Here is a 1,153,433-nt window from a genome sequence, read left to right on the forward strand (position 1 = left end):
CTTTGGAAATGGCACTTCACCAGTCCTGACCAGACCTTCCTCCTCTATAAAAATTAACTGGATCAGTGGTTTGTACACGTTGTTTGTTTTAGTAACTCTCTTTTGAAACATCTTCAGAACCTCACGCATAAAACAGGCAAGAGGTGAGCATTGGGCATTTTAATTTTCCAAATACTTCTAATTTGCAAAACCATCAAAGAAACTCCGGATTCCTCGGGTTCTCAGGGGCAAGATTTGTAAATCACTTAACTGGAAAGCCGCCTAAATTTCTTCCAGTCTGACATGAAACCACCTGTGGGGATTGTGGGTCTGCGCTGATTGATTAACATCCACTCACATTCCCTGCAATGGCTTCAGCTTCTCCCAGACAATAGTTTGGTTTGGGTTTTTGTGTTTAATCATAATTCATTTCTTCAGTGCTTTCCACCCTAAAAGTAACAAGCAAGTTGGGGGTTTTTTGGTTTTCTTTTCTTTTCTCTCCCCGCCCCCCCCTTTAAATGACTGAAAACGACTTCAGTCTGGGAGGGGGAAGGGAAGAGGAGAGGTTGTCTGCAGGCTCCCGGGGTGGTCTGGGAGTTGCTTTGTTTTCTTAGCTGTGCTGTGCAAATGAACTGAAGGTTTAACACTTAGGTGCTGTTTGAAGATATAATACAACAGAGCTCCGAGTAGGGAGTCCAGGAACACTGCCGCCCACCTTGCCCAAGGCCCCTCCGTCCAGCTCTTCTGGGAGCTGCAAAGCAAAAGTTTGTTGCCATGGCTTAGACCTAAACAGACCCATGCCTGTTCTGGTATGTAGATTATGTTCTCTGAGGTCGGCCCTGCTCCCTCATTTTGCGTCCATCTGTGGGACGTACAGGTTTCACTCCTCTACCGCCCGCCATTCTACAGCTACAGTTTGTCATATGATATAGTGCCTTTTCACTTACAGACACCTTGGTGTTGGAATCGGCCTATTCCTTCAGCTTTTCCCCAGCTAGACTGGAGCCTCTGTCCTCAGGGACCTTGCCGTGGGACCACCTTGCAGGCGTTAATACTTTTCCCACTAAACCTGCTTGGATAGCCGCCAACATGAATGCTGCTCTCAACAGAGTAATGGAGATTCCAGGGTACCTTGAGGTTCGTTTGGGGGCAAGAGAGCCCAGTGTTTCCCCTCTCCTATCACGGTCATCCTTCTCTTTTAATTTCCCATCTCCTCTCAACTCCCCCCAGGTTCTGGGAGATGACTCTCCTTTTAGTTTATTCTAGTACAATGATATTTGGTCCTCTTTTAGAGTTCCTTCCATTTCAGAGGACTCGGGAACAATTTGAAAGACCAAGAGGTCTCCTAAGAAACAGTAAAATAACATTACTTCCAGTTCTACGCAACATAATAGGGAGTTAGAAAATACATATGCATTCTTCTATATACATTCTAAATACATATACATCTTAGATGACCAGATGTTACCAGGTTTATATCGGTATAAAGTAGAACTAGCAAGTGAAAATTATGAAACTCACAAAAAGCCCAGATAATTTTCATTAGAACGGCCTCCTGTGTGTGTGTGCGTGCCCACACATACACACACACTCTCTATTAGTAGCAGCCGTGATAGCAACTTATTTTCCTGGAAGCTAAGAGAAAGGTGCCACGTGGTCTGCATTCTAAGCTTTAAAAGCTGCAGAGAAGTGTCGCTGTGGGAAAACCTCCTGGCCCTGGATTTTTGAAGGAACTTACTGTGTTGATGCTTGTGTGAAAGACCTTGGGTAACAAAAGGGCCCATGTTTTTAAACTCTGAACAGGTAGGAAAGAGCATCGTTTGTATACAGTCATGTTTTATGTAACTTCTTTGTAAAATATGAAATCTCATCCCAGAAAACATTTCTGCAAGGGACTTGAAAGCATATGGCCCACATATGTTGGTGCCTCATCCACGCTTTCGTATGTTCACTCATTGAACAAATATGCATCAGAGCGCCTAGAATTTACCATGCCCCATTTTAGTCACTGGAGGTTTAGCACAGGTCTCTACCGTCCTAAAGCTTACATTCCAGTCAGGAGAGACACAATGCACAAGGTAGAAATTAAACAGAGAACCAGACGGCAAATGTTTCACAGAGGGTGAAGAGAGAAAAGGGCGTGTAGGTGCGGGCAAACCAGACAGGAAGGGTAGGAGGGAAGGGGCCAAGTAGCTACTGGGGAGAAGGCTGTCCCGGGGCAAGGAAAAAGCCTGGCATGTTCAAAGAACAGCAAAGAGCCAAGGCGGCTAGACTAAGTGAGAAAGAGAGAAATTAGGGAGGGCCGAAGGAGCGGATAGAAAGGGCCCCACAGGTCCTAGTAGGCCTTTTTAAGGACTTTGGCTTTCACATTCATTGTAAATAGTTAACAAGTCCTTCAGGTTGTTGTACGTAATTCTCTCTGTCTCTCTCAATCCCCACTTCAGAGGCACGTCTTTGGCAACTGGTGGACCGCATTCCCCTGTGAGTGAATGAAGGCCTGAGTGTGTCTGCAGCGTTTCTAACCACCTTTGCTTTTACTGTGATTTGCTCACAGGGCAGGGCTTCCTGAACATTCTATTTTTGGCTTGTAAGAGAAATTATGTAGTTCTCATCTTGATGAAATTTCACAAGTCTGGACTCCCTCTAATTTCTGTAAGACAAAATGTAGCAGTCTCCAATGTTCCTTTTCTTGTTTCTTATGGTTTCTGGGCCCGGAGGAACCTCTTTCTCCTAGGACCAGCCGTATCATGAGATGCGCCCTTCATGACCCCATGCTCACATCAGCTCTTAGGCACTGGGAGGGGCTTCCCACGGAAGAATTCTAAAGGGCCGGAATGAGTGGGAAGTAGGTGAGATGACCAGATGTTACGTGGCTGAAGGCACAGGTTAAATAGATGTACCTATATCCACAGGTGAAGGGAATAACCCCTGCCTCCTTCCTCCAAGCCCCTGAGAAAGGTATGGCGAAATTGCACTTGAAATTTGAAATCGGAGACTCTTGCGTTTTATCTGTTCCACTGATTGTCTGCTGTCGTAGAGACCTGCACAACTTTGGGGAAGTCGCCTTGCAATCCCCACCCCAAACATCTTTGTCCAGGAACATAACTACAGGAGCGGGTTAGAGGTACAAGCCTCGTGTGAACGTGTGCGTGCTGAGAGTGGGAGGCCTCAGATGCTTGGTCTTGGTGTTGGAGGCTTCTTCACTGGTAGTGGGAGGTATGAAGCGATGGTGTGGCTGCCCCCCTAGACCTTGTCTAGTAGTGTCAATGAAATGCTGCTCTCCTCCCTCTTGCCCTTTGCTGGTCTTCTTAAGTTACTGTCCAGGAGGACAACATTCACCTGTTCTTCAAACTTCTTTCTGGCCACATAACAAAGATTTCAAACTTTTACAGACCATTCCCTCGAAGTATACGGAAGGATGTTTTATTCTCATGACTGCATTTTTTTCCTTCTGGACTCAGGGTGCATCTTGTGCATTTGCCAATTTGCACGGCCAGTTCTTACGGCTTCAGAAGCCATGTGAATGGTGAGCAGTTGATCATTTATCCCAAGCAAGGAAGGCTCACCGCTGTGTGTCCTCCATTCCCACCAGCCCTGACTGATTATTCCTCCAAATAAGCCCCCAAACACTTCTCTCTCACTCTGTTTCCAGATCACCACCTCCATGTGACATCATGGGAACTTAGTGCAAATAAATCTCCAGAGAAACCAATGCTGGACAGATATTGAAATGGATTGCCACAGGAGGGCATTACTTATCTCCTTAGAGAGCAACGTTTATCACAAAAGGAAGGCTTTGACGAGAAACACTCCTGGGGCTTCCACGGACCTTGGTGTATCTACAGTATTTCACCATCAAGTCTGGACAGAGCCCAGAGCAAAATTAGAGCAGGATCTTATTAGCTGTTCAGAACTAGGGCCATGTTTTGGGGTACAAGAGGAAGCAGCTGTGATCCTACATTCTCATTATTATTATTGATGCTGTTGTTGTTATTTAACCAGCAGGATAGACGAGGTTCCTGCTTGTGGCTGCTGAAATCGTTCCATGTGGGTATTAAAAAAGCAACCTTTAAAAATATACCCTTTTTCGGGGCACCTGAGTGGCTCAGACAGTTAAGTGTCTGCCTTCGGCTCAGGTCATGATCCCAGCATCCTGGGATTGAGCCCCACATCGGGCTCCATGCTTGGCGGGAAGCCTGCTTCTCCCTCTCCCACTCCCCTTGCTTGTGTTTCCTCTCTCACTGTGTCTCTTTCTGTCAAACAAATAAAATCTTTAAAATATATATATACATAACAATAAAAAATTTTAAAAAAGATAAAACAAAAAAAATAAAAAATATATATAAACCTTTTTTCTAAATTGGAATTATCCTCTGTGGAAGTTTTGTATCCCTGCCAGGGGCCTCGATGGCTTCATCCGTGGCACGGTGCTTAAAACTAATCAAAAATGGAAACCTATACAATTTCTGAGCATGTTCTCTTTTCAAATAATTTCATTCTTTCTGAGGTTAGAATTTGAAAAGGGGAGTTGATCATTTTCAATACATTCTCTGAAATTCAGGATGAGACAAGAAACAAGAGACAAAAAAAAAAAATTCCTGGTGACAAAAACAAATGCTTACTGAGCCCAAGGCAGAGAAGGCCCTTCAGACGGAGCTGGTCTGGAAGGGCTGCATCCCGGAGCTGGCTGATAGACTGGCCGTGAGATTTCTGCAGCATCCAGGAGAGCAGCCCATGGAGAAAAAAGGCACTGGGGGAGGACAATCATGTGCTCGAAGATACTCCCAGCCTGGAAGGAATCGGGGGGAAGGTGGGGGGACCAACCATTTAACAACCCAGAAGGCAGAAATTTGTGACTTTATTTTAAAACTAGGGGAAACGGAGACACAAAATAGTTAAGTAGCTTTCACAAGGTAGCAAGTGACAGAATTGAAATTTGTACCAAGGTCTCTTTCTGCAAAGCCTGTTTTCTTAGGCCTTCATCTATGAATCAGGAATGTTGGACTCAATTGCTGATTCCAAGAACATGATGAAAAGAAAATGTGTTTGGGACCCTAAAATAAGTCTGAGCTCTGTGACAGAATCTTGACTATCAGGATTTTTATCCTTTATTTCGAACTGGAAACCAGCAGCCTAGCGACCTGCCAGTTGGAAGTGTTATATGGCCATCAAGTCGTAAAAATTTTAAGTGTTGCCAACTATAAAAATTTGAAAGATTGTATACTCAAAGCCATAATTCTATCTTGTCTCAAAGATTTCGCAGCTTTTGGAGGACCTGGGTGGTGCAGTCAAGTGCCCAACTCTTGATTTTGGCTCAGGTCATGATCTCAGGGTCGTGAGATCAAACCCCATGTCAGGCTCTGCACTCAGTGCAGAGTCTGCTTGTCCCTCTCCCTCTAGCCGCCCCCCCCAACTCTTCCTCTCTCTCTTATATCTAAAATAAGTAAATAAAATCTTAAAAAAAAAAAAAAGATTTCACAGCTTTTGCCCTTCTGGTTGGCCCTGAGGTCCTGGAGCTGAGTGGCTGTGGCCCCCTTTTCACGGCACAGACTTCCCAGTTTGCTCCTGGGCACAGCAGACCCTTCTCTCCTCTTTGTCACCTGCTGGCCTGGCAAACACTCGTGTACCACGCCCCCAACTTAAAAATGAAAGGTACGGAGGGTTCTCAGTAGGAGAACAATATGATTACAGAAGAATTTTAAGAAGCAAGAAAAAGGACAAAGTAATACATGAATGTAGATCTTTAAATTTGGCGCATACGGTACTTTCTGCAATCGTTAGCAATCCTTATTATTCACTAGCCTCCATTTGTGTCTTCCCATTACACAAGCTATGCCGGGGAACAGAGTAGTAGTTGAGAGCTAAAGGAGCCAGTAAGTGTGTAATATTGGTGTTGGGAGGTACTTTAGCAACTGAGTTCAAACCTTGTTTTACAGTTGAGGACAGGAAGGCCCATCTCGGAAAAGCGATTTACCCAAGGTTGCATAGTATAGAGCTGTTCTCTGTTGAACACATGTGAGAAAGTTCATTTGCTGGTTATGGTATAAAGTGATGTCAAGTATCAGGTTTTGAGTAAAGGTCCTAATGGAACTATGCATCGCATAGTTGAGCTTGACTTTTTAAAAAACTCTTTTCCCTCTTTACTTTCCATTCAAGAAACATGAAAATCATAACCCTCCTCAGTGGATTTCTCCGTGGTGCGCTGTGCCTCTCCATGCAAATCTGTTTGCCCTGAGCTGGTGTCTGAGAATTTGTGAAAGGTTTTAGCAAACCCCGACCCCTGCAATTCTTTGATAGAGGATAAGTCAGCTTAGTCTATATGAGAGCAAGCCAGTGGCCTAGAAAATAGAAAATACAGTCACTTTTTGGTTCTGAGGCTTTTGGATTTTATGGAGCATGAACATTTCCAAAAAAAAGCAAAATTTAGAAACTGCCTATTTTTAAATTTTCCACAGATTGACAACTATCATTTGCTATGGAAATCATTACATAAAGGAAAAACACTTTAACATCAAAGACGTTGAAAGGACATAATCTCAAAATAACTGACCATTTTGCCTGAGTAAAGATGGCTGCCAGTGTAGTGCTGACATTTTAAATATATGCATTTGTTTTTACATATATAAATGTCACATATATACATTTGCTCTTGCTCTGAACAAATGAACATTTTAACATAGTCTGGTATTTGGGAACATTTGTTCTAAACAGCACCCAACTATGAGCTGAAATATTTTTGTTGCCACCGTGACTGAATTTTGATTTTTGCTTTGTTTTCATGTGAAACCATCTGCCACGTTTTTTCCATCTGAAAGAGGCTACAGACACCATTCTCACAGCATGGTTCTATGCTTGTAGAAATCAACGTATTGATATTTATAGTCTGAGCCTTGCCTCTTTGGAGTACATTCCCAAAACCCGGGAGAAAAGGAGCGGTCTGCCCTGTGTTCTCGAATCCACAGTTCTGTCCGTAGTTGTAGTTTGATTCCTTTTAATAAAGCTGCGCCGTGGAGGTGAATTTTGCTTGCTGGTGGTCATGGGTAAGGCAATTATGAAGTCTGACATTATTCTTGGAATGATTTTAAGCAAAATATCATAGTTCATCAAAACCCGTCTGCAAAATGCCAACAAGTTAATAGTCATTTATGTACAGAAGGAAGGAATTATGGCTGCCAGACCACCTTCATGTGGGAGATTTGGCCATAAATTTTAAATATCCATTGTGAGAATTATATTATGTGTAAGGAAATCAGCATCCTGCAGTTTTACAAGTGAGCCTAGAAGGGAATAACGCTCAAAGAAAGATTTAACAAGAAATGGAAGCAGAGCAGGCAAATAAGAAGAATCTCAGAAAATCTGGCACCTCCGACAAGGTTTTTGGGAAAGGGTACAGTTCCTAAAGACTTTTTTTTTTTTAAGACAAAATGGTGGCAGAGGATCCTGAATGTTTTAAAGACTCAAAATTGCTACCAGTTCTGAAACACTTTCTCTGTGTTTAAGCGTCTCACATGGATTATCTAACAAAGGTGTCAGATGAACTCCCTGAGACGTAGACACCAATAAAGCTAATGTTTATTGAGAGATTGGTCACTTGCCCAAGATCTCCACCTAGCAGGCTAGCCTATATCTGGCCCTTGGATCCAATCCAAAAAAGGCATTAAGTAAGGGTAGACAAATTATAGAAAGGGGTCCCACTTGGGAAAGGAATTATAAAAACGTACCTTCTATGTCCACATAGCCCCCAAGGGAAATTCAGCCAAAGCCTCTTGGAGCATAGATTTCGTCTTTGTCAAGAAAGCGATGCCTCCTCTTCAGAGCAGGCACGGCCTTGTGCCAGGCAGAAGGTTTGGTGAGCAGTGGGCTGAGTTTTAACTCCAGTTCTTGCTTAACTCCCCCTGTGGCTTTGATGCATTATAAGAACTGCCCTGGGCCGGCCACATGGCAGAGAGGGCCTGGAGGTCAGACCCAGGCATTTTGACTCTGGAGGCACAGGCTGGGTGTGATTCTCACTCTTCTTTAATACCCAGTTCAGCCCGTCGGGCTCCTTCCCACCACTGTTCTGTTTAGCTAAGCCACACATGCCTTTATATCCCCAGTGACTGAGACAGCCTGAGCACTGCCTTCACTTCACTTCTGAAGACCTCACAGTTGCATAAGCATTTTAATAAGCAGTTGATGCCCACGATAAGTGCTAGTAGAGGGAACGTAAAAGGAACCGCAAGCACATAGGGAGGGGCACTGGACCCAGACTCAGTATCTGAGAAGACTTCAAGGGCAGCCACAGCTAAGCTGGCAACCGGAAGGAAGAAGGAGCTAACGGAGAGAAGGGTGTGTGCAGGAGGGTATGATGGCGGCAGTAGAGGTGGGCCAGAGAGGGAAGCAGGGCACAGATCCAGATCACGAAGGACCTTGTGGACTACATCAAGGAGTTTGGACATGATCCTAGGGCGAGGGGAAACCACTGAATGGTTTTAAGCAAAAATATGGCTCTCTCTCAGGTTTGCCTTTCAGAAATCTTGTCTTCTAAAATAACAGTCCTGTATGTTCATGCAGTCATGTGTTTGTGATTTTAGAACTTTGCCTTTGCTTTGCCGTCACATTGTATAAGATCTTACCTGGCTTTTAATAATTTCAAACCCTTTTCAAAACCATGTTCTAACCTTCCACCAAAGTTTAAATGACTTACTCAGGGTGTCCAGACTAGACTTGGTCCGCCACTGTTCTTTGTCGCAGCGTCTTGCACAATTCCACTTGTGACCCACTGATTTCTGTGATGTTTTATTTGCTGGCTCCCCGATCTGAATCCAAGCTCTGGGTAGACAGGGACATTGCCTTGTTCACTCACACAGTAAATATTCAATAAATATTTGTTGAATGAATGAATGTCCCATGGCTAGTGACCATGCTACTCCCTGATATCTAGCAGCTTCCCAGCAGATAGTCCTTGGGAGCTTGCAACAGAGGCATGAATTGTGAACTCCCTGCCACTGAATGAGAGCTTAGACCAGACCTTCAGGATGTACACAGTCAAAACTATTTAATGCAGCGTTCCCAGAGATTGACATTACATCCTCATTGTAGTTCCTTCTACAGAGTCTATGTCTGTTCACCACCCCACTATGAATAAAGCAGATATTATTAGAAATACTCATCAACCACTGAAAACTAGGGCTTTGGCAGAAGGATGCCCAACATCCTCAGTTTGGGAGGACCCTACAACTGGGGCCCTCACACCCCATAATATCTTAACATCTCTTTACATCTCCCATTTTAGGTTCCACACCAGATGACACATTGGACCGTGTCAATTCAATGAACACTGGCTAAGTACGTGTATTTCTAGACATTGAATCAGGTTCTGAATTAAGAGCAGATAGCCCTTCTCTGTGGCCATTGTGTTAGTTTCCTGCTTCAGCTCTAACAAATGATCACAAACTTCGTGGTTCAAAACAGTTCCATTTCCTTATCTCACAGTTCTGGACGTCAGATGTTGTTAGACTGGGACTTACAATAGAAAACACAGAGTTGTTCTTTATAGGGTTTCTAGGCAAGGAGCTCTTGGAATTTCCTGAGAAGAGCAATAGAATTGTCTTTTGTCATGCTAATGAGTGACTTTTTGGAAAGCCCCTAGAGATAGGGGATGGCTGCCAGGGGGAACCGACCAAGTGGTTGGAGGGTTGGAAGTTTCAGTCCTGCCACTGCCCCAACCTCTGAGGAGAGGAGAGGGGTTGGAGAATGAGTTCAATTACCAATGGCCAATGAGTCAATCAATCATGCCGCTCTAAATGAAGCCTTCATAAAACCCCGCCAAGGATGGGGGTCAGAGGGCTGCCAGGTTGGTGCTTGTGTGGAGAATGGGGGAGAGTGGTGTGTCCAGAAAGCATATGGAAGCTCCTCCCTCTTTCCCCATACATTGCTCTACCCATACCTTCCATCAGATTGTTCCTGGGTTATCTGAGATAATATCCTTTTATAACAACCCTGTAATCTAGTAAGGAAACTATTTCTCTGAGTTCTGTGCACCTCTCTAGCAAAGTAATCGAACCCAGTGGGGGAGATCATTGGAGTCTCTGATCTGTAGCCAAGAGGTCAGAAGCACAGATGACACCCTGGACTTGCAGTTGGCATCTGAAGTAGGTGGGGGGGCGGCCTTGTAGGACTGTGGAACCCTTAGCCTGTGGGAGCTGTCACTATCTCGAGGTAGACAGTGTCAGAATTGAGTTCAGTTGTAAGAAACTCAGCTGGTATTGAATCGCTTGGTGGTGTGGAAAACACACACGCTCACGCACAAGCCAGAATTAAAATTGGTACCACAATTGTAGAAGTCCAAATGGATCTTGGCTAAACACAAGGGTTTAGCAGGGTCATGTTACACTCCTGGAGGCTCTAGGGAAGAATTTCCTTCTTGCCTTTTGCAGCTTCTGGAGGCTGCCTGTATTCTGTGGCTCTTGGCCCTTGCCAACAATCAGATCACTGTGACCCCAGCTTCCATCCACACACCTTCTGACTCTCACTCTGCTGCCTCCCCTCTTTTGTGTGTAAGGGTCCTTGTGATTACACTGGGTCCACCCTCCTTATCTAGGATAATCTCTCCATCTCAATATCTTTAATTTAATCACACCTTCAAAGCCTCTCTTGCCCTGTAGATGATTAGGAAGTAGACATCTTTAGGGGCCATCTACCTACTCAGCTGCCAGATGGTGTTTCTACCCACTTGGTTTAGAAAAAATGGCATAGGTTTTGGATTCGAATCAGACCTAATTCCAGTTCATATCTGCCACTTACTAGAAATATAACCTTAGGAAAGTTACTTAATTTGTCTCAGCCTCAGTTTCCTTATCTGCCAAATGGAAAAGATATAACCTTCCTGCATAGTCACGAAGTTTGTAGACAACAGCCCATATCACTGCCTGCACCTGGGACACACGAAAATGCTGGATATCCTCGCCCTTAACTCTTTTTCCCTTGGCAGCCATCCCTCACAGCACATGATTTTCTTGGAGTTGGGGAGATTTTCAGAGGTTTATCACGGTATGTCACTATTTTCTTAAAGATTTTTGTTAACCTGAAATTGTACAGTTTTCACAAAAGGAAGTTATAAAATGTTTAATAAAAGTAAATTTCTAAATAGTAACTGCATACAAATTTTCAAAAGCATCTTTTAATTGCAACAGAATTTTATTTAACTTAGGGACTGGGTATATGCCCTTGGAAATACTTAAAAAGTACGTTGCTCCAATTTCAATGAGTTCAAGGATCTCATTGGCCTTGGGTGCTTATGGTTTTAGCCAAATCTACTTTCCTCTCTCTTTGAGCCTTGGCAGAAATTGCTTCGGGACTCTTACTAGTAATCATCATGATATATTTAGGGCTAGCATTGTAAATTAGCCTGCACACACCCTCTTCTCCTCTCTAAAACTAAGTTCCCATAGAATAAGGCTCATTTCCTGCTGCTTCTTTCCCAACTGACTTTCGAATAATCAATTTCCCATAAATTCACAATGAGATGCCAATTTGCTATAAAAATTTTAAAAAGATCCTTCACAGCCGCCTGAACTTGCCTCAGGGCTAGGTTCTATTATATCCTTCCATTTCCTTTCTCCTCCTTATCGAGGGGCAGTCTGCCTCCTGCAGCAAGAGCTCTGCTTGCGGACAGGTGGCACTGAGGGGCTCAACGCAAACACTTGGGTCTATGTGCCTATTTTGAAAAACTTGAATAGGAAAAAATTTGAGAATGATAAATGCAACTTATCCTCACCTTCACCCCTCAGCACACATGTTCATTCTCTCTGTCTCTGTCTCTGTCTCTCATAAACATTCACACACACACACACACACACACACACACACACACACGAATGTATGAAGAATTCCTTGAAGCCCGGTGCAGAACTGAGTTGCCAGGACAAAGGATCAATGCCTTTGAAGCCATTCATTCCCAGAAGCTCTGAGCTTTGGACAAGCTTACACACCTTTGCCATCAGAACTACAAATGTAAAGTATGATTGAGTAATGAAGTTGTTTCTAACAAACATGCCAGAAATTCTACATCCAATGATTGTTGATCATCCTTTCATTCACTGCACTTACAGGTATTGAGTTCAACAGATATTGTTAAATGACCAGAGTTTTCACCCATGAGAAGTAAATGTTAAACAGTATGATCACACAGTAATGTAACTTACAGGTTTGACACAATAGATGGTTCCTGAAATATGATGAGTTAGATTTTTACAATGAAGTTGTTAATGTCCCCAGGATTTAATCATTTTAATTCTCCTTACAGTAAATCTTTTTGTATAACCAATATGTTCTAAAAGAGTGATTGGAGTATTGACACAAGCATAGACAAAGAGATCAATGGAAACAAATAGAAGGTCTAGATTCAAATCTAAGAACACAGGAAAATTTAATCTATATCAAAGTGGCTTTGCTGATCAGCTGGAGAAAGTCATCTTTTCAATACATGACACTGCTATTCCTTGTTGCCTATAAAAGGGGAAAACTGGATTTACACTTTATACACAAAAAATTTATTTCAATTGTATAATTGAAAAGTAAAACTTCAAAACCACTAGAATAAAATATAGAAGGAGGTTTTTTTTTTTTTTTTTTCCCCCTGAGGTAGCACAAGAGTTTTCAAATATCACACAAAGGAAAATATTGATAAATCTTTTTCAATAAAGTATAAGACCCAGGGAAAAAACACAAAAACTATGTTTATCAGAGACCATTCTTTAAAAAGCAAAAAGATAAGCCACAGTCTGGGTGAAGATGCTTGCAAAGCTTAAGTCAACAAATCAATCAGAAAAAAAAATATTATATTTTATACACACTAGGTATGTAATAGAAAAGAAACATGCATAGGGGACTATAAAAATATAATTCTAGGGGTTAAATATTTTAAAAAGAGGTTACGGGTGTTAAAGGTCGCCATAAATTGACTTATATATGAATAAAGTGAGAAATAAATCTTGTTGATCCACTCCACATGAAACAAGAATATTTTTAAATTGTGGATATGAGAAGCATTTTATAATAGAGATTTATTCAAATTCAGTACATAGAAAAAAAATCACAAATTAACTCTAATAGTTGCTACTGCCTCCTACTTGCTTTGTCTATGTAAGCTTAAATTATTTCTTTTTTTTTTTAACATATAATGTATTATTTGTTTCAGGGGTACAGGCTGTGATTCATCAGTCTTACACAATTCACAGCGCTCACCATTGCACATACCCTCCCCAGTGTCCATCACCCAGCCACCCCATCCCTCCCACCCCCACCACTCCAGCAACCCTCAGTTTGTTTCCTGAGATTAAGAGTCTCTTATGGTTTGTTTCCCTCTCTGGTTTCATCTTGTTTTATTTTTCCCTCCCTTCCGCTATGATCCTTTGTCTTGTTTCTCAAAATCCTCATATCAGTGAGATCATATGATACTTGTCTTTCTCTGATTGACTTATTTCGCTTAGCATAATACCCTCTAGTTCCATCCATGTTGTTGCAAATTTCATTTTTTATGGCTGCATAATATTCCATTGTATATATACCACATCTTCTTTATCCATTCATATGTTGATGGACATCTAGGCTCTTTCCATAGTTTGGCTATTGTGGACATTGCTGCTATAAACATGGGGGTGCACGTACCCCTTCAGATCACTACATTTGTATCTCTGGGGTAAATACCCAGCAGTGCAATTGCTGGGTCATAGGGTAGCTCTATTTTCAAGTTTTTGAGGAATCACCATACTGTTTTCCAGAGTGACTGCACAAGCTTGCATTTCCCCAACAGTGTAGGGGGGTTCCCCTTTCTTCGCATCCTCGCCAACATCTGTCGTTTCCTGACTTGTTAATTTTAGCCATTCTGACTGGTGTGAGGTGGTATCTCATTGAGGTTTTGATTTGGATTTCCCTGATGCCGAGGGATGTTGAGCACTTTTTCATGTGTCTGTTGGCCATTTGGATGTCTTCTTTGCAGAAATATCTGTTCATGTCTTCTGCCCATTTCTTGATTGGATCATTTGTTCTTTGGGTGTTGAGTTTGATAAGTTCTTTATTGATTTTGGATACTAGCCCTTTATCTGATATGTCATTTGCAAATATCTTCTCCCATTCTGTCGGTTGTCTTTTGCTTTTGTTGACTGTTTCCTTTGCTTTGCAAAAGCTTTTTATCTTGATGAAGTCCCAATAGTTCATTTTTGCCCTTGCTTCCCTTGCCTTTGGCGATGTTTCTAGGAAGAAGTTGCTGCAGCTGAGGTCGAAGAGGTTGCTGCCTGTGTTCTCCTCTAGGATTTTAATGGATTCCTGTCTCACATTGAGGTCTTTCATCCATTTTGAGTCTATTTTTGTGTGTGGTGTAAGGAAATGGTCCAGTTTCATTCTTCTGCATGTGGCTGCATGTGACTGTCTTTTTTCCATTGGACATTCTTTCCTGCTTTGGCAAAGATGAGTTGACCATAGAGTTGAGGGTCCATTTCTGGGCTCTCTATTCTGTTCCATTGATCTATGTGTCTGTTTTTGTGCCAGTACCATACTGTCTTGATGGTGACAGCTTTGTAATAGAGCTGGAAGTCTGGAATTGTGATGCCACCAACTTTGCTTTTCTTTTTCAACATTCCTCTGGCTATTCGGGGTCTTTTCTGGTTCCATACAAATTTTAGGATTATTTGTTCCATTTCTTTGAAAAAAGTGGACGGTATTTTGATAGGGATTGCATTAAATGTGTAGGTTGCTCTAGGTAGCATAGACATTTTCACAATATTTGTTCTTCCAATCCATGAGCATGGAACGTTTTTCCATTTCTTTGTGTCTTCCTCAATTTCTTTCATGAGTATTTTATAGTTTTCTGAGTACAGATCCTTTGCCTCTTTGGTTAGATTTATTCCTAGGTATCTTACGGTTGTGGGTGCAGTTGTAAATGGGATCGACTCCTTAATTTCTCTTTTTTCTGTCTTGTTGTTGGTGTATAGAAATGCAACTGATTTCTGTGCATTGATTTTATATCCTGCCACTTTACTGAATTCCTGTATGAGTTCTAGCAGTTTTGGGGTAGAGTCTTTTTGGTTTTCCACATAAAGTATCATATCATCTGCAGAAAGTGAGAGTTTCACTTCTTCTTTGCTGATTCAGATGCCTTTTATTTCTTTTTGTTGATTGCTGAGGCTAGGATTTCTAATACTATGTTGAACAGCGTGGTGATATGGACATCCCTGCCGTGTTCCTTACCTTAGGGGAAAAACTCTCAGTTTTTCCCCATTGAGTATGATATTCACTGTGGGCTTTTCATAGATGGCTTTTATGATATTGAGGTAGGTACCCTCTATCCCTACACTCTGAAGAGTTTTAATCAAGAAAGGATGCTGTACTTTGTCAAATGCTTTTTCTGCATCTATTGAGAGGATCATATGGTTCTTGTTCTTTCTTTTATTAACGTACTGTATCACATTGATTTGCAGATGTTGAACCAAACTTGCAGCCCAGGAATAAATCCCACTTGGTCGTGGTGAATAATCCTTTTAATGTACTGTTGGATCCTATTGGCTAGTATTTTGGTAAGAATTTTTGCATCCATGTTCATCAGGGATATTAGTCTGTAGTTCTCCTTTTTGATGGGGTCTTTGGTTTGGGGATCAAGGTAATGCTGGCTTCGTCAAATGAGTTTGGAAGTTTTCCTTCCATTTCTATTCTTTGAAACAGCTTCAGAAGAATAGGTATTAATTCTTCTTTAAATGTTTGGTAGAATTCCCCTGGGAAGCCATCTGGCCCTGGGCTTTTGTTTGTTGGGAGGTTTTTGATGACTGCTTCAATTTCCTTAGCGATTCTGGGTCTGTTCAAGGTTTCTATTTCTTCCTGGTTCAGTTTTGGTAGTGTTTACATCTCTAGGAATGCATCCATTTCTTCCACATTATCTAATTTGCTGGCATATAGTTGCTCATAATACGTTCTTATAATTGTATTTCTTTGGTGTTGGTTATGATCTCTCCTCTTTCATTCATGAGATTATTTATTTGGGTCCTTTCTCTTTTCTTTTTGAGAAGTCTGGCCAGGGGTTTATCAATCCTATTAATTCTTTCAAAGAACCAGCTCCTTGTTTTGTTGATCTGTTCTACTGTTCTTTTGGTTTCTATTTCATTGATTTCTGCTCTGATCTTTATTCTTTCTCTTCTCCTGCTGGGGTTAGGCTTTATTTGCTGCTCTTTCTCCAGCTCCTTTAGGTGTAGAGTTAGGTTGTGTATTTGAGATCTTTCTTTTTCTTAAGAAAGGCTTGTATTGATGTACTTCTCTCTTAGGACTGCCTTTGCTACATCCCAAAGGTTTTGAACAATTTGTTTTCATTTTCATTTGTTTCCATGAATTTTTTAATTCTTCTTTAATTTCCTGGTTGACCCATTCATTCTTTAGTAGGATGCTCTTTAGCCTCCATGTATCTGAGTTCTTTCCAACTTTCCTCTTGTGATTAAGTTCTAGTTTCAAAGCATTCTGGTCCGAAAATATGCAGGGAATGATCCCAATCTTTTGGTACTGGTTGAGACCTGATTTGTGACCTAGGATGTGACCTATTCTGGAGAATGTTCCATGGGCACTAGAGAAGAATATGTATTCTGTTGCTTTGGGGTGGAATGTTCTGAATATATCTGTGAAGTCCATTTGGTCCCATGTGTCACTTAAAGCCTTTATTTCCTTGTTGATATTTTGCTTAGATGATCTGTCCATTTCAGTGAGGGGGGTGTTAAAGTCCCCCACTATTATTGTATTGTTGTCAATGTGTTTCTTTGCTTTTGTTATTAATTGGCTGCTCCCATGTTAAGGGCATAGACATTTAAAACTGTTAGATCTTCTTATTGGATAGACCCTTTAAGTATGATGTAGTGTCCTTCCTCATCTCTTATTACAGTCTTTGGTTTAAAATCTAAGTTGTCTGATGTAAAGATTGCCACCCCAGCTTTCTTTTGGTGTCCATTAGCATGGTAAATGGTTTTCCACCCCCTCACTTTCAATCTGGAGGTGTCTTTGGGTCTAAAATGAGTCTCTTGAGACAGCATATCGATGGATCTTGTTTTTTTTATCCAATCTGATAGCCTGTGTCTTTTGATTGGGGCATTTAGCCCATTTACATTCAGGGTAACTATTGAAAGGTATGAATTTAGTGCCATTATATCACCTGTAAGGTGACTGTTACTGTATATTGTCTGTGTTCCTTTCCGGTCTATGTTACTTTTAGGCTCTTTCTTTGCTTAGGGGACCCCTTTCAATATTTCTTGTAGGGCTGGTTTTGTGTTCACAAATTCTTTTAGTTTTTGTTCATCCTGGAAGATTTTTATCTCTCCTTCTATTTTCAATGACAACCTAGCTGGATATAGTATTCCTGGCTGCATATTTTTCTCATTTAGTGCTCTGAATACATCATGCCAGTCCTTTCTGGCCTGCCAGGTCTCTGTGGATAGGTCTGCTGCCAATCTAGTGTTTTTACCATTGTAGGTTACAGACCTCTTGTCCCAAGCTGTTTTCAGGATTTTCTTTTGTCTCTGAGACTTGTGAGTTTTACTATTAGATGTCGGGGTGTTGACCTATTTTTATTGATTTTGAGGGGGTTTTCTGTGGCTCCTGCATTTTGATGCCTGTTTCCTTCCCCAAATTAGGGAAGTTCTCTGCTATAATTTGCTCCAATATACCTTCTGCCCCTCTCTCTCCTTCCTCTTCTGGGATCACAATTATTCTAATGTTGTTTCACTTTATGATATCACTTATCTCTCGAACTCCCCCATCATGATCTAGTAGTTGTTTATCTCTTTTTCTCAGCTTCTTTATTCTCCATCATTTGGTCTTCTATATCACTAATTCTCTCTTCTGCCTCATTTATCCTAGCAGTTAGAGCCTCCATTTTTTATTGCACCTCATTATTTGCCTTTTTTATTTTGACTTGGTTAGATTTTAGTTCTTTTATTTCTCCAGAAAGGGATTCTCTAGTATCCTCTATGCTTTTTACAAGCCCAGCTAGTATCTTTATAATCATCATTCTGAACTCTAGTTCTGACATCTTACTAATGTCTGTATTGATTAGGTCCCTGGCAGTCGGTACTGCCTCTTGTTCTTTTTTTTTGAGGTGAGTTTTTCCACCTTGTCATTTTGTCCAGAGGAGAATAGATGAATGAGAGAACAAAATGCAAAAAAAAATGCTAAAAGGGTAACAACGACCCCAGAAAAAGATACACTAAACAAATCAGAAGAGACCCGAAACTGAGGGAAAATGAAAGAGAAAAAAAGAAAATAGAATATGATCTGGCTGGTGAAAATAACAGAGCCACACACTAGACTTTGGTTGTATTTTGGTCTGTTAGAACAAATTGCGTCCCAAAATTTTAAAGAAAGAAAACATATATATACAAAAATAAGGGTAAATATGATGAAGGAATGGAATATGAGTGTAAAGATGAAAATTAAAAAAGATTTTAAAAAATTGATAAGAAGTTGGTTGAAAAAACAAAGAGAATGTGATCAGGCAGGAGACTAGGACAACGTCATACACTAGATTTAGGGTATATTTTGGTCTGTTAGAAGAAACTGTATCCCAAAATTTTAAAGAAAGAGAAACTTATATATATACAAAGAATAATGTTAAATACCATGAAGAGATAGAATATGACTGTAAAAATGAAAAATTAAAGATTTTAAAAAAGGAATTGATAAGATGTTGGTTGAAAAAGGAAAGAAAAATTCAACTAAAAAAATAGAAAAAGAAAGAATTAAATTAAAAAAATTAACTTTGAAAGACTAAAGAATCATGGTAAAAAAGCCATGAATTCTATGCAGTATTCCCCTAGTGCTGGACTTCTGCCGTTCTCATTGATCGGTAAACTTGGTCTTAGCTGGCTGTTCTTGCTGATCTTCTGGGGGAGGGGCCTGTTGCCATGGTTCCCAAATGCTTGCCGGAGGTGGAATTGTCCCGCCCTTGCCGGTCTGGGCTAAGTAATCTGCCCAGGTTTGCTCTCGGGAGCTTTTGTTCCCTGCAAGCTTTCCGCACAGCTTTGGAGGACGAGAGTGAAAATGGCAGCCTCCCAATCTCCGCCCCAGAGGAGCCGAGAACTCGGGCCCCACTCCTCAGTCAGCCCCCAGACAAAAGCAGTCAGTCACTCCCGTCTCCCTGGTCTCCGGCCGCACTCCGTGCTCACCCGGCCTGTGCCCGAGTGTTTCTATCTCTGGCACCCGACCCCGTGTGGAGTCTCCAAACCCAGCAGATCCCTGCGGTGCGCTTTCGCACCACTCCTCCCCGGGGAGGAAGGAGAGTCTCCCCAGATCTGCCACTTGTTGGGTCCCTGCTGGAGGAGCAGCGGCCCGACTGTGCCGCGGATCACGGTTTATGGCAACCCTGAGCTGAGAGCCCGCGCCTCGGCTCTGTCTCTGCAGCTGGCTTCCCTGCTCCGATACCTGGGAGCTCTGCTGCACTCAGGCACCCCCGGTCTTCCTGTGACCCCAAGGGTCCTGAGACCACACTGTCTCAGTGAGGGTTCCACCCCCCACTTAGGCACCGGAGCGACGTCCCTCAGCGGAGCCAACTTCTAAAAGTTCCGATTTTGTGCTGCGCGGCTCTGTCACTTGCTGGTAGCGGTTGACGGAGGCCCCCTCCCCCGCCGTCTATCCTTCTGAATATCGCCTCGGATTCACTTCTCCGCACGTCCTACCTTCCAGAAAGTGGTCGCTTTTCTGTTCAGAGAGTTGCTGCTATTCTTTTCTTCAATATCCTGTTGAGTTTGTAGGTGTTCAGAATGGTTTGATCCCTATCCAGCTGAATTCCTGGGACCAGATGAAATCCAGGTCTCCTACTCCTCTGCCATCTTGCTCCTCCCCCTAAATTATTTCTATTGACACAGGGCTCCCTCATCATTTCCTTCCTATTGATTTCTGAATATGAGATTGAACAAAGCTGGCTCAGGGTTCTCAAAATCACAATTTTACCATTAAGCACTATAACAATTGTTTTAAATCACTTTCTATGTGCTTAGCATTGTGCTAAGAATTTTGTATGGATCATCCCTTTTATTTCTTACAAACCTGTGAGATAGGTACCATTCTTAACAACCCCACTTTGCTGATGGAAAAACAAACCCAGAAACTATGCAATTTGCTTGCAATTAAACATCTAGTAAGTTTTATTTTTTAAACAAGTTTACTCTAGAAAATATAAACTCCCATCATTGCATTCTCGAACATCTTAAAGTGAGGGAAGTAATCTAACGTGAGGGAAGTAAGCTAACCGTTGCTTTCTCTATACATTTGTTGGCTCAATTTGACTTATTCTCTTTGCAAAATTGCTGATGGGCCTTGAGACACATTAAATTTCTGATTTTAAAAAAATTAAGAAAAACAAAGTTGTACAAGTCATGCTTTTTAATTTTACATTACTAATTAATGGATGAGCTCTCTCAGAAAATTCATGTTTCAGATTACTTGAGTTGACCACAAAGAAGGGCAAAGGATAATGTCTTCTACTCCTCCCCGACTTCTTCAGGTGGGCAGTTAAATCAACTTCTTTTAACATTGGGCATTTCGAAAAGGAAAAGAGGCCCATTTAATGAGATGAAGAATGAAGCTCCATGTGCCTCCCATCCTCCCCATATTCTCTCCTGAACTGAGGCTCAGCTTATATACCCCAAGTTGTGGCACCTGTTCCTAAATTACCACAATTAGTTCCTACTGGCTGGAGAATAATTACTGCCCTAAGGGCTGCCTGTCCCTGCTTCGACCCAGTGCCCTCTGCTACCCAGAAGCCTGTCCCTGCCCCTTGGGCTCCCTGAACCTTTCCACTATCCAGCAGCCTACGGGATGAGGACAGGCACAGCCAGGGTTTCTGGATCTTTGATCCTGAGCTACTGGCAGCCTCCACTCTAATCCGTTGGTGCCCATGAGTGGGTAAACATGTGGTTAGCACCCCTGCATCTCCCATTCTTGATCTTAAATCCCCTATGTTTGGTGACTGATTCTTTTTTTTTTTTTTAAGATTTTATTTATTTATTTGACAGAGAGAGACACAGCAAGAGAGGGAACACAAGCAGGGGGAGTGGGAGAGGGAGAAGGAGGCTTCCCGCGGAGCAGGGAGCCAGATGCGGGGCTCAATCCCAGGACCCCAGGATCATGACCTGAGCCAAAGGCAGATGCCTAATAACTGAGCCACCCAGGCGCCCCTTGGTGATTGATTCAAAGTAGCAAAATGCAGGTTTGAATTAGGAATTGATGACTAAATAAATAAATAAATAAATAATAAATAAATAAATATGCACAGTTCTCGTATATTGCTCCTGCAAAGTCACCAAGACTTCCTTTATCATTAAGGTTCCTGTTCCCTGCTGGTTCATCTCCATTTACTAAGGCAATTCAGAAGTGGGGCTCTTTTCATTGCCCTATTTCTTCCTATGACCCACTCAGAAGCAGGATCTTTATTAGTAGCTCAACTGATTTATCTTACTTGGAAAAACACAATTTGCTGATTTATACAAAGTTTCATCTCTGTGCTGTACCCAGACAATAATTCGTTCATGACTTTTGTAAGATGATCATAGACCATGTTGTTCAGGAAATTCCTTAGTTTCCTGTCCTCCTTTCTTATGGTGTAATCTTTTCTTTTTTTTTTTTTAAGTAAGACATCTCCACAATAAAACAGAAATGAATTTGCTCTAACAGGAGTGGCATTCTCAGATGACAGAAGACACCTAGTGTAGACAAAACTACCGAGTAAAGGTTTCAACAGGCCCTAATGGTGCCTCATCTCACAAGTGAATGAAAATGCTCACTTACTGTGATACTTAATTTTATGTGTCAATTTAGCTAGGCTCTGGTGTGCTGTTTGACCAAATAACGGTCCAGATGGTGCTGTGAAGGTATTTTTTAGATGTGATTAAGATCCATGTCAGTAGACTTTGAGTAAACCACCTCCATGTTGTGGACAGGCCTCATCCAATTAAGCAGTTGAAAGCTTAAACGAAAAGCCCAGGGTCCCTGCCGAGGAAGGAATTTACTTCCAGTCTGCCTTCTGACTCGAGACTGTATCAACTCTAGCCAGAATTTCCAGCCTACTGGCCTGCCTTGCAGGTTTGAGACTTGAGAGCCCCCACAATTGTGTGAGCCGGTTCCTTAAAATAAATCTCTCTTTCTCTCTCCAATATGTCCTATTGGTTCTATTTTTTCAGTGAACCCTGATGACTAACACACTTATCCACAGAGAAATTTTTTATTAGAGAAAGATAATTACTTTTTAAAAAGTAATGTCCATTTTTTGAAGTGTGAAGAACATCATTTCAAGAATATCAAGCAGATTTCAGTTCTTATTATGATGTAAGATGACTTTTCCCTGTCTCAAATGGCCAAGACTATACCTATTTAGCAGTATGAAATAGCTTAAGTTTGGGGGATAGAACCAGCACTGGATTCCAAGAACTCTCTTCAAGCAGCAAGAAACCTTGCTGTATATGTTCCTGGTAGTCATTCTCTGGACCCAAACCCTCCCTCCTGGCTCCCAGATAAAAATCACCTCAGGATATTGGAGCCTCTCAAGACTTCCAGTTTTTAGTCCCCAAATACTCCTGGGGCCATTGGTAAAGCATTCTGCTTAAGCTCCAAGGATTAAGCTTCTCTCCTGGACTTAGTGGGTCTGAAAGTGGTATATAGAGGTCAACCCCTTACACTGCAGTGTAATTCTCATCACTTACCATTTCATGCTCATATTCATCAATGCCCAAGTCAAGACAACCCAATCTATGAACATAGTATGACTCTCCATTTATTTAGGCCTCTTTAAAGGTCTTTCAGTAAGGTTTTATAGATTTCCACATAAAGTCCCTATATAGCTTGTGTTATATATACATTTCCAGGACTCTTTAATTTTTTTTAAAGCTTTCTTTTTTTTTTTTTTTAAGATTTTATTTATTTATTTGACAGAGAGAGACACAGCGAGAGCAGGAACACAAGCAGGGGGAGTGTGAAAGGGAGAAGCAGGCTTCCCGTGGAGCAGGGAGCCCGATGCAGGACTCAATCCCAGGACCCTGAGATCATGACCTGAGCCAAAGGCAGACACTTAACGACTGAGCCACACAGGCACCCCTCCAGGACTCTTTAATTTTTGATGATTTGATTTCTTAGCATTATAGAATATTTTAGAAAGTAGCTTATTTTCTCCTGAGTGAATTTTGGTGGGTTACATTTTTCATAAACACATTCATTTCATATATATTTTCGAGTTATTGGCATAATGTTGTTTTTAGTATCCTTTAATTTGTTTTTGTTTGCAGCCTATGTGGTAATATTCCATTTCATTTCTCATAATCTGTAAGTTGTGTCTTCTCTCACTTCTATTGATTAAAATCTCACCAGAGGTATGTTACTATCACTTTTTTTAAAGAACAAGTTTTTGTCTTTGTTGAATCTGTTATATACTTTTCTATTTAATTGATTTTTGCTTTTGCTTTGTCTTTGTGACTCCTTTTGGATTTATTTAGCTATTCATTTTCTAACTTCTAGAGATACGTATTTACCTCATTAATTTTTAGCTATTTTTTTCTAAAATATATATATATATATATATTTGAATCCCCATATTTCCTTGTATTATCTATCTATATCTATCTTCAGAACTTCAAAGTGTTTTAATGATTTTCCCATTCAAGATACCTTTTTTTTTCTTGTAAATTTGTTTTTTTGTTTTGTTTTTTAGATTCAACATATAAGTGAGGTTATGGTCATATGGTATTTCTCTGTCTGACTTATTTCACTTAGCATAATGCCCTCAAGTTCTGTTCATGTTGTCAAAAATGGCAAGATTTCCTTTATGGCTAAATATTTTAATATATATGTATTAATAATAATTATTATATATATATATATCCTCTTTATTATCCATTCATTCATCAGTAGACACTTCGGTTGTTTCCATGTCTTGGCTTTTGTAAATAATGCTGCAATAAACATGGGGATGCAGATATCTTTTCAAATTAGTGTTTTTGTTTCCTTTAGGTACATACCCAGAAGTGGGAATGCTAGCTCATATGGTAGTTTTATTTTTAATTTTTTTAAGGCATCTCCATAAGGCTTTCCACAGAGGCTGCACTATTTTACATTTCCACGAACACTCCACAAGGGTTCCCTTTTCTCCACATGCTTGTCTCTCTTTTGTCTTTTTGATGATAGCCATACTAACGGATGTGAAGTGGTATCTCACTGTGGTTTTTGAGTTGCATTTCCATTTTGAGTTGATTAGTGATGTTGAACACCTTTTCATGTACCCATTAGCCATCTATATTTCTTCTTTGGAAAAGTGTCTACTCGTTCCTCCACCCATTTTTAAATTGGATTTTTTTTTTTTTGCTATTGAATAATGAGTTCTTTATATATTTTGGATATTAACTCCTTATCAGATATGCTTTGCAAATACTTTCTTCCATTTGGTAGAAAGTACCTTTTCATTATGTTGATGGTTTCTTTTCCTGTGCAGCAGTTTTTTTATTTTGATGTAGTCTCACTTGCTTGTTTTGCTTTTGTTGCCTTTGCTTTTGGTGTCATCTAAAAAATCATTGCCAAGACTGATGTCAAGCAGTTTATTCCCTATGCTTTCTTCTAAGAGTTTTTTGGTTTCTAGTCTTATGGTCCGGTTTTTAACCCATTTTGAGTTGATTTTTGTGTATCGCATAACATAGTGGTCTAGGTCCAGTTTCATTCTTTTGCATGTAGTTGTTCAGTTTTCCCAGCACCATTTATTGAAGAGACTGTCTTTTTTCCATTGTATATTCTTGGCTCCTTTATTATAAATTTATTGACTATATATACATGGGTTTACTACTGGGCTCTCTATTGTGTTCCATTGATCTATGTGTCTGCTTTCTGCCAATACCATATTGTTTGAATTGCTATAGCTTTGTAATATAATTTGAAATCAGGAAGCGTGATGCTTCCAGCTTTGTTGTTCTTTTTAAGATTTCTTTGGCTATTTGGGGTCTTTTGTGGTCCTCTACAAATTTTAGGATTGTTCTGTTTCTGTAAAAAATGCCTGTGGAATTTTGATAGGGATTGCATTGAATCTGTAGATTGCTTTGGGCAGTATGGACCTTTTAACAATACTCTTCCAATCCATGAGCATGGGATATCTTTCCATTTGTGTTGTCTTCAATTTCTTTTATCAATGTCTTATGGTTTTCATTGTACAAATCTTTCACCTCTTTGGTTAAATTTATTCCTAGTCATTCTTAACACAATTGTGAATGCAATTAATTTCTTCTTCTGCTAGCTTATTATTAGTATATAGAAATGCAACTGATTTTTGTGTATTGATTTTTGTATCCTGCAACTTTACTGAATTCACTTATTCTAACAGGTTTTTGGTGGAGTCTAGGGTTTTCTGTATATAGTAACATGTCATCTGCAAATAGAGATAGTTTTATTTCTTCCTTTCTGATTTGGATGCTTTTATTTTTATGCCTAAATGCTCTGGTTAGGACTCCAAATACTTTGTTGAATAAAAGTGGCAAGGCTAGGCATCCTTGTCTTGACCCTGATCTTAGAGGTAAAGCTTTCAGCTTTTCAGCATTGAGTATGATGTTAGCCATGGGCTTTCAAGATACTTCTAATTTGATTTATTCTTTGACCCTTTAAGAAATTTACTTCTAAATGATTTATTTTCAAATACTGTAGAATTCCAATTATCTTTGTGCTATTTATTTCTAGCTTAATTGCTAGAATTTATGGTTTGAGAACCTACTCTATATTATTTCAATTCATTGAAATTTGTTGAGACTTGTCCTATGGCCAAAATACACTTAACATTTGTAAATGTGCCATGTATCCTTGAAAAAGATATATATTCTACAAGTTCTTATGATATATATATCATATATATATAACCATATATATATATGATCTCCACTAGGTCAAATTTGTTAATCAGGTTGTATAATCTCTTTTAATCTTCATTTTTGTTCATTTATTCTGTCAAATTACTTATAAAATTGTCATTTATTTTTCCTTTTAATTCTGTCATTTTGCTTTATGTATTTTGAAGCTATGAGGTATCTATAAATCAAAACTGTTATAGTTTCCCAGTGAACTAAATCTTTTGTCTTTATTAAATTATTGTCTTTACTTCTAATAATGCTTCTTTCTTTCTTTCTTTCTTTCTTTCTCTTTTTCTCTTTTCTTTCTTTCTTTTTTTCTTTTTGCCTTAATGCATAGTACACTTACACCATCCTAGGTACATTGCCAACATAGAGCCACCTTAATTCCCTATACAACCCAGATGGTATGAACTTGGACTGCAAATCCAGGCAAGGGTTGGTTTACCTGTAGTTCAACTTTATCCTGAAGATGTGGCCCACTAGCACCCCAGCTTGTTGTGGGGAGGATTTCCTATGAACAATTCTCTATCCTGTGTGGACCCAGGTCTCTGATTTGTTCCCTTTGTCTGGCGAGGCCATTAAAGAAACATTGGCAGATATGAAACTCCTAAAGGAAGAGGCATTAGCCATATTCCCAAAACTGTATAGATGGTGAAATGCATTTTATTCTTCTATGCTATTTATTAAGTTGTGAATTTTATTTGGAAGTAGTTGGAGGAATAGCAGACAAAACCAATGAATGTAAGTGCTATGTTTCCTAATTACAGCCACACAGTCTTTTTTTTTTTTTAAGATTTTATTTATTTATTTGAGAGAGAGAGAGAGTGAGAAAGAGCATGAGAGGGGAGAGGGTCAGAGGGAGAAGCAGACTCCCCACCGAGCAGGGAGCCTGACGCAGGACTCGATCCCGGGACTCCAGGATCACGACCGGAGCAGAAGGCAGTCGCTTAACCAACTGAGCCACCCAGGCACCCAGCCACACAGTCTTTTAATAAAAATATTTTACGTCGCTAGCATGTGGCGAGCTCAGGATTCAAATTCAGACAGCTGACTCCAGAGCTTACATAAGTTAGGTGGATACAAAGGAAAGTTAATCAATGCAAGACTCCCCCCTCCTGCTGGTAGATCATGGCTCTATTTCTACATAGCATGTGCCCTTCTGAGAACACTTGTTAGAAAACCAAGATTCTACAGCTGTCCTAACAATAAAGCCCTCCTTAATTGATTTCTCTTTTTTGAAATTCAAGCCTGATTGAAACAACTCACAGATATTAGAGAAATCTTTCATGTTGTCGGTAAATTTTTGAACAAATGACGTGTTCTCTTTAACATTACACAAGTGTATCACAAATTAACAATTTTTTTATTCACAAAGTACATTCATATTCTATACAACATGCTGTATTTGAAAGTGATTTCATTTTCTTTGCCTCATTAGGAATACAATAGGTGTTCCCTTTCTAACTTTGTTTTGAGCAAATAAACTGCACATCGTATTCTTAGGCTTATATTTTCTTAGGTTTCTGTTAAGGGATTTGAAGATTTTTCCCAATTCTTAATTTTATCCTGACTTAAAATATCCTATCATCAACCCTCATCATCTTGCAACAATTATTTTGCTTATGGTGCACAATAGTAAAAATAGGTGTAATGTTTAGAATACTAAATACGTTTATTTTCTCATCCATAACTAAGCCATTTTTACAGTTTTTCGGTAAGTCTGTCCTTTAGAATTGTCTTGTTTTAATTTTGGGAAATTTGGTACTATTGACTCCTGATCTAATGCTTACAAGAGAATATTTAATGGGTTGGTGGCAGTTTTATTGCCCCTTAAACATTTAATAGGTTTGCCGCATAATTTCTCAATTTCTTATTTGTTTATTTTTTTATATTTTTGGTATAAAATTGAAAACTTATGGTATTGAATTTTATGACATTGGCACAATCTTCCTCTACAGTTGTAGCTGATACTTTCACTATACTCTTATGTCTAGGGGCCAAAATATGAACTTAACAGTGCAACATGGCCGATCCATAAAGTTTATATTTAGATCACTATTAGAAATTAAACTTTTCTTTATTAAACTATTAAGATCTTAGTTTCCTTTTATTTGTCAAATATATATTACAAATACATTGGCAAAATCTGGGACTACATTTTATTGTAAAATTTTGAAGTTCAACATCAGTTTGATCAACTCAGTTTTACTTGCCTAAGTATGTTCTAATGGAAATGGCACCAGGGTAGAAGTCAGGAAATGCGGGTGCTAGTCATAACACTGCTGTTCAGTTAGATGCTCTGTGATCCCGAGCCTCAGTTTAGATGAGGACAGAGATTTCCAAATTTCTTAAGGCTAACAACACTCTGTTTAAACAAAATCTTACAATATGAAAATCAGAACACAGCATCTGGAAAAGAGTGGGATATATCATTTTTATTTAGTTAATTCACAATTCTAGAATACATAGTTTTCTTGAAACCTTATGAAACTGGAGAGAGATTTTTCAATTGTTTGAGATAACTAGTTTGCTTTTCATGGCTCTTTAATTTACAAGCACAGAAATTATAAGCTTAGGAAGTAACTAACTTTCTCAGATAGACTTAGGAAAACTTTCTACAGGTCTGTGTACTACCGTGATTTCTATTGATATTTATATTAATAATTTCATAAACATGTTTCAAGAGGCAATGTTTCAAAAGTTCATACTTTACATGAAAATAATGCTGAGTGGTAATACTGTAAAAGGGCTTTTAATCTGGTATTTAGAATCTGTATAAAGTGAGCAAACACAAATATTTTCTTAAATTCCATACCTGAGAAAGTTCATTCCCATTTCTTCCTTTGTCCTTTGGGACATGCTCTGGAGGAACCAAACTGCCTATCACAGTTGACTTCAGATGAGCCATTTCATGCATAATTCAGAACCTACTGTTAAGAGACAGAATGACCTTCTGTTAGGTTACAGAAAGGCAGAGTGTGAATGTCCACTTTATCTTTTTGTTCTCACTCTCTGAAGTGTCGTTACGACCAGCACTCATGTCATTGGGTACTTCCTTTTTGGCACCCCAGCCCCAGCCTCCACCTGTGTCCCCACAGCCATTCCCAGCAGGAGGCCCTGAGGCTGCCTTCTCTCTGGGAACAGCTCCCTTGCCTCCAGTACAGGTTGCCTGGGAGATCTATTCAGGATTTCACTCCTAAACCTCTGTCCTCCCCTCTTCCATTCTCAGGTTTGTAGCAAAACTTCTAAGGTTTGGGTGCCTACTTGTTTGCATGGGACGGGTCAGGCCTACTCTTGTTCCTTGCCTTGTTTTGAGTGATGCTCCATAGGCCCAAGCCTTGGCCCAGTCTAGACTTGCCCAGGCCTCCTGAGCACTGTATTGCCCTTGACCTGACCCCAGCAGGAACAGCTACCCAGGAAGGGAGTCCCCATGGAAGGCCAGTATCCCATTGAACCAGCACCACTTATAATTATGGCATGTTTTTTAAGTTGAGTGAATTCTAAGTGAGAAATCAGTTATATCTTAAAGTCATTTTATACTGGTTTAGGCAAGAATTCTTTTAGTCTAAAAAAGAACAGAAGAAACCCCCTCAACCCTCAAGATTATTTTCTTTTTTTCCCTGCTGGTCTCCAAATCCACTAAAATACTCTAAAAGTTTGCTTTTCCATGACCATTCGATACAAGTCCTCTTTGGATGAATCTGACCAATGCTTGGGTAACAGTTTTGGACCCTATTTTATGTATATACTGAATTAATTAATAGTTAATATTTTTATTCTTGATGCCTTCATTCCTACAACTTGTAAGATAGGAAGGATCTTTGATTCACGTAGGTGGGCAAATGTCTGAACATATGGGAATAAGTATTTCTTAATTTATTCTTTCAATGTTGGATGAAACATTTATAAGGCATTCATGCTCTATAAGATTCCATAAGAGGAAAGTTTATAATCTATGAACAGCTCAAAATAATACAAGGTCATACAAATATGTGTTTTTCACTCCTTATGTGGTTATCATATATGCTTATATTTGTATTCTTGTAGTAAGGACAAAAATCCCTTTTAAATATACTGTTTTCACTAAATTGTGAAGTGTTTTATGGTATAATTCCACATAAAAGCTTCAATTCCTACCCTGTAAAATATGGTATTATACCTAAAATCCTAAACATTCTTGCTTGTAAGCTGAAAATTAAGAATCAGGATCTAGTCAAGTCCTTTCAATTGCTTTTGGAACAGGTGCTGGGGCAAAGCTGTGAAAACAGAAAGCTGAGCGCCAAGAATTCCCATGGCCTTCAAGAATGGAACAGACAAAACCAAAGGGTGGTCCAACATTCATTGCCAAATGACATAGCTCGCTCTAATCACTGTATATTTTGAAAGCAAATGCACTGGAATAATGAAACTTTTTTCCTTTATTTTTACATTTTGAAAAACGGGAACTATGACAGTTGTGAAAATTTTCTGTGTTGGAAAGAGGAATGGTGGGGAGGGCCCTGAAGCTGTGCTTTTTCATTAGGAAGGCCGAAGAAAGGCACAGGTCCCTGTTCCTCAGAGTCCTGAGGCTGCCAGGCCTCTGTAGCCCGAGGGTCCTCACAGTCAGGCGTACTTCTGGGAGAACTACGAGAGGCATCTTGCTGCGCTCGTATATGGCGCTCCCCATGTCTGTGTCATATCAGTGGCCCCTCAGGTGTCCCAAACCTGTGGGCATCCCCCCCTCCCATGCTACTGGAGCCCTCAGGATTTCAAAAGTATAGGGGCTCAGAGCTCAGGAGCCTCCAATCTTTATTTGCTCCTTTGACCGTCAGTTAGTGTCTTTGGGACTCAATTTCTTTATTTGAACACAGGGTAAATCACAGGACCAGATAAAAGAAGGTATACAAATGTACTTTTAAAAGTAGAAATCAAGGTGTGAAGGTGTTTTAGTTTGTGAACTGCCAGTTGATAAAATAAGATGTGCTTAGAAGTTTGAGGGAGGGTTAGAATGAGAAAGGGGGGGTCTCATGAGCACAAGACAGGTATTAAAGAAAACCAGGAGGGGTTAAGACCAAAATAAAAGACAAAATAAAGGGGAAAGACAGACAAGAAAGCAGAAATGTGAGGTGAGTTCCAATGCCATCTTTTTACAGGTTGTCTGATTCCAAACAACAAAAACAAGGGTAAGGGAAGGAGACAACAGTGAGGGGCTGGGAGTGTGAGGATAGGAGCGAGAGGTGAGGATTTGTAAGGGCTGCGGGGGCAGCAGACACGTTACAAAATCCTAAAACAGGAGCCATTTTTATCTCCTTGCTTCACCTTGTAAGGACAGGTATTTATGGGTCTACTGGCTTTAGAATGATTGAAGTCTTGGATTTAAAAAAATACACCTCCGACAATCTTGAAAAAAATCATTTGTTGGAAAGACATTGAATAGCTCACAAAGATCTAAGGAAAAACTAGGCTCAGACCTGGTTGCAGGAAGGACAGGAGATTCCCTTCAGGGCACCAAGAAAGGTGACTGAAGTGCAGGATGCTGACCCAGTGCAAGCTTTTCTTTCTTCCTGGAATACATGGAAAAGAAGGAATAGCCCAGACATCTTACTTGTTGGAATTTCATTATTTCTTTTAACTTTTTATTTTGAAATAATTTAGATTTACAGGAAAGTTGCTCGATCAGTACAGAAAATTTGTCTACCCTTCACTCAGCTTCCCCTCCCACATGAACATCTGCTATAACCAGAGTGCAATTTCCGAAAGCAAGATACTGATGTGAGTACAATACCATAGACCAAACTGCAGACCTTCTTTGGGTTTCACCAGTTTTCTCATGAAAGTGTGTTTTCTCCCCCACACTGCAGACACTGTCATGTCTCCTCAGTTTCTGCCAGTCTGCCATGTTTTTTCAGTCCTTTCTGGTCTTTTCTGACCATGACACTTTCAAAGAATAATGGTCAACTATCGTGTAGAATGCCTCTCAATTTTCTAGGATTAGCTTGAGGTTATGCTTTGTCAGCAAGGACACCACACGAGGGATGTTGTGCCTTCTGAGTGCATTGCGTCAGTTTACGTAACAGGGCAACTTCTTACCAGTGATGTTGACTTCGCTCATTTGGTTAATATGGAGTCGGCCAGGCTTCTCCACTATAAAGTTACAGTTTTTCTCCTGGTTATTAAAAACCTATCTTGTGAGGAGATACTTTCAGACAAGGCAAATAGGCTGTCTCTCCTTATGCGTTTGCTCACTAAATTAGATATCCATTGATTAAAACAATGTTTGCCTATGGTGATTTTCTATTTGTCTCCCTCCTTCTCCATTTATTAAGAAGTCCATAATTTCTTAATCAATACTTGGCCTGGAAGTGATAATGATACCATATTCAGGAAAATATTTTTACTAAAAACAACAATTTGGTAATGGAAATCCTGGCTGAATTACTGAGGCTTCCTACAGTTAATTGCTCCCACTTAGTGTCTAATCTACTAATTTACTGAATGTCTCCAACTGTTTTAGCCTTATGAGATTTCATAAAAAAATCATATAGAAGCTGGAAGAATTACAAAACCATTTTGTGACAAAAGACTTACAGAGCTAACCTAATTTGGTGTAAAAACTACAGAATTAGAAAACTGTTATAACTGAAGGAATCTTGATTAAATCGATAATGCTTGTTTAAATCAGTTAATTGTTCAGATTGGTTGACATGGTGTTGGAAAAAAGTTTTAAATACATGTAAAAGAAATGGAGTCCCTTTAAGAAACCAGAGTGCCAAATGTAGGAACTGTTCCAGGAAGAAGTGGCTCCTCACTAAGCGTCAGGGGGGAGGGGGGTGCTTACGAAATGATTTGCCACCATTTTGATAAAAGCAGAAAGTGCACAGAGGCTCTGAGCTCTAGCCTCTAAGTAAGGAACAGCCCTGGGGGAGAAAAATTAAGAGCCTAGAGTAACCAGAAGGTGTTAAGGAGGCAATAAAACCTTTTCCTCTACATGGCAGCCAGCAACTGGCTGAAGGAGAAGGTGCCAGGGGCCATGAAGGTCCAATAACTTGAACCTGTGGCATTATTTCAGATCACAAAGTTTAGTTGGTATAACTGATAAACACCGTGCATAAAATGAAGAAAATATTCCTAATTTATAGGGTCATGGGGAAAATGAAATAAAATAAAGCATACTTCGTGATGGCTGGTATCCAGTAAACAGTGAATAAATAGTATTCATTTTCACAACAAACATCCATTGAGTTTTCATGGAGTTTTACACTTATCCATTTTGGGCCTTAGTTTTTTATATTCATAAAAGCAATTATGCTAATGATTTCTAAAGTGCCTTTTACCTGAAATGCTATGACTGCATTGCCACAGGCGGGGAATTTGAAACAAAAATCTGCACGTTGAAGTTTTATAAAGGCTGAGCCTTCATTTATTGATTAAACACTGGCTAGGTAACAGGCACTATGCTAAAGGCTAGAAATTTTGGGGGGGTAAGATTTTATTTTTAAGCAATCTCTACACACAATGTGGGGCTCGAACTCACAACCCTGAGATCAAGAGTCACAGGCTCCAGTGACTGAGCCAGCCAGGCACCCCAGGGCTAGACATTTTTTAACTAAAGATACAGCACTCATTCCCAGACTTACTTCAGCCTTGTATTCTGTTTTGGCAGATGACCATGTAAACTAAGTATTAATATGTGAGATGGTAGAGTCGTGGGACAGAGGGGTAGCTCTCTGTGCATAGTAAAGCCTGGCCTCAGAGAAGTGAAGATTCGAGACCTGGTCCAAGAAGGGTGAGAAGAAACTTAGCAAGCAGAGAATAGCACATAGCAGGTAGGAGAGTTGGTTGGAACAAAGACTTGGAAGAATGGACGTACATGGTGGTTTAGGGATGAACGTTATACTTTGGTGTGTGGAGAGGAAAGTGGTTGACTATGAGTCAGGTCAAGTTGGAACAAGACTAGAGTTTGACCTTTGTAGGCAACAGGAAGCCATTGAATATTTTTAAGTAAAACAGTCACATGATAGGGCAAAATATTTGTTCACTAGGTAGAAAATGAAATTAATAGGGAATGACGGGAGGCTGGGGAAACAGTTATAAAAGACACTTGAATGATTCAGGTAAGAAGGAATGATTTCAAACAGAGCAGGAGCCATAGGAATAGAGAGGAACAAAGGGATTCTATAAATATTCTGGAACTATGGTAGCCTCTAAGAGTTCCACGTCTATAATATGGCTATCAGGGGCGCCTGGGTGGCTCAGATGGTTAAGTGTCTGCCTTCGGCTCAGGTCATGATCCCAGGGTCCTGGGATCGAGCCCCACATCGGGCTCCTGACTCAGCGGAGAGTCTGCTTCTTCCTCTCCCTCTGCCTCTCCCACTGCTCATGCTCTCTCTCTCTCTGTATCTCTGTGTCTCAAATGAATAAATAAAATCTTTAAAAAAAAAAAATTTTATAATATGGCTATCAGAGTATTTATACTCACCTCCTCACTGGAAAGAACTACAAAATACTGTGCACGTGTGTAGTTTCTTTAAGTATCAAAATGCTGAAAAATTGGTCAGGAAATTTGAGGCCAAAAGCCACCCAACGGGCGGTAAGCAAGAAGGTAAGCAGAGCTCTTACACTGATCCTAGCTTAATTTATCAAGGCTTTGTGCAGTGTGAAGGGCAGAAGACGGAGCCCTTCTAACATAAAGCCAGGTAGCCTAACAAGTATTCCTAATATACCTGGGATCTCAAAGGGTCATGCCATATGTATAAGGATGTATGAGTAAACTAATAACAAGCTCGCTCTGCTCCTTCCATTCCCCCAACCTCAGGAGACTGTGAGAATTGCATAGAAAGTTAGTGAGCAAAGCAGGATATGGGGAAGAAACCAATAAAGCCATCCCTGCGAAGCTGCGACCACATGCCTTGTTCTAAAAGAATTTCCTAGGGCACCTGGGTGGCTCAGTCGTTAAGCTTCTGCCTTCAGCTCAGATCGTGATCCCAGGACCCTGAGATCAAGCCCTACGTAGGGCTCCCTGCTCAGCGGGAAGCCTGCTTTTCCTTCTCCCTCTTCTACTCCCCCTGCTTGTGTTCCCTCTCTTGCTGTCTCTCTCTGTCAAATAAATAAATAAAATCTTAAAAAAAAAAAAAAAAAGAATTTTCTAGGCAAAATTCACAGCTTATGGAAGGCCCCCAAAAGCTCAAGCCTTGACTTTAACCTGAAGTGTTCCAGGACTGGTAGTACCCCAGGACAGTGCTCTCTCTGGAGCACCCCCGTCTACAGCCCAGGCCTCACAGATCTCCCACATGGAACTTTTCAGGGGAAAAATGTAGTTCACAAAGGTAATCAAGTACACAGGAAACAAAGTACCATGGGCAGACCCGAAACAATTGGCAACAAAAACAGACCTGTATACATTTCAAATGTTCATATGAGATGCGTATTTTAGTGTAAATATAAGTATAAATTTATGTTTAAAACAAGTCCTATCTGAGGAAAGAAAAGGCAAACTTGAAAATGCCTGCGGGGCACAAAACCGTGTTTTAGAGGTCTTAGCAGTTTTTTTAAATGAACCAAACGGAGCTAAACAAATGAGAGCTGAACCAAAAACTCAGTAGACAGCTTTAACTGCAAACACAGTTGAAGTCAGGATTAGTGAAGGTAGGGGTTAAGGAGGGCCCTAGGAAGAACCAGAATTTGCAAAGATCCCAGGCGAGGATATTCTAGCCGGAGGGGACAGAACAGAGGAGCAAAGAACCCGAGAAGGGAGGAAGTTTTCTTGTTCGAGGTCAGAAAGGAGGCCAGGGGACTGGAGCTCAGTGAAGGGGAGGGAGCAAGCGGGAGAAGTTGGAGCCTAAGAAGGAGGTAGAGGCAAACACATAAGACTTGGCATGTCCAGAGGGCTTCTGGCTCTATGCAGAGGGATATTATCAACACCGTGATGGGAACCGCTGGAGAAGAGATTTTAAGACAGAGTCTGAATTACATTTTAAGAATGGCATTCTAACTATATTGTGGGTAGATTGGATTATAAGGGGATGATAGCAGAAACAGGAAGACCATTTAGAGTTCTACTGCAATAGTCTCAGTGAGAGAGGCCAGTAGTACAGAATAAAGTAGAAGATAAATACTTGACTATGTGGTTTATGGCAGGGTCTTGGGAGACACTTCTCGAGAGGAGTCTCCTATTTCTGCAGGTCTTGCAAGAAGAGTCACTGGTGGTTTTTGCTTTGGATGATCTTTTCTAAACTATATCCCTCTGTGTAGGGAATACTCTTGGAGAACAGAGATAGTGTCTTCCTCTACAAAAGGGCCAGCATGCTCATTAGCCATTAAGATTTGAGTTCTCAAAGTTCAAGTTCCTTCTCCTGGAAAGCAACCCACTGGGTATGCAAGTGTTACCTGGCCCTTACTGCATTGTTCTATAGGAATTGTAGCTTGAGGAATTGGTATAAGAAAATGCTAATATTCTAGCTGTAGTTATTGAGTAATAAACTTCTTGGTCTCTAGCTCAAAATTCTCATGTCTTCTGCCAGCCAGCATCCATAAAACTGAGGCAGGCTAACTTGATAACTTGCAAAATATCAGACCCTTCAGAGTTCCTGACAAGAGATTTAGACTTACTGGTGAACTATGAAGTGAATAGAGATCCAATAAGAAATGAGATCTTACAAGAGGTGAATTCCTACTAACTGAGAAACAAGATAGGGGATTCTTGGAAGTTTATATGAGAGAGGGCTAACCATAAGAAGGAGAAATCAGACCCTGGTCAGGGTTGGAGGACAGAATTTTATCCGAGGGAAGATGATTGATAAGATCAAGACAGGACGTCAGTACGAGGAATGTGCTGAAATACTACATAGGGTATCAGGTGTTACTTAAAGAGGGCCCATGAGAAAACCCCAGTTACATGGACTAAGGCAGGCAGAGGAAGGAAAACTCACACAAGGAAACCCAGACCTAGAAATAAATGTAGGAATATGAGAGGCTGAACAATGCAGTAAAATACTAGACAAAGAGGTATAGAGTGAACGTGGAGAGTCAAAGAAACACAATTGGCACCCTAAGGGCAGATGTGGTTCAGAGCTCTGACCTGAGGGACACTGGCCCTGCTTCGAGTAAAAAAGGGAAGTGCCTCAATATTTAGCTTCATCAGAGGGGAAGGAAGAATATGGCTAATGTTGCTTAAGTACTTACTGTCTGCTTCAAATCTGCATTGATCTTAGAGTTAAGGGTGTGAAATGGGCAGATCAGTTGGGGGGTGGTGCTAAGAAAGCCAGGGGTATTGGAGGTCACACAAAAGTCAGAAAAGTCTTGCTTTGGTGATTCCATTCTCTTATGTACATGCCTTCATGTTTCTTAGCATCGTGTTCCATAGAGCTTCCGAATTTGCTTCTCATTTCTACCTTTCATGTGTTGTAAATGCTTGGTAGAACAAAGACCATGTCTTAAACACTTTCGATTGTTTCTAAGACCTCTTTGCCTTATAAAAACTATTTGTTGGGGCACCTGGGTGGCTCAGTCGTTAAGTGTCTGCCTTCGGCTCAAGTCATGATCTCAGGGTCCCAGGATCAAGCACCGCATCGGGCTCCTTACTCTGCAGGAAGCCTGCTTCTCCCTCTCCCACTCCCCCTGCTTGTGTTCCCGCTCTCGCTGTCTCTCTCTCTGTCAATACATAAATAAAATCTTTAAAAAATACAAAACTATTTGTTGGTTGTGTTAGGAATCTTTCAGCAAGAAATAACAGAATACCCAGCTAGCTGTGGATTAAGTAGTAAAGACATTTGATTCTTTACACAACAGGAAAAGTGAAGTAGGCAGTTGCAGTTTTCATGACAACATGGCTATATCACCAAAGACCCTGGTTCTTCCTCCCTTTCTATCCTGTCATCTTTTATCATGGTGACAATTTGGCTGTCACTGTTCCTTATCCAGCTCAAAGCAGCAGGAGAGTGTGGCAGTAGAAGGCCTTTGCCACAGGAGGCTCAGTCTTTTCACCTGAGAAGAAAACCTGATTTCTAGAAGCAATGAGCTATCTCTAACATCCCTTTGGCTAGAACTGAGTCCACCCACATTAGCCAAAACTGGGCCACATGCCTACTCCAGACCACTCACTAGGAAAAGGAAAGGGATTGCCATCACTATGACTGACCTAGGCCACCATGTCTCAAAATTCACATTGAAATCACCCTGGGAGACTTACATACTGATGTCTGAGTCTCCATTCCAGAGATTCTGATGAAATTGTTCTGGAGTATGGCCCAGTCGTCAGATTTAAGTTTCCCAGGTGATTCTAACGTGCAGCTGAGCTTGACAACTATTATACCTAAAACACCAATCATGATCCCTTAAGAAAGGGCCTAACTTCATGAGCTCAAGGGATCCCAGCTGCCAACTGAGTGAAACTGAGGTAGACAAATGGCTGCTGGTAGCCTCAAATTCACATTTTTCCCCAACCTTGTCAACCCAATGAAAGAAAAGTTCTCTTTGCCAATATTTCCAGTAAAGTCTCAAACTGAGTCCCATGGACCTGTGTTTGAGTCTGGGACATCCTTCAACCAATCATTATAGCCAAAGGGATAGAAAACCCTAATGGACCAATCTTGGGTAAAGTGCAGGAAAGGAAATACGCCAATGGAACCAAGTAGACTGCAAGTGGAACAGGGAAAGAGATTATTCCCTAAAGGCACATATAGCTCCTGTTATTAGAAAAAGCAGAGAGGAAAGAAAAACTAGAGATGTACTAGTCCTCAATACACATTTATTGAACAAATGAAAGAAAGAGTATTTATTCCTCTTTTCCACTCCTCAGTGAGAAGAGGGAATAATTTGCACATATCACTCATTCAATAGGAGTTCCACTCTTCACAGGGATATTGATTCTTGGTACATGTATTTTTGAAATATAATTTAGTTTCTCTGCATGTGTTAGCTGATTATTTCTAGTCCCAGGCAGTGAAATACCTCCCACTAAACAGATAATGAGGACAGCTGTAGGTAGAAGGTATGTACATTCAGTAGCAAATAAAATTAAGTATTTTTGCCCAACTTTACCCTTCTAATCATGACTGTGTCAATTGTGCATCTACAGTTGTCAGATATTTAGGATCAGAGAATAGCATACTGCCTGATGATCAGTTTTTAGTAAGCAAAAGTATTTTTTTTTTTTTTTTTTTTTTATTTGAGAGAGAATGAGAGACAGAGAGCATGAGAGGGAGGAGGGTCAGAGGGAGAAGCAGACTCCCCGCTGAGCAGGGAGCCCGATGCGGGACTCGATCCCGGGACTCCAGGATCATGACCTGAGCCGAAGGCAGTCACTTAACCAACTGAGCCACCCAGGTGCCCCTAAGCAAAAGTATTTTTACTTTTCAACCAAACCAAAGTATGACTTTATTGCTGACAGTTTTTAAAAAACCTAGTAGGTCCTGTGGTGGCTCATTATTCTGCCTTTGTAGTCCCTTTGAGCATTAGTGTAGCACAGAGTTACAGCCTCTGCAAGTGCTATAGGAAAATCAGAGGACACATGATGAATAGTCGGAAAGAAAGAAAGAAATGTTAGGAGGCCAGAAGTGGTTCACTCAATCCATATCTTGACTCTGACTCTCCACTTAAGGATGAAACATTAGCTTCAGGGTAATTGTCCTGCCTGCTGAGTTGTTTCAAGAATTTTCAAAAGGATATTAACCATTTTCATAGCAGCACCTTACATGAGGGGGCAATGAAATGTGTCTTAAGAATCTCCAGGAAGGGAGAATGGAGGAGAAAATTTGGTCTTCTCAAACACCGCTTGTGACTCTCGACCCAAGCCAGAAGGAGAAGGAGAAATGTTGATGAGCTTTGTGTTTTTGTTGGTTGGTTGGTTGGTTTTTTTACGTGTCTGATTTTAGTTTCATAGAACATATTCTTGCTAGTTTGCATTGGTCAATTGACTCAGCAAAAACAGCAAAAGAATTGGGGGTTTCATTGTCTTGTTCCATTCCAAGCACCTTGAAAGGAAGGATTCCCTAGGATCAAAGTTTCAGTACTTTCTTGGGGTATTTGTGGGAGCTATGGAGCCATGACAGGTGGTAGGAGTAGCAGGCAATCATGTGGGGATGGTTAATAACAATATGTAAAAGCACAGGGATTGAATGAGGTCTTCAGTCCCTGACATTCTAAAATATAATCCGTTAATTCCAACCAAGTAAATTTTACACATAATCCTTTGACTTTATGTGTACGTGAGAGAGCCTCAGTCTTACCTATGCTTCTGTTTCCCTCTTTTATTTTTTATTAGAAATTTAAGAAAGACAAAAGTGCACAAGAATATATTGTTTCACATTTTTACCATACAGGATTAACAAATCTTCAAAGATACCCTTCTTTCTTTCATTCCGATTTTTCTTCCTTCATCTTCATCACTCTTTAAAAAAAAAAAAAGATTCATAATTCATTATAAAGAACTTGAATGATGCAGAAAAGTACAAAAGTGAAAGGGAGAAAATCCAAACCCCACACCCAGAAACACCCATCATCAACATTAGGTGAACATCAGTTGCAATATATTCCTATGCATGTGGATATGTAGAAGTCCTTTTATAAAATCAGAATCATTCTAAAGATGCTGTTTTTAACATAAAAGCATTTAATTTTACTTGAATGTGAAGAGAAAAAGAAAAGCTGAAATGGAAGGGTATGAACTGTTCAATACACACACCTCAGGAGATCTTATTTTCTAAATTATGCTAAGTCTGAAAAATAACTTGCAAATAACTTTTTAAAAGTTGACATGGTCATGATTTTTTTAAAAATCCTTTTTAAAAAGTAGGAACGGATCCTTGGTTATGAAAGATGGAACATGAGTGCCCCCACAAGACCTCTTTTTCTCTCCTTCACATCCTGATATTTGTTATTTATTATTTTTATATTGCCTGGTTTCTAATGTTAACATTGTGTTCTATAGAACAGATGTCTATTCTTTTTTTTAATACCTGACTATTCATATATTCTATGTTTACATTGACCTCGTGCTATCATGTCTGATCACAACTTTCTTATTTCTATATTCTGTATTTTGAATCAATCCTTAAAAAGCTGATTTCATTGTCAAGTAATTTTTTTCAGAAGGGCACATTTGGCTGTATTCTTAAATTCCTGTCTTTATCTTTGAGAATTCTGCCTGCTGCATTTCTATTTGAATATCTTGACTGGCTATAATAATTATGTCATGTTTTCTTTTCCTCAGAACTTGCCAAACATTGCTTCATTGACTTGTAACATTGAACTTTGTTGTAAATTAGACTGGGTCTAGACTGATTTTCTGAGAAGATTTGTGTGTGTCTGTGTGTGTCTGTGTGTTTTGGGGGGGCTGGTATGTAACCTGAAGCTCCATTACTTAACTGGGGTGTGGATCAGGCTGCATATTTCTGTATCGAACTTTCCTGAAATACAGTCTGTATCCTGCAAATACCCTTTCCCCTTCTTTATTCTGGAGAAATTTTCTTGTATTATATTACCATTGAATAGATGTTCTATTCTTTTCCTGGGTCCTGCTTCAGAGACCTCAATCATCCTTATTTTGAAACTGGCTTCATTTTCCCAAGATATTAACTTCGTTTCAATTCAGCTGCCATGATCATTTTCATCTCACTTTGCTGTGTAATCCCATCCTTGAGCTTTTTTATTATTGTTCTGATATTCTTATTAAGGTAGACAATGCAAGAGCTTGGGAGGAATCTTTTGGGTTTTGTGTGTGTGTGTGTGTGTGTGTGTGTGTGTGTGTGTGTGTGTGTGTGTTTGAATCTTGTGTATTAAATTTTTTTTTCTGGGGCGCCTGGCAGGCTCAGTAGGAATAGCATGTGACTCTTGATCTCAGGGTCATGAGTTTGAGCCCCAAGTTGGGTCTATGTAGAGATTACTTAAATAAACTTTAAAAAAAGAAAAGAGAAGAAATACTATCTGAATTTTTTTTTTTTTGGCTGAGTGTTTTTGTTTCTTTGTTTTGTTTCATTTTTTTTTTTTCTTTTGGGTGGTTTGTTCCTTTCCTTTTCCTTCATTTTGTTGGTGTTTTGGTTTTTTCTTCCATTTTCATGTTTGCATGTTGCAGAGTTACTGTGCTGTTTCTTTTTTTATTGTTCGTGCCTCAGTGAGCTCTCCACTCTATTTGCTCTGATAATGCATGAGTAACTTCCTACCTATTTCCACAATATCTGAAGGTGGCTTTTTTTCACATCCCACCTACAGCTTGGGGTTCTATATGTTCTTCCCTTTTCTTCTGTACCCTACAGGGATGGTGGGAGAGAGGAGAAGTATGCGGGCTGTGTTAGATGATCTGAGGTCCTGAGATTTCATTATATCTCCTCATCTCCTGTACAAGAGTTCACTCCAACTCATCAGGACTCAATACCATTCAATCCTGCGCTTTGAATTGTTTTCTGTTTCACCCGTTCCTCCTTTTCTACTGTTCCTCAGTCAGAAAGGAGGAGAGGAATTAGATAATAAAACCAACTCAGTTTCCTTTCTTCCATATTTGGAAGTTTTTGTGGGAATTCTCAGATTTTTGTGAACCTACCATCATGGTTTCTGGAAAGCTGAGGGCTGGATTCTGAGCCAAGCTATGTCTTTTATCATTGCTTCATTCCAAAATCAGCTGTTTCTTATTGCAATAGGTTATGCCTCCTCCCTTATTTGGTGGTTTGATGAATTTTTCTTTTTGTTGACTTTTTACATTTGTGTTAAACTACAAAGGCAGATTGAGCAGAATGGATAAAGGCATGAACTCCTGAGCCACACTGCCTGGCTTCAAGTGTCTGCCATCTGTTCGCTCTGAGATTTGGGGTCGGATGTTTGCCTCAGTGATATTGGTTTCCCAGTCTGTCAAGTACCTTTCTAAAAGGGTTGTTATTCAGTTTAATCAGTTAATACATGTAACGCTTGTAAACGAGTCTCTGGCATGTGGCAAACGAGTAATGACTGTCAGGTAATCTTTTTATTTGTATTATGGCTAACTTTATTGAAGACTCAGCAGTGGAAAACTCTTTTCAATCTGCCACCGTCAACCAGAAGTTTCTGATTCTATTCTTTAGGTCAACATTTCCTAATATTTTTGAATCTCTTATACACATGTAGCCTGACTGAACCACTCAGTGAGGTTACTGAGATTGTACCCATTGGTCCAAATTTTTTATTTACAAACTCAAATCATATAAACATGCCCATTTTTTCTTCATCTTGTCCTTTTCTCAAAAAACTTTGTCAAATGTTAAGAGTGAAGAAATCTATGATTTTCAGGAGTTTACTAAGCACTTACAGAATCTGAGGTGTAGTGGGCACCAATCAATGTTTAATGAATAAAGATATCTAAGAATTGCCTCACACTGAGGTGTTTTATGCACCTCTAAGTGTCATTTGAGACTCCTTGCCCTTTTTTCTGCATCATGCATACTGAAAAGAACCAGTTTAACTAGTCATCTAGACATCATCTTTTATTGTTGCATAAGTTAACATGATATATTTTAAAATATTTATTTTGGCTCTATATTTCAAAATACCTGACCTCTGCCAATGGTTCCTAAATAGTAGGCCCTACAAGTGTGCCACCGACCATTTACACACAGGCAGTAATACTGATTCCTCCTAGCATCTGGGCCAAGTCTGGAAAGCTAAAACAACCTGTTCTCTGGCCTTCTCTACTTAGCACTGTAACAATGATCATTTTCTGTGTATGCCATGATATTGAATAAGTTAGGAAGAATGAATCTATGCAGTCAAAAAGTAAATTATGGTGAAGGGTAGGAACCCCTAAATAAACCAATGCACCCATCAGCCCAGAAGACAAATGATAGTTTCAAAAAGTCCACAAAGCCCTTAAAATTATGTGCAAAGTTTATGAATGTGTATTTGAGGCAAGGCTCTATAACGTCTATAAAAGCCTCAAAAACAGTGTTTTCTAAAGTGCAATTTGAGATTTGGAATCATCCTAAAAAGGTGTTATTAACAGTATAGATTCCCAGGACCCAGCTTACTGAATATTAAATCTTTTAAAATGACCAAAGTAAAATCCTTTCCTTGTGTACAAAATATTTGAATGGCTTTTCTGCACACACGTGAATTATTTTTAAGGTGAGCTTAGGGACAGTGCTTGTGGCAAAACTGGGAAGAATTTATGGCTGGTATATGACAGTAAGCTCTGAATGTATTGATAATGTAAGGAGTTGACCAGAAGTTAATAAGGTCTTATGCTTCACTGATAAGTTTAAATGTAAAATAAGAGATATAAATTTCCTTTCATTCTTCACAAATTATATCACACAGAGGGTGTGTTCCCTCTCAGAAACTTTGAATGGAAGTTATAGAAAAACTAATTTCAGATCATATAAAGAATAACGTTCTCTCAAAGCTGCTTAATGATGGAACAGGTTATTTTGGAGAAGGGTAAGTTTGCATCTCGCTAGAGGGGTTGAGCATAAGGGGCAGATTCACTTCTAGGAAGACTGTAGAGGGGATCCAAACATCAGAAGTATTGGTAGTCCACGGTTATAATCATTTAACTTGCCCCTCCACCCCGAGTTTTTAAAATGTCTTTATTTGACAAAAGTAACACAGGCTTATTGCAGAAAACTTGAAAAATATAGACCCGCAGGGGAAAGAAAAGAACAAAACAACTTTAATTCTAGGGTACTTGTAGATTATTGCTACTAACATTCTATTTGAGTCTTCCAGGCTTTCTTATAGAGATATAAACATATAGAAATTTTTTTACAGAAGAGAATTATGTTGTGCCTAATAGTCTATAAATGACCTTTTCACCTCATATTAGTAAAAATATCCAATGTTAGTAAGTCTTACAAAATATAATTTTAATGTCTACCTCTTATTTTATCTTATGGGTAGGCATATGACAATAGTCTAATCATTCTCTGATAGTAAACGTTTAAATTTTTTCATACTCTGTTATTACAGACAATATTGCACCACACATTCATGTAGTTGAGCTTTGTATATATCTGTATTGTCTATTGCTGCATTAACAAATTACTCCACACTTAATGCCTTTAAACAACAGTAAATACTTATTAACCCTCACATTTTCTATGGGTAAAGATATTAGAGGCACAGCTGGATGGTTTTGGCTGAGGGTCTCACACGGGTTGCAGTCAAGATGTCAGCTGGAGCTGTAGTCATGTGAAGTCTTCTATTATTATTATTATGTAATACAGTATGAACTATAGTCACTACCCTGTACATTAGATCTCCAGAACTTATTCATCTTATATCCGGAAGTTTGTACTCTTTGACAAACATCTCCCTGTTTCCCCTATACCTCTAACCCCTGGTAACCACCCTTTTAGTCTGTTTTTCTGAGTTTGACTTTTTTAAATTTCACATATAAGTGTGACCATATGGTATTTGTCTTTCTCTGTTTGACTTCACTTAGCATACTGTCCTCAAGGTCCATCCATGTTGTCACAAATGTCAAAATGTCCATCTTTCTCATGGTTAAATAATACTTCATTGTATATGCATATACATTTTCTTTACTCATTCATCCATTGATGGACACTGAAGTTGCTTCTAGCATTTGTGAACAATGCTGCAATAAACATGGAAGGGCAGATATCTCTTTGTGATCCTTTGGATACGTACCCAGAAGTGGGATTGCTGGATCATATGGTAGCTCTATTTTTAAATTTTTGAGGAAACTCTATACTGTCTTCTATAAGGGCTGTACCCTATGGTGAGTTACATTCTCATCAACAGTGCACAAGCATTACCTTTTTTTCCCATTTGTTTTTTTAAGCTTTCTTTTTTAATTTATTTAAGTAATCTTTACACCCAACATGGGGCTTGAACTCACAACCTCGAGATCAAGAGTCGCAAAGCATTGCCTTTTCTCTACATCCTCACTAACACTTACTCCTTGTCTTTTGATGATAACCATTCTAATAGGTGTGAGGTGATATCTCTTTATGGTTTTGATTTGCATTTCCCTGATGATTAGTAATGCTGAACACCTTTTTATGTAGCTGTTGGCCATTTGTCTTCTTTAGAAAAATGTCTATTCAGAGCCTCTGCCCATTTTTAAATTAGAGTGTTTGGTTTTTGATATTGAGTTTTATGAGTTCCTGATATATTTTGAAAATTAACCCCTTATCAGATATACCCTGGCAAGTATTTTCTCATACTTGGTAGGTTATTTTCTTGACTATTTACTTTGTGCAGAAGCTTTTTAGTTTAATACGTTCCCACTTGTTTCTTTTCTCTTTTCTTGCCTTTGCTTTGAATGTCAATCCAAAAAATCATCACCAAGACTGATGTCAAGGAGCTACCTCCTATGTTTTCTTCTAGGTTTACGGTTTCAGCTCTTACGTTCAAGTCTTTAACCCATTTTGAATTGACTATTATGTGTGGTGTCAGATAGTTACTTATTTTTTTTGGCATGTGGCTGTCCAGTTTTCCCAACACTGTTTATTGAAGAATTAGCTGAAGTTTGGTCAGAGGCTGAAGGCTTGACTTCAATGACTGGCAAGTTTTAGTGTTGGAATTTGGCCATAGACCTCAGTTCTTCCTCATGCGGCCCCCTCTGCAGGCTGCTTGAGTGTTCTTACAACATGGCCACTGGCTTCCACCCCAGAACAATAGAGAGAGAAAGCCAGACAGAAGCTGTTCTTCTTATAGTTTAGCCTTAGAATTCATATAGCAGTTCTTCTGCCACATTGTGTCTGTGAGAAGTGAGTCCTCACTAAATCTGGTTCACATTCGAGGTGAGGAATTCCATCCTTTGAAGGGAGGAGGGTTAAAAGTTTCTGTGGACACATTTTAAAAACCACCACAATGAACCTTAAAATAAATTCTTAAAGATGGGACTTGAAGGATCAAGGGATATGGAACATGTTCAGGCTTCTACGTATTCCTGAATTTCCCTTTAGGCAATTTGCACTAATTTTACTCCTATAGCAGTATATGTGATTTTTATTTTCCTGAGCCTACAAAACACTGAGCATTTTCCTTAAAGCAGGGCTTCTGTTTGTCCAAAGGTTGCCTTCGTCAGAACTAGAAAAAGGTGCCCCTTTTCTGAGCAGGCACAGACTCCTACCAACGTAATATGGCGAGACAAGAGGAGTACCAGCTGGATTTCAGCTCCCCCTGGCCTCCAGGGCTAGGTGCCCTAGTGCAAGCACACCTGCACAAACACACTCCCCGGCCCTGTTGGGAGGGCTGGTTGTGTTGTTTTGTTGTGTTTTGTTGTATTGTGCTTTGTTTCCTGAACTGAATTACAGATCTTTTTCTACTCACTAAGGCAGATTTGGTTTTCCTTCTCATTCTAATCATTAAAGAATGGCCCTAATCTTCAGTTTAAATTTATTATGTATAGCTGAGAATTAAAAACCTTACTTCCTTAATGTTTCTATACACATTTTATTAAATTGGGCTGGGCTTCTCATCCCTGCTTGTCCTGTTTCTAGCCACCCTCCTAAATAAGGATAGGCCTGTGTCACCATATTATGACAAACCTCTCTGTGGAAGTGATTTCTCAGTTTGTTTCGATGCGAGCAAGATTGTAAAATGCCAGCCAGGAAAGTTAAGTATGTACTTATAAGCATCAATTGCCCTTGACCATATTGACAGTTTCTGCCCCACTCCCCCACCCCATTTTCATTTCCTGTGAGGGGAGATGTGATGAACCACAAAACTGGCTGTGAATCCTACACCTGCTACAATTTGCTATTTGGTTCCTGGTAGTTACCTTTCATAAAATATACAAGTATATTTATGTCAGTTTATATAAAAATACAGTCTATTCACATGTTTTCTATTAAAAATATTCAAGCTATGTTTTTTATGCTGCTTAAACCAGACCATAACTATCATCCATTGTGATGTAACCTCCTCTGTTCTTATACAACATCAAGCATCAATGTCTCAGTTTTTTGCTGTTACTTTCCATTATTGCTCATTTCAAGTCTTGTTAAGATTGAAAAGTTTGTTCATGAACTGGTTAAAGAAAGATTTTAAAGTTAGTGTTTTGGGAACCTTAATTAATATAAATGTAGATGATATTGTTAAACAGTTTGACTATTTTAAGTGCTCTGACCACAGTTGTTTTTTATATTAAATTGACCATTCAATTTAATCATAAACAGTAAAACAATTTATGTGGTTAGCATAGTTGAAGCCAGAAATTTGGTTGCTCTTTTTCACCTCCAATATTTGGGCACAATATTATCATATTCAGCTCTTCACTAAATCTATGTTGGTGGTAGGTGTTAAGAAGCAAGAAGAGTTCAGATATACTTCCATGGAAATCATGGAAAGCATAATTGAAATATTACTTAAGATGTAATTGCTTTTCCATCAGAAAATTTAAAATTGAGGGTTCACTTTTCCAGGTGTCAAATAAGCATTGAAGTTTTTGAAAAAGGTGGCAGAGTCACAAACATATCAAAATATATTCTTTATGTCAAACAAATACAAATGACTTCCACTATCTCAAAAGCATGCCAGCTCACTCATAAAAAATGATTACCTCAAATGGTTATGGTTACCTCCAACAGATACATGAATTAAGTAGTTTTCATGAAGGTGAATAAGTTCTCAAATGACTAAAACAGAAAGCCTACTAATAGTTAGAATCCACTCTGAAATAGTCCATTTGATCGTTAGATCAAGCAACTCTATTTTAATTTTAGTGGAAATCTCAATTCTCATGATCAGCTTATAGCAAGAAATATTTTTGCCTCTAAGATGTCTCTGTCCTCTGTTGTAAACCTGGCCTTTGCATCAGTAGAGAGAAGGGTGTGAGCAAAAGCTTTAAGTGGGCCAAGAGTTCTGCTTAAATCAATTTCTGGTAAAGTGCTTTCTCATTTATCACCTCTGAAAGGACATTTAACAAAGGCCCTCTGATGTAACTTTTGTCAGAGTACCAGGTAAACTGCTGCTTAAACATTAGCTTAGTCTAGAGGCTGAGACTTGGTTGGGGAGGGAGGGGCAGTCTTCAAACTTTAATCTATATGAGGAAATGAATTTATTTTGTTAAGCAGTGAGCTGTTTTTTCTTAAATAAAAATCCGTCACTTAGAGCTTAACAGTTTCATGTCCAGGGTGAGAACTACAGTGTGAAGCATGATCCAAGGGATTAAGATATTTAAAGGTTAAAAAAAATCGATGGGTGGATCGCTGGAAATATCCTTTCCAATGTAAGAGTATGAAAGGTTTTATGTGTGCTGTGAACCTGGAATATTTGGATCTTGTCGGGGAAAGTTGACTCGGCTGGCAGACTTTCCTGGGGTTTTTTCCTTGTTTTTATGTTGTGTTGGTTTGTAGCACTGAGACGACATCAAAGTCAAGTGGAGATTTTATGTATGTGGAGAGTAAATTGTTTCTAGGAGGCCTTTTCCCAGGCTTAGTTAGATTCATGCAAGAGATCAAAGTCCAAGGGCAAAACAAGATCATTTAAGGGGAGATGACACTTTATTAAATGATCTCAATATTTAGGGTGAAGTTATGTTGAGGGCAAAATGTATCTGAATTAGTTCCTCCATTCTCAACACCACCTTTTTGGCCGTGACCTTCTGTGGGTAGACCAAATTAAAGGGAGGCAATAAATTGGAACACAAAAGGAAAGATCATGCCTCCACCAAACCTGGCCACACAACCAATGTTTATGGGAACTTTTTCTTTTTTAATACCACTTGGAATTTGGAAGGGAAGAGAGAAAATCTTTTCTGTTTTATCACTTGTGCTGAATGTCGTCAGGAAAAAAGAGAGCACCCCTGAGGATTTTAGTATTTCTGTTTAAATTAAAACATGAATAGAGCAAGAAAAACCTGAATGTATATCTCTGTGTGTGTGAACAGTCTCCTCAATCCTTCAGAAGTGGCTGCATTACAGAATGAGGGAAGCACAGGATGGGATGCTGTATAGAGGGAATTCTAGGATTACAAAGTTTCAGGGTGAACCGCATTGACTTTTTGTCTCACCCAGTGATCTCTGGGAGTTTGAAAGGAATGTCTTATTTGAGCTGAAGAGTAAGTCTGTCATGTTCTCTACTCCAGCCCCCTTCTTGATTTCTGCGGATTAGAAACTGCTTGAGGGGCTCAAAATGGCAATGCTAATAATTTTGCTAAGCTGTAGCCTACTGATCTTCTGAACAGGGCTGCCCGTAGGTCCATGTAGGACCATGAAGACGATGCCCAGCACAACCTGAGGGAGCACTATTTCCATAACTCAGTGTGAATGGCACTTGTTGGAATTGTGCTACAAGGTGGCTTTTCTGACACAGCCTTTGGGTATGAAAAAAATGGTGCTGTATTCCCTGGAGTCCATGATGTGCCAATGGCAAGTGTGTTAATGCAGAAATGGGGAAAGGGCTCTTTCCCACTGTGCTCTGACTCACCTGGACACCTGACACTGAAGTAAGCACTGCTTGCATCCTGTGCCTTCCCCAAACAGCTTCAACTTCTGCACATGGCCTCTCTATGCACCAGCCCATTCAAGGACAGTGGGACTAAGAGAGCAGAAGGGTAGATTGCTGACCTCTTTTCCTAATTCTAACTCCATGTGTCCATGAAAAACTTTCATGCAACTCTTAAGGACCCTAACACATCAATTTATTAGGCAAGCTTGTCATGTTTAATTTCTTATTTGGGACCAAGCTCGGACCCTTGCTAGAATTTGAGTAAGTGAAAAAATGAATGAGTGACTGGGTTTTGGTATCTATCTCTTCATGTATATCTCAATTTAGTTATTAAACTTGATTTGTAATGGAACATAATAAAGCCTATATGTAGTGGTAGTTGCTATAGTGGAGTTTGAACGTCAGATCTCTCATTAATGTCTGTTGGAAAGATAAGTTCATTATTCCTGTGTTTTCTATTTATTTAGTCCTTCTCTATATGATTGAATGGAAAAAGTTTTGAGTTTGATATAGAATCCTCACAAGTTTCTAACAAACAGGCCATTAAATGGACAATAGGAGACAACCAAACATAGTCTATAGAGGAATTCTAATAATTTCAGTGTTCTGTTTGGTTTGCTTTCAGTGATCGATACCTAAGAGTCTTTAGGGCATCTTTAGCATAAGTAATTCTTTTTTTTCTTTAAAGATTTTATTTATTTATTTGACAGAGAGAGAGACATCGAGAGAGGGAACACAAGTGGGGGGAGTGGGAGAGGGAAAAGCGGGAACACAAGCGGGGGGAGTGGGAGAGGGAAAAGCAGGCCTCCCGCCCAGCAGAGAGCCTGATGCGGGGCTTGATCCCAGGACCCTGGGATCATGACCTGAGCCGAAGGCAGACGCTTAATGACTGAGCCACCCAGGTGCCACTAGCATAAGTAATGCACTTCTAATTTTAAAACAAAACTTTGATTACCTTCAAGCCACAGGGTGAATTGTGGGGTTTTCTTGTTTGTTTTGTTTTGTTTTTTAAGATTTTTTTAAAGTAATTTCTATACCCAAGGTGGGACTCGAACTTACAACCCTGAGATCAAGAGTTGCAAGCTCCACTGACTGAGCCAGCCAGGCCTCCCTGTGGTTTTTTATTTCAGGGTGAATTAACAGTTCAAAACACCATTTCCAGGGGCTATAACTCCCTGATGGGAAGTATCAGAGCTTGAAGCCAGAACGCAGTGATCTACAAGCACACACGTATTCAGCGTGAGGTCTTGCATCCAGGAAGCCTATGGATGTAGGTTATGGAGGATATGAAGGTATATTTGCTCTCTAATGTAGTCTCTCTTTTGAGCATAGTGGTTCTAACCAGTCAGCCATTTCTTTAATGTCTCCCAGTTTACTGTGGGATATACTGAGTTGATTGAAAGTTTTTGAAAAGTACTGTTTCTCGGATAAGTCTAACCTCCTTAACCTGTTAACAAGGCCTTTAATAATGTGGCCCCAGCCTACCATTCCCACTGTTTTCGGACCTCGCAGACTGTGGTAGCCCACGCCCCAGCCAACATTAAACTTCATGTCATTGCTCACATACATCAAACAACACACTTCTGTGACATCATGTCTACCATTCCTTCTGTCTAGAACTATCTGCCTTCTCTTCTCCATGTAAGATAATCTCATTCATCCTTAATAACTGGCAATCTTTAGGGCTATTTATAGATGATCCTTTCACCTGCTTTCAGGCACTTGGTAGAACTGCTCTTCCTCCATCCCAGTTTAGATGAGGTCATGCGACTTGCTTTTTCCAAGACGTGTGAGCAGATGTGCTATGGTTCAGGCAGAAATTCCCTGACAGAGATATTGAGAGGGATGAGCCTTCCCTTGTTCCCTCCGCTGCTTCATCTATCAAGAAGACATGTATTGAGATGCAGTCTCTCACCTGATCACCAGTTCCCTGCTAACTGGAACTAGATGTTGAATGCAAGTAAGATAGAAACTTTTGTGTCGGGGTGCTTGGGTGGCTCAGTCGTTAAGCGTCTGCCTTCAGCTCAGGTCATGATCCCAGGGTCCTGGGATGGAGCCCTGCACCAGGCTCCCTGCTCAGCGGGGAGTCTGCTTCTCCCTCTCCCACTGTCCCTTACCCCTGCTCGTGCTCTCACTCTCTCACTCGCTCTGCTCTGTCTCAAATAAAAAATTTAAAAAAAAAACAACAAAAAACCTTTGTGTCATGTTGAATCAACAGAAATTTTGGGGGAGTTTGTTACCATGGCTTAACCTCACCTACCCTGACTGATAAAGTGACATTTGAACTGGGTTCAGTTATTGTATCTAGAACCTGTTCCACATGCGTCCTGCAAAGGCTCATTAACTACAGCTCTGCAGTGCTTCTGTAATGCTTTGTCCCTAACTTGGTTGTTACACTTGCCACAGCGCAGGTGGTTTTGTTTATATGACTTTCAGATTTTGAACACCCCAAGGGAAAGACCATATCTTCATCCCCGTTATTATCTTCTCCGGCCTTCCACCTTTTCCCATTTTCTGGCATGTTGCTTGGCATATGGTTGATACTTAATGAGTATTTTTAAATGAGAGAAAGGATAGCAAGAAACCCACTTGCCTCTTATGATTAAAAGAGGATTTTTGGTTTTGGTTTTGTTTTTTTAACAGCTCCTTATTCAGAGAAAATAAACTTATCAAGTTAACAGTCCATGCATTTTTTTTGTTCATTTAAAGTCAACAACATATTAAGTTTAAATGTCCATTTTGTCCAAAAATAATTCCAAAGGATAAAAATCATTTTATTAATAATTCTTGAAGATCAGTACCAAAATCTGCATCTGATATAATCAAGTTATTTCTTATTTTACTCTCATTAAGTTAATCATCAATATTATGGTCACATATGAATATTTCATTCATTCAGCACATATTTATCGACTGTCTAAACACCGGGGAACACAGAGATAAAGAAAACACAATCCCTAACACCAAGGATCTTATAGCTTAATTAAAACACAGTGTAGTTGAGGCCATGATTGAGTTACACACAGGGCATTATTTATAAGCAAAAAAACATTAGTTCAGCCCGAAGAGTATAAATCAGGAGAATGGCATGTCACAGTCACATCCCAGCTATTTCACTCTGGTTGTAAGATGGCTGTTTCTCTATGATGAGGATGGACCTTGTGCGATGGATGTAGAATAGAAAGGAGAAAAAATCGGAGGGTCTTAGTGATGGGACTGATGTAGGAGTAAGCGAAGGGAAGAGTCAGAGATGACCCCCAGATGCTAGTTTGTGTGATTGGATATATGCTAGTTCCACAGACTAAGACCACAGAAATAGCAATACATTTATATGAAAGTTAACAGAATGATTTGGACGTGTGGAGTTTGAGACATAGGGAGGATATTCAGGGGTCTACAGAGATATGGGTGAGATATCCTGCGTCTATATCCTACAGAAGTGTAGTTGAATTGAAATATTTACACAGTGAAATATGTACTAACTTATTAAAAATTACTCGCCTCTCATATTGGAATATTTTACTGAATATTTTGAGCACATGTGTTGTGAAGATACATTACCAATTAATTTAACCTCAGGTTCCTAAATGGGGCATCAGTTGATACATGTTATAAGAAGGTACCGGGGCTGAGAGAGTTGACAAGCCATCTCCAAATTTTGAAAAGGCCTAAAAAGCACTATGCTTTTTTCTCATTGGTGGCAGATATGAGATGCAACAATTTGTCCTTTATTTTTTAGCAGATTTCTCTGCATGCTGTAGAAAATGTCCCTAATGTTGCAGACTCCTGAACCTTCATAGGGACCACCTCCCACCTTCTGCAGCACATGTTTCTTGCATGGCAGAGGCTTCTGTGTCATCTTTAAGGAAGGTTAGGAGTGCGGCAGAATCTGGGATTTCAAAGTCCTTGAGTCCACTGACTGAGATGTTTCTACCCCAAGTCTCAGGGCTTTCCCTATCAGGGTGCTAAAATCAAGCTGACTTGTCTAGACCTGAGGATGCAAGCTTCTGGACTTCACTCTCTAAGTCTAAAGCCTGATCCTGTTTTTTTCTGCCCTCCAGCTTCAGGAACTGAATCTTTTCACATGCTGCCATGGACGGTCTCTAGCTCATACTTTTATTTATTTATTTATTTATTTATTTATAGATTTATTTATTTGAAAGAGGGAAAGAGGGGGTGGGGAGGGGTAGAGGGAGAGGGAACGAGAGTCTTCAGACTTCGAGCTGAATGTGGAGTCCCACAGGGCTCCATCTCACAACCTTGAGATCATGACCTGAGCCAAAACCAAGAGTCTGATGCTTAACCGGCTGAGCCACCCAGGCGCCCCTCTAACTCATACTTTTAAACGAGTGATCGGCCACCACGGTCTTCCTTGTTTTCCTAATGCATTGGTAATACCTAGCAGCAGCCATCTAATTCCGTGATCCTTATAATCCCTGCTTCCCCGGTCCTTCGCCAACGCCCGAGATAACAGCACCCTTCAGTGCGTTCCCTTCAGCCAGCCCCCTGCACTGTTCACCGCTGCTCAACAATTACACAGCTACACTATGCTGGGGGCTTTCGTATGCCTCCTCTGATACCCCTCCCACGCCCAGCTGTAGAGTCGCTTCCTAGGACTGCTTCTAGTCCCCAGTCCTAGGTCGGATTTCCTGGAAACAGACTGTGAGAGGGAGGTTCGGGGGTAGCAGGTGCACTGGAGAGTGCTGCTGGAGTAGGGCCTGTGGGGAAGTGAGGAAGGCGTGGTTGGGGAGACAAGTCAGTTACAGCAGAGGCCTCAGCTGATCTCACAGAGAATTCTGCAAGCGGGATGGCTCTCCAGAGTTGTCCGAAATTGAAGCAAGGAGGCTTCGGGGACTTTAAAACCCCACATTAACTAATGATTAGATGCGAGCAGTTCCTGAGGCTAAGCCATGACCTTGGGGGAGGCAGCCTTGGCCAAAAAAAAAAAAATTCCAGAGAGGAATGCAGGTGTGACTTATAAGCAGAAAAATTATTAAATTAAGTCCAGAATTGGGGGGTGGGTGGGGAGGGCTAGATGCCTTCATCCTTAAGGGGAGGGATCTGGTGGTACACCGCATTGCTGCAGTTAGGAATCACTATTTTTGAGGTACGGGACAGAAAATGGTACAAGACGATTGCAAGGAAAACGGAAAGATGAATGGATTCATGTCCCTCCTTGCCCTCTTTTTACTGCCTACTTTCTAATTCACCAGATATAGTGGAGAAAGCATGAACTTTGGAGTCAGACCTGCCTTTAAATTATGGTCTGGAGCTTGCTAGCTGTGTGCCCCTAGACATGATATTTCAACTTACATTTCAGTATTTTCATCAGTAAAATGAGGCTAAGAATACTTCTCATGGGATTATCATAAAGATTGATTAACAGTTTATTGAGTTTTTACTATGCACTAGGTACTGTTCTCAGCGACTCACATGTACAAACTCATTTACATGTACTAACCCTGTGAGGGAGGGATTATTACTAGACATTTCACAGAGGACAAAACGGAAATGCAACGATGTTCAATACCTTGGCCCAGACTTCAAAGCCAATAAGGGACAGCGTTGGGGATTTGAACCCCACACAGTTGTGGCCACAACATTGACCTTTAACTATTACTCTGGATTGCCTTTATTTCTTAAGTAAAATATTTTATTAAAAGAACTCAAGGATGGGGCACTTGGGTGGCTCAGTCGGCTGGGCATTCTGCCTTCAGCTCAGGTCATGATCTCGGGGTCCTGGGATCGAGCCCCACATCAGGCTCCCTGCTCAGTGGGGAGTCTGCTTCTCCTTTTCCCTCTGTACCTCCCCCACCCCCCGCTTGTGTGCATGTTCTCTCTCCTTCAAATCAATCAATCAATCAACCAATCTTTAAAAAAAATAAAAGAACTCAGGGATGTAGAGTGCCTACCACAAAGTAGGCATTCAATAAGCTGCTAATTTCTTTCCAGTTTCCTCATGGATGGATTTCTGAAATCGTCTTATCTAGACTGGTCTTCTGGTCCCATTCTCAAAGGCTTCATATGATATGTTACCTTGAGTACTTGAGACCAGAGCCCATGTGTTTTATTCATGCACTGTATTCCTCAATTGCGCTCATACTGCAACATACATGCTCAAAAACATTCATTAAAAAGTGAAAGAATAAATACAATGGATATTTTGATAGTTCCTGGAAATATTCTATAACATGATTGTGATAGTGGTCACACTACTATACATATTTGTCAAAAACTTCTGGCATTATGTATTTAAATAGGTACATTTTATTGTATGTAAATTCTTCAATAAAGCTGATTTAAAAATAGGTAATTGTGTAAGACTGATGAATCACAGACCTGTACCTCTGAAACAAATAATACATTATATGTTAAAAAAAAAAAAAAGAGAGAAGAAGAAGACAGCAGGAGGGGAAAAATGAAGGGGGGGGGAATTGGAGGGGCAGATGAACCATGAGAGACTATGGACTCTGAGAAACAAAAACAAAACAAAAATAGCTTCACCTCTTAGAGAAACGAAAAAAAAGCTCCCTATAATACATTTAATCACAATGGGATGCTGAGATGACTTTTCTATCACTAGAAAGGGAATCCCGTAGTACAATTAGGCCCTCCATTGCAGAAAGATTAAGCTTCTGGTTCAACCAAGATAATATAACACTTGGGTTCAATGTTTCTTTAATTGATTTACTGTTTCCTCCCTGTTGCTTCTGTTATTTTGAGAATACTTTGAGTAAATTTTAATATTAATTTTAAACATGACTTACAAAATTTTCTAGGAATTTGAACTCCAATAGCACTCTCATATGGTCCGTATCCATAAAGCATAATGGACAGGAAACAGCGTATTGTTTTAGAGTCCCAAATAATCACATATGGTAATCTCAGCCACGTTCGCACAGGAAGAAATTCTGCATTAATGATACGAAGTCTGCGGTGAGAAGACTCCGTCAGATGCTATTATTTTTTATTTTCTGAAGGTTGGAGGGGGGGTGATTTCAATAAATAAATTTGTAAGTTTATTTTCTCAAGTCATCAAATCCTAAATATGAACTTTATGTTATAGCCGCAGATAATATCACTTAAAATCATGTCATTTGGGGGGCACCTGGGTGGCTCAGTCGTTAAGCGTCTGCCTTCGGCTCAGGTCATGATCCCAGGGTCCTGGGATCGAGCCCCGCATCGGGCTCCCTGCTCTGTGGGAAGCCTGCTTCTCCCTCTCCTACTCCCCCTGCTTGTGTTCCCTCTCTCGCTGTCTCTCTCTGTCAAATAAATAAATAAAATCTTTTTAAAAAATTCCACATAGAAGTGAAATCATATGATACTTGTCTTTCTCTGACTTAACGTCACTTAGCATAATACACTCTGGCTCCATCCATGTCCTTGCAAACGGCAAGATTTTTAAGGGTGGGAGCAGGAAGCTTCCTGAGGATAGGTAAATGGCCAAGGGCACTCAGCTCCTTTGGTGTCCTGCCCAGAGGGTGCAAGCCTCAGGTCGGCACCAGGCACCTGTGTGGGGAAGAGGGATGGTGGTCTCTGCCACCAACTGTCCTCTGCCTTCCATCCAGAGACCCTGTGTGTTTGTTCTTTCCCCAGAGCAAATTACCATTTTGGTTTTTAGTTTAGTTTTTTGTTTGTTTGTTTGTTTGTTTTTGCAAGGTGAGGAAAGAACAGTTACCTAAACAGGGGGTGCAGGGGATGGAAACTGGGAGTGAGACTGCTCCTGAGCAGACTCCCAGCCAAGGCTTCACTGAGCCTGCGGCCCTTCATGCCCACCACCCCAGATAACGGGGTGTGTGTGAGCCATGGTGGTCACCGCAGGTAAACATTGGCTGTGTCTGGTTTTTTATTACTAGAAAATCAAGTTTCCCAGAGGTACAGGTTTATTTATGGATTCTTGCATTATGTTCCACAGGTCGGTTGGTCTACATTTGTACCAGTACCAGACAATGCTAGTTATCGTGACTCTAGTAATTCTACCTGCTAGACCAACCCCCACGCCCCACTCTTCCACTTACTCTTTTTTGTAGTGACTTGGGGCCTTTTTCACGGTCCATATAAATTTAGAAATGGCATGCCAAGTTCCATATGCCCTATAATAGTTTAAGTTTTGATTAGATTTGTATTTAATCTATAGATCAGCTTGGGAGAAATTAACGTCTTTATGGTACTGAAGCCATCCATGATCATAGTATTATTTTAAAATCTTTTTTGGGGAAACTTTATAGTATACTTTGTAAAGATTTTTTAAAGATTTATTTCTAGGTACTTTATTTTCCTTATGGTATTGTAATTGGCTTCTTTAAACAGTGGCATTTCTATTTGTTGCTGGCATATAGAAATATAATTGACTTTTATATATTTGCTTTGTATCCACCAGCCTCACTAATCTAAAACTTCTAATAACTGATCTGAAGATTCTTTTGCAATTTTTAAATGTGGGTAATCATAGCATCTATGAATAACTACGTTTTTCTTTCTTTCCAATACTCATCTTTTTAATCTTTTCTCTTGCTTTATTCTGTTGGCTTGGATCTCCTCGAAGTGTGCAAAAATTTTTTTAATTTTAAAAATTAAAAAATTGGGGCGCCTGGGTGGCTCAGTTGGTTAAGCCACTGCCTTCGGCTCAGGTCATGATCCTGGAGTCCCGGGATCCAGTCCTGCATCGGGCTCCCTGCTCAGCAGGGAGTCTGCTTCTCCCTCTGACCCTCCCCCTTCTCATGCTCTCTCTCTCTATCTCATTCTCTCTCTCAAATAAATAAACAAAATCTTTAAAAAAAAAATTAAAAAATTTTACCTTTCATATAAATACCTAAAAGTAAGGGTGTGATTACATGAAATCACTGAACTGTGATTTCTGATTTCTGATATGACTGATTCAGAATTATCCTATAATTTGGAGGTCCCTATCTAAAGAGAACATGGTAAATCAAATCAGACATAACGCGACAAAACCACAAAAACTCTTATCTTTTGCAAATTTAGAAAAGTTGACATAATTCAAAGTTCACTTCTAATGAGATTCACTTGACTAAAATATGTTTTTAATGTATTTTTAAAAATGACTATGTTCCTTGAATTGTCCTGTCCTTCCCTATTCTGTGATTTTTCAATTGCTCTTTCTTCCAAGATGACTCTTCTCCCTCGCTTCCCATTATCGCTTCTTATCACCTGTTCGTTTAGAACTTTATGTATCCCAGAGGTAGGTATCTGCTTAACCATCGCTTCATATGAGAAACTTTCACTGGTCTCTGGATTGTAGGCAACCATGGAATTCCGTTCTCCAGAGTTAGCTCAAATCCTTATTGAGGAATGACTATGTGCTGTTCTAGGCACATATGTTTTGGAAGTAAATACCTATTTGTGTAATTCTTTAATTATTGGCTTCTCTAACAAACCTGAAGCTCCTTGAGTGGCCAGGATTTCTGTTCTGTTCATCATTGTCTTCTCCAGAGTTTAGCATATACCTGGCACATAATAAACCTCTAATAAATATTCATTAAATGGATAAAGTAATGTATGCAAGAAGTCATTTTTGAGGTTGATAATTAGACTTTTGGCTTTGTGGCCTACATTAATGCCATAGATTTATTCTACAGGTTTTTTATTTTATTTATTTTTGTTTTTTAAAGATTTTATTTATTTATTTGACAGAGAGAGACACAGCGAGAGAAGGATCATAAGCAGGGGCAGTGGGAGAGGGAGAAGCAGGCGTCCCACAGAGCAGAGAGCCCGATGCGTGGCTGGATCCCAGGACCCTGGGACCATGACCCGAGCTGAAGGCAGACGCTTAACCAGCTGAGCCACCCAGGCGCCCCAGTTCTACACTGTTTTATCTACACTGTTTTACACTTCATTTTATTCTCAAAATGAAGTCTCTGGGCCAGCAGTATCACCACCATCTTGGAGCTTGTTAGAAATGCAGAATCTCAAGAACTCAGAACTACTGAATTTGCATTTTAACAAGACTCCTCCTCAGGGGATGTGTGTGCACATTCGGGTGGCGAACCTCGCTCTCCATGATGCCTGCAGGGTTAAGGCCTTTTAGGCTGTGCCTGATTGTAAAAGGCCCGAAAATCCTGCTGCATCCAGTCACTCTGCTGTCTGTAGTACTTGCTGAACGTGCTGGGAGTCAGGTAAAAGCGTTTGTTTTCCTACTCTATGGGCAAGGATTTCCTTCTCCTGTCAATCCAGGATGTAGGTGATCTTTTAGAGAGGTATGAAAACGTTCCCTTCTTTTTTTCACCAAGAAAATGCTGGGAATATTTAGCAGACATTGTGTTCAAACTCATCATGGTTTGTGTGATACCAATCCTTTGAAGTTAATTCATATTTGCATTAAGTGGTAGAATGTTGGCAATCTTTTCCGTGCGCTTGGAAAGAATGTATATACTACATTTGTTGAGTGCGAAGTTCATATATGCCTATCTGATCATGCTTTCAAGCGGTCACATATTCCAGGAGCGGTGAGGAGGAAAGGGAAAAAAGGGTTTCTCCAAACTTAGCTGCTTTTATGAGGTCTCTCAAGCCTCACACAGCACTTCCCTTTATATCTCAGTAGCCAGGAATGAGTCACATCTTTTTTTCTTTTTTTAAATTTTTTTATTGTTATGTTAATCCCCATACATTACATCATTAGTTTTAGATGTAGTGTTCCATGACTCATTGTGCATAACACCCAGTGCTCCATGCAGAACATGCTCTCTTTAATACCCATCACCAGGCTAACCCCTCCTCCCACCTCCCTCCCCTCTAGAACCCTCAGTTTGTTTTTCAGAGTCCCTCGTCTCTCATGTTTCGTCTACCCCTCAGATTTCCCCCCCTTCATTCTTCCCCTCCTGCTATCTTCTTCTTTTTTTTTTTTTTTTAACATATATTGCATTATTTGCTTCAGAGGTGCAGATCTGTGATTCAACAGTCTTGCACAATTCACAGCGCTTACCAGAGCACATACCCTCCCCAGTGTCTATCACCCAGTCACCCCATCCCTCCCACCCCACCCCCCACTCCAGCAACCCTCAGTTTGTTTCCTGAGATTAAGAATTCCTCATGTCAGTGAGGTCATATGATACATGTCTTTCTCTGTTTGACTTATTTCTCTGTTTGACTTATTTCGCTCAGCATAATACCCTCCAGTTCCGTCCAGTGGTTTTCGCAGTGTGGTCCGGGGTTCCTAAAGTTCTCAGAGACTTAACTTTTCCAGGGGCCCATGAAGTCAAAATCACTTCTGTAATAATTCTAAGATGTTATTTTTCCTTTTCACTATCATTCACTCACAAGTATGCAGTAGAGCTTTCCAGAGGCTACATGATGTGTGATATCTCAACAGATTGAATGTAGCAGCAGATGAGACTCCAGCTGTTTCCTATTAAGCCAGACATTAGAGATTCATAAAAAGTAAATGATGGTGCTTTTTTTTTAAAGATTTATTTATTTATTTATTTGAGAGAGAGAGAACGAGAAGAGGGGCAGAGGGAAAGAATCTCGAGCAGCCTCCCTGCTGAGCTCGACCCCACGGACCCTGAGATCATGACCTGACCCCGGAAACCAAGCGTTGGACGTTTAACAGACTGAGCCATCCAGGCGCCCTAATGATAGTACTTTTATTTCTAATTTTTTTGTTTTAGAAAAGTTATTTTTTCATAAGGATATGTTCTTTATGCTAACATGTAATGGTTTATTATTTTGAAATGAATTAGTATATTTTTTAATTTAAAATTTCTGAGTTTAAACTTCTCACCCACTAAACATACACGAACAAAATCTTTTTAGGGACCTCAGAGTTTAAGAGTGTCAAGGTTTCCTGAGACCAAAAGGCTTTAGAAATGCTGAGGGAGGGGCGCCTGGGTGGTTCAGTCGTTAACCGTCTGCCTTCTGCTCAGGTCGTGTTCCCAAGGTCCTGGGAGGAAGTCCTGCATCAGGCTCCCTGCTCAGCGGGGAACCTGCTTCTCCCCCTGCCTCTCCCCCTGCTTGTGCTCTCTCTCTCTCCCTGACAAATAAATAAATAAAATCTTAAAAAAAAAAAAAAAAAGAAAGAAATGCTGAGGGAGACAAAAACAAAAATCCAATACCTCAGCCTCTAGTTCCTTGCCTTTATGAAAGGCACGTTTGCTCTGTAAGTATAGTAGACGAACGGGGGCCACAATTCATGTCTGATCTCCATGTTCAACTGTCCAGCATAAGCAACTTCCTTGTTTTTTTTCTGTACATACATATATATATAAATTAAAAAACTGAAGTAGAGATGACATACAATGTACATTTGTTTTAGATGTATGACATAGTGCTTCAACAACTCTGTACGTCTTGCTATGCGTGCCACGAGTGTGTTTACGAAGGTACAGCACGGGCAAAACAGTCACTGGTGTTGTGATAGCCTTGTATGGTGACAGACGGGAGCAACTTCCTTCTTAATATTTCCGATTAGATGTGTCATGGGCCCTTTAGGCTTATCATGTCAAAGCAAAATCTCATCACTTCCTCATCAAACAAGCTTTTCCTCCACTTTTACTGTTTCACAAAAATGGTATCATGATCCACCCAAGGTCTTAAGCTGGAAGCTTGAAAGTAATCCATCGTGCCTTTCTTTCCTCTGTTCCCATTTTAATAATTTAACAAGTTTTGTCATTCGATACATGTTCATGTATCTTGTTTCTTGGTGTTCACCTTTATTCAGTTTGAAATTTTTATTTTAAGTATTTTTGATATGTACTATTGTGTAAGTTTAAGGTATACGGCAGGTTGATTTGACTTATATAATGTGATGGGACTGCCCTTGTAGCATTAGCTAACAACTCCTGTCACAGAATCAGCATTTCCTTTTTTGTGGTGGGAATAATTACGATCTAGTCTCTTAGCAAGTTTGATGTTTACAATACAATATTGCTGTCTATAATCACTGTGCTGTATATGAGCTCTCTAGGATTTCTCTACTAGTTGCAAGTTTATACCCTAAAAAGCATCTCTCCTGTTCCCCTTCCCCCATCTCAGCCCCTGGTAACCACCATTTTACTGCTTTTTATGGGTTCAGTTTTTTTTAGATTCTATGTATAAGTGATGTCATATGGTAGAAATCTTGCCATTTGTGTCGAAGTGAATGGGGCTTAGGGATATTATGCTAGTAAATAAGCCAGAGAAAGACATTTCTAGTTTCTTGGTGGCTCTCGAATCTGTCCACTGATCTCCAATCCCGGTGTCACTACCTTAATTAAGACCAACCAACATCTCAAACTCTGACTACTGTACCAGACTTCCAAGTGTCTCTTTGCTCCCCTCAAATCTATATTGCAAATCTCACTCAGATTGAATGTTCCGAAACAAGTCTGGTCATGTCACTTCCTCACCAAAAATCTTTTACTGACTTTCCACTTACCTCAAAGAAAGTATAAACTGCTTAAGGTAACTATAGTTTAGTGAGCATACATTATTTCCTCAAGACAACCCCATAAAGCAGATAGTATTATAACCAATATCATCCTTTTTAAAGGTAAACTGAGGTGTGGAGAGGTTATATAACATGTCCAGTGTACTAGGGAAACAGAGCCACTGTGAGTTACGGGGTTTATTATAGTATGAGTATATATATGTATATATATATATATATATATATATATAATATTATGAGATATGGGAAAGGAGGGTCATAAAGGAGAAACTGGAAGATCAGAGGAATCACGACCTAGTGAATAAGAAAAGCCAAGCACATCCAGCTACCCAGGTGAGACTGTGAGGGTGGCTGGCAGATAAGTTTGTGGGACGTATTGTCTTTGGGAGTCTGTACTCTAGCCTCCTAGTGCTGGTCCTACAGCTGCTCTTGGTCAGAGGAACCAAAGTTGAGGGGGAGAAGAGCTGGATGTGAACAAAGGAGAGTGAGGACAAGCTGAGTCCCTCCGGGAACCTCTAGGTCTTTCCATCACCTTCTACCAAGGTGTGACCGTCAGAGACTAAAGGCTGCTGCTTTGCTTCCAGCTACTAAATCTTGTCCAATTTCCTTATCTGGCCAATGCTAATAGAACAATCCAGGGAAAGAGAATAGGAAATATGATTCTCAAGTTAACCAAGTTGCTTAATAGAATGATTCAGCACACCCAAAGTCATCAAGACCCAGCTTGTAAGTGCCCAAACAAGGATTTGAACCTGAGCAGGCTGCCTCTGATTCTATAATGGTTGACCTTACTATGCCTTCATGATTTCGTTCCTGGTTACTTTGCTTACCTCTGCTTTCTCAGATCTCTGTGCCGCATCCTCTACCTCAGCCGTCCTGCACTCCCTCTAGTGCTCTGGCCCAGAGCTGACAGCTCGGATGTTTGTGCACGTGTACTAGAACACTCTGCCTTCCCTCGCTCTTGCTCTGGCTGAGTGTTATTTACCTTTTGGGTCTCAGCTAAGCTGTCACTGCCTCCAGAATGACTTCTTTATCCTCGAAAGACAGGTTTAAGTACTCCCCGTGTGATAGGATCTGATGTTTGATGCTATCTTAGAACTCAACACGCACCCTCTGTCTGTCTTGCTCACTGCTGTATGACTAACACCTAGCACAGTAGCTAATAAATCATAAATAACCACAATGTTCAGTAATTTGTTTTAACTTCTTCTTGGGACTGTAAACTCAACAGAGACAGGGATTTTTGTCTTGCCTAAAGCATCCTCAGTATATAGCATAATGTCTATTTATGTAATATGTGCTGAATTAATGAGGCCAAAAATAATTGGGAAAAGCTTAGCATTTAGATAATCAGCTGAATATGTTCTTTACCTGGTAAATTAGATAGACAAATACCTTGTGAGAATTAACTTGGAAATGAATGTTCTTCTGCTTCATTCATTAGCCGCGTTAGTAACTCTTCTCTGTTCATCTTTTCATGCACAGTTACTAAAGTAAATTCGTACCATGAAATTCTAGGTTATTCTTTCTGGTTTTAGCGACACCACAGTAAAACTGCAACTTCTTTAAAAGATTCAGAGGTAAAGCCAATAATAAAGGATGTGAATAAATTATCATTATTAGAGAATGAGAAAAACACTCTGACTTCCCTTAAAAATTCTTGCTGATTATCCTATTGGGCTTGATTACTGGGAGAGCTGCCTTTAACAGTTCTGCTTGCTCATGAATTCTGATGAAGTCCAGGGAATGAAGTAATTATGGTGCTCATTCAGAAAGAGGCTGCATTCCAGATGTAGCGCATAGCAAGGTAGAGTTACTAATGTGTTTTCTATGAAAATACACTGGTTTCAATAGGAAAACCAAAGTGAAAGAATATGCCGTACATTAAAGTGAATCCTAAATCTTATAAATCCCTTTGAGAAAAAAAAACATGGAGGAGGAAATTACATGAACCAGAATATGATCTAGGAAAAGATATGTAATGTATACTAAACAGCTGTATTGGGCACGCCACAGGTGAGGGACATGAACATTTTTTAAATATAAAATCAGTAGTATCAGCCACCTAAGCTAAACATGAAAAGATAATCCTTTGAGAGATAAAGGAGAAAGTTGTAAATGATCCCCATGTCACGAAGTTTTACTGATTTTAGCAGAAATGTTAGTTAATACATGCAACTAAAAGTGTTAATTAGCGAATTAATGAACCAGGGTTCTGTTTACATTCTTTTATGATGAATAATTATTTGTTAGTACAAGATTTTCTTTCTTCATGAGCATCAACACATTCAAGTGTTGGCTGAGCCCGGATGAAAGACGAGATGTTTATAATATGCACACAATTGTTGGAAGTTCAAATGCAGAACTTTTTGTTTAAACAAATGATTATGGTTAAAGTAGGGGTGTAAACAGGGCCTTAATTCATGACACATCAGTTCTTTCTCCTGATGCAAGTCATTAGTTTTTCACCTTCACAGTAACACCCGTATGACTGCAATGAAATAGCCCATGACTAACGGATTTGGTTAGCCCTTGCTTTACAAGAAAACAAAAACAGATAAGATGCTATGAAAGGCCTGTGAATTGCTGTTTAATGAGTTCCCTATACTTACAGAGCTACATTGCTAGGCTATGGGGATGTCAGCTATCCCAATATTCTTTCAATTCCAGATCTGTTATATTTATATGGGTATATTCTAGTTCTACATCATGATTACTCAGACAAAGGACCTAAATACTACCCTGGGAGCTAACTTTAAAGAAGTGGAAATCTTGGTATCAGGCTGTTCCAGCTGCCGCTGTATCACGACCTCGATTATACGTACAGAACAGGGTTGAATACAGTCCAGTCTGCTCATAGATAGAAATGAATGCTGCTTTTTAATAACTGAGCAGAACTTAGGAATCTTCAGTTCAGAACTCGATTCACTCATGGGTACACTGAAATAAAGGCTTCAAACTGTTATTCATGAATTGGGAAGTAAAGTGATAGTAGCATGGCAAGGAATTCTGAGGTTCATGTCCTTTCAGTGTAGTAGATGGTAAAGCTTGTAGGTACGTGGATTACTAACCTTGTCAGCTCCCCGTGAGCACCACACACGTACGCTACTCTATCACACTCCCAAGGGGACGTCATCCTGGCAAGTAAAGGTCATTAAAACAACAGCAATAGCCAGGAAAACAGTATCTTAGTTGATACCTTGGACACAGCAATATTAATTTTATGTATATTATACACTTACCTCTTTTCACAAGCACTGTGTTCTAAACACAATATTGTTAGGTTGCTAAATGTAAAAATACAATTAATCAGTAATTCTGAAATTGAGTAGCAGATACAGTGACAATTCATGTGAAATGTTCTATCGAATGATTTGAAAGTCAATGAAAGCCCTCACAGTCAACTTTTTGGTCAGTTGTCTCAATTGCTTTCCCCTCAAAAGAGTACAGTGACGTGGGCAGCATGAGACAGCAAGTTTGTTAATGAGGGTTCAAACGCAAAAGGTGCCTTTCTCTAAGTGGATTTCTTGCTGGCCAGAGAAGATTCTTCATGTTTGATCAGTGTCCTTTGGCTTGTCAGCAGCATTCAAAACACTGCCTCTGGTTTTTGTATCATGTACACAGTAGACTATAGTCACCAAGGTACCAGGCTTCGTGTGGCTTTGAGACCTCTCTCTTCTTAACAGGGCTGATACTTGGAATCTGAAGAATGATCTGCCCCTCTTTCAGGACTCATGTTAGAGTAGCAACATGGTTTAATTTCATTTATTCCTTAATTCTGACATCCATTTCTAATACATATAGTTCAGAATAACATAGTATGAGTCAAAATGGGATGAGAATCACATGATTTATCTATCTATTCATTAAACAGGTATTAATGTCAATTAATATGCTACAGAGTATGCTAAATGCTGGGGAAACAAAAAATGCGAATATGCAGTTTCAACTTAAAGACGTTTAGCAGCAAGCAGAGGAGAAAGATTAAATAAAAACTTAAAATTCAATATAATTTCAATGCTTTTTTTGTTTTAAATATTTTATTTTATTTTTTTAATTTATTTGACAGAGAGAGACACAGCGAGAGAGGGAACACAAGCAGGCGGGGTGGGAGAGGGAGAAGCAGGCTTCCCGCCGAGCAGGGAGCCCGATGCGGGGCTCGATCCCAGGACCCTGGGATCACGACCTGAGCTGAAGGCAGGCACAACAGAAGGAGAGGGTGATGCTAAGTTAAAATATTTCCTCACTCCTTGTTAATGTTGGAATTTCAATCAAGCATAAACATTTTATCTTTAACATCAAGTGATATTGAAAGTCGACTGTGGTATCTGAGTGATAGCTTTGTCATTAACATTTCGGTCTGTGGCATTATGTACATAGGTAGAGGCGATGAAGTAACTTCAAGGCAGTGAAGCAAATGGTAAAGTATCTTTAGCCATTAACTGTTTATCTCTTTTTGTTTCACAAAAGAACAACCGTCTAAGGTAAGTCCATGGTTCTAGAAAGACCTAACAAAATGATAAATTCGATTAGAAGTACCTAAGTTAATTCATGCGTTAGCTTACACTTCTAACTATAGATAAACATATGGTAGTATTCAGAAGATCTAGGGGGATGTTCTGGTTAAGAATGTGAGCTAATATCCTGGGCTTAAATACCTACTCCATCATGTACTAGCTAGGTACCTTAGCAAGTTAATTAATTTCTCAAAACCTCGTTTTTTCATCTGTAAAATGATGGTGTTAATAGTATCCAGGATTAAATTAGATAACAAAGTAAATGCTATGGTATCTGGTACATAGTAAACAATGAACAATTAACAGCCATCATTTCTAGCATTTTATTGTTCTTGTTATTTCAGTTCACCCTAAATTTTATTTAATTTGATCTATAATAGGAGTGTATGTGAGAAGAATCAATCTGTCCTTATTTTGCTTTAAGAGGACTTGGTAGGTGAAACAGTAATGCTATAAAATTGGTACACAGGGATGCCTGGGTGGCTCAGTTGGTTGAATGTCTGCCTTCGGCTCAGGTCATGATCTGGGATCCTGGGATCGAACCCCATGTTGGGCTCTCTGCTCAGCGGGGAGCCTGTTTCTCCCTCTTCCTCCCTGTTCCCCTGCTTGTGTTCCTGTGCGCCCTCTCTCGCTCTCTCTCTCTGTGTCAAATAAATAAATGAAATCTTTGAAAAAATAAAATAAAATAAAATAAAATTGATACACAGAGTCACATTACATTATTCATTCATTCCTCATAGGTTTATCAAATCCTTAGTAAGCGCCAGGTGCCAGATTATTAATTTTGTGTTTTTGTTCTCAAGAAGCTTTCTTTGCATCAGAAACACATCTTGAAATACTCTGCATTCAGATATAGGATGCCCTGAAAATCTGACTAGTAATCTTAACAGTATATAATTGAAGATCCTTTTCTATCATTTAGAGATGATAGTTGTTATGGACTGGATGTTTGTGTCTACCCCCTGCACCACCCAGCCCAAATTCAGACATTGAAATCCTAACCCCTCGAGTGATAGTATCAAACAATTGGGCCTTTGGGAGATAATTAGGTCATGAATGGGATCAGCGCCCTTATAAGGGGACGAAGTAATCAGAGCTTGCTTTTTCTGCCATGTGAGGATAGAATGAGCAGTCAGTCATCTGCAACCTGGAAGAGGGTCCTCACCAGAACTGGATCATGCTGGCACCCTGATCTCTGACTCCTGGCCTCTAGAAGTAGGAGAAATAAATATATTCTTTAAGCTACCCAGTCTATGGTACTTTTGTTAGAACAGGCTACATGGGCTAAGATAATAGCCTTTTGAAATTCATGAGCCAGTTACAAAGCCATTTTACCCTTGAGACAGTAATTCCCATGCCTGACTGAACTTCTGTCCTTCTGGACCCTCCCCATCCCATACCCAACTGAAACTACTACTCAGGTTGGTCTGGCCATTTTGTGCTAGGCTCTTGCTCTCCCTGACCTGATAGTAAATAAACTTGTGTGGCTTTTTCCTTCACTTAAAATTTTTTTTCTCTTTTTTATTTCTTTGTTTTTATAAATTTTAAACAAAACCCCTTGTCTCCTACTGCCTATACATTGTATTTGCAGGATGTTAATTGTTGTTTCAAGAGACCTTTTTTGAATGGTCAATACGGTTGGGAATTTAGGGATGGTTCTAAAATTAGCCTCATGATTCTAACATAATGGTGAAGTTTTATACTTCTATCCTCCAACAGCAAAGATATATTGAGCACCTATTATGTGCCAGGCACTGTGTTATGTGTTAAGAATATTAAAAATTATAAAATAGAGTGGTAATGCAGAAGTGTGAGAAGGAGTGACTAATATGCCTAGAGAAATGAAATATTTTATGAAAGAAAAGACATTTGACTAGGGTCTAGAAGATGAATGTCAGATGATGAAGGGATATTGGTCAGGGGGCCAGAGGGTATACTAGCCAGGAGAAATTGTCAAGATGTTTGGCAAGCAGTCTGTTGGTCTGGAGTGTTTGGCAGATTGGCTGGAAAGGGATGTTGAGGCCAGATTATCATGGGCCCCTAAGGTCCCACTGGGATGCATGGATTTATTTTGTAGGCAAATGAAAGCCTTACAACTTTTTGAGCAGATGAGTTATAATTAGATCTTCAACATTTCGTGTATTCTGACTTACTATATAAACATCCAGCTCAATTTAATGAATAGCGTTACTTAACAAAATCACAAATCCGATCTGTGTGTTAAACAATTCTGCTGGCAGAAGGAAAAAATATATTTTAGAATGTAATTTCCTTAAATTTCCTCCTTGATCTTTTGCTTCCTCATTCCTGCTATTTTTTGTTACTTGGAGGACTTGTTTTCTCTTTTGGTTCTTTCCTCCTTAGACTTCAATTCTGTCCTTTCCTTTCCATTAATAGTAACGTGAAATTTGCAGGATTTGTTGAATATTGCCAAGGAGGACTGTGGCTTTATCCTGTAGTATGCCCCAGAGATCATCAATTTGGCTACTTTGTAGTATGGAAATTTATTTGGCTTTCAATGTTCTAGTATGAATATTTTCTCAGTATCGTTTCAATACATATGATATTTTTAAATTAGAAATGTCAAGAAGAAATTCCTAAAATGTCTTCTTTTAGTTATAGTCAATATTATTTCTAGCATTAACAGTGTTAATCTTTATGATTATATAAGGCACAATCTCTGAATTCATGGAACAGAAGTTAAATTCCTTTTCTCCACTAGCTTAAAACAATTCTATAATTTAAGAATATATGATAGAAAGAACTGGCTTTTAGTAAGAGTCAGAACCCATTTTTTTTCCAGGTAGTTTAATTGCGGATTTGTTCTTCATGTGTTTTTGCTCTTTGAACTTTTCTGTTCTTTTTTCTAGTTCAGAGAAAAATAGTTGCTGTATATTTCTTGCTGAGGCACACACTGTAAATATACCCTGAGTCAGGAAAACACAGAAAAGTTCCAAGGTTGGCAAATCATTTTAGAAGGAAAAAGTCATCAGGAACATGAGACTCCAAAGAAACAGATGTAAGAATTGCTTTTTATAAGTTGTGTTGCAAAATTTTTTCCTAATTTTGCAGTTTTAGAAAATATGTAGGGGGCGCCTGGGTGGCTCAGTCGTTAAGCGTCTGCCTTCGGCTCAGGTCATAGTCCCAGGGTCCTGGGATCGAGCCCCGCATCGGGCTCCCTGCTCCGCGGGAAGCCTGCTTCTCCCTCTCCCACTCCCCCTGCTTGTGCTCCCTCTCTCGCTGTGTCTCTCTCTGTCAAATAAATAAATAAAATCTTAAAAAAAAAAAAAAAGAAAATATGTAGGTGTATGGATCAGGATGGTTTGGAAAAAAAGATGCTTGAACTTTAGAAATTTAGAAAAAAATGTTAAATATTGAAGTGAAATGACATTGCCTTCAAATCCAATTTCAAAGGGATTAATTTATGTCAGAACCTGGATAATTTGGCAGTTTTTAAATAGGTAGATATTAATATCTGCTTAATATCTGTTTTTATTAAGAAAAACTGGAATATGGACACCTGGGTGGCTCAGTCGGCTAAGTGTTTGCCTTTGGATCAGGTCATGATCCCAGGGTCCTGGGATCAAATCCCACATTGGGCTCCTTGCTCAACAGGGAGCCTGCTTCTTCCTCTCCCCGTCCCCCTACTTGTGCTCTCTCTCTCTGACAAATAAATAAAATAAAATCTTGAAAAAAAAAGAAAAACTGGAACAGTGTTGACAGCACAAGAAAGCAAAATCATTTTAGCATTTTTACTTCAGTTTTTTTCATGGCTTGTTCCCATTTCAGTTGAGGAATTCTGTTTTTCTTGAACTTTCATATTGAACAACATTAATTTGTTATTGAACTAGAATCTGTGTTATTTTTTCCTGTTTACAATCACAGTTGTTTTGTATAAAACAGAGAACACCAGAAAATAGAGTAGAAGTTTTAGGCCATGAGTTTGGAAGTAATTTGAAGTGTATTTTAATTGTGAGATTATGACTGACATGTTATGTACCAGAGTGAATTGCTAGAAATATATTAATTTGCATTTGTTTATTAAATGTATTTAATTATATATATTAATATTTATAATTAAATAAATTATATTAATGTTGATATTTGTGTTAATATTTTGAGTTATTCACATTAACAGTGTTAAATATAGACTCAGAAAGTAGAAAGGACTCTTAGAGATTTTTGGTCTGCCCTCTCACCCACTGTAGGAACACCTTCCACAATAGTCAATCTTTACCTCTGCTTGAATACTTGTGATGGGAATCTCACTACTTTATGATGCAATCCACTATACAACATGAAAAAAATCTGATTTTTGAGCTAAACTCACTCATTTCTATCTAATGAAAGTGGTGTGTTTAAAAGAAAAAGTAGTTGGGGGGAGTAGTAAAAGACAGGGAAGGGATTCTCAGGGAGTTCACAACTTGGCAGAGGGCCTAGCCAAGGGCACTCTGTTGACAAGAGAGGGAAATTTTAAAAGCCATGAACCCTATTGCTTCCCATGTTCCTGGCATCACCAGATTTCCCCCAGCTGTTACCTTTCCAAGGAGCTCAGGAAACCACATAACAAAATATAAAGGACTCAAGTATTTTGCCTTTTCATACTTTCTAGGATCAGGCTCATAGATTTTTTTTTTTTTTTTTTAAGATTTATTTACTTATTTTAGAGAGGGGGGTAGGAACAGAGGAAGAGGGAGAGAGAATCCTGATGCAGGGCTCCATCCCAGGACCCTGATATCATGACCTGGGCCGAAATCAAGAGTTAGCTGCTTAACCGACTGAGCCACCCAGGCACCCCTAGATTCAAGGTATTTTTGTCTAGTGTCTGTTCATTGGGTACTTAAAACTGTTCTTACTCCTACAGAGTAGTTTAGTACCGGCTGAGGTGAGTAGCCATACTGCCTAAGTTATATCCTGCCTCTTCTACTTCATAGCATGGCCTTCAACATGTTACCTAACTTCTCTGTTCTTCAGTTTCCTCATCTGTAAAATGGGAATAAAATAGTACCTATGTTATTATGAGACCTCAGTATGTTAATATGTATGGTGTACTTGTAGTGTGCCTAGCACATGATGATCGCTCAATATGGCTTTTATTATAGAAGCTACATATTGCACCAATACTTATACATTCTTATATTAGCAAGTGAGGATTTAAGTATTCCTGTTGTTGAGAGATTTAATCTCTTTTCTTGAGTATGCAAAGTCAACGCATTAGCAGTGGGTCAAAAGACAGCCACAGCTGTATCAATTGTGCAGAAAGAAAGATTTCTTGCTTCTGCTGAAATATTTCTTTAATCTGATTCCCAAAAGATCTCAAAAATGAGACAACATTTTATTCCACATTTAGAGAAAGCAATTTAAAAGCACATGCTCTAGAATGTTACTTAACATAGTATGCATTAATTAATGATAATAAGTTAATGGTTGTCAGATCCTTTATAGTTTTCAAAGAGAGGAGATGGAAAAGGGAAACATGTGGGAGTAAGGATACCAATGAAGAGGAAACAGTTGGAGAAGGGAAGCTGAAAACACAGAAGCAAGCTCCCTGCATTGCTTTGTTTCTCAGGTCTGTCCTATTTAGCTGCATATAAATTCCCCAAGTAGTCTGAGTCTAGCAGAGCTGAGCAAATGCCTTCCTTAATGGGAAATAAGCTTGTGAATTCTTTGAGAGTCCTTACCTTTGCTGTCCTGCTGTTCTCTCCTGAGATACCTGGAACTTTTATATGATTTACTTTTACAATTAGATGAAAAAAGAAATTGTGTTTTTGTTCAAAATTATCATTCAACCAAACTAACCCTCCCTCCTCTTCTTTTCAATAGCTTCCCCTACCCTGTGGTCCCTCTTGCCTTTAAAAGCACCATCATCCCAGGCTGCAACACAGGGGATCAGCTTCTATAACTCTACCTGAACTGTCTTTCAAGTCTGCTTTTGATCTTGGTAACCATGTCACTGTCTTGGTTCAGATCTTCACTCTTTACATAATAGACTCCTACCTGGTTCTGGGCTTCCATTTCTCCCTCTCTAGGTACCTCTAACTTTAGTATATGTGCTGCCCAAGCGAGCACCCTCTCTAGGTACCTCTAAATGATCTTCTGAAAATTCCATTCTAGCACTTAACTCTTTACTTTAAGATCTCTAATGTTTTCCTATCACCTAACAAGGAAGCATCAATTTCGTTACCATTTCTGACGAGGTCATTCCTGAACCCTCCTTAGCCTGAGATTCATTGGCTGCACCTTCTCCTCACAACTTGGGTAGCAGCACTGAGCTACCAGCTGTTCCCTAAATGCACTACGCTTTTTTTCATACTGTTCCCTCTGCTTAAAATGCTTATTCTCTTTCCAACTGTCCTTTAGTCTCTACAGATCCTTCAGGACCCTGATAAGATGCGACCACTCTGTGCAGTTTTTCCTGACATTCCCAGGCAGAATAGTTGCTTTTTCTGTGCTCCAGTAGTTGTGTGTTCATGTATTGATTACTGTGCTTCTTACAGAATGTTCTAATTTAAAAAAAAAATATATATATATACACATATATATACATAGAGAGAGAGTATATATAATATATATATGGTCTCTTCTGTGAGTTTCAAGAAGGAATGGGCAGGGTTTGAATCTCAAACACCAGTCTGTGGCATGCCATATGTACTCAATAAATGTTGATTGTTGAATGGCTTATACCTCAGATTCCCCATCCCAAGCCTATTTAAATGCTACTTTCTAAGGCCCACTTCAAACACAGTTTCCTTGATGGCGTTCTCTCTGATTCTCTCAGAGTGCTTTTTTTCTTTAATGAAAAACTATAGAAATTTCTTTATTCCTGTTGATTTGGAATTTTTTGGTATCTTATAATTTAAAAACATCTGCTTATTTATAGTCAACTGAAATGGAATTTGTGTCTTCCCTATCCAGAGATGCTATATTCCCTGGATCACTGTCTTATGTCCAGTAGATGCTTAGGTTATTTGCTGAATAGAGTTAAGCCAAGGAAAGACAATCCTTAGCACAGCTTTCAAAAAGATACATATACCCAAACACTGTCTGCTCCCATAATGTCTGATATTTCATTGCCATGTGTGAGGACAGAAATTCTAAGAGAAAAGAAATCCCTTTGCCAAATAAAAGTTATCAGTAATTCACCCAATACAGGGGACTGATTAAATATTTCTTTTCTGTTTAAACCTGGTTAATATCAGTATGGAGATAATAGGAAATAGGACTGAGGACCAGGAGTGAAAGAATTTAGGAGCAGAGAGGACTGGAGGTGAGGGTCAATTGAATGGGCACCAGGGACTAGATTACGAAGGTTGAGTAAGGAAGGCAAAATGATGCTAATGACAAAGGCTGCCTGTTTTGAACATTTTTTAGTGTTACATTAGGCAGAACTTTCTCCTTCCAGTCTGGCACCAGGCCCCAGAATTCAGTTTAGTCGTGATAATATTATGGTTCAGGTACATTATGGGGCAAATATACTTTCTTGGGGATCCTAATATTTCTTTGGGGGAAATGTTCCCACATTAGACAAGCTCCTCAACAAATGCCTGGAGTGTCACCTGTTCCTCAGTGGGAGCTTTGTAAGAGAAACTTATACACAATTCAATTATTGATGAGTTCAGAGGATTATATTTAATGCCTAACATAAAAAAAGTAATGGGGATAATTTTAGAAAAGGGAGGAGTTGAAAGAAAAAGGCTTACCAAGAATTAAATAGAGAATAGAGACAGAGGTGAAGAAAATTGGAAAAAAGCGAGGTCAGAGTACAATTGTGTTAAGTTATTTAAATCACACATTTGGTGACTAGGGAGGAGTTAGAAGTTTATTTAGAAAATGGAAAAATTTTCAAAGAAAGGAAATTAATTTTGAGAATAGGCAGCTGAAAGGCATCGGGAAAAAAAAATAGAAGTCAGGAGATATCCCCCTGGGAGGATAAAAAAAATTTAAAAATAAATAAAAATAAATTAATAAATTTAAAAATAAATTAGCAAAACAGCTAATTTTACTTCTCCCCAAATCTCCTGAAAGACTGCAGACTAGCTTAATTTATATTTACTTCCTTAGAAAATATTTCAACCCTGAAAGTTTTAGCAAGGAGACCACAAAGTAAAGAGGTTACATACTTTTCCAAAATAATTGTAAAATTTCATCAAATATAAACGGAAGGCGTTTTATATTTTTTGTTTGCTTTTTTTTTTTTTTTTACCAGTTTAAAAATATTTGAGGAAAGGAAATATTTCATTTCCCTAGGAGGTCCAACTGTCTGTTTCAGAGTTCTTAAAGCCCCGCCCAGAAGAACAGACATAATTTAATGTGTATGTGTATTTTTTACGAGGTGCGTCAACATTTTATCGACTTCTCAAAAGTGTCAATGGCCCTGAGAAGTTTAAATCCACTGCGCTGGATCATCTTTGGGAGCCCCTTTCAGCTCTCGATGCACAGTAATTCCACGAATCTTCGTTCTTCAAACCTAGCCTTTTTTTCAAACTCCTTCTTAATCCATGACCAAGAAGGCACCTCGCACTGCAAGGCAGTGATGCTCGCGCCGCGGGCGAAGCTGTGGAAGTTCCCCCACCATCCAGGGCTGTGGAAGGGCGTGAACAGCGCAGCTCCCCAAGTCCGCTCACCACTCCTCACACAGGCAGCCGAGCTGGGGCAGCTCCAAGTGCGTCGAGAAGTGTAATCCCTCCGCTAAGTACTTGGCTCTCAGTCTCCAATCACTAGTGGGAGCTGGAGAGGGCAAGTGAAAAAAAAAAATCCAGAGGCAGCCGAGGAGCGAGAGAGGAAAAAAAAAAAAAAAGTCCCGCGGCGGCGGCAGACCGGCCGCGGCTGCCAGAAGTTGACGGTGCGGCCCGGCGCGGGGCGCGGAGTTGGCGTGGGGCCTGCGCGGGGCGCCCGGACAGGTCGGGGGACCGCGGGGACAGCGGCGCTCAGGACGCCGGTGCCGGGAGCTCAGCGGCGGGTAAGGCGCGGGCGGGCGGGCGCGCGGGGCTCCGTGCCTGCGAGCGAGCGGGAGGCAGCCGGGCCGGCGTGGGCAGAGGGGCGGCGCGGAGCCGGTGGCGGTGCCCCGGGCGGGACCCAGCGCGCAGGGAGAGGAGGAGAACGTGCAGCGCGGCCGTGGGGCGGCGGCGGGGAGCGGTTCAGGAGGTGCCTCCCGGGCTTTGTGCGCGAGCGGCGCCGCCGGGACCCCGAAACCTCGTGCCGGTGCCGGCCAGGAGTTGGGGGCAGCGGCGGCTGCGGGCGGGACACGTGCTCCGGAGTTGGGGAAGGAGGGACGCGCCGAGGCGGGGAGTCGGGACCTGCGCCCCGAGGGATGGGGCGGGAGGGCGAGCGAAGGGCAGCCCTGGAATGGGGTAAATGGGAGAGAGCCCGGCGGCCGGGGAGGCAGGACCCGCAGGCACCCAGCTCTGCGGAGCCACCTGCCTCGGAAGCCTCCAGAGACTAAGCTTTGCTGCGGGAGAAAGTGCGCGGCGGGCTGCTCCGGTGTCTCGGACTCGGCAGTGCGTTTCTGCCGCTACTGCCGGTCTCTTTTCCTCTGTCTCTTGCTGTCTCTGTTAATGTTCTCCGGTGTTTCTCTCCTTCCCTCGTTTGCCTCCCATTCTCTATTCGTCTCTCCCCCTCTCCCCACCTCCTCTGTTTCTCCCTCGGTCTGTGTGTTTGTGTCTCCCTCTCCCCACCCCCTTCTCTGTCTCGCGTCCCTCCCTCTCTGTCTCCTTATCTTCTTCCCTCTCTGTCTCCTGCACTCTTTCCGTGACTCTCTTTTGCAGGCTGACTTTCTGGGGCTTGCCTCCGCTGTCTCTCCTTTTCTCGGTCTCTCGCTCTCAGCGCCCATCAATCTACTCGTGACTGTGTCTGTCGGGGCTCCATGTTTCTGTCTGTCCCTTGCGGTGTTAGGGTTGCAGACAGGAGAGAAGATCCTCCGGAAGTTGTCCAGTGTGGTGTCTTACTCCTTTGAGCTGCACCACTCCAGCTGGATTCTGGGTCCTTCGTATTTGTTCTCCATAGAATGGGAACTCTGTGGTTTCCTTGAGTTAGTGGGAATTGCTCTTTTCTTAGTCACCTTTCCACCAAGGTGAGGTCAGCGACTGAGCAGCCACAGAGGTGCCAATGAAAGGAAACAGAAGAAGAGAGCTGCTTAATTGCCTCCAACATATAAAGAGAATGTACCAAACATATCTGCAGCGAAGCAGAACCACCTGAGAAAGGTTTCTGAATTGTGGAAAGAAACACAAAAGCCTCCAATAATGAGAGGAGTCAGCTGCAAAGTATTTGCAAATAGTTTGAAGAAGCATTTATGAAAATTTCTTGCTATCCTAAACTGATGCCAACTAATATCTGTGTTTCTTACATATATTTTTTAGGATCCTAGTGACAGCTCTCCTAATTATTGTTTGAGAAAATTATGAGGAATGTCCTGTGTCAACTGGGACATTTGTTTTTAAGAAAATATTCGGTCTTTGTACTCTTATACCTCTTTACACTCCAGTGATCACGAAGAATTATTTTTAAGTGCAAAGAAAATAGGAAAGGATTTGTCGGTAATTTTAAAACATGAGACGTTCCAGAGATCAATAATTTCTTTGGAAAACTTTCACTATAAGGACGTTTTGAAGGATATTACATCTTAGTGAAATATGCAAGTTATTACACACTTAGATCACTGTGTGATGCAAAAAAAAAAGTTGTGTGCTGTAAGCAAATCATAGTAGTGATGGTTTTTTATGGGAAACATAGCCGGAAAATTAATTGCTCTGATTTTCACTGTTTTCTTTAGTCATGCATAATGTACCTTTGTTTTTAGCAAAATATGGCCTAGGGCTACAAAACTTGATACAGTGTGTTATTTGTCCAATCTCAAATACCATTTAGAAAACCACCTTTTCCTTTTGGTCAGGAGATATAAGTTGATATGATCTCATTACTCATGTGCTAGGGTCTCCTGATGAATTTTAATGGCACTGATTTGGTATTTTAAATCAAAATGTTAGCTTTTGGTGAGTTAAAATCCTGATTTATGTCACCTTAGTGAATCATCACTATTTATAGGGCTTTGCCACCTTGTCTGCCAGGTGCTGCACGGTATTTAGCCTGGGCAGGGTTTTCTGAATTCCCTGGTAGATTATTGTCCCTGAGTGACGTGCTGCCTCTACTCATGGTGTGTTCATATATGTCCCTCAAAATGTTCCAGTCATTAAATAATATTTATTAAGAGGAAATTGACTTAATTTTTTCCTCATAAACTTTGAAAACCGTGTGAGATGGCCTGATAAAATATTTTTATTACAGTAAATGCTGATTTTTGTTATTTAAAACTGTAAGGTAACTTAGAATGTGATATCTTTTGGTATATATAGGACCCTCCAGTGTTCAACTCAGATTTATCATCGGAATCTAAAGTTTGTTGTCACCCACTCCAACCTGGCAGAGCCTTGCCTCGTTTTCGTAAGCCTCCTCATGTCTGCTTCTCCGGCTTCTGTGCACACCTCTCTCTCGGTGTTTACCTCTGCTGTCTGGTTACTTGCTTGACTTCCTCACCGGGCTGTCTTTTCATTGAGGTAAAACAGTGTCCCTTTTCTTTCCTTCTCAGAATTTCAGATGCCCAGTGCAATACCTGCCGTATGATAGATGGTCAGAAAATTCTGGAAGGATGATTTGTCTGTAACTTGTGATGCTAATTCTCTGTGGGTGCAGTAGCTCAAGGGAAATACTACAGTGTAGTAGAACAGAGCACAGACTGAGGGATGGAAGAGGCTTAGAAAGCATCTCCTCACACACATTACTATTAAAGATGAAGAGTATGAGGCCTAAACCATTTGAAAACCTTGTTCAGCAATAGACAATGAAGCCACAGTCCTTTTCCCTGGACTTCCCTGCTTGCCTTCTTTCACTAGATATGGAGAAATCTATTACCAGGAGCTAACAATTACTGTCTAAACTCTGAAGATTTCTTCTCATGCTTAGCAATGAAAGTCACGCATGAAACTTACCATTTTGCAGTAACTGGTAATCACTGGTCATACATAGTCATGGAGGTCATCTTTGTGTTTTAGAACCTGATTTCTAAGTGCTCTTACGCTGAGCATCGTGTTGGGGCTGTGTCATCTCGGGCAGACTGTTTATTTCTACCTGAAAAGATTCAGAGTCTCTGGATTAAATTTTCTCCTCTATAAATTTCTGTGCATGTGTTGAATGGGGGGTAGGGAAAAAAGAAAGGAAGTTTGGACCAGATTAGGGGCGCTTTTTGAAGTTTTTGTTCAGAGACCACCGGTTAACTCCCAGAACAACTGCGTATTCATCTGTTTTACATATCAGACTTCCCTGTGAGCTTTTGTTTGAAAAAAGGCTAACACAGTTTAAAAAAAGCTTCAAGACCACTTACTCTTCCAATCTCCTTTACAGTTGTTGAATTTCATAATCAAGATAATTTCTAGCTTTTAAATCCGGGCATCTGGAGGATGGTTGAGAAAGTTCTTAGGATAGAAGGAGAAGCTGATTTTGCCTGAGAGATACTCATTTCAGATTTTCATATGCTAAATGTGACGTGATGGCAGAAATTGAAGTAGAAGTGTTCGAATACATAGTGAGGCACCTAGAATTCGGAGGAAGGAGGGGACAGGGCTAGAAATAATGCATTTAAAAGGCATTCACTCTGAATTAATAATTAAAATTGAAGAAAAGTAAAACTTATTAGAGATAGAGTCTGGAGAGAGAAATAAATGAAGATTTGGGAGTGGGCAAGAGGGACAAAATTTGTCGCTTCTGAGTATTAAGTTCCTCTATACTGTCAAGATTAAAGAAAGGGTATTATATAATGTACATCGGGCAGTAATCTGTTTTCATGATTTTTCGAACATCTACCTTACAGGCCAGTGAGCTTAATTACATTCATTTTACTTAAATGTTTGAGAGCCTGCTCTCTGCCTGGCATTATTATATACCTCAGGGACACTGTAGCTATAAGAGACACAAGGTTCTCAGTGTCCTAGAACTTGCATTCTAGAGAGTGAAAACAACCATGAACAAGCACATGAGTAAGATCATTTCTAATGGTGAAGATTGATATTAGGAAAATATGACAGGGTAGTGTGATAGCAAGTGACTGGGGCTATTCTTCATATGGGGTGGTTGAGGAAGGCCTCCCTGAGGATGTCCCTGAACACCCAGAAGGCCAGCCCAGTGAAAATCCAAGAGAGCTTCCTGGCAGAGGGAACATCAAAGCTGTCTCTAAAGTAGCAGCAAGTTGGACACACACTGGTCAGTGGGATTGGATCTGGGCAAGTAGAGGAAATGGTAAGAATGAGGTCAGAGAGGTAGCCAGGCCCATGTAATGAAGTATGCATTTTATTCAGACTATCTTATTGAGCCACCCTGGAGGATTTTATACAGAGAAGTATGACTTAGCACGTCTGTAGTGTGAGCAAGAAAGTCTGAAGTAAGACAGTGAGGGAGACGATGAGAAGGACCTAGGTGATAGTTTGGTGGTTTGGCCAAGGGTGGAACCCAGAGAAACTGATCAGACATTGTTCTTATTACTGAATAAGAGTCACTGAGTTGAATCCTTCTCCTTGTGTTCTCCGCCCCCCCCCCCCGACCTCCCTTGACCTACATTGCAGCAATCCCCTGGCTCAATAGTTGCTTTTACTTTTACATTGTAGACCTTGGCACTTCAGTTCCCTCACCTCCTTACCTTCCTCCAAATATCTCCTGGGCTACAAGCATTTTGACTTAGGGGTTGCAACATATCCTGAGAATTGTTGTGGCCAAGTTCTTTAGGGCTCAGGGTGATCTTTGGACTACCCAGGGAGTCTTGACTCTTTCAACTAACATCATTTCATTTTGCATACAGTTTGTGTTCTGCTTACAAAGGAAAGGAAGCAAGTCAGAATTCCTCTAATCAGGTTTCAGTGGCATTTTACTCTACCCCTCAGCTTTGAAAACTACACGCTTCTCTAAGAACTTCACTGTAAAGTCTGCATCGTTAGATGTGGATCTCACCCATCCTGCATCCCAGCCCTTTGCAAAGAGCTAGTATATAGAAGGCATTCAGTGAATATTTGTGGAATGTTGTTGGATGCAGTCTACTAGAGGACCTGTAGTTTTGATTCAGCCATCTTTATTTCTCTCGTCTTTCAGCAAATATGTGACTGCATGTGCCTTCAGCTTCAGGAGATACTAAGTAGCAAGTTTGGAAATGATTTTTCTGAAGGTTGTATTTCCTTATTGACTAAAGGAAGAAAGATACAATCCAGTATATCTCTTCATAACCTTTCTTGCCTGGCTGTCTTGAGATAAACATTTTCGTCATTTTTATAACAGTTACATAGACATGGACTTAAACAAGGACAGACATATCTGTCACTAGTTAATTTGTTGATTTATGAATCTAAAATTATTCTAAGGAAGTCTATAGTGATGGTGCCTTTGTCTAAATTAATATCTTGATAGAAATCAGTGAGTTTTATCTAACTAATGTATTTGACAATCATCTGTAAAAGATACTAAATTACCAGTTCTTCTTCTGGGAATAAGCTACTATTCTGTTGTCCAATAAACATTGAGCCATAATAGTGCACAGAATGAGGGATTATCCCTAAATCCTTCCTCTTATTACTGAATGTAGTGCTCTACTCGAATGGGGTTGCAAACAACTTGGTATCACCTTATTTTTTAATATATTTAGCAGTTCTTTCACTGTTTTAGTCCTTTTCAATTAGTCAGGAGTCCCTTCTGTATCTGAATGGTCTTCTCTTCTTGTCTAACTCCATTTTGTTAAAAACCTCCTGCATTATGCCCATTGCCTTCTATGTCAGAAGTGTTTTGTTTGCCTCTTCAGATCCACTCTCAACCCTTCTACCTTATGCTCTCTGCCCAAGACAATACCTGGGTGAACTGTTCTCATTTTCAGCCGGCTTAGGTCACTGGGGAGCCCCAGCAGGAGATTAGAGGGAGGGTAGAGAAGAGGGTATTCTCTTGGCTTCTTCTCTGCTACATCAACTTTGGCTGCCTGTGTCCCTGCACTGAAAGGCACTGCTTCTCATAAAGTAGGCTTCCTTCTATCATTCTGTCCTTCCAGTAATCTCTGGAATAGCCCCTCTGCTTTTACTACCCCGCTTTACTGCACTACCCTTCAAGGTTCTTTTACACTCCTGTCTATATCTTATTAAATTGTTTGCTTATAAATAAATCCTCCTCAACTTATCAGAAGTTGTAACAGTTAGGATCTCATTTTCTGTTGATTCAGCTTCTGAAAGCCTTGGTCACTCTTACCTCTATTGGACATCTGCTTTTCACTCCACCTTTTATGCTTCTATTCATGCAATGGTGGCATAGAAAACCTAAGATGTTATATAAATAATTCTGTCAACAAATTTATTGGTTTAAACACTGAAATTAGGAGCGCCTGGATGGCTCAGTCGGTTAAGTGTCTGCCTTCGGGCTCAGTTCATGATCCCAGGGGTCCTGGGATGGAGTCCCGCATCGGGCTCCCTGCTCAGCCAGGAGCCTGCTTCTCCCTCTCCCTCTGCCTGTTGCTTCCCCTGCTTGTGTGCTCTCTTTCTCTCTCTGTCAAATAAATAAATAAAACCTTAAAAAAAAAAAAACACACTTAAATTGAGTCATCCATATACCTCCTATATATACGTAATTTGATTGTTTCATTGACTCTTTTATTCATTCACTGATGCAGTGCATATTTGCAGAGTAGTATTTGGGGCCAGGCATTGTGCAAGGCATCGTGGATACAAAAGGGCAGATGTTTACCCTTATTTGGGATGAGGATTGGAAGGGGCAGGAAATAAAAAACTAAACAGTATTTACAAATCAAGTTTGTGATTAGGGCTGTGAAGGAGATAAACAGGGAATAGTGGGAGAGAGTAATAGGAAGGATTCGCATTTGCTTGAGATCGTAAGCACCTGAATGGGGCGTTTCTAAGTGGCATTTGTTGACATGTATCTGTTTTCCAGGCTCTTTATGTGTGAATTTTTAATTTATTTTTAAATTTTTATTTATTTTTTAAACATTTTTTAAAAAGATTTTTATTTAGGGGCACCTGGGTGGCTCAGTCGTTAAGCATCTGCCTTCGGCTCAGGTCATGATTCCAGGGTCCTGGGATCGAGTCCCACATCGGGCTCCCTGCTCCGCGGGAAGCCTGCTTCTCCCTCTCCCACTCCCCCTGCTTGTGTTCCCTCTCTCGCTGTGTCTCTCTCTGTCAGATGAATAAGTGAAATCTTTAAAAAAAAAAAGATTTTTATTTATTTATTTGACAGAGAGAGAGAGAGAGCGCACAAGCAGGGGGTGCAGCATCAGGGAGCCTGATTCAGGGCTCGATCCCAGGACCCTGGGATCACGACCTGAGCCAAAGGCAGACACTTAACGACTGAGCCATGCAGGCGCCCCTCTTTATCTGTGAATTTTAAAAGCTTTTCATAAATGCCACAACTAATAAATCTTGGTGGGAGAAGTAGAAATTGCAGGTAATCCTACTGTTACCTTAGATCATTACCTTAAAGTAGTATTTTGATATACATGTATATGCCGTTTAAGAGTTTTCTTGTGTGTTTTTATGTATTTTTAAACAAAAGTAAGGTACCATAGATTGTTACTTGCATTTTTCACTTAGCCATACATTGACAACACCATTGTACATCAGTCTATTCGTTTTAAAACATAACATTTAATGTATAACCTGATCCCTAATGATCACTGGTGGTTATATTTATTAGGATTTTTAAAAAGTTAGATAGGCCTGAAGAAAATGGCCAATAATGCTACCACATAAATAACCTCTGGAAATTATGAGTCTCTTGGAACTTGAAAGTATAGAAATGACTTAAGTTCTGTGGATTTTTATTTCATCAAAACTCGTTTGAATTATGTCTGATAAAACTAAATGACAACAGAGAGGAAAAATTTGATCAAACTTCTTTTGTTTAGTAGTTATATTCCAGAAATTTTTAGGCCTAACAGTGGTTTTGTGAATGTTAGGTGTGTAACCCAAGAAGGATCCCATGGGCAGCAGCATTACCAACTGGTTAACTGTGGGGACTCTGGGGTCTGACTGGCTTTGGATCTTGGCTCTCTTGCTTGTTAGCTGTTTGACTTTGGGCAGGTGACTGAATCTTGTCTGTCTCTGCATCATCCGTAAAATGGGGATGACAATAATAGTGATTACTTAATACGTTTACTTGAGGCTTAGAAGAGTATTTGTAAAGGGTCTAGAACAATGCCAAGCAGGTAGTAAACACCACAGAAGCATTTGATAAATAAATAAATGAGCAAAGAAATAGGGGAATTGCTGACATTTTCAAACTGCAATCCCTCTGTGAGCCTGTTATGTTAGTGTGCATTATGGCAGTCCCCCAAGGGGGATTTGATCATGGGACTTGTATTTTTCTCTGCATATATTCCATGCTAGCATTAAACTAGTATTCCTCAGAACATACTCTGGGAAAAGTTGATATAAATAATTGACTAAACATTTCACCAGTCTATTGTCTCCTGAAAGAAAGGGACCATTCTTGTGGCCAGGATTTTTTCCTCTACGTGTCACACCTATCCTGGAGTAGGAACGGAGTTCTTGGGGTTTTTTCCTTTCCCTTTTTCTTTTTAAAAGTAAAATGAATATTTTTCTTACCCAGAGAAAGACTTTTTGCCAGTATAGATGTAAGTATACCCTGGACCTCTGGGGCTTATTGAACCCAGACTTTATAGTGTATGATATTTTCTAAAAAGCTACTTTTATTTTTTTCTAATAGTGAAGAATGTGTATTCATTGACATGAACTTGGGGAATACAGGAAACTGTAACAAAATAAAAATCACTCACTCTTCCACTACCCAGAAATAGCCACTATTAACATTTCAGGTCTTTTTTTTTTTCTTTACAAAATTGGGAGCATAATATAAGACGGTTTTGTGTCCTGCCTTTCTTTTTTTCACTTGACTTTATTTATATAATATTCTTAATCCAAGAAATGTAGTGATTTCTGGCTTTCAGATGATTAGTAATCTACATTTCAAAAGAGCTTCCTTCCTTACTCCCCAAATTCTGTAGCCAGAGACAATATGAAAATAAAATGGTGTATCTAGAATGAGTTTCTCTCTCATTCGGAAATTGGAACCACCTGGTAAGCAGTTGGCAATTCTTTTTAAAAGACCTGGAGTAGGTGACCTCAGGTTGCTTCATTTTTATGAGTCATTCCAGTGTTCTAGCCAGCAGCCAGATGGACGCAGAAGAATCCATGACCAGGCTGCTTTGGAGGCATTTCTTACTCATCCTGAGAGACTGTGAGTGAACTTATATAATCTTGAGATTAACTAGGAAGTGTTACCCAGGGAAACCTGAATTATCCAAAATAAATTTAACTATTCAATTTTTAAATGATAAATCTGTTTCCTTCATTGCATGTTGGAGGTAGAGCTCTAATAATGTACTTATACGGGGGACAAGCAGTGTCTCTAAGTATTTTATCTTATAATTTTGAGTGGGAAATAATATTGTATTTATATGGCAGGATGTAAAAAAATTCTAATTGTAAGTTTTACTCTGTGTACTTCATAAATGATGGATTTATGCTGTAGTGATTAAAATATATCTGCTCACAAAGTCCTTTTTCATTCAGAGGTCCTTCAACAATTTTGAATCCTCATCTCACTCAAGATTAAATCAGTCCCTCTTTAAAACACTTATCTTTAATATCTTTAGCAAATGAAAATATTTAAACTCTTTTTTAAAGAGGAAAACCATGCTACACTGTTTAATTGAGTTAAATTAGCTTTTTATGGAAATTTACCTAGGAGTTGTTTCTGGAACCAATTTGGAAAATGATCTTTGTATTCTGTGGCATTTATGTCTGATTATGTTTTTCTTAGTAATTCTCAATGGACCTGATTCACTCCTTGCTTCAGTCATCAAACCCTTGTGATTTTTGTAGGTAAATTAGTCATTTCCTACCCCATAATTATGTATATTTATGAATAATGTATACTTCTTCTTTAAATACAGATGGTGTAAGAAGTTGTTAATTCTATAACTTAAACTTAGTTAAATTTTATCATTTTAGTATTGTGTAGAGTATGTTAAGGCTAAGATAAGTCATATATAAATTAACTTCTCCTGAAAAATGTTTTGTAGAATTTAAGTTTTGACTCCTTTACTAATAAAAGCAGGTGCTGTTATTTGTAAAAATGGCAGGTGATCCAAGAGTTCTTAAAAAATATATTGCCTTGAAACCTTCTCCATTTCAGGTACATCAAAGATTTTGTGCACTACATTTTCTGCATTCTCTTACATTGTAATCTGTTGTTTTCCAGAGCTATGAAGAAATTGAAAACTGCTTAGGAAAACTTAGTTTTCAAGTTTTTTAGTTGGAAAATTTATACTTTGTGATCAACAGCATGGGGACGTGTTTTACATGCTTTGGCTCAAGGACTATAACGTAATGCCTTTATTTCTTGTTACTTCATGTTTAGCAGTTTAAAGATATTTAAAACATATTTAGCTTTTAAAAAAAATTTGCTTTATCTGCCACAATCTGGATGTTAGAATTGCAGCTATTTTGTTAATACATGAATGCTCATTTGTATTCTTTTTACTCTCCACACCATTCTACTTTTCCTTCCCTCTCCCCTTCTGTTTTTCTCTCAATTTTGCACTTGATTTGAAAACATCATTTCTTCTGACTATTTTTTCTGAGCCAGAGGGGTTAAAACATGCTCATTTCTAGGATTCTGAACCTGTAGAGTATTCCCAAGGTCCTTACTAGCTTTATATCCTTTGACTGATTGGAGTTTTAACTAAGTTAGCATAATTGAAATGATTTGATAATCTGTAGACATAATCTTAAAATACTTTAATAATATCATAGACTGGTAATAACAGCAAGATAAATTTCTATTTTGTTATGAAATCACTTATTTAACTATAATTCTACTCAATATTTTTATGAAATGTCCATGTTTTAAACATTTAAGAAATGCATTCTTATAGCTAAAACTAAAAATGGCCTGGAGCACCTGACTGGCTCAGGTCCTGGCTTTGGGTCCTGGGATGGAGCCTCACGTTGGGCTCCCTGCTCGGCAGGGAGTCTGCTTATCGTTCTCCCTCTGCCCCTCCCCCCACTTGTGCTCACTCTCTCTCTGTTTCTCAAATAAGTAAATAAAAAAATCTTTAAAAAAATTTCACAAATGGCATGGACATATTATATAAAATATATTGTAGATGATATTTGGATCTAGATAATTTTTATTCCTTTATACAGTCTCTTTGGTATACAAAAATCTGTAGTTGCATTTTATAGGTTGTCTCCAAACACTCTGTAGCCCCTATTTTATTTGAAATCTCATGTCTTTATAATTGTGGTTTGAAAGCTATTATTATATGTTAAACATATTTCTTAAAACTCAACGAGTATGCAGCCTGACTTATCATGAGCCTGTAACTTCCTTTTTTGGCTCATCTCTCCTAAACCAGGAAGGTGTAATGCAGTTTAACAATAATATTTTACATCTTTAGTTTGTGAATAATGTCTTTCTTACAAATGGAATTATTAAATATTTATGCAATATGAGTGAACTTGTTGCTGTACGTGTCAGAGAGAGAACTGAGTCTTGCTCTAAGGGGAAAGATGTTTAAAATTACAGATGCTGCACCATCAAAAAATAAATGCAGAGCACAAACAGACTGAATATGGGAAAGACAAAATGAGAAGTTGATGAGAGTATTATTAAGTGCCAGGTTGATTCAGTCTATTATTCTTTCTTTAGGCAGTGCCATCAGGGAGTGTGTTTAGGGAAGGCTGGGATTGGTGTTCCGTGCTTTCAGGTTTAAGATTCGGTCTTCTATCCTCCAATTACCTTCGTTTTTCTCTATATAAACTACCCTCTTTTTGAAACTGATTAGAATTTTTTATGTTTAACTTCTTATATTTATATTTCATCTCTCAACCAGATTGTGAATTCTTGTTGAAGTATATAGCAGCAGTTCTTTAGTTCTGTATTTGCTTTGTTCATACTTTCTGTCGTTGTATGGAGCCCATGAGTCTTGATATCTGTAATGTTTCGTTGTCTTCACCTTTCTAGGCTGACAGAATGCTCATCTTTCTTGTTTTCCTTCAGAAGACTCTCCTGTGGTCAACTTGATCATCTATTTGCTTGGATTTTCCTTAGCTTTTTTTTTTTTTTAAGATTTATTTATTTATTTGAGAGAGAGAGCGCGCGCACACAAGCAGGGGGAGGGGCAGAGGAAGAGGAAGAAGCATTCTCCCCGCTGAGCAGGGAGCCTGATTTGGGGCTTGATCCCAGGACCCTGAGATCATGACCTGAGCTGAAGGCAGATGCTTAACCCACTGAGCCACCCAGGTGCCCTGGATTTTCCTTAGCTTCCAAATATTTTTTTCCTTTTCTCTTTTTTGGTGAAATTAAACTTAAAATTTCTTCATTCAACAACAGATATTTTTGGAGTGCTAGGCTGTGGTAGAACTAGAACTGCATGTAGTATTTCAAGTAAAGATGAACTGTGGGTTTAAATAGGATGAAAACTGTGTTTTTTGTTCTTGAGAAATGTTGGTGCCATTGTTAGCCTTGTTGGCCATGGGAACACGTTAATGCAGTGACTTTTAAACTCCTTTTTATGATAACTAAGGCCCATTATTCTGAGAAGTATAGACTGTAACTTCCTTCCCTACATGCATAACCCTATAGTTTTCCACTTTGAATCTTATTTGATGTTTTCCTCCTAGTAACTCATAAAGTTTTGGACATCTTGTAGGCTATCCCATTGACTTGGCACTTCATGTACTGGAAAAAGTATCTTTTGCAGACCTGGAAAATTTAATCTACATTTCCTCTTCTACATCATTTTAAAGATGTTAAGTAAGACCACTTGCAGCACCTTCCCTATTTATAGTTTTCCTGCCAAAGCAGTGCCATTTTTTTTTTCCCCCACTGTCTTTGTTTCTCCAGCAAAAGTTCTTGTAATTCTCTGGTGACACTTTTCATTTGAATAACTTTTGTGGTAGTACCTTGTCAAGGGGCTTTAAAAAAATCGATGTAGTATATTCACTGGTTTTTCCCTTGAGGTTCTACCCATCTTTTAATTTGCCAAGACATGATTACCCCTGAAAAAATTCAAAGCTAGTGCCCCCCACCTCCCCTTATTTGCTAAATTCTTCAGTGACCTTATGCTTTAGCATATGTAAACCTCACAACTTTGCCAAATTACCAAGAAATTTAACACTAAATTAGAGAAATTTGAAAGACAGTGGATAAAACAGATGAAACTTAGCATCAATGTGGATGGTTGAAATGCAATTTTATGTAAGCAAGCAAAAAAAAGAGGTTACTGTGTTTGAGTCTTTCTTATGTTGCAGGCAATGTGCTAAATAATTATGGTAGTAGTGATTGTCATCTCCATTTAACAGATGAAGAAATTTAAGGCACAGTGAACTCAGCAGGTGGTAGGACCTAATCTGAACCCTAATCTGTATCTAACATAGGACCTTCTGATTCTAAATCCATGCTTAAATGTTGAAGGCCTGTTATAGCCAGATGTTGTGGTAGTTATTGAGAATGTAAAATGACCAGCACTCAGCTTTGGTAGCCTGAGAGCTTGGAAAGATTGCTGAAGGCAGGAGGAAACCTACGCATAACAACTGTATGAAGCAGCAGTTGCATGGGGAAGGCGCTGTGAGAACACAGAGAAAGGCTGACTGTTAAAGAGTTTTCAAGATAGAGACTTGGGAGTTATCGATCATGTTTTGAGAGGAGAGATTGATAAAGAGAGAAAATGTTGAAAATCTTTGGAAAAACATTTTGAACCTTAAATGGTATAGTCTCCTTTTTTTCTCCTTTCAGTTACAGAACATTTCTATACAGAGAGTACTGGCACTGTTTTTTAGAGCAAAGTTACTACCTCTTTAGTAAAATTGATTTGATCCACATGTTTATGTGTGTGTGTGTGTGAGAGAGAGAGAGAGAGCGTGGGCGTGAGAGGAGTGGGGGAGAGAGAAAGAGAAATAGATGAAGGGCATTCAACATGGGTTAAATGTAGTGACATTTTAGTGATTTTGGGAAATCAAATACCTCAGATAATTTGCTAAGGATATAGAGATGCAAATGATGAAAAATCATTTAAAAACGATCAATTTATCTGAAATGATGTGGTTAAATTTAAAACCTTATTTCGAAGGAGGCACCATAATGTATACCTAATAGTAAACTGGACTGTGGGTTTGGCAAAAGTTCAGTTGTTGGGAGGGACCAGAAGGTATATACTATAAACACAATAAAAATTTCCAGGGAGAGTTTGATATTGAAATTCGTGTAAATCATTTTTTAAAATATTGAAGTGGACTCTAGATCATCATCTGTAAAGAGATACCACCCATATTTTCTCTCTTCTGTTAATTTGTCAGCAGGTTGTGGAGCGAAAGGCAATCCCTGCGGCCGTGCTCCAGGCTAGTGTCCAGCCTCCCCAGGTGGGCATTGTCTACCAGCCGGACACTTTGCTCTGTATCTCCACACACATCTTCTCTAGAAAGAATCCTAAAACCTTCTTTGTTTGAAGCATAATACTGTGTGTTTTGCAGGGCAAAATGCAATGTGGTCTCTTGGCTGTGGCCAGGGAGTTTCGATGAGGCAGTTTTTAAAGTAAAAAAGAAATCTTTAGTGTTCAGAATAACCAGATGAAACATGTATTTTACATGAAGCTTAAGTGCTATGAGGAAAGCAAAATCTGAAATCGATTTAGGTCTTATAAGTAAAAGGGTAAATTTAAAAATTTTAATATTACAAATACCAAATATGTGTTAAATGAATACATTTTTGCTAGTCCAATAATCACCATTTGATTTTTCAAGGGAGTATGGAGTATAAATATCACAAAGACATACTAGCTATAGTATAATTTGTAACAAATAGAAAGCTTCCTTAGTGACTCCTTATATTCTAAAATACAATTTTCCCATTATGGAAAATTATATTTATGTTGAACATAAATAATCAGATATTTGCTTCACTAATGACCCAGATTATTTTAAAATCATGTTACCGGATTTAACGACGCGACCTCTGTTCTGTGACCTTGTGTATTTCTGGAGGCTTGTTACGCATGTCAAGGGTATTTCCTTTTATTTGTTTTAATTTTACCTGCCATTTAAATCATTGAATGACCCTTCATAATTTTGTTATGAAACCATATAATAAGGAAGGACTAGTTGATTATTTTTTACTTTAACTTTCATAATCTCATATAATTCCAGTCTTCTTTGTGTTCTCATTTCTCAGGTCAAATAATTCTTGTTTCGCAATTTCTCATCACGGTAATGGATGAGATAGACTAATATGTTTCAGTACATTTATTGTTCTCATTTTAGCATTTTTACATCTGTTCTCTCTTTCAGGGGAGGAAAGCAAGTAGTATGTTGAAAAGAGCACGCGATTGGGAGGCAGGAAAGGCCATAATTAGTTTTGGAACCTCAGACTGATCACTTAAATAAAAGATTGGTCAAGCTCTGTAAAGTCTTCTGGCTCTGAAATGCTGTGATTCTGTAACCCAAATGGGCAAATCTTATCATAGTTAATAATTGTAGTATGGCATTAGTTTCTTTACAGCAAGGCACCATAACTGTTGCATTTTGTCTTTTTTTTTTTTTCTCCTCAGGTGGTTTTTGGAATTTTAGGGACAAAAGAGAATGTTCACAAATTAAGTCCCTTCCAAACATTATCACCTCTGAGATTTTATAATTCTTTGCATGAGAGACTGATATTTAAAAATCATATTATTATACTATGCACCATTTTACATGCTTCTATAAATCCTTTCCTTGGGGGTTGCAAAGAATTTTGGTGAATAGGAGGTAATTCTGCTGCAATCAATATTATGCTCTTTTTTAAAAAAAATTATTTTCTAGGAGCTTTAAGGCATTTGTTAAAAAGGTTTTGAAGTCCGATTCAGTTTCCTGTTGGACTGTATTGGATTACAATGGCTAATTTTGCTAGAGATAAAATATGCAGAGCATGCCAGCAATATAAGTTAGTTCTTTTGATTTTAACTTTTCACTAATCAGTGAGATGATTTGTGTGCTTTATTGGTTACCTTTGTTTCTGTGACTCCCTGTACTAAGTATTGTCGTTTAAAATGATTTGTAATATAAATGTAGAGACTGAACTAGGTTGAGATGTTGTGCAGTTATGCTGATTCTTTCCATGAGAAGTTACTCCCATTCTATTCTTAAAATATCCTTTTTTTCATACTGTTCTAGGATTGATTTAATGTTCAGATTCCTTTAGAACATTCAGGCAACTTACATAGTACTATTTTCAAGTTGATTAGTAATTTCCTTTTAAGAATTATATTTTCATCAGCAATCAACTCTATTACTTTTATATGTTTTAAGGTTTCAGCAGTATTTTCTAGATTATCATAGCAAACTTTTAATCCCTGTAGGCTTCTGTGCAACCTTTCCCTATAGTATGTCAGTATGTATTGAAAGAATCTATACTAACAGATGTATTACACTTATCAAGCTAAGTAAAATAAAATTGAGAAAACAAATAATCAAAGACCCTAAAAATTCATCCTGGAGCGTTTGCTGTTAATATAAAGCAAGAAGCCTCCGCTGGAAACCATAGAGTTGATTGTTTTATATGAATTATTTGTTCTTATGAGAAGGGAAACAAGATAAGGAAAAAAAATTGAAGTTCTTAAGAAATGCTGAAAATGGTCTTGTCCATAGTGAATGAGTTCATGATACTAAAACTTTTGAATCAGAAATGAGAATGAATATGTGACAGAGAAGGCAGATCCCCTTCATATGGACTTTTTTCTTAGAAGTTGGGTTGAAAAAAATCTAATTACCTTTATGCCCAGCATGGATCACTTCATTTATCAATTTCTCATACTGATGGTAGTCTTGTGCTTCTTTTGAAACCTAATTCATAGTTGATTTTCAGGAAATATTCTATTAATCCCATTCAACTGGACTCATTTTCTTTCTTCTCTCTGCTTGTAGCCTCTTTCATTCATATGCACTCAGCATTGTATCTGTTGGTAATTACTAATTCCCTGAATTGTTAGTGTAATTAGCATCCTCACCATTTTTACTGTACTGACTGCTAAGAACTGTGTTCTGTTCCTCTATTTCCTCCGTATTTCATAATATGGAACATAACACCCAAAAGTCGCATGGTTAGTGTCAATTGACTTTTCTATTTTGTATGGCTCTAGTCTTTACTTCTTTGTGATTGTGAAAAATTTCACTTTGAGAATATGTGAGAAGCCTTAGGATTTTTAAAAAAAGTCATTTGTTGTATTTGTTTTAAAAAATACATTCTGAGACATGAAATAGGGAAAAATTCTCTATTTTGACTAAAGCCAATGAATATTTTCTATGCTGAATTTTGGAGGTAGGTACCTGGGTTTGTATCCTGGCTCTCCCATTCAATGTCCTCATCTGTAAAACGTGGATAGTAAGAGCACCTGCTAAAAAAGGATGTTGTGGGAAGTAAATGAAGTACCTGAAGCTCTGCCTGGCAGTAAGTCTTCATTCTTCTCCTTTATTTTAGAGGTTTTTTAAGTAGCATTGGTTCTCAGGCTTACTTTATGAGGTATCTATATGAGATTATTCCACTAAAATAGAACGAAGACAATTTACAAAGTTAATTGATCAGTATTTAAGAGAAAGCTTTCTTAAAAAGTGTTTCCAAATGCGAATTTTTTTAGTTCACAGATACTCATATTAAAATGCAAGTGTCTAGTTAGAAACAAAAAACTCTTAGAAACAAAGTTATTTCCTTTCCTTTTTATGCAATTTGGGTTTCTTCCATTTCTATTTCAAATGTTTGCTTCTAAAAATAAGTTTATATAATGAAATAAGAGGATAAATTGTATGTTTTTATTAATTTGAATGATATTTTCCCTTGGATGAATTATGAAAAGTCTGGTTAAGTTTAGCTTTAGTGAAGCTTGAAGAGATGTTAATATTAAGCAAGTGTTTAGTTGTATGACATGATCAGCTTACATTGATCCAGAACTTTAATTAAAGTTTTATTAAACTGTGTAAACCATGATCCAGTTTGGATTTGAAAGGAGATAGACATCTGTTTCAAATATTATTACTACAGTTAGAAATTAATAGCTTTTTTCTCTGAAAGTCTGAATGTTTCCTTTTTGAAACTTTTGTTTCTGTCTTCTCACTATTCTCCCTATACACATATTTTTGAGATGTTAAGGTTATTTTAAAAATCACTTTCATCGTCTTCTTAATATCTGTACTAAAGAAAAGCAGAAAAGTGTTTGGAAGTATTTTATTGAAGAACAATAAAACAAGACTCGTCTTTGTTTTATGTTAAAAGCAAATTTCTATAGTGATGCATTAGGAGCATTTAAGACAGCTTTCTTGATTGAGGACCTTTGTGCTCTTTCCCTCCTCTCTTGCTTTTGTTCTTTATGAAGTGAGAGCTAATTCTAGGTCAATTTTGGTGTCATTTTGCTCACCTAAGTAATCATAAAGTACCCTCATTTTCTTTTTTTCTTTCTTTGCTTCAATGACAGTAGAAAATTCTTCAGCAAATGCATATCTTCAGCTAATTGTATATATGTTTTACTCTTAGTTCTGGAAAGAGATCTTAAAATTGTATTTCACTCAGACAACATTTAATGCTATTTTGAGAAAGAACATCAAAATTTAATTTTCTGTTAAACTGTGCTCACCAAAATGGTAGGAAACAAAGCTTGTGATATCCCAAAGTTCAGAATTCATTCATTTACCATATTGCTATGTCTTGGTTCTGCAAGAACTGATTATTGTATGAATGCATGTTTGACGGAAACTTTGTAACACATAGGAAGAGGTCAAAAAGGAAATTGTACTACTTGGAGTCTATTTTTTTTTTTTTTTGCCATTTTAACATATTTTCTTTGATCTTTCTCATATATTTTTAGATTTCAAAAAACTGAGAAATTATCATCTTCATTTTGTATTTTGTTTTATTTTTGCTTGAAATTATGCTATGGATGTTTTCTTATGTTATTAAATATGCTTCCAAATATTTTAATGACTAGAAAATATTCATTTGCTTACTTTTTAATTTTTTATCATAATGCTGCAATGAACATCTTTATGAATAGATATTTGAATATTTATATGAAGGCTTTTATGTATAACACCAAATTGCTTTCCAGTGAAGTCATTCTAATTTATAATCTTACCAGAAGGGTATTTAATTTTACTCATATTTTTAGATAGGTTAATAAATATCTCAATTATATCTATGAACTCTCCACAAGGCTCAGAAAAAGTCAAAACAAAATGTGAAAGACCCAAATAGTAAAGTAGTTTTGGATATGTGGGAACATATTTCATGTTTTTTTTATTAAAAAGAGAAAAAGCACGAGTTTTTCTACATACTAATACCAACCATTACTTTTGATACATAATGTCAAAAAATTTATTAGAGAAATGCAAATTAACTCCAATTATTTTAGTTATTATATTTGAGCATTAATTTGTAACAATAGGAATGACTTTAAGGAAAAAGCTATTAGTTCATACACAAATCCTTGAAGTCAAAGGCAGCAGTTATCTCAGGAAAAAAAACCTAGTCCAAATTCTTATTTGATATGCAAAATAAAATTTAAGATGGTTTTGTGCTTTGTGGAAATGCCTTCATATTATAGCAGAGCTACAGAAACCAAGTTGTCTGAGTCCTGCTCTTTTCTTGCTTTAAAAAAATGTCGGTTTTTAAATGAAACATTTTTCCATACTAAAGGATATAAACATTGATGTACATTTTAAGGAATATGACTGAATGCTTTTACATCTACTAGTCAGCTTTTTTTTTTTTTAAGATTTTATTTATTTGAGAGAGAGAGAGAGAGCCCGAGCAGGGCAGAGGGAGAGGGACAAGCAGACTCCCCGCTGAGCAGGGAGCCTGATGTGGGACTTGATCCCAGGACTCTGGGATCATGACCTGAGCCGAAGGCAGATGCTTAACTGACTGAGCCACCCAGGTGCCCTACTAGTCAGCTTTTAAAGAAAGGTAATCCCAGTATCTTTTAAGCCTCCTGTATAGTCCTTAATCACATCTTGTTCTTTTCTTTCCCATCTGAGTAAACACTAACTTGAGCTTTGTCTTTATTATTCATTTATTTTTCAAAAGTAATTTTACCATATGCATGTGTATTCTCGAACAGTATATTTTTGAGCTTTATAATAATATTCTGTAATTAGCATCCTATGTTTTTACTTTTCCCTTCACAAATTTATGTTTCTAAGATACATCTATGTTGCCCGAAGCTGCATTTCACTTATTTTTATCATGTTGTATTATTCTCTTGGTGAATAGACCACAATTTAGTTCTTATTTGCTTTTTGATGGGTTGTTTCTGGATTTTTGCTATTATAAGGAATGAGTTTCTTGTGTTGTCTCGGTGCATAGCTATAAGTACTTGGTGATTGCTTGGTCACAGAAAAGTCACATTTCAAATTTATGAGATCATGCCATATTGTTTTCCAAAGTAGTTGATGCTCCTACCATCAGCATATGCTGTTTCCTATTGTGCTACCTCCTAACATATGCTTGATGTTGTTAATTTATTAAATATTTACTAATATCCATGTTTAACATGGTATCTTATTGGGATTGTAATTTATATTTTTTAATTGATAATGATGAGCATATTTTCATGCATTTTCTTTGTCTATTTGTTCCCTCCTTCCCACCTGACTGCCAGCAGTGTGACTTGCCTATTCATGGTTTTTGCTGATTATCTGTTAGGTTGCTTGCTGTTTTTTAGTGATTTGCACTGATTTTATTGTTATTGTTTATTGTGAATACTAATGCATTAATCAATTAAATGAATTGCAGACATCTTCGGACTGGTAGTTTGTTTTATCTTTGGTGGCTTTTAAGGACAGAGTTTTCGATTTTAATGTGGTCAACATTTTCAGTTTTTTTCCTGTATGGTTTGTATTTTTAGTCTTTTCTTTAAATCACCCTTGCCCACCCCAAGGTCATAATGATACTCTCTTATACCCTTAATCCATCTGCACTTGAATTTTCTTTATGAGGTGTGAGTTAAGGTCCAATATAATTTTATTTTCATGTGTTTAAACTGTTATTCATTCCAGAGTGGTTATCAGTTTATGTCAGTTCTGTTATGTATACACATAGAAGTATATATGTATATATTCATTTCTCAGCTTTAAAATTTTGTTCCATTGGTCTGTTTTTCTATTCTGGTGATAATACTACTCTGCCTTAGTTATGAAAGTTTATTGTGAGTCTTGATACCTCTTTGATCGTGTCCTTTCTTCATTTTCTTCTTCTTTAGGAGAATCTTTGCTGTTCTTGTGCTTTTGCTCTTCTGTATAAATTTTATAATAAGTTCACAAACTTTTAATTGAAATTGCAGGTAATTTAGGTATGAATTTGGGGAGAATTGTCATCTTCATTGATAGTCTTTTTTACTGAGAGATATGGAATATTTCTCTATTTTTTAGGTAGTTTTTTTAATAGCATCTCACTTAGGATATGATTCTTCATAGAGATCTGGCACATGTTAGGTTTGTTCCTAGGTACCTTATTTTTTTTGCTACTGTAAATAGTATTAATTTTTAATTATATTTTCTAATTTTTGAATAAAAATTTATTTTCTTTCTCTACGGTGATCTTATATCCAGCCACCTTGTGAAACTTATTAATTATAGTATTTTTTTAGATTTTGAGGAGTTTTCTGCACAGAAAATTATATTCCTTATGAATTATTATAGTTTTGTTTCTTGCTTTCCAGTTTTAGATATTTGATTTCTTTTTCTTGTCTTAGTGTACTGGCGAAGAACTCTAACACAATATAGAATAGTAGTGGTAGTGATTGTATTTCTCTTTTTCTTATGAGGCCTAACTCTGTCACCATTAAGAATAATTAATTTAGGTTTTATATGTATATTTACCATGTTAAATTCTCTTAAATTTCTGATACACTAAGTATTTTGTTTCTGTATTCATCATAGATCAGTATTAAATTTTATCAGATTATTTTTCTATATCCTTGAGATTGTGATAATTTTCCTCCCTTCTTTAATCTTTTTATATGATGGACTACATTTATTATATAATGTTAAACTGCTCTTATGTTCTTAGGATAGACTCAGTTTCATCATGATATATAATTATCTTCTTAATAAATTGCTAGATTTGTTTTGCTAATATCCCATTTATGATTTTTGCATAAATATTCATTAATAAGATTAGTTTTTTTCTCAAATCAGCTTTTTTATTCCCTCTAATACTCTCATTCCCAAGCAGCTACTAATCTAATTTCTGTCTCTCTGGTTTTCCTTTTTAGGCATTCTATATAAATGCAGTTATGCAATATATGATCTTTTGTTACTGGCTTCTTTCACTTGGCATAATATTTTCAAGGTTCATCCATATTGTGGCATTATCAGTACTTAGTTTTGCTAAACTAAGCATTGCTAGATAATATTCCATTGTATGGATATACCAAATATTTATCCATTTAGTAGTTGATGGACATTTGGGTTATTTACTCTTTTAGGCTAATATTCATAATACTGCTATTAACATGCATGTGCAAGGTCTTGTGTGGGCATGTATTTTCATGCTTCTTGAGTATATACATAGGAGCAGAATTGCTGGGTCATAGGTAATGCTATGTTTAACATTTTGAGGAACTTCCAGAGTGTTTTTCCAAAATGGACCCAGCATTTTACATTCCCAGTAGAAGTGTATGAGTATTCAAGTTTCTCCACATCTTCATCAACATTTATTATCTTTTTGGTCATAACCATCTAGTGGGTGTGAAGTGGTATCTCATTTTGGTTTTGTTTTACATCTTCCTGATGGCTAATTATGTCAAGCATCTTTTCACGCACTTATCTGGTATTTGTACATCTTATTTGGAGAAATGTCTGTTCAGATCCTATGCCTATTTTTTAAATTGGGTTATTTATCTTTTTATTAGGGAATTGTGTTATTTATATAGTCTAAATATGTGTCTCTTCCATGATTTGGAAATATTTTCTCCCAGTCTCTGGGTTCTTTTTTTCACTTTCTTGATGGTGTCCTTGGAAGAAGAAGTGTTTTACATTTTGGTGATGTCCAATTTATCTATTTTTTCTTTTGTTTGTGTTTTTTGGTGTCATTTTAAGAGACCACTGCCTAATCCATGATCATAAATGTTTTACACCTCTGTTTTCTTATAAGAGTTTTCACCCTCAATATGTAAGATAGTTTTGATGGTTATGAGATTCATGGTTGACATTTTTTTTTTTTTTAAAGATTTTATTTATTTGACAGAGAGAGACACAGTGAGAGAGGGAACACAAGCAGGGGGAGTGGGAGAGGGAGAAGCAGGCTTCCTGCCGAGCAGGGAACCCGATGCGGGGCTCGATCCCAGGACCCTGGGATCATGACCTGAGCCGAAGGCAGGCGCTTAACGACTGAGCCACCCAGGCGCCCCATGGTTGACATTTTTTTTAAGAGCACATCACATGGCTATTATCTTTCCAGTGCCTTTTGCCCTCCATTTGTTTCTGATGAGAAGTTAATCTTAGTGCAGTTTTCTTGTGCATGCTAAGTCATTCTTGTTTATCTGCTTTCAGAATAGTCTTTGTCTTTAATTATGATGTGTCTGGGTGTAGACCTCTTTATGTTTATTCTACTTGGAATTTGAGTTTTTTTTGATTATTGTTTTTAATTAAAGTGTTTCTCATCAAATTTGATAAATTTTCAGTCAGCTTTTTCAAAAAAAATTTCCCCTTTCTCTCTCTTTCCTCTCTTTTTGGTAGTCCTGTTACACATGGACTTAATAGTGGCTTAATAGTGTCCCACATTTCTCTAAAGCTCTCCTTATTTTTCTTTTTTTAACCTGTTTTTCCGGTTTTGTAAACCTTGCTGATCTTTTAGTTTGCTTACCCTTTCTTCTGCCAGTTCAAGTCTGTTGAGCCCCTGTATTCAGTTTTCTACAGCAATTACTGTACTACTTATCTCCATAACTTCCATTAGGAAAGTAATTTCACTTTATCAATGCATTTATTCATCCCTGTTTGATAAGACTGTTCTCATACTGTGCTTTACTTCTTTAAGCGTGATTTCCTTTAGTCTTTTGAGCATATTTATAATGACAATTTTGAAAGTTGTATTTGTTACATTATTATTTGTTAAATCCAACATCTGGACCCTCTCACAGATAGTATGGGTGCCTGCTTTTTTCCCCCTATGTTTGGGTCACTTTCTTGTTTCTTTGTACGTCCTGTAATTTTTTGTTAATAACTGGACATTTCAGGTAATATATTGTAGCAACTTTAAAATCTGATTCCCATCTTCCCCTGGCACTTGTTTTTGTTGTTATTTGCTTATTTTTCTAGTGACTTGACTGGTTTAATTATTTCCCCCTGTAATGTGAAGTCTCTGATATCTGTCCTCAGAAGGTGCAAGCTTCTTAGGCATCTGCCCTGTCACCCTGGGATTACAGTGGTTTTGGCAGGTCTTTCTTTACTGCCTCTTTCTTAGATTAATTTGTCTGCCTCTGTCATCATACCTAGTTGTTAGGCTCTACTAATTATTGATTGATTGATAATTCTTTTGTTTGTGATAGTGCTCTGGAGCATAAATTCCTTCACAGCTTGGTGTAATAAATTTCAGACTACTTTTTAGGTTTTTTTTTTTTTAAGAGATTTTATTTATTTGAGAGAGAGTGAGAGGTAGAGATAGAGAGAGAGCACACACAGAGGGAGAGGAGAGAGAGAGAGCAGCAGACTCCCCGCTGAGTAGGGAGCCTGATGTGGGGCTCAGTCCCAGGATCGTGGGATCATGATCTGAGCCGAAGGCAGACACTTAACCGACTGAGCCACCCAGGTGCCCCTCAGGATATTTTTTAGTTTTTTAGGGGTAGTTTTTGAGGCCAGTGTTTGAGGTTTGATCTGACTCTAGAAGGGCTCTTAGTTCTTTCCCTGGTTCTCTTTGATAAACTAGCTGGCCAATAGTTTGGCTTATCTCTCTCATGAAGCTACCAGCCTCTTCTTAATAGGTTACCACCAAAACCTCTTATGTTTTAAAGAGTCTTTAGGCTTGAACTTTCCTACACTCTGTGGTTTCATCTAAAGTTCTTCTGTTTGGTAAGAGTTTTGAAGCCCTGTTCTTATGGACTGCTTCTCCCCCTGGGCAGAATCTCTGAGCTGCTGATCTGGAGTGTGGGAGTGGACAGTGGCCCGCTTCTCTTGGTGGGACACCACTATTTTGCCAGCATGATGCTGGGCTGAGGTGGTAACCTCTGTTCTTCTCATCTTGCCTCTCCTGGTATAGAACCTTTGCACTGTGAGTGAGCTGGGGTGAGGGCCTTCAGAGCCCCAACATTCTCTGCCTGCCATGCTCAGTATAGAGCCTTCACCCTATGAGTGGGGCTGGTGGAGGGAGGAAGCACCAAGCTCTTAGCTGCTTTCACCAGGAATTTAGATTGCAACTGAGAGCTGGGAGAATGACAAATGCTCCCTTCCAGTGAGATGGTATCCCTTGACTGGGAGCTGCAGGGAAAGAGATCCCTATTTTCTTGGTCACATCCACATGGAGTAGAGCTTCCCTCACATTGAGCTGGGAGTGAAGGAAGAGGGGGCAGATTGTGGCTTTGGTGCCATGGATTCTCAGTGTTCTTACCAAGACTTAGTATGTTTTCTTGAATAAATGTTTCCTGTTTTGCATTATGCCCTTTTGATAATTTCCAGAGACTTTAAATGGTTTTTATAATTTTTAAATTTCTAAGTAATTTTCACTGGTTACAGTTTTTTGACAGGGGATAAGTCTGCAGAGCTGCTTATGCTACTGTTCTGAAAGTGGGTTATTATGAGATTAGTTTTTAATTTTTTTATTTTCTATTGTCCATGAGAGATTTAGGGATCAAAGGTATACTAGCCTAATGTATAGATTATGTAACTTATTTTTCTGTTATTTGGATGAACTTACTGGTATGGACTGAATATATCCCCCTGAAATTCATATGTTGGAACCCCACCCCTTGGTGTGATGGTATTAGTAGGGTAGGGCCTTAGGGAGGTGATTAGGATTACATGAGGTCCTGAGGAAGAGCCCTTGTGAATGGAATTAGTGCCCTTTAAACCTCACAAGAGAGTTTGCTTCCTCTCTCTCTGCAGTGTGAGACTATAGTTTGCAGCCTGAAAGAGGGCTTTTAACCAGAACTCAACAATGCTAGACCTTCCAGCCTCCAGCACTGTGAGAGACAAATTTCTGTTGTTTGTAAGACGCCTAGTCTATGGCACTTCGTTAAATTAGCCTGAACAAAGACACTTGTATAAGGTAAGAATCTTATGTTTCTTGAAAGTTTTATAGAACTGTATGAATCATCTGAACCTGTGGGATTAGTTTTAATCTACTGGTTGTATTTGTGGTAGGAGTTTTCAGGCTTTCTATTTCACTTTGAGTCAGTTTTTCAAACATATATATATATAAATTTGCTGTTTTGTCTAAATTTTAATATATATTGGCATAAGCTTTGTAGAGTTATTGTAGGTTCTTTTCCAGACCACTGCATACCTTTGTAGGCATACCTTGGAGTTATTGCAGGTTCTTTTCTAGACCACTGCAATGAAACAAATATAGTAAAGCAAGTCAGATAAAGTTTTTGGTTTCCCAGTGCATATAAAGATCTATTTATACAGTAGTCTATTAACAACAGCAGTAAGTCTAAAAAAAAAAATCATTGCATATACCTTAATTAAAAATTTGTTATTGCTAACCACCATCTGAGCTTTCAGAGTCGTAATTATTGATCACAGATCACTGTAACAAATATAATAATAATGAGAAAGCTTGAAATATTGTGAGATTTACCAGAATGTGACACAGACATGAAGTGAGAAAATGTTGGAAAAATGACACTGATACACGTGCTTAATGTAGGGTTGCCACAAACCTTCTATTTGTAAAAAACGCAACGGTCTGTGAAGCCCGATAAAGCAAGGTATGCCCGTGTTGGCTTTAGTTTGTGTCTCCCCAGATTCATTGGGTTCTGTGAACACCTCAGACCTCAGCTGTTTGCCCTACTTTGATTTTAGAGTGATCACAGTAGCAGCTCATGCTGTTCCCATGATTGTGAGCTGCTCCCATGATTGTAAAGCTCTGGACATTTTCATCATAACTTCATCCTTGACGTCATAGGTCATCCTAGCCTCCTCTTCTGTGCTTTGGTGTAGACTCTGTATGATTTTGGAGGTGGGAGCCACAGCAAATGCCAGGCAAGGTCTAGGTGTACAGAGCCTCGGGCTTCCCCAGCAGCTGCTTCGGAGGGGGCAGATAACATAGCCTGGATACACAAGGGAATTATCATGCAGTGTAACAGACGCTGACCAGTGAGCGATGGGAGAGAGGAAGAACATGGGAGATAAAATGCTTTCATTTGGCCTCTGGAGTTGTTTGAAGTGACATTTGGCCAACTGTGATTTCTTATGAAGATTTGGTCAATTTGTTAATGTATCACCTTAGAGTTATTTTCCCTTGTGTCCTGTCTTATTTCTTCTTTACCCTTACTCTTCCTTTCCTCCAATCACTAAAAAAAAAAAAAAATATCATTGGTTTGTAAGCTTAGTCTTAAACTCTGATTTTCAGGGAACAGAAATGGAAGTAGGTGCTTGGAAGGGGGTTTACAGTTTGATCGCCTACCTCTCGGACGGCTGTGAGGACTGCCGCTTGGAAGGCAGCTGAAAAAGACCCCCAGCATGCAGTGGCCTCACAGGGACTACAGTTTTCAACTGTGACTGTTTGGTGTGAGGTGTGTGCGAAAGGAAAACTATGTGGTTGCTGCACTTGACAGATGGCCGTGGATAGCTATAGGGATTTTGATGTTTTGGCAGCATTAGAGCCCTTTAAAAGGAAAAGGATAGGCCCAGGGCACCTGAAAGTGAATTTAAGGCATACCGTGAAAGCCAGAGGGCCTCTACAATTGGTTTAAGAGACTCATTTCTACAAGCACAGAGAATACTGTGTTGAAAACCAGGCTCGGGATAGAATTATAAGGGTGGCAGGGCTACTAAGTAGACTAAATTTATAATTTTGATAGGCTATCTATGTCAAATTCAGGACTTTGGTAGAGACACAGGAGAGCTCTGTGACAGAGCAGGAATGGAGACATTGAGTGATGTGTCTGACAGTATTGAACCCTCAAATTTCCCTGTATTTCTTAGGGGGAAATATCCCTCCCCTTTGCTAGCATCTGTGCAGTGACCTTACCTGAAGTTAATGCTTTGTAAGTTGATGCTTGTGCTCCTCAAGATCTATCTAGACTACCGCTCCTTACTTCCAGGTTGAATAGTCTGAGTAGGGTCTCAGCCCAACTAGGGGATTAGGATCCCTAATCCAAGAAGAAGTATACTGTATGTCAAACTAATTGCAAGATAGTGTGTACTTTCAGGGATTATGTGAACATTTGTGGGAGTAGGTCTTGAGGATGTTAAATGATGATAGGACATGGATTATAAGGCACTATTGGGTGAAAATTCATTATTATACGGGCACTTAACTGTGACTTAGGAGTAAATGTTCTGACTGGGATCTGTGGAAATATCAAATTTTCCTTGGCATGTGATTGAAGAAGGGGTCAAAGTCTTAGAGTGCAGGAATATTAGAAAAGATTCGCTTTGTAAGACTTAAAAATCCACCATTTGTATTCTCTAGCACATTCCCTTCACCAAGGCAGCAAGGAATGCATTGTTGAACTTTCTCCTGAATGCCTAACCTGCTGTGAGTAGAGTTAGGCACTGAGCTCTTGAAATGGCACTGTCCAGATAACCATTGGTGGCAGATGGATCATCATGGATAACTTTGAAATTGGAAAAGGTAGCAAATTGTTCTTCACAGGATTTATTTATACATACACACACACACACACACACACACACCAGATAGAGGTTTTTTTATTTTGCTGCCTGCAGAGACTTGCCAGTATCACCATCTGAGTGTTCAATCCACTGACTGAATGCCTGTTATATCAGCATGGTATCCCTTGCTACATTTCTTTGGCCTAAGGGACCTATTTTATATGAGCCCATGTTCACAGAATTCATTAGTCTTTACCATGTTCTCCAACACCCAAAAGCTTCTGGATAGAAGGATGGAATGGCCTGTGGAATGGAAGAAAGATTCAATGAAGACAGCAGCTTGTGGACAGCTCTGGGGTTGGACGTACCTTATATGGTGCTGATTTGATAGTGCGGAGTTGGTAACAAATGAAAATAATCTGCAAGTGAAGGAGTAGAAGTTAGAGTTCCCTTTTACTTTCAGTCACAATGACCTACCTGCAGACTTTGTGTCTTCTGTACCTGCAATTTTAGGCTCTGCTAGGTAGTAGGTTCTGATTCCTGGAGGGTGGGATGAGGAACACTTTAGCTAGAGGACACAATAAGAATTTCATTGACGGGAAGCTGAGACTACCCTGTTAACTTTGGGCTTATGACAGTGTACCAGTGGGCATAAAAATAATTACCAGCTAGACCAGTCAGTTTTGAACACAAGGGGACATTAAGATTACTACTACATAGTGGGTACAGGGAAGGAACCCTGGGCCTAAGGAATACTCTGGGTCATCTTCTGGTGTTTCCATGCCTTGTGGTAACGGTAAGTGGACAATTTAAACAGCCACTGCCTCAGAAGGCAGTGATAGGCTCAAGCCCTTTGGGAATAAATGCATGGGCCACCCAGACTATTCTGAGCACTGGTCAGGGGTGAAGAGAAACTAAAATGGGAAGTGGAGGAGGGATGATAAATATAACCTTACAGAACCAGCTGCAAATAGCATAGACTATAACTTGGTTTATTAAGAACTCTTTTTCCGTGATTGCAAGTCACTCCATGAAGAATTGGACTTGCAGGTCGTAAGAAGAGGTAATGACAACCTTCCTCTCATGAGATCTGTTGTATCTTAAGAGAGTGCAAGTCCCCTGAGAGGCAGAGGGGGGCGGGATTGTACTACACCCAATTTATGTGCCTTCCAGGTCTTCTGGGTCCCACCTGCGCATGTGTCATCAGCTTGCTGTTCTTCCTCTGCAGAGCAGCCCCGAGATCTCTCCTGTCATGACTGTGATGGCCTGCCTCTGCCTTTATCATTTCCGTCAGAGCCACCTCTGAGGAGACGAGGGCCTGGTCATGCCCACCTCCATCACTCCCAAGGGGGCAAGAGTGTCAGTAGCTCCATGCCAAGGTGCCCCCTGAATGCAGAGGCTGTGGCTGCTGAGGAAGCTACCCAGAGGGGCCAGGAAGCACATCCTGGAAACGTGAAGGAGATCACACCCTGGGGAGGCAAGCTGCCTAATGAGAGATGGGAGGTGGGAAGGAGACAAACAGTTGCTCATCTTTTTTTCCTTAAACACATGGTTCTAAGATGCAGTGGTCCCATCAGCCTTTCTATGTTGTGAAAGATGAATCTGAATTCAACAGGTAACTGAGGAGGGAGGAGAGGTCCCTGCTGTTCCAAATAGAGGATGGCAGTCTCTATGGCGTTGTTAAGAAGACTGGAAAAGGCATCCCATGATTGAAGAACTGAAATTGGGCTTTAATCTGAAGCCAAGAGATTCTGTCATGAGTCAAATATCTAAATCTCATTGTGCTTATCATCTGGTATCTCTGTTAACTGGTTAGTGGTATTGTTTGTTTTTCAGTCTTGACTAGGTTAGAGAGTTGAATTTTCTAATTAAACATGACTTTAGTTGAGATGCTAATGTAAAAATATAACTTTTAGATGGTTCCATAAAAATTTTGAAGCAGAATTGGTTATGGAAGCATATCCAAGGATATACAACTGTCTGCAAGTGGGTTCTGCTTTTACAGTTTAGAAAATTACTGATCATTATTTGATATATCTTCTCTAATTTTACCTCATTTCAGAGATGAGGAAACCAACACTGAGCATTGTGACTTAACTAGGGTCCAGTTGAGTAAGTAGGGGAGGTACAGTTTAAACCCAGGCAGTTCATTGCCAGAGTTGGTATTCTTAACCAAAGTCTAGATATATCGTCTGCTTCAATTCCTTCTTGCTTTGATAAGAGTCTGCAATTCCAAGAATCTCAACCCCAGCATCCCGGTAATAAGAAAGCAATTCTGGTAAGAATCAGTCTTGGCTATTGGGAGTTTTGTAAGGGGACTGTTGCCATTCACAATCAACTGTGTCCCACAGCTCTCAAGAAATGCTTGTAGTATAGAGACAGATGCAAGTAGCCTGACATGGTGCTAGAGTATCCCCCATTCTTAGGTATAAGTCTACAAATAACAGCTGAGAGTTGCACATAAAACCACCACACCACCCCCCAAAGGAATCCAATATCCAGCCTCCTACATCTGCATTTTCTTGAAGCCAGACAGCAGAATCCTTCACATGTGTTTTAAATTACTGACAGACCTTTGGCAGGTTTAGGTGCGTCGGTCCTAAGTGATAACTTCTACAGTGACATCTGCTTGTCAGAGCTGCAGAGTGGAGAGTTGAATCGGGGTGCTGATAATCTGAGGTGTTGACTGTGGGGGAGGGTGAGAGTTGCAGAGTTTAGGTTACCCTTGGAGTCCTCATGATGATAGCTACTGAAGGTTTCTCTTCTCCCCCTTCCTACCCACTCTTCATGTTTTAAAGCAGCATCATGTAGATAAGCTTGTGGAATCACTGTGTTGTACACCTGAAACTAATGTAACATTGTGTGTTAACTATACTAAAAAAGGCAGATTGATTCACCTTAGTTATGAGAATCTGTTCACTCCAGATCTCTGGAAGCATCCAGAGAGGAAGAGAGAAGATAGGTGGTATCCTCTGTAAGATACTTGGCTTATGTGAATCACTGCGGTTTTCATCTAAAATTTCCCATCAAGTATCCCAGGTGTGTTTTAGTGTAGTTTCTCAGGAGACCCCTATAAAGGTTTTCTCCAATCCAGGTTGAAACAAAAGAAAACAATGGATAGCACTCATAATACATCTCTAGGACACAATTTTTCAATGCAGCCTCCCCTTCATTCATACTGGGTGAGAACTTGTTCTTGATTGTTCTCTTCATGACTGAAAAGATCTCTGTGAGATGCCATGCTGAATAGAATTGACAGTGACTACATTGGATAGTAATTCTGACCCAACCTTTTGTCTCCAAGGAGAGAAGACTTTGGGATATTCCTTCAGACCTTTTAGACAAAGGGGAAATTGAAAGCCAAATTAAAAAAAAAAAAAAGAATTTCACTTTTATGTGATTTAAAATGACTGTATGTTTTTAAATTTGTGATTTCTTTCCTCTGTTCTCTTTAGTCCATTTGATTCAATGGGTGTCATCTTTTCTAAGTGGAATTCAATTAGAATAGTGTAATATTTGTGCTTGGAATAGGTGTTTCTGTTTAGGTAGAACTAGAGGATGATCTCAAATTTTTCTTGGCATTTGCCTTTTTGTCATTTTCAGCAAAAGGCATTCTTGCATTGCTGTGTCTACAGAAGGAAATTCCAGACTGTTTTCAGTACCTCATTGGCTATGTTAAGTCAGGAATTGCTTTTTTACCAAGGTTTACACATTTATAATCACAGATACCATTTGTGTAGGAAGAGCTTTTGGATCCAGATGTGAGGTTTTATGGTAGTTTAGAGTTTGTATTTGAAGAGTAAGTGGGGGATGATTTATTATATGCCATGTCAGGGATTAGGAAATAGCCCAAGTATAAAAGTTTAAGGATTGTTTAGGCATTTTTTTGTAGGGGGAAACAAAACTATTTTAAGGTCTTTTAGTTGTTTTACTATTTTCTTTGGTCAGCAAATGGCCTTTTAGTAAAACAAGGCAAGAACTATTAAGCATCAAATAGGAGTCCCACACTTTTCTAGAATATATGCAGGCAGCTGTGAAGGAGTGAGGTCAGCATGCTTGGATTGTTGGGCTGGCCCCTGCCACTTACTATCTGTGTGACCTTAGGCCAGTCCTCAGCTATAAAATGGAACTATCATATCCTGGACACTATTTGCTTCCTAATTGGGCTGTGTTGAGGATCAAAAGAAGCTGTCTTTTTAAACTATAAAGCAATCACCTAGGATTAATTGGTAGTATTATTACTTTTATTTTTTGATATATCAAAATGTGTTTGGTATCTCAAGTATGTATCCTTGAGGAACTTCTAATTTGTATGAATAGCATTTTGTATAGAACAAACATTTATAGAGTAGTAGACTTTGTGGTAAATGTAGGAATTTGAGCTGAACTTTGAGAGATGGTAGGATATAATTAGGTGTGTTGCACAGAGCACATGAGCATAGACCTAGAACTGACACCATATTGATGGTCTTAGTGGAAGTTTTGATAAGATTAGAGGAAAATGTTCATGGGGTCATAAAATTCACTTTTTTTTTTTTTTTTAAAGGTATATTTATTTTAGAGAGAGAGAGAGCAGGGGGAGGGGCAAACGGAGAGGGAGAGGCAGAGAATCTTGAACAGATTTTGCGCCTAGTGTGGAGCCCGATGTGGGGCTCGATCTCATGACCCTGAGATCATGACCTGAGCCAAAATCAAGCGTTGGATGCTTAAGGACTGAGTCACCCAGGTGCTCCCCAAAATTCACTTCTGTTGCAACTTGTTTTTATGGAGAAATAGGTACTTCTTGTAAAATTGATCTGGATTGTCTAGTTTGGCTCATTTACTCATTGCTTAAGAGGGGCAAAAACTCTTAAGCTAATCTAGATTAAAAGTAGTTTGAGTCTATAATTTAAAGTCTCCTTGGGTAATAATACTTCTCTTTAGGAAACATTGCTCATCTCTCAGATCTTTCACCCTTTTTCCTAGCACTTTCCCAAGATGGTATGGGATCTGTGAGATATACAGGGTAGCAGGGCAGAGTTTTTGACCTCGTGTCCATTGTTCACTGCTTTTGTCTCTGGGACAACATCTCTGCTTCCTGGTTGCTCAATGTCCTACCGACCTCCAGTGCTCATGCTTGTGACTGATGAACTCCATGGTCCATTCGTTTTCATTTTTCTAACTGAGTACTCCCTGGCTAACTCCAGACTTCTGCTTGACTCTTGCTGAACCATGAAACTCTTGGCGGTCTGGTTGTGACATCCATTTGGTCATGTCCCGAGCAGTCCACCCTGCAGACCTTTTTCCAGAGCTACCTCAGTTTATGGCAGTGATCTTCCTCTGAGAAGTTTCTCGGCCAGATTCTTAGCTGGTCTGGGTCTGGTCTACCCCACATGATAATCTAGCGCTTTCAGGAAAGCTAAACCTCTATGACTCCCCTGCCTGCCTGTCAACTGTAGTTTCCTTGGATATGGCTCCACCCCAGGAGGAGTATCCTAAGACTCTCAAATGGAGCAATGAGCTTGTGATCAGAGTGTGCCTGTGAGAAGTTAAGCAGAATTGACGTGTGTCTACTCTCTGTTTCCTACCTCTTTCCTCTTTCGTTCCCACAGTTCTTCCAATGTCAGAAGTAGGCAGAATTCCTCCTTCCTTTTCCTCTCAGATCTTCCTCCTATAGGATTCTGTGGTTTAGCTCAGCAAAGATGGTGAAGGAAAGATAAAGGGCTTTATGAAATCTTCTCTCAAGATAACAATTTAATTTACAAAACTCCTGTCTTGATACAAAATCTTATTATCTGAATGTTAGAATATTTCTTCTGTCTTGATCCTTGCCTTAGCAGTTCTTCTATGATAAATCTTAATCTATCCAAGATGGAAGTTTGATGCAGATATGGGAAAAGATCAAGTCAAAAGGTAAAAAAACAACATTAATGTTAAAGAGTATGTTTGCTGGAAGTGGTAAAAAGTGACTCAGAAAGTTGACCTAGGCCCTTTAAACTAGATTTTCCAAACTGAATACTGTTGATTAGTTAATAGCATACTTAAAATGATTCCTTCAAAAGGGATGCATGGCTAATAGGATAATGGCCTCTTGGAGAGTCATAAGAAATATTAGCTTATTAAAAGATTCTGAAAAGTCCTGTATAAAAACAAAATATCTTAAGGTGAAGGGGGTTAAGAGTACACTTATCATGATGAGCACTGTGTAATGTGTATTGTTGAATCACCATATTGTACACCTAAAACTAATATAATACTGCATATTAATTATGCTGAAATTAAAATAAATAATTAAAAAAAGAAATAAGTATCTTAAATTTTGACCATGAGGCTTAAAAAATGTGAACTATCTACCAGTTCTTAGTGGAAAACAGTTTTTAGCTACAGCTGACCTAAATACAGGGCAGGATCCATAGTCATGCCAGTTAGATCCTAAAACCAAAGAGAAATCAGAGATTTGAATGGCTGTTCATATAACTTGCTTTATAATGACTTTTTTTTTTTTTTTTTTGCCAAGGACCATTACTGAGAGAGCTGTTAATGAAGGTATTTTTCAAAGTAGACATATAGTTCAAACCTGTTTACTTAGTGTTTACTTTGAACTGAACTCCAGGTAGAAATCATTTTCTTTTTTTTTTTTTTAAAGATTTTATTTATTTATTTGACAGAGAGAGACACAGTGAGAGAGGGAACACAAGCAAGGGGGAGTGGGAGAGGGAGAAGCAGGCCTCCCGCGGAGCAGAGAGCCCGATATGGGACTTGATCCCAGGACCCTGGGACCATGACCTGAGCCGAAGGCAGTTGCTCAACAACTGAGCCACCCAGGCGCCCAGAAATCATTTTCTTTGGGGCTTTTTTTTTTTGGTAAAGTAGTTTATATGGTGTGGAAACTATTTTGTAACATCTGATTCAATGTGAGGCTCTGAAATGTTTCACTTGGCTGTAGGCAAACAGATTCACTTGGGACCTCTTCTACGTCAGCTTTCTGCAGACCAAGAGCTTAATATTAATAATATTTATGTTTACAAAGTTCTATAATTCATTATAGACAGAAATAGCCAGGATATACAGTTGTTTGAAGTAATATACCAACTAATAGTACTTTTTTAAGTGTTTCTATAATCTACAAAATGAAGAAATAAACATGTGCCTGTTAAAGGAATAGGTTGACTTAGAAATCTGGAATTAAAGATGCACAGAATTTTGGAGCTGCAAGAAACTAAGCCAGTTTTTCTCTGTACTGTATATTGAGGCACAGAAATGAGGCTCAGAGAAGTTAAATAACAATTTTAAGATTCTGTAGTGAGCACTAAAATATATTACCTTTGTTGGTAAACTGAATGATGATTTAACATCTAGGTAACTTTATTTTCAGAAAAAATATTACACTTAAACTTAAGGAATTGGATTCTTTTTAAGATCTTTTTTTTTTTTTTGAAAAGATTTTATTTATTTGAGAGAGAGAGAGAACGAGCAGAGGGGAGAGAGAGAGAACCAGGTTCCCCACTAAGCAGGGAGCCTGATGTGGGTCTCGATCCCAGACCCTGGGATCATGACCTGAGCTGGAGGCAGACGCTTAACTGACTGAGCCACCCAGGCGCCCCTCCTTTTAAGATCTTAAACCAAATGCACATTATGGATGTTAAATCTCCCATTGTCTTTATGTATTTTATTTACTGCAAGGAAGTGTATTTGCAAAAATTTATAAATATGTGAAGAAACAACCTTGAATTTTAATTTATTTTGAAAATGAGACTATTTTGTTGATGGTAAATGAAAGATGCAACTTTGTTGTAGAAGATTTTTGTTCCTCAGTTGGAATGGTTTGTATTCATGAGCCACAGTGGAATGAATTTATAGGGTAGTTCTAAATCAGATTTATGCTGTTGTTCCCAACAGTTGAAATGGGTTTTAAACAGAAAAGTCACAGACTAATTATATTGTTCTGATGGGGTTAGGAGAATTACTATGGGGAGTAGTGTGAAAAGTGGGAAGACAGTGAGGAGTAGGTGGAGATTCTGGCAAAAGCTGGCTTTTCACCTAAAATATCCTGGGAATGAATAAATCTGTTATATTTTGTCCTAAACTTTTGTTCTTCATTTTGAAATTTCCCTATTCTAATACATAGTAACAGCTGAAAGTTATACATAGAATGAATAAAAAAAAGAATGAATAAAAATAGAACTAGAAAATTGTAGCCAAAAATAGTGTAATAGAAGATTTTCCATACAATTAAGATACTCAGTTTCCTCACAGTACATTTATCTGATATTTTCATTGTGCAGATGCAGTGGAAAACCATATATATTGGAATCCACTGCAAGTCAACAGATATTTTCCCAAGCAATACATTTTTTTTCACTTTTATAACTTTTAAAAAATATTTTAAAAAAATTTTAGTTCCAGTATAGTTAGCATACAGTGTTACATTAGTTTCAGGTGTGCAATATAGTGATTCAGCAATTCTATACGTTACTCAGTGCTCATCACGATAAATGTACTCTTAATACCCTTCACCTATTTCACTCATCCCCCCCACCCACCTTCCCTCTGGTAACCCTCATTTCTTCTTTAGAGTTAAGAGTCTCTTTTTTGGTTTGTCTTTTTTCCTTTGTTCGTTTGTTTTGTTTCTTAAATTCCACATATGAGTGAAATCATATGGTGTTTGTCTTTATCTGACTGACTTATTTCACTTAGCATTATACCCCCTAGATCCAAACATGTTGCAAATGGCAAGATTCCATTCTTTTTTTTATGGCTGAATAATTTTCCATTGAATATGTGCATGTGTGCAGTGCGCATGCACACACACCCACCCACACCCCAACCCCCCCCCCAACACTACATCTTTATCCATTCATCTGTCAGTGGATACCTGGGTTGCTTCCATTATTTGGCTATTGTAAATAATGTTGCAATAAACATGAAGGTGCATATATCTTTTTGAATTGGTATTTCTGTATTTTTTGGGTAAATACCCAGTAGTGGAATTACTGGCTCTTATGGTAGTTCTATTTTTAGTTTTTTGAGGAATCTCCATACTGTTTTCCACAGTGGCTGCACCAGTTTGCATTCCCACCAACAGTGTAAGAGGGTTCCTCTTTTTCCACATCCTTGCCACCTCTGTTGTTTCTTTTTTATTTTAGCCATTCTGATAGGTGTGAAGTGATACCTCTTTGTGGTTTTGATTTGCATTTCCCAGATGATCAGTGATGTTGAGCATCCTTTCATATGTCTGTTGGCCATTTGTATGTCTTCTTTGGAGAAATTTTCTGTTCATGTCTTCTGCCCATTTTTAATTGGATTATATGTTTTTTTGGTGCTGAGTTGTTTAAGTTCTTTATATATTTTGGATACTAGCCCTTTATTAGCTATGTCATTTGCAAATATTTTCTCCCATTCAGGAGGTTGTCTTTTAGTTTTGTTGATTGTTTCCTTTGCTGTGCTGAAACTTTTTATTTTGATGTAGTCCCAGTAGTTTATTTTTGCTTTTGTTTCCCTTGCCTCAGGAGACATATGCAGAAAAATGGTGCTACATCTGATGTCAGAGAAATTATTGCCTGTGCTCTCTTATAGGATTTTTATGGTTTTAGATCTCACATTTAGGTCTTTAATCTATTTTGAGTTTATCTTTGTGTATGGTGTAAGAAAGTGGTCCGGTTTTATCTTTTTGCATGTAGCTGTTCAATTTTCCCAACACCATTTGTTGAAGAGACTGTCTTTTCCCCATTGCATTTTCTTGCCTCCATTGTCAAAGATTATAATCATGGGTTTATATCTGGGCTCTCTGTTCTGTTCAGTTGATCTGTTCATCTATTTTTGTGCCAGTACCATACTGTTTTGATTACTGCGGCTTTGTAATATATCCTGATATCTGGGATTGTGATACCTCCATTTTCATTCTTCTTTTTCAAGATTGTTTTGGCTATTCAGGGTCTTTTGTGGTTCCATGCAAAATTTTAGGATTACTTGTTCTAGTTCTGTGAAAAATGCTGTTTGATAGGGATTGAATTAAATCAGTAGATTGCTTTGGGAAGTATGGATGTTTTAACAATATTTGTTCTTCCAGGCCATGAACATGGAATATCTTCCCATTTGTTTGTGTCATCTTCAGTTTCTTTCATCATTGTTTTATGGTTTTCAGAGTACAGGCCTTTCACCTCCTTGGTAAAGTTTATTCCTAGGTATTTTATTATTTTGGGTGCAGTTGTAAATGAGATTGTTTTCTTAATTTCTCTTTCTGCTGCTTCATTATTAGTGTATAGAAATGCAGTGGATTTCTATATATTGATTTTGTATCCTACAACCTTACTGAATTCATTTATCAGTTCTAGTAGTTTTTTGGTGGAGTTCTTAGGGTTTTCCCTATATAGTATCATGCTATCTGCAAATGAAAATTTTACTTCTTCCTACCAATTTGGATGCCTTTTATTTATTTTTCTTGCCTGATTGCTGTGGCTAGGAACTCTAATACTATGTTGAGTAAAAGTGGTGGTGAGAGTGGACATCCTTGTCTTGTTCCTGATTTTAGGAGAAAAGCTCTCAGTTTTTCACCACTGAGTATGATGTTAGCTGTGGGTTTTTCATTTATGGCCTTTATTATGTTGAAGTATGTTCCCTCTTAACCTACTTTGTTGAGGGTTTTATTATGAATAGATGTTGTACTCTGTGTCTATTGAAATGATCATGTGTTTTTTATCCTTTTTCTTGTTGATGTGATGTATCATGTTGATTATTTTGCAAATGTTGAACCACCCTTGCATCTCAGGAATAAATCCACTTGATCATGGTGAATGAATTTTTTAAAAGATATTGTTGGGTTCAGTATGCTAGAATTTTTTGTGGATTTTTGCATCTACGTTCATTAGAAATATTGGCCCGTAGTTCTCTTTTTTTGTAGTGTATTTGGTTTTGGTATCAGGGTAATGCTGGCCTCATACAATGAATTTGTAAGCTTTCCTTCCTCTCCTATTTTTCCAAGCAATACATTTTTTGACGTTACTTATAAGTGTAATTCAATTTAGCTTTATTCAAGAAAACCAATCTCTTACTATATAAATAAAACATTCTCCTTGTGTCAAGTTGATCTTAAGAGAGTCTATGTAAAACTTAAACTCAGGCTAAGTTATAGCACTTTTAACAATATTCAGTGAATTCAGTCAGTGTTGACAGTGAGTTTGTACAAGTCAGGTCCAGAGTTAACATTCTTCTTCCTCATAACTGGAAGGCGAACAGAATTAATTAGTTGGCTCATTCATTCACTTTGGCTCTAGTCTCCATTGTTTGTAGCAAACTGTTAGCTGCTGGTCATTAAACTAGTTACTTAAGCTCATAGAGATTCTCCTTTTTTAATAGTAAAATGAGGGTAATACCTGTCTTAACAGGGTTTTGATGAGGATGAAATGGATCATTTGATATGTTACCTGCCTAGCACAGTTCCTGAGGAAGTTATTGGACCAGTAACTAGTAATTCCTTCTTCACTTATCTTCTTTTCTATTGTTACTACGTTGTAGGACAAAATGTGAATAACTGAGTTAGTTATGCCTCCAGTGCTTTAATATTCCCTTTATTATTTCCAGGGCTGCCAGATAAGATATAGGACAACCAGTTAAACTTGAATCTCTGATAAAAAAAATGAATACGTTTTTAGTATAGGTTTATCTCAAATATTGCGTGGGACATATTTACACTAAAAATTATGTGTATTCTCCTGAAATTCAGATTTTTAAAGATTTTTTTTAAAAAAGATTTTATTTATTTGAGAGAGAGTGAACATGAATGGGGGGATGGGTGGGGGGGAAGCAGGTTCCCTGTTGAGTCGGAGCCCAACATGGGGCTCGATGCCAGAACCCTGAGATCATGACCTGAGCTGAAGTCAGACACTTAAAACGACTGAGCCACCCAGGTGCCCCTGAAATTCAGATTTAACTGAGTATCTTGTGTTTTTATTTGCTGTATCTGGCAACTTGATTACTACATGCTGAATTTTACATTACTAGCAATTGCTATTCCTTTTCTTTGTTACATTAAAGACATTACTATTGATCTGAAGAGGCACCTGCACCCCAATGTTTATAGCAACAATGTCCACAATAGCCAAACTATGGAAAGAGCCAAACTCTTAGTCTTAGGAAACAAACTGAGGGTTGCTGGGGGTGGGTGGTGGAGGGATGTGGTAACTGGGTGATGGACATTAAGGAGGGCATGTGGTGTAATGAGCACTGAGTATTATATAAGACTGATGAATCACAGACTTGTACCCCTGAAACAAATAATGTATTACATGTTAATTAAAAAAATAAAGACATTACTGTTAAAAAAAAGTTCATAATGAGGGGCGCCTGGATGGCTCAGTTGGTTGGGTGACTGCCTTCTGCTCAGGTCATGATCCTGGAGTCCCTGGATCGAGTTCCGCATCAGGCTCCCTGCTCGGTGGGGAGTCTGCTTTTCCCTCTGACCCTCCCCCCTCTTATGTGCTCTCTCTCTCTCTCTCAAATAAATAAAATCTTTAAAAAAAAAAAGTTCATAATGAATAGTAAGTATTGAGTTGCTAGTTATTTGTGCATTACAGTGTTATATAAGCCATATACATTAAAATAATTAGATTTGATATAAAAATTTGGTATGCATTGTATTATAAATTCCTGTGTCTTAATTCTGAATTAAAAAACCACTGAGAGAAAGAGAAAGGTGAGAATCCAATAGAGGGGAAATTGTGAATGTACTTTTGGTCATAAATAAATTAAGTAATGAAACAAATCACACTTAGGTAATTAAGAATAATTTAATTTAACTTCAAAGAGTGAAATGTAGTAACAGAAAATCCCTTGAACATGTTAGCCATACCTGGGACATTGTGACCAGAGAGAATAACATATGATGTTTTCTAATCTGTGGAGAATAGAAAGTATATTCAATCTATATCTAGCATTGTGTTTAATGGAACTTCTTTTATATTACTTCAGCATTTAAATAGTAAATAATAAGGAAAACTTAAATTTTTTCATTGCAATATTGTGATTTTCCATTTTGTGCTTATTTGTAATTGTTGCTTTATAGAATTTCAAAACTTAAGTGAACATCATGTTCTTTCCTAATGCTATTTTAAAGGGTTTTGTATTTTCTTTCCAATACAAGCATTATATACCCAATATAAAAAATTGGGAATTCACAGAAAACTAGATAAAAAAGTTACTGATGGCTCCATTACCCAAAGAAAACTCTTGGTATCCTTTGGTATTTTAGTCTTTACCTTTTTCTCTATACATACATATTTTAGATGGGTCATGGTTATTGTATTATTTTATAATACGGCAACATAAAATAATTATAATTTTAATGGCGACTTAATGTTACATTCTGCTGGTGTACAATAATTTACTCAGCCAGTCCAGTACTGTTAGACATTTACTTTAGTTGCAACCTTTTCTTGGAAGTAATGTTGAGATGAGCAGTTTTGGCATATGGCTTTTTATATGGTCATGATTTCACTTTAGCCTAGTTACCAAAGGTAGAATTTTAATAATCCAAAGAAATACATGCATTATAGGGTTCTAGAGAGATACTTCCGAAATTACTCTCTGAAAGCATTGTGCTTATTTTTGTTGACACTGGCACTGTGTGAGAGTTCCTGTTTTATTCCACCATTTAAGATTAACCTTGTATTTTCAGAAGTTTTCGCTAATTTGATAATTTTAAAAACCTAAAATTTTTACATTTCTTTGATTACTACTATGGTTGAAACTTTACAAATGCATTTGACCACTGACTTTTTTTGTTCATTTTACTTTTTATAACATTTTAATCACATTTTAGAGTAGCAATATGCTATAGGCTCATGAGAAGACTTTAATAAATGCTTGTTGCTTGAGTGTTTTATGTAGGTAGAACATTATATAAGACTGTCCTTGCTAAACACTTTCTGGTTTCCCCTTCACACCATTATAATTCTAAGAAATCCCATAAGTTTGCATGGAATGAGGTTACTATTACTCTGTGAAATGTACAGCCCATCAGTTCTTTCATAATGTATAAGCTTCAAATGATATCACTATCAAGTCTAAGGATCATGCTAACTGTAAGTCACAGTGGAGGCAGCAACTACCCTGCACATCTGTTTTCTTCTCTAGTACTAAATATTCTCGAGTGCTTTCTTCCATTCGTGTATTTCCCCTCCCTTTTGTGTACAGTTCCTCCCTGCCAACTTGTAGAAAAGGGAAACAGTATTTTGCATGAATAATTTTACCCTTCTCTCTCTAAAACAAATTTGTTTTACTCTTCAGAAACCTGGCCACAAATCTGAAGGACTCAAGAATACTAGTGGAAATGAGCTTTTGCATAAAGCTAAATATCCATCTGGTCTTTGCCAATATCCAAGATTTGAGGCAAAAGTACAGCTGAACGTTTACCCATAAAGACAGGGAGAGACTCAGGTAGCAGTTGCTTATTTTACACTAGAACATGAATTCTTGAATTATGTGTGTCAGTGCCACCTCTCAGTTATTTTGCAATTGTCAAACCACAGAGGGGCAGGTGAATTTATAGATTTTTTGACCCCAAGACAGATTGGCAACGGACTAAGATCCAAATGGCACAGTCTTTTCTGTCTTCTGTGCTTTAAAATAAAACTCTCAAGGAATAAGGTGAGAGAATTATGTAGGCTATTGCTGTCTATTGACTCCCACAAAATACAGCTTTTTGAGCCATGTTCCCTTGTCATTCTGCATGTTGGCATTTATTTGCTTTCAAGCCAGTCAAAGTATTTTTACTGTTTTGTATTAAAGAACTGCTACAATTTGTTTAACAGTTGTTGGGCACATACTGTCTTTAATGAGTACCATATTAATTTGATTATACTCAGAATGCTAAGCAGTACATGGAAATTTGAAAAACATGTTAACTTACAATATCATATATACATATATAACCAAATACTGTCAATAGTTGAATAAGTCACTTTGTTCCTCTCTCTTGGAGTAGTATCTAGTTCCAGGATTAGAAAATCAGTGCAAGGGGAGAAGATATAAATTTGGTATGTGAATGGGAACGGGCAGTAAATTGTGGTGTTTATTGTCTCAAAGTCAGGAATATAGCAAGATTGGGATGTAAACCTACATCAAACACTTCATCATGGAGACAAATACAATTTGATTTGTATTTTATATGTGATGTACAGCCAAATTAAAAAGCCTGTTCTCAAAATGTATATAATACACTGCATACCTAAATTTCTTCTATAAAGATAAGATCTAAACTGTGTTTCTTGAAGCTGTTGATACAAGTAAACCCAGAGAAGAAATATGCCAAGTATGCTGTCCTACTGGGTGCATTGTGTCCTTTTCACCCTTGTGTGTTGAGTGACTACCTCAGTGCCAGGCACATAGTAGGGTAGTTAATTGATGCTAATTGAGTTAGTTTGGCATGATTCTTTAAAGCAGGGATCAAATTATATATATTAATATATAAAATTTTATTTTATAAATGATAAATTATGTTTTCTAAACTTTATATATTTTTATATGATTTACCTATTTATATATAAAGCAGGGATCAAATATCTCATGTATAATATGTAATTTGTATATGTGAAATCCTTTTAGAGTGCAAACATTGTGTTAGGAAGATTGGGTAGATTATGGTTTCAAGGAAAAATCAGATGTTTATATGATTTTCTATGAAATGAAAAAAAGGTAGCATAATAAAGATGGTTGAATACTTTATTAAAGTTCTCAAACTGTTAATTTTCAAACTCAGTGAGTATATTTAGATACGATAATGCTAACTCTTCCATAACCAGGATATCTGAAAATGTGTAGTGCTTAACCTTTAGAAGAGATGTAAGTTTTTCTTACTCACCAAAGTCCAAAACAGGTTTTCTGGCCAATGGCTGCCTCTTTGACTAATGTTTCAAGGACCCAAGCTAATCTCATTTTATGACTCCATCATTTTCCATGTATGGCTTCCATGGTGCTTCCGTGGAAGGGAAAGAGCAGGGAAATTATTGCACATTGGAGGATCTCATAGGTCAGGTCCGAGGTGCTGCACATCCCATTGGTTAGAACTCATGCATAGGTCCTCACCTAACTGCAGGGGACGAGGAATACTCTAGCTAGATTGTGCTAGACTACAGATAATTACCTGCAGCCTTGTGTTCTTAACTCACTATTTCTTTTCATTTGTGAATAAAATGACTCCAATATGATTATTTTACTCCATTCCAGGCTGATTATTAAGAGAATTGGTGGCTTTTAAAAAAATCAAGCTTTTACTGAATGTTGAAGTACAAAATTCCTAAATTCAAGATCTGCTAAGCTTTGGTACGTTGGTCATGACAACTTTCTTCAGAGCCAAGGAGGGAACCTTTGAATCCAAATATTTTTTCTGTGTAAAAGGCCCACCCACAATAACATTCATTTGCAGAAGGAAATGATTTATTGCTCCCTGTGAATGAGTGCCAAAAAAAGTTTTCGACTGAAACATGGTGCCAGTGTTTCCATATAAACACAATTTTACCATATTCAGAGATGTGGAAATTTATTTTTTTCATCAAAATTTATAGGTTTTGAGATGTAAAGAGTCCTCATAAAGTCCTTGTGTAGCTTGAAATCTTGGAAATATTTAATTCTTAAAGTTCAAAAATTTATGTTGTAGAAATGATAGAAACACTATCTAGAGGACATTTAGAGCTTTTTTCTTCTAGTTTACATGTTCATAACCACAATATTCGCTTGCTGGGGGATATTATATTATATTCTCATTCATTAAACATTGATTGGGCACCAGCTATGTGCTGTGTGAAGTACATAGACTTAGTCCTTAGTCCTTGAGAATTTAAAGTCAATTAGGGGAGAGAAGCTCTTAATCTACAAACTCTAACAGATAATCCAGTCTGTTATAGAGGAAATGGTGCAGGAGGAAGAGACTGATGTTGAGGAGAGTTGTAAAGTTTTCATAGAGAAGGTATCATCTTGGCTTTGGGTAATCAAATTGGTATTTGCTTGGAATAGAAAGGAGTTAGAGTATTCAAGACAAAGAACAGCATGGGCAAAATGATGAAAGTTTTGAAAATTCATGACATGATTAGGACCCTAGAATTAGTTCTGAAATGTTAGAAATGAGGCAGTTTGGGGAGGGATTCTGGGGTGTATGACTTTCCCAATAGGTTGGACTGGTATTACAGATCATACTGAGGCTTTTGTTTTTTTCCTGTGGTATTGGGTCAGTATTTTAATTTGGGCAATAATATAATCAGATGTCTATTTTAGAAAGATAATATAATCAGATCTCTATTATTTTGGGCAATAATATAATCAGATCCCTGTTAGCTCTGCAAATGATGTGTTAACGTTAAAAAGACCAGAGGCAGTCTCGTTAAAAAGAGAGAGGATGAGGGCAGTCACTGGAAGTGGAGAGCTCAACATGGTCAGGTAGCTTGTCAACAGTTATTTCTGAAAGTGGTTTTTTGGTTGGTCATGAGAAAATGAAAAGATAGTGATAAGTAAAATTGAGTAGCATATTTAACCCAAACTTTAACTTATTTTAAATGCAGTTTATAGACGTTGCATCATATATCACATCCAGGGAAACAAAAGTATACAAGAAGTTGAAGACGACCTTTATTGCTTCTTATCGGGACAATATCTGATAATTTACTCTAAGGCTTCATCTCACATAAGGATTTTAACCATTGTTATAATTTTATTAACTGATTTGTTAATTACATAAATATTTAGGGAGTACCGCCATATGCTCAGAGATGATCTAGGTTGTGAAGATAAATTATAAAACTCTTGCTTTCATGGGGTTTAACATTGTGTTAAGGGAGACAGGTAATATATCAAACAAGAAAATCTGTACAATGGCAGGTGATCATTAAGAGCAATCGAGAAAAATAAAGCAGGGGAAGGGACATGGTAAGAGTTGAAGGGTCTCTTATTTACCCAGAGTGGTCAAGGAGGGCCACTCGGAGAAGGTAATGTGAGGAAACAAGCGATCTGAACTCCTAGGGGAAGGATTTCCAAGTGGAGGGAGAAGCCAGTGCCAAGACTGAGCTAAACACCCACCAGGTTTACATGTGGGAAACACCGGGCATGGCAGCGTGGCTGCAGGAGTTTGACAAGGGGAAGGAGATGAGGTCTGAGAGGGAAGCGGAGGCCAGATCCCTGGAAACTGTAGGCTCTTGGTGGGATTTTGGCATTTTCTCAGAATTAAACGGGATGGAGACTTTTGAGTAGAGATGTGACATCATCTGCCTCAAGTTTTAAAGGGATAGTGCATTGGCGGTTGTGTTGACAGTAGAGGGCAGTGGGCCAAGGTGGGGAGGCAGTGAGGAGCTCTCTCCACAGTACAGTTAGGAGAGAAAACAGTGGCTTAGACTAAGGGTGCTGGAGGAGGAGGTGAAATGTCGCCTTCAGAGCATGCACGCTGACAGGTTGCATATGCGCGATGAGAGAGAGGAGTCAAAGGGCACACCAGCATTTTTGGCCTTTACAACTGGAAGAATGGAGCTTGTGATGTCAAGATGAGGAAAGCAGGAATGTGGGGTGGGAATATCAGGCGTTCTGTTTGGGAGATCTTTAAGTTGCTGTGTCCATATGTAATACATGCAGGTGCAAATGCCAGGAAGGGGCAGTTGCCAAGCACAGACTACCCTGGAAGTCTGCAGGTCAGGATAGAAGTATGGGTAGAATATGTTGCGATTATATCTGGAGAAAAAAATAGAGTTAATTTAAAACTGTTGCAAGTAACTCAAATATCTGTTCATAAATATTTAAAAAGATTATAGCATTCAAAAATGAGTATGTTTTGACATGAAAAAATAAATGGTTTTTATAAAAATGTATTTCTCAGTGACCTTTTTCTATTTTATTCATATTATCTTAAAATTATTTTTTAACATATTTTCACTTTTATAAATCCAGAATTTGGTAAAGGAGAACTTAAGAGATGGTTTATCTTTAATTTGGGTTCAGAAAGTAAGCTTTCTGAAATCCACAGCATGTTACTGCCATACATAAACATTATGCTTACTAATTGTTTACCTATGTCCTTATTCTGCTTTCTAGTAATAAGAGTTTTTGACAGGATCACATAGTGAGTGCCAAAGAGCAGAATTGCTTAGTTGTTAAAGAGTGTGGGATCTGGAACACATTTTGGCTCTGCAGTTTATTAGCTGGCTGAACTTAGGCAAATTACTTACTATCCCTCTGCCTTGTTAGTAAACTAGAGAGAATACAAGTAAAGGATTATAGTGAGGATTAAAGATGTGAATACATATAAAGTCCTTAGTGTGGGGCATATAGTAAGTGCATTAATGTTAGCTGTTATTATCTGCTATTAATTAAATGATTACTATATGTCAAAATTTATACTGGGAATTTTCCATATATTGCATTGCATAATTTTAAGCTATATTTTCTGCATGGAGTATATTTACTGAACAAAATAATAATAATAATAATAATAGGAAACTAAATTTTGAAAAATTCATGTGAACTCTACCACCTCTGATTAATGAGGTGTCTTCATTTCTGTTTTACTTCCTTTCAGATATGTCTACCTTGCATACTTACCATATTCTTTTGTCAGTTTTCTGTGTTGTAATATATGGTCATAATGATACATTTTAATGTAACAAAATTATTTGGTTATACTTGTATTGATGGATATTTAGACTATTATAATTATAAATACTGCTATTAAGTAATTTGAATTTTGCACATTTTCCAGCAAATAATTCTCCTTAATTTGACTTATGTCACTTAATTTTATGTATTTCCTGAAGTTATATTCCTAAAAATCGAATTGCTAGGAAAAGGAATATATGCTTTCTTCTCTAGAAACATGTTGCTAAATTTCTTTCAAAACTGCATCATCTCCTATTAATGATGACTAGTCAATATTGCTAATAGTTTTTATTTTGTTAATTGGTGGTTATTGGTAACATTGGCAAAGCAGCTTTGGCAATATTATTTTTCATTTTCCTAATTTGAGGGGACATTGTGATAAAGAACATGGGTGCTGTAATTGGGCCATCTAGGTTCAAATCCCAGAATCATACCTGACTAGATATGTGAACTTGGGAAGTTACTTATCTGTTCTAAGCATTGATTTACTGGTCTATAAAGTGTGAATAATGCCTGCTTTAATGTGCTTATTGTAAAGACTAAGTTAGATGATATGTATAAAAAGAGCATTTTATAAGGTTATTAATATTACACCGAATTTTCTTCTTGCAGTACTTTTGGCTACTGGCATGATCAGTTAGGTTAAACAGTTTTAATGTTTGTTTACGTGTGTGTGTGTGTATTGTCTTTTTGGAGACCTTGGCCTATTTTCTCCTAAACCATTAGTATGCTTTTCATAGAATATAGTATATATGTTGACATTTTGTCTGTTCTTTTGGCATTGTATAATTTCTTCGGGGTATTGGTTTTCTTTTCTTTTACTTAAATTTTATTTAAAAGGTAAATGTGTCTTCTCAACTCCTCATATATGTGATGAATAGTTCTAGTTGATGATAGTATTTATATAGTTTGAACTGTTGAATATGACTCTTGTTTCTGTTAGGAATTTGGTATAAAATATGAAATACAGATCTAAATTAATATTCCTAAATTTTTGGCCATTATTCTTTGCTTTGCCATTGTTTTTCAGTAGCTCAAGCTATTTTCTATGGCAGTAAGAAAAGATGATACAAAATGTCTCTCAATAAAAATCTAGCTCCTGATTTGCAATACAATCTATCTTCTAAACGAATTTTGCGGAAGTTACAGTCACATAACTTAGAAGGCCGTTATCAAGGAAAACAAAGTGGTTCAGGCTCCTTCCATTCTTAAAGTCTTTAGTTGGAAGAGAAAAGTGCAAGTAATTTTCCTCTCCATGTGTGCATCTCCATAAAGATAGTGATTTCATACCCATAAAGCCTTCTGCGAGTTCCTGACTGATATGGAAGACAATAGTGTAATTCTAAGAATGTACCACAAAATCCCTACAAAATGTGTTTTCAGGTACTGAACTTTTCAAATATCATATGTCACTTTTCTTTCACAGTTTCAGAAATTTCCTCTTTTCTTTCTTTGATTAGCTCAGATTTTGGCTCCACTGCTTTTTCAGTTTGCGACCTTTGAGATACGAACTTCAAGGCCTCAGTTTCTGTTCCTGGTCTGCAAAATGGGAATACTAATGTCTCCCTTGAAGGCGGGGCTCATAGTTAGCCATAAACTTTTGTTGCATTCAGCTGGTGTACATTCTGATTTATCAGTGCCTTATTGGTTGCTATTATTTGAAAAATGTCTCCGCTTTCTAGGGTTACTGTGAGGATGAGAGATTGCTGTATGTGCCAGGTTCAGGGGGGAGGGTGATGGGAGATAGATACCCCTCAAGAGAAGCTATCAGAATCATACAGAAGAACTTCTCTGATGGAGCCACCTTTTCCCCTCTTCCAACCCCTTCCATGGGGGAGCTTCTCTTACTGATGGAATGTGTTCTATGCCCCAAACGCATTGAGATGGAAAAGACTAGAAGCCATAATTCTAGGTAGGTGGTTTTTAATTCTTCTCAGGATTACCTGAGAAACTTTAAAAATTAAGTCGGAAACTGAAGTGGGCCCCAGGCTTTAGCTTTTTCAATAGCCCCTCTGATGATTCTGTTGCTACCCTAGGTTTGAGGACAAATACTCTGGATTATTTTTCTGTAATAAAAGCAGTACTGTTCTTTGTATTCTCACTCTTTCTATTTATTAGGACTTTTATATGCATATCCCTGTGGTCAATTCATGATAGTACCTTTGTCTTGTGTTTTTATTTATAGTCTTAATATTTTAGGTTAGCCTTCTAGGTATCCTCATTTATTCAACAAGTAGTAATATCTAATATTTACATACTGCTAACCTGTGCCAGGCACTACTGTAAATACTTTACATTTTTAACTCATTTAATTCCCTTGACAGCTACATAGGATAGGTCCTGTTATCACCCCCATTTTACTCATGAGGATCTGGAGGCACAAAGATGCTGAATATTTTCCCCAGTGTCTTAACAGCTAGTTAGAGGGAGAGTTGGATTTCACTGATCGAGTCTAAATTTCTAGCTTCGAGGCTATACTCTCTCTGTAGCTGAATACTTGCTCTGTACCAGAGACATTCTGTGTTCTAGGTGCTGAGATTAAAGCAGTGAACAGAACAGATAGAAATCCTGTTCTTGGTAGAACATATAGCCTAGTGGAAATTTGTAAGTGTGTTACTGATTTTAGGCAAGATCTTGTTTTAGTAAATGCTTTACTGCTAAGCTGTTGCCCTTATCTTATGTAATTACTGATAACTGTATAGTTGTTGAAATAATTAAAATACATAGTTGGAGTACATAGCATAATTGAAAATGCATAGTATCTTTACTTCAAGAAATGTTTTATTAATCTGGACTGATTTTTTTTTTTTGTGGTGGGGGAGATGAATAAGTGGACATTTATTTTAAAAAATCCCACAGCCCTTTCTCCAGACTTGAAGTCTGTTTAATTTTTTCTAGTTTCCTCTTATAGAGTTAGCCTTGGGCTAGAGGGTAAAATTTTATACTTTTGAACTTGCTGAGTTCTCTCAGAGTAGAGGGCCTTCATGTATTTTTGCCTCTTTTTTCCCTCACTAGAAAATTTCGGGAATCCAGACCTTTATCAACACTCATTCACCTTTACAGCTTCTCACCGTGGCATCTCATTCTCTCCAAGCCCTGTGAAATGATCCACGTGGCTGCAGAGTGAAGCTAAGTTGAGCTGAAGTATTACTGACTGCTAATAGCTTCAGGAGCTACCCGTTCCGATACGGGTTGCGTTCCGTGTGAGCCGCACAGGAGGAGTGGTGTGGGCCTCGCTGGCGCAGCCGCTGGAACTATTTTTAGCCCAGGGGCCCTTTCCTCACCCCCTCCAGTCACGCCACTTAAACAGCTGCTTACTCCCTGCGTGTGTAAACAAGTTCTTCTCCCTCCTCCCCAAGGACCTAGGCTTGAGACCCTTATTCGGTCCTTCACAAATATAGCATGAGTTGTGACCTTTTACTCTAATCTGGATGCTCTTGAGATTTTTCAAGTACATGCTGACAGAGATTTTATGGGAATATGTAAGTATCTGCTTCATGGTGAGAAACAAACCTTTTAACAAGGAGCTCCCACACCCAGTACCGTTCCTTTGCACACAGTTGGTAGTACCTTAATAGTGCAGCAGAATTCACCTAATGAAATTGTGTCTTTTGAAAGGTTGTCTTGAAAACGTCTTATTCAGTTGTACTTAGAAGAGTGCTTTTCTGCCAAGAGGAACAATTCCTGAAACATTCTGTCTTTCTGAGCTTTTATTCTCTCCAGCTCATTCTCCTTAGCCCCATCCAGTTTGCCTCGTAACTAGTGAGAGGCTAAACACGTCAAGATTGCCTGCATGTAGTCTTTACTACAAAACTGTAAGATCCTTGAAGCCAGGGAAGACACCCTGTTCAATGTATTTTCCCAGTACTTCCCACGGTGTGGTCCGTCAGGACCCTCGTTGCATACCTGTGGAAAGGTAAGGGAAGCAGGAAGGGATTTTCCTGGGGTGTTAGACCTTGACTGTGGGGAACAGGAATTTTTAACCTAGGTGGTCCGAGTCCAAAGTTTACAGTTCAACTTTATCAAATACCAAATCTTTTATAATGATTCAGTAATTCTCTTCATAAGTCAGTGCTCATCATGGTAAGTGTACTGTTAATCCCGGGATTTCACCTATTTCACCCATCCCCTCTATCTACCCTCCCTCTGGTAACCATCAGGTTGTCTTCTATAGTTAAGAGTCCATTTTTTGGTTTGTCTCCTTTTTTTCTTTTGTCATTTGTTTTGTTTCTTAAATTCCACCTAGAAATGTGACATTTGTTTTTCTTTGACTTATTTCATTTAGCATTATACCTCCTAGATCCATCCATGTTGTTGCAAATGGCAAGATTTCATTCTTTTCTATGGCTGAGTAATATTCCATTGTGCGCGCGCGTGTGTGTGTGTGTGTGTACACATATACACATCTTCTTTATCTACCAAAAATCAATTATTAAATGAATTATCACCCACAAAAACCCTTTGTTTTCTTGGGGAGCATTGTAGAGCTCATGACCTATGAGTGATTTACCAGTTGAGGTAACCTGATTGCTTTCTTTCCAGTGGGACTATAAGCACCTCAGGGGCAGGGAGAGTGCTTTGTTTATTCATTCTCAGGACTATGGAGAGTACTCCATGAACAAATGTTTTAAATTAATTAATGCCTTATGGTTAAAACATTTTTCTTATAAAGATACGATAATGATTTGCATCAACAACAGAAGCCTTTTCTCTCAGTACTTGAAATGAGATCCAAAGCTTTGGGAAGGATACTAACTCACTCTTACAGAGCAGTGGTACATAGGATTCTTAACTGAAGCTGTAAAATAATAAATAACAGAGTCACAAATCTAGTAGATGTCTTTTCAGTTCTTATAGGTATTGACAAAATCACAGAGATACCTAAGTTATACTCAGAAACTTTAGGAATTAAAAGAGTTACATTTGAACAGATTAGAAAAAGGAACCTGATTAATCCACTTTTAGCACTAACTTCAATCAAATAACATATGCTGCTAAAATTGGAGTTTTTAAAAAATGCGGTATTCACAATAATTAGAATAATGGATTCTGAGATCATTAGAGCTCACAATGTGCTTTAACTCTTACCAGCTGTGACAGGGCAGGCCATTGCTATTCCTCAGATTTTGCCTAGAAGCTTTAAAAGAATCTGTTTATAAACTGGAACCAATACTTAAGTGTTACTGGATTAACACTTCAGAATTTCATGTTTACACATATATTTCACAACTCTCTTTAATATGCTTTAAAGCTGTCTGAGACTTATTTATGTGTTACACAGCTATGGTGGGTTCCATAATCTATAGCTACTTTCTTTTGAAATTAAATTTATTGCCACAGAAAATTGTGGCAAAAATAAAGCTAAAAGGTGTTGCAGCCTACTAATTGAAAACATGTATTCTATAACTAGTAAGCATTAGTAAGCACTTAAGAGGTAAGTCTTATTTAGCTTTTTTGAAGTTTAATACAAAAAAGATTTAAAATATTAATAGTAAAGTTTTCTCAGAATAATTTTAGCTAGAATATCTACATATATATGACATAATTTTTTTGACTTAAAACAATACTAAGCTCTAATCCCAAACAGAATTCATGCAAAAGAGTTAAAGTTTGGCTGAAGATAATGTGGGAGGGGGTTCCTCCCCATAAGGATCTTAAAATAATCAGAACTAATAAGAATTCAGTAAAATAGCAGTATACATAAGCTGTTGAAGTCAATTATGTAAAACATTTGAGTGCTTACTATTTGCGAGGCATTGTGCTAGGGTAGGCATTATGGATATAGGAATGAACAAAATATATGTGCTAAATTGTATGGATTTAATTAGAAGTGTAATAAGTACAAGGCCCATAAATGTTTTCTTCTTATGGCCTGGGTGGAGCGGTGTATCAGCAGCTAGTTAAAAAAAAAAAAACAAAAAACAAACCAATTACATCTGGGGTGTTTTTGGTAGATTCATGTCACATGCATCTGTTCAGGTGGTAGGTAAGTGAATCTTCAACCACCTGCCTCCTTCTCTCCAGTTGATGAGATACTCCTTTCTGCGTGCTGGTACAAAGCTCTGTGGTAGCACCCACTTTATTGTGTGGTGATTATTTATCTGTCTGAAGTTTTTACTGGACTGTGAGCTTCTGGAAAGCAGAGACCAATTTTGTGTTTCCAGTCTATAGCTTCCCAGCACATTGGGCATATTTAACTGTGGTTGGATAGATGGGTGAATTAATAAGTTGGAAGGAAAGGGGGAAATGGGGAAAGAGAGAGGAAAGAATGAGAAGGAAAATGGACAGGGTGGAAGAGAATGAGAAGAGGAAATGTAAGAGAGAATAGGAGATGGCTGGCCACCTTTCTACCCTGTCCTCTTCAGACGAGACTAGCTGTGACTTTCTGTCCCTGGGGCTGAGGGGACGGCATGATGGTGGTGGCATTAGAGCTTGGTTTGGGCTGAGGTGAATCTCTGAGACTTATAGAAGCATCACTTATTGTAGGCTAGTACCTAGATGACTAGTTTGGGTGCCTTTCAGGAATGCACTCCAAGCTAGGCAGTTGGGGGACCTGTTTGCCTTTACTTTTAATCTCCTGAACAACAGCATTACCTCATCAGCTGCTGAGCCAGTGTGAAGGATACTAAGGCTTTTTTAGTGTAATGCTCTTCAGACCAGTGTCCTTCCCACAATGCTATGACAACTTCCCTGTCAGCTCAGCTTTGAATGATGATTGCATTTGAATGGATATGTGTGCTTTAGATAAAATTATATTTTTGCCTCCTACTTAAAAAGCATTTATGTCAAGAAAGAAATGTTTTCAAGATAATGTTTGGTATCAGTGTTTGGCAAATATTTCCATGGGCAGCCACTGTTTACACCATACCACAGGCTTTCCTGTTAACCAGGAACTGTTTGAAATGATTAGATCAAATATTTTGAAGTCATTTGTTATTGAGGTTGTGGTTTTTGTTATTGAGGTTGTGGTGCCCTTTCTCACTCAGCTCACATCCTAAATTCACCTCACTGAAGAGCAATATAAGGTCTTAAAGAATTCTGAGACAAAGCTACTTTCCAAAATTTGGTTAGAACTAGAGCGGAGCGGGCAAAGGGAAGAGGTCCTTCGCTGCTGAGGGGCTGGTGGGAGAACTGCCACAATGAAAGATCAGCTTTGGTTCCCCTCACGTCTGAGCTTCTCTCCTGATGGGCTGCTGGGTTCTGGGGTGGGTATGTGTGTGAGCTATAGGGAAAAGCTGGGGGCAGAGCTATTTTTAGATCTGTGCTTTGGGGAGCCAGTGGCTGGAAATTGATTCCTAGAGGCAACTAGTAGAGGAGAAAGAAACAGTGGTCACAGATTATGAAGAAAAAATAAAAAGTGGATAAAGAAGGTGTGGTATATATATACAATGGAATATTATGCAGCCATCAAAAGGAATGAGATCTTGCCATTTGCAACGACGTGGATGGAACTGGAGGGTATTATGCTGAGCGAAATAAGTCAAACAGAGAAAGACATGTATCATATGACCTCACTGATATGAGGAATTCTTAATCTTAAGAAACAAACTGAGGGTTTCTGGAGTGGGGGGTGGGGTGGGAGGGGTGGGGTGACTGGGTGATAGACACTGGGGAGGGTATGTGCTCTGGTAAGAGCTGTGAATTGTGCAAGACTGTTGAATCTCAGATCTGTACCTCTGAAACAAATAATGCAATATATGTTAAGAAAAAAAAAAAGAAGAAGATAGCAGGAGGGGAAGAATGAAGGGGGGGAAATCAGAGGGGTAGACGAACCATGAGAGATGATGGACTCTGAAAAACAAACAGGGTTCTAGAGGGGAGGGGGGTGGGAGGATGGGTTAGCCTGATGATGGGTATTGAGGAGGGCACGTTCTGCATGGAGCACTGGGTGTTATGCACAAACAATGAATCATGGAACACTACATCTAAAACTAATGATGTATGGGGATTAACATAACAATAAAAAAATTAAAAAAAATGAGACAATGATAAAAAAAAAAATAAAAAGACCTGAGTTTACATACTGAGAGCCCTTGACTGCACACACAGCCCCACCTTTCTTCATGGCAAAGTCCTGGGCCTACATTTATTTCCCACAGCTGGTTTCTGCCTCAGATACAGAATAGAGAAAAGAAGGTTAGATGTGCATATCTGAGCAGGCTACCGAATAGTGTATCTTAGTGTCCTTTCGGTTTTTAAAGTCTCATTTGGTGTTTAAATTTCTTTCAAAATTATAGTGAAGTGAAATCAAATGCATAATTGAGCTATGAATCCAAGGGTTTAAGAGTTTAAACCAAAACAAAGATGTTTGGATTTTGATGCATTAATTTAGCACATAATTAGGCTGATCTTTGCCAGCACTTTGCCATGCATCCATTATTCAGGAAGAAGCTGAGGAAACCTTCTTCACTATAACTTTTTCCTTCTTCATGAACTCCTCAGTTAGATTACCTCTTCTTTGTAGTAGGGACTAGCACGTACTTTATTATGTGAAATGTTAAAATTCTGTCCAGTTTGTTTTCTACAAAATTTTAGTTATGGAATGTTGTAGATAGGAGTCCTTGAGTAAGTTTAACTAATTTAAATTGGCATTTTATTTCATTGGTTTATCAGTTAGAATAATTTTGCATACAAACAGAAAATTCCAATTCAAACTGTCTTAAGAAAGGAGTTTATAATCTCTCTCTCTCTCTCTCTTTTTTTTTTACCAGTAAAAATGAGTTTATTTAGGAATTACAGAGAATTACAATCCAGGATAAGCAGACTTGGCAAAATTCTAGGCAAGTCTCGAGTTTATAATCTCTGAAGTGGATGGATGTCCAGGTAGGGTGGTGTCAAAGCTAATTGATTCGGACTAGGGGCTCAGTCGTGCCATCGCAGGGTTGTTTTTTTTTTGTCGTTCATCTGTAGTCTCTGACATTCTATGTTGGCCTCATTCTCTGGCTGTTAGCACCTCACACCACCTTCAGATATGAGAACGTTTCCAGAAGAATAGATACCATCTTTTACTATGTCTCTTTCCTAGTATGAAAGAAACCTTCCCCAGAGGCCCCACAGTAGACTTGCCCTGTCTTCTCATTGGCAAGAATTAGACCACTTGCCTATTCTTAAACCATTATCAACAAGGGAAATGGATGATAATGACTGGTTTAGATTTATTTGTGTTGAAATCAGAGCGGCTCCTATAATAGCCAAGTCTCTACTGCCTATGTACAAATGTTAAAGTGCTTTGCCGAATATGGGAGCAAAATGGATTTCATTACACGTGAATGAAAATAATTTTATGAGAAAATAAAAACAAATGTCATAAATACACATTACATTTGTAGGGACTTAAAAAAAATACCACAACAAAGGAATTTTTTTCTAGTTTTCTAAACTTTGAAGCCAGGCATGCAATAATATTTCTTATTTATTTCAGGCCTTTGCATTAAGGATATATTTTTCCCCATGTCATTAGTTACTGGGACAAGATTTAAAAGTCTATTTTTATTTGTATAAAACAAGTTTTAAAAATAATTACATAAAAAAATGAAATCATATTTTACTTCTTATTTTCTTAAATGAATTGACAGAATGGTACTGAATGTAGAACTTAGGTTTTTGAAGGTACATCGTGAAGCATAAATGAAACATCAGTTAGTTAAATACTTACGGACTAACTAGAAGTCTTACATGAGATTTTGGCTGCAGTCCACTGATGGTAGAGTTTATGGCTTGGGAGGAATGTTAAGGTTAAATAAGGGCTGAAGGGATAGTGCAGATGTTATTCCTCTGTCAAGTGCAGTCATTTGCACACCTGCAGCACTGGGGTCTTCTTTCAACATGCGTAAAAGCTCACTAGGGGCCGGGCTGCTTCCAGATTTACTTCCTGCTGACTTTGTTCTCTTTCCCACTGTGCTTTTCTGCTGTGTCCTTGCTCTCATTTGTTTAAGCCTTTTTTGGAGGGAAAGTTGTTCTTGCGGATTTCAGATTTTCTCGTTATGTAAAAATTATGGAATTACTGAGATTCCTATTAAAATGTTTTTTCTTTTTCCATTCAGTTACTGTTACCATTAGCAAGGTGATTATAAAGGGAGCCTAGTAAATGTATTCTTTGGGGAATTACCAATGAAGGAGGAACATCTGGAAAGTTCTGTACAATAATAAAAATGGAAACAGATGCATAATTGCTACCCTGACTTCTGTCAGAAGTCTCTGTTATTAGTAATTCAGGAAAAATTTTATTCTGCCTACCCACAAGGAAAGGTAAATATATGCTCATAATATTGTTGAAACTGAAATGAATGGTTTTATTTAGTCTTAGAGATTTCAGTGAAAAATCTTATATTTCCAAGAGTAATAATTTTGCTAATAAAATAGAATTAAAATATAGTAACTTTGATATGACTTGCCAAACAGATGTAAATTCTTTAACTAAAATAGTTTATGTGATTAATAATGTGGCATATTACTGTTTTGAAAATTATATAATTATAAAAATAAGCCCAAAATATTGAATTCTAAAGAAATCTGTGACTTTTCAAGGAAGTAATTTTTCTGATATGAAATATGATCTAACTTGGCTCATTAAATGCATACTGTTCCCTCCGATGGCATTCTGCGTAATAGGTGGTCTCTCTACCCCAACCCTGATCCCCTGCTGTGTTTCTCTGATGGAGTTCATGGACGCTCGAGTAGCAAAAGCACCTTCTTTTGTAGGGAAAGTTTGAAGTCGTAGATCCTCTGTCCTTGATGTTAGACATTATGATTATGTTATATAAGGTTTATATTGCCCTTTGGGAATAGAAGTGATCCTTTTAAATTAAAGTTTGTATAAAGGATTAAACTCTTTTAAACATATTATTTGTTCCTGTGCTGTTTTCAAATCCCGCCTCTCAGTCATTGACTCACAAGGTCAGTAAGTACATTTGGGGCAACTTACAGGCTGCCAGGCACTGGGTTAGGTACCGGACCTGACAAAAACCTTTTTCCTCATGGAGCTTAAATTCTTTAAGTCCTCTTAAAGAGTCACTGATACCTTAATTTAGAATTGACTCTTTTCTGCCTTTTTATTTTCCTAATAATTCATTTTTGCAGTTCTCATGGTAGCCAGCAGTGCTTAGCTTCTAATATAGCAGTATTTGAATGTATCTGTTGGTACTGTAAGGTGAAAGATTTTAAATATGTTTCACATGCAATTTTTTTTTTTTAAAGATTTTATTTATTTTTTGACAGAGACAGAGATAGCCAGAGCAGGAACACAAGCAGCGGGAGTGGGAGAGGGAGAACAGGCTTCCCCGCCGAGCAGGGAGCCCGATGTGGGGCTCGATCCCAGGACCCTGGGATCATGACCTGAGCCGAAGGCAGACGCTTAACGACTGAGCCACCCAGGCGCCCCTCACATTTTTGTGCTTAAAAGGAGAAAGAGAAAAGTTGTGGATAAAATGAACAGGATGAGTGTGAAAGTTACAGCAAGGCGGTGCAGTGTAATGAGAGATGACTGGAACGTTAGTCAAAAGACATGTCATCACTTAGTTCCATGAATAGGTGACTCACTTTGCTGCTCCTTTTCTCAGTAAGCCAAAGGGGTAATAGAGTGAAATGCCTGCCATATCAGCTTCGCTCAGGGTGTTTCTAAACACCAGATAAGATCATGTGTAAGAGAATATTTTGACCTGAACAAACTTAGGTTCTTATATTCCATTGTTTTCAGCATTTTATTAGTAAATGTGAACAAATAAGGTGGATTTGTGGCTTTCAGTAATTCAAATGCAAAATGATATTAAATTATGCATGATTACTAATTAATTAATTGGATTAATGGTTGAAGCATTGTGTGATCCTACTTAACACCAAGAGCTACAAAAGCAGCACCGCAAGAAATGGGGTACACGATTGGGTGAACTGTGCCTGATCTGAGAATGAGATGCTATTTTGTATGGACAGGAATCATACTTGGTATGAAGTTGGATCATTTCCAAGGACAGAATTATTTTCTGCTAAAATACATTTTAAGGAAGCAGTTCTAAAGAGTCAAATGTAGATTGTTTTCAAAGTGTATTCTACAGAGCATGGTAAGATGTTAATGATTGCTCTTGGATTAAAAGATTCCAGGGTTAAATAATTTTTTGATAAACAATGTAAAACTTAATTTACTGTGGAACGTTTCAGAGCTTTTATTTGCTAATGTGTATAGTGAAATCTTAAGAGGCATACAGAGTATGTAGCATTTTGTAACGGTATTTGAGAATGGATATTTTCCTCTCACAAAACATCTCTTCACAGCACACTTTGTGTGGTCCCAAGACCAGCAGCATCACCATCACCTGGGCCCTACCCCAAACCCTATGGAATCAGATTCTCTGTATTTTCACAAACCCTCCAGGTGAATCTGAGCCATGTTAGGACCACTGAACTGGGTTCCTGGAATATACTTTGGAAAATAAAGGCTAATGAACTTAAAATACTCATACCTTTAAAAGAAAGTCGCTATTCTATCCTGGGTAGTGGTATTTACGTCTCAAGTTTTCTCAAGCAGGGGTGTGTGTGTGTGTGTGTGTGTGTGTGTGTGTGTGTCTTGTGTGTGTGAGAGAGAAATCATCAAAGAAAAAAAAGCAAATGCATTTTTGCCAAGTAGAATAGGTGCGGTAGAATGTAAAAGGTTGTTGAAAGTTTGTGATTCAGGATTTAGTAAAAGTGGAGTTGGATTAGCTTTAGATTATGTATCTGACTTTATATACCACACCCTGAGTATTTCAGATTTATACTTCTGTAAATTGAAGAAGTGCATACTTGCATATCATGGATTAAAAAGTGGAATTGCTCAGGATTTTAATTTTCATAAGGAGCTATGCCTTTATTTTTTTTAAAGTATCCTATTTCTCTCAATTTATTCTAGCAGGTCATTCTAGCAGGTTCTTTAAGATTTCCTTATGATTCTGCTCTTAGGAAATTTTCAACAATTACTTACTGGTTGCATAGTAGGGGCTTGGTCGGCACTGTGCTAAGTGCTGGACATACATAGGTAAATACAATGTTGATCATCACAGAGCTTACAATGTATGGGAAAGTAGAGGCAAAGAAATGGGTATTGCCTAAGGAGTGATGTGCTCTGGTAAGGAAGTCCAAGATGTCAGGGAAAATGAGGGGCACGTATACTGGACCTTGGGAATTAGGGAAAGTTTTTCCAGAGGAAATGTAGAATAAAACACTGTGATATGGTCCATAGTTTATTATATTGCACGGTGAGTAACTTGGAAAATAGTACAGGGATATTCTATCACAATTCTAAATTTGGGAAGGAAAAACAGTACTCAGTTTGGAAGCATCTCTTTAAGTTGTGGGCAGTTTATCATGTCGCAAAAAATTCAGTGCATCTATCTTTTGTAGGTTGAATTGTAGAAAAAACAAAGACCATAATTATCCTGAATTTAAAAATGATAGGAAATAAAACAATTAAATTAAGTATGTGATCATGGAGTTATCCAAGACTGTTCTGATAAGTAATATGTTTAGGCTATTGTGAGAACATATTTCTATTAATAAATATTGCATAATTTTGAGTTACAGTGAATTTCCTTAGAAACAAATAATAAATCATATATTTGGATTTCTTTAAAAGGGAAAATTCCAGATTTAGGGAAAATAATATTTATAAATATTTATGACTTAAAACCTTTTTCAGAAATGTTAATGTGTAAAACCATGTGTGACTATAGACTTCTACCCATATATGTGTTTACATTTATATCCTTCAGTGTATTTTGTATTTGTGAATATAATTATGTCTCTTTTGATGAAGAACCTATTCATACTGTGTCAAAAAAGCTAGACTTAATTTTAAAGTTCTAATGTTTAAAATATTTTTGAGTCATTAGTTTTCATTAATTACCTATTAATTGTCAGCATCATAGGTAAGATTTGATTCTGTGTAGTTTATAATTTTAGATTCCTCCTCCCTTTCCTTTTTTTTTTGAGAGAGACAGAGCGAGAGCATAAGCGTGAATGGGGGGAGGGGCTGAGGGGGAGATTGAGAGAGAGAGAGAATCTTAAGTAGGTTCCACGCCCAGCGCAGAACACAACTCGGGGCTTGGTCTCCTGAACCTGATCATGACCCGAGCCAAAATCAATAGTCAGATGCTTAACAGACTGAGCCACTGGGCACCCTTCCCTTTCCTTTTAAAAACTGTTTCAGGTACTGTTATTTCTGGGGCCTTCTTTTGGAAAATTTACTTCTATATAGATATTGCCATGATGTCTGAAATAGTAGAGGTAGATGTTAATAGTGTTAATTTAAATATGTATTAACTCTTTTTTTTTTTGGATTTACTGCTGAAGACAAATGATTATCTACTCCAGGCACTATTATTATTCCAGTTAACTGGAGTCCCTAAGGGTCAATAGAGGAAGGTTAATTTGCACCATGGAGCAGATGATTTATTTATTTGATCGGGTTGGTCTCAAAAATAAAGGAAGTATAAAAGTCATACTGCATGGGTCAGATCCTACTCTGCAGTTACCCTGAGACTATCATTTAAATTTTCTGAGCATCATAGAGGATCTTCTTCTTTAAATGTAGGTGTAAGTAGTACCTGCTTCATGGAGTTGTTATGAGGATTAAAAAAGTTAATTAATATGAAGTACTTAAAATAGTCCCTGGCACATAGTAGATGATCAATAAATATTAGTAATTATCATGCTTCATTTGACCTTCAGTAACCTTTCATTAGTCTCAGGGTATAGAAAATATCTTTAACAAGGTTCATAAGACAGCCCTGTTGTCTTGCCACTATCCCTTCTCCACACTTTTTTCCCCTGGACCTTCCAGGCTCCTTACCATCTTCGGGGTATTTTGTACCTGCTGTTATTTTCTCTCCTGAAACGCTCTCTTCTTCATCTTCCCTTGGCCAACTGATTTTTCTCATGCTTCAGATTTGAGCTCAAAAGGCATATCCTTAGCCTAACCGTTGCTGATATTCCCACCAGCCCTCCACACCCCAAACTACACGCTGCCCTCCCCATTACTAGCTGTGTCCCATATAGAATTTTACAGTTTATAATGATACAACCGGGTTATTTGTTGTCTTTTCATTCCATAGCATATTATGGGCCCAGAACTATTTCTTAGCACATAGGCACAAAAAAAATATTTGTAGAGTGTGTGTGTGAGGGAGTGAGTGAATTATGAATGAATACATTGCCCTATATACACTTGGGAACTGTGCATACTTGGGTATTATAAACACACGTGTACTACATAATCCTGATACATGAGATTAGACATTTTTCATTTTCTTGAAAGTTGAGAAGGTAAATACTTCAGTGTGTGCAAGTGCACTTGAGAACTACCCATACAGAGTATAATGTTTTGGTTTTGTTGATTAAATGAAAAACATTTTTTTTTTGATACTTGCAAATTGTGCAAAACACAGAAGTATATACTTGAAATATGCTAATCACAGTTTGAACCTTGCTAATCGTTTTCCATTATCCCAGGGAATTTAAATCTCATGGGCTTGAGCAGCTATCCTGGGCTGCTCTGGGGTTGCAGGAAGCAGAGTTGTGTCCCCCGGTGTGCATCTGCAGGTGATCACCCTGAGGCAGTTGGCTGCACAAAGTCATTGAGAATCAGAACAAGTTGGACACCTAGGCTCCTGCATGAGTCTTACAAGTACAGATTTGTTTTGTTGATCTTCCTTTTCTCCTGTCCCTGTTTTTTTCCTTATACTTGTCCTACTATCTCTCTACCCTTGGTATGTTTGTTCTTTCTTTTCCTTGCCTTCCTGCAACTTTGCACACTTGAAAACTTTTCTTTTTTCTCACCTTTACCTCCTCTTTGAAAAGCTGAGGGTGGTTTTCTCCCCCCTTTGAAACTCTAAGATTTTTATGTGAATCTCTGAAGACCTCTACAACTTTGAACATTGGCAGTGAAAACCTGATCAAAATTAAACCCATTTAAAGACATTAGACTTCCATTTCACCTGGAGATTAAGGCTTAGTGTAGGATATGAAATTCTATAGTGTAGAACCTTATGAACCAGAACCAATAAAATGGCTCAGCAGAATGGGTGTGTTTTATACTCTCCGGATCACTGATTACCCGGCACAGAACCTTCAGCCTCAGCAATGAGCAGCCCTTCTATGTCTTACTCAGAAAGGGAAGTGGCAGTGCCTATTTTAGATATTTTGAGGATAAAAGGAGTTTATCCCTCCCCCCAATTGAAACCCAACAGTTCTTAAGAATGAGGCTGTCATTAAAATCACAGAGGACCCTGTGCCGTTTGTTAGTTTTTCTTTGATTTGAAAATATCCTTCAAAGATAGGGAATAGCTTCTTCTCACCTTGATGAGGCGTTATCTACTTGACAACCATTCACTTTTGCAGTTTCTGGGCCTGTTTTGGAAGATATGTAGATTTTATTGGTTGTCTGAGTCCGCTTTGATTATGTAGACAGTTGTAAAGATTTTTTCTGTAGAGCGTTTTAATGTTCTATAGAACAGTAGGGGTTATCTTTACAGCAATTTTTAAAAATGTAAGACATGCTTTGTTGACACTTTTTGGCAGCAGTATGCACACAAGATGTTCAACGGCAGAGTTATTCCCTCTGCATGCTAACACTTTGCCTGAAATTATTTTCTAAAAGAAATGACTTTTAAAAGTGGAGTAATCTAGTAATATTAACAAGTTTTCAGAAATGCAATAAATTTTATCAGTTGGCAAAATATTTTCCGTTGTCATAGTGATAATGTCTTTGGTGATAAGCAGATGTGGTCAGAAAGATGCAGTAATATTCTTTTAGATGCCAGTTTATATTGAAAATATTCAAATATAAGTTTTGTAAAACTCTGCTGTTTAAAGATTTTTATCTCCTAATACCTGCTAATTGTTATTAAAAAGCGAGATTACCAACCACTTAAAAGCTGTTTCCTATTGTTCGTAGTTAATTGGGTAATGATGAGAATAGCTGTAAATGAAGTAATTTTCAGTAATGTTTTTTGGTATACATTCTAACCTTTGTGGAAATCTTCTCTAGTGAGTCACTTAAAGGAGATGACTGCTGGAAAAAATGAAGGATATTATCACCTACATGCCTACATGTGGTCCTTGAGCATGGATACATGCTTTGTTAGGGGCTTGGTACAGCAGGATAAAAAGTGCTTAGAAACTTTTAAATTTTAATTTACTGGGTGACTAGGTTGTTTGGTACATGGTACAAAACGAAAAGCTGCAAAAAGTAAGCTTTCTCCTTGTTCCTGTCTCCCATCCACGCGAATGTCCTTCCTAGAGACAATTGCTGTGACCACATTCTTGTTATTCTTCCAGAGGGTGTGCGCATGTATATATGTATATTATATATGTAAATGCATATATACATATATGTGATACACAGTAGTGTATATAGCATACATATTATATACAACATGTATGTCTTTTAAATCCTTTTTTTAATTAAAGATTTTATTTATTTATTTGTCAGAGAGAGCAGAAGCGGGGGCATGGCAGGCAGAGGGAGAAGCAGGCCTGAGAACAGTGTGTTATGAGCATCCTATGTCACGTACTGATGTGATCGCCCAATGATTATCTGGTTATCCCAACTGAATGAGGTTGTCCTTAGCTTCTTCCACCTCTCTCTCTCTCTTTTTTTAAAAGATTTTATTTATTTGAGAGAGAGACAGACAGAGTTGGTGAGAGCGAGCACAAGCAGGGAGTAGAGGGAGAAGCAGGCTCCCCGCTGAGCCGGGAGCCCGATGAGGGCTCGATCCCAGGACCCTGGGATCATGACCTGAGCCGAAGGCAGACGCTTAACCAACTGAGCCACCCAGGCGTCCCCATATATGTCTTTTAAATACAAATTAGAGTAGCTGTATACACTGATCTGTATCTTGCTTTCAATTGACAATAAATGTCAGGCATTTCATATTAATACATATAAAACTGCATCATTCCTTTAAAGGCTACGTACAGTTCTTCTAAATGCACTGTATGGGTATAAAGTGTTGGGTTTTTTAATTTATTTTTATTTAGTCATTTTTTATTTATATATGTGTGTGCATAGATCTGCAAGAACGTTTCCTAGAACATAGAGAGTTTGAACACCACAGGGCTTGTGCCAGTTTCCACACCCACAACAGTGTGTGCGTTGAGTGTCATCCTTAGATGCTACCAGTGACTCTGTATCCAGCTCCTGAACTTTTGCAAAACTGGTAAAGAAAGAATTCTCTCTCTTTGATGTTTTACTTTGCATTTTTCTTATGAAAGTTCGGTATCTTTTCATATACTTAGAAGCTACTTAGGTTTGATTTTTTTGGTAAAATCTTCCATTTGTGTTGATTGACTAGTTTTCATCAGTTGTTGGTCTTTGTTCTTGCTTATTGTTTAGGAGCTTCTTATATTCAAGGAAAAAATAGCTCTTTGTGAGGATTTGGAAATATTTATTCAGTTTGTATTTAACTTGATATATGAGGGGAGGATTTTTTGAAGCATTTTTTTTTTTTTTACCTAGAAGAAGGTAATTCTTCCTACAAGAAATTTTTACCTAGAAGCATACCTAGAATTTTTTCTTTTTGCCATTTACTCTGTGCCACTCTTTAAAACCTTTTAATTTGTTCTCATAAATTCATTGAATCCTCAAAAAATAAAAACCATGAGTTAAGTACCTAAAATCTCACAGCTAAGTTGAACTTAGTCTGATCCCAAGGCCTATTCTCTTAGCTACTATACTGCTTAAACCTGTTTTCCTTAAAGAGCGAAAATGTAATATTTCTGATAATTTTTCAAAAAATTCTAGTTCGCAGGATTTTTTTCTTCTTGAAGTGGGACACTGATACTTAGCAGGTATCCATTTTAATTATAATTTTTTTCCAAATAGAAATACTGATTGAATACTCAAAGTAAAATGAACAATTATTTGTTCTTATGGTTAGAAAAGCATTTTATACTCAGATTTATATATTTGATGAAAGAAATATTAGGCATGGAAGAAACATATCTGAAAAGGTGATATTTATAAATAGTACATTTTGATTTATCTTTTTCCATCTGAAAAAAATAAGAATACTTATTTACTGCGATTGGGTTTTAGGTGAAGTGTGTTAGACTAATAGGAACATTTTTGGCATAGCAGAACCCTAAGGCAGAGTGCAACACATAGATGTGGAGTCATGTTTTATGGGGTTCCCAACTTCAGAAAGATGGGCAAAAGGCCAGAGGCTATTTAAATACCTTAGATCTCTATTACTCTTTTCTGGGTAAGCCTATTATTGACCAAGACCTTCTGTGAATAGTTGATTGTTTTCTGTCTTAAATGTAAAAAAATAAACTTGTTTTAAAAAAAAAAAGATACTGCTTTTTTACATGCGTGCACTTAAAAAAATTTGCTGTCTTAAAACCAGTATAATTTGCTCTTAGTCAAGTTTTATGAGTCTACAATAGAAATCGGTAAGTTGTATGGTGAGTCACAGGGGCGGGTAGGAAAAGGCTTTGTGGATGAAATGGTCCCTGTATTAGATCTTGAAAGAAGAGGAAGCGGCATTACACAAATAGGGATGTCCTCACTGATTCACATCTTCATGCCATGTTGTCCGGAGTAACAGCCATGGGCTTTCCCTCCGGAAAGTCTAGAGAGAATGCTGAGACTCACTCTGATTGGACTGCAGCTGGAGTGCACATTCCATCCCTGGTCCCAGGATTACATGCATCCCCATTGGAAGGTAGGGCTTCTTGGGAAGTAGGAAAATAGACTGATAATACAGTCAGGAGTTCCCATAGGGCCAATGGGAAGGGAGAGTGAACACACACACCAGGGACCTGGCACAAGTACTGTGAAGCATAACTTCTAATGTCTCCTGTTTTATGTTAAATATTAATTATAATTTTATATTACCTTCCACAATACACTTAAGTATAAATCAAAAAGTCTCTTAAAATCCTTGAGTAAAAGGAATGATTCAAAGCTATTGTTTAACCTGTGTTCCAACATCCCTTGGTACCAGTAGGTATTTGTAGACAAGTCTTACATATTCCTAAGCCAACACTCTTGAATGTAAACACACATTTGATGTGTAAAGAGAACACTGAAAGATATTAAATACTATGTCCTAGATATATTCTAAGCCATGAACATATTGTCCATCTTAAGGGTAAGTTTCCCACAATTCATTTTGATGTACAACTGCATATAACCACTGGAATTAACTACTTCTTGGGTATTAATAACCGTAGTAAAAATATCTGAGGATACTTATTTTCAAAACATGCTTTGTATCCTGGGTCATTAAACTTAGTCTGTGAATGTGTTTAGAAGCTGTAATTGTGCTGCAGGACATTTTAAAAACCAGAATTGAACTCTTCACCCCAGTTTTCTCTGAGGTAATTATAGGATGAAAAATAAGGAAAAAAATCTATTTATCTTCATTAATGAAAGTGTCTCACAGTACTGTTCAATACCTTTTAAATTTAATGATATTTTCGTTTTACACATGCACACACAAACAACACACTTAGGCTTATCTGTCTGTTTTTAGGAAATAGAGTTATCCATTTACTCTGATACCCAGATCTCATACGAGACTCGGAGAGTAAAGAGAAACTCTAAATCATTTTCAAGCAGGAATAGGACTTACTATGTGCGAGCCACCGTTTTAATGTTTAAAATATGATCATTTGACCCCTACATCAACCCTGAGAAAGTCAGGTTCTAGTGGGATTAAATAACTTGCCCAGAGTTACCCATGTAGCTAGGGTCCATGATTTTAACTGTACAGTGTAAAATTCCAGTTTTCTTTTTTTTTTAATTTTTTTTTTTTTTTAAAGATTTTATTTATTTATTTGAGAGAGAGAGAATGAGAGACAGCATGAGAGGGAGGAGGGTCAGAGGGAGAAGCAGACTCCCCGCCGAGCAGGGAGCCCGATGCGGGACTCGATCCCGGGACTCCAGGATCATGACCTGAGCCGAAGGCAGTCGCTTAACCAACTGAGCCACCCAGGCGCCCAAATTCCAGTTTTCTATTAAGTAAAAAGGAAACCCTTGCCAGGTAAATCTAGGGAAGTTTATTGTGAAAGCAATTTGTGGTGATACCATTCAGAGTCTTTTCGAATTTGAAAGTGAGCGGCCAACCCTATGTTTGAGTCCTGGCTTCGGAGCAGGCTGTTTGCTGGAAGCTCACATCTGTGCTGTGCCTTTTGAAGTCATGCTTCGCTGGATCTTTGATGTGTTTCTTCTGTCCAGGTTGCTTTCAGGTGTCTAACTTCAAATGAATGGTAATGGTGCCATTTTTTTTTTTTACCAATAAAATAGAACTTGGATTCTTTTATCCTTGTTGTTATGTTGGTTATAATATGCTGGATTGTTAGAGAAGTTTAACTAATCAGAATATTGAATTATAAGGTTCATTTTTTGGTTGTTATTCTACGTGCTTGTTCATTCAGTGATAGATTAGAAACTTAAAAAAAAATAATTTTGGAAACACCAGCCGTTCTTCAAAAGAAGTGTGGTGAATGAATTTCATTTTTGTTTTGGTAAGCAACAACTGGGTGGAAAGCCTTAAGAATGATTTGCTCTCTGAGCCTCGCTGAGGTGCATGCAGCTTACCTTCACCTTCTTTATTTTGGGTACTCACCTCAGGCTGCTGTCAGTTCCATGATGCTTTCCAGTTTTGTTGGAATAGTGAAGAATGAGCTGGGACTGTAAACCCTAAGACCAGAAACTCTGAAGAAATATTAAATGTAAACATATACTTCTATTTTGAATCATCAATATGATTTGAATAATCATAATTTATTTGAATAATTATTTGCATAATTTTATTTTGGGTTCTTTACTTTCACTCATCTTCCTTTGTGGCTTTTTCTTGTCCTGTCTTGCTACCCCACCCCAGCCACCTGTTACAGGAAAGAGAAGCTGATCTTAAGGAAAATAGGTTTATTGGGAGGATTCAGAGTGGCCCAAAGGAAGAATTGAACAACAAAGCTTTAGAATTGAAGCCAATTGCCAGTTGACCTGTGTCTAGACATCCTTCAAGTGGATGAGTTCTTTCTGGTCCCATTCTCTGTTCAAGATTATGGTGTCTGGCAGAAAGTTTGGGAGGACCCAGATTAGGTAGTTCTCCACTTGACCCCATCTCTGGGCCAAAGAGATGGGGTCTATGTACTGTGTTGAGAAGCTTGCCGCAAAAGACTGTGCAGATGGGATGTTGGCCACTCTCTCCCTCTCTGCTGCCCCCTCTGTCTCTCTCCCTCTGGATTACCTGCACACTCCCAGACATAGGCAGGCTAATTTGATACAGGATTTTGCTCTGGGGAAGAAGGATGTGCTGAAAAACGAAAGAAGTAATGGCTCTGGATTCCAAATCAATTTCATATTGATCGCTGGATAATTCTTGGTGAGACATGTTTTTCACTAATCAGGAGTGCAAATTGATAAGATTAATGTATATGGCTGAGATAATAGTGGGCCAGAACTTAGAAAGCATGTATTTCCACCTATGCCCCTCTTCAGGGAAAATCAAGAGAGGAAGAAAGAGGAAGAATTAGATTAGTAATTGTACTGTTCTTCTGGTTTAGCTTCTTGCAAGACTTCTCTGCTGTCACCAGTTAGAATATAGCAGAACAGAATGTTAACACTAAGGGACAAGAGAAAGAAAATCATTGCAGAATATTGATAATTAGAATTTTGTAAAATAATATGTCACAGATGACATATTTTTAGAGGAATTAAAATTAATGTAATTTAAGGAGTAGATGGGTAGAAAGTTATGAGGGAATATTTTTTCTAGGAAATATATACTTTTTTGTTTATTTGTTTCTTCCCTGAGTGGTTACATGGATTAACTGATATAGTTTACGTGTCCTGCCCTACTCAGTGCCTGGCACATGATAGTATGAGACAAATTTTGGTCCCTTTCCTTTCCTTTTAATTCCTGGCTAGATTATAAAATCTTGGAGGACAGAGAATTGCTTCAGTTAACTTTATATCATGCTCAGTATTTGGAGGTAATGAATACTTACCAAGTACTTGTGTATCGATTTTTATTGAAGTATTATTAACATACAGTGTTATATTAGTTTCAGGTGTACAATATAATGACTCAGTAATTCTATACATTTACTCAGTCCTCATCACGATAACTGTACTCTTAATCCCCTTTGTCTATTTCACCCATCCCCCCCACCCAGCTGCCCTTTGGCAACCACCAGTTTGCTCTCTGTGTTTAAAAGTCTGTTTTCCTCTTTGCCTCTTTTTTCCTTTGTTTGCCCATTTGCTTTGTTTCTTAAATCCTGCACATGAGTGAAATTATATGGTATTTGTCTTTCTCTGACTGACTTACTTCACTTAGCATGATATCCTCTAGTTCTAATCCATTTTGTTGCACATGAGAAGATCTGATTTTTTTTATGGCTCAGTAATATTTCAGGTATATTTACCAAATCTCTTTATTCATATCACCCATTCATCTAATTGAGGGACCCTTGAGTAGCATGTTTTTGCATCTTGGCTATTTAATATATTTAAATTTATATTTTTTAATAATTTCAATTTGTTAGAAAGTTGTTGAGTTTTAAAGCAGTTCAAAGTAAATAGGTTAGAAAAGGTGAGACTGAAAATAACTAGGAAATTCTTATTTTAAGGAAGGCCATTTCAAAAACTTAAGGAGACTCCTATTTGTTTCAATCACAGTCTAAAGTTTCTACTTCATATTCTCTATTTAAACTTTATAAAACCAATTTTTATTTAAAATTCTACTTAGGTATAAACAAAATGTTGGGATCTAGTCCATTTACATGAAATTGCAAGAAGAAATACTAAGCAAGTATTATTATCTGGACTTAATGAAGGATCAGGTAAAGAATTTGGAAGAATGATTTCCCTTTAGGAATCTGTGTTTAATCTTTCCTATTTTAGGAAGCACATTAGAAAGATTCTTGCAAATTCAGGGGAAGTAGGAATAAAAATATCAGCTTAATATATTGAGGTGAAAAAGTACATATTTATATAGTTGAAATATTTGGTAAATAAATGCAGTTCTAGTCTACCTGTCCAAACCTTTGTATTCAGTCAGGAATTCAAAGAAAGGTGAAGCTAAATTTCAGTTAAATTCTTTCATTTTTGAATCTATGAAAGCCATTTTAAGAGGGGAATTAAAATTAATTGAAGTGCTGTATATAACAGTTCTTCATAATTAATCCCCCAAAGTACCCAATGGGGATATTTTTCAGTAACAGAAGTATTAAAAAGGGGGAAAATGTTATTTTAAAGAAATAATCACCGTAGTGATTTTCATCTATTAAGAGTGAGGTACATTTCATTTTTTATTGGGGGCAGACGGCCCTGACAGAGGGAAGAGCAAGTGTTGGATAACTCCAGGCAGCGATGTGACCAATGTGCTTGAAGACCAGCGAGGAAGCCAGGGAGCCTGGAGCGCACCGAGCCAAGGGGAGAGTCCTGAGAGGGTGTTTGGAGAGGTAACAGATCATGTTCGGACTTGTAGGCATTCGTGAGGACTTTAGCTTGTATTTTTAGTGATATGGAAAGTCATTGGAATGTTTTAATCAAATAAGAAACATGAGTTGTCATTGGCTTTAAAAAGGTCATTCTCGCTGCTGCCTGGAGAGTAATGTTAGGACAAAGGATGGGGAAAAAGAGAGACTTGGGGAGCCTACGGCTGCAGTCCTGGGTGAGCCAGGGTGGCAGCGCTGGAGCTGATGAGAAAAAGTAAATTCAGAATGTATGATAAAGAAGGAAGTAAAAGAATTTGAGCTGTACATGGGAGGTAAATGGAGAGACGTCAGGAACAAGTACGGAGATTTCCCCAGGTTAGCGGATCAAGTTCCCATTTATGGGGCTGAGGGAGACAGAGATGTGAAGGTGTGGGTAAAATCAGAAGTTCATTTTTGGACATGTTGAGATATCAAATAAAATGAGGATGTGAGGCGGGAGTTGAGGGAAGGGCCTGGCTGGAGACAGAAATTTTGAGTTCTGTTGGCATATAGATCGTGCCTCAAACTACTAGACTGAATGATTCATTTAGAGATTGAGTATAGACAGAAAAGAAGCTTGAAGACTGATCCTAGAGCACTGTGTTGTTTGGAAGTTGGGGAGATGAAGAGGAAGCAGCAAACGGGGATGGGAACTAGTGAGGGAGGTAGAAGGGCATTCAGGAGATCATGTATATCCAGGCAGCCATGTGATGAAAGTATTTCAAGGAGAAGGAGTTGATAACCTTATTAAATCTTGTTTAAAGTTCAGCATCAAGGGGGTGGTGGTGGTGGTCAACTGATGACCTTGACGAAGCAGACTGGAGTTGATAGAAAACCTGAAGGCTTGGAATTACAGGTAGCAAGTGTAGACAGTTCTCTTGAGGGAAAAATGAGCTGAGAAATGAATGGTATTTGGAGTAGGAAATGAGGCCAAGGGAAGTTTTTGATTTTTTTTTAAATGCAAGCAATTCAAGCATGGGAATGATCTAGTGGAGAGATACAAAGTGGGGGCCGGGGCGGGGTGGGGTGGGGAACTGCTGTAGTGCTGTTACCGAGTTAGCCAGACAAGATGGGATCTAGTGCAAAGATGGGCCTGTGGGGTGGGGGAGAGAGGGGTCTTTTTTTTTTTTTTTAAAGATTTTTTATTTATTTATTTGACAGAGAGAGACACAGTGAGAAAAGGAACACAAGCAGGGGGAGTGGGAGAGAGAGAAGCAGGCTTCCTGCAGAGCAGGGAGCCTGATGCGGGGCTTGATCCCAGGACCCTGGGATCATGACCTGAGCCGAAGGCAGACGCTTAATGACTGAGCCACCCAGGCGCCCTGAGAGGGGTCTTACATAGGTGCACAGACTATTTATTCAGTTAGGAGGAAAGTTTTTATACTTAAGTGTATGGGCACAGTTGGACGTGGGCAGTTAGGTGTGGTGGGGCAAGATAAAGTCAGAGGGGGTTTTTTTTGGTGTGTGTTTTTTACTTTTTTTTTTTTTTTTTTTTAGTTATTTCATTTCTGTGGGCTGTCCTAGATAAAGGATTATAGGGTATGGGAATGAGGAGTAAGGAAAGGCTGGAGAGAGAAAGCAGTCCTAGAGACGAAGTAAAAGGTCTTTGGTCAGTGGATTTTTACAACAGCTATTGTGTTTGTTCTCTTTCTGTTTGTTCCAGCCTTTCAGTCAAAACCTATAGCACATAGATGATTGTCCCCTGGCTTGCTTCTTTTCCTTCCTCTTAGTGCTTGATGCTGTCCCTTCAGTCTCCCACAGCGCCATGAACACAAGGGCTCTTGTGTGCAGCCCACTTTGATCGAGGAGTTGAGGTGATGGAGGGAGATGACACTGTAATCCTTCCTGCCTTAATTTTTCCTCTCATGCTTCAGAGTGGTAGTTCTTCATTTCTTGTGCCATGGATCCCTTTGGCCGATCAGGGAAGCCTATGGACCGTCTCCTCAAGATAATTTTTAAATTAAAAAAAAAAAACCATAGTATTATAGAGGATAGTTTTCAAAATATAACACACTTGTGATATGATATGTGAATCTTTATTGTGCATTAAATAAGCTCTAGTGACAGGTCGTGTGACTACCTTAATTTCAAAGTAGTTAGTAATGTAAACAGTATTTTGAGACAGCTGTTAACAACTGAGATATGATATAAAAATGTGGTGATTTCCACTGGTGACAAGGTTACTGGTATTGGCACTGTGATTTGTTGCCTGCCTTCATACTGAAAGCAAAGGTTCAATTTCCTTTTGCTAAAGGTTTACAGACACAGAGATGAAATCTTTTCCCCATCCATGTTTGATCCTGCATTCTGTGTATGCACCCTTTGCAGGTCGGTGGTCGTCAGGTGAACCACCCCTGCCTCAGAGGAGGTCGTGTTCCTCTTCTGTCCAAGGCTGACCCCACCATTAGGGATCTAGCCTTCTACTCCCATTTTCTCTGAGACTTACTCCAAACAGATAGCCCGGATTGCTTTTACATCCTGATCTCTTTTTCTATTCATGGGTTTTTTCCCTTTTTTTCTTGGAATATTCTTGCCTTTCCTTTTTCATTTCCCATGTGGGCAATAAATAGCCTTACTTCCCTGGGTGTGGCCAGCCCTGTGACTGGCATCCGCTCTTTAAATGTTAACTGCTTATAGAAGGTGCTCACTAAATGTTTATTAAATGAATAAATAGATGCTTCTGTTTCTAATAGAAATGCACAGGCTTTTGTATTAGCAAATATTACACCTGTCTTCCTGCTGGTGAAAGGATGATCCTCACAGGACTAACGAACATCATGCAAGCCCCATTGGTAAATGCAGTAGAGTAAGTAAATTCATCAGGCAGTCCATGGAAAAGTTAACATCCTCATAGAGGGATATGCTAGATTTCCATATTTATTTTATTTTATTTATTTGAGAAAGAGAGAGCAAGAGCAAGGAGGAGAGGCAGAGGGAGAGGGAGAAACAGACTCCCCACTGAGCAGGGAGCCTGACATGGGGCTCCATCCCAGGACCCTGGGATCATGACCTGAGCTGAAGGCAGACGCTTAACTGACTGAGCCACCCAGGCTCTAGATTTCCATACTTAGATACTTTTGATAAGACAGTTCAGATTGACTCATTGGTTTCCATGAAAGTCTGATAAGGAAGATAATTTAAAATGATTTATAACTTGCTGGACTTGAGGATTTAGAAATATGGTTAACCTAAATTTCTTTAAGTTGCATGTTTAAAAAAATATAGTTCTGGTTTGAATTTTGTTATTACACTGATATGGACACGAAGTATTTTAGATTAAAAGGAGAGAACTCAGAGACAATAGAATTTAGTTTTGGGAAAGTATTCAATATTAGTATTAGAACATGTTTTTTATACTTAATATGAATTTACTTTTTTCCTATCATAATTTTCCTGAATTAATTTATCTTCTTCATACAATAACCCGATATTTGAGCACATACCTCTAATTTATATAGCTATTCATATTTTATCTTATAATTTATTCTTTTATTTTCTTTTAATTATTAATTGTTACTTGAATTTTTAACATTACAAATGTGTGTATTTGTGCAAACATTTGTGAGTCAGTTGAGGTAATAATGTAAGGCTGTCACATTAGTGCTTGGCATATAATCACTATACAATAAAATAAGGAGCCACAAACATACATATACACAAACATTTATTTTTTCTCCAACTAGATTATAAACTTTGTGTTAACTCTGTGAACATGGGATCTTGTTTGTGTTGTACATCTTCTTCTCCCCAGTGCCTCACACCGTGTCTGGCCCATAGTAGGTTATCGATAAATATTTGTTGCATGAGTGTAAGCCCATAAAGAGTGGTGGATCATATAGTTTAGGGACAGAGATGGAGAAAGTAGAGATTATTTTGGTAATTTGTGCTAAGAGTGAACACATTTCCCCCTCTTACGTATTTATACTCTGTGAAATTAGCATTCTTACAAATACGAAAGAGTATGGTTATTGCAGGTGGATGAAGTATAGGGACACACCGGCCACACTGGCATGGCTGTCTTGGTTCTTTTTGGCCATTTCCATTCTTACTGGATATATACGGGCCACATCAGTTGGACAGCATTTTGAATGTCATCTGTGGTCTTCAGTGAATATTTGGAAAAAAAAAATATTTAATTAAGCTGTTTAGTCAAAAATATTGTATATATACACACATATATATGAACATTACTATGTGTAATTTTAAGCAGTGATAGAAATCTTAGCATATATTCAATATAAACCATTTATATGTTAAAGAACTTACATAAATTAGTAAGCTATGTCTTAATATTACTAAAAATAAGATACCTTAACATTTAAGATGTTGCTTTTTCTAGTTCTACATGACAGGTATGGTAATGAAAGTACATTATTTGGTTTTATGATATTTATGTACTTGCCAATTTAGTTGGTAATTCAAATATTTTACAGGGTCATGAAAATCAGTAGTATTTTCTTCTTGTAATGATAAGCACCCACATTGAAATTACCACATTCCATGTACCTTATTTTTTGATCATTGTTGTATTTGTCCTCCTTAAAAAAAAGGCAGAGCAGCTACTACACTATATATAGGTAATTTTATACTTGCCAGTTGATCTTCCCTTGGGGGCTACTGTAGTTTCTATAAATAGCTCACTGACTTCGAAGAAACAGTTCTGTTCTTAGGAACTCATCTGGAAAGGGCATTTCTTTGAGGATATGGAGACCATGTGTGGAATTTCAGCTACAAGGAAAATTCTAGGATTGAGACAAAGAAATACTGGGTGGTTTAAAATTGAGAGTCCATTTGTGAAAAATTGGTTTGCTTTTAATAGTCATATTTTGTTTTTAGAACTAAATATATTGCAGACTCATGGTCCCCAGTCTGGAGTTTTCTGACTCCTAGGGACCTGAAAATGCAGATTGGTACCACTGGTCATATTATCCTGGTCAAAAGTACTGATTTAAAGTAGTATATCATTGATTTACTAACAATGAATAAATGTTGTTTATTACTTAAAAAGGGCAGTTTGTTTAGTTTACTAAATTTTTCATCACGTGGAGTTCGTGGAGTAAAACTAACAAAAAGTTCTCTTAGGAGAGATTCATGCCAGTTTGAAGCCTGACCTATACAATGGTCATAGATGTGAGATTGTTCAATCCAGAGGCTCTTATTGATTGAATTAATAAATTCAGTTGTAAATCTAAGAACTCAAACTGTTTAACTGAATTTTATTTCAGTGAATATCAGAGTTTGGTGAACTACTTTTTACCCCAAATTAAATTTTTTGATGCAAGATGCAAGTGGTTTTATGATATTTCTGTGATGAGAATATTTGTGGGGGGTGGTCTATCTTATATATATTACCATCCTTAATGCAGTGGATGTGTGATACCAAATCCATATTTTTTAAAGTAACTTTTATTTTACTTGGATGAAGAGATACCCAAAATAAGCTTTGCTGTTTTCAATGTCAGTGTTATTTTCTCTTTCTCTCATCCCCCACCCCCCTGCCCCGCTGGGCAGGGAGGTGGGGGAGGTCATGGTTAGACTTTAGCAGCACATGCCACCATCAAGCTTCAGACATTCTGAAGGGATAGCACACTCCACCCCTAATTTTTTTTAAATCATTGTCAGAGCTCTAAAGCTGTTACTTGAAAACTGAATTCTATATAAACTCCTTATGAAACATTTTAAAACTTTAAAACAAGAAATGAATCATGATAGAATAGCCATGGTTTATGGTACAGCCTAATTTTTAAGAAAGCTTTGCTTATCACATTTTTTTTTAAGATTTTTAATTTATTTTTTGACAGAGAGACAGTGAGAGAGGGAACACAAGCAGGGGGAGTGGGAGAAGGAGAAGCAGGCTTCCCGCCAAGCATGGAGCCCGATGCGGGGCTCGATCCCAGGACCCTGGGATCATAACCTGAGCCGAAGGCAGCCACTTAACCAACTGAGCCACCCAGGTGCCGCTGCTTATCACATTCATAAATGGCTTAAATATGCTGATAAGAAATTCTCATTGTGGTGATTTACAGTCCTTTTCTTCAGGATGGTGTTTAAAATACCTAAGCTAAATTCTTCTTACTTCAAGTTCAAGTTACTCTTTCCTATTCAATGTGTAGTTGAAGGAAAGTAACTCTTTGAGTTACTTGCATTTCCTGTGGGCTGTCTTCCTGTGTTTGAGGACCTCTGTGAAACTCTTCCTCTACTGCTCTCTTCTCTTCCTTCAAAACCCCATGCTGCCTCATTTATAACAGTCCGTTAGTATCCTAATGATAAAAAAAAATATTGTCATATTCTACTGTAATCCTCTTGTAATAAAAAGGAGAAATTACATGAAAATATATTTGTTACAAAAGACTTTAACAAGTACAAAAGACTTTAACGTTCAAAAATAACATGAATTTCAGTATGGAAATGCTTGGACATGACTGGACCAGGAATAATGAAATAGTTAGATTCTTGTACATACGTGTGGCATCTCTAGGAAGATCACATCTACAAATCCAACTACCCGTTAAAAAAATTTGTATTAGTGACTCAGAATGAGTGGTTTTGAGATTGTGGGTGTGACTTTTCTTAATATGTTGAACCACTTTTGTCAAAGCTCTGAGTGAAACAAATCACTTGATGTAGTGTTCTTGAAAAATTCAGTGCATATTAAAATTTTTTCCTTAAATACCATGTGTTTATGTAAAATGGTGTAAGGTTCTAGACTCAGATAATTATAAACATATTTTTCACCCTCATGAGTCTCTAGTCATTCATTCAGAAGATGTGAGGGACCCAAGGAAATTCTTTGTTTGGGACTCTTCTTTGAGTTGCAGTAAATGTAGCAAGCTTCTCAGCCCATGTAAAGCAGTTAATATTCCCTAGCCATTGTGTAAGCCAAAAATATGATCACTTATTTTCAAAAAAAGTCCAGTCCTAAGTGATTTTCTTGAGAACCTTTGCTCCAGACTAAGCTTCTAAGTTTAGGGCCTATTTTCTGAAGCATCAGTAGTTTTTTTTTTGTTTTTTTTTAATTTATTTGATAGAGAGAGAGACAGTGAGAGAGGGAACACAAGCAGGGGGAGTGGGAGAGGGAGAAGCAGGCTCTCCTCCGAGCAGGGAGCCCGATGCAGGGCTAGATCCCAGGACCCTGGGCTAATGACCTGAGCCGAAGGCAGCCGCTTAACGACTGAGCCATCCAGGTGCCCCGCATCAGTAGTTTTTTTGTGTTTTTGTTTTTTGTTGTTTTTGTTCTCAGGTGTCTATCTAATTTTTCTTATACTTTAATGTAATTGATAAGGACAAATGATTCATATTTGTTTCTCAGAATCTACCTAAGGTGTCTTGAATGGTGCAAACTAAAATCATCTAGGTATGGAAATCTAGCAAATTACTAGTTGCTAGCAAATCATTGTGGGTGACTACTGAAGACATCCTTTCACCTTCTTTAAGGTGGAATCCCACTTTGTGTAAAGATTGTTTATTTTAGAATACGTGGGGGGCGATCATACCAAACATTTCTAGAGCACTTATCTAACAGTGATATTGCTTGCCTTACCTTTTATTCTTAAGTCTGCTAACCATCTGATGAAGCAGGCATTATTAATATCTTTATTTTACAAAAGAGAAATCAGAGCCATAGAGAGGTTAATTACCTTGCTCAAGGTCACACAACTATTAAGGAGTAGAGCCCGGATATTATCTCAGGTTTCTTTGACTTTACAGTAATTACTCTTAAGTTTCAGTGGTGTTCACATGAACTTTTCAAAGGTAGATCATCACTGTTAAAATATGTCTAGCACAGACCTTCAGAGAAGCTCTCCCTATCTCTTTTCTTTTTCTTCTTCTTCTTATTTTTTTTAAAGATTTTATTTATTTATTCATGAGAGACAGAGAGAGAGAGAGAGAGGCAGAGGGAGAAGCAGGCTCCCAAGGAGCAGAGAGCCCGATGCGGGACTCGATCCCAGGACCCTGGGATCATGACCTGAGCCGAAGGCAGACGCTTAACCATCTGAGCCACCCAGGCACCCTCCCTATCTCTTTTCTAATAACATATTTATCTGCAATTCCTCTTATTTTCCATTCTTTTGAGTTAGCTAGATGTGTGGGATATAAACGTGAACTATACACAGAAATTTTACTTCTTGTTATTTAAGTGTCAACATGGCAGTTAGAAATTGATGCAGCTAAGTGCTTCAAACTTGCCAGCATCACGATGGTCATCAGGAATCAGCAAGTGAGCCTGTGTGGTCTAGAGTGATAGAAAATATGAAAACACTGCCATATACTTAACAAAACCGTATGAATAATAAAACCCAGAAAGCAGAGGATCATGTTTATTTTTTTGTTCACCACTCTCAACTTCAACTAGTGGGGAAAGTCTGCTTTTTATTCTTCTGGTGCTGTTACCAGTGCAGAAAAGTAGTCTGCATTTCTGCACTGGTGATATTTGTGACTTCTAGATAAACAGTGCCTTCTAGTCTCCTGTGTGTTGTTCTTTTCAGCATTAATAAACTTATTTAAAATAAAGTTATATTAGTGGATCAAATGAGTTCTTGTAATTGACAGTGAAATCATCAGATTCTAACATATTTAAAACTTAGAGAGGCTTCCCATTAAAAATAGCATTTGGTTGCGGTTGCTGACAGCCTCTTCCAATTTTCTGCTAAGAGATTAATGAAGACCTAGAAACAGACTCACAGTAATGGGGAAAAAAGAGACTGATACTCGGTTGATAGAAATTTTTATACATTTCTTCCATCTACAAGGAACTGGATTAGGAAAAACAGGAAATCTGATGAAACAATTCAGTATAAGGTTGGAAATGTAGTTTGCTTCTTTTGTAACATCATCTGCTTGCTCAGACACCCATGATCTTGAAACGTTGAGGAGACAGGGTAGCTCTCCATCTGCTGCAGGGGTGCTATTTTTTTGGGGAAGCTATAGTATCACCATCACTTATGCCTCCAGTCTCGTAGTTTTTCTGTCTGTCCAGCAGCTTGAAGAACATAGAAAACAGCAAGGACATTAAAGATGAGGATAGTTGGAGCCGCAGACCACTGCATCCTGAAAGGAAGAGGCCTCCCCAGGTAGAGGGCTCAAGGTGGGAATGGAGACCTGAATGGGAGGCATTTTAGACTTCAGGTGATTCTTTTTCAGACCAGCAGTATGTGAGGACAAGGGTCCTTTGGCATCCAGAAGGCAAGCTTTAAGTTAATGCCTGACGGCCACTGAGAATTGGACTTTTAACTCTTTGTATCTACTACATTCCTGCTAGAGCACTGAAAAGGGATTTCTCTAGACATTTGAGAACACAGTGAGCCAGGCCAAGCCTTCTGTTGGATGGTGGACACCGTCACCATCATGGGCAGAGGCAATAGCAGACCCGAACAACTTTTGACTTGTTAACTAATACTGTACTTCAGGGAAAGGGTCTATCATCCTGAAGATGCAAGAGAAAAGCACATTTTGGAGAGTATTTACAAAAACTAGAAGAACATTTAGAAAGCAGTTTAACATAGCATCAGGTAGAAGGCAGGGTATCAGAGAGCTGCAAGGAGAGAACTAACTCATGTTTCTATAAAGGTAAGGGGTGACTGCAGGAAACGGTAAAACCATGCAAGTGGAATTCAAGACTTAGAGGAAGCAAGAAAGAAGAATTAATATTTTGAAAAACTAAATCGGTGATGAGAAGAACAAACTTGAGGAACTTTGGTTTCAGAGAAAGATCAAGAAGTAAAAACAGTGAGATAAAAGATAATAAATATGGGGAGAGAGAACTGAAGTCCAATCTAGGAAGGATAAATACAAATGGCTGATAAACATATGAAAAAAAAATCAGCCTTACTATTTTGCAAAGAAATGAAAATAAAAATGAGCTTTCACTTTGGGCTAATCAAGTTAATAAATATTAAATGGGCGCCTGGGTGGCTTAGTCCTTAAGCATCTGCCTTCGGCTCAGGTCATGATCCCAGGGTCCTGGGATCGAGCCCCGCGTTGGGCTCCCCGCTTGGCGGGAAGCCTGCTTCTCCCTCTCCCACTCCCCCTGCTTGTGTTTCCTCTCTCGCTGTGTCTCTCTCTGTCAAATAAATAAATAAAATCTTTGAAAAAAAATTATTAAACAACTAAAATGCCCTTTTGATACAAGCTCAGTGAAAAAGTGCTGTTTGAAATGTATAGTCATTTAGACATTTTGGTAACATTTTCTTAAAAAGCCTAGCACTTTATCTAAAGGTTGTAATCATGCATATGTAATAAGATTACTATATAAGGATAACAAATTGGAAAAATTCTAGTAAACTATGAGACACTTAAATGTAGTGATAATTTATAGCCCCCAAATCATGGTTTGAAACTATTTAACAATATGGAAATGTCCTTCCAATATAATGTAGTTTTAGTGTTTCCCAAGCTGGAAGCTAATAGATGAACAAGGAAGATATGTTTAGTGGGGAATAAATTTGGGAATCTGCTTGCTCCTCAAGTTTGTGACGACTTGTTTCCCAAGTCAGTTATTATGAATTAAGTCATAATAAATGTTAGTACCTTATAGGCTCTGAGAAAGCTGCAGTGGACATCTCACTTTGCTTAAACCTTTTTATACCATTTTAAATACCATAGACCATTGTTTTTAGTGGGACAGATATTAACCTTATATTAACATCTTCCACAAAAATGTTATTTAAATACCAGTTTGGGAAGCAATATGTTAAATGAAAAAAAATTATATGAAATCAAAATAAATACACCAAATAATTTAAAATTGTCTCTGAATGGTGAAATTGTTTTGTCCTTATATGTAACTCAATTTTTCTTCCACAGGAATTTCTTTAATAAGAATGCTTTTTTTAAAAATAAGAATAAACAACAACTGTATTTAAAAAGAGAAATTTGAAGAACTCTGGCTATAAAATTAATAGTCATTAGAGGGCATAAAATAGAATCATTCTGATGGAATTCATGTCATGATTATTTGCTGTTACAGAGTTTTAGATTAGGCATTTATTTTTAAGTGTGTAGGGAGATATTTTGACCAAATATTTAATTATACACAGAATTTGTTTCTCCTTAATTGTGAATGAGTTTCAATAGACCAAAAAATTAAGAGTTATCCTGAATCAAAATAGAGTGAAAATAGTTGTTTTTTGTTTCTTTATGTTGTTTTAATCAAAGAACTGAATACAACCCTTATCTTACTTGTTGGTTGGGGTTAATCCCCAACCTTATGAAAAATGGGACAGAGAGGTTAGTTGCTGTGATGGTTGAGAGTGTGCATGCGCACACATGTATGTGTGTCTGATCTTTTTTCTTCCTCATTTTCTTCATTTTTAATACATCAAAGTGAAAGACACTGTAATCTTATCTCCTCAGACTCTTTCCTCTACCTCTTCCAAATCAACTTAAATTCTTCTAATTATTCACAGATGAGATTAAGTCCAAAAAAATTTTTGTTCATAATATTGTTCTATTTCTCTTATTTGTTTTTCTTATAGAGATGACTGCCTTTTTTTTTTGCAGCTATGTTAATAGATAAGCATGTCCACATAGTTTGCTATTGCCATAATCATATTATTTTGTTAACGCAAGAATTTTAGACTCACAGAGGCAAATCTGGAAGTGATTTAGATCATGGCCTTTTTGAAGAATTTGAATTGTGCCCCCATCACACTGTCTAGAGCAAGTTACATTGGGAGGTGTGAGAAGTAAGCATCAAGAGGCTACACATTTTTGGAATCGGTAGTATTCACTGTAAATTGTGAAGTTGAAAGAAATGCATGTTCTGGTTAATCTTTTTTTTTTTAACAGCTTTTAATTTTCTCAATTATTCCAAGTTCATTTTTTGTGATTTAAACTGAAGACTACAGAACACAACATTAATACCCTTCCCATGAGGGATGCTTTTATACCGAAGAGTCCATAAACCAGTCTTATTTTATGTACTGTAGTGTATATAAGGGCACTCCCATATTAATTTGCTAGGTAAGTCATAACTTCAGAATACCTTGTACACATTTATTTTTAGAACATTCAAAGGTAGAAAGTACTGGAATACTCATATGGTCAACTCCTGCATTCTTGATTTGGTGAACACTTTGATCAGTGTAGTGTGGCAGTTTTGCAGCCAAAGCTCAGTCCAGGTGGCATAAAGATGATGAGCCTTAAAACAACTGGGTTCAGTGACGAGTTATTTTTTTAAGAGTTAATATGCAGTAATAACTCAATACTGATACTTGAGAAACCTGTGAAAATAACAAAACATTTTTCAGTTATTTTGGCTCAGTCTGAGCAAATTACTTAATTATATATAAATAACTAAAGGGTGTTGTGGTTAGGATTTCAAAAGTAATTCATTTCCATTTTATCATGAAAAATCCTTCTCTTCCTGGGTCTCCAGGAGCTCAGTTAATGATTTGCATTGTGATCAGGGTAGTTTTGGGAATTTTCATCTGTAACTAATTAGAACTAGGTTTTTTGATTTGAAATTCCACCTCCTTGGTTAAACTTCCTAATTGGAATAAGAGAAGCACATTTTTTCTGCCCCTATTCTCTCTTCACAAATGATTCCCTAACACTTCCTATACTGGGTGGAAGTACTTTTGATGAGGGGAGAAATTGAAGGTTGAAAGAATTTAATTAACAAGGCTGTTATTTTATTTTGTATCCAGATGTTTTTCACAAGGGGAAATCTTTGGTCTCTTTTGGGTAGGGACAAAATAAAATAAGGTCTGAGAATTAGCTGATACATGCTACAAACTTGAAGAGCAATAATTGTGTATTTAGAAACATTTGGAGATCCAGAAATATTAAGATGATGAGCAAATATTATTTCCAAAATAGTTATCAGATGTTATAGAATGAGATATACATAATCTCAGGGCAGCTCGTGAAGACAAGGGCCGTTTCTTATTTATTTTTTAATTCCTAGGTCTTAAATAGCAGGTTCACATAATAGGTTTGCTTTAATATCCATCAAGAAAATTTCAAGATTGAGATACAGGTATTCAGTCGATTAATTGAATTCTTTGTATCTGTCGGTCTCTGTAGCCAGGCATATTCTTTTTTTTTTCTTTAAGAAGTTGTCTGCTACATATAGATATTTTATTTTTTTTCAGTTTTCATAGGAGTTTGCTTTTCTTCCTATTAATCATTGAGGTTATAGTAAGTTCAGTTTTATAATATTTCAAACCAACTTTGGAGTTTGGCAGACCTGGGTTGCTTGGTTCTAGGCATTTCTGCTGCTGATCCATCCTACAAGAAGTTTTTAGACTAAGTCTACCTTAAAGTCCAATTGCATATGTCTGTCTCTTTCACAGATCCCATTCCATTTCATTCCATCTGTTCTTTATTTCTTCACATATGTATATATGTTTTTCACTTCCGGCTTGAGAGTTATAGGTAGTATGGTGCAGTTATTATGGGAAAGAGTGCTGCAAATAAATTGGATTCAAATCCCAGTTCTGCTCCTTACGAACTGGATGATCTAGGGTAAGTTATTTAATCCCTGTCTGTGTTTCCTGATGTATAAAATTGGGATAAGAATATCTTATCTTTCAGAGGTGTTAGAAAATTAAATATGCTAATACATATGAAGCGCTTAGAACAACGTATAGTGCAAAACTAAATTCTTTGTCTGTCTTTGAAGGCTGATTTGAACTTGGTATTTCCTGTTTCATCCCAGAGTATTTTCTGACCCAGTTTGGTGTTCATATTTCGCTTTAACCAAGATTGAACTTTTCCTTTGGTATGTCCCATCTATGCCCTTTGAAGTCCTGGAACACTCTCCACACAGCTACCTGAATTCTGTTTATCTGGGAGGGTCCATGTCAAGCCTCCTATCCTACTTTTTTATTACCAAACTAAAGACGAGGTACCAGAACTCACAGAACACATATCCCCAACCTGGACTGCAGACTTTGTGAATGTAGACAAATAGTGATTTTTGATATTCCATAAATATTCTTTATTACAGCATTGAACAGAAAAGTTACCCAATAAACCCATGCTGGTTATAAAATTGCTGCTAATCTATTTTCTAAAAGAGAAATTTAGAAATGATATGTGTTGATATATGTGAACAGACTCATGCTATTTACAGCTTCATTTGTGCATTAGGAATAATCAGAGGTTGTTTCACATTGCGTATTCTCTTGATTCGACTGTTTGAATAAAATAGGATTATCTTAAACTGAATGTCATCCAGGTAGGTAAGTAGTTTGTATTTACTGTGTATTAGACTTTGGTTGTGAGGAAACTCTACATAGCGGCATCTGACGATGTAGTGCTTACTATGTAGTGCTTCTGGGCCACATAGTGCCTGCCTACCAATACTTAATCTTGACTGAAAAGCCTTAAAAAAAAAAAAGATAAGATGACTTACAAAATTATAAATTTTGGAAACTTTTTTTTAAATGAAAGATTAGAGTTTTGTGTTCAGTAGAAATGGTACTTCTAGATAGTTTACCAGTCTCTACCTGTCTCTAGAGGATATTGTTTGGTGGTGGTCACCCCAAGAAGTCAAGTGGGACAGTGAAGTACACTGTTCTTGGCAATATGGAATGGTGAATAACAGTATTAGGATTTTCTTTTCCACTAAAATTCTAAGACCTTCAGGCTATTCAAAGTGAAAGGTGAAGAAAATAGTAGTACTCAGTATTTATTTTGCAGTTGCTATTTGGTTTCTAATTTAGGTTGTGTATTTTCCTTTAATGTTTCATTTTGACATAATATATTTTAACATAGACTTTTCTAGTGGATAAACATTTTATGATATAATTTTTCTCAAGTTCTAGGAGACAATGTGGCTGTGTTTTATTTACTTGAATCATTTGTGATGAGAACCAGACTCAAACTTATTTCAGAAATATTGTTAATTATACAACCGAAAGAGGCAGATATCTTTTTGATTCATTTACACATTTCAGAGTTGCTCTATAGTGCATTCCTAAAACTATATCTAAATAATCATACAACATCTTCTAATGTTGGTAGATATTTCATACTTGACCATTGGAAATTATCTTTCATTAAATGACTACACAGTAATGTGTGGTTGTCAGGCAGAGTGAGATTCAGTAAATGGGTAGTTAGCACATGGTAAGGTAACAAGGTTAATGGTAATGGAAGATGGATTAAAAAATACATGATGAATTGTATATTTAAATTGTTGCTTTAATTATTGTAGATTTTAGTCAATATCCTACTGTTATTTATAAAACAAAGAAAAGTAAAAAAAATGATAGGTCAGATTATGTTTTCAGTTATTAACATTTTTAGTGGGCAGAATTCAAGGAATATGTGTTGCAGTAGCAATACTGCAAAGAAAGTTGTCTGTGGCTTGAGTGTCCACCATTGTAATTACTGGCATCCCGTTTTCAGAAGACCTTCTGAGTAGATTTCAACCTCTCCCATTCTGCATCTCTTTATGGCAGGTGGACAGTAAGCAGTGGCAGGTGGGAGGATGTCAGGATAAAAATCAGAATTAAGAAAAACTTTCAACTTTAAAAAAATCAACATTAAGGTACCATTTAGAAGTTTTGAGGTGTGGGGAGGAATAGAAGTAGAGGGAGGATTGGGAAATCATTTTGGGTATTAGGGTGACCTGAATCCCATTGGAAGGAAGTGCTTATTAGCTACTATTTCTAAGCCATGTAGCTTTGTTTTATATTTCTTTTCTTTCTTCTCTTTCTTTCTTTTTTTTTTTTTTGAGAGAGAGAGAGAGAGTGGGGGAAGGGCAGAGGGAGAGGGAGAGAGAGAATCTTAAGCAGGCTTCACGCCCAGTGTGGAGCCCGACTGGGGCTTGATCTCCTGACCCTGAGCTGAAATCAAGAGTCATATGCTTAACCAACTGAGCCACTCAGGCACCCCTGTTTTGTATCTTTAGAAATGGATCCTTTAATAAGAGTCAAAGACTTACTAAAGGATTTAAATTGCATTTAAGCAGGTAATTTCTTAGAATTTTTTTATTTTTTTATTTAAAAAAATTTTTTTTTTAATTTTTAAATTTTGGGTGGGGGGGAGGGACAGAGGGAGAGGAAGGGGAAGAGAGAGAATATTAAGCAAGCTCCCCACCCGGCGTGGAGCCTGACATGGGACTAAGTCTCACAACCCTGAGATCATGACCTGAGCTGAAATCAAGAGTTGGATGCTTAACCGACTGAGTCACCCAGGTGGTGCCCCTCTTAGAATTTCTTCATGGTAGATTAGGGACTTATATTATCATTGGGGTACAAGCTCAAGGTGCTTTTTTTATGTTTTAGAAATATTAGTACAGAGCTTAAATGTCACAAAAAGTCATACTTGGCCTGATTGCCTTTTTTTTTTTTTTTAAAGATTTTATTTTGAGAGAGAGACAGAGCACAAGCAGGGGGAGTGGCAGAGGGAGAGGGATGAGCAGGCTCCCCACTGAGCAGGGAGCCTGATGTGGGACTCGATCCCAGGACCCTGGGATCATGACCTGAGCTGAAGGAAAACACTCAACCAACTGAGCCACCCAGGCGCCCCCTGATTGCCTTTTAATGAAGTTTATTTGCATGATACTTAACAATTGTAAATAAGGTCAACATTCAAAAAATCAACTTAGTGCCTTTTTCTATTTATATATTTTTACATTATACATAAGAAAATGTTTTTTTTTTTTTATAAATCAGCGCTAACAGCTACAGTAGTGAATTTTTTTTTTATTTGAAAATGTTTTTAATAGTTTAGTGGTATATTGAGGTTTGTTTTATAATTTACAAATGGTACACTTCAATACAATATGGAATTTTAAGAATTTTCAGGTTTTATGAGTATATTCTAGATCAGTTCAGAAAAATAAAGATTTTTATTTATTAAAACTAGTATAAACATGTAGCATATAGTTAAAAATACGAAACTGCTCATGCTGTTTCTTAAAATCTTCCAGTGGTTCCCATTGCCTTCGAGATGAAGTCCAGTATCTCTGTCATGGAAGCCTCATCTTCTTTATTCAGTTGCAGAGCTTCTGTTTGTCCCCAGTTGCTTCCGTTCCCATTCCTAAGGATTATGTCACCATTCATCTACTCATGCGCTCCACGTCAGCACATCCTTGTAGCTTTTCAGAGGCTGACCATTTCTTTTCTGTAATTGAGAGAATACATGTCATGAGAGCTCTCCAGCAGCTTTCTGCCTAGTACCAGCATCCACCTCTATTCCCATATATTCATACTGCCTTCCCTCCTTTCTGAGTATAAGCTTCCTTTCCACACTGAAATAATATTCTTGTTCAGTCCTTTTGTCTCCTTTCACTCTCCCCTTCTGTCGTTCTCTGTTAACTCCTTTTTCATAAATTCTCTTCTCTTAGTAAAACCCTGCTTTGAACCATTGCTAGCCTCTAACTGCGGCTCTGGCTCTCCTGGAAAGAACCTGTGTGTGTTCCTGACCACCCATTCATTGTTTATTTCACTGTCTGAAGCTGGAGTTGCTTTTGCCAAATCACTAATGACCACTGATTTGCCAAATTCCCCCAGACACTTGTTTTAGGCCCTGGCATATTCCCTGTATCCAATGAAAATGACACTTTTCGCTAATATTATCTTCTCATCTTATTTATGTGGCTTCCCCTTCGCTAAGTTCTTTTACTGGCTTTTCCATATGCCTTGTAAATACATGTTCTCTGAGGTTCTGAGAAACTGCTTTATCTCTCCAGCATGATTTAGTCTTTGGAGAGATGCCCCATTCACAAGCATGACTCAGTAATCTCACCTTAAGTCTTGACCCTCATTAAAAGGCTTCAGTCTTTCTGTGTATTCCATAATACCTCAAACTCAATATGCCTAATTTTGAACTCATGATCAGTCTCATAAAATTTAGTCCTTCTACGTTATTTATTACCTATGAGTGACATCCCTATACAAGACACCAGATACACAAACACTGAAACCGGGAATCTAGGAACAAATCTCTAATTCTTCCTGCCTGTAGTATCTTAATCTTGAGTCTTCATCTTCTCTTTATTCCTACATCTTATGATCCTCGTTAAATACCATCTTAGTTTTCACCTAGAATAGTCGTAATTTAGTTTCCTTGCCTGCCTCTCAGGCTTTGGCTATCTATGTTTTGTTATTTTTTTCTTCTCTTTTTAATTTTCTTTTAACTTAAAACTTTTTAGTTTTCTGATGTGTGAAATTTTGTTTTGTTTTGGAGCAAATTGAAAATACTTGTATGTGAACCCTTCAGAAAATAGAATTTTTCATAACCTTCAAAAAGTGATCAACACATAGCTCAATACATGTTTATGGCTTAGGTATAATTACTGTATTTTTGAAGATTAGTGTTAGCTGCACATTGAAATCATAATTTAACAGGATCATGATCTAACAGGATCACATTTCCTTTGAAGGGACCAAGAAATATCCTTTGTTTTCAGTGTTGAAGGATCAACATGACTTTAACAGTTACATCTGACAGAAAGGCCATTCTAGGCAGAAGGAATACAAAACCAATGCTCACTGCCCTGAAAAGGGTAAAAATATTCTTGGAACATGAGAGTAATGTTTCAATTTATGAGAATGCATCTGACTTATTATTAATCAAAATTATTGGAAAGAAGATGGGTATTTATGTTCAACTAGTGACTTTATAATTTATTTAGACAAATATTTCATCTTAGGGATTCCCAGTTTGGTAGACTGGACATGATGGATTGAATGTTGCACTTTAATTTATTCTGTAATTTCTAATTTCTTGTTAGCACTGCTTATTTACATAGTAGTAGGAGTCTCCATGGAGTAATTATTTAAAAGTTAAATGTTAGAGCACTTTGAGGACAGACACAGAGACTGTATCTTAAATTTCTCTAAAACCTCTTTTAATTAAGAAAGCTGTGATTTGTCTAAGTTAATTTCTTACCATCTTATACACACACACAAAGTCGGAATGATAATTTGTGAGTTTCATTTTAATTTTTCATAATGTAAAAGATAAAACCTCCATAGCTTTTCTTTTAAAGTCTAGATTCATTATTCATGTATTGTATGAAAACAATTTTACACTTTTTTTCCCCCCTCAAACCTTTTTCCTTTATATAACTAAGCACCAGAAGAAAGTCAAACTTTTCCTCTGATGCTAAAATTTCTTCCAGATCACATGTTGACATACCCTTTCCTTTTTTCTTTTAGGCCTTTCTTAAATGATCAGATGTAGACTTTTAAGTATATATGGCCAGCTCTTTAATCTGGACTACTTTGTCTAAATTTATGCTATTCAGATAGCATGTATCTTCAGTGTTCAGCTTTGCATCTGGGTTATGCTTTAACCAGGTAGTATCTATTTTTCTTCTTCTTTTAGATTTAACTGAAATTATTCCATCTATATTGTGTGGGTTCAAAAGGCCTGTTTGATTTTGAAAGACTCACTTTTACTCATTATAAAATAAAATGTGACTGTGTTTTTAAGTACAAAAACTTTTCCTAACTGATAACATTTTAATTGTCATTTTCCTTGACATCACCTAAGCATTTCTTTTAAAAGTTTAGTTTTTATAAAATGGTACATGTTTTATATATGCTTGGCCTTTATTTTTTCTAAAGATACAAAGCTGAATGAATGGTTGTAAAGAACAGTGGCACCTCTTTCCTGTTTGAGCTCTGGTCAATTTTTGTGTAAAACATAACTCGTATCTTTCAGATTGAACAAATTTTCAGTAGTGCTTTTAAGTGATATTTAGCAAGGCTATGGGCAGTAGGGTTGAAAATGTGCATTGTGTGTTTAAAAATTTACGTTACTTATAGAAGCTGCAGAGAAATTTAGATTTTAAGGAAAAGAAATTTATCTTGTTGTCCTTAACAGCCTTTTAAAATTCTATTTTTATAAACTATGACCAGTCTTAACTAAATTTTTCTTTTAAACCTTTGGATAAAAATTCATTACAGTCTTCCTGCAGTGTGAACTTAGTGCCGTATTTGGACTTGTTTTTGTGATTTTCTTCCACTAAACTTGGAATGCAGTCCTGAAGAATAGGTTTTTGGCTCTCAAGGGCCATCATAGTCACACACTAGTTCTTAATCACTGTGTCTGTGTAGTGTCTTGCTGATGTAGCTCTCAGTGTATTGACTTCCCTTTCTTTCTATTTCCAGCTAAGATTTTTTGAAATGTTTCAACCAAACAAAAAACTCCAGTTTTACCACTTGTGATAGAGAACACCTTTACTTGGTTATGCTGTTTGCTGTATGGTGATTATGGAATTACTATTATAATAGAAACTGTCAGCTTTCAGTTCCGTGCATATTTGGGATTAATAGCATCCTTAGCTTTTCTTTTTTTTCCCCTCTTCTCAGTCTTTTGGCTTGTTTTGTTATACCTCAGAGAATGGAGAATTGGGAAGAAAAAGAAATGATATAATGTTTCATCATTTAATTAAACGTTCTTGAGTACGTGAGAGTAAATTTAAAAGTTTCTGTTACAATGACACTTTTGCATTATCTTTGCACTTGATATTCTTCCGGCAAAAATTACCCTCTATTAGCACAGCAAGTTGATAATTGCTCCAGCATAACTGAAAGTCTTGCTTTGGATTCTGGCCTTACCCTGGGAGCTTTTTTCTCTAAAACTGAGATGATACAAAGAAGGTTAACTTGACTCGGTGTGGGATTTCCCATGTCAGCATTGGAAGGTGTCTTGTAGTAGCCTCCTGACGAGCAGTTATGGACAATGGAAATAGCCTACACTAGGGGATGAATAAGCACCTTTGTCAAGTAGACTCTGTAGTTTACAAGGACGCTTACTGTTAACAGTGATGATTTCGTGTGTGTGTGTCTGTGTGTGTATGTGACAGAAGGATTATGTCATGTGCTGCATGTGCATTTTCTTCTTTAACTATTACAGTACATGTGAGCTAGGCATTATTATCCCCATTAACAAGTGAGGACACCAAGGCTTGGAGAAGTTAAGCATCTTGCCCAAGATCATACAGCCAGTAATACCAGAGCTGGTATTCATACCCAGGGACTGTTTGACTCCAAGACTTGGCTCGTCACTGCTCTGCATTGTGTTCTATGTTAAGTACTGTGTGCTTGTTGTGAAGATTAAATAAGCTAATGTGTATACCTTTGTAAAGCTATTATTCTTGATATAGTAAAATATGGATATATTTGGAAGTTGGAACTGTTAATCCTTTCTGCTCTTTTAAGGATTGGCATTTACTTCATAATTTTATATATAAATATTTTAACCTTCAGGATTATTACTACTTTGTCAATGTCCTGTTTGATTTATGAAGTGTGTATACATACATATATATACTTCATATAAGTATTCATATATATATATACACTTCACATAAATATTCATGTATAGGTATATACATACACATACACACACATATATATACTTCTAAAAGGGAAGGGAATCTGTGATGTTTTTCCCTCTGTCCCTCTGTAGTCTGTGGATTATTTTTATTCTGAAAAATATTTTAATAGCTTTACCTCAGAATCTCCTTTTTAGGATTTTCTGGACTTCAGGATTTAGTAATGTATTATATATTCACTTATAATTTCATGCTGGAGAAAAGGATCTTTAACACTCCACTGTTTTAATGAATCATACAAGGTAAACACATATAAAAAAGGATTGATTGCTTCAGTAAGGATACTGAATAGTCAACAATTTTTAAACAACTTAGTTTATTATATACACAAGCTATTTTGAATGTTGGGCATTACTAAAATACTTTAAGGCCTTCTTTAGTTTGTATTCATTGCTGAAATACCCTAAGGTTTGATTCTGGAATGCTTGAAAAACTTTAAATTGCAAGAAGAAAACCAATGAGTACTTACTCATGTTGTAACACTTTTCTGTAATTTCCCTCAATTTCTGAGGTTGTCCTCTGGTACCTTTTATTCAGGTTAAAGATAGATTTTAAGTACTCTTGATTCCAAGTAATTTGTTTAATTGTCTTAATGCTATCTTTATAATGATTTTAAGCTGTGGCATTCTGTGAGCAAGTGCCCAGGGGCTGGATAATTGACATTTAGACAGTGAGGTCTGCTTTCCCTTACTGGCCTCTTGGCAGCCTCTGTGACCTCACAAGGGCATTTAAAAAAATCTTTTAACCTCTAGTAGCTTTGAAGGCAAAACTCTAGATTATGGTTTGGGAATTCAAAAATGATAATTTAAGTAAAATGACATGTAAATATTTGTAGACAAAGCCTTCAAGTTTAAACTGTAGTTAAATATCTTCTAAAAGTATAAAATTTTTTTTCAAAATTATTTTTTATAGTATGAAAAGTCCCTGTCAATATCACATATTTAGTAATGCTGACAAGTATTTATTTGAAATATACATTTTGAAATTCTGGTTTTTGATTACGGTAGAAGTATGAAATTATTAACCTCACTTTTCAGGTGGGAAATAATAGAAATTTCTTCTTTGTCTTTCATAGTTAGTATGATTTTATGAATCTACTGCTTTTTGTGATATTTAGGATTTATCTTTTATTCATAGTTTTGAGTGTTTAGCATAGCCATGTAAACATTCAGCAATAAACGATGATCATTTCTTGCCCAATTACTTATATATGTCTCCTGTGAGCATAAAACTGAACTCTGGATGAAGGATATAAGAGATAATTCCTCTTCGTAAAGCATTTGGCGTGAGGAAAGTTTTACCTTGATACAATTCAAAGGTAATGTAAGTCCATACCGGCTTTGAAAGGTTTTCTAGGATATGTCTTCATTTATGGGAAACTCACCTGATTTGGTTTCCTGTGGAGTCCCATCTCACATGTGCCTACACTATGTTAGAAATAATCTATCTGAATTTTATTTGCCATAAGCCAGATTTCTCTGGTCAGCACTGAGCAGTCTTGTAAGTTGTTCCTGATGACATTGCCTCACCTCTGCTCTGTCTGGCCAGAGCTTTATTTTTCTGTCGCCTCAGAGACTCTCTCTTGAGTACTGACCACCTTACCAAATGATCTTCAATCTACTTTTCTAGTTTCATCTGGGCCACTCTGCTCTTCTTTGCCTTGTCACCTGAATTTTTGCTATTCTCCTCCAAATGCCTTTGAATAGGTTGGGTCTTCTACCTGGAATTTCCTCTCTCCTCCTTTTCTGAATCTTGTCCGTACTTCAAGACTTTGAATGCTGACTTCATAACCTCATGATGTCACTTACTGCCTATGCCTTGTTGCCTTAAAAAACTGTGATAGGAAACACAGCATAAAATTTACCATTGTAACCACTTCTAAGTGTACAATTCAGTAGTGTTAGGTATATTTACATTGTTGTGGAGCATATTGTCACAACTTTGTCATCAAGCACAACTGACACTGTGCTTATTAAACAATTCCCAGGTCCTCCCCACCTAGCAACTGGCAACCACCACTTAGTTAACTTATATAAGTGGAATCATACAGGATTTGTTTTTATTTTAAGATTTTATTTATTAGAGAGAGAGAGAGCACGAGCAGGGGAGGGGCAGAGGGAGAGGGAGAAGCAGTCTCCCCACTGAGCAAGGAGCCTGATGTGGGACTCGATCCCAGGACCCTGGGATCATGACCTGAGCCGAAGGCAGACGCTTAACCGACTGAGCCACCCAGGCGCCCCAGGATTTATGCTGCTGTGAACATGGATGTGCAGATATTTCTTTGAGATCCTGCTTCAGTTTACTGATACATACCCAAAAGTGGGATTGCTGGATCACATGGTAATTCTATTTTTAATTTTTTGAGGAACTGCCATACTGTTTTCTATAGTGGCTGTACATTTTATATTCCTACCAGTGTTGTACAGGTGTTCAAATGTCTTCACATCCTCTCTAACATTTATTTCCTGTTTTTTTTTTAATTGATGTATAACTGATATATTGCATTATATTAGTTTCAGGTGTACAACATGATTTGATATTTGTATACACTGTGAAATAATCACAATAAATCTAGTTACCATCCACTACCATACAAAGTTGCAAAAATTTTTTTTTCTTGTGATGAGGACTTTTATGATTTATTCTTTTTGCAACTTTCAAAAATACACTATGATATTACTGACTAGCGTCACCATGCTGTATATTACACCCCCATGACTTACTTATTTTAGACCTGGAAGTTTGTACCTCTTCACCTCTTCACCCATTTCATCTACCCCCCAATTGTACTTCCTGCTGGCAACCGCCATTCTATTATCAGTATCAATGAGTTTTTTTTTTTTTTTTTAGATTCTCCATATAAGTGAAATCATACGGTCTTTGACTTTCTCTGTCTTATTTCTCTTAGCATAATATCCTCAAGGTCCATCCATCTTGCTGCAAATGGCAAGATTTCATTCTTTTTTAAGGCTGAGTAGTATTTCACTGTGTGAATATATATATATATATACACGTATATATATATATATATACACACACATATATACATATATATTTATAATATAGAATATAGATATCATTATATAATATATAATATTTATCCATAGATGGACACTTAAGTTGCTTCCGTATCTTGGCTGTTATAGATAATGCTGCAGGGAACATAGGGGCACATACATCTTTTCTAATTAGTGTTTTTGTTTTCTTTGCGTATATATCCAAGAGTGGAATTTGCTGGATCATATGATAGTTCTATTTTTAATTTTTGAAGAACCCCCATACTGTTTTGTATAAACAAAACAGTTTATGATGTACTCTCTTGGCAAAAAATGGCTGTACCAATTTACATTCCATTTTTTGGTGGCGTCTTTAGGGTTTTCTATATATAAAACCATGCTGTTCACAAATAGGATAGGTTTACTTCTTCCTTTTCAGTTTTGATGCCTTTTATTTCTTTTTCTTGCCTAATTGCTTTGACTAGGACTTCCAGTACTATGTTGAATAATAGTGCTGAGAGTGGGCATCCTTGTCTTGTTTCTGATCTTAGAGGAAAAACTTTTAGCTTTTCACTGATGTTAGGTGTGTTGTTATATGGCTTTTATTATGTTAAGATATGTGCTCTCTATACCCACTTTGATGAGAGTTTTATCATGAATGGGTACTGGATTTTGTCAATGCTTTTTCTGTATCTATTGACATGATCATGTGATTTTTAAACCTTTGTTAATGTAATGTATCATTTGTATAGTATATATAGTTGATGTAGTGATAGATTTGCAGATTTTGAACCATCCTTGTATCCCTGGAATGAATCCCACTAGATCATTATGTGTTGCTGAATTGTTTTAACATATTTTTGCATTTGGTTTGCTGATACTTTGATATTTTGTTAGGAATTCTTTGCATCTTTGTTTATCAGGTATATTGGCTTTTTTTTTTTTTTTTTGCGGTGTCCTTGTCTTGTTTTGGTACTAGGGTAATCCTAGTCTCATAACATGAGTTTGGAAGCATTCTCTATTCCCCCCTCTTCTTTTTTGGGGAAGAGTTTGAGAAGGATAGGTTTTAAATGTTCTTCGAATGTTTGGTAGAATTCACCAGTGAATTGTTGGGTCCTGGACTTCTGTATTTTGGGAGGTTGGGAGGTTTTTGATTATTGATTCAGCTTCCTTACTAGTCTCTATTCCATTTAGTTATATGCCAATCTTTGTTATTTCCTTCCTTCTACTAACTTTTGACTTCATTTGGTCTTTTCTGTTTCCTTAGGTGGAAAGGTAGTTGTTTATTTGAGATGTTTGTTTCTTTTTTTTTTTTTAATTTTTTTTTTTTTAAGATTTTATTTATTTGTGAGAGAGAGAATGAGAGACAGCATGAGAGGGAGGAGGGTCAGAGGGAGAAGCAGACTCCCTGCTGAGCAGGGAGCCCGATGTGGGACTCGATCCCAGAACTCCAGGATCATGACCTGAGCCGAAGGCAGTCACTTAACGAACTGAGCCACCCAGGCGCCCTGAGATGTTTGTTTCTTAATATAGGCTTGTCTTGCTATGAACTTCCCTCTCAGGACTGTTTTTACTCCCTCCTATATGTTTTGGGATATTGTACTTCCATTTTCATCTGTCTCAAGGTATTTTTTAATTTTTCCTTCAATTTCTTTGTTGACTCTTTGGTTGTTCAGTAGAATGTTTAATCTTCACGTATTTTCTATTTTTCATTTTTCTTCTCATAATTTATTTCTGGTTTCACAGCACTATGGTTGGAAAAGATGCTTGATATAATTTGTCTTCTTAAATTTATTAAGACTTGTTTTGTGGCCTAACATAGGATCTATCTTGGAGAATGTTCCATGTGCACTTGAGAAGAATGTGTATTCTGTTACTTTTGGTTGGAATGTTCTGTATGTATTAAGTTCATCTGGTCTACTGTGTTGTTTAAGGCCAATGTTCCCTTACTAATTTCTGTCTGGAGGATTTATTCAGTGATTTAAATGGGTGTTAACACCCTTACTATTGTTGTATGGCTGTCAGTTTCTTCCTTTAGGTCTGTTAATATTTGCTTTATATATTTAGGTACTTATATGTTGGGTGCATAAATATTTACAAATGTTATATTCTCTTGTGGGATATGCCCCTTTATCATTAAGTAAGGCCCTTCTTTGTCTTTTATTACAGTCTTTGTATTAAAGTCTATTTTGTCTGATATAAGTAAGCTACCCCAGCTCTCTTTTGGTTTCCATTTGTATGAAGCATTATTTTTAGTTGCTTCACTTTCAGTCTGTGTATATCCTTACCTCTGAAGTGAGTCTCTTACAGGCAGCATGTAGATGGGTCATTTTTTTTTTTTAATCCATTCAGCCACTGTCTTTTGATTGAAGAATTTAGTCCATTTACATTTAATGTGATTATTGATAGGTATGCATTTATTGCCATTTTGTTAATAGTTTCCTGGTTGTCTTGTAGTTTCTCTTTGTTCCTTTCTCTCTTCCCTTGTGGTGTAGTGACTTTCTTTAGTGTTATGTTTAGATTCCTTTCTCATTATCTTTTGTACTATCTGTTTTAAGTTTTTGCTTAGTGGTTACCATGAGGCTCACATATAATAGCTATTTATATAGCAGTCTATTTAAGTTGATGGCAACTTAAGTTTGAACGCATTCTAAAACTGCATCTTTATCCCCCCCACCACATTTTATGTTTTTGATGTCACATTTTACATTTTTTGATTTTGTGTATCCCTTAACAAACCTTTGAAGTTATAGTTATTTTTACCACTTTCATCTTTTAACCTTCATACTGGTTTTTATAAGTGATTAATCTACCTTTACTATATATTTGTCTTTACTAGTGAGGATTATACTTTCATATGGTTTCTGGTTACTAATTAATGCCCTTTTTTCCAGCTTACAGAAGTCCCTTTAACATTTCTTGTAAGGCTAGTTCAGTGGTGATGAACTCTGTCTTCTGCTTATCTGGAAAACTTTTTATCTCTCCTTTAAATCTGAATGATAACCTTATCAGGTAGAGTATTCTTGTTTGGAAGTTTTTTCCTTTCTGTACTTTGAATACACCATGCCACTCTCTTCTAGACTGTAAAATTTCTGCTCAAAAATCTGCTGATAGTCTTACCAGGGTTCCCTTATATATAACAAGTTATTTTTCTTTTGCTGCTTTTAGGATTCTTTCTGTAACATTTGACGATTATAATATGTCTTGGTGTGGATCTGTTTGGGTTCATCTTTTTTGGAATTTTCTGGGATTTCTGGATCTGGATGTCTATTCCCTTCCTCAGGATAGGAAAATTTCAGCCATTATTTTTTCAAATAAGTTTTCTGCTCTTTCTCCATTCTCCTTCTTGGACCCCTATAATGCAAATGTTATTCTGCTTAATGCTGTTCCATAGGTCCACTTTTTTTTTTTAGAGGTTTTTTTTTTTTTTGATGTAGTGTTCCGTGATTCATGGTTTGCATATGACACCCATTTCTCCATTCAATATATGCCCTCCTTAATACCCATCACCAGGCTAACCCATCCCCCCCACCCCCTCCCCTCTATAACCCTCAGTTTGTTTCTCAGAGTCCATAGCCTCTCATGGTTCATCTCCCCCTCCGATTCCCCTCCCCTTCATTTTTCCCTTCCTACTATCTTTCTTTTTTTTTTTTTAACATATAATGTATTATTTGTTTCAGAGGTACAGGTCTGTGATTCATCAGTCTTACACAATTCACAGCACTTACCATAGCACATACCCTCCCTAGGGTCTATCACCCAGCTACCCCATCCCTTCCACCCCCCACCACTCCAGCAACCCTGTTTGTTTCCTGAGATGAAGAATTCCTCATATCAGTGAGATCATATGATACATGTCTTTCTCTGATTGACTTATTTCGCTTAGCATAATACCCTCTAGTTCCATCCACATCATTGCAAATGGCAAGATTTCATTTTTTGATGGCTGCATAATATTCCATTGCATATATATGTCACATCTTCTTTATCCATTCATCTGTCGATGGACATCTAGGCTCTTTCCATAGTTTGGCTATTGTGGACATTGCTGCTGTAAACATCGGGGTACACATACCCCTTTGGATCACTACATTTGTATCGTTGGGGTAAATATCCAGCAGTGCAATTGCTGGGTCGTAGGGTAGCTCTATTTTCAACTATTTGAGGAACCTCCATACTGTTTTCCAGAGTAGCTGCACCAGCTTGCATTCCCACCAACAGTGTAGGAGGGTTCCGCTTTCTCCTCATCCTCACCAACATCTGTAGTTTCCTGATTTGTTAATTTTAGCCATTCTGACTGGTGTGAGGTGGTATCTCATTGAGGTTTTGATTTGGATTTCCCTGATGCCGAGCGATGCTGAGCACTTTTTCATGTGTCTGTTGGCCATTTGGATGTCTTCTTTGCAGAAATGTCTGTTCATGTCTTCTGCCCATTTCTTGATTGGATTATTTGTTCTTTGGGTGTTGAGTTTGAAAAGTTCTTTATAGATTTTGGATACTAGCCCTTTATCTGATATGTCATTTGCAAATATCTTCTCCCATTCTGTCGGTTGTCTTTTGGTTTTGTTGACTGTTTCCTTTGCTGTGCAAAAGCTTTTTATCTTGATGAAGTCCCAATAGTTCATTTTTGCCCTTGCTTCCTTTGCCTTTGGTGATGTTTCTAGGAAGAAATTGCTGCGGCTGAGGTGGAAGAGGTTGCTGCCTGTGTTCTCCTCTAGGATTTTGATGGACTCCTGTCTCACATTTAGGTCTTCCATCCATTTTGAGTCTATTTTTGTGTGTGGCGTAAGGAAATGGTCCAGTTTCATTCTTCTGCATGTGGCTGTCCCATTCTCCCAACACCATTTGTTGAAGAGACTCTTTTTTCCATTGGACATTCTTTCCTGCTTTGTCGAAGATTCGTTGACCATAGAGTTGAGGGTCCATTTCTGGGCTCTCTCTTCTGTTCCATTGATTTATGTGTCTGTTTTTGTGCTAGTACCATACTGTCTTGATGATTACAGCTGAGAAAAATAGAGATAAACCACTACTGGATCATGAGGGGAGAAATCGAGAGATAAGTGATACCATAAGACGAAACAATATTAGAATAATTGGGATCCCAGAAGAAGAAGAAAGAGAGAGAGGGACAGAAGGTATATTGGAGCAAATTATAGCAGAGAACTTCCCTAATTTGGGGAAGGAAACAGGTGTCAAAATCCAGGAGGCACAGAGAACCCCGCTCAAAATCAATAAAAATAGGTCAACACCCCGACATCTAATAGTAAAACTTATGAGTCTCAGAGACAAAGAGAAAATCCTGAAAGCAGCTCGGGACAGGAGATCTGTAACCTACAATGGTAGAAACATTACATTGGCAACAGACCTATACACAGAGACGTGGCAGGCCAGAAAGGACAGGCATCATATATTCAGGGCACTAAACGAGAAAAATATGCAGCCAAGAATACTATATCCAGCTAGGCTGTCACTGAAAATAGAAGGAGAGATAAAAAGCTTCCAGGACAAACAAAAACTAAAAGAATTTGCAAACACGAAACGATCCCTACAAGAAATATTGAAAGGTGTCCTCTAAGCAAGGAGAGAGCCTAAAAGTAACAGAGACCAGAAAGGAACAGAAACAATATACAGTAACAGTCACCTTACAGGCAATACAATGGCACTAAATTCATATCTTTCAGTAGTCACCCTGAATGTAAATGGTCTAAATGCCCCAATCAAAAGACACAGGGTATCAGATTGGATAAAAAAAACAAGACCCATCGATATGCTGTCTGTAAGAGACTCATTTCAAAAAGAGAGTCATGTCAAAAAGACACCTCCAGATTGAAAGTGAGGGGGTGGAAAACCATTTACCATGCTAATGGACATCAAAAGAAAGCTAGGGTGGCAATCTTTTTATCAGACAAATTAGATTTTAAACCAAAGACTATAATAAGAGATGAGGAAGGGCACTGTATCATACTTAAAGGGTCTATCCAACAAGAAGATCTAACAATTATAAATATCTATGCCCCTAACATGGGAGCAGCCAATTATATAAGCCATCGACAACAATACAATAATAGTAGGGGACTTTAACACCCCCTTCACTGAAATGGACAGATCATCGAAGCAAAATATCAACAAGGAAATAAAGACTTTAAATGACACACTGGACCAAATGGACTTCACAGATATATTCGGAACATTCCATCCCAAAGCCACAGAATACACATTCTTCTCTAGTGCCCATGGAACATTCTCCAGAATAGGTCACATCCTAGCTCACAAATCAGGTCTCAACCAGTACCAAAAGATTGGGATCATTCCCTGCCTATTTTTGGACCACAATGCTTTGAAACTAGAACTCAATCACAAGAGGAAAGTCGGAAAGAACTCAGATACACAGAGGCTAAAGAGCATCCTACTAAAGAATGAGTGGGTCAACCAGGAAACTAAAGAAAAATTAAAATATTTATGGAAACAAATGAAAATGAAAATACAACTGTTCAAAATCTTTGGGATGTAGCAAAGGCGGTCCTAAGAGGCAAGTATATAGCAATACAAGCCTTTCTCAAGAAACAGGAAAGGTCTCAAATACACAACCTAACCAAAGGAGCTGGAGAAAGAACAGCAAATAAAGCCTAAACCCAGCAGGAGAAGAGAAATAGTAAAGATCAGAGAGAAATCAGTGAAATAGAAACCAAAAGAACAGTAGAACAGATCAAGGAAACTAGGTGCTTGTTCTTTGAAAGAATTAATAAGATTGATAAACCCCTGGCCAGACTTCTCAAAAAGAAAAGAGAAAGGACCCAAATAAATAAATTCAGGAATGAAAGAGGAGAGATCACAACCAACACCAAAGAAATACAAACAATTATAAGAACATATTATGAGCAACTATATGCCAGCAAATTAGATAATCTGGAAGAAATGGATGCATTCCTAGAGATGTATAAATTACCAAAACTGAACCAGGAAGAAATAGAAAACCTAAACAGACCCATAACCACTAAGGAAATTGAAGCAGTAATCAGAAATCTCCCAACAAACAAGAGCCCAGGGCCAGATGGCTTCCCAGGGGAATTTGACCAAACATTTATTTATTTATTTATTAAAAGATTTTATTTATTTATTTATTTGACAGAGAGAGACACAGTGAGAGAGGGAACACAAGCAGGGGGAGTGGGAGAGGGAGAAGCAGGCTTCCCACTGAGCAGGGAGCCCGATGCGGGGCTCGATCCCAGGACCCCAGGATCATGACCTGAGCCGAAGGCAGACGCTTAATGACTGAGCTACCCAGGCGCCCCTATCTACCAAACATTTAAAGAAGAATTAATATCTACTCTTCTGAAACTGTTCCAAAAAATAGAAATGGGAGGAAAACTTCCAAACTCATTTTATGAGGCCAGCATTACCTTGATCCCAAAATCAGACAAAGACCCCATCAAAAAGGAGAATTACAGACCAATATCCCTGATGAACATGGATGCAAAAATTCTCACCAAAATACTATCCAATAGGATCTAACAGTAAAAAGGATTATTCACCACGACCAAGTGGGATTTATTCCTGGGCTGCAAGGTTGGTTCAACATCTGCAAATCAATGTGATACAATATATTTATAAAGAACAAGAACCATATGATCCTCTCAATAGATGCAGAAAAAGCATTTGATAAAGTACAGCATCCTTTTTTGATTAAAAGTCTTCAGAGTGTAGGGATAGAGGGTACATACCTCAATATCATAAAGGCCATCTATGAAAAACCCACAGCGAATATCATTCTCCATGGGGAAAAACCAAGAGGTTTCTGCCTACGGTCAGGAACACAGCAGGGATGTCCACTATCACCACTGCTATTCAACATAGTACTAGAAGTCCTAGCCATAGCAATCAAACAATAAAAAGAAATAAAAGGCATCCGAACTAGCAAAGAAGTCAAACTCTCACTCTTTGCAGATGATATGATCCTTTATGTGGAAAACCCAAAAGACTCCACCCCAAAACTGCTAGAACTCATACAGGAATTCAGTAAAGTGGCAGGATATAAAATCAATGCACAGAAATCAGTTGCCTTCCTATATACCAACAACAAGACAGAAAAAAGAGAAATTAAGGAGTCGATCCCATTTATAATTGCACCCAAAACCATAAGATACCTAGGAATAAATCTAACCAAAGATGCAAAGAATCTGTACTCAGAAAACTATAAAATACTCATGAAAGAAATTGAGGAAGACACAAAGAAATGGAAAAATATTCCATGCTCCTGGATTGGAAGAACCAATACTGTGAAGATGTTAATGCTACCTAGAGCAATCTACACATTCAGTGCAATCCCTATCAAAATACCATCCACTTTTTTCAAAGAAATGGAACAAATAATCCTAAAATTTGTATGGAACTAGGAAAGACCCCGAATAGCCAGAGGAATGTTGAAAAAGAAAAGCAAAGCTGGTGGCCTCACAATTCTGGACTTCAAGGATAGCTGAGAAAAAGAAGGATAGCTCTACTTTTTAAGTTCTTTTTCTTTTTGTTGCTCTATTTGCGTGAGTTCTACTGCCCTGTCTTCTAGATCACTGATCCTTTTCTCTGCTTCATCCACTCTGATGTTGAACCCGTCTAGTGTATGTTTCATTTCAGTTACTGTATTCTTTAGCTCTGTGATTTTGATATGGTACTTCCTTTTATTTTTCTCTCTTTAAATTCTCACTGCATTCATCTGTTCTCCCCCCCCCCCCAAGTTTGGTGAGCATCTTTTATGGTCTTTAATTAGAACTTTTTAATCATATAAATTACTTATGTCTGTTTGTTGAGGTTTTCTTCTGAGGCTTTAACTTGTTCTTTTGTTTGGAAATATTTCTCAGTTTCCTCATTTTGCTTTACCCTCTGTGTTTGCTTTTTGTATTAAGTGAAATACCTACCTCTCCCAGTTTTGAAGGGGTTGCCTTGTGTAGAAGATGAGTGTTATTGTTTGACCTTCCCCTAACTTTAGATAGCGTCTTGAATCTTTGTGATTGTCAAAGCAGCTAGATTTGTTCTTGATAGGTCCCAGTTGTTGAGGTTGTGCCAAGACCTGTCAGTTTTCCAAAGGGCAGGATCTCAGTCAGCACCTACTTGTCGGCTGATTAGAAGCCAGACTCTAAGGCAGCCACTTTTAAAGTGTTCAAATACACTCACTCTTGTGGGGCCACAATTGTGAAGCCCACTATCTTCCAGACCAGGTGGTCTGGAGGTGTCTCCTGAGCAACAACTGGAGAAATCAGGGCTCCAGATGAGTGTATAAACTCCTTTCTGGGAGATACTGACGAGGGATAGTGAGCCAAAGGGAGAATGCAAATTGTGTCCCCCCAGCCTGTTTTCCCTGAGAGCATTGTTATAGTCTCCAAATGTATGGCAAAAGTGAGGCCTGCCCATCAGGCTGAAGTTCCAGGACAAGTAAATAGTTCTTTTTCACAGATAGACTGGGGATGTGTTTCAGTCTGCCATCTGTGCACTGCCCTGGGGGTGGTAGCCTGTGAAGAACTGTCTCTGATTGTTACTGTCCCAGGGAACCCAGGAACACAAGCTCCCCTGGCCACTAGAGCCAGGGAATCAAGGAGTGCCCCCCATATGGACTATGTGTGCCTGCTGGCTTTAGCAAGGCAGAGGAAGAGCACTAGGTTGAAATGTACCTGCTGGCTTAACAGGGCAATGGAAGAGTGCAGGGACCACGTGTGCACCCCCCCTCCCCAGCACTAACAAGGTAGAGGGAGAGAGAAAAAATGGCACCCACCAGTGCCTCCATCTTTACGGAGAGGCCCAAGAGACCTCTTGCCCTCTGCCAGATGCTTTAAGAATAGCAAATGAATGTTCTTCAGGTATGTCTAGGTTACTTTCAAACTGCTGCCTCTATGTGGGGCCCCGGAGCATGTGAGTCTTTGTGTGAGCCTTTTAAGAGCAGTATCTCAGTTCACTATAGCCTTCTGGACATAAACCTCATTGATTTTCAAAGAGAGACGTTTTGGGAGCTGATGTCCCCAGTTCAGTCCCAAGAGTTGGGGTGCCTGAGGTGGAGCACAAACCCCTTGCTCCTCAGGGAGAAGCTCTGGATATGTGAGATCCTTCCCAATTGTGGGTTGCTGTGCTGGCATTGGGGTTTTTGGTGAGACTGCATCTCTGCTTCTCCTACCTTTCTCAGGGTGGCTCTTTTATTGTTTGTTGAAGGAGCTGTTTAGCTAGTTTTCAGGTCTTTTTCAGAGGGAATTTTTCCATATATAGCTATAGGTTCAGTGTGTCCATGGGAGGAGGTAAGTTTTCAGGATCTTCCTATGCCTCCATCTTGGGACACCCCCACTTTGTTTTAATAGCAGCCATCCTAATGGGCGTGAGGTGATATATCATTGTGGTTTCAAGTTGCATTTCCCTAATGAGTAGTGATGTTGAACATCTTCTCATCTGCTTGTTGGCCTTTTTTATTATCTCAGCAGAAATGTCTATTCAAGTCCTTTGCCCATCTTTTAATTGGGTTGTTTTTTCATTGTTGATATGGAGGAGGTTTTTTTTTTTTTTTAATATTCTGGAGATTAAACCCTTACCAGATAAATAATTTGCAAATATTTCTCCCATTTCATTGTGCCTTTACACTCTGTTGATTGTGTTACATGCTGTGCAAAAGATTTTTAAGTTTGGTATGGTTCCTTTTGTCTATGTATATTTTTGTTGCCTGTGCTTTTAGTATCATATCAAAAAATTTATTGCCAAATCCAATGTCATGAAGCTTTACCCCTGTATTTTCTTGGAGCAATTTTAGTTTAAGTCTTACATTTAAGTCTTTAATCCATTTTGAGTTAATTATTGTGTAAAGGTCCCATTTCATTCACATGCAGATATCCAGTTGCCCCAGCACTATTTGCTGAAGACTGTCCTTTCCTTAATGAGTAGTGTTGGATCCTTTGTCAAAGATCGTTTGATTTCTGAGCTCTTTGTTCTGTTCCATTAGTTGATATCTCTTTTTGCCTATACAACACTTTTTTTTTTTTTTAACTGTAGCTTTGTAATATGTTTTGAAATCAGGAAGTGTGAGGCCTAATTTTTTTTTTTTTTTCTTTTTCAGGATTGTTTTGGCTATCTGGGTTATTGTCTTTTAAAAAAACAATAGCATGTGTAGCTTATTGATGTTTGTGTCTCCTGGACTTAATTACACTGTCTGGTGCACAATATTAATTTAGAAAATACTAGTTGAATTATTGCTATAAGCCACTTTTGCACTGAATTTGTTTGAGTTGGATTATTAGGTTAAGTGGCAAGCAAGTACAGTTGACTCTTGAAAAATGTGGTGTTTAGGGACACTGATCCCCTGCATAGTTGAAAATCCGTATAATTATTAACTTTCCCAAAAAACCTTAACTTTATAGCCTACTGTTGACCAGGAAGTTTTACTGATAAACAGTCGATTAACACATGTTTTGTGTGTTTTATTTATTATATACTGTCTTCTTATGATAAAGTAAGCTAGAGAAAAGAGAATGTTAAGAAAATCCTAGGGAAGAAAAGATACATTTATAGTATTGTACTGTATTTATAAAAAAAATCACATATAAGTGGACCCACATAGTTCAAACCTGTGTTGTTCAAAGATCAGTTGTACTCATTATCCCAGAGACTCAGCTGGCTGATATTCTGGGATAGTTGAATTCTATACAGTCTATATTCTATCTGTGTTGGAATTAAAGGAATATAGCTGAATAGTGAAAAGGAATTTTCACTACCAAATAAGCAAGTGAAGAAAACTATTATTCAAGCAAGTCAGAAAACTTGTCATAATAAAAATACATACAATTTTAAAGATTTTTCTCTATGAGTATAAATAATAATTCCTTTAAGAGAATAAAACATATTCTGGTATGGTATGAGTTAAGATGCCTAATCAATTTCACACAAGCTTTTCTTAGGTGATTTTTTTTTTTTTTTAAAGTAGTGATCTAGATTCTAAGAAGTAAGAACATAGCATATTTTTAAGGGCTTCCTTAATAAAAGATGTGCTTTCAACATTTATGAAAACCTTGCTGAATGAAAGGAAATATGAATATTTTATAGGTTTTTGCTGTCTATGAATTCAGTTCTTTAACAAGGAGAATGTTTCCTATTTTAAATCATTTCAACATGAATAGGTAAGTTAATGAATGAACAGCTGATGTTCACCTTTCTTCAAATTGCATACCTGTAGTGCTCCTTGTCATTAGTTGTCAAACCCAGATCATCAGTGTTGTAAAATGATTTCAAACTCCTGAAATTAACATTGGTTCCTGTTAGATATATTCTTATGATGTGGTCATAGATATTTCTACAGAAATTCCCTGGAGACTTGATTTTTGTTCTAGTGTTTGTCACTGGGTCATGAGCATTCTGTCCCTAGAGAGTCAAGGCAGATTACATTTGGGACCAAGGCATGGAATTTCTCTGAAGACAGTGCTGATGGTGAGAGCTGTTACCCCAGCAGATAACCCAAATTAAAAAGATTCCTGGGATCAAGCAAGCAGTCTTAGCCTAACAGTTTTGTTTTATCAGCACTGCTATCCTTTTGATTTACTGTCACAAACCAAACTTTTACCTTCATGCTTTGATGAGTTTAGGTTTATAGGAAAATGACTGGAAGAGACTAGGGGTCCTGATCAAAGCCATTGTTCTCTTACTCCTCTCAATATCAGGGGAGGTTATTCATTTCTCACAGTCAAAGTTCATTTTTTCCTGGATTCTCTTTTTGGAGAGAGGGGGCAAAAAAAAAAAAAAGCATCTTATGAGTTAGATATTTGTGCTTGAGTTAAAGGCTTTCGCAAATTAGATATACTATTTGTGTTCTTTGACAGTCATGAGGGACCCACTCTTTAGGAAAAGAGATTATTATGGGAAGATACAAAAGAAAGAAAAAAATATTTTGCTTTTTGAAAGTTGTAATAATGGGTGATCTACTCTAAATCGAAATTCCTGGTAGAGAGTAGGCACTTCATATTTATTTGTTTAATGAACAAGTACATTTTTAATGTAAATTAGACCTTGAGAATTATCTAATCCACTTTATTAATCACACTGAAGCTAATAATTATCATTGAGCATTAGGCATTTTTGAAACACCCTAATTTTTTTACAGGTGAGGGGGTTGAAGCACAGAGGGAAGTTCAGTAACTCATCTAAGGCCAGGTTTTGAGACATATGTATCAATTCATCAATTACCAGTTACTTATCAAATTTCCTGTGTACTAAGCATATGTTTCTAGGTGAATTGGTATCATGTAAGCATTTCAGGCAAGACTGCCAACTGTATTTAAATGTTTCAATTTGATGTTCTTTCTAGAGTCAGGGAATTTATGTTGATTGTGCCATTTGTTAATGCTTTTTTTCTTCAGATTTTTAAAAAAATGTATTTATTTGTCAGAGATAGAGAGCCCAAGCAGGGGGAACGGCAGGCAGAGGGAGAAGCAGGCTCCCTGCTGAGCAAGGAGCCGGATGCCAGACTTGATCCCAGGACTCTGGGATCGTGACCTGAGCCGAAGGCAGATGCTTAATCAACTGAGCCACTCAGGCGTCCCTTATTAATACTTTTTTGTGTAATTTGAATGCTCTTAAGATTGCAATAACTTTAAAACATCGGGTTAATAAAATCAACTAATTTCATATTTGGCATCACCATCTCATATAATTTTGTTTTCAGACAATTAAAATGTTCTATTTTATGAATCCAAATCAAGGTGTCTCTTGATTTTGGCTTAAATATAATTATATTGTAATAAAATTCTATGGGACATTTCTATATGAAATGGGTTTTATTTTGCTTTGGGATTATGGAAATCTTATTACACTAATTCTGGTCGTCAAATCATTTTGTCAACTTAATTTATATATTAATTTGTTTGCCTACTTAATCTGATAACATTAGAGTGGAAAATACTGTTATTTTTGACCTTATTTGACCATGCAGGCATTTTGTCTCTAGCCATCTTTCTTGTTCTCTGTCTCTCTTGTTTATGTGCTTTGGCTGAAAAAGCATATTTCATACCTAATTAAGGTCTAATTGTGGTTTATACAAATTTTACTAGAATAGTATATTGGTGACGTAAATACAAAGAGCTATGAAAATCTGACTATTCTTCTTTCTTTTAGAAAATAAATTTGGTTAGGAAAATAATAAAGGTAAAAATCTAGTTTATTATTTACTCTGGAAAAATTTGTGGCTATCCTTTTGTTTAAGTAAAATTTTTGCTTTAAATACTATCTCCAAACTACAAGACTATTTATAGTTAATATTTGTTTGTCAGAACAAACTTCATATGCTGTCTGTAATTCTCTTAGATAGAGTACTATGTTTTCTCATGTGTATAAGCTAAGAACTCCAAAGTTAGAGTTTTAAGATGCTACAGTACAAATACACTTCCCCCCCACCCCCAATTTTGTTATGTGTTATCATTGGCTCTGCATTTGAATTGGTAAAAGATCACTTACGCTTTTCTCACTTTCTCAAGCCAATAGATTAAAACAAAGAGCAACTCAGTTTTTTCCCCCTTTGTTAACAGGGTGGACTTCAACTAACTCTTTCTTAGATGTGAAAGGAAGGGAAGGTCATTTCATGCTTTGTTGATAAGAGTAAGGTCATAGTAATTATTAAAGAGTTTGGGATGTTAGGGATCAGTTTTGCTTTTGAGTTTCTGACTTTGTGGTATGCTGAAGTCAACAGAAAGATAATATATTTTATACAATGAATGGAATGTATAATTGTTCTTTTAATTATCAGTAAAAACATATAAGATAAGGAAACTGGTGTAAATAACATGACAAAGTGGATGTGGATTTGTTATATAGTGAGAAAGTAACTTGTGCCTTTCATTTGAAATGTTGGCTTACACACTTAGTCTTTTCATCAAACATGTACACATTTGCTAATAACCTTTCTCCAAATATTGCTAATATCATCATGATAACATTTTTCAGGTTAATACAAACTAGATTATAAAATTATGCTGTTTTCTAGCAAATCCAATCCATTATACTTTGGGGCTGATAGTTCTAGTTGGCTTCACTCATTTGAGAGGATAAATGTGAAACTGGTGGTGTGAACTTCAGAGGCTCAACCCTGAGTAGATTGCCATAGACCTTGGTGACTGTTCAGTTGGAAACTCTTTTCTAACCAGTTTGTCCCTGTGTGTAGCTACTTCATATGGTACGCTACAGTGTTTAAGCAGTGTTACGAATGCTTCAGATACATTCAGTTTATGCTTTACAATAATTCTTTGAGGACTACTTTGTTAATATTTCCATTTTATAGATGATAAAAGTGAGCACCAGAAGGTTAAGAAAGCTGTCCAAGATTATATGGCTAGTAAATGGTAGAACTGGGATTAAATAATGACCCCATGATCTTTATTGATACACTATACTGAAGACATACGACACTATTTGAACAAATATTCTGTAGCAGACCCTTAGTTATCACACATCAACTTACAGCTCCATCTACAAATCCACATTGGTGGTCAGATCCTGCCTTTATGTAAAATTTTGTATTTCATAAATATCTCACAGTTCTTGGCAAACCTTTTCAGTCAAAGGCAAATATATAAAAATTATTTCTGTGGGAATATCAATGTAATGACTCTCCTCCAATTTAATGTCTACAGTTCTATTCATGTTTGTAAAGATTTAAATTGTTGTAATGAAAGGCAAAGATAATATTCAGTAAGAGAATATAATTTTCACCTTTTGATGAATGATCATATTTCTTTGTTTTCTTTTAAAAAATTGTTCTGGAGGGATGCCTGGGTGGCTCAGTCAGTTAAGCATCTGTCTTTGGCTCAGGTCGTGATCCCAGAGTCCTGGGATGAAGTCTCACATCGGACTCCTTGCTCAGTGGGGAGCCTGCTTCTCCCTCTGCCTGCAGCTCTCCCTGCTTGTGCTCGCTCTCTCCCCCCGACAAATAAATAAATAAATAAAATCTTTAAAAATAAAATAAAATATTGTTCTGGAAAATATTTGCATCATTACTTCATGTTTCCTAGAATGTTTGCTCAATGTTATAAGATTAATGGCAAATTCTATGAGGGGAAATCACTGCATATTTCTTTGAAAGTGAAATATTTAATATATATTATTAATATTTAATATATAAATATATATTATACATATTATTTAATATATATTATATAATATTAAATAAAATACTTGTTGGAGTGATAAAGTTCATTTTCACAATATGACTGGTTATAGAGGCAGGAAATGTTGGTGCAGACAGTCTTCTGAGTGGGGAATATAGGAGGCCAAAGAGATCTGAAAACCTGCATGTAAGGGCTTTGTCGTTTTCAAGGGTGTTTTATATTATACTCTATTTAAATGCTCAGGGATGCCAGTAATTGTTTATTTGTTATGTTTTTATAGTTTTCTATAAAATTATACTCTACTAAAGGTATGCTCCCTTCTTTCTGCTCTTTCTTTAACCAAAGATAATATCATCCATCTGGTGGCACTAACTGAATGATAGACCCAGTCCAGGGAGGAAAGAAGCCTCTAAAAGCTAGACCTCTCACCAAAGACACCTAAGGTGAAGCAACACCTCTCAGATGTGGGACAAAGAGTTAGATGAAGAAAAAGAACAGTTAAATGTGAATTAACAACTGAAGGATCAGGATGTCAGAAAATTTACAAGTTAATGTACAGAAGTGCTTAATTTGTTCTTTGTAGTTAGAGAATAAGTGATATCTTAATGCAGCTTGGAAAGAGGATAAGGATTCTCACCAGGTACCATAGTGACATTGAGCCAGTTTATTTTCCATAAGAAGGAAATAAGGAAAAGTTAGATCAGAAAGAATTGATTGTTCTGTGTGAACGTTGCAGGATAAACTGGTTCACAATAACAATGGAAAGGTGTACTGTATTTTTCTTACATATTTTTTTAATAACAAATGAGTTGATGGAATAAAAGTTACACTTCTTAATGTGTTTGACTTTATCAACATTTTTAATTCCTTAAATCATTACTCAATATCTCAGTAAAGTTTTCAGACAGTTACTTATTTTATATTTATATGATTCCATTGCTTGCTTGAAAATGATCCTTTTAAAAGATATAATTTTAAGTAAGAATGTAGAAATAATGCAGTTGAGAAGTTATCAAATTATCAAAGTTAACAAATTATCACTTGTTTCTTGGGGTATTGATACAACTTAAATTTTTCCCCTAGGTTAAGTGTTTTAAGGTTAAATTTTCAACATGGTAAAGTCTAGAACTATACATAATTGCCCCTGTACTTCACAACATACATTGACTTGGGTATCTGAGTCATGGTATTTTCCTCATGGAGAGAGGTAGTGGGGAAGGAAGTCAGAAACCAGGTCTAGATCTGGTAGCTGTCTCTTTCCAAAGGATAGTATCAGGGGCCTGGGGCAGGGCATCATAAATCTGTAGTCTCAGAGTGAAGCGTTTGGAAAAGGTTTCATCCATTTTTTGATTTGTGCCTACAGTTGTTGATGGATTCAGATTTCAATCCCAAAGGAAGAGGGTTCTTTTACCAGGACTTGGGATGAGATCAGAGAACTAGTCAGATGGACCGGCTTCAGGGCTGGAATTTCCTGCTAGTCAATGAACCAGAATAAATTAGAAAAGCAGGCAGAACCTCAGCCTGTGGGACTAGGTCCTCATAATTCTGTTGGCAGAGGGGGTGCCTGTAGGCTTCTTGCCCTAGAAATAAAATATAGGATTAATCTAGATCCCACCCCGCAATATGGAAGGTTGCTAACTGTGTCTGGCTTCGTAAAGATTTGCCAGAACAGTGAGAGTGGCTTAGCCTGTAAATTAAAGTTTTCGCTACATTCATGAAACAGACCAAGGAAAGCAGAAACTGAAATGTAGGTATATTTCCAGAGATAGCAACTATCCGATGTATTGTATTTCATATATTTTCTAAAAATATAGTGTTTAATAGGATAATTAAAACAGTATTAATGAAAACAATCCATGTTTATTGTAGAGTTAGCAGAAGGTAAAAAGAATTCTACCACTTCAATGTTAGCATCTTTATTCCCCCCTGCCTCTTTTTGTATTTCCCTTGGAATCATATTGCCTTTATTCTTGAATGGTCTTTTATTTTATTTTATTATTTATTTATTTATTTATTTGAGACAGAGAGAATGAGAGAGAGAGAGAGAGCACATGAGATGGGGGAGGGTCAGAGGGAGAAGCAGGCTCCCCGCCGAGCAGGGAGCCCGATGCGGGACTCGATCCAGGGACTCCAGGATCATGACCTGAGCCGAAGGCAGTCGCTTAACCAACTGAGCCACCCAGGCGCCCCTTGAATGGTCTTTTAAAACACCATTTTAATGGCTGTATGATCTTTCTGTTGTATTGTTTCAGATTATATCTCTAGAAAATTTTTGTGACAGTAAAATAACTACATCAAGAAATGGGAACTTTTTTTAGGGCTCTTGAAACATATTGCAAAATATTTTCCCAGAATGCTATATGATTTATATTTGTTTTAAATGGAATGTATGAGGGGACTGGTTTCACAGAGTATTAGGATTATGAAAATATTTGCCAATTAGATAAAGGGAAATTTGTGTTTCATTGTTTTAATATACTATTCGTTGATCCCTTCTGAGATTCTACTTTTTTTTACTTCCAATATATTTTTTAGACATTTGTATTTCATCTTTTGTGGGTTTTCTATTCACATGTTTGCATATTTAAAAATTTTTCAAAATTATTTATTTATTTATTTATTTATTTATTTATTTATTTATTTATTTTTTAAGAGGAGGGAGAGAGAATCTTAAGCAGGATCTGTACCCAGAGCAGAGCCCGATGTAGGGCTCGATCTCACGACTCTGAAATTATGACCTGAGCCGATATTAAGAGTTGGACACTTAACCAACTGAGCCACCTAGGTCCCCCCACATGTTTGCACCTTTATATGTTACAGTTTTAGCTTGATTAATTTGTATGAGATCCTTTTGAAATTAAGATTAATAATGTACTTTATTGTGGGGCCTGTTTTGTCATTCACTTCTCATAATAATTGTAGGAAGTAATTGCTTCTAGTACCTTTATCTGTAGATGGTGAAACTAAAGTGTAGAAAGATCGCTACCTCTCTGAGTTAAGTCAGCAAGTACATGGTAAACTGGCCTTGGAGCTGGTCATATGACTACAGACTCCAAGTTTTTCACGACTCCCGCACATCTGGTGGAACAGAGCAGACAAGTGTCATCCTAAAATGAATAAGATGGTAATGGAAAGCGTCATGGAAGACACTTGATTTAATATTTGAATTTGATTTTAATTTTTCTAATATTAAGTATTTTCTGTTGATCCAGAAGATTTTTTTTTTAATTTACATTACAGAGTTAGAACAGTATCTTAGGAAAATATTTTGTCTAACCATAGCTGATGTGTATTTCAGTGTCATAAATCAGTGTGTGTGTGGACAAGACTTAATTAGACAATGAAAAATTCATTTTTAATACAAAGTTTGGTCTATTTAAAAAAACTTTGTATGTTGAAAATGCTGCAGTTATACCAACTATATGCATTATTTATATTTCCTAGATTAAATTAGAATTTAAGTAATTACAGATTTTTTATTTGTGTTTTTCATCCAGTATCTAAGAGAAATGATAATCACACCAACAAAATAATTTTTTATTGAACTTCTTCTTATATAAAATGGCAAGACAATAACAAAAAAACCCCTCTAACTTTGTTAGTATTTTAAAACTTTTTTTTAAAAAACATGCCAGATGTTGTTGAAGTATGTGTATTTGTCATTTACTCAAAAGTAGAATTTTTCTAGAAGGAAAGTCCTTTAAAACAGATGAACTCTGCATATCTATGATGGGTTCTCATTCAATGACTGGCAGAATTTCAGAAACTACTTTTTAAATCATGGTTATCTCTGAATAGGCATACCTTGTTTTACTGCATTTTCTGATATTACATTTTTAGAAATTGAAGGTTTGTGGCAACCCTGAGTGGAGCAAGTCAGTCAGTGGCATTTTTTCAATAGCATTTGTTCACTTTGTGTCTGGGTCACAGATTGGTAATTTTTGTAATATTTCCAACTTTTTCACTGTTTGTCATGCTGATCTGTGATTGGTGATTTTGTTGTTACTGTTGTAATTGTATTGGGGTGCCACGAGCTACACCCATATAAGATAGTGAACTTAATCTATAAGTGTTGTGTGTGTTCTCTCTGTTCCACCTTCAGCCATTTCCTATCTCTCTCGCTCTCCTTGGACCTTCCTATTCCCTGAGACACAGCAATATACAAATTAGGCGAATTAATAACCCTACAAAGGCTTTTAAGTGTTCAAGTGAAAGGAAGAGTCACAGGTTTCTCACTTTAAATCAAAAGCTAGAAATGATTAAGTTTAGTGAGGAAGGCATGGCGAAAGCCAAGACAGGCTGAAAACTAAGCCTCTTGCATCAAAGTTAGTCAAGTTGTGAATGCAAAGGTAAAGTGCTTGAAGGGAATTAAAAGTGCTACTCCAGTGAACGCACAAATAGAAAGCGCTGATATGGAGAAAGTTTTAGTGGTTTGGATAGAAGATCAAACTAGCCCCAACATTCCCTTAAAAACTAAGGCCTGATCCATGGCAACATCCTAACTTCCTTCAATTCTCGGTAGCCTGGGAGAGGTAGGGAGCTGCAGAAGAAAAGTTGGAAGCTAGCAGAGGTCGGTCCATGAAGTTTAAGGAAAGAAGCCATCTCCGTAACATCAAAGTGCAAGGTGAAGCAGCAAGTGCTGATGTAGAAGCTGCTGCAAGTTATCCCGAAGATCTAGCTAAGTAATTCATGAAGGTGGCTACACTAAATAATAGATTTTCAGTGTCTACAAAACAGCCTTCTATTTGAAGAAGATACCATCTAGAATTTTCATAGCTAGAGAGAAGTCAGTGCCTGGCTTCAAAGCTTCAAAGGACAGGCTGGCCCTTGTTAGGGGCTAATGCAGTGGTGACTTCAAGTTGAAGCCAGTGTTTACTTAACATTCTGAAAATTTTAGGGCCCTTAAGAATTATATTAAATTTACTCTACTTATGCTCTATAAATGAAACAACAAAACCTAGATGACAGCACATCTGTTCACAACATGGTTTACTGAATATTTTAAGGCTACTGAGATCTACTCTTCAGAAAAAAGATTCTTTCAAAATATTACTACTCATTGATAATGTAACTGGTTGTTCAAGAGCTCTGATGGAGACGTACAATGAGATGGATGTAGTTTTCATGCCTGTTAACGCAACATCCATTCTGCAGCCTGTGGATCAAGGAGTCATTTTGACTTTCAAGTCTTACTACTTAGGAAATACATTTCACATTTCATAAGGCTCTAGCTGTCATAGATAGTGATTCCTTTGATGGATCTGAGCAAAGCCCACAGTTTTATCTGGAAGGGATTCACTCTTCTAGGAGTCATTATGAACATTCATGATTCATGGGAAGAGGTAAAAATATCAACATTAAGAGGAGTTTGGAAGAAGCTTATTCTAACCCTCATGAATGATTCTGGGGTGGGGGGTGGGAGCAGGTTCAGTACTTCAGTGAAGGAAGTAACTGCCAATGTGGTGGAAATAGCAAGAGAACTAGGATTAGTAGGGGAGCCTAAAGATAACGACTGAATTGCTGCAATCTCATTTTAAAACTTGAACAGATGAGGAGTTGCTTTTCATAGTTGAGCACAGAAAGTAGTTTTTTGAGATGGAACCTACTCCTGGTAAAGATGCCCTGAAGATTGTTGAAAGACAACAAAGGATTTAATATATTACATAAACTTAGTTGATAAAGCAGCAGCATGATTTGAGAGGATTGATTACAGTTTTGAAAGAAGTTCTGCTGTAGGTAAAATGCTATCAAATACCATCACATGCTACAGAGAAATTGTTCATGAAAGGAAGGGTCATTTTATGCAGCACACTTTTTTTGTCATCTTATCTTTTATTATTATTATTTATTTGAGAGAGCGAGAGCATGAGCCAGGGTGAGGGGCAGAGGGAGAAGCAGACTCCCCGCTGAGCAGGGAGCCCAGTGTGGGGCTGGATCCCGGGATCCTGAAATCCTGACCTGAACTGAAGGCAGATGCTTAACCGACTGAGCCATTCAGTCGCCCTCTTGTCATCTTAAGAAACTTCCACAGCCACCCCAGCCTTCAGCAACGACCACTCTGATCAGTCAGCATCTATCAACATTGAGGCAAGACCCTCCACCAGCAAAAAGATTACAACTCACTGAAAGCTCAGATGATGGCTAACATTTTTTAACAGTAAAGTAGTTTAAAGGTATGTACATTTTTTAGAAATGTACACTTACATTGCACACTTAATAGACTACAGTGTTGTGTAAACATACTTTTCTATGCACTTTGAAACCAGCAAATTCATTTGACTTGCTTTATTGCAGTGGTGTGGAACTGAATCTGCGATATCTCTGAGATATGCCTATAAATTCAAGGTAGAACAGCTAATTTGCCCTAAGTACAATGAATCAAAATTGTTTGAAGGTAGAAAACCATCCTTTCTTTTTTTCAGAGGCTTATGGGTGAAAAAGATGCAGCACAAGAATTTGGCAATGAAAGCGGTTGGGTTCCAGTTCTAGGCTTGGGCAAATATTTTCATCTCTCTAGGCCTCCTTCTCTTTAGCAATAAAATAAGGCCATTGATTTCACCTCAGCAATGGCTGAGAACCCTTCCAGCTCTAAAAAATAATCTTTGTAAAATAGACTGATATACCCTGGAGTGGCTTGTAAGTGCAATGAAAGACTGTGAAGGGGAAGAAAGTGTCTTGACTTGGCTGTGCACCTGACCAAATTTGTGAGGCTTTGAAAAATGCTGTTCCCTTCTCTAAAAGATCATAGTTCAGAACTCTGGATATTCCAGACTCAGGACTGTGTATTTTTAAAAAGTTGTCATGTGAAGCCATTGGATAGTCAGGTTTGGAACTACTGGCATGAAAAAGGGTCCTATGTTGCTGTCTGTCACTGTTCTTTCTCCATTGGAGGACTGAGGAGGAGGATATCCTTCCATGGAGTGTTTCATCTTTTAAAATTTTTTTCATAAAGGAAATTTTCTTAATAGCATGCTGAGGGACGTGTGATAGTCTTTTGTGTCTTTTCTATTCCAGAAAGCAAGAACTATTCCACCATCAGATACATGCTTTCATATGGGCACACATATAGCTCTGCCTTACCTTGGAAATAAGAAACATTATTGTCTTCATCAGAGTTTAGTTTGAGGGTGGAGAATGGGAGTGGAGCTTTGTAAAAATTTGGCTGGAGCTTTGCCGTTTGCCTTTCCCCTTTATTGTTGTTGTTTGTCATAGTTTGCTTTCTACATGTTAGGGTAGTACACACTTAGCATACATTGTTTTATTTCATCTTGTCAATAACTCTTTAAAGAAGGGGAGATATTTTAATATATTCTTTTTACAGATGGGGAATATCAGAATGAGAGACTATTTACCTGGCCCAGGATCACTTTGCTAGAATCAGAGTGGAGATTTGAATTTAGGTCATTTTGACTCAGAGTACTCTTAAAAGATACCATGTCTGTGTTTTTTTTTTTTTTTTTAAGATTTTATTTTTTATTTATTTGACAGAGAGAGACAGACAGAGAAGGAACACAAGCAGGGGGAGTGGGAGAGGGAGAAGCAGGCTTCCCGCTGAGCAGGGAGCCTATGTGGGGCTCGATCCCAGGACCTTGGGATCATGACCTGAGCCGAAAGCACACGCTTAACGACTGAGCTACCCAGGTGCCCTGTGTCTATGGTTTTCAAATAGGGTTTTTCAGACCTCAAGCATCATGGGTTAGAAGTAAAATAAACTGGTTTTTGTAAAGAGCACTTACCGGAAATCATAATAAATATAGGAATTCATAAGTTTAAAATGTTACCATTTTTGCTCTGATTTGGTTCGCAATGCAGATTGAATGGATAGCTCCTCACCTTCAGATTTGCTTTACAGGTGGAATCAGAACTGGCACCAGGCACAATTATGAGCCACAGTGGGCTCTTTCCTCTTTTTCTTTGACCTCTTTGGCCTCCTTCTCATCTGTCCTTTCTCCCTCTGTTTCTCCTTTCCTTTTCCCTTCTTTCTCTTCTCCCTCCTCCCTCCTCTTCTTCCTCCTTTCTCCTTTTCTTAGCCTTCCTGTTTCCTCCTTTCTCTTTTCCCCTTCTTCTGGTTTCCTTGGATTTTTAGGCAGCACCCAGTTCTCAGTGCAGGGTTCTGTCTACTGATCTGCCCTTCCTGGAAGTGTCCCATAGAGACTTTGAAAAACTTGGAAAGGGGACTTGGAAAAGTGAGTTCTAGTTCACCTCCCTTCTTCCACTGAAGAAGAAGATAACTGTGTCAGCTGTGTTCCAGTCCAGAGCTCTTTCTTTCATAAGGTAATTGTGAATTTGAGGTAGCTTTGTAGGAGACAGTGTCTATGAATTCTGAAACTATATGCCAAATTTATATGTATGTTTTCTGGTCCATAACTTCATCAGAGTCTCCAAGGAGTCTGTGTTCAAAAACAAGACAGAACAAAGTATTTGCATTCCATCACGTTGACATTCTAGGTAGCCTTATCTCATACTTTCTATCTCTGCTACTAATCAAATAATATTGTGACAGCTCATTCCCTAAGGGTTTCTTATTCATACTGATACACATGCTCATTTATTTGTTTACACCCTTCCTCTATTTTCACAAGGTATTTGGGATTGTTCATGTAAAACATCCACATTCCAAGGGGAATACATTTCCTAATGTAATATACATAATATATTCCTTAATTCACTTCATAAGCATTTCATTCAATATACTTAAAAATGGTTTCCAGATGTAGGATTCTTCATTCTAGTCAGTATATATAAAATACAGAAAATTTAAGGTACAGAATATAGAATGCCTGTTCACACTGTATTTATTTTATTTATAAATTGTTTTTGCTTCATTGTCGTGATTGTGCCAAGTTTTAATTTGTTACTATTTTTCTAATCCAGAGGTTAAAAAGTTGAATATCTTGACAGTTGATGGGAGTTGAGTGGGTTGGGGGTAAGACAGTAAGGACTAGGAAGAACTATGACAAAATCGAGAGTAATTGCACTGCTAAAGTATTTACATTCACGTTGTAGGAAAAACACCGATAAACAAATATGGGCAAGGACAGGTGTATGCGACCCCTGTGCTACTGTCTTTGTAGGATTAAATGTGTGTCAATAAATTGGATACATTTGCATTTAAACTATGGCAGGAGAAAGCAAGTGATTTTTCAGTCATACTTTGAGAAGCATGTGCTTTTTGATCCGTATCTCTGTTCTTCATTGAACTGAGAGTTCCATGAGTAGATGGACTTTTGAATCCCCAGAATCTATCAGGATATTTGACACATAGCAGGTGTGTTGAAAACACATTTACCAGTATAATCAGTTCCACCCTGTAATTATTCCTCACGTCTGTGCACTGTTGTGTATCTCTACCATTAATACCCAGATCTAGGGCATTATCTTTCCTACACCAGTGCAATAATTTAGAACCTAACAGATTTTTTTTCTGATTCTAGTCTTGGCCATGTCCATCTACTGCCCACAATGAAGCCAGAGTGATCCGTCAAGGATTCAAAACTAGTGATCTAACTTCCCCAGTTAAAAGCCTTTAATAGATTTCCAGTGCCCTTGAGTAGAGTCTTAACTAGCTGCTTCCTATTCTAGCCTCATATAAAAAACTGACCTCAAGCCAGCTAAATAGAGGATCCCCTCAAAACAGGTAAGAGTTGTGGCCACTCCAAGGGGGTGTCAGAAATTTTTCATAACCTTATTCAGGTGTAACAGAATTTTTAGACACTAATAATATCTCATGAAATATCAACCGCAAACTTAAGTTTTATATGTACAGATTGGGACTCATGGATGGCAAAAATGGTTCTGGTTCTTCCCTTATCCTTGTATATGTGTCCTCTGCAATGTGACTTACAGTTCTTCTTGTTAAGAAGGTAGAGTCTTTCCCCACCTCTTGAACCTGGGCTGGCCTTGTGATTTGCCTTAGCTAATAGATTGTGGCAGAAATATGGGTGTGCCAATTCCCAGACTAAGCCTCAAGAGCCCTTGCTTGCTTTTGTTCTCTTTTGGAACTCTGCCACTGCCGTGAAAGCAGGACCTGGGCTGGTGGAAGATGAGCAGCCATGTGGAACACAGCCAGATTGTTAAATATGAGGCCAGTCATTGTAGACTAGCCACCAGCCAGCTGACCCTGAAGCATGTAAGAGAGCCCTGATAGGAGCCAAGCAGAGCCACCTACCCAACCTGTCCCTAACGACACGTGCTTGAGTGAGTCCAGTAGAGACCTGAAGAGCCTCCCAGCTGACCTATAGACTCATGAGCAATGATTAATGTTTGGAGTCCCTGAGTTTTAGGGTAGTTTATTTTTGTAGTGATAACTATACACAGATACAGAGATATGAGTGCCTTTTCTATCCAGTCACTGAAAAGACTCAATAAAAAGAAACAAATTGAAAACATTGCATCTTTTTTAAAGAAAATCACCATTACTGATGTTTAGAAGAATCTGACAAATGCATCTACCTGTTCTTAAGAATTTGTGTAAAATGGTGGAGTTTGAACATTTTTCTATTCTGCTTTTTTTTTAACCATAAGAAGGGAATACAGAGTATCTTTGTTTTTTAAACTGGAGCTATTGGAGCTAACAAATCTATTACCAGAGAAGAAACTTGTATAGAGAAATTTGCAAAAATGTCTGTTCTATAGTTTTTGAAGGAAATGTTAAATTTATATAGAAAAGGAACACTTCCATTTCGGACAGAATAAATATTTTGAAAAATCAGGATTTTTAAATATGTAGAAAGCACAAACTAATGTTAAATATGATTTTTAAATGTGTTGCTGAGCTGGCGAGATACAAAAGGAAATCTTCAGAGGCCAAAAATAAGAAAACATGATTCCAGAAAAATAACAGAGCTCTGTATCTGACAGCCCTGGTGACCGGATTCTGGAAGAAGAAATAATACTTGAAGATGAAACAGCATTACTACAGATAAAACAAGGTCACTGCATTTCTGTAAGAGAGTCAAATATCCTGAAAGATACAATAATTCCTAACTTGTGTGTATCTAAATGCATGGCTTAATTTTTTTAAAGATAAATTAACTGAGCAGCAGGTAGAAGTTGATAAATGCAACTGTTCAGAGAGAGATTTGAATGTAATGCTCTTTGTTATCCATTGACCAAAGCAGGTCCCAAATCAGTGGGCATCTAAGAGAGTGGAGCCACACAAATACTACATTTGAATAGAATGGCTCTTGAGGTGCTTGGGTGGCTCAGTCGGTTAAGCATCATGCTCTTGATCTCAGCTCAGGTCTTGATCTCAAGGTTGTGAGCTCAAGCCCCACATTGGGCTCCATGCTGGGCATGGAGCTTACTTAAGAAAAAATTTATAATGACTCTGTACTATATATAACACAACAAAGTTGTTGAATCCATATTCTTTTCAGAGTCATAGAAGACGTTTTGAAAATGACTGTAGACCTTCCAGGTAGCTGAGCACAAGGGAGGGTAGTGTGGTAAATAACCTCCCCAAATTTCCTCTCCAAATGATTTAAATTCACAATTAAGTCTCTATGCAGAAGTATACCCTCAATATTCCTTGAGGGCAGAGAATGCTGAGATTGTGAAGTAACCCTGCTCCTGGCAGCCCTGCAAGGCGCCATTCCTCCCGTCATGCTCTTGCTGCAGGTTTGCAGAGTACAAATGCAGACTGAGTAAAGCAGCAGGGAGCAGGAAACGGGGTGTTGGTTTGGTCCATGAGGAAGAGTTAGAGAGACCATTGCCAGAGAGATTAAACATAGCCCAAATCCAAGAACACTAAAAAAGAAATGGGGCAGAGCAGAGCAAGACGGAAGGAAAAGGATTTTAAAGAATATTATAGAGGACCAGACCAACAATTTGTTGGGACAAGCTTCCAAATGCATAGCTTTGCAGGGAGGAAAAAGTAAAAAGAAGAATTCTTTGCGGGGGGCACCTGGTTGGCTCAGCTGGTTAAACGTCTGACTCTTGATTTTGGTTTAGGTCATGATCTCAGGGTCATGAGATTGAGTGTCGTGTTGGGCTGCGTGCTGGGTGTGGAGCCTGCTTAAGATTCTCTCTCACCCTCTCCCACTGCCCCTCCCTACTCCCTCTCTAAAGAAAAAAAAAAAAAGAATCTTTGGTAATTAGATGGTGAAGGAGAAAAGAAAGGAAGGGGATAAATTTGGGGCTCTAGAAAGCAAAAGATAAACAGAGTCTTGGAGAATTCAACACTTTCCCCCATCACCAAATCAAATCAACAAATGACCAAGCAAAACAGTGAAAGAACCTGAACTTTGCCAGACTGACAGAAAAGAGAACCAAAAATATTCCAGTATCAAAAAGTGAACAAAAGGAAAATAAAATCGTTACAGATCTGTTGAAGAAGATCAGGAAATGAATTTTCATGTACATGACTAATAAAATCAGGTGGAATACCACCCCTGTTCTGAAAAACAACCAGGAAGCAGAAAAAAACCCTATGTCTACCCTCCAAACAGAATTAAATGTATTTAGCAAGTATTTAAGTATATGAAAGCCCACCTTTAATCAGAAATTTAGGAACTAAAAGCAGAAATGAAAAAAAAAGAAAAATAGCATATGTATCGAATTTAGGAAATAAATGGAAGGAAAAGACACAGTTATGTCAAAAATAAAGATAAATTGCAAGGCACCCAAAGGAAAGTGGACTCAAGTGAAAGTTAATAAGAGGCAACAAAGCAATACAGGGAAAAATGCCAAGAGAATACAAATGACACAAAGCAGCAAAGTGGATCAGAGAGGAAGTAGCGGAAGTGGAAGACCGGCAATGAAGGAAAAATATTTGCATTGTCTGCTGAAGAAGAAAAACAAAATAATGTACAGAACCACTATTTAAAACCGTAATCCAAGAAAACCTTCCAGAAATAGAAAATGACTTGCACGTTAAAAAGCTTGCATGGGAAAATTAACCCCGAAAAATCTGCTCTGAGGTTTAGCCAGTTTCAGAGATAATGATACAATTCTCGAGGCCAGTAGGCAAAAAGAACAAGTAATCTACAAAGGCAAAGTAATTAGACTGGCATCAGATTTTTCAAAACCAGCATATGAAGAAAGCAAGGCAGCCATGGAGGAGTTTTTATTGTGATACTAAGCTAACTGAAAGTATGAACCAAGAATTTTAGAGCCAAACTATCCTTCAAATAGCAAGGCTTTAGAAAAGCAGTGGGGAATTTTGTACCCATCAGCTTTCCTGAGGAATCTGCTGGAGAATGAACTGTGTCCAACCAAATGACTAGGAAAGCTTGAGCAAAAGGACTGATAGTGATTATTTTAAAATAAGTAAGTATACATGTAAGACTAAAAGGTAGAGGTGAGATATCACAGTTAAAAAAAAAAATTAGAGGAAAGGAAAAGAGGATGCTAGTAAAAGTTCTTTTTCATTTGGGTTATACGTGGTATTAAAGGATAGTGAGAAAACCCCACAGATCGTAAAGGTTAAACAAAAAAAAAAACAAAACAAGACTTAAGGACATTGAAATTGTATAAGTACAAAGGTAACCAGTATATCAAAAATAGAGTGCTTCATAAATACTACAATCTTTTAAAATAAAAGAGCAAACAGCACATATAATAAAATACACATAATTACCCAAGATTATGATACATTTGAGATCAAATATATCAGCCACAATGATAGATGTGAGTGGGGGGTTAACTCACCTAGTAAAAGAAAAAGATTTTTATTTTGACATCTAAAACAAAACCCAACAATATACTATTTTATTAGAGACACACCTAAAACAAGGTGATTTAAAAGGCCAAAAATAAAGAATGGACGAAAGTACATCAAGCATAGGGACACAGGAAGAGAGCAGGCCTCTTGATAACAGATAAAACAGAATTCAAGACCCACCACATTAGGTCTCACAAAGGACACTTTTCAGTGCTAACAGCCACAATCCTCAACAAAGTATTTTCCAAATAACCCAGCAATAGCCTTTATGAAACAAAACCCACAAAAGATGCAGGAAAACAGATAGAATCCATTGCTAATAGGTGACTTCTACGTACTCCACTCAGCATAAGACAGATCAAGTAGACAAAAGATTCATTAGTGGGGCGCCTGGGTGGCTCAGTCGTTAAGTGTCTGCCTTCGGCTCAGGTCATGATCTCAGGGTTCTGGGATCGAGCCCCACATCGGGCTCCCTGCACCACGGGAAGCCTGCTTCTCCCTCTCCCACTCCCCCTGCTTGTGTTCCCTCTCTCACTGTGTCTCTCTCTGTCAAATAAATAAATAAAATCTTAAAAAAAAAAAAAAAAGATTCGTTAGTAGGAGATAGAAGATCTAAACAGCATAAGCAGGGTGGGACTCATGGAGATACATCTTTATATACTGTATACCCTGACAATAGAGATGACACATTCTTCTCAAGGGCCTGTCACACATTCATAAAAATTGATCACCTACCAGTCAGAAAGAAAACATGAGTTGCTTTCATAAAATAGAAATATGGCAAATATCATTTCCTGCTCACTATGCATTAAAACTAGAATTTGCTAACAAAACCAAAAACACATTAGGAGCTTTGAAGGAAATAGAAATGTTCAGTTTACAGAGAGAAGGCCAAGTGTGTATGCACAAAGTTTGTAGAATGATGGCAGAATCTTCAGGGCTGTTGAGGAGAGAGTGTAGTTGGGTTAAAAAAGAAAAGTATCATATCACATTAGAAGGAATAAAAAATTTAATTTACCAGTCCTAATGCTAAATTCAACTGAATTTCTATTTTTCCTACTATGTGCCAAACAGTGGGTGTTTGGAAGTGAAACTCCTCCTTGCCTTGGAGAAACTCCCAGTGGAGGTGGGTAATTATGACATTATTACAGTGGCAGAATTGATCAAGAAAATGCTTGCCATCTAAATTAATATTTTTACCATTTTTTTTTTGCTTGTGAAGGAGCTGGGGCTTCGTAGTAGGACAAAGCCCTCCAGACCCTGTGCTGTTTTTCTTCTATATCTCATGGCTTGGATGATGCAAATCCTGTTTTATAGACTACATAGTAGGCATTCAGCACAGTTAAAACCCAACTAACGATTTTCATTGGTCCTGTTTTTATAGTTTATAAGTACTTCTTTATTATTTTATTATTTATACTTTACAACAATCCTTTAAATAAAGAACAGATTGGAACCTAACCTCATAGAGTTGGGTGAAGACCTTCACCTGAACAGATCTTTTCTAGATGCTTCCTGCATTGGGATCCCTTCTTATATTCATTTTGGGCTAGCAGTGAAGTGGTCAGTTAAGCCTTGTTTTTGTTTATCAATAGTAACTTCCACTTCTTTTGATTACATGAGTTAGACTTGTTTATTTTAGATCACTTTGAAAGTATAAGATAAAAAAGAAGAAAATAAATATTTCCATTAATTCTGTCACCCAGATGAGCCCTTGTCATACTTTGGTGTATATTCTTCCTGTTCTTTCTCTTCTTCCCATCTCCCCAGCCCTCCTTACCTCCTTTCTCACCCCCTCCTTTTTGATTTGCACCCTGTACATGTGTATAATTAAAAATAGTTTATGCACCTACTTTTCTTTTACAAAATGTGATGGTGGTGCCCAAAGTGATGGTAAATTATGGGTGGGGGGATTAAGGAAGGCCTTCTTGGAGATGTGGCTTCTGAGCTGGGCCTCAGAGGACAGGAGAGGATTTTTGACAGGCAAAAATGGGGAAGAAGATGATGGCAGGTAAAGTTCAGGAGCAGGAAAACATAGGCTGTGTTTGGCTGATGAAAGTAGTTGTGACTATATGATTGTTCGTCATCATAACAGTGTAAATACCAGTAATGATACTAAGTGCTTTTTATGGACCAGGCACTGTTCTAGGAACCTTGTAAACATTTAACTTTACACATTGCATGCAGTAGGTGCCATTTTTAATCACGTTACAGATAAAGAAACTAAAACATAGATTAGTGGTGAGTTGGTCCAAAACTTTAAGAGATAAAGCTGTGATCAAGACTGAGGAGGACTGACTATAAGTTTGTGTCCCTAAGTAAAGTGACAGTGACCTAGCATTTCTAGTCTAGTCCCAATTTCAGATATTTTGTTGTAAGTTTATTTACATGGGATTGAATTGTTTTTATTGGATTTTATTATTAGAAAAGCTATTAATGATAGATGTTTAAGGAAACCACTTACTCCAATGTTTATTACCTGAAAACCCAACATCTTACCAGTATTAAATATCATACACAATACAAAATTGAAATAGGATTAATTTTAAAAACATAAAATATAGGCTTTAGGAGCCTTTTTTTGTTATTTCAAGTGTATACTGGAGCCTCAGTGAATGAGAAAGAAATTTATAATGAAGTCCTTTTATTATGTCAGGACCAGAAGTACTTGTGAGGGATCCAAGAGAGACCTCCCTCCTAATGAATTTTTATTGTAAATAGTACAATGCTGATGTTCCAAATGTGTTATCCAAAAGGGAACTTAATAGAGCTTTAATAAAGATATTTTATCCCTTGCCTTCTCATATTTTTATCTTAATTTGACTGTGGTTAAAATTTTTAAAATAATATATCATTATATATCTAGAATTTATCAAGTATTTTTTAAAAAGATTTTATTCATTTACTTATTTGAGAGAGTCGGGGGAGAGAGACAGAATCTCAAACAGACTCCAAGCTGAGCATGGAGCCTGACATGGGGCTCGATCTCACAATCCTGAGATCATGACCTGAGCCAAAATCAAGAGACTAATGCTTAACCAACTGATCCCCCCAGGCACCCCAAGAATTTATCGAGTATCGTATACGTGATAGATATTTTGTGATCCAAACATGTCTAAGCCTTATGACAACTCTTCATTATCTCCATTTCCCAGATGAAGAAACTGAGACTCAAATTAGGGAAGTGAAACCAAGTTATGACTGAAATTCAGGTTTGTGCAGCTCCAAAGCCCATCATACATGTTCTGCTCTGCAGTGAGAAAGTTCTGGTTCTTTCAGTGCAAGAAGTGGTTATTGAAAAACAAAAGGCTTTTACTCTTTGTCCCAAAAGGAACAGAGGATAGTCGTGAGCCTCCCCCATTTTTTTCATTGATGCCGCTGTCCTGCAGAGAGCTTTCCCATACAGAATAACTGTAATGTACCACAGCTTTCTTGTTCCAAAACGGGAAGCCTGAGTGGGAGCCACAGTCTTCCTGTAAGCAACAGATGGTTACTGTTTAAATGAGGGTAAACTCTGGATCTCATCTGTGGAGTGACTTTAGGTTTTTGTGGGGTGGGTGGGTTTGGAGGGTTAGTCAAGGGAACAAGCTGGTAACAAGATTTAGGAGGAGGAGGACGAAGAAGTGAACAAACCAAATTTGAGTGTAGCATTTTTCACTCCTATATACCCTTTAACCATAGTCCTATGGCAGGTTGTATTTCTCTGCCCCCTCCTCCATCCCAGACAGAGGGGGAGGAATGAAGGGAGGCCATGGCAGGCTGTTGAAATTTGTAGTGTGTTGGCATCCAGCAAGTGAGTTTTGCTGTGGGGTAAGTCCTGTGGCTTGTTTTCTGCCTTCGTGAATAGAGCCTTTCCATCTTTGCCAAGCCTGCAGTTAATGCGGTCAAGGGATTTATTATGAAATGTACTAAATCTTGGCATGGAGCTAATTGCATATAACAAGAAGCGTGCTAGAGGCTTGGACCTGAGGAGTGACACATGCAAAAAGCATTCTCTTTCTGATGCTGCTGAAAGAGGTTTTGTGTAGGGGAATGTCTGCATGTCTGCGCTTATTGCTAATGAGGTAACCCCTCACCCAAAGCATATTTCTGAGTTACTTGTTAAAATAAATGCAGAGTTCTCTCTCCCTCTCTCTCTCTCTCACTCTCTTTCTGTCTGAACAATTAGCAGTTGAAGAATGAATATTTATTAACCCCAACTCCACTTCTGAAACTCTTAGTATATCATAAAAAACACATCTGTGGCAGTTTTGATTACCTAATTATGACCTAGAATAATTCTTATGTAAAGGTATAAAATAATTCTTATAAAAAGGTATAAAGGTATAAAAACAACCAGAGAAGTTGTATCAGCTCAGTCCACCATAACAAGATGCCATAGAGTTGGTGGCTCAAACAACAGAAATTTATTTTTCTCATAGTTCTGGAGACTGGAAGCCTGAGATCAGGGTGTCAGCATGATTAGTCTCATGAGGGCTTTCTTTCTGGCTTGCAAATGGCTGATTTTTTACTGTATCCTAATTTTGGTGGTTGAGGTGGGCAGCAAGCAGGGAAGATTGAAGGAAAGGGAGTTGGGAGAATTCTTCTGGTGCCCCTTCTTATAAGAGTATTAATCCCATCATAGGGGACCCCTGCTTATGACCTCATCTAAACATAATTACCTCCCAAAAGCTCCATCTCCAAATACTATCACATTGAGGGTTAGGGGTCCAATATAAATTTTGGGGAGGGGGCACATTTCCATCCATAGCAGACATATTTAAAGGAAAAGACAAATATTGTATCTTTTTAAGCCCAGTGTAGGTCTTTAAAACTTTACTTATTTTTACATTTAGTTTAAAAGTAATATTTGAATAATGTAGAAGTACAAATTACATATTTTTTATCCTTTTCTGTTTTCATGAAGCTTTGTTATATGAATTTTTTTTATTGAGATATTTATATTCCATTGAGATATTTATATTCCTCACAGCACCCTAATATATGCATTATGTATAGTAGGTGCTTCATACTTGTTTGGCACATTAAACAGTTAAATAATTTTAGCATTTTCCCATAGCACATAACATCTACATCTTAATTTACTGAAATATACAAAGAGAAACCAATGAAAGCTGGTTCAACCCAACCATCACATCCTCTTGAATGTTACGAGAAACATTTTTCTGCAGATAACTCTCTTCCCTTTTGATAACAGAAACTAGTTAACAAGGTACATTTAGAAGATAAATGTAAAGTTTTATTCATATCTTCCTAGAATATAGTAATTTGTGTGCACATGCAAAGCTAAGACCCTGATACTTAAAAAGTAAAAGGAGAGAGAATGATTGGAAAGGCTTCCAGCACATGGCTAACACTAATCTTTTAGGTCCTAGTGGTTTTTGAAGTGGCAGTAATCCTGAGTTTAAAACAAAACAGTAGTGGCCACAAATTTCAGTCCTGGCGCAGCAAAAAGGAAATGTTGGGGGAAAAAGGTAACATTCAAAAATAGAACAGCAAAGAGATCATTTGTATGATCCCTGTAACACTGCAAATTCATTAATATCTAGGGCTTACCAGATCAGTTTGAATTTTTATCAAGTGCCAGAAGTTGGCATTGATCAGGGTGATAAAAGCCTGATGATTTACAGAGAGGGAATGGTTTGTTTGCTTGTTCATTCATTCATTCAACATTGATTTACTGAGGTTCTCCTGTGTTTGAGGCACCATGCCAAGCACTGTGACAGAGGATAGACAAATCACTGATAGCTTTTACTCTCGAGTACTTAATTTTGTATTTACTTAACTAATATGAAACTGAGTCCCTCCTACATATACGGTACTGTCCTGCCTCTTGGGACTGAAAAAACACACATCATTAAGAATGGTCCTTTTCAAAAAAGCTGGTGTCTCATTTAGGGAAATACACATAAACACATAATTGCTCTTAGTTATTAAGTTTAATAACTTGAGGTTTGGAGCCAGGTCTAAATAGAGGTTAACGTTCAAGAGGAATATATGGCTTTCTGAACCATTCACTAAGTCTGGTGTGTGTTGTCCCAGTAGTTTCGGTACTTGCTGCCCATGGGGTGGTCTGAGAAACGGCAGCCATGTCATTACCTGAGAGAGATTCCTAGAAACACGGGATCTCAGGCTCCACTCCACACCTGCTGAATCTTAACTTACATTTTAATAAGTTGTCCACATGACTCATGTACCTGTTGAAGTTTGGGAATCTTTAATGCAAGGTTTGACTCATAGTCATAATTATGTGAGATTTTATCTGGTCTCAAAGCTGAGCACTTTTATTTGTGCATTCTTTGAACAATCATTTATTGAACATAAGGATTTATTGAACATGTACCAGGTACTGCACTGGGAGCTGAGGACAAAAAAAAAAAGTAATTTTTAATTGCATTTAATAGTTAAATAAATTATATGACCTATTAAAGAAGTAGTTATATCAGTATGGAGATCAAGGAAACTTTAGATAAGACATGATGTCTGGGGCGCCTGGGTGGCTCAGTCGGTTAAGTATCCACCTTTGGCTCAGGTTATGATCCCAGGGTCCTGGGATCAAGTCCTGCTTCAGGCTCCCTGCTCCACAGGAAGTCTGCTTCTCCCTCTGCCACTCCCCACACTCATTCTCTCTCTCTCTGTCAAATAAATAAATAAATAAATAAATAAATAAGTAAGTAAGTAAGTAAATCTTAAAAAAAAAAAAAAAAGACATGATATCTGAACTGGATCTTAAAAGATATGCAAGAATTAGTCCAAGAGGAGAGGTAGATTCTTCTCTCAGATTTCATTTATCTGTTGACTTTGAATAGGTGAATTAGTAGAGATAGGTTGTTGAAAGTCTTTTAAAAATTATTAGGTAAACTTATAAGTTAAGATTTGTATATTTTGGTGTATTTTGTCAATGTGATGAGTGTACTCTTTCTTAAGAAGATATGATATAATGAGCGTTGGAGTTTAGTGTGAGTAATTTTACATTCTGAGTCTCAGCTTTTCCATCTGCCAAGTGGGAATATCAGTTCTGCAAGGTTTTGAGGAAGGTTACAGACATAAAGAAGTTAGCACTATGGGGTCCAATAGATTGTATTAATGATGACAAGAACAGTTTATTTTTTTCTTGATGTATGTTGCTTATTTATGTTGGCAAAAGGAAAATACAGCAATGTGATATGTGTAAAATAAAAATATTCCTCTATAAGAAATAATAATCTTCCTTTATCATCTAAGACATGAAAAGATTAAAAGATTAAGAAATGAGAAATAAGAGTCATAATGTCAAAAAACTGAAAAAAAATATTTTCACCTTCTCAAAAAGGACACTTACAAACTTCACATTCTTTGGCTTTAGACTCTGTACTTGGGTGTTTATAATCAATCCCAACATAGGCCCCCTCTGTCTATAGTATTGGACCATTTCAGTCCTTAATAAAGCTTTACCCTGATGCTTTTTCAATATTTGAATAGTAAATTTGTGTGAAGTGGACTCTTCACCGTGTTTTGTGTGGGCTTCCCAAGAAGAAATACATGCCTATATTCTTAGAGAAAATATGACTTCTTTTCTTCTTTTTTTTATTTCACAAATTTGGGAAACACATTTAAGTACCAAGCTAATAAAGAGCAGCTGAGACTTTCTCACATAAACAGAAATTGAAATTGGGTTTCTCTAATTGGTAAGAAAGAGATGTTCTTTATTCAGTGCTCAGGAACTGGGTTCACTTGCTGTTCTCCAGCTGGAGTCTCACACGACTTCAGGCAAAATTTCTTGGTGCCCTTCCATTCCTATAAAATGGCCATCTGAGAACCACCAGTAGAAGGCAAAATGTAAATGGAAGGTATTAATCTGAAGAAAGGCGAGAATGGGGGAGAGAACCTACTGCTGTGTGGCATAGTCAGGAATGGATAACAGCATAAAGTGGGCTGAGGTACAACATTTGAGTCCCTCAGTGAAATGTGCTACTCAAGGTAAACAGTCCATTTTTGTTGTCTTTGGCAGTTCTTGAGAACCTTGTCATGTTAATGTAGTTATTGAAATTGAATTTGGAAATTGTAATGTTACTCTCATATTTCACTTTAAAACAGTGCTGCTAACTCCCACCATGAAAGGGCTCACATATATCTCATAAGCAGGGCACTGCTAATATTTTACTAACCCCACAAGAAGGATAGTGAAATGAAATACTGTAAAAGCACAACCGACCTGCGTTTTCTTTTCCCAACTTGCTTGCAGTGAGATGCGTAATATAAAAATAGCCTACTACCCAGTTCTCTTTACAAATGTGCAAATGGTGTTCCTGTGCGTCAGAGATCACCCTGGGTCTTTGTGACCTTGGCAACACTTCAGGGATCACGTTTTCACATGGATCAACTGTTTTTGAATAGTTTCTCCAATGTATTGGCACAGACCAGCTTTTCTTAAACAGCAAGCATTTATACCTCTTTTCCTACCTATTTTCCCCTCACCAAATATAGCCATTATGGCCTTTATAAAAGAGAGAGGAGGAGAGAGAGAGAGAGGGAGAGAAACTTTACCACTTATGTAGAAATTTCTGCATATAGTCACAGGGCAATGTTGTGATACCTGATTTTGGTTCACATTTGTCCCTTTTTTTATTTTAAAGGGTTGGCTCTTTAAAGATTTCCTCTTGGGGATAGTTTATATTGCTTATTGCCCCCAATAGAACAGTCTAAAAGATATTTATAAAACAAGACGTGTATTTTCCTTGACATATCTTTTTATCATTTTTCTAATAGGGAGGCATTGTTGTTTTGACTTTTGGTTATTTGGAAATTATTTGAAGAAAGTAAACTTGTCCTATTTCTTCAAACTGGGTAATCTTAGGCACTGAATACTGAGAGAGGCTGCTAGGTCTTGTTCTTTTTTGTACTTAGACGTTTTAGCATACTTCTTAAAATGGCTGTATAAAAAAGTGAGTCTTTTGATCATTACTGGTCTTTAAAAATTATGTTAAATCTATGATGAAACTACTGATTTCCAACTCTTGGCTCTCTAAGGATTAGGCAGAACGGTTATTTTGTAAGTGCCATGATACAGAAGAATAATAGTTAAAAATAGTATTGATATCTTATGTCCTTTAATGTAACTTCTCATTGGAGAGATTTGGCAGCATCATGTTCAACTTTGAATGTAAATAAGCATCGCAAAATTCTTTTTTTCTCTTGGTTTTTCAGTTGTATAGTCCAAAGTTGAAAATGTGTTTGTTCTTGAAAGAAAAATATCCCTCATAGCTTAGATTAATGGTGCTTCAAGACGTGTTTATTCAAAGATGGCAGCAAAGAGGTGAGTGGGCTAAATGCTCCACATTAGAGATCATTGTGTCATATACGACAGATGTAGCCCGGGGACTGTTTATGGAGCTGCCTTCAATTTTTCTTTGATTTATAATCTATGAGAAAACTGAAATGTTTGTCTCTATTTTTCTTTTTTTTAACAAAAATAGGTTTTAGACAAACACTGTTAATTTAAAAAATCAATTCGTGAAGAAGGTTTAGCCTGCTCTAGTTCAGCTTTGATGTTAAATTATATATTCATGTTCTTTCAAGAGGTGCTCCATTAGGCAGCTGGATCAAGCAAGGGAAATTATCTTGATTTTGGTATCTTATAGGCAGTTTGCAGGTATATACGTATATATAATCCATTGGTTAAATTTGAACATAGGGCACTTCAAAGTAATCATGAAAAAACAGCCTGATATTTATGAGGTATATGACTTTTGTCTTTTTGAAGGGTATCAGAAATATCCTGTGTATAGCATTTAAGTTTTAAAGAAAGCAGTCAGAATTTTTCCTAAACTTTTATGTTTCTTTGGTGTTCAGTTACTGGAAATCATCATATGAACATTCTAAAATAGGTAAAAGTGATTGCATTATATGCTTTGTTTAATGCTAAAATGTGATACAGACATACCAATCATAAAAGGAAAGGAAATTAACCTGTCTGTGGTAATCTGTAGGGTTTCTCAAGAGTGCTTCTGGTTGGCATTTGAGTTGAATTCTGTTGGTAACCTAAATGTATTTTTCAGCTTGTGTTTTTGTGACCACTCTCACTAGTATGACTGTTTAGATGTAACTAGCAGTCTTTTAAGAAGGATAGCAGTAAAGACTTTCTACTTCTAGAGACTTTTTATTTAATGATGTCCTGGTTAAAAGCTCTTTGGGGATTTGTAAAAAATATATTTTCACTAATATTAAAAGATGAAAATGAATAATACTCCTCTTTAGAGGTTTGAAAAAAATGTTTATCCTCTTGTTATGTTGAAGTTGATATAACTTTTCAAATTAGTGACATATATCTGTGCATGTATATATAGCCAATCAGTGCAGTATTCCTGACAGTTAAATCTAGACTTGATAAACAAAACATCTGTTCTAGTACAGAAAGAGAAAAGTTTGGGAATGGTGTTTTTTTAATTGACATCTGATAGTTGGTTTTATGTAATTGATCTTCTGATGCTCTCAGTTTGCTGTATCTAAATCTGAAAGTTCAAAATTAGCTCTACTTTGAGCATGATCTTTTTTTTTTTACCAATTAATTGTGATTATCATTTCTTTGATTATATTCTACTGTTAGGAATTTATCAAGCTCAAAACTGCTATAAAAAAAAGCTCTGTAGAGTGTATTTACAAATATAAAATGCCTATGAATTGATTCTGCAATCTAAATGAGAGTGTAAACATATTGAAAAAAACCCCCATAAGTATGTAACTATAATACACTTTCTGGCATACTTTAGGTTATGTTGTCTTCAGAGTTTTGCCAGGGTTATTTTTTCATTTGTCCTAATAAGTGAAATTATAGCTATAAACAAATACTTGGCAAAAAGTGTTGGCTTTTAGAATATTAGAGTATATTATGAAATAGTTTAACACCAAAACTAAGACATTATTTTATGAAGATGCTTGGGCCAGTAAATGAGTATCAACTATATACAGAATCAAAAATAAATGAAATGAAGAGATGGCACTGATTTGAAAGATCAGGTATCTCTTGCGTATTTTTGGTTATGCGTAGTTGGCAATATTTATAAAAGTGTGATTTATTTATACCTTGGCTTACTCATGAATCTGAAAAGGTTAAGGGAAACCTGAGATGTTTTGTCTGATAGGATTTCCATACTTAACTATCAGCCAGTCAGAACAGGTTTTGAGGCCTCCGCCTTGTTTTTAAAGCTTTCTGATAAAGAGGGCTGTCCACTCCCCATGGCGAAGCCTGGCTCTGCTGCACCATCATGGAGTGGGGGGAAGGGGGCAACTCAGCCCAGTCTAAAAGGGCATGATGTGGCTTTTGTCCCAGCTCTTCCTGCTTATGTAGGATGACCTTGAGTGGACTCAAAAACTTGTGCTTCCAGTGTAAACAAGTGATAGTAATATCTTTTCCAGCATGACTCACAGAGATTCAAAGTCATTGTAGATGATGCGATACATTTGAAGGCATTTGGGAGTTTTGGCTGGTAAGGTATTATTCTTATGTCTTCTAAACATCCAGAAAACGAACATTTTTGTGCCTGCCAACTACCCCTTTTTCAGCAGCCCCTGCCTTCAGAGTGTCTTGTGTATTTTAGTAAAACTGTTTAACAAAATTGTTCTTTCAATTTTAAATTGAAAAAGGAAAAAAAAAAAAAGGAGAAAGTCTGCTATAATCCTGTATATTTTGTCTGGTCTTTTTTCTATGCATTTTAAGTAAGAAAAGCAGTAGTGTATATACTATTTTGTATGTTGCTTTTTACATGTATTACTATACATTTTTTTCCAGATTCTTTCAGATCATTATTTTGGATGGATGTATAAGATATTCAACCAAGGTGATATACTGTGGTTTACGTAACTCTTCTTCTATATTTGGATATTTAGTTGCCTCTAGTTTTTTACATTATAGATAAGTGCTATAAGGAACATCTTAATCTATAAAATTTTATCTGATTTTGGCATGTGTTCTTTTTTTTTTTTTTATGATATGTAGTGACTTTTATTTTTTTATTTTTATTTTTTTTAAATTTTTTTATTGTTATGTTAATCCCCATACATTACTTGGCATGTGTTCTTAATTCTCACTCTTAGTAGTGGAGTTCCTGAATCTAGGGGTAAGAGTACTTTAATGCTCTTCATAATTACTGAGAAGTTATTTTTTGGAAGACTTTAAATATAGATTAAATTTGCCCCCTGGGCTAGGCTTCCTCTTGGCTTTTCACACTTGTAACACTCTTCCTTTTTCTAGGCTTAGTTCTTTCAAAACCCTTTCCTAGATTCCCCCCAGGACACTTGAAGAGGGTCTCTCATTTTCCCCAAGTGGTGGGGGACCCCTCATCCCTGTTTTATTAATTTAAATAGAAAATTCAATATATTACTCTGAGATAATAGCAAAAATAGTTGTATAGTTTCCTGAGGCTGCTGTAGTAAATTACCACATCTTGGGGGCTTCAAACAACAGAAAGTTGTTTTCTCCCAGGTCTGGAGACCAGAAATCCAAAATCAGTCTCCCTAAGTTGAAATCAAGGTAGCAGCAGGGCTGCATTTCTCAAGATGTTCCAGGAGAGAGTCTTTTCTTTGCTCTTCCAGCTTCCAGTATCTGCCGGCGTTCCTGGACTTGTGGCTGCATCACTCTGATCTCTGCCTCCATGGTCATATTACCTCCTCCTCTTCTGTGTGTGTGAAGTCTCCCTCTCCCTCTGTCTTATAATGATGCTTGTGATGGTATTTAGGGTCTGCCTGGATAACCTGGGATAATCTCCCTATCACAAGATCCTTAATATAATCACATCTGCAAAGATCTTACCATGTAGGGTAACAATCACAGGTTCTGGGTAATAGGACCTGATACCTCCAGTGGGGCTGGGCAGGGGGGTGGGGTGGGGGGGGTGGCGGGGAGGGTACCATTTAGGCCCCTAGGGTAATTTGTTGCTAATAAGATAGGTAAGGTATTTTGAATAATTACTTAGGTTTTTCTTTAAATCTTATATATTGTTTAGAGCAAAACAGCTGATACTGCTGGGAAATAATATAGTTGGATATGAAGTGTGATTATGAATGTAATGATGCGAAGAGCTCTAGTAGTGTTATCTCTCAGTAGGAGTATGTGACCTACTAGCAAAGGTGGTATATTTATATTTATTGAATAAAATAAGGGTTGATATTTTATGACTAGTATTCAGCAAACTTTTTATTTGAAATGTGGGAATTTCCTAATTCAAATTTATAAAAAATTGAGAAAACTTATTATGGTCACTGTCAAAGTTAATAAAGGTATTAAAACTTTTCCTTTTGAAATGGTAATGTTTGTATTGGAATTAAATTGGGTATTTTTTTTTTTCTTATCAGTACCTTTGATGTCAACTAAGTTTTTCTGTTTATCTATACGTGGCACAGTTAAAAGTTTCAGCTATATATTTCTGATGATCTGTAGCAGGCACAGAGCTTGCTATTCAAATTGCTACTGTGCAGTTCCAGAAAATAGCAGGTTGTCACTTGTAGACTCCCAGTATGAGAGAGAAGCTCAGGGAAAGTGGGAGAAAAGGCAAGGTTTAGAAATAACCTGCCAGTCCTAATCTTTAGAACCTTTGCATAAACAAGATTGGAATGAAAACACTGTTTTTTTTTTTTTTTTAATTTGGAAACCTGTAACATATCCAATCATAACATTCCATGCTGAGTACATGCACACTTTTAGAAAGACACCACACTGTAATGCACTAGGTCCCCAAATCTGCTTCAGTACTGGCTTTGTGTGTAACCTAAACTTCAGACGTCAATTGGCTAGATGGTGTATTTTTATATTGCATCCAGTAAAATGGAAAGAAAAGGTAAAATAGCCAGCAAAATATAGTCAGCATAGCAGTAGTAAGTTTTAAGAACATTTTACATGTTAACCAGAATGTTGGGTCCTATATTTATAATATAGAATCATAAAAGCACAATTTAAGTTTTCATATGTATATACAGATATTTAGATATTTTCAGTGCTTAGTATCAGCTAAATATAATGAACGTGTTAAAAGAATAAGGGCAGAGTTCTGAGAAAAAGAAATTTAACAACACAAAAAGCAATTTAAAATAAGCCCAACATCCTCAACCTGATCATTTTGTTCAAGAATGCAAATGTCTGTATTATTGAGGCAGTAGTTAGGATAGCAAAGAAGCTATTTGTATTATTTGAATAGTAAAAGTATTAACTAATAAGTTATTTGATTCTTTCCTAAGGGATAGAAACAATTTTGTTTCATTGTTATGGTAAATCTTGGAATTCAGTTTAAACAAGTAGAGAATGCTTCTAGGCAATTTAAAACATGCTCCTGGTCCACATCTCTGGAATCTGAAAGATAATTTACAAAGAAACAAACAAAAAAAGCCCAGAATAGTTAAAGTAGCCCTTAAAGATAGGTTCTAAGGCTGTCACCACCACCCCCACCCATGATCCTATCCTGTGCACACCCACATGAAAAGAAGCATGAGATCATACAACACCAAGGGGCTGAGCGCCTGGAAATCCTTGGGCTGAAGGCCAGTTAGGTATACTTTGCTATCAGTGTCTGTGTGGAGTGGTTAAGCTCATTATAACTTGAAACTCACAAGAGTATTCTCTTCTTCCTAGGTACACTGGGCATAGAAAAGATCTGATGTTTTTTAAATTGAGGGTTGTGGCCTATTAACATGGTTATGACATCAATTTAATGGGTCTCAAGTAAGCAGTTAAGATAGAAAATATCAGTGCTTCACCTGTAAGGATAAGCATTGTTTTGTGGATTTTGTGTTTATATTCTGTAACCTAATACATAGAGCTTCTAATACACTGTTCTTAGATCTCGCTCATTGGTGGGGTGGAGTGTGTAATATACCACCAGATTTTGTGTTCAGATACTGGGAGGGGTGGAGACTGGATGGCACTTATTGCTGCTCATGGATAAATGGGGTGGGGGCAGATACAGAATCATCAGAAGTGGTACCCTGTATTTAACATGACTAGGAGATTTTTCCTTATATTTTTGACCAGTTTCACTCTCCTGAAATCGTGGGCTCCGTCAGCTCAAAAAGTTGTCCATAATCTAAGAAGTAGAATTTAGAACAGGAATGGAATACCACTTTATACCATCAAATGGACAAAAAATAATATCTGATATTTCTAACATTGGCCTGAGTATGGCAAGGGAATTATTTTCTATTACTTTGGAAAGCAAGGTGACAAATCTTGGTCAAGTTGAAGATGTGGTATCCTTTGACCCAGCACTTGCATGACTCTGTGTCTACCCTGGAGGAAGGAACTTTCCTGCCTGTGCACAGGCACACTTGTGCCAGCACATTCATTGTACCATTCGGGTGGATGGATGGAGGGATGGACGGACGGACGGACCGATACTGGCAGACTTCGATCTAGATCTAGCTATGTACATATATATGAATATAATATATATATATGATCTCTGCTTTATTCTGTTTCATTTTAACAATGGGGTGGTTAAGAGGGTAACCTGAAATTCTTTGCTATTTTTTTCTTATTCTCAATCCATTCTCTGCAAACTGAATGTGCATGCATGTGTGTGTGTAAAGAAAACAACCTGACCACTCCCCTGTTGAGGAACAAATAACAAACTGAGATTTATTTATGTGGTATACACTCTATAGCAGTTGGGAGTGTTTGAGTTAGATCTTCCTGTACCAATGGGATATACACATCATCCCCCCCAGCACAAAAAAAAAGAAAGAAAACCCAGAGGGAAGATAGGGAAAAAACAAACTGCAAAGAATTTATATAGTTTAATGCTATTTATGTAAAACTTTGACCCACAAAATACAATAGTATCTATTCTATCCAGGCATCCATACATACTAAAATAAAAAAACCTAAATGGAAATAATACTCTGAAGACTGATTATTTTTGGAGAGAGAGAGAAGGGATGATGGTGGTATGTAGGGGTGTTTTAGCTATTATCTGTAACATTCTATTTCTTGAAAAAAAAAGATTCTGAAGCAAAAAGTGGAAAATGTTAATATTTGGTAAATGTGGCTAGTAAGCAAATGGGTGTTATATATTTTCTCAGATTTTCTCTTTGAAATATTAACTTAAAACGTCTACCTTATCTAGAAAAAGTAGGATCCTTTAATCTTTGAGTTGTAGATTAATTTGTTGGAATTCCGTACCTCTTTGAATACATTCACTTGTAATTTAACATATTGAAGAAAATGTAAACTCTTTATATCTCTGTGGTCTCATGCGGTGATCTTTGCTATCCCAGGCTTCATTGCAGTGAAGAAATGGTTAAGAGTACCCTGAAATGCTTTGATTTTTTGTTCTTGCTTACTATTAATGCGTTCTCTGCGAACTGTTTAATTCAACCTTTGCTTTCTCGTTGTATGTTCACTAGAACAGAAGCTCTGTGAGGGCTGGGATTTTGCTATCTCGCTCTTGAGCATCTGGAGTAATTAATGTCTGGCGCACAGTAGGTTTCAGTAATATTTGGTGCACGAATGAATAAAAGGATAAATAGTGAATCTCTAGCTGGGAATGCTTTTTACTGCCTGTTAGTTTATGCATGTAACATGACTAGTGCATATTATGTGCCAAGTGAATTTACTATAAAAGACATTATGAGATGCTTCTATGCTAATTTATTCTTTACTTGCTTCCTAGAACTTGGCAGTTTCTTTCTCAGGGCCAACTTGTCAGCTATCCTTCTGTGAAAGATGAGAACCCAATTACTCCCACCCTTACTCCCTTATTATATCTTTTACCCCTTTTAGATACCTTTGTTATGCCTTTCTGATTAATTCTGAGTTAAACTTAGTATCCGTCTGGACACAGTAGGATGTTTATTTATACCTGTTTCTCTAAAGTCTCTTATGATTTCCACTTTCTGTGTTTGCTTTTTTGGTGCTTGCTGTTCTGTTACCATCTTTCGTATAGTCTTCACAATGTAAACTGCCTCAAAGTTTTTTTGAAAAAATTCGGGTGACATTTTATTTCCATAGAAAATGATATTCTTGTAAAGTGGTAGATTGGTCACTTTTTTTTTTTTAAATGTAGTTATTTAAAATGTACCTAGGATCCAATGTTTTTAACAGAATTCAGTTGTAAATTTTATGAAGCAAATGGTTATTTCGTGTTATGGGATGAGTTGTATCCTCCCAAATTCATATTTTCAAGCACTCACTCCTAGTATCTCAGAAGGTGGCTCTATTTGGAGATAAGGTCTTTAAAGGGGTGTTTAAGTTAAAATAAAGTCATAAGGGTGAGCCTTAATCCATTATGGCTATCCTTCTAAGAAGAGATTAACATGCAGTACGGAAGGAATACCACAGTGTGAAGACACAGGGAGAGGACAGGCACCTGCAAGCCCAGGAGAGCGGCCTCAGAAGAAATCAACTCTGCCAACACCTTGATCTTGGACCCTTGGCATCTAATTGTGAGAGAATAAATTTCTGTTGTGGAAGCCACCCAGTCTGTAGTATTTGTTATGGCAGAAAACTTGAAAACTAATTGTACTTGGTAAAGTACACAAATACATGCACATTTATCTTTTATTTTGTAAACCTAAATTTTAATACATAATAACCTGCCTTATATATCTTATGGAAATATGGAATCTTATAGTAAGGAAGTTAAAGAATGTCATATGTGTATTCTGTACACTAATACTTTGTTTACATAGTTCTTTATACTTTAAATACAGTGTGTCATACATTATCTCATTAGATAGTAATCTGACATTAGTGACTTTCCTTAAAATACGTTCCAGTGCATGACAATATTTCAGTATATATGTGGCCATAGGACTGAGTGATATATTCTTCTATTATAATTAGTGTCTATAATGGTGACTTTGAATGACTAGTACTTTTCAAAGGCACTTTGCCTCCTCAGATTTCATGTTAAATTTATTCTCATATTCTAGGAAGTGGTAAACAATGTATATTAATATGGTAGCAAACAGGAATTCAGAATATGAAATTAGCTCAGATTTCTCATTCCTTGCTTCAGTTAACTGGTAAATAGTATTTACTGCACTGACTTTGTAGTGAGTAGTCATGCTGGTTTCAGTTTAACCACCCCAGGTGATTTGTGAATTGCTAGTAAGAGACATCAACAATTATAAAATTTTGATCAGTGGTGAGCATCTTTTGCTTCTAAAATGGAAGATGTGATAATAATAGTGTAGTCATTATTTTCTCTGGTAGCAAGCAGGGAGGTCAGTTCTATGACGTTTTAAGATAGATTATGAAACTTCAGTATGAAAAAGATTGGTTTTGAACCTACTCACTTTTTTAGCATTGGTTTGCTTTTATTTTGCAACATGGCAAATATTAAGAAAAAACAGCTCAGATTATTGCATTCCTCTCTTATTTGTTTTTCTTCATCATCCCTCAAAATTCTGTATCTATTTCAAATGCTACAAGAAAATAAAAGGGAGTAATTTGTATAAAATAGTCTACACTCAGTTTTGGGTATTCTTATTTTTAATAACTCTGGGCTTTAAAAGTCTTGGAATTTTAATCCCTATTTTCAGCAGACACCATAAGAATTATTTTGGATAAATTATTTTAAAACAGACTGTAAACTATAGTTTATAGTTTAAAAACAACTCTCAATAACTACAAATGTTGTTTATACAGATTAATCAGTGAAAATGAAGTATATTTTCTCTTGGCTTGGACTTTATGTAAAGCAGGTCTCTTGTAACTAATCAGATCTTATATTTGCATAGCCTTCCTTCAATATTCCCCCTTTAATTACCTCCATTATATATGTACCTGGAAGGTAGTTGGTGTGATGGTGTTGCATGTTCTGCATTCCTTTGCCTTCCCGGCAGCTGTAATGCCAAGGGCTACCTGCACGAATGCCTGCCCACCTCTGGCTGCTACAGCTTATTGCCTAAGGGCCAAATTTATCACAGCCCAGCATGGGCACAGGGCAGGAGGGCAGGGCAGTAATGTCTCTCTGATTTTCTTTGCGTTTACTTTCCTGTCACGATGGAAAATTTGGAATTTTTATATTTACTAAGAAAATGATGATACATTTTACAATTTAAGTAGTAGAGTTCATTTAACTCTTTTTTTTTTTTTTTTTTCCTATCCATCCCTGTTTTTTCACTAATAAATTTATTTCCCTTTGGGAAAGTATTAAGCTACAAAGGAATACTTGATGGATAGTAAAATTAACAAAGTAATTTTGGTGGTTTCAGAGAAGGGTTTCACAGTTAAGATTTGTTTTTGACAAGGATACTTAGTTGCTGCTCGGCCAAGATTTTTCTGTTCTGAATAGTGTTTGGATGTAATTCACTTTATCTCCAGTGACCATACTTTTTCCTGGCTGCTAAAGCTGAGTAACCCTTCAGATTGATATTTTCTTTCTGTAGATATTTTGATAAATCAATCAGTTTTGAGTCAAGTCTAGTTGATTTGGGAACCCACGTGGGTAAATGCCTTGAAAATGCCTCTGGGGACCAAATTAAAATTGAGACTTGTTTTGTTTTGTTTGGTATTTGTTATTTTTCTTATGTCAAAAAGCCCAGTTCAAATACCAGTGCATTTCAGACCAGACATTTGTGTTTTATATGGGCAAAAATCACATAAAATACACTTGAGGGGCAACAGCCAAAAGCAAAAACATTTCATGACTCACTATTAGTATTCCTGACTGTTCATCCAAGAAAGACACATCCTTTCTTTTTTTTTTTTTTAAAGATTTTATTTATTTATTTGACAGAGAGAGACACAGCGAGAGAGGGAACACAAGCAGGGGGAATGGGAGAGGGAGAAGCAGGCTTCCCGCCGAGCAGGGAGCCTGATGCGGGGCTCGATCCCAGGACCCTGGGATCATGACCTGAGCCGAAGGCAGACGCTTAACGACTGAGCCACCCAGGCGCCCCAAGACACATCCTTTCATTTTACATCTCTCTGGCTTGGATCCATTCATGTTGAATTGAACACTTGAGGACAATCCTATATCTTTTATTTTCAGTTTTTAGAGAATAGTTCACAATTTGGCTTCTTAATACAGACAGGGTCTTTTGTGTTATAATTTAGTCACTTTTTATGGGTTTTACAGAATGGCTTTTGAATTAAAATGTCTGTCAGGATTATCCCAGCCGTAAGCAAGTAGGTATCTCAGTGTTTCACCTGCTGTCACCTGTGACATAATGTTCACATCATAGCCCTTAGTTTCCAATCAGTATCTCTGGGATGTGTGATAGAATCAATCACATTGGGGAGGTTTTTTGGAATGCACATGCCTGTGTCCTACCCTAGATGTTTTGCTTTAGAATGTTGGAAGTGATAGCTGGGCATGCGCAACTTGGAAAACCTCTCAGTGTATTGTGCTGTACTCCGTGGTGAGGAGACTTTGACTAGGCCATGTGACTGTACTCCAAATGCTGAATGTGTGCCTCTGGCAGTACTCCAGGGAAATTTCACCTGTCAACCGTGAACCAGAGATAAGATATTTTTAGTAAAAATTGCATTTTTATTGACAGTATTTGGAATTTCCACATTTTGTAAGGGTAAATCTATCATACGCTGTACTGTGTCTTGAATTTTAAACACTGTATTTGAATTTGGCTTTTTGGTCATTTGTTAATTCATGCAACAACATCATTTCAATCTTCTTCTTAAAACATTATTATCTTGGGGGCACGTGGGTGGCTCAGTCGGTTGAGCATCTGCCTCCTGCTCAGGTCATGATCCCGCAGTCCCGGGATCGAGTCCCACTTCGGGTTCCCTGCTCAGTGGGGAGGCTGCTTCTCCCTCTGCCCTTCACCCCAGTCTCGTGCTCTCTCTCTCACTCTCTCTTCTCTCAAATAAGTAAAATCTTAAAAAAAAATTATTCTCTGGGGTGCCTGGGTGGCTCAGTCGTTAAGCGTCTGCCTTCAGCTTGGGTCATGATCCCAGGGTCCTGGGATTGAGTCCCACATCGGGCTCCCTGCTCAGCGGGAAGCCTGCTTCTCCCTCTCCCACTCCTCCTGCTTGTGTTCCTTCTCTTGCTGTGTCTCTGTCAAATAAATAAATAAAATCTTTAAAAAAAATTATTATCTTGTATCCTCTAATGTTCCTCTCTTGTGGTCATCTTTCTGTTCTCAGCTCTTCAGGCTCTCTTGCTTGCTTCTCATCCTGAAACGCCATAAGATTTGTTCAGATCAAAAACTTTTTTTTTTTTTCCCTACACCATTATCTGTAATGATCTCACCCTTCTTCAAGGCTCTCTCTCTGTCATCTGTATGTCAATGATCCCCAAATTTTATCCTCAGCTTTAATCTTCTTATTGTAGGTGGTAATTCATTTCAGTGGTTCAGTCATGAGTAAAGGGTAGACTGATGGCTATTGCAGATGAAGACAGGACTTCTCATCATATTCAGTGGTGCCTTATTAATGCATTCATGTCAGCTATCTTCTCTAAAAGAATTAGGAAAAACCCATACTTGCTTTATCAATTTTTCTGTGTTTATAGTTCTTATCTTCTCATAATCTTATTCTGTGTATGTTTTCTAGGACTGCTTATAAGAAATTACCACTAAGTTGGTGGCTTAAACAACAAAAAAATTTTTTTTTTAATATAGTTCTGGATGCTGGAAGTCTGAAATCAAGATGTTGGTAGGGCCATTGCTCCCTTTGAAGGTCTAGGAAAAAATCCTTCAGTGCCTTTTCCTAGCTCCTGCTGGCTCTTCATAATCTGTGGCATTTTTTTGGATTATAGCTGCAGCACTCCAGTCTCTGCCTCCATCTACATGTGGTCTTTTTCTCTGTGACTCTCTGTGTGTTCTCTCTTCTTCTTATAAGGATACACACCGTTGAATTCAGGCCCACTGTAATCCACTATGACCTCATCTTAATTATTTCTGCAAAAGACCCTATTTCTAATGTCCTGAGTGGACATGAAGTTTTGGGGAAAAAAAATTTGGACACTAACCCACTCACTACAGGCTTACCTGTACCAATATCCAACACAGGAGACAGCTGTGATATAGAGCTAGAGGGAAAAATCTAGACAATGCTTCTTACGTGTGTGTGGCTTTGCTTTGTGCCTCAACTTCCTCATGTATAAAATGAGCTACTAGTGCTCACCTCATGAAACTGTTGTAGAGGTTAAAATACTCCGTGTATGTAAGGTGCCTAGAATAATGTCTAGCATGTCTGAGCCATAATTGCTCTCAAGTTTTCTTGTGTAATCGGCCTGTGAAGGTGCTTCCCAGAAAACTTTCTTACAGCTTCATTCCTCCTTCACCCTCTTCCTGATCTTACATCTTATTTAGTTGTTGCTCCTTCTCACCGTAGTCACTTGCGAGGTGTTGCCAGAGGGATACAATAGAGGAGAGCCTTTGCACACCTTCAGGGTCAGATGTGGATCACCCCAGTCAGAAGCCCCTGCACGGCTGAATGGTTAGAGATTGTGGGGCCCATTGTGCCTCCAGATGCCTGTGGTTGCGTGGGATCCCTGGAATGTTAATGAATTTTCATATTTCCCTTTAAGTTACTTCTGTAGCTGGAACAAAGCATTCTGAGCTGGGTCCCAAAGTGGCATTCTTGTTCACTAACACCCTCATAGGCAACTGTACTTGAGGCTTTCTCGTCAGTTTTAAGAGCCTATAAAAGGCATTCTAGGTTCACAAAGCTAATTTAAAATCTGCTCCCAGGTCTAGCACTGGAGCTTTGGTGACATAGTTACACTAAAGATTCTGGGGTTACTTTAGACTGCATGCCTTACAAGGCTGAGATAGATTTATGGCAACTAAGTAGGGACTCTGAGATAAGGGAAGGTACTCTCATCTTTCCTCTTGAGAACCTTCTGGCCTCAGTAGAAGTGATTTCACTTCAAAGCATGCTTCATTTCATATTACTCTCTGCAGTATTTTTTCTCTTAAAATTAAACATACCAGGTATGTCAGGTGGTCTCAGTGCTCCGAGATTACATTGGAACTGCAGATACATTCACTGAAGGAAATTAGAGTCCTTTGAATTCCTTTCTGCCGTTAGAGACCAGTGGCAAAAAAAGAGACATAATCAAGCCAAGTAATTTATATATGTAAGCTTGGGTATTCAGTATAATTTATAAATTTTTGTTGTTTAGATGTAAGTGCTAATTTCTGTTGAAATTAGAGTATTTAAAATTTCAGATAATTCAGTTAAAAAGTTTGTTGATGAAGACAACTTATTAAACTGACTCATTGAGTACTTTGGCAATCACATATGCTGTTCCCTTTTTTTTTTACCTCATTGACTTGTTTTTGGGTATTTGATACATACTAATTTATTCAAAACAGACTAGTTTCTTTGTACAGTGGGATGAGCTGAGAAAAGTGTTCATTCATTCATCAATGTTTATTTAGAGTGTGAATTTCACTGACTTGGTGCCAGCCTCTGAGACTTGAACTTTTGCTTAGTGAATCTAGAAGAGAGAATTGATGTGTAAACCATTAAATTACAATATAGTGTGAAAAGGGCAAGAGATGACAATGATTAACTCTATCTAGGAATGAGGGTGGGGAAAAGTTTGCTAAGAGGAGGTTACACCTGAGCTGTGTTTTGAAACATGAAGCTTGTTGGCTGATATGCACAAAGAAAGTGCCATTCATCGTAAAATCTCATGGTGTGTTTAAGAACTACAGGCAATTTGGTTTTGCTAGAGTTTACAGTGCATGGTTCAGTTTCTAGTAGCTGTAGTCTTTGATGTACTTTGTAGAAATTCAGAAAATTTTATTGATCTCATGATATTTACCAAAGCATTTGTAGAGATAACGTAATATTGAATTATTTAATACTTGCATAAGTGACTGTAGATTAAGCCCTGATAACTGATATCCCAATATTAGAGATTTGAAAGGTATTAGGTAGTACTATAGTCATAGCATTTTCATCTTCCCTTCAGTCCTCCAGTATATCTACATACTACCGCATTCCCATTAATAATAGTGGCTTACCATGTCAGTAACTCTTGATCTTGGGCAGTGGTAGGAGGGTACGCCCACATGGAGGGATGTATTTGCCAAAGTTGTCCTGGTTCTTGTAACAAGTAGATCTCCAAAGACAAATGGATTAACACCTAGATATTTATTTCTTGCCTAAGTACAGAGTGAGGGTTTTTGACTGGTAACAAGGTATTGGTTGGGAGGTTAGGTGGGAGGGAGTGGGCTTGGCTCAAGTATAGTTGCTCAGGGATCTAGGCTGACAGATGCCTTGAATCTTTTCAGCATGTGACTTCCAAATTGATGTTGGGTTCTCCAGCCAAGTGCCATGTGGGAGAAGTGAGAATGTGGAGAAACTCTATCAGATTTTTATCTACCTAAGCCCTGAAGTGATGTACATGTCACATAAGTGACACTCTGTTCATGTTCCCCTGGTGAGAATTAACCATAGGGCCCCACCTGCATGCACAGGAGGATGGGGAGTGTGGTCACCTGCTGGACCACTGCTTCTCAACAACTCAGTGTTATTGAAGATAACCACAGATCTTTCGTAGATAGCCAATGGTCTCTGCAGCCAGGATGTATTAAAATTTCTAAGGGTGTAAGAGGGTTTGGGAAGAATATATAGCTTGAGAAAGCCTGCAGATGATTCTGGTATGTCCTATAAAGGCATTTTTCTCTTCTCACCTTATTCCAGTACCAGCCAAGCAAACATTTTCCTATGCAGATAAGGATCGTGAAATTCAGGGAGGTTAAGTATTAGAGTTGAATGTTAAATTTTGATTTAGTATTTCATGTACGTCATTCTGATTTTGATTATTCTTTTTCTTTGGATTTTTCATTATGTGCATGCTTATTTATTTATTTTATTTTCCAGCCAGTTTTCAAAGTCAATTTTCCGTAAAGTTGTTCAGAAGTTTTACGAGTCTTGGAAAAAAATACTTTTAAATACATTCAAAAGTATATATGGCTTTTGGGAGAGGTGCAAATCCTTGGATTCATGAGGATTTGATTCTATTTATTTATTTGAACATAATTTTAGTTACAGTTAGTAAAGATTCCATTAGGTTATAATTTCCAAGTGGACAGTATACACGTATTATTTAGCTCATAAGCAGAGTTTGAGTGTGCTTTCTGTCCATTTCAACAACAGATGCTTTACATTATTAAATTATAAGCTTACTTATCTAAGAGGCAGTGATGACTCTTAAGATTAATAACAGCAATAACAAAAAACTCTTGGAATGAGATGCAGAATTTCTGTCACTGCTGATAGTTTTTTATTTTGAAAAAGTCACTTCCTTTTCTTAGCCCTTATGAGGACTGGGACTAAAGCAGTAAATGAGATTCATAGTACGACAGGTTTGAACCACAAGCTTCCAGTCCTCTTAGAACCATTTGATTTCAGTAAGTAAACTTTGCTTTCTTAGGAAGTTCTGTTGTCTTACATTCATTCTCACTAATTAGTTCACTCTGTGTGTGTGTGTGTGTGTGTGTGTGTGTGTGTGTGTGTGTGTTTATAGCTAACTAGGTTTCAGGTTCTGTGACGGGGGTAGATCGTGGGTACAAAGTGCTCTCATGGAGTTTATGTTTTAGTGTAGCACCTTCAATAGGATTTTCTGTGATTTTGGAAGTGTGTATCTATACTGTTCACTAGGCACATGTGGCTACTGAGTATTTGAAATGCAGCTAGTGTAACTGAGGAACTGAATTCTTAATTTTACTTAATTATAATTAATCTAAGTTTAAATAGCTACATGTGCTGGTTACTGGCTATCTTATCGCACAGTGCAAATTTAGGGGAAGATATATATTATTCAAATAATCACACCATAAAATGTAAAATTGCAATACTAATAAGTGTTGTGAAGTAGACACGTATGATGCTTTCAGAGCTATGGAGGTTTAGTTGACTTATACAGGCAGGTCATTAAAGGCTTAAGTTTGGGTTTTGGGGATGGAGAGAAGTGGACCAATTTGAAGGATGAGTAGGGTATAAAATGGACAGGATCTGGTGGTTGGAAAAATGGGGTGAAGGTATGTGGTTTCAAAATGGTTTCTAGATTTCTTGCTTATACAATGGAAGGTACGGAACTTATTCCTTAAGAGAGAGAATGCCGAAAAAGGACCAGGTTTGTGGGTGAAGCAAATGATCTTAGTTGTGTAATATTGGGTTGAATATATAGGCCTGAAACACAGAATAGAGGTTTGGGCTGGATGTATACATTTGGTAATTGAAGCTATGAGCTTAATGGTAGGTAAGCATGTAAGGAAGAAGGATGGATGATGGATTCTGAGAGAACTGAAGAGTTAATGAACTTGAGGTTCCAATGATGTCTAAGAATGGTCTTCCTGGATACCGTTGAATAGTAGGCTTAGAGGAAAGAAGCTGATGGTTTCTTTAAGATGTTTGAATAAGTGATTCTTGAGATAAAACATTTGGGGATGTTGATAATATTCAAGATCTGCCAATGGAAATGGATGACCAAACCAAGAGGTGGTAGTCATGAGGATTAAGGGAAAAAGAGACCATACAGATTATTTAAAGTGAAAATATATTTAATACCATTTTGACTAAAAAAGCTGTCTAAAACTCTTATTAGAATTGTAAGGTGTTAACATGTATTTCATAATGTGCATATACTTAAGTGGTAATACATACACTATATGAAACTGATTTGTTATGGTACATAATAGAGCTAATGATCACATAATATCTCTTAGGGAGGTTTTGATCATTTCAATTGGAAGGTTTACTGTTGAAGGTAACTTCAGAATGATTAGAGATAATTTACTCCATTATTTAAAAAATTTTTGTGACCTCCTTAACCTTGGCAGGTACCAATAATGAAATGCCTTGAATTTTACATCTGTAGCTTTGAAGGTATTATTGTAAATTAAGTCACCTGTCCATGCTTTGAAATCTTTAAAACTGAGTATTTGATCACCCGTCTTTCATTGGCATTGACTGTTTTTAGCTGCCCTTTACTTTTTTCCTTCCATTTTATAATTAATTAAAACCACAACCTGGAAAGAACGTGAGTTATTTGAATCCTGCTTTGAAAAAAACCACTGAAGTTTTAGTACCTTCAGGGAAATTGATAGTTATCAAAACCATTTTGAATCACTCTCTGAACCAATTCTTACCCCTTCTCCCATACTTGAAAAAAGTACACTGAAGTTGACCTTTCTAGCTTGGGCTAAGTTGTAAAATATAACTCTAAGATTATTTTTAAAATAATTTGAGTATAATTGTCTAGTTTGACAAAAGTTACATCTTCTCTTGACTCTAAATAAATATTCTTGAAATCAAGGCACATTTAATTAACATAATAAACGTTATTAGTAGAAAGAAATGATGTAAATGATAGTATAAAGGAAAATACCAACTTTCAGTTATGATTTTATTTGATTATTTCTGTTATTTCATAGTTGCCACTTGTTTGTGTATAGGCACAGTTACACTTTATCATCTTATCAACTCCACAAATAATAACAAAAAGGGGTTTTTTCAATTAAAATTATTCTAGAATGAAAGATACTATTCTTTAATTTTGCTCAGATCTGTGTTGAGACAATTCTATTAAAATTATACAAATATGTATGTATCACAGTGCATTAGTAAGAAAGTATGTTCTTTATTCTTATGTGTAGCCTCATCTTAAATGGTGGTTGTAGCAAGAGGGTAGTTTTATTCAGTATTATTCACAAAGAAATGCAACTTGTATCTTTAATGTATTTAAACTTCTTCATGAGCTTATTCTGCCAGGTACCAGGCTACTAAAAATATGTCCTTGCCAGTTAGTAGTATTTTAGCCTCTACTGGATTAGGCCACTTCTGGTTGACTGATTCTGTTTGGTGTAAAATACTCAATATTTTATTTTCTCTTAACCCTTCCCATGTTACTGAGTAAATTGGCATCTGTACCTGTCAGAGGGAACTTGCTTCTCCTGTGACAATGATTCCATTCAGTATTCTCTCCGTCATTGTGAGTTCTTTGCTATTGGGAGCCTGATTTGATTTGAGTCTAGACATGGGTCTGTTGAGGGGTGACTGGTTCTTTCTGGACTTCTGGGTTGACATGTAGGTATGTACCCCTGAAGCAACTCAGGAACTAAATTCTTAATTTTTTCTTTGCTATTGACTTTTGGTTTTGAAGACCTCATTTAAAGCAACCCTTTATCCTGATCCTAGGCCTCTGCCAGCCCACCAGCCCTCTCAGCTGGATGGTGTACCTCTCAGTAGGACCTGTGGGAAGTTCTGAATCCCTATAAGCCATGCCCAAACCATGGATACCCAGAAGCACTGTCTCAGGCTTATGTAACTGTCACTACCCTCTTCCAAGCTGCATAAATATTCCCATGTCATGTAGGGTTTGGAGTTGACATGACAGTTGGTCTTCTCCTAGGGCAGTTCCTTTCACACTGTTATGCTACTAAGTGTAATGAGAAATGAATTGAAAACTAATCCAGCATTGGGATGTTTGGGTGGCTCAGTCGGTTAAACGTCTGCCTTCAGCTCAGGTCATGATCTCAGGGTCCTGGGATTGAGCCCCGCATTGGGCTCCCTGCTTGGCAGGGAGTCTGCTTCTCCCTCTCTCCCTGCCTGCCACTCCCCCTGCTTGTGTTCTCTCTCTCTCTGTTAAATAAATAAATAAATAAATAAATAAGATCTTTAAAAAAACAAAAACAAAACAAAACTAGTCCAGCATGATAGCAAAAGTTTCACAAACCAGTACTTACCCTTTCTACTTGAGACACAACTTACTCTTTTCTATATTATTCTAATAAATTTTTAAAAATGCTACTTGTGACGTGGTTAATGGATTTGTGACCTATTAATAGGTCTTCATCTGATGTTTAATAAACATTTGAGAGGCCTGCAGTCTTACCCAGGTACATGAGATGTGAGTCTCCAGGGAAGATTGCCTTATAACTAACTGGATGTTTTAACAGACACTTCTTTACTTACCCACCACCAGCGTCCCCACCCAGAGGCTTAGGCCAGACAGTCTGATTTTGTGGGGGTCACTTAAATATGATCTTCTTACTCTCCATCTGTCTTTCCTTCCCATACTCTCCTGTGGCCAAAAGGGGCAGCCTCCTTCCTTCTGTATGTTGGGGACTTGTTTTGTATCATAGGCTGAGCCATTTCTGTATTTCGATTAAAATCTATGATCCTGTCATCCCGCCCTTCATATGGGAATGGAGATTATTAATACAAATAGGTTACTTTAATGTGAGCCCTACACCATGATTAAGATCATATTATTATTCTAAGAGATACTTTGAGTCATTTTTTTTTTCTGCTGTGGGAAAAGGTGGTGAATAAATGTGGGTACGGTACTGTTATTTTGCTGTTATATTCTTTATTCTTTGAAACTAATTATCTTTCAATTGTTTATAAATATTAATGATTCTTTAAACTCTGTATTGGATTATTGTGCCACTAGGGGAAAAAGTAGGTTCTTGCAAATTTTCATGTCATTGGGTTCAGAATTTCCAGAAGATTCTTCAAATACAATTTTATATGAGGTTTAAAAACAGATATGGTAGACTTAATGTATCTTATAACTGAAAGTTTGTACCTTTTGACTTCCTTTGCCCACTCCCAATTCCCTGCCTCTGTCAATCACCAATATATTTTCTGCATCTATGAGTTTGGATTTTATAAGTCTGGGATGTAATGTATAGCAGAGTGACTATAGTTAACAATATTATATATTTGAAAGTTGGTAAGAGAGTAGATCTTAAAAGTTCTCATGACAAGAAAAAAATTTGTAACTATCTGGTGGTCCATGTTAACTAAATTGTGATAGTCATTTTGCAATATATACATATATTAGATCATTATGTTGTACATCTAAAACTAGTACATTGTATGTCAATTATATCTCCATTAAAAAACAGAATCATAAAACAAAACAAAACCAGATGTGGTAGATACAGTGAAAAAGGAGGAAAAAAAGATGTTAATTGTATTTTCTATGTTAGTTAAAAGGCATTCTGACAAATTCTTCTAAATGTGACAATGAACTCCTCTTTCTAAAGAGCAGTTGTTTCAACTTCTTTTATAAATGTAAAATATGACCCAGAGTTTTAAAATTTTTTATTGCTTTTTGATTATTTTTATTGAAATCCTTCTTGTCTCTTGTTACATAACTACATTAATTATATGGCTAGGGCCTAGCTTCTCAACCGTTTCCAGAAGAAGCCCCTAGTTTCCATTAAAGGGTTTTATGGGGGCTCCCCATATGTCAAATTTCACAGAGCTGGCTGCACTGGCTTTTTATAAAAGTTTTGGATGCAATGCCAAGGCCTCCCACTAATTGTTTTATGGGCTCAGTGTGAGATTTGCATCCCTAACTGGGGAAGCCCCATGTTAAAGGACTGTGGGAGTAAGGAGTTGTCAAACATACCCAGAAAGAGCACTAAAAAAAATTCTGGTTAGCTGTACGGTTGTTGCCAAGGAGCATAAGCAGAACACAAAACATGCCAAATGCTGACTGATTTTAAACAGTGACCCCTATTTCAGAGAATACTCACTTCATTACATTTTGGGGAGAAAAACAAATCACAAATAGCTCCATAATTAATTCAAGTGCCCATTTCAGTTTGACACTGGTAAATTATTGTTTTCCAAGTGGTAAAAAAAAAAGTACAACTAATTATTTTTATGTGTTCTTTGAGGGGAGATAACTCATCATGGTTATCTGTGAACATTTAGTTTTGGAATAATGTGTTTAGAGTTGTGTGCTTCATTATCTTTTTTCCCCTAAAAGGGTTAAGGAATTGTGTTTTACTCCTGTTAACCATTAATTTGCATATATCTACACTAAAAAAAAGTAACTTCTAAATTTTAAAGAACTGTAGTGGCAGAATTGAAATTCTTACTTCTTCACCAGGCCCTGACATTGTTTTTTCTCAGTCTCAAGCAATCTGCTTGGCATTCTGAACCTGTCTTTCCTCTAGAGGCTGAAACAAGATATTTTTGAAGTGCAGTATGACCTCAGAGAGTGCTGTTAGCTTGTTTAATGTTGACATGTGAACAGAATTATTAGAGCCACACTTCAATAGGCCTAGAGTAGAAATACAGTGTTCTGTAGGAAGATAAATATTACCAGTCTCCTTGCAGATTGATAGTGTTAAAACTAAATGATATATTGAGATTTTTGTGAACTTTGAAATATCTTTTGGAAGTTGGTGAAGGAGAAAAATAGAGCTCCTTTTTAGTAACCAAAATATACTCATCTTAAAAAAAAAGATTCCTCTATTTCAAATAAATAATCTTAGATTAGAAATTCTTTATGAAAAACATTTATAATTTTCCTTTGATAAACATGTTTCTTATATGTACCTCTAACATAGATACTTCTTCTGTGTGTGGAGTGTGTGTGTATGTAATACTTACATCCTATTCTGTCTTAACATAGTAGCAGTGTGTAATATATTCAGCAAACCACAAGGGAAACATGATGCATATTAAGAGCAAAATTAGTTCATTTCTGCAAACTACAAAAAGTAATTTCAGTAGTCTGTTAATAGTCCTTTTTTATACAACTGTTATTTTTGTTTTTTCAGAGTTGGTGGTAAGATTGCAAATCTAAAGCAGAGAGGAACCCTTAATGGTAATTTCCTTATCACTGTGACTCCAAGACATTTTTATCTCAACTTTAATACCTGATTACCTTTCTGTGTAAAATAATATTAGTCAGCCCACTATTACTTTGTGAAAAATTATTCCTTAAAACCAGATTTTATCCCTGGATGGCTCCTTGGTATGTTTTTATTTTGAATAAGAATCAACTTAATATTAATGATCTATAAAACCAACCTTACCACTATAAATGTTAAGCTGCCCCTACAACTTCTTCTCATAAGCTCAAAATTGTCATTTGTTAATTAGACACCAAATTATGTAATCTTTTAGTCATTGCCCACATTTTTTCTCTAGGTTGTACTAAAAGTTTCCCTTTATTTTGCATTCTGAAGGGCCAGTTGCATAGAGTACTTGTCACTGCTTCTGTGCTGCCGTTGGATTCTTACATTCCAATGGAACTCACATCAAAAGTGCTCTTTGACTCCTTTTCTAATGTGCATCTCAACTGCTTATAACCATGCAAGATAGCCTTGTGTATAAATCCATTTTACACAGCTTTTCTTCATCAGACACTTTAGTTATAATTATTCTATCAAATATCCTTCTCTGCATTTATTATGTATGTGGTGGTAAAATTTTAAAATGAAAAAACAAAAAAAAATATGCCAACTCAGTATTAGAATACGTAATAGTGTTCTGAGTTATTTTTAATTAATATTAGTATTTAGCATTTTTAATATTTTCTCAGTTCCAAATGCACGTCATATTTTTTATCTGAATCCTTTAGCATTTGCGTTGTTATTCCTATTTGCAGATGAGAATATTAAGTCTTAGGGGAATTAAGAAACTGTCCCGTTGTATGAATCATGGAACACTACATCAAAAACTAATGATGTAATGTATGGTGATTAACATAACATAATAAAAAAAAAAAGAAACTATCCCATTGTATTAGCAATGAAATTGAATTAATAAACAAAAAAACTTCCAACAAACAAAAGCCCAGGACAGATGGCTTCACAGGCGAATTCTACCAAACAGTAAAGAAGAGTTAATACATATTCTTTTCAAACTATTCCAAAAAAGAGAAGAGGAAGGAAAGATTCCAAATTCATTCTATAAGGCCAGCATTACCCATACTAAACCCAGATAAAGACACTAGGAAAAAAGATAACTACGAACCAATATCTCTGTTGAATATAGATGCAAAAATCCTCAACAAAATATCAGCAAACCGAATCCAACAATACATTAAAAGATCATTCACCACAACCGAGTGGGATTTTTTTCTAGGGATGCAAGAGTGGTTCAATATTTGCAAATCAAATGGTATTATACATCACATTAACAATAAAAAGGATAGAAAACATATGATCATCTCAATAGATGCAGAAAAAGCATTTGACAAAGTACAACATCCATTCATGATAAAAACTCTCAACAGGGGTGCCTCGGTGGCTCAGTCAGTTAAGCATCTACCTCTGGCTTAGGTCATGATCCCAGGGTCTGGGGATCGAGCCCCACATTGGGCTTCCTGCTCAGTGGAGAGCCTGCTTTTCCTCTCCTTCTGCTGCTCCCTCTCTCTCTTTCTGTCAGATAAATAAAAAAAAATAAAATCTTAAAAAAAAAACACCTCTCAACAAAGTAGGCTTAGAGGGGAGCATACCTCAACAAAATAAAGGGTGTATATGAAAAACCCACAGCTAACAACATAGTGGTGAAAAACTGAGGTCCTCGCCACAACAATCAGACAAGACAAGAAAAAGAAAGAAAAGGCAACCAGATGGTCAAGGAAGAAGTAAAACTTTCACTGTGCAGGTAACATCATTCTCTATATAGAAAACCCTAAAGACTCCACTAAAAAACTATTAGAACTTATAAATGAATTCAGTAAAGTCACAGGATACAAAGTCAATATACAGAAATTTGTGCAATTCTATACCCTAATAAGTAGCAGAAAGAGAAATTAAGAAAATAATGCCATTTACAGTTACACTAAAAATAAAATACCTAGGAATAAACTAACCACGGAGGTGAAAGACCTGTACTCTGAAACTATAAACCACTGATGAAAGAAATTGGAGATGACACAAACAACTGGAACGATATTCCATGCTAATGGATTGGAAGAACCAATATTGTTAAACATGACCATACTTTCTAAGACAATCTACAGACTTAATGCAATCCCTATCAAAATACCAACAACATTTTTCACAGAACTAGAGCAAATAATCCTAAAATTTGTGTGGAACCACAAAAGACCCTGAATAGCTAAAGCAGTCTTGAGATAGAAGAACAAAACTGGAAGTGTCACAATCCCAGATTTCAGGATATATCCCAAAACTGTAGTAATCAAAACATTATGGCACTGGTACAAAAATAGTCCCATAGATCAATGGAACAGAATAGAGAGCCCAGAAATAAACTTCTTCATATATGGTCAATAAATCTATGACAAAGGAGGTAAGAATATACAATGGAAAAAAGAGTCTCTTCAACAAATTGTCATGGGAAAACTGGAGAGCTACATGAAAAAGAATGAAACTGGACCACTTTCTTATACCATATACAAAAATAAACCCAAAATGGATTAAGGACCTAAATCTGAGACCTGAAATCATAAAATTCCTAGAAGAAAACATAGGCAGTAATTTTTTTGACATTAGGCATAGAAACATTTTTCTTCCTCAGGCAAGGGAAACAAGCAAAATTAAACTGTTGGGACTAGTTGTTCTTGATATTCTGGATATCAGTCCTTAGTCACATTTATTTTGCAAATATATTCTCCCAGTCTGTGTCTTGCCTTTTATTTTCTTAACTGTGTCTTTCAGAAAAAGAAGTTACTTATCTTGATGAGATCCAATTTAATCATTTTTAAAATTTCATGCTTGGAACTCTTGGTCACCTAAGAAATTTTTTTCTATCCTAAGGTCACAAAATTATTTTCCTATATTTTCTCCAAGAAATTCTCCTTGGGGCCAGATAAATAAATAATTGACCTTGACTAAAAAAACAAAAAACAAAAAACCTGGTGGGACTACACCAACAGGGAAAAAAAAAAAACTTTTGCACAACAAAAGAAACCACCAACAAATCAAAAAGGCAACCTACTAGATGGGAGAAGATATTTTAAAATGATATATCTGACAATTAATATCCAAAATATATAAAGAACCTATACAACTCAACACCAAAAATATCTGATTAAAAAATGGGCATAGGACCTGAATTGACATTTTTCCAAAGAAGACCTACAGATGACCAACAAGACACATGAACAAATGATCAACATTACTAATCATCAGGGAAATGCAAATCAAAACCACAGTAAGATATCACCTTCTACTTGTGAAAATGGCTAAAATAAAAAAGACAAGAAATAACAAGTGTTGGTGAGGATGTGGAGGAAAAGGAATCCTCATGCATTGTTGGTGGGAATGCAAATTGGTGCAGCCACTGGGGAGAAAACTATGGAGGTTCCTTAGAATATTAAAAATAGAAATACTATAAGATCCAGTAATTCTACTACTGGGTATTTACCCAAAGAAAATGAAAACACTAATTTGAAAAGACATATTCTCCCCTGTTTACTACAGCATTATTTACATAACCAAGATGTGGAAGCAACCCACGTGTTCATCCATAGATGAATGAGTAAAGAAGATCTGGTACTTACATACAATGGACTATTACTCAGGCATCAAAAAGAGTGAGATCCTGCCATTTGCAAAACATGGATAGACCTGGAAGGTATAATGCTAAGTGAAATAAGTCTACTTGAGAAAGATAGATACCATATTATTTCACTCATATGTGGAATTTAAGAAACAAAAAAGACATACATAAACTTTTAAATACAGAGAACTGGTGGTTGTCAAAGGGGAGGTGGGTAGAGGGATGGGTGAAGTAGATAAAGGGAATTAAGATTATACTTACCTTGATGAGTACTGAGTGATGTATAGAATTATTAAATCTTTATATTGCATACCTGAAACTAATATAACACTGTATGTTAATTATACTTCAATAAATAATTGGCTAGTATTGAAAAAATAAAATTATATTAAAGGAACTATTCTGTAGTTACATAGCAAGTAAGCAGAGTTGGGATATGGATGCAATGTTTATGTACTCTGAAATTTTATGTTTATGAAGGGAAGTATTGAAATAGAAGGGATTTGTTTCAGAGGTACAGATTATATGTTAAAAAAAAAGATAGCAGGAGGGGAAGAATGATGGGGGGGAAATCGGAGGGGGAGATGAACTATGAGAGACGATGGACTCTGAAAAACAAACTGAGGGTTCTAGAGGGGAGGGGGGTGGGAGGATGGGTTAGCCTGGTGATGGGTATTAAAGAGGGCACGTTCTGCATGGAGCACTGGGTGTTATACGCAAACAATGAATCATGGAACACTACATCAAAAACTAATGATGTAATGTATGGTGATTAACATAACATAATAAAAAAAAAAGAAATAGAAGGGATTGTTTAGATATTCCAATTCACCTTTTGGTAATTGGTATCTGCTTTGCAGATACTACTCTAGGTAACTACTAATAGTACATGCACAATAATACAATAATTGTTGAATGGATTCGAAAGCCCTCAATTCAAGTTCTGGCATTTCCACTGGATACTGATAAATGATTGAAACTTCTTGGACTTAAGTTTTTCTGATATAAAAATAATGAATTTTGGGGTGCCTGGGTGGCTCATTTGGTTTGGTGTCCAACTCTTGATTTCAGCTCAGGTCGTGATCTTGGGGTTGTGAGATCTAGCCCTGTGTCGGGATCCATGCTCAGCGGGGAGTCTGCTCGAGATTCTCTCCTCCTCCCTCTGCTCCAGCCCCCGCTCACACACGCTCTCTCAAATAAACAAATCTTTAAAAAAGAAAAGGAATGAATTTAGGTGTTGGAAAAACTGGATATCCACATGTGTGGAAGAATGAAACTGGACCCTTATCTTACACCATACACAATGAATTAAAGACTTATAACCCTGAAACTTTAAAACTCCTAGAAGAAAACATCGGGGAAAATCTTCATGACATTAATCTTGACTGATTTCATGGATATGACACAAAATGCACAGGCAGCCAAAAACAAAAATAAGTGAGACTACATCAAACACAAAGGTTTCTGCACAGCAAAGGAAACATCAGAGGTAAAAGGTAACCTACAGAATGAGAGAAAATATGTGCAAACTATGTATCTGATAAGAGTTAATCTCCAAAGTATATAAAAACTTCTACAGCTCAATATCAAAAAACCCAATAACCCAATCAAAAAATGAGCTAAAGACTTGAAGAGACCTATCTCTAAAGAAGACATATAAATGGCCCAATAGGTATATGAAAAAATGCTCAATGTCATTAGTCATCAGGGAAGTGCAAATCAAGGATGCGGAGAAATTGGAAGCCTTGCGTACTGTTGGTGGGAATGCAAAATGGTGCAGCTGCTGTGGAAAACCGTATGGAAGCTTCTCAAAAATTAAAAATAGAACTACCATATGATCCAGCCATCTGACCTCTCAATTGAAAGGAGGTTCTCAAAGAGATATGAGCACTCTCATGTTCATTGCAGCACTACTCATAATTACCAAGATGTGGGAACAACCTGAATATCCATCAACAGATGAAAAGATAAAGAAAATGTGGTTTATACATATACCAGAATACTTTTCAGCCCTAAAAAGAAAGGCAGTTCTGTAGTATGTGACACCATGGATGAACCTTGAGGACCTTATGCTAAGTGAAATAAGCGACTCACAGAAAGACGAATACTGCATTATTCCACTTGCATGGGATATCTGAAATAGTTAAATTCATAGAATCAAAGACTGGAATGGTGGCTGCCAGAGCTTGAGTAAAGGGAAATGGGGAGTTACCAATCAGCAGGCATAAAGTTTCAGGTAAGCAAGGTGAATAAGCCCTGGAGATCTCCTGTATAACATTGTGCCTGTAGTCAGCAATACTGTAGTATACACTTAAAATGTAAGAGGGCAGGTCTCACGTTAAGTGTTTGTACCACAATAACTTACAGTAAAAAAGAAAAAGAATATGAACAAAAGAAGAATAACACATTTAGGTTAACTACTCTTTCAGACACAAAGCTAGTTTGTTCAAATAAAGTCTTTTTCCAGAAGCTCTTTTTATAGAATAGATAAAATCAGACATATTCTTCTTAGAGATGTAACAGTGGGAGGAGGGAGTGGCTATGAAACTTACTTGGCTCTGAGGGCATCTGGGTGCCTCGGTTGGTTGAGACTCAGATTCTTGATCTCAGCTCAGGTCCTGATCTCAGGGTGGTGAGTTCAAGCCCTGCGTTGGGTTCCACACTGGGCGTGGAGCCTACTTAAAAAAAAAAAAATACACAAAAACTTCCTTGGCTCTGTTTGCCCCTGCTCCTGGGCAGTTTGAAATGCACTAGATTAGATGATCTTTCAGCTCAAAGATAATTTGGGTTCTAAATCTCTTTTTTAAATGATTTTAGCAAGTGAGAGAGACCTCGTGCGTGCACGTGTGGGGATGCGGGGAGCAGAGGGAGAGGGACAAGCAGACTCCCTGCTGCTGTGGATGTGGATGCGGATGCCAGGGCTGGATCCCAGGGCCCTGAGATCATGACTTGAACTGAAATCAGACGCTTAACCTACTTGAGCCACCCAGGCGCCTCGGGTTCTAAATCTCTTTGACCATGATCTTCTGAAAAGTCTGGCGCACACTTGGACTGGTCCACACTTGGACTGAAGCTAAAAAACGTGAGGAATAAACTACTCCTGAGGGGGTTGCCATCAGCACTCAGTTGTTTGCAATTATTGTAGGATCCGTTTTAAGGATGTTATGTCTTTTCTAGTATATGTCATTTGGGGGACTCTTCCATTTTTGGAAGAAATTCCTCTTCTGAGAATGATTTTCCTTTTCTACCCTGCCCTTAGGCTTTTAGAACACTTACTTGGCACATCTGCATTACTCCTATTTGGAATGGTAGTTACTTGTTCCTTCTGGGACGAGGCAGGAAAGTTGGATTTTATTTTATTTTTTAAAGATTTTATTTATTTGACACAGAGAGACATTGAGAGAGGGAACATAAGCAGGGGGAGTGGGAGAGGGAGAAGCAGGCTCCCCGCTGACCAGAGAGCCCGAAGTGGGGCTCCATACCAGGACCTTAGGATTATTACCCGAGCCGAAGGCAGATGCTTAACAACTGAGCCACCCAGGCGCCCCAGAAAGTTGGATTTTAAAATTACTGAAATCACCCTATCATTTGAACCATGTCAGCTGATAATGTATAATGACTTCTTGTTCTTATAATTCTAGGCAAAACTTCCTGTACTCATAAATTGGAGAAAAATAATAATTTTTTTTTTGCTTTACATTTTGCTTCTCAACATTATGAAATTTGGAGGAGGTGAGGGCAGTATAAGAGCCTGTTGGGGGACCTGTGCCTCCACTGCCTTAATTTGGAATAGGTGCACTTTGTGGCATTTTGCTTCTTTTCATGATAAACATGTTCTAGTTTTCCACACTGTAATCTCTCAGAACAGGGCCTGTAAAACAGGGCAGAGGCAAAAGTCTGAGATACAGAATCACAATGTGTCTCAGTCTTGGTTGGTGGGGTGGACTATTTGGCTACCTCCTCAGTATTCATTTGCCACTTCTCCCGACAGCCTGTGGTTTCCTTCTGAGTATCTGTGAGTTTCCAGGGAAGCTGACTCCACTTCCTGTATGTAGTTACAGTCAAGACAATCCGTGCATTTCATCCTTCTGGCTCTAGTGATGTGTTCAGGTTGGGCATGTGACCTAAGCCAATGTAATTGAAGTGAATCACAGAGCTGTGGTTGAGCATTTTTGAACAACAGTGCTTTCTTTCTTGGTGATCTTGAGCAATGGGAGTATTTAGCCTCAGTAATTGTTGCCCCCTGTTTTGGAATAATGAGCTAAAATGGTAGCATGGAGAAATGGGTGTTTGGTTATTTTATGGAACCATTGGATCAAGCCTGACTTGAAGACTATACTACTTCTTAACTTTTCAGTTATGGGAGCAAGTCTCCTTTATGTGTAGGTTAGTTTGAATAGATCATCGCCAGTGCATGAGTTTTGCCTGATATAGCAAAGCCTTTGGTACTTTTACCTGGACCTTCCTAATTTAGTTTACTTTCTTAGAACTAAAATCTCCTGCCTGCTTAGACCTTAGATTCTTAACCTATTAAGTGAAGAGTTATATTGGACAATACAAAATATCCATTGGATAACCTTTTCTCTCTGCTTCCAAGAAGTGTAACTCATGTCTGTTATATCAGAAATTTGTTGACCTCCCTCTTCCTATTTAGCAAGACTTACTCCACTACCATCCAGATGTCAGGAATGTGGATCTTCTAATACCATACACACAACAGCATAAATGGCATACTTTTAGTCAGTTTCAAAGTCTGATTACCTCTCTCCTTTTTCACCCCAGAAACATTTTTTTTAGAGATGCAAGTTTTTGAGAAAGAGATGGACATAAGACTGATGAAGAGTGATTATTTTCCTACCAATTTTTCCATTAAAACCGTTAATTAAGAAATAACACATGACTGGGGCACCTGGGTGGCTCAGTCGGTTAAGGTCTGCCTTCAGCTCAGGTCATGATCCCAGGGTCCTGGGATCGAGCCCCGCATCGGGCTCCCTGCTCAGCAGGAAGCCTGCTTCTCCCTCTCCCACTCCCCCTGCTTGTGTTCCGTTTAAAAAAAAAAAAAGAAATAACACATGACTATAGGGAACTGATGATTAATGATGCCAAAGATAAGTAGTCTGTCTCAGTATAAACCAGCTAATTTTGTTGTTCTTTTTAAAATAACATGCTGGCTTCCTAACCTTAGCCAGCTATCAGTTGTCAGTAGTTAAAATAATTATTTGAAAATAGTTTCACAGATCAGTTCAAATCTTTTGACCTAGTGTTAGAAAAACAACTCGGAGCAGATTCCTTAAAGGTATGCTAAGTCCATGTCAAGTTCACATGTTAAGGATAAACACAGAAGTGTTTCAAAACATGGGCATGATAGTGGGGGATTTTTAATGGGAGTTTGGATATTCATAAGGACTTTAACCATCGATTCAAAAAGATAAGCTAAAGAACCACGTGGATTTTTCAAGCTGAATGGGTGCTGATGGTGGTTGGTTGGGGGTATGGTGGTGGTGGTAAATAAATTTTATTGGATCGTGCCAAACGGTGACATGCAGCAATCAGGGCTTTATAAGAATTCAGTGAATGGTAATTTGCAGCAATCCAATTTCATGCAGCAAAGATTACCTGCAAGGCACAAATTTCTTTTTCCTTCTTTCTTTTTCTTTCTTTCTTTCTTTCTTTCTTTCTTTCTTTCTTTCTTTCTTTCTTTCTTTCTTTTTTTTTTAAAACGACAACTTTGATATGTGTGACTCAATGATGAATGACTTCGTGAAATACTATTTATAAAAAATAAGTGTGCTCCCTCAAATTGCACTGTGGGAAATTTAATGCTTTTTTTTTTCTGAACAGATGTTTTACAGATTTTGCAAATTTTCTATCAAACTCTGGTCTTCTCTGTAAAGAAAAATTACATGTTATATTTAGGTCTTATTTATATTGCCCTAATTTTCTGTTATACTTGTGAGTGAGACTTGAGCAACAAATTTTCCTGCATTCTGAAGTATTACTTAAATTCAAGATATTTAAATTTTATAATTTTTATTTAAAGCCAACCATAATATTAGCCTAGAGGAGTTTGCCCTGGAGTTCAGATGCATCTGCCATTTTGAATGGATGCTCCGGGGACCTGTCTTATTTTGTTTCTCTCAAGAACACCTTGTTAAATTTGGTGATCATGTCCAAAGTCAGCAATGCATGCTGAGTTTCATGAGTTATTTGGCTATACATTGGGTTGCGTTTTTTTTTAAAGCTGTCACTATTTTCATTGAATCTTACAGTGTTATATTGATTTATAGTTTGTGTGTGTATATGTGTGTGTGTTGTGGCTACATTTGCTTTTTGCAGTTAAAAAATAGTTTAAAATAGTACCTTTGAATGGTGTTCATAAGGTGAAAATCTAGTAGATAAAATTCAGAAAACAGATGACCTCAAATTAACTTATGTGTTGGCTTTTAAAAAACATGTTTAATTTAAAGCATTTCATTTTATTTTCAAACTTAAAAAGGCAATTTTCCCTGTGGTAGAATAATAGGAGTATTTTTAAAAAGAAATTTCCTGTCTCAAAGTTGACCTAATATTTACTTTCTTTGCTTGAGAGTTATTTGCATGTAATACGTTCATTTAAAGTTCTTTAAGTTTCACTGACAATAACTAGTAAACTTGGATGATCTGCACCCAATCAACCCAAGTCACAGGCTTCATGCACAAAAAAAGGACAGTAGGAGTTCTAGTGGACAGACCAGTTTGTTCATTTCTCATGGGTCACTGATGAATTAATTGGCAATTAATTAAATAATAATTATGTCTTTTTAAGCATTTTTATGTACCAGTGTTCTTTGAAAATGATAACATGCAATTCTTTGATTTATATAAGCCCCTAGAATTCATTAAATTATCTAATGGGTGATACAAGGAGACAGTAGAACTGATAATAAATTTTCCCTGTACTGCAGTTAGTATTTAATAATAATCAATTGAACAATGAATTGATGTATCTTTACTAAGTCACACAAAATCTATGGCATAATCTAGTTTGGTATTGTATTTGTATTTTAGAAGGTTTATACTTGACGTATTTTCCAAGTATTTAGATAGGGGTAAAAATTCTATTTTTTCCCTTTAGATTCATTAAAAAACAAAATGACTTACGACACAACTCATTGAATAGTTTTTATAACACATACACTTAAAACCAACCAAAGCCAGTGCTGCTTAATAATTTCAGCTTCCTTAGACTGAGGAACATGAAACTTGGCTAAGATAATGGTTTAACAGATTCCGAAATACTTTACTAGAGTGAGTGTCCCAGAGTACTTACCTTACTTCCCATGGAGGTTTCAGTTGTAGTCAAAGCCATCATTAAACATTTATTTAGTATTGCTTTGGTGGTACTGTGGCATATTTTAAAAACTTGGACAGGGTGACATGCAGTAGAGAAAAGCAAATTAGAAACAGTTGGAATGTTGAATACATGCCAGGAGCTATGCTAGAACTCTTTTCTCTGTTCTCACATCATGTTTGCTCCTCAGTAACCTCTGTATCACATTGTTATCTCACTGCTGAAACTGTCTTTGCGAAGATCAGCAACCAGCTCTTTTCCACAAGATCTGTTGACCTCTTTTTAGTACTTTTGCTGTATCTCAGGGTCATTTGACATGGTGCTGTTCCCTTTTCAGAACTGTTCTCTGCACTCTCCTAACCCACTGCTTGCCCCCTGTGCTGTTTCTCCTCAGTTTCTTTTGCAGGTTTCTGTACTTCCTCGGTCTCACCTGTGGATGCGCTCAGGAGGTTAGTCCGGGGCGTTCTTCTCTTCTGATTCATTGCATCCAATTTCATGACTTCATTGAGCAGTCCTGAAATACTGATTGTTCTCGTAGCTAGTATCCCCCGAACCGGTCTCTCCTCACCATACCAGACCCTCTTGTGGGATTTCTACACATCTCCACTTGGAATGTAAACAGGAGCTCTGAGTTTGACATGCCCCAGGTCCTAAACCAAACACATCTTCTCTTCCCCTACCAGATTGGCTTCTCTTTCTGTGTTCTCTGTATTAGTAAACTTCACCATTATTCTCCCTGTTGCCAAAACTAGAAACTGAGGAATTGTCCATGATTTATCTTGACTGCTGTCTGTTTTCTCAACTCAGTTTTTAAATTCTGCCAGTGCTTTCTCCTTGATACTTCTCAAGTATGTTCACCAGTCTTTTTTTTTTTTTTAAGATTTTATTTTAGAGAGAGAGAGAGGGAGAGCGTGGTTGTGCACTGGAGTGGGAGAGGAGCAGAGAGAGAGGGAGAGAATCCCAAGAAGACTGTGCTCAGCGCAGAGCCGGACGGTGGTGGGGGTGGGGTTCCATCCCAGGACCCTGAGATCATTACCTGAGCAGAAATCAGGAGTCAGGCTCTTAACCACCTGAGCCTCCCAGGATCCCCAAGGATGTTCCCTATTCTTTATTTTGATTACTATAGCCTTAGTTTAGGACCTGAATCACCATATGATCTCTTAACTGGTCTCCCTGCAACCAGTTTTGCTCCTTCCATTCTAGGCTCTGTTTATGGTCAATCAAAGTGACTTTTCCAAAATTCAATTTTTTTAAATGGTTCCTCAGAATAAAGTGCAAAATCCTTAGTATGGTATATGAGACTTTTCAATACATGGTACTGCTTAAATCCTCAGATCTTCTATTTCATTACATGTTTTGTGACTAATGCCCAATGGTCTTTAAAACCTAGCTGAAGCTTCCATAAAGCACAGCTCTGCCCTTTTCCCTGCTCTTCTAGGTGAGCTCTGTCACTTCTTTGTGCTCCTGTGGCCCACTGTGTTGAACTCTAAGGCAATGCATTGCAATAATTTGTTTTCTCGTTCTTTGTTATTTTACTTTTAGTATTTATGGATAAGGAGCTATGACATTTTTCCGTATGTACTTTTACTTAATAAGCTTACTTATAAGTATTTAGCATATAGCTAGCATACAGTGGGAATGTTGAATTAATTAATGAGTAACCAAACTAAGATCAATAAAACCTCCATTCTACTCTCAAGTGGGTCACTATACAGTGAGAAGATTTACAAGTACCAATAATTTTAAAAAGCCATCAACAAACAATAATACTATAGTGTGGTATGAGCTATTAAAATTCATGTTTTCAAGTAGGAAGTGGTTAAATGGTAATATCTCAAGGGACTGTCTCTTGAGGATATGTAATAGAATTACAGAGAAATTTTCATGGCATTTAATTGTGTTTCTTTGAAATGAAGTCTTACTGTAACACTTGAGGCACTCAGAGTACTTTAAAAAACATTTTTATTGACTCTTTAAAACTTTACCCTGTCTTTTGTTTTGTCAGTTTTATGAGGACTCAACAAAAGTGAGGCAGGATGTATTAAATTTCTGGACATCCATTTGGCTAGCTAGGAGGTATGAGGATCATTGCATATTTTTTTCCCTTTCTGAAATTACTACAGTTTATATTATCTAATAAGATTGCACATGATTCTGGCCTCTGGCTTTATGCTTTATAATTAATTCACTAATTACAAGAAATGTAATGTTTTTTTCTCTAAAACAATTTAAGAGGACTTAGTACGTTTTTAAGAACTCGGGTCTATTACTTTTATGAACACTCAGATTTTAAAAAGCCACTGTGACATAATTTGCCTCATAATAATGGAGCAAAATGTTGTTGAAAAAAAAAATCAGTGACCCCTTCTGACTTTTAAAGTTATAAATGACTGCATGTCAGAGACTTTTATATTGCTTGGAGGAGTCAACACTGTGAATATTAACTGTGATTGCAAGGGCAGGTTCTATTTAATTTGTGTTCGAATCATGTTTCTTGGGGTTCTAGAATTCTGAAGGTTGTCTAAAGAGCTGTATGGAGAAGCTGAGGAGTAGCTGGGGAGGCTGTTGGGGAAGCTCTGCAGCCCTTTCTTGCATCTTCCACACTCCTGTCACATCATCTGCTTTGATCTGTTACCTGTTGGAGTATTTTTAAAAGGATATTACTTAAGGGAGAAAATATTTCTTTTTTTTTTTATTTTAAGATTTTATTTATTTATTTGACACAGAGATAGTGAGAGCAGGAACACAAGCAGGGGGAGTGGGAGAGGGAGAAGCAGGCTTCCCTCCGAGCAGGGAGCCTGATGTGGGGCTTGATTCCAGGACCCTGGGATCATGACATGAGCCGAAGGCAGATGCTTAACGACTGAGCCACCCAGGCGTCCCATGGGAGAAAATATATCTAAAATACCTTGAACATTCTTGGTTCACTTGAGGCAGATGTTCAAGGAAGTCACCTTGTTGACAATTGAGAAAACCCAAGAAAATAGAAAATGTATGGCATTTCTTTACTAACAACTCTTTCCATGTGTTACCGGCTCGAAGACATGGGGGGGAGGCTGTACATTTAAAAGAGCTAGACAAGCAGAGTGTTCTGTCTCATCTGTTTTCCATCAAAGACTTTCAGTCACCACATGGCATTTCCATTGTGTGGTCATAAGAACCCGTGAACCAGGGCCTGACTCGGTTTGGGGGGAGTGTGAGGTGGAAATTTGGGGGATGGTGGGAAACAGAATTGCAATGCTTCTTAAGAGCAGGGAAAGGGTTGCTGATCTTGCCAGTGTCATGGTGTTCACATCATAATGCTAAGTACTTTCATGCCAGGAAACTGGAGGATCAGGTCAGAGTTTTATAGATTTTGGCCAACGTCTGTTCCAAGAGAAAAGTAAATGTTTAAAGGTGTTGACCATTGACCTAACTTACTCTTTCATTCTTTTGGTCCCTTATTTCTCTCCCCTGCCCCAAAGAGGGTTATCCTAGGTGCGAAATCCAGGTCACTACCATAGTAACCACACAAATAGAGCACAAAGGAGTGCTATTTGCTTTAATTTTGTGGTGGTAGAAGGAAAACTGCTCATGGAGGTGCTTATAGATGGCAGAGACAATGGTACAAAAACATGTGTGTAAGAGATGGGCTGGAATGGACTTTGCCCGTAAAACAGTCTGTGTCGTAAAGAGGCAGAATCTAGGGAGTAACTGCATCTTTTTAAACACTTAAAAAGTTGGCAGTGTTGATTCAAAATGCTATTTAAAAACTTTCAAAATGACATTTTTTGGGGAAACTATAACTGTCAATTTGAAGGATGGGATTCTTTTCAGCAGAGTTTGTAAAAATATCCATTGCCATATGTGATGGTTAGGGCAGTTTATCATAAATAGGTGAGTTTGTCAAATATATACATACACACCCTGTTTTGGGCCTCAGAGGAGAAATTCCAGGGCCATCAATAAAGAAATATTGTGCATTTTTACAACACATTTTACAGATAAGTAGACATTTTATTAATACCCGTATTAGGAGGAAACAGAGCAGAGATTAATCAGAACTGGGGCAAAAAAAGTTTTGGAGGTTATCATGATTTGCTGGACTTGTTTAGGGTTGGGGGTCTTAGCAAGTGGTTGATGGGAACATCACTCATAAGGGTCTGACTCATCCTTTCTTCTGCTGATGATTATACAAGGAGCATTATCTCCGATAGTGAAAACCTCACTTGGCTCAAACTATTATAGTAGCTACAATAGCTTCATTTCTAGTTATAAAAGCAGTATGTGTTCACAATTAGAATTGTGTTTAGTTCTACGACCCAAAGATAAGCTCTTTGGACACTTTGGTGTATCTCTTTATTTTTTTTGTATGAGTGTGCATATTATATATAAAAGATGCCTATATGATACATTTTTATATAATGCACATATATATATAAATTGGAATCAAACTATACAAATGGTTTTGTAACTGCATTTTTATTTCATCCATTTAACAATTCTTCATTGTGTGTCTGACATAATCTAGGGATTTTCTATCCTGTTATATATGCCTTGAAAGCATGACATTTAATGACTTAATATTCCATTATATCATAATTTATTTAACTGTCTCCTTATTGGACATCTTTATTGTTTTCCTTTTTTTGGCTATTATAAATAATATTAAATCATTATCTTTTTACCTCTTTTGTTTCAATATATCTGATTATTTCCTGAAGAAAAAGTCCAAGAAATATAATTGTATTTTAATAATCCTCAATTTAGGGGCACCTGGGTGGCTCAGTCGGTTAAGCATCTGCCTTCAGCTCAGGTCATGATCCTAGTGTCCTGGGATGGAGCCCCACATTGGGCTCCATGCTCAGCGGGCAGACTGCTTCTCCCTCTCTCTCTTTCTCTCTCCCCCTCCCCCTGCTCATGCTCTCTCTCCCCCTCTCTCTCAAATAAATAAAATCTTTAAAAAAATAAAAAAAATCCTCAATTTGTTGGCCCTGTATTTGGGGAAAATTTGATGAACTTAAACTTTTATAGAGCCCAACAATAGGATATTCAGGAGAACCTGTAAGACAAGTCACTGTAATTGCCTTTTCAGTAATCCAGCATTCTGGATGGATTTTAAATGGCCTAGACTTTAACATCACTTCAGTGTAGGTATATCAAGGTTCTAACCTAGTGCAGTTGCCAATGTGTAGCAGATGTTTGTTATGACAGATAATGTCGTTGTAAACCAAGTTATTCATTTCTCATTACTGTTCTCAGAGATATCTGAGACAATCTCAATACCCAATACTTATGCATTAAACAGCTATTAGAGCCTCAAATCTTACACACTTCTGGGTCATTGATGCTGTAAAAACATTCCACTGTGCCCCGATCCTACTGAACAAAAGAAAAGGAAAAATTTCAGAGAAAAGAAAATTCCTACACAGCGCATAGGGATTCTATTGTTCTGTATGATCAACTGATTTTGCTTTTATGGAATTTAAAACTATGTATGGTATGTAGCCCTTTTAGATACACCTTGCAGTAGCTAATGGTTACAAGGTGAAAAAAAACCAGATAGTTCTCCTCTCGCCCTTTCCTTCCCCCGCCTCTATGTATGCACATGAACACACATACTCCCATGTTTGTGTTTTCAGATATGGAATTTGGTTCATTTCAATCATTTGTAGCATCCACACGTGTTTAGTCGTGTTTAATCTTCCCGTGAAATGCTTCGGAGATTCGTCATATGAAATCATTGGTTTCTCTTTAGTGCTAAGTCATAGCAAATTATCATCTTTGTAGGTTGATTTTGTAGAGTGTTAAACGCTATTTAAGTTTCCCTAGATATGAAGCCATTTATTTTTCTCCTAATCACTTAAAATAGCAAGAACTAATCAACTGGAGTTTTTCTCCTTTTTATGAATACACCAATCTACTCCTGACTCACGTGCATGTTTCTGCCTTTAGGTCAGTGGGAACTTTTCCCAGCATGTTTTCTTTTTCCCTTTCATTCCTAATTTCTCTCAGGAACAAATGGCCGCATAGTTAGGCATTAGAAACTTGTTGCTGAAGGTGCTAACCTAAACATTAGTGCCAGGATACGACGGAGACTTAATAGACTAATTAATTTGTCTCCTGCACCCCTGACCTGGGAATTATGTACAATGGGCTATACTTATGGAACCAAGAGTCTGGGATCCAAAGTAGAGAAAATGCAAGTTTTGTTGCTTTATATGTCAACATGCAATTAGTACAGCATTATTTTAGAAAATAGATTTTGAAAATGGAACTTTATCACATGTTTTGCAAGTAGGATACTGCAAGATTCTGTATGCCTTTTTGTTTCAGTTTTCTTCTTTTACATTTTATAGTAGTACTAAACACAACCCTCACAATTATTTGATCCAAATATGCCACTGACCTTCAGAGGAGCCCAATTATGTATAGAAGACCATAGTTTCTGTATTATCTATTCTAATGTAGTATGTTCTCATAACAACCACAGTGACTTTTAGAAAAAAAATATGAACTTGAAGCTTGAATGACATTTTAAGGAGTGTTTGTATTATGAATTCCTGACTATGGTAGTCATTCTCCTTTCAGTAAGATTAGTTTTATTTCTTCTTATATTCCTTTTCTCACTTCTCCTTCATTTTAAAGACAGTTGAAATATATTTCAAGAGCAGTTAACATTTGACTGTTAGTGAATTCATGGCAGTGGATAGAAGTTGAATTGAATCTGCTCATATTTGCTTGTCAGTTCATGGGTTATGCATCTCCCTGGATCTTGGGAGCTCACAGAGGTATCCTGTTAGGATTTTATTTAGAACAGAGTTTTCATATTTTGGTAGTTTGTGGATTTGGAAGCATTCACTAGACCACCAAATGTCAGTTGAGCACATGGCAGGCAGTCTTCTGGGCACTACTGAAGACGTGGTCAACGGGACTCATGGCTCCTGGATCTACGGAGGCTTCTCGTCCAGTAGCGGAAGTCACCCCACAAAGTAAACACAAAGGGTAATAATACAACTCAAGGCAAGGCTCCTTGTTATGCACACAGTGGAACAAGGTAAGAGGCTAGAGAGTGAGTGTGGAAGGTGTATGAGATGCTATATTAGCCAGAGTATTTAGGGACTGGCTTTCAGGGAGGCTGTCTTCCAGCTGAGCACTAAATGGTGAGATGGTAGCCTCTGGGTAGATGCTCTTCTCATTCAGTTATTGGAGTCATTTCCCTGAATGAATATGCAAGATTTCTTAGTCTTCTCAGTATCGGCAAAATGTGTGGGCACAGAAGATCCTCAGAGGATATTACCAGGATGAAGAGAATAAATAGATATTGGCATATGATTTAGGAGGAAAATGCTTTACCCTTCTAAAGCTATGTTGCGTCCAGGAGTGGAGTGAAAGATTTAGGTTTTATATACTTTTTTCTGTTTTTAAAATGTAATGTGAGCCCCATGTTGAATTTTTTTTCTTGCAGTTATTTATTATTTCTTTCATTTTGTAAATATCAAAGTGGTCAAGTGAGTGAATGTATCTGGAATGGATGTACCTTGTATAAATCATCAGGAGCATTGTATGCTACGAGTATCAGCAGCGTATTTATCTGGTTGGTATTCTAAAGCAAGTCAGATTTGCCGTGATAGTATACCTCATAGAAATTAAATCATTGATATTAAGGGGAAGACCGTAAAATGATTTTGTGTGTCAAGTTACATTGAGGCAATTCACCATATGTCTAACCAGGTCACATAAAGGTTAAAGTGTTAAAGCAGTAATTTGAATGTCTGGAGGGGATGGAGGGGACGGTACTAGTGAAGGCATGGAGTCAAATTGCGTAGAGGCCAAAGAGAAAGAAGTGAATGCAGACTTTATTTAATTCCTTTAAGTGAATTTTATTTGTACCCATTTTCAAAGGAAAACCTGACGAACAGGTATGTTTGCAGCCCCTTCACTTTGACAGGTTGGGGGTGGCAGGGGAGATGGAATTCTGTTATCTCTGAACACATAGTGTTTGAAAGACATTCCAAGATCAGTAGGTAGATAAACATGGTTTCCAGTTTAGGCTTTAAAATATTAATCTTGACCTGTTTCTTCTTGTTTACACATTGAGAACTGCTGTTTTAAAGATAGAGGAAATATTTAATTTATTCCTGAACTAAGAATGGATTTGACTTTCAGTAGAGTCATGTTAAGTATTGATGTTGCTCAGAGTCCTATCCATGGTCCTCGTCTCCTCTCATTCCCTTTGTTTTCATCTATACCTATGCTTTCAGTTGTCATGATCCCATTCCCTACATCCCTTAGCTCAAATCCTCATCATTTCCCAGTTACACTCTAAAATAGCTTCCTAACATCTGTGCATTGTTTCTCCTTTCCAGACTGTCCACCATTTCATTAGCAGAAGGGGTATCTGATCCTACCATTCTCTCTTCAGTGGCCCCCAGTACCTCCAGGATTATGTCTGTAGCGTACTGGGCCATTCTAGCTTTGTCACTAGTTAGTACCCTTTCTCTACCTACACTTAGAGCCTATGAGTTTCCTATAGCTCCTCAGTTCATCTGATTGCTCATTCATTCATGATTCCGTTCCTTTGTATTTGCTGTTCCTTCTTTATTTTTTAAAAAATTTTTTATTGTTATGTTAATCACCATACATTACATCATTAGTTTTTGATGTAGTGTTCCATGATTCATTGTTTGTGCATAACACCCAGTGCTCCATGCAGAACGTGCCCTCTTTAATACCCATCACCAGGCTAACCCATCCTCCCACCCCCTCCCCTCTAGAACCCTCAGTTTGTTTTTCAGAGTCCATCGTCTCTCATGGTTCCCTCTTTCTTGAATGCCATTCCTACCTCTTCTCTTGTTTAATAGGCAAATTTTTATCTAGCTTTGTGATTCTATTTAAAGGAAATATTTCTTTTTCTGTGCTACTTACCCTGGCAGAGTTAGGTACTTCCTTTCTGTCCTTTCTATAAAACCTTGACTACGTCTCTGATTTAATTCTCAGTTTACACCTTGAAATATTTTTATGGCTCTCTCATAATGCTCTGTAAACCTATCATACACAGATAATGTCTTCTGTTTTCCTTTATCCCCAGCCTTCATCATATTCACTGGTAGGGATTAAATTGTCATGCGGTGAATGAATAAGTAAGTTGATACCTGCTCAGTGTTTTAGCACTATACTATTTATAGTAGAAAACAGTTAAAAAATATGATTTAATTCCTGTGCTCAGTAAGGTCATTGTTATTTTATTTGGTAGACAAAGACTTAATAAATATATTACATAATTAGGGAACATAAGAGAAAGCTTTTGAAAGTTTAATATATATATGTGTGTGTGTGTATATATATATATATATATATACACACTCACACGTATACACACATACACATATACATATTGTGAGTGGGCGAAGGGCAAGGATGGAGTTTAAGTTATGGGATAGGTTTCTTGGACTAGATAAGAGTTTCATGGGGCAGTGAGCGAGCTGAGGTTGGAAATGACATCATGGTCTGAGGCATGAGCAACATTGTGGCTATTGGATTGGTGAGTCCTTCTGTGCATGTTTTGTCTCGTTTAATTTTAAGAAGTCTTAATTTGTATAGGTTTAGTATAAAGGCAAATGATCATTTTTGTTTGTAAAGTGCCAAATATCAAATAGGAGAAATGAGAACAAGGAATGAAAGCTGAGGTGGATACTGTGTATGTATTGGAAAGAGATAAATCCATATACAGTGAAATCTGGACTGAATAATTAAATCTTAAGTACCGACGCCCGGAAATAAAGTGGGATGATTGATGGTTAGAAGAATCTTACTATGAGAGTAAGGGAAGACCTCTCTTTGGCCGGGCTTGAAACAGTAGTTGTAAACAGTATTTACTGGGATCAGAGATGTTATGGCTAATACACTGTTCACCCTCATGAGAGAAATGAAAAGAAAACCAGAAATAAAAACAAAACCAAACAAACCCAGATTCACTAGTTTTCAGAGCAACAGTAAGAAAAGGTTTAAATTGCAGTGGACAGGACCGTTTGGTAGAAGAGAAAGCCAGTGGGAATATGCAGAAGCATGTGATTAGTAAGTCTACAAAGGCTGGATTGATAGCCAAAATAGGCAGCTCTACATTTCTCCCTTGCATATCAGTTCCTGAGTGCACTGAAGATAGTGCTGACTCCTTCTAGGATAGGTGAGGCAGAAAGAGAACGTAGGGAACTCAAAGTCATGTCACTCCCCTCAGGTCTTGAGATCCCTTGCTGGTCTGCTTCTCTGCAGTTTCCATAGTCATCTTATGTGTGTTCTATAGATGATGTCCAGAGTTTTTACCTGTACTAGCCAGACACATAGGAAGAAGTACTTATGCTCCATCTTGGTCCACAATCACTTAGATTTTTAAAAGTCCCTCTCAGGTCCTTGAAATTAAGGATTAGAGCATGGGGAGTTGATAGCTTTTCAAATTCAGGGAGATAGTAACTTGAAGATGATGTGGATTCTGAGACACCAAAGAAAATAATGGTAATAATCACTACATTTTTCAAATACCAAACCCTCTCTAAAAGCATATTATAATTTCAGTGATACCCAATTTCTGTGACAACCCTCTATAGAAGGGAAACTAGGGCAAAGAGAGGCTTGTGAGCTTTGCCCAAGATATCAGACAATCTGATTCCATAATCCGAACTTTCAATGACTGTGTCCCTTCTGCTGCTTGACAAATACAGTGTTTTTTAGGGCTTTGACACTACACGTTGGGAATCACCAACTTTCAGCAAAGGATTAAGGAAATTGGTGATGGAACTGAATGTTTGAAGTGGTAGATTCTTATGGGAATTCTATATGTGAGCCAAAAAGAACTACAACTAGAAATTTAAATTTTTCCCACATTGCTTTTTTTACTCTAGAATTAATTTCACAGCTTCTGTAATTATGGAGTAACCCAACACTATGAGTTAATACCAGGGTAATAACTAAACCCTTCAACATAAATCTAATAGTTCTTGACATTACAGTGGTCTGTGATGTCATTAGGTTGTCATGAAAACTTAAAAACTACAATTTGAAAGTGGGCTTGAGTGCCCATTGTACTTGCATATTTGGAAATTTTCCTAGACGAATGCAGTATGAGTTTGTGCTTGATTTTGTCAAGTTTGTAAAATTCATAAACCTTGTTACTTCAAGTATGGCCCAAAGCAAACCGGTAACTAAAATTTGATATCTAGTTATAGTTCTCTTATTTTCTCTTAATTCCTTGATAGAAAGCATTACGTAGAAGTGGCATATCACTAACACAATTTGGTAATATGTAGCAGAAAATCTCATTTGTTTTTTAGAGTTTTTAGGCCAGTGGTTATATTTTCTGATTTTCATAGCTTGATGTAACTTTTTCCAAATATTACCTAGCAAAATGTCTTGTTTCGGTTTGACACATTTTAAAGCCAAAGCCATTTTAGGATATCTTTGCCTTAGTTGAAGGAAGCCAACAATCATGAAGGTACCTGGTGAATTTCAACAGTATTCAAGTCAGTCAATGTGGTCAATGCTTTAACTTGAATTATTTGTTTTGAATCAGATACTATTACAAATTAATCTAATATTACCCTCCCCCCCCTTTTTGGGTCTAGGAACTAGGCCAACAATACTAATACATTTGGGTGTTATTATGATGATGATGTAAAAATCAAACATTTATGAAATAACAGAGCAAGAATTGTTCAAGATACAATAAGACACTGGGTCTGGTTAATTTTTCCAGTCTGATTTTTGTAAGTTCAGACTTTTACAATATTGCCTGTGGGATTTTTAACTTGTCCTAGTCTCTGGGGATAAAAAAAAAAATGCTGTAGTCTTACTAGAGCTTTAACTTCTTAAAGAGTTTATTGTTTTTATCATGATTGTTGAACATGTGAAGAAATAGTATTTACTGAGTAGTACAATACACACAGTCTGTCTTAATATGGGGCGGCTGGATGGCTAGTTAATTTAGATGATTACTCACTTCATTCAGCCTTGTTTTTTTTTTTAAAGATTTTATTTTTTTGACAGAGAGACACAGCAAGAGAGGGAACACAAGCAGGGGGAGTGGGAGAGGGAGAAGCAGGCTTCCCACGGAGCAGGGAGCCTGATGCGGGGCTCGATCCCAAGACCCTGGGATCATGACCTGAGCCGAAGGCAGACGCTTAATGACTGAGTCACTCAGGCGCCCCCATTCAGCCTTTCTTTATCATATTGTCAGCTGTGCACTAAGGCCACTGTCACTGGACTGAATTTGTCCCTCTCTTTTATGCTGAACTGACCATGATAGCAAACACTGTGACTTACTTCATCCTCTGTTGTCGCCACAGTTCACCCCTAAAGTTCATTCTCACTTTTACAGCCCTTTTCAAGGCTTTCATCCTTCAGTGACTAGATTTTGGTATAGACTCTGAACTGATTTCTCTGCTTCAGGTATTTTTCAACCCCCTGCAGGAAATTTGCTCTGAATTTTGAGGTACACGCTAGTAGGTACAGTATAAGGATGTAGTAAATGTTTATTGATTGGTTGAAAATGAAAGCTCAGAGGTAGAAAGTCAGATACTGCATTTGAATTTGGGACTTTTAATGATGAAATCCTACTTTTTTTTTTTTTTTTTTGGTGGAAAATCTTAGGAAATTTAACTAGGTTCCTTCTTCATGCACTTTCTACATTTTAGTTGTAAAACTTGCACTATGGTTTTCCTACAGGTGATAAAAGAAAGAAAAAGGGCCTGGTTACTTACCTTAAGTGAGTAATACTTGGTAGTTCAAAATAATGAAGCCAAAATTATTGTTTTCTTTATAGATATTTTCCGATTTTAATTACACAATATATTTAGATATTTAGAAAGATAAAATTGTAAAAGTTAGCAAGTGGTGTGGGCAACATAAACAAAAGGAAAAAAATTAGCATTTCGTAGGACTTTTCACGTTATCTATGAGATTGTTGAATTGGTCACAATTCATTTTGGGGGACATATTCCGTGGATTGCTCTGCATTTTCAAGAAGCAAAATAAAATGCTAATGTAGTTTCTAGTCTGTTGCCTTTTCACCAAAGTCTATCAGTAAACTTCACATTGTTGATGTGGAAAAGTGTGCTTAGTGCAAGTTATGTGAACAGCCCCTTGCTTCTCTTGGTGTGTCTTTAAACATCACTCATCCATTTCCAACAGGTGTTCTGCCAGCTGTGTCCAGAACGTTTCAAATGATTTAGAATCTATTTCCACACTTACCTTGTGGTGTGGCTATTTAGTGTAAAAGGGGTTCTCTGATTACACAGTTCCTAGGCTCAAGCAGAAGACCAGAAGACGGAAAGGCGAGTCTAACTAGAGGTCTACCTGCACGTGGTCATTGCTTCAGAAGAAGCAACAAGTGGGAGGACTGGCATATTGTTTTGTGTGTAGCCCTGATGCTGATAAATGGATTTCTCTTTTAGTCTTGTATATTTTGACATGCATTTTTACATTGTGGCAAGAAAATTTAAATGGTGTCAGAATATTTTTATTTTCGCAGCTGTATGAAGATATAATGAAAGAGCTTGACTTCTCAGAAATTTTAGAGCTATGTGGCCTTATTAAAGGGAGGAAGAAATCTCTAGATTTTGCCTTTTCATTGAAGAAGTAAAAAATACGTAAGGTCTTTTCCAGTTGTAAAATTATCTGGTTAGTGATCATAAATGCCTGGGAACATGTAGGACATTTCATGAGTATACCACAGTTGTATCAAGATATTAAACAAACTTAGAACTTCTGCATATTTATGTGCTTCATGCTACTGAGATTAAACTATTTTTTTGTTTACTTATTATTAATCAACCATATAAATAGGTCTCAATAGGCAGTAAATTAAACAAAGCCATTTCCCATGCTGATAAGTAGGGTTTGCTTTCAGCTATAAATAGTCGTGTTTGAAATATCTCATTTTCAAATTTGAGTTATATGTAACTGATACTGTTTAAACGTCATCTCCTAGCCGATATCAGATTTAACTGCCACTGTCCCTGTGTGGCGTACCATGACTGGACTGAATCCTAGCTTTAGAGCACAACTTCAGATATAAGCAGGTGTTATGAAATGTTGCCTTAAAGTTGCAGGCATAGGATAGACTATATCCATGCAGATAAAATGATCTTCTTTGTAATGTTGAGAACATATTTGCATTCTGTGGGCAAGATAAAGCAGATCACAAGCTGCAGAAATATCCGATACTTTGTTTGCATCAACATGGTACCAAATCCTAGAGGCCCTGCAGTGTCCTCAGTCATCAGACCTTCCACTCCTAAATTCTGACATTTCTCTTTTACAAGAAAATTTAAACAACCAGACGTCTCCATCCTGAGTAGCCCCGTAGATGCAGTCCGGTGTGGTGGTGAGATGTGAATGGATGGGAATTCTTGTTCTTCATTCACTTCCTGTGTGACATTGGCTAAACTACTCGTCCGTTTGTCCATGTCTTCACCTCTAAGTGAGGATAATAAGAGTACCTACTGCACGGGTTTGGTTAAAGGTTAGATGAATGAATATGTGGACAGCACTTAGGACAGGGCCCTGCACTGAGCAAGGATGGCTTAGCTGTTGTCCTTGGACCTTAGTTCTCCCATTATCAGATGACTGCAGGTTGAGAAATGCTGTGGTGGGAAAGTGGAGCTTCCTTGTCGTCTTTTCTGCTGGCCCTATTTTTAAAGTTAAGGAAACTGAAAGTGAGCACTGTTCAGTGACCGGTTCAAGATGAAACAACTGCTGAGTGGCAGATTTGGGACTAAAATTTAGGTCTTTTTCAGGGTTCTGCATCTGCTCTGCTTTCTTCTGCAGAGTATTCAAATAGGGGCGCCTGGGTGGCTCCATTGGTTAAGCATCTGCCTTCGGCTCAGGTCCCTGCCCAGTGGGGGGCCTGCTTCTCCCTCTCTCTCTGTGCACTCCCCCCTCTCCCTCATGCTCTCTCTCTCTCAAATAAATCTTTAAAAAAAATGAGTATTCAGATAATTTTAATAGTTGTAATTTACATATCTGATGTTCAGAATTTCTTTCATTTGGAATTTCACTGAGATAGTTAAAATGCTGCAATATGGCTTAGAAACTATTTAATATTCACATATTTCTTTTTTTTCTTAAAGATTTTATTTATTTGAGAGAGAGAGAGAGTTAGCAGAGGGAGAAGGACAAGCAAATTCCACACTGAGTGGGGAGCTGGACTCGGGGCTCAATCCCAGGACCCTGAGATCATGACCTGAGCTGAAATCAAGAGTCAGACGCTTAAACGACTGAGCCCCCCGGTGCCCTAATATTCATATATTTCTAAAACCCCTTTAAAAACTCTCGCTTGGGAAATGGTTGGTATGTTTTGTTATACAAGAATACCAGAACAAGAAAACCGGACTCCTCTTGCATATCTGCCCACATGTGAAACACCCTCACGTTCTGTGCCCTAACAAGTGATAGCAGTTTATTAATATACAGATAAGCTCGGAAAATTAGTAATGCATTATTGCTTTGCATTTTTCTGGAGACCAAGATTGAATCCATCATGCTTTTTATGCAGATATGTATGGTAACTGAAGAGATATTGTATTGTTTGGAAGGCCTCATATAGTTTCCTTCAAGGGCCTGATGATTTATATTGTAACTTCTGCAAAGCTTTGTGGTTCACAGTGGAGTATTAGACAGTGAGATGGTGATGTCTGTACTCTTTGGGTAGTTACAGTGGCAAGTGATGCTTCCTGAAAGCAGAACTAGAAAGAGCCCCTAATTCCCTACCCTCAATGGTTATTTTGTCTTAATGAACTTCTTGCCTTATTGTACTGCTACCATAATGTTTATGGTGCAATGTGTATACCTGCATTGACTGGAGAGATTGAATGGCTTGGCTGTCTGGACATGTAATAGATTCCAGCTTTTTTCCGTGACATCATTATTATAACAGACTTCTTTGAGAATATGAACAGCAGCTGTGCACTTTTGTGAGTTTTATATTATGAACCATAACAACCTTTTCAGCTCTATACAAGTGATAGGGCAGCTCGATGCTTAACAAATGAAGCTGAACTCTGAGCTGTGAAACTGTTAACAGATCTAGTAATGACATGGGCCCCATGTATGGAACATTTCATAACACAACAGGGGAAAACCAGGGTGACCGTCATTTAGCACATTGGCTAAAAGGTTTTTCTTTACCTCTTGTTCAGTATAACTTCACAGAATCTATATGGAATTGCAGTTTGGGTCAGTAGAGGTAGCACATACTCAGTTCAGTTTTATTTTGAAACTTTATCAGATATTCCATCATATGAGTATTCCATCTTCCAGCCTTTCCAGAGAAAAATAAGAATTCTTGGTCCTTGAAGATCCAAAATAAAAATGCTTATTTTTACCATAATGGTAAGAATCTAATGTAATATGAGGGGAAAAAATCTCTTGATTAAACATTTATGGATTGTTTATGTGTAGGAAAATAGATACATCTATTTCTAATCTGCATAATATTAAAGCAAAAATAAATGATTTTAGCAGAGAAGTTTACTTAAAGCCTACCTGAAAAATTCTTTACATACTATGCCTTGTCAGACTTTTTCTTCTTTAATAATTTATTATTGTGATTTGTAGTGACAAACTATATGCCTTCCATGTGTCTGTTTTCTGTAGTAAAAAATACTAATAACTTTGAAATAATGTATTTTCCTGGGATATTGAAAATTCTGCCGGGTATTTTAAATAAGAGATAAAAATTCCAGAGATGGGAACGTTTTTAGGAGAATATGTTTTATAATTCCGTTTCATTATAAATCTAGACTCAGAATAACAGTACCTCACAAATATTCACGTACAGTCCTTGCTAAACATAGTACTGCCATGGAATATTAGTGAGTATATTTAGTTTTTGCTTAAATTAGAGCAACAAACTAATTTCTCATACTATTGTCATCACTACTTTTTTTTTTTTTGAGTGGGGATTAGTTGCTTCTTCTTTAGCAGTGTAAGAATATAAAATGTTTATTTTTCCTTTTTAGATTCCTAGTGAAAACAAAGGGAAAATTGTGGCTTTTAAAAATATCAAATCTGGAATTTGTCAGGGAATAGTAATTCTAGTATTTAAGCACAAAACCAGTTTTCTATCAATTTTGCCATTGTTTTCACATATCACTTAGTTTGAAGTGAGGAGCATCTCATACACAGAGGGAAAAAATGGCTGTGTAACAAGCTCTTATAATATAGCTTGTTACAGAGGGCACTAGAGCAAATTTGAAATGAGCTACATGTTATGATTTTTCAGTGGCAAGAATTGAACTTATGGTATGTATTAAGAATAGCCTAAAATTATGAATTATAGAGATTTATAAATTTACAGTTTTAGCTTCATTCACTAAATTGCTTTAGCCAGCCCAAGCAAAAAAGCCAACATTACATAAATATGCTTTTCTGTTTCAAGGGCTATATTTTGAAATTAGAACTCATAGTTTATGTCATGATATTCAAAAAGGCAAATTTAGGGGAAAGACCTGACTTTGTGGTAGAAAAGATGTGGGGTCATCATTCTTACGATTATATTGATTACTGTCACTCAGAGATGAGAGATTTAATGGTATGTATATTGAATAAGTATGGAAAGAAATTCCAAACACAGCCATTTTGTGAATTCCCTTAACAATTGATAAACTTTAGTTAAGAAAATTTTAGCTGTAACTACTAGATTGACTTAACACTGTGTACATACTTACCTTGTACCAAAGGTAGCTTTAACAAATTGGGTAAGAAAATGATTTGCTAGTGTGAGGTTGCTTAGAAGTACTGATATGGAATAAGCCCACCTTAAAAAATAGTCACAATTCTTCCCAGATGCCTGCTTCTTTGATCTGATTAGTGACTATCATTCATGTGTATTAATGTTTTTCCTGTTAGATTGTAAGGTCCTTGAGAGCTAGAGCATTTCTTTACTTGTAGCCCTCTATGATTGGGAGCATAGTAGGTGTGTTTAATACAAATGTGTTAACTGAAGGAATGCCCTTGCTAGCCAGTCAAGGTTATGGAGTCAGGTTACATACCTTTGTGTGATAGGACCAAGTGGACAGGTAGCCAAGGGTGGTGATAAGACTTAATTTTCTGGCCTGTATTGGCTCCTTTAGAACAAAGTCCTCCTCCTCCTCCTCCTCCTTCTAAGATTTATTTATTTATTTGAGAGACAGAGCACAAGAATGAGCATGGGTTGGGGAGAGGCAGAAGGAGTGGGAGAGAGAATCCTCAAGCAGACTCCCTGCTGAGCATGGAGCCTGCCGTGGGGCTCGATCCCAGGGCCCTGAGATCATGACCTGAGTTGAAATCAAGAGTCAGTCGCTCAACTGACTGAGACACCCAGGCACCCCAGCGTCAGTCCTTCTTGTAATTTCATCTTTTCTTGGAAAAGAGGCCTCCTCCAACCTTGCCCCTCTGACTATTCATGGCCTTCTCCTGAAACATACTTGCCCTTCACAGGCTTCACTTTATTCTTCTAGTACTTAAAATTCAGATTATACTACTGCAATTATTACGACTGCTTATTACTACCACTAGCTGCAATTTATCAGCTGCCATTATGTATTAAGTGCTTTACATGTGCAGATTCTTTAAGTCTCACAATCTTATGAGATAAGCATTTTACATGTGGGAACAAGTAACAAGTCCAGTGGTGCACACCAGACAGGGTAGAGCCAGGATGTTCATCCAAGGCTTTCTGACTCCAGACTTCTGCTCTTAGCCTCTTCTTGGTCATAGCTTGTTTCCCCCACCAAACCAGGTACTTGCACTTCTTTCACTGTAGCTGTGTGCCTACAGTTCAAACCCTTCTAAAGTGCCTTTGTGCACACAAGGTGGTAACTTCCACAGTAACAGCACCAGAATCATTCTGAGAGGTCCTAGAGAACTTGCATGTTGAGAAGCATGAAGGACACCTGAAATGAGGAATATGGAAGAAAGGCCAGAGCATGCTAGAGAGAAAGCAAAAGGAGGCCATTCACCATTCCCTCAGTCTCTGACCAGTTCTCAGATTTCCAAGTCAAATAGTGTGTTTACGAACAAAACCAGTTTTCCTGCCTGAAACTAAATGAGGAAGTAGGGCTTTTGAGGTATCATGTCCTTCTCACTTAGAAGCTAAAAACAAAAAGGAAAAGAACAAGGAGTATAAAGAAGAGATGTGGCTTTGCAGTTCCTTTCCTTGAGGAGCTCCCATCCTTTATTTTAAGAGTTCAAAGGTCCATATAGCCTGGGTTCATTCTTAGCTAACTCTGTGGCATTGGGCAACTTCTAGAACTTTCTGAGCTTAAATTATATCATTTGTAAATTGGAGATTTACAGAATCCAAGCTGCACAACAGAATCTCCTGGATACCCCCACCCCCTTCTTTTCTTCCTTCTACATGTGTCTAGTTTTCAGCTTAACTTGGCTAACTCAGCCCCTGTCTAGGCTTGTGTAGAGATAGGTAGATGAGATCGGTGGGGAGGTCATGCAGTAGACCTTGCTAAGGATACAGGCATTGCTTTGTAGCCAGTAGGGATGCAGTGAAAGTTTTCAAGTGTTCTCTGACAACAGTGAATGAATGTAGGCAAAAGGTATGCCATCAAACAGGTAATTAAACCTGTCTTTTTTCCCTGAATAATCTAAATGTATTTGTAAATAAATTGTATTCTGAAAAGAATGAAAGCTGAAGTCAATTAAGAGACTAGCCTTTCTTTTCAAGGATGGATTTATATTTCTCATTTGTCTGCAAATGAAGATTCATTCGTTCAGGAATGTGAATTGTGTGCCAGACACAAATTATATTACTTCCTCAGAGAAAATAATTTGATTTTACTGAGGTGCTGCCTCTGTGTAGAATAATCGAAGTAGGTTATTTTGAATCAGGCAAAGAAGGCTAGCTACCTTAGGACCTTTTAATTAATAGAAAAGAAGTATGTGTTAATTATCTCTGTCTCTCATTTATACATTCCTCATATACTGGCATTTAAAAAGAACTGTAATTCTTCTCAATATCAAAATTATATTAACATTTTAAAAGAGAAATATTTGGGGGGTGCCTGCGTCGCTCAGTTGGTTGGGCGTCTGCCTTCTGCTCAGGTCAGGATCTTGGGGTCCTGGGGTCAGGCCCTGCATTGGGCTCCCTGTTTGGTGGGGAGTCTGTTTCTCCCTCTCCCTCTGCTCCTCCACACTCCCGACTCGTGCTCTCTCTCTCTTCTCTCGGATAAGTAAAATCTTAAAAAAAAAAAAAAAAAGAGAGAAACATTTGGTTTCATTATCAAGTGCAGAAGAATGTGCCGTAGACTACTTAATATCACTTTTGCAGTTTTTTGGTCTGGTCTCCCAATTCCTGCTGTGTGTGAATATTTGGAACAGGTTGCATTTCTTTTCCAGAAATCTTATTATGGGCAACAAACAAGTCTCATTTAGACTGTGGTTTTAGTATTTGCCATTACATTCCTTTTCTCATTGCTAAAATATTAGTTGGGATTCCCATTATGGAACATATTTTTACAGTAAGGTAGAGGCATCTGAAGCTAGTTTGGCTTTTACTAGCAGGTGATAGAAAAGAGTGTCTGCTGTAGATTTTCAGTTAATTGCCTTTCATAAGAACGAGAGATCACAAGGGTAAACCTACTCAGATTTATGAAATTTTTACTGAATTGATGGATACCTACAGGTTTGAGACAGGATGGTTTAGTGGAAAGAAAAGCCATTTTTGGATTTGTAATCATGTCTCCAAGAGCCTTACAAATTACCAGACCTTAACCTTAACAGTTTCCTTAAGTAAAATTCTTAACCAAGACACAATTTTCTCATCTACAAAATGGATGTTTTAATTCCTATCTGATGGAGTTACAGAGGAGAATGTGACTTCTGACAAATAAGTGTCAGACTTAATATTGATTCTTAATAAATGTTACTTTTCCCCCAAGCTTTCCAGCCTATATAGAGGAGCATGAGTGAGCAAGTATATCACACGTGCATATTTAGGGAAGCCAAAAAGTTCTTGTAGGTTTTATTTATTTTTATTATAACTTTATTTTATTTTATTTTTTAAAGAGTTTATTCATTTATTTGACAGAGAGAGACACAGCAAGAGAGGGAACAGCAGGGGGAGTGGGAGAGGGAGAAGCAGGCTTCCCATGGAGCAGGGAGCCCGATGCGGGGCTCGATCCCAGAACCTTGGGATTATGACCCTGAGCCGAAGGCAGACGCTTAGCGACTGAGCCACCCAGGCGCCCCACGACTTTATTTTTTAAGAGCAGTTTTAGGTTCACAGTGAAATTGAAGGAAAAGTACAGAGATTTCCCTTATATACCTGCTCCCACACATGCATAGCACCCCGATTATCAACACCACCAACAGAGTGGTACATTTGTTACAACTGATGAATCTACATTGACACATTATAATCATCAAAGTCCATAGTTCACATTACAGTTTACTCTAGGTGTTGTACTTCTATGGGTTTGGGACAAATGCATAATGACATGTACCCATCATTATGGTATCATACTGAGTATTTTCACGGCCCTAAAAATCCTCTGTGTTCTGCCTATTTATCCCTTCCTCTCCACTGTCATCACTCCCCAGCATCTGAAAATCACTAATCTTTTTTACCGTCTCCATAGTTTTGTCTTTTCTAGTATATCACAGACTTGAAATCATGTAGTCTTAAACCTTTTCAAATTAGTTTCTTTCACTTAATAGGCACTTAAGTTTTCTCCATGTCTTTTCATGGCTTAAGAGTTCTTTTCTTTTTCTTAGCAGTGAGTAATATTCCATTGTCTGGATGTATCACAGTTTATCTATCTACCTACTGAAGGACAACTTGATTCTTTTTTTCCTAGTCATTTAGGAGGGATTTAAATAGCACAAATATAACAGTGATTAATACAGTCAATTGCATTTTACTTTGTGATTCATTGTTTTCATATTTTTCTAAATGTTATTCAGGGAATTTACAATATTACAAATGCAAAAGTGAAACCACATTGTTTAAAATGGATTCCAAGTGACCTAGAAAACTATACTGCATTCTTATCCCACCCTTTATTCAACATTCTTTGCTTCCCCACAATTATAGGCTGTAACATTTTGCATTTGTAAGAGATTTTCATTTGTAGAATATTTTTATATCCATTAATGAATTTCATTCCTTGACAATTCTATTTTAGGCACTTCTGCATGTGGTTTAGACCTCATCCATTCCTGCCACCTCTCTGATGTCGAGCCTTCCATGTTCTCTTTGCTACTTCTTTAATTTTTCTTTCCTGGAGAAGAGGTTCCTTTTTCCTTGTAATATACTGTTGGTAGGCTCAGCTCTTTGAAATAGAGTTTTATATGCTCTGCTTGTCAGGAACATCCAATGGCTTTTTCTCCCCCTCCAGAGCATGGAAATTAGTTGGGAAATGAACTAAGATGAACTAAGTGCCTTCATCCTTTCTCTTATCAAATCAAACTGGTTTACTCCTTGGATTTCAGAACAAATCTTGCTTATTACATATCTTGCCTTTGCTGATTCCATGTCTAAGTGAAAAGAGACTGTATTTCATACTTTGACTCTACAGACTGTGTAGTTTGGGCTCAGTTACTAAACTTCCTACCTGTATAATGCAGCTTATATGGCTGCCAAGTGTGACTGCTCAGACTGCGCACTGCACAACTCCAGGAGCCCTGTTCACATGGGTTACAGTATGTGGAATGTGTGTATGTCTTCCTTTGCAGGATTGTTATGAGGATTATATGATCTCATAGAGAGCGTAGTTTAACAATGATGAAGAGAGCCCAAGTTCCTGGAATTATAACTCAGCCCTTCCACTTCTTAGCTGTATGATCTTGAGCAAATCACTTAAATTTTACCAAGCTTCACTTTCCTTATCTTTAAAATAGAAACAACAGTGTTGGCCTCCTAGGGATATTTTGAAGATCAAACGTGTCAATATTTATAAAGCACTTAGAATAGTTCCCAGCATATACTGAACACCCAGCATATGTTAACAATTTTTCTTTTTGTCTAAAAGTTATTTACTATGATGTTGATGTTCTTTGGTAGTTTTCAATCATCATGCGAGGCTTATTCTTCACACTTGTGGCCTTTCTCCATTAGGCCTCTCCTAACCTCCTTTATCCTTACTTTTCCTTCTTTAGAATTTCATACAGAAGGAATTATATTAGGTATGTGATTTAGCTTGGAACTTATGCTACTTTATAGTGTGCATATTTCTCTTTCCAGTCTAAGCGGAAGATACCTGAGGACCAAGACCCTGACCTGTACCTTTCAGGTGTTCTCAGTTTTTCTGCCTTGCCTGTGACTGGTGTCAGCGAAGATCTTCCACTGTCTGTCCTCTTCTGGGAAGTGAGTTGCTCTCCTCAGAGCTTGAGGCTTGAGAACCAGACAGCAGAATTGGTGTACTCATGGTCTCGTCTTTGATTATAGAAGATTAACATACACAACAGTAAACGGTTGAAAATGTAATTAAATTCTAGGATGGAAGGTCAAACTAACAGAAGGCAGCAGGAGTTGAGAAGAGAGCCATGTCTGTAAGAGCTAGGTTAGGGAGAAGAGGCTTTCCATGGGGTGCAGCGTCAGCAGAGTTGTCTGTGAGTACATAAAGCTGGACTGGGCCCCCAGATAATGCTGGTAATATTAATACTTATGTTAATACTAAGAGCTAATACTAACATTAATCCCAAGAGCAAGCACTAACACAGCCCGCTTGCTGTGGGCATTGCTCTTACCGCTTTACGTGTGTTAACACATTTAATTCTTACAGTAAATCTGTAAGGCAGGAAATACTATTATGCCCATGTTAAAAGTAAGGAATTTGATGTTGCCAATAGATTTTGTTTAATTGTGATCATGATTACAACTTTTTTACATTATTTCACAATAAATGAAAGCCTTTACAATTCCTTGAGATCCAATATTTTGCAATTACGTTCCGTCATATTTTCTTTAATCTTGCCTTATAATCTTTCTTTTTAAATAAAAGTCACTTTTATGTAGCCCCTCCCCATAAAGACATAATTATCAACAACAACACAAACAGATGAAAGGCTTTTATGTTTTGGAATGTGGGGTGGCTTATTTTATAGTTTTATAGCTACTTCTGTAATTTAGTTTGGGACATCAGATTTTAATGGTTTCTTATTTGTCTGATTAAAAACAACTGGTGAAGATCATCATCTCCAGCGAGAAAAAGAGCAGAGTATTGAGTTTGCAAAATATTTATGGAGGTAGAGTTCTGGATTTAATTTCTAGCTACTTGGGTGCCAGTAACAGACTAGAATTTGTGTTTTAGCAACTTTGATAGACTTACTGTGGTCTTGTCAAACTTTATAACATAAATGGTAGATCATTGGCAAATCTCATCAGTTGTTTTTTGGCAACCCTTTGATGGAAATAGACTTTAATTTTTTTTTGTGTGTGTGTTGTTTAAAGGAAAAAATTGTGTTTAAAAGGAAAAAAATTTATCATTTTTTTCACTCATCAAAGGGACTCTCTTTCAATTTGATTTGTTTGTACCTACTTCTTTTTCTAAGGGATATAGGCCGTGTTCCTTGTGACATCACAGAAAATCATTTGGTGTCTAATAGAAATAGAAATTATTTAAGAGGTAGCTAAAGATGAACAGACTTGATTGTGACAAAAAGTCTTACAAATTGTGGATTACTGTGTTGATGCACACAGCATTCCGTGATTACTATTGGTTTATTCATTTGCCAAAATAACAGATAAACAATCAGTAGGGCAAGTGTTGTTGAGTCTTCTAATTGGGGTCATATTTCATGTGGGTATTTACCTATCTTTCTTTCTTCTCGTTCACAGATCTTGCTGTGGATTAGTGTTAACAATCCTGTGTTTGAGCATGGCTGTGAAACTCGATGCCTCACCTAGGAGGCCTGCCTTCCATGGCGGTATATGAGGTGTGATTATAAAGTGTGAGACTGGTTTCCACTTTATGGACACACTGTGCACATGGGAGTCTGCCTCCATTGGGTGTTTTTTTTTTTCTTTCCCTTTTGCAGTGTGTGTGTGGGAGAATGCATTTAGGAATTCTTATGGCTCTTCCTTTTTGTCTTTTTTCTTACAAGACTGTAGGATGTTTGAAATGAGCTCTAGTACCTGCCCTGCTAAGCTTGCTATTTCATTTGCTCTCCCCACCCCCCATTGTCTGCACTGAAACTTGATACGAGAAATGTTTCTCTTTGGCCTACTTTTCCTATATTTTTAGCTCATCCCAGAGATGCTTCATGATGATGATCTTGTGATCATTTTTTTACTTAAGTCTAGGAGATACAATATAACTTCAATTGGTGAATTAATGTCATCAACTCTAAGATAAAAGATGTGTTCTAATTTCAGAGATACAAGTGTGAAAACATACCTGTAGTGATGTTAAAGTGTTACTATTGTAAGATGCGTTTTTTTCAAGTATGTTAAAATGTAAAGAAAAAAAAGGCAGGTTTTTGCTTCATTGAATATTGGGTCCTGGCTACTGTGGGTTATCACTCACATTTAATATGAAGTAAGAAGTATATCGCGGATGGAGCCAAGATAAACATGTGTGCCAGAATCCATTCTTTGAGCATTTCTGAAAACAACCCTTTTAAATAGGCCATTATTAATTATGGAACCTGACTACTACATGTGTTCTTAAAATATGTATGAAAGTAAAGGAAAAAGACAAGAAAAAAAAGAAGCTTTTGACTTCTCAGTCCATCAGTTCATTATCCATCAGCATTCTACTGAAAAAGTAGTACGGGTAGTAATAATGTTATCTTTGGATCATTCACACATGGTCAGTAAAACATGGTGTTTAATATCACGAGCCTTAGAGGAAAGTAGGCCTGGGCTCAAGTTTGTGCTAGGTTCTACTTTGAGACTTTGAGCAAATTACTTCATTTTTTAAAGCTGTGCTGATGATTAAATTATTAATATAAGGAAGATACTTTACACCCTGTCTGGGCATATGGCAGATATATTAGTTTGCTAGGGCCGCTGTAACAACATAACACGGCATGGCTTAAAAACAGGAATTGATTTTCTCACCGTTTTAGAGCCCAAAATCCAAGATCAAGGTGCTGGCTGGGAGGTGTTTATGTGAGGCCTCACAGACGGCCACCCTCTGCTCCTTCTTCACGTGGTCATCCCTTTGTGGGCAGGCATCCTTGAAGTCTCTGTCTGTGTGCTAACCTCTCTGTGTAAGAACAGTAGTCATTGGATTAGGGACCACCCTGAGAGCCTTCTTTGAACTTAGTTACCTCATTGAAGGCCCTGTCTCCAAATGTAGTTACATTCTGAGGTACTTAGGGCTTTGACCTATTCGTTTGTGGGGGAATGTAATTCACACCGTAACAGCAGGTCCACATGTTAATTGTTACTCAGAAATGTTTATTGCTTACGTAAGGATTCTCAGGTGGTGTCTGGTGTCCAAAGGAGCAGTGTTAGTGTAGTGAAGTAAGAGGACTTGGCTCAGGTTCTCATGGTTAGGATAGGTCACATGAGAACATTAGAGTTTTAACTAGACGGTGAGGATGGTAGTATGATTTTCAGCAAAGGGTCAGGTGTTATAAATAATGTTTCAAATATTGAGTTTGGAATGAGCATGGTATGGTTGGAAAAATGTGAGAAAGCTGATTTGGCAGGAAAAGAGCTTCACATTTGGAAGTCATGAGAGGTTAAGTGCCGATAAGATAAGGAGAGAGCAGATTTTAGAGTTGCTTGAAAACCAGACTGTGATTTTTTTTTTTAACTCATACTAAATATTATTGAACTGGAGGTGACATGAAAAAAACCTAGGATGGTCATAAACATTTTTTTTACTGTGCAAATTTCTGTATATTTTTAATGTGAAAAGTAAACATATATTCACATATTCACATGTACTTAAAATAAATGCCTTTACAAAGCATTTGAAATGATCTTGTTAGCAGTCCATGATAGTGGTTAGGCAGTTAGCCTTCTCATAAGGCATGGGGAGCATCCTGAAACAATGTGTTCAAGTGCTCCCCCACCCCCAGTCCCTGTGAGAACATTGTGACATACTAGGACCCTCCTCAGGACAATCACGTTGGACTCATGGTAATTCCTGAGAGAGTCAATAAGCATTTTACAGAAACTCCCGAAAGTTGAATATTGCTTTGGATTATTAAAATATTTCTTACTTCTCACATTTCTTTTAAATATTTTTACCATTATTATTGTCTGAGCCACATTGGCTATCTTTATAAGGATAGCATTCTTTCTTGAAATGTAATATAAAATTTCATTACAAAATATGTAGTTGGGTTCCATTTCATAAAGTTAATTTACTTCACAGAGCTTTGGACATGCTTTGGCTAGTGAAGTTTTTGATCTTTGATTAAAATGTCAGGTAGTAAAAATATTATGTGAGTTGAGATATATCTGAAATAAAATTTAGGGTAGAGAATATGACTTTATTTGCAACTTGGAAAGTTTTGTACATTATTTATTGTTTTTGAAATCCCCTTAAGAGTGAAAAATAGGGGTGCCTGGGTGGCTCAGTCAGCTAAGCATCCAACTCTTGATTTCGGCTCAGGTCATGATTACAGGGGTCACAAGATGGAGCCCCACATCAGGCTCTGTCCTCCACGTGTGGAGTCTGCTTGAGATTCTCTCCCTCCCTCTGCCCCTCCTTCTGTTTGCCCCGCGTGCATGCGCGTTCTCTCTCTCTGTAAAAAAAAAAAAAAAAAAAAAAGAGTAAAAAATAAAAAGGTCAATATAACAGATAATGTAAAAATTAATTTTCAAATACTTAAATGTTAACTGAATTTTCTGCATGTTTTCAGTGTTGAAGTAGAAGTTTAGCAGCTTTTGAATTATTGTTTAAATTGAGTGTCATATTGATTTACTGCATGATCCTAAGGACCAACCCCTCTGAACTTCTTAGAATTGTCTGGGATGCTGAATTTTTATCTCTTTTTGCTAATATGAAGGGCTAGACACTTAATGAATTTTTTTGTTCTATGATGGCAGTTTAAGTCATAAATCATCTTTTAAGGAAAGTTAAATTATATCTAAATAAAAGGAAATATTATATCTATATTACCAGTTCTAAGTGAAATATCTCCTTGTTATAGGTGTATTATTAAGACTCTTGCTTACCTTAAACATAATTTCTATAGCATAAATCTCCTGTCTATTAGACTCTTTAAGAGATCTTTATCTTTCAACATTGTTTTTCCTACTCTTTATGTCAATGAACTATTTTCAGGGACAACCAGAGTTAGGTGGGGTCAGACTCTTATAGATGCATGTGTTTTTGGAATAGGTGAGTAGGTTCTAATGTTAGAACATAACAAGAGAAAACAATTTGGCATTCTAAGGCAAATTAGGTCTAAGGGTCTGCTTTAATTTTAAAAACAAAGCTCTACTGTTTCTATCCAGAAAACCAAATATCTTGGAGTTAAACATGGAAAATGTTTATAGTGTTGTATGGTTTTATTACTTCAGACAGAAGGAAAAGAGTTTATTGAGTAACTTTCAGCCAGTAAGAAATTTTATATAGGCCAACAATCAAGAGGTGAACAAAAAATATTTTCTGGTTTAGGGAGAATGAATGAAAAGGACTTAAGATACTTAGCCATTCACTTTGAAACAAGTGTGATCTCTTCTGGCTTTTTTATGATTGTGTAGAGCTAGCCAAGTAGGAAGGGTTTGTGAATTACAGAATTGTCTTGAAAGTGAAGGGGCATGCCCTCCTTTACTCCTCTTCCCTGCTTGCTAGAATGGTCATTTGGTGGCTGGAACTCTAGCAGGTATCTTAAATCAAGAGCTAGCAGTCACATGTGGAGGTTGGTAAAAAAAAAAAAAAAAAAGGTATAGAAGGTGACTGGGTCTTTTACAATTGTGAAGTTGCCATACCAAACCTGTTACTGGAGATCTTGCGTACGTGAGAGAAATAAACTTCTTCTTTTTTTTTTTTTAACAATTTTTTTTTTTTTAAGATTTTATTTATTTATTTGTCAGAGAGAGAGACACAGAGAGAGAGAGCACAAGCAGGGGGAGCAGCAGAGGGAGAAGCAGGTTCCTCACGGAGCAGGGAGCCCAATGGAGGGCTCGATCCCAGGACTCTGGGATCATGACCTGAGCCGAAGGCAGACGCTTAACCAACTGAGCCACCCAGGCGCCCTGAGAAATAAACTTCTATCTTGTTTAAGCTACTGTTATTTTAGGTTTTCCGTCACTCCTGGCTGAACATGCTCATGACTGATACACTCTCCCCAGCTGTCTCCCCGAGTCAGTAAACTATGGTCTGTAGGCCAAATTGAGCCCACTACCTGTCACGTAAGTAAAGTTTTGTTGGAACACAGACACACCCATTTACTTACATAGCGTTTATGATGGGCCGCGGCTGTTCTCCCGCCTCAGTGACAGAGCTGAGGAGCCCTCTTAGCCACCATGTGGACCACAAAGCCATGATCCAACCCTTTATAGAAAAAAAACTGCCGATCTCTTATCTAGTCTATTAATCAGTTGGCTGCATTTGTTTTCCTTGGGGAGTGTCTCTTTTCTTTTTTCTTTTTTACTGTATCCTTGTGGGTCCTTTACTGGGCTATACATTTTCACCTCGTACCTGAACTACTTTAGCTGTCTTATTGCAAGCTTCCTTAAATCATTTGTAAGGTTATCATCTAACCATTCTATCAGATACACTGTAGCGTGGTAATTAAGCTTTCTTAAACATAGTTCACATTATGTCACTCCTCCGATCAAAAACTTGCAGTGACTTCCTATTTCCTATAACATCAGCTTATAATATTTTTGTGGGTCTTTTATGATTCTTTATATTCTTGCCCTACACTAGCATGCCGTCACTTCCTATTTATTTATTAATTCACTTCACATAACTTTTTAGATGCCAACATGTGCCAGGAAACCGAAGACAAATCCACAGTTCTAGCTGTCTTTCGTTTGTAAAATAGCAGCCTTCTGACTGGTCTTTTTGCCACTAGTCCTCACTATTCTGGTATTTCTTCCCCACTGCTTTCTGGGTGAGTTTTCTGGAATGCAGTTCTGATCACGTCACACTCCTGATCACAACGTCCCTTGACTCCACATCACCTCTGTGGCAGGCTGTGCAGGTTAAATATCAGTTTGTAGCAGGTGAACCAGGGCCTCGTCTGCTTTGGCGCCTGCATATACGTGTAACTCCTTTTCTTCTTTGAGACAGCCACCTTTTATGTTATCTTTGAGAGCTTGCCATTTTTGAATTTCTTCCCAGTTTTGGTTCCTTTTGCACAAACAGTGTCTCTGTCTGAAGTGTTCTTCTTTCCTCCCCTTTTCCTGCCATACTGTGTCCTTATTCACGCTTCCTAGATGAAGCATGAACGGCACCTTCATTGTGAGGTGTCCCTGCCCTCTCCCACTGAGTTCATCACTGCCTCTACTATGGTACCATCGAGCCTTGTGCATACTTATTTTTTTTAAAGATTTTATTTATTTATTTGACAGAGAGAGAGAGTGCGCACACACACAAGCAGGGGGAGCAGGAGAGGGAGGCTGAGCAGGGGGCCTGACCAGGGGCTCGATCCCAGGACCCTGGGATCACGACTAGAGCCAAAGGCAGACGCTTACCTGACTGAGCCACCCTGGCGCTACCAGCCTTGTGCATACTTATTATTGACCACTTATATTTGCAGTAGTTCTTGGTTCACACCGTCACCTTTACTAGGCAGTGAGTCCCTAGACTGAGGTTTCCTGGTCATATGTTCTCCTTGCATCTTACAACTTTCTCTCATGCCAGTTATCATATTTGTGTTCTGTAGTCATTTGTGTTATTTGATTAATGTCCTAGTTCACCACCACCTGAGCCCAGGCCAGCCTTGCAGCGTTTTGCTTCCCATAGAATTTCTCAATGTATAGCTAAGTACCTGGCATACAACATACACTCAGTGCATGATTGTTGAATGAGTAAATTAATGTGTTGAGGGCAAAGGCCTTTTTTTTCTTTTATGTTTGTGTCTGTGTCATGTAGCACAGAACTCAACAATGTCAACTAATCGCTAATGAAGCCTTGAAGAGTGATTTTTTTTAACACAGAAAGCCTCTTTTCTTCAAATAAATCTTATCAGAAGTCCAATATATAAAAGAGCTAAAAGCAGAACTGCCATGTTTGAATACCCTTCCTTTCGCTCCCCACTGGGCTCCTGAAGTAACTTCCCAGAATCCCTGGGCGTCTCCTCACCGTTAAACAATGGGTGGCAAACCACTGTCTGAGTGGAGATAGCATGGTGGTCATGGTGGGTGAGCAGTGTTTTTCATCAGGCCCTGGCTGTAGCTGTGGGACTGGCAAACCATGTGGAACTACTCTGGGACTTGGTTTTCTTTGAAATGAGAGGTTTTTGTCCTAGTGTTCTTCCCGCTATATCAGTATATTTGAAAATTTCAGGCTTATTCTAGCCCTTGGTTCTCACTTAGATATATATTTGCTAATTGGAGTACCCTTGCCTCTGACTTCCCGAATGCTAAATTTCTCTCAAGACCACGCTAACTTCCAGCTCCTCTCAGAAGTTTTCTTCAGCTCCTCCTTTGCTCATTGTACCTTCCACAGTCCCTGTCCACAGCATAGAAACTGGAACTAACATACAGAATTTTCCCAGGACAGAGTTTCCAAGCAGGAGCATGTTTTAGCAAGTTGACTGGCCAGACATCCATTTTGCTTATCTTAAACAAGCTAATGTTTTCAAAATAAGGCACATTCTTTCCGTATGTAAGCTGCTTACCTTCTGACATTCTGTACATTTCATTGAAACACTGCATAGAGTGTTTCTGTTGATCAGTCACTTCAATTAGCTTTATCTGCTTACTTGCAAAGACTTTATGTTATATTTCTGTGTCCCTTCTATCACTTACTATCTACTTGTTGATTGACTGATCATTGGAAAATGAAACACCTGTTTAGTTATTCAAGTTAGGAGAAATAGAGGAAAATGTGCTTTACATTTATTTGGTGAGACTGTAATTCAAATGAAATTGTATTTACTTACACAAGGGGGAGAATCCATTAAAGTCCTCTCTATCCATTTCTTATTAGATAACAGAGCAAAACAGAAGAATAGACCTGCTTTTGCAAACAGATCTGATTTTGAATCAGAGTTTTGCATACCTTTAGTCACATTAAAGTCTATCTGACTTTAGATTCCTATTTTTAAATGGAGTGATGCCTACTTTCTCAGGGTTGTTGTGAAGACCGGTTGAGTTAACATATGTCAAAAGCCTATCACATAGTAGGCTCTCCACCAAGGTTAACTGTTTATGGTGTTTCTTATCACTGGAGAAATCTGAGATGAGCTCTGTGTGGCCAAAGAAAAAATCTGGGTGTTCAAGAGAGTCCATGCAAATCCATTTATTTTCTGGCCTGGGTTATGTAAGACATTTCAAATTGAGGTAAAAATTTTTTTTGTTTTTTTTCTTCAGGCTAATTTTCTCCTAGTTTAAAAATGCTGCAAGAAATTGGAGGCAATAGGGAGAATTAGTAACTTTGATTAAACCTGTCCAAATTTTGGGGGACTGATTTTTTTCCTTCTGAATTTATTTGGTGGTACACTGAAGAAATGTTCTTGGTGAATATGTTTCAAAGAAAATATAGTTTGATTTAGACTGAAAGAGTTTTAATTGTGGGTTTGTGTTCTCACGTTTACATATCTGCAGAGGAGTTTTGATATGATAAACACATCTTTAGGCCCTGAGCAGCTCTGAACAGTATTTAGAGCAACAACCTGGTGATCTAACAAAGGAACATTTGTGGAATTGGAAAAGACAAAGAAACATTGGAAAGCAAGTTCACTGGCACACAGGGAAAGCATTAGCCAGCCAAATACTTAGAGAGAATGGACATACGGCCACACAGTTGTAGAAAAAAGATTTTGAATCTCTCAACACAAAGTCTTGGCTTTGGACTCACTCAGTTTAAATATTGACATTTGAAATGGGATGAAAGTTGATATCTGCCATGTTGGAATATCTTTCTCACCACATGTTAAGTGGCAATAACACAACCTCGTTGGATAGCTAGTACAGTGTTATTTCTGTTTTACAGCCATGGTAATTTTTCTTGTTCTAGGAATACATTGCATGGGAACACATGTTGAAGCCAAAATTAGCTTCCAACCTACCTAAGTAAAAGTGAATTCTTCTCATACAACCAACTAATAAATATTTAGATTTTAAAATGGTGTTTAACTATATAGATTTAATTACCTCTCAGAGAAATTATTAAAAAAAATAAAAAAATACAAGCATAGAAACAAAAATAGCATCAGGAGTAATTACAATGAATGATAGTTCAGTTTTAGAGGAAAATAGAAAATGTAAGTGCTCATGAAAGAAGCATAGTGTAAGAGTTTTGCTATAAGAAAAACAGGCATGTGTCTGCTATTCAATGGACAAAGAATATGCTGTGAAGAAAAAATGTAAAGTTTTGAATTGGTCACAATTTTTTTTTTTCAGTGAGCAATCCATTATACAGTGGATATTCTTTAAGGCATGAACTCTTTTTACTGAGCTATATGGAAAATCTTCCAGTAACTGGGTAATTCCAGAACCTTTACTTGGCTCTGTAAATAAGGCATAAATGTTCTCAGGAGAGTTTGACTTAATTGTCATGCCCTAGAATTTTTTTTGCATTTTATTAGCTTTAATTTAAAGTACACATAAAAGTTGAAAACCTCAAGTTTGTTGCCTAAATACATATTATATACAATCATTGAAAAGTATTTTATGTGGTAGGTTTTCTATTGGAAAGTTTTCGCGAACACGACCAGCTGTATCCTAGGAGAAGGTGTGAGGAAGTGAAGGGGCAGGTTCTGGAAGCTCCATGAAGGGGACGAAGGCCCTTGGAGAGATGTTAGTTAGATAAAAAGTTATTTTATCTTGGGAGGTGACATAGAGAGGCAGAAAAACCAAGTATGTAAGATAATATAATATTGATAAGTAGGAAGGAGATAGGAATCTGTGACAAAATAGCTCCAAAGTTGATATGTATCCAAGCTTTGTAAGTTGCTTGAAAAATACAACCATAGAATTAAGGGATAGTTTCCTCTGATATTTTTGACTAAGACCAAACCTTCTTAGACCTTTCCTCCACTCTTCAACTCCGTTAAGTAGACATATAAACGCCTTTAACATCTTTCTTAGGCACAGTGATTAGTGATTAATGGTATTTAAACTGAAAAGGCTGCCTAGGGCTAGAGCCATTCAGAAAGTAGGGGCTGTTATAAATGCAACCTTATTGTTACAGATTAGGTATATCAATCACATTTACTGGAAAGTAACTTTCTGTGACTGCATTCCATTTTCTTATTAACTTCAGTTATAGAACAGATAGATAATTTTCATTTGTAAGTATTTTTTTATCTATGTCAAAGAGATTTTCTTTTAACTACTAAAATAGTAAGAACATTCAAAATTCTCCTTGTAGTACTGTAAGAGCTCAAAATAATTGCGATCCAGAAATTCATTACGGAACGTGAGCCATCACACATAATGCAAGTAGAATGACCATATTCTTTATCTTCGGGAAGAGTGTCTCCATCAAGGTAGTGATAATAAAATTTTAGTAGTTTAATTAATTTTCCCTTTAGTTAGGCAAGTAGAAGCTATGCTTGTAACTTTATATTCAAGGAGATCTTGCTGCTTTTCCTTTTTTTGTCAACTTTGGATTTTCCTGGCATTTCTCCAGACATCACTACTTAGTAATATTTGTGTGGTTTATTATGCTTTATTTGTTTAGAAAGGCAGAGGTAGCTAGAGACCAAAGTGATTACACCTTGCTAGTAATGGTGACTCCGTCTGTCTCCCGTCTCCCTCACTTCTCTTGACAAGATCTCTGCACCTCCAGTGAGGAGGAACATTGTAATCTAAGTTCTGGGACATAGTAATTAATTTTTTAAAAGAATAAGAGCAGGTTTTAGAAAGCTTTTTTTTTTTTTTTATGAGTTGCACTTGAAAATGAAAAGGCGGAAATGCTATATTGAGTTTGGGGCAAAATACATTTATTTAGAAACTAGATATTCCACTTTATCAGATAGAAGAACGTTACCGAGCAAATTTGCACTGCCTGTTTAGACACTGAAATGCTAGCATGGGGGAATATTTGAGGAGCGGCAGCCTCAACATAACTTCATATTCTTCTAGTTTTAGCTTTAATGCTAAAGTTTTGTGCTAACACTTGAAGGTGGCTCCTGTTGGTGGGCTGGTGGCAGGTAAGCAGCCTAGCCTATGGGCCTCTGCTGTCTGAGGTAGCTCCAGGATCCATCCTGTGTGAAGTCAGTGGGAGTTGAGCATCTTTCTTGATTAGTGAGTTTCACCTCTGGCACATTCTGTTCTTGTCCCTTTGTTCTATGTTCCCAAGGAAGTAGGTGTTTGCTGAATTCTTTGGGATCCGTCTCTGCCCTGTACCTTAGTTTCTGCGGCCGGATTTCCCTGATGTTCCACATTTCCCCCAGCTTCGCTGTGTTACTAGCTTCGTGGATTTTCTAGCAGTTGTTCTGGGCAATCATGGTTCATCTGTACATCCCAGGTCTCCTTCACTGGTGACCTTCCAGTGGTTCCTGGGACTGATTATGCTCTGATGCTGAGAAGCTTGTTTAGAAGCCTACAGTTCCCAGGCTACTGTTCATTCTGTTCAAAGCCTGAAGGCCTTTGTTTTAACATTGGGTGATATTCTCAGAAAACTTACAGCCCATCATAAAACCTATTTTTTTTTTCTATTTTGGCCTGACAAAGTCCTGATTATTTTTAAAAACATCCTATTTACATTTGGTAGCCTATGTTATTGCTGGAATAATAGGATCAACAGAGCAGAAATCTTCCTTTTCTGTTTTAGTTTTCTCCTCAGCACTTACTACTAATGTATATTTCACTTATTTTTAAAGATTTTATTTATTTATTTGAGAGAGAGGGAAAGAGTGCACAAGCGCATCAGTGGGGGGAGGGGCAGAGAGAGAAGCAGACTATCTGCTGAACAGGGAGCCTGACTCGGTGCTGGATCCCAGGACCCAGAGATCATGACCTGAGCTGAAGGCAGATGCTTAACCCACTGAGCCACTGGATGCCCTGATATATTTCACTTTTGAATCTTGTTTATTATTTGTTTTCGCCACCAGAATGTAAGCACCATTTGGGCAGGGAATTTTGTCTGCTTTATCCTCTCTGTATCTTCAGGTCTTACAACAGTGCTTGGCACCCAATATATGCTCAATAAATATTCATAGAGTGAAATTCTGACTTCATCAAATAATTATGTCTTTAAGTTTAGAAGTCTGCCAAGGAGTTCATGGTCACTGTGTTCTGATTGCTTTGTGGTTCCTTATATATAAAAAGAGTGTGATACCTTCATGAGTTTGTAAATATTTATTATACTTTTAAATGTTTCAAAATTTATTTAAGAATTATAATTTAAAAAAAGAATTATAATTACAGATTAACTTTTTAGTTGCTTGCAAGCCAGGATTATGTTTTTGTTATATATGAGGTTTTATTTTTTATAGTTCTTTAAATTCAGGTGGGTTTGTTGTTGTTGTTGTTGTCTTTTTGTTGTTGCTGTTGTTTTTGAGCTTGTAAACCCATTGAAATCAACCATACCTTATTAAGTGATCCAAAGACACCCCATCTTAACACATTTTACAACTGCAAATTTGGGATATGTCCTAGAGTCATTGTATGACAATCACAGCATTTTTTTTTTCTCAATGCTACATAGCATGATGGTGCTGCACATCATGTAAATGATGTTTTATATTTGATGAAATACTGTAGTTAGGTTTCGAAGTTTTGGATAGTTTTTGAGAATCATTGAAGTTTAATTGCTAGAGTAATTTTTTCCCATTTGAACCACAAAGCTGAAAAACCTTCATAAAAATACTTCTTAGTCTTCCTTCATATGCTTCATACATCCCAGTTACTCCAACAAAATAACATTTTGGAGGGGTTTTGCTATTACTCAATATTGAACTAGAGGGCGTGATTTAATTACCCAACAGTGATTTCAGGGTGGTACTTCTGACATTACATGTCACAGAAATCTGTCCATTTGCAATTCAACAATTGGAACCAATTCAATTGCAGAGATTCAGAGTTTTAGAACTCAGCAAGTCAGGTTGCTGAACAAGTTGGTTCTCTAAGAGCTTCTGAATTGTGGGGCCCTGATGTTGAGAGTATAGACAGATTTGAACATCAACCCAGGTGTTTCCTAAGGTGTGACCTGCTCTGTAGGGTACATTTCTCATCTTTAAATAAAACAGAGGTGCCCTCTGGAGGCCTAGTCATGTTTTTGATAGCATATTGGAATCGTATGTTAAATAAGTGTGTGAATCTAGACATATCTCATAGGTAGGGAGGCAAGGGACTTAAAGTTGTCAGAGGAAATATGTCAAGTTGTCAGGTTTTGGAGAAACTATTTGGTGTCTCTGATCCACTGATTAACATTGTGTAAAGTCATCAAACCTCTCTGGGCCTTAGTTTGAGTACTTGTGAAGTGAGAGAACTGGGCCATGGAATACGATAAGTAAAAAGAACTGTTTCCTTCCAGGAATGGGTGTGTTTTATTTAGAAGGGTTATTTGATTTAAGTAAAAAAAGAAATATTTGAGTGTCTAGTTGGTCAGACCAGAGTGATCACATTGGTGTTTTAACTCAATATGTAACTGAATTAGTCACTACTAAAATCTAAATCTTACCAAGGTGGTTTATTATTCTACTTGTCAATTTAGGGAAAAACAATTTAGTCCTCCTCTTTATCACCCAAGTCAGTTAACTGCAGTGTTAAGTTTCACATGACAATTAAAACATGATGGATAAGCAGGTATTATTATAATTTAATTCAGAGACGCCTCAACGGTAGGCAGCAGCTTTATATCTATTTTGTTTTCTGGTCTCTTATTGCTTATTTATCAATAGACTTATTACTTTAAATATTTAATGTTAACAGAATATTTTGGATTGTTTAATCCAACAAAATTCAAGTTTTAAAAGCATCTAATAGTTTTTTATGTAAATTCTAATAATGAGACCAACATAAATTTTATTAGCAATAAAATATCTAATTAAAAGCACTTGCTACCATAAAATTGTAAGCCAGGACACAATCTTTTCTAAAACCCTATAATTTTAAACTAATATAGGTAGGTTTTGTACTTAAGATAGTTCATGTGCTAGACAAAAATTCTATGAAAGAAGTAGAATAGGATCTTATTTAAAAATAATTTTAAAATAAGATTTTAAGATCATTTGATTTCCTTTGACATTATATTTGTATTGATGGTTTGGTGATCATTAATTATAAATTTGTCCTCAGAATTATTTAAGAAATTAGAGGAAGTATTCAAACTCACAGTATCACTGCAAAATGTAATATAGCATGTACAACATTCTATTAACTCTTTAAAATTCTGCTTTTTTCCTCCTGCAATAAGTAATAAAGTAAAAGAAAGCCATCATTCAAGTTATGGATAAAGTGAAGTCTTCTCTGAAGAAATTTTATGAGTCATCTTTCCAAGGTATTTTGGGAAGAATTAGGTCTGCTTAAAATGTATAATGTCTATGCAATGCCTTTTCTCCTCTTGCTGTAACTTTAGATAAGTTGTTTCTTTGTTCTTTCTTTAAAAAGGTAACTTTATTATGATTTTTTGAATAGAAAAATACTACCTGCTCATTGTAAAACACTTGGGAAATATAGACAATAAAAAGAAGAAAATGGATCTATTCATTATCCGTCACCTCAGCTGGCCTCAAATAACAAATCGGTTATATTTCCATTACTTATTCTAGGTTTACACATACATGCATATTCATAATAAGTATATTGCATAAATGTTTTTATTAACTTATTTTTTTGGTAATAGTCTAATATATCTTTTTTTTTTTTTAAAGATTTTATTTATTTGAGAGAGAGAATGAGAGAGAGAGAGCACGAGAGCGGGAGAGGGAGAAGCAGACTCCCCACTGAGCAGGGAGCCCGACGCGGGACTCGATCCCGGGGCTCCAGGATCATGACCTGAGCCGAAGGCAGTCGCTTAACCAACTGAGCCACCCAAGCGCCCTGTAATAGTCTAATATATCTTGAGCATATCTCAAGTTACTAAATTTTATTTGAAAATATACTTTTAATAATGCATGATATTCCATCATTGGTCACTTAGATTTCTTCCATTTCTTTGATATAATAAATAAACATAATTATCTTTGAGTATAAAGACATAGTTGAAAGAGCCAAACCTTGGAGTCAGGCATATGCAGATTTCAATTCTAGTTATAACTGTTTTTGGATTTGTAACTTTACATTATTTAGTTTTACCATTTAGAAGATGGAGATCATGCTGACCTTGAAGTATTTAAATATTAGAAGTAGTATAGTAAAAGCATTTTCGCAGAACCCAGGTCATAGGTAGCTGCTAAATAAATATCGGTGCCATAATAATAGCTGATAATCACTACTCTTTGAAGATTATTCAGAATTCAGTTACTGGATTCAAAATTCAATCTTTGAATTTACAACTCTTACCTAAGATAGACCTCTAAAACTTCCTAACCAAAAAGCATTTAAGATTGACATTTTAAATTGCGGTCATACATCCAAACTGCTTTCCAGAATGTTTATATTAATTTATATTTACCATCATCAGTATGGAGGTATGCTTTTCTCTTCACACACTTGCCAGTATTGAATTTTATCAAAACTGATACTGATTTACTTAGCTGGAAACTCTCATTGTTGTTTTAAACTTTTGTTTTTTCACTAGTGAAATTAAATTATTTTCATGGTATGGTTCTTTTCTAGGAGTTCTGTCTACATGATTTTGCCTGTTACTATTTTTCTTAACAAGTTGTATGTGTTCTAAAATATATTAGGGCTATTAAAACTTCATTATATTTCTAAAAACATACTATTTTTAGCCTAATATTTATCCTTCATTTTATTTACTAAGAAATTTTACCATGCAATTTCTGTAGAAGGGTCATTTCAAATTTTTTTTTTTTTTCCATTTTGAATCTTTTTTCAACAGCCTTTACCGACTTTATCTAGCCTTTTAAAGATTATTTTTCAGGGCTTCCCATTTTCTGGTCTTCTGGTCTTCCAACTCTGTCCCCAAATCCCTGATGAAATCGGATAAACCTACGCATTATCTGCCATTGCAGATTTCATTTATGTTCCTATCATGATATCCTTGCTGTGTCTTAGGTTTTGTTGTTGTTGTTATTATTGCTGTGCATATCTTCTCTGAAGCCTAAGTAAGGTTCTATTTAGTATTATACCACAGTTTAGTGCTTGGGTATATTATTTTATATATATATATATATTTTTGCCAATTAGATCAGTCTCCCCACCTGCATTAAAACTTGCTTCGGAATAGGATTCATGGTTTATACTTTTGTACGTCCCAAAATCTCCTAGCTTAGGCAGGGAACACACTAAGCACTTAGTGAGCACTTGTTAATTTATATAACTGCAGACAATTGCCTCCTTCCTCCACCTCTTGCTTCCCCAAACACACATTTATTTTTACCTATTGACAGAGCAGCTAAGAGAAATGAACTACAAAAGCTTTGGAACAGATGTTTTAAGTTTGATGCATTCTGTTTTCTTAGTTGTGCTCTGATTCAAAAAGACCCCATATAGCATCAAAAAAGAGCTAGACCACTTCACTAACTCTGAAAAGCCAGTAAACTGCACAGGGAGGAAGCTTCCGGATAGTTATTTAAGGTGTCCTAGAGGGTGTTGGGGCAACGGTAGACTCCCAAGTTCTCCTCAGGATATGGGCTTTGGCAGACATCCAGGTGAGTTAGAAGTCCAATGTGTCCCTGACCAGCATTGAAAATAGGTCCCAGAATATTGGTTTGTTGTGAAAAAGTGCAAGAGCTGACTCTGTCCAAGAAATATCCTCCAGGGTTCTCCAAGACTCAGGTCCTTGTTGGAGACTTGGGTAGTTTGGTGACTGAATCTGAGTATCTTTTAATCTGCCTTTATTTAATACCTTGAGGTTGTAATTATAATCTGACCTCTTTTTGGTTTTGTTTAATGATTTCACCTAAAGACTGACAATGTCTTTAAAAATTTTTTGTTTTTCTTTGTGAAGTTTGATCAGAATATCTATTCCTATTTTTAGTAATTTTAATGGTATTGCCCATATATAACCAAGATGAGATGTAATAATTTGTGCTTTTCATTATTAGTACCTCTAGCTGTATAACCATTTCCATCCCATTGTGGCTTAAAACTACAACTATTATCTCTCATAGTTTCTGTGGGTCAGGATTTGTATAGGGTGTGGTTCTTCACTGCTGGCTCAGGTTCTCATATGTATTTGCAGTCAGACAATGACTGGAGTTGGGATGGTGGGCAGCTGAAGCAACGGGGGGCTAGTCCAGCATCTTTTTCTTTCCATGTAATCTTAGGGCCTGTCCATGAGGTCTGTCCACATGGGCTAATTCAGGCTTCTTCACATCATGGTAGCTTCAAGGCAGTTACTTCACTGTCATGGTAACTGAATGCTTCAAGAGCCAAGGGGACAAACTGATGGTTGCCCGAAGGAAGCGAAGGGAAGCGAGGGGGGTGGGCAAACTGGGTGAAGGGGAGTGGGAGGTACAGGCTTCCAATTATGGAATGAGCAAGTCATGGGGATGAAAGGTGCGGCATAGGAAATATAGCCAATGGTATGGTCACAGCGTTGTATGGTGGTAGATGGTAGTTACCTTGCGGTGAACGTAGCATAATGTATAAACTTATAGAATCATTATGTTGTGTACCTGAAACCAATGTGACACTGTGTGTCAATTATACTTCAGTATAAAAATAAATTTTGAAAAAAGAGTGAGTTTCAGAGTGAGCAGTGTGAGAGCTGCATTGCCTTTTATGTCCCAGTCTCTAAGTCATGTAGCTTCCCGTATGCTGTAGTCAGAAATTCAAGGTGAAGGCATGTTGAGTCCCGTGCTTGCTGGTCAGAGTGTCAGAGTTATATTATAAGTAGAACATGGTCGGGTGGCAGATGTTCTTGTGCTCATCTTTGGAGAATATAATCTGCCACTCTACATTCTAGAGCACAACCAGATACAGCTCTCAAACATGTAAAATAGGCTTATTCTTGCCCTTAAAGCCTTTGAGTCTCTTTCCCTTACTGTATTAGCTTGAAGTCCAGGTTCTTGTCTTCTCAATCAAGTCCAGGTACAGATGAGCCTCCTTGGGTAAGACTTCTTGAATACTGAAAAGACGTGAATTAGAAGTCCTTCTGAAAAGCTTTGAACTAAAGAGTTAAGTTACCTGTCCTTCACACACCCACCATTCAATGGTGTGACAAGCACAGGAAAATTCTGTAGATCCTTCCTGTTCAGAAAGGGCGAAATGAGAGGCTATTAGATTACAAAGCAAATCTGAAACCTTCATGGTCCTGCTGCCATTTGCTTAATTAGTGCTCAGTCTGTTCCCTGGGAATTGTTCTCTGTGACCCTTGGCTCCTGCCACTGTATTCTTATTTCCACCTTTTGAATCATCATTCCTTTAAAAAAACAAAACAAAACAAAAAACATGTCCTATATTTATAGCTGACAGGTTTTCTCAACCTTCTTCCTGTGTATGGAAGTTTGAGGGCCCAAAGGCCACCTTTTATTTTGAATTGTCTTTGTTTCCTTTTAGCTCTAGGTGATATAATTCTTAAAAATCTTTAGGTCTTCTTATGTATCAAATTATAATCCACTCTGTTAGGCGAAAGCCACACCCACAAAATTTTGGAGATAATCCCTCCTTTATTAGGGGTTCTCTATGGAATGCTGTAGGATAAATACCCTTATGATTCTTTGTGTCCTATTGTTCATCAGAGAAAGTTGGCTACATATGTCTGGAAGATCCTTAGAAGGCCTGTTATCTGTCTTAAAGGGTCTATAAGACATGACCTTACTATTCCTAAGGCGTTAATGAAGAGTATTTTTAGTCACACGCTTACCTTTTTTTGTGGACCAGATCTTTCTGACTACACCTGCATTTTGTCTTTCCCTGAGACTCGCTCTTATTTTGACTCTTTTGCTCTCTGAGGCAATCAGGAATGAAAAATAGTTTTATTTTCAAACCCTGCAAATCCTGTCTCTTTATAGTCCCTCCAAATTTTGCTGAAAACTGAACAATCTCTTTTTTAACTCTCCTTTCTCTGAGTACATTTCATCATAAGTAGCAAAAGGAAAGCAGGTGCTCCTTTCAGTATTCTGCTTGGAAATCTCCTTAGCTAGATCTTTGGAGATCATTAGATACTTTTTCCATTTTGCACATCACTGTAGGCAATAGTATGCTAAAAGTTCTGTAGCTATGTAACAAGAGTCTCCTTTTCTCCGTCTTGCAAAACCCTTATTTCTCTGAGCTGTCACAGTCCAACTCTTTGAGGCCCATCAGCTTTCCACTAACAGTCTCCTTCAGGCTCCCATCTACGGTCTGGTCCAAAGACCAATACCATATGTTTGGGTTTATTTAATGTTTTATTATTGCACTTCACTTCTGATATCAGAGTGTGTTCTAGTTACCCATTGCTTTTTAACAAATAACTGTATAACTTGGTGACTTAAAACAGCAAGAGTAATGCTGTTACCTGTCTTAGCTGGTATCTGTGGGTCAGGATTTGGGGCAGAGCTCACCGAGGTGGTTCTGGCTCAGGGACTCTCATGCGTTTTTGGTCAGACGGTGTGTGCCGCTGCAACTGCGGGAGGCTGAAGCAGCTAGGAGCTGTCCAGGCGTGTCTCTGTTCACGTAGTCTCGAGGCCTCTCCGATTTCACCACATTGGGTAAATGTGGTCTTTCTTACAGCATCATGTCCTCTCCACGGTCAGAGTGCTCATGTAGCAAATAAAGACTTCAAGAACACAGATTCTTCTGAGTAAGGTGGGAGTTGAATCACGTTTTATCACCTGGCCTTGAAGCACATACTGTCACTTTCACCAGAGTCTTAAGCTTATCCAGATTTAAGGAAAAAGAATTTCGACCTCACCTCTCAAAGGGATGTAAAAAGAGCATTTGTACTGGGAGATATTGCTGTAGCCATTTGGGGGGAAGAAAAATCTACCACATGTCTTTATATTCAGTCTTTACGGATTAATTCCAAAGTCATAAATATAGATATACGTGTTGTTAGGGATGTAGATAGGACCTTTTATGTTTTAAAAAGAAGATCGCTTGAACTTATAACATCCTTGCTTTCATCTTCCGATTTTACTATTTAAACATTCGGTGAATTTCTAATTATAGCATTTAATGGGATTCTAAATTTGATACTTTTCTCTTGGCTCAGCCAAAATTATGGTTGTGGGTGGTACATGTTTTAAGTTATATCAAGTTCTCAGACATGCCGAATTTATGAATGGTAATAGTTTTAGCTGGCCAGCTACTGAAACCTCGTGTTTTTGTAAGGAAAGGGGAAAAATGTTCTACAAAAATGAAGAGAAATCCCATCTCTTCCCAAAATCTAGCTCGGCATGAGTACTAACATTTTCCCAGTGATTCTTAAAGTTAATCTTTTAAAATATCAAGAACCATATGGTTGAACTTCTTGACTGGGGGGAGCGAAGCCTTCATTAAAGCAACGCCTGCACATCTGCCAGTATCTCCCATCTTCTTGGCCACAGCAGCTTGGCTTGTCCTCTGTCACTACATAAGTGAGCCCTGGGTGCTTTGGAAACATTTGGACTCTTTTGGGGATGCCGTCGGCATAGGCGGGACCGTGTGCGCTGCATCTTATTACTTGGGTTTCTCCTCTGCTCTCCGGCTAGTTTTTGTGGGAGAGCCAGGCGGGCAGCCTGCGGAAGCCAGGGACCAGAACGCTGATGCCTGTGGGAAACACGACCCTATCTTCTCGGGGCTGTCCAGGACCAGGCTCTATTCAGACCTCTTAAAAGGGTCAAAGGTGATATAAAATGAATGGAAAAATATTCGAATGAATCATCACAGTTCACTGCAATAATTGTACTTAGGAGAGCACATCATTTTTGTAGCGATCAGCCTGGCCCACTGCCGATGAAAATTCAGTCATCACAACGTTGAAGGCGGTGTTCGTTAGTGAATTATTGACTACAGTTTGAATGATCTTTTAAAATATATGCAAAGTGTGGCCATACTATAATAAGTTCCAACATATTCCATGTCCTAGTCATAATTGTGCCTCCACAGTTGAACCTCAGGGAAATTTCTCTGTGATACAGCATGATTTCCAGCAAGCAGCCTAGTGGAATGAGCGGTAGGTTTGTTCATTTAATTACAACCTGATTTTTAAGACTATTGAATTGTCTTTGAAATGAAGGAAGTTATATCACTAGGCAAGTGGGTAAACCTATAAAAGTAACAAATGACAAAATAATTTCAAAACCATAGAGTAACAAAAGTAGCATGAGGTGAGTAGATAATTGGAATGTCAGACTTTGATAAAAATATTGCAGATTATTTCAGTTTACTACATTTAGCATCTTAGTTGTACTATGAAAGGTACTAACCGTTTATTTAGTGTGTTTATTCATGAAAAGTGAACTTGTCATTCACTTTATGTAGGAATTAAAATGTCCTATTTATTTGTTTTTTATGCCTTCGTTTTGCCTCTTTCTGGAATGGATCCTTTTACCTCTTATCTTAGACTACCTGTTAGGACATAATTCCACTACCACTTTTCCTCCCCAATGACTGAGGTGCTTCTATCTCTGTATCGCTTACGCATAGCTCTTGCATTGCTTGTATTACCATGCATTATAGCTTTTGCCTGTGTGTTACTTGGAGGCAGGAGTTGTGTCTTCTTCACTTTTGTATGTTACGGGTGTCTGGCATATTGTAGATACTCAAAATTGTTTACTGAAGGAACAAGTGATTGAATGGATTTATGGTCCTATTTTATATGTCATTTGAGTCTGCAGTCTTTAATCATCGAATCCTCTTTCTCATTGATCCACCGTTCTTGTTTGGAACATAACGGCACCTCTCATTTCACGTTTTCATTTATTTTTCACTTCTCTTGATTTTACCAGGGAGGGAGAGAACGGTAGTCAGGGCTTGGAAGTGGTAATGCATATCTGTGGAAGGTCATACCAGCACCGAGCTGCTTTAATGTCTTATCTTCAACCTTGGGGGGTTGATAAGTCTTCATTAATTCGTTAATTAGATGTTTGTTTAATACCACAAAGAAAGGTTTTGTGAATATGCAAAAATGCATAAAATACAGCTCCAGATTCCTATTAAGGTATTGTCTACTAGAAAAAGGAAACGCGTACGGTGATACAAGTTGGGATTGCTGGGGGTTTTCATAAAGGTACAGAAAGAATGCAAAGGCTGTTTTGAGATAGATTACCTTGGCTGCTTTATCAGATAGATAGAGCTTTTCGAAGAAAAGTTTGAGTAGAAGTTGTTTTATGTGCTGTGAATTCCATGACAAAAAGACTGTGCAGAAAATTTGTCTACTGCCCTGAAATTTCTTTAGAGAAAAATTGGGGGTAATATAATATTTGCATATGCAATTTTTTTTACATAAGCAATTTTAATAAAATTTTATTTTGGATTAGTAAGTCAAAGAATATCCTAGATTTATCTTATATGAAGTGGTTGAATTTTTAAGTAACTCCTTCAGGTAGTTAGCCTATATTAATATGTTAATTGAAGCTAGAGGAAATGCTGAATCTGTTGAAGTCTTAGGACTATAGCACCACATGATAGTTAAATCAGTTTTTAGCTGATTGGTTTGCTTTCCTGGAATGTGACGAGGACTTGATTGCTTTTGCTTTTCTTACAGTTTAATTTAGGTTCTTTAGTTTATGCACAGCTATTAGCTGTTAAAAAATAAGAACTTAAATTGACACTAAGAGTTGGGAAATAAAGCATTTAACTACCATTAGGGGTTTTATTTTCTACTAAGTATAGTCCAACAGAAGATATTCTGGTGTGCTTATTGAACAATAAAATGCCATCTGTACCTGATAAATGTATCTAAATATTTTAATCTGTGACGAGATTTTCAGTTGCAGCACTGCTAGTAAATGAACCCCATTTCTCCTCAAAGATTATTTCCTAGTGCAGCTCTAGTGGGTGAACTCTTACAGAATTGCGTGCCACAAAATGATGCACCATTTATAGCAGACTGGATCAAGTACTCATGCGACCCACACTAGAGGAATCCCATGGTTAGTGTTACAGATAATCAGAAAGAAGGATGTAAGCAAAATTCAGATACTGTCTCAAATGTTTGTGTATTTGTTTTCCTTCCAAGAGATAAAAAGTTCTTCACAAAATATAAGCAAATGTATTCTAGAATTTACAAGGAAGGTACATAAAAGCAATGAATACATTAGGCATTTCCTAAATAACTAATTTTCACCTAAATTTAATTTTTAAAAGGAAGTGTTTCAATAATTGCTTTTATTTTTGTTGTTTTTTCATTTTTTAAAAGATTTTTCATTTACTTATTTGAGAGAGAGGGAGAATGAGCAGGGGGGAGGAACAGAGGGAGAGGGAGAAGCAGACTCCTCACTGAGCAGGGTATCCAACGTGGGGCTCGATCCCAGGACCCCGGGATCAGGACCTGAGCCAAAGGCAGATGCTTAACGGACTGAGCCACCCAGGCACCCCATTTCTGTTGTTCTTAAGAAGAATTTGCTTTAGAAATTAACATATATCTAAGGTGTATTGCTCCTTTTAAGCAAATGTCCAGATTGATATTAAACAACTTAGGTATGTGACAGAAATTTCAGATGAAATTTTAGTCTTCCAGTGGCTGTTTATGTAATTGGACTAAAATTTAAATTCCTCATGGCCTAAATTAGTGCTTCTTAACCTGGGCTGCATATCAGAATCACATGGAGGGTTGTAAAGAATACCCATGTCTGGCTCCCATTCCAGGGATTCCGGTGTAACTGGTCTGGGATGTGGCAGCGTATCTGGATTTTTAAAAGCATCCCAGGTAATTCCAGTGTGCAGCAACAGTTTAAGAACCACTGGTCTGAAACACCACATCATTCAGTCACTGTCTGATTATTTGATTTTTATGTGTATCTCCTTTCCTTTTTTTTTTTTTTTCTTTTCTTTTTGGTCAGTTGAATACCAAGGATTCTTTTTACTCAAGGATCTTTTCATTAGCAATTCCTTCTGCCTGGAATACTCTTCCTTCAGATCTTTACAGGGCTGTCTCCTCATCATTCAGGCCTCAGCTCAAAGGATTCCGCTTCAGGCAAGGCTTTTCTTAATCCTCTTGCCTAAAGCAGTCTTTTCCCGGTATTATCACATTATTCTGTTTTACTTTTATTATTGCTTTTTTTTGCCATGAGATGATATCCTGTTCTTTTCTTAGGTACCCCCCCTCCCACAATGTAAAGTCTGTGGGGGTGTGTCTGGCATGCTTGCTTCACCATCCTATTCCTAGCACTTAAAACTAAGCCTGTCTTATAGCAGTTGCTCAATAAATATTGTTTGAGTAAATGACTAAAAATGTTGATAGAAAAGTTATTGTGGGAATATACAAAATAATATCTTTTTTTTCTCTCTTAAAAAACCCCTCAAAACATTGAATCACATTTAAAAAACTAGAATAGGGGCACCTGGGTGGCTCAGTTGGTTAAGTGTCTTCCTTTGGCTCAGGTCATGATCCCAGGGTTCTGGGATTGAGTCCCGCATTGGGTTCCTTGCTCAGTGGGGAGTCTGCTTCTCCCTCTCACTCTCCCTTTGTGCTCTCTCTCTCTCATATAAATAAGTAAAATCTTAAAAAAAAATAAAAAAAAAATAAAAAACTAGAATAAAGCCACAGGATGGAATGAGTTGAAAATGTCAACAGGCAGAGAAGTAAACCTAGCAGTATGGCAGCCCCCAGTCCTGAGGGCTTAAAAGTGGTGGTATTAAAGGCAGGAATAGTTACCACCACTTCAGGCCCTCACTCCATGGCCAGACCTTGGGTCCTACCATCATCCCAAAGTGCCATATATTTGAAATCTTCCTATATGTTCTGGGTAACTTATTTTAAGAACTCAGATATCACTTTTTCCTCCAAAGACCTTCCCTGAGCTCAGTCTCCAGGAAGAGTTAGGTGTTCTGTGCTCACGTTGTTTGGATCATAGTCATTGCCATTCATCGACAGTCTTCTGTCTCCCTCACCAGCCTCTCGCCTCCCTGGGAATAGGGATTGTGTCCGTGGTGCCAGACCCATAACAGGTACTCAGCAACTGTTCTGTTGAATGAAAGCATAAATAAATATGAAATATTGCACAAGAACCATTAGAACTGCTAATTAAAATTATAAAATGGGTTTTTCAGGAATAAGTAAGTTGAAGTAGTCTTTAATAGAATAAAGCAATAAGTAAGGGTATTCTAGGCCAACTGGGGTGGGGGTGTGATGTTATGCACTCTTAGGAAATTAAGAAAACATTGTTGGTGCCAATAAGTCTGAGCACTGGCTTCTAACTGATATGTGGCTTGTCATCTGAACAAGGTTTTCATCACTCACTCGGGACTTTTTATACATTATTTACCCTTTTTGATAAACTTTTTTTCAATAGCTGCTATTCAGATGGATGCATTTTCCAGTAACACCTGATATGCATTTTAAAATGTAGCTTTTAATTGTTATTGATTGCCAGTAAACCCAGTGATAACTTTCATCAGTGTACTTTGAACTTTGTTGTTCTGCCCGAAAGAAAATGCAGCAATCTTGGAGCATATAAATATTTAAAATTCTCTCTGTAGAGGCCCCGGTAGTTCCATGGGTACTACTGTCATCATTTAAGCACTTAAATACTCCTTAGGATTGCTCTTTCAGGTAGTATCCTGCTTCACATCTCTACAGCACTACTATTTATCGTTTCACTTGAAAGCTAGATTAGCAGGTCTTTCAAAAGGGCAATCATGCAGTTGAAAAGAACGTATTTTCATTAATGTTGCGGAATTGTTTATTGCCTCATTTTCTGTCACAAATGTGGTAAAACAGGGGAAGAGGAGTGAATACTCAGGACAGAAATGCTGATCGGGTCCCCCCCAATCATCCTGAAACGCACAGCAGATTACTGCTTTCCTGCTGGCAGCCTGGGAACCGGTATGTGCTTTTCCCTTATGTGCTTAGCACTACCAAGTTGAAACCAAGCAATTTGTCCTATTTCTACAGAGGAGACAATGGGCAAGGAGAGCAGGGAATCTTAAGACTAGAGTCACAGCATGCAAGGAAGTTTTCCTTTTAATTCGAATCTGCATTCCCCCGTAGTCAGATCCAGTTCTGTACCAGCCTAAGTGTTATTCCATATAGATAAAGATTTAGAGAACATGAAAAGACTCAGGAGGTTTGGAGGTGCACCCATAGCATTCCCAGGGAGCATATGGTGTGGTGTGTTGGGAGAGTTAGGATTTGTGTGGTGGGCAAAAGAGAAATGAAACTGAAAGGGTAAGGTCAGGTCAAGATGGCAGAGAGGACTGCATTCCTTGCGGAGAAGTTCAAACCCTCTGTTGTTGGCAAGAGGGGGTGTTGACTTTTTCTTTTTAGTAGCAGCACAGAAGGTTGGTGGAGAAGAAAGGAGAGTGGTGACAGGAGACTAGCTTTCAGTTATTTAAGGTTATATAAAAGCTAAATCTGAATTTTGGTAGGAACAGAGGGAAGGGAAAAGGGGACAAACGAGAGAGATTTCAAAGACAGGTTCTTGAGTTTTAGTGACTCAATTGGAAGTAGGGGAGAGCAGAAGTGGAACACTGAAGCTTTTAGTTTGAATGACTACGTAATGGTACCATCATTACCCAAGTACTGGTTGTGTGTGTGTGTGTGTGTGTGTGTGTGTGTGTGTGTGTGTGTGTTTACAGTTATCAACAAAAATATATATGCCCCAAACTGGAAGGCTTCGGTCTTTCCTCTAACAATTAATATTTTTTCCACAGAAAAGTAATTTCTACTAAGATATGGCTCCTCTGGTATTATTGAAAAGTATAATAGTAAAGGCCAAGGATTTAATGTGAAAAGACGTGAATTCAGTTTCGGTCTACACTTCTTTCAAACTTGGACACGTTGGACTCTTCCTTTGCACTTAGCTTCCTCATATGTAATGTAGGGATACTTTCTTTTGGTTCGTCCTATTGAACGAGTGAGATGACCTATGAGAACACTTGTTAAAAATCTGAAGTGCTGTATAAATATGAATTGTTAGATTTGTACATACCAATAAGAGTTGGACAATAAGAGAGGTTTTACTTCATCAGCATGGATCCCTTGGTCCTGAGGACATGCTTTTGACGTTCCCGTACTTTCCTTCATGTTCTCTACTGTGTTACTTGAAGCATCAAATGAGTAGTAGTTTGTCTATGCTCTTCTAAGCACAAATATTTATGCAAAACAAAACAAAAAATGTAAGCAGGTTGATGACTAAGTTGATGTCCTGTTAGTTAATGTTATTTCATCTCTTTATTATGATGAAAAAAAGTATAAGGATATTCTTTATTCTTACCTTTTCTACTTTTACCATCCACCTATCCTCAGCATGGTTCCAGCTCTGTTCTTGGTCAGCATAGGCCAGTTACCCAGAATGAAGCAAATTAGAGGAAAGGGAAAAATCACCTCAAAGTGCATTCCTGAGCAGTTTTCACTGACTCCAAAGTAGTCTAACGAAATTAAAGCTGACAAAACTAGAAAGATTGCTTCAGTCCATCTCAGAGTATGATTTAATTCTCTCTTAGAAGTGTATATGACAATATTCGGATCAACCAAAATTCAAAAGTTAAAAGTAAGATTTTTTTCATTTTTAGTCTTTTTTTTTTTTCCTGCTTTACTCCTTAATTATTTTTGATACCACATTTCAAGGAAATTTCAGGTCCTGTCAGAGCAGGACAGCCAATAGAAATAACCACATTTTATATGTGACTCAAACTAGAGTAGTGGATATCTCATTCATTTCTTGTTTAAAATTAGTTTGCTTTATTGCTTTCTTTCTATTTTCTCTCTTTTTTTTTTTTGAAACATATTTTGGTTAGAAAAAAGTGTGGCCTCAAAATGAATAGTTCTGTTCCTTCGTTTCACAATTTATATCCTGCATATGAAAGCAGATTCATTGTAGAGCAATAAAATAAACCAGTGTTGTTTTTCTTTTCTTTTCTTTTATGGATGATCAGACTTAATGTGCATGCCTATTTTCACTGCCTGTTAAATTTAATCATTCAGTGATATCTTTATGGGCTACTGCCATACGATTAATGAGTAGTAAAAAAGGGTCAGCTTAATTGTAGTAGACAAGTCATTCCCTCTACCATTGAACTGGCTTTTTCTGAATCCTTCCTGGCTGGGATTTTTCCCTTTCCATCCCATGGGATGCTTGGCATTAGCTTGTTTTAGGGGACACCCCATATTTCCTGCTCTCCTTGCAGCTGACTGAAATCCCTCTGTGTGGGTGATTTCAGGACCATCTTTATTACTCTTCCTTCCTGGGAGAGGACACTCAGTGCTTTCTTGGGATTTCATTTCTACTGTCCAACAAAATACACTACTTTTTGTCTCCAGAAATGAGTGTTCCATTACATTAATATCACATTGATGATTATGGGTATCTGTATGAATGAAAAGGTCCTCAACTAAGTTGTTCTTGAAGAAACCATGAATATCGAGAGATTATATCTTTATGATGAAAGAAAAACAGTTGTTTCAAATGTGGGATCATCATTGGTCATCTGAATATTAGAACAATTCAGAGATTAATGCAATTAAAAATTATCATCATCATGAAAATTCTTATTGACATGTAGGCTTAATTTAGTTTCCATTTTGGAGTGGTAGTAGAAAAATTTGAATTAGTATGGATTAATTCTTTAAATTTAAGAAATAGATATTAAAGATATGATTTTAAGAACTACACTTTTTAAAAGTAGAAAATGATTGAAATTATAATACAAATATTATGTTAAAAACACTTTTGAGATTGTCCTTAGTATTATTAAAATATATACGTGATTTTAAGAGAAAAACAAATATTGATACATAGCTATGAACTCAGCTATTATTATTAAGTATGAAGAAGCGTTAGTATAGTTTTAATATAAGTCTAGTTAGCAACAATGATAGTATAAAAATAAGTTGATATCCCTGATGCTTTTCAACTCTTTATTATTACCTTATTTTATTAAATATAATTGAGCTTTATTATTCTGGTTATATGTGTTCTATGCACTATGCATTTCAAAACAATTTTATTTATAAATGATAAAATGTTTTAGTTTGGCATTAGTTGGTGTTGATATCAGATGAAAATTAAAAAGGACATGCATTCTTTGCTATGGTTTTCTTGTTTAGTATTCTTCTTTTCAATTTATATACAACATTGTTCTGGTTGAAAAGAACAAATGGCCTATTTATTAATTGTGCAGTCAATACTTCTCAAAACTAATAATGGATAAGTTTAAAATAAACGGGCAGCAGTAAAGCTTGGTAGACTTGTGTATGACTTTCCTGTGGGGTCCCGGGGGCCTAAAGTATTTATTACTTGGGAACAAAGAACCTTAGAGTTCAAGGTAAGTGACTCTGTGTGTGATAGGACTCATAGTAGGCCTGTAAAGGAGGGAACAGTCCGTCGTTAGCTACTAACGAGGCACATTGTGGAGTCAATTTCCTTTCTCCTGAGTCATTTACATTGAAAGTCACTATTCCCTCAGGTCTTTTTGAAAAATGACTGCGAGTTTGGATTACTAATATTTTCCTTGCGGCCAGTTGCCCCTGAGTAATGTCTCATTCTTTATAGTGTTGGATAATTTGTAGTATTCATATCTGATTGAGTTTGTCAACACAAACTTTTAAGTCATTGGCTACTTTTTTTGCCTTTTTCACCTCTATCTTCAAAGAAGCATTAAATTAAAGCATTAATATAATTGGATTATAAGCCCAGTTTCCTAACATTGATCTGATGGAGTACTTTATTATTACCAAACTGAAGATATTAATGTAGGTATTTGTCATTATACCAGAGGATTAACACATTTTCTTTGTAATTGCATTTTTTTAGAAGTTTCTTTTCTTTACTAAAAACTCTGCTGTACGGTATAGGAATTCAAATTAAGTTAGTGTGAAAACTGAAAAGTTATACCAATCAAGTCTTTCTAATTCCTAATCTTTCATTTGTTTATTAGCTTATTCATTTACTTCTTTAACGAGTGAGTTGTTATTGCCTATGCAAGGTACAACTTTGCTGGGCCCTTGAAAATATGTTTTAAGGTTTATTTGGTCCTAGTGTTTTCTGAAATTGTATTTACTGGAAGTGAAGAGTAAATGGCCAAAAGGCCAATAAGCACATGAAAAGATGCTCAGCATTAGTAGTCTTTAGGGAAATACAAATTAAAACCACAACAAGAATCACTTGATATTTGCAAGTATTACTGTAATAAAAAAAGACAGATAATTACAGGTGTTCATAAGGATGCAGAATAATTGGAACCTCATACATTGCCGGTGGGGATATAAAATGGTGCAGGGGATATAAAATCTTTAAAATGTTAGACGTGAAATTACCATATTACCTAGCAATTTCACGCCTAGGTATTTATCCAAGAGTAATGAAAACATAGGTTCATGCAAAAGCATATGCATGAAAGTTCACAGCCTTATTCATAATAACTCATAAGTGGAAACAGTACAAATGTTCACCAGATGATGAATGGATAAATAAAATGTGGTTGTCTATACAATGAAATATTATTCAACCATAAAAAGAAAATAAAGTAGTAATATCTAGTAACACAGGTACTAATTTTATTTTGTTATTTTATTATTTCATTTTTTATGTAGGCTCCACACTGAGCACGAAGCCCCACCGGTACTAATTTTAAACGCATTTTATTGATGAGGAAACTCAGGTTGTATAACTTACAGTGTAACTTGAGAAAGACAAAAACTCAAGTCAGCTTGACTTCAAAACACTTGCTTAACTTTTATGCTGTAATGAGTTGTCGTTTGTTTGTGGTGTTCAGTCATCACCCTCATCTTTCTTTACCTTTCCTTTATGGCCAGAGTTTTGAAAGAGAGCTTCTATTCCATGTCTCCCTTCACTTGCTGACCTCCCAACTCCAGTGGAAACAGCTCAGCCGCTAGTGTTCTCTGTTTTCTTTTCAATGCCTGCTTTGCCGAAATATAATTCATATACCATAAAATTCACCCTTTTAAAATGTACTGTTCAGAGATCTTTAGTATCTGAGCACTTTCTGAATGTTGTGTGTCATGGGCTCTTTTCAGTCCCTTTCATATTTGATCTTCCCATGGCGTTTGACATTGTCAACAACTCCCTCTCTACTACTCCATCCTCATTCACCCTTTTTCTCATTTTCACATTGTTTTGCTTACATTCATCATTGTTTCACAGACTTTGTGGGCCTCTCTTCCTTGATCCATCTTTTAAAAGTTGGTTTGGGGTTACTTATTATTGATTTCAGGAACCACATATGTTGGTACATGGCTCACAGATCTCTGTTTCAGTTATTTATACTACACAATTATTGTGCATTTATTATGTGTGAGACTCATTTTAGACACATGAAATCTGTGTTGTCATTGAACTTCAATTCTATTGGAAGAGACAAGCAGTAACAAATAAGAAAGAAGGAAGTTTGCAGTTTTAAATAGTATGGTGGTGGTAGGCTTCACTGAGAAGGTGACATTTGGCCAGAGGCTTGAAAGAGGTGAACCAGTTAGCCATGAAGCTGTCTGCAAGAAGAACACACCAGGGAGGGAACAACAAATAGGGGGACACCAAGGGCAAACTTGCCAGGCACATTTAAAGAGTAATAGGAAAACTAGTGGGTTGGAGCTGTGGAAATGAAGGGGACTGTAGCCGATGTTGTCAGAGACAGAATGAGGGGCAGATCAGGTAAGGCTTTATGGATCATTATAAGAATTGGGCTTCAGGGATGCCTGGGTGGCTCAGTCAGTTAAGCATCTGCCTTTGGCTCAGGTCATGATCCTGGGGTCCTGGGATCGAACCCCATGTTGAGCTTCCTGCTCAGGGAGTCTGCTTCTCCCTCTCCCTCTGACCCTTTCCCGGCTCATTACGCACATGCGTGCTTTTTCTCTCTCAAATAAATAAAATCTTTACAAAATTTTTTTTAAAAAGAACTTGGGCTTTTACTCTCTTTTGAGTAGAAGACAAATATTTTATATATATATATATATGTGTATGTATGTATGTATATATATATTAAGTAGGCTCCACAGACAGTATAGAGCCCAATATGGGTCTTGAACTTGACCCTGAGATCAAGACCAGAGCTGAGATCGAGTCGGACACTCAACCAACTGAGCCACCCAGGCACCCCTATTATCTGATATTTTTTAATGACTGCTTTGACTTCTATGTTGAGAATAGGCTAATGCTGAAAAGTTTCAAGCAGGAAAACATGAATAGGAGGTTACTGAATTGATACAATCTTCATCTTTCATATGTTATAGATCAGTATATCTAAGTGCTTACTGACCACGTTCACTTGGCTATAACACAGTTCATCATGTTCAAAGACTAAATGCCTCCTCACTTCCCATCTCCCTATTTCAAAGTTGTTCTTTCTTTCTGTAACCTCTATCTTGGTAAAGACCCAGCTACCCAAGGGAGGAGCCACCTTTGACTTTTTCAAGGCTTGACATTTTTAGAGCAGTATAAGGTTCACAGCAAAATGGAAAGAACAGAGATTTTCCATATATTCTCTACCTCCATGCATGAATAACCTTGCCCATTATCAACATTCCCCACCAGAATGGTCTTTTGTACAATTGATGAACCTACATTGACATATCATAATTACCAAAGTCCATAGTTCACAGTTCATTCTTGGTGTTGGATATTTTGTTGGCTTGAACACATGTATAATGACATGTATCCACCGCTATAAAGTCATACAGAGTATTTTTTTCTGCCCTAAAAATCTTTTGTGCTCCACCTTTTCAGACCTCCTCCACCCCTTCCCCCACCCAAATGCTGATCTTTTTACTATCTCCATAGTTTGGCCTTTTCCAGAACGTCATATAAGTAGAAATATATAGTATGTAGCCTTTTCAGATTGACTTCTTTCACTTAGTAATATGCATTTAAGGTTGATAACTCATTTCCTTTTAGCGCTGAATCAATCATGTTCCCTTATTTTGATGTACCACAGTTTATCTACTCATCTTGATTTTTTTCCAAGTTTTGGCAATTATGAATAAAGCTCCAAAAATATCCTGTGAAGATTTTTGTGTGGACATATGTTTTTCAACTCCTGAGGGTAAATACCAAGAAGTGGGATTCTTGGGTCTTGTGGTAAGAGTATATTTCGTTTTGAAAGAAACCACCAAACTGTCTTTCAAAGTAGCCGTACCATTTTGCATTCTCACCAGCAATGAATGAAAGTTTATTTTGTTCTGCATCCTTATTAACATTTGGTGTTGTCAGCGTTTCAGGTTTTGGGCATTCTAATAGATGTATAGTGGTATCTCGTTGTTTTAATTTGAATTTTCCTGATGACACACGGTGTAGAGCACCTTTTTATTTTTTTATTATGTTAATCACCATCCATTACATCATTAGTTTTGATGTAGTGTTCCATGATTCATTGTTTGCGTATAACACCCAGTGCTCCATTCAGTACGTGCCCTCTTTAATACCCATCACCAGGCTAACCCATCCCCCCACCCCCTCCCCTCTAGAACCCTCAGTTTGTTTCTCAGAGTCCATTATATGCTTATTTGCACTCTGTGTGTCTTCTTCAGTGAGGTGTCTGTTAAGGTCTTTGGCCCATTTTTAAAATAGGTTTGTTTACTTATTGCTGAATTGTAAGAGTTCTTGTAAATTTTGGTTAACAGTCCTTTATGAGATGTGTCTTTTGCAAGTATTTTCTCCTAGCCTATGGCTTATCTTCTCATTCTCTTGACATTGTCTTCTGCAGAGTTTTTAATTTTAATGAAATCCAGCTTATCAGTTATTTTTTTTCATGCATTGTGCCTTCGGTGTTATATCTAAAATTCACTACTATACCCCAGGTAATCTAGGTTTTCTCTTATTTTACCTTCCATGAGTTTTATAATTTTGCATTTATTTACATTTAGGTCTGAGTTAATTTTTGTGATGGTGTGAGGTCTTTGTTTTGATTCTTCTTATTTATTTATTTTTTTTGCATATGGATGTCCAATTGTTCTAGCACCGTTTGTTGAAAAGATTATCTTTGCTACATTATACAGAGTTTGTCCCTCCATCAAAGATCAGTTTACTATATGTATGTGAGTCTATTTCTGGGTTTGCTGTTTTCCTCCATTGATCTGTTTGTTTATTCTTTCTCCAACATCACATTGTCTTGATTACTGTAGCTTTATAATAAGTCTTGATATCGGGTAGTGTCAGTCCTCAACTTCGTTCTCCTTCAATGTCGGTGTTGATTATTCTGGGTTTTTTGCCTCTCCATATAAACGTTAGTATCAGATTGTCCATATCCACAAAATAATGTCCTGATTGGGATTGCACTGAATCCTTAGATAAAGTTGGGAAGAACTGACACTTTGTCAACATTGAGTCTTCATACCTTTGTTTCTTCATGTGTTCCTTACCTGTCAGTCAAATTAAAGATAAAACCTTTTCAGTTCTTCTTAATAGCACATAACAATTATTTTAATTTTGTCTACTGATTTTCACTGATTGCTCTGTTAATCTCTTCTTTTTGCTATCCTTTAGTACTCAATATTCTAGCAGTTCCTTGATAGAAGTGCGGCATGTGATTCTTTCATTCCTTTCTGACTTTCTGAAGGCACTGCTTAGCTACTTCCTTGCCTGCCCTGGGCAGCCTCTACCCAGTCTTTTTTAAGTGACTAATAGGAAGGCAGTATGTGCTATTGTAGTCCAGTCAGACAGGTTTGAGCTGAGTTCCAGATCTATGTATTAGTTAGATGACTTCAGACAATCCACCTAATAACTGGAAGCCTCATTTTATTTATCTTAAAAAAAAGGTGAAAGCATACTCATCTATTAGGGTTGTTTCTAGTGTTAAAGTTAATATTTCTAAGGCCCCTGTTAGATGGCAATTGCTCAATAAATAATAATACTACTTTCTCTAGAACACATGCTTTCAGGAAGACAAGGGAAGGGATTTAGCTGGTCCATAGTTTTTATTAGGGCTTTGTCTTTGTGTTGTACAGTTTTATGGGTTTTGCCAAATGCATAATGCCATGCATCTACTGTTACATATCATACAGAATAGTTTCACTGCCTTGAAATCTCCTGTGCTTCATCTATTCATTCTCCACCCCACCCCAAACTTCTGGTGACCACTGATCTTTTAATTGTCTCTACAGTTTTTGCCTTGCCCAGAATGTCGTATAGTTGGAATCACACAGTATATAGCCTTTTCAGACTGGTTTCTTTCACTTAGCATTTGAATGGATGGTTTTAATGGAATCATTGTCCAGATTTTCAACTTCCACGTAAACTCTTTATTAATATTGATCTGGCTAAGAGCAGTGCTTTATTCATAACAATCTTTCTCTTACTTTACAAAAGAAAGGCATACTTTCATCCATCCCAAATCCTACCATGGTACATTGCCCCACAGTCATAGAAAATTTAACAATTTAAAAATTTCAATTAATGCCTTAGATTTTTGTTGGAGAGAAGTATGATAGCATAAACAATGAAAGACTTAATTATAAAATATTTTGTGTAAAAATTTTATGAGGGAGTGAGATTGCAATAAAGGTCAAGAAAATAAAATAGTAATGTAGAATTTTCAGCTGTTAGAAGAAGAGTTTATTGGGGCACCTGGGTGACTCAGCTGGTTAAGCGTCTGACTCTTGATTTCAGCTCAGGTCATGATCTCATTGTGAGACTGAGCCCCATCTTGGGCTCTGCACTCAGTGGGAGGCTGCTTGAGATTCTCTCTCCCTCTGCGCCTTCCCCCCCACCCCCTGCTCATGCTCTCACTCTCTCTCCAAAAAAAAGTTTAAAAAAGTTTATTATTTAAATAGATAATAGTTTTATTAAATTATTATGGATTTATAGTCCATTGAGTATTCTTATAAGTTTTACTTTAAAATGTCAGTACTTCAATAGGGTAGAAATTAAATTCTCTGCAGGTACTTATTTTACCACAGATGAAAAATTGTCAATGTTAACTTGCTAATGTGTGAGTAGTTCCCGTAATTTAAGTCTTTTAACGGTCTGTAAGCAAAAATAGTTGAAGACTGTTAGCATGAGGTATAAAACCCATGTTTTTAAACCTGGTATATAAAACCTTTCATCACTTTTATCTTTCTGGTCCTTTAAAAAAAATTAACCATTTCCTGCTCCACATTGGGTGCTCCAGCAAGAAAAACTACTTGAAGTTCTATACCATGTTTTTTCCTGCCTTTTACTGTATCATTCTTTCCCATCTTTGCCTCACTGCCTCCCACCCTTGCTATGATGTACAGAAGTCTTGATTGAGGAATTCCCTGTGGACCCCACCCCTCCTTCATACTGGAGTCGACTCAATGCCTGCGCTCCAGTACTCCTTACCACTCTCTGCTAGTCTTCATCATCCCGCAAACATGGTTTTGTCATTAGCTTGTTTTTCTCTGATATTGGACTGTAAGATTTCTAAGAGTAGAAACTATGGTTTATCTTTGCCTCCTCAGCAGTTAGCTGTATACCTCTCCTGGGAATAAGTTAATTTATTGGGCAAATATTAATTATTGAATGCAACAAAGATGGATTTCAGTTGTTAGAAAGTTAATTCTTGTGCATAACTTTTTTTGGGGAGTCAAATTGTAAAAGGCTATTTTTGCTTTATGTTAGTTAATTTTCTGGCTGTAATATTTGCTCTTACTCTGGTAAGGTTTTCAATAAAATTTCACATGAAGATAGGATTTTGAACATAAAAATGAGTTTAATGATCACTCTTGTAATAGAAGGAGCACAGATTGTGAGCAGTAAGGCAGACTCTAGGTTTGGCTCTGCTGCAAACTTGCCATGTAACCATGGATAAGTTAACCAGCCTGGGGGGTCGGTTTTCTTATCTGTAAAATGATAAGTGACCACATTATTTCTAAGGTTTTCTTTACTCTTGATTTACATTCAAGAGACAAACTTTCAGTAAAGCAAACATATAATTATTCTAGGGAAGAAGAATAGAAAATACGGACTTGATTTATTTTCTAATCATTCATACTATGGACATTATGTGTGGTATATATAGATAATGCTGATCTTGTACATATCACCTGCAAACTATATAGCATCATGGCTTAGATATTATCCTTAAACTAAAAAAATAAACTAAAATAATTCAAATTGTCATGATTGAAAATTTAGAATTAGTTGATATAATATGTTGAGTCATATAATTTTCAGATTATATTTTAGCCTCTTTCAACAAATATATGATTTGATCTGATTAATATTATACTTTTCAGTGCATTTCTGTCATTCTGGAGATGAACTTACCTGTGTTGCAACGTTTCTTTGCGACCAATTACTCAGTTACTGCAGCCTAACTCAAAGAGAAGCAAAATTAAAAAGCAATTATAAAAATGCTTGCCTCTGTGTTTTGGCCATTCATAATACATAGTAATTCAGTTTTACAAAGCTTGATTGAATGACATTTAGGTCTAACTTTATAAAGGGCTTGAGGTGATGTTGTTTGGCTGAAACAAAGGCAAATATTTCCTTTCTTGTCTTTCACTTCACCCAGCCCCCCCACCCCCTTTTCTTCACCTGCTTGAGAAAAGCTATTTCTTCAGACAAACCTCATAATTGCCCTTCTGTGCCTGACTTGGGCCTCAGGAAAAGCCCATAGCATCTGTAAAGCTGGCAGCAAAATGGTATTTCCAGGCAGGCACAGGGTTGCTGGGTAGTGAGCCAATCCACAGCTTTGTCTGAGCAGCTGAGAACTTTGCCGGAGTATTACCACGGTGTTCAGTAACACAGACCTGTGCCATGAGCAGCTAAAGCACTGAGCAAGTGTCAGGGTCAATATTTATAGACCACTACGTAGCTGCCTTGCAGAGAGAGAGAAAACGGGAGAGAAACACGCACACAGAGGGCAAGGAAAGACAGACTACAGTGGGGAGAACAGTGGTTTTCAATATTTTTGCTTAAAAAATCTTTTTCACTGTCAGGTTCAAACTTCTGCTGAATCATCATCATTCACCGCTGAGCTATGACAAGAGAGGAAACAAAAAGTTAAACGAGCCAGCCTGCCATAAGTGAGAAGGTAAGTAATGAGCCAGTTCAGTCTCGCTTTTCCTCGTAAACTCCCTGTCCCTGTTGGCTGCTTTGCATCAGTGAGCAAAGTTCTGTGTGGCATGTTAAAGCTAGCAAGGAGGGGCTGCTTGATGTTTAAGAATGTTCTTGGTGGCCATGTAGTGCTGTGTACTGCTCTCGAGAATGCTGTGTCCATTCTGGATACACTGAAATATGGGGTTAGGGGGGTGGGGGGGTGGGAAAGGTGCTCTACCACTGACTTCATGTTGTGTCCCATCAGCAAGTTTCTGTTTCTTCATTCCATCAAACTTGAAGTCTTCCGATGGGTAAATTCCTGTTTGCTTTCGTATCAGGATTAAAGCAGGACCATATTACTGAGTTTACAGTCATGAGTGGTCCAGAATTGGAATAGGGGAAAAGTTCAGATGAACGTGTGAAGACGTAGTAGGCTTGTCAGTGTAGATGCTGTGAATGTGAGCGACGCGGGTTCTTTTTAAAAGCAAGCCCACGTCCCTTTGACAGTGCATGAAAGTGAATCAAGGACTAGCTTTGGGAACAGAGAGAACAGGGAGTGGTGAGAAGTGAGAACAGTCTTCTGAGTCCAAGATGCAAATCAAGTGTCGGGAAGAGTTGATCTGTCCAAGCGACATGCTAGTTGGTTCTTTACAAAAAGCGATTCCCTACTAAAGTCATTAAATGAACATGTCTTGCTGCACGCCGGTAGTTTGTTTTCCTTTCATCACATTTAGCACGTTGATACGTTTTCTGCATGTTCACCATGCTGTGGGATGTTCATTTGTCATTGTTTTGTATATCCCAGGTTAACATCAAAAGCAGTGGTGCTGAAGAGGACAGAAAGAGATTGTTTTCCATTATTTTCTGATTTAGAACACCCACACAATTTATAAACTACTATGGTTTATGTCTACTACACATGGCATGGAAAGTAAATAACGTTGCTTTGCTGGAAGTATGGCATTAACTAGGTGACACTTACCTACTGACACAGTGAAAGCTTCCCCTGTTGTTAGTTTTTAAATTGTAGCACTATAAGCATTAGCATGATATTTAACATTTTTAGGTTGGGTTACAGATGCTGATTATCGTTCCAAAGGGTTTTCTGTGTTACATGTTTAAGTTAAAAACAATGATAATACTAAATTTTCTTGCAGAGCTTAAAGAGTAGGACAAAAGAGATACAAGGAAAAGCTAATACTCTGGCACAGATTTTGTGTTAGGGGTAGTATTCAGGAACCATCTCATCTAAAATAGAATAAACCACATCCAAAACAGGAGGTGGAATAGTTCTAAATGTAAAGTAAATATCTTAAGATGAGGCCAATCATTATAGAATATCACTTTTTATTGAATCTCATATAATTTCCCAAATAATGCAGAGTGTTTCAAAATCAGTTCTATTAATTCAGGAATGCTTTAAAGGCAATCTCACATCTAAATGTAAACTGTATTTTAACATTCATTTAATGCTTGTTTTAGCCTCTGAATCAAGCTTTTTCTTTGTCCTTTTCAAGTTCTGCTTACCAGTTCTTAATGGGTTTGATTTAGATTTTGGACAACAATATGTTTATTTTGAAAATGCAACTGTGATTGATCTAGAATGGGCATTTCTCAATTAAATTTTTCTTTGCTACTGCCTTTGGGTAATTATAATCAAGATTACAATTTCAGTTCTTTACTCAGTGTCTTTTATTTTTCACTTTATATGTTGCATATGTACATGATAATTACTTTCTTACACTTTTTTTTTTTACTGGTTTTATTTTTATTCCTTTTGGTATCTTGTTTCTGAAGTACCCTGTGGAAACTTTGGGCAGAAAGCAGGCCAAATAAAGTTAGCACAATAAAAAGAAACTAAAGAAAGTTGTCTCTTTAAACAAAGCAAAGAGAAAATTGTGACATTGGTTGACAATGTCTAAAATGGAATGTATTTTGGTTGAAGGCTGGTTGAGCATTTTAAGACTTGAGATACCTTCTCAACATTATTTTTGGCTTTAATATCAATCCTGATAGTGGTTATTTATCATATTTATAAACAGCTTTTATATATGTGTTTTATATATAGGCATATTATAAAGAAAGAATATAAGACCTTTTGTATCATGTATTAACTGTCTATTGAAGTAAGATGAATGAATTTAGCTTGAAATACTAATATTAACCTTGTATACTATCAGTCCCTTTGCTACATGACCCTTAGAAGGATCAGTCTCCCACCCCACTGAACACTTTGCTTTCCTGCTAAAGCTCTCTCATTCCTGGCTCTCTGTTGCTCATAGATAAAGGTCAGTCTTCTTGGCACAGTGAGTTTCTTCTTGACTGAGCTGCTACTTTGGTTCTGTATTGGTCTTCTGCTATCCTTCTGGGTTGTTTTCCATACCACTCTTGCTTACCCATGAGAGTATTTCCCCTCACTCTGTTTCTTGCTCCAGCAATATTGAACATCTTGTATTTCTCAAAACAATCTGTACTGTTTTAGTCCTTTCTGGAGTTGTTTATGTTGTTTCTATCTTGAAAATCTTCTTTTTGATCTTTGCCTTTCAGCCTCAGTAAAGGCATCCCTTTCAGGCACCCTGCTGGTCCACTGTCCGCTTCTTTGGTTTGGCCTCCGGTATAGACCTCTGTCCGGGCACTTTGCAAAGTCTTATATAATGTTTTGTGCTTCTTTATCCACATGAAGTTGGAAGCTGCTTGTAGCCAGGTTTTAAATTTATTCTTTGATGTTCCTCCAAGACCTAGCAGTCAATAGATACTCAAGAACTTGAACTAGAGAAAAACTTTATTATATTTGTTTTAAACTCACTTTTCTTTATAGACTTTTTATTTTAATATATTCCACAACTTTGATTAATTGCATTGAAGGAAAGCCCCTCAAGTAAATGGTAAAGGTGTTTGAAAGACTAGCAATGTTTTAAAAAGTTATTTTGTTTCTCTTACTACCACCAATCACGGTAGTGTGTATGGGTGTTTATCCATGCAGGTAGATATCTATTGAACCCCTAAAGTTATATTTGAATAATAAAGTTCAAAATTATATTGGTTAGCATGTACAAATTCAGGATATATACCTCAAAAATGTTGTTTGATGAAATCTATCAACAAAATCAGCTAGTTGCTGCTCTCACATGGACTCCTATGACAAATTAAATGATGCCCTAGCAAACTGAAGACAGTGTTACAACTTTCAAAAGGCCCAGAGAGAATATTTGGAGAGACTGGGTCCATCTTCCTGTATCCTAGAAAATTACAGAGTGGAATGGCTCCCAATGTGCCTGATGAAGTTATACTTCCAATGTTTTCTTTTGTTATAGAGATAGTTAGTGATTTAAGGAAATAATAGAAAATCATGGCTTAAAAATTTTCAAACCTGAAGGATGATATTCCATTTCAGTCAGAAGAATTTGCTCCTCAAAACAGAAATGTTGAAAGAAGAGGATGTCAGTGTTTAAAAAAGTAGTTGCGAAATAGTCGTTTCTTTTACTTTTCGTACTTAACAGAAATAAAATTTATTTTGTCTTTGTGTTTTATTTCCCCACCATACATGGAATGCTTACTTTGTATATGAAATATTTTGTATATCAGAAACAAGTATAAAGCTTTATGCACAACTTAGAGTAATTCACAACTTTTCTTATTTTGATTTTTACTTCTTAGTATACACAACTAGCAGTTTCCACTACTGTGGAAATCTTATAAGCCTCTTTCACACATCGAATATGACTCTTTTGTTTGTTTAACCTTGAATTGTATCTGTCTTAGGAATGAAAATAAGATTGATATTTTCATAAGAACATTTGGAAGACTTTTAATTGTTTGAAATAGACCATAATTCAATCTGGAATTTCTCTTCAGATATATTTTGCCCACATACCTATCCTGTAGTTAAATAGTTATGGGAGAAGGTGTCTCAGGGGTTATGATTATGAATTATATGTCTCACTGGTATATCAAATAATCTTAATATTATAAAACTGAAAGAGCGTGTGTGTGTGTGTGTGTGTGTGTGTGTTGTTTTTCTGGTCGTGGACACAGAAATGTACTTAGTTCCCATTAGCCAGTGAGGAGAGCAACCCAACCTTGCCTCAATATTAAAAGATTATGGCAGGGCACCTGGGTGGCTCAGTTGGTTAAGCGACTGCCTTTGGCTCAGGTCATGATCCTGGAGTCCCAGGATGGAGTCCCGCATCGGGCTCCCTGCTCAGCAGGGAGTCTGCTTCTCCCTCTGCCCCTCCCCTCTCTCATGCTCTCTCACTCTCATTCTCTCTCTCATATAAATAAATAAAATCTTAAAAAAAAAAAAAAGATTATGGCAAAACAAGCCAATAGAAGTGAAAAATACCCCACCCCATCAAAGAGATCGAACAAGTTTGTGGTTGGAGTGAGGCATAAAGGATTTTGCCAGTATACTGAAGTCTTTATTATTATTAGCAGCTTACCTTTCCAGTCAGTTTTTCTTTAGCTATGCATGGCATAGAATTCATAGAACAGGATAGCAGAAGAATAAATTAATCATGGAAGTTGAACCTTAAAGCTCTTCTACTTTACCTATTTCATTTTATAGATATGGGTGAATGTGATACAAAGAGTAACCACATTTGTAACTTGTCAAACATCAGCTTTTAAAGTGGCTAGTTGAGATTTTGATTAAAAAGAGAAAAAAGAAATGTGCAATTATAAGGCCAGTATTTTATCACTGTGGCTCTTCCAGTCTGCTTGTAATTGCTTTATTTTTATTCTGTGTATTTCATCTAAAGCCTAAGTTGTCATATCTCTGTGTTTTGTATTGTATTAGACTCCTTTGCATTATTGCATAACTCCTGAAAATTAAAGCTAATAATTTTTGGTGGGATATAGTACTTTCCCACTCATAACCATAGCTTATATATATGTGTGTATCTGTGTGTGCGTTTGTGTATTTTATTATTATTATTTTAAAGATCTTTATTTATTTGAGAGAGAGATAGAGCATGAGCAGGGTGGAGGGGCAGAGGGGGAAGGAGGAGCAGACTACCCGCTGAGCAGGGAGCCTGACGCAGGACTCTACCCCAGGACCCCGGGATCATGACCTGAGCCGAAGGCAGGTGCATAACTGACTGAGCCACCCAGGCACCCTGTATTTTAAATGACAGATATCTTTTCTAGCTTTCCTGATTTCCCCCATTGTCTTTGGTTGTACTACTAGATTTAAGCCCCATAACTATTCTCCTTTTCAGTACAACATGGCAGATAATCCTGAAGCAAAAGACAGAAATTGCAGAAACAAATTTTTATACTTTGACTATATCTAGATGATTCTAATAGGAAATATATGGTTATATTTTGTTTTATAATTTGTTTTTAAGTTATTTGTTCTAAATTACAGTTGGAAAAATCTTGATTAAAACAAAAGAACCAGGGGTGCCTGAGTGGCTCAATCAGTTAAGTGTTGGACTCTTGATTTAGGCTCAGTTCCTGATCTCAGGGTCAGGAGACCCAGCCCTGCTTAAGATTCCCTCTCTCCCTCTCCCTTTGCCCCACCCCCCAACAAACCCAAACAAAACCAACAAACGAACCCCAAAAGAACCAGACATGATTTTCCACATTACATTTTTAAAAATAGAAACAGTTAAAGGGGCAGGGTGGGGCAAACAAGCTGTTTTGTTCACCTCATCTTCCAGTAAGACTTTGTTTCTCTATTCCTGTCCCCTGCACTTCCAAAGAAATTGGGGCTCTTTGGGCCCTTCCATTCTTATTAATATTAAGGTCTCTGGAAAAAATCACTTATGTACTTAAGGAAGAAAGAGTTCTTGAACAAATGGTTGAAGGTTGTTCCAATCCTCAGCCTATGATTTCTCTTTTCACCTCCTTCATAGCAAAATGAAAGTTACCATCTTTACCCACCTCCCCAATCTGAAAAAAGTCTGATTAACTCTTAGTGAACATTTTCCCATGGATTGATACTTTGTACTTCAAATATATATTATGTATCTTTTCAAACTCTTGCCTGCTAAGAGATTTATAATTTTAAAATCTTTTCTAAAATGAAAAAGTGATATTTTAATTTTATTTTTAATTACTAGTGAACTTGAATCTGAAGGAATTATTCATTATTAACATTTTATTCTTTATCATTGCTCTATTTGTATACTTATTCTTTTTTTCAGAGGCTGTATTTCTCTTACTGGTTTAGAAGAGTTCTTTTTTTTGAAAAAAGAATCAAAAGATCTTTATCCTTTAAAGTTCTATTAGTTCTGTTCTCATAAGCTTTTGTTACTTTTTGATTTTCTTTTATATGTTTTGAAACATAAGCATGTATTGAAATCTCTTTATTAAATCTAATCAATATTTTCTCCATCTCCTTTGAAACTTAGAAAACTCTTTTCTATCCAGAAATAGGAAAAATATTTTTCTAGATTTTATGGTTTAATATTTTTAACTATTAATGCTATGATACGCAAGAACTTTATTAAACAAGTACTTCAGTTTTTTTTGTTGAATCATTATTCCCCTTTCCCACTTTTTGTGAAGTCATCTTTATCTTATACTTTTGTGTACAAGTTTAAATCTTTGTATTACCTCTTAATTTATATTACATTTGAAATTTTATCTCTATGGAACAAAAGTTCATGTTTTAAAAAAATTTTTTGAGTATAGTTGATGCACAATGTTACATGAGTTTCCAGTATATATAGTGATTCAGCTTCTCTGTGCTTTATCTTATACTCACCAGAAGTGTAGCTACCATCTGTCACCATACAACGCTATTACAATATCATTGACTATGTTCCTTACGCTGTGCCTTTTATCTTTTATTCCTGTGACGTATTCATTCCGTGACTTATTCATTCCGTAACAGGAAGCCTGTATCCTCCACTCCCCTTCACGCATTTTGCCCATCCCTCAACCCCCATTCCCTCTGGCAGCCACTGGTTTGTTCTCTGTATTTTATAGGTCTGATTCTTTTTGTTTGCTTATTCATTTGTTTTTTAGATTCCACATATGAGTGAAATCATATGGTTTTGCCTTTCTCAGTGTGAGAGAGTATGCTAATTATTCACTTAGCATAATAAATACCCTCTAGGTCTATCCACAGCATCTTGTAAATGGCAAGATCTCATCTTTTTTTATGGCTGCATTATAACCATGTGTGTGTGTGTGTGTGTACATACATACCACATCTTCCTTTAACATTTGTCTATCAATGAACACTTAGGTTGCTTCCATATCTTGGCTATTTTATTTATTTTAAATTTTTATTTTTATTTCAGTATAGTTAACATACAGTGTTATCTTAGTTTCAGGTGTAAAATATAGTGACTCAACAATTCTATACATTGCTAATTGCTTATCAAGATAAGTGTACTCTTTTTACTCTCTCTCTCTTTTTTTTTTTTTTTTTTGAGAGAGATAGAGCACAAGCGGGGGTAGTGGGGGGCAGAGGGAGAGAGAGAGAATCTTAAGCAGGCTCAATGTCCAGTGTGAAGCCCAATGCAGGGCTCAATCTCATGACCCTGAGATCATGACCTGAGCTGAAATCAAGAGTCAGACGCTTAACCGATTGAGCCACCCAGGAGCCCCAAGATAGGTGTACTCTTAATCCCCTTCACCTATTTCACCCATCTTCCAATCAACCTCTTCTCTGGTAATCATCAGTTTGTTCTCTATAGTTAAGTGTCTGGTTTTTTTTTGGTTTGTCTCTCTTTTTCTTTTGTTCTTCTGTTTTGTTTCTTAAATTCAATATATGAGTGAAATCATATGGTATTTGTATTTCTCTGGCTTATTTTGCTTAGTGTTATACTCTATAGATCCATCCATTTTGTTGCAAATGGTAAGATTTCATTCTTTTTTATGGCTGAGTAATATTCCATTGTATGTATTTGTGTATGTGTATGTGTGTGTATGTATACATACATATATATGTACATACACACACACACACTACCTCCTCTTTATCCATTCATTTATCCATGAACATTAGGCTGCTTTCAAAAATTAGCTATTGTAAATAATACTGCAATAAACATAGGGATGCATATATCTTTTCAAAGTAGTGTTTTTGTCTTCTTTGGATAAATACTCAATAATGAAATTACTGGATCATATGGTAATTTTGTTTTTAATTTTTGAGGCACCTCCATACTGTTTTCCATGGTGCTGTACCAGTTTGCATTCCCATGGGTTCCTTTTTCTCCACATCCTTGCCCACAATGGTTATTTCTTGTCTTTTTTATTTTAGCTATTCTGACAGGTGGAAGGTAATGTCTCATTGTGGTTTTGATATGCATTTCCCTGATGATGAGTGCTGTTGAGCATCTCTTCATGTGTTTCTGTTGGTCATCTGTATGTCTTCTTTGGAGAAATATCTCTTCATGTCTTCTGCCCATTTTTAATTGGATTATATGTGGTTTTTTGGTGTTAAGTTCTTTATATATTTTAAATACTAACCCTTTATATTTTGACTACTTTAAATAATGCTGCAGTAAACATACAGAAGCATATATCTTCGCAAATTAGTCTTTCTGTTTTCTTTCGGTAAATATCTAGTATTAGAATTATTGGGGCATATGGTATTTTTATTTTTAATTTTCTGAGGAACCTCCATACTGTTTTCCATAGTGCCTGCACCAATTTACATCCCCACCAACATTGCATGAGGATTCCTTTTGTTAAATGTGAATTAAGCATTGGAATGTTGTTGGATTTAAGTTGCACGCCTCCTGAAATTATTGTAGACAAGAGGCTTTGAGTATATTACTTATATTAAAGCAGACCTAATAAGAATATGATTCTGTGTGAGAAATTATGCATTAATAATAGTTACCACTTTTTATCAAGGGTTTCTAGATATACTTTTGGCATTCTACCAAGAAATTTAACTAATATAATTTCATTTAATCCTTTTAACATTACCTGTGAATGACTTATTCTGATTTCCCTTTTTAGGATAAAGAAACTGAGACCCCAAAATGTAAAGTAGCTTGATTAACCTCACCTAGCTAATAAGTGATAGGGTCATGATTTAAACTTAGCTCTGGCCAAAGTCCATCTTTTAAGAAAGCATTGTCAATTAGAGAAATTATGCTTTTTGCCATAAGTGGTAATAGATGTGAGTCTATAAGGGTCAGGTACTAGGAACCTTCCCAACTTGCATCCACTTGTGGAAAAATGAGCTCAGGAACAATGATTTTCAAAATACAGAGACAAGTCAATAAAATCAGTGATATGAGGAGCCTTTTATTATTTGGGATTAGCATTGAAGATACCAAAATCGTAGGGTGGACAAAAATAATCCTATATTTTTATTTTTTATTATTTTTAAATTTTTATTATTTTTTATTATTATGTTAATCACCATACATTACATCATTAGTTTTTTTTTTTTTTTTTTAAGATTTTATTTATTTGACCGAGAGAGACACAGAGAGAGACGGAACACAAGCAGGCCGAGCGGGAGAGGGAGAAGCAGGCTTCCTGCCGAGCAGGGAGCCCTATGCGGGGCTCGATCCCAGGACCCTGGGACCATGACCTGAGCCGAAGGCAGACACTTAACGACTGAGCCACCCAGGCGCCCCACATCATTAGTTTTTGATGTAGTCCATGATTCATTGTTTGTGTATAACACATCATCAAGATGAAAAGCTTTTGCACAGCAAAAGAAACAGTCAACAAAACCAAAAGACAACCGACAGAATGGGAGAAGATATTTGCAAATGACATATCAGATAAAGGGCTAGTATCCAAAATCTATAAAGAACTTCTTAAACTCAACACCCAAAGAACAAATGATCCAATCAAGAAATGGGCAGAAGACATGAATCCTATATTTTTAAATCAGTTCAGAAACAGCTAAAAAAGTCTTTTAACTTCTTCAAATTTTAGTACTTCTATTGTTGTTATCATTTTCTCCCATTGCAAGCCAATTTATACTTCAGCTCTCCCTCCTATGCATAAGACACAGCACCATTCCCTCCCTCACATACCTGCTCATGACCTTAGCAGGAAAACTGACAAGGACCTGCCAGTTCAGCAGGAAGTGACTGTTCCGTCTGGGTTCTTGTTTCTTAAACTGTAAGTTTCATTCAGGGGAGAAATGAGCCTACTGAACTGGTATCTTTTTTTTTTTTTTAATTTTTTATTGTTATGTTAATCCCCATACATTACATCATTAGTTTTAGATATAGTGTTCCATGATTCATTGTTTGTGCATAACACCCAGTGCTCCATGCAGAACATGCCCTCCTCAATACCCATCACCAGGCTAACCCATCCTCCCACCCCCTTCCCCTCTAGAACCCTCAGTTTGTTTTTCAGAGTCCATCATCTCTCATGGTTCGTCTACCCCTCCGATGTCCTCCCCCTTCATTCTTCCCCTCCTGCTACATTCTTCTTCTTCTTTTTTTTTTCTTAACATATATTGCATTATTTGTTTCAGAGGTACAGATCTGAGATTCAACAGTCTTACACAATTCACAGCGCTTACCAGAGCACATACCCTACCCAGTGTCCATCACCCAGTCACCCCATCCCTCCCACCCCACCCCCCACTCCAGCAACCCTCAGTTTGTTTCCTGAGATTAAGAATTCCTCATATCAGTGAGGTCATATGATACATGTCTTTCTCTGTTTGACTTATTTCGCTCAGCATAATACCCTCCAGTTCCATCCACGTCGTTGCAAATGGCAAGATCTCATTCCTTTTGATGGCTGCATAATATTCCATTGTATTTTGCTATTATCTCTATTTTAAGTTACTCGGTTAAGAGACCCACAGATGTTGCTGTGGTATAAAACTTTTGTATTTAAAACAGGAAAAGAAATTCTAGATATTTTGACATCATTAGAACTTAGTACTTGTACCCTAAATGGTTACATGAAATGATGTAAAAGAGGATAGCTTAATTTGCTATGGATGGACATGCCTCATAAATACAGTTTGTGTTTGAATATGTATGTGTGTGTCAATCCAAATATAAAAATTTATACCAAGACATCATTTATTTACAATCTGAATTGTTTGTTATACATTTGGCCGCCATGAAGTAACTTGTTTTGCTTTCCTCTTTAAGTCAAGGCAAACAATTTTGCCTAAAGATAATATAGGATTTTTTTCTCGCCTTGGGTCACTCTGCCCTTTGTTGATACATTGGTATGACTGTGGTAAGATTTACACTAAAGTCCACTGGGGTTTTGTTTTATAGCTCTGCCTGGGAACACTTGAAAATAAATTAACCTTTTAGTTAATAAGCAGATTGTTGTTGCATTATTGCTTGGAAAATTATGCATGAGTTAGTATCTGTATTAATGAATAGTCTTAAAAATTCTAAATAGGTCATTCATACTATTCCTCCTTTTTTCAGTCTTTTTTTTTTTTTTTTTTAGTTTTCTGCTTTACTGTAAAGATGATTAGAACTACACATGGTATAGCTGGAACATAATTCCATATATAATTTCATACATTAATTCCCCAGGAAAATATGTACTCTTTTTATATGTAAAATTGACTTCACTAAGAGTCACTCTTTTTCATTTCTTTCTATACCAATTTCAACTTCATTGGTAAATTAGTATATCATTATTCACAGTGGTAGTTTAGCTTACTAACGATGAAACTTATTTCTGTGTTTATTGTCAGAGGCTTGTTGGCAAATCGAACTCGACAATAATAGAGAAGGAAAGCATGGTGACCTAGGACGTTCTGTTCTACTGAAGTGATCTACAGCTCTTTGAACGTGTCAATTTTTGTTTGTTTATTTGTTTAAAATTAGCCAACATACAATGCATATAGTCTTGAGTTACTCATTAATGCTCTACATGTAATCTTTAAAAATTATTATTGGTAGAAATAGACAATTATTTTAGAATGATTTTTTTTCTTGTATTGTTATAGTCTAAAGCAGACTGGTACAGCTCCCAAAGCACAATGTGAGCTTAAAATCTGCTGAAGCTATATGTTCTTAAATAAGGGAGCTGGTTTTGTCATTTTGAAGCTGTTCTTACACTGTGTGGTCCCCCAGTAGAAAAGAAATGTGATATTTATACTAACATGATTTCAATTTCTTGAAAGTCCAAAGTGCGTATAATTTGCCCAGAGGTTGAGAATCAATTTTTAAAATTTTGGTTAGATTTTAATGAGATATTTTCTGTGATATATATGTTTCTGTTTATTAACTATGTATCATCGGTATTAATTATTGCTTTTAGAGACATAGAGCATATTTCAGATCAAACATTGGTTTACAAACCCCATAAGGCATGCAGAACACATAGATGGCCAATTGACTTTTGTGCTTTTATCCCATACTTACTGTAAGGTTGCTCATTGCTACATGTAGGCAGTTCAAAAAATAGGCTGACCTGGGAGGACCTGGTGGCCAGCACAGAATCACCATCCAGCCAGGAGTCAAGCAGGCTATCAGTCCCGTCTCTGTTTCCCTTCTTGTCCCTCCACCACAACCCTTATTACCATCTTTCTGTTCTCTCTTCTTCCGCCTCCTCCTCCTGCATTTCCCGGTTATTTTTTTTAAATTTTATTTTATTATGTTAGTCACCACACATTACATCATTAGTTTTTGATGTAGTGTTCCATGATTTCCCGGTTATTTTTTTATCTTGTTCACAAATGTCTGTTGCATCTCAGCCAGTTATATATCATACCAAGTTGTTACTGATTTGTTTTTAACTTCAACATTTTCTTTATCTGTGGTCTTCCATCTATCACTCAATTATATCAGGAAACTCCTTTGTGCAACTTGAAGAAAACCTTTCCAGTTTTAAGAGAAATTTTAATTGCTGGGAAGTAAGAGAAACTTGTATCATAAAATGTTAAAGTGCAGTTAGTATATTCCGAAATTTCTGTCAGGTCATTTATTCTCTCATACTTAATGGTAACTTGGTCAACATTGTGTGTTAGATATTTGTATATCTAATGAGATTGTATGACAATCTCATTTAACCTTTATAATAACTCTGTGAGATGGTTTTCATTATTCATATTTTAAAGAGGAGGAAATGCAAATTCAGGGGATTAAACAATCATGCCTAAGATCACACAGCTTGGAAGGTAGATGTGTGATTGGAACCCAGCTCTTTCTGAGCCTGAAACCTTTATAGGATAGTGTATCACTTTCTTTTAATATAGATAATTTCAGTTTTCTACTCCTGCAAATTTCTAAAAGTTTGAGAAGTAGCACAGTAGTGAAAGCTGTCCCCAGTGTGACAACAGTCCAGACAGAGCCCCGCAGCTCCATTTCCCATGAAGACACGGCTCTGTTGATATTTACAAACCAAGAGTAAATCTTAATCTTAGTGTATTATTCTCATTTCATTCGCATTTTTCTTACTTTTGTAACTCGATCAAAGTTTTTTAATGCAAAGACATAACAAAAATACGTAGGAAAGTATGTTCTTCTAAATAAGTCCATGTGATGCTCTAAAATGTGTTTGCGGCAGCTTAAATCTTCATCTGCAGTCTATACACTCTTTGATTTCAGTTAGACTCTAATAGACTTTGTCATTAGTTATAAATCACACTGGGATGGCATGAAGTTTCAGATTACGCTCTTACAAAAACAGATTTTTTTTCATATTGTTTGGAGATGAGTTACTTGTAGATTAACTTCTTACCTTTGTCTTGCTCTGCCTTTCAGGAACTTTATTAGAAACTGTGTGAGGCAGGAAATGACATTTAAACAAATAAATTTTATTTTTAGTCTAGTTAAGTATCTTGTTTTTTTAAAGAAGATGTGGAAGAAGTGAAAACTGGATTAAATTGACCTCAGGAATTATCTGTTGATTTTTTTTCCATGACTGTGTCCTAGCCCCATATTTGTAAGATATAATTTAAGGTTATTATAAATTTTAACTCCTGTTTGTAAAATGTTTTACATTTTAACAACATTTCCACACCCAGTATTTCTTTTGATCTTTTGCTCCCCCAAATGCTTTGAAGTAAGTATATGCATTTTATGAATGGAGAGAATATAAGTTAGGGTGGGGTGAAGATCCCAAACCGAAAAGCCAAATATTTTAACCCTAACAAAGTAGTTATTAAATTTGTTTAGTTTATAGTATATGACAACATAAAGAAACAAATATATAATTATGTGATAACCCATCCCAGACACTAGCAGAAATAATGAATAGCAGGTGCAAGTCATTTAAGAAAAAAAAATTATGAGTGTTAATATTGAGAAAATGTTATGAATTTAATTTAGTTGTTTCTGAGATTGAGAAAAGAATTTAATATGATTTTAGTGGCAGAACACCTGTAGTGAGCTTGTGGAATTATGTGGGAGTCTAGTTGAGAACCACTGAATTATCACAAAAAAAAAATCTTAATCAGTATATAGTGTAATAGTAAAACTTTCCTAAAGGTTTTCATAAGCTGTGTTGGTATGTCAATAAAGAGTTTATAAGGAACACAGATCAGTTTAAATAAACTACTGAATGTTGTCTCACACTGTATGGGGTAAAGTGATGACAGCATGACTATGGAGAGTTATGTAAACTATGAAAAAGTCATAAAAATGTGAATGGAGTGAATTTATCAAATTGGTTTTCTTTTCCCAGCACTCTCTTTCTTTTATTTCTTCTCTCTCCCATCTCTCATGTAGTGATACACTCTAGGCATCAGCTTCTTAATGCATCTATCCTTGGCAGACACCACCAGCCTATGGATCTTTTCTCCTTTTGAGTCCCAGTGGGCCTTGAATCCACGCTGCCAACATAATTTGTGATAAGCTATCCATATGAAAAATTAAAAACTATCCCTACTCCCCTCATTCTATAAACAGTAACAAATTCTGTGTGGAAGAAAGACTCAACTATGAAAAACAATACTTTAAAATATTTAGAAAAGAATATATTTATTATTTTAGGGTAAGAGAAATTTCTTCAACTAGGTATAAACAGAGTAAGTGATAAAGAAGATTAATAAATTCAACAACATTAAAACAAAAAGAAGTTGTCTTACTCAAAGGACACTCTAAAAGCAAGAAAGGCTGAAAATTGGTTTAGTGTATAGAAAATATTAGAGATCCTATGAATTAATAAGAGAAGTAAAATCAGCCAGTATAAACATGAGCAGGAATTAAAAAGAAAATCCAAATAGTTAATAAACATGAAAACTTGCTGAGCCTCATTGATAATTAGAGAAATGTAAATTAAAACTAGAGCAATATGCTATTTTATATTCACTGTGTTGTTAAAAATATAAAAGTCTGAAGTATACCAAATGTTGGTGTGGATATGAAGCAACAGGAACTCTCGTAGACTGTTAATAGAATGTAAATTGGTACAATAAATTTTAACTTGCAGTTAAACCAAGTATATTCTTTAGCTCAGCAGTTCTACCCCTAGAAGTATATCCTATAGAAAGTCTTGCTTGTATGCTTCAGGAAATAGGTACAAGATTTTGTATTGTAGCCTTGTACATAATAGCAAAACAGCATAATAGCAAAAACATAAAAAACAAATCTGGAAACAAAGGAACAGGGTGCAGAATGGATAATTTAGGGAATATTTGTATACAGTGGAATTACCATATATTATGAAAGTGAATGCATCTCAGCTACCTGTATGAATCCCTGAATTATAATGTTGAATGAAAAAAGCAAGTCACAAAAAAACCACAATGAACACGATTCCAGTCATACAAACTTCAATTAGAGGCAAAACTGATATGTTTTTGTGGAATCATTATTTATGTGATCAAACTATAAGGAAAACCAAGGAGAAAGATTAAAACAAAATTGAGGATACTGATTCCGTCTAGTAGGAGGGAAGGAGTTGGGTTCAGGGAAGAATCCAGAGACCCTGGGTGATGTATAAGTGAATGATCATTAAAAATATTAAAAGTGGCATTATTAACAACTATGTGTATTATTATTTTTCATTCCATATGCTATACCTTCTGTCCCTGTGACTTACTCATTCTATAAGTGGGACCCCGTATCTCTCATTCCCCTTCACCTATTTGCCCATCCCCCTTCTCTCCTTCCCTCTGGCAACTGTCAGTTCTCTGTGTTTATGGGTCTGTTTCTGCTGTTTGTTTTGTTTTTTTAGATTTACACGTATCAGTGAAATCATATGGTATTTGTCTTTCTCTGACTTATCTTACTTAAAATAGTACCTTCTAGGTCCATCCATATTGTTGCAAATGGCAAGTTCTCTTTCTCTTTTATGGCTGAATAATATTCCATTGTGTGTATATATACACACAATGTGTATATATTCACATCTTCTTCATTCATCTATCTATAGATACTTGGATTGCTTTCATATCTTGGTTATTGTAAATAATACTGTAATAAGCATAGGAGTGCATGTATCTTTTCAAATTAGTGCTTTCATTTTCTTTGGGTAAATATCCAGTAGTGGAATTACTGGATCATATGGTAGTTTGGTTTTTAGTTTTTTTTGAGGAATCTCCATAGTGTTTTCCACAGTGGTGGCACCAGTTTGCATTCCCACCAACAGTGCACATGGGTTCCCTTTTCTCCACATCTTTGCCAACACTGGTTATTTCTTGTCTTTCTGATTTTAGCCATTCTGACAGGTGGAAGGTAATATCTCATTGTGGTTTTGATTTATATTTCCCTGATGAGTAGTGATATTGAACATCTTTTCATGTGTCTTTTGGCCATCTACATGTCTTCTTTGGAAAAATGTCTATTCAGGTCCTCTGTCCAATTTTTAATCAGATTGTTTGGGGTATGTATGTTATATATGTATGTATGTATGTGTTGAGTTGTACAAGTTCTTTGTATATTTTTGATATTAATTATTAATTATTAATATCTTCCCCCATTCAGTGGGTTGCCTTTTTGTTTTGTTGATGGTTTCCTTCACTGTGCAGAAGCTTTGTATTTCGGTATAGTCCCCGTGGTTTATTTTTGCTTTTGTGTCCCTTGCCTGAGGAGAGATATCAGTGACAGGACTTTGAATCCCCCTCTCGGGTTTCTTTCTTCCTATAGTATTACTGGAATTCCTCAGGGGCTCCCACATTTGTTTACACACAGAACAGGCTGCCTCTGTGAGTCAACACTCTGGCCTCCTCTGTGGCCGCTTTTTCTCAAGGGAGGCCGCCATTGTCCAGCACACAGCCAGGGCCCTCCCACTCCTGGCTGACGCAGGCTTCTTCAGCTGGGAGGTGTTGCTGCTTTGAATCATTGCTGGTGATCGCTGCGCTCTGGATGTTTTTGCCACCACTGTTGATAAAGGTGATCTGTCCCTGACCACAGGTATTTCTTCCTCTCCAGCCTGTTGGCTTGTTCTAGACCCACCAGTCCTCTTTAATGCTTGCACCCTGACCCCGTACTATACTTGTCAGCAAATTGAGAAGAGGAGTAGCTGCTTTCCTGCCCTTAGTTGTTAATTGCTTTTGTTCTCAGGACCTATAGCGTATTTGCTTGGGCCCTGAGGTGTCACATGTCTTAAGGAATCATGTTTTCTGGTTTACCTCTATTCCTGTGGTGCACACAGGCCACTCGGGTGGGTAGCTTACTAAGGGTTGCATTCACATGTGTCAAATTATAACCAGAAGCATTATTCTCCTCTGAATCTTTGGTCTTATTGCCAAGTCTCACTCGCCACCTCATTCTTTCCCTACCAATAAGTTCTGTTTCAAAGGTCCTGACAATTTGCTTTTAGAAATTCTGCAGTTCTGCTGTAGCTTCAGCTCTGAGATCAACTGATCAATCAGTCTATCATTCTCAGTCTCTTCCTTTCCCCACCCGCCTTCTCTTCCTCATATGCAGGTATCCTACAACTCTAGATTCATAGACATTCAGACAGGCTTACATACAACAGGACTCTTACTGTGGACCGGGTTTGCATTATTTCTGAGGTGGTTCCTCAGGCCCCAGATAAATCTGTGGTTTACCATATAGCTGGAGAGAATTGGTGGTCCGAACCCATGTGTAGCCACGTGTATCAGCCTCCAAATTCCAAACCTAGCCTGGGTCGTATTAAACAAGGACAGTAAGTACAGAAAGCAACAGCAAGGCTCAGTACAATGTATACATTATTGCATTTAAATTTCATTAAAATCTATGAGGTAGGTTTTATCTCTACTGTATGGGTGATGAAATGGAGACTCAGATTAAGTAACCAAAATACACACAGATGGTAAAAGGTGGAGTTCTGCTGCAAAATAGGGCTACCCAGTTTGAAAGCCTGTGCTCTTAATCGCCAAGTTAGATACAGTGTTTCTTAACACAAATTATCTTCACTACCTTCTTTAAAATGTGATTTCAGAAACTCTTAGCTTTTTATTCTGAATATATCACTGAAATAATCATGAATTTTTCTCAAAGAATATAATAATTTGAAAATAATGGCTTTGTGGTGTAATTTATTTTTATTTTTTTAAATTTTTTTAAAAGATTTTTTTGTTTAAATTTTTATTTATTTGCCAGAGAGAGACACAGCGAGAGAGGGAATACAGGCAGGGGGAGTGGGAGAGGGAGAAGCAGGCTTCACGCCGAGCAGGGAGCCCGACGTGGGGCTCAGTTGGGGCCAGGACCCTGGCATCATGACCTGAGCCAAAGGCAGACACTTAACGACTGAGCCACCCAGGTGCCCCGGGGTAATTTATTTTAATGGGAAATGTTTAATTTGATGATACTCTGTTGAACTTGGTGGTACTATATACTTGAGAATCCATCCTGTAAAAATTGGATATCCTGTCTACTAAACTGGAGTTCTCAGAGGCTATAGTATTTCCCTGACCAGTAAAATCCCTTTAGTTAACATTTGATTACTTTGTCATTAAGAAGAGTGTTAAGCTTTCATGAAATATTGTGATTAAGTGTAATATTTCAATACCCTCTCCCCCTGAATTCTAAGTAGTACATGCTTCTGGATAATAAGTAGTTTTATTTTTTGAGCGTGGGTTATTTTGTAGAATGATTCAGGGAAGAATGAGAGTGTTCAAAATTCTATGAGAAGAAACATGAATCTTTATTGTCACATTGTAATAGAAAAAAATGAAATCACCTTAATGTTTATCCACAGTAGAATAGATAAATAACTATCTACATAAATAACTGAATAGTTATATAGTTAAATGAATGCAATTAAATAAATTTGAGCTGTGTTTACCAGCAAGGATTAATCCTTAAAACATTGAACACAGTAAGTTAGTGATGGACACATGAGTTTGTAATATCATTTATAGAAAATGTGTAGGCATGCCTGGGTTAGCTCAGTCAGTTAAGTGTCCAACTCTTGATTTTGGCTCAAGTCATGATTCTCAGGGTCATGAGATCAAGCCCTGCATCGGCTCTGTACTCAATGTGGAGTCTTCTGGAGATTCTCTCTCTATCTCCTTCTCCCCCTCCCGATTGCTTTCTCTCTCAAATAAGTAAATAAAATCTTAAAAAAAAAAAAAAAAGAAAATGTGTAACAATTCTACAAAATGGTATAAGTGGTTTATGGGGACATACACACACACACACACACACACACATTAAAGTAAGTCTGACAGTGATAAACAGCACAATCAGGGTAGTGATTATCTGTAAAAGCAGGAGGGCATATGAGATTGGGATTGGAATGTGCATGGGAGGTGTATCTGTAATGTTTGCTTCCTTAATCTTGATGATATCTATGTGGTGTTCATTATATGTTCTCTGTCCTTTTGGCATTATTGAAATATTTAATAACAAAAAACCTGAGCAAACAATTTTTGACTTTGGGATAGCATAGAAAAATCAACATGCTCCTCAAAAAAATACTGATAGGACACTTAATTTTTTAAAAATAACTTTATTTTCTTATTTCGTAAAAAAAAAAAAAAAAAAACTAAACTGTAATAAAAAGAACCTGAAAGAAGGGAAAAGAAAAAAAAATGTGGACCACATGCTTTTTTCCTTTCCATTATACTCCATTACGCTGCTGTATACTCCACAGATGGCTTCTTAAATGTTGTGTTTTCTCGGTGCTGTGAAGCCAACTTCAGTGTATTATTAGCTTTTTGGAGAAGGAGAAATTCTACTGTATTAAATAAACATATATGCATTACAATGATCTATATGCATTTTAAGATTCCAGTATGTGTAATGCATTAATGTTACATATGTGTATGAATATGAATTAAGAAAGAATAAATGATCTTTTCCCAAACTCTTGCTGAAACAATTGCTACCTACCCAATAAAACTTGAATTTGCAACGAACCTTCATACCACAGTGGAACCAAGCTCATTTTGCTAGTCTACATTAAGTTAGGATGGGTTTTTAAAAATTGATTTGTCAGCTACTGTACTATTTGATTGAAAGCTGTCCAGCTTGCTGTATTACCAAAATATGTATTTAGTTATGTGTCAGATTTTTCCTCTGTGACCTAATTACTTGAATACCCCCCAAACAGTCCAGCTTTTGTACAAGAACACATTGTTGTACTTGCAGTTTTAGACGCTGTTGTTGACAGCTGCATTTTCTTTCATTCTAAGCTGAATATTCTTTCACATATTACTATTTATCTTATAATGAATATACATATGTTTAATGGGGTAGAGTTTCTTCTTCCCAAAGGAAAGCGTATAGTAGATTAAAGTTGCCTTCATGGAATTGAAAAAAATATATTTAAAAAGCATTTATGGAGTGTGCGACAGGTTTGAACATCAGTTTTCAGGATAATCTCATTCTTTGCTTTGATAATTTTTCTGAGGGAGGCTTAGTAGCTCACTAGAAGTTGAAGAGGATCGATTCTGACATTAGAGAGCCTGAGCTCTGAACCTGTCTTCATCTCCAAGGAACTGTATGAACTTTAACAAATTCGTTAACCTTCTGGTCTTTAATTTCCTCATTTGTAAGATGGAATTTTTCTCTTAGGAGGAGTTCCTCTGTCAGTGTGGAGAACAGGGGAATGGGAGCTGGGAACCGTAGTCCCAGCGCAGGCATCTTACAGCAAGATTGAGACCTAATGAACTTAAGGCAGAGGCAGAGGGCTGGAAGATAGGGGAGACTTTTAAGACTTAAAAAATGTAAATCAAACAGGTGTGAGAGACCGAGAGAAGGAATAGTGATGGATGTTTTCATGTTGTCTGACCTGGCCAATTGGATGGATGCTGGTAGAGTTTATCAAGATGGAAATATAGGGAGGGCCCACTTGAGAGGAGGGACGGCTATTTTACATCTCCATGTGTAAGTACAGTCATGTCAGACTGGGAAAACTCTACTCATCTCTCCTACTACTCTGATTCTGTAGCTGGCACTCTGTGTCTGTCGCTACTGACCACTGTTGACATCAGTTCCAGGGGATGGTCGTTCATGGGTGTGTTTTCTGCTCCTGCTGGAGGAGGTCCTTGGTTGCCCTGAAGTGGCACACTTTCTGTTCCATCCTTAGTATCTACTATATTGGAACTGGTTCTCCCTAACAACTAACTCCATCATCTAGGACCTGAATATGATGATTTTCCCCTTTCCTTTTAGTGTCTTGGTGTCCTTTGCTCTCAGAATCATCCCAGTTTATATAAAAAATCCAATAACTTGAATTTCAAAGAGAATAGGTTTGGGAGTTTCAGCTCCAGAGAAACTACTTGGTCTGTATAAAGATCTATTTGGCTCCTTTCTCCAGACCAGCTCCAATCTATAGGGAATTGGAATTATCTTCATTAAGCAACCAAGAGTTCTATAACCTTTTAATACAGATCAATGGTGTATCTTTACCTTATGTCTTACAGTAAGAAAACCACTCAAATATTCAGTAATGGCTAATGAAGATTTGTTTCAGGTGAGTTTTGGTGTCCACATAGATCAACACATGTTAGGCTTATAACATATTATGTGATAGAAGTGCTAGAATCACCCTCCTCAAGCATCAGGGTGTAGTGTATATGTTTAATTTCTCATATGCTGGATATATGCTTTCTATCTTTTAGGAATTACATTCGGATGCAAGTAACAGAAATAATGGTAGAAAATAGATATTTCTTTTTCATATAAAGAAGTTCAGAGGTAGGCAATCCAGGGAGGGTATGGCAGTTCCATAGACATCAGTGATCTAGTCTCTTTCTAATTCTCTGCCCCACCAACCTAGCACGTGACTTCATTTTCAAAGACACATTAAGGTTTTTGGTGGCTATTACTGTTCGCGCTGTCATGTCTAATTTCTAGGCGGCAGGAGAAAGGTGAAGGTGAGAGACATCAAATGAACAAACCTCCTAGTCAGGTCCTTCTTGTAAGCAGCAATTCAATATATCTAATCTCTGGTTATATTTCATGGCTAGCTTTTAATCAAATGACCGCATCATGGTCTTTTAGCTGCATATATTGCCTCCCTGAGAAACCAGGCTTGTGTTGCCAAGGAAGAAGGGAAGAATGGGTAATGGGTGAGGACTAGCTTTCTTTGCCTTATGTATTGTACTTAATTTTGATGGAAGTATTTCATAAATAAATAGAAAAATGGACATTGCTCTTTAGTCAAAAATTTTAGGTTGCAGGTGCCCCGTTTGGAAATGTCCCTGATGGAAACTTTTAGTTTATTAGCCATTTGAAAATGAAAAAAATTCTGCTATTTTGTTATTCATAACACATTAAGTTAAAATGCATGGTTCCATGAAGAAATTTGAATTATTATTCCCAGGAAGATGTTAGACAATTGAGGAACTAAGAGGTCAGCTAAAGAAGTCTGTGTCTGGATGTACAAATATATCCAGAAGCTTAGGTCTATCAGAGAAAAGGTATATGGTTTAGGCAAAAGGAGGGACTGAGACAGTAATTTGTCTAAGGTCACAAGTGAATAAACTGTGAATTATTTCAATAATTTACAGTGTTACTCAAAAAAATTGATTCTTGATTTATTTGATTCATTCCTAGTCTTAAGCATATCTACTTGACACAACCTTTAGGTACTTCGATATGACTGTACCTATGCTGCTTCTAATTAATATTGATTTTGAATTAATATTAGCATGGAACAGTTATTTTGGGTGCTTTTCCAGCTGTAAATACCCTTATTGCATAAACAAATGAAATTTAATCACAGAATTTACTGTGCTGGCACTATTTACAACTTCATTGTGGACCCAATGTCTTAAACATCTGTCCTTCATTTACTGTATCTTAAGTACAAACTTTTATAACACAGGCCAAATTATAAGTATTTACACAAAGACACAATATATAATAGTACTTGGAAGAAGGAACAAAATTTCTGAGAAATGAGTTTAAAAATTAACACAGTTTGGGTTAGTCATGGTGTCTCTCTCCCATAAAAACAAATAGGGGCCTCTCAGAAATAAGTTAAGAAAGCATCTTTAAAAGAGCTCCTGGAAGATTAAACTCTATAATAATATGGAAAATGTTGAAATAAGTTTTTTTTAAGGGGGAAAGTTATGTTGTTTTTAAGTGTCTTTGTCTTCTTTATGCAACGTTTTCATTAAATAACTAGTTCTTTCACTGACAGAACATTGTGTGGTCTTTAAGGTGGATTGGGAGGATGTAAAAAATAGAGAAACAGATTTAGTAAATATGACTTTCTAAAGTTATTTTTCCCCACCAAACAGTGACTCTGTAACTGTCCAATTTGATTATGTAAAAGTCGTAGTATTTTATTTTTATAGTTAATTCTTTAGTTTGGGCCCTGCAAGGCTAGTTCCTCATGTATTTCCTCCAACTGATTTAATTTTGGATAAAATTATTTTTATCTGATTTTCCTTTGAGAAACTACAGATATTTGCTTCTTTGGCTGACTTACAGGTACGGGTGAGTACTAAAGGACCCACATGAATAGGCCTCACATGTGAGACAACCCACCCCATGCAGAGATGCCTCCCGGTCCAGTATTTGTGCTCTGGAAAAGGCTGACTTGCATGGGAAAACAACTATTGAGACTGCTGTGCTTTTCAGGCTTTACATATTTGTTTTTTCCTTTATATATGAGAGCAAACAGTGTTCTGAAAGACAAAGGAAATTAGAAAATATAAACTTCTGGAACAGTATTATTGATACATGAGGATACAAGAAAATAGTAAAGGTAAAGAAATGATGAATTAGAAAGAAAAATATTGTGTGAAGTCATCAACCTACATGGTATCTAGTTGTTTGTTTTACTTGTTATTTTATTTTTAAAAATTAGCATTTTATTGTGCTGTTTATGTATTTGCTTTATGTATATATGTATTATCTCTCCTGATGAGATTATAGTTTTTCTGTGGAAACTACTATCTTTTACTCTTTTGGGATCTCCTATAGCATCTAACATCATGTTAGATGCTGTAAGCCTAAAAGGAAGATATTTACCTGGATCTGGGTGGCGAGTTTGATTAGTAGTGGTTCCTTTGTGCAGTGTTTTGAGGATTATGAGGCTATATCTGTGTCAGTAGAAAAAAAATATAGTGATAAATTAGCCAGGGGCTCTGTTTTATATGTATCTGAAGCTTAGAGTGGTACTTGTCAGGTTATAAATATTAAATAAATATTTGTTCAATGAATGAGTAAATCATTCTGCAGTAGCTGAGAGAGCAAGTAAGAGTGGCAAATATTATATTGGCATCCAAATTCAGAAGCTGGACTATCTTATAATTGTAGAATCTACCCAAGAAATGTAGAGTCAAGCCTGTTAAGAATAATTAACTTAGTAAACACAGGGGTTCAACTACCATGATTTAAGGAACAATGAAAAAAAAATCCCCTCGCCTATATTAACTTGATGATTTGATGAATCTGTCTAAAGTTTAATATTATGCTAAACTCCAACTAATAATCAATTAGTTAATTGAGTGGCATTCCTCTTCAATTTATATTTCAGTTTGTATAGAGTGAGAGTTCATTAACCTGGCTGTGGAATAAGGTTTGGGAATGACTGAATTCTGTTTCATGGGAGAGTAAGATCATACTGGACAATTTATCTGATTATCTGGTATTATCATTATGACATCAAAATTCTAAAAGGGACTTTGTGCCTCTTTAATCTCGATCTTTTATACATAAAATGGATTCCTGGAAATTAAGTGATTAGAATTGTAGATTTTTACTACCAGGGTTAATCAATACTCAGATCTCTTGATTTCATATTAATGCCTTTTAGAAATATGAGTATCTCCCAATGATTTTTTCCCCCCGAAATATTGGTTAAAGAAGATACTCTGCCAAGAACAAAATGGTTCTATACTACATGAAATGTCATCCAGAAGAGCATGGGGTGGGGGGTGAAGTGGGGGTGAGAGGGTTTTTATTTGTCCCAGTGGGCTTCTTGATATGGGAGGAGAAGGGGCAGCCAGAACAGTGGCCCTCAAAGTATAGTCCAAGGACCCCTGGGAGGTCTCTGAGAAACTTTTAGGACATCTTCACATTCAATACTGTTTTAATAATAATACTAAGCTAAGACATTATTTGTCTTTTTTGCTGTGCTGACATTAGCTCCAGTGGTTCAAAAGCAATGATAGGGAAAAATGCGGGTACCTTAGCACCAACCAGGGTAGTGGCAACAGGCATGCTAGTCACCACTGTGTTGTTCACTGTCACATCCTTGAAGAAGAGAAGTGAATATTTGACTTAAAAATGTCCTTGATAAAATAGTAAGAACGATCCATTTATTAAATCTCAACTCTTGAGTACATGCCTTTGCAATATTCTGTGTGAGGAAATGGAAGTCTTCTTCATCCTTCTGCTGCACACTGAAGTGGTTTTAGTCAAGGAATAGATGCTAAACTAGTTCCTTTTTTAAAAAATTTTATTATGTTGTAGAAGAACCATGAGAGACGATGGACTCTGAAAAACAAACTGAGGGTTCTAGAGGGGAGGGGGGTGGGAGGATGGGTTAGCCTGGTGATGGGTATTGAGGAGGGCGCGTTCTGCATGGAGCACTGGGTGTTATGCACAAACAATGAATCATGGAACACTATATCTAAAACTAATGATGTAATGTATGGGGATTAACATAACAATAAAAAAATTAAAAAAAATTTTATTATGTTGTGTTAATCACCATACATTACATCATTAGTTTTTGATATAGTGTTACATGATTCATTGTTTGTGTATAACACCCAGTGCTCCATTCAGTATGTGCCCTCTTTAATGCCCATCACCAGGCTAACCCATCCCCCCACCCCCCTCCCCTCTAGAACCCTCAGTTTGTTTCTCAGAGTCCACAGTCTCTCATGGTTCGTCTCCCCCTCCGATTTCCCCCCCTTCATTTCTCCAATAAACTAGTTCCTTTTTTAAAGGATCATCATCTTTAATTGAAAGAGTGACCAACAAACTATGACAATTTAGACAAACTACGACAATTTGGTGGGCATTTTTTTGAAAATGAAGTGAGCGCATTAAGGAAAATAATTGACAGTATTTGTGCTGCTGAGAAAATATGAGCTTTTAAGTAAAAATTCAAATAAAATCTTACATTTTGGAGAACTTGTAATTGCTGCCATGAGCGTGAGAGTATCCATATATTTAAAAGCTTTTTTGATGATATTGTTGTGGATATTAGCAGGTGTGATTTTTTTTTTTTGTCATCGTGTAAGGAAATGTGTTAACATTTGCAAGTCCTGTATGAGTCCAAAAGCTGATATTTATGTTTTCCAAATGATTAATGGATGATGTTATACGATTATGTATGGATAAAACATCTATTCAAAGTACAAGGTAATAGAAAATATTTTAATGTAACAGAATACAAATATTTTATTGTTATGGTTCAGATTCTACTTTGCAACTATAAGAAACTACATGTTGAGTTTTGGTGTAGTACTAAGGAGGGCTAATATCCATATTATCTGAAAAGGCTAGTAAAGTATTTCTCCCTTTTCTATTTATCTGTGGGAGACAGGAATGTCTTCACATACTTCAACCAAAACAACACATCACAACATATTGAATACAGAGGCAGAGTTGAGAATCTTATTATCTTTTAAGCCAGATACTTCTCACCAACTTACTTTTATTTGAAGAAACATGATTATTTTTCATGAAAGCTATATTTATGTTTATAGTAACATAATGGATTTATTACTGTTATTTTAAAATGAATTAATATTTTATAAGCCTCAGTTTTAGTTTTTAATAAGGTAAATAAATAAATAAAAAAGAAAGCAGACAGAAACAAAATTAAACAAATGTTCTTTTGGGTCCTTAATATTTTTTGAGAATGTAAAGGAATCCTGAGACCAAAATGTTTAATGCCACTCTCTCAACTCTAGATTAGAACAGGTGCCTCTCTGCCTAACTCTGGAGTGGTATCACTTAACATATTAGCAGTGACTCAATACAATTGCTGCCTTTTCATTTTTTCACTTATTGATATATTCAACAAATAATTGTGTCCCTTCTGTCCTATTAGGTCGTGTGAGTTATTTTTTTAAAAATTAAAAAAAAAATTTATTAGAGAGCATGTGTGCACGAGCAGGGAAGAGGAGCAAAGGGAGAAGCAGACTCCCTATTGGGCAGGAAGCCCAACACGGGCTGGATCCCCGGACCCCGAGATCATGGCCTGAGCTGGAGGCAGGCACGCCATAGCCTACTGAACCCCCTAGGCACAGAAAAGATTCTGTCACTTGCTTATCTTTAAGCTTTTCTGAAGCCAGGTCCATGAGCTATAGTTCTTTTTATTTCCCTAATTATGGTAAAGTTGTTAAATATTGGTTTTCTCTTTCCTCTTTTCAATCTCACGGATATGGAAATGTAGCTTGGTATTTGTTTTCATGTTTTTGCCATTTGTTACAGAGATTAGCTAATATTTAAGCAGGTACATCATTTTTTCACTTCCCTTTCTTCCTAGTATGTTTAAAATCATGGAAGAGGTAAATGTCTTTTAGCATTTTATATATATGCAATTTTACACAAATTGTAGGGATAAGAGACAAGAAGGGCATGGGAAAGAGAGAGAGGTGGAAGGCTTTTCAAAAAATATATTTATTTATTTTAGCGGGGAGGGGCAGAGGGAGGGAGAGAAACTTAAGCATACTCCCTGCTGAGCACGGAACCCAACATGGGGCTTGATCTCGAGACCCTGAGATCATGACCTGAGCCAAGATCAAGAGTCGGATGCTTAACCAACTGAGCCACCCAAGCGCCCCAATGGAAGGCTTTAACGAGTTATTTGCAAAGGTGTTTTCCACATCTACCCCTAGCTTTCGTGGGGGCAGGGCAAGAGTACAAATGGACAGCTACAGTACATATGTAATCTATTTAAAAGTTATAAATTAAACTAATACACTGTTATCTAATTACTCTTGGCCATCTTTTGGGCCTAGGACTGTACAGTCTGTTTCTTTGGGAAAAGAGTTCTGGGGTGACAGTCATGCAGCGTGTGATCTGAAAGGAGGGATGGTGAGGTCCGGAGAGGCCCATCCTGTTGTCCTGTTGTCCTGTTGGTACCATGGATTCCTTGTAGTGAGTGGGGCAGGCAGCCAAAAAGGGATTGGACCTGGTACCTTTAAAGTGCAGCCCTCAAGACAGGGACGTTGTTTGTCCATATCTAAGGGCAATGCTGGTATGGGCCATGTATTATTTGTGTTAGAATTTCCAGGTGTGCTTCTTAAAAATGCAAACTTTTAGACTCTATCCCAGACCTAATGAATAGAGAGCAGTATGACACAGAGGTAGGTCTTAGCAGTGTTGCCAGCCACAGGTAATGTTTTGAAGGTGTTCTTTGGGCATACATATGAGTTTCTGCTTAGCATCAATATTTCATTGTGGCTATTACAAAAATCATTCTAAGCATTTGATTTAATTTAATTCTCTCAGCAACTCTTTGAGGTTGATATTGCCGTGTTTCAGAATGTATTCTGAAATGCTGTTGGGGAATTTGAGCCTTGAAATGGCCTTAGGATATATCCTTCTCTAATGCCAAGTTTTGAAGATTTATTCATCAGTATTTGCAAATAGTATTGTTATAGATTAGATATACTTATATCTACTTCAAAAAGAAAAATACTGTTGTGAAATGGATAAGCAGATATAGAAGGCTTCTATGAGGAGAAATCCCTTCTAAATTTTGAAGAAAATACTATCTTTTCAATAAGATGAATTCACATTAAGTAAAATAAATTTTATCATGCAAGTTAAACTGGAATATTTAATGATGAAGTATAAAGTAGTTATTAAAAATGCATGTTAGTTACTTTATGTACATGTAACAGTATAATAATGTTTGCATTTGAGTTGATAGTTTGCGTTTTCATTTGCAGTGCTTTTTTAAAAAATAATTTTATAAAATAAAATAATATTCACACAAATGAATAATAATACCATCTACAGAGAAGTTATGGGTCAAGATGGGAATTGAATGGGGAAATACCTATATTGTTTTTGGAAAGTATTGTTTAAAAAGAGTGAATGGTCAAATTTAAAAGTTACTAATAATAGTTCCATAAAACCAATAATGAAGGCATTTACTCACTTAAAAAAATTGTGGTCTCAGGCCTGTAAAGTGCTATTTAGTAGCAGGGGTGGGGAGGGTGGTGCTAGTTACTGCTAACCATACAGTACTCTAGTTGTTTCCCACAGTTAACATTAACTACCACAGATTTGTAATTTATAATGTGTAAGTATTTTAGTGACTGGGATTACCTGGATTATTGAGTATTTTGCATCTCTGTGAAATACTGAATGGACACTTGTTCATGGAATCAGATGAACTTTTTGGGCAGTTGTTCTGGGAATTATTTCATACAACCGAAATGTCTTCCTAATGACAGTGTTTTTGCTAAAAAGAAACAGCCTAGGATTCAGTTTTGGCTTGCATAGACAAATCAACATAGTATGGTTAAGAAATGGGGCCCGAACTGGAAGAGTTAATCTTTAAATTCAGCTTGAGCTGTGTTTACTGATCCTTTTCTGCTTCTTGTTAATTGGCACCTCAGACTCCATACTAATTAATGGGAGAGCAAAGGGCAGGTGGCGCCGTTTTATTTTGATAATCCTTGTCAGCAATGTCTGTGTAATCTTCTTGTTTAATTCTAATGAATGTGCATTTGGGGTGCATGAACTTTTAACAGTTTTTTTCACTGGAAGTTCACTGGGCAAGGACAGTTTTTGCAACCATTTCAGACCCTTTCAGACACTACTACATAATGCATACAAACACAGTTGTTTTCGTTAGCAACTTAGTTGTTAATTCACACAAATGGAAGTCACTAATGGAGGTGCTGTGTGCTTCTTTAAAAGTAGACAGGTATAACTCTATCCAGAGAAATTAAAGAAATCTCCATTTCCTTTAATTGTGCCTTTTTTTTTTCGGAGTGAGGGTAAGAAATTTTGTTTAAATAGGAACATTTAATGTTAAGAGTACTTAATGGATGAAAATATTAGAGTAATGTTTTCTCTGGAAGGAAGAGCCTAGGCAGGAAGTCAAAATAAATGGAGCTGATTTACTTAAGAATTTGCAAGTTTTAGCTGTGAAATGACTAGATAAATGATTCTGTTGAAAACTACGTACCTATTAGAAAATGCATATTTTGCTCATTTCCATTTTAAGGAGACTGTTTTTGCTTTCAAGTGTAAAGATGGGTTTAGGTAAAATAAATTCAGAATAGTTTTGAAGTTTGGGGACAAGTCTTAAAATTGTGTTCCAAGCAATGCATTATTTATTTGGGGGAAGTGGGAGAAAAGGAGAGAGGAAGAAGTAAAAAAACACCTCCTTGGCTGTTAATACCTTGAAACTTAGTGGAAAGGAAATAACACCCAATTTATACGAACTCCAATGTAAACAAACAGGAGCTATGATAGGAAATAGCACTAGGGCCAATTTATAAGACTCAGTCCATGTTCATTTTTCAGATAAAACTTCCTGTACTCACTCCTGGCCATTTTGGGCCAGACCAAAACCAAAATAAATCTTCCTCAAACGGTGTAAGGAAACATTTTAATTGGGTGATATTTTTGGAAAATCAGAAATAGTTATTTCCACTATTGGTACCTTGATAAAATTTAACATGTTATTTAAAAATGTAAATTTTTATGAACTTGGATGTTAATTATATACTTATAGTTTAATAATAATAATAATGTTTTGATTATGATATTTTTTGTGCCTAATCAGAGAATCCTGACTTAATTTAAATTTACAATTAAAATGAAAATCCACATCTGTGATCCTCACCTAAATCTGTGGTTCTCAACCTACAGGCAGGGGACATATGGCAATGTCTGGAGACATGTTGGATCTTTACTGCTGGAAGGAGGTGCTACTGGCATCTAGTGAGAGGAAATGATGGATGCTGGTAAACATCCTACAAAAAGAATTATCTGGCCCCAAATGTTAGTATTCCTGGGATTGAGAAACCTACCCTACCTAAATGATGCCTCCTACTGATGAAATGCAGTAATAATAAATACTGATTTATTTATAATCATTGGATCATCAAGACACTGGAAATTTCCTGAAGAAATACTACATTTAAAGAAACAATCCTATGTGGGTATATAAGTAATGGGTTATATGGGATTAACTAATACGTGACACATTCCTAATTTTATTTTTTTCTCTCCCTTTCAAATTATAAATAATTGTCTTGTAGAAATAATAAGTGATTCACTATGAGAGGTGATGGTTAGTAAACTGTTTCACAAAAATGTGGTAATCATTTTGCAGTATGTATGTATATCAAAGTGTTATGTTGTACACCTTAACCTAATATGACATTATGTCAATTATGTATCAATAAAATGGGACAAAAGGGACTCATGGGGGAAATAGTCTGAAATATCAGGAGAAATAGCGGTTACTAATTCTTTTCAGGTTTTTCTTTCAGTGTTCACAATATGTATTCAAAACAGAAGAAAGTGCAGTACTTACATGGCCTGAGAAGAATGCAGTCTGGCCAGCTCAGGTGATATGTGCCATATTGCATGCTGTTGGGCTTAAGCCTGTGATTTCCTTGGTGTGGAATAGCTATTTGTTAGAAATTCTCAACAAGATTTTACCTAGCAGCTAAATTTAGACCTCAGTTCATCTGATTTGAAAAGTTTTTCCTCATCTTTTATTCCTGTGTGATTTTTGTTACCCATGATGAGTAGAGAAAAATTTAAATTAGGCATTTATTTCTTATAAAAACAATAGCTTGATTCCAAATTAAATAGTTTAAATTTTATCTGTTCATTATTTTTATTTTATGACATTAATACAACTAAGTATATGCTGAGTAGTAGATATCCAGTGCCCATTTTTGGTGTTCTGCTATTCTTCATCAGTCTACTAAAATTTACTGTCAGTTCTTGTTGACCTCTTTATAGGGCAGATATACTATGTAAAAATTTTAAAGTTATATATTTTATACAATATATAAAAGGCATATGTAAATGATGGAGCATAACAATGTTTCTGAACCCACCCCTGTACCTAAGACATTTAGCATTTACATCGTTAGTGCTGTTTGAATAGTGGCTGAAATAGACATGTTTGCATTTTGAGTTGGTCTGTTCTCGGGTATTATTGGCAAAACATGTCATATTGAAAGAGCTCAGCAGAAAATGAATATGTACTGAATATGTGAGAAGTGAAAAAGATTTCAGTTAACATATATATTCCCCCAAAGTAGCTTTCTAAATAAATGAAAAGTAACTTGTTTGAAACACAGTTCAGTAATATATATATTTTTTATTGTCTTATTTCCTGGGAGGGAAGAAATGGGACAAGCACTTCGACCCGCAGTGCTGTAGGGAACTTGCTCGATGGCAGGAGGCTTTGTCCACAGAAACATGAATGCTCATTCAGCTCCATGACTGCAGTATATTTTATAAGGAAACCTATGTCTAAAAATAGATGCTGAATGAAACTTCTCTTAGAGCCCAGGGCCATATGGTTGTTAAAGGGCCACTTTGTTTTATTGGAAAGAAAATATGAAAACTCCCCATTTGGAAACAAGTCTTAGTAGTGGCTGTTAGAAAATGTCTTTTTGTACACTGTTAGTAGTAGGTAAGTGTTTCAAAACAGATGTATTTTCTAACCACACTGATTAAAAAACTAACTTAATTGGCATTTCTCAGATTTTATTATGGTGTATTTTTTTTCCTGAATAATAGTAGCAATCATATATCATCATTGAGCAATTTTTTGTTCCTGTGAATTTTGGCAGATGTTTACTATTTGAAACAAAATATGAAATTGAAGAAAATTGTTCTGAAGTTCCAGGTGAACTTTGCTGTTTATTCTTTAAAAAGTCATGATGTGCCCAGTCCAGAGTTTTAATGTTCTATTCTGTCACAAGAAAACATGTTTATTTCTGTGATGTTTATAAGCACATGCACCTACACAGCCCGTTTCTTTTCTTTTCTTTTTTTTTTTTAAGATTTTATTTTATTTGTTTAGAGAGAGAGTGTGTGAGCAGGGAGAGGGAGAAAGAGAATCTCAAGCAGACTCCGGGCTGAGTTTGGAGCCTGACATGTGGCTTGAACTCACTACCCTGAGATGGAAACTCTGGTCATAATCTGAGGTTATAATTGAGGAAAATTCCAAATCTTTCTTTGCTTCCATGAGCACAGTATATCTTTATAGTAAATTGCCACTAACTTTATTCTCCTTAATGTGAGAGTATTTCAGATTTCCAGTGAAAAGCCCATAAGGCTCAAAATAAAGGAAACCTAACATGTTTCCAGTTTAAACACGCACACACACACACACCCAAAACTTTCCTCCATACTCTTTCTTCTCTTTCCTCAGAGACCTCTGCCTTCTCCTAGACAGCACACGCCTGCCAGCAAAACTTCTAGTATGGTAAATGTTTTAAATTTATATGTTCTTTCCAACTCTTATGTAAGAGACCCTTGAACTTACTTCAGATCTAGAAGCAATGATGGCAAGCCTTCGACACATTTCTTTTAAAATGTGTTTATATGCGTTTGTGTAATACATTTTCGAGTTCCCTGGCTTTGAAACATATGCCACAAGTGAAACAGACCTCTCACACAAGATGTATTTTAATATATGCATGATTATACACATGAATGAGAAGTATATTTACCACAGGTAATGTAAGGACTTTAATTTTGGGCAGTATCTTACAAGGTTACAAGCTTTCACATATGATATGTCATTTATTCAGTGTGACAATACTGTGAGGCATGGGGGATTTCCATTTTATAGCAAGAACTGAGGCTAAGCAGGATTAATTACAATAGAGCTGGGGTCTGTGACCCTTAGTCCAAGGCACTTTCCCTCAGACCATACTAAAAATTCTATTTGAAAACCCAGCAAGATGACACTGCTTATTAATAGTACTGTTGAATTCAGAATTGCTGAATCTGTCTGTAATTTAGACCATGAGGCTAACACTCTTAGCTACTTGAATAATGATGATTCTAGTAGCTAATCTTTTAGAGGCCATATTTGCATACTGCATATTTTTTGTGTAATTAAGGAATAAGTAACAATTTATCTGATCTTGCTTTTGGAAAACATTCTCTCTGATGATGAGAGATGATTGATCTTGGCAACTGAAGACATTTCATACGTTTCAGATGAAACTTTTCTCTGCCAGGTGAATGTCTCAGCCTTTCGGGGTTTCCCCTCCTTTCTGGGGTCCTACTGACTATCTCCTCCTTCCCAGGTCAGTGTTAGGGAATGCTTAAGAAGCCTAATGGTATTGGGAGAGCGGTGTCCCTGACTGCTTCCTTCCTCTGTAACCCACTGTTTCTGCTACGGTGAGGGTTGCCTGCGTGGTTACTCAGTCTGCGGTCCAAGCCATTCCAGAACACGAGGGTTTATAGTACCTGTGAATACAATATGAGCACAGATAATCCAACTCACTTCATTTCATTCCATAAATGTTGATGTGCCACATGTGTTCTAGGCATAGTTATAGATGCTTTGCATGTTGCAGTTGAACAGGAGAAAATACCTGCTTTCAAAGTGCTGACATTCAAGAGGAGATAGACAACAAATACGTCAATACACAAACAAAGATTATCAAACCAGATAGAGATAAATGATCTGAAGAAAATAAAATGAGTTAGAAAAGTTGGTGGTTACTTTTCTTAGAATGGTCATGGAATGGAAATCAAAATAATAGGAATAAGAGGAACAAGTATAAGGACCATGAAAGGAAATTAGTGGTGTGTTTGAGGGATAGACAGAAAACCAGCATTCAGGGCACATTTTGGAAAAAGGGGAAAGTTCCAGGAAATAAGGTCAAAGAGCAGAGACCAAATTATGTAGGCCACAGTGGTGAGCATGGTTTTCTTTATAATTGGAGGTTTTAAGCAGGGAAGTAATACATGATTTATAATCACATGTGTAATATCCACTCAGTGGATGTCACTTTGGTTGCCAATTGGAGAACTCAGTTTGTAGCAGGACATAGGAGAATCAGTTAATTAAAGAGGAAACTACAAGTTTCTGCAAGATATGTAATAGCAACTTGGTCTAGAGTTTTTGCAGTGGTTGTGGTGAGAGTGGTTCATTTAGTGATACATTTTAGAGATAGTACTACCAGGTCTTGTTATAATGAATCGGATGCAAGACCTGAGAGAAAGAGAGGAATTAAGAAAAGCTTAATGATTTGTGAACAGAAAATATTTTTTTGTAAAGAGTAAAAATGGTTAATGACTTGCCTGACTGGCTGGCTTCCTTTCATTCATCGATTCATTCATTCATTCATTTTTGTGGAAGTGTGAAGTATCTTGATACACTCAGCATTTTGCACATGAATTAGTTCCAGAAGTTGCTTCTTCAGTGAGTTCAAATATACTTAACTTGAGGCAAGGAGGTGAATCGGATGAATTTCAGAGTGGATTTTTAAATTTCAAAGTGATGTTCAGAAACACCATCTTCATTAGGAATAATTTCTTTGCATATCTGTTGTAGAACTGTAATCAAAGTCTCAGCTCGCTGGAATAGGTTTTTAATATCTCTCTTCACCATAGTTTATCAAGAGAAAGTAAACATTGCTCAAATCTGTGTTAGGAATTTGAAAGACTTGATATAGTCTTACTAACCTATTTTAAGATAGCAGGTACAATTGTTAAACATTTGTTTAGGTTTTATTATAACTAGCATATATTTATGATTGCATTTTTATGTGCCTTGTATAGTCATTATGTATGATACATCTTACCTCATTTTATAGAACATAACTTTATGTATTGTATGGAGGTTGATATATGAACCTCTTAATTCATAACCTTTTTGTTGGATATATAATCTATTTGATTCTGTAATCTTAATCAGGAATTCAGACCTAAATTACAATATTAGGAACAATCCTACTATTATAGAAAGGTATGGACTTCTGAACCCAGTTTTGAAGCTGTACCTTTATAAAGTGACAGGATAACTTTCTGTCTATACTGACTCTGTCCACTTTAAGCAGGATTTCTCATTGTCTCTTACTCCAGGTATTTCATATCTTAGGTTCTCAGTATTGTTATTAGCATTTTTCATTTTCCTGACAAAATTTTCCTTTAATGTTCATATAATTTTTAGATAACAGTAGGAATTTTTCCCATAATGTCTATATTATTTTAGAGAAAAATGGTAATTATCAGGATTATTCTGAATCTTATTTGTCTAAAATCTGGTAAAGTGTGCCAAAGTTCTCTATATAAAAGTCTGTACTTTTTTTTTTTAATGGAAGTCAGATTTCTCTTAACTAAATTTTTAAAGTTATCCATAGTCCAAGTTATTGCTTCTTTCTCTGTGGCCAATTAAAGACAGAGGAGTACTCTTTTAGGGCCAGAAGATTAGCTTGTTTTGTTTTTAAAACATGACAAAAAGAAATACTTGTTTCTTAAGACTAGAAAAACCTGTTTTCCAGTTAACTTATTTTTTTACATTTTACTTTATTAAAAAATCAAAAATACGTTAGAAGTAGAAATACTAATTGACTCATGGATCAATTTATTGGAGTACAAAATGCTAAACCACTTATTTGAAGTTATCTGATTAAAAACACGGAGGAGGGGCGCCTGGGTGGCTCAGTCGGTTGAGCGTCTGCCTTCGGCTCAGGTCCTGATCCCAGGGTCCTGGGATCGAGCCCCACATCGGGCTCCCTGCTCGGCGGGAAGCCTGCTTCTCCCTCTCCCACTCCCCCTGCTTGTGTTCCCTCTCTCTCGCTGTCTCTCTCTCTGTCAAATAAATGAATCTTTAAAAAAAAAAAAAATAAAAACACGGAGGAGAAGAAAACAAAATTTCTCCATTTCTCATAACCAAATCCTATCTGCTTTTTCCTCAGTATGTGATTCTGAGGGGAAAACCCAGCTTGCTTTATTATTCATATTTCCTTTTGAAGTGGATGATAAATGCTGAACCATCATGGCAAGACTATTCTGAAGATGTCCAGAGTAACAATAAACCCTTTGTGATGAAAATAGCACAGGGTAGCTATTTGCCAAGTTAAAAATCATGAACTTACTTATTATCTATATTCCAGTGTATGTTGCACATCAGCAGTCATCAGCTTATAATATATTGGGGAAAACAGGAGTTAAAATAATTATCATAAGTAGAATATACATATTTTCACTTTGTCTTATACTTTAATCCCCAGACCATTCAGATAATTAAATTGGTAATGAGATGCCTGCTTTTATGTGCATTTACACATACATTGTCTGACATGTTCTATACTTTTTATTAGGGTTGCTCATAATTAATGATCTTTCATCTGTGTATTACTTTTTACTTGATGGTACTTTTTACTGTGTCAAAGATTGTTCTGCAGAGGTAAACTTTCTATAGTTGGAGGGCCACCAGAGTAAAGGAAAGCACACTATTATTCAAATGAACTAACTTAATGAAGATCATTTCTTCAGCACAGAGGCAACAGGAAGGCAAGGCCAGAAACATTTACCCCAGGGGGTTATATATAGGATGATTGGAGACATTCCCAAAGACAATGAGACACTAGCATTTGTTCAAGAGAAAGGCTATTTCACTCTGAGGGCTCATGCTGGAATTAACTGGTGTCATTTTGAAGGAGGGTTTTGCTAATTGGCATCTCCCAATTGTATATAATGCCAACACCTTTTCTATTAATTATTTGCCATAAACATAGCTCAGTGAAGCAAAACTTCCTGCAAACTTATAAAGATTTAAGAGGAACTGTTGCAATTTAATTAGTTTCCAAAAGCCCTATGTGAACTGTAACAGTTGGTTGGTATTATTTGTATAATGTTTTGTCAGTTGACGTTGGAAGCATTATGTTCATGTATTGTGGTGATGGCCTGCTGAGTAATTGCAAGGTTCATTATACTACCAAGACTGTCAAGGGACATTTATGGATATTCATGTGCAGTGAACCCTTGAACTTGAACTGGTCATTCTTGTCTCCCATGGCTGGAATTGTGTTTACTCCAAATGGCAGGAGAAACTTTAATTATGAAACCATAAACGAGGCAAAATTACCTAAGTTTTAAAATGTTAAATGGACTATTAAGAAACGTACCTGCAGTTTTTCCCCTCTACTATAAAAATGTTATCTGTACTCTCAAGGAAACTCTAAGCTTTAAAAATTTTTAAAGATGTCCTGTTTGGTGGTAAATCTGTACTTCCAAAATTATGTGTTTCTATGTAAAAAGATATTAGATATCCATTATCTCTACTTTAGGAAATCCATTTATAGACCAAATATTAATAAAAAATCGAACATATTCATACGAAGTTAAAAATATCCAAGCATTGTGCATTGATTTGAAAACTTTTGAAAATACGAAATTTAAGAAGCAAACTTCAAGAAGTATGCCAACACATATTTATCAACATGTAACTATGAGTCAGTGTTAAAGTATATATCACAATAATTGTAATGATCTCTTTATGGGTGTCCTTCCCCTAGACTTTAATGTTCTTGAGAATAGAAGCATTTTCTTAATGTATCCTGCCTCAGAGTGCTCAGTGCCTGGTGCTTGTTCAATGAGATTTTGTTGAACTGAACTGAAGAGAGCTGAGAGACAAGATGGTTATACTAGAGAGGGTTGCAGTTGAAAATAGAGAGTTATGACTGGAGCATGGAGTGCATGGAGATTGGTGGCAAGAGATGGAATTAAAAAATTACTCAGGGAAGATGCTTCCGTTCCCAGGGGCTTGGATCATTCACAGAGGACATTATGGAGCAGTTACAGGATTTTGAGCAGCTAATCTCACGGACAGCAATGCAGAGGATGGGAATGGGGTAGGAATAAGAAACCAACTCTGATTCACCCACACTGGGATATGGTATCCTTGAAGCCTGGGTTGCACAAAGATTTTTTGTTTGTTTTAAAGCAAAACAAAATTCTTACATGAAATTTTAATTGTGAGAAAATACACACAGCATAATGTACTATTTTAATCATTTTTATGTGTTATAGTTCAGTAGTTTTAAGTACATTCACATTGTTGGCCAACCAATCTCGAGAACTCCTCATCTTTGCAAAGTTGAAACTCTTAGTCTGCTCAGGCAGCTGTCACAATACAGTAGAGTGAGTGGCTTAAACAATGGCCATCTATTTCTCAGAGTTCAGGAGACCAGAAGTCTAAGATCCAGGTGCCAGAAGATTTGGTTTCTGGTGAGGGCCCTCTTCTAACTGGTAGACAGCAGCCTTCTTGTTGTGTCCTTGCGTGGCACAGGAGAAAGAGAACATAAGAGTTAGCCCAGGTCTCTCTTCCTCTTCTTATAAGGACACTAATCCCATTATGGAAACCACACTTTATGACCACATGACTTCATCTAAACCTCATAATCTTCCAAAGGCCTCACCTCCAAATACCATCACATTGGGGGTTATGACTTCAACAAAATAATATCATAACAATATTTATCTTTTTGTTACTGTCTTATTTCACTTAGGATAATGTCTTTAAGATTCATCCATGTTGTAGTATGTATCAGAATTTCCTTTTTAAGGCTGAATAATATTTCATTGGATGTATATACCACATTTTGTTTATCCATTCATCTGTTGAAGAACATTTGAGTTGCTTTCAGTTTTTGGTTATTGTGAATAATGTTGCTATGCAAATGGGTATATAAATATTTTTTCAAAACCCTGCTTTCAATTCATTTGAACATATACCCAGAAGTAGAATTGCTGGATTATATGGTAACTCTGTTTTTAATTTTTTGAGGAGCCTTCTTACTGTTTTCCATAGTAGTTGTACCATTTTACATTCCCACCAATGGTACATAAAGGTTTCAGTTTTTCCACAACCTTGTCAATACTTATTATTGTTTTGATAGTAGCCATTCTATTAGGTGTGATATGGTATCTTATTGTTGTTTTGATTTGCATTTTCCTAGTGATAAATGATTTTGAGCATCTTTTCATGTGCTTATTGGCCTTTTATATATATATCTCCTTTGAAGAAATGTCTGTTCACATCCATTGTCTATTTCTTAATTGGGTTGCTTATTTTTGTAGTTGTTGAGTTGAAGCCATTCTTTATATATTCTGGATAATCCCTTGTTAGATGTATGATTTGCATATTTTCTACCATTTCATAGGTTGCCTTTTCATGTTGTTGATTGAATCCTTTGAACAGAAGTTTTAACTTTTGATGTGGTCCAATTTATCTCCTTTTTTTTTTTTTTTTTTAGAATTTTTATTTATTTAAAAGAGAGAGACACAGCAAGAGAGTGAACACAAGCAGGGGGAGTGGGAGAGGGAGAAGCAGGCTTCCCGCGGAGCAGGGAGCTTGATGCAGGGCTCGATCCCAAGACCCTGGGATCATGACCTGAGCTGAAGGCAGCCGCTTAACGACTGAGCCACCCAGGCGCCCCTTATCTCCTTTTTTTTATTGCCTGTGCTTTTGATGTCATATCCAAGAAACCATTACTAAATGCAATGACATGAAACTTTTCCCTGTTTTTTTGGTAAGATTTTTATAGATTTAACTCTTACATTTAGGTTTTTGATCCATTTTGAGATAATTGTATATGTTGTAAGGTTTTTTTCTGTTGTTGTTTTGTTTTTTTTCACGTGGATATCCAGTTTTCCCAACACCATTTGTTGAAAAGACTGTCCTTTCTCTATTGAATGGTCTTGGCAACCTTGTTGGTGCTCTGTACGTACTGCTGGAGCGAAGAAAAAAGGGACGCTTTTCGTGCATAGAAATGAGGGAACAACCTACAAGAATCTTGGGGAATCTTTTTTTTTTAAGATTTTGTTAATTTATTAGAGAGAGAGAGTGCTCATGAGAGAGAGCACAAGTAGGGGGAAGGGGCAGAGGGAGAAGGAGAAGCAGACTCGGAGCTCAATCCCAGGACCACGAGATGGAAAGCAGACACTTAGCCGACTAAGCCACCCAGGTGCGCCTTAGGGGAATCTTCTAAATAAGTGAGTCATGGAGGTATTTCCAGGAAAAGAATGGTGGGGCCTTGTCAGATTAAGAGCACAGAAGGAGGAACTTAGAGTAGCTCCCTCAGCCAGAAAGAACACACATACAATGTTTTGTTTTTGAAGGATATCTGAAACAGACAAGGGGGCAAGTGTTAAAAGCATGGACAAAGATAAATGACAGGCACTTCATCCTCATGAAATATAACATGTAGTGGGGAAGACAGCATGCATAAATAATTATAATACAAGGTAAAGGAATAAATGTCATAGAAATAATATTGATAAAATGCTGTGGACATTTAGAGGAGAAAACAATTCTTCGGAGAGGACCAGGTGGGTCTTGCTGGATGTAGTCATCCAGATTTCTCATTTGAAAGCAACAGAAACCAACCATGATTAATTTACACCAAAAACACACTTATTAAGAGGATATTTGCTAGTTTATAGACTCTCCGGGAGGATATGGGAACCAAAACTGGAAGAGACACAGCCTAGAACAATACTTAAAATTCCACCTCAGAATTTATCCTATAATAAGGACACGATTGTCACCACACTTTAGCATAGACACTGACTTACACTGTTCCCATCAACCCTAGATCTGGATGTCGCCACTAGAACTGGCCAAAAGTGAGAATCTGACTTTTTTTAGCTTCTGTTTTGTAGAGTTCTGCCTCAAGTGGAAAATACCAACCTACAGGAAGTGAAAAGGGGTTAAGGTGAGGCGGCTGCAAAATATTGCAATGTCCACAGAGCTGAGGGAGGTAAAAATTGCACTGCTGTGGGAGAAATAGTAAGATTTAGACAGGCAGTGGCAGGTGGAAATATGGGGAGGAGATTCAGAAAAAGATTTAGCCTGATAGTCAGTGATATTAGCTAAAGCCCTGACATTAGAAGGGAACATGTTTGAAGAAGAGATCATTGGGAAAGAATCGTGATCACCTGTATTTGTGTGAACACAAGAAGAAGAAACTTGGATGGATAGGCCTTTATCAGGAAAACCAAAGGAAAAGCTTCTAATGAGTGCCTAGAAAATTGTATTTGTTCAGTTTACTTCTAACTGAATGAGGCTGTTAAGAAGGGAAGTGGTTGCAGTGCTGCTCACTGTTGTTTAGGGATGAAATGAATGAAGGCTAAGAAAAAATCTTTGAATTTGTTGACCTTTGAAAGAAGAATTTCATTAGGATGCTGAGGGTAGAATCCAGAGGGCAGATAGAGATGAACAAGGAAAATGTAATTGGAATGGAATGACAATAATTGGTGGCATCAAGGGTCAGTTACTTTAGGAAAAGGAAGATAGGACTTGTCAAAGGAACTACTTTCAAAAAAAGATTTATGGAGCACCTACTACATAGTAACTATTTAAAGTACTTGGAGTATATAAGTGAACAGAATGGACAGAGATCAGTGCCCTTGGGATCTTTATGTCCTGGAGGAGTGTGAGAGGCACCAGATAGTTAACAATAAACCTAGCAAATAAGTAAATTATATAGTGGTTATAAGGTGATAAGTGCTGGAAAAAAAAAAAAGGTAAAGCAGAGTAAGAAAATTGATGGGATTTGTTGATCTTTGCAAGAAGAATCTCATTAGAATGGTGGGGAATAGAGGTCCAGTAGGGTCAGCTAGGTATTTGGGTGGTTGTACTGGTAAATAGAGCTGCAAGCTAAGCAGGACGATCAGATAAAAAAATGCCTAAGTAACTAAGGCTTGTATATTAGAGCTGCGATTTGAGAAAGTCTTAAAGAAGTTGATGGAAGAGGCTAAGTAGATATCTAAGGGAAGAATGTTTAGGCAGAGGAATAGGCGCCACAAAGCTCTGAGCAGGAACATGCACGGTGTGTTTGACAAACAGGATGAAGAAGCAAGAGAATAGTAGGAAAACACCCCAATGAGATCATTGGAAGCCAGTTCTTACAGGACCTTGTAAACTACCATAAGGAATTTGTAAGGACATTATAAAGCACCTACTCTAGGATTGATAGCTCTTTGATAGCTTCTGTAGATTACCAGTATGAGGTAGCCTACAGCTTCTTGTACAATTCAGAAAAAGTTCAAGCTTCCTTTGCATAGGCTATTTCTGTTTAAACAACTTCAGAAAGAGGTAATGTAGAAATGCATACAAAGGGATGATGCCATATAACCGATGTAAAGTAAGGTGAGATTCTTTATTGAAGGGGCAGAAGGTAAACTATGATGAATAATTTTATAGGGTTCTTTTTTTTTTGCCTGAATTCCTAGAGTGAAGTAAACATTTGTTGTTTGTCCATTTCTGATTATATACATATCATTTCAATAAAAAAATTGAAAATCATTTTTAAACAAGCGTTTCTAAAAGAGTAACTACTTCTTTTGAACTTCCTCTCTTTTTTCTTACACATCTTTTAATAGAGGTGTTAATGAAGTATATTGAGGACCTTGAAGTGCTTCCACTGTAAACTTTTGGGAGACCTCAGGGTAGAAATTATGGTGACTATTTAAATCAGATTGGTTATCCTAACAGACTTTAAATCATGTAGATAAATGCAAGTTTTGTAATTTTGGTTAAGGTTGAAGTTGAATGTTTCATTTGGCATAATCCTTAAGATAACTCACTGCTTGCTAAATTTTCCACTTTTCGGGTGGGTGTTTGGTAGTAACAGACATAACCACACAGTGGGGTGACTAACCATAATGAGATATGTAGAGCAGGACGATCAGATAAAAAAACGCCTAAGTAACTAAAGCTTGTATATTAGGGACAGTGTTATGCTTTCATATATTCCCATTGGACTAGTAGAGAATTGTTTTTGTGTCTACTTACGTCACTGGTTTTATCTGATATGATCACTAAAGCTCATCTCCTTTACTTCCATAATTTAAGAATCTTCTGTCATGCCAGGCACATTTAGTATCTCTGATTTAGCTTATGTAATGCTCTACATAAGCACAGAAAGAAAGGGTTTCAGTAAGTCTGATTTCACTATACTGTGACATTTTCTGATTAAATAAAGTCTATACGTGGGGTTTCATTGTATTTCTTTATTTTTACAAACTAGTTGTGTGAACGCTTAAACCAATCCTTTGTCTTGTGAAAACTCTCCGTGTATGGAGTCTGTTAGAAAAGACTTGGTGAGATTATCAAAAACTATTGCTTCTCATAAAAAAAAATTAAAACATAAGCAGCTGGGCTTTATATCTGGGGACAGGTGAAAGATGATGAGGAAAATACACACACACGTATATATATATAAACACAGTAGGTTTCAGGCATCCTTTTGGCATGAACCATCTGTCATTAAGAAAGGATTTCAATATACACAATTGACTTCTGGCTGGTAGAAGAGAGGAAAAGGTTTTAACATGTCATGAATCTGAACTGAAAATCATGGCATTATTTTTTCTTTTATTAAGAACACTTTTACAAGCACACAGAGTTTAAATGTCACTTAAAGAAAAACTTGGCTTTCTGTGATTTTTGTATTTCTTCTAGCATCAATTTTTAAAAAACTACTAAGAGTGAAGTCTACTCAGAAATCATCTACTGGCAGCAATATTCTTGAGGCTTTCTATGGAAAAGCTAGTTATATGTGAAATAAAAACAAAATTTTCTTTATATGAATGTCTTCTCTTTTACTTTAAAAAAACTTTTCTCCTTTGATTCCTCCTATATATAGTTAGGTACTTTCCAAAGAGTGGGAAATGGATTTCCTAAGAGCCGTCTGCATATGCTGTGTCTACTTAAGCATAGGCTATTCAAGTGTTTAAATAGGAACTATAGTTTAACTCCTTTTATATTTCTTTTACCTTATACTAATGTGCACCTTCCTTATTTCTAAAGTATATTCAAAGGGAGTTACAAGGGAACATAGAGAAAAAATAAAATTTTATTGATATTATCATTTCTGTTTAAAATTTATTTTCCATTTACCTGTTATTTAATATCAGTTCAAGTTGGATTTGGATAAATTCAGTGTACCATTGACTTTAGGATGAAGTAAGAGTTATGGTAATCCTCTTCAAGAAATTGATTTTGATATGAAACTATGTTCAGGTTTCTATAATGGCTGGCACGAAATTCAAATAGGTACTAGAGATTTTGATTTTCTGCTCAGGGATGCTTTAGCATTAGTTTTTGATAAAGAAGAAAATATCCTTTAAATACCTTTGAAATAGAGCTTTGGGTAAGTCAGGTTAGTAGCTTCAGTGGTTCATGATTTTCATAGTGTGTAACTTTAATTCCGAGGAGTCCAGGGCCCAATAATAATAATTATGATACTAGGGTGTATCTGTTGTTATTTAAATGAACAACAAAAACCCCTTTCTCAAGTAGTTGCTTACAAGTGGGGCAGAGTAGGTCTTTTGGAACTGTCTTCCCACAGTGTGAAGTTAAAACAGCCTCTTTTGTGAAAACAAACTCAGACTCATCTGAGGACCACATTACATGGTTATGGTGACGTCACTCGTCCACTTTTTCTTTCTGAGGCTGCAGAGTGGCCTCCCTATACCTCCTAAGGCACGGGCCTACTCAAGGGAAATAAAAACCTCCTTCCTTAACTCCAAGGCACCTCACTCACCTTAGTTGCTTTGCTTGTAAAATATGGTTGATAATATATGCATTGAAGGGCTGCTGGGAAAGTTAAAAAGAATGTCTACAAGAACTACTTTAAATTAATGATAATATATCTGTTTTATTTGTGCTTACCATATTCTTAACAAATAATGCACATGCTGTAAAGGAGAGGTCCATCTCTCATTGGATCTGAAACCGCTGACCTCTGAGTACATTGCTGTGGCTTCCTGTTAATTATTATTAATTAACAATGTGAGTGTCTGGTGTCCCTCCCCTGAATCGATGTGAACAATGTGAGTGTCTGGTGTCCCTCTCTGAATCGATAGGTTTGGTCTTCTGCTCCAGCCCTCAGAATTTCTGGCGATCATGTTCCCTGAATGAATCTCACCAGCCCCTAGAATCTCTGAGGCCTCCATCTACTGAGTGGAATATTTCTGCCCTAGTCATTTCTTGCAGAGCAAAAACATATGGGTCCCTAATTAGTGAAGTACTAGTGTCTGATCCTGTTGAGCCTTAACCAGTTCCAGACCTTGTTGGCTCAGGCACACGCAGTACTTTCATCTGTAAATGTGAACGACATCACCTACCACCCAGGAAGGGAGTGAGGATTAAATGAGGTAACGTATGTTAGCTACATCACATAGTGCCTAACAAATAGTAAAAGCCACCAAGTGGTATGGATCATCATCATCATCATTCTGTATTCTATCTAGAAATAACTCTATTTTTCTTCCCTGAGTTCCTTGCTTGCCAACTCCTGCCAAGGCATTTTCCTCCCGTTCAATTTTAGTTTCTGGTCTGAGATAATCGTGCTGATCAGGTGATGAATTACTCTTTAGTGATTAATGTAAAGGATAATCTCACATTTTAAGTCTCACCTGGCTCATTATTACTAAGGTACACGTTTGATCTTATTAGCCTTTAGTTGAATGATACTGAAACCAGATAATAAACTGGACAGAATTATATGCGTACATGGGACTTGAGAATCCTGGGGTGGTCTGGAGGTTTGTTTTATTTTGTTTTTATTTTAACTGTAGAACTTAGCAAATTCACTGAGTTAATTTTCATTGGTAATGTAATCATGCAAGTTGCCCTTAGTTCTCTTCTTCTTCTTTGCTGTTAATTGCGTTTTGTGTCTGGTCTTCTTATTTTATATGCAGGCTGTGCATAGCCTTGTTGTATTCATGGTCTAACATGAGCTTTTAAAAAGAACTCTGCAATCAGTAAGAAAATGATACTGTCATAGATTTAAGATATCATTGTATTATAAAATTCCATGAAGCATTTTGCTTTGATGGGTTTCGTTGTGCTGATGATCAAATTATACCCTCCGAGTATACAGTGTTACAGTGTTTTAGGAGAATACAGTTTGGGACTTATTTGTTCTTTTTCAAAAGCCATCTCAAATCCCTTTAATGAGTTGTGGGCAGTAGCGAAGGTGAAAGACCAACACTGAAAGCCTGTATCAGAAGATACTGTCATGTCTATCACCTAATATTGAGGCTCTACCCTGTTAATAATAATATTTGTATTAGGTAAAAAATGGTTTGTGTTGTTGATTAGTGCTTAATTTATATGAAGATATGTTCAGAGCATTTCATAACAAATGTGTTTTCTCTACTACTTTTATAAAAGCCTCAAAGAAGGTACCTTTTATGTATGGCTGCTACAAAAAAATTATATTTTTAGTTTTTGAAGTATATCCTTAATGAACAATTATTTCAGGAAAAAAAAATAGCAATCCGCTCAAGCCATCGAGACCTGGTTGGTTTATAGTAAAAGTTTTGAAATTTTAAAGCTGCAGTGAAATCTTGTGGTCTCTTTATATTTGCGTGTGAATTTTTTTGTTGCTAGTGGTAACTATAGAGAATTTTTTTCAAACAGCACCCTTTTAATAACAATGGTCTCCCCAAATATACTGTGGCATAGCTTTAAACTTTATTAAGTCTGTCTTGGACTCCCCTTCCTCTCCCAAGTAAATGGAAGAAAAGTTTGGCAGGCTCCATGCTGTGCACTTGATTGATGTCCAGAACATCTGAAGGACTTTTGTGTCCTGCATGCTCTCCATGAGTGCATAATGTGTGAATACTTAAAGAAGGTCAGCCCTTATCACATGTAATCTAGGCCTGAAAGCAGATCAACAGTGACAGTCATATCCCGTAAGTAAGAACACAAATCATCCTCCACACGCTTTAGACAAGTTGTGGGATATTTTTTCTCTCTTTTTTACCCCTTCCCACTCACGGGGGACCTTGGCAGAGCAATGAAAGCAGAGAGGAGACGTGCTCAGAATAATGTGTCACTTGTCGGAGGGAGGAAGGGATTGTTTATTTGTAATGATGTGCTGGTCTTTCACTATGCAGCTGAAGGGAGCTTCGGCTTGTTAATGACCAGTGATGTGGAAGGCTGCAAATGAGACCGGGGTGGGGAGGTGGGAGGCAGCCTGAATGCAGCCGAAGTTGCGATCTTTATAAACGCCAGAGTCAGGAGAAATGTTTTTGTACACTTGAGTTCTGTTGTTCATGTGTTCCCCCATAATGCAGTAACTTTTTATATCATTGTGTGAGTGTATGAGCTGAAAATCACAGTCGGGAGATGAATTAGCCTGTGCAATTCTGAGTGCACGTTTCTCGTTTTGGTACAACCATTATGAAAGTTTAAAAAAAAATGTATTTTAGGGCAAAACTCAACGGAATGCTAGGGACCGAAAATGCTATAGCTTGCAAAAGGAAGAAGGAAAAAACTGTTGTTTTTAATGTGCCTGTGTTTGAGCAGAAGTTTAATTAAAAAGTTAATGTTGAAAAAAAAAAAAAAAGTTAATGTTGCTCCGGACAGTATTTGTAGGGATTTTCATATAATCAAGAAAAGAACACTCACTTTGTTGTTCTCGTCAAGAATTATACGGATATTGTTACATTTTCTTAGATACAAAGGAATGTACTTATTATCGTAGCATTGAAAACTTTACTGGTTTCTTTTGAAATGTAATCAGCTGCGAGAAGTAGTTGTAGTCAGTTCCCATAATGGAAAATAAACTGTGCAAATACCTCCTCTAGAAATGAAGGCATGGCTTCCCACAGAATCCCATTATGAGACATGAGGTCCTTCCCACTTTCTCCCATCTACTTTTCCAGCCCAACGTCTGTCTCTGTTCTCCGGGCATATCCAGGTTCCCACGTCCTCCACAAACACTGCTCTTTTTCTTACTCCTGAGTCTCTGTACTCTCCGTTCCCTTTGCTTAGGATTCCTTTGCCCTCCCCTCACCCAGTGAATTCCTACTTATCTTTGAAGACCTAGTTGGCATGCCTCTCCCCCACAAGTCCAGTCCCCACCCCCAGTCCGAATTCATCTTTGTCCACTGTACTTTCTGTGTTCCTACTGTCCCCCAGGCAGTGGCTGTACTGCATGGTCATTTGCATTGTATGCTTGTCCTCAACTTACACAGTCAGTTGTGCCCTGAGGGCAGGTCCTGTCTCTTAAGAAACGTTCTCCTATCCCATTTACTAGATACAGTTCCCCCAGTTCAGTTTAAAAACTGCATATATACATAAAATCAGTAGATTTGGGGAGTTTTCTGTGTGAAGATAAGTCACAGATTGAAATTGTTAAAACAGTAGTCACTGGTATGAGGAATTCTTAATCTCAGGAAACAAACTGAGGGTCGCTGGAGTGGTGGGGGGTGGGAGGGATGGGGTGGCTGGATGATGGACATTGGGGAGGGTATGTGCTATGGTGAGCGCTGTGAATTGTGTAAGACTGATGAATCACAGACCTGTACCTCTGAAACAAATAATACATTATATGTGAAAAAAAAAAAAAAGAAGATAGTAGGAAGGGAAAAATGAAGGGGGGAAAATTGGAGGGGGAGATGAACCATGAGAGACTATGGACTCTGAGAAACAAACTGAGGGTTCTAGAGGGGAGGGGGAGTGGGGGGATGGGTTAGCCCGGTGATGGGTATTAAAGAGGGCATGTACTGAAGGGAGCACTGGGTGTTATACGCAAACAATGAATCATGGAACACTACATCAAAAACTAATGTAATGTATGGTCATTAACATAACATAATAAAATAAAATAAAAAGAAATTGTTAAAACAGTAGTGTCATAGACCTCTGCTTCAAGTATCTGAATATTCAATGACCTAAGTAGAAGGAGACTGATTAAACATTTCCCTTTGTAGGTGTAATTCGAATTTTTAAAACCTGATTTAACATAAGACACCTTTTTTATCTTTGCTTTAGTGACCACATTGTTTGTGACGGGAACAGTTTGGCAAATGTTACATTAAGGGACGTTATTGTTAACAAAGGATGTTTTTGTCAGGAGGCAGGGGAGTGATTAGTGAGAGTGTTTTGGAAATTGACCATTTTCTGATATCTGCCTATGTTCTGGGCACCGTATTCATTAATTAATACTCATATCCTTGTATAATCTATATAACAATCTTACGTTAGATAATGACCAACAAAGTTTGAATGACTTGTCCAAGGTTATATATTTGTCCAAGAGCAGAACTAGGCTCTCTACTTCAGAGCACAGGCTCCATAAATCTAGAATGAGCAGGTCTGTTGAAGAATTTGACAGTTGACAGGTAGCCTTGCACAGCCTACTCATACAGGCAGCCCTAGCTGTAGTCTTCCTTTTCTCTTTCCTTGCCCTTTCTCTCATGTGTATATTTTCAAATGAACACCTTTCCCTTAATATTCTCTCAGAGCTTTCTTTGAAGCCTCCTTGGGTGTGTACTGGAGGGTGAACGGCTTAAGTCATATGCAAATCGGGGTTGTTTTGCTAAGCCAGATTTCTGATCTACATTATAAGAATTTTATTATATCTTTTGAGCCTCGTTGTCTGGAACCTCATTATGCATTTTATAGAGCGTCTCTTTCGTGGTTGGCACCCAGCATATATTAAACAATAAAAGGCAAAATGGAGGGAATTAATAGGGGTAAATTCATTTTGAATTTCTTAGTATTATAAATGAAAGAAAGAAATCTGTATTACCAAAAAGCTTGACCAAGTAGGAGCCTCTCATGCTTCTGATTTTCACTTCTCCTCACAGAGTTAGAAGTTCAGGTTCAGAGACTCATCCTATATGCTGAAATTCTAAACCTTTTTTTTTTTTTAATTCATTGAGCCAGTCAGTGTTCAAACGCCTTTAGTTATTTATGTAATATATAGTCTAAACTCTGTAATCTACGTTCTGAATCCTGCACAGTCTGGTTCCACTCTGTCTAGGTTTCTCTCCAGCCATTTACTAATAGGAGCTGTCTGCTCCAGTAAGATTTTTCTTCTCATGCTATTACACAAATGAAATATTTAATCCTACCTCTAATCCTTGCTCGTATAATTTCTTCCTTTCCATCTCCTCTATTGCTGTATAAATTCAATTCTTATTTCAGCGTCCAGCTCTCCCTTCAGTTTTTGGCCCAGTCTAATCCATCTCTTACTCTGATTTTCCATCTTTATTCCATTTGAGGACACTTCATCTTAAAATGTTACATTTTTCACAGTTCTCTATTATGTATACTGCTTTTGCTGTGGCATTGTAAACTTCTTGAGTACATTTATTTCAGCGAGCACATAGTGCAAAATTAGAAATGATTGCTGATATGAATTGCTTTGAACTGAAATAGGATTCTAGGGAGGGAGCAACGGCTCTCCCTTTAGGCTTTGAACCATTTATGGATACTCATATTGGGGAAATGTGAGCAGTGGGAGCTGTCCCACATTTCAGCCATTCACTCGTCCTCCCAGAGCTAAAGGCTGGGTTCCAAATTGGCAGTGGAACCATGTTGTGATGTGGCTCTGAGCCGAATATAGGTTTGAACAAGAGATTCTATTGCTTGATTTTTGTCGTCTTTTCCCACATATTACCCTCTGCTCCTGATCAGTCTTGTTCATTTTAGTATGCCTCAGTCTCCCTTCTTAGCTAAAAGGGATGTGGGTAAATGATACTGAAATGATACCACCCCCAACTTACAGTTTTCTGACAAGTCCGTTGCATGGCTTCTGTGAAATGCAAAATGTCTAGTTTCTTAAGTTTAGGATATTCCAAAATCTCATATATTGTTAAAGATACTATATTTCTGTTACATTTTATTTCATGAAAATGTGAATCGAGGACATTGGATTGATAGTAGTATTTGTAAATTCATAGAAAGCAATTGTTGGTGTTCCTAACTAGAGAGTAGATTTGAATGGTACCCAGTAGGGTAGTGCTGGGAGGTGCTGGGATGTGTGGAGGGGTGTGGGTGCCTGTTAAGAATGAAAAGATGGCAGAGATTTTTTTTTCCAAGAAAAGAATTTTTAAAATATCAAGTAAACACATTCCGATAGTATCTGAGATAGAATCATTGAAATATGTCTCTGGTTTCATTAACATAAATCCTTTATCATGTAAACTGATGGCATTTAATAACTACTTCTGTTTGTATCTATGGTGACATTGTAGTTTCTCCACATACTATCGATTCATTTATATTTCTTGCTGTTCTTTTAGTATTGACAGTTCCCAGAGTCAAGGACAACAAATAGACTTCAAAAAAGCTCTTTAGTATTAAAAAAAGGTCACTCAGGATATCATTGAAAATGGAATTTTACAAACTGTTCATAATTTATGTTGAGGCACGATTACAGTAAAAATCTTAAAAATTGAATAACTTATGTTAATAAGATCGGTTAGGTTCACAGTACTTTTTCTACATAGGAAACTTCAGACTCTAGTCATTTAAAATTAGTTGATAGCTTAACGGAATACTTTAACTTGAAATAGTCATTGAAGATACTCTTTACACGGGACCCTTTTTCATGTCTGTGCACTTGATTCAGAGGTATTTGCTCCATTATTTAAATAGTGATGTGAGAAAACTGTCCTAACATGACACTTCCGTGTGTTGCACTATTTCTATCATTTCATCAAAGAAAGCATTTTATTTTTCCTTGTCTTTCTACAATTCCCAAACAGTGAACAATTCTCAGCAAGAGAAAAGAAAAAAAACCTTGACAAAAGAAGTAAGCTAATTCATGACGGCAAAGGACAGATGCGTGTGGCTTTGCAGTCCCTTCCTAGCTGCCTGGGAGATTTGGGGGGCTTTGGCGTGGCCAGTGCAGAGCACATCCCCCCGCATGCGCCGGCCCTTGTGTGGGCAGCTGGGTCAGGCTCCTTTCTTAAGAAAACAATCCAGCTCAGGGTCCTCACCGCCCTTTGTTGTCCTCCCCACGAGGTGATCGGTTGAAGTCTCTGTGGTGACAGAACCAGTTTGTAACAGGCTTGTCTTTCACGGTCCTGTCTCAGGCTTGCTGGCAGGCTTGCCGGAAGCTCTGACAGGAGTGGCAAGAGAGAAGGCTCAGTGAAAGAAGGAAAGGCAAGAAGCAGGAGGCTGAAACAGGCGGGTCACGTTTACTGCTCTCCTGCGCAATGGGTTGGCTGGAAGAACTAAACTGGCAGCTTCACATTTCCTTGCTCATTCTTCTGTCTATGCACACGAGGGGTAAGAAGATCAGTGCCCCATGGTACAGTGCTGACAGGGGGCTGCGTTAACGTCAGGTTGTGTGGCTTTTATCACAGAAGGGAAAGTTCTGGGCAGAAGTGCAGTGGCTAAACATTTCCAGTCCCCATCCTCCAACTGCTCTGTAATTTTACTACTTTTTTTCTATTTGAGCAAAAGCTTACTAGATAGCGTATGAGGATAATTTTTAAAGGTATTCAAAGTTTGTTTTCTCTAGTAATTAAGAATTCAATCCAGTCCAGTTTGGAACTTTGAATATGAAGTCAGTTGTCAACATACTGAGACAGTTTGTATGCGAAGAATTTACGAAAATAATTCTAATAAACTTTGTTTTGATCATTTAAATTTGAATGCTGTTAGATTTTTATAGGTTAGCTAATTAACTTTGAAGTTCATTACAACTTTTATGTAGATGCCTTGAGTAAATCTCCAGTTTTATAATAGCAATAATTATAAATTGTGAATATATCAGATGTTTGTCCACATTTCAGAACAGGGGCTTGCTTAATGATCATTTTGTCCAGAATGATTCTTGTATAAAGTTGATGGCAATTTGTAAAAGGATGGCAATTTTTAAAAGTTACTTTAAACTTTTAAATAAAAGAGTAATTATAAAAGCAGATAAACTATTTTCAAAATAGAGGAAAGATAACATTATGAAACAACCCTCTGTGATAGTGATTTGCAAAGAGGGAGTCATGAAGTTGGAGATAAAGAGAGAGTGACTATATAAAATTAAGCCAGGTGACAAAAGGAATATGTATGAGATGGAAATGCATTTACAGTTCAACCTCATGTCCTTGTGAATGCACTTTATAGAACCAGTTTGGCAGTACTATTTATTTGGGAAGTATGTATTATCAATTGGCATGTACTTTTGATTGACATTTATAAGATTCCTGTTTTCATAATCTCAAATATTCCATGGCACTACCACAATATTATATGTTGTGTCTTGGCTCTATGAAAGAAAGCTTTTAATTTCTGGCATGGGTAAATGTAACCCAAAGGAGTTTTATGTATTGCTATGAAGGAACAGTAGGTAGTTCATTTACCTGATGTGCTAATTTATTTTCCAAAAATTGTTATAATAATATGGTGCCTTCTATAAGACAATAGTAAAGCCTCAGGGAAACTGTTTCTTAAGAATGTTCCAGGAAGCTCAAAGAATTATATGTGTGAGGTGAAATTCTTATTCCTCTATTCATGCTACTACTATTTCTTGATTGCCTGAAGCTAATTTTTCACTGTCTTTTAGCATTTTCCTTGAAAAATATGAATACCTGAATTCATTATTGGTTTATATCAATAAAAAGCAGAAGCCATATGCTACACATGGAATTTTTGAATTACAAATGCTAGGCTTAGAATACACCTTAAAATAATACTGGAGAACTGTCTTACTTTCCTGGTGAGGAGGTTGAAGCCCGGGGACATTCCTTGCCTTCCTCTAGTTAACATAGTCTTTTTAAATTCTCTGTCCAGGGCTCTTTCGTGTGTGTGTGTGTGTGTGTGTGTGTGTGTGTGTGTGTGTGTGTGTGTGTTGCTATAGGGTTGATTTGATTACTAAATGGGTAAGTACATGGAAAGCACTTAGAACAGTGTCTGTAATACATAGTATTTCCTAAGCTTTTGTTACTATTCATATTATTATTAATAGTTTATGCAGGAATAGGGGACAACCAAGCTGGAAATGTAAATTAAGACATTTTAAAAGAATCTGATAACTCACCTTAGTGTGATTAACATACTAAATCCCGATGTATATTCCCAGCTTTGTCACAAATGAACTTTTAATTTTTTTTAAAAGGAGTTTCTCTACCTGTAACCTTTTATAATAGTTTTACAAAAAATAAGCTCCATGGTTTTTATGATTTTGCCCCAATGAAGACAGAATGTGCTATAGACAAGGACTAGTAGTTTAATCAAGACTAAACAACTTTGACTATCAAAGTTATTATTCATTGATAACTTGTAACGTTTTATCATTAATTCTGCATGTATTTCAGTGAAAATGATCACAAAACTTACGATAAATAGAAAATACAGAAAAATGAAGTGGTCATGATTCTTCAGTGAATGGCAAAGCCAAGAATATTGTTCTGAGACCTTAAATCCTTCTTAAAAGTAAATGTATTTCAAAATGACAACTTGAGACATTTGGAGAATGTGAGCATCTGGCTAATAAAAATATTTTGTTAGTTAAACATATGGAAACCTAAAAGTTTTATATGTGGAAGGAATATGTACAACACTCCAGTTATACCATAAATGGAACAAAACTCAGTAGAGTCACAGTGAGTGGAAAGGAGAATTCTTCTTACTTGGAACAGAATAGCTAGGGTGGCCTGTGGGTAGGTGACTCATCAGCCTAAATCTTATCATTGCTTAAATCCTAGAATGTTTCACTTGAGGACACACAGGCTTAAGAAAAAGGGAGACAAAGGTACATCTTGGTAGAAGATTTGAACTTTGTTTTTTTTTATATTGGCACATTGTGATTGCTTCAGAAATGGATTTTTTTAAAGCTAGAATCATGAAATGTAGAATTGCATTTTTCTAAAAGTGAAAATAGGACCTGGCGTGGTGAAAATCTGCAGTGTTCATTTCTCCTTGTGAAATGTTTTCTTTTGAGGATTGAGCTGCCCCTTTATTTGTAAAACGTAGTAGAAAATCACAGGCAATCATGGTGAATGTAGTGCAATAGGTAAACAGTATTAAAGTATCACTTTGGCCACTACTATTCTTCTTAAGTTCTGCCAAAGGAATTTAGGGAGGTTATAAATGTGATCAACTGACAGACCTAAAAACTAAAGGACTCTTTCTGTTTATTGTTCTAACACATTGATGGCAACAGTGTGCCTCTCCTGACATGGATGGGCCTCATGTTCTGGCATTTAAAAGGGTGAGATTTTTATTTAGCTTCCTGTTAAATATATATGTGAACATTTCTACAGTCCCCTCCCCCTCCATAAAATCATGGTCGTAGATTATTACAGCAATCAGATTAAAATCAAAATTGGCAGCCAACTTTTTGTCCTTAGGAGTAATTCTACATCAAAAATGAGTTATAGGGAAAAATGGTGAGATAGGAAGTAGTAATCAGCTGTTTTTGAATACAGGAAAATCCCCAAGCCTAGTGAACAAAAATAAGTCCCAGTCTTCCTGGCTCCTACAGTTTTATAGAACCCAGATACTACATTCTGCCTCTTCATTGCCGGGTCCTATTCCATTTCCTATTATAATACTTGTGTTTGATCTGGTTGGCACTCATTTAAAAAAAAAACAAACTATGTTATGAAATGTTTTAACTAAAATTAAGACAAATAGGGAATATAGTGACAGGAGGATAACAGACATGGGCTGAGAATGTGTGGTTTCAAAATGAGAATGGTAATAGTGCTATAGGGCATCAATTTTGGGTAATATTTTTAAGTGAAAAATGATCCTTGTTACCATATGGCAAAATACAGTGAAAATCTGAACTGTTAGACCAACACAGCTGTTAAATGCATAAATGTGGTTCTGTGTTTAAAATGTTTTCTACTACAGCTATTATGTGGCACTTCCAACAATTAATCTCAGGCTATTAATCGGCAGTAACTGCAAGTTGTGGTGAGCATCACAGATGTAAGAAATTTGATCTCTGTGGTAATTTACCTGGGAGGAAAGTGGCTAAACTATAGTTCTCAACTTAAATTCTTCAGAGTATATTGGATAATAGACATTCACACAACTATTGAGCACAAACTCCAATTATTTGGCTTTACTTTTGTTACAGGAAGTTATATTCTTTAATGGTGGCAACCATATATGTAAGCTGTGTGTTTGTGTGTATCTATACATAATTTTTAATCTTTAAATTACAAATACGTGAAGGCTTCTGGAAGAATAATAGTATTAGATCAGAGTAACTCAAATAAGTTTTTTTTTTTTTTTTTTTGGCCTCTGTAAGCCAGTTGAATCTGAAATGACATTTTTTTTTCTGAAATAACATTTTACAAATCTTTTATTGACTTAGAACTGCCAGGAACAAATTATGAATATGTTTTTTTGTTCCCTAATTTTTCAAATACATACCTAATTTTAGAATTCATACAGGACATGGGGAAAATCCTTAAATAAGACAAAGTATATTGGCAATTAATTATAGGGAAATTATCTTAATCAGTTAAATGGCCTATCAAGCTTTCTTTTGCGATATTTTGGGTTCAGATGGACTCTTAGGGTCTTGATTATTATACTTTTTTAATCTGTAAAATAGTTACCTTTTCCATTTTAGTGGATTTTTTTGTGGAAATGTTCATATTAAAATCTCTAAAGATGATTTTGTGACTGTGCACTCAGACTAACCTTAATCTTGTTTTTAGACCCCACCATTTTTCTTTTAACATTGGCGAGACTGTGGCTTTTGGATTAACTGATCTCTCTGCTTGATATCATCTTTGTCACATTCCTTCAGTAGTTAACTTTTCATATAAAATCACATTATTGTTATTGATAGTTTGGTCATAAAGAATGGAAACTTAAGTAGAGAAAGAAGTTGAGTAGAGATATAGAGAAAAGCTGAAGGGAAACACAGGCCTCATGGGATCCAGAGGCCACAAAGGTCTGAGCTTCTACTCATCTGTGTCTCTGAGGGGCCTCATGGACATTCCCTTCTTCTTTCCTCTATGTGACTCTGTCTCTTTCCTTCTTTCTGTTTGGAATTCTTTAATGGAGACCTCTTGCATTTAGGTTGAAATCCAGATCTTTACCTGGCCAGCTAGCCTTGGTATCCAAGGGCCCCTAACTCCCAGCTCATCTCCCTAGACATTGACCATCAGCCCCATTGGTCTTTCCCTGTCCCAAATCATCCAAACCTTTTATCTCCTTGGGTGTTTCACATATATATTCTGTTTCCAGAGCCTGGACAGTTCTTCGCTTCTCTACTCTGCTTATCCATTTGCTTAAATGTCACTAAGTTTTCCTTAACAATCCAAAGTAAATGGGCTCCCCTTCATATAAGCCCTCATTGTAAGTTTTATTTTTCTTTTATAGTATATATCATGACTTGTCATTATACATGTCACTCTCCTGCTGGAAGTTCAGCTTCTTAGAGGAAAAAGCTATGCCCATTTTATTTATTGCTGTATCCCCAGGGCATAGCACAGTGCTTGGCGTATAGAGAAGACTATCTCTCTAGCCATACTCATCAGTCTCGTTCACTGTTATTCCAGGACCTTTTTAATTTAGCTCTATAGAGTTAACTGATAAATGTTTCACTGTCTCTTATTTCTAATTTTTGTGGAGAGAGAATTTGATTGGCTGCTGACCCTTACAGTAATCCTATGTAACGCAGCTGGGATGTATGTAGTCAGTCAATACCAAGATGGCCACCCAACAACAGACACTGTGGGCAGGAGAAGTTTTTTTTTGGAAGAAGTTTTAGATTAGATTGACAATCAGAAACATCTAATATAGCTGCTACTGTCATTTGTAATAGTGACATAAATATCTCTATACTCTTGTTTATAAATGAATTCCTGTTGGCTACTGAGTTATTTATTAGCTGTACGTTTAGAAAAATTATAAAAAACATTTAAATATTTTTATATGAACTTTGGTATCCAGGAAATGTTACTACCAAAAATAATGGTAATATATTTCTGTAGTTTCTACAGAATTATTTTTGCAATAAATGAAATGGTGTGAATTTTTTTTCTCTCTATATAAAAAGATGCTATAGAAAATTCAAGATATCAAGACAGTGGCAAAAATAATACATAAAACAAGTAGTGTCATCACTTGGAAGACTAGTTCTGTCAGAATGTTGCATATAATTTTCACTCCTTTATTAAAAAGGTAGTTGTAAAGCTTATGTCTCACAAAGAACCTCTTGTAAATTTTGCCTTACGATCCCTAAACAGGCCACAAGTTTGAGGCGAACAGTATACGTTTTTCATTTGTTCGGACTCTGGGAATTTAGTGTCTGAAAATATGCTTTTGATCCCTTCTGGAGTCTATAGGAAAATTGATGTACATATCTAATTCATGAGGTTTTTAAAAACTTCACGAGTACATGCAGAAAACTGGCTTTGGTTCATAGTATCCTGTAGTACACGATGTCCCATATTCATCTTAGTATCTTCACAATTTTAACGGGATTGTTAACGTATAAGGGAACAGTGACTTACATCACTTTTGCATCATCTGTGGAACTTCTGTGATGTGGGAACTGCACTGATGAGATACCAGCGGCATGTGAAGCAATTGAACCTAACAAGAAATCTTACTTTTTTTTGTGTGGCCTTTTATGTTTACCTTCAGATATAAACTATGCCAATGCCAATAGCAGTGGAGCTTCAGGAAACCTGAGGCCAGGTTTGTTTTGGAAACTGCGGGAAATTATCCTTCTGTTACTATGTTTGTAGAAATATTCATGATCAAACTATGTCTTTGCTAAAGTGTTTAGCTTTATTTTGATTTCTGTCTAAAGGAAAACTAAAACAACATTTTTCTCCAATAGGAAAAAATAGTAACTTGCCAATTATAATTGCATATCATTTTAATGATGTACTTTCTTACGGGGCTAAATCCTGACCCAGCTTTTGTCTTGGTTAGACTTAAGATGCTCAATTGAGTATTGTTTTCATATTCCATTACAACATCTTTTTATGTTTCAATTTTTTTTTAAAAAGGTTAATGTTATAGAAGTAATATGCTGTATTTACCCATGAACCATTAGCTCATTTGAGTGAGGGACTGTGCAGCAGCTCATTGGCAGAATACTTGAGTGGCTTTCTGAGTTTAACGTGGTCTCTGAAATCTGCCAAAGCTATTGAGACCTGTGCAGTGGTCTGGAAACAACAACAGAGCATTCGGGTGACATGGTAACAGCAGAAGTGGGGGTGGGGGGGTGGGGGGGAGGCACTTAATTGAGGCTGCTAAACAGATTGCCTTTTTACCTCCACCATATACATAGCCACACACATATGTTTCTTATATGGATGTTTTCACAGGATTATTACAGTTTATTGAAATCAGAGAATATCACTAAATATTTCCTACCTAATTTCCTAGGCCCTGAGTGAAAACGTGTTCAAATTGGGGAGTGGGTCTAAAGGAAAAGGACGCTTTGTGCTCAATCATGTGATTTCACAGACACATGACATTCTCTCAGTGGGAATTTCTGGAGATTGGGTTTGGCATGGATTTTGTGAACGAATACTAACAGTTTATCCATAACATGCATTTTATTAGCTATTATGAATATTATTAATCTCCCCTACTTAACCTCTTGCATTGAAAAATATAATTTTCTGTCTTTTTTTATTCCACAGACTTAATGACAAACATCTTGCAAATTAGATTTTCATATATTTCATCTCTTTCTTATGCTCAATTTACTCTATCAAAGCCACACATTGTAGAAGACATCTGGTATTGAGCTTAAGCAGCTGGGTTTCATTTGTAAAGGTTTTGAGCAAATTTTGGTGCTTGCCAACAATAATATAGCAGTTGGCCAATGTGTTTTCTTTGTGGCAGCTTGGTGCAGTGTGGTAGAAGAGACCTGAATTCAGGATCAGGTGATCTTCCGCCTCTTTCTGGCCTGACTGGCCGCAGGTGTTTCGAGGAGCACTGGCTGAAGGCTCGCTCAGTGGCTGTTGAGGATCAACCGGTGAGCAGCGTGCAGTCATCCATTTAAGAAGCAAGGAGTCTGCAGTTTTCCTCACAGCATGGTTCACCGTATTGCCTACATCAGAATCACGAAATCATTTTTAAGATGCAGTTCCCTATACCCCATCCCAGAGCTACTAAGTCAAATATTTTAGAACCGAGTCCAGAAAGCTGCAATTGATTAAGCTACCCCAAGGGGTTCTGTACACATGGATTGGAGTTAGTAAATTTCAGTTCATTCTTTACCTACAGACAGAACCTCTAAACTCCCTTTTCTGACCAAAAGAAGAACCTATTTTATTAATGAGTGTTTAAAAGGAATTGTCAGAATTTGTTTCGAAAGTGGCTTAACCGCATATCCAATTTAGATGTTCTTTCAGGAAACATTATATTACTGTGACCTGTTGTGTAATAAAACAGTGGTTCTAGCACTGTTAAAATTTTGCTCCTAATGATGAAGAAGGGATAGTAAGTCTTAACTTACTTGGAACAATTCGAATATGAACTGAAGGATTTCTGGGAGAGAGAAACAGAAATGAGAATCCCAAATATCCTCTTTCTTTCTCAGATACATTAATTAATTTCTGTCTCCAAAAAAGTCACTGGACACCTGGTAGGTTCCCGGAAATCTTTTTAGAGTTTGGCTCTGTGAACTATCCTCAGAAAGCACCGTATTTGTTGTTCGGTTGCTCCTGAGCCCTGTACCCACCTCCAGTTACATTCAGTATGTTATTCCCAATGAAAATAGTTTGTCTTCCTGGCCATATAGCGATCTGGGGGACTATTCTGAACATAAACTGCATCATAACTCTCTCCTTTGCTTCTGCTGAAAAAGCCCCATACCAGAATTCTTATGACCATAGTTTAGTATTCTTCTTTTGCTGGTTCTTAGTTCAGAATTGAGTTTTCCAGACAAACACTTTTGAGTTCCAGGGCAATATGGAAACAGCCAGGGAATGTGTGGTTGATGTGAGGATTGCCTCTTTGGAAGTTAATAGGTAGTGACGGTCTGTTGTTAAAATGTCATTAACTGGAAATGTACTTTTTACCTTATCTTGCTTTGGAAATTAGCACTCAAGATAGTCACTTTAGAGAGCTCCTGCCTTCTCTCAGGGACTTGATTTAAAATAAACACACACACACACACACACACACATTCCCACTTAATGTAGGTGAGCAACACCCCAGCAAATATAACATTGAAAGAGGGTAAGAGAAGGGGCAATCTAAATGCTTCAGATTGTCTCATTCCATGATCCATGTCATGCATGAGCTACATCTGCAACTTTTTAAAGTTTCTGGAGGAAGCTCAGCAATGCAGCTGTCTCTAATGTACTGTGAACCTTGAAAAGGAATTTCCTTTCAAGTAAGAACGGAAGTAGTTTGTGTGTGGGATGATGGAGCCGAAGGTTTCCTTTAACAGAAAATAAAGTGCCATTATATAAACAAACATCTGCACAACCTAAAGTAAACCCAGCGGAAATATATGAGTATACAGGCACCTACATTTTAAAAAGACCTAGTTAATTTTAATGCTCTCCTTGTGTTTTCTCATTTTCACAAGTGAGGGCAGTGAGGCACACAGTTGTGAGATTACTTATCTAAAGTCTATCACTTCTAGAGCCAGAACCCAGAACTTGGAGTTCCAGGTGTCATTCGTGTTCTTTTGGGAATGACGTTTAAATTTGACTTTAGGATTTCTATTCAGGCTGAATGTTTAGAAAGTAGAAACAAAGCCTTTGCCACATGAACATTTTATTTAAGAAACAGATTATAAAAACACACACAATCGCCACCATGAATAAATATTTCAGTGTGTGAATAAAACTCAGAACTGATAATCTCCACTTTGGTTTTCCTACTCGAATACATGCTAATGTAAAAAGTACGCTATGTTCAACCACACTTAGATTGTCCTAATTTAGTGTTTATGGAAATGCAAATTATACACAGTTCTGAGTTGCAGTACCTTACCATCTGAGGTGAAAAGAAGACAAAGTTAGGAACATATTTGAGTTATTTTTTAGAAAAAAAATTTGCATCCTGCATTGAAGAATGGAGCATCCTTTTCTTTTTCCTCTTCCCAAGATTTCCTGCAAATGTTAAGCTAGAGATTACTTGTAAAATATCCTGAGTAGCTATTGGTGCAAACAAGAAATGTGATCTGCAGTTTTACACCTCAAGAGTGAGGGCTAACACCTCTACAGATTTATTTCTTAATGCTAAAATTGCAAGGTTATTGTTCCTTTCCATTGTAGGATGTCATTTGTACTGGGATCCTTTGGATTTACACATTTGGTTTTATGGTTTTGGGCCATTGTTGTAGAATGTTTTAGAATAATTGATGAACTGTCTTTACCAGGTAAAATTTCTGTAGTGTTTATCATAATTTTTCTACCTCTCCACTGACTGTTTTTTCAGTAATTGTGAATCCAAACTGGGTTTTTTTTTTGCAAATGGAATGAAAATATTTGGTCATTTGTCCTGTGGCTTTGTTTTGATTCTTGTATTTGCTACTTAAGGAGTTTTAAAGATCTGCTGAGGATTTCATATCACATATTTGTACTTTCAAGATACTTGAGCAAAATTACCCTCCAAAAGTTCTGTAATGTTTACTTATTAGTCTAGAGTCTTTGTTTCTTATTCCTGTGGTTTTCAATGAATCATTACCTTATTATCTACTAAATCATCAGAAATGTTTAGGGGTAAAGAAGAAAGCAGCATTCTTTTTTTTTTTTTTTTTTAAAGATTTTATTTATTTATTTGAGAGAAAGAATGAGATAGAGACAGAGAGAGCATGAGAGGGGGGAGCATCAGAGGGAGAAGCAGACTTCCTGCTGAGCAGGGAGCCCGATGTGGGACTCGATCCCGGGACTCCAGGATCATGACCTGAGCTGAAGGCAGTCGCTTAACCAACTGAGCCACCCAGGCGCCCCAGAAAGCAGCATTCTTATAGTTAGTTTAAATACTGATCATCTAATAGTCACTGACATACCTCATTGTGATTTTATAATTCACAAACCCAAGAATACAAATGTCAGCATTCTTATCATTTAATGTGTGAATGTCTGCAAGTTAAAAATAATATGAGCTAGCAGGTTACAGTCAACTGGCAAAATAATTGACAGTCTGAGATTATCAACATTTGGCAAGGATGCAGATAAATGGGAACCCTTATCACTATTACTTGGAACATAGCTTCAATCATATTGAGGAATGAAATATCATTTATTGATCTAGATAGTAATTATATAGAAATATTCATAAGATTAAGCAATAGTTTAAGATGTGACACCAAAAACATAAGCGACAATAAAAAAATAATAAAATTGATCTCATCAATTAAAAATTGTGCTTCAAAGTACACGATCAAGAAAATGAAAAAAGAGCCCACAGAATGGGAGAATACATTTGCAAATCATGTATCTGTTAATGAACTTGAGTCCAGATTATATGAAGAACTCTTACAAATTAATAGGAAAAAGATTATTTGCCCCACTTATAAATGGACAAGGATCGGGATAGATTTTTCTCCAAAGAATATATACAAGTGATCAATAATCACATGAAATAAGCTAAATATCATTAGCTATTGGTGAAATTCAAATCAAAACCATATGAGATGCCACTTCCACTCAGATGGCTGTAACCAAAAAGATAATAACAGGTGTTGTTGAGGATGTGGAGAAATTGGAACCCTCATACACTACTTCTAGGATATAACATGGTGCAGCCACTTTGGAAAACAGTCTGGCAGTTCCTCCAAATGTTAAACATTTAGTTACCCTGTGACCCAGAAATTTCACTCCTGGGTATATATCCTAAGTAAAATGAGAACCTAGTGTCCACAAAAAACTTGTATGCAGATGTTCTTAACAGCATCAGCTGAAGAATGGATAGAATGTTGTTTATCTGTATAATAGAATATTAGTCAGCAATGAAAAGAAATGAAGAACTGATATATGCTGTAATATGAATAAACTTTGAAAATATTATGCTAAATGAAAGAAGCCAGAAGTAAAGACCGTATATTGTATTGTTCCATTTCTATGAAAAGTCGAGAATAGGTAATGCAATACAGATAGAAAGCAGATTAGTAGCCATAAATTGCCTGGGATGGGGGCTGGGGACAAGAATGGGGAGTGACTGCTAATGGGTATGGTGCTTATTTGGGGGGTAATGAAAATGTTCTAAAATTAGATTGTGATACTGTTGTACAACTTTGTACATATACTAAAAAGCATTGAATTAGACATGTTACAGTGGTGAATTTTTGGCATGTGGATTATATTTCTATAAAGCTCATAAAATATTCATAGGAGTGATAAGTAGCAAAATTAGGAGAGCGGGGGAAAAAGGGAGAAGGGGTTCATTTGGCTTTCTTCTATAATATTTTATTCCACGGTGATAAAAAACCTGTTAAGATTTTATAAAAAATTAGTTTTAAGAACCCAGTAGTCTCTAACTTTTTTTTGTATACTTGTGGAATTTTATATCACAAAAGAGATAATTAGAAACAAAATTAAGTACAAATCCACTCTACCCCCTTTTAGCTAGAAAGCATAATGGGTTTTCCTTTTCCCTGTTAAAGACCTTGACTCCAGAAAATACTCTCTACAAATGAAATGTTGTAATAGGGCTTCTATACGGACTGTTGTTTGCTTTTTCTGGTATCAATTATAATAATATATTATCTCCGAAATCTGAATTTTAGTGAGGTGTTTTGTCATTTTATTAGTTGGTTTATGAGAAAAATTCTTTGTGATTGAGAGGTACCATTCGTTCTGGTTAAATTCAGATCATTTTTCCTTTGCTAAAAATGTAGCCGAGTAGCCCACCTGCAGCCCTGCTTGCTAAATTAAGGGGAAAAGTTATCTTCTTGGGACAGCTGCTGTTCATAATTCTGAGTCTGGGCCTTGTGGGAATCTATTAGTTTGCTTATGAACCTTTATCATGAACTTTCCCTACGCAGATTAAAAGATTGGCTTGGGGGAAAGAGAGCATGCCTATAGTCCAGGAGGGCTCAAGCCTGAATCAGAGGTGCCCATTCCTTTTCTACTTGTTGATGTAGCAGAAATGCCTTTCCTGTCATGGGGTTAGAGTGGTTGGGAAATTGCCCACACTGACAAGCCCTTCTCAGATAGGAGGAGCTCATAGTCATAACAAAAACATTTTCCCAGAATTTTGTTTCATGCTTCTCCCACTCAGGGCCTTGAGGTTTGTACATCAGAGTCTTAATAATAAGTGATGCTAAAGCTGACTCCGGGTAAGTTGGACTATAGTTGGGGCAGCATTTAAATACAGTTGAAATACAGTTGCCCTGTAGAGTACAGGTTAAGTAAAAGTTCTTTCTTCTAACTTCAGAGCCCGTAAGTGTAAGAGCAATTGGAATAGTTTAAACAAAATCAAAGGATGTGAAGTTTGTGTGGGGGAGTGGAAGTTAGCGCACAAAAACTAGATTGTGACTGGATGGTGGTTTTCACATTGTGGTCCCTGCCTCAGCATTCCATGGGAACCTATTGGAAATGTAAATTTTGGGGTCCTACCCCATCTTTACTGGATCAAAAAGCTCAGGGGATGGGTCCAGAAATCTGTGTTTCAGTAAGCCCTCCAGGTTATATAGATGTGTGGCTAAAGTTTGAGAATCACTGGACTACATTATGTTGCTGCTGAGTAAACTTGAACTTTATCCCACATGCAGTGGAAATTCATGGATGATTTGTGAGCAGAGTTATGGAACGATAAGTGTTTTAGTTAGATAGTAGGGTCTTCTGCCTTACTTTTCTAGTAAAGGAATTTTAGTTTAGGAGAGTATAAAAATGCCACAGTGTTTGATGATCTCATTTAATCCACACGTTTCAGAAGGGTATATTAGTCTGTACTTTCTTGTAACTTAATATGAGAGTTGTTTAATGACTTAATAGAACTTTGGAAGTTTCAGACAAGTGATTTTTATTCACTGGAAATTATAGAATGAGGCCTTCTTTTGTATGCCATTTTATTCCCTAAACTTAGAACATTTTGTAGATTTAATAGGACCTAGGTGTACTCTTAAATCCTGAAGATATTATCCAAATAATTTCAGAAAATGGCTGAGGGCATTCCCCGGGTCACTTTGCTGTGTAATTCTTTCCCAAGTATGTTTTGCATTTTAAGTGTTTTCATTTTTCCTCTTAATCTCATTATGTATCAGTAACACATGATGTGTTGGCATCTTCTGGAATAACACATTTGTTCCAAGTGAGAAGGACTAGGTTTAGAAAATCTAGTCGGCCAAGAAGTTTACCCGATAGAAACCTATATTGAATCTAAAACTAATGTACTCACATTTTCCATCAGAATTAAAATGGAATGAAGCCAAGAAGGTACAATGAGAAGTTTGCTGGTCTCTGCCCTGTGTGAATAGCATTAACTAAATATATCATTTAGTCCTGTAGATAATAGACATGTTGAAAAAGATCTTTTACCTGTAAGTCTGAGATGGGGCCGACTACATAAAATCAGATTATATTATATCTCTCCTTAGAAGTCATTAAGATTTAAGATCTCTAGAACAATTTTCTTTTACTTCCAGATGGTCTTATTTTTATGTTTAAGTGGAAAATTGGTATTAAAATGCAGTAGGTGTTTTTGCTCTTTAGCAACCTAATCCTATAATATATCCTAGAACATATTAGACTTAGGTCTTGTCCAGGAGTTGGGGGAAAAAGCAATAACCTTTTCTTTTTCTTTTTTTAAAAAATTTTTTATTGTTATGTTAATCACCATACATTACATCATTAGTTTTTGATGTAGTGTTCCATGATTCATTGTTTGTGCATAATACCCAGTGCTCCATGCAGAACGTGCCCTCTTTAATATCCATCACCAGGCTAACCCATCCTCCCACCCCCTCCCCTCTAAAACCCTCAGTTTGTTTTTCAGAGTCCATCGTCTCTCATGATTCATCTCCCCCTCTGATTTCCCCCCCTTCATTCTTCCCCTCCTGCTATCTGCTTCTTCTTTTTTTTTTTCTTAACATATATTGCATTGTTTAGCAGTAACCTTTTCTGATAGGAATCAGAAAAATTGAATTTTAATTGTTGACCTACTAAAACCTGATATGACTTTGGGCACAACTTTCATTGTCTCAGAGGATGAGGTGGTATATTAAAATATTGAAAGAGTGAATATGGAAAGATGATTTGAGGCATGGATATTGTATCTTTAAAATAAATATATAGTGACTTGGAGAAGCCAGCAATTTGTTCCTTTCATTTATCATACTTTTATTGCACACCTAGTATCTTCCAGTGCTGTCATGTGCCTTGTGAGCTCAAGGAAAATATTCCCTGGTCACATTCTGAGGGGAGGCAGACAAATACAAAGAATACTTTGGGAACAAATAGATGTATATCTGACTGAAAGGAAGTATCAACTGAGTTGGCAACTAAACGTTAATAAGGAGTTATCTGGGCAAAGAAAGGAAGTAAACAGATTCCACCCAGAGGGAACCAACATGACCAAAATCCCATAGAGACCGAAGAGGGCAGGTGTAACCAGAGGATGGGCGAGTTTAGTGTTAACTACTGAGTTGGAGGTGAGGGGTAGTGAGTGGCTAATTCGAGGTTGTAAGCAGGGGACAGAAGATGAGTGTGTGTGTGGACCCAGCCCAGGAAGCACATACTTTTTCCAGTGGATTGCGTAGATCCATGACTGGCTTTGAAGGAGGAAGTAACATAATCATATTTCCCATTGTCTTCCCTCTCAGTTAATGGCAGTGCCATCGTTGTGGTTGATTAGGACAAGACCCTTGGTATTATCCTTAGCTTTTCTTTATCTCTCACATAAAACATACGGTCCATTTGACAGTTATTTTGGTAATGTCTATATTGTGCACCCCTGTGTACCACTTCAGAATCCTCTTGGAACTACCCCTCATGCTGCCACAGTTGCAACAACTGGTTCCATGAAGGCATTGCCCTGCTCTCTGATGGTGGATTTGGATATTGTCTTAGCTCTCAGCCTCTTGCCTGCAGCCTTTTTGATGTAGCTTGTGAGACTCTGGCCGGAACCACTCTGCAGCATGTGCGAGGAATATGGGCAGCCAGACATGACCGATGGGGGACAGGAGCTGAGAGAGAAGCACTTCTTTGTTCCCCAGGATGGATACACTGAAACTCATGTCATAATACTTTTAGTGGGGGTGAACTAGATAACTCATTCTCAAATCACCATTTTTTTCCTTCCCTGTTTCATAGCCTGGGTCATGTACTCCTGCTTCCCGGGATGACATTCCCAAATAAATTACTTCTGAGAACACAGTTGCCTTAGGCGCTACCTTTCTGGGAAACTAAGGTCATGGCAGTACGTTCAAAATATATCTTCAGTCAGACCACTTCCCATCACCTTTGCTACTACCAACCATCAAACCACAATCAGTGCTTGTCTCAGTTACCACAGCAGTATTCTAACTGGCTTGGTACTTTTATTTTTGCCCTCCATAGTCTGTTCTTGGGACGCCAAGTGGAGTAAGAGTTCTATCCAGCAAGACCCTGTAGGATCTGCCCCAACTTCCCCTCTGACCTCTCTTCCTACTAGTGTTCCTGGTGCGGGGTAAATTGGCACCTGCTGTTCCCTCAAGGACTCCATGTGCCCTTCCACCTCAGGGCTCTTGCTTGCTCTTTCCTCTCTTTGGAGATCTCTTCCACCTCATAACTCCCTCTCTTCACCTTTCCCTTCTCAAAAATTACTTCTGCAATGAGGAAATTCTGACCATTCACTTTATTTTATTTATTTATTTATTTATTTATTTTTAAAGATTTTATTTATTTGACAGAGAGAGACACAGCGAGAGAGGGAACACAAGCAGGGGGAGTGGGGGAGGGAGAAGCAGGCTTCCCGCGGAGCAGGGAGCCCGATGCGGGGCTCGATCCCAGGACCCTGGGATCATGACCTGAGCCAAAGGCAGACGCTTAACGACTGAGCCACCCAGGCGCCCCCTGACCATTCACTTTAAAATAACAACCACTCCCAGCATATTCTACCCCCTCCCTTGCTTTATTTCTTCCCACAGCACCTAGCATGTTAATATGCTTTCAGGTTTATTTTGCTTACTCTCTCTTTTCCTCTGGTAACTATAAGCTTTGTCGGGGCAGGGAGTTGTGTCTGTTTCTTTCGACTGTTCCATCTTTGGGCAGACCACGGAGCCTTGGTACCCAGTAGGTGTTCAATAAATAACTACTGTGTTAAGTAAGTGAATGAATGCTTATTTTAGAAAACGTAAAGATGGTTGAAGGAAGGTGGGGCTAGAGAACAGAGATTAGGAGCTTATCACAGGCAACCAGGTAAGAAATGATGAGGGCTGCGTTTGTCTTCTTTTAAGGGCATCAGTGGAGAATTAAGGAAAGATGACAGAAAAATTAGAAGAGTAAAATGATTGTGTTGTTGATGGATAAGAGAGAGGGAGGCCTCTAGGCAGAGTCTCAGGTTTTGGTTTAGGCAGATGGGAGAATGGTGGTTAGAGTCATCAGAGAAATGCTGAAGGTGGAGCAGACTTATAGAAAAGGAGGTGATAGGGCGGAGAGGCTTCAGGAGGGAGGAAGGAGAAAGGAAGGAGAACTTCATATTTAAATACACTGAGTTTGGTGTATCAGCAAGACTGCTTAGCATGAAATGATAGAGACCCAGGAGTCCGTTGACTGGGTAGGACTGGAGCTCAGAAAAGGGTACTTGGGGATTAACTAGAGCTAGTAAGGGAGTTGTGCCTTGAGGTAGTGCCCTCACAAAAATCAAACAAGGAAAACCCATATATTACTCTGCATTCCTATACGAATAGAGGAGTTCTTAACTGTGGTCACTATTTCTTTCCTTGACTATTTTAGAAAAAATGAGAAAAGAAAACCTTGAAAAAAAGAAAAAAATCTCCTTGATTCATTTTTGTTGGAACATTTTGAAAAAATGAAAAAGGCATTTATCTTAGGATGAAGTGTCTGAGTACCTCTGGAGTACAAAGAATTTACCTTGAGCTTGTCCTGGCCAGCCTCAAACTCCATATTTTACTTTCACAGCCATCTTCTTTTATTGAAAACATGTTGAAGTACTTTTTTCCCCCTTTACTCACCGGAAATGAGTAAGTTCTTTAGTAAAACATCCAGAATGCATGTAATAAAAAATGTCTAGATGTTTCAAGTAAGATTTCTGGTATATGTTGTCTGGTTAGTAATATAAATTTTAAGGGTGTGCTCTTCACCGACATTTTTCATGTATTTTGAAGCTTAGATTTTTGCCAATAGCTTTTATACCTCTGGTGATTTTTATTACCTTATTTAGTAGAGAGTTGAGTGTTTTGAACTGGTCTTCAACCTAGAAGTTTATTAAACAATTTGATTTCCCAAGGGGCCAACACTGTTGGAAAAGATTACTATATACAAATCTCTAGAGCAGTAGAGGATAAGAGATGGGAAAGATACTGCCCAAGGAAATTTACAGAAATGAAAACAAAATCACGTCTGATCTGTGATCATCTCATAGTTGGTGAGTACACCTTAGCTTTGGGCGAAATCTTGTTATTTGAATTTAATCCTTGCTATTTCATCTCATGTTGACACTTTGCATTACACTAATAAGATGTTAATGATCTCATAGTCTTAGCTTGCATTGGATACTCCCCAGGGCACAGAGACATTAGGGGCGACACTGCCTGAGTTGCTATCAATAGAGCATAGATTCTGAATACATACATGAGATCCCAGCTGTTTTGCTGACAGTGAAATTACAATTCTTCATTAGCTGGAAGAAATTCGGAGAACCACAATTCGAGGACCTAAGATACTTCATATTTAATCAGAAGAACCTTTTATGTTTACTTAAAAGAAGCCTGGGTATTTAAGGAAACTTTGAAAACAAATAATAACTGTATTAGGATTCTCTATAGAAACAGAACCAACTCCCAAGATGCGTAGTTGGCAAGCTGGAGCCAGTGATATAGTTCCCGTCTGAGAGCTGGGAAAGCTTGAGACTGGAAAGAGTTGATGTTTCACTTTGAGTTTGCATGCAGAGAAAACCTGTCTCAACTTGAAGGCAGGAAGAACTCTCTGTTATTTGGGGGAGAGTCAGCTCTTTTGTCCTATGTAGGTGTTCAACTGATTGGGTGAGGCCCATTCGCATTAGAAAGGGCAATCTGCCTCACGCAGTCTATCAATGTCAATGTTAAGCTCATCCCGAAACATCCTCATGGAAATACCGGAATAATGTTTGACCAGATATCTGAGCACCCCTTGACCCTGTCAAGTTGGCACATAGAATTAACCATCACAATAGTTTATTTTAAATCTATTCAAATTCATTTACTCAATAAGCATTTTAAGCATAGCTTTGTGGATTCGGCATAAGGTAAGACATTTTGAGTATCTAAAATAGAAGACAGGAGGCAGGTAACCCCTTAATAAGACCAAAATAAAGTATTATAAAATCAAGAAAAAAACCCACAAGTTTTTTCAGTGTTTACATTCTTCACTAAGACATTTTTCATGTATATTGAAGCAAACTATGTGGGACTAAAATTAAGTTTCTTATTCTGAATTTTAAATTATTATTTTTTTTATTAACATATAATGTATTATTTGTTTCAGGGGTACAGGTCTGTGATTCAACAGTCTTACACAATTCACAGCGCTCACCATAGCACATACCCTCCCCAGTGTCCATCACCCAGCCACCCCATCCCTCCCACCTCCCTCCATTCCAGCAACCCTCAGTTTGTTTCCTGAGATTAAGAGTCTTTTATGGTTTGTCTCCCTCTCTGGTTTCGTCTTGTTTCATTTTTCCCTCCCTTCCCCTATGATCCTCTGTCTTTTTTCTCAAATTCCTCATATCAGTGAGATCATATGATAATTGTCTTTCTCTGATTGACTTATTTCACTTAGCATAATACCTTCTAGTTCCATCCACGTCATTGCAAATGGCAAGATTTCTTTCCTTTTTTTGATGGCTGCATAATATTCCATTGTATATATATATCACATCTTCTTTATCCATTCATCTGTTGATGGACATCTAGGCTCTTTCCACAGTTTGACTATTGTGGACATTGTTGCTATAAACATTGGGGTGCACATGCCCCTTTGGATCACTACATTTGTATGTTTGGGGCAAATACCCAGTAGTGCAATTGCTGGGCCATAGGGTAGCTCTATTTTCAACTTTTTGAGGAACCTCCATCCTGTTTTCCAGAGTAGCTGCACCAGCTTGCATTCCCACCAACAGTGTAGGAGGGTTCCTCTTTCTCCGCATCCCTGCCAACATCTGTCGTTTCCTGACTTGTTAATTTTAGCCATTCTGACTGGTGTGAGGTGGTATCTCATTGAGGTTTTGATTTGGATTTCCCTGATGCTGAGGGATGTTGAGCACTTTTTCATGTGTCTGTTGGCCATTTGGATGTGTTCTTTGGAAAAATGTCTGTTCATGTCTTCTGCCCATTTGTTGATTGGATCATTTGTTCTTTGGGTGTTGAGTTTGGTAAGTTCTTTATAGATTTTTGGATACTAGCCCTTTATCTGATATGTCCTTTGCAAATATCTTCTCCCATTCTGTCCGTTGTCTTTTGGTTTTGTTGACTGTTTCCTTTGCTGTGCAAAAGCTTTTTATCTTGATGAAGTCCCAATAGTTCATTTTTGCTTTTGCTTCCCTTGCCTTTGGCGCTGTTTCTAGGAAGAAGTTGCTGCGGCTGAGGTCGAAGAGGTTGCTGCCTGTGTTCTCCTTTAGGATTTTGATGGACTCCTGTCTCACATTTAGATCTTTCATCCATTTTGAGTCTATTTTTGTGTGTGGTGTAAGGAAATGGTCCAGTTTCATTCTTCTGCATGTGGCTGTCCCATTTTCCCAACACCATTTGTTGAAGAGACTGTCTTTTTTCCATTGGACATTCTTCCCTGCTTTGTCGAAGATTGGTTGACCATAGAGTTGAGGGTCCATTTCTGGGCTTTCTATTCTGTTCCATTGATCTATGTGTCTGTTTTTGTGCCAGTACCATACTGTCTTGATGATGACAGCTTTGTAATAGAGCTGGAAGTCCGGAATTGTGATGCCACAGCTTTGCTTTTCTTTTTCAACATTCCTCTGGCTATTTGGGGTCTTTTCTGGTTCCATACAAATTTTAGGGTTATTTGTTCCATTTCTTTGAAAAAAGTTGATGGTATTTGAATTTTAAATTATTAAACAGACATTAAGAAAAACATATACTTGCTTTTTCTCTTTTACTCCTTTTTTATTTGTTTATATCACAATATATATTCACCATGAAGGTGGTAGTATAATTGTAAAGTAATGAACCAATATAAACTTAATCTGTTAAAAAATCATCTGGTAGATATCATAAAAATATTCTTCAGCACTTTTCTTTGCCCCCGAGTTGCATTATTTTATTCTTATATCATAATTGTGAGCTATTTTGTGCTATGTGTTTCTGAATTCAGGCAGTGTAAAATGTTTCTGTTTACTGGACATGATAGGTTAACAAAGTTTTGATTTTATTTTTTATTTGAAAAAGCAGGAGCGTCCTTATATAAACACAATTATTTAGTCACAGAGTGTAGCTTATTAGATCCATACAGGTGTGTAATGACTGTCTTTATCCCATCTGGAGCCATTCCCATCCAAATTTCAGGGAGTGAGAAATACAAGGCAATTGGGGAAACCATTTCAAGAACTGGTAAGTGTATTTGGCTTATTTTGACACTTTAGAGTCAAATACAAAACAAAAATGTGATTAATTGTTTTTAAATTAAAAAATTAAGAAAAACCTAAATGATTTAATAATTCTGAATTTAGCTCATATTGGAAATTATAGAACTAGGGACTCCATTAAATAAACATTCCAATTTTCTCAATATCGATGTCTTATTTTCTCCAAATGTGACTGGTGTGTCTCTTATTTATAGCTGCAAGATTAATGACAAGGTAGCTACTTTCATAATTCATAGATTTTATAGACATAGCTTTATAGAAAGCTATGCATTTATCTCTCTTGGTTGAGGACGTAAAAATACTAAGAGAAAAGGGGAAAAATTGTTGCTGTACATCTGGAAATAGCAAACATATTATTTCTTCTTTTATAGGTACTTATTTAGCCTGCTTCAGTGAATCAGATGTGGTGGGTTTTGGAGAGATTTTTTTCTCCGTGAGTTAATATTTGACGTGCCAGGCCCTTTATATTTCCCGAGCTGACCTTGGGAACACTGGCCTTGCTGTCATAGCTGGTGGTCATCTCCCCACTTTGGCACCTAGGAAATATTTGAGGTTGTGGCTTCATCAAGAGGAAGCTATCTGTGTGATAATATTACCTAACTGCTGTGTAGGATTGGTGTAAAATACAACACTTTGGCAAATGCTTTCTTTGAAGACTCAAATCCAATGTGAAAAACTTTTTTTTTAATGAAGGTTTGTGGCACTTTCATAATAGCTGGGCCTGCCCTGTTGATTTAGATCAAAGTCATTTCCTCCCATCATCATAATCATTTTACTGTTCAGTGGTGCAGAAGGCAGCGTGAAGAGTTGGTGAAATGTTTTGGATCATTCAGAAGAGGATGAAAGATAAAAATGGAAATATCTCCAACAAAGGTGATACTCTGGAGAACTTCTTATAAAAGCAAAAAGAAAAGTATCCAAGTATCTCTACACTAAGAAGTTTTTTAAGTTTTCTAATGATGTGAACGATTCAGATTAACATCTAAGACAAAACTGAATGTTTATAAATCTACTTAGTCTTTGTGCATGCTTATTCCATTTTGGAGTCTTAACTGTTTTCTCTTTTAGCTTTTAGGGAAAGGAAACACAACTTCTCTTGATGTTTAATGAATATTTATGAAGTCTTTGACAATTAAGGACTCATTAACATTCACTTTAAAAGAAGAGAGTTAAAAACACTTTTAAGGCCAAAGCCGAAGGTGGTAGCAAGGAGAAACTCCCATCTCTTTCACTGTTGTGAACTGTCAGGGCAGAAACACTCTGCAAATGAACTCAGATTTTTTTAAAAAAACAATTCTAGGTAGTAGTTTGAAAATAATAGACATGTTTGATTTTTACACGGTGACTTTAATTTTGTATTGACTATTGTCTAGGTGAGTGATTTTTGGCTTGTTTTTCTGAAGATACTCAGAAACCCTGCTTTTCTATGTCACATCATGGGTAGATCAGATTCTGGAGTTAGACTTTTTATGTTTAAATTTGAGTTTCAGCTCTTTCTAGCTTTATAACCTCCAGCAAGTTCTCAGTGCCTCAGTTTCTGCTTTGTAGTTCGGGGGAAATGGTGCTATATGATTCATTAGCTTGTTAGACAAAGCGCCTGTTAATGCATGAAAAACACTTAGAATCGTGCCTGGCACTCTGGTTTTCTTGGCCTTGAGAAATCTTTCCTTTCAATTTACACTTCTTTGGCCCTTGTTTTGGGGCCTTTGGAAAAGTCTTTGTTTCCCCCTGGCTGAGGTGATGCAAAGGAATATTTGGTGAATGAATCCTCGCTTCTGATGGGTAGCATTTTAGGTTCTTTTTTATTTTAGATTTTCTCCATTCTTTGTTCCCAGCACCCCTAAGGCTCTGTGTCTGGCCACTTCCAGCTACCTTGGACTGCAGCTATTCTCGTGGTCCATAAGAATGCCTACATATATATTTACTCACTTTCAAAAGCAGTCTTTTATGAATGAGAAATTGCTAAAGTCAACAAGCTTTTTGAAGCGAGAGTGGTTATACCATTTTCGCTGTTACTCCATATAAATCATTGTTATTTGGTAGTATGGAAATAAAGAAATATGTGGGCATGAAATCAAATAGGGGCCTAGAAAGTTACATGCCTGCTCATCATTATTTTAAATATGAAATAGAAGTCTGTGTTGGGATGAGCAGAGGAGTCCTAAAGCATCAATCCACATATTTCTCTTTCTGTGAGGCTTAACACTTGCAGATGTCAGCACTGACCTGGAAGCCAAACCTTGGTAATTCTACTGATAAATATATTCCTCTGAAGAACATCCCACTTATTCTTAAGTAATTTACCATCCTACTTTGCTTACTATAGGTCATAAGATTAAATTTGTCTTTGTGAAGTGCTGAGTTGCTGTTATTTAACTCAGAACTTATCTTTAAGTCAAGCCTCATAAATTTAATAATAATTAGTCATAGTTACCACTGGAATTTTTACTGCTTTCACCATCTGTTCTTCTCAGTATATGCAAGGTGTTAGATCTGTTTCACAGTAACTGAGTAAACCTTCACTTCTTATAATTACTTTCTATTGGAGAAGTGATTGACATATTTATGATTTTTGAGAAGATGATGGGGAATCTTCTGTGATTTATTCTTCAGTTTTCTAGATGCATCGTAAGGAGGCTTTTTTCCCCCTGGTTATATGTGCATGATACAGTATTAGTCATGACCCTGATACTAGATTATAATGCTTTTACCATTTAGTGACTGTTGTGTAGTTGGGTATTTACTTCTAGTTTTGCTGTTGTTAAATTTTATTATTCTTAGCCATCCAATCCTTATTTTGGAGTGCAAACTCTTTAGCTTAGAGAGCACAGCTAATTATTTCCGTATTTTCCAAGGAGGCACTCAGTATGACTACTGATGAGTCTGTTTCTTGCTGTATGCCATAATGAGGCTTCTGTCTCCCAACTCAGTGTAGGGCATGGGTTGCTTCTCCCATCCAGCCGCTGTCACAACCCCAGTGTTCATTTGCTTTCTAGTTGTAGACACCAAGACCTAAGGGGTCAAAGGTGTTAAGTTGCCTAATGCAAAGGGAGAAAGAAGAGGAGACACAGATGTTGAACTATCAATGTCCTGCAACTGGAAAACAAGCTTAATTTTTTTGTGTGAATAGCAGAATGTTTGGAAGCATTCAGAAAGGTTTCCTAAACTGTGTGCAGAAATGGAAATGTTCAGTGAATAGGCTTATCTCTTCCCAAGAGTCCTACCTTAATTTATAACTCTCATTTCATTATATATGTAGTAAAATTTCAGGATGAACTGATGCTCTGGGTGGAGGGATGAGCTTATTTTGTGCTCTGCAGGAATCCATTCTGACTTTATTAGCAATATATTCTAGAAAGGTATTATAGTTAGCTTGTCTTTTAGCCCAATATTATAATGGTTATGTTTGCTCATATAAATTACTTTGAAAAGTTATAAAGTAAGTACTATAGTTTTTTTAAAAATACGATTTTATACTGAAAAACTTTGCTTTGAAGATTTGCGAAAGCTGAAATCAGGGTTGAAGAAATGAGCCAGTTAGCATCAAATAATGAAATTCTTGGTCACAAATTTCAGCTAATAGTAATATCGAAATTGTTCGCATTTATATGGGGCAAATTCTGCTATTTTACATATATGAATGAACAAATACTGTTATTATCCTCATTTTACAAATGAGGAAAAGGAGATTCTTGGAGGTAAATTGTCTGAGGTCACACAACTAATCATTCAAATTAATAGTCAATTGAGTGACTTATAAATAAATTATACTACTTACTGGTGACAGTTGATAGGCCAGAATAAATGTGCAACTATTACTCTAGATAGAGTAAAATATACAACATGGTGTATCTCTATGGAAACATCAGAAAAAGATGCATATATCTCTGATTGGGCAATGTGATGTAGATGGTGAAGGAGAGGGACACTGTTAGAGGCTGAAAGAATATTAGGAGCAAAGGCATGGGAATCTGAAAAACATGGTGAACATGGTTAAGAGTAAAGTGGGGATAGGGAGTAGACCATGAGAGGAGATAAGGCTAGGAAGATAGGTTGGGCCAATTCATGAAGAGCCTTGAATGCCTTCCTAAGAACTTTAGAACCATTAGAGCTTTTGTTTACTTTCAGTTTTGCAAGTTCATGAATGTGTGTTGTTATTTTTAGAAGGCAGCAGTGCAAATAATGGATTATAAAAGTGGGGGAGAGATCAGAGAGTACTATAGTAGTACCGATTAGGGACAGGGATTAAGGGGATAGAAAGGAGGGGCTCCAGCCAGTAGCTCATATTTTGCTATAAGGGGACATGGCAGACTTAGGAAAACCTGTCCTTGCTTTGGGGGAAAATAAATCAAAGCTACACACACCTGCTGGATGGTGATGATGAGTAATCCTCCTTCTCCTTATTATCATTATTATTTATTATTAATATTACTATTTTTATTGAGTGATTTGGTTAAAGCAGTTATGTGAAGTAGTGAAAGTCTCAGCTCGGCCTTAAGACCTTAATTCCAAGCCTCAGTCATTTAAAAATGGGAATAATTGTACCTGCCTTGCTGGGCTCTGGTAAGAATTGTATGAAAACAGGTAAAGCTCTTGGAACAGTGTTTCACCTTTGGTAAGTACTCAGTAAATAGTAGTATTTCATTTGTTAATTATTTCTGCCATTATTTACTTGCATGCAGCATATGAAGCACATGGTGTGGTAGACTTTGTAGACAGTAAAGGGTTAATTGACAAGCCATTTTCTACAATTTTTAGATTGTCTTCATACATTTTAAAGTGAGTTTCCATATTACATATATATTCTCTTAACTCTCTTCCTATTAAGAACCAGAAAATTAGAGTCCAGTGAAGTTATATAATTGGCTTTACATGATTATATATATCAATAGAAGAGCTGAGGGAAATGATTACATGTAGGCCAGTTTTAAAGCTTCAGTAACACTTTATGTGGATGTTATACAATGCACGTGTGTATAGTTTCTGGATCTGTCTAACACACACATACATGTTCATGTAAGTATCTTGCAAAGTTTAAGATGTTATGAGGATATAAAATATCGTTAGAAAGTGGTAGTTAATATTACCTAGCACTTAGCAATAACATGTAAAGTGAACTAAATATGGCATACAAGGCATGCCATGTTGAAGATACATTTATGGGAAGTGCTTTGAAGGCAAAGTTGATATGACATACTAAACAGCCCTAAATATGAATAAGTAATATTGGCATATTTCACATGATGCCTAGTGTTCTGTAATGTTGTTTCCTTGAACAGTACCACATTTATTTATCAGTACTAGCAGGAGCCATGATAATGAAATTTCCACATGTCTTTTCTTCTAAATAGTGAAATCATTTTATAAAACAAATTAGAAAGTGACTAAAATTGACCAAAAATTGGAAATATGAATTAGTATCAGTAGTTATTACCAGTGATGAATACCAGTAGCTCATTTATCATGCTCTAGAAAATAGATTTGTGTGTGTCTATTTCTTAACTAGAGAGTGTCTTTAAATTGGTGTTGGATTCCGGTAGTGGCTATATACCATATGTAGTTGGAGTGAAAGGTGTATGGTTTTCTGTGTTACAAACCTCAGAGTCTTTACTGTCAAGTTTGAAGCCTGGATTTCCATAAAACAAAGCAAACTAACATTTATTGAGCATTTACTCTGTCTCAGTCACTGGGCCTTTTGTGCTAAGTGCTTTATATAGTATTTCATTTAATCTTAGTAACAGTCACGTGAGAAGTAGACATTGTTACACCTCTTTTCAAGATGTAGAAAGGGAGGTCTAGAGAAACTAATGTATTTGCCCAAAGGCCTACAGCTCATTAGTGGAGCTGGGCTTTGTCTCCAGCCATGCCCTCTCTTCTGTAAATGCTGTCCAGGTTACATTGGAATTAGAGACATTGTTCAGAACCTTCCTCTCAAGTCCACGTTCCAGTGTTACACTCCTCATTAACCTAAGATATAATTTAGTTGAATTGGCTCTGTCAAAGTCTGTGTTTGAGATTGAAGATTTTATGGCTAGGGAGCAAAAGGAGTGTCAGAAAAATTCAGCTGAATTTTTGTTTTTAATTTTATTTTGTTTTTTAAAAAGATTTTATTTATTTATTTGAGAGAGAGTGAGCAAGAGAGAGAGCATGAGCTGGAGGAGGGGCAGAGGGAGAAACAGACTCCCTGCTGAGCTTGATGTGGGGTTCAATCCCAGGACCCCAGGATCATGACCAGAGCGGAAGGCAGATGCTTAACCGGCTGAGCCACCCAGGTACCCCTGTTTTTAATTTTAAAAAGGGGAGATTTTACCAAATGACAGTCACAGTAGAACACACACACATACACGTACACATCTGAGATAACATCATTATCATAAATATATGTGAGATGTGTTCGTATATTTTCTCAGATGAGCCTTGAAACTTCCACAAAAGAGTAGTTGTTCTACACACCCAATCAACAGAATTTATTGCATGCCTGCGAGGAGCTTCACGCTATACTAGATGGTGAGGATGTTGTGGTTTACCAATGAGATATAACTCTTATTCTTATGCAGTTTATATTCTGGATGGAATATTCTAAATATTACACCTGAGTGTGAAATAATAGCACATTTAAGACCTCGTATTAGAAAGATACTTTCCGGTTTCTCCATATAATATTTGTAGGTAGGGGGAAAAGTTCTGCTAAGTGTATCCCTTCTTCAAGACCTTTGTATGGTATAAAATCTCTGACTTTTCTTAATTCAGAATTGGCTGTTTTCTGCAGCATGAAGGAAAAACTAATTGGTGTTTGGAAATCAAGACTTCAGCCGAGTTAAAATCAAGACATAAATGTAGTGAAAGTTAGAAAAAAGCTTGTCTCCCTATAGTCAGCCTTTCAGTGTTGACATATGAAAAAGAAAAAAAAAACAAAACAAAACACTACACTGCAGAAATAGAAAAGACTGCCTGTGATAGCTTACAACCAAAAATTAAAGCAAACAAACAAAAATCAACCAAGACTAATTAGTGCCACATTTGGAAAACCCTTTTTTTCCTTTTTAATTAAACTTTTCTGAGAATGTGAACTTTCTGTATCTGTTTGTTTTAGAAGAGTTTCTTCTGAAGAGTTTTTCAGCATTTCATAACTGGCAGCATCTAAGTGGTGCTAGGTCAGTTAAGGTTCTATACTTTAATTATGCCATTTAGGGACCAATTAAAAGCATTAAAGCATACATTTACATTAATAATTTCTTTTGCAGGTATTTGGTGTACATAATACTTTTGTGAGCAATCTAGTGTTTCCAAGTGAAAATCTCTCTTTAGATCTCAAAAGGGTTCAATGTTTTCTTAATGTTTTCTTAATTTTTTTTCTTTTAAAAATCATCTTCTACTCCTTTCTCTTACACCATCCTTAAAATCTCCTAACTTATCTTAAAATATATTTAGTTTTCTATCTCAATTCCGATAACCAGTAGTTGGTCATCCAGTGTGGCAGTTCTCAAAGTACAATTTGCAAGCATAATAAATATGTGTATACATAACAATAATGTATTTGCAATGATAATACAAAAGAAATCGTGGGTAGAACTGCTGGTAGAATCTTTGCACAAATCAACAGAGAGCACCAGACTATATTCTTACATTCTTCACTGCCATGTACTCACAGTAAGAACAAGCCACCAAACCATTCAGCCAACGAAACACCAAACCAGCCAACCAAATAAACAGCCACCCAACCAACCAAACACCAAACAAAGGAAGCTAGCTTCATCTAATAATATCCTGAATGAAGTAGTAAAAATTAATAATTTTATTAAATTCCAACCTCAGAGTCAATGTCTTTTTAATATTCTGGGTGACAAAATGTGAAGCATATGTAATGAAATTCTTCAGCATACTGAAGATTAGTGGTTACTTCAAGACTCTTCATGAAACACAATTTTTACTAGAAACAATGACAAACCATGCAGGCATATTCTCAAAAATGAATGAAGTGAGCCTGTTACTTCAAGGAAAACAAATGACAGTATTTATTCCGAATGATAAAACTCAAACTTTCAAAGACAAATGAGGCTCTTGGAAAGCTTGTATCTACAGAACTGATCTGCCTAGCTGAGTGAATCAATATTTTTTGCTTCAACCTTTGCCCATGTTTCGTATTCATGTATGTGTAAAAAAATCCATTCAAACTATGCAACCGACAGTAGATTTTAATTTATCAGAATATGAAAATTTCATCAGTAGGGTTTCAGATTCCACATTGCATCTAACTTTTAGGAGACTCCTACTTGTCCAGTTTTTGTGTAGTATCAAAGAATAACCATTATTACGGAAGGCTATTAAAATAGCCCTCCTTTTCCAGCTATGTATTTTTGGCCACTTATACTTCATATACGTCAGCCCCAACAACACACTGTGGTGGATTTAATGCAGAAGCAGATAATCCAATTTCTTCTTTGAAGTTAAACATTAAAGAGATTTGAGAAAATGTAAAACTGCTCCACTTTTCTCACTGTTTAAAAAATATGTTAAGATGGATTCATTATTAAAAATTTTTTTAATTGAAGTGTAGTGATGTGAATGTTACATTAGTTTCAAGTGTACAACAGAGTGATTCGACGGCCCTATAGGTTATCCACGTCCTCCGTAAGTGGAGCTCCCACCTGCCACCATACGACACTATTACAGTACCATTGACTATATTCCCTATACTGTACCTTTCATCACCGTGACTTACTCATTCTATAACTGGAGATCTGTACCTTCCACTCCCCTTCACCCATATTTCCCATCCCCACCCCCTCCTCTCTCGCAACCATCAGTTTGTTCTCCGTATTTGTGGGTCTATTTCTACTTTTTAAAATTCGTTCATTTGGTTTTTTAGATTCCACTTACAAGTGAAAGCATATGGTATTTGTCTTTCTCTGTCTGACTTACATTACTTAGCATAATACTGCCTTGGTCCATCCATGTCACAAATAGGAAGTTCTCATTCTTTTTTAAAACTAATATTCCATTATATGTATACACACACACACAGCCCACATCTTTTTTATCCATTCGCCAATTAATGGACACTTAGGTTGCTTCCATATCTTGACTCTTGTAAAATAAAATGGGTTCATTATTATTTTTAAATGAATTACACATATTTAAAAACTATTCACTTCTGATTTCTAATATGGTAAATATTGATAACTATAATTGCACAAACAAAAAATTTGGTGTCTTCAATAATTTTTAATAATGAAAAGGGTCCTGAGAACAAGACATCTGAGAACCGCCATCTGGAGGAGTACTTGTTCTTAAACAGAGACCAGAGCTTACCTCTTACATTGGCCTGCTTCTCACTCATTTGTTTTCAGGTGGGTCACCTCTCTCAGCTCTAGGTCTCCCATTTATAAAATGAGCATTTTGAGGAGTATATTATATGAGATTTATAAATACATAATAGGGTATAGGTAAATGATTATATCTCATTTAATCCTCTCAAAAACTCCTTGAAGTGTAGATATTATTATTATGAAGTGTTTGAGACTAAAGGAAATTAAGAATTTGCCTAAGGTCACAACTAATAAATGGCAGAACAGAAATTCTTGCATTTTATTAATTTAATGTTTAATACCCTCTTTTCATGCTATAGATACGAAAAAAGAATGGATACCAGCAAAGTAAAGTTATGTAGGACCATAATGTGTTTGAAGTAGAAGGGAGGTTAGAGAACATATCTTGCTACCATCTTTTTTTTTAAGATTTTACTTTTAAGTAATCTCTACACCCAGTGTGGGGATTAAACTCACAACCCCAAGATCAAAAGTCACACGTTCCTCCGGCTGAGCCAGCCAGGGCCCCCTTCTTGCTACCATCTTATTTTACTGATAAAGCAATTCAGGGTGCACAAGTATATAGTATTGTGATCCCTAAATTGCTTTGAACCTGGCAGTATTTTTATTTATTTATTTCTTTGAGAGAGAGAGAGAGTGCACAAGCAGGGGGAACTGCAGAGGGAGAGGGAGAGGGAGAAGTAGGACCCTGCTGAGCAGGGAGCCTGACATGAGGCTCCAGGCTCAATCCCAGGACCCTGGGATCATGACCTGAGCCGAAGGCAGGCGCTTAACTGACTGAGCTACCCAGCCGCCCTGAACTTGGCAGCATTTTTAACATAATTGTTCTTAGTCTTACTTAGCCTCCCTTTATTCCTCTTTGTTTGGCCAGATGAAAAGAACTCCAGTATCTTTGGCAAGAATTATACTTAACTTATCTCACATAGTTGCTAATGAAAACAAAAACAAATGAGAAAGACACAAGGTTATGGTAAAATAGCCATAGCCTTCTAGGACTACTGACAGATACTCCTGACTTCTGTTGGTAACAAAATTACCAATAGATTTTATTCGGTCCATAGGAACTTAGTACATGTTAGAAATTTAGTTGAAGTGATTTAAAACGGGTGAATGAGGGGAGACTAATACCGTGTTAAAGCAGAAGGAACTGGAGGTGTTCGGAACAGGAAAGTGCTTATGATAGTCAAGGTCAGACAGCCCATCTCCTCAGAGCAGACTGATAAGATTTCAGGATAACGCTCATGTTTTTGGTGATTGCTAGAGAGGAGGGCATAGTACTTACATACAGTGTGTGCTGAGGCTTCCTCTCTTCACCTATAACCCAAAGATACCCTATGGAGGATGGAATTAAGGTTTGGTACCATCACTCTATTTATTCCTTTTTGCCTTTCTTCCTAGTTTGTTCGCATTTTACTATTACTAAGTAGAATTTAAAACAAGTGGGGCACCTGGGTGGCTCAGTTGGTTAAGGGTCTAACTTTGGCTCAGGTCATGATCTCAAGGTCCCTGCTCAGCAGGGAGTCTGCTTCTCCCTCTCCCTCTGCCCCTGACCCCTGCTCATGCTCTCTCTGGCTTGCTCTGCTCTCTCTCTCTCTCTCTCAAATAAATAAAATCGTTAAAAAAAATTAAAACAAGGGGTGCCTGGGTGGCTCAGTCGTTAAGCGTCTGCCTTCAGCTCAGGTCATGATCCCGGGGTCCTGGGATCAAGCCCCGCATCGGGCTCCCTGCTCAGCGGGAAGCCTGCTTCTCCCTCTCCCACTCTCCCTGCTTGTGTTCCCTCTCTCCCTGTGTCTCTCTCTGTCAAATAAATAAATGAAATCTTAAAAAAAAAATTAAAACAAGCTTAGTCGATTGAGTTACTATACTGTGCCAACATAAAATTCAAACTTTATTTAAATATAGTTTATGTAAATAATAAGCTCAAGGGAAATGAAAGTTATTTCCGGACTACTCTGTTAGTTTAGTTTTGGGAATTCACAACTGCTGTTCATTTTTGGCCATTTGTCCTGTTATTGCTCCCCTTTCTCTAATGTAGCATGGTCTCTTTGCAGTCTACTCCAATCCCTTTCTCAGTAAACTCAGTAATGCAGCCCCACAAGCATAAATAACATTTATATAATAGTCCCTCAATATGTAAAGGTAAATGTCAGCCTTAAAATCTGCCTGAAATTAGGTGAGTGAAGTCAGGAATGTCCATAGTTACATCCATAGCCAATATATAAAAAATATATGTACTTAGTTGTGAATGGTTTCCTGTGTTTGTTAGTCAGGCAGACTCGGATTTATTTTTATTCCTCTTGTCCATGACTAGCTATGATCTTAGGCAATGGGACCTTTGCCTGATATGTCCTTTTCCCAAATTCTTTTATTAGGTAAGAATAGAGTTGGAAATAGTTAGAGGTGTAACATGTTACAGGGTTTGCAATATTTTGGTTACCAGAGCAACCATGGCATCTTGCTGCACACGATTCTTTTCTTTAGAAACACCTGCAGTCACTCTTTGTTGCCCATCCAGGGAATGCAGTCATGGGAAAAGCAGTCACTGTGCGGCACTGCTATATTATGGTGTTGACTCAGGGTCATTTGCTTCACACTAAATTTCTAATCTAGACAGCTATGTTTGGCTGAGTCTTTTCTAGTGATCTAATTCATTCATCGGTATTCCTTACACAAACATGTCCTGAGAACCTGTGTTTACTGTTTAAGTCTTATTGGTAAATCATCACTGCGCTGGTTTTTTAAAATAAACCATTCTGGATAGTTTGGAGATTTCGAGTTAGTAGCATAGCTAAGGTTAGAAATCATGATTCTTACACCTGTTTGGAGTCTAGTTATCCTGTTACACATGTGACTTGGCCTATTGTAAGAGCTGGTGCTTGGTTACATGTTTTGTATATAAGTTACTACATTTTGATATAAAGGCACAAGATAAACATGTCAAGTTTTCCTTTCAGTTTTTTTTTTCCCTTTCTTTCCAGTACACTCATTTTCTCTTTGTCCTAAGACCTTTCTTCAGCTGGGCTGATCTAGGCTGGGAAAACTACTCTTTGCTCATAACCTGGGAAGGAAAGTATGAAGTCACACCATTCTCTGTGAGAGAGACTGTGGTCCTGGGGGTGCATCTGGGTGTGGGAGAAGAGATGAGGTCCAACAGACAAATGGGGGGAACTCTCCTGAGATGACAAGCAAGGATGAAAGCTCACAAGCAGTGAGGGGGATGTGTTGGGTGGAGGGGGGCAAACAGGGATATTTCACACCTGGTGTTTCCTATCTTCTCAGTGGGAGTGGGAAAGAAGAAAGGAGACATCTGGGCCTTTAAGAATATTGAAGTTTTTGAGAAGCCATTGGGGGTTGGGAGACAAAAAATGAGAAAGGAAAGCAGAAAAGGATCTCAGATCAAAAAGCATATTCTGCGCATATACTCGAGTAGAGAGCGAGCCCTGCTCCTGTTTTCCCTGTGTATTATGGAATCTCATTGGTGAAGGCCTCTGTGTTTGCTGCTACTAAGAAGAAAAGTAAAGCTTAAGGAACTTGGTGGATGTAGATAAGAAATCTATAAGTAAATGTGCCAGCTGCTACCAATACCGCAGCAGAAGTTGAGAGTGCCACGGTGCACCCCGCTGAGCATGAGCTCTTGTTCAGGCCATGACTGTTGAGGCACCTGATGATGGACTGAGAAGAAGAAAAAGGGAAAAAAATGTTTTAAATGTTTCTGTTTTTTCATGGTTAGCTGGAGGGGCAGTTATTCAGTAGTGAGACAGTTTTGAGGTTTGGAAAATACTAGAAACCTTTGGCAGGAGGAGACAGGTTTTGTGGCAATGATTTGTTACTTGTGGATCCTCACTCTGGATACGTGTGTGTGTGTGAGAGAGAGAGAGAGAGAAGAGGAAGGGTTATATAAATACTAAATCTTTTGAATATGATTGACAGTGAATTATTAAGGTCAAAATTGATGTGATTATTCTGGAGCATTAATAAACATAATCAGAAATCTGTGACTATTGGGTCATTTTACTGGCAGGGAGAACTTTTCCAATCTCGACTGGAACCTAGTCATTCAATGGCAAGAATATTCTTCTGATCACTTCTTTTATTAAAATGAAGAACGTGTCCTGTTTAGGTTGCTGTTTGCATTGAATAGAGGCTTTTTAGCATAAGCACTGGTAGCTTCAGGTCTGAAATACTACCGCCATCTTTCTGTTTCAGGCTGGTTACATCCAACGGTCAAAATGTAGAATGGTTCTCCCAAGGCCCAGGGGCCATTCATGTGAGCCAGTTACTCTTAAGCATTCGTCACTGATATCCCAACATTTAAGTTTCTTGCGGCTTGTCATAGTTTTCACGATATGACGGAAACCTGTGTGTTGATGTTGACTATTTAATTGTTACCCTACCTGTTGTATTGTCAGTGAAAGTAGAACAGAAGAAGTGACATTGGAGAAGAGATTAAAGGTTCGCTGAGAGGTGGTGGAGAGTTTGCTGTTACTAGCAGAGATGCTTTCAAACAATACCGCTAAGGAGTAGATCTAATGAGTTTTGGGATGTTTCTTAAAATTAGTCAGCATTAGTGTGGTATTCCTTCAGGGAGCATTTGTAATGCCCACAAGAATGTGTTGGTGGAGGGATCAGATGCCAGGCGGACTTTCAGTTGCTTTCAGAAGTTGACATAACACACACCTGTGTGTTCTCTTCCCTGACCTCAGAATTGTTTTGAAAAGCTTCTGACATCTGGGAGTGTGAAAGAGAGCAGGTTTCGATTTGTTTTCTGACAAGTAGGAAAAATAAGTTCTAAATGCAGCATTTTACCTGTGTATGGTACTTGCAGTAAGGGCCTTGATTTATCTGCTGTCCTCGTCAACTGTGGAATCCAACGTTCCATGATAGATTAGGGTCTTTCTTGAAGCATTTTAACATGCTGGGGGTAGAAATATGTATATTTATTTACATAGAAATGAAAATAAATGTAAAATAGTACTCAGGTTGTGTTTCTTTTCCTCGGGAAGAGTCATTTAGAAATTCTCTCTCCAAATAGTTCAATTGCTTGTGAGTGGGGAGACGGCTGACAAAGAAAACTGACCTAATTCAGCTTTCCCTTTTATATAGTGATAGGTAAAGCGCTCCTTCATAAATATACATTTGTTCAACATGAGTATTACCATAAATACTGTCACTTAAGGGAAAATATCTATCGAGTATCAGTAAATTTACTTTGAACTGGAACGAAACTGCAATAACTTGGGTAACTGAATCAGCTGGCCTTTTAAAATATGTTATAACTATATCTTTTATATTTATAGTATAAAATAAAATGGGATCCTGGATTGATTTTTATTAAATTCACAGGTTTTTCTTCTCAAAATTAAGCCTCACTTCATTTGGCCTCAGCAGCTTATTCGTTGCAGTCTATTTAATTGAGTAGCTTCTGCTGTTTATCCTAAAATGCAGATAAATGGCTTTCAGCACATTGTTTATAGTTTAATAGTTCCTGAAGTGAGTCAACATTATCTGCTAGCGTCTACATGTCATAACTAATGATCTCTCTGCTTAGACTTTCTTGCGAGTGAGGAGACACTGAATTCCACAAAGGCAAGAGCCTGGCACAGTTGGGGCTGGGTGGACTGTTTGGGATGGCGCCTACTGGGTAAGGCTTTCTTTCCCCCTTATTGGTATGAAATTGGAAGAGCAATGTTACCTTTACCACAATTTTAGCATGCACAAAGTGCTGTATTCCAAAAGCTGGGGTGAAACTATTTTAGGAAGTTGCTCTTAGAGGGATGTGTTTTATCTCAGATCTTCTATCTAATTAATAATTAGCACAAGTTTAATACTTTTCTGGTCAGGCTATTTGACTTGATGATAGAGAATGGGAGTCACCAGCAAATTTTCACATTACTATCAAGTAGCTACTGTGGTTTTAGTGATGAAAGCAAATATTTTTTGCCTTCCGAGAAAGATGGAAAGAAAAGAAATAACTTTAATTGTTAAGTAATCATTTATTGTAAGTGGGGCCTATTCATTCTGAAAGATCATCATGCTTTTTCCTTAGGGAAAAGACAAAACAAAACAATGAACCAGTATGAGACTTTGCTCCTAGTGAGGATCAACAGGTTTGATGACCATAATTGTTAGAGTTGATAAGTTTTACCCATCTCCAACTCATTAAATCATAAGAAGTCTTGCCTTCTCTACTGAATTATTTTCTGGGTTTTTAGGTGGAGAATAGGACATTCTGTAGGTAAACATAGAGAACGGTTTCTTAATAGCTGAAATATCAACTCTTACATTTTGGTAAAATATTTTGTTTGATCTCATATGCTTTATGTAAATGAATGTGGACAACTTTCTAACTAAACTACCTAATTAAGAGAGCCACTGTCCTTTGCTCCCATATTAGTATCAGTCGTCTTGGGGAGCACTTTGGTAATTTAAATAGAACATAAGCAGGTATAGATTTCTTACCTTCTTATACTGGTTCTGAACTTTAAAATCATATACCCAGCTTATCAAAATATTTCAGGGCAAAAAATATAACACACACAGATACCTTATGTCGATGTGATTTAAAAGACAGAATTATCTGAAGAAAGGGTTTATGAGAGGTAATTATTTTTCCTGTAGCCTCCTTGGATTCAGGTTTTTTGTTCTTTTTTGGCTTTTTGTGTGTCATGAGACCCCATACTGATAACTATTTGAAGGAGGAGGAAGGAAGCATTTTGGCCTTAGAATTTAGTGTGTGGGTATGTATATTATTAGCATAAATGAGATACAAATTGGATAAAGAAATACAAAGGAAGCAAATTTAAAGGTGTACTTTTCAAAGTCTGGGCCACTGAGTCTTTATACAATTTATACAATTAAAAATTAAAAATAATAAAATTGCTTTTGGAGAATGTTTTGAAAACTGAAGCCATTTGTTTATCAAAAGAGGGACAGCTTGAGCAGTATCAGGCCAGAATGTTCCAATGTGTGCCATACTCAGATTTAAGATAACACAATCATTATAATAACATAGCCTCAGTTCAGATCTTTCCTCAGTGTTTCTGCCCAAAAGTCAACAAGATTTTCCTTTGGCAACCTTATTCCTATAAATCAAACAGAGCAGATGTGGTTCAAAATCTCAGCCTTATTTTAATGGCCAATTAATTCAGAAGAAAAAATTTTTTCATCTTAAAATATCAAAAGTCTGTATGTTGCTAGTCATATACCTACCCAGGACCCAAGTCTACCGTCTTGTTTTATTTCGGATGCACAAACTGGATTATGGGAATAGTCAGGAGAAGGTGAATATAACATGTTGTGGCATAACCTCCTAGATTTTGGTCCTCCTTCAGCTGGCCTGAGAGTGTTACTTGGAACTCTAAATGCGATATTATCTCTAACCCCAAAGTCTGAATATAAGTCATACGACCTGTCAAATTCTGATTAGAGAGAATGTTTTTATAGACACAGGAATTTTTTTTTTTACTCTGTTGTTCCTAACATATATCATAGGGAGTTTTTCTAATATTTTTTGTAAACTGCTTGGCGTAGCAGGTAATTAGTATGTAGTCAGTGAAAAAAATAAAACATTGAACATTGTCTTTAATGTATATATTTAAATTTTAATTTTTTTGAAATGGATATATTTTCTTCATTTCATCTCTTCTTGTGCCTATAAATGAATTTTCTGTTTTTATTTTTTAACCATCTGCTATTAAGAAAGGGTATCTGTTTTTTTGGGGTAAGGTTTTAGATTATTTATTTAAAATGGCACAGATACTAGCCTGGGGGCCAGATGGTTTTGTGCTTATATAGAGTGTAAAAGGAAATGGAGTGCAGGCGTTGGTGTGAGGAAACGGTCAGCAGCCCTTTTATGACTAAAGAACAAGAACAACAACAGAAAGTAACTTCTGTTCCACTGTCCGCTACTAGATTTTATGGCTCCTGAGCATCGTGGCCGTTTTTTCTTCATCTCTGTGAAGCCACAGTGCCATGTAGACAGCCTTGTGAGTGACATGTGTCTCTTAAATCAGTTTGGACTTGCTAGTAATTTTATGCTGGGTAAAGTAAATATTTTATGCTGCTTTAACCATACATGGTGAATAGGATAGTTATGTCTCAAATACAGATTTTATATCAAAAATGTTAATAGGTCAAACGATATGGTGGATTTAATAAAAAGAAAAAATTCATGGCAATCGTTTGGTTTTCAGGTTTCCCAACATTTTGGAAGGTTCCCAACTATAAGAGGACTTTGACTTCTAGGTTTGGTAAACCTCTTTAAAGAAAGATGTAAAAATGTTTACGTACCTGATCAGTTTGTGAAGTTGTGCTTATTTTAAAATAAACTTAAGAATTGCACATTTAAGTACCATTCGGAATGGCAGAAGGGAAATATCAAAAATAGATTTCTAGATATTTAAATGTCCTATATTTTTCTGCCTTGCTTATAATCAGAGGCAGCTTTTAACCATCTGGAAATGATATGTAATCCACTGTGGTCAGTGACTTTTTTTCTTTTCTTTCTTTTTATTTATTTTTTTTGATTCTGAGGTTTCCTTTCTCTTTTACCTTTCCACTGTCATATGCCATGTATCCTGAGCATAGCTCAATGCCTGACTGGAATAATCTCTCCTGCCAGCTTATAATCAAAGGGAGGACTGAAAAAACAGCTGAGCTGTATTAGGCAACCACAGTCTGGACTGCATTTCTTAACTGCTGAATAACACATCACAGGTGCAGGATTAGTGCTGCCTGCGGTGCTGGTCTTTTTAGTGGAAACCCCTAGCAATTCTGTGCCTCCTCCTCATGTCTCATCCCGGGGAACCTGGCAACCATCTATCAAGCGTACAGAAATCAAAAGTGAGTAGTGGGAGAAGCTTTATGTCTCAGAGCCTGTTGTTGCCCTCCAAAAATTGTTTGCAAGGCCAGTGAAGCCTATTCCAGCACAAGAAAAAATGACAGAACTTAATCGTTCTTGGCATAGAGGGTGTCTAGAATAGAGCAGTTCAAGGGGTTCAAAAATTTTCTGCACATAAATCACATGTCAAGAAAATGCAGTTTAGCTTAGCCCTCCCAGGAGTGTATAATTTAGGTTACTTTTAACTATGAAAAATTTTACATGTGTCTTGTGCTGTATATGTGTTGGAGTGGAGGGGGTGTGTGTTTGCCCTTACACGTTTTCCAACACTGTCATGGTTAGAATCAAGTGTTGGGGTTGTGGAAAGTCCTTGTGGTGTAATTTAATTGTTCGTAGTTTTGACACCGGGAATTCTTCTGTTCTCTCTGACATGTAACTCTGAATGCGTAGGTTATAAAAGTCAAGGATGCTTTCTTCCAAACAGGGTTTTTGAAAAAATGCCAAAACTATGTTAAAAGTATTAATTACGCATTTAAATATTAGCACACATGAATGTTTTGAAAGTGTAGTTACTAAGTCACTTACTTTTGATCAAGAGTGTTATAAATTCTTTTAGCAAGGTAGACATTCAGAAACAAAGGCAAGGATATTTTAGTAATTCGTGTCAGTTTTGTTATCTATCGCAGAAGACATTGTTATGAAGCATAACGCATCAATGTAAACAAAGCTATGTACATGGCACTGCAGCGTTTGAACCGTGTTGTTTCTTCACAGTTTTACTCTTAAAACTAGGAGGGCTTTCTAGTATTCAGATTTTGTTTTAATACATTTTGTTGTTGGTACCATCATTCCATATTGTTCCACCAGAGATAAACCTTTAAAGTTATTGCTGATGATAGTAGCTGGTAATAGTGCATTCTAAGTTAAGATTTAAAAATATAAATATGTGGAGTCTCTATGTTTTATGCCTCAAATATTTAAACATTTGAAATAGCGATGTATTTGTATTTTTAGGTCAATATGCACCTAATTATTCAATTAGAGGTTACAGAAAGGATTAGAAACAAAGAGATCCTAAATTCTTTCCAGGTTTTTTTCTTTGGGGAGAAAGAATAGCATGAACATGGTGATTTGGTTTCTTTCTAAAGCCTTCATTGTGACTTTTCTTCTTTACCTATATAAGTCTGTTCAAAGTAGTTTTACACATCAAGCTGTCTTGGGAGTGCTTATGCAGAGTAAGTGTTGGTGTGGTGGCAAGTCGAACATCGACTTTGATTAGCCTCAGAATTCTGTGGAGCAGAGCATTCGTAGGAGTCAATGAATAAAACCGTAACTCCTGGTGTGGAAATCTGCCAAGTTCAGGTTGACTCTCTGACATTATTGCCACGGGGACTGTGATTCAGTTTCTTAGCCAACAATATGGATCTAAACAGAGATAAAATACACAGATACTTTTAATTTTTAAACCATACTATCAGCTGTGATTATGCTATTTTATGGATATAGATTGTTTGATGTTAAATTATTTTTAAACGTAGTGGTTACTTGCTTGTCATGTTCATCACTTCTTGTATTGATACTTATTAAGATACCTTTAACCATGTTATAGCTTTGAGTATATTCAAAGATTTTTAATTTATTTGAACATGTTGTTTGAGTTTCTCTAAATTCAAAAGCCTATTAAGACCTGAGAGAAAGGCCAACTGCCGTTTTACCCTTAAAGAGTATATATGTGATGTCCAAAGAACTATACTCAATCATAATCACTTACTGTGTTTACTCAGGCTCATAACTCTGCATTAATTACCTACCAAACAAATAAATATAAATGGATATGTGGTCTGTTCACATTTATATAATATTTAATCCTTTCATGATTTGCTCAAGTCATAATCTAACATCCCATAAAATAAAATACTTGAGTGATTGAAGCTTTCACTTTTTAATCCAGATGTTTTGGGATCTCTTGGCAGGGCTTTTATGATGTAAAATGTTGAAAACATGATTATCCTACAGAGCCTGAGTGATGTGGTAATGTGGATGTGTGAGTGTGGTGAAAAGAGAAACAATTGCCAGTAAATGGAAACATGTAGAAATATTTTATGATAAAAGCCCTAGCTTCTGTAGAGAGCCAGCACATCTCTAACATTTTTAAACTAATGTGTTTTCTTAACCTACTCAGTAGTGTCAACAATAAACCACGGAAATGAAAACCTCTCAGTGTCCCTGATTTTAGTGCTTATGTTTTCTGTAAAAGATATTGGTTCATTACTGCCACCCATAGTCATCTTCCCTCCTGTGCACTCCTACCTAGGACTGACTTATATTTGACAGTTACATGTGGCATTATGACATCTATTTGATTGTTTTCATATACTGTTTTTTGGTTTTCCATATGTGGTTGATTTGTCTTACCATGTTCCACGTGTAGTTGATTTGTCTCACCAGCAAGATTGTTATTTTACTGGTGGCACTTCAGGTGCTCTGGGCCATTGTGTTTTGTGAATGGAATGGATTTAGTGATTATTTGCTAAATAAATTAATGTGCAACAAGAAAAAGAAAAATTAATAACAGTGTATTAGTTGGCCTTACACAAATTTTCAATGTTTCTTAAATCCCTAACTATATTTTATAGACTTTTTGCTCGCAGTGATGAATCTAGAAAGAAAGAGAAACTAAAAGTGAGTAAAATGAAGCAAAAGAAAGGGGAATTGAAGAGGGATAGAGAGTCAGAGTGAGAGAAAGAGGATGGGGCGAGAAGGAAAAGAAAAATAGCATAGGAGATGAAAGAGTAGGGGAAAGGAATGAAAAAATTTGAGACAGAGAAAAATCTGAAGAATGAACACACAAAAATTGAATAGTAAGCTTAAGCAGCACAGCACATGACAGCGATTTACTAATACCACTCCTTCTGCTTGCAAGGAACTATGACAAGTCTTTGCTTGGAACACCTCATCCAGTCCTCACAGCAAACTGGTGAGGCAGCTGCTCCCTGCATCTTGTGTGGGAAGGTGCAGGGATTGGCAAAGGGCCCAGAGCAAGGGAACAGCTGAGCTGGGGCTTGAGCTATTTTGTCTGTTTTATCCTCTGTCTTGGTCAAGTCTGGGCCCACTGCTTTGGTGACCATACCTGATACCGGTTTCTCACCTGACATTTCATTCCCTACACCGCCCCCCCCCCCCCCACCATAGCATGCCCAGGAACTTACCACAGAATCTTACCTTTGTCCCTCTGTCCTCTGACCTCGGAGACTCTTGAAGCAGAAAGATTCATGTGCAGGTAACATTACAGTTAATAAGAGAAAGTTTACTCTTCCCATAAAATATATGTGATTTTGCTTTGCATTTTTGAATCAGATTTGTATTTGTATTTTGTTACTTTTTAAGAATTTAGGCACGTAGTCCAACTTTTTATTAATGACTGGGTTTCATTTTGTTCATATATATTTTTTCTAAGTTTTTTTGCAGACAACTTAGATAATTTATCTGAAAATGGCTTCATAGAAGAAAAGATGGTTAGGCAATGAAAATTGAGGTCAGGCCTTTGAACTCAATAAACTTACTAGACAGTAAATTAAATCACTGAACTGAGTTAAAGGATTCAAGGTTTAAATGATGAAAATAAAAATTAGTTATCTATTTAAACACATTATTTGAGATCATCAGAAGTTATTTTAAAAATTAATATTGTTTTTAAGCTCTGATTCAAGATTTATTCCTATGTATCATAAACTTTTGTTTTAACCAATGTGTTTAAACCAGTTTTGTTTGAGAAAGGCAATGGGCATTGAGTCACATTATTTATTATCATAACAACGTGGATAGGAGTAGGATAGATCATTCCCAAAGCACTGCTCACTAGTTCAGTACTTTCGTTTCTTCATTAATCTTTTTATCCAAGATACTGAAAGTACACACTTGTGTGATAGGAATTTCAATGTCTCTTCTTGCTCCTCCTGTCCTCTGGTGAAGATGGAGTAGAACAGGGATGACACTTAAAATTTTGTTAATTTTTGAGACATTCAGAGAGCTAAAAAAATAAAATAAAATAAAAAAGAAAATGAGGAAAGGAGAAAGATTACTAGTAGGTCCTGTGGCACAAAATAATCGTATGTCATCTTTCAAGGAGTTTTGAAGAGTCAAATCCAATTCTCATTGTGATGTGTATTACAATTTAAGTTTCCTTGATTAGATCTCTATTGTTCATAAAGATTGTTTTGTGTTTTAATGTGACAGTGAATTCTGATATTCTCTTCACTGTGACATATGAAACAGTCTTTTATATTACAAACTTAAAATGTTTTATTTGTGCTATTTTTGAAATGATAACGTTACTGAGAAAAAAATTTAAACCAAATGTAGTTAAAATATACTTCAGGATACAATGGATGAATATGGAAGTTAAAATTTATCTGTTGGAGAGTTGTACTATTGTAAATTCTTTTTTTTTTACATTTACTTTTGTTCTGTGTTTTCTGATTTTTTTGTAAAAATCTTGTTTTTCTGTAAAAATCATATGAGCATACAGTAATATAAAATAATATAGAAATATTTTAAAAATAATTGAATTGCTAAACATATATGTAAAAAAATGAGTTATTGTGAGGTGTTTATACCAAGTTACCAGCTAATAATTGTCCACTGATCCCAAACAAGTACTTTAAAGAAACTCTTCGTAACACTGCCTTATTTCCTAAATTATGCAAGAAGAGATGCCACAGAAAACTTTTTTTTTAATTTTTTTCTCAGTAACGTTCTTATCATTTCAAAAATAGCACAAATAAAACATTTTAAGTTTGTAATATAAAAGACTGTTTCATACGTCATAGTGAAGAGAATATCACAGAAAACTTATATATAACTATATACAAATATACAAAATAGCTGAAAACATGTATATAACTAGAACATATATCCAAGTTAAAGATATTCAAGATATTCAAGAAAAATAACTTCCTATTTAGGCTTTGTAATTGAATGGAAGTCACATACTATTGCATGATGATCATTAGGTTATTTCATGAAGTTTGATTAATTTGCCTGAAAATCTATAAATCTGTCTCTTAGGTCTGAAAGTCATAAGGAATATAAATATAATTTAGTTGTGATTCATTAAGAACACACAAACATGCAAACATATGTTTTGAAGTCATCTTGTGGTTCATTTGCTCCCTAAAAATCTCATGATCTTCTGAAAAAAATGAAAACAAATTTTAGATTGGCTTCCACAGTCCTAGTATTTATTATCATGGTAATTTCGATAGTTAACTACTTGAGTTAACTATAATGGAACCAGCTATGCCAAGCAGACAGCATTTGAAGTGTCTGGATTCACACTGTTAAGCTCAAGATTGGTATTAGAGAGACAGAGACAGAGGAAAGGGGAGGGTAGGAGGGAGAAAGGAAAGTGAAAAATGGAATGAGCTTCTAAAGAGTGATTTATTCAGTGAAGTGTTCTAAGAAATTTCTCGAAGTCGGACTTTTTCCATTTTTCCCCTTACATTTTTCTGTCAGGTTTATTTATAATTGTTACTAAATATAAAAAAAAAACACCATAATTGGCTGGAAAGCTATTGGTAAGAAATGATCACTTTTGTTGAAATTCTATTCAACTTAAGTAGAAGCTGTTAACTATTTAGCTTTCCTTAGTAGAAATTTTTTTTTTTACAGATTTAACCTGTTGATTTAGAAAATACGATGTATTAAGTTATACTTGATGTTTCTTTAATGGTTAGTTATCTTTCAATTGCTTTCAATGATTATCTTATATAAAATTTTGTACAAAATCAAAGTGAGTATCTAATTAATAAAGATCTTACATTATTTGAATGAGCTGACTAATCAAACTTTATTATCTCTTGAAGTCTACCTTTTTCCTGTTTCAAATGGAAGGATACTAGAAATATAATAAATATAATGAAATATAAAAAATACAATTTTATAATTGTCTTAATCAGACATCTAATATTTGGGATAAATCTTCATGATTGCTATTCTGTTGTTTATCTGGATGTTCACATTTATCATAAATATGTATCTTTGTCTTTTCTTCTAATTCTTATTTCAGCATCATTATTATGTGGCTAAATTCATGTTTTTATAAAATCATTATTCTTTGTGTATTCATGTAATTGTGCTTCTTATGCCTTAGTTGATGTGTTCTGTCTTGTTTTTGTTCCAAAATGCCTGGCTTTTGTTTTTGAGGCTGGCTTGATTTTGCACAAATTTAGTATGGCTTTATATGAAAGTTACTTTTAAAAAAATAAATCCCTTTTCATAATGATAACAGTAGATAAGACAGTCCAGTTTCTTACTGTCTCTTTTTCTCAAATGGGAACTGGCTATGAAGAAGATCTTAATCAGTAATTAAAAACCCCCCAACAAACAGAAGCCCAGGACTAGATAACTTCACTGGTGAATTCTACCAAACAATCAAAGAAGAATTAATACCAATTCTTCTCAAACTCTTCCAAAAAACAGAAGAGGAGGGAACACACTCAAACTCATTTTATGAGACCAGCAGTACCCTGATACCAAAACCAGACAAGGAAACCAGAAGAAAAGAAAATTATGAATAAATATCCCTGATGAACACAGATGCAAAAATCCTCAGCAAAATATTTGCAGACTGAATATAACACATTAAAAGTATCATTCACCATGATGAAGTGGAATTTATTCCAGGGATATAAGGATGGTTCAACATCCACAAATTAATCAATGTGATATACCATATTAACAAAAGGAAGGATAAAAATCATATGATCAACTCAATGGATACAGAAAAAGCACTTGACAAAAATCAACATCCATTTATAATAAAAAACTCTTGACAAAGAAGGTATAGAGGAAATTCACCTCAAAATAATAAAGACCATCTACAAGAAGCCCACAGCTAACATTATATTCAGTAGTGAAAAGCTGGTAGCTTTTCTTCCAAGATCAGAATAAGACAGGGATGCCCACTCTCACCACTTTTATTCAACATGGTATTGGAAATCCTAGCCAGAACAATTAGATAAGAAAAAGAAATAAAAGAGATCCATACTGGAAAGAAAGAAGTAAAGATATTACAGTTTACAGAGGCTAAGGACTCCACCAAAAAACATTAGAACTAGTAAATTAAATCCAATAAAGTTGCAGGATATAAAATCAATATATAGAAATCTGTTGCATTTCTATACACTAGTAATGAAATATCAAAAAGAAAAATTAAGAACATAGTCTCATTTACAAGTGTATCAAAAAGAATAAGATACCTAGGAATAAATTTAACCAAGGAGATGAAAGATCTATGCACTAAAAACTATAAGACATTGGATGAAAGAATTGACACAAATAAATGGAAAAATATTTCATGGTCACAAATTGTAAAAATTAATATTGTTAAAATGTTCATACCACCCAAAGCAATATACAGATTCAGTGCAAACCCCATCAAAATTCCGGTGGCATACAATTCTAAAATTTTTATGGAGCCATGAAAGACACCAAATAGCCAAAGTAGTCTTGAGAAAGAAGAACAAAGCTGGAGGCATCATGCTCCCTGATTTCAAACTATAGTTGACCCTTTAACAATGTGGGGTTTAGGGGTGCTTGTCCCCCATGAAGTCAACAATTCACTTATAACTTTTTACTCCCCCTAAACTAATAACCTACTGTTGACTGGAAGCCTTACTGATAACATAAACAGTTGATTAACACATATTTGTATGTTATATGTATTATATACTGTAATCTTACAATAAAATAAGCTAGAAAAAGAAAATGTTATTTAAAAAAATCATAAGGAAGAGAAAATACATTTACAGTGCTGTACTGTATTTATCAAAAAGAACCTACCTATAAAATCTGCACAGTTCATACCAGTATTGTTCAACTATATATTACAAAACTATAGTAATCATAACAGTATGGTATTGGCATAAAAACAGACACATAGATTAATAGAACAGAGAGCCTAGAAATAAACCCATGCATACATGGTCAATTAACTTATGACAAAGGAGCCAAGAATATATAAAGTAGGAAAAGGCCAGTTTCTTCAGTTAATGGTGTTGGGAAAACTCAGCCACTGTCTTATACCATACACAAAAATTTACTCAAAATGGATTAAAACCTTGATCTTAAGACTGGTAACCATAAAACTCCTAGGAGAAAACATAGGCATAGGCTCCTTGATATTAGTCTTGGTGATGATTTTTTGGATCTGACCCCCAAAACAAAGGCAACTAAAGCAAAAAAATAAACAAGTGGGACTATATCTCAAACTGAAGAGCTTCTGCACCCAAAAGGAAATCATTGATAAAATAAAAAAGACAACCTACTAAGTGGGAGAAAATATTTGCAGATCATACATCTGATAAGGGATATATCTTTATATATCAGAATGTATAAAGAACTCATACAAATCAATAGTAAAAATAAATGATTTGAAAATGGGCAGAGGATCTGAATTGATGCTTTTCCAAAGAAGACATATAGATGCCAAACAGGTACATGGAAAGATGCTCAACTTTATTAATCATCAGGGAAATACAACACAAAATGAGATTTTACATCACACCCGTTAGAATGGTTATTATCAAAGAAAGAAACAAACAACGTATAAATGCTGGCAAGGATGTGGGGAAAGGGGAACCCTTGGGCCCTATTGTTGGGAATCTAAATTGGTGCAACTGCTATGGAAAACAGTATGGAGGTTCCTCAACATTAAAAAACCTTACCATATTATCCAGCAATTTCACTTCTGGATATTTACCCAAAGAAAAATGAAAATACTTAACTTGAAAAGATATATGCACCCCATCTTCATTGCTGCATTATTTATAATAGCCAAGATATGGAAACAACTTAAGCGTCCATCAATGGATGAATGGATAAAAAATGTGGTATATAAATACACACTGAAATAGTATTAGTCATAAAAAGAAGGAAATCTTGCCATTTGTGGCAGCATGGATGGACCTTGAGGCCATTATGTTAACGTGAAATAAGACAGAGAAAGACAAATACCATATGGTCTCACTTATAGGTGGAGGCTTACAAAACAATACAAAACAAAGAAGTCAGGCTCATTGATAAAACAGATTGTTGGTTGCTAGAGGCAGGGGAGGGGAGTGGGCGAAATGGCTGAAGAGAGTCAAAAGGTATAAACTTCCACCTATAAAATTAGTCATGGGAATTTAATGTGCAGCATGACACTATGATATCGTTATACAGTTAATATGTAATACAGTTAACAATACTATCTTGCATTTTGAAAATTGCTAAGAGAGATCTTAAAAGTTCTCATCATAAGAAAAAAAAACCAATGCATGGTGATGGATGTTAATTAGACTTATTGTGATGATCTGTTGCAATATACACACATAGCGAATCATCATATTGTCCACCTGGAACTTATATAATGTTGAATGTCAGTTATATCTCAATAAGAAAAACATCTTATAATTTTTCTTTTTAACAGTGTTCTTAGATTTTAAGATGAATCTAATCAGATCATTCTGCTAATCATTTCATCATTCTGCTGCTGATGCTTCTATTAACCTCCAAATTATCACTCAATTATTTTATCTCACGATGAGAAATATTGTGTGATAATGAATTTCATTTCACGGGGAGTTAAACACATATAGATTAATTGACTCCTAAGTAGCAGTTGCACACTTTTATATAAATTACTCTCTTGATTTGATTATTTTGGCAAAAGCAAGTGAAGAAGTGTCCCCTTGTCTCATTTGCATTTAACCATTCATTTCTTTAATAATGCTAATTAAAGAAATCATTTTATGATCTCACCACTTTTACGTGTATAGGTTACATTGTATGAATGCAACCTTACATGCTTATTCAGGATCTGATCTGTTAACTCACTTTATAGAAATGGTATCTCTATTATGAGCTAGCAATATTTTTTTTCTCCTTTTTTTTTGTTCTTGAGGAATGTTTCTGGTAAAATGACATACATTCTGACTACATGTTAATATGTTAAGTATTTTAGAAAGATTATGCAGCACTATTTCATCCTTATTTATATAGAAAGTATGGTTTTTAGCTGATTTGTCCAGCGTTTGAGAGCCAGGAGTTGACTAAAACTTGCTTGGAGCTAGTAGACTCAGGTATCTTTCCATATTAATAACTGAAATAGTTAACTTAGAATGTTCTACAGAATACCTCAAAATAGATTGTTGCTAACTTGCCATATAAACTGAGGCACACACACACACAAACACATAAAATATGGTAAACCATAGTGGATTTAGTGTTACCACCAAGCCAACGTTCATTGGTTCGGTGGTGTATCCCATAATGAAGATTATCTAGGGAAGTTTCTTCTTCCTTGAGGGATTTTCTTTTTTGATTGCCTGAGTTTTCCTTGTTCATTGATGTTCTTTATTCCACATCAGGATATGAGACTAATTACTTCCTGTTTTGAAGTGAGAAGCAATCTGCAAATGCATTTAAATAGCTCCAACTACTATCTATAGCTACGCCATAGATCCATGCTGATGTAAAAACATATATCATGGTTCATTTGAATGCAAGCTATGAAAAATTTTGTGATGCAAAATTAGTAGTTCTTGACAGAGGTAATTAAATTTTCCACAAGAACTAAGATCTTCATACATTTCCTCAATATCCATATAGATGTGAATCTTTCATTTTTATCACACACGCACAGACTACAGAGGATTTATCATATGAGATACCTTATTTCAGAACCTGTTTTTTTTTTAACATAAAGAGGCTGGCTTATTTTTTCTTAAAGTATCCTTCCAATTTCTCCTGTTTACTAGCAAGTATACCTGTTCCTTTTTACATTCTTTCTTTTTGTATTTTTCTCCGTTTCTCTAAACAGATAATTGTATGGCTACCTCTTGATTATTCAAGTTTAGGCATTACCTTTGACTTTCCACTTTTGAAGCTTTACCACTCTTCCCCACTGTATACATATCTCCATCCGCTGTGCTATATGTATAGAAGTTAAAACCTTATCTGTTTCCTTAGATTCCTATATTTCCATCACAAATTAATTTCCTAACTCTTAATCAGTTTAAATTTAAAATGCCTGAGTGATTTTATTAATTTTAACTTTTTGGACCTCTGTCTTCCAGAATTTTTTGACCTGCCTTCAGTCAGGTCTGGTCGTTCTTTCGGTCCAGTCATAGTTTTCATCTTACTATCCACGTTTACCATTATCTTGAGAGGATGCTTCGCTCTTCTCTTGGGTTGGATCTCCCATAGCAGAAACTCATTTCTTCCGTTTTCTTGTTTCATTCGGGCAGAACATCTCCTCCAATAGCTTCCTGAGAAAGGTGTAGGAGAGATAAATTTTTGACACCTTAAAAATCTTCAAAATTTTTTTTCATGTTATATTTGATTTGTAATTTGCCCAGGTATTGATTTCTGGATTTGAAACACTTTCCCTCAGAATTTTGAAGACATTATTTTATTCTAGTTTCCAGTTTTGCTGTAGAAAATTCAGTGCTACACTTACTTTTAATCTTTTATTTTTATCTTTAAATATATAAAATATATGTTATATAAGATCTCCCTTTGCCTGTAGGGTTATAAAATTTTATGACATACCTTGTTGTAGGTCTATTCGTATACTCTATGAATCCTTTCAAACTAGAAAATCATGATTTTCAGTTATGGGAATTGTACACTATTTATTTGATGATTTCCTCCCCTCTATTTTCTCAAGTCTTTCTTTTTGGAGATGATATTATTATTCACGTTTTGAATTTCCTAGATTGATGCTCTAATTTACTGAACTCTTCCATCTCTGTGTTTTGCCCTACATTGTGGGAGATTTCCTGATCTTTATCTCAACTCACCTATTGAGATTTTAATTTATGCAATCATATTTTTAGAGTTCCTTATTTGTTACTCCCTTTTTGTAGCAACACGTTCTTGTTTCATTGATGTATTTTTTTAATAAAAAATGACAGTATTAATTGTTTTTTAAGGTTTTTTTTCCCATTGTATGTTTTTTCCAAGTGGATTTCTTTTGTGTGTGTGTGTTTTGTTCTCAGTATTTGAGATTTGAGGCTTTCTTCATATATCTAGTGACCCTGAATTAGTGGTTTGTGCATAAGAGAATGGATCACTGTAAAAGCAGATTGGAAGCTCTGTTCATTGGGTAGATCTTGTCATCAGCGGGCCTTACCATAAGATAATACTGCAGGGCTCTTTCGCTGAGAAACCTCTAATATCTCTGTCTTTAGGTATTTTGTTTGTTCTTGACCTGGTCAAATTCCTGAGTAAAGAAGAGATAAGTCAGGCTGCATCAAGTTCTGGAAGCCATGTAGAGGGAGAGGACAGGAAGAGTCAACAGCCAGTGTAAATGGTCACTGAATGTTTGCAGTAAGGTTGTACCCCCACCCTCCCCTGTGCTTAGTTTTCTACAGCCCCTCACCTTGATAGTAAAACAGGAACGTAAGGAAGGCATCTCAGTGATATGCATAACAGATTTACTCTTCCAGTCTTCTGTGGGGATGCGGGGGTGGGGAGGGTGCAGGTGATGTTACCAGCATTTGGGGATGGGAGAGGGCAGCTGAACTCTACTTCTAAAAGCAACTTGTGGTACCACTTTGGGGTCTTTTTGGAGTTAAGTGGTAAAATTGTTTTGCTTCTTGACTTTTCTCTACCTTTGGTCTAGGAATCAGCATCTTTGGCTTAGTTAAATCAGTTAACTGCTTTCCTTCTGCTTACCAGGTTTTTTATTGCTCTCTTTTATATTGTAGGTTCATTTTTTTAAGCCTTTTTTTCCTATTATTCTAGTGGGATTCATAATTAAAATACTTTGTAATCTACCCTTTCCAACAAAAAATAGATTTTAATATTTTTCTTACCAATAAATATATTTCCACACCAACATTTTAATGACTATATAGGAATCTCTTTTTAGAGATCTGACTTATCCCCTGTTGTAAATGTGGGTTGTTAGAAGCAATATTGCAAAGAACCTCCTTCTAGCTAGAATTTATATCAGTCTCTAAATAAATTTAAAATGTGAGAAAATTATGAATCCTTTCTAAAAACGTTTCTTACTAAATGACATCTTATTTCCGATAGTATGAAGATGCTTCCTTTTCTAATGGAGACCTTTCAGTGTAAACATTCCATTTAACCACTTTTCCCACCAGATGGGAAATCCTGTGTATGTTCAGTTCATCCTACATAATCAGGCTGTGCCTGGAACAGGAAAGGCACCTGATACATATTTGCTAATGAGACATATGCATAATAAATGAATTTTAATTATTTTGCTTTAAAACTTAAAAGAGAAGCAGTCTGGTATGAAGGAAGCAGGATGTAATAAATTTTAAATAACTTATTTTCATCACTTAGAGTTACTTCGATGTTACTCAGGTCATAAAGTTGGTAAGATTGAGAACCAGATTTAAAAAGAAGGAAGCCAACATGGCAGGGTGATCTATAGGCTTACCAACACGCACTGCACCTGGAGAGCAAGCGGTGCTGAGGTGTTTATGCAGGCAAACTTGTAACAAATGCTTTAAATACAAGAGAGTAACATATAATATGTTTATTTTGGAATTTAAGGATAAGCCTCCTATTGTATAGAGATAATATACATCTATTGCAATGAATTATATGGTTGGATTAAATAAATATTATTTGCTTAATCTAGTCCTGAGTTTCTCAAAGTGGAGTCTGCACATGATCAGTCTCACAGTCACATGGGATCTTGAATATTCACTTTCCTTGGCTCGCCTGAGACCTATGGAATCAGAATCACTTTGAGTCGCCCGAGATTCTGCGTATAACAAACTCTGCATATGCACATTTACAATCTTCATGTCTTCTCTAGACTAAAATTTAAGAAACTTTGAGAAAGTTAGGTACACATCTTATATAAATTTGAAAAATCTAATGAATTTAGAATTAATGATTGGGGAAATTCTGGTAAATTGATTTAATACATTTTATTGCTTTCCTGTTATTACTCTCTAAGAATTCACCTAACTAGCTTACCATACAGGAAGTCAGGAAAAAATATATCTTCTTTTTAAACTTCTCATTCTCTGATGTGACCAGTGGCTAGAGGCATTAATTTGTGGTTTAAGAAATGAACACATGCATATTGTGTAACACATCTATTGAGTATATTGCATCTCTGGCCTAGAATTTCAATTTTTTAACCCAACGTGTTGTCGATCATATTTTTTGTTGAGATTTGTTTTAATTATAGGCAAGCTCAATGTGTTGTGAGAGAGATCTTAAATCAAACATTGCTCAGGTTGACAGTTTATTCAGTGATGTGTAGCATGTATGAGAACTCCTGCCCCAATGCCTGGAACATAATAGGTATCAGATAATGCATGTCCCCCTGGCGGGCATCATTACTTTCCAAAGGTGGTTGTAAAGAGGGAAAGTATGAAAACCATCTCAGTGATAAGTCACCCTATATGAATGAAATCTTACTATTTATTTATTTATTTTAAAGATTTTATTTATTCATTTGAGAGAGAGAATGAGAGAGAGAGAGAGCATGAGAGGGCGGAGGGTCAGAGGGAGAAGCAGACTCCCTGCTGAGCAGGGACCCCGAGGCGGGACTCGATCCTGGGACTCCAGGATCATGACCTGAGCAGAAGGCAGTCACTCAACCGAGTCACCCAGGCACCACGAAATCTTACTGTTTAAAAAGTAAAAAAAGATTAGATCTTTCCAATACTATTAGCTAACATCTATCAAGTATTACTATGTAACATATACATTCTAAGCTGTTGACATGAGGTAGGTGCTTATAATTATCTCTACTTTAATGATAAGTGAAGCACAGTGAGATTATTTATAAAGTTATCCAAGGTCAACCAACTGGTAAATAGTAAAATCTAATTATGAACTCAGAAAATCGGTCTCTAGAGATCACATCTACTGTTGTATCATGTCTTCCATTCAAGTTGTAGAACCATTGCTACTATAATGGGAAGGTACTTTTCATGTAAATGCTGTTGGGGAAGATGTATCATAACTAAGTTTTCATCTTCCCACCAATTTTGCATATTAAATATTTCTAATAATTTCTTTAAAAATATATGATACACCTAAAATATAAGAGACTAATAGGAAGACAGTTTTAGGGTCCAAACAATCTGGGTTTAAGTGCTGGCTTCATGATTTATTAGCTGTGTGCAGATCACTTAAACTTTGAGTCTTAATTTTCTCATCTGCAAATGGGAATGATATTTACCCATACCATTACCATACAGAGTAGGGATGATCTATATATTAGTGTTCATTGAGCTCGTTGTACTCAATCAAATACAACTATTATAATTTAATGTATAGGATGCTATCCTGAAAGAGTGATGAGAATTTCTGTATTTTATGAGACATATATTACATAATTATAACAATTCTATAAGTAGAGTTATCCTGAGCATAGTTTCTAATATCAAAATCATTAAAACAACTGTTTTATATTTAAATCTTTAAGTATCACAAATACTTAATATTTTGTTTAATCTCATTGTTCTTTGGGTAGAAGACTTTGGCTGGGCTATCCCACAGATACTTAAACTCTTACTGTTTGTTCTTTTCAGCAAACTTACTTGATAACATGCTTTTGCGAAGTTCAGGAAAAGTAAATGTGGGCACCAAGAAAGAGGATGGTGAGAGTACAGCCCCCACCCCTCGTCCAAAGATCTTGCGTTGCAAATGCCACCACCATTGTCCAGAAGACTCAGTCAACAATATTTGCAGGTTGGTCATATAAATTATTTAAACCTCATTTTAACAGAAAGTCATGCTTTTTTGCCTACGGAATTGTAGGCTGATGTTTTCCAAGAACACATTTTGGGGAATAGTGCCTAACTCCATTAACTCTCAGAGCTGTGCCTATGTTTAGAAAAATATTAAATTGCATTTTGGCCTGAAATGGTGTTCTGAGATTCTTCTTCCTTGCTGCAAATATCACACATGTACATAAACATAGAACACAAGTCCCAGGCTTGGGACAAGTGTCAAGGAGCAAAAATCAATTGTTTTATTTCAAAAAACCTTGTCCCCCAAATAAATTCAATAGTAGGGGGTGTCATATGTGTGAGGATAATTTTTATTTGTTTTAACAATTCATCATGTCAATGGTGGTTAATATTTTGGAAAGAACACCTGAGTTGTTAGGAATATTCACTGGCTCTGGGAAACAGTAAAGTGATAGAGCTCACGTGATGAGTCTACCAGATGTTAGGAAAGACATTGCCAGAGTATTAGAGAATAAACCCCTTAGTGGATAATCATATCTGTATCAAAACTTTATTTGAAACTGGACTGTTTACCGCTTTCTTTCTTACACATCTTAATGCAGCTACATCCATTTTTCTAGGCACTATAACCTGCATTTACACCCCCCCCTCCATGGGGACAGCAGTGGGTAAAGAGGTATAGCATCATGAGGCCAATGTGCCCAGGGAGACATGGCAGAATAAACAGACAAGTGCAGATCTCAAGAGTTAAAGTGGCAGAAAAGCAGAATCTCCCTCAAGAAGGGCAATAGAACTAAATGGGAAGATGGGCTGCTAGGTTTGGAGTCCAGGCAGAATATCTGAGCAATCATTTGGAGCCTCTTTACCCAGGAAGGAGCATGAAGCTGAGGTGAATGCTTTTTTTTTTTTTTTTTCTTCCTGAGAAAGAAAGCATATCCTGAGATAGATAGCTCAAGAAATATATATTAATTGAATGACCGGGAAGAATGTTAGGTATATTCATAAATACATATCTCCTTTAATCAGCAAAACGACTCAGCATGGTAGGGCATGCTTATTTCTTACCATTCATTAGACGTAAGGAATTCACGGCCCAGAGAAGTCTAGTAACTCGGCTTTTATATGATAGAACAAAGTGGGGATCACTGAGACTTGGGCCGCGGTAAAATGATTCCAGAGCTCAGACGTATTTCCCGGGAAACACTACCTGTTTGTAGTAGATGGCAAAAGTATCAGGAAAATGTCAAAGTTTTCTGAAGAAAAAATTATCAGGAGAAAACATATTAGGGAGATATTTTACTGTGTTTCCTGAGTGTGTAGTAATTAAGAATAAATCTAGGTGTGTCATTTGAGCTATTTCTGGTGGTCATATGTGTAGGCCTTCCGAAATTATCCCAACTTTAAATATTTCGTCCTCTTCTCCCTGTAGGCCATTAGAGTGTCCTACGTTAACTCGGAGGAAAGTGATCAGACAGGGCTCACTGCAGTGCAGGTGCTCTGTGTGGGAAGGAGAAGGTTGGCATGTTCAGAGAAGGCTGGTTTTCCTAACGTGCAGCGAGCAGGGGGAGGTGTGGCTGCAATTGAGCCTGGAGCCAGGAAAGGTTCCCCATGGCCTGGTCGGCTCTATTAAGAATGTTCGTCTTATTCCTGGAAGCATTAGGAGGCCATGGAGGGGGATTTGTTTAAGCAGGAGTAGCAGTAGTATTAATGTGGATTTCGGAAGGCCATGATCTTGGACTTGGGTGGTGCTGGCGCAAGAGGGAGGTGCATGTGTTGGGGAGCTATTTAGAAGGAAAGTTTTATGTTGATGAACTGGATGTGCGAGGGGCCCAGAGGGGCTTCACAGGTTGTTGGAGGTATGTTTAGATGTACAGTGTAGGCTTTTAATGAAAGAGGACAGAGGGGAATATTTAAGTTCCAATCTGGACATGCTGAGTTTAAGGTTTTTGACACCTGCAAATGGAGATACCAAAGAGTAGGCCATGGGATGTGGATCTGGAGCTGAGATGAAGAGTTTGCGGGGAGAGTCTAGAGTGAGTAGAACATGAGTCAGTTTTTGCTGTGAAACAAATGACTTACAACTAAAGACATTTATTTTTTCATTCCTGGGTCTACATATCGGCTGCAGCTGTGCTGGGTCCTACTGGATTGGGTGGGCTTGGCATCGGCCTGCTCCACATATTTGTTCATCCTTCTTGAACCAGAAGATAACCAGGGCATGTTCTTTCTCACTTGACTGGGAGGGAGCAACCTCTTGTATTTGTGGCATGTCCTCTAACATTCCACTTACCAAATCAAGTGATATGGTCAAGCTCAGCTTTGGAGAGAAGCCATGGCTAGGGCGGGGCGTGAAAAATTGAGTACAGTAATAGAACAATCTGGTAGACCAGAGTAGGACTGAGCCTGGATACATTTAATGCCTGGGTCAAAGAGGCTCTTCTCAGAAGATTCAGAATGAACAAAAAGCAGTGAGTATGGTAATCATTGAAGCCAGGTTCACAGAGGGAGCAAGTAAGGTCAGCTGTGTTAGAAGCTGTTAGAGGTCAAGTCGGATAAGAACCAAAACCTGGCGGTCAGATTTATTGACCTTGGTAAGTGCAGTTTAGAACTATGTATTCCAAAGTCCTGAATTCTTGACCATCAGCCACCCCCTGAACTAGATATCAAAGGAGTGAATATTCACTCTTGGGTAAAATGCACATCGTTTTTGCTAGCAAGATGTTAACTCCATTTGAGTTTCCTGTGAGCTGAGATCAGTCGTGTGAATCACAGGGGCTGCTTTTGTTCCTGGGCCCCAAGACCTTAGAATAAATTCAGGCCTCCATTCTTGTAAGCCCACGATCTACTGTTTTGACTTCCAACAATCAGTACTTCTCATGCTATTTCTGGTGAAAGATACTCCCCCGCCCCATCAGTTGCACTGATATTTTTATAAAGTACAATAAAAATGAATTACTAGAAAATAAATTTTAAAAACTTATAAATTATATGTTCAATTTTTCTATTTTTCTATTATTGAGATTCATTAGAGCTAAATTTATTGCTAGGCAAGTTTCCATTTCTGTATTAACTCCTCACAGACCAGTAACAAGCAGTTTGCTGACCTGCAAGGGAACACACTTGGAGTAATATTGCATTCAGTCTTGCACTCCTAGGTAAACCAGTTCTAAAACCCAGGGCATGCTTTGTTGAAGCTTAGATGAGGGCTCGTTCAAGCTGTGTGGCCTGAGACCTTGTAGTAGGCAGTTCTTAGCCAATCTGGGTATCCTAGGTAGGTCTCAGGTACATTACCACTCCCATATTCCTGGACGGAATACTCTTAAAAAGTGGCCTGAATCATGGCTATATCCTACTTAAAAGAGATTCTGGAATCCCACCTGATAATTCAGAAAATATGTGTAAAGTTTAGAGGGTTTTTAAACTCTTCATAAGTAGCATCACTCACATTACCAGCCAGCCAACACCAGGGCCAGACTCATTCTTGGCCTTGATTCCTATCCGGGGCAGGTGTGTCTGCTTCCCAAACCCATGCTGTTTCCATTGCCTCATGGCATACATGTTAGAGGATGCAGTGCAAGGATGCTGAAGAAAGTACTAGAATCTTTTTTAATATCCATAACTCAAAATAAGGGGTGAAGCCATTTTCTCTCTCTCAAGATAATATCTATCTTCTAAATATCTTTCCAGCTGTTACATTTGTGAATCCTTCCCATTCCTTTTCTAGATTTATTCCTTGGACCTGAGACTATCACTACACACCTTGAATGCTTCAAAGTCTCCTGCAATAACTCTTTACATGACTTTCACCATGCCAGTGTTTTGTCTTATTTTCAAGCCTTGTTTGTCTATTTTTTTTCTCTGTATAATCTGGTCCTGCTTTATGTATCCGTCCCTGTTTTACTTGACTTGGCCTGTGATAGTCATTTTTTGTTACTACTCACCACCTCTCTCAAGTTCGCCCAGACCCTTGCACAAGTCTATCCATTTCTAAAAATTATTTTTTACTCTTTTTCAGAGATGATTTTAAATACATTACCTTTTATCTTACTGGGTTTGACCAAGAATTCTGCCTGGACAGTTTTCCGGGCTTACAGGTGTAATAAATCACATCGGATGTTTGCACGAAGGATGTGCATATGACACCAGGCTGTCTAAATGAAGAATTAGATAAGTCTCCTGACTGTACCTTGAAGAGTCACAGGGGGAAAAAAGGGAAAGCTTAGGGGCCGTGAGCCTTTTTATAAAGTTTGCATTAACCCAAGACTTTTAAACCTCTTGCTGAATGTGATGATGTGAGTTTTCAGACAGGTGCTCCTGACCTAAGAGCTCAGAATGTTTAAAATGCACATTGTTCTCCTCTGTTTATACATCTTCCATTGCATCCATTTTATTCCACTGTTGCTCAGACCATCCGAATATTGAGCTTTATGATTTTTTAAAGAACCATTGAAGATTTTCGAGCCCAGAAGGAAGATACGAGGTTTCTCAGGAAGTGCTGTACACAGTCATTCCAAGTCCAGTGAGAGGGGACAGGGAGGGCTGCTAGAAGGCTCTTGGAGCAATCTAAGTGAGAGACAGAGAGCATCTGCACAGGGTGGTGAGGTGAGAATATACAAATGCTCGATTCATATAAAAATGGAGACAAATTCAAAAGATCTTGTAGCTCATAGAAAAAAATGAACAAAATGCCAAATCACTTGGAATGGCTGCTAGAGAAGGGCGTAAGATAGTTACACATTCTTGAAGATAAAGTAAAAGGCATCTCTCACGTTGGAACTTTATCAGTAATTTAACTTCACCTTCCTGTAGAGATACGACGTCTCAGAGGAAAAACCAGAGATGGGGCGCAGTAGTAGCCGTATGTTTTACCCTCTTTCCCTCACTACTATGGGAATCTACCCATCTAAGATGATAAGGAAAAAAACATACACTTTAGGATTCTATTACTTTGATAACTACCACTTTCAATATTCTTTGCTTTTTTCCCAAGTCTGTAGAAAACACCTTGACTAGCTTATGATTTCTATCCTTACTGCTAGAAGTTGAATGACTTGGTTTCTCCTAGGACTGTGGCATTCATAGACTATGAGCTCCCTCAGAGCTAAGGCTGCATCTTCCTCAGCTTGTGTCTGGGCATCTAACTCTGCCGGAATCATCATGTGCTCAATAAATGTTTGTCAAATGAACTACTGTTAACAAAGATCTAAGCAGCTTTTACTGTTTTAGTTAATTAAAATTTATATGATTTAAATAACGGCTCTAAAGTTTGTATGTATTTTTGAGTTTATCTGTGACAGAGAACTTCAAAAACTTTCTTTATTCCCTTGAATGTGAAATAGGTATTTTAGAAGACAAAAGGTTCTCAAGGACTGATTTTAAAATCTACTTAAAATCAAACAGTCTTTCCAATCAATTCTGGCTGAAACCTAAAAGAAATTTGAGAGAAATTTAGGAATTCTAGTATTTCTCGCATACTGAAATAAAGCTGGAATAAATATTGATCAGTCAAGAGAGCTATAATCCTTATGGGCAGAGAGATCCATTTCAGCAGGTATCCATATATATAATTAATTTTTGTCAAGAGCAAATTTTAAACTACTCAGTAATTAATTTATTTGATAATTTAAAAAATATTTTAATAATGCTTTAAGACTTCCTGTCACCCTGATTGAGCAGAACAGATAAACTACTCTTAGCCAATGCTTAAAAATTATTTTATAGTTACATTAATCTTTATCAAGATCTAAACTAGTTAGAAAAAACTTCTACAGTAGTCTCTCCTCAACCGTGGTGGTCATGTATCTGAACAACCCTAGCATCTGCAACAGGGAAACATAACATCTTAGTGGAAGAATAGAGGTAAAGGGACCACATCCTGAGTAAACCTTACAAACACTTGATTCACTAAAACAAAACAATAAAGAGAGCACCTTAGATAAAGATGCTGGCAGTGCAACATTAGACATTTATGGAATTGGTTTCTGACTATTCTACAAGAACTCATGAAGGAATTGGAGTCCAAGAGGCAGTTTATAAACCCAATTCGACTACAAATGAGAGGAGTGCAGGCTCTGGATGCACATCCATCCAAAACTTTGGGCCTCGTATATCCATTTCTTACTCGCTTACTTGCTTCTTACTGAAAATCTCTTGAGGAAGTTAATTCCCGAATGATCTCTCTAGATGTTCTAGACACTTCTTTGCTTTTGGAGTTTTGGGCAGATTCAAGTTGCCAGAAACCTGTGGCACCATCCGATGGTTTTAACAAAAGTTCATCATCAGTGCTTTGACTTCACATGACCTATAAATTCTCAAATGCTTTGCTTTTTCATAAATTAACATAATGTTGAGAGGCAGTCAGTGATGATGACTGATCCCCTTGGTATGCAACTGTTCTATTTTGTTCATGATTTGTCTTTACCTGTAATACAGGGGCAGCGTTTTTGAAATGTTACATCAATTTCCTTTTTTTAAGAATTCATTATCACTACTGCAACCAGATGGCATGCGTGTATATACATCTCACTGCTTTCAGTTTTTTTAAAAATGATTTCTACTTGTGTTTTCTTCATGAGGCTTCATTTCTTCTTGTTACCACTTTCAACACCGTGGGAATACTGGGGTAATAATAATCAATATAAAACTTTTAAAAACTAAGCTTAAACATGGCAGCCAGGCAGCAGAATATTCAAATAAGCCAGTGCCAAGACTTAATCGCCTTTTGTGACAGTCAGCAGCCGTCTCTCAGTGGAGGGAGTTGAACAGCTCTGACTCAGGAGCACAGCTTGGTTTACATTTGTGTTTGCTCAAGAATTGAAAGTTCTCAAGTGATTCTTAAGCTTCTATAATTGCACTGCTCCTTTGCCATTAGTGTCCCTTGCTAGCTAGTAATTTCAATGAGAAGCTTATAAATTATTTTTGCATTGCTTTGTTTTGCACCTGGGTGGCTCAGTCGGTTAAGCGTCTGCCTTCGGCTCAGGTCATGATCCCGGGGCCCTGAGATCAAGCCCCCCATTGGGTTCCCTGCTCAGCGGGGGAGCCTGCTTCTGCCTCTCGCTACTCCCTCTTGTGCTCTCTTTCTCTCTCATGAACAAATAAAGTCTTAAAAAATAGTATTTTTGCTTTGCTGCAGATAGTATGCACTTGAAATGGTTCTCTAACCTTTCGGCTTGTCCTCCAGCTCCATATTTGGTTTCTGTCCTAGTTGATGACTTAGGGGACACTGACTTTTCTCCAGGACTTCTTTCCTCCTCCACACCCTCTTTGTATTTTTAGCTCCATAAGGGAGTGTATTTTTAAGGCTTGAATTTACTCTCCCTGATTTCTTTGTTTCCCGGGACATTGTCAGAGTAACTTGCTAACAGCTTAACCAACTTTTTTAATTCTCTTTTTTGATCTTTATGAGTGTCTTTCCATATATTCAGATTTTCAGTAAGGGAAACTCATAAATAAGGAGAAATGAATCTTTTTAGATTTAACATATTGTATCACTTTTTCTAGCTCTGAATTCCTAATGTCAGAAAATTGAGGTGACTTTATTTCTGATAATTCCTGAATTTTATTTTTGATGAGAAATAGAAGTTGCACATATGGTCTAAATGGGAAGGAAAGGAATAAAAAAAATCACACGGGTATTATTTGCTCTTATTGTTTAAATTTCTAAGGGACAGCTCTTTTATTTATTGCCTTCAGTGTTTACATGCTTTAGATTTTCATAGCAATTTCAGTAAATTGGCTAAAAAGCCCCCAAAGAATTCAGAGCAAGGGCTGTTCAGAGGCAGTCTTTCTTCCATGACAATATTCATGCATTTGACCTTAGTCTAACAAAGAGATTTATCATTGGCCCTTCTTAGTCATTCGTTAGTGTATTTGAACTTTGCCGGTCTAGTTCTTATAAACCGAGGCATTCTGGATCACTTGAGGGTTACAAACTGAGTAAACAATTCTAAGGGTGTTGATGCTAACTGGAGGGCTAATGTATGGCAGAATACTGCTACCACTGATACCGAATAGACAAGCCCACAAATCACGGCTAATACCGGCCGTGCTCAGAGCTTTCCTCCCTTGACCTTCCAGGATGACGTTGCCATATCTGTCTTGGATGCTGAGCAAGCATATGTATGAGAAAAAGATGGAGATATAATTTAGTATTTTATTTCTTAGCACACGCAGTAGTGGTTGGTGACTAACATCAGGAGTCTGCTGGCATTCATCACCCTAACTTGTGAAGACAGTAAAGTCTGTTTATAAATAGTTCTGTATGTCAGAGTTCTTGTTTTCCAGATTTGGCCCCAGGAGAGGAGAGTGCAAAATGTGGGGATGAAGGAAGCAAGAGGTCCTTGACTCAAGGCCTCATTCTGTTACCGTTTGTTCTGTGACCTTGTATATATTTATTAGACTCCCTAACTTTAATTTCCTCATCTGTAAAATAGAAATAATACCACTTTCTTTCCATTGTTGTTGAGAGGATTAAATGAGATAGAATAAGTAATTTTTTTTGTTTAAATCTAGAAAGCCATACAGAAATTTAGAATTTTGTTTCTTTGCTTTCCGTGGTCTTGTTAAGACCCCTTCTTTCTGTTCTTCATCCTCACCTCCCCCCACCCCCCGGTGCTTACAACAAAGCTTGATGTTTCCATATGACAGATCACCCAAAGTAGAGGGACCAAATGGCAGAATCTTAGCTCGGTGATGCTGTGCTGATCCCAGCTCCTACCTGTCTTTCTTTTGGTGCCTTAGTAAGAGATAAGTTTATTTCATTTGGAGCAAATAGAACCAGCATAAATGTTCACCTGCATGGGGGCAAACTCCTGCTGGGCCTCTTATTTGCTGTAAGGCCCTTGAAAAATTGCTCAAGCTCTCTGAGCCTCATTTGAAGGTGAGAACAATACTGCCTTCCTCACGGGGTCATTTTTCTGGATTTGTGGAGGTGATGCCTATGGAGGGCCAAAGCAGGTGTTTAGTAATTGGTATATGTGATTATTAATGGCGTATGTTACATGGTAAGTTTGGCTCCTTCTTTCTCACAAGTTTCTAGACAGAGAAAATATTACCAAATGTTTTATGGTTATTAAATCAAATTTCATAAAAGGAAGTTTTGGAATTCTCTTAACAGATTGTAACCTGTAATGATCATCGGCTTTGTCCTTATGTGTAATAAAACAAATGATAAACATGTTCCTTTCCCTGTACACACACACACACACACACACACACACACACTTACTTTGCCTGTTTGGTCTTTAGCACAGATGGATATTGTTTCACAATGATAGAAGAAGATGATTCTGGGATGCCTGTGGTCACTTCTGGATGTCTAGGACTAGAAGGCTCAGATTTTCAGTGTCGGGTAAGGAAGATAAGTTGATTCTACTTTGTAACCTTTCATTGCTAGCTTTCAAACAGTCAGGTTTCAAGTTAGATAAAACAATTGCTTTTCTTGACTAGCCTGTTTTTTTAGTAAGTTGGAAAATAATTTGAAAATTCTCTCATTGGGCCAATTCTGCCTTCATTTCAAAATCAAATGTTAATTTCTTGCTTAGTGACTCATTAGATCATCTTGCTCAGATTCCAGTTTATTGCATTAATCCAAGCCTTCTTCCTCAGTTTATAGCTATGTGCCCTGGTTATTACAAATGTAATAGTAGTTTTGTTGAAATGCAGAAGCTGTGGTAAGATAATACATGGGAATTTAAGAGAAATTTTCTCATAGAAAATAACATTTTCAGGATGTTTGAGAAAAAATTATCAGAATTTTAAGTGAGCTCTCTAAATAGTGTTCTTTAAAAAGTTTTAGATTATGTGACTTTGAAATTTAGGGGAACCCACTAATAGCTTTTGGGTTCAACTTTAGGACACCCCCATTCCTCATCAAAGAAGATCAATTGAGTGCTGCACAGAACGGAATGAATGTAATAAAGATCTACACCCTACATTGCCTCCACTGAAAAATAGAGGTAAGGAGGGGGAAGCTTTGGGGCTGGAAGAGCTTTGGACACAAAGAAAATAAAAACCAGAATTGCTCTTTCTTTCCTAAATGATGTACCTGTATCATTTTCCACTGCTGGGGCAGGGGACCGAAGCCAGATGCCATAATTCAAGTCGTTCTTGGAAAAGTAGTCATATGTGGCTTCATGCTGGAGAATCTTTTCTTAAACTTCTCCCCACTTCCCTGTAAAACCTTGAGGTCCTGGAGCTTGTAGTATGTTTCAGGAGCATAGAGGAGGGAGACAGTGTTTTATGCTTACCTCTAAGTGTTACTCAGAAGTTGCACTTCTCTCAAAAACTGCCAGTTAGGCTAACATGCATTAAAAAAATAAAGGACTGAATTGGATTATTTGCCGGATGTATTTCCTTTTGTCTGTGCTGGAGCAACTACATTTTAGTCAAATCATATGTCCGTGTATTGATAGAATGGGAAAGATGTCTAGAGAATTTAATTTCAAAACTTATACATTTAAGTGTTGCTCATGGAAAAAAAGACAAATATTGCAACCTGAAAGACTTTTTGTTAAAAACTGCTCCCACGTTTCCTTTCTTTTCCTTGCTCTCACCATAAAATAAATGACTGGAATTGTCACAGAGTCCTAAAGCTTAAGTCTTATGTAAGTGGTTTAAAATGATTTCTCATGATTGATTTTATTTCTTGAGAAAATCTTCCTAACAAAATATAATGACATTTCATGGTTTTGATGATAACATTTTATAACACTTGTTTCTGCTGAAGCCCAGAAAGCTTTAAAGGATTGATTCATAATAATTCACATAAAACATTCACAGACAGCTTTTTTATTTTCAGTCAGCATGGTAGGCATTAGGGATACAGAAATGGATGAAGAGAATTCCTGCTCTCAAGACATGCCCACTGGGATGTGAGAAATATGTAAATATTTAAATTATATTTGGTCAGGAATATCTTAGTAGAGTTAAATTATAAGTGTAGTAAGGACATAAATGGGTCAGCGGTTTACTCTGCCTGGAGTGGGAGGATGTCAAAAGAGCTTCATAGAAGTGACATTTGAACAAGACTTTAAGGATGAACAGGAATTCCCTAAGTGGCTAAGACAGGAATAAAAATTTTTAAAAATTATAATGGGTAACATAAGCCAAGTATTATGTTCAATATCACATTAATTAACTCATTTGAGTCCCACCACAATCCTAAGAGGTACTTAGAATTATTCCTTGTTTAAAGGTGAGGAAATTGCGGCACAGAAAGGTTACCTAATTTTCCCAAAGTTGCACAGCCTCTTGGTAGCAGTGACTCTTAACAGAGGCAGTAGTAAATGCAGAGATTTGGTTTGCAGGACTTGAGAAGCATTTGCAACATACAGGCATAGCAAACAGCATGGCTGGTTGGAGAAAATCTCAATTAAGTTGTCTAAAAGCCTCATTATTTAAAGTAGGTCCGTAGATCTGCTCATTAGTATCACTTGGAATTCATAAGAATTGTGGAATCTCAGGGCGCCTGAATGGCTCAGTTAAGGTGACACTTGATTTTGGCTCAGGTCACGATCTCAGGGTTTGAGATAGAGTGGGGCGTGGAGCTCCGTGCTGGGAGTGGAGCCTGCCTAAGATTCTCCCCGCCCCTCTCCTGCTCCCCCCAGCTCACTTGCGCTCTCTCAAATAAATAATAAATAAATAAGAAAGAAATAACTAAAAATTAAATAAGTGTGGAATCTCTGGCTCTGCCCCAGACTACTAAACTTATTTTTTAACAGTATTCCTCAAGTGATTTGTAGGCACATTACAGTTTGGGTAATACTTCCTGTGGAAAAAGGACCTTTGTGTGGGTGTAGCTAGCACACTTGGGCCTCACCATGTGAGTTTGATAACACTTTGTTCAAAGAGAAGTCTGCTAATGTCAAATTGCTGTAACCTTCTAAATGTTTACTTTCAGGTTTTGTAGGCATTTCCTTGTGAACCAGTTGCAGAATGTTGGCTGTTTATAGACACTATTTTGAAGAGCACTGATATAGGGGCTTATGTATTGGGGATGGGGGAGGGAGGAGGGTGAGAAATGGTTGGACGTGAAGGTAGAAGTGCTAGATTTTAGGAACTCTTCCCTCAAGGAGAAAAGGTTGCTTACATGCAAGTGAAAGTGCTGTGTCCTAGAAGTTGCTGTAGGGTTTAGGAAAATGCGGATTCTTCCTATTGCTGAAAGGGCTGCAGTGCACATATTGTCCTGTAGATGGAGCCATATTCTAGTTAGCACTAGACAGCTGAGGGAATGTTCTCTGCGGAGGTTGAGAATGTAGGGACTTTTAAATATAGTAGAATAAGTCTCTAGGGAATGGAGTGAAAAGGCTTTGACTAAAAAGACAGCAGCATAATCCTTGTTTTAGAGCAGTATGGGAAGGAGGACGTAGGAATGGTTGGTGCAAAATACTGAAAATTATACAAGGTGGTAGGCTTGGGTGGAATTTAGTGGCATTAAGGTTTACTGCTTTGAACTGTGGGGCCTAGGTGAGTTCTCTGCAGATTCCACCTCACCCTTCTGGCGCAGTCATTTTGGGGTCCAGTAAAAGTCACTGTAGGCTGCAGTCTGAGAATGTGGGCATTTTTTTAACACAGGTCTACCATAAAACTGCTTTTTTTTTTTTTTTCTCTTTAACCTCCACCATATGCACCGGCCATGGCCAGTGGTTTACGAGGAGAGTGGGATGGGAGAAGTTCTGGGTGGACACATCCCCTGGGTCCTGCAGACCCACTGCTTAATGGGAAGGGGCATGGTTGGAGAGAGCCAGAGGGGAACCTTCTAAAGCTCAGAGCCCAGGCTGATTTTCTGGCCTGGGGGCCGTGGAAATCATCCTCATAATTGTGATATTTGCTAATGAGAATGGGGTGCTTACTTACTGTGGCTCTTTTCTAAGTACTTTACGTATACTAACTTACTCAATCCTCATCACCTGATGAGGAAGGCATTGTGGTTATTATCTCCATTTCACAGACAGGCAGGCTGAGGAACAGCGAGGTTAAGTACTGTGTGAAGGTTACCTAGCTAAAGTAGTAGAGATAGAAATGGGCCAATACTGTCATCTCATGGCATCTTCCACAGAGAGCTCTGAATGACATCCCCCCGCCAAAAAAAAAATGGTTTTCCTTATGTAAGAGTTAGGAAACTCTAAATAAAATAATGGTTAGCCATGGCACCTAGTTAATCGATAAGCAACATTACCTTAAAGCCTTCTGTTTATTATATTTGCTTTGCTTTATTTATTAAATTAGCATTTTCTCTCATGATATTGGAGGGTTGCTCCCTCACTCCTGTGTGCTGGTACGCGCTGGCTCACTCTGCCCCCTCCCTTCCTTCTAAATTAACATTTACTACGTCCCACTTCTGTAGTAGCCAGGGGTTCTCAAACTTTAGGTGCAACAGAATTCACCAGGAGGGCATGTTAAAACACAGATTACTGGCTCCACCCAGAGTTTGATTCAGTGTATTTAGCGGGCCCCAGTCATTTGCATTTCTCAAGTGTTCCCAGGTGTTGCTGATGCTGTTGGTTCAGAAACCACACTTTGAGAGCCCCTGTACTCGGCATTGCCTAGTAGATTATTATGTATTATTATAGCAGATCCATTATAAATCTGTATGTCAGATGACTAGAAAGCAGAGAGTATGTTTTCAGACGACTAGCAGGCTGAAATATCCAGCTCACCATTTTGATTGTTGTCGTTCTTGTTCCTTATATAATTGCTCTTCCAAAAAAGGTAAATGAATAACCATATCGCAAAACATCTGTATTACTAGATGCTCCATAATAGCTTAGGCGAGGTTTCATTACTAGAGATCAGAGAAGTACTAAGTATATGGGTAAAAACCTGCAAATAATTTGTCCTCATTAAAAACAAACAAGAAAATCTTTTCTACTAATTCGGAATTTTCTGACTTTTTTTTTAAACTTAGGTACATTTAGCAGGAAATTAGAGATACACAATCCCATGCAACAAGTATTTATCAACGTTTATTTATGCCTTGAAATTTTATTTGTCATCTTCTGTTTTGAAAAAAAGATGAAGGGCAGCCAGAATACCATTTAAATTCTTTGATGAATACTGGTCTTCCTTTTGCTTTTGCTTATCCCCTTCAGCACCAGAAAAGCAGAACATCCTAGGATAACATTTTTTCTCTCGAAGGAGGAAATATGGAAAGTTATTAGATCAAATGCAGCACCTTCACATGAACAGTAAAATATGATCTGGGAAGCCCAAGTAACATTGCAGCTGGTGCTAAGAGTCAGAAGAGATGTCTGTTTTGATGGAGAGGCTTATAGGGAGAAGTGGTGGTGCCCTGGCGTCTGGCTCCTTGCCTGCAGAGCTGATCAGGGCACCAGAATGCTGGGAGGAATGATGTATGTCTGGACTTTCAGCATCAGATGGTTTGACCAAGATACTGTGAGTAAGATGCTCTCTTGAAATTGTGTGTAAGCAGGAGAAATTGATGAGATTCCCCCACCATGACTTATTTTTGTTTAATTTTTTAAATGAGCACTTGAAGAAGTGAATGGTGTTGAAATGAACAGAAGCTGTTGCTTTATTAAATGGGATCCTCTAATTTGGCTTTTATAAAATCAAAGAAAGTTTATATGATTTTTTGAAATAGATATATTTATGTGTTAAAATATAGTATTTCCTCATATATGCCAAATGTATACTTCGTAGAAAATGTATCAGAAATAACATTCTGTTTTGAAATATGGTAATCTCAATGTAGTTTAAGTCAAATTATAGTACAGAACTTGCAAAGTTAAAATTTATCTTATTTTCCTACTCAGTTAAAAAATATATTCAGAGGAATTTACAGATTTGCTTCAAAATGTTATTCTTTAGCTTAGATATTGCCAATTAGAAATCAAAATCTGTAGGGAACAGTTATTTAACCAATGAAACCTCTCCCTTGTTCTCCACAACACAGATAGATTGAATATATAATAGTGTCCAGAATACAAAGATGAGTTTCAGAATTTTCCTTCTGATACATATATTATGCCCTTGGCAGTATGAACCAATGCATGAGTCTAAGCTTAAATTACTTGCCAGAGAGTAGCTCTAGCATCTCTTGGAATGTTTAGCTCCTAACTATTTCTAGGTAACTTTGTATTTGAGACAGATGAGAGTAATTTAGAAATAATTAGTCTTTTTCTTCTCACTGAACACAATAATCTGGATATAAAAATTCTGTCCTCAGAATCATAAATACAGAGAACAAACTGATGGTTGCCAAAGGGGAGGAGATTGGGAGGATGTGCAAAATAGCTGAATGGGATTAAGAGGCACAAACTTCCAGTTATAAAATAAATAAGTCACGGTTATGAAAAATATAGCATGGGAAATTTAGTCAGTAATACTGTAATAATATCGTATGGTGCGGATGGTAACTACACTTCTCCTGGTGAGCACAGTTTATTGTCTAGAACTGTTGAATGACTGAAACTATATATGTCAACTGTATGTAAAAATAAAAATAAGTAAATAATAAAATTACCATTAACGAAATCTGTCTTAACCAACTGTGTTACCAAGAAATATAATCCTAAATATTTTTATGCAGGAAAATAACTAGAAAATTATGTCTTTGTTGTTACAGTCAATTTATTTCTAGATGTTACTATAAGAGAGAACCAAATATAAGATGGAAGTAAGTTACTTTTACAGTATTCTTTGCTGACTAAAATCCTCTGATAAAAATATGCTTTTCAGGTGCTTTGTGCTCTATTAGTTGAAAGATATCTCTAATTTATCCATGATTATAATATTGAGAGCACATGCAGAGATGTCTTTGGGCAATCTTATTTCCAAGATTCTTTCTAGCTACATGATTTTTTTCTTCCATTTCTTATTGCAATTAGGAACCATCTTATGGCCTTATTAAAAACAAAACAAAACAAAACAAAAAAACCAAACAGGCCCTGCCATTTTAAACAGTTAGAAACTGCTTACTGATCAGAGAAGAGACAAGTAGTGACAGAATGCTATTTTGTTAAGAAACCACTGGTGATTCTTACTTGCTTCTAAGAGTGCCCCAGACTTGCCCGGAGGGTTCTCCTTTCTACTTCCTTGAGCAGCTCGAGCGACAGTGCAGGTAAAAATCTGCTGCCCTAGGACAGAACTGTGCACGCTGTTCTTTTCCTGATAGGAATCGGGAAGGGTTCGCTTTCTGAGACTCTGGCAGTGACTTGAATGTTTACATTGTTAATGCTCCGAGCACAGGTAATGGCAGATTAAAACACGACCAGCATGACCAACAGAAACAAAGGGTTTATTGATAAGGATCGCCTATTCATGACAGAAGACAAGGAGGCAGTAGATGAGGTTGCAGGGAATAGGGGCAAAGAAAAGGAAAATGGGAGGTAATGCTAGCCTTAAGAAAAAAGAGCTTGAGGGTTGAGGAAAGAATCCCTTAGATCCTTTCTAGTCTCGTTGCTCTCATAAATCAGACATCGAATAAGATGGGTAATAAATACAGTGTTCTAACAGTTCAGAGTGTATTCTGCACTTACATGGAAAGAGGCAGTGAGCCTGAGAGGTTTAGTACAATTAATCATGAAAAAGTGTTCTGTATGCGTATACTGATCATCCGTTGTGCTTCAGTAGTTAGCTCTTGTAGTTTTAATTGAGTATCCAGCTTTTTTTTTTTTTTTTTTTTTTTGCAGACTCAGGCTTTTTGCCTTTGTTATCCTTAAAATTGGAAAGATGTTTTACGCGAAGTTTCCAGGGACGGTGTTTGCATGTATATGCACCATGGCATGTGTGCACCTGCACATGTATAGACACAGTGAATCGGGCTCTCACCGGCTGAGGGATTGTGCTCACCTGGGCTTTATTGCCTATAGCCTAATGGAGGGAAATTTTGCTAAACAATTCATTATGTAAAAATCTTGGCCTCTTTAAGAGTCTGCAGATTATTTTTAGGTGCTTTAGGGATTTCCTAAGTAACACTTTTCAGACATGCATGTGCTACTTTATATGATCTCTGTGAGCACTGAAGCCTGAATGGCCTTTTGGACCTGTCCTGTCGTGGGTCAAGTTCCTGAACTCCTTTTTATCTGGACCATTCGCAGTGTTTCTGAGGTTGTTTATATAAAACTGCTTTTCTTTAATGGTCTCTTATTTAGTCTTTTCGGATGCAGATTACTTCCATTAATATCTTGCAAGTACTGTAGATCATACATAATGGTTAAACATATGTTTTAATGTAAAATGTATAAATGTGAGTAAATCATCACATTAATCATAACAGGATTTGGACAAGAAATTAGTATAAAGATCTGTGGATTTTAATTTATAACAAAAATGCAAATATTTCAAAGTAAGATTTATTTTCCGTTTATATGTTCATGTTAATTTCCTCATTTTGATAGTTTTATTACCATTTTGTAAAAACAATGTCCTTGTTCTTAGGAAGTGCATCCTGAAGTGTTTATGGGTAGGGACATTATATTTGTAACTTCAAATGACCTACAAATCATACATATAAATAAATATAAATATGAATATGAATACAAATATATATATATACATATATATGGACAGACACAAAGACACCCATACTGAGAGAGCAAGAGAATTATAAAGCAAATATGGTAAGCATTTAAAAATGGGAAATCTCTGGGAAGGGCACATTAGAGCTCTTTATCCTTACAGGTTTTCTATAAGACTGAAATTATTTCAACATAATTAAAACATATGTGCACACTGATGGTGAAATAGAAACTGTTGTAATCTTTTTTTTTTTTTTAAAGATTTTATTTATTTATTTGACAGAGAGAGACACAGTGAGAGAGGGAACACAAGCAAGGGGAGTGGGAGAGGGAGAAGCAGGCTCCTGGCTGAGCGGGGAGCCTGATGTGGGGCTCGATCCCAGGACTCTGGGATCATGACCTGAGCTGAAGGCAGACGCTTAACAACTGAGCCACCCAGGTGCCCCTGTTGTAATCTTTTTAAAAGGATATTTTGACAAAATGTATGAAAAGCCTTAAAATATATATTCTTTGAACTAATAGTTCTACTTCTAAGAATCTAGATTAAGGAAATAATCACTGACATGTGCAGTGATGTACGTTTAAGAGTGTTCACAGAATTTTATGTATTTCGGCAAGGATGTATCACAGAAAAATCCTTACAATCTCCTAAATATACATTATCAGAAGACTCACTTTCTAATTAGGATGTGTCTGTGTATATACTGTGTGGTCTTTAAAACTCACGTTGTGGGGAAAAAATTTATTGTTTTGGAAAATATTCACAATATTATCAATGAAAATAATCTAGTTATAGAGCAACGTTTTTTTTTTTTTTTTGGTAAAATACACATACCATAAAATTTACCATCTTAACCACTTTTCAGTGTAAAGTCCAGTGATATAACCATCACCCTCCTCCATCTCCGTAGGTCTGTTCATCTTGCAGTCTGTAACTATACCCATTAAACATTAATTTCCCTCAGCTCCTGGCAACCACCATTCTACTTTTTGTCTTTTGATTTTGACTACTCTAAATATCTCATAGAAGTGGAATCATACACAATATTTGTCTTTTTATTACTGGCTTATTTCACTTGATATAATGTGCTCAGATTCATCGTGTTGTAGCATATGTCAGAATTTTCTTCCTTTTTAAGGTTGAATAATATTCCATGTATGTATATACATACACCACATTTCGCTTATCCATTCATCTGTCAGTGGATAGTTGGGTTTCCTCCATGTTTTAGCTATTGTGAAATTGTGAATAATGCTGCTATGGACATGGGTGTATATAAGGCCTTCTTGTGAGATATTTTGCTCATAAACTTTTTTTTTCTGTTCATTGAAATGATACTGCAAAGGCATATGTTAAAATGTTGGTAGTGATTTTCCTAAGTAGCGAGATGGTGGCGATTTTATTTATTTCATTAGTTGGTGCTTTTTAGTTTTTATTCGTGGGATATATAATACTTTTGAGTGAAAAAAAATGTTACACTGAGTAGGATAAGGTTCCCAGCCAAAAGTGTTCAGGTAGCCACGCAGTTAAAAGTATACAGCCCAGTTGGAAAACTTCTTGTTCATAGTAACCAAAGTCATAAATTACAGTAATACCTTTAAAAATTAAATAACAGTAATCACTTTCTCGAGGGTTTATGATGCCCATAAGAAAGAACACTGCTAATTCTGTTACTACATAAGTGCACCTGGTTTTAGGTCAGTTTTCTCAAAATATGCTTCAGAGACTCTTTGCATATAAATCACCTGGGATGATTGTAAAAAATAAAATACTTGGAATAAAAATCTCTGAGGCTGAATTCAGCAAATATGCATTTGTATAAAGCTCTCCAAGTTACTCTTATTTATATGAAGTTTGAGAAGTCATGCTGTAAATAAATCTGATTTGTCAAGAAGTGGAGTTAAAACAACATGAATAATATTTAATAATTTATTTTAAAAAGGATCATACAACAATTCTTTGAGTAGAACATACCCATTGTTTTAAAACATGATGCAATTTATGGAAAAGTTAGCTATGTGGTTTTGAAAGGCATCTTTGTTTGAAATGGTGCACCATCCATATATTCTATATTTGGCAACATTTGAGGAATCCTGTTCCTTTGTATCCATCATAAGATGACTGTGTGTTTTATGTATAAAGAATATAGATCAGGCTTTTATCCAAACTCATGATATGGAACACTTCAGAAACCACATGAGAAAAACCTGTAAACCCATCAACTGGATCGGAAATAAGATGAACCACCTACTTAAATTTTGGGGCCCTTGATCCATTTACATTTGTTTATACTTTGTACTTTTATTCTTTGTCAAGCCTGTTCCTTCCAGAGGGGAAGAAATGCACACTCTTGAAACAGTGCCTAGGAGAATTATGATTCACACTAGTTGAACTTCTGTAATTTTGAAATATGTGTACATATTTACCATGCAATATGCCATATTCTTCTCTGTGGGCAGATTAAAAGGACCTGGGACATCTCGCATATGGGGCTTAGCCAACACTTTTGGGAAAGAGTTGCTTCCTAATTTTTAAGTGAAAGTATCCTCCATATTATGGCTCCTTTTCTTTTTAATTTCAGATTTTGTTGACGGACCTATACACCACAAGGCCTTACTTATATCTGTAACTGTCTGTAGTTTGCTATTGGTCCTTATTATTTTATTCTGTTACTTCAGGTAAGTTTCCAACGTGTAGATGTAGAATTTTGGGTTTAAAATATCTGCCTCATACGACTATTCTACCTGTTGATGTTTTTCACCACAGCTTTCTTTGACTTAATCAAATCTTAGATTTCCCTGATAATATCAGTGACTATTGATAAATATTTGTCTTAATGAAGCTTGTTAATCGATAGCTATCTCATTTCTGCTTCAGACATCAAAGTCACCCAGGTAAACTTCACCCTTAGGGAATTTAGGGTAATTAGGGAATTCAGGAACTAGTTGTTACTAAGGTTTGATTCTGAGTGGAAAAATGGCCACGTTGAACCCAGAATCACTCTAGTAATCCCTTATTTCCTAAGCTAACAGTTTCCTCTTAATATGGAAAAATCTTCAACATAATTTATAGATTAGTTATTCAAATAAAATAAGCTTGACTGTTGAAGTTGTGACAGTTACAAATTATTTTTGTTCACCTAAGAACTTATTTTCTACTTTGTGAGATATCAAGGACCTTTAAATTTTTATCATTTGCCTTTTGTAGCATTCATTTATGATACTGTCCTGCAAGAAAGAGTTGATTCAAGTGAACTCATTTCTAATTGGAAGCATAATTATTGATAAAACGTTCCTAAGTTGAAATTTATTTCATTTTTCTGTATTATAGCTTTATACATTACCTGAGATGAGAGAATTAGCTGCTATGTCTTTTGTAAATCCCACATTTTCATCTTTAATTAGGGACCTTAAGGGGAAAAATTTTAGGGAATGAATATTGAAGTTATATGGAAATATTATTGGAATCCCTGCTGGGAAATAGGCAATTGAACGGAGAAGAATTATAGATGGTTGAGACCAAGTAAAAACATGTAGTTAACTTAAAAATAGGTTAGCAAAATACTTATGATTTGTATTTTAGAAATCATAACTAAGGGTAATAAATACTAAAAATTTATCTTCTTTTGTGCTAAAATGAAATCTGCTGTGATTACTGTTTTATCTGCAGTGTTTTACCCCTATTGTTGCCACTCAGTATCTTGAATTATCTTCTTCTATACATCTTTAGGTATAAAAGACAAGAAACCAGACCTCGGTACAGCATTGGGTTAGAACAGGATGAAACATATATTCCTCCTGGAGAATCCCTGAGAGACTTAATTGAGCAGTCTCAAAGCTCAGGAAGTGGATCAGGCCTCCCTCTGCTGGTATGAGAAGAACATATCTCGAATTTAAAGGAAATGCCTTCTGAGAGGAAATGTCAATAAGCTACAGGGTTTCATTTTACTGAAAGAGATAGGTTAGCGGACAAAGAGAAGCTCTACACAGTGGGTCAGACATCAGATCTCAGATGCAGGGCTTCCTGATAACATTTTGACATACTGGGGGTAAGGTGATTGTTTTTTAATGTAAGTGTATGGTTACAATCCAGATCCTTAGACCTTCTGATAAGAAGCAGATTAGAAAACAGTAAACGTGGGACCATCTTCCCTCTGTTTTCAGTAAGGATAGCATTACCGAACTTGGCCTGGCGTTTGAAGACAAAAGTATTACAACCAACTGGGATCTGAGTATTTCTACAGGGGAAGAAGACTGCATTTCAGCTGGAGAGCTTATGTTTCAGGGCGAAGTCCTGGCTTTTCCATTTATGAGAGGTTTAATTTTCTGATGGCCAACGCTGCCAACCATGAAGAAAACATATAACGCATCCAAGGCACTTGTTTTAATGAAAAAAACATTTGGTTCCTTTATAGACCATGCAAAAAGATTGATGGGATGGAAAATAACAATTTTAGTGAGAAATATTTTCCTTCATAAACCCTTAAGATTGATTTTCCTAATCTTTATTGTCTGCTTCTGACTTTGGATATCATGTTTACTTGATTGTTTTGGTGACCTTTTATTTTAGTACCAAAAGTGTTTGTTTATTTGTTTTTTTAAATCTCAAGTCAAGAATTAGAACTTTTTTGAGATAGGAGACCTATATATATTTAATGTATAAAAGTGTATATTTGATGTGTACAACTTGAAGAGTTTGGGGATAAGTATACATCCATGAAACCATACCCACAATTTATGCCATAAGCATACCCATAATCTCCAAGAGTTTCCTACTGCCCATTTTATTTATTTTTTGTTATTTTTTTATTTTACGTGTAAGAACACATAATAACGTAAGATACGTAAGATCTACTCTTTCAGCAAAATTTTAAGAATACGCTGCTGTTAATTGTAGGCACTGGGCTGTGCAGCAGATCTCTAAGACTTACTCATCTTGCATAACTGAAACATTGTTCTCTTTGATTAATATGTCCTCTCCAGGTGATAGACCAGACAGAAAGCACGTCATTATGAGCAAACTGATACTACTCAGGATGTAGATATTTTTTTTTTAATATAGAAGTTTTTATTATCAGATTGTTTTTTTATTCTTAGAATTCAATATGCAGCAGATATAGTTCTCATATTTAAAAACCTGTATTGTAGTATTTTTTTAAAAAAGTAAAGTACAAATATGAAAATCCCTTTTAGTATTAATGAATCAGATGTTTATGCTCTCGGAACAGAAACCTACTTGTTTGCCAGTGTTTTCCTCCTTAGATGTTACGATAAATCTCAAAAAAAGGTACACTTTAAATTTCTGAATATAATTTAGTGACACTTTTTATCTTTGGATTAAGTTCCTATTCTTTCAAGCATTGCCAGTTCCATTAGTACGTTCATTAAATTACAAGAAGATATATTATTGTTAGAAAAGAAGCGAATGCAAAACTGTTTGTGTTAGGAAATGTTCCGTAGATTTACATAAGCAATGCTTTGTAACATCTGTAAATTAAATATAATATCTCTGTAATAAATGTGGGAAGTTTCCTCTCAAGTCCGTGATTTAACTACTAGGGGATTTGGCTCTCCACTGCTTAGTGCTGTTGAGGCTTCTGTTCCCCCATGTGGAAATGGAAATATACTGAACATTTCCTTGTATGGCATGTTTGACTCCTAAATTGTTCCTTACTTCCTTCAGACTAAGTGGCTTAATTGCATGTCAGCAATGTTTTGATTTTTCAATCCTTCTTTTTAGAAAATAACATTAAAAAAAAGATTTTATCTTTTCCCAAAAAGCTTTCAGTCTGATATTGGTGCTGTTAATGGCTCTGGCAATGGTTAGTATTACCTCTTGAATTAATAAAATCATCCATTATGCAAATACAGAACCCACCATCGCTGGTAGACATCTGTGGTAGGCATAATAATGGCCCCCTAAAATGGTCTAATCCCCGGAATTTGCTGTTTTACCTGGCAAAAGGGACTTTCGGTTGCCAGTCAGCTCGCTCACCTTAAGATGAGATTACTGTGGTTTATCTGGGTGGACTCAGTGTAATTACATGGTCCTTAAAAGTGTAAAAACAGAAAGAAACACTGCAACTTTACTTGATGCAAATCATATCTCTGCAAAGAGTACATTCCAGTTTTCTGAACAGATCTTATAAGAGTTCTGTGCTAGGTTCTTTATATATACTTCCCAAGTTATGTCAGTTGTCATCGGTATTAGCCATTTCAGTCATGGAGTTCTTCAGGTATTTTGCTGTGAGTGCAGATGGGCTGCAGATCGTATACGAAGAGACATTTAACCTGGAGGCCACTTCCTCTCCTATTTTCTCTCTCTTTGTTCTGCTGCTCTCTCTCTAATTCTTCGGAGAGCTCTTTCAGCTTAACTGCCTCTCCAAATCTAACCTGCTCTTTTCCCTCGACCTGTCCAGTTTACTTTCTTGACTGTGGCAAGTAACCATTCTACTTCATAGTTTAATTTTCAAGAATTTCTTGCTGCTTCCTTCTTTTCATTTCATCTTCGGTTTCTTTACATATTTCACATAGTGTCCCTTGGCATTCTAGAGCTGAGAATCCCAGTATCTGTATTCTGACAGGGGTCGATCTCCTTGGATTGTTTTTTCTTGACTCGTGATGGTGGCTGTCTCCTTTTGGTTTAAGGAATTTATTCTGTGGGATCTTCTTTTCCTCTCTCCCTTCCTTCTTTCCCTCCATGTTCTTCCCTCCCCTTCCCTCCCTGCTTTGGGGGAATTTCCTGTATTTCTTTGTGAAGCCAATAATTCATTACAGCTTTTTATTTCTTATATTTTACCATGATCAGTGTGGTGGCAAGAGTTCCTTCAAGGTATCTAGCAGCTGGCCGCAGTGGTGGAATGAAAAGTATGCTGCCAATGATTTTCCCAGGAGAGGATTTGTATTTGTTTTTGCTGGGAGCTGTGGTATGCTACCAATCTCGGACAAAGTTAGCATCCTTCCGTGGTCCCAGCTTCATGCTAAGCCCAGGTTTAGTTTCTCTACTTTTAAGGAAGTCAGGGTTTCGATTCCGGATCCCAGTCCTGGTATTCTTCTTCTCCCAGATAGCAGCCTGGCTTTTGTGTGTTTTTAATGCTTACTGTTCCCTGCTCTGGTCTCAGCTCTTCCCTCCCTCCCTCTCCCCACCCTCCACCTTCTATCCTCCCCTTCCTAACTGGGAGATTCCCTTTATTTCTTTGTGCATCCAACAATGCATTACAATTTTGTTTCATTGTAGTTTACCCACAATCAAATGTATAGTGAATGAGTCCCTTCAGAATGTCCAGTATCCCACTGCAGAAATGGAAGTGAAAAGTATTCTATTTTGCCAATTACTGTGAACCCATTCAGGGTTTTGTTTTGTTTCCCGCTCCCCCCCCCTACGAAAATGATAATAGGTAGAAGGAAATATTTAATGTGGAAGCAATAATTCAAACATTCAGAACCCACAGTCAGCCTCAAATACGTTTAAAAGGGGACAGCATAAATGAATAAATAAATACAAGTAACGTGTCTATATAAAGGAAAACTACCGGCTAAATATATTTTGCATGCAGTAATTGTGTCTTCTCTGGAGGAAAAAAAAGAAAGATTAAACAAATCTGTAGTGCTGTGAATACACTAACAGTGTGTTTTGGGATTTAACAGGTCCAAAGGACTATAGCTAAGCAGATTCAGATGGTGAAACAGATTGGAAAAGGTCGCTATGGGGAAGTTTGGATGGGAAAGTGGCGTGGCGAAAAGGTAGCTGTGAAAGTGTTCTTCACCACAGAGGAAGCCAGCTGGTTCCGAGAGACAGAAATATATCAGACAGTGTTGATGAGGCATGAGAACATTCTGGGTGAGTTGGTCCGGCAGTGTTCAGGGTTCCCTAGCTTTCCTCCAGCTTCTGTTCACATCTGCCTATGAACTCATCTGTCTAGACCTGTTATGAAATATATAGACGTTTGCTCCTTGGCCTGAGCCCAAGAACGTCACAGGCTCCTGATGGGAGACCTCACAGGAGGAATGACTAAGGCACTTCTGTGAATGGATGGCGGGCTGGAAGTGGAATACTCTCCAAACAGTTTTTTTCTTCAGGGACAGGAAATGCACATGTAACATAGCATTTCTTAGGGTTTCTTAGGGATTTGAAGGAACACATGGTTCAATGTTGTGAAAAGTTCTAAAAGTTTTCTCTGCAGGATTTATATAGAGCCAGAGTTTATATATTGCGAATTGAGTCTTTTTTTAAAAAAAATTTTTTCTCAAGTTAGCAATGATGTAGCTGAATCATTCAAGTGGAAAGAGTGTATGCCCTGATTGCAGAGCCTGTTTCGTAAACAGTGTTATGTCTCACCACGATGCCGTGGACTATTTACTGTGACCTTAAAAATAACTTAAATATCAACTACAAAGAAAGGGATCATGTTTTCAGGTACAGACTCTCAATGTTTCTCTACCTCTCCTGTTTTGATTGCCTCTGATTGGTTTTAATAATCTAATACTGTCATAGGCATAATCATAAAGCTGAATGAAATGCCAAACAAAGACACCTGTGACAAAGAATGATATTTGGGAATATGAATTATTCTTGATAGTGTTCAGAACACGCTTGGCTTCAAACCTTTTTGTCTTTCTTCCTTTTAGGGTTCATTGCTGCAGATATCAAAGGGACAGGGTCCTGGACCCAGTTGTACCTAATCACAGACTATCATGAAAATGGTTCCCTCTATGATTACCTGAAGTCCACCACCCTAGATACAAAATCGATGCTGAAGTTAGCCTATTCTTCTGTCAGTGGCTTATGTCATTTACACACAGAAATCTTTAGTACCCAAGGCAAACCAGCAATTGCCCACCGAGATCTGAAAAGTAAGAACATCCTGGTGAAGAAAAATGGAACTTGTTGTATAGCTGACCTGGGCCTGGCTGTTAAATTTATTAGGTTAGTATCAAAGTGAACAAATATACTTTGTATGATTCTTTTCTCTCACTTTTTATAGATTGTACATTCTGGAGTGCAGTGCTACTAGGGTTGTAGAGAAGGAATTTTATTAATTATGATATTTCTTGGGAGGGGGAAAAAGAAGAAAAATGTTTATTTGAAGAAACATGTGTTTGTGTCCTATGGTGTCTATGCTCATCAGTGACTTGGCTTGCAGAGTTTACATTAGGTTGCAGCTCTCACGCAGCTCTTTAGAAAAGATGTACCTCATGTCTCGGATGATTTGGTGAGCATTCTGCATAGCATTTGTTAAGTAGGAAGAGGTTTTAGTAACGATCTATATGTTACATAGTGATAAAGGCCGTGTTTTTTTACATGATATAAGAAAGATAACTTGCATAGATATTCTATGAGAAATGCTAGAAACTAACAAACAGCACACTCAGCGTTCGGCACTACTGTACTGTGACTTACACAGCGAATGTAACACCTGGACACATACACCATCGTATGTCACAAAACAGGGGATTCAGAGCCCAGGGGCTGCTTGGAGTGATGGCAGTAGTTTCTGCAGAGTGGGGAGGGGAACGCCGGGAACGCCCAGTGAGTGGGGCTCTCTTTTGCTCACCCTCCCTCTAATGAGAAAAGCCCGTTTTATCTTGCAGAGGACTTAATTAGAAAAAGTGATTCCTTTGCTTTGAAGACAAAACAAAATGAGTTTGCAAGCTACTGGCATAGAGGGATCATCCTATAACTACCTTTTTAAAAACTCAATCTAGGCTTAGCCTTTATTAAATTGTTGCATCCTCTTGTGGGTTTTTTTCCCCCCACCAAAGAAGACTTGATAGAATATGGAGAGGAAAAGCCATGGAGACGATTAAACGTTTGGAAAATAAAACTCATGATGAAGGACTGATAGATTGGCATTTTTACCCAGAAGTGAAGACTGAGATGTGCTTTAATAATAGGCCCCAGACACAGGAAGGTCTCTACCATTTAGAGGATGGTAAATTCAACGTTCTCATCTTTAAAATCAAATGACCTGGGTTATAGATTTGGGTTAGAAATAAGAACCGCCTGCCAGTAAGATGAATAAATCCTTTCTCTCTTCTGAATTCTTTTTTCTGACCTACAGCCTTTTTCAAGTCTCCTCTACCAAAAAAAAAAAAAAAAAATTTCCCATGATGCTTCTCACACGACCAGCCTCTCTTCTGTCCTCCGTTAAAGTTCTTGAGCGTTCCGAAGAGTAATCAGCTTTCACAATCTTGTGATTTTGTGTCTTTTGCTCCCTTCTCTCCTGAGTTGCTTTTTTGAGGGATACCCTTGGTCTTTGTCACCAGAAGGCTTTCTTTTTGTCATTCCAGGGTCCACAGCACACAAACCTTTCTTCCTGCTGTTTTCTTGATGTGCCTTTATTCCAGGTTCACTTTCTTTCTCTGTGGGTTCTGTTCTCTGTGTACCTCTTACATATTTCCTCACTGCTAGATTTCCTGCTGGGTCTGCTTTTTCTTTCTAGTGCCCAGTTTGGGTCGATCCATTCTAAAATGGTGCCTGACATTTCGTTTGTTCCTTAAGTTTTTGGTTTGCTCAGTTGAATGAATTCTGTCTCTGTGACATTCCCATTTGAACTGGATTCAGTTTGGGTCCTCTGTTGTTTTTCTAGATTCTGGAGTAAAGCATTTTGTAGTTACTTGCTCTTTGTTTTTCGTATTTTCATTTTTTTCCCCCTCCATGCTGCTGCCAGATTTGTCTTGCTATTTTGGATAGCATAATAATTTCATAGTTTCCTATAGCTTGGGGTTCAAATAGAGTTTATATTCTAAACACACCTTTAAGTATGTTTAACATGCTTTTAACTTTACCCGAATACCCAGCATCTTCTCTTCTGTTTATTCCTTTGGGATACCTCTTATTGTTCCCTTCCGAGTCTGACTTTTGGTTAGAATTCTGCCCTCCCCTGTGACCCTGTGCATACTGCCATGATGTTTCTCACACCCTTGTCCAGTAATCATTGCCTACTTATCTGTTATTCCCAATGAAGACTAAGCTCCATGAAGGTGGGTACCATGTTTTTTCTCAAATGTACATCCCTAGTGCCTTTCCTTGGTGCCCATTACTTAAGCATTGCTCCAAAAGTATGTATAATGGACAGATGAATGATAACCTGTGAACTACAGAATGAAGAAAAAAAAGCATCTTTTCTTAGCTCCAGAGGTCCTACACACTCTGGATTAAACCCACCTTCCTAGTTTTATATCCTATAACCCTCCAACTTAGATGCTTTGTTTTGCAAAACTGAAGTATCTGTGTTTTCTCCATATGTACCCCTTGTATGCTACTGCCTTTCATTTGATTGAACAGTCTCTAGTTTAGAATGCCCTTGCTTCTCCCTGAACCCTAATCCAGTCTCAAAGCTGCCTTTAAGTCCCTTTACCCATCCCCCAGCTAGGAATAAAGACATCATCTTCTCTACTCCTGTAGTAATTTCCTGGCCCTTGTCTGCCTGATATTATAAGTATTTAGTGCAAGCCTCCTCTTGCCTACTCGTCATTGGGTATCTTGAGAGCAGGATCCAGGCCAGATTAATTAATGTATTTCCCATTTGACATGACATAGTGAATTATCCATTATAGGTATTTCAACATTGTTTCGAATTGATACATCTTGGCAATATCAAAGTAATTGAGAACTTTCTTCTCTATAGGCCTTAAAACAAACAAGGAAGTGAGTGTTATATTTCTGAAACTCAGCTCTGCTTAATGTAAAGAGGATGAACTAAATGACCTCTCAAATTTCATGCAAACCCTGATTCTAGGAAGTGGCGGGGAATTTTTTAAAGGATAATTCAGAATCAGTTTGGCATATATTGACTCATTCATCAAGAGAGGAAAGCTTGAGGATACTGTCTCGGATGGGAAACCGTGGCTGTTGGAGGCACAGATGTCATATGGCTAAAGAGTAGCTGTGGGGCCACTTTACTATTCTGGGGCTCAGTTTCCTTCCATTAAATGGAGGTTGCCTTTGATAATTTCAGAGGTCCTTTTCACATTTTATTTTCTGTGTTTCAAAGGAACTTTGCTCTTCTTGATTTTGAGCCTCACTTTTAAACCCCGCTTTTTATGTTTCTTTGGTTTTTGCTTTTTTCCTGATTTTCCTGTTTGGGGGCACTGCACACACACAGATAGTTAGAGATCTTATTACAAGTGGGGTCAAAGCTAACCCAGTGTGGAGTTCTCAGACTTCGTAAGTGAACTTCCTGTGAGAATTGAATCTTTACCATGGTCTCTACATGGTAAGTGTTCTCTTAGGCTTTTAAGTAATTTCTGGGAGGTTCCCAGAGAAGTTGAGAGCCACAGAGAGAGCGGACTATACTTTAGAGATTTCCTGCTTATGTAACTTTTTTAATCCTGTATGGATTTTTTCATGCACTCTCTTGAAAATGATGTAAGTGCTGATATATTTCCTGCCCAGCAGAGATTTAATCCAGGTGATGTTGTAGCAGACACCACCATAACCCCAAATCTCTCTGGGAAGGAGAAAGCAATGACCCGTGAAATCCCTTAAAGGAACTTAGAGATCTTTTCACTTTTTACTTTGGAGCATCAAGCAACCCTTCTGGTTCTTCAGTGTTAGAGTCATATATTTTCTTACGGGGAACTTAAGTCCTGGTTTAGGGCTTCTCCATTATTAAATTTTAAATAGAAAAACTACAGCAAAGACTGATCTGCAACAGAGATCTCCCAGATGATGATTGTCGGGTTGTCCAAATGCAGAGGAGGTGGGGAGGCTAGCACAGAGGGCACTGCATTTCCCCCTTTCTCAGGCCCTGGCTCCTAGCCCTGCTTCCCGTTTGTGTACTTAGTGGTGTTTTTAAAAAGTGACATCCTAAAGGACTCCCCAGAGTCCGAGAACTAAGCGAATTAGTGGCAGGGTCAGCACTTTCAGTCAAGATTTCTGCAGCCATATGCACCTTCTTTTGAAGGGTCTTTAGTTCTAGAGTTCTATTTCTCAGAAATCATTGAAGCGTTGAATCCTTTCGAAAGAGCAGCAGAAAACCCTCCTCATTGGTTAGCATCTGACTGGTCAGAATCGAGTGCAGCAAATCAGCTCCACAGCCACTTAGCAGGTGCTCCCGGAAACGCCAAGGGGTATACACAGCCCCTTCTCCTGGAGGCTCATGACAGTCTCTCATGGTTACTCCACTCTGCCTAAGAGAAGGTTCAGTAGTCTCTGGTGTATTTCACGGGGAGTTAATTTCAGAGATCAGTTTCAAGCCTCCCACAAACCAGTGGCCTCCTTCACCTGTCTTCTGTCCCCTGCCCTTCTTTCATTGTTCTTTAAAGTTCAGTTCTTACTTTTGAAAAAGCTTTGTAGAGTATTAAAGGTGTACGGTGTTTGTTTCTCTTCTTTCTCTATTACCTTTTTATCTCCCTTCTCCCTCTCTCCTTTTCCTCTTTCTGTTTTAGACAGCCAGCAACACCCAGCACAAGACCACCTGCATGTGCTCCCAAGGCTCAACGAGGTAGAGCCACCTCGTTGGAGCTAACACCTTGAATCCCCAGCTGGTTGCTCATGGCCGCGGTGGGCTCTGCGTGTGACTTTCATGAAACTCTCCCTGAAGCTTATGGTACAGTGGGGAAGTGCTCTGTGCTGAGCCATGGCTCTTTCCTTTACATAATACTTCTTGCAAGAACTCCTGCTATGCATTTATAAGTAGGAGGTTTAATTGACATGAAAGATCGAACTCAAAACCAATTTAAGACAAAGACTGTATTTTTAAAAATCCACTTTATTATACTCTGCCACCCAAATAAACATCTTTTGCCGGCGCTTCATCTGGTGCATCACGGCTGAGAGTGCGAGGCATGCCTTGTGCTCCAGTCTCATGCTTTTGCCCAGGTTCATGCTCCAGGCCTCTCGGGCTTCTGGCTGGAGGCTCCGCTTTCCCCCTTTCTGTATTCATAGGAGCTCCGCACTGCCCTCTGTTGGTTACTTTAACACCTGCGAGGCACACGGGCCACTCTGGGCACCAGGGCTAGCCAGACCCAGGCGGACGCTGCAGGAAGCCCACCTGAGTGTAGGCGGTAGGGAGTTGCACGGTCTATAGACAATAAATTAAAATGATCACCGTGTGCCCAAGTTCTAAACCCTGTCCATGATAACATCCATCTCCTAGCAGGTCCTGTCGCTTCTGCCATCCCCTACTTTGTAAGCCCTCCTTGTCTCCTTCAGAGGAGGAAAGTCTTAGCTTTGTATCATTTTCATTTCCTTCTCCTCTTCTTTGGCTCTCTTTGTCTCACACTGTCCAGTCTTCCTCGCTGCCCTCCCCCTGCCTACGGCCGTTGCCTTGAGAACTCTCACTCCCTTTGTGTCCCCGTTGGGGGAGAAGAGCCACTGACGTGTGTGCCTTGTGTACACTCGAAGGCCCTTCGTTCATGGCTGTTGACCCCTCACGCCACCATGCTGGCATTTTCTTCATCATGCCACTGTCGTCCGAGTGACTCTGGTCCGAAATGTGGAGTTTGTTTTCATGCCTCTTTAGGTAATCCTAGCTGAGGGCACCCTGCATTTTGAGATTCAAATAAAATTACACTTTATCACCCCTAATCCTGCCTAATCCAGTAGGGAACTCAGTGTCGTTCACAGCGTATCTGGGGACCCCAAGGGGCTGTGTTCCTCTCTGCCTGACACCTTCGATATGTGTTGTACCTTTTCCACGTGGTGTAGTTGCAAACTTACATTGTGTTCTGCAAACACCATCAACTCAGGGTTGAAGAGAGCATTACTCGGGTATGTTTAGTCATAAAATTTATGCTACCAGAACATTTTCCTGATTTTTGTTTCCTACAGGAGCTTAATGTCTTGTCATGATCCTAGGCCAGAAGGGAGAACTCGTTTTCTCCCTAGTTGACTTGCCCCTATTCCCTGATTCTTCCAAATTACTGTTTATTTTTTACTCAGAAAATTATAGGTATTTTTATTTAATCCTGTCCCAGCCCACTGTCCCTAAATTCATAAAGAAAAATACCCATTAATATAAGATTCTAAAGTAATTTTTTTTTTCTGGAGAGGAGTTTGCCTGACATCCCTTAATTTAGTTTATTTTGTTCAAATTATATTTTTATGTTTTTCCAATTCTACTTAAGTCTTTATCACACTGCTACTCACATTAACAGGGGCAAAAGCCATATGGGATCTAGTGGAGGTATTAAGTAGGCAAAAGTACCTACCCCCATAGTTCTCTAAACCCAGTTTTTCAGTCATGAGCCCTTTGCACAAATATTTCCAATCCTTCTTCAAGGGACAGGAGGAGAGAGATCATGTTTCCTCTGTGGTGAATATGGCACCCATATTTTTGATGGAATGTTTTCACTTCTCCTTAGTAGAACCCCCATCTTCTCTGTACTTTTCTCTACTTTCTTTAGATGTCTTTTGTTCTTCAAAGTTTAGGCCGCCAACCTATCCCTTAACCTTGAAATGTACATTTTTCTTGTTCCTGATCCTGCTGAGTTCTTCTTTGTAGTATATTTAATTAAAATATATATACAGAAAAATATAACAAATAATAAGGCACTAGTGTAACAATTATAATGTGGACAAAGTTAACAATTTGCCTTATTTTTATCTGGTCCTTTTTTTTTTTTTTGAAGAAATACAATGTTGAAGATAACCCTCTGCATTCTCCTCCTCATTTTATTCCCCTTTATCCCTCCCAGAAGTAGCCAGTATCCTGAAGTTGATATTCCTCTTTGCTCTATGGGACTTTATGATTTGACCACATGTATGTGTAACCACTGCAGCACCAGGGTTACTGGGTGCATTTTGAGTTCATTTCTCGGACTCTGCCCTCCTTGTGCAATATCTGTCTTGTCTTATGAACCTCGTGTCTCACCCCTCTGGCCCCTTCGTGGAAAAGGAAACAAGGAGAAGCTGAAGGCGCCCTGACCTTTCCTGCTTCCTTCTTCCTCCTTGACCCTTTCCTTTGGTTACTTTATACCGTCTTCTTACGTGCTCTGCACCATCAGACTCTACTTACAGCCTCTTTCTCTTTGTTTATTCTTGGTGCCCCAGTGTTCGATATCTCTGGCTTCTCTTTTTGCTCTTGAAGATGAACAAGCTCAGTTTTTCTCTGCCCTAATTTGGGAACAGGTAAGATAATGTTACTGAAAACCTGAGAGAGAAATGCAGTTTAATTACTTTGCAGTATAGAAACCCTCCTGAGAGAAGAAGAGATGGCTCTGTATGTCTTGGAGGATCTGACCCTTAATAACATCAGATATGAATTACTTATAATTAGCATGTTTGTCATTTAAATGTAGTACTGAAGGCATTTGCCATTAGGTTAATAGTAATCTTTTACAAAATTTGCTTAACAAAATTCTATTTATCCTTTTAGATATTGGTAATGTCTCATTTTATGGTCTATATACAACAGAGATTTTTATATTTCTCTTCCAAGTATTCATAGCAAAGTTTACTGTAAACAAGCCTTTTCTTTCTTTCACTTAAAGTATATTATTTACCTACTATGTGCAGAACGCATTATAAATGGAGATGGATTGGGATGATAATATTTAGGGCTGTAACAAATGATTATAGCAGCTATTCAGGACTCAAAGGAGTTTACACTTGCAGGTGGGAAGACAGATGTTTATTCACATACTACTAGGGCAACACCAAGGGTGGGCAGAGGGAGGAAGAGGAGGGACAGTAGTGCCAAGCTTCATGGCCTGTATAAGGAACTGGTTTTGGGGAAACTGAAGGACCAACAAAATTCTTGATTGTGTGTTTGTTCAGTGTTTGAGGGCATGAAAGTTTAGAGATGAACTCTATCCAGTCTGGCCATCACAGATCTTATTGTATCGTCAGGTAACAATCACCTTTCAGTTTCCAATAGATGTTTCCATGTCACACATTCTGTTAGCCCTTCCTGACCTTCCAAATTCAAATAAAGCAAAAGGAGCTAAGAATAAGAATGGGAAGGAATCACCTAAAATCTTTATCAAGTGTGGTCAGAGTATATCTTTGGCCTAAATATGCTCTTGTGGGGCCCATGCTAAGACTATTCATGGTTTCCTTTCCCAGTCCATGTTCTGGAATATAATTTAGGCCCTCTACCAGTTTCTTTCCATCTGCAAGACACCCCATGTTTGTTTCTTGGCATGGAACCCAGAATTCTCTGCCTAGGCCTACTGCGGTCTTCCTCTAATGATTCAAAGTCATAAATTATAACACATGAATGAAATGCCTACTGTGTGCTTACAGAAGAGATGGCAGGATAATTAAAGGTGGAATTTTTGTGGCATCTTTTAAATCTGATATTTTCCATTTTATCATTAAGCTGCTTCTTGGCTCACTTTCTTCCCTTATCATTTACTATTTAGGCATGCAAATTACATTTTTCTGTTATATTGTACTGGTAAATACTAGGATTTCACTTTTTTTTTCTAGAAAATGAGCCTCTTAGAGCCCAGAACATTAGGACCTACATTTATAGATTAAGGCTTATTTATTTTCATTTTTAAAAATTGACACTTTAAGTTTTATTTAAAAACAAACCAACCAAGAAAAAAAACGGGCTTCTTCAGAGTAGTTGCTCCTGGAAGATCCTGAGGGGCCTAATAAGAAGACTGGTGGCCCGTGTGTTGCAGTGGCTTTAGATTGAGGATTTTAGTTGGAAATGAATTTAAGATGGTTCTAAGAATGAAGCTTTCTACGTTTTAGTAAATGTTAACAGTTTGGAGATCTGCAGAGAGACATCTGCCATCCTTTAAATTTTCCCAAGTGACACTACACATTTTATGCTTCAGAAACTAGAAATTGAGGCAAAAAGATCAAACCCAGAGATTCTTTCCAAAAGCCACTAGTGTTTAGGAAAGTTTGGTATTGCCTGTGACACAGCCTGCTAAATGTGATATATGATATATGTAACTTCCTCGTTGAGGAGAAAAAACATGTAAATGCATGAGAGTCAGTGAGTGTGATGAAAAGAAAAAAAAATTTCTCAGGAATCAGGAGATAGCAAGGTTTATCCACAATTCCCCACAAACTTTCGTTAATAATGACTTTTTGGTCCCTTTTCTTTTTTTTTAAGATTGTATTTATTTATTTGACAGAGAGAGAGATTGCAGAGGGAGAGGGAGAAGCAGGCTCCCCACTGAGCAGGGAGCCCGATGTGGGGCTCGATCCCAGGACCCTGGGATCATGACCTGAGCCAAAGGCAGATGCTCAATGACTGAGCCACCCAGGCGCCCCAACCTTTTGTCCCTTTTCTGTTTGATAGTTTCTTCATCAAAACTGGGGTTTCTTGCTCTTCTTAGTGCCGCTGGTTTCTCTTGAGGTTGTCTCAGTGTGTCTCCGAGACAAGCTTCACACTGTGCTGGCTGCACGCTCACGCGCCTCATCTTGCTTAATTGTCATCCAGCTGAGCGACGGTAGTTCCCCACTTCAGTCATCTCGTGCCGAACTCTGGCTCCAGCTTCACTGTGCCGAGCAGTGGTTCGCAAGGGCCATCCTGCAGGTCGGGGTGCACCCGACGCCACGGATGTTCTCCCAGGCTATGGGAAATGGTAATCAGTGGGTCACGTTCTGAAACTTTCACGGAGATGCTGGTATTATATTCAGTTATTCCTTTCCTCCTTTTTTTTTTTTTTCACAATAGCCGTTTTTTTTATTATGTTATGTTAATCACCATACATTACATCATTAGTTTTTGATGTAATGTTCCATGATTCATTGTTTGTGCATAACACCCAGTGTTCCATGCAGTACATGCCCTCTTTAATACCCATCACCAGGCTAACCCATCCTCCCACCCCCCTCCCCTCTAGAACCCTCAGTTTGTTTCTCAGAGTCCATAGTCCCTCATGGTTCGTCTCCCTCTCCGATTTCCCCCCCTTCAGTTTTCCCCTCCTGCTATCTTCTTCTTTTTTTTTTTTTTTTTAACATATAATGTATTATTTGTTTCAGAGGTACAGGTCTGTGATTCAACAGTCTTGCACAATTCACAGTGCTCACCATAGCACATAACCTCCCCAATGTCTATCACCCAGCCACCCCATCCCTCCCACACTCCCCCTCCAGCAACCCTCAGTTTGTTTCCTGAAATTAAGAATTCCTCATGTCAGTGAGGTCATATGATACATGTCTTTCTCTGATTGACTTATTTCACTCAGCATAATACCCTCTAGTTCCATCCACGTCATTGCAAATGGCAAGATTTCATTCCTTTTGATGGCTGCATAATATTCCATTGTATATATATACCACATCTTCTTTATCCATTCATCTGTCGATGGACATCTAGGCTCTTTCCACAGTTTGGCTATTGTGGACATTGCTGCTATAAACATCGGGGTGCACATACCCCTTCGGGTCCCTACATTTGTATCTTTGGGCTAAATACCCAGTAGTGCAATTGCTGGATCGTACAGTAGCTCTATTTTCAACTTTTTGAGGAACCTCCATACTGTTTTCCAGAGTGGCTGCACCAGCTTGCATTCCCACCAACAGTGTAGGAGGGTTCCCCTTTCTCCGCATCCCCGCCAACATCTGTCGTTTCCTGACTTGTTAATCTTAGCCATTCTGACTGGTGTGAGGTGATATCTCATTGAGGTTTTGATTTGGATTTCCCTGATGCCGAGCAATGTTGAGCACTTTTTCATGTGTCTGTTGGCCATTTGGATGTCTTCTTTGGAAAAAATGTCTGTTCATGTCTTCTGCCCATTTCTTGATTGGATCATTTGTTTCCTTTCCTCCTTTTATTAAAAAAATACGTGTTATCTGGTTGATGAAATCATGATGATCATAGAAAGCTTTGTTAAGGGTCCTCCTTATCAAAGTAAAACATTTTCAGGTCTTTGTTGACCCTCTTCCTTCCCCACTGTTTTCCCTTGTTTATACATCTAAAAACCTTGCAACACTTGGTTTAAAAAGCACTGTCTCAAACAAACCCCCTCGGCAGGTACTCATGCCAATTTTAAGAGCCAACCTATGAAAATAGGAAGGGGAAGAAGATATTTTGTAGACATTTAATAGATACTTAGCAATTATTTCGAGTTTATATTTGATCTAGGGGCGATGCAGCCTTGTATGGTACAGCTTGTCCTCTTCACTGGGTTTTTACCTGTGGATATTTAATAAAACTCTTGGCAAGAAATATTTTTCAGGGAAATGTTATTCTTCGAAAAGATATCCCTTCCCACCTTTGCATGAAAGCCTGGTTCAGGAATCACTTTGATTTGTCACGTGTTGGTCCTTTTCAGTGCTCATAGTGCTTTGCTTTACTTTTTCCTCAGTGATACGAATGAAGTTGACATCCCACCCAACACCCGAGTTGGCACCAAACGCTACATGCCTCCTGAAGTGTTGGATGAGAGCTTAAATAGAAATCACTTTCAGTCTTACATTATGGCTGACATGTACAGTTTTGGACTCATCCTCTGGGAGGTTGCTAGGAGATGTGTATCGGGAGGTAAGTAACAGTGATACCGTTGGATCTACTACAGATCCTTGCTTTCTGATCAGAAGTCAGAGTTATCATATTGTCCCCCAAGTCAGGTTTTCTTTTATTTTCCACCTTATTTCTGCTGGTGCAGTCACAATTGTCCCAGGAAATGATATTTAACATCTTAGAATTCTGTTTGACCTCCTCCTTCCAGCTTCTTCTCACCAACCCGCTCCAAGGCCCCGTTCCCTATGGTTTCCTCTCCACAGATTAAGGTAGAGATAGGGATGTGGGGTGAGACACCCATTCTTTACCCTTCCCGCCACTTGACTTTCTATATAGTTCTTCAAAAAGCAATTTGAAAATATCAAATTTTTTATCAAAAGTTTTTATCAAAAGAAAATTAAAGCATAAGAATGTTACTACTGGTCATGATAATTTTTCTGCAAACAAGGATTCCCTAGTAAGATGATGTCAGAAGGCATTTTTAAATATTCAGAGGCATTATTATTGCTTGTATTTAGTTTACTGCTGCGTCATCTGTCTTTAAATAGATTCCAACACTTTTTAGGTGAGAAGCTGAATCGTAGGCTCTTCATGAAGTGACAAGTATTGTGTTTATGGTTATACTCATGGCCATGCTCGGTTAGAAACCATGCTGCTGCTGCTGATCATGGCCAGTTTGAGCTCACTTTTGTGAGACCTTGAGCTTGCCCAAGGTTCTGAAAGTCCAGTGAACACTTAACTGATACTGGGATTCGTTCTTGGACCTGCCATTTATTATCCGTGAACCTCTGACAAGTTACTCAGCTTTGTTCCAGTTCTTTCATCTTAAGAAGGAAGTGAATTAAAGAGAATTAAAACTGCCTGGTACATAAGTAGCATTCAGTATATCTTAGCTCTTACTTAATATTTTCCTTTTGGTTGGCAGAGGCTTAACTTATATTTAGATTCACACTTAAATACAGAGGAGAGACAGTTAATCAACAGGCATTTATACTTTGGGAGACAGATCGTGATGCAGTGACACCATGCCTTCTAATCACTCGGGGAGCTCTGAGTCTCTTCTGAGCTTAATTTAAAATAGAACACATTTCCTCTCAAGTGAGAGACCTCCAAAAAGAAAGTTAACATGGGAGATGTTTCCTAACCAGATAGTGAATAAATCCCCCGTCATCTATGAAGAAGGAAAGAGCTAAGCAAAATATAAGTTAACTAATTGTCTATGCCTTGCTTCATGTTTTATAAAGAGTAGATGAGCCTATTTTTGGATAACATACTGACACTCAGGATTGGTTTATAGAAGTTGAAGGAGTAGTAGAGTACAAGATTACTTTCTAATTATGTTTTTCTGAACATCTAAAGCAAGTAGGGCCACAAGAACCTATATTTAGAAGCCTCTGGGTCAGAATACAGAAGAAACAATCTGCTTAAAAACAAGCCAGCCTTATAAAAAACAGCAGGATTTTAATTGCTTTACTAGGTCTGTCTTTGCCTGCGCAGATTTGAGAGGTACTAAGGTGTTGCCTTATCTCTTTATGAGATTGCTCTGTGTTTACCAGAGATGTTAGATTCTCAGCTCTGCGCCATATCAACTCTATGGCCTTGGGCAAGTTACTGAATCGCTCAAAACCAAGTTTTCTCATCTGGATAATATGGATAATAATGCTGTCTCATAAACGTGTTTCTAAGAATTGAGCAAGATAAATTATACAGCGTACTTGCTGGTATATAGTATATAGCATACATGGTGTAGTGTGTACCCTAGTATATAGCATACTTGGTGTAATGTGTACCCTAGTATATAGCATACTTGGTGTAGTGTGTACCCTAGTATATACCGTACTTGGTGTAGTGTGTACCCTAGTATATAGCATACTTGGTGTAGTGTGTACCCTAGTACACAGCGTACTTGGTGTAGTGTGTACCCTAGTACACAGCGTACTTGGTGTAGTGTGTACCCTAGTATATAGCGTACTTGGTGTAGTGTGTACCCTAGTGTATGGCGTACTTGGTGTAGTGTGTACCCTAGTGTATGGCGTACTTGGTGTAGTGTGTACCCTAGTGTATGGCGTACTTGGTGTAGTGTGTACCCTAGTACACAGCGTACTTGGTGTAGTGTGTACCCTAGTGTATGGCGTACTTGGTGTAGTGTGTACCCTAGTGTATGGCGTACTTGGTGTAGTGTGTACCCTAGTGTATGGCGTACTTGGTGTAGTGTGTACCCTAGTGTATGGCGTACTTGGTGTAGTGTGTACCCTAGTGTATGGCGTACTTGGTGTAGTGTGTACCCTAGTACACGGCGTACTTGGTGTAGTGTGTACCCTAGTGTATAGCGTACTTGGTGTAGTGTGTACCCTAGTGTATGGCGTACTTGGTGTAGTGTGTACCCTAGTGTATGGCGTACTTGGTGTAGTGTGTACCCTAGTGTATGGTGTACTTGGTGTAGTGTGTACCCTAGTGTATAGTGTACTTGGTGTAGTGTGTACCCTAGTGTATAGTGTACTTGGTGTAGTGTGTACCCTAGTACACAGCGTACTTGGTGTAGTGTGTACCCTAGTATATAGCGTACTCGGTGTAGTGTGTACCCTAGTGTATAGCGTACTCGGTGTAGTGTGTACCCTAGTGTACAGCGTACTCGGTGTAGTGTGTACCCTAGTACACGGCGTACTCGGTGTAGTGTGTACCCTAGTGTATGGCGTACTTGGTGTAGTGTGTACCCTAGTGTATAGTGTACTTGGTGTAGTGTGTACCCTAGTGTATAGCGTACTCGGTGTAGTGTGTACCCTAGTGTATAGCGTACTCGGTGTAGTGTGTACCCTAGTGTACAGCGTACTCGGTGTAGTGTGTACCCTAGTGTACAGCGTACTCGGTGTAGTGTGTACCCTAGTGTACAGCGTACTCGGTGTAGTGTGTACCCTAGTGTACAGCGTACTCGGTGTAGTGTGTACCCTAGTACACAGCGTACTCGGTGTAGTGTGTACCCTAGTGTATAGCGTACTCGGTGTAGTGTGTACCCTAGTACACAGCGTACTCGGTGTAGTGTGTACCCTAGTGTATAGCGTACTCGGTGTAGTGTGTACCCTAGTGTATAGCGTACTCGGTGTAGTGTGTACCCTAGTGTATAGCGTACTCGGTGTAGTATGTACCCTAGTGTATAGCGTACTCGGTGTAGTGTGTACCCTAGTGTATAGCGTACTCGGTGTAGTGTGTACCCTAGTACACAGCGTACTCGGTGTAGTGTGTACCCTAGTGTATAGCGTACTCGGTGTAGTGTGTACCCTAGTGTATAGCGTACTCGGTGTAGTGTGTACCCTAGTACACAGCGTACTCGGTGTAGTGTGTACCCTAGTACACAGCGTACTCGGTGTAGTGTGTACCCTAGTACACAGCGTACTTGCTGTAGTGTGTACCCTAGTGTATAGCGTACTCGGTGTAGTGTGTACCCTAGTGTATAGCGTACTCGGTGTAGTGTGTACCCTAGTGTATAGCGTACTCGGTGTAGTGTGTACCCTAGTGTATAGCGTACTCGGTGTAGTGTGTACCCTAGTACACAGCGTACTCGGTGTAGTGTGTACCCTAGTACACAGCGTACTTGCTGTAGTGTGTACCCTAGTGTATAGCGTACTCGGTGTAGTGTGTACCCTAGTACACAGCGTACTCGGTGTAGTGTGTACCCTAGTACACAGCGTACTTGGTGTAGTGTGTACCCTAGTGTATAGCGTACTCGGTGTAGTGTGTACCCTAGTGTATAGCGTACTCGGTGTAGTGTGTACCCTAGTGTATAGCGTACTCGGTGTAGTGTGTACCCTAGTGTATAGCGTACTCGGTGTAGTGTGTACCCTAGTACACAGCGTACTCGGTGTAGTGTGTACCCTAGTACACAGCGTACTTGGTGTAGTGTGTACCCTAGTGTACAGCGTACTCGGTGTAGTGTGTACCCTAGTGTATAGTGTACTCGGTGTAGTGTGTACCCTAGTGTATAGCGTACTTGCCTGGTATACAGTAGCCCGTAGCAAGCAAGTTTGTCTTCTCTTTCCAGAAAGGCAAAACACACAAAATTCTATTCTCCAACACTTTCCTTTATGAAGACGTTGGAAGATTTGGGCTTGTCTTTCTAGTCTAGATACTTTTGGGTGAAGTAGAGTCTGGATGTAGGTCTTCTAAACTTTGGAAGAAAAAGAGAATTTTTGAGGTTTCAGACACAATTAAATGGCAGCCAATATGGACATTTTGATAGCTTACTTGCATAAGAAGGAGAAGGAAGTAAGGCCTATAGTTCCAAGATGGACTTCGATTACTTCCTAACTGTATGTGGTTGGCTCTGTGTCTGTTGTGCATATATGTACCTACCCCCCCACGGTGCATCATTCCAGCCAGGTGATGGCACCAGTGTTAGACACAGAGGGAAATATGAGAGGAATCAGACAGACTTGGTCTTTGCCCTCACGGTGTTTCCAGAACCATTGTCTTGAGAATTAGAAAGGGAGGAAGAACTCAAATGAAGTGAGCATCCCCCTTGTGTTAGGGCCTGTGCTTTTAGTATTTCCTATAGAATTGAAACACAATGGAAGGAACTATTCACATAGATACATATAATTACACTGTGTGGGCTCGGTGAGGGACAGAATAAATGGTGAGTGGGAATGGTCTGAGGAAACTTTTGAACCTTCTGGTCCTTTATATATGGGTTTGAGTTTGCAAGAAAGGGCATAATACAGACTCCAGATTTTGTCCGAGTAAACCCCAGCAAATTTAATGATGCGTTGGATAAAATCCACCAACTTGGTAGTATCATCTTGTTCAGATACAAAGCAATGACATTTCTATAATAGATGATTTTAGGAAAGGGAGGAAATGTGCTCCAGATAGATTGCTCAGAGTGGCATCCTTTAAGGACTGAGGCTGCTTATAATTATTGTGAGGAGTTAATCAGATAGGGTTGAAAAGAAGATAGAAGTAGCCTACTTTTCTAAAGGACAAAAGGAATAAGGTAGAAAGTAGATACTAGGATATGAGATGGAATTTGTCATGATAAGGGCCATTTTCCGAAGATGACAGACTTATATTTCTTAACCCTTCTTTCAACAGTACCAATTTTTTTCTGATAATGTATTTTTTTGTAGAAAGTTTTGTGAAATACAGAAAATTTAAAGAAAAAAACAATAAAAATCAGACAGTACTTGCACCTAAAAAAAATCATGGTTAATATTTTTAGGTGTGTATAATTTTTAAAAATGTAAATGTGGAAAAATGCATTATTATGATTAAGCAGAAAGAAAATGTAAATCTCACATTTTGTTCAAGTATGATACACTGCCAAATTTGTTATGAGATTCATAATCTCATATTGCAGTAATAGAAACAGTCACATATTATGCGGTATGAGTTTGGGATGTGTCTGCCAAATTTGCATTGAGATTTAATGTAGACTTTTTAAAATTTGGCATACAAGACCCTTTATAAAATTGGAAATAAATTTGAGATGGCTTGTTTTACTTAGCTTTGGGAAATTAGAAAAAAAAGGCTTGAAACCCTATAATAATATGTTTCATTAGGTTTTCTATTTATGTTTTTTAATTCGATTAGGTGTCATTTGGGCACATTTTTCTTTCAAGACTTATTTTGCAGTTTTTTTAGCCTGAACTTGGCTTGAGTACTTGATAGAACTTTGCTTTGAGAACAGTTTGTATGTTAGACTTTTATTTCCACCTCCCATAAGATATTAATAGTAATAATAATTTAGAAACAACCCATATTTTCAGGTATAGTGGAAGAATACCAGCTTCCGTATCATGATCTGGTGCCCAGTGACCCTTCTTACGAGGACATGCGAGAGATTGTTTGCATCAAAAAGCTCCGTCCCTCATTCCCCAACCGGTGGAGTAGTGATGAGGTAAGGCTTGAAGTAATCATGTGGCTATGACCAATTTCTAAACAGACTTTACTCTTTTTTGCCCAAATCCTGGAGGATACTCATTACAGGAATCCTCCTTCCTTGTTTCGATGATGATGGTGGTGGTGCTTTGCCGCAATCATTGATATGGAGCTAAGTGTCGTATGTTAAATTATCTGTTTCTTTTTGCCAATTTGAGTTTGCTACTTCTAGAGTATATTGGGTGGGTTACCGCTTAGCCTGTACAATAGGTAACACTATTCCATTTATTTGTGATGTCCTGACATTTGCATAAAGGATGTTATTTCTCTGTGTGTGTCTTTAAAGCACCTTGAATTTTTTCCATGACAGATGAGCGTACACCATTCTCTCATCTTGATGAGAGAAAAGATAGGCATCTGCAGAATCTGGTTTTCTTTACACAGAAGGGATACGAGCCTGTAGTTGAGCTGCCTGACTGCACCGTGGATCTTTGTTAGTAGGGATGATGTGATGCGCTTTGAAGAAATCCATATTCAGCCTGGCTCTCAGGAGACAGTGATGAAACCTAAACAGGGCCGAAAAAGCGCTGTTCAGAAGGAGGAAATGAGTTGGGTGGGCCTTGCCTTTCCTGTCTCCTGTCGTCCTCCACATCTTGCCCATCCATCCTCCAAGCTTGCAAACTCACCAACTCCCGGAGCCCTCTGGCAGGTGGGGACATTCAGAGATGAGTTTGAAACATCCCCAGGATAAAACACAACCCCCCCAAAACCCACCTCATCAAACATATACCAAAGCCAATGCAAACACATGGAAAGAGCACTGTTGATAAGCTAATTCTTTAATGTTAAATGCATTTAAAAACAACCTCTGGTTCATTGGTTTTGTGTCTCGTTACTGAAATGCTAAATAATGCGTATGTTTTCCAGTGAGCTGTGCAGAAAACTTTATGAGATGCTGGAGTTACATTATTTTGAGGGTGGTTATGGGCATTGGTATTACTCAGAATCCCTTCCCTGAGGAGTTCTAATGAAGTGAAATTGTGCTTTTCCACAGGAAGACCAATAATTGATGTAGCACAGGAGAACACAGGAGAAAGTTTTAGCGAGGCTGTGCACAGGTTATTAATCTTGTTAAATGGTACAGTGCAATGCTATTATTGTAGCAGACAGCTGTGATTTAGGAATAACCATGTTTGTTTGAATAGTATGAAATTAGATAAAAGATTTAAGCTTATCAAGTATTATAAACAATGTAGGAGTGTGGAGTAGAATACAGACTCCCTGGGTATTTTTGTATTTGGTTAAGACTGACTTCAAAGACACTCTTCTACAATCAGCAAAACCACCTGCTTGCTGCTGTCATGGGGAAGACAAGAAAATCTGTTTTAGCCGTTTAGAATTTGCATGACAAAAGAATTTTTATGGAGTTTTGTCTACATGGTTTTAGGAGTATCTTTGAAAAATATTATCCGAACTTCAGAAACCGTCCACTAAAGGCCACATATCGAATGGCAACCTTGTAGATAATACATTTCCCTAGCGTTACTCCTGTTTTCCTTTCCCTCCCTACAGTGTCTAAGGCAGATGGGAAAACTCATGATGGAGTGCTGGGCTCACAACCCTGCGTCAAGACTGACAGCCCTGCGTGTTAAGAAGACACTAGCCAAAATGTCAGAGTCCCAGGACATTAAACTCTGATGTGAGGGGAAGAAATAAGCAGCTCTGGAGAAAGCCAGTAGATACTCTTCTGTTTGTGGGCAGAGCAAAAGATGTTCCAGAAGCATCCACAGTACGAGCCTTGAACATCATCCTGCTTCCCAGTAGGTTCAGCCTCACCTCTCAGGGAGCAGCCTGGACAAAGAGAAGCTCCCAGAAACATGTTCTCATCGTGTCTGTTTGTAGGAGGGAGAAACCGCTTGGGTAACTCGTTCAAGATATATGGTGCATGTTGCTTTCTAAGAAAGCCCTGTATTTTGGGATTGCCTTTTCTTCTTTTTCCAAAAGATGCTTTAATTTTGCCAAAATAGAACAAATAATGTAGATGTTTTAAGGTTTATACTGTTACAGTTTAAATAACAACAATGGAAGTTCTTCCCGGAAATTCTGCTGGAAGGTAAATTTTAAAATATATTTTTCCATTAGTGAAATTTTGTTGCACTCTGCACACCAAAAGACAAGTCTGTGGAGTTGGAGAACATAGAATGGAACTCATCTGAAAATCTTCCCGCTTCTGCCTCCTCAGACCACTTTGGCCAGCCCTGCCTTTAGGGGCCGCCGCAGCAATGTGAATGCACCTGGGCACAAATACCACCTGTCTGGGGCCAAGTTTTGGGATTCCTGCGGGTGCCCTTTTGTAGCTTCAGACGATATGGAACAAATGAAGGTTTTCTGTGACTCCGTTAGTAGTAGTTAAGTGTCGATGTCATTCTTCAGAACCACTTTGTGTTTCTGATTCTTTTAAGGCATTTCTGTCATGGTAAAATCCTTTCCTTTTCATTAAACACAAACAAAGGTTTTTTGTTTTTTTTTTTATGTGCAGAGAATTGACCCACGCCTGGTTTTGATCTCTCAAATGAAGAGATCAATATGAAATAAAATTGCCATCAGTTGGGTTGAAAACAAGGCTCTTTAAAATAGAGATAATTTGCTCCTGTGTTGTAAGAAAAGTGTGTCAGTCGGATAGAGGATGAGGGTGGGGGTGCAAATGCCCTGTTTCTTACCTATGCAGACGAGCCCGTCCTAGAAGCACAAGGGAAAAGGACGCATACCTTATTGTGTATAGATAAAGACGGTTTCTTTCTGTAATTGTCTCTTTTGTGTCTGAGTGAAGGGAAGGAGAGGAAAGTATGTCAGGTTAATTTAACTAATTTTAATTTAAAAATAGAAATATAACCTCCAGATGGGACAGCAGAAAGAACTACAAAATATTGTAGCTGCTGTGACTTATTATTCTAAAATAGATCTAGATCGAGCATGTACATCTTACATGATAAGCTCACATCTTAGAGGAGTGCTGACTCAGTTTATTTTATTCTCGCGATGCTCAGTTCACTTTTTAATTTATTTATATATTTTTTTCTTCTCTGTGGCACTTGTACAAAACATCTCCTCACCTACTCAATTCTTTGAGGTTTTAAACTTCCGAGGAACGTGAGTCAAATCATTGACAGGGCCAATATTCCTTAGCAACAGGAACATAAAGCTCAGAATTGTGCGCACCCCTCTCAACCGTGTTCATTTAATTTCCTTACCTTTCTTTGGTTTTCTTTTGTTTCCTCGAAAATTCTGCAGTGTTCAGTAAAGAATTGGGAAGTGCTTCTCCTTGGTCTTTTTAAAAACGACGTTCCTTCCAGAATACTCCAGGGGGCGCTGTTTTATAACACATTTTCACCACTTGGTGCCTGAAGGATGGAGGGTTTTTGAAAAATTGACAGCTGCAAGAAAAATGAAAAAATATTCTCCTCACTTCTGAAGGAGGCTTGCAGCTGGTGACTTGTTCATCCTGAAAACCTCTCAGAGCACAGAGTGGTTGTGAGCCCTGCGTAAGTTTGGGAGAACAGAAGGAGAATTGGTGTTCTCCACTCTAAGCATTCACTTCCCAGTGCTTCATACCTGCATTTTGTTTGTAACAAAGAAAGATTTTCTTAACCCTTGAAAAGGAACAAAATGTCTGTGTTTCAAAAATCACAATTGTTTCCAAATATAATTGTAATCAGAATGCTGCTTGTAGTGATATTAAAATCACCTGAATAGCAATGTAAACAAATGTTCCTTTCCCTTGTGTCAAATTGTATTCTTTGTTATAGTTTGGAAGGAATATGTACCTAGAACTACGTGTGATAATCATCTGAGCCATGGAGAGACGCTTCAGTGCCTCTAATTTGATAATCTACAAACAAATGAGTAACCACGGATGCCCGTTAAGTGGGGACACGTTTGTGTTTCTTGGTTTTCCCTCAATTTAAGCGAGGTTGGGTTTGCTTACCTCTTAGATAAAAATTTGTGTTCTTTTTGGCAAATTTTTATACATAGATAACTTCAAATCAAAATATTTTGTGGGGAGGCGATGATTTGAAAGTAAACTAGATTTTTAGAGAGGCGTTGGTTCCAATGAAGGATGGGAAGAAATTAAAACAGCATACAAATTTCTTCTATATTATTCGCTTAGTTGTTTTGGAAAAATCTAGAGCTTACTTTCTAATTCTCAACCTGATTTACTCACTATGAACATTTAAAAATTATTCTTGAGATATTTAAAAAGATCCATTTAGTTATTAGAGTCTTTCAATGAGATAGGAATTTATTTATGAGTAGATTTTTCTTTGTGTCTTACCAAAATCCGCCTTACTTAGGGAATACTAAATTTAAAGAGACTACCTACTCACTTCCAAATAATCCTTTTTGGTTTTTAAATTTTTAGTAGCTCAGAAGTGAATTTTATTTTATTTTTTATTTTTTTTGTTTTGTCTTTCAATAGAATAAGGGGGAACCTGGAAATTAATATAGTTGATTGCCTCCTTTCAGGACTCTTTCAAAGACTAAGATTTTTCTCCTAATCACTCCCTCCCCTTCAGGGGAATCTTAAAATATTAGTTGTTAGCTAATATAAGTTTGGTATGCTAAGATGTTCAGGTTTAGAGTTTATGTATGTGTGTATATATTATATAAATATATATGTATATATAAATATTATGCTCAGTTTGGAGTCTGGCACAACTCCATTATGTGGATTAGAGAGTAAAATATTATGGATGATAAAGTACTAAATGAAACATAATATTTATTTATGAAAGTGTGTAGTTGGTTAAGTCACAAGGGACAGTGCTATGAATATTGCGTAGGAGGAGACAGGCCTTTGACTGCCGGACAGCACCACTCCCAAGTCACTCGTGATCATTCTTTTTATTCTTTAAACATAAAGCTTCTTAGAAAACATGCCACGATTTTATGTACAGGAAATCCTTTGACACATTTCAGTTGTTGTATAGTCAGGTATAGGAAATACTGAATAATGACAGAATTTCATGTTCCTAAGAGTCATGCATACTCATTAGAAGTTACGGTGGTTTACGTTGTTGGTCTGTTCTGGTTCTTCTTTGTGAGCAGAAAGGCACTGAGAGAAGCCGAATTTTTTAAACTTGAATAGTTCTGTAGTTATATCTCCTTAGAAAACCCAGTCACACAGCAGTGGGAATGAAAGACGTGGCATCAGAAGTGATTTAATTTAGCAATTATGATTCCTCTTGTAAAACAAAACAAAACACAATGCCATATTTTTGGGAGAAAAGTTGGCAATATATAAGGGGCTTTGTTGTCTGTTTCAAAAGAAGACTCATTTGTGTTCTTTTGGGGAATCAGTGCCTTATTGAATTTGTATATACTGTAATTATTCAGGACTAGGGAACAAACAATTGTATTTGTTACAAATTGTATATGGCTTTGTTTTAACATTCCCCGAAATAAAATGGTTTCTTTCTCCCCTTAGAAAGAACATGTCTGTTATCTTATATTGTGCCTTTTTTCTGTCTTTGAAAATATCACATTTGGAACAGGCAGGAAGGCAGCCATGAAAGAGAGCGATGCAGGTAAGTTTGTATGTTTGGGGCGGGAGAGCAGGAGAAATGGTCTGATGGCTTCTATTTTCTCTGTAATTAGGAGGCACAGTCATCTGTTGAGAGTGAGAGGAAAGGTAGGGAAGTCAGTGGTCTGGGAGAAGTGAGACAGTTTAAAATTGCACTGTGGAAAATTATAGCCCAGATGGTTATGGGCGGCCCTGAGGGCCCAGTTCACTGATGAGACCAACTGTGTGGCTTAGTGGCCCAGAGTATGGCCTGTGGCCTCTCTCATCCCCTCAGTTGTGCGACAGTAGGCCTGTGTTCACTTCTCAAAGACCCCATTTCTGTTCCTTGAAGAGGTGGATAATATTAGCATCTGATGCATGGAGCACTTCTGAAGATGAAATAATCCATGTGTCGCATGTAAAGTCAGCACTCGGCCGCTACTGAAGATTAGCTCTCAGTACAAAGTCATAGGGCCACCTTTCTGTGTAGTTTCTGTCAGCTCCCAAAATGTAGGCTTGGAGACCACAACAGACGGATTCATTCAGGGTTGAGGGTTTTCGGGCATGTGCAACAATGGATCCTGCAGAACGTGGCCTACCGACATCCGGGAGATGGCTGAAGTGGCCCAGAGTCGGGAAGGGATTAAAGTGGAGGCACTTTAAGCTGGTGGGTTGAGAGAAACTAGGTCCCGGCACAGAGAACCCTACTGGGGTTGAGGTGGCCTGCCTATTAGCAGCGACTGAGAAAGGGACTGCAGCCTGCATCTCGCTTCAGGGGGGTGGGCAACAAGGCTAAGGACAGGCGGGAGGGTGTGATCTCAGGAGTGGAGGATTTCGTTAGTGGACAAGATTATTGGTAACAAAAGAGGAACCTAAAAGTCAGGCCTTTGGATCAGTCTTCGTGGATCCTGGAGCTCCTAAGGATGGTAGGCAGTCTAAGAAAAGGAACATGGCGAGGCCAAGCTCTCCAGGGCCACAGGAGAATGGGGCGGGGGAGCAGTCTGTGAGGGCAGAGAGTAGAGACTGGGGCCAGTTGGGCCTCATGGGCCGAAATGCACAGCAGTGGGTTCCACGCAAGGGCAGTGGTCTGGAAGCAAGAGAACAGCAGGAGAAAGACCCCAACTTTCCTCCCAACTGTGACATATGTGGGGTATGGAGGACTGAGGCCATTGCTGTTGCCCTGGGAACAGTGTCCCCTTGGACAAGAGAAAGCCCTCTGCAAACGGAGAGGGAAAGTATTAGGGGATTTTTTCCTGGAGTGTGAATCTTGGAAGGCAGTGTAGAAAGTTAAGTTTTGAGGAGATCTGTTGGAGCCTGGATCAGGAGAGAGGAAACCCAGACTTGTCTGGGCACGGAGAATATGTAGGAAGGTTTGCGTCGGAGTTCCTGGGGACTCAGGAGTTTTCATGTGATTGGCTGTGTTTAGCCAGTTGCGCTTATGCCAAGAGAATTCATCCCAGCGCTGGGATTCAGATCAACTTGGCTCACGTTTCATGGTTTGCACTTTCTCACTTCCGTGGAAGTACATAGTCTGAGCACCATTTTCTCCCCTGTAAATGGGATAAAAATACCCATCTCAAAGGGCTCTTCGGAGGGACAAATGAGATGAATATGTGAAGTACGGGAAGGCCCCACTCCAAGCACATAGCAGGTGCTCATCAATATTGCTTTTCCTTACTGGTATTAGCTCCACGGGACATAAAGCTAGGGACAGTGAAAAGAAGTCACAGCTTGCTGTGGGCACACCTCTTCCACCCCCTCTGGGTCCCCTTCTGTATGCTGTGTGCGTTCATAGGACTTAAAGGCAGATGGATAGTGAATCCCAGCTGAGGAGAACAGAGTCTTCTCTTGGCATTGGTCATTTTCTATTTTTTCTGGTCACAACTGCGACATACAGATGACCCCACTCTCAGAAGGTCCTGTACCAAGTTGAACATGTCTGTGTGCTGGCATTTGTTATAGCTCTGGACTCACCTTTCATTTCCTACCTAGTAGGGCAGTTGTTTGCAAACGTCATTTAAAATCAGATCTCTCAGGGTAGGGCCTCATATTCCTTTTATCCACAAGCTCCCCAGGGCCTTCTGATGCCACTCTTCTAAGACTCTGGGTCTCCCCATTAACTGCCCATCACTATCACCTGGGGGCATTAAACGCTCTTAACAACCATGCCACACCCTGGATCTATAAAATCAGGATCTCTGGGGTTGGGAGTCAGGCACTAATAGTTTCTAAAGCTCCTCAGGTGATTCCAGTGTGCAGAGAGACTTGAGAGGTACCAATCCTAGAACCTCATCCTGTCCCCAAGGGAGGTTGTGATTACCATCCTTGCAGGATCTAAGAGCTTTTCTGTGCTGCTGAAGAGACACGGTGACTCTTCACACAGAGGGAGTGTTTTGTTATGAAGAAACAAAAGGAGGGGGTGCCTGGGTTGCTCGGTCGGTTAAGTGTCCAACTCTTTTTTTTTTTTTTTTTAAGATTTTGTTTATTTGACAAAGAGCATGCACACCCCCAAGCAGGGGGAGAGGCAGAGGGAGAGGGAGAAGCAGGCTCCCCGCTGAGCAAGAAGCCTGATGCGGGACTCCATCCCAGGACCCCGGGATCATGACCTGAGCCAAAGGCAGACGTTTACACAACTGAGGCACCCAGGCGCCCCAGTGCCCGACTCTTGATCTCAGGTCTTGATTTCAGGGTTGTGAGTTCAAGCCCCACATTGCGTTCCACACTGGGCATGGAGCCTACTTAAAAAAAAAAAAAAGAAAGGAGGTGGCACTCTCTGTTGCTTATAAATATAATTTATTACCTGTTTAAAAATTCTTTCTTACATTTTGTACATGTTGGCTGACAGAAGAAATGCAGGCAATTTACAAACCAAGGGACTGCAGGAAAAAGTGGGGAGAGGCAGCAGAGAGAGAAGAGCAACACCCAGAGCGGGCATCCCTCACCTCCACCACACAGCGGCATGGCGGATGGGATGCCCAGAGAGCACTCCTCCACCAGGGATTTTCTAGAAAAGGAATTGCATAGAAGATACAGCAAGAGGGAACTCCACAACAACAAAAGAAGGGTTCCGTATCTGAAAAGCCAAAGTTGTGTTGTCGTGTTTCCAAAAGAAAAATGACAAAGCACAAAATCTCAATCTGACATTTCTGCAGTTGAACTTGTTCCAAAGGGAACAGCAGGTGGATGACACAGGCTCTTCACCACAGACTGCTGGGGATTTTTCTCTGACAAACATTGCTTGTCTTCTTTAGAAAGAGCAAAGAGGAAGGTCACCAACTTGCTACAGCTCCACATTCAACTCAATGAACACATCCAACACTGACATCCAACACACACACAGCGATGACACTCCCTGCAATTGGGCTAAATGCATTCTGTCTGGAGGGCGAGGGCTTCACTACCAATAGCAGGTCTAGGGAAGAGTGAAGAGGAGAACGCAAATCACTCACTCAACTTGTTCTGATTGCTGTCCTCTTTATTCCCCAAGGCCAGGAGGGGTGTGCACTTGAACTCCCACCCCTACGATTACAGGCGTCACATGAGACTTGAAGTATATAGAAAGGCAAAGAAAGGCATTTTCCACTGGCTGTCGATTTCTCGCTCTTTCAAGCTGTTCTAAGACAGGTTTGTTTTAACATGTAGACGATAGCTCAGGTTGTGATTCCTGGATGTTGCCTCACCATAGTGCCGAGGTTCAGAGGTCAAGGGCTCATCTACTCCTAGGCTACCGCTCAGCAACACCTGCCTACCATTCACATTCTGAACTCCAGAAGTGAGGGTTATTCCCCCCTGGGTCAGTGCCATCAGGTTCAACCCCAGCTCTGATGGTGCCAATTCCAACAGGTCTTTGGAATTGAAGGATGACACATAGAACTTGGGAATATTTATAAGGGACCCTGAAGTCTGATGGCCTTCAGCAATTTATCATTTTGCTGAGGCACAAATCTGAAATGGCAAGTGAAGAGGCTGGTAGGCAGCAAACACTTTGGCTGGTGGGCAAGCTGCCTGTATCTTGGGGCAGCTTCCTTGTTTTCTTCTCAACAACGGGTGGGCCCCAACTCTTGTGAGGTTCTGCAGAGATTCCCAACTTGGGATTCCAGAAGAGCTCTTCAATACCAAGAGTCTAAGTATATAGCCAGCTGGGCAATGGCATCTTAGAGTTGTGTGGTTTTGTGTACGAGTATGTGTGTAGAGTTCCTGTTGGTTTGTCCCGGTGACGCCTCCCGCAACCTTTCTAAAATGGGTCCAGGGGCATATATTACATTTGGTTGAGTTGAGACCATTACTATCCCACCACAAATCAATACAGAGAGGGGACAAGCCTACCGGAAAAGCTGGGAGCCATGAACTCTTTTGAAGACAGTTTTTTTTTTTTTTTTAAGTAGGATTCCTGACAGTGGGGGCAACCCCAGGGCCAGTAAGTCTGATGGATCAGGGAGTAAATTGTCAGACCTAGTTTGTAGGGAAAACCTACCCAGTGACCTACAATGCCATCTGCCTGCTTTTCAAAAATAGCAGGTTTTAGGCATGAATTTTGGAAACTTATGACTCCATTTGGCTAACTTGACCTGTATGGACACAGGTTTAAATTAACATTGGTTGCAATGTCTTTATTCCCCTTATGCCTTATTCCATTAAAAAAAATCATTATGGATACAAGGGAAATCTCTCAAAGTGATTATTACAGCCAGAGATTATACAAATAGATTTCTTAGTGTAGAGAAACAGCACTTCATTGCACAGAGGCAAAGTTCTAAGGATTTTAGTCAACATTAGCTCAGTAAGGTTAAAAAAAACCCCACAAAAACAAAAAAACCCAAAGTGTAATAGTTGGTCCTATGAGGCACTCGGAAGGTAAAAAAAAAGTTTTATTACCTTGAGATAATCAATAATAAAAATATTTTTCCTTATTGGATCTATAAAATCTAATGCTCATTGACCACTATCATCTTTACAAATAATTGGCTTTAAGCAACAACATTCTGATTCACAAAAGCTCCTCTATTCTCAAAGAAGATGGATAAAACCCAGTTTCATGTCAGCTGTTTCCATGGTCATCCTTTCCCTCATTGGCCTTGGATTGGTACTGAGGTCTCCATGTGAAACAGGTAACTTGTCCAGAGCAACTGCTCAGCAAAAGCTAAAGCTCACATTCAACTTGAAGACTGAAAATTCAACATGTAAACTTCTTCCACTTTCTTTACACTCTTTTGCAGGTCCTCATATAGTTTTTATTTGCTTGGCCCCATGGGGGCAGACCTTCTACTGGCAAAGGCTTGTGAATTCGGGGAAGTTAGTGATCACCTTCGGGCCCCCTTCCTCACACACTGATGACAGAAGTAGACCAAAAGCATAGCCACTGTGGTCCTGACGGTGATTGATAGACATGGGGAGACGCAAGATGAGAGCCTCATGTGCTCCTCTCTGGAAGCAGAAAGTCTTGATTCCACCGTCTGAATGCTTACTTTGAAGATATCTAACTTGTAGGAGAACTATCTTTTAAAAAAATTACAGAATGTCTAATTTCCAGAGTGTCCTAAACTCAAGACTCCATGACTTCTTCCTAAAGAATGGCTCTACCGGTTGAGTTGAGAGAGTAAAGTACCTAAAATAATTGTAGATATGAAAATGGAGAATGGTTTATCCAGTTTCATTTGCTACCTCACCCAAAGTCTTGCCCTGCCTTCCTGGAAGAGCTTGTATTGCTCATGTGAGGATGGGGATTTTTCCTTCTAGCGGAGGTGAGTGTCCACGTTGGTGTCCACACAGTTTGTGAAAAGGCTGTTAGCTGTTACATGTCTGTCATCACCATGTGTCCAGTTACCAATTCTGAATCCAATTTCTATTCCTTCCAGATCACTCTAAGGAAAGCTGAGTGAAGTGGTGAGAAGAAGATGAAAATACGATGAAACCTTGGCCTTTAGACAGCCAAACTCAGAAGAAAGGAAGCTTCTAGAAGTCCTGCATTAGTAATCACAACTGTTGCTTCCCTAGACACAGTTCTCTCACTTGCATACATAAAACATTTCGAAGTGGATGCTTCTTACATTTCCAAAAATAAATATTAGAGAACTAAAAGTAAGGAGATTTAAAACATAAAAAGCCCAATCAAAAATGCAAATGATCCGAATGACAACTCTTCAGAAACTGTTTTATACAGATATTTATGTATTTCTATCATTTCTATTACCAAAAACCAACTTGAGACCTATTGTGTGAGAAGGAGTTGATGACATGCTAGCCTCGATGTAATTTTGGTACGGGTAATTTAAGTAAAAGAGTGTTACAATAAGAAAACTATATATTTGAAGTGAAAATTTACCCACAGCTATCTGTCATAAAGGTCCTGTTGACTTTTTAGCTCTTAATTCCCTTTGCCAAACAACTTTTAGTGAATTTTTGTTAAACTCAGGGTAGATTGTGTTGTGCACCACTAGATGGCACCATGCACAAATGATAGGTGGGTTCCCGCCCCCCCCCGCCCCCCCATCCAAAGGAAGTAAGCACGTCCTTCCCCATAAGCTATGTAGAAGCCCTAGGAATCAAAGGCGGAACATGTCACATAGAATGATGAAGTGGCTCTCTATGAAATGAGCTGTTGAGTCTGGACCTTCTAAGTTTGAGAGCAATCTAACAGCTATTATTTTACTCCAAAGGAGAAGGAAATCAGAATTCGTAGTGAAAATTATTTGACATAAGTGGCGTGTTGTACGTAAGGGAGTTGCCATTCACTCGATGGGGAACATAACAGGTTCTATGACAGATGAGTACCTCACTTAGATGGAATCAACCACTCTTCCCTTTTCACGAGGCATGGAAGTTCCTTTGAGCATCCTTCAGATGTCTAATTCTTGATTTCCATAGATGACAGCTCCCAAACCAGGAACGACGAGAAATCTTGAGAAGTTATTTCAAATGGAAGTAATGGACAATAGCTCTCTTTCCTCCTCTTCCTTTTAAAAAAATATCTATTTAAAAATCTTTTTATGTAGAATACAGTGTTACTATCTTTTGGTCAAATATGCATTGGTACAAACATTATCCACTGAACTTGTTTATTACTGCAAACTCTTCCTTTCACATTAGCATAACAGAGACTTATGTATGGTGCAGGGGGTGGCCTGAGAGAGACAGGTTATAGAATATATGCCTAAAACAGAAGATAAGAAACAAAAGGGGTGAGAGAAGAGGCTCTGTACCAGAGTATCAGTAGTTCCTCAATGAGGAGGATGGAGGAGTCTTGGGAATATGAAGAAGTCACCAAAATAGAAGAGGAAATACATGTGTAAAGAAGGAGGAAAATATATAGAATGATTTCTCACTCAACTCCAGTCGGCAACCTATATACCTCCAGCCCAAAAGCCAACCACAGCCATGTTTCAAAGGCTCCGATTCATCCACATGGGTGCTTGTTGTTCAGTCGTCGTTTGGCTACTGGCTGCTGACCCTGGATTTCCCACTTGCTGAATGAATTGAGTCCCTGGGTTAAAACAAAGAGCCTGTGACAGTTCTAAGGGAATACCATAGTTGACACAAAGTCGTCTTTGGACTACTTCTCAGTTAACTTTTTTTTTAATTTAAAAAAGTCTAATTAAGACAATAATAGAACATAATTTGCCATCGGTCAGGAGGCAAGTGGCCCCAAGAGAGGAAAGAAAATGATAATAAAGGTATGCTGTCTCTTGGCGAGCAGCCCAGAGACAAGGCTTGAAAGCGTGACAAATAGGCTACAGGTTAGAATCCTCCTCTTCCAAGCTGGAACTATTTGGAAGGCATACTGTAGCCTGGGCAAGAGACTAGCTGACTCTTTAAAGCATCCAGCTCAGAGTCCATGGTGGTCCTTGGACTGATGAAGGAGACTGGAGACCTCATAGTAGGAGTCCAGCATTTTAGAACCTTGAGAAGACCTACTACTTCTACCCCTTCATTCGACATGTGAGGGAACTGAGGTCCAGTGAGGTTAAATGACTCTCCCAGGGGAACACAGCTGGACAATGACACACCCAGAATGAGAACCGGGTTCCAGTTGCCAGCTCAAAGGCTGTTCCTCCAGGCGCACGGCCTCTCGAGTAGACAGAGTACCCGGGCGGGGCGGGGGCGGGTGTCAGGGTTTCGGTCACAGAACCACAATGTTCAGTGAACTTCAGTCGAGAATGCTTCTCACAACAAGACTTGGAGGAGAAAGACCTTGCCTGAGCCAGCTGAAAGAAGAGACTGACAAAGCCAGTAAGCATTGACTATGTTTCTGGGGCAGAAGGATGCAAGAAGATAAAAGGTCAAGGAAGCAAAGCCTGTTTAATTAAACTGGTGACCACGCCCACCTTATCCCATCAGAAGGTGAGGCAGGTCTAGTCAATACCTAAATACTAACAGTACTGCTAACAAAAACAGAAGTTAAAAGAAAATCCTTTTACTAGAATACCTGTAAATACTCATCAATAATAGTAATAGTGATAATAATAACGATACCTTTTTTTTATAAAAAAAAAAAAACCCAAAACACTTCAAATTGCATCTTACAAACACACACGTGGTGAAGAAATGCTTGTTTGTGTGGCTGAACATGAATCACGGTCTTCCCTGCAATGCTACAGCTTTATTCCCAGAGGGTGACCAGACGGGTACCCTCAAGGAATAAGGAATCTTAGTTATTTCTCTTTTATACTTAGATTCTCCACTTCCCTGATACAAACAGTAACACTGGTTCTACAAGTTCTAGAAACAGAACACCGATGGGGAGGATTATCTGAGACACTTGATGCACACAGTTTGTGGCAAAAGTCTGTGATTTCTCTGTAAATTACTAATCTGAAATAGACACAACAAACCGTCCACAGCTTCAACTTCAAATGATTTAAACAAAAATAGAACGAGCCATGGACAGTGTCTGCATCCCTGTCCAATCTGATGTAAACAACGTTTGTAGAAATTGGGTTTGTTAAGAAAGTTTATCCATATACCTGGATAGCAATAAAAAGCGTTTCCTAGGAAACTGTAAGATCCTGTACCACACAGCATACAGCCCAACTAAGAGGAAAATTAGGTCGGTCTCTAAATTCAAGGTACAAATTTACACAATTGTCCTTAAGTCCTGTGATGATGTCCGTGCGGTGGGCGTATCTGCCAGCAGCTGCGTCTGCTTGCCTTCCCTCTCCCGCCTGCAGTCTTGCCTGTGAAACTCATCGGTCATGGTCTACTCTGGATTTCCTTCTCCACGGCGATGCCCTGGACGGCCACAGACCCCCAGTGCCTTCCCGTCCTTCACTTCCAGTCCCGGCGTGGGTCAATACTGCCCTTCTGCTGCTAAAGACACTACCGTTTCATGCCTTCCCATTTCTTCCAGGACAGCCGCCAGCATGCTCAAGTTGCCGTCTGGGAAGTTCTGTGCTTCCCAGAGATCCAGGATTACGCCAGTCGGGCTGGATTTGGTGGCAAAGTAATTCAAGTACCTGCAATTGGGAATGGGAAAGTGTGCTGAATGGTGAGATATTCAGATCTGTTTTCTCTGCAGTTGGTACTCACCCCTTCTGTCTCTCCATTTGTCTTTTAAGTCTCCGGGTCCCACTGGAGAAGCTGCGGTTTACAGTGAGCCGTCCTAAATAACTAGCACACACTTAATTAGATCAGCCCCAGACAGGAGACACGATGTTTAACTTTGTTAACCTCAACTCTGAGTAAGATAATTTAAGAGACGAGATGTCTATGGGTCATATCCTAAACAGGAAATCAAGACCCTTATGTTTTCTTTCCAGCCCGCGCTCTGATCATCTTTGACAGGTCACGCCATGTTTTGTGCTTGAGAGTGACGGCAGCATTCCACAGAGGAGGCTCTTGAGGTCTCTTTATAACTCAGCGTCAAGGCGGTGATTAGCATGTTAATTAAGCATCCAGGGGTAGGTCTTGCTCAACAGGAGATGAGGAAAGACAATTACTTTAAGTGAAGGGACATATTATTTACGGGGATTTAGCCCATCAGCTTTGCAAAGTGGATCACAAAACTCGATACTTAGCTTGTCAGAGAAGCCCCCCGAATATCTCTCGACGATGTGTTTGCAAGACCATGGTGCAAGACACAAAAAAGAAGCTTCATACAGGTTTGCAGAATGAAAAGTAAATGGATGGATAGGAAAACAAAACAAAACAAAACAAAAAACCCAGAAAAACCAAATGCTGCCCTAAGGCTAACAGTTACCAGCCGCGGAGCTCTAAGTCTAACAGAAACCAGTCCTGAAGCCTGGCCACACCCACCTGTCCAGGTTCAGCTTATGGGCCAGCATCCTCCAGTCATGCCCTCTGGTCTGTGGGGCGTCCAGGCTGCTACAGAGCTTCTGCCGGATAGGGGGAGGGATGCTGAAAGCACTGGGGCCCGTCATGGTGGTGATGGTGCTCGCTGGGTCCAGCAGAGGCAGATCGATGCCAGTGGGTTCCTGTAAGTTCAGGCACAGGAACAAACAACACAGCATTATTTCCAAAGACAAAAGCAAGCTCTGTTGAACCAATCGACATAATGCCTTGCTTTGAACAGTAAGAAGAGAATGAGTGCTATTCTTCTTCTTGGTAAGAATGGCTTCTTCCCGGCCGAAAGCTGTGACCTGGCTGAGAAGAAGAAGGACGTTCTGGGCTGACTTTGCACAGCCTTGGATGTATAGGTTTCCGCTACGGACTGGGCTGGGCGAGGTGGGACCTCTGGTGTGATACAGTACCGGCTTTTCTCTCATCCTTTTCAGGATGAAAGAGGAGAGAGGACTATCCATACTCCTAAAGGGTTAGATTTCAAGAGAGGAGAAATGTTCAAAAGGGCAGTTCTTTGAGAATGAACAGATCTAGGATTAGAAGGCAGAGCTTCTAGAAACTGTGTGACCCTCAGGGGAATGCCCTGGGCAAATGCCCAAGTCAATTCTCTCTCTCTAACCTCTGCAGGAGAAGAGTCGGTTCCGCTTTTGTCGAATGAAATGGAACATAGCCCACCTCCAAATGATATCAAATTAAGGCTAATTTTTTAAAGAAAATGGCGAACACAGTAGATTGCCTTAGGGCAAGCGCTAATGGCATCCTCCAATTGCTGTACACCCTTATTTTTGTGAAATCTAATTTTAGGAGAGAAAACCATAAATTGGCTCTTAAAATAGTTTCAGCTCATAAAACAGCACAAATGTGAAATCTGAATTTCATCTGCAGGAGAAACTCTAATCATTTTCTGATCACTTCTGCTGGTTGGAAAAGCAAAAGCAAATGTTGCCTGAGAACTATTAAAGCAATAGAAGAAAATCTACTTAATCTACTTTAAATGTCATCTCTCATTCTTTCTCTTTTAAAGCAGGTAACTTCCTGGTGTACGTAATTAGTTGCTGCGGGATAAACTAGCCACGTGTAGTTTGAGTCATCATGAAGTCTCTGGTCCCGCGCAGAGTGCTCAGCTCAGAGGGGCAGTGCCACCCCTGCCCAGAGCCCCCCAAACCTGGCTGCCCCGTGGGGATCAGCGCTGTGTCCCGGTGTAGACCGACGGCATGCTCTGTATTCTCGGGCTGACTGGCAAGGCTCACTGCTAGGCTTGTGCGATCCCGCCGCACGGGGTCCCATCCAGGGGCTTGGAGGGCACAATAGAGCAAAACAAATTCTTTCCTATAACACACGGGGGCGTTGTTGCTGCCGTCACAGTATTTAGCCTCAAACCCCCCCACACTGGCAAACTGAGCCTCTGAGGATTCCATGGGCTCCTCCGTGTTAACTCCAGCACATGCCAGTTAAAAGACTGGTACGAATGAAACACATCAGCACTAAATGGGGGTTGGAGTCCCCGGATGGGGACGCGGCCTGCAGCTCATTCCCCGCACCTGGCAGAGCTCCTTCCAAGGGACCCTGAGGGGGGTGGGCTTCTGACCCCCCCGGGCACAGGACTCAACAAAGGGGGTCAGAAGAGTGACGGGGCGGGGGCAGGTGGTGGTGTTTATCAACGGATTTGCGTTGGGGATTTCTGAACCAAAGCGCTTCATCACTTGTATTAGGCAAAAAAAAAAAAAAAAAAAAAGATGTGTGCAAAGGGTTGGGGAGGTGGAGGTGAAGAGAAATTACATGGTATTTCCCCAGCTTGGTGCCATCACTCAGGCTGAGATCCTTCCTATGGGGACAGTAACGACAGGGCCTAGAAGGAAAGCCCCCATGTCCCCAGATGTGACCGTCCCTTGTTGGCCGTGAAGATTAGGTCTGCTCAGGGAGGGTCTGCTTTGTGGAGCTCTGACTTCTGTCCCCAGAGATTCTTCTTGCTGCTGCAAGAGTAAAAGAGTATCTAAGAGATACTAAAGAGTATCTCCTTACTGCTTGCCTGTGGTCTATCCCAGTCTGTCAGACTCATCTTCCCAAAGTGATGTTTCTCCTTTTCTCTCTCTTATTAAGAAGCCTTAAATGCTCCTTCTACCACATAGAGTCCCCACTTTTAATTACACAGTGCGGGATATTAGCACCACCTGCCTTATCGGCTGGTATGAGGCCCCAGAGCTGATGCTTAGAGAGTGCAGAGCTGGGCCTCACATGGAGTAGGGGCCCCGAGCCCCTGTGCTCCCCTCGCTTGACAGTCCAACCCATCCCTTTCTCCTGTTGTCTGGACATGACTCAAACTCGTCTCAGACTGGACTGCTCACTGTTCCTAGCACCTTTTTTTTTTTTTTTTTTTTAAGGCTCTACCTCTCATAGTTCTTCTTTCCCTGAATCTCTGTAAGGCAAACCTCTCAAAGTCTGGACCAAAGACATGTCCCTGGGATTCCCCTGAGCAAACCCACCCAAAGCCACCAACCAGGGACCTCCCGCAGCACTTTTCCTGGTCCACACATTCTGCCTGCCCTAGGCATGTTGGCCATATTTATGTGTTTACTTCTTTCGATTCCTCAAATTTCTCGGAGATGCAAGTATTTTTGTCATCCTCAGAGCCCCTATGATACTCAGCACAGTGCTCTGCATACAGAAGTTCCTCAAGTCATATTTGTTGAAATGAGAGAAAATATGTTTCCTAGTACAGAAGGAGTATAAAGCTGCCTCCTGATAGAAGCCCACCTCACAGACCCGTGTTGAGCTTCCTTCCAAGTAAATGTGACTAATAATATGGCCCGTCTCACCATTAAATCCTGAAGTAAAGGCCAGGTAAAGGCAGGCCTGCCTCTCGGGAGGGTCTGCCACATATTCATGTTGCCATCCTTTTCCTGGTGAGTAAAAACCTTCACCCCTTCATGTGGGCCTTCGAGGCCCCAGTCACCAGCCCTGACTACTGTGCCTATTTCTTTGTCTGTGGATGCAATAAGCCCATTAGGGCATAATTCCTTGTCTCTCTTATCAGATGGATGACAACGGGCTTGGAGGTAAAAGAAAAATATACATTTACATTTCATCTAAAAATTTCAGTTGCTATTAGTTCTTCCTTTCCTTCCAGGTAAGAGTAGAGTTTATTCTCACAGAATGCTTATTACAATAATCATTTATGATATTGGTACCATCTGTCTTTGATGCCACGGTTCTCTCAGGTAGGCATATGATTTTTCAACATTAGCCCGGCAGCTGCTGTGGGTGACTGCGCACATTTTCAGCGCTGTGTGGGAGAAACAACTTTCCACTCCCGTGTTCTGACTCTCCTTCCTGAAGTCACCTCAGAAAACTAGATTTTCCTAACAGTTGTTTAAACAGGCTACAGAAAACTGAAGAGTAAGTAGATGGGATAAGTTCAGCAGGCTGATGTTACTTTGCGCATTTTAAGTATTATTCTTCATGTACAAAAAGTGTACAGAAAGTGGTTAGAAGGCCTCGCAAATGTGGGAAACTATAATCGTTACTTTTATCTGGGAATCAGTCAAACAAATGACTAATACTGCCTCCCGAAGTTCCACCTTTTCCAGGGTTCAAAGCTATGACCTAAAGCAAGGTGTGATCAACCAACTTGGGAAGACAAGCCATCTTCTTTACTCTGGGAACGAATATTTATTCATTTACTTATTAAGATTTATTTTTCATTCCTTTATTTTCATAGTGGCTGACTGAGGTTTTATTTTACTATTTTGATAGAAAGGGAATCTAAAGTTTACTTTGATGCCAGATGCCACAGACTGCAGAGGCAGAGTTTACTCAAGAACCCAGTAATTCTAACAGCATCAACGGGACCAACAATAATGATGAACACTGGCTGAACATGGGCCATGAGCCAAGTTCTGTTCAGTGCACTTACTAACATTCACTCATTCATTGCTCACAAGAGTTCATCCTTTGTTATTGTACCAATTTACACATGATGAACCTGAGGCGAGAGGGGTGAAGTGATTGCCCTTATCCCCGTGGAACTGTCCATTTGGGAATTTCCTACCATAGGTCTCTGTGTATAGTTACCAGTAAATAGAAGGCCTGACGAGACTTTAAATTTCCCTCTCTTCTCTACACTGTTTTTTCTCTTGTTGATGGGTAGCTTCACTGTTATTACTCCCCCATAGCCCTCTTAAAAAAATAAAATTTTTCATTATTTACATTTGGGCGTGCATTCATGCCCCTGCTTTTCTTCTTTCAGACATTTTCATTCTTAAACTCCATCTCTGTGAGACTAAAGGCTTTGTCTCTTGTTAAGGAATCTCTGGTCAAAGCACCCAGTAAGGAACAATTGGCCGACTCTTGACATCTCCACGGTCTATGTCAAGCACAGCCTGATCTCCCTGGGGGGCAACAGGTCCTTCCTGACTAGAGAGGCCAAGGGCCACGGCTTTATAAATGACTGCTGGTGAGTGCGTTGAGTGGTGGGTGGCTGGGGGGAGGGGGCAGCACATTCCTGGCCAGTCAGCTCGTTCTTGGAAGAGCGCACTTTGGAACTGCAACCCCAGCCCACCTGCCAGCTAGCCTTGTGATCCTAGTAAGGAGGCCCGTGCAGGAGAAAGGCACCACAAATGGCATCTTTTCTATGTTTGGTTACGGTTTGTCAGTCACAGTGTACCCCGACTCGGAGCTTTTGATGAGGATCCGGGGCTCAGGGCTCTCCAGAATCAATTGTTCAGAGCTGAGCCTTGTTCCTCAGCATCAGTACTCAGCCCCACACGTCCCCCCTCTGTGGGCCGCATGCACCCGCATTCAAATGCTAACCATAGCGGTGGGATGCAGTGACCCAGAAGTAAAAGCAGCAGAGTGCCCCATAATCCCCAAAGTCATATGACTCCAGTCATTTCTGCCCCTCCCTCAGAGAAATGTGCTTGTTTGTCACACGCAGCCAAAGGCATCTGGCGGGACTGAGGGCTGGCCTCTCTGACTGCCACCAAGTTGCAAAAGAAATCATCTTTCCTTTACCTTGGCACAGGGTGAAAGTCCTTAAATGGTGATCACACTTTGCAAAACTGTCCTTGCCCAGCAATGGCCCTGGTGGGGGGTGGGGGGGCTGGGGGCAGGTGGTGGGGGCCACTGAACAGCTCCCTTTCACGTGCGGCCGCCGCGCCTCATCCAGCTTTTCATCACACAGCAAACGTTCACACTGAACTGAAAGCAAGCATCAAAGGAGCAGACGTCCTCGCCCCCCCTCCAAAATTCCGCAGCCTTTGTTGTCATGGGAGCTGGGTGGTTATTGAACTTTGCAGACCTGCTGGGCCTGGAAAGTGAAAACACCCTCCTGAGCCAGCAGGGGTGGTGCTGTGTGCCTGGGAGATAGGGCCTGCGCCTCGGAGGGCCGGACGGTTGCCATGGCGCTCTGACACCGAGATCATTCCTTATGAATATCACCAGGGTCTGTGACTAAAGTTGTTTATGAGTCAAAAGTCTCATGGAACTACAGCAGGAAATGGTGGCCGTGGCTCTCCGCAGGCTGTGGGAAAGAAGGATGGAGCGTCCTGGAGCCCGACATGCTTTCCCCCTCCTTGGTTTGCCAAGGAAGACAGTCTTTAAATACAACATGGAGCACGAAACACACCGCAGAGTGTGACATTTCATTTGTCACTGTGCATGAGACAGCGCGGGAGAGAGTCTTTTAAATCGACTGTCCCGCTGTAGTTTTAAAATATATGACAGTCCTGCACTTTGTGGTTCAGCCAGGGGCTCGAGCTTGGCTGAGAGGCGCCGGGAAATGCTGCCTTCTGACCATTTGGTTTACTCTTTTTCCTTTGTTCCTCCAGTGTGGAGGGTTTCTACTGTTCAAAAGGAGGATGGGGAGAACACGGTGCACCAAGGGATGCTTCGGGAAAAGTGACTCCATGCACACACCACTTAAATTCTACCTTGTACTTGAAATTCGGATTGGTCGTAAAAAGTTAGAACATGATCCTTAAATTCATGACCTAAAATAGAAAAGGCTTATTTTTCAAAAAGGATTTCCTATTATATTCTTTTCTATATCTTGCTCCCTGTGTTCATTAAAAATATCACTCTATTAATAAATAGGACCTATACCAAGCGTTTCAGGACGTCCCCCATGGCCTATGTTGAGACACTTTTGTCCTCCACACCCCCCTCTCCTTCACAAGGTCATTGTCTCCCCTGATTTCTGAGGCAGACAAGAGCTTCTTACCTCTGACACGGTGCAGTTGAGCTGGAAGATCTGCCCTTCTCCTTCCACCTGTCGCACGCAGAGTTTGCAAACCAGCTCCACTGTGTTCAGGCTAAATCTTTCCAGGGTGAATGTGCAGTGGAGGTTTCTTTGAGACCCACTCCAGATATGATAAAAAGGAATCTCCTAAAGGATATAACCATGTTAACCGCCGATGAGGGACTAACACCGAAAGCGACTCTCAGACACTGCCTGCCAAAGACTTTTCTTGGGAGTACACATCACCTTATTTAATCCTTGAGAGAGGCCCATGCATAAGGACATCCCAACCCACTTTTCGGATGAAAAAACCGAGGCCCAGAGATGTTAAATACCATCCCCCCCTCCAATCCCACAGCTAGTAAGTGGCAGAGCTGAGATATGAACCCAGGGAATCAGCCTCCAAAATCTATATACCTAACCAGTCTGCCACTTCCCTGTCATTTATAAAAGAAGCCATCGGAAGTGGGTTTTCAAAAGTTTAGCGAATTCCCAAAATAAAACCTACACACTCCAGTCATTGCTCATTAAAAGGAATCCCTGCCGTGGTGTTCTGGAGAAAAGCAAAGAAAGTCTAAAGGATAAAGCACTGACCCAGTTCCCTTTCATGTCTACGTGCTCCCTCTGCACAGGACAGGGAAAACCAAAACTCACTGCAAGCGGGACACTGGGGGCCCCGATGAGCTGCTGCAGAAAATCCTTGGCCTAAAAAGCACCAAGCCTCTAACAGACATACATTTTCTAGAAGTCTGGACCACCTTAAAGAGCCCATCCTAGAATCTTATGTCCATAAAGGAAAGAAAAGGTTAATACACTTAAAAAAGAAAAAAAAAGAAGTGGGGGAGAAAATGGTGGTTAAGAACAGAGGCTCTGGAGCCCAATTCAGTATAAATGAGAACACCCTCCCCTTGCTTACTTGGTGTTGTGGGGTAAGTTAACCTTCCCATGCCTCAGTTTCCTTATCTGTGAAAAAGTAAGCAAAAGAGTACCTAATCATAGACCTGCTAGGGTTAAATGAGATAAATCAAAGTGCACGGGTGTCTGGCAGATGGTAGGAATTCAGCCAGGCTTGGCTTGAACTACTATCAGATTATCATTATTACTAAAATAGTATTTTCTGTTCTGATCGCACAAAGGATACTGTTCATAAAAGGGAAAGATTTATGGGGTTTTATGGCAGTTGCTAAAGAAAGGAGAGAAGAAAGCAGAGAGAGAGATTCCATGAGAAAGTCAAAAGCCAGATCCCTCTACCGAGGGCTGAGTTATACAGAAAAGTCTAGTAGGCACCCCCTATGAAAGCTCCAGAGTGCTAGCAAGCTAGGGAGTTTGTTTCCCACAACTTATGTGTACATATTAGACCTATGAGACTAAGAATGAACTGGAAATCTTCCCTTCACTCTTAGTATGTTCACTGACTTCTATCAGGAAGTCACAGCCTGTGGAGCTGCAGTGCTGGGTGTGGGATTGGATTCTCATGCGTGTAGACACGGCCTTGCAGCTTAGCGAAGTGTAGACACGGCCTTGCAGCTTAGCGAAGTGTAGACACGGACTTGCAGCTTAGCGAAGTGTGTCTGCATCTCCTGAGACTGGGTATGAGGCTAGAGATCCCGTCACACAGCCTTCTGGGAGCTCAGGCTCAAAGACGTTGGGGGAGGGGGTGACAACCCCTGGAGAGGCCTCTGCTTTTCCCATGTGTCCATGCAGTGAGACTTTGGACCAGTATTTTTATGCTGTTATCTAATAAAATCCTGATCAGATTTTATTTGTAGGTGCTATTTCAATTTCCAAATTGGTGTTCCTTCCAAGTTTTCAAGGTAAAGGTATTTTCCTAGGAAGGCTGGGGTCTAATTTGTCACACGGGGGGTAACACTGTTCTTCCGTTTTCCCTCACGAAGGCATTTTTGAGGTTGTTTTTATCAATTCAGTGTTAGCATTTATTCTGAAAGTGAACTGAAATGATGGACTTGGAAGTCCTTTTACTAAAAATAAAATAATGACAGTACAATTATCTGAAGGAGAATTAAGAAAAAAAATTCAAATATTCTGGAGTATTTTTCAGAAATCCTAAATAACTTTACACCATTTTAGAGAAACAAGTACTGTTACAGAATTAATTTCAAGGAAGGGAATATCTTATGTCTAAATAATTTTAGACTTCTTTCTTGGAGCTGTCTCCAATCCTTTGGTTCAGCTCGGGAACCTTACCTGATATTTTGCCAGCAATTTACTTTTCCAGAGGGAATGGGTGATATCGTGAATCGACAGGCGCAGGTTGTGGGTGCTGCCTTTAAAATGAAGAGCCTTAGGTTCTTCTAGGAGCTGTCCTCCCATCTGTCTCTCAAGCTGCAATACTTCCTACAATGACATGCCCAAAGTCAAAAGCAAATCACTGAACGTATTACTTCCGCTGGCTGGCTCTCTCATCAAATGAGCAGGTTTCCTCACAGCGCCTCCCCCACACCACAACTAACTCGTGCAGACTCTCACTTCTGCAGCCTGGAGGCCCTCCAACGTAAGCCCCTGCCGTTTGTGTGTGACTCAGTCCTCCTGACCATCAGCTCCCTTTCAGCAATCTGCATCATATGTTGTGAGGGAAATTCAGGACAGTCTGCATTTCCCGATGGACAAGTGGGAGATTTAATCAAATCCTGGAAAATAACAATCAGAACCCCGGATGGGAAGAACTCCAAATGAAAGAAAAAACAGGCAAAAATATAAACAGTTAACAGAAGTCGATTTTCAATGAACTTTTAGGGAAAAGGGCAAATCACTAGAAAACTAACCCACGTCTTGGACTTGGCAAAACCAGCCAACAAGTAAAGATTTGGAATGCATTTGGGGCATTTAAAAAAAAAAAATTTTGTAGTTCCTTTACCTACAGAAATAATAACATTTTTGCTTAAAATTCTCCATTGCACAATTCCCAATTATCAAAAACTAAAAGAAAACGTCCTATTAGAGGAAAATATACTGATACAGATTAGGAAGGTCTGTCAGCATCAAATATTGAACTAAACAGTTATACTCAGATTAAATCTGGAAAAGAATACCTCATTTCTCAAGAACTGTGGCTGATCAAAAAATTTGCTATGTAACTTTACTTCTACTATAAAGATGTAACATGAAGACAAATTCTAAATATACTTTTATTCCTCAGACAAGCTAATGGGAGTTAACGAAGCATTTCCAAGTACAGCTGTAATTACCCAAACAGCAAAAACCCTAAGTTATCAGTGAACAAAATATGCTGAGTCTCCTTTGTTGTCAGAACCATCCCTGTGCACTTTGGTTAGCTCCTGTCCTGCTTTAAACGTTTTAGCGACACTCATGTGTAGGCAATTTGTGACCTTTCTTTCTTTCTTTCTTTTTTAAGGGTTCAGGAAAATAATGGATTTTATAAAAATATAAAAGGAAAACACAATCTTCTTTTTTGGTGACATTTCAGTTGGAAGCATGGGGTTCAATAACACAGGCGCCCATTCAGGTCATTCCACACACACGTATTGGGCACCCACCAGAGTACCGAACACAGATGGATCATGGCAGAGAATTGTGAGTATGGGAAGCAGACTGCCTTTTACCCAGAAATACGTCCACTGTGCATTTGTTGAATGAATTCTAACTCACGCACATGTAGCCCAGTAAGTGCAGAGCTTACCAACATTGATTACGTGTAAATTGTTCATTTCTAGGGGCTTCTTAGTGGTTCTTAGCATTCATCATCTTTGAGTCAGGCCACTATTCTGAACAATGCAAGCCGCTGAAAGGTCCTACAAGGTGTAGGAAATATTAGGATAATATGGAATATGGTCTCAGACATGGATTCCTCTAATTAGTGTTTAATGGAAGAAATGAGGCAGTAATGCACTGATGGAGAGACGGGCATGGTCCAGCCGCCTTGGAATATTTACACTGAGAGGATTCAACCTTGCTGGCTGACGAGTAGCTATTACTTGTGACAGGAGTCTGAGCAGTCAGCCGACCCCCAGCCAGCCAGTCGGCTACCGGGACACATATGTTGTGCCCTGGCTCTCTGTGCCTACAGCTCAGCAGGCTCTTGAGGGTCCCCAATAAGCCATACAGCTCTACCCAACCCAGAGTTGCACATGTTCCTTGTGGAACACTTCACACTCCATTCCTCGACAAGAATCTGGCCATGTGGAAATGAAGATGAATAAGAAAAGTGAGGGTTAATTGCAGTTTCTTCTGCTTCAGCAGCAAGGCATAATGAGCTTATGTTGATCATGTTTGGTGTCTAGTTAGCATAATAGAGAAAGCTGATGTTCCCAGTGAACCTGGCACCTGACAAATTCTAAAGCTAAAATGATGTTTGTTTATAAGCCATTAGAAGAAAAGAAACATAATTAGAAATCTTTGAGATTACAGTCATGCCAATCAATCAGTTCTAGCTTCTTTCCAGTACACCCTAATTACCTCATCAAGACGTCTAAAGAGCAATCGATAGTAATTATCTGATTACTATAGATCTTCATTATGTCCAAATTATCTCCCTGGGATGTCTAAAAGAAGATGCATTGTATTCTGGGAGGAAACTGTACCCAACAATGTATAATCCACACCCCATTCCCACAATCAACATAGATTGCCAGAGGATATGGAGAACATTATCAGTTTTCTTGGCAGGGAGGACCATTGAAAAAAACCTAAACTGCCTATTGGTCATGACCTTGAAGTCAAGAAATCTAATACCACATTTGAATGCAAAGTCTGGGTTGGAGTCAGCCCAAGAATAGGCCTCAATCCTTGGTTGCTTCAGCACTGACCTCAAAAGGCATGATTAAGAGTTCTCACTAGTGGGGATAGACAGCATTGGCTTCAGCCTTTTTTGAAAGTACCAAGTAAAATGCCATTTTATTTTATATTATTTTATTTAAAAGATTTAAAGATTTATTTATTTATTTTAGAGAAAGAGAGTGGGGGTGGTGAGGGGCAGAGGGAGAGAGAATCCCAAGCAGACTCCCCGCTGAGCATGGAGCCAGACGAGGGGCTCGATCTCATAACCCCAAGACCCTGACTTGTGCCAAAATCAAGAGTTGGACACTTAACTGACTGAGCCATCCAGGTGCCACAGTAAGATGTCATTTTAAAGATAATGGAGATAGAGAACACATCTCCATATTCTTAAGCTCTCTGTTTTTCCACCAACCAGGAACGGCAGAAAGCTGCTGCATAGAGTTGGGAGGAACCTAACTTTTTTGTCCCCTTTGATTAGATATGAACCCTGGTGAAAGATAAACTGCCCATTGGGATGTACCCATTCTTACAGCAGAGGTCCCTCTCCAAACATATCTGATTGCACATGCCTATCAATCAAAAAACTGAGCATGCATTTTATGCTTCTTTATAAATGATATACCTATATTAACACATCAGTAAGTTACTGTATTACATTATAAAATACACATAAGCTTAAAAGTATGAGCTAAGATGAATAAACACGGAAGTATTATTATCTTTTTGGCCCCCAAATTCATTGGGCCTGGGGTGTGTGAGGGCCATTTTGGAGACCACTGGCTTGCGCAGATGTCCTTTCACTGCTACCTCTGGGAGAAATCAGCTTTAGAATAAATGATTCAGTAAGAAGAATCCTTACCAGGGGGGCGGAGCAAGATGGCGGAGGAGTAGGAGACCTGGATTTCGTCTCCTCTCAGGAATTCAGCTGGATAGGGATCAAACCATTCTGAACACCTACAAACTCAACAGGAGATCGAAGAAAAGAATAGCAACAACTCTCTGAACAGAAAAGCGACCACTTTCTGGAAGGTAGGACGTGTGGAGAAGTGAATCCGAGGTGTTATTCGGGAGGATAGACGGCGGGGGAGGGGCCTCCGTCGGCCGCTTCTGGCAAGTGATAGAGCCCCGGAGCACAAAATCGGAACTTTTAGAAGTCTGCTCCGCTGAGGGACGTCACTCTGGTGGCGAAGTGGGGGGTGGAACCCTCGCGGGACAGTGTGGTCTCAGGACCCTCGGGGTCACAGAAAGACCGGGGGTGCCTGAGTGCGGCAGAGCTCCCAGGTATCGGAGCAGGGAAGCCGGCTGCAGAGACGGAGGCCAGGCGCGGGCTCTCAGCTCGGGGTTGCTATAAACCGTGATCCGCGGCACAGTCGGGCCACTGCTCCTCCAGCAGGGACCCAACAAGCGGCAGATCCGGGGAGACTCACCTTCTTCCCCCGGGAGGAGAGGTGCGGGAGCGCACCGCGGGGATCCGCTGGGTTTGGAGACTCCACCCGGGGTCGGGTGCCAGATAGAAAGGCGCGGTCACAGGCCGGGTGAGCGCGAAGTGTGGCCGGAGACCGGGGAGACGGGAGTGACTGACTGCTTTTCTCTGGGGGCTCGCTGAGGAGCGGGACCCCGAGTTCTCGGCTCCGCCGGGGCGGAGACTGGGAGGCCGCCATTTTCACTCTCCGCCTCCAAAGCTGTACGGAAAGCTTGCAGGGAACAAAAGCTCCGGAGAGCAAACCCGAGCAGATTACTTAGCCCGGACCGGCAAGGGCGGGGCAATTTTGCCTCCGGCAAAGACATTTGGGAACCACGGCAACAGGCCCCTCCCCCAGAAGATCAGCGAGAACAGCCAGCCAAGACCAAGTTTACCGATCAATGAGAACGGCAGAACTCCAGCGCTAGGGGAATACTGCACATAGAATTCATGGCTTTTTTACCATGATTCTTTAGTCTTTCAAAGTTAATTATTTTTTTTTTTAACTGTCTTTTTTTCTTTTTTCCTTTTTTCTTTTTTTTTGAATTTTTCTTTTTCCCTTTTTCAACCAACATCTTATCAATCCCTTTTTTAAAAAAAAAAATTTTTATTTTTCATTTTTAAAGTCATATTCTATCCCTTCATAGTAGTTACCCGTATTTTTGGCATATATATATAAGTTGTTCTCTCTTTAAAATCTTGAGATAGTTTCTTCTAACAGATCAAAATATACTCTAAATCTCTAGTGTATGGTTTTTTTCTACTCCCCTGCCTGATCACATTCTCTCCCTTTTTTCTTTCTTTCTTTTTTTTTTTTTTAATCCTCTTCTTTCTTTTTTCAAACAACTTATCAAATCCTTTTTTAAAATTTTTTATAATTTCCATCTTTACAGTCATATTCCATCCCTTCATCATATCAACCCTTATTTTAGTACATATATAAGTTTTTCTTTCTTTAAAATTTTGGGAGGGACTTTCTTTTAACAGACCAAAATACACCCAAAATCTAGTGTGTGGCACTGATCTATAATCCAGCCTGATCATATTTGATCACATTCTGTTTTTGTTTTGTTTTGTTTTGTTCTGCTTTTGTTTGTTTTTATCTTTATCTTTTTCTTTTTTCTTTTTTTCTTTCCTTTTCTTTTTTCTCTCTTTCCCTTTCTTTTCCCACTGCTTCAGGTCTTTTCTGATTTGTTTAGAGTATATTTTCTGGGGACGTTGTTACCCTGCTAGCATTTTGTTTTCTCATTAATCTATTCTCCTCTGCACAAAATGACAAGACGGAAAAAATCACCTCAACAAAAAGAACAAGAGGTAGTACCGACTGCCAGGGACCTACTCAATACGGACATTAGTACGATGTCAGATCTAGAGTTCAGAATCATCACTTTAAAGATACTAGCTGGGCTTGAAAAAAACATGGAAGTTATTAGAGAAACCCTTTCTGGAGAAGTAAAAGAACTAAAATCTAACCAAGTAGAAATCAAAAAGGCTATCAATGAGGTGCAATCAAATATGGGGGCGCTAACTGCTAGGATAAATGAGGCAGAAGAAAGAATCAGTGAGATAGAAGACCAAATGATGGAAAATAAAGAAGCTGAGAAAAAGAGAGATAAACAACTACTGGATCACGAGGGCAGAATTCGAGAGATAAACGATACCATAAGACGAAACAACATTAGAATAATTGGGATCCCAGAAAAAGAAGAAAGAGAGAGAGGGGCAGACGGTATAATGGAGCAAATTATAGCAGAGAACTTCCCTAATTTGGGGAAGGAAACAGGCATCAAAATCCAGGAAGCACAGAGAACCCCTCTCAAAATCAATAAAAATAGGTCAACACCTCGACATCTAATAGTAAAACTTACGAGTCTCAGAGACAAAGAGAAAATCCTGAAAGCAGCTTGGGAGAAGAGATATGTAACCTACAATGGTGGAAACATTACATTGGCAACAGACTTATCCACAGAGACCTGGCAGGCCAGAAAGGACTGGCAGGACATATTCAGAGCACTAAATGAGAAAAATATGCAGCCAAGAATACTATATCCAGCTAGGCTGTCATTGAAAATTGAAGGAGAGATAAAAAGCTTCCAGGACAAACAAAAACTAAAGGAATTTGCAAACACGAAACCAGCCCTACAACAAATATTGAAAGGGGTCCTCTAAGCAAAGAGAGAGCCTAAAAGCAACATAGACCAGAAAGGAACACAAACAATATACAGTAACAGTCACTTTACAGGCAATACAATGGCACTGAATTCCTATCTTTCAATAGTTACCCTGAATGTAAATGGGCTAAATGCCCCAATCAAAAGACACAGGCTATCAGATTGGATTAAAAAACAAGACCCATCGATATGCTGTCTGCAAGAGACTCATTTTAGACCCAAAGACACCCCCAGATTGAAAGTGAGGGGGTGGAAAACCATTTACCATGCTAATGGACACCAAAAGAAAGCTGGGGTGGCAATCCTTATATCAGACAAATTAGATTTTAAACCAAAGACTGTAATAAGAGATGAGGAAGGACACTATATCATACTTAAAGGGTCTATCCAACAAGAAGATCTAACAATTGTAAATATCTATGCCCCTAACATGGGAGCAGCCAATTATATAAGGCAATTAATAACAAAAGCAAAGAAACACATCGACAACAATACAATAATAGTGGGGGACTTTAACACCCCCCTCACTGAAATGGACAGATCGTCTAAGCAAAAGATCAACAAGGAAATAAAGACTTTAAATGACACACTGGACCAAATGGACTTCACAGACATATTCAGAACATTCCATCCCAAAGCAACAGAATACACATTCTTCTCTGGTGCCCATGGAACATTCTCCAGAATAGATCACATCCTAGGTCATAAATCAGGTCTCAACCGGTACCAGAAGATTGGGATCATCCCCTGCCTATTTTCAGACCACAGTGCTTTGAAACTAGAACTCAATCACAAGAGGAAAGTCGGAAAGAACTCAAATACATGGAGGCTAAAGAGCATCCTACTGAAGAATGAATGGGTCAACCAGGAAATTAAAGAAGAATTAAAAAAATTCATGGAAACCAATGAAAATGAAAACACAACTATTCAAAATCTTTGGGATACAGCAAAGGCAGTCCTAAGAGGAAAGTATATAGCAATACAAGCCTTTCTCAAGAAACAAGAAAGGTCTCAAGTACACAACCTAACCCTACACCTAAAGGAGCTGGAGAAAGAACAGCAAATAAAGCCTAAACCCAGCAGGAGAAGAGAAATAATAAAGATCAGAGCAGAAATCAATGAAATAGAAACCAAAAGAACAGTAGAACAGATCAACGAAACTAGAAGCTGGTTCTTTGAAAGAATTAACAAGATTGATAAGCCCCTGGCCAGAGTTATCAAAAAGAAAAGAGAAATGACCCAAATCAACAAAATCATGAATGAAAGAGGAGAAATCACAACCAACACCAAAGAAATACAAACAATTATAAGAACATATTATGAGCAACTCTATGCCAGCAAATTAGATAACCTGGAAGTAATGGATGCATTCCTAGAGATGTATCAACTACCAAAACTGAACCAGGAAGAAATAGAACACCTGAACAGACCTATAACCACTAAGGAAATAGAAGCAGTCATCAAAAATCTCCCAAAACACAAAAGCCCAGGGCCAGATGGCTTCCCAGGGGAATTCTACCAAACATTTAAAGAAGAATTAATACCTATCCTTCTGAAACTGTTCCAAAAAATAGAAATGGAAGGAAAACTTCCAAACTCATTTTATGAGGCCAGCATTACCTTGATCCCAAAACCAGACAAAGACCCCATCAAAAAGGAGAATTACAGACCAATATCCCTGATGAACATGGATGCAAAAATTCTCACCAAAATACTAGCCAATAGGATCCAACAGTACATTTAAAGGATTATTCACCACGACCAAGTCGGATTTATCCCTGGGCTGCAAGGTTGGTTCAACATCCGCAAATCAATCAACGTGATACAATACATGAACAAAAGAAAGAACAAGAATCATATGATCCTCTCAATAGATGCAGAAAAAGCATTTGACAAAGTACAGCATCCTTTCTTGATCAAAACTCTTCAGAGTATAGGGATAGAGGGTACATACCTCAATATCATAAAAGCCATCTATGAAAAACCTACAGCGAATATCATTCTCAATGGGGAAAACCTGAGAGCTTTCCCCCTAAGGTCAGGAACGCGGCAGGGATGTCCACTATCACCACTGCTATTCAACATAGTATTGGAAGTCCTAGCCACAGCAATCAGACAACAAAAAGAAATCAAAGGCATCCAAATTGGCAAAGAAGAAGTCAAACTCTCACTCTTTGCAGATGATATGATACTTTATGTGGAAAATCCCAAAGACTCCACCCCAAAACTGCTAGAACTCATACAGGAATTCAGTAAAGTGGCAGGATATAAAATCAATGCACAGAAGTCAGTGGCATTCCTATACACCAACAACAAGTCAGAAGAAAGAGAAATTAATGAGTTGATCCCATTTACAATTGTACCCAAAACCATAAGATACCTAGGAATAAATCTAACCAAAGAGGCAAAGGATCTGTACTCAGAAAACTATAAAATACTCATGAAAGAAATTGAGGAAGACACAAAGAAATGGAAAAACGTTCCATGCTCATGGATTGGAAGAACAAATATTGTGAAGATGTCAATCCTACCTAGAGCAATCTACACATTCAACGCAATCCCCATCAAAATACCATCCACTTTCTTCAAAGAAATGGAACAAATCATCCTAAAATTTGTATGGAACCAGAAAAGACCCCGCATAGCCAGAGGGATGTTGAAAAAGAAAAGCAAAGCTGGCGGCATCACAATTCCAGACTTCCAGCTCTACTACAAAGCTGTCATCATCAAGACAGTATGGTACTGGCACAAAAACAGACACATAGATCAATGGAACAGAATAGAGAGCCCAGAAATGGACCCTCAACTCTATGGTCAACTAATCTTTGACAAAGCAGGAAAGAATGTCCAATGGAAAAAAGACAGTCTCTTCAACAAATGGTGTTGGGAAAATTGGACAGCCACATGCAGAAGAATGAAACTGGACCATTTCCTTACACCACACACAAAAATAGACTCCAAATGGTTGAAAGACCTCAATGTGAGACAGGAGTCCATCAAAATCCTAAAGGAGAACACAGGCAGCAACCTTTTCGACCTCAGACGCAGCAACTTCTTCCTAGAAACATCGCCAAAGGCAAGGGAAGCAAGGGCAAAAATGAACTATTGGGACTTCATCAAGATAAAAAGCTTTTGCAAAGCAAAGGAAACAGTCAACAAAACCAAAAGACAACTGACAGAATGGGAGAAGATATTTGCAAATGACATATCAGATAAAGGGCTAGTATCCAAAATCTATAAAGAACTCATCAAACTCAACACCAAAAGAACAAAGAATCCAATCAAGAAATGGGCAGAAGACATGAACAGACATTTTTCCAAAGAAGACATCCAAATGGCCAACAGACACATGAAAAAGTGTTCAATATCGCTCGGCATCAGGGAAATCCAAATCAAAACCTCAATGAGATACCACCTCACACCAGTCAGAATGGCTAAAATTAACAAGTCAGGAAATGACAGATGTTGGCGGGGATGCGGAGAAAGGGGAACCCTCCTACACTGTTGGTGGGAATGCCAGCTGGTGCAGCCACTCTGGAAAACAGTATGGAGGTTCCTCAAAAAGTTGAAAATAGAGCTACCATATGATCCAGCAATTGCACTACTGGGTATTTACCCCAAAGATACAAAAGTAGGGACCCGAAAGGCTACGTGCACCCCGATGTTTATAGCAGCAATGTCCACAATAGCCAAACTGTGGAAAGAGCCAAGATGTCCATCAACAGATGAATGGATAAAGAAGATGTGGTATATATATACAATGGAATATTATGCAGCCATCAAAAGGAATGAGATCTTGCCATTTGCAACGACGTGGATGGAACTGGAGGGTATTATGCTGAGCGAAATAAGTCAAACAGAGAAAGACATGTATCATATGACCTCACTGATATGAGGAATTCTTAATCTCAGGAAACAAACTGAGGGTTGCTGGAGTGGGGGGTGGGGTGGGAGGGATGGGGTGACTGGGTGATGGACACTGGGGAGGGTATGTGTTCTGGTAAGCGCTGTGAATTGTGCAAGACTGTTGAATCTCAGATCTGTACCTCTGAAACAAATAATGCAATATATGTTAAGAAAGAAAAGAAGAAGAAGAAGAATGTAGCAGGAGGGGAAGAATGAAGGGGGGGAAATCGGAGGGGGAGAAGAACCACGAGAGATGATGGACTCTGAAAAACAAACTGAGGGTTCTAGAGGGGAGGGGGTTGGGAGGATGGGTTAGCCTGGTGATGGGTATTGAGGAGGGCATGTTCTGCATGGAGCACTGGGTGTTATGCACAAACAATGAATCATGGAACAGTATATCTAAAACTAATGATGTAATGTATGGGGATTAACATAACAATAAAAAAATTTTAAATAAAAAAAAAAAGAGGCAAAAGCAGGTTGCAATTTGCCAATAAAGTCACTTCTTAAGAAAAAAAAAAAAAAAAAAGAAGAATCCTTACCAAACATAATTTTAATGTTCTTCCTGAGAAGTAGCAACTGATATCACACTCAGGATGTTCGACTTTAAGGAAACATAACAAAATAAAGGAGAAGACAATAACCAAAGCACAAATTAAAAATATTAAAGTGAATTAAAGATATTGTAAGCAATAAGTAAAACACCTCCTTGGAAACTACAATCATCTAAAACTACACGAGTCAGAGATGTCTGGACACATACAGCAAATCCACATACAGTTTTGAGCTTCACATGTTCTCTTACACACCAAGTTTTTCCAACAAGTATGGACATGACTGCAAATGTATTTTTTCTTCCTTATGATTTTCTTAATAACATTTTCTTTTCTCTAGCTTACTTTATGGTAAGAATACAGTGCATAACACATATAACATATGTGTTAATCGGCTATTTATGTCATAAGGCTTATGTCATTAAGGCTTCTGGTCAACAGTAGGCTATTAGTAATTAAGTTTTTGGGAAGTCAAAAGTTATATGCAGATTTTCAACTGCCTGGGGGGGTTGGTGCCCATAACTCCCATATTGTTCAAGGGTCAACTATATGAATTTTACACCAGAAGAGAGAAGAAGCAAGCCCACTTGATACACCTAGTCAGCCTTGTGTTCCATATTGTTATGTTTTTAACTGTCATAATTTCAGATATGTTATAACAGATCCCACTTAAAAAATATGCTGTAACTTATATTTCAAAAGGCTTGACTTTCTGAATTCCTTCTGCATAGAACCATTTTATGATACATATGATACACAGAAGGAAGAGGACATAAAAATAACACATGTATGAATCAATAAGATATAGCTCTACAGCTAAATGCTTTCCTCTCCTTAATCTTCCTGAGAGCCTTCATTCAACATCAGTACAACGCACATGCCCTGCTGGGAACCGGGTCAGGCTCCGGGCCACATAGACGAGTCCCCGACCCTGCCTCTTACCACTCAGGGAGGGGAGAGCACCACGTAAACACGTGACCCCAACACTGTGTGCTCGGCTCTAAGACAGCTTCCAGACAGCTGCTTTTAGATCACACAGTTAGGATATTGCACACACCTTAGGGCAGAATAAGAACAAAATACATTTAAGGTCAAAACACTTAGTTAGACTTCAGAAAAATATAGTGACCTTGGAAAGAAATGCCATCATAGGAATCAGGATCATCTAGGGTCTTTGTTCTCAGAAATATAAATGTCACCTTCCTTTGCAAAGGTTGTCCTCCCTCTTGGCAGGTCTCCCCCCTCAGGGCCCTGTTTTGGTTCTGGGTGACTCTACCTGTTGCTTTGATAAACTTGCTCTGCTTCTGCGAGAAGGGGTCACTCTCTGACTTCCTTTGTCACGTCTATCTTCACCCCTGCAACTTGACCTTGAAAAGACTCTCTCAGGAGTCAGTTATTGGCAGAGGTGGGAACACATGCAAGACCCCAGTCATAAAGTCACCAGGAGCAGGCCCCGGTGTGTGTGAGTCTGGTGCCAGGATCCGAGCAATCCTGTAGGATGGCTGCTTCCCCCAGCTCAGTGGCTGTCCGGAGCAGGCTCTTTGGTGGCCCTGAGTGAGGGCTCTATTGATTCAGGGGGCCTGTGAGGGATCGCTCGAAAGGCATGGACAAGAGATTCCACAGTAGAAACAAGCTGCTTTCACAATAACCAATTAAACCAAGACATTATCCATGCCAAGCCATTAGCCTGGGCCACTTAAGAGCCACAATAAATCGTAGCTGTTTTAAAGGCCTGTGCATACGTACAAAGGGAGCACCTCTGGCCAGTACCCAGAACTCTCCCAGGCTCTTAGCGCAGAGGATCAGCTCTCATGGAGGTGGCACAGGGCAAGGCGAGGGGGAGGAGCCTTACAGCTCCCACACTCTGGTTTTCCCAACCCCAGAATTTTTCATGCTGCATTACTGCTGAGGTTAGACCACATCTGCCTCCAGGCCCCTGGAGTGTCAGTCTCACGGTTAGTGCACGGGAGAGCCCCCAGACAACAGAGCTGCAGGCGCCGAGATGCTCTGAGCGCAGGTTAAAGAATGCGGGAAGTCTCTGCCCAAGGGGACTTTGTGCCAGGAAGTGTGTGAGGTGCTGGGGCCCTGGATCTGTTCTCCACACTCTGTGCTCACCCTCTTCTGCTGAAGAACCTGTCTCCTCTCTTCCCGAGGCTCCGAACCATATAGCCTCCTTGGTTGCAGACACTTGTTTTACCTTCCAGTTCCTCAAGAAGTGATCATCCTATTTGTGGGTTACGAGCCCTTAGCCTTCTCCCCTTCCCCCAACCCCCCTCGTTTTCCTCACTGCCCTCCTAGCAATCCTTTCCTTTCCTTATTAGAAATCTTATCAGCTAGAGAAAGGAGGAAAGAAATGATTAAACTCGAATCTCACATAATGCATTAAAATTTCTTCTGGAAGAGAAGGCTGTAAGGAGGTTAAATCAAGGCTTTGTTTTATTTTGTCTGGCTTTGTTCTCTGCATTGTGTGGATGGGATTTGTCTGTGCACTCTTTATTCTTGATGGAAACAGAAAGCCCTGATTCGGCTGTATTTAGTGCTGCCAAGGAGCCTGGGGCCAGCACTGGGAACTTAAGCTTTGCAATCCAGAGGTTTTCAGCCCGGGGACAGCGGGGCAGAGAGGGACGCGTGCTCCACACTCTGTCCCCGGCACTGGACCAGGCACTGGCGACTGAGTTGCGAAGTTCACGCCCGAGCCCCACCTTCCCCATGCTTCTATCACATGGACCAGGGGTCTCAAGGCCCCAAACCAGGTGACATTCAGCCTGCCACACATGCCTCAAAAGACCAACCCTCAAGCGTCGTGCTGGCTTGGTTTAAAAGAAATCCCATCTCCATTCTGACTTTATGGAACCTGCCTTGCTCCTGCTCATTCTATAATTCCACGCTGAGACCTGCCCTTGTCACTGGGGATGAGAAACTTCTCTTTTTGCTACCGAGGCTCTCTGTCACTCTCACAGCTGTGGGCCTGCATGCTCCCCAAACAGAGCGGCTATCCTTCTCTGCTGGTCCCTGCCAGTTCTTGAGCAAAGCTACTCTCCGTTCCCGCAGGCTGACTCCCCTCTTCTGGCCCGCAGGGCCTGCCAGGGCCCATCCACCTGTCGGCCACCTCTCCCACCTGCTGGGGTCACCACCGCTGGCTCTGCTACCTATTCTTCCTGCGCTCACACCGGGGCGCTGTGCTCTCCCCCCTGAGTGTGTCTGCCGTGCTTCATCCCTCATGATAACAAGGCTGGACTCTGGAGACCGTGGGCAAACATTCCCTGTCAAGTCACTTCGTTTCCAGGGCTCTGCCTGCTACTCCCACAGCTGCAGATGCTCGGATGCTCGGTCTGAGCTGCCACGTCTGCCCCGCCCAGTGAGGGCGTGCTTTGTGACACCTTTAAAGCAAAATGTCAAAGGGAAGCATTCGAGGAAGTGGTGGTGTCACCTGTCCAACCTCTGGGCATACTTTTAAGGAAAAGATGATCCCTTGCATCTATGGAATTAGGAATAGGACTTTTGAGGTTGTTCTAGAACCTCTGAAGTCATCTTGTATTTCTTTTCACCACTGAACTTGCCATTTTTTAAATTTCTACGTTAGTTTCTATTTTTTGCCATAAGAAATTACCATAGGCTTCATGACTTTAAACAACTCAAATTTATTACCTTACAGTTGTGTAGATCAAAAGTCTGACCCTGGTCCCACTGAGCTAAAGTCAAGGTGTTGTTAGGACTGCCTGCCTTTTTGGAGGCTCTAAGGCGAGAATCTGCTTCTCTGTCTTTTCCACCTTCCGGAGGTTGACTACATTCTTGGGCTCAGGGTCCCCTTCTTCCGTCTTCAAAGGCAGCAATGGCACATCTCTCTGGCTCTCCTCCACAGTCATGGCTCCCTGGACTATAGCTCCTAGAAGTTCTCCACTTTCAAGCACCATGTAATTAGATTAGACCTACCCAGAAAATCAAGGATAATCTCTTCATCTCTTAATCATATTTGCCAAGTCCCTTTTGCCATGTAAGGTAACATATTTACAGCTTCTGAACATTGTGTACAGATATCTTTAGGGGCCTCTATATTGCCTACCACAACTTTTATTTTTTCCTCTCTTTTCTTTCTCTCTCTCAAAAAATAAATTCAACATGGCAGGTCATTTCCAAAATATATGATAGGGCCAGGGTCAAGTCTTATGAGAACGTAATAAAGATTCGGTAAATTTAGATTCACCAAAAAGATCCCTGTCCCTAAATGGCTGACCAAGTAGCCTGCCTACAAACCTGAAACTCACCTCACAATTAGATCACAATTAGATTTAGTATCTTCATTGAGCCGTTATCTTCAAAATGCCGTTCTACCTAAGTGCCCATCGAGGGATAACGAACATCATCAAGTACCTGTTTTGTGCTAGGAAATTTAGTAACTTTAATCTGCTTGAATCATCTAAGGGTCCCTGGTGTAGACCAAATGACTGTTAGTCAAAGAGGTCCAGTTCAATGACCAGAGCCACAGACACGAGGAGGGGCAGAACCAATCAAGTCAGCCAGCCTAACTCAAGTTTCCCCTACCACACCACACTTCCTTCCATACACGCAGCAGAATGAGAAGAAGAACACATATGCAACCTTTAACACATTGTTTGGTGTTATCTAATACTTGTGTTACACGTACAAATATATTAACTTAATTGCAGAGATGAGCATCCTGAGAGTATAAAACATGGATCCAGCTAGTGTTGAGGTTGTTTGAGAGGACTGAAAGAAAAGATAAGACTAATGGGGCCAATTCAAGAGAAGGCCAGCCTTCATGAGCCCGTAAGGGGCAGGCTGGAGATGTTCTGGATTCTGCGGGGTCACAGTTGCAATGGAGGGGGTGTCAGAAGGACAGTGGGAGGCATCAGCGGCAGGATGATAAAAAAAGCTTCTCCAGGCTACCTATGCCCGTCTGCAGCTACAGCCCAGGAGACTGAGTATCGCACAACTCTCCACGAGACCTCCCACTTCCTCTCACTTTCAGCATTTCTTTCATTTTCTCTTATTTTCCACATAATATGATCTTTCACGGAGTTTCTATACTCTAGACTGCAGCCTGAATTAGGGTATGTGAAAGCCGAAGAAATCCAAAGAAGACTCTTCTCCATGCCAAATGACTACACGAAGAGAGCCAGCTTATGTTAATTTACATATTCAGTTCCTATCATATACACATTTGTCAGGAATTCAGTAAACATCACATGCTGCCCATAATGTATGCAACTAACTCTTCTTTTAGGTTCTGAATCTCAGGGTTTACCATAAACCTCTTTATTACAAAAGGAAAATATCAGAAACTGTACCCTCAGGATAGTGGGACAGAAATGCCTTATTTCCACATAGATGTATGTTTCTCCCTGAGTGTTTTTAAAACTTACCCAAATATAATCTTGTTCTCTACTAATTTCTAGTCCTTTTATATTAGGATTTAAGTCTTTGCAAATAATGAGAGAACACCAATATTATTATTTTAATCACCTGAAGAGGAGGGAAACAGAAAAACTGATTTTTTTGGAAAATTTTATTTATTTATTTGAGAGAGAGAGAGGGAGCGAGAGAGAGAGAGAGAGTGAGCATGAGCAGGGGAGGAGTAGAAGGAGAGGGAGAAGCAGACTCCCTGATGAGCAGGGAGCCCGATGCGGGGCTTGATAGGGCTCAATCCCTGGACCCCAAGATCATGACCCGAGCTGAAGGCAGACGCTTAACTGACTGTGCCACCCAGGTGCCCCCAAAACTGTCATCTTTGACCCAACTCCATCTTTACAATAGATGGCACCTCTCTATGTGAGCCTAGAATGGCCTCTAAACTGCTTTTACAATTCTTAGCATCTTTATCTCTCTATGTGAACTCACCCTCACGTTGCTCCCACTGGTCCTTGAAGCACTTGCATGGAAGAAAAACCCACCCAAAAGATGGATGAAAGAACTGTCTCCCAGAAGCCTTGACTTTTATTCAGGCACTCACCTCTGGCATCCTAATTCTTGGCAATGCTTCCAAACTATTAAACACAGCTTTTAAGTTTCAGGTGACCATTTTTGCCTGCAGGCTTAACAAAACTCAGGAAAGTGTTGCCAGGGCTGCTGAACTCAAAGAGCTGTGTGGGGAGATGAAAGGATGCACCAGGGTTGCTTGAAACTGACTGATGTGGAGGTTTTTTTTTTTTTTTTTTGCTCCCCATCCACATGGACAGTAAGCACATATGATAAAAAGTGGGCATTAATATTCTCGGTATGTTCACTTCCAGACATTGGGCCACAGATTTTTCTAGTAGCTCTCCAGACTGTGTAGTTCTGAACCTCTGAGAAAGAGTGCTCCGCTGGGCTCCCCCTTGAGGGTTTCTGCAATGCCAAAGCAGTCCCCAGTACACAGTGGTAACTGGAAGAAAATATCAGGTCTGGGGAGACCCGCTTTTGGGTGCCATTTGCTGCGCTGGAGATGGGAGGGGGGTAGAGGAGCTGGAGTCGAGAAGGGGCTGGATTATGAAGGGGCTGCTGTATAAACAGGGATGTGGGGAGAGCAGGAGAGACCGTGAAGAAGCACCCTGTGAGATGTGATGAATCGAGAAGGGATAAGTGGAAGGAGTGCGGAGAAGCAGGGGAGGCATAGGGCAGCTGCCTTGAGAGTAGAAGAGACTCAAGCAGACATTTATGATTGTCAGAGCAACTCAACAACCTAGAAGTAGACCTAGAGGGCTTGTTCAGGGGCGGTCATCTTTAGCTGTGGAAATGAGAAAAACCTGCGGTAGCTCCAGCTGGCAAGAGATTTAGAGTGCAAGTGAGTTCCCCGGAGATTTGGAGAAGTGCAGAGGAGGGTGTGTGGACCAGGACATCAGAGAAGATGGAGGGAGGTCTTCCTTAAGAACCAAGGGTGGCCTGTGTGCCTTTTGTGCATGAGAGAGATGGAAAGTCAGATGTTGTGGTTGGAAATGGGGAGCTTCACAGGTGGGGATCTCGGCAGGTGGCGATGCTAATGAGGGTGAAATCCAGAGCACGTCTACACTGGCAGATGGATAATGTGGGAATGATGTGAAGGTTACCAGAATAACTTGGGGCAAAGAACTGTGATTCATGGTGAGTTTGAATCTGAGAGGAAGATAGGAATAAAATGAGTAGAAAGAAAGACCCTGAGGCAGGTACTGCTAGGCTGGGGGTAGGGTCTAGGGGATTTGGGGCTAAGAAACCAAAATCGATAATGAATAACAGAGCAACAGAATAAGAACAGCAGTAGAAAAAGCCAGCCCTCCAAGTAGAACAATGCCCCAGAAGTGGTGATGAGAAGTACTGGAACTCTTCCTCTCAGCCTTGTGGTTAGTTCGAAGGGGTGGTCTTCACCGCGGGGGCTGTGAGGGAGGCTGTGTCACTTGGAAGATCCAGGCTCAGTTTATGTGAGCAGGTGAAGGGATGGTGGAGAGAATGATTCAAGGATGTAGGAAAGTTTGTCCTTAGTAGGGTTAAAGTTCCAAAAAGATCCGTGCAAGTGTTTAGGAGAACCGTTCTTAATCTTAGCTGCACAACAGAATAACCCAGGTTTTTCTTTTCTCAAAGAAAAACCCCAATACCCAGAATATTAGATCAGAACCTATGGGTTGGGAGCCTGGGGTAAGTCTTTTTTAAAGCTTCCCCAGTTGAGTCCTCTGTGCATGGGCTGGAGAACTACTGATTCAAGAAGGGCATGTGTGGGGAGCAAGTGGGCTTGCAGGAGGAAGAGGTGTTTGGAAAGGGGTTATTTATGGGCAATGGTGGTTAGAGAAGCAGGGAGATGGCAGAGACTGGTGGGCCTTGGCAGGCAGGGTGCCAAGAAGGCAGAATTCAGGTAAGAAAGGGCCTTTCTGAAAATCAGCGCCAAGGTTCCAATTCAAGTGTGGGTGTTAGGCAGTGTTGCTGGGACTGAACTAATTGCCTCTTCAGTATGTTGGATAGACCGTTTACCTATAAATAGGATTTTGGTATTTTTACATTATTAAAAGGCCATGAGGTACAAGAAAGCCTTATCCATTATTCATATTTTTTTCGGTCTAAGTGCTGGATCCCCAGATGCTGAGAATTTATAAATGTCTATTTGGACAGCACTGACCGTGATTCAAAATGCTCCTGGGTTGTTTTCACTGCTTAAACCTGTTTGTCAATCTTTCTTGGTGTTGACTATTTGCATTTCTTTTCACTAATTAAAACAATTAAAATTATTTTATTGAAGTATTATTATTATTTTTTTTTTGCATGGATTTGTGTGTTTCTGTTGGGAAGAAAGGTCAAGAATGCCTAAGTATAAGACTGTGTGAATGAATATAAAATACATGCATCGAACATTTCAAATATGATGTAGATCTTCTATAGTGCGCTTTTTACAATGATTTTTCTTGGAGTGGTTAAAAGATTTGCCTTTAATCAGATCCCACGGCTCCACTACAAATACAGTTTTCCCTATGCAGAATTTAAGCCTAGGATGATTTCCATCCTGACAGGGCCTTAGAAGCAGCACATCTGCAAGGAACATAAAAGAAATAACCATAAGCCTGACACTACAGCTGCATGTTCCCATCATTTATTCAACATCAGAAACTCTTACAAGGTCACCCGTCAAAAATAGATCCTGTGTCTCATCCCCTCTGTGGACCCAACCTGCAACACTCTGCTTTCATGACCCAGAACAACTTTCTGGATGGAAATTCCAGAAGGAAATACTTTGATGTGTAGAAAAAAATTCTTCCCTTGGCTTCCTTGACACATTTTTTTTTTCTTCCACATCTCGTCCTCTTCTGGGTGCTCATCCCTCTACAGCTCCCTTTGCTGGCTGCCCTTGCACACCCCTGCAACGGCACGGCTCCCCTTGGTCCCCTATGTTCTAGGGTGTGGCTCTTTCAGCAACTCACACTACGAGCGGAGTCTAGGCTTCAGCCAGCTGCCCAGGCATGAAGCCTGCTTTCTCCACTCAATGGTTGTGTGAGCAAACTACTTAATTTTTCTTTGCCCTGAACTGAACATCTGAAAAATGGGGTTAATGGTATCATACAGGGTTGCTGTAAAGATTAAATGAGTTAATAAGCATTTAGAATCATGCCCAGCACATAGGAAGTTCTTGGTACTGCTCATTATTTTTAACATTGTTGTTTGTCTTATCCGTCTGCTCTCCCTTGATAGTCTCCCTGATCACAGGGATGGCAAGTATCAATATTATATAATTTGTTCCTGAGTCTCTACTTCAGGATTTGCTCTCAGTCCAGAAAGCCACACCCATATTTCTAACTGTCCCTTGGGCATCTTTGTTCTCATGTCTAAGACATAACTCGAACTTGATATTCCAAAAGCCAAGTCACCATATCCACACCCCAAAGCTCCCTGCCCCGTAAGTGTGCTACTGTTACTTCGAGGCACACTTGATCTTTTGCTCCACCCATTCAGTGTGGGTCACCCGGTCCCACAGGAGTTACTACGGGACCTTCCACACCTAATTCCCTTCTTCTCACTCCTCCGTCATCAGCCCAGATCTACCACGCTTTTCTTCTTGACTCTAACTTTTCACTGATGTCAGACTAATATTTCTAATGTATATTTCCAATCATGGAATCAATGAAAGCATTGGTTTAAATCTCTCCACTGGCTCGCCAGTAACTCAAGACACTGAATATCAACTCCTCTCTCTGGCAGTTGAGGTCCATCTCAATAAAACTCCTATGTATCAGTCTGGGCTTACTGGAAATAATAGGCTTATATGGAGTCTGTATTTACTGTTCCCTCTGTGTTTCTTCCTGCTGTTCTCTTCACCTAGATATTTTGTACTTGTTCCCATTAAGCTGGTCAAACCCTACCTTTCATTTGGGCCAATTTCAAATATTAGCTCCTTTTCAGATGTCCTGAAAATAATACTATGCCCCCTCCCCCGCCCCCGAACTCCCTCCCATAGAACTTTGCATTCGTCTCCTCCATTTATCAGACTGACTTGTCTCCCAGTCCTTGGCATACTTCTTTTATTCCTCCTTCTAGATCATAACTTCTTCAAAGGCACTTACTATATCCTTTAAAGCTTCAAATGGGATAAAATGAGTCACAATAATAGCACCAGGAATTAAGCTCATTTATTCTGCAAAGCAGCAGGCTGTTGTCAAATGCTAACCCTCTTCCTCACAGTCCTCATAAAAAGAATGGGAAAGCATATAAATGAAGTGGCACACAAGAGGAACATACAATGTGAGCAATTACGCCAATTCCTTTTATAGGAAGCACACAGCTGAGACAAACATGGAAGCACCTTATTTACCATCCACATCTCGTTGCCAAATTCTTCTACTCCTTCTAAATTTTTCATTAAAGGAAATCAAGGAAGGTAAACAAAAGTAGCCCTTGGGAGGAATCAGCACAATGGAAACCACTCACTTATCAGCATGGCCTCAGAGAAATGTCTAATTTTTTAAAAACATCTTTTGGGGCCAGACACTTAGGTTCGCGCACTTGGGCACACAAACACACACCCACCTTCTCTGGCTGTGTGCTGCCACGCCACACCCTGGCTTCGGTGTGACAGTAAAGAAGGAGGTTCGTTTGGACAGGAGCGACTTACCTTCAGGGCGTCCTGGGTGTCGTCCAGACAGTAGACTCGAACACTGTACTCCAGAGAGGAGCAGCAAAGTGGCCCGAAGATGGCCAGCTTCAGGCGCTTCGCGGCAGCTTTGGTGGTGGACTGCCCGACCAGGGCGTAGGTGCTGAGGTTCTCTGTGAGGAGGTGGCAAGCCTCTGCATCCAGCTGAATGTAGCAAGGGGTGGTGAAGTTTTCCTCCCCAACCACCACCACATCCTGAAGGACAGGAAGGAAGGGGCCATGGTTGAGCCACTGCGGGTCCCACTGGCTGCCATGATGGTGGCCAGGCAGACAGAGCAGCACCTCTTCTGCTAAGTGTGATCATCCTTTTCTCTGTATTTTTTTTTCCTTTCTCAGGCTTTATTATACCCTATTTCCATTCTTAATCATTCTCTCCCTTCCCCTTGCCTTCATACTGCTAATATTTTTTATTTAGATGTCCCCTATTTAGCATTTTTTCCATCTGCGAGTCTACATTACTAGAATTGACATAAAATTCCAGAAGAAATTCATGAATTATCCTCTTAATTTCAGTGTACCTGAGTTTATTACCCGTTTCTGAGAATTTAATGTTTTAATCTCTAAGTGTCTGATTAAATCTAAAAAGTACTGTTTTCTTTCTTTTTTTTTTTAAGATTTTATTTATCTATTTGACAGAGAGAGAGTGAGCACAAGTAGGGGGAGCTGCAGAGGGAGAGGGAGAAGCAGGCTCCCCAGGGGGAGCCTGACTCGGGGCTCGATCCCAGGACGCCGGGATCACGACCTGAGCCAAAGGCTGACACTTAATGACTGAGCCACCCAGGCACCCCCCAAAAAGTACTGTTTTATTTCAATGTCATTATAGAGTAGTAAGTTTTTCCCTAAAAATCTAGGGGTTTGAAAAGGTTTAGAGAAATTAAGGAACTATGCAATACCATTCTACTGTGTTTTTCCAAACTCACCTGTCAATTACTTTTCAAAGCAATACACTGCTTTTTCTCAATAATCTGGGCTGCTAGACCCTAGGGAAAGTACAATATAGCAAACTCGATGCTTTTCTCTGGTTAAACAGCCTATCCTTTTAGCTTTTGAAAATATTTAGCAAGAAATAAAAATAAATGGAAGTGCTGAATATTGTTAAAATAGTTACGAACTCAACTAAGTTTTGATTTATCCAAATGACTCAGGCCACAGAAGAAAATCATCTGAAAGACCAAGTGTAGGACCCATAAACCAAGGGTCAAAATTCCACGTGCCAGGGCAGCCAGGTAATAGGTATCAGGTAGGGCAGAAGACAATAGGAAGTGGGGGAGACTGGGGTAAAGTGGAGCACAAGCCTGTCTAAAGAGCTCTGTCTCCACTGGGCTCAGCCCATCACAGCTATGCAGACATGCAGGCCCAGTAAGAAAACCACCTTGACTTTTTCAAGAGAAGCTGGAAGTTCACATTTTTATGTGAAAATTTCCAACTTGTAATTAATTCAAATTTAAAAGAAAACTCCACGTGGGAGAAATAAAGTACATGTGTGGGCCTGATTCCACCTCCGCACTAGGCTACTTTCTCTCCACAGAGGCAGGAACTACATCTGCTTTGATTCCTACCGTAGCTCAGTGGGCCTGGCTCATGGGGAGCAAACGGCTATTTGTCAAAAAAAAAAAAAAAAATGAATGAATGTGTCATCATAAATTGAGTCTCTGGGGCTGAACAAAGTGGTTGTTTATTAACTAGGCCTTGCAACAACATCTGACGGGTAGTAAGAGGGGGGTTAAATGCCATCCACGAAATCATTTCTTCAACTGTGCCTGTCCTCAAAGATGAAGCTCAAACTGCACTGGCAAAGAGAGAAAGAAACTCAGTACCTTCAGGTTTATTTTAGCCCCAAAGGACACCTGGAAAGAAGTGCCTTTTTTTTTTTTCCTCCAGCAGAGTGAGGGCAAGGCTCAAATATCCCAAAAGCTTCCAGTAAGACATGGTTGAGAATAAAGATGCACCATGTCCCTGCCATGGGTGGAAGAGCATACTCTTAAGCATTGCCCTCTTCTACTCTTCCCGTCTCTTTATTTCATTTTATTATTTTTGTTACTGTTATTATTACTGAAGTCTAGAAATAGACAGGTATTAGGGTATTAAGCAGAGTCTTATGCAAACAATTTAGAATCACTTGAGATTAAGACTTTGGGATGTTTTCGAGATAAATCATTTCAAACTTAAATGGACTGGAAGTTAGATCTGGTTAAGTCTGTTCATAACCCAACATAAAGCATACCCTTAGACTTGAGTCCTGGACTTTCAGTCCTCTGGCAAGGAGTGATCCCCTCATGTGGCCAAGAGAACATGTCCTTAGGGAGGAAATTACAGTAATCCCAGGGATGCCTTTCTAATTGTAATACTGCTTTTTTTCCTATAATATTAAAGGCTTGAAACTTCATGTACATTTTTTTCTAAAAATGTCTTTCCTAAAAGAAAAATACCACAAGCAATCACAAAGTATATAATATATAGGTTGGATGCTTTGTAACGATACAAAAAAATACAGGGGTAGCTTTCAAAACTATTAGACATTTTTTGATAAACATATTCCTGAAATATGTCTTCTTGAGAATATTCTAAAATGTAATGTTTAACTTGGCTATTTCCCACTTAAACAACAAATACTGTCTTTTCAAGAGGTGACAATGCAAATACCCAAGATGGTTTTCTAGTTACTAGGTATAAAATCTTCATGGTAAATCTAACAAATTCTTTTGCTCGTAACTTCAGGTGCTAATTGAAGAGTTCTGATGTAAAGAACAGGATCTGTTTAAGGCACTGTCCTTAAGAAGTTATGATGGCAACAGCCACAGAGAGCCAAGACACCACAGGTGTTCTTCATCCTAGTGGAGCTTAGGAGATGCACCCTTTCTGTTTTCCCAAGTTCAGCTCAGAAGAACTGTATTCCCTGTATGTGTCTACAATGTCTACCATTTTCTGACCCAGGAGCAATGTTTCTCTAACTGCAAATTTAAAAAATATATAGATGTTTCCCAACCCAAGACATAGTATGTATGCTCTGACAGGGACTTGTGTAAGACTCTCAAGTGTACTTTCCCTAGGAGTTAGCTAATGCTTGACCATCATTTTCATCATGCCTACCCATCAGTAGATAAAGCATTCAGGAACTAGGCTCTCTCCCTCCCTCCGTTCTTCTCATACACTCTCTCCCTCTTTCTCTCTCTCCTTTTGAGTGTAAGCTAAAATTCCATTCATGTTCTGCTTTCAAAATAAAAGCCTTCTTTCCCATAATTACTCCAGTTTGTCTGCATGAATTGCTCTTGTGTTCCATCTTTAACCCAATGGAAGCTCACCTCCCACTGTCCCTGTGCTGTCTGGTTCTTGAGCTGTATCTTCCAGTCCTCGGTGTTGGGGTCTGCGCAGTGATGCATAGTGAGGATGACGGGGCGGGTCAGCAGGGCTCCTGGAGGCCCACAGCTCACCACAGGGGTCAAGAGTGTCTGGCTGTCTTCCATGGCTGGCCTAGGAGAAGAGCAGAGATTGGCATCAGTGACATTTCCATAGCATCCTCTTACTATGTACTCATTGAGATTTTTAGATCTGAAGTTGTACAAATTGTTTCTTCTTGGGAGTTTTTGTTTTTTAGTTTTTTTGGTTGGGGGAGGAGAGGCAGAATTAAATGGGAAGACATGTCCTTTATACCAAGACTTTATTTAATCTTCAAGACTGGAGATACTTATGATAACAGTGAATCAGCCAGTATCTCTTTGATCCCCTTCCCCCAGACACAGGTCTGCCTTTGGTAATGTCCTCTGAATTCATGTACTGATACTTTTAGGATGGAACAAGAAGGAACAGAGTCCTTAGGAGGTTATATAACCATCTTTTCTGATAATACTTGCCATTGCTCTTACAGGGTTTTATATACTTTTATTTTTTTAAGACCTAACTTGAGAAATACTTCAAAAAAAAAATCACTTCAGAGTAAGGACACCCTAGAGCTAAACTTCCAAATGACTTTCAGGAACAGTTCAGGCTAGTAGAGCAGATTCCTTCTTTCAAATATGACCAGACAGAATATAGAACTGTATTCTATAGTTCTAGAATTTAAAATGAAATCTACTTGTATACTACCTACTCAGAGAATCTGGGTGGAAGAACTTCAAAGATCTAAATCAAAGATCTAAATTCTTTATCTCCACATGTTTTCTTAATTGTCTTAAGACCTTTCCCTAACATGACTGTAATCAACAAACAAATGGAAAAATTAACCCAAGGTATCAGTTGATATGTGAGCAACAGTCCCAAATTATTGAACGGATTGCCCAAAGTCTTAAAACTAACAAGTGCTAGCACTGGGACTAAAGCCAATGCCTTCTCAACAACAACACTACTCTGTCAGAACAGTGTGACTAAGAAATCATGAACTCAGAGTTCCAGAGGAAGCAGGGCCTCTGGGGTCAACAGCACCACCTTCTATCCAAAGTAGGAACCCTTCTACAATATGCTGACATCTGGACAATGCTTTAGACACATCCAAAATTGTACTCCACTACTATTGAGGGTCACCTCATCTATTATCAATTCAAATTTACAAAACGTTCTTAGGATAAACACAATCTGCCTTCCCGACACTTCTCTTCACATATCTTTGGCCTGCTTTCTCTCTACTTTGGCATCAGAGCCTTTCAAATATCCAGAGATTGTTATGATGCCTCTAAAACGTCTTATTTCAGACAAAATATCCTCAAATTTTCAACCTCAACTAGAAAAGCATGGTTTACAGATATCTCCCTATATTTCTATCTTCACTTTTATATAGATGTCTGTTAGTATTCCAATGTCTTCTCTAAAGTGAGGCATCTGGAAATGAATATTAGACTTAAGTAGGCAGCAGAAGGGGACTACTGTTTTCCTTGGTTTGGAATATGTAGTTATATCAATGCCTCACCAAATTGTTGCCTTATATTATTCTCAGTCAAGTAATTATTTATAAGTATTATTGCAGGCTTGAGTTACAAAGGAAGATGGAGATAATATGGTTAAGCATCTCCTTTATAAAATGAGGCAATGAAGCTCCAAGAAGGTCAAGTAATTTGTTAAAGCTAACCACTCTGTGTATTCCTAACATGAAGGCTCTTAGGCTAGCTCTCTATAGTTTTGTGGTTGCAGTGATGGCTTTTGAACCTATGTACAGAAATTTATATTTAGCCATTTAATTTCACCTTAATAGTTTCAGAGCAAATTTCAAGTCACCTATTTCTTAATGCTGTCTTTCCTCCAAATATCGGCCAACTCTTCCAGTCTTTTAGCCTCCATAAATCTTATATGCCTGCCATTTATGTTCTCATTCCAATCATTGATAATACTGTAGTACAAGAATAGGGCAAAGACCTTTACAAAGATACTACTTGAAACCTCTCTCCGGTCTGACACCTATAATTTGAATTTGTTGGTTTAGCCAAATATAAACTAATCAAAATATACATTGTCCAATTCACATCTTTCCATTTCATTCACGTGGATATTATAATGGACATATCAAATTCCTTTATAATTGTGATGGCCACTTGGAAAGGATTTTCCTCTTAAGATTTTTTTCTTTATCTATAGTTAATATATTAAATACTAAATAATCTAGAAGTTAGCTTATATCTATAGCTTACTCTAATTTAACACTCAGGGAATGATGGCAGCTGTTTTATTTATATTTATATATACATTGTTGGAAGATAATTCTCCATGGGTCTTTCATGTTTCTGCATGTCTTTTCAAGACAACTGTATAGCAATCACCTTGGAAGATAAAGATACTGCTTATCTTTGGAGCAAATGGCAAGCATGTCTACTTCCCATTATAAAAAACTCAGGTTCTCCAAGCTCAGAGGTCCTTCCTGGAATGCAACCACTGAGTGTGTAGATATCATCTGATCCTCTCTGCATCTCCCTTTTGGAAATGGGGTTTTGGGAATTGGCACAAAAATGATAAAACTCTTGATAGTGCTATTGCTGTGAGTAACAAACTGTCCTTTGTCTCTGACCCGGGAGTCTTGTGTCATCTATCAGCATCCACAAAACTGTGGCGGCTATGGTAAGGTCAAATCTTAGAGAGTCCTTAGCTCTTGACAATCATTATCCTTTTGACATATTTGACATATTTTCTCCTTAATAAAACTTGGGTTATCACTGCTTCTTCTCATTCTAAAATTTCACAAGGATCTCACCAACCTAGGGCTTTTCTTTCTTTTTATTTAGAAAATAAAAATAATTTTTATCTCCGTTTAGTCTTTACCCTCTTTCCATCTTCAATGAATAAGGACACAGTGTTATTAAATCTAAAGTTATCAAAGTACTTGGAAATATACTTTTTGGAATAATAAGATTATTGGCAGCTTGAGAAGTCTTTACCATCCCCTGTATCACTTAGTTTTGATTTCCTCTTAACCCAGTCTTTCTTCCTTCCTTCCATTCTGAAATTCATTCTCTTAGTACATGGGTGAAGTTCTGGTTTCATTGTGGTGTAGTTGATATTATACTATCTGTCCTAAGCAGTAGCCTTAATCTTGCTAATTCTACTTTTCCTACCATGGCGGAAAAAAAAAAAAAAAAATAGCAGTGACTACATTTTTGTGAGCACTACTCTTACCTTTTAGCTACAAGTGTACCTTGAGAAGTGAGCATTAAACTTTTAAGGAAGGAGATTTAAGTGGGATCCATTTCAAGTGGTCCTTGCAATATAGTTGGAGATTGGAAACATCTGTCTCTCAGTCTGCTATTAGCAGCCGGTGCTTGAGGCAGAAAGAGGAGGGGTTCTTCTCATCACTGAGTTGGAACAGAAGGGAGAAGCCTCCCTGCTGGGTTGGGGAGCTGTCAGACCTGTACTCTCCAAGCACACCCCTGGCATGCAATATTGATGGGCACCATTCTTGGAGGAGGGATAGCAAGGGAAGGAAGGGGCAGTAGGTGTCAAAAGAATTTATTAACCCAGTGAGGTGCAAGAATGTAATGAATAGGGAAGTGGTGAAGTGGAATTCGTAATGGGGAATGAAAAACAAAGAAGAAATAATGATAAGAATCTTTTTGTTTTCAAGATGAAAGAAGTAGTGTTGAAATTGGAAACATTTCCAAGCATATATGGAAGGAGTGACTTAAGGAAGATTAAGATTTAACTATGTGAAACCAAAGGTCAGAGCGTTTAAATCCACATTTCCTTTCTTTACATGAAGAGAAGATATTAAAATACACAGAACAAAACTAGTGGAAAATAAATATAAATAAGCCTGACTCATGTTTTTGCAGAGAGCTCCACTCCTGTATGTCTTGTTACCTGAGGTATTTCAGCTAACATTCTCTAAATATTAACTGCAGATGACATGGACATGAACACAGAGCAAAAATCAGCTGCAGAAGCAGCTCTTAAGTCAAAAGTCAGTAATGAATTGAAGTTTTCAAGGCTTTTCAAAGTCCAGAGAGGAGAATGTGGTAAATGCTGGATGGATTCTGAAGCCTCTGGGACAAAGCCCCTCAGAGAGGAGTTTGAGTTTCCTGTCAGAGTGATTTTCTCATCCTTTGCTTGCTGTTATCAGTGAGGAGAACTTCTCCTACACAGAAGGGCATACTTTACAAAACTTTCATAAAAGCAACTGCATTTGCTGCTTATGGCACACCTGTAAGGGAATTAGGGTAAGTATTTGTATCACTTCTTTTTCCAGAAGAGGAAACTGAAATCTAGAGATATTAACACACTCACCTACGGCCTCAAAACTAGTAACTGGCAAAGCTAGATTTCAAGCACAAGTGATCTGGTTTCTTTCATACAGTGGTGTCTGTGGGGTTGCTTATCTGATTTAGGGCCTTGAGACTTTTTTTTTTTTTTTTTTTTTGGTTTATTTGCTAGAGCAAGCTCAAAATTACTTCTTGAAGAGAATCTATCTCCATCCACCTCTGTGTGGAGACAAGATGCCTTCTATTAACATACATGTCTTTTGTCAGGTCCCTTAGGATGACAATCCCACCCGAGGCTCAGCTGCCTTTTGAAGCACACGGTTTCACATATAACTGGCAACTTGAAATATTTGCACTCTGGGTATCTGACAGGGAATATCTAACTCAATTGTTATCAAAAGCTCAATTGAGCAGAAAAAAAAAAAAAATTTATGGAAGCCACTCTGAAGGGCATGCCACCATTTCCCTAGACAAGCCAGAATCTATCCCTGGGTGAAGCCAGAACAGCTAAGTATTATGCTCTGACTGAACTGGCGAATTGTTGTGGAACTATTTTACTGAATTTCTGCCTGGGCCTTATACCATCTACTTATCATGGCGGGACACTAACAGAAGGAGCCCTATGAAAACTCATTGCTATTTTTATTTTAAGGATGTTGTTCATTGTATTAACAAAAAAATGTTTTCTTTATGTGGAACAAAAGGAGAAATAATTGAACTTCTTTTGGGCATATTTTTCCTCGTGGACACATGGATTTTGTAACTTACCATGTTCCCCTCTTGAAAACTTTGGAACAGTAAATTCATGACCTATTACCAGGAAATACACTGGGAATCACATGAGATGTTTTATACTTTAACTGCTCACCTGACTTTGTTATCTTTTCAAATCTTATTTTTTTCTCATTTTCTCATTTTTTTTTTCATCGACTTATTTATAATTATTTTCCTCCCATTGTAAAGACTGTGTTTTCATAAATCACCTTGAACCATTTCTTTTTAAGTAGGATTGCGGTATATGAACGCTGTGGAGAACAGTGAGAGAATAAGATTTAAATATACTTGGACTCCACTCTCTTCCCCCATACCTGTAGCCTTTATATAGCTGTACGTTGGAATAAGGACTTGAGGACTAAAAAGGGGAATATCATTGAGTTTCACTGAGAAATAATAATGTCAACTACTATTATACCAAGTCCAAAAACATGTTAAATAAATGAAAACTTTCTGCTATACGATTACTTACATAGCAGAATTTTGGCCCGCTATCCTAACATACTATTTTATTATTTATACTCAGTACCTATAGTACTGAGGATAGTTTACATTGTCTCCTCACTAACTCACACCTTCTTAACTGGGATTTCATTCTTTGAAAAAATCCTAAAGGCCACCAATGTCTGGCAGTTGACAAATCCAGTGATTTCTTGCATTAGTTTTTCTTTACATTTTAATAATACCTGTGTCAACCACTTGACCATCTTGAAACTCTTTGCTTTTGATTTTTTTTCCCATTATACTTACAGTCATTCATTCTTTCATTCAAAAATATTCATTGAGGAGCTGCTCGGTATTTAGCACCATGTCAGATGCAAACTCTGTAGTTATCTGCCCGATCCTTAAAGTGTTCTACTTAGCTTGGCTCATCACACCCAAACCTGAAATAGGAATGTTTCCCAAAGCTCTCTCCCCTGTTCTCTTCTTAACTCACACCTTCTTAACTGGGATTTCATTCTTTGAAAAAATCCTAAAGGCCACCAATGTCCGGCACACACTGCCCACATCTAAATCAGAATTTGTCCTGCTTCCTGGAACCAGTTGCGCTCACAATTTTCCCAGCGTCCAAAGCTCGGTTCCTACATATTCATATTGTGTTTTGACACTCTTCTGCAACACTTCTAACTGGTGGTGAAATTTCTTTTTTTTTTCTGAAATATATTTCACTTTCCATCCTCCAGACTCAGGCCTGGCTTCTTCCCCTCCCCCCTCACACCTAGTTTATCGCCACAGCTCACCCAGGCAGCCAGCCTCCAAGGAGTCTTCCTGTTCCCTCTACCAACTCGTCCAGCCTACCTTCTTCACCAGTTCAATCTTTAAAATGCACTGCTATTCTTGTATCACTTGGCTGCTCACAGACCTTTCATGGCGCCCCACAGTTTACCAAAAAAGTTCTATTTACCTTTATATTTGGAATGTCTAAGTTGATTTCCTGGCCTTTTGAGAAAACTGCTAAGCGAGGACAGAATACAGAGGAAGGGAAAATTAACATTGGTATTTTGAATTCAGATTATTTTTCAAAAAGAAATTACAAAGAGCAAAATTTCAGTCTGAGTCAGACTCATTCTTTTTTTTTTTTTTTTTTTTTAACTGCTACTGAAAACAAGGCAAAAAGGTCCACGTTAGTGCCATGAATCATGGAAATTGTATCCACGGGGGAAACAGAGGCTTGGCGGCCCCTCCCGAGATCTGTAAAGCGGGAGAGGTAGAAATCATGAGCATGGCCCTGCAGCTTTGCCCCCTTGTCAGAGAAAGCTTGTCCCATCTCTGCAGCTCATTTAGGCTGCTCATTTGCCATTCGGGACTCTCTCTTAGAGCACATTCAGTAATGATAAGGCCCCCTTGTCACATCCACTCTGCCACATGTAATTAAGTTCACGCCTCCCTTTAGACAGTTCACATCAGCAGATGACCAGCTGGATACCAGCCAGCTGGAAAAACACCCAGTTTTGGATGCAATAAAGGGAATCGGAGAGAAAGAAAATGGAGGAAAATGATCAAAATTGTCCTACAAGTGACTTGAAGTAACATTCAATATCTTCTGATGTCCTCCCAATGTCTTCTCTTAGAAGTTCTGTCTCAGATCATGTGAGGAGAGAAAGGGTGCTCAGTGAGCAGGAGAAAGAAACTGTGTTCAAGAATACACTAGAGTAAGAAGCAGAGGCTTGGTGTGCCGTGGTGCTGTCTACAAAGGAGGGACGGATGGCCTGTGAGACAGCAGAAGAGGTTCGCGGTGAGATCACCTGGCTGTGAATTCTGCCTTCCCTCAGCTGTTAGCTGTGAAAACTCGGCTATGTGACTTGTTTTCCCCGGAGCACTAGTTTTTTGATCTTTAAATTGGAACTCATCATAACTCACAGAGTTGCAGTGAGGAATAAATGAAATTAAAAGTAGGGTGAATAAATGGAACTATGCCTTCTGTTACGAAGATATCCTAAAACACATTTTTGTCATTGTGTTTTTACAAGAAAAATGCATCTAGTTCACAACAGAAAATAAGTGAAGGGAGGAATTTCTCATTATTTGCCACAGGTATCTTCTTGTGTGTGTGCCTTGATTTATGGTCTCTTGTGCGTATTTTCTTTTGAGATCTTGGGGGTTTTTCTAGCTTCATTTTTATAAACAGAACTTCTCTGATGTGCACCGAGTTCAATAGAGTAACTCCCTCTGCACCTAACTTCAGGTGGCGGGGATGGTGAGAAGTGATTTATAGTTTCCTTTTCTTTAGAGTCAAAGGCAGAGGAACCTCAAAGCAGAAGTGTCTAGCTTTATCAGTGTTTTGTTTTCTCTTTCTTTCATCTAAAATGCACAAGTATTCTGGCCAGGGTGCTGGCTAGGCCATGGAAAGGAAAACCATACAAGGCGCACGAATGCACACACCCTTCAGCCTCAGCGTGCCCCTGTGGCAGCCCTTTAAGGCTTGATGGTGGTGGTCAGATGGACAAGAAGAGACACAAATACCTCATTGCTTCTCAGCATAAAGCACAAGCCAATCCTCATTTCCGTTTCAACAAAATGTCTGTGTTGGCAAAGGACTTGAGGGGTGGATGTACTTGGTGCCAACCTTGACTTTTGACAGGAGGAAGAAGACAGAGTATATACAGGGATCTGAGAGTTTGCTGCTCTTCATTTCTCCTGCTGCAAAAGAAGGGCACGCTGAGGGCCTGTGAATGTTACTTTGCATTGAGAATGAAAAAAATGAATATTTGATGTGAGTAAATACGAGCCTTTTAGTAATTTTCTGTTGCTCAAATTTAAGGCGTGAATAATACTCAAGGAACTTTGTCATTTTCTTAGAACAGTTAGTGTTTGTCTAGGTGAAAGTACACCACCTGAGGAAAAAAATGTTCTGGGTCCTACAGATTACAAATACCAATATCTCCTCCTGAGAGCATGATAAAAGAGCTTCTTGGCTTTTGAAGAACAAGACTAAAAACGGATGTTTTTCTGAGGATGAGAGAGGGAAGACAGAAGGTATAATGCGTTATAATGATAACCTAGTTCGACATTTGTCACTCAGGCTTTGTATGTGGAGCTCAGGGCTGAAGAGCCAGTGCCTCTCCCCTTGGGAAAAACAATGATAATTACATGTAAGGATCTTCATTTCAACGATGTCTTTCATTTTAAGATCTCAGTGTACTTCAGAAGCATTAATCAGTCAGGCATTTAAAGCACTATTTAATACACGCGTTTTATGTGGGAACTAACCAAGAGAGACCATTTGTGAGACTTGTTAGAGGCCAGACTGAAAATTGAATTTAGGACTTCTAAACTCCTCTTGTTATTTTTACTTAAAATTACCTCATCTTTATGATTACGACACATTCACAACAAAGCCTCATGATCCAATCTAGCTTTAATCAACCCTAGATCAACACTTAGAAAGGCTCGATATGGAATTTGTAAGTGCCGAACTTAAGAAGGAGGTTGATAACACTTAAGCTAGGGGGACTCACAAAAAGAAGAAGCGCAGGTGAGAATAAAGTGCCAGGCTGACATGGAGGTGGCAGGTCAGAGGTTAAGGGGTTGTCTAATCTCTGTGACCTTTGACCCTATAATGGGAAAGGGCTGGATTCCTGAGCCAGGCCACATGAAGCTGATGTCTCTGTGTCTACCCACGTATCTCTCTAGACAATCTATGGATCACATTTCTGGCCATTTTTTTTCCAGCTATAATGGCCACATGTCCACTTGAGAACTCAAGATTTGCAAAAGTGTCTGAAGCTTCAAAGATAAAGAGAAGCTGACCTTTTAGAGGTCTAGGAAAAAAAAGGGTATGCTGGAAGCAGGGCACTCAAGACAAAAATATGTTGGGTGTATTCTTTCTATTGCACAATTCTCCTCCAGGTCAGACATTGATAAAGTCAAGCGCACCAGAAAAAGCATATTTACCTCATATTTTCTTTCCTGTGTACAGTCACATACATTTCGTAGACTCTCCCTTGGGGAATGGCCCCAGCGGGAATCAGCAAGCTTACTCCTGAATAGCAAAAGAGAAAAGCAGTCACATAAGACCTATGAATCAAAAGGAAACTTCACAGAATGCCTTTGAAGGAAGTGAAAGGGAATGAGGAGATTTTGTGGCCATGTAGCCACAAGCCTGCTTTTTCTCTAAAGACATGTAAATATTCATAGCTGCCCTGCCTTCCTTCCTTATTGGCCTTATTTGTTAACACAGCTCCCTCTGAACTGTTATGGAATTACTCAAAGGAATGATGTCATTTTTTTAAACTCTTGTTTTATTTAAGGAATAGACAGATGGTTCCCCTGTTGTTTTCCTTGTAAAATGAGGGGAAAACCAACAACCGCTCTTAAAATTTCAAACAGCTGTAAATGATGCATCGTTTCTAATTTAAGAAAAAAAAAATCCCCACAAAATTCAAAGTGAGGGAAATGCTAACCTCCATGATATCAAAAAACATTTACTTCTGAAATATCTGGTTAGCATCAGTGTTTTTCCATAACAGAAAAATAATTGGTGAACAACTTCTTTCATCATGCATAACTCTAGAAAATGAACAGACAACTGCTAGTTTTTAGTCATGGCAGGCCAAGCAGATTTTTACGTAGTTGCTAACTGATACCATTTTGTAGGCCTAGGGGATCAAGCTTTGTTCTAAATTAACTGGGCCTACAGCGGTGCTTCTCGATTTGAGCTTGTATCAGAATCACCTGGAGGGCTTGCTAAAACACACATCACTGGGTCCCATGTTCAGGGTTTCTGACTCAGGGGGCCCAGAGAATGTGTACTTCCCGTCGGCTGCCAGGTGACACCAATGATGGTGGTCCGTGGACACACTGTAAGAAGCTGCTTGCACCACAGCAGCATCATCACGAAGAATAATTCAGGGTGGGCAGCAACCTGAAGATACTTGTCTCCATGATTTTATTCCAATGAATGGGGCTTCTTTTCAGCTCAATAAAAATTTATGGAGCACCATGGTGAGTATCATGTTTGGCAGAACCGTGAATGCCAAGAAGTGAAAGACAGTGTTCCTGTCTTCGAGTAACTTATAATTTAATTAGCGAGGACATGGAATATGCCCAATGAGCAGAGGGCAATAAGGAAACTTGCCCGACCGTGTTGGAAAGTCCCAAGAATAAAGACTGGAGAGTGAAGGAGGAACAGTTATTCAAAGGCCTTTGTGTGACTGGTTGAAAATGAGTCTTGGCCTTCTGGAGAAGAAAAGCTAACATCAGAGCTGTGGTGCCGTGGGAAGCAGAATGTTATCCTTGGGCATAGAATAGTTTGCTGAGGCACAGAGTGGACGCAGGAAGACCACTCATGAGCCTACCAACCCTTGGCATTTTTATTTTTTTCTAATGGAAACAGTAACATGTACCTTTATGTTATAGGAATGAAATAAAACTATGAATGTAAAGTAATAAGAGTAAGGCCTGACACAGATTAGGTAACTTGTTGTAAAATAATGTATGTAAATCACCACTGCCTAGTACATAGAAAGTATTTCCTACATGTTACCTCCCTCCTTTCCACTTAAGAAGCTTTTATAATAATTCATATATGAAAAAATGACAGGTGTAGAAATGGGAAGGAAAGGTAGAATCCAGTGAATATCATGAAAAAAAAAACTGCCTTGAGAGTAATATCATTTTTAAGCAATAAAAGAACAATAGAGTATATTTTGATCTATGTATTTGATAGACTTTAAAAAAATATATTTTTAGGTTCATGATTTTAAAGAGCATACAATAGCATGAGAATTAAAGAGAAAAAGGTGAAAAAAGTATATATAATGTATGATCTCAGCTATGTAAAAAGGAAAAATGATATTCCGTTAAGGATTTGAATTTATTAAAATGCACTTTTAAAGGGATGGTGTGACAAATTGGCAAGGCACTGAAATGGGGAACTGAATAAGAGAAAGAATCAAAGACAAGTTCATATTCAGATCTGCAGATCCACTTGTTCTGTATAGTACTTGGCTGTATGGCTATTTACACATTATATTATTTTCTTATGCTACATGAGGACTTTAGGTCAATCAAATTGTTTCTTATTGCGGTATTTGCAAAATACTCAGTCTTGTCCAAAAGAGCGAAGATAGATTCACAGAGGAATCCATTAACCCTCTTAGGACCAATAGACGTAAACCCCTTCCTGATTAACGAATATCAAACTTTAATCAAACATTATCAGTCACTCACTTAAATTCACCTTGTAAGACCTTTATGAGACTTACCTTCTAGAAGCAGGTAACTAAATGATAAGCTGAAAATTCAATTATACTACAAATACACACTACACATAATAAGGCTGTGATTCCAGACAGATCTATCAGAAGTGGGAGTGAGTACCTTACAAATACCTTGAGGTGGAAGACTGTGTAATAAAGAGTTAATAAATGAAGATCTGATGTCTACCATGATGTCCTCTGATCTGAAAATTAGTATTCTGAAGTATTGCTTCCTACAGTAAATTGGAAGCTACCCAACTAATATGTTTTCTAATTAATTTGTCCTTTTAAAGTGTGATGACAACAGTGAGCACTTCTGGCTTGCTGTTGCCTTCTGAAGCTCTATTACAAAGAAGGTCAATGACAGTTCTAAATTATACCTTGGCAGAAAGTTGTGAGTATAATATTTTTAGAGGAAGCATTTTCAGAGTCGGTTGGAGAAAGATGAATGGTTTTGCTGATTCTGTCTGAAGCAATGTTGATTTACATCGAAAGTGGATTTGGGTTAGATTAGGCTACAACTAACTTTTTAGGCCTCATGAAAACAAACAAGTGAAAAAGATTTGGGTACAAAAATATGTTTTCAAGATCTATGTAATTTAAACGTCTAGGAATTACCTGAATTGGGAACAATAAGGTGACCCCCCAGAGAGTTGAAGGTGCCAAACGCCATACAGGATGGGTCAGTCTGCCTTGCTAGACTCTGATTCTTCACATTGAGGGCCTCGTTCTCCAACAAGGATTGGGTCATCTGAGGAGACAGCTTTGATGCGAACTCAGAGAGGTCATCTTGGGGGGTGACTGCACCTGAGGTGTTGTAGACTTTGATTTTCAGGTTGGGCAGTGGATCCAGAATTGGAGAGTTAGTCATTGGGATTTTGTCTGAGACATCATGCAAAGCATAGACGGGTCCTCTGTACATGGCTGCAGCCGATGTGAGGTCTGGGGGTACCACCAGGAGATCTGAGTCAGAAAGAGAAAGGAAGTCCATTTGCATTCTCCATTCAGGCTACTTCTATTTAGTCAGGCTACCCCCTGACACTTTCTGAGCCAAAAACAAATGAACTCAGTCAATATTAGAGATGTATAGACTCTAAGGTTCTGTTGAAAACAGGGCAATGAGATTACTGTGATCCATTTTATTATTGGCTACAAACAAAGAGACAAGTTAATTCTAAATTTTGCTTTCAAGTCTACTCATTGCCCCTAAGGTATTTATCTATTTCAACAGACTGGATTTGAAGACAGTGATCCCCACTCAGTGACTTAGGTAATAGCTTCCCTTGTCTATACTGGATTGGAGGTCACCATCTGCACACCACTCTATTCCTATCAACGCAAGCGCTCTTGTCAAGAGGCCAAAAAAAAAGAAAAAGGAGATGTAAGAAATCAGTCAACCAATCTGTGTGGTCTTTTAAAGTGAAAGTTTTTAAAAGAATGACACAGAAACCTGTTAAGAAAAAAAAATGATTTGTGCACCTTGCCTCCTCTGGTTGGTTATATGAATGAAGTCAACAGAATAATGAATAAAACAGACCCAAATCCACGTCTTCATGGAGCTTATGTTTGAGCCGAACAACATGACCTGAACGTCACTGATTCTGACACCACACGGGGAGGCTGCTGACGTGCCTAAATCGCAGGCGTGAAGTGCAATGTTAACTGACCTTGTCTCGCTGCCTTGATGTTCACAGGCTGAAAGCCTCCATTGAGTGCCGAGGAGTCAATGATATCAGACTCAAAGTCGCGATGGTTCTTGCGATACACAAATAGGGCCACCACTACAGAAATGGCCAGGCAAACTATCACGGCTATCACAATGCCGACATACAGAGCGACATCATCTGAGTCAGGAGCAGCTGGGGAGGACAAGGAAACATCAGACCAACTGCTTAGAGAAATTTCCCACAGTACACATCCATATTGCTGTAATTTTTTCAGACATTTATTGCCTTTTTTTATAGGTTAATTTCAAATCTATTTCAAAAGGGGTATAAAACGACTGTGGCCTTTCAGTGGAAAATTATCTCTGATTTCTTTTTCTTTCTCTGCATCTATCCACCCACTAATCTATCTTAAATTGGGCAGCATAACAGACCACTTATTAGAAGGCATAAAAAGAAACTGGAACTGAAGCCATCCCAACCCACAGGGAAAAAAACAAAGTTCATTACTAATTTCAGGTGAAAAAGTTTGGAAGGCTGCTTTGAATTCACTGATATTTCCCCAAAAACACAAACATAAATACTGTTAGAAATACCCGGCATGTCCTGAATCTGTGTATTTATTGAACTAGAATATTTTTCTAAGTATCATTCCAAGTCATAAAATCACTTTCCGTAACAGTCTTCTCACTTTCCCCTAAATCAAGGAAGGGGTGGCTGGGAATGGTGTACATAACTAAGCAAAACAAATATTAGAAGCAAACATGTTGGATTTAAAAGGTGTGCTTTCAGAAGACCCAGATCTGGGAAGCAGAGGTCAATGCCGATAACTCCAGGCTTTTGATATGGATTCGGTATTACCTCGGAGAACCGTGAGCTTCTCATGGTCACTGGTCAGAGATTTACATTTGAGCTACTCGTTACTGAATCAAATATGTCTAGATGGTGCACTGAGTACCATAAAGGCCTGGTTCAGTGATCAAAAAGGTCAGACTACCCCAGAAGGCAATTAAGCATTTGACCAACGCAGTGTGCAGTCAGTTGGGGGTCTGTTTCTTGGTAAAGCCAGAGGCAAATGCCTGTAAATGTTGCATATTGCCTTGGTGGTATAGAACATGCTTCGATCCAACCCCAAAAGGTGATAGAAGCTGATAAATGAAAAAAAACAAACAAGATGGAACCTTTCCAAGAACTCCACAGGCACCTTTAAGTCTGTTTTTAGTTTTGTGTGACCCACAAACATTTTCAGCAAAGTTAACCAAAGCTTTTCCAATCACTGTAAAAGAGATTAGACTGGTATTTCAGGGGGTCAAGAACAGCCTTTTTCTGCTCTATTTTATATACACATGCATTTTGGGGGCAGGGAATTTTCAGATATCTAAGTCCCAGGGCCTCCTAAGAGTTGAGGAGCCGTGATTCTGTCCTAAGACACACAGCCACATAGTGGGCAAATGACTCGTCATGCAGATTGCCAATGGCTCATCCAAACTCTGGGGTCTTTGACATGTTTCTTTGACACATGGACAGTATAAAGGAATTCCCTGTTGGCTACTGCTCCATCTCTTCTGGCATTTTGTGTTTAAATGCACTGTATGTGAGAGGTTTTGGGTTTTTTTTGGGGGGGGGGTTGTTTGTTTGTTTGTTTTTTTACTATTATCTTTCCCAAAGTTTCCAGAATATCCACTTTCCCATCCATCAAGTCGATATCAACAGATCTTTTCAGAATCCCAATGACAGCTCAAACCCTCCTGATTGCGTGAGCACTGCTTTCTGAGCCCGGACCACACTGTGCAGCTGGGCAGTATTCGAGCCCCTGCTGCAGCCTTCTCAACTCCAGCCAGAATATTCTATCTAAATCCTTACGGTTTTACTTTACCAGGCTGTAATTACTTCCCCAACCTGAATGTTTCCTAACTCAACAGATCTGCCTTTTCTCACCCCTTTACTTTTTAGCATCGGAACCAGGCCTGTTATTAGATCAGCATATTTCATGATATGGTTTGTCAGCTATTGGGACTGAATGGCAGACTGATAGATTGGAAAGCTGGCGGTGGCTTAAAATGACCCTCCTTTCTTCTCTTCGGCAGTGAAAATCTAATTTGTTTTTCATGTTAGAATATATTAGGCGCCTATTTCCTGTGTGCACATCTGTGATCCAAAGAAAGGTAAACTTGAACTGGGGGCAATCACGTTAAATGATTATTCAGCAACATAAAAACCAAACATCAAACTTACAAGAAAATCCATATTCATTCTGGGTTCTCTGTTCAGTTGAAATAGGATAAAGGAAACCTTGAAAGGAACAAAAAATGAAACAAAAATGGGAACAAAATCAAATTAATGAGGGAAACAAAATAAGAAGCATGAAAAATGGTTTAATTAAAAGAAAAGGAAAAGAAACCTGTGGTCCTTTAAGATTCTGGTTCAGTACAGAATTACGATTTCGCATCTCCTGTCTGCTCTGGAGCCTCACCAAGAATTAATAAGTAGGCAGATTGAATTTCAGAGCAAAACTGGTCTCGAGTCACTAACTTTGGAGTGCTTAAAGTCTTTCTTTTATTGAGCATAAACTCTAATGGATCTAATTTATTTCAGACATCAAGGGTCATTAGCATAAGGAAAATCTTTTTTCCTTATCCCTGCCATATGCTTTAATTCCCAGGACATATTCAGCAAGGCTCTAAGCAGTTTTTTTCTTTTTTATTTAATCATAACAGCTTGCTCTTGGTCTAATAGAACTAAAGGAGACCTGTCATCATTGGTCAAAGGTTAAATACCCATTTACTGAGCTGAGCGGAGACCACCCTTCTTCCCTCCATCTCAAAACCACTTTTTGGAATTTTGGTTGTTTCTTGTCCCTCCATTTAAAAGGAATCCAATAGGTTTTGCCTAGGGACTGAGCAGTTTGTCAATGCAATGGAAACTGGATGCTTTTTATTTGAAATCATTAAAAAATCAATAGGGCCTAGAGGTTATAAGGTTATTTATTTTAGGGCTTCAGAGGAATAGTATAAATTGAGAGAAATAAAAACCTCATCTCAACAATAAATGCAGAGATAACACTAGCAGTTTTATTTTTCTCTTTTTAATATATGGCAAGGTAGGAAAGATGATGATGATGATCATGATGATGATGATGATGATGATAAAAATAATGTCAAGAAGAAGACTGGGAGAAAACATTTAAAAATGTGGAATACAAATTTTTTGAAATGAAAAATCTATAAAAAATTTAAAAGTGTAACTTATAACTTATAAGTGTAACTTATAACTGGCATCCCGAGTTTCCTAATATTTAATATTCTGCAACATACAAATGGATCAAATGATACAGTACCACTGGATTAATCAGATTAAAATGAATAAGAAGCATATGAATTAAACTTTCCTGGTAATACTCAAGGACAAAAAAAAATGTAGAGAATCTGCAAGAATCACAATTAATTGGTTCAAAATTAAAGGTCTGTCATGCTCTAATACTAAAGGTAACTCTAAATCGTGCCTCAGGTAGATCCTCTGTAGTTTGCAGAACACTCAGTTCTTACAAGCTATTTACCTATTTTGGGGAACTAATTCTGCGGAAACATGCGGTGCTACCTTAATGAAAGAGAGGTTTGCTGTAGCACAGACAAGTTTGCTCTGAATTAATTTTTAATGCTTTATTTTAGAGCAATGATTGCAGCCTCCTACTCAGTTTTATAAATATTATATTCCTTATTCCAGTTGTCTGAGTCCATGTATTAGGTTTGATTTTCATTTTTAAACACTTCTGTCTGGTAATAACCTTTTTCCATTTGTATTCTGTGAACTCAATAAAAGGACATCTGGGACATATACAGGCACTGGAAGAAAGGTGATTTATTTTCAAACCTGAAGACTTCAGACCATACGAGTTCACTGCCAGCAGAAGAGATAAGGTGACTGGTGTCGCCACTCTGGTAGGGAGGGTGTTAAGTAGAGGGATGTCAAAAGATTCATTTGTTGCAGGTTAGAAGGCCTGGAAACTAGTGTAAAATAGGACATCTGGGGTTGGTCTGATGTTCACCTTGAAGATTTTGTTAAGAATCAGCGTGGCCTGCTGGAGTGAGCAGGAGAATTGTATCTTACAGAGGGAGAAGGCTACCTCCAGAGAGATACAACATGGTCGGAAATTTCTCCCTGTGAAGCAGTTCTGGGCATGCCTTGGCTTTTGTCTCCATTTCCCAACAGAATCCCTGTTCTTGACAGGCAGAGCGAGGAATAATAAAAAGGAACATTATAATTTCGATTTTAATCTCAACTTCTCCATATTTATGTAGATCTACACAACTCAATAAATATTTTGGTGACTTAGGTATTCATCTGAGACTTCTATTTCATTCTAGGCACAGACCTGGAATTCATTCACTCATTCATTCGTCTAACAAATACTTTTGAGCCCATGCCCATGTATATACACTGGGTTCTATTCTAGGCATGGGGGTGCTCGCTTCGGCAACACATATACTAATATTCTAGGCATGGGGTACCATGACAAACAAGATGGGAAAAGTCCCCGCTTATGCTTTAGTTTAACAGAAAGTAAACAAGTAAAAATAATAAGAACAATTCAAATGCTGAAAAAATTTCTTTTGAAAAATAGAACAAAAGAACGTAATATGACTGGAGATAAAGGGATGAACAACTTAGGAAATCAGGGAGCAATTTTCTTTTGAAATGGGATTTGAGGGGCGCCTGGGTGGCTCAGTCGGTTAAGTGTCCGAGTCTTGATTTCGGCTCAGGTCATGATTTCAGGGTTGTGAGATGGAGCCCTGGTGTGGGGCTCAGCACTCAGCAGGGACTCTGCCCCTCCCCCTGCTCTCTCTCTCTCTCTCAAATAAACAAATAAATCTTTAGAAAAAATGGGATTTGAGCTGAAACTTGAACAATGAGAAAGAATCAGCCAAGCTGAGATCAGGAGGGAACAATGGTCCAGAGAGGGACAGTAAATGCGGGAGTCCTGACATAAAAATGGAGTGGTGGGAGGGACGTGAGTGAGAGGAAGAGGGAGGAGGCAGGCTCAGAGGGGTGAGGAGCAGCCACACGCAGGCCTGGTGGGCCATGATGCAGCATTTTGATTTTATCCTAAAGGAGACAAAAATCCTGTGATCGAATGTAATTTTGAAAAGAGTGCTTTGGTTTTTCTCTAGATAATGGGGAGCAAAGGGAGCAAAGTGACAGGGTTTTATGGATGGTTTCTGTGACACATGGCTTGGGAGATGTCTATCAATAGGTCTTTCAATATAGTTGATGAAGTGTTTGCATTTGAGGCCGTTCTAAAATAAAATAGAAATTTAAAAATATGAAAGCCTCACTGTTCGTTATTCCTCATAGCCGATGAGGCCCAATCTAGCCAAACTCTTATTTTCCTACATGGGGAAATTTAAAACAGACCAGAGTATTAAGTATACTCACTAATGGCTCAACTCCCCAATTTACTCTGTTATGGAAACACTGATAAAGAGTTTTGGAAGGCAACTCTATAAAACTTTTTCCATCCTTTTCAAAACACTTCTACAACTACAGAGCTAAAACATCACTTAGGAGGTTGGGAATCAGAAAAGAAGGGGATTACTGTTCCATCCCCTAAACGAGGGGAACAGAGAATCACTTTTTAGAATTTGTTTTTACGCTTTTCCATCTGATCCATCTCTCACGGAACAACAGGGGACATTTTCCTCAGCTAATGAGGTGACCCTGCTGGGAGCAGTCCTAGCAATAATGAAAAATAACATCTCTGGCCGAACCCAGTGCAAAATAATTGTTTTTCGTGTCCCAGTCAACAGCCCGGCTCATAAGTTAGGGATTTCAGTTAGCTTTCTTACTACTTGAAAGAAAGCCATCAAAAAAGGCACCAGGGCTCTTGGCCAAGGCGGTGAAACTGAGCTTTTCATTTTTCAGTTTGAATCCTAGCTCTGCTGCTTCCTTAACTGTGAGAGCCTGGTCAAACCGCTTCGCTTTTCTACGTCTCAGTGTTCTAATCCGTGTAAGGGAACACGAGTCCTCACTGCCACAGAACTGAGGAAAGGATAAATGAGATCTGTGAAGGGCTGGTCCATGGAAGCAATCGATAAATGACAACTCTATCAAAAGCATTATGATGCACATTGTAAGTACACGAAGACTCTAGGTTCTTAAGGGATTTTATTTGTAGAGTCAACTCGGCCCATTATTTAAAGAGTGACCTTAGAAAATTCGTTTGAATTTCAGGTTCCTTAGTTATGACAGAGACAAAGAGCCCAGTTTTTCGGAGAAACCATGAGCAATGCACTCTTTTAAATACTGTATAATCTTTCACGCTCTCCTTTGAAAGAGGTTTACGGCCTTTGTGGCTTCTGGCAGCCATACAGTGGCATGCTTCAGAAGCAAATTTCCAGGGCCAGAGTGCAATTTGATGCTAAAACAGTTTCTCAACCAGAGATGGTGCCGCTTCTAAAGGGGCTGTTTGGAATTGGGGCAGGGGAGGTGTTTTTTTGGTTGTCCTAATGATTAGGGAGTTGTTTGTGGTACTTAGTGAGTGAGGGCCAAAGATACGGAATGTCCTGCAATTAGAACGATCTAATGGAAGGACCATTGGGAAGAAAACGCACCTCCATTGGTGACGACTTCCAAAACCATGGCTCTTGGACTGCTAGAAGGAGCAAAGGCATGGGGCTCCGGGAAAGATGTAAGACTTGTCCCCCTGGTTGTGAGGCCCTCAATAAGTGCATCTAGGGGAGGCCAGCCCCAGAGTGGGGCTTCTGCTATGGGAAATGCTCATGCCCCATGACCTCCTTTAGGAATTGTTAAAAATAAATGCAAAGTAATTTTAAAGAATGTTTATTTTTCAATGGAGAGATTGTCCTGATCTGGGAGAAAAGGGACTGGAAGAAGTCTGATTGTGCAGAGCCACTTTAAGTGAAGACCTAAATAGTCTGGAAACTGAAGCAAGAGGAGGATATAATTAAAGAGTTAGTGAAATGCTCCTTATGCTAGAAAACACCTCACAATTGCTCAAAACAGCATTTGAAGAGGTTATCTAGTTCAATCATTTTCAGGTGAGGAAACTGAGTCCCAAAGGTGAGAAATGATATTTTAAAGTAACCGAAAGTGTTGCGATTAAAATTTGGTTTCCACCCTCCCATCAATTAAGATGGCATTGTCCGACTCTGGGTGGCCGCATTCAGAGCTGTGTGGATTGTCCGTGTGGATTGTTAGTCTAACAACGTTCCAGCTGACGGTGGTAAAGTGACTGGGGAAAGGAGTGCCTTTTTCTAATTTCACAGGGTCATCCTTGAGACTGGAGGTGGGGTTGCCCATATTTTTCAGCTGACATTCCACTATTACAAAAGAGGAGAGCCCATGCCCACGTATCTTAAAAAGGAAAGCAAACTTTCCTTGGTTTTATACTGTAGTAAGTAACATCGAGTTATCCTCAAGTACATGGCTCATGATTGTGCAATAATATGCCTGAACACAGTCTATTTGGCGGGTTTATATTTGGGAACTCTCAGAAACAAAGTCAGGAGCTATACATAAATCTTCATTTCTCCAATACACAGCAACAGTTTTGATTTTTCTAGTCTTTTAAAAAATTTTCTTTTCATGTGAAACAGATAATAGACAATAGCCAAAATTATCATGAACGTATGATTAGCTTTTTAAGAAAGAGAATACAGACTGGTTTTATGCCATAAGTACTATTTTAGTAGAAAAAATTATCAAGCAAATATGCTGATGTGAGAAATGCCTGAACCTCTGCATATCACTGGACGGGTTTAAATTCCTCAAAATCAAGTCTATGCCCTTCCTAACTCACAAACTCCCAGGAGTTAAAACAGATCATTGATTAGAATTTTCTATTCTAACCCCTTTCTGTCTGTCTGCAGACTAAGGAGCCAGAGCATAGAGCTGTGAAGGGACTTGCCTAACATCACAAAGCTGGTGAACCAGCAACGCAAGGGTCAGATCCCAGTTCTCTGGCTACAGCCTCAATGGTATATGTAAGTACGGTGTGGGCAGTAATTAGTACATTTAAATGAGGAGCGACAAGGCTATAATAGAAAAGGACTTGATATGTTCATGGCTTAATTTGCAATTTGGTTATTGAATGAGGTAATGCTAATTATTTCAACTATAAAACACCTCTTCATTGGAAACGTTATCATTGATATTCATGAGAAAGCTAAAAGAAGAGATTTTCCTGCTTGAACGAAACAGCTTCCAAACAGCATCTTTTGTTTCAAGTGTGGGGCAAGCAAAGAGGGACGCTGAACTTGGGAGTTTCTACTCTGAAGTAACTGGAGAGCCATGCTGGAATGATGTATCATAAATGTATGATAATCGCATTGTATTTGGCACAAAATGTTACAAAAAATAAATATTTAAAAGAGAAACATCATTCCCTTCAAAAAAGATGCCAACAGGAAAAAAGGAATAAACACCAATAATTGCAGGGACACTACACATTGGAAGAAAATCATATTTTAGAGCAATAAAAGCTGACAACCATTTGCTTCCAGCTTCCAAGAGCCCACAGGAAAAAAGGCTTACTACACCACGAGCCAGATTTGGGTTCTTAGTGGGCTCTCGTGTTAACTTGGGGGCTGTTTCAATTCTATGCCTCAGTTTCTTTCTTTGCAAAATAAGGTTCTTAGTGGAGGATTAGCAAAAGTTCTACTTATAAGGTTAATTTTTGTGTATTTTGAGTTTAATTATATTGAAACAAGTCATTTTGCTTTAGGCTGGCCAGCAGATCACAGCAGATTGGAATCAGAAGCAACTTATGCCAGGACTTAAAGTCAGTACGTTAGATGAAAAGTGAACAAAATTAAAAATTGGTTCTGAAATTCCTTTAAGTTAAAACATACGTGATAGAGTAATTTTTTTAATTTAATGAATCAATAATTTTTATGCCCTTCAAAGTTTGAGAACCCCTGAGGCAGATTTAAGGAACACCTATAAGGAAAGTCTAGATGTACTTATCCAAGAATTAAAACTCTTTCTTCACATTTGCTATCGAATCTCTAGTCAAAAGGGAGGTGGGTGGAGTTTTATAAGGTGTTCCTGCTTGCCCTCAAGGTTTACTCAATACATTTCAATACAGAGCTGCTTCTATTACCTTAATACATGTAAATAGATTTTATGATACTGTGAGGATTAAATAGAGGATTAATTTGTATCTTATATGTGGGCTAGTATGTAAGTTATAAATATAACTCAATTATAGTTTATAAGAGCATTAAGTCTGTTCTATAAAAGTGCATGTTTTTAAATAATCAAGTTTCTGGTTAGTTTTAGCATATTTATGCATCTGAAGTTTACCAAACCACTTCATAAGATTTGTCCTTATTTTTATGATCCTAGCATTAGAAAAATCTCTATTCCCCATGCATTTTCCCCTCTCCTTGACCCGGCTGCTCAATCTTTCTTTTTGCTGGTGACTTTACATACAGCCAAAATATGTGATTTTTCTCACATTTCTTCCGATGCAAATGCTCTTATTAAAAATCTCAAGGGCCATTCAAAATAAACGTGTCCAGATTTTGTTTTCTTCCTTTTAGGTTGGTTCTTATCTAGCAAGCCCATCAGGACCGCACTAATGATGTCAAAGGTCAGGTCTGTCAAAGACACTCATGGTCATTTATTATAATTTACCACTCTTCTGAGGGCTTATTTATTGACAGGGGCTTAAGGAACTCCAAATAAATGAATACATAAATCCTAGGACATGACAACAAAAATTGAAAAGAACATTTGCTTATCACTGATGTCAGTTATCTAAATTGCCATGGTCATCCCCCATCCCCCAGCATCACAGGACAGTGGGCCACGCCTCACAAAATTCATCCACAGCCCGTTCCTATGGTAACAGCCGCGCCCTTCTGAACATGAACAGCAGGGAATTAACATCCCAGGAAGTAAAAGTCTTCTCTCATGGGGTATTATGCTGAGCGAAATAAGTCAAACAGAGAAAGACATGTATCATATGACCTCACTGATATGAGGAATTCTTAATCTCAGGAAACAAACTGAGGGTTGCTGGAGTGGGGGGTGGGGTGGGAGGGATGGGGTGACTGGGTGATGGACACTGGGGAGGGTATGTGTTCTGGTAAGCGCTGTGAATTGTGCAAGACTGTTGAATCTCAGATCTATACCTCTGAAACAAATAATGCAATATATGTTAAGAAAGAAAAAAAGAAGAAGAAGAATGTAGCAGGAGGGGAAGAATGAAGGGGGGGAATCGGAGGGGGAGAAGAACCATGAGAGACGATGGACTCTGAAAAACAAACTGAGGGTTCTAGAGGGGAGGGGGTTGGGAGGATGGGTTAGCCTGGTGATGGGTATTGAGGAGGGCACGTTCTGCATGGAGCACTGGGTGTTATGCACAAACAATGAATCATGGAACACTAAATCTAAAACTAATGATGTAATGTATGGGGATTAACATAACAATGAAAAAATTAAAAAAAAATATAATGAGCATAATATGAATATTTAAAAAAAAAAAAAAAAAGTCTTCTCTCATGACTCACAGTGGATGAAGAAGGAACGTCTGAAATTTCACCCAACAGTTGAGTCAGATCAAACCTGCAGATCAGCTGCCTAAGTGTTTCTAATGCAGTAGACTCTCTCCTCATCAATGCTCCTGAAGAATAATACACTATCAAATTCAACAGCAATGATACTGTAATTCATGGTGATGAAGATGCCTGACAGAAAAAGTAAAAGGAGGAAGCGTGCTGAAGCCGAGGCTGGTCTGTAGGATACCATCACCCTAGCGGCTGGGGTTTTAGGCAAAAGGAATACTTAAGCAAAAGCGCTGGTCCGGCAGGGACGTGACCTTGGAAGAGTCTCGGCTTTGCTGTGGTTGTGGAAGCTGGGACCCTTCTTGATTCCCTTGGAGTTTCCTTTCCATCCTAGAGGCTGAAGACCTTGCCCTTGTCCTCTCGCACTGATTTGCTTGGGGCCCCCATAGGTGTTCGGCAGGTTTCTGTGGGCTAAACTTTCTAACCACATCCCTGCTTTCAAAAACAGGAAAATGTTTTAGCAGAAGGGAAAGACGCTAAAGCAAACCGCACTTACTACACCGGAGGCGGCAGAGCACCGTGTTGGGCAGCCAGAATATTTACGGAATATTTATCTGCCAGCTGGGACACCACGCGTAGCAAGGATGATACAAACACAGCTATGACATCAGCTTCTTCCAAACTGTAGATAAAAGCACTCACTGTCTGACACTCACAATTACTCTTTCCTATCAAATTGCTGTGCTGACAAGAATCTCACTGGAAACTGACTAGCACCTTCTCAAATGCCTACCAGGCGGTTATAAACACATCGTTCTCAAGTCAAGAAGAGACTATTTGTAAAGGTAAATTATTTCCCCACATTAAACAAACGTAGGATTCCAGGGGTCCTGGTATGCAGTGTGTCCACACCACAATTTACACAGAGTTCTGCCACTTCCTCTGCACGTGAGAATTAATGGAAGCGCTATGTGACATGTAAATTTTTTAATGAGTAGGAAGTGCTAAATTTGCAGACTGCATAACATTTTAATTTCCCAAAGTCAGGAAGTTCACTGATGCAGACACAATTCCAGACAGTTCTTATTTGTAAATTGTTATTTTTAATTTGTCTACTGTGGCATAAACGCTCTTCAGCAAGAAGGAATTCTAAATTCAGATCTGAACTGTGACACACCTCGATGTGGGACTCTGATCTTTGAATGGGATTAAAAAGTAAAGTCCAGAGGAATGGCTGCAGTCATGTAATAATCCGAGTATATTCATAAATACATATGAAACACCAGTTCTGGACCAAGCTATGTATATAGTTTTGGATTGCTGTTTTCTAAAGGAAGAGGGAAGCATGGATTAAACCATTATATGCCAACCATGGCAAAGTAGATCTTACCAGAAATTCATTATCGAGATTGTGAAAGTTAAGAGTTATTAGGTCTTGGTAATATCATTGTATTTCAACATAAAATGTAAACATGGTTATTGGCTTAGCATTTTGGGGGATTTTCAAGTGCTTTTTTCTTCTTCTGTATCTCTTTTTCTCTGTGTCCAGTTTCTCTCCATCTCTCTCCTCCCTGCCGCCTTTTCTCTCCCTCTCTCTGTGCTTGGAACGATTTTATGGAAATCCAATTTCAAAATTGTATTGTAGAACCAGGGGCTGCTTTTATATACTTTTAGAAATGATATAAAGAAACCTGAATGGGCAGACAGCATAACGGACTTTCCAATACTGCCTTCTGAATAAGATACACTATTCTGTAGTATTATTAAGTAAGAACAGGGAAATCCATTAAGTTTCTCATATCAGGCATGTGTGTTTAGTTATTTTCAATAGTAAAAAATGTCCCAAGTTATCTACCCTTTCTTTTTGGATGCGATCCATACCATTTAACATATCTAAGGTGTCCAGTTTTTTTTATTCTTTAATTTTTATTTATTTTTTAAAATTAACGATGTGCTTATAAACCAAAAAGGTCCAGCTTCATTCTGGGACAATAATTGACTCTGATGTCTTCTTTAATAATGCATTCCCGTGAAATAACACAACTTTTTGAAGTTCTTAATTTGAATGTAGGGTCTCCAGTGTGGGAACTACTTTTTCAGGCCAATGAGCGTATATCCAGTGTAACATATACATGATATATTTCATACTTCAGTATCAACTAATGTGTATGGATGGCCTAAAAAATTTAGTGGAGCTTCTGAAATTGCTTAAAGACCATGCCCTTGTTTCACAAATGAAATTACACAGCATCTCGTAATGAATCCAATTCATCAGTTTAAGAATAAGTGTGCTTGCAAGGACAGAGTGATATGTGTATAATAGGCAACTGGGAAATAATGCAAAACTATAACTCAGTTCCAAATCCCCACGTCTTTGAAATCCTTTTATATATACCCTTGATTTACTGGTTGTAAGTAAGTCTTGCCACCCCAGGGTTTCTATACAACTAGGGGTTATGCAAATCTTTTATGCAAATACTTTTTGGTAATCAAATTTTAATCAAATCTAATTTGAATCAATGGGACCAATTTTCTAGGACAAGTCAGTGATATCGCTATTTCTCAAATCCCAAGATTCCTGCTTCCAAGATCATACAGTTGTTCTAGCCAATCTTCAACATCTCTTTTTTAGAAAGTCATTTACAATTATGAACATAATGAAAAGCCAAGTATAAAGAACACAGTGAATAAAAAGGATATTGAGAAAGAAAGAAATTACTTGCAATCTCACTGGTCAAAAATAAATGCATATGTTTCATTCATCTTATTCCTAAGCTTAGTTTTACATAGTTATGACTAAATGCATTTGTAAGTCCATATTCTGCTTTTCCATGTTAAACCATCAAAAACATTTTAGTGGCTGTATGATATTCCACCTTATGTAAGTGCCATATTATTATTTAACCACTGCTCTAATACTGGATTTTCAGGTTTCGCATTTTTTTTACAATAAATTATAAAGAATGTAAAGCATATTTGGCATATATCTTCTTAGGTATCTAGATTAATTTCTTAAAATTTATTCATTAAAGTAGGATTACTGGACCAAAGGGTATAAACAATTTTGAAGCCCTTAACTAATATTGTCAAATTGCTTCCCCAAATAATTGTAAAAAGTTGCATTCCCATTAGCAAAATACAAGAGACTTCACTTTGCACATTTGCTAACATTTAGCATTATTATACCTTTAAAATATCCAATCATCTTGTAAGAAACCCTCGAAGATTTTGATGAAAAATTTCATTTGACATCGGGGAACCATGTATTTTCTAAAATGTTTGAAACACAAAACTGCTAGTGTGGTAAAAAATTTAGAAAATTTTTGATTACTTACTCTGTAGAAAATTAAATATTCTAAAAACTATAGAATCTAAGAAAAACAAACACCTAAATTAAAACTATGAGCAAAACCAATCTCTGGTATGTGTTACTTAGGCATAATGGGAGATGAAGCTGAATTAATAATGGCCTAATTAGATAGTCAAAGCTATTTTAAAATAAAGTTTGCACTATACTGTTAAGTTCCACTTTCTAGCTTTCAATCTTTCTCTATAATTATGGATTTAAGTATGTCTCTCCTAAACAGTATCAAATGGGATTTTTTTACTACAACTTTCAATGTTGAACCTCCTTTAACAGGTAAATTTAATTCATTTACATTGTTACCCCTGACATATGATGATCCTTTGTCTATACCATCTTTCTTTTTTTTTTAAATTTTTATTTATTTGACAGAGAGAGAGACAGCGAGAGAGGGAACACAAGCAGGGGGAGTGGGAGAGGGAGAAGCAGGCTTCCCGCGGAGCAGGGAGCCCGACGTGGGGCTCGATCCCAGAACCCTGGGATCATGACCTGAGCTGAAGGCAGACACTTAATGACTGAGCCACCCAGGCGCCCCTGTCTATACCATCTTAACTATTGTTTTCATTTACTATGGTTTTTTGTTGTTGTTGTTCCTTTCCTGCCCTTAAAAATCTTATTTTGAATTTATACACCCACCTTTTAAGTGTGTAGTTAGGCTTACTATTTTAATTGGTAAACTTGAATCAATGGAATTGAATGCAAATAGTGTTATTTTTTTTACTGAACACTATATGGAAATTAGAAAAATTTAACTCAGATCACACTTTCCCATATTCCGTGTTAAGGTTGTCAATAATTTACTTCCATCTTTATTTTCTGCCTCTTCATTGGTCTCTCTCTTTTTTTTAAAGAATCAATTTTTATTTTATATTTTTAGTAGTTTACTCAGTGAGAGTTTGTGAATTGTAAGCCCTCTCCATTTCAATTGTCTGAAAATCTTTTAAATTTTGCTCTCTTGAGCAAATTTGGGTATTCTCATTCTCTTCTACATGTGTTTTAACCTCCCTTTTATATAATCACTTACTTTATCTCTCTTCCCTGTAGTCTGAGAAGTTTCATGGGATCTACATTCCAGTTGACTAATTTTCCCTTCAGCTGTATCCAAAGTTGTCTCTGATTTGATTTTTAACCTCCCACTGAGTTTTAACTTTCAATTGTTTACCTTTCTAGGCATTCATTTGATTTTTCCCCAAATCTGTCTATCCTTTTTAGAATATTCTATTCTTGCATTTGTGCTTATATATCTTTTAAAAATACAGTTTGTCTTTTTACTTTTATTTACTTTATAGTCTCACTCAGATTGCTCTGAGTCCATGTTATGAGAGTGCTGAGTAACTCACTCCCTGTGTTGTGCACTCTCTCTCGCAGCAGACTGTCCCCCTGGGTGATGTGAAACTTCGTATTGTAGTCTCATTTCCAGGAGTGGGCTATTTTTGTCAGAGACCAGTGCACTTGGGTTGTGGAAAGAACTCAAGAGAATGGCTTGTTGTTTGCTTCTGCTGGTACCCTAGAAGTTTCAGCAACTATGTTAATTACATATCTTTTGTTTTTTTATTCCCTTAGTACTGTATTTTAGACTCCATAGCAGATCTGGGTGTAGGACTGTGGTTTTATTATAGGTTTTAGTTAAGTGAAGATTTCATTTTTATTTTCTCTGTCATGAATTTTCCTGTGGCTTCCCTGGGCTGGTGGGTAAAAATTTTCTAGTTGGTCTCATAAGTGGGAGCAGCCACTTGAGACCCGGCTTTATTCAAAGGGCTCTAGATTTCAACTCTCGGCCTCAGGCTTGTGCAAATTCTGGGCCTCGGCCTCTATGCCAAAACAAAACCTCTAACTCCCAATCCCTAGGATTTACATCCATGGCCAATGCCCCTCTGGATTATTCTGGTATCCACTCATGCAGTTACCTCTCTCGTTTTGAGTTCCTATTTCATTTTGATGATTTGAGGATTTCTCTAGCTTTCCAAACTTGACTCATTCTTTCTCAGACACACATATACACACACTCCATACATGTGTATATGTATATTTTTTAAGTTTTAATATTTTACCCAATATTTCTGCATATTTTGAGTCAAAGTTATTTGTATTGAGGGAGGTGGTTAAGGAAGGAATGTGACTGAATATGACTGTTTTGAACACATTACTGAATTAGAATTGACAGTAATATGCTCTACATATTTCACATTGTATTGCTCTTAAGTATCAATTTGGCTTTTAAAATATACTACACTACATTGTCTAGGTTTCTGAATGCTACTTACCTCTATTATAAACTCTGAATTTCTCCTACCTAGCAGCATGTCTACATTTATATCAGAGTCATTTGTATACAATTTCAACTAGGAATACAATTTCAGAGGTATAGCATACTCGGTTCAATGGTAACTAGCTTTATTTTGAGATAAACGTTGCAATGTTGATGAAAGACTATTAATGCCTCAAAGACACTAATTCTCCTAAAGTAAATAAACATTAAATGATAATTCCTAATTGTCAATTGCAACTTTCTGGCTGTCTTTTTTACCTCCAATCTATTTCTTTTTTTTTTTTTTAAGATTTTATTTATTTGACAGAGAGAGACACAGCGAGAGAGGGAACACAAGCAGGGGGAGTGGGAGAGGGAGAAGCAGGCTCCCCGCTGAGCAGGGAGACCGACCCGGGGCTCGATCCCAGGACCCTGGGATCATGACCTGAGTGGAAGGTAGACGCTTAATGACTGAGCCACCCAGGCGCCCCGTCCTCCAATCTATTTCTTAATATAGACCTCGTCCTTCTTGCAAACTGAGTACTTTCACTATTAGAAAGCCTTTGTTTTCCAAAATAAGGACCAAGAGCAGTATTATTTCTTTGCAAGACTTTGGTGCAATGCTATGCCAGAAATACCCAGCTTACTGGTAAGTAGAAAGTATAACTTTCACTGTAAAATACTATCATTACACAGTGCAGCACTATCTCTGTGGTTTTTATCACTAAGGAAATCAATAGCACAGACTACAATTTTCTGTTGCTCTAGAGTAGATATAGGAGGGCAGATGAAAGAGTTTATTGACTTAGTAGGGCTGTTACTATAGCAAATCAGAATTGTAAAAGGAAATAGCTTTTTAACTGACTGATTTTAATCCAAACACTCAAATGTTTCAGTCTAACAAGAGACTTGATAAAAAATAAACAAACAAAAGAAAACAACAAAACCCTCTCTTGTAGCCTTGTTCCCTTTCCTGATTTATACAACCACTTCATGCCATCATTACTGACAAATAGCCATACATTAAAAAAAAATTCTATCAGTGTCATAAGAAACAAGCTGGATGCTAAGGGGATGCTATGTCATGAAAGTCTTAATTTGCATATGTCATGTTTGTATTTGACAAATGTCATAATTTAGTAGATGTCATTTTGTGTAACCAATTAAAGGCCCAAAGTTCCACCTTGCAGCATTGTATTTCTTGTTAAATAGGTTGCTTTGGGAATTTTAAAATATGCACAATAGAAGCAGTAGGTGTTAAATCACCCAAAGTTGAAATACAGTATTGAGAGAGGGAGAGAGGGAGAGAGATGAGGGACAGGGGGGAGAGAGAGAGAGAGAAAAACTTCAAATATTGTTACTTTTTGATCATATGAATCAATTTGTTCTCCACTAAAAGAAGAATATTAAATTATAAAAATGTTAAAAAAAAAGAATAACTTGGTGTGTGCTGTTTTTATTTTAATCCTCAACTCAAACTCATGCTTAGAGGAACAAACCCTGTATCTCTGGATTAATGGTTAGGAAAACAGCTATATTCTTTTCATTCTTGCATTTCTAATAGGAACTTGGTGAGATACACAGTAGCAGTCTGAAACTCATAACCAGAAGCTGTGCTTTACACTCAGTAGCTGCCAATTCTCAAAGAAAGCAACATACTGTGGACAGAAAAATAAGCCTGTAGGATTTTTATTCTGTGTCAGCAACGTCATTACTTATTTGTATTTTAAGTAAGGGTTTCTTTTTCAAGGGCCTTGTGTGTATAGACACTGGAAGGGAAACAGAACTTCATAAATGTGGTGAAAGTGAAATATTTTATTCTTAAATGATAAATATAAATACTTCTACACAAATATATGTGGTTCCTTGTGTTCTGCAAGCAATGTTAATATGTTATAATAAATGTCAACATCTGGTGGCTCTTAGTTAAGATCCAAAGATAGCATCCATTCATCTCTATAGGTGTGATATCAGAACAATTTTTACTACCTTAATTCATGGTCATGTAAGATGGTAAATTTTGTATATCTTAGGGCTCCTCAAAGGGGTAAGAGTTTGCAAGTATGGAAATCAAACTACCAGCTCATTAAGAAAAGCTAAGATATGAAGTCATGAAAAATGGGGACTATTTAGCCTACTCACCCATTATATTCCCGAGCCAATCTTCTATACCCATTTTTAAAATTTTTGTTTTATTAATATTACTTCCTTTAAACAAATATTAACACAAACCTAGCATTTTCAAGGACTTGTGGAGATGCTCCCACTAAGCATTTGCTGTAAATTGGTAAATCTATCTGCAGGACCATTTCCTGTGCTTTATACGTATTTCACATTCATGGACATTGGTTCGGTAATGGTCATGAATTAGGAATAAATAGCTTACTTTTTCGAAGTCATGTGATTCTACTCTGAGGAGTTTAGGGTGCCCTTTTATTCAAATAAAACTAAGGAATGGTTCCTTGGTCTGGAAAGAGTGACAGTTTCCCCATGGATATGACTAAATCACTCTTTGCTCATGAGAACGCAATATTGTGTATGTCATTTGTTAACTGGACAGTTATTATTCATTCTGGTTCCTGGGGGATTAGTTCTCTCAATTCTGAGACAGAGATAGTATACTGGCATATTACTGCATTTTTTTGTTTTGTTCGGAATTCTTAATTTCTAATATTTCCAAGAAATCCAAACGGTTAAACCTCAGGCCTTGCACCTGTCTTTTGTTTGTTCAAATTGACTTACTCTGCATGCAAAGCCCATCAGTGCAGTTCTTGGATTGCAAGACGAGGCCATCACAGTCCTTGCCTCCGTTCTTGGGGGCGGGCGCCGTGCACTCCCTCCTGCGCCAGTGCGTGCACTCGGTCCCACAGGTAGACCACTTGCTCCATGAAGTCCACCTGCCGTCCACTGCCACGCACACACACACAAAACCCAGCAGAAGGTCAGAGGGAGAAGCAGCTACTTGAGGGGGTAAGGGAGTAGAGGTCACGTGTAGATAAAACAAAATAAAACTGAAGAAGATGTCCCATCAAGGAGTACTGCATCCATGTCCACTACTGGGAAGTGAGCATGCGCGACATACATCATGAGGGTTCTGTGAACTTTCCTTCCTGGGGGCGTGACTGTGTCCTTACTGACCAAGCCACAGAATCGCTTCAAGGGAGACACAGAAACCAAAGTTGTCACCAGAAGCTGGTGAGGACCAGGAGGCACATAAAAGTAGATCATGATGGAGCCTTTTTTTTTTTCTGTTAGAAGGGAAGCTTTTGGATTTTGCATTGAGAATTAGGGGACCTCTTTTTAGATCCAAGATTTCTTCACGCATAGTGTCATGTGGGCAGTGCAAGTAAACTTGTGTGTTGATATGGAGAAGAGGTTGGTATAATGGAGAAGAAGACTATCTGTCCACTCACTGACCCATCCTTCCATGCATCCATCCATACATACCTATCATCTATCTATCTATCTATCTATCTATCTATCTATCTATCTATCTATCATCCATGTCTTAAATACTCTTTTCATTTTATTTTTTTATCCAGGCAGCTTGATTCTGTTGAGACCTTCTGCAATGCTTTGTTGAAATGACTATGTTATTTTCCATATATTATTTGATAATTCTATTCCATTATTTGATGACATATATATTTCTATTTTTATTTTACAAATAATATTTACATATATTCCTATTTTTTTACTGTGATTCAGTCATTTAGAATTGACTAACTTTCTCCCTAATTTTTGTTGCTGGCTTGTTAGTAATCGCAATGATACTGAGCTGATATATCTCTATCTTAAAACACACAACTTAAATTCTAAGTTGAAAAAAAATACAGTAAATTTCACTAAAGTCACACTTAAAATGCATTCTTAAAAAATTCTTATTTAAATAGGACAAGAATATTAAAAAGCAGTTAAATTAAAAAAATTTCCTGAAATACATAAATTATGATTATCTAGAATTCAATATAAAACAATGTCAAACATCATTTATTGAACATCTACTATACATAACATCTTACACTTATATATTCATAGTAATTATATCCATTTTAATAGTCTACATAGTTTAGGAAATCCATAGATTTCATATTCAAATTATTGTGTAAATATATTATGTATAATGTGTATAGAGATATAAACATGCCCATATGAAAAAAAATGATGAAAGCATTAATATTTCAATCATCCAGAGTTGGCTATTTAAGCAACTCCCAGCTATTTGGAGAAAAGACATTTGCTTTGACCTAGATCATCCTAAGGTACACACACACACACACACACACACACACACACACACACACACTTTTATTTCAACTCAAAATGCTCAATGCATTTTTAATTGTAGAAGTCAACACCTAGATAAAATATAGGAGAGTATAAGGTAAAATATTGAAATTCTAAACCTAGCTAAGTGTCAAAATTTGTTACACAAACAAAATCTCCCAAAGGGATACTGTTTGGATATTTGAAAATGGACACTTAGGAATACAAAATATAGATTATATTTTTCTCTACAGTTCATTCCTATAATCCATCTCTGATAATCTATCTATTAAAGGATGGATAAGACAAAAAGTAAGCTAAATAAAGAGAAGTAAGGAGACTGTTTCTAAATAACGAAATCACAAAAAAATAAAATACAAATAAATAATGAAATTGACAATGTAACAGCTACCCCAATGGAATGCACTGAATTTATGGATTATTTCAAAATAATTTTAGCTTAACTTTTTAATATATTATATAATTAAGCATTTTAGTTGGTTTTGAGTTTGGCAAATACCACCTTCAATTTGCCTAGGGTAAGAGCTGGTAACAATATGAGACAGCGAAAAAGATGCTCAGTGGCAGAGGGATGCAATCTCGCTATAGGTACCACTGCAAATAACAAAAATAGGTGACCAACGTGTGCAGATCATAAAGAGCTGACTGTATTGTATTTTCAAAATCCATTAGCCCATGTGTCACAAAGCTTTGCCTTCCTTTTAATTCATTCCAAATGTTTTGTTTGCCCTTGTCCAGAAACTGACATCAAATATCAAATATTTCAATCTAAAACATTTTCTAAATTTTAATTCCAATAATGTCCATGGCTGTCTGAAGATCAAGTGTTGTATTCCTAAAATGTGTGGCTTTCAGTGCTGCCTAAATCCCTTGAATTACAGAACCTATAATCTTGGCTCCAGCAGTTTTGTTGAGTAATAGAGAACGATTATGTCCCTAAGTGTTTAATCTCCTGTTTTATTCTATTTTGCATGTTTGGGTAATAAATTTAAGTACTGTTTGGGGGAAAAATACTTGATTTCTCAGCAGTGTAAGCATTGAATGGTATGATAGATATAAATAATGTTTATCACACATTCAGGTCAAGAATAAGGCTTTGTGTACATCCCCTAAAATATATTCCTAGAATGAGAGGACACGTTTGGAATGAGAACGCTGGTTTATTTACCTGGGCATAAGGTGGTACAGGCTATTTTCTGCACACTCTGCCCTTCACAGAAGGCACCACCATTGAGTGGTGCTGGGTTGGTGCAGGTCCTTGTGCGTTTCTGATACCCTCGTCCGCAGCGGCTATTACACACAGACCATTCTGTCCAGGTGGACCAGCCACCATTGACTGCAAGGAGGTAAATACAAAATGTGAATTACATGTGTGTTCGTGCACACACAGATACACAAACTACACACAACACATAAACAAAAACTCATCTGCTAAGTGACCATAAAAAAAATCAAAAATTTCAAAGCTAGAAGAGACCTGGAGCATCATTTCATTCAAAGTATTATCAAAGAGCAGAAGAATCTAAGCATAGAGATAAATAAAATGAATTACCCAAATTTACTCACCTACTCAGAAAAGTAAATAGAACTGTGTTCTATTTTCCTTGGCTAGTGTTCTTAAAAATATATATTCCCCTTACCTAGTCAAGCTCCAAAAATTATTTTTGACAGCTTATCACAAATAATAAATGTTTACATCCTTATGCCAAGGCTGCAGGTGGATCTGAAGCATGAGAACTGAATAAAATCATGTAGCTTTTTCTTAATAGCAGATGACTGATCAGTTTTCTTTAGCATATGTAAACTTTACAACCCTTTAAGGACTTGTAGTCAGTTTCAATAACCCAGTGAACCTGGTTAAAAAATAAAGTCTTGATATTGCTAGATTTTAAACTAATTGAGTAGCTATTTGATCGAATTGGCAATTAGTTCATGTAATTGAAATGGACACCCATGCTGTGTGTAAAGGCTCACTATGGTGTTTGATGGAGAGTTCAGTATAGGTATGACTATAAAGCCTACATTCTGATGCTATGTTCACTATTCATCTCTGGAGATCTCCTTCTAGAAAATACTCTGATATATTTTAATACTTACATTATGTGAGTTGAGATTCAATTATTGTAATTAAGCATTTGCTAACAAAAATTATTTGCTGGTAGTTAAAACCTGACACAACGAGAATGAGCGTCTGCCTCCTGATCATAAAGAAGAGGGCTAGACATTCGGGCAGCACACACTTTCTAGGTGCACATCATATGCCCGACATCTCCTCTTCTAGAAACCTATGCAGTGGGAAATCATCATGAATGTGTTATATATACAGACACAGACAAGAGTGCTTTTGCATCGCAGTTATTTTCTATATAAAGATAAATACTTGTAAACAACTGTAATGTTCAACAATAGGAAAATGGTAAAGTAGATACCTGTTCATGTGATTGACACGTAGGCAGCCATTAGAAATGGTGCTAGAGAAGTCTATTTAATAATATATGACTATTTCAGCATTATGTTTAAAGTAAAAATATATTTATACCCCCTTATTTTAAAATCTTATCTATGCATAGAAAATGCCAGTAGTATGCATATCAACCTTTTTGAAAGCTATTTTTGAATGACAAGATGACAGGATTATGGGCATTTTCTTCTTTGACCTTTTCTGTGTTTCCCTAATTTTCTAGAACGGATATGTATTTGCAATCCACAAATGGATACTAACAAAAATAAATATACACAACAGACTCGAAAACGAAATACTCATTAGATGCATATGTTTTGCTGTGGGTTTCTGGTGAGCCTCATCTAGGAGCCTTGGAAAACTGACTTTATGGGGCCATGAAAAGGACAAACAGATGGCTGATAGGCTGAGTTTCAGTCAGTGTTCCAAAAAGCAACTTAACCTGCTCAGCTTTACAAAACCAGATGTCATGGAATTGTCAGTATAAATTGCTCACTAGCGTACCGGCAGGCCAATATTGGGGGTTATACTATACGTGTACTGCTCTGGTAGGATTTTAACGAGAAATGAATAATCATAAACTTCTAGAGAAAAAAAAAAAGAATGAGAAAGTCCCAGACTTATTCTCTCATTCTACAGAGAAGGAGACACGGGCTCCCAGCATCCTGGTCGAGTGACCCATGAAGGTCAGTTAGTGGGAGAACTAGTCTGAGAGCACAAGCCTCCTGACCCCTAGTCCAATGCTGTTTTCTGAACTCAACATGCTCAAGTTCCTTGTGTTTGAGTCTTTCTAGAAACAATGTTCAGCTTGTATTTATAGCTATTGAAAGCATGCTATACACAGGAAAAGAGATTTGCATGTATATTAAACATGTATATAATGCATACGCAGAGAGTCTGTCTTCATTAGTTATCTATGATTACTACGTGCTGTGATGTGCTCCGTTTCTCTTTTGCCCTTGAAATGATGTTAATCAAGCCCTTCAGCCACTTTAGGAAAAGACAAAAAGAGGATCATTTCATTGTGACTGGAGAGAGGCAACTGCTTACAATTTAACGGAGCCATTATCTTGATGAGGAAATTCAGGCTCAGAGTACTCAGAGGATTAAAAAATAGTCTGTATCTGTCTTGTAATGAAAACGAGAGATTTAAAGCGTCCCCATATTCAGCCTTTGGAACATCACAGTGGCTCCTGTTTCTCATAACTCCTTACAGCACAAGCACCTCCATCCGAAGGGCACTATCGGCTGTAAGTACCACGAGCCAGATACTTGCCAATAGCGATCCCTCCTTCCCAGTCACCCAGACCCAAAGGCCCCTGGAATGGCCTTTGACACTAACGCAGCCATGAGGAGCTTCCTTAAGTTCCAAGCGGGTGGTGTGACACAGGCATCTCAGGTAAGAGGGACATACCCTCAAAATACTTCCCAGGTTGTTAGGTTACCTCTGATACAAGAAATCATCAAGAATATGAGGGCCTTCTGTATGTCCAACACTGTGAGAAATGCACAGACAGACAGAGTGGTCTCTCCATCTATAACGGAGCTTACCGCACAGCTGGGGAAATGAAACTACCCATAGAATGCCTGAAAGACAACTGAGCGCTAAAATGCGCAGAGAAATAAAAGCATCCCACGCTACAGCAAAATTGGAAGCGGACTGTTGAGTATTTCTGGAGAAAGGATAAGCCCCGTCGGAGATGAGCTGGACTAGAAAGGACCAGAGACTGGGAGGGAAGCTTCCGGAAGAAATCATCATGTTGAACCTTGCCACATGGTTAGGATGAGGGCCACGGGGATAGCAGTGCTTGCCTTCACTCTAAGTCTCCCTGAGGGAGAGTGTGAAGCAAATTCCAGGAAGTCAATGTTGCTCTGATGTGTTTGGGGAACAGGTCAGCTCGTTTACCTGACTGAGCCAAGGCCCACAGAAGTATGAGCAGGCTGACTCAAGCATCTCCATCTCCAAACTCACTCTGGCTCTGGGTGGTCCGGGGTATGGAGAGGGGAGGGCTTACAGAGGCAGGGACATCTGCTGGCTCTGGTGCAGGCACTCAGGAAGACTTCCTTCATCTTCCCCATCAGCTCACTGACAAGGGCTAGGAATTTCCAAGTCTAGTCTTTCTACGAGTATCGGGGAAGCTGGTAAACCTCACTGTCGGAGCCCGAAGCTGGGAGAGAGTGGTGATGAGGACTGCCAAGGGGCCTCTCTTGGATGTTTTAAATTAAAATGAGAAACGGTAGTTTGACATGAACTAGATTGAGCCTCGGACAGCTCACTCACCGTAGACTATGACAGTTGCAGTCGTGCTTTTCCTCTTGGCAACGATGTTTTTGGCAACACAAGTGTAGTTTGCAGTATCTGAGAGGCGGGCCTGCTTTATGATGAGGTTGTGATCAATGGTAATATAAAAATTCCGATCTTCAACGGGATCAATTATGTCTTCATTTTTCAACCATTCCACCTAAAGATGCACAAGAGAAATAGATAAATCCCCAGTATGGATCCTTCCATGGCAGTTTGTCCTAACTTGAGCTTTATAATTTGTATAACATTGCTTCATGCTCTGAGCTTCTGCAAACCGAGAGGAAGTAACTTTCTGAGGTCATGTTAAGTATCACTCACCTGCCAAACAGGCTGATTCTGTCTGTACTCCGTTATTCTCAAATGTCAATGAACCAATTGGGAAATATAGTGTTCAAATTGTTTTCACTTCGCCCTGCGGGCAGGAACAGGGAACGCGCACTGCCAAGTTCAGAACCCAATCAGAAATAATGGGCTAAGCATTTCAAACTCAACTCAAACCTTTTGCTATTCGATTTGTTTACTCTTGGCAACTTACTCGCTGCTTTTCACAAAAGAATGTAAAGACTATTAAAAAAAGCTCAAAAGGCATCTTAGACCTCATGTAGCTCTAATAAACCCACATTTGGATGATTTACGGGTAACCTTGCTGAAACATATGGATTAAATTTCCCCCAAAACGCACTTACATTAAAATGTAGCAAACACGTATTTGGAGATGCACTTAAGCCAAAATACTTGGAGAAAAAAAGGTTTTGTATCAACTTTCAATATAATCCAAATAGCATATACATCATACTCAAAACTTTCTTTTTGTGGATCACTAGCATCAAACCTTTGGCTCATGGTTTGCTTCTGGGAAGCCTGACCTAATACATGACTGTTCAAAACTACTGAACTAGTTTTTCCACGTAAATAACATCAATTTTGCAACAGCAATGTTATCCTTCCAGATTGAAAGGTGGGAGATATAGCTATATAAGCTTTCCTTATGGAGGATAAATTATTTCTTGTTCTATAAATTGCTGTTGCTTCTTCTTTTTTTTTTCTATGCACAGGTTTTTCCATAAAGCAAAACAACATTGATATTTGCCACACTTAAACTTTTCTTTTATAGTGATGGGATAATGGATACAAGTAATCTTTAGCAGTAGAGTGTCAATAGTGTTGCCATTTTCAAAATCTTAAGGAGTTTGGCACCGCAAGAGGTCTGGAAATTAATCTCTAAATCTGTCAGTGGGTTTGACGTGGTACAGCTCTAAATTACATCCAACATAGGGACTCCAAAATAATGCTCCTCTAATCCTTAGAAGAAGGGCCACAATTTAAAGGGAAAAACAAAACCCAACAACAACCCTGAAATAAACGTATGAGGATGTAGATGAGAGCAACTATTTGTAGTGATATGAATTTTGAAATGGCAAAACGTTCTTGGTATTTACACTACGGTAGTAAGAAACAGAATGGAATCCATCTAAAACAGTGGGGTTTGAAAACATGCATTTTGTTTCCAACTACAGACAGCACATTCAGTCAGGGCCATGCTTGGATATATCTGATCAGAGAGTCATACTCTCTGGACCTGGATTTTCTCAAAATTTGGCCGTATGTGTATAGTAGTATGATCTCACTAGAAGCGCAAGAGGGAAGGTAGCAAAATTCATACTGCTACAAAGTAGGACAATAATGATCAATTATCATTAATTATCATTGATGATAACTGAAAGTGGACATTAATTTTTTAATCTAATCTTTAGGTAGGCATATCTATGCCATTCTAAAGAAAGCTTTCCACTTATAGAAGGCACTGTTGGGCTCCCCCAAGTTGGTCTTGGATCCACTGTGTGTGTGCATGTGTGTGTGTGTGTGTGTGTGTGTGTGTGTGTGTGAGTGTGCTCTTAGTACTTTCCTTTCAAGGACCCATAATTGCTACTCTTTCCTTGAAAGATGGGTCTCAGACTGCTGGACCCTGCCTGGAAATGCCTAGGGGTTCACAGCTCCCCTGCCCCACAACCTACCCCCACTCAGCCATTGTCTCATGGGTGTGGAAATATGCTTTGTATCCAACTGGGGTCAGAATCCGAGCTGCTACTCTCCAGACTTCCCCTGCGGGATGAGGCTGAAGCTATCTCCTTGAGGTGTCACCTGCATGTCCACACTTACTGGGCTTCTCGTTTTCTGTCTAGTATGCTCCACCCACCTGTAAGGTTCTCTCTCCTATGGATGCTTCCATAAAAAAAAAACCTCTTGCATTCAAATCTTGGCCTCATGGTTTGTTTCTGGAGAATCCGACCTAACCCATGACTGTTGAAAACTATGGTTTCTTCTACTTAAATCACATCAATTAATAACAGTGATAATATCCTGATCATAAGTGACATTAAGAGATCCCAAGGGATATTGCAAACCACTTGTTTATTTGAAAGTTTATTAGATGGAAGAAAAAGAGCGATCTGCACAATTGACAAGATCTAAAAAGACCTCCATGATTATTGGGTAAACCATCTTTACTTTCAAATACATCACTCCACATTTTTCTCAAGTCTCTTGCCAGTGCTAGAGCAGTGACTATGACCTGAGTTTTGAGGGCCCCTGAAGAACCCCAGAAGTACAGAAGTACTGAGGACGCCCTCAGGGTCCTGGGGGGGCCACTGCCCTCCTCCCCAACTCTGGCTTTAACCAGAGAAGCTCGGCTTTGCTCTGTCTTCCACACCGGGTTCACTTGTAATGCCTTTGGTTAAAGAAACAGAGGGTTCACTACTGCTTAGAAATAGCCATAGGCATGGAGAGGTGAGCCGTGGCCTCCTCCAGCTTCTGGTAGCTCCCCTACCCCTGTTCCCTTCATGCCAGTACTCCCAGCTGCCGCAACATCCTGCTTTGAGACCACATTTCCACAAGAAGCTCAGGTCATCACTCACCGCCCACACTAGAATCCTCATACTGCTTGGCGCATCCCCATCTCCCGCCCTGCAAAAGTCTCGACAGCCTTCCAAGCTTCTTTGGAAGGCAGTAGCAAAATACTCCAAAATTTCAAACTCTTTTTAGATTGTTTTCTTCATTTTTCTTTAACTAAAACTTAGCTCTTCATGATGCTACTGTGTTTTTTTCTGGGGTTCTCTCACGTGGTGGCTGCTTGATTTCCCAAATCCAAATTACAGTGGGCCTGGGGGTAAGTGTCCTCCTTGTTCTGCCCTGTCTATTCTAGACCATTCTCTCCAAACAGCTTTGCTTTGAATCTCATGTCATCAGATTATGTCACCCACTTTCTATATTTTTTGTAGTCATCTATAGACCTCTGTACTCACAGTCATTTTATCCAGCACATTTTCTGTCATAATTTCTAATGATTTTAATAACCCGACAAACATGACACTTTCCAATTTTGGCCTCTCAAGTACACAGCACTCCTTCCTGCCATGATCTTGGTCTCTAAGACACTCACACTTAAAGGCCAAAGACTTTCAATCCTGGCCTCACTGTAGACTAATTTGGACGTTCATAATATATCAATTCTACAGCCAATCCAGAGAAATTAAATCTAACCCACAGAAACGCTGACTCACCATCAAGACTGTTCTAGCACCCATATTTTTTAAACTCCTCAAGGGGCTGTGACTTACTGCTAGGGTTGAGGAGTACCACTCTAGCTAATGTTCTCTCAAATGAGATCCCTGACAAGAAGCATCTACGTCACCTGGAAGCCTGACAGAAATGCAGAATCTCAGGTCTGCCCAAGTACACTTACTGAATCAAAATGTGCATCTCAACAAGAAATTCAGGGATTTATATGCACATTAAAGTTGGAGAACCACCAGTCTAGCTCTTGTCCTTACCATTGATTGTAAACCCTCTGAAACCCAAGTTCAGTTATCACCTCTTTCTACTCTTCCCTGTCTTTCTGGTTTACTCCCCCTAGGACCCCTATTTTGACTCCCTTTCACCAGGACCCACAAATCTACTAAACTTCCCAATGTTATCTCTCACCCCTCTCACGTTACCTCTTCTCTCTTCACTACTTTTTTTTTTTTTTAAAGATTTTATTTATTTATTTGACAGATAGATAGCACAAATAGGCAGAGTGGCAAGCAGAGGGAGAGGGAGAAGCAGGCTCTCCGCTGAGCAGGGAGCCGGATGCGGGGCTCGATCCCAGGACCCCAGGATCATGACCTGAGCCGAAGGTAGCCGCTTAACTGACTGAGCCACCCAGGCACCCCTTCTCTCTTCACTACTTTTCAATGGCCATATCCAAATTCTCAAAATCCCTTGCCTTATATTCTCAGCTCCCCCATCCCTCTCCTTCCTTAAGGCACTCACTTGGCTACTCTTCCCTGACACCACCTTCAGAGACTCGCAGCAGAATGTGGCTGTGCACAGCCATGTCGAGTAGGCTCATCTTAAATTCATGATAACACAATGCAAGTGGGCTCTTAATTCTGCCAAAAAATCATACTACATTTTCATCATCTGTTCATGGTCCCATCCTCCTAGACAGCTATTTCACACCTTCTCCTCTCCCCCTAAACACTACCTCCCTCTCTATCCTCACTTTCAGCTGATGACCACGATTTCTCCTTCACTGAAAAAAGTGACAATCACAAGACAGTTTCCACAACTCCCACTACCCACCTCCCCACCCCTATTCTGCACCCTCTCTCTGGTTACTGGTCAGCTCCCACTGGTCCGTGCTCCCACCCATCACCTCTCATTTGTATTCTGCATCCCACTCCCTTGTGCCTGGTCAAGGGCAAGCCCCTGCAGTGTTCCTCTCTGTCTCTTAAATCATTAATATTCCCTCTACACAGAATCATTTCCATCAGCCTACAGACATGCAAGTATTTTTCACAACTTAAAACCCTCCCCACTCGTTTCTGCCTGTAGTCACCTCCACATTTCTTTGCTCACCTGACAAAAGGCCTTGGATACTTTTGATACTTCCTCTCTCCGTTTCCTGACCTCTTCCTGTCTGCTGAATCTATTCTAATGCACATTCAGCTGCACCCTTTCACCCGCACTGCTCTTTCCAAAGCCACCAATCACTTTCACTTTGTTAGGTGTACTGGTGAGGTGCTTGTACTTAACTCATGTGACTATGCAGCAGGTTGGACCCTGCTGGGTTCTCCCTCCTCCTCCTCACTTGCTTTCTTGGCCAGGGCACCCCATCCCCCACAGCTTCCTGGAGCGGAAATCTATTCCCCTCTAGAGCCTGTGTCCCTGCACCTCTTCTGTTTTTCTATTTTCTATCTATATTCATTGCCTTGGTGAGCTCATCCCGTCTCATGCAGATACAAATCTTTATCTCCAGCCTAGACCCCGCCCCTGAACTCCAGACTCATATATCCAACTGCCTTCTTTCAGCTCCACTGGGGTGTCTAAGAACCACCTTCTGAACTGCACTTCCAGCTCTGCTCCGCCCCCAGCTTTCCCCATCTTAGTTAATGCCAACTCTCTCCGCCCAGTTACTTAGACAAATACCTCAGACTTGGCCTTGACTCCTCTCTACCTCTCTCTTTGCCGCTGGAAGTCAGAGCAGCATGTTGGGATCTGACCACTTTCTGTCCCTTCACTACCACCTGGTTCAAGCCACCATCATTTCCCTCTTGGATTACTGCAGCAACTTCTTGTCTTGTCTTTTCCCTTTGGCCATCCACAGTCTATTCTCAGCACAGTAGAGTGATCCTCAAACTCTAAGTTGGATCATGCTGCTCCTCATCTCCAGCCCTCCAATGGCTCCCTATCTTGCTTTGTGCCAAAACCAAACCCACCAGGCCCAGCATCACCAGGACCCCTGACCTCTCTGAGATCACCTTGTTTACTTTCTCTCTTCTCTCATCTCCTTAGCATGTTGGCCCCTCCGGTGGTCCGCACACACATCAGTGCTGCCCCTGCCTTGTGGATATTGAGTCTGCTGGTGAACCTGCCTGAAATAATCTCTCCCTTCCCCAGGTATCTGCATAATTTGCTCCTTTCCCTTCTTCAGGTCTTGAGATGTCACTTTCTTAGTGAGCCATTTCCTGATTTACCTTTAAAATTGCAACATCTCTCTCTGCCTATACCCCCAATCTCTCACCCTCTTTTCTTTATTTTTGGCATGGCACTTCTCACCATCTCAGATAGTCTATATTTTACTTAGTAGTTGTCTCCTCCACCAGAATTAAAGCTCCGCAAATTCTGATCTATTTTTGATCAATGTTATATTGCTGTGGCCTTAAACTGGCATATAGTAAGTGCTTAGTTAGTATTTGCTGAATGTATGAACAGAAATAAGATATGTAGTGGGATCAAGTCTGTTATACACACTTTTAGATCTCTATAAAGTTGCTGCTTTCACTGGAAAACTTAATATTAAATATATTTAGTGAGTGCCATTTTAAATATCCCTTCTAACTAAGTTCTACTGGAGATTAAGAACACAAATCTCTACTGCTTAAGGTGAAATCCTTCAGAGCTGGCCTGGCCTCCAAATGGACTCAATGGAGAAATCGTAAGATAGAAGAGCACCTCTAGAATTATGCTAGGAGACCCCCAATGTCTCACTATTATTTCTGAGTCTAAAGTGTTGTGTGACCAGCATGTTTTAACTAAGGCATCTTTGAAAGTGGCATACCCCTCTAGCGCACATTATACCTGCATGTCTGCTGGAGAAGCAAAAGAGGGTGTTTGAGTAATTATTGCAGACTTCATCTGGTAAACACAGGATCTAGGTGATCATGGTAAATCTGGGCCTAAAATCCAGTTTCCTAAGAACTTTAATTTTTAATAAACAGAGATCTCGGTAGGCACCTTGTTTTTTTCAATTCCATTCCACAGACACTGAGTACCTACATGTGATGCATGGTGTCAAGTGCTGGGGGAGAAAGGGACAAATCAGATAAGTGCTTGCAATGCATGAGAATAATTGTTTATCATGTAAGAGGTTGTCTAAATCAGCAAGGGAAATCAATACAAATCTTTATAAATATATCTTTTTATTAAAAAAAAATACATCCTTTTCATGCAGTGTCTCCAGAACCCAACAGCACCAGATAAAGTGACATTCTTCCATTTGAAGTAATTTCATAGTGAATCTCCTTACAAAAACTGTATGTGAAATCCCAAGAAACAGTAAAGAATCTTTTGTTGTGTTAGGATTTTATTGCATTGGATAGTAATTAATTATATTGTTGCAATGCTATTTATTTGTAAGCTAATCTTGGTTAATCAGGAGTCAGTACTTTGGTCTGGCCTCTGAATTCTGTTCCTGTTTTGCTCATTTCAATGCTTCTTGTTGATTTCACCCTGAGCTGTGGCTTCCTCCCATCCCTCCCCATTTAGCAAACCCTCTGATTTATACATGGGAGAAGTCTTTCTGAGTTAGAAGTTATTTTTAGCTATGAATAAAACATTCAAGAAGAGAGAAAAATAGGTTGTAGTTCAGAAAACAATAAAAGGCTTTGCCCATAAACCATAACTTGTTGTCAGTGCTGCAGTAAGACAAAGTAGCGTTTCTGTCCTTGTGACTCAGTAACTGCAGTCTTTTCAATAATTTGGGGCACATTTGAAGTAATTGACTCAAGTGTTTATAAAGAAATGGGAATTTATTAACAGGTAATAAAAATAGTTACAGGGCAATGTTAGGACGTCCTATTTGCATATTCTGTTGTTATGTTTGCTGTTGATTAATCCCACTGTGTGCAATTGAAAATCTTACTTTAAGAAGCAGTTCCTAAAGTACCAGCTGAGAGGGTTGTTCTCAAACCTGACTGCCTGGGTTCCAAATCAAACTCTGTCGCCTCTGTGTCTCTCTTGGGTAAGTTCCTTATCTTCTCCCTGCCTCCGGGTCCTCATTTATAAAATGAGGGTAATCCTCAAATGCATTCCATAAGGTTTGTAAAGATCAGATGTAAAGATCGAGTCCCGCATCAGGCTCCCAGCTCCGTGGGGAGTCTGCTTCTCCCTCTGCCTTTGCCCCCCTCTCTCTCGCTGTCTCTCATGAATAAATAAATAAAAATATTTATAAAAATAATAAATAAAAACAAAAAGGAAAGTATCTTGATGTCTGAATTCCGTTCGCTTTCTCTGACATTTTTTATTGAGGTAAAGTCAACTCACCATTAGATTATAACTCTTTAAGATTGTACTAGATATATATAAATGATTAAGTATTAAATTGGCCAATCTAGTTTGTATGCTAAACCTAAATACATATTTCCATTTAAACTTTGTGAATCCATAAGTCTAGAGATGTCATTAGCATGTGTGTGCTTTAGAGAAAGTATAACATGGCATTTTAATCAGTCTGCATAAATATTATTTTCTAATTCTTTTAGGTTATAAGCAAATCCTCACACTAGATTAATTTTTTAAAGGCATAAGTAGAATAGATTTTTAATAAAAAAAATTTTAGCAAGATTAATTTGAGAAATAGTCACTATTGTACCTGATAATAAGGCATAAATGAGAGGCAATTTATATATTACTATTACTTTTACCTAGACCCAAACCATCCACATTTTTATACTTTTGATTTTACCTGAGTTTCCCAGTTGTGTTTTCCTGCTGCTTCAAGTTAGTCATCATTGCTTGTTCTTTCTTCTTTTAACATTCAAAATGTTTGTCATGTGTTTTTAAGTCACAATTACAGCTCGATATGGTACATTATATACAGAGAAAAGAAAAAGAACAGCTTAACACTGGTTTCATGAAATTGACTGGCTCCAAATAGAGAACTAGCCACTTGGTCAGGTTTCAAGTTTTCATGTTAAATATTAATATTCTTTTTAAAAAAGATTTTATTTATTTGAGAGAGAGAGATCGCACAAGTGGGGGTGAGGGGCAGATAGAGAGAGAGAGAGAGAGAATCTCAAGCAGATTCTCCACTGAATGCAGAGCCCAATGCAGGGCTCTATCCCACGACACCGAGATCATGACCCGAGTCAAAACCTAGAATGGGATGCTTAAATGACTGAGCCACCCAGGTGCCCCTAAAAATTAATCTTCTAAAAAAACAAAATGGATTCTTAAAGAAACTAAGGAATAAATGATTCTCCAAGCATATTCTTATTTTCCATAAACAACTTGACCCTCACAACATGAAAATAATTTTACATTTGTCTACTTAATGAAATGTGTTTTTTTTGACACACTCATTTCTTTCTCCATACCCTGTGATGTCCAATCTATCCTCAATCTCTCCCTCTCCCTCTCTTTTTAGTAATAAGCCGTTTCTTGTTTTTACTGTCTGGACCTGTATAGCCCCCAAATTTGATTATGCACGTAGAATTCCAAGCTACCTATTTGTGTGCGTGTGGGGGGGGCGGGGAGTGAAGAATAGATAACATAAAATGGTCATCACTTGTTCTTTTAATGACATCAGTCTCTACCCCACCTCCACCCCCAGACAATAGCAAACACATCTTTGGATTTAACACATTTATCTAGGTTCCCAAGAGAGGGAATTTCCTTCTGGTCACCTGCTCTCACCATGACCCCAAGTTCAGGAGTGACTATCCTGAGCTCTCTTCTCTGTTTCTCTTTCTCTCCACACAGAGAAGATTCTGGGGCAGCTGGACCGGTCAAATAGGAAAGGAAAGGTAGATATGATGGCTCATGCTGTGGTTATGGTACAGCTGCAAGCTTTAGGGTGGCAGAAGTAGGGGATGTATTCTGGAGGGGGAGAGGGTGCCCTGTGGTCCCTAATGTGAATCATGACCTGGTTTAAGAAAGAGTTCCAAAGCAGAACATTTTCCTTGCACTGAAATTGGGAGGGCAGGGAATGGGGTGAGAAGGATGAAATGTGTTGGCGAGGAGTGAAAAAACAGAAAACAATGAGCTGGTATGGAGTATTTCAGGCACGGAGCTAGGTCCTTTAGATACATAATCTGTATTCCTCACAGCTGTTCTGTGAGGGAGGTATGTATAGACCCATTTTTCAGATGAGGAGAATGAAGTTCAGAGAGAGGAACCGGTGCAGGCTTACAAAGCTCGAGAAGGAGCACAGATCTGGATGTTGGACTGCCTGAGCCCTGGGCTCTTGTTTGCCTATTAAAGCAAGAACCGGGAGGAAGCCACCATAGAGCTACAGACATGAGCATCCATGGAGGGGGCTCCAGATCATGTGGTGGTAGCTAGAAGAAGCTGGGACAGCAAGAACATGTTAGTTACGCCAGGACATGGACCCGGGCTAGCCTCTAGCTAGCGCTCTGTAGGGAAACAGTTATTACCACCACCCTGCTCACTCTTAGAGGACAAACACAGGTTCACTTTCAGAGCCAACACTACGACTGGGTGGGTGCACTTCGACTTCAGGCGCATCAGGAAAGAATCCTTGTTCTTGAAAGATGCACCTCAAATTTGGCAGTGACTTGAAATGTCTTTAGGAGGGGCTAGTTTTTAATCCCATCCTTACAAGGTTCTCTTTATATGCAAATGACCTGAGAAATAACATCTTGATCTAAACCATATAAAATATTACAAAACTTGGCATATAAGTGACTAAGGGAAAATTATTTTCAGTTTAAAGAAGAGTTTGAGGGGCGCCTGGGTGGCTCAGTCGTTAAGCGTCTGCCTTTGGCTCAGGTCATGATCCCAGGGTCCTGGGATCGAGCCCCGCATCAGGCTCCCTGCTCAGCCGGAGCCTGCTTCTCCCTCTCCCACTCCCCCTGCTTGTGTTCCCTCTCTAGCTGTGTCTCTCTGTCAAATTAATAAATAAAACCTTTAAAAATAAATAAATAAATAAATAAATAAATAAATAAATAAATAAGAGTTTGAAGGCACATGGATTTCAAACTGGAAATCAAGTAACCAACAATATGCAAAAATTTTCTAAGGGGTACACAAACAGAAACATATTTAAGGGAATCTGTATTTATATCTTTAACTTCCATATACACTTCATCCTAAAACCGATTGCCCTGAAAACGTGTCCTCTGCTTTTCCAAAATGAAGGCATCTCCCGCATCCCAATCTTCCCAAGATACGTCGTATGAGGGGGTAAACGGCTCTAGGGCGGCACAAGTCAGGTGCAAACTAACTGGGAGGATTAGTGTGGTATTTGAGATAGTAAGGGACTATAATGACAGGGTGACAAACTCTTTAGCAAATCAGGTCATTACAATTCTTGGCATTCATCAAAATGGAAGGAGGCCCTAATATGCCACTAATGGGTCCCTGAACATGATAGGTGATAATAAAACACTATCTGATTTAGTGCCTTTACTAGGTTCAAAGACTTTTATAAATTAAAATTTAAATTTAATAAGCAAAAGGAACATCCAGTGCAAAATGAAAGATACTTAAAATGTTTTTAATGTGCACATTTTTTACCTAACAGCATTCCATCAAATTCTATCCCTAAAAAAACCTCCTATGTGCACATATCCATATGCTATGACTCACCTGTGTTAAATCTAACTGAACACTCTGTGGTCTGTTATTTTCTTAAGCAACGTGCTCCGTGGCAAGGATGCTGAGCAACGTGAGACAGTTCTGTAAAGGGCAATCTTCATATTGTGAGACCTTGTTCAACATTCAATCAAGAAAAGGCAAACACAAATAAGGTCATCTTCCTCTAGTGAAAAATGTTAGGAAATGGGAAAAGGAGCAAGTTTCTGTAGAAGGCGTTTGCCCCACTTGTGAGACCAATTCCCACTTCCGCCTCATAGAATCTTGCACTCAGGAGCTGCACTCACTGCTCACTTTGTCCCCCTCTGACTTGAGGCCCCGGGTCATCAATATATTACTCAATATTTTTTGTGATCTTCCTTAATCTAAGCAGATGACATATGTCTTTTTTTTTTTTTTTTTTTAACAGACCAAATAAGGCCAAAAGATATAAACTCCTCTCAAAGCTCTTCCTTCCTTCCGTGTCAGGTCACCCACAAACACACACATGTCCCCTGTCCATCCTAAAAACCAACCAACAAGGAAATTACTCTGTGACACACCTGCTCTTCTCAGCCTCACTTTCATCTCCTCTCTCCCTTGGTGGCTAAACTGTCCTCACTATTCATCTGCCCATTGACCCTTCAATTTAGAGCTGTCTGGATTCACGCTCACCACTCAAACTGCACTTTCAGAGGTGACCAGCGACCTCCCTCGCTGCCCCGTCCAACAAACCAACAGCATCGTCTTTCCCTATGCCACTCTTGTACCATGTAATTAGCTGTTCTTTCTCAAACCTCTTTCCCTGGTCCCTTTATTTTATCCACCATAGTTCACACTGTCCTCCGCAGGGCTCTCTCTTTCATTTTCTCTTTTAACTTTATAGCGGTGGTTCCCAACTTTTGTGCATCAGAATCACCCAGGGAGGTTTTAAGACCTGCTCCTGCCTGGGCCTCACCTGCAGAGGTTCTGATTGAATTGGGCATATGAAGGGCCCAGGCCTTGGTTTTTTTTTTTTTTTTTTAAAGATTTTATTTATTTATTTGGCAGAGAGAGACATAGCGAGAGAGGGAACACAAGCAGGGGGAGTGGGAGAGGGAGAAGCAGGCTTCCCCTGGAGAAGGGAGCCTGATGCGGGGCTCGATCCCAGAACCCCGGGATCATGACCTGAGCCGAAGGCAGACACTTAATGACTGAGCCACCCAGGCGCCCCAGGCCTTGGTGTTTTTAAAAGCTCCTCAGGTAATGCTAATGCGCAGCCAGGTTTGCAAACCACTGGCGTATATGCACTGGTGATCTTCTTCACACTCATGGCTGTTCACTCAAAAATCATTAACTCCAGTCCTAATGTTCATTCAACTCCATTCAGATTTTCAATTACTTTCTCAATAACTCCAACTGAATGCTCAATAAATACGAAATGCAGAACAGGTATTGAATTGATCTCAGTATCTCCTCACGTCATTCCTCTCTCTATAAATGTGGTCCTCCTGATTTTCTGTTTAATTATGGATTCGTTATCCTCCCAGTCCTAAACTCAGAGCTTACAGGAATCCTTGTGCCTTTCTTCAAAAACTATTCTATTCAGTTATGGATGGTGCCTAGAATGTTTGTTCAAACCTGGCTTCTCTTCTCTACCCCTACTCTTAAGTACTGTGATACTATTTTAATTCCAATAATTCTTACTGAAAAATAAATCTTAAAAACAGTAGCTTCAATTAAAATGTTCTTTATTGTGTCATTGTTTCTAGGTTAAAATCCAAACTTCACATGAAATCTTTTACAAGTGTCCTCAATTATTGCTTTAGCTTCACCTTGATCACTTAATACTACTCTCTGGACATACTGAACTTTCTGAAGTTTCCTTAGCTGATCAACACTAACATGGCCACTCATTGCATTTTCCATCACTCTACCCAGAATGCCTTTCTCCTCCTTTTCTGCTGAGAGAATTCTACCCATTCTTCAATATTCACCTCAAAAGACACCTTCATTCTGAAACACTTTTTGTCTGTTTTCCTTTTATGTGCAGCAGAAGCAATCTTATCAAACCATTTATCATACTGTACTGTAATGATATGTGTAAAGTTTGTGCCTGGGAGTTCTTGAGAGCATGATTACTTATGTGTATATGATATCTCCAATGTGATACATCTCTGAATATATATGTGGATCTGAATATATATGTTTAGTTTTGTGTTCACAGTATCTAACACAGTATCCTAGCAGAGATGTTCAAAATGTTATTTATTGTTTATCCAATTAATATTTGCTGAGTATCTACTAGGTGACCTCACTATTCCTGGTACCTGGGATGCATCAATAAACCAAACAAAGTCTGCCCTCCAAGTGATTCCCAAGAGAGAAGGCAATATATAAACAATATAAATATATTGGATAATTTCAATGGTCCTTAGGGCTAGAAAAAAATAATCAGTGCCATACAGTGTTTTAGATCTGGAGTCAGAAAACATTTTCTGTAAAGGGTAATATACTAAGTATTTAAGGTTTTGTGTGCCAAGGTTTCTAAACTGTAGGCATAGACAATATGTAAATGAATGAGCATGGTTGTGTTCCAATAAAACTTTATTTACAAAAACAGGTGGTGGGCTGTATTTGGCCAGCACGCTATAGTTTGCTGACTCTTGTTTTAGATGACAGGGAAGGCCTCTCTGCAGGGCTGACTAATGACTAGAACATGAGTATCTAGAAAGAGCCAATCATACTGAGCCAGAGTGTTCCAGGTACAGGGAAGAGCAATTACAAAAGTCACTATCTGAGAAGCAGAAATAAAGCCTTCATGGCTGAAGTGTGGTGAAAGAATGGATGAATGAATGAATATATGAACAAAGGCATGAATGAGTACCCATATAGAAAATAAAACCACTACTAAAAAGTGGAAAGTATATGTAAAGAAACATTCCCTTAATTGAGATATGTAGCCACATTCAGAGAGAAGAAACAAAGACATGAATGCACAGGAAAATATAAGTCAGTAGGATCTACCTAAAATTAGTTTACTCCCTGAGTATCCATTGAATAGCTAATATGCACTAAGGATTATTGCAGGTGCTAGAAATTAGACAAAATATTTAATAATTATGACATCTAAAGTTGCAGACAATCAAAATGTTAGATTCTTAGCAATGCATATATTTTGATTTCTAGAAGTTGAAATAGGACTTCTAAGTACTGCAAAGTACTGCTTGTCACAGAACTAAGAGCAAGTACTGTGATAAACAAGCAAACAAACAAACAAAAATGTGACCTGGGAATGAATATATATATCTCAATCATACCAATTAATTTCATTTTAGCAAAATATTTTGAAAAAAAATTCTTGAACATCACCAAATGAAGTATGTTTAAAAATCATTGAGATATTCTAAAAAAAATGGACCAGAAGTTGAGTTTAATTTTTCTTTCACATTCTAAAATTTTCACTTTCTTAATAAAGTGTGTGTAGATAATAACAACAAATAACACAAATCAACATGTTTATTCTGCTTTTGGAAAACTGATGAGATGATCTAACACTTTTTAAATAAATGACTTCTCCCCAAAAGACATCTTTGTCCGGATACTATCTGATTAACTCATGAAAATCAATCAAATAAGGCTACACACAATTTGCGTCATTTTAATGAACTGAATTTCCAAAACATACACTCAATAAAACTTTTTTTGTTGTTGTTGTTGTTGTTATAGGAAAAATATGGACTTTGGAGTTGCCAGACTTGGCTCTGTAGCCCGGTCCTCCTACTTGCTAAGTTTGCAGCCTTGTGCAGGCTGGAAGCTCCCAGAAGCACGATGCTCACGTGTACAGAGGGAAGGACTATCCCTCCCAGCGTTGTAGGAGGATTTAATGAGATACGGAAGGGAAAGCACCTGGAATTAGGAGGCAGGCAATAAATCTAATTTAATTGCTTCTTCTCCAAGACTGAGTTTACCCCAAACAGAGTTATATCTGCATAAGTGTATTTTAAGTGTTGATGATTCAGTGTCCCTTAGTGTCTCTATTAAGAAGTACATATCTTCATATTCATAATACTAATCAGGAAAAAAAAACAAGAACTGGGAGAAATCTTTCAATTTTCCACTGCATAGGGCTATTGGTATTAGTTTATGAGTCTTCATTCATACAACTCTCCCAGTGAGGAAAGTTTCCCCTTGTTTACAGCCTCAATCCCTTCTAGGGTATGTACCAGAAGAGAGGTCATATTTCTAGCCTTCCTATATAAGAACTGGTTCCCAGCTCTTCTAGGAAGATAAAATGTTTAGAAATCTCTCCAACAGTTGGGTCTTTCAGTTCCATTGATGCCTTCAGTCTGGCAGAGGGTTCTCAAAACACCAACATGATTTTATTAATGAAGATGAATGAATCCCAATTTGATTATAAGTTTCAGGACTAGAGCATATTGACCCCATATTGTGTGTTCCCAGAAAAGATGTATAAAACTGCCATCCCTTCCTGTGTGTGGTGTGATTTAAGAATCAACTTTTCTTTTTATGGCTCCTAGATGCATGGTTTTATAGCTTTACTGTTACTGATATTTTATAAAATTCAGAACTATTGGCTATGTAAGTGCTGTCAGGGAAAAAAAAAAGGTTTTGCAGCAAAACATGGAGATCATTTGTCAAGGGCTTGGGCTTGCACAACCTTTTCTGAACAGCCGTTTCAGCATTCAACAACCTCATGCTTCAACTCTCCCCCCTAAAAACTTTGTTTTTCAGTTTAAATTTAATTTTTGATTTATATCATCAGCAAAGACAGAGAAAAGTGGATTACCATTCCCAGTGGATTATCCATTCATAGCTTATCATTAAATACGGGATAAATTATAATCTCCAGTTTAATCTTGACTTCCCACACTCATTTTCTCACCTTTATTCACCCCCGTCCCCTCTTTCTAATTAAGCAGCATAAAAGCTAAGCTACCTAAGACAGAGCCCCAAACTTCTAATGTTAAGAGTAAAGTGGGGGGACTCATTTACACAAAATAATTATTTTCCAAACATTATCTATCTTTAGTAATTTGTTTCATGGTTTGCTACTAAAATCGTGTAAAGCCTAACTATGTTCATGTTTTACTATTAAAAAATAAAACACAAATTTTTGGACAAAATGATGTAACAAAAATAAATCAACAACCATGAACTTTTTCCTTGTTGCCTCATCCCTTCCAACTCCCTGGGCAAAAAGAACATATCCCAGGATGATGCATATATCAGGGGCTTTTTAGGAATGCCTGGCACTAACTAGTATTAGCAATCATAACTATTTCCAAATATAGTAAATGTTTGCTCTCAGTCGTTTCTACATTTTGTTTAAGCAAATCAGTGCCACGGTAAGAAGAAATAATTTACAAACTAAATTCCATTCTGAGCACTGGGTGTCATCCACAACTAAGGAATCGTTGAACACACAACAAAAACTGATGATGTACTATATGCTGGCTAATTGAACATAATAAAAACAAATTCCATTCTCATTTTCTGACTGACTGTTTCTAAAAGAACAATGGAGACAATATATTTGAAACCACAGTAATATAGACCTTATAACAACAGTGATGGTGTTTTACCATTAGATGATAAAAGTACATAGTTGAATATTATTAGACATTAGGAACATGAGCCATATTTGCTAGAGTGTATATACTTTACACTAAACAAAAAACTTTATGTAAAAGCATCTCTAGAATATGCTTTGACTACCTTCAGCAAGACTCATGTGTTGGTTTCATATGTCTCTTCTCCATACTGCCGGAATCAACACAAGGGTAGAAGCATTACTTGTATTAGGAAATAATTTGGCTAAACTCCATCTCTGTAAAACCATGTCACGTACAGGCCACAAATGCCAATAAAACAACAGAAGCAAAATAATTTTTCTAATAATCAGAAGGCTCCAAAGTTAAGGTTCATGGAGACACATAAGCAGAAAGTATAACAAATTATAAATCTGACCGTGATTTACCTCTTTACAACACCTTCAACATAATCCTATAGGCTGAGTTTTGTGATTTCTTTCAGTGTGATCTTTTCTATCAATAAAGCTGAGTTCTTTTTGAGAATTTTAAATACTTCTACTTAAGAACTTGTTTTTTTTTGTACTTCAGGGTAAATGACATACCTACATTTTACTGATAGGACAGTGAAATGAAAAAAAAAAAAAAGGAAGGAGAGATCAATTAAATTCTTTACAGAGATCTTTTTAGAGATAGTTGGACTTTGGTCATAAAATTGCTAACAATGAGAGGTGCTCAGCTTCCCCCCCAAGTAGCTACTGGCACCCTTTTCCCTTTAGATACATGAACTTGTTAACAATGTGATTGGTTAAGGAATTGTCTAATCATATACGTCAATAATAAAGAACAAAACACCTTGAAGTTTTCTTTCCTATTCTACTCCCCTGTGAAAGACAGATGTGTTGTGTCTAATTATTCACTGATTGGTATCTGGAGAAACATTAACATAATTGGCACATTTGTTCTAATTAACAGAGAGAAACTGCCACATACCACCCAACATGAAAAGTGAGTCTAGCAGCCATTAGCTAGAAAAACCCACATCCATCAGAAAAGGCTACTCTGTTGAACTCAAACTGGAGCCCCTTGAGTCAGAACACTGAGACTGAGAATGACACAACAGAATTAGGAAGAATGTGTACACCTAAGAGAATGGAGTTCAGCCCAGCATCGTCGGATGCAGGTACATTAATCAAACAAATGGGAGAAGCAATTATGGGGTGATTATCAAAATAAAAAACTGAGCCAAGCCAAGCTTCTAGAAGGAGCATTGGCTGGAAGCTGGGAGTCTGCCAACTTTTACTGACCAGTTTAGAAGTGACAAGTTTGAAGTTTTTCCTGTATTTGTTTGTTTTAACCCTGCCCTTTAGACCAGTGGTTCTCAAACTTTGTTGGATTTTAGAATCACCGGGGGAGCTATTAAAAATCTTGATAGCCAGGCTGCACATCCTACCAATTCCCAGGTGATCCCAATGTGCATCCTCGCTGGAAAACCAGTACTGCATGTAGACTGGTTCTAATGTTCTTGCTAAAATGCAGATTTTGATTAAGTAGCCTGGGGTGCGGCTTGAGATTCTGCCTTTCTATGAAGTTCCCAGGTCATGTCAATACAGATAATCTATGCATCACACTTTGAATAGTAAGGTCTTGGCAATTCTAAGAAAAATGTCCATAGCTAATAGCCTTCTGGAGACTTTTACCAGGTAGGGGTTGGCTCCAATTGCTCCAGAGTTTGAAATCCTAGGATTATTTTCTTTTGATTTCTCACAGTGGCAACAGCTTCTCACCATCCCTTGCATGACTAAGAAAGTCTTCATTATAGGATGCAAACAAATGTTCTTTACCCGTAAAAGTTGTGGCTAAAAAGTGCCTTAAAAAACAAGAAGCAAAAGGCCATTAAAAAAAAAAAAAGTGTGCACATTGACACGCACTTTCTCCCTCCACCTCCTACCACCCCCATAGCTATTGTGGAGATATTGTTGCAGATGTTCTCTATTGTCAAGAATAGAGGCTACTTTGTTTATGCATCCATTTGCTTGTCAGATTTGCAATGAAGTAAGACGCTTATTCACTTCTGTGTTGACTACTGTCCAAAATACTTTGTACGTTTCAATGGGTTTGTGAAAGGAAGTGTGTTTTTATGCTTTAAAAAAAGTGTTGGTCTTCAAGCATGTTGAAACTGTATCTTTAGACAATTGTAAAAAAAAAATAAGCCAAAGAATTAAAAAAAGCAAGTGGAAAATGTAGTGACATTTTGCTCAGTTGTAACTGCTGCAAAGGGAAGGGATTTGCTAAGAAAGGAATTTGTTTTCCTATTGAGGAAACACTCCCTTAATTGCACATATGTCTGGCTCATTGCTTTTGAGAGCTGAATGTACACAGACCACACTGCGGAGGCAAGCTTGTCTTGAAATCTGAAAACTTCCATTCCTAAAGCCTAAGTTCAACTATGAGAAGATAAAAGCACATTGACCTAATGAACTATTAAATTAACTAATAGTGACAACCACCAAAAATGCCCAAAGTAGAATGACTGTATCTAATAATTTCTTCCAAGGGAGCAAAATGGCACTGAAATGTTCTTAAAATGCTAATTTTTCAGGGCAAAGGAACCATAAATTGACGAGTCCATGGTTAGTTCCTAACCAGTCTTTACTACAAATTTGCCTTTAGGGATAAGGAACTCCCAGCATTTCTTCTTATGTACCAAGTAGAAGTGGGACTCTTAACAAAGTCTGGCCACCATTAGAAATTATTGGCTTTCTGCTCTCTAGGATTGCCATTTCTCACCCCCAGTGAGTTTACAGTAAATAGTGCTTCTAGGCATATGGAGAGACTCACTGAAAGAAATTCCAAAGCAAGAGAACTGATTGAAGAAACATATACTTTTCTCAAGAGATAAGGGTCATAGAAATAAAAGACCATCTTGCCCTGTGATTAAAGACACAGTCTAGGTCATTGCCTCGTGCTCAAGCGCCACTGAGAGAGAGAGATTATCTTCGAAAACAGCTGAGGCCTGTTGATTGCTGATTTTAGGTCATCTAAGAAAAGCTCACTCTCGTGGATCTGCTGCACTTTAGCCTGGAAGATCTCCCTTTCTTCTGAAAGACCAAATTGGTTCTAGGTTTTATTCATTGAATAAAATCAAGTTTTTCTAAAAATCATGTTCAGAATTTTTTATCCCCACAGAAATTAAAGTATCCCCTTTACTTCTCCATCTCTCTCTATCTCTTTTACTTCTACCTTAAGACAAACAACCATTTTCTCTTGCTTGTGTTAAGGCAAGGTCCCCTAGATGGATCCCTGCTTTCATTCTTACACTGTGAAAATCAATTTTCCACGCAGCAGGGAGAATGATCTTTGAAAAACATATATATCCCAACATGACAATTCCGTACTTAAAATCTCCAATGGCTTTTCCTGTGTTCAGAGATCCATCCAGGCTACTTACCATGTCTGTTAATCCACAAATTCGTCCTCCTGCCTCTGACTGAAGGTCTTCCTGCCCTCCTCACGGCTTCACGACATATGTCTCTGAGCTACTGGCCCCTTTTCAGTCTATAGCCACATCCACTCCTTCTGAGGGTATTTTGCTCCCCCCCACCTGGAACGTCCTGACCCAAATCCTTTTGGGTCACTCAGACCTCAGGTCGGATCGTGCCTCCACAGATAGATTCTCCTTGACTTGAAAGTGACTTCCCATCCCCAGCAACCATCAACCTCTCAAAATGACCTTGCCTTATTTCCTTTCATTTGCAATTGCAGGACAGTATCTTGACCATTTATTTCTATTCCTGTTTAGTCCTTTTTTCTTTTTTAACCCGTTAGGGAGTTTGGCTGACTTGGATCTCCTGGATACTAGAAAAGTATCCAGCACACAGTGAGTAGATAACAAATATTTCTTGAATCGAGGGATTAATGACTAAAAAAATAAAAAGTGCATGTTGTACTATAGCTCAAAGGAACCACTATGTATGTGCACCAGTGAAGCCCCAAACGTGTTAGGAGTCCAGAAAGGGTTTATAATTTCTTACTGGTTTTTTTAAAGAATTGATCATTTAAGAATTGGCATCATTTAACTTTATTATTATTTTTAACATGGTTTACATGGCTATTTGGGCTTCTGGTGATCTCTGTGTATAACTATTAGAGGCAGATATTGGAAGAAAAACACATGGGGTAACCATGATAAAGAGGTGACGCTGACAACTGTTGACTGAACCAATGCAAAGCTTGCAAGCTGACTACTACTCTGGGAACCTAATGCTCTTGCAAAACTGTTTGCAAGGCTGATAATCAGCTCGTAATAAAAACCCCTTCCTGTTGCTACACCCATGCTAGGAAAAGCTCCACCAGATCTTACTGGGCACTGAAAGCAGTATCTCTCCCCAGATTTGTATTCAAACTCTTCTTTCCTCTCTAAAGCTCTTTTGCCTGCAGAGAATATAAAGCACAGCTCGGAAGACAATGCACCTGCATGGAAATGCATCAACGTGAAGTTCCGGTTATGAGGGAATGGCAGTGAAACATGCATGCCTCTCATGAAACAAAATGTTCAGCAGCCATATTAATAATCAATTAGATGGAGTGACACCTGATGCTGCACATTTGGTGGAGCCTCCAGCTGCCGGCAGCTTTTTGCCCTGGCAGTAGTAGCTTAAAAAAAAAAAATCTGTTCCCTGTTTATCAAGACTAAACTCAGCAAAATAATCTATTCTTTTGCCCTTCAACCCATATTTTCCCACTTGCTAATTAGAAATGCAAATGTTGATAAATAAGATGACGGTTTCTAAGCACAACTGGGTCAATAAGCTGAACATTGTGCCCTCTTCCTCCAATTAAACTCCTATGAGAAATAGCTCAATTATAATTAGAGAAGCAATTATCCCCTTGTTAAAGGTGATACAAATCACAGGTTTTAGTGAAAAATTCAGTTTTGCTCCTTCTGCCATGCCAACAAATCTTGTATCCATTGATGTTTTGATCCCAGTACTCTCCAAAAGAGATAATCTGATGACATAAAGTATCTCTGAGTATGTTTCTGGCTCACCATGTGACAGCAACATTTTCTAGGCATAAACTAAGACGAGCAAAGAGGGATTCATTTCACAGAATGCTGCTATTATACCACTGAAGCAACCCTGCACCCATTCATGAGCGTATGGATTTTCTGGCTTGTTTAGGGAAATGGGGAGGCTTGTCTATTGAAAGGGAGGCAAATGCCTTTCCAGAAATGTAAGAAAGACATTATATTTTTGGCTTGGTCCTAGCAAAAAAGTTATTAAGATAGTGGGCAATACCATTTTAGAGTGTTTCTGGTAGTTGTTTTTCTTTCTCTCGTCTAGTCTGTTCTTAATTTTAATATAAGTATTATTAACCTGCCCTATACTCTTTGAACTGAAGTAACTCCCAATGCGCCCCCCCCCTTTTATTTTATCCTGGTCCTAGTGGGTTGGAACTTTGCTCTCAGGCTTTAGACTATTGGATCCCCTCACCTCACACTGAGTTCTCTCAATAGGGTTGCATCTTCAGGGGTGACAAACATCTTTTTTCTGGAAAGTTCCATCTCAATTTCCTGAAAGGTACCCATATCCAACAGGGATTCTTTCCTTCATTTAATTAAATATAGTCAGAGACTCTCCTAGGTAGATTCAGTCTGCTGGTATTAGAGATAAAACATGAACAAACCCCCTTTTTGCTCATTTCTTCACAGTTCAGGCAGGCAGAAGAGTCAACAGATACATTTCAACACAAGTAGTAGTTGGGGCTAGATAAAATCATTGTCTATATGGGCCAGCCACATTGGTTCTTCCATACCTGGTGTTAAATTCTGAGATAATTCTGTATGTGCTGTGATGTAACTGAGTGCTCCCCCTCTCCTTCCCAATACTGGATGGCTCCCTGGGCCACCCTTTGATTCAGCAGCTAAAGGGTTTATACCTGATACAGCACAGGGTCTTCAGACTCTGCCCCTGTGCTAAGGAAGTTGTGTAGTTGTTAAATATTTTAAATAAAAAAAAAATAGAAAAGAAGGACTTGGCAAGGAGACCAGAGGAGGGAGCATCAAGCCTAGAACCCTGAAACCTAGGTGGTTTATCCTGGAGTGCCCGCAGCATAATTTTTTTTTTACCCAATAAGTATTAAGGTGAGTTCTTAGTCAAAAGGGTCACCACCTGTAGAGATGGGAGTACAAGAAATCTGGATTGGCCTCTTCCTCCTCTGAAACTTTGTCATTCTCTTTCCTTTGGCCCTGCAAAGGAGAACTACCACCAGTAGCCTCAGCCCAGATTTCCTCTCTGAAATAAAATACGCAGGCGGCTCCAATGTCCCGGGACCATGATGACTAAGTGGACAACAGTAACTTTAAAAATCAGATAAATGACAGCAGCATGTCATGACTTGTAGATATTTACATTAACAAGTCATTTATAAAGTGGATATTTACATATGGGGCATCTGGGTGGCTCAGGTGGTTGAGCGACTGACTCTTGGTTTTGGCTCAGGTCATGAACTCAGGGTCTTGGGATCGAGCCCCACGTGGGGCTCTACGCTCAGCGGGGAGTCTGCTTGAGATTCTCTCCCTCTCTCTGCCCCTCCCCCAACTTTGAAATAAATAAATCTTTTTTTTAAAAAGAGATATTTACATAAATAAGGGCCTTTCCTTATTTAAAGCTTGCAATGCTATCTTCATTTGTAGAATTTATGGACTCTAACCAAAGTCCTGGCTAAAGAATAGAGGAGGGCATATTGGTGGTGGTTCTTCATAGGACAGAAGATTCATCTCTGCATGCCCCACAGCACTGGCGCAGGTTCAGTGCACTCAGCGACTATTCTGAATTCAAGAGGTTGAATTCCGTCTTCTGTGAATCAATGGGTGATAATATAATAATAGTACAAAAAGTGGCTGATGTTTCTTGAGCTTTCTGCATGTTCTAAGTGATTCACATGTACCATCTCAATTAAACTCCAAAACTACACTCTGGAGAGATACTATTATTATTATTATCTCCATTAATAATTCAGAAAACATACGTACAGAGGACTGAAATACCTTGCCCAAAGTCAAAAAGTTAAAAATGGTGATGCTTGTGTTTACACCTAGAGTTCTGTAAGGAAATGAGATTAACATTCTATGGTGGTGACTAAAGCCAAAATAAGGGGTGATATTAAATATTATTTATGACCTCAGAAATGCCTCTGCCATTATTTGTATCACAGGTGATACCACCGTAATTTAAGATTAGTAGAGTTCTTTAGAAATTTATTGACTTGTATGGGAAGGAAGAAAATAGTTACCGCCTCGTATTCTGCAAATAATGTACCTGACTACTTCTTCAATGGAGCTAGACACATACTTATAAAACAAAGATCAACTGAATTGATCAGTCATGCATTCATTGAGCATTTACCATTGGAGTTTTTCAGAATCGTTTGCCTTGGATGCAAAAGAAGCACAAATCCTTGCCAGTATAGCCTGATATCTTAAGGACTGATTTTATTTACGAGAAAGGGCAAGAGTCAATCCGAGAGCTCAATATTTCATTCTACGCTCTTTTTATGCTTTTAGATTCTTCAAAAAATTTAAATATTAAGTAATGAATGCATTTATCATAAAATTAAAATAATCTTACAATCTTTTAATTCACCAGGTTACATTTCATTCTTTCTTTATTCATTTATCTACCCCTCTTAAGCAACTGACCATTGTAATGTGTCCCATTAAGGTACTTATTAGCTTTCTGATCTTAGTGATTCTAAAGGTGTTGGAAAGAATCTACGTACGAGTTTGCTAGCCTGCTCTTGAGCATGGCTGTTTGATGTGTCTTCTGACTTCAAAAAAAAAAAGAGAAAAAAAAGCCACATTAAATATAGTTCTTTGAATGTCAAATGGGTATATGATTTTTGAGCTTGCCAAGTGTTAATTGGTCTCTTTCCCACTGATGATACAAATAAAATTCACAGCCAATTAGTTTCAGTCATGAATCTTTACTTCTTGACAAAGTGAGCCACTTTGTTGGAGAGACTAAAAAAATGAAAAAATTACTAGGATCATATCACTGAAAGTCTTTGCAGGGATCAGCAATCTGTAAGAAATGCTGGGTAAAAATGAGGCTATGGATGCCCATGTTACTCAGAATATATTTTGATCTTTAAGGCAGTTTAATGGCGGTTTGCATTAGAATTTTTAAAAATACAATGAAGGAGACAGATGCACTATTATAATAAGTGAAATGAAATACTGAATAGAAAAGAGTTGCCTCCTTTCATTACACTAAATCATATTGTATATCGGTGTTGGAAGATAAAGTCTTGATGTGGTTGGATAAAACAGCTATAATCATGCAAAGTCTCCGATGCGCTGCTTGAAAGTACCATGGGATGCCAGTTACAAGGCAAACAATAGTTCTCTTCTTTCAGAGTAAAACAAGAAACTTCATTAAGAGTGCTACTTTGAGGCTTCGCATTGGCACATGGAGAGATATAAATGGCTGTGAGAGAAAAAAACGCAGTTGTTTTCTAACAGCCTTGCCTAAATTTCTAATTCATTTATTATTAATAATAATTTGGAAAGAGCAATTAGATGTTTAATCTTGTTGTTGTGAGACCAGCTAACGGAGCTGACTCCCACCTTTGCTTCAACCTTCAAAAGACTGAAAAACTATGAGAAATCTAATAGTAAGTGTACAGCTACAAAACTTTTTTGAACGATGAGGTGTCAATAATTGTTTTTTTGCAATTTCATAGATAGGGAGAATTCAGGGCTTATTTTTACACACACACACAAAAATCCAGCGGGTCCATATGCAGACCCAAATTGCGGCAACTAAAAAACGCCTCTTTCCATACATGCAATAAAGAGTAAAAATATCAAAGGACTGAATATAGTTTAGAGGTTAACAAGGACCAACAAGTTGGCAGCGATGTATGTCACTTGTCAAATTGAAGTGTTTCTGGGCACACAGGACACCGGATTAGCTAGGGCAATAATGTCTGATGCCCTATTAGGATGTCTCCTAAAAATCATAAAAGGTAGCATTTTTGAGAATTTAGAGTTATTTGTTAACAAATGAAAGACACAGTATTAGACGATTTTCCTAACAAGTATGCTTTATGATGGTGAATGGCTCAAGGAGGGCTTGGTATTCTCTTGTGGTCATGTAGGCCTATCCCCCATAGACAGGCATTTGCAAAGGACAACTGTATGGTTTGGTGCTAATGAAAAACATGGTATGTATCTGATTCGTCATGCTTCATTAACAATCAACAGGCTTTGTTTTAGCAAAAACAAAAAATGAAAATAAAGAGCTTGATAGAAAGTTCATGGTAGGAAACTAATTGACACTTGTTATTTCTCAAGCATGTTTCTATTCATGGTGTGTAGATATGGCCTGTAGATTACATCATGGAACAGGAAATGTCTATGTGGGGTGCACAGGCTCATACACACACACACACACATACACACACCCTTTTTACATTTGTTCCATATGATCAAGAACAATAATAAAATTGATAGTACATTATTGTCTTACCACCTCTCTATATGAAAAGTGCCAGATACAATAAAGCAGTGTTTCTGATTTCTTGAAAGAGAATGACAAAATTGAACCAAGCTGCCTGTGGCTTTGTCCAGTGGGGCATTCTAATTGACTCCCAAGTCATTAATCAGTCCCCAATCAATCTGTTTTGCCAGCAGCAGGCAGTTAGGACTCCATTCCCAACCATTCATCATGCCATACCCTAATTCACTGCCCCATTAGCCATGGATTAGGCCTCTGTTAGAATAACTAAGTGCCAATTGCTAAATGCAAAGAATTTTTGTTACTCACCTCAGCCACTGGGATCCCTTCAGGTGGTCGACACTGGAGCAAGACTTCCTGTTCCAAGGATACTTCCTTTCCCAGGGGTTCCTGCTCAAATGTCTTCCGTAGATCTGGAAAGCACAGGTAATAAAATACATGACAAAACTAATAATTAACATTTATTTATTTATGGAAAATGATATAAAAATATCCCAGTTTAGTATTTTATGTATCTTTTTATTTTATATTTTTTTTAAAGATTTTTTATTTATTTGACAGAGAGAGACACAGCGAGAGAGGGAACATAAGCAGGGGGAGCAGGGGAGGGAGAAGCAGGCTTCCTGCCTAACAGGGAGCTGGATGTGGGGCTCAATCCCAGGACCCTGAGATCATGACCTGAGCCGAAGGCAGACGCTTAATGACTGAGCCATATAGGCGCCCCTCTTTTTATTTTTTTTAACCACACTTTGTTAGTACTGTACCATAATCCGGGCTATTATATTCTGTGTGGTGGAAAACATGAAATTCAGAGGCTATTAACTGCTTCTACTTTAATCTTCAATGGAATGCTTTGGAGAACCTCATTTACACAATCAGTGAAAATGATTAATTGCATTTCCTTAGTATTACTTGATCATCAATTATGGTGATCACATTTTTTCATCCAAAGAGCCCCATTATCATGATACTTACACAGAGTCTGTTATATACATAAATATTTTTCTCTTTCTTCATAATAGGTATTATTAAAGTTGTAATAACTCTGACATCTTTTGATCAATAACTCAAGAGGAAGTTTATGTTTCAGAGTGGGAAATAGAATGCTGGAGTCCTGAGAGAATGAATGTGACTTCTTGAGGTGTTTCAAACAGGAAGCAAGAAAAAGAGGAGCTAGGAGGATGAGTCTAGAAATACCTCAATATGTAATTATGTAGCCATTCTTCAATTAGAAGATTAAATGGTCATTTTTGCTCAAATATAGCAACTGCCTAATTACATATTTATATAGTTATAGTTGCTAAGATATATGCAGTAGACTTTTAAAAATTGTTATAAGTGGACACAAACATATTAGAAATCAGTTTGTAATTTTAAACACCAAAATTAAAAAATAAATGATCCAACCATAGAGTTCTGAAGCAACATTAACAACAACAACAAAAAACACAAAACCAAAAACATGCCAAATACTTTATTTCATACATGTACAGTTTCAGCTTCTTCCAATGAAAAGTTATTGGAATTTTATCCGTTGATTTTGATTATAAATTAATGCCTCTATCCTTTCATGTCATGGCCCTGATAAAGGCTTAAGAATTGAAAAGTACCATTTTAGCCTACTGAACTATGGGCGGAAACCCAAAGACTCTGGAGGTCATATCCTTAATGTCTTTCAAGGAGCTATCAGAAAGTACCATCTGGAGGAATGGATAGAGAGAAAAATCCATTGTTACATACTTGCCATTTATTGAATTTCTTGGCATAAGAAAACTTTCAAGAGCTTAGGGGTTATGAGAAAATTATGGATCTGTGCAATTTGAGGTAAGACAAGGGGTTCTCCAAATGGTGACGGAATTTCTGGCAGAAGGCCTCTTGTAATTTGATTATCAAGAAATCGAGGATATTGCAGAAAAAAACCACTTAAAATCCACAGAATTATTAGAACTTACAAGTTATTGAAACCATGTCCTTATTTTACACATAAGAAACATATCTATCAGATTACTCAAAGCCTTACAGCAAAATAATCCATGCTATATTAGAACATGCTGAGCCTCGGTTTATACATATTTTGCTATTACACACATCCCTTTCACACATCTTTTGGTCCGTCTGTGTCCTTCCAACACAAACATTTAAAACTTTTCTCCTCTGTCACTTCTAACATGGTAGCTTCTCTTTGTGCTCACTTTGGCAGCACAACACACTACAGTAGCTTCTCTTTGTTTTGGATCTGCATTAAGATAAAACTTTGGCAAAACGCCAAATACTAATAAAAAGAATAGCAACAATGAACAACTTTTACAGGATAAAATGTTCTTGACAACATATACCTTGTTTGTAAAAAAAAAAAAATCATACTGAAAAACTCCCATCTGATGTAGGGTAGGGTGAAGAAATAATGATTGGAATTAGTTCTCAAATTAAAGAACCCACTGACTCACTCTTGGTTAAATTAATTGGCATATTACAAAATGAGGGCTAAGGATAAGAGTGAGGCACATATGTATCCAAATAGCTAAAACAAATTCTTTTAATATTTATTAATTATATGCTTTGGTTGACACTTGATTAGGTACTTAAGATGAGGATATGTAAGATAAAGACCCAAGACTAGAAAGGTAAGCTGAGGTCTAGTTGTGAAGCACCTTTCTGCCATGCTGAGGAATGGCAAACCCTCAAAAGCTTTTAAGCAAATGAAGGAGATCAGATGTCACATTGCCCTCATTGTGATAGATGGATTGAGGTGGTGGTAAAGAGACAGAAGGTAGTTAGGGACCCATCTGAGTAGATCAGGAGGGATGACGGGCTCCTGAACCCAGCTAGTCATAGTGAGGAGGGGGAAGCAATAGGAGGAAGAGGAGAAAGCAGATTCTAGAAATAAAAAGATCATACATTCAGGAAGACTCAGGTATTTGGAAAGTGCCAGGAGGCAAGAATAATAGTATATTCTTAGTAATTCTATTGCTGTTGTTAAGATGGTAGCATCCCTAGATGAAATAGTACCGAATTAGGCAGGAAAGTGAAAGGAAAAATAGCAATCTATTTTGGTATAGGTTCAGTTTGCTGTGTCTATAAGATATTCAGATGGAAAGTGCAATAAATCCAGATCATGATTCCTCAACTACAGTACTACTGATATTTGGGACTGGAGAATTCTCTGTTGTGAGGTTGTCCTGTGCACAGCAAAATACTTAGCAGCATCCTTCGACTCCACCCACTAAAAACCAGAAGCACCCCTCCGAGCCAGGGCAAAATAAATACAACCAGACAATGCCTAATGTCCCCTGTAGGCAAAATCCACCCAAAGTTGAGAACCACTGGCCTAGAACTTAAAAAAAAAAAAAAAAAATCCTCCTAGGAGATTTGTGCTTCATTGTCTAGGAGATGGCTGAAGCATGGGAAATAGATTAGATTATATCACCAGGGGAAAGACTGTGTTCAACAAGCAGGGCACCAACATTCGAGGGAAAAGGCTGCCAGCAAAATGACATGGCATGAACCAAGAGGCAAGAGAGGAACCAAACAGACATGTGTCAGAGGAGCTAAGAGGAGAGTAAAGTTTTAAGAAGTTGGGAGGCCAACAGGACAAATCCAGGGAAAGACTCACAGGGGCGAAGAAGGGACTGGTTTGGGACATTTAGGCACGAAGGGCAAGTGGAAGCCAAGCTGTGTTGAGGGGTGCACAGGAATTGGGAATATGACCATCATGGGAACCTACTGCTCTTTTGCCAAATTTTACGGTGACAGAAGTCAGCGGCACCATTAAGGGGCGATGGGTCTGAATGCAGCATGCTATAATTTTTAGAATATAGTGTAGTTTTTGGCATGGGTTTCAAATTCCTGCCATATGAAGGCACATCTTATGAGAATCCTTGTTTCCTAACTGAGAATGGTGACCACACGTCAGAGGCACACACTTTGAGGGACAGGTTGAACTGAACCATCATTGAATGCCTGATAATTATTTCACTTTGGTGGTTTGGCTTTAAACTCCATATAAATTTTATGTAATTTCTAAAATGATCTCATATTTAACCCCCCACGAGGCAATACTTCTTCCTGAAAAATCCTTTCAGTTTCTGCCATAAAACCTCTTTTCTAGCTTTCAGGTTGGGTAATGAGCATAGAATATATTGTGGCTGTCCAGCAAAGCAGCTGCTAATTTCAGTAGGTCTCCACATTACTCTGCGAGGGAGGGTGGGTAATAACATTTTAAGCATATCCTTTATCATTTGTAGAGATGTGATAGAAGGCAGGCCGGATGCCTTGCAGGCAGAGAGAACACAAGGGTGACGAATGAATAAGCATGAAAAACAGACACTTGTCAGCTAGGAATTAGACGTAAAACAGAATGGTACAGAATAATGTAGGTATTCCTGTCAGGAAAAGAGATGAATTTCTGCTCTTGGAAGACCTTTAGGATTCTACATTTCTGTTTTCTTTCCATTAGTTCTAAGGCTGATACTAAAATAAGTATAAAGTCCTTTCATTATAACATAGATTACTTTTGCAAAGTCAACTTGGCCTACCTCTGACTTAGGCGTTGATTCCAGCGACTAAAGGAAAAATCAGCTTTGTCATATGCATGCATTCTGAGAGATGTTTACTTAAGAACATGAATATTGGCTTACTAAATCCATACAGCAAAATCCAATTAGCAGATGTAGAATCAGACTTGAAACTATATGAATTTCTATTTACCATTTACACAGTAATCAAAGAAAGCCTTTCAGAACACCTACATGCATAGGCACACATGACGTCTCATTTTTTACTGTAAATTTTGATGCTTTCAATGAATTTTTTTCACAATAATAATACTGTGGTTACAAATTATTTATGATGTGGACTATGCCAATCATGGCATTCTACAAACATGAACTTCACTTTTTGACGGGGTGGTAAACAGAAAAGAAGGCTAACTGGGAGTCTGAAGACTGTGCCCCTCACCTTCTTCATTGGTAAAATGAAAATAAATGTCTGGATGCTTTCAGAGGTCTCTTCTGCTACATATAAGGGCCAATGACTGAACAGACTAAGATTTTAAACATGAGTTTGAGGGGAAAAGAGGTTTTCCTGTGTTGAATAAAATACTTCTTGGTTGTGATGGATCTTTAAGGAGCTATACCAATCAGATCAGTGTCCAAGAGAAATAATAGAAGAAGTCATTTTTAAATAATAGAGGAGTTGATGAATCTTTGAAGAGTACAGCTTATAATTTTCCCCTTGGGACAATTTTCATGGACTTTTTGGACACTTGGGTCTATAGGTACAGGTAAGAGTTAGAAAACAGGGAAAACAGTGGGTCCCAGAAGATTGGGTATTAAAAATATCGGGAAATTCTTCATACAAATCCAAGGAAGCAATCACAAAAGCAGACTAAAATTAAAACTTGGCTGATTGTAAATGCATTCAGATTAACTTTGACAGAACTAATTTTCTGTCTCCACGGAGAGATGGGGAGAGAAGTGCCTACCCAAAGCAGCGTGTAAGAAAGCCCCATCCTGTCAATGTGCAAATTTATAAAAGGGGCAGAAATTCATGTCTCCATCCCTTTAGCAACTCTGTCTGACACCATCCAAAAGAATGTGTGTGGCCTACGACTGGAAAGTTGAGGCTGCACGGGCCTCGGTTTTGTGTATAATGCATCACACTACCATCCAAGCCCAGTAAGCCCTACTGATTATGGATGGAACCCCCCAAAAAAATATCAGCCAAAGATCTCCCTATTGTGTCTGAGCAGGAAGGTTGCTGATATTATTTTCTTCGAAAAAGATAATGAATATGTTCTTACTCTGAGTGTTTTAGAATGATTTATGTTTATTAAAAATGTTTATTTCCTCAGCAAGCTACTTCATTGTACGGAAAGATTTATTAGAATACAATATTTTTTAGAAGACCAAATCTTGGCAATGTGATAGACTGACACCAGGAAGTCAAGAATTCTCCAGTGGGTATACTTCAGTTCAATAGGCTGTCCTGGTGGAAATGAAAATCCTTAAACTCCACAGAATAATAAGATAAATGACATATTATATTATTAATGTTGGTTGTTTTTTGTTGTTGTTGTTGTTGTTGCTTTTAGATCTCATAAGGTTTGGTGAATATTAAACGAGATGTTGGATCTGAAAAGGTTTTGAGAGATTATAAAGCACAAAACATGTAATAAATTATTATAATGATTTCTATTATTAATACTCAGAGAGTTCTGGAATGAAAGATGATTGCTCATAGGAGTCAATTTTCAGCATGTCATTCTCTTACAGACTTTGGCCATATGGTCTATAAACTATAGTATCTAATATTCCTTATTGTTCTTTTGGAATTTAAAGTTTATTGCTATGTTTTTCAAATTGTGTGTCATGACCCTTTAGAGGGTTATGAAATCAATTTAGTGGATTAAAAAACAACATTAAAAAATATGAAATAGAATGAACAGAAAATGCCAAGAGGTATCATACAGGGTATTTTGTGTGTATATATGTGTATGTGTGTATATATATATGTGTGTGTATTATATATTATATATACACACTGACACATATGTATATATATACATACATATTTATAATATATATACACACGCACAAACATATGAACATATCTGTGTGTATTTCTATGCATAAGAAGAAGTGGACTATATTTTTTATTGTAGGTCACTGTGAAAATCTGAAAGTTCTAGGAGGCAAGATAACATTGTAGCTAAGAGCAGGGTCTTTGCATAGAGAAAATTGGGTTCAGGTCTGACTCTACCACTTAACTAGCTGTGTGACCTTGAGCACACTATGTAACTTCTCCTTGCCTTAGTTTCTTCAGCTGAAAAATGGGCATAAAAATAGTAACTAATTTATAAGGTTATATCAGAAGAAGTACCTATGAAATCCTAACATCGTGCCTGTAATATATGTGCCCAAAAGATAGTACTCCCCCACCTCACCTTTCCCCACCACATTAGCAAATTTATCATACTATACAGATATTAGGTATTATCATTGCCAGTCCAAATAAGCATAATAAAATGAGACAAAACAATTATGAATGTGGGAGGGCTAATTATTGAAGAGCATGTTTCACAAAGAGAAATCTAGGGACTACCATGCTGTGCTTGATAAAAAGGCAGATTTCATACTCAGGTTGGGCCCTGGGAAGCTACACTTGTAAAAGGTCCCACAGGTGTGTTTTATGCACAGTGCTTAAATCTGAGAACCACTTAATGACTGATTGATTATTTATGGAACACCCACGCTATCCATGGCACTGGGCTAGATACTATAGGCAGCAGGAGGGAGGCTTTGAGAGGCCGTGGGAAGCAAGCAAGCCTGCTTCTGCAGTGTGGTTCTTACCCCCTGGTTTTTAATGGTCCCTCCACTGGTATTTCCAGAGTGTCAGTAGTGGAAAGTTTTTGTACAGGCTGACAGCTGACATTGTCTAGCATAGCGATCAAAATGTCACGTGTATCTGGGGACCATGCAGGTAACACAAATGATAGACTATTAGGCACCATAATTTTTTTTATTGAAACATGATGCTCACCTGGGCTATTTTTCATTTCTAAATTTTAATAGAGACAAGGATACAAAACCAATCCACATTTTTTTTTTTTTTTAACTCTTGTTACTCAGCAATAAGCTGTATGTTGTCATGTAGGAATGCAGACTCAGCGGACTGCAGACCCCGCATTTGATTGCTAACAGAAGCTGGTAATGTGAATTATTATATGATTTCTTTTTTCTAATTGCGTAGGTTGTTAATTGCTTAAAACTTTATCAAGAATTCTTGTGTGGGCCAACATTTTGAGGGCCAAACCAAGAAGCCTGTGGATTGCCATTTTGAGACATTGATCTAGCAAACTCAGTGCTGAGTGTCAAAGTTACCTTAGTGTTTCTTGTGGCCTCTCTCTCACCTCAGAGATGATCCCCCGGATTTCTCCCCACAGCTCTTCTCTCTTCGGACTCTCAGATGCTTAACTGAGAAAGACAGCTTGGTGGGCCAAGCTGTTTCTGTTAGTAGGATTGCATATATAACATTTTCTGAATTCACATTTTATAATTATTAATTTATGTTCTCTTGCCTACTTTCAGAAAGAATGTTAGGCAATAAATGTTAGGATTTCAGAATATTAAAGAAATGGAAATGATTCCATTTTAAATAAGTGGAAACTATTAGCACATGAGTCAGGAGAACCAAAAGTTTTCTTGATGGCTGGAAAGACACTTTGTCATTATTTCTGTAATTTTTGATGATTACATAGGATAAATACGTCCCCACATTCTTTTTCGAACCAATGTCTTCATTGCTATGGTTGCTATGTAAACAAAAGCCTGAAGCTCTTTCAGGTAAGGAGGAACCTGTCCAGAGTGGTTATAATTTCTGCTCAGCTCTTGTTCTTTAGAGTAGGAATAGCAAGTGTTTGGCACCACCGCCTTCCCTCACAGTGTATGTGTCCAAAGAGTAAGTCATGAAATTCTTTTCTATGGAGTCTGGATTTATTTTTTTATTTTTTTAAAAAAGATTTTATTTATTTATTTGCTAGAGAGAGTGAGAGTATACAAGCCCGGGGAGGGGCAGGCAGAGGGAGAAGCAGGCTCCCCGCTGAGCAGGGAGCCCGATGCAGGACTCGATCCCAGGACCCTGGAATCATGACCCAAGCCAAAGGCAGCCGCTTAACTGAATGAGCCACCCAGGCGTCCCTATGGAGTCTGGATTTAGCTTCACTTAGCCTCCCTAGCACAGAACCCTGGGAGGTATAACTAAGTAAGAGTTAGCATTCAAGATATGATGCATTTGCATCCCCAACCCTAGAGTTCACTGCACAGAACTTTCTGAGATGGGGTGTGTCTGCATAGTTATGGCCAGCTTTCTATTGGATATCATATCACTGCTAAGTTTCACTTTAAAAAGATAAAGTAACTAATCCCAGCCAATTGAATGCTAATTTTTTTCATTTTAAAAATTCTTTAGGGTCAAATATATCTTGGTGCTTGGTGCTTAGTACATAGGAGAACTTTAATTAATGCTGAATTAGAATCAATTTCCAAAATAACCTGGCAAGCCCCATTACCAAAGGTCTGGGAACAATTTCTCTTCTGGTAACTATAAAAATTCTTTGAAATTGCACAGGTCAACCCTCTTCCTTTACAGATAATGCATCTAAAACCCTGAGAGGTTAACTAACTTGTTCAAGTTCATCAACTATTTACAAGCCGGCTACCCCATTATGTGGGTCTACATAGTGGTTGTATTTGTTTCTTATAGAAACTACTATGAAACGCACTGGCTTAAAACACCAGAAATTTATTTTCCCATAGTCTGGAGGTCAACAGTTTCACTGGGCCATACATAATCAAGGGGTCAGTAAGGCTGTACTCCCTCCATAAATTCTCTGGGAGAATCCACAGCTTGTCGCGTCCAGATTCTGGTGGCTGCTAGCATTCCCTGGCTTGTAGCTACCTCCCTCCAATCTCTGCTTCTCCAGTCCCATGGCCTCCTCCTCTTCTATTTGTGTCAAATCTCCCTCTTTCTTTCTCTTACAGGGACATTTGTGATGGCATTTAGGGGCCACCTGGATAATCCAGGAAAATCTCTCCATCTCAAGATCGTTAAGCAGGTCCAAAAAAGGTCCTTTTTCCATGTAAGGTAAGATTTCTACGTTCCAGGGATTAGGACCCCGATGCCTTTGGGACCATTATCCCATACAGTGGCTATGAGTGTGGAGCCTGGATTTACCTGCCTGACTTTAATCCTGGTCCTGTACTTATGGAAGTTTGAATGCTTTTGTTTCTTCATCCCTAAAATGAAGATAATTACAGTATTTATCGCCTAGGGTTATTGTGAAGATCAAATAAAGGAATACACATAAAAACCCTTAGGAGGGCAGTGCTATTACCTAAAAGCTCTCTGTAAATGTTCTCATTCAGAGACCCACTCCATCGAGCCCCAAATCAGTGTAGCTGTTGAACTTTTACAGAGTTCCTGGCTATACGGATATTTAATTAAATAAATAGATTACTTTATTCACTTATTGCTACCAAGAGGCCACACTCCAAGTATCAGAATCAAGTTTCTTGTCTCCCAAACTGAGCTGGTCTTGACAACGTGGCTCTTGATCTAGGGAATTTCTGTACCTCTTTCAGAGAGGTTCACGGTGCAGTTACCCGCCATGCTTTCTGACCATCTTCTGCACTTTCTGACACGGGTCTGTCCTTGTATTGAGCAAACACAGTTGCTTTACTATGACTCACATTTTCAGATTTCCAAATTTTCAATTAGTTTTTTACATGTTCAATGAACAGAGAGGCATTGACCATTTTTTAAAACTTAAAAAAAATTGTTTTAATGTAGTTTCAAAGTGCTACTCTAGTGAATGAAATAGTTCTATGGCCACATAGAGTCATAATACTTGTGTTTTTAGAAGGAAAAGAAGTATCTTTCTGGGCGCCTGGGTGGCTCAGTCGTTAAGCGTCTGCCTTTGGCTCAGGTCATGATCCCAGGGTCCTGGGATCGAGCCTGCGTCCAGTGGGCTCCCTGCTCGGCACTGAGGTTATTTAAACAGAGAACTCCTGAGTGAACAAAGTCCCTGCAGAAGGGAAACACATTTAAGCCATTCTTCTTTATTTCTTGGCTTTGGGGCATTTATAGGACAAACATATTTGTATTCAGTTTTGCTAAAGGGTTTTTTAAAAAAATAAATATTTTACAGCTAGAACTGCAAATTACATCCATTACAGAGAAAAGGAAGAAAAAAACCCATACAAGCCACTCTTTTATATTCACACTGCATCTTTAGTTTTAGAAAAAAAATGATTATATGCCATCATAATATTTTTTAAGGTATATCTTAGGGATAAATAATAAGAAACATGCCAACTTTATGGATGAGGAACCTGACATATCAAAAAGTTAAGGCTCTTTTCTCAGAGTACAAAGAAATGAATGCAATGATTGCAGACAAGCTTTTTTGCAAATAAGCAGTTTAGCCATAAACTTCCCTTTTCATACAGCATAAAACATTACTTTAATGACATATTTTAGTCCAGTGGGTTACCAGCCCTGCCTATAATACATAGATAGCTGATTTCTCCCAAAATATAACTTATGAGACAGTGTTCTATCAACTGGTTGTCTACCTCTCAGAATAAACATGAGCTATAAATGTCAATGGATTTGTGGGAACTCTGCGAATCTTGGGAATTTCTGTACAAATACAATAGAAAATATGTTTGGAAAAATACAGACTGATGCAATCAGGTATGTCTTATGGCTTTTAATCTTGAAATAGGAACCACATGATGAACTATTTAATATAACAGTTGAGATTTATATGAAACAAGAAGAAATTTATGGTTAAAGATTTCTGTTTTACTATCTAAAAAAGCCTCAATCGTGCAGTTAATCTTATCTAATACAAAATCTGGCCTCTGTAAGTTATAATTGGCTTATTAGGGGCTTAAACAGTTGTACATGGGATCAAACCACAGCTCAGAAATGCATGTTAATGAACAGGCCATTTACTCTGGTGTGCTGGTAAACTGGCCGAACTCTACCAGGCTATTTGGTGTTAGGCTACCAGACTGTGTCATGGTATAACCTAAATCTTTCAGAACACCTGGTTAAAGAAATGTATTATTTGGTCAAGTCATTATAATTTAGTATAATTTAACCTTGTTTTCTGCCCTGTAGACATGTAGGGAATGGAAAAGAAACATACAAGGCCACGAGCAATGACCTCTCTATATAATAACTCACAATAATTCACAGGATTACATCTATGTAATTGAGGATACTACTGCCCTACACCAGAACTATTAATTAATTAATTCTTTTAAGAGACTTATTGAGGTCCTACACTATGCAGGCATCACTGTAGACATTTTGAATTCATCGGTGAATAAACCAAACAAAAATCTTTGCCCATGTGGATCTCACTTTCTAAGGGGGTGGGGGAGATAGACTACAACCCATGAACATAATAAATAAGCAAATACATAGTAGGTGAGAAGTTGATAAGTGCTATGAAGAAAATAAGTACAAAAATGTACGGGAGGTTTGAAGTGTGTGTGTGGGGGGGGCAGAGAAGCAATCACTTTATGCTACCTGATGTCCTTAAATTATTTGGGTGATACAACATTTTTCCTAAAAGAACATATCATTGGCATTGAATAACATCATCACTTTGTCCCATCATATGCTTTCAGTTTAATTCAATTTCATTCTATTTATTTATATCTTCAGTTACTTAGCACCAACCATGTGCAAAGCGCTATTTTTAGGCATTGGGGGCATCACGATAAAGAAAATAAAGTGCCTGATCTTGTGAAGCTTATTTTCTGGTGGTGGAGACAGTCAACATAAAAGGAAACAAATAATGATGAAGAGAAATGCTCTCAAGAAAAACTAAAGCAGGTTTGGGATTAAGAGAGTGACAGAGTTGGGGTCAGTGGGCTTTAGGTCAACCGGTCAGGGTTGACCCCTCTGAAGAGGTGACACCTCAGCAGAAATCTGAATGAAAGAAGAAAGTGAGCCTGAGCCACGTTTAAGAATTGGGGAAGAATATTCCAGGTGGGAAGGAACAGGTATTACAAATAGCCTGTATTTGAAATGAGTGTACTGCATTCTGGAAACAAAGAAGCCGGTGAGGTTGGAACAGACCAAGCAATAGGAGAGAGGCAGGAACCCGAGGCCTTCTGATACCTCTGCACAAAATAATAGTGAGTTTATAACATTATGCCTGTGGAAAATAAGATAATTTTATAAACTACCACCTGACATAAAAGTCACTGTCACCTCCTCTCCTGTCTGTACCCAGAGTATTTGTTAAAAGCACGGACTCTCTTGCTGGTCACAAGAGCTTCTTCATACACCAGATGTGAACTCAGGCAGTATTTTTAATCTCCCTTCGTTGTCAGGTTTCCCATCTGTAAAAGTGTGATTATTGCACCCATCATATAGAATTGTTGCAAGGATTGAATGAGCTAATCCACATAAGTGTTGGTCAAAGGGTATAAATTTCAGTTACTAAATGAATAAGTTCTGGGGATATTTTTCTGCAGCATGGTGACTACAGTGAATCACACTGTATTATGTACTTGAAATTTGTTAAGAGAGTAGATTTTAAGTGTTTTCACTAAAAGAATAAAAGGTAACTATGTGAGGCGAGAAATAAAGTGATTGAAACAGTGTCACCATTCTAATCATTAATTCTAGAGCCCATCTGTCCAGTGCTTTCGAACAACTGAGTTGTGGCTAGTCTTAATGGACAAGTACTGTAAGTGTAAACGCATCAGATCTCAAAGATAATCATGCAAAAAAAGAATATAAAGGATTTCATTAACACTTGTTTATATCGGTTACGTTGTTGGAATGATAGTTGAGATATACTGGACTAAAAGATATATTACTAAAATTAATTTTGCCTGTTTCTTTTTACTTTTTTAAGGTTGGCTACTGGAAAAGTCTAAATGACATAGGTGGCTGGAATTACATGTCTCTGGACACTGCTATTCTGGATAATATGCGAGACACTACAGACTCACAAATGTGAACAAGGCTTAGTCCGAACCCACAGGTGGTCACAAGGTGGTTCTGATCCCAGGGAAAAGGACAAGTGAGCAATGAGAGACGAGCAGAGAGGGCCACCTTGATCCTCCTTCATTCTTCCCAGGAACTATCATATTCCAATCTGTCACCAGTGGCCTTTGTGATTTATTGGTTTGCACACAGAATAAAGAAAAAGATCCTTAGGAACTATCCCGCCATTCCCAGAAAGATGGATTCTCTGTGCACATAAATTCACTCTGACTCCTGAATCGTAGGAGAAGGGTGACCATATGGAGTGCTCCTTCATCCTCAGGCATGGGGGAAAAATTACAGTCTAATTGTAGGTGAATTGGCAGAGAATTTCATCCTCTAGGACTGAGAGCCAAGGCCTGGGACATGAAGTTGTAAAATAAGAAGAGACTTTTTAGTTTTTAATGTTAACTCAGAAAAAAAAAAAATGTTAACTGAGTACGGGGAAGTTTCAAAATGCACAAATATCGGTTGTTATGAACACCTATTATCAGTCACTGAGCATTTGTTTTGTGTCTGGCGCTATGCCATATGCTTTACAAGTTTATCCAATTTAATCTTAAAATAACCCTATCATTTGCATTTCACGGTTGATGAAACTAAGGCTCAGAGGGGTTAAGTCACGTGACCAAGGTCATATTAGTAAGTGATGGGACTAGGATTTGGACATAAGTCAGCCTGGCTCCAAAACCTGTGCTCTAGCCATTCCACTATGCTACTGACATTGTATTCCTCCCCACGAACAACTACAACCACAACAACAACAATCAGAACATCAAAATACCAGCCCTATCAAAACTAAGACATTGCCCAAAGAATGACAGTGTTTGCTAACATTTTGCCTGAATTATATTCTTACCTTAACACTAAGAATTTTCCCATTGGCTTTTGAACAAGGGATACCGGAAGAAAACCCAATGAAACTGGTAGCCATATTGCCATAAAGGCTCTGCTTGGGATAGACTCGAGGTCTCTCAGAAGCAACTCCTTGCTCTGCAGTGGAAGCCACGGCACCCACGGAGGACCCTGGCACGGCCCTGTAGTAAATGTGCGCCATTCTAGAGGAGGCATGTCATGTTCTCAGCCCGTGCCTGGCTACATTCTAACTTCCATAGTTCCTTTTATTCTCTTCTGCTTTGATTGTGTCACAAACCAATTTTTATATTTTACATAGTTTGAATAAACGAAATATTGTAAGCAAATAAACAAATAGCCAATATTCATTCCTGCCTTATAAACTTCTGAAAATAGAGCTTTTTTGTGAAAGAGCGATGAGCTCCTCCATCGTACACGTGAGTATAAGTCTAATTAGGTGAGATGTAATTGCATTTATTTAACCTTAGCATCATAGTTATCTTTGCCTGAGACAAATTTAAACTTTAACTGCAGTTTATGTGATGGCCATCTGTCAAATATTCCTGGGCAAAGCCCCACAGGCTCACTTGAAACAGGGCAAACTAGGAAATCTGCAAGTTTCATGCAATACTGGCAAGAACTTGCTGGGTAGAAATCAGTCTTAATAAAAAGAAATGAAATTTAACCTTTTGTTTTTTTAAACATGATCTAAATCTATATGACTACATCTTTACATATTGGATGGTCTTCTTTGGCCATACACACACATGAGTTCAGTAAAGTATGGACCTACAGGCAAACTGTTCTTCGGTCTTATTGCATGAAGACAAAAAGGTGCTATGGGCAAATTAATCTCTTACTAAAAGAGTTTGTTTTCTCATTATTTGAAAATGTCAAATTACGTTCAGCAAAGTTTATATAATACATTGCAAATAAAGATGGGGTTCTTATATGTATTTAATTTTTATGTGGAGAATAGGGACATATATAGTGTGTATATATATATACACACACCATACATATGTTATGAAATTTTATATATATACATATATATATGTATATATATATATATATATATGGAATTGGCACAATAAGAGATTCCTCATTTGGAACTATGCAGTCCTTAAACTTCAGCTTTTAGGCAAGCCAATTTAGTATGGAATATAAATTTGTGATTTTAAATATTCATTATAATTGATATTAATGAACACATAGCAATGAAAGATAAAGGTTTAGTCTTATATCATTGTACCTCTTTTGATTATAATTAGAAGCTAACTTTGAATTTATTTAAATATTTGACCAAAACAATTAGTTTCTTATTTCTTTTTAAAATGTTTAAAAATATCTTTTAGCTTCATAATTAATAAAATGAAATCTTCAAGATTTGTTGTAGACGATTATAGTGAATGTAGGGTTTTGCCACTGAGATCCCTTTTCAGGACTGACCCCACTTTTTGGGAGTTTTGCCTGTGAGACAGCTCTGTGCCTCTCTCGTGGAACTGCCCTCAGTTGAGGAGAGCTGACTTGACCCAGGTCACACAAGCTGGTAGGGGTTGGGAGTAAAGCAAGGGCTGACATCCATTGACTAGTCCATGTGGAGGAACAAAGGCCCACTCACCCCTATATCTCAAGGTGGGGCAACTCTACAGGGCCATTCAAGCTCCAGAGCTCCCTATGTGGTCATCCTTTGTCATACCTGCCCTGAAGCTCAATTTCTCCATCTGCCCAATCCTACGGCCTGCGTTCCTCCACAGGTACCATTCCTAAGAGTACTGTTCACTACGTTTCTGGCATGCATGTCCCCATCTCAGAGTCTATTTCATAGAGAATCCGTATAAGACAAAGAGAAAATCTCTTTAGATATGCTCTGAGAGGAAAGTTTAATATACAGCATTTTAATAAACTTCACCGGGAATTTTTTATAACAGTTCTAATTCAACAAAATTTATTAAACATCTATGATGTTCTAGGCATTGTGCTAAGCACGAAAGATATAAAGTTAAGCAAAACTGAATTAATCAAAATTGATTTCAAAGAACTTGCTGGCATGAAATACAGACGTTACAACAAGTGAACATAATTCAATTGAGACAAGCCCTATATGAAGAGAATGGACACACTGCTCATGGGGAGACCCATGAGACAGGAATGACTTCACTCAGGACATGTGAAACAAATTCTTCAAAAAGCTCAAGCCTCTTGAATCATTCTTTCTTCTCTCTCTCTCTCACATCTCACAGCCAATCTTTCAACAAAAGCTATTACCTCCGCCCTTAAATATACAATAGTCCCCCCTTGTCTGCCGTTTTGCTTTCGGCGGTTTCAGTCAGCCACGGTCAACTACAGTCCAGGAGCAGATGAGCCTCCTTCCGACTTAGCATCAGAAGGCCACCAGTGGGCTGACGCTATGTCACAATGCCTGTGTCATTCACCTCATCACACAGGCATTTTATCGCCTCACATCAGCAGGAGAAGAAGGGCGAGTCCAGCACAGTAAGATCTTTTGAGAGAGAGATCACATGCACTAACATTTATTACAGTATATTGTTATCATTGTTCTATTTTATCATTACTGTTATTAATCTCTTACTGTGCCTAATTTAGAAATTAAACTTTATCATAGGTACCTACAGAAAAAACATTGCATACATAGGGGTTGGTACTATCTGCGGTTTCAGGCATCCACTGGGGGTCTTGGAACGTATCCCCCTGCAGATGAGGGGAACTGCTGTATCCAGGAGCCAGGCTGCACCCCCTTCACTGCTTCTAATCTATGCAGGTCTAACATCTCTCACAGACACAGCCTCATAACTGGGCTTTGTGCTTCTACCCTTGATCTATTCTCAACACAAGTCGTGATTCTGCTAACACGGAAGTCAGATCATGAATTGCTCTGCTGAAAACATTCCAGAGTTCTCTTCTCAAACTAAGAACCAAAACTGTTACACCTACAGCGTCCCGGGCCATCTGCCTACGAAGGCCAGCGCATGCCTGCCTAGGCGTCTTGGTATCTGTGGTACTCGCTGATCCCTCTGCCTGAGTCCCCCTGCCCCTCCTTCAGGTTTCTTCAACTGTCAACATCTTCCAGAAGAATTCCCTGACCACCCTCCCCCAGCACAACATACCCTCTTTTTCTGCTTTACTTCTCTTCATTGCGCTTACCATCTGCTCTGGTCATGATTATTATTTATTTTATTTCGAGTTTGCCCTTGCCCACCTGAACATAAACTCCATGAAGGCAAGGATCTTTACCTGGGTTTGTTTTTGGCTCCATACCCAATTCCTACAAATGCCCCAAGAACAGAGTAAATGCTTACTAAATATGGTTAAATAAATGAATGTTTACAAATAACGAAGAGACATAAGAGAAGGGTGAAACCTTTCAGTGTGAACAATAGCTGGAAAGCACGGACATCAAAGTATTGCTAATCTAGTGTGATGAAAATGGAAACATTCTCTGTGGTTGGAGCTGGAAACACAGGTGAATATGTAAACCATGAAACACGGTTGTCATGGGCTGAACTGTTCACACATTGAAGTCCTCACCATCAGGACCTCCGAATGTGACTTTATTTGGAGACAGGGCCTTTAAAGAGGTGACGAAGTTAAAATGAGCCCTTTAGGGTGGCTTTAATCCAATGTGACTGGTGTGTCTTTACAGGAAGAGAAATTTGGGTCTGCACAGTTACAGAGGGAAGAACGTGCAAAGACGTGGAGAAATCAACCATCCACAGGCCCAGGAGAGAGGCTCTCGAAGGAGCCAACATTGTTGGCACCTTGACCTCAGACTTGCCGTTTCCAGAACTGAGCAAAGAGATTTCTGCTGGTTAAGCCACCCGGTCTGTGGTACTTTGTATGCCAGCTCTAATGGACTCGTATGATGGCATATGGCACCGTAAGGGATCTTTACTTTATCTCACAGGCCACTGTAACTTTTTAGCAGGGCAGGAGGCGATCTGTGCGGAGATCGGAGTTTCAGGAAGACTGCATTTGCGGTGATACGGAAGGCGGACTAAAAGGGAAACAACGGGAGCCCTGGGGACTACTAACTGGGACATGTTTGTCACGGCTGTGACCTAGATCAAGTAGGAGGGAAGGGAAGAGGTGAGTAGGGAATTGGGAAAGGCCTCAGAGCCAAGACTGTTGGGACTCAGTGACGCGTGATAGGTGGGTGATACTGACATCCATCCCTTACAATTTAATAAAATGCAGGCATACAAAAGAGTTCAAATAACATAATTCACATGGATTTCAGCAGTTTCAGACTTGAGAAAATATCTCAATATGGAACCTTACGAAAGATTAAAGCAGCATTCATGCTGTTCCAGATGTGAATAGCACTCATTGAGAAAAGGGGCCTGCCGAAAGAGCTGCAGGCTACATCTCTATCTTAGGCATAATATGCATTAGCATATTTAAAAATTTGAGAATTTTGCAATGAATAAACCTATTTAACTTTGTCCAAAAAAAATAATTTCCCACATTTATTTGATTATGGAACCCTTTTTTGTGAGGCAGTTCTTAACCTCTCCCTAAACATGAATACTCCAGAATTTAGCACAGTTTGGAAAACAGAGGTGTATTTTGATGCACTCGAATGGCTCCAAAAAATAAATAGAGAAGCTTTGTATGGGTAATTCCTATTTCCAATAGTAACACTAACCAACATTGTTCTAACACACTGGCAGAATAAACTCATTAAAGGAATATATAGTTGGTTTTCCTGTAGCCTAATTCTTACCAGATTAAAAAAAAGAAAATTCACGATCTTTTTAAAAATATCACTAATTCTTTCACATCCCAAAAGAGAAACTGTCCATGTCTTGAAACAAAAAACAATATTCTGGTGACTTAAGAGGAGAGTGTAGCTCAAATGCAGAAATCTGGAAGTTCTGACCAGGGTTCTTTGAATCTAGAGCCAGTGACAGTCTACATTTCCCCACATTCCACTAGGTTCTGAAGCCCAGGGTGTCCGTGCACAGTGACTCACATGCGATGCGCACATAGGCCTTCCTGCTCTTCGTGGTGCCCGCTGAGCTCCAGGCCACACACTGGCACCAGTAATCTTCAGGCCCAAAGAGTTCTTCAACTTGCTGGCGTGAAATCTCAATGCTCACTTCCCGGACAATGAGACCTGCCAAGAGAAAGGGAGATTTAAGTCAGGAGAAGGCTTGTACTAGCAGACTACAAAACATCATACCATGTATTTCCCCACAGTGATCCATCTTGATGCCATCGATCAACATCCCAGATATTGTCTCTCTCCACCTGTGATCTTCCTCTGGCTCCCATTATTTGTCTCCCAACTTTTTCATTTTCTTATTTGCTATTTCAGATCTTCTGCTTTCATCAGAAGATGAAAGTGGAGTAGATCTATCACGGCACAAAATTACACTTTTTCCCAAAGCGTCTGACAAATATTCACCCTCCGCTGAGTTAGCTTCCTCGGTATATTCAAACATGAACATGAACTTCACATCTTCTAAGGATCGTACCCCCACTATACAGGTCATGGGTAAGATACCCGTGTGCTATACATAACCTTACAATGATTAAATCTTCCTAACTCCTCATATGAAATGACAGAGAATAACCTAAAACTATAATCATAAGTATATAAATCATAAATATATATTGGTTTATGTATATAAATATATATCACATTTTATTATAGTATCATCTGGTACCATACAGCTATATACAGTTTTACAACACTTTACATAGTTTTACAATAACTGAATCCTCCTAACTCTTCACAAGGAATGAGAATGATCTAAAACTATAATCATGAGTACATAAATCATAAATATATACATGTCATATATCAGGTTTTATTATAATATGACCTAGTACTTTATAAATATGTGGTGATTATCTAAAACTAAGTTATTTTTATAGCTGTTTTTTAGTTATTAGAGCACACTGTTTTCTTTTAAAAAAAAGTACTAGTCTTAGTTAACAAATCCCTGCTATTCTATCCAAAGAATGTATGACTTTAAAGTTTTCATGCATAATATTTTTTATGCATAATATTTTGAAAGCCCAAATGTTTCTCTATAATTATAATGTAACCAAAATCCTGTTAAAGTAGCTTCCAGCTAAAATGCACAAATATTTGGATTTTATTTTACAGCATTATGTAATCCTGCATAACACAAATTGAACTAAGAATCTGGGATTATCATTTTAAGAGTATTTATCTTGATATATCAAAATCTATTTCAGAGAGTCATTCTGCAATATGCCTCTTTGCACTGAGCAAGAAGGATCATCTGAACGATGTATGTGGGCAACTGCCAATTTTCCTGCACACTCTATCAGAATGAAGTGCTTATTGAGAGAACTAACAGGGAGACCCTTAGGGTTAAGTATAAGCACAGTAAGAAAGATGAAATATATTGCTTTGTACTTTTTATTCATGTATTCATTCATTCATTCCTTGAACAAATATTTATTTCATATCAGTTATGGAAAAGATATTGCCCTAGGGACTTGTGAATCTCTGATGAGTAGGACAGTCATTACCCTCAATGAACTTATATAATTGTGAAGGGGGTACATATTAACTAGAGATTATACAATTTATTTATTTATTTTTTTTTTTTTTAAAGATTTTATTTATTTATTTGACAGAGAGAGAGAGAGAGCGCGAGAGAGGGAACACAAGCAGGGGGAGTGGGAGAGGGAGAAGCAGGCTTCCCGCGGAGCAGGGAGCCCGATGCGGGGCTCGATCTCAGGACCCTGGGATCATGACCTGAGCCGAAGGCAGACGCTTAACGACTGAGCCACCCAGGCGCCCCGAGATTATACAATTTATTTTTTTGATTACAATTGTGTTCAATGCTACAAAGGAGAAGTATAGAGAAAATGAGAGTGAATAACAAGTAAACCCAACTTAGTATGAAGGATTCAACATGAGTTAAGTTGGTTAAATTATATAGGGAGAGGGACAGAACATATGGGAAGAAGCAGGAAAGAGAATGAGGAGATTGGGAACCCAGAAGACAGCTGGGCACCAAACACAGAGATAGTGGCATGAGATGAAGCTAGAGACAAGAAAATGATCAGTCAATACACAGTCCTGTAGACCAGTGGTTCTCAAAGTGTGGCCTCAGAGCAGTTTCATCAGCATCACGTGGGAACTCGTTGGAAGTGAAAACTCTTGAGTCCCACTCCAGACTCAAATTGAATAAGAAACTTTGAGAGTTGGGCCCAGCGATTTGTGGTTTAACTCGCACTCAAAGAATTTAGATGCTTGCTATGGTTTGAGAACCTGTTGCACACCATGTTTAGGATTTGGAATTTCTTTCTGAAGGTCATGGATGTCATTAAAGTGTTTTAAGCAAGTAGATGACATCATCAGATGAGAATTAATATATATGTAATATATGTGTATATATGTATATATGTGTATATGTGTATATATATGTGTGTGTGTATATATACACATATATGTGTGTGATATGTATAAGATATAGAGCTTAGTTCCTAGAAGGTATGATTTCTTAAACTCTTTGACTATGACTTCTTGGTATAGGTGACATGAAGGTGTCATCTAAAGACACTAAAAAAGAGTATTCCAAAACTTACCCTAAAACCTAGAACATGCTCAAATGGGTAAAAGCCCTCAGGGAAATTAATGAACACCCAATAGAAGTAGATGCTGTCCCACTGGGGAAACAAGCAATATTTTCTATCGATGGGACTTGAGTCAGAGAAACATAGATCCACTCAAGGGTCCCTGAACTGAAATGAAGCCCAGGAAAGTGGATTTTATAAGCCCAAGGCAGGGCAAGATCCTGATGGGGCAACTCTATGGTCAAAAGTTTATTAAATATATTTAAAGTGATTTTAAAGTCTTGAAAATTAGCAAGGCTTTTATGCTTATACAGTGACCATTTAAAAATAATTTTCAAGGGCTGCCTGGGTGGCTCAGTTGGTTAAGTGTCTGCCTTCAGCTCAGGTCATGATCCTGGATTCCTGGGATCCAGCCCCACGTCGGGCTCCCTGCTTAGCGGGGAGTCTGCTTCTCCCTCTCCCTCTGCTCTTCCCCCGACTCATGCTCTGTCTCTCTCAAATAAATAAATAAAATCTTTAAAAAAAATAAAAATAATTTTAAGTCACTGGCGCATCTAAATCCCTCACCCCTCTATGAAAAGATTAGTGTATTATTTTAGTCAATGTCCAAATAATAAGACAATCTCCACAGCAGAAATCCCAACTTATTAACAAAAAACACTACTTCCTTTCCCCTTTCCTAATCCCTGCTTTGGTCCTCTCACTTTCCTGTCCTACTGTAATGATTCTCATTTTCTGATATCTAGACGTTCACAGAAAGATGGAGCACAGCTTTCCCCCTCGACTCCCACCTTTCTTTTTATTCCACTCTCCGGTATTTCATACTTTTGCCTGTTTTACTTGTTTATACCTCCTCTCTTCATGCAGAAATTCAGTTCCTGGAAACAAAACTCTTCCTTTAAAAGTTGTTGCAATAAATTTATAGTCACCAAAGGGCTGATAAACCTGCAGTGTGTATTTCCTCAGAACTATAATGGCTTTTTCCAAAATGCAGGGCAGCAACAAATGGGCTCAGGATATTAAAACCACACACAAATATTTTGTGTCCCAAGATGATAACTTCAGGTTCCATTCCTCATCCCCCGCCTGCCCCTCCCCACCTTTTTACTTAAAGCAATTACAGGAAACCTAATTAAATGCTAGGGTAACTTCACTAGAGCCACTGTATCCTTCAGCCCAAATAGGCTCATGGATGTTTCTACTGACCGCAAATCTGAGGCTTTTTAAGAAGCCACAGACAGACCCTCCTGCTACAGGGTTTATTCACAGTATGAATATTCTGAATTGTGCGGCTCAGGCTCTCTGTGGGTGCAGGAGTCAAGCACACACCGATTTTTGTCTTTAGCTTCATAGACGCCCCATTCAGGAGGAGATGGATTGATTAGTTGGGTCCCAAGTTTACATTCCAACTTTTGGTCAACAGCACTAGAACAAGAAAGAACTGAAGCAGGAAGTCTCTCAACACTTAAGGCTTAGAATGCCCTACAATCAGCTGCGTTAGTCAAGCTCTGAGATACTTTGTTATATACCCTCTATTCATTACCCTAGGTAAGTTCATTACCTATGACACTCCGCTCATCAAACCAGAGGCTAGTGGTTTGGGTAAAAGTAGGTAATATCCTTTCTCTTTGAAAGTAAAATTTTAAATCTGCTTGAAGTCCTGTGATGGAAAAAGCAAGCTGCCTTGAAATTTGTAATGCCATCAGCATTACTTCCAAGGCGGGCTGCTTTGAAGAGCATTTGGGAACTTGAAATTGGTTTCAGGTTACTTAAGGGTGGGGGGAAATGCTTCGTTCTACAGATTTACTCAAATACAAATGTATATTTTCCATCACGTCTGATAAGATCAAAGATTTTCCATCAGCATTCTTCCTTTAATAGAGGCATCTCCAGGACGCGTGCTGTTTGAAGTTTGCAGTGATCTGCTTTTATAATAGGATTCATTGTGGTTTGGGAGCCAGAGTGCAGGCAAGTAATTAGCATGCTATATCAAGAAGTCTTATAATGAATATGAATATGCACTTGCTAATAGGGAGTTTCAAATGATTTTAGAAATCCAGATGCAAATGCAACCCTCTGATTGGATCTTTTTAAGGCTATACATGCATATGGCAATAATATCTGGTAAAATGACATTTATTCCTTATCTTGAGCAAAATTTTAATTTTATAATAGTGTTCAGGCACCACAAATAGTGTTTTCCTAGAGGTTATTATAAAATGATCACAAATACATGGTGAATACTGTTGAATAATTATTTAAAGCAGTATCTACATTCCCTGAGAAATATAATCTGTAGTACCGTCAACAAACATTAAGGGTCCACTAATGTCAAAAATTACGTTAAGTTCCAGAAATGTAAAGATGGACAAAATATCGCCTCCAGCACTGTGATCATTTATCTCGTTTATTAGGTGATACTCCAAAATCGTGCATCATCTCAGAAGATTTTTTAACATGTGGTCATCAAATCCTCGCCTTCTGATACCCCATGTACGTTTCACTAAACAGCATCCTAAGCCCACATTAGACGTAGGTGTTATGTATGCCTGAGTTGTACTTCTTCTTAACGACTGTATCTTTCATAAGGCAAAGGGAAGGTTTGAGACATCATGTTGTGTAGACCTACCAATTCGGCTCCCTCCAACACTCGCCCTATTGGGAGAAGATCTGCAGAGGTCACTCGACCAAATCTCATTATAGTACATTCACAGGACAGAGGTTGGTGGGCAATGTATGAAGCTGCAGGTAGGGATGATCTGGGATATATCACAACACTTTATTGAATTAGCTGGTCTCTTTTTCATGCTTTCTTCCAGAGCTTAATCCTATTAGTTTTCATTAATATGATCTAAAATATGCTACATATCAGTTCTAGATGTCTTAATATAAGTTAAATCACGCAAAATAGCAGCATTATTTAAAAGGATGTCATGCCAAAAAAATAAAAAATAAAAAAAAACCTGACAATTATTTCAGCTCCTCACTAAAATAATCAAAATGTGGTAACCTGAAAGGCAGAACTTTACAATCAAGACATGGTTTTATGTTACATGAAGTCATCTGACAATCTTTAAACTACATCAGGAAAAGAAGACACTGTAATCACATAATTTACCAACTTTTCTCTGAAATGCTTTCCTTGGATTTTTAATATAATATTTAAAATATAAACAGGCCATCTAATTAAGTAAAATTACTTTGTATAATTGAAAATTACAATTTACTGGAATATTAGATTTATTATAATTTTGTTAATTACATTTTTTATCTTTGTGGTCAAGATGAATTTACCTAAAAGTCAAAGAATAACACGGCTGGGACTGACTGGTTCAAGGGAGTTGCTTGGAAACATTTCATACCTGGGTCATTGCCCTGATTTCCTTTTTTACATGATAATTTCTAGTTACTTGGTTCTGTTTGGCATTCCATGTCCAATGAGGATCTGTGTTTTGTTTTGCTATGTTTTTGTTTTGTCTAGAACTGAGAAGAAAATATTTATTGGATTGTGTATCTGGAGTGGGGAGACTTAAGAGTGCTTTTAGAAAGCTATATGACAACCACAGATAAAGGCAGTTTTTCCCCCTTAAAACTTGAAATGTTAAGTGCAAAATGATATTAAAATAGTGATGAATGATCCTCTGACAACAGTAACACTGCTTCCCCTTTCCTTTGCAGAAGTGTCAGGTTTTAGATGTTACAGGAGAACCAGTCCTCCTATTTTTGATTTGACTTTCCAACCATCACCAAACTTAGAGCTGCAAGTATTAATGATAATCGGAGTAGAAGGTATGCAAAATGCTCTTTCTTACACAGAGAGTGGTAATGAGTTAGTGGATTAATTCTACCAGTTGTGGCCCATCATTTAATTCCCATTCTAAACTTTGGTGATGAAAAACCTGTTGAATGAATGTCTGTTCCACGAAGTCTTTCTGAGACCAAAATGGGAGCTAAAATCTTTTTGTATTTAACTTCTGCCTTGTGTGTCAATGTTCTTTGGAATATAAAGAAGTGACTTTGTAAAAATGTGATGGTAATTTAATTTGGAAGGTCACAAAGCACATTCCATCGACATAGCAAATACATTTCTCATCTAAATATTTTTCATAAAACATCAAACTTATTACATACATATTTGAAGATATATTCTAACATTTTTCTTTAAAGTATAATTCCTTTTTTTATTATGTTATGTTAATCACCATACATTACATCATTAGTTTTTGATGTAGTGTTCCATGATTCATTGTTTTCGTATAACACCCAGTGCTCCATTCAGTACGTGCCCTCTTTAATACCCATCACCGGGCTAACCCATCCCCCCACCCCCCTCCCCTCTAGAACCCTCAGTTTGTTTCTCAGAGTCTATAGTCTCTCATGGTTCTTAATTCTTAATATTATCTAAATCATAACTACATGCATTACTTTCTGTTTTTATTTCATGCAATACATTGGTAATTTCAATAGAAGTAATTTTAACAAAATTAAAAAAAAAATCCTGTCCATAAGGGTGGGGGGAATATTCTATTCTTGGAGGTCGACTTAACCATGAACTTGTGAATTACAGACCTTATTATTGCTCTACCCTTATTATTACTCTACCAGTCACTCATTTAATAGGTATTTAGAGAGACTCAGCCATGTGCCATGTGCCATGTGCCATGCACTGTTCTGTGGGCTGGGGACACAGTGGTAAAGGATTGTCTTTCACAATTCATGGTGGAGATAGTTCTTGAGCACTTATTTCGACACACCCAGATGAGAAAGACATGGCTAGTTCCAAGGTAGCCATGGAGATGGACTGCTTATGGATCCTTTCTTTAGAAGTTTACCGTCTAACACTAAACACACTAAAACAAATAGGAGTTTACTGAGTAAAGTGACTCTGTCATATGCATTGTGTATGCGTCAATACAGTAACTGGCACATGTATTTGTTCAGTTAATGTATGTTAAATGAATGAATGGTTTATACATATAGCTATCATACCAAGTAGTGTACATTTCAGATATAAGTAAATTGAATTGTAACTCAGAAGAGTAAAAGTAACTAGAATTGATTGAGCATCTACTATGTCTCAGTTCATCTGCATAATAATCCTTGGGAATGGGTATTTTTATATCTATAATCTATAATGTAGGTAAACAGCAGAGGTCAGAATTTAAACAATTTTTCATGCAGCCAATGATTAGCGAAATCAGGATTTAGAGCCATATTATCTGAATCCAATGTTCCTGTTCCTTTCACTATACCAGTATTCTTCAAACTGTGTCTCAAAAAACTGTTCTTGGGGCACCTGGGTGGCTCAGTCAGATAAGAGTCTGCCTTCGGCTCAGGTCATGATCCCGGGGTCTAGGGATTGAGCCCCGAGTCTGGCTCCCTGCTCTGTGAGGAGGCTGCTTCTCCCTCTCCTTCTGCTCCTCCCACCCCTCTCATGCTCCATGCTCTCGCTCTCTCTGTCAAATAAATAAATATTTTTTTTAAAAAGGTGTTCTTTGGTCAAGTAAGTTTGGGGATTTCTGTTTAATACACCTTCCTCTTAGAAACTCAGAATGCTAATCAGTGTATTGAAGGCTTTGGTCAGAAGTTCTGCCATAAAAAAGTATGTTTAATTTGGATGGCCACTATTTCCCCCAAATTTATTAAAACATATAACCCTACAGTCAACATAAAGACAGAGCCCCATCTGATTAAGTCTTTCAACGTGATTTTGTTTAGCATTTTCCATCTGTTGGTTTATTGAATAAAAGTAATCTACTGTTTGGAAAATTCTGAAAACCCCATAAAGAAAGCTATCATGAAACAGCTTCAGTGGAGAGATCAGGGTAAACCTGGGGAAATGGAATATCTGAGTTTGATGCTGAAGCATGGTTTGGGTTTAAAGACTTAGAGCGGAATCAAAGACACTTCAGGAGGATAGAATAGCACAAAGCCAAAGGGCAGAGATGAAAAAGCATGGAGCACTACAGGGGAGAATAGTTTACATGAATGGAGTAGAGAAAAAGACCATGGAATTAGATAGAAGAGAGACTCATAGAGAGCCTCGAATGGCAGCTGGAGAAGTTTGTTCTGCGGAGTGGGGACCCTGTAAAAATGGTAAATTGGTAAAATGATGTTTTTTTTTTTAATGACAGATGCTTTAGGAAAATTAATCTTTCTCAACTAGTAAATAAGACTAATCTGATTTCTTTTAATGGAATTTTAATAATTTTAATTTTAATCATTATTACAAAAGCTGTTCTCAGATCTGTGATCTTACATCAAGTCATTAACCTTAAGAGCAATATTCTTGGTGAACCTCTGAAAACACTGTCTGATGGTGGAAACCAGAACATATACCCAAAATAATAATTACTCATCCTGCTGGGCTTTCATCTTGTACCTATCTCATATGATTTAGAAACAAACATTAAGAGCAATCACCTCTGGAGAGACTGCCACTTCTTTTTTTTTTTTTTTTTTTTAAAGATTTTATTTATTTATTTGACAGAGAGAAACACAGCGAGAGAGGGAACACAAGCAGAGGGAGTAGGAGAGGGAGAAGCAGGCTCTCCGCTGAGCAGGGAGCCCGATGCGGGGCTCGATGCGGGGCTCGATCCCAGGACCCTGAGATCATGACCTGAGCCAAAGGCAGACACTTAACGACTGAGCCACCCAGGCGCCCCAAGAGACTGCCACTTCTAACAGTTCTTACGCAGTATACTGGGGACAGCTACTTGCTTGTCTTAAAAGCAATATATTTCATATTCTTAAGGAAACTTTTCAACCAAACTAGAAAGGCTCATTTAAAAAAAATTAACTTATCCAGGGCAATTATTGTTACAACTGGGAGATTAGACAAATATCCACGTAATACACAACAACCTACTGATTTCCTTAGATAAGAAAATAAATTCTTGTCCTGTATTTACTGACTTTTGGAAAGTCCTAAATTCACCAAGTCTTGGTTTCTCAAGTTACAAAATAAAGATAAGAACTTTTTTGTCTTGTTGGCTTGTGAGGAAAGAAATGGAATAATAGTTCCAAAGGTACCTGAAATCTATTAAATTAAAAATATATATATATATATATACTGTATAATAATAACAGTTATTTTGAGAATACAACTATACACTATTCACAAAATTACCACTGGAGTTACTAATATAGATTCAGGACAGGGAAGGAGCACCATGATTGGAAATTATATTAGGCACACACCCAGATGAGAAAGACATGGCTAGTTTTGGAACTTTTCAGCAGAGTTGGGGAAAGTCAGGTCTGGGTGGGGACATCAATCATTCAGGGCAATGCAGATCTGGCTATGATATGGAGTTTGAACAGCAGGAATGAGTTTTAGTGATTGACCTTTAAGTTTCTTGTCCTTCAGCCAATTAACCCAGGATTTTACCAATCCTCTAGGATTCTCATTATATTAAAGTGTAGATAAAGTGAAGTTACCCTGACAAGATGAGTGGAAGAGTCTACTATTTTTGGCAACCAAAATGCTTGCATAGCTCATCTATTAGGAATTCCTTATATCCATATTCCATTATACAGGTGAGACAGGGACATTAAGCAACTGAATGGAAATTTCTAAGTAGGTTAGCTCTAACTAATTTGGGGCTAAATAAGCAAATTTCCACATTTTAATGAAGATTTAAAATTGATGAGCATAATCATGTCTTCTAGGGTCTTTCTTCACTTACCAACCAGAATGTGAGCTCTATCAGGGTAGAGATTTGTGCCTGTTACATGCTGCTGCTGTGGCATTACAATGAATATTTATTGAATTAATGAAAGAATATTTTCCCTAGGACACTCTTAATACTTATTTAAAAGATATGTGGTCATATCCAAATGCATTTTAGAGGAAAGGAACTTTTAGTCATCATGGAAGTTGTACCTCCTTCCCTAGCCAGAAAGTCACCATCAAACACAACTTTGACAAACTTTGAACCTGCTTGGCATTCACACTAAGAATGGGGTGGGGGGGGGGGTGCTGAGTTATCATAATGTTTTTTAGATTCTTCAAAATTGTTTATAATAGCTGAATAAACACAGCTCAAGTACCAATGAAAGTATTTTTTCTTTGTCTTTTAAAGGAACTCTAATGTGCAAGAATGACTCATTAATTTACAACAAGAAGGAAAATTTAACTTGTGAAATTCCAAGTAGAAATGAAAAATATTAGCATTTCATATTTTCAAGTCAGGAGTATGTATTTAAACTGCTGCTAAGATACCAATTTTCAATTTTAACTTTATATAGAGACTGAAAAATAACTATTGTGTTCTGATATTTTCAAAGTATTTCAATATATTCTGAGATCCTTGCTCAAATCATTCTATTATCATTCCAAAGGGAGAGATGATTTAATAAAAACAATGAAACCAAGTATAATGCAGGTAAATTTTTTTCTTTTTTTCATACAGAGTATGTTTCTTTGCTCTTCTGTTGATTCCAAGTTACTATATTCAGTTTTTAATAAACCTAAAACTATAGGTAGAATTCCAGAAGGCAATACTGATACAAATTTGATAATAAAACCTTATTTTTAATGATCCTTGGCAATTAACTTAACAGAGGGTATAATCTTTAGGGAAAGATCTGGTTTGAATTCTGTTTTTTTCAGTGACTAGGTATATTTACCTTGGTAAAATTCCTTTACCTCACTAAATGTCATTTTCCTCAACAGGACAATGGGAATTAAAATTCCTAATCCAATGGGTTCTTTTAAGGATTAAATGAGATGATATATGTAAAGCTCTTTGCAGAGTAAATCCTTACTATGAGCTAATGAACGAGATTTCAGAAGCTAGAATAGTTTATGCTATGCTGTGTCCTAAATAACTCCCCTTGTTTCAGAGGCTTTACAAAATAAAAGTCTATTTTTCCATCACAACAGTCTCCAGGACAGCTGTCCTACATGAACTCTCTTAGTGATCCAGCCTGCATCTGTGTTGAATCTATAGCCCCCCCCCGCCAACCATGGCTATTGAGCCAGGAGAAGGGAGCACAGAGGACCCACACCTGCTCTTAAGCCTTGGCTCAGCTGCGGCAACATAACTTTCACTCACAGCTCATTGGCTAGAAGTAATCACCTGGGCCTGCTGAACCATAAGGACACCAGGACTTGTAGCGCTCCCCTATGCCCAGAAAGGACAGGAGAACTGGAGGAGTATTATAAATTATAGTTGATAAAGCTACTTCAATAGGCAAAACAAGGCATTGAATTTTTAGGAAATCACAATGACACAAATATTAAGAATTACCAAGTCAAATGAAATTTAAATAAATTTGTTTTCTGTGGTATGAAAGTCTTCACTGACAGAGGGAGTGAAATGTAGACAAATTAGACTATGAGAACAAAAGGAAGAAAACCTGATTTTGGGTCCTGACGTGGCTATTGTCAGGAGTAACTTTGGGTAGGGCATTGCATTTCTCATTTTCTTAAACTTTAAATCAGTAAAAATAGATAGCCCTTTTCCAGTGTACTTCACAGGACTGCTGTGAGGTCAAAAGAAATCTTTAAGAGAAAGTACTCTTAGGGACAGACTGAGGGGCAAGGACTGCCAGCTCCTTACCTCTTTTTGGGAAGACAATCCGACCACATTTTCTAGGTTTCTTTGTCTTAGAAGTGGCCACAAAAGCAATTCTAGTCAATAGAATGGGAGTGGAAGATCCTTGTACCTTTTCTTGGCCAAGCTGGTGAAGAAGATTGTGGGTCTCCTCCTCGCTGTCTTTCCCACTCTGCTGGCTGGGTGCAGAAGAGGATGAGGCCAGAGAGGATGACAGAACCACAGGATGAAAGGAGTCTGGGTCCATACCTGACCAATGGGAACAGAGCTGCCCTACAACCAAGGGCACCTTCCTGGAACTGGTATGTAAATAGATGTATCATTGTATCACTTTTGGGTTATTCTATCTTTGGTGGGGTCTGTTACTGAGGCTTAGCATAATGCACACTTAAATGATATAGACTATGAATAATATGCTTGGCACATAGTGGGTTTTTCTAAATGACTATTGGATATATGGATGACAAAAATACTTATTAATCCCACAAAGCTTTGTTGTTTTGTTTTTTTTTAACTATGATTCAGTGCTTAGCTTCAAATTCTTCTTCTTTTTTTTTTTTATTAAAGATTTTTTTTTTTTTTATTTATTCATTTGCGAGAGAGACAGAGAGAGAACAAGCAGAGGGAGAGGCAGAGGGAGAGGGAGAAGCAGGCTCCCTGCTGAGCAAGGAGCCTGATGCGGGACTCGATCCCAGGACCCTGGGATCATGACCTGAGCCGAAGGCAGACGCTTAACCATCTGAGCCACCCAGGCGCCCAGCTTCAAATTATTAAAAACATTTTTTATTTGGCAACATCTTGTTAGATACACAGAGAATTTCTATTAATTCTGAGAGTTTTCAAATATCTGAACGTGTGATTTTAATATTATCCTCAAAATGCTATAACACAGAGCAATTTGCTTATTATATAACAAAAATCTCATTTTCAGAATGGTATGCTTGCAATCTTTTTCAAAGTATCACTTCTAACATAAATGTTGAACAAACAAATTGATGTGAAACACTAGGTTATAATGTTTAATTACCAGTATCATTTATTTACAGGCAATCTTATTTTGGTGTTTTCATAAGAGCTAGAAAAACTTAATCTTTAACAACAGAACAGTGGCACCTGATTCTGAATACTGTGTGTAACTTGCAACGTATTCATGTCCATTCCTACTAGCATCACAAAGAAAAAGAAAGAAGAAAAAATGATTGTTTCCTACCATGAGCTCCAATTCACTGAGAGAGATATTTATGTAACTATATAATACCACCACCTGAACAAAGAGCTTCAATCATGTTTCTTTTCATATCTCCAGGCAAAGTTTTGTTCTCCTTCCCTTCTTTTACAAATGTGTTTCCTTCAAAGGATACATACTCTACTGGATAAACAATCTCTATGAGAAAACAGGAAAGCTAGCTATTTAATATGTACAGTTCAGTGTCATGAGGTGTGGAATTGCAGTAAATAATATTTTGCGATGATACGCTAATAAAGATGATGACATTTTCATGATTAGCCATGTTTTTAGTAAAGGGAAATTAATGGGTAGGACTAACCCCTCTGAAAGATACATACAACATGCTGACAAACAAAACTGGGTTTCCGCATAAAATGTATATGTTATATAGGCAGTATACATATGCACCTAAATTCACTGTTGCATGTTTATATGCATATCATTCATCTAGTGTTTTCTTTTTACCTACAAGTTGGAATGCATTTACTTCATACTCTATTATAAGCCCATTTAGTCACATTTCTGTCAGATCCCACTTGCATATTCAGTGTTGAATAAATCAGTGGTTAATAAACGTCCTTGAAAATGTGTTTGGAGATAAATAATGAACTGCTGTATCTGATCATAAATGTACATTTTTACTCTCAGAATCCTGAGCAAAAAGATAGCCTGACCTATTACACAAATATATGGAAAAGGAGAAATGATTATAGGGCAATCATGTCAAAGGAGCCTGGCTTATTCTTACTGAGTGGATACACTACAGACCAAAAAAAAAAAAAAAACTGTTATAACTTCAAAAAATTCCACTGCAAAGGAAATACCAAATGAGGATAGGGAGTCAACCTTTTCATCATAAGTGCTTTTTGTCACATCTCCATGGGCTTGGGGCGTGGGCCCAGCCCCACAGCGTGCAGAGCTGCAGGACGCTCACAATGCCAGCCCGACCGTGCCGCCCCCTCGAAGGAACCGCTCCAGCTGACCACGGGCACGCTTTCAATTTACGGGAGGGCGGTCTGACAGGCAGACTGGGAGGACAGCAGAGATGGAAACACAGATCAAGTACAGATAAAAATATGTCCACCTTGAAAAACACAAACAAGACTTTTAGGTAACAATGTACGGGGAAGCATCTATTGAAAAATGAGAAGAATACAGTCACTTCGTTCTCATTTATGATTTTCACAGTCCCCTTTAGATTCCACCCCAAGCTCTCTCCATAATCCAATATCTGTACACATCCTACATCTATACTGACTTAAATAATATAGATTTATGTCCCTTGCCCATATCTTATAAATGTCAACCCGTCCCTTCTCAAAGCTTCTTACTACTCAGCAGGTTTCAAATTTGTTTTTACGTGGGTGATCCTTTAGCAATACTTTGAAGTACCTTCCCTATTAAAAGTGAAGAGGGATCCGGTGTCCTAAGAAGAGAAATAATGATAGCTTATGGGTATTATTTCACACGTTCCTGACTATGAAATAATTCTCTCTGCTTTTTAAAAAAATAGAACACATATGCAAAAGAAAAAAAATCAAAAATAAAATTTAGAAGGAAAAAGGGACCACATAAAATCTTGCCAAAGGTTCATGTTTTACACAAAGCTGCAGTTGGGACTTTACAAAGGAAATCTCTGCACTTTTTATTTCTGGTTCAGAGGATTTACATGCTCTTTCTAGTGATCTGGGCCTTCAGCACTGGGTAATGTCTCCCAGTCCCCAGCTTAGCACTCATGCAAAATTGAAGCACTTTGGAGGCAGTTTAGTAGCTGCAGATGAATCTCAATGTGCAGGAAAAGGCATAATGGCTGTTTAGCACTTGCTAGGAAAGCTGAGGAAATCAGGGGGAAAAAATCTATTGAACTTAAGCCATCTGGGAAGCCAACTGAGAGCAACTGCATTAACAACGTGTTTACATTCCCATTGTGTTGCTAGGCCAAGCAAAAGTGTTGTGTGTGTGTGTGCGTGTGCGCACGTGTGCACGCACGCACACGTGCAGATGCACAGAGGGAATTATCAAGTGCAACTCTTTTGATTGTATTGGCTGTTTTCGTTTGGTTTTGGCAAATGTGCGGGGCAAAAATTTTCATGAGAAACGTGGCTATGAGAATGTCCAGGTCTCCGTGAGACAAGGAGACTGTTGTAGGGTAGGGCTTGGAAGGATGCTACCAGCCCGAGGAAAATGAGCGATAAGCAGGAGCCTCGCTGTGCAGTGCTTTTCCTGTATCTGGCCCACAGTACTACACAACAGATTGGGGGAGGCTGCAGAGAGCCAGTAAAGAACAACCAGGGAATGCTTTTGTTGCCTGTTACATTTATAGTTAACTCAGAAATACTGGCCAAATGAAGGAAAACAGCCAGGTAAATGCCGTCAATTTTGGCTCCCATCACCCTTACTGGCTGTCTCCGTCATCACGACACATTTTTTCTTCATGGTATTTAATCAGCTATTTTTAGAGCACTGTGAGGTTCCCAGCAAAAGTGAGCGGATACAAAAGGTACAGATTTCCCCTATACATTCTGCTTCCGCACAAGGAGAGCCTCCCTTACTATTAACAACCCCTGCCAGAGTGGTACATTTTGTTTTATAACTGATGAGCCTCCACTGACACATTATTATCACCCTAAATCCATAGTTTACGTTCAGGTTTGCTCTTGATATTGTACATTCTATGGATTTGGACAAATGTAACGACATATCCACCTTTATAGTGTCATGCAGGGCAGTTTCACTAACCTAAAAATTCTCTTTGCTCTACCTATTCACCCCTCTCTCCCTCTTGGCAACCACTGATCTTTTTAACATCTCCAGAGTTTTGCCTTTTCCAGGATGTTATATAGCTGGAATCATACAGTAGGTAGCCTTTCAGATTGGCTTTTTTCACTTAGTAATATGCATTTAAGTTTCCTCCTTATCTTTTCATGACGTGAGAGCTCATTTCTTTAAAGCACTGAGTAATATTCCATTGTCTGGATGTATCACAGTTTACTTATCCATTCACCCACTGAAGGACATCTTGGTTGTTTCCAAATGTGGGCAATTATGAATAAAACTGCTGTAAACATCTGTGCTTTTGTGTGAGAATAAGTTTTCAACTTTCTGGGTAAATATCAAGGAGTGTGATGGCTGCACCATGCGGTAAAAAAAAAAAAAAAAAAAAAAAAAACTAAACATATTCTTATTGCAATTCTTGGTGAGATGTCTGTTAAGGTTTTGTGCTTTTGAACTGTTGTCCCCCCAAAACCTATACCCACATCTGAATCCCTAGCAAAGGGGAATGTTCCCTTACTTGGCTAAGAGTCTCTGCAGATGCAATTAAATTAAGGATCTTGAGATCCCGAATTACCCCAGGAGGGCCCCAATTCTATAGACACACAGAGAAGACAGACACGGAATGGAAGATGATGTGAGGAAGGAGGCAGAGTTTGGAGTGATGCAGCCACAAGCCCGGGAATGCAGGGCAGCCACCAGAAGTGGGAAGAGACTAGGAACAGACCTTCCTCTGCAGTGCCCAGAGGGGGCGCTGCTCTGCTGCATTTCAGATTTCCAGCCTCCTCGAAACTCTGAGAGAATAAATTTCTGTTGTTTTCAATCCCAAAGTTTGTGATAATTTATTGTGGCAGCCCTAGGAAACTAATATAGTGACTAAGGGCATTTACTGTCTACATTCAAGGAGTGCACTCAAGAATCTGACAGAGCAAAAAGGTGAGGAAAGGCTGTCTGCCAGGCAGTGTTTTCCTGGTTTCACAAGTGCCCCATGGAATGGGTGTGGGGAGGCAGCCTTTTAGTCACTACCGTCATTTCATACAGAGGGCATCATTGTCTAGGGTCATCAAGACTGTAGCTATAAAAAGAGGCATGTCATTCATTCCCTGCCATTCCTGGAATTGCCTTGCACAGAACATTCCCCTGGGTTTTTCCAGCTAAATTTTAATTCACTCAAGCCCTAGAGTTCCCCCCCTCTTCCCTCAGGAGGCTGCTATCCCTCAGTCTGAGAAGTTTAATAGGCAGAGACAGGCGAAAGGAAATTGCAGAAAGCAGGGGCTCTCTACCGTGTAACTCTATACTACGCGACTATCAAGGGGTTTCATGAATTTATTCTCATGATGAGAGGAGAACTGGAGCAAATGGTAAAGCATACTCTTTATTCTCTCTCTTTTCCCTCATCTCTTTTGCCCCATTCAGACTGTGATCTCTTTAAGTACATCAGTCTTAGTTGTGTCTCTACTTACAGCACCGAGAAGTATCTGGGGCATGGTTTTTGAATAGAATGTCTGTCTCTGTCCCCCCTCTCTGCTGTGCTTCCCAGCAGTGTCTCCCAATTAAATCATTCTCTCTGGGGTGGGGCCAGGACATAGGTGTTTTCAAAAATCCCCCCTGGAGATTGTCAGATGCAGCCCGGGTTGACAGCTAGCCTCCTCATCGTTCCTTGTTGCTCTTGCCTTCATGGTCTTGGAGATTTCTCCCCAAACAGATTTTTAAAATCAGGTTAAACCCTTGATGCAATTAGGAATGAGCCCAAGACCTTCCTAACATGAATTGTTTTTCATTACTAGATATTATATTTCCTCCGTGCTGTGCTTGCTTTTTTTGCCAGACCCTGATATTTTGCTAACTGTAGCTTTCATGTTATACATGCTGATTTTATATCTCCAAACAGTGCTTTTCAGAGGAACTGGAAAGAGTGGGTATTTCAACAGGCATCCCCAAGATGGCTCTGAGAATGCCTACCTAAGGGATGACTCAAGATAGATGATATTTGGGAGAGAAGACCAAAGGGTTCATGGTGAGGAAAGCCCTCTCCCCTCATGTCTTAGCATTAGCTCCTTCATCAATTGTGGCATTTTTTAACCAAAAAATTTTGCTGTGTCTTTGAAGATGTAAAAAAAAAATTGCTAGGGTGAGGAGAGAAAAAAACAGTATCAAAATTTTGAGCCAATTATTGTGAGAGTATTGGATAGTGAGATTTAGTGATACAGAGACTCGACTAGAACAGATTACAATGTGTGACATCCCAGAATAAAAAGGGCAACACCCCGGGTCATTATCTCATAATTATCAACCAGGTTTACTTATATTAGCACAATAGGTACCAACACCAAAAAAGTGTATTTTAATTTTGAGAGAAAGCCATGCTTTTTGTAAGCTAACCTTCTCTTTTAAGCTGAAATTGTTTCTTAAACTTCCTCAAACAGGTTGCTTAATTCGTTTCATGCAACAATCCAGAACTCTGTTAAGTATGTTCCTTCCTATAAAGATAAGAAATAAGAGACTCTCCTTAAACCCCTCACATATTATAGCCAAAGGTTAGATTAAAAATACACTTCAGCTTTTAACACTTGTGCTATTCTCACTTTGAAGTGGGCATATTAAAACTCTAGGCCACAGCATATGCATGGTTGCTGGGCACATGGCAAGATTGCTATAGCAACACCATCACTGGTTTCATTCCTGAAATGCCCTGTTTGGGTAGCAAGTCATTGAGATGAAGAATGGTCCTTGGACTTGCTTCTTATCGTAGCCTCTCTGTGGGCTTCGAGATGGGTAGCATTTGATTTAGCTCTTTCTAAATTGGGGAAAATACACAAACACACTCACACACATGTGCATATGTATATACTTGTGTATCTACATATATATGTATATACTTGTGTATCTATTTGTATATACATATATATATGCACAAATAGATATTCTTGATTAAATTGTATTAATCAATGCTTTCATCTTAGTTGTGGAAAGACAAAGGAGTAATGCATTACAAGTAACCTTGCCCTAAGTGTTAATTGACGGAAAAGAATTCCTTTGTGTTCATTACAGTAAAAACTCTTGCTGTATGTAATTTTAGAAAATTTCTGTTTTCCTCTAATGAAATGACAGCTCACTAAAACTGTACTGAAAGGTGTAATGTTTTCTTGCCTCTACTTTGCAATCATGTTCTGGGCCATATCTGTTCAACAAACACATGCTATTAAAATTTTCTATACAGTATATAATTCAAACAGGACAAATGTTCCCCATGGAGCAGAATTAAATTAAAATTACATGGTTCCACAAATATGGCACAGCCAGGGTCTGTGAAGTATGTGCCAGGTCTATAATATTGATATATGCAAATATTGGGATTGCCAAAAATGAACAAACAACAACATTAAAAACTTCACAAAAACAATAGATTAGAAACAAAAGGAACCCAAATGGGTAGCCTAAAAATTTTCCAGTACTCACTTCTGTTTGTAAGTTAGGGAAAGAATGGAAACAAAAACCAGGTTTCTACACAGTGAGAGGGCCCAAACCACTCAGCCAGCCGAGACTCATCTTCATGCTAGAATGGAGTGAAAGCAACAACTAAAATCTACATTCTGGAACTCTGACCCAAGCATGTATTTGTCATTGCAGCTGAGATTATGTTGGCCATGTTAACTCAGGTGTTTAAAGACTTAAAGTCAATATGAAATAAGGATGAATCAATTGTGAGCACTAACAAATAAAGAATAAGAAAAAGTATTTCAGGATGATTGATATCCTGTTATCTCTCGCCAAGGTATCAGACTGACTTAGTGGAAAAACCTTCATATCCTACATGGATCCTTACCAATTTTCTATTTTTATTTTGGGGCCAGCCTTATACTGAAAAACAAAAGTTGTTAGTTTCTGGTATTGAAATAAGTACCTCTGGGAAGGAAATCAAATAAATAATTGGTTTATATCCCGGAATCACTTATCTTCATTGGCAGGCAAATATATTACAGATATAAGGCTCTATTCTTACAGAGGCAGTACTCCCACTGACTTAATAAAAAAAAATTATGGAATGAAGTTCAAATAGAGCTTCCAAATTTTATGCATCATTTCCTAAAATTTAAACAAAGGCCATGGAATTTATATAATTCCTTTTGAAAACGTTCACTCTGTTAATAAGAACAGAGTTTAAAGTAATTATTTTACATAGAGAAGAATGATTGGTATGTGTGTGTATAATATGTAAAATAGCTCTTCTTATGGAAGATTGTTATCTATTCCTCAGATCACCTATTCATGAACTATCTCAAATAAAAACATCGTCATCATGTTTCACTAAATTTCAGTTACTCAAATTTAGTAGGATGAGTAGCTATAACCCCACAAAACAAACTTTTATTATCTCCTGTGCTTAGAGCCTTGTGTTGTAAAATTCATAACAGACAGAACTTTACAAAACAGAGGCCATACAATACCATTCCAATCTAGTTGAAGAGACAAATATAAATATACATACACACACATACATAGTTACATATGTATATTATGTACATATGTATTTATATACATATATTACTTATATGTGTATATCAAATATATATTTATATATTGTATATCTTATATATATGAATATAACTCCATAAATAACATGACATTATAAGAAATTGCCATTTTTTTACCTCGAAAATGGTCAAATATTGATACTCTCTAATGGTTTAACTTACCACACATACACAATTCACACTTACGAATATAATAAAAATGGAAGTACAAATAAGGGAAATGTAGACATGTTACATATCACTTGAGTTTTATAGAAGGATTCATCCCCAGTATTGCATTTGAGATACTTCTTTAAGCATGAGTAGGATTTTGACAGAAGTAGGATAAACAAAGTATGGGGTAAAGGATCATCAATTCATACACACATACTTACTGAGCACCTGCTAAGAACAAACACCAAGTCAAGGATGGAACTAGAATAGTGAAAAAGACAGACATAATCCTTGATTTCATGGAGCTTACTCTTGAGCTTATAATGTTTAGAAGGAAGAGGAGAGGTAATCTGAGAAAGGAAACATAACTGTCCCTTCTCAAGGATCTAATATTAGTAAAGCCAGGAAGTAAGCAGACTTGTTTTCTAAAGTTCCATATGACCTAAGTAGGACCAGTAAGTCCAAATAACAGAAAGTTGATTATACTCGATTTAATGGAGACATGCCAGTAATGTATTGAGTTTAAATGCCTGCCACAGTCTCACAACTTAAAAGTTTCTATGATTCCAAGACACCAAAATGTGAAGAAAAGAGTGTTCACATTCATTTAATACAACTTAAACAAATCCCATCTAGTTTCCCTTTGAAAATGTATGAGCAGCATCTCCTAAATCATGTCTTGGTAATGACATTAATGTCTCATGATATTTTAATAGAGGTTCTATGAAAAGGAGTTCAGTTGCCAAATATGATGAGGTTAAAAAAAAAGTTTTCCAATGCAGAGCTTTCCTGGGACTTTTGCAGGAAAATATATTTTATACTTTTCTCCAAAAGGGGAATATAATTATTACAGTGTTTCCTAAAGTATCTGACCACAAAGCTTTTGCTTCTTTTTTTGTTTTGTTTTCCCAAATAGCACTTACAAGACACTGGTGGTTCACTGAACATAGTTTAAGAGGAAAAACCAAATTTGCCCAGTGTCTGGGACATGTGGTGGAAGAGAAACTACGAGAAGAAGGCTAGTAACTACCTGGAGAATGGTTTGCTGTGGAAAAAGGCTGAAACCAAGAAGGTGTTGGAGGCTACCTAAATCATCTAAAAGGCATATGATAAAGGTCTATATACACTAGGAGGGTTATAACAAGAATTAAGGACAGAAGGATGTTTGCAGGATAATTCTGAGAAGAACTGGCAGTAGCTGATAATCACTTTGACTGTTGGAGTAAGGGATGAAGCTGACATTTCTGTTTTTGGTGACAGGATGGAGAGAAGAGGTATCTGAAAAGAATAGAAAAGGAGAAAAGAAAAATTCACTCGTGCTACTCTTGCACCAAACAGAAACCTGAATGAGCACAGCATATTTGCAAAAGCTCCTTTTGGAGTAAAGGCAAATTCACTTAAACTTGTGCCCTGTTCTAGCTTCTCTTAATCAGTTTTTTTTCTTTTTTTTCTTTCTTTTTTTTTTTTTTTCTGTTAAGGCTCACCCTTTTGCTAGTTGGCAAAATATTAAAGACCTTTAAGAATAGAAAGAATCATATCCTAAGTACTAGTTCAAGCTATTCCAGAATGAGAAAGGGCTCAGATATAGAAAATCTGACACACGGGCGCCTGAGTGGCTCAGATGGTTAAGCGTCTGCCTTCGGCCCAGGTCCTGATCTCCAGGTCCTGGGACTGAGCTCCATGTTGGCCTACCAGCTCAGCGGGGAGTCTGCTTCTCCCTCTCCCTCTGCTTCGCCCCTGCTTGTGCTCTCTGTCTCTCTCAAATTTATAAATAAAATCTTAAAAAAAAAAAAAGAAAATCTGACACAGAAAGGCAGGCGAAAACGTGAAAGATAAATATTTAGCTGACATTCTGAACCAGATTTTCTTTTCTCGAGAAAAGGGGAAAATGTATTCATAGATCTTTTTTTAGACAAACTGTTATGTGTTCAGTAGTTAGGCAGAATTTAGGGAGACACTACTGGGTGCAGGGTCAAGGGCAAAGGAATCAAAGAGCCCCGGGTTCATACCCTTGCTCTGCCACCTCCTAGCTATGTGATTTGGGGCACGTTAGTTTCTTTACCTTGCTGAGCCTCAGTACTCTGATTTACAAAAGGAGAATCCCAGAAATTATCTCCTAAGATTGTCATGGTAACTAAATGACATAATACACGTAAGGTGTTTGATATAAAGCTTGGAACTTTTTATTGTTGTTGAGTTGGCAAAACAGATAATATTTTGCTAATGTGAAAATAATTAAAAAGGAGAAGGGAAAATCTCGGGGATTATTAAAATTTCAAACCAACTGAGGTTTTCTAACCTCCCTGCTTTTTTGTAGAAGAGAAATATTTGCTTTTCGATGGTAAATCTTAGGTACCATGGAAACAAGGGTTGAAAAGACTTCAAGTAAATAGAAAGCAAGCAGCCAAGCCTGAGTTTTTTTAAAAATGTAACCATACAATTTTGAGCAGATCAAGATTTCTATGGAATTCTGAAAGAACATTGATACTTATTACTATATTACCAAATCAAGAGCTTCTGACTATTGAAATTTTCAAAACCATCTAATATATACTACTTTCCACTTTTTTGTTTCTTATATTACATATTTGCAAGAAATGCAAATGTGGTTTAAATGATGGAAGGCAAACATTAACAGTAATAAATGATCTTTAATCAGTACATTTTATCATCAATGGTATAGCTTTGCTCAGGGAGTACAAATCATTGTTTACTTCATATTTCAGAACTGGAGAGTCTATTTAACACCTTCATAATTTAAAAGGAAGAATTTTGTGAGTTGGAGGAGAAATTTTTTTTCCGGTTTTATTGTTTTGCAGTTTTTCAGTGTGAAGTTATCTTTGGTGAGGGTTTTCGAGAATGTATTTGATTTTTTCAATGTATCTGATTGCTACTGAACATGCTTCCAAATATTATAATTCTAAGTCAGAGTTATCTATAAAACCAAACTCATTTGCAGTGACTTCTCTCTCTCCTGCATCATCTGAGAACCATTTGATTTTTTAAATGCCAAGAAATTTCTCTGATTTGTAACATACTTTAAGACTTGATGTATTCTAACATTTTTTGTGTTAAGAACCACTACACCCCCAATTAGACTATAGTCAGACTGTATTAAATGAAGAGTTTAGAACCAAATTTGCAGGTGAATCCAACTTCAGGGAAAAAAAAAATCCCCAAAACCATGTATTTCAGTTTCAATTCCATTTATAAAAATGCTTCTGACCTCATGGGAAAGCAAAGAGCTCTAATATAAGCTCACAAATTTTCCCCCAATACTTGTTCATATTGGAGATTTATGACAACAGGCAAAGAGATGCAATAAAATGGTTTGGACTTCTTTTTCAGGTTTCATTATTTATTATGAAAATAACACATTCACAGGATTGGGAAAAAAATAAAATTATAAAAGAAATCTCCTTTCACCCCAGAATTTGAGCTGCCAACTGCTTATTATATATTTCTCCAAAACATCCCAATGCATAGAAAAATATATGTGCATCCTTTACATAATGAGGACATATTACATGCAGTGATCTGTACTCTGGTTTTCACTTCAAATTTTATGTGAGAGATTTTTCTACAGCCTCACATATAGAGAAACCTCATTATTTTAAAAAGCATCACAATAGTCCATGCAGGGATGAACAGACTCAATCCACCTCTGCAAAAAGGGTGCAAGGAACAACCTTGCATTTCAGTCTTGGTGCTCATTTGGAATTTTAGTTTAGATCCTAAATTTGTAATTACTGAGTGAAAGGATATATACTTTTAAATATTGGTAGGTATTCTTGGGCGCCTGGGTGGCTCAGATGGTTGGGCGTCTGCCTTCGGCTCAGGTCATGATCTCAGGGTCCTGGGATCGAGTCCCGCATCGGGTTCCCTGCTCGGTGCAGAGCCTGCTTCTCCCTCTCCCTCTACCACTCCCTCTGCTTGTGCTCTTCTGTCTATCTCTCTGCCAAATAAATAAATAAAATCTTTAAAGAAAAAAAAAAAAATAAATAAATATTGGTAGGTATTCTCAAATTGGCCTTCAAAAAGATTGTACCAGTTTGCAATCTCATCAACAAAGGATGAGATATTCCCTATCCCATTCCTTTACCAACACTCTGTTTGGATCCTGACAGTATCTTAAAGGCTTATTTATCAATTTGCATTTCTTTTCCTGCATCTTCATGTTCAACCTCTGCTCAAGTTTCCGTTGAGTTGCTGATCTTTTTCTTAAATATATTTTAAAAACTAGGAATATATTAATTAAACTAGCCCTTGGATTAATGTATGTCCACAGATATATTCCTGTGTGTGTGTATTTGTCCCTTGGCTTTTGGGGTTTTTGGCTTTGGATATTCAAATTTAAGAATGCTTTCTTATAAGACTTCTTAATTTTGTCTTTATTAAAAAGGCTTTCCCTACCACTGAAACCAGCCAACCAACCAACCAACCAATTGCCAAAATTTTCTAGTGATGTTAGTGATGATTATGATGGTGGTGGTGGTGGTGATGATGATGACATTAAGCCCTAACATCAAGAATTTATTTTATTCTAATAAATGAGATAAAATCCAAGATTTATTTATTTATTCATTCATTTAATTTCCAACTGCCTATCTTGTGGACTGAAAACCCATCTTAACACATTGTAAAATGCCTTAACTGAGTATTTCCTGGTCCCTATTTTAATCCATTAATCTGTATGTCTTATTCTCTGCTCAGATCAAACTCTTCACTTCTTTAGTTTTGCAATATATTTACAAAGAGCTGGGGTTCCCTCATTATACCACTATGTCAGAATTCTTCCAGCTATTTTCACAAATTACTTTTCATAAAATGTTGGTGACTTATTGATTCATTTATAAACAGCAAACACTTAAAAATATTGTCTTTCTACATTTTCATATTGTACAAAGACTGCAATCTCTGAAACCATCCAGAAGAGACTTTTCTTAAGTTGCAAGATTGTAAAAATAAATATACTGTCTTTCTATCCAAGAACAAGGTAAGTTTTTCCACTTGTTTAAATCATTGTATTTTTCATACTCTGAGTAGCATTTAAAGTTTTTCTTTCTAAAATTCTGCAAATTTCTTGTTAACTTTATATGTACATATTTTCTTTTATATAGTTATTGCAAATGATATCTTTTATTCCATTATAATTTGAATGGCCATCTGTAAAAGAAAAGTCGATGGGTTATATGAATCTTTTTTTCAGCCACCTTTCTGTATTCTCTTGATGTTTTGTCATTTTTTTAATTTAAAAATGCACTTTTTCCCTCCCCCCTCTCATGTGCTTTCTCTCTCATTCTCTCTCTGTCAAATAAATTAAAAAAAAAAAAAAATTAAAAAAAAAAGGGCGCCTGGGTGGCTCAGTTGGTTAAGCGACTGCCTTCGGCTCAGGTCATGATCCTGGAGTCCCTGGATCGAGTCCCGCATCGGGCTCCCTGCTCGGCGGGGAGTCTGCTTCTCCCTCTGACCCTCCCCCCTCTCATGTGCTTTCTCTCTCATTCTCTCTCTGTCAAATAAATTAAAAAAAAAAAAAAAAAAATTAAAAATGCACTTTTTCCAGATATACAAAATCATACTATTTGTCAAAAATGATCATTTTCTGCCTTTTAAAACAATTTTTATATTTTTCAGTTATTTGTCTTGCCTAATTGCACAGGCTAGTACATAAGAACATTCCAGATAGTATTGATATCTGAGGGCATCTTTGTTTTTTTCTAACTTGAAAGGTAATACATTTGTCTGGATACTGGCTTTCTTGTAAAGTTTTGGATGAACATGAAAGACAGCCCAAAGTTACATTGCATTCCACTCCACCCATGAATCTGAGGAGCACTGTGCAAGTGTCGGCGGCTGCCAATTCTGCCCTTAGTCCTCATCTGTCCCATCCTGAAGTTGAAGAGAAACATGCCACATAGTTCCATTTATAAATGCTTCGCAAGGTATTCTTAATAACTGGTGTAGGCAATATTAATTAATTTTATGTGGAAATAATAAAAAATATAATGTTTTAAGAAGAGAAATGTCTTACTAATAGATATATATGTTCACACATGTATACGTGTATGTTACCAACATAGCATGAAGCTGGCAGAGGTGCCCAATATCAGAGCAGTTTAGGTTTTATTCCTAATATTCCTGTATAGGCATTTTCATTAACTCAGTAAAGAGAAGCCTAAATATATTTGTGACTTTCATCTTAGCTTTTGTGATGTCTTTCTTTTGCTTCTTACCGTTAAAACTTGTGTGTTTGAAATCTTTACAAGTAAATGAGCTGAAACAAATAAAACTAATTCACTTGAGATTTTGTACACATCTGGTGGAGTTATTTTCTGAGTAATTAGAACGAGAGGTGGGACAATTCCCTGAAGTAAAGCTACCGTACAGTTGGATACCCAGTTATTTCTACAGCCATCAGATTGCAGGCAGTGAGCATATTGATTCACAAATTGACAAACAATTATGTAGAGCTGCCACCTGATTGTCTAAGACCCATTTGTGTTATATCAGTATATGCTTCACATGCTTTTCTAAACGATGCCTTTTCTCTCTGCTCTCACAGTCTGTTCCATTTCTTTATGTCCCATCACCTCAATATGCCCTTCACATTGTTAGAGATAAGGAACATAGATCTCCCTCAAGAGCTGCTCTCTGCTCAACCTTGGTTAATCTGACATTTGGATACAAAGATGAATTAATTACAATTTGGATTTTGAAAACATGTACCTATTTTAGTAGGGAGAGATATTTATGAAAGAAAATAAAGATATTTAAATGTTTCCTATTTAGCTTGGAAATGTTGTTCAGTGAAATCTTAATATTTAAGATATATGTCTTAATATTATAAAATCATAGATCTGGAATGGATCTGAAAGTTCCAATTGTTATTCTCACTGTTAGAGAGCAAAAGCACTTAAACCACTGTAGAAAGATACACATCTTTCCAGTTTATAATAACTGTAGGAGATTACACAACTATCTTAAGTCACCCATCATGGAGTAAAAAGATGCTATCAAGAAAGTTTCCTTTTTAGCCAATCTAAATCCCACAGGTTATTAAAATCTACTTTATCCTCTCTCTGCCTTTAGTATTTTACTGTCAGAGATAATATTTACTGAGCAATAAAGTCAGGCGTTTTCACCATGCCAGGAACAAAGATAATCTGATCAAGACCCACCCAGATGGTGGCTACACTCACCCATTCGCCTCTTCCTGGATCCCACACTATCACTACTCTCAATCACTCTCAATTTAACTTTAGGTAAGAGATAATTAGGATTTATTTTTAAATGTAAGCAAAGGACACAGGATACTTTGAATCTGCAACGTTTAAAATTGTTTAAAAATATAAGGGGAAATTATGCATGTGAATTGACATTTGATAGTCGTAAATAAAAATTACAAACTTATCCTTAGTTGAACATGTTCCCCAACCCCGGGATATTTAGACCAGACACCAGAATTGACACACAAATGAAATTCATCTTTGACTTGGGCACTTGCCATTCATCCCATCTATTCTTTTCCTCATTTATCTTTTTCAGCATGAACTATGTCCATCAGGAATCAAATCAAGACTTATTCATCCCATTTTACTTTGCAGTGCATGGATTGAGACCAATAAATTCTACCCAAACTGAACCAAAACTTTTGCCAAAGGATAATCACGCACAATCGAAAGAACAGTATGACATCATGCCAAAGTAGTGAGTTAGTGAATCCTCAACAGTAGTCCAAATACAGGGAAAACTCACCAGAGGTTTCGTCTACTCTCTCATCTACTATGTGGTCCTTCTGATGAACCCATTCACTATTGCACTTGAAGTAGATCTGGGTGGCGGGGCTGGCTTTACAATACAGGTTCACAGGTTTATTCTTCACAATATAAGCTTCTTCAGGCTCAATAAGAAAATGTGGTAGAGGTTCAGGTGGATCGGATGGAAAGGTTTCTGGGAGTTCATGAAAAAAGTCGTCATCTGGTAAAACAAGAAGAAAGTGGAAAACATTCAAGTCATTGTAGCCATTTGCCATTTACTTGCTATTAATTTAAAAATAATGACTCATAAATGATCTAATTAAGGATGTGTGCACCTGCTATACACCAGGCAATATATTACATCTCTTGACTGGCTGCTCAATTAATATTTTGATTATTCTCATTTTTACGCATGGCAAAACTCAACATCAGGGAAGGTAAATATCTTGCCCTGAACATGCATGTAGTAAATAGCACAACTGGAATCAGAATCCAGGTTTATCTCACTCAAAAACTGTGATCTTCCCAATATAGTACTACACCTCCCACTACAAAGAGTTCCCCTTGAAAGCTAACAAAAGCAAAAACAGTTTCCTTACAAAAACATATTGAAAAATATAAGGCTCATAGCTAAACCTTAAGTCTTTGCAAGAAGCCAAGAAGGAACAATAGGAACATGAAATTAATGATCTTTAAGTTCAGATTCAAACCTATCTTTATTTTCAAAAGATGCCACTGCATGACATATTCATTCATTTATTCATTCATTCAACCAAAAGTATTTATTGAGCTCAGGATTATTCTCAGCACTGGAAATACAGATAATAATATCAAGTCAGTCAACAGTAGATTGATAGTAGAGCCTAGAGCCTAGCAATGCTGTCTGGTCTTAGAGAAACTATACCTCAAATATCAGATGTATGATATGACTAGTCAAACCTATTCTCATTAGAATATTACTGAGTATTATCACGAACAACAATAGTCAATAGTCTCATTTCTTATAGCACTGAAAATTATATAAATATATTGCTCCCACCCTGCTGTTTCAACACCACCGAATAAACAAAACTCGTTCAAAACCACTTGAGATATTTGTACACTTGGAGGTATGTTTTTCATAACTTGGGTTCTGTATGGTCCAAATAAAAATAGATAATAAAAAAAAATGCCCTAAAAACCCTATCATCATATTTCACAAAAGTCAAGGTAAAAAGTCCTTCCAATACACTGAAACTAAGTTAGACCTGATAATTTTCTTCCTGTGACAGATAGTGGAGAGCAAAACTATTGTTCATTCTGTAAGTTGATAAAGCACCCCAGGCTAATATGTAAGGTTAAAGGTGTGAGGTCCAAATTAAAAGTTTTTAAAAGTTCTTTAAAAGTATACACATTCAGTAGCAAATACATGATGTAGTATGGGTAAAGACTGGTTGCTCATATGTTACCTTAAAATTCATTTTATTCCTCATTCAGTTGTTGCCCCGTTTGGGGAGATGGCCATTTGTAAAATGGCCATTTGTCCGCTAAGAAACCTGGCCTGGCACTTTTTCCATCTAGCTCATGGGATAGCTTTAAACAGTGACCATGTTTGATCTTTGCCAATAGGTTCTGCGGTAAAAATTGGCTTCACTTGCATCACAGACACAACTAGCTTTCAAAGCTCCTCACAATTATAAATTTCTGACACTGGGATGTAAATGATGCTTCCTGTAGCTAGCTTCCTTTCTCACTTTACTTCCTTAATTTGCTATCTTCTGGCAGGGCATCGTTTCTGGTTTTTCCATTGTTGAACATCAAGGATCCAAGCTGTCAGCTAACTAAAGAAAAACCTTGGTTCCATCAATTTCAACTTCTTTGGTCAATATGCAAGATCACTCAAAACTGCTTAAATAAACATAGTTCAGAAAGGCAAAGGAATGGGGAACTGAGGTATTGACAGATCCATCAACATAAAGCTGAGGTCTTGAAGGCCTTATTCACTGCCCCCCCCATGCACTTATTGTTATATGTGATGACAGACAGTTCTGATAATCAATAGAGTGCCACAAAATATCAAACTGAAATTCCGTAAAATGTTAGCTGCTGTTTTTAATTATTATTACTCAAGAAGGCAGAGTGTCAATTCATTTTTTTTTTTTACTATTGGTGTATATTTATACATACCAAAATGTGTATGTATTTTAATGTATTTATTCAGGTTTCCAAAATATAAAAACTTTCCTTTCGGTCATCGTTTTAGAAAGTGAGACTTGTTCCTTTAGCAGGAATGATGATTGCAAAATATCAGGTGACTCTTTACTACCTTACCTTATTCAATCATGTAGCAAAGTACTTATGTATTCATATCCTACAGAAAGATAGGCATTAAAAATTGATTACCCTTCCTTGTCAAAAGCATGTATTTCTTCCTTCTGATTATTTTATTGTAAACTACTGGGAAGACTAATGGAAGTTGGGAAAGTCACACATATGTTTTCAACTCAAAAGGGGCTCTGTTAAGTGCTGGAAAAAATAGTAATGATTTAATGATGTCTTTAAAAAAGTGTATGGACAAACTAATTTTGTATTTCCTTAATTTTGAGTTTTAAGACAAGAGGGTCACTACCAGTAAAGAGAAATAATTCTGTCTTGCTTTGAAGCTTCATCAAGTGCTGATTTTTCAAGGTGTTCGTTAAATAACACTTAATATGCAACTTATTAAGGAATGATTTCCATCACTTGAAATATTTTCATTATGTGGTAAATACAATGTTTCTTTTACATATCATTTTAGTTTCTGCATAAACCCCATCTCTTCAGTTGGATCTATGGAGATGCCTTAACCAACGACATCATATTAGTTTATTACTATTTCTTATAACACACATACAGTGTTTAAATCTATGCCTAGATAAATTCACATCAGGCAATGTGGCGCATTACTTCTAGTGCTCAATTCAGGGGATGGGAATGGTACATCTAAAGATAATTTTCAAGACCTTGACTCAGTATGTATAAGGGAGTAGATTTGACAAAATAGGAATGGACTGATTATCGTTGGGCTCACATGCTGCTGGGAACTTCTTCCCTTCTTCATTTGCAACAGGTGGCCTGGATACCATGCCCCCCCCCCCATGTAAACTGGGCCAGACAACAACTCCCCCATCATCAGGCCAAGTATGCTAAGACAATAGTTTCTTTGCTCTAGACAGAAATGGTAAGTCTCAGCATTAATTTCAGAAATTGTCTTTTAATGAAATTTCATCTTAAATTTTTTTCTAGAGTACATTTTGAAAATCAAACAAGCAAGCCAATTCTCTTCAGCCAAAATTATAAAGGAAAACTTCTTAGTATTTAAACATCTAGCATGGTTACATCTATATGTATTTAACAAGGAAAAAATGACTATCTCCAAATACCATGTGTATTTAACAAGGAAAAATTAATCATCTCCAAATATCATGCATATTTAATAAGGAAAAAATGACCATCTTCAAATACCATGTGTATTTAACAAGGGAAAAGTGGTCAACTCCAAATACCATGTCTTTAACAAGGGGAAAAAACTGATCATCTGCAAATGAGCATCTACAAATACCTTTTCGTGAACACTTAGCTCCTCTGCACTATGTATGCATCTGCCTTGCACACATATGGTGCAATCTACTTTTCAGTTTTGTCAACCAGTTTTATGCAACTATTACCAATTTTCAAAAGCCAGAAACATATAACGAATGCTCAACGCTAGAATGAAAGTTCTTTTGGAGGCAGGTATTATTGTCATTTTTATTTCTATTTTCCATTAAGTCTAGCACTGTGCCAGGCACATTATAGGAGGTCAATAAAAATCTTATAAAAGCACGAATATTCAACAAATGGCAACTGTGATCATTTGGAAAAGGTTCACGAGGTATTTTAGAGTTCATAGTGCCTGAAATGAATTTACAAATACCAGAGGTTGTAACAACAGCAAGATCTACAAACTGGACTGGCTACAAACTTTGTGTGGCCTGATGCAGTGTGAAGATTTGGGGATCCTCGTTGTATGAAGAATTCGGGAATGGTGACAGATGAGCACTAAACCAAGAGTCCTATGTGATAGTGCAGGTCACATACCCATGAAGTCGGTCCTATCTACAAATGTCAGTTAACTGAGCATTCTATCTACTTCACGGAAAAATCTGAGAATTAAAATTATATCTTTATTAATGGATTTTTGTTTTAGAACTTGTTTGTTATTTCCCAGCTTCTTATGATGATTAGATGTTTTCTAGAAGAATCATGGCTTTCCAGAGAGAGAAACCCAGCTTCCAAATAAGTCTCTAAGCAAGTGTGTTTGCAATGGTGTGCAAGGGAAAGTGTGCAATTTTATTTGTTCATGGCTTTCCCTTTGGATGTATTCTAGTGCCCATTCATGTGTCTGATTGAAAACAAGTAATATCCCTGCCACACTGAGGCTAAATCTTTCAGGCCACTAGAAGACTCTTTAATACATGGATATAATATGGTTTGAGATTTTAAAGTTCAATACATGGAGATAACAAGGTTTGAGATTCTACCTTGAGTTGGTAGACTATTTACTGAGATCAGTTGCTAGCATGCAATTCATTTTACTATCTAAATAAACCAGCTTTCTGATACTATTAAGGTCATGCTACAAAACTTGAAGCTGTAAAAGAACAATTTGTTTTTTCAGCAGGGAGATCAGTGAATGCATCCTATTATTATTTTATTTCTTAATATAAATATCCAAAGAGTCCCGAAGTCTTCAGGGAGATAATGGGAACTCAATTTGTGAACAGCAACTTCAGATAATGAACTTATTTCTGCCAACATGCCACAGTTATCCCAAATTATTATATGTTGTATAAAGGCACATCCCAGATGCTGATACGGACGGCATTATGCTAATTGGGCCATATGACTTGATTAATAAAATCGCTAAACAAGTTTTCTGCATGTAGTTTGTTCAAATTAACGAAGTAAAATTTCCGAAGTTGGCTTTATTCTGTACATTGAATTCACAATTAGCTTAAAACTATAATTGCCTTTTCAGTTTAGATATAATATTATTATTCATTTTACCCTCCTGTGACATTTGACTTAATTTTCCACTTTCTACCATTATTCAATATTGGTATTACCATTTTCATCTTGATATCAGGTAAATCTCAATATTTCTTTTTTGTTATCTCATATAGCCTTTGTTTTTTCATTTATATACAAGAAGAGAAAGCTTTGTGCCATGTATTATTTTTATAGACTTTCATTCCACCTAAATCTTGACAGGAAAATATTATGCTATGAACATCAATCTAGGAAGCTTAGGTTGCTGGTTTTATTGCTATGTATCAAGCCTTAATTTTCATCAACTTAATACATAAGTTTCTATATTTCTGAATCATAAGACTTAAACTATTATTGCTTATATCATAAAATATAGGACTATTATCTCTTTGTCTGAGACCTGAAGCGTATTCTTCTGAAATGGAATTTACTTCCAAATGATTCAAGAGCAATTTAAAATGAATGACTGCAAAGCTAATTTTATCTGCATTTGGCTGCCCATCCATCAGAGAGATAATTCATGATATATTACAACAAAAGGCAGCTGAAATTAACTATTTGAATGAGACTCTAGCTTATTTTTAATATTTTGATTAAAATATCCTTAGGAAGACAAAGACTATGGTCTATATTTCAAGCAACATATTAATGGATTCATCATTTAAATTTAAGTAGCTGAATATGTAATGCCTTAAATGTATTACACAATTTGGAGGTACTACATGATTCCAACTCCAAAAGAAAAAAACTTTTTTTTCTTCTTTTCAAGAAATACTTTCGAAATCATGCTTAGATATGATTAATGGTGACACAGAATCAACATGCTATTGGAGATGCACTTACTTGTGAAAGAGAGGCACCTTCTTCTGCCCCAGTTTAAGTCTTTATGATCTCTGAATTTTATTAATATAAAGTCCTCCTAAATGTTTTCCTGCCTACAGTCTTTACCTCTGCCATGTAGTCTATATGGTGCTCTTAGAAAAATGTTTTCAAAAATACGTTTACTCCCTTTCTCAATTAATTTAATAAACACAATGTAAACCAAGAGGGTAAGTTTATTTTTGCTCATCAGATTAGCTAAAATATATTGTATGATTGATGAGGAGCTGAGGAAATGTGACTTTGCATATACTGGCTGTAGTGTAAATTGGCATCACGGTAGAGAAAAATTGACAATAAAAATAAAAATTAAATCTCTGCACACCTCTGAATAGGTTATCCCACTTCTTGGAATACATCTTACAGACATAATGGAATTTCTAGGTGTGTGTGTGTGTATGTATGTATGTATATATGTGTGTGTGTGTGTATGTATATGAGGTTTATATACCTCATGTGTATATGTGTACATATGTATACATATATATGTGTATATGTATGTGTATATACAATATACGTGTATGTGTATATATAATGTACACACATATATAATATACATATGTATATATGTATGTATATATATACACATACACATACACACAAAGATGTTCACTGTAGCACTGTTTATTAAAAAATACATGAGGGGTGCCTGGGTGGCTCAGTCGGTTAAGCATCTGCCTTCGGCTCAGGTCATGACCTCAGGGTCCTGGGATCAAGTCCTGTATTGGGCTCCCTGCTCATCTAGGAGCCTGCTTCTCCCTCTCCCTCTGGCCACTCCCCCTGCTTGTACTCTCTCTCTCTGTCAAGTAAATAAATAATCTTAAAAAAAAGAAAAAATACATGCAATATTTCAACAAAAGGCAGCTGGAATTAACTATCTGAATGAGAACAACTAATAATCAACTGAGGAATGGTTAGGTAATTATTTATGATATGTCCTTCCAAGAGAATACTGTTTTGCCAGTAAAAACAAGGAGTAGATTTGTATGTATTAAATCAGAAGGGCATCCATTAGTCAACTAAACAAATAAAGCAAGTTTTTGACCAATCTGCATAAATGATGCCACTTTTTGGAAAGAAAGAAAGAAAGAAAGAAAAAGGGAGAGAGCGAGGGAGGGAGGGAAGGAAGGAAGGAAAGAGGGGAGAAAGAAAGAAAGAAAGAAAGAAAGAAAGAAAGAAAGAAAGAAAGAAAGAAAGAAAGAAAGAAAGAAAAAGAAAAGAGAAAAGAAAAGAGAGGGAGAGGGAGGGAGGGAGAAGTGAGGGAGAGATGGAGGGAAGGAGGGAGAAAGAGCGAGCATGCAACACCTAGATGAGTGTTTGAATTACCAGGGACTGCAGCCCTACGAGGGTCAAATCAAACCGGCCATTACACTACCCACAATATCATCACCCTGTTTCATAACTCTTATTCATTCTTCAGATATCAGACATCCCTTCTTCTGAAGGGCCCCTCACCTCCAAATCCTGGACCTCAGCCCCTGATATCATCTCCCACTGCTCTCTACTCTTCTTGTTCATTATTTCTTCCCCACTAGAAGGCAAGTTCAGAGCTTTAGGAATGGTGCTTATCTTAATTCATTTCTGCATAATCGATACCTAGTCCAGTGCCTGGGAAGGACTTCAGGGTTTCCTTTTCTTGTTTTCCTTTCCATTTGGATTATTGTTCCTAAAGAAGTTCCTATATGAGAAGATAGAAGTATGTAGGAATCACTCCATCAACAGAAATAATGAGAAGAAATCCTTACACAAAATATAACAGAAATATATATGGCAGTCCTTCAGTATTTATAAGTACAGATCCCGTCCCATTATAAAATTATATCTATCTCCTATGCAAGTATTATTGTCCTATATCATGAGGTGTACAGCCTTGGACTAAATATATTCCCTCACTAAATAATCAAAGTTGAATCTGAAACATTTTGTGTGTGGAAAATAGTATGATACATCTAATGACTGTGCCCCCTCAACCTCCTGGCCTCATTTGACGCTTGACTTCATTACACCACTCCCTCCTTTTTGAAACTTTCTCCTCTCTTGGGAACTGTGCATTAGCACTAGACTGCTTCCCATCCTACTTCTTTGACCTTTCTCTTTGTTCTCTGCTGTTTGAGTACAGTCAGATTCTTACCAAGGTTCTCTCTTTTAGTCTCTCCCTTGGGCATCTCATCCACAACACTGGCTTCAATTATCAGATCATGTCACACACACCATCTTCTGCTCCACCCCCTTGCTTCTTCAAATCCTTTGATGCCTTTGCATTGACCAACAATGGAATCGGATTCTTTACCAAGGCCAGTGAGGACCCACTTGATCTGATTGCTGCTGGCCTCTATGTTTCATTTCCTACCCTCATGTCCTCATGTCCTTTTCACCATTCTCAAGACAGACAGACTGGTATTTGTATCTTTGAACACACCCAAATCAGGCCCACGCTAGGGCATTTGTACAAGCTCTTCATTCCTCTAGAAAAGATCTCTCTCCTTCTTGCCATTTAGGTTTCAGCTCAAGATGTCTCCTGCACAAAGAGATTCTCGATCACCCAATCTCAATCTCTTGATGTGTTTCTTCAAGAACACATCATTCTATTGGAGTTCTTCGTATCACCTATCACTCTCAAATCAGCTTGTTTACTAAGTTAGTTGCTTCTTTTCTTTTCCCCTTCCACAAAACTCAAAGCATTATGAGATTAGACTACTTTATTTTGTTCAACACTATCCTCAGCATCAACATCTGATGAACATCTTCCCTCTAAAACTAGCTTCTCTTTGACTCAACTCCTTATTTCTGACTGTAATATCATTCTCACAGTCAGAAGCCTGGAGTCCTGTCTCCCATTCAGGTCCAATTCATCTACGTGTACAATGAAGATCAGCTCCATATTATCTCTCTCACACTTAATCCTTATTCTCCTTTCTGTTGCCACTGCTCAAACTGAAGTCCATGCCACTTGCAAATGGATTATTACAAGAGTTACGCTACTGGCTAGTTTGCTGCAGACTTGCTCCTGATTTTCCTCTCTCAATCCCAGCTATGCCACCTCTAAGTGGAAAGTGGAATTATAACAGCTTCTGCTGGAAACTTTGTGTTCAACAGAACATGGCCAAAAATTCACTCAATTTTCAGCTTATTTACTGCCGTTCCACCAAAGCCAAAATTGGTGATACCAAATTCTACACTAAGGTAGCTTTTTCAATGTTTTCCCATGTGCGTGTCAGCTGTGCATGTGATGCCTTATTTCCTATTGACTCTTCACTGCCTATCTCAATGCCACTGAGAAATCTAGTCCTAATCCTCCCAGAGATAACTGTTCCTTACTGTTCAACTGTAAAAATCCTTTAACGTGATTTGAGAGTCCCAGTCATTTCTGTATTCCTTACTGTAGTCCAGCTCCACCAGATATCTAGTAGGTTCTAAAAGTTTTATTCAACTGAAGTGAACACATCTAAAATTGATTAATTGCTCCAAGAACTATGAAAAGTATTAATTATTTCTCCATTGTAATGTATTATGATAATTCAAATTATCTGGATGTAATCTGTCTATATCCATATGCTTATAAAAAATCTGTGTAGGGGTGCCTGGGTGGCTCAGTTGTTAAGTGTCTGCCTTCGGCTCAGGTCATGATCCCAGGGTCCTGGGATTGAGCCCTGTATCGGGCTCCCTGCTCCGTGGGAAGCCTGCTTCTCCCTCTCCCACTCCCCCTGCTTGTGTTCCCTCTCCCGCTGTGTCTCTCTCTGTCAAATAAATAAATAAAATCTTTTAAAAAATAAAAAATAAAAAAAATCTGTGTATGTTTTTTAACTTTGATGGAAATTTTCAAGTATATGAAAAATGACAGAACAAAGAATGTAAACACCCATAACCCAGCTTCTGGGAATTTCAACATTCACTTGTAAGGGAAACTGAACATATCAGAGTGCTAGGGTGAGATAGCAAAGGAGACAAATGTCACCAAATTAAGAATAAGAATTAAATTCAAAATATTGGAAACAATGAAAATAAAATCTATGGCAATATGCTTCAGCCATAAAATTAGGACCTAAAAATAATAACGATCAATGATAAGAACACACAATTTATATTTTTAAAACGTGACCATTAAAAAATTATAATCTCAGATTTCACACACAAATTAGAAACTCTTTTTAGTGACTGTGGAATGAAGACATTATCCCTTAAATTTAGTGAAATAATTAATAATACACCTAAAATATACAGTACCAGATCCATAATGAAGTTCATGAATATAGGAAACTTCAAAGTTATAAACTAAGATTCCCACAAGCCACACAACTAAGAATTGTCTTTGACTTTTTCCTCTTTCTCACTTCCAGCATAAAAACAATCAACAGTCCTACTAATTTTATGGCCCACGTGTTTCTTGAATCTGCCTCTTTTTCTCTGTTTCTGATTCCACTGCCATTATCATTTCTCACCAGACATTTTCAAAGCCTCATAGGTGGTATTCTTTGCCTCCTGACTAAAGGCAAATTCTAAGTCACTTCTCTGTTTAAAATCCTAAACTTCATTTCTTAGAAGATAAATGCAAGCTCATCAACCTGGCGCACAAGTTCCTCCATGATCTAATGTGTGTGTACAATTGCACTTTCATTTCTCACCACTCCATTCCCTGTCCTTCCAACAACACAGACCATCTACTGTCCACTGGACACAACCTGCAGTTTCTATACTTTCCGCTTTAGTGACCCTCCTCTCCTATTTCACCTGCTCCTTCTCATCCTTGAAGCTCCAGCTTAGTCCATCATTTCCTCCAGGAAGTTTTCTCTGCTTTTCCTACCTCTGCCAGCCTAGAACCTACCTCCCCCCAGCCCTACCGTCAACTTTGTCAGGGGCTTAAAAATATTTCTAGCACTGCATTTTATAATAACTTTGTAGGGAACTAACTGGCTCTTATTCATCTTTGTATACTTCGTGCTTATTATAGTCTTTGGAACTGAATATATACTTTTTTTTTTTTTTTTTTAATTTTTTTTATTGTTATGTTAATCCCCATACATTACATCATTAGTTTTAGATATAGTGTTCCATGATTCATTGTTTGTGCATAACACCCAGTGCTCCATGAATATATACTTTTTGAATAAATGGATGCAGGGCTTTCTGTATCCAGAGGAGAACACAGACTTCAGGTTCTTGTAACTATGAATTGGGTAATTGCTATGAAAATTGACTTTGGGACCCCACGGACTTGGATTTACATCTCAGCACCACTTTTTACTATGTGTGTGACTTCTGGCATTTCACCTAATCTCAGTTTCCATGACTATAAAATGGGTAGGCAGGGGTGCCTGGGTGGCTCAGGCAATTAAGCATCTGCCTTCAGCTCAGGTCATGATCCCAGAGTCCTGGGATCAAGTCCCACATCAGGCTCCCTGCTGAGCAGGGAGCCTGCTTCTCCCTCTCCCTCTGATCCTTCCCCTGCTTGTGGTCTCTTTCACTCTCAAATAAATAAGTAAAATCTTTAAAAAATAAAATAAAATGGGCAGACAAAGCAATGTAGTGATAGTGTGTGGGGTACATGAAATAAGGCAATAGGAATGATTCAGCATAGAGCTGACTACAGATAAGATCTTCACATAATTATTTTATTGTCTTCTTGTTGTATTGCTGTTGTGTATACTAACCCTCTCTCATTTTCCTAAACACCCTTGAGCACTAGGAATTCTTTAATCTGTCTTCCTGAAGTATCCTTTCTGACCAGTGCCTAGTAAACTCCTATTCTTCTTTCCAGGTTCATCTTAAATTTTATCCCCTCCAGGAAGTCATTCTAGACTCTTTGAGCATGGGTTTATTGTCTTCTCTCTGCATCAACACTACACATTATGTGTTGCTATGTCATTGCATTTAACACACAGTGATAGGTCACATTGACCTTTTCTGTGCCCCACTACACAGAGAGCTTATTTCAATACAATTATGTGTAATCCATTCATGAATCTGTAACACCCAGCCATATCTCGTACATAGCAGGACCAAAGGACGATATTTGTTGAGTAAACTGATGAAAAGATACATAAATTCCTAAAACTGTAAGTTTCTAGATTTTTTCAAATGTAGAGACGTGAATACTCTTTATTTTCCTACTTTGTAAAAAAATTAAACTTTAGATTTTGTATTAGTGTCCTCTCAAGAGTCCTCATTCTTTTTTTTTTTTTTAAAGATTTTATTTATTTATTTGACAGATAGAGAGAGACAGTGAGAGAGGGAACACAACCAGGTGGAGTGGGAGAGGAAGAAGCAGGCTTCCCACGGAGCAGGGAGCCCGATGCGGGGCTCGATCCCAGGACCCCGGGATCATGACCTGAGCCGAAGGCAGACGCTTAATGACTGAGCCACCCAGGTGCCCCTCAAGAGTCATTCTTTCTTGGGGGTATAGAAAATAGTTTTGTCCTCCTACAGTTTTCCTCTTTTAAAATTTTGGACATAATTTATAAATAACATGTCAGAATTTGCTTTCTCATTAGTAATCTCCCTATACACAAACACCATTTACCCTATCACTTCTCAAAATAGGTTTACTGTCAGGGACTGATTTGGAGGAGCCAGCAGGAGGTGGTGAGAAGAACACTACTGTAAGCTGGGAACCCGGTGCTGGTCCTCGTCATGCTCCCAATGATCTATTGCTTTTTGTAAGTGTGGTTAGGTAGGTAGGTTGATAAGTAGGTCTGTATGGTACGAACAAAAATCCAAGGTGTGAGTACACCATACACATAAAGAGCAGAGCTTCTAGAATGTGAGAGCACTCTAGAAGTCCTCTAGTCAAGAAGTCCATACTTCCATCATGACTGTGCTCAGGACTGTGGGAGGGAGGCCAGGGGTCCAAAGGTGGGGGAAAAATGCTCAGAGAATTGTTTTATTTCTTTGTGCCCTATCTCCCTGGCTGGGTACCTGTATGAGAACTGTGGGGTGGGGAAAACATGGGTGAGTATTGCTTGTGGCTGCAGAAAAGTTATTTGTTGTATAGTTAAATATCTACATAGAATTTTGATTCAACTGTCTCATCTTCTCGAAGAGGAAACCGAGGCCCAGAGAGTCGGAGTGACTTGTATGAGGTTGTGTAGCTATTAAGTGGCAGGAGTAGATGTCCCAGGCCAATCTCAAGGTTTCATGGCTCTGGTATATACTTTCTGATTATGTAAGCTCTGTAGCAGCATTTCAATACCCCTGTGAATTCACCTGATAATTTTTTTTTTTTAATTTTTTTATTGTTATGTTAATCCCCATACATTACATCATTAGTTTTAGATATAGTGTTCCATGATTCATTGTTTGTGCATAACACCCAGTGCTCCATGCAGAACGTGCCCTCCTCAATACCCATCACCAGGCTAACCCATCCTCCCAACCCCCTCCCCTCTAGAACCCTCAGTTTGTTTTTCAGAGTCCATTGTCTCTCATGGTTCTTCTCCCCCTCCGATTTCCCCCCCTTCATTCTTCCCCTCCTGCTACATTCTTCTTCTTCTTCTTTTCTTTCTTAACATATATTGCATTATTTGTTTCAGAGGTACAGATCTGAGATTCAACAGTCCTGCACAATTCACAGCGCTTACCAGAACACATACCCTCCCCAGTGTCCATCACCCAGTCACCCCATCCCTCCCACCCCACCCCCCATTTTATCTTCTTATTTTTGAGCTACCCCATACACTATTGCCTTTTTAATGCTATTACGGTTTTTTTTAATTGCATATTTTAAATTTTATTTATTCCAGTTGCTAGAATTCTATAATAAAGAAACAAATAGGGTGCCTGGGTGGCTCAGATGGTTAAGCGTCTGCCTTCGGCTCAGGTCATGATCTCAGATTCCTGGGATCGAGTCCCGCATGGGGTTCCCTGCTCAGTGCAGAGCCTGCTTCTCCCTCTCCCTCTGCCACTCCCTCTGCTTGTGCTCTTCTGTCTATCTCTCTGTCAAATAAATAAATAAATAAAATCTTTAAAAAAAATAAAATAAAGAAACAAATAACAAAAATGGAAATTCACCCCTCAAGCTCCCTCCCACTCCTCAGTTCTACCAACTTTTGACACTAGTGTGTTTTGTTCTGGACCTTTCTCTGTGCAGTTATTTATGTATGTGCAATGTGTGTGGATACAGATATAGTAATAAAATATAAAAGGAAACATATATGCATATGTTTTGTATTGACTCCTGCTTTTCCTGGTAAATTCTCTGTCTCGTTTGATCTGTCACTTGCCAAAGCTGGTGTTATCATATGCCTACTATGTTCCAATCACTGGCCTACAGTGTTTAGGATAAATTAACAACCAATGTTAAAAATAAAAACATCAACAACTAAAAACCACTGCATATTTATAGTTTCAGTAATGTTTGCATGACACCAAAATTTCTGCACATGTTTTAAAACAGAAACAAACAAGCATCACAACCTTTATTAATATCTTTGTTATCTTTAGCTCTGGTAATTGAATTCTGAATCCACGTGTGTGTATTCTTTAAAATTATAGTTTCCAAGTGGCATGTGATATAAATTCACATTTCACAACTTTGCCAGGAAAGAATTAATTCATTGATTGTGGGAGGGTACTTATTATGAGCCAATATCCCCATTTTTTATCCCTTTTGATGGAGCAAATGACATCCTTCCAAAATTTACTGTTTTGAAAGCTGAATACACCCAGTATACTGAAGAAGACAGTACGGGTATGAGTCACCCCTAGCAAGGTACAGGGTTGGTTAATGTTCCACATTTTCACCTCCCCTGCCACTGGAAATCACAACACTTGACACTGGGTCACAAAATTATTAAACCTTAAAGTAGCAACACTTCCTTCTCCATGTGAGACCTCACTTCTCCTTGATACTTTACTCCTAAAATCCCTCTAGGCTCCTGGCCTTTTCTCTCTGCCTTTAACCCCCGTAACTAATTAAATCTGGACAAGTCTTTGGTGAAAATAGTTTTCCTTCAAAGTTATTCATTCAACGTTCCCCTTAAGGCATTCTTTGTCACTTTAGCCTAGCCTACCATCTTTACATGAAGTTGAAAGAGGTAAACTATTTTTATAGAATAAAAACTCTTTCAAGACCTAAGTCTACCTTGATGTTTCAGAGAAAGACTAGCTGCTGAAATATGACAAATACTTCAACATTGTTAGAAGTTTACAAGTAAACAAAAAGTTCCAAAGACTCTGGTCTCATTTAAAGACAATTAAGCTTAAAAAAAAAAAAAAAAAGCACTATTATATTTAGAAGTACTTTTCTTGGGGTCTATAACTAAATTCTTTGACAAAAATGGAAAAGGATTAACCAACCAGTACAGTTGAACTTATGCCCGATAAATTTATTTTGGGAACCATATTGGACCTCTGAATTAAGCAGCGCTGTTAATAATGTCATGTATTTAGAAGAAAACAAAAGTGAAGATCAAAGGAAAAAAGGAGATAAGACTGGAAATACAGCACCGCTAAGGGATTTTCTCTGCTAAGATCAAATTAAAACTCGCCACGGTGCCAATTACTTTAAACCTACTTCTACATTTTACAAATAAACAGAAAATATTACTTTTATTTTGTTTAAAAATGTAAAGATCAGACACATATCATTTGTTGTTGATCCAGAGTACTCAGCTCTAGGGCAAAAGACTAAATGAGATTTAATGATGGACTCTACCCATCATTTGCTTAAAGCCAGAGACTATGTCTAAGAAGATGTGAAGGAAGTTTTCTTTATGACATCATTTTTTAAAATTATTTAATGATACTCTATTGCCATCTCATTTTTTAGCTACCCTATGGATGCAACTTTCCTAATAAGCTCCTTATGTTTTTCATAGACAAAAACTCGGGTTTTGAAAGTTTGAGTGTGTTTCCCAAGACCATCCATCCGATGAATGGAAGAGCTGGGAAAGGAATCCAGGTACTCCTGGTTTGGTAAGCCTGAGTGATGCTGCCTCCCGTAACATGAAAACTTTGATGTATCAAATCACTGTCCATGATTCTCTTGCAGTATTATTGTTAGGGACAACATCAAAACAACTATAAAAATAACAAATACAAAGCACTTATAAAGGCCAGGTACCCCACTAAGTACTTCAGATTTATTCCCTCACGCAGGTCTCACAACACCATGGGTGATACTGTTATTTCCATTACTTTAAAAGGAGAAAAAGCAGGGGCACAAAGAAGCCAAATAGCTTGCCCAAGGTCCACCCAGCTCCTGGTAGCAGTAATTTCCTTTGAAGAACATTCAACACACAGACTTAGAGGATCATCTGATGAAGAATCAGCTCTGTGGAACTTCTCAAGGAGGTACCAACTTCTTTTTATTAGTTATAGGTCAAAATGGGAAACATACAAACGCTACCTTTTTAATATAATTTTATACATGCTCTATCTGCTAGTCTCTTATCAGATCACAATGATATGTTCTTATTGCTCTTTTATTTGGTTTACTTTCTAATTTATTCAACCAACATATTCATAACAACTGCTTTAAATCACCTAGAAAAGCTACTGTCTAAGTTTAAGGACACGGACTTAGCAAATCTTTGTCCACAATATGGAGAGGAACAATAAAACACAATAGGCACAGAATATGTGTAAGCAATTTGAAAATTGTTAACTGCCACACAGAGTGAGGCATTAGCACTGTTAAAATTATTGTCAAATAAGTAATAACAAGCCAAGACAATCTGTAAAAAGATGTAAGGAAAATACTCGAAGATATATAATGCAACTCTGCTGCAAAATAAAACAATACCTAGTTGTTATTCTTGAGCCAGAAATATCTTCAGTTGCATTTTCTCCACCTCTAAAGTACTTTTTCAGAATATCTATAATACAAATAATGATTATGAACTAATGTAAACTGAGGCAAAGGAGGGTTATTTGTGGAAAGGTAGGATACAGCTGAGGGGCACTGAGGATACAGCTTTGGCCTCTTTCAATTCGTTACAGGAGGTGGATTTCTTTGAACGGTATCCATTTTCCTTTCTCCAGGGCCTCTGTTTTATCAAACCTCCAAAAAAGAAATAAGAGTTGACAATCTTTACAAATATAAAGGAGGCAAATGATTTGTGGAAAGGAAGAATAACAAGGTTTCCCCATGTTAAGGAGGTGTTTTATCAGAAATGCACTCATGCCTGGAAAATCTCGGTCTTTGAGCACATGTGGTTATTTTCAGAAAGGCATACCCTCTCTGTCTTCCACTTCAGTAAACTCAGGGAGTGAAAAACCATTCTGTGAAGGCAGCTAGTTCATTGACATTAGCAGCATATCATTTTCCCAAAGTTTGAGAGAGCAATGGATTGATTTCAGGGTTCACAGTGGGGCAGGGCAAGACAGCACGGCTCACATCGCTTTCGGAAACAATATAAATTCATAGAGCTATTTCAAGGTTTCATGAAGATGTGATAAACTACTGGATTGGGTTACACGTTTCCTCCTGCAGGGACTATTTTATCCACTCCTCTTAGATAAGTCAGGCTGATTTGTTGTTTTCATGCTCTGTTTTTCTTTAAATCTACTTAAATAAGCAGGTTGATTTCAAGGCAGGCCCCTAACTCCCTCTTCCTCTGTACAGGTTCAACTCAAGTTCTTGTGAAATCATTATCCTTTTCATACCTTCCAGACTGACTGCTACAAAAAGTGAATCAAAAAGTAAGTAAAACTAAACTAACATAAATGTGGGCATCAAAGATATGCTGTTTTGTGCAAATGTGGATGCAGAATCATGCAGTATTTGTAAAAATGTCTCCAAGGCAGTGTGGGCTGTGGTCAGATCCGATGCCTGTGATTCTCTAGAACCCACGCATGTCCCTCAGGCCAAAGTGCCACTTCACTCTCACCAAAACCAGAACCACATCCAATCAAAGCAAATAAAATCCTTCAAATAGTTAGGGGAACAGACGAACGAGGAAGCTATCTGAACTTGATTGTTTCTATTGCGATCACTGCCAGTACCTCAGGGAAAACTTCCATGTGTATGGTCTGTCAGGAAAATCAAGCTGCCTTTTTCATAAATTGGGAAATCAAGTTGAATCCCACTGAAACAAAGACTCAAAACAATATTCTCATGCCTCTGACTTTCAGTTTACCCATTCACTGCTTCCAGTTCTTCAGTATTCTCAGAATCCCGTGCTACGGGTCTGAAAAAAAGTCCTTACTTTGATTCCCTACTCACCTGATATGTTACAGGAATGAATGCATAAGTGAGAGATAATGTGCAAAACATACTGGACTCAGTGCCAGGAGACCCACGTTGTCAAGGCAATATCATCTCTAAGCCTTAGTTTCATCACATGTTAAACGGAGGATAATGTCGTAGAAACACGTTTTTCTTTGCCCGTCATCCACTTCCTCTTGTTTTGTGACAGAAACGTTTCCTACACTCTCAGGCCAAATGGTTCAGTTTCCCCTTCACTTCCCCTCCACCCCATCAGAGATTCCAATCCTGGGACCACAATTACTGGTCCCAGGTGAGCACATGACCCAAGGCAGTGCCCTCAAAATGGAATCTGGGATTTTGCTCTACGGAAAGGAAAGGACTGCTGAAAGGACTGTCCGCCAGCATGGCACTGCTAGTGGCCATCTCGATGGGGGATGGAAAAAGAAGGCGTGAATGAAGCCCACACAGAGAAAGGCAGAACCGAGAGATGTAGAAAGAATGCCCTGAGGTCGTCTTTCGGGTCAGTGGATCTGGATTGAAGTCAGATGGATCTGGCTCTAGGATGTCTGTTATGTGCACCACTAAATTCTGTTTTTTCTTTCGATCTTAAGGACGTTTGATTTGGTTCTCTTTCACTTGTCTCCTGAAGATTCTTAACAATTACAGTGTGAAGACTGAGCTGACATACCAATATGAATAACACTTGTAAGAAGTTCTTATGTGTTTAAACACAAAAGCTAAAATTCTTGGCTTTACGAAATATGTTTTCACTTTTATTCGATTAAATGAAGAAGCTTAAAAAAAAAGTTTCTTAAGCCATGGGCACTCTGCCACAGTTTAGCAACATGAAAAATAAGAAAACAAAACCAGTTCTGTAGGAGTTCAGAGGCAAGCAGGGACACAGCGTGTTAAGTAATAATAGGCTACTGTAAAAAAAGTAAAAACTGGGGACTATATAAAATCCAGAGCTAGCACATCACACAACGCTAGGGGGCGCCATTCACACCACACTTACGTAAATGTCATCCCTTAGAGTAATGCACAGAAACCTTAACTCTACACCTCTGTCAGCTGATACAGTGGGCCAGTCAAACATTTGCAGCAATAGATATTTGCAATGTTCATGAGAGTCCTTGGCTGTTGCATTTTTTAATGAACTGATTACTGGCCACTCTATTTGAGTTTTTAAGGAGAGTTTGTGACAGACAGCTGGAACCCCTGGTTTACCATTACACAAACCAGATGCAAATCGCACTGGCCTTCCTTGGCTGTGCTATCATTTGTTAGCCATCAGCTGGCAGAGGCCCCACTAAATCAAGCATCTGTGAACATAAAACGTTGCATCTCAGGATGACAAAGGTCTCTGGGCAGTGGGAGAGTCGTTGAACATCAGATTAATTATTTGGCAAAACAAGTGCTGCTTTCATGACTCAAAGGTCGTTTACAACAATATACTTTCACGCTGTTGCCTCAGCAATAGCACTTCATTTTAAGTGGCAAAATCAAACTAGAAGTAAATTAGTATCCAAATTAATCCAACAGCTGCATGTTTTGATAGTGATTAATATGCACTGAATAAAAGAGGTTTTGCTTCTCTCTTGTTCTCAGTTACGAGAGAGAGAGAGAGAGAGAGAGAGAGAGAATAGTTCTTTGATATAATGCCCCTTCAGAAACACCGCCAAGGTGGTTCATTGTTTAGTTACAACAACACCACCACCACCAACCACAACAAATCTGGGAGACCTTCGGGAGATGCTGCTTTTCTTTTCTGTTCCAGGGAAGTAACAGCCACAGCTCCCCTGGCCACTCTAAGTCAGCTCGCCTGATGCTTCAGTCCTGGACTCAAACTCAGAGCAAGCCGCCTCTCCTTCACAGGACAAGACGGCTTCAGCCCCGGGCTTGGGTTGATTACTTTACTTTACTTAGATATTGAACTTCACTCTTTTGGAAGAAGCGATTGCAATCTGGCTTTTGAGCGTGCTGGCCAAACTCTTTCCATGAAGTGCTGGGATGCCAAATCCATACACATCCGCAGCGGTATTTATCAACATATTAAGATCTGCCACTAACTTGGCCGCATGTTCAAAATTACCCAGCTCCCAGTCCGACCTTCTGCTGCAGTCCTAACCCACGATTTGCAGCTCTCTGAGGTACCCTCTGGCCTGCGTGTCACAAAACATCGAACATCTGGAGGCCGAAAAGTTGAGCTCTCAGCTGAGCTAAGTACAGTTGTGCTTACCTGGCTCTTACTAATTTGCTGATGCTCAGAGGTGTGGATACTTTCAAGAGTTATATTGCATTACTGATACAGGGGCATAATTTAAGTCTCACTATGATTCAGTATACGGTGTAGTGAGGCAGTTTCAAGGATGTCTATCAAGTATTCCATTTTTTAATTCCCCCGGATGACTGATTTTTTTTTTTTTTTTAACCTATAGACACACTGACTGTATTTGCAGCTTTGGTTTAGCTGCTGAAAGGCTTAGAACCAAACCTGTGGGACTCTGTAAAGACTATGTTATTCCACATGCTGGTTTTACAGAGAAGGAAGTGGAGCCCAGCGACCTTGAAGGCCAGGTGCAGGTTTCTAACACGGGTTCTGCCTCTCTAGCACTGTGACTTGGGACGTGTATCTTAGTGCTTTCTCTTCATCTGTAAGCTGTTCGAACAACCAGGTTACTGTGGGGATGAAATGAGTTTCTACATGAAAAGCATTCACAGTAGTGCCTGGCATTGAGTATACACTGAATAAACATGCCATCATTATCATACATTCATTATCATCACTGCCTTGATAATTTTTAAGAAATGAAGTCAAGGTAAGCATTGTTTTATATTAAGAAAATATATGTGATGTTGAAAGCACTAATCAACTTCCAATTTCCTCAGCGATTTATCTTCTTCATTGTAGCTTATGTATTTTTCTAGGCATTGCCAAATTCTTTATCAAGCACAGCACAGTATAAACAAAACAAACAGTATAAATAATTTATCCTTCTAATTTTCTAGCAGAAATAGTAGCCCGCTTTGCTTTTATAAGCACATCCCCATTGAAAATTTTATTTCATAATACTGTTTCAAGATTTTATTCCATAATGCTACTTCTAATGGCTCAGACTATATTTAAAAGTGTTCTTCTCAACACTCAAATATATGCTGGAATGTCAAGTGATCTTTTCAAACAGATCAATTTCTAACATACATAGAGTTAAAACTACACAAGCCCTAAATATCAATGCATATGAAAAGTTATTGAGAATAAACAACATAAAAGGCAAGTGGGATAATGAGACCTAGGCTGTCTGGGATGACTGGTCATTTCTAGAGATCTGAGGTTTGGCACTATTCTATAGAGTGGTATCTTCCTTGTTTTCCAGGATTTAGCTTTAATCCAAGTAACTTTTCCCCTGGAATTTCTCCACTCTAAAGAATTGTCTGAGAAGAAAAATTTTCATATCCAAACTATAAGTGATAACATATATATATATATATATATATATATATATATTTTTTTTTTTTTAAAGAAATAAAATTTGGTTCTGTGGAATATTGTGGAGCAAAGGTGCTGCAAACCCACTATCTGGTCCTATCACAAAATAGACCTGGAATTACTTACTTTTCAGAAGAGAAAATTACGAGTTTATAATTTTTAAGAAATGAAGTCAAGGTAAGCATTGTTTTATATTAAGAAAATATATGTGATGTTGAAAGCACTAATCAACTTTCAAATTACATCTGACCCAAAATTTACTATAAGAGATGAGTCACTATTTCCATTTATCTTAAGCCTCTTGAGGAATCTAAACTATCTGAGTGTCCAACAATAACAAAGACAACATAATTAAAACCCCAGTTTTTTTTTCCCTAGATTCTTTTAAGGCTCGCAAAATTGCTTCATGGTCTAAAATCTCCCATTTAAATAAAAAATCAAATACTAAACTAGTCATACAATTCATTGTAAAATGTAACAAGAAGCTAATACTGGTATGAACTTTGTTAATATAAAATGCTAGCTGGAAACCTAATTGTAAAATGATGTACAAAGGAATTCCATATTAACCCCCCCCCCGTGATCATCTGATGAAGTCCAGTCGAACCTGTGTATTTTTTAATTACTAAACTTATCTTTGTCACATTAAACAGCAGGTTGAGCACTGAGTTTGTCATTTGAAAATAATAGTAATTTCTCTGTGTGAGGCAGTTTATGCCAAAACATTTCTATTTGTGCACAAGTATAATTTGCAATGATATCAGGTCTATAAGCAGTTGAAGAAAGCAGAGAAACATTACAAGACTTCAAAGGAATTTAGGAAGTTAAGTTCATATTAATGTCTTTCATTTGACTAGTCATTTAAAGTTCAGAAAACCCTTCACAAACCTACCTCATCTATCTTCACTAAGACCTTGTAGATCAAGCAGGGAAGGGTTTATTAACCCCCGTTTTACATACGATAATACTGAGGCTCAGAAAGCCCAAAGACATATCCCCAAACTGTACCTTTGGCCAATGGGAGGTCAGAACTAGAAACCAGGTCTTCTCACTTCTTTTCCTGTTCTTTTTTAACACTGTGCCTTGTGCCACTTTATTTGAATTTAGATGTTAGATTTTTTAAACATTCTACATATTAAATATCTATACTTATGCTCTAAATTTTTATCTCCTCACCTCACAAACCTTATTGGTTCCTCCTGGAATATATTAGGATTAATTATGTTTTCCTGATTATATCCAGATGTTTGAACATTATTATTTATTATACTAATTTATCTTTTTTTGTTCTGATGTTTAAACTTTTCACATAGGTTGATTTGTGTGATTCATGTAGATTTTAGTTGTTTCAGGAAAATGGATTACATGGCCTACCATGCTTAGCCCACAGTAGGTATTTAAGAAATTCTTTTTGAATTGACCAGCTTCTGCTTAAGGAGAACTTTATAGATTGTGTTGGCAAAGGAATACAAATAGGATATTCAGAAAATTATTTTACACTATCATCTCTAGAAATGGATGACAAATTCATTCTGATGAAAGACAGATATGGTGCAATGAATAGATGCTTTCACAGAAACATTAAAGCCCATGAAAATAACCCAGACACAGTCTAAATTAGCCTCTGGTGTGCTGACAGCCTGTTCAGCATAGTATATGAATACCCCTTTCATGATTTAAAAACATTTTGACGTCTAAAATAACATTAAATCTAGTTACCTGTGATGTATAAAATTATAATATATTATAACTGAGTAGTTCAATTGAACACTGAGGTATTTGGAAAAGCAAATTCAATAAGATAATAAGTCTATGTTTTTCTCCCTATACCCATGGAATCTAAGTAAAACAACTTGTGTTTTTATAGTATCTTTTTTTTTAAACTGTCAATTTCAAAACTCTTTACAAATCATAGACTAACTACTACATTTCAGGTCACTTTATGGCATTGGTAAGAGTTATGAATTGACTTAAAATACAAATACATGAAATTAAAAAAAAAAAAAACAGGCAAAAATATTTCATAGAGCAATCCATTGAAAGTAGGCCAGCTCTGATGACTGCTAATGTTTATTTATTATGCACTTCATTAAAACCTTTGACTTTTCCAAGGGCCACCTGTAAACCAGTTATGATTTGTAGGTCTTAGGAATGTGCTCAATCCTCAGTCATTATTCTCCAAACCAGGTGTCTGAGACATTTCCCAACCCCAGATAAGTGTAAGGAACTAAGCCAGAGCTACCCAATACAAATATAATGCAAACCACATAGGAATTTAAAACCTTCTAGTAGCTACATTACAAAAAGTAAAAAGAAACAAATGGGATTAATTTTAATAATATATTTTCTTTAACCCAATATATTAAAAATATTGTCACTGTAACATATAGTCAACATAAAAATTTATTGATTATTTCACATTCTTTTTTTTGCACTAAACCTATGAAGTTCAGTGTATATTTTATTTATAATTTAGCAATCTCAACCTGACAGCTAAATTTTCACTGGAATTACTTGATTTGAATTTGGTTTTTATGAAATGTATAGTTCAATAGCTATGGGTAGAGTTAAGCATCCAAAATATTCCAAACATACTTAAATATTTTCTTTTTTTTACGATTTTATTTTTTATTTGACAGAGAGAGAGACAGCGAGAGAAGGAACACAAGCAGGGAGAGTGGGAGAGGGAGAAACAGGCTTCCCGCCGAGCGGGGAGCCCAATGTGGGGCTCGATCCCAGGACCCTGGGATCACGACCTGACCCAAAGGCAGATGCTTAACAACTGAGCCACCCAGGTGCCCCTAAACATACTTACATATTTTCTAATAACTGACTCCAATATCAGTTCTAAATTTAAATTAATGAAAATTAAATAAAATGAAGAATTCAATTCCTCAGTCATACTAGCAATATTTTTTTTATAAGTTTACTGGATTTTTTTTTTTAAGATTTTATTTATATTTTGACACAGAGAGAGACAGCAAGAGAGGGAACACAAGCAGGGGGAGGTGGAGAGGGAGAAGCAGGCTCCCTGCTCAGCAGGGAGCTCAATGCGGGGCTCTATGTGGGGCTCGATCCCAGGACCCTGGGATCATGACCTGAGCCGAAGGCAGATGCTTAATCATCTGAGCCACCCAGGAGCCCTTATACTAGTAATATTTTAAGCCCTTGATCATTCAGTGTAGCTGGAGTTATGTATTAAATAGCACAAATCTAAGCAAATTAAACAACACAAAATCTCAACTGGAGCAGAGGTATAAGAGGAAATGAGGATGGTATTCTAGAGGAAGAAAACAAGTAGAATGATAAGTGTGAATAAAGCTGCGTTTTGTAAGCCTAATTAAAAAAATAATTTTTTCCAAGATTATTCTGTCATTTTTTGGTTTCCAGAATAGTCTTGACATTTGTTTATTTGCTGGCCACAAGATGATACAGGACACAGTTTTAAAGTTAGAATGGAGCTCATGGGCATCCATTTCAAATCCTTTCTTTCAGTAAGAAAAGTTTAGTCTAGAGTTCAACTATCCAATGCATTGGCCACTACCCATATATGGCTACTAAGCATTTAAAACATGGCTAGTCCAAACTGAGACATGGTATTAAGTATAAAACCCACATTGGATTTTAAAGACTTGGCACAAACAAAGGTAAAATGTCTTACTAAAATGTTTCAAGACTGAATACATGTTACAATGATTATATTTTGGATGTATCAGATTATATAATTATTAAAGTTAATTTTACTTTTTATGTTTTCTTTTTATTGTTTATTTTTAAAAAGAATTTATTATTTATTTATTTATTTATTTATTTATTTATTTGAGAAAGAGAGCATGAGCACATGTGCACAAATATGGGGAGGGTCAAGGGAGAGGGAGACAAGCAGACTCCCCACTGAGCAGGGAGCCCGAGAGGGGCCTCCATCCCAGGACCCTGAGACTATAACCTGAGCTGAAGGCAGACGCTCAACCACTGAGCTACCCAGGCATTCCTCTTTTTATTTTTTAATAGAGCTACTAGAAATTTAAAATTTCATATGTGGTCACATTATCTTTTTTATTGGACAACACTGTCTAGAAAGAGAGCTTGCATTTTCTTGCACCACAGAGTTGACCGCTGAGGCGCCTTGCTTGGTTTTTGGTTTACTCTGAGCATGTGATTTCTGATTTTCAGAGTTCCTCTTTACCAATATGCTGCCAAAAAAAAGCTGCATATTCTTGGCCACAGTGGGGCTTATGACCTGGTTTCCTGTCGCTGGCTTTTGCAAGCAAAGTTAGGGTGGACTCCAGGGCCTCCGTGAAAAGGAGGGTTTATCTGTTCTCATTTTCAGCTAATTGCTGTTTGTTCTGTTAACCTTCTTTTGCTCACTTATGTTTGGCAGCTTGATTTGTGCTTTTCATTCTTCAGGAGTTGCAAAAGTAGCAAACTACACCACCCATTGTGGGCGACTGCATGCAATTAGTGCATGCAGTTTTACATTTTTATCACAGTAGGACAAAGGCATTACAAGAAAAGCGCTACATGAATAATTATATGAATAAAATAATCACCAGGTTGTTCAAGAGTATGTAATTCAAAAGAACGTGCAGTTCAAAGTGGGCATTCATTTTATTCATAGACAGCCAGTCTGTAGAAGGAAAGCTACAGTTTTATTTGTCTCAGTCTTTACATGGCCTATCTGGTTATCACATACGCAGCACGGCCCCGAGGTTGTCAAGGAAGTTGAAAAGCTGTTGGACCTCTGCTGCTGCCTGTTCTGTCTACTACACTCTTGGTAGCAAGAAGGACAGAAGAATCGCCTCCATGGTATTACACCAAGAGATGCTAAGGATTACTTGGATCTGTGTTGCTGAGGTTGTACACATACTGCAGGGGATCTGGAAACTTCGGTTTGGAGAACCTATAAAGTGGCATCATCACTTCAGCTTCTCAGAACCTTCCTCGCATAAGTAACTCAGCCATATCTGGCCTCAGCACTTCGTCTAAGCACGTGGCGCTGTCACCAATGCCTCAGTGCAAAGGGACACCAAGGGTGCTTGCTCATTTTGCACGTCCGATGCCCACTGTCCTTCGTGAGTTTTCCTGACACCTTTGCTGATAGAGAAAGGCTGCTTCTGCAGCACAAACTCCCCGTGTTTGGCCCTTGAAAAACATTTCACCTGTAGCTCTAGGGCTCTAGTACAGCACACTTTTGCGTGGCTCCTATAAGGAAGAGCAGACTTCTCTACTGCCTTGTAACACTGTAGTAATGTCATGTGCCTCTAAGGATGCCCCAAGAAGAGCCCTCAGAATATGAAATAGCCAAACCTCATTAAAACACACCATTCAATAACACCATTTACAAGCACAGACTTTCAACAGGAAACATAAAAGGACTTGAGTTATACAGAATGATTGCCTACTAGAGGTCCATCAAGTTCAGCACTTCCTTTTAAAGGGTTAATAAGGTTGCTTATATGACTGAAGACAGAAAAATAGCTAATATAACTCACCTTTTTAAATGTTCATCTTGCTGATAGACTGAGAAGTGGAATGGCAGTTTATATAAACATTGACTTCGCACCCCATGTGTATTTCAAATGCATGTAAAAACACATTCTCTAGTTTTAAGAAATAATTCCTTTTCTAATTACTAATTCCAGTGAATTTCTAGAAGAGTCAAGCTAGGATATTAGTTACGTAGTATCTGCCTTTTTCTCTCAGAATTACTTACCTGAAATCTCAATTATAAATAGAAGAGGCATACTCTTGGGAACAGAACACCAAAGGCACGGGATTTTGATAGACTTGTCTTTCTAATAAAAATTTAACAAGTGTTGGTAGAGGTGGACGGAAAAAGAAGGAATACACTCAGAGGACTGACTACGCCTAACATTTGTCAATTAATTTATGGCTTCAATAATATAGAGTTGACATCATTACATATTTGACATTAATTCTTTGTTGTTATGGCCGGTATCTACTACCTTTCATTCATTTATTTGTCACTCCTTTCTCCAAAAGAATTTCCAAGACTCTGAATTAAAATATATTATGTTTGTTGAGAGCCTACTGTGCTCAGGTACTGTACTTGGCACTTAACCAGCATGGCCTCCTTAATGCTTACAATGATCAGTTCAAGTATGAGCTTCATGGCTAGATGAGGAAACCAAGAGTAAGTGAGGGCAGGTTCCCTAAGGTCACATGACTTGTATGTGGCTCTATAGAAAACTGAATACTGTTCTGCCTTGCAACAGAGCCTGAGGCTTTCCATTAAGCTACACCCTACCATGAAAGGAGTTATGCAACAATAAATATGAAATTTTAGAGATAATGTTACTACTCATTACCAACGGACAGAGTATTAATCCAGGAATTCTGCCTGCAGAAGTCCTCACAATGGTTTTCTGATGATAGAAAATAATGTGAAACCTCTCTGGTGATAGACAAAAGTCTATTTCTCAGTCTTCCCTTCCAGAATTTACAAGATGAAGAATCACAGATATGATTCCAAGACTCATCTAAAGATTTAATGTCCTAACTTCTATCACTAAACCTAGCGTTGCTCATTTCTATAATGATAGACTGTCTTTATGAAATAAAGTTAGTATTAAACTTAAATACTAACTTTAGTATTTAAAGTTAAAGTTGTGTGACTTACTGACTAGCATGACTGTGGCAATTATCCATGAGTGACTGCTGAGGCTGGATTTTCCAACTTGGTGATATTATGATTTTTTTTTTTAATTGCTTGAGATAGCATCTAGATTAAATTTAGGATTGATTTTAGTGAACTGAAATTTTTAGACTGAATAATGTTTACAGTAACTGTTTATCAATAGACAACTAAGTCTTTAATCTCTGAGTCCTTGGCATTACCCTTTGTTTAAATAATGTTCTAAATACAGACGGATAAGGAAAGAGCCAATAAAGAAACTGCCACATGTTTTCAGTCATATAGAGCACAATAGTTCTATATTTTAGTAACATTTAATAAAGCAACAAAATTTTTATTCATAACTTACTCTCCCAACTGTTAACACTAATTTTAAGCAATTTGCAAATAGGTTATCCTAATTATGCAACAGAACAATCTTTGAGTCAGTCAGGCAAGAAATGGCATATGGCTGACATTAACTTGGCCATCACTTCAGTCTTCTGTCTGATAATAAACTGAAACACAATTCAGTGAATAACCTTCTATCTAAATGTTGAATTCTCCAAGTTTATAGCCCTCTAAAGGAAATGCTGTAATTCTTCTAGTAATTCATAATTCTGTATGTATATGTCTCTATGTGTATATGTGTGTACATTATATATTATATATTATATGTGTACATATATTATATGTATATATATTTCTCTACTACACTCTTCAGGTAACGTGAGAGGGCATTACAAGGGAAAAAACAAGTTTTATTTAAGATTATTAAGTTAAAATAAGGAAAAGAGTGAATGTTCGTAGTTTATCTCTCTGTCTCAGTTATTGTTTTGAACAGATCATGGATGAGCTGGAAAAGAAGACATTTTTAAAAAAGTTTCATAACAAAAGAATGCTAAATGCTCAGAACTGTGAGATTTCATCTGTGTTTGGTAGCATAGTAAATACTGTATATAACAGACTGTCAAGGAAAATTATTGAAAAGGTAGGAAAAGTAATGCTATTTCTTCAATCAAATCAAAGACTTGAAATTTGAATTAACGTTACAATTCTTGTGATTATTTGACTTCTTCTCCCTTTCTTCCCCCCCATAGTCTTATTCTCTTCTCTGACTTTAGTTCCATAACTCATAAATCTGTATCTCTAGACCTTTATGGGCCAAGTGCAAGTTGCCATCTTGCTAGACACATTCACATAAATATATGCAAGTTGCATTTCCAAATTCAACATGTCCAAGGTGGGGAGAAGTGAGGGTGTTAAGAAAATTGACATTTTTATGCCCCTACCGGGAGCAAGGTGATTTACATGCATACAAATTTTATCTGATGACCACCATTCTGATTGTCCTCCTGTGTTTCTTAGCTCAAAGACAGAAAATTAAGTATAACTTCTCTCTTAAATTAGAAACCTAGGAATCAAGTTTAATTTTTCCCTCTGCCGCCTCACAACTACTTCATTTTCAAGTCATATCAGCTGAGCTTCTGCCATGTTTATGAATTCCATCCTATTTTCCTTTCCCACCAGCTTTTAGTAGGATCCTCACCAGCCTTACCCTGAACCACCTGTCTATTCTTGCCAGGAAAAAACAAAACAAAACAAAACACCATATTACATTTCCTTGTTTATTTGTTTCTCTAAAATGCAATCTAATCATATTTCCAACTTTCTCCAAAATTTTTTCATGTTTCTCCTTTATCTCTGGCATTAAAGTCAATCATCTTTCGTCTGTCTTCAAAGGCCTTTATCATATAGATCTGGTCTACTTTTCTAGCCTCATCTGACATTTCCCTACCCTACTCTGATCATATAGGACTTCTGTTCTTGGCCTTAATCCTTAATTCTTGGCCTCTCATTCTTATCTTTAGTCTTCATTGAACTTACAAGTGCAACCTTCCCTCTCCATCCACTTCTGATTCCCCTTACACATTTCCCCCCTACAACATCTCTCCCTTCCAACATTTACTCATTTCTCTGTTTACTGTAAATTTCTATCTCACTGGAATTCAGGCCCCACCAGAACAGGGATTTTTGTCTGTTTCGTCCATCTATGTATTTATCATTGAAAATGACAAACAGTTTCTAAACCTAGTGAGTATTCAATAAATATCTGCTGGATGAAAGAATAAATTCCCTGAAAGACATTGTTTCTTATATTTTCTCTTTCCAAGGCACCCATGTCCCTTGCCTAATTATTCATCCTTCAGCTGGCAAAAAATCTCACCTATCTGTAAACTCATAGGTCTAATATTGCCTTCTTTTTGAGGGTTTTCTTGATTCCTTGAGTATATTAATCAATACTCATTCCATGACTCCATAGCACTTAACCCAGTCTAACTTGGGTTATGATTTGCTATCTCTGTATTATCAAAATGAGAGCAATGTATCTTGTCATCCATCCTGCCTTGCAAACAGTAGGAGCTTAATACATGTTCAGTAAACTGATTGTTTAAACAAAGCTGTAGATGAGACATAAACTGAGAAAATAAAACACGGGTTTGTCAACTGGAGTTACAGTAAGGCTACTATTTTAGTTGGAAAACATCAAAAGCAAAGGGGAGACAAGGTGCAATTTCTTAAATCTGTATTGACTCTTCAGGCAGAAAGAACTAGGAGAGATTGAATGACCAGCATTAAGCCAATTACAGGAACTTTGGAGACTCATTATCATCTAATACCTTTAGGACAGCTGACATTAATTTTGGATAGACCTAAAAGGACAAATGCCATCTATATAAGCAAGACTTCTAGAGCATTAAAACAGTCCTTAGTGTTTTTTTCTAACTCCCTTTGTCTATCACAGCTTAGCTTAAAAGATCTAACAAAATCACAGCAGAGGAATTTGCTTCAGGCCACTAGTGAATTCTGTGTGCTTGAAGACACTACATGGTATGTCAAATGTTAATTAGACAATGAAATAAACCAGAGTTGGCATGAGAAAATAGGCAAGTATTGATTTTCTTTTCACTTTTTATTTATTAAAATGCTATAGAGCAAACATAAACTTTCTTGGCTCGATATTTACAACCAATTTCCTTGTTTTAACAGGGAAATATGAGTGCCTTCAGAGGTGAATGGAAAGCCTGTCTGTTTTCAGTAATGCTTTGGTTAAGCAGCTTTTTCCCAGGTACAATTGGTTCCTCACAATAATGCCATTTGGTAAGTTTTTTTGCATGGGTTATAACTTGACAGACATAATGTCATAAAATAACTAGGAACTGTAGAAAATGAGAAAATCCAGACTACTTTAAAAAATATGCAAACACACTGTGCATAAGACAGACTTGTCATTATGCTGCAACATTTGCTGAGCCTATAGTTAAAAGAAAGAAAAATATTTCTTAAGATTTGTTATGGTGAAATTGAATGGGATTGGGATTAGACTTGGGGAAAATCAAGTCCTTTCATTATCCTAAAGAATACGGAAGCTGCAGCATAATCTGTAAATTAAGAGCCACGTGTCTGCATCCACATTGCCTGAGTTCACTCTTTAATGCCTGTGTGAATTTGAGCAGATTACTTAACCTCTCTGTTCCTCTTTTTTCATTTGAGAACTGGGGATAATTTTATTGCCAACTTCAAAGCATTGTTATGTAGGTTAAGTCAGTTAATATGTATAAAGCACTGGGAACACAGGGACTATATAGTGTTTGTTAAATAAAATAGTTTTTCATAGAAGGAAGCAAGCTCAAAACCTCACAGCATAGAGCATACAGACATTTGAGAAGCAATAAATCAAATGGGCATTTAATTCAAATTTTCACCCAGCATAACATCTGTTCTCTTCCAAATAAAACATGAAAATGCAATAACCCTTACTAACCTTTGACAATTTATTTATAAACACCATGTTCTGCATTTCTGGGGAAAGGTTTTCAAGGTATGAATCTTTCTGGTTTCTAGATTATAATGCAACCAGCACTAGAGCCTGGACAATTACCCTGTTTTTAATCAATTACCTCTTCAATGCAATGCCTCCTGAAACTATTTCCTAAAACATGTAACAACCATATCACATAATTGTGTAAAACCCAAGATACCCATGCCTGTTGTTTAATGCTAATTTCCTTGAGCTTTCTAAGAAGAATTGCTATTGACTACTTTCATTAGAAAACTATTGACCCTCCTCCAGTGGAGCATCCTGAGAAGAAATTCACTAAACATGCCTCATATTTCATCTCTTGAATATCGAGGTGCAATAGGCACGCTGAAGGATATGGTTTATTTAATCCAAAATTAAAATTTTATAGGCTACATTACCTAAAGTAAATTGCTTAATACATTTAGAAGAACAGCTGTGTTCTAAGTGTTTGGCATCCTGTACTTGAGGCCTAAATTAGGTGAACCACTACCGACACAAGGGCAGACAATGGTCTCCATGATATTTCAGATGTCAAATCCTGTCCTCCCTCCCCAACCACATACACAAAAACAATTTTCAAACAGGAAAGATTTGCTCTATTAGGTACCTTTGATGCCAAAGAGATTTCATAATCTTTCCTCTCCCTTTCTTAGTCTACAAAATTGAGAAACAGTCAAAACTATTTTATGAGATTAAATGGCCTGATTTTCAATTTCTTCAGCCTTGTTTAGGTGCTACTCCATTTTTTATTTAAAGTGTTCATGCTGTATTCAAAAATAGATCCAAGGCACCTTACAATAAAAACAGATATAAAACACAGCACTTAAAATAAAGCTGGAACTGGTGTGTGGCTGGAGGTTCGTGAACACAAGGGAGACGTTCTCACTTGGCTTCTACGCAAAGTATTCAGAAATCATTCTATAGTGCTCAGAGGATGAAAATATAATAAAAGAGTACAATCTAGATTTCTTACAGTGGAGTGGAAGAGATGGCACCAGACTTTAGGCCCTTAGGAAGCTATACTACCACATGAGAGGACGGGGGTAAGAAAAAGGTAGCAGGATTCTGCCAGCACTCCTTTAAGCTAGGAGCTGCTAAGAGCTGATTTCTGCAAAACTAGATATACCCCAGTTCAACTATCTCCTGCAGTATCCTCTGCTCCCAGTAAAGTACAAGCCACCATAATCTTCTGTCCTTTACTACCATATCCTCCTCAAAGCTCTCCCTGACTTTGACTCCAAACTCATTTAAATAGGACCACCCTCCAACGCCAGAGTGATATCTTAAAAATATAAATGGACACATGCCACCATACTGCTCACAACCTCCTTTTGGCTTTTACTATGGCCTAGAATGCCTTATATTTACACAACCTGACACTCGCTGCCCATCCTTCCTACCACACTCTCCCTCCTCACTCTGTTCCAGCTACTCAGGCTTTTTTGGTGTTCCTCTGAACACCTGCCAGCAATCTCTGGCTTCAGGATCATTTGTGGTTCCTGATGGAACCTGATGGGGCATTTCTCCTTCCACTCTGCTCTCTCAACTCATTCAGGACCCCTCTCTACTATCACTTCTCCCAGAAGCCTGTTGTCTCCATTCTCTGTCTCCTTATTTACTACTCATTCTTCTTTGTGGCCTTTACCTTCACCCAATATTATGGCCTATGTTGATTTGTCAATATGCTTTTTATCAAAGTCCTCCTTCCAACTCTCCTAAGTGTTTATTTCACTGCTGTATCCACAGCACTAGCACAGTGACAGGTACATAGTAGGTATTCAGCAAATGACTACTGAATAAGTGAATGGACCTCCAGTTTCTAGGAAATAAATGGCTTAGCTGTTAGTCTATGGGAGAGGGAATGAAAGACACTGACTGCTTTTACAAATGTGGCAAAAGGGTAGAATATTTCCATTAATTCCTTTTTGGCTATTAAACTATGTTGGGCTTCAAAATAAAACAAGAGTAAATACATTATTTCTTCTTGGTTTGTGAAGCAATTCTAAATATAATGAAGCCGTTTTGATGACAATCTCTAATCAAATCACCATAGATAAGGTCTGATCTCTGGTTGGTCCCCAATTGTCATCATTTGGTAAATCTGAAGAATGGATTTGAATTAGCCCTTCAATTATATTGTAAGCAGGTTTACATCCCAACACAAATTTGGGGAGTGTGCACTCTAATATTAAGAAAAGAGAAAGAAAATGTCAAAGCAGCATCCCTCAAGGACTGCTCTGAATGAATTAGGAAACTAATCCAAGAAAACAAAGGAAAAAATATGTCAACACAGACCTTCCCCCAACATTTGCAGGACTCAGACAAGAGTGCAAATGGAGGCCCACATACTGTATGTCTAAATATTTCAAGGTTATTAATCAAGCTAACTATTAAATAAAATATTTGTCATCCCTAATCTTGATAAATACACCTTCCAGGGATTTACTATATGACTAAATTCTACATTATCATTCTTTATGGGCTCTGAGTTCCATGTTGAGGCCCTTGGGAGCCTGGGAAGAGCAGATGCATTCTCTTTCCACTCCTGGATCCCTTAGTTGCAATGAGCTGCCATGTAGGCACCCACCCAGATGGTCATCCCCATATACCTGCAGAAGCTCTGTCCACAATCCTTACAAACAGTTGCCCTTGGCCACCCCTTAGACCTAGGAATTTACATACTGGCGGCAAGGTTTGCCTTTGAGAGGACAGACCCAGGGACAAGATATATATGCCTTAGAATCAAGCAAGAGCCATTTGAACAGAGAATACTGAAGTCCTGGGTACTCACTGCAAACCTAGACTGGGAGGTGCGTGAGGAGGGGCATAGAAGAGCCACAGTGGGAACCCCCTAGAGTGCAAGGGCCAGAACAGTAAGCCTCTAAAGCAGGCTTATGGGTGGTATGGTCAGTACCAGTCAGTCTTTCTACAAAATAGGAAAAGAAGGAAGTAGAGAAGTATGGATCAAACACAGTATATGGGTCATATAAAGTAAATACAAAGTTCAGGGGGAAAAAAATCACGTTATTAATCCAGGTAGTTAAAAATGTCTTGAGAGCTTAATTATAATAATACAATAGATTGAATTATAATAGTAAATATTTAAATTAGCACTTCAAGCATTTAAAAGTAGAAATGACACGGCAAATAACAGATTGGAGTAACATACCCTGAAAATACTTAACAGAGACTGAGAAGTGAACATTTTATCTTATTTGTCTTTCCTTCACCCACCTTGTCTAGTGGCTTGTCACGTAGTTGACCCTCAATTAACATTTGGGTAAGAAGTGGATGAACAAATAAAAAATTAAATTAAAAAAATATGAGAGAAGCTGACAGACATAGAAAGTAAATAATCAGGGTTCTGAATCAACGTAAAAATAAATTAGAATTAGTCATTAAGGACATAATTGAAGAAAATATTTTAAAACGTAGTTAAAATTAATATGAAGAAACCATTATCAAAGTAGCTTCTCTTAAGGTTATTTAATCTCAGAGAAAAATAAATTTTCTACACTGCCACACAGGGCAACAAAAACAACAGATTATTTTAAATGAAACCATTTTCAAGAAATGTATAGATATTCTTTCTGCAATGAAGAAGAAACAGAACGATACAATAGTAGGAATGCAAAGGTGATTGTTATAAAGAAAATGCATTAATATAATGGGCTTATCTGAACAACAACCAAAACATCATATAATTAATTCGAGCCAAAAAGATATTTGATAACCTTAAACACTCACTCCTAATAAAACAACCAAAAATAAGATTAGGAGGAAAATTTTCTAATAGTAAAGTACCTATTTTACAATGAAAAGCAATGCTCTCAATGGCAAACTCCTTAAGAGAGTCCCTTCAAATCCAGGAACAAAAGAAGAGTGCTCACTATTTAATATTATTTTATGTTATATATAATTTGTAATAATTAAAATATGTTACTTAGTATTTCTTATATAAAAATATTTAAAATAAAGGCAATAAACATAAAAGATATTTGATTCATTAAGTCATTTTTATGAATACCCTTGAGATTTAGATAAATCTTTTTTAAAAATTTGCCTTTGAGATATAGATAATATGTCATAAATATGGGCACACACACACACTTTTTCAGTGAAGGATGTTCGCTCTGCATCTTGTATTGTTGACCTATAAAGTGATTCGTATTTTCTACTCAATGAAACAGGTCATCTGATATTAGAGAATAAAAGGAAATAGACTGTTTGTAAATATTGAAATTGTCCCCATGTTCTACAGGAAAAAGTAGATATGCAGGTGTACCAATATTTGTGTTGGTTTAAAACAGGGTCAGCTTGAAAACCAGTAATCTACTATATTTTTAGAAGTTTTCTTTTTAAAAAATAAAATAGATTTTCTCTATTTTTTATTATGATAACTAAGTTATGAATGTATCATTCTGAAAGAAATTACAGTCCTTGACATTAGATTAAACTTAACACAAAATAAGGGTAATCTACAACTCTTTGATTTGCTTTTCCAAATTTTTCCTTTTTCCTTAAGTATTTTCAAGTTACTTTTCAAATAAATTAATGCTATTGTGTATAATACACCATACATCCATTATTTCATTGCTAGAAATTCAAGCTTGATCATTTAAGTAAGCATTTTTCTGGAAACTACAGTTGCTTTTTACAAATTAAAGGAAAAGTCAGCATAGCTGGAGGGGATGCGTAGTGCCCCTAGACAACAGTTTTGGTGGCCTGTCTCTTCACTGGTGTTTTAAGCTAAACCCAATGAAGTGCTAATATCATTCCCTACTCAGGCCTCAGCTCTGCAGGATTGTTTAACATTATACAGAATTTGTATAAGCAAATCACAATTCGTAATATTCAGGGAACGTAATCAGTTGCTTGATTATATTTTGGAATGCACCCACGGAAAAAGGTCAATCAAACAGCTATGACAAAAAGTAAGTAAGAAGGCTTTGTTGTGGGGGGAAGGTTGTCTTTAATATTCTTATTTTAAAATCACACTTTTCAATTTTCTGCTTTATAATGAACATCAGCCAATTACTTCCCATCAACACTGATAAAAAGAGCTGTCCAACTGTTCAACATTTGCTCTGCTAATTGAATGATCAATTATTCAAATAAATGATTCTCCCTAGCAAGCTCCAAGAAAAGTCTTGGTCGTTGCTCCAGCCCCAGATATAACACAGTGTGGAGCAACAAAGGGACCAAATCCAGATAGAATTCTGAATTGTTAAGAGAAAATCCCTCTAATTGGGCTAAGATTTATGGCACTAGAAACTGCTTTGGCATCTCCTGGATTCTGATCTTTTCTGAGACTGCTAATCTCACCTTCTCATAGTCTGTTTTGCTGATTAATTCATTGGCAAGTATCACTATGTTTCTTAAGAACATGCACTTTGTTAGGTAATGGATTTTAATGATTAGTCTAAATGCACTCCTTTCTTGCCGGCAAAAAAAAGACTTCTCCCTAAGTTATCTCAGCCCCAAGAGGACTCTGCAGGGAGTGGGGGGGAGTGGGGGTCGGGGCAGTGGCAGGGGAATTCTCAGCTGACAGATGGCAGATGTGTTCTGCATTCACGCCCTACATTTAGATGGATTAATAGTAGCTGAAGGTCATTCTGTGGATTTGCTCTTTTAAAGACAAAATAACTTTTAAAAGACTCAGACTGCCTGGGTAAGCAGATACTATCCATAGTGTTCAGAGTATTCAGAAGGATTCCTTCTCAGTGACAAACTTTAAAGATAAAGACATGCATCCAAGCAAGGAGCGCTCACACCAATGGGAACAGATCTCCCCCCTTCCATAATTACTTTCACACATGAGGCACACACTACTTTCACCCATGGCTAAAAGCCACCTAGTTTACAGAAACACAAGATTTGGTAGTTTATAGAGTGAGTGGCCCAACTTCCATTGCAGGTCTCCTTCCTCCCCAAATTAAGAATATGCTGATGGGAATGAAAATTATAGGTTTTTCTCCTTTCAGTTTTATTGAGCTATAACTGACATACAGCACTATATATATTTAAGGTGTACAGCCTAATGACTTGAGAGGAAATACAGCTTTTAGAATTCAGATTAGTTGGCAACTGAATCATCTAAAGTGTACAGTAAATGCAAAGTATAACCCACTTTCAGAATAGCGGCTAAGAATCAGATTCTCAGAGATATAATCTATTAATGGGGGGAACATCTAAACTGGGCAGAATTTTATCTCAAATCAGGCTAGATTAAAGTGCTGATAAAAGTCCATGTAACTAACTATTTTTATGATATCCTAAGGCTACTATGATGATCATTTTAGGAGCTAAAAAGTCAAACTTTTTGCAGGTCCAAACAAACATGGGATATGTAAATTCCAGTTAGTAATAGCTTCCTGCAGAGAGCTTAGGAGGGATCATTGAAATATGAGCAGTGTGGAGTCAGGACTTTGTTCCAGGGCCTGCTAGTGACTAGCACACCCATAGGTCTCGAACAGATATTTATTGAATGACTGAATGAAAGACTCCAGGTAGCTCTTACTACTTCAAACTTCATTTAATTATTCTTCCATAGTAAATTTGAGGGCAAGCATCTGATTTCAAAATCTTACTAAGTTAGATTAAAAACCACAACTTGTAAAATTTTACCTTACTGACTTCCTATAGATACCAAACATGATAATTTCGGGTTATTTAAGGTTACTTACAAATAGGTGACTCACTGACTTTGTATTGTATTTCTAGAGAAGACACTAAATTTTCTTCATAAAACATAGAATGTTCACCTAATATTTTACTAGTATTTTAAGATGTAACCCGATTGGCCACATGATTGTGTTCGTGGTTTAAGAACTTTAAAATCATTACTCGTTTTGAAAGTAGGAATAAATATTCATACTGAGGGTAATTTATTGGTTCTGATACACATAATTTAAAGACTATCAGTAAATAGGGAAAAAAGGATAACTGGGGCAAGGAGTAGAGAGACAATAAAGAAATATAGTCTGATCAATAATAAATAGGATACTAAGAAACACCCCAGAGACTCCATGCCTCCAAGTTCACTTAAGTCTTAACGTACTTTACATTTCAAATCATATCTCACAGAACAAGTGATAGGATTACACTGCTAAATCCATAAGCATTGATTTTTGTCTCAGTCACAGATGCATGCTGTGCACTATTGGAAAATTTGCTAAAATAGGTTTGTGCCATATAGTGACTAGCATGTAGCGAGTGCTATTTCTATAAACTTGCTGAAGTCTTTAATAAGCAATCATCTAAGCTTTAGAAACATCAACAACATTAAATTATGCGGAATCCTCCGAACCTGCTCGTGGATCTTTCTTGATTCTATCATTTTTCATTGTTGTGGAGGCCTTCCTATTCCCCAAGCGGAGTATCCTGCTTTCTAAAAATCACAGCACACATGTGTGAGCTTTCAAAGTGTTTTTAGGAAATATCCCCAGTGGACTCTGGAGAGCTTGCCTTCCGGTCAGAGAAAGAAGAAGCGCTCAAATGGGCTATTATTTTCACTGATAGGTTGACCCCATTCCTTGTGGAATTTTGGATTTAGTTTCACATGATTTAGTTTCACATGGTGGTAGATCAGTGCTCAGCAGCCGTCAGAGTAACAACCACTTGGCTCTTGTGAGGCAGGATAAGGAATCTTGGGAGAAGGCAGGCTTAAGATAAGCAGGTGACAAGATGGCGGTGACGCCTCATGCCCTTGTGGGCTCTGTCAACTACTCCTGGGGAAGGGTTGTTCAAGACTGGGCTAGGAAATAGATAAGAGCCACAAATAGTCCCTGGAAGACTTGTGGCTTGATGACATAAAGACGCGAGGTATTATTATGGCATTTGTTGCTTTTATCACTTCGCTCATTCTCCATTAGAAAGCTTTCCAAAACATCCTCTTTAAAGCATCTGTTTTGAAATTCTTTGTTGTTTACTTTGTTTTCATGCCCTCTACATTGACTTAACTCTCTTTGATGGAAAGCAATCATATTTGGTCCCATTTTCTCATGCTCCAATTTTCATTTTAGCTACATTCTTGTATCAAGTTTCTTTCCATGTACTTTAAATGTATCTTTAAAAAATATTTTGATTTTAGTGTTTAAAATAATATAGAACATTTAAATTTATTTAAAAATAAAAATCAAGGTTATCAATTTACATTTTATATCTCATTAACATGGTCAAATTTGGATGGAATGTAAATAACACATTATAAAGAACATTTAACACCACTAGTATAATTGTAAATACAAATTACTGTTTTTCCCGATATCTAAGACTTTTATATTCCTTATGTGACCATCTTCAACATAACTTCTTAAAATTAGTCATTAATTTAAAAAAATAAAAGCTTGTAAACCAAATCTCCAGATTTGCTGTGATGCTATTTTTCTCATCTTTTTTCCTGTGGTGATGAACAACTCTTTTTTGTGAATATCCTGGAGTAAAACCACACTATTTATTCAGAATCCATTAAACGATCATCTCTAATTTCTATGATTAAGCATTTAGCTTTAGATTTTGCATGTAGCTAATAGCACTGAGCCCACTTTAATTAATTTAACCTCATTAAGGAAAGGTGCGCTCTCCTGGGGACCACGTGACAAGTAAAATGTGAAAGTTCATATTTTGTTCAATTTTACCATACTGATTTAAAACTTTCATTGTAATGAATATTTGTTAAGTATGCAACATGTACTAAAGAAAATTTTTATAGAATATACAAGAAAAGGAAACAAGATACTTAGAATTCAATTATTTTTAAATTCTAATCCCTAACATTATTATTGTTCTTATATAAATAGATTCTTAATGAGCTTTTTATTTTAGAGTCATACGTTTTTGAAAAAAAATTACTGCACTATCATCAAACCACAGGAAACAACTTGAATTTCTTACAGGCACAGAATGAGATGTATGCTTTGCTTCTGAGTATGAACACTCATCATTATTGAACATCCATAGTGATTTTAAAAGAGCCACTTTGAAGATCTACATCATGGAGCTGGATGTGTTGATTGTATATTTCTGTGAAATTATTCATGAAGGTGCTTGAAGTTCACAGCAGATTTGTTGTGAAAAGAAAGTTGTGTCTGTGTGTGGGTGCCATGGCACTGAAAGAAAATGGAAATAGGAGTGTAAAAGAACCACCCCTATTCTTCTATCTTCTTATTTAGTTTTTCAAATAAACATGTCTTCTCTGGCTTTCCCCAAAAGGAAAGCACCACCACCATATATGTCTATCTATGAGACAGTAACTTTGAGTAGTATTAACTTTAACAAAAATTATTAAATTTTGAATATGTCTAAAGTTTAGATATTAGAATGCCAAATTAAATTAGACAACTTAATTATTTGATACGTTACTTCTAACGTTTAAGTGTTTTATTAATAATGGGGATTTGGAAATACTGTCTAAAATATTGCATATACATTTACCAATGACCTAAACGACAATCTAGGTAACTAGACATTAAAAAAAAAAAAAGCCCAAAACCCTGCTAAAATATTAGATGAAAATTATAGATTGCCAAGGCTACTAGGATATTCAGACAATGGGGTCTTCTCATGCTGCATGGTATCAGTTTAACAGCGACCGGCTGCTGACCACAGTGCTGGAATGTAGGTAAGAATGTACGTGTGTGTGAAGGTCAGTTGGTCGGTAGCCGCTGTTACTAGAAGAAAAGAGCCAAGCCCAATGCTAGGGTTACTAAAGCGGCCACCTGCAAGTTCAGGAGCCTGAGATGATACTCAGTGAGAATCTGGTGTCCAGGTTTCCCAGCCACACTGCAAGTGACACTAATGAGGTGGTTCAGGTCACAGTGGCTTGTTTCACAGTCCAGCATCCGGACCTCACAAACATAAAGTCCTCATTACCAACATCATCTTCCCTGACCTGCATGAATATGTCCAGGTTCTGTGGGACCTGAAGCTTAAAGAATTTGGGAGGCCATGTTAAGAAGAATAATCTAAAATCATGTATAAAAACTTAAATGCCAAAATATTTTACTTAAAATGAGAAAAGAAGTCATAAAAAATTAAGAATCTGAAAAAAAGACAAGAATTACAAGCATCACAAAATTCAGAAACATAACATTTTTTTCTTCTTCACTGCTTGTCACACTTCCATAATGCTTTTTTTCTTTTCTTTGCATTTGTTCTGCTTCCCACTCTTTATGGCTTTTCCATGTGACAAAGGTCTTGCATTTAGCATGTATTAACTGACTTGTCTCACTTCCCTGGGTGGTAATGAGGTCCCATAATTGCAAGCTTGTAGTCCGTTGCCATGTTGGTCTTTGAAACATTTTTCAATGCTGCTTCCCTTTGCTTTTTACTCCTAAGCACAGGTGCTTGGCTCCGCTTTGGATGGCATGCTGGCACTGGTCTGCTTAGTACACCTGTTAGAGTGAATCACTCTTCCCCTGGTCACACTACCCAGCAGATACGACAATGGGTTTGGTTTCACGGCCACCACTGGCTTCTCCCTGTCACAGCTTTGCTAGCTCTCTTGGCTCCACTGTCACTGGCATCTCTGATCTTTCTTTACTGCAAGTTGTGATATGGGGTGGGGATCTTGAACCTGAAACCTTTTTCTTAAACAGAAAAGAATAGGTGATAACTGTAGGATATGGGAAATAACTTTGTGTCCTTTGCCTAAATTAAAAAAAAAAAACAAACATAAAAAGTTCACATTCAAAGAAGTGCTCTCCTCATTTGGGAATTGCAGTCATCTTTATTCCTTTTTAATATTTTAACACTTTCTGGCCCACTATACAAGATGAATTTCCATACATAAATGTAATGTACATGTTCTCCAAAGATCTTTTTGCTTTGAAGTCACAAACATCATCTTTCATATCTGATTACTTCTAGTACACTGCATGAGAGAAAATGTTCAACTACCCTGTGTCATTTCGTATAAACCAATCTTTTGGGAACAGATTATACCTTAGCTTTCAGTCACACTTATTAATATATGAGCAAACTGGCACTCAAAAGGAATTCATAAGGCATAGGTGATCCATCCCCTAATTTGGATAAGTACATAGTATAGTGTCCCCAGGTGGAGTAATCTCCTATCTGCCTGTATCCCCTTTTGGCAATGGGATAAATAGCTTTGCCATCAATTGATTCTAAATTGATTCTCCCACTTAGCCACTGCTTTATCAATGCTTGGCTGAATGTAAAGCTGGAAGTGAGCGACTTCCTCAGGGTGCACTGCTTTTGATGGGTTAGCTGTCAAACGCTCCATTGTCCAAATTACACCGCTACTGTAGATTTCCTGCTAAGAAACAATTTACTGTAGCATAGGGCTATCAGTCTTGTGGGCTGTGTTAGTTTTAGGGGATCAAAATCTGATTAACTTACTGCAGATACACAGCAGTTCCCACTGTTGCTTTCCCCAAATTTCCATTTACTGTATTGTTAGCACGATATGATAATCGAGGCCCTATACGGAAGCATTGCTAGGATAAACAGTAAGCAATGCTGCCAAAGCCGCGTGCAATATCAAAGCCGAAGATAAGCGTGAAAAGAACAAATAAAAAAGAGAAGAGGATGAAGAAAAAGAAGCTAAATCATCAGTATGTTCTCATATTTTTCTTCTTCCAAAAAAAAGAAAATGTAAATTGTCTGAGATATATCTAGCACAATACAATAATTATTGGAAGTATATTAAAATATATTAGAGTACATTAAAAGTAACATATATAATATACATTATGTGTGTGTGTGTGTATATATATATATACACACATATATTACTTTTAGCCAGACATCTTTTCCAAACCGATGAACAGCTTTAAAGGGATAAGTACTCCAAACGCTATGTGCATGGATTTTCTTTATTGTTGTTGTTAAATACATAAAAAAAAAAAATAGAATGTTACAAACAAATCTCTTTTGGTGACTTAATGTTTTCTCCTTTTAAAAAACTATTCCCATAATAGTCATCCTCAAGATTTCTGTTTGGGAATATTAAGACTCAATTATCGCTTTACTGATTCAATACAACAACTTAATGATGAGTCTGTTTACCTTTTCTACCAGCCTATTTATATAAATACCAAACAACAGCATACCAAGGAGATTTCTGTGATGAGCAAAATGCCAGGCTCTTTACTCCTTATTCAATAGGTGGGAGTTGAATACTAGACTTAATCAGCACATTCAAGACAGGACCAAACATCAGTTCCAGTATTGCATTTGTGATAATATTGACATCCATATTTGCTAACTTAATTGAAGCACGACAACCAGCTTTAATATAAACTTCCCAAGTTTTAATAAGCCGAGACACGGACATTCTCATTACACCGGCAAATAAGGGCACATGTCACCATTTCATCTTCTCAAGAAGACCCACTCCCACTGCCCCTTCTCATCAGGATACTCAGATTTGTCTCTGTCATCTTTCACTTAAAAAAGACATTATTCTACTTTAATACACCAAACACTTTTATCAATAGCATTCACTAATCTACCTCATAAAGGGTCATTTATTAAATTAGTAGCAGAGTGTGAAAAAATGTTTTACTCTAAAAGAAAGTAACTAGAACAGTCCATTTCAAACCCAAATATTTTATTATACATAAATACAACTAATTATATATATCTCAAATATATATGTAACATACATATGCACATGTGGAAATATTTATAGTTGAAATCTATGTATTTGTCAACAGGCTTTATATGAAACCTTGTCAGTGTAGGGCTAAGAAGAGAACGGATCATTGTCCTAACTTTATTTTTTTATTTATTTTATTTTATTTTATTTTTTATTTATTTGACAGAGAGAGACACAGCGAGAGAGGGAACACAAGCCGGAGGGAGTGACAGAGGGAGAAGCAGGCCTCCCGCTGAGCAGGGAGCCCAGGACCCTGGGATCATGACCTGAGCCAAAGGCAGTCGCTTAACCAACTGAGCCACCCAGGCGCCCCTGTCCTAACTTTAAGCTCATCTCTGCCTCCTCTTCAACTTCATGTGGGAAATATTTCTTGAATAACTATTACGTACTAGGTTCTATGCTTGGCTTGCAAATCCAATGTGCATATAAATAGTCTCTGTCCTTAAAGAAGTCACTGTATAATAGAGACAAAAATTGAAAAATTACAAATACGGGAATAATAGATAGAGGTATAAAGCAAAGAGAATAAATTGTGCGTGCAAGGGAAGAGGTCAGAGGAGAGTATATTTTAGTAGAATCTTGACAGATGACCTGGTTCAGTGGGCAAGTGGGTAAAGGGTAAACTTGCCATGCTACGGCCCAAGACAGCAGCTGTGAAGAAGCACAGGAAGTTTGGTAGAGCTGGAACAGAGGTTGCACGTACCTGAGTGTGGATAAAGGCTGGAGAGACGGTAAGGGCCTGGCAGGTAGAAGCAAGAAACTTGAATGAATCCTGGCAAGACGCCATTAAAGAGTTTTTCAGGAAATAGTAACAGGTTCCAGTTTCCATTTAAAAATAATTACTCCATACCCTATGACTGCAATTGCACTACTGGGTATTTACCTCAAAAATACAAATATAGTGATCCAAAGGGGCACCTGCACCCCAATGTTTATAGCAGCAATGTCCACAATAGCCAAACTATGGAAAGAGCTCAGATGTCCATATATATGTATATATATATGATGGAATATTATGCAGCCAATAAGAAATGAAATCTTGCCATTTGCAACAATGTGGATAGAACTAGAGGGTATTATGCTAAGTGAAATAAGTCAATCAGAGAAAGAAAATTATCGTATGATCTCACTGATATGTGGAATTTAAGAAATAAGGCCGAGGATCATAAGGGAAGAGAGGAAAACAATAAAACAAGATGAAATCAGAGAGGGAGACAAACCATAAAAGACTCTTAATCATAGGAGAGAAACTGAGGGTTGCTGGAGGGGAGGAGGTAGAGGTATGGGGTAACTGGGTCATGGACATTAAAGGTGGCATGTGATTTAATGAGCACTGGGTATTATATAAGAATGAAACCAATAATACTTTATGTTAATTAACTGAATTTAAAATAAAAAATGTTTAAATGTTTAAAAAATAAAACATATCTATTGAGCAAGAAATAAAAATAAAAATAATTACTTCAGTAGCTGTGTGGAAAAGGAATTCGAAGAGGTAGAAGGCAGAAAAGGGGATGAGTACGTAGGAGAGCATTGCAAATCTGCTGATATTATGGAGCCCGTACCAAAACTGTGGTTTTGGAAAAGATGAGAAAGAAAATGTAAAAGATCCTTCAAGGCTCAATTGAGAAGATGAGGTCTTTGGTTGGATATGGGTAACTGAGGAGAGGGATATGTTAAGAATGAAGTGTCTGACTTGACCGAATGGTGCCACCAATAAAGGACAGAGTTTAAAAAGGGGGAGAATGGTGGTGAGTTCCCTGGCATTACATCTGTGCCCTGATGGAAGACTGGAGCCCTTTTGGCATTGTCAGTGGGAGATCTCCCAGAGTGAGGCAAAATGTCTTCAACTGCTGGAACAAGTATGGATTCCCTGTTTATACCATCTATTCCCTTAGTGCTTTGTAATTAAAGAAAAAAGAACTTTCATCCTCATAAAGACCCCATTTTATTTCAAACATGCTTTGGAAATACAACTGTGCTTTTTTATGATTTTTCCTATTGTACAGATATGTTGAATTGCTCATATTATAAAAAATTGCAGATTACAATTTGTAAAAAGAGAACATTCAATGTCGGACTGCTCAATTTCATTTTATTCTCGTAAAGAATTTATATTTTCATTAAAATTCGTTTTTATCATCACTAAACAAGTAAGAAATAAATCCAAGGTATTTCAATGATGTTTCATAGAACTATAAAACATAGAAAGATGGTTTTTAATAGCACAGGGTATTATATTCTAGGGTTCTGCAATTAAAAGTGTCAGAAATTTCCATTGCTATTGATAGCATTGAATTGAGTTGATGGTTCTTACATTATTAAAAGGAGGAAACAAAAATGTCCTTATTAACTTGCAAATCTTCATATTACAACAAAATGATTATTTCTGCTGATGGCTTGCCACACTTTACCTGTGCGGGCCAGTGGCTGAAGGTGCGGTCCCATGATGACAACTTCCACTAGGCAAGCTTCCTGCATATCCTCCTGGGACCTCAAATTACACGTGTTCAGAAATGCACCTCCTTTTTGAGCTCTGATATGTTCAGAGTTCTTTTATTTCGCTATATTTTAGTGATGAGCTGAGAAAAATCAGGCGCTAAAAGGATGACGATTGTTGCAAAAGCCAAAGTCTAAAAGTTGTTTAGAGGCTGAACCACATTGATACAAAGTTGAAACATCAAAAAACCTCAGTCCTCTCTAAACAACATCTAACGTTCTCTCAATATAAAGCTTCTGATTACGGTGTCACTGTTATTGCTGGTACCCACTCTGAAATTTGTCTTGACTCATTTCTAATCATCCATCATAACCTGCAGTGTCTCTTCCTATAATTTCTCTAATGTTTCTCCCATGTATTTCTTCCACCACCACTCTTGTATTATTACAACCAATTTCTAGCTGGTCTCTGACACCACTATTATGCCTTGATACGGTTTCTGCATATACTGTTGGTTAAGCATTCACATGTCCACATTTTTTTCAGTCTTATCTTCTTTCCTACAACACTGATCTTTCAAATACTTCTTTCTTCTGAGCACACAGCACAGCTGCATGATTTGGACATCACTGCCTTTGATTTTTCTGAAGCTCACTGTGCTTCTCTGTCTACTGCCTGCTTATCCTTTGAGATGCAGATGATTTCTCAGTCTCCCTGATGCTGATGTTCTCCCTAACAAACACAGACAAACTTCTGCAGAGCTGTGATTTGCTAGTCTGTCTTGAGGACAAGAACGTTGACAGCCAGAGACACCATGGCCACATCCTTGCCTCTTTGGGAAGGACGGATGTTGGACTTGTTCTCACTTTCCATCAAAAAGGCCCTTATCTTGTGCTCCTCTTATGCTTAATTTTTATTTATTTATTTATTTTTTTATTTTATTATGTTATGTTAATCATCATACATTACATCATTAGTTTTTGATGTAGTGTTCCATGATTCATTGTTTGCATATAACACCCAGTGCTCCATGCAGAACGTGCCCTCCTCAATACCCATCACCAGGCTAACCCATCCCCCCATACCCTCCCCTCTAGAACCCTCAGTTTGTTTCTCTTATGCTTAATCTAATGTGGTAAAGTACTTTTTTTTTTTCTCTGTGAGGATCTTCTTGTGGATCTTAATGGATATTCATATGGGTTATAATCCAAGATTAGAAACCTATACAAGATGTCAGCAAAATAAAGGGTATTGGACATGTCCAATGCTTGGACACGTATGACAATGCTTAAATATAAACTCTGGTCTTCTACATACGCTTCTCTTTCCCTCCACAGAAATAAAATGTGAGATTTAAAGAATGTAAGTTCAAATCTGGAAGAAAAAATATGTATTCCAGCTCATTAAGAAAGAATATTTTAAAAATACATTCATGTTTTATGTGACCCTGTGTCCTATTTGTTTGAATTCAATATATTTAAAAATAAACAGCCATGCCTCAAATAAAATATCCTGACATTTCTAATTTTGTGCCAATTTCTGACCTAGTTCTACTTTTAAAATGTATAAAAAGTAAGTGCTCTGAAATTCCATCCACAGACAGAGCTAACAACTCAATATTAATGGTTTTAAAAATAATGTCAAATATTTCTAAAATCCTGCGTTTCTGTCATGGCTGACCCAACTATGAACCTCTGTAACTAGCTTTGTCAAAGAACAAAGTAAGTTTTTTTTGTTTGTTTTTTTTTGCCTGTGATAATGCATCTTAAACATCAGTTCAGTATAGGTTTTTACTTAGCTGTCAGAGACCCACTTCCTAAAATATGTTTACTTGTAATAACCTGATTATCTCAAGGAGTTTGCTGTTTAGTAGAAACTGCCTAAATGATTGACTGCTTCCCAAAAGTACGCTAAAGATTTCCAAGCCCTATTTCCAAGGCAGTTAGGTAGATAAGCAAAGCCCATAAGAACTCTGTTCAAGAGATGGATAGTCCTATACTTGTTCCAGAGGGATGTTTTTCACAGTGAGTAAGCACATTTGCTTTAATACTGAAAATTACCTACCAGAGATGATCTATTTTTATGCAAACACGATAAACATTACACATGCCACATTAATAATAATCATACAGAAAAGGGATCTGAGAAATAGGAGTCCAGGAACATGAAGAATAATGTAAATTAAAAAAAAACAACCAACAACAACAATTATAAGACAGCAAAAAAGTACACTAATTTACCAATCTGGCACTACATAAAGTAGCAAATGTACTTTATGATGTTTATCTTTGCTATAATTTTCAGAACATAAAACCATACCTTGATTACAAGTCTGATCTATTATTCACAGAATCATTTTAGAGAATTTGTTTATAAAGTCTCGTTTCAAAACAGATACAAATTAGTTATCCTGGAACAGGTAGGAAAAGCACAATTCTCACACAACTGATCAACAATTGCTTTTGCTTCTTGACAGAAAGACCCTGCACACTAATTAAAACAAAAAGAAACAGGGGCGCCTGGCTGGCTCAGTTAGAAGAGCATGCGACTCTTGATCTCGGGGTCATGAGTCTGAACCCCATGTTGGGTGTAGCACTTACTAAAAAATAAATAAATAAACTTTAAAAAAAGAAACAAATAATAACAACAACAAAAAAGAAACTGGAGAAGAGGCCTCTGACTCTCCACTGTTCAGGTTTCTACACTTTGACTTTACTTCACCATAGTCATGTAGGGCATTTGCTTTTTCTCTTTTTAACTTTTGGAGATGGAATTAAAGTGTGGCCTATAGTTCTAACAGTCTTGTATAAGAATATTTCATATTCTGAGCCCTTACTCTGTGCCAGGCATAGGGCTGAGGATATATTCTCATTTAATTCTTTAACATCCCTATGAAGTAGGTCCTATTCCTATCTCCATTCTAGAATGAGGAAACAGATTTGAAAATGTAAAGTAATTTTGCATAAATTCACATAATGTATAAGTGGTGAAATCATGATATAAATACAGCCAGCCTGACTCCTGAACCATGCCTTCAATTTCTTTGCTATACTATCTCTCTATATGACCCAGGACATTTGCTTTTTTTTTTTTTTTTTAAATTAATGGTAACAAATAAGCATATATATTAGCTAAATAAGTATTTTCTAGAATCTGCCAGTTAAGAATCCATCGTGCAACTGAACATTTTTTTCTAAAAATGTTTGGCCAGGTAAAGGAAATGTTGCTAAAAGCTGCCCTAAACATATTCCACAGATCTTCCAGTTGGCAATTTGATAGACCTGTTATTATTCAAACACACTTGTCCTTAACCATACTAGAGCAATCAAGTGAAACAAAGCAGGTTACACTGAAAGTACTTATAAAGCTGGGCACATGGTTATACAAACCCACAAAGCATTCAAAGCTGTTGGAAAGGAAATCTGGTCAATTCAAATACTAACAATCACAGTTAAGGCAATTTCCCAACATTTATCTTCCCATCAGTTCTTATAATGGATGTTTTACTATTTGGTTTGAAAAGAAAAATCTAAGTATTTACTACAGAAGGTATATGAGAGATGTTTGCATAATAAAATAAAGCATTAGTCAATGAAATGAGATAAAACAGATTGTTAGATGGATTTTTGCCCCCCTTTTCTCCCACATGCATAAGGATAAGCTAAAACATGAGCACTGCACGGTCTTCTAGAACTGTGCTATCCTACACAATAGTGGCCACATGTGGCTATTAGGCACTTGAAATCTGGCTAAACAATTGATGAAGTGAATTTGAAATTTGTATTTCTATTAATTGATTTAAACTTAAAATTGATTGAAACTCAATTCAGTTACTGGAAAATTTTTAAGTATCTTTAGTGTAACTCAGGTAGATAAATTTACTTTTTCAAATGCAAATTCTATGAAATCAAATACAGATCATGTATTTCCAATGAAAATTTAGCATCTGAGTTGAGATGTGCTGTGAATATAAAATACACACTGGGTGTCAAAAACATTAAAAAAGAGAATGTTAAATATCTCATCAATAGTTTTTAAATATTGATTACATGTTAAAATGATATGTTAGATGTACTGAGTTGAGAATAATGTTAACATTAATTTTACCTGATTCTTTTTATTTTTTTAAAGTGTAGTAAGAAAATTCAAAATTACATAAGCAGTGCCCATTATAGCTCTATTGGATATTATTCTAGATAGTTCTATTGTTTTAGAATTTGAAAATTCACTGCTTATCTTGAAAATAGTTTAAAAGTGTACCCCAAAACCTATGAAAATGACAACATTATTTCTTAATCAAAATCTCCATTCCCACTGTTGGACAGTAAGAAGTATCATTCTGATTCTTTATTAAGTAGACTCAGCAAAAGATAAATCACTCAAATAAAAAGGGACACTGAGAGATCCTTTGGGGTGCCTTACTCCATTTCTCCAGACCCCACTGGTGGGTTAAAACAGGATTTGGTAAATGACTAACTGAAAACTGGCCAGGTGACTTATGCAAGGTACATTTCTAACAGGTTCCAAAACAGGCACATTCCCTAGAACTTCTAAACAGGGGAGTTTGCAACTAAAGCAATCTACAGCATTCTCATTCTTGGCTTCTACATTTTCAAAAGAGATAAAGTTACAACCCTATGCTTCTTACTGATCCCAATGGTATTTATCCTTTGGGCTACCCTCTAAAGGTAAATATACCCAAACCAAGCAAATAAACACACAAGTAAACAAATAAGATGGCTCAGTGTGTCCAGAGATCTGAATTGAGGGTCAAGTCCTATGTGACAGAGAGCAAAGGTCACTACCTCCCCTGGGCCTGTTCCCTTATTTCCCAAATGGAAACAGGGAGATTCATGATATCCAAAGGTTTCTCCTAGCTCTAAAAGTTGGTGATTCTAAATGGATTCTAAGACGCTAACTCTTACAGAATGTTTTCCATTTTTCCTAGCACCTTCCATATTTAATTCACAACAACCTGGTGATAGGCTTCTTAACCCCCTTTAATCAAGGAGAAATCTGAGATGCAAAGAGGCTAAATGACCTCCAAACTGACACAGTTTTAGAAACTGGGTAGCCTGGGACTACAACTAGTCTAAATTATTTTCCCATATATTATACTGATTGTCATTTTCTGACAGTTGCAGAAAACATGCTGAACAATTTTCATACATTAAATCATTTACGAAAGATGGGCTAGACAGATAACTGTCATTTCTTTCTAATATATATCTAACACTCTTTCTTTTTCTTTCACTGTCAAACCACTGATTTGAAATGTAAACTCTTAGAATTCAGTGAGAATATCTATTAAAGATGGACAAAATGTATTTACTAGATAGTGTCATAACTATCTTGATGACAAATCTCAACTTTTTTCAACTATAATGTTGTACAAATTATGAAATGAGCGATGTTCTCTTTGTGGGGAAAAAGGTATTTTTGGATCAGTACTCATAATATTTTTTAATGTAGGTTGAAAAATAAATTAAGATTTTTTTAATGGAAATATATCTTTGAGGCCTAAAAGGACTAAATAGCTTAAAAATTTACTCAATTCTCAACCAAGAACCCCCTCCCCCCAAAAGCTTGGTTCATTATTGAGTAATTAGTTATTTCTTCTGTGAGTCAGTAGAAAACAATTATATAACAGATAACATTTTTAGGCCAAGAGAAAGCATTCCAGTTAAAATGATTAGTCGTTAATTAATCCAAAATGTTACAATTTTTTGGCATAATTTAAACAATTGGCAGAGCAATTTTTAAGAGAGTTAATTATATAAACACTTTACTAATAGACGACTATAGAAATCTTATCACTGCAAAATGATTTAAAGTGTCACAAGATGGAAAATAAGAGAATTTTAATTTATCAGATGTTTTATAAACCAATTCAGCTAAACATATATTACTGGTTCAGAAGGACAGGACTGGGGCCATATTGATTTAACTGTGACTATCTAAAAGTAAAAATCTCCCAGGAGACCATAAATAAGATATATACATTCCCTCAGGGAAATTCCTTCAGATCAGCATGCAGAGTATTAGATGTCCACAAATGCACCCTTTAACCTGGACACAAAAGAGAAAAGAAACAGAAGGGATTTCTACACTTGGGGAAACATAGCAGCCATTGGCTTAGATTTATTGTATTCTGCTCTGCTATGTGTCACTTCATGATACAGTGTAAGGTGGGAGTAGGAGAGATGGAGGAGTTAGATGGTTCAGAGGGAATCTCAAAGTCACGTCTGTGGACTGCAACGTTACCTTCCCCACCAGTGTATCAGGAGTTATTATTTTAAAGAGGTCATAGAGTAAAACAAAATGTTGAGTAAATGTAAGTAAGTCGAATTTTCCAAGATGGAACCTTTGTGGCCAGATCATACTAACTGGCTGTAGAGCACTGTTAGAGGAATCAATGGGTAAATATCAAGAAAGGAGGCAAGAGACTCCTGGTAAAATGCTCATAGCACACATGCTATGTGGGCTGGATTGATAATCCACAGGAGACTTACTATATCTTAAGGTTCTCTTGGAGTATTTTCTAAATTAGAATCATTCCAACTGGCTCTCTGGACTTGATTAGGAAGTTCTATTGAGTACCATTAACATTTCCAAATACTTTTTTCTTCTAAATATTGAATGAAGATATTATTTCTGCAATCTAATTACCAACCTCCCACCTCTGAAATATGGATATGGGTGTAGTTTTACCAGGTTTATCTGGAGAATATTTAGCATGCTGATATTTCCTTCCTGTGATCATTCATTTGAAATTAAAAACCAAAAATGGGCATTTTTCTGATATTTTATTATAGCCAGTGGTTCCATAAATTACAAAGTTGCTTGTTTTAAAAACAGAATTCAAAAAGCAATCTTAAACAACCTGCTTTTTTCAAGATAGCTTACTATATGTCTCCCCTTTAGGCATCGACCCTGGAAGACACTTTTGAATGTAAATAAGATTAAAGTTATGATAATGGTACTCAGTTTCGAAAACCTATTCTCTAATAGTTTTATTAAGAAATAGAAAAAACAAACGAAGATGTCTGGCTGGGTAGCTAAGGACATCTTATCTACAAACCTGCACTGAGTACTGTTAATGCATTGCCCTTAGTGGTGCTTTTGATGTACAGAAGCTCGTACTCTGATACCATAAGATAAATCTACTGTTTTCTACAGTATTGTTACTCCATTTGTGTTATTTTAAGAGTTAGCTAAGCCTGACTTCTCTATGCAGCTGCTTTCTAGCTATCTCAGACTCCTTTCCCTTCCTGAAGCTTCATGAATAATTTGTGAAGGCAACTTCAATCCTACTAAAGCAATTTTTGAAAGGCAGTAATGAAACCCCACAAACTGGGGGAGCTAACTGTGACATCTGCCCTCCCGCCCCCCCCCCCCCGCACTATGAATAAAATGTCTCTACTTGGAGAACTCCTTGTGGTAGAACAGGGATTGACCTACCCTGACTGCCAAAGGATGGAAACAGTAAGTTAAAGAAATAAATAATGTAAGTAAACAGAGTTCACTTTAGCAGCAAAAACTGTAAAGTAATATATATTTTTTTTCTGTTGACTTCCAGAGACAGGTAAGGAGTTAGGCCTGAAAAGTTCAATGGTGGGACAAGTGCCTCCCCAAAGATTACTTTACATAAATCAGAGGGGATGACAAAATATACAGTCATAATTTTGAAAAGGTATTTGTTTATATATATATATATATTTTTTTTTTTCCCTCATCTGTCATTATCTGGGATTATTTCCATCCTTTGTGAGTGTTATCCCACTGTTTGCCAGAAAGTACGCTCTGGAGCAAGATGCTGGTTTCAAAGCAATTCAGCAGCACAAGCAGCACTAGAAGAATTGATGAAAAAATGGAATAGGAACCAAGAAAAAAACCTTACTCTCTTCTATTACTGACACCTAAAACAACAGGCTGTGAAAATGGTTTCATTAAAAAAATAACAAGCTTATGCTCACCAGAGGATAGATTGGGGCAAACTGGGGAAATCAAAAATTCCTCAATCATTGCTCAAGTAGGTCAACTAGAATTAATTCAAAGGGCAAAGATTCATAGTGAGCCCCCTATTTCCCACCAGTCTGCTTCTTTAGCCCTCCTCCCTGGCCAGGAGGTAAATGGTTGGAAGGAGCCCTCCATGATGGGTATGTCTTTTGGCCAGGTCTTTCTTTACATCAGTATAAAAGTGGCCCCTTGACTCTTAACTATAGAGAACAAACAGATGGTTACCAGAGGGGAGGTGGATGGGGGAATGAGTGAATCGGTGAAGGGGATTAAGAATTCACTTATCATCGAAATGAACACTGAGTAATGTATAGAATTGTTGAATCACTATATTGTACACCTGAAACTAATATAACACTGTATGTTAACTATACTGGAATTAAAAAATAAAAAGTGGCCCCTTGTCCTGTAGACTATTAGTTTGAGCTCTGCAAGTTGTCTACTTTGAAATGCTAACAGACTGCTAATTAGATCCAAAGTTATTTGCCCTTTAGCAATGTACTTCTGTGTTTTGTTGTTGTTGTTGTTGTTTTGTTTTGTTTTTTACCTTACTTTTCCAATACAGCCATTAATTCAGTTGGATGGTTAAACGCTGGTCTTCATCATGGTGAAGCTATCTTAGTGTCCTCTAAGACCTAAGGGTATAGCTATCCCAAAGCAGGCCTTCTCTCTTTCGCTGGCATTGCAAAGCTAAGGAACTCTCTTCCTAAATAAAATGCACACGCTGGTCTAAAGAAAACACAGTTCTCATTGTACTGACTGAGGGTTTTACAGTCCTGAGTTTTGCTATTCAAATCATCTCACTTCCTCCCATGCAAAGCAGATCCGAAGTTTCCTGAGGGCCCAAGGATTTACCATAAAGATCCACTGCTTCTATGCGAGACTGACAAGATAATTTGTAAGGCCAAGAGGTCATAAAACGTGGAATTCCCTTGTTCAAAACATACTAAAAATTTCAAGAAAGCAGCAGCCACAGGGGCGCATTAAACTAAGCATGGGGCCTCCTAAGGGCTATAAGGCTTCCTGGTGCCTACCTGGGAACCACCGTCTCAGTCTCCCACTGAGCTGGAAGGAGCATGGGGGCAGCTTTCAGAGCAGGAGTTTCTCTGACTTCATCATGAAGTAACTTCTCTATTTTTTTTATAATCAGCCACTGTGTTATGAGACATAGGAAATAATATGCAGACTATGATAGATAACTGATGACCAGGACAAGGAATTTCAGCTTAGGATAAACCCACATGATATTAATCGTGGGGTCTGTGCCTGTAGGCTCTTGGGAAGCTTCAGAGAAGCTTTCTACTGCATAGAAAACATGTGCTGACCTTACAGTTACCAGAACACTTGGATTCAGGATCTGGTGCTCATTAACTGGCTATGTGATCTTGTTTGTGTAAGATATTCCAGCTCTCTGGATCTCCTTTTTCTCACTTGTAAAATAAAGGTGTTGGATACATGATCCCGAGGGGCCCTGGAATATTTATTAAGTGTCTGAGATGAGAAAAAAAGAGAGATGACCTATATTTTCTTTTCTCAAGGAGGGAAACATCTCTACTTTTAATGGGCATTTAAATTTTATAGAAGAATGATGATGATGATGATGATGATGATGATGGTACTATATGTTAAGCTCTGTTTAAGTACTTTACATGTTACATTTGACTAATTTAGTTTACATTTAGCTCATCTAATTTTCATAAACACTTTATGAAGTAGGTACTATGACTATTATATAGGTAAGGGAGCTGAGGTCCAAAGGCTTAAACACACTGATATTTACTAAGCTTCTACCATGTGCTAGGATCTATGGCAGAGCCCATTGGATCAGTGCATTCAGGCTCAGGGAAGCCAGGAGCCTGAGCACCAGAGAATGGGCAAGAGAAAAAAGAAAGGCACAAAGTCCTGTGTGTGTTGTCTGGGGACCCCAACGAGGAGTAGAGTACAGAAGGGAAAAGTAGGGGTTTGACAAAGGGAAAGTAAGAAGAATTATCCTGAACATAAAATAGATTCCATTCATGTTTCTGAGAAATACAAGTGCTTTACACAAAGTGAGAAAGTTTAACCAATTCCAAGGTTAATAAAAGGATGCATTTAAACCTTTGCCAATCTGTTATATATTTTCAACTAAGCAAGCATGCATATGAGAACTCACATTTGTTTTTCTTCCACCAAATGATTTTTAAGTAGTAACATTAGAGAAAAGTTAGTAAGAAAACACTTAGGCACCTATAGGAATTAGTTAATTATGCCCTAGACAAAGAACCTGTTTCTTTATATCCCCAATTTTTTATTAGATATTATAATAACAATTAGTTTTCAAATAAATACCAAATATATCCTTCCCCAATGGGAAAAAAAAAAGCACATTGGGCAGGATATACTGTAAATAGAAACTTATGTAGCTTTTTTGATATATTTTGTCTGTGTCATTAGCTGCCCAGGACATAAATGTATCCAATGGGGCCACTATCATCCTTAAAACTCAGTTCCTTGGACAAACGTCCATATACAGAAGAAATAATGTATGAGTTTTTACTGACTTTCAAAATTTTAGACACAGACCTCAGGGAATAAAGCACATTTAAATTAGCTGTGCAAAGCAGAATAGAGATCATCTCATTTTACATCGAGACAACTATCAAAAACATTTCTTTAAAATTCTCATCTATATTTTAAAGCAGCAGTATTATTAATTGTCTGCATTCTGCTCCATCTTCATAATTCAATGTGTCCACTTCTACATCTGTTTCATAAAATTGGCATCTTTATTGTACCCTTGGGACACAATTTCCCAATAAGAACTAGCCAAATGTAGCTTTTTTTGCTTTCTATGTAAAATGCTACAGTGGGTAACATACATCCTTGCTCTCAAAGGGCAGGAAGAAAATTTATATCACTAACCATACGCAAATTGAAACAAAGAGTTTCATGGCTATAATCAAAACCATTTACCTGGGTCATCAAAATGACATGGGCAATCAGAAGAAATTATTTCCCCAGAATTTTAATGAAAGGTATCCTGTACTTCTGAGTAATTGGATCTATTCTGCATTTTACTTGTTGCAACCAAGAAACCATCATCCCCAGTAGTGACACCAGTCCTGCCCAATTCTGGTGGCCATTCTCTGCAAACTGTCCACCTAATTAGTGGGAATAATAGCTGCAATTCAGAAGTCTAACTTCATTTAATCACTCATTATTCATTCATTCAGCAATTATTTGAGTGTCAGCTAAGCAACAGGCAATCAGTAATGTCCTACCATAGCAGAGAATTCTCCCTATTGAGTGTTTGGATCATTCTAACTATTGTTGACTTGCTAGAACTGTCCAACTGAAAATAAAAGCTTGCATTTTAATTACTAATTTAGACAAAGCAATAAATACACACCTCCTCTTTCTTGTTTCTGTTGTGTATTACGTATTTCTAGAAGACAATAGGGTATTGATTTTCAACCACAAGTAAACAAGGCATCTGGATTTTGTCTTAATGAGATAAAGTTTAGTCTGTGCTTTCTCAGTGGGATGGTTTTTGCTATTTAATTGGTAGCAAAAAACTTCAGCAGCGTGTCCTTTTTCCGCCAACAGTGAATTCTATGTGGGAATGAGGTTGCTGCAGAAGGCTTTCAGATATAAATGCAGCTTTAGAACTAATTAGATAAAAATCACAGGGAAAATACCGGTTATTACTTGAGCAGAAACTGAAAACGTTATTTTTCTCCATGAATTCCCTGAATAACACAGGAAAAAATATGGCGCTTCACTGGAACCTTCCAAAATAAGGTCAATTTACTTATAACATGCTATTTATATCAAAGGTCTTTCTAATATCTTAGACAAAATTAGGATAACAAATATGAAAAGAAGTATGTTACTGCAATGTTATGTTCCTAAAATAAAAATATAGTCACTAAAAAATAAGGGAAAAAAAGCAACACAAGACACAGAAATTACCAGGCCAAAAACAATATTCTAAAAATGTTAACTGAGACATGATTAAGTACCAATTACTTTGACTTAAGCAGGGCCTTCCCCAGAGACTACCAAGGAAACCTTGTCAACAACTTCACAAAAAAAGTATTGTACAGCATACAGCAGGCGAGAACCCTTTCATGTCACTGAGGATAAAAAAATGCAAAATATTTTTTCTCCATTAGTGTTTTCAAACCAGATCATGCCACTTCCCTGATGAATACCCCTCAGTGGATTCCCACTGCATTTAGAATAAATGTAAAATCTTCAACATGGCCTGTAGCTCCTTTCTACCTCTCCATCTTCATCTGTCTACACTGCATCTCTTACAGGTACACTAGACTTCTTCCAGTCTCTCAGATAGGCTTAGTCTTTCCTGCCACAGGGCCTTTGAACTTACATTCTCCCTACCTAAAGTTCCCTCTCTTCCTTCCCAGATAGCTACTAGGCATCCTCTAGGTGGTCAAATGACATTTCTTTAAGGAAACATGCCATATCAAATCTAGAGTACATTTTTGTTGTTATCCTCTCTAACACCCAAGTGGGTTTCCCTCATTAATCTTTTTTCTTAACCCTGCTCCTTTGCAGTACTTATAAGGAACTATAATTATGTATGGGAGTAGGATTTTTGCTTGTCTTTAATATATTAGTCTTCCCTATTAGAGTATATGTTCCTCCACTATAGGGACTGTGTCTCCATTGTTTATCCCTAGCATGACGCCTCCATATATTCACATATATTTCCTAAAATAAAAGTTAACTTTTCAATCATCGGTCTTGGTTCCTAACATTGCTACAGAGAAAAGTAACCAATCTTTTACATATAAATAAACTGTAACAGGCAAAACTGTTGTAGGAAACATATGCTAAATGCATCCCAGTGAGTAATTCCTTGTGTAATCCCCTTTCCTTGAGTACAGAAGAAACCTGTGACTTGCTTCTAACTAATGGCATATGGTCAAGGGGATGGAATGTCACTCCCATGATTAGGTGACATGACTTAAGACTCTGCCTTAGCAAATAGAGACTCCCTACGTTGGCTTTGATGAAGCAGGCTACCATGGTCTGAGAGGGGCATATGGCAAGTAGCTATAGGGACACTGGAGGAACTCAGGGCAGACCTCACCAACAGCAGCAAGAAAATGTGGCCCTTAGTGCTACAGCCATAAGGAAATGAATTATTCCAACCACCTGAGGTAGCCAAGAAGTGGATCTTTCCCCCCTCCCCCCACCCCCGACACTGACCCCATCGAGCCTCTGATGAAAACACACACCTGCACTGCAGCCTGGTGAGACCCTGAGCAGAAAATCCAGGTAAACAGTGCTTTGACTCCTCACCTGCACAAACCGTGAGGTAATACATGGGTGCTTTTTTAAACTGCTAATTATGTGGTAATTTGTTATACAGCAATAGAAAACTAATCCAACTGCCAAACTGGATCACCTCAAAGCCAAATTGCCATCAAATGCCCTTTTCTTCTTTTTTATTCTGATTTTATCAACTGAGTTTTGGATGGTAGGGTGTTTTCTTTCCTTTTTTTTTTTTTTTTTTGAGATGATTTCTCACATAAAAAAAAAAAACTTTCTCCCCACCCCCCGCCCCTGAGATAGAATCTTAGAAGTAGTTTTCTTTTCTTTTCAACATACCTAAAGAATTTTGTTTATAAACTAAGTGCCTACCATGTGCACTGAAGGATATATAAGTCGGAGTACACTTTTTGGGGGGCATACTGAAGCTATTGGATAAAACATAAAGTCCAATAATATAATACAGACCAAACAATAATACAAAGAACTCAATATACTCATTCAGTGCCTCTTCATGATATTTTTATTCCGGCCTCATCCCTCAGAGGCTGGGGTGGAGCTGCTGCTGGCCTCAGGGACAGAATAAGCAGCAAGAGCCCAAGAAAAGTGAGGTTGATTGGACGTGAGCACTTCATGTCTGATACACTCCCCTTCCATATGAGGCCAGGAACGATATTTTGTTCACCTGTGTATTCCCCAGATGCATAGTTGACCTTCAAGAAACACTAATTTTTAATTTAAAGCCCAAAAGATATTGGATAATATGATGGCGCATGTCAAGGACGGCTTCTTGAAAGTGGTCTTATGTTGGTTCTTAAAGATGTAGACAGCCATTATCAGCAGGGAGTGGAGGAAAGCTCTTCACCTGTCTTTCTGCAATTTCAGGTAGGAGTTACCTAGTTTTTTCCTAAAAGCTGTTTCTAAAAATGTATCACTTGTAGTTTTATTCATTTTGTGACATGTAATGCTACTAATGCAACATCTTCATTTAATTTCATTTCTACATACTTGTAATTTTGTTCCAGAATGCTTTCTAATCAATACTATTATGCCACTTAAAGAGATCATCTATGTTTCACTAAGCTGGTTAAAATTTTTAAATGACTCCTACCCCTGTATAACATCCGTCAGATGTGCGTTTCCGGGTTTCTCTCTTCTGCTAGGCCTGCTGTCCTGGTACCCCGGAGGCCTTGACAAGGAAGAAAGAGCTCTGGGCATGGATAAAGAAGACCTGTGTTTAAGTCTGAGCCCTGTGATCAGGCGCACTTCTCTCAGGGACTTATTTTGTATAATGGGCATAATCATTCTCCATTTGTTTATTTCTTGAAGAGCTGCTTAGCCTTGAGGGGAATAAAAGTGCACGCAAATGGTTCCTCCTGTCTCTGATCACACAAGACCAATAGGGGAGAGGAATAAATAGATAATCTCAGAGGGTCTTAAAGGGTTATAGTACCTAAGTGTTCCAGGGTGGTTTTAAGGACAAAGATAATATATACAAAATGATTTGCAAGCTATAAAAGCCCTCTATCACCATATAACTATAGTATAACAAATATTTACTATTTCATGACTGTACCCTATGTTTTCCTCCTCTCCAGTCCAGTTAGGCTACTTCTCTAGACTGTTAACTCCACTTAGCTAAACCTTTCTAAATCTATCTGAAATTCTGGTTTCTTGGCAGCAATGTCTCTAGAATTCCTTAGACTACAGAGATTGCTCCTTTCTTCTAAAGTTAGAAACAAATCTAAAATCTCTTTGAGACAGTTCTTCTGTGGTCCTAATACTGATTAAATTTTGGGTTATTTACTTTTTTCATGTTTTATTTTTTTTTTAATTTAACTTAATTTTATTATGTTATGTTAGTCACCATACAATACATCATTCGTTTTTGATGTAGTGGGGAGAACATAGGCAGTAACCTCTTTGACATCAGCCACAGCAACTTCTTTCAAGATACATCTCCAAATGCTAGTGAAACAAAAGCAAAAATAAACTTTTGGGACTTCATCAAGATAAAAAGCTTCTGCACAGCAAAGGGAACAGTCAACGAAACAAAGAGGCAACCCACGAAATGGGAGAAGATATTTGCAAATGACACTACAGATAAAGGGCTGGTATCGAAGATCTATAAAGAACTTCTCAAACTCAACACCCGAAAAACAAATACTCGAGTCAAAAAATGGGCAGAAGACATGAACAGACACTTCTCCAAAGAAGACATACAAATGGCTAAAAGACACATGAAAAAATGTTCAGCATCATTAGCCACCAGGGAAATCCAAATCAAAACCACATTGAGATACCACCTTATACCAGTTAGAATGGCAAAAATTGACAAGGCAAGAAACAACAAATGTTGGAGAGGTTGTGGAGAAAGGGGAACCCTCTTACACTGTTGGTGGGAGTCCAAATTGGTATAGCCACTTTGGAAAACAGTGTGGAGGTACCTCAAAAAATTAAAAATCGAGCTATCCTATCACCCAGCAATTGCACTACTGGGTATTTACCCCAAAGACACAGATGTAGTGAAAAGAAGAGCCATATGCACCCCAATGTTCATAGCAGCAATGTCCACAACAGCCAAACTGTGGAAAGAGCCGAGATGCCCTTCAACAGATGAATGGATAAAGAAGATGTGGTCCATATATACAATGGAATATTACTCTGCCATCAGAAAGGATGAATACCCAACTTTTACATCAACATGGATGGGACTGGAGGAGATTATGCTAAGTGAAATAAGTCAAGCAGAGAAAGTCAATTATCATATGGTTTCACTTATTTGTGAAACATAAGGAATAGCATGGAGGACATTAGGAGAAGGAAGGGAAAAATGAAGGGGGGTGGAAATCAGCGGGAGAGATGAACCATGAGAGACTATGGACTCTGAAAAACAAAATGAGGGTTTTAGAGGGGAGGGGGGTGGGGGGATGGGTTAGCCCCGTGATGGCTATTAAGGAGGGCACGTACTGCATGGAGCACTGGGTGTTATACTTTTTTCATGTTTTAGATATCAATTCTTTAAAATACACTGTAAGGGGTGCCTGGGTGGCTCAGTTGGCTAAGTGGCCATGATCCCAGGGTCCTGGGATTGAGTCCGGCATAGGTTTCCTGCTCAGCGGGGAGTCTGCTTCTCCCTCTCCCCTCTGCCCCTCCCCCCAGCTCATGCTCTCTCTCGTGCTCTCTGTCTCTCAAATAAATAAATAAAATCTTTAAAAGAATTAGAAAATTAAAAAAATTAAAATACACTGTAAGGCATTTAATAGAACTTTTCAATTTGGTGGTATAAATTCCTTCTATTCACAGGAGGATGTCAAGAACTTCAGTCTTGGAGGAAGAAAGAGGAAGTTGTAGACAACTGTGGCAATAATTACTAAGTGGAACAGGAGTAAGTGCAGGAGGCATTAAAGATGAAAGAAGAGCAAAAGATTGCATCTGGTTGGGGGCGTCAGGTAAGGCTTCTCAGAGTAAGGCCTTGAAATAAGCCTGTCGGTATTAATAAAATTTCCAAAGGCAGAGACTAGGAGTCAGCTGGGAAGAAAACACCTAAGGAAACAGCACCAGCACAAATGTGTTGATAGAGCAACACTGAATCTGTTCTTGAACACGTCCGCTTAGCTGAAATACAGCCCCCATGCGGGAAGAAGCTCATCCCCATGTGGAGATGAAGAGAAGGCATTTAATTTGACAGACAGTGGGAAGCCATCCAAAGCTTCTGTGCAGCAAAGTCAACAGCGCTCAATAAGTAGGTACTAAGATTTTTTCTAAATTTCTACTACTTTGCAAAGCCTTGTTTCCCTTCAGGAGCCCTTGTGAATATTTTAGATATAATACTTTTATTGCAGAAACAAAGTAAATATATGTTTTCCATATGCATAGTCCGCTGCAGATAGATCACTATTTCCCAAGTCCCTTTCTTCTGGTCCAAGTCCATCCCCTTCTATTTCCCTCAGTCTCCATGTCACTGTACTGTTCTGTTCTTTGCTGTTCTGTGGATCCTGGGTTTCAATGATTTGCTTTAGGTCATAATTAAATAAGGAAACACTGGTATTTTTCCTTGGTAGTGTTTCTTGAGTCAACTTTTAAAGTTTTTTCTTTTAATCAATAGGAGGATATTTCCAAAGAAGCCAGTGTGGCTCACAGATGGATCGCTTTCCAGACATAGAAAGCTACCTTGGGGGAAGGAAACTACTTAGCCTCCTGTGTGGCGAGTACATTAGACATATATAACGTGATAATTAAATTGATGAACAGTCAATAGACTCTAAAGGACTGGGAGGAAAAAACAAACAAGAAAATCCCAGCACATAAACATTCCCCTTCTCCATTTTTAAGAATAGCTTTTATTTTACATCACCAACTAGAAAAGCAAATTAATAATGCAACTGTTTACAATTCTGAAGTAGTTTATAATGTCTGCTAATCTCTATGTTTCTCCTGGAAGGGGTCTGATTATACCCCATATTTCATTTAGATCTAACCACTAAAGGGAAAATATATATTTTTGGACAAAATTACCCAGAGTATGTCCCAGAAAAAATTAGTAGCATTGAGTTATTTTTATTAGCTGCTGGTATTGATGAAGCAAGACACATGATTCTTTAAGTGCATACTTGGCTAAGCCTTGTTTCATTTCTGTGTTAGATGTAAAAAATTTCAGCATTCAGGCATGACCTTCACTTCTTACAAGCACAAGTTTGAGAAAATCATATCACAAGACCATAATGATAGCATATGAAGAGGATCAAAGTGGATCCAAGGTTCCAGTGCATAGTCCAAGGATCCAAGTAGTTATTTGCCCCTAACTACTCAGCTATATAATAATGAGCCTCATAAGTTTTCTGGGACACTTTAATTTTCTCATTTATTAAATGAGGGTTTAGCAGTGGGTATTTGTCTTTATGTTCACCAAGGGTACTACTAGCTCTAAAATTCTATGAAACAAAGTTAGTCTATTCTTTAATAATTCCTCTGTTCCTTAGTGATGGCTATCATTAGCTGCTTCAAAATTTTTCACTACCCCCAATTTATCAAACCAAAAACAACATATATATATATATATATGCCAGGAAAAAAATCCTTGAAATCTAAAAATTTAAGAAATATGAGGGGTTCACTATAAGATATCTGGTCCAGATTCTCATTTTAGATGGAGAAGTTAGATGACTTGCCCATGTCATATGTTTCCTGTGGGTAGAAACAAAGTGCGCCTTCCATGTTATGGCTCTGTGCCAGAGTTTGCTAAATCTCATTTGCATGGGCTCCATGTTCACAATTTGATATATTTGCTTACTATTTATTATCTGTGAATTTTTTACTGAAATCAATTTATGTTTTTACTTAAGTATATTTATTACAAGAGGAATCGGCCTATCATCACAGTAAACGGAAACGAGTATCAACTGCCGTCAATAGAAGGTTACCTTAAGATGTAAAAGGAACACAAAGCACTTAGTTCGATACTTCTACTTGCCATAGGCCTGGGGCCTAAGGCGGCCTCTTTGTTAAAAATGTGGATTAGCAAATGTTAGGATAAGTCAGCCAACCAGCAAAAAACTGACTCTCAGCTTAATTGAATGAGGTCCAAAAAATAAAAACAACTTTACTTTCATGCTAGATCAAGGTAGGATTCCAAGATTACCTGCCTTCCCGATATCTTGACTTCCAACTCAACGCGCACATGAACAATTTGCTAGTTCTATTTCCCATTTCTCTGCTTTCTAACACTCTGCTGCCTATCAGTAGGAATACATCATGCATATCAATGTTAAGTTAGTTAGACAAGAACTTGCCTGTCTCTAGTTAAACTACTGCATTGTCTAGCACAAGCTTCCTGGAGACAATGCCATGATCCCCAGAACTGCATCAGGCTTTTCAAAGACCTTGAAATCATCTGAAAAGTTATTGTTTGATTCCATTAGGGCCAGTCCAAATTTTCAGAATGTGGCAAAAAAAAAAAAAAAAATAGGTTATATAACAAAAAATAGGTCATAACCTCTGACTTCTTTTACTCTTAATCCTTTCAGCCACCCTACTTCATTAACAAAGTTTATTCATTTCCATGTTTAAATTTCTGAGTATAATTTATAAAGCAACTCAAACATTGAGAAATAAAGTGATATGCTCCTAGAGAATGCAAGTAAAAACAAACCTTAATGCTTAAAATTGTTAAGTAAAAGTAATTTTTATATTGTTCAAAAGATGTTTCACTCCAAACTATATTTCAGCTATTTCATTATTTAAAAAATATGTCCATTCCAAAAAGTAAACATTTGCTTTTAAAATCAGAATAATTCAATGATTATAGATGGCAAATCTAACAAATATGATGTTATATGGGCATATTTTAGGGGTTTCATGAAGGAGGTGCAACTTATTATTTACACGTGAATGACTGTAACTTGTTCCTGAAATTCCTAATTCCAGTAAGGAAAGAGAAAAGCTACAAACACGCAAGAACAAAGAGAATGGGAGAGTAGACAATAGAAGATGAAGGTTGTAACAAAAGAAATGAAATATGGAAATAAGATGATGAATTATTAAAAGCTAAGGTTTTAGATAATAAAGTTCTTATCCAGAATTTTATATGCGATGCAGTATCAGTTGACTATCTGAAGAGAATAAAGATATTTTCAGATACACAGAGGGCACTACAATTGCATCTTTCACACTTTTGTATTCTTAGGAAGATGCTAAAGTGTGTGTTTCACCGACACTGCAGGGTAAACCATACAAGAAGATGTGAGGTATTTTCCAGAGGCAGAGTACCCAGCAAAAGTGAGAGGTAGAGGGTTATTTCCAGGGCAACAGGCAGGAAAATCTCAAGTAGACAGCTGTTAAGCAAGCCTGGTGTGGACCAAGAAAGTTGGAGCTGGGGTGGAGGACAGAGAGCTCTGAAACAATTGGGTCCAAGGGACAACGGATAGATTACATAATGCGTATGGCTTTGCTGGGAGGAATTTTAGAATTTGGTGGAAGCATTTGAGGATACGTTAATGTTAGCACTTAGAAATTTAAGGAGACAGGAAAAAAGACACAGAGAGGTGCAGAGAGGCAAACATTAATTTCAATAAAAACAAAATTGTACAAGAAAATAGATTCATATGATGATACTTACAAATTATGAGGCTATCAACAATATTAATTTAACCCCAGTGTTATATTGCTATATTAGAGACCCGAGGGAGGGGAACATATGAGGTGGAAAAAGGAGTTATAATAGAGCTAAATTGAGATTTGCAATAGTTATAAGTCAATCATAGATGGCTAAGGTTGTTATGAAATAATGGAATAAACAGTTCAGGAAAACATATGTAAAAACCGAAAGAAACAATTAAAAGAGTCAAAAGTGGTTGGCTCAAGGGTTTGAGAGGAATGGATAAAGAATCATTTAACTTTTAAAAATGTCACATTTGACTATTACTATAACAATGTATTACATATTTAATTAATCTGCAAATTAAAATAAATGCCTCTACGTTGTTAAATGAATTGTTAAACACATTTATTATTAAACAAACTGTTAATTTCTGTAAATATCTCAAAGTAGATATTTTATACCACTGAATGCAAAACTGTAGCAAGAATATTTCAGTCATAGAATATCCATGTTCTTCTAAATATGCATATTCTTCTAATCTCTGTTTTAAATGGTTTAAGGTGTTTTTGAGACTTCTGAAGAATAAAAATGTTTCCTGTTGTCTGTATAATATTCTGTATACAAGATACAAAGGATTTTCACCTGTAATCTTCCTTCTCTGTTCTTTATCACACAAATGTATTCAGCCTGTTTTCATTAATGCTTTTGCCATTGGAGTGACTCACTCTCAGTTGAAAATATTAAAGACAGGGTAAACTGTAAGAGCTTCTTTGAATTGCTGATTTTCTGTATGCTAGAATTCTAAAGGACATCTTGCCTCTCTCAATAGCAAACCATTTGTTTCCAAACATAAAAAGAAGCACAGTCAATATTATTTGAAATACACTAATTTAACACTGAACTGTTTAATAAAAAGGGGGATCAAGCTTGGCTATTTAACACAATGAAACATCAGTGCTTTAGCACATTGAGATATTCCTCATACAGAAAATTATCCGGAAATGTCTCTCCGAGATTCCATGGTATATAAGGGGATGTATAAAGGAGAAGAAAAAGAAACATTTCTAGCTACTTCAAATATGAGAAAGGGTCAAACTTCGTTCATAATATTTAAGTCGGCTACACTGTACAACCTCCCTAAAGATGGGAGGGTTGAGGGTAATAATCCCTTTCCTTCTTGAGCCCATGACTTGACCCACATTCACATCATTTAGAGAAATGGACACAGGCTAAAGCAGCTGATGCCAACAGAGTTCCTCAAGATATTAATCCTGGAAAAGGCATGTGAAGTGGGTAGTCTGACAAAGTACTTTTCAAAACAACTGAATTGTATTCTAAATTATTAAATTCCTTATTGCTAATACTTGTGTCTTTTCATAGTTCGAAATGCTCTGCAAGAACTTTCCTATCTGTCAGATTAGTTCAACCTCACACAATCATGAAGAGGTTAAATGACAGATGTTATTACCCTCATTCCAATAGTGAGGAAACAGACTCGAAAAAGTTAAGCGGCTTCTTTGCTCTTTGTTTAGTTTCTGAAAAAGGAGAAAATAGGCTTCAGGTCTCCTTTCTTTTCCACTATTGTTTGTTTGTTTGTTTGTTTGTTTGTTTAATTTCTCACTCCATCTGTGATTCCCAACCTGCTGGTCTCAAGATACCTAAGGGATTCAGAATAATTTTGAAGTGTCTAAATCCTCAGATCCAAAGGCAAACCTGGCATTATCTTCAGAAGAATCAATAACATGTCCTACGTATCTGTATACTTCTACCTTTCAAATGTGCATTGGTGTCACTCTGATAAATAAAACATACATTTGTGTGAAAGCTTTTTACTGAATTCACAATAGCCTTTTATCTTTGTGTATTCTCAAGTCAATGGAAATTAAAAGTACAACGACTTATTCCGTGGAGCGGGTCAAACCTGTATGAATAAAGTTGGAAAGACCCCTTTCTCTCACAATGCTCTCAAGAGACCCTCCTTGATCAGCCGAACTAAACTAAACGCCCACTCCACCCACTCTTCTCTATCTGGGCCCCCTTTCCCCTTCATTGCACTCCTCACACTCTCAAGCATTCCCTTTATCTTTTGACTTGTGCTGGAGTCAGCTCTGATCCACTCCTCACTTGCCACAAGAGGGTGCAGTCCCTGGGGACAGAGCCAGTGTCCCTCTTAGGTACTGTGGTGTGTCCCTAGTGTTGGCCTGGAACAAAAGAGGGGCCCCATCCAGCTCTGGGGACTTATATGGAAGGGATGTTGCTACACTCACCTGACTTGTGGTTCTACCCTCTGAGAGCAGATGATCACAGCGTAAGTTAAAAAACAAACAAACGAACAAACAAAAAACCCCCAAAAAACCAAAACACCAAAAAAACAACTCTGCCAGTGAAAAGGGTGACTCCTATTGGTGGGTTTGGGCTATTTAGCACACCACGTCAGTTCCTTACATACGTTTTGTATTTGCTTCCTCATCTGTAAGAAGGGTATTGTCACCTCTACCTTGCAGACAACACAACTGATTCTCAGAGGAGGCAGGCACCGGACCCTGGGCCACAGCAACAGGTGCCGATGTAGCTCTTAGTGATCTATGCACGTGCCCAACAACTGTCCTAATCCGGTGGGTTGTACTGTCCCTGGTATCACTCCAAAGGCATGACAGCCCATACTAGGTCACAGCCTCATTAATAAAAAAGAGAAGACCAACAGATTCCATCAGAGGGGCTACCTGTGCTTTCTTACGTTTGTGCATTCGTTAAAAGCTCGACTCCTTCTTTAGGATTCAACAGATGTTACGGCATTAACTAAAATCCCCTGTTATATTTTCAACTCCTGGAGGAGGGGAAAGAAGAGGGAAGAGAAGCGAGATGTTCACAAAGGGAAGTCTGTGATATTGAATCAGCCTTAGAGCTGAAGCGCAGGCAGGAGGAGGCTGCCACCGCCCAGCGCACATGAAAGAGCCACTTTGTTAGTAATGGGGGACAGTGTTAGGGGACGCACCGTTTAGCTAGAAGAAAGTCAAGCCTCAGGCAGAAATCAGGGCAATTATTGCACAAATCTGGGGGCATCACATTCACTCTGAACACTAAAGAGATGATGGCCTTCTGCTCAGAGCCAAATGACAGCATTCAAATGTGTGTCCCACCCAAATTCAGCCCCCACCCCCTTTACCCAGTGTGAAGAATCAAAGGGAGTTCTCAGTTCAGCCAGGCTCTGCCTCGGGGTTGACAAATGTGAGATCAGCCCCTCCTCATCACCACCTGGCTCCCTCTGGACCATCTAATGGTTCAGAGGGCAGAGGAATAATGCAATTTGTCAGGAAAGGGACAAATGCGGCAATAACAATGTCCACGTAAACTGAGCAAATGCTTGGTTTAATTGTCTCTACAAGTCAACCTTGCAGGAGTTCAGCTGGGAAAACTGATGATCCAAAAGAAATTATTTTCTTATCTTTTATTGAAAATTTCAAGGAAAACACATGCCACAGCCCCTCGGGATAAGCCAGAGAATTGCTGGACAGGGAAGATGGATGTCTTCCAATGTCCTGACACATCTAACTTTAAGATATTGAGGATGCTATCATAACTTTCTGCCTTAAATGTCTTTATTAGAGAAACAAGATTTATGCTTTTGGTCTAGGGGGCAAAAAAATCTTGGATGTCCATAAAGGGTCCTGTGTCAGTCACTCAGCCTATCTGCTTAGGGGCACATAGGGCAGAATTTTAAAGAGAAAGTTATCTTCCTTTGGGTGGCCAGGTTTCTCTTCCTCGCAATTTACTTTTATACATTCCCTTGAGCTTTCTGGCACATGACTTTTTTTTGTTTGGTTCTATTAAGAGTTCTTGCAGGAAATAGTAACGCTTCCAGTTTCCTGATTTTCAAAAATTAAGCACACGTGTGTTTAACATCAGGCTCCCTCATATCCACCCATAAATCCACACACTAGAGGAAAAATACATATATTTTAAATAATTCACGTAACGCACATGAACTCGTATTACACTGAAGGAAATCAGGCAAATGAAAAAGTCACAATTAAATTGGATCTCAATCTCTTCTCTTTATTCATAAGTTTTAAATCCTCCTAGCCAGCTAAGTGATGTCTGGGGGAATAGAGCTGGTTATTAAGTTGGACCTTTTCTGATGGCTTTCAGCAGTGCAATCATGGATCCTGGACCCAGTCATTATTTTCCCTCCAATTGATCCCCTCCTGCCTATATCCACTGGTCCTGCCTTCATTAAGGGCCTTACCGTTCCTTGCTTAACAACCGCAAGACCTTCCTAACTGGCTTCCCCTGGCCTCTTGTCCCTAATCCCTCCCGCCAGTTCTCCATACTGCTGTGGAACGTTCTTCTCCGAAGCACAATTATAATCATGTCTTAACTGTTTCCTCGTGCCTTCAGGATGCAGATGCCAGTCGCACAGACTGGCATAGGGTCCTGCGGGCGCTTCTTCCGTCTCATCTCTTGTGGTTACCCTTCTCTCTCCCAACAGCTCATGGTTAAGTCACGCCAAGTGACTTGCAATTCTTCACATGGACTGTGCTGTTTTAAGCCTCTTTCTATTCACACATTTCCCACTTCTAAAGACTGCCCTTCTCAATCCTCTTCACCAGGTTAACATCACTCCTCTACACGCTATTCAACTCAGCCGTCTCATCAGGGGATTTCATTGGGATCTGCTTTTCTTTCCTCACACTTGATTGTAATCTTAGGTTAGCTTTCCCCCACCCCTTTTTTGGACTGTAAGCTCCTTGAAGGAACTGACCTTTAGCTTGCAGTTGTTTTTCAAGTCCCAAGAGTTGTGCCTGGCATGCCTTAGAAGACGTTTGACAAATGTGCGCTGGATAAATGAATATAATAAGAGTATATTGAGTTGAAAGTCACCATATTTGGTATAATATGAGAAACACTGGAGAGTCAAACATCTCCACAGACACACAAAAAGTACCGATGCCTGAAAATCTACCATTCATGATTTATTCCATAAATGATTTATTGCCTTATTCCTGGGAGACTATTAAAATGTAAATACTCAGGGGCACCTGGGTGGCTCAGTCGTTAAGCGTCTGCCTTCGGCTCAGGTCATGATCCCAGGGTCCTGGGATTGAGCCCCGCATCGGGCTCCCTGCTCCGTGTGAAGCCTGCTTCTCCCTCTCCCACTCCCCCTGCTTGTGTTCCTTCTCTCGCTGTGTCTCTCTCTGTCAAATAAATAAATAAAATCTTTAAAAAAAATAAAAAATAAAAAATAAAATGTAAATACTCATGTGAGAGTTAGCACAATGAGTCACCAACTCCTGACCTTGAATAGGTTTTTAGGGTCCCACTGTCACCAGACAGAACTGAAAGCACAAGACTACAAAATAGAGGTGGTAAGAAAACAGGCAGATGGCAAAAGGGTGAGGTCAGGTTACACAGGGAGCAGAGAGGAGGAACAAAAGTAAATTTATCGGCTTCATAATTTTCCTTGGCACCAACTCTCACCTTCCATCTACGCGGCCAGGATTCTCCCTGTTTCTTTCACTTACGGGAATTGAACACAAGCACATGGACAATTTTTCTATCATGAGTACAGCAGATCTTGGTAAAGAATGGAAGAATCCCATGGGACCCTCTACTAAACCCACTTTCCTTTTCCACACACTCAATTCCCCAAATGATATCCCAATGCCCTTTGCCATACTGTGGCCTCCTGGTCTTACACTTCCTTGATTTTTTGGAGTTATTACTTATTTTAATATACCTGAGGAATCTCCTGTTCGTGTTTTTTTGTTTTGTTTTGTTTTGTTTTTGTATGGCCTCTCCTATGCTTCCAGTATCTCTCATAACACCACTTTTGTAATCTAAATGGGCTTTTGCTTGTGCCCTTTATTTCCCTGCCTACCTTGTCAGCCCTTCTCTCTCAAGGGCCACCCACGGTGGAGCCTGGCCTCCAACATTTTCCCACAGAGGGCTCCACTCCTTTCCAGAATTGCTATTTATCAACCTCATCATTCAGATTGGATCTAACATCTAATTATTCTGATTATACCACATTCGTGTGGAGGGTCTCATTACCTTTCCACTTTATTGAAGACAATGAGATCCAGAATCATCACAACTGAATTCATTCTCCCGAGGCAGGGAGACTAAGGTCTTAAAGCTACACAGTTTGGGGAAAGTGTCTTCTGGCACTGTCATATACCTCATTTTCACTTTTGTAAAAATGATAATTTCTGCATTAAAAACATGTTTCTTCCGGGGCGCCTGGGTGGCTCAGTCGTTAAGCGTCTGCCTTCGGCTCAGGTCATGATCCCAGGGTCCTGGGATCGAGCCCCATATCCGGCTCTCTGCTCCGCGGGAAGCCGGCTTCTCCCTCTCCCACTCCCCCTGCTTGTGTTCCTGCTCTCGCTATCACTCTCTCTGTCAAATAAATAAATAAAATCTTAAAAAAAAAAAAAATGTTTCTTCCAAAGAGTTGAAAACCTTTCTTCCTAGCCTACTTGTGAGTCTATGCAAGAGCCAAGGAAGCAGAAAATCATAAATTTCCTGTTCCTGAGTTGTTCTACTCCACAGCTCCCCACTGCAAACCCTGCAAATGTACAAGTGTTCGATGAGCCACAGAATGGCTCCCTGGTTGTCCTTTCAATGCAAGAGACACAGCCTGCAAATGGGAAGGATGAGTCCTCGCCCTCAGAAGAAAGCGGGTTTCTAATTTGCACTCAGGCCCAAATGCACTGTCAAATTTCTCTATACCTTATTAAAGAGTGGAGGCACATTAGACAAATGCCAATTTCTTTTTATCAGATCTATGCATCACCGCAAATAGCACACCAAGTTAACTTACTGAAGAGCTCATAGGATTGGTAAGAATTCTGAAATTAAGGAAAGATGCTTCTATCAGTTCTTTAGAATCCCCTGAAATTTCCTGTTTCAGCTTATACCTCTTTCCTACCCCCCCCCCCCCCCGCCCCAGGATATAGGCCTTTTTGGAGAGAAAAAGTTACCAAAAAAAAAAAAAAAAAAAAAAGAGAGAGAGAGCGAGAGAGAGAGAGTGATAAGATGAAACAACAGAGGGTCATATACAGAAATCAGGCAAGTATCCAAAGGTCTACCCTACCTGCAAAGTTGACTCTATGTCCCAACCCCTCCATGACTGCTCATGAGTTTCCCAATACACAAGCCGAGTATGGAACTCAACCAGCTTTGCCATGAGGACTATCAGCAGTGATTTGAATTCTGTGAGGCAAAGGGAGGTCTTACTTGAATTTATTGGCAGATGATGGCAAAAAGCAGAATATAAAGAAACTAAGCAACTAAGGTACTTAGATCCAACTGTTTTTGTATTAAACATGAACGTAGATCTTATTACTGTATAACCATGTGATTACACTTTTGAGATGTCAGTTTTTTTCTAATCCTGAGTCCACATTCTATTCTAATAAAATATACCATGTAAAAGATAATTTAATAACCCTCTGTATGAGAATATCAGTGCCTATGACCTTATCTACATGATGTACATGGGCAGGTAGAAATTCCTGACCTAATATTTTAAGGGAATTTTTTTCAGGTTCAGTAAAATGCCTTTGAACTTTAACACATTTTCTTCAAGGAGGTTATATAGTGCAGTGAAGGAGAAAAAATGATCTGGATAATTATGCTGAAAATATAAAGAAAAGAATTTTGGAGATTATTGTGACCTTTCTTTTGCAAGTGGGAAATAAAATAAAGCCCAAATCTTCAGTACAATAATATTTACTTATCATATTAAATTCATATAACCTTAAGCCTCTTCCTTGATTATAAATCCATTTCAGTCCTGGCCACCACAGCTAAGAATTTCTCTTTTCTTATCTTTCTGTTACTTTAGCCTGAGGTGTGACAGGTCCCATTAACTCTTAAAGGTTGTGCCAGGAACAGGAATGTAAAGAAACCAAGTAAAGAATTGTTTTAGGGGTGTCTGGGTGGCTCAGATGCTTAAGTTGTCTGCCTTCAGCTCAGGTCATGATCCCAGGGTCCTGGAATCAACCTCCAGCATCAGGCTCCCTGCTCTGCGGGGAGCCTGCTTCTCCTTTTCCTTCTACTGCTCCCCCTGCTTGTGCTTTCTCACTCTGTCAAATAAATAAATAAAATCTTTAAAAAATAATTGTTTTAAAATACTAGGAATGCAGAAGTTTCATTAGCCATTAATATTTGTCTCAGGCTGGTCTACCTGTCCTTACACCCTACCTCATTTTTAAAGTCACAACTTTTTAGTTCAAAGTTCCCAAATACATTTCGACGATGATCCCCAAATTACTTGACAAAAGGAATCACCAAAGTTGTCAAACCTGTAGCTTCCAGTCTTAAACTTGACTTTCAGAAGCCAAACCTCAGATGGGGCTGAGAACACAGATGATTTATAACAAACACCCTGAGTTTCTCCCAAAACACAGATTCCTAAGAAAACCAAACATGTAAAAGAAGCAAGTCAATGAAAAACAGAATAAACATGCCAAACTGATTATTCATTGATTGAGTTGATATTTATTGAGGGTCTCTTATGTGCAGGTCACTTTTCTAGTCCCTGGGCATTATTTATACACTATGTGTAAGATCAATTGCCTGGTTTTAATAAGTTCAGTGCCTCATTTTCCTTAAGGCAAAGCAGATTATTTTTAAAATAAGGCTTTTACATGTATCATAACTTATTTCCAAAACAACGTCGATGATGAACAACTTTGACCGGTGTCCATTACAAGTAATCAGGAAGTATGGGATAAAAAGGGTGGGTTTATTGTTTTGAGTTCAGGAAATGCAGGTGCTACAAGGCAACCCTAAGTGTGACGCTATCATTCTGAAAAGAGACACTTTGAGCCCAGTTTTCAAGTGCTTCGAAAATCACTTTAAAATTCTTGAATTTTCCTCCAGCAATCACTGAAAGATAATAATATCCCCTCTCCCTCCCGTCCTTAACTTCAACTTCATCAGACTATGTAAAAACATTCCTGGAATGGGCATGTGAAGATTAAAATAGGATAAATCACGTGAGAGAAAGGGGTCATTAGAATAAATTTATTTGTGAATGTCCAGGGGGCAGAAATAGAGCGGAAGTTAGAAAGATTTAAGTCAATGTAAGGAAGAACTTCTAAGCACTTATTTTATGGAATGGACTGGCTCACCAGCGGACACAAGAGAACCATCTGTCAGTGTTTCTGGGGGCAGCACTCAGACTACAGGTTTTAAAAGATGAGGGCCTAACTATGAGTTTTTAGAGGGAGGAAGCGCTTGAAATGGTGGTGTGCACTGTATCTTCCCTAAAGAATTAGAAAGTTTAATTTAAGAAAAGTCTGCTCATCAGTCCATTCCTGAACTGTGTCTGCTTTTAAGAACCAAGTGGAACACCAAATAATTAGAGACTATCCCGGGGACAGTGATTTAAACAAACAAACAAACAAGCAAGCAAAAATGAGTGGAGAAGGGTGCAGATATGATACAAATTCTCTGCTGTCATGTATAAGTGCTATCAAATTCCATGGCTCTAAGGGACAGAAAGAAAATGCGTAAAAATTAAAAGGATATAATTCGATTCAGGATAAATGGGATTTTTCTGGCAATAGGAATAATAAGGTCCAGTTTGCTTAAATATGCCTAAGATGCTTAAATATCAGCATTTCAAAAATATACTTTCACTTTCAAAACTATGGCATTAGTATCATAATGTCCACATGCCATATCCAAGTCACAGGGCAACAGAACAAAATATCTGACATAATTAAACAGCTTTTGCTTCTTAAAAAAGTGAGCGTTAGGAGTGCCTGACTACACCTAGCAGAGTACCTGCCACAAGGTAAACACTCAATAAAGTTGTATGGAGCACACTTATGAGAACTACATGAGTGTAAAATTAGCTCAAACTCCTGTTCTGGGAACGTAAAGACTATTTAATCTATTGTTTCATTCATTTCTTAGAAGAGCCCTACAATGTAGATTCTATGACACCTCTCTTACTGGTGACAAACTGAGGCCAAGCAACTTGCCCAAGGTAAGTGCTAGAAACAAAAACCCAAGTCTGTTTAATGCCAGAAACCATGTACTTACCACTGGTAAGTCTGAGCTGAGTGATCTCCATATACTCCTTCTGCTCTAATATATTGTTCTTTTTTTTTTTTTTAAGATTTTATTTATTTGAGACAGAGAGAGCGTGAGTGAACAGGAGCGATGGGAAGGGGCAGAGAGAGAGGGAGAGAAGGAGGCTCCCCACTGAGCAAGGAGGATGCAGGGCTTGATCCCAGGACCCTGGGATCATGACCTGAGCCAAGGCAGAGGCTTAACCCACTGAACGACCCAGGTATGCCCCTAGTATATTGTTCTTTATACATTTCAGAATGAGCCCCGTCAAGACCTCTGTAGTATGAAGAAACTATAGCTCTAACGGCACACAGAAAAAGAAATTGTATATGAAAATGACTTGCCAGGTGGAGATTTAATACATCGTTTTACATAAATTAGCACTGTAAGTCCTGAATGTGCATAAAGTTGAATCATTTGTTTTAAATGTGTCTCCCACCACACACAGCTCTTTGACCTATATTCTGCTATTTTCATTATTAATAAACTCCCAATGTTTGACATCATGTACTTGTTGCATAGTGATTTTCACATTTAGTGAGCAGAAAAAAATCATCCTCTTGATGACCATTTTGTAATTCTCCCTCAAAATGCTTCCTTGGGATGTTGTTCAGATTGATTAAAACTAATTTAGAGGAAAAAGGAGGTAAGCATCCTCAGTTCCTAAGCTAATTAGCATCATATGAAGTCTCCATAATTGACATAACATTTCTTAGTTGTATTTCATCATTCATATGGTGATTATTCACGAAGTAGAGCCAAGGCAGGAAGGAAGTGGGGACAGCATAAAGGGAATGAGTAGGTGAATGTGCATGCATAAGACTGAGTGTATGCCTCTGGCATTATGACAAGTCCAAAAAAAAGATATCTGACATTTTGTCCCCACCACACTAGTTACTTCTTCTCCCCTAACCTGTTAACAAGCACAATTAAAACAACTATATATGGAGGCGCCTGGATGGCTTAGTCAGTTAAGCGTCTGCCTTGGGCTCAGGTCATGATCTCAGGGTCCTGGGATCCAGCCCTGCTTCTCCCTCCCAGCTCATGCTCTCTGTTGCTATCTCTGTCTCTCTCTCTCAAATAAATGAATAAAATCTTTTAAAAAATAATAAATAAACCAACTATATATGAACACAGGAAATGCAAAGTGAATGAGACAGTCCTTAAAAATCCAAGCATGCTCTATCAATTTTATGTAAAGCACTCTGTGTAATGTGAACATGTTGGAATAAGCCATGCCTGTTTTGTCTTCCATAACACCAACTGCAAAAGATTAGAGATATACATTCAAACATACCCTAAGTAAATACCTATGGTTTATCTATGAAGTTAGCTAAAGGCTTTCCGAGTCTATATGTTTAGCTTTATCTCCTCAAGAATTATAATCTTCTACTTAACCTAGTATTTCACTTTACTTGATTTAAATGCATCTCTCTCTCCTCCAAACTTCTTAGAATGTTTCCAAATTCTAGAATTTCACAAAATGCACTTATATTCTTGCGATGGGGTCAATTCTTGGGGAAAGTTAAGGCAACGGAAATTTGTCTTCCCGTGTTTTCTTGCCTGCAACTTCACTCCTCCTTCTAGGCCGTCTCTCCCTCCACGCACTAAATAGTCTCTAGTGGCTTCGTCTCCCAAAGAAAATAATTTACTGATATTTAATGATCATGCAAAGTGATTGGAAACTTTATTATTACTCCTTCTTTAGTGCGGAGAAGTGGTAATTTAGGAATATGCAAGAAGTCAGCAGAGAACTGTGTTCTGAATGGGCTGCCTGCTCTAAAATCATGTCATGGCCAATTCCTCCAGTGAGGGGCTGGAGAGGTAAGGACCCAACCCACCTACCCATGATTGGAGATGATTGTAAGCTGCAGTCTTGCTGTAGTGAATGATTTACATGCTTCATAAACAACTGTGTCCTCCTTTGAAATATCAGTCTGAGGTTATTGTCCTTTTTCAGAATTCAATTGTAAAACTCTACAAGTGTGACCAGAAATGCCATGACAAGAGGTTTTCACTTTGATTTGTGGACAGTTTTTGAAACAAGGAAGAGGTTTTTTTTATTTTTTTAAGATTTTTATTTATTTATTTGACAGAGAGAGAGAGAGCACAGCAGAGGGAGCGGGAGAGAGAGAAGCAGGCTCCCTCATGAGGAGGGAGCCCAATGTGGGGCTCGATCCCAGGACCCCGGGATCATGACCTTAGCCAAAGGCAGACTCTTAACCCACTGAGCCACCCAAATGAGGAAGAGTTTTATGTGATCTTTTAAGCAATTTTCTGAATAAACCTAGTTGGGGATTTCAAGAAACACAAAATGAAGAAAGAAATGAAAAGAAAATGCATTACAAATAAGCATGCCGTGATCAAAAATGTGTATCTGAATAGGGATAGCAGGCTGCGTAATGGAAAGTACGCCTAGTAACCTGAGGCCTGTCTTCTGCTACAAAAACAGGAATATTCCTCACTGGACAAGCACCAGCTGCCCATGGCTCTGACTCCTGACTGTTTAGAACGAGAAAAGGCCAGCATTATGGAGAAAGAGCAGTTCGGTGCTACTAAGAGGAAATCGGACTTTCCATAGAAAGATGAGCAATGATTACAGAACAATCACAGGCCAACCCCAGGTGAATATCTGAGACTGACTCCACTCTTTCCCCGCCCCCTGCCTTCTATGACTTCAGAATGTTTTAGTGCTGCTCACTCTCTGTATCACTGCCCTTAGTTTATTTGGGGAGTACCCATCTCCTTCGGTGAGACAAAATAATCTCAATGTTTTGGACATCCTTTACTTTTTTTTTTTCTTATAGAGAGCTATTTGGGGTTGAGATAATATAAACAAAAATACAGACTTCCTTAAAGTCAGTATGCTGACAGCTAAAACATTAAGATATCAAATTTGTGAAAAATGATTGATGGTGATAGAGTAAACTATATCCCGGTGGTTTATTGGTTGGTTTCGAAATATTCCCTCAAGCTCACCCAGTTTTATATGAAGGAAATTCAGATGACAAAGTAACCTTACCATTATATAAACACAGAGAGAGAGAAAGTAATTCTTAATTTCTTTACAGTAATGAAAATCACTAAGAGCTCAAATAATTATCTAAAATCCTCATATTTTACTCCATTGGTCTTTTTGCCCACAGATTCTTTTTTTTTTTTTAAGATTTTATTTATTTTTTTGACAGAGAGAGACACAGCGAGAGAGCGAACACAAGCAGGGGGAGTGGGAGAGTGAGAAGCAGGCTTCCCGCTGAGCAGGGAGCCCAATGTGGGGCTCGATCCCAGGACCCTGGGATCATGACCTGAGCCGAAGGCAGACGCTTAACGACTGAGCCACCCAGGCGCCCCTTGCCCATAGATTCTTTATGATACTATGCATCTCTTTTCTATTAAGCCATTTTATCAGTGATCGGAACGAAATCATAATGGGTCTTACAGCTTGAGTCTGTCCTTTGAGCAAAGGTGGATACTAAAAAGAGGAGGTTGTATTCCCTCCAAGTCCAGGGAGAATATGTTATGTGGTTCTCTGCAGCCCTAATGCAGCTGGCTGCCAGCAAAGGATTTCTGGGAAATGCTATTTATGCCCACTCAATTAAAGTAAACGGATCTTTATTGAGCGCCACTGCACATAAGACAGAGTATGGCGGTAATGTGTTAATGCAGTCACCACCTCACTACCCTAAAGACCCTCAAACTTTTCTGCGTTCAGAGCTCTGCACCCAGGGAAGTCAGTCCTTGAATGGTGCTTTTCTGGCACATGTTGACCATTTATGAAATAGTAACTACGCCTGATGCTATACTGGATGTACTGGATGATATAAAAAACCCCAAACAAAGGATTCTTGTCCTCTAGAACTTAATTTCTAAAATAGAAGCTCAGAATAGCCCAATAGTTCTTACAGAAATGGGGAGTATGGATCTTATTGACAAGCTATAAATAAAAAGGACTTGATGTGCAGCACAATATTTCCATAATTTCTGATGGTCTTTTTATGAAGAAATCGCATTTTCAACATTTCTGCTTGAGAGGTCCTGAGAATTACCATAAATAATCAGGTGTAAAAACAAAGCCTTAGTAAGCAGTTAGAATTTGTTCATTTATTCTGCACTTACGGTGTGTCTGAAAAAATGTGGATCCATTTAAATGATGAGTCTTATTTGAGATGTATTCTAAATCTATACTCTCCAAAACATGATGAAAACTCACTAAACAGGTACCAAGACAGTATCTGTAGGCTCCATTTCCAGTTATTCTTTGTTGTTACATACCTTGGAGGTCTCTGATATAAAATCCAGGCAGACTTAGTCTATTTTGGAAGCAGTTTCATTGAGAATGTCAGATATATTTGTGTCAAAGGGGGAAAATAACAAATCAATATTTTCATAAGTCTAGAGAGTCAACAAATTTAATTTGTTCTAGCTACTAGCACTTGCATACTTTTATCTTTTAAAAGGGGATTGATAAATATTTCCCAATAAAAGTTTATGCAACTATATTTTGCTGATGCATATGGAAAAGTATAAAAATATTTTTTAGAGTTTCAAATTGCTTTAAACTGATTTACTTGTTCATTTTGTTTTCCTTTCTTTTAAATAAAAGAATCTCTTTTAGATTTTATTACAATGAGCTGCAATACTAAATAATTTTAAGCAAACATTGCCTTCCATACAAAGGTCCTGCAATCTTTCACAAAGGCATCTATATACTGTCATTATGAGCAACATGGCGAAGATACGTAAGACCCAAAGAAAGACCAGAAAAGGGAAATTTAGATAATTCAGGTCAGGTTTTTAAAAGAGCTTAAATGAAGAAAATTCTCCACTAGAGAAGAACAAAAGCTACTTAGATGAAATTCTACAAAATTAAATGATTAGCACTTAAATTAGCAAGCCAAATCCCAGGATTTAATTCGAGGTCTACCACCTATTAGATGCTGAGATTTGGGGCTGGTTCTCTGAGAGATTAATTATCCTCATCTCTATAATGTTCTAGCTCAGTCTTTTCACTCCCTCTAGGTAAATGTAAGCAACACTTTTCCCTCTTTCAGTTATCAGGCATGTATTTCCCGCTCGTTGCTATCTAAACAAATCACGCTAATTCCTAAAACTTCCCTATGATCTTTTTGGAACAGACCTTCCCAACTCCACTTACCCTAAAAGTCTCTTTACTCTCAAATACCATTTTATAACTGTAGTGTGTTCTTCATAAAGATAGAGAAAGACCTAATAAACTACGAAGGATAATATCTGAATCAACAGCTTTGCAGACAGACAGAATGAAACAGAATAGTGGAGACCTCAACAAGCCCCCCTTTCTCTGTCACCCATCTCCATCCTCCATTTCTGGAATTTATCTATTTTTCAACAAGGTTAGGGAAGTACAAATAAATTACATTTGACATATTTTTTGGACATCTATTTGAATGCTTAGTATCATTTCAAGTACTATGGTAGATCAAAACAGAAAAAAGACATTCTTTTGGTTTCTCCTCTTATGTAATATACCTATTATTTGATATTTGACCCAACATAAGAATCAGAAAGTTAAATCTGAAACTACTTCATACTCATTTCTACTACACACTCTTTTTCACACACACACATGCAATGTTGTTAACATAATAGTTTTCATCAAAATATAAAATATAATGGTGTTTGGCACACAAATGTTTATGAATAATTTAATGTAACTATTTCAGGCCCCCCAAAGTAACTCTTTTTATTGTGTTTTCTAAAGCTGTCATTAAGCTAATCATGCTGCATGGAAGAGTCCCCATCACATCCCCTAGTATGGATTTTATGGTTCCTTCTACTGAAACCCTTCTTCCCTTCTTTATTGTGTAGGATTTGGCTATCTTTTCCTTTCCTACCAAGACAGGAAATCAAGTTGCTAATGTCGTATGGATCATAACAAGTTCATCTACTTGCACGGGTAGAAGATCTGTGGGAACAGCAAGGACCAACTGAGCACAACATGTCAGATGTGCTGACTGATCCCAAGACAGCAGGCAACATGCGACAAAAAAAGAGAAGTTCAAGACCTCACTGACGACAACAAGCTGCAGCAGCAGCTTCCCAGCTGAGTGACATGAAGCCCATAATGGAAACATTACTCGTTTAGGTAGCACACATGAAAGATTAATTTCCTGGATTGTCTGCATTTGCATAGTAATAATAAGTTCATCTTCTTGGCTTGTTCTGGCCTCAATTAGCAATTCTACTGTCATACCTGAGATTTGGGGAAGGAAGGAAAAGAGAAGGCTGTAGAAAATGTCCCCCTGGAAACAGCAACACTAATGGAGTTTATCACTACCATCATTAATTTAAACAAAAACCTTGAGGCAGAGGGCTAGAGCAATCTGTTAAGAAAACATTTTCTAAAATGAGAGTGCTTCCCATTTCAATTAGGGTCTTGCTCTTTTTTTTTCTCTTTGAGACATGCTTTTTCTCTTTTTTCCCCGACCCCACCCCCATTCCTGCCACTGATTAGATCTGCAACTAGGGGCTGTATTTTTACTAAGGAATGTCTTCTTGCGAATCGACAATTTTACAACATCCCTCTCCCCTAACCTTAACTGACTTCTTTTATTTTGATGACATCTCAATTAGTTCAGACCCACTGTGCCAGAGATAAGTTCTTGTATCTCAATGAGAGAATACTCTAGAGAAAATGGAGTTTGCTTTACCATGTGCATGTTAATATGCTATTCTCTTTAATTAGTTTTACAGATAATGGCTGCGGTGTGTTTAACACATATGTATGGTTAGGTGTGTTTCCTTTCCCGGATACAAAACCAACAACAACAACAAAACCTATGAGGGAGTCACTGAGAATGAGATTCCTAAAAATGAAATCCCAAAGATGATTACAGGTATCGTGCATATAATACAGAAATATCAATTTGCAATTTAAGAATTTTAAATTTGTTGATTTTCAAACCTCAGGAACATTATTATTCAATATACATAAAGTGGTAGTGGTCTCAGCTCAATGAATCTTCTCCCTACTACCCTCCAAGGAGTAACCTTTACAAATGCAGACAAATCCTTTGACAAGCCCCATTGGAATGATCAAACTTTCTATATGAAAGAATTATATTTTCTGCTAGAGAGAATTTCCTGAGCTGAAAATCATGCAAATATCTTAACAGAAGTATCTCTCTGGGAGTTGGAGGAAACAGAACTGCGTTTCGGACCTCTGTGACACTAAAGACAGACCCCATGGGTACCACTTCTACCTGTGTGCACTGGCTGCTGATCCCAGTGGGTGTTTTTATATGGCAGAAGGAACCAAGGTGACTGCTCTGGGCTCATCTTTCCCAATAGAGTTATACTTTAAAATTTTAAATAGCTATAAGTTACACGGAATTATGAGGGCATGAAATTGCATGGAAGGAATTCCATCTCTGGACCACTACAAGATCTGAAAAAGCTTTCACAATAAAATATATTCAGAAGACATAAAAGATGGTTTTATAGTGTTCTTTTCCATCCAAACAAATACATTTGAGTTTTTTCTGTCTTCATTTCCAATATACAACATTTTGGGAATTGGGGAAGATAAATGACAAACAAAAGATATTTTGTGAAGCAGATATATTCCAAAAATATTTTAGGGAGACATGCCCTTTAAAATGGAGAGTAGACATCCAAAGCCATAAGTAATCTCCAATTTTTTTCTTTAAAAAGTGAAAACCCCTACCGTGGGTCAGGGACAGGAGCCGGGACAGCTGCTGTGCATCTTCAGAAAACCAGGGAAGGTCCCAGGAGGCTTAGGGAATGGACACCTGTCTCAACCACGCATTCTCTGAATGGTGTAAGCTGTTAGTATGTGTTCAGAGCAGAATGTCCACAGTAATTTAATGTACTGCAAACTTGTAAAGACTTCCACCATGTGAAGAATGTATGTAAATTAAAGTTTTATGTAATGAAAAAAAAAGGTGAAAACTCTGTGCCCATTCCTCTAGCCAGGCTCTAGTAATTTTATTTATTTATTTATTTATTTTTATTTTATTTTATTTTTTTCAGGCTCTAGTAATTTTAAACTAAATATTCCCTCACACCTCTATAGTCTTCAAAAGTTGAAGACACCCAGGACAGTGAAGCAAGCATTTCTGTATAGTCATTGTAGAACGAATAGAATTATGTTCATGGTCTAAGCTAGAAGGTCTTAACACAGTTAACTATATAACAAAATTAGTTTCCACAAACATTAAATACTAAGTAAAAAGGCCAGCATTAATTCACATGTAAAAAACTGTCATCCCTTACATGAAAGAAAAGTTATAAAGGGCTTTCTTTTTTTCTCTCTCTGATTCATGAAATTCTTAATAAATCACATTGGGGGATGGGAAAGCTGGTGAGTGACTACTGCAGGTAGTAAGATATGAATAAAATAAATAAGTAAATAAACTGGAATAGCCATTAACATACCTCTCCCCCACCCACCCCAAACATACATACATGCCTATCTATAGAAGCCAAAGTTAAAATACCCAAATTGTCATATATAGATATATATATTTTTTTAATGTGTGAAGAATAGGTAATATTGATTTTCCAAATATATCAGGAATTCTGGTGACTGCTTTACATTATGTGAACGTGCTCAGTCCTCTCAGCAAGCTCTTCAGTACCCTTTGACTTTTTCGTGTCAGGAGACTGAGGCAAAGAGATTTACAGAAACCAGAAGTGACTGGACTGGGATCCAAAGAAACACACTTTCAACCAGGAACTATTCTCTACAAGGTGGGGGAGAACTGGAATAAGGTTCAGAAAATTTTAATGAGCTTGTCCATTATAATAACTTGCTGAATCCCATCTTTTCACTTATTTTTCCCCATTTTTTCATTTAAAAAAATGTCTAAATAACCTGAAGTCTTAGATTTCTATGTCACTTTTCAGCTCTAATCTACATAACCCTTCAAACTGTAACCCCTCCCCACCCCCACGGGAAGTTTAATATAGAAAGTGCATTTGAGGTCCCCAAATCCAGGCTCCCTCCCCCCATTAAGGAAATCCATTTTATGATATCTCTGATTTACAGTGATTTTTCTACATAAAGTATTCCTATGAAGAACATGGCTCATAGGTCATGAGATATTCTTAGAAGTTTAACTGTTAGAAATATCTTCTTTTTGTTAACTTTATCTACCCATATGGTCTAAATATTGACTCACTCCTTTTCTTTCTTGGACATAAAGAAAACAGGTTTAATTTATAAAGTTTTGAAAAACACAGGAATACCACAAAAAATTAAAAAACCTATAATTCACCCACTCCAAAAAATCCACTGAAAAAGATTTCTTAGCAGTTGTTTTACTATATATTTCAACTTTAAAAATTAAACTAAGATCTAGTGATTTTTTTTTTTTAAGTAGGCTCTAGGCCCAGTGTGGGGCTCGAACTGATGACCGTGAGACCAAGAATCACATGCTCTACTGACTGAGCCAGGCAGGACCCCAATCTAGTTATCTTTTACTCAACACTATAACGTGAACATTTATCCTTGCCATTAACTATTCTTGGTAAATACAGTTTTTAAAGTGTCTTCAGTTTCTTTATATTTTTAATTTTTTATTATAACTTTTAAGAAGTTTTGAATAATTTAGATATTCCTTCTTATAACTATCAACATTTCTTTTATGGTTTCTTCATTTGGTATCATCCATTTCAACACCAAAAGAAGTTAAATATTTGCTTCTATTTTTGTAGTAAATTTTATTTTTTTTAATATTTCTGTTATCTCTTTAATCCATCTGTCCTTTATTCTGGCATATATTTTATGGTTTAAGGAACTATCAATTTTGTGAAGCCTCACAAATGATATTCTTCTACATAACAGGCCTTAGATATTTGAAATCTGTGACCATGCCCATCATTTCTCTTCCATCCTAATCACAAGTTTTTTCTGTGTTAAATACGATCAACTTCTTTCTTCAAAAGGGTTTGAGAAGTAGTCTCTTCTGTATGTTCTCAAATTTGCCAATTTTGTTTGGAAGTGTGATGTTCACAACAGGGCACAGGCTTTTGTTTTTTGTTTTTTGTTTTTTCTTATATGTGCAATCACTGTCCATGTATCTTAGGGCAGGAAATTATAATTCCATAAATGCAGCTAAAATTAAATGGGGTTGTTGGCTACCACATCATACCCTTGGCATGTATTCAACTGGTACTTAACAAAAATCTCCCAGATCTTTTTCATGTGAACCACTGCTGTCAAGCCCTATTTTCTGAAAATACTGGCCATTAATCTACAAGGCTTTCATCTACATAGCAGTATATATGCATTTGATATACATTGTGCTTTCAAATGGTGATTGTGCTTCTGATTTAAATGCAATTACCCAGAAACAGAAGGAGGACTCAATGACTGCCTTTGATAAGACTGATAATGTGGAGTGTAAGATGCTGGGTCCCTATTCAGCAATTCTTCCTCATCAACACACTCGGTAGTCTTGCTTCTGCATAGGGAACCTGGTGGCCATATAGTGAGCAATGCCTTCATTGAAAACACATACCTACGGTATGATAATAGAGATTTCAAGGAATCCCTTTAAGGATACCAAGAAACAAACTTAAAACTCCCCAGAATAAAAGAGGAGTTTCAGGCACCAAAAGAACTGAGCAGACCACTTTTTTGCAAAGCCCTTTGTGATCTTCTTAAGTCTATCTATTCAGAGTAAAGGTCAAGTGGGCAAACCCAGCAATTCTATTTTCCCACAAAGCTGCTACAGTTTTCTGTCCCCTGACAGCCCCATCACTAGGAGTCTATTATCTTCCATTCTGTTTCCAGCACCACCCAGATCCTTAACTGGAAACCCACTAAACAGCTCCTTTCTTTCAGGGGTTGACTTTCAGCTTCTTGTAATGGTTCATGTTATACATCTAAAAGCTTTCTTCCCTTGCTCTGTTTGTTTAAGGAGGGCAATCTGAGAAAGCAGAGCCCACCCTAAACAAGTCTTTCACTACTCAGTAGACCAAACGCAAGTAAATTTGCTAATGAAGGCCTTCTCCAGTTCATTAGAGGGCACTTTAAAAGTCGCATTTAGATGCCACGTCTGAAAACTGTCTTTAAAGACTATCTTCAGAATTTGATTTCTACTTGAAGGCGCACTTTGCATTTTCCTTTAAATAACAGTTAGTGATTGTTTAAAAAACAAACAAACCAAACCTAACATAACTTGAGTTTACTGTCTTATATGGACTTGAGGTTGTGTCTGCATTCTCTGGAGTACTCAGGGAGTAAAAGATTTTTCTTGCCCCAATACTTGTTTAGATTGGTAGTTGTTTTCTTGTTCAAGTTTTAATCCAGATCAAAAAATGAAACACAAGGAAATAAAAGCTAGTTGCTCTGTGTTGACAGCTACTTGGCAGATCAAAAAATCAAATCCTCCCATTTTCGAAGTTAAATGGAGAAAAAGGAAAGGGGGAAAAAAGGCTTCCTGGCAGGCTCTAAGCTTTCCCTTTAAAGGTGTTTGTACACTAACATGATCAGAGGGGGACCAAAGAAGTCACATTCACAGCAGCAGAGTCAACACATCTCGTTAAAGCTCAAGGTAGCTGTTTTCTTACATTTCAGGGCTTATTTTCTTGCCATTTCTCGATGGGAAATTCTTGACACTTATATAAGCACACCTTTAAACACACACAATATCCTTAACCAGAAAGATAAAATAAATATGAGTAACTTAATGAAAAACTAATGGCCAAAAGACAGGAATATGGGATTTCTTTAGTCCGGAGATCAACATGTATCTTAACATTATTTTATGGAACAGGATGGTGATATTTATTTATTTATTTACATGTCACGATAAAGTGTATTCACAATGAATGATTAAAACAAATGCTTGGCTTAAGGCGCTTGGGTGGCTTGGTTGGTTAGGCATCCGGCTCTTGATTTTGGCTCAGGTCATGAGCTCAGGGCTGTGAGATCAAGGCCTGTGTCGGGCTCTGTGCTCAGAACAGAGTCTGCTTGTCCCTCTCTCTCTGTTCCTCCACCTGCTATCTCTCTCTCTCTCCCCCCAAATAAATAAATAAATAAATAAATAAATAAATAAATAAATAAATAAAATCTTAAAAAAAAGAATGCTTGGTCTACCTTCGGTTACCAAGTAGAAAAGAAATGCACCTAAAAATACAGGCCCCGGACCCAAAGAGCAGAAGTTTAGGCCAGTTTCTTCCTTTTATCTTTGTCACATGGCTTTCTTTTACCAGAGTGCAACTGTTCTTGTCCTAGTATTTATGAGACAAAGTCAATGAAGAGAACAGTCTGAATTATCAGGTAGCAGTTATCGTCAAATATAATGTATTCAAAAAGCCATTCCTCATGCACATTACATTATGACCTGTTATTTCTGTAGTGTTTCCACCATTGGAAGTTGCAGTGGAAATGGCAATTGCATTGAAAGTAGCTGTCTTATGATGATGATGATAGACCCAAGGTTATAGGGAGCCCAAGAACAATAAAGAGCTCAGGAGCCGTGCTAAGGGTAAAGAGTTTATAGGAGGTCTGCTGGTGGCTTCTAAGGTGTTGCCGTAAATCCTTGACCTGGCTACAAGGTCTCTGTACTCTAATCTCAATCCCTTCTCCAACCTCATCTTTCTGTCATGCCTTCTCAACCACTCACATGTCATTCTTATCCAGATAGATCTATTTGTAGACCTCGGAAAGCACAGTTTTCCCTCTAGTGCCCTAATGTTTGCACTTTAATTTACTTCTGCCTAAAATGTCTTCATTCTCCCATCCCCATTCATCCCAACTGCCCGACTGGGTAACTCCCACTCACCCTTCAGTACTCAGTTTGAATCCCAGTGCTACCATGTTGTCAATTTAGGGTCCCTTCCTGCACAGTTTCATAGTACCCCTTGCTCACCTCTCTAACACTCTGCAGTGGCGGTAGAGAGCAGAATTTTTCAAAATATTTCCAACGTTCACATGCATTACAATCTCCTCTGAGAATTGTTAAAACACAAATTTCTGGGTCCCACCATGGTCCTACTGAATCAAAATCTCTGGTAATGGAGCTGAGAAATCATTAAATATGTTTCCCAGGCAATACTTATCTATTTCTTAGCTTCAGAACCACAAGGAAGGGAAGTACATTATTTGGAAGAGTGAAAATAGAGATTGAGGGTACTTTTGCTTTTTAAAAAGTATCAAGGGGGGGGTGCCTTGGTGGCTCAGTTCGTTAAGTGTCCAACTCTTGATCTCGGCTCAGGTCTTGATCTCACAGTTGTGAGTTTGAGCCCCACATTGGGTTCCATGCTGGGTGTGGAACCTACTAAAAAAAATATCAAGAGAATAAGGGGTAAAACATAATGATATTTTTAAAATGGAATATAACTTTTGCATGAGGGTAGAACCATCTACATGTCTGAAAGTCACAATTTCTTAGCTGATTTTTTGTTTCCTTTTCTAGTCTAGAAAAATGAAGTCGTGCCCTATACATGTCAATTCTATTCCTTCCTGCAAGACATAGAATAATGACTCCTTTTAAAAAGACAAGAGCAAAAATGTGTGTGTGTGTGTGTGTGTGTGTGTATTCAAGAGAAGTACTTTTAAAAGAGACATTTTAATTAACCTCAATTTAGTAGACAATGCTGAAACACAGGGGACTTCAGACACTCCTGACCCATAGCTTTTTAGTGATAATGATGGTGATAAATGAGGCTGCACTCTCCAGTGTAGAAATACTTGCCACAGGCATGATTTCTCAACAACTTGCTTCCCTCACTTCTCACTGCCCCATATCAAGTAATAATGATGTTAAGCACAAGAACAGAAAACTGAGGGAACCAATTGAAAGAGATGTAAAAGGAAATGAATATAAATGAGGTTGTGCAGCTCTGGAGATGTTTTTTAAAACTCAAATTCCAATGAAGATAGGTTAGAAATTGGAATGACCCTCAAGGTTGGTTCTGCAATGAGTATCCATGTTTCCTGAACAATTTTGGTGTTGTTTCTCAGGTTTTAATTAGCAGTGGTGCCACCCTAAGAGGATTCTCAGCAATTTCTTGTAGACTCCAGGCCATTTACTCTCATTATGAAAGTCTGCTTTCTTCATTTCTGCCTTATCATTGATCTTAGCACAGTTGCTAATGCCAACAATCATCTAATTATTTTCTGTGTAACATGGAGAATAAAAATAAGTTCCTCTGTAAAAGCCTACGACTTATTTTATTTTTTTAATGTCTGCTGGCTTTTCAGAAAAAGGGAAATAACCATACAGTTTTCTAAATGCTAAACTATTTCTTTATGTGAGTCAAAAACATTGATCTTGGCATGTTGCCTACACCAAGAAAATCAGTGCTTTGAAGGCAACGAGTGACTGACTACTTACACAGAGCTTGTTATAATCTCTCACCCCCTACCTTCTTGGAAAAGCAGAATTCACAGTGGTTGGTCAGAACCCTGTTTGGGGCTGGAACAGGCCAAGACCACTCAGAAGTTTCTAGAGCCAATTAAATACCCCTGATTTACTGATTTAATAAAGAAACTCTGTCTTCTGACCTCAGAGGGTCAATAAGAACAAACATCAATAAAAGGGAAATGTTTTCATTGAAAACATAGGGAGATCAAACACAAGGTTTCCAATGTGATTTTGTGATGCACTAATTTATCAGTGAAATGGGCATGGTGGGTAACAACTCATCAAGGAAAAGAGATCTCTGTTCCACAGCCTTCAGACTATGCTACTTAAATTTTTACAGTCAGGTTACAAGCCAAACTACTGAGTAGACCGAGACTCCTGGGCGCATTTAGCTAACTTTCAAAGAAACAATAGTTCTTTCTTTTATGTTATTTAAGTCAATCATGAACCTGAAAAAAAAAATTTAAGTAGCATCTTTTGCTGATAGCTGATCATCACACTAATAGACTTGTGTGTGCTGATCTCCTTTCTGCTACACTGATAGGTCCTGTGGACGGTTAAGGATTGATGAGATCTCATCTAACAGATCTGTCTTTATACTTACTTAAAGAAGAACCTCATCAGAAGATTTGATGGTCTCAGTGACGTGAAAACATGCAAATAATCTGCCATGTTTTTAAAGCTATTGGATATGCCTACTATCATAAAAGCAGGTACCGAATTCCATTAAAATAAAAATTTATAGAAGAAGAATCAAATGGTAAAGTGCTAGAATAATCCTTCCTTTTGGTTGTGGGATTTTGCATGATTATTATATCTTTCCTTATTATCATTTTTGAGCATTTATTTATTTTTTCCAAAGGTTTATTATGAACATTAATACAAACATATGGCAAAGTTGAAGGAATTTTACAGTGACCATCTATGTATCTACCATCTATATTTTATTAGTAACTTTACTTGTTTTATCACATTTCTATGCATCTATCCATTCCTCCATCTACTAATCAATCAATCAATGAATCACTTTTTGGATGTATCTGAAAGTAAATTACAGACCCTAGTACACTTTCCCCCAAATATTTAAGGATGCGTATCAGGAAACAGAGTTTTTTATTTTAATGTAATATTTATACAAATTAGAATTCGTAAATGTTAACTCCAAATTCACTAAATTTTGACAAATGCATACAACCTCATCCTGACTGAAATGTGAACCCTCTACCAAGCATGATCTAGCTTCAGCCTGTTTCTCTAACTGCTGCCGCAATCCCTCATGCCCAGCTCACTCATCTCCAGTTGAAACAGCCCTCTTTCTTGCTCTCATACAACTGAGCCCCTGTTGCCTTCACAGCCCAAGCACAGGTTAATCCTTTTCTTCCGGCCCCTCCTCTTTCTTCAATTGCCACTTTTAAATATCACTTCTGTAAAAATGCCCTTACTTAGCATAATCCTCTCCAGTTCCATCCATGAACACTACGACAAAAACTTACGATGTACTATATGCTGGCTAATTGAACATAATAAAACAATGCCCTTACTGCTTGTCCTTGTGGATTATGTCTTCCCAGTTATGCTCCATAATCATTCTTATCGAACCTCAAATTATACTTTATGGTTTCTTTAGGTAATGTCTGTGTACTTCCCTAGCCTCTGAGCTCCTGATGGCAGGGACTCTATATTTCTAATCCACTATGCCATCTAACACAGCGCAACATAGTCGGTATGCAGCACATAACTGCTGACTGAATGAATTATTGCCTTTTTGTGTGCTTCTTTCTTCGACACTACTTGTTCATTCTACCAGAACATGCCTTATTATTTCTTAGCCCATTTGTATGTTTATCTTTTTTTTTTTAAAGATTTTATTTATTTATTTGACAGAGAGACACAGCAAGAGAGGGAACACAAGCAGGGGGGAGTGGGAGAGGGAGAAGCAGGCTTCCCGCTGAGCAGGGAGCCCGATGCGGGGCTCGATCCCAGGACCCTGGGATCATGACCTGAGCCAAAGGCAGACGCTTAACAACTGAACCATCCAGGCGCCCCTGTATGTTTATCTTTTATCTCTTCCTGTAGACAGTGAGTTTTTGAGTTCTAATTCTTATTCACTCATTCATATATGTTTATTAAGCACCTACTCTACACTAGACATAACTAAACCCTGGAGCACTTAATAGGGAATGAGACAGAAATGTTTCTGTCCTCACGCCACAACAGGAAACAGAAAACAGAGAAATACAATGCAGCCTGAAAAGTGCTTTGGCAATGCAAGAAGAGATACCTAACTAGGATCAGAAGGGTAGGAAAGACTTACCATTGAAAGTATCCTCCAAGTTGAGACTTAGAGTAGAACTTAGTCTTACTATACTTCTTTTTCACACTAAAATTCAAGACCACCTTCTCTCTTATGTGTGAACTCCCTTCACTTTTATCAACATGGACTGTGGAGCACTTTTCCCAACTCGGAGAAAGAGCTAGTAATAATAAGGTGTCAGAGTGACTCTCACTTGGTTTCTGGCAAGTAAAATCCAGGACAAGTTCAAAGCTATGACTATATTATCTTTCTCCCCAATGGTCTCCTTCTTGAATATCCCACAGTGACTATGATGTTTCAGCTCAAAGGACTTATTATTTTTCTACTCTGTGCACTGGAGTCTAGCTCCAGAATATGAAAGCACATTTCAAGGGCCACAGAAGCACTGAAGTCTGTCAAAGCCCGTTCCTCTCCAATATTTGCTAACTTTTCTCGAAGTACAGGAACACATCACAGGAGATTTTTGTCTTGCAGAAAAACACAACAGGAAATAGGATAGGTTGAGTACATTTTGCATGTTCCACATTTTCACTTACTCCTTTAAATCCATTCATTCGTTAAATGAATACAGAATCACATGCATGTTTGTCCTGACTGGTTTGGTAAGCACAAATTCCAGAGATAGAGAACAAGAAAGCAGACAAACGGAAGAGTTTTAAATATTACATGAATACTCAGCGGTCTTCCTGATTGTGATATCCCTTCTAGGTAAGATGTTATTTCTCAATACAAAACAAATTCTAATGAATGGGTCAAGTTGGACAGAGAGGCTGAAGTTCACTTTTGCATAACAGTAGATGGAGAAAATCAAGATGTTGCATATTAATCGTACTACTGTTAGTGACAAAACTGAACAGTCACCTCTTTTTACCATGGCACTCATCATCTTCAATGAGAAAGTTAGTGTGCCCATTTTTCAAATGCATAGTCAGTTCCACTATTAAGTCTTGTTTTGAAAATGCGAATTCCCAACAGGGAATAATTTCCCACTTGATTATACATTATTTTTTATGTGACAAACAAGAGATGAACACAGAAAAGTACGTAACTGAACCTGCTACATAGGAATACACAAAAATTCATATGCGTGTACATGCGTGCGCACGTGTACACACACACACACACACACACACACACACCCCTCACACATCTACCAGCTATTTCAGTTTACCACATGTGTTATGATCCACATCTGGTGTTCCAGGTTCCTGTCAGATTTCAGATAACTCTCCTTCTACCTACTCATAATAACTTCCAAGCTGCAACTCTTTCATAAATAAACTTCAGGTCTCTTCTGTAAATAAATCCATATTTATTGTAGCATTTATGTATTTCTTAACCATGTACATGTTTAAAACTACGCTATTATTTTTATTAGGTTTCCATCTTTATCTGTGTGCATGCCTAATTCAAATATTGAGTGTTATGGCCCAACCCCATTTTTCCCATAAGTACTTGTGATTTTTATTTCATGATTTTGCATCGTGGGGTGAGGTTTAGGATCACATATATTGTGTTATAGCAGAAACTACTGTACAATTATCCATTGCTAAGTGTGTTTTGATGAAGTACCTCTCCATAATTTAAAAGGGCCCTATGACATCAAATGCAAATTTAACTTAAAATAATTTTTATTCTAATAATTTCCTGTGATTATCCATTTACAGGATTGATAATAACTAGGGATATAAGAAATTATAACTTGTTTGATGAAAAAAATTTCCAAGGAGAAAACAAACTGGAGCAATCTTTAACTACTAGATTAAAAATAATAACCCATAATCTGTTTCTCCGAAATTGAGAAAATGCCCCTCTATTACATAATAGTGTCTTCAAAAAGTCCATGAGTTATTTTCTTGGAGGTAGACTATTAAACTTTTCTGAAGCTAGAAGAGATTCCTCAGTATAAGAGAGTGGGAAGAAAACCACAGTCATGAAATTAAAGGCGAATTGCAACCACAGTGACTGTTCAACTATTACACTGAATAGTGCAAAGATATACAGCTAACTACAGAGACTACTATGGATGAATGATCTAGCTCTTGTTCTGGCATTTTTGAGTCAGCCATCTTACTAAAAATGTGACAACGGCTTACTCATGACAAAAGGTCCTAGGCTGTCTCTGTTAACTAACTCTAAAAAGAACTTAAGAGCTAAAAGAACACTTTCAAGCTACTAGTATAACAGAATATTTTACCAATATATCCTAGAATAGTGCTAGTTGCTCTATAACCAATAGAACTAAAGAAAGAGATAACAAACCAATTAAGGAAGGGTGCAGGGCTACTGTCTCCACGACATTATGCTCAATTTTTCCAGAACACAGTCAATATTATGATTTTGGAAATAATGATCTTTAATGCAATTTCATGGCTTATGTATTTTCTAGTGTCTATTTTCTATGAAAGATGTATCATGGGATTTTTATAATGCTTCAGTGAAAGCAGGAAACATTTTTTTGAAGTGCTCATAAACTCTGAATAAACTGCCTTTAATCAGACTTAGATTTTTGCTTGCCTTTTTCTTTCTTGTAAAAAAAAAAAATAGAGACTTAATATAAAACAGCAGGTCTGCAACTTTCTCACTAAGGAAATAAAGGGAAAAAAACCTGACAGAGCAAATCCAAACCAATTAAGCAGAACAGAAACCATTTTAAAGTGAATAAAAGCATAGCTGAACATCAAATATAGGTCTAATATTGATGTGAATAAATTATGCAGCTCTAATTGTGAAATTTACATAAGTGTATCATGTCAATTCTAATACATTCATTATATTTTATTAAAAATATTATTAAAAGTTCATATTTAGGTGGCTCTGAATACTGGAACTAGTGGTTTCACATTATCATAGTTCTTTCGGTATAATCTGAAATTCTCAAGGATTCAAAAATGCAAGAGATTTTAAATTATTAGGGTCAATATCTTTATTTATTGAAAATTCACAAATCACAACATTATGTAAGTGAGGAGATCAAAGCCTGTCTTTATGCTGTGGGATATTGTATTAGGAACTTGTAGCACAAGGGAAGAAAAATCTAGAGTTTTATAAGAAGTGTTAAATAATTGACAATAAAGGGTATAAGCCTTTTTCTCCTATATAGATACTGATAAAACAAAAAACTATAAAAATAAACTACTGGAAAATTTTGATTAGCATAGATCACCATATTTTGTAGTGGGTAGAGTAGATAATAAGGACCAGTCCAAAGCAGAACTACAATTAGTTTTCTTGCAACACTGCAATTTAGCAGAGATGTTACTGGATCACTAGAATGATATAGCATTAATGATAAGGTCTCATGTGATGCCATATAATTCTGTAATAAAAGCAAAAGCCAACTAAGAAAACTTTGCTGAATTGTTTTTGCAGTGTCAAAAGAAATAAAATAGAGTGGCAGCATCCTTATCAGAGCCCAAGACTTTAGTGTGATTAATTTCACAATTTAGCTATAGTTTATTTCGGTGTAGAGATAAAGGCAGAGCTGCCAGTAAACTTTGCACATTCATGCTTCTAAATTCATTATTAATCTGCATGGATTTTCTTTTCTATCACTGTAATAGAATCCATTGTAAAAGAAACTTTGCAGTAAAGGAATTCCATTTACAGACATTGGCACTGTTCTAGTAGATCAAAGTTATAGAGAAGCCTATCAACATAACTAAATATCAAATTTGTTCTTCCAGAGATCACTCTATTTTTAATGAGACATTTCTCATAAAGATAGTCCTGGACCTGAACTTGGAGATTCTACAACCACTTCAAAGTAATACAAGTGAAAAATCAAAAACTGTATCTTTTCTTCCTCTAAAACAAAGCTCCCAAATAACCACCTATCACCATTTAATTGTGCAGATTAGAAGAATGAATTCCATGGCTTTGGAGTCAAGATGATTGTCTGGGAACAGGTACCCTCTTAATAATTCAACCATGTAAAAGTCTCTTTTTGAAAAATCTGTAAATGAAATCATAAAAAATATATTAAGAAGTATTGTAGGGAGCAAAAATATACTTCTCAAAACAAAAGATAATTTGCAGAAAGTACTTTTAACTTTTCCCTGATAAATAATGATAGCAAAAATGCAGTTATCACTCAAACATCCTTAAAAAGATAGGTATATTCTTATTATCTGCATCTTGCATCTGAGGAATCTAAGCACACATTATCTAAGGTGTGCTGGAACAGCACATGCTTACCTTGTGCAGAGCTTCCTAAACAGCTGGATTTATTTTAAAATTTAAGAACAGTGGCACTGGTTTCTGAAGATACCTAGTTTTCCAGAAATGAGCTACAAATACCTTCTCCTTTTCATGTTATCCCTACACAGTGAAGTCAACCGGCAGTAAACTGGGGGCCTGTAGTAGTAGGGTCATCCTTAAATGCTGTGTCCTTCCTTCTTCCTATGGGAAGATGACACAAGGTATGTGTCTATGTTTATAATCCCTAAATCCTCAAAAATTCAGATTTCAGTCTCCTTCTGCTTTGTCATGTAGCAAGAAAAATTATACCTCTGGTGCATATCCAAGTTCACAGGCCACGATCAGCTTATTTTTCTTTTACAGGCCCTTGCAATAAGCAGTCCATTATAAATAGTCTTCTTCATCAAGGCTAGCCCCAACAAATACAGATAAATAATGAAACATCTTAAGCTTCTAGAATGTAAAAGATTTATAAGCATGGCTGGCAAGAATGATGTGAAGAAGGGTTCAGAGGCCATTAGAACCATAAACTCAAGAGGAAAAATCTGAATCATTTAGCAAAAATAAGAGTGTTAATGTGAGTTTTTGTTTTCTTTTTTCCTCTTCTCCTTTCTATGTTTTAAGACAAAGTTTATTTAACAACACACAAACAGCCCCTTAGTTATCTGATATGGTTAGGGTCATACATATGCTTCTGATAGATGAAAGAGTAATATTTTCAGAAACAAAGTAATTTTTATTTGAACTATTTTTGAAGGAAAACTTGTAAAAAAACTATTATATATTTCCTTGTTAATGTGGTATGCTGAAAATGTAATTAAACCTTGTTTGATTTTTTAAAGCATCATTCCTCAAAATGCATTCTATGGAACACTGGCTTTAGAAGTGGGATGTTAATGGTATTTCAGAAAAAAAGTGTTCTGAAGTCAGATTAAACTTAGGAGATGCTCATGTCAATGTGGATTTTCCTAAAACAATGAACATTCTCATTTTGACTGGCTAATTGGGGGAAACATAAACCCATATGTCAGAGTGTGTAGTGACCCCAGAAGCACCAAGAAATGGAATGTCAATCTTTCTCTTATATCTCATGGCACTACTCCTTCACCAACTCCTTACTAGAAGTTGAAATGTGAGAAAGGGAGAGAAAAGGAGAGAGTGTGCAAGAAGAGAGGACGAGCCAAGAGCATACATTCCCATGATACTGATTGTTTTCTCTTATTCATATTTCTTTCCTGTCTCCCAGCTCTCTGTGGCTACAGTTTAGCCAACTGTTGCTATTGTTTTCGACTGGCAGTTCGACCACTTCTATTCTGTTTGGCCAGGTAGCTAGCTACCCTCAGCTACTTTTGCTGGTATTACTATACAGACATTTTAAAATCACAGATAGGCTTACCACTGTTCTACTTGGGTAGAGATGCCAGAAAGATATGTGATGGGATAAAGGGAGGCACCAAATTATTTTCAGTGGGAGATGACTTATCTGTGTGTTTACTGGCTTTTTAATTTTTTCCCTATGAGTTAGTACTAGAGAAGGGAATGGAAATGAAAAAGAGATAGCCCAGATGAATTTAGTCACACTGAAAAAAGTACTTCGCTCTCTAAATGTGAGAAATTCAAACAAGATCACTTTTTTTTTTATAACCTTCATTAATAGTAAGTTAGTAGGGATAACTCCTATCACTTACCATGAAGGGAGGATGTAAGATTCTCTCCAATTATTCAGTAGTCTCATAATTATTTCAAATATTGGTATGATTTTAATTGATAAATAAATAATTCACTGAGTATGAGTAAAAGGCTCTACTTATTTCCTTACAGTAAAAAGACAATAGTGCATCAATAGTAAGATTCACACACAATTTAAGGTATTATATATAGGTTTCAAAATGGTAGTAATGGTGATGGTTAAAAAAAGAAAATTAGAATTCCTAAGACCTGACACTAAAAAGATTAAAAAAGAAGAATAAGAACGAGGAGGAGGAGGAGGAGGAGGAGGAGAAGAAGAAGAAGAAAGGGCAGCAGCAAGGGAAAGATTAAAGATTCCTGGAGTGTTTGAATAACATTTCACCATGCCTCAGTGAACTTTTGAAAGGAGTTCAGTGAAATGAAATTTAAAAGTGCTCATCAGCAAACAGGTCTAACATGGTTTTCTTTAATAAACTTACACTTAGTGTTTACATCACGATTTTCATCTTCAGGGAACTTTACAAACATTAAGTAATTTTTTTGGCACTCTTGAGAATTAACAATGATATTTTGCATTTATAGAGTCACTCATTTGAAGAACTTAAAAGAACGTCACCAATATTAAATTTAAGCCATACTTAATTGATTTTTAAAAAGAGAAGAGGAAGAAAAACACTAAGAAAAACTGGTGAGGCCATTGGAAATAGATCTGATACAACATTAGAATTTAGAACACTTGATACCTAAATTTGGTTTTTGACCACACAAAAGCATTCCTTCATGAAGGCAGTTTAAATTCAAGAGTGTTTGAGAAACTGGTTGAAAAATGGATACAGAAGGGTTATGTTCAATTTAAACCCATCAGACTTCATTTTGGCATTTCATTTCTATGCACTTCTTGAATGGTCAAATGCGGCCATCTCATCATTATCCAGCTTAATGAAAGGAAGCAATAGCACTGCTAAATCAAGACATGATATAAAAATCATTCATAATGGGCTTTAAATGAATTTATTACTCTCCTTGCAGTAAATTTAACTTTTAAAATTGTATGTTTCAAAGATAATAGTGAAATTGTTTTACATTGAATTAATAGTTGAAGGAGAACTCCTTGGTTAGTGGTAAGAAATCTATCCAAGGTGTTTTTTTCTTAAATCAATATTTAACTAAGAAAGACATTTCTAAATTACTTTGGCTAGGTGTTATTTGCTTAATATGTTACTACTCAGTTTTTGTTTATCCTCAATAACTGCAAACCAATGCTTTAAAAATCTTGTAAAAAATAGGTGTAATTCCTATTTGCATATTTATGTGTATATATACACATATATAAATTATTTTATTTAATGATCACAGCAAAAAATAAGTAGTGTTATCACAGTTTTATGGATGAAGTAACTGATGCACAGTCATGTAACTTACCTAACTAGGATGATATATCATCCTAGTGATGTAGTGAATGGTATAGTCAGGATTCAACGTCCAGTCTGCTTCAGGAGCATGGGCTCTTAAACACTGTTTCAGAATAAGTCACTTACATGAAGTCAAGTAGTATAGGAAACCACCAAGACCAACAGATGCCAGGCAAGTAGATGAAGGGATAATCCAGCACAGAGGAAAGAAAGGCAGCCTGGGTAAGTCCCTTCAAAAGCCCAGTTTGAAGAATGGCTTATATAGTCTACTAGACATGTGCTTCTGTGTACTATATCACTATTTTGTGTCTCATTTACCTAAACTGTACAACTGCATGACTTTCCCAAAAAGAGAGGGAATTAGAAAGTCTTGAAAGTCCCTACTATTTGTAACAACATATATTTATTTTCTTCTGCCCCTGTTATTCGCAGTTAGAAAAATTTTGGTTAGGAAAAATAATAGCAAGCTTACAAAGAATAATTAGCAATGTATTCTAAATAGTTTGCTAAATAACAGTGTACTAAATAACAAATATATATAGAGGTATCCTTTATTTTTCTCTTAGAAGTCCCAGGCATGAGTATCTGCACACACATACACACACACACACACATTTATACAAAATATCTAGTACGTGTAGCTTCTTCTTGTGCTATTTACTCTGCTGATATGTCTGGCAAGTGTTCCCTAGGTTTAGAGGACATAATGATGAACCAGACAGTTCCTGCCCTCAAAGAGCTTACATTCCAGTGGAGAGAACATGTAAAGAAATATGCTTATTGGAGATAGAGTGAGTAGGAAGCTGACAATATTTCAGTGAGACTGGTCAGGAAAGGACTAGATGATAAGAATAAGGAAATATTTTGCCAGGAGGGGAACAGCTAATGCAGGACTTTTGAGCTGGGAATTAGCTTGGATAGGCCAAGAGACAGCAAGGAGGCCAGTGCAACACAGGCAATAGGAGATTGGTACATGACCAGACTAGAGGGGCCACTGAGAGACTAGGGAGGGACTCAGAGGCCTTGGCCTGTTTCTGTTGTTATTTTTCAAGTTTAATTAGAAGCTACTAGAGGGTAATAAACTACTTATTTTTATTGCTCACAGTATGAATTAGTGTTTAAAGTACTATTTCCCGAAGACTTCTTAACTCTCAAGAGATTCCTTCGAATGGCCTAATGAGACCAATCTGCTAGCCTAAATACACTTAGATTTTATATGAACAATCAAAGCTATTGGCCAGTCATCTTTCTCCCTCAGGCTTCTGTAAAATCCATAATCTTCAAGAATTTAAAAAATGCCTCCTTTTGGAACTTAATGAAAATTTTATATTCAACAATATTGCCCTTTTGTTATCTTATTCTTCAATTTTCAGTTTATACTTTTTTAGAGATACAACATAGAAATTGATGTCTCTAAATAGAATTCTACCAACTTAAAGTGTAGCAAAGTTTATTTGAGCTATTTATTTGTTGTCTCTATTTAATATTGTTCCTTATGGGGTTTCTGTGGGATTACTGAATTTTAAGTCTAAGGGATGATAGCATTTGACCTGTTCCTTATTGTATGATACAAATACTCTATTTTTCACTAAAGATTAAATCAAGCTAACTTTACTAAATTTTTAATTAAATCATAAATGTTTTATTTTATATATAACTGTATGTTAATCCATTAAGCCCGATCACCCTTTTCAAATACTGACAGAATGAATTCCTTAGTCTTCAATCATGGTGATGGCTATTAAAAATAGTACATCTCCATATACACTGATATCTACTAAAGTTTGATGGAACAAAACTTTCTCCATACATTATATTGGAAATAGAGAGACAAGCAACCGAACTGGGGTTAACCTTGTTAACATGGAGTTCCAAAGTGAAAAGAGCACTGGTTAGATGGAGACCTGCTTCTTATTAACCTCATTTCCCTTATTCACTGTGCGATCTTGGGAAGTCCACTGTGGGCCTCAGCCGTCCCATTGACGCAGTGAGGATACTTGCCTGACAACAGGTAGGCATAATGGACTGCCTTATGAAGTCCTTTAGGAACCAGTACAATTAGCCAAGAGGACATTACATATACCACAGGCTTAAGGAGAACGGTCCTCAGAACTGGAGCAGTGGACTAATAATTCTCTCCTCCACTGACTTCTGCAGCTCAGAGTCTAGCTCGGCTCTTCATGGGTCTTAGGGGGATTATCATCACTCTGCAAATCCAAGATTGTGCTCCATTAAAAAATTAACTGAAATATTATATTGAAGCAGTCTTCAATTACATTTAGAAATGTACAGAGAAGCATATAAATAGCGACTCTTGGTAGATTTATTCTAATGGAACCTTCACTGCAGGGTTTAATAACGTTGGAGGTAACTAAACTGACAGCTGTGAAGGCACAGCCTTGGGTGCGTCATTCCGGAAGAGAAGGAGAGAGGGAATCCAATTTAAAAAATGACAAAGCTGTCACCTCACTCAACTTATTTTCATTATTAGTTAGTTGCCTTTTGCTTTTCTATTTTTGCAAAGGAGAAGGTTTAGAGACAATTCATATATCATGTATGTCTCAAATTTCAGAGAATGCTTTACAAACTAAGTTACTAAGGTTTATGTTTTCCCTCCCTACTTATAAGGATGTATCATTTTCATCCTTACTTTCTCTGCTTCATTCCATATGTCCCCCCTCCTTCTTTTCTTAGATACATTAATTATAGGGATGAATCTTTTTTTTTTTTTTCTTTTAGGTGAATAACAGTGAAAAAAGAAGGGCAACAGCTGAATGAAGTTTAGGTTTCTGTTCTCCTCCACCTGGAATCAAATAGGGCTTTTCTCTGTCATCCTGTGATAGCAACAGTCAGCATGTAGGGTTTTGCTTTGTTTTGTTTGGTTGTTAATCGTACTCTGTGGCAGACTCAGAGCACCAAGTATGCAAATTCGGTAAAATGATACTCCTAGTAATGCTGCCTTATACCATCTAATCAAGCAATCGATCCGTAAATATTTATTGGTGTAGCAATAATGTATCTAATACAAGGGGCAGCACTTCAGGGGAGAATGTATCAAGTTTTTGACAATTTTCTTGCTAAGATAAGCTTAAAAGCATTATAAGACAGAGAGCATATAATAAGGCAATAAATGAGTTTTCTGAGCAATCTGAGTTAGAAACAAGAATACATTCTCTTTTTTTAAGATGTATTTATTTTAGAGAGAGAGAGAGTTCGTGTGAGTGGGGGTAGAGGCAGAGGGAGAGACTCCTCAGTCCGACTTGTCGCTGAGCACTGAGCCTGACCCGGACTGAATCTCACAATCCATGAGATCATGACCTGAGCCAAAACCAAGAGTTGGACACTTAACCAAATGAACCACCCAGGCACCCCAAGAATACATTCTTCAAGAGGGAGGAAGTAAGTCTTAAGTTGGGTAGTGCAGGATGGGGGTGTTTCGCTGCTGGAATGGAGGACAGGGCACATTTGGGATGTGAATCCATTTTACCATTAAGATAATACCAAAGAAATTACTTATCAGGAATATCAAGTTTCTGGAAGATAACAAAAGAACCTGCAAAAAAGAGACGGGTTTTTAGAAAAGCAGATTTTATAAAGTATCAAGAATGAAGGAAGGATACACTTCTCATGAGAGTACCTAAAAGAGATGCCCTCATTCAGAGCCCATCTGTTCTTAAGTAACCAACAATTTAACTAACAAGTTATTTACATTAATTTACTTTCATACAATAGATAAAATATAGTAAATAAGAAGAGCAGAGTGCAGGAAGAAGTAGCCAGAGGGCAATCTGGCAAATTGTGAAGATAGAAGAAAAAAAATCTACAAAATAGTAGATGAGAATCCAAAAATCATTGTCTCAATCCATTCAGGGAAAATTAGCAGCCCATATGGTGATACACTCTGAGGGACTACATAGTATAATATTAAAATTCTTACATAGAGTAGTTACTCAATACTCAATAAGCTATGCTCAAAATGATGACTATTTAAGAAAATCTTACACAATGCTTAATATCAGAAGTCAGAGTAAATCTAGAATTACTAAATTAAAAAACCAGTATGACATGCCTGTCATTCATTATATTTTGTACAATAGTTCAAAACACTTACCATATGACCCAGCAATCCCACTCTTAGATATTACCCAAGAGAAATGAAAATTTATGTTCACACAGAAACCTGTACATAAATGCTTATAGTGATTTTATTCATAATTACCAAAAATTGTAGGCAACCTTCAACTGGTGAGTGGATAAATAAACCATGCTACATCTATAAAATGGAATACTACTCAGGAATGAAAGGAATTAACTATTGACATATACAAAAACATGGCTGAATCTCAAATAATTATGCTAAATGAAAGAAACCAGAGAAAGAAACTACATATTTTATTATTATTTTTATATGACGTTCTGGAAAAGGAAAACCTATAGGGACAGGAAATAGCTAAGTGTTGCTAGAAGCTGGGAGTAAGGAAAGTGACAAAAAGTGGACATGAAGAATATTTTGGATGTGAGGGAAATGTTCAATGACATGCTGGTTTAGAGTGGCAGATCCAGGTTTAAATTTAGGCCCGCCTAATTCCAAATTCCTTAACTGTGTTGGTACACAACTGTGGTGGTTATATAACTGAATGATTTGTCAAACCTCATAGAACTTTAAACTAAAAAGGATAGTTTTGATTCTATGTAAATTATACCACAATATTTAAAAAAAATCAGTTCATTTTCTGGTGTATAAATGGTGGCACATTAAATATGTATCTTGCTTGAGTAAGATCTGGGTGCCCCGTTCTACCCATTTTCACTGGATAGTCCTCACAGCATTTCTCTATTATTCCTACTCACACAGTTACGTAGACTGGGAGAAGCTTACCATCATTTGTGCTTATTTGTTTCTCTGTCTGACCCAGTCAAGAACTGACTCCACATAAAAATTATTTTTAAAATATATTCATAGTACCTTGAGCCATGGAAGCAAGATAAAAAAATTAGCTCCTCTCTAGCATGTTGAAAATGTTGTATTTTATCTAGAAACATTTTCTTAGATTACTCTGAATCTAGCTTGTCCAGTAATCACTGAATAGAGATTAGATTAGATTAGATAGATAGATAACAGATATTCACATAAAATTCAGTATCCAACTACTGTGCCAGATTCTTAAAAAGATGAATATCTGAATTAAACTCTAGTGAGAATCAAAGGCCAATAATAGTTACTATTTATTGAGCATTTACTATATGTTATATATTTTGCAGAGATACTTACATATTTTAAGCTTGAAAACTCCCCTATGAGGTAGGTGACCTATATGTAGACAAGGAAAGCTCTACTAGAAAATTTAACCACTTGCCCAATGACACACAGCTAGTTATAGTGGCAGGACCGAGATTAGAAATCAAGTCTGCCTTGGGGCGCCTGGGTGGCTCAGACGGTTAAGCATCTGCCTTCAGCTCAGGTCATGATCCCAGCGTCCTGGGATCAAGCCCCGCATCGGGCTCCCTGCTCAGCTGGAAGCCTGCTTCTCCCTCTCCTACTCCCCCTGCTTGTGTTCCCTCTCTTTCTGTCTTTATGTCAAATAAATAAAATTAAAAAAAAAAAGAAATCAAGTCTGTCTAATTCTAAATTCATTAAGACACAATGATAGACAACAGGAAGTCTACCACAAGGCAGACTGTAAAGAATATTGTAATAGAGGTAAAGAAATCTGCAGGAAAAAGGATCTTCCAGGAAGAAGGGACTTGGAGCTAGCCCTTCTAGGGTAGACACAACTTTGATAAATTAAGGTGGGAGGGACTTTATCAGGAGAGGAACCACTTTTATGCTAGCACTCTTCTAGCTAACGTAGAATTGCGAGTGTGATTTCTCCTGTGGTCAGGATTTGCCCTAACTCAAAAAAGAGACCTAAACCTGATTTCTGGACACTGTATTATGACTTCTATGAACTGGGGTTATAGGTCCATACGCAACACTTGAAAATCTTGTCACCAAGGACAAAACATACAACCTTGTTGGGCCTTAGTTCCCTCATCTGTGAAATAAGTACAATAACAACATTATCTGTCCTATCTACCTCTTGAGATTGTCTGAAGAACAAATTAAATTATATATATATATATATGAATTAAATTTCAAATTCTAATAATAGTATATAATGGAGCTATTTAAGGAAAGACTGTCAAAAATGTCTCCATATCCTGCTTTCCTGGCCTAGCGTTACCAGATACACAGTGCAGAGAACAGCTCTAACTCAGTGTGGAGCTGACAGAACGTGGTGGCAACAGATGCAGATCTGCTCCAAGTGTTCATAATGTTCAACAGTGTGAGAAAGTGTGAAGCAATGGAATTTCCTACATATTTCCTTTGATAAATTACAACTACCAACAATGCCTGCAGATTTTTAACATGGAAATATGGTATGTAATAACACCTGGGACATACACTTTTACATAGAAAGCTGTTAAGATTAACATTTTATCATTTTATGGTTTATATTATTTAAAAAGAAAATCGACATTTTAAACACTGACACTTTAGACCTGGCAGGGCCCAGAGGGAGAAACTGTATCTGGTAACAAAAGGAAAAAACACTGTGACCTGGCCCATCTCTAAACAGAAAATCAATTAAGCCCCCAACTTGATGAAGTTTTTATCTCTGGAATTCTATTTATTTACACTGTGGGTCCCCAAAAGCAACGAGAGAAGCATTGTCCTTTTCACCAACACCAGGATGGTTATGAAACCATCCCTTAAATTTTCTATGTAGCTATTTTAATTATCATGTCTAGAATTAAAGTAATTCCTTTTTTCATTCAACAAATATTTACTGAGTTCCTATTAATTTCCAGGAACTGGAATTAGACTGGGGGCTAGCAGTGACTCAGACAAGCATATTTTTCCTCATAAACTTGGAAACCGGCCCCCCCAAACTAATGTAGTATAGAGAACATATGTAAAAGTGCCTAATATTTGGCTTGACACATAATAAATATGTAGTGATGAAACTTAATGGTATTAATATTGATTTTATACAATATAAAGACTACATTTGACTCAGTCATAAAACTATGAGAAATTTATAATCCAGTCAGTTAGTTAGGCATCTATGACAGGGTGTTTGTAGCATTTAGAATTCTCCTTAAATCTCAATCTGGAAGTCTTGTTACTTTGATCCTGCCCGTAGCAACTGAATCAAATGACACATCTAAATAAATGGATCTACAGAGACCTTATTCAAAATGGCAGGCGTTGCTGATTTAAATGAGGCTTGAAATCCACCATAGCAACTTGAAACTTTCCCTACTTACAGCTGAGTAAAGTGATGTTCATTTCCAGAAAAGAAACACTGACAGAAGCAATGTCATTTCTTTTTTTTTTTTTTTAAGATTTTATTTATTTATTTGACAGAGAGAGACACAGCGAGAGAGGGAACACAAGCAGGGGGAGTGGGAGAGGGAGAAGCAGGCTTCCCGCCAAGCAGGGAGCCCGATGCGGGGCTCTATCCCAGGACCCCGGGATCATGACCTGAGCCGAAGGCAGACGCTTAACGACTGAGCCACCCAGGCGCCCCAGAAGCAATGTCATTTCTTTTTTTTTTTTTTTTTTTTTAAAGATTTTATTTACTCATTTGAGACACAGAGATACAGAGAGAGAGAGAGCATGAGCGGTGGGAGAGGCAGAGGGAGAGGAAGAAGCAGACTCCCTGCTGAGCCAGGAGCCCGATGTGGGGCTCGATCCCAGGACCCTGGGATCATGACCTGAGCTGAAGGCAGATGCTTAACCATCTGAGCCACCCAGGTGCCCCCAATGTCATTTCTGAAAAGCAACTGAAATAAACAAACAAACCATCAAGCTTATCCCTTCATCTCTGAATCCCTCAAAATGTAAAACTGAGACATTAATGATGCGGCAGTAATGAGACACTAATGTCACTAATGGTAAAATAGAAGAATTAAAAATTCTTGATATCATAAATATACATCAAGAAAATACACAAAGGACCTTAACATCTGCTAACTTTCAATAATATTTAGTCTTTTATTATTAAGAAAATACCTTACTACTTTTGTTTGAAATAAGATGGATGACAAGTAATAAAATACTTATAAAAAGGGCACTGTTTTATTTCTCATCCTAGCCAAGCCAGAAAGTAACTACATTTTTCAAGAAAGAATTCTTTCAACAAGCATCTCATTAGTGCTATTATTAGCATTGTAATATACTGAGGTAAATGTTAAATATAACTATTTCAGAAGCTGTATTTATTTTCCATCATATATGTCTTAAACACTTAAAAAATTTTGACAAAGAGTCATGTTTTCAAAATCAATGTGACAATGATGGCTCTTGAAACATTATTCAAAGTTGTAAGTCAGAAAAAAATGTGTTGGGGAAAATAAGAAAAAGCAACCCCCAAATTTGGCGATACTATCTTTAGGCAAATAGTTGTGATTCTTTAGACATAGTACATCAGTTAAGACAAAGTGGTAATGTATATGGTACATTATTTTATAACTGTCAGTTCTAAAACTTTGCTTCAGTGCTAGATATACTTTGTTGCAATATTTTAATTTTTCACCAGAAGTATCTCTTCCCTCTAAACCTGTAATGAGAAGTATTGGTTAACACAAAATGAATGTGCTATAATACTTTCTTTGAAATCGTGCAGTCAACTCTTTGCATATAACTTTCTAATAGAAAAAAAAAAAAAAAAAAAAAAAAAAGAAATCCCACATACTTCATTTTCCCTAAAGAGCAGCATGAGATTTCCAATCCTCTGCTTGAACACATAAAATATTAAGAGCCAATTTTCAGCTGCACCTCTGTCACTTCCATTATCATTCTACACGTCCAGAGGTGATAATGGACTCTGTAAATTGCAGTCTTTCTCCATCCCAGACAACTGAGGGTTTCACCAGGGGACAGTTCCACACAAAGGGTGGCCCAGATGTATGTTAATGGCACTGAACAGCGAGCCGCAGACACCCCCATACAAGATAATGTGATGTGTTACCCAGAGGAAATTCAAAATGAACAGAAAACAATTTCCTTAGGAATTCAGTAAAATCAACAATGACCTGTTCTTGCTCATAAATCAAACATGTAGCACTATCTTCACAGAATCTTGGAAACAGAAGATTAAAATACTCTCCTAACATCCCACCTGTAAGGGAATTGTTTGTCTAAACCAACAAGAATGAAGGCTCATGGACACTGACATTTAAAGAATTATGGAAAAGGCTGTTATTTCCCATTGACTTTTTTCAGACATCCCAAACAGACCTGCCAGTATTAGCAGAATTATCTTCCAGCAAGAAGTAAAAAAAAACGGTGAGATAAAGGAAAATGTTTATCTTATTATTCATTGCTGAAATGATACCCACCACGCTCTATGGTGGGCAATCTGTCTATCAGAAGCAAGCTGTCTTGTAGGAAACTGAATGGGGTTGACACTGGGTTTTTAAAAGATTAGAGTTCCCACTATGTCATGCAAAATAAAAAAAAACAAATTTTAGGGAAAATATACAGGAGGAAGTGATTTGGATACAGTTTTGCTCCCCTTTCCCTAGGCACTATTCTAATGATATGTCTTACTCTAGTACTGGGTGAGTATTCACTAAACCCATCCACTGAGTACTGATGCTTTGGGCAGGAGGTGGGGCTAGGGGTGGAAGACAGATTGTGCCAAGAGGAAAGAATGCCTAGACAAAGAAAAGAGACAAAATAAAATTAGGTTGCTTTGCCCAGATAATTAAATGTAGCTCTTTTACATATTACAGAGTAATACACATATATATAGACAATATAGACAAGTGTATATAGACAATATAGATAATACACACATACATAGACAACATAGACAATATTCATGACAATGTAGACAATAATGTGTGTATACACACACACACATAATCACTGCTTATATGCTAATAAAGCTAAATGTTGGATAACTTAAGGTAAGGTCAATTTAATTCTACAAATACACTTCATGGCAAATTCTGTATTTTTCTTTTTTTTTTTTTTTTTTTCAAATTCTGTATTTTTCGAAGAAAGTTCAGGAAAGGCATACCTCAAAAACGACACACACACACACACACACACACACAAGCATACACAAGGGGGGGAAAAAAGAAATGAAGAAAGAAGAAAGAAGAGAAGACAAAGAATCCAGTATAATTATTTCCCTATTTATTAATCTAGGTAAAATATTATCCGTGAGCAGCACCTCTTCTCTTCTCTCTCTTCCCCATCCCTTCAACAAACAGCAAGCACGCAAATGTTATGAGGGCACTGTGCTAAGCACTAATACTACAGAGATTCCAGCCTTCAAGAGGAGACAGACAGCAAGCAGGTCATCCAAGACAGTGTGGAACTTGCTGTGGGAGAGGTAAGAGAGGGATTCTTTGGATGACACTTTGCCATCTTTTTAGTTTTCAGGATTTATTCTTAGGATTTTACATCCTTCCCCTCCATATCTCTTTCCACAAGAAAAATGGGGTATAAAATCAAGGCATAAACAGAATTTTAATTTAAGCACTGAAATCCAGGATAAGCAAAACCACAGACACAGGAAGCATATTAGTGGTTCAGGGGAGTGGGAAGGAAAGAATGGAGAGCCACTTCCTGAAGGGTACAGAGCCTTCTTCCAGGGTGATGAAAAGTTTTGAAACTAGAGACACATCTGTGAAGGCACTAAGAGACACCAAATTGTATAGTTTAAAATGGTTAATTGCATACTATGCGCACTTCACCTCAATTAAAAAAAAATTGAAATATTTCATTTGGAAATTGTGGTACTGTTTGAAATAGTTGTTGTGAAGTATCAAAAAATGTACAGGATCAATCATCAGTCTCTTCTGTTTTTCTCTTTCTTACTCTCTATATACAGAAAAGTGTATGATTCTTTTTGGAAAAAAAAAATCAGAAAATTTTGATATAATTGGGTAACTATAGCAAAGTTCATGTCTTTGAGATACTTTTTCAAGTTTGTAAGATTGTAATAATACAGTAGCATAACAGGAGGTACTATGATTACATATGTCAGTCTTCTCAAAAACTTTCTTTTCTATGAATTTTTAATGAAGCAAGTAATTTTTCAAGGTCATTAAGAGAGCAAGCAGTTACTCAGACATTACATTTGTTCACAGTTTCTTGGCAGCTTTGTAAGAAAACAAGCAAGTGGGATGTGGAGGAGGAGAAATGACGTACTGAAGAAGAGGTGAATTAGAAGTACCATATAATTAGCTGTGCATATACTTGACTGACTTTTTAACCTGGTAGAATATACCTAGGTATGCTTGAACATAGAATGGGACTTAGAATTAATCATCTTCTGGTTGCAGTTGTCTTTAATAACATATACTTATATTTTTAAATGTCCACATCTGTAAAATTCATTTTCTTTTTTTTTAATATTTTATTTATTTATTTGAGAGAGAGATAGTGAGAGAGAGCATGAGCAGGAAGGAGGGGGAGAAGCAGACTCCCTCCTTGCTGAGCAGGGACCTGGATGCAGGGCTAGATCCCAGGACCCCGGGATCATGACCTGAGCTGAAGGCAGATGCTTAACAGGCTGAGCCACTCAGGCGCCCCAGTAAAATTCATTTTCTAATGATTTCAAAGTGTCAGTATCTAAATATCCGCTAGCCATTTATATATAATTTTATGATTAAGTTTATAGGAAGGACATTAAGAAATATACACATCAATATTTGTAGACCAGAATGAGATATTCCTTAAAAACCTGGAAATAGGGCGCCTGGGTGGCTCAGTTGGTTAAGCGACTGCCTTCGGCTCAGGTCATGATCCTGGACTCCCAGGATCGAGTCCCGCGTCGGGCTCCCCTGCTCAGCGGGGAGTCTGCTTCTCCCTCTCCCGCTCCCCCCCTTGTGCTCTCTCTATCTCATTCTCTATCTCATTCTCTCTCTCAAATAAATAAATAAAATCTTTAAAAAAAAAAAAACCTGGAAATAACAAGAAATTATATTGCCTTCTTAATGTTAAACTATAAAATGGAAATTCAGTGGAACAAGAATGGGGTAGCAAAACGTATGTATGTATTAAAAAGAGTGTCTCCATCCCTAGAGAAGGCAAAGGACCATTAATCATTCAGGGGATTACATGGAAAGGGGAGTCATAGAAGTCAATATTCAAAATATCTTTCAAACATCGTTCAAGGAGAGTATGAACTTTGGGCAATAAACTTCAAGAATTTCTTCCCACTGGCAAAGTCATGTCTAGGCTGGAGATAGATGGAGGGGCTTATATTGTTCCCTTTCCATTAGCAAGACCTTCTCTACTGCATTTGGTGTCCCTCTGTAATGGCCCAAAGCCATATGATTTATCTAATTCTCCTTGCCCTGATTCCAAACAACATGTATTACTTATTTTTCTATGCACATATGCTTACAAAGAGAAAATGCTTTTGTCATACAGACCATGATATTCTTGTCCTTGAGATATTAGTTCTTACTGTACATGAATAACTTGGCATTCCATATGATTTTATTTCCCATGTATCTAGACTACGGGGAGATAACGCACCACCATGGTCCAGGGCAGTATTCCACTCCATGTAATGTTCATGGTTTCCATTTTAAATTGGAATTTTGGTGGGGTGCCTGGGTGGCTCAGTCAGTTAAGCATTTGCCTTCAGCTCAGGTCATGATCCCAGGGTCCTGGGATCGAGCCCCACGTTGGGCTCCCTGCTCACAGGGAGTCTGCTTCTCCCTCTCCCTCTCCCTCTGCCTGCCTCTCTGCCTACTTGTGCTCTCTTTCTCTGTCAAATAAATAAACAAAATCTTAAAAAAAAATAAAAAAAATAAATTGGAATTTTGGTTTGATATCTCAGTAAGCCCATGAGAGATGACTGAATCCACTGGTGTCTGAAATCAAAAGTGTGAGGGCCAGGCCCTAGATGTTAGTTTATTTGCTAAGAGAATAACTGCTGCCCCCTGAGCCTTGTGGGTGACAGTTGTGGTCTTTATCCCAGAGGAACAACATCTAGCCCCCTATACTCCTGAGGGACTGCACAAAGAGGTACACTTTTCCCTCGATTTTAATTGCCGTATGACGGTAATGATGATAACAAGGCAATTAAACCTTAGAGTATAATATTAACAAATGGAGCAGACCATCAGCTATCTAAGAGAGATAAAAATCACAAAATTAAAGAGAAAATCTACTCAAGATAAAAAAAATTACAATGTAAGTTAATTTTACATTTAAATTCTCTAGATATGAAAAAGGTGTACGAGTAGGATAAGAAGATTGCAGGAAAGTCAGTTGTAAGGATAGAGAGCTCACTGAGTTGAAGGAACTTAACCATAGCAATGGTAGAAACAGACTAATTTGCTTAGATAAACTCAACTGTCATTAGTCTGTGCATTGTCATGGACTGTGTCATTAGAGTTTTCTTAATTTTTGTATGCAAAAGATTAATTTGGTTCTGAAGTGAAATAAATGGCTTTTTTCGGTTTGATTTTTAGATAAAAGATACTGCCTGATTAAAAAAATCTTGGAGCCAAGACATATTAAGGAAATTAAAAATATTCAAAGACTTATCCAAAATTTGGACATTAGAAATTTCAGGTGAATTGAAGAAGGTGAAGTTACGTACCTATGTACAAAGAGGAAGGTTTCTTTTTTAAAAATATAATTACACATTCTGTTACATTTAATGGGCATAACACATTCATTGATAGTTAAGCAAATACTATTAAAAGATTATATTTCTTATACAAATAGAAGATAGAGATTTATTTGTTTAGAAAATTAAAAGCAAACGAGAGTATTTTCTAAGTCCATAAGTACTTAAAACCAAAAATATTTAATATAAGTAACATAAGCAATAAAATATTATGTTCCCGAAAATACTATGGACTTTATATACATGATACTATTGAATGAATTCCAAATCAGTTGACATAATTTAAAAATGCCTTCACTTACATGTTTACATACATATTCAAAAATAATATAAGTTATGCTTCTTGATAATGTTTTTTGAGTTCATTCAATCTGAATTCAGAAGCATTAAGAATACACTCATTTTTCTGTTATTTCCCTTCTTCAGACCTGTTATGTACATGGGTTGTAAATAAATATTTTTTATAAGAAGAGAAAGGAACCACTTTCCATATAGAGCATGCATTTGTGATATACTCTGAAAAAATGTGTTTCTTAAAATAAACAAGCATGAACAAGAGAACTTTCCTTTATCCTCTTTATCCATCCGCTCTCAAAGAATTGTGGTGACCATAGCAAACATTCTGTTTTTTTTTTTTTTTTCCTAAAGACTTATGTATTCATTTTATAGAGAGAGGGGAGAGGGGCAGAAGGACAGGGGAAACATATTCCCCACTGAACAGGGAGCCTGATGTGGGGCTGAATCTCAGGACCCTGAGATCGTGCCCTGAGCTGAAAGCAAGAACTGGACGCTTAACCCCAGCCACCCAGGAACCCAGACCATATCAAACATTCTTACCACTTCTGTCACTTTTCATTTGTCTGGGAAAGGCACAAGAGAAAATACTCCAAGAAACCAATGGGACGACAGCACACTGCTTAAAGCCTTCTGGTCTGCACTCACATTTCCTATTTGTGCATTTAATGCTGTTGATATTTCAGCACAAGTGGTAACAGGATAAAACTGATACTGTAATTCCGAATCCTTAGTCACAAACTTTGGAGAGAAAGAAAGAAATTGCGATTTACAGTGAGAGAGACAGAGGCAGAGATTCACTTTGTAAGAACTGACAGTCGGCAAGAAAATGGGGACTTCAGTCCTACAACTGAAGGAGCTGAATTCTGCCAATAACCAAAGACCTTGGACATGGGCTTGAGTCCCAGAGGGCATTATAGCATGGACTGACACCTTGATTTCAGCCCAAGGAGACTCTGAACAGAGAAACTTGCTAACCCAATTCCAGAGTTCAGTCCTACAGAACTCAGAAATGTGAACAGCTTTCTTTATGGGGCTAAACTAGGAGAGTTTATCCTTAGAAGTGAGTCCAAAATCTCCAGTCTAAGATCAGTTTGTTTGCTTCATAAGGAACAGGAGGAAAAAAGTGAATAGTATATATAATATAGCATTTGGTGTCTAAGAATATTTACTTATGATAAAGATATCCTTGTGTTTTCATCCACATGTTCTTTGTTTTTTTCTGCTTGAACATATGGGGGGGGGGTGTGGGTACTTTTTACCCCCTTACTTAAAAATTTTTTATGACGTTATTTCAATACAGCTGATAAGAAAATGAGGCTCCAAACTGCCATTAATCTAGGCCAGAGTTTTTTTTAGAGGTTTAGGAGTTTCAAACTAACAAAAGTGGAACCTAGTATGAACAGGCCTGCCCCATAATACTACATTTGAAAATATTACCATAACATTTCTGCTTCTGTTTTGGCCATGAAATAGAGGCCACTGAAATAAAGATTACATTTCTGCTTCTGTTTTGGCCATGAAATAGAGGCCACTGAAATAAAAAGATGGTTGAGAGGATGTTACATCACATCTTTCTACCAACAGCATTTTTTGCTGGGTGTGATTTTTCAGTCAGGTAAAAAATAAACATGAAGACAGATATTTCTGCCATTTCCTTTACGTATCTGTTTCTCTTTTCACAGAAACTAACATATAGTTTCATTCTGCCTTTTCCATTTCTTCCTTTTTCTTTCTAAAATTACAAAATTTGTCTCTCATTGTTTCCCTCTCAATCTCAAGATATACAACCTCTTACCAGAACTAACTGAAGACAGGAAAAACTTCAGTGAGATCGCTTCTAATGCCTTTCAAAGTTAAAACTCTCATTTTTTTTCAGAGTAGGTTGATTATAAAAATATACCTTCTCTGTCACACAGGTAATTTTGATTTAAATGAATAAATGAATGATAATGATCTGATTTTTATTGAGTCCTTCCTATATAGTTTTACACATGTTAACTCCTTGAATCCTCATAATGATTCAGTAAGTGCTAGGATTACTATTATTTAATAGAATACTGAAGTTCATAGTAGCCCCCAAATGTAAATGATATAGTAGGAATTTATATCCATCAATTTAACCTTTATCCCAAGATTTTATCTACTAATATATAAACAAATGAATTCTAAAATTACAATTTCCTTTGGCTTGCGCTAAAAAGATTTCTGAGTTCTCTTGCAATTCCAGAAAAGTTATGTGGACATTCCTAGCACCTTTTGATTTATACTCCAGCCAGCCATGTAGGAATTTTCCTGGGTTGTTTACTCACTACATCTCTTTAAAAAAAAAAATATAAAGTTAAAAAGAAACCTGTGTCCCATTTGAAAGTGTTTCTTCGATTATAGGCAAAAGTACTACATGGGTTTAGTGTTTCTCCTGTTCCTCCCAACTCTTGAATTTCCTTTCAAATCCCTAGTCTTTTCCTATATTTAATATAGAAAAATACACTTGGAATTCAATTCAAGTCCTTTCATAGGCATTGTAATTGTTGTTTTCTTTAAGAACTGACTTTGGTTTGTATATAAAGATTAAAAAAAAAAATCAAAACATACAATATCATTTACTCAATTGACACTGTATCATGCCAATATCTGTGTATTAAAAGTCCTTAAAGGCCCATTAAGGCATCAGACTATCCTGGCTCCAAACCTGCCATTGTCTATTTTGGTTCAATAATGATTATGCACATGTCATTGATTGAGAATACATCAGACCCAGAAGTCACAATGTAAATGGACAAAATACAATAAATGTATACAAATAGACTATAATTACAACCCAGTTCGATGCAATGGATTTGATAAGCTTCTTTGTAAATTGTAAATATTCTAACAACCTTGTGAATGACCCTGCCCACAGTTTTATCAATGATAATAGAATTGGAGGCACAACGGTTAATGTGGGCTCCAACTCCATCTGAAGTAAATGCGGGACTTGAATGTGGCATTAACTCATCTCATATTGCAATGATGGTGGACCATGTGATCCCGGGATGGCCTAAAAGAATTCCCCTAAAGGACTCTTAATATGGAAAAGCAATTATTTATTGTGATAGTATGCACTGCAATACAGTGTGGTGAACATTCATTTCTTTAAATAACACTGTTCTCAATTTTGCATGCAATTAGCATTCTTAGAAATATCTAAGTATTTTTCAAGAATTTTCTACAGATGCAACATTATTTATTCTTATTTATGCTTCTGGAATTTGTATGAACTATAATTCATATAACATTAAGCACCTCACCAATGATTTTAAATAGCAACTGCAGTTATTTTTCATAATAGCAATGAGTCAAAAATACTAAAACAGGTACTAAACTCAGATTTCATTATTTCTTGTGAAAGTGAATTTTTCTTTGGTTCAAATATAAGAAATCTGTGTTTTTTAAAAAGGAGGAAGAGTAACAAGTTACCAGGGAGCCCCCTATCAGGACTGTCTTGGGTAACTACACCTTACACGCCTGCTTCTAAAACTGTCTGTATGAGTGGTATCAAAATTTAAACTATTTTTGTAAAGTACAAAGCATGTTTTGTAATATTTCCTTGTGATAAACTTGCTTTTTGAAGAGTTCTGGTTATACATATGGATACATACATATTAAATTTAGAGTAATCATAGCTTTATATTATAATAGTTAAAATTTATATATAGTATATTTATAAACATATTAACATACAATGTATAAACATATTTTTATATATTAACATTTAATAACATTATAATAATACCTTTTCTCTGTGGAATAAGTTAAATAGCAAACGTGATTATTTCTCTTTTGGCCAACTCAGTGTCAACTGTTTATGGATCTTAATTATAGCTACAAAATCCCTTTTGCCAAATAATGTAATGATGATGGCAGTTATATCCCATCATATTAATGGGTCTACTCACACTCAATGGGAGAGGATTCTTCAGGGTGCTCACACTGGGAGGAAGTATTTCTGTGGGCTGTCTTAGAATTCTCCCTACCTTTCTTGTAGATGAAAGATGCTTGTTATTTACAAAAATTATAAGCACATGATATTTTCTACATAGGCACAATGGATGGTTTTAAATATTTCAGATATTTTCTGATACTCTGGAATACCACATTCTGAAAAGCCACATTTTATTATTACAGAAAATATTCACAATTCGTAACTTTAAATGACTGACAGGAATAACTATTCCACTCAGTTAAATACTCTCTGATGATATAAACAGGTCCTCTGTTTATTCTTTCAGAAAGACTTGAAGGGAAGACTTCTTAATGCAAAACATCTCTTCCTCCAAGGATAGCATAAGGCATGAATTTATAATAACTCACACACTGTTAGACTCATTCTTCCCGGAAAGTTAAGAGGCAATACAGTCCTTTTCCAATATAGAGCAGAAGGCAAGAATGAGCAGAACTGATGTCAAAAGAGGAAAATCGGAGAAAGAAGTCATTACCCTCTTTGTGATTAAAATACTGTATTATAAACACATTATACTCAAATGTAGGTATAAAAATGTTCTCCTAAGTCAAATTAGAAATTGTTGGCTCATTCAAAACACAATTAAAAAGAGAGAATGCAGGATTCCCATTCATCTGAAGACGACTTCAGTTTTACCTTAGAAACATTATCTCAAGGTGATAAACGGGATTCACGGTAGTGTTAAAAAATGATACATTCTCACTATTTTCTGGTCAGTTGAGTTGGTTTCTGTCACATTATCCTTAGTCTATTTCTATAAAAAAGAAATCACTAGCAACAACTCTGGGTCCCTAATGGGGCAGGTCCACCTTCTGCATGCTGTGGCACAGCTCGAACCCGGTGTTTTTCTCCTCCCTTGTGTGACCTCATGCTGCCACCGAAGAGGATGTCAATCGGAGGGGACAGAGTGGATGCAGACGGAGATTCCTGACCACGCATGTGATGCTGCTGGTGAGATCACAGCGCTTCCCCAGCTGGCTCACCATAACCTTCCCCACACGCAAACGTGGCCGAAAAAGAGGAAACCCTTCACTTCTTCGGATTTTCTCAGTTTTATCTTGTGGTGAGATGATTGGCAGTTGGAACTATTTATTGACTTTTTACCTGTTTCCCGATTCCCACAATCCTTTCCTCAATCAACTCGATAGAACTTTAGTTTTTTTTAGGTGAGGGAATAGAGGGAAAAAAGGATATGCTGTAAGACCATAAAGAAAACCATATTCAAAAATAGCTGCCGGGGCGCCTGGGGGGCTCAGTTGGTTAACCACCTTCCTTCGGCTCAGGTCATGATCTCAGGGTCCTGGGGTAGAACCCCGGGATGGGATCCCTGCTCAGCGGGGAGGCTACTTCTTCCTCTCCGCCTGCCCCCCGCACAACCCCACTCATGCTGTCTCTCTCTTTCAAATAAATAAATAAAATCTTTATTTTATTTATTTATAAATAAATAAATAAAGGCTGTTGCTACTCTTTAACTGTTATTGGATGGGCAAAGTACTTCCCCAATAGTCCCTCATTTCTCCCTCCCTCTCTACATAAATTGCTTCTGTCTGACATTATGTATGTGTATACTGATCATACCAAAGTGGACACACAATAAATAATTGTAAATTTAGACAACAAAAGAGGGAAACATGGAACATTCAAATCAGCCACAGGATACTGGTACAATGTACACTATGAATTCATTTATAAGTCCAACAAATATTCACTGAGTGATAAATATGTTCCAGATACTATATTAGGCATTAGGGATCAAATCATAAGCAAGACCCATTCCCTGCTCATAAAGGCCCTTTTTAGTCTAAAAGCATCGTAGTGGAGAACACAGTCAAGTTAACCTTGAATATAAAAATGAAATCCTCAGGAGTAATTCCTAGTTCAAGGGTAAGTTTCTGTAATATAGAAACACACAGGAAGTAATTCTGTCTTAAGGGAAAGTCAGAGAAAGCTTTCCGGATGAAATGAGAAGAGGTAAGATCTGTAGTATTTTAAACCTTTCCCAGAAAAACTTACAATCATTATTAACATGTATCCTGGGTTTATGTGGCAAATTTAAAAACAACTTATACGGAGGATTTTCTTCCGGTGTATTCAAATAATTAATGAACGGCCCTCCTCTTGTTGACAGCTATAGTCAGGAGATTTAAGTGTATATGTGAGCGCACTCTTTGATTTTCCAGATTGCTTGGTTAAGGGAGACAGTCGCATCGCACACTGTGAAGTCCCCTCACACTCAGGCGCTTGAACGTGAAATAACACACGGCTGGCACACAGTTAAGGGTCACGAAGGGGTGAGGGCCCTGAGGCTACTCTGCCAGTCTTCAAACCTTGCAGGGTGGCAGGGTCTTTGATCTGTCTGCCTTGTAAACAAGGAAACCCGGAAATATCTCAGATGATCATCTGATGTGTTTCTGTTGGGGCAGGTAGTCCTCCAGCTGCCACCTTCCAACATGCTGTGCCCTCCCACAGGCTAAACCCTGGGCTTTCATGTCGGAGAAAAACCAGGCTTCCAGTCACATGGAGGAGAAAGAAAGGGCTGATGGAAAAGGTCAGGGATTGGAACAGCAAGCAGGCTGAGGGATCAAACTGCCACCTTTGCACGGGGACATGTGGTCCCAGGGACCGTGGAGCCGCTAAGTGTGCAGAAGCATCGCCAACAAGTGAGAACAAGAGGCTTCTGTTGCCAAGAGGAACGGTGCTCAGGAAGAAGTAGGGCCAGGAGAGGTCTCAGCGTCAGAAGACACCAGGCTCTCCTGATTTCAAAGGGGAGGAGCCCAACTGTGGTGAACGTAGAATAAGGCACCAGCAGAGGCTGAAGCTCCGACAACAAACCGTGAGGCAGAAGGATACACACACCCATTCTAAGGGGAAGCAGGAAAGGGAAGCATAGAGCAGAGCACAGGACTGCAAGCCTAAGTAGTCACAGCACTGAACCCACCCCCGCCCCCCAGTAAAAACTGATAACCTGCATCATGCCCATGACTCAGGGGACAAAGAGGCTCATGACAATGGGGCATACTGTAACCCTCGGAGTACTGCAAATGCAAATCTCTGCCTATGCCTTGTAGCAGCACTGACCCACATTTAACTAGCAATTCATTTACTCAGCAGACCTATGTTGACTCTATTTTCAAGCCCCAGTGTTGGGTGCTCCACACACGAAGATGAATAAGAAGCAAGTGCTGCCCACTGGGGACAGTCTAGGGGACGGAAAAAGATATGTGAACAAAATGGAGGTTTCTGTCCTAAGTATTTTTAAACTCTACAACTATATTATTAAATCATTAATATGCAGTGAATAATAGATTAAGGAGCCTTTTGATAAAGCGATTGCTAACCCTTACCGTAAACGAGCTTTCTCAGGAAGTGCAAGATTAAATATATTAATATAAATCCTTTTATAGAAGCTGAAAATATGAGCTTACATGGAGGGCAATACAACTTATAATTCCCAGGTACCATTTTTATCAAATCGCCAAAGAGTGCGGGATCTGTGGATGACAAGAAATACCTCATTTTAGTGACCTAATCAAATCTAGCTGGAAGATATTAATACTGAACTACAACATAAGGCTAATCTGAAAAGCTCTGTATTGGTTTACTTTTAAGGAAAAAATATTTGGTGAAGGCTACGTGGGCCTGCTGGGAGGAAGTGGAAAAAGGGGGCATCAGTAGCAGGCTGCATAATAATGAAGTGGTTCCTACGGAAATGAAATTGTTACTGTTCGTTTTTGTCATTTACAATTGATTCATGTGCTGCATCTGGCATTTTAATCTTAGCATTTGAGAGCCATTCCATCTTTCTTTAAGACATGAGAATTAGTCAAAGACAGGTAAAAAGGACAAGTATTGAGCACAGCACCATTAAGAAGAGTCTGATTAGAGAAGTTTCTTTCCAAGCCTTAGGAATTGGTATTCGACGGTGTTCTGTATGGTATGTGAAAGGCTTTTTTAAGCCAGCAAAGTAAGAGAATCTAAAATAGTGCTATTTTAAATTCTTTAACTTATGAACATAGTCACATGTGCTCATGCATTATCCACAAGAAAGTAAAATTAAATACAGGATAACATTTCACTAATAATACTTCCCAATGTCAAAGACACATTTCTTAGTTATAAACAATTCACATCATTTTGCACTTGAAATAATTTATGGGAATTACTGTTTGAATTTCTCTTATACGTGACTGTCTTATTTTCTTTCTTTTTTTTTTTTTAAAGATTTTATTTACTTATTTATTTGACAGAGCACAAGCGGGGGGGCAGCAGAAGGAGAGGGAGAAGCAGGCTCCCTGCTGATCAGGGAGTCTGACATGGAACTCGATCCCAGGACCCTGGGATCATGACCTGGGCCGAAGGCAGACATTTCAACTGAACCACCCAGGTGCCCGACTGTCTTAATCTCTTACCATAAGCATGAAAACAATTCCAAATAGGCTTTGTTTCAACCTGAGTCTATTGAGGCTGTCTTCCTACCCATCTTTTGTATAAGTTATGAAACTTAAAAAGGTAAAAATAAATAAATAAAAGAATCATTTTCAGAACTTAGAAAATTTACTAGTTTCCTGAATGAGGTTAAGTGCTACATTTCAACCTTGGGCAAAGTAAGTGAACCTGAAGAGTTTTAATGTTCAAATGAAATACCATAATCGGGTGTTAAATAATGAAAAAGAAATTCTTTCGGAGCTTTTCACAGGGAGATAATCCAGGCGGAGAGTAAGTACGTCCCCAGTGATAGAACCAAGTAACTGCCTGACATCCTACTACAAAAGCACATAGTTCCAAATGAAAACTGTATGGGTCACCCGCAGGCTATGTTAAGTAAACAATAAAAAATTTAAAACGAACAGCCACAAAGACTTAGGAACACTGATGAGTAGAAGTGGGTAAGTTATTTTGAGGAGAGTCCCTGTATCAACCATTCCTGTCAGGGGAGAGCTTTTCATGCCACACTGCCGTCCATAACTTCCATCTCCCCAAAAATGAAGGAATGAAGACATTTAACTGAAAACTGTCATATCGGCACAGTTTAAAGTAGATAATTATCCAAATTCTCTGATGTGATAACAGGAGATTAGAATACCTGGTCTCTGAAGCACCTCTGAACTCTGAAGGTATATGAATCATTGTGTGGGGTTCACAAAAAAGTTCTAGTTCCTCCGTACATACTGACTTTTCTTCCGTGTAAGAAGGAAGCCAAATAGTCTTTCTCTTACTCCCATCCTTTCTGAACGGATTTAGTGGTTCTTTAAGGTAGATCTGCACCATCATTTTGGGTAACATGTGGGATGGATAAAAATGAATAGAGAATATTCAGTAGTGTATTTTAGGATCTACAGCAATTTATATCCTAGAAATTAGAAAACCTAATGGTGACAAATTTATATATAAATGGATCCAAAGCACCCAGGATTTAAAAAAAAAAAAAAAAAAGCAATAGTTTGGATTTGCACATTTTATTTCCTTTCTAATTTCAGGACCAGAACTACAAATGAGTGATTTCTCCCATGTTGCAGGGCACGTGCAGATTTCCTCCTCTTTGCACCTCTTCACAAGTTGTCAAGGCTTCTCTCGACCATATTTTGACTGTAAAATTGGACTTCCCCATATCTCACCCTACCTTTTCCTAGGTGCCAAGATGCTAATCAAGTAAACTGGGTTATTCCCATGGGCCTATATCTGGATAGCAGCTGTAAGTGTACATTTCAAAAATAGATTTTTACATATAAACTGAAAACTTTAGCTCAGAGACAAGGAGAGATATTTTGAAGATCTCCAAATAAGTATAACTATGTCTAACTGGAATTTTTGCAAATGACAAGTTAAAGTTTTGACATTCTTAGCTCAGTGAATATTTTTTTCCCCTCAGTGAATATTTTAATTCATTTAATAAACGTTCATTGAGTACTTATGCAAGGCTGAACAATACCTTAATGCTGGGGATCCTGCCTTGAACAAAACAGGCAAAAATCTTGGCTTTTATGGAGCTATGAAATCTACTTAAAGGTAGGCAATAAATATGTGATAATAGGTAATCGACATACAACATACTCCCCATAAACTCCACATAAGTTTGATAGTAATTAGGAGATAAATTGGGGCACTTGTAACTTTCATAACTAATCTTTAAAATTAAAAGAAATAAATTCATTTAATTCTATTTTCCCCTAGGTTAACATTACTGGAAGCAGAGCAAGAAGAATAAAATATTGGCAGTAAAACTTTAAATGTTTAGGAAACATATCCCAGCCTTTGGAGACATTGATTAATTCTACAGTTTTCAGCACCTACTGGTATCTGCCAAAAATCTATGTTTGGGTTGAACTATGGATACAAGGGCAAATAAGATTTAAAAAAATCTCAACCCTCAAAGGAAACTCCTACTATTGTACTTGTAAAAACCTTTAATAAATCTCATTGTTGTGTTAATTTCAGTGACTAGAGATATTTTCTGTCTTAATAAACATGGTGGTTTTAAGATACGTCCACAAGTTCTTTGGTGCATTTTAATTGTGGACTGGATCTAGTGACTCTCTTCCAATGAACAGAATAAGGTGGATGGGAAGGTGCGGAACTTTAGAGAGTTGGTTGTATAAAAGGCAGTATGGTTTCCTGCTTGACCTCTTGCTCTCTGTGGGATCACCTGCTCTGTGGAAGCCAGCTGTCACGTGAGGATACTTAAGTCATGATGAGTGAGTACTCAAAACAAAGTAAGGTTATTTCATAATAGGTTTTGAGATGGCCCAGATATTTATCAAATTTTATGCTTAACAAACGTTTATTACTACAGTAGGAAAATAAGCAACCTTCTGGTTTGTTAAATATTTTAAAAAGGTGCTGGAGAAAACCTATTTCCAGCAAGTCCAAATTACCCTTACAGTCTATTTGCTTAGCAAGGCAGAAATTACTAATTATTCTGTTTAAATTTCAAGGACCTGCACTGTTAAAAAAGAAAAAAGAAAAAAAAGAAGTATGAAATATTTAATCTCTCAACAAGATAAATAGTGCTGAAAAAGTTCTAGCTATCTACTGTGAATGTCGGGAAACACTACAATTTTTTTTATCCTTATCAAAGAAAAGATACAAAGATAAAAACCATTATCCAAGTAAAATAAATGCAAGTTAGAAAATTTAAAAAAATCCTTCATTCAACTTCTTAAATTTAAATATAGGAAAAATGACTGAAACTTAAAAATGACTGATTATTTCTATGGAGGCCAAGAGTAGGAGAGGGACACACAGTAAGCCAGGATTGAGGAGGCTGAAATTAAAAGCAGAAAAAAACATTTTCCTTGGAAATGGTGATTTTGGTTTAAAATTGGATGACTAAAAATAATACAAATATATTATAACTATAAATAAATAAAGGCCTCAAGTGTCTGTTAAATCTAAAAAAAAATCTAGCTCTGCAGAAAATAGAAATCACAGAGCATATTTTGCATATTCTGTATTTCCTTAAGAATAGGAATATGTGTCATTATTTACAAACCTATTCAAAATTTTCAAAGCCTTTGGAATTTGAAAACATTCATGTACATCAAAATATCTGCTGAAGGAATATCAAACCAAATTTAATAAATAGACCAAAATGGAAAATATCTTGTAGCTTCCATTTAATGGCTTTGCTGTAACAGTCTGTCATAGATGTGTTATTTAAAGAAAAAGATATTTTCCACGCTAACGTATTTTAATTAATCCACACAAGTGTAAATTAAATTCCTATGATGAAGGAGTGAAAAGCCTTTCATTTCGCATTTCTATCATGAGTTCTACTTTTCTAAGTTTCCAAAATATTCTTATATGAAGTAAGTTCTAAAGTATTTAATTTATCTGCCTTTTTTTGCCAAGATCCCTCAGATATGAGGATTGTGAGGGATACATGACTATTCATGTCTCAACTATATTACTTTTATGCCACTGATGCAAAGCAAAGTTGTGTTTTTTAGCTAATAGTTTTGCCTGATTATTCTCCATCTATTTAAATATCATATATCTCTGAGTAAGGACACGAAAACTAAAGAATGGAAATCCAAAAGGAATGGTTCATTTTATCCTTTGGAGCATTTCACTGCAGCTGTCCCCTGTGCGGAGCCCCATGATACACATATAAATTCACCTTTCAATCATTTGTGTGGGTTAATGACACTGAGTAATAGCACATTAGCAAAGTGCCATTCCAGACACCAGCCAGGCATGCCAAACAGATAATCTGACAATCGTTTCAGATTCATTTTCCACGAACAGAAACACTGTTCAGGCTTATTAACTGGCAAATCTGCATAAGGCAGAGCATAGAGCACAGAGCCTCCATTAAAAGTAGCAATCTATCTCATTAATGTAATTTACAAGGATATTTGGCCCATTCTATTGTTGTAAAATTAAAAAAAAAAAATACGTTCCTGTTCAACAAAGCTGTCATTTATTTGCAGCAAATTCTTATCATGTCCCTTATGCTGCACTGAAATAAAAAGATCATAAATTGTTTAGTAACAAAACTGTTACTCAAATATCATATATTTTGCTGCCATCAGAACAGAGCATTTGGAATTTAACTCCTAATATGTTCCTGGAAATATAACCTGATGATAGGCTCACCTGATGGTAATTCGTTCCAAAACCTCTATTTTTGTGTTTTGACTCTGTACTCACAAGTTGCCTTAAAAACTTCCCCTTGGAAGACCTGTTGTACTGCAAATATCTGCAACCTGATTTTAATAAATACACACTTGCCTGAGATTTCTGCCCTATCTCCATCTGTCGGAACGTGGGGTACTGTTTTACTTTTACACCTGTGAATGGGAAGTTCATCTGTGAATATTGAAGATCTCATTATATAGCATACCTTGCTATGCCCTTTTTGTCTCTTGAGAGCTTACTTCTTCTCTGTGCTTTATGAACAATGGGTTATATCCTTCTTTCTCTTTACTGGGAAATTTCCCTGCATTTATCTTTAGATTTTGTAAGAAGAACAAATTCCATTTAGAATCCATCTGTCTTTAACAATGGTTTAATTTTCTTTCATGTTCTCCTGATACTTTGCATTAAATTGAGGTGACCCATTGTTAAGTATTCATTTTCAAAAAAGCTATCAAAAGATGAAGTCTTATTAAGATGGTCACATACAGACAGATTTTCAAAGGCAGTGACCTATGCTGAAATTACTTAAGAAATACTAAATCTCCACTCCTCTATGGCATATTCCAAGTCTAATATCATTTGCACTGAAAACTTCTACATGGGGAAGACAGTAGCCATAAAAGGATTATAAGAGGGTGAGGTCAGCATAGAGTCTCAGAATGGCAGAATTCTGGAAGGGAAATGTTTGTTTGGGTAATAGTTCCCACCTGAAAATCTGTTTCTTTTCAAGGTCTAACTCCCTTACATAGATCACAGGGTTTTTCAACCCTGGTAGGCTACAATCACACCACACATTTTTCCTCACCTTCAATTTTCTCTGTGTTGAAGACCGTGGTATTTCATATAATCAAATTCCTTGCTTATATCACCTAAACCTTCAGTGATAAATTCTTCCTTCAATGGTTCTGTACTTGATATTTTCCTTTCATTCAGAAACCATTAGTGTTATTATTTTTTCCCCACTTTGTTTATATTGCACAAAAATGTGCTTGCATTCCTCAGAGTTGATTTGCCTTCTGTGACTGGCCTTCTGCCACAAAGGTGAGATGCAATCAAACTGGGCTTCACACACACACACACACACACACACGCACTCATGCACGTATGCACTACACACACACATACATTTTGTTCATACATAGAGTTAAAAAAAAAAGACATGGAACAACTAGAAACTGAAACCTAAAGACCAGAAATGTACAAACAGAAATATACGATAAACAAAAGGATAAAATACAAATAATGTATCATAAGAAAATACTGGGAAAATACATGGATTATAATGTAGAGCTCATAAAACTGACAAACTGAACCCATGTGCCCATCCAGCACCAGACCAAGAAAGAGAATTTGACCAGAATCGCAGAAGCTCCCTTGTGCTGTTTTCCGGGCACTACGCACCGCCCCCAAGGGTAACTGCTGTTCTGACTTCTAACACCACAGATGAGTTTTTCCTGGTTTTGAACATTTTATGTTTGCTTTACAATGCCTTGATATTTAATAAATGTCAGTATATCTATATCGCTGAGCACATTCCTGATGAAGGCGTTTCCGCCACAGCCCGCTTTGCGCTTTCACTCACAGCTCCATCTGGGAGTCATGTTGGGCTTCTACCTCCTGCTCTGAGCACTGGCAGCTTAGGTCAGATGTCTCGCTTTCCCGAAGATGAAGGCATAATCTAATTTTAAGTTAAGAAGTCCTCTGAAAATTGACTTAAAGAGGATGAGAAACCCTATCCAGTGACCCCATGAGGGAGCCACGATCGAAGGGAACGCTTGGGAACATGGACTCTGAATCAGAGATCCATTTGGGGTCTTGCTTTAGTCATTCCCACATCTTGGCTTCAATCTCTCAATCTACAAAGAGGAAGTGTTACTGACACCCAGTTTGAAGCGTTGCTGAGAGAACTTCGTGCTGGCATCTAGGAGACATCCTACAACAGGGGCGCTGATGAATCTTTGCTAGGATTTTTCTCTTCACTTCTATTCTGTGACATTCAGCATGCATATATATATCTATATAATCTATATATAAAACACAGCACATCTTGCTCCTAGGAAACCTCCGTGGTCAGTATTAACTTTTTATGTGATTAAGTTATCCTTTTAATTATTTTAATTTTCTCTGTGTCTCATTTGTTTTGTTTGCCTTTTCATTTTCATTGATAACAAAATGTTTCAAAAAATATCGTCAGAAGGTACCCAGAATAAAAGGCATTTTGCATGATCAAGGCAACTAAGTTCACTGTCCCTTTAAACTCACAGAAGGATTTTAAAAATCAGTTTTCCCATTCTAAAACAAATGGCTACCCACTGGGGAGACCTGAGAACTTACTGTTAGCATCTTGTGTCAGCTTTTCTTAACTTTTAGCAAAACCAAATTTTAAAAAATTTATCTTTCTTGCTTAATGCTGAAACAAAATTATTATCAGCTTCTTCATTCCCCGTTAGGCAGCAAGATCTCTAATGATAACAGGAAAGTCCCCAGTACATTTCTCAGAGGAATAAAAGGGGTCTTCAAAGGTTCACATAACTATGCCAGTTACACATTGTTTCCCTGCATTACTATATACCATCAAGTACCGGCCAACATCCTTAGTCAGGTAGGCAAATACTCCTGAATGAAGGCTGTGTGAGGTCCTGTCATAACTTACTAATACTCAGTAACTTGAGTCAGTGTGTCCAACCTTTTACTTCAAATATATCATTCCATCTAACTCCATTTCTTGGCCTTGCCTTTTAAACACATCCTTTCTAGAATTAGAGAACTTCCCTCTGGGCTCCTTGCAGATTGCTCCAGTAATGAGCCCTATTTTCAGCTGTTAGTCATGCTCTCTTTCTTCAGATCTCTGATACATGGATTAGCTCCTCAGTAAATATTTCTGTTTGAAAACTGCTGGCCTCCACTCTTTGTAAAGTCTTAAAAGGCCTGGCATCTACCAACTCCACAGGGTACTTTGCAGTTGTAAAAGAGGAATGTCACAGTTTGGAGATGACAGACAGTGGGCGACTTTCTTTTCCCCTGAAAATGATGGTAGATTGCAGTAAAACATTACACAAATTACATTAAATCTCACATAACCAAGTGAAATATGACTTTTTAGAACTGGGGATGTCATTAGTTTTGTCAGAGAACATTTCCTTTAACTTTACTACCTTTTCTAAATTGAAAAACAAATTATTTTGATATGGTTTCTAAGATGTTATGATTTCTTCATATGCTGTTAAGAACCGTACATCTCACATTAAGCAAAATACAAAAAAAAAAAATCATATAGGAAATAAAAATTGCACAGGCTGAAAGTAGCTGATATACTGAGAAGGACCGAGTTTTAGAACCAGGCCCTTCCTTGCTGTGGGAACTCGGGCAACTTTCTCACATCCTCGTTCATAAAATAAGAACAGTAAGATTTAAATTGCAATTTGTCATGAAGATTCAGCAACAGTTTATTTACCCTTTGATTTACATGTATAAATATTGTCACTAAATTGGGAACTTAAAACCCTCTCTCATGACATGTGTGTCATTCTTGATTTCAAATATTCTATCCCATTATCTGTCTGTGTACATTCTTTCTTGTCATGCATCTCTATTTTTGGTTAAAAAAAACTGTGATCACTGTTCTTGTGTGGGCTTCTATGATATGGAATTCTAGGCCACTGGATAGATCCTTTAGCGTGTTATTAAAGACCATGCCACAAGCAAGAGATATGTTTTGTATTTACATGTGGGAAAGACACTCAGTTACCCTTAAAATGAATGACTGCTAAGCGCTACAATCAAGGCATAGGACAAAGAAATTAAGGTGTGCAGAGATACTCCTCGGGCTTGTTTTCCTAATACAACTCCATAAGGTTGAAGCAAACTCCTTTAAACAAACTGCTTTTTGTTTCTTGAAGTTGTCATGCAACACTAGAGTTTTAATCATCTTTCAGCAGGGAATAGAATTACAAGCCCAATCTGAACTCAGTGGTGATAAATGTAGAGGATCCCTGAGTTGTCCAGCCCTATAAGCCTAGGGAGTAATTAGGGAACAGTCAACCACAGAAGGACTTTGTGAAACAATGGTAGAGGTCAGAAACTCAGAAGTACTTACCAACATACCCCATAGCAGCAGCCCGGAGACCCAGGAATTGGCACTTACTTGACAAAGCGCAGACATTACAATCTAAGGAGGTAGATGGGACCTCCAGACAATATCAGACAACACAGGACACTTCCTAAGCAGAAGGCAATTCACAGTAAAGGGCTGCTCCATCAACTCTGGTTTATGGAATCAGGGGTTTTCAATCCTGGCTGCCCATTAGGATCACCTGGGGGGCTTTTACCAAACACAGATGCTAGGCTCCACCCCAGTGAATCCAGATTCAATTTTTCTGGATGGCAGCCCTGGGATGAGTATTGAAAGCTCCCCTAGCTGATAGGAATGTGCTGTCAGGATTGAGATCCTGCAGTGTAAACCACAGCGGAGGACAGAGACTGTGTTATTGTTTAAGTGAACGGTATCTTCCCCCTCAGTTACCTAAACGCATATTTAAAACCACAGAGAGGTTCGGAAATTAACTACAATACCCAATGGAAGGCGTGAAATGCCAAATGAACTGTCTTTAGCAGACATAAAAGTCCTCATATCCTTAAGGGTTAATTTAGTTTATAAGGGACCCAAGAAAGTGAAAGTATTTTCCATCCAGGATCCCTCCCCCACTTCAAAAAAAGTAATTTACTTTTCACAGGTGTGATGGTTAATTTTATGTATCAACTTGATTGGGCCAAGGAGTGCCGTTATTTGGTTAAACATTATTCTGGGTTTGTCTTGGAGGGTCTTTCTGGATGAGATTCACATTTGAATGGTAAAGGAGTAAAGCAGATTGCCTTCCTCAATGCCAGTGGTTCTCATCAAATCTTTTGAAGGCTTGAATAGAACAAAAAGGCTGAATAAGGGAGAATTCACTGTCTCTGCCTGTCTTCCAGCGGTGACATCAGGCTCTTCTCTTGCCTTACACTCAGACTTGGACTCGAACTTTATGCCACTGACCTTTCTGCTTTTCAAACCTTCAGATTCAGCCTGGAATATTACTATCAGCTCTCCTGGGCCTCCCGCTTGCTGACTGCAGATCGGGGAACTTCTCAGCCTCCATAATCACGTGAGCCAAATCTTTATAATAAATCTCTTTATATATATATTGGTTCTGTTTCTCTGGAGAACTCTGATATACAGTGGGGCTTCAGTTGATTATTTCTGAAATACCCATTGCGGTAGGAAACAGTTGCCTAAAAACACTAGTTTCCATGTCCTCACAAATGAGCAAAAAATGCTATCATTTGCATGCACATATGATGGAATCAGGTTGCGAATTTTCTCAAAGACCACCCCCTGTCATTTTTCTGCCATTGCACACAGCCTGCTTGTTATGTCTCAGATAAAAAAAAAGGGGGGGGAGGGTTTGGAATGTTAGGATGACCACAATGGAATTCACTGGAATAGCAGCAGGGAGTTCTAGCAGTTCCCACAAACCAGCCCTTCGCTACCTTATTTACAAGACCTCCTGCTAACAGTAAATGCCTGGGTTTTGGTTCTGGTATATTAGACTCTCCACTGGCAAAGAACTCAAGTTCCATTCAGGCATAATCAATCATCAGTCTCACACTAGCAAATAATTCACCCAGACTCCCTTCTGTCTTCCCTTCTTTAATAGTTCATCTCCTGTCAATTGAACTTTTTAAAGAGGGTATGAATATTCTTCATTTTGCAACTATCAAAGTCAGATCACCACTTTTCACATTATGTTATTAACTCTTTCTCTTTATTTTATAAATACCCACTCTTTAACTCGACCAATATAAACGTGGATATGTATGCGTATTTTTCTCTGCTCATCATGTTGATAAGGCAACTGTCCACAGAAATCTTAAACATAATTATAATGCTAGAATATGGCTTTAGTATAAAAAATGGTAGCCCTATAAAAACTTTTCTCACTTTAACAATCAGATACAGTCCTATTCTAAGAATGAATAAAATAAAACTAAAAAGCAGACCCATTTATGGTTCTATATTCTGTTTTTTGATTCAATGTGAGTCAAAAGCCACCCTAAACAACCACCCCAAATCAGGCCTCTGCTGACCTGCAGGTTCCCTCTCCTTGACACAATCTCTTAATAAAGTAACTGTACCTCAGGTTTGGCTGCAATCTCTCATTTTGACTGTTTTCAACCTGGACCTCATTAAACCTGGGGCAAGTCCTTGTGTGACTAATTTTAGTGACACCGTCAGAAACAAGGAAAAAAAAGAAAGGAAAATAAAAAGAACATGGTTCTTGAAGCATAATACATGAGAAACAAGTTAACTATATAGAGGAAATGAGAATCCTAATATAGTTCTTGGGGCATCCTGTTCATTCATTCATTCATGTTCTACCATGTCAGGCACCATTACAGGCATTGAGGTTAAAATGACAGAATAAACAGTCCTTGACCTTTTGTAGTTTACATTCTAGTAAGAGGAGATGATAAATGGACAAAACCAATAACCAAGTATATTTATTAGTATATTAAAGAATGGTGAGTGCTGTGGAGAACAAGAAAACAGGGTGATAAAGAAGGGTCTCCAGTAAAGAGACATACGGGAAGGTACATAGAGAGGCAGGTATATGTTTGGCTTTGTGATTCAGAGTAAGCACATTGGTTTTTGCTCTGAATGAAACAAGGAGCCATTCAATGATTCCCAGAAGAGAAGGAACATGATCAGACACATTACAAGGGTCATTTCTGCTGCTCTGTTGAGACTGTCTTATAGAGAGGAAGGGTGTGAATATTCCAAACTAGTATGAGAAATACCATTAGTGCTCAGCAGTTTCTGGTTCCCCTTTTTCTGCCTGGGCATACAAAGGGGTCTACTTCCCAGCCCCCTCTGCTGTTAGGTGGAGCCACGGGACTGGTGTCGGGCAATGAAAGATGAGCAGTAGTGACACATGTCATTTCCATGCTTAGGCTTCAAGATTCTCCAGTCTCTGTCCTTCCCCTGTATTCAGCTAGTGACATTGTGAAAGGCACAGATCTCTGAGTGACTATCAGAAGCTCCCTCCAGACCCCTTAACCTTGCCAACATAAAGTAGACATCTGTGAACAAGACATATCAATTTTTTTGGTGTTAAGCCACTGAGGTTTGAAGAATTGAGAGCTACTGCTCAAAAGCCTAGTCTGTTCTGATGAAATCAAGTAGTTAGGAGGCTATTACAGTAACTCAGTCAGCGATGACAGTAGCGTGGACCAAGGTGAAAGGAGTGGAGGTGAGATTCTGGATAAAATCTGAAGGTAAAACCAAACCATTTGACAAATTCCTGTTATCTTTACAACAAATTACTTTTAAACCTCAAAACGCTTTCCAAACTTTTGTCCTTGGTTATAAATTGTTTAACAAATGACAAATATAACCCATCTAAGCATATATAATCTCTTTGGGCCGATGTAACATGTAACATATCACTATAAATGGTCTCAAAACGAATGCAGGGTGAGCATCTGACATTTATATTCTGCCTTCCTGTCTTTAGTATGATCATATATTTTGAGAAAATTTCTATAATAGAACATGGTATGTTATTAACTATATGTTTGCCAATAATTTCCAATTAAAAGACATATTATATAAAAAAAACTCACTGCACTATCAACTGCATTGGGAATTACTAGGAATTATGCTAAGACAGAATATGGCAATGTCTATTAGAGTGATACTAAGTGAGGTGTGCTTAAAATTGTACCTAAGTTAAAGATATACATAAAATTAAATTCCATAAGCTATTTATTAACAAACATATAGTAATAAAACAATGATGTGCGAGAACCTGTCTAGGCACTTGCATTATGATGAAATAAAAAAAATATTGATTTTCCTAAGACCAATGCCTATGGCCCCAAGTAATCCATTTTGTAGTGTTTTTAAAAACACCACATATAAGGACACTCATATGGTCCCAAAGTAAATTAATAGAGTCATAATATTATATAATACAGACACCCTCCTCACAAATCAGTGAAGTAGTTCATATTTGCCCTGTGTATTTCACAGCACAAGTACTTGAAAATTGAATGATTATTATATTGATGATTATAATGTGGCCCTAAATAATATAGGCCAGATATGCAATATATCTTGATTTTAGTCTTAAATGGGAAAGGTAAAAGAGATATGATTTTGATCAAAGCTTGTCATTTTCTCCTACAATTTACTGTGACATTAAATCTTGGCTATGATTCTGAAAGGGTCCAGGGTATCAGGTAGAGTTCTGTAATCTATATTTCTGCTATATGCAGATGGTCACTTTTATGAGTAATATTAGTAAGAGAATAACCACAGGTTCAACAATGCATTTAATCATACAATCTTCCAACATCTCTTCAATTATGAATATTATGATATTTAAGAGACTGTTAGATAACATAAGAGCACTTTATAAATTTATGTTGGAAACAAAATAAAAATATTTTTCTAACATCAGGTTATCCAAGGGTCAACATTTTGCTGAAATATTTTTACTGATTTAATCGGCTTTAATTTAAAAAAATTCATCAGGCTTACCTTTTTGGTTTCTGATTTGTTCAAGTTCAATGTCAAAGATGCATAAAAAAATAAAATGTATAATTTCAGGCCTTATAGCCATTACAGAAGTTTTTTATTATTTTAACGTTAAGATACAAAATGTTCCTGAAAATACTGCATACTCACCACTGACAATATCCCCTTTGTCTAAGTTTTAGACTATATGTAAGTATCATTTCTGGGCTATCATTTCCTAACCTATAAAATTCAAGTATTCATCATCCACAGTCCCTTTCCTCTCTAACATTCTTTGACTCCATATCATTGTCATGTCAACACTCTTTGGCATCCCTTCCTCACATTGTTACTGCCACTGCCTTCATTCAGGCTCTCATCATCCTATACTTGAATAACACAGTGGTCTCCCAAGTATGCGGTGTTCTTAGCTCCAGTCTAGATTCATGCCCACCAGCCTCTACATTGCTCTCAGAGTTATCATTCTCAAATGTGATCATCTGAATTACTCCTCGGCTTAAAAAGTCTTTAATGTATTTCCTCTTCCAGATCCTGGAAGAATCCAGATGGTCCTGGATCCCACCATCTGATTTGGATGTTCTTCCACCATGACCCTGGCCCCCCAGAGGATTTCTGTTTTATAGAATTTATTGCAATGTACTATGATGATTGATTTATTGCCATATTTTCCTCCAGGCTCCTTGAAAGTAAGTAAAGCATTTGATATAGGATCCTTTGTGTTTAGTACATTGCTTTATACCTAATGGTGAGCAGTGTGTGCGTGCTGAATAAACAAAGGAGTGAGTGAATAGACATCTCTAATACCTGAATGCAAGGTTTCATTAAAGTCCTGAGGTAGCATATTCTCCAAGACTCTATAAATATTTATTCCCATTTGAAAATATGCCCATAAATTTCTAGCACATATTTTGCCACAAGAGATACAAAAGGGAAATGCTATATAAACATTAAACTCTGTGGTATACTTTTTAATATTCATACATAAAATCATTCAAAGTAAAACATTACCTTTTGCCTAATTTATTCTACTTAGACAAAGAAACCAGACTGGTTAGATTTATGACATGGCTAAACGTGCTATGTATTGATTTACACAATTACAAATACTTATGTTCCACCAAAGTTTTTCGTTTTAAGAAAGAAACTACAAATGTTAAGTGATATATTAGAGAACTCCCTCCTACCACATCCTAGTTATTTTAAATGGAATCTAAATTTGGGGTCTAAATTAAGAGAATATATATAAGTTCCACACAGCATAATTTAGAACAGGAAGTTTCCCTGGTAACCACATATAAGTTGGCAAGCAGCAAAAGAAACTATAGCCTTAGGTTTCTTGTTTAAAAAAAAAAAAAATAGCAAGTATACTTTATGACCTTGAATTCGTTGTTGGTTAACTCCTTCCTCCTGGGCTATGGCATAATTTTAGGTTTGTCTTTTTCATTTAAGTCAACTGTTTACAAGTGGGTTGAAGAGAATTTTAGTAAATCCCATCCCATTTTCTTCAAACTTTTCAGATGTTTTGTATTAGGACTAACAATAGCAATGACCTTTCTTTTTTCTTTGGTTAATACACTGGTCCAATCAATATAGCAATCCTTAGCCTCCTTCAGTCAAACTACAGTGAGCTCAACTGACTTTACACTCTATTCTGGAAATGTTCTGGAAATAACCATTAAGTCATTAGCAGGAATACTGATGCTAAATTTATTTCTTAAATGTAATTTCTATAAACATAAATAAAGAACTTTGAAAACAATGTAGTATTGAATGTAATATACTACCACTATTATTCATTGCATTATTATTCATAGTAACAAACAGAACTATAACATTCTAAAGATAATTTGGCCTTAATTTACTTTACATAAATACAAGAAAAGAAACAGACGGATTACTTTATACACTCCCTAACAGCAATAATCCAGGTCTCCTGTACTTTGTTTTAGCAGGTTTTTAAAGAAGTTTTTCTTAAGATCAAACAGTGTACTACTTTCATAGCTTCTAAAACTTAGTTCTTTGTTAAGAGGCACACCTAACATGTTTTTAAGTACTTTAATGTCAGTTCTTTGGTATCTGTGATTCATAGCAACCGATACTCTAATTATTATATATGATTTAAGGAGAAAAATGCATGTACAGGCACATTCTACCATTTACAACAGGAACTCATAACACAAATTAATGGTAGCACATGCCCCTTAGTGGTTAATATAACATTTACAAAAGCTTTTTGTTAACTGTAGCAATATTCTGAAACTTCAGGGCCATCTGGAAATAATTCTATTCACAGTCTATGGAGAAGGCAAGAGTTGTTAGCACCGAATATTTCAAATATTTAGATAACTTTAGATAACCATAATGTTAGAGAAAGTAGTGGTTCATTCTCACGTGGACATGTATGCTCTCCAGCTTTCAAAGGTATACTCTCAGAAAAGGAAGGATCAGTTAGAGAAATGAGAATTTGACTAAACCATGCAGTTTGGCAGATACTTATTCTGTGCCATGTTAAACTGTGTTATGCACAAAGGGAATGATGGTATAACAATGTAATAAAAATGAAAGATTCAGGGAAAAAAGGAAGGAAGGGAGGGACAGGAGAAATAAAAAGAAATCTACTTTTCAAGACCTGAGAAATGATAATAGAGTGATGCAAAAGAGATGCCTGCTAAGAAAGCATAGGTCATTGAATTTCTGGTGACAGGACATTTCGAACAGAAGAATCAAAAGCTCTATGGTGGAAAGTGCATTGGCATTTTGAAGGGACCGAATGAAGGCAAGCAGAGCTCCGTAAGAGATGAAGTACACAGTGAGAAGATGAGGAATGGGGATGGGATGCAGAAGATGAGTTTTGGGGTGAAGAAAGGAGGAGGGGAAATATGATATCATATCAGCCAAAAGAAACAGAGAAGATGAAAAGTGTTGCCTTGGTCAAATTCAAATATAGCAAGTTACCAATAATCCTTGCAGAAGTAACTAAAAAGAAAAGGCATTAAAAATGTGACAATGCTAAAGTTTTGAACTTTTCAAGATATTTCTGGTAATAAACTTCCTAAAGTTCATAACAAAATAAGCATTCAACCCACATTTTATTGCTTTTCTGAATTGCTGATCCCATTGTGAACTTTTAATTAATATATAAAAGGAGCCCCTACATTAATTTATTCTAATCATTATAAAATAATTAACATTTTGACTATGACTCAGATTCTGCAAGTCTATGTCTATGAAATAAAGCATAATTAACACTTGTATTAGATTCATCATCTGCGTTTTCGTGAGTGACCTTATTGCTTCAATAAAACCTTACTGAAATGTCAGCATCACCAGATATAAACGGAAAAGAAAATTACCATTCAGTAGTTATCTCTCAATTTTCCTACCAAAGGGAAAATTTCGTTTCTGAATACATTTATCCATTAGTCATATTGGTTAAGAGAACATCTAGGATATAATCCATTAAGTCTCTGAAGTTTTTAATTTCTGCTAAAGGATAAATAACAAAACACTTTAAAAGGTAAAATATTCTGTAAATACAAAGTGCTTTAAATTGAACACCTACTGAATTATTATATACCCAGGCTTGTCTCATTTCACTGCATGAGATCAACTATAGAATATAATTTATTTCTTATACTTTTTATATGTTTTCTGTTTCTCCCACTAGATGAAAGGATCCTCATGGCAGGGACTGAGTTTCTTTAATTCTCTAATGCCTAACTCATGGAATAAAGGGGGAACTTAATGCATATCCAGTGAATGAACAAATGAAGGGGCCGGTGGTAGCACAAAAGTTAGATAGGGAAATACACAAAACCCCTCCTTTCTAAAGTTCTAATATCGGCAAGTAAAACATTTTTCAAAGACTGGCCCAGAAAGCATATATGTATGTATGTATGTATGTATGTATGTATGTGGAGGATATGTGGGTGTAGGTGGGTGTCTTAATCATTTGCATGAAACATGGAAGGAAATGTGAACATGTAAATTACTTAACTGGAGACTGACAAAATAATCACAGGTACAAATGGCAAATCTTTTCAGTTTAGTACTGTACTGCCATAGAAAAGGGACAGAATTTTGTAGAAGTGATCATATTCACTCACTGATAGAAAAAGAATGCAAAATTTAGGAAAAGAAACAGGCAAAGAGGCCAATTATATGCTCTTTTAATGAATATTTTAAAGATCTACATATGGAAAGCTGCCTACCTGTAAATGGACAAGTCGGCAAAAAATATCATTCTATTTCTGGGACAATTCATGCTGTTTACTGTGAAGCTGTGATAGAGAGAGAAGACCACTGGACAGGTACAAAGAATGTATACGCAAATTCTGATTCATTCGCTCATTAGGGAAACTGTTTATCAAGCTGTGGGGTTAGAAATGATAATAATTACCACATAAGATAGCTCCAGAGATCAAATGAGGTCTTTTATTTGAAAGCACTCTAGAAATCATAAATATTAAAATGTGTTAATGTTGTGTTCCAAATAAGATGATTTTATTTCTGCATTTTGTTTTCTTCCATTTTTTTACTAAGACATTCCTGAGACATTTACTGATTTGTTCTACTCTCGAACAGAAATTTCCATTTGAATGTCAATATGTGTCCAAACACTGAAATGGGATTGTCAAAGGCATTGTTTAGAGAACATAATGATTAGCCAGAAAATTTTGGCTTATAGCAAAAGTTACCTTTAAGATAAAGAAAATATACCCAAACCCTTAAAATTAGTACAAATTAGTTATCTTGTTATTATTTATCTTGTAAAACTTCATAGGATTCTGGGCTGTGTCTGTGTGTGAAGGAGAGTATAGTTGTGAGAAAGAGAAAGGAAATGGATGGCAGATATAAATATCTAATGTAAAATGGGATCTATTTCCTATGCTGTTTAAATAGGAATGCATAGGGTTTGTTTTTGTTTTGTTTTTTTGGATGAATTATACTTTTATGCTTAGGCACACTAATAAAGTACTTCTTTCTTGCACTATCTGAATAGCCAAGATTATGACAGTTCAAGACACTTTATGTATGTTTGTTTCCATCATGTTTCTACCATTTACTGCTGATTTAAAAAAAAAATTAGACTAACATTTTACAGCACTTCGTTGTATAATTTAAAAAGTTGTTTCTACTTCCTGTTAAATTTTTTAAAGATTTACTTACTTATTTTAGGGGTGGAGGGGCAAAGAGAGAGGGAGAGGGAGAGGGACAGAATCTCAAGCAGACTCCCGGCTGAGTGCAGAGCCCTTGGGGCTCCATCCAAGGACCCTGAGATCATGACCTGAGCTGAAATCAAGAGCTGGAGGCTCAACCAACTGCACCACCCAGGCACCCCGCTGTTAAATTTAATATGTAATCAATTTAGCAATTTAGCAGAAACCATGAATAGTTCAATGTTACAAACTTGAATCATCTGCCCTTTATTTTCATGATACTCTTTCTCGGGATATATACCAGATAGCTTAAAGGTTTTGTCTTCATGTTTCCTTGCACATTAAACACTTTCAACCAGATTTAAGATTCAAAAATACATTTGTAGAAATGTAGAAAAAATCTAAAATTCAATCATTTATCTTTGTTTCACACACACACAGAATCTCAACTTCACCTTTAATGGAGATGAGGCTACTACTGGAGTGGCTTGTGGTGACATCTACTATTGCTCTAACATAAATTCATTACCTAATGAGTTCAACAAAGTAAATTCTTATAAAGGCACTGTTTAACAGGACAAACTTTTCAACTAACTGAGGTAAGATTTTTATGTTTGTTTTAACTCATTCTCATCTATGTATTAAAGCAGTTGTCTAAGGATTCTTATTTTGTGATACTTGGCTACTGAGTCATATTTTTTAGTAGTGAATAGCTACATTTATTTTAAATTAATAAATAACCCTGATTTTGATCAGTTCAGACCACTCTTTTCAACTAGAGAATAGCTCAAAAATCATTATTCAACTTCCATTACATTTGGATATATGTCATAGAGAAATTATAGTGCATCTGACATATTTGGAGGCAGCTTTAAATTAATCAGCATTGTTAGAAAGTAATATAAGCTTAATCTCAAATTAGAATAAAGATAATAATTGCAATATAATTTCAGGTAAATATGAAATGACCATGGGCTGGAGTTGTTAAGGATGAGATGTGTCCAGAACTAGAATCTCAGACTATAAGTTAAAAAGGTGTAAGGAATTCCAAACCAAGAGTAAGGGTATATCTTTGAAGGAGTCAACCACAAGACCTCTTTGGAAAACTGTGAGTACAACAATCTAGTTGTAACGCAATATTCATGACTGGAAACATGGTAGAAATATAAGTTAGAAACAGACTGTTAAACCCTGAATTTCAAACTAAGGTGTTATCATGTTCACTATTCTTAAAGAGGGTTTTCTAAATATCTTTACCCAGCAAAGCATTTTTTTTAGTCAGTAGATGGAAACAATAGATAGTGAAATTTGTTAAACTTTAACAATTTTTTTAATCTGTGAAAAAAATCAATAATACTACAAAAGGTGAAAAACACGCTGGCGGTTTTTCAATAAATCCTTCTTTTAAATTCTTAAATTGTGCTTAGCTATTCATTTGCAACTACAAGACAAAAGTTGTCTACGTTTTTAAGGCATCTAGTAACTGGGTCAAGAATTTTTAAAATGTTGATATAAGCTTGCTGCACATTCTTGCTTTTTTCAGATAGCTTTGTGAATCACTGATTTGTTAACCCAAAGTTAAAGATGGCTGGCTGAACAACAATATTCCAACCCAAAGGCCAATCCTAATATTAATAAACAATCTGAAGGTAAATGATAGATAGTAAATCTCCACTACTATTCCCAATTAATATTTTATTTCAATTACAATGTCATTTTTTTAGTTTTAAAAAATTGGATGTGCCAAAAATGTCAAATATATAGTACATTTTATGATTAAACCAAAACCATGATACCAAAATTCAATAAAGAGATATAAAACTGTAAGAGTCAGTTAACTCACTCTAGGGTTCTTAAAAATGTTCCTCAGATTAAAAAGGGCAAGAAAGAAAAATCAGTTGTATCATCGGTGAGTTAAAAAAAAAAAAAAAGACTGGCTGACTATATAGTTAAATCATTGGCTTAAGGACTGGTGCTATTTGGTGAATGTAGAAGCACAAATCAAATGATATTTGAACCCATTTACATTTTATAAAAGAGCAAAGCATTTATAATTTAATGACAATGCCAAGGGGGAGTCTGTATGTTCAGATATTCAACCAGCATAGTAAGAATTGCATCTTGTGACTGATTCAAAGATTTCATAAACTTTAAAAACACTACTCACTGATGAGATTTTTCAGCTGTTAAAAATTAGACTGAAGCAGTCCCATAATTTGCTTAGGGCTTTAGAGATTCTTTCAGATCTTGTTGCCACCTGCCCTTAAGTATAGCTAACAGAATTTATCAAAGAAAATATCCCTCAAAGATGTACCTCTGTTTAGAACACCTTCCCACATTTAATGAAATTCTCAAAATTGGAGATGTAAAATTTAGATGCATAAAAACAAATTTGGTGGAGGAAGGAGAATGTCTTCTATTTCTAAGAGGAAATGTTAAAATTAAAACTCACTAAACTAAATCTTAGCTAACATTAAAACTTATTTTAAAATCCAATTTAAAATGAAGATGGTCATATAATGTATTTATTCATATCCTCTCAAAGTGTAGAACTGATACAATTTTTTAAGTCAGTACCTTTTATGAATGTCTTCATTAATGTTAGCACCTGGAAGTAATTCATTATTACCTTTCTTTAAATTTGATTGGAAAAATTAATTGGGGAAAACTTGACTTCATCATAAATTGGAACATTTTATGTTTATATAGAGATATTTGGAAATTGGATTTATGTAGGATGTTTCTCTAAATGTAATGAAAGTGACCCAGTAATGTATACTTGTGCATATCATTTATGCAGGCATTTCTAATTATTGTTAATGGAAGTCAGCTAGTCATGAAGCTGGAAAGTTTTTCTCTTTTCCCCCAATGTCCCATATCCATTTGCATTTTCCTATTTCAGAGGAGAAATTATTCCTCTCAATTTTTCTCTTTCTGCATAAAACCTTATTTTCTAAGCCTAAGTGAAAGGAAGACTGTAACACATTTCCCACTCCCCTCTCCCAGGGATGTTCTTAACAGTAGGATATGCCTTTTATCATCTGTAACCTTTGCTAGATTTAAGACAGACAATTTGTACCAGTATAAAGATCAGGTTCTATTGGTCTATAAAGGCTGCCCTGAAATTGACAAAACTGTTGTCTCTCCAGAAGGGAAGAGTTTGTCAAACTCAAGATGAAATTAAGCGCTGATCTTTCTTTGGCACTGATGGAACTTTGAGGAAAGAGGTGGATATTATGTGGAGCTGAAATCCACATATTTATAATAAAGAGATAATAATTGATATGTACATATCATAAAGAGCACATTAGCTTCACATACACTACTGCTCTGGACCTGCACATCCATCTCAGCACACAGGTTATAATCCGTATTTTATGGACAGGGAGCTGAGGCTCCCACAGAGGAAAGGGCCATCCAAGGTTAAACGGCTATTACATGACACACCTAGGATTTAAAATCCAGAATTTTGACTCTAAAGCTCCGATGCTTTTAGTGGCCAACTCAGTCACTTCACTTATAAATTATGAATTTAGTGGAAATCTCTTTGTTGATCACAACATAAAGGGCCAAAAAGGAGGAGAAGCTTTAATTTGAAGATCTACCAAGTTCAAATGCATGACAGAAGATCCAGAGTCCAGGCAACAATCTACTCATATGAAGAAGTTAGGAATTATTCAGGGACATAATATTAATAGCAACACTTTTCATTTGTATAAGATGTCACACTTTTCAAGGCATTTAACCTATTTATATTGCACATAAGAACAATTCAATAAATTCTAGTTAAATAATTTTTTAAAATGGGAATGACTACAACTAGAAAAAATGAAAATCCACATACTAGGAGATTATACTATTCTGGAGAAATATAGTATTGGCCATTCCACATAAATCCTTACTTATCAATTTAGCAGCAGAGTGGCATTCATACTACTTATATATTTTAACTCTTTCTTGATCTTTCAAACCTCAGAAATAAGGATTTACCCAAAAGTGCCCAATGACTTTGTTTCTGTTTTCTTTCAAACTAGGTGAATGACTTAGGTTGGCCAAGAAGAGGTATTTTAGTATCTGGTAGGAAATTAAAGGTGTTGACTATATTTTGAATGGTACCACACCTGAATATTATGGGGTGTTAAGTATCTGAGAAATACAGAATGAGAAAAAATTATAGGTTGTTTTTATTTTAATTAGGAAATTATTAACTGTCCATCCTCAATCCATTTGTAAGATTTAAAATATTTTAATGTGTGCTACTAACAAAGAATTTTTAGCCCAATCTGGGTTTGAACAAGAGATATTACTCCTATCTAGGAGAACCCTAATTTGGTCAAGTGATATAAATATCGGGCACTAAATGACAACAGACCCTGAGAACAGTACAAGAAATAATATTTAAAATATATTTTAAGATATAAATCCATACTGATACAATCATGTAAGGCATTGATGAAAAATTATATCCATTAATCTTATGCTTATTCCACAAACTGTGTTATTAATGGGCTTTAAGAAAGAGCCTTATTTATTCAACAATCATTCACCAGGGGTTTATTTAGTGAACACTATGGGCCAATCATTATGCTGGATCCCGGAGGCCATACTCATGTGGAAATCGCTAATGGTTTCCTAGAGCTGTAAACAAACTGTAAGACTTAATGTAATAAGTATAAACTCATGGCAAAAAAGGCACACATGTAACACAAATAATAATATTTCCCACACTCATTTATCACTCAACCATTTTATTCATTTATTATTTAAAGATAGTATTTATGAGTAATATAATTTATAATGGTATTGTGGAAAGTTTAGAAAGAACAGCAAAGGAAAAAAAAACATAATATAAAAACTATTTTCATCTTCCATGTTTTTCCCCAGTCTTTTAAAATATATGTATTTTATTACATTCTACATTTTTATTTACACCCTCATAAACATTTTCATATAATCTCACATAATTTTATGATAAACTTTTAACTAGGTACATCACATCTTAACCCGTGAGCAGATATATCACAATTATGGCATACATAATACAAAGACCACAATCTTTCAAATCTCACAGACCTGGGCCAAGATTTAGATAAGTGCTCCACCACCATTTTATTAGCCTGTGTTCTTGTCTGTGACATGGGAATGATAATGTATACCTTTCAGACTTTTCAACCATCAGAGACTTATACCTTATAAAGCACCTCTAACAGACACTAAAACGCAATAGAGAACGAAGAAACAGCAGCTATTGCTTATTACTCCCTGAATGTTGCAGAATTATATTACAAAATTTCAAATAATTACTTCTTTTAGATTGTTTTCTTCGGTTCCACCCACAACTCTGCCTACCACTTAGGAAAATCCCTGAATTTCTTATTTTCTAACCTCAAATCAGGAATATATTATAGCAGTTATCTTGGCAAAAGGAAAAAATATTCAGGGAGCCATAAGCAAAAAAGGAAAAGACTAGCTTATTTTTAAGTTCAGGTAGGTGACAAGTATTACATAAGAAGAAAAGCATTCTATTCTAAAAATATCATATGAGATACTATTTGTCAAAGTGTTCTAAAAATTTAAATATGTACACAATTGTGAGCTAATACTATCATTTAATTACAGGATTTTTTATTCACCGATTGGTTGTAGCTCAAACTTTGAGCCGATCTCTTCCATGCTTAGGGGGAAAAACCAGTGGAAAATCCCTTCTGATGTATCAGATATCCCTTCCAAAATGTTTTCAAATTGGGAAATATATTTTTTGGAGGTCATGTATCATTTTAACTAAGTTCAGATTTTACTTTTAAATGTTTTATTTTGGAGTTGATTTATATGAAATGTTATGTAACACTTCATGAAGTTTCTAAGGTAGGGCAAGACACAAGAGAATTATTTAACTCCTGATACTTTGCTATCTTTTGCTGCAGTAAATCTATTGTCCTAGTCAAGTAAAAATGCACTTCTTTATGCTTAGAGAAGAAAAAAAAATGCAAGTTTACAACATTCTCTATGAGTAGAGTGTTTTGATAATGAAAGCTCTTTCCCATCATGGAAATCAAGAAAAGGACAGTTTTTCAAGGACCAGGTGAAATGCACTCAGGTGAGGAAAATATTTTCAGGCATTCAGCTTTAAAATATACTTCTTATTCTAGGTCAGATCCCATTTGTTATGTTATTTCCAACTTGAAAACTAAATGAAGTCCAGGGATCCTCAGAGTTCAAGGTGGGAGGAATATTCTGCATACAATAGGCAGAGGCTGAAAAGCCAGCTTGACACCCTTGGGCAACGGAGGACCTGGCCACTGTCCGCTTCAGGAATGTTTTGAAGGCCAACAAACCACTCAACTGCTGTCTTCTCTTTATAAATAATTCCCACAGACTATGGACGAAGGCTGGATGTGGCTTTCAGCTTCATTATGGTTTCTTGAGAGTGTGCTCAGGTCCTTACTTCTGCACAAGTGGCCTGTGCCTTTGTGGGAAATCCTAGTGATCTCTGGGAGTGCTTGCAAGAGCAGGCAGCATGAGGGTTTTCTTCCCTGGAAACCTCACTCCTGTGCACTTTTCATGCAATCAATCATGAAGGAAAGGTCAACAGACAGCTTTCAAATAACTGACTCACTTCACTTCTGACAGTGATCTGGGGCAGAGAAGTGAAGCTGTGGGAAGATGAAGGCAGGAGCACCCCACTCAATCACAAGAAGCCTAAACTCCTTTAAGTCTTATAAAGAGACTAAACACATTCCTGTGGGCTCCCTCCCCTCAGCCACAGACATTTGCCAAAGCCATTAAGGTAAGTCTACACTGATGTCTAGTTAGAAGTTGGGGGTACGCGTGTGCACATATGGAAGGTGGAAGCACTGAGGAGGAAAAAACAGGAGTAAAAGGACAGTCGTTCACTGTGATTAACAGGACAAGACAGGGCCATGTTGCAGAAAGGTTAACTGGCTACAGCCTAGGCCATTAAGTGCAGACCTGGATTTCAGAAAACAGAAGGCACGTGAGGATGAACCCCTCCACCCTTTGGACATTGAATACACATTTAGCGTCTGTCTCATTAGTAGCTGAAGCACTCTTCGGCAGTCTTGTAGAGCCAGTTGACATGGAGACTTAATATAAATGATAAAATCTGTGGAGATTTATTTTGCTTTTGGAGCAGTCAATCCTTGAAAACCTAGCTCATGGAAGTGCTGTAATATTTTCTTTTTAGTAGAAAATAAATTTAATTTCCATTTTGGTTGCATTCCTAGCACCTTGTCATTCCGCGAAGAACATTTGTGAGAGGTTCTCCAGTTGCAAAAGAGGTAGGAGTTGCTACAAGCCCTATCCTACCCATTTAGTCTCCTCCCAGACAATAAATCTCGTGATGACAGGGCCCGTAAGTGCTTCACTTACCATGAGAGCCCTACTGATTACAGCACAATAACTGGCCCATATGAAGTCCTAAATAAAGAAGCTGGTTAATGAATAGATGACTTCCCAAGAAACAGTGCCTATCACAGTCCCGTTAAAGTTTCCCCCTCCCCAAACTTTCTATATTTATTTCATTGGTCATGTTTCTATGGGTTACTTTTGATTTGGCATCAAAATAATGTAATAAGCACCCTTGATCCAAGGTTCCTCAGCTGGATAAACAATAACTTGCTCTTATTTTGATTAAAGAGAGCCATTACATGTTTTTCCTCAAGCTATTAGTCTACTAGGAACATGCTGTAATTTATAAGCCCTATCAAAACTTTCCCTTTAATGAAATGAATAGGAAATTAATGCAGTCAGGCAGAAAGCTCTTTTAGCTAATAGTGTTTAGCACTTTCTTCTTTGAAATACTAGAGAGCAATTTTCATTTACTGGTTATTTAAGGAGGGGAAAATACAGTCCCACGGATATCACCTACATGGAGTTTATGTACAAGTGTGGTATATTCCTTCCCTTGGGCAAGCCATGTTCTATAACATGGAAAAATAAATGTTCCAGCTTTCCAACATTAACAGCTATTATAAATGGTATTACATGACTGACCACTAGCAAATAAACTCTTAGAATAATATTATTTCCAATGTGTTAATAAATATTTGTAGAATTTAGGTACCATACTCATAGGCATTAAAAGAGATGTGATTCTAATTCTGCCTTGACACAGGTACAAATTAATCTATTTATTTTAATTCTTGGAAAGCGTTTGGTGTTTGAAATATCAAAATAGATGACAGTACAATTAGATTTTAGTTTTTAAAGATAAATATGCAGTTAGTGCTCTGTTTTGTGTGGGCCTCTCTTTAAAAGGACTAGCTGGAGGCATATTTCATTGGCTCAGAACTCTGAGAACCACACCCAGTACTTAGAGCTTTTATTGTCAGCGTGAGTATCAATCATTCCATATATACAGTGTTCACATATAATTTTACTATTAAGAAAAGCTGAAAGGAGTCTGCTTCCTAAGAGGGTTAACTGTCCCCATTTGCAATGTATTCTTCATTACTAATTAGCTTAAACCCTTTCTTCCATAGCTGAAAGTCATTTCCAGCCTATCATATGTTAGTATTATTACACACTAAAGAGTGTGGAGAGCTCAATTACTGTTGTGAGATTAATAAGTACCTTGAAACATATATAGCTGAAGTAAAATAATTTGGAGTGAAATAGCTTTCAAAATAACAAGCTATATAACCTGTACAAATATTAAAAAGGCAAATCAGAATCCTAAGAACATGCACGGGACCGAGGATCCTTTTGTCTATTATAAGTCCTTTTTCAAGATTCAGCTTTGAGGCAGTTTTGAATTTCACATCTGATTCCACCTTTGAAAATATTCTCACAGTGATGAATGACCTCTTCCAATGTAAAACAGGTTTTGAAATATATGTATATTTACCAAAGCTTCTTTCCTCTCATGTTGGAAATGTTTATTTCTTTATTGGAAGCCTGTGGTGATACAGCCACAGATAAATGCTACTGTAAAGAGAGAGATTTATTTTCCCTCCATTTATAAAAAAATGTCAAGTAAATACTACAAACGAATCCTACTCTTACATTGATAAATCAGGCTTCTAAGAAGTGGCCTTTTATTTTTTAATTCAAAAAATGTGGTTCATTTAGTTTGAAGAATACTTCTTTTTGAAATTCTTACCATGGTCTTATAGTCCTACTTCATGGCTAGTTTTGACACAAATTAATGAGCATTTACACTTGATATTTACCAAATACTACTCTTCCTAGTTTGACTGGTTGTTTCATTACATTGGATTTCAGTCAGCCCCCCTCACCTTGTAAAAACTCAGGATTCGAACTGTGTTAGAAATGTAACAAAAATAATTCTCATATAAACATTTTCTAAAACTTATACATAATTACAGTTACGCGGCCTAACTACAAAACAGTTACATGACAGGGCCTAATGCTGAACACAGGCTTGACAACCTGGGAATAGCACTCAGTATATGTTGGTCACCGTTTTTATCATTATTCACAATATAAGTGGACATTTATATTGTATGGAATTCTTAATAAATGTGTTCCCTATAACTTCCTTTCAGGGCAAAGCATTGATTTTAGTCAAATTATTTTGAATATTTAGCAATAGACAACATTACCAGAATCCTTAAAATTTCTGCCCTGCCAAGACTTCTACATATCTCCCATCTCAGATTTGCAAATGATGTTATCTGAGATTATGATAGCTTTACATTCCCTCATTCTTAAAAAACAAAAAACAACAAAAAAAAACTTTTGACTTTTATTAATATTCCCAAAATATATGCCATATCTTAACTTCCTATTGAGGAAAAAGGTTTAATTCATATGTCTTCAATTATCTTCAAATTCATAATTATTGGACAATGTATCTAATTTTTCCCTTTCTTAACACTAATGGGTTGACATTCATTTTGATTTTTATTATAATTTACTGCCTATTAGAGTCATTTGACATAATTCTTCTCCTAATGCAATAAATTCAGCTTCTTTTTTCTAATATTGTTTGGCTGCTATTAGGACACAAACCTTCTGAAAGTTATTGAAGAATAGAAACCAAATGAAATAAAAATGTCAGCAAATGTATTAAGAGTCACTAAAATGATAGCATAGTAGCCATATAAGTTATGTACTTTTTATTTCTGCTCTTTTTACTTGCAGAATATGCAAAAACCATATAACCAGCTTTTTTAAAAAAAGCATAAAATAGCATCGCCCCCAACCCTCTAAATTCTTTAGTGTTGACAGACATTTAACACTGCTTCTTTCCTCTCCCATTTCATTTTCTTATACCCAGTGGAAACTTTTCACGGGTATCCTCGATGTAACAAAGCAACTTTAGTTTCAGAGACCTGTGGCATTTTCTTCTCTTTCCCCTCAGTCCCTAACCATCACTTTATATCACCCTAAGAGGAACTGCAAATTAATGTCATTAATCAATCACCACTATCTAATATCACTAAAAATCCTGAAAATTTATTTCCTACAGTTTTTACCATGTGCGATTTTATCTTAACTCCGATCGCATTATACAGTGAAACAAGACTTGTGTTCTCGAAGTCCCACTGACGTGTTCAATGAAATAATGAGCATTCAATGGATGGTAACAGATAATGGCACTTCCTGGTTCTCAGCTCCTGAGAAAGGTTCTCCTTTTTTCTCTGCCTTTATACGCTTGGGCTTCATCCCCTTTCTTACTGCAAACAGCATTCCCCTCTGAGCAAATTTACCTACCACTCAGTTCCAAATATAGCACCAAATAAACTGAAAACTTTTAGCATTTCTTTAACCTCCTGTCTTTAAATCCCCAGTTGTCCATTTGGGGCACTCATCATTTCCTCTTGACCCTAAGACTGTGGCAAATATATATAAAGAGTGGATACACTTGTTATGGGAACCACATCTTTGTGAACCTAACTTCTTAGTAGTGCTCTTGAAAAGACCAGCATGAATTATAATCATGGCCATGACAGTGAATAATTTAGGGAGTATTTCATTACTGATTTTGCCTATTATTTAGAGGTGAATAGAAAAAAAAAAATTTTAATGGGAGAAAAACATACAACACTTCCAGTCTACAAACATAGTAACAAAACTGAGGTGCGATTTCAAAAAAGATGCTGACACAGTAGAATAGGGAGTGAAAAATCAATCCTTCTGCCAAAATCAAATTAACAGCTCTTTAAAAAATGTTTGTTTTTTTGTGTGTGAAGATATTATATGTGCATATGTGTGCAATACCCTCACTTATATGAATCACTGGCTAATGTCTTTGCCTTATGACATCATACATTCCAGTTTAAATTTGGGGGTGGTCTTTGTATGATCTTATGATACTATTTAATTTTCATTTTTTCACAATTACTTCCAATAATTTCTATCTTATTTGAATTATTCAAATTCAACTAGTCTAAAACTCAGAGGTATAGCCTTATTTATTCAAATATTCTTGATACTCTCTTCAAAAATAAAAATAACAATGCTAGATATGGCAGGAAATCAAAGAGAAAAATCAACAAATGTTCACTTCTTAATTTCAGAATTTTGCTTCCTGCTTCAATTGGTCCATTGTCAGAATTTTATTTTAATTATTCATTAACACAGAACAATTTATTGATTAAGAACAGTAGCAAATGAACAACTTAAGGCCCCCAAAGTGTTACCACCCTGGTACAGGTCAATAGAACTAGGCAAACAAGAGGCCAATTCAAGAGTTCCTGCCCAATTTCCTTCCACAGCCAGGTCTTTATGAGCAAGCAGTCATGGAAAAGATCCTAGAAAAATAAACTGTGGAAACATTTCAGCAACTTAATTGAGATTTTGCAAGGCTCTCAAAGCCGGCATTGTTATAGCCCACTCTCATCAAAGACCATGATTCAGCTTTAGAAATGGTGCTATTCAGACCCTGCCGTATTAGCCATATATCTCAGGAATTTACTTCCTAATTATGCAGTATGCCTTATAAACACTTTTTTTGTTGTTGTTCTGTCATTGGGTGACATAATATTTAAAGCAAGTGAAACAAATTGGTTTGATCATTATTATGAAAAGTTCTTCCTCAACACACGTTAAATTTAGGTTATGGGAGCATACTGCATTTGTGTTTTAGAAACTTCAGTGATCTCCAAATGAATTTATCACTATTATGCTACTGGAGGGAAATATGTGTCTGCATAACTTTATATCTAAAAGTGAAACTTCTGGCCTTCAGATTGAAATACAGGAGATGTCGGAAAGGCAATACCATAGTTTCTGCAAAGAGTAAGAGATTATGCCTTCTGAATAGAGGAAGTACTAAGGTCTCAACGTTGATTTGGTCCCTGTCTCTGAGGGAGTCCAAGAAGGGATTTAAAGAACATAAGACTAAATTCATTTCAAGATTAAAGAAAGAGTGAGTCTAAAGTGCCTTTTTCAGGGGAGTGCTACCAGAAGACTAGGGTATGTGCTGATTTGTACATTTGTCCTTTCTCCTAATATCTGGCAAAAAGAAAAAGATGAAGAACATGTTTCACTTACTGACTTCATCTAATTTTTGTCTTCATTGTAAATTCATCCTAATCTTAATAAGTGGCTAAATTTATTTTTGTAAACTTCCCAGAAAATATATTCACAGTAGACAAGATTCTGTTATATGAAAATAATCAAAAATAATTTGGAAGTAAAATCACTAGGTAGTTGCAGGATATTCAACTCTGGGGCAATAAGTTCAAAGCAATAGTGGCTATGAGAGTATTTGTACTTAGGATGCTGTTTTTATCTGTCTCAGATGAGTAATTATCATAAATTACTACATTTGACTGATGCCCAATAGTACAGCACATTCCAGTCAAAATATGTCACCAAACCACCAACATTGCATGATGGTTTTTGCCCCTAGGTGATGGTGATGTTAACCATAATACTCAGTAGTAATTTATCCTGTCACTCACACATTTTAAAGTTGCTATTTTGAATGGTTTTCGATGTAATAATATATTACGTGTTACTTTACATTTTTTTTTTTTTAAATCCAGCATGTTGAGTAAGGCTAATTGCCACAGAAGGAAAGAAGACCTAGCAAAATGACTATGTAGTCAGCCTAGACAGATGGTAAATCTAGGAAAAATTAATCAAAAACCACATCACCAATCTGAGTTTTTAAAATAACTGTACTGTATTAATGAGAAGAATGAAATTGAATAAAATGCTTGCTTTTGAATATGGCAATGATAGTATCCAAGATACATCTGATTTTCTTCCATAATTATACTCTTCTAATGCCTTAACTCTTTGAGGGCAAGTATATTATTAAATGTAATACAAACAAGGTATAATATGAGTGACTTAAACAAGAAATGGTAAACGTATACACAAAACACACATATACACTAGATGATTAGAAACTGTGCTCTGAGCGGACTGAAAATCATTGTAATTTTATTTTGAGGTCCAGGGTAGGAACTTAATAAATATTTGATGACATAATAAATGGGATGCATTTTTAAGTTTTTACTCTCATGAATTTGAAATTATCAAACATACCAAAAAATATTAGAGAATAATCATTTTCATTTCTTCTTTAATATAATGTCATACTGAGCAAATTGATGGACAGATACAAAGGAAAGTGATTATCTATTTAAGCTGACTAAAGAAAATGAGCTAATGATACACCAATAGATAATGAGGATAGATAAAGGACAGCTTGTAACTCTGGAATGAGTGAGATCTTTCTAATGACAGCCAAACAGAGCAGCCCAATGAAAGGACTTAACCCTTCCTCCCTCATTCTGGTTATCTCTTTTTATTTATTTATTTATTTATTTATTTATTTATTTAGTCCTCTTTAACAGTGTTGGGGTTCATCAAATGTCTTTTTCTATGTGGCCTCTGTCACATTAGAGTTTCCGTTTTCTACAAAATCTTAATTTCTTTCTCTGATATTTTTCTTTCACAGACCTGTAACACTGAGCATATCCCAAGACCCCTTCCTCTAACCTCATCATTTCTTATCTCATACTTGGCCTTAAAAACTCATACCTTCTCCAGATCTCAACCCTCACAATGGTGCTGATGACTCTAATTCTCTCTGTATAGCTATTTCTCCCTCCTAGTAGGCAATATCACATAATTCTAGGATGCTGACATCATTCCCAACTAAAAGTCTTCACAATTCAGGCTCTTCTGTATGAGTTTCTCAGTTTTGTGGGTATCAAAGACTTTCCCATCCTCTGGTTCAAAATGCCACAACACGGCTATAACTGATATAGGGACTCCTTCACCACCCCGGATTGATGTGAAGCCATCAATTAAGTCAAAAATGTTTAGCATTAATGTTTCCTTCTTAGAACCTCTAAATTTCAACGCTTCCTGTCCATTCTCACTGCCATCACATTAGTTAAAGATGTTAGGATCTCACGCTTGGTTTACTTCAAGAACCTCCGAACCAACAAATTTTTCTTTCGGTCTCCTTCTCCTTCGATACACCCTTCAAATGATTCCAGGTTAATCTCCCTATACAATGCTGCCTTTTACCACAGAACAGAGTTTAAGGGCAAAGGTTCTGGAATCACACTCGCTAATGATACATTCCAGCTCCAACTTTCACCAGGTTACCAGTCTTGTAAAAGTTACTTAACATTTTGTTGCCTTATTTCTTACCTACCACATGGGGCTGTTGAGAGAGATAAATGGGTTTACACAAGTAACACACTTAGAAAAGTCCCTAAGACACGTGATCTAGAAATGATGGCCATTATTACTGGTACTATTATCATCTTCCTCATTAAAAGCTTTTAACAGTTCCCTATACACTGTGTGAAAAAGCCCAAATCTCTTAACCATGGCAATTAGGTTCTGTCCAGTCTGGCCTTTATTAATGGCCCAGGTTAAATGGATAATATTTGCCGATATGAGTTCTCCGGTCCACTCAGGGTGAACTAATAAAACATACTTTGAAATTATGTTTTCTTTTTTGCTGTGACTGACTCATGCTGTTCCTCTCTTCCCTTACTGTGTTTCTTTTTCCCTCCACATTTACTGTTGCTCATTCTTCGATGTTCTCTAAGAGGATGGACCATATAGAATTTCTTGCAACCCAAAGTTTCTAAAAAAAATGGTTCCTCAAACTTGGACAGAGCGTTGTGTTATAACCCAGCTTGGGGATTACAAATGAACAGTAATATTTAATGGGCTCTGAGAAGTCCTATGATAAACAACTTTTTTTAAACAGTGCTCCAAATTTTACTTGAAGATGACAAATATTTTTTCCTTCTAGAAACTATTAGAAATCTGGACATGAATATTTCAGAGTCAGGAAAAGAACTGAAAATCTTTCTCAGTTTTTAATCTTTTTCTATTTTTAAACTGTGTTATATCCATAATATCTTACTATTATTCTAAATATCAAAAGTGAGTTCAAGTAAATCCTGGAGAATTGAGAGTGTAGAAAACTTAATTTTCAGTCAAGTGAAAGAATCGACATATGATACCCCTGGAGTAACAATAAAAAATGTTTAATAACATCAAATTAAGTTTACTTTAGATTAATGACACTATATCAGTTAAAAACTTTGTAAGTCCAGAGACAGAATTTTTTAAAAGCTTTTTCTTAGTAATCATAAAAATATCTACCCACATTTTTCAGTGTAATTATAGTGTTGTATCTGATGGCAGTTAGTCAAAAAAGTATAATCCAATGTTGATTAAAGTTTTATTTTAAGCTTCCTTATCCGTGGAATGATTTCTTACAGACTCTTAGTCTAGAATTCTATGCTCTTTTGCAGACATTTCAGCCTCCAACTCCTAATTTCTAGGCCCTGCCTTGTAGCCAGAAAAATTCCATCTTTTTTTATTATATAAACTATAAACTGAAGCAAAGAAAGGAAAGAAGACGCTGAAATATCAGATACAAATAAGAGGAAGAGATTTAATAAAAATTTGAAGATTGGCATCCAGTCTTGTATAATAACTGATACAATCACTGCTGCTTACTAAAAACGTATGTAACTTGTTATAAATTTAATTAAAAAATAATTGCAATCATGTAGGCTAAAGACTATGATGAGACAACTCGATAGTTGTTAAGAAAAAAAAAACATTCTTCAGAATGTAAGTTTTTATCGATGTTCATTTATTTTTATATTCATTTAGGTTACTAGAATAGCAGGCCATTTTTTCCCCAAATAATTATTTGCATAATAGTAACCAAATATGAATAGAAGTAATAAGATAAAAAAAACTAAGTAAGTATTAATCAGCCACACTGGTATCTAAATTGTCCACTGTCTTCTAAGTAGCTGTAATCAGAATATTCCCAGGAAGAACGTGTTTGCATTTAATGTCTATAATTACTATGCTCTGCTAGACAGATTTGGTTTTCCACCTGTGAAATATTCGATTCTTGGAAGACCATTTAAACTCTACCTATATTTTATTTAAGGCACAACAAATTGGAAGTATATCTGCCAAATATATTTTTATAATAATATCAGGTTTAAGGTACCACTGTCACACATAAAATATCTGCATCTTTCTAAAGGGTAAAGTTCTTTTATTTTTGGTTTCCCAAATTCTCCTGGAATGTTTCACTGCAAAAGTTTTAGCATGGACAAAAGAAAACTCCATTAGACATATATTTATTAAAAATGAAAATCCCCCTATCATCCATTTATAGTACTTTATATTATCAAGTAAATGTTCATCTTTTAAAAGCTAGGTTGAAGTTTTATTTTCCTATTCCATTGATATAGACCACTAGAGGGCAAGCAACACTCTGATCTCGGTTATAAAAAAGTAAATGGATATAGCTCCTTAAAATAACTAGTTATATCCAATGTTCATTCTTACTCTCCTTCCTTCCTTTACTCTTTCATTCAACAACTATTTTTTCCAGTGCTTATTGTGGACCAGACACAGAATCCAGAATTAAAGCAACCAAATATGGCTCGCTCTCTCTCTACCCTTGGGTCTCTCTTTTTCCATCTACATATATGCATATATATTTGAAAAATCGTGTATATATATGTATTTTTTCTTTCCTTCATAATGTCTTATCTTTAGAATTTTATCATAAATACAGTGTGCTATAGCAAAATCAGATATCCAGACTTTACCAGACAAGTTGTAGGAGAGTACCTTAAACATCTCCAATACTGAAAATCAGAGAGCAGCTCTGGATATAAAGTATATTAATAAATAGACTCTACAGCTCATAGAATGTTCTACAACTCTGTCCAAAATTTGACTCAGCATTTTCCTAACTCGGTTTCTCCCTTCTTTTATTAGATGGCCCTGCATTGTTATACCAAGAGAAAAGTGGTAGAGCAGTTGTCAGAGACAATTAAAGTCTTCTCCGGGTCCCCATTAGCCAGTGCCCTGAGAAACAAGCTGAATGATTTCATAATTTCTGTTGAATATAAAAGGACACTGATACCCTGGGGATATTGATCCAGAAAGACAGAAAGAATAGCTGGGAAGCTCTTTCAGTGATACAGAAGTTAATGATTTTGTGATTCACCCAAGAGAAAACCCTTACAACCTTTGATAATTGCAAGACAGAGAGTGCCACTGCTGACCTCGTCAAATTAGCAGGAGCTACGAGTTCCATGGCAGAAGCCAAACCCAAATGCCACAAAAGAGAGTTTAGCAGTACTCACATATTTTTAGTTGCGTTTGTATGCGTCTGTTTTCTCTAACACGATACTGCTTTTAATCGTTGTTAATCTCTGGGTCAAAATGTTTCCTAACCTCAGCACTTCCGTGGCGAGCTAGACATGCCTGGCACGCTTTGCCAAATGAGTAAGGAAAACGGAAATTGCTTCTCTTCCATGTACCAAAAATAAGGCACAGAGAACTAATGTTACGAGTGTTAAATATTCACCTTAATTAAATTACATAGGAGAAAAAAAAACAAACATGATATAGAAATTGACAGAGAAATGTTTAGCCAACAGGCAATAATGTATATCTGTTTAACGAGTGGTTTCTTCACTTAATATGTATACTGATTTATTTCTTCAGAAGATATTTACAGAGCTCCTATTCAGGCTCCTTGGATACAGAAGTAACCTGATCTGCTGTCATGTCCACATTCTAGAGAGAGAAACTGCACTGTGCCCGCTAGATGCAAAGCTATAAGGTTGGGCCAAGGGTCCCTTTCTTTGAAGGGTTTCCTCTCACATGTAGAAGAAAGCCATCAGGATTCAGACACCGTGCAGTAGGAAAACTGATAAAAATAGAAAATAGGTACCAATGACTGTGGAAGTGCAGAGGTGGAAGTTTTCTTCCGAGGAGCTGGGAGTGGGGGAGGGGGGTAACATCCTAGGCACTGACTGGAAGAAGACGTGAGGGAAGAAGATTGCTTTGTCAAGATCATCTTGTTTTGGAAGAAACTTGAAGGATGAGTGAAGAACAACTGTTACACAAGTGGAAAGCAGCATGCCAGGGACTGGGCACCAAGTGGTTGAAAAGGATGGCAACACAGGTAGAATATGGAAATAAAAATGGGGCTGGACAAACTTTCCAGTCAGAGCCAAAAGAATGTCTACTAAGTAGGACTACAGGAATTATAAGACTTTCAGAGCTGAAAGGAACCTTGGAGATCATGTGATGCAACGCTGGCGCCAGGCATTACCTACAGCCTTTTCAAATACTTGTTAAATGAACTAATCCCCTCTCTTTGCAAATGGGGAAACTGAGACTCACAAAGGTATGGATCCTGTCATTTCTGACGGAGCGTTTACTGAATTTGAGAATTGTGACTTCAGATGAGGAGGTTACATGCTTTTATTTGGAAGGACCAGGGCTGCTGGGGTTTTGTTTGATGTTCTAAATTTTTCGGTATCTGCTGTGCATTTATTTTCTTTGCAAAAGGCAAATGAATATTTAATGTTAAAAAAAGGGGCTGGAAAAAGAGACAGGACCCCAATGTGAAGGGCCTAGCATGCCCCTTGCTCACAGGGAACTGTGGCATAATATAGTTGGTGATAAGTGACCATTTAAAGATTTTAAGCAGAAAGACAAGCTTGAACTTGACAAGGGAACACATGAAAAATATGAAAAAAATCTAAAAGAATATATGAAAAAATCATTACTTTTACACTTCCCATGCACAAGAAAAGTACTGTGATGAAGGTATGAAGGATGGGTTGGAGTCAGGCAGTTCTTCGTCCACTTACAGATCAGGATATAAACAGAGAAACTGGATGGGCTATTTTCAAACAAGCATGGATAATTTCTCATTCACAGATAGCAACCATCTTATCCTCTCCCCCCAAAACTATACAGTAAGGGAAACTGGGCATGGTTCTGAAAAGAGTTCATGTATAAAATAAGGCAATGAAGGAACTTCACCTTATATGCTCAAAATCCGTGGGCATTCAAGTCATCTCTGGGAGAAAACTTTCATAGAAATAACTGAATGATGTAAGTACAATTAAATTGATACCTGCTTACATATAACAATAAAATCTAAAATTGACCATTTTTCACACTTCAATAGGGTCCAAAGATTCTCTACCTGAATTATATTTGTTTCGTTAATGGCTATGATAAATTAGATTTTCAACTTCTTCATGCCGGGTTTGTGGAAACAAGCTCAGGGATTTGTTACTACTACTTAAAAATAATTTTTTAAAATTAGGTTAACCGGTAAGAAATCAAAGCAAAAAGCCATTTTTCAGGTAATAAAAATCATTTCTCAGAAGTGTTGACCCAGTAATATAGTCAGTATTTTTAAGGACTTAAAAATCCTTAACAAATTAATTAATTTACCTTACAGATGCTGGGTGTGTATGTTCTTTACCCTCAGCAAAGGTGTCTCTCCAGGAAAAAAAGAAAGAAGAAAGAAAGGAAGAAAGAAAGAAAGGAAGGAAGGAAGGAAAGAAGGAAGGAAGGAAGGAAGGAAGAGAAAGAAAGAAAGAAAGAAAGAAAGAAAGAAAGAAAGAAAGAAAGAAAGAAAGAAAGAAAGAAAGAAAAGAAAGAAAGAAAGAAAGAAAGAAAGAAAGAAAAACTATTTTCTTGATAGAGGTTAGCATCATGCGGCCACAAGTGGTTTGACGAACCTAGCTCTTGTCATGGTGCTAAATATGTAAATCACGCTGAATGACCAAGGCTAAAAGCAAAGTGACAGTTGACTGTGACTGCCATTAACCATGGATCACATCCCGGCATGTAATGCAATTATATGGCAGGAAACAACTAATGTGGGCTGCCTCTGGTGGGAGAAGGGCGAAAATATTGAATTTTTCTCTGTAATCTATTTACATCTTGCAATGGGGGCATTAGTCAGATTAAGGTTCAGAATGCCAGGCGCACACAGGTCTGGTGTGCTAAGTGGTGCCTCCATTCATAATGTGCGAAGAAGGCAACGGTCAGTACAGCAAATGCATTATGATCCCACTGAGTCGGGGGGGGCAGTTTTCTCTCACAAACTCCCCTTGCTGGTACACTGTCTCAGAATATAGACATCTTTTAGATATTGAAAGATCTGCCAACACTAAGTATCAGCACCAGTTTTCCTTTTCCCTCACGAGTAGACAAATTTAATTTTAATAGTAATTCATGTGAATTTCCTCACAAAGTTCAAACTTAATATAAATTATCGAGACACATGAACCAAAATTATGAAAATGTACATCTCCTAAAATACTTTATTTTTATAGCTGGATATATTAGATCACACCAAATTTAAGACAGGAACGGGCAATGTTGGGTGGGAGTACTACGGCAACAGCTTCAGAACAGCTTAGCAAATCCCTTTGGAATATTCTGGGAGTTTGAAAATTCAAGCCTAATATGTTTTTCTTGGATGCTCATGTATTGCCGATCATCATGACAAGCCACTTAACTTGTTTCTCCCTGTTTCTCAAAGCAGCTTTCTGAGAGTAACTGGTTTTGGCAGTCTCAATACCTTTTCCCTCATTTTTCCGTGGTCTCTTCCACAAGGTAGTATTTATATAATTGTTCAAAAATTATAGATATTATATAGTAACTGAAGATTGAATCTGTTACAGATAAGTTTGATTAGCTAAGAAGTAACTCAGCTAACAAAATATGAATTTATATCTAAAGGGAATTTATATTAAGGGAAGAAGAGAAAAAATCTGTATTCCTAATTAAGTACAAACACAAATTAAATCCAGACACTTAAAAAAATATGTGTGACCTTAGTATGCTTTGACCAATTTCCAAACGTTTTCGTTCTATTGGCCCTTGCAGCGGATGGGAATTCTTTTATGCTAAGTTAATTCTTAGAGAGTCTTCTAGGTGTCAAATAACCTTCTCTAAGAAGCCTTCCTTGAGAATCTCCACAAGTTGTCATACGTTTCTATAATTTACTGTACCCTTCCTTCAAGGCACTCACCACAATTTCAATTAAATAGTTTTCTATATCATTCTTCGTTTATCTCTTACACTAGCCTGTGTGTTCCATGAGGGCAAGAACCACGCATCAGTTTTACTTACACTAAATCTTTAGATAGAAGAAAGGTACCAGGATGGGGGCGCCTGGCTGGCTCAGTCCCTTAAGCATCTGCCTTTGGCTCAGGTCATGATCCCAGGGTCCTGGGATGGAGCCCCACGTGGGGCTCCCTGTTCAGCCAGGAGTCTGCTTCTCCCTCTCCTTCTGCTGCTCCGCCTGCTTGTGCTCTCTCTCACTCACTCTCTCTCTCTCAAATAAGTAAATAAAATCTTTAAAAAACGTATTTTTTTTAAAAGGTGCCAGGCAAATAGTAAGGATTTAATAAATATTTATGGAATGAATAAATATATGAATGGTGATTTATTCCTTGATATTTCCCCATGTTAATAATACACTATCTTACATGAATCTAATTTCTTATTTCTGAAGCAAGCAATTCGTACTTGTAAACTATATGGTTCTAACAACTTCTTGAGGTATTCCTAAAGACTAAAAGACAATTTATAATATATAGATAACAAGAAAGAAGCCCATTTCTTTACATAAGTAAAATGGAAAACTAACAATTTAAAAATAGCATCAAAAATATCTCACTTCTTACTTAATATATATTCTAGTATACATGTAATTAATTTACTAACTGTAATTCAATCCCTAATTATCATGCATTCACAGAACACACTGCTTCCACATACATTGTCTCAGTAAATTATCACAAGGGTCTTAGGCTGAGTTGTTATTGTTTCTATTTTACAGATGCACAAACTGAGGCTCAGAAGGTTAAGGGTCCTGCCCAAATTTAAACATTTGGTAGGTGATATTGACAGAATGGAATCTGCACAGACTTATATTCTGAACAAAATCCCAGTGACAGAATTCTAAGGGTGTTCCACAGTTTGCCTCTTAAAATAAGGTATATGTGCTTAGCATCTTAGGTTTTCCTGGTAAGCCAAAGTTTTTGTTAGCCGAATAAAAGGGATAATTGAAAGCATTTCCTTTATGATAGAGAAATAAATGAATGTTAAGCATGAATAATGCAGTTAAGTAGCTCTAATCATCTACTATGCATAGCCAATAGTCAATAGATGTTCAACATAGATCTAAGGGGGAAAAAAAAAAACACCTAACACATCTAATAGGATTTTTTAAAAAAATAATGCACCTTAAAATGAAGGTCAATTTTCACTCAAAAAAATCAATTTCAGCAATTCTTACTTTTAGAGCTCACATTTTCCTGTTCTATAGCTATATGGTGACTTCAGCCAAGTAAAACTTGGCTGTCTAAACAGTATATATAGATGTTGCAAAATTTTTATAAACATATACCAAACAATCTGTAAATGATGTGATTTTGTGCCTGTATCCATATTAATTCTAGACATACATGTATGTATGCACATGTTACATTTTATATTACAATTTGTAACTGTGTCTCCATAGGACAACGCAAGTAAAAAATGAAGTAAATGTAACTGTACATAAGGTTTTGCTGGCTCACCCACGCAGAAAAATCTCTTATTTTCTTTCAGTACTGTAGTGGTAACGTTTACTTATATTTTCAAACCTAATCCTTAAAAGTAATTCGTTACAGTCCTTTAATTTAGAATTAAAATAATAATATAATTAAAATGAGACATATTTGATACTTGACTAAAATATGACATCTTGAATTGACCCCAAAACATAGCTCCTCACAGAAAATTCTTGAATGTGAATCCTGGACTGGATGTGTGTGAAACAAATGAAAACAAATACTAACAGGATTAGAATATTCTATAGTTTGGAATATCCTTCATTCATTCAACCAAAACATACTGAGCACTGAGTATGTGATAAAGAGTAAAGACACACATGGCCCTCAGTTTTAGTAAGACTGCTGGAACTTGGGCCAATATTTCCGATTATGGAGATCAAATGCCTTTTTTTCCAAGACCACTGGCTGCTGGATAGTCAAAGTTCAGAGACAAATACGTATGAACACCCGGTGGTGGTCAGCTATCCTGTTCAGAGGAGGCACGTGGGCCCTCGGAGTGCGGGGACTGATGGATTTGCAGAAATCTCTCCCTGCTCCCCAAACCTTCCCAAGTACTGCGTCTGAGTCCTGTGCCCCTGTAATCAAAGTAACATGCTCATCAGCCTGGATAATCGTTGTTACTTCAGTGTCTGCATCTGGTGTTTATCATCTTGGAGAGCCAAGCAACAGAAGGCTTCATTTCAGCCATGCATTTTAAAAATCTCTTCTTGGAATGACACTCCCTGTGTGCCCTAAAGGACCTACAGTGCATGCCAAGTTACTGTGTTCCCCATGGAACATACACATTGAGAGCGCTCCGAAAAGAGAACTGAAGTGCCCAGGATAGAGGCTTGGAGGCTGCATGAAGTCACCGAAGAGCATAAAAAGGGGACGGATGTATTCACAGCTCAGTCACTCACTGCTCAGCTTTCTCTTCTGCAAATTGAGGGATAAGATCCACTTCTCCTTACTCAAAGACTAATTATGAAGGTTAAATGCAATAACATATAAATGTCTTTATAAACTGGAGAGCTGGATACAAACAACTATTAATAATGACAATATGAAAGTGTTATTCAAATGCAAGGTACTATTTATTGTCTTCTTCCTTATACCTAACTCAGACAATTCTTGCTTCCTCCAAATATAATGCTTACTTCTTTGAAAGTTGTTGTTCCCTTATGTTTTAACCTATGAATTAGGGGGTTTCTAAGCTCTCTATGACCTTCTGTTAGAGTCATGCTTACTACATATAAATGTTTGTTTACCTGAGGTAGGGTGGCTCGAACACACTGTAAAAAGGACAAAGAAGGTGTTTCAGCCATATCATAAACACACATACACACACACACGTCTAAAACACTGAAACAATGCAGACATGTGGAATAAAACAAAAAAGGAGAGCCATGACAAAGTGCTTCTAAAAATATCCTGATAAAGAGAACTATTTTGAGAATTAAACTATTAACTCAATACCACAAAGATACACAAAAATATCCTGATAAAGAGAACTATTTTGAGAATTAAACTATTAACTCAATACCACAAAGATACACTTTTGAATCCCCACAAAGATAGATTATTCTATTTCTATCCCTGTACTGGAAAAGGAAAATATTTTATGGTCATGAGAAGTTGGAATTGAGGCACAGGAAAAAAAAAAAAAAAAAGGGATACCATTAAGAAGAGACATCTGGTCATTTTGGCATGATCATATTTCTGTTACAGAGTGCAAATACATTCTTTATGAGAATGTGCCATTGATTACATACTCTGCATTTTAGCACTGTTTCTAAACATACTGTAAATTATGTTAAGTAACTCACTGAGTCTCTGATTTAGCTTTTTTTCCTCAAGCAGAAAGATAATGTTTGCTCCAAAAAAGAATAAACCAGTAGGCAAATCACATTTATAAACTCTGCAAGTGACGTGAGTGACGTTAAAACATCTGGGAGACGTTAGAGGGTGCATTAACTCTAATCATGGATCACATTATGGCAGAATTTTTTTCCCCCTAATGAGGAGAAAGACTGAGATAGTGAATGTGTTACTCAACATAACCCTGAAGTCCTTGTCCCAGAACTGATAAAGTACCAGAGAGAAGGCCTTGGCCCACCAGATTTCCAGAACTAAGGCTACACAATCTCCTTTATGTTTGGCTTATGTGTCACGGGTGACAGTGCCTGAAAAAACAAGGCCCGTTTTCTCACTCCAAATAAATCAGAGGCCCCCAATATTTACATTGAACAAGAAGATGATCCTTTCCCCTCTCTTCTAGCAACACACCATTTACTTGATAATTGGCCAACCCAAAGAAGAGGTCACCACAGACAAGACTCCATATACAGTGGTAAGATTTAAACTCTGAAAACTATAACATTCATTGGGAAAACCCAATGTAGTACTTACGCTACAAAATATAATTAAAATGTTTTTAAATATGCATATTTATAGAGAAAACTATATGAAGATCCAACATCAGGTATATAAATATGGAGAAAGGCCTAGGAAATGAACTCCAACTGCAGTAGCTCACCTTGGAAGAGCTTTATTTATCATGTTCGATACGCAGCACGATCACTTCACTTTCAAATGTCTTTTCAGCCATTCAGTCTTTAAGAATTATATTTCTATTTCGTTTATAGGAAAGCAGTCAAATATCTGCTTGGTTTACTTGGTAACTGAGTTGAAGAATTATTGAGTAAAGTATGATTTTCCCTTTAATAAAGAGGCTGCTTGCCTAAGATAGACGTCCTTATAAGTAAACTGTTGTAATTTTTTAAAGGAGGTATGAATTAGGCACTTGTGAGAAATATAATTTAATATTTAAAAATATATTTGGCAACCAAAAATATTGACTTGGGTGGCTTAGGGCTAGAGAATTAGATTGGTTGATAGTATTATTTTTAAGTTTCTTATCTGAAATTCATTTGGAAGCTGAGAGGGAGAAAGAAAGAATTTGATGAGAGAAACAGTTCCTATTTTCTAGGGATCACACTTTGGGAAACGTTGCTTCAATGTTAAATCAACATTTGGGAAATGTTGCTTCAGGACACAGAGGAAAAGGAGTTAAAGAAAATTTTATGATGATGCTTGGGTTCATTGTTAAGCTGCAAGCAGCTGGTTAAGAAAAAAAATTCTCGGAGAGTGGTAATTGACACCTGAACCCACTCACAAGTGGAACTGGGCGCTTGGATTTAGAGCAAGGACAGCATGGGTTTGAATCCCCCAGAGAAGTAAGAATCCATTTGGAGCGAGAAATCAGAGATCTCCCTTCAGGCCATCACACCACTCTATTATTCCAGGGTGATTAAATGATTCCCTTCCTTTATAGACCATAGAATAGACTTAAGATTATTTCATCATCACTACTTACACCCAATGACCCAAAATATTGCTACATTTACTAATTCAGGAAACTTCAACAGAAAAGCAAACATAAATACTCCCCCTGACAACTTCCTTTTTTTCTTTTTTTTTTTCTTTAAAGCCTTTCCTCCTTTAAGTGTTAACTGAGGCAGTATTTTGACTGGAACCCACAGGAATGAAATACAATCAACTTACCTACCTAACTGCCTCACACCAAATGTTTTCCTATGTCAATACAAGTGATAGATTAGCTGCGGGAGCATTCATTAAATGTTTTAATTGTCCGGAATGCATAGGGAACAAAAAGGGAATGCATAAGGGAACACAAAGAGGAGACTTTTTATGAATTCCCATTTATTCCACTGTCTGCCCTACTTACCTTCAAACCTAAATTGCAAACATAGCTGAAGGTATTTTTGTCTTGCATAGCTGTGAATGCCTGCATCTTTAATAGAAATGATTTATAAAGAGGTTTTGGAACATGCTGACTTCATAATGAAGAAACTCTACTCCCAGAGGAGTCGTTAACCCAGACATCACTGGTGCCCAAACCACTGGGAATCACACAAAACTATTCTTTGAGCAATGCCAAGAAGATTCTTAGCCTTTCAAATAAGCTGAAGTATACAGAGATCTCTATCAACCCCCAAAAGTGTTGAGATGGATGAAGAGATTGAGTCCCCAGAAAGGGAAAATGACTTTCCCAGACTCACAGAACTTCTCAGGTCTCTGGATAACCCAAACTAGAAAGAGATCTTTAGATCTCTTTTCATATCACACCACAACCACATACAAAATAAGAAACACATTTATAGATGTATCACTGTTTTGTTATGTCACTTCTCTAAGATATTTGCATTAATACAAGACAGAAAGAGTTATGGGAGTTATCTCAAGATTTAAACCTAAATCAAGAGTAAAATTCAAGTCTTACCTTTTTCATTTTTTATGATTGATTGACTCACTGTATTCACGGAGGTTATATTAGTTACTCTAACAAACTCCAAAATCCAGAATGGTGAAAATATGGCAGAAGTTTATACCTGAACTCTGATATAAATATTTTGATCTAAAGAGATATTCATTATCTCTTTGGATAAATGACTAAAAATGGAATAACATGAAACAGATTTCTTGAGTCACCACAGAAGATGCATTTAAAACACTTTTTCAGAAAGATTTTGAAGTATTTGCTCCTTTTTGATAATTTGGGTACCTGGTGCAACTATGTAGCCTTATAAAGTAATGATTCTCCCCTCTGTCTTTGTATCATGAGTAGAAACATCTGGGGGAAAAATGTGAGGAAAGGTACTGAGATCATCATAAATTTTCCAAAATACCTCATAAAAAACATGGACTCCAGAAAGAAATGGTCATATTTTTTTAAAGAGTTTATTTATTTATTTGAGGGAGAGTGAGTGAGAGAAAGAGAGAGAGCACTAGCAGGGGGCAGGAACAGAGGGAGAGGGAGAAGCAGACTCAATGGCTGAGCAGGGAGCCGCACGGGGGGCTCGATCCCAGCACCCTGGGATCATGACCTGAGCTGAAGGCAGATGCTTAACCGACTGAGCCACTCCGGCACCCCAGAAATAGTCATATATATATATATATTTATTTTATTTTATTATGTTATGTTAGTCATCATACAATACATCATTAGTTTTTGATGTAGTGATCCATGATTCATTGTTTTCGTATAACACCCAGTGCTCCAAGCAGTACGTGCCCTCTTTAATACCCATCACCGGGATATTTTTAAAGTTCCTATCCATTTTTATATATCACAGAGTACAAGGGAAAACAAAATGAGTAAAATTATGAAAAAGCAAACATAATTTTCTATTTAATCATTCAAGTTGGTCTTGGCATGGTGAATGAGAAAACTGGCAGTTACAAATTGTGTAATTCAACTTAATGAGTATCAAACTGAAAATAAATGTCAAAAATGTGCATTTTTTTCTCAGGAAAAAAATGACCAAATTCCTTCCAGTAATTTGTTTCTGGATTAATTTAATATTACATACTAAATCATATTCAATTTTCCCAGATCATCTACAAATATGTCATATCCTTAGCTGAACAGTTTCATGTGAAAAAAGATAGTATTTAAGCATTTTATAAAGGTATAGTTTTCATATTTGATTTCCAGATTCTAAGTTCTATGTAAAACAATGTTTGGGAAGTACCTTTTCTATAAAAGAATTAAAACCAAAAAAACCCCCAAAACCCTCAGTTGTTATATATTGGTACTCTACAAATGGCCAGGGGTTTTAAATAATCATTTTTAAAGTGCAATGCTAATATTTCTTACAATAAAAATAGATAAGGCTGGATGAAAGCCATTCAGAAAGAAGGTAGGAGAGAGAGAGCAAAAGCATCCTCATATGTGTATCAGGGAGGGAGGAAGGGAGCGTGAAAAAGACCAAATGAGGATAAGGGAGAAGGGAGGGAAAGGGAGGCTTTATTAAAATTCCAACAATTTAATCTTTATGAAGAAGTTATTAACATGAAAAACCACATACTAAAAAAATAATTTTTTTCAGCCCATGGAGAATAGAAAGTGTCCTGCATTTTCAATTAGTTTTTTAAAGTTCAGAGTTGAGAGGCAGCCTCCAAACTCTCAGTAGATCCTGTTATCACCATTAACTTTCAACACAAAGGGCTATTACAATCCCCAACAGGATTCTTAAAATCACTATGGTGTTTTCATCTTATCCTCTTCTTTCTTTTTCTCTTAATAGTGAATCTGTATCTACATTAGAGACTTCTGGGGAGAGTATCCTCTATTCTTAGCTGTATGTTCTCATAATTGTTCTATTCAAAGACCCCAAAGTCTTCTATGGTTTCTGGTTTTGAAAACCCCCAGGAACCAGAGCAAACAGTAAGAAATTAAAGGGCCCCTGACTTGTAGGCTAATTTTCTAGCAAATTACAGTGTATTTCAACAACACTGATGGGTACTCCAATGTCCATCTTTGCCTGGATTCCTTCAAAGACGAACTCAACACCTGGATCGGGATCCCATGCAAGTGACAGAAGCAGAATAGGGCAGAAAAAGAGCTAAGCAAAAAAAAAAAAAAAAGTGTTCTCAGCTGTAGTCAGGCTTCAGCCTCTTAGAAAGTGATGAACTGCCCCACAGTTCTGTTCCTACCTTGAGGAAACCTACCAGGCAAGGCAGCTCCTGGTTCTGCAAAAGGCAATTCTTTGGAAAGAGGGGAAGCTGTGAACCTTTAAGCACCAACATCACAGTAGTTGGGGGATGCCTGTACTGGGCCAGGAAAGGAGATCAAGACAGAGAACCAAGAGCATCTACTGTGGTGCCCCTTCCTTAGAGATCTCCTATCACCTCTCATTTGACATAACTGATCATCTCCACATGTAGCAGAAACAGATGTTAGGACAGACGAACAGTTGTGATTGTAGATGGAATCAAGTATGGCTGTGCAATGGATTGGGGTGTACCCTGTGAAAGCATGCATGGCTACACTGTAGAGAGAGAGGCAGAGAATAATAATAAAAGTCTAAGAAATTAATTTTTAAAGATGATCCCACTTAGTTTCACTAAACTGACAAAGAGGCTCCTGTATTCAAATTTGAAGGAAAAAATAGTAACAAAATAATTAATTTTAATAACTGCAGTTAAAAGGATGTAGTATAAAAAATCAAATGGAAATGTAGAGTCAATTTGAGTTCCAATTCCAAATACATAACATATCGGATCGAAACAATGCTACCTTTAGGAATAAATGTCAAAAGTATCAGTCCCCTAATAAGTTTTTTTTTTTTTTAAAGCCTTCATATAATCTCTATTGCAGGTATACAAATAATTTATTGATTTTTTTTCCAGAAGAAATATATGTCAACCCAGCTAGGAACCAAATAAATAAGCAGTTAAAAATTCATTATACCACTTGGGGTGCCTGGGTGGCTCAGTCAGTTAAGCAGCTGCCTTCGGCTCAGGTCATGATCCCAGGGTCCTGGGATCAAGTCCCGCATGGGGCTCCCTGCTCAGCAGGAAGCCTGCTTCTCCCTCTCCCTCTGCCTGCCACTCCCTCTGCTTGTGCTCTCTCTCTTTCGCTCTCTGAGAAATAAATAAAATCTTTAAAAAAAATTCATTATACCACAGATCTGACTTAAATTCTAGAAATTACCACACGCCATGTTTAAAATAATTATTAGTTTACATACTTGGCTTTATCAAGCTTCAGGCAATGTTACCCCACATCTTCAGAGTACATCGTGCTTTTTACATAGTGGAATTCAATACACATTTAAAAGCTGAATTGCCATGGACTTTGGCAAACTCTTACTATAAAGATTCACCAGTAGCTTTACTTCAAGCAGTGATGGCTGGACCATCCCAGAGGCTGAAGAGAGTGAGGGTAAGATGAAAAGCTACAGGGCGCCTGGGTGGCTCAGTCGGTTAAGCATCTGCCTTCAGCTCAGGTCATGATCCCAGGGTCCTGGGATCGAGCCCCGTGTCGGGCTCCCTGCTCAGTGGGGAGCCTGCTTCTCCCTCTCCCTCTGCCTGCCGCTCCCCGTTTGTGCTCTCTCTCTCTCTGCCAAATAAGTAAATAAAATCTTAAAAAAAAAAAAAAAATGAAAAGCTACAAATCAGAAGGGTCTAGGCTTCATTCCTAGCTCTGCATTTAGCTGTTGGACTTCGGCAAATTATTTCAAACAAAAAGAGCCTCAGTTTCCTTATCTTCAGTACTTCTCTGGCTTGTTGAGAGGATGAAAAGAGAGGATGCACAACCCGTGCCTTGCATGCTTTAAGCAACAGGACCTATTTTTCCTGCTGCAGTTCGGGAGATGAGAGCGGATGGCAACTGAGGGGAGGTGGCACTCTAGCAGGCAGCTAGCAAAGGTCCTCCTGCATTCAAGTTTTCTTTGGCCTGCCCTGCCTGAGAAATTTCAAAAAAAAAAAAAAAAAAAAATTGAGAGTTCTGGCTTTTCTTGGCACGCTGGAAGCTCTTACCATATCAAGCCCATCCTCCTGCAGTCAGGACCTGGAGCTTTCCATGTGAGGCAGGACGCATGCTGTTGGTCTGCCATAGTCCCCAGCAGTCTGTGTTACCCTCCACTCAACCCATGTACTTACGTAACCTCACTGGTCCCAGTAGGCACTAGGGCTAGTGACTGTTGGGTTTGCCAAGGAAGACTAAGACTCAGAGACACAAAATACAAATCTACATGGGGGCAGCTGAAGACACAGGGTGGCATGGTAGAAAGCAACTGGATCCGGGAGCCAGGGGACATGAGCTGTAGTCCCAGTTCTGCATTAACACTTGAGTGAACTCTGGGCTCTATAGGGGTCTGTTTCCTCATCTGTAAAATATATGTTCTGGGTAGTTCAAGTTTCTGAACACAAGGCAAGGCAGTTCCCCATCTGGGTTTCAGCTTCTCATGTGTTCTTTTTAAAAAAATGATGCCAAATTAGTGGGTCACTGAAGCCCGGCGGAATTAGAGAAAGCCCTCCCACCACATGCCCCTGTCAAAAAGAGAAACATTGCACACAAAGTTGATGGAATACATTTGGAAGCTCAAATGCCAAAAGGAAGTATAATATACATAATAGTAGCAATTTTGAGAATGCCCTCCCCTGTGTTGCTGGCCTTGTGCATTAGTTCTAACTGAGTAAATATAACTAATTGTTTCCCCAAGTTTATTCCTGCTAAAATGCCGATGCAGGCTCAAGTACTATAGTAAATTAGATCCGCTTTATTCTTCTTAGGCGAAATTCCAACCTTATCCTTTTATGACTTTGCAGAACTACATTTTGAAACTCAATGGCTATGCGTATTCAATCATTATATATTCTTTTTGTGTTTTTTGTCCTAGAAAATTTTAATTAAATGACCTTGTAAATTCCCCAAAATAAAAACTTGTGGAATACATGGAGCTCAAAAGGTCTCACCAAAATTCTCACCCAAAATAAGCACTTTTTAAAACATAACCTTATGTAATGCTCCTATCAGTGAGCTAAGACACACTTATAATAACAAAGACATATGTAGCAAATACATCTTGCCAATGTCCAAAATACTTGTTTGGAAAGATTACTCTTTTTCAGTCCACAATTCCATTTCAGTGCTTCGAGTTGAATTTCTGTATGCTCTGAAGTAGAAACCAACTAAGATAAGTAAATCAACTTACAGAAGGTAACTGTCAAGGTGTTCTGTGTTCTGTTATTGAGTAGCTGTCGAGCTGCCCCAAATGAGCAAGTTGATAGAGCCTCTCAAAGGGGATGACCGTTTGGTGACAATTCCCAGTAGGAAAAACGACAAGTAGTAAGAATGGGAGAAAACCGGGCAAGATCAACCCTGGCAAAATGTATTCTAGGATTTTAAAAACAAATCTTGACTTCTACTTTAAAAAAGAATAAATGTTTTATTGGAAATTAACTGTTTTACTTCCTACAGTACCTTTAATAAAAAATGCAAACAGGCTTCACGAAAGGAACGTGCACAGGTAAAGGACATGTTGTTATTCGACAGGGAACAAAGTAGCTGTTCTGGCTACTCAACTATTCTCTTCAACTTCACCAGAGGGTAATAACTTTTCAAAGACATAAAGTATATTTAACTCTAAAACCACTGTGACTATGAACTAATTTTTTTTCCTAGTGATTTAAAAGGTATTGCAGGATCTTGCGGTCCTCCTGGTAGGGTGATTATTCATCTCATTTCCTCAGCACAAACACAGTTTACGCTTGTTGTCTAGGCACATTTTTTAATAGCTTTCCCATTCACTCACAAAAATGACCTAATTTAGGCAATAATTATGTGGCCTCCCTATCTCTGGGTCACTATAATGCATCTAATCTTCTATTCCACACACTGCAGATAGATGGACAATGATAAGACTGAATCTAATTAAGAAAATGCTAAAAAAAAAAAAGAGTTTATAGTACTAAATATAAATAAATATACTTGTACACAAATGTTAGTCAAGATATACTTTAAATTTGGGTTTGTTAAATAATGAAAAAATTTTAATGAAGAATGGTCAAAAACAGCTAAAAATAACTGAACTAGTAAGTGATACTAGAACCAATGTGTTACAGTATCTATGATGTTTTAAATTTGTGTGTTAAAATCAAAATTAAAGCCCAAACTATGTAAATAATCACCGCTAAAGAAAAAAAAAAAAACAATCACCGCTAAAGAACAAAATTCCAAACATAGTATAATGAAGTAATTCAAGTTAAAAGAAAAAAAAAAAGTTGACTATGAGCCCAACTGGGCCTCTCATTTTCTAAAGTTGAATATTCTCATAATATGTCAATTTTGCACTGTGTTGGATTCTCTGAAACTACCTATATGGATTGGAAAATGATCCTAAGATAGTTATATTACCAACATTACAAACTCACAATAAAACACAAAAGAATAATTATTTGCATTAATTCCTTCATGAATAAAAATCACTGAGAGTGCATTTGTAGAGTTTTGAGTTTGTTTTTTTTTAAAAGGAAGTGTAGTACTGAGAAAACCAATAATAGGAACCATAACATGTCTTTAATACAGACACAATATCATAGCTTTTCAGGATAAAATTTCAAATCAAATGACATTTAAAAATCAGTTAAAACTCTACAAACTCAAATAAATGAAATCAAGTGGCAAAAATCGAACTCAACTCTAGCAATGCTGAAAAATTTCAATTGCAAATATTTTAATAACTAATGATAAACATGTTCACATTAATATATAAAATACATCAGTATTTTTGAAATTTTACACCACTTAGGACTTTTCATATTTCTTCCTGCCTTTGGCATTGTTATTCCATTTAATAAATTGTATTTACTGAGAAATAATAAATTGACTTTTAATCATCAAGATAATAATTGCACATAGGGCTCCTGATGAGTGTCACCAAATTGAGTTAATAAATTTAAATCAAAGAAGGGCCCTTGATTCTTACTTCTTAAGCTGTACAACCTTAGGTTTCTTAAATGTTGGAGTAGCTCTCACCCTCCAAATCTTTTTTTCATGGTCTTCAAGTTGGCATTCTACATAGATATCAGTCTCAATATATATTTTTATATATATACACTTAACACAGTAAAACAGATTATTATAGAAACATATTATTTTCATATATTTTAGGAAAAATGAATTGTCTATTTTCACAGAGTTAAAATTAGTAGGTCAAATGAGAAGAAGAGCATTTGCTAAACATCAAGAAGACTTCATTTGAGAAAATATGTAGTGATTTTCCTATCAATCTAAAATCTGATGCTTCCTTACATATATTTTAGTCCAACCATTCCAGAAACTTTAATAAGGTCCTATCACATGCATGGCTGTGATATTATACTGCAGAATCACTTTACACTCTTCTCATACATTCTTCCCACCTTTTTGTTTTCACATTTCTAAAACTGGAAAATACCAGAGCTTCAGAAATATTCACTGGCATCACGCATACTGTTGACCCCAGTCATACTCTTCATCTCTCCAAAGGACAGCAGACAAAAGAAAAAGTTAAAAAGTTCTTTACCAAAGGGAGAACGACAAAGTAAGAACACTGCACCTCTAAAAATTATTACACTACCAAATTTTAAATCAATATCTATCGATTATCTAACTATAGTTTCAAACTTATTTGTGAAAGATGTTAATTAAGCAAAGCATTCTGATGTCTAATTTAAAATCTAAGTCTCGTTATTGAATTTAAAGTTACCTGATGAATTTAAGTTAATTACAGAAGTTTCTACAAGTGTCTCTGAAGTAGTACCAGGTTGCTTCTGCTGAATTCTATCCATTTGCTCACCCAGAGAGACTCATGGGACAGGTACCCCTCCCCTTCACACAGCGTTTACAGAGACAGGGAAAGATCTAACCCAGCAATCCTCTACCTTCAAGCACTGACATCATTTCATAAACATCAGAGCACCAAGGAGACCATTACTCAGTATCCAAACAAGTTTTGAAACATGTAAAACTGTATTGAAAAGGAGACAACGAACCTGCACAACTTGACAAACTCCAACTCTGTTGTTGAGAGATGCGGTCATGTCTGGCCTAAAGTAGCTTAGCTACAGAGTATGTAATAAAACAGCTAAATTTGGATTGGAGAGTCACTTTGCACTGTCAAAATGTAATGCAGCCCGAGAGAGAGCAAAGGCAAAGAGGAACTCAAGAAATCAGAGACCAGGTCTCTGTAACTCCTCACTTCAAGGCCCAAAGACAAGTGCTGTTAATAGGAGAAGCCAGAGGGAAGAACTCTCAAAATTGAAAGGGGAAGAAAATTGGAAGAGGGGAAGAGAGAATAGGATCTTGCACAGCTATAATAGAACATTTTCAGTGGCCTCTAAGTTAAGTGAGAGTGGTACTTTAAAGGGAATGAGAGACACTGCTTTATTCCTTTCTCAAAATTAGCTAAGTTTAATCCAGCAGAAAGTTCTAGCACCAAATCACATTTATCTCCTTTTATCTCTTTCAAAATATTTTTGTTATGTCCGTTTTCCAACTTGCAGTTTTATATATTTTATCTGCAGCATTTTATCTTAACAGGATTCTAAGTTTCTTAAAGACAGGTACCATATGTTATATTATTCTAATCCATTTATGTCTATGGGATATAGCAATTATTACTTCCTAAATTTAGTTATTCTCAGCTGTACTGCATTTTTTTTCCATAAAAATATCTAAACTGAACTGATTTGAGAAAATACACTACATGTTAAAATAGAAATATATTCTAACTCCCAACTCTATCAGTTCTCGTCACATCTTTCTCTCCATGTAAATTTTAAATTTCACTAGTGAGAATGCAGGCAACTATCTGGATGCACCGTTACACCTATGTAAATTGTAGGCCCTATGTCCAGGCCTAGTTTAATTTACTTGACAATCCAAAGAAAACTCCAAATAAGTCAAAATATGCAGATAAATTACAAATCATAAAAATACTGTCCCCTGTTTTTTTGTTTTTTTAATCCATCTGTTTCTCAGTAATTCTTGAATCTCTCTTCCATATTTGGTGTCCACTTTGAAAAAGAACTAAGACCCTCAGAACTCGCATATATATTTTTGGATGGAGTTATCTTAAGCATCATGCATCAAATGTGACTTAAGTTTATTTCGATTTAGCTACAGAGATCTTTTCCTTCACATTTTTTGAGGGCTGGTCTGTCTTGGTAAATTTCCAGAATAAATCTTATGTCTTCCTTTTAAGTGGGGCAGGATCTTGACATATAACTACTGTGGAAAGCTGAAGGCATTTCTGGCAAGGGCAGCGAATGACTGACTTACCCAGTTGTTTTTATAGTGATAAATATATGGTTACACTGGGCAGGAAAACAAATATTCCCCAAAATACATGCTAAGCACATGTGAGAATGAATGGGGCCATAAGATAGATCATGATTCCTCTCTCCATTAGAAGGTGTTTAGTTCCATGAGTTTCATTCACTCCCACTACAAAAACAACAACAAAAAAACAGCCAAAGTGTATGCTTACTTGGAAAGAAAATAAAAGAAAATTCTCTCTTTAAAAATGTAAAGCACTACAATGGCAATTATAATTATATTTTGTTGGGTTTCTTCAGTCTATCTATGCGTTCCATAATAGAATTTCCTGTAAGTTAATATAAGCCATAGTTTAAGATGGAAGAAAATACTGAAATAATAGTGCAATATCAAAACAACTTAGTTACATGCATGTCTTAAGAGGGGGCTGGCAATATAAGTCTACATTTAATGTTTTTTCTAGCTTGATTACAAGTTTTTATTGTATATACTTTATTGCTTGGGTCATTATTCTAAGTCCCACTTAGAAAGGATGAGGATATTCTATTTCTTTTAGAAAAAGGTGTAAATTAAAAAATGTTATCACTGAAAGGTGAAATTCTGTGTATCAGTTAACAAATGTCTAATAAATTAATATATAGTAAACTAGTAAAACTTTAAATGTATTTGAAAGTTTGGGATTCCATTAAGTAGAGTTTCTTTTGTTTTTATTCTTCAACTTAAACATGACAATGGAGAAGATTGTTAACTTACATAATTGAAATAAAAGTTATTTGTCATATGTTTTTATTAAATTATGATTTGATGTTCTTTGAAGCTATATAAAATCATTTTAAAAAGAAACTAATTTTTCATTCATTCAATTTGTCATGTGATAAACTGTAATAAATATGTGTTACTTATTAAAATAGAGAACAAGAGCAAAGCTTTTGTTGACAACTTAAACCTTTTAATAACCGAAAAATGTCTACTGTTGTTAAATCATCCCTTTTCTGAAGATGGAGTCAAGTCTTGTTTAGATTCATATCTTGATAGTATTTAGGCATATGAAAGAAGAGGATAATTTGCATAAAGGGAATTTATTTCATTTTCTTTTGTTTCCAAAATAATATTCTTTTAATACTGCTTTTGAGCCAGTTTTTATTTAGATGTTGTTTGGTCTAAATTGACAGTCTTGAAGTCCTTCCTAAAGTCATATTTGCCTCTTTAAACATCTCTGTGGCATTCCATTATGGGCACCTGCTGCTGATAATTACAGGTCTGTCTCCTAACCACTTCCTCTGCTTTATGTCAAGGCAAGGTTCAGGCTGCTTGATTACAAACAACTACCAGTTAAAGACCACTGCACAGCTCTCTGCGGTAATTATTCAGGACAAGTCTGGTCTGTGTTTACCGAAGTCTTAACAAAAAAGAAGCAGTTACTTGTTATAATTTCCTCTTTGCTGGCAATGTAGCATAATCCAGAACATATTTTGGTCACCTTAAACGTGCCTACGAGAATATCTGATTCAATAATGCTTTATATAATGATACATTTCACTACACTATTTTCTAGTCTAAAAACCATAATCAATTACAAGGAAACAACTAGGTTTCCTATGCACTCCAAAACAGATTTAATTTTCTTGAATCTGGGCCACTCGACCCACCCCCAAACTCCTCCCCACCACCTCATACTCACACTATCATACAGCTTTGTCTGAATGTTTGTGTCCCCCATCTCAAACTCACATATTGAAATCTTAACTCACAAAGATGATGGTATTCAGAGGTAGGACCTTTGAGAGATGCTTAAGTTATGAGAGTAGAGTGTTCATGAATGGGATTAGTGTTCTTTTTTAAAAATATTTTTATTTATTTATTTGAGAGAGAGAGAGGGAGAGCTCTGGAGCATGCAGGAGCGGGGGGAGAGGCAGAGGGAGAAGCGAGGGACAAGCAGACTCCCTGCTGAGCTCAGAGACCTAGGGAGACGGAGGTGGAAGCAGAGGCTGTTTGATCCCAGGACCTTGAGATCATGACCTGAGCCACAGTTGGATGCTTAACCAACTGAGCCACCCAGGCGCCCCAGGATTAGTGTTCTTATAAAAGAGATCCCTGAGAGCTCCCTCACCCCTTCCACCATGTGAGGACACAGAGAGAAGATGACCATCTATGAACCAGGAAAGTCGGTCTTTACCCACATGACCATGATGGTGCCTTGATCATGGATTCCCAGCCCCCACAACTGTGAGAAATAAATTTCTTTTTGGTTTAAGTCACCCAGTCTGTGGTATTTTCTTGTAGCAGCCTTAACAGACTAAGATACATACAAGAGGCTGGTTTACCTTATAGTGGAAAGAAAAAAGAAGAAATACTCTAGAGGGCAGTTTTCCCAACAACAATAATCCTAACATAAAACCATTTCATCACATGATACAAAAATCAATTTATTTAGCAGTATTCCATATGACAGAATTCTATAATTAAATAATCAGAAAGGTTCTCAGGGATTCTGGGGTGCTATTTGACTTGTAAACCTTTTTAACTCCCCATTCTGTGTTCTGGCAACTTGATCAGACCAGTTAGAGTCCAACTGTAATCGCATTGCTTACTCATCAATTATCTGAGGTTTATTTCCTTCAACCAAGTTCTTCACTACTTACTAGCCCTGAATTACAGGGCAGACAATATGAGTTAGGAATGAATTTCTGAAGGAAGGGTAAGGAGTTTGACTTTGTAGGTAGCCTCTAAGAGATGGTGAACTTTTACTCCCGAGTCTGTCCTCACTTTCCACCTAACAACTTCATATTCAGCTCACTGTCCAGTAGCTTTCAGAAGTGGATGATGAAGAGAACCTGGAAAGTTCCCCACTAACTCCACCACCATAAGTCATCACCAAAAGCCCCTCTAAGATGTGTAATTTATGCATAAACAAAATATGTATTCATCCAACATCATCGAAAAGATCTGTATCACATGCCAACTGTCTGTGTCGAGCACCATGTCACATGCTGGAAATTCCATGAAGAACATGGTTCCTATCCTCCTCATGCTGTCATGCTAGCTGGGGGACGAACGGAAGGGAAGATTGCTACAGTTGGATTTGAAAGGTAGCTTCATGAGGGAATAAAGATCTAAACTAAGACAAAAAGATGGAACAGAAGTCAGCCAAGAATGGATGGAACATGAGGCGTGAACACTTGTTCACAGCAAAGAGGATAAGCCACCATGCTCACTCGCTGCCAGCTTGCTAAAAAATCTCTGAAGGATGTTCCCTCCTAGAGCTGCACTGGAATATCCGGTGCCAGATTTGGGGGAGGTGAACTGTCTGAAGAGACTATAACATAGAGGAGTTTCAGTAGTGAAGTTAGAAGGGTAAGAACAAATATCTCTGTCAGCAGCATTAAGAGTTTTAGATCTGATTCTAGACACAGTGGAAAACCACCAAAGGGTAGCCCTACTGAAGACATTGGTCAGAATGTGCCTGACATCTGTGTGGAGGACAGATGAGAGTGGGGCAGAACAAGAAGCAGGAAGAACCTCCTTCAGTGATCCAGTTGGGAGACATGGACATATGTGAAGCATATTTAGGTAATATATATCATCTTTTGTAATAAAACATCATTAAAGGTTTGAACGTGTTTGGGGCACCTGGGTGGCTCAATCCGTTAAGCCTTGGACTCTTGATTATGGCTCAGGTCATGATCTCAGGGTCCTGGGATCAAACCCCACCTCCGGCTCCGAGCTCAGCAGGGAGTCTGCTTGAGGATTCTCTCTCTCTCTCCCCCTCTCCCTCTGCCCCTCACCCTGCCTGCGCAGGCACGCACTTGCACACACTTTCTCTCTCTCAAATAAATAAATAAATAAATAAATAAATAAATAAATAAATCTTTTAAATAAAGGCGTTGAACATGTTTAAATGATTGCAAATATAAATATATAAAGTCTTTAAGTATATATGACTCTATGAAATAATTTAATTTTTATTTGTTTGCTATAACAACTTGGTTTTCTGAATTGCTCCCTTCCCCACCACCCCGCAACAAAAGACTAGCAAATAAACACACATTCTGGCACAAAATAGATATTGTTCATATCAATTCCTTTAAACAACCCTCATTAACCACACAACAGAACTTCCTAAGATAGTTTAATGTTCAGAAAATTAGAGTTTTGAGAAGCTTATGTTTACTAAAAAGCAAACAACAAACAACAGGGATAGCCTAGAAGAAGGGGTTATAAAAAACAGTCTCACCTTTTTAGTGGAAATCTTTAAAGGAAACTACTACAAACCAAATGTTACATACAGCAAAACAAAAACAAATAAGCAGTTTAATCAATCATTAAAAACATTCTAGGCTGCTTCTGTAGGGTTCTTTAAATGGAATAAGATCCTATAAATACAAGAGGTTTTTATAATTATGTTGGGACTAAACCACACTGTTGATTCCAGAATTATTATTTTTCCCTGTAAGAAGTTGGATGTTTCCTATAGCACAAAACTTGAGAAAGAGAGGAAGGAGGGTTAGTGTTAAAAAATAAAAATGTTAAACTTTGCTTTCCGGTTAAAGAAAATGACGAAGGAATCAGTGTTCTACATGTCTATTTAAAATGTTTCCTGTGTGCATATCATTTTGGTGCAGTGAATGAGTTACCCTATTTGTTTATTTAGTTAATAATGCATGTATTACATTCTATTTGCTAAAGGTGTACAACTGCATTGTTTGGGGTTATTAATGTTTGGTTTATGTTCTTCCTATCAAATCTGACACATCTTGATAAAAAAGGTTTTTATGTTTTGTCTTATTTTAATTTTACAATGAAGCATTTTAGAGAACATAAAACAAAAGAACAAAAGGGATTATTTAATGTCTGTGAACTAAAAAATATAATACTGAATTTGTTTGTAGCTGAAAGCATTTTCTATGTCCATATTTTTTTTTCCAAATAGGGTTGTTACTTAAGCAACTTTTATTTTTTTAATACATGCCGGAAAACTTTTTTCAAACAGAACTGTTTTGTGAATCCTGTCCCCTTTCCCTCCTTATAAATCATAAATAATACATGTAATACCATTGGGAAACTATAGAATTCAGCTACAGTTGGTTCATGAACTAATCCATTAGAAAAATACTTTATTAAATGCAGCATTTAACATAATTAATAAATGTCAGTCACAACATATATATTTAGGAGTCTGGTATCTAATTAATTTCTCTTTTTTGCCTGTATTATAATAAGACCCTTGCACATGTAAAAACTTTGACCTTGCTCAGAAAGTTGTTTAATAAATTTTGCTTCTACCTTAAGATCAGTACATGTTTTGGTGTGTTAAAATTTCTGACATAAGTGAAGAAATTTAATTGCTTCTATTCCTCCAGACAGAATTTAAATGTTAGCAAAAAGTTAAGAATTTGCTTTTTTTTTCCTAGCCTTTTTACCTATATTTGTCTTTACAATAAAGTTAATTATAGTGGAGGAAAATATGAACTGATTTTTTTCATTGAAGTTTGTTTAATACTAGCTTTTTTTTTTTAAGATTTTATTTATTTATTTGAGAGAGAGGGCACGCTCAAGGCAGGGTGGAGGGAAAAGCAGAGGGAGAGGGACAAGGAGCCTCCACGCTGAGTGTGAGGAGCCAGTCGTAGGCAGGGCTCGCTCCCATGACCCTGAGATCATGACCTGGGCTGAAATCAAGAGTCAGATGCCTAACCTACCAAGCCACCCAGGCACCTCTCGATACTAGTTTTAATAGAATATATTCTAAAGTCAGAATTTGGCACAAAAAAATACGTTAACGTGATTGTCCATAAAACTGAAACAAACATGTGCTGACTTTCCAAAAAATGTTACTGTGCCATTAAATTTTCATAATCGAGGATGAAAATGTGATTTTAAAATCTACCAATTTCTTGTAAGAATTTTACCTGTGACAGTTATGTTTTCATTGGTTCATCTGGCATTTTCTCCCCCGATGGTACTCCCAGCTGAGTGCAATCCTCTCTTTCTTGTGATATATTGAATTAGTTTCATAGCAGTGCCAAATGACAATCATTGTACAGCATAGACTTATGTAATGAAAACGCGACAGCAACAGCAACAGCAATTGCTAATGTACATTAAATGCTTATCTGGTGCCAGGCATTGTTCTCAGTTACTCACTTTTGATAACTCTGTACACCCTCACAATTCTGTGGTGGAAATACTATTATTATTCTGATATTCTACTGAGTTTCGCAGTTTATTTCCCTTCACCACGAGATTGACATAAAAGCTGCTGATAGTATTTCCCTAGCCCAGTTACCACATGAACACTCTTGGTTGTAGACATCCATATTTTTTCAGTGAATCTGGATTAATTTCCTATGTCAGGAGATTACTGAGTCCACACATGAGCATACATCAAATATGTTTTTAAGTCCCTGACAGTCAAGAAAAGGAAATGTAAAACTACAAAACAGAAAAAAAAGAGAAAGCTGAAACCATTCACCATTCTAAACAGTCATGATAATCACACCAAAGAATAGGCATCATCAAAGATTATTTTTTTAAGATTTTATTTATCTATTTGAGAGAGAGAGAGAGAGCATGCATGAGCAGGGGGAAGGGCAGAGGGAGAAGGAGAAGCAGACTCCCCGCTGAGCAGGGAGCCCGATGTGGGGCTCCATCCCAGGACCCTGGGATCATGACCTGAGCCCAAGGCAGACGCTTAACTGAATGAGCCACCCAGGCGCCCCAGAGATTATTTAAAGAAAAAAAAAAAGTTTTCCAAGCATAAATAAATTCAATTTCACACCAAGCCATACTATTTATTATATACACTCAAAATTTTTTAAATGTAATTCTTCATACCAAAAAAAAGATACATTTGTACAGGTACCCAAGAAAGCAACAGTGTATTAACATTGCAGGGTTGCAGGGTAATTTTTTCTAAATCTATTCCAAATTCTAATATAATAATTGTCCTATTTCAATCAGTCCAGAATCATCTTATTTCCAACATAATTTGATTTCATAATACTGGTTCCTAAATGTTTACAAAATTTCGTGTGGCCAAATATCACGATATTCTTTATCATCTTGCGATAGAATTAAGTTTTATGATGGAAAAAGAAAAACATACACAAAATTATCACTTTTAGCAGATGTTGTAGTCTGAAAAAAATAAAGTGGGTTTAGAATTAAAAGCCAAAGCCATTGGTTGAACTGAGGCATATTTCCATCTATTATTAATATTCGAGTTACACACTAAAGATGAAATTAGTTATCAAGTCCCTCATGCAATACGGTAGTAAATGGGATATTGGTTAGGAATTTAATTGCAGAAACTCTGCCCATGTAAGCTTCCAATTCATTCAAAACAAGCCTTTACAATGGCCGGAACCGAGTTAAAACAGTTAAAAACACCAAAAAAAATACTTCTTGACTTTATTAAGTAATGCTTGCATGAAAATCTGAATGAAAAGGAGATCTCTGCCACCCCATTAGGATTAAATAATAGTCCTTCTTTTCCTTTTTTGTCTTTTGTTTCTTTTCATTGTCAAGCAATGCAGGTTTATGTGAGGTGTTTTTTTTTTTTTTATCATTTAAGAAAAACTGACTTTTAAAAATAAATAAGAAAATAAACAAATGATGTGATGTCTCAGATTTGACTAAAATTTATAAATAAATGTCTCAGGGTAGACTTAAGTTTATGAATAAATTCTCAAATTTAGAAATAAATTGATAAATAATGCTGAGTACTAAAAGTGTTATGAGAGTCCAAATGACCATGTGAAAATATACGCAAAGCTTATGCCCAAGTGACTGAGGTTATAAGCTTTAGCAGGGCTCCCCACTGTTGCCTGAGCAGTGTTTCACTAATGGTCTGATAATGGGGGGTCGTCATGGAGGTCCTTGTAATACTTTATAGTTGTGTAAGCACGGCATCCACTGATAATTACGGCCCTGTTCTCAACTCAACACACTAGATTACTAAGCAACCCTCACACTTTGTTTCCACAATGGCTTTATAGTTACAGAATGCTGTCTTTGAGAGTTCTTTAAGACGACTTATTAAAGATTCTTGGATTCTAATATAATTTGCAGTAAAACATCTTATCTTTCAGATGATTAAATGGAGATTAGAAAATATCCAAAAGATGGAAAAAAATGGGACAGGAGGGTATAAAATGGACAATTTAACTTTTGATTTCATTACAGGAAAGATCATATTGCTTTTAAAAATAGTATCATAGTCATTACCTTAAAATATTAACACTAATTTCATCTTTAGTGTGTAACTCGAATATTAGTAAACCTTAAAATAGTAACACATGTACCTCTGTTTTCACTTTTTCCCTGGTCTCTTTCCTCAACCACCTTGTGTCCCCCCTACTCTCCCACACGTCTCGGTGCCTAAGGAGGGGCCTTCCTGTTGTTTGAAAATGCACCGAAAACCTAAACATTGTGGCTAATAGTAAAAAACAGAAAAAAATCACATCACTTAAAATGAGTGTCTCAAAGCAGGGCACGTTATTATGTGCTTCTAAGGAAACAACTCTTTCTGGATGTCAGCTTAAGCTTCTATGATTTTTCTCAGACTTCCTTTTAAAACCATCACTACCATTTATTATCTTCTTGTTATATAGACTGTTACTTTTGTTTCATCACAAATCTTTGCCTGTTTATTAGCAGCCCTGCCACTACTATCAGATGACATTTGTTTTACTTAATGTATGTAGTTTTAGAAAAAAATTATAGAACTGCTCTTACTGCATTATATGAAAAAATTCCAATGTACATTTAGCTGACACTGCATCAGCTGCTATTTAAACTGGGCTTAGCTAATGGACTTTTAATGTCAGAGGGGTTATGTGCAGTTACTGGCTATTAGCAGAAATGGCTCCTTTCTATAAAAATCACTTTTCCTCAAGTGTGTTGTTTGAACATTCCTTTCCCTAATTTAGTGACTGTCACTGAATGCAAAACAAACTCAAGGACTCTGGAATCTGCTGTTATCTTTAAGACCCTCTTTTTAACCTTGCAATTCAGCATTAAACAGGCAACCACCCTCATTAGCATGTAGGCTTGTAATCACAAAACTTTGTGAGGCATTATTATTTATTTTGCCATTCTTAGCAGAGTCCTACATATTTTGTTATGAGAACCCCATATCATCCAAGAATGTATGGCACGTATGATAAGAGAACATACAAGACAATATTCTGAACCCTAGCATTTATTTGCACCTTTTAAAATTCTAGTTCAGAAACGCCAAGTGATGTGAAAATGTATGGCAATAATTAATATGTATTCATGTGTTGATGTATCATATAAGTATTTACATATTAATCTGCATTTAATACAATACTGAATATAAGTAAGGAAGTATATTACTCCTCTATCTGGAGTGAAATTCTGTGTATTTTTTCATTAGTAACAACCTTTCCCCCCCTCAGTTAACTTTATATTTTTGTTCATTTAAATAAAGTTTTCAATGGATGTGATAGAGATACCTGGAAATAAAGCCACCTGCACAGCATCTAAGGGAGTCCAAGAAAACTAAAATTCTGCAGTCTGGAAACATAACTCCGCACTTGATTAAGAAGCTGAAACAAATCATCACAGAATTCAAGGAAGAACCACACAACTGACCTCTCTGTCGATCAGCCCACAAGAGAGGTCACCTCAGGCAGGGTGCTTATCAGTGAAATCTCTCTCCCGGAGGGTACCTGGAGAGGGACGCACGCATGTGGATGAAGATTTTACCCGTTCACGCATGGAAGTTATTGTTCTCCCTTGGACAACAAATTATAGTCCACTGGGTAGGAAACAACGGGAATTTCTCCACATGTTGAAATAAGGCAGTGAAAGTGGGTATCCCTTAGTTTCTGTCACTTGGAAGATAGGAGGAAAAAAAGAAAAAGAAAACTCGTTTCTATAGATAAGCCACTGCGACAATGAGACAGAGGTGTCTCTACTGGACACTATGCAAATGACTTAGCACCTGGCGGGGAGTGAGGAACTTTTGCAGAAAAGTAGAATATAATTTTTCAGTTAGAAAGCAGTGGTGAAACTCGCTTCCCCATTCGATGACTACCTTTATGAATTTATTCTATAAGTAAGTTTTATTTTCATTTTTTGATAGGTTCTCTTTGCTTTCTAAAGATATTGCCAAAGCTGTTCGAAAAAAACTCTCCTAAAACAAAAATAGTTACACACACACACACACACACACAAATTTGTGCCAAGGGAACTACTGAACTGTATTTGTCTATTCCTTGTAACTCTTCATTTCATTAAGACTCTGCCTGGAAATACCCCGTAGGAAATAATTCTATAGTTATTGAATTCAATAAAAAATGACATGTACCTTTCATGTTATCATCATTTCTAATAAATCCAATAAACTGATTACCACTACCCCACTGGGAAAACAAACATATCTATTGTTAAAACTTTTCCTAGTCATCCTTTTAATTTTTCATTATGTTACAGTAAGTAAACTATAACTCTCTTCACTGTGGTCCTTCTAATTCTACATAAATATATGCATGTGCATGTAAAACGAGACAAAAATAAGTATTTTGATCAATATATGAAGACCAATATATAAAGATCAATATATAAAGACATTGGTGATACTTTCATAAAGATAAAATTCCACTTAAGCAATTTTTCTGTTGAAGAACTGTCCTTAAGAACTCATACATAAACTGGGTGATGGACGTTAAGGAGGGCACGTGATGTAATGAGCACTGGGTGTTATATAAGACTGATGAATCACTAACCTCTACCTCTGAAACTAATAATACATTTTATGTTAATTAATTGAATTTAAATTAAAAAAAACAAAGAACTCCTACATAATTCTAAAAATGCTATTGGATTTCTTATGTACATGAGATTTAAACTACGATGTTCGTATTCTTATTAATGACAATATTTAACAGAGTAGTTCAGGAAATGAGAGTGCATTTTATAATGACCACTGGAGGATTAATTATATATTCTATTACTAGTGAAAGAGACTGTCAGACACCGTATATCAGTATCCCACTAATTAAGTCTAGATTTCTCAAGCACATCCTGCTCAAACAAGTCCAAATAAAATCCAAACATAATTTTTTTCAAGTATACACCTTTTAAGTACTTTCCAAGTTCTTCTGCTGTGTTAACTGAAATCAGTGCAGATCAACACTCTTCTTTAGATAAAAGTTGCAAGTCAGAGGGCTTGTTGAATAATATTATGATGAAATGTTGATCTGAGGTCTCTATTCTGGATAGCAAAAATAATAAATCATTTGAACATGCCTGTTTTTCCTCAGCTTCTGAGAGCAGTTACTGAAATGGGCTTCTGTTTTCCACCAAGCTGCATGCTCTGTTGTTGATGGCTGTGGTAGCCTGGGAGGGAAATGTCTTAGGCTCTTTCAATCCTTGAATTTGATCCCTAATACATTTTAAAGCTTATATTCTTTCATTATCTTACGGAGACCCAGAAGGAAGAAGTAAAGTTGCTAAAGGAAACGACAGTCATAATTACTGTTTTATTTAGGATGACTTCAAGATTGCTGCTTGCTAAACTTGAGCACTTCCACTGGGTGGCTACGATGTGTATATCTGGCAAACTCTTCATTCAGGGGAAGATAAAATATATCATTTTCCCCTTATCAAAAGCTAAATTAAAGTGTCAACATATTTCACACAGACATAATGCTTAAAGTGAAATGACCATTATTTACTCTATCTTCCCAATCATAAAGTTTTTGTTGTGGTAGTAATTTGGTTATTTGCTTGGTTTGCGTCAGATATAGTACAGGACTCTGGAAATCACATAGAATAAAACAGCAGTGCTTTTGTCACTGACGATGGTTTTTAGTTCCTGCAAAAGTTAGGGAATACCACTTGTTAGCGAGAGTACTCTTTGATCTGGTTGTAGAAAGGACATTTTTTTTTTAAGTTCCGGAAATTCCAGAAAGATAGGAGAATGATTTAAAATATGCAATTTGATTACAAGGAACAAACTTGCAAATTCAGAGATTAGATTTGTCCAAAATTGCTCTCTGTACTTTTATACACGAATGTAATTCATTATGCTTATAGTTGTAAGTGGATATTACCACACCACACACCCTATCACCTTGCACTAAACTTCCATGGTCTAGGAGAATATACATTATGAATTAATTTAAAGTGATTACATTTCTATGCAAATGGCATACTTTACTTCTATGCTACTCTTTTGTATTTTATACACACTAATTTTCTTGAATTTTTAGAAACACCTGCATTTCCATTCATGGACATATTTGCCCTTATAAGTGGGCTGCAGATGTATTTTAATACAGGTATTTTGATATAGGCATTGATATGCCAGCACTAATCTGTTTTTTATTGGAAAGGAATGCTCATATATAAGGTTTTTCTTCCGAACAGGAAAAAAAAAAAAAAAAAAAAAAACAGAAAAGACAAAAAAAATATAGTTGAGTTCAGGCAGTTCATGATTAAATAATCAATTAAGACACTGACTAAAGGGGCACCTGGGTGGCTCAGTCATTAAGCGTTTGCCTTCAGCCCAGGTCGTGATTCCAGGGTCCTGGGATCGAGCCCCGCATCGCATCGGGCTCCCTGCTGGGCAGGAGGCCTGCTTCTCCCTCTCCTGTTCCCCCTGCTTGTGTTCCCTCTCTCGCTGTCTCTCTCTGTCAAATAAATAAATAAAATCTTAAAAAAAAAAAAAGACACTGACTAAAATTCAGAAATGTTAGCATTCATCAATAAACCTGTTAAATGTGCTGAGGGAGTTTCTGTTGTTTAACCTCCTTAGTTAGAAGAGAAGATAATACATGTTTATCTACATGAGCCATTTTTATGGCTTTCATAATTGCTGTGAAATGAAACTAGCCACAGGACCCAAATGACAATGATTAATGAAGATAAACTTCTATCTTCACAACATTTTAAAATAAATAAGACTGGTTACTCTGGAATTAAATTTGATTAGTCAGTATCATCAGTTAACATGATTATTTTGAGCCTTCATATTTAGAATGAGTACTCTAACAGGCACACCAATATAAGTCTCACCTAGTTCCCCTCACTCTCACATTCCCCTACCATGCTGCATGGAGATATGGTTTGTTATTTAATTAAAAGAGGGTATTCCCCAAACATTGGAGTTTTCAGATATTAGACTTCACTTTTGCCACACAAAGCACTTTTGCTCACTGCTAATAAAAAGTATAATGACATTAAGGACAAATATCTGCATATTTGGCACTTTCAAAGCTATAGCTCACTTTCCAAATTATAACTTCAATTTAATAAATGTTACCATAACTCTAACAGTATAAATTCCACGTAGAAGGCTGGATATGTTTTAGGTACCTCTAAAATCTGGAGACATTCTTTGTGTATTTCAAAACCTTATTATATAATCCCAAAGTAGCAACTTTTGTGGGGGCAAGAATGCTCAAGATGAGAAACCACATTACAACTTCAACCCAAACTCTTCTTAAAAACCTGAAATTATAGAACAGTATTTTCTAAGTTTTTTTTTATGAAGAATCAAAATATTGTCAACATAATATATGTATTAGGCTTTGATGAAAAGGCAAAAATTCTTCTGAGAGCTCTAATCAGGTAGAAAGAATAAAAAAGTTTACTATCTCTGGTCTTGTTAGCTCATAAAATTATTACCATAAGATGTTTTTATTAAAATCTCCATAAATGTGGAGATGACAAATATTTAAAATAAGAGAAAACTATAAATTATTCAGTTATTGGATTTATTTTTAAGATCTAGAAAAAAGGAGACAGTATTTTAATATTGCTCAAGGCAAACTTGCCCCACTTTAAAAAAGTCACATAAAAAACAGCACTGAGTTTCTGTGAGTCTCTGTTCTAGTTGAAATATCCCTGAACTAAGCAATACTGAGACAATACCCAAGGTCTCAGTTTCATGTAGCCCTCCTCCACAAATACATAAGCAATACCAAATCCAAATAAAATATGAAATCAAAGAAGAGTCCATACTTAACTTTAAGAAGTTAGGATAACAAAGAAAGCAAGTGAGAAATCTGGGGATCTATAAGTGTAGAATAAGCAATCAAAAATTAAAAGCAAAATGAAAATACTGTAAGAAAAAGACCTGTCTTAACTCTAAGTAACATAAAATTCCCCACAAATCCCTAGTGTTATCATAAAAGTTAGCCAGAAAATAACATTCCCACTAAACATGAATAGAAATAACCATTAAACAACAAGAATTAATTAAATGTGAAAGTTTCAAAATATGTTATCTAGATTATCCATGTTGTTCTAAATTATGACACTGAAACTTTCTATTGCAAATTTAATTCGAGCAATGAAAAGTCCTGGTGGATTTGCTTTGCCTTCGAGTCAACATATTTTTCTATGTTTCTTTGTGTTGTTTTACATTTTATTTTTTTTTAATTTTATTTTATTATGTTATGTTAATCACCATACATTACAGCATTAGTTTTTGATGTAGTGTTCCATGATTCATTGTTTGCATATAACACCCAGTGCTCCCTTCAGTACGTGCCCTCTTTAATACCCATCACCAGGCTAACCCATCCCCCCACCCCCCTCCCCTCTAGAACCATCAGTTTGTTTCTCAGAGTCCATAGTCTCTCATGGTTCGTCTCCACCTCCGATTCCCCCCCTTCATTTTTCCCTTCCTACTGTCTTCTTCTTTTTTTAAACATATAATATATTCTTTGTGTTGTTTTAACATGCATTCAATTATGTTCTTTAGACCATACACTTTTGCCATTTTTTTAAAGGAAAACTATTGACATTTGCATAAAGGGTTGATTTTTCTTAAACCCTTATCTGAAAGCCTGGCATGTTTGGTTTTTTTTTTCCCACAGAAGTGTTTATGATCTATGAAAAGTTATCTTTCAATATTCATTGTAAAGATAGAAAGTCAAGGGTAGAGCTTGCAGCCAGGACTAAACAGGCAGTGACTCAAAATGGAATTTTTAGAACTGGCATTAGGTTAATTTTCCCAGAGAAAGCAGAAAGGAAGAAATGGGGTTATGAAGGGAGAGAGCTTCCCCCTGACTGACTGTTCAAGGAACCATGCACATCACTGTCCAGGAGTTTGCAGTGATCTATTTTGGGACATCTCCTCAGACAGCTTCATTTGTTGCTTTTGGCGAAGCAGAGTCTGCGGTAATCCCTAGTCTGAGTTCAAAATTATTGACCTTTAGTTTCTTTACCTTCTAGATTTCTTTGCCAGTGGTTTACGGAGTTAGAAGCCAAAGAATAATGTTTACTTTCTGTGGGCCAGGCATGGCCCTAAACAATTTACATGTATTAACTCATTTAATCATAATAGGACTGGTAGTATATACTATCTTCACTTTACATTGGTGGAAACTGAGGCACAAATGAAGCTAAATAACTCACCCATAGCAACACAATTAGGAGGTGGTAGAAGCAGGATTAGGGGACACTGATAAACACTAAGCCAATCGGCAGAATGGGCACATACAACTAACAACACTTAGCTTGTGCCTCCTCAAAGCCAAACCAAATATACATTAAATTTAACTAAGATTTAACATAAGTTAGACAGTTCCAATGCAAACATGGCATTAGAACATCCCACTTCAAACCACATTGCCATCCTTAAGTTCTTCTGTGTAGAAATTTTGGAAACCCCACCACTACTCCCAGTAGAACCTTACCCTGACCTATGTTCACTATCTTTTTTTTTTTTTTTTAAAGATTTTATTTATTTATTTGAGAGAGAGAATGAGAGACAGAGAGCATGAGAGGGAGGAGGGTCAGAGGGAGAAGCAGACTCCCTGCCGAGCAGGGAGCCCGATGCGGGACTCGATCCCGGGACTCCAGGATCATGACCTGAGCCGAAGGCAGTCGCTTAACCAACTGAGCCACCCAGGCGCCCTATGTTCACTATCTTTGATACTTGAATCCAGAAAGTACTATACCTATGCTGACTGTTATTTTTCAGAAAGTGCATTATAATTATATGCTTCTAAGTCTGTCTTCCTTGAGGGCTGAAATTGTCTCTTTCGACATTGTGTCCCTGACAAGTAGAGCATAGTCTGGGACATAATAAGTACACAACAGTTGTTTGTTTAGAATTTTACTTCTAATATCATACACTATCCCAAGGAGCTAACGGGTTTCTAATTTGTGGAGAAATGTAACCAGGTTTGTTTTTAACTGCCACAAATACAAAAGTCAAACTAAAAAAAAAAAAAAAAAAGTAGGTTAAAGTCACAAGGCAAGGACTCTGGCTAAATCCCCACCCCCACTCTTTTCCCCTGTATATATATAGAGGGGTTGCAGCCTGTAATTTTAATGTTCCTTCTGAGAGTGACTCCCTCTGCTGCTCCAGCAAAGCCATGACCTAAATCAGAAAAGTGCTAAATGCAGTTCAGGCCTATTAGAGCACACTCTGGCTGTTGGCACCAATTGGAGAAGGGAGCATACATTAGAGCACAGTTATTTTTAAGTCTCAACAATAATTCTAAATAAGCTAGGAGGGCTTGCCTTGGTGGAGCTCATGCCTCCTTTATGGTTTTTTTTTTTGGGGGGGGGTTGCTTAAAAAAGATCAGGATGAATTCTGATCAGGACATCCAGCTCGCAGACTAAAATGGGAGATAGTCAAAGAACCTGTCTTGTTGAATGCTGAATCCCCAGTATCCACAGTAAGAAGACTAAGGAATCAGTGAATGTTAACAATCTAATAGTTCTTCCTTCTTTACAAGGATTTGAAAAGTTTGTCCTCTGAGGCATTTTAAGCATTCCTTGAGCAAGGATACTTTTCCTTACTGCAAATTCCAAATGTGATTTTATGAATTTACTCTGCTCCTAAAATGGAGAAAATACGTGATATAATTGTAATGAAATTCAGTTATCTTTTGTGCCAATTGTCTATTTGTACCACAGCAATATGCATAAATGCATGAAAGTAGTTTCTACTCTTTTGTAGGAAGAAGTATTTGTTTAAAAAACATCATAAATTAACTTCTGGTAATAGCAAATAGTCTCAATATGATTAGAGTCTTCATTAATTTTCTCTTCTGACTTCGGTGATGTTAACACTCATAACACTAGTTGGTGCTAGATAAGCAGAATATCAGTGCTGTGATAATCCAGAAACAAATGCATTTCTAAAACAGGAGGGCACTAACTCTGAGGCACACTGATCAAATACACTCTCTGTCTCTGTTTCTCTCTCTCTCTCTCTCTTTACTTACTAAAATCTTTCATTCTTAGAAGTCAGAAACAACGCAATTTTTTTCCCCCCTGGAGCTAGGAATTTCAGGCAATCCTGAATGAAACAATTAAGGCATAGCCAGAAAGGAGAAAGTTGTTGCCTAAAGCCTGGAGAATCTCCCAAGGACCTAACTAAAATGACTGCTGTCTTCATTTAAACTACAGTTAGAAAATATAGTACACTCACAAATAATACCTATTATGCTTCTTTTTTCATCTTAAACATCCGTTGTTGGTTTTGTGTGTGTGTGTGTGTGTTTTTGGGGGGGAGGCTACCTCTGAAGACATACATATTTTCTTAAAACTGCTAATTTTTCTAGTACTTCTCTAACAACAGAATAAATAAATCTCATCCACATTGTCAAGTCCTCAAATTAACTTTCTCATCTTAATTGCATATGTAGTTCCATTCATAAGAATAGATCATTTCCATCTTTAAGTGTTCAACACATGGAAATCATACCTGAGGAAGCAACAGTATCTTCAGTTTCCCTAGTGTGCTAGTCCAAAGAGGGAGGAGAAAAGAGAAGATATTAGAAGGAAAAGGAGGTCTGAACGCCAGCCTGATATAAAAGTGTGATTCTGAGAAGAAAGTGTACTAGTGGCTCAATAGTAAGCAGGCTGGGAAATGGGTTAGAGTGATAGTGATAGTAGCTGAGTTTGGTGTTTTCTACATTTTTAATATCTAACAGACAACACAGGAAGAGCTGGTGTCCTGAAACATGGAGGCTAACAAAAATAAAAGTGGGAGTATAGTGTCTTTCGAGACCGTAAGATTCAAACAGTCGATTCACCAGCAACTGGAATAACTAAACAAACTAAATGGAGAGGAACACCACTGAAATGCATATACCCTACAGAATACATTTTATTTTTCCATTTAAGACCAGAGGAGCAGGTTCAATCCCCAATCTTTGGATTGCCTGGTCTGTAAGAAAAGTGCAAGTGGCTCGCTCAGTCTGTCTTGAGCGGTTTTTTTTTCTTTTAATCTCTTCTCCCTTCTTTCAATATTAATCCACTTACAATCTCCTGTTGGATTATCTTTATTGATTTTTTTTTTTTCCGACCCAGTCCTTTTAATGTTGCTGTAGTAAGCTCTAGGCAAGAATCCTATAGCTTCTGTTTGACATCTTTGGGGACTTTAACTTGTCCTTTTCCCAAAGGGTTCTCTCACTGCCCAGTCCTCCCCCGACCGACCCCCACCTGAACCCCACCCCATGGCTGGGTCCTTTGTGCGCCCAATAACAGTAGGCGAATCCCACAGGGAGTCACGCGATTGATTTCACGACTATTCATCAGGTTGTTCGCTTAAACTTCCAAACACTCCTCTCTAAACACCCTTGGCTGCTACCCAGAGAACTTCTTACCAATTTCAAGAAATCTACAACACGTTCATACGATTCCTTTGTAAAATGGACAGGCAGATGAGCTCTGGAAGTATGCATAAGAAAATCAGGGCAGAACCTCGCGGATGGGAGGCATCTGGTAAGAAGGGAAGGAAGGATTTATGAGCGTGGCTACTTAGCTAGGCAGCAGGAAAATTTACTCCCGAAGTAGCAATCACTAATTCACAAAGCCTTGCTAATCACTTACCTCCTCATTCGGACCACACTCGCTAACGCTCAGCGCTCCCCTCCACCTCCAACGCCCTCTCCCCCAAGAGCCTTCGCAAATCAGAGGGAATGCAGCTGGGAACCTCCAGAGTGTCCGAACAACGCCCCTGGAGTTCGAGGCTATCGCCGCACCTCCTCTGCTCTCCAAATTTGGAAAGAAGTGTAACCGAGATGATGGGATCCCTGAATTACCTCCGAATGCTGCATAAGCTTCCTTCACCCCCGCCCTAGGAAAAAACAGCTGCCTCCCCTAAGCCAGCGACTTCCACAAAACTGGTCGAAAAGACCGAAGTGGGCGCTGGCTTGGCCACAAGGTTGGGGGCCCAGGTGACGCGAAACAGACCCCAGAGGGGGCAGCGTTGGTTCTTTCCTAGCCCTCTCCCTTCCACTCAGCTTCCTGGGCTCGGAAGGCTGGAAGCTGCCGCTACCACTTCAAACTCGGGGGACAAGAAGACAATCAGCCCCCGCGCTTCCCCTCCCTCCTTATCCACCCTCAACTCCTGACCGCTCTTCTCCCAACCCGTTTTGCCCACGGCCCCGGTCACTTATTTTAAAGCTCAGGCGCGTTAAATTAAATTGTCAGAGTTATAAACTGGCCCATTACCCGGGGGAGTTTCCTCTTTGAACAACCAGTCCGTTTTCCCAGAGCTCTGGGGTTTTAAGTTTCTCCGTGGCTTACTGGGAGGAAGACTCGGAAAGGGTAAGAGTGTGGAGGCGTGCACCCCCCGAGGCCTGCCGCTGGCTGGGTGGCGGGTCCGGGTGCGCTGTGCATCTCCACAGCGCCCCAAGCAGCAGCAGAGTGGCACCGGAGCTGGTGGGTCCTCGGCGGTAATGGACACATTTCCTTCGCTGAGCGCCCTTCGGCGTCTAACGTGCTCAGAGACGCCCTGAAGATCCCGCAACCCCAGTTGTGGCTCAGCGCGGGGAGCCTCTGCGCATCAGGGTGTACCTATGGCATGCCACACAGCCATCCGCACCGAGAGTCGCTGCAAACCTCTGTGTGACCAATATGCAACAACGTGTGAGTGTGGAGCAGAAAGTGCAAAAGGCGCCCACATGCCCAGAGACAGACAGATGTAGGTCCACACCCCGTGTGCGTCCCTGGTCCATCCGTGCCCATCTCGGAAGATGGATTAAAAATAATAACCAAAGCTTCTTGACTAGTTGGGAAAGTGGAACATGAATTGACTTCCAGTTGAAAGCAACGAGGCAAATTAAGGAAGGCAAGAGAACTGGGGAGGAGGAGTGGAAGGAGGAGGGAAGGAAGAAGCGAAGGGAGGTGGCCGCGGAGCTTGGCGGAGTCTCTTACCTTGAGCGGCCGAGCCGGTACCGCTGGCACTGAGCAGGGCCAGGGCAGGTAGCACGAGCATTTGCAGCACGTAACCCAGTCCCAGTCCGCAGCGGGCCGCTGTCGCCCGTAGACCTTTCCTCATCGTCGACAGAGGTGTGCCGGCCAGAACCACACAGAGAGACGCGCCAACTGCGGAAAACCCCACTGGGAAGCAGCTGAATCCGTGCACCACGAAGCAGTCCGAAGAAATAATGATAACCAAGAGCCACACTCCACTTTCTCCAAGGGCAGGAGCCAAAAAGGGGTGGAGAGGAGACGCTGAGGAGGAGTTTGGCGGTCCCTCTTTCCCTGTGCCTTCTAACTGGCGGCTCGGTGAGCGGCTGCTCTGCCCCCACTTGGGAAGTCCGGGGAGGCGCAAGGCGGCCACCTCGCCGCTCCCCCCAGCAGCAGGAACAGCCGCAGCTCCGCCGCGCGCCGAGCCTGGACTGCTCTCCGGGTCCCCTCTTCTGTGCCGAACACACACAGGCAAGGGGGGTGGGGGCAGGCGGCGGAGGGAGAGGAAGCGAGAAGTGGGAGGAGGTGGGAGCGGAGGGAGGGAGCTGGGCACAGTGGGGCTCTCGGGTCTCCAATCTCAGTGTGCTCACGCCAGCGGAGAGACGTCCAGGCTGCCGCTGCTGGGTGGCCAAGGAGGGTCACCTCCTAGCGTTGGGGCGCACGGGTGCGCGGAGGCGCTCTCCGTGGAGGCGTGGAGGGCGCAGCCCAACTCCGCTGGGGGGTAAGCGGCGGCGGGAGCGCGCCCGCCCGCGTTATGTAAGCAAGGATTGGAGGGAGATGCGCGCCCAACGCCGGAGGTGGAGACCGGCAGTTGGTTTACCCGCGGAAGCCTGGGCGAGAGAAACCTGAGGGCAGCGGCGGCTGCGGAGAGTGGGAGCGCGCCTGCCTCCCGCGGTGCGCCAGACTCGGACTCCAGGAGCGCAGCGGGCGCGCCCCGAGCCTCTTGGCTGAGTCCACTGGAGCTCAGCCCGCCGCCTGCCAGCTTCTCCACGGCGCCAGCAAAGCCTGCGCCAGACTCCCCAGGACTGGACTCGCTCTACGACTGACTTGGGGTCTTGCGATTGATTAAGCTGGGTGCGGGCTCGAGTTGAAGTCCTGCGTGGTGGGGAAGAAGGCAAGAAGCTTTTGCAGTGTGTGTCCCAACCCTGCTGCAATCTTGGGGTTGTCAGCGCCACTCAGACTGCTCAGTGTTCTGGGTGCCCATGACTTCTCCATAGTGGAACAGAAACCAAAAGCTAAAGGAAAACTCATTCTTCAAAAGAGCTTTATTTGCGTGCATCCTGGTGGCTGGCAATGTTGAGTATGTAAAGGGTGGTGAGGTGAGACCTGGCACGGGAACTCCCAGAAACAATGCACAACAAAATAACAAAATTTGTAGACATTCACTTAAAGTGATGGTGGAACCTATGACATGTTTTCCAAATTCCTAACGGTGTGAGTAAGGACTCAAACTGCTATGAATTTTTTACCTTTTTATTTAATTAAATTAATTACTTACTTACTTAGTTTATTTTTTAAGGAAAGGATAGTTAGTCTGGGTAGCTAGGTTATGGATCTCTTGTAATGACGAAGGAGGAATGTAAGAATGGGTGGATAAAATGACAGGCTAGACAAAAGGAAAAGTGGATGGATTAAAAAGGTCGATACACATTGACAGTCCAACATTCTGGGAAGAGGAAAACCACTTCCTAAGATTAGTACATTTCTAAACTAATAATAAATAATATATCAGGGAAATTTTAAGCTCTTGGTGCCAAGGGGGCAATGTGTAAACACACACACAGGCAGGAGGCTTGTGATCTCTGTTATCCCGGACAGGTCAGGTAAACTGCATGTCTCAGTTTCTTCATCTGTGAAATATTTCATTAGATGGCTTTAAAGTTCTTTTCAGTGCTAGCATTCCATGATTCTGCCTGCCAAGCTCCATCTGAACCTCTAGCCAATAAGACCTGTCTTTAATGATTCTGGTAGATCTGAAAAGGTCAGACTTGGCAAAGACACTGACAAATCTGACCATTTCTTTTTCCTATGGAGGCACTGCCTGTCATGCTAAAATCTCTTCTTTACCCTCTTCACCTTCCCTTACCCATACAGGATATCACAATCTTTTGGTAAAAGGGTAGCTTTCTGGCTCCAGACTGGGTTCAATTCTCAGCATTTCTTATGACTAGCTGACAGATACTGAAAAATAAAGTTAGATGCCTCAGTTTCTTAATCTGTAAGATAGGTCTAGTACCAGTAATTATCTTATAGGGCTCTGCGAGAAATGAGTTAAAGATGTGAGAAGTGCCTGACACAAAATTGTTACCTGCTATTCTTGCCATGGATGAGTTTCATCAGCTGCATGCTATCTAGACTAGTGCTGTCCAACAGAACTTTCTGCAATGAGGAACATGTCCATTTATGCTTTCCCAAATGGTAGTCACTAGACACATGTGGCTACTGAGCACTTGCAATGTGGCTAGTATGAATTGGGTATTTTAATGTAATTAATTAATTTAATTTTAATAGGCACACAGCTAGTGGCCACTATGATGGACAGTGCAGCTAGGCAGCTCATACCCATCATTTATTTTGAGGATTATACCCCCAGAAGGACTTATGATTATATTTCATATCTGTCTTTACAATTTTTCCAGGAAGGACAGCAGCTTAATTACTAAGAAATCCTCACATATACTCACTATCATAGTGTTAGTAGCAATATCTAAAAGTTTTTTGTTTATTCATTTACAATTTCATTGCTTATCTTTTCTAGCTAGAATTTCACTCTTTTTAAGGCAGAGAGTTTGCCTTGTTTACCATTTCATCTGCAGCTCTTAAGGACAGAGCCCAATATATAGTCGGTGCTCAATCAATATTGGTTGATTGTCAAAAAGTCTCAGTAGGAAAGAATCCTCAAAGTCTAGTTAGTTAAATAGAATTAAATTGTTACATAATCTTGTTTGGGACATTGAAGTGCTCAAGGACAGATATTGCATGAAATTAGTTCTTTGAAAGAAAGAGGAAGAGACAAGAAGAAAAAAGTAGTTCAATACTGAAATTCAGCCTAAAGAGGGCAGGAGAATGGTTTGAGAAATGGCATGTAGAAATGAGGTGGAAAACAGAGGGGAGGGTGAGAGCACAAGAACAAGGACAGGAAAAGTACCAGCAAATGGATCAGCTTTATTAAGCAGGAGAGTTTCCTACAATCCATGGTTGCAGATGGAACTTGCCTTGTGTACCAACATTCTGCCTGTATTTTTTTTTCTTTATGAAATAGATAATGAAGTGCTGCATAGGCTTCTGAGCATAGGATTATTAACTGACTTCACTTAAATCTGGGCTCAAATATCCTTGCTTAGAGAGATCTTCTTTGACCAACAACCTAAAATATCATATACCCCTTAACACTCCATTGCATTCACTTGCTTTGATTTTCCATATAGCACTTCTTTTATATAAACATGTATGTGTACATGTATATACATGTCTACATCTATGTACGTGTATGTGTGTATGTATGCATATGCGTATACATATGTGTGTGTATGTATATGCTTATGTGTATGTGTTTATGTATATGTATTTATGTATACTCTCCAATAGAATGGAGGCCCCTCAAAGGGAGGAATTTTTTTCCTAGTGCTTTCACCACTCTGTATCCAGAACCTAGAAAACTGCCTGGCACATAATAGGTGGTCAATAAATATCTATTGAATATTGAATGGAAGAATGAGAGCCAATGAATTTTAAAACCTAGCGAAGTCCTTGATTGAAACCTTTTTTTTCTCTGAGACAAAATTTCAAATTATGAACAGGCTTTTCTAGTTATTGAATAAATTCGAGTTTGGGGAAATTTTCACCAAGAATGAATTTAAATATGACTTTTTCAGGGTTGGAATACTGCAGGTGTTTGAGGAACAAACATGGAATTCATCTCATTTTGAAAAATAAAAAGCCTCATTTAAATCCATGTACAAGGGCTTCCTTTTTCTTGGCTGCAATGAGTGGAGAATTAACTCTGGGATAATAAATCCCAGTGACAGGTGCTAATGGGAATTAAACATGCAAATCCCTTGCATATCCCTCCAGAAATCTACACCAAGAAAGTATGCGATTTAGCATGTAGACTGCTTAGTTATAATATTATTTACTCTAAACTAGTATGTAAAAAGTTTCCAGCTTAAGGCCAAGGACCTAAAAAACAATAGAAAATGTTTTAATTATAGAAATATTTCTTTCATTTTATCTCTCTAATGTGTGGTTCCCCACTTTTTGTATTTTTATAAGAAACAAATAATCGTACCAGGATATTATTAACCGACAACATAGAAGGAGGAGGATTTTAGTGAATATAAATAAGATGGTATGAGAAAACTTTTCCTAACCAGGAGTTGGAAAAATTACTCAGGTAAAATTACTGATGACATCAACTAAAAGGAGCCAGATGGTCCAGATTCAGTTAATTCAATCCTCCTTCTCTGCCTCAGCCTACAGAAAGGAATTTGGCCTGCCATAAACCCATATATTCTGGGACTTTATACTTTATGTTAATTGTATTAGGTAAGACCCTTTTGGTTGCAAGTGATAGAAACCCAACTTAAACCAGCGTAAGCAAAAAGGAGAAGTCATTGCTTTATGTAATTCAAAAGCCATGGATAATATTAATACTAACACTTATTGATCACACAGTGTGTCAGGTTCAATTCTAAGCTCTTTATATGTGCTATTTCATTTAACCCTCAAGATGAGGATTAAAGTAATACTGGCAGGGCACCTGGGTGCTCAGTCGTTAAGTGTCTGCCTTCGGCTCGGGTCATGATCCCGGGGTCCTGGGATCTAGTCCCGTGTCGGGCTCCCTGCTCAGCGGGAGGCCTGCTTCTCCCTCTCCCACTCCCCCTGCTTGTGTTCCCTCTCTTGCTGTCTTTCTCTCTCTCTGTTGAAAAATAGGTAAAATCTTTTAAAAAAATAAAATAAAATAAAGTAATACTGGCAGGGATGTCTGGGTGGCGCAGTCTGTTGAACAACCGATTCTTGGTTTTGGCTCAGGTCATGATCTCGAGGTCCTGATCTCAGGGTTGTGGGATGAGCCCCACATTAAGTTCCAGCTCAGCGTGGGGTCTGTTTGGGATTCTCTCTCCCCTCTCCCTCAGCACCCCCTTCTCTTAAATAAATAAATCATAAATAAAATAAAATAACAAAAAATAAATAAAATAAAACAAATAAAGCAATACAGGCATATCTCGGAGATATTGTGGGTTCGGTTCCAGACCACTGCAATAAAGTAAATATCGAAATAAAATGAAGTGTGGGGCATCTGGGTGGCTCAGTTGGTTAAGCGTCTGCCTTTGGCTCAGGTCATGATCCTAGGGTCCTGGGATCGAGGTCCTGGGATTGGGCCCCTTGTCAGGCTCCCTGTTCAGTGGGAAGTCTGCTTTTCCCTCTCCCTCTGCCCCTCCCTTGCTCATGCTTGCTCTCTCTCTCTCTCTCTCAGATAAATAAATAAAATCTTTAAAAAACAAAAGGAAATAAACTGAGTTGAATGAAGTTTTTGGTTTCCTAGAGGATATAAAAGTTATGTCTATGCTCTACTGTATGTGTGCAATAGTGTTATGTCTAAAAAAACAATGTACATACCTTAATTTTAAAAATACTTTATTGCTAAGAAATGTTAACCATTATCTGAGCCTTTAGTGAGTCATAATCACTGACCATAGATCATCATAACAAGTATAATAATAATGACAAATTTGAAATATTGCAAGAAGCATGCAAATGTGACACAGAGACATGAAATGAGCAAATGCTGTTGGAAAAATGGTGCCAATAGACTTGCTCGATACAGGAATGCCACAAATCTTCAATTTGTAAAAGAAAAAAATGCAATACCTGCAAAGCACGATAAAGCAAAGCACAATAACACGAGGTATATTTGTATTATTATCTCCAATTCATATACCAGGAAACAGAATGGTTATGTAATTTTGCCTAGCAGACTATTTCGCAGTACACTAGAGTTTATTTACTGAACTTTGAGAAGTGTGTAGCACTGAGATAGCATCTTTTCCTCAAGGAGTTTATAGTTGGGATATAGAGATAACATTTACAAGAAAGAAATAAAGCCAAAAAAATAAAGAAAAATAACATGAAAGACTGAGAAGCGAGAAAGGAAAGAGAAAGGAAGGAATAAGGATGCAAGGAACAAAAGAAGGAAGGAATGGAAAAGGAAAAGAAGAGGATCAAAGAAGAAATAAAGGAAGAGAAGAAAAAAAGTCCAGTGTGATTTCCGCTTTTGTGTAGCATACAGTAATTGCTATAAGGAGAAAACAATGAATGGCTCAATAAAAATGATATGGAAAATAATATGTGTCATTTAGAAGAAGATTGCTAGGGATAGATATTATAATTATTGCTGACTAGAGCTTTTCAAATACCTCATTTTATTTTAAATTTATCTGCCAAATTGGACCATGGTGGTTTCTCTTGTGTGGCAGATTGAAGATATAAGATACTTTAAGGAATGGTGGGAAGATTCTGAATCAGGAAACACGGATTTAAATCTCTATCTAACATATTTACTCCGATAGTCCTGTAACTTCTTTGTATTTTAATTTCTTCGTTATGTAAAATGAGAACAACATGAATGAACACATAAAGTTGCCCTGAAGATGAAATGCATGTAAAACTACTTTGTAATGTGTCTGTGGACATTATTGTGATAAGATATGTTCGATATTGTCCATTGTACTTAATTTGCATAATCATCTAAAGAATAGCTTTAGTGATGTGGCTCTCTATACATGAGTTATACCACCCTTGTGTAAAGTTGGAGTTGTTCTCAGTATCTCGCTCCCTTTTGCCCACATTACCTATTCAATTACAAAATCCATCCAATTTTACTACTTAAAGATCTCCAGTACCTATTCCATTATCTCCCGCCCCACAGACACACAGTATATTGGCATGTTCCCCATGGTCTCTGGTAATTGCTTCCTTAGTAACCAGTCTGCCCTCACATTCCAATCCATGCCCTCCACACACCCCAGAATGACCTTCTAAAATGCAAATATTGTCATTTTACTGTCCTAAAAACCTGTTCATGAATTCCTTATTGTTTTCAGTTCTCTTTCCCAAAGTCCATTATAGGGCAATTCTGTCCTTAAAAAAAGGACTTTTGGAGTGAACATAGTTGCTAGATTGCATTATTTCTCATTCTTTACTCCTTTCCTGTTAATACAATTGACTTTTGCCTTTGCTGTCCTTCTCACCCTAAGTGGGATGGATTTACTGGCCTCACCAATGGTGGCTTAGCCATGAGACTGATTTTTGCCAGTGGAGGTGGGCAGAAGTTACAGTGTGCCAGTTCCTTCCATTGCATACTTCTACTCATTTTCATGTGCTCCTGCCACCAGTCGCGAGAAGAACATTTCCTTGGCAACCATCGGTTCAAGGTGGCTACGAGACACATGGAGAAATGTACAGCTTGGAGCCTGGTGCCTGCTTAATGGAGTGATAGCAGACCCAATGACACATGAGCAAGAAAAAAAAACAAATGCTTGTTTCTTCAGCTACTGAGATCTGGGGAGATTTTTTATGCAGCATCATCACAGCAAGAAGTGTCTGATATGCATAGCGTAAAAAATCATGTCCTCCAATGAAGTTCCAGATAAATCAGATGATCACCTCCCCTGTAGTGCTAATAAGCTAGTAGAAAATAAGACGACCAGAGAACTACACAGAGTGAGTCTGAGAAGGGTAGCAGGAGAGTGCGGCTACGTGGTTGTTGGAGGTAAGAGGAAAGGGCACTTACTTCAAATTGAAATGATTGGTGGAGTCTTTGATGACATTACATTAGGCCTGGACCTTGAAGGGTAAACAGAATTTATGTTTGCTGAGTTGGAGATGATGGCATTCCAGGAAGAAACAACTGGAGCAGAAGCAGGAAAGAAAAGTAGAATATGTTATATCAAGTACTGAGTGACTTATTTTGGAGCGCAAATAGCATTATAGCATTATACTTAATGCTATTACTAATTATAATTTTTATTTTTATTTTTTTAAAGATTTTATTTATTTATTTGACAGAGAGAGAGAGAGAGAGCTAGAGAGGGAACACAAGCAGGGGTTGTGGGAGAGGGAGAAGCAGGCTCCCGGCCGAGCAGGGAGCCCGATGCAGGGCGCGATCCCAGGACCCTGGGATCATGACCTGAGCCGAAGACAGACATTTAATGACTGAGCCATCCAGACGCCCCACTAATTATAATTTTTAAAAATTCTGTCAACATTTTTGAACACTCACTGGTCAGATTCATTTAATAATAATATACATGAAGTAGGTATTTTTATTAACTCATTTTAAGCACAAGTAAGGAAATCAAGGCTTAGTCGAGTTAAGTAACTTGCTTAGCTAAATTAGTGTCAGATTGGGATCTGAATTCAAATTTATCTAGATGCAGGCAAATACTGTGGGGTAAATTTGGAAAGGAAGATAGGACTAAATTTTGAAAGGCCATGGTTTGCTATGTAAACTATCCTACATTATGGGTATACCAGAAAGCTACCAAAGGACTTTAGGCAATGAGATGATATCATGACAGTGTCTTGTATGAATGTGTAAAAAGGATTAAAGTAGGAAGAAAAATCACAAAATTCGCTCCAGTAATCAAGATGAGAAGCACTGAAAGCCTGAACATAACTAGTAGTAGACAGACAGCAAATGAAGAGGATATATACACAATGTTCAATTGGGATGATGGTTCCTAATTCCAAAACAGGATGAAAAATTTGTATCATTAAATATTCATAATATAATTAAGAATAAACTACATAACCCTGAAAATCTACGTGCAGTAGTAAACTACCTTCAACTTAATTAAAGGCATTAATGAATTAGAAATAAGATTTAAAGTGTGAGAGGGACACATTAATTTCTTAGGAATACTTTTGTTCATTAGAACTTGAAATGGTTTGTTCAAGCACTATTATAATGTTTCACCAACATTTTGATTATATACCCATATTTATATTTTCCACAGTCCCTAACACTGTGTCTGGCACAGGAAAGGCTGTTAACAAACATTTTCAAAGCAAACAAATAGCGTTTAATAAACCCTTATAATTTATAACCTAAATTAGTTATTACATATTAGAAATCTTTTACTTTCTATTTTTTCCTGAATTTAGCTCTAAGTTCATTGTTAGAAATGTGTAGTGCTTTATTTTATAGAAACATCACAATTATGGTGTAGATTTCAACCTACGAAACCCTGTTAATCATGTATAATTATAAGGAAAAAAATGACATTACAGAATATATACAATTCAATAAAAAAACAAAGAGTTTATAATTAAATCAAGAAAAACATGTGACATTTGTACTTATGGTATAAGTAAAGGAGAAAAAGGAAGAAAATGTAAAATGTTATTGAGATTTCTAAATTACTCTCATATTTCCAATAACTTTCAACAATGAAACCATTCCTTCTACTTCATGGCTAATTTCAGTTGGGAATAGGAAGATTTTATTTTCTTTAACATAGATCTGCTCTAGTGCTAACTAGCCTTATCTTGATCATGATTGTTTTTGGTTTGGTTTGTTTTAGTAATGTATTGAACTGAAAGGAACAAAGAAGATAGAAAAGGAAATACATTTTTTTTTTCCTGATAAAATTGAGGAAAATAAATGAAAAATGTAGGGAATGAAAGGAGTAAAACAATTTGAGTGAGACTATTCCAGGAGCATTTCAAACAGAACCCCATGAAACAAAAATTAACAAGAAAGAGACAAAGTTAATAGTGAAGAAGTAACTGGTTAAGATTATCACCCATGTGGTCCACCAGGTGGCCCCACGGGCCAGAACAGCCTGGTATTATACAGTACCATCATTAAGATTTATGAGATTATTACAAGTCAGGTACTCTTAAGGATAAAGTCTTTATAATTATTTGCCTGCTTGTTCACATGTGTTTCTTGTCTAGACTCCGAGCTTCCCAGAAGGATTTTACTCTACTGTAGTATTTGAATTATCAGCATTACCTACCCCAATGCCTAACTCTTAGAGGACCCTAAGAATGGTTGCATAATGAAAAAGAGAAACAACAAATGAGTAAATGATATAATAAATTGTATGTGTATTTTAATTTATTCAATGCTGTTTTTTATTGTTTTTTGCTATTTTATTTCTTGTCAAGACCAAGAAAATCACTTGATGATTATTAGTTTCAAGATAAATTTTCCTTTACATTTCTGACACTAGTAAGGTCAAAGAGGACCTCAACCTTCATCTGCTGTTTTTATTTGTTTGCATGCTTGTTTTGTTCTGTTTTTGTTTTGTCTGCTCACATGTTGCTTTTTAAAAATACGAAGAGACCATTTACAGGCGATGGTTTACTTTTCATTTTACTGGCCACTCCATCCGAAGGCTAAAAACTACACTGGATATAGTATAGGAGGAGTCTATTGAAGAAATTTGTGATTGTAGGAGAGAGGGCCAAATAACTTGAAGAAAATCTACTTGAATACCTGAGAAGGCTGAAATCTCCCAAGAATATTTAAAGTAAGTTATCTGAGGAGGGATGTTGACATCTAGAGACTAGTGTTGGAACCTCTCCTCTGCCTCCATGCCCTTGGCATAGCCAATTTCTGTTCTTCCAAGAATTCAATCTTTTGCCTGGTCACAGCTTATTACCTGGGAAATTGATTATCTTCAAGTCTCTTTGCCTTGCTCATGATCATTACTCTACCTGCAATATCCTTTCTAACAAGTAAACTAACCATTCTTTAAAGTCCAGTTCAAATGCTAAACCAGGTATAAAGTTTCCTTGAGCCCTACAGTTGGAAGTGCTCAGCCCTTCTTTGATGCCCACATGTTTTATATGACTTTCTAGTGATATCTCTATAAATGTATAGATTCTTTCTATTAATTTATATGGCATGTATGATTTGAATTTGGGTCTGAGACACTTTGGGTTCTTTAACAACAGCTAACCTTTTGGTCCACATATAATAAGTGGATAATATTTTTTAAACTGTGTTAATGACTCTTCCTTTTGCCTTTCAGTGAACAGAATAGACTTCCTAGTCATCTCAAGGCTTTCATCTAATAAGGGAAGAAGGGAAAGATGAGGAAATGGGGCACACCTACAGTTAAGGCAGAAAATAGATAAGAAAAAGAATTCATATTTAGTTTTTGAACTCCAAGATAGAATTTCTATGTCTGAGGCCAAACAATGAGTTTAAAAAGTAGCTTCTGTAGTGTAGAGAAGATGTCACTTCTAATTAAGACAGAGGCCATTAAACTTGATGATTTAGAAGATATAATATGGGGAAATGAAAAACCCAGAAGACCACTTTGTCTCACTTTGTCTATCTCCAGGTACTGTGGCAAGAAACAGAAAGAGAAAGGAAGAGGAAGGAAGTTAGGTATTTTTTTTTTTTTTTTCACTTTCCATGAGGTCTACTTATAAAGGAGAAGAGTATAGAAACCCCATGGGCTGAGAGGAGGAGATAGCATGATCATCTTACATCAACATAATATGCCTTAGTGGAAAAAAAATTTAAAAAGAGAAAATGCATTCTGAAGGCAATTTTGTGTGAGGGTGACATTCAGGCTACCCTTAATGAAAAAGGACACACAGAGTAGCACTGATTTGAAAAATATGGTGAATTCAAAGATACCCACTCTGGGAGGCCACAGGCAATGGTGGAAATCACTGTGTTCCGCAGGGCTAGCATGACTCAATGTGAGGATGAGCCACCGAGCATCAGTGGACTTTGACAGTCATCAAGCATTTCAGAGCACACGCGCTACCGTGAAAGTGCCTGGGTTTTAATTCCTGCTCTGCCCCTCGCTAACTTTGTGACCCTAGAAACTTGCCTAATAATTTCATCAGCACTCTTACCGGTAAATCAGGATACTAATAGTACATATCTTATAATGTTGCTGTAAGGGGTGAATAAATTAATTCACATAAAGCACTAGTAACCATGTGTGGGATTGAGTGAACATTAATGTTAGCTACATTAAAAATTATTACTATTATATTTCAGTAAATAAGCATCTCTCTGTCAAAGAAGTTTTGGTGTAGTCATTTCACAGAAATAACCCTTGTATAGCAAATATCTTTCTAACATTTTGAATATTTTAATTCCATAAATACTGTAATGTGTTATGTCCATTCATATGCATATTTTTACTTTCAAAAATGAGACAATGTAATTTATGAATATTTAGTTTAAAAGCTCAACATATTCCATATTCCAGAAATTTGGCAAAAGCATACTAGAATAAAATGTTTCATTTATGTGATTATAACATAAAAATGTGAGCAGCGTATGTGTTTGTTTGTACCTTATGTTCACAAAGTCAAGATAATGCTTACAGCAAAGGAGTCCTCAAAGGTCAGCTCTGTGGAGAATAGAACAATATCTACAAATTTTCACAATGTTTTTTAAAGGGAAAAATACACTCCAGGGACTGTGACACAGTTGTCATAGGAATTTAAGGAATGGGAAATGTGTGTATCATAAAAATGGCTTTTAGTGCTCTTTATGGTATAAAGTTGTTGTTACTCACCCACCATGCTTTTCCAATAGTAATAGCTGATTTGAGCTGAGTCGGCCACACCTTTTACTTCTACAAATGCATGCATCTATGAAAATCTCACCGAGTGACGCTTAAGTTTACGAAAAACTCCCAGAACGGAGCTTACTGACCTATATGAGTATTTAAAGTAGCAATTTTCATCTCATTAGTACAAGGGACTAACCAAGTGAATATATCACTCAGAAAATATAGACATATCCATTTTTTAACATGTCAGCATTCAGTTGAAAGATTGTCATTGATGTATGTTTCAGCCCCCCCCCCCCTTCTATACATGTTAGAGGCTCATGTGCAGAAACCTGCCCTTTTGGAGATAAAAATGCCTATTTATAAGTGAACAGATGGTGTTGCTCAAGTTCAGAGACACATCTTAGGCAGAATCTCAGAGGGAGGAGGGGCTGCGGCGGGAGGAGGACTGGTGTAGTTTGAAAAGGCTTCCTGGGTGATTCTGATAGCCTCCCACCTCGCCCCCACTGTGCAGCACTGATTTAAAGCTTAAAGATACATAAATGTCATGTTAACGCTGATTTGAGCTACCGAGTAAAAAATGAACTCTTTTCATTGTCTGGTAGAAACTTGTCTGATTGCATTTTTTTGCGTTTTATGTCATAATTTTCAAAGCCTGAACCTCCCAACCATATCTTAAAATTGACTCATTTTAAAACTTCTGATTAGTGCAAATACTACATTATTTCCATTTGTATGATGATGCTAAATAGCAGGTCCCACATGGTCATTCAAAGAGCATTTCTATTTTGTGTAGTTTTCTATATATATATTTATATATATACATATATAAATATATATATATATATGTCACAATAAAAACACATTACACATCTGTGGCATTATAATGCAAGCAATGACATTCACAAGTATTATTACTGGAACCATTAAAGTAAAATTTGAGATTCAGAATAATTAAAATAATTATAGCTAAAATTACCTTTGAAAAAGTCTTAAGTCAATCACGAAGAATACTATATGTTTTATGTATACAAATTTGCTCAGTAATTCTTATGCATGCTAAAATTTAAGATTTTCTTGTTAAAATCCTAAGGGAAAAAAGGAAAATGTCTACATGCAAATGTCTCAGCATTTACACCATTATGACCTTCAGGTGTTTACTGAATCCAAAGAAATGATGGATGCCAAGGAAAGTGCTAGAAAGTTGCCTTGATTTCCATCTGGGGGTAAAAACCTTTGCTATACCCAAAAGGAGTTGCCTGCAGCCCCTGGAGGCACTAAAATTTCCCATCCTTGGGAGGGTGGAAAGATAACTCCATTTCCTTTGTTTAGATCATGTTGAAATCAGATGAAATTAGAAGACCTAAAGAGAAAAAATTGTCAGAATTGGATGAGTAGCCTACTGAAAAGGTTGTGTTTGAAGTTGTGATTTGATAAGACAATGGGCCCTTCTTGCCCAGTTCTAAGATCACCTGTTCCCTAGATGGGGACTGTATGTGTAAAGAGTGAAAAAGATGAAGCAACTGAGAACCATGCCAGAATCCATGAGGGTCCTGGACCATAGAAAATCTAGCTTATCTCTGAGGGCAGGCTTGTCAAGAGGCCAAATGCCACTTGTCTAGCAATGATCTCTGCATTTTGTGTTTGCCTTCTCAGACTATTTGCCCAGATTTTCAAGGTTACTAGTTGGTGTGCGGTAGTGGTGGTAGTGGTGGTGATGTGTGTGTGTGTGTGTGTGTGTGTGTGTGCGTGTGCGTGAGCCAGCTCATTCTTCTGGGATTTAGGTCACATATTTCTCTATTACTAGTTTTTCAGTAGAGCACATACATGCATGAACACATGAATACAAACACACACACACACATACACACGCACACACACACACACACCCTTCCTTCCTCCTTGCAGCCTGGAACTCCCAATTCCCTTCTCACATTTTTAATCTCTTATACTGGGTCCTTCTACTGCCTATTTTTCTTACTAGTTCAGTCTTTTTCTTTCCACATCCTCTCCTTTTTTTTCACCTGTATTTTTAAAGAGCCAAAGCATGACTGAGTTTTCAATAGTGATTAGAGCTATCTCAGTTTTTCCCCATTGAGAATGATATTTGCTGTGGGTTTTTCACAGATGGCCTTTATGATATTGAGGTATGTACCCTCTATCCCTATACTCTGAAGAGTTTTGATCAAGAAAGGCTGCTGTACTTTGTCAAATGCTTTTTCTGCATCTATTGAGAGGACCATATGGTTCTTGTTCTTTCTTTTATTAATGTTATGTATCACAATGATTGATTTGCAGATGTTGAACCAACCTTGCAGCCCAGGAATAAATCCCACTTGGTTGTGGTGAATAATCCTTTTGATGTACTGTTGGATCCTATTGGCTAGTATTTTGGTGAGAATTTTTGCATCCATGTTCATCAAGGATATTGGTCTGTAATTCTCCTTTTTGATGGGGTCTTTGGTTTTGGGATCAAGGTAATGGTGGCCTCATAAAATGAGTTTGGAAGTTTTCCTTCCATTTCTATTTTTTTGGAACAGTTTCAGAATAATAGGTATTAATTCTTCTTTAAATGTTTGGTAGAATTCCCCTGGGAAGCCATCTGGCCCTGGGCTTTTGTTTGTTGGGAGATTTTTGATGACTGCTTAAATTTCCTTAGTGGTTATAGGTCTGTTCAGGTTTTCTATTTCTTCCTGGTTCAGTTTTGGTAGTTTATACATCTCTAGGAATGCATCCATTTCTTCCAGATTATCTAATTTGCTGGCGTATAGTTGCTCATAATATGTTCTTATAATTGTTTGTATTTCTTTGGTGTTGGTTGTGATCTCTCCTCTTTCATTCATGATTTTATTTATTTGGGTCATTTCTCTTTTCTTTTTGATAAGTCTGGCCAGGGTTTTATCAACCTTAACTCTTTCAAAGAATCAGCTCCTAGTTTCATTGATCTGTTCTACTGTTCTTTTGGTTTCTGTTTCATTGATTTCTGCTCTGAGCTTTTTATTTCTCTTCTCCTGCTGGGTTTAGTATTAGAAGTCCTAGCCACAGCAATTGGACAACAAAAAGAAATAAAAGGCATCCGAATTGGCAAAGAAGAAGTCAAACTCTCATTCTTTGCAGATGATATGATACTTTATGTGGAAAACCCAAAAGACTCCACCCCAAAACTGCTAGAACTCATACAGGAATTCAGCAAAGTGGCCGGGTATAAAATCAATGCACAGAAATCAGTGGCATTCCTATACACCAACAACAAGGCAGAAGAAAGAGAAATTAAGGAGTCGATCCCATTTACAATTTCACCCAAAACCATAAGATACTTAGGAATAAATCTAACCAAAGAGGCAAAGAATCTGTACTCAGAAAACTATAAAATACTCATGAAAGAAATTGAGGAAGACACAAAGAAATGGAAAAACGTTCCATGCTCATGGATTGGAAGAACAAATATTGTGAAGATGTCAATGCTACCTAGAGCAATCTACACATTTAATGCAATCCCTATCAAAATACCACCCACTTTTTTCAAAGAAATGGAACAAATAATCCTAAAATTTGTATGGAACCAGAAAAGACCCCGAATAGCCAGAGGAATGTTGAAAAAGAAAAGCAAAGCTGGTAGCATCACGATTCCAGACTTCAAGCTCTATTACAAAGCTGTCATCATCAAGACAGTATGGTACTGGCACAAAAACAGACACATAGATCAATGGAACAGAATAGAGAGCCCAGAAATGGACCCTCAACTCTATGGTCAACTAATCTTCGACAAAGCAGGAAAGAATGTCCAATGGAGAAAAGATAGTCTGTTCAACAAATGATGTTGGGAAAATTGGACAGCCACATGCAGAAGAATGAAACTGGACCATTTCCTTACATCACACACAAAAATAGACTCAAAATGGTTGAAAGACCTAATGTGAGACAGGAGTCCATCAAAATCCTAAAGGAGAACACAGGCAGCAATCTCTTCGACCTCAGCCGCAGCAACTTCTTCCTAGAAACATCGCCAAAAGCAAGGGAAGCAAGGGCAAAAATGAACTATTGGGACTTCATCAAGATAAAAAGCTTTTGCACAGCAAAAGAAACAGTCAACAAAACCAAAAGACAACGGACAGAATGGGAGAAGATATTTGCAAATGACATATCAGATAAAGGGCTAGTATCCAAAATCTATGAAGAACTTATCAAACTCAACACCCAAAGAATAAATGATCCAATCAACAAATGGGCAGAAAACATGAACAGACATTTTTCCAAAGAAGACATCCAAATGGCCAACAGACACATGAAAAAGTGCTCAACATCGCTCGGCATCAGGGAAATCCAAATCAAAACCTCAATGAGATATCACCTCACACCAGTCAAAATGGCAACAATTAACAAGTCAGGAAACGACAGATGTTGGTGGGGTTGTGGAGAAAGGGGAACCCTCCTACACTGTTGGTGGGAATGCAAGCTGGTGCAGCCACTCTGGAAAACAGTATGGAGGTTCCTCAAAAATTTGAAAATAGAGCTACCCTACGACCCAACAATTGCACTACTGGGTATTTACCCCAAAGGTACAAATGTAGTGATCCGAAGGGGTATGTGCACCCCGATGTTTATAGCAGCAATGTCCACAATAGCCAAACTGTGGAAAGAGCCTAGATGTCCATCGACAGATGAATGGATATATATATATATATATATATATATATATATATATATATATATACACACACACAATGGAATATTATTCAGCCATCAAAAGGAATGAAATCTTGCCATTTGCAATGACGTGGATGGAACTGGAGGGTATTATGCTGAGCGAAATAAGTCAATCAGAGAAAGACATGTATCATATGATCTCACTGATATGAGGAATTCTTAATCTCAGGAAACAAACTGAGGATTGCTGGAGTGGTGGGAGGTGGGAGGGATGGGGTGGCTGGGTGATAGACATTGGGGAGGGTATGTGCTACGTAAGCGCTGTGAATTGTGTAAGACTGTTGAATCACAGACCTGTACCTCTGAAACAAATAATACATTGTATGTTAAAAAAAAAAGAAGATAGTAGGAAGCGAAGAATGAAGGGGGGGAAATTGGAGGGGGAGATGAACCATGAGAGACTATGGACTCTGAGAAACAAACTGAGAGTTCTAGAGGGGAGGGGGTGGGGGGATGTGTTAGCCTGGTGATGGGTATTAAAAAGGGCATGTACTGAAGGGAGCACTGGGTGTTATACGCAAACAATGAATCATGGAACACTACATCAAAAACTAATGATGTAATGTATGGTGATTAACATAATAAAAAAAGAAATTAAAAAAAAAGAACTATACCCTAGGGAACATAATTTTACAAATAAGGAAACGAAGCTCCAGAATGTCAAAATAACCTGTCCAGATCCAGACAGTTTAATGATAGGTTCGATACCAATAACCATGTCCTCTAATTTCTGATCATATTGAAAAAATTCTGGAATAGGAAATATGTGATGAAAGTTCCACTTTTGATATTTACTAGCTGTATGATTTGGGGCAAGTTGCCTAACCCAACTAAGTAAACTTTGGTTGACTCATCTTTAAATAGGGAATGATAAAACCTGAATAAATAGAGTTGTAATGAAGCATCATTATGTGAATGGATATAAGATGACCTATATGATACATAGAATATGGTAAGTGCCCAATAAATCTGATTTTCTTACCAAGTTGAATGTTTTTTCTTTTACGTCACATGATCTTACAAAATCCCTTTCAGTTCACTCTTTTCTCTTCTGCAAAAGTGCTATGTTTTGGTATTGTTTCACTGATTTTTCTCTCATTCAAGTGTCTATGCTCAGAATTCAGAAGCTGGAGAAAACTTTTCCAAATATGTTAGTGACATGTTGAGTGATAGAGCAGGTTCCTTCCTATCTGCCCTGGTTTGTCTGAAGTTTGGCAGATGGAATGTTATAGACCAGCTGGCCTTGCAGCGTTCTTCTGCCCATCTGAATGCTGAAGTAACCCAGAGCTACAGCATCTCCCCCTCCTGCAACTGTTTGGAGTCTCTGAAACCCCTGCAGGACTTGACCTTTGCCCTAGCACCATCCTCGCAGTTCTGCCATTCTCTGGCCATTGGCAGAAAGCACAGAGCTTAAGAGGTAGTCAGTGAGTATTTATAAAATGTAGAGGGGCATACATGATTGCATGAAGATACAAGTCCTTGCTTCCCTGTCTGAGCAGGGTGGAGAGCAAGGGTTTCTGTGCAGGAATCAGTGTCTTACACCTGGTGATCCACTTCTTGGCCCTTCTGCATAAAACTCTGAAACAGCAGGCTCTCTGAACATCTTAGAACCAGCTCCCTCTCCAGCCCCTCCTCATTCTGTTTACCTCACAGAAAGGCCAAGATACTAAGGTCTAGTCAGTTCTCTTTAAGGACTCTTTTAAATTTAAAATCAGAAGAGAGGGAGACATTTTAAGGACATTTCTGACCACTTACTCCTGAGTCTTCCCCTTGCTGCTCCCAGTCTCCACATAGAGCTTGACACCACTTCATCTTGGAGTTCTTTCCTCAGGCTACCATCTACATCCTCTCCTAGGTTTAACATTTTGACCTAAGTATAGACAGCAGCCTATTTCCCCTCAAAACAGTTGAGACCAGATGATATTTCAAAAGCAGCCTTGCTTACTTTATAAGGAAGTAAAATATAATATAAAGAGCAGATAAATAGTCATGTTTCAAAACTGTAGGTTTCTATCCCTTTTGGACAGTGCTGCTTTGACGTTGTTTAACTCCATGCCCTCCTGGGTCTCTGATGGATTCATTGGATGTCATCTTTTCTCCTGCCATGCATGAGGACACCCAGACACCTCTTTCCCTTCAAGGTCAAATATAGAATACTGCAACCCAACTGTTTTATACCATCTGACTCCATACAAACCTCCAGTCCCCAAACTATGCCTCCTACAGTTAATGGCCAGACTGTGGAGGGGGAAGCAATGTATGACCTCATCTTCTTCTTCAGATGGCCTGTTTAGCCTAGCCCTGCATGCTTTTCTGATATACTTCTTAAGATACCACTTCACTTCATATAAGCAGAAGTGAACTTGTTAATGTCCATTTGTTATGGGGTTTCCTGTTCAATTATTATTCATCTGCTAAATCAGCTTACTTACTGTCTCTGAAATAATTACCAGTCCCTGGGGGGGGGGGTGAGAGAGACAGAGAGAGAGAGAGAGGGAGTCATTTCCTTCCCTGGGCATATTATTTATTTACATATCTATGCCCACTTCGTTAGTGTGAAGACACTGAGGATAGCTTTCATGATTTTGACACTAGCACAGTTCCTGCCAGAGTAGGATCCCCCCAAATACTATAGTGCTTGATTTATACAATAGCCTACACTTCTACCAATCTTGACATCCAGCCATTTGAGACCCGCACACAATAGTAACAGAAGGATCACATGCTCCAACTCCCCCTATCTCTTTGTGTAGTTGTTTTTTTTTTTGGATCACCTGAATCTGGTGTTAGCTCTAGCCTTTCAACTGTCATGCACTTTCCTTATAAAAACTGCAGTTCTGGTGTGGGAACCCTTCCTCGACCATGGAGATTTTTCATATCAGACATACTAGTCAATGCTACCTGTATTTTATCAGTTCTGATTTTTGCCAGACTTCCCATTTCTATAATCTTCCAAAATAAATCTTGAGTTATAAGACTGTATTTCTCCATATTACTCAGGGATAAAAAGGAGGTTCTGGCTGAAGAAAGAGGAACAGATAACACAGGAGGTCATTGAGAAGAAATGGTTTGCCTCTTCTTTAAAAAGGACAGGGCAGGACAATTTGTAAAAATAGACCAAGTCTGTGAAAAGGATAACAGCCTTGTAGATCAAAGATATTTCAGGCTTGGCAGGTACCTTTCATTTCACCACAACTTTTTGCCCCTAGTCTCAGGTGTGTTCCATAATCCGCTACCTGGAGAGGGCGCCCACCACCATCTCCACTATGCGTCCCACTCCTCACCACCAGACCGCTCTCTCTTCTCCAAATGAAAACTTCATGAAGGCAAGGCTCTTTATTTTCCTCTCCACTGATTCCATAGTGCCTCTCCCAGTGCCTGACACATAATAGACACCCAGTAACTACTTAAATAACTAAATGAAAAGTGTTACTTCTTAAGAATCTGGAAATTAAAATTCCCAATTTGCTCTTCGTCTATCCTGAATTATGAAATATTTAGAATTACTAAATATCAGGATACTGGTAATAATTTGATATTTCCTTTCAATACAAAAATTATTAGAGTCAAAAAGCAGTTTCCCTTGGTGAATACTATTTTTAAAAAGATCTCACTGAAGACTATTTTAGGATGTGACTGAGTTTTGATAAAAGATATCAAACAAGATAAGCAGAAGAAAAAAAACTGACTGTAATTGTTGTGATAAGGACCGTATTAGAGTGAGAACTGCCCTCAGGGAAATTATGTACGTGGACAATAGCAGCCCCAGTGGAATACATTTAGCAGAATACATACCAGTGGCTTAAATGCTGATATAAATGGAGTGTTGCACTCCACACATTAATCATCCATGCTTGAGTGTCTGCTTAAGTGGATGCTGCCCAATATTTAAAATGCCATATTCAAATATATTGTTGTTCAAATTAATGAAAATTAAAAAGTTTTAATATTGTAATTAGTATCAGGAGGCAAGACATTCTCACTTATTCAATAAAACTAACATTTTGCTTCCTTGTTTTCTGTAATAAAGATATTTTCAAAGCAGAGAGAATAGAAAAGTATATATTTTAAAAGAAATTAAAATCAAGTCAGATGATAAATCATCTAGATGCCTTACATCAGCACTGCCTATGTGAAGACAAATTAAATCCTAAGGCAGAGAACAATGCACATACACATAGAGATACATAAACTCTCATAATGGTTAGATGACATAAGGCTGGAAGACTTTTACAGTACTTTCCAAAAAAGAAAATGGATAAATTCTACATATTTCGTTTTAGTAAGCTTATATAAACCCATGGAAAAATTCTAGGTCAGATAATTTGTGAGCTATTTCACAAGTTTCACTAGTAGCTAGTATGAGCCTTTAAGAAAACTTTACATTTAATCAACACCTTTTTCTTTTTGGACAGTTGTTTTCTAGGCTAGCTCAAGGGTCTATTTTTCTCTGATATGGGTTTGGACAAGATGTTAAAATGAGACCTGTACAATAACTAAATGGAACAACTATGATCCGTGTTATAAGTAAAACAAAATCAATTCAACCAATGTTGTTAATCTATAGTGATTGCAGAAATGGATCCTTCTGACATGGAATGATAAGGGTCTGTGGTTAAGGATGAGAGGGGTGGAGTCTTTTTTTTTTTTTTTAAGATATTTTTTATTTATCTATTTGACAGAGAGATAGCACAAGTAGGTAGAGTGGCAGGCAGAGGGAGAGGGAGAAGCAGGCTCTCCGCTGAGCAGGGAGCCCGATGCGGGGCTCGATCCCAGGACCCTGGGATCATGACCTGAGCTGAAGGCAGCTGCTTAACCAACTGAGCCACCCAGGTGCCCTGAGAGGGGTGGAGTCTTGCCTTAAAAATATAGACTACTTTTCCAGAATGTTAGATTCTGGTTAAAATCATTTGAGACAGAGAGTCCTCAAAATGGTGTGGCACATGTTATCATTGTGCTTAGTTACACTACTCTCCAGAACAATTACTCTCCAGAACAGAGGACCTGGAAATTCAGAGCAGCTGGGTGGAAAGTTTGGCTACCAGTGAGTGGCATAAGAATCTCTTTCTCCACACTCCTGCCTCTCAACATGAGAGTATCTTAGACATTAAACTCTCGACATGAGAGTATCTTGGACATTAAAACGTTGACTGAGTGTTTTAGACATGGAAGACATGAATAGAAATAGATATTAATATTTCTCGAGATCGTTTTAGAATGGAGTATTTTGCTGGTGGAACACTGGGCTATATCAAGGTCTTCAAACTTTCATAAGTACCAAAAATAAAGATTTGCTTGAGTAAACACACCTGTATCTAATCTGGTTTCCTTTGTCACCCCCCACCTTTTTTTTTTTTACAAATGTCCTCTTACTTCACAAAAGAAAGTTATACTTCTCTTCCATTCTGCGCTGTAGCCATTGCTGAATCGTCTTAGTATAGAAGCCCGACTCCCAGCACTAAATAAAATGACACTGACAAATTCTGGTGTTTGTACAGAGGAAATAAATGAATCTAATAACAGTACCAAATCCATTTGCAAACCATATGGTTTCTAATTCTTTGCTTTCAACAAAATTGAAAGAGTACCTAATTGATTTGCTATTTGATGATAGATCAAATAGATTAGAATTGATAGTGAACCCTATCTTATTCTAGCAATAAATAATGTTCATCCCAGGATACACAAATTAATTAGGGAATAAAACTGCATTCATCTCATTAAGAGATGCATTTCTAATAGAAACTTGCCCTTTATGGATAATAATTATTACAAAACATGTAATATATTCATGTTGTATTACTCATGTTTGTATTACAAATAATTGTAACTCAATCTAAAATAAAATTTTTAACACTTGAAAGAAAGCCTGTAGTCACAGAAAATTTTTTTAATTTAATTTTAATTTGCATACTATTTTATTGTAGAGAAGTATGATGTGGGATCAATAAAAAACTAAACCTAATAATTCATTACATCTTAATAAAATTTTCTGGGTAAATTGAATGGATATATGAGTTCAAGAGAAAAATTATGATGTTGAATTTCCGACTGTTGAAAAGCTTTTCATATATTTTTTAACCATGAATAAAAACAAGTATAAAATTGCTATGATTGGATTCCACTTGTTCCATTTTAAAATGACAAAAGACTTTTCTTTAATTTCAGTAATTGTAACATGTTAGAAAATATATAAATTGCAACTATTTAAGCTTTTAGGAAGAAATTAAACATCAAGTAAAAATTGTGTGAAGGAGTATGTAGGCTTTCAGAATTCCTAGTACTTAAGTATTAAAACAAAAGTTTGCTGTTGGACTAAATTCCGGTGTATTTATAGGATGCTTCTTATCCACAATAAAAAGAAAATTTATTCAAGTAATAAAAATCACAACCGAGAAATGAAGATTAATATAAATGGTTGGAACCTCGAATGATCATCTGGTCCAGCTTTTAGGTGACTGTGCAGATGGTATGCTTTTTCTTGAATTTTATGAGCTGAGACTTATTTATTGTACAAACTAATAATTGTTCTACCACATGGACTTGTTATGTGGAAAGAACCTGCTGTGCATATGAATCTGAATTTAATTACATTCAGTATTTGTCTACTGAAAAACTAATAACTGTTCAGCCTATAGGAAAATGAATAAAGAATAAGTATAATTATCCAAATGTGTTCCAGTTCAAAAAATATATGCACCTATGAAAACATACATATATTATATATTTATATTTAGCATTTGTATATTATTACATGCTATTATTATAGTACATGTGTATTATTAAACATTACTATTAGTTATTATTAAATCATATAATACATATATACAATAGATATTAAATTTCTTGTTCAGATAATATATTACGTATATATAATAGGTACTCAGTAAAAATTATTGATGTAAAATAAATGTTAGTTTCATGATATGACATATATTTTCCCTATGCAGGTACAGTTTTTTTCTGTTTATCCCTATCAGTTCCTTTCAAAAATTCATTCCATCTATTATTAGAAGATCCAACAAGAGAAGATGCAAAGTAATACATTTCAAAATTTAAAATTTCTTAACATTTTCTCAAATTATATTTATTATGCCAAAGTTAATATTTGTAACACTAATTATCATTTAATAATAGATATTATAGTTTATAATGGATTCTGATTCAGTTAGATTCTATAATTAACAACCTACTCAATTATCCTATATTAATCAGACTTCAGTACATCAGATATAATGGCTAAAACAAATTATTTATATCAGGATTGAAAAACTACAAGCAGATGAAAACAGAAGCTGTCCTTAATAATTGGATATGATTTTGTTTTATGTGTTTTAAATACATTTTTAGATTTTTACTGAAGTGCTTATTATATGAGAAAAAATAGCCATACTAGCGTGGTTTCTATTATTATCCTAATTAAAATTGACAAGGTTCTCAATTTGAAATTATTTTTCAGAAAGCAGATGTGCATTCGTTGGATAGGCCATATTTTCTATAAAGAGGACTTGACTTAAAATTACAACATTATCTATGCTTGTATATGAAAACCAGACTAAAAGTATTTGAATTTAAATTAAGTGCTTTGAGATCCTGCCAGGAAATTAGAAATTTATAATTGCTGGTTTTTATCAATGGAAGTATAATATGGCAAGCTCATTTATTTTTCTTGTCATCATTTTTTTACTGTGAAAATCTTGAGGTTCACTCTGGGTGGGAAACAGTCATGCAGGTAGAAGCATGTGTTGTGAATGAGGAGATCCCAATTTAGACATGTCACTTATCCCAGTCAGTTTTGGTTTTTTAAATTGTTCAAAGATGATGCTCGGATTAAGGGAAACAATAAACCCATTGCACACAATTGTGGTCAAATCACAACTGTGACATTGTGTTGACCCTTTGCCTCATACATTTAAAAAAAAATGTATGTTTGTGTATCTATACAATGTGGTGCTCCCCAAATGTAGGCATATATTTTAGGAGCATTAGCAAGCTAGAATGTCTCCAGGAGAAAACAGTTAGGATTGTAAAAAGTCTAGAAAGCGTGTCATGTGGAAGGAACTGAGTACTTGAGAGAAGATTCCACAGAGCCATCTTTAAATGTTTAAACAACTTTGAAATAATAAAGGGGTTAGATTTTTTTCCTGTATTACTCCAGAATTGAGAACTAGGATTCATAGTGGAAATGAAAAGAATATAGATTTTTATCTTATCATAGAAATACTTTTAAAGCCTTCTTTGGCAATGGAATAAATTGCTTCAGATGATAGTGGGTTACTCATGGTGGAGCTTCCTAAGGTAATCATCTCGTCGAAAACATTGTAAACCAGATTAAACTCTAGAATGTCTATGTATTTAGGGTTTGCATAGTATTTTGAAATTTCTTTAAAAAAATTAAAATTCAGTGTTTCACACATGGATTATTTAGCAAATCTCTCTTTACTTTTATATGGTGACAAAACAGTTTTAATTTTGAAGGCACTTTCATTCATTCATTCAGTCAACAAATGATTTTGAAACAGTTACTTTGTTCCAGATGTGGTGTTAAGTCCCGGGGTGGAGGGGGGGGGGAGGTGTTGAGCGGAGAGCCAAACTGCACATAGTGTCAGCCTTACGGAGGTCAGAGATTAGTAGGGGCAGACATTACTCAATAGTCAGATGAACCAATGGCAATTACAAACTTTGATAAGTGGTGTGGAGAAAGTGCACAGTACTTTATGACCTTATATAAAAGCTATAAGCTTCTTTCCATTTCACCATTACCATCTAGTATAGTCCATGTAATTTTTTTACATGGAGTACCACGCAGACTACTAACTGGGTCCTAGGCTACCACTCATGCTGCCCTCTAAACCTTGTTCAGGCCACAAGTATAATTTCCTCAAAATGCAAAAAACAAACAAAATTTCCTGAAAAGGCAAATCAGATCACGCCTCCACCCTGCCTGAATCCCTGATGCTTCTGATTGTTCTAAAGATAAACACCACCATTCTTAACTTGGCCTGAAAAAAATTTTGTACTATGGCCCTTTTCTATCTCTAAGGCTATATGAAATTATTTTCCCCATTTTTCTATATTCCAGCCACTCAGGATTTTCAGACCATGACTCATTATTTCCTGCCACAGGGTTTTGGTACATGCTGTTCTCTCTCCCTTCTAAGCTCTTCATCCATTCTCCTTCACCTAGATAAATCCATCAAACAGAAACTCACACATTGCTTTCTGGTACACAATCATAAGTCATTTACTCAACAAATATTTATTAAGACCTTATTATGTACCAAGCATTATTCTAGGCATTTGGATTACACAAGCAAACAAAACAGAGACTTGCCCTCAAGGGAGGATAATCAATGATTCCTGCTAATTTATACTCTACCTAAAAAATTAAGCCATTATTTAAAGGCTTTGATAGAGTCATTATTTCACTGGATATACAACTGTACTCTTACAGATTTTTCAATGTTGTTTCTAATAATTCCTAGAAATTTAAGATTAGATAGAAGATTATATAAAAAATGGTCCTTTGACAAAAACATTGTACTACTTTATATTTACAATTTATAGAGGTCTTGGTTCATCTCATGTCCTATGATTTCATAATTTAGTTCATAGTATACTAGTACATTTATATTTATACATGTATATTATATGCATGAAGGTATTATATATGTATAGTGCATATGTATGTTGCATGTGGTAACATCAGTAGATTATACCTTATCCTCCATGGAAGGATGTAAACTAATATTTTATCTTGAAAGTATTAATGAATTTGTTTAAAATTAGTTTTAATATTTTGGAAATTAAAATTAAGATTTTATAGAAAACGATGGTAAAATTTACTTCTTTCAAAACAGTGGTTATTCATTAACCAATTGGTAATTTCAGAAAGCCTTTATTCATCACATTTTATTCAGTGTCAGGCATGAAAGGAGGTTTTTACAAATTAGGAAACCTCTTCACTGGTCTGAGGCATTCATAGTCCACCTAAAGAGACAACATAGATGAAACAGTATGAGGTAGTACATCCACAAAGTACAACAAAGCATAGTAAAAATTGAACATAAAAAAGAAAACACAAAAACTTTTCCTCAGCCCAATTATTTTCAATATACTTCCTTATTCAGCAAATATAAGCAGTACAGCCATGAATTTATGTTACATCAGATAAAATTCACTAGCTAGACTGTGATTCCTGCTAAGAAATAACTGCTAACTAGTGTTTTGTACTACTCAAAAAAAGTGCAGAAGTAGCAACCTGAAAATCTTTAGCAAACTTCTGGGGGCGTTAGATTGCGATTATATTCTTACGATCAGGATATCTCAGTTTGAAGGCTCTCCAAGTTATGGATCTTAGGGGAAAAATAACAGCTCGGTGAGAGTTTCTCCTCTGTAGCTCACTGAGATTAGGAAAAAGGGCAAAGGCAGCTGAATGCATTTATAGCTGCTTGGAAAGTCACTGTGTCAGTTGAGGTAACAGCCAGATAGAATCTCGCAGTGGAAATTGTAGCTCTGATTTCTTCCGTCAACCCGATTGTGGTGAGAGCTGAGAATTTAGAGCAATGGATTGAGAAAATACCATGAAATGAAAGGACCATTGGTCTGGATAAAACTACAGTCAGTAAAAGTGGAAAATAAACTTCCATGTATTGGCCTTTACCAGCCTCAGAGACTTCAAATAACATTTTACCAAATTGCTTTTGAGTCCTTCATAGTTTTAATGCTTTTTCTTTGGGTCACTCGATAGTTTAAAATCTGTTATCAGTTGTGAGATAGTATGAAAAGGATATACCATATATATATATATATTTTTCCCTTAAATGCTACTTAATCTAATAACATTTAGGCCAAGGGGACATACTAATTTAAAAAGTTATTGGCAATTTCCACTGCAGATGATGTGGATAATTTCTATACCTTAAGAAGTTTTTTATTTGGTTCAGGATTGGCCAAAACAAACTTGTTTTCCCTGGCCTAGATATTGTTTTCATAGGGCTCAATCCTATTAGTCAAAGAATTTAATATTACCCCAGGTTTCAGGTATTATTTATGCTAGATGGCTTTGTATGTAGGGCACACAGTTTAAAAGGGTGCACTCTGTAATATTAAATGATGTGAAAAATGAATGCTGAGAACAGAATTTAAATTTGAAGAAACTAACATGCTGACAATTGACAAATGGCCCAATTAACATTACAGACATTTTACCAAGTAGAAAAATGAAAAGCAAACAAACAAAAAATTTATTTGGATTAAAAGCAAAGTTTAGAAATTTGTAAAAATCGGGCTTTTTTCTATTTCATGAAGTAACAGGATTATTTTTATAAATTGCTTACTTACAGTTCTTTAAGGAGAGCACAGTGTATGTGATTAACTGCCCAATGATTTAGGTGAGTTATTGAAAAGATTTCATGTAAATTGGATATTTATGTCTTGAATCACTCCATGCCATTGGATCAGTCTCTTAAGTCTCTGGAAGCAGAGGTGTCTGGCTCATCGCTAAAGTCTCAGGGGCTGGACAAGTGTGGGCACGCAACAGACAACAGACCCTCAAGACAGTTTTGTTGAATGTATGGATAAAGGTCCTAACAAGAAAATGAACACAGAAAAGCAAAATATGATTCTGAATAGGGATAGAACTCAGTGAAATCGAGCTCAGGATGAAAGCAGTTTTGTTAAACTGATCATGCAACATGAATAGAAGATTTTATAATTCTCCCAAATAATTTCTACCATCCTCTCTGTAGGAAAAAAAAAGTAATAATTAAAAAATTCTTGAAAGATTAACTTAAAATCACTTATGTATCCTCAATGATAGGAATTAGATAAAGGGAAATATATTTAAAATAAAAAGAACACACCACTGCTGTTTGTGATTTTTGCTCATTTTGTTTTGGAAAATTGCTCCTTGATTGGAAAAGTGACCAGGAAAAGACAGAAATCAAAAGGTAGCATAGTTGGAGTTTTAAATTTTTCATCAAAATTTCTCACTAAAGACTAGTTTTCTCCTTCCTTCCTTCCTTCCTTCCTCCCTTCCTCTTCCATCTCCTTCTCCCTCCTTCCTCCTCCTTTCTTTCCACTCTTCCTCCTTTCCTTCCTTTCTGTCAAAACTTAGGCAAATGGAAGCTATATAAAAGGACTCAAGCACCTGTTTTGAGATTTGAACATGCTTAAGGGACTTTTTGGGGAGCTACTCACTTTAACAGATGTTAAGGATATAGGCCAGGAAAACATAGGGATTTAGAAATAAAGGAGGCCCTGAAACATACCATTCCCCTGTCTCCCTTCACTTGCTCATTCCCTTCAAAGCCTCTTTCTCTTATCACACTATTCCTGAAACATCAACCATGCATGTTAAATACCTTCCTTGATTTTCCACATTTTCTTGGTCTTTCAGCCACCTTCACTGAATAGAGAATCAATGGGTTGTAATTGTTTATCCACATCTCTAAAGGGTATCAGAGTATCACCAAAAATCTCATATTAATCAGACTAATGAAATACTGCTTCCTGCTTGGCACATGTCTCAGATCCATATGCCTCAGTAATTCCTTAATTCATGAGTAACACTCTCTTCTAGAAAATAATATCAGACACTGTAGAAAACATCAGATTGTGTCTCAGCTTGTTGGCACTGGCTAGCTTTCCTGGAAGTACAGCCCTTGAGAGCCTGATTCCTTGAAATGACCTTAGAGCATGGGAAGATGAGGATCAATTCTCCCTTTGTCGCTCAGTCGGCTAGGGATTATATCTCAGTATGGAGGTGCCAACTCTTTTAAAAAACTAAAAGGTTAACCATAGTTAAGTGATATTAAGCCTGGGTGCCAGATTCTTCAAAGCAGATTCATCTACAAAATCAATATGGACACAAGACATTTGTTGCATTATTTCATTATACACCCATACCTCAAACATTTAACATGTTGTCAGGAATAATACTTTGAGCTCTTAAATCTTAACCAAATGTAAAAGCAGGGACCCACAGAAAATTAAATCTCCAGTGAACCAATAAGTCAAATTGTATTATTTTTGTTCCTGGTTATTCCAATGACCATGAAAAGAAAAGAAGCCAATAAAAATATTACTTAAAATGCAAATCGAATTTCAAAAAATGTTTTACCAAATAATACAAGTGCTTTAGGAGAATCACTGACCATACAAAAACTTCAATTAAGTGGGATATCTTGATCGATTTAACTTAAAAAAAAGGGGGGGGAAGGGCAAAGGGAGAGTAAAAGACTTACAGAAGGAGGCTTTAGGAAATATATTGATTTGAAGTAGTTCATTCCTGAAAATTTCTAACCTTTTGTGAAATAGGTCATACATCAGTTGTATGGTAATGAGGTGGTATTAATAAAAGAGGTTCGAGGATTAAAGGGGTAGTATGAATTGTGAAATCTGTCTAGTACTAATATTGTCTTACAGGGGTTACGATAGGTGAGAACCCAAAGAGCATTAATCTGTGAGACAAAACCATAGGCTAGATAAATGCATATTTTTTTTTGCCTTGACCATTAAATTCATGTTTAAATAATCCCAAATGCCTACATAAAGGATAAATATCTATCACCTGAATATTATTAGGCTTTATAAAATCTCTCTATTCATAACAGACAATTTTCTGGATTACTAATGTTTATCTAGTATGGGCATGAACTTGGTTAGCAAGCCATGAAAAAATAAAAGCAACACACACACACACACACACACACACACACACACACACACGAATTGCACCATGCTTTATATAAAATTATTCACTAGGCTATATTTAATTAGACTTCATTCCATAGGTTTGTCTAAATATTTGAGTTGCATAAAACTTTTTTTCCAAATATTGTTTACTTAAATAATATTGAAAAATATGGCCTGCCAATCAGGTAGAAATTTTAGGAGCTCTATAATTACTCAATTTAGCTGTATTATCAAATATTTTTATTACATAAAATCATTATTAATGCCCCTCCCCACATTCTAAAAATTCAAATTCAATTATTTAAAATTACTAAGCCATTCCTATATGTCAGGTACTGTGCTAACATATGTATATGACATTTGTCAAATACATGCATAGATGTATATACACATGAATACATTCAATGAAAATAGACTCAGTTGATCAGATTGTTATCTATGTTGGTTTTTCAGGAGAAAATCACAGAAAAATAAATAGATACCAGAAAATTAGATATCCGCACCCTTATTTTAAGTTAAAAATAACATTTCTAATATATGATCCAAGGTCAATATATATTCAGCCCTATTTTCTACAACTTTTATTTGTACATATTTATTTTAATTAACTCTGACACCTGTACTAAACTTTTAGAATATTGAAATCTATCAAAATACCCTTTTCCTGAATAGTACAACAAAGAGAGAGAAGTTATATTCCTATAAGTCTTATCCACATGAAAAAAATATATTGCAATATAATGAATGGAGATAAGAATACTATGTTACAAAACTGAACACAGTTTTTAAGAATAGCAGTGTTGCTACTGTGGGTTGAGAAAAAGAAAAAAGGAATTTCTCTTTGTGGGCATTAAAGACCATTTTTGTTTGGTGATACAGTATTAATATTTATTTTGATGAGAGCCAGATTTAATATGTAATTTTAGATGACGAACAACTTGTATTGAACATGCTTTTTTGAGCAGCGTATTACACCTACCTAAAGTGATTTCTTTTTCTATTTGGAGATGCTCAGGACTCTTGCAAAAGTGAAGATGAGCAGAACCAATGACCCAATTCTAGGAGGCCCAACCTTTACATTGTGACAGAGAACTACATAACAATTTGCTCTTGATTGAAATAAACATGTTAAACGTTATCCGTATCAGTCAGTTTATTGTGACCTTCACTCACACATAAAGGTCTTTTCCTGGCAAACAGGAACAGCGGAAAGTTCACTTGCCTAATAGCGTGGGAAGGCACTGGTGTGATGCCGTCTTTGGATTATCGAATCCTGTCTTCCCTCTCCTGTGTATATTGTATAGAGAAACAATTCAGAAACAGAATGTAAGTCTGGCAGAGAAAGATCATGAGATTACGTGATTATGAAATTTGTTTGCGAGTATTTTACCACATCAGTGACTCATAGAATGAATTCAGTAAGAAAAAACTTCATTGGAGGATATCCAGAAGGAAGTTTATATTTGCTTAGGGGCTTGAATTTCTTGGCTTCCCCATGAGTTTAAATTTGGTATTTTGGTCTCCCTTCCTTTGTAAGACCCATCGTATTGAAATCAAAGCTCAGTAATATGTCCTTCCAGGGAGTGAGAAGACATCTATTGGTCTGAGTTGTAAAGCTGGTTGCCTTCTAGACATAAGAACAACAATCTGTGAATACTGAGAGGAAGAACATATAAATAAGTAAAATAAACCAAACAGAACATTTCTATGACAACTCTACAGGACTAAAATAATATAATGAATCATTAGGCTTCCTTGAGGATATCTAAACCAATGCTAGATTATATTAATTTTCTTTTTTTTTTTTTTAAATACAGAAGTAAAAATGGACTTTAAAGGTAGAGACTTAATTTTGTTAAATTCTCCCACATCCTCTAGTCATCCCCCACACCCAGCCCTATCTCCTAGACCCTGTTCCTCTGCCCCTCCAAATGCTTATTATTTTTACTGTTCATTTCAAACATCAATTCACCTTTAGGTCTTTCATGGAATTTTTTTTTCCCCACACATGCTTTGAGCCCTCTTTAAGAGCCAAGCACCATGCTATGTCCTTTAGAAAAGTTAATCTATTTACTCCCTCAAAAACACTGGGAGGTTGGTAATATCCTATTTCATAAATGAGGAAACTGGGACTTAGTGAGATTAGATGACTTGCCCAAGCCCATGCATCAGAAATTGTTGAAGCCAGGCATTAACCTCAAGTCAGGCTTTAAAACTTCTACTGAAGTAGGAAAGCTGAAAGGACTCCGTTTTAGAAAAGCTCCATCTCTGCTGATTTTTGGCTAGGCCCCATTTACTCCTGTTCCATATTCTGGCTCTTAGTAAGCCAAACAAGCTATGTTCCCACTTCAAGGGGGAAGCAAGAAATTTAGTCATTCTCTGAGTTTTGTCCTAGGCCCCAAACACCTGATAACACCTAAGAAGAGCCAGATCCCAAATATGTTTCAGGACATTTGGTTCAAACAAACCTCGGCTAACGCTAGCTGCAACGCCCCTACCTTCAGTAATTTATGAAATAACGCCTGTGGTTAACCTGACACTTGCATTTGATTGGACCCTACTGTGGATTCCTAAAGAAATACGTACCCTAGATCCTTTTCCAATATAACCCCCCAGCCGCAAGCAATGAGACTCATTCTTCTTTCCTTTCTGAGTTTCCCAGACACTCCATCTGCTATTCTCTGTCTATTGACTCACCGTAGTCAATAACCTCGTTTTAACTTTCTCTGGCTCACATGAGACCAAGGACCCTCTTGGCTGGTCCTGTGGAGTCCTCCCCTGGGTTCTCGGACTCAGCCTGCCTGCATCACTACCAGTACACACCCTTCTAAATTTAATGCTCCAGACTTCATCCAAGAGATATTTATGTTACTTCGTGGCAGCATTCAGATTAGTCACTCGTTTAGTCTGGGAGTGCTTTCTAAGTGCCTCGAGTAAACTCTCCGTAGGAGATGAAATGATTAAGGGCATGGAAATCTCAGGTTTAAGTCCTGCCTTGTGCAAGTTACTTAAAGTCTCTGTGTTTCAATTTGCTCATCAATATGGGGATAATTATATTCACCTCTTGGGTCATCGTGAAGATTGTGTGGTATCCTGTGTAATAGTAACTGGCACATATAAGGACAAGTTTTTAAAATGGATTAATATGCTATTATTAGGGACAGAGTCCTGCACTACATAAGAAAGAAAAGTGGATAGAGTTTAAAATCTAATTGAGGAGACACAAAGACCAATATAAAAATGATTTCAGGACAATTGCAATGCATGCTCAAAATTCTGCAAAGAAGTGTATCCATATTCCTAAATGGCTAAGAATAACAAAATGATAAGAGGAAGCCTGGGCATGTGCAGAAAGATTTCAAGTGTGTTGCAATATGTCAAAGTGATAGTAGTACTTGAGACTAAGAGTATGAGAGGGAAAGGAGAGGCATTGGGGGCACTAAAGAGGAACTGAAGTCTTACCTGAAATATAACATTGAGGGGTTTCTATTTCATCTATCCTCCAAATGAAATAAGGGCTAATACTTGTTTAGTGCTTTCTAGATGCCAGACACTGTTCTAAGAACTTTGTGCTAACTCAGTCCTCACAGCAACTATATGAGGGAGGTGCTGCTCTTGGTTACTTTTCACAGGTGAGGGAACTGAGGCACGGGGATGCTGAATGCCTTGCCCAGGGTTACACACCTAGTGAGCAGCAGATCTGGGATACCAAATCCAGGACTTCCAACCCAGGCAGCCTGGTTCCAGAGCCTAAAGAGCTTCTAAAGAGGTACTCAGTGCATCCTGGGGGCATGACAGGGTGTAACCATTGGAAGAGTGTGCTGAGGAACATGGCCGAACATTAAAACAAAGAAACTGGTAGGACTTGTTATGTCAATTGAGGGTCAAGCTCAAATGTTTCCTGTTTAATTCTTAATCAGAGGATCTGAAACCTGCCTTTGAGATGTAAACTGTGTAGGGATTGCCTCAGAATTTTGCTGCAGAAAGGGATAAGCAAATTGGATTAAAAGACTAAATCCCCGCCTCAAAAACAAGCAATCCCATAGAACAGTGCAGAGATAAGGGGATGAACAAGAAATGCAAATCACCTGACGGAAATCCCAATTGACAGGAGCCAGGATAAAGTTTGGCAAGGAATTTAAAAAGGAGCAAGATGTCCCCTAAGATTTAGTAAACAGATACAGACGGAAGTTTGGGCTAAATAGAATAGAATGGAAAGGTAGGAGGATACAGAAGCAGAAAACCCTAAAGTTGTCAGTTTGAGTAGCCGGTGAAATAGAAGTGCGATCAATATGAAGCAAATAAAACAGGTGGAAAATTAAGGTGAAATGGAGCAGATTTATTTTTCATAACATTGAGCTAGGGGCAAATTTTAACTCATCTATGAAATGCATTTTCCCTCTGGAGAATTTTTTTTTTATTGTTTTATTTTTTTAAAAGATTTTATTTATTTATTTGAGAGAGAGCGAGAGTGAGAGAGAGAGAGAGCAAGAGCAGGGTGAAGGGCAGAGGGAGAAGCAGACTGCCTGCTGAGCAGGGAGCCTGATGTGCCTGAACCACCCAGGCGCCCCTCTCTGGAGAATTTTTATATCAGAGTTAAGTATTGCCAAACAAATTTTAATGACTTACTTGTTGATAAAGTGAGTCATAAAAATGTTTCAAAGAGTATAAGAAAGAGACACTGAGTTTATTTGAAGTAAAAAAAAAAATAAGGCTCAAGAGTGACAATAATCATTACACACAGGTTGTGTATGTATGTGTATGTATATATATTAGGCTATATAAATATGTATACGTTATCTATAATACTGTGACCAACTTATCGCCTCCAATGAAAGTAGAAGGAGAATATTACAACAGAGGATTAAAGACAAACTTTGAATGTTTATAAAAAGTTCCTTCTCTATATGTGTATCATTGGAAATGGAGTTTATATCTGGCTGGAATATTTTAATACATTTCAGGGGGAGCCATTTGTCATATTCTTTTTGTTAAGTTCTGCCATTCTGGTTTCACTGACTTTCCTTTTATCACCACCTCATATCCACAGCATAGAACAACTGCCCAACAGGGCTTGAGTTTGGAGAAGCCAGAGGTTTCCTAAATTCATGTAAATGAGTTATCTAAGCTTTTGACCTTTGAGAAGTCTCAGACCCTCCATGTGTACTCCACGTTGGCCTTGCTTGGCAGAAGGTAGGTTAAGTGGCAAGGAGATGCTGAAGCTCACAGAATCCAGTGCAGAAATCCTCATGGAATTACTTCTTCGGATTCACATTGGTGATCAGTGCCCGAGTCCTACTTGAGAATCAAAAGGTTGTCATAAAATTAAGGTCTTGTTGTCTCCTCTTTTTATGTCATCCAATCCCCAAATGGTATCCCCAAGTCTCACTCAGGCTTCCAGAGGAATCAAGGCAAGCAGACAGCTAAGTGAGTCGTTTAGGTCCTCTCTCTCCAGTCAGCAATCCAAAATTGATTTGGGTTGAATTTAGTTTTCTAATGTAAGATCTAGTTTGTATTTTGGTTGTAGGATTGGATTTCCTCCTTTGATGATTGTCTTCTCATACACATAATGTTAAGTGAACTGGTTTTAAAGGATGACAGCTGTAGGTACGTTGGCAGTGAACCACCCAGGGCATTGGAGGTGAACTTGTGCATAGAGTCAACGTCAACTTGTACAGTCACTCAGCTTTCTGGTCAGCTCTACCAGGGCTGTTCTCCCTAAAACTCTTAACTTAAGAGACTTAGACATTGCCAGTGATCTGCAAGTTATTACTGTTTGGAACCACGCTGATTTGTATCAGAGGCTGAAGTTAAGTGGTGTCAATATTAAATGATCCTCACGTATCCTACTATTTATGCACCATGTTCTCAACTTAAAATGACTAGACTATATTACATCTATATGATTTTTAAGGGCAACTTCTTAATTTTATTTCTCTTCTATTTACCAGTCTTATTTTGGAGGATAACTGTTGACCAGTCTAGATGGTAAAATGCACAATGAAATGTTAGCATGATAAGGTCTGGGATATTATGACTGCTTATCTACCATTGCATTGCCAGTAGAACATTGCCTGGCACTTAGCAGAAAAGCAATAAAACTTGTTATATAAATGAAGACTTTGCTTTGATTAAAATACAAACTTTTGAATAAAAACATTGAAAATAATGTATATACCAGAAAATCCATACACACGTGTGTGTGAGTGTGTGTGTGAGTGCATGCACATATCTCTTCTGATAGACTCAACATATTCCTAAACACTGCAATCATGATTATGTATCAGATTTCTATTAATTGCAGATTTATAATAACTGTATTATTATTTTAATCCCTAATATATCACTGTCTTGCCAGAGGAGTTATACTAGCCTGGATTCATGGTTTTTATTTATTTATTTTTTCTTCATACGTCTGAGAGCAAGAAGAATGTTCTGCTCTTTTCTTGCTCTTTTACCGCCTCCAAATCTGATTTCAAAAACCTTCCTGGAAGACCTGATTAATTGTAATGGAAGATAGTGCAGAGAAGGAAGATCAGGGTATAGGTGAAACAAAATCTGGGCGTAGCTAGCCTCTTGAGACACAACATATTGGTGATTGGGTGAGATCACACAGAACGGTTTGGCAGTGTTGGTGGACAGGGAAGAAAAGAAACAGAAATTACTTAATGTGATGAACTTGAGTTGATGTTTCCAAAATTACCTGCACAAAGCTCTGTACTTTCTGTTTTACTATTGCTTCAATGTGATTGATCGATTAAAGCATCACACATATATAAATTATCCTGCAAAATTTAACATTTTAATGCTAGAAGCTGCTCCCCACTCCGTATGTTTAAATTATAGTGCTGTCCAGAGTTTTAGGTATCACCCACTTATGCCTAAAGGACCATCTCTTTTGTATTAGTCATTCTATTATTGACTTTTTGAGGATTAATATGATTTACAGATCATGACTAGAACCTTCATGGGAATAATGTGGTGAAAATGCTTTCTGCTTTTTCTTGTTCCTTCTTCTCTTTTTCTTGACCTTCAGTTACACATCTGGAAAGTGGCCCAGAAGGTTTTCATGATCTTTCCTGTCAGCCCCACTGGAGTCAAGTTCCAGCTCTCTGAAAAACGGAAGAAACTCCCAACCTGATCCTTGACTATAAGGACCAAAGACCCCAGACTGACCAAAGAGCCCCTACTTTTTGCACCTGTGTTATTTTATCGACTGTTAGGATTGTCTTTCTTCCTTCTTTTCTTGTGGGTTGTTTAGAGATGTTTATTTCTCTATCTTAAAAACCTTGTATCTTTTAGCATTGCTATGAAACCACTCTCTTCGCATTCTTTTCCCTGGTAAGATCCTTTCAATTTTTCTTATGGCTGTGTCTGTGCCATTTTTTCCTGAATAGTATAAAGGTGTATAGTTAGCTTATAGAGTCGAAAAAATTAAAAGGTTTCCACTCATGTCTAAAGCATCAAATCTTATTAGGCAAAGTGGAGCCTAAGCAAACTTTGTCTTAAACAAAGTTAAGCTAATTTTTCCAAGTGAGTGACCAAAGCATTTGAGCTATTGAGGTTTTCCCAATGACACTTGCATCTAACCTCAGTTGCTTAGAGACATGGAGAGGACAAAATTAAAGGCATATTAGGAATTTCTGGGAAAAGGATGTGTCCAGAGTTAGAACATAGAAACATTCATCCAGAAAATTCACATAAAACAACATCCATATAAGCTTTTAAATGTCACCTAGTACCACACACACACACAAAAAAAATCAAATTGCCAAATTCCTAATTGCATTATACATTTATTTGTACTACAGTATCATAATCCCATTACAAGGAACACCAACTCAGGTTCTTACATACAATTCCTCCCTCCCTCCCTCCCTCTCTCCCTCCCTCCCTCTCATCTTTCCTAGATGTTCAGAGCCAATTGTATGACAGGCATTGGGTACTTCAGTGGGAGCATCCAGCTTTTCTTTTTCATTTAGGGAAAAAGCCACATTACTACTTGGGACTTTGAGTTCAGTATTAGTTATATAGTACACAGTGCTGAATCATTCTCACCTCAGAAAAGTTTACCTCAGGTAGACTCATCAGGTGAGAAACGCTGAACTAAGGAGTGATACGTTTCTCAGTTCTTTATTCTATATACCTTTGCAACCATTAAGAATATAATAAATTCTAAAAATTGCTTTATATTTGGCATTCTGTAAAAGAGGAAAATTGACGTTCCTTTTCCCCCTTTTTTTTTTCTCTCAGAGTAAGAGATAATGTCTTCAGGGAAAAAATCCAAAGGCAAAAATCTTTCACCTAATAACTCATTGAAGGCACATGGCCTTTTTAATATACTTGTCTTTTTATCTGTGGTTGACATCCACCGCATTGGGTCACCAGGGCCTGCTTTTGATGCTAACAGCCTTCTTCCATGAAACGGAAATGGAAATTATTCCTCGAAAGCAAAAAGAATGTCCCATCCACCCAGAAAATACAAGGAAAAATTTTTTACTGACACGTTAAAAGGTTTATTTTCCCCAATATTCACAAAAGGGAACATATGCATTAATGTAAAAAAAAAAATCTTCAACCAGACAGAAAATTATACTTTACATAGGAAAAAAAAAACATGTGAGTTAACTAACTTTGGTTTAAAGATGCAAAGATCAGATATTTCTCCAGCAAATCTGAACACCAAGCATTCTCAAGTTGTGTGATTTTTACTAGCATTTGGAAGATTTCATTGTTGAATGTATATCCTTGGTCCTAGCAAAAGGGAGAAATGGAGAATAAACATGGGTGAGCACTCAGAGGGCCAGCCAGACCACAGAACTGTTACAAACCACACGCTCATAAGACAAGGGCTTTCACAAATTTAACAGTGTAACTCTCTGTTTCCAAAAGAAAGCTTCTCTTTATATTGTTAACTCTGCAGTTTCTGAATACTGACTGATCTCCTTAATACTTTCTCAGGCAAACCACCAAGACTCTAAATGAGAATTTATTTTATCCTGAAGAAACAGCTTTTACAAAAGAGATTAAACATATGACATTTTATAAAACATGATTTAGGAAAAAATTTAGGAATGGATGTTGGTGCCTGGATGTGAGATCTAGTACAGAAGTGAAGCCCAGAAGCTCAGGTATCTAATTATCCCTCCAATGTATTCTGGTCTCAGGAGACAAATTCTATGGCCCTGGGGGTCAAAGACTTCCTGATTTCTACTAAGAGCTAAGAGGATGGTGACCCCATTTTGCACTTCTCCATGGAAATGTGACTTCTACGCAGACTAAACTTCATCAAATTAATCCTATCTATAATGATGTAATGTTGCTTCTTTCATTTTTCTTTCTCACACTTCTTAGTAATTTAAAATTTTAATTATCTCCATCAATTACTTACTGGAGAATTCTTCTAGGGACTTAGTCTGAGTGTTTCCCAGCTCCTGGCCTTAGGCCTTTGCTGGGCCAAATGAGTTTGCTTCCTGGTGGAGTTCTGGAAAGGGACTAGCATCAGCCATTTCATGTGTATCTGTTGGCTTCAGTGCTTGTAATAATCTGAAAGCTGTGAGAACACTCCATGCCCTTAAATCAGACTCAATAGCCTGTATGTTTTGTATGTGGTCCAATGGCATTGGTCCACCACCTGTTTCCTGAGCAGTAAAAGAATGGGGTGAGTGAGATGGAGGAGATCTGAGGTTCTAGCAAATTTGTTGTAACTATTTTCCAATGCTACCTGAGGATTCTTGGGGTCACTTCTGCTGTTCCCTCAGCCTTGGCAAGCAGAAATTCAAAATGACAAAATTGATAACAAACTTAGAGCTATTTAAAAAAAAAAACTGGGGCACCTGGGTGGCTCAGTAGTTAAGCGTCTGCCTTCGGTTCAGGTCATGATCCCAGGGACCTGGGATTGAGCCCCGCATCGGGCTCCCTGTTCCGCGGGAAGCCTGCTTCTCCCTCTCCCATTCCCTCTGTTTGTGTTCCCTCTCTCGCTGTGTCTCTCTCTGTCAAATAAATAAATAAAATCTTTAAAAAAAATAAAATATAAAAAAATAAAAAAAATCACTGGAAGTTAGTAAAATCACAAGGACAATTGAATTTTACTTATTACTGTTCATTACTGGGTGGCCGTTGATAGGTTGGCAAAGTCTGAAAAAGCAATAAGTTCATGTAAAGTTCATATGTTTTATATATTTATTCCAAAAAAAATTTATGTTCTTGCCTTTATCGTAATAAAATTTAAAGTAAAATGATCAAGTTTAAATTAGTTTTTTGTAAGCTATTGCTATCGGTTTACATTATTAGTAGTTCATACTAAATAACTGCATGTAACTCAAATTAAAAATTTCATTTCTATCAGAAAATGTGATTTGATCTTGATTTGAGATCATCAGTATATTTCCTTTATTCTGCTAATACATTTTATCTTTCCTCAATTAATTCTAATGGTAGTAATAAAATTTAGTCAGCATTCCCTAATGTGTCTGAGAGTCACTGAGAGATCAAATAACATACATGTCTCATTAAGTTCTTCCACCTTTGGGCAGATCCGGAAAATATATAATCTTGAATTGTTCCAAACATGATTATTGCTATTGGCACAATTAAGACCGTGTTTCCCTGTGACAATTTCAAAGTATAAGCCATGTTTGGCATAGAGACGGTATCCATTCTGGTTTATAGGTCCTTTCTTTTGAATGGTTATGCAGTTATCTTTAAAATCAAAGCCATCTCAGGAAACAAACTGAGGGTTGATGGAGTGGAGGGGGGTGGGAGGGATGGGGTGGCTGGGTGATGGACACTGGGGAGGGTATGTGCTATGGTGAGCTCTGTGAATTGTGTAAGACTGTCGAATCACAGACCTGTAGCCCTGAAACAAATAATACATTATATGTTAATAAAAAATATATTAAAAAATAAAAAATAAAATCAAAGCCTAAAACTGAAAGATATTTTCTCAGTTTATTTCATCCAAAACATATCATCAGTTAGAAAATCAGTGGGCATCTCTTTAACTTTTACTTCTATATTTTTATCTGGTACTGTACTATCTACTGGTAAATACAAATTGCTTAATATGTTTTTTTTTTTTTTCCCTTACCAACTCACTGAACTGTGTACTATTCCTTTCTATTTTAGGTATGATACGTTCTCTCATGTTCATGCCCTTTGCATTAGTAATAGCATTCTGAATGATTTCTTCTACACAGTAATCATTTGTTTTAATATTTTCAGCTATCTTCATATTTGGTCATTCTTCCATTATTTCTCAATCATTTCTATTAAAGCTAGTTGTTTTCCAGTGTTTTCTAAAAATACTGTACTGCTATCACCGCAAAAACATTTTTGTGCTTAGCTAAATTTTGAAGAAATATTATTAATCTTTTGAGAACAACATTGCCATGTTCTGTATCGGCCATTACTGGTTTGTGTTGAATGCTATTGATGTCTTACTGGTTATTCACCCTTTTCCCCCTTGGTTCTGGTAACTTTTTGTATTTGTGTTTCTGGGCAAGTGAGATTTCCTGTTTTATTCTTTTGTCAGTTTAAATGTTTCCAATCATAGATGAATCCCAAAGTTGATCTTCCAAATGGCCATGAAAAAGGTAATAGTAGAAACAAAATATTTTGCTTTTGAATTTAGAATAGGAAAACCTATTTCTCCAGAAGAAGAGAGGAATGGGGAGCTATTGTTTATTAGGTGCAGAGTTTCAGTTTGGGGTGATGAAAAAGTTTTGGAGATGGATAGTGATGATGGTTGCACAATAAGTGAGTGTTTTTAATGCCACTGAGCTATCCATTTCAAAATACAGAAAATGGTAAATACTATGTTATGTGTATTTTACCCCAGTTTTTAAAAATCTCATTTCTTCAGTTTCTTTCTTCATTTGGAATAATTTTGGTGTAAAGTTAAGTCTAAGTACTCTGCCAGGATAAGAGAAAAGAAAATTGTGATAATAAATTTGAAAAGGATTATGTTTTATTAGAAATATTATCATGTTCTCAGAATGAATGTGATTACTATTTTCCAGAATAATCATCCAGTAAACATATCAAATGATAAAAAAAAACTTTTGTTTTTTTCTTGCCTAATTTACCAACTTCATTAATATAATTTTTTTCATATTCTAACAGGCAATCCAGAGTTGCATTTGTAGGTTCTGAATCATAAATTTAGTATGAGTAATTTTCTTTTTCTTTCTCATTGTTTTGATCACTAATTACATCATCCAGTAAATAATATAATATGTCTGATTTCATTTGCCCTATTCAAGTTGAAAATTAGATGATAAATAATAATTTTTTATAATTTTATAATGCTTATTTTTATTATTTTGACTAGTAACTAAGCCATCATTAAATATTTAGTAATATTCCATTTGTGGATTTCATACAACATATTTGACAGAAGTATATCCATTTTTATTGTTAGCATTCAAAAAAAATTTAAGCAGTGGGGCGCCTGGGTGGCTCAGTTGGTTGAGTGACTGCCTTCGGCTCAGGTCATGATCCTGGAGTCCCTGGATCGAGTCCCGCATCGGGCTCCCTGCTTGGAAGGGAGTCTGCTTCTCCCTCTAACCCTCCCCCTTCTCATGTGCTCTCTCGCTCATTCTCTCTCTCTCAAATAAATAAATAAATGATCTAAAAAAAAACCCAAAAAATTTAAGCGGACCAACTCTGAAAATTTATTATTTTTCTCTTTTTAACATCTTTATTTGTTGAGCTCCATTTACATATCCTCTATTTCTATCATGATCCTGACTTGTAATCAAATCACAATGATCTAAGGGTTTAAAAAATAAAGCATAATTCCATTTAAAGAGTTCAAAAGTGAATGTATTTTGTCAAAAATGTATATTAAACATAAAATGTCAATAAAGTAAATTTATATCCCATATATTTGTTGGTTATTTAGTTACATTCTTAATAGTACTTGATTGTAGCAATTGGGAGACAGTACCCTGAAACAATGGACTTCTATCCTAAAGGGTTCAGTTTACGCTTGAACCAGTGACTAATTTATTATGTTATTTATTCCTCTAGTCAGAATAATGAGTCTTGGAATCAAAGGTACATATGGAAATGACTCTTCTCATTATTAAATCTTACAACCCACTCACAAAATTTCATTACTTTCATTCCCTGTAACTTAGAGCTATATTGGTTTGGAGTTCTTAGTTTCCAAAAGAGGGATGCCTCCACCAAGGGCCATGACAAGAGGTCCATTGAATTGGACTGTTATGTAACCATTCTGGACTTTTCATGGCTTTGAATCAATAGGAAAAGAAAACGTGGGTGGATGTTCCTCTAATGGATGTGGTAATGATCAAGAAGAAATTGTCATTCTCCTTCATAATGAGGGCATGGTGGACTATGCCAGGAACCCTGTGAATTCCCTGAAATATCTTTTATTATTTTCATATCAAATAGTAAAAGTAAGTGAAAAATTACACCAAGAGAAAGAGGAGGTAGAAACATTGAGTATTCAGATTCAAAGAACCCCAACAAGCGAAACTTTTGGCTTGGAGCAAAGGTAATATACAATGGATAGTGAAAGAAGGGTAACTGTGACCTAATTATTGAAATGAGGGATTTAAACTCTAGGCATATTATCCCTCAATTTTTATGTGTACATATCATCTTATTGTTTTATATAAAGTTGGTTGGTGTTGTTTAATTTTACAGTTTGGTCTTCAAGTTAGAGAATATTCAGGTAGAAATGTGACAGTTTTTTAAGGAGGTATTAATAATTCCCAGAGATGGATACTGTAATTATCACAGAGTACACCATAGTACGTACACAGGGAAACAATGACTGTTCACATATATGTCTCACCATTTAGAGGAAGGTGATGGTTTTGTTTAAGGAAGAGATGTATTTTGTAGGCCAAAAGAAGGTTGTTATTGTTGCATGGGAGTTCAAATCTATGCAGAAGATAGATTGGAGTAGTCAAGGGGCACAAACTGTGTAGGTTACTAAGTTTTTGGTTCTCTGCTTCAAAAACACCCTGTCTACACTACAATGTTATACTGAGACTAGGACTTGGCAAACTCGATATCTTCTTTCCAGCTGGTTCCCTGTTAGTCTCTTCCAACTGGAGGAACTAGAGGAAGACTGGAAAACAAGGAACGGAGAAGGGTTAGACTCCCTTATGGTTTTACTTCCTCTTCCTGTCATGATCTTTCTAGCAATGGTTTTGCATCCTGGTAGTGGCTGTTGATTTCAATTTCCTCTTTGTTGTTGTTATTGTTGTTTATTTCACATTCCAGGACCAACCTGTAGAACCAAACTAAAATGGATTTGCTTATGCCATTGACAAAATGGAGCTGGTCAATGCAAATACAAAGGAAATTTAATCTAAACTTACAGGAATGTACAGCTCTTCTAAAAATTCAGCAGAGGACACAAGCCAATCCCCAAATGCCAAGTCTGTTCAAGCCATCTTTGAACACCCTTATTTTCTTGACTTAGCTATCCTGATCCAAATAAGAAAAAAGACCTCTAGGCCACCAATTAGTTAAAAAAAAAAAAAAAAAAAAAAAAAAAGCCTCAATACCTCCCATATTTATCCCATAAAAAAATCTGTGAGCAACTCAGAACTCATTGCTTCCAAAGCCTTGAGTTACTGAGCTTACAGGTGAAAACCTTGCAATAAACTCATCATTCTGCTTTGTTTTATTCAGTATATGGTATTTGCCCAGGACCCAAAGACATTACAGGTCATCTTTAGTGTAACAAGATACTTCAGTGTTTACTAGATATTATTTCTAAGACTTCATAATCTTTTTTTTTTTATCTTTTCTTGGGCTTGATTTGATTTTTCCCCTTTATTTGCCAAGCATCATTTCTCTTTCCCAAACTCTTCTTTTCTTTTTGAATTTTACTCTTTCTCTCTCCCAGAGGGTTTTATTTTTTCACATTTCCATGACATAACCACTGCTACGTGTCTTTTGAGGTCCCCCTTCATTCCGGTCTTCCAGTCCTCTTTTGTTGACCCATTTTTTTCAAAGGAGCATATGACTTATTTGCAGTTTTCACAATTACAAAGCTCACTTTGTAATACACTTGGTATATATTTACTGGGATCTATTTCTTCCTCTTTATTTCAATTGGTCAGTTTGCTCCATGGGTCACAGCCTTTGAAAACCTCAAGTACAATTATATTCTTTTTGATACTGACTTTATGTAGAGCAGATACGAGGAGCCCCCAAGGTCCTTTTCACTGTGCAAAAGAGTTCAAAGTTTACACCTAAAGTTACGAAAACTTGAGTTTACAGCTGTCATCACATAATAGTTGCTTGCTTCTGCCACCCAATGAATCTGCCTTCGTCAGTTCAAGCTTGCTGTGCCATGTGGCCTCTGAAGATAATGCAAATCAATACAGAAGTCTTCTATTCTCTTTATTCCACATTATGGAGGTCTTTTGAACAAAAAGCAAACAGGATTCCCAGACTCTTAAATATCCAATATTTAAAAAGTGGCCAAAGTATACTTCTGGGGTTTTTCTGCATAACTGAGTCTCTTCTCCATTCCTCAGACAAAACGTCCTGGTAGGGAGTATGGCCTGATTAGCAAAATCTTGTCATGTTACAGTGCTTTCTTTTCTTTTCTTTTTTTTTAAAGATTTTATTTATTTATTTGTCAGAGAGAGAGAGTGAGAGAGAGAGAGGCAGGCAGAGGGAGATGCAGGCTCTCTGCTGAACGAGGAGCCTGAGGAGGGACTTGACCCCAGGACCCTGGGATCATGACCTGAGCCGAAGGCAGGTGCCTAACCTACTGAGCCACCCAGGCATCCCAAGTGCTTTCTGTCTTAGGTATTCCCATGTGTTTATTGTGAAGTAGTGTTTCATGCCAGGGCTCCCTGGCCGCTACACTCTTGTAATCCTAGAATTATTTTCCATGAAAATGTTTATCTTACATTAAAATATTTAAAAGAACGTAATATAATTTCTATTTTCAAACTTCAATATATTATCCTCTTTCTCATTGTATACTAACTCCAAAATTAATACCTATTCATCATGAATCCTCTGATATGTCTACATTTCATATTCTGGGTTAGTCAAATAGAATTAAGATTCATTAATTAATAAGAAGACCATTCTAGGTTAAATACATTAGGAAACAATAATATAAAGCTGAGCACACACATTAGATTAAAGCAAACACACATACTTTCCAGGCATTTTACCAAAGTCATTGTTTTTTGGTGTTATGCAGACCCTAATGAAATATAATCCAAAGGAAATTTTAACATCTTTATTTATGCAATAGGCTACTGAAATAGAATATACTGACATTCCCTGCAGAGTTTTTATTTGAAAAAACAATATTTGATGGTGCACCTGGGTGGCTCAGTCAGTCAAGTGACCAACTCTTGGTTTCCAATCTTGATTCATGATCTCAGGGTTGTGAGATGGAGCCCCAAATTGGGCTCCGCACTCAGCATGGAGTCTGCTTGGGATTCTCTCCCTGTCCCTCTCCCTTTGCTTCTCCACCCCCCACTATTTGCACGTTTGTACTCTCTCTCTCTAAAATAAACAAATAAATAAAAATCTTAAAAAAAACCACACAATATTTGAACTTGTTTCCCTTGAATTTTTGTGTAGTCATATATTTTCTTTACTATTTGATTAGGGCAAATGTTTAAATAAGCCTGATGATTCTGAAGCCATCTTAAAGTCTTCAGAGAATGATTGCAAAGTGTAATTTTTAATATTTTGTTGATAAAAACTCCATTCACATGTGTAACAGACTGTAATGTATTACTCTATTCTCAAGGCAGATGCAGCAGTCAAGTTCCTTGTGCAGGAACTTAAGGGACATGGAACATGCATCATTTGAAAATGTAATTTCCCCTTTTCACCAATATCACCCAATACAGTTGAAAATCACTGATGCTGTTATCACTCTATTGGTGCACCTCACTTTTTTTTTTTTTTTCAAAAGCAATGATTGGGATTGCCATTGAAGTCTCAAATATTCAAATAAAATTTGCCTGAGTTTGGACTTGATATTTGGACATATGACAAAGATAATAGTGCCTCCACCTTAGAAGTAATAGGTAACACATTCTCTCATCGATAGAAGTAAACCCTGAGGAGAAGCTACCTATCCTATCCAAATAACCTATACATCAAAAAGTATGCTTTCATGGCTCAAAATCAAACACATTTTTTTTTTTTAAATGTGTTTTACAAATTCTATGGCTTAAGCAGAGGCTTGCTTCATGCTGGTGATCTGCACCCAAAGGTTCCAGCTCATCTTGGAAGCTGTCATCTGTCCTTTGTCCACTCCCACATGCTTTAACTCATGACACTCCTTTGAGGACAATAATTAAACTACAACTTAAAAATTAATCAATTTAAGCCCCAAACTGAAGCATTCATTTATTCCAGACATTGGAGGGGACATGACTATGACTGAAGTTTAGGAAGTTTGTCTGTTAAAAAAATATGTAAAATTCAACATTTAGGAACTGTACTCATTTGTATCAGGAAACGGATATAGGCAGTGTTCCCTTTAGGGACTAAATTATTCACTTAAAGGCAGGCAAACAGAAGACAGTTAAAACTTTCAGATTCTAGAATAACAGTTCCTATATTATTGTTATATACTATCAACTACGTGCTTGTCATGTATTCTTAAAGAAATCATATAAATGTCTGCCCCCTTTTAAGTTGTAGTAGACTTCGGCATTGAATTTTAGCAGATGGTACATTAAAGTGATTAAAAATTTTGTTTTTAATGCAATGTAAACCTGGGTTTTAGAATAGCATCTTTATTAATTACTCATTTTATAATCTTGAATAAATAAAAATTTCTCTATTTTTTCATTTCCTCACTTTTAAATTCAGGAACCAATACCAGCATCACAGGGTTGGTTAAGGATCAAATACAATGAGAGCAGAGATCCTGGCGCATAGTAATGACTCAATGAGTGGTAGTTATTATCACTGAAATTATTTTCCTGCCTCTACAGAGTTTTTCTAGATAGGAAAATTAAAGAAAAGCAAACCACACCAGCAGAACAGTTGTACTTGAAAATGTACTGCACTAAAGTCAAAAGACATGAGTGCTAGTTTTGACTCCAGAAAGAATTTACAGGTTCATTCAATGACTCTAAAAATCAATCGAAGTGGAATTTTTACTTTGTTTCCTCGTTTGTAAAATGGAATGATATCTGAGTCCTCAGTTCAGTTAGTTGTGAGGAAAGTCAGCTAATCCTTGTGATCAAAGTATCAGCATATATCGTATTTCATCTCAAGTAGAAAAATTACTGGAGATGATATGAAACCAGTTATATTATCAGTGTTTTAAGATTATGAAACAGTGTACACACACAGGAGGATATAATGTAACACATATAAAGTTTTAAATCATCAAAATAAAATTATGTGAGCACCCAACCTGAAAAATAGAGTGTTACTCCTGCAGGTTCCTGGGTACCCATCTCCACTCTTCAGACTTGTAGCTGGAGAACAGAGGTAGCACAATTTTGATTTTATGCTTATCATTATTTTGTGCACGTATTTATTGCCACAAATAATATATTTTTTAAATGTATAGAAATGATATCACCCTATGAGCGATCTTCAGTGACTTTAAAAAAATGACTTTATTATGATATAATTTCCATACTATGAAATTCATCTATTTAAATTGTACAATTCAATGATTTTTAGTAGAGTCAGAATTGTGCAACCATGAACACAATCTAATTTTACAACATTTTAATCACTCCCCCAAGAAGCCCTGTACTCAAAGGCAGGTACTCCTTGTACCTCCCCAGCCCTATGCAATCACTAGTCTATATTCTGTGTGACTTGCTTTTTACTCATCATTGTGCTTCTGAAATTTATACATTTTGATGCAAATAACATTACTTTGTAGTCATTGCTGATTTTCTTTTTGTCTGCTTAATCTTTCAGCCACAGGGAGAGGTGCATTTAAATCTCTTCTTGTAATGGTTGATTTTTCAATTTTAAAGCCATGTTGTTAAAGACATACATATTTAGAATTCTTATATTCCTAGTGATTTGAAAGTTTTATTTTCATATAGTAATCAATATCTCCTGAAGTACTTTTTACCTTAAACTCTCTTTTATTTGATATTAATAGAGCTCTATCAACTTCTTTACAACTTGTGTTTGCATATATACCTTTTTCTATACTTTTACTTATGACCTAGGGGTGTCTCTTATGAAGAACATATTGGCTGGTATTTGTCAGATTTTGAAAATGATATTTTTCTCTTTTAAAGAACTTCAGAGTAGAAATTTAATCAATTTATAGGTGTATACATATGGCTGTGTGGGGGTTTACATATATTTATCTTCGGTTTTCTAGTCTGGCCTATGTTAGCTTACGTGGTCAATAAGCAACATGATAAAAAGGCTTTATTCTTTTGGGTGTTCTTTATTCTTTACTCTTGGGGGTTGATGTAGTAGCCTTTGCTGAGAAAACTTTTATGTATCAGCAAAGCAGGTGTCTAATCAGGGGAGACCTAATGGTATTAGTTTACTTAATTCACTTCCCAATTTCATCTCAGAATGGAAGTCCTGAACATAAATGTTTCACAAACTGGAAGCAACACAATTTCTAGTGCTTTCCTGTAAATCCTGGAACAGTATAATAAAACAAATTTAAGCTGTCTAGGCAACTTTTTAGAGGCAAAATGTGTGAGTGCTAGAAGCCAAGTGTATGTATTAATAATACAAACGCTTATGTTTGACTATAAATGCTAATTGAAGCTACTGTTTCCAGACTTCTGAGCAAAATTCAGTTTGTGTAAACAAAAATGGAAGTTTCAGAAAGAGAGCTGGAATATACATTCTTCAATAGACTTAATTGAGAATCATTTTCCAAGGAATTTGAATCCACATTGTTTCACTGAAGAACAATTACTACAGGTAAAAAAGTGTTCTGACTTGGGGCACCTGGGTGGCTCAGTTGTTAAACATCTGCCTTCAGCTCAGGTCATGGTCCCAGGGTCCTGGGATCGAGTCCCACATCGGGCTCCCTGCTCCGCGGGAAGCCTGCTTCTCCCTCTCCCACTCCCTCCGCTTGTGTTCCTGCTCTCACTATGTCTCTCTCTGTCCAATAAATAAATAAAATCTTTAAAAAAAAAAAAAGTGTTATGACAGTTTTGGGCCAGAGCCTGGAGACATCATTTATGGCTTTTTGGGCATTGTTGCCTTCATTTTCACATCTGTAAAATGGGGACTATAATGATACTTACTACTTTTGTACTTTTATTTTTTGAAAAAATATTATTTAATTATTACTTTATTAATAAATTTATTGAATATTAACTGTGTACCAAGCACACCACTAAATGCTTGTCTTGAGTTATTGGATTTAATATCATACAAATTTATGGGTATATACCATTACTATCCCTGTGATTCAGATCAGGAAACAGCAGGGACTGGAACCCTAGTCTCTCTAATTTCTTCAGTGTTATGCAATGTTATTTCATAATATGAGGTTATATTCTTGTTTTCTTCCTGCTCCCAGAAACTCTTCAAATAGCTTTTCTTTTACCTGCTAATTATAGGCATTTCCTAAAATCCCTGCCCTTAATCCTTTTACTCCTTGTCTTGTGATCTCATCTACATCTATGTCTTCAGGTACATCTTTATTGATTCTTAAATTTCTATCTCCAGTCTTGAGGGCCCTCCTTGTAATTCGGGTTTAATTTTATTTTCAAATACCTACTGAATAGAATCACCTTAATGTCTTCACACTTCAAACTCATTATGTCAGAACCTAAACTCCTCATCTTTCCTTACAAAACGGCTCCTTCTTCTGGCTAGAATATTGTTATTTTCCAAACAACTTGCATTTGAAGCCTAAAAAATGTTTTTTACTTGTTCTTCTTTGAGGCTAATATTCAGCCAGTTGTAAGTCCTCCTTTATAGCCTCCCCTGGTACATTTCCCACTTGTCTTCCACCTTTTCGTCCTGTCTATTTTGGCTCATAACATCATTACCTGGGCTATCCTTGGTAGCTCTTAACTGATCTCCCTCACCTACTGGCTTCTGTAGAAAACCTCCAGATGGATTTTCCTAAAGCCAATCTCTAATCATTCAGATAAAATTACAAAGCAACAAAAGCAATCCACTAGAACTGTGGAGATCTATTACCTGCTAACTTTAGATCAGTGTTTGAAGAGGCCTCCCCTAAGCTGTCAAGATCACTCATAATCTGATGCGGGCTATTCCTTTCCTTCTCAGGCCAGTCTTCCACAGGATCCTTTTTTTTTTTTTTTTTAAAGTAGACTACTCTGCTGGTAAGCTAGACTATTTTTATTTCTTAAACATATCTAGTTCTTGTAAAAATGTCACGATTTCGAATTCTGCTTGCTGTCTCTCCACCTTTCTCCATTACCTAGTCCCACTCAAGTACAATATCTGACACCATTACCTCCTTTCTAACACGTCCTTTATGAAATATAATACAGTCTGCTTAATTTGTTTTGTGTGGACATGTCTTATCTCACCTATTAAGTTGTGATAGAGAAGAGAACTCTTAGTGAGGACTCCTATGGAACAGGCCCGGTATCTTCTCGAGAGCTATGGGTGGTAGCATTCATTTCATTTACAGATAAGGAGGCCCGGAAAGGTCTAATAACCACTGGTGTTTTGAATTCCACTTTGACAAAATTCTGGTAAATTTTCATCTCAAGGCCAAGTTTCTATGTATTAAAAGCCAAATGATACCTTAGGTCTTGACATGACACACTTGTTTCTTATTTGACTCTTTACCACAGAGACATTTGCAGTGGTGAGCTTGAACTGCGACTGAAAATTTACCTATTTGAATTTGTTCTAATTTTTCTCAGTGCTACTAAGGAGTCGACTTCTTGCCCTTGAATATAACAGCTCTAAATTCAATGAGGAAGATATTTACAGTTCTGTAAATATCACTTTGGCATTTTACATTTCGTATGAGAGAGATTTTTACATTGCAGTTCATAGCACAGTTTGAGGTTTCCAAATGCCAGCTAGAGACATTGAAAACACCAAGTTTTAAATTCAACATTGGGAAATGTGCAGAACTTTTAGGGGTGCTGTGAAGAGCGAAGATGGTATTTGATGAAAGAACACAAAACTCTGATGTATTTATGTATTGGTTCACAGGAGAAAGGATGGGATAACATTTGAATAAGAGAAGGAGGGGTGGCTCTGTACTTCCTTTATATTCCACTTACATGATCACCTGAAACAGGAGACAAAGGGTAGGAATCAAAATAGAGACTCCTGGGAAATAACAATTTCTAAATATCTTGGTAAATTGTGAAGAATGGAGGTATCCATTGCAGATGTGAACATGTTGAAGGTAGATCATATCAGTCTATTTCATAATCTAGAACGAACAACAAATTCAGAAAAAATAAGTTTTTGCAACAAACACTTAGATGCTCAGCATGGCTTAAGATTTTTCTCAAATTATGATTGCAATATAATCAGTCTTATTGACTTATTAGTGATAAATACATTACACAGATGGCTTTTATTTATCACATACAGATCATTTCTATGCTATTTTTGGAATTTAAATGGCAATAGTTATGGCAGCTTCAAGCAGGCATGGGCTGCTGATGCTGGCATGGAAATGTTGATAATTAAAGTCTCATCATAGTAGAAGGCTTATTGTTGGTACCATCACTGAGGAAGACGTTAAGTGATTTACTTTGAACTGTAATGGTTTCTCCAGCTATTCTTTATTGTTTTCCCTAAACAGTGTAATATATGATCCAAAACCACAAAATAACACAAACAAAAACTCTGTTTAACTGGCTGTTTCTAACATTTTGCCTTTTCTCAGAAAGCAGCCTTGATTAGAAACAACTGAAAGGCATTTTTGGTGAGCACTCTGACCTAGAATAAATATATCTCAATAAATTAATAATTTTATATTTTATAGTTGGCTCTAAGAGGAAACAGCCAGGATGATATTGTGTTCATTACACACATATGACAAAAAGTTTTTTTTGAAAAGTTTGCTCTCAAGCTAATAGAAAGTCACTAATCATGTGGAATTTGAATGAGATGATTTATCACTGTGTATTCACATATGTGGTGAATTGGTTTTAAAACAAGAAAATCTCACAGAGAGCCAAAGACTTTATTTTTTGAGGCAATTAGCAGGTATGTTGACAAGCTTTAGCATGGAAACTTCTATCATGGGTCATCTTCCCACTCTTTCGTTTTTCCCTGGGTTATTCCGTTCTTAACCATGGCTTCAACTATCACCTACATACTGATATTCTTAAGATACCCGATCAAGATTTTAAATCCTGCTCTATCTTCAGCTCCAAACTGCTATATCTAATTTCTGTACTGTATTAGTTATCTATCGCTCATAACAAATCACCTCCAAACTGAACAGCATAGAACAGCAGACATATTTTACCTCATAGTTTCTGTTGGTGAGGAATCTGGGTCCAGCGTTGCTGGGTCTTATGGTCCTGGGTCTCTCACAGGGTTGCGATCCTGGTGTAAGCCTTGACTGTGTGGTCTCATCTAAAGGCTCAACTGGAGGAGGATTTGTTTGCAAGAGCGCTCTCATGATTATTTGTATGGTTCACTTCCTTGCAAGCTGTTGGCCTGAGGCCTCTCTCAGTTTCTGGCCCATAAGCCTCTCCACTGGGCAGCTCACAATTTGGCAGCTGGCTTCTCTCAGAGTGGGGGAGTGAAAGGAGGGCAGGCAAGAAGCCAGACATTCCTAATCTTAGAACTGTCAACCCCTCACTTTTGCCATATTCTCTTCATTAGAAGTGAGTCATTTGGTCCAGTTCCCCTCCGGCGAGGGGGTTGCTGAAGGCCGTGAATACCAGGAAGTGAAGCACTGGGGTCCTCTTAGAGGTAGCTTACCATATGTACCAACTGAAAACTTCCTCCTAGTGTATCCTAGGCACTTGAAACTCAGTCTGTCCAGAACAAACTCCACTGACATTGCACCCAAACCTACTTCTCCTTCTGTGATCTCTATCTTGAATAAGGGTCACAGATTGTCCTTTATACAGTTTCTGGGTGTGTGTGTTTTGAATGCATGTTTATTCAAGTTTTTAAAAATTATTATTACTATTAATATTATATCTGAAGGGCTAGTCTATATAGTCTATAAGCTTATATACTAGTCGTTACTAGTTGAGAGATCCTGGAGCCAGAGTGCATTAGGAAGGGGACATAGTCTGGGTGTGTAATTCCAGGAGACTTCATGTTTAATGAATTTTTATCTGAAAGATCAAATATGACTACTCATTTTCTATCTGGCCTGTCCTTTTTTACAAATGTATGGCATGATGATATCTGGCCTCCTTGCTGATGTTTTTATGACCCTCCTGTCAGGTGCAAGGCGACTGTCCTCACATTTAATGCCCTGCTGTCCTTCCACTTGGTGAGGCTGTATAGAACTTGTCTGTCCAGCACACTGCTGTGGAATTTCAGTGGGGAGAATGAGCCAAGAAGAGTGCATCCAATTTGCATTAGGCCTTCTCTCAACTCCAGCTCTTATATTTTCAAATTATAAGAATCAAAATCTCTACTTGCTTCCTTGTGTTCTTTAGCAAAGGAGTCATGACATCTTTTGGACCCAAAAGCACTATATATTATAGTTATTTCTCATTATTTTCTGTTTTTTGTGGTGGGGATATGGGTGATCTTTTCAAGTGCTGACTCCTATTTTCTACTTTATTGATAGTTTCCATTGTGATCTGAAATATGTTGGGGGTGAGGTGAACTAGAATTCTGGGTTCAACTGGATATTTCACAGAGTATTTTTTTAAATCTCTTTCTTGCCTTGCCAACAAAATTTGATTCAATTATATAATCTATTCTATTATAAGCTTAATAACATCTTGAAAAATTTTCCTGCCAAAAATGATTATCTTCAAGTTTCTCCTTTTTCAAACGTTTATTTGTCCTTCCCAAAGAACTCTAGTAGATTAGTGAGAACTAATGTCGCCATGATCTCAATAGACTGCATTTCGGATAATAGTACTATGCCTATAACTTCCTTGCTATGGAAGTAAAGCTAATTTAATTGCTTGTGATCTGTTGCTTTTTTGGGAAGCTTTCTGAGAGTTGGGGCACATCTTGGCAAGCCCCTGGCTCTCTGAAAGTTGCCTCTTATACAATCAAGTTTATGAATATTGATCCTGTTTTGAACAATATATACTTATGGTTTTTCCAAAATTTTAGGTGGAGATGCAGTTTTTATGCTTTACTTATATGTAGTTCCTCAACTAATGTAAAAGAACCAGTGTCTCTATCTCTTCTCCTTTACTTCTTGTCTATTAAAAGATTATTTGAGATTGGAACGCTCAGTAAATTCTTTTCAATAAATACCAAAACAGAGTTTATGGACTCTGCTATTTCCTTGTCATTCTTGATCATAAATTTGGTACCATAAAGATGAAATGGCCCCATTGATCCCAGCTTTATATTTATTTGGGGAATATTTTTCTCACCTACTATATGCCACATGGTAGGTAACAACTACGGGCACCTAAATGTTCACACCCATCTTGCTATTCTTTATTGTTTGTAAATTTTCTTTAGATGGTCAGAATGACTCTTCACTTTTCTCCTAATAAATGCTTAACAGGTTTTTTTTTTAATTATTATTCTCTTTTCTGAAATTGAGTAAACATGTCGTGGATATCAATTACATCAAGATCTTCACTTGCTGCCAACTATCTCAAACATTGATTTTGCTTTTATGCCTCTAGTATACGTCTAGAAGCATTTGTCTATATTTTCTGGTTTGGCGTTTCTGCCACTTCTTATACTTGTCAGGTGTCTGAGCCATTTCGTGGATTACTTTGCTGTCCCCATTTTTCTCAAGTACATCATCAACTTGCAACAGACAACCTTTGCAAGGCTAGTGTCATTCTGAGTGTTTTTGCTGTTCTGCAGCCATTCTTTACCACATTACTATAAAAAATATAAAAATTATTTTTCCCAACATTGTATATTTTGGTGCCAACAGACTGGTTCCTTTTTTATTCATAGTGTCTCTTTTCCTTCATTCAATGAGTGCTTCCATTTATTATAGGAACATTTCTGTGGGTCAGGTTAAATTTCAAACGTATTCTCAGCACTCCCAGGTAATACCCACTGTATTTCTCAGTCAATTCACTCTCACATAGCTGATGACTCTGTTTTTTATTTCACTGATAATATGCAAGCAATGAGAAGAAAACTTATTTATCTTTCCACTGTCAAATTGACCAGCTATATACACGTGTAGCTATATACTCAATCTTCTTCCTGCTACAAGGCATCCAATAGTTCTACTCTTTTTGAGGGCACTATACTCATGTGTTTGACCACATTCACTTTCTTCTATTTAAGGACTTTTGCTCCTGTAAAAATATCACCTCTTTCCTGCATCATCAAATTTTTCCTATTAAGGAATTATTCCCATTAACATGCAAACATGATATAATATCTCAATCTAAAACAAACAACATACACATGATGATAGAGGGATGATTACTTGCCAGTTTTCAATAGTTCAAGTTTTACTTCAGACATATTAAAATTAAACATATTACCAACACATATGCATTAACAAAGTCACTTGATGTAATCTCATGGCACCAACTTTTTTCTATGCACCAGATACACAAATTGCGAATGGAGGCCTTACTCTGTTATAAGGCAGATATCAGATTGACCCAAAACATATTTATATTGATTCTTAGATTATCATCAAAAGGAAAATATATTTAAAACTTAAAGAACTCCTCGATTCCTGAGTCTAAAACTAGAGTTTGTGAAACATTTATAATATAAAAAGAGGGTGGGAGATTAACTCTGAAGCTTGGTCAGTAATAAATTTTCATTTATCTGCCCTGAGTGTCCTTTGAGTTTCTCTTCCCCATGGATTTAGAGAAAGAGGAATGATCATGGATTTGCATAGTGAGGATCTAGTTAAATGTTTTTTATATATTTCTATTATCAATGTTCAGTATGAAAATGACCTTTTAATACATCTTAGGTTGTGACTGTCACTAAAAAGTAGAATATAACCCTTCAAATAGAATCGACTTTACAATCACTCAACTAAGTGCAGGGATTAGTATGGTGTGATAGATAAAGCAGAGAAAACAAAGTAGAGGTACTAGAGTCAGGAGACTGAGTGCATCCAGGCCTGTGTCCTTTGCAGACTTGTTTTCCTCCTCTGAAGATTGACAGTAGTGGATTAAATGATCCATATGGTCGCTTTGGCTCTGAAACTCATGGGGATACTTTTGGGGGGCCCAAAATAATTAAAACTAACCTTTTTTGAGCTCTTCCCAGTTACATTTCAAGGGACTATTATAAATTCTTCATGTGGATTATGTGATTTAATCCTTACAATAGCCCTTTGAATTTTTGTGCCCTTACTGTCACAGATAAAGACACTGACACCAAAGGCTAATTAAAGTGCCCAAAGGCTTTTGATTGGTAATTGGTGGAGCTGAGATTTAAACCCAGGCCATTTGACACAAAGCTGAGGAGCTCTTAACCACCTCACAAGACTACCTCTCTCAAAGAGTGGGCAAATTTGTTTAGTGAGCTATAATATAAGTAGAATGAAATGTTCTGTAATGAAGATCTGTGGTGGAATTAAATTTTGAAATTTTATTAACCTGGTAATTTCTTCACTCTCTACCCCCTCGCTCCTAAGAGGCAAGCATTGCTTCAAGACAATGATTACATAGAATACAAAGAACAATGAGTTACATCTTTGGCTGTTGAATATCTAAATTGACTTTTAAAACTCATAACAAGGTAATTAGACTTTTGAGCTAGACATTTGTGATATGTAAGAGGCAAGGTTTTTGAATTTCAACTGGTTAAGCTCCTGCGAGTATAAATAATGAAGTTCATGTTCCTACTGGATTTTAAAGGGCAGATATGGAGAACAAGTCTACCCGTCACTCAGGAATTAGAGTAGCCTTGACAGGGAAGAAGAGTCTGATAGAAAGCAAGAAAGTTAGAAAAGGGATCTATGACCTATTCTCCTGGGTCTGAAAATCTCGCAGGAGGAAGCAACTAAGTCCCAGATAATTCTTCTACAGAAATGGAGAATAGTAGAAATGGGGGTTGACTTTTTTTTGGCTGGAACTCTAGGCGTTGTCAGCTTCTCAGAAGATCCTCATAGAATGGGAGTATAAATGAAATGGGTATCTAGAGTGAATATGGCTCCACAGAAAACTAGAGGGTCTGAGGCAAATGTAACACATTTTCTGAACCTGTGTCAATGGGGAAGAACACTGAATTTTTCTGGTGCTGTCACAGTGTCTGTGGAAGTGAGGACATTAATTCTGGAATAGACTCAAGTTAAGGATAAGGAGAATACAAAATGAAGGGACATCAACCAGAGGGACCAAGAAAAATGGGTAGTGATAACCAGATGTCAGAAGAAATTAAAAAAATATCAGTCAGTATGGTGGAGGTCACAGGATAACAAGTACATGTAAATATCTTAAGAAATTAAATATTTCCCATTAGAGAAAAAAAAGAAGAGGTGTAGAATCTTGAACAGACAGAGAACATTTTAGTAATTGAGTTAAATTTATTATGTTTGAAAAACTGCCTGGGAAAAACCAGAGTTGACTAAACTAGTCTCCTGTCATTATGGAGAAGAGGGGCTTGAAATAGAAACAAGTTCAGTTTGGAAAATATAAAACAGTTAAATATCTCTTGCATATCCAGATAAGTAGACTAACAGCATCATAATAAGGAAGGAAGACTATATTGAGGAATTAGAGAAAACTTTTCAGAGGACTTGGGTTCTGAGTTGAACCTTGAAATATGAGTAGCATTAAGCTAAAAATACAGGACAGAGGCAGGGGTAAAAACTGTATGCCTGCTGCAGACAATATGAACAAAGAAGTCACATGGTTGTGAAATTTACTGGTATATTCAGGGGACCAGTGTGACTGGGGCATTGGGGTTTTAGAAAGTATAGCGGGTTATATAACAAGAAAAGCAGATCAGTGGTTAATCATAAAAGAAAAAGAATGCCATTCTTATGAGTTTGGATGTTTTCATACCTGTAGACAATAAGAGGCTGTTGTAGAGTTTTGAGTAGGGAAGAGATATACATTACTGGCATTTTTATAAATTACTCTTATAAGCCCCATTGCCATTTATTCTCCCTTGGCATGTCTCACAGACAAGTAAAACTAAGCCAGTTTAAGGGTAAATTTTGGACTTACTTTCAAATATTCTCGTCTTCTCTATTCCAGGAAATGGTGCTTTCTGTCCCCTAGGTGCTTTTGCCATGATGCCCTTGTTCTAATTATCCCTTTATATTTCATCTTTTTTTTTTTTTTTTTTCTGTTTTGCCAATACTTTTAGTGAAACAGATTTGAATTACGCATACTTCTCTCCATCTCGCCTGACATCACTTGTGGTCCAAGTCACCAACAGCCCCTACTCTTCCGATCCCTGCAATTGACTCTAATCTTCTCATCTTCCACACTTGTCTCCTGCAATCCATTCTTTCCATTACAGCAAAAATAATATTTCTAAAACAAAAGGAAGTTCATGTTTCACTTAATTCCTTCAACCACTCCTCACTATCCTTAGAACAAAATCTCAAATTGACATTAACAACAAACTGTTATATGCCCTTTGCATGCTTTTCCAGTGACATCTCTTGCCTCTCCTAACTTTTAATCTTCAGCCATACTGACTCTCTTCCAGTTCCTGAAATGAATTATACTCATTCCTGGATGACGGTATTTTCACTTCTCCCCCAACTCTTTCTAGTAATTTTGTACATCCTTTGGTTTCAATGAATATCATTTCTAGAGAATTCTGCTTTGAATCTCAGTCTGAATCAAGACCTTGTTTTAACTCTCATCACATTTCCTTTTTTATACCACAATTTTTAATTATGTATTTATTTGATTATATGTTTACTAATTGGCTCCCTTGCTAGACTATAAGCCCTATTATCCTATCTGTTCTGTTCTTTGATCAATCACCAGCTGCTAGCCCAGTGACTGGCACACAGTAGATTCTTCTTAAACGTGTTGGAAAAGTGAATAAAGGAATGACAGTCAATGATATCAAAGGCAGATATCAAGTTTGAGGAGAGAGAATCTGTTTAAAAACTTAGTAATGAAAAATAATGAAAACTGGAAATTAATGCAGTTGTAAATGACAGAAAAACAAAAGATAGAAATTCATCACTTTAATATCCTGAGGTAGGTGGCCCTAGACTCGTATAGCAGTTCCACACTCATCAGATTCCTAGATGCCATATATTTTACTGCCCTGCTTTCCTAAGAATGGCACTGTCTGAACTAAGTTGACCACACAAATTCTACCAATAGGTCTGCATCCCCAGGCAGTAGAGAAATAGAATGGGAGGCAAAGGGAATGCTCCCTCTCTTCAAAAAGATTTTCCAGAAATCCCGCAAAATATTTCTTTGTACATCTTGTCAGCCAAACATTAAGTGGTAATAGCTAGTTTCAAAGGGGCTAAGACTATGGTTTCCCAGTGACAGTTGGAGTTCTTTTACCAAGAAAGAAGGATCGATGAGATTGTGTGTGGGTTTAGACGATTAGCAGTCTCTGCCTTGTGGTGGTTCCATGAAAATAGAAGGAGTGGAACAAATCTGTGCCACCTTTCAGAAGTCCTGAGCATTCAGTTCTGATTAGATGAGCTCTGCTATGTCTCATTTTTCATGAGTGAAAAAAAATGAGGTCAGTGAGAATGACTATCTGTATCTGCCTACTTTCTTACTTCCCATCACCCCAATAATATATGGCTCATTCTGGTCAACAAATGGTTTCACTTATGCTGACATTTTCAACAAACTTCATTTCAACTGAAACTTTGTGAGGAATTCACAAAACATCCTTAAAATGCTTAAGCAGTTTGTGCAGTGTAAATATTTAAGACCAATATATCCAAATATATAAATACCCACTGTCTCATCTTTCTCGTAGATAAATCCAAGCATATCAATGGGGGCAGTGAAAAGTCAGCTAACTTTGTTCAGATGTTGTTTAGCATATCCCTAGATGCAGTGGAAAACACTTTGGGGATTTTTTTTTTCCTTTTGGTTAATCCTTTTTACCATTGTATAATGTTTCAAAATCTGGAGATAATAATCCTGCTAATGGAAAATGTGTCCTAGTTAAATGTCATCTGTAGAAATGTGTTTTGTTCACAGAACACATTTTTAAAATATTTTAAAAAAAGAGGAAATACAGATATATCATCTTTGTGTTTCATTATACCATGTTTCAATTAAATAGCATTCTGTACTTACAAAATACCTGTATAATGTGTGGAAGTTCATCTTTTGATCATGTCTCTTGTTTTTTCTTTTGGCCAGATTTGGAACTTTCTGTTTAGTAATAACTTCTCATCTCAGATAGGAGCTCTTGTCAAAATTCTATCACTTTGAAGTACAGCAACAGCTTGATGTGATACCCACTCACAGTCATAACACCATGGTAACAATAACAGTAAACCAAATAGTGATCAATTATGTAATATTTATAGAAGTGCAGGCAGAGAGCTAGGTACTTGACACACATTATCTAATTTAAAATGATTTTAAATGTGATCATTTTCACATTTCATTGATGAAGAAACTAAGTTCAAAGATACTAAATATCATTTCCAAAAATATAAAGCTCACAGAATCACGCCAAGTCTGTGTGGCTCAGGTCCTCTGTTATCTTGCTCTAGATTATGTGCATCTCTGCCTGCAGTCCTCTTAATATTGATGGACATTCGTCTTGATGAACATTATATTTATTTAAAAACCTGGGAGATATAACTAAAGAGATCTGGCTGATTCGTTTGCTTGTATGGGTGGCGTGGGTGCACTATTACACTGGTCCTTATCAAAACTTCTTCACTTGGTGGTCCATTGACTCCAGTGAGTTCAAGAATATGCTTCAAAGTGTTTGTGAGCATCCTAAAGTTTTATACATTTATTTTGAGGGAGTGTTCATAGCTTTTATCAGATTTTTACAAGGATCTGTGATTTCTAAATACCTAAAACTCTAGAAAAATCATTAAATATTCATGAATGATAAACATGACAAACTATTAAGAAATGTGTTCATATATATTTCTTTTAAATATAACACTACTCTTTTAAAGAAGACTGAGTGGGTGAGTGGGTGAGACTTGTCGAAATATATCCACTACTTTAAATTACTATAGGAGAAAAGTCGAGTCAATATTCACTAGAAACCCATTGCTCCATTGGAAATTACAGGGCATGTTGTAAGAACACAGGAACAGAGATGTGAAGACTGAATTCTATTTGGACTCAGATTTTTCCATCTCTGACTGTGAGGTAAATTCTAATAATAATCCTTTTCCTCAGTTTTCTCATCATGAGTTAAAAAAGAAATTGCAGTGATGATATAAACCTCATCTAGCCAATGGGGCAGATGAAATAATACTTAGAGCAAACACAGTAATTTTTAACAGTGAATTGAGCTGTGAACTTCTCTATTTCATTCCAGGTTTTATAATGACAGAGGAGGCAAGTCACTTCAGCCATCTGGGACTTCAATTCCTCTTAGGAAAGTGAAAATACTCTCTTTCTGTCTCCCAGAAGCAATGTTTGGGATAACAATAACAACGAAGTGATACTCAAAGGTTATTTCTTCAGTGAAGCCTGCCTCTCTGAAATAGTGTCAAATTCATTAATTCCCCAAAGATCCAGATGCTTAAACTAGATGACTGAACTGGATACGTGAACTAGATGCTTAAACTGGAAATGGAATTAGAATAGTGAACCAGATGCATGAATTGAGTTATTTAATTCGATAGTTAAATAAATTAAATAATTAATTCAATAGTTGGCATAATTCAACAGTTTCCTCTTCCCCATGATCCGTCCTTCACTACCTGAGATGATATAACCTAACCATTTGTTTCTTTGTCTGCTGTTTTTCCCTGCTGTACTACAATGGAAAAACTATGGAGCCTTGGACTTTGTTTTGGTATTTGCAGTACCCAGAAGAGTGCCCGGAATACAATAGGTACTAACAAATATTATGGTATGAGTGTTGGATAATTTACATGTACGAAATGACTTGATAAGATGGAGGCAAAAGATACTACCATTTACACGCAAAATGTTACTACAACCCCCTGACTTTTTTCATTATTATTTTTTCCTTGTGATTCTTTTCTTTATTCCCAGTTCTTGATGAGTTCCCTCTTCATTTCTTATTACTTCCACCACAGATCTTCTCCATCTCTGTTGGCCACGGTCATGTCACTGCTGCAAACACGACAAAGGAACCAGAACTGCACGGTGACAATGGCTCGAGCTCTGGCTGCCGAGTGAACATCCCAATTCTGTCACTTACCAGCTGTGTGTCCTGGGAAGACCTGATGACCCTTTTTAAGCCTTAGTATTTTCTAATCTGTAAAATATAGTTTTGAATTTTGAATAGAGCAAGAGATAAAAATAAGAAACGGAATCATCAAATGCATCTTGACTGAACAGTTGGGACTAGAAAATCTTTAAAAGAAAAGTGACCATGGCAATAACCTTGATGACAATTAGCAAAAGGAGTGGGTTTTGAAGCAGTGACATGGATTTTGGTGAGATTTAAGATTCAGCAGCAGCTTTTGTAACTGAAAAAAGCTGTTATATCCATCAGTGACTACACTAATTACCCCTTCTGTGGTTGTTCTTACTATTTGGACTTTAACGAATGCCCTAAATATGTGTGTGTGTTTTGGGGAACATTGGACTACATTCTGAAGCACATCAGGAGCTCCTATGTGGGCAGAGACACAGATTGTTGGGGCCATATGGGCCTGTGGACTTTAAGTAGAGTAGCATACTAAGAAACCTTCTCAGAGTATTTCTTCCATCCAAAAACTCCTACTTGGTGCATGTTCCTCCTTCAAACCACAGCACATAAGTCATTTCATGCTGAGTGCTCTAAACTTTCTCAATAGGAAGGTAAAATATGAGGACATGTGGGATAATTTGGGAGGAAATCAAATTATTACAGATGCTATTCTAGTAAACAACTCTGATGGGGACAGAAAGTCCTGGTCAGTTGTGTGCCAAGGTGGAATTAACTTCTCACTTTTGAATACTAATTAAACATATTTTATGGACGTCTTTTGGGATGATGGGTCCTAAATCCTGGCTGGGGGCATCTGGAATGGTAGAATTAAAAAGAGTTAGGAAAATGTTACTGCTATTGGATGAGTCTAGGAATGTGATCTTCCTGCATGAGTTGTAACGTGAAGCCCATTTTACCATATAGACTCCACAGATTTTAACAGGACTGATGGCAAAAGTGAATGACCTTTCCTTTTTATTTTTAACCTGTTTTGATAGGAACACATCTTGGCATGTAGACATGGATCTTGATTCAGTTTATCTTCATGGAAAACAAATTAAGAGAGCTATAAATTTAAGACGTTCGCTTACTAAGGTGAAAAAGAATGCTGCATTTACCTGCGTGCATATTTGTACCTGTGTAAGTAATTTGTCTCAAAATGACAGTAAAATTGCAATTGCTTTGCATTGCTACAATGTAGGTCTAAGCCATTTTTGTTTCAGAGTGGTGGGAAAAGACTGCAAAATCCGTTGACCTGCGGGAGTGTGCCAGTTACTACGGATACCTTGCCATGTTTCCTCAGCGCTCACCAGTTGTATTTTGCTAATGGATTCTGACTCTAAGCACTGGTGACTTTGGTTTCTCAGCTTTTTGTGGGGCTAGATGGAAGTGCCGGGTTGTTAACATTTCCAGGAATATACCTTAAGCAATGATGGACAGGAATTGATGGATCAATACCCCAGTGTCCTTGGCCCTGGGTGGGAGGGCTATGCAACTTACTTTATGGAGTCTTCGAGAAGTCCCCCACAGGACTGAGGCCTCTATGCATCACCCCGTGATAATCTCCTCATTGACACACGTGTATAAACCTCCTTTCCTGCCTCACTCCTTCATCTCATTTCTCATGCTTACTGGGATCACTTCCCAAATAAACTGTTCCACTCAAATCATTATTTTTTGTTCTTTTCCTGGAGGGAACCTAACCTAAGCCAGGGAGTCATGAAAGGATGCAGAAGCATTGTGGTTACTGGATGGTCAGAGGGACCATAATGGATGGTCAGAGAGAGTAAGTTATGGATAAGGGTTGACCGTATTCATCTGTTCACTTATTCATTCACTCATCATCTACTTGGGGAGAGCCTACAATGTGCCCATAACTAAGGTAGACTTGTAATGATGAATAATAGCTGGCTTCCATTTGTGGGGAGCTTACAGTTAATGAAAGATCAGGCCTTTTAAAGCCTGAGACTATTTCAAATTTTTTTCTTCCTGTTCTAGGAACCAAACCCTAAATTGACAGGATAGAATAAGGAAGATTTGCTAATTCCTCGTTTATAAGTGAATAAAATTTTAAAAATAAGCCCAAGGCAGAGCTTAAACAGGGCCCTGCCTGGAGGGACTACCATTTTTGTTTCATATGCAGAGGGAAATCATTGCCAAATGGACTTTCTACACCCAGCTCATAAGGCTGTCATTAGCAAATTCTTTTTATTTCTTTCTTTCTTCTTCTTCTTCTTCTTTTTTTTTTTTTTTTTGTGGATTCCCTGGGTTTAAGATGCTCCATAAGTACAAGGCGTTATGTTCACAACTCTTACTATATTTTTTCTTAAAAATCACAGTTTTTGTTTAAAGTGGTATGTAGGAGGGTTTTAGAAAACACATTTTATTCCCACTCTCTTGTTCTGTTCCCTCAGTACCATCTGGTACAAGGGAGGGCCTCGCTAATTGACACTAATGACTGGGAGATCCATTGCAAATTACTGAATTTTGTAGATTAGCAAACATGATTAGAAAAATCAAGGAGTCTGCATTGAACTAATATACTTTGTTGAGAAGTAAGAAAAAAAATGAAACACATTATTAGAGCTTAATCTTTTAATATAAATAGATACTTTATAGGGGTTGACTGTGCCATTAAGGAACACTGGAACATAATGTTCTGGGGAAGAAATTAGTTGTAATTTAAAAAGAAAATATCCTCATACTTTATGCTTTTTCTGAACTCTCCCCATAACCACACTACACATGAACCAGGCCTAGAGGTAGTGTCATCCCAGAAACTTAGAGGTCATCTAGTGTCATTTGTTCTAATGCAGGAAATGCACAGAGATTATTTTGTGTATGTGTGTCTCTTTATGTTGTGTCTTATTGCTTTATAATAACACTGGTTATGTTAATGGAAATTCTGTGGTTTGTAAACATTTTAAATGTCAGCTGGTGAGGCTCTTAATGTTTATTATTCTCAACTCCCATTCCTGTGCTATCCTTGCTCTTTATCAGGCAACAAAATCTTTCCCTTCCTCCTACACACCAGTGTAAATAGTTTAACACACAAAACCCATATATGCATACAACTTTCTCAGGCCCAGCTGTGTGTGCCTTCTGCGTCCTTCAGGAATTCAATCATCAAGAGGGGTGACTGGAGGAGAGAGGGAGGGTGGGGGAGAGAGAATGAATGGAGAAGAAATAGTGTCAGCAGAGATAATTTAGAGATTTATTTTTCTACCCTTAAGTATTGTCCTATATAATACTGTGTATTGTAAGGCCATACTAGTATATGTCAGCTTCTTTTCAAATAAACAACCCTTTGAGATCAAGTTGAAGTATGGAATTTTGAGGTCCAGAGATTGTTTCTCTAACCTATCTACTTTTCTGGTCACAAGGAAACTGGGATGAAAAAGGTCACAGTGCCATTTCTGTCACTGGGATAGAGTCAAAAGCCAAGAGGAGGAGTATGCCCAGCAGAGGTGGTCAAGAAGAAGCCCCAGGTTCCCTCTCCTGCTGAGAGCTGCATTACAAAGCATCCTGGCTTGCAAGTTAAGGCTTCTGGTACTAGAACCCAGAGGTGCAAAGGATGGACATCTGATTGACTAGATGATGGACTTCAGAGAAATGATGTCATTTATTGCTTTAAAAAGACCAGGACCTTATTTAAGCTTTGACCTTTTTAAACTTGTCTAGGTTTCCTCTAATACAAGCTCTTAATCCACGCTTCTTTCTCTAAAATAAGGGATCTTTACAAATTAAAATTCAAAAAGTATAAAAGCAGTTATAAAATTTACTTTATTCTGGTATGTTTATGATTCAATTAACAATCTATTAAACTTATTACAAGAAGGAAATTAAGAAAGAATGCAAATACATACCGCAATTTTCCTTTTCTTACCTTACTGAATCTTTTGTAATCAAGTTCTTTTTTTAATTTTTTATTTCAATTCAGTTTAGTTAACATATAGTGTATTATTAGTTTCAGGGGTAGAATTGAGTGATTCATCAGTTGCATGTAACACCCAGTGCTCATTACATCACGTGCCCTCCTTAATACCCATCACTCAATTATCCTATCCCCCCTTAATACCCTATACCCCCTCCTTAATGCCCACCCCCCCTACCCACCTCCCCTCTAGCAGCCCTCAGTTTGTTTCCTAGTGTTAAGAGTCTCTTATGGTTTGCCTCCCTCCCTGTTTTCATCTTATTTTATTTTTCCTTCCCTTACCCTATGTTTTTCTGTTTTGTTTCTTCAAGTTCTGTTGAACTTTCTCATTTCTTACTGAGCAAGTTGGAAAAGATTAGAAGAGATTATCTTAGTCTTAGATACTAGGTGGATTTAGCTTTCTTCCCCTCTTCATTGTAATTCTTTAGAGTACTCTCTCTAATGTTGTACTCTGTTTTCTGCTGTTTTAAACACTGTCAATATTTTTGTTTGAAGGCAGATTTGCAATGAGAATGTCATGAAACTTGAGACTCCTAAAAAGATTTTAAGTCATGAAATGTAACTGACCTAGTCACTGAATGGGTTATACTTGTAATAACGAAAACCTCACATTTCTTTCTAGCAAATATGTATACTTAGATTTATTAAAATTAACCCAGAGAAATATTTGATAAAAAGATGTCATTCATTCATTCTCCTTAAAAACAAATGAAATAAAGCAAAATGTAATAATTTTTGGGCACTTAATAGGTACAAAAATCTGCAGCGGTAGGGAAAAAAATCAATCTGCATATGAATAGCTAGAATAATGATTTTTTTTTTGGTCTAGTTTTCTAGGACAAAATGTATCCACTTCACAGCATACTTTTTTTTAAGTTTATGTTTGTTCATTTAACTGAAAGAATTGGGAAAAACACGTTACAACAGAGGGGTTAATTGCCTACGTTTGCCGCAGAAATGCTTGACAGGCTGCGGTAGCACTGAATTGAACAGAAAACACACTAAGAGTTGGGGGATACAGACTTTAAAAACTATGGTGGATGAGGATGTGTATCATATTCTCAGGAAAGTAAAAGGAATCACTGGTGTACCAACCAATAAAAGGAGAAAAAAAAAAAGCATGGAGAGAAACTCTGATCTCTTTTACTATGGAAAATATTCTCTACATATGAATAGATAAATTGGTGAAGGAAGAACTGATGCTGAATGCTGTCTGGTGCTCCTGTCTGTCTTTGCTGCAGTTGAAAAGCAGTCATTGCTAGGAACTTGAGAGCTATTTCTCAGCAGTCACCATAATGTTTACCCTCAGGGATTTGGGCCCAACAACTTCAGCAACCAAATTGGCTTAAAGACATTTCATCTCAAAAGGTCTCTGTCATGTTCAAAAAGAGCAAATCATCTTTAATCTACTGTTTAAATTGAAAGTGAAAGACAGTAGACATTAACCTGAGGTCTCCACTCCAGTCTCATTGCACAATTGCATTAAAATGTCCTGGTTAGGATGACAGTCTATAACAACACTGCTTCTGCTTTCAAATATTAATCATTCTCTCTATAGACCTGGATGCCGGTATGCAAGTGAAGACACATTAAAACAAATGCAGGTGATAATCAGGATATTCCATTCAAGCCTTGGGAAATGTCCTAAGCAGTGGGGAAAAATACTGGGACCAGAAAAGGACCTTAATATTCATATAGTCGGACTCCTCCATCCTTATGCAACACACGTCTCCTTTGTCTCAAATTCTCTAATGTGAGTATATATTATTCCCATTTCAAAGATAAAAACACTAAGACCCACATTTCTCTTTGTTATAACTTGATGTATTAATATTCTTAGTAAAATAGAACCAAAATTAAAAAGACGATGAAATAAATCATCAAGGAATACGCAGAAGAAATTAATTTCTGAGCCAGGCTTATAACTTTGAGCTCTTCGGTCTCAGGTTTTTGTTTAATCTGTCATATCCTACTGCTTCTTTCTTTTAATTATCCATGAATTCTTCTAAAAGGACTGTGTTCCAGCCAAGATGTTAGCTAGAGCAGCGTTTCTGAAACCGTGTGGACACAAAATTGCTTTTGGTACAGTGTGAGGCATATGGTCCCAGGGCATCTAGTGGCGAGGGGCGTGGGCTGTTGGCAGGGTGCTGTGAGGTCCGCTGCCATCATGATCTGCTTACCAACTTGTCCCAGCGGCTTCTGGCATTTGTAATATCCGTCACTTAGACTGTAAGCTGTATGTTCAGCGTCATCCAAGACTATCACATAAATCACTCCTTTGACAATAGTAGGTAAAGAGTCCTAAGGGAAGAAGTACATGCTCAACAACAAGTCATTTTAAACCTTGGGGCTTCTCTGGCTTTGAGTCCTTGGTTCACAATGATCAGTCTCAAAAACTTCTGGTCACTTGTGGTATGGAAGGGAGAACAGGGGCTGGAGTTTCAGTTAAGCGGTGTACTTGACAATTTTCTTAATCTCTCTGAGACTTACTTGTTTCTTAGGTAAAAACACATTTTATAAAACCCAGTATACAAAGTTGCTTTGAGGACTGAATATGACAATGCTCCTGACACAGCCCCTGATAGAGTGAAGCTCACTAAATGTTTGTTGTCTGTGGCCTTTTCTTTTTATTTGCAATGACTGTACCTGAGTCTGGATGTGTGTGTGGTGGTGGCAGAGAGTGTGATTTCTTTCAGGTGGTATCTGCAGCTCCCAGGAAATGCTTAGAACCTGGCAGGAGCGCAGGAGAGGAGATGCCTCCTGTCCTAACAGCCTTTCCTTGTTCCCAGTGCTCCCCACACATGGACCCTTCCCCTTTCCCCTTGCTTCTTTCAAGCTCCTTCCCGCATCATTTTACAAGTGCTCCTTTCTTTGCTAAAATGCTGGGCCCCCAGCTCTTCGTATGGTGGCCTCCTTCTTGTTATTTCGGCACCAGCTTAATGGCTTACCTCTTTGATGAAGCCTTCTCAGTTATATTTATCTATAAATAGCTTCTTTCTAAGTGAGGAGTCTGCTCCAGGGCCAAATCTTCCATGTGATCTTTCAGGCCCAACCGCAGACAATTATAAAACATTATCTGTCAGGCTTCATGAAGTAGAGGTGGGGGATGGCCTTCTGCACACCACAGCCAGTGCACTGCAATTTTCTAGAGGGAGTTGCAGTCAAGACTTGGTACCCGTCCCCGCTCCATGGCCAGCCACGCTCATGCTCTCATACACACCTCTGCATTCCTAGCCTGGGCTCCTCCATTTGAAGCCCTCCTTATCGGGGACCTTGGCAGAGGCACATACACCTTGACTCAGTACCTTTCTCCTCCCAGTCCTTCCCCTTCTCCCTCCTCTCTGGTCCATGGATCTATAAAGAGAAAGGAGCCTTTTCTACAGGGCACTTTTTTAGTGAGATGATTTCCCCATCTGTGCTTCATCCACCCGACCCTTGCCTTATGCGGTTCAATGGGGGAAAACGCAACAGTGGTGAGCCGTGCTTTTTTTTTTTTGCCTTTTGCTTACACTGTTACGGTAAGTGAATAAAGACCTGATTGTTACTCTCAGTTTGGCTCCTTGTCCTAATTGACCACCTCCATACTTGATTGTTTGACACGAAGAACTTATCACTATTTGAAATTATCTTGTTTGTTTGGTGGTCTTGTTTACTGCCTCCATTTCTGATTTGAATGCAAGCTACTTCATTCAAGGTACTGGAGATTCAAGCTACGTGACCTTGCCTGCTCCATCTACTGCTACACCTGCAGTAGCTAGAAAAGTGTCCGGCATATACTAGGTCTTGAGTAAAAATAGGAACACTGAATAAACGGCAGCTACATCCTGGTAAACTCCTTCATCTGGGCTCTTCTCAGCAGGCAAATCTGTGTGCACCATGCTTTTCGCAAGGATAGAAAGAAGATTCAAGCCTTCAATACCGGTTCTCAGGTCTTCTTCATTTTCCTGATGTAAGATCTATATTTTATCATATCCATATCCTACCTGCCTAGATCTTCATCCACTGCCTCTGGTAGGACCACTTGAAATTATATTCCCTATAATGCATTATGTTCTACACTTGTAATTTCTATTGCCTTGTCTGCTAATGTTTGCTAGTTGGTTAGGACATTCCTCAGTTGCTTGTTAATTGTGTCCCTTATTAAATACTCTATCTGTATAGGACTTTCCTCCCCCATGTCCTGGGAATCCTATACTTGACTCATTTCACTTGTTAGAAAAGGACATTAAACTCTAAAACAGAGTGAGCAAATTATGGGCAATGGATCAAATCCAGAATGTGGCCTATTTTGTATACTTCTGGGGCTAAGAATGGATTTCACTTTATTTATTTATTTATTTATTTATTTATTTATTTATTTATTTATTTGAGAGAGAGGGCATGTGAACAGGGGGGAGGGGCAGCGACGGGGGGAGAGAGAATCTTAAACAAGCTCCATGCCCAGTGCAGAGCCCAACACGGGGCTCCATTCTCAGGACCCTGATATCATGACCTGAGCTGAAATCAGGAGTCGGATGCTTAACCAACTGAGGCACCCAGGCGCCCCTGAGGTGGAATTTTTTTTTTTTTTTAAAGAATTGTTTTTTTTCAAGAATTGTTTTTAAAAACAAGAAAAAAGGACAGAGACAGCATAGCATATGGTCAGCCTAAAATACTTGCTATCTGGCCCTTTGCAGGAAAAGATCACTGAACCATGCTCTAAAATGCGTCCAGCCAACTCCAGAGGTGCCGACACCCACCGATCCGCTTGCTATCAGCCAAAGGCTGCACTGATATGGACAGCTAACCTTCAAAGAAGCCTATTTCCCTAATTATAGGAGGAAGTACCACTACCATCCTGGCATCTGTATCAGGAATTTAATCTTTTCAAAGTGGCTTCCTTATATAAATCTGGGGACCAAGTTTTACTTGCCACTTTATAAATAGTCAGCAAACCCTACTATGCATTACATCTGTTCTTCTAATCAGAGCAGACAGTTTGAGGTCTTCTTTGGACTTCAAAGTGCAGTGCTTGGTCACCAGCTCTCTGCACTTTAGGCCCTGGTGGCAATTATTCACAGCAGATTACTAGGGAGTTTATAAGCGATCATTAATAAAATAGTACTAGGATGAGTTTCTAAATTCATGTCGGCAAATAGGAGAAGAGTGGGCCAAGGTGGGAAGCCAAGAGGATTATAAAACCAAGAAAGTCAATTTCCCAAGGCATATTCATCAGAAATATAAAACTGTGTAACCTCCACCGAATTTTCAGATGTTTTGATAAAAATTCCTGAAAAAAGAATTGACTGCCTTTACAGAGTATAGTAGTATCCTTTTGGCTGCAAAGAGTAGTCATCTTCATTAATTTAACAAATATTAATTGTACATCTACTGTTTACCAGGCACTGTTCTGGACAATGGAAAGGAAACAGCGAACAAAATAAGTTTTTCATCTTGTGCCATTTTTTTCACATGGGAGACTGGCATGTGTCAGGTAGCAGAAAGTGTTGCGAAGGTTAACAAAACAGAATAAGGGAGATAGGGGGAGTCAAAGATGGAGTGTTGCTTTTTTACCTAGAGAGTTTAAGAAAAACCTGGCTGATGAGATGACAGGAGAGCAGAGAGAAGAAGGAAGTGTGAGAGTTGATATTGGGACAAGCATTTCATGCAGAAGAAAATGCAAAAGCCAAGACACTAAGGTGGTAAGGTTGGTCTGTTCAAAGTCAGCGCCACTGAGTAGAGGAAGAAGAGGAGAGTGGAGAAGGCAAGGTCAGAGAGGAGGCAGGGAACCAGATCTGAAGGACCTTATTGCCTTTTATTCTGAATGAGATAGGAAGTGACTGGGGGCTTTTAGCATGGGAATGAAATGATCTGATTTAGACTTGAAAATGATGGTTGAGACTTATCTCTGTGGAGAATAGATCTGGGGGACTGGGATTTTAGTTAGAAGGCCATTTCGTGGCAATCCCAGAAATGATGAAGGTCAGGCCCAGCATGGTGGCAGTTAAGACAGTAAGGAATGATTAGGAACAGACTATATTTTGAAGCTATAACTTAAATGTTTTTTGATGGATTGGATGCAAGGTATGAGAGAAAGAAAGGGTCAACAATGACGTGAAAGATTTTGTCCATAACAAATGGAATGATGAAATTGACATTTGCTGAGATGGGGAAAAATGTGGAAGAAGCAGGTTGGGTGGGGTAAATAAAAAGTTTGCTTTAGGACTTCTTAATTTTACGCTACCTATTGGACATGTAAGTGGAGTTGTGAAAGACACCAATGGATGTACAAGGTCTAGGCTAGAGATATCTATTTGGGGGTTGTCATTTTATAGTTTATACTTAATGGCATGGAATGGAATGAGTTCCCCCAGTGACTCAGTATCTTTAGAGACAAGTAGATGTCTGAGAACCAACCTCTGGGTTGTATATGTACAGGATGTAGAGGAAGAAGCAAGAGAGACCGAGAAGGACCAGCCAGTAAAGGGGCCACTAAGAGAGATGTGGGTGAAGAAACTATGTGAAGAGAACACGTATGATCAATTCTGTCAAATTCTGTTAATATGGACTAAAATGAAAATTGGATTTAGCAATGTAGTGGCCAATGGTAACTTTTGGTGGAGCAGGGGGTGATGTAGTGGGTTTAACAGAGAGTGAGAGAAGAGAATATGGAGCCAATTATTCTCCTAAGTAAATTACTCATTAAAGGAATTTTATGATAAAGTAACATAAGAGAACACGGATAACAGCTAGAAGGAAAATATCTTCAAGGGAAACATTTTTAAAGAAAGATATTTTAGTATTTGGATGCTGATGAAATGAGTCATAAAGGAAATATTTTAAAAAGTGGAAGAGAAAGGGGACAGTGACTGGAATGGTGTCTTTCAACGTGTGGTGCCCAGAGACAGGAGGGACTGGCCTTTGAGAGGTGTATGGAGAGTGCCTCCATGATAACAGGAGAAATATAGTTAGACTATGAAATGTGGTGGTAAGAGTGGGTGGAAACTCTTCTGATTGCTTCCGTTTTCTCAGTGAAATAGGAACCAAGTTCATCAACCAAGAAAGAGGATGGGAGAGAAAGTACTGCAGGCTCAAAGAGTGATTATGGAATGAATGTGAGCTAGGTAAAGTCCAGGTTGGGAGCTAGGGCCAAGTCAGGAGAGAGGCCACGGTAGCTGCTTATGGGGCTATAGTTCGACAAACACTGCAAATAGAACAGAAGCCCAAGGGTGTTACACCTGTCAAGGGATCAGGCCACCATTAAGCTTCAGGCACAGACAATGTTACAGGATGAACTAGGCTGGGCAAACATGAACACTTAGATGCAACCTCAGTTCTCCATTTAATAGTAGAAAATAATACCTATCCCAATATTGAAAGGCCTCGGGGTGACACCTCTGGCTCTGGAATGGTTGTTGATTCTCTAACACCCCCAACACATGGAAGTCACTTAAATTTAGTGTCTCTTCCTTTGTGGGGAATGAACATGAGGGTAAGGCAGCAGTGTGAAGAGCATTGGGAAAAATATGTAAGTGGTGAGCAATTAATTACCTTTCAAGACTTACATTTCCTGTGTTATTTTAATGGAGCAACAAATCCTGTAAAGCAAAAGAATTTGGGGTGACAGAATAAGATCTTAGCACTTCCATGAATCTTCTTTCTTTAATTGGTTTTACAGATAATCTCTCTAGACCATCTCTCTGGGACCCAAGTTAATAATTTGCCCAGGGTTTTGCAAAATTAATTTCCAAATTATATTTCCAAACAATTCCCAAGATTATATTTTGGAAAATATATCAGATGAATCCTGGTTAACATCACCATTTCATTGTTAGTTTGTTTATTTTCTTAAGATATGGATATAGAAATTAAATGTGTGCTTATTTTTATCTACAAATATTTTGTAGAGACTTATTTATCATCACTGCAGCTTTATATTTGAAGTGAAGTGACTTGAGAATTGGAAGAGCATGGTGTTACAATCACTCCTTCAAGTAAATTTTATGAGCAAGAAGGAATTTTTAAAATGCTAGAGTTTCTACTATATTGTTTTAAATTTGTACTCTTTATGACGTTTTTATTTCATTTATAATCATGTTAAAATGAGTCTTTTTCTCTTGTAACATTTTTAAGTATTAGAAAAGCCTTCATACTCAGTGGGCTCTAAAGATCAATCTGTAACATTTAATAGATGTATTGCAAGTACAAAAGGAATATTCTCATCAAACTCTGGATATAGAATTTCCCTCCATTTTATAGCTTATAATTTTATTTTCTCATTACCCAGTGAGAATATTGTTCAAGGTTAGACTTTGTTATTCCATGGTTCTATATTCAACATAATTGATATTTGGATTAGATAGACGTTGTTGAATGGCTTGTAACACATAAGATTTAATCAGGAGGAATCATTAGTTCACAGCTAATTTTGATGCATACCAAAATTAACCAAAGCTTCCAGTTAAAATTTACAAGTAGGTATTACAGGAGATATATTATAAATCTATTACATTACAGTAGATTACATTAAATTAAAAAATTAAAGTAGATATATTATAGTAGTTGTATTATAAAAATTGTAGTAGATATATTATAAATCTATTTGCTGCTGTCTACATAGAATCAGGTTGTATAGGGAGAATTCTTGGACTGGTGTACCCTGGATATGTTGCTTAACCAACCAGACCCTCAGTTTCTTCCTCTGGACATTAAGGGAATAAATGAGATGACTTTGTAATCTAAGCTTCCCTGACTCTAAGATCCCATGGATTCATCTGAAGTCACATTAAGTCTGCACATTTAAAAGAGAGGTGTGTAATATAAAAGGTATCTACTAGGTAAACAAGACTAACCTTTCCTATCCAATTAAATGTTTCTTAGATTAATGATTTATTCTTTTCATTGACACCACTTTATTTGTGAAACTAAGCATCTGGACTTCTGAATTGGGTTCCAGGTTGGATTTTGTGGTGTCTATTCTGTACTCCAAGAACAGGTTGCTCATTCATTCATTCATTCAACAAATATTTATTAAATATCTAGGATGTTCATTCCAAGCACTATTTTGTCTTAGCAGATACAGAAATGAACAAAACAGAGGAAAACACTACTTCATAGAGCTTAGATTCTAGTGAAGAAAGACAATAATAAACCAGTAAAATATACACGTGTTGAATAGTCACAAACAGAATGAGGAAAATAATTAGGGTTGAAATTTAGGGAAAACCGGGCGGTGGGTAGAGGTATAATTTCAAATAGGATGATCAGGAGAGTCCCACCGATAAAATGACTTTGTAACTGAGACTGGCCACACGTTTATTGTACCACGTTTCATGAGTGTCAGAAAATGTCACCAGAAGGCATTTATAAGAGAAGGAAAAATGTAGAAACACAAACTCAAAATTCAAGATTAGAGTCAAGTAGAGGAGATGAACAAATAAAGCAGGCAGTAAATAAAAGAGGTGTCTAAGATGTAATGCCAAAAATATGAGTCCAGATTCATTGTCTATCACTTTCCGGTTGTGTAGTCTGGGAAAATTACTTAACATTGCTAAACTTGAGTGTGTTCATCTATAAAATTGAGAGTATAACCCACACCTGTGTCCTCAAATAACTACAAAGTTTAAATGTGCTTGTACATTTGTTTGTTTGTCTCTCATAGACTTAATGTGGTAGCCAGCATATGATGAGTTGGTACTTAGTATGTGTTCAACGATTACATAAAAGAGCAATAAATAATTTTCTAAGAAGTGGCTTTTGTTTTATAGTCTTACCCATTGTACACAAACAGAATTTTTTCATGGTAAACCTTGGTTAAGCCTTTTAAATTTATGCTTCTTTTTTGAATTATCTGAGCTATAAAATAATCTGAGCACAGCAGCAACTGTGAATTGAAAACAAAACCAATCTTATTAACAACACTGATTAAAATGTTAAATCTGCTCTGTAAATATAAGTTTCTATAAACGAAAATAAATGTTAACATTAAATCTGCAGTTATTTTTGTTAACCTCAAAGCTCCCTAGGTGGTGGGAAAGAGTGTTATTTTACAAAACGAATGAGTCTATTTCCTTGTGCTATAGGAAGGTTTTAATTTTGATGACAATGAAAGGCATCCCTAGTATCCAGGTAACAGCTATTTACATATTGGATTGGAGTTTGCAGTTCCAACCATTTTTAAATAGAGTAAAATAAGCTGTGCCTCCTTTTATGCTAAAGCCAGGTTAATCAAAAGCATCAATCAATTTCATACTGTAAAAGAAGTAGTATGAAAAGAATACAATATAAGTACTCTATATATTTATTTTGCTACTCAGCCATGTAGGACAAATGTGTGCTACTATATAGTATCATACAGGCAAAATGATGTTACTTTTTATCTCACATTTTCATATCTTTTAGTATATTTAAATTAAATTAAGAGCCAGGTTTAGGATTGCATAAAATGCCACAATTCTTCCATTACGTTTCCATACCTGGTCCATTTCCAAAATGGCAAACTGGATACAAATAAAGTCAGGAAAACTGTTTTGGATGCATCTTAGCTTGCATCAAAAAATATTGAAATAAGCACTTAAGGCAAATAGTTGCCTTTCAAGCTATACTAGCTTTTTTCCTCCTCACAAAATCCATCAGCTTTTGAAGAAGAGTAAGTCATTCATTTGAAAACAAAGGTCATATCAGAAAAAAAGACAGTACACGCATGACTAACAAAATCCTCTCATTCATGAGAAAAGTTTTATTTAAATTTCGAATCAGTAGTGAACCTTAACCAAACACTTTTTGACCAGGAAAGAAAATGAACTCTGTATTTCTATGGAGATAGTTTGTGAAGCATAACGTATGATAGATCTTATCTTTCTTATGACCCTGCTTACCACTTGAAGGTGCCGTAGGTCATGAAAATGTACAGCACAACTCATAATGTTTAATTCACTTTATTAGTACTCATTATTCTGTATTGTGCCAAATAAGTAATCCTTGAAGCCAGTCATGATGATTTCACTACCCTTAAGCAAACCCTTGTATTACATACTGGGATATACTTTTTTGATGGTTAAAAACAAGCTTTAATAGCAGTTGTTAGCAAACAAATGTAAATCATATTGAATCCCAGAAATGAACTATTCTTTGTTTTCAAGCATAGTGCAGAGCTAATGTCACTTAAATGCTTTATATCCAGCATCTTTATTTGCAACATTAGCTAGCCATCTTTGATTTTTTTTTTTAATATATATTATACAGCCAGCTTGGGAAAATGCTTATAAAAATACATTATACAAAACTAAAGTTAGTAGATCATTTGGGAAATAAAAAGTAACATGTTAGTAGAAGTGGAGGTTATTGAAATTTTCCATCTGAGTGTGACTGAATTAAGCTCTCCAGATAAAATTTGACATTGTAAGAAACACAGAAAAGGTAGTCATTTTAATATTTTCAAGTTCTGGATATTAAGCATTTTATGGATCATATAATTAATTATATTTTTCACTTGCTGTCAAATGATTGGTATTGTGTGTGGCTTGCTATCCTGGAAAATCTTGTGCTGAGGCCACTAACTATGTGGTTTGGACAACGTGTTTTCATTTGGATTACATCAAATCTACATAATTACCAAACTTCTAATAAATACAACATATCACTGGAGAATAATAAAATATGACCTGTTGGAGGTGTCTTAGAGGCAGAGAGCCTTACACAACACACATTTTCCACATACAATTTCTGAACCAGAATTGGGCAGGTAGAAACCAAAACACATCATTTATGGATACAGTGAATATAGGAAGACTTGGCTTATATTTGAAGGCAAGAGGACTTCTTACTATTTAACGCAAAGTAGGTGGGATTCTTCCCATAGAGACTTCTTAGAGGAGCAGAGTGGAGTGAAAATATCCTTGGTATGGGTTTGTACCCCTATGAGAAAGAGAAACAGAGGGATGGAATTGAGTACTCAATTTCACCTTCCATGCTTACAAGTTAGAAAATCATTCCACCTGAGATGGAGTCAGAATATGGATAAGGAATGCGAGAATATTAGCCAATGAAGTCTCCCTCCACATGCAAGGAAATACCAGTAGTGGATAAACAGGCTAGCCCTTGCTTCCCCTATAACATCTCTTGGATATGGGATAATGGAGCTAAATAAAGAATGGTGCAAGGTAAACAATGACTCGGTGATCAAAATTGCTACTTTAATCAATATTTATCCAGTAGTTGTCATGAGCAAAGGATAATGCTTTATACAGATATTTGCAGAGGTCAAGCTCAATAAATATTTAATAATAAAAGAATGAAATAAAAGTTCCAGCTGAACATAAAAATCAAAGTCAATTGTTAACTGAGCTAATTGGTACTGATTCCAAATCTTTGTTTGGGTCTTAGAAAAAGAAAAAGAAAACAAGCACTATTCAGAGCTCCAATTTGCCCTGTTATGTGTATAGTATCTTTATTTCTTTTGTGGTAGATGGCAAAAAATGGTCTGAGTTCTTCCCTGCTTCATGTATCCAGTATTTGTCATCTAACTTTGCAGTGTTCTGGAGTTGACCATATGGCTTGTTTGGGTCAGTAAGATAGCAAACATGACCAAACAGAAGCTGGAAAACTGTTTGAATGAACAAGCTTGATGTCTCTCTTGCATTGCTGCCATCACCATGCCTAGTCTAGAACATGCTGGAATCTAAGAAATATGTAGTAGGGTCAAATTATTTCAGTTGTCCTATCTGAGGCCTGCCTAAGTCCAATGCCAATAAAGCGAGTGCAACAAAATTCAGCAGATCCAACTAGAAAGCAACCCAGGCACTTGGGCATTGAAAGTTTGTTGTTATTTGTCACTGAGGAGTTGTATGTGTGTGTGTGTTTTAAGATTTACTTATTTATTTAAGAGACAGAGAGAAAGAGAGAGATAAAGAGAGAGGTGGGGGCAGGGAAAGGCAGAGGGAGAGGAGAGAATCCCAAGTGAACTCCCCACTGAGTGCAGAGCCCAACTCAGGGCTCCATCCCAGGACCTGAAATCATGACCTGAACCTAAATCAAGAGTCTAAGACTCAACTGAATGAGCCACCCAGGTGCCCCTTGTGGTTCTTTTTATACAGCATTATAGCAGCAATAGATAAATGCTAAAGCTTCTTTCCATTCTGTCTTCTCCCCTTTCTCTATCCTTCATTCTTTCTTCCTTCCTTCAATGATAAATCAAAATTTATTCATCATCTGCTGTGTGCTAAGCATTATGCAGAGAACTGGAGATGCAAGGATAATAAGACATTAACCCAATCACTTTATCTTTATCTCTATAATCCTTGTCAATTTTCTCTCTACAATCTATGCTCTCTTATGACTATCAAAGTCAATAGGCTATAAAATTAAGTGACTATCTGCAGCCAAGTATAATTTTGTTAATTGTTGAATTCAAAGCCCTTTGGGCATCTAAATAATAATAGACAGAGCTTAGTCATTACTTTTATTGTTGGCTCTAGCTTCCTGTCCTAATGCCTGGGCACAAAGCCATGTGCAAATCTGTAAGGTCATTGGTGTCTGAAATGTTTGGAAAGAAAACAGATAGAGTGGAAGATACTTTAATCATAGGAGTTGCCAGAAAGAAAATATATACGAATGTGGGACTACATGAGATATGATGGTATAACTATCTATACTAAATGTCATACCTTTAATGACCTTATAGAAAAAGACCTAAAGCACATAGATTCATATTTTAATTAAAATCTTTTATTATAAAGACTGTCTATATAATACAAATATGTTATATATAAATTATAATGATATATTTTGTAATATATAAATTACTTTTATATATAAAATATATTTATATACATAAAGAAAAATATATAATTTAATGCCATATGCCTATTAACCCAGACTCAACAATTATCAATTTAAGGACAATTTTGTTTCATCTATATCCATACTTTTCTTTCTAGATTTCATTTTGAAACAAATTCTGGTCAGCGTATAATCTTATTTATAAATAGTCAGTACATATACCTAAAAGATAAATTCTTAAAAAAATAGTAATACCATTACCACACTTAAAAATAACACTTCTTAATATTAGCAAACTCCACAGTCCATGTTCAAATATTGCCAATCATCTCATAAATGTTCAAAACAAGAGCCAAAAAGGTTTCACGCATTGTAATTGGTAGACATATTTTTATGTCTCTCAATTTTAAATGATTAATTCTTCTTTTTCCCTTGCAATTTATAGTTTGAATAAACAGTCATTTATTTGAATTCATGACAGCTTGAATTTTGATGTGGAATCATATAACATATTTCTCTGACTTGTATTTTCTGAAACTTGGAAGTTAGATCTATGGGCTTGACCGTATTTAGGTTAGATTTTCTTGCAAAATACTTCAGAAGTAGTTTTGTCTATTTCCATCAGGAAGCACTGATACCTCTCTAAAATGTATTAATTAACTAAATCCACCAATTCATTAAAGACTGCAAAATGGTGATATTCTAATTATATCTCTTTCTCTTGTTAACAAGCTAGAACATAATTATAAAGAGAAACTTCTCAAGACATATTTGGTTACCCTGGGATTCAGTTGGTGCAGGAAAAGGCGGATAAATTTTTCATTCTGTATTAGCCAGTTTTCGAAATAATGAATTGGTGATTTTGCATCTTCCTTAAGTGAACAATGACTTTTCTTTCTCTTTCCCCTTTCTGTTGTTTCTTATTTTTCTTAAAAGAACCTTAATGATCCATAGATTTAATCATATTTGATTTATTTTAATTCATTGGTCAGGGGGAGATCCTTCAAATTGGCTATTGAGTTCTTTTATTTAAACACCAGTAGTCTTTGATGCTTTCTTTTGCTTTCTGGTTGGCAAAATATGATAGACTCATTTTGTACATCTTCTTCCCTAGAACTGGAATCAGACAGCTCTTCAAGGAGCCCCGGACACTTTTGTATGGAAAATTATATTAGAGATGACAGTCCTAGCACTGGTAGCATCATGCAACTAAATTCATCATAGTTTCTAGGCCTTTTCCATGGGACAGCTAACAAATGCATGCATAATACTTAATGACTTCATTCAGACTCTTTGAATTCAAATTTAGGGCCATTTGAATTAGAATTGTATATACAACCTCATTGATCTCCTATCAACCAGTGCTAGAAATCCATTTTCCCAATGACTCCAATATAATTACTCTTTGGCTTTATTCTACAATACACATATAACACTATCAGTATCAGAAAAACACTGTCAACACTGCCACCAATAATTTGATCACACAAAAAAGTTTGAAATTATTTTTTTCAGTTTGTGTGTGTGTGTGTGTGTGTGTGTGTGTGTTTAGGATATATGCCACTTAGGAATATGCAACCAAAATCTGTGTTTAGTCATTTGAAATAGTTCCCTCTTTGGTTATGCCAGGAATGGACTAAATAATTAGAATAGATCAATATTTAAAGTTTAGCCTCAGATTTCAAAATATTTCTGTCGTTTGAACTTTCCATCATAATTATTTAAATTAGTTTCATTATTTTAAAGTCAAATTCACAAACAAGATGTAGTAATTAGTCTCCAAAATGGCCCTTAAGCATCTTTGCCTCCTGGTATTCATGCCCTTGTATAGTTCCCTAAGGTTAATCAGTATGACCAATAACATACTTTGAAAGTGATGATGTGGGACTTCTAAGGATAGGTCATAAAAGACATTGTGGCTTCAGCCTTCATCTTTTGAATCACTCATGGGGAGAAACCAGCTACCATGTCTAATGCATTTCTCAATAGTTTGTTAAAGGGTGCATCCTTTGGGCCCCCTCAAAGAATAGAGTGTTTAGTGTGCAGTTGCACATAATATATCTACTTCCACATGTGTCTTCTTAAGCCTTCTGATGCCTCCCTTCACATTACACCAAAGAAAATCAACTTTGTTGCATATAGGCTACTCTCAAATCCATGTTTTAGTTTAAAGCAGTTTGCTAGAGCTGCTTTTATCGCTGGAGCCACCATATTAAATCCAGTCTGCTATAAGATGTGCATCTGTACCAATCACTTGGTGTGATAAAAAATGATATTCTGTCCTCTGTGGTTTAACACTCTTAGAATTCATTAGCACCTGCATATATTTTCCAAAGTTTCTGGTGATTTAAATTAACAAAACATTGCAATCACTATGAAGTATAAACTATCTTCTTCTTAGACTTAACTCCTGTTTCCTTCAAGCCTACTAAATTTGACACGAAACATAAATCTAGAGGCAATAATGGGTGGTTTGGATGGATCTTGCGGTGTACAGCATTTCTTTACATGTTACTGCCTCACTAAGTTTATTACATGGTCTTCAAGCAAGGAAAGCTAGTTTCCTCAGACATGGGAGGAGGTGAAGCATTCCCTGATAAAGAAGACTTAGAAAAACTAGCAGGTTCAGGATGTTCAGCATTATTCAAGTTCACCCATGTGCTTCCATTCCAAATCACAGTGTCCCAATCTTTCCCAATCAGTGCTCTAACTTTCAGTTAGAAATCTGTAACTTCAATTTATACTGTACTTTTTCCTGAGCCAAAGGCAGACGCTCAACCAACTGAGCCACCCAGGCGTCCCCTATACTGTACTTTTTCAATTGAACTTTCTCTTTTTTTTTTCTTTTTTTAAAGATTTTTATTATTATTTATTTATTTGACAGAGAGAGACACAGCAAGAGAAAGAACACAAGTGGGGGGAGTGGGAGAGGGAGAAGCAGGCCTCCCATGGAGCAGGAAGCCCTATGCGGGACTCAATCCCAGGACCCTGGGACCATGACCTGAGCCGAAGGCAGACGCCTAATGACTGAGCCACCCAGGCGCCCCTCAACTGAACTTTTTCAATTGAACAATTAAATGCTGGGTCTTATATTCAGCAGGCTTGGCTCCGTGGCTGTAAGGATTGAGTGGTTCCATTAGGTCTGCATATATACTTATATATATTTATTCATATATATATATATATATATATACACACACACACATGAGCATATACATGTATGCCTATGGATATAATTATATATCATATTCTATACATATTTACACATGTATAGAATTTATATTTATATATATTATATACATTTATATACATATATTCATTCATACAAGAATGTGTTATACATATATATAAATAAGTTTTATTATTATTTGACTACTATCCTTTTAGTGAGACACTGGGCTCTGGGGACCCTGCATTTTTAGAATGTCACAAAAGGAATGAATGAACTCTGAAATATGCATCATTAATAATAATAACAAAAATAAACTTTAAAACTAAAAAATATAGGATAGATACTTCATATACACTATCTCACAGAATTCTCAGTACTATAATCCCCAAATTAATCTTGGTATTATAATCCCCAAATTAAAGAAAGTGAGGCTCAGAGAGGTGACGATCTTGTCCATTGACACACAGGAAATAAAGGACAGAGCAAAGATTCAAATAATGTTTATAGTATTTTAAAACTTTATTCCTTTTTTCTATATAGCTCAGGTATCTCAATTCAGGATTAGACATGAAGTATTTTAAAGTACATTTATCATCCCATGTGAAGAACTCACGTATCTCCCATTTTAATAAGAATAAGTTGAGGAACATTTGAGGTGAGCTGACTGGACTCAGGTCATTCGGTCCGTGTGGAGAAATCTAGGCATCTGTGTGGTGAAAAAGAAAAGGAGTGAATAAAAAATGTGGTAGAGCAGAGAACTGACCTTGCATTTCTGTAGGTTTAAGTGAGTGGTATGCTTATACCCCTTTCTAATTACTAAGATGAGATTCTCTGGGCAAAGGTTGCAGATTATGCCATGCCAAAATGGCTACGGGGCCTTTCAAAGAACAAGTAATTGATGTTGACTTGCAAAGCCTTGCACCAGGCATAAAACTTGCACATGCAATCATGAGCAGAAACACAGAGAACCTAGTGATAAGTGACTTCTCCATTCTTGATATGATTGATTATGGGAGTCACAAGCGATGTGGGAGTGATCACTAAATGGAATAGCCTCAAGGAAAGAAGTCCTTTGTCCAAGAAGATGAGTCTAGGAAAAGGATAGAGCACTGAAAAGATGAATTATGGTTTGGATTAGGAAATGACAAATGAGATCCTTCTGTTGATATTCAGTGGAATCCAGTGGCTATTTGAGATGGTTAGGGAATGTAACTGCTTCAGGAGATAGAGAGCTATGGCAAGATAAGTTTTTACAGCACTTTAGTTGACATGACCTTTCTGTATCTCCTTAGGAATAGCACATTGACTATACAATTTCCTAAAGTCCTGCTGTCATCTGCATATCACAATTTTGTTCTTTCAATCTGTCCTGAATTCCTCCTCCCAGGATTATATGTTGAAGAAGAAAATAAATTATATTTCTGAAGAAGAAAATAAATACTAATATTTCAAAAATTGGCTATGTGAAATTGTGAAAGATTAATTCATACCTGTATTTGTTTGGTTATACTGTAAATGTTGTAAAATTTAACCAAGTCCACTTACAGCAAAGATCGTCCGTGAATGGAATGATAGCTCCTTTTGGTTTCTGCTTATGAAATTTGTTAAGTTATTCTGCCCTCTTCCACACTCCCTGCTGCCCCACTACTGCCTTTGATCCTCAGACCTGGGGCGCAGAGTTGTATTCCTGGTCTGTTGTTTCTGCTTCCCTCTGCTGCAAAGGGTTTGCTTGTCTGTCACATTTAGCAGACACTGAGGGACTCTGTCCAATTCTGGAAACAAGGCAGCTCCCTTTGCTCCTTCTTGAGATTTAAGCTAAAATTGTTGAAATGACCTTGCCCTCCTTATCCAGAACACCCTTTTGACTTCTGAGTGCGATGAAAACTGTCAGAAGCGATCTAAGCCTTAAACCATTCCTCCCATCATTGCTTTTCCTTTCTTCTATTTTTCACTTTTCTTCCTGCAGTCCAACTCCATCAACCACACATATGACTCTCCTGAGATTTCCTGCTGAATTTCCTGAGTTTGCTTCAGCTATTAATTGAAGCATCAGGACTTTAAAAAACAAACAAATATGTATTTTCTTCTCTTATTTTCATTATTCTGTAGTGCAAGATGGGATACTCTCATCTTTTTATCTGGGATATACCAAATTAGGATAAAATGAAGATCTAACTGCTAGATGTGGTTGTTGATTTAAGGAAAAGAAAGAAAATCTAACTGCATGCAAATCATTGTGCCATACACAGTTATACATGCTTAAAGCAAACTTAGCTATGTGAGCTGGCTGTCACATCCTTTAGGATCAAGAAGCCCAGATCAGAATCTCTGAATGCTTTAGACTATCTGTTAATTTCTATTTTGGATGGATGGAAGAGAAATTATGGGACAAGATGATGAGAAAACCCATTAAAGGTTTGCTATCTTAAGAAGCTTAAAAATAACTGGAAGGTAGATATGTTCTGAGTAATTTCATAATTCAGTCAGCAAGATGAAACTTTAACAGAGTAAAATTTAGGTCTTTAGAGTAGATGATTTTCACTTCTACCGCTATGTATACTCATACATAGATAGATGATGTTGAAGAAAGGATTCATTTTTTGCTTGTTCTTTTCTTCCTCATGAGCTTGGATTTAATAAAAGTAGATATACATATATCTATCTATCTATCTATCTATCTATCTATCTATCTATCTATCTATCTATCTATCTATCTATATATATATATATAGAGAGAGAGAGAGAGAGAAAGTATTCGAGGACATGCGCAAATTGGGGAGGGACAGAGGAAGAGGAAGAGAGAGAATATTAAGCAGGCTTCACACCTAGCATGGAGCCCAATGTGGGGCTGGATTCCACAACCCTGAGATCATGACCTGAGCCAAAATCAAGAGTCAGATGCTTAACTGACTGAGCCATCCAGGCACCTCAAGAAGTAGACATAATTTTTGGGGTGTGTGTGTGTGTGTGTGTGTGTATGTGTGTGTGTACATTTGGAATAATTTTTGATGTGTGTGCACCTTTGGATTAATGTTTAACTTTTTGTCCTTCAGTTACACTGCATTAAAATGGGATGATAATATCACACCAAGATTAGTTAGTACATAAACTAGTTAATGCCTGTCAACTTTCTATAGTTCTTTAGAGAAAGATATTGTCATTTGGTTCAACTCATTTGTAAATGACCAAAAATGTAAAAATCAAGAATTTATTTCACTCATTTAATTTATATTATAAAACTTCAAGTATATTGGCATTTTTTTTGTTTGCACTATATGTAGGACTCTAAACTCCACTCAGGTTCAAATCAGATCAAAGCATTTATTTTACAACAGAGGCAAGAGTTCCATGATGAATAAGAAAATTAATGTAAAATTAAATTATTCACACTTTTAATGCTACATGATTAAAAGAATAAAGCATTTGGTAAAAATTAAAAAAAAAAGGTGTATCAGTATTAATCTTTTTACTATAGCCTGCCATTATGTCTCAATAGGCTTGTTTTCTTAAATGTTTCACATTCAAAAATTTAAAGCCAATTTAATTGGAAGAAATTTCAACCACAGTTTTCTCAAGAGAGTTATTTTCCTGTAAATTGTAGCTCTTACCCTTTATTGGATCACTGATCCTGTCTGGTATCTATTGAAAATGGTGACAACCTCTGCCTAGGTAAAGCTGAATGTCAGTCAATGGTCTTCACTGAAAACAACTAAAATCAACTCTGGGTGGCTCATGTAGAAACATGATTTACCAAAGGATTGAAGTAATTCACTGAACCTTTGGGTGGGGGTGAGAGAATTAAGCTTGGGGGCTATGCAATCCAGAACAGTGCCCAAAACACACCACAGAACGTTGTTTCCCAACTAGAGCTTCTATGTCCAACACTGGAGGCTATTGCAGGAAACTTGACTTTTGCTGCTTTTGGAAACTAGATCCAGTTGATGTTATGAAGTTATGAAATTTTGAGGCCTCAGGGCATAAGCAACATGGGCCAGGAAAGTGTATGGTCAGAGTCAGTTAGGCTGAGCCCATCATTACTGAGATAGCAAGAGAAGCTGAAGAAGCATATTTCTTTGTTCATTGATTTAGCCAATAACATGTAAGATCTGCTATGCCTAGTAGACACTGGGAAATCATAAGGAATAACACAAAGAAATAGTTTGTGGATTTGACAAAGTTTCTGAGAAGTCTGAAGATGACTGTGGCTAAGTCAAAGGAATTTTGTAAGAATCTTCTCTAGAAGTGTTTGACATTGTTGGAATAAGCTGTAGGGCTGCTTTGGGAAAATGAACTAGGGTAGAGGCAATAAAAACACAGTGATACCACCCATAGAGCTAGAACAGAAAATGGGAAATCCTAAGATGACGGTAGGAAAAAGCTCATAAAGTAATACTAAGAAAATCATATTTAAAATGGAATTAAAATGACTTAACCCATAAAGAAAGATTATAAATGAGGCAAAATTTGAGATAGGGGTGTGTGTGTGTGTGTGTGTGTGTGTGTGTTTGTGTGTGTGTGTGGTCTCAAGAACCAAGTAATGAGTTGCAACCTGTATTAGTTAGCTTGGGTTGCCATCACAAAATAGCACAGACCAGGTGGCTTGAACAACAGAATTTTATTTCTACTATTTCTGGAGACTAGATGTCCTAGGTTAAGGTTTAGTAGGTCTCAGTTTCTGGTGAGAGTTCTTTTCCTGGCTTGCGGATAGCTGCCTTCTTGCTGGATCTTTGCATGGCCATTCCTCTAAGTGTGCACAAAGAGAGAGAGAAAGAGAGAGACACAGACAGAGAGTGCTCTGGAGTCTCTTCTTACCAGGACACTAATACCATTGGATGAGGACCTCTACCCTATGACCTCATTTAATCTTACTACCTCCTTCTAGGTCCAATTTCCAAATACAGTCACACTGGGAGTTAAGGCTTCAACATTTGAATATTGAGAGGACACAATTCCATCCACAGCAAACATTAAGCATATTTTATGTAATAGTGTTGATATTTTATGATGTCAAGGATTTTGTGGCTAAGTATTTTTAACCCAAACACATGTCATTGTGAAATATGCTAAAGCAATATATATATATATATTTAATAGACATCATCAGATATGTAGTACGTTTGGTTTAAATTCACAGCATTTTTTCAGTATCCATTATTTACAATAGCTATAAGCTAGGTGTCTTTTGGTACTCACTCTCATTTAATGCACATAATAAACTAGTGCCACTCTATATAAGTGGGATTAAAAATTGTCCTTGGGAAACCACTTCCGCTCATGGGAACACAATGAGTAAGATGTAATAAAATATGACTTCATTTTATTTTATTTTATTTTACTTTTTTTTGTTCCAAGGATTTATTGAAAACTCTAAACCAAGGAACTTGCTTGTTTATTGGGTTGCTATTATATTAGTTGGGGACATACAGAGGACTAGAGTAACACTCTGAATTTCTGGATAACTCAATTTCTTAGAAGCTCTGGAAAGGACTACCTGATTCAGGATTTGTCAACTATCTTTAAATTACAGAACTGCATACCTATTTATATACAGGAGAATCGTAAGAGAGTATTTGTTTTTATTGCCGTGATAAACCCACCCACTCTGAAGGGGGAGTAGCAGTAGGGAAACTTGCTTGCTAATCCTATAATCTTCAGTACACTGCTCAAAACCCAGTACTTGTTGAACACAGAAGGGACTATAATCGTAATGGCTCTGAGAACTATAACTCTGTATAATTGTTTAGTCTGGCCAGGCTGTAGATTTAAAGTGCCTTTGATGTAATGTCTAAAGGTATTTTTAAATTCCAAATCTGCATTAATACAGCAAAGAGGCATAATGCAGTATTAAAAATAAATAAAAAGGCAACCAAACAAATACGCAAACAAAAATCTATGCTACATTCACAGAAATTATAAACAAGAGCATTCATTATAATGATGTCAGTCTTAGTGTACAGCTCTATCTTCCTCTGAGATAGTACTTGTATATTTTAAATTATAATGATCTCATAGCATTTCTTCCCCCCCCCCCCACCTAGTCTGGAGTGTACAATCTGAAGTAAGTTTCTTTTGTTTGATAATATTTTAGGTATTATATATTATTTAGATATCCCCAAAGGCTGATAGATAATTCTTGTCTGCCTATGGCTAGGACCACAGGGATTTCTTGAGTTGATTGTATATATTTCTTTCCTGGAGATAACACTTACTTTTCCCTGTTTAGAGCAGAAAGACCCCATTGTACAATTTGTTTTCACCAAGGGATTTGTTTGTTTCATGAGCATGTTTATTGTGGAACATTCTTTGAACTAGATCTGGTGTTGCCCATGATATATGATGAATATAGTTAAATTGGTGGACAGAGATAGACAGACAAACCAAGTTTTAAGAGATCATGAATATGTATTCAATAATGTTGACTAAACAAAAATTTTCTACTAGGTCCTGGAAATTATAGATTGATAGTTTTACTAAATGATAAATATCATTAATGGTAATATGAATCAGGATTGACTTTTTTATTGGAGAGGGGTTTTTGGAATAATAAAATGAAATTATATATTTTATTCCTAGTCTTTTTACTGTATTTTATTTTTAATCTTAAAGAATCAAAGTTAATGGTTTATTTGGCTTTTCATTTAGATAGCTAAGTGATAATCTTGTTATACCATGTAACATTTTCAATGAAAAAAGGGAAGATTTTAATAAAACATGAACCTGTGAATATTCCTGATTATCCTGAGCAATAAAGAGAGACTTTTGGTTCTATTACTAAGGTACGCAATCAATTGGAAGATAATAAAATTAAATAAATAGTAGTTGAATTTTAAATGTATTTCATCTCTATTAAAGTTTACATTAACATTGTTTTTTGCTTACAATATTGATTTAACTTATTAAAAACTGTGCATTGTAGGAGAATCAACATAGATCTAAAGAAAGTTTAGTTTTGGAGGGTTTCAGTAACTTAAACATTTTCTTAATATTTATCCTAGGGGCACCTGGGTGGCTTAGTCAGTTAAGCATCTGCCTTCAGCTCAGGTCATGATCCCAGGGTCCTGGGATCAAGCCCCACATCAGGCTCCCTGCACAGTGGGGAGTCTGCCTCTGCCCCTCCCCTGCTTGTGCTCTCTCTCTCTCTCAAATGAATAAATAAAATCTTAAAAAAAATATTTATCCTAGCAGTGTGATTAAGATTTTAGAATAATCCCTAAAATTGAAGTGTTTGTGTTGTCATTCTTTCATTATTGTAATACCTATTTTTTGTTGAGATATTTGATAACCAAAACAATGGTCTCCAGGGATATCCACACCCTAATCTTTGGAATTTTCAAGTATGTTACATTACTTGGCAAAGGAAAATTAAAATCGCAAATGGAATTAAAGTTGCTAATCAACTGACTTTAAGAGAGAAAGCTTTTCCTGGGTTACTTGGCTGTGTTCTCTGTAATCACAAAGATTTTTAAAAGTGGAGCAAGAGCTAAAATAGGAGGTCAGAGTGATTCTATGTAAGAAGGACTTGACTCACCCTTTCTGGTTTTGAGGGTGGAGAAAAAGACCAATAGCTAAAGAATTTAGGTGGCCTATAAAAGCTGGGACAATGTAAGAAACTGATTCTCCTCAGAGCCTTGAGAAAGGAACACAGCTGTGCAGACACTGCTTTCAGCCAGGAGTCACTCTCAGGTCCTAGAGCCTGCACTCTCACCTGACAACTTAATTCCTCAAACTCAGCATGAGAATCTTTCCAGTGGGTTATATAAGTGTCTTGTATAACGTAACCAAATAATGGAAGTGATTATCCCCTCATATGCATAAGCCCTGGCTACACTCAGGAAGAACATATACAGGGTAAATACACCATGGGACAGGAATCTTGGGGGCCATTTTGGAATTCTGTCTACTACACTTTAGGTGCCTCTTTCTCCCCACAGACACACAAGCACAAACACACACACACACATAGACACATACACTTGTTTTATATTATCAAAATGGACATATAAGCTTCTTATAATATTTGATTTTTTCAGTTGTTTTTTTACTAGTTCAGTCATAATATTTATGTTTTAACTACTGGATCCCATCCGATTCATGAAAATACCATGAAGAAAATAAAGAGAATTTCTCTGTGCATCCTTTCTCTTATGACATTCAATTGTATACTCACCATCACCAAAACCACACCACTAGTGACACTAATATTTCAGATCATTGTTTTTAATATTTACATTAAAAATTTTTTAATCTATGAGAGTTAAGTAGAAATTAATGCATAGCTCTACATTTCTGGTGACAGAAAAAACTATAACTGAAAAATCTTCACACTGATCTAGCACTTTATATTCTCAATGAGTCAAGTGATTAATTAAATCCTAATACTCTTATGAAGGAGATTGGGCATTTTAATAAATTAGAAAAAGTACAGCAAAGGTCTTAAATCAAGTCTTTATCATTGTCCAGGAATGCATGCCTCCCAAATTAAAGATATTTTACAGGGAAAATTGCTAAAAATTTTTCACTAGAAGATAACAAATAATATTATAAAACATATTTTTATAGTAAATTTCTAAAAATATGTGATAATTTTATGAGTAAAAAGAAGTTACAGAATATATAAAATATTGTGTCTAAATGTGTATGTGCACAAATTTTTAAGTGTGATTAGAAAACATAAATGAGCCCTATGAAGCATTAGTTCCATGCATATATGATAGACTCCCCTCCCCAGTGTCTAATCCTGTTTTCTTACCCAACTATGTTAACTACAGATGAAAAAAAAAAAAAAACCTTTTAATACACTGTTTTTTTTGTTAGTGCAACTTAAAATTTATAATATATAAGAACAAAAAATATGTTTAATGTATTATGTTGAGATTTTAAGGAATAAACTGTAGCTTGAATACATATTAGCATTATTGCAGAAGGACTGCAGTAGCTCTTCAGAGAGAAAACATCCCTTTTTTTTAAGATGTTATTTATTTATTTATTTGAGAGAGAGAGAGAGAGATTGAGAGAGAGAGAGGGTGCACAGGGGAGAGGCAAAGGGAGAAGGAGAGAGAATATCAAGCAGACTCTGTGCTGAGTGCAGAGCCCAACGCAAGGCTCAATCTCACAACCTGGAGATCATCACTTAAGCCGAAACCAAGAGTCTGATGCTTAATCAGCTGAGCCACCCAGGAGTCCCACTATCCCTCCTTTTTTGTTGTTGTTGTTAAGATTTTATTTATTTATTTGACAGAGAGAGACAGCGAGAGAGGGAACACAAGCAGAGGGAGTGGGAGAGGGAGAGGGAGAAGCAGGCTTCCCGCGGAGCAGGGAGCCCGACGCGGGCCTCAATCCCAGGACCCTGGGATCACGACCGGAGCCGAAGGCAGACGCTTAACAACTGAGCCACCCAGGTGCCCCATCCTTTTTTTTTTTTTCTTTCTTGGGTTCTTTGGAGACTGCTTTGCATGACCCTTCTGCCTAATGGGAGTCTTCACATGCAGTTCTCTTGGCCAGGTGATGGCTTCTTGCTTTCTTTTTCTCCCTGGTTTTCAGTGTTTTACTGATGCATAAGCTCTCCTTCACTGTTGGGATTCCATTGCCCCTCTGGTGGGCAATCCCAGGCAACATCAATGCAAGCCCACCAGGCTATCTCTCACATGATACCCACATCTGGTTCCATGCTTTGTTAAGACGATCTTGGGGAAGAAAGCAGATCCCAGTGCAAAAGTACTTCTTCTCCCTTAGGAGATGAACCTGTCAGGGAATAACTCATCCTTAAATTTCTCAAGCTCATTCAGACATCTGTCCACCATGTACGTCAACTGCAGGCAACAAATACTAAGTTCCATGACTAGTTTTCTCATGTCCTGTCTCTTTAGTTGAGGTGAAGGGAGAATTTCATTCATTCTCCATCCTCGGGGAGGAGAGTGGATGGATGCCATGCACAGCAGCACACCAAACACTCTAGCCAACTCTTTCAATCTTCTACTTCCCCTCTTGTTGTGAATGAGAGTTGAAAACAAGTGGTTTTCCACAGTCTCCTTTTGTAAGTTCCACATGATCGTCTCACACTTCATTTTGGAATGTAAGCATCTCTTTTCTTGATCATTGGCAGAAAATAAATTAAAATATTTATATTTTAATATTTTATTACACTAACTTTAAAAAATGAACACACTTATGTAGATTAATTAAATGTATAGTTTTCTTTTTTTAAGATTTTATTTATTTATTTGAGAGAGAGAGAGCATGCATGTGGAGGGAGGGGCAGAGGAGGAAGCAGAGTCCCTGCTGAAAAGGGAGCCTGAGATCATGACCCGAGCTAAAGGTAGATGTTAAACTGACTAAGCCACTCAAGTGCGCCTAAATGTGTAGTTTTCTTAACAGTATTGTCATTCAATTGCATATCATGCTTTATTCAATTAAGTTCTAAGCACTTTCCATCTTAGTACATGTTATTTGAGAACTTTATTTTAATGGCTGTCTAATATTTAACAGCACAGATGTACTATCAATTATTCAATAATTTTCCATTGTTAGACATTCATGTAAAATCTGAGTTTTAGTATTATATGTTACATCATCGTGAGCAGGCTTTTGTAAATTTTCCCTTCTAAAAGGGTATAACAATTTCAATTCTCACTAATACTGTTTAAGCACGTTCATTTTTGATAACCTTGACCACATTTTTTTCAATTTAATATGTAAAAATGGTATTTCATTGATTTTTCTATTTGCATTTATTTAAGTGGAACTGAAATGCTTTTACATGATTACTGGTCTTTTCCCTTATATGATATGCTCTGTCTCTTAATAGGTGGGTTCATTTTTCTGTCACTTTTATATTTATATTCACTTTCAACATATCATTCTATAATTTCTGTTTATAATCCTTTTCCTTTCTTTTCTATTTGTCTATTTATCTTTTACTTCTTTTGGTTTGAGAAAGCTCTCTGTATTTCCCTTCCTTTTCTCCTTGACTGCTTTAAGCTATAGACTGCAATTGTGTTTTTAGAGGTTATCCCAATATAAAATCTTGACCAAAAGTTTTTTAAAACAAGGCCTGTATTTAGTCAGCAACTCTTGCTCTTGTATAAGACACTTAACTAAGATAATTTACATGCCTTGTGCTCACTTCAGCAGCACATATACTAAAATTGGAACAATACAGAAAAGATTATTAGCATGGCCCCTGTGCAAGGATGAGACACGCAAATTTGTGAAGCGTTCCATGTTTTTTCAATGGCACTAAATTCGAATCTTTCAATAGTTACTCTGAATATAAATGAGTTAAATGCTCCAATCAAAAGACACAAAGTATCAGACTGGATAAAAAAGCAAGACCCATCGATATGCTGTCTGCAAGAAACTCATTTTAGACCCAAAGACACCTCCAGATTGAAAGTGTCCATTTATCATGCTAATGGACCTCAAAAGAAAGTTAAGGTATCAATCCTTACATCAGATAAATTAGAATTTAAACCAAAGACTGTAATAAGAGATGAGGAAGGACACTGTATCATAATTAAAGGGTCTATCCAACAAGAAGATCTAGCAATTGTAAATATTTATGTCCCCAATATGGAAGCAGCCAATTATATAAACCAATTATTAACAAAATTAAAGAAACACATTCTTAATAATACAATAATAGTAGGGGACTTTAACACCCCCCTCACAGCAATGGACAGATCGTCTAAGCAGAAGATCAATAAGGAAACAAGGGCTTTGAATGAGACACTGGACCAGATGGACTTTACAGATATATTCAGAGCATTCCATCCTAAAGCAACAGGATGCACATTCTTCTCGAGTACACATGGAACATTTTCCAGAATAGTTCACATACTGGGTCACAAATCATGTCTCCACCAGTACCAAAAGACTGAGATCATTCCCTGCATATTTTCAGACCACAATGCTTTGGAATTTGAACTCAATCACAAGAGGAAATTTGGAAGGAACTCAAATACATGGAGGTTAGAAAGCATCCTACTAAAGAATGAATGGGTCAACCAGGAAATTAAAGAATTAAAAAAATCATGGAAACAAATGAAAATGAAAACACAACTGTTCAAAACCTGTGGGATGCAGCAAAGGTGGCCCTAAGAGGAAAGTGTATAGCAATACAAGCCTTTCTCAAGAAACAAGAAAGGTCTCAAATACACAACCTAACTTTACACCTAAAGTAGCTGGAGGAAGAACAGCAATTTAAAGCCTAAGTTCAGCAGAAGAAGAGAAATTATAAAGATTATAGCAGAGATCAGTAACATAGAAACCAAAAGAATAGTAGAACAGATCAAAGAAACTAGGAGCTAGTTCTCTGAATGAATTAATAAGATCAATAAACCCCTGGCCTGATTTATCAAAAAGAAAAGGAAAAGGACCCAAGTAAATAAAATCATGAATGAAAGAGGAGAGATCACAACCAACACTGATGAAATATAAACAATTATAAGAACATATTATGAACAACTATATGCCAACAAATTAGGCAATCTGGAAGAAATGGATTCATTCCTAGAAATATATAAACTATCAAAGCTAAAACAGGAATAAATAGAAAACCTGAACAGACCCATCACCAGTAAGGAAATTGAAGCAGTAATCAAAAATCTCCCAATAAACAAGAGTCCGGGGCTGGATGGCTTCCCAGGGGAATTCTACCAAACATTTGAAGAAGAATTAATACCCATTCTTCTGAAGCTGTTTCAAAAAAATAGAAATAGAAGGAAAATTTCCAATCTCTTTCTATGAGGCCAGCATTACCTTGATCCCAAAACCAGACAAAGATCCCATCAAAAGGGAGAATTACAGATCAATATCCCTGATGAACATGGATGCAAAAATTCTCACCAAGATACTAGCCAATAGGATCCAACAGTACATTAAAATGATTTTTCACCACAACCAAGTGGGATTTATTCCTGGGCTGCAAGGGTGGTTCAACATCCACAAATCAATCAATGTGATATACTATATTAATAAAAGAAAGGACAAGAACCATATGATCCTCTCAATAGATGCAGAAAAAACATTTGACAAAGTACAACATACTTTCTTGATTAAAACTCTTCAGAATATAGGGATAGAGGGAACATACCTCAATATCATAAAAGCCATCTATGAAATACCCACAGCAAATATCATTCTCAATGGGGAAAAACCGAGAGCTTTTCCTGTAAGGTCAGGAACATGGCAGGGATGTCCACTCTCACTATGTTCAACATAGTACTAGAAGTCCTAGCCCCAGCAATCAGGCAACAAAAAGAAATAAAAGGCATCTGAATTGGCAAAGAAGAAGTCAGACTCTCACTCTTTGCGTATGACATGACACTCTATATGGAAAACCCAAAGATTCCACCCCAAAACTGCTAGAACTCATACATGAATTCAGCAGGATATAGTGGCAGGGTATAAAATCAATGCATAGAAATCGGTTGCATTTCTATTTTTTTTTTTTTTAAAGATTTTATTTATTTATTTGAGAGAGAGAATGAGAGAGAGAGAGCATGAGAGGGGGAGGGCCAGAGGGAGAAGTAGACTCCCCGCTGAGCAGGGAACCCGATGTGGGACTCGATCCCGGGACTCCAGGATCATGACCTGAGCCGAAGGCAGTCGCTTAACCAACTGAGCCACCCAGGCGCCCCCATCGGTTGCATTTCTATACAGTAACAATGAGACAGAAGAAAGAGAAATAAAGGAGTCGATCCCATTTACAATTGTACCCCAAACCATAAGATACCTAGGGATAAACCTAACCAAAGAGGCAAAGGATCTGTACTTAGAAAACTATACAACATTCATGAAAGAAATTGAGGAAGACACAAAGAAATGGAAAAATATTCCATGCTCATGGAGTGGAAGAACAAAAATTGTTAAAATGTCTGTGCTACCCAAAGCAATCTATGCATTCAATGCAATCCCTATCAAAATACCATCAGCATTTTTCACAGAGCTGGAACAAACCATCCAAAAATTTGTATGGAATCAGAAAAGACCCCAAATAGCCAAAAGAATGTTGAAAAAGAAAACTAAAGCTGGTGGCATCACAAATTCTGGACTTCAAGCTATATTACCAAGTTGTAATCATCAAAACAGTATGGTACTGGCACAAAAACAGACACATAGATCAATGGAACAGAATAGAGAACCCAGAAATGGACCCTCCACTCTATGGTCAACTAATCTTCAACAAAGCAGGAAAGAATGTCCAATGGAAAAAAGACAGTCTCTTCAACAAATGGTGTTGGGAAAATTGGACAGCCACATGCAGAAGAATGAAACTGGATCATTTCCTTACACCACACACAAAAATAGACTCAAAATGGATGAAAGACCAAAATCTGAGACAGGAATCCATCAAAATCCTAGAGGAGAACACAGGCAGTAACCTCTTGACCTTGGCCGCAGCATCTTCTTACTAGATAGGTCTCCAAAGGCAAGGGAAACAAAGGCAAAAATGAACTATTGGGACTTCATCAAGATAAAAAGCTTTTGCACAGCAAAGGAAACAGTCAACGAAACCAAAAGACAACTGACAGAATGGGAGAAGATATTTGCAAATGTCTTATCAGATAAAGGGCTAGTATCCAAAATCTATAAAGAACTTATCAAACTCAACACCCAAAGGACAAATAATTCAGTGAAGAAATGGGCAGAAGACATGAACAGACATGTCTCCAAAGAAGACATATGAATGGCCAACAGACACATGAAAAAGTGCTCAATATCGCTCGGCATCAGGGAAATCCAAATCAAAACCTCAATGAGATACCACCTCACACGAGTCAGAATGGCTAAAATTAACAAGTCAGGGAAAAAAATGTTGGCGAAGATGTAGAGAAAGAGGAAACCTCTTACACTGTTAGTGGGAATGTAAGCTGATGCAGCCACTCTGGAAAAGAGTATGGAGGTTCCTCAAAAAGTTGAAAATAGAGCTACCCTATGACTCAGCAATTGCACTAACAGGTATTTACCCCAAAGATACAAATGAGTGATCTGAAGGGACACCCACACCTCAAAGTTTATAGCAGCAATGTCCACAATAGCCAAACTATGGAAAGAGCCCAGATGTCCATCGACAGATGAATGGATAAAGAAGATGTGGTGTATATGTATACAATGGAATACTACTCAGTCATCAAAAAAAATGTAATCTTGCCATTTGCAATGATGTGGATGGAAGTAGAGGGTATTATGCTAAGTGAAATAAGTCAATCAGAGAAAGATGATTATCATATGATCTCACTAGTATGTGGAATTTAAGAAACGAAACAGAGAATCATGGGGGAAGGGAGGGAAAAATAAAACAAGATGAAATCAGAGAGGGAGACAAACCATACGAAACTCTTAATCACAGGAAACAAACTGAGGGTTACTGGAGGGGAGAGGTGTGGGATAATGGGGTAACTGGGTGATGGACATTAAGGAGGGCATGTGAGTGTAACCAGCAGTGGGTATTATATAAGACTGATGAATCACTGAACTCTACCTCTGAAACTAATAATACACTATGTGTTAATTAATTGAATTTAAATAAAAAAAGTTAATTTACATGCCTACTGAAGAGTCCTTTAAAACATTCTTCTGAAACTACACTCTCCGAAGATTTTGTACCAGGAGTTATTTAAATATATCAATATGTTTGAACAAAAGATTGTGATTTACTGGATTCTACTAGTTTTAAATTTGTGTCACTGAAGGGCATCTTCTAGCAGTTATTCATGAACGAACGTGAATGTCAAGCCCTTTAGATTAACAATGCCCAATAAAAATACAAACAAACCACAAATGGAAGTCACATATGTAACTTTAAATTTTGTAATAGCCACACTAAAAAAAAGGATGAAATTAATTTCAATTTTAATAACCTATTTTACTTAATCCAATATATCCAAAATATTATCCTTTCAACATATAATTAACAAAAACATTAATAGAATATTTTATACTTTTTGTACTAGACCTTTGAAATTTAAGGTATATTTTACACATGTAGCACATCTCCACTCAGTAGATTCAAGTGCTCGATAGCCACATATGATCAGTGTGTGTATTGGACAGAGCAGTTCTAAGTCTTCAAAAGAGTTTAATTTTAAATACTCAAAATGAAAATATTCTCTTACATATACCCCTATTTTTACATTCTATTAAACAAAGAACATTCTATAGCCCTGTTTCCTTCCCTGATGTTCTAAGTTTCCCTCTGTCATTTCCTTTTTGACCAAAGAACTTCCAAGAGCTATATAGTTAGTCTGGTCTGTTGGCAATAAATTATCTTAGTTATCTTCATCTGAAAATGTCTTTATTTTCCCTTCATTCCTGAGTATATAGAAATTTGTTTGGGTTGATGTTCTTTCCTTTCAGCACTTGAAAAATGTTTTGCCAATTCCTTCTGGCCTTCATGGTTTCAGATGAGAAGTCCATTATCATTTGATTTGTTGTTCGTTTGTAGGTAATGTGTCATATTGTACTAACTGTTTTCAAGATTATTTTTCTTTATTTTTAGTTTTCAGAAATCAGATTATGATGTATTTTGGTGTGGTTTTCTAGTTTTTAAAATTTATTAATATTCTTAAATATGAAAGCTTGTACCTCCTGCCAAATTTGGGAAATTGTTAGTCACTACTTCAAATATTTTTTGAGGCTGACATTTTTCTCTTCTTCTGGAACTTTAACAACATAAGTTTTAGATCTTCTTTATTGTCTACATGTCCCTGAAGCTTTGTTCATTTTTTATTTTCAATCTATTTTCTTTCTGTTGCTCAGATTTTGTGACTTTTATTGATTGATCTTCAAATTTATTGATTCTTTCTTCTGTCATCTCTATTCTGCTAGAGAGCATATCCAGTGAAATTTTTATTTTGGTTTTTGTGGTTTTTTTCAACCTCAATCTATAATTTCCATTTGGTTCTTTTTTTTTTTTTTTAAAGATTTTATTTATTTATTTGACAGACAGAGACACAGCGAGGGAGGAAACACAGGCAGGGGGAGTGGGAGAGGGAGAAGCAGACTTCACACTGAGCAGGGAGCCCGATGCGGGGCTTGATTCCAGGACCCTGGGATCATGACCTGAGCCGAAGGCAGACGCTTAACTGACTGAGCCACCCAGGTGCCCCCCTTTTTTTTTCTTTTTTAACCTTCTACTGTTTTGTTGAAATTTTCTATCCTTTCGCCTTGTTTCAATAGTGTTTGTAATTGATCACTGAAGTATTTTTAGGTGGCTGCATTGAAACTCTTGTCAGGTAATTCTGATAACTGATTTGCCTTGGGGTTGCTATTTGTTAATTATCTTTTCAATATTCCAGCTGTGATTTTCCTGGTTATTGATATGCCAAGTGATTTTCTAATATACCCTGGACATTTTGGTTATTATGGTATTAGACTCTGGGTCATATTTAAATCTTCTGTTTATCAGGCAGTTACCTTGTCTAGGTTCAGCATACAAGTTCTGGTCTACATTTGTGGTTCCAATGGTAATTTAGTTTTCCATCTTTGCATTGCTGCTCTACTCTGCTTTGTGTGGTACTCAGAGGCTAGTCAGAAAATGCCAGTGCTTTTCCGAACAGCTGTCCAGCTCTCAAATATTTTATAATGCTAAATCTGGTCAGTTTTTCATATGGGTTACTCAGAGGTCAGCCTAGGACATCACATATAGGTTTAAGGAACCCCTTTCCCTAGCTCTCTCTCTCAGCACTCTGGTTGTGATGGGAGGGAGTTCCTCCTGCCTGTGCAGGGAGGTGGTCTACCCTTTGGCCTCCACTGACACAAGCATAACTGAGATAGTGTAATGCCACCTTCTAAGGCTGGGCAGAGTTGCAAGCCCCGGCTCTCCACTTTGCCTTTGATGACATTGCAAGGGAAGGGGGAAGGAGAGAAGGGAGAGGTGGTGATGGTAAAGTGGTAAGCGCATGTTTGTGTGTGTGTGTGTGTGTGTGTGTGTGTGTGTGTGTGTGAGATGTTGGCTGAAGAAAGTTACTGATTCTTTGGCTAGAGAGAGCAGTCTTTTCTTGGGCCGTTTTTTTTTTTTTTTTTGTCTCTGTCTATTGACATTTCTGGGTTGCCAGCTTCTCTAGCCCCCAGTCTGGAATATAGGAAAAGCAAAAAGATGACCCAGAGAACCCACTGCTGTGTCATTCCTCAAATATCAAGATATGCCTTCTTCTTTTCACCTTTCATTCCTTTCTTATGATATTTGTTGTGTTATGTCCAGAGTTTTACTTGAACTTAGTGGAAGAAATGGGATGAAAGAAGTCTATCCCAACTGGTCTGGAACTGGAACTCTTTTTGTGGAAACCAAATTTACCTCCAATGATGTTATCAGTGCCTCTAATAACTGATTTCAAAACAATTTACAAATATATTATTGTTCGCAGACATTGTATTTCCATTCAGTATACATATTTATTTAAAAAGATCTGTACTCTAATGTCTAATCAAGTTAAAACATCTTAGTTGACATAGAATAATTATCCTTCACAGTAAAACTCTGTTTTATCAATTTGGTAACTGTTCTTCCCAGATAAGGAGTGATTTTCATTTAATTAGTTTTCCTACTCAATAATATTTAAAGTCTTAATACTAACAATAAGATTCAAAACTTGAAAATAATTCATTACAATATTTAATTTTTCAAATACTTTAACAATTTGAAAGAAATGACAAGGATTATTCAGGGTTTATGCTGTTAAGAGGATCTAATGATGTTTAATCATGTTTTACTAGAGTTAATATTACATGTCGAATGAATGGACTTGTTTATAAGAAGAGTTTATGCCTGATCCTGAAAGCATTGTCACACTGTTATGAAGATGCTTAAGATGTTTTGAGCACATGTCCATGAAGCACTTACATGTTTTTATGATTTTTACATATCTTTAAAAATTGCACATACACTTAAAAATGGTGTAATATGTTTTCACGTATTTAAGACGTAGACTAATACGTTATTCTGTAGACTTTTGAAAGGTATTCGATGCATGTCATTTGCCTCCTGGTAATGTATATAAATATATATTTTTAATTTACAGTATTATATGGTATAGGTACTGTTACATTCCTGACAGAGCTGTTCCAGGTCTTCATGTAAATATAGGATAAATATCAAAATGTATTTAAGCAATTAAATCTTTTATAATCACATTAGGTGTCAGAAGAAATATTTTGGTTACATTTTGTTTGTCTACACAAATTATCCGAAGTAATATTTCAAAGGCATACATTTGCAATTCATGCACTAGTTAAAATGAGTAAAAAAATTATATGTGCCATGCTTTTCAGTATTTGAAATACTCTGAGGTTTTGATAGTTGTGCTGAAAGAGGTGGTGCAGAATTGTGACCAGCAAGCTATGTTCTCAGCTCAGTTCCACGACTGACTTACTGCCAAGTCATTAGACTGTTCCTTAGGATCTCTGGGAGGACACTAGTATGTGACCTCTCACTTTCAAAGACATTAAGAGACATTGTTGCCTCAAAAGCATTATGAATGCCTTACAAATGGGTATTTTAAAATACAGGGAATTATGTTCTTTTTTTTTTTTTTAAAGATTTTATTTATTTATTCATGAGAGACAGAGAGAGAGAGAGAGAGAGGCAGAGGGAGAAGCAGACTCCCAAGGAGCAGGGAGCCCGATGTGGGACTCGATCCCAGGACCCTGAGATCATGACCTGAGCCGAAGGCAGACGCTTAACCATCTGAGCCACCCAGGCACCCCAGGGAATTATGTTCTTAAGTAATTTGGGATTCCTGGAGGAAAAGGAAATATATACTCTCACACCTAGAATACTCTTCAATGATTCAGTGACCATGTGTGGAGGCAGGAGAGGTGCAACTCTATGTGCATAGCAATAATGAGGTGGGACATCGATCAAACCCAGGCCTTGGGAACATCTGCCTCAACTTACAAAACATCGATACATCAAAAATGATTCCTAAAATCATGTCTCATATAAGAGCTACAGCTGCTCATTGTCTAATGATACCCAAATGAACATTTAGAGTCTATCACCAGATACTAAGTCACTTGTTTGGCGGTGCACAAGGTGTCATCCTTTAGAACTATTGACGAATGCCATTTAATTTTACCTTTGATTCATATTTAGTCACATAGCTAGTGATAATGCATGGGATAGTTCAGTATCTAGATGATATAAAACTCCTTTCTCAATAACAGAGTCTTCATTTGTATTTTTTTCTCATGAATCCTGTGTTTGAAGATATTTTCTCTAGCAAATCGCCAAATTAATTGGCAGACATTTATTTATTAAACAAATAATGTTGATCACTTGCCATAAATAAGGCACTATTCTGGGTCCTGTAGACAGTTCTTTTCCTAGGGCTAAAAGTATTTCCCCATTTCATGGTAATCAAAGAAAGCAAATTTCTGAGTTTCTGATTATTGAATAAAAACCAAGCCTAGTATACTGGCTTTATATAACACCAGGCAAAAGCCAAATATGTTGATGATTTGCTTTAATTCTTGAGTTTGCTTATCTTATGTTTCTAAATTTTGAAAATAGTCCAACAGCCTTTCATTAGTCACTCCAGACACCTAATGGAACAGTGTATCCCTTTGAGGCAATTGCCTTGTAGCTTGAAACTCTGCTGATTTTATTTTTATATATTTTTTAAGATTTTATTTATTTATTTGACATAGAGAGACAGCAAAAGAGGGAACGCAAGCAGGGGGAGTGGGAGAGGGAGAAGCAGGCTTCCTGCGGAGCAGGGAGCCCCATGCGGGGCTCAATCCCAGGATTCTGGGATCATGACCCGAGCCGAAGGCAGCCGCCCAACGACTGAGCCACCCAGGTCCCCCCAAACTCTGCTGATTTTAAATAGTTATATCATTTGAGAAAAGTTTATCCTGATCTGTTCTCTACTCTATTTGGTTAGTTGTATAGTTGCTGTATTTGGCTGAGGCCTCTTGCGAATGTAATTGGACAAAGGCACCACAACTCTAAAATTGCTCATGTTAATAACTGTCTTATATTTTCCCTTCCTATTTTTCATTGTATTGTGGATTTTTAAATGCTATTCCTATTTCTTACAATTTTAAAAAAAATCTAGTCTATGTAGGGATTGTGTGCATGATATTATTGTAGTATGAGATTCTCAAGGAACAGACTATATATGGTGTGTGTGTGTGTTAAAAGTATTTGACAAAACTCTATCTTTACTCTGAACATTTCCTTAAAAAGTATTGTTTGTTTAAGCCTTCTTACTGAGATTTCTGTCACTCTCATGCAAAATTCATTAATAAAAAAGTGTTATATATAATAAAAAAGCAGTGGCCTGCAAAATCATATGACTCATCCTCTATTTTCAATTTTTTTTCAAAATCTTGTATCTTTATTCCTATTTCATCTATCCTTTTATTGTATCTTTGCAATTCAAAAATATATTTTAATGAACCACTTCCCATATTTTATTTTAGTGGTATGTGGGAGGTTGAAATTTGGGGGCCCCCAGTGACACATGACCCTTGATAGTTATGTCCTTGTGAGTCCCCTCCCCCCATAACAACTCCAGGCATGGCCATGTGACTCTCTTTGGCCAAGGCAACACTAACACTAGACATTAACCTGTCCTCTTGGAATATTCTTATTGGATTCCAGATACCAAGATATATGAAGAATGACAAGTAGCCACATGGGATGATCGGCATGGAGAACAGGAGCCCCTGGCTGACAGTCTCAGCTGCCAACTATGCAAATGAAACCCTCAGACCTCTTATTTTGCCCAGGGGCCTACCTGATACCACATTGTAGGAGAGGAAAAATTCTCTCCTGAACAAGTGCGTGGAGCAGAAAGCTTTTATACTTTTTAGGCAAAGAAACAACACATTTGTGAAGTAATGAAAAGACAAAGGATTTTGGGTTAGGGACAGTAAATTCTGGGGTAATAAGTAGGGAATATATGGTATGGTGGGGGAGTAAAACTCGTGGAAGATCAGATATTTTAGCAAGTTTTTTGTACAGACCCATTTCAGTGTCAACTCCAAGTGCCTAATGATAAGGATGTTCTTATCTTCCTGGTACAAAAAGGGCACTTTTCAATGGGAAATTTTTTGGCCTGTTTTAGCTAGAAAAGGGGAAGCTCAGCTGCTGTTTATTGAAAGTGCTTTCAGCTCAAAATAATCATTGTGTCAAAATGGCATATTTCAGGGTGGTGTGTCCTGATCTCCTTCAACATGAAGCAGTGGCAATTCATGGTCAACCCACCAACCCATAGAATCATAACTAATAAGCAATTTCTGTTATTTTAACCCACTGAGTTTTAGAGTAGTTTGTTACACATCAATAGATAACCAAAACATGGTATTTCCCAGTTTTTTTCCATAGCTTGATTTTAGTTCCTCAGAGCATCTATGCCATGGCTACCAAGCCCACAGCTATATTTCAAAATGTAATCTGTGTTTTAGAAAAAAAGCAAAAATGAAAAAGAAATGACTTATTCACTAAAGGTAAACTTAAAATCTAGTAAGAAACCTATGGTATATGTAATTAAATTTGAGGTTGAAAGTGATATTTCCTGAGAGCTTGAAAGGTAAAGTACCATGATGATTGAAAGAAGAATGAAAATGTCCCAGGTTGCCATGTGTGATGGTCATGAAAATATACCATTCAGATCTCCTGCTGAGGAGAGAATTGTTGACCCTGAGTTCCAGCAGCTGGACCCTCAGGGCCCCTCCCTATGTTGGAGCCAGGCTAGTCTTTCCATTGGCTCTTGCCAGCCAATGACTGAGCTTGATGGGGTACTAATTCCAGCCCATTCTTTTGAGATGTTCAAATCCTCAACAGGAAGACTCTGAATTGAGGATTTCATACTGGCTTGGTTGAAACTTTCACTGAACTGTGTTGTAGTAAGATTCTCTTCCTACGTGATTCCTTCTACCTTGCCTTCATGTGTCTCAGACTTGCATGTCTTTGCCTTCTTCTATCTCATCTTTAGCTTTCACAGACTTTCCTGAGGAAAAAAATCTTGCATATCTAATGCATCTTGCAGTGTGTTTCTCAGAGGGACAGAATTAACACACCATGTGTATTGGGCCTTAAAAAACAGAATTCAAACAACTTGAAGAGACATGGCATTCAAAGTAATAGAATGAAAAGAATTGTGAAAGAGGGAAAGCTTGATGACTCACATGCAGAACAAAATTTCACAAGAGCAAAATGAATAGAAAGCGGGATCAAAGGAATAAGACAAGGAAAGTAGGCTATGGTCTTAAATACAAAGTGAAACACTTTGGACTTAGGAACAGATAAAGGGCAGGCATGGGAGGATTTTCCATGAACGAGTGACATGACATGAGTTGTACTTGAAGAACAGTAATCTGCAACAGCTGGAACTAGAGAGAGAGCAGATGTAGAGTATGAATTAGATGATTGCAGTCTCATGTTTCTTCCAGTCAAGTAGGAAGTCAAATAACAAGCCCGATCTTATTAACCAATGGAAAATTTGGCACAGCCTTGGCATAAGGAATAATGACAACAGTGATAACACCCTCATATGTGTACCATGCTCTGGAATTGATAAAAAGCCTTTTATATAGATTTAATTTTGTTATCATAAATTTAGGGGGTTATTTTTTTTTATCTCTATTTTGTAGAAGAGGAAACTAAAGCTCAGAGACTGGGAAGGATAATGTAATTTAGTTACAGCACGGAGTTTATAGCTAGCAAGGCCATGAATTAACACCAAATTTTCCAATTCCAGGCCTAGGGCTCTTTATGGTCATACCAAGTTTTAAATCCATGAAAGACATGGAGGGAAAATGAATTAGCTAATAAATAGAGAAATTAGAACTTATGGGAGAAGTTAAGGTGGGAGATGGGTCTTTTGGACCTGTGTCTAAAGAGAAGCTGGGGGAAGCTGTAGGAGTTGATGGGAATATTAATGAAGAAATATTAGAGAGAGAAGAGTAGCCAGAAAGTTCACATGAACATTCTAGTTCAATGCTTCAGCAACCAGAGGAGGATCTATAATAGGGAAAAAAAAACAAATGCTCATTTAACAAATATTTATTGAATACATACCATTTACCAGCCTGGGATAAAGAGTAAGAAAAATAGAGAAAATGGTCTCCATCAAGAAGCTTATGTTCCAGAGATGTTAAAGAAACAGGCTGACGATTTTTTTTTTTTTTTTTTAAAGATTTTTTATTTATTTATTTGACAGAGAGAGACACAGCGAGAGAGGGAACACAAGCAGGGGGAGTGGGAGAGGGAGAAGCAGGCTTCCCACCGAGCAGGGAGCCCGATGTGGGGCTCGATCCCAGGACCCTGAGATCATGACCTGAGCGGAAGGCAGACGCTTAACGGCTGAGCCACCCAGGCGCCCCCAGGCTGACGATTTTTAACAGTCATTAATGAGGGGACTGGTTTGACTACCTTGTACTTAGGACTACACATTATATATAGTCGCGGGGAGGGAAATATGCCTTCACTTTACTGTAAAATGAAGTTGCATCTCTTATTTTTGCTATAATGCTGAATTCAATTTACAGGCATAAAAACCACTCTTGTGTTCTTGATTGGAAAATGTGAAAGCAATTTACCTTTGATGAGTTAATGTACAGCCCCTGGTATCTATATTCTTATAAAAGTTCACAGCTTTTTGGGGTTTATAAAAAACCATATCTGTCTATTAGGATATGTGGAATTTGCCTTGGTGTATTTTTGAGGACTTGAAGACCTGCGATCTTAAAACAGATTTTTTTTTAATTAGAGGATAATGAATGTGGTTGATGTATTTTATAAAATGCTGTTTCTTGGACCTGTGTTTCTATGTTCTAACTGTTTTCCATCTTATCAGACATATTTTCAGATACAAACAAATATGAGCAAAAGTATTTAAACCATCTTCATGTTTAACTATCTTTACTTATGAGAAATGATTTACTTAGATTTAGATCATCAAGACACTCTATTTTCCCCTCTACAAGTTTTTTGAACAAATACAGTTTTGGATATGCTCTCTAGATTCTTGTGAATCAAACAAGAAAATGTATTCTTTAGGATTACTGAGTTTCTAAATTGTTTATGTTTATGATTTCAAATATAAAAAGCCATATAACTGGGTAACACACATACATATATACACACATACATACATGTGCTGTGCATACAGGCATATTCCTATTCCACAATAAAGCTGAGTTTGCAATCAGTATTTTCTGTTAGTTAAAATAACTCTCACACACACACACACACACACACACACACACACACACATGTCCTATGTACCAATCTGAAATTATGGCTTCAAATAGTAAATGCTATAAAAGCCTTAACTGGAGGGCATTAATGGGAACTTCTATAATGCTAGGAAGAAGGCCTCTCCAGAGAGACTTGCTGACTACACACCTGCTTCAGTAAGTGAAAGCAGAACTTGTGCTTCATTTCATCCTTTCAACCTGAAAACTGCTTAGAGTCCTCACTCTTCTCATTCTGATATATCTCTCCTATGAATGACAAGTATGTACATGAGATAATAAAATGTGTTAAAATAGTCTGCTTGGCAGTGTTTTTGCTGATGTATTAATTCATTTCCTTTCACGTGCTCTATCACCATCACGTCTAACCAGATTTTATGAGAGGGCTCACTGAAGTGAAAATCAAGCCAATGAATCGTTTAATATGAACTAATGAAAACCAGATATAAAAGGCTTTACTAACTGTTTTGGAGCTTTAATTGTCAAGTGGATGTAAATTCTGAGCACCGCTAAGTAAAGGAAAGGACAGTAATGAAGAAATTGGGATCACTTTGCAATAATTGGTTTAATTAAAGAGTCATGTAAATAATGATGGCCTGGATGAAGCCACTCAAATAGGAAGGGGGAAATGTTTTCTCTAAGGCAGGAGAAGAGCTTGGAGGGAAAAGAGTACACCAGTTTGTTTACTCATCTTTGCCACAGTTTGAGAGAAAATCATTGTTAGCATGTCATAGCTGTTCATACAAAGTTCACTATGTTCAGAGAAATCCACAAGGAAATTTACAATTTAAAAAAAATAAAAAAATATTAAAAAAACAAAATGTTTCAAAACTTCTGTTGTTTATGGTACTGATGTGATAAATTTGTGGGTCACCATGGGATTAGTTTTGTGATGAGTAAATGGGCACTATAAAAGCTATAATTACAGTGCATAGGTTGTTCCTGGATGCTAAAAAAGTATTTTATTTTACTAAAATAGTCATGCCTATAAAAACGGATTCAGGAAAAGGAGACCAGTGGGTGTTAAAACCATGGGGTGAAAGGTTTTTAGGGAATATGATGCCAAAGTATCATCGAACAGATAATTTACTAAATACAAAGGTATAATTGTATGTTGGAGATATCTATAGATCAGAGCCTCAAATAGTAATTAAATTTAGCATCATACTGATAATGCTTCTTGATATGGTACAATAATGAGTATAAAACATCACTTATGTAATACTTATGCCAAAATACTTAAACTGAATTTAATCATGAAGAAGCAAAAAGACAAATCCAGAATTTAGAGCACTCTACAAACAACTGGCCTGGATGCTAGCACAAAACCCAAAACCAAAAAACAAAACAAAACAAAACAAAGCAAAACAAAAAACTCCACAATGTCATAAAAAACAAAACAGAACAAAAATTCCAAAAACTAAAAGGAGAAGACACTGTTCTCACTTGAAAGAAATAACGACAAAGGCAATGATTGATTCTTCTTGGATAGGGAAAAAAGAAAAGAGAGGATAAAATACTTCTTTTGGGGAAAATGGACAAGTATAGAGTATTTTGTGTAGTGTTGTGTGGACATTGACTTTTCTAGTATAATAATGGTATTGTGGTAATGTAGTTGCTTGTCTTATTCTTAGGATTTATATGCTGAAGTAGGACTTAAATGTCACTATGTCTGCAACTTTCCATCAAATGGTTCATCACCAGAAAAAAAAAAAAAGGAGAGATAAAGCAAATGTGGCCAAATGTGCACAGTTTGATTAATATGTCTGAGGATATGTAAGTGTTAATTATATTAATATTTCAAATTTTCTGTGGATTTAGTATCTTCAAAATAAAAAAAAAAACTGGAAATGTTGACACGACATATGGCTTTTTAAGTTAGAGATAAGCATATTTGGGGCCTGCTGAATAGGTAAACACTAAGAAGAATCCAAATCCCCTTACCCCCCAGTATTATTAAACTCTGCTATTTGAACAGTTGTATACAGATAAATTAGATAGATCAAAGTGGCAATTATTTTCTGAGAAGTCACAACCCAAATTTCTCATGAAATAAAATAAACTACAATAAAATAAAATGCTGAAATAAAAAGAAACCCTCATTCTTAAAAAGACACTTTCACATGCATTTTCTTATGGAAGAATTTAAACAGACTTAGAAAATGAATAAATGAGTCATTCAGTTATTTTGTTCACAGCATTTATTTGACCCATTCTGTTTACTAATTTGATTTCCCTTATTGTTGTGAATAGATACATTTAGATGTTTGTCAAAAGTCACGCATAAAAATGATGTTAAGAGCATGTAACCCCCTCCTTTTTCGTGGCAAGTCTTTTCAATGTTAACTCCTTAGTACATTTTTAAATTTTTGTGCTTACACACCCAACCTGTGAAACAGTATTCATGAACATAGAATTGCAAATACCCGTTAAGCTGTTTCTGTAAATAGTGCAGTGCCTAAGTGTGGAAGTGGCTTTTAATATGAGTCTGATTACATGAACTCTGTGCTTTGTTAACTTAGCTCATTATCATGTGTGATCTGGGAGAATCTCAGGAATGTAAGGATGGTGTAATGTCAGGAAATGGATTAAATACCTCCTCCCCTGCTAGTGTCCTGGTCTGGGCACAATCATGTCTCACCCCTCATATTGCTATTACTTCCTAACTGGGTTCCCTGCGTCCCTCCTGCACTTTTCAATCCCTTCCCACCATAGTGATTCTGTTAGAATCTGCAAGGCTTCTTATTTTCTCAGCCTGAAACATTCTTCTCCAAGATATCCCCATGGCTCATCCCCTTACTTTCTTTACTGACCATTATTCAAATGTCACTTTTCTTCATGACCTCTCATGCTGCTGCTGTGGGTTGAATGGTGTCCTCTGGAGGGGGGGGAAATATGTGGACGTCCTAATACCCAGTACCTCAGAAGGCGATCTAATTTGGAAATAGGATCATTATAGATGGAATTAGTTGAGGTGAGGTCATACTGGAGTAGATTGGCCACCTAATCCAATATGACTGGTATCCACATAAGGAGACCATGTGAACACAGAGACACACTGAGAGAACAGCATATGACCATGAAGGCACGGTTGGAGCTACGCTGGTACAAGCCAAGGAATGCTAAAGATGGCCTCCAACCCGGGGCACCTGGGTGGCTCAGCCGTTGAGCATCTGCCTTCGGCTCAGGTCATGATCCCAGGGTCCTGGGATCGAGCCCCGCATCAGGCTCCCTGCTCGGTGGGAAGCCTGCTTCTCCAGATGGCCTCCAACCCACCAGAAGCTAAGAGGCAAGGAAAGCTTCCCTCACAGGTTTCAGAAGGAACATGACCCTGCTGACACCTTGATTTCAGACTTCTAGGCTCCAGAACTGTGAGACAATCAATTTCTGTTGTTTTAAGCCATCTGGTTTGTGGCGTTTTGTTACAGCAGCCCTAGGAAGCAAATAGAGCTGCCCTATCTGAAATTGCAATTCTTGAAATTCCCTGTCCCCTTAACCTGCTTTATTTTTCACCTTAGCACTTGACATTATCTAAGTTGTATATATATATTTTTGCCTTGCTACCCGCAAACCCTACCCCAAATGCCCGCAATCATCAGGCTAGGAGTTTTTCCTGTTTTCTTCATTGCTCTCTCCTCAGCACTTGAAAGAGTTCTTGATGTTGTACAGATCCTTCAAAAATATCTCTTGACCGAAGCAATGAAGATATGAATGAATGAGGGAATGAGCCAGGTAATTTGTTTTGTCTTCATGGGGAAGGGGAAGGGGTGTTTCAAAATGACATGAGTGTTTTGGAAAATTGTTCCACTTACTGCATAAAATATTGTAAGTGAAAAGAAGCATTTCCTCTTATAAAATATCACACAGGAATTAAATGTAATTTTTGAAGCATTTAAATGACACGAGAAAATCTTACTGTTCTATGAAAAATGTAGTTTATAAAAAAATTTCTACAATATAATCAGAGCTATAAAATAAAAGACGTTTTTGAGTAAAGAATAGACTAGAGGAAATATTCTAAATTTCTAAGGATGGTGTTTCTATTTGATGACATCCTGTGATTATTTTGTTTTTATTTTATTATTCCGGAATTAGTGGATGTTATGCAATTTAGGTAATTATAATCGACGTTTAAAAATGCTTTTTAAAAAAAGATTTTATTTATTTTGACAGCCAGAGAGAGAGGAGGGGCAGAGGGAGAGGAAGAGGGAGAGAGAGAGAGAGAGTGAGAGAGAGAGAAAGAAGGAGATTCCCAGCTGAGTGTGGAGCCCAGCATGGGACTCCAAATGGGGTTTGATATCAGGACCCTGAGATCATGACTTGAATTGAAATCAAGAGTCGGACAATCAACTGAGCCACCCAGGTACCCTTAAAAAATGCTTTTATTTACCTCAATTAGCCTCATGGCTGCCCATGACTTTGCATAATATCAGGAAAGAATCCAGGAGAGGCGTTCTGATAATTCCATGACAAACTTTCAAAACCATATCACAGAACTAAGCCACTAAACTTGCCACTGCTTCAGCCACCTTCACTAAGTTTAAAAACAGAAGCTTCGACATACATGTCTGCTCAGAGCCTTGTACTTTCATTCCTCCATTCCTTCAGCCAGAAGATGCTGAAGTTAGAAGCTCCTTGTTCAGTGAGGGAACCATAATTCTATCCTTGTTAATTTGAGTTAAAATCTCCTGTATGTGACCTGACTGGCAGTACCCAAATTATATCCAGCTTCCTAACTGCAAGGGAGACTGGGAAATGTTGTTTTAAACTCTACTGCCTCTGTATATTAGAAGCTAATAGGACTGCATGGTGATTGACCATCAGATGAAAAATAATTTCTCATAATGGGGACAATGTTTATTGTACTCATGTTTCTAACATATATCCAGGGGGATTATGATATCTAACATGGGAATGGAGAAATAGAAAATAAGACATGGTTAGGAATTACTCTTAATTAAAGAAACTTTCTTTAGCCCTTTGGTTCATGGTAAGTGGAGGATGTCTTCCCTGTCGTCAATATTGTGAAGGGGATACAAATTGCTTTCAGAAAATATACAGGAGTAGAATTTAATGAAATTGAAGAACAAGTTCTTGTTGGCTGCTTTCACTGGTTATGGCCAATTTTTTAGACTTTCAATTTTTCTGAATGCAAAATTTTTCCGAATGCAAAATTTTTCCTTCCCCCTCATGAAGATGAAACTAAGCCAAATGTATACATTTGGTTGGACAGGGACTTAATTTAATCATTAGAGAGATTTTTTTTTTTTTTTGAAAAGAGCTTTTAGGGTATAATACAAGAGGAGTAAAGCCCTTAGACTAATAGAAATCAGGCTTATGATAAATTGATTTAGGCCTTCATTATAGATGGAGGAAAACCAGAAACGATTGCTGAAGATGGGGTAGATAGCCTTACAATATTCTACCCATAGAAATGTAAATTCTACCCATAGAAATTATAAATTACACTTGTAATTTATGAATATAGGAGGAAAACAGAGGTAAACCAAAGTAACTATATTCACTTCTTCCCCTACTGCCTTACCTCTTTTGTCCTCAATATTGTTTGTCTTGACAATGTAACTAGCTGGCAGACTGGCCAAGAATAGGCCACCTTTACTATGTTCCAAGAAAGTGTAACACTGGAATTTCATTTAATTCATTCCTGTTTTTATAATCTTTATTTGTTCGTTGAATGTTGATTAGGCCTCTGGAGCAGCCTATCAATCAGAAAAATCAGAAAATATCAGCAACTTATGGCAAATAAATTTGAGTGAGTGGTGGGTTTATGATGTGAAGGACTGCTTTTATTTTAAGAAGCTGCTCCATGAAATAAGGAAAGACTTTGAGGGTTAATAAGAAGTTTGAGCTTACTGATGCAGGGAGTGATAGGATCAGAGCTATAGTTTAGGAGAAAGAGAAAGGTGACTGCAGCCTGAGTAACAAGTTCCTTAGGGCTAGGTTCCCAAAAAGCACGGCCCAGTGTCATGCTGTGAGTTTCCCAAAGAATACAGTGGGTGATGTAAAGAATAACAAACAAACTGATATCCTGAACCACTCTGTTTTCTGCTTGATGCTCTCTCTTTATTCTCTCCTGCTTTCATGGTTCTTCACTGCATTCTTCCTCTTACCACTCAGCCATCCCTCTGCCTTATGGATCAGTTTAATGAAACAATAAGGCTCTCTTGGGCTTTTGCTCTGGGTCTTTCTGCAGACTCAAATTTTAACTTTCTCTCTTGACAAGGAGAATTCTGGAGTAACCATGTATTTAGCAACAATTTTCCACTGGTCTTTCACATTTCTGTATGTCTTGTGAACGTTGCACCGATTGCCTTTTGTTTTGGATTCTCTTTTTACATAGGTTGCACAGCAGATCTCCTTGGAAGCTGTAGACTGTGTCTTCCTCCAGAGCAGAGGGCAAAGCAGGCAGGTTTAGTGTCCACTAGAAAAAACTCAGGTTTCCTAGGCTCAGGATTCCACTCATGTAATGCAATTCACATTTGGAGGTGCCCATCTAGGACTTTTTGCATCACCTCATGGAACTCAGGGGCAAAAAGAATCCAGGCAAATATGATGCTGCACATGCTGTTTTCTGCACTGTGAGTACTTTGTCTGATCCAGGAAGCTGGTATCTTTTCCAGCATCCTTGAGACTGTGGCAGGCTAATTTTTTAGCTTGCAAGTAATATGAAATCTCAAACTGTTCATTGTTTTTTTCTCCTGTCTTAGACTTTATTTTAACAGTTTTATTGAGACATAATTCACCATTATAGAGTGTACAATTCAAAGTTTTTATTGTATTCATAGAGTTGTACAACCATCAACACAATCTAATTTTAGACCATTTTTATCACCTCAATAGGAAATTCTCTTTTAGCAATCACCAGGCAATCTTCCTATCCCCTCACTCCAATCTAATTTTTGTCTCTACATGTTTTTCTATTGTGGACGTTTAACATAAATTAACTCATAAATATATATATATATAATATTATAAATTGAATCATAAATATATAAAATATGAACAGATATATGTTTTTAAGATTCATGCATGTTATGGTGTTTATCAATACTTTATTCCCTTATATTGCCAAATAATATTCTGTTTTATGGATATTCCAACTTTATTTATCTATTCTTTAGTTGATGGATATTTGAATTGTTTCATTTTTTGGCTGCTATTAATAATGTTGAACATTTGTGTACAAGGTTTTGCCTGAAAATATGCTTTCCTTTCCCTTGGGGATATACCTAGGCGTGGAATTGCTATGCCATATGGTAAGTCTACGCTTAACATTTTGAGGGACTGCTGACAAATTTTCCAAAACAGGTGCACAACTTTGCATTTCCGCCAGCAAGATATCAGAGGTCAAATTTCTCCATATTCTCTCCAACACTTGTTATTTTCGATTTTAAAAATATACATATTATAGCCCTCCTTGGATGTGAAATGGCATTGCGGTTTTGATTTACTTTTCCCTGATGGCTATATTGAACTCTTTCCATGTTCTTACTGGCCATTATAATATCTTTGGAGAGCTGCCTATTCAAAACCTCTGTCCGTTTTTAATTGGGTTATTTGCCTTTTATTATTAAATTATATCTTTATATTTCTAGTTCTGAGTTGTTATAAGCTATATGATTTGCATATATTTTCTTCCATTCTAGGCATTGTCTTTTCACTCTCTTGATGATGTTCTTAGAAGCCCCAAAGTTTTAATTTTAATTAAATCTAGTTTATTTTTTATTTTGTTACTTATTCTTTTGGTGTCATATCTAAGAAGACTTTGTCTTGCACAAGGTAACGGGTATTTATACCTATTATTCCAGACTCATTTTTTACCTCTTACATTTAGATCTATGATCTGTGTTTATTTTTATTAACTTTTTTAGCTACTTTGGCTTTCCTATGATTGCTGTTTTCATGGTAGAATTTTCCTATCTTTTATTTCTAGCCCATTTGTAACTTTAAATCTAAAGTGTGTTTCCTATACAGCATATAGTTGGATCTTGATTTTTCCTTTTTTTTATTGTCTGACAATCTTTCTTTTGGTTGGATTATTCACTCGTATTTAGTGTTATCATTGATAAAATTGAATTTATGTTTACCATTTTACTTTTTTCTATGTCTTGTGTACTTTTTGCTCCTCTGTTTCTACTTTACTGCTTTGCTTTGCATTAATCTTTTGTAGTATAGTATTTTAATTCCTTTAATGATTTCTTTTTAACTTGCATTGCTTGGAGTTGTTTTCTTAGTGGTTGCACTAAGGCTTACCATATATACCTTCACTCATCAGAATCTACTTTAGATTTACACTACCTTAATTCCAATGAGATATAGAAATGTTACTCCTATGGTTTTATTTCCTCCTTTCCCTTTTTGTGTTATGATTGTTATATATATGTAACATATATATAATAGCTTAATATCTATATAATAGCTATGTATGTTACAACCCCTTAAATGAATTGATATAATTATTTATGTATAATTGCATGTCTTTCAGAGAAGCTGATAGGAGAACAAGTATATATTTAAAGATTTTTTTGCATTTACTTTATTATTTACCATTTTTGGTTCTCATTTTTCTGTTGATTCAAGTGTCCATTTCGTGTCACTTCTTTACTTCAATATTTCTTTCTACCCCCATTTTTGTCAAGTATTATATTTCTATATTTATAGGTCCTCCAAAATTGCAGGCATATTATTTAAGAGAAGCAAGGAGAAGATGCACATACACTGTCTTTTATAATTACATAATTACCTTTATTAGCACTTTTAATTTTTCATGCAGATTTGAATTATTCTTGGAATTGCTTGCTTTCAGACTGCAGTATACTTTTAGTTTTTCTTTTAAGGAAGGTCTACTAGCAACAGATTCTCTCCATTTTTGTTTATCTGAGAAAGTCTTTATGTTGTCTCCTATTTTGAAAGAGTTTTCTAGGTATAAGGTCTCCAATTCACAGGTGCTTCCCTCCCTCCAAGTTTTTGAATATATCATCCTACAGCCTTGTGGTCTCCATTGTTTCTGATAAGTTACCTATTGATAGTATTGGGTTTCTTTTGGAGGTAATGAACAATTTTTTTCTTGCTGCTTTCAGATTTTCTCTTTGTCTTTGGACTTCAAAATTTTTACCTTGTTATGTCCGGGTGTAGATCAATTCATGTTTATCCTACTTGGAATTCACTGAGCTTCTTTGATGTGTGGATTGTTTTTCATCAAATCTGGGAAATTTTTAGCAATTCTTTCTTTAAGTATTTTTCTTCTTTCTCCTTCTCTTCTCCTCCTGGTACTCTCATTATGCATATGTGAGCATGCTTAATGGTGTCTCACATTTTCTGAAGCTCTGTTCACTTTTCTTTAGTTTTTTATTCTCTCTGTTCTTCAAATTGCATAATTTCTATTGATCTATCTTCAAATTAACTGATTCTTTCTTCTGCCAGCTCAAATCTACTTTTGAATCCCTATAATGAATTTTTATTTCTGTTACTGTAATTTTAAAATTCCAGAATTTCCATTTGTTCCTTTTTAAAATAATTTCTATCTTTTCATTACTACTATGTGATGAAACGTTGTCATCAGACTTCCATAACATCTTAAACATGATTTCCTTTAGTTTTTGAACTTATGTATAATTGCTTTGAAGTCTTTGTCTGTTAAGTCCCCCTATCGGGCCTCCTCAGAGGTAGTTTCTATTGCTTGCTATTTCTCCCCTTTGTATGGGTCTTACTTTCTTGTTCTTTGCATATCTTGTAATTGTTTTTGTTGAAAACTGGGCTTTTTAGATACTATATTGTAGTAACTGTGGATAATTATCACCCTCCCCTTTCAGAGACGTGTTTTTATTGTTTCTTTTCTTTTCATTTATTTAGTGACTTGATTGGACTGTTTTGGTGAAGTCTATTTTCCCTGTAGTGTGCAGCCTCTGATGTTACTCCTCAGAAGAAACAGTATTGTGCATGTGAGCAACGTCATTGGCATGACAGTGGTTTCTAAGGCTCTCTTTCGCTGTCTCTTTCCCTGACCTCTCTGTTAAGCTGCCTGCCTCTGTTGATACCACACCTGGCTGTGAGTTTCCACTAATTGTCTGATGGTGATGACAATGACAATTGCTGACTGCATGCCCATTCTTCTTCTTCTGCATAGACCAGGACTCCAGTGACTTACGATTGTTTCTGGCACTACGAGCAACAGGGAAGCTTTTATTTATGAGCCTTTCATGGTATATTTATTTATTTTTAAAACTTAGTGACTGTTCTTCTGGAAGTTTAAGATTCAATGAGGGGAGAATTTCCACATAAACTGAGGCAATTTTGCTCTCCCGTACGGAAAGCTTTCAAGTATATATATTAGAAACTCTACTAGCTGTACCTGGTCCTTAGAGGAACATATTTTAGTCATAAAAGTACAATTTGGTAACAGCTAAGGAAACGTCATTTTAGCTCTAAGATACTATAAGCACCACTTGGTCTGCTGAAGAAGTACTCTCTGGAGAAAAATTTGCCGTTTTACCTGTACTAAATACTTAATGTTTTTAAAAGGTACATTGTGCATTCATTCAAGATTAATTTAAAGTAATGATTGCAATGCACCCAGTCCCTCTCTCTGTATGACAGAGTTTGAAGTTTGTCTTTTTTTCCCCTCAAGAATGTTTTATTGTCCTACATAATTAGCAGGGTTTTTTTGCTGAACTTTTTCTGTTACATGTAGAAAATAGTACTTTGGATGTTTTAAGTTCTCCTGCTTAAAGATTATAGATGAATAAACCCTAAGCATATGGCATATTACATGCATTTAGTGTGTTCCTCAGAATACACAGTTATTTTATTCTGACATATACCCTGTTTATTATTATTATTATTATATTAACAGCCTTGAAAAATACTCTTGCTTTTTGTTGAGCATTAAATGAACTAGTTTGAATGCGCTAGTAGAAGTTCTAGCTAAAAAAAAGAAAAAGTAACCATTTTCTGCAAAACATTTTAATTATCAGAAGAATGTTTACTTTTCAAGGAGGAAAGCATATTTTATTAAAAATTATGAAATGACAGAAAGTTATCAAATTACTGAAATCTGACTTTCAGCTATGTGTAGTAAGTAGTCTGAGGTACCCTGGGATATATTCTGGAGAAAGCATACTATGGAACCATCTATGTCAAATTAGCATTGAGAATTTGTTTAAAATGTAACAAAAACCTCTGAGGTCTGTTAGCGAGATTTTGCTGTTCTTTACACAAAAGCCTTTTTTCCTGCTTAGGTATGAACAGTCACAACGGTAAAAACATACTAAACCCTTCCCTACTCTAGCAGTAATGAAAATAAACAAGACTGTTACGATAAATTAAATAATAAAGAGAAGAAACCTTTTTATTTTCAGAAAAAGTAATGTAGTTGAATAAGAACCATCAAAATAAATTATTTCCTCACAGAGGATCTGTTTTTCTTTCTTGTTGTACTAAACGCTTCCACAATCTGTCCATTGCCTATGGTACGGTTCTAAAAATCATTCTCATTTTTCTCTTACCCCCACATGTATTTAATCAGTTATTAAAGCTGTCAGTTCTATATTTTTAATACTCTCGAATCTATGTCTTCTTTCTCTACTGTCACTGCACTGACTCAGGCATTACTGTCTCTCACCTAGCTTATCATAATTGTCCCTTCCTGATCTCCTTGCTTCCGGACTCTCCCCATGATTCATTTGCCAGAGGGACATTTATAAATCATCCTTATCATTTTCTGGCGTTAGAGCAGTCCGTGGTTCCCTGCTACCTTCATGATTAACACACACTTCCTTAGCATGGCATGCAAGGCCCATCATGACCCAGACTCACCATGTTTTTTCTTTTCTTCTCTTCCCCTTCCTGCTTGCCTTTCCTCCTTCCTCACTCCTCCCCTCTCTGTCTCTCTCCTTTCTTCCTCCCTTGTGAAAGTTGTATCTTCTCTGAAGATAATGGCCTTTGTTCTCAATCTTCATCTGCCTGATTCCTAGATTGACAGTTACCATGCAGCTATCTCACTAGCTTTCACTAAAGTATTTTACTATGCATACCCAAAGTGGTATTTCTGAAGCAGTAATATCACTCTCTAAAGTTATGGGATGCACTTCTAAATTACGGTAGCCTTCTGTGAGTTTACCATTTTTGAAAGTTTTTTTTTTTTTTTGCAAATTAAATTTTTTTATTTCAAATTAAACAAATACTTCTTGAGTACCCACTATAGGCTAGGGCATGAACTAGGTATGTTCATATATATTATCTGCTTTATTTTCATAGCAAATAAATAATTTTTTATTTTATTATGTTATGTTAATCACCATACATTACATCATTAGTTTTTGATGTAGTGTTCCATGATTCATTGTTTGCGTATAACACCCAGTGCTTCATGCAGTTCGTACCCTCTTTAATGCCCATCACCAGGCTAACCCATCCCCCCACCCCCCTCCCCTCTAGAACCCTCAGTTTGTTTCTCAGAGTCCATAGTCTCTCATGGTTCGTCTCCCCCTTCAATTTCCGCCCCCTTCATTTTTCCCTTCCTACTATCTTCTTCTTTTTTTTAACATATAATGTATTATTTGTTTCAGAGGTACAGGTCTGTGATTCAACAGTCTTGCACAATTCACAGCGCTCACCATAGCACATACCCTCCCCAATGTCTATCACCCAGCCACACCATCCCTCCCACCCCCACCGCTCCAGCAACCCTGTTTGTTTCCTGAGATTAAGAATTCCATTTTTGAAGGCTTAATGACTATTGTTACTGCTCGTCTTGTCTGTTTCAAGCACATGACTCAGAACTTCTTCGGGGCTAGGATTATGTTTTGCAAATGTTATCATCAGTCGTTCTAATTCAATACCTGAAATATTGTTGGGGCACAATACATGTTTAATAAGCATGATAATTTTTTAAAAAAGATTTTATTTATTTATTTGACAGAGAGAGAGTGCACAACCAGGGGGAGCAGCAGAGAAATAGGGAGAAGCAGACTCTCAGGAGCCCAATGTGGGGCTTGATCCCAGGACCGCTGGATCATGCCCTGAGCCTAAGGCAGATGCTTAACCACTGAGTCACCCAGGTGCCCCAAGCATGATACTTTTTAATATATTTTACTGTTAGAAAAAAAAAAAAAGTTAACTCTTTCAGAAGTAATCACAAGTTGTTCAAGAAATCACAAAATAAAATATCAATAAATATGAGTATATAAAAATTGATCATCTTGACATAAAGCCCCTATAAATAAAACACATACACACACAAGTGTGGAAACATGACTGAAATAAAAACAACAAATACTTATAGATGTTTGAATGTGCTAGTAGAAGTTCAAGCTAAAATAAAAGTAGCCATTTTCAGCAAAACATTTTAATTATCAGAAGAATGTTTACTTTTCAAGGAGGAAAACATATTTTATTAAAAATTATGAAATGACAAAAAATTATCAAATTACTGAAATTTGACTTTTAGTTATGTGTAGTAAGTAGTCTGTAGATTATGCTTGTAGATGCAGATCTCTGATGGGTCTACTTCAACAACTTTGAAGGTTATAAAAGTTCTCCATTATTTCTGGTGGAATATTAACCATTGGTCTTAGTCTTAAGTATTCATATGAGCTTTTTGTGTTTGTTTTCATTTGTTCTTTCAGTGGAAAGTTTGGAGAGATTCTAGAGAGACAGCAACCGAATGCAATTTTAAAATAGCAGGAGTGGATATTGCTTTCTTCTCTTTGTTTAATTGTCCCTGTGGGTCCATGTGTAATCCAAGAACATGACATTTACCAGATTATAATATAGTTAGTGCTTTTCTTCTCCACTGAAACTGTGAGCTCATTGAGAGAACATGTTTCATTAATCTCTTTATCTTTTGTGTCTGGCCCAGAGACTGGGGTTTACAACCTATTCCAAGGTGTTTTGAGTGAATGCATGGAATTTCTAGTTTGCCTGAAATGATGTGATGATTTGTAGTATGCTTACAAACTTTGGTTATGGAAAAAAAAGACAATACACACAGCCATTTGTTCTGTTCTGTCTGTTTTAGACAATTAAGCCCTAAGGAAAAAGGACAGGGATGGGTCAGCATTTTACATATAGCAGGCCACCAGTAACTCCCCCTAAACAGGATTGCCTTTTTTTTTTTTAAGATTTATTTATTTATTTATGAGAGATAGGGACCGAGATAGTGAGAGAGAGCATGAGAGGGGAGGAGAGGGAGAAGTAGACCTTCGCTGAGCAGGGAGCCCATCATGGGGCTCAATTCTAGGATCCTGAGATAATGACCTGAGCCAAAGGCAGACACTTAACCAACTGAGCCATCCCAGTGCCCCCAGGACTGTCCTTTTAAATGATATGTATTCATTTAAAAAAGTGAGCCACAAATCACTTTTAGCATATTAAATTTCCACTAAACAACCAAGTTACTGTATATAATCAAAATTCTATCATAATTTATATCAAATTAACAATTGTTAGTCCCTACACTCTTCTTCATCAAGTTGATCTATTTGCAGGATTTTGGCTCTTAGATTGACATTTGGATTGTGTTTTAATGAAAATTGTATCATGGAAAGAATTTTATTAGGTTGGTGAACTATTTAGAGATATTTCTACAGGATTTGAATACTTTGAAAGATATAAGACAGTGTTTCTATGGAGTATCTCCATAGAATCTCCAATGTAATCTATGGAGTTTATCATGTTGAGATATCTGCTACAAAAAGGTGGTTCCATCAGTGTGTCACCTGCTATTTCCTAAGCATCTGAGAAACATAATCCTGTGATTGATTAGTAGCTGTGCTATAGGTTGAATTGTGTTCCCCCATCCCCAAGAGATATTTTGGAGTACTAACATGCAGCACCTCAGCATGTGACCTTATTTGGAATAGGGTCTTACCAGAGGTAACCAAGTCAATATGAGATCATTAGGGTGGGCTCTAGTCCAATATGACTAGTATCCTTTAAAAAGGGCAAATTGGGACAAATATGTGCACAGGAGAATGTCGTGTGAAGATGAAGACAGAGAATGGGGTGATGTATCTGTAAGCCAAGCAATACGAAAGACTGCCAGCAGACAACCAGAAATATGGAGAGAGGCAAGGAACAGATCCTCCTTCATAGCCCTCAGAAGGCATAAACCCTGCCAAAACCCTGATCTTGGGTTTCTAGCTTCCATAACTGTGAGACAATAAATTTCTATTGTTTAAGGCACATAGTTGGTGGTACTTAGTTAGAGCAGCTCTTGGAAATGAATAAGAACTAAGTACCAAGTAATGAATGGCACATATCATTTGTTCATAGATGGAGTCTGCATTAGTTCAGGACCTCCAAGGAACAGATGTCAAGAGGGGATTAAATGTGCAAGATGTTTAAGTAGGAGAAATGCCTGTATGAAAGAAAAGAGCGAAGGAGCGAGGTAAGCTGGGACAGCTGGGTAAGGCTAGGAGAGCCATCTGATCACCATGTAAGTCTGATACTGAGTGAAGGAAGATGGGAAGATGATGGATGGATGTATCCTAGATTACCTTGCAGTTTGGCAAATCCATTGTGGTGTCTTTGAATCAAAGTCAGCTGTCAGAGGTATGTTGGGTTTTCCAGGAACAGGTTAGCCTTAGTATCCCTATCATATTCTTCTACTAATTGTCAGCAGCTGAGGGAGGCGTGTCCTCAGCTTAAATGAGGTGATGGACTTCAAATGCAGTCTGGGGTCCTTGGATAATGCCACTCCTCTAAGGGGGAAGTCTGGGAGGCACAATCTCATGGACCCTAGAGGTGCTGTTCAAGTGACTCAAGAACAGATACAGAAAATCAAATGTAAATATCTGTATAAGACTAGAAAAAATCCAGCCACCTAGAATATAGGTTAGGGCAGACTAGGCTGTGAAGATGAATCAACCTTGCCATGTAAAGGCTCAGCACAAAAGAAGCTTTTATTGCTGACAAGGCAGTTCAGTGATAAGAAACTTGGGAGGATGCATGAAGAGAATCCTCTCCTCTGCTCCACATAGATAATGAGAGACATGGTAACAGTAACCCTGCAATCCTAAATATGTGGCTTCCAAATTTTCCCTAAGGTAGGGGTTGAAGTCACCAGCCCAGTTAGCTAGAAGGGGAAAAATATGGAGACATGCATATATGAGAGATTTTTGCCAAAGCCTTGAAATGGCACGTTTGTTCCACTCATTTTCCATTGGCTAAAACTCAGTCACTTGACTCAACCCAATTGCAAAGTAGGCTGGCAAATATACTTGAGCTATGTGCCCAGGAAAAGAGAATGGATCCTGGTGTACATCTAGTCATCTCTACCGTACTTGGAAATGATCAAATTTCCTAGTATGTATACATCCGAGGATGTATTTTGGCATCAAGTACAAAGAATTCTAAAGGATTATCTGCAATTCTCAGTTTTTATCCAGCTGTTTGACATTATGCAAGGACAGAAGATAGTCATTCGCTAATGCTTTTAGGATTAAAGGTACCTACAATATTTGGATACACACTACTATAATGTAAAGTAAATAAGCATACACTAAGGGGATTATTACAATTTCATGTTTCATAATTGAATAATTTTCCCCCAGTTTTTACAAACAAAAAATGCAATTAAGTGTTCTAGAAATAGACTTACAGATGGTCCAAATGAAAATGTATGGAGGTGGAAAATTCCGACATGTTGAATCAGTCCTATAAATAAATTCCTCTTCAGTTTTGTGTTACAGGTTTCTAAGAGCATATTTTCAGGCTCATCTTTCTTTGGATTGTCTGATTCTGGGTGTGTATGCATTCATAGGCTTGTAATAAGAAAGTTATGGGAAACTAAAGGAGTACAAGTTATATTTTTAGTAGCAAACCGGTAAAACAATAATTAGGAATACATAAGGAATAATCATCAGTGATATTAATCTTTGTAGAAAAACAATATTAACTAAATGTAGATAAGTATCAGAGTTCACAATGTGACTTGCTATCTACTTCTCCCGAGTTCCCAATGTGTACAGTGATTATTCTGCCACCAGTAGACAGCCCCACCTTTGCTCAGAGTGTCCTGAATCCAGACTGAAATAAAGCCTGACAATTATTAGTGTAACCCAGATTGTCAGGAAGACCTAGATTGGAAGGCCAACTGTATTACTAATTAGATGTATGCCCTTGGAAAATTTACAGGTTCCTCAAACTCTCTAAACCTCAATTTCTTTATGTGTAAAAGGGTAATGATGATGTCTCCTCATACATTTGCTGTAGGGAATAAGTGAGATTATTTTTACATAGTGGTTATCACACATCTGATATATGATTACTGTTCCATCATGTTGTAAGTTATCATTATTATTTACACACACACACACACACACACACACACACCCTTTACTCCACTAGTTAGTGGTGTCCAGAAAACAGTTCTTAGTTTAGGCTGAAATGTTTGAAAATTTACTTGACCACTTAGTGTTTCATCTACATTATCAAATGCAGATCCCTAAATAACTATAGGAGTTTGATCCCCCTGTTTGGTTTGGGGGGGTGCTTAGATTTCACTGGGGCCTCTTAGGTTTTTGAAATCAGCTTGTTCCCCACCCTCCAGCTTCATTTTCATGAAGCTGTTTCTGGAGGTCAGACTGAGTCTGTGCCCATTTCCTCCTGATTTTACCAATGGTTCCAATAATGCACCTTACTCCTTCCCGGTCAGACAAATTTGCATCTCAGTGAGGGCTGCCAATGGACTGCATTTACTAAAGCCCAACTTTTGAAATTGCTCTTTGGTTTTATTTTATTCCTTTTTTTAAAGATTTAATTTATTTATGTGAGAGAGAGAGATAGCAACAGAGCACGAGTGGGGAGGAGGGGGAGAAGCAGACTCAATGGCTGAGCAGGGAGCCTGACGTGGGGCTCAATCCCAGGACCCTGGGATCATGACCTGAGCTGAAGGCAGACGCTTAACAGACTGATTCACCCAAGCACCCCTGCTCTTGATTTTAAATCCTCCTCTGGCTTGCTTGCCCTGCCCTTAGTGTGCCCTGTCATCACCTGAGTGTCTTCCACACAAGACTAAGGTCTTCCTTCACTTTTTCATGAGCGACATGGTAGTTTCAGAGTCAATTTTTTATATCTGTTATTCTCATGATCATTATTTTTTCTGAGGTAATTTTTATATATTGCTTTAAAAATCTGTATATCAGATTTAGTAACATCTCATGTGTAAGAGTAAATTCATAGGATAAATGATGACAAATTCATACTTTTTCTTACCCCATGTTTTAATAGTTATAGTAAATAGTGAGATTATATTCTAATTTTGAAATCATTTTTGATGAAAATTTGGGTTGGAAAAACCAAAATGACATGCAATTTTCCATTAGGGCTTTCCCCCCCAAAATGTCATATATATATATATATGACTTTAAAATAAGAACACGTATGGTCTTTTATACAGTAAATTTATTTTAACATCACTTCATTTTGAAACTACTTGCATTTTAATGTGAGGGAAATAATGCTGCCTCATGCAAATATTTTTTTGCATCACATGAGTATTAATTCTTTCATCTGATCCTTCATTTTCTCATTTCACTACCCTATGCCAAGATACTACATTAAGCTTTAGGTTTTCAAGAAAGAATAACAGAAATTATCCATATTTTTAGAAAGTGTACACTCTTTGCAGCCCATGAAGCTAAAATAATTATCTTTAAGTGGAACATATTTCATTTGTGAGATCATTCATTCCTTCACTGAGAAATTATTGAGCATCTATCTATGCTATATATAGTATTTCGTGGGTTGGTAGAATAGAGTAGCCAATAAGAAAATCAATTATTTTTTCGTGTGTCTGTTAGCTATTTGTATGTCTTCTTTGGAGAAGTGTCTGTTCATGTCTTCTGCCCATTTTTTGACTTGATTATTTGTTTTTTGGGTGTTGAGTTTGAGAAGTTCTTTATAATTCATTATCATTAGCCATCAGGGAAATTCAAATCAAAACCACATTCAGATACCACCTTACACTAGTTAGAATGGCAAAAATTGACAAGGCAAGAAACAACAAATGTTGGAGACATTGTGGAGAAAGGGGAACCCTCTTACACTGTTGCGGGGAACGCAAGGTGGTACAGCCACTTTGGAAAACAGTGTGGAGGTTCCTCAAAAAGTTAAAAATAGAGCTACCCTATGACCCAGCAATTGCACTACTGGGTATTTACCCCAAAGATACAGATGTAGTGAAAGAAGGGCCATATGCACCCCAATGTTCATAGCAACAATGTCCACAATAGCCAAACTGTGGAAAGAGCCGAGATGCCCTTTAACACACAAGTGGATAAAGAAGATGTGGTCCATATGTACAATGGAATATTACTCAGCCATCAGAAAGGATGAATACCCAACTTTTGCATCAACATGGATGGAACTGGAGGAGATTATGCTAAGTGAAATAAGTCAAGAAGAGAAAGTCAATTATCAGATGGTTTCACTTATTTGTGGAGCATACAGAATAGCATGGAGGACATTAGGAGAAGGAAGGGAAAAATGGAGGGGGAGGGAATCAAAGGGGGAGATGAACCATGAGAGACGATGGACTCTGAGAAAACAAACTGAGAGTTTTAGAGGGGAGGGGGGTGGGAGGATGGGTTAGCCTGCTGATGGGTATTAAAGAGGGCACATACTGAATGGAGCACTGGGTGTTATACACAAACAATGAATCATGGAATACTACATCAAAAACTAATGAGGTACTGTATGATGACTAACGTAACATAATAATAATAATAAAAGAAAATAAATTATTACCATTTTTTAAACCCACTCTAGACAAAATCCAATTGTTCCCCTATATGCAGTGGAATTCACAATATACAACATCACCTCTTACAGAAATAGGGCATTAGAAAGATGGAAACAGTGAGGGTGTTCCCCTGATTTTTCCACTACAGTGTACTCTACGACTTTCCTTCCTCCCTATCATCTCCATTCTCCTATTTCCTGGGATATAGGATGAAATGGCAAAATCAGGTTCTATTCCAAACTCACTTCCCCTCTAGCCATTTTGGTATAGTGGAGCAATGAACTCAGGGAAGCAAATGCCTGCTTCTTCTTCTCCTGGAAATGCTATCATAGCACAGCAAAAACTTGAAGTCCTGCCAGTATCTAGAAAAATACCTCATCTCCTGGATTGTCATTATGAACATATGAGGTGACATTAACCTTTTTTTGAACTACTTTCTAAGTATTAAGAAAATAAAAAAAAGTAAATGTCCCTGATTGTTATGCAATCCTAGGTGACTCATTATAGTTAAGTAAGTGGGAACACTAATCTCTAAGATCATAACTAATCTCAAAGATTATAACACTAATCTCAATTCTTATAAGAATTGTTTAGGGTGTCAACAAATTAGGACCTAGATGCTCTTAAAACGGACTTTGTTTTAAAAGGATCAGTGCAGAATCATACAAATGGAGAATCTTGTATTGTTAGAACTTAATAATGATGTCAAGAACTAAGAGACACAGCTCCAACTGTTTAAAAACTATTTTTCACAACTGGAAGCAGTTGTCCATATAACTTCAAATCTATGAAAGTTTATATTTTAGCTAACAAATAACTTAGATTCTCAACTTATCACATTAATTTTCTATAAAATTCACAATGGAGAAAAACAGCAAAATTCTGACATTTGTTGTTTTTTTTGGGGGGGGGAATCAAATTTCACCCTTAGAAAAATAAGTTATAGTTTAAATAAATTTGACCATTAGTGATATCACATGTTAGATCCTGACATAGGAATGCTATATTATTTTTTAAACTCTGGTCTCACTACAAGTTAAGGATGTGCATTTTTATACCAATAAAAAGATTATTATGTATGTATTTGACTACAAATTGAAGTGCAGCAGATCCAATGACATAAGTGATATAGAATCTCCCTCATACTCTTTCCTCCTTTGCTTGCTTGCTTGCTTTCTTTCTTTCTTTCTTTCTTTCTTTCTTTCTTTCTTCCTTCCTTTCTTTCTTTCTTTTTTCCTTTCTTCCTTCCTCCCTTCCTTCCTTCCTCTTTCCCTCTCTTCCTTCCTCCCTCCCTCCCTCCCTCCCTTCCTTCCTTCCTTCCTTCCTTTTCCTTCCTTTCCTTTCCTTCCTTCTCTTTCTTTCTTTCTTGGAAGTGGCAGACAACTGTTCTCACACATTATAATCGTTCTCTAATAATTCATATTTATTAAAAAGATATAAGATTAAATAAGGATGAACTTTTGGTTCATCCTTTTTAATTTATAAGTTAAAACTCATTGTTAGATCAAGATGAAACCTGGACCTCATCACTGACAGATTTGAGGAGCGAGTGACATTACATCTCTGTTAAAGATTTATTTTTATTTTTATTTTTTTTATTATGTTAAGTTAATCACCATACATTACATCATTAGTTTTTGACGTAGTGTTCCATGATTCATTGTTTGCGTATAACACCCAGTGCTCCATGCAGAACGTGCCCTCTTTAATACCCATCACCAGGTTAACCCGTCCACCCACCATCCTCCCCTCTAGAACCCTCAGTTTGTTTCTCAGAGTCCTTAGTCTCTCATGGTTCGTCTCCCCCTCCAATTCCCCCCCTTCATTTCTCTGTTAAAGATTTCATTTCTTATGTTGTGTTTCTATGATAGGAAATAGAGCTTTCAGCTTGAAGTATGTGAAGAAGAGAGGAAAGGAATAATTCAGATTAAGCCCTAAAGAAAGGTTGAGCATAGCACTTAGCAGAAAAATGGTCCCTTTCGCTTCTGCATAGGCTGCTCCCTAGACTACACATACAGTAGGGTGTTGACTCCTTGTCTCTCTGCATTCTTTTCTTTAACTTAGAATAAAGAGCTACTGCTGCTTTTAAGACTTTTTAAAGAGAAATTACAAAAAGTACCATTCTTCTTTTTATCACTGCTTAGAGTAACGAATGGAAGGCAACAAAACTCTTTAAGGCAGTGACTTAAATTAACTCTGCTGGAAAGACCTTAGTGATATCCAGAAAAATAGACAAGGGAAGGGATTACATTTCTCTTTAAATTCAGCTGTAAAAAAACTTCAAAACACTCTACATTCATAATATGTTTCTCTGGAAACACTAATCCCAAGAAAAGCACTTCTTCCCTGGGCTATTAATTTTCCAATTATAAAATGAGTTAAGAAAGAGAAAATTATATGCATACATATATATATGCTTAATTATATATATGCCATATAGACATATATAGTAGTCCTCCCCTTATCTGTGAGGGATATGTTCCAAGATCCATACTCAATATCTAAACTACAGATAGTACTGAACCCTATATATACTATGTTTTTTCCTATACATACATACATACATACCTATGATAAAGTTTCATTCATAAATTAGGCACAGTAAGAGATTAACAATGATAACTAATAATAAAATAGAACAATTATAACAATATACCGTAATAAAAGTTATGTGTTCGCAGTCTCTCTCTCTCTCTTTTTCTCTCTCAAAATATCTTATTGTACTGTACTCACCCTTCTTCTTGTGCTGATGTGAGGTGATAAAATGCCTCTGTGATGAGAGAAAGTGAGGCGAACGACATGGGCCTTGTGATGTTGTCTTAGGCTACAAGTGACCTTCTCACTGTACGTCAGAAGGAGGATCATCTGTTTCCAGTCTGGTGACTGACCTTAGGTATCTGAAGCAAGTGAAACGGTAGATAAGGGGTGACTACTATATACATAGATTACACAGTCACGCAAGTACATACTTTCATACATCCTTGGATTTGTCACGATTTTCTGTGTGTTTCACTATGGTACTATACTGAAATTATAGCAGTAGCAGTAGCCCAGAGATGATCATTAAGTCATCCAATATATTCCCTTGCTGAAGAGAAACTGGTCTCCACAGAGTATTTTCCAATCTTTTGCCACTTCACGGTTAAATCACTCAAACACCAGGACTTTCCGGATTTCCTTTGAAAGAGCGTTCCATAGGCTGACATGTTTATGTACAGAGATTTCCAGGATTTTCAACCCAAATTTTGTTTAAATCATTTTTATGTTGCTGTTTCGAGTCCTGCCTTATTTCTACTATCTTAAAGTCATTTTTTAAGATGATCATTACCTCCATATCTATCAGGAGAGACTGTAATTATAAAAGCATCCTAGCACATCATATTCTGCTTGTTGTATCTACCAAGTTGTTTGCATGGTTTCACTTTAAAACACCCTGCTTGCTGGTTAGTCATGCTCTGTGATTTGGGTAAACTGTCCTCATTACTACAAACAATTATTAGTCAAATAATTTGTTCTTGTTGCAATTTAAAAGCAAGCCTTATTTTGGAAATCTTTCAGCTCTTGACGTTCAGAAATCCCCATACGGTTCAGTGGTTCGGGTTCCTAAGGGTGGGAGCCAACTCTTCTCCAGATCTCTATCTGTTATTGTATGTAGCAAGTGTGGAAAAGAGGTACTTCAGGAAACAGTTATTGAATTAAATCAAAACCTTGTCTTCTCGGGTTGAGCGTCTATTGAAGATATAACACTTGCAGTCAAAATTTCAAAGATCAAATGTGTTCATTCCTATAAAACTGGCCCTTCTGTTATATTCCAGTTAGATTTCTCCCACATCAGGTATGATTTCATGGCTTGCTGTATAGGATATTACCTTAATAATTTATGGTTATGTTCACTCTTTCAGCATTCTTTATTTCCTACATCGATACACATTGGAAGGTTTTGATACAATCTTCAGCAGTGCACATAAAAAGGGGAGTCAAGGATAAAATTGTGGGTCATAGGAAAACGTAATAAAAGCCTACTGGGAAATGGAAAGAACAAGTTCTATCATAGGGGTTAGCTTTCTAGCTTTTTCTTCTTTTCAATTCGTAAGTGACAAATTACGTTAGGATTATATATTTAGCTGAACTAAATATTATACTTAAGGTTTCATGTAAAATGGAATGGGGCTATACAATTTTCAGAAAATATCTCTGTTTATGATTGAAATGTATTCCCCCACTGCATTAGCTGAGGTTCTTAGAGATTTTTTTTTTTTTTTTTTTAATACTGTGATTTTCTTCCCTGTTCTGGGAGAAGTCTTCAACATCTATCTGGGCATAGTTGCAAGTTCTTTATGGATACTGACACAGGCTATTGTTACTATTAGGGCCATCAATATACTTAATAATAAATTTTGATTACAACTTTATTGTATCATTTGGGTCAATCTCTAGCTTGCGGGCACAAAACTTACAAAATCCTAAACAATAACTTTCATAAACTCCTTGTAGATACTGACATGACACTACACTATGAGCATCCATTGTCGCACTAAATAATAAATATGCATGGGACTCTTATACAATCTTCTCTTTATTTGCTGCTTTAGATTTTCCATGATTCTGATGCAAGACCAGGCCCTTTTAACAGCTTTCAAGAAATATTTTTTCACCAAGCATTTTTTGATTTTTGTAGTCTTAACCAAAAATGTGTGAAGTTGCAGGAGGGACAAGATAATGCTGTACCCAGAATTCCACTAACAGATTTTCATGTAACATTATTTGTTCTTGGCCATGCCAAGGGTTTTCTGTTCCTCAAATAACATCAAGTCTCAACTATTTTTCTTGCAGGTTTTCTTCAGGATTTCAAATTCCTCTTCTATCACACAGAGCCATGTTTTGATTATTCTACCATTGGTGAGCCCTTGGGAATGTACCCTTCCACCATGAGTATTTAACTTGGTGTATTTTCAAAGAAAATTATTCCCAGAAAGGAATTCATTGAATTTTATCTTTTCAATATCACTACAACATAAAATAAGTAAAATCTGAGATAAGAGTGAAATTCAATTTAACAACGCTTTGATACAATATCATGCAAGGCACTGAAAGAAATTAGGTTTAAAGGAGAATGATTCTTGACTGTTATCTGTTAATGAATAAAAAATAACCCCCAAACTTAATGGCTTAAGAAAACTTTTATTATATCTGAGTTTCTGTGGGTAAGGAATCCAAGCATGGGGTAGCTGGGTCCTCCCATTCAGGGTTTCTGACAAAACTATGATCAAAGTGTTGGCTAAGTTTGCAGTAGTTTCAAGGTTCAGCTAAGGCTGGATATGCTTCCAAGCTCACTAGTGCCTCTTGGTGGGATTTAGTTCCTTGTGAGCTATTGGACCGAAGGCCTTAGTCTTCTTGTTGATCATTGGCCAAAGGTTATTCTCTCCTCGATTCATTGCTAAGTGAGCCTTCCCATAGGACAGCTCACAATATGGCAACTGACTGCATCCAAGTGATCAAGACAAAGACAGAGAGGGCCATTAGGAAGTCACAGCCTTTTATAATCTTGAAAATGACATCCCACAATTTTGCCATATTCTATTCTTTAGAAGCTAGTCCCTAGATCCAGCCCACGCTCTGAAGGAGGATATTACACAAGAGTATGGGTACCAGGCTGCAGGAGCTGTTGTGTGCCATCTTGGGGGACTGGCTACCAGAGGTGAGAAAACAGCAGCCAAAAACCTGATATAAAGTATAAATCATTATTTATTACAGTTAATGACTTATCTTTAATTCATCATCTCCTTTTTAGTATTTAGTACCCACTGAATATTGAGTATTGCTGTTGCAATATAGATGCCTAAGTCACCACCGCTTCCCCATATCAAGGACTAAGGTTCTCATTCCTCCATCTGCTGGGAAGGTTGGCTGACACCTCTCAGCTGTGTCCTTTGAAATCGGCTTCAGTTGAAGACAGCTGCATTGCCGCCACTCCCTTCTTGGGGATAACTTACATCTAATGACTAATCAATGTTGCATTATTATTATTATTACTTCCAGAGAGAGAAAGGGGGTGGGGGGAAGCAGAGGGAGAGGGAGAGAGAGAATCTGAAGCAGGCTCCACGCCCAGTGCAGAGCCGATGGCAGAGCTTGATCTCACAACCCTGAGATCATGACCTGAGCTGAAATCAAGAGTCAGATGCTTAACCAACTGAGCAACCCAGGTACCCCCAATGTTGCATTTTAAAGGCCCATCTCCCTTGCCTCACTACTGGACAGCCCTGAAGGCCCACCCCAGCTTCAGGGCTTCATTTAAAGTCAGCTGAGATCATTGTAGTAACTGTCTAGCAGAACAACTCCTCCGTCTACCTGGTCTGGCTTATCTCAGTGCCCTACACATGGTGATCCCTATAGTACACCCCAGGAAACCTTTTGCATTCAAATCTGTAAATCATGGTCGATTTCCTAAGGAAACACAAGCTGCAACATCTATACTTTTAACTTTCTGTATAAGGGGAAAATAGCTAACATACAAATACCGAAATGTTAATGTGGAATCTGTAGAGATTTTATATATTTACACCCCTCTTGAAAGGGATGTTAAAATGCATCTGTAAGAATTTCAAGTCAAGATGTCAGAAATTTGCACTGTGCTCCATAGGGAATTTAAATAGAGTTTAAGATCATGCTTTTGATTTTCACCAACAAATGATGTAATTCACTTACTACAAAAACTGTTATTATAGATCCAGTTCATATATTCTTTCTGTGCCTTATAAATAAAACTTTGATTGCAAAATCTTCACCCAGGCTTAGAAGTGAATAAGTTTATTTTCTTATATATTCTTGGTTCACACTTCTAATCCAGATTATGGGGCAAATTTGTTGTTTTCTGGGTGAAATCATCAGGAAAAAAGGCGAACCAAAACACAAAACACCAAACCCTTAATACGAAATGTGAAGTTTGTTTGCAAGTACAGTTAAGGCTATCACATTATATATCAATTACAATAAAATTTACAATTTTATCATAAATTTCCCCTGGACTTCTTGCTCTCCCATCCATTTCTCTACCCTTCAGCCACTTTGCTCTGATCTCCAAGGAGAAGGGCTGGCCTCTGAATGTTGTGTTTTCCAATCCCCTATGTCAACTGACTAGCAGGGAGAGATTGGAGGAGGCTGAGAAGAAGGGGGACAACCTGGTACCTCTTTCCCTCTGTCTCTGCATTGGTGGTGTCCTCGGCAGAAGCTGTGGCGTGGCTCTAGCTTCCACTTCCCTTTCCTCGGGGCTGAGCTCAGGCAGCCCTGCCTCCCTCCAGCCTGGCCGTGATACCTGCTCTCTGCTCTTGTTCATACTTGGTTTGCTTCAGCACCCACTTCGGCTTTTTAGCTCTTTTCTACTACCTGGGCAGTAAAGTCGACTTAATTTCCATCTGATTTGAATATGTAGAATGATTTATGATTGCCCCTGGATGGCCACAACTACCTGAACTATACGCTTGTTGGTTGCAACAAAAAAGCCCAGGCAAATACAAAAAAGGCCTTTTTACCATTAAGGGAAGAATAATTAGTCCTCAGAATAACCCAATGTGATGTTATTATCCACATTTTCCAGAAAAGAAAAGTGGGCTCAGCAAGGGTAGATAATTTGCTTATGATCATATATCAAATGCATGGCTTACATGAGGAGTGAGACTTCTAAAGTCAAACAACCTGATTGAAATCTTGATTTCTCCTCGTATCAGCCAGGCGAATTACTTCACCAACCTGTGTTACATTTTCTCATCTATAGGATAGGGACTTTAGTCATGCCTACCTCAAAAAAGTGTTGTGAAGATTAACTAAATGAAGAAATGTTGAAGTTGCTGCAGCAGTTACTGGCACATAGTACATGCTCAGTAAAAGCTAGCTATTATTAGCCGTGTGGCTTCAGTACTGTTTTTTAATTACTTTGAAAACACAAACCAAGTTAACAATGATTGCTCCTAGAATTTATGGCTCAGTGTTTACCTTTTAAAAAGAAACATTTACAAATGCATGACATGACATCATATTGAATAATTTCTAATTTCGTTAAAAATCTAGTCCTCTACCCCTGATTATCAGAACAGTTTAGAAAAGCAAGATTGATTTCTTTTGTGGAATAGTCAAGAATTCCACAGTGGCCTAAGGCACCAAATGATCGCAAACCATCATCTTGCAATTAAAATGGCCAGAGTTGACCTGCTCTTTATTAAACATTAATCTTTGGCTTCTTCTGAATGCACCAGTGAGTTCAAGGTCTGGATATGTATGACTCATGCTAGCTCTGTGCCATTAAGCTGTTTTATAGGAGGAAACTATTCTTCATTGTATTGAGCCTGACACTTGAGATTCTTTCTATAATTTGAAAATTGGCAGTTCAGAGTATATTTAAATGAAAAATGCTAGCTATTGTGACCATCATTTGCTGATAGAAACAATGCTTTCACCATTGAAATAACCGTACAGAACACACTGTGGCCTCAAACTACCATGGACGTATATTCATATTTTATATATAATATTATTAGCACATTCTTTTTACAATGCTTTTTGTACTCAGTATTTGTTCTTGGTAACATTCTCAACAGTATACAAATTATATGAGTAAGTTAAACTGTTTGTTTGCAATCATGTGAAAGAAAAAACAAGCAAATGCGTATTCTGTAAACAAGAATTTTCTGCTAATTAGCATTACAATTGTGTATTTTACAATGTTTTTGAAGCATGAGTGTATCTCTAAGCAATACAAAAATAAATGTGGGTGAAATAATTAATCTGAGTAGGTGTATGGATAATTGTACCAAATATTAGTTTTTGTTATTTACTTTAATACTCATATGCTTTTACCATCTGCAAAAATCTAACTGTTTTCTACAGAAATGTTTACTAATTTCTTCCACTCTATATCTTTTACTTGGCTACAAAGCCTAACCTATGGCAATCTTGGTTATTTTGACTATTGAATAAATATTTAGGAGATTTTGAAATTAACTTGATAACTGGGTGCCACATCACCACTGGATATTAATTTAAAATTTGTGAGTATATATATATGGCGTTTTTGGATTATGATATTTTAGTTTCATGTTGAATTGTTACATATAAATGGAGAGATGTAGTTCTTTTCTTTTTATTATTTTTGCAAATGACTAAAATCATACTGAAAACACTTGGACTACAATGGTTGTCCCTTATGTGTGTTTTTGCTCAAGCAGTTATGGGAAAACAGAACTGTTTACCGATGTCATTTAAATCCAGGAAGCTTCTTTATTAGTGATAATCTGTTATAAAAATGTATAATATCCAGGGGCGCCTGGGTGGCTCAGTCGTTAAGCGTCTGCCTTCGGCTCAGGTCATGATCCCAGGGTCCTGGGATTGAGCCCCACATCGGGCTCCCTGCTAGGCGGGAAACCTGCTTCTCCCTCTCCCACTCCCCCTGCTTGTGTTCCCTCTCTCGCTGTGTCTCTCTCTGTCAAATAAATAAAAATAAAATCTTTCAAAAATATAAAATAAAAATGTATAATATCCAGCCCTTTTATGATGCAGATAGTCAAAGGGATATCCAAATTTAATGTCAATTTCAAATTAAACCTAGGTTTTTTAAGTTAGCTTCTTTGAAAAGAAATATGGTGCTCATCTAATTATAATGCCCATCTAACCTTCACATATCCTAAGCTTTTAAACTAAATGTACAAGCAAACATGATTTATAGTGGAGTAGAAAGATGTAGACTATGTTTACACTAAGGATTTCTAGGGATGAAATTTATGAGGACAGGGAGGGTTGAAGAAAACATTTTAAAAGAACATCATTTTCTTCAAAATTTGAAATTTACAAAGGAAAGCACTACTCTTCAATAATTCAGAATAAAACATAAATATTTTGTGCAAATCTTTTCATTCATCACATACATGGGTTCACGTAATGACAGCCTAACTGAAATCAGTGTACCTTTATGACAAACCTTAATACTTTATGTGATATAAACCAACAGATATTCCCCTACTGCTTTTCTTATACCAATCATTCTATTTGAAGAGGCCACCCATCAATGATGAAACCACTTTTAAACTAACAGGAAAGAAACTTGAGTTGAATTCAACCTCTTTATTGGACAAGTGGGGAAAAAACCCAAAACTGAAGTGAAGAGGGACCAAATGGCTTTCCCAGTAACGTTTGGTATACAGACCAAGAATCTGTTTATCAACTGAATATAGACCAGTTCAGCCATGCAAATCACCCATCATAATGAAATTAATTCTTACAGTTACGTGTAGACTACCGAAACTTCTAATAAGGATTTTTAGATCTAGATCGAAATGGGTTCACTTTCAGGCTCTGCCCATCAAGCTATTAAGTCTTGGGCAAGAGCCTGAAATTCCAGATACTTTGTATACTAAATATATAATTTATCTATAACGAGGATCACTATGCATGTGAGAATTAGAAATTGGGAAGCAAAGTGCCAGCAGTGCCTGATTCATAGTTGTTGCTCAATAATTGATAATCTAGGAAAATCTGCTATTTGGATAAGGATAGAGAAGATCATAAGATACAGAAGTTACATATGTTGTATTACTCTCATCTTATATATCTACCTCAGAGATCATGGTGACATTTACATTTCTTTTTTTTTTTTTTTTTAAAGATTTTATTTATTTATTTGAGAGAGAGAGAGAATGAGAGACACAGAGCATGAGAAGGAGGAGGGTCAGAGGGAGAAGCAGACTCCCTGCCAAGCAGGGAGCCCGATGCGGGACTCGATCCCGGGACTCCAGGATCATGACCTGAGCCGAAGGCAGTCGCTTAACCAACTGAGCCACCCAGGCACCCGGTGACATTTACATTTCTAATTCTTCCCAAATTTTGGTGGCACCCCCACATTGCATCTTTATTTTGCCGTTATTGATAATACATGCAGAGTGTATGCATGAGCTGGAACTGTGTGTACTCATGACTTAAATTTCTTTGATAACAGCTGCTAAGACCCACATCTATTTATGATCATTGTCCCCATTAGAACCACATACTCTATAATAAGACCAAAACTCTCTTGGTTTTAAAAATGATTACTGTTACGTATTATTATTAATAATAGTAATAATTAGTGAGCATGAAAGAACAAACTTGGGAGCTAACTCATATCCTGGAGTTCTGTATAAATTCTATTTTATTAGTTCTAAATATAAGGTATGGGAAAAGATGCCATAAGGGAAATATGAGGATAATCACACCCTGACAGCTTCCTTGGTGGGCTTGTTTCTAGCTCAAAAAGACCTAATCAGTTTGTCAAATAGAATTCATAGCAGTAGCTCTAGAATCTAATAACATATATAATATATACCATAGACATATGCAACATATTATGCAACAGAATTTGTGGAGAACATCAGTGCTGGCTATTTTATCATCTACTGCCTCTGTGAAGGCATGATAAAGGTGGTGTAGCTTTTCCTCAATCCTCCTGTGACTCAGATCTTGAGGTCTAATGGCAGCACGGTAGACATTCTTGAGGGCCTCGGCAGCAGCTACGGGCTCTACCATGGCCCGTGCTGCAGCAATGCAACTTGGCCACGTGCAGTTTCAACAAAAGTCTAATAACAATGATAATAGCTACTATTTGTTAAATTATTGTGAGGTAAAGACTGTGCTAAACTAGGCAAACTGTCTTACATACTTCAATATAAATGCAAGATATAGGCCATATTATTATCCCATTTGACAAAAGAATAGACTATTATTACTAACTTGACCTAAAAATCTATAGCTAAAATTGGCAAAAACAGGATCATGTTTATTTATTACCACATCCAAGATCTTGGACTGTACTGCTTCCTGCCCTATCTGTCTTAACTTACTATTATTGTTATTACTGTTATTATTATTTTTGAGTATTTGTCTAAGTCAGGTGGTAGGAAAATGGGAACTGTGCATTACAGTTGATGTTTAGTCTGAGATATCCCTTGTAAAGTTGATTCCTATTTGTTCTGAAGCCTAGCTACAGAAAAGTTGATTTATTTAGAACACTATAAAGACTTATTTCTCAATTTCTGTGTCTCAGGCTTCTGTCTAAAGCATTTTCAGACTTGAAAAATGTTTTAAATTTTCTGAGATTTTGGGATATGATGAAATATGATTTTTTTTAGCAAGACTACACTATAATTTTCTCCACATGCATGAACTAAAGACATAAAAGATGCAGATAGAATAGAAATCAAAGGAGCATTGGAGTAGAAAAGCTAGTGGCAAGCAAAAATTCAGCTCCAGTAAATGAATGGCTGATCCAACAGTCCTTTCCTTTGAAGTTTTGATCTTAAAGAAAAACAACAAAAAGAAGCTGAGGAAGAAAAAAAATAAACTTGTTCCACAAAAGTGAAACTAAATCTAAGTTAGGTAATTTCATCTTTTTTTAAGCATCTCAAAGAAGCCAACTTCAGGATAGAGTACAGTTAAGCAACAGGACTTCTACATTCCTAAATGAGAATGGAGGGAAACCATTTTTAAAAAAGGTCAGTATCAAAGAAAGTGTCCCTTGATTCACTCATGACACCAATCTGATCTGATGCTCTGATCATTAATGCAGTCCAGAGAAAACTCATTTGACATTTCCTTCAGAAATACAGGGAGATGTTTAGAATTATTTAAAAACAGCCTCATTTAAAAATCCTGGGGTTGTCTTGGTTGTGTAAAGAATGTTAATCACACTCATTTGGAGAAATGTGCTAATATGATACGTATAAATGGAATTAAGTTTACTGAATTATGTGAACACTTGAGAGAGGCAAAAACTTATAAACCATCTGGGGAGTTAACAAAATAGTAAAGGAAAAATAGTTATAGCTACTCCATTTATTTAGTAAATATTTGCTGACCTCTATGATTAGCAATATGAGTGTGGCTTAAAAGAGGGAGTAAACCCAGAGTTTTGAAAGATAAATAGGAGTTTTCTAGAAATATGAGGATATATCATTGGGTTGTCTGGGTGGCTCGGTCAGTTAAACACCCCACTCTTGATTTTGGCTCAGGTCATGATCTCAGTGTTGTGAGATTGAGCCCCACATTGGGCTCTGCCTTAGTACAGAGTCTCCTTGAGATTCTCTCTCTCTCCTTCTGTCCCTCCCAATGCTTGGGCTCTCTCTCTCTCTAAAATAAATAAATAAAATCTTAAAAAAAAAAGAAAAAGAAAGAAATAGGAGGATATATCAGAATTCTAGACAAAGGAAAGAGCAGGGAAAGAGGGTGTAGAAATAATACAGGGTTCAACCATTACATGAGAATCTTGTATAATCACAGTATAATCACTTGGAGGGTTTGTTTAAAATGAAGTTTCTATGCCTTGTCCCATGCCAAGTCAATCACAATCAATGATAGCAGAAAGCAAGAACTTGCATTTTTAATAGGCACACTTAGGCTGTTTTTATAAACATTAAGATTTGAAAATTGTTGCTATAGATAATAGAAGTATCTAGCCTCAAGCAACAGAACTGCACAATCTATTTTACACATACAAAGAATATGCTGATGGCCTATGAGTATTAAGAGAGAACTGAAATTGAAGGAAAGAAACCTGTAAAGACTGGTGCACTGATCTTTATCTCTCTTTCCTTTTTCAGTCTACTTCCATCAAGCCTTAGTTCCTAAACTCTCTTGACAAGGTTACTAAGGATCTTTAGCTTTCCAAATTGCTAATGTTCAAACTACATCTACATGTGAGACAAACTACATGTGAAAAAAAATGATCACCCACTCTAAAACACTGAATATTCTTGGCTCTTAAGAAATCATCTATCATTTTATTAATGTGGTATAGCACATTGATTAATTTGTAGATGTTGAGAACCATCTTTGCAAACCTAGGATAAATCTCACTTGGTCATCGTATATAATCCTTTCAATATATTATTGCATTCAGTTTGCTAATATTTTGTTAAAGATTTTGCATCTTTGTTCATCAAGCATATTGGCCTGTAATTTTCTTTTTTTATGGTATGCTATCTGGTTTTGGTATCAGGGTAATGCTGGCCTGGTAAAATGAGCTTGGAAGTGATTCCTCCTATCTATTTTTTGGAAAAGTTTGAGAAGGATTGGTATTAATTTTTCTTTTCTTTCTTTCTTTTTTTTTTTTTTAAAGATTTTATTTATTTATTTGAGAGAGAGAGAAAGCATGAGAGGGGAGAGGGTCAGAGGGAGAAGCAGACTCCCTGCCAAGCAGGGAGCCCAATGTGGGACTCGATCCCGGGACTCCGGGATCATGACCTGAGCCGAAGGCAGTTGCTTAACCACTGAGCCACCCAGGCGCCCGGTATTAATTTTTCTTTAAATATTTGGTAGAATTCACCAGTGAAGCAGCTGGTCCTGAACTTCTGTTTGTTGGGAGGTTTTTAATTACCAATTCAATCTTACTAGTAATTGGTCTATTCAGATTTTCTAATACTTCATGATTCAGTCTTAAGAGGTTGCATGTTTCTGGTAAATAATCCATTTCTTCAGGTTGTGCAATTTGTTGGCAAATAATCATTCTTAGTAGTCTCTTATGATCCCTTGCATTTCTGTACTATCACTTGTAATGTCTCTTCTTTCATTTCTGATTTTATTTATTTGAGTACTCTTTTTATTTTCTTTAATTTTTTATACCCCATTAATGTAATGAAGGATAAAAATCATAAAATCACCTCAATACACGCAGAAAAAGCATTTGACAAAATTCAACATCCATTCATGATAAAAGCTCTCAACAAGGTGGGGATAGAGAGAATGTACCTCAACATAATAAAAGCCATATATGACAAGCCCACAGCTAACATCATATTCAATGGATAAAAGTGGAAAGTTTTCCCTTTAAGATCAGGAATAAGACAAAGATGCCTATTCTCACTATCTTTATTCAACATAGTATTAGAAATCCTAGCCAGAACAATTAAGCAAGAAAAATAAAAGGCATTCAAATTAGAAAAAAAAAATAAGTAAAACTCACTATTTGCAGATGACAGGATACTATCCAACCCAGTCTTCAAATTCAATGCAATCCCTATCAAAATTCCAATCACATTTTTCATAGAAATAAAAAAAAAAAATCTTAAAATTTGTATGGAACCACAAAACACACTGAATAGCCGAAACAATCTTGAGTAAGAAAGAAAAAACCCAGAGACATCACACATTTTGACTTCAAACTATATCACAAAGCTATAATAATCAAAGCAGCATAGTATTGGCATAAAACCAGGCACATTGATTAATGGAACAGAATAGAGAGCCCAGAAATAAATTTATACATATATTGTCAATTAATTTATGACAGAGGAACCAAGAACACATCATGGGGAAAGGACAGTCTTTTCAATAAATGGTGTTGGGAAAACTGGATAGTTACATGCAAAATAATGAAACTGGACCACTATCTTATACCACACAATCAAATTAACACAAAATAGATTAGGGACTTGAATGTAAGACCTATAGCTATAAAACTCTTAGAGAAAACATGGGCACTAAGCTCCTTGATGTCAGTCTTGGTGATGACTTTTTTGGATATGACACAAGAAGTAAAGGCAACAAAAACAAAAATACACAAATGGAACTATATCAAGCTAAAATTTTTGCACAACAAAGGAAACCATCAACAAAAAGAAAAGGTAATGTATGTATAAAGTGGGAGAAAGTATTTGCAAATTATATACCTAATAAGGAATTAATATCCAAGATATATAAAGAACTCATACAATTAAAAAACAAAACCCCAAGCAACCCAACTAAATAATGAGCAGAGGATATAAATAGATGTTTTTTCAAAGAAGACATACAAATGGCCAATAGATTTATGAAAAGATAATCCACATCACTGATGATCAAGGAATTACAAATCAAAACCATAATGAGATATCACATTATAACTGTCAGATTGGCTATTACCAAAAAGACGAGAACTGGCAAGGATGTGGAGAAAAGGGAATCCTTGTGCACTGTTGGTGGAAATATAAATTGGTGCAGCCACTATGGAAAACATTATGGAGGTTCTTCAAAAAATTGAAAATAGAATTACCATGTGATTGAGTAATTCCACTTTGGGGTATTTACCCAAAGAAAACAAAAACACTAATTTGAAAAGATATAGCCACCTCCATGTTCATTGTAGCATTATTTACAATAGCCAATATATGGAAACAAACTAAGTGTCCATCAACAAATGAATGGATACAAAATATGGTAAATATATACAATGGGATATTATTCAGCAATAAAAAGAATGAAATCTTGCCATTTGTGACAACATGAATGGCTCTTGAGGGCATTGAGTGAAATAAGTGAAATAAGTCAGACAGGGAAAGACAAATACCTTATGATCTCACTTATATGTTGAATCTAAAACAAAAACAGAAACAAGCTCATAGATACAGAGAAAAGATTGGTGGTTGTCAGAAGCATGGGGTTGGGGGTGGGTAAAAGGGATAAAGGGAGTCAAAAGGTACAAATTTCCAGTTATAAAATAAATAAAATCCTGGGGATGGAATGTACAGCAAGGCGACTATAGTTAATAATTCTGTACTGCATATTTGAAAGTTGCCAAGAAAGTAGATCTTAAAAGTTCTTGTCACAAGAAAATAAAATTCTGTAACGATGTATGGTGATGGATGTTAAGTAGATTTATTGTGGTAAAATAAAGAAAATAATTTAAAAGATTTATTTATTTATTTGAGAGAAAGAGAACACAAGAGCATTTGTGTGTGTGTGTTGGGGGGGGGTAAGCAGAGGGAGAGGGAGAGAGAGAGTCTTAAGCAGACTCCCTGATGAGCGCAGAGCCTGATGAGGGGCTCGATCTCACGACCCTGAGATCACGACCTGAACTGAAACCAAGAGTCACATGCTTAACTGATTGTCCCACCCATGTGTCCCAAAATAAATAAAAATTAAAAAAAAAGATGGAAAAATAAAAACTACCACCAAAATACAATGTTTTTATGAAATTATCTAAGTAAAAGAAAATGGAAGGCCTCAGGTACTTATTTTCCTACTTAGATTAATGGTGTGAATTAAAAAGAAATAGCTATACAAATAAAGCGAATAAGTTAAAAAGTAAATAAATAAAGAAATTACCTGGTATTCATTTTTGTTTTGCTTTATAGGTTGCTCTTTCTTCTTCTACTTTATTGAATCCTCCAGAACCTTAACCTTTTCTCTTTTACCTTTTTTTCTCTTTCTATACTTACTCTTTTTAGCTTTAAATCATCATTAATAATATTAGATACATATCTATCTTCAGACGCTTTCTTTTCCTTTTACTTTACACCTGTATGTTTAAGTAGTTACTCACAATCTCTGATTTGATGTCTAGAGGGAATTTCAAATGTTTATGTTTAGAAAGGGACCCCCATTTCATGGTTGATCCATCAACAAGCCCATCAGAACTTTCCTTAAAGTACATTCAGAATCTGACATCTTTTCACCAATTCCATGGCTATCATTCTAGTTCATGTTGCCAGCATCACCTATTGCCTAAACAGTCACAATAGTCTCCTAACTGATCTCCCTTACTCTACTCTTGCCCCATACAGTAAATTTTCCATTGTGATTCTCAGTGATCTTTAGGAACATAGAGCAGAAAATGCAACTCTGGTGTTCAAAATCCTCCAGTGGCTATCATACTTTGAGCTTTAAAAGACCTTTTGAGATTTATGTATAGAGAAGGAAAGTTAGAGAGAGAGAGAAAGTGAATGTTGCAGCTCTCAGAACCAGAAAAGTAATAGATAGATCCATACTGGAAGAGAATTAGCGAAGGAAATATATGATGTCTAAAGATCAACAGATAATTTTTGTGAAGCTTTAAAATTTTGTAAACCTTGCTAATGAAGTTTTAAACCTTTGTGAAAATTGCTGATATGGAAAGGTGATGTTAAATGCTACCCAACTGGTTTCAACAATTGAACTTGCTAAATATGAACTTCAAATTTTATTATATTCATGGTGGTCAACTCATATTTAACAAATGTTTATCAGATCAGAAGAGTGTAGACAGTTCAATACCATGGATCTGTAACGTAAAATTTTGATTGTCTAAATTGATCAAATTATTTGGAATATTAGCTTATTTGCACTTTATATTATATAAAAATGAAACTTATGGGCTCATCTCTTCAAGGTGAATTAATTTTTCCAGTTTATCTGTAGTCAAATGGTTCACAATGAATTCTCAGAAAAAGTTAAATGAACTCGAATACAATCCATTGTGGGACTGGCCCCTGTAACAGTACTGTAAGTATAAAGTAGCCTTTAAGGGATCTCTGTGTATAATTAGTTTTGATTAATACAATCACAGGATTGAATAGTTTCATACTGAACTTTTCTAAGTAATGACATATTTTTAATGATTATACTGGCAGAGCACAGAATTTTTATCAAAGTTTTGTCTATTATTTTTTATTATCTATTTTCTGTGTTTATGTTAGTTTTAAATAACAACTGATCTTATTGGCCTGATGAGTTTGAAATTTACTCTCAGAATTTTAAATATTATAGATGAGCTCACTTGCTCACAAGCATTATGATTTCCTGTGTATTAACTCACCCATGTAATATTTTGGACATCTTCAATGTCTATTGCATTGAAAACAATTTAACCAGCATCAGTGGAAAATTATTATTTGGCAGGAATAGATTTATATGATGCTATTAATACCATACAAACTCTATAAAAGCAGAACATCTTATATCATTTGAACATTTTTATGTATTAATCATAGCTTAACCACTATGGGTAGTTCATAGCAAGCTTTTATCAAAAGAGACTGGTAACATTTAGAAGCAAAAAATTCTAGGGGTAAAGAAAACTGAAATTTCAATTCAGTTGTTGGAAGCAATAGCAGACATACTATTTTCATTTAAAAGGTAGCGTGCAGGAAGCAGTTCTCTTCTGAATAAACTGACTGTATTCATGATTTAGCAGAATCAGTTACTCTGCAATTGATTCTGACTACAGCTCATATTTGAACTTTAAGCACTGTGATCTCAGGATTTTACCTAATGGCATATATGAATCACTCAGGGCTGCTGCAAAAACATGCACAATGTGCACAGTAATGATTCCCTTTGCATTAAGGAAACGTTCTTCAAGGCAGGCTTCATGAAAGGGTCCGACCATGACCTTAAGATATGAAAGCATTTTTCATAAAATACAGGGACTGGGGAAAATTCAACATCTTGTACAGAAGCTCATTAACCAAATGGCTGTTATAAGCACATGACAACAGGACTCACTAGGCATTGGTGAACCAAGCTGGAAGTTTGATAGTGGAACATGTTACACAAAATTAAATATGGATCCTTCCTAATCAATAGTGAGGGCATAATTACTTTTCTCAAGGTTAGTTAGGCAGGGTTGTTTGAGGGGACAGAAGCCAGAGTGAAGAGACTCAAGAAGACAAACTAGAGAATCATGCGTTTTGAAGCTGAGGGGGCTTTGGGACACTTGAAAACCATACCGCAATGTTATCAGTAGTCTCATTAGGGAACTATTAGACAAGGTCAAGAAGGCCTATGAGAACTGATGGGTACATTTAAGCAATGTCTCCCTGCTTCACCAAGTTTCTCAATAGTAGCTGCCAGATTTTCATGTCTTGAACAAAGCATCTTACACGAGCATCTCCTTAAAGTATTGCTCAGTTCTGCCCTGTAAAGAATGTCACATTTCTCTGTGGAAACCATCAGTGATGAATTAATGAATGCTTCTAATACTGATGGACCCCAACTGTTCCAACCACTGAGTGTAATGAGGGAAAGAAATATGTACTTAAGTATGTGTAGGTGTTTATAAATATGTCTTCCCCAAACCACATCCATGTGAGGAGGAAAAAATGAAGAGAAAGAGTACAACAGCTTAGTCCCATCAAGTGTGTGGGCTGGTTAGCATTCTTAGAAATGTTGCTAAATATTGTACTGTTCCTTCTTCCCTTCCTTTCCTTCTCCATCCCTAAAGATTTACTGAGTACTCTATGATCCAAGCATTGAAGAGAGGAGATAAACAATTGATTTGAAATGATAGTCATGGTGATAAGGCCAATAATGAGGGTCTGCCAAGTGTTAAGAGATGTTTAAGAAGGCTCTCTGTATACATCAGAGAAAGGACGGCTGAAGCTCTTAGTCATGTGAGACTCTAAGACTATCTGCATATTTCACTTTAGATAGAACAACTTACGAAAGGATTTCATATTTATTCCAGGAACAAATCATGTGAATTGGTGTTTATAGAAGGATAATACTTTCCCAAATTTTTTTTCCCAAAAAAATGTGATAAAGTTCTTATTTCAGAGAGAATTTTTTCCAGGAAACTTAAAGCATTCTTAAAATAGTCTAAAATTCGAACAAATATATCCCTTAAAACATTTGCTTTTCTTACTTTTATTTTCAAAACTCTAATTTGTTCCTTTCAGAGGCCTGGAAAAACAAACCATTGCTTTTATATAAATGAATATATCATATTTACTAACTGTTACGAAGTGGTCAAATTTTGATCTTCAGCATATAAACTTACAACCTTTGTTATTAGATAGAGCCTGAGAAAGTCTTTTGGGTATTTTTTACTCGCCTTCATTTATTTATATTTTTAATATAAAACACCAATACCAAAATCTTCCTCTCCACCACTAGATTTTTCTAAAGCACATACATTAAACTTTAAAAAATTAGTTTGTTATAGGACTAGAGAGGATATTTAACATTTTTAATAATGAATATCTTTTATAATATGTTTATTGATAGCATCATGTGATAAAGTTGTGATCTGTATATCTTATGGTACTTTTACAAGACACCATTGGCTACTTGCAAAGGCCGTTTCCACTTTCTCCTTTGCTAGCAGAACTTCATTCCATTTTTTGTCTTCCAGGCATCTATCAGAAATCTCAGGGAAGAAGAGATGAATCCCTTGCCTAGCCTAGGGTTGGGAATTCAGTCAATGAGATGCGTATACAGAGAGAAAGACAGAAACAGAGAGACAGACAGACAGAGACAGAGACAGAGAGATTTAAGGGATGGCTTATGTAATTGTAGGATGGCAAGTTCAAAATCTGTAGGGCAGGCTGGTAGGCTAGAAAGTCAGATAGGAGATGATGCTATAGTCTTAAGGTAGAATTTCCTTTTCTCAGGGAAATGTCGGTTTTTACTCTAACGATCCTCAACTGATTAGATAAAGCCCACCCACATCATCAAGGGTAATCTTCGTTTAAAGGATTGTAAATGATTAACATATTGCAGATGTTAACCACATGTACAAAATACCTTCATATCAACACCTAGATTAGTATTTGATTAAATAACTGAGTACTATAGCCTAGATAAGTTAACACAAAACTAACCATCACAGTATTGCTTGACATTTTTATAATGGAAAAAATCTAGGTCTGAGTCTGGTGGATAGCATCCCTGACTAGAGTCACTAGTGTAGAAATTTAAGGCCTTTCCGCATAGTCCCAGAATTAAGCCTATTTACAGACACTGAAGCCCTCAACTGGGGAAGGATTGAATCCTTTTGTAGGAGAATCCTGTAATTTTGCCAAGTATATTTTGTAAATCTTTCTCCAGACCTTCACCAGAAAGGCCATTGATTAAGGTAGCAGTTTATTGGAGGAAAGAAAACACCCAGACCTTCCAGGATTTAGTAGAAACACAGTTCTGACGTGATGCTACCGTCTGAAGGTCCAAAACTCTACCATAATCTATGGTGGATTATGGTAGTATGGTGACAAATGGAGTCTTGACCCACCTTTGTTGTAAAATGGGTACAGCAGATCTAAAAATATTTTATCATTGTTTTTTTTTCTAGTTCCTTATGTATAATATTCAGAACAGATAATTTAACAACAAGATCTCCACATTGGTTTCCTACATAAGAAGTAGTGATTATGCTGGAAGGAAGAGCCAAGTATAAGTACCTGGAGCTATCTCCTCTCACCAATGCATCAAATTAGTAAACCAGTATAATCCTGTTTCTTAGGGGGAATTTTAGACATTGGTTTCACCATAAAAACTTTGAAGATACAGAGGTGGTGATTCCTACAATATTACCTCTTAATGTATCTGACCTACGAAAAAGCTAGATGATGGAGTGCCTGGGTGGCTCAGTCGTTAAGCATCTGCCTTCGGCTCAGGTCATGATCCCAGGGTCCTGGGATCGAGCCCCGCATCGGGCACCCTGCTCTGCGGGAAGCCTGCTTCTCCCTCTCCCACTCCCCCTGCTTGTGTTTCCTCTCTCGCTGTGTCTCTCTCTGTCAAATAAATAAATAAAATCTTAAAAAAAAAAAAGAAAAAGAAAAAACTGGATGAGTTCTCCAGAAAGACTGAATAATCCCAAACTTAATCAGATGCTGATAACCATTTCAACTGTAAGGTATCCTTTTTTTTTTTTTTTTTTTTCCCCAGAGAAAATTAGTTCCTGACACCTGGTAAGTAATGACAAGGCACATGCTTTTTCTCAGTTCTGTCTTATAAAGACAATAACTAGTGTGCCTTTACCCAGAAGTGGCAGCAATATCCTGAAATCTGTCGCTATAGAGTCTGCAGGAATCTTGATGATCTTGGTAACCTAGAACATCCCACTAGTCCTTACACTAATGACATTATGCTAATTACACCAGATATTATTAAGTATCCTAGATGCCTTAGAAGGATTCATGCATGCCAGGAGGTGAAAAATAAATTCCCATACAATTCAGGGGTGGTGTCAGTCAGGGGTCTCCAGAGCAACAGAACCTGTAGAATACATATACAGAGAGAGAGAGAGAGAGAGAGAGAGAGAGAGATTTATTTTAAGAAATTGGCTCACCTAGATGCCTGGTCATGTTTTGTTGATTCCTTTCAGTCTACAAATATTGCTTCACTTAAGTCTTTTCTAGTTAAATCATCTGAGTGGAAATCTGTTTCCTACAAGACCCTTACTGATGTACTCTCAGGTCCAGAGAGTGTATATTTATATATCTTTGCTTCAGCCAGACCTAATATGAAGTGGGTATTTGTAAGGTAGTCAGTGAGTATTTGTTGACTGATAATTATCGTAACAATAACCATTTATTGAACTTCAACTATCCAGCAGAAATTATGCTGGACATTTTACATGTATTTCACTTTAGTCCTTGTATTGACCCTAAAAGGGTTTTACAGCCAAGAAAAGAGAGATTCAAAGAGGTTACTTGGGTGAGATGAAACAGCTAGTAAGCGGTGGCATAGGAATTTGGACCTAGATCTGTCTGTTACACTATGTCACCATGCATAATAAACAAAAACTCATTTTCTTGATATTAATTTTGAGGTGAATATAAATAAACAGAAAATTCCGTTATTTCCTGCATGACATACTCAACAGGTATGCAAGAAACTCTAATTCCATTATCTTTTTAAAACATATAATCCTTCTTTTGCTTCTAACTTGCCACGTATCATGCTGTTCACAAGATTTGACATATTGTCCCCACGTTAGCACCACTAATTCACTGAGATTGAACAAGTAGCATTTGGCATCACTCACTTCTCTAGTATACTTGCCTCACAAAAGGAATTTGTTCTATATTAAAAGAAATATATTCTACCTATTTCTTTAGAGTTCTCTTGGAAGTTTTTAAGATCACACTAAAAACAGAGAAAGAGCCAACATGATTTTTAAAACCTGGCGATATTTTTGGTACTCCATTTGGCTACAAAGAATTTGATGAAGAATCAGACCTATTTTTCTGGTTTAATGTGGGAAATCTGCTATTATGACTCTAAAAACTTTCCAAACCTCTCCTATTGACTGTTATGTTTATTTATGGTACAGTAATAATTGTTAGGTAGACAGAGTCTTAAAAAGCTATTCCATAGCTCTTGTCTTGTCACATGATACAACAGATGGTCATGAATGGAAATGGAATAAAATCATCAAGCCATTATCTCATTTCCTTAAAAGCAACGTGACAGTGTAGGGATCAGGTCCATATCTTGTAGCTTTTTTTTTTGTGGAGACCCTACCAAAGAGGGCCAAACAGGGGAACTGACAGTAAAACACTCATTCTTTCCAGAAGATCCATACTTCTACGGGGGGGTGGGGGTAGATTAAGTTATATCCTGAATGGCATGAATGACATCTATGTAAGAAGCTGCAAAAATAGTCAATTTTGCATTGAGTGCCCCACAATCAGCAAGCTTGTTTGATCAGAGGACCCACTCAATGAGCAAATAGCTATGCTTTGCTTCATTTAAATTTAATCTAAATTCTACCCTTTTTTCATTTTATATAATCTTGCCACTTTATTTTTCAAGAGAAAAGCTCCATTCCCATGTGCAGTTTTTTCCTTGCATGAGCGAAAATTTTAAATGAATCATTTAGCTTTTTTTTTTTTAAGATTTACTACATTGTCATTTCCATTAATACAACAAATAAGAATTTAATTTAACAGAGTAATATCAATGAATGGAGGAGTAAAGGGACTTGTTCGTTAGGGAACAATTCAGAAACAAAAACAAGGAGATTGCAGAAAGGAAAGATTCAGAAAACAAAACTCTAATGACATTTTGAAGGGATGAGGGAGCTGATGTAAAAGAACTCTTAATGGCCAAGCTGGAATAACTCAAGCAACAAAATAAGAAAACATACTATTGTGTTATACCCCGAAGTAAAGAATAAACATCCATAGGGGTGCCTGGGTGGCTCAGTCGTTAAGTGTCTGCCTTCGGCTCAGGTCATGATCCCAGGGTCCTGGGATCGAGCCCCTCGTCGGGCTCCCTGCTCTGTGGGAAGCCTGCTTCTCCCTCTCCCACTTCCCCTGCTTATGTTCCCTCTCTCGCTGTGTCTCTCTCTGTCAAATAAATAAATAAAATCTTAAAAAAAAAAGAATAAACATCCATAAAAACAATATCTATACAAATCAATGATTAAACAAAGAAATGGAGAAGAGACAGATCTGTACAGAAGAATTCCTCATAATTTAACTAGATTGATTACCCATCCCTTTCCCTTGACATTCCATCCCTCCCTTTCCTGCTCCAGTATGGACACTGGTTAGCGACTTGCTTCCAAAGAGGACAGTATGAAAACAGTTGGGAAACAGAGCATAATTTTACATGGAGTAAGCTGGCAAACACTGCCTTGCACAGGTGATCAAGGTCAATGTGATGAGTGATAAGTTATGCATCCTTGATAGGATATGATAAGAATGGCACTTCACTTCTGTGGTCTTCCTTTCAAAAATATATAATCCCAGTCTAAAAATAAGAAAAATATCAGACAAACCCCATTTGAGGAATTCTTCAAAGTATCTGACCTGTACTACTCAAAACTGTCAAGGTCATCAAAAGCAAGGAAAATATGACAAACTGTCACACATCAGAAGAAAAACGATGACTAAATGTAATGTGGTACCCTGAATGGGGTCCTGGAATAGAAAAAGGACCAGTCGAAAAAACTAGTGAATTCCAAATAAAGTGTGGAGTTTAGGCAATAATTATTTGCCACGGTTGTCTCTTGCCTCTTAGTTAAAACAAATGTTTCATATTAGTATAAGACGTTAACCACAGAAGTAACTGAGTGAGAAGAACATGGAAACTGTGCTACCTTTGAAACTTTTCTGTAAAAATGAAACTAATCTAAAGTAAAAAGTTTATGAGAAAAATCAGAAAAAGTATCAAGGATATTACTAAAGGTCTTTGCAGTCCTAACCAAACTTTTGTTATAATATAAAAGGTTTTTTTTCTTCTTTGAATTGTTACTGCATAAACTCTTTACAAGTTTCCAATTTCCATTGTTCAGCACATTCTAGAATTAGAAAGGAATGTTATAGCATGGAGTGAGTGAGATAGCACTCAGCACATTGCCTTGTATAAAGTAAGCCCTCAATAAATATTTATCAATTGATTGAATAAGATTGCAAATTATTTCTCACCTTGACTTAAGGTACTTATTACTTTGTTCTGTTTCTTATGTAATAAGTAGATGGGCATAAATGAGACGCCTTTTAAAATATGGAAATACTAATTTCTGAAAAACCTTACTAGTATGAATCAATAAATAATGTAGTAGGTTAGTCATCCAAGGAAGTAACTCATACTGTGAAATGGTCTCTTAGTTTATCCTGGAGGAGATTTGAGAGAGGTCCACTTAATCAGTGGGTTTGAAGAGTAGACACAGGAGTACATAACTGCAATGGAATTGATATGAAAGAAAAATAGGTGGATCAATGACATTAGCATTCTTGAAGATAGCGTGATTAGCCAAAGCATGAAGAGAAGGGACTCTGAAAAGAATAATTTGTCATCATTTCCATAGCATTTTCCATGGATGCCTCAGGCTATTATGGCTTGATGTCATTAACTATTAGGTTCATTCAAGTAACTCTCCTTGCTCTGATTAATTTTATTTCCTATGTAGATTTTTTAGTGGAAAGAGCATGCTCTAGGGTGCTTTGCTGGTTATAGTTCTCATGGTACATTTGCAGATTTGCACTCTGGTCTACTCACTAGTTTCTTGGGCATTGAATTAACCTAGTTTTCCTTTTTGTCAAATATGTGTGATATTATTACCTGCCTCATACAATAGTCTTGAAATTAAAATAAGTGATAAAGTGCATAGGTTGTAAATTAGGAAAATGCTTGTATAAGTAGTCATTCATTTTAAAGACATGTTGTTGGTATTATTATTGTCATTGCTGTTGTTATTGAATCATTCCCTATCTCCATCCTGAATTTGGGCCATTCTGACAAAATTGAATTCTTTAACCTGAAAATCTGAGAACCAGACATCAAGTGACTACCTTCCAATGGAATGCAACCTTGCTTGACCTGCCTATCCTTCTGGGGCTTGGCTTTCCCTTGCACCTCTGTTTCCGCTCTCCCTTCCAACCAGCACCTGAGGATCAGATACTTCTTATACCCTCATAAAAGCTAGGAACAGGTAGATGGGAGACTTTAGAGGGATCTGTTAATTCATCATTGAAATGAGGCACCTCTGGAGGGGAGCATAAAAGTTATTTAGCCAGCAGGCTTAGCAGCTGTGATAAATGGTGTGTGTGATTTAAATTTGAGTAGAATTGTGTTTAATTGAAAATTTGGCCACTACACGAAACTTTCACTAAAAAGATTAGTACGACATTGAAGGGCTGCCAAGGGTGCCAAGAATGAGGAAGAAAGCCACGTAGGTGAAACAGTCAGTGTTTTATAAGGGGGAGTTCTAGAAAATATGTTCCAGCACCATTTTCTTTTTTCTTTTTTTAATTTTTTATTGTTATGTTAATCCCCATACATTACATCATTAGTTTTAGATATAGTGTTCCATGATTCATTGTTTGTGCATAACACCCAGTGCTCCATGCAGAACGCAGCACCATTTTCAACAGAATCACCCAGGGCATTTGTTAAACTACAGCCACATGGGCTTGGAAGAAGTTCTAGTGGATCTGAATCTCCCTAGGGGGCATCTAGGAATTTGCAGCTTTTGTAAGGTTCATAGGTAATTCTTATACACCACAGTCTGAGAACCTGATTTTGCTTCATACACCAAGAAAGAACACTTTGTTACCAATGTGAAGACAGATTTTATGCCCCTTGTTCATGCTTTTCCAGCAAGTCTTAAATTTAAAACTTAGGGGAAAAGGAGGACAATATGATGTTCAAGTATTGTGCCTTGTTAATCAATATTTATAGTCAAATATTTTAGATGTGTTTTGTCTAAAAATCATGCATTTTAAATAACATGTGTTTCAATTACAAAAGCCTTTAGTTCAGAAAGTTTATTTGGCGAACAAACAACTAAGCAAGGTGTCTGTTTCCAGATGCACAGCAATTCTACCAAGCCTGATTCTCTGCTTATTTTTGTCAGAATCCTTCTGTATTTGAGGTTGTTTTTCTTTGAATAAACATTCTACTGATATGTATCAGATTCAAGCTCTATCAAGCTTAATCTCATTGCTAGTGATCTTAATTTGATTAATTTTCTCAGGTCCGAACTTGACAACAGATTTGCTTTGTTCAGTGTCCAGTATTTGCAATCTGGGTAATATTTCTATGAATCCTGATATGTGTCTGGGCTTTCAACGTCCACAAAACATATTCTAAGGAAAAATACACCAGACTGGTTTATTTGCAATTAAAGGTTCATTCTAACACCAATTCAAAGGAACCAATCCCAATAATAAGCCAGCGGAAACAAGCATGAAAATGATTTCCTTCTGGTGACACTGAAGGAATAGAACTTTGAGTTGAAACCTCAGGTTTCGAAACCTCAGGTATTATTACCTGTACGACTTTGATTACACTTTATGAGCTTTCTGAGCCTCAGATTGCATACCTATAAGGTGGGCTGATCAAATAACAATATTTGTAAACTGCTTGGCACATCACATGCTAAAAGAATAGTAGCTAAAAGGAAAAGAAAAAGGAATCCTGAAAATCGTGGAAAATTGATAGGGTGGCAGGCTGTACCTTCTGGGGCTTTGCTTCGTACACACACTGCAGAACTCCGCAGCTGAGCACTGGACATCCAGACTCCGAGTGAGTACTGGTACCACTACATTGTAAAAAATAAGAAAAAAGGAATAAAAGCCTTTGTTTCGTGGCACAGCTAGAACTCTGAGTAATTTTATGATTTTTGAATTGTAAAGTGAATAAGAATGTTATTTACTTCAAGAAACCTTTCCATTGTACCATGGTTGAATGGATCTAGAATTCTTAATAAAGGCACTTTACTGTGAGAAATATCCCTTGATGCAGCTGACCTTAGATTTCCTGTGTTACTTTTTTATTCTTTGACTTCACATTTCCTGTCTCCCCCTTTATACATAATGAATAAAAAATGTTCCTACATTTTATATTATTGTGCACACAATTATTTCTTATTAACATTTTATTTTCACAAAAAGAGAACAAAATGCCATTTTCCATGCAGAAAAGGAAGAACTAAGGATTTTTATGCCTTGAAAATCTTTATAGCTATTAGAATCATTACTGTGCTTTCTCAGAAACAGTCCATTTTAAGGGAAAGGTCCTTTTAACCTTTTTCTGATTACATAGTGTTGACAGTTCCCTAATGAAATACGTTAATAAAACTTAACTGATGACTTTGGTTGTTGCCAAATAAGGATAAGTGAAAGGTAATATATTCATGACATTGAACTGGTGCCTTTTACAGTACTTTTTGAAAAATCTGTGTACTCCCTTTACTTTGGATTCAAATAATAAGATATCAGAAAATCCACTCAAAAGAGGTGTGCAGTGTTTGGAAAGAATTTTAACGTTTTAAAAATAGAAAGAAGGCCTTTGATTTGATAACTAACATACATATAAATTAGAATGTCAGTCATTTTCAGTGTAGGAATGCTTGTTGACCCATACCAAAATATGGGCCCATATGCTAGATAAAAAGAGAAGAAAGGAACTGAACCTGTGGGAATCTGAGAAAAAAAAAATATTCTGGAACTTAGCCAACATTTTTCTAATGCAACATATAGAATGTATTCTTAGCACCACAGTTCTTGCCAACATAGTGTCTGAGAGTACCTGACTATACAATCATTAATATTTAGCATTGCTACCTAAAAGTTATTGCAAATTAGGTAAGCAAAAATTGCCTCTTTTTTTTTTTTTTTTTGCTATGTTTATTTGATTACTAATAGGATTTCATGTATTTCTTTGTAGTTTGGAGTTCTGTGAATTGTTTATTTATGAGCAATGTTCATTTTTAAATTTGAGAATTAACATTTATTTTTGTGTATCTCTGTAAGTTCTCTTTATATATTTAAAGTTTTAATTTTTGGGGTGCCTGGGTGGCTCAGTCGTTAAGTGTCTGCCTTTGGCTCAGGTCATGATCCTAGGGTCCTGGGATCGAGCCCTGCATTGGGCTCCTTGCTCAGCGGGAAGCCTGCTTCTCCCTCTCCCACTCCCCCTGCTTGTGTTCCTTCTCTCGCTGTGTATCTCTCTGTCAAATAAATAAATAAAATTAAAAAAAAAAAATAAAATAAAGTTTTAATTTTTATTACTCAAAACTATTGCAAATGTTTTCTCAAGTTTGTCATTTGTTTACTTAAAGTAGTTTTGATACTTTAAAATACAATAGTGAAACTTTAAATATATTTAAATTTTCTCTTTGGTAAATAAGTGAACTATAGGACATAAGTTCTATTAGGGCACAGGTTTATCTTGTATTGTGCCTTATCTTTAACATGTGAGTAGCATGTAGGAAATGCTCAGTAAATATTTTTAAGTGAATGAATATTTTCAGATTTAACATGTTTGGTTATTAATAATTCTGACAAAAATGGAATTCTAGGGAAACTTACCTCTGACCTTATCATGACTATTGTCATGAGAGAGCTTATTAGAGTGGATTTCCATACATATTTATAGAGCTGAATTCAATGAAAAGAAAAAAAATCTATCCAAATAGAAACATAATATCTTCTTCCCCAAATCATTATCTCTAGAAATTTATTTTTTCAATAATTATTGACTATCTATTCTATGCTAATCATGAATATTTTACTGATTTACCAGTGAGGATTATTTGGAGGCAAATTTTGGTCGTTTCAGACAAAAAAAAAAAAAAAAATTTCTAGAACTGCATCAAGATCACACAAAATAAACTTGAAGTTGCAGAACTGGGACTGAAAGATAATTAGTAACCAAGGTTGCTCAAGAAGTTACACGGACACAATGAAATTGTGGTCAGGGTGGTGTTAAAACTCCTGAAGGATATCATTGCTGATGGTATAAAATAGATTCTAACTCTCTCTTTTTCTCTGTGTCACTAAACCAACATTCAAAGATGAGAATACAAACATCTTGTTGACCAAATCTAGGTCACACATTTCACCTTGATATTCAAAGAACAGCAAGAAGGAGAATTTGCCTCAGCCCTATCCAGTTTCCACAGAGCACCAGGAGTCCCATAAGACTGTGGAGTGGGGCATTCACTGAACTAGAGGTTACTGAAAGACAAAACATGACAATATCCTATAGAAATAGAAATGTTCAACAAATAGACTTACCATTTGGAAGCAGAAAAACTATCATCTGTATAGATACAGTATTAAAACTCTCATAAGTACAATTAAAAAGCATGGTACAATCCAGATCATCTTAGTTCATGACATAAAGGAATTTATCAGTTAAGTTACATAAAAAGTCTGGGTTATGTCTGGCTTCAGATGTGTTTAGATATAGTCTTAAACATGTGTTATGTGTTGGCTCCTCAGTCTCCATTTCTAGGTTTTAATTTCTCTAATGTTGGTTCATTTATAGACAGCCACTTCCCCACAGGGTAGAAAAGCCAATTCTCCAGAAGTCCCAGTGAAACAAAGTCTTTATGCTTTGAAATCTCATAGATCTACAATGCTGTAGATCTTTAATGGAAGATCTAGAAAGAATAAACAACACAGAGGGACATTCCTAGAAGTGATAATCATAAAGGTCAGTGAGAAAACTGGATGGAAAGTTTTCCCACTGAAGAGACATTGAAAAAAGACCAACTTCCATGTTCAAAGTTTTTATTAAAGCTTGATAGTCAGGGTGGGGACCTGCAGTATGTCTGTGTGGGGAGCTCCACAAAGTTTCTTCCTGAAAAACAAAAAACAAAAACAAAAACAAAAACACTTCAAGACTCTAAATATTGACCAAATGCATACCAAAAGAAGTGGAGAAGCATTCAAGATAAATAACTGAATCACAATAAGCACAATGAGTCTGTGGCACTTTAGCTTGGGGATGCTCACTTCCCAATTTAGATCTGTGGTATTCTGGTTCTAACAGGACAGGAGTGAAGTTCAGTATCCTTAATACTGGAAAGGAATGGTTTGGGAGCAGAATGGAAAAAACTTAACTCTTGTGAATGTTGTCCAAAACAATTTTTTTGAAGATTTTATTTATTTATTTGACACAGAGAGAGAGAGCACACAAGCAGGGGGAGTGGGAGGAGCAGAGAGCCCGATGTGGGGCTCAATCCCAGGACCCTGAGATCATGACCTGAGCAGAAGGCAGACGCTTAACTGACTGAGCCACCCAGGTGCCCCTGTCAAAAACAATTTTTATCTTGGTGGCAAAACTCAGGGAAGGCTAATATTGCAGATACTTGATTGTGATACTGGCTGGAGCATGTAATAGATCAACATGTAATCCAGAAATTTAACAGGGGGATGCATAGAATAGGACAGCTGTAGAAGGACTTGATATGGTCTTGTATATCCTTGGTTTTCATGACTACCCACATGCTCAGGAGAGATCAAAATTGGCACACTTGAAGGTAAACCAGTTGACGTTATTAAATCTGAGTAATATAAAGAAAAATAAATAAAATCAAATTCTCAAAGATTTTGGAAATCACTAACTGTACCAACATATCTGTAATGAGAATCCCAGAATGAGAAAACAGAAAGAAGTCATGAAAATATCTGAAGACATATTAGCTGAAACTCTTCCAAATTTGATGAAAAACATTAATACACACATTCAAGAAACTCAGTGGACCTCTACACAAGATAGCACAAAGAGATCCATATTTAGACACATCATAGTTGCACCGTTGAAAGACAAAGACAAAAATAAATTCTTGAAATCAGCAAGAGAAAAATGCCATTTTACATACAAAGAAATTGCAAAGAGATTATTGCTGACTTCTAATCAGAAATAATAGGTGCTAAAAGGAAGTGGGATGATATATTCAAACAGCTAAAGAAATAACCATCAACCAAGAATTTTACATTCCACAAAAACTATCCTGCAAAAGCTGAAGGCAAGATGAAGACATTTCCAGATAAACAGACTGAATTTGTTGCTAGCAGACCTGCTTTACAGGAAATATCAAACGAGTTTTTTTAGGTGAAAAGAAAATGGCTTTAAATCGTGACTCCGATCCATGCAAAGGAATATAGAGCACTGCTATAGTTTTATATATTGGTGAGTACAAAAAGAGTATAATAATTTGTTCTTTTTCCTTCTCTTAACTGAATTAAAAGATAGCTGCACAAAACAATGGTTATAAAACTGTATTGCTGGGCTTGTATTATCATATATAAAGATGGAACATATATGACAATGACTGTCCAAAGAAAAGGGGAAGGAAATGGAATTATATTAGAGCAAAATTTCTATATTTTACTATAATTTTAAATGTATTTTTAGAAGGCATGAAAAGAAGCACAGAGTAACAAGTGACATAATATATACTGAAATCAAATTGCAAGATGGATGACATATATCCAACCCTATCAATAATTACATTAAAGTAAACAGATTAAACATTTCAACCAAAAGGCAGTGATTGTCATTCTGGATAGGAAAAAGGGATCCCAGTATATGCTGTCTACAAGAAGCATAATTTAAATCGAAAGACACAAATAGGCTAAATGTAAAATGATTGGGAATGATAAGCCATTTAACTTATAATGATAACAGACCTGGAGTGGCTATGGAAGCATCACACAAAATAGACTCTAAAGAAAAAAACATTTCTAGAGATAAAAAATATCATAAAAAGTATATAACAATTTCAAACACATTCATACCTATCAATAGAGCGCTGATATACTTGAAACAAAAAGATGAATCATAAATTTACCATATGAACTGACCTGTCAATTCCATTTGGAGGTAGCTACCTGAATGAAAAGAAATGTATAGCTACCAAAGGCCTGTATGCAAAATTTCATGGTAGCATGCTCAATCATAGCCCAAAGCAAAAAGAATCCAATGTCCATCAAAATGTGAATAGATAAAAGTAGCATATCCATGCAAAGGAATACTCTTCAGCAATAGAAAGGAGCTGACTACTGATACATGCTACCACATGGGTGAATCTCATATACGTGGTGCTAATTAAATGAAGCAAGAACCAAAAGCTCACATATATGAATACATTTATTTATTTATTTATTTATTTTTTTTAAGATTTTATTTATTTATTTGACTGAGAGAGACACAGCGAGAGAGGAAACACAAGCAGGGGCAGAGGCAGAGGGAGAAGCAGGCTTCCCGCGGAGCAGGGAGCCCGATGTAGGGCTTGATCCCAGGACCCTGGGATCATGACCTGAGCCGAAGGCAGACGCTTAAGGACTGAGCCACCCAGGCGCCCCTATGAATACATTTATATGAACTGTCTAATAAAGGGCAAATCTATCGATAAAAAAAAATTAATTGTTGCCTGTGACTGGGATTGGGAATGGGGTTAATTCCAAATGGGCATTAGGGATCTTGTTAGGTTGATGAAAATGTAGTAAATCTGAATCATGGTCATGATTGCATAGCTCTAAGGTTAAAAAAACCCCATTGTATTGTATATTTATTTAAAGTGGGAAAATTTTATAGTATGTAAATTATACTTCAATGAAGCTATTAAAAATAAAAGCACAGATATTATATACTAGCTCAGAGTATCAGTATAAAGTCTTGAATTTCTATGTGTACTGTAACATTCAGTCATTTTTTAAAAAAAAATGCTACTGGGGCGCCTGGGTGGCTCAGTTGGTTAAGCGACTGCCTTTGGCTCAGGTCATGATCCTGGAGTCCCGGGATCAAGTCCCGCGTCAGGCTCCCTGCTCAGCAGGGAGTCTGCTTCTCCCTCTGACCCTCCCCCCTCTCATGTGCTCTCTCTCTCTCTCTCATTCTCGCTCTCTCAAATAAATAAATAAATAAATAAATAAATCTTTAAAAAAAAATGCTACATGTGGTGGAGACTGGAAAGATTTTCTCTAATCTGTTTTCTCTTCCTGCTCACACAAAAGAAAAAAAAAATAACTATCTTTCTCAGTTTCCCATGTGAGCAGTTCTGGCCAATGCAATTTAGATAAAAGATACATATTCCATTTTCTGGCTTGGACGTAAGCTTTCTGCACTATCTTCTTGACCTCATCATTATGGCTGGAAATAAGTGACTTTGACATGGTAAAGACAGTAAGAGTCACAAACCTGAGATTGCTCAACTTGTATAAATGTATACACAGAAGTAAGAAATTTTAATTTTTATAATGTAAGTCATTGATAGTCAGAGTTTTTGTTACCATGGTTTAGTCTAGCCTGCCCTAATATGTTACATTTGTTATTCTACAGGATATCCAAATCTCTACTCTGACCACTATTCATTATTTATCTTTCTTTCCCAAGATAATTTCCCATAATCCTCTTTTATTTATTTCCTTTTTCAAAGTATATGAATGGCCAAAAAAAGAAAGTATGCTTGTGATTATTTCATCATTTCATCATTGGGCATTGACACGGGTGTATACTGATACACGCTAAGGTAGAGGTTGGTGAGATATCGTTATACATTTTCCAATCTCTGGCCATGCCTGAGAAAGTGGTTTCTATCAGTTCTGTCTTTCCTTCTCAACAAATATGGACTGTGACACCTATGTGTGATTTGGAGCTGTAAGGAAAGTTACTTAAAATTTTTTAAATATAATAAAATCACAACCTGAAGCAGAAGTTTATAGGCAGGAAGACAGGTTAATATGTGTTTGTGTGGGAGCTACCTAGAATGAAGCCAACCAGCCTCAGAAACTAGATAATGAGGTTCAGAGGATAAAGGAGTGATTCCAAGTATATTGAGGTCACATAATTTAATGAGGTTTTGAGAGAGGTAATTGGGAGAAATAGGAAGGAAAATACTAAGGATTACTCCCCATCAGCAAATCTGGCGTAAAGGACCAAAGAGCATATCAGAAGACAGACATCTGGAACAAAGCCATAACCTGTCTACATTCTGGGTATATGGAAATTGGGTGAATTTGGACAGTGAGGTTTATGAGTCAATTCAATGTTCCACGTAATTGAATCTTCTTTGTACCATATTAATCTTCATGATTAATATGTTGTCATACTTTGAATTTTTTTTAGCTTCTCTCTTTCTAGTTCTTTTATTTTGATGTTCCCTGTGCTCCCATGAACTTCCTGAGCCCAAATCTTATCCTTGGCTCACTTCTGCATTTGCCTATTTATGCGGCATAGACTCTAGGATTCATTTCTCACCCTTTAACCTCTTGTAACTTGATCTCTAGCCATGTTCATTCTAAATCAGAGTAGAAATTCTATTTTATTTGACTTTTCATCTCTGGAACCTAGTACCTAGATACAGCCACAGGAAAGATGAATTCTTAGAAGTTTTTGGAATAATTTTTCATCAGAATTTAAAAAGGGAAAGATTCCAGGTTAAGACACCATAACTCTTCTGAATATCTAGAATCTTAGAAACTAGGGACAGGACCTGGGAAAGAGAGGTCCAAAAATTTAAGTTATGCAGTATTTTACAGATCAAGGGGAATAATTTTCATTACTATTAAAGGAAGGACACCACTGCTGTATTTGAGTGGCATCCAAAAAGTAGCGTAGTTTAGAAAGTAGGATCACAGTTCTACACTTAAAGGCCTAGGGAATGAGAACTGTCATATTTATGATGTAATGTGTATTACATATTTTTGCAATTTGGTGAAACAAAAGACTATTATTTGATTGATGAGTTGCAGGAAGTACAGCTTGGGTGTCCTAAGCCAGGCAAAATAATGACAACATAAAACTCGAGCTTGCTTCAATCTATCTCTTTTTGGACAGGTCTGTCCCTGGTTTTCTGTAAACTGATCAGCTCAGAAGAAGTAAGGAAACAGCCAATATCCCTGAAATATTGTAAATTTCTGGCAGACAAAATACCATTTTATTCTGTGCCTGGTATGATCTGAGAAAAGCGATAAGAGGGTTTGACAAATATGTGTTGATGTCATTTCTTGAGTTTAGTGAGCACAATGCAAGACAAAGTGGGAGATTAGAATTAGCACAGGACACACTCTCTCATCCTAAGAGCTTTTTTTTTTTTTTAATTTTATTTATTTATTTGAGAGAGAGAATGAGAGACAGCACGAGAGGGAAGAGGGTCAGAGGGAGAAGCAGACCCCCCGCTGAGCAGGGAGCCCGATGTGGGACTCGATCCCGGGACTCCAGGATCATGACCTGAGCCGAAGGCAGTCGCTTAACCAACTGAGCCACCCAGGCGCCCCTCTCATCCTAAGAGCTTTTAATCTTGCTAGGAAGACAGGAATTTAGAAGCATTTATTGAGAACCAGAGGAGTCTTAGTTCTATTTAAAACTTTCTAAAATGACCCTAAACTGTGAACATAATGGTCTTATGTATGTGTTTTACTGTTGCATGTGGTTGGTTTCTTTTTAAAAGCAATGATAAAATATTTATGACTTTTAATATTTATATATTAGTCCATAGATTGAAAAATGAGACTAGAGGCCACCCGCAAAGACTGATAATTTTCCATTATTAGAATTCTTAGTTCTAATCAATATCTATGCTGTATGTTATCTCACTATTGATTTGTCTTTTTTGTTTGTCTGTTTTTTATTATCAGTATTCTTAAAAGAACTTCCTAGATAGCCCACTCAATTTTTCTATTGTTCGACATCCAAAACAAGGAGAAAATTCATAGTATGTTTTATTTTAGTTTTAAAAATATAAAATATTTTTTTCACAAGATTAAGCATATGGTTAAGGTTTATGATGTTAGAAATATAGCTTATTTTATGAGCAAAATGAAATTAACAGTTTAATTTTTGACATAAGTTTCCATATGTTTGTGTGTGTTCTCCGTGTAAGTTTACTCTATTAAAGAAAGCAGAGAATTTATATGTCACTTTTTAAATCATGTGAATATAATTTATATATTTCATACTCCATAAAGGCCACATCTAGCAGTTGAATAGATGAATAGATATTAATCATCTTAAGAGACCGTTGGTTAAGGCAAAACTGCAGTCACCAAGCCCAAAAGGAACTTCACCAATTTCTATCTTTCCCCTCACTTCCCTGTGTCAGGTCTGCAGGCTCTCCAGCAATCTCAAGAGAAACAGGACATTTCCAGTGACCTACAAAGCAGATTTCTGTCATTGAATTTCTAAGAAAATTGGCCCAATTTTAAGTCTAGGCAATAACCTGGACTTGTGGAAGCCACTCTGGAGCCACTCTGGAGCAGAGGGTAGAAGAGAACAGGGAGGAACAGGGAAAGAGGCCTATTGCCTTGTGGTCACAGAGGAAGGAGAAAGGAAAAGACATTAGTTAGCCTCACTCTTCTCACTGGGTGAAGTGGTTTGTGCAATTTGGCTTTAGATATCTACTTAGCTAACAAAAATGTAGTATCTATTGTGCTCTACGACCACAAAGCACTCTTTGTGGAAAATATAGTAATAAGCTGTCCCATTGTGCTGGAAACAAAGTTCAGAACAATTGACAAGCATTTCTTTCTCTGTAGTCGAAACCACCCAGTAGGGGTTGAGGGTGTCGCTAAGGGAGAATTACCTAATGCCTCAAGAGCCATATTTCAAATCAAAAGAACGTATTTAGACTATGTCAATTTGTTTTACTTAAAAAAGAATTATTAGTGTAGCTACTATGTGCAAAACAAAGCTTTGGCAATGTTTCTTTGAAAACTGACCAGTCATAAAATGGATAAAAATACAAAGAATTAGCCGTTTTCCCCTGATCCGAATTGTTATATGGCTGTTCTCTTCTTTAGCTGAAAAATCAATGAACACATGGTGGTTGATGGCTATTGTGCAGCACGGCTCTGAGTGACTCCTGAGTGGAAACAAGCAGTTTTCAACATGCTCTGTTGTCCATTCTTACCTGAAAATCTCTACTTTTCTGCTCCTGCAAGCAATCTTTCAACTAAGGCGTTTTATGAAGACCTGATGTTTGTTTGGCCTACACCGAGGAAGTAAATTTAATGTGACATAAACACAGAGATTCTAGCAGTTATTTTAAGCAAAGAAAATTCCTGCACCAACAAACTAAATCCTCTTTCTTTAATAAATGAAATCTTCAAACGATATAACTCCTTTCCCAATGTGGAGATTAGCATTTAGTTTTGCCTTTAAAAGTAGGGTATCTTCTGTTTATACTATTTTTGAACATTGATTTAATATTAAATATTTGAGGAGTTGCTACAAAACTTGCTGATGACAGTAAATACTTCAAAGAGAGTCTGTTTTCCTCTACATGAGAAAAGAAATCTTATTTCATGCATTTTATGCCTCCATTTTATTTCACCCCACCCACTCCTCAATAGAGAGGACCTGATACCAAGAAAAACATCTGGTATGTATATTTAGTGGAGATACACAGATCTTCACTTTGTATTTTGCATACAAAATTATTCTATTCGTCCTTCCAAATCCACTCATATGTTTGTAATGGGGCACACATAGTATATGTCAGCTAAATTCTGAGATTGAGGCCGAGAGTCTGCTATTATATATGACACATGTGGAAATGTGTCTAGCCCAAACTTGAGACTAGTAATCAGGAGTAAAATTTTCATCAGCACAGAATAGCCTGCCTTCGAAGGTAACATATATCTCCATGCTGGAAAGGAATTTTGACTTGTGCAGACTCAAAACAAACAAAAGCAAAAGAGGACCCCAATATGTTAAAACAGAATTGTTCTGCTTAAAGGGGTGAGGAGAGTCATGACTACTTGGCTTTTCCCCTTTTACCTAGAATATATAAGGCTAAACCCTTTATAGTCATTCTGGATGCAATCTTCTCAATACATCTTTGAAATAAATCAGATCAGACTAGGATACTTAAGCTTTTAGACTTCCATGACACCTAGTAGCTAATAAAGTACAGAGCTGGGATTAGGGCTCAAATCCAACTGATTGTAAATTGCTGGCAGAGAGTATTGATTGCTTCCCATTATCTAAACCTCCTGTTCTATTAATGAAAGCTTCATACAAGTGGCTATATGACAGTTTTCTTTGCTGCAAGAACAAGACATAGACTTGTTACCACTTAGTGGATGTGGCAGCACAACTTCTGAGCCATAACTGTAAAGAGAAAGTGCTCTCCTCTGGTTTCTTCTTTCTTGCCACTGGCTGAATATGGTTATGGAGGAGAGAGCCTTCGCAGCCCACTTGGCCTCAAGATCAAAGCTGGCAGGTTTAGGATGGAAAGCACTAAGCTGGGGAAGATCACTGTATCTTTAGCACCATCAAGTTGCCAGGGACATGTTAGACCACTCACCTAGACTTATGAACTCTGTATTTTGGGATCTCTTACTGCAACCCAACATTCATCCAGAATAACACAGAAGCCCATGCTCTAAGACTCATTCACAAAGTAAGAAAAGCAGTATGAAACAGAAAGCATTTAGTAATCCCCTTTAGGGGATCACAGAATGGTTTCAGCATGTTTGGATAATTTTATGCAATGAGAAAATGAAGAAAAGAAACCCGGGCTTGGGGACAGTCACGATTACCAAGAATAATGGCTTTTGGGGTGGTACTAGCAGTTTTAATTTCAATGGGTGAGGAAAGGTTTAAGAAGTAATATGAAACATCCAAAGCAATTTTGATTCAAGGAATGAGGGTGAAGTATAGAGAATGAAAAGACTGCGGACAATCTGCCTAGAAAATCAGAAGCAATTGGGAATAGTAAGAATGTAGTTTCAGAAATGAGATTAAGTGTGAAATATCAGCAAATTTTCTATACAGCACATTTTCTCTGAGTCTTTACATTGCTTCTGGGTCTGTTTCTTTTTAATATGAATATTAACAACTGCCTTGTTTTCAATAGCTTAAAACTATTATATTTTTAATGAAACTCACTCTTCAATATTGAGCATTTTATTGTCTTTAAAATGCAACTATCTTCCATTAAAATTGAATATATTTGAGGGAGATTTATTATTTTGAAATATCAAAAAGAAAATATTAAATCTAAAACAACCGTATTTAGTATCATCTATAATCAATGAGAATCATAAACTAAATTTTAATTTTTGAGTTTTCTAGACCTATATCAAATACAACCCAACACCATTAAATTCACTCAAGAATCAAAAACGTGACTGGAGTCTAACTGTAAAATACCTTAAAACTTGCTTTTGGAGGAAAGGGAATCATGCAAAGGGAAAAAAAAAAAGAACAAATTGCTATAATGTGCCATAGATCATACTAGAAAGGTATAGGTAGACTGGCCATTCCCTTAGGAGAAAGAATTTACTCATTAATGTACCTCTGAGACAAATAATACATTATATGTTAAAAAAAAAAAAGATAGTAAGAAGTGAAAAATGAAGGGGGTGGAATCGGAGGGGGAGATGAATCATGAGAGACTACGGACTCTGAGAAACAAACTGAGGGTTCTAGAGGGGAAGGGGTGGGGGGATGGGCTAGCCTGGTGATGGGTATTGAAGAGGGCACATATTGAATGGAGCACTGGGTGTTATAAGCAAACGATGAATCATGGAACACTACATCAAAAACTAATGATTTAGGGGTGGCTGGGTGGCTCAGTCATTAAGCGTCTGCCTTCGGCTCAGGTCAGGATCCCAGGGTCCTGAGACTGAGCCATGCATTGGGCTCTCTGCTCCGCGGGAAGACTGCTTCTCCCTCTCCCACTCCCCCTGCTTGTGTTCCCTCTCCCGCTGTGTCTCTCTCTGTCAAATAAATAAATAAAAATCTTAAAAAAAAAAAAAAAAACCTAATGATGTAATGTATGGTGATTAACATAACAATAAAATAAAATAAAAAAAAGAAATTCACAGAATGAAATTTTGCTTCTTAAAGATTTCTTTTTTTTTTTTTTTTGGTAAAATAAATAAATAAATAAATAAATAAATAAATAAATATAGAAATATTGAATGCTTCTTAAAGATTTCTGCTGTGATTCTCTATGCTGTTTCCTTTATAGCTTAAATAGAACATATATGAAACACAGTAACTCATAGTTATTTGGATTGCAATAATTTTGAAGGGATGATGAGATGTTATTGGAAACTATAATAATCTGGAGAGGTAAATATGGTAGAATACATAATTTAATTAAAATTACTACTTTCCACTTGCTTTGTTTCTTTGCTTTCTTTTGCCCTCAAATATAAGGAATGAATTCCAATGAAAATCCTTCAAACTCTTCCTAACTTATTCAATATAATCACTAGTCATTATAAAAGATAGATTCTAGGCACAGTCTAGCTATGGGGGGAAAGATCCTTCTGGTATAGATAGGATCAATGGACCATATGTTGTGGGGTGGCAAATTCCATTTTCCAAAAATGGCTACATCAATATATAGCCCATCCCACGTCCTATTTTTTTTCAATGTGGCCTAGATGCTCCTCTACTCAGCGGTAGTCTATGTTCTCTCTCTTGAAATGAGACAGGCCTGGGCGCCTGGGTGGCTCAGATGGTTAAGCGTCTGCCTTCGGCTCAGGTCATGATCCCAGGGTCCTGGGATCGAGTCCCGCATCAGGCTCCCTGCTCAGTGCAGAGCCTGCTTCTCCCTCTCCCTCTGCCATTCCCTCTGCTTGTGCTCTTCTGTCTATCTCTCTGTCAAATAAATAAATAAAAATCTTTAGAAATGAGGCAGGCCTTTCTAACTTCCTCAATGAATAGAATGAAACAGAAATGATGCTCCCAACTTCTGAGGCTGTATCTTAAAAGGCAACACAGCTCCCACTTGGCTTGGCCTCCTGGAGACACTTGCTACTGTTCAGTGAAACAGCCCAGGCCACACGGACAGTCCACATGTGGGTGTTCTGGCTGAGGGTACCAAATTGGCCTCCAGCTGAGAGCTAACAGCAACTCTCAGACGAGTGAATAAAATCATTTAGATGATTCCACTCCCCAGACTTTGAGGCTTTCAGCCCCAGGCATCCTGTTTTCCCTAACTTCCCATCTGATCTAAAGAAATCATGAGAGATAGTATGATTACTATTGTTGTAAACCATCGAGAGTTTGGAGTAATTTGGTAAGTGGCAGTAGGTAATAGGCAATACATGTGGTAACTGGGCAGCCATGACTCCCAGCCGTAGCTACCAATAGATTTTTGAGGACACTTTGATTTTATCTGGCTTCAGAATGGCATTGATTACTGTGTTCTGATAGTGCCCAAACAATGGATTTTCTAAAAGATGTAGTTTCTTGAACAAACAGGCAAACAAAGAAACCAAGCAAAGTAATCCTTAGATTGCTTGAAATACATGCAAAAGTTACTACACCTAAAATTATTTTGAGGTTATTATTATTATGACGTACAGTGAATGTTTTTGGCAAAATGTCAGATTCCATTGTATATTCTGCATAAGATTCTCCTTTAAGTTCAATAATTTCACTGAACACATCATCTGATCTTTCACTTTGATATGTTTGTATGTATTAGCCTCCAAAAATTTCTTTCAGAAATATGTAATCATATTGAACAAACTTGTTTTTCTCTAATTATTTTTCTAATTGTTTCCATAATGTGAGTCTGTGCATCTCATTTTGAAATGAATTAAATCCTGTTGCAGGTACCAGATGGACAGAAGTGGTAGGTACAGTTCTGTTTTTAGGCTGAGAACAGATGTCGCACTGGGGGTGTGAATCACTCTCCTCCACACCGTCCTGTCTCTGAACATCCTGTGCAACTGTTCTGCTCTTGGGGATCCCCCACTGTGGCTTTCTCTTGGGGCTTTCCAGGATAGACATTTATGTTAACATTTCAGGCCTTCTGATCCCCCAGGTATCAACATTAGGCCCCTGATTCATTTTTACATACATTTATCTGCTCAAGGGCTGAGGAATAAGGGGCTAGTTTCCCTATATGCATTTTCCTTCCCCAATTGCAATGGGGGAATTTGAGTTAAAGAGTCTCTTGTCTCAGCCTATTGAAGTCCTCCTTTCCTTTACCATGGGGCATGAAACATGTTATATGTTTTCCGATGAGGCATATATTTTATTCCACTGAATATTAAAGATACTTTATGAAACATATTTTAATATAATTATATTAAATTTTATTTTATTATTATATATTAAATTATATTTTAACATAATTATATCAAAAATAAAGAACGTGTTTTTTGGTGGCTTAGAGTAGTAACACCCCTGGTGGGGGTGTGACTAATTAATCTTTCCATTTTATAGATTCAAATTCCGCATTTAACACATTTAATACATATGAATTCCAGCGTTTAATACATTAATACTCTTCCGGCATTTCATAGACTTTTTTCTATGTGTTGATTAGGCCCCATCAGGCCTTTGTGGAAGATGCCTTTAGTGTCTCAGTATCCTGCACCCTTACCACTTGGTCAGGCAACATTGCTTTGCTGAGGGCTCTCTCCTGCATCTATAGCCAATGCTGTTTCTTGTTTGGTGTGCTGTGATTGCAGAGGAATGCATGGCCCCAGGAGTAGTGCTCCACTGAGGGCTAGACTCCGGTGACTGACTAGCATTGATACACAATTACCCTTCCTCCCCTGCTTCTTGGAGAGATGAGCTCTGAGCTTTTGTGTTTTACCTTCGCTCCCAAATGTCATTATGAGGCTTAAGCTTCAGTTCCTTGCAGTCCTGGCTGGCTGGATAATAGAGCCATTCAGCGGTTCTTTTCTCTTCCTTGTTTCACCTCCCCATTCTCCTGTGGATGTTCCCGTTAGACCTCCAATGAACCGCTGGCCCTGAATCCTTGTCTCAGGGTCTGCTTTTGGAAAAAATCAAAGTAAAACATCAGTCATTCTACTGGTATGGAGTTAATTTCAATGTCCTTATTTAACTTCTCTACCTAATTTATATTTTAATATAGGTATTATTTTAATAACTTTTTCATTTTTCTAGGCAACAAGATCAGTCACATTTATTCTTCCTCTTTTAATGTTACACATTATACCAATTATTTTTCTTTACTGACATTTTAAAATGCATGTTTCTTCAGTGCTCCTTTCTTTGTAGATTGTTTTTGTTGTCGTTTTGGTTTTTCCTTGGGCAATGTCTTCCTATCCATCTTCATGTATAATCTCTTTTTTAATAAGTATTCTTCTTCAAGTGTATTTTGCTTTGTTAGAATGTCTGAGTGGAATGTCTTTCTATTTTTATTTTTTTATCCAGGCTAAAAGCAGCTTTGAAAAATGCACCCACCCCACAGGTGACACAGAAGATCATGTTGATCACTGAATATCTCTCTCGGCCCACTACCTTCCCGCTGCCTAGCCTGATGCTCTGTGGGAAGGAAATGCTTCTATCTTTTTCTTCCCCCACACATCTCAGTAGGCTCATGCTGCTCCTGAGTATTTTTCTTGAGGGGCATGGTGGCGTCCTCATATAAATTTAGCTCTGTGTCATCTCTTCTCACCTCAGGATCTGCTCCTTCTTGGAGACCTTTCTGGATACAACCCATAAGAATTATTAACAACTGTCTAAAGGTTGTTCAAAGCAAAAAAAAAAAAAAATTAAAGTAATGGAGTCCTAGACAGCACAAGGAAGTTTACCCATAACGTATATGTAAATGTTGGAGAGCCTGGGTTAAGAATTCACTGAAGACTAAAGTCACTAGTAAAGATTTTGCCCAGCATTCCTTTTGAGGATCAGGGCTCTCTCTGTGGGTGGCCAGTCTTATAGTTCAGAACTCAGACCTGTATTAAAGAAGTTGGCACGGGCCAATTGCCAGGGAGACAATCTAAATGATGCTTTTGTACTTGAGTACAAAAGTAAGGTTAACAATAATTCAACTTACGGTAAGTCAGATGAGTAAAATATATGTTTGTAAGGAATAAGGTGGTTGAGATTTGAGGGAAGTGAGATAACCAAAGAGGATTGTCAACAATAGATGGTGTGTTAGGAGAAAAAACCTTCAGTCTTCCCCTTGTGCCTCTCCTTTACCCTAACACAGCTTCCATACTTTAACACTTCTGATACTTCTCATCACCAAACATGTGTGTGGGTGGTGGGCAGGGTGGGGGGGCATTACGCTACGAAGCAATTTTCTGCAACAGCACTTGGGTGTCTTACAATTTAACTCAATTCTGCCACTATCTACCTGGAGACAGCATCAAATCTCACAGATTAAGAACTCAGTCCCTCAAAACTGCCCTCCTAACTTCAGATGCTAATCAAAAGTCCAGGTTCTCACTTGGACATCTACCCCATTGCAAGGTTCCCATGACCCCTGAATTGGGTTTGATCAATTTGCTAGAGCTCCTCATAGGATTCAAGAAAACAGGTACTTATAGGGCGCCTGGGTGGCTCAGTTGGTTAATCGGCTGCCTTCAGCTTAGGTCATGATCCCGGGGTCCTGGGATCGAGTCCCGCATCGGGCTACCTGCTCCGCGGGGAGCCTGCTTCTCCCTCTCCCTCTGCCTGCCTCTGTGCCTACTTGTGCTCTCTATCTCTCTGTCAAATAAATAAATAAAATCTTAAAAAAAAAAAAAAGAAAACAGTTACTTCTATTTACTAGGTTTTTAAAGAATATGATAAAGGATACAGACGGAGAGCCAGGTGAAGAGATACACAGGGTGAGACCTGCAAGGGCCCTGAGTGCAGGAACTTCTGCCCCTGCGCAGTTTGGGGTATATCACCCTCCCAGTGTGGAAGTGTTCAGCAACCTGGAAACACTCCAAACCCCATATTATTGAGATTATTAACTCCATGTCCAGCCCCTCTCCCTTCTCTGACTAAATGGGGGTTGGGGGAGGTAGAGCTGAAAATTTCAAGCTTCTAATCATGGCTTGGTCTTTCTGGTGACCTGCCCCCACCCAGGAGTGGTCCAGGAACCCAGCTAAAGTCACCTCATTAAAACAAAAGATGATCTTAGTGCTCTTATCACTTGGACATTTACAAGGGTCTTAGGAGTTCTGTGGCAGGAACCTGGAACACACACACACACACACACACATTTCTATTATCTCACAGATGGTGAATTGCCTTCTAAGGTGTATGGGTCCAGTTAACTGCTGATCGTTGCTTGGCTTGGAGGGGACATGTAAATTTGCACCTGAATTGAATTTTTAAGGACAACAGTAGAGAGAGAGAACCGCTGCAACGAAAACCTTTTTTTCTCACAAAGTACTCAGCCTTGCTTCTTAATAAATGTTTAATAAATATTTAAAGAAAACCACTTTCAAGGCATGTCAAATTATTAGCCTTTCTCAGGTATCCATATCCTTAGTCATCTTCTGTGGACTTCTGACAATATATTTTGCTCTTGTAGATACTGCCACTGACCCTACTTCTTTAAGTCACCTTAAATTATTAATAGAAGTAGGTGGGACAGGGTGCCTGGGTGGCTCAGTCAGTTAAGTGTCTGCTTTTGGCTCAGGTCATGATCCCAGGGTCCTGGGATTGAGTCCCTCATCGGGCTCCCTGCTCAGTAGGGAGTCTGCTTCTCCCTCTGCCTCTCAAGCTCTCTCTCTCAAATAAATAAATAAAATCTTAAAAAAAAAAAAAACAAAGTAGGTGGGACATAAATTATCAATTAATAATATTTTCAATATTACTTCTTATATTTCTTTTCTTGATAGATTATAGACTATCATTCAAGTAACAACTGCTCTTTCATCAAGACCACCCAAACTCTCTATGTTGTGGTTAAAATTAATAGTTGACATTTATGCTGCCACCAGCAATGTACTAGCAATGTGTGAGAGTTCCCGTTGCTCTACATCCTCACTGACATTTGGTATTGTCAGTCATTTGAATTTTAGTCATTTGCATGGGTATGAAATAGGATCTCACTGTATTTTTTTAAATCAACATTGTTCAGATAAAATTTGCATTAATAAATTGCACTCACTTTAAGATTGGATTGTTCCCTTACCTTTTCTGCTGTGCCTGGAACTTTCCTTAAAATATATTGGTGCTTGTTATGGGTTGAGGCACGAAATGTCCTTGGAGTCTAGAGCAGAATATGCTTGACAGAGTATTTGTTTTCCTTTCAGAGTTAAAGAGATTATGCGTTTGAAATGCAAATAAAATTGTTAACCAGCCCCCTTCTGATACATGTGCTGAGAATTACTAATTATTCAGTCAGATGTCAGAGAGCTTGGTTACCTAATCTATGGTATTCACATCAGGGCCAAGAGGATGGTTGTGATCATTAAGACAGAATCTAATGATAAGAAGCTATTAAATCGAGGCTGTCAAAACACTGGTAAACATCTAATATTACAAGTACTCTGTCAGTATTTCTGGTGAAGTGTCTAAACACAGGATAGTGGTCATAGGTTTATTTCATTATGTAACTAGTACTAGAGTAATTCCACTTTCTATTTGCACTTTTGGTGAAATAATTTTGATAACTTTTTTTTTTGCCCTGTTTTCTTCTTTGCCTTTGATCTTCTTTCTCTTCCATCTAATTTTATTTTATTTTCATTAAAACTGGCTTGCAAAGAGAAGACCATTAAGATACACTCTGTAGCTGTCAATCAGTAGGCCCAGAAAGTTCCTAAATGATGCTAGCTGACTCAGCATATTAGCTTGTTGGAGTAATCTGCATGGCAGAAATGTCAGTATATCGTTTCCAAGCCCGGCTTCTACATGCGAGGAGTAACAGAGCATGTCCCTGCTTCTTTTATCTTCCTCAGGAGAGCAACCAAGTGGCATAATCAATTCTTCCAGCCTTTGTATTTCACCTGATGTTTACTTTGTGCATTGCTTTGAGAGTTGCCCTTATTTCACATCTTTAAAATCTATTTGCCTTTTCTTTTTATCTGATAAGAAAATATGATTATCTTAGTGCAAGGTCACGGTGCGTTTCATTAAACACTCATAATATTTTTTATTTTTTCAGCATCCACAATGCAGTGAAAAGTTGCCCTAATTCCTGAAAGATCGTCAGGCTCTGGATATACAAAGAATAACCTTCTCTGTATCAGGTGCTGAGGGAATTGGGACTGTGCAGATGGCTCTGCCGTGGTAACTTCACTGGTCACTGACATATATTATTGTACCTAGGAGAGATCAAGCACAAGCTTGACATCTTTTGTGCTCTGAATATCAAAATCCAGGAAGTGCAGATTTGGTCTTTAATGGATGAAAATAACTCTATGTTTCTTTAGAGAATTCTAAGGCGAAAACTAATTCTCAGACTTTTACAAATGACCAAGATGGCGTTTTCCTTTGGGTTTGCTGTGTGTGTTTTCAAGTCACTTAATGAACAAGATCAGGATACCATTTCCAGGTGTTAAAGGTCACGTTGGGAAACTCCAGGCCTTTCCTTTATATTGTTATTTTTTAGCAGTCGATACCAGCCACCTGGAGGAATGGCCACTGCTAGACCATGGCTTCTTTTGCAGTGACATTTGCTCAATAAATTTTTTCATGGCAATAATTGAAAAGAGTCAAAATGGTGTGAAGAAGTAAATGTCATATTCCCACAATGCAATATAAATGGAATTCATAAAGGCTCAGTGACTCACAAGACAGGTTAATTAAAGCTTCCATGTGACACATGGAATTTAGCACAAAATTTGTTTGACCACATTATTTTCATGACTGCATAGGAATGAATCCTTTGTTAGAATGCCTAGCAAAGACTGTGATCCAGGATTAAATATAATCAATGTTATTGCTACTTACTTTCTTTGGGATTATTTCAATCCATTTCCCATTGCCAGTCAGTAATGTCATAAAGACTGGTTTTTAAGATAAAAAGTTCTGTGTTGCAAAAAGGCAACACAATCCCACAATTAGAAATTGCTCTAATTGTACCAGGAATGGCTTGTGAGTTCCACTGCATAAATGAAAGAAAAAACAGATGGTACTGGGAAGGAAAAACATATTGTGGACTTGGAAAGACATATTGTCTTTTAAGTATGATGATTGTTAATTTCTCATCCCTATGTGCTCCTATGGGCCCTAACAACAGATTTTAAAGCTTGAAAGTAGATAACTTCCAAGTTATCCATATAGCTACACATAGATATATATAGATACATATGACACAGAATATATGTATATGTTTATATATATAATATAATATATATGTGATGCAGTCCCTGACACAGAAGAAAAAAAACTTTATATATATAAAATTATAAATACATATGTAATTGTATATAACATTTACATATATATAAATATATGTGTGTATATATATGTCTATATTTCTTTGTGCCAGAGATTGCAGGTTTCCCACCCTAGCGCCCTTTCCTTATATATCTTTAGCTTGACACATGGTCATGCAAAACAAAGATGACTTGTCTACACGCGCAGGCAGGGCAACAAAATTGTTGCTGCTTCTGGAACTGCAACCAGCGGTCCTGCCATCCAGACAGTCTAGAGCAGAGCACCTTTCAGAGGAGAGACAAAGACATTTCTGTTTAGATTAAGCCATTACTAGTTTGCATTTTTCTGTTACTCCCAACAGGGTTAGTGGTGGGATCATCAGAGACAATTGGAAGGCTGTGTGAAGTACTTTAGATCTAATCAGAAGTTGAGGTCTGATTCTGCCTCTGCCTAGTGCCAAGTATATATCTTTGGCAACTCACTTTTTAGTTGCTCCTTGTGTAAAGTGAGGTGCAGTTCTTACCTGGCTAACTAAGGAATAAATGACATAGTGAAATATCTGGGATCAACAAATCTGTTCCCACAAAATGATCAAATATCAATTAGCGAACAAATCAACAACTGAGACATCTAACTATACATGTGATAAGGAAAAAAAAACTCTTTTGGATTTTATTTGAACATTTCAGATGAACAGATTTCAGAGTGCTTTTTATGAAATAAAATTAGAATATCTTCTACTTTCTTAGACTCTTGCTTTAGGTAGAATCTCAATCTCTCAGGACCTCAATATTAATATGAATTTTTTTGATCATTTAACTTTGCCTTGCACTCAACTACTCTGATTTAATCTCTTTTTGCTAACATAAAAATCTATAGTTTATTTAAGATTCCAATATAATAAAGGCAAAAAGTTTGTTTTATCACTATAACTCAATAGGAAAATTACTGTAAGGACAGTAATTGTATGTCATACATAGTTAATGACAAATCTGAGGCCACATTTGATAGAAACTTTATTTATTCAATAAATGTATACAAGTAGAGTATATATCTATCTACCTTAAAGTATCTGGAAAATATAGCATTCCCTTAAAATATCTAAAAAAATGAAGTTCCATAATATTAAAATATTAATATTTTAATTAAATAAATATTTTAATTAAAATATTTGATATTAATTAACATTAATATGTAATTAACATTAATATCAAATATTTAAATATTTTAATATTAAAATTAAAATTAAAATATACCAAATACTCACCGTTTGGTTTACACACAAACTAAGATGCTTATGGCCATACTGACTTTTCCCCAGTGCTTAGCTTCTAGATCTAGATGTTGTATCCCACAACTTGTTAATACCATTTTATAATATATTGTGTCATATATTGTTTTAAATAAAAATTTCAGTAAAGTTTATGTTTAATAACTCTTTGACAACAAAGAGCTTATGGTTTCATTGTTTACTGAACTGGTCATTTATTCTAAAGAAAACATTAGAACTGAAGATTTCAAAAGTACTTTGCCCATCCCTCCCAAATTAAAAATAACCATAAAAATCACCTACCACATAGCCAATGTTATACCTTGGGCATGATATGCAACCTGATTTCTGACAACTTTTTGCATTACTATGAGCTTTAAAAATTTATATTGTTCAAGGAATAACATAAGAAAAATATCCTAAACTAAATTATTTCATGGGAGATACAATTAATATTGAAGAGGTAGTGTAAGAATTAGCAAGTTAACATTTCTAAACTACTATAGGTCAGAAAATATAAGTTGCATAAATTACATACCTCTAACTATTATTTCTCACATATTAAATTTACGTTGCTTAGTATCAGTAACTTCTAAAAAGACTACGAAGTTCTATTTAAATTGTAATCCTTAATTATTAGCAACCATTACTTTATGGTTTAAGCATAACAAAGCCTGAGACAGGCTTAGAGAGGACAAAATGTCTGATGATTTTAGAGCACATTTTTTCCCTAGAAAGGCATTTTTGCTTTGGTTAGATATTCCCAATCTGTTGCCGAAGACCCTGAAAAGAGTTAGGAAAAGATATATTCATTTCAAAATACCGGCATTGTCACTTTCTACACTCTCTGCGTGGAAACCTGCCTAGAAATTATCAATCCTGACTGTAAAATAAGATTAAATGGCTCTTCTGCCCATTTAACATACTCTCCTTTTTTGCTTCCTTTGGCTTCCCTTTCTGCCATCCTCTTCTAATTTTGTCTGATTTTAAACCACCGTGTTTTAACTCATTTAATCTTATGTGAGCTGGCTTCTGCCCTAACCATTCTATTAATTTTTTCCTTTGGAAAACATTCATCATTTTCTAGTGACCAAATCCAATTCTTTTTCTCACTTTCTATTCTCTGAATGTAACGTTATATATGGGATTGGTAACTATCACTTATTTCTTCATTAGGGCATTCATTCACTTGCTCAACATGTACTCTCCAGGGTTTGCTATGAGTTAAGCATGGTGTCCAGAGAGAGCAATGGCATTGGAGCATCAGGCAAGGCACAGGCCTCCCAGTTACTCTGGATTTATGTCTGCTTCCATGATCACATTTCCATGTATTTGTTAGATAAGTATTTACGGAGCGCCCATTATGTGCCAAGGGAATCGGTTGCTAGAGGCATAGCAATGGACAGTCAAAATCCACTTGCTGAAGTGGATTCTTGAGTACTCAAGCCATCATTAACTCACTCATTCTTTCAAAAGTATAATTTATAAGACATATACTATGTGTCAGGTGCTAATTTAGGCACTGGTGTTATGGTAGTAAGGAAAAACAAGAATATATATTCTGCTAAGAAAAACAGACAATAAAATAAATGAGTGCTATAATATGGCAGAGGTTATAAATCTGATGAAAAATATCAAACTAGGATAAGGTTTAGAGGGTGAGAGAAGGATGCATTTTTATCAGGGTGATTGGGGAAGGCCTGTTTCAAAGAGATGTTTTTTGAGAAGAATTTGATGGACGTGGGTTAGTGAAGCATGCGAGTACACGAGGAAGACCATTTCTAGCAGAGGGAATATGAAGTGTGAATTCATGGGGTGGGGATTAGTTTTGTGTGCTTTCCATTCAAGGAATCCAGTGAACTCAGAGGGGACTGAGGGAAGAAATGAGATTAGAGTTAGAGCCAGGCAAACGAGCTCATTTGGAACCTGTAGATCATGGCATGACTTTTATTCTAATTATAGTGGGAAGCCACTGGAGAGTTTTAAAGATTTCTAACTGCTATGCAGAAAATAAACTGTAGTGGAATGAGAAAGGATGCAGATGGACCAGTGGGAATTTGACGTACTGACTGGTCCAAGGAAGATATGAAGGTGGCTTAGGTAGGGCAGTGGCTAAAATTTATAAGAAGTCTTATTCAGAATACATTTTAAAAGGTAGATATTACATACATGGCTGGTGATTTGGGGGCTAGGATCAGGTATGAAAGAGGGGACACAGTTATGACTTCAGGGATTTTCACCCAAGTGATTGGAGAAGACTGTGGAGGGCCAGATTTGCTGACTATACTTGCGGAAGTGAAAAAGACTGAGAGCAAACAGGCTAAGGCTGGAAAATTGAGAGTTTGGGTCTGTTCACATTAAATTTGTGAGGCCTACTAGATCTTTCAGTGCAGCTATCAAGTGGGTTGTTGGATACGTTGATCTGGAACACCAGAGCGCTAGAAATCTACATTTGAGAGTCATTAGTCACAGGCCTGGCTGAGAACACCAAATGAGTGAATGTTCATAAAGGAGAAAAGTCCAAATTGAGTTTTGGGCCTTCTGATATTTAGAGATCAGCAATAGCAGGAAGAGTAAGCAAAATAAAATGAAATAATGAAGCAGGAACAAATTCAGGAATGTATGGTGCCTGGGACCCCCCAGAAAGTAGTTCTAGGAGGAGTGGATCGTCAACTCTGTCAAGGCTGTGGAAAAGTTGAGTAATTATGTGTTGAGCATTGTCCTTTGGGTTTGGCAATGTGGAGGTCACTGGTAATCTTATTGTAAATGCTTTCAGAGAAGTATGGATAATTGAAGGAGTGGGGTAGGTTTAAGAGAGAATTAGAATGAGAAAGCAGATGCAGCTAATATAGATAACTCTATTGAAGTGTTTTCCTTTTTTTTAAATTTAAATATTAGTTAACCTACAGTGCAGTATTGGTTTCTGGAGTATAATTCAGTGATTCATCACTTACATACAACACCCAGTGCTCATCACAACAAGTACCCTCTTTAATATTCATCTAACACATCCCCTACCCACGTCCCTCCATCAGCCCTCAGTTTGTTCTCTGTCATTAAGGGTCTCTTATGGTGTGTTTCCGTCTATCCTTTTTTTCTTTTCCTCCTTCCCATATGTTCCTCTGTTTTTATTCTTATGTTCCACATATAAATGAGACCATATGGTATTTGTCTTTCTCTGACTGACTTATTTTACTTAGCATGATACACTCTAGCTCCATCCATGTCATTGCAAATGGCAAGATTTCATTTTTTGGGGTGGTTGAGTAATATTCCATTTTATATCTATATCTATATCTATCTATATCTATATATCTTTATATATATACTTTTTGAGGAACCTCCATACTGTTCTCCAGAGTGGCTGTACCAGCTTGCATTCCCATCAACAGTGTAAGAGGGTTCCCCTTTCTCCACATCCTCACCAACACCTGTCAAGTGGGTCCTAGAAATGGGTGGCTAGCTGCAGAAGAATACTGGGTAAAAGGAAAAGTAGTTTTTTTTTTTAAGTAGGAAAAGTGGTAGGATAATTGTATGCTATGAGAAATATTCTGGAGAGATGGAAATATTAGGATGAAAGAGAGCATATGTAAGTACATGATAATGGTGGTATTGGCCATAGGAAAAACACAATACTCTAACATCAAATCCCAGTCTGTTGAGTTCAGAAGTTGATTGGAAGTCAATTTGTGTACCTCCCTCCAAAGACTCCTCTGCCCTAGAGTAAGTTTCAATATTAGTTACCTACTGCTGCATAACGAATCAGTCCCAAACCCAATGACTTAAAACAACAATGGTTACTTACTATTTCACAAGGTTGGAATATACAGGCCAGAAATTTACAAGAAGCTGGGTTGGACAGGTCTGGCTCAGGGTCTTCATGACATGTAGTCAAATGTCAACTGGGTCTTTAGTCATCTGAAGCTTGACTGGGTTTGTAGGATCCATTTCTAAGGGGGCTCACTTACATGGCTGGCAAGCTGGTGCTGACAACATAAATCATTTCCATGTGGGCCTCTCCATGGGACTTCTTGACTGTCCCTACCACACAGAGGCTGGATTCACCTGGAGCAAGTCATCTAAAATATCAGACCAAAGCTTCAATGCCTTTATGACTTAGCCTTGACTATTACTGTCACATCTATCATCTTTCATTGACTATACAGCTCAGCCTATATTCAGTGTGAGGGGGGATTACATAAGGACATAAATATCAGGTGATGAGGATCATTGGTGGCCATCTTGGAGGTGGACTACCTTTGGGCTTTTAACTTTTCATTATCCTCACCTGTCAAATACAGAGATTTTACCATATGAGCTCAAGTTCCCTTCTAATTCTAAAATTTCATGATTTTATTCTTCAGCTGGACATAATGGCTCTCAAAGTAAGCATCTGAGAGAGAGAAGGGGTAGAGTCAGCTGTTATCTTCTGCTTCCTAGCCTCCTACTAATTTCTATTCCTTTCAATAATTCTTTTTTTTGGAAAGTAGAGTATATGATGGCTCTGCATATTCTGAAATGCAATAAGTAGCTTTTTGAATAGTAAAATGCTCAACAACTGGTTCATAAAGTAGACTGAACCAATGTTTAAAAACAAACCAACCACTCCCAAAAAAACAAAAATTCCCCTGCTATATTTAAGTTGACTTATTGAATCCTTATCAGGAAACACAGCCTAAAGAATCCTCTAGGAACATTAGAATAGTGAAAAAGAAAGTATGTCCCAGTTAAACAATCATGAGTGGTCTAATGGAGGGACAAAAGGCTTTGGATTAAGAACTGGGTTTGAATCCTGGCTCTGTCCTAACCGAGCAGCTGCTCTTTAGCGACCAGCTAATCTCTCTAAGCCTGTTTCCTCATATGTAAACAGGAATGATAATTACTACTTCACAGAAGAATTAACTTTATTAACAATGTGAAGTGACTATGACCATGACTAAATACATAATAGGTGTTTTCTGTACTTGTATTTTTATATATTATATTTATATACTTTTATATCCTAGCCTATATGTTCTTTCCTCATCTCATTAAGTACTGAAGACGATAACCACTGAAACAAATATATATACAATATATGAAAACAAGGAAAATTTTGCAAAAGGAACTGAGAATATCCACTCTATCAGAGAGGGAAGGCCCAAGTCAGTATCAATGAAGTTTTCTTTCCTGATTCATATCTGATCATTTGACATTCATTCTCTCATGTAACCAGTGACTAGATCACTGAATGCCTTCCTTCTTCCCTCCAAGACAGGAGTGGCTAAAGTGGAGTGATAGAGTGTATAATTAGATACTTACAAATATTTAATGTTCTCCCTGCAAGAGAATTATGCTTCTCTGCTTGTTAAATTTAAGTGCACCCATGTAACTTCTTTGTAACTCCTTTTTTTTTGGGGGGGGGTCAGATACATGAGACTCGTGAGTGCTGTGCTACTTTCCTAGTTCCCTCTGCCCCTGAAGCTGTCAATGTTCTAGATAATGGTTGAATTGTCAGCCCACAGAGTGAAGACAATGGCAATGCAGAGTAAAGCCCCAGCCAATGATCATAAAACGAGAGCAAGGTATAAACCTTTGTTTCTTTAAGCCACTGAGATTTGGGGATTATTTTTTTAACTCTCTCCTAACTGATACACATGCTGACTATGTTTGACAGTATTTATGAATGAAATTTTTTGGCCTAATTTTTGACCAAAGTGCCAATTTAAGATGAAACAAAGCAACTTGTATAGCACTTCAAAGGCATTAGCTAAACCTGCTTCATGCTTTTGAGTCATGTATCCTCTAGGAGAATCAAAAGGATTGTTTTTATGGAAGGATGATTCTGTGATCAATGAAGGGATTTATTTGGAGACAGTTGCATTCTGTGCTTTCCTACTTGATCTCACACACTTTTGGGGGAGGAGGTAGAGGTGTAGCTACTTTCTAGTGCTAATCCTAATTAGAGAGCTTCAAGATAGGACACTGGAGAACCTTGAAATATATTCCTTGAACTTGGGAGACACAAAAGTTTGAAGCCTGAATCATGTCTGTGACAGCTGGATTGAGATCTGACTTTTGCTCTAGAAATTAAGGGGACAAGAAAAAACTGTTTGGTGTCTAAGTGAAGAGAGTACAATTTTAGTGAAATCTGTTGGTCTGAAGTCCTACAGTTTGTCTGGGCAAGAGATGCATTTATATTTCTGGGGCACAAGAGTGAGCCACCAGGAAGAAAAAAAAAGTGTTGAAAGGATATTGCCAAGATTAAAGAAACTTTAGAAGAAAAGGGCTCAACACGAAACCTGTTAAGATCCCTTGAGAGTACCTCATGAAACAGAGTCAGGTTTTAGCCATCAGTGTGGTCAGAGTGCAGAGTTGTCCTGTTAAATAAGAACTGTTTTTACCTTTATTCTTCTCTTTCCTTCACATTTATGATCTTAGGTTAACAGCTGCTAGTTCGTTGAGGGGAGATGAGACAAGGAAGAGAGGGTCTAGCAAAAGAACCATGCCTTACCTTCCTGTGGGACAGGAGCAGGGATGAATTGTAATTATATGATCATACAGGGTGTACCCTCAACATTGATTGTAGTGTATTCTGCATCCACCAAACAGGTGAGATGGGGCTGAAATTCCACCAGTGTTCTATTTGCCCAGCCCTCTGGCCTACGCTCAAAGAAAGGGGCACATCTTTCTAATTTTCACAGGAATCATATTGGCTAACAGAGAGCCTGGAGAGAAGATTAATGATAAACCAAGGTCAAGTTTTTGATCCATGTCTTGAAATGGACATATTAATTTCAAGATTGAGATACTGTTCTTGACTTATCACTAGGGCATACTCTGTAAGTGGGCAAAAAGGTAATGTGGCATGCTGGAATTGTCATCAGAAAGTAGGGGAAGATTACCACCATTGAATATAAAAGGAGATTGGAAGACAAAATGAAATGCAATTTTATTGGAATCCATGTTTCATGTTAGCTCAATGTATTGCTTACATATACAAACAGAAAAAGAAAGCAATAGAGATAATGAGAGACAGAGAGAGAGAGAAAGACAGAGAGAGCATAAATGAACAAGACTGAATGTTTTGCCCAATTCACTCTTTTTCCATATCCTCTCCCCTCCATCCACTAAGAGGGCCTTTTAGATCAGAGTATTGATGAGATGCTGTTGGAGGTAGGTGATAAATATGAACCTTTTGTTGTTTTTGATGATTTTGGTGGTGCTCTCTTTTGTTGAGTTTTTTTTGTTTGTTTGTTTTTTAGGGGGTGGTATATTAGTTTTCTTGTGTTTGCTCCAATCTGAAGAATGTAGGAATCCATTGTGTTATATTAGGTTGGAACCATACATTTACCATTCTAGCCTTGATTCAAGGGACTGCAGGGTGCTGGAATTATGACACAGAGGCCAGAGTAGAGGAGTAGTTAAAGGAAGGGGAATGGAGACCAAGGGAGAAATTGCTTTCAGGCTCCCATTCAAGTTGGCTTCAGTCCAGACTCTAATAACCCATTGGGATCAGTAACTAATTACTTTTTACCATCCTCTGGATTCTTTGTGAGTTTGGCTGGGATCATTGACTGATAGACTGTTACTTCTAATAATGAGCAAAAGCTCCATATTCCTCCAGAAGTTTCTGAAATCTAAATTTATATCTGTATAAGTAGATATATACAGATATACAAATATATATGGATAGATATAAACAGGTGTAGAGAGATATATAAATGCAGGTGGAGATATACACATAGATATTTCTAAGGCACTTATCATTGTTTTATTTATATTTTCTCTACCAGAGAAAGCAGTGTTCCCTTCAGTGCTGTTCACCATTGCATTTGTAAACATGCTGCCATATGAAATGGAGCATACCTGAATAGAATTTAGTAGCTAGGGTTGCAATCAGCTAAGTTGGCCAATCAGTTTCTATGGACCCATATTTATTTACAAAAAGCAAACCCTCTAAAGAAGATTCTAGGCTTTATCATGTCCAGTGTTTAGGGAGTTGAGTTTTGTGATAGGAGAAAAACAATAGCAATATGTGTACAAGGCATGTGAATGGCTTTAGATTAGTGATGGAAGGAGATTCCGAGGAACCCTCCGGGAGCTATATATATTTATACAATGGATATAAATTTGGAAAGAAAGTTATTATGTTAATGCAACATTGACCAGCTCTGGGGCTGAAATTATGTATATTTCAGTAGTTTCAACTTCTGGCTATTGATGGAGAACCCTCACCTCATTCATGTATTCTGTTACACTGCTCTTTTAGCTAGTCGCTCATCTTATTAAAAACTTAGGTAGCTGGCAAGGACATAGCCAGTGAATCCTTAGTCAGTAGTCTGGTATACTTTCAAGAGAGGACATGCACAAAATTAGGAACACACACAGGTCAGTGGTGGAGAGCCTACCTTCCCTATAGTGCTGGCATAGGGTGAGGGCTTTAGCAATCCAAATAATGGCTGATAAGGCAGAGCAGACTGGGACTCACCCAGACTATGTCATTAACTATGGCATCCAATCTGGGGGGTGGCAAGAGGTGGAGGGTGGATCTTTGTGATGCAGATCCCAAAACAAGAGAGCTCGCACTTAATTAAGCGTCAAGAAGCAGGTACCTTTTTTTTTTTTTTTTTTTCATCCCAGGAACTTTATTCCTGTACAAAACACACCTGGAAGCCTTGATTATGGGTTCAAGAAATGATCCCTATAGAAAAAGTGGGGCAGTAATTAGGGTGTGAAAACCAACTAAGCCTAACCTTCATAGGAACGTTCTTGTCCCAGTAGCGGACTTGAAATACAAATCAGTAAATGGGAAAAAACCCACTCCTCTGGACAAGTCCTCATGACCAAGAAGATGGGAGAAGGGAGAGTGGATAAGAAAAAGGCTGATGCTTTCAGGATTTGGAGCAGTTTGGGCTTGTTAGATTAATTCCCCAAACAATCAACTCTCTAATGCCCAAGCATGAATATGATTATCTCTGAAAATTGAGAAGGACAGAGGCTGAAGTTGGAAAAGATTGAGTGAATGAAATTTTCTAATACCTAGAGTTAAGCAGGTCATGGAAAAGCGGGAAGAGACAGGGTATATCATGGGCAAAAAAAAAAAAAAAAAGTAGGAGTGTCCCAAGGACATGTTCCCTATATTTCATAATGGAAAGTATGGAAAAGAACCCCAGTCCACACAAATCCCAAACCAAGTTCTCCAACACTGAACTTTGAAGTGCCCTGGGGGAAAGAAATCCTTAAAAGCACCATTTTTTTTTTTTTTTCTAATGAAGCACAGCTTCTCAGTTTTAACTCCAATCCAGGAAAGGAGCTTGATGGGAGAGCAAGAATCCTGCTAGCAACATTTAACATTCCCCTCAGACAATTCCATACCCATCTTGGGAACCCAAAAGCAGACTTTTCTCCCATTAGACTCAGTAACAGACTGATAAATATAGACAAGAGCTTTCTTTTTCCTTTATCCTCCACCAGGCAGCTGAGGGACACTTTATAGGAATGAGTACCAGGCATTTTGAAGTCAGACATGAGTATTCTCTTAGAGGGTACCTATATTCCAGATTCTCGCTTTCTATATCGAAATGTTTAAGCTTATGTTTTCAAAAAGTTTCTTTCAGTGATACAGCTTATTTGATCCTTGTTAAAATGTTGAGCGAACATACAGCAACAACAACAAATCAAACAGTACAACACCCATTTCAGCCCAATACTCTGAATCTGCCACCCTTGGAAAACTGAATGGACTTTAAACTTGGAAAATATGTTCTCCACTATTTAACCTAAGTGCCACTATAATTATAACTATCTCAAACTTTTTCCTATAATTCTTTCTGAAGATATACAATTAAAATAAAGTGGTGATCTAAACAATGAAAATAAAATGGAACCCTGCAATTACACAAACTTTGCTCAAGTTAGAACAGAATGAAGAAGGGTATTATTTAATGCCATAATCCATGTGGAAAACCAAGCCTACCATAAGTACAAAAGGTAGAAGATGGTGCTAAAGACAAATCCACATGTCTAATACTTGACATTGTGTATAAACATGAATTATACCCCAAAGAAATAATCCTATTCTCCGTGGTGGCCATAAGGACTGTATTCCATATGCATCATTTTTAAGACGTAGCATGGGGAAAACAAACGTTGTCTGTAGCTGAAGAGCACCTTCTTTAGCTGGACATAAGCTCCCTGGTACACTGGTTTCATCCAAGCATTAACCACTCACCAGTTTTGCTCTTATAACTAGCCCCTCTGAGCATTTGAGACTACCCTGATTGCAACCCCTGACTTAAAATGTTTTCTAAATCTCCTTCACCCAAATCAAGAGCAGCACGATTGAGGAAAAATAAGTTTAAAAGGGAAACAGTCACTTTCAATCCTGTTAACAATAAGTTACCGACAGGAATAATCCCTGCAAATTTACGTATTACATAAACATAATGCCAGCACTCAGTTTAAAAATGCTAGTGAAGTTTTAGCTAGACTTATTAGCAGGCAAGCTATTTGATATTATTAAGTTGTTATTATAAGTGAGCTTGATGAGTCATAACTTCCTGATTATCTGCGGGGAAGTGTGACCAAACTTTTGGCAATTTGTAGTAGTTAGTGTTTATTTAATTAGTAAATAGAATATATTCCGTTTCTAAAATTGCCATGTTTTGAAGAATCATAAAAGGAATAATCCATGTATACTATTGACCTTTGAACAGCACAGGTTTAAACTGAGCGGGTCCACTCACATGTGGATTTTTTTTTAAATAAATACAATATAGTACTGTACATGTATTTTCTCTTCCTTATGATTCTCTTAATTACATTTTCTTTTCTCTAGCTTACTTTATTGTAAAACTACAGTGTATAATACGTATAGTATATGGGCTAATAGACTGTGTTATCAGTAAGACTTCTGGTCAACAGTAGGCTGTTTGTACTTAAATTTGGGGGGAGTCAGAAGTTATATGGGAATTTTTGACCCTGAGTGGGATCAGCACCCCTAGTACCTGCATTGCTCAAGAGTCAACTGTATATGAATATAAGGAGTAAATGTGACCAATCATCCTAAGTATATTAATGAGGATACCTGTGGCTAATAGGAAAGCTTATTATTATTATAGAGATAAGTGTAACTAGCCTGCTCTGTCATATGTTTTTCCATGTTTAACAGTCAGAACAAATGTACATACACATATATTATATAATATTGTATTATAAAACATATACAAATATATAATTTGCAGATTTAAGGGTCAGAAGAAATTAATGTATTTATGCCATATACATCTATATCTATGTAAAATATATATTGTTAAAGTGTTTAAAAAATTCACCTTGGAAAGACACAGATTGTATTACACTTATCACCATGCTAAGCATTTAAATACATATATAATATAATAGGCATTCTGTAGAATAAAAAAAAAAAAGAAAAAACTGCAAAAACAAGATTGCTGGCCCCTGAAATGATAACTTTAGTTGTAAATACAAGATTCTCCTTTGAAAAAAAATCGACCGTCCTGCTTGTCCTCCCTATAGCGTGTGACTGTGGTCATCCTTGTCCTCCTTAGGGATAGCCTCTTCTTTAGCTTTTAAAGCAGAGCAACATATTCTCCTGCCCTTCTCCTCCTTCATAGTTTGGTTTTTTGTTTGTTTATCTTCTCTGCAGGATTCCCTTTCCTTTCCTGCCCTTTTAATATTAGTTATCTCAGGTTTCTAGTCTCAACTTTCTTCTCTTTCTTATGGCATACATTTTTAATAAACGATGTCATTTTCCCTATAGCTTCAATGCCCACACTGTTAAACTCTTGTCTATATTTCCAGCTCGACTCATTGTCATGCCCATGCTATTAAAACTCACATCGATATTTCCAGGTCAAATCTTACTCCTGAGACAGGATGCCCCACTGGACAGTCTAACTGCTTCACAACATTTCAAACTTAACAGGTCTAAAATCAAGTCCTTAATTTCACTCACCTTGTAGCATTCTCAGGAAGGCAAGCATGGAATTGAATTGAAGCATTCCTTAGATAAAACAATAATTGCTTATATTCTTTGTGGGTCTCATTTGCTGCTGGTATGAAAAATCTAGTTAGCATAAAGCAGTCTTAGGTATTTCCTTTGCAATTTAGAAACCATCTCAAAACAAAAATTCCAAAATACATGTTTTGTAAAGTTTCTACGTGCTATGTAATTACTATGGAGAAAGCAAATGTTAGGAATTAAAATATTTTGTGTTAAGTTTAGTCCCTAAATTTACTGCAAAATTATATGTTTGGTTTTCTAGAAACTGATATAATGAATACTGAAGGCTATGTCAGGTATTTATTTGAAAACAGTTTTATATGCTTTGGGAAATTCTTTATTCTATCTAATCACTTGAAAGGATGAATTCTGAAACTCCAAGTGGAATATTACAGACAATTAGAATGAATTTAGTTAAATGGAGGGAAAAAAATTAACCTTGAGCTTGCTGCGGTATACCAGATATACTGAAATTATAGTCCCCCCATTGAACATAATGACTTCATTCTATAAGCAGCATTCACTAGGACTTTTCTATATTCGTTGTATAAAGGTGCATATTGTTACTTGGCTAATCACCATCTCTTATCTTAAAAATAAAATGGATTTTCCATCATGAAATGTCTTAAGGAAGGAATGTGCACTCTCCAGGATATTTCTTCACATTTTTTTGGAGGAATTATACTTTTTATGATTTTTTTCCCTTTTGTCAGCACTTTGTTCTTTTATAAAAAAGGACCTTTCCCCAGGGTGGGAGTGTGGAAATGCACAATTAAAGTAAGTCTTTATTACTTTACTCTTTGTTAATTAACTGAACACCTTCATCAGCAGATCTGTCAAGCTTTCTTTTCTGAAGTTTTAAAGACTAAGCAATATGAGAGCAAGGCTCTTATGCAGTATGTGTGGTATGGAAGAACTGGATTTATTTTCATCTTATATGCAATAACATGGTGTGGAAATCAATGAGGAGTGAAGGCATGGGTAATTAAAAGATGCTTTGTTTTCACTTACATGAAATGCTTTTATTCTATTCGCAACAAAACAAAACAAAACAAAACAAAAAAACAAACTCCCAAAACAAACACATAAGCAAAAATCCATACATATACATAAAAGACAAAAGCCATGGGAATTAGAAAGGTGCTCTGGTTGGTGCAAACAATGAATAGAAGCTGAAAATGAGCTGATTATGAATCAGAGTCTTGCAATAAAATGATTGGCTTTAAAACAGCGATCTCAACATGCTATTTCCTTATTAAACTACTATAATGTTTTGCACTAAGACGACTTGCGTCCCTGCATGTATCACCAGCCTCCTCTGTCAACACTTCCCCCACTTTCTGGACTCCAAACTTGAAGGTGTTCTTTGAGTTCTTTGATACATCATGCTGCTCCTGGCCTCGGGGGCATGCAACATGCTATTTCTTCTGCTTGGAAAACAATTTCTTCCCAGCTCCATGAGTCCAACTTTTACTCATATTTCCAAATTCAGAGTGGAGTTTTTCTCCTCTGAGAATTCTTCTGGAACGCCTGGAGCGGTAATTAGCAAATGGGGAAGATGCCACCACCTAGAAACTGCTTAAGAACATGTAGAAGCATTTTTTATTATAATGGTGATTGCCGGACTGAGAGGGGCTGCCTTTTAGCGCTCAGGGACTAGCATGCTAAAGGATCCACAGTGTGAGTTCAATTTTGCACCTTGAAATGTTGTTCCTCTCAAAATGCATATGTGTCCCCATTGAGAAATACAGATCGAGAGAGTAGACCAAGTCCTTTATTAAATTTTCTATTAGATTTCTGATATCTACATTTATCGAAATTTTAAGTAAATAATTTTATTATTTAATATCAGGCCCAACAAAATTATTGGACAAGCATCAGGGATCTTTATACCTGATGTGTTCTTCTAGACCTGTCATTCAGCATTTGGAATGCTCCTTGATTCATTCTACCTCACTGGAGGAGAAGTTTGGAAAATATAATTCAGGGATCCTGTTCAGTTTATTTCCTCCCTTAAGAATGGGCTGCCCACAATTCTGCTTTTTCTTGTGGGAAAATTCACAGTATCCCTTGCGTCTTGGTGGCTAAGTCTGCCTAACTGTAGAGCACAGTCAGCAAGCCCATTTACTTTTCTCACTAAACTACATCTTCTACATTTAATATAATAAAAATGACATTCAGCCTCCATCTGGTACCCTTTTCAAATTCTCAATTTGTTAATTCCCCTATGAAAACCCATCATTTCATTTTTAGGCCCGGATTACTTATTAAGAAAGAAATCAGAGGGATCAACATTTTAGGGAGGAAAATATAAACAAATATAAACTAAATAAGGCTCCTGTTTGTGGCCACTCCTTTGGAGATGAACAAACAGTGTTTTGATTTGGGTTGTTTTCAGTTCTACCGTTAGATTTCAACTGCTGCGACCTGGACAAGATGCGGTCAGTCAGCCACGTGATCTTGCAAAGGGATCCTTGGGCACTGGCCAACGGGCAGGCATGGACAGCCCGGCTAGTAGAGCTCGGGTCGCATGGAGTTCAGCAAAGGCGCAGACCCCAGCAAGACTTAGAAAACTGGCAAACCATGAGCCTCAGCAGCACAGCTATCTCTTCATAATGTAGGGGACTTGGGGCTTCAAGGTGTTACAAGCAGAGCTTTTCTTGAGCAGGCGCAAGTGAGGCAAAGGCGCGTTTGTTGGAAAGTGAGTCTGTCCAGTCACGGGTCTCTTAGACCCCCAAGGAAAGAGCTATGCTTTCTACCTTCAGTCTCAAAGATAACTGGGCTCTTTGTGTGTTGAAGAGCCCCAGGGGTCTCTAGACTTAAGTTATTAGAGGCAGGCCTCGGTAAGTACCGTTAGGTCGGCTGCTGAAAATTGTATTCCTAATTTAGGACCAAGAAAGAAAATCTGGAGGAACAGTGCTTAATTTCAAGTCACTTAATCCATTGCATCAAGAATGGAAATTGTTCAAATAATTTCTGGATGTGGTTCAAGATGATTTGGCAATTATAACTTGGCCTGCAGGCTTTGCCTGTGCTCTAATAGAACATTCCCCCAAACTTTATGGAGGCCAAAAATGGAGAGATGGCAAAGGCAGCAAGAGTATGAGCCTGCAGAACTGCTCTCCCCAGCCCCGGAGGCCCAGAGTGTCAACAGCAGCTTCAGTTCAGAAAGAAAACGAGTGGCGGCAGCAACTGGGCATTGCGCTAAATTGCTGATTCACAGGAAATGGTGGCGGCTGTGTCACCAGACAGACCTCACGATGAATGCCACACGAAATGCTAGGGACTCAACGGTGAAAGGAAATGGACACTAAAGGATTTTGGAAGGTACCGACTTAGAAAGAAAAGCAAAAAAGTAAGACTAACGGGCGCCTGGGTGGCTCAGTTGGTTAAGCAGCTGCCTTCGGCTCAGGTCATGATCCTGGAGTCCCGGGATCGAGTCCCACATCGGGCTCCCTGCTGAGCAGGGAGTCTGCTTCTCCCTCTGACCCTCTTCCCTCTCGTGCTCTCTATCTCTCATTCTCTCTCTCTCAAATGAATAAATAAAATCTTAAAAAAAAAAGTAAGACTAAGGGACTGTGTCTTGTACCACTTTGAAACCTTCTCAAGAACAGCTCTCTGAGAAAGGATGTGGTAGATGTGAGAGACCGCAGCACCCCCTCCCCCGAGATGTCACACGTGCCGCGCTGAAGTGCAGCTCTAGCTAGAGGTTGCTCCTAATTTAGTTGAAGTTCACAGGTCTTGAGTCTGTAGAATTTACTAGCTAACATTCTGATGAGGCTAGACCCAAACACTTTTCTCGACTTACTCTCCCTTTTTTAGACGCTCTTGAAGTACTTCTGTATTTTTGGCCACAATTGAAGAAAAGTTTTTTTGCTTTGTCATCGTATGTATTTCAGCTTTTATTATCAGAGTTTCTTATCGCTTTCTTTCAATTTCATTGCAAAATCTCTGATAAAGTACATGAGATTAGGTGACTGGACATCCTTTGGGATGAGTGAAACTTTAGCCCTGGTAGCAGGTAGCCTCTAGTGTTTATTTAATTTATTCTGTGACAAACTGATAATTACCTATACCAAAATCCATTCTCTTCTTCTTTAGTAATTGTATCCTCTATTTTATTCATGTGCCTAACGGGAAGACTATATTTTCCAGCTTTCCTACCATTCATTAAATGTGGCCTTGTCACTAATTAATGGCCAATGAAATACAAGCAGAAAAATGTGTAATTTCAAGGAAAATTTCTTTGAAGATGTTTGGCATGTACCCTTCATCTATTTTTGTTTGTTTGTTTGTTTGTCTTGTTCTCTCTCCATATTGCTCCCTGAAAAGCAGATGTGATGGTTGGAAATCTAGCAGTCGTCTTGAAGTATAAAAATGAAGCCTAGGGATAGGGAAGCAGAGAACTGGAAGAAGCCTGGGTTCCTGATGTGTCTTCCACTTGAGGAAATGGAAGTTTTTACATACAACAGTATTAGGGTTCTCCAGAGAAATAGAACCGATAGGATAGATAGATATATATGTAAGTATAGCTATGGGTATAGATATCGATACATAGATATAGATATGGATTCAGGTATAGGGATAGATGTAGACATAGATATAGATATGAAGAGATTTATTATAGGAATGGCTTCCATAGTTTATGGAGGCTGAGAAGTCCCACAGTCTGCCATCTGAGAACTGAAGAACCAGGAAAGCTGATATTAATTCAGTCTGAGTTCAAAGGCTTGAGAACCAGGCCTAAAACTCTGAAGCCCCTGGTTGAGAACCACTGAAGAATGCTGATTAGTAAAGGTGAGGTCTTATGGTAATGTTATGTGTCATTCTTTAGTTTTAGTTTCGTTAGTTATATACTCCTTCCCTTGCCTTAAGTGACACAGATAACTGCTTATGTTAACACTCCGTGTCATTAAACATTCCATCTCTTAGCAAACAGTAACGACTGGGAGGCAAATGATAGGGTATTCTGCTCAGAATGAAGACTTTGTAGCTCTTCTGGTGTTTCCTAATATAGTTCTCCTCCCCTCCCCTACCCTCATCCCCTTCCCTTCCTGTCCTTTCCCTTCCCTTCCCCTCTCCCCTCTTTTTTGTTTCTTTCTTCCCATGAACTGCTTCCCAAGCTAGCTGGAGAGAAAAAGAAATAAACTTCTGAACCCAGAATTTGGTATTCCAGCTCCACCACCCAGGTAGATTGGCAATGATAGAATCGCCCCCAAATGCGGTGTTTCTTTTTCTTTACTGAAACCCCTGCCCCTCAGCCAGGATGCTTAAATTATGATTGAATTGCCCACTGAAAAGCCACAAGGGATCCTCTTGATGGACTGGGAATTGATCCAAAGATGCAAATCTTTTATTCTATTATACAGTAGAACGAACAAAGTTTGAGAGACACATTTTTTTACATGTGATTAAGGGATATTTACTACTAACCTGCTGATTAAGATATTTGTGGTTACTAAAATTTCATATTCATAATCCAAAATCAGCGCATACTTACCAAGGGCTGATTTAGCATATTGACAATGTCTGAAGGACACCTGATGTCCAACAGTTGATATGCTTCCCTTTTATTTACAAATTACTTTGTTTTAGCATCATCCTCATTTCTGCTTATTGTCTGTTGTTGTTTTATTTTATTGTCAATGGCATGAAACCATCTATATTTTCACATTTTGGGCCTCAAATCTTCTATTATGTAGGATTTGAGGTAATTGTGTGTTGTGGTTCAACCACAAATTAACAATATTGAATTGCTAAAGCAAATGTATACACAATTTCCCTTAAAAATGTATCATGTATGCTTCCTCTCCATTAATAATGGACTGCATGTCAACTTGTTATCTTTTAAAACTTTTAGTAATGGCAGATAAATGTAGTAACCTTTCAGGAACGGATAAGATTTGAGCTTAAAGGGCATTGAGTACGATGCAAAGTACCATTTGGAATCTCACTGTCTTCTTTTAAAAAATAAATAATTGTTTCACTTATATTTCTTCCTAATATTTATTATCTCTGCTTTGTTTTTTTAATTATTTTACAGAAAGTGCAATTTCATGGAGTAAATAAAAGACAAGGGTCTTTCCTTTTGCAGAATTATTTCTTGAACTGTTAAATACCTGACTTTCATTCTTTTGACCCAATTGGGAACATTTGTAACATATTCATTTTTGTTTATCTTTATAACAGATCATTTGTTCTCAACAGATCATCCTTTCAGAGCTTACAAAATCATTGACAAAATATTAGAAGCTTTGGAGTTAGAAAAATCTAGATTTGAGCTCAGTTTCTATCACTTTCTGACTTTTGGTTCCTGGAAACACTATTTTTTTTTTTTAAGATTTTATTTATTTATTTGAGAGAGAGAGAAAGCATGAGCGGGGGTGGGGAGGCAGAGGGAGAGGGAGAAGCAGACTCCGCACTGAGCAGGAAGCCCAATGCCTGTGATCCCAGGACCCTGAGATCATGACCTGAGCCGAAGTCAGACACTTAACCAACTGAGCCACCCAGGCGCCCCGGAAACATTTACTATTAAAACTTTAGTTTTCTTATCAGTAAAAATAAGAAATGTGACCTTATTTGTCATTGAATTGATATGATAGTTAAGTAAATTATCGCTTGCAATACACTTAGCAAAGTGCCTGGAACATAGCAAGAGGTCAATAAACAATTGTCTATTAAAACCACCATCACCTAAGCTGAGAAACAACTTACAAACAATGGATAGAATTCACAAGGAAAGCTACACGATGTCAGTGTGTCAAATTCAGAATAAGTTGAGAGATGCATGTTTCTGGATGGCAAAACTGAATATTTTAAGACAGAGTTCTTTCTAATTTATCTTATATGTTTAATGGACTTCTTAATTACAAATTATTTTTAAATTTTATATAATTACTCTGATCTTCATATGCAATAATATGTAGGCTATAAAAACTAGAAGGATTTTGGAAAAGAAATGTAATGAGAAAGGGCTTGGTCTATCAAATATGTAGTTATGCTCTAAATATTAAACCTCGGAATTGTTAGCATAAGAATCAACTAACAGATAATAAAACTAAAGGGCCTAGAAACAAAATTTTTAGCTAATGGAGATGTAGATATCTATAGATCTATCTATATAGATAAATATAAGTAGATAAATATAGATAGATAGCTATAAAGTCATCATCCCCAAATAATAAAAGTACAGAGTACACAATACATGACAGTGGAAAAACTGAGTGGACAAAATAGAGTTATAATATCACCTCTCTGTAGGATCCAGTAATTTCTGGATATCTCAAAGACTAAATACCAAAGTATAAAACCATTAAAATAAAACAATAAATAGTTATTCATAGTATATAAACACATGACTCTGTGCCAAGAATGGATTCATACAGAGGAGATATATATTGAATTTATTGAATATATTAAATTGATATATTGAATATATCAAATTTGTGTTACAAACATTGTAAATTAAATTTTAAAAAGCAGTACTCCCCTTATGCATAGTGCATGGAACATCATATGAACTTGGTAATAACATAAGTGTTCAGTCTTAGGGAAACATTTTAATTATGGCACATCTATGTAATGGAGGTTTTTTGGCGGCCATTGAAATTATCTTTTAAGTAGCTTTTGATTATTTTGATAATAATTACATATGATACCAAGAAAAAGAACTCAAGAGATAAAAATGCATAATCTATCCTAATTATGTTAGAAATAAAAAATAAAGGGAAATACATTAAAATTTAACAGCAATTATTTTGGGATGATTTAAATATTTTGTCTTTGTGCTTTTCTGCATTTGCAGTATAGAATTTTTTAAAATACTTTAAAATCAAAGTGTATGTTGAGTTTATAAACCCAGAATGGGTTTCTAATGATAAGAAGAAAATTGGGAAGGGAAGATATTTTTATTCAAAGGGGTAAATGGCAAGAACTCTTTCTTTTTAGACTTTTTCAGGCTTAAATAACTACAGAGCTTTTAAATATACTTTTTTTCCCTGGTAGATTAGAGAGAATGAAGGGAAGTTAATGTTGAAAATATAGTTGGCAGTTCCCTACTGGTGAGAATTAAACCAATAAATCACATGAGACTCTGTGGGTAATCATTTAAGCTGGCAAGAATAGAGCACATAGTACTAAACTTTAGACCCACATTTACTTTTTTGGGTCAAGGTTGACATATCAGGAAATGAAGTTTGGGGTATAAGCAGCATAAGAACATGACTTTTTTTTTTTTTTTTTTTCCTTAAAGTTAAGGTAAGGTAATATCCATGGAGAAACACTTATGTTATGTGGTGGAGAGTTCCAGAGAATGATAATACTGAAGTTGTCATTAAATTTAGCCAAGTCCTTGATGTGAGAAATTTCAGTTCATTGTTGATGACACAGATTGTAGAAGCATATGGAAGCAATTAGAGGAAAGTAAACGGAGACTGTGGAGACGGGCTGCATGTTTGTGGAGCTTGACTAGATAAAAGGAATGCTCTAGGATGAGATCTAAAAGAAGCAATGGCCACTCAGGTATCTTCTTTCAGAGTTGAGGAAATATGAGCATGAAAGAGGGCCAAAGGAGACGACAGAATTACTGATTCTCTGGTGGGGGGTGGCAGGGTGGGGAGTACGAGTGAGAGGGGTGTCTCATTATGAGTGAACAGCAGGCTCTGCGGAAAGAGCTGAGGAGTTAGATTTCCAGATAAGATGAGAACTCCTCTTCTGCTGAGATTAGTGGAAGGAAGCTCTGATAGATATAAAACTTCACCAGAAGACAGGCAGCTGGGTTGGGGGGAGCCGTGTAGTATGTGCAGGCAAGGAGCAGTGGATCAGGAGGTGAGACTGGCTCTCCATGAATGAGATGTATGACCTGAGTACATGCTCTGTGTTTACCAGGCTTATTAACCTCCTTGGGTCTGCTTCTCCTCAGGTCAATGGGGATATGATGCATTCCATAAAATTTTCCATATTATATGGAAAATTTCTATAAAATATGGAAAATCCCTTTAAAAGTTGTAATACATTCTTGTAAATAGATGATAATTTTATTGAAAAATGAAGTGGGAAGAGGGCCAGACAAGGGCAGATAAAGGTCAAGAGTTTTTGGAGAAACTCATCGTAAACTTCAGTATGGGGCTCATGGCCTCAGAGGATTCAAGCAGCATAGCCAGCCCGTGGCCTTGAGAGGAGCTTATTAAATTCCTCTACAATCCCACAATAATCTTGCTTTCCGAATATGGTGCTTTTGATGAGTGCCTCACGCATTTGAGCTTAAAATCTCTTTTTGCACTCTATCTTGGTTTCCCAATATGGATGATGTTTATCGGGCTTCTTATTCAAAAACCTCTCTGAGGCTTCTCCAATGGTGGCCTGTTAGCCTTACAGTGTTGGGTACTATGGAAATATCTTAGAATCTAGATGCACAGTGGGTCCGTGGGAACAGAAAGATTCTCACGCACAGAAAGCTCCATAAAACATCTACAGCATTGTCTTAGGTTGCTTGGAGAAACTGCATTCATATTCATAATGTATTGCATAATTATGAGATCCTGATTTTCATATTTCCCAGTGTGCCTTTTCAGCTCTGCTGTATTACCAAATTAAAGAAGACAACACAACTTCACCAAATTAGAGTGTTCTGTTTTGAATGTTGCAGTTTGACAGTACTCTATTTTTAATTTGTTCATCATTGATCCTAATAAAGACAAACTGTCATTGTAACCATTGCCTGGAATGCAATACATTAGTTTTATTGCCTCTATAACAGCTGCTCATGTGTCGCTTCCTCTGTCATTCAATGATGATGTGTCCTTTTCTACACCCAGTGCCAGAAAATCTGGGAAAGCTCACAGCACAACACTTCCATATGAACCGGATTAAGTACAGGGAAATCTAATTGTATGTCATTATTGTATTTCTACAACTTAGTACACAAAGGGGACATACAGAAGGAAGGCATTTTATTATATGTGCTGAATAAGTGAAGAATAAATATTACACTTTTTTTTTACTGGCTTTATAATTTTTCCTTTTCACCTAAACTCTCTATGCCTCACTTTCTTCACACAGAAGAGAATGATAGAAGCTGCCTTCCTTACCTGTCTCTGTGAGGATCACATGAGCAAACTTTGTACCTCCAGCAAAGATATGCAAGGCTTATCACCTACCTGGGTGATGTTTACAACAGTGCCTTAAAATCTCAAATTAACGCATATGTTAGCTTAAAATTTCACCTTCGTTCTTAAAAAGTATTATTTTGCCAAGGAAATTTTGCTTGTTTATCTGTACCTATTCACAGGGATCTCGGGAGAGAGAGCCATGGAATCTGTTGGGATCTAAGTTGAGGATGTAATAGGCAGCACTGTGCCCAAGCTTAGATAGGAATCGGGCAAAGAAAACCAGTGATGTGGCCAACAGGAGGTTGTTAAAGTGGGGTGCAAGATTTGCCTTCTTCCTTTTTCCCACGATTTGCCTGTGATGGTTAAATGTGCTGCTCAAACTTCCTTCTAGGGGGCAGCAGTGTCCTGGAATTTTGCCAATATTCCTTTGTCTCTCTACACCTAGTTCAGTGACTCAGGTCTTGAAGGAAGCAAGGTGAAAAGAAATAAATGTGCTAATTTTGTTATTGCATACGGATATTGGAAAAAGGTAATAGTGTACCCAACGTTGTTGGGAAGAAGGGTTGTCGGAAGTCATTTATAAAGAAAACATCAAAAATGGTACAGTAAGAGATACTAATATATTATGAAAAACTATACAGAGGAAAGAAGCTCTCATTTTATTATTGAATATACAGTTTATTTTTACTATCACACTTAATATATACTTTAGTGCTATTAAAATTAAGGTTATTAGGGAAAATTTTTGTCTATTTAAAGGTGAAAAATTTGGGACATGAGTTTTTAAATATGTGAGAATTAAAATCTTCTGAACAAAACACTTTCCCAGAAAGTGCAAATAATACTTTTTAGAGGAAATGCAGAGAGACCTAACTTTTAGGCTTGCTTGAATTTGTTCTGATTTGTTAGAAATATGTATTGAATTGATGATTTTTATTCTGAGTGGGGACTATGATTTTATAAAAGAACTCAAAGTACTGAGCAGAAATGAGTTCACAACTTTGGACACATTTACTAATCCTTTACTGGTTAGACATTAAGCCATACTAAATTTTAACACCAGGTTATACATGAATTTTTATTTCTTATCTCATTTGGCCACATTCAATTACAGCTCTAATTATAGGAAGCTTGTTAAAAGTTTGAAATGTTTTCTTTTATAGTTTTGTGTTGTGATCCCTTTTATCATTATCTTCTAGACCCTGGTCCTAAAATTTTAGGATATGGGGTTATGTACTGAGGGCATGACGACTCAGATGATTTTGCTCATCCAGCAGGAGAAAGACGGTGGCTTCATCAGCTGTTACTAAAAATTAACCCATAATGTCTTTCCTTTTCTAACATCATCATTATCTGGATGGAATGAAGAGCACTCTCACTTTACATCTTGTTTTCAATCAAATGTTCTCTTCATGATAATTTTTCCTGAATTTTTATTTAACAATACTTCAGAATTATCATGGGGGTGAGAAGAAAAAAATATTGGTTGCCCAGGGCTCTGTACTATTCTGAAATAACTTCGCTTACTATAACATTAAATAGGAACTTTGCTTGATCGTCATTATTTTGCAGAATATATGGTACTGACATTTTCCCTTTTCTCCAAGGGAGACAAAGTGATAGACCAAATGGGAAAAATTCTTCTCAGAGTTATATATAACAATTTTTTAACCAAGTTCTTACTCATCACTCTTAATTGCCAAATCTTAGAGCTATGAAAGAAATACATTGCCACTAATCATAATGAAATCTGATATTATTTATCTAGAACATATTCACTTTTTAACAGTTTTCTTCACTTAACATTTGGCAAAAGAGAGCAATTATTGCTGGAGGAATTTAAATATCCTTCAAATATACTGTCCTTTTTTTTTTTACATTTCTTATCATTTATTAAAAATACTCTATATGCTATTGATGTAATGGGGTGACACTTTTAAGACAAATTCAGAAATGCCCCTGGAGTATCAACCATTAGACATGAAATGTGAAATACTGTCACACTGATATGAATGATTGCTACTATAATCACTGGCTGCTCTTTTATTAGGTTTTTTATTAATTAAATGTAAAGTCTACCATTGGCCTTATAAAAGTGCTCATCTGTTTTCCTTTAATTTCAAATAGATTAAAAGTAAGATTTGGTCTTAATTAAAACTTAGAATTTATGGGGATTTTAATTGCAAACAGCATTTCAGTGGTGAGCATGTAGATGGCTATTAGTTCTGTTTGGTAATAAACACGGTATTGAACAATGACAGGATGAAAAATAAATTATGTGAAGGAAAGTACACCACCCTCGGCTCAGTTGTCCATGCATAGCTTGACTCCTGTCTAGCTGGGGGCAGATAAGAGTTCGAGAAGCTCAGCAGCTCAGGATCTCCTTGGTGAGGTTTACATTTTTACACTGCTATCTGGAAATTCCAGTTATTTCAAAAATGTGGATGGGTTTAGGAACAACAACAACAAAAAATCATCAGGATTAATCAGTTTAGTGGACTTTGATATCATATTCTGTAAATATGATTGCATCCGTCTGTCTTTAAGTTGAATCTAGGTTAATATAGGTTAACCATATATGATGTCCAAGAGGCCCCTGGAAGTATCGCATTTTATTATTTGTTATCTTAACCTGAGCCTGTTGCTAAATAAATAAATAAGTAAATAAATAAATAAATGGCTATCTTCTGTGGCGACCTGTAGCACAGGTATTTTCCAATTAGCATCTTTGCATGTTCTCTTTTGGCATGAGTTGGGTTTAGCCTCGTCACACTGGGCTTTTAAGGGGAGCTCTATCTTTGCAGCCCAGGCTACATATGACAAGATTAAATTGGCACACTTTACTGTATAGCTCTTGTGTTCCTGGCGGTGCGAGCCGGGTGATACCTCTGAGAGAAGGCTCAGCTGTCACTCAGTGACCCATTAACACTACCGTTCCATCCTGCAGTGTCATTTTTCTCATTCTCATGGAGATAATGCTCCCTGGAGATGTCCAATACCTGCAGGAATGAAAGAGAACAGCGGAGAGAGGCTAACTATCAAAGAGAAAGCAAATAACACAGCAAGACCATGAATTCCAACAGCAGAATTTTAAGTTGAGTGAAAAGATGAGGTCCATTATAATGGCTGGGTTGGGAAGGTGGGGGGGAATCAAGTTTTAAGAGATATTGTAACTTTTTAACAAGCTATTTTCTACTTCCTGCCCGAATGTCAAAAGAAGTGTTCAAAATAACACTTGCAATTAGACAAAGAGAAGTCAGCTGCTTTGAACATGTCAGAGGGAAATTTGGGTAAGGATTTATTTACAAACAGGGATTTTTGTATTTTGTATTTTATTTGCATGTTCATTATAAACAGGCCGTGGATATAAAACAGAGGATGAATTGAGGTAAATAGCTTAATAGTCTAAATAAAACCAGATCCCTGGATATGGTTGGCTTATTGGGGTACAAAAATCACCTTCCTAGTAAAAGCACGAAAGAGGAAAATGATATGTGATCTTTGTAACCCTAGGCCTTAGACTTCTTTTGTCCTATGATTGAACTGTTACCAGTGACTTAAGCAAACGCTATTGCTCTCTTTCAGGCCAAACTATTTTGTTTAGTGGGTCATTTATAAGAAGTAACACTTTCTAATGTTTACTATAAAGAGGTATTATAAGAAAATGCTTCTCAATTTCTTGGAATAAGACTGATTCAATTTAGATTGATATAAAAGCAAAATGCAAAGCCACCTGCATCTTGATGTTTTCTAAAGAAACCTGTTGAAGATATTACAAGGCAAAGACAAAAAAAAAAAAAAGTCAATTAGTCAGAAAATAGGGATAAAAATGGGAAAGATTCAGGATTATAAGATAAGGAAAGGTGCCATATCAATAACTTGGTCATTACCATAATCTGCATCTCAACCCTGCCTCCGATCTTCCTACACCCAGCAAAGTTTATTTTTGGGTTTAGACTGTTATTCTCTGGCTGGGGTTTTTGTATCATCACCTGCCTCTCCCCCTTCCCTCCCCTCAGGTGACACAGGTGCTAGAAACCATAGAATAAATGTGCCATATTTTTTTTTGGAATACCAACTTTTCCTTAAAAAGTGTGTGTGTTTTTAAAGTTAAATATGGGGGCGCCTGGGTGGCTCAAGTGGGTGAAGCTTCTGCCTGGGCTCAGGTCATGATCTCAGGGTCCTGGGATTAAGCCCCACCTCAGGCTCAGTGCTGAGCCAGAAGTCTGCTTGTCCCTCTCATTCTGTCCCTCCCCTTCGCTTGTGTGTGTGCTCTCTCTCTCTCAAAATAAATAAAATCTTTAAAAAAAGTTAAATATGTAAATTACGAATAATTTGCATCTTTATTTTTACATTAAAATAAAGATGGTATATTATGGAGTAGGATAAAATATTCATACGTACTCTAAAAACTTTTTAAAAGACTTAAAAAAAAAAGATTTATTTATTTATTTGAGAGAGAGAGAGCAGAGTGAGTGAGAGCGAACACAAGTGGGGGTGGGGAGGGGCAGAGGGAGTGGGAGGAGCAGACTCTGGGCTGAGCAGGAAGCCGGCTGCTCCCAGGACCCCGGGATCATGATCCCAGCCAAAGGCAGACACTTAACCAACTGAACCACCCAGGCGCCCTTTTAAAAAGACTTTAAATACTGGTGAGAATATCTTTGGCCAAACGTATCAGAACCTTTGTGTGCCTTGGGGACTGCCTTTGCACCTCTGTTCCATTGTTACAAGGTCAGCACCACTGCCATAGTGTTTAGCAGGGTTATTATGTTTTAGCAATGAATGTGGCACTATTTAGGATTGGGATGTTGTCCAACCAGCTCTTTCAGGAAACAAAGCAACCTTATTCTTAATTACAGTTGGAAGGCACTGTAAAAATCAGTCCGTCAGGGCTGGCCACCCCGTGACTCGGCCTGGAGTGACGTGGCCTCTGTCACCAGCGCGGTCATTGTGGCGCCGAAGACGTTCTGGCTCGGAAGGAGGCTCCGGAGGGGACGAGCGCAGCCAGACGTCTGGGCAGCTGAGAGTCGCGGCCACCACCCTGGGCCACACTCCATGAAGAAGATGCTCGCCGCCGCGGTCTCCCGCGTGTTGTCCGGGGTCGCCCAGAAGCCCGCTAGCAGAGTGCTGGTGGCATCCTGTAACTATTCCAATGATGCCACATTTGAAATTAAGAAATGTGACCTTTATCGATTAGAAGAGGGCCCCCCTGTCACAACAGTGCTCACCCGGGAGGATGGGCTTAAATACTACAGGATGATGCAGACTATTCGCCGAATGGAATTGAAGGCAGATCAGCTGTATAAACAAAAATTTATTCGTGGGTTCTGTCACTTGTGCGATGGTCAGGAAGCTTGTTGTGTGGGCCTGGAAGCCGGGATAAATCCCACCGATCATGTCATCACATCCTATCGGGCTCACGGCTTGTGCTATACTCGTGGACTTTCTGTCCGAGCAATTCTTGCAGAACTGACAGGACGAAGGGGAGGCTGTGCTAAAGGAAAAGGAGGATCTATGCATATGTATGCAAAGAACTTCTATGGGGGCAACGACATTGTCGGCGCCCAGGGGCCCCTGGGAGCTGGTGTCGCCCTGGCCTGTAAATATAAGGGCAAAAAGGAGGTCTGTTTGACCCTATATGGGGATGGTGCTGCGAATCAGGGTCAGATATTTGAAGCTTACAATATGGCTGCTCTGTGGAAATTACCTTGTGTTTTCGTCTGTGAGAATAACCTCTACGGAATGGGCACGTCTGCTGAGAGAGCAGCAGCAAGCACTGATTACTACAAGAGAGGACACTTTATCCCTGGACTAAGGGTGGATGGAATGGATGTTCTGTGTGTTCGGGAGGCAACGAGGTTTGCCGCGGACTACTGTAGATCTGAAAAGGGGCCCATAGTGATGGAGCTGCAGACATACCGTTATCACGGACACAGCATGAGTGACCCTGGAGTTAGTTACTGCACGCGACAAGAAATTCAGAATGTAAGAAGTAAGAGTGATCCTATTATGCTTCTCAAAGATAGAATGGTAAACAGTAAGCTTGCCACTGTTGAAGAATTCAAGGAAATTGATGTAGAAGTGAGGAAAGAAATTGACGATGCAGCCCACTTTGCTACAACTGATCCTGAACCACCTTTGGAAGAATTAGGTCATCACATCTATTGCGATAATCCACCTTTTGAAGTTCGTGGTGCAAGTCAGTGGATCAAGTTTAAGTCCCTCAGTTAAAGGGAGACTTTATAAATTTATTTTTAGTCCTTCAAAGGAATGTTCATGGTCCACTTTAAGAAACTGTGCCCAATTTTGTTAAGCAGGAATAAAACCCATTAAATAAGAGTCCTGTAAACTTTTATTAAAATAAATTGAGATCATTAAGAGATTATTAAAAGAGATTAAAAGAGATCATTGAAAAATGTACATCCAATTACAAGGCATATTTCATTTGATTGTACACTGTTGCATTAAAAGAACTATACAGTTAATCATTCAGTGTTACTAAAAGGTAAACCGAGGCACATTAAAATTTTCAAGAGTTTGAGCATACATGGATTAGAATCAGGCGATGCCAAACCAAAGACGATGAGGAGTGCTCTGTCAACAGGAGCTAGGGGAGGCATTTTTATAGGGAAACAAAGCAAGGAAATAATTTTATTGGCTATAACTTAAGCTGTTGCTGAGAAAACCTAACTCCCTGTGTGTGATTGCTTATTCTTACATTTCATTTTCTCAATTTGAGTACACTGACTCTGGCTTAGGTTTTGGTTTGTTTACATAGGATAACCAAGGCATTACAACCACCTTACGCTGATGGCCTCCTTATTTAATTAAACACTGTGAATATCTTAAAGATTATTTTAAATTTACACAAGTCTAAATTAGGAAAAACAGAAAAGATTATTTAACTTTTCATGTTACTTGCTATAATAGTTCTATTTGACTTAGCTTTATATTTGTAAATACTCTTCTTTAAAGGAGAAACAGTTCTTTCATTCCTTCTCCACCCTGACAGGAGTTGGTGTGTAAAGTCCCTCTGTGAGGTAGAAAGAGTTTCAAGCCACACCAAGCTCTCAGGCCCCCTACTGCTATGCCATCTACAATAGTTTACTTGAATTAGCCGATAACATGGCCTACTATGGTAGCGTGCCTGTACACACATATGCACGCATATTCAATATCGATGCTGAAGCCAGTGAACACTGACCATTTTCCAATGAAACATGATATACAACAGGGCGGTGGGGGGGAGATGGGACAAGAACGTTTTCTCATGTTGTACTTTAGTGCAATATTTTTAATATACCAACGTAAAGGAAAAAAAAATCTAATTTTTCAATGCATTTGTACCATCATGTGTTCCATATTTTAAGAAACTAGCTTGGTGAATTTCAGACTGGGAAATGAACAGATATGGTGACATCAGAAGAGATAAACCAAGGAGGTGTTATGAATAAAAAGTTCAGTGCTGGCTTTGGCAGCACATTTACTCAAATTAATAAAAAGTTGAAAGTAAAAGCTGTCTTGGCTAGAACTAAACATTCACAGATAACCTTTTTCAAAGGAAAATCTAACTTGGATCATACAGGTTGAGTTTTCTCTACAATCCAATACCATGTCAGTTAGCAAGACATGACTTTGTGAAAACATTTTTACTTGGTTTTATTTGAGTGATGACCAAAAGTCCTATTGAATGTGACTATATCTTGTTTCTCTGAGATAGGCTTACTGAAATCAGATATCAGACTTTGCCTGTGATCTAAGAAATAGTTTGCAGAAAACATCAAAAGAATCAGTTATTAAAAGTTAAAACCCATCAAAGAAAAAAAATAACTATGTATCATGTGGGTGTTAAGTAAACTTATTGTGGTGATCCTTTCATAATATATACATATATCCAATCATTATGTTGTATACCTGAAACTAACATCATGCTATACATCAATTATATCTCAATTTGTAAAAAGTTAAAACCTTTTTTTAACTGTACATCTACTTCTACAGTTAAAAAAAAAATAGATACTTTCTAAGAACTCTAAAAGAAAACCAAAAGCTTAGAGACCTTGAGTGTATGAACATATGTACACATATGTGCAGGCTTAATCTCCATGCCTTACCCCAAAAGGTTTAAACAAGTAAGATAACCTCAATATTTTAAATTCAGAAAGCAGAGATGAGTGTTGGTTGTTTATAAATCAAGAATATTACTAGTCAATATATTTTGTGTATGCTGCTTCAGTTCAGAGGTGCCTTGATTGGATGCCCTCCAGTATTTCATAATACTGTTAAAATAATCACATATTTTTTATGACAAATCATTCTTCTACTCTTTATTTATTTCGACATATTTAGGTTTCCATAAACTTACAAGTGGAAGACAAGCTCTTGAAAGCTAATTCTCTGTATACACTATACAGAAATTTTTAAGTTTGCTTATATTATGGATTTAATACCAGTAAAAATTAAGATACAAATAATTGGTTAGAGATGAATCCATCACAAAACCAAGAAACACTGTAATGATGTAAAAAAAAAAAATCTAAAAAACAAAAACAAAAACCCTTGTTGTTTTCATTAGGTCAAACAATAAATTAATAATAGCAATTACTTATCAAGCTATAAATCAGAGAGGTGTACAAATGCAGCAGCTAGATTTCATTTTCTATCTATAATACTATGCAACTCAGTCTATTTTATCCACCTATTAGAAGACCTAATAAGCCATGATGATCATAACAAAAGTTTCACTGTTGCAGCAATGCTAGAATATCTGAGAGAAGAAAGAATTAATAATATCTTCATCTTTATGATACTCTATAAAGGTAAAGGATTGTGTGCATATCTGTGGAATGAAATGAGAAAGGAAGGAGGTTAAGAAAAATATATGAAGGGGTGCCTGGGTGGCTCAGTTGGCTGAGCGTCTGCCTTCAGCTCAGGTCATGATCCCAGGGTCCTGAGACTGAGCTTCGTGTCGGGCTCCCTGCTCAGCGGAAAGCCTACTTCTCCCTTTCCCTCTGCCTGCCACTCCCCCTGCTTGTGCTCTCTCTCTCTCTGTGTCAAATAAATAAATAAAAAATCTTAAAAAAAAAAGAAAAAAGAAAAATATATGAAGGGAATACTTAAATATATAAGAATTGCATTTATTTAAACATTTGATATTCCTGCCAATCTAGTGTTACAAAAAAATGGAACAGATATTAGTGAAACTTAGCCTGATAATTTATTTGTGAGAAAGAAGTAGTTTTTAAAAATTGAAATATAAATTACACACCATCCATCTTTTAAAAGTGTACAATCCAGTGGTTTTAGTATGTTCACAGATTGTATAATCATTACCACTACCTGATTCCAGAATATTTTCATCATCTAGAGAAAAAGCCCATACCCATTATCAGTTACTCCCCATTCCCTATCTCTTCATCCATTGGAAAGTACTAATCTACTTTTGGTCTCTGGACTTGGGTATTCTTCACATTTTATATAAGTCATAAAATACATGCTCTTTTGTGTCTGTCTACTTTCACTGAGCCTAAGGTTTTCCAAATGTTGCTATAGCATACATCACTACTCTTCTTTATGACTGAACAACATTCCATTTTATCGATCTACTCATCAGTTGATGGACATTTGGATTTTTTCCACTTTTTGGTTGTTATGAATAATAAAAGCTCATGCTGATGAGAAAAAATTCAGTCCTTTCCTTATAAAGACAAGTACAATAGAAATTTTAAACGCATGAGACCAAGACAATGCAACAGAATCCTTATGTTATAATCTCAATTAGATAAAATAATTTGAGATATATTAAAATATTTTCAGCTTGAATATTTATCAACTTCTATAATCTATTCTAATTGGATTTTGATTTAATAGACTTTAATTTTTAGAACAATTTTAGAGTTACAGAAAAATTAAGAACAATGTACCGATTTCCCATCTGCCCTACACCCAGTTTCCCCTATTACTAGCATCTCCTAATACTATGTGGTAAGGAAAGGGTTATCTCAGTAGGCCTAGGTCTCTCAAAACCTGCACATCCCAGGGCGCCTGGGTGGCTCAGTTGGTTAAGCGACTGCCTTCGGCTCAGGTCATGATCCTGGAGTCCCGGGATCGAGTCCCACATCAGGCTCCCTGCTGAGCAGGGAGTCTGCTTCTCCCTCTGACCCTCCTCCCTCTCATGCTCTCTCTATCTCATTCTCTCTCTCGCAAATAAATAAAATCTTAAAAAAACAAAAAAAACAAAAAACAAAAACAAAAACAAACAAACAAAAAAACCCTGCACATCCCAGAGAAAGGCCTGTCTTCACACTCCTGGGAGATAACTTCTGAACCCCTGGAATATTCTACCTGATAAAAATGTTTTTGTATGCCTAAGGCCTTGGGCCATGCTGTAATAGTTTGTCCAGATAAGTTTATCTTAATAATGTGTCCCCATGTTACTCCACTAAGAGGAGATAACTGGAAGCTTGTGCCTAGTTTCTTTTAGAATTTACTCCATGTGTCTTTTCCCTTTGCTGATTTAGATTTGTATCTTTTCACTGCAGTAAGCAATAACCAAAAAAATCAAGTTTTTTAATTATACATAATAAAAACCTATATATAGAAGAGTAGCCCCAGAAATACTAGATTGCTAGTTCAGGATCATATAGCTATTGATCATAGCTACTATTCTTTTTTGCTAAGCTGCTTTGGAGTGCAAGACAATATGCTTAGCATTTTATTATTTTATTTTATTTTATTTATTTATTTTTTTAAAGATTTTATTTATTTATTTGAGAGAGAGAGAATGAGAGACTGAGAGCACGAGAGGGAAGAGGAGCAGAGGGAGAAGCAGACCCCCTGCTGAGCAGGGAGCCTGATGTGGGACTCGATCCCGGGACTCCAGGATCATGACCTGAGCTGAAGGCAGTCGCTTAACCAACTGAGCCACCCAGGCGCCCAATATGCTTAGCATTTTACATATATTACCTCACTTAATGTTTGTAATATCCACATAATATAGGCATTTTGATCTTCACTTAGAGAAGAGGAAATTAAAACTCAAGTTAAATAAATTGTTCAAGATTTCACAATTTATAAATGATGGAGACTGGATTCAAATCCAGGCAACAGAGTCTCTATTTTGAAAAGTACATTTTTGACTGCTTTTTAATCATTGCTTCTAATAATACTTAACCAAGCAATAGGTTAAAAAAAATACATTAACAAATGAATTAATGGAATTAAACTAGAACTAAGGGATTTTATCAATTACTTTAATCTGAATTCAGATTTGTAGGCTTAGTATAGAAACCCCAAAACAAAAATAAGGAGGAAAAAATGATATAGAGAATAGGAAGTAAAGCAGATTAAAGATAGTCACACGGGGCACCTGGGTGGCCCAGTCTGTTAAGTGTTGGACTCTTGGTTTTGGCTCAGTTCGTGATCTCAGGGTTACGAGATCAGGCCCTGCATTCGGCTTTGCACTCAGCATGAAGCCTGCTAAAGATTCTCTCTCTCCTTAAAAAAAAAAAAAAAAAAAAAAGGGAAAGTGTTCCACTCTCTCCCTCTCTCTCTGCCCCTCCCTCACTGCTTGTGCATGCATGTGCGCTTTCTATTTCTCTCTCTCTAAAAAAAAAAAAGATAGTCACAAATTCTGTGATATTCGTCCCATCCAGTTGAGTAATGGATCTGTTCCTTCCCCTTGGATATATCATTGCAGTGGTTCACAATTTAGAAGTAGAAAGAGGGGGAAAGATGAGTCTCCAGTCGAAATAAGAAAGCCTAGGAACAAAATTAAAACTGTTCAACATATATTTTCCAACCATCCGTGGCTGGTTTTGAGATGAACTAAAGTAACTGCAATGTTAGGTTTTGAGGATTTTATAGTGAAACGTCAACCATAGGTCAAGAAATACACTGAAGACTATAGTTGCAATTTCACTGCCTGAGGCTTGTCTTGAGTCCAGATGGAAGTTTTTCAGTTGATTGGTGAGTATCAGGCCTTGATGAGTCAAAGCCAGCCCTTGAAATGCCAAGGTAGTATGTGAGCAAGTCGTTGGAGGTTCAAAGCTATTCATGTCTCGTCTATCCAAGTAGTAGAGAGGAATCCAAGCAGCTGAGGGCTCAGGATTACAGAACCTGAGAGGCAAACCTGGGATGAAGTCAGGAACTGGGCCAAATCAGTAGATATAGAGATGGAGAGAGACAGAAGACTAAAGGAGAGGCCAGGGGAATGAGGTGGAAATATATAACAAATATAGACAAGGAAACTAGAAGCCGTAGGTGTGCATAGTTGGTGAACTCTGTATTATCATGGAAATTAACATCTATTGGATGAATTGAATCAGTAGCATCTCATGTACTGATAGGCTCTTTAGAACCTAATGCTTCTTATCCAGTATCACTGAGTCTTAAAGCAGCCCTACCTTTATGTGACATGAAAATAAACTAGAGTCTGGGCATTGGTATCATTTAAGTCTAGGTTCAAATCATGGCCTAGCCGTCGATGAGAAATGGTACCTTGAGAATGTGACTTAACTCTGTACCTTCACTTCCTCTGTAAAATGACTGACCCATGTCACTGTTGTAAAGGTTAAATGAAGAACAGGAAATGAAGTAACATCTAACTTAGTTCCAGGTACACCGAAGATGATCAATAAATAAAAATTTCTGATCCATAGGAAGAGAGAACTGTTCACTGCAGAAAAGGACAAAATGTTGAAGGGACTATCTCATCTGAAAGCAATAAAAAGGGTCTTCAATTTTATGGAGGTAGCTAGGCGTAAAGATTGCAATGCTAGCTGTCTGAGGAATATATTTTCACAAATTCAGCTATCCTTTGTTTTTTCGTAACCTTCTCTTAACTAGTTCTCCTCAGGCAGCATTTGATATAAGAAGTAGTTTTAAAGTGCCACCAAGGTTGGATAGAAGATGATGTTGTAGTAATAAAACTCCCCAGTTTGCAGCCAAATTGTGTTCAGGATTGGGGTCTTTGGATCTACTAACTACACTAAAGCATGTAGATATTGTGCGGATACTACTTTGGTAGACTTAGGGCTGGGTAATACAGACTTTTCCATTCTAGTATATTATAGATGACTATGGATATTCTCAGACTAGCAATTCCTTCAAAATTAGCCCCTTCTTTTTGTTGTAGATTCCTTTAAAGGAATGCTCCAAAATATTAATAATAACAATGATCTGATCAGGCTTGAAACAAAAATCCAGCCCAAACTCTCCATTCAATCAGTATTACAATTTTTTCTCATTGACTTCATTCATGTCTATTTGATCCATGAGGCTGATTTATACAGCAAAGAGCAAAGAAGAGAGGTCTCCGAACTGGAATTTGAGAAAGAGAGATGGAAATTTTCTGCCAAGTTTATGCACAGAAAAGAACACAATCAAATTAGGAAACACTGGAGAGCAACAGAGACAGTTCATACAATACTTTCCTTTTGACAGGCCAATAAATACTCAAGCTGAATAATTTACCAAAAGAAAAAGAGCCCACTCAAACCTCATGACCTTTTGAACAATGAGCAAGAGTTCAATTATCTACAAATGTTCTAGTAGAAGGCAGCTTTCCAGGCTGCAGTGTTATTTCAGCAGTCATACATTAGAATTAGTAGAGGGAGAATATTGCCTTTGTAGTTTCTGTGTCCTGCTATAGTTTCTGTTACCTTCTTTTACAAAACCTACTGCCACATGAAGTAGCACTTTGCCAAAAAAGAAGAAAAAAAGTAGGAGGAAGCAATTATTTTAATAATGTTTCTGGCGAGTCTGAGCTATTAGATTTCACTGGGACACTTTATCTGCACATTACTAAAGTGATACTGTCACTTTAGAAAGTATATAATTTGCTTCCATTAGAGGCTGAGAGTCACTTGCCAACAGGGCCCAGAGAATTTCTCTACCGCCATCCACGTGGGCTGCCGTCTTGCAAAGTGACCAGCTCATCACTTCCGTGGGATACACTGAGGTTCCAAGAATTGGAGAGCTTCTTCCGTCACTGATAGCTTGTAAAATCCAACAGTTTCCCTTAGACAAAAGGCTGTAGAAGCCATATGGAATATCGCACATTTTGCAACCGAAGTACTAGAGCCTACTAGCAGTATGAAAGCACATTAGGAATTTATTCAGTTCTTCTGGAGGAGACATATTTGTTGTGATTGAAATTTAACATCAAAAAGCCTTTGTCAGTTCTCTCACTTTTTTTTTTTTACAATCTTGTTAACTCTTTATGTGTTTCCTGTATCTTTCTGAATTGTTAAGATTAGAACCAAGATCCTACAAAAATAAAACTCTGGCTGGTCTAAAGATTGTAGAAACACAGTTTCAGTATTTTGACAGGGAGTGATTTCTTATTTGTGCACTGATTGTGCTAACAGAGGAAAAAGCTGAATTCTTATTAGAGCAGAATCAGCTAAATTCTCAAATATACCTGAGGTCTGAGGCAACTGCGGTTTTTTCTGTTGTTGTTGTTGTTGCTTGTTTGTTTGTTTGTTTGTTTGGCTGTGTGGTCTTGGATGAGTTTCCAAATCATTAGTCACTATTCTATAAGAAGGGGAATATCACTCTTACCTTGTGGTACTGTTGTGAGGATTGGAAATAGCACGCATGAAGACCTTAGTGCTTGGCACACGTTAGGTGCTCCAAACAGCAGTTATGTTTTCTCTTTTCCTTCTCTTCTTCTTCTCCTTCATCTATTATTTTATATTAAAGCTTGACTTTTCTCACATACCCTTACAGAAAAACACCCTTGTCTCTTTCCTTTCACAAATGTCATTTAGATTTTGAATCTATCATTCTAAAAGCTTAGTCATGATTTTTATTCAGTGATTCCAGAAACTCACCAAGAATGGGTCTTATTGCATTACACAGGTCATCAGTAGACAATTCAAATGTCACCTGGTATATAAATTGAGTTTACTGCATATGTAGCGTAGGCATGAGTTGCTAGGAGTGTGGCTTGCCTACCCTCATTATCCAGACTATCCACTTTGAGCCGTCCTATTTTCTAAAATCCTTATCACATTCTCTTTTGTCAAATTTTAGCGTGAAGCATAGCACTTGTCATAAAGATGTTATTAGTATGTAACCTTTCAAATCTCTAAAATGCGATGAACCTTACATATATGAGCTAATTGAGAAAAAAATTGTCATATGCACAATAAGCTTTACATGTGCGTCAATGTTTCCTTTGAGAATAAATTTGCTCTCTTTATTTCTTAATAAAGAGGTTTTCTTTTTTTAGTGTTAATCAAACATATTAAGAAGCAGGTGGCAGCATTCTGTCAAGTTAAAGGAGCAGCAGTACAAACACTCTATTAACATTATTCATAAAGTTTCTCATTGTAAACAGCACTAAACTACTTACTGTTCACCATAAGGGTATACAAAGCGCACTGGAGCTTCAACATCAATGACATGTTGCCCTCTGCCCAATGCTATTCTTTGGCAAAGAGAGAAGAAGCCGTTTCTCAAACTCAGCATGCCATTTTTTAATTCACACTTAAATTTCCACTTGAGGAAGCAAGCCAAAACAAACTAGTCCTCCCTGAGATGCACCCTGGGAAGAAGTGCCCTCCCAACTTTAATAATTATGGGAGAAGAGTTTTTCTCCCACTCCCCTTTTCCATCTGAATAGGAGTTGCTTATTAGGACCTCCTTGTTTTCTATTCTTCTATTTGCATAATGCACAGATGTCAATCTGCTGGCTCTATTCTTTCCCACAGAATTAGAGTCTTGCTTGCTGAGTAAGTTGTTTTCTCTTTGGAGCTACAATTAGGGATACAATATATAAAAGTTGTAAGATTAAACAACTATCAGAATTTGTTGATTTTTTGAACAACTGTCAGCATTTAGATTGAAAGATAGATATTATATTTTTAGTTAATCAGATCTTGATTTGAGACTGCTTCTTCTTTTGTAAGTTCACCTATGTGCATGCCTGCAAAACGCTATGTGTATTTAGGGAAATTTCTATTTAAACATAGGATGGCTTGGGGCACCTGGGTGGCTCAGTCGTTAAGCGTCTGCCTTCGGCTCAGGTCATGATCCCAGGGTCCTGGAATCGAGCCCCGCATCGGGCTCCCTGCTCTGCGGGAAGCCTGCTTCTCCCTCTCCCACTCCCCCTGCTTGTGTTCCCTCTCTTGCTGTGTCTCTCTCTGTCAGATAAATAAATAAATAAAATATTTAAAAATAAATAAATAAATAAATAAATAAATAAATAAACATAGGATGGCTTGAGGATATGTAAACAGCTATTATTATTGCCTGACTCATTACATACATCTTACCCATCTTTTAAAGTACACTACTGTAAATGGAAAAAATCATTTTTAGTTACCAGAGCTTGGTAATAAAAATTAGAACTATGGTTTTATATCTACCACAAATAACTTCTCAGTGATTATATGGATATTTAATTGGATTTTTTTTTCTTCTCTATCTGAGTTCTATGCAATTCAACTTAATTCTTCAAATGCCAAATCTATTTTGTATCATTAATTGTTTTGGCATTTTCTTTTCCTAAATTTCCAAGAAAGTATTTTTCAGAAGAGGATGGTACACAAGGCCATAGCACTATAAGTGAAAGAGACACATGTCTGAATCACACGGAGTTCCAAAGAGAACCAAAAATAATTATGCTGCATAGATATAGTAGAATTGGGGGGAAATACTTCTTATCAGGATATTCATCTAACAATGGTATTTTAGGAAGCAAAATATTTTAGAAAGCAAAACATCAATAACATGCAGCGAAATTTGATTCACAAATATTTCACTCAAGTGGGATATTTCTGGAGTCTTATTACATTTAAATTTTTCTCTGCTCTTTCAATTTGGGCTATACTTGGTATAAATTTGTTCACCCAGTGGTTGATGATTAGTTTTTGAACAGTGAAGTGCATGCAAAAATTCACAGCATTTGTTCATCTTTATAACAATTTTGGACAAGGTTTCTTGGAAATTTAAGTCAAAATTTACAGCCATATGTCATAGCATGGTCTTGTAAATTTAGTTAAATAATAGTGAACATAAATTCTCAAGTAAGACCAGTTTTTTTGGCCAAGATTTAGAAGCGGTTTAATTCATTTTTAAAAATAAATTGTATTTTAATGTCTAGAAAATATGACTTGAATTGCTACCTAAAAAATAAAAAAGAGGTGCCTGGTGGTAAACACATGCAATCACTTTTACGGCCTCCATTTTTCTTGAAGGTGGCAAATATATACAAGATGCAAACTAATCACAATGTTGCATCGTCTTTCCACTTTTTATATATGTTACTCTTTTATACAAGCAGATAATATATAGAAGTTTGGGTTGATAAGACTCTATTATGATTGGGGAGAAAAGACTCTATTATGATTGGGGATTAGTTGTGTATCACCAAGAAAATTCTCTTGATTTCTATCCTATGACTGACCAATTATGATTTCCATGACCTTCCAAGGTCTTGAACTGAACATTTCTAAGGTCTCCTGGAAGATGTGTAGTATTCAAACCAGGATAGCTAACATAATTGTAGTCACAGGGTTAAAAAAAATGTAGTAGGTTTGACTATACCCAATTTCTGCTTTCCTTAATTTAACTATGAATAAACTAATTATAAGAAATATTATGTGAGAACCAAGAATAACAAACTTATTATCCTCAGCATAGACCACATGAGAGTAAATAAAGCAAATATATAGTTTTACAAGAAGAGGGAGAAAACTAGATTCGTAGATTAGAAAAAGAGAAAATGAAAAGTTACTCTTAGGTAAAATCTTCTTTGTCCACCTTACTTTCCCTAAAGAGTTCCATAGAGGAACTGAGAATAGATTTTCTTTTTTCTTCCTTTATTGGTAAGGATACATATTGTTTAAAGATGAAAGAGAGAATCAAAGAAAAGAATGCCTAAGACTATTTTATTTTAACCATCATTAGTATGTAGTAGCACCAGAGGCAACTTGGCAAGCCACATGCCAGAAAATCATATATGGAAACTCATATTGCCTTTTTTGACATAAGTTTTTTTTTTTAAAGGAAGATTTATTTGACAAGTTTCACTTAGTGCAATACACCTAAAAGGAAATCACGATACAAGGAAAGGTTTAAATCAAGGCCTCAGAATTTCATACAAACACCAAGACCAAAATTCTAACGTACGGTGTTGTGTCTCAAAGAAAAAAAAAAAGCTTCAACTTACGTGCCTTAGAGGTTATTAAATGAAACTAGAATTAATAAACATGCCAAATGTGTTCACTTTTAATTGTAGACACAGCTCCTATATTGAGTTTTACAAAAAAGCATGTCTTTCAACATGCATCCCTACAGTGTTCAATGTAATGTGGTAGAAGAGCAACATTTAACATAATTCAACTGCTTTAACCTAAATACACTTGCTGCTTAAGTACATCCTACAATAGAACTAGAGAAAAGCTGAAAATTGTTTGACAGTTATAGTTTACTCTGTTGTTACTTCCTAGATGAATGTTTGTGTTAAAAAATACTGAACCTTACGTCTTTAAAACAATCCTGATTTCCACTCAGAGTAAGCATCAATCACAAGCTTGTATTGCAAAACTGTTAAACTTTTTAAAAAAAACGTTGACCAAGAGTCAGTGATCAGGATCAGTTACATTCCCCATCCACCACTCATACTGGACATGCTAGACATCCCTCCCATTCCGTTCACGCCCATAGATGCTCGGCTTCCACTACTGTAGTAGCTGCTGTTCATTGCTCCCTGGCTGCCTATGCAATGTTTGATTGAAAATCACTGGAGTTTTCCTGTAAAACTTGGTCATATCCACTCATGCTGCTCTGGCCGCCATAGCCACCTCCATAACCACCACTCAGCTGTTGACTGGCTGGGCCGCCATAACTGGACTGGTTTGACAAGCCCATGCCTCCCATCATTTGGCTACCATAAGCACCACCGCTTGCTCCTGCTGTAGAATTCAAGAAGAGTTCTACGTGTCTGTGTTGCATATTTGCTTTGTCTTTTGACATAGCTGCCACAGCATCTTCATGAGTTGCAAAGTCGACATCTGCTTCACCAGTTACTCTGCCATCAGGACGAATTTCAATATGTACTCTCACAGGATTGAGTGGTGAAAAAAAATTATAAATGTCATTCTCAGTAGCTCTGTAAGGTAGTCCCCGCATGTATACACAATGTCCCGTTGTTCTCTGGAAAGTAGAGCCACCATCCCCATATCTGTGATCAGACATTCCTGAAAAACAGTAATTGAGGTCTCTTCCAAATCTATCTGACCCAAATCCATAGCCATCATTATAGCCATTATAATCCTCATAGCCCCCGTAACCTCCACCATAAGCACCACGCCTCATCTGTTCAAAGCCAGCCCCCCTGCCAATGCTGTTATACCCTCTGCCAGCTCCAGGTCTGTCATACGGACCTGGCCGCTGCATGGCCATAAGCTTTCGTGGTGGATCATAGTGAGTTCTAACTTCAGCTCGACTGCTCTTAAAGATTTCGATATACCTGTGCCCTATTCTTTCCTTTGTTTCTTTAGAACCTTTTCAGCTATTTCCTGTGAAGCAAACTGCATGAAGGCCTCCCCCATACTCCTCCCCGGAAGTCCACTGGCAATGTTATCCCATTTGACATGATTTCCAACCCTGAGAAGAACTGAACAATTTCTTCCTTGTTACATCCAAAGGGGAGTCCTCTAAGCCGTACAAAGCCATCATTGGTCGTGTCAGGACTATTTGGACCAGTATGCTTCAACACCCAATCCATTTCAATGTTGTTTGACTTGAATACTTCAACATATCTGTGTCCCATAGTTTCTCTGTCTTTTTTCAGGGCCAGTTTGACTTCATCTTCTGATTCAAGTTCAGCAAAAGCCTCGCCACTCGGTCTGCCTTCTCTGGTGTAGATGAAACGAATACCTTGAGCCCCATTTTGAATTTTGCAGTCAGAAAAAAAAACACTGCACTTCATCTGCCGAGCAAGACCAGGGCAAGCCCTGGACTTTCGCCACAAATCCCTCTCTGCCTTCAGTGTCCAACATCATCATCTCCTAGTGGGTCCTGGCATCGACACAGACTGGACACATGACTTCAGCGTGGCTGAGAAGAAATCTGACATAAGTATTTTTGAACAATCCTTCCAGTTCAGTAATTATCATTGGTAGTAGATGTTATTGATTTAAATTAGACTTCTCTCCATACTGATATGAATAAATGATTGAATAAACAAACAAACAAGAAGAATAGAGAAGTCTTCCATACAGAGAAAGTGCAAATAATCTTTTGTAGGTATCTACTCTCAAGTAGGCGGAGCATAACTCCCAATTTCTTCAATGTAGGTTATGCATAGTAACTTCTTTCAAAAGAGTAAAGGGTGGAAATAAGGAAGTATAGTAACTCAATAATGGAGAAACGTGACAAACACCAACTAATTCAAGTGATTGAGGTCAACATCAGCAATGATAAATCTTGTTGATAGTATGTACCCCTGATATGATGTGATGGAAATGGCACTTTAACTCCATGGTCTTCTTCCCAAAACATGTAACTCCAGTCTAATCATGAGAAAGACATTAAATACCTATTGAGTGATGTTACACAAAAAGTCTGATTAGTACTCCCTAAACCTATCAAAATCATCCAAAACAAGGAACGTCAGAGAACTTGCCAAGAGGAGATTACAGAAACAGAATGGCTAGTAATATGGTGTCCTCAATGGGATCCAGGAATAGGAAATTGACATAAAAACTAAGGAAATCTGAATAAAGTAGAAACATGAATTAATAATGTTTCAGTATGATTCATTGTGAGCATAGTGATGTTAAGATATTAACAATACATATTAATATGTCAGTATTGATTTATTAATTGTGTACCATATCAATGGAAGATATTAACAATAAGGGAACTTGGGTGTGAAGTATATGGAAACTTTCTACACCATCTTTGCATTTTTTTTGGTAAATCTAAGACTGGCTAAACTATGAAGTTTATTAAAAATTACCAAAAGAATTCTAAGATAACTTTAAAAATAAATTGATTTCTACACTTAAAAAGTAAGCTTTCTTATAAAACCTCAAATCAAAAATGTGTTTTAGTATTTATTCATTATTCCAGTATTTAATTAACATGCCCCAATATTTATTTATGACACTATACCTTACATTGTTTTGGATGTTAAGATAGAGGCAACATCATCGATTTCATAGAGACTGTTAAAAGGGTGAAGAGGAAAATGCCAACTAACTAGAGTTTTAGGATATTAAATGGTTTTAAAATATTGAAAGTTAATTAAAGTTTTATATAAATTAATGCTTATTAATGCCTAAATCACTTCCTTATCCCCATCTATTTTAGGAAGGAATTATGTTAATTTGGGATGTAATGATAAGTAATTCTGACCCTTTGTATCAGTAGTTGATTCAAACTAATTATGACTTGCCACCTACTCTGATTTCACTTCTGTATTTGATTGCATGCAAGAGTATGAATTTTGAATAAAGAAAAATATTAAACATTCAAAATATTTAAACTTACATTTACTCTGCAAGACAAATGCTCCTGTTTCAGTCTAAGTACCAATACTGTGGGAAGTGCTCTCTTTTCTTAAATGCAAGTTTAATTATCTTAAATACTCTGGCCCAGATAGCTCCATAATAGTCCGTGCTGCCACATTGATAAATACCTTAAAGTGTGTAATTATCATTCCTGTGTGTTCAGATGATGAATTTGCTAAATTGGGTATTTTATTTTTATAAGGATTTTATATTGATAACATGTAGCATGGAATTTCTTAAAGTAAATCAACAGGAGAGATGTTTAAAATAATCTCAGTGAAAACTGAGATGAAACTAACATGTTTTTAAATAAGCTGAATAAATCCTAGTCTAAAAAAGCAAATGGCATTAATATTGATAGCCAATTTATCCATGATCAGATCATGACACAGAAGAATATTGAACATGGGACTATTAGAAAAATTTGAAACAAATAATTTCAGGTAATTAATCAAATATTCTGCAAAACCATTTATCCTATCTATCCGGAAGGTAAAATTCTAGCTCCAGATCCTGGACCAAAATAGATACCTGTGTTATTTTTTGTATACATCTCTTGATAAAGAAAAGAATCTGAGTTGCAGTATCTTATTTGCAGTCCTGATCTGGGATGGGAGCAGAGTGGCCTGACATTTACAATACTTCAGTGGCAATTACAGAACAGTTAATATATCAATTTAATTAAATTTCTATAGTGATTCATGACATAAAATATCAAAATAAGTTAACTTGCACAGAAATAGACAAAAGATCAATGCAGTGGGCAGAGAAACAGTGAATTAAATTAAAGTATAATTGCCATCTACTGAAAAGATTGTGTGCATTAAGTAAGATTTTTGCAAAGAAATCTCTTAGATATCATTTAGGGAGGTTAGATAAAATAGATCCTGGAAGGCTCTAAAGATTCCTAAAGTCAGCTTTAAAGCAATATCTAAATTATTTTTATCTTATTCTTAAAAGAAAAATCAAAGTACTGTTTGCACTAAATAAAAGAATTCTTATTTATTTTAACAAAGTAAAAGTCTTACATCTTACTAAGTATAGTATGAATTTTGCATTTTAAAGTGTAATTTTCCACTAAGTTCACAGTGTTTTTAGATAAACTTATATTACTGAAACATCTGTATGACATAAAATAAATGCTGTGTGTCAAAGGAAGAATCTGTGTGTCAAAGAGAGAAGAGAGGAAGTGACGTGGTTGAATGAGTTGATCAAGTTCTCCATCTTCTCACTACCAGTCTGAAGCAAGTATGATCACAGAGTTCTACAGCAATCAGCCTTCCTGCTAATAAAAGCAATTAGGGTTTTCAGTAATTAAAGAAAGAAAGAAAGGACATGCTCTTCACTCATAGTATCCCAAGCTGATGAAACGGGTCTTACTGGTTATAATGAATGTGCTGGAGAATTAATAATATGTGCTTTTATGTGTCCCTGCTTTATCAATAATCATCTTAAAGTAAATTTTCCTTGTGGTGCTAAACATCTTTATCTATAAAGAAGAATGAGTTGAATTGGATGTTTACTAAGATATCTTCTAATTCCAACATTTTATAGTTCAGTGATGGAAAGATTTACCTAGCTCATTTCCTGTGCTAGTAATCTTAATTTAGTTAATGATGGAGTAATTATTAATTTATAAACAACAAGTATTTTGGTTCATTGTGTGTGTGTGCGAGTGTGTGTGTGTGTGTATGTGTGTATAAATTAGAGTGTGAACTAGCTCTGAAATCTTCCAGTAAGTCAAAAAAGAGTATCAGTAGCTTTGTGTGGACATGTGCTATAGAAATAGGATTACCAAAGATATTTGGTAAGGAAACTTGAGATGCCAACTTCAATAATGATCTGTTATCTTGAAAAACTCCATTGGTAATGCTAAAGGAAAATCATTGACACTAAAAAAAGAGAGTAAGTATGTAGATAAAATAGAGTCCCATGTGCCTAGCAGTACTGCTGAGTCACTTCTCAGTTAAAATTAGGTTCATTTATGAGTAACAGAAAATCTCAAATTGTGGTAGCTTTTTCAAGATAGAAATTTTTTCACTCTCACGAAGTTATTGGCAGACTATGACTAATACGATGGCTCTGTTATCCATAGGGACCAAGCTCCTTCTGTGTTCTACCATCTGTAACGTGTGACTTCCCTTTGTTTTGTAAAATATCTATTCCAGTTCTAGATATCACAGCCACATTCCAGTCTTCACAGGAGTTGTGTTACCATCTTGCTTACATTCCACTGGTCACATGTAGCTGAAGAAAAACACTATCAAATACTGTATTTTTGGCAGCTCATTTGCCCAGCTTAAAATTCATAGGATCTATTACTGTGAAGAAGATGGCAATAGATACTGGGCAACAACTGGTGGCTTCTGCCACTAGTCTACCCTTTGGGACAATGTCCCTGCATGTGTAATATATTCACCTCCCATCTTAAGGTATCTTCTGATTGTAGCTTATCAACCAAAAGAGAAGATATCTTCTCCCAGTATGGAACTATGGAGTTGGATTAGAATAACCTCAATTAAAAACTTCCATTGAGAAAAGGAAAGCATGTGAAATATCTTGAGGTTACTAGTTTATTAATAATTTTGTGTACTTACTCAAGATGATTTTTTATTAGTAGATTTTCAAAGTCAACAACTCTCAAACTTTCTGGTATAAGGAACCTTTTACATTTTTAGAAGTTATTGATGGAAGCAACAAGTTTTTAAAAATATAGGGTCTATCTATCAGTAGTTGCTGGTCTAAAATTAAAAAATTAAAAATTAGAACTGAGAAATTTTAAAAATTTAAAAAAATACTATTATAACTAACAATATGATTTGAAATAATATCCAACAGATTCATGTTAACATATTTTTATAAAAAATAAATATATTTTTTCAAACCAAAAAAATAGTGAGGAGAGTGGCATCATTTAAATATTTGCAAATCTTTTTATCATCTGACTTAATAGAAGGCAGCTAAGCTCTGACATCTGCTTCAGCATTTAATGTAATGTTGGTGAGGTGAATAAAGAAAATTTTGCTTCCCACGCATGGGAAGTTGGAAAAGAGAGGAATATTTTAGTAGCCTTTACAGAAAATTGTGGATATTCTTTTTTGATGCTACATCAAAACTTGACAAATGCAAGTTTCTTGAAGATTAGTTGCAATGTGTAATCTGAAACAAAGGTAATTTTTCATACTGTTACTTTAAAATCTATTTTGTGTTCTGCATTTTGAGTGGTCCTTTTACCCATGCATGGATCATTTTGAAAATATTGTTTCTCTAAGTTATTAAGGATTTTCAAGTGTTGACACATTTTGTTATATAATATGAAAAAGAAATCATGTTTGTTAATATTACCATAAACTCTTCAAGTTTTAGGAAGCTGTCAAATTCAGTGATGCATATAATTTTTCAAAATTCTAATTTTTGCTTGAAAGCTCAAATTTTATCATTGGCAATGAGTAAGTGCCAGGTCAGTTGTTTTCTCTGAAGTGACAGAATCACTTTGTTCATTCTAGAAAATGTATCTCCCAAATATTCAGGTCTGAATAACCATAGTTTGTCTGTCAATCATTTTTTTCTAGTGAAGATAATGTTCCATGGAATAAGATGCCAGTTCAACTAATATAAGAGCTTTTCCCTCAAGACAGTCATCGTACTTCAGTAGGCAACAGAGTGCTTAATGTGTATTTCATAGTTCATTATATAAAATATTACAATAATCATAGGCTCGAGTAAAGTTTTAATAAAGTTAATAATCTTTAGTGCTTCATCAGGATATTATGGGTGAAACTATTATGTGTGCATTATGGAGAAAAATAAAGACTACTAATGTAATTTGCTGCCACTGCCTTTATTCTGACAACAGTTTTGCCCATATTTGCTTTTAAACAATCAATACAAAATATTTATACAGTGAAATGTTTATACAGGCCAATGATGTCTTAGTATTATTATGAAAAGCATCTTGGCCCCACAAATCCCCTGAAAGGATCTTGGGGACCTCCAACCACACATTAAGAATCACTGTGTGAAGTTGAAGAGTGTGCACATTTAAACTATGGATACCTCCTGGTTGTGCAATTATTATTTCCAGCAAAGTTTTTGGTGTGACTGGTTTTGTCACTCTGACCAATATTGGTATGATTAAAAGTGTAAATCAATGTCTGATAAGCTTAGGAAAAGCTCATTGTTACCTTAATTTCCTTTTACCATTAGCAAGGTTCAGAATATTTCCATACATTTATTGGTCAATCCGATGTTGCCACAGGCATAGATGGACAGTTCCATGGGACAGAAGAAAGAGTTTATAAAATGACTTAAATTCATTTGGGAATTTAATTTATAATGACGATTGTGTTCCCTTAATAGGTAATCAGTTGGGAAAGAGGTAGAAAATTGAATAAGTGACATCAGGATTGGGATAACTGGCTAGCTATTTGAGAAAAGTTGATTTATAATTAACTTATATTTTATATAAAAAACTCTGAATGGATAAAAGATCAAATGTTTTTAAAAATTCAATTCATAAAGTGGAAGAAAAGACTGGGTAACCTACTTTTATATTTTATTTTGAAACATCTGTTGAAATATAACAGCAGAAAATCAGGCAAGTTGAAGAAAATAAATGATGTAGTGACTCTACAAAATTATTTAAATTTCTAAATGGCAAAAGAACATAAAATAGATAAGAGAAATAATAAAATGGGTAATAAATGTATTTAACACATATTGCAAAGAATAGATTCTACTTTTTAGTATATTAAGTGCTATTATAAATGTGTAAGAAAAAAATAAACAGCCTCTTGGAAAAATAGGCAGAAGATATGAATGTAAGATATCGAAGTAGATCACAGAAACAATTGTATAGCTATTGTATTCTAAGGAGTATTTGAAGTCAAATCTTCCACTCTCACATTATAGATGAGAAAACTGAAGTCTAGAGAGGCATAATAAAAGTTAAATTTCTTTATTCTCCGTTAGGTGCTTTAACAACTACAACTCACTTGTTCCCTTGTTTCTACTAAGTAACTAAATTACCCAAATTTGATTTTTTAAATTGCATATAAATTTAAATATATGTCACTCTGCAACTATTCCATGAAAACGCAAATGGCATAGAATGACCTCTAGCTATTGGCAACCAATATATTTTTAAAAATAGATGAACATTTGTCTATTGAAATCAACACCATCTGCTCTTATTAGACAGGACTAGATATAGTGGTTAAGAACTCAGGCTCTCAAGCCTAACCACTCCTTAGGATCCTGACTTTGTAACATACTGCATAACCTAGACAATTTAATGAAACTCTATATGCCTCAGTTCCTGATTTATATATCGTCCTGATTTCTAAGGTTATAATAAGATTAACTCATATTTATAAAGAGCTTATGAAAATGCATGACATACAGTAGATGGCCAATAAATGTTAGCTATTATTATTTTCAGCATCATTTATAGGTGGGGGGACACTTTGGGTGACCATTAACAGATTTCTCTTTGGTGTATTGTTGCACTGTGAATTAGAAGCATGTTTTATCTTGCTTTGTTATCATCACAAAATGATGTGAATATAGAATTGATTTCTGCAAAATTCTGTAACTCAGTTATTTTCATAACATATTAGGTATCATGATGAATGAATCCAGGTGTATATTGACAGTAAGAGGTTGGAAAAAGGATTTAGGGTCATTTAACCTAATGGAAATTGAATGAATTTATTATTTTAATCTTTTGCACGAGGAAGAATTTACAGAACCTAGTTCTAAAGCTGTTTCAAGAGTGAGGAGAGAGAGTAAATGACACAAGCAGGGGATATAAATCAGCTGATTTCAAATTCAAATTATAACTACATGTCCTCCTGTTTGTCCTGCTTATATTTTTCATTGCAAGGCTACTTTCAACTTGACCTTGCTGTTCATTGAAAACTCTTCTGGAAACACTTCAAAAGCTGAAGGAATTTATCATAAAGCTGGATATGCAGTATTCTAATATAGCCTGGAAACTAAATTGAACTGGAAATCATCTATGCATACTAAGTCCAGTGCTAGCCCATTCTTAATGGGTCACTGGTGGCTTATCACAATGTCTTAAGAGACCTAATACTGAACTTAGATAATGATTCTCAGGAGCTAAAAAGGCTTTCATTTTTCAGATTTTCTTCCCTTTGTCCTTTATGGTCCTGAACTCAGTCAAATTGTCAGAGGGCTACCTTCCATCACAAGGATGATGGAAATGGGAATTTGGGTCTATTTATTTCTGAAAAGAAAGAGCCATGGGCATGAAAACCTCACCACTCAGCATTTTACCAACATGCAATACACAAAAGCAATCAGAGTTTCCTCACATGAAATTCTTCTGTAAAATGCCAAACACCAAATACCAAATGAACTTTCTTCTTAAGCCAAATTGCTATTGGCATTGTCTCTTTCTTAGTGGCATGTTTTTGGAATTTCTGTATGTTCTCCTTGCAAATACTTTAAGTAACAAAATGTAATGAATTGGACTAATGGGTGACCATATGAGTTTTCATGCTGAAAAATGATTTGTGTTGTGCCGTATTATTCATTACTCTTTAATTCAAATTTTAAAAACACATTCAGCATTTTAAAATTACTCCTCTGAGATTTTATATAACATTTTTCTTCTTTTTGGGGGGGATTGGTTGTTTTTTTTTTAACAACATTATTGAGATATAACTCATCTAACATAAATTAAGCAATTTAAAGTGACTAGTTCACTGATTTTTAGTATATTTACAGACTTGTGCAACCATCAATACAATTTAATTTTAGGAAATTTCCTTCATACCTGCTCCCTCCAATTCCCCATTTATTAGTGTCACTTTTATTCTCAGCCCCTCCTTCAACCCCCAGCTCCAGACAACAAATTTTCTACTCTCTACCTATAGATTTGACTGCTTTGGACATTTTGTAGAAATGTAACCATTATAATATGTGGTCTCTTGGATTGGATTCTTTCAATTAGGATAATATTTTGAAGGCTCATCCATGTATAGCATTCATCAGTAATTCATGTCTTTTTATTTGCTGAATAATATTCCATTGTGTGGATATACCACATACTGCTTATCCATTCCCCAATTGATATTTATGTTTTTTTTTTTTTTCCAATTTGGGGCTATCATGAATAATGCTGTAGGAAAATTCATGTACTAGTTTTTATGTGTATATATGTTTTCATTTTTCCTGGGTATATGTCTAGAAGTGGAATTGCAAGGTTACATTGTATCCTTGGTTAATCTTTTGAGAAACTGCCAGACCATTTTACATTCTGTAGTGTATAAGGGTTCCGTTTCTCTAAATTCTCAAGAACACTTGTTCCCTGCCTCTGTGACTAAAGCCATCTTACTGGGTGTGAAATCGTTTCTTATTTGTGATTTTGATTTGGACCTATAACCTATAACCTATAGGTCTCTGAGTTTATTCTACTTGAAGTTTGTTGATCTTCTTGGGCATGTAGGTTAATATTTGGTAAAATTTCAAGTTTTCAGCCATTGTTTTTCAAATATTCTTTTTGCCCCTTTCCCTCTCTTCTCTCTTTTGGAACTTCCATTATGTTTATATTGGTACACTTGATGGTGTCCCAATATTCTCTGAGGTTCTGTTCACTTTCTTTATCCATTTTCCCATTCTGCTCCTCAAACTGGATTATATCTATTGACCTGTCCTCAAGGTTGTTGATTCTTTCTTCTGTCAGCTTAAATCTCTTGTTGAGATACTTGTACAGTTTTCATTTCATTGATTTTTTCAAATCCATAATTAACATTTTAATAATTTCTACTTCTTTATTGATATATATATATATATATATTTATTTATTTTGTGAGACATCACTCTTTACATTCATTGAGTGCTTTAGACATGCAGTCATTTAGACATGTAGTCGGGAATCAAGGCCCCTACTTCCAAGATTTGTTGTTACTGCTTAGATTTTTGAGGTTATTATTGTTTTTCTTGCATCTGCTTGTTTGTTTCATGATCTTCTTGGACTAATTCTATAGTTTCTGTATTTCTGGCAGTGTGTAGCACTGAGCACATTAAAAAAAACAAAAAAACAAAAAACCCCAACAACTTGTTTTTAAGTTTTGCTTCCTAAGGGTCACCTCTAGATCAGTATAATTTAAATGCCAGCAATGATCCACCAGAAAATTTCCTTAAATGAAATTCTATTACATGTTTCACCTTTTTCAAGGGAGCCTATGTGTGAGAAGGCACATCCAAACATCAGGCAGTGTACAAGACATCCATGGCTTTTACTCCTTGCTTCTACAGAGTTTTAAGGTCAGTCATATGTGAATGACTACTACCTTTGCCTTTCCTGTGTCTTTCCTGGGCTTGGACATAGCCTTTAAGATCCTCATAAATATTTTGGAACATTTTAAAGTTCTTTGTGGTCATCTGGCTCTCCAGGATTTCTTTTTTTAAAAAAGAGTTTCTTTATTTATTTGACAGAGAGAGACACAGTGAGAGAGGGAACACAAGCAGGGGGAGAGGGAGAGGGAGAAGCAGGCTTCCTGTAGAGCAGGAAGCCCGATGCGGGGCTCCACCCCAGGACCCTGGGATTATGACCTGAGCCTAAGGCAGAGGCTTAACGCCTGAGCCACCCAGGCGCCCCTCTCCAGGATTTCTTTTTATAAATCCCCATCCCCCAACTGTCAGCTGTGATGTTGCCAGCATATTGTTGTTTTGGTAATGCTGTGGGGCTCTGTCTTTTCCCACTGAACTGAGTTCTGAGACAAATCAAAAGTCTACAACATCCTGGGGATAGAAATTTTTCAGAGAGCTGCAATTTCAAACAAAATATTGACTGTGCTCTGGGAATGGTGCTTTTAAGGGAGCTCCAGAAGAGGTCAGACCGCTCCAGTATTTACAAAACTGCTGCCTTTTGGACACCACATTACTGATGTGAGGAGGGAAGGGGAATGAGACCAGCCCCAAGTACAAAATAGCACAGACCCTGCGGCCTTACAGGGGGTTAGTAGCTTCTCTTGCATAGATGATGTTCAGCTTGGTCTGTGGCTTTGGTTAATTTCTGGAGTTATGAAATGGTTGATTTTAGTTATTTTGTCCACATTTTCATTGTTTCAATAAGAAAGCAAGGTCACAGAGGCCCTCATTCCATGATTTCAGAAGCCTATTTACATTATATATTTTTAGAAATTGGTACACTGTGATCTTATTTATTTTCTCATCTCTGTTAGTTTCTCTGTTAGCTCCACTTGTTCATTATCTATCTTCTTAATATCTTTATTTTCAAATAAAATGTATATTTATTATGCTCTTTCTATTAGGAAGTTTATTAGGATTCTTCCTCCTCCTGGTAAAATACCTATTTGTGAAGGTGTAAGAGATATAAATTTCATTGCATATTTTATTATTTTTATGCTTGACTTTCACATATATTCTAAGATTGTATTAGTTATTTAAGTGACTTATTATTTTTATGTTTAATAAATATTGTTTTTTTTCAATGTTCTTACCTTTCAAATAGTACTTGCTACCATCTTTGGTTTTATGGAAAAAAATTTGGATTCCATGGAATTATTCTCTTGTTAGTCTTCTCAAGTATGAATTCCAGATGGAATAAGAGCTACAGAGATTATAAAAATACATTTATATAAATTCCCTAACATAAGATAGTATGGTTCAATTTTACTATAGTAAATTTACTGCAATAAATTTGCATTACATCTTTTATTTACATCATATTCTTTGCATAAAATCAGTGGGTGAATCATGGCTTGAGAACACTTCCTCAATTAATTACGCAGCAATAAAGTCCTCAATATGTATTATCATTTACAATTGTAATTTGCTAGATGATACAGATAAGATGTAGCAATGAGAAACATAATTGCTTTTTTAATGCGGTGGTAGGTACACTATGGTCATTAATTATCAACTTGACTAATTATTATTGGTAGCAATTAATCTTTGCTCTAATAATTATTGCTGATGAATATACATGACTTGCCCTCCTTACCTTTTGCAATGACATGCAGATGATATATATGATTACTAAACTGTAGATGGTCTAAAACAGAGTTAAATAATTCGATATGGTAAATATGTCTCTGACATCAGATAGAATTTGATCAAGCTGTTGGAACTGTAAAATGTATATGATATAGTGATTTTTTCCAGATATTTGTTACCTTATCCCCCCCCGCCACAGATTTGTTTCTTTGTGTTTCATATACCACTGCAAAACTTCTGGCAACCTTAAATAGGGGAGTTATTAAGAAATGTGCTTCTATAAATGAGTGAGTATAATCTTAGCATCAGACAAAAGGAATAAAAAGAAGTCATGAAATGATAACTCTTAAAAACTCCTCAGAGCAAAATTACCCAGACTCACATTTACAAATCCCTTCCCATGACCAATATAACATTTAAAAAAGAAGGATGCATCTTATATTTCTTATATTTTCAGCATAAGAAAAGTGCATGGCATCCAGTGGATGTTCAATGAATATTGGTAGAATAGATAATTGAATAGTGAAATGAACTAAATGTTAACAAAGAGAAGCTGGTGTGGATAATCAGCTAACTTTCATGGAAGAGATCATTCAGAATGTCTTCACAGAAATAACTTCTACCCTAATATTTACCATTCAAAGACTCTCAGATAACTATGTTGACATCTGCTAAATCAGAACCAAAAAAAAATTGAAACTGATGATGTTGATTTTAAACAAGGTTTGTTGGTTTTTGGAAAAATAGAGACTTACACTTGCAATAAGACCTATCAGAAGGGTTGTGTCTTGAAAACAAACTTCAATGAGGTATTATACGTAAGAAGTCTGAACCAGTCCAGCCGATGCAGAAGTATTTTGCCATAGCAATTATATTAAAGGTTGGTTCTAAATGTTTTTAAAAACAGATATTTGTGTGTTAATTTAATCTCATTTATTTTGAAGGGACAATTTAAATATGTTTAATGGTTCAAAATGAATTTCCAGTATTTATTATATAATATTGTGACTATGGGAAACAAGGATTTTACTTGAGGTGGTTTGATTTATAACTATCATTCTAGAAATAACTAAATTATATGTGGTGTGTGTGTGTGTGTGTGTGTGTATGTGTTGAATAGTGAGTTCCTACAAACAATATAGGAGATGAGCATTGGTTTGTCTGAATAAAGCAGTGGCTATAGTACAGCCCCTTAGTTTTTCTTATAATCAGTATTTTCCTTGAAAATGTCACTGTTTAAATAATATACAGGATGAAGTGATGGAAAGTACTGTGATTAGGAGCAGAGGTTCTAAGGTCAGGCAAGCCTGGGCTGGAGTCTTACCTCACTGTGTACTGTGAGTCTTACTGCAAATTATTTAATCAGTCTTAACCTAGTTTCATTATCTTTGAAACACTGGCTATGAAAATAAAATTGTGTCATGGTATTATTATGGAGATTTCATGTAGGTAAATATCTTATTATGATTATGATAATAGTACTTGCTTCGTAAGGTTATTTAGAGAATTAAATGTAGGAAAATTACTTAGTATACCTAGCAAATAAATAAATATTATCTATTACTTTTATAGTTATTCTTACCAAGTAAATACAATTCAAATATTACAAAAACATTTTAAAATCCCATGTGAAGACTAATATAAATACTAATACAACTTTTAGACAAAACTATTTTCAAAGCCAAGAATAGCAGATTTATTGAATATTTTCTCTCAAATAAACCATTAGTAAGCCTACAGAAGTGCATTTCTCTATTTTCTGAGATATTCTCTGTCCTATAGTGTGAGAAAGTATATGAGCAGAAGAATGGCTCCCAGCCAGCCATTTTATTCCTTTAGGTCATTCTGGAGAGAATCCCAGTGTAGATTTCACATTGCATCATTGGTATGAGTGGTTTATTTGGTCTGACTCGTTCTAATGGGTCATTATCAATAACTTATTCCAATTGTAATATCCTTCAACCCTTGATCAAGAATAACTTTCCAGGTTGGGCTAACCTCTATAGTGGTGACATTTAAATTTTTACATTCTAGTCCTGCCCCCTAAGACATCATGTTCTTCTTTTAGCCATACTGAATACAACTCATGACTTGGCAAGTGTTAAAGATTTATCTATTTATTAACATTTTATTCACAAGGATAAAACTCTTGAAATATTACATCTCATTTTCAAGAATGTCCTTGAGATAGAAAGCAGATATATTCTTTGTCACATTACATTTTTAGACCATGCAGTTCACTGTCATAAAGCAGTCACCAGAAAAGTTAAATGAAACTGCATTATGCAATAGATTTTTTCATATTTTAGATACATATACATTTATATAATACCAGATTGTAAATTTTGATGGTAGGGTTAAGAACTCTGTGGAGTAATTGCCCAATTCTCAATAAGGTAAACAATTTTTGGAATGGACAGAATTGTATTTTTTCCTGATATGTGGCAAAGTTTTCATGTCTACCTTTATGTTCTTTTGTTTATTATGGTTAATGATTGAATAGAAAATATAGTATAGTTTCTTGCCATTCCATTCTCTGACTCCTCAGCATGCATTATGCATGGGATAGAATTAAGCTGGGGGGAGGTCAAGATATTGGTTAGGGAGCAGTATCAGTTTTTCAATGTGGTTGGCTCCAGAATATTTGCTAGCTGTAATCAGTTGCTATTGTGAAGAGTGTATTGGATGCTGGTGTGGATTATGTCATGGAGGTTAAGACTATAGGACTTGCAATTGACCAAAGTTGGGTTTGTGTTCAAGTTCCACTACTTAATAGCCTTGTGCTTTAGTCTTTTTATCCGTTACTAGGTAGTTGTAAAGGGGGAAAAAAAAAAAGATTATGTTTAGCACAAGATCTAAGACAAATGAGCACTTATAAAATGAAAACTATTATAATTACTTCCCCTTATGATTGTTAATTTTATGTGTCAGCTTGACTAGGCTAAGATACTTCAATAGTGGTTAAGACATTATTACGAGGTGTCCCTGTGAGGGTGTTTCCAGAAGAGATTAGCATTTGAATCAGTAGATTGAGGAACGAAGACTCTTCTCACCAACCCAGGTGAACATCATCCAAGCCATTGAGGGTCTGAATGGAATAAAAAGACAGAGAAGAGTGAATTTGCTCTCTGCTTGACCCAGGACATCCATCTCCTCCTGCTGTCGACGATCTGTGATCCTGGCTTCTGGGCCTTTGGATTCAGACTGGAACTTACACCATCAGCTCCCCTGGTTCTCAGACTTTCTGACTTGGAGTGTGTTTTTGCACCACCAGCTTTCCTGGTTCTCTAGCTTACAGACAGCAGATCATGGGATTTCCTGGCCTCCATGATAATATATAATGAATCTTCTCTTATCTCTCTCTCTACACCGTATCGGTTTTGCTAATTTACCCCTCAAATTATACCATTTCTTCAACAAATTATTATGGTTCTCTAAGAAACTAATTATTTCTGCTCCTTTTTTTAAATTTATTTTTCAGGTTGGGTAACTTCTTATGTAGAAGGGTAGACTGTATAAGCATACTTTGCATGACTATATGAATGCTTCTTTTTATTTGTTATATTTTAGATTCTTTTCAGCTTTAGGTGAGTTGCTTTCCTTTGTTGTAAGGATTCATTCAATCAGTCAAGTCACATCGAACACACACGATGTACTAGTTTTAAAGTAGGAGCTGGGATTTAAAAAAAAAGTATAAGATAAATAGGAGCATTCACAGTTGTTAAGCATCTGCCTTTGGCTCAGGTCATGATCCCAGGGTCCTGGGATCAAGCCCCACATCGGGCTCCCTGCTTGGCGGGGAGCCTGCTTCACCCTCTCCCTTGGCCTGCTACTCCCACTACTTGTGCTCTCTCTCTCTCTGTCAAATAAATAAATAAAATCTTAAAAAAAAAAAGGATCCCTCATAAGGGTTACATTTTAGTGGCACAGAGAGACCTGCAAACAGGCATATGGCCTTGCCATATGATAAATACCCTAATGGGAGGAGTACATGTTGTTATGAGAGCTTATGGTTGGTGTTAGAAAAAATAAGGTTTTAAATACGGACCTAAATGTTGAGTAGGAGTCAGCCAAGAAAAACATGAGGGGAATTATTCCACACAGAAGAAATAGAATGTGCAAAAATCTATAATATAATATAATATAATATAATATAATATAATATAATATAATATATAATAATAGTGTGTTCAAGAAACTGAATGAGGTCTTTTGTTTTTGATAGGAATGCAGAGTGGAATTTCAAAGATAGCAAGAAATGAGGCTGGAAAAGTAGGCAAAGGAAAGATCATGAGTGGCTTTTTATAAAATTTTGAGTAATTTTAACCTTATCCTAAGGGAAAAGGGAAGCCACTAAAGGATACTAACTAGGGTAAAGAATGATCATGACTTGTTTAGGAAGTGTAATTTGGGGGCAGAGGGAACTGAGAGAAGGATATGAAGACTAAGGCATTAGTAAGAGATTATTATAGTAATTCAGATAGAAAAGCATAGACATGTAAACCAAAATAATGGTTAAAGGAATGGGGAAAAGCAAATGGACTTGCTAGATACCTACAAACTGTACTCATCAAATTTCACAAAAGTTTGGATGATATCTGTAATAGTAATAACCATGATAGCTAGCAGTTAGATGGAATTTATATCACTGTACTATGCTAAGTGGTTTTCCTTATATTAAGCCATTTAATACTCACAGAAATATCTGAGTTAAGTACTATTAAAATCTTTATTTCAGGTGATCAAACTGAGCAATGGAAAAATTAAATAATTTGTCCAAATTCACATAACTAATGAGTGGAAAAGGCAGGAATTAAACCCAGGCATTCTGGTTCTGGAGTTTCAGCTAGTCAGCATGAGGCTCTTCTGCTGTTCCAAATGACAGGAACTGACACTGATTTTGCATTCGTAAAGCAGGTACTGTGCCAAGTGCATTATAGGCATTGTTTCATTTAGATTGTTGCAGTTGGTAAAGGCAAAGATAGGTAAAGGAAGAAAAAAAATGGATTTCTTGTCTTGTTACAAAGACAGGGAAACCAGGAGATAAGCACAAGTTGGAAATAATGAATTTAATTTTAATCATGTCTGTTTTGAGCTGTCTCTGAGTCATATAGAGAGTCCAGTAGGTAGTTGAATATCCATGACTAAAGCATGGTGAGTTATTTGGGCTGGAGATGAAGATTTCTATACACATCAGTATATGGATGTTAACAGAGACATATAAGTGTTCAGACAGAGAATTTTACAGAAAAAAAAAGCTTAGAGAAGAACACAGAAAAATATTAACTTTAAACTCTGGGCGGAGAGAGGGGTGCCTGAAAAACAGAATAAGGAATGATCAGAGTGGAAAAAAATGTGGAGTCACCTAAGACAAGAGAAGAGTACTTTTCAGAATGAGAAAGTAGTCAAATTAAAATAATAAAAAATAAGTCTAAGAATGCTAAGGCCTTAAAAATGTCTATTTGATATAATAATATAGAAACCATTGGTGACCTTACTATAGTAAGCTTCAATGGAACAGTGAAGCAGGTTTGGAGAGATAAGAAGTAAGTGGAAAGTGAAGGTATAGTGATAGGAAATACAGACAAGGGACTCAAGGATTTTAGCTGTAATTTGTAAAACAGGTGATACAAGTATGGTGGGTGAGTACATGGGAAAAATATATTTATAGATAAGTGGAATAGTACACTTGTGTAGTCAATTGATTGTAAAAGATGCCAATAAAATTGAATGGGAAAAATGGTGTTGAAAAAAAGGGAAATGTGTGAAAAGAAATAAATCTTGATTCCTAACTTAAACCACATGCAAAAATTAATTGAAGAGAACAGATAAACCTAAAAAAAAATAGTTAAAAACATAAGGTTTCTAGAAGAAATGTAATTTGGCGTAGACAAATACTTATTTAATAAGACACTGAAATTAATAATTAGAAAACACAATATACAGGGGCACCTGGGTGACTCAGTCAGTTAAGCATCTGACTCTTGATTTTGGCTCAGGTCGTGATCTCAGGGTCATGAGATCGAGTCCCATGTTGGGATTTATGCTAAGTGTGGTCTGCTTAAGAGTCTCTCTCTCTCACTCTCTTTCTCTCTCTCCCTTCCCCCCCCACTCACATGCTCTCTCTCTCTCAAAAAAAAAAAAAGAATACACAATATATAAAATATAATTCATTAAAATTAAGAGTTCTTCCCAACAAATACACCATTTATGAAGTGAATGGGCAGCGTAGCAGAAAATATTTGCAAAATATATATCTGATAAAGGACTTGTGTTAAGCATATGTAAGGAATTATAAAACTCAATAATAAAAGGACAAACAACCCAAGACAAATGGGCAAGATTTTGAATGAACACTTTATAGAAGATATAAAAATGGCCAATAAGCACATGAAACAATGATTTAATTATTCATAATTGGAGAACCCAATTTAAAACCAGAATAATATACTTCTATGCACTCATGAAAATGATTAACACTGAAAAGATTGACAACAACAAAAGTTGGAAAAGATATGGAATAACCAGAACTCTCATAAATTTCTGATGAATATATAAAACATTCTCAAGCACATTGGAGAAAGAAGATTGTGTCAGTTTCTTACAAAAGTAAATGTGCACCTAAACTTTAGCCTACTAGTTTCACTCCTATGTATTTCCAACAAAAAATGAGTATTTAAGAATGTTCATAGCAATTTTATCTATAATAGCTCAAATTTGGGAAAAAAAACAAATTTTCATCAGTATGTGATAGTTAAAATAAAAGTGGTATATTCATACAGTGGAATAATACTCAGCCAACAAAAGTAAAAAAGCAAAAAAGGGATTATTGATACACACAAAAATGTTCACGAATCTCAGAAACATTATACTGAGCTAAGGAAGCCAGGCATGAAGGAGTACCTACATATGAGTTTACCGATATGAAATTCTATATCAGGTATACTTAATCAATGATTAAAAAAATCAGAAAACAGTTGCCTTTGGGATGAGAATACCTGGGAAAGGGATAAGAAAGTTCTTTGGCTAGTAGAAAAGTTCTATATCTTGAGGAACTGTTAGTTATACAGGTGGATGCATTTGATTAAACTCATGAAATTGTATACTTTTGATTTGTACATTTCACTCTACGTAAGTTTTACTTAAAGCATACTCTTAAAAAATTGAATTCTAATTGGTAGGCTTTCTCTCTGCAGTGATAGGAGTTGGCAATTATAAAACTGATTTCTGTGCATTCTAGGCTTGAACAAATATAGATATAGGTGTTGGCATATGTAAATATATAGATACATAGACATAATATTTATTCATAACTGTGTATGCACATATTCATATTTTCAGAGCTCTGTCTGCTAAGAGGGTCCAGAAACGATAAAGCAGAAGAACTTAACATGCTTAGATGCCTGGATCTGGGTTTCTAAACATCATTTTTCATCAAAAAGAATCAGAACTTCTTAGAGAGAGTTTGCTTCCAAACCTGGATCTCTCTCCTTGACCTTCAGGTGGTTGCCTTCTGTCTTTCTCATGTCTTACTCCATTTGAGCTGCTATAACAAAATAACATAAACAAGATAGCTTATAAACAACAAAAATTTATTTCTTACAGTCCTAGAGGCTGGGAAGTCCAAGATCAAGGTTCCAGCATTGTTGTGTTCTGATGAGGGCCCTCTTCCTTGTTCATGGCTGGTGATTTCACCTTCTCACTATGCCTTACATAGTGGTAGGGCAAAGGGACCTCTCTGGGGTCTCTTTTAGAACACTAATATCACTTTAATTTCTTTTGGTCAAGATTCTTTTAACTATTCTAAAGCCTGTGACTTTCCATATACATTTTAGAATAAGCTTATATATATCTACAAAAAACTTACTGCAGTTTTTCCCCACAGGAATTGCATTAAACCTATAGATCAAACTGGGAGAATTGATTTTTTTTTTTTTTAACTGTGAGGAGTCACCCAAACCATGATCATGCTATGTCTTTCAATTAACTTAGGTATTCTTTGATTTCTTTCATAACCATTTTATAATTTTCAACATCTAGATAATATACATATTTTGATAAGTATATACCTAAGTATTTCATTTTCTTTGGAGCAGTGTTAAATTGCATTGCTTTTAAATTTTGGTTGTTGTATCTTTATTGTTAACATATAGTATTATGATTGATTTTTGTAAAACTATTGATCTTGCTGAGTTCACTGATAAGTTTCTAGGACTATATTTTTAGATTTCTGGTGATTTTCTCTGTGTACAGGCAAGTAATCTGTAAATAAAGACAATTTTATGTTCCTGTATGACTTTCATTTTTTAATCTTACCTTATTTCAGTGACTAAAATTTCCAGCAATACTTTGTATAGAGTGGTGAGAGCAGACATTCTTACTTTGTACACAATCTTATAGGGAAAACATTCGATCTTTCATCATTGTGTAGGATGTTACCCATAACTTTTTAAAGATGCTCTTTATCAAATTGAATATTCCTAACTAGCTGACAGTATTTTTCAAGTATGGCAGTTGAATTTGCCAAATACTTTTCTGCATCAATTGATATAATTATGTTTTTCTTCTTCAATTCATTGATATGATGTATTACACTGATTTTTTGAAAGTTCAATCAGACTTACAGAAATAAAATAAACCCCACTTGGTTATAGTGTATACGTCTTTTTTGTATTATTGAACTCAGTTTGCTAATACTTTGTTGGAAATTTTTATATACTTAAGTTTACTTGAGATATTATTGTGTAGGTTACTTCTTTTGTACTATCTGATTTTGTTACTGGGAAAATACTTACCTCATAAAATGATTGGAAAGCATCCTCTACAATTCTATTTTCTTGAAGAGATTCTGTAGAATTGGTGGTATTTTTTTTTTTTTTAATGTTTGACAGAATTCTACAGTAAAATCATGTGGATTTGGATATTTCTTTTCTGGGAAAATTAAATTATGAGATTAATTACCTTAATGGTTGTAGGGCTATTGAGATTACATATTTCATCTTGGTTGAATTTTAATAGTTGGAGGTTTTCAAGGACTACTGCCATTTCTACTAGGTTGTCAAAAAGAAAAAATCGTTTGTAGAATTACCTTATTATCACTTTAATGGCCTGCAGGATCTGTGATGGTATCTCCTGTTTCATTCCTGATAATTGGTGGTTTGTGTATTCTCTATTTATTTTTATCTATGTTGTTAGAAGTTTATCAATTTTACTGAGAAAAAAAATTCCCCAGATGACTTTTTTTTACTGTTTTTCTTTTTTTCTCCCTTCCTTCCTCCTTCCTTCCTTCCTTCCTCTTTCTTTTTCTTCCTTTTCTTTCTTTCTTTCTTTCTTTCTTTCTTTCTTTCTTTCTTTCTTTCTTTCTTTCTTTCTTTCTTTCTTTCTTTCTTTCTTTCTTTCTTTCTTTCTTTCTTTCTTTCTTTCTTTCTTTCTTTCTTTCTTTCTTTCTTTCTTTCTTTCTTTCTTCTTTCCTGTTTCTTATACGTAACTTCATTGATTTCTTATCTTTTTTGCTTTCTTTCTTCCATTTGCTTTGGGTTTCATTTTCTTTTTCTAGTTTCTTAAAGTAAGAACATAGTTACTGATTTGGGATCTTTAAAATTTTCCCATGTTAAGTATTTTGTGCTATAAAATTTCCTCTTAGCACTACTTTAGCTGCATCTTACATATTTTGATAAATTTATTTTTGTTTTCTTTTAAGATTATTTATTTGTTTACTTGAGAGAGAGAGAGAGAGAGCAGGGGCAGAAGAAGGAGCAGAAGGAGAGGGAGAAGCAGACTCCCGATTGAGCAGGGATCCCCATGTAGGGCTTGATCCCAGGACCCTGAGATCATGACCTAAGCTGAAGGCAGACACTTAACTGACTGAACCACCCAGGCACTCCAATTTATTTTTGTTTTTACTTGCTTATACGTACTTTTAATTTCCCTTGAGTCTTCCTCTTTGACCCATGTATTAGTTAGAAATGAGTTGTTTAATTTCCATGTATCTAGAGATTTTCCTATTTTCTTTCTGTTATTGATTTCTAATTTTATTTCATTATGTTCAAATCAGTATGACTGCAATTTTTAAAAATTTTTTGAGGTTTGTTTCATGGTCTGGTATATGATCTGTCTTGGTGAATGTTCTATGGATGCATAAAAAAGTGTAATGGACTTTAGATGGAGTATTCTATAAATGTGAATTAGATTCTGTTGATTATGTTGTTCAGACCTTGGATTTCCTTACTGATTTTCTGTCCAGTAATTTTATCTGTTGCTTCTTGAGAGGTGTGTATTTGTCTGTTTTACCTTTCAGCTCTTTCATCAATTGTCTTCATGTATTTTCAGGTTCTGTTGTTTGATGCATACACATTTTAGATCATTATGTCTTTTCAGCAGATTGATATTTTTCATTATGTAATGTTCATTATCTCTAGTAATTCCCCTTGTGCTAAAGTGTATTTCATCAGATATTAATATAGCTACTACTGCCTTTCATTGATTAATGTTTATATCATACATCTTTTTCCATTCTCTTACTTTCTATTTACCTATGTGGAATTTGAAGAGTTCTTATAAGCAGCATATATTTAGTTGTGTTTCTTTATCTACTCTGCCAAATTCTGTGTTTACATTGGTGTACTTTAACCATTTATATTTAAGGTAATTATTGATATTTGGTGCTTAAGGCTGCCATTTTATTATTTGTTTTCTGTTTGTTTCCTTTGGTTCTCATTTGTTTTCCTTTGTTTCTCCTTTCTTGTCTTCCCATAAGTTACTTGAACATTTTTAAAGATTCCATCCTGATGTATTATAGTGTTTTTAAGTGTATCTCTTTGTATAGTCTATGTATAGTTTTTATTGTGGTTGCTCTGGGCATCACCAAACACACAGACATGCACATACACACACACACACACACACACAGACACACTTTAATCTAGTGTTTTCAGTGTTTAGCCAGTTTTAGTGAATGATGGAAGTCTCTTTTCCACTTGTGTCTTCTTTGTCTCAGTTTTAAGTATTAATATCTTGAGTTATCAGATGGTATTATAATTTTTGTTTCAATTATCAAATATTATTTATAAAACTCATCTAGTGTATGTACCCATATTTCTACTCTTTATATTGATCCTCTTCCTTCATAATACTCCAAAATCCTTTCTTTTGTCGTTTTGTTTTTCCTTGAAGAACTTCCTTTGGCTAAGCTTTAGGGAAGGTTTGCTAATGATAAATACTTTTAGTTATCCCTTGTCTGAGAATGTCTTTATTTCTGTTCTGGAGGATAATTTTACCATCTATATAATTTGCAGTTGAGTTTTTTTCTTTCAGGACTTAAAAAAATGTTTTGCCACTTCCTTCTGTCTTCCAGAGTTTCGGATGAGAAATCTGTCATTCAAATTGGTATTCCTGTATAGTTAATGTTACATGTCTTTCTGGTTGTTTTCACGAGTTTGTTTGTTTGTTTGTTTGTTTTAAGATTTTATTTTTAAGTAATCTCTACTAAGTAATATGGGGCTCAAACTCACAACCTTGAGATCAAGAGTCACATGCTGTACCCACTGAGGCATACAGGTGCTCCACTTTCAGAAGTTTTATCTGTGTTTTTCAAAAGTTTATTTATAATGTGTCTTGACGTGGATTTCTTTGGGCTTATTCTGTTAGAATTTTCTCAGCTTCTTATATCTTAGGTTTGCGTCTTTTACTAGATTTGGGAAGTTTTTAGTCTTTATTTTTTCAAGTACTTTTAGATGCACTGTCTTTCTCTTCTACTTCTGGGACTCTGATGATACGAATGCTAGATCTTTTGTTGTTGTCCCACAGGACAACACAGGTTCCTGAGGCTTTGGTCAACTTTTTCAGTCTATTTGCTCTCTGTTGTCCAGATCAGGTGAATTCTATGGCCTGTCCTCATTTCATCATTTCTAATCTCTTTCATTTCTACTCTAGACTATTGAGCCTGTCCAGTGAGGTGTTTGTTTGTTTTAATATTTTTCATTGCTTTAATTTCCATTTGTTCTTTTTTATAAATTCTTTTTATAAGTTCTCTTTTTTTTGCTGAGATTTTCTATCTTGTCATTTTCAAGATAATTTACCATTGAATATTTTTTTTTGTTTAAATTCAATTACCCAACATATAGTACATCATTCGTTTTTGATATAATGTTCAATGATTCATTAGTTGCGTATAATACCCAGTGCTCATCACATCATGTGCCCTCCTTAATGCCCATCACCCAGTTACCCCATCCCCCCATCCTCCTCCCCTTCCACAACCCTCAGTTTATTTCCCATAATCAAGAGTCTCTCATGGTTTGTCTCCCTCTCTGATTTCTTCCCATTCAGTTTTCCCTCTCTTGCCATTGAATATTGAAGCATAGTTAAATTGATTGCTGGCTGAAAATCTTTATCAGATAATTCCAACATTTGATTCACCTTAGTGTTTTCATCAGTGGATTATCCTTTTTCATTTAAGTTGTAATTGTCTTATTTCTTGGTGTAAAAGGTGATTTTTTATTTATCCTGGAAATTTTGCTTATTATGTTCGAAAACTCTGGGTTCTATTTTTTTTTTTTTTTTTAAACAGGCAGTCACCCTATTTAAGTTTTGGCCTACTCTTTTGAGCTGTATTTCCAATGGCAATTTAAATTTCAGAGCCTTTATGGTGGTATTTTGGTCTGCTTGGCTTACTTGGTGATATAGGGATTCTCACTGATCTCAGCCCAGTTTCTGGGTACCTCACAGTATAGAAGGATAAAAATGGAATGCCCCTACTCTTGGCCCTTGGGTTTCTAGGTTCTCTCACAAGATAAGGGGATTCATAGGCCTGCAGTGTAAGAGAGTGTTCCTAGGTCTGGCAGCTGGTTGTTACTTGATCCATCTTGCTTTGCTGATTCTGCCCACCAGCCACAGTGTTTCAGTATAGGGAGAGGTTTCCCCCACCTGGTTTATTACTGTGGATGGGTCCTTTGTCTTATTCAGTTCTGGCTACTATAACAAAATATATATTCAGTGACTTAAGCAACAGTCCTTTAGTTTTTCACAGTTCTAGAGGCTGAAAGTCTTACAATCAGTGCCAGCACAGTTGGATTCTTGGTGAGGGCCCTCTTCCTCATTTATAGATGGCTGCTTTCCTTCTGGATCATCTCAGGACACACAGAGAGAGCTCTGGTCCTCTCATCCCCTTATAAAGACACCAATCCCATTATGAGGACCCTGCCCTCATGACCTTATTTAATCAATTACCTCCCAAAAGTCCCATCTCCAAATATTACCCCATTGGGGATTAAGGATTTAACATATGAATTTTGGGTGGGCACAAATGTTTAGTCCATAGCAGTCCTTCCTGTCTATTTTTTCCACCTGACTTAATCCCCCTAGTGGGGAGAAATAATCAGGTAAAAGAGGTTTCCTTGGAAGAATTGCTTGCTATAACTTGGTCCCTCTTGCTGGTTCTTTTGGTTTCTCTGGCCTTCTAGGGGGAAAAAAATGTAATGCCTCAGGATCAAGGAGGCTTCCCAGGCCAGGCTACTTGTGGTGACTGAGACCCTCCTGCTGGTTCCGCCTACTCTCCCCAATGGCTCTTGGAGAGGGAGGGGAATCTCAGTCTGGTGGGAAAGGAAAGCAGTTCCCCTAGTTGCTTTTGGTTGGTGGGGTTACTACTGATCCTCCTTTCTGTGATTTCAAGCTTGCTTGATATTCTCAGAGAGACTTCCATTTGATCTCAGAAGAGAAAGGAACCTATCTAGGCTGCCTTATATTGCTGAATTGAAATTGGTATATGCTGAGTTTGGGTAACCTTCTTCTGTTGGGTGGGAGGAACATAAAAACCATGCTGTTGTGTTTATCCTCCAGTCTTGGGGTCTGAAATTGGTTTGCTTTCTTATTGCCTTTTAGAGTTCTCCTTTAGTTGTCAGTTACATTATTTCCAAGATTTACAGCTGTGCTTAACAGTGAAGAGCTAGAAGTAGGTCTATACATTCTGTGAGGACCAGAAATCCCAACTGTTTAGTTTTCATGGAGATTTATGGTTTTTTAAAAATATATTAGTTTTGTTTACTTGTTTGTTTGTTTTTATTTTTTTTATTTTAATTCCGGAATAGTTAACATACAGTGTTATATTCATTTCAGGTACAACATAGTGATTCAACAATTCTACACATTAGTCAGTGTTCATCATGGTAAGTGTACTCTTAATCCCCATCCCCTATTTCACCCATCCCCTACCCACCTTCCCTCTGGTAACCATCAGTTTGTTCTCTATAGTTAAGGTGATTTGGTTTTAATAGCTATTCAAGGACTACACTTAAGGCCTAACATACATCCCTCAAATATTTGGATTTTTCATCTCTCTTTTTCTCTAATACTAAATTTTAAAGCAGTGCTGCAGTCCTCTGGCAATATAATATTATTCCTCTATTAGCAATTTCTAAGATTTATTTTCAAGTTTTAAAATCCCTTGATGATGACTTGATCATTGATTTGTAGCTTAAGAGTGAAGTTTTCTGATAGCTCAACCAACCAAAGCTTTGTAGCACTTACTGTACAATGGGGCCTTCTATTAAAATGAGATTGAGCAGCATTGCATAAAATGAAGAGGTAGGAAAGGATAAAAAGCATATAAATTGGATTAGTTCTTATATTTAAAAACATATTTTCATAAAAAAGTATTATGTTTGACAAGAACAGTGATGGAAGCCTGAAATTGTTGAAAATATTATGAAATGTCTACTTCAACAATTAGGTATAGATGAGAGCAAAGAAAATACCAATTTCATTTGGAGAGATACACTTTTATTTATTTTATTTTATTTTATTTTTTTTAAAGATTTTATTTATTTATTTGAGACAGAGAGAATGAGAGAGAGAGAGAGCACATGAGAGGGGGGAGGGTCAGAGGGAGAAGCAGGCTCCCCGCCGAGCAGGGAGCCCGATGCGGGACTTGATCCAGGGACTCCAGGATCATGACCTGAGCCGAAGGCAGTCGCTTAACCAACTGAGCCACCCAGGCGCCCGAGATACACTTTTAATAAATAATTTTCTAATAAGGTTTTTCTAAGTTCTATGAGGACAAATAGAATTATTGATGAAATGTGTCATGTCATTTATATGAAGCATGATAGTGTGTAGTTTATGGTTACCCATACAATGTAGTTGAATTGTGTATTTTGGGGCTACTATCCAAACTTTAAATTGGGAACCATTGAACAGTATGTGCACATTGAACCTATGCCCATTTTATAGTATTTGGTGCATAATTTCACTCAGTAAATTATTAAGGTTTTTATAAATCTAATAAATTTGGTTTTGTGACATTGCTGGGTAAATATGTGATTTATTTGATGCCAAGACATTGGTTAGGAAAGTAGTACCTGATTATAACTTGCTCATGGGAAATCAATTTCATTTACATGGTGTGGTTTCTGCTAGCAAACTGGAGAAAAGTGGGAACTACTACTAATAAGTATTTATGTACATAAACACATTCACTGAATAACTAAAACATAAATTATTAAGTATCAAAATTTGATCAAATTATACTACTCTGGAAAAATCATGTATATTACTCACCAATTTTAAATTATCATAACCATTCTCCCTTTTGATTTACCAACAGTAGGAATTTGATGCAAAATCTCTTCATCTTTGACTAATGTATTTACTCTGTCAAACAGATTTAGTTTGTTTGTTTGTTTTTCCCTTTATGGTATCTAGACCTAAGAGAATTTTAATCCCAACATTTATTCTGAGAAAATCAAATTCACTTTTCCAACTGTTCAGGATTAAGCTATTGGCAGCTATGTAAGCCCTTAAGGAGCCATTCACTCTCTCAGTTTAGTGTGCAGAACAAATTAGTACTTCCCAAAATAATACCAGTTAAACCAACATAAAAAACTTAATATTTATATTGATCTCAACAGACAAGTTCCGATATCTCTCCAAAAGAGCTGCCATTCAAGGACATGATTTTTAGCTTGCATAGTTATGCTTCTATATTATACTCCTATGGTTTGCTTTTACTAGATGTCACGTATTATTACTACTTCCAAAAGGATTACTACTTGTTCTATTATTACTACTTCTATTATTATGGTTCCTGCCGCCGCTACCACTGCTGTGTGTGCACACAAACATACTCACACGTGTATATTCATACACTACGTACATTTTTCTACAAATTTTACATTTCATTTTGACAATTGTACTGGGTAGGAGTCCAAAGACCTGTATTCTATTTCTACTTCTTTTATAAGTACCGTGTAAACTTGGCAATTCATTTTGCTACTTTATGACACATTTTCCTCATTTGAAACATGAAAATGTTGGACCAGGTCATAAATTGCCAAATTAAGAGCTTTGGATGAGCCACCTGTTTTGGTAAATAAAGTTTTATGGAAACATACCCACATTTGTTTATTTATGTATGGTCTAAAACTATTCACACTGCATTATTTGAGTGGTTGTGAAAGAGGTCACATAGACTGCAAACACAAATATTTACTATCTGTACCTTTAAGAAAATGTCATTGGTCCTAGACTAGATGATCGCTAAGGTCCTTTCCAGGTATATGGTTTTATCATTCAAGAAGATTTTGATTTAAAAAAAAAAAAATCTTTGCCTGTTTACCAAGTATGATGATAAAAATTTTAAATTATTTCAATTTCTATTCTGAAATTCTTTCCATGAATCCAAATGACAAGAATCAACCTGGTTCACTTAAATAGTGAAATTGTCTCTAGTGATAGTCTGTTGAATAAAGGCAGTGTTAAACACAATGGTGGTCATATTTTTAGTAACTTGCCCATTTTCCCAATACTTCAATCTTGTCATCTTAATTACAAAAGAGGTAGACTTATCTTAAATCAATCTACATTTATTAGGAGACTTTTATTCAAAGTCCATTTTGATCCATTTTGGGGAGTTGAAAACACAGCCATACCCCTTGAATAATTGGAAATCAAATGAAAGAAAAACATAAAATGTAAATATAATGACTAAAATTAATAAACTCATAGAAAACAAAGTAAAGATATATATAGGCGTGTGTGTGTGTGTTTACAATAATTGGCAGAGGGCATGAACAGTGGAGGCTTGAGATTTATTATATATCAGGGAGGAAGACTGACATTCATGTTGGATTGATGCTTCAATAATGTGTTTTATTGTTCTGTGACTTTCCAAGCACTAAAATGACAATATGTTAATCAAGTGGCCACTGGGAAGTGATGAACTGTCAATTTTCAAATTCGGGAAAGACCTTAAAATCTATGATCAGGAACTTAAATTTCACAAAGAGGCAAATTGGGATTTACAGCAGCATTGTGAGGAAGAGAAAGAACATTAATTTATTGAAAACTTTTGGACTGAAAAATAAAAATGCATCAAAGAGCCACAACTTAATTCACACAAGAGAAACCTAGGACAGTTGTATAAACTAACTGGATCTCTCTTCTCTTTTACTTCTTATAAAATCTTTATTAGCTGAATTATCATAAGTATTTATTTTAAATTTGTTTACATTTAGTTTATATAAGATCTTGTGGCAGATTTTTGGCAAAAAAAAAAAAAAAAAAAAAAGACCATAACTATTCCATTTCTGATATCCACATCCCTTGTAATGGGGTTTTAGAGGTCCTTCCGTTATGATGTGGACTCTATTACCCCACAATTTATATCTGGATTGGCCTTATGAGCTTGTTTAACCAGCCAAATTCAATGAAATGGATTGTATGCCAGTTTTGAACAGATCTCAATGGGCCTTGAATACTTCTTTTTCACTCTCCTGAAGAGGGTCCCAATATTTTAAAAGCCCTAATATAGTTCCTCTCACATCGAGGGGCTGACCTGTATGCTCAACAGAATACAGCAGAAGAGACAGCATCTGACCCTCTAGAGAGAAGGGCATTTCAACTTCTGCTTTGGACTTTTGGAGTACTGATATGGGTAAGCCAGCTGCTATATGGACACCCAGTCTTGCGGAGAGTTCAATATGGAGGGAAACCCAACTTGCCAGCACCAGCTTAAGAGTCACATGGCTAAATTATCTTGAGAACAGATCCTCAAGACCCAATTAGTCCTCAGAGGACTGCAGCTGCAGGTGACATCTGACTGCAACCTCATGAGGAACCCCCAAGCCACACCACCCAGCCAAGCTGCTCTTGAATTCCTGCGCCACAGCAACTTGATTGTGATTCTTTTTAAACCATTCATATTTTATGTTTATTATGCAGCAATCTTTAATAACACTGTAACCAAGGAGGGTACATAGGGCTTCAGCTGCACTAGGAACTATGGTTTGTCCACAGTGGCAGAGGCAGTGGGTGCATGAACAATACATTTAAATCTGTCTTGAGAAAGAATTTATTGTTTATCTACCATGAGTAAATTTTGACTCTGTATTTTCCTGTGGGGGTTAATGTAGAACATGAAATCAGCCATAATACCTGGCTTGCTAAAATGTAACACAGAAGCCGCTGGGGGCGAGGGAGGGTTTCAGAGATGGGCGTAGACCTTTGGAAGGCCTGGTCTGCAGACCACTCTGCCATTGGAATGCCCGGGGGAGTTACCTTCCCTGAAACTCTCTTAGCCCAAACAGCCGCCCTGTGATCTAAAATGTGTGCATTGTCCCTTAGGCTATGTTTAGTAGAACACACAGATTAGCATACCTTATCTTTCCCCGTGAATCCTCCCTGTTTCAGTAAGACCCATTGTCACACATCACGTGCTTGAGAAACAGTGATAAGGATTTGTGGTTATCCTGAAGGACCAATAAAAGTGGGAGCAAAGAAGAGCAAAGGGTGTTCGTCTTTGAGCGTTGACCCCCTTGCCTTCTCCTCTCTTTCACGGCAAAGTTTGGAGTATCTTTCATCCATCGATACAGGGATTGCTGGCCATTCCCGGCAGTTTCACAATTTTTGGCCCCTCTTTCCCTCCCTTGACTTCCCAATTTTATTAGGTTATATATTACTTTTGCTTGTACTTTATTTTAGGTATTTGTTATGTTTATATTTTAATAATAATTATATGATTTATTATTTGATTTGTCAGATTTAAATATCTTTTGAAATCTGGCTTATAAAAGAGGAATTTGGCATACTTGCACAACTGCAAAAATTCTCGCCACCTTTGAATTCTCAAACTTTCTGAATTATAGGAGTGCCACATTGCCAATGCTTTTAATCATAGTATTACCATAGTACTTACATTTCTTTCAGTCCTAGAGCTTTACCGCATTTTTGCTATGTTTACTATCAATCTCTTACTTGGCCGAACTTTGTTCCTAAATAGCTGTTTTAAGAAGACTCATGGAAACTGAGTTATTGTATGATCAAAACAGTTTTATCTTGGGGCGCCTGGGTGGCTCAGTCGTTAAGTGTCTGCCTTCGGCTCAGGTCATGATCCCAGGGTCCTGGGATCGAGCCCCGCATCGGGCTCCCTGCTCGGCAGGAAGCCTGCTTCTCCCTCTCCCACTCCCCCTGCTTATGTTCCCTTTCTTGCTGTGTCTCTCTCTATCAAATAAATAAATAAAATCTTTAAAAAACAAAAACAAAAACAAAACAGTTTTATCTTGTCTTTAGACTTGAATGGCTGGCAAGAAGTCATTGGGTCACAGTTCCTTAAGGATTTTAAAGGCATTGCTCTAATGTGTACTTTGGTATTCAGTGCTCCATTAGGAAACTCTGAAGTCAACATGGTTTATTTTATATCAAGAGGGAATTTAATATTTTGGGTGAGCTGCCAAAAGGTTCTTAATTTAATTTAATTTTTAAAAAATTGAATGCTTACTGAGTGCTGAGTGTTACTGTCATGTAACAGCTATCTGAGATGGTTATAATTCTTATTCCCATTTTGTAAGATAGAAAAACTGTTCCCAATACCACATGGGAAGTAAGTGACTCTATGGTCTCATTTTGAAAGTTAGAAGCAACTGAATGAAGAATAATATGTCAATATATGGGTGAAATAAGAGAGGGATACATGGCAGAAGGTTAAATAAGTGAGTTGAAAGATTAAACTGAGAGCCTTTTCCAAAACATGCGCTGAAAGGACAAAGTGATGAAAAGCATGGAGAGATGGAGAATATAGCCCAGAGTTCCAAAGCTTGTCTAAGATTTCCAGCAGTTGCCTAATTAGACAAAACATGGATAATAGAAGGAATAAAATAAAGAATGATAGGAAAAAAAATCTCTGAGCTGGGAAAACAAACAGGAGTCTTCAGAAAGGAGTCAAGCAAGGACACTGAAAAAAACACATAACTAAAAATAGCCTAATAAAATGTATAACTACAAGGAAAAGAAAAAGTCCTAAAAGCATCCAGAATAAAAATGAAACAAAAGAAAACAAAAAAATAGATTTGCAAGCAGTCACTCTAAAGCTTTCCAGTGGTTTCTCCCAGGAATATTCTGGAAAACTAAAGACACCTTCATTTATTATTTTTACTGTAAATGGATATTAATCTAGAGGTAAAAGATGGGTAAACAAAACTTTTAATTGTGGGAATCAAATGCTTATTGACCCTTTACCTTGTTTTATTTTTTCATAGCACTTATTGCCATCTTACATACTTTAAAATTTACATATTTGTTAAATTTAATATTTATTACATATTTCTCTTCATGAGAATATAAACTCCATGAATGTAGAAGTTTTTTGTTTGTTCACTGATTACCCCCAATACTTAGAATGATGACCAAAACCAAGTATATTATCGATATTATTTAGAGCATAAATTCTTTACAGTGTCAAACTATTGGAAACTGTCTAAATGTTCACCAACAACATAATGGTTAAATGGTGTATAGTATATCCATATCATGTACCAGTTAAAGAGAGTGACATAGTCCTATTATTAAATGCAAAACTACAAACCCATCTATAAGCATGTAGATTGTCTAAAAAAAGAACTAATATGATATATTGTGAAATACTGTCCATAATTATCCAGTAGGACTGAGAGGTGGGTGGCAAACCAATAGTCAAATAGTATTTCATAAGACTTATTTTGTGCCAGGCAATATCCTAGAATAGGGGTGGAAGAGGTTCTTACCATGAAGGTGATTACATTTGCATGGGTGGGGGATAATAATGTACAAGCATAAATAAGACCATTTTAATAAGTGGGGAGTGCTGCCAAGAAGTTAAAATGGAGTTGTATGCTGGAGACTAACTTGGGAGACATTGGCTGCCTTGTACTGGTTGGTTGAGGACAGTGTCTCTGAAAGGGTAAAATTTAAGTTAAAACCTGGATATGAGAAGGAGGGTGGCATAAAGATCATGAAGATTTAGGAATTACCATTGGAAACAGAACAGAGCTAAAAAAAAAAAAAAGAAAAAGAAAAATTGATCAGCAGAGGTAAGAGACCTGAATTGGGAATGTATATCGTAATGACTGATAGACAATGTGAAAACCAAATTATATGGAACAAAGTAAATGAGGGCGAGATGGCACTGGGTGGGGGTGGGATTGTCCAGTGGAGACAAGGTAAAATAGGTAGGCTAGGGCCTTTATCACTGAAATATAAGTATAATAGCAGAGCATTAATGGAAGTATAAGTATAATGTATACTGAAGTATAAGTATAATAGCAGAGCATTAATGGAATATAAGGCAGAGTCATGATCTGATTTGTGCTTTACAAAGTAGTGGTAGCATGGGAAGGATGATTAGCAGAGGATCAAGAGTGAGATCCAGGGGTACCTGGGTGACTCAGTCAGCTGGGTGTCTGTCTTCAGCTCAGGTCATGATCCGGGGGTCCTGGGATTGAGCCCAGCATTGGACTCTCTGCTCAGCGGAGAGTCACCTTCTTCCTCTCTCTCTGCCCCCTTCCCTCGGGTCATGCTCTCTCTTGATCTCTCTCTCTCAAATAAATAAATAAAATCTTTTTATTTTTTAAAGGGCGAGGGGCACCTGGGTGGTTCAGTTGGTTGGACATCTGCCTTCAGCTCATGTCATGATCCTAGGGTTCTGGGATCGAGCCCTGCGTTGGGCTCTCTGCTCAGCGGGGATCCTGCTTCTCCCTCTCCCTCTGCAGCTTCACCTGCTTGTGCTCTCTCTCTCTCTCTCTCTCCGTCAAATAGATAAATAAAATCTTTAAAAAAAAAAAAAAAGAGTGAGATCCAGATACCAGTTACAAGTTGATGAAGTAGACCGGGTAAAAGATAATGTCTCCAAACAGTGGGGTCAGCACTAGGACTTCCACCTAACATATATACTTTAGTGGTTTTTTGCTTTCTTTTCCTTCTTTCCTTCCTTCTTCCTCCTTTACTCTTCTCTCTCTCTCTCCCTCTTCTGTAATGGACACATAAATTATGTCGTGATGGCTATCCACAAATATCTCAAAAATTCACATAATTCTACATGAAGCCCCAGGGATAATTAGAAAAGTAACACTGATGGGCAACAGTACTGACTATTGCAGGCAGTTGATTTGAAAATAGAGCTTTATTTCATACTATTTATACTGCTTTAGGGTATATTTGGAGCTTCAAGTGGGAGGTGCCCTCTTTGCAATATACCACTTGCAATCCATCACACGTACCGCAGCGGGAAGGGGCATCTGCATTTGTTGTGTGTTCAATGGCTCGTATAAAAACTGACCTAAGAGTCATCCACAATATTTCAAGAAATACTGGTTATGCTCTAAAGTGTTTTCAAATAACAGTTTTCAGGTTCAGGGTAGAATTGGAAATGTACTGAAATGTTTAGAAATCTCTCTGGACTAGAGGGATTTTGCTATTCGTATCTGGTAGGAAAAGCTGTTCAATAGGCACAAATTTGAGAGTAAGTGTTTGAAAGGAAACTCTAAAATCCGGTCTGCCAACATCTACTAAGGAAGCAGTCCAGGTTATGAAACTAGAAAATTACACTATGGATCTTAAAATACGTTCTTATATCCTATAGGAAACAAGAGAAGGCTGACCCGTTCGAAGGAGTATGATTGCAGCCCTAATTGGATTTCTAAGGTAAACACTTTATGAGCACTTGGTATGCACATCACTTCAGGGCACACACACTCCTTAGTTCACATCTGATCACCTCTGCGAGGGCCAGTGTGCGAGTATGGCCAAAGGCTGAAGCGGTCTGGCGCACTATCACGGAGCTGCTATTTACGACACCACCAACCTGTAGGTTAGTTTGTTTCTGTTAATCTCTCCCTGAGCTGTATTTCTTTTAAGAGTAGGAAGGATTGCTCTAAGGATTAATGTATTGGATATTAGAAGTAGCTATGCTTATTAGCATAGTAGTATTCATATAAAAGACAGTAAGTGAAAATAAATTGTATCCAATTGAGAAACTTACCACATGAAAAGTGCCACTTACCCATGGTCCTGAGAATAGAATGTGAATACATTGCTCAGTGGTTACTAGGTAATCTAGAAACGAGTAGGAAACACTTGTGATAGTTGTAACCTTGGATTACTACTTGCTAGGTAGTTTTGAACCAATACTTGACCATTCTAAACTTTGTGTCTTGATTACTAAAATGGCTGTGCTAATAATGTTCAGCTATAGGCAGAAAATGTTTATTGCTGATTCAGTACAGAAAGTTAAGTTCAGTTTATGTGTGCTATAACAACATTCTGTCTGATTTGGCATTTGTCACTCTCAAAGTGTCCCATTTTTGATGACAAATAACATGGTTGACACAGTTTTCAAACCCTTCTCACTGATTTTGTTCAGGTTCTGTCACCTCCGTAAGCAGCCCACACTACTCAGGGGAAGGTGATTCTCCATCTCCAGAAGTGAGTTCAGCTCTCTCTAACCTACAGTGATTGATTTAAGGGCTCCTGCTATGCTCTCTCTTATTGGCACATGGCATTCTTCTGGGGACACTTTAAACCCAATGTTGGGCACATAATCCAAGTTGTCTGACTTAAAATAAAAGGAAAGATTTATTTCATGGTTGGAGAAGGGAAAAATTTCCTATTTCCTTTGAAAATAAAAAGATATGGATATTGTCTGAATGGCTGATGGCATCTATCTTGCAACCATGAGGGTAGGTAGCTTGAAGATAAAGTTGACTCACAGAAAAGCAAAATAAGAAAATCCCTGGAGCCCTGTTCATAGCATACCTGACCACACTCTACCTTCTTAAGTTCTGCTCCTTCAGATAATAAATGTCTTTATTATTTATGTCAGTTTCAGGTAGTATTTTTTAAAATAAATTGCAGCTAAAATAACCTAATAAATACACGCTCTTATAAAGTTCCTCTAAGGATTAAATAAGATTATTCATATCAAATTATTAGCACAATGTTAGGAATAGTATACAGTAATTTATTTGCTTATTTTTAGTATAACTGGGGAGATACTGCCACAGAGAATCTAAGTATAAGCAATCAGATACACAGAATTTTATAGTTTAGATTTGTCACATTTTTTTTTTTTTTTTTTTTTTTTTTTTGAGAGAGAGAGATTGAGAACAAACAGGGAGTGTCAGGGGAGAGAGAGAATCCCAAACAGTCTCCATGCCCAGCACGAAGCCTGATGTAGGCTTGATCCCATAACCCCACGCTCATGACCTGAGCCAAAATCAAGAGTCAGATGCTAAACTGACTGAGCCACCCAAGCACCCCTATCACATTCTTCTTAAAATTAAATATGGCTCACTGTTTTTAGATAAGATACTCTCTTTGAATCATAGATTAGGCAACCAATATCCAGGCAGAAGCTAATAGGCACTGAAATTTTCTTTATTTTGATCCAACTTTTCAGCATATCACACAGTCTCTAACTTGGTTGAAAAGAACATGAAGTTAAACATCAACGGGCTCTAATAACTAATTGTGGTAGACATTTGGGTTTGAATGAGCACGTACATGTGTGTCTTGACTCTCCATATGCAGTCATCTCACTTCCAGTAATAACACTCAAAATGTTGTGGGGAGAGAATCTATCCCTCTCCGTTCTCCACCCCTGTGGTCAGGGAGGACTCCACCCACGGTTCCTCAGGCGGGACATATGTTCAAAACCCAGCTGGAACTAGGACATAACTTTCTTCCTGGCCAGGAATGAACATGGGACTCAAGCCATGTCGGTAAAGACCAACCTGCATTAGAATCACCAGGCTTCTGCAGAAGTAACTGAAGAGATTGCTCTTGAATGTGAGAGCATGAGTGGCTAGAGTTGCTATTACCACAAGGAAAGTGGTGCTTCACACCACTGATTTAGCTGTCTCAATCAAGCACTTCTGCAGCTGTCTCCCTCCTCCCTTCTTTGCTGTGTATCCATTGTCAGGCCTTCTTAACTCCCCAATGTAATTATTTCATGCAAAAAGTGAATGTTGAATGAATCTTATCTACTAGGCTCAGCACTGGGATACACGGCTGAGCCAAGACCCTGCCCTTGAGGACTCCTCACCATTTGCAAAGGCAATGAAAATACCATGGCCCCTGAACACCTGTCTTTCAAATTGCTCAAATATTCGTCATTTTATCAACAATCCTTTCTACAATACATTCAAAGAGAGTTGCATGCATATTTTTTTTTTTTACTGTAGAAAAAGTTATGAATTTGGTAATTGAATTATAAAACCATTTGAAAGCTAGTATTAGATTCATCACCTCTCCAACTTTTTCACACAGCACAGCTAGTTCAGAATTAACAAGGATCTTTAGGATTTCTAAGTCAGCAGATAAGGATCAAGCTATCCAGATGTTATTTGTGCCACTGCAGGAAGAATGTGTCCTCAGCAGGAGTGAGGAGGCTTGAGTGCATTTTCTCAGTGAAAATGCCCATGAACACCAATACCTAGAAGGAAGCTAGTAGACTTTGAACTTATGAAGACTTAATCAATTTATCCAAAGACATAATTGCTGAATGTATGCACCTTTTGAGATTTTGATTAAAATCAACAAGAGCAAAAAACCAAAAACAGCAAAAACAAACAAACAAACAAAACCCCTAAAACCTCCCTGTCCCTCACTTTATTTTCCATTTATTGGGGAAGGAAAATCAGAGAGTCATCAGCAGAAGAGAGTCTGAATCAGTTCTGTGTTATCATAACAGGATGCCTGACAACTCTACAGGGGAAAGATAATAATATGTTAAGAGCTAAGCCAAGAAGTTTTGCCCGCCAAGCTCAAACCTTTAGAAATGTTAATTTTCACAAGAAGAATAGCAGGATTGTTTTATTTCCAGGAGGAGGGTGATGGGTAGTCTATTCTGATTTTAAGTATACAAGGTAGGGTGTCATATGTCCCTGAACTCTCAATGTAAATGAGCTCTGGATTGGGCTGCCCCTGCCTTGCCTACAGTAGGGAAAACTGCTGAAAGATGAGAAAAATGGCAGGAATTAAGGCTGGAGATTTTGCCAGAGGGAAAGCAGAGAGAGAAAGAGATGATCTGATTATGCATTCAGGGATGACAGGTGAACCTCCACAAGTTCAGAGGTTTAGTTCAGATATCCATCTGAACATTTAGCTGCTCGTTTGAAGCTTTGCCAAGCACAAGGGAATATATTCTGTTTCAGAAAGTGTTGACAATCTCTCAGGATCAGTGGTGCTAACCATTAGGCCTCTTGCTTCTTCTTACATTTCTCCTCACTCCATCTCAAGACAAAAAGGGTCACCAAGACTGCATATTGTAGTTAAAGTTCCCTTTTACTGCATAATTTCTTATCACTGCAACTCTCGGGGATTCTAAAATAGAATGCAATTTGATTACATAAGGAACATTATTACTATTTAAACTTCTCAGGACCCAATCAGAGAAATCATGATAAGAAATGGTGGGTAAAAGTTAAAATATCAATGTCCTAATTTTATGGAAGGTTTTACTGGCTTTATTTGTTTTTAAAGAATGTACGATAAATTAGTAAATAGTTAAATCATCTCCTTTTTGCTGTTTGGCTCTTCTGTCTAATTTTATTGTGGAAAAAATAAAGTTTTTATTGTTCTTTGACAGTACAAATTAATTTTAACATCACAGGCTACATGATTCTTACCACTGCCAGCACTCAGCTAAGAATCTTAGAGTCACTATCTCATTTAATTGTCAGTTTGGCAGATTAAAAAACAACAAACAGAACAAAACAAAATTCCCACACAAAACAAATTCCAACAGAAACAAGTCTAATTCTGTCTGCTGCTAAAATGAAGAATTATCTCTATATGCTTGCTATACAAATTGTGATCTACAGATCCATCTTATCAGCATCACTTGGAAGCTTGTTAGAAATACACAATCTCAGGACCCACCTCAAATCTATTTATGAGAGTCTGTATTTTAGCAAGTTCCTGGGTGATTCCCGTGCACATTAAATTTGAGAAGAAATATTCTATACTACATTGTCATTTTTTCTTGATAATGAAATTTGGTTGGCACATCTCAAAGTTTTTAAGAGTGGAAACCTATTTCTTTTTAATTTAAATTAAAATATCATTTTTCTGATTATAAGAGTACTTATGCCAATTAAAAATAAAAATAAAAACATCCATGCATTTATAATGAATATATAATATCTCATAATCTTATTCCTTGAAAATGATCTGTTAAGAGTATAAAATAAACAATCAAAAGAATAACTACTTTCACCACCAAACTAAAGCAAAACATAGTTAAATCATTTATTTAAATGGTTATCTTAGGAGAAATCATAACCCATTCATAACACTTAGGATCTTGTTTAATTATAAACAAATATGTAATATCTGGGCCTTCTCCTAAATGAGATTTCAATAAAGAAGTTTTTTAAAGCTCTAAGGAGGGGGATAATGTCTAATCCTTTGAGTTTCTGTTCTCAAATATTTTATATACACTTTATTCCACAAGCTGCTCTTTGTTTCCCATCTCTTCTAATGTATTCTTCTTGTCTACCTCCCCTTTACCTAAATCTACTGATACTTAGCACAGGCAGAAATCATCAAGTGACAGCTTGTTGGAATTTGCTACATAAAAATTACAATATCAAAGCATAACTAAAGTATCAGATGTCAAAACTACAATGTTTATGAGAAATAAAATAATGCTATTTTATATGGTAATATAAATAAATAAAAAGCATGGGTATTCCAATGGGCAAAATATATTAACATATTTATTTTCAAATACGAATGGTAAGCATAGGCAAATCATATTTCATCTTAAAAGAATCAAACAAATGCAGCACCGTTTTTCATGTATTAGTTGGAGATTTAAAAGAATTAAATAAATGGAAAGAGTATGAGGAAATGTCACTCTCATACTTATAATGAGTGGTAAATTGGTATATTTCTACAGTGTAATTGGGTGATATGTATCAAAACCCTTATAATAGGTACAGATATTTACTGATAAATTCTATTTCCAAAAATTATGCTAAAATAATTACAGTTTGTGAAAATTTTATAAAGATTTTTATTAAGGCAGCTCTTATAATAACATACAACTAAAAGACAATGTAGATGCCCAACAATTTTGGATTTCTTAATTTATAATAGTCATAAAACAGAATGATGAAAAGTCATTGAAATTATACTTTAAAAAAATATTATTTTATAATAATACCCATTGGGTGGAGAAAAAAAAATCATGACACATTCCTTGAGTGAAAATATAGTATTGTTTTGAACTTCCTTTTATTTTGTAAACTTTGACATTTGGCAGTTTCATAACTGGTAAGTTTTTCTAGCCACCCATTCTTTTTCCGATTGAAAAGGGGTGATTTCAGTAGGAATGAGATGTCCACCAAGGGATATATATTATTCATTTCATATTATGGAGGTTACAGTGTAGTATCTAATACAGTGTTTTAAAAATATTAGAGGGAAGTGGGGAGAGGAGTTCCACCTCATGATGATATTGGCCGTTTGTCCATTCATACCCAAATCAGCATCTGAGGTCATGGCCTGGTATCAAGTCAACCATCATCAATTCTTCAAACCCTGAGAAGGCTGGATTATCAGTCAAAACCTCACAGTCCACAAAATTTCATGCTATTACAGGGCAGGCTACAATCTCTCCCTGTCCTTTCACTTATTATTAATCCTTTCACTCTGTGCACAAATGAGATCACTAACAAAGTATAGAGTAAACAATCTGTCTTCAATTATTTATCTACCTATTTATCTATCTGTCATCTATCTATCTATCTATCTATCTATCTATCTATCTATCTAATATCTATCTGATGGTTTTAATTTTGGAGGCTATCATTCATTACTTTCTTCATTGTCTCTGACTTAGGCCACAAGCTGAGAAAATGGGGGATAGATGTGTGTATATTCTAAAGTGGGTCGTAAACATATCAAGGCAGTATAATAAGCATTGTCCATCCCTACCTCATACAAGAGGATGTTACGGGCTTATTGGAGAAGAACGTTCTTTAATAGGATTTTGTGAGAGTAGTTTTCCATCACCTCAACTGTCAAGACAATTTGGTGGAGTGGGGGGGTCGGGTGGGCAGGGGGTAGGTGGGTTCAAGAGAATCTCTTGGAGGATGGGGAAAGCCATAAAAACAGAAGACAGCATCACTTAGATCTAGGTTAAATGCTTGTTGAGCTGTGGGAAATTTCAGGTCTGAATTATGCTGTTAACAGAAAGACATGTTTAAAAAGTTTTTTTTTTTTTTTTTTTAAGATTTTACTTATTAGAGAGAGAGAGAGTCAGTGCACAAGCAGGGGGAGCGGCAGGCAGAGGGAGAAGCAGACTCCCCACTGAGCAAGGAGCCTGATGTGGGACTCGATCCCAGGACCCTGGGATCCCAGGAGCTGAAGGCAGACGCTTAACCAACTGAGACACCCAGGCATCCTGTAAAAAAAGTTCTTGAGAGGACTTAACATATGACAAGGGATGGACTGAAGTGGTCAGTAAGCAAAGCAGGAAGAAAGAAGGAGGTGAATGGAAAGGTTCTATGTATACTTTTATCATTTGGCTGGATGTGGATGAATGAGGGCCGATAAGCTAAAAAAAAAAAAACCAAAAAAAAACCTGAATAGTTGTGAGTCACATGAAAGACTCCACGTAAGAGGCCTGCTTGCCTGGATGAGGAGGACTGAGCAGAAAGAGGTGGCGGCTTTGGGAAAGTCCTGAAAAGCAACCATATAGTGCCCCTTGCAACAGGGAGCTACTGTGCAGTGAGCAGCAGCTTCCTTACCTCCTGGTCATAAATAACCTGCTAGAGCACCTTCCATGACAGAGGGTGTTTTATAGTCATGGAATACCCACCAGCTAAGTAAACAAGCCTGTAACTTCTTCCCTCTAATCTCTCCTCCCCCTTCTCTGACCCTAAGAAGAAAGAGGGAGAGGTGGAGAATGAAATACAGACCCAAATTACCTTCTACACTGGCCATTGAGCCACTGATCATTTCAAATGTGAAGGGCAGACAAATTTTTAATGTGGTTGTGAGATTAAAATTTTTATTTAGATGAGACTGAACTTCTGAACACCCTGAAAATGAAACTGTTGAAAGACTCTTCCAAGAGGTGAAGATTACTTAGTCTGTGGAGTCATCCCGACTCGTGTCTGCAGCAAGAAAAGGAGATCTAGTAAATCACCTTGAAGACATCTGTAAGAGAGAGAGAGAAAAAAGTACTGTTTCTTGACTGCACCCTAATGAGTTCGGCCAACTCAGCCAAACTGCTTATACACGTGTTAAATATATGGGGCCATTCCCTTGCAAATATGCTTTACACAAATTACTTTGTTTTAAGAGTACGCCAAAACCTTCCAAATACATCTCGTACAGTAGAATGTAAAATAAGGTATTTCCTGTCAAAATAACTTTCAGGAACTTCAAGCACGTTAATCCATCAACAAATAGGTATCGCACATTCATTCATCTAAATATATATTGAGTACTGCAAATAGGCACTAGAACTATAAATATGGGCCTTGAAAGTGTTACATTTTTGTTTCATAATAAGCCTTAATGCTCTTAATACAAAAAAAAAAGAAAATATTTGAGAATTTTCCATTTTTAAACACTATGTTTGTTGTTTAGGCAGGTAAAGATGATTAAAGAGCTCTTGCTAACCTCACCATCAGAATAATTAGAATAATTTTTTTATTCTACAGAAACTTTGATCACACATTCTCTCTACCACCGTTCCCTTCAATCCTGTGCATCCCTCTTTCAATAATAGGTTCAAATGTCTTAATAGTGGAAAGGGCAAAGGATCTAAAGCCAGAAGTCTGAGATCTGTGTCTTGGGTCTGCTCCTTACTCATCATACGAGCTACTCATTTAACATCTCTGAGTCCCATTTTACTTTTCACATGGACCTTCTTTAAAAGTTGTTGTGAATATAAAATAAGATTTTAAAAATAATTTATAGGCTATAATGTCCATGTATTAACATTTGAAAACTTTCAGAATTAAATCAGTCACTTCTCTATAATACCTTGCATCTAGGTGTATTTTAGCACTTTTTACTATTATGGTTTTTATATCTTTCTCCCCCACGAGGTAATGAATTCCTAAAAAGGAATACTTGTTCTCATTCATCTTTGTAGGCCAAGCCACAGCATGGCCCACAGTGGATGCAAGATTCACTAAGGAATACTTGAAATTAGGGGGATAAGGCTAAGACTAGTTCCATCATAGCCATATTAATTAGAAGCCTAAAATAAATGTAATATAATGTAAAATAACTTTTTACAATAATTTACAAGTTGTAGTGATGTAAAAGGAGTAAATCAGCTGGTTACAGGGATGTTTCAGATGCTTAGGAAAAATGAGTAAGCATGGAGCCAAAATTGTAATATATTTGATCTTTTAAATAAATTAGATTAAAGGTCTGTGTGAAAAAAAGAAAGATGAATTCCCCTCCTCCTCATATACCAAGAGACTGGACTTCTAATAGGGGATTGAATGACCGTAGCAGTTTAATTAATTTCTCTCTGATGGTCTCTTCATCTAAAATGGTGGTAAAACCTTCTTTGATCCATTTCATAGGATGTTGAAGATAAAAAGAAGTTATACAGATGAGAAGCTTGGAGTTTTGTTTTTGGGGGGTTTCTTGTTCTTTTTTTTTTTTTTTAGAAAGGCCTTCTAATTTCCAATTCTATGCTCTTTCCACATCTGTGACATTTGAGTTATTGTTTTAATTTGTGTTTCCTTGAGGGCACTGGCCCATGGGTGATCCTGACCGAGGAAATTTGTTTTCTGCATGGTTTCTCTTTGGTTTTGCTGAAGCTGCTGAGCTGGGCGCCAGTCCCATACCGCTGAGCATCTGTCTCAGTGCAGGAAGACCTGTGCTTCTCCTGGGGCCAGAGTTTGCCAGCTGTCTTTTCAATGAAGAATGGCTGGCCCTTTGGAAACCCCTCCTCCAGATGCTGTCCTTCCCACTCCCTCACACTGCCATCGTGGCTGCCATTGCCAGTGCCGAGGGCGACAGCTACTCCCCGTGGTGCTCCTGGACTAAGGACCCCAGGCAAGACTTATTCCCCTCCCTGTAGCAGGCTCATCCTCCTGCTTCTCCGGGTTGACTGAGGTCTTTGTCCTTACCTTTTTGGTCGTGCCGGTGAAAGAAGAGCAGGAATGCCCTCCAGGAGGTCATTGCTGCGCTGCTGCCAATTGCCTGATTTCTGTGTGTTTCCACTGCTTGTTAACATTGCTTGAGTCCTACCTAATCAATAATCAGGGAATTTCAAAAGGATTTTGACCCTTGACCTGGGTCTTGCTTATCATGTTCTGTTGATTTCCACCCCCTTGATCCTCCAAACTCAGTGGTGTTCCTGGGGTCTAGAATCATTCCCAGGACCTCCAGTGTGAAGGTCGGCTTTACAACTCAGCCTGGGTGTCCTTCTACACTTGCCTGGGGGCCAGTGGAGAGCCCACAACATTTCTGGCACGTCGGTGGCTCTTGGAACATATTCAAGTTTCCCTCTACTGTATTGTTTACAGGATTGGTGAGAAGTGCATGGCACACGATCAAGGGTTTGTCCTCAAGCCTCCCTCTCTTCCCCACAAACAAGTCTTGACATTTAAAAAACAGAAAACTCCTGCTTGAATTTCATTCCTTTTCAAAGTGTTGGGAAAGACTGCCCTTGATAGCATGCACTGCATTTGCCCACTAAGTACTTCAGAATCTGTCCAGATGCTCCACATGTCCTGTAATCAGCTAACCGAAACCTCTCTTGTGTTTGCAACACTGAAAACTCACCTGGACCCTTGCCATGCCCACACTTACAATAAACATGATCAACTTCTTTTGTTACAGTTTGTTCTCCTTCATACCAGTTTAAATAAGCCCTTCAAAACTGTATCACATGTTCTTTAATTTACTCAATACAGCAAGGCTACTTTCTTTCAATTTTTTGTTACTTTAAAGAATACATAAGAAAGGATTTTTTTTCTTTTAAATGTTACAAATACAAAGCAAGCTTCAAGAACAGGGAAAGAATCTGGCTGCTTAACAAGAGTAGCTGTGGTCACAAATACAGAGATTCTACATAAGGGTGGGGGATTTTTTTTTTTTTTTAAGTAGAAACAAGTCTTTTCTAATTTCTCTTGGCCTTCTCCTCTGGCAGTGCTTTTAGAAGAATTAATGAGATATGATCTGGAAATCACTTTGTGCTCTTTAGAGAAATGCTATGCAAATTTAAGGTAACGGTATGAGGAGTCATTATATTAAGAGGCAGGTCATTATTCGAAGGACTGGGAAACTTAACTCTAACTCATAGTGATTGGAATATTTGTGAAAATTTTGGAATGACTGATGTCCAATTCTAAATGAAATCATCATTGTTGTCAATATCCTTGGAAAACATCATCAGACAATAGTCCTTGCTCTGAGGTAAGTGTCTTATAAACCTAATCATAGTCATTTTCCCACAGGAGAAAATATAAAATAGTTTGCTTTAGGCACCAGTGAAACATTTCCATCGAGAGCTTTTAGTTTACTTTACAATTCACAGAGGTGTTTTACTACAATGCCCAGTCCACAACTCGCTTAACTAGCTTTTCAGTGTCATAAACCTAAGGTTATGCTGGGTTAATTTTCCTCTTTGTCCACCTGATCTGCCAGCCTTTTTTTTTTTTTTCCTTAAAACTGACAGCAAGATGACTGATTACAGCCAACTACAAGGCCCCTTTTCAAATGCATGACCTTTTCTGGAATCGAGTTAAAAATTCAGAGGACATGAAGAAATCACTGTAAATTAATAAAGGAAAATAGTTCAACACCCACTGACCAGTTGAGCAAATCATCATCATTTTCACTTGCTCCTAGATATCATTTGCAATGGATATTCTTTCAATTACAGAGAAAATTAACTACCTCACAAGAACCAAATTAAGAAGTACAGTGCAATGATCTGGGAAGGCCTTTATGAATGGTATGGCAACCTGATGAGTGACAATTTCACATTTAATTACAATGGTCTATAATTTATAAGTCTCCCTCTCTTTCACATTACGCCACCTCGGTAGGGTTTCCAGCTGAGGAAGTTATATGCTGGGAGAAAGCTCTGCCTAAGGCAATTTTATCATATCTCTGTGACAAAGATATAGTCAAAGGCACTATAACAAGTGGCAGTGACTTTTACATTGCTCCGAGTAGACATGTGTCTTAGAGCAGATTTTTCAACTAGAGCGCCACGCCTGTGGTTTTGATTACACGCCCTTCCTCAGGATAGTCTTTAGGTCTGGCAAGTTAGGCACAAAGAACTAAGTGGAGAGTATCTCTTACCTTCTCCTCCACTTACACTGGACGGAATGATATCTTCCTTCAGGGTCAAACACATTATCCCCAGAACAAGTTTGAATTTTGGTGGAGTAGGGGGACCCGAGGACCCTGAGGGAGATTAGTTTTGAAAGGGATGGTTTGCAGGACCAGACAGGATCTGTGGGATTCCCTGGAAGAAAGGTAGTGCACTTGATAGGCACACGGTCTCTGTCTTGTGCTCCAGACTATTCAAATCATCATGAGGAATCTTAGGGAATCAAATGTCTCAAATCTTCTAGAGGAGTTTGAGTACTTCTTGGCATGTATTTTTAAAGTGTCCTTTAACAAAGAGCAGTAACACTGGGAAAGGGACACATGCAGATGTTTGTTAAAAGCGGCACAGCCTCTCTGCCTCCATCCCTCACACCATCTCGCTGTTTTTACTGTCCTCAACTCCATCAGAAGATTTTTCATTTTGGAAATAGAAAAGCACATCTCACCATGCAAGAAGTCATGTAGCACAGTAGGAACACCGTTTTAAAAATTAAACATGAATTTCTGTTTTAAAATATAATAACTTTTAATAGGCTATAACTCTAAATGTATATGTATAACATATAAGAAAAGATAAGGAAAGATAAGGAAAACCTCATTTTTGTACAGGTTACATAATTGCAAGGATTTTTTTCTTACAACAGAATCATCCTTCAAGAAGTTTAAGCCTTGCATTATCTATTCTGGGGGCTTTCATAGTGTCCACACTAAAAGGGTCAAGTACTATGAGTAACACAGGGTCTTGGTACATTGAGGAATTCATTTTAACTCACATACTTAGGCAGATAGGCTGGAAATTCTTCCCTGGAGGGCAGCCAGATGGCTTCCTAGGTATGAAGTCACTGTGCCAGTGTTCACCTAGCTCCCTGGTACTAACCACTCAACGTATTTACTCATCTGTGTCAGGCACTAGGCATTCTACCTCACTCACCTCTCTGGCCACACTCATCTTTTCTTTGTTCCCCAAACAGACTTGTCTCTTTGCTGCCTGAAGCCTTTATATACTACTCTTCCTACTACCTGGTAACCTACAACTCTCCCCCCCACCCCTTCCTTTAATTAGAATTTCTCATCATTAAACTCACAACCTTGATGTTACTTCTTCAGGGAACGCTAAATCCTTGAGACCAGTAGAGGTGCTTCAGGTAAGATATTCATAGCATTATGTAGTTCTCCTTCATAACAATTATTTGAATTGGAATTATAGTGTAATTAGTTGTCCAGTATCTGTCTCCCTTCTTCCCTACTTTTCTCCATCTTCATGAGTTCATGATTAGTAGTGGCTGCCATCGAAAACCCAGGCCTTGCCCATCCCCTGTTTTACCACAGGCATATTTGGTGAATGAATGATTTCCATTACTAGAGATCTCTTCTTTTTAGAAATCTATTCTTCCCCCAAAAGAAAACAAACAAACAAAAAATTTGTTCTTCATATTAACTTCTTTCTCTTCAGTCGAAAAGTAACCTTTGACTCGTTCAAAGAACTCGCTTTCCCAAAACAAGCTTCTAAATTTTTGAAGTTTTCATGCCCTCAGTATTTTCTCTTCATACTGAACATCATTCACTTATTCATGAGAAAAGGATTTATCGAACATCTGCTCAGACTCTGTATGCATTCCAGGACTTTTCCTCACTCCTCATATGGCAATATGGTTTCCAGACCCTCATCTCAATGCCAGTGTGGAGAGGTCTTCAGAACACAGTGTTTCTACCCCTTATCCTCCAGGTTGTGTTCCATTACTCCTGGTTTTTTGTTTTTTTTTTTCTTCCCTTTCTTTACTCTGCACTTTATCTAGTTTCTGCAGTTAGAGAAACACACTCTTCAATGCGCTTCTTGATCTATCTCAGTATTCCCCAAATTTGAGTCTGTCTCCCCAGTGGGTATCTGCTGTTTATTAGTGGGAAGATGGTGGTTCAATTGCAAGATTTATGTAAATTATGGATTTGAGATAGAGCATAAAACAAACATATTAATACTTAGAAATCTTTTCACATAAGTTTTGTTCCCAAAGGAAAGTGAAAACCATTGGAAGCTCTAATATAATATAATATAATATAATATAATATAATATAATATAATAATATAATATTCAAGGTGTTTTCTTTCAAAATGAATATTATGAAGAAACTATCCTTTTTACCTAAGGAGAAAAAAGGTAAGAACTAGAATAGGGAAGCCATTCTACATATAACATGGACAAAATAAATAAAAAGCTTGAAAAATCAGTAAGAAAGGGCGCCTGGGTGGCTCAGTTGGTTAAGCGACTGCCTTCGGCTCAGGTCATGATCCTGGAGTCCCTGGATCGAGTCCCGCATCGGGCTCCCTGCTTGGCAGGGAGTCTGCTTCTCCCTCTGACCCTCCCCACTCTCATGTGCTCTCTCTCTCAAATAAATAAATAAAAAAATCTTAAAAAAAAAATCAGTAAGAAATGTGCAGAACCAACATAAAGAAAGCTTTCAATGGACTATAAAAGTAAAAAAAACAAACAAAAAAACAACAAACAGCCCAAACATAATGAATGAAACATATGATAACAAAGTAAAAGTCAAAATGATAAACTGGAAAAAGGTTTAAGTTGATTTCAAAATTTAAGAGTTGATTTTGGGCAAAACTGAGCTGAAACCTACTGTTGGTGTATCCATTAGTATAGCAAATAGCCTTTAGGAAGATTTAAAAATCTAAAACTTTGTGGAATTTGTTCTTCTGCAAATAATGTGCGCTTTTTCATTTTTTGGTCTTTGTGACCCTCTGCCCCAAGGGTTTCATCAAAACCATTGGTTTAAAAGTAAACTCTTTACTAGGGACAAGGTAACTTGGAGGATGGTTGCAGACTAGACATCTGCTCTGAATAGCGGGGCTGAAAGAGAAAATTTCTACCCTGCCCAATCTTCCGTCTTTTTTTTTTCCTTTCCTTTTTTTTTTTTTTTTTGATCTTGGGACATCTTGGGGAGACTTTTAGAGAACAAAACAACAGCAAGTGCTTGTCTTAGGGGATGCTAAAGAGTTAGGACACAATGCAGTGTGCTACATGATTTATGTCCCTGTTCTGACTTGAAGCGCAGAGCACGCTAAGTGAGAAGTATTCATCAAGGTCAAATTTTTGAGGATCTCTGCATGAGTAATGAAGAGTAAGGCTATCCAGTATGGGAATGGTGGAGGGGTGGGGGGGATTTGGAAGAAGAAAAAAAGAAACAGTAAGAAGTCACAATGTCTTTAAGGGCCTACTCATTTTTTTTTGATCATCTGAACACGGTAGTATGTAAACTACTTTATTTTTCTGAATTCTCCTTTCAATTTCATTTTAAGTACACTGTTCTTCCCCTGGTCCGGAATGGAATTTTGGATATGTCCCATAGCTTTCTGATCTATTGTACTTGAAGGCCTTTCTCAGTTCAGTAAATAAATTAAAATGTCAGTAATAAATTTTTTCCTCTTCATACTGCAGTCACCATTCTTTCACAGATTGGAAATGAGAAATCACTGCTGATTATATTACCTGTCCCAACTGGGTAATTTACCATTTACTTGTACAATGTGAGTGTCCTTAATTTCTGTTTTATTTATTTATTTGTTTAGTATTCATTTTTTTTGAAAGAGGAGTACAGAGAAATTTATTATTTAAATATTGATTTTACAGCCACTTCACCCAAAGATGATGTTAACAGGTTCATGGGTTAGGCAAGGTATATGAAGGTGGTCTTCATGGAAAAAATCATGCAAATAATGATTAAGATCAACTCTTGGTTTAAAGATGTTCTCTGCTACCAGCAGGAGGAGTTTTGTGTGGGGGACTGGTGTTTGAGGCAGGACATGGTAAGACCACAGTCAGCCACAGCTCTGATAGAGGACAGGAAGGAGGAGTGAGTGAGCCCCAGTATCATGGGTAGAAACAGCAATGTAGAGAGGAGAAGAAGGACAATTTCAGAAGAGCTCAGAGCCGGAGAGTCCCTAAGGCTCACCCTCAGCATCTTCTCTTATCTATCTTCATCTTTGTTTTTATGAGTTGTGTTGTGTTGTGTTTGTTTGCTTTGAACTCATGTTGCAAAATCCCTAACTTTTTGCCTCTCAGCAAAAGATTCCTGCTGGGGAAGGAATGTCAGTACAGGCACCATGTACTCCTTGGACTTGGCCCACTTTCTGACCCAGAGGCAGTATCCTGTGGGACAACCCAGGTCAGCAAGATATGAGTGTGACCCAGCTAGAATCTACTGAAAGCCCCTGACCCGCATACAGTGCTGGCCCCTGCTCCAGGAATAGTATCCACCTTACATTCTCTCCAGAAAGATATCAAATGTTAAATGAGCGTTTGTCAAACTTGTTTTAGCAGTAGAACCTTTTTTGGTTCTTACTCAGAACCCCCCCTGTATGTGATGAGTTGGATGAAAGATTTTTGGGGTAGCTTTGGAGGGCAGCCTCTGCTGTTGGGCTAAACTGCTGAGCTCTTGTTTTGCTGAGGGAGAGATATGTTCAGCTGGAGGCAAAGCTGAATCACTCAGAACAATAGACAGGATTTTTATTTTAAGAGGTCTTTGGAATGCAGACAAGGAGCCAAGGGATAAGGCCCTTAGCAGGGGAGAGGAACTTGGGGGGAAGTGAAGTCTTTGGGTCCTCAGCCCAAACTAGGGCAGAACATCATGACAGATCTTCATTTGTAAATATAAACAATTAAGAGAAACTCACTACTTATTCAAGAAATATCAACATTTGGAGCAAATGGTTCCCGCTGAAACAATAAATGTAGAAGGGAATTTTTTAAGGTCTCATTAGCATTTTCAATGAAATTGGAACATTAATAAAAAGGAGCCTGTAACAAAAATGTAAAACTGAAGAGGAGATAGTTCCTGAATACTAAAAAACTTCACAAAACCCTCAAAATATGATTTTTGAAATGAACAAATCTCAAGAGAGAAACAGAGTTTAAAAAAAATGGTTAGAGTTGAACACATGACATTTTAAATTAGACGAAGAAATAGGGAGTTTCTTCAAGAAAGCAGGGGAAATTATAAAAGAGAAATAAATTACAAATGACATGAATATACATGAGATCTAATAATCTTAAAATAAAAGGTACAGATGGAAAAATGGTGGCAGAGTAGTTTTCAAAAAAATGAGAAATAATAAAACTTTCCCATTCTAAAGAATGACTTGGGTTTCCATACTCCAAAGACTTCTTCCTTTCAAAGATAACTGTATGTGCATGTTTATTTATTCATTAATTCACTTATTCATGCACTAATTAGTTTAATCAACATATACTGAAAAATAATGTTTAAGGTCATTAGGCTTATAACATTTTAAAACATATAGCTCTTGCCTCAAAGAAACTGATGATGTGAGGATACCCCATAGCTATAAGTGTGAAATGTGCAGCTCAGAGGTGAACATCCAGCTCAATAAACATTCATTTCCTTCTATATTTTTTACCATACCACATATGATCTTTTCTTTATATTAAAGATATGAAAAGTTTATTTTGTCCTTTGTGATTTTTGAGAGCTAGTTTTTATGTAATCAATGTTTATCTGCAATGTGCAGTAAGATCATACCTTATTTCACAGTAAGCGATTTTATACCATTTTCTTTCTTTGACATATGAACATACTTCTATTTGAAATACATTTACATGGAAAAATATTTTTTTCTTTTTTATTAATTAAGAATTAAATATCTGTCCTCAATGTTCATGATATTTTAGAATAATTTTATTTAAATTATATGGGAGCTAGAATTGCAAGAATAGCAGTTCAGGTGTGTGTGTGTGTGTGTGTGTGTGTGTGTGTGTGTGTGTATTACTCCATTACTTCTTCCTAAAATTACTTGATGCATCCATCTGTTTTCTCATGATACCCTTTTCCTTAGTAAAGTTCCCAGTGCTTAGTAATTAATGTGGGCAGATCTCAACTATTAATGCTGATTGCCTGACTTGATGATACGCCTATATGTCTGACCTATGCTAATCAACATTGTGCAGGGGACAATTCATTTAGAGGTATGCATTTTCATATGTCATTATCAATGCCCTTCAGTAGTGAATTCTCTGAAAATTTTCAGTTAAACCCTTTTTGCCGTTTAGTTAGTATTTCAGAAATTTGTACAAGATGTCAAAAATGAAAAGAAAACAAATAACTGAGTCACTGAGACCTAGGCAATACCTCTACCTGCTACAAGTTTGTACTGTAAAATTGACATTGTATACATATAAACTTTTTAATATACTTTTGAAAATTGGATATCCATGTATGAATAGCAATTTAAAATATCTTTAGAAGTGCCTCCAAACTGATAAGTATACACCTTAATTGCCAAACATATATTTTATTTATTTATTTTTAAAGATTTTATTTATTTATTTGACAAAGAGAGACAGCGAGGGAGGGAACACAAGTAGGGGAAGTGGGAGGGGAAGAAGCAGGCTCCCCGCTGAGCAAGGAGCCTGATGCGGGACTCCATCCCAGGACCCTGGGATCATGACCTGAGCTGAAGGCAGATGCCTAACTGACGGAGCCACCCAGGCATCCTCAAACACATATTTTAATTACCGAAAGTGTTCTCATTCTATTTTATGATTTTCTAAAACCTATGGGTAGAAGTTTTTGCTTATGACAATATAGATTCTCTTAAGGAGGTGACTATCCCAGATTGGTGCAGAATTATAACCAATATTATATACATGTGAAGTACTGCATATTTTAAGTAGTGTAACTGAAGGAAAAGTTGGGATTTTCCAGAATATGGTGACAGCTGTCAAATGGAACTAATATGTATTAGTGATGTCCTTCTGAGAAGAGGACTTGATGATTAAGGCTGAAGGTGGGAGGAGGATGTCGATAGGTACAGAAATAGAGCTTCTTAGCTAATCTTGAACACTGAGTGTAGAAGGTAGTGAAGTAAATTCTAATAATTTTAACTTATACTGATAAATAGGTTAGCCATAATTATAATAATTTAGAATTTGTCATATATTAATAGTCATTTAGGAAAGAGATGGAAATGAATGGCTGAATTTGTAAGTGGGAGAAACATGACCATACCATTAATCTGTCAAAATAAAATTCTGACAGAACTACTTATCAAAGAAGATAAAATAATGTTGAGGTTAAGTGTATGAATTTCAAGGTAAAATGACTGGGTTTCAAATCCTGACTCCTCCACACAGAATTGCAATCTTTGGAACATTACTTACCTCTCTTTCAACCTCTATTTTCTCACAGGTAAAATTGACATACTGAAAGGATCTATCCCAAATGACTATAAGAATTGAAAAATAATATTTTGAGGTTTTTTGAATGTGTACTTGGCACATATGTCTACATAAAATTTTGTTATAGGAAAAAAATGTCTCTAAAGAAATAAGGTGGGGACATCCACCAAACTAAACTATCCTAGGAAGAGCATGATAAGACATAAAGTCTAAAATGAACCATAACTCATACTATTAATTTCACAAAGTCAAGATGCTTAGGTAGGCTGTGGAAAATAGTGCTAAGAAGTATTATCTTTGCAACCAGACTAATTTGGGATTAAATTTAACCTCTCATTCTTTAATATTTGTGAAACTATGGGAAAATTACATATTCATTTTAATCTTCCACTTCTTCATCTGCAAAATAAGTATGATATTTTTGTAAGGCTGTTGTATAAACAGATACTTTATGTAACATATTTTAGTGTTTGGTATATTCTCTTTAAGCTTTCAACAATTATTCTTGAGAAATGACTGTCTAGAATGTTTTGAACCCACCTTACCACATTCAATAATTGAAAAATCTGGATGAAATATATTATTAAAAATCTATTTGATGATATTGTGAAGCTACTAGTGTTAATGAAAAATTATTCTAATACTTGCTAAAAAAGGTAAAGAAGACTTTTTTCAAGACTATAATAATAGGGGTTAAGACCATTGCAATAAGGAAGAGAGATTGAACTCAATTCTGAACACAAGACAAGTGGGGACTTATAGTCAACAGAGCAGACTGGGGGTCAATGGAAAAAAAAAAAATTAAGACATTATGGGTAGGGAGATTCTTGCCAAACAGGCCCAACAGAATTCTTGCTAAAATCAGGCTAAGGACTTATACATTGCAGGTAGGGAATGAAGAATTTAATCAGACATCAAATGTGATCAGACATCAAGGGTAGGGGATTGACTTAGAAGGATTCTTTGCTAAGACTGGCTTAGTCAGGCTGAGAAAGGATGGCCTCGCTGAAAAGAAGGTTCAGAGGAGCTTGTTTAAAGTTTGGTAAAGGAGTGTGTCATGAGGCAATAGGGATCTGTTCAGGAAAGATGCAGAAGAGGAAAAAAGCCAAGAGAAATAGGCCTACCATTTAGTGCCATGTCTCTGTTGAAGGCATTGCCAATAAAATAAAAGTTGGGGTGACAGGGTGAAATGTTGAACAGAGACTCCAGCAGACTCATGGGAATGGTTTGACAAGAACTGAAGTTCAAGGTTCTCCAATTTCAATTTCAAGGATGAAGGAACCTTGCAAATATTTCAGATTTTTCTTGGGACCTCTTGGAATGATCTATTTAGGAGTAAGTATAAACTGGAGTAGACCATCCTCTACCGGAATTGATGTTTAGTCTTTAAACACATCAATTTCTTATTGGATTTGGGGATATGTCCCTATTTTTTAAGCAGAAATAAGTCCTCTCTTTGAAAGGTAAAATCTAAGACTTCCAGTTTCATATCGAACATGCAAAGAGCTTATAGGGAAAACTGCCATACTGAAATCTGGAGAGATAGGAGAATACAAAGAATCACAGCCAAGATCTGCTTTGTAAGATCTGGAGGAGAAGTATCAGGATCCATACATTGGTGGGAACACTTAAATGGTAACTTTGATGGATTGCTGGAGTGTAGGGTAGATAAACACAAGAGTGGGAAACTACCAGGGGGAATCTTAGAGTTAGGGGTGTCCAGTATTTTCATAGATTTTACTTCCAGGAACCCCACAAAATTCTCTTGGTGAGGAGCTAAGAAAAAATCTCCTGGAGGCTATAGCGGGAGGATGGGAAATGTAACCATTTTTACTTAGACTGTTCTCTATAACAGAAGCCTAGGATCTGGGGGAAAAAACTTTTATCAGGCCTTATCTCAACTAAATGGGAGGGCATTTATCATTTTCTAGCCATCTCTGGTTTTCTTTATCATATAAATGGCCAGGTGGAGCATAAAACACTTGTCAAGGCCCTGGGACACAAGGACACTAAAAGACTGAGATATAATCTTAAGATTAGAAAATGCTTCTCCTCCCCCACACTTTATCACCACATTAACAGGGGATTAAAGCTGAAAGAGCTGCAGAAGTGTAGGCTTCATTTAAGGAATAAGGAAATAAAAAGACAAAACAAGGACACTGGGACATATGAAAAATGATAAAGTCTTGGGTGCCTTGAGCTAGAGTTGACATAAACGAAGCTCAGCTCACAGTCAGATTAACATAACATCTCACAGTAAAGGACTTTTGCCTAAATTCCTATGACCTGATATATCATAGCCAGATTTTAACAGAAAATTACAAGGAATTCTAAGAAATAAGAAAAAAACACGGTCTGAAGAGGCAAATAAGCATCAGAACCAAACTCAGAGGGACTCCCGGGTGGCTCAGTTAGTTAAGTGTCTGCCTTCGGCTCAGGTCATGATCTCAGGGTCTTGGGATCAAGTCCCACGTTGGGCTCTTCGCTCATGCAGAGCCTCTTGCTCGCGCTCTCCCTCTCCCTTTCTTTCTCTCTGACAAACAAATAAATAAAATCTTAAAAAAAAAAAAAAAAAAAAAGAAAGAACCAAACTCGGATATGACACAGATGTTGGAATTATCAGACAGGGAATTTAAAATAACATTAATATGTTAAAGACTATGTTAATGTTAATGAATTAACCTTAATAAACATGTTAAGGTTATATATGTTAAGGGAAAAGCAGATGACATGCATGGGGAGATGGATAATGTAAACAGAGAGGTGGAAGCTCTAAGAAAGGATCACAGTGAATTCTAGAAATAAAAAAAAATAGTGTGACAGAAATGAAGGATGCCTGTGATGGGTTCATCAGCAGCCTGAGCACAGCGGAGGAAAGAATCAATCAGCTTGGAAACCTGTTGGTAGAAACTTCCCAAAATGAGATGCAAAATAAATAAATTTTTTTAAAAAAAGGAGAAGGGGGTTAGAACTTCACCAAATCTTTTCTGGGGGACACAATTCAACCCATAACACTGGGTTATAAAGTACTTACATTGCACATGAGGTGGTATGGTGACACTTGAAAATAGATCTAGACTACTTGTAAATGTGTATTGCAAATTCTAAGACAACTACTAAAAATATTGTGAAAAGTATAATTGAATAGCTAAAAGAGGAGAGAAACTAATCATATAAAATGCTCATCTAAAACCAGGAAGGGAGAAAGAAGAGAAGAAAACAAGAAAAAAAAAAGATTAAGAACAATAAATAGAAAGCAGTTGCAGACATAATAGATACCAAACCAATTATATCAATGATCACATTGTATATAAATGATCTAAAAACACCAATTAAAAGGTAAAGATTGTCAGAATCAGGGAAAAAAATAAAACAGGACCCAACTATATGCTATCTACAAGAAAGTACTTTAAATATGAAAAATCAAATAAATGAAAAGATATACTATGTTAACATTAATTGAAAGAAAGCTGGAGTAGTTATATTAATTACAGACAAAGCAGACTTTGTTTAAAGAAAAATTATCCGTGATAATAGGGACTTTAGGTAATGATAAAATGGTCAATTTCCCAAGAAGACATAAAAATCTTTGATGTGTATGTCCTTAACAATACAGTGACAAAATACGTGAGGCAAAAACTGATAGAATTACAAGGAGAAAGAGACAAACCATATTATATTTAGAGACTTCAACACTTCTCTATCAGTAATTGCTAGATCAAGCAGGCAGAAAATCAGTAAGGATACAGTTTACCTGAACAGCACTATCAATCAACTTGATCTAATTAACATTTATAGACTGTTCCATCCAACAGAATACACATTCTTCTCAGGATCACATGGGGCATTCAACAAGGTAGACCGCATTCTGGTCCATAAAATCATAGTAAATCAGAAAGTATAGAAATCATACATGTATGGTCTCAGAGCACAATGGAATTAAATTAGAAATTAATAACAGAAACATAGCTGAAAAATACCCAAATATTTCGAGACTAACACATTTATGTATAACACTTTGGTCAAAGAAGTCTTCACAGAAATTAAAAAGTATTTCGACTAAATGAAAATAATTTATCAAAATTTGTAGAATGTAGTAAATGATGCCTGGAGAAATATTTATAGCATTAAATGAAAATATTAGAAGAGAGGAAAAATCTAAATTCAATAACCTAAACTATCTTTGGAAAACAAAGAACAGGAAGAAATGTAAAGATAAAGCAAGAAGGAGAAAAGAGAAAAAAAAAAAAGAACAGAAATCAATGCAATTGAAATCAGGAAAGCAATAGAGAAAAGCAACAAAACCACAAGCTGTTTCTTTGAAGAGATTGATAAAACTGATAAATTTCTAGGCACTTCAGCAAAGAAAAAAAGAAAGAAGACACACATTACCAACATCAGACATGAAAGAAGGGTCATGTCCTATGGGCATGACAAGGATAATAAAGGCATACTATGAACAACAATTCTATGCCAACATTTGTAGTAACTTAGACGAAAAGGACCAATTCTTTGAAAGACACAAACGCACAGTTCTCACAAGAAGAAATAGCTGATCTGAATAAGCTTGTATGTACTGAAGAAATTCAATCAATAATTCATAATCTTCCAAAAATGAAAGCACTAGACCCAGGCTTCACTGGTAAATTCTACCACACATTTAAAGATGAAATAACAAGTCCATAAAATGTATTTCAAGCACTAGATGCAGAAAGAACACTTCCTGACTCATTCAATGTGACCAGCATTACCCACCTATCAAAATGTAGACGCGGCTGGCTTTAGGTAAGGAAAAGGGGACCTCAGTTCTTTAATCACAGTGAATTCAATTCTGCCAACAACCTGATTGAGCCTGGGAGTGGATTCTTCCCCCAGAGTCTCCATATAAGAGTCAATTTGTCCAAGACCTTGATTTTGATCTTGTGAGATCCTAAGCAGAGGACCTAGCTGAAGTCCCCGGATTTCTGACCTACATAACTGTGAATTAGTTCTGAGAGACTGAATTTGTCATATTTGTTATGTATCAGTAGAAAACAAATAACATCCAGTCTGATAAACTGTGCTTCCCGCAAAGAAGCAAACATAAACCCTAGAGCATATATCAAAATTAAATGTGAGTTTTGGTTTTGACATTAGGACCCAGACAAAAATGTCCATTATTACCATTTCTAATTAATATTTTCTGCTGGAGGTCCATGCCAGTTCAGTAAGGCAAGATAAATAGGTAAATGAGTGGAAGAAGAATAAAGTGTCATTTTTCGAAGACAAAATGATTTTGAATGTAGAATCAACCATTAAAATTAATAGACGTACTTAGCATACTTGCTGCATTCAAGGTCATTATACAAAAATTAACTGTATTTCTACATACTTGCACAAACAACCACAAAATGAGTAAAGATATACCATTTACAATAGTTTCTCAGTCATCAAAAATATACTCTATTTAGATGGAAATCTACTCATATAAACTGTCCATTCTCTCAAAGACCGACATTTAGGATGTTGCGGAATTTTTCCAAAGGTTACAATTGTACACTCTTGGCACCCTCAGTCACCTAGGTCTTACCTGAGACATCTTTCTCGAATATTTAAAACCTTTAAATTTCCATTTCACATTCGAGCTCTGTGTTTCTGGCATTTTTTAACCCGTGAACAGTGACTGCCGCCAACACCTCTTGTGGATTGTTTAAGCTTTTGTTTCTCAAGTCTGGCCTTGATATAGCATCACTGGGGGGACTGTGCAAACATACCCTACCCTCTGGCTTTGGGCCCAGGCATGGATATGTTTGAAAAGCTTTCTGTGGGTCTCTAAGGTACCACTAGGGTTGAGAATTGCTTGCCTAGGCCTATAAAACCCTTCTCAACTATCACTGCACATTAGAATCACCTGGAGAGCTTTTCAAACATACTGATGACTAAGTCCTACCCCAGATTAATTAAATTGCAATCTCCGGGGTGTGTCTGTGATAGCACTGGTTTTAGAAGCTATCCAGGTGATTCCCGTGTGCTGTCAGGGTACAGATCTATTCATAAACTCTCCCTTTTAGGGAAGTATTTTCACTCATCATCATGTTTGTTTCAGTTGGAGAATCATCCTTTCCATGTCCTCACCTGAGGCCGTTGATGTTCTCAGAAACTAGCAGAGACCCACACCATTTGCTATTTGTTCCTCAAGACACTGGCTTTCCACAGATTTTGAACATCCAATGTATTGATTATCATTTCTTCTATTTCTTTTCCTGAAGTGGTGGGATCTATTTTTCCATTTAACTGTACTCTTTCTATATAACTTTCAAAAAGATACAGTAGCTTCGAACATCTTAAACCTTCTAATACAGTTCTCTAAATTTTGCTTTGTATTCTTGTTTAGTGAGAAAAGGGATGTCATGAAGTTTTGAGTCTGATAAAAGCATCTATGATTTAATTAAATCTTGTACTTCTTCTTTTGGAATTGGATAATTCCACACAGGGGATATGCTGCCAGCAGAAACATTTAACCCAGGGCTAGATGGAATCTGTCCTCGCCTTCCCTGGCTCCCCTGCTGTCCTATGTCTCACCTTTCCTATACCATGCCTTAAGGTCTTAATTCTAGAGACAATTAAGGTAAAATACATACCTGTATTCTTACTTTACTATGGTTGTATTACTCTGAAACAAAAATAATAATTTGTTGTTGTTTTTCTTCCCCACTGATCTTCCTATTTAAAATCTTTCCAGGGTTTCTGCAACCACTTTGTAGAGACAAATTTGTATGAAGTAGTCCCCCAACTGCTCTTATTCTAAATTCTTTTTGTGTCTGAGGCTACCTATGAATACTTTCTTAGATCCTGGCACACTCTGGAGGATTATTTCTGATTTAGATTCTCTTCTGTTGGATACTTCTTGTTCCCTATCAATTTTACTAATTTAAGAGCAGTGAAACACCCCTCCTCATTTGGATATCTTATTTTAAGAGAAGCTACACTGAATGTATCTTTTCTTTTTCCATTTGTCTCTCTTGGCCTTCAAGATATAAATTTTCTCTTCATAACTATCTAGTTTTTATCCTAGTTAGTAAACCTTCCTTCTAAGGAAATTTCCCTCCCTACCTTGAGCTGAATAACTCTGTCTTCCTTTATTTAGTTTCATCCCTCTACCACTTGGTCTGAAAGCAAAACTGAGCTGGATTTTACTATTAAAAAAATATAGTTTATCTTTTAGACAAGTTCACAGCAACATTGAACATAAGGTACACAGGCTTCCTATATGTCCCCTGTTCCCACACATAGATAGCCTCCCACATTATCAACACCTCCACCAGAGTAGGTACATTTGTTACAACTGATGGACCTACATTGACACATGATTATCTCCTACAGTCCATAGTTTACATTAGGATTTGCTCTTGGTCATTTACATTCTATGGATTTGGACAACTTTATAAAGACATGTATCCACGGGGTGCTTGGGTGGCTCAGTCGGTTAAGCATCTGCCTTTGGCTCAGGTCGTGATCCCAGGGTCCTGGGATCGAGCCCCACGTTGGGCTCTCTGCTCAGCTGGGAGCCTGCTTCTCCCTCTCCCTCTACCTGCTCCTCCCCCTGCTTGTGCTCTCTCTCTCTTTCTCTCTGTCAGATAAATAAATAAAATCTTAAAAAAAAAGACATGTATCCACACCATTATAGTATCATACAGAGTAGTTTCATTGCCCTAATAATCCTCTGTGCTCTGCCTATTCATCTAGCCTTCCCTACTAGCCTCTGACAAATATTGATATTTTTTACCATCTCTATAGTTTTACCTTTTCCAAAATGTCTTATAGCCGGAATCATACAGTATGTACCTTTTCAGATTGGTTGCTTTCACTTAGTTATATGCATTTAATTTTCTTCCAGGTGTTCCCATGCTTGATAGCTCTTTTCTTTTTAGTGTTGAATAATATTCCATTGTCTGGATGTAACACAGTTTATCCATTTGCCTACTGAAGGGCATCTTAGTTGCTTCCAGCTTTTGGCAATTGTGAATAAAGCTATAAACATCCATGTGCAGGTTATTTTTTGGACATATGTTTTCAATTATCTTGAGTAAATACTAAGGAATGTGATTGTTGGATCTTATTGTAAGGGCATATAGAGTGGTTTTGTAGGAAACTGCCAAAGTGTCTTCCAAAGTGGCTCTACTGTTCTGTATTCCCACCAGCAATACATGAGTGTCCTTGTTGCCCCACATCCTCACCAGAATTTGTTGTTGTCAGCATTCTGGATTTTGGCCATTCTGACAAGTTTATAGTTATATTTCATTGCACATTTTCAATACTGTCTACTGTTTTTTTATTACATGTGTAAATTTGACTTCTCAGTGTTTCAAGAACAGGCTTTTGAATTGCCTTTTTTGTCTTTGTATCTGCAATAATTTAAATGAGTTGATTTTCTGCCCCAAGAAGAAAAGATAACATTTTTCTATTTCTAATATAGTCTCCTTCTATTTGTGTTGACTTATACAATCTATTGCTATGAGAGAATCAACTAGAATCTGTAGTTAGAGCATATGTAATTTAGTCATCCTGAGCCAAGTTTGGAACAGGTAGAGCAGACAATCTTAAAAAGATCATAAAAAGTCATCTTCCTCAGCTTTCTCCTTTGGAACTTAATACAGTTTAGAATGTAGAAAGAAAAATAACATGATTGGGGCCAGTAATATCAGGCTGAAAGCTCGGGAAAAAACAGAAAATTTGTGTGTGGCCATCTAATTTCTAAGAGGTCTATATAAGAAAGGACCCTTTCCTTAATTCAATTTTTGCCCCTATGTGCTCAGTGAATGCTGAGCCAACATAGATCAAGGGGAAGCTACAGAAACTCCTCATTAGAGCCTGCATAATCTAAAGCTTGAGGTTTTGCTGATTGTGACTGGTCTGCCTTTGTAAGACTAGTGAAGACTGCTATGGTTGAATTTATCTTGTTGATGCCCTTTAGATCTCTTGGAATTTGCTAAGGCCCAGCACACTTGAATAAGGCTAACTGGCTCATTTGAACCATCCACTAGCCAGTAGAACAAGCTAGTTTTATCAGTGAAAAAAGTCCCAGAACACCTAGGACTTAAAGTGATATTTCTAGGACACAGAAGTTAGTACTAAACTATGACAGTCGGTGGGCCAAGTCAGGATTTTCCAATTAAAAAAAAAAAAAATCATGGGTGAGGTAGTACTTAACAATCTTCCTAGTTAGCAGTTAGTAGCCAACTCAAAAACCATTCATACAGGACAATTTAAACTGATGAAATCTACCTAGTTTCAACTAGAATTTAGGTGTTATTATGTTTCCCAAACTCCACTTTTTTACCGAATCTCAGTTTGAAACTCAATGTAATAGATCCCTTCATTTTCCTGATATAAAATCACCTCCATACTCCTTACTCCCTGCTTCTTGTGGGAACAAACCTTCCCTTTTAGAATATAAGGCACAAAGGAAGAAAGAATGCATGCTGTCTGATGTCTAAGAGGAAGAGGACAAAGTGACTGAGCTAGACATGTCCATGACCTTTCCCAAACTCACTTCTTCCCCAAAGAAGGAGTGAGGAAGGAAAGAGTGATCTGGCATTTTACCATAATAATGGAACCTCCTTCACGGAGAGGACAGGCAGGAATAGGGAAGGAGCATTCATTTGCTCTCTGCATTATGCTCCCCCTGCCAAAAGAAAACAAAACATGGTAAGACAGAAAGGACACCGTAGAAGTTTCCTAGGAGTCTTGCTTCACATGCTTAGTGATTGAATTGGCAGATTGAACAGTTTTCTACTAAGACGTTTTGACCAAAAAAGAAAACTAAATTGAACATAAGCAAGTAAATAAATCTGAGGCTAGTTCATATCTGGGAGAACCTGTGTCTCTGAAAATTATAAGCTACTTTTTGTACTAAGTTGAAGGATGCTTCTCCCCGGATTAGAAAGCTCAGTTAATACCTGGGAGAACTGGGTGGGCCTAACAAGAAGGAACATGGTTTCCAGGTTAGGATTGTAGGGGGGAGAGAAAAATAATAGACAATCTCCAGAAAATTTTACGTAATTCTTTAAGTGTATGACAACCAGAGAACTTTGTCCACAGACGGGTTTTTTTTTTTTCAGGGACTGTGTGTGTGTTTGTTCTTTTTGCTCAGTTGCCTCCATTTTCTTACTGATTCACCAACATTTGAGAAAACCGTACTGTCTTTCCTGTGTGGGTGCTGCAGAGACCAGTCTTTCCATATTATCTGTTTATATTTATCTCTTGTACTCAGTATGCACCTGAATTTTGTTGAGGTTTTATTGCTTTATAGAGATATACATTTTTAAAAGATTTTATTTATTTATTTTAGAAAGAGAGAGGGAGAGAAATAGAGAGATTGAGAGAGAGCACAAGCAAGGGGAGGAGCTGAGGGACAGGGACAAGCAGACTCTGTGCAGAGTGTGGAGCCCCATATGGGGCTCAATCCTATAACCCTGAGATTATGACCTGACCGGAAATCAAGAGTTGGATGCACAACACTGAGCCACCCAGGTGCCCCCTGCTGCTTTATATTTTATTCAGTTTAAACAGGAAAGAAAAATGAGGACTTGTCCAAGAGGACTCAATAAGCTGAAAAGAGATGATTAAGTATTAATTGTTTGACTGGGTTTCCACTGAAGTAGAGCAATGGAAAAGAAAGCTTGAATACAAAGGCATGAGAAAAGATATTCATGGCAAATATAAACAAAATGTAAGCAAAATGACACTACAAATATAAGACATAACAGAATTCAAGGACAACATCATTAAACAGGACAGAGCTTTTTATTATATAATGATAAAAAGTGCAAGGTGAGAATAATCTGTAATTAAAAAACTTTATGCACCAATCAACATACCACACAAGTCTATAAACTCCTAAGAATACAGAAGAGATTGTATAAGACTTTTAATATATAGTGGGTTATAGTAATATAATGTCTCTTTCTGAATTTGACATATCAAATTGATAAAAAGAGGTAGGTTAATAATTGATAATTTTGTTTTAATAGATATACATAGATGTTTATATTCTAGAAAGAGGAGTTGCTTTTGTTTTGGGGATATTTAATAAAATTGTATCATATTTGCCAGAAACAATCTTATAAACCAAAAGAGATTTTGTGAAATTCTATAGAGTATATTTGGAATAAAATGGATTTTTTTTCATAAAATAAACACAAATTGATACAAGAAAAGGAAGAAGCTATGAGCGAATAATAACCATGGAAAGGAAAAATAAAAAGAAACAGGACTTTAAAGCTAAATTCTATTTAAATCTTAAAAACAATATTCTATATGTTATTTAACTAGTCCAGGTTATAGAAAAATATGGAAAACACCCTAATTCATGTTAAAATCCGTAGACAACCTTAATACCAAAGTGTGATAGATACAGTGCAACACTCTTAAGAGAGATAGAGAAAATACCCTTTATAAAATAAGGGCAAAGCAAAGTAAGAAATGTATTAAGAAAACTAACACACAATGAACAAGTATGAAATTGCAAGAATGGTTCACCACTATGGAGACTATCAGAATAACTTATAATATCAGTGTGTCAAAGAAGAAAAAAATATATGATTGGATCAATAGATGCTCAGAAGGCATTGATGAAATTCAACAACCTTTTCTAACTGAAGCTCTACATAAAGTAGGAAAAGAAGAAGAGTACTTAAAATAAAGATTTTCTAACAAAAATCAAGAACAAATACAGTTAATTGTAAAATGCTAAAACTTCTCTTAAAATTAGGAATGAGAGAGAAACACCCTTATGACTAATATTATTTAGCATTATAGGGGAGGTCCTATTTAATAAGATAATATAAACATTAAATAAATTGGATAAATATTGGATTGACAATATTATTTTGGCTCCAGATTGTATAATTACCCGAAAGAGGCTCTATTAAAATATTTTAGAATTAGAAAAACTATAATGTGTCCTTTATAAAAATGTGTATACACAAAGATCTGTAGCTCTTTTCTATATTTTTAATCAACTGGGAATGGAAACATAAAAAACATCCATTCACAATAGTTTTTAAAAGTATTTGAATTAAGTTAACTAAAAAACATAGACGTTATAAATTCTCATAACAGTAAATAAATAAAATTTCCACAATAGAGCAATGTAACGTATTTCTAGAAAAGTGAAGTCTTAAAGCTGTGAAACCTTTATAAAGTGACATATGGTTTATGCAAACCCAGGCAGTACCCTGGCGTGCTGACAATACTGACTCCAGCTTTGGCCCTCCATCTTGTTCATCTTTACCCAGTGACCTTTCTTGGGGTTATGTTCCAGATCCCTTGGAGATTAATATATGTACCTTAAAATTCCCTGCTAAGACTGGGATCAGGAAAGGCATTTTGACCCCCTATGAATCTGTTAGAGATAACCTAGTTTTTCCCCTTCCTGATAAACAGGTGGTGCCACAAGGTTAGATCGAATTAAAGGTGGATGCAAGCCCCTTGAGGTGCATGCACACCTTTTGATCTCACTACAATCCCCTTCTGTGGGTCCCCTCATTCTATAAAACCTGTGAACTAAGGTCCATAAAACTTGTGGACTAAGGTTCGGGTTTTGTGGAGATTAACTAGGCAGCTGCCATGGCTAATTCTCTGCCTGATCCCCCTATCACTAAGTTACCCTGAAGAAAACTCTGTAAACTGTATGGAGTGGCCTGCTTCATTTTCTGGTCTCAAAAGTGTCTTCTCAGGTTGAAGAATACTATCTCTCCTCCACCTTCTAACAGTGTATCTAGTCTGCCACAATATCCAAGAACAGTTTGAAAAAGTATAGTGACGACTATTTACAAAATACTGTAATTTGCCATATAGCTGCTCCGTTACACATAGTATATTATATAGGAACAAGATAGCTTCCATTAGTAGATCCAACACTCCATGGGAACTTAGGAACTCATTTTAATTTGGTGGGAGTGAATGATTTCTGGTTACAACAGTGTCACATTTTGTGTTTGCGCTGGAGACAAAGGAAGAATACTTAAGATATAACCAGGGAATATTTACAAGACATGGTTTTGCTCAAAACCTATCTCTATTTATGAGAAATAGAAAAAACAGGGGCACCTGGGCGGCTCAGTCAGTTAAGCGTCTGCCTTCGGCTCAGGTCATGATCCTGGGGTCCTGGGATCGAGCCCTGCATCGGGCTCCCTGCTCAGTGGGAAGCCTGCTTCTCCCGCTCCCACTCCCCCTGCTTGTGTTCCCTCTCTCCCTGTGTCTCTCTCTGTCAAATAACTAAATAAAAATCCTAAAAAAAAAGGATTTAATCTTTTTTAATCTTTAAATCTTTATCTAAATATTTTATCTTTAAAAAATCTTTAAAAAAGATAAAATCTTTAAAAAAAATTGAAAAAACATAATGGAGTAATAAGGATGAAACTCGATAGGACTCTGGTTCAGGCTCAGAAGTCAGCAAAGTGGCTAGGGGTTCTGTTGTACAGGGCATGAAATCAAAACTCCCCACTGAACATGGGAACTAGAACTGGGCTTCCTGCTTGAAACTTACACCTGAAACACAGGCCAAAAAAGTTGGATCTAATGTTGATGTGAATTTGCACACTATAAATGCTAGAGGACACACACAGTTCCTGGTTTGGAGGTAGAGCATCTCAAGTGAAAATAATGAGTAGATCTGTGGTCTCTCCAATATCAAGACAGGAAAAAACTGATGGATTGGAGGTCTGAGAAGAGTTAGTGGAGGCAAATGGCTAAATTAACTTTGTCAAACAAACTCCCAAAATGCATGAATAAAATAACAATGATTTTGAAATATTTGTTTAGGCAGTGAAAGGCAGAATATCATTTGTAGAGAATGATAAAACATTATGAAAGCGATGGCCAACCAACCAAAAACTCAGAAAGAACTAACTATTGTTAGATATGAAAAGAGAATATTTTAGAATTCCTGAAAGTTAAAAATATAGTTTTTAAAGAATAAAAAAACTCCATTAAATGAGATAGGCTCAAGTTTGGACATAGTTGATAAGAAAATTATTTAATAACTGTCCTGGTGTAAGTGGCTTGCTTGATGAAAGAAAGCAAATATAGAGGCACCTTCTTTCTACTACATATCAGCATAAATTTCAAATGCATTGGAGTTTTAAAATTTTGGTTAAAACATCTAAGAAATTTTTAAAAAAGTATTTGGAAGAAAAAATTTGAGAATAAATATATTCTGGTATAAAGAAGTGCAAGACTGAAAACACGTAGGCTGGAAGGAAATTTTATATATATCTATAAATACATTAAATAATGTCCTGTATTGAAAACTGCATAAAGTAAAAAATGCAAAGAAACTGTTTCTAACATTTATATACATATAGATTCTACAAACTGATAAGTAAAAAGCAAATAAAATAGAAGAGTGGGCAAAAATATGAACAGAAAAAAGAAAGCCAGATGGGCAAAAAAACTATTTCTTGACTGGCAGGCAGGAAAATGCAAATTATAACTACAATGAGAACATTTTTTTCATATACCAGATTGGTGAGTATAAAAAAAAATTGATATCCAATATTGGAGAGTGCGATGGGTAATATGTGGTCTCAGAGATTGCTGGTAAAAACATGAGTGGTTACAACAGAAATGGAGCAGGGATGTCATCTAGTAATGTCCATAGAATTTGAAATACCTTTTAACCTAATGCAGTTTGGTAATCTATTATAAACATATTAGTTTATAAGGATTTAGCACTATTTGTAGTGAAAACACATTGAAACCCTGATGGAGGAGAATGCTATGCCTCCTGCAGCTGGGCAGACTTCGAGAACATATGGGAAAAACAATACTTACCAAGATAGTAGGTTTGGCCAGTTACTGCTAAGTCATATTGATATTCTCTGCAAGGATAATGAGAGAATGAAAGTTGTTAACTAGAAGTTACTTGCTAAGTTTGGAAAGGAGAAAGCTCAAGTAGTAGTTTATAAAGAGGCTATAATCACCTGTAGTGGAGGGGTAGACATAATTCAAAGACAGCCTGAAGATCTATCTTGGGCTCCAAAATAGTTGGACTAAATCAAGGCAGGTCTCTATGCCAAGGTCAGGGTCCTGGTAGGGAAAACCTAAATTCTTGAAAACAGGAATGGAGACATCTGGAAGGATGCACCTGAGGATGTTGATTCTGTGGTCCCTGCAGATCCCCAGGCCTGCAGAGGTAGCCCACATTTCCCTAGTAAGAGCTAGCATACCCACTGTGGTGGGGAGTGCTGCAGAAGCCTCTCCCCAACACAGCAGCAAATGCTCCCACCAAAATCTTCCTAGCTCTTCTCCCAGCTCCCATGTTGATAAATAGGATTAAATCCCAGTATAACTCAACTGGTGATATGCTAGCCCTAATAAAGGAGAAAAGAGACTACATATATAACGAATCATAATTACTAGCTGGCGTACACTTGCAGGAGACAGGAAACTATTCTGAAACTGGATGTTGAGTGCTTGATCAAAGGATTCAAATGTTAGATTAGAAAGCAAAAATTCATTGACCTGGGGATACTTTTTCTAACAAGATATTTAAGACCCTAGCAAGAACCCCAAGGGATGGGTTAAATTCACTGCTGGGTAGTCCTAAGAACCTGGAATAAACAATGGCCAAGTATCAGTAAAATAGATGCCTAAGTTTCTCTAGTGCAGCATAGAGGAAAGAATATAAAGGGTGAAGGAAATAAGTAGCAATGATTATTTATTAGGTAAAGCCAAATTTATTAGATGAGGTCAAAAAACTCCCCTGGAGGAGTATGAGCCATGAGAGGGCTTATCCGGAATGTGGTGGTGAAAGGGTCACCAACATTACTAAGAAGTTCAGTGGTGACTCTTCTGTGCAGGCCAGGTATGACAGTAGAAGAAGCTTTCATACAGTTGAGCTCATGAACATCTGTGGGGATAAAGGGCCCTGAAGAAGTCATAGAGGCCAAATGGCAGTACTTAATCACTAGAAACTAGGACTCACAATTACCAAAAGATGGACAAAGAAGGAGAAACCAAAAAGACTTGACTTGTAGGAAATTGTAGAGTTGGGTAATGGAGCATAGTCCTTAGAGCTAAAAACAGATGGGAAACAAACAAATCTTAAATTTCTGCTTTAAATCTATAATACTAAAATAAATTAGAAATGTTCAAGGAGGCTGGGTGGCTCAGTTGGTTAAGCATCTGCCTTTGGCTCAGGTCATTATCCCGGGATCCTGGTATCGAGCTCCACATCCGGATCCCTGCTCAGTGGGGAACCTGCTTCTCCTTCTCCCGCTTCCCCTGCTTGTGCTCTCTCTCTCTGTCAAATAAATAAATAAAATCTTTAAAAAATAAAATAAAATAAAATATTCAAGCAAGCAACTGAGAAGGGTAAACCCACGAAAAAGTTGCTGTCACTTGCTGAGTTCCAAGATCTGAGCCAATTTTCAGATTCAGAACCCACTGACTGAAGAGATGGTTGGTTCTCTAGGAAGAGGGACCCTGAAACACCATGGCAAATATATATTGCCATGATTCACGCACCCTTTCAAAATGACCTACGGCCATACTTGGGCTACTGTATGTTGGGAATGGGGAAGAGCCAAACATTTTGAATATTATTGGACACAGGGTCTGAATTGACTTTGATACTTTAAGACCCAAAGCCTCCTCATAGTCCTTTTGATAGAGTGGGAAGTTATAGGGGTTAGGTAATAACAGGGTCCTGGCTAAAATCTGGCTTGCAGTGGGCCCACATATCCAAGATACATTGGATGACCAATTTCCCAGTCACTGGGTGAATAATTGGCAGTTGGAAAAACTCATGCATTGGGTTCTTGGTCTGTAAAATAGCATAGTGGTGAAGAAAATATAGTGGTAAAGGCCAAATGGGAACTTCTGTAACTGCCTTACCTGCAAGATAGTAAATCAAAACCAATACCATATCCTGGAGATATAGTGGAGATTAGTGCTACCATTGAAGACATAAATGATGTAGGTTGGTGGACTTTTTCATAACTGTTTAATTCTGACCTCTGTAGAACTCAGAGGGATCTGGGAGAATGACTGCAGACCACACTGCAGATATAGCCAGGTAGCAGCCCCATCATTGTTGCTGCGTCAGATATGGGATTATTGCTAGAGTGAATTAATAAGACCTCAGGTACATAGTATGCAGTATTTCTATTTCATCCCAGTTCAAAAGGAGGATTAAAAACAGTTTGCATTCACATAGGAAGACAAAAATATTCTTTAAAATTTTGCGTCAGTGTTATGTTAACTTCCCCACCCTCTGCCATCATATAGTACAATGGGATCTGGAGCACCTGGATATCCCATAGAATGACACTCTGGTCCACTACATTGACAACATCCTGCTGACTGAACAGGACAAGTAAGAGGTGGCTACTATACTGGAATCATTAGTAAGATAACATGTGGTATACATCTCCAGAGTGTTGGAGATAAGTCCTATAAAGATAGAGTGACTGGCCAATTCAGAGAATTTTTTAAGGTCCAGTGATCAGAGGCATACTGGGAGATCCCCTCCAAGGTAGCAAATGGCTGCATTTCCCATCCCCCACTACAAAGAAAGTAACTTTTTTTTTTTTTTTTTTTTTTTTTGGAGGCCAACTTGGGCTCCTGAGGCACCAAATTCCATACCTATATACTTATATTGCAAGTGACATGGAGGGCTGCCAGCTCTGAGTTGGGCCTGGAGCAGGAAAGGGTAAAGCACTAAATCCAGGCCCTGCTGCTTGGGCCTTATCTTCTATCTTATCTACTAGTCCCAATGGTGTTGGGGTTGTCAGTAGGAGGCCATGATGCAGTAGGGAGCTATGGCAAGCTCCAGTGATGATGCATTCCCTGGGACTCAAAAGCAAGGCCTTCCATCAGCAAGAGAGGATTAACTTCCTTTGAGAAATGTCTTGTTATACAATTCTGGTTGAGATGAAATTCTTGACCACAAGATACCAAGTTACCATGCATCTAGAGTCACCCATCAGTCAGAGAAGCCAAGTCACAATTTGGACGGGCCTATTTCCTTCCACATAAGCATTTTCATAACAAAATTCTTGCTTTTTAATCTTATCTGAGTATCTGCTTCTCAGAGGACCTGGACTAACACATTTTTTATTCACTTTTTCCCCAAATATTTATTGAGAAATTTTCAGATCCCAGAATGTAGTTCTCCAGAACATAAATTCCATGGAGACGGGGACTTCTATCTGTTTATCTGCTTCTGGAACAATGCCTGGCTTCTATTGGCACCTAACAGATAGGTGTTCAATGAATGAAGCTGTCCCACAGGGTAATAAAATAAATAGGATGAGAGTTTCAAACTCACATATATTCTCTGACTGAGCAATCAATTATTAGAGTGTGGGACAGTAAGGAGCAGAAGGGGCTGAGTAGAAGTGGAAATACCCTACTTAAAAGCACTTAAGCTTTAATGTTTTAATAACATTTCACTGACCAACTAAAACAAGGCTAGTGGTTAAATCTAGTTAGTGGACTGCTGGTTCGTAACCTCTGAGGAGTGTAAAGTAAAAAGCGATTCTTCATGGTAATAACCTGTAAGTTGATGAGGTTACCAGAGTGAGAAACAAGGGCAACTGATAACATGCAGGACAAAATTAGCCAGCAGTCACTGATAATCTTATAGCCAGTGTCCAACAAAAAGCAGCATGTTTCCATTCACCTCAAGGAGTTTAGATTAAAAAGATAAGACATATGCCTAAGAAATAACATGAGAATAATTGTGATGTTTTACACAGTTAAAGGAAACAACATAGGGTCAAACATATGTACTAGACGTGCCTGATTTATATGGTGATTAGCAAATTGTACCCCTTAAGTTTGGAACACAAAGTTCTGTTCTGTGTGAATCATAAAAGCTGAATCTAGGGGCTGAAGAAGTAAAGTTCCAAGTTATAAAATTTAATTATTTTCTATTATGTTTGGGAGGGCACCAATCCAAAATAGGAATTTTAGAAGCAACTCATGTATTAAAAAAAAAGAAAGAAAGAAAGAAAGAAAGAATTATTTTGGCACCTCTCAGAACCCTTTAGTTTCACTGCTAGAAATTACGTACATGATGTCCAACCACCTCTCTGCAGGGGAAGCCAGCAGTGGTTTGGGAACCATTCTCTGAGTGTAAACTTTCTTAAAAATGCTTATAAATGTCTTATAAAAGGCTAGCTACACAGAAAGTGAGATTCTGACTTAAATTCTCCCTCAAAGTCAGAGATAACTCATTCTCATTGTTCAGTTGGTAACAATAAGATCTTTGTAAAAACAAAGCAGAACAAAACAAAACAAAAACTTTTAAGATAAGGTGAAGGAGAAAGTAAAATTTTTTTTAAAAAATCTACAAAAAAATTAACCTGATTTAATGATACTTAAGCAATACTGATTTTTCAATAAGATGAGAGTTTTGCCTTTCTTTGCCAGATGACAAACTCAGGCAGAGAAAAAAAGGAATGAAAAGAGGCCTGCAAGTTGTTTCATTCAAATATGAGCGACTCTAACGAAAGTCAGTTAGTGACTATCAAGAGAAAAAATAATAGACCTAAAAAGTTCTTATGGATCCAGAACAGCAAGAAATGAAGATGGTTGTTTTCACAGATGCCTCCAAAAGAAGGCATGAAAAATGAAATTTCATTTTGTACTTTAAAATGTATGACAAATGCTGATTAAATTCACCTTGAGAGCATGTCAATTTGAAAAGGGGATTATAAATGTACATGCCACCGGGTGCTCTCTTTTGTGAGGGGTTGGGGGTAGCATGTATCCATTTAAACACTGTGTTAGCACTGGCACATTTAGAACGAGAGCAAAACTGGATGAAAATTGGAATAACGTTGGCCTTCTGGGGGGTTAAGGAGGCTGTCCCTGCAGCAGGTTGGCAATTTGTCACATCAGCTCCTTCATGAACTATCAACCTCATTACCGTGGTTCACTGCACAGTTGGCCCTTGGGAGTCTAATACTAATAGCATGTAGAGGGTGATGAGGCTTGTGGTCTCAACTACTTCATTATCGATTCACTTAAAAACATACCACCTACATATTCGAATAAAATAGGTAATATATTAGAGAGGTAGAAACACCAAGACATCTAAAATCAATTGAAGTAGGGAAAGGAAAAAAAACAAGAAAGGGATGTAGGCAGTAATAGCACCGTGAAAGCAAGTCGTCTTGGGAAGATAGAGGGTGAATAATTTTGCGTGACAGCTACCATTTGTTTACTCTGTTGTGTGAGGCCATGTATCAGCCAGTAACAGCTATAACTGTACATTAAGTAGGACTACTGAATGAAATAGGTCTTGGGGATATTTTTAAGACACTGCAAAACACACGGAGCTAGGGTGTTTGAAGGACATATATTTAATCAACAAAAAAACATCCTGAGACTTTTTTCAATGACTTTATCCAGAGAAGAGCAAAATGGTTCATTTCCAAAGCTCCAAGCTGATAGGGAATGCATGGGAATATACTGATACATTAGTAAATATGAAATAATCTCCTTTTGTGTCGATTCCCCAACTCAACCCCTTCACAGAGACCCATCTATGGAAAAACAACTCATGTGTTAGAAATGACTATCCGGTCACTTAAGGTCCTCTCTTTATGCAGCATCAATGGATTTTTACTATATTGATTGCTTTAAACTTTGAAAGAACAAATACACACACACATATATATTAGGATGCTAAGTTTCCTTTGTATTTTACATGTATTGATTTATTGATAATGCAAAAAATATACAAGCAAAAAACTTAATTCTCAAAAAGGTTGATATACACTGAAAACACTTTTCAACTACTTGCAAATTTTATACTGTACTGTCCAATACAGTGGCCACTAGCTTCATGAGGTTCTTGAGCTTTAACTTCAAATTCATTGAAATTAAATAAGATTTAAAATTTACTTTCTCAGCCACACAAGCCATATTTGAAATGGCCAATGCACACGACCTGTGGCAACTGTATTGGAGAGCGCAGGTAGAGGACATTTCTATTAAGTACCAAGTTCTACTGGATGGCAATGCTTTGGAGCATAACGCCTATTTCCTTTCAACAAAGCCTCAAATAATATATCTGAAAAGAAATTCAAAGTAGATTAAAATACAACGCACATTTGAATTTTCATAAAGTTACATGTTTTTTCTGGCGTCAGTCACTCACTGTATTTTCGACACCATCATCTAAAAATATTTTGCATTTAACACATATATTTAAATTACTCTTGGCGAACATTTGTAAAATGACTAAAATATGGTTCTCAGATTTGATCATGCAAATGTTCTTTTTTACATGGAACTGTGGATTGAGGCAGCTAAATTTTTTTGGTAGAAGGAGGGAACCTTTTCTTGTAATTGCAATTATAAATAGTTTTATTACTAGTCATCACACTTAGATTTTTAAATAAAGCAGGATGGAATTTCTAGTTGGAAAGTGCCAGCTGCTGAAAAATCATTAGATTTTCAATACTTGAAGGTATACACAGAAAGGTCTGCAAGTGCTTTAAAGCCGAGCCATTCTAAATTTAGAAAGTCAATTAGAACGTGGGTTAGCGTGGAGCTTTAAAACATGTCCCTATTTCTAAGGTCATTTCTATGGAAGAACAAACTAATGAGATAAAGTGTGCACGAGGCCCCGCACCAGGATATAAAGCTAATCTCTTCTGATATTCTTAAAGATTTCTGTAACTTTTCTTTTCTACAGGCTTTTTGCTGCATGGAGTGTGTGTGCATGCGTGCCTGCACGTGTGTTTTAAGATAAGGCAAACCCATATTTCAGGAATAAAAGGAATGGAAGTTTTGAAACAGTGTGAAAAGTGGTTTAGCATAGCTGGAGGCTACCTGAAATCTTAGGAGGATTTGGATAAAAATATTTCTAGCTCAGTTTGACAGGATTCTGAAGATGGAAATTGCATCGGAACTTTTGAACCTGAGGCTTTGTTCCCTCTGACTGTCCCCTTTGGGGCTGCAATAGGCTTAAAGAAAGAGTATTCACCACATCCAAAGTAGCTTGTTTCTGTACGTCGCATATTTTTCTCAAACATAATTATTCCTGCTCGTAATTTCTTGGGGTCTCTTTTCCTTGAATATTCCTTAAGTTGAAATACCTTCATTTCCCTTTTTATCATCACTGTTCAAAGAAATCTAGAAGACCTGCTGTATGGGGTTACTGCTTCATAGTGTTCCATTTCCTTTATTGTTCCCCACTACTTTCAAGCTGAAAAATAAAGTCTTTAGGTTAGCATTCATGGTTTTCCCCAGTCTTTGTTCAAGTTCATGAGTCTCCTTTATTCACCCTCTGCTTCAGTCAGACTAGTCTAATCATTTCTTCTCCCAAGTCCTGACCTTTTCACACCACTATCCCATTAGAGGGACTCTGTCTAGAATAGTCCCCATTCTCAAAATACCACAGCAGCCTTAAAAATTCCATAAAACCGTCATGACCTATTATCATCTAATTGACACTCCTTTCTTAGTTCTCAGAGGAATATATAGCACAATGTTTAGGAAGATTTCAGGTCAGACTGCCCCCACTCTTAACCGAGCTGGGCTAGACTTTAGCTTCATGACTTCAGCAAGTCTATCAACATCTTTAGGGCCTCAGATTTATCCATATACATAATTCCAAACTCTATCTCAAAAAATAATTGGCACAGAGTGAGCGAGCACTCAATAAATAGTAACTACTATAATTGTTTGGTACTTTTATTACAGACGCCTTTGTGACAGGTCTCATTGCCTAACCAACTATAAGAGAAACTACTTGAAAGCAATGACCTATTTTTTTTGGTATTAGTGGGTTCATTTTTTCCCTTCACAACATCTAGTGCAATACTAAGCACCCTTTAGCTACTTATGGCTGAATTGTATTCAGTGAGTGTATTTCAAAGTATGTTATATACTTCAAAAATTCTTTTAATTGTGGAGCTCTAAAACAATAAATAAGGAAAATATAATTAACTTCCAAATTTCAAAAGATTATGGCTTGTACCTGTGGTAGCAAATCAGAGCCTGACAAATAATACATCAACTTTAAGAACAATAAAAGTAAAAACATCTAAAAGTTAAGTCCAAGAGTCATTTTTATAGTAAGGAAAGGAATGATGCTTGCTGATGCTCTAATTAAAATACAACATGAAATAGAAGCAGCAGTATAATTTTGTTAAAGGAGACAGAACTCTGATTATTTATTGACAATATGATTTTTAATTGAAATCCTCAAAGAACCGAGTTAATAGAAGAGTTGAATAAAGTGGCTAGATATAAGATAAATATCTAGCCCATTGGTTTCCCATGTACCACCAGTAACCAATTAGAAAATATAATAGGAGACAAAAAGAGAATAAGGTACGTAGTATGCAGCAGCAGTTGTTTTAATCTGCTGAAATTATGGCTTTCTATTTCTATAAAAATAGAAATTTATGAACTATATCATGAGCATATTTTATTTTATTAATATAAAATAATGGTGGTTTAAAAAAAAAAGGAAGATGAACATTGATCATTGAGATTGGTAGTAATAGTTGACTGTGTAACTTCAGCATCTCCTTCATGGTCCAAAGTATGATTCCCCAACAAGCTCAGAGTGATTCTATATATGATAGGAATAGTCAGTTTTGTTTAAAATAATTAAAAACTCAAGTTTTTATGCAATATTTCTCTGTGCACATTATTAAATACACACATTTTTGAATACCACCACTTCCTTACATGTATTCACATCAATATATCTGTAGCATTAGTAGTAGACTTTTTTTCCCTCACAAAAACAAAACAAGATTTTGAGCTGTTATTTATCTTTTATGTCCAACCCCACCTTCTATACTCTTCCTGTGATGCTGGAGCTGGGTCATCCCAACGTCTTCTTCCTGGGCTCCCTTTTCAGCTGACTTCCAGTTGGCTGGGGGGGGGGGTTGGGGAGAAGGAAAGAAGATAGGTTGTAAATTGCAGGTGGAAAGAGGGGAGAAGTCACTTTCTTCGTATTCTAGCTTCTGTCAGTGGCTCTTCTGCAGGAAAGGACAGCTCTGAGTCAAACCTCCGACAGGTTTGGCACTCCTAGCCTTGACCACCCAAACATACGAGAACCAGCTAGCTGTATCCAACCTGGTAATTCAAACACCCGTTGCACACCATGTAATTTTTTAAACTTATGTCTCAGAAAAATTACAAACTACCTTAGTCCATTGGCTTTTGTGATCACTTGCATAATCAAAATAGATCTGTTGAAATGGCAAGCATCTATTGTATCCAATAGAAGTTTGAATTATGAGTGTTGTTCCCTTCCACTTTTGTGACACCAATTTAATATATTAAACTAATATTACTAATAGATGTTCATATTGTCAGACAAAAGTAATTCAAATAATAATTTGTAATACGTAACTAGAAATATACTCTTAGTAAGGTTTTAAAATGTGTCTTTGAATTCCATGCAAAAAATAAGAAACAGCAAATAATCACATATGTACAATTATTTACATATTTATAAGTAAAGAATAGACTTGTGAGGGGTACCTGGGTAACTCAGTCAGTTAAGCGTCTGTCTTTGGCTCAGGTCATGATCTTGGGGGTCCTGGGATCCAGCCCTGCATCAGACTCCCTGTTCAGCGGGAAGTCTGCTTCTCCCTCTCCCTCTGCTCTTCACCCCCACTCATGCTCTCTTTCTCTCTCTTCTCTCAAATAAATAAATAAAATCTTAAAAAAAGAAAAGAATAGACTTGTGAATCTCCGCAGAATTTCAGCTCTATGTCAACTTTGCTTTTTGAGACCTGAATTTATCTCTATTTTGTATTTTGCCTAAGACTAGAGAGCTCACCAATCTTTTCACATTCATCTTATTCTTTCCTAATTTACCTCAAACCCTTGTATCCTCCCAATGTATCCTTCCTCTCTTTATGGGATTTTGATAATGATACATGATTCAAAATAACTTAAAGGATTTTATACATTGTATTTCCCTTGTTTATATACAAAAGATGGAATTGTTATTCCACCCATGAAAATACTTTCACTAAAATAAAAATGTTTTATGATATTTGTGCTTTTGATTAAGGTAGATAATAGGAATTTACATAATTCAAAATAACAGATAATACCTCAAAACCTGTACATTTTTGTCTGCAGGTAAATTTTCTATTTGTATTAATATACGAATGTGTTTGTTGTTCTGCTAATACATTTTTTCAAAAATAAAAAGAATAAAAATAACATTGTGAAAAACCAATTTAGAAGCAACTGGAAAGTTATTTTGCTTAATTCATTTTTATCTTCCATTTCACAATGCAGATGGAGAAATTATGTTGTATTTTTAACCTGAAGACTCACATTAGCATTTGCATTTTTCCTGCATTTCCTTGGGGAGTAGAGAATTTACTGGGGATCAAGGCAAAAATGGGAGCAAAAAAATAGAATATCTTCAATTTCCTCCTTTTTGTGTCTTCTAGGATGGGGACCCTCACTTAGAATAAGACTAATGTGAATCTTTAAGGAAAAACAAAAAAAATTTTTTGTCTTTGTGAGTTTAAGACTTTGCTTGGAATTCTGCATTAAAAATGGATTACCTATTTATGTATAATTTAAAAATAGCTGCAATTTCAATCTTGTTTCACTTCAGATTGATCAAAGCCAAATGGGGTAAATGTATAATATAACTGAGAACAGTTTTGATAGTGATAAATAAGATTGTCTTCACCACGTTGAAATGTTGAAGCATAATATGATTTTTGGAGGTCTGTAATATTAGTTTTTATCTGTGTTTCAAGCTTATGGATGTTCCCAAATGAATAGCCTATTAATAGCTACACAAAGGGGACGATTCCATTTGACCCCTGAGGTGATCAGTCAGAGCCTCAAGTGGGAGAGTTCATTACCTGGAGGTTGACATGAATAATGATGAATGCCATTAGTCATCATAAAAATTTTCAACAGCTTTCAAAATTTTAGCCACAGCATTTGATTCAGTGACCTCCTATGACAATTAACCCCACAGGCTAACTGTGTACCCTGTAATGAAAGATTTTTTTCATTTATTTTATATTAATATACCATTAATTTCATATGCACTAGAAGACAATATATACATAACACAAACTGTTAAAAGTATTCAAATATTTTCTGGATCTAAAACCTTGAAGGAATATAAAACAATATCATTGCCTCCTCAAACATCTTTTAATAGGAAGATTATTTTATTACCTATGGGCTAGGACCAGGTTTCCTTAGCTTTCAAAATAGATCTTACATTGACACATTATTTACATTACTCTAAGATTCCATTTCATGATTTACAGCCTGACAAAGTTAGAAGAGTTTATCATTTTCACAATATATGTGCAAAATTTTTGCAAACAAGACATGATAGTGTGGACTATATTTGGTAAATTTTCAGTCCCTTCTTCTCTCAGCATAAAGTGTACTTCCCTGATCCATTGATGTTGGACTTCACCATGTGACTTGATTTCTAAAGAAAACGTAACTAGGAACTGGGCATTTTCAGTTTTAGCTGTTTACCTCAAGATAAATTTCAATCATTTTTTTCTGGAAACAATAAGTTAGAAAATGATATCATGGATGCATGGATTGTACTTTAAAATATTTGACAGTTATGAGAGAGGAAATGAAATAAGTAGGAACAGCAAAATAAAGTATATCTACCTTCTGTTAGATATTTTTGGTAGTTTAGATATTTTTCCAAGTTAATCCTCTGTTGATTTTTTTTTTAATTGGTTATCTGGTTAGAGTAATTTGTTATCTTCCAAATTCCTTGCAGTTAACAACAACAACAAAAACAACTGCACTGACTTTTCCTCCTCTTCAAATGACTGGCTCCTTTTCATCCTTCAGACCTCAGCTTAAACACTAGATTATTAGAAGGGGTCTTCCACAAGCACTCCTTCTAAAGTAGGAACCGCACACTAATATTTCTTCTCTCTTTTCTTTTCCCTTAAGACGATTCACCAATACTTTAATTTATATATTTATCTATTAATTTTCTTGTTTAAGTCCTATCTCTTCCTCTAGACCATGTACTCTTTAAGTACTGGGTATTAGCAAGTCAGTACTTAGGGCGTAGAGTAGTTCCTGGCTTCTCTTAGGTACTAATTAAATATTCCTGACTATTAAACAGAGACAGTCAATTATCATATGGTTTCACTTATTTGTGGAACATAAGGAATAGCATGGAGGATATTAGGAGAATGAAGGGAAAAATGAAGGGGAGGAAATCGGAGGGGGAGACTAACCATGAGAGACTATGGGTTCCAGGAAACAAACTGAGGGTTCTAGAGGGGAGGAGGGTGGGAGGATGGGTTAGCCTGGTGATGGGTATTAAAGAGGGCACGTTTTGCGTGGAGCACTGGGTGTTATACGCAAACAATGAATCATGGAACACTACATCAAAAACTAATGATGTACTGTGTGGTGACTAACATAATAAAAAAAATTAAATTAAAAAATATTCTGAATAATAGTTAAGTATTTCTGAATCCATGTACGAGGTGTGAGTTTGTGCTGTGGGCAGGAAGAGGGGGTGGTGGGATCTGGAGGAACCCTCATCAGGAGTGATAACACTACAGTCGCTCCTACAAAGAGGCCCAATCTTGTTCTCTAATAATCCACACAGGCCACGGCTCTTCTCCTTTAGCTTTGTAACCAGCCTCTGAAAGCCCCAAATCCGCTTTTCCATAGCAGATCAGGAGACAGACATTCTTCATATTTTGCAGACTTCCTTTCAGAGGACTGTAACTTTCTCCCAGCTTGGGGCCCGTTTTTAAACAGAGGTACTCTAACAGAGTGGCTGGGGAACAAAAGGGACCAGGGCAGCCGCTGTGCGGGCGGTTAGCCGTCGGACGCCGGCCAAGGAAGCCGCTCCTTCACGTTGAATGGCTGGAGGTGCGGTCTGAACGCTTTCTGTCTCCGTCAAATTCACCATCACTTTGTTATTAATAATATTATACCACAGTGTATTACAGCAGCTTGTTTCTCAAAATCTTTGATCTAATCTAAAAGTATAATTTACTTCTTTTGTCTAGAGACCACTCCACCAGGCCTTAGAAGTATACTATAAATTCTGCTCCAGTCTACTGAAGCTATTTTCATTTTTAAATGAGAAAATGACACTTGTCTACCCTATACAATTCATTCTCAGATATGACCAATAAAATGATTGCAAGTTACTTTTCCAGGGTTAACACAGATGGGAAATAGGGATGATAGCAACAATAATTTCCCTAGAGACCAACCAGTTTTATCACACGGGAGCTTAAAGAAACTCTAATTTTGTTTTTACTCTCCACTAGAACAAAAAAAAGTGCCTACATTAATTAAAAATATATGAAATATAATTATTAAGTACCCAACTAAAGCAGGAGGAACAGAGCTTAGTAGATTTCACGTCGGCATCATCAGGTTTAAGTCCTTTAGATATAGATAGAAATTCCTTTTTGTCAATATCTTACAACTCACAGCAAAGTAGTCTTGGTTCATTTTTTTTTTTTAAGTCTCACTGTTGCTCTTTCCAGAAATATTTAATGGAATGATTCTATATCTTGCTTTTGAAGACATTGCCACGGGTGGAGTTAATTATACTAACCCTCATATTACTATCTGGTTTCTCTTTAGATGGGGCTTTAAGTGATGTAGGAAAAAGAGGGACTTACTACTTTTACTAGTCAGAGCTTCCCAGGGAGAAGAAGGTGGGAATATAATAATGGCTACTTCTGCCTTCCATAGACATCTCTTTCATTCTATCCGACTTTCATGACCTTTCACTTACACCGCTAGTTTGAAATGACCATTCTCTTAGTAATCCATTCCTCTGATCTTGTATGAAACGGCATTATTCTCAAGGAGCGTCTTGTGAGCCTCCACCCCATGACATTCTCTCCTTCCACTGGATGTCCTCGGACAGCCCTTAGTTTATTTCACCACTTTGCATTAGACTGATAAAGCATTTGTTTTATGTTCCCAAATGAGACTGTCAGATCCTTTACATCCCTTATATCATGTAACATGGTGCTTTGTATATAATACATACTCAATAAATGTTTTTAAATCAAATTGAATGTTGTCCACTGCTTCACATTTGTCACAAAATTGAAGACTTTATAATGGTGATTATGACTCACTCAACCTTTATGATAAGAAAGAATTTGAAAGATTAAGACACGATCTTATTGACCTTCTTTCTGTTTCATTCCAAAGTTTCCTTTGCCTCTACCATTTTTTTCCCATTGTGACTTGTTAATGTAGGTACAAAACTCTACAGTATGCATATACAAATTGATGTTTAAGTGAAATTAAAAAGTTCTTTTTAAAGAAACAACTCTCAAGAGGTTGAAGTATAGTCGGGTTGGGCAGCAGTATTGCTTTTTTTTTTTTTTTTTTTTGTAGCAGCTTTAAGAAGATGTTGGTAGTAAGTGAGAGTTATTTATATATTCATAATGGGCTAAAATTAGCCTTTATTTTCCATCTTTCATCTGTGTCAAAAGAGAGTCACACAGACTTTTGAAATCCTTCTTCAGAAAATCGATTTTGAGAAAAGATTATTCTAATGTGCCATTTTTACAGCATATTTACCCTACATTTTTATGAAATAGGGATGAGAGGGATGATCCATCAGTGACCACAAACTTTGTGCTACCCTAAAAGCTAATTCTGCTCTTTAAAGTAAAGGTCTGTTCAGTAACTGGAAGATGCAATTCTAAACAACAGGGCAACACTTCCTAGCTTTGTAATCAGGCTACAAAACTTCCCCAACCCCTACCCCCAAATGTGGGACCACTTTGGAGTGTTTAATCTGTCTGTTCATAGTTGTTCTAGGTCAGGTTACCTAAGAAACAGACTCTGAAAGGGAGATCAGCAAGCAGAAGGTTACTGAGGAGTTTTCTCAGGATTAGCACCTGTCAGTGGAGTGGAGGAAGCTGATTTGGGCAGAGGGAGATATTGAACTGGGTGTAGTCACAACAAAGGCCTAAGAGTGCCAAGCCAAGGGGAGCTCTGGAGCTGGGATGTCTCTGCAGAGGTAACACAAGTTGGTACAAGGAGGTCAGGCCCTTATACCCCTGTGTTGATTAGTCACTGGTCTTTGGCTGTCCTTGGAAAGGGGGCACAGACCTGGACAAAATGGTTCTCTTTGGACCACGGCTGAGAGCTGTTAGCTATTAATACTCCCAGTAGTTGGGGGAATGAGTGCTTCAGTCCTCAAGGTGGAGAGATGTGTAGTACACTGCAGACCTAGGACAATTGTCTACAAAGGGAAAAAATGATAAAATAAGAATATATTAATAATATATTAATATAATAAATAATACATTTGTGTAATTACATATGTAAATATTTTCTTCCAATTATTAGAAAATTTTGTTTTTAGAAACTCTAAAAGTCAGAAGTGATAAATTACCCTTATTATTAAACCAAAAGTATCCAAATAGAGATTCATAGTCATTGGTTTCTCCAAATGTATGAATTTAAACTGAAATAACACATTAATAACAACATATGATCTATTTTATATTTTCATCAGTGTTCTAAATGTTCACAGTATTGTTGATCTTGGATTTAGAACTAATCATTTCTTCTAATTATGGAGTGATACTATTTAGGAAAACTTGCCAGGAAGTTGTATGTAAATTCACTGAATCCAAGATAATTTATATCCTCATAACTATTATTTTAAAAAATGAAAATATTAACAATTTTTTAAAAGGTCAAATATAGATGGATGTCTGTTGCCTAAAACTACTGGGAGGATAGATGAGTGGGGTGGGATGTGAAGAGCTATTAAATTGAACAAAAATGTGTAAATACACATACCTGTATATAAGCAGATCTATGTTTATATGTATATGCGTGTGTGTAAAAGTGGAGGGGATTTTGCTAAAATGTTCATTATAATAACAAAAAATCTCTGGCTAAAGACACCTTGATAATTCTTATTTTCTGTATTTCTTTTCTACAGGTTATATACACATGTATATGCACTCTATCAATTATCTATCTACCTATCGTCTATCGATCTATCATCTATCTATCTATCTATCATCTATCTATCTGTCATCTATCTCTACATCAAATAGACAAAATCAAATGTGTTCCTTGGTTCACATTACATAGGAAAGCAAGCAGAGAATCAAATTCGTTTTCTTTCCTCTTAGCTTATATACACTAGGGCATGAAGTAGAAGGAACTCTAAATAGTTCTGTCAACTGGAGCCAAAGGAAAAAAAAATAAATTCTTTACAAAAGGTAATAAAGACCACAATGTCTTCTTTGTAATAGCCTTCACATTTTCTCTTGTAGAAGATGCTTAAATGACAAAGGTGAGTGACTGAATGAGGTATTAAAATAACTTTCTCTCCTCTCTAACCCCAATGAATAATCATTTGATTTCAGGATTTTGCTGGTATTGGCCTTACAAGGAATGTTTTTAGGTTTTAATTTTTCCATGTGAAACAATATTATTCCTTATTTACATTCTTTGAACCTCAGTTCACATGTCTGTTTTTATTTACTCAGTTACATTTTGAATTATGATTTTTTATTTGATTTTGCCTTTACTTATATAATCATCAAAACATTTATCCTAAGAGATGTGTTTAAGAACAGAATCTCCAAATAGTTCAGAAGTAGCTAAACTTTCCATTTTCACTTTTCATATATTTTGTTACTTGTCACCTAAGGAGTTACTAAAAAGTGCTGTTGAATCTCTTGTTTTCCTCTCACTCAGCACTCCTTTACTTCTTTCACTGATAACACTTTACAGATTGGCTTTTTAGATAGTGGGATATAGTCAACACTGATGCTCTTTCTGATCGATCAAACCAGCTTCCTTTGTTACTCACTGGCGACAGGGTTAGTGATTTTGCTCACATCACTGTCAGACACAATATTATTGAAGTTTTTAAAAATGTATTTTCAACTATTTTTTAGACCAATTTAGAGACTGAGGGAAAGCTATAAATATGCAATCATTTTGCAAAACTTCCTGCCCTAAATGATTAGACATTGAGGTGAGGCTTTTTTTTCCATTGCTTCAGGAAGTTACTTGACAATTCTGATGAATTCCTTGCAACAAAGTTTGGTGGTTGTAAAGCAGAAGGATGGATGTCTCTTAGTAAATAAAAAGCTCATTCTGTGCTGAGACCCCAAACTTGAAATTTACCACCATCTGTGTGCTAGTTCTTAAGTTTTTCAGGCCTAAGAACTCACCTTGTCTGTTTCCTAAATTTGATTAGAGGCTGGGATCCTTAGATTTACTGTATCTATTGTAAATGTATGGGTCTTAATTTACAGTGAGAATTTTATCAAGTGGAAAAACAATCCATATCAGTTCAACATGAGGACTTTCTCCCTGCAGCATGCCAAATGTCAGTGGATTATTGGGTGATCGTAGAATCAGGACTCTGTAGGATACAAACTTAGAATTTTCAACGGTATCAGGTTAAGATAGCTTATAAGTTTATTTCTCAAAAGGCATATCCTTACCAATATAATTCTAACTTCAGTGTTCCTGGTAAACATTTCCTCTCTCTTGAATAACTCTTGAAAGAATACTATGCCTTTCTTCTATTACTCTCCATTTTCTATTCTTCCATTAACCATCAGTTCTTTTTCTAGTAGATAGATACATGTCTTTGGTAGAGATATTAAAGGTTTCATTAAGATACAATCACCTTTTGGCCCCAATACATTATGTGTTCATTTGTAGTTTAACTTTTAGAGGATAAGATTCTGTTTCAAATCCCAAGCATTACCTTATTTTGTTTCCCCATGACCTGCTTAATAATACCAATCATTTTTAACTTCCTAGCTTTAGTGTGGTTTGTCAACCCTGCATACACAAAGGAATCACTTAGGGAAATTTTTAAAAGATAGATACCTGGGACTCATGCCATTCCAACTAAATTTGAATTTCAAAGTGAAATGGGAAAGCACATTAAAAACATCTCCACAAGTTATTGTGATGAGCCAACATGGTTTAAAACCACTAGCATATACACTTGGTTCAACCACCAAGGTGTGTGACTTTCTAGAAGGATGAGAGGAAATCTGTTACAGTTTCCAACCACCTGCTGCATTTGATAGATTCCACTCCTGACCTCAACTATTTCTACTTCTGAGTCCAGAGTAAAGTCCCATCACTGTGTTCCTTCTCTATCATACACTGAAACATTCCACCAACTGTGATGAAGGGTGCTGACTGTGGAGATGGTTTGAAATGCTAACAAGAGCTTTTATCATGAGCTGACCATGTACCGGTTACCTGGTCGTTCACCACCACAAACTTCTCCATTCATTTTGTTTGTTTCATTTGGCAGTTGTGTTTTAAGTAATTGGTGTGTAGCTTTACTTCATGAATTAAACACCTTACAAATAAATAATATAATTAATTCAGAATTGAAAAATATATTTTTTAAAAATATTTTATTTATTTATTTGTCAGAGAGAGCGCGCGAGAGAGCACAAGCAGGGGGAGCAGCAGGCAAAGGGAGAAGCAGACTACTCGCTGAGCAAGGAGCCTGATGCTGGGCTCAATCCCAGGACCCTGTGATCATGACCTGAGCCGAAGGCAGACGCTTAACTGACTGAGCCACCCAGGTGTCCTGAGAGAATGGAAAAAAAAATTATTTAAAAGGAATAAGGAGGGGGCGCCTGGGTGGCTCAGTCGTTGGGCGTCTGCCTTCGGCTCGGGTCATGATCCCAGGGTCCTGGGATCGAGCCCCACATCGGGCTCCCTGCTCCACGGGAAGCCTGCTTCTTCCTCTCCCGCTCCCCCTGCTTGTGTTCCCTCTCTCGCTGTGTCTCTCTCAAATAAATAAAATCTTAAAAAAAAAAAAAAAAAAAGGAGTAAGGAGAAGAAAAGCTTCAAAACTAGAGTGTGCTGCCTACTAAGAATATACATTTAAAGTATTCATCCCTCTTTACAACCCTAAGTGGCAAGCATTATTTTCATCCCTATTTTATAGTAAAGCACATGGAAACACAGAGAGCTCAAATAAATCTCCAAAATGCTGGAGCTTGTAAATGATGAGAAGATTCAAATCCTTAGTCGAACCCTACAAGCTTGCTTAAAAAAAAAAAAAAAGAAAAGAAAGAAAGAAAAATATTTTATTCTTTCATTCTTCCAAACAAGGGACAATACAACTCAACCACCATGTGCATTACTAGAAAAATACAACTGCAGTCATAATTCAAATATTAAGGAAAATAATTTATAGAATTTATAATCACACTTATTCTAGAAATCAAAGTTAATTTACTACAGAAAATAAACTAAATATTAAATACTAACCTTTTCAGTTCAAACATATACAGAAGTTAGACTAACAAGATTTAAAAAGAGCATTGGGTTTGTTGTAATAACGATAATGAAAATTTGAACATTTTAATAAGTCATTACACTTGGAGGAGGGTTATTTTTCAGTACTGTGTATCTGTGGTATGTGTGCATGACTAGATTTTCCAGAAAGTGGTAAAATCAGTGGCTAGAAAGAACTAGGTCTTATGTTAGAACATTAATCATTGTTCTTTATCGCCTCCATTAACTCAAGATGCATTCAAGTTAAAACAGAACACAACAAAAATAAACATGAAACAAAACAGAAAACTTGGTTCCTTCTCTCCAGGAACATATGATCTATAGATGACAAGCCAATATATAAGGAAATTCATGATTCTACTAGAGATTTATGTACACATTTATAGGTAAGTACTGAGAAAGTGAGGTGGCAAAGGTTCAAGGAAGAGAGTAATCCTGAGGAGCAATGACAGGAATAGAGATTTGGATTAGAGAAATAGAGAGAGCGTTTCACTGTAGGAAAGTATGCATAGTGATAGGTGGGCAGCCATACGCAAATGACAAATGATTGACAAAAGGAAGGGGCTAAGCCAGTTGGGTTTCTCTGGGACTGGCTTAGCTGCTTCCTTTTGTCAATCATTTGGGGCTGGGTAGGGGATACAAGATGGATTATTTCCTTCTTGGGACTGAGTTTATACAGGGACTGAGGAGACATTTATTTAGGCTAGTTAGGGAGGGCTCTCTTTTGGCATCCTAATGCTAATGAGAATGCCCATCATAGGAGGGCCCCAGGAAGGTGACTTGGAATGGGACAGTAGTGTACAGGTTTATTGGGAGGGCCCTCAGGATCAGTGCCTGGAAACAGCCTGCTCAGCGAGACTTGAGTTGTAAAGCAGATTCACTGCTGGCCTTAGCCCATCCCATGGGAGGTCTGAAGCTGACATAACCCTTCACAGATGTCCCCAGGTAGGACGAGGGGCTGGGCTTTGGTCCTCATGATGCAGCAAACCCTTGGGTGAAAAAGTCTCCTTCAGTTTAGGCAATTCCTTCAGGGGGCAGTTTATGCCTTTTTGCCAGCAGCATTGAGAGCAGATGGGGGGAAATAGATCCTTAATTTCTGAAGGGGGCCTGGGTGGTGCTCCACTGTGTTTAGAGATCACTCCCTAATAAAATAGTGGTCCTAAGCATCAAAATGAACTCTGTTAAAAAACAACTGTAAGTCCACTAAATCGGAATCTCTCAAGCTGAAGCCCATATGAGTGAATTATATAAAAATCTCCACAAGTAATTCTGTTGATTATCCAGGTTCAGGAATTACTGATCCAAAGGGCATAAATTACTCTCCGAGAGTTTTGGAAATAACTGTGCTTTTCTTCCTTGGCTATTCAGCAATCTCACACAGTATACACAACTCTTTAATGCAGAACAGAAAGATGAATGCAGAAATCACTTTATGAATAGCTCTGGATTCAATGAAAGGGCATGCAGGCATTTTAAGTGTATTCCACATTATATAAGAACAAAAGGACTAAGAACAACAGGAAGCCCATTAAATTGCGATTGCATTTAGAAGAAATTAAAGGTTACATTTAGTCTGTTATGGAGTAGACATAAAACTGTGTTAATCTATAAAATCTTCAGAGAGATATACAATGAGCTACCTGGGCAAATAGGTAATACAAATAAAGTCAATTTATGATTTTGCAATACAGGAGCTCCTTTACTATAGATATAGCATGCTATCTGTAGAATTTTAGTTCTAATACTTGGGGACAGACATTTAGCAGAAATTTACACATTAAAAACATGTGTAACAGGATATTTTGTCTGGATTTGTGGCCTACTGCTCAGAATCTATTACTAGGAGGGCTTGTTGTTACTCCCTGCTTCAAATATGTCAGTATTTGATATTTACTGCTGTATGTTTTGGGCATGTACCTGTCATCTCCAAATACTTATTTGCCTCCAGAAATTTGTGTCTTCTCTCTCCTCATCCTTGAACCCTTCCCCATTGAGTTTCAGTGATATGATGAATTTGATGGACTGGGGTAGATCTGGTTCAGACACGATTGCTGGGTGGAACAGGGCTCCCCTCTTTCAGAAACAATATGTTGCTTGTGGGTGGGTAGACTTAATTGAAACCTGATTTGCTTGATAGGACACAAGTGCCCTGTTTTTTTAGACACAGCATGCAACTGGTAGGCATTCATCTTTGCCCTGAAATCAGTGAGGCGTGCAAATGGAGGTAATGTGTGAACGTTTATCAATTTAGAAAAGCTGGACAATTCCACAGCCAAAGCATTTGGGCCCTGCCTGTTTTTCTGTGGAACACCCATGACCAAGCATTATAAGAGAAGGAGGTAATATTTCTTCCTCAACTTTGTGGAACATCTCTTATCTGGACCAGGAAGGAATTGGAGAGATTCCAGTAGCTGTAACAAAATTGACACTGGGTTTCCAGCTCCTTTGGGTGGTAGGGATTTAGCCCGACTCCTCCAGTGACAGTTTAGTATCGTATTTTGATACAGCTGAAATGAGTAGGAGGTTTTGTGGTAAACAGGATTAGATCAAATCAAGGGAACTAGTGAGTTCTGAGTTTAACCATGAGAGGCACCTCTGAGTTCCCATGAGAGAAACTACAGGCCATGAAAAGGACAGATTCTTTGAGGAATACTCACTAGGGAGCTTTGGTGCCATCAAGAGAAGACAACCTTTTGAAAAGACAGAATTTCTGTTTGTTAATTAACCACTGCTGTGTAGGATATTGATAAAAGTGACCTCATTTCTAGGAGCAGAGTGATAAAGTCTGCCCATCGTGTTTATATGAAGAATCGTTATGCTTAGGAAAGATGCCGAAATGCTCTTTAGAAAAGGCAAATGATGCAGGGATTGCATTATGGAATAAAGGATATGCAAATATTCTCCTTCAGTTTGAAAACTCTCCTAAGAAATTATTTTGCCACGTTCCTAAGTGTCATAATTTAGTGCTAAACATAATTAAGCAAACTATTTCAATGGCTAGGAACTTTTACTTAAATTGGTGACTTTAGGTCAGGAGCAAGAAATATAAATATACAGTTATTCTCCATTGAATAACTACGGCAATTGTGTTCTTACATTGAAAGCAGTATTTTAAGTAGGAAAATACAACAGTTGTTTTGGACCTCACTGTCTGTAGCAGGGTATGGATGGGGTTTTCTAACGTCTTAAATGTATGACTTGCCAACTGAACTCTGTGGATTCACCTGACACTTCAAAGAACAGAGTTCACACAGGAAGTTCTTCCCCTGAGACTTCTAGGAAGATCAGAGCCTGAGGATAGACAGCCATTCATTCACAGAAACATAAACTTCTCCTTTCTAGGAGAGGCACCTACCTACTGTCAGTTTTGAAGAGAGTGCTGTACTCTCTGGGAGAATATGGTCCACTGGGTCCAATTCCCAGATGGCGGCAGCTGCAGTTCTCTCCCGCCTTGCAGTAACCAAAGAGTCAGGCTTTTTGCCAAAATAATATGCAGTTTTATTCCCAGTCTCTTCTTCTTTCTTGGATAATATGAACACTATATTCACTGGGATTCTTAAGGTACTATTGCAGACCAAAGGTATGCATCTTCCCACAGAAGTGAGATGATTCAGCTGTTCTCACTGTGTGTATGTGTATATGTGTGTGAAAGAGAGAGAGAGAGACAGAGAGAGAATGTGTGCATGATTTGAAAGTCCTCAGAATTTTTTTATCTGAGCAAAATCATTTGAATATGACCATTTTAGATGTGATACACAGTAAAGGGCATATGGTCACTCTTCCTGTCTTTGTACCCCATGTGGCCCCTACTCTTTGACACCAGATAAGCTCAGGTGACCTCCTTTGTCTCCCACTGAGCAAAAAGTTTCACCTAAAATGCTCAGGGAAAGAGTTTTGTGAGTTTTGTTTTGTTTTGTTTTTGGGTTTTATTGTTGTTGTTGTTGTTGTTTTTACAGTGTAAGGCCCTGCATCTAGATGCTAGATAATTTTCTGAAAAAATTTTGGCTCTCATGATAATGAGATTCTGTCCTGGCATCTCCATCATCCTGGGGTGGGTTGCTATGATTTCTTTCACTGAACTCTTATTCATTAGCATTTATGAAGCCAAACAAAATGTGAACTGATATTGAAGTTGTATGAGTTCAAAGGGCACGGTGAGGCTTGTCCTACTGAAGAACAGTATTGCCTTAGTCGTATGTGCTGTGTTTCCTTTTGATTTAATGTGATGTTCCTGACTGAGTCAGTCCCTTGGAGTAGACAACAACTTCTAGGTTTTTGTGTTTAGAATATCATCATTACAATCAAAATCTATTAACTGAGGATGAAGGGAGATCCTGAAGTTTTATTTCAGTTTTCCAACAGGTGGTAGTACTTACATGTACCTTCTTAGCTAGTTGCCATTTTACAAGTCACAGGATGGCTGAGGTACAGGACTGCTAAATCCCAGTGAGTAAATGTAAGTAGTGCACACAATCGTGTTAATCATTTACTGTAGCAGTCACTTGGTTTATGTAACGCAGAAATACAGGAGCGGCTGGTTGTCCAGTGTTTAAACACTGAATGAGAAGAGATGAGAGATAGCCAAGAGACAAAAGTAGTAATTGCTTGAGTTTATGATGAATTTCTGGTTCCTGGTTCTGGGTCCCTCCTACAGTCTGGTAGCTCTTACTGCCCTTGGACACTCTGTGACAATGCTCTATCCTAGCAATTAATCTTTGTATTAGTTTGGAGCTAGTCTGATTATTTCCTGTTACTTCAAGCTAAAAAAAGTCTAGATAAGGCAGCAAGAGGTATTAACTGGTAGATATCTGCAATTGTCAGGAGTGTATTGTATCTAGTACAATGCCTCGTCTATAGGATATGCTGAATAAATACAGAAAGACGATCTGGCTAGGTGGTGGCAATGAGATTGGAAAAGACAGAATGGAAACTAGAGATTGGTGATACAAGAAAACCCAAAGGATCTGGCAAGTGATAACATATAAAAGAGAGGATTGATGCCTGTGGTGAAGATTCAGGCTAGGGAGAGCTGACTCTAGAGGTAGATGACCTGTCACGTGTTCCTCAAGATAATCCTCTTCCAAAGGTGTGTTTTTTTTTTTTTTAAAGCACAATAACTAATGAAAAAACATGGACCAAAATAAACAATATTACAATATGTAGAGTATTTGTAATTTTAAAATATTTGTCTCTTTCTATGCATTTGATGCGAAAAGTGATCCCCTCCCCCCCTTTTTATCCTTTGCTTTGTGAATACTGCATAATGTTTTTAGGCATTAGAATGGAAGCTAAACAGTGCTTTCTTTGGAAGATAATTTTTTTTTTTTTTTTTTTACTTTTTAATGCACATCAATTTAGCCATATACAATGCAGTTCAAAATGGGGTGTTTCTACTTCAGTGAAGGTGTTGGGAAGACAGTAAGTATAAGGGACTTAGCTGTAAATAGCCTCAGACACAGAAAGTCATAGCTGAAGGACAGTGTGTATGCATTTATGTAGGATGGAAAGGACCATTAGTCACATATCCACCTTTTCAGTCACCGAGAGAACAATCCCCATTAGTAACATCATGTTTGAATAATAAGAAAAATGTATGTATGTCCTTGGAAATTCAATAAATAGTGAACCTTACCCCTGAGAAATTTGCAGGCACCTGGGAAAGTTAATTAACTCTTTTATACCCCACAGTTGTATAGAACATTTTCTACATTGCTAGAGGAGTATATTAAGATATATCTTGGTGATCACGTAAGTACAGCCCCACAAGAAAAAGCTGAGAGAAAATATGTGAACATTACTTAACACAGAGTCTGCACAAATAAGTTGCTGATGATAAATTAATAAAAGAAGAAATGTTTTCCCAACCCATTTCTGAGTTGATGTACATGGTGTAAGGTGCACCAGAGCCCTGCATCATAGTAGTTAGGCCCACCTCTGGTTTGGATCACTGCTGTGGACCCATGCTTGCTGAAGCTTAGACTCACCAAGGGCTGACTGTGGTGCAACTCAGGTTCATGCTGCTCATTTTTCTTTTTTGCACCCAGGAACTCCTCCAGTGCTGTCCCCATTGAACCTGGGTTCAACCTCAGCTAAGAAATGTGGAAGAATTTACGTCCCTAATGGCAACTCTTAAATGGGAGAAGGAGCCAGTGGAAAAGCGCTCCTGTCCTTCAGGTGAACAATGAACACAGGTGTTCCGCAAGCTTCCGCAGGTGGTCCTGACAGCATTCAACCCAGCTAATGCCTCCTCGCTCTGGCTTCTCCTTCCTTATCTCACCTTCCTTGTTTCCTCATTTCAAGTAAAATAACTGTACCCAAGTCCTTGTCACTCGCTCTGTTTTCATGGGTTCCTAAATTAAGGCCATAGGTCATTGTAAATTAGAAGGCTAAAAAAATAATTCTTGAATATGACAGTGCAATACTTTATTTCTATACCTATGGAAATGGGTATAAATCATTTTATACTCTGTGTTTATGAAAAGTTATACCTGAATTAAGTTTTACAGGACAAATCAGTCATTAGGAATTTTCTCAATTTCTGAAAATTAGTTTCTTCTATCATTTTAAATTTATCTTTTTCCTAAGTAGCTAATAATTTATATAAATCAATGCATCCTTTATTAAATACACTAAATGTGAGAAACTTGATTTGTAAGTGAATAAATTGTTTTAAAACAGGAATAATTCCCTTCTCAATTGGTAAGTGCTAATTTTGATATAATAAATTGCTTAATGTGGGAAGCCATGCTTATTCTGCAAATATTGTACAGAGTGAAGGCTTGGATTTTCATCTTGAAATAAATCCTTTTTAATTTCTTAAGGAATATGTGAACTTTAAAAGGACAAGATGGGATTGCTCTTCATGAATTAATTTCACTACTATTAAGATTCTGTTATTATAGAGCTACTATTCAGATTCTGTTATTATAGAGCTTATAAAACTGCCTAGCATACATTTTATGAGTTTCAATTGGTAGCATAAAATAAAGTTTTTTGAAGGGAAAAATCTACTTAAATCAGACTTTGAAAACATGGCAATATTGGGAAAATACAAAAGGCATTTTAAAATATTATCTAATTGTTGAAAATAACTTTCTAAAATGAATGAGAAAAATTAATTCAAAATGAAGGGGAACGCTAGTGTAACAGTTTATAAATATTTCAATTATTTACTCTTAAAAATATTCTGTTTGAATAGCATCTCTGGAAAACAACCACATTGGACATGAAAACTTTCTCTATGTGTACAAATTTAGTTTTAGAGAGAAACTTGAGTTATTAAGAGACACAGGAATCTATTAATTTGGAAATTTCTCTTATTTAGTTTTGAAAGTTTTTTTTATAGAGTTCTGAAATTTTTGCTTAGAATCTTTATTATCAACAAATATATTTATAATGTGTCAATAAAGAACAGAAAATTGCAATTGCATGTTTATTTAGAAATAATGTATATTTATTATTATTAGCTAAAAATAAAATGGTTGTAAATGTCAGGTAGAAGTAAGCAATTACTGATGTGGGACTCCCAACTTAGGAGATATTAATATTTTTAAGGTAACATGTATTCATTACTCCGATTTTTAATTTATTCCAACTTTAAATCTTAGGTTTTATTCTTAGTCTTTGTCGGTCTATGATGGGGTTAAAAAATGCAGACTCCCTTTTGATTAACAATTCATAAACAGATAATTTAATTATTTCTGCTATTTGGTCAGTTGTTCAACCACATATGACTCCTGGTAACATGGTATAGTTTTTTGTATTTCTATACTGACACATTCACCTTTTTGTATTTCTATCTAGACACATTCACCTAAATTAAGTATAAGGATCTTTCATCAAAAGTGGTTGTAAAAAATAAAAACCCACCCATGTGATATACATAGGAAAAAATTAATCATACACAAATTCTTTTGATAGCATAAAATAAAGTACTTTGAAGGGAAAAATCTACTTAAATCAGACTTTGAAAACATGGCAATATTGGGAAAATATAAAAGAAATGATAACGTATTTACTATTTACTCTATAATTTGCAATAGAAAATGTGTGGTATATTTATCTTAATTTTCATCTTCCTTTCTTACATATGATATAACATCTTGAAATTATTATTCAGAGGATGTTGTATTAGTATACGTGGAGAGTGGATGTCAGCTAAATTCTTTCTTTACGGGGATATGAGAGGGAAGATATTATATTCACTATGTAATAAAAATCTCCAGAATTTCAGAAAGCAATGTTACTTCTAGAATCAAATGAGACCAAATTCAGGGTAGGAAGGTAGGAGAGCGCCACCTCTGGTTCATGCAGTAAGAGGATGCATTATTTAGTAGGGAATTCAAATGAAGTTCTAAAACCTCATTAAACAAGCCTGCATTTTCTTTATACAATGTGCCAGTGTTTTTAAATAATTTAAGAGACACAATACATTTGTCCATTCCTGAAAGTCTTTTGTATTTCTCAGTTCAAAATGATTGCAGAACTATTATTGATTATCTCTGTCCCCCTGTCTCAAATTATGTACTTAAAATTAGCCAAATTAGTACAGTGTTTATTCCCCATGGGAAAAGGAAGTGGTGGGGCTTAAAAGCTGTCAGTAGTCCTGTCAAAACTAGAGTGAGACTATTACAATTATTTGCCTACATGTACTTCTTTATGTATTCATTATGTGAATTCAAGAGAATTTTCAATCATCCAAGGACACAAGGGCAAAATTAAGTTTTATAATATAAGATCCATGATTAAGAAAGTTTATGGATACTATTTATTAAAATCTCTATTAGATATATCTATGTGCCAATAAAACAAGAAAAATTTGCACAAACAATAGTCATGAAATCAGGTAAATTAGACAATAAATATGATAGAACCATATTTTTAAGTTATGACAATATAAAGTTTTATTATTAGCTAAAGTATTATTATGAAACATCCACAGAAAAAGAAAGTTTGCTAATCATAAATCCTTAGTAAAACACATGCTAAAACATTTCCTTTAGCAACAAGGAAGTTGAAATCAAAAGGAAAGAAGGAAAAGTAAGCATGCTGGAAAGTCTAAATAAGTACTAAATATAAAATTAATTGATTTCTGGAAGCAGAATATAGTGGACACATTGAACATTGAACAATAACATTGAAGATGGGAGGTCGAAAGGCAGGGTTACATATAATAAAAAAAAGGCAGAGTTACAATATTCTAAGGCTTTGGATTATTATGAAACAGGTTAGTATTAAGTATCCTTACACATTTTTAGTTTAAAGATATATAGGTTAAACTATGTAACAGTTACCAGAACAAGCAGAGGAATTAGATGTTTAAATTCCAAATGAGTAGAAGTCAAAACAAATGTGAGTATTTATAAAATTAATCAATATAGTAGTATCCTAAATAAAGGAAAATACATAAAAGAGATATTGAAGACAAATATATTAATAACAATAATAAATATAAGTGAAATAGACATCTATTTAAAAGACAGGGATTATCATATTAGATAAAACAACCACCACCACTGGACAAATCAGATTCTATATTATTTGAAGACATGAAGCAAAAAACATAAGATAGTTTGAAAACAAAACATAGACAAAAAATCCAAGACCATACATACCCAAAGAAAGCTGGCTTAGATATATTATTATTAAATCCAATTTAAAGCAAAATCATTAATACAGATAAAAGTCACTACAAAATGACAATGAAAAAACACACTGAGAAGAGCAGAGAAAACTTCAGGTAATGACATTAATACATAGGAATATAGAAAGCAGCAACTGAGAGAGTTGAAAGGAAAACTTGAAAAATTAATAATCATTTATGTTAATAATTCTAACACATTTTTTCAGAAGCTGATTTATTTTTATTTTTGTTATTTATTTTTTTTCAAAAGCTGATTTTTAAAAAGGATGCATATTATCTCTTTGTTGGGTACACATTATATTACAAATGAACCATTCCCAAATATTGGCTGACACAGGCCACCAGCACCATGAATCACAAAATCACCTCACATTGTTATGTACAATAGTTTCTCTGGCCATAATGCCGTTAAAGAATAACTATAGTTCTACATATTATTAGGAAAAACACTTTTAAATAACTTAGGAGTTAAAGAGCAAGTTAAGGGATATTTAAGATGATTTTGAATAAAATTATAATTTAAATTTTTGTATAAATGTATGCGGTATGCAGATAAATTATTACTTAGAGGAATGCTTATGGCTTTAGAAGATTCACTAATCAACAAGAAAAACAATAAATTGTGAAAACAATGAGGTAATTATTCAACTCATGAAGCTGGATAAAACAAATTAAAATAGTGAGGAATATTTCACCCACATTCAGTCATCCTCCAGAGGTATTATACTGGAGATTTGGAAATTGTGGAGTATATAAAAACTGTTTATTGTAATATGCTATCGGCATTTAGTGCCAATCAGCCAGGGATAAAAATGTCCTGCGGTGTACTGGACAGTTCCATGTAATAAAGGATTGTCCAGCCCGAACTGACAAGAGCCTTTCCATTAAGAAACATTACAGACGAACCGTGAGAGACTATGGACTCTGAGAAACAAACTGAGAGTTCTAGAGGGGAGGGGTGTGGGGGGATGGGTTAGCCTGGTGATGGGTATTAAAGAGGGCACGTACTGAATGGAGCACTGGGTGTTATATGCAAGCAATGAATCATGGATGGAACACTACATCAAAAACTAATGATGTAATGTATGGTGACTAACATAACATAATAAAATTAAAAAAAAAGAAACATTATATAATTATGTTACTTGGCTTTTCCTTAAGGAAACAAACATGACAAAACTTTTGTTAATCTTGTCTGATGCTTACATCATTGTAGGTTATTCTCTGTACCTTGATCTATTTTTTGAAACATAATTTTTCATTAACAACCTCAAGTTCATTGAAGTGTAGTGTTTAAATTTGCATGGATAATAAAGTAAATAATAGAATCCACACTGAAATAAGCTCTTAATTATAGATCTCTATGTATTATACTATATGGTTTCTTTCTTTCTTTTTCCACTAATTCCTAAGTTTTTTTCTCTTGCACTGAAATTTTGGACATTATTAGTTCACATATTTGAAAACTTTCTTAGTTTAACTTTTTCTTTTTTTTAAAGATTTTATTTATTTATTTGAGAGAGAGAGAGAGTGAGAGAGAGAGCCCAAGAGGGGGTAGGGTCAGAGAGAGAAGCAGACTCCCTGCTGAGCAGGGAGCCCGACGTGGGTCTCCATCCCCGGACTCCGGGATCATGACCTGAGCCGAAGGCAGTCGTTTAACCAACTGAGCCACCCAGGCGCCCTAGTTTAACTTTTTCACCTGCGGGTTAAATTAACCAGATCTTTTACTCTTAAATACCAAGGCTTTCTCCCCACTAAATGTTGATTATTTTTCTTCTCCTCTTTACCTTCTTAAAATTCTAAATTTTGTAAAATCATATTATAAGGTATATTGATTATCTAGTTTTCCCTATGTCCTACCATGTGGCCCAGATCTAAAAATACATTTTATGTGCAAGGCAGTTTGCCAAGGGTTTTTTTTTGGGGGGGGGGAGGGGGTACATAGAGATACAGATCTTGTTTCCTAGGAACTTATGGTTTAATAGAATGGGAAGTTTGAAGGGGAGGTAAAGTTTATGTATTTAACTTTATCATAGAGTATTAAAATAGTATTAAAATCTCATAAATAAATTGTTTTAGGTAGAGTATGGGAATGGGGAATCTTGAAGTGAGGGAGATTTAAGTCAGGGGAATATAGTCTATTGGAAGAAATAGTATTTTTTTAAAAAGTAGGAAAGAGCAAGATATCTAGTTTCAATGTTTTGTCAAGAATATTGTTGGGAAAGTGACCCTTTAACCACATTGTGGATGCCTCTGGTTACCTTGGAAATGAGTACTTAGTTAGTTCTGTAGGTAAGAGGAACAGATGAAAAGCTTTAACCCGGGTATGTGGGTGGGAAGTGCAGATGACCATTCGAACCTGTGATGTGGGGAGATTAATTTAAAAGTTTATGTAAAAGCTCATCCCAGTCTTCTCTGATTCATTGTGACTTTTCTGACGGCAGCACCAGCACATCACACACTGTTTCTGTTTATCTCTTTATGCCATAGATACTCAAAGATGTTGAATGAAGGGACAAAGGCAGCCATCTATTTATCAAACATTTACTGGGTACCTACATGCAGCAGAGGATTCCCTGAGTTTTAGAAATATAGTCAAGTGGAGGCACCCATCCATTTTACTGACTCCCCTCTCTCTGCTGTCAGTCTTGCTTGATGACAGATGTGTCCCCATGGACTTTCACTTGGTGTTAACTGGAAGACCCTTCTAAAGCCAAACCATTTCTGTGACTGTCTTTTTGCTCGGTGGTCCTCCTTTAGCCTCTAACTAAAGAACCTTGAGATCATCCTTCTTTGCTCAGGCTCAGCTTGTCATCAAATGAGCCCTACTTCTTCTCTAGGGAAGTACATCTCCTTCCCCAACTCCATCAGTGGTGTGATAGGAACTCACTTATGTTTATAAAGTAAGCATAAACATAAACATCATTTATAATATTATCAAGTGCTTAAGATTTAGAAACTTCCTAAGGAAATCTCTTTTTTTTTAATCAAGATGTTTTACATATATATTTGTATGTATATGTATACATATATACTATATATAATATACATAATATACAATATATTTTATTTATTATAAATATATACACAAAAAATAGCATGGAATATTTATCAAGCTTATCTAGGAACACTGAATAGAAAACCCATTTGTCTGACATCTGTTCACTTAGTAGTTCTGATGTTGGTGACTTCAAAATTGTGAACTGCTAACTGATTTTTAGTGGAACGGTTTCTTTATAGAAAATAAAAGGTACAGATCCAAAGCATTACCTTTCTCCTCATACTTTAGAAACTTTCGGCATTATTAGGTGGAAAGGTGACTTTGCTATCGCTTTTTGATTACTAGTGTGTATTCTTCCCTATAGAAGCTTCTCGACAAATTTAACAAAGGACTAGAAACCAAGTTGTCCCTAGAGATACAAACCCAGGAGGAGCCCTGTGACATTTTCAAAATAAGTGCAATGTGAATTTAAAAAAAAGAAAAAGAAAAATATAAAAAAAAATTAAAACATTCTTCCCTGTCTTGGCCCATTCCTCTGCTTGATTGGTCAGGAATGATGATGTGATTCATCATCTTCACTTGAGCTGTTGGGATTAAAACTTCCAGAAATGCTGGCAGGATAGGGAGAACTCTTCCCCTTTGTCTTCTCTTAAACTCTGTCATGGCTAATTTAGCTGTGGTGGAAGGAGTGAACATGAAATTCTAAAGCCACATTCCTTTATACAAATTGTACTGGTCTTTTTTCTTCCAGATGCCAAAACTGATAAAGTAAACCATCATCAATTTACAGTGATAAAATTATGAAGAAGCATTATACATGTAACAAAATCATGCTTGCTCCAAAATAGCTGACTCCCTCAGGAAGACTGCTTTTGATTACAACAAAGAAAACACACTGGGACTTTGTCATTTAGAAACAACCATCATGTTTTCTTCCTTCCTCTTCTTCCCTTTTTTTTTTTAAAAAAAAGAGGAGATGATTATATCATGTATGCAATGCTGTTATGATCTAAAATATTAAATCTCCAACTTTTCTTTTAGTTTACTATCCCCTGAGCTTTGAATTTATGTCTTTGATCAGTATGAAAACGCCTGCTGTTATTCTGAGCAACATCAGCTTTAGCCTGGAGGCTCTTGTAATCAACTTTTCAAGGACATTTGAATTTCAAGCTCTCACTATCCAAAATGGGTGGAATATAGAGTAACCTACAGGTAAAAGATGTAGCATATAAAGTATTACATAACTTTTCTGAGACATGTAAAAAGACTCAAATGATGAAGAAGGTAGTATGGTTCTTGGGTAGGAAGGTAGAATATTATAAAGAAATTTGTTTTTCTAAAATGAAGTATAGTGAAATAAATTTTCTTTTATAATTTGACAAAACTACTCAAGTTCTTATTGAATAAGAAAAAATTGAGAAAAAAATGGAGAAAAACTTAAAAATAGAATAACAGCAATCCAGGGCAATATCTACTAGTCATTAAAATGTGATTGAATTCAGTCCCAAGCCTGAGCAGAACAAATAGTATGAAATAAGACAAAAACATAAAACAAACTTAATTTGAGAATTATAATATAATAAAAAATAAATTCATTGATCGATAGATTTTTAAGAAAAATCATTAGACTAATTGGTTTAATATTTTAAACACATAAATTAAGATCACATACCAAATTAATTTTAGCTGGTTTGAAGTACTTAATGAATGCTATTAACTCTAAAAACTTAGAAAAAATGTATATGCCCTTTCTGTCAGAGGGAAGGTTATTCTTTGTCTGAAATTAGTGGTAGAAGACATAAAAGAAATACAGATATGTTAGAGTAAATGATCCTGTAAGAAACTTTATTATAGCAAACTAAATAAAAAGGGCTAATTATAAATTAGGAAACATTATTAATAATAACTCAAAATTACTAGGTGTATAGTTAATATTTTTTATCATAAGAAACTTATACTAATGTATCAATAATATATAAATGAAAAAGGAAATAAAATAATTTAAAACTAGTAAAATACAAAAAATTAGAGAAGTTAGCAAATTCTATATTTTTATACTAGAAGTTACACATGAAAGTTTAAATGACAGTCTTTTTTTTTTTTTTTTTTTGAGTAAAGCAGCCATTTAGAAAAGATAATATAAAATACTGAAGAGGGGGTACCTGGTGGTGCAATTGGTTAATCATCAGACTCTTTGTTTCGGCTCAGGTTGTGATCCCAGGTTCATGGGATCAAGCCCAAAGTCAGACTCCTGCTTAGCGCAGTGTTTGTTTAAGATTCTCTCTCCCTCTTCCCCTGCCCCGCCCCCCAATAAATAAACAAATCTTTAAAAAATAATAAGATATTGAAGAGGTTATGGTAAAAAAGATGTTTTCTTACATTGCTGTTGGGATTTAACTTGAGACAAACTTTCAGAAAGAAATTTGTCTATATCAAGCATCATAAAAGTAATAACGCTTGAGTAATACAGTTTAGAAATCTTCTCTAAGAAAATCTAAATTATAAAAGATATTTATGCATAAAAGTGTTATAACAAGTTACCTATAATAGTTAAATTTGAGAAAACACCAATTTATGTTTAAGTAAGATTTTTAGCAAGTAAAACTAGATTTATACACAATTTAATAATAAATATCTATGTCATATGAAAACATTCAAATAGCACATATAGTATGTCTCAGCTATATAAAACATGCATCAAATACATACAAAAGAGACATAAACTAATATTTAATAACTTTTTTCTTACATGTGTATATCAGTCTTCTCTAAATTTTCAATAACAAGCATATAATTCTTTCACAATGAGAAAATAAGATAATCTAAATGAGTAGCAGAGGAATGCAAATGGCTTATTTAATTGAAGTAAAAATACCCCAAATATATGTTTTTACAGATAAAAATTTTGAATAAATTCAAATTTTCAATTCTTCATTAATTAATGTTTTATTGATTACAATAAAAAACAGGGTGTTTTTATATTGACTAAATTCAAGCTTTCAATTCTTTGCTATGTTTTACTGATTATAATTTAAAATCATTTTTTTATTGCCACCTGCCCATATAATTCTAAATGTCACTTATATGACTATACAGATGAGAATAGGAATATTTTTCAACACTTTAGATGCAGAATTCTATGGAATATTAAAACATAATTACAAAACCACAACTATTTAAAATCTCCATAAGCAGTAAAAGAGAAGGAAGATTGATGGAATCCAGAACGAGTACATACTTTGTGTTTTTTTTTTTAAGATTTTATTTATTTGACAGAGAGAGACACAGCGAGAGAGGGAACACAAGCAGGGAGAGTGGGAGAGGGAGAAGTAGGCTTCCCACTGAGCAGGGAGCCGATGTGGGGCTTGATCCCAGGACCCTGGGATCATGACCCGAGCCGAAGGCAGAGCCTAATGAATGAGCCACCCAGGCACCCCGAGTACATACTTTGAGTATTGTTTTTTATATACAACTATCTTCGCCTGGGTTCCCAACAACTTGAAATGAAGTTTGGGGTTAACCCTTAGGAGGCACAGCATGAGGGTAATAAGAGCAAGGGACAGGGGAACTAAGTCGGGGAAGGAAGAGAAATCATGAAAGATGATGCATTAATGTGCTGGCCACTGCATTCACTATTATTCTTTAAGACAAAACAGTTGATCACTTGGCAGTTCTGTCTGTTGGGCCTCACCTCATCTGTACACAGAAATCTACCTTGTTGGAGCACCTGGGTGGCTCAGTCGTTGGGCGTCTGCCTTCGGCTCGGGTCATGATCCCAGGGTCCTGGGATCGAGCCCCACATTGGGCTCCCTGCTCGGCGGGAAGCCTGCTTCTCCCTCTCCCACTCCCCCTGCTTGTGTTCCCTGTCTTGCTGTGTTTCTGTCAAATAAATAAATAAAATCTTTGAAAAAAAAAAAAAAAGAAATCTACCTTGTTGCTGTCCAGGATGAAGAGCGAGGAAGGAGGCTCCTGTTTCCCACTCATCAAATTTTTGCCCATAGGAGGTGACATCTACATCCCTCCTGAAACACACACACACACACAAACACTTCCAGGTTGTATTATTGGGCCCCTTTGGTGGTTGCTTGGGGAACTGAATCTGTTCCCCTATAGTGTGGTGCATTATTCAAATTCAGAAGGAAGGAACCAGAAACTGAGGGCAACGACTGGCTACCCTGTGCCCTGGTGGTTAGAGTTACAGCGAGGCTTCATGGCCCTAAGTGGAATGGGTCAGCCACAGCAGTCCCCGAGGAGGAGCCAGCAGGTGCGGGAAATAGTGGTGTTAAGGAAATCTGAAGAAGTGTGTATAACCCATGTAATGGCTATCCTGCATGGGCTCAAATGTGCTGTTAAAAAACAAAAACTAAAGCTCAGACAGTAAAAATTTAGTGATCCCTCATTCTTCATACCTACCATCCTTGTCTCTCATTTACAGTCAACATTCTCAAAAGAATTATCCATAATCACCATGGCACTTATCTCAATTTCCTTCCAGCTGTTACTTGGGGTTCTTATTATATCAGTTTTTACAAATTTCCTTGGGAATTCTGATGGTGGTTCCACCAGTCTTTCACTATCACCTCCCAACTCTGCCACCCCGGTTCTTGCATTTCTCTTTTTCAGCTGGGATCCCATCTTTAAAAACTTTCTGGAATCCCTCTCTGTTCTTATCTCACAAGCGTTTCGCAAAACTAATCACTCTCTCATTTTTCTTCATTATCTTCATTTTCCAGGCTTCATTGGTAATTTCCCCTGTTTTATCTCTAGCTTCACTAGCTATTTTATCTCTTCTTTTTGGGTTCCTCTCCTCTGCTCCATTTCTAAATGCTGGCATGCTGCAGGGCTTTGTCCTAATGCACACGGTGAGGGGTGAGTACTATTTCTCTACATCAATCAACTCTGTCTCCCTCCTGTCTCAACTTAGCTTGTGGCCAGGTTGTTCACCCTAGCCACAAACTATTATTTTGGTTCCTCAGAAATGCCAAGATATGGTCATTCTCAGGGATTGTGCTCTAGCTGGTCCTTTCTGGCTGGAAATCTTTTCCCCCAGGCCTTTAAACGATAACTTTTCCTATACTTTAGATCTAGAGTTAAAGTATCATCAGGGAAGTCTTCTTCACCCACAAATCTCTATGATTCCTCAATTTCAACCACATTTTCCTGTTTATTTTTCAACTTGGCATTTGGAAGAATCTTATTTCCTTTTCATTGCTTCATTAGAGTGGGATCTTTCTCTCCCCACTGTAAGAGGATCTGTTGGGAACCAGGGGCCTTACCCATCTTGCTCACCACAGTGCATGAAGGAGCCGTAATAATGTTTAACTCACAGTAGGCATGCAATGAATAGCTTTCAATGAGTAACACTAACACAACATCACTTGTACTGAACAAGCAACCTAACATTAAAAAAAAGTAAGTATCAGGGCTGGTATAAAGGTTAAGTGTTGTATAATAGTCACTCTTATACTTTGAAGTCCCCCAGTCACTACTGACTTGTTTTAAAAAGTATTTTGGTAATACACAACAAACACTTCTATATATGCTCTTAAATTATAAATAATAGCCAATTAACTAATTGCTGATTGATTCTTAACAACTTAGGAATTTGTCCCCATAACAGTAATATTTTATCTATGGGTAAAAATTACACATATAGTGTGCAATTATCTTGAGCTTGCTTTGTAATATCTTCACTTACGTTTCAGTGATACTTAGGGTTTTTTTTTTATATTTCCAATTTATTGAGGTATAATTGACAAACAAAAATTGTATAAGGTTTTTATACACATATATATTGTGAAATAATTACCACAATCAAACTATTAACCTATCTATCACATCTAGTTATCATTTTCTTCCTGTATATGTGTGTGTGTGTGTGTGTGGTGAGAACACTCAAGATTTACCCTCTCAGCAAATTTCAAGAATGCAGTGCTGCAAACTAAAGTCACATTGTTGTATATTAGATGTGCAGAACTTAGTCATCTTGCATAACTGAAGCTTTGTACCCCTTGACCAATATCTCCTCTTTCTCTCACCCACCAGCCCCTGACAACAACCATTCCACTCTCTGCTTCTATGTTTCACTATTTAGATTCTACACATAAGTGAAATCATGCATGACTTTCTGTGTTCGGCTTATTTCATTTAGCACAATGCTCTGCAGCTTCATGCATATTGTTACAAATGGTAGAATTTCCTTCTTTTTTAAAGCTGATTAATATTTGGGGTGTGTGTGTGTGTGTGTGTGTGTGTGTGTGTGTGTGTGTGTGTGTATCACATTTTCTTTATCCATCCGTCTGTCAAAGGACATTTAGGTTGTTTCCGTATCTTGGCTATTGTGAATACTGCCCCATGAATGGGGGAGGGCACATACCTCTTCAAGATCCTGATTTCATCTCCTTTGGATATGTACTCAGAGAGGGATGGTTAGATAATTCGTTAGTTCTATTTTTTTAATTTTTTGAAGAACTTTCATACTGTTTCCCCAAATGGCTGTACCAATTTAAATCCCTACCAGCATTGTGTAAGAGTTTCCTTTACTTTTGAAAAATGTCATTCAGGTCCATTCCCTATTTTAAAAATCAGGTTATTTTTTTAAATGTATTTATTTATTTTTGCTATCACAGTTGTAACAAGCATTTTAGCTTGGCATGTAAACAAAAAATATATAATTTGCTGGTATAGATTAGGAGGATATTACAGATCACTACACAAGTAGTATGTTTACAAGTATCTGAATCCATCAGTCTGGTTAGGAAAGCACATTATGTAAACTGAAACGTTAATATGTTAGTTCCTTTTGTCTTTTTCCCAGTGTGTGGTGTGTATCTGTCTAAAATAGTCCATTTTCAGTTTATCTTTCAACATTCCTACTTAATAGGATATAGTAAATATTACACACACACCACAACTAAATGAATAGAATAAGTTGAGATTTAAATGGAAATGCAAAAGGAAAATTTCCTTTGTAAACAATAAATTTTCACTAACCTACTAATAGAATAAATCATATAAGACTGCCATGAATATACATTATTCATGAAAAAAATGGGCCTCAGATTCTTGTACAATTTAAGTGACAAGTACTGTGTACACCAACACAGAAATGCTGTGATGTTTTGGATAAGTTACATTATATTCCTGGTGTATATACAGGTAATGCTGGCACTTAATAAGCCTGAACAAAAGTATAAGAGGCTCAATTTGCTTTTAAATATAATCTACCAAGATATATTATAGCTTCTGCTACTTCTTAAACAATTCCTGTATAGATGTAGATTTATAATTAGCTGCAACATTTATATATCTATTTATAGCAATTGTACATATAGCAATTGAATTTACGGAAGTCATTTTCATGTAAATTAAACTGTTTATATTTAAATTAACCTTGTATTTTTTAACAATTGGAAATACAAATTTAGCTCATAGTAATAATATCAGAACCTGATTGCTGTGCTCTTCATTAGTTCATCCATTAATGTGTTGAAGTCTTATATGATTTATGCATACTGAGTTTTTATCAAAAATGGATTTTAATTTTTGTTAAAATGTGCTTTACCCACATCTTTTTAAATGCTCATAATTTTTCTCTTGAATTTTTTAATGTGGTGAAATATAATGCTATTTTTTAAAATTAGTCTCACTTTGTTATTTTTCCTTTTTCTTTCTTTTTTCCTTTTGACCTCCTTCACCCATTTCTCCCACCCAGAAAAAAAATGCTGGTTTTTATAATGAATATTGATGTATTCTGTGGATAAACCCTATTTTATCACACTATTTTTTAAATCATATACTACTACATTCAGCTTGCTAATATTTTATGTACTATATTAGCATTTACATTCACAGCCAAAATTGATGTAAACATTTACTCTCATGGACAGTTTCTGGTTAGTTATTGCAATGGACTGAATGTAACCCCCCAAAATTTATATGGTGAAAAATAATCCCTGGTTCAATGGTATTTGGATGTGGGACCTTTGTGAAGTGATAGGTCATGAATGGGATTAGTGCCCTTGGGGAGGGTGTGTGCTACGGTGAGCGCTGTGAGTTGTGTAAGACTGATGAATCACAGACCTGTACCTCTGAAACAAATAATACATTATATGTTAAAAAAAAGAAGAAGATAGTAGGAAGGGAAAAATGAAGGGGGGGAATCGGAGGGGGAGATGAACCATGAGAGACTATGGACTCTGAGAAACAAACTGAGGGTTCTAGAGGGGAGGGCGGTGGGGGGATGGGTTAGCCTGGTGATGGGCATTAAAGAGGGCACGT

The 1,153,433-nt window shown here is 37.2% G+C and overlaps 3 protein-coding genes and 2 pseudogenes across 16 annotated transcripts; 3 read left to right on the top strand and 2 right to left on the bottom strand.

Annotated features, from left to right (window-relative positions):
- Positions 1–76,429: 76,429 nt before the first annotated feature.
- On the top strand, positions 76,430–466,502 carry BMPR1B (bone morphogenetic protein receptor type 1B). Of its 12 annotated transcripts, none has more exons than XM_078068981.1 (12): positions 76,430–77,070; positions 308,634–308,728; positions 417,105–417,264; positions 426,513–426,615; positions 427,120–427,222; positions 437,329–437,425; positions 438,477–438,615; positions 442,394–442,586; positions 443,375–443,672; positions 454,970–455,145; positions 460,884–461,014; positions 462,568–466,502. In XM_078068981.1, the coding sequence occupies exons 3-12, from the start codon at positions 417,122–417,124 to the stop codon at positions 462,691–462,693; spliced, it is 1,509 nt and encodes a 502-aa protein (XP_077925107.1). In that variant the 5' UTR covers positions 76,430–77,070; positions 308,634–308,728; positions 417,105–417,121; the 3' UTR covers positions 462,694–466,502. The 12 variants fall into 12 exon arrangements, with proteins under 12 accessions (XP_077925107.1, XP_077925110.1, XP_077925106.1 ...); XM_078068982.1 differs by lacking the exon at positions 76,430–77,070 and adding an exon at positions 308,441–308,477; XM_078068984.1 differs by lacking the exon at positions 76,430–77,070 and having other exon boundaries at positions 308,400–308,728; positions 426,518–426,615.
- A 6,743-nt stretch (positions 466,503–473,245) lies between these two features.
- Positions 473,246–824,417, bottom strand: UNC5C (unc-5 netrin receptor C). 2 transcript variants are annotated; one of them, XM_078068989.1, is made up of 17 exons: positions 821,544–824,417; positions 622,953–623,174; positions 594,362–594,505; positions 575,251–575,354; positions 548,511–548,691; positions 544,937–545,104; positions 542,224–542,388; positions 525,579–525,635; positions 523,347–523,538; positions 522,298–522,642; positions 519,374–519,461; positions 509,834–510,002; positions 506,493–506,726; positions 485,289–485,438; positions 483,066–483,230; positions 476,804–476,982; positions 473,246–476,004 (listed from the first exon to the last, which is right to left on the bottom strand). In XM_078068989.1, the coding sequence occupies exons 1-17, from the start codon at positions 821,665–821,667 to the stop codon at positions 475,839–475,841; spliced, it is 2,853 nt and encodes a 950-aa protein (XP_077925115.1). In that variant the 5' UTR covers positions 821,668–824,417; the 3' UTR covers positions 473,246–475,838. The 2 variants fall into 2 exon arrangements, with proteins under 2 accessions (XP_077925115.1, XP_077925116.1); XM_078068990.1 differs by lacking the exon at positions 525,579–525,635.
- A 93,447-nt stretch (positions 824,418–917,864) lies between these two features.
- LOC144381440 (U6 spliceosomal RNA) lies at positions 917,865–917,976 on the top strand (annotated as a pseudogene).
- A 111,938-nt stretch (positions 917,977–1,029,914) lies between these two features.
- PDHA2 (pyruvate dehydrogenase E1 subunit alpha 2) lies at positions 1,029,915–1,031,090 on the top strand. 2 transcript variants are annotated; one of them, XM_078068197.1, is made up of 2 exons: positions 1,029,915–1,030,445; positions 1,030,521–1,031,090. In XM_078068197.1, the coding sequence occupies exons 1-2, from the start codon at positions 1,029,915–1,029,917 to the stop codon at positions 1,031,088–1,031,090; spliced, it is 1,101 nt and encodes a 366-aa protein (XP_077924323.1). The 2 variants fall into 2 exon arrangements, with proteins under 2 accessions (XP_077924323.1, XP_035935284.1); XM_036079391.2 differs by having other exon boundaries at positions 1,029,915–1,031,090.
- Positions 1,031,091–1,043,080: 11,990 nt separating this feature from the next.
- LOC118527536 (heterogeneous nuclear ribonucleoprotein H-like) lies at positions 1,043,081–1,044,880 on the bottom strand (annotated as a pseudogene).
- Positions 1,044,881–1,153,433: the final 108,553 nt, after the last annotated feature.

This window comes from Halichoerus grypus, chromosome 3 (genome assembly GCF_964656455.1).
Source record: "Halichoerus grypus chromosome 3, mHalGry1.hap1.1, whole genome shotgun sequence".
NCBI classification, from domain to species: Eukaryota; Metazoa; Chordata; class Mammalia; order Carnivora; family Phocidae; genus Halichoerus; species Halichoerus grypus.

Coding starts and splice junctions, on each gene's coding strand:
- BMPR1B (XM_036078477.2), top strand. CDS start 361,887: ATGGGTTGGCTGGAAGAACTAAACTGGCAGCTTCACATTTCCTTGCTC. Junction 361,960..417,104: donor TCTGTCTATGCACACGAGGG/GTAAGAAGATCA, acceptor TGTTCTTTTCAG/CAAACTTACTTGATAACATG. Junction 461,015..462,567: donor ACCGGTGGAGTAGTGATGAG/GTAAGGCTTGAA, acceptor CCCTCCCTACAG/TGTCTAAGGCAGATGGGAAA.
- UNC5C (XM_078068989.1), bottom strand. CDS start 821,667: ATGAGGAAAGGTCTACGGGCGACAGCGGCCCGCTGCGGACTGGGACTG. Junction 545,105..548,510: donor TGCAACTGTCATAGTCTACG/GTGAGTGAGCTG, acceptor ACCTCCTTGCAG/TCAATGGTGGCTGGTCCACC. Junction 476,983..483,065: donor TCAACTGCACCGTGTCAGAG/GTAAGAAGCTCT, acceptor CTGAACTTACAG/GAACCCACTGGCATCGATCT.
- PDHA2 (XM_036079391.2), top strand. CDS start 1,029,915: ATGAAGAAGATGCTCGCCGCCGCGGTCTCCCGCGTGTTGTCCGGGGTC.